The sequence below is a fragment of the Schistocerca nitens genome, chromosome 12 (genome assembly GCF_023898315.1).
Source record: "Schistocerca nitens isolate TAMUIC-IGC-003100 chromosome 12, iqSchNite1.1, whole genome shotgun sequence".
Classification (NCBI taxonomy): Eukaryota; Metazoa; Arthropoda; class Insecta; order Orthoptera; family Acrididae; genus Schistocerca; species Schistocerca nitens.
In genome coordinates this window covers 105506300-106609617 of record NC_064625.1, presented here as the reverse complement: position 1 = coordinate 106609617, position 1103318 = coordinate 105506300, and the positions used below count along the sequence as shown (strand labels likewise).

The following is a 1103318-nucleotide window of genomic DNA, read 5'->3' as shown; positions in this document are numbered from 1 at the left end:
AGATAGTGAAGGGAGACAAAAATTTAATAGTCTCGGGTGACTGGAATTCGGCAGTAGGAAAAGGGAGAGATGGAAACGTAGTAGGTGAATATGGATTGGGGGAAGAAATGAAAGAGGAAGCCGCCTGGAAGAATTTTGCACAGAGCACAACTTAATCATAGCTAACACTTGGTTCAAGAATAATAAAAGAGGGTTGTATACATGGAAGAAGCACGGAAATACTGACAGGTTTCAGATAGATTATATAATGGTAACACAGAGAATCAGGAACCAGGTTTTAAATTGTAAAACATTTCCAGGGGCAGATGTGGACTCTGACCACAATCTATTGGTTATGAACTGTAGATTAAAACTGAAGAAACTGCAAAAAGGTGTGAATTTAAGGAGATGGGACCTGGATAAACTGAAAGAACCAGATGATGTACAGAGTTTCAGGGAGAGCATAAGGGAACAATTGACAGGAATGAGGGAAAGAAATACAGTAGAAGAAGAATGGGTAGCTTTGAGAGATGAAATAGTGAATGTAGCAGAGGATAAAGTAGGTAAAAAGACGAGGGCTACTAGAAATCCTTGGGTAACAGGAGAAATATTGAACTTAATTGATGAAAGGAGAAAATATAAAAATGCAGTAAATGAAGCAGGCAAAAAGGAATACAAACGTCTAAAAACTGAGATCGACAGGAAGTGCAAAATGGCTAAGCAGGGATGGCTAGAGGACAAATGTAAGGATGTAGAGGCTTATCTCATGAGGGGTAAGATAGACACTGCCTACAGGAAAATTAAAGAGACCTTTGGAGAAAAGAGAACCACTTGTATGAATATCAAGAGCTCAGGTGGTAACCCAGTTCTAAGCAAAGAAGGAAAAGCAGAAAGGTGGAAGGAGTATATAGAGGGTCTATACAAGGGCGATGTTCTTGAGGACAATATTATGGAAATGGAAGAGGATGTAGTTGAAGATGAAATGGGAGATATGATACTGCATGAAGAGTTTGACAGAGCACTGAAAGACCTAAGTCGAAACAAGGCCCCGGGAGTAGACAACATTCCATTAGAACTACTGATAGCCTTGGGAGAGCCAGCCCTGACAAAACTCTACCATCTGGTGAGCAAGATGTATAAGACAGGTGAAATTCTCTCGGACTTCAAGAAGAATGTAGTAATTCCAATCCCAAAGAAAGCAGGTGTTGACAGATGTGAAAATTACCGAACTATCAGTTAATAAGTCACAGCTGCAAAATACTAACGCGAATCCTTTACAGACGAATGGAAAAACTGGTAGAAGCCAACCTCGGGGAAGATTAATTTGGATTCAGTAGAAATATTGGAACACGTGAGGCAATACTGACCCTACGACTTACCTTAGAAGAATGATTCAGGAAGGGCAAACCTACGTTTCTAGCATTTATAGACTTAGAGTAAGCTTTTGACAATGTTGACTGGAACACTCTCTTTCAAATTCTGAAGGTGGCAGTGGTAAAATAAAGGGAGCGAAGGGCTATTTACAATTTGTACAGAAAGCAGATGGCAGTTATAAGAGTCGAGGGACATGAAAGGGAAGCAGTGGTTGGGAAGGGAGTGAGACAGGGTTGTAGCCTCTCCCCGATGTTATTCAATCTGTATATTGAGCAAGCAGTAAAGGAAACAAAAGAAAAGTTCGGAGTAGGCATTAAAATCCATGGAGAAGAAATAAAAACTTTGAGGTTCGCCGATGACATTGTAATTCTGTCAGAGACAGGAAAGGACTTGGAAGAGCAGTTGAACGGAATGGACAGTGTCTTGAAAGGAGGATATAAGATGAACATCAACAAAAGCAAAATGAGGATAATGGAATGTAGTCGAATTAAGTCGGGTGATGCTGAGGGAATTAGATTAGGAAATGAGACACTTAAAGTAGTAAAGGAGTTTTGCTATTTGGGGAGCAAAATAACTGATGATGGTCAAAGTAGAGAGGATATAAAATGTAGACTGGCAATGGCAAGGAAAGCGTTTCTGAAGAAGAGAAATTTGTTAACATCGAGTATTGATTTAAGTGTCAGGAAGTCGTTTCTGAAAGTATTTGTATGGAGTGTAGCCATGTATGGACGTGAAACATGGACGATAAATTGTTTAGACAAGAAGAGAATAGAAGCTTTCGAAATGTGGTGCTACAGAAGAATACTGAAGATTAGATGGGCAGATCACATAACTAATGAGGAGGTATTGAATAGAACTGGGGAGAAGAGGAGTTTGTGGCACAACTTGACTAGATGAAGGGATCGGCTGCATCAAACCAGTCTCAGGACTGAAGACCACAACAACAACAAGAAGATCACTGACATTTGCAGTGGCCTGACTGCAGCAGCATCACACGCCTATCTCAACCAGTCATGTAACACAGTTTTGTAAATGTCTGTTGCAACACCACACTATTTCCAGAGTTCTATTCAGACAGCTCTTGTGTTCGTCAGTGTTATGGCGTGACTTATGGTTGCTCATCCAATTCTCAGAATTCAGGGAGATAGGTTAGAGGTGACTCCAGGTGCATGCATCTTTCTCATTAATTTCCTACATGTTCCCACTACATTTGAGGTCAGTTGACCTGGGTGAGTCAGACACACATCTTCATACATAGAGTGATCGTCAGAGAATTATGATACAGTTTGGGAGGGAAAAGGTGACTCACTGTTGCTGGTTTTTGCTTTGTGTGCATCAGACCACGCACGAGCAGTTAGTAATATGGTACGGTGTGCCTGGTGTGGATCAACATTATGTAATGAAAATACAGTATTTTCTAAAGTTAATGAAGTGTGCTTTTCTTTGAATTTATAAAGCAAAAATGTGATTGAGGTAAGATAATGTTTATATTCTGACTATGGTGCGGGAAGTATTTATGTTTTATATATTTGTGCGATGGTTACTAGCCAAAAAAATGTACAGTGTATTGGAAAACATATATTTGTTACCAATTCAAAGCCAATATAAAAATATTATTTCATATTTTATTTTTTAGTTGACGAATTAGTATTTTTAAACATATAAATATTATGATATAAGTAAAAAGATTAAAATCACAAGGGCAAAGATTCCATATGAAAAAAGAATAAACAGAAGAAAAATTTAGAGTAAATAAGACATTAATAAAATGGTGTGACAAAGCACTAGAAATGAGGAAAAACATATATTCAGAACAATTAATTAAAAGAAAATATGTATCTCAGCCATTACAATGAAAAAAATTGATGGCACCCCATAGTACCTGAATCCACAATCATCATCTTAACAGCTAAAGAACTGAATCACTAGGCTATGATGACATTTCCAAGTCACTGTTATATTCAAGGCTCTATTCGATTACAAGAAATACCTTTTTGCCAGTCATTCACAAATGAGGCTCCATCAGGGTAAACGGCTGGGCATTGATAACTGGGACACTTACCTGCTCCACTGCATAGGTGTTTCAAAAAGTTATTTCCACCCCTTTTCGTGATGTCACCCAACTACTGCCAAAGATCACAGAGTCATGCCAGTGTGTTATGGAGCTTGTAATGGAGAAGAATTTGTGTTGTTTGCTTTATTTAGCACTAAAGGTGAACTCAGACTACTCTGACGTGATGTGTTCCCACGTCACGTCAGACAGCGTGGGACCACGTCAGACACGAAGCTGTGTTCACATTGGCGTGACGTATAGCAGCATGAAACAACTACTTCGTCTGCATTGTATTTTCCGACAGTTTGTTTTGAACCTGCAACCATGAATGTACTGTGTGTTTTTGAAATGCTGGAAGAAGAAGAAGAAGAAATGGCTGCTCTGTGTATTGCATCCATTTGCTCTTCCGAAGAGCGGTTTAAGTGGTATTACAGAGTGACAGAAACTGAATTCTACCATCTCCTGAGCTTGGTTGGTCCGATAATAGAAAAACGCTCCACTCAACTCAGGGAAAGCGTTCCGGCAGAGATACGACTTGCAGTTTGCTTGAGGTAAGTGCTAATACTTTAGTGTGTTAAATATCTGGGAGGGAAAAAATTATCACAGAGACATTTTGGAATTTTTATTGATTTTCTTTTCACAAAGTGCGTTTTATTATACATCAGAAAGGTAATTACAAATTACAAAAGTTTTCTTGCTGTTTCTCTTGCCAAGTGTAGGACAACATTGAGTCCGTTGAGCAGTCCAAGCTGTGTTCAGATCGTTGAGGAGATGGTGTTGAGGAGGATTGATAGAATGATGATGGATTTGTATTAAGAGTATTGTGGTAACCAGGGGTCACCTGAAATAAGCTCCCACGTGCTGCTTGCAACGCTGCCCCCAAAACAATGTTGCTCGCTCTAATTTGCTCATCAGGACACAATTTTTTCACATTTTTCGCCATGCTGAGGAAAAAAAGTTCGCATTCATCGTCCACGTTGTCACTTGATGCAGCGTGTGCACTTTGAAGAAGTACTTGGGAGCGGAAGCATTGGTTGTCTTCCATTATTTTAACCATTTCTTGTACGGATGACGTCAAATGTTTTTTTTTTTTTCAACATAAGGCCTTACGGGCTTCGCTGAAGGTTGAGTAAAAGTTGTTGGAGAATCTGATACATTAGCAGTGGGATTGTCGATGGCCTCCACCATTGTAGGGACTGCACTTTTCAGTATCGTTTCTTGGTGGATTGGATTGGGAACTTTCTGATGAGGCCACTTGTGAGTCTGTTTCATCAATCAGACATAAGCCAGTTTCTTCTCATGTTCCCATCATAATCTTCATTATTGGGGCTGTCTTCCACATTTCCTCAAGTTTTTCTTGTTACGAGAGTTGGATTCAAAAAAGCCATTTTATCTTCAAATTTCCATTTGCTCAAACTCTTTGCGGCCTGACCTGATATTGTGGCTCTACGGTGTTTAGCCTGGATGTACACATTCCGCAGTTTATTCCAGTTGTCTTTACATTCATTACCTAGAACAGAGAAATTAGTTTACAATTCTAGGCTAGTCTTTGTAGTGCGTTTAAAATTAGTTGCGAATTTTGACGTTCGGCTTGCCGGAGGTGACATGACTCCGTTACCAAGGCAACACCAATGGCGAGCCAGGCTTTCCCCCCGAGCCGCCACTGGTGTCGGCCTGTAAGGCATTCCTGTTGTCAGGCCGTAGGTAAACACTACCACAATTGTTTCTTTGCCGCCAAAGAACGTTCTCTGTTCATTATTGTCGTTTCTATACTGCTAAAGAATGTTTACCTGGCGGCCAGCTCCTTTTAGGCATGGAGATATCGCCGCCTGCTGGCACGCGTTGGCAACAACACTCCCCTCCACTCGCTCCGTACCGAACTGTCAAAAGTCGCAAGTAATTTTAAACGCACCGTAGTTATCTATTAATTATTCATTTATTCTCCTTTGGCGCTCAAAAGACAAAGGTCGCTTAATCGCCAAAGGACAACGTGAAGATTAATAATTCAATAAGTGGGCTTTTTTTTCACTGTTCACAGGTACTTGGTGACTGGCAATTCTTACAGAACATTGGGTTTTTCTTTTTGGATGGGATTTTCAACTATTGGAGAAATAGTCAGAGTGTTGTGAGGTAATTTGGAAAACTCTACGACCGATTTACATGCCAGAACCAAACAAAGATGAATGGGAACAGATAGCCAAGGATTATGATGAGAAGTGGAATTATCCACACTGCATAGGAGCTTTGGACAGCAAGCACGTTCAAATCCGATGTCCAGCTGGTGCTGGTTCATTGTACTATAACTACAAAGGAATATATGCCATTGTTTTATTGGCTTTGGTAGCTGCAAATTACAAATTCACACTTGTTGACGTTGCAGCTTACGGCAAAAATAGCAATGGAGGAACTGTTGACCGATCTGAGATGGGGAAAAGATTTGAAAGCAACAATTACGCCGTTCCAAAAGACAAAGAGCTACTACCAGCAATGGAGCTTCCTTATGTAATTATTGCAGATGAAGCCTTCCCTCTTAAAGCCTATTTGATGCATCCATATAGCAAAGCAGCCATTACAAGTGACGAAGAGAAGGTATACAACTACCGTCACTCAAGAGCTCGACGGACTGTAGAAAATGCTTTCGGAATTCTAGCCGGGCGCTGGAGAATATTTCTAAAGCCTATTGAAACTAAACCAGAAATTGTCAATCCAATAGTTTTAGCTTCCACCTGTCTACACAACATGCTTCGGAATACATCGACAAATATTTCCCCTTTCGAGGACCAAATCAGAATGGAAAGTGAACACATTCATGGTGTAGCCAACCTCGAGCCCATTCGTAGAAATTTCGTGAGAGAAGTGGCCATCACCAGAGATAAGTTCAAAAAGTACTTCGTTTCTGATTATGGTTCAGCAAGTTGTCCTTGGCAATGGCACTCCATTAGAAAGGGTAGAGTTGCTCCATGACAAGTCCAGTATTATTTACTTAATACGTGCATTCGTTATAACCGACCATTTTAAGTTCAGTTGGGTGTTATTTTTAATTACAATTCATATAATCCAGTTTATATAATAGATATCTTTTATATTTATATCTGGTTTTACTTGTTATGGATTGATACTTTTTTCCTATCAATATAAAATATAATGCCTATTGAACTATTATAAATTGTGAAAAAGAAAAACTAATAAAAAATGTGGAAAAAGTAACTGTTTTTACTAACCTGTAAATCCGAGTTTTTTTCTCCTATTTCATCCCAAGCCTCTTTCCTTGAATGTTGGTTATGATATTCCCAGTTTGTAGAGTCATACAGCACCGGATTTGACCGAACATATTCAATCAACATCTCCTCCATCTTCAAATAATAACTGCAAACGTTAGAGGAGAAACCACTTCACACTTCTAACGCCTTCCCACGACTGACAAAAATCTAGAACTGTAGATATTCTTCCCACGTGTCATAAGGTGTGTAGTGTCAGATTGCATCATCCAACGCACTCCCACGTCACGTCAGCTCAATATAAACATAAACGCAGAAAACCCTGTGTTGGATTTTTATATCATGCGCGTTATGATGTGAGCCCATGTGTTTCCACGTCATGTCTGAGTAGTCTGTATCCGCCCTAAGTCCTGTGACTTGTCCAGTTTCAGGCTGCCTTCTTATCTGTTAATTTTGTGTGTGTGTTTTTTTAATTTCTGTAGCATTGTGGTCCATTCTAACATGGTAATGATTGGACTTTAATAAAACATAAATATTGTAGAACCAAATTCATGTTTCTCTAGCCCCAGAATGTGCCTGGCTATTGCAGATTATGTGTGTTTCCCAGAATACAATTGCCCTTGTGTCCTTTAAGCCATTGAAGCTTCTTTTAGCAGTTCCAATGTTGCACAACTCCAAGTAATTTTACACCCATTTCCACCTTTTTCTAATCTTTTACATTAAAGTACATAGCATATCCTGTAAAATATGTTAAAATTAATTGTCTCTGGGTGTTTGACATATTAATGCCCAATGGACTGATAAACACTGCTGGCTTCGAATGAAATGTGGGTGTTACTTTCCTATTGCAACTCCCTAGTGGACTGCCCGCCACAGTGTTGTTTCAGCAGGGACGAGCGAGCAGCTGTAGGTAGCAGCAGGTGAAAACCTCACTTGTGTCTGTCAGCAGGTGTTGCAGCATCATGCCTGCAACCACTGTAACAGGAAATATCTTCAGAGATTATTTAATTCCTGCTTTCTCACTTTGCATAATGACACCTACTCTCCATGCTGCTAGGTTACACCTTACTGTCCACCCTTAACATTATCAACAGTGGCATTTCATCAGCAGTCATACATATTTTGGTTCAGAAACAAATTTGTTATGAACATAAGAGTTTCGGAGGAAATGTTTTCTCATCAGCATAACTTCATTTTATATTTTTGTCAAAGGTAAATCGAGCTTAGTGCCGAAATTGTCACATGGTGCAAAGTGACTAGACTAAGTGAAATGTCAGTGTAGTGTGGGTGTTATGTATACTTTCTGCACATGCTATTAATTTTGGTGTGGTTGTTTTGGTTTCAAATAATTTTTTAGCATTTGTTATATCAATAGATTCTGGATTTGAGTACTGTGTCAGTATTGTAGAGTGTGAGTGGAAATGAATAGTGTGAATGAGTTAAAATTAGTTTTCCTGCCTTTCTGATGCAGAGAGACTTACTATAATGACACTTGGAAGACCATTACGAAATTTTAAAACTGTGCAAAATATTAACACTAGAAAGAGACCGTTAAAGAAAACATTTAAAAGGGATATTTATAAAAATAGTGATTCATTATGTGGCTAAGAAGTTAAGAAAGGCGTTATTCTGCTTCCCGTGTCTGCTGTTTGATGGGGAACCCGCAGGGAGCAGAGTAAGTGTCACAGACGTTTAAAGAAACGTAAATCTTCAGTTTTACACATACAGAACTGTTTAAGGCTGTCACTTTCTGGAAATGCCCGTGTATCTGCACAACTAGATAGCGTAACTGGAAAGAAAATTGCTAGTTATTATGAAAAAGTTAGGCATTGTAGATAGTGTTAAATATTTTAATAAACTATATTGTTTCCACATTTCTTTTGAACTGACCTTAAGGGGTTATGATGAAACTGGACTGTCTTCAGACATACATGTTTTCAGGAGACTGATTACTTTTAGTACCCAATTGGATGTGTTGTTGTTGTGGTCTTCAGTCCAGAGACTGGTTTGATGCAGCTCTCCATGCTACTCTATCCTGTGCAAGCTTCTTCATCTCCCAGTACCTACTGCAACCTACATCCTTCTGAATCTGCTTAGTGTATTCATTGGTCTCCCTCTACGATTTTTACCCTCCACGCTGCCCTCCAATATAAATTTGTGATCCCTTGATGCCTCAAAACATGTCCTACCAACCGATCCCTTCTTCTAGTCAAGTTGTGCCACAAACTTCTCTTCTCCCCAATCCTATTCAATACCTCCTCATTAGTTACGTGATCTACCCACCTTATCTTCAGCATTCTTCTGTAGCACCACATTTCGAAAGCTTCTATTCTCTTCTTGTCCAAACTGGTTATCGTCCATGTTTCACTTCCATACATGGCTACACTCCATACAAATACTTTCAGAAACGACTTCCTGACACTTAAATCTATACTCGATGTTAACAAATTTCTCTTCTTCAGAAACGATTTCCTTGCCATTGCCAGTCTACATTTTATATCCTCTCTACTTCGACCATCATCAGTTATTTTGCTCCCCAAATAGCAAAATTCCTTTACTACTTTAAGTGTCTCATTTCCTAATCTAATTCCCTCAGCATCACCAGACTTAATTCGACTACATTCCATTATCCTCGTTTTGCTTTTTTGATGTTCATGTTATATCCTCCTTTCAAGACACTGTCCATTCCGTTCAACTGCTCTTCCAAGTTCTTTGCCGTCTCTGACAGAATTACAATGTCATCGGCGAACCTCAAAGTTTTTATTTCTTCTCCATGGATTTTAATACCTACTCCGAATTTTTCTTTTGTTTCCTTTACTGCTTGCTCAATATACAGATTGAATAACATCGGGGAGAGGCTACAACCCTGTCTCACTCCTTTCCCAACCACTGCTTCCCTTTCATGCCCCTCGACTCTTATAACTGCCATCTGGTTTCTGTACAAATTGTAAATAGCCTTTCGCTCCCTGTATTTTACCGCTGCCACCTTCAGAATTTGAAAGAGAGTATTCCAGTTAACGTTGTCAAAAGCTTTCTCTAAGTCTACAAATGCTAGAAACGTAGGTTTGCCTTTTCTTAATCTTCCTTCTAAGATAAGTCGTAAGGTTAGTATTGCCTCACGTGTTCCAACATTTCTACGGAATCCAAATTGATCTTCCCCGAGGTCCGCTTCTACCAGTTTTTCCATTCATCTGTAAAGAATTTGCGTAAGTATTTTGCAGCTGTGACTTATTAAACTGATAGTTCGGTAATTTTCACATCTGTCAACACCTGCTTTCTTTGGGATTGGAATTATTATATTCTTCTTGAAGTCTGTGGGTATTTCGCCTGTCTCATACATTTTGCTCACCAGATGGTAGAGTTTTGTCATGACTGGCTCTCCCAAGGCCATCAGTAGTTCTAATGGAATGTTGTCTACTCCCGGGGCCTTGTTTCGACTCAGGTCTTTCAGTGCTCTGTCAAACTCTTCACGCAGTATCTTATCTCCCATTTCATCTTCATCTACATCCTCTTCCATTTCCATAATACTGTCCTCAAGTACATCGCCCTTGTATAAACCCTCTATATACTCCTTCTACCTTTCTGCCTTCCCTTCTTTGCTTAGAACTGGGTTGCCATCTGAGCTCTTGATATTCATACAAGTGGTTCTCTTCTCTCCAAAGGTCTCTCTAATTTTCCTGTAGGCAGTATCTATCTTACCCCTAGTGAGACAAGCCTCTACATCCTTACATTTGTCCTCTAGCCATCCCTGCTTAGCCATTTTGCACTTCCTGTCGATCTCATTTTTGAGATGTTTGTATTCCCTTTTGCCTGCTTCATTTACTGCATTTTTATATTTTCTCCTTTCATCAATTAAATTCAATATTTCTTCTGTTACCCAAGGATTTCTATTAGCCCTCGTCTTTTTACCTACTTGATCCTCTGCTGCCTTCACTACTTCATCCCTCAGAGCTACCCATTCTTCTTCTACTGTATTTCTTTCCCCCATTCCTGTCAATTTTTCCCTTATGCTCTCCCTGAAACACTCTACAACCTCTGGTTCTTTCAGTGTATCCAGGTCCCATCTCCTTAAATTCCCACCTTTTTGCAGTTTCTTCAGTTTCAATCTGCAGTTCATAACCAATATATTGTGGTCAGAATCCACATCTGCCCCTGGAAATGTCTTACAATTTAAAACCTGGTTCCTAAATCTCTGTCTTACCATTATATAATCTATCTGATACCTATTAGTATCTCCAGGATTCTTCCAGGTATACAACCTTCTTTTATGATTCTTGAACCAAGTGTTAGCTATGATTAAGTTATGCTCTGTGCAAAATTCTACAAGGCGGCTTCCTCTTTCATTTCTTCCCCCCAATCCATATTCACCTACTATGTTTCCTTCTCTCCCTTTTCCTACTGACGAATTCCAGTCACCCATGACTATTAAATTTTCATCTCCCTTCACTACCTGAATAATTTCTTTTATCTCGTCATACATTTCATCAATTTCTTCATCATCTGCAGAGCTAGTTGGCATATAAACTTGTACTACTGTAGTAGGCATGGGCTTTGTGTCTATCTTGGCCACAATAATGCGTTCACTATGCTGTTTGTAGTAGCTAACCCGCATTCCTATTTTTTTATTCATTATTAAACCTACTCCTGCATTACCCCTATTTGATTTTGTATTTATAACCCTGTAATCACCTGACCAAAAGTCTTGTTCCTCCTGCCACCAAACTTCACTAATTCCCACTATATCTAACTTTAACCTATCCATTTCCCTTTTTAAATTTTCTAACCTACCTGCCCGATTAAGGGATCTGACATTCCACGCTCCGATCCGTAGAATGCCAGTTTTCTTTCTCCTGATAACGACGTCCTCTTGAGTAGTCCCCGCCCGGAGATCCGAATGGGGGACTATTTTACCTCCGGAATATTTTACCCAAGAGGACGCCATCATCATTTAATCATACAGTAAAGCTGCATGTCCTCGGGAAAAATTACGGCTGTAGTTTCCCCTTGCTTTCAGCCGTTCGCAGTACCAGCACAGCAAGGCCGTTTTGGTTAATGTTACAAGGCCAGATCAGTCAATCATCCAGACTGTTGCCCCTGCACTACTGAAAAGGCTGCTGCCCCTCTTCAGGAACCACATGTTTGTCTGGCCTCTCAACAGATACCCCTCCGTTGTGGTTGCACCTACGGTACGGCCATCTGTATCGCTGAGGCACGCAAGCCTCCCCACCAACGGCAAGGTCCATGGTTCATGGGGGAAGCCCAATTGGATGTTGTACTAAAATTTTATTTAGAAAAAGCAACTTTTTTCAAAGGAACAACAAAAACAATCCAAAGTGAATTTTTACACTTTAAGTTTGAGGCATGTCAGGAAGAAATACCAAAACAATATTATATGAAATGAAACCAGTGACATTTTAAATTTTTTTTTCAGATGGCCATTGTCTTCTGTTTCATAATAAGAGACAAACCAAATAGCAAGGGTTCTTGAGTTTTCTGTCTCTTTCAAAACACGACACACTAACATTGCTTGTGTTCACAGATTGAAAGAAGCATAAAGTAAATAAAACTCCCTAAAACAGACTGTGACTCAAAGTATCCTCTGTGTGGTGAATAGCAGCAGTCTATTCTTTCCATATTGTTATTCCATCCTGGACTTTCCAATTTTTAATTTCCCCAAAAACAGACTTAGGTTTAAGCATCCATTATGGCTGGTTCCTCTGGTGGGATATCAGATTTTTTTATCCCTGTACATAAAATATGCATTGTTATGCTCATCAAGTCAGTTTTATAATAAACAAGCCAGTATCAACTAACAACACACAGTGATCAAGTGTTGTGTATTTGTTTGCTTTGATCTTGCTCTACTGGGTGGAATTTTCAGTCCTGATCTGTAAACACATTTATGACCACCAGAAAAACGATACATTAAGTGGAAGAACCGGATACTTTAAGGTGACTCTGTAAAGGGTGAAACTACAATTTACATGGAGCTTGATCATAAAAAGGTTGTTTCCAATTGGAGTTTTAATTACTGGTTGGAATTCTTCCATAAAGTTATGCCACTACTTTTTAATATTCTGTCCCAAATTGTTTCACTCCTTTGTATCATTTAGAGGGCTGAAGATCAAGATCTGAGAAGAAATTGATGTTACCAGCAGTAATGGAAGTACTGACTGCTTGTGGAAGAGAAGGAAATTGGACAATACTGAGTAGGAAAAAGAAGCAAGGTTAAATATCATTTTAGTTTCTCAGATCATTTTGTAGCTTCATTGTTATTTCCTCCAGAGAAAATACTCTTGCATTGGTCTAAGTCCCATGAAGATATCTTAATACAGTGTATCCAATGTACACATTTTTTGAACAAGCTGAAACTAGGACACGAACTATTTGCATCCATTTAGTACATGAATTAAGGTCACTGTGTGGTGCTCCGATTCTATGTTAGTTTTTGTAAATGCGGTTAGTGGCACTGAAGTTAGTTTCTAGTTAATCGCAACTGAAATGCTTAACTCCATTTTCAAACATTCCTTTACAAAGAAAATCTTCAGAGAATTGCCCCAGTTTAATCCTCGTGCCACTGAAAGATGAGTGAAATAAGTGTTAGTGTCAGTGGTGCTGAAAAACATGAAATTATTTAAATTCAACAGAGGTCCACGACCAAATGGAATCCCTATCAGATTGTATACTGAATTTGGCGCTAAGTTAGCATATCTTGTCTATAATCTATTGTAGATCCCACAAACAAAAAACTGTGCCCGCTTATTGGAAAAAAGCACAGGTCACACCGATCTACAAGAAGGGTAGGTAATGTGATTGTGGTGTGCGTACTGTAAGACCTTCGGTACACCCACCATCAGATTATTTGACTTGTCGCTCTAACAAAGTAGGTGAGTGTCAGCAATATGTCTCGTGGTCTTATTGTGGCATGTTTATCTTCTGCCGTTAGGTCAGATGATAGAAATGCCACTTGCACGCTTAGAGTAGCAGATTGACGGTGACCAACTTTAAACAGAACTTGATTAATTTTCACACACATTTATTAAAATAATAAAAAGCGTAGATATTGCGTAACTTGATTCTGGATGCTGTTTACAATTGACAATCTGAAGTTCCTTTGGTCTTGGTACATTAATCTTATTCTCACATATCTCTGATACTTGACAAAGTGTCTATTCATTTATCTTCATGGCTATGTACAGGAATATGATAATTTTATTAGGTGCAGACTGAAACTTGACTATAGACTGGTACAGACAAATGCAGACTGACTAATCAGAGGTCTGTACACTCGTTATAATACCTCGTGCGTTCATGTATCAATGCGCGAGTGTGATCTGCGAGGATAAAAGGTTCTACATTAGCAGCGATCTCATTGGCTGCGTTACATATTAATACGCGTATCAGCGGAAGCAGAATTTGGTCCGTCTCTAAGGCAGCGCCATCTCGTAGTGTAGAGACGGACGAGTGCTGCACCTGTGCTGTTGTGCTTAGCGGGGTGCGCTCTAGTGGGAAAGTTGTGTACGCGCTGACTACGCGGAACTATGTACACAACAGTGATCCACAAAACTACTATCTAATATGTTTTACATCGATTTGTTATAGAATCTTAGACACATTCTGAGATATCTTAAGCAGAATTGCCTCCTCCATGCCAACTAACACAGATTCCAAAATGCTGATCATGTGAAACCCAACTTGCACTTACTGAAAGCTTTGGATCAAGGCAATCGGGTAGATGCAGTATTTCCTGATTTCCGAAAAGCATCTGACTCAGTACCAGACTTATGTTTATTATCAAAAGTTGGATCATATGGGGTTTCAAGTGAAATTTGTGACTGGACTGAGGACTTTTTGGTAGGGAGGAGACAGCATGTTACCATGGATGGAGAATCATCGTCAGATGTAACTAGAGGTGTGCCCCAGGTAAGTGTGTTGGGACTCTTGCTGTTCATGTTGTATATTAATGACCTTGTAGACAATATTAATAGTAACTTAATACATTTTGCAGATGATGCAGTTATTTATAATGAAGTACTGCCCAAAAGAAGACACATAAATATCCTGTCAGATCTTGATAAGATTCGAAAATCGTGCAAATATTGGAAGCTTGCATTAAATGTTGAAAAATGTGGAATTGTGCACTTAACAAAAAAAATTAGTATCCTTTGATTATAATGTCAATGAGCCACTATTGGAATCAGCCAACTAGTGGAAATACCTAGAACTCTTTATAGGAATGTGAAATGGAATGATCACATAGGCTCAGTTGTGGTAAAGCAGGTGGACTTAGGGTTTATTTGTAGAATGCTGGGGAACTGCAATCAGTCTACAAAGCATATGGCTTACAAATTACTCGTGTGAGTGGTTCTAGAATATTGCTCAAGTGGGTGGACCTCATATCAAATAGGACTAACAGGGGATATTGACCCCACACTATGAAGGGCAGAACGACATTATATAAATCCTTTAATTACAAACTGTAAAACCAACGTTTCGACCGTATTACAACGGCTTTCCTCAAGGCTGGACTGGTGTTGGTGGAGCAAGGGTGGCTCTGTTTATTTCAGATGATAGGCGTCAATACGTGACATTTGTGAAATTTTATCGGCCCTCGGATTAGGCTAGTCATGACGAAAGGGGAGAGGGTAGGACAGGAGCTGTGGGTGAGCTAACTGGCTTGTCAGTGACTGACGACAGTGGGCAAATTGGCGCTTGGCTTCTGGTGGGCAAGTCGTCTTATTGCGCGGAAATGCACTGACAGTTCCCATATAGCTGTTTAGTTTGTCGCGCCCATGCTCTATGAGGCATTTACCCTGCGGCCGCTCGCGGCCCGTTGTACTGGGAAGGCGGCAACCAGGACGGCGGTAGGCCGTCCTCTCTATCGATATCTGGCTGCTTGATGATTTCAGTCGCCTCGCGAATTTTACGTTGGCACGTCCACAACTTCTTCGCCAGCACACGAGCTTCCTGGAACAAGGTAGGTGGTTTTCAGCTGTTGCCGATTTGTTATGCTGTGCTAATCCCATATAGCGTTCGTGTCCTGCTTCTCGTGTACTAACTGGTCTCTCCTATATAGACAGCTTCGCACTCACAACGTAGTTAACACTTTGCCGTCCGCATGTCTCGTACAAATTTATTCGCTTGGCGCCGGCAGCACTAGTTTGGATTACTTGGCTCGTCGCCGGCCGCTTGTCACCTTTCCGTTGATGACAAGCTTCAAATACATTGACCTTTGCGCGCTTTAATTTTCCTGAAATCCCCTATTTTGCCGTATCGTTCGACAAACTTGAATTTTCTTCTCAAGGAACTTCTCTGCAAGTTCTACACTGTTATAATAATCAACCATGCGGAAGTGATGCCACTTTCCATCACAAGGTCTCAATAGTTCCATCACTGTTTTTGCTAAAGGCTGTCCAGCGCCGGAATATATCTTGAATGAGGAAATGTATCCCGTACTCGAATCACACAGTATCCGAATGAGTATGCCGTATTTCGTAATTTTCGACGGATTGTAAACTTTTAAAGTTTAACCGTCCACACCACGGCATCATTCCTTCAATTTGAGATGTTTTTACTTTGATTAAGCGTTTCCTTAAACTTTCTGGAAAAATAATAAATTACTAATTGCACTTTGACAAGCCCGTCGGCATTAGCCAGTTTATTGTTGCTGTCGAAAAAACGTAAAAATGATATTTGTCTGAATAAGTTGCGGTGGAGTCTTATCAGCAGGACGGGTTTCACTAGGCATGGCCTGCACCTCGGTATGGGAAGGGGAGGTTGGCAAAGTTTATATGTGACAGCATAGGTGGGGTTGGTGGGATCACTCATGGGAAAATTCCTGCAGTAGTGGGTGTTAGAGCTCCACCTTTGTTAGATTGAAGTCAGCTGATATGTATTCCTGCTTAAGGTAAATCTCTCTAACAAAGGAACCACTTTTGACAAAGCTTAGGTATCCGAGTAATGAGGGAATTAGTATATTTCATCAAAATATACAAGGTATTAGAGATAAAGTTAGTGAACTACTTATAGATGTTGACTCTGAAATCATTGGTATATCTGAACACTTCTTAAATAAGGAGATAATTCAGAGGCTTCCTTTACCAGGATACAGGTTGGCTGGCAGCTTTTCGAGGAGATCTTTGCGGTGTGGGGGAGTAGCCATGTATGTGAAAAACGGCGTCCCATTTGAGTCAATTGATGTTTCAAAGTACTGCACTGAAAAGGTGTTTGAATGTTGTGCAGGTGTGGTTAAATTTAACGGAGCTAAACTTCTAACTGTTGTTATTTATATATCCCCAGACTCCGATTTCACAATATTTTTGCTAAAGCTAGAGGAGGTTCTTGGTTCACTTTATAGGAAATACAAAAAGTTAGTTATATGTGGTGACTTCAATATTAATTGTATAAGTGATTGTGCAAGGAAGAGGATGCTGGTAGACCTCCTTAATTCATATAATCTTATGCAAACCGTATTCTTTCCAAAGAGAGTGCAAGGGAACAGTAGAACAACCATAGACAAAATTTTTGTTCATTCCTCATTACTAGAAGGGCATCCTGTTAGCAAAAAGGTGAATGGCCTTTCAGATCATGATGCACAAATTTTAACTCTAAAAGATTTTTGTGCTGCAACACGTGTTAAATATAGTCATCAGCTGTTTAGGACAGCTGATCCAGTTGCTGTACCGAGCGAGGTGGCGCAGTGGTTAGCACACTGGACTCGCATTCGGGAGGACGACGGTTCAATCCCGTCTCCGGCCATCCTGATTTAGGTTTTCCGTGATTTCCCTAAATCGCTTCAGGCAAATGCCGGGATGGTTCCTTTGAAAGGGCACGGCCGATTTCCTTCCCAATCCTTCCCTAACCCGAGCTTGCGCTCCGTCTCTAATGACCTCGTTGTCGACGGGACGTTAAACACTAACCACCACCACCACCAGTTGCTGTAGAGGCCTTTGTAAACCTTATCAAGGAACAAGAGTGGCAAGATGTTTATAGCGCTGATACAGTAGACGATAAATATAATGCTTTTCTCGTGCTCTTTGAAAGTTGCTTTCCGTTAGAACGTTCAAAACAGGGTACTAGCACAAACAGGCAGCCTGGGTGGCTGACTAGAGGGATAAGAATATCTTGTAGAACAAAGTGGCAATTATATCAAAACGTTAGAAACAGTGAAAATCTAAATGCAGCAGCCCATTACAAACAGTATTGTAAGGTGCTTAAAAATGTTATCAGGAAGGCAAAAAGTATGTGGTATGCAGATAGAATAGCTAAGTCTCAGGATAAAATTAAAACCATATGGTCAGTCGTAAAGGAAGTGGCTGGTCTGCAGAAACAGGTCGAGGATATAGAATCAGTGCGTAGTGGGAATGTCCGTGTTACTGATAAGTTGCATATATGTACAGTATTTAAAAATCACTTTCTGACTATAGCAGGTGAACTAAATAGAAACCCAGTCCCAACAGGGAATCATATAGCGGAAAAAAGTGTTCCAAGACTGTTACCTGAAATGCTCCTCCATGATACTGACAAGAGGGAGATTGAGTTAATAATTAAATCACTAAAGACCAAGAACTCTCATGGATATGACGGGGTATCTAGCAGAATACTGAAGTATTGTTCTGTGTATGTTAGCTCAGTACTTAGCCATATCTGTAACTTTTCCTTTAGGAGTGGTCGGTTTCCTGACCGATTAAAGTACTCGATAGTGAAGCCACTTTATAAAAAGGGAGACAGGGATAATGTTGACAATTATAGACCTATTTCTATGCCATGGGTGTTTGCTAAAGTTCTCGAGAAGGTTGTGTATACAAGGTTACTGGAGCATTTAAATTCACATAATTTGCTGTCAAATGTTCAGTTTGGTTTTAGAAATGGTTTAACAACTGAAAATGCTATATTCTCTTTTTTCTGTGAGGTTTTGGACGGATTAAATAAAAGGTTGCGAACGCTAGGGGTTTTCTTTGATTTAACGAAGGCTTTTGACTGTGTTGACCACAAAATGTTACTGCAGAAGTTGGACCATTATGGAGTAAGGGGAGTAGCTTACAATTGGTTCACCTCTTACTTTAAGAACAGAAAGCAGAAGGTAATTCTCTGCAATATTGAGAGTGATAGTGATGTTCAGTCCCAATGGGGCACTGTTAAGTGGGGCGTTCCCCAAGGGTCGGTGCTGGGGCCACTGCTGTTTCTTATTTATATAAATGATATGCCTTCTAGTATTACAGGTGATTCAAAAATATTTCCTCGCATTCGGGAGGACGACGGTTCAATCCCACGTCCGGCCATTCTGATTTAGGTTTTCCGTGCTTTCCCTAAATCACTCCAGGCAAATGCCGGGATGGTTCCTCTGAAAGGGCACGGCCGACTTCCTTCCCAATCCTTCCCTAATCCGATGAGACCGATGACCACGCTGTCTGGTCTCCTTCCCCAAACCAACCAACCAACCAACCAAAAATATTTCTGTTTGCTGATGACACCAGCTTGATAGTGAAGGATCTTGTGTGTAATATTGAAACAGTATCAAATAATGTAGTTCATGAAATAAGTTCGTGGCTTGTGGAAAATAATTTGATGCTAAATCACAGTAAGACTCAGTTTTTACAGTTTCTAACTCACAATTCAACAAGAACCGATATTTTGATCAGACAGAAAGGGCATATTATAAGCGAGACGGAACAGTTCAAGTTCCTAGGCGTTCGGATAGATAGTAAGGTGTTGTGGAAAGCCCATGTTCAGGATCTTGTTCAGAAACTAAATGCTGCTTTATTTACCATTAGAACAGTATCTGAAATAAGTGACACTTCAACACGAAAAGTAGTCTACTTCGCATATTTTCATACTCTTATGTCGTATGGTATTATTTTTTGGGGTAATTCTTCTGATTCAAAAAGGGTATTTTTGGCTCAAAAACGGGCTGTTCGAGCTATATGTGGTGTAAGTTCGAGAACCTCTTGTCGACCCCTATTCAATAGTCTGGGAATTCTGACATTGCCCTCACAGTATATATTTTCTTTAATGTCGTTTGTTGTTAGCAATATTAGCCTATTCCCAAGAGTTAGCAGCTTTCACTCGGTTAATACTAGGCAGAAATCGAATCTGCATGTGGAATGCACTTCCTTGACTCTTGTGCAGAAAGGAGTGCAGTATTCTGCTGCATCCATTTTCAATAAGCTACCACATGAACTCAAAAATCTTAGCAGTAGCCCAAACTCTTTTAAGTCTAAACTGAAGAATTTCCTCATGGCTCACTCCTTCTATTCTGTCGAGGAGCTCCTGGAAGAGCTAAAAAATTAAGCAAATTCCAGTGTTACAGTGTTGATTTTCTTTATTTAAATTTACGACTTGTCACCTGAATATGTTTTTTATATTTCATTTTATCTGTTTCTAATATCGTGTTATAATTTCATGTATTGACTCGTTTCTTGACTATGGAGACTTCTCCTTAATTTGGTCCCACGGAACAATAAATAAATAAATAAACATCGTTTTGCGAAATACCGGTGTGTCTACCAACGGATTCGTTGACCAAAATCATCGATCATGCTTTTTTTTTTGCTGTTCCCATAAGGATAGCAAGCCCAAACCATTTTCTTAGTTCGGGTCCCGTAACATCGACAAATTTGGCATTTTTTAAAATCCTGTTTCCTTCTATTGCAATTTTGACTGTAGTACTTGTTGGTTTCGTTGCTAATATATTCAATTAGACCGTTCCCAATATATAATTCTAATATATCCACGACGCTCTGTGTATATTTGGGAAATATGTTTGGACCTGGGGATCCTTCAAATTTATTATTGGTCCTCGGTAAATCAAAGTCTGACCACTGTGCACTGTCTTCTTCGTCTGATTCAGCCGAATCAGTTGGCAACCGTAGCGTTCGCCGAATTCTCCTTGGACGTATTTCACTATCTTCCTACGATTCTACTTCACTTTCATTTTTTTGATATCCAATGTCTTCTTCCCAAGTCGTCCGTAACGTCAGACAAGACGTCCACGGATTCATCGTAAATCATCCTGTTGCCTCTTTCGTCCGCAATGATGAAAGAGCACAAGTACATAAAAAAAACTTGTTGTCATGTGTAACTTACAGTTACCTAAACAAAACACCAACAGAATGCAAAAGATGCTAAAGAGCTGTCGCCGGCCACAGCGCGATACTATGCACAGGACACCACTGTGGTGTCGCCGGCCGTTGACCGCTATTTCGCGCACGCCACTGTGGTTTCGCCGAACGGCATAGTTTTAATATACTCCTGTAGAATTTAGCTGTTGACTGCATGCTTGGTGGAACCTTATCATGCTATGGATCCAATGGCTGCTGCGGAAAATCTATTTAACATCTCGTCGGCGGAGTACGTTGCCTAACCGTTCACTGAAGCCCTTCATATACGGTGCACTAGCAAAAGCTTCTCTTCCGTGCATCCTTCTCTTATTTTATTTCGGTTGGCCTCGGTCGCCTTTCTTATAACGTTGTCATAACCGTTGGCGCGAAACGTGTGGTGCAGCTCCCTCAGTTCATCTTTGATAATATTAGTGTCACTTATGCGGCAGGCACGGGAAATTTGCGTGTGCAGAACTGAATACTTCGGAGCCGGCTGGTGGCACCTGCTGGCGCGCAGGTACATTTGTGTGGGTTGGCTTCCGGTACAATTTGTGCCCCAGTGTACCATCCGCAGTTATATATAACTCCACGTCCAAAAATTGTAACTCAGCGTGCTGTTCTAGGTTTCGTGAGTGAACTGTATACTCCTGTTCAGGCTGTTTAGCCGCGTGGGATTAGTCGAGCGGTCTGAGGCGCTGCAGTCATGGACTGTGCGGTTGGTCCCGGCGGAAGTTCGAGTCCTCCTTCGGGCATGGGTGTGTGTGTTTGTCCTTAGGATGATTTAGGTTAAGTAGTGTGTAAACTTAGGGACTGATGACCGTAGCAGTTAAGTCCCATAAGATTTCACACACATTTGAACACACAGGCTGTTTAAATGCTGAAGGAATCTTCCCAACTGCACCTCCCCATGTGGCCAGACAACGAATGTGTCATCTACATACAGGGTGTTTCAAAAATGACCGGTATATTTGAAACGGCAATACAAACGAGCAGCGATAGAAATACACTGTTTGTTGCAATATGCTTGGGACAACAGTACATTTTCAGGCAGACAAACTTTCGAAATTACAGTAGTTACAATTGTCAACAACAGATGACGCTGCGGTCTGGGAAACACTATAGTACGATATTTTCCACATATCCACCATGCGTAGCAATAATATGGCGTAGTCTCTGAATGAAATTACCCGAAACCTTTGACAACGTGTCTGGCGGAATGGCTTCACATGCAGATGAGATGTACTGCTTCAGCTGTTCAATTGTTTCTGGATTCTGGCGGTACACCTGGTCTTTCAAGTGTCCCCACAGAAAGAAGTCACAGGGGTTCATGTCTGGCGAATAGGGAGGCCAATCCACGCCGCCTCCTGTATGTTTCGGATAGCCCAAAGCAATCACACGATCATCGAAATATTCATTCAGGAAATTAAAGACGTCGGCCGTGCGATGTGGCCGAGCACCATCTTGCATAAACCACGAGGTGTTCGCAGTGTCGTCTAAGGCAGTTTGTACCGCCACAAATTCACGAAGAATGTCCAGATAGCGTGATGCAGTAATCGTTTCGGATCTGAAAAATGGGCCAATGATTCCTTTGGAAGAAATGGCGGCCCAGACCAGTACTTTTTGAGGATGCAGGGACGATGGGACTGCAACATGGGGCTTTTCGGTTCCCCATATGCACCAGTTCTGTTTATTGACGAAGCTGTCCAGGTAAAAATAAGCTTCGTCAGTAAACCAAATGCTGCCCACATGCATATCGCCGTCATCAATCCTGTGCACTATATCGTTAGCGAATGTCTTTCGTGCAGCAATTGTAGCGGCGCTGAGGGGTTGCCGCGTTTGAATGTTGTATGGATAGAGGTGTAAACTCTGACGCATGAGACGATACGTGGACGTTGGCGTCATTTGGACCGCAGCTGCAACACGGTGAACGGAAACCCGAGGCCGCTGTTGGATCACCTGCTGCACTAGCTGCGCGTTGCCCTCTGTGGTTGCCTTACGCGGTCGCCCTACCTTTCCAGCACGTTCATCCGTCACGTTCCCAGTCCGTTGAAATTTTGCAAACAGATCCTTTATTGTATCGCTTTTCGGTCCTTTGTTTACATTAAAGCTCCGTTGAAAACTTCGTCTTGTTGCAACAACACTGTGTTCTAGGTGGTGGAATTCCAACACCAAAAAAATCCTCTGTTCTAAGGAATAAACCATGTTGTCCACAGCACACTTGCACGTTGTGAACAGCACACGCTTACAGCAGAAAGACGACGTACAGAATGGCGCACCCACAGACTGCGTTGTCTTCTATATCTTTCACATCACTTGCAGCGCCATCTGTTGTTGAAAATTGTAACTTTTGTGACGGCCTTCGTAGCGACAACACTTCGCTGTAGAAACGGCCTACGAAGTCACCGCCACACTTTTAATAGCGGGCCGACCGGTCCGCTGGAACAGTGAACAGAAAGATGAAAACCCAAACACTCGGATTAAATGCAAGTCGGTACTTATCTTTATTAACGACGATACAGAACACAGTGGTGAACATGGTCTACAGAAATCTGTCTAGTTCGAGTCGGAGCGGCTTGGTCAGCGTCGGCTGACGACAAACAACAACTCTGCTGCGATGAACACACAACTGACTAGCAGGTACACAATTCGGTGGCGAGTATGCAACTGAGCGGCGAATCCAGAACTGTGTTAGCGCTCGCGACTCCAGCGCTTAAGAAGCCAGAAGCCAGCGGTGGCGCGCGCAGACTTGCGGCGATTTCCTGTATCGCTGGCGCTGCTTATGCGGACGGCGTCCGGACTTTGATGCTGCCAACCTTTTTGGCAGCGGGCTCGGTTGGCATTACTGGCTAGGATATAACAGTAACTACTGTAATTTCGAAAGTTTGTCCGCCTGAAAATGTACTGTTGTCCCAAGCATATTGCAACAAACGGTGTATTTCTATCGCTGCTCGTTTAGTTTTTATTGCCGTTTCAAATATACCGGTCATTTTTGAAACACCCTGTACCTTAGTTAGCAATGGGGGCGTAATGGTGCAGAAGTTACGGCCGTTTGTTCAAAAGCTTCCATGAAACCAACCGCTGATTGGCAGACAGTCGCCAGTCACAGACAACCCGGCTAGCCCACCAATTGTTTGTTTCCCACCCTGTCCCCTTTCGTCATGACTAGCCTATTATATTCGAGGGCCAATAAAACTTCACAAATACGAGGGCCGTTCAGAAAGTAACCTCCGGTTGATTTAAAAAAATACACCAAGTTAAATAAAAATATTTTAATATATACATCTTACAACTACATCTTTGCACTATTTTTCTACATAGTCTCCATAGCGATTGAGGCATTTATCGTATCTCTTCACAAGCTTTGAAATTCCTTCTGCAAAAAAATCACCCGCTTGTGCCTAGGGCCAGCCTGTGACCGCATCTTTGAGCTCTTCGTCGTCATCAAACCGCTGTGACCCGAGCCATTTCTTCAAATGCATGAAGAGGTGATAATCACTTGGCGCCAGGTCTGGGCTGTAAGGTGGATGGTTGATAACGTCCCACTTGAAGGACTCAAGAAGGGCCGTTGTTCTGCGAGCAGAGTGAGGACGGGCGCTATCGTGCAAAAAAACGATACCGGAAGTCAGCATACCACGGCGTTTGTTCTGTATAGCCCGTCGTAACTTTTTTATTGTTTCACAGTACACGTCTTGATTAATGGTCGTACCACGTTCCATGAATTCAACCAACAACACCCCTTTGGCATCCCAAAACACCGTTGCCATCAGTTTTCTGGCAGAAAAATCTTGCGAGGCTTTTCTTGGTTTGGTAGGCGAATTTGAATGTGCCCACATCTTTGATTGTTCTTTTGTCTCAGGGTTCACGTACTTAATCCAGGTTTCGTCACCGGTCACGATTCTGTTTAACAATGGTTCTCCTTCGTCCTCATAACGTGACAGAAAGTCTAATGCAGAGGCCATTCTTTGAGTTTTGTGGTGGTCGGTAAGAATTTTGGGCACCCATCGTGCGCAGAACTTACGGTAACCCAATCTTGCTGTCACTATCTCGTACAAGAGAGTCTTAGAAATCTGTGGAAAACCAGTAGACAACTCCGACATTGAGAAACGTCGATTTTCACGAACTTTTGCATCAACTGTCTGAACGAGTTCGTCAGTCACCAATGATGGTCTACCACTCCTCTCTTCATCATGAACGTTTTCTCGTCCACTTTTAAATAAACGTACCCATTCACGGACAACTCCTTCACTCATAACTCTTGGTCCGTACACGGCACAAAGCTCACGATGAATAGCTGCTGCAGAATATCCTTTGGCTGTAAAAAACCTTATGACAGCACGCACTTCACATTTGGCGGGGTTTTTTATTGCAGCACACATTTCAAACTGCCACAAAAACTAAACTAGCGCAGGTACGACGTTCACTCGACCACGGCTTGATGCCGACTGACCTGTTGAGTGCGTGAACGCACAGATGGCGTCGCTACTCCCCCCACAACCCGCACTGTGACCAATCGGAGGTTACTTTCTGAACCGCCCTCGTATGACGTACTGTCACCGATCGTCTGCAATAAATAAGAGCCACCTTTCCTCCACCAAAACTAGCCTAACCCCCGAGGAAGGCCGTTGTAACACCGTCGAAATGTTCGTTTTACAGTTAAAATGTTTATTTATGAAGCGGTACGACACCAAGAAGAACTTCAGTCATCAGGGCACAGGTTTGTAAAACTCGTGGATGAGCGTCGCTGACACGGCAAGAGGCCAGTTGCATACAGTAATCCTTTCATTGGATCGCCGAAGCTGGCAGCGGAAAGGATCAACACGTTAGTAGCTCGAGTACCAGCGACCTCTAACGTTTCAGTACTGGGGAGACAAGAAAATAAGTGTGTGCTGTACTGGGATTGAGGATACGAACTGCTCTGGCGCAAAGACGAAAGCTGACCCGTCTTATTTAATTATACGTTAGCAGATACGACAATTTCAAATCGTTTATGAGACACGTAGGCCTAAGATTTAAAAGGCGTGCTAGTTTTCTGACAGTAATACGCCACCACTTTTCAAATCATAAATTCTAGTAAAATGTATTATGATATGCGGATGAAAAATGTATGTTTCAAGACACGACGTTGACACACACATCCGACTTGCCGAACAATACGCATATGAGCGAATACAGAGATCATTTGGCACGGAAAATTCAAAGGGGAATATCTAATTGGTAGTAGGCCGCTTTTTTGTAGTTACAAGATTTGTAAAATTGGTGCTCCTCCAACACAAACCATCTCAGACAGTCTTTTATAAATAGTCTAGATGACAGGATTGCAAAACCAAATTACCGTGAATGTAAGTGCAGTGTCGATCATCTCCATATTCATCAAGCATACACCCCTGTATGCGTCTGGGAAAAGGCGCAGTTGACGTGAAGCCTGTGTCTTGGTTCGTCTGTATTGAAGAAGCTCAGTTGTTTGATGATGGCTTACCATCTGACTGCCATCGTGGCTCCACTTTTTTGCTGCACTGCCTTGTTTTCGTAAGATTTTGCTGACGGGGGACGGATACATTCCTGTTGCTCGCGTGTCACCTCGTCTCGAACTGATGCTACGCAATGGCGCCGTATTGTTAAAAGCCGCGGCACGTCGGGATGTGTTGTTTACTCTGAGAGGATATGCAGAAAATAACTACCGCACGATTAAGTAAACTGTCTAGTGATAAAACAGGCAAAAATGGGGAGAAATTAAAATGGGAAGAAAAAGAGAAAAATGTAGCGAAACCTTTGTGTCAAGAGAAGTTTTTTGCTATGTTAAAATGATGAAATTTTGTCGTGGAAATCATTCTGACGTAAAGATATGAGAATCACTTCCGTATTTACCCATGTAAAAGATCAGGCTTTATTAGAATACGAACGCCAGTTAATTGAATACGTAGGGACTAGATGTTGGGAAGCGTTTCGCTCAAGGCTGTGACGGATCATCGGTATTCAATGGTGATCAAAAAAAGAATTGAGTCACAATTTACATTTTCTCCTTAAAGGCGCTGTAGGGGCTAAGAGGCTAATCAAGAAAAATCCGTGTATTTCGAAAGAGCTCGAAACATCAGTTTTTTTGTGACAACGTGGTACTGTGGGAAGAATTAACAATTTGTTCCGTGATTTCTTCCGAAGTAATGCTAAAGATACTAAATCCACCATGTTGGGCTGGCAGATAACAAGCCGCGTGTACACTCAAGAGATTCACTGACATTCTTACGGTTCCGAAAACATAATTCTTAAGAGTAAACAATGTGACAAACGAAGTGTAGCAATAAATCCTAAAAAATAATCTTACCCTTTTCAGATTCAACATTAACCGCAAGAAAGAATTATAAGACGTTGCAGCCTGACAGTATGGACGTTGCAAGCTGCATAGGACTTCTTGCCTAACAAACAAATTAAAAATGTAAATGTCTTGTTACTAGGGCCTCCCGTTGGGTAGACCGTTCGCCGGGTGCAAGTCTCGATTTGACGCCACTTCGGCGACTTGAGCGTCGACTGGGATGAAATGATGATGATTAGGACAACACAACACCCAGTCCCTGAGCGGAGGAAATCTCCGACCTAGCCGGGAATGGAACCCGGGCACTTAGGAGTGACATTCTGTCGCGCTGACCACTTTTTTTAATTCTTTGTTGATCTCATTTTGTTCTAGTTTGTTCGTGGTACATGTTCGGGGCGGACGTCTCTTGACACCCGTTCAGGTTGTTTGTTGATCCGTTCACTCAGTTTCTTTTATTACAGAGAGTAGCTAACCGTCTGACCGAACACGCTGAGCTACCTTGCCGGCAAAAATATCATTCATTTTCTTCTATGTTGAAGTTCGTTCGTTCAGCTCGACAACAACACACGTATCGCCCACTTCCATTCAGCTACCGGGGGCGGACGACAAACAAATTAAACCAATACGAGGTGTGGCTAGAAAAAAACCGGACTAGTACTGGTGAAACAATAAAACGAATGCAATAAGGCTGAAAGTCGCGTGGCCTGTCACGTGACTCTCGCTCCGCCTACTGCTCGAGTTTCATCTGCCTCCTGCACTCAGTCTGCCCGTGGCGTCTGTTTTAAGTAGTTGACGTTTTGTCTGTGCGTCGGAAAATGTTGAGTGTACAGAAAGAACAGCGTGTTAACATCAAATTTTGTTTCAAACTAGGAAAATCTGCAAGTGAAACGTTTGTAATGTTACAACAAGTGTACGGCGATGATTGTTTATCGCGAACACAAGTGTTTGAGTGGTTTAAACGATTTAAAGATGGCCGCGAAGACACCAGTGATGACACTCGCACTGGCAGACCATTGTCAGCAAAAACTGATGCAAACATTGAAAAAATCGGTAAACTTGTTCAAGATCGACGTTTAACAATCAGAGCAGTGTCTGAGTTAACAGGAGTTGACAAGGAAAGTGTTAGGCAGATTCTTCATGAAAGTTTCAACATGAACAAAGTGTGTTCAAAAATGGTTCCAAAGTGTCTCACAATTGAACAGAAGGAACGCCGAAGAATGATTTGTTCTGACATCCTGAAAAACATTGAAAGTGATCCCACTTTTTTACAAAATGTTATTACTTGCGATGAATCGTGGTTTTTTACTTACGATCCCGAAACTAAACGCCAATCGATGCATTGGAAAACTCCTGGTTCTCGACGACAAAAAAAAAGCATGAATGTCAAAATCGAAATTCAAGGCAATGATGATTGTTTTTTTTTTTTTACATCAAAGGGATTGTGCACATTGATTGGGTACCAGAGGGACAAATAGTGAATCAGCATTACTACATTAGCGTCCTGGCTACCCTACGTGACTGAGTACGGAGAAAACGGAACGATTTGTGGAGAAAAAAGTCATGGATCCTTCACCAAGACAATGCCCCAGCTCACAGTGCGTTGTCAGTGAAGACGTTTTTGGCAAAACACAACATTCCCATCTTAGATCATCCACCCTACTCACCTGATTTGGCCCCCTGTGACTTTTTTCTTTTCCCTAAACTCAAGTCAGCTTTGAAAGGAACTAGATTTGAGACTGTTGAAGCAGTAAAAGAAAAAGCGACGGAAGTAATGTATGGACTTACCGAAAATGATCTGCAGCATTGCTATGAACAGTGGAAAATTCGTATGGAGCGGTGTAGCGACCGAGGAGGAGAGTACATTGAAGGAGATAACATGAAATTGTAAATAATTGTAAATAAATGTTTTTTCCAGCATCAGTCCGGTTTTTTTCTAGCCGCACCTCGTATAGTAGCTCTTCGACGAGTTTTGCGAGGACGAGAATGACCTCAGAGAAACAATTTTTTTAAAATGATTAATAATATTTATTCGCAACTAATCAACTGGTTTTTAGGAATGAAGTTCACAGGCTGACTAAAATGAAGCACCCGAAAGCGGTGGAGGATACGAAGTGGAACTTCAGGGGTTGAAAGAATATGAGATGTTATTTCAGTGATTACGAAATGGCATCAGATACACGAAGGACTTGGTAGCTGAGCCCATTTATACGTATAACGTTTTACCCCGTCTGACATCGATAGGCTGACTCGGTTGGGAAGGGTGCGATAAAGCCATTCTATCCTCTTCTGAGGCAAAATGGCACACAAGTATTGTAAATGCCCCTGGATATCGTGGATGCTAGCACTGGAGCAGATGTGATGTCTAAGTTTGTCCCACAGGTATTCTATTGGCGACGCATCTGACGGAGATGATGATGATGATGTTTGCTTTGTGGGGCGCTCAACTGCGCGGTCAACAGTGTCTGTTGGACTGGTGGGTTTTTAAAGCATTATGTAACCCATAAGTTGGTTCTCTCAACTACACCAGGACGGAGAATGAGCAGGAAGAGGCGCGGAGGATGAGGAAGAGTCTTCTGCGTGACAGGACACTAACAACAACAAGACAGACTGCACTGCAATGTATTGAGAACATCTAAACGACAGCTTACTCAGCCCCAGATGTCCACACGCAGCGTACCCATTCCATCATTCACCACAGACGTCAACACTCACAAGGGAACCTCCCCATCGCACCCCCTTCAGATTTGGTTATAAGTTGGCACAGTGGATAGGCCTTGAAAACCTGAACACAGATCAATCGAGAAAACAGGAAGAAGTTGTGTGGGACTATGAAAAAAATAAGCAAATTATACAAACTGAGTAGTCCATGTGCAAGATAGGCAACATCAAGGACGGAGTGCGTTATGGGCGCCGTGGTCCCGTGGCTAGCGTGAGCAGTTGAGGATCGAAAGGTCCTTGGTTCAAGTCTTCCCTTGAGTGAAAAGTTTAATTTTTTATTTTCAGACAATAATCAAAGTTCAGGCACTCACGCATAATCAACTTCGCTCTCCAAAATTCCAGGACATGTTCAGATTTGCTTGGACATATGCAGGATTTGACGGTCTACACACGGAAAAATTTGAAAACGTTAAAAACATATGTTTTGACAGAGCACAGGGAAAACTGTGTGACTGTGAAACTGTTGCATTCATTTGTTGCAGTTTATGTGACAAACTCTTATGTTTTCATCACTTTTTGGGAGTGATTATCACATCCACAAGAAACCCTAAATCGGGCAAGGTGGTAGAATCTTTTTACCCATTCGCCAAGTGTACAAGTTAGGTGGGTCGACAACATATTCCTGTCATGTGACGCACATGCCGTCACCAGTCTCGTATAGAATATATCAGACGTGTTTTCCTGTGGAGGAATCTGTTGACCTATGACCTTGCGATCAAATGTTTTCGGTTCCCATTGGAGAGGCACGTTCTTTCGTCTACTAATCGCACGGTTTTGCGGTGCGGTCGCAAATCAGACACTAAACTTATTACAGTTAACAGAGACGTCAATGAAGGAACGGACGGATCATAACTTTGCGAAAATAAAGAAGGTAAAATTTTTACTCGAGGGAAGACTTGAACCGAGGATCTCTCGTTCCACAGCTGCTCAAGTTAACCACGGGACCATGGTGCTCTAACTCATGTTCTCTTTGATGTTGCATATGTTGCGCATGGACTACTCAGTTTGTATATTTCGCTTATTTTTTCGCAGTTCCACATAACTTCTTGCTGTTTTCTCTATTGATCTGTGTTCAGTTTTTCAAGGCCTATCCACTGTGCCGACTTATAACTAAATCTGAAGGGGGTGCGATGGGGAGGTTCCCTTGTCAGAGGCTGGAGAAAAATGCCACAGTTGAGGACATACATGTATGCCAGAGTGTACCACACCAGCCACGGAGGGCACCCAGGGATGAATGGCGTGGTAGGCGTTTGGATATTATCAATATGTCCAGCGGCAACACTTTGCAGTGATTTATACTGAATTGCTGGGTTTCCCTCTGACAAGGGAACCTCCCCATCGCACCCCCCTCAGATTAAGTTATAAGTTGGCACAGTGGATAGGCCCTGAAAAACTGAAAACAGATCAATCGAGAAAACAGGAAGAAGTTGTGTGGAACTACGAAAAAAATTAGTAAAGCATACAAACTGAGTAGTCCATGTGTAAGATATGCAACAACAAGGACAACGTGAACTCAGGAGCGCCGTGGTCTCGTGGTTAGCGTCAGTAACTGTGAAACGAGAGGTCCTTGGTTCAAGTCTTCCCTCGACCGAAAATTTTACTTTCGCAAAGTTATGATCTGTCCGTTCGTTCATTGACGTCTCTGTTCGCTGTAATAAGTTTAGTGTCTGTGTTTTGCGACCGTACCGCAAAACCGTGCCATTAGTAGACGAAAGGACGTGCCTCTCCAATGGGAACCGAAAACATTTGATCGCAAGGTCATAGGTCAACCTATTCCTCCACAGGAAAACACATCTGATATATTCTATACGACACTGGTAACGGCATGTGCGTCACATGACAGGAATATGTTGTCGACCCGCCTAACTTGTACACTTGGCGAATGGGTAAAAAGATTCTTCTACCTTGCCCGGTTTAGGTTTTCTTGTGGATGTGATAATCACTCCCAAAAAAGTGATGAAAACATAAGAGTTTGTCACATAAACTGAAAATAAAAAATTAAACTTTTCACTCGAGGAAAGACTTGAACCTAGGACCTCTCGTTCCGTAGCTACTCTCGCTAACCACGAGACCACGGCGCTCCTTGACTCCCATTGACCTTGATGTTGCCTATCTTAGCATGGGCTACTCAGTTTGTATATTTCGCTTATTTTTTCATAGTTCCACGTAACTTCTTCCTGTTTTCTCGATTGATCTGTGTTCAATTTTTCAAGGCCTATCCACTGTGCCAACTTATAACAAAATCTGAGGGGGGTGCGATGGGAAGGTTCCCTTGTGAGAATACATGTGACCGCGGACACAGCGCAATGCTTACTGAGTATTAGTTCGCTATTCAGCTATGTCGTCCTAGAAAACCATCCACGTATTTATCACTGTAACTAGCCAAAACGGCGAACTCAGTTCCGCTTTAAAGCCAATTAATAATCAGATTTTGGATGTTAAAGTTCAATTTTTTATTAGGAAATACAAATAAAAAATTAAGTATTTTAATGATTCTTTATTCTTTATGTTTTTTGGTGCTAAGCTTCCACTCTTCAATTAAGTACCTTGTGATACACGACATTTTTTGTTTTAGTATCAGGGGCAAGAGGAAACAACGCAGATGGTCTTCCGACCCTTGAACATGCCACATATAATTGACCATGTGAAAAACATGGATATTCCAGATGTAAACGACAAACTTTCAAGGATTGGCCTTGTGATTTGTTAATGGTCATGGCGAATGCAAGACAGATCGGAAATTCAAGTCTTTTAAACTCAAACGGCATATCGGTTAGGAACATCTGGATCCTCGGAATGAGAACTTCCTCACCTTCGAATTTTCCTTTGAGTATCGTCGCGTAAATAACATTGTTCATCAATTTACTTACCACCAAACGCGTACCGTTGCACAGTTTTGTTGGTTTGTATTTCGAGGCACGATTACTACGGAGCCAACTTTTAGGCGTAAATTGCGCCTTAGTGAGCCAGGCACGTCCAAGGAGTTTAAAAATTCAGTTGGATAGTTGGTGGTTTCATCTTCATTTGTTACACAGTCAATAGATTTGAATGAATGCATTTTACCAATGATCTCATTCTGAATTATGTAGTTTAGGTCATCTACATCTTTATTCTTAGCCGCTAAAATTGCTCGCTCACTCAACCATTCATTAATTTTGTAGTTAGTAATGATGTTTGGGAATACTTTGTTGATAAGTTCGCGTTTCGATGAGACAAAGTTACAGAAATTATGAGGAAATGAAATGAAGAAAAAAAAAATGGTTTAAATGACTCTGAGCACTATGGGACTTAACTTCTGAGGTCATCAGTCCCCTAAACTTAGAACTACTTAAACCTAACTAACCTAAGGACATCACACACACCCATGCCCGAGGCAGGATTCGAACCTGCGACCGTAGCGGTCGCGCGGTTCCAGACTGTAGCGCCTAGAACCGCTCGGCCACTCCGGCCGGCAAATGAAATCAATCCGCTCGATTCTTTGACAGGTACTCGACCATTACCGATAGTCAGCAATTGCTCAGAGAAATCTTCAGCAGAGGTATCATTAAGCAATGCAACTTTCATGTATGTTGTCAGCTGAAGTTTCTTCACATACCGCCATAGATTCGACGATCTGAGGCAAGCATTTATTTCATCTGCAGTCGTTGATCTTGGAAGTACTGGCAGTGTTTGGCGGAAATCGCCAGACAGTGAAATCATTGCTCCTCCAAAACATATCTAGTCATTGGCTAGATCTTTCAATGTTCGGTTAAGTGCCTCTAATGCACGTTTATGCGCCATTGTGCTTTCGTCCCAGATGATGATCTTGGACGCTGATAAAACTTTGGCCATTGCTGAGTTTTTTGTAATATTACATGTTGGTTCTTCAATAGCTTGAAGATTTAATGGTAATTTTAATCCTGAATGAGCCGTGATGGACGTTTAGCTGTCATTTGCGTTTTGTTATTCCATGTCAGATGCGTTTTTGTTATACCACGTTTTATAGTGACGTTTAGCTGACATTTGCGTTTTGTTATTCCATGCCAGATGCGTTTTTGTTATAGCACGTTTTATAGCGGTCTAACGGCATAAAAAGTATCCTATGTCCGTCTCCTGGTTCGAAGCTACCTCTCCACCAATTTTCAGCCAAATCGGTCTTGAGTTAAAAAATAGTATAACTAACACGACTTTATATATATATATATATATATATATATATATATATATATATATAGAGAGAGAGAGAGAGAGAGAGAGAGAGAGAGAGAGAGAGAGAGAGATTACAATTAAACATTACGATTGCAGCTCCAGTCTGATGACAATGGGCAATGAATGAAGTACCTCCTTCTGTTGGCTGTGGCTCTGGAAATATCAAATCTATATTCCTCTTATGATTGGACATAATTTTCCACATATAGTCCTTCGTCCGCCGTATGGCTATAAGTACGTTGAAATCTCAATCTCCCACGTCAAATCTATACCTCTCTTACGACCAGACATAGCCATTTTCTTTGTAAGAGTTGGAACAATGGCTACAGTAACTTTACACCCCAACATAAGCCTGCCAATCTCGGTGAATCTGTCACACATCCCATGCTAAGTATACCGCATCGCCAGTAACTGAATGCTGGTGGCCCCAAACAATATTGAGCGCAAATCCGCGATGGATGGACATGTCTCATTTGTTTTTCTTGAGAGTGGCACCAGACCATGGTAGAGAGACGTAATCGTCTAGTAAGTGACCAGATGTTAAAAACACGATCGCAGCAACCATGTTATTGTCACCCTGCATGAAAAGCAGTCTTGGTTCTACAGGTAAACACAAATATCGCTAACGATATCCATCTTAAAAACTGTACATGCTTTATAAATCGAGGTATGGTATCGCTTCCGAAAGAAGTGGTCTTCCACATATTTACCATGACACTGAATATAGACGGTGATCGTGGGGTGTGTATTAACAGGCCGAAAGTGCGGGTGGATACCGACATCGGTGTAAGTTCGTAATAAAATCACCGTATCACAAGTGATTCGGCTAAGGACTCACACACAGACACAGATATACAGAAAATAGAGCAGGTGCACTGCAACAGTAGAATATGTCGTAGGAGCTGTCTGGATGCTATAGAGTACAGTGCTACACTATATCGTCTGACCAGAAAAATAGTGCATTTGTGCTAGATGTTGGCAATTGTATTACAATTACAACCAGTTTTAGCATAAGTGGTGACAAGTGATGTAATGATCGTATGGACAGAAAGGACATAAAATCGATGAAATGACGAAAAATACATATAAATTGAGGGAAAATACGCCAAAATGCGGGGAAATTGAGGGGAATGTGGGAGTACTTGCATGTCTTCTGCTTGGTGCAGGAAAATTCGTGTACGTGGCAACGAGTATGCGACAGCAAGAGGAATACGAGAGACGCAGGTTCGAATCCTGCCTCGGGCATGGATGTTTGTGATGTCCTTAGGTTAGTTAGGTTTAACTAGTTCTAAGTTCTAGGGGACTAATGACCTCAGCAGTTGAGTCCCATAGTGCTCAGAGCCATTTGAACCATTTTTTGAATACGAGAGAAAGTTGATATGGAAGACGGGCAACCAGGGAAACAGTCATTTTTCGTCGACAGCGATAAGATAGTGGGAATTGGATGTTTAACGTGGACGACCACCAAATCTAGAGCAATAAATTTATATATTTCGGATCACAAGCCCAGGTGTGACTCCAAATTTACCGGCAACCACCTTATAGATTTTTATAAAGTGTCCTTTGCTAAAGAACATTGTATTACCAGTTGAGGTGACTGCAATATACGAGGGTTGTCCAGAAAGTAAGTTCCGATTGGTCGCTAAATGGAAATCACAGTGAAAATCAGAAACATTTTATTTGCAATAGTTAGTTACACTTTCCAGATGCTTCTCTACATAGTCGCCACTCCGACTTAGATGGTCCAAATGGTTCAAATGGCTCTGAGCACTATGGTACTTAACATCTGAGGTCATTAGTCCCCTAGAACTCAGAACTACTGAAATCTAACTAAACTAAAGACATCACACTCATTCATACCTGAGGCATGATTCGAACCTGCGACCGTAGCGGTCGCGCGGTTCCAGACTGAAGCGCCTAGAACCGCTCAGCCACTCCGACTTAGACATTTGTCGGAGCCTTATTCCAAATTTCCAATACTATCGTCATAGAAGGCAGCCGCCTGCGCTTTCCGATAATTCTCCACGCTGGTCTATAGCTTGTAGCCTGCGCCCAAGTGTTGTCTTTGTATCCAGCGTTTCATGTGAACAGAGATGGTACTCAGGACGAGCCAATTAGGGCTGTATTGTGGGTGATCGAACACTCCCCATCGAAAAGGCTGTAGAAGCGTCTTCGTTGCCCCTGCATAATGCGGCTGAGAATTGCCACGAAGAAGGAAGTGCGTGGCAGTTGTGTCAGGCAGGTTGCATTCATTAAGGCGAAGCCTCTCAGCGGGCCCTCCTACTTGGCGGGAGACATCGTTGTCCTAGGCACCTTTACTCGCACACAGTGCGCTCACAACTGAAAAGAGCGTCTTGATGCGATCGACAGTCATTCTAGAGACACCACCCAACACATCTGTGCAAAGCTTCATCAGGTTTTCACTGTGGTGTCCATTTCGCGACCAATCGGAACTTACTTTCTTGACAAACCTCGTACAACTACAGAATGTATCTTGAGTTTGATCCTGTGCAAGACTGTTTAGGTGTTTTGCACCCTAACAATCAGTATTCACAATGTGCTTATCTGTACTCTCCACCAATTACAACCATGCGGTGTCAGGTAACAAATTCCTTGCAGAACAGTTTCTATGCGGTTTTTTAATAACATTCTATTGTATGTCTATTGAGGTTATAGTGACACATGCAAGTTGACTGCTGTCTTAGATGCTTTCCTGCAAAAGAGAACCATCTGCCTCTAAACTGACATGAATCTGCATTAAAGGATTATAGAAAATAAATGGAGTGATCGCTTCAGAGAGGTTGTAACAAGGCATGATTTAATGGCAGACTGATGATGTATTTTAGAGAGAGGGAGTTGTTGCTGCAGGTCATTCAGCACACATTTAACCATTTTTTCCATTGTTCGCTTGAGTTCATCAGTTGTCTTGTATAACTTATGATCGACTTGTATACAATTGCGTGTTTAGTGTGTGACAGAGCGCTATCTACCTGCAATCGTTAACAGCAAACGTCTCCATACCACAGTCAGCAGAGGGCTTCCAACGCATGTGTGATGAATCATGTTCATAGATGAAAAACCTATTTCAACACTCTCCTCTAGACGAACGAAGATGTTTGCAAAGTACTCCATTTCTCTGTCACATCTTGGACATAAATCGAGTCTTCACTTTCATACAGGTACGAAGAGACTGTTATTATGCTTTTCATGATTATCCTACCCAAAATGCATGCATGTGGATCAGGGTGAGGGCAAGTCTTAGAATTTTTTAGTAGGTTGGTGTACAAGAGGCGTTAATATTCTCTTAGAGAACCAAACAGCTCATGGGTATGTCGGCAATACTACCATACACATATGGAAAACTGTGGGAAAAATATGAAAAATGACATAAAATCGGTAAAATTCGAGGAAAATCTGGTACAATCACGAAAAATCGATGTGAAATAACTAAAATTTGAGGGAAAGACGATTAAATATGTAAAACGGCCAAAACCTAGTAAAATATGGAAACTGACTCAGAATACATAAAATTAGAGAAAAATACCATGAAATGACTATTGAGCGAAATCAATACAATTAAATGTTCTGGATACCTTCCACCACGCGCCGTATGGAGCTTGCGGAGTATGCAGATGTAGATGCAGAACATACCCGGTGTCTCTCCTAAGAACCGTCTAGCACATTTGTCTGTTTTTTTCAGCAGATACTTGCAATTTCGTTTTTGCAATGTGCATCTGGAGTCAACCCAAACAAATACCGTTCGTCACGTCTTTTATGCGATACCCAGTATCGACGGAGTGCGTGGATTTTTTTCCCATATCAAACAAAATTGTTTTTAAACCGGAATTTTAGGTGCTCATTACATCGAGCATTTCCGAATTAGCCTAGTGCGATATTAAAGTGCATATGTAAAGTTTATTCCACTCCATGATAGGCTGATTGGTACGGCAACCGTTTTTCGTGATTGTATAAAGAAACAGTCTCACTTGCAAAGTTACTTTTTGCAACTGGGACTGTTCCTTTATACAGCGAGTAATACATGTTTGAGTCTACTCCTTCTATTCATTGCAGAAACGAAATTAAAAATATCTGCCGAAAAACCAAGGAAAATATGACTGACGACATCTGCGAGACACACTGCATATGTGAGGAACAATCTGTCTAATGGTTTACATGCCTCGCTATCGTAGTTGAAACAGCACGTTTTTGCAGCACAGGACAGCATTTTCTTTCTCTCATTCGGTTTTAACAGAAAAGCTGTAAATTACCTTTTTTTTAAAAAAAAAAGTATATAACCTATGTCCGTCCAAATGTTCATCAGAGTATCGTGTAAAAATTTGAAGTTAACCTGTCAAGAACTTTTCGCGATTTTTTGGTAACAACGTTGCCCGTTTGGGTATTACACAAGTATTCAAATATTATGTACATTAGAAGTACAGTGTCTACGCCCGACCGAATGGTCATTATCGTATCGTGTAAAATTGGAAGTAAATCAAAAATCTTTTCGAGATTTTTGGTAACGTTTCCGCTTTATGTACACTACTGGCCATTAAAATTGCTACACCACGAAGACGACGTGCTACAGACGCGAAATATAACTGACAGGAAGAAGATGCTGTGATATGCAAATGATTTGCTTTTCAGAGCATTCACACAAGTTTGGCGCCGGTGGCGACACCTACAACGTGCTGACTTGAGGAAAGTTTCCAACCGATTTCTCACACACAAACAGCAGTTGACCGGCGTTGCCTGGTGAAACGTTGTTGTGATGCCTCGTGTAAGGAGGAGAAATGCGTACCACCACGTTTCCGACTTTGATAAAGGTCGGATTGTAGCCTACCGCGATTGCGATTTATCGTATCGCGACATTGCTGCTCGCGTTGATCGAGACCCAATGACTGTTAGCAGAATATGGAATCGGTGGGTTCAGGAGGGTAATACGGAACGCCGTGCTCGATCCCAACGGCCTCGTATCACTAGCAGTCGAGATGACAGGGATCTTACCCGCATGACTGTAACGGATGGTGCAGCCACGTCTCGATCCCTAATCAACAGATGGGACGTTTGCAAGACAACAACCATCTGCACGAACAGTTCGACGGCGTTTGCAGCAACATGGACTATCAGCTCGGACACCGTGGCTGCGGTTACCCTTGACGCTGCATCACAGACAGAGGCGCCTGCGATGGTGTACTCAACGACGAAGCTGGGTGCACGAATGGCAAAAAGTCGTTTTTTCTGATGAATCCAGGTTCTGTTTACAGCATCATGATGGTCGCATCCGTGTTTGGCAACATCGCAATGAACGCACATTGGAAGCGTGTATTCGTCATCGCCATACTGGCGTACCACCCGGCGTGATGGTATGGTGTGCCACTGGTTACACGTCTCGGTCACCTCTTGTTCTCATTGACGGCGCTTTGAACAGAGGACGTTACATTTCAGATGTGTTACGACCCGTGGCTTTACCCTTAATTCTATCCCTTCGAAACCCTACATTTCAGCAGGATAATGCACGACCGCATGTTACAGGTCCCGTACGGGCCTTTCTGGATACAGAAAATGTTTGACTGCTGCCCTGGCCAGCACATTCTCCAGATCTCTCACCAATTGAAAACGTCTGGTCAATGGTGGCCGAGCAACTGGCTCGTCGCAATACGCCAGTCACTACTCTTGATGAACTGTGGTATCGTGTTGAAGCTGCGTGGACAGCTGTACCTGTAGACGCCATCCAAGCTCTGTTTGACTCAATGCCCAGGGGTATCAAGGCCGTTATTACGGCCAGAGTTGGTTGTTCTGGGTACTGAATTCTCTGGATCTATGCACCCAAATTGCGTGAAAATGTAATCACATGTCAGTTCTAGTATAATATATTTGTCCAATGAATACCCGTTTATCATCTGCATTTCTTCTTGTTATAGCAATTTTAATGGCCAGTAGTGTAGTACATATATATTTATATGTTACTTATGTTAAAGAAATACATAGCCTATGGCCGTCCGGTCGTTCATTAGAGTATCGTGTAGAAATTAAAAGTAAACTGGTTAAGTCCTGCTCCAGAGTATTGGTAAACACGTTAATCAACGAGTTGTCATATTGTGCCGGTATCCTACATAAAACCGGTATGCCTCACGCCTGAGATTCAAGTAATAATCAACTAACTATAAAAGTAGATAACAGTAACATTAAAAAACATGTCTTTACCTGAAACTTCCTGGCAGATTAAAACTGTGTGCCGAACCGAGACTCGAACTCGGGACCTTTGCCTTTCGCGGGCAAGTGCTCTACCATCTGAGCTACCGAAGCACGACTCACGCCCCGTACTCACAGCTCTACTTCTGCCAGTATCTCGTCTCCTACCTTCCAAACTTTACAGAATCTCTCCTGCGAACCTTGCAGAACATCCCCCAGGCTGTGGCTAAGCCATGTCTCCGTTATATCCTTTCTTTCAGGTGTGCTAGTTCTGCAAGGTTCGCAGGAGAGCTTCTGTAAAGTTTGGAAGGTAGGAGACGAGATACTGGCAGAAGTAGAGCTGTGAGTACCGGGCGTGAGTCGTGCTTCGGTAGCTCAGATGGTAGATCACTTGCCCGCGAAAGGCAAAGGTCCCGAGTTCGAGTCTCGGTCGGGCACACAGTTTTAATCTGCCAGGAAGTTTCATATCAGCGCACACTCCGCTGCAGAGTGAAAATCTCATTCTGGATGTCTTTACCTGTTTATAAGATATGCTGAGAGTGGTGGCCATGGTTTGGTGTTTTCACTTTAGAAGTATGAGGGAGTGCAGGGCACTCTCACTTCTGATTCGGTGTTATGCCGCTTCATGTTCTTAGGGTATATGGTGTTTATTGTGATTTGACTTCATACATCATGATGAAGTGGTGGGCAGTAGTTAATGCTCTTGATTGCGTGCTCTAGGGAAGGAATAATAGTAAGCTGTACCTGCATTCAAAGGACTAGCATGCCGATTTAAATGACTGCTGTAAAAGAGCATGGCAACGGTGGGCCGAGGGAATTTGGGTGGAAACACTTCCAGATGGCCGAGTGCTGCGGTCTCATTATGCGGACACGTTGGTTGGCGCCAGTCAGTCGGCATCCACGTCCAGGTAGATTGACTAGCGCCGAGAAGTCGCCGCTGCGTAGCCAGTGCATTGTGGGCCAGCAATAAAGCAGAGGGTGGGGCCTTGTTAGGCAGGAAGCCGATGGGACAACTGTGTGCGTTCTGCGAATTTCCGTGGGACAGGTCACTGACGCCCTGACGTCCAGACTCTGTTACAAAACATACTTGTGAAGGCACAAGGCTTTTAGCGAGTTTATGGCCATTCTCTGGAAACTTCGAAATGGACGCAACAGGGGAGATAACAAGCTTTTTATGGCTGGCCGTGGTTCCATACTGGTCAAATGGTTCAAATGGCTCTGAACACTATGGGACTTAACTGCTAAGGTCATCAGTCCCCTAGAACTTAGAACTACTTAAACCTGACTAACCTGAGGACATCACACACATCCATGCCCGAGGCAGGATTCGAACTTGCGACCGTAGCGGTCACGCGGTTCCAAACTGTAGCGCCTAGAACCGCTCGGCCACACCGGCCGGCATACTGGTCACGTTGTTAGCAAAAGACAGGGCGTAAACGGGTGGGAAAGCGGCCGCGAAGCTTAATCTTTTTTCCTTTTCCCCCAAATAACCTTAAAATCTCTTATTGGTCAAATCGGTGTATACAGAGCAAAGGGCACTCTCCTAGCTTCGAATGCCGTGCTCCAGCTCGTATGTGCTAAAGTGGGGGAAGTCTAAGATGTAAGTGGGCCTCTGCTACCGAGCTTAGGAGGAAAGCGGACAGAAAGAGAAGATTACTCTTGTACTGGCGCTTCGCTAGTAAAGAACTGCAGGTCTCTACCTAAATGGTGAGACTTGTGTCCTTTGCTAGTGTGCCACTTAGATCCTGTGCCAGTCACCTTCAGTACCGTCATAGGTACTGCTTCGAGCATCACGCACACAACGAGCGATGTGTGGGTGTACTTATTTGTCTTGAGTAGGCCGTCTAAACATTTGACATATTCCGTCACGTTCTAGGCGCTACAGTCTGGAACAGCGCGACCGCTACGGTCGCAGATTTGAATCCTGCCTCGGGCATGGATCTGTGTCGTGTCCTTAGGTTAGTTAGGTTTAAGTAGTTCTAACAAGGGAACCTCCCCATCGCACCCCCCTCAGATTTAGTTATAAGTTGGCACAATGGATAGGCCTTGAAAAACTAAACACAGATAAATCGAGAAAACAGGAAGAAGTTGTGTGGAACTATGAAAAAATAAGCAAAATATACAAACTGAGTAGTCCATGTGCAAGATAGGCAACATCAAGGACGGTGTGAGCTCAGGAGCCCCGTGGTCTCGTGGTTAGCGTGAGCAGCTGCGGAATGAGAGGTCCTTGGTTCAAGTCTACCCTCGGGAGAAAAGTTTGCTTATTTAATTTTCGCAAAGTTATGATCTGTCCGTTCGTTCATTGAGGTCTCTGTTCACTGTAATAAGTTTAGTGTCTGTGTTTTGCGACCGCACCGCAAAACCGTGCGATTAGTAGACGAAAGGACGTGCCTCTCCAACGGGAACCGAAAACATTTGATCGAAAGGTCATAGGTCAACCGATTCCTCCACAGGAAAACACGTCTGATATATCCTATACGACACTGGTGACGGCATGTGCGTCACATGACAGGAATATGTTGTCGACCCACCTAACTTGTACACTTGGCGAATGGGTAAGAAGATTCTTCTACCTTGCCCGATTTAGGTTTTCTTGTGGGTGTGATAATCACTCCCAAAAAAGTGATGAAAACATAAGCGTTTGTCACATAAACTGAAAATAAAAAGTTAAACTTTTCACCCGAGGGGAGGCTTGAACCAAGGACCTCTCCTTCCGCAGCTGCTCACGCTAACCACGGGTCCACGGCACTCCTACGCTCGCTGTTTCCTTGTTCTTTCCTATCTTGGGCATGGACTACTCAGTTTGTATATTTTGCTTATTTTTTCATAGTTCCACACAACTTCTTCCTGTTTTCTCGATTGGTCTGTGTTCAGTTTTTCAAGGCCTATCCACTGTGCCAACTTATAACTAAATCTGAGGGGGGTGCGATGGGGAGGTTGCCTTGTAAGTTCTAGGGGACTGATGACCTCAGCAGTTGTCCCATAGTGCTCAGAGCCATTTGAACAATATTCCGTCACGCATAGTAGTGGCACGGAGTCAAACTGGTTTGGCAGACCAGCAAACGGGTCCACCTGCACACTCGAATCCACCGGGGTTTCAGAGGCTTATAGAGAAGTACCTGCGTTCCGAATTAACAGAGCGCGAGACCGTGTACTTGCATTTTTCGGTTGCGCGCCATTAATAACAGATTGTTGCCGTCCATGGCTTCAGTCACCGAACGCATCGTGGTGTTCCGCCCTGACCAGCAGGAGGGTAAAGTATTCGCTGCTACGGATTAGGGCTCCAGTATATGCTTCTGACCAACCTGTTCTTTTGACCCATATTTTTCTTTTTTTGGAATAGTAGAGTATAGATTCTTGATGCAGGCGTAGTTTTTGTGCCACAACATCGATTCACATATATAAAGTCAGATAAAGCGATTAGTGTTCCGAGCCGGCCGTGGTGGCCGTGCGGTTCTAGGCGCTTCAGTCCGGAACCGCGTGACTGCTACGGTCGCAGGCTCGAATCCTGCCTCGGGCATGGATGTGTGTGATGTCCTTAGGTTAGTTAGGTTTAAGTAGTTCTAAGTTCTAGGGGACTGATGACATCAGATGTTAAGGGGCTGCGGAAAGGCTCAAAATCATGAAAAGTTCAATTTTTACTTTTTTGCGTTTTCTGAATCTGCAGACTATTACCTTTTAATAGATATATAATTTATTCAATTCCGAAGACTACAACTATTTTTAAATTTTTTTTGAAATGTGTTCTACATGGCGTGACCCACTGTGGCGCTGTTAAACTGCTGTCAAATGATGTTATTATTAACGTCCGTGTTCATCAGGTACATTTTAGTGATGTGAGATAATGTGTTGTGGCTAACCTGTTATGGTTCAATATATATCGCTGGTGTGATTGTCGATTGTTTCATGTCTATTTACTCTGTCGTTATCTCGAAAATATTCGTAATTAATTCTGTTTCTTGAGTCTCTGTTTTGTTGAAGTATAAAAATGAGTAAAAGTAAAGTTATTAGAAATCCTCTGAAGGATTTTAAGAAAAGGAGAAATGTTGAAAAGCCAAAGGTATTTAGAAATATGGGAATGAAGATAGGTTCTAACATGGTACGAGCGATGCTTGCTTTAGACAAGGAACGCCTTCGGGCTGCAGACAGGGCTGTAAAGAGTAAACAGGAGGAGGAACAAGAGGAAGCTGGAGGAGGAGTTTGCAGAGGATGAAGATAATCCATCCTATGGACCTGGAATGCACTAAAAAGTTAATCCAATCTTTGTCGCTCGATTCCCAAAACTTTTATTTTCTCATACTAATTACATGTTTTCTAAGGATCTTCCAAACATATTTGTTTCAAACTTTCATTAAATGTTACACAGTACCTTCTGCATAATTTAACACAGCCTTTTTCCAAAAAACTGTATATTTTTGAATATATAAATAAAAAATTGCAAAAAAATGTTGTGAATTTTCATTACAATTGAAAAAAAATCATCTTTAATAACTGAACTAAAATTTTGTAAAATCCCTGTGTTAAGTTGTAGCCCATATTCCAATAAATAATCTGTAAAAAGTTCAACTTCCTACCTCAAATACTTTGTGAGGAAAGATGTAATTTATAAGCGTTATTTTAACATTGCAAGTATAGGGCGTTCCGGAGCCCCTTAAGTCCCATAGTGCTCAGAGCCATTTGAACCATTTGATTAGTGTTCCGGGTTAGTGTCGTGTGTCGATCCCCAGCTGGTCGCTTTGTCCACCATAGACCCCATGTTAGTGAAAGCGTTTGTCAAATAAAAAAAGTTCGTGTGACTTTTCCTTTGTCATTTTTGTTTTCTTGTGATGTTAAGGATGAATAAATCTATTGTTATTTAGATCACAACTTCTGCCTGCATTCTGATTAACAGTACCTTGCCATTTTGATTGAAGTCCATATTCTAACAGAATGTAGTAAGCTTGCAAGTAACTCGTCTAGAAATGATTAGCAGGTACATAAGGCGTACCGGATTTTTGTGGGACACCCTGTAGTATACGAGGGCAGTTCAATAAGTAATGCAACACATTTTTTTTCTGAAACAGGGGTTGTTTTATTCAGCATTGAAATACACCAGCTTATTCCCCAATCTTTTAGCTACACAACACTATTTTTCAACGTAATCTCCATTCAATGCTACGGCCTTACGCCACCTTGAAATGAGGGCCTGTATGCCTGCACGGTACCATTCCACTGGTCGATGTCGGAGCCAACGTCGTACTGCATCAATAACTTCTTCATCATCCGCGAGTGCCTCCCACGGATTGCGTCCTTCATTGGGCCAAACATATGGAAATCCGACGGTGCGAGATCGGGGCTGTAGGGTGCATGAGGAAGAACAGTCCACTGAAGTTTTGTGAGCTCCTCTCGGGTGCGAATACTTGTGTGAGGTCTTGCGTTGTCATGAAGAAGGAGAAGTTCGTTCAGATTTTTGTGCCTACGAACATGCTGAAGTCGTTTCTTCAATTTCTGTAGAGTAGCACAATACACTTCAGAGTTGATCGTTTGACCATGGGGAAGGACATCGAACAGAATAACCCCTTCAGCGTCCCAGAAGACTGTAACCATGACTTGACCGGCTGAGAGTATGGCTTTAAACTTTTTCTTGGTAGGGGGGTGGGTGTGGCGCCACTCCATTGATTGCCGTTTTGTTTCAGGTTCGAAGTGATGAACCCATGTTTCATCGCCTGTAACAATCTTTGACAAGAAATTGTCACCCTCAGCCACATGACGAGCAAGCAATTCCGCACAGATGGTTCTCCTTTGCTCTTTATGGTGTTCGGTTAGACAACGAGGGACCCAGCGGGAACAAACCTTTGAATATCCCAACTGGTGAACAATTGTGACAGCACTACCAACAGAGATGTCGAGTTGAGCACTGAGTTGTTTGATAGTGATCCGTCAATCATCTCGAACGAGTGTGTTCGCACGCTCCTCCATTGCAGGAGTCACAGCTGTGCACGGCCGGCCCGCACGCGGGAGATCAGACAGTCTTGCTTGACCTTGCGGCGATGATGACACACGCTTTACCCAACGACTCACCGTGCTTTTGTCCACTGCCAGATCACCGTAGACATTCTGCAAGCGCCTATGAATATCTGAGATGCCCTGGTTTTCCGCCAAAGGAAACTCGATCACTGCCCGTTGTTTGCAACGCACATCCGTTACAGACGCCATTTTAACAGCTCCGTACAGCGCTGCCACCTGTCGGAAGTCAATGAAACTATACGAGACGAAGCGGGAATGTTTGAAAATATTCCGCAAGAAATTTCCGGTTTTTTCAACCAAAATTGGCCGAGAAAAAAAATGTGTTGCATTACTTATTGAACTGCCCTCGTAGATATGTAGGCAGCACTGACTCACGTGCATAATGTCCTTATTAGCACTGAATAATAGTAAACAAACATTACTCAAAATGTTTTATGTTATTTTCTCCTTATTCTTTTTGCCCTCTGATTATCATGTTAAGTCGGCTCAGTTTCGTTTCTTCTGGTCTCCATACTTTTCCAATATTCTTCCAGTTTCATATTCTGCAAGCTTCTCTGTCTTGTAGGATCCAGCGTACTTCCGTTCTCTTGTTCATCAGAAACTGTGTTATTTGGTACGGGGGTAATCCCAAAAGTAAGATCTCCTATTTTCTTATAAGTACATAGACCTGTTTATTTCTACAATGGTTTACATCAGTTTACAGCTTGAACATTTAGCTATTTTTCGACATAATCACCATTCCTATCAATGCATTCTTGTAGACGCTGTGGCAGTTTCTGTATGCCCATGTCATACCAGCTCGATGCCATGCTGTTCAGAAAGTTATGAACCTCTTCTTTCACCTCTTCGTCGTAGCTGAATCGCTTGGATCATAATTAACGCTGACAGGTACTGTGAGACACTGAAAAAACTCAAACGGGCAATTCAGAACCGGAGAAGAGGAATGTTGAGCAAGGGCGTACACATTCTCCATGACAACGCTCGCCCACACATCGCTCGGCAAACCGTTGCTCTCCTGCAACAGTTTCAGTGGAACATAATCGCCCACACACCCAATAGTCCTGACTTGGCGCCCAGTGACTATCACCTGTTCCCTGGGTTAAAAGAACATTTGGCAGGAAAGCGATTCAGCTCCGACGAGGTGAAAGAAGAGGTTCATAACTTTGTGAACAGCGTGGCGGCGAGCTGGTATGACATGGGCATACAAAAACTGCCACAGCATGTACAAAAATGCTTCGACAGAAATGGTCATTATGTCAAAAATAGCTAAATGTTCAAGCTGTAAACGGATGTAAACCATTGTAGAAATAAACAGGTCTATGTACTTATAAAAAAAAGGAGACCTTACTTTTGGGATTACCCTCTTATATCAACTTTCCCTGGTCGATTCTACGGATGTGTCCGAAGAACAGGCCTCTTCCTGATAGTGTTCGAGGATGTCTCTGTCTTGGTATACAGTCCATGGTTCGTTCTCCTTCTACGAGTATATTGGCCGTCTCCTGTTCGATTATGTCCCATTAGCCGCCTGGGAATGTTCCCAAAGCTATAGTCTCTTAAGTACTAATGATTCTTACTAGGTTCAGACTTTCTGCTGGGTGTAACGCCTCAGGGCGGTTCACTATCTCGTAATGCCTCACTTTTGCAATGATGAAAATGAAGTTCTTGTACATGTTCGCAGTTAGTTCGTATGCTACACTGATTTCGTTTATTCGTGCTTCAGCTGCTTGTTTTTCTGTCAGACCAATTTCTATGCGTTCTCCTAGCTATTTAAATCTCTCCACCTTGTGAACTTTCCCTCCTATTGTCATCCATGTAGGAGCTGCCTCTAAGTTCGTCATAGAGAGGTACTGTGCCTTCTCGATAGACTTGTAGTCCTACTTCTGCCGCCTGTGTCTATAGCTGCGTGGTTTGATTATTCCGGCAGTATCACAATATCTACATCAATACTCTATAAACCACTGTGAAGTGTATGGCGGAGAATAGGTCAAACAGTACCAGTAATTAGGGGTTTTTTCGTTCCATTCACGTATGAAACAAAGAAAAAATTATTTTTAAATGCCTCCGTGCGTGCTGTAATTAATCTAATATTGTCCTCACGATGCCTTCGGGAACGATAGGTCGAGAGTCGTAGTACATTCATAAAGTCACCACTTGAAGTTGGTTCTTGAAAGTTTATAAGAAGGCTTTGTCTACGTATCGACGAAACGTCTGTCAGAGTCTTCCAGCTCAGTTTCTTTGGCATCTCTGTCACACTCTGTCACGGACCAAACAACGTCTGTGACCATTCGTGCTGCCCTTCTCTGATATGTTCAATCACTTGTTAGTCCTAATGTAGCGGGACTTTGAATTTCGCCGCGCTACACTCGTTCCCTCAGATATAAATTATACCGTGGCAGCTGTATGAGCGCTCGACGGCAGAGGTGGTGGTGGTTAGTGTTTAACGTCCCGTCGACAACGAGGTCATTAGAGACGGAGCGCAAGCTCGGATTAGGGAAGGATTGGGAAGGAAATCGGCCGTGCCCTTTCAAAGGAACCATCCCGGCATTTGCCTGAAACGATTTAGGGAAATCACGGAAAACCTAAATCAGGATGGCCGGAGACGGGATTGAACCGTCGTCCTCCCGAATGCGAGTCCAGTGTGCTAACCACTGCGCCACCTCGCTCGGTCGACGGCAGAGAAAATAAGAAAATGAAGGTACAAAAAATTGTAACTCTTTTTGTTTTCTACCCGCTTTTGTCTCTCGAGAGCGGAAGCTTAACTTACTTATTAGCTAGTCTTGGTCGGATGAAGACGAAAAAACTTATTGATGTGTAGACGTATTGTGGAAGTTTGTATGACATTTGGAGGAGGGAAGAAACGTAAAATACACTGCATTCAATACCATGATAGTTTTGATTTGTATACATCAGTAATTCCTGGACAATGAAATTTATTGCAAAATTTCGGAGCAGCTACGACTTTTCACACAGAAATGAAGCAGGAGATTTTTGGAGAACAAGACCTAGACGCCGCACGAGAGAAGACGTGTTAACATGGTAAAGAATGAACTCTTATCTACGCCATTTCCCCCTGTTAATCACATTTTGTTATTCTCTGTTCTCTTTCAAATAATTTTTGTAGTGGAAATTGGTTTGACTTTTGCTCAGAAACGCCACAAGGACCACCCCAACAATTGTTTCTCCGAATCACGAAGTCCGTTAACTTTTCTGTAATACGAAGTCCGATTTGCATTTCATTCTTCCGCCTTTTTCACGATCATTAACAATTTTAAAACCCCCTTTTTATCCACCATTTCTTTCCACATTTTCAACCTTTTCTTTTCTTCTCTTCTCTTTTTCTTTTTTATTAATCGCTACACTAATTGGTACAGGCTCCAGAGACTTCAGCAATATTCTACAACAGTTCGCAAGAATGATTGGTAAGCAGCCTCCTTAGTAGACTGATGATTTGCAATCAATCTCCTCTGTACATTGATTGCATTTCGCCACTATCACACCAATAAACCGAAGCCTGATACCTCCTTCACACACAAAAGAGCCTACGTGATCATTCCATTTCATATCTTTACAAATTATTATACACAGAGATTTATACGAGTTGACTAATTCCAACTGAGCGATATTATAGACATAGGATACTACATTTTTCCGTTTCGTGAAGTGCACATTTTTTTGCGTTTCTGAACGTTTAAAGCAAGTTTCAAATCTTTGCACCACTTTGAAGTCTTATCAACATCAGAATGAACATTATGCAACTTATTTCATACAGTACTTCATTATAGCTAACTCCATCATCTGTGAAAAGTCTGAGGTTACTATTAATATTGTCCGCAAGATCATTAATGTACAGCGTGGACAACAGAGTCCCAGCACACTTTCCTGGGACACACCGTAAGTTAGCGAACGCTACGGTCGCAGGTTCGAATCCTGCCTCGGGCATGGATGTGTGTGATGTCCATAGGTTAGTTAGGTTTAAGCAGTTCTAAGTTCTAGGGGACTGGTAACCTCAGATTTTAAGTCCCATAGTGCTCAGAGCCATTTGAGCCACCGTAAGTTACTTCTGCATCTGATGATAACTCTCCATCCAAGATACCATGCTGTGTTCAAACAGTTCAAATGGCTCTAAACACTATGGGACTTAACATCTGAGGTCATCAGTCCTCTAGAACTTAGAACTACTTAAACCTAACTAACCTAAGGACATCATACACATCCATGCCCGAGGCAATATTCGAACCTGCGAGCGTAGCAGCAGCATGGTTCCGGACTGAAGCGCCTAGAACTGTTCGGCCACAACGGCCGGCTACCATGCTGTGTCCTCCCCGCCAAAAATTCCTCAATCCAGTCATAAATTTCACTTGATACCCCATACGATCGTAATTTTGATAATAAGCGCACATGTGGTACTGAGTCAAATGCTTTTCGGAAATCAAGCAATACTACATCTACCTGACTACCTCGATCCAAACTTTCCGTCTGCGAATGCCAGACAATCGATCCGTAGTCCTTTTTTCTTACATTCCACTCGTATTCTACCTACTTTCATTTCTCATCTCAATTACATTGTTCGTAATACACCTCGAATATAAAAAGGCATCCAGTGACCTGTAACTGTGGATAGCCAACAATCACAAGGTAAGTGTAGCTACGGCAGTTCTGGATTTGAGAATCTGCTAATGGGTATCGCTTTTTATGAAGCAAGCAGGTCTCAGTGTAACACCCTCAGCTGTAAGGAGACGCCACATAGGACAGCGACTATGAATAAACCAAATATTACGAACCTCGTAAAACCGGTGCTTTACCATAAACCTACAATTAAGTCTCGCCTTTTTTTACGCAATAAATGCCGTTTAAAGCGGTCTCTGCAGGCGCAAGATTACTGCCTTAATTTGCGCAGTTTGCAGTGTCGGTTATTAGCGCAAGAATAAAAGCTCTATATAACAGCCTGTAAATGGAAGCATAATAAAAGGGCGCTACTGCACTGTGGCTACAGGCGGAACGCAGCTGCAGAAGCAGCCTGCTTAAGCGCGGGCTGTGCTAACTGCCAGATATTTGCAGCAGCTGTTTACACGTCGCAGTGCGCTAGTTACCTAGCTGGCAAGACTTTCGTTACGCGCCCACACGCGAGGGCCGAAATTACTACGACATACCAGAAAATTTTGTTGGTAAATTATATGCTGAAAGATAACTTAGACAACGCTTAGCGCAGAGTAGGAGTTTGGTAAAAAATGTAACAGATCACTCACGTAACACTTTCACGCTGTTTTTTCCTTGCTTCTTTTATTTTCTTTTTTATTTATTCTGGAAAACCTTACTCTCAGAGTTATCAAATGTACAATACGAGGTGTGGCTAGAAAAAAACCGGACTAGTACTGGTGAAACAATAAAACGAATGCAATAAGGCTGAAAGTCGCGTGGCCTGTCACGTGACTCTCGCTCCGCCTACTGCTCGAGTTTCATCTGCCTCCTGCTCTCAGTCTGCCCGTGGCGTCTGTTTTAAGTAGTTGACGTCGGAAAATGTTGAGTGTACAGAAAGAACAGCGTGTTAACATCAAATTTTGTTTCAAACTAGGAAAATCTGCAAGTGAAACGTTTGTAATGTTATAACAAGTGTACGGCGATGATTGTTTATCGCGAACACAAGTGTTTGCGTGGTTTAAACGATTTCAAGATGGCCGCGAAGACACCAGTGATGACACTCGCACTGGCAGACCATTGTCAGCAAAAACTGATGCAAACATTGAAAAAATCGGTAAACTTGTTCGACAAGATCGCCGTTTAACAATCAGAGCAGTGTCTGAGTTAACACGAGTTGACAAGGAAAGTGTTAGGCAGATTCTTCATGAAAGTTTCAACATGAACAAAGTGTGTTCAAAAATGGTTCCAAAGTGTCTCACAATTGAACAGAAGGAACGCCGAAGAATGATTTGTTCTGACATCCTGGAAAACATTGAAAGTGATCCCACCTTCTTACAAAATGTTATTACTTGCGATGAATCGTGGTTTTTTACTTACGATCCCGAAACTAAACGCCAATCGATGCATTGGAAAACTCCTGGTTCTCCACGACAAAAAAAGGCACGAATGTCAAAATCGAAATTCAAGGCAATGATGATTGTTTTTTTTGACATCAAAGGGATTGTGCACATTGATTGGGTACCAGAGGGACAAACAGTGAATTAGCATTACTACATTAGCGTCCTGGCTACCCTACGTGAGCGAGTACGGAGAAAACGGAACGATTTGTGGAGAAAAAAGTCATGGATCCTTCACCAAGACAATGCCCCAGCTCACAGTGCGTTGTCAGTGAAGACGTTTTTGGCAAAACACAACATTCCCATCTTAGATCATCCACCCTACTCACCTGAATTGGCCCCCTGTGACTTTTTTCTTTTCCCTAAAGTCAAGTCAGCTTTGAAAGGAACTAGATTTGAGACTGTTGAAGCAGTAAAAGAAAAAGCGACGGAAGTAATGTATGGACTTACCGAAAATGATCTGCAGCATTGCTATGAACAGTGGAAAATTCGTATGGAGCGGTGTAGAGACCGAGGAGGAGAGTACATTGAAGGAGATAACATGAAATTGTAAATAATTGTAAATAAATGTTTTTTTCCAGCATCAGTCCGGTTTCTTTCTAGCCGCACCTCGTACATTAGCGTGACAAACTTCAGGACAATAGTACCTTTCGTATGATGTGTTACTGGCAAAGAACATAGCTCGATGGAACTAGCACCATACATGGAAAGATCAGCAACAGTATAGTACAGAAGCTGACAGATGGAATTACGCAATGAGACGAACAGAAATGATTAATTCAAAGACGATAATTACACTGAAGCCACTGCGGTTCATCATTGTCCTCCGGTCATTAAAAATGGCGGCGCAAAGTTCTCTCCCCATTCAAATGAAGTTAAAATACACACATCAAAAAACGTTTTGCATCACCTCGCTTCCGAGTGTTCCGGAACCTGTACAAACAATTGGAATAGAGATCAACATAAACAACATTTCCGCCCTTTTTATTTCTCATGAAAATCACACGCCCGCATCTCGTGGTCGTGCGGTAGCGTTCTCGCTTCCCACGCCCGGGTTCCCGGGTTCGATTCCCGGCGGGGTCAGGGATTTTCTCTGCCTCGTGATGGCTGGGTGTTGTGTGCTGTCCTTAGGTTAGTTAGGTTTAAGTAGTTCTAAGTTCTAGGGGACTGATGACCATCGATGTTAAGTCCCATAGTGCTCAGAGCCATTTGAACCATTTTTTTTTTTTTGAAAATCACACATTGCATGTTGAACCACCATACAGCGAGACCTTCAGAGGCGGTGGTCCAGATTGCTGTACACACCGTACCTCTAATATCCAGTAGCACGTCCTCTTGCATTGATGCATGCCTGTATTCGTCGTGGCGTACTATCCACAGGGTTCTGTTGGTCCCACTTCTCAACGGCGATTCGGCGTAGACCCCTCAGATTGGTTAGTGGGTCACGTCGTCCATAAACAGCCCTTTTCAATCTATCCTAGGCATGTCTGATAGGATTCATATCTGGAGAACACGCTGGCCACTGTAGTTGAGCGATGTCGTTATTCTGAAGGAAGTCATTCACAAGATGTACAGGATGGGGGCGCGAATTGTCGTCCTGAAGACGAATGCCTCGCCAATTTGCTGCCGATATGGATGCACTATCGGTCGGAGGATGACAACCACGTATCGTACAGCCGTTATGGCGCCTTCCATGACCACCATCGACATACTTTGGCCAAACAAAATGCCACGCCAAAACATCAGGGGACCTCCACCTTGCTACACTTGCTGGACAGTGTGTCTAAGGCGTTCAGCCTGACCGAGTTTTCTCCAAACACGTCTCCGACGATTGTCTGGTTGAAGGCATATGCGACACTCATCGGTGAAGAGAACGTGATGCCAATCCCGAACGGTCCATTCGGTATGTTGTTGGACTCATCTGTACCGTTTTGCATGGTGCCGTGGTTGCAAAGATGGACCTCGCCATGGACGTCAGGAGTGAAGTTGCGCGTAATGCAACCTATTGCCCATAGTTTGTGTCGAAAGACGACGTCCTGTGGCTGCACCAAAAGCATGATTCAACATGGTGGCGTGTCTGTCAGGGTTCCCCCGAGCCATAATCCGTAGGTAGCGGTCATCCACTGCAGTAGTAGCCCTTGGGCGGCCTGAGCGAAGCATGTCATCGACAGTTCCTGTCTGCCTGTATCTCATCCATGTCCGAACAACATCTCTTCACTCCGAGACGCCTGGACACTTCCCTTGCTGAGAGCTCTTCCTGGCATAAAGTAACAATGCGGACGCGATCGAACTGCTTTATTGACCGCCTAGGCATGGTTGAACTACAGACAACACGAGCTGTGTACCTCCTTCCTGGTGGAATGATTGGAACTGATCGGCTGTCGGACCCCGTCCGTCTAACAGGCGCTGCTCATGTATGGTTGTTTTCATATTTGGGCGGGTTTAGTGACATTTCTGAACAAAATATCCACAGTCAACGTCTATCTTCAGGAATTCTGGGAACCGGGGTGATGCAAAACTTTTTTTCATGTGTGTATTATGAGTGAATAATATCTGGTTACTCGAATTGAAACTTTTGGGCTGCAGAAGTTGCTTCCCCGATATTTTCAGCACAAATATCTCCTATACTCCGAGGCATTAATTTAATTCCTGTTTGAATTCCATAGTCTATAAAGCAAAATGATTAATGGTATGCAATAGGCAGTTACAGTTCGTAATCATACTCTGCCTCTCGATATCGAAGTCAGCAGTTGGAATAAAATTTCTGTGGTGTGCAGAATTCCGGCGATCGTCGACTCTGAAAATTCTTAAAATACGAGGTGTGGCTAGAAAAAAACCGGACTAGTACTGGTGAAACAATAAAACGAATGCAATAAGGCTGAAAGTCGCGTGGCCTGTCACGTGACTCTCGCTACGCATACTACTCGAGTTTCATCTACCTCCTGCACTCAGTCTGCCCGTGGCGTCTGTTTTAAGTAGTTGACGTTTTGTCTGTGCGTCGGAAAATGTTGAGTGTACAGAAAGAACAGCGTGTTAACATCAAATTTTGTTTCAAACTAGGAAAATCTGCAAGTGAAACGTTTGTAATGTTACTACAAGTGTATGGCGATGATTGTTTATCGCGAACACAAGTGTTTGAGTGGTTTAAACGATTTCAAGATGGCCGCGAAGACACCAGTGATGACACTCGCACTGGCAGACCATTGTCAGCAAAAACTGATACAAACATTGAAAAAATCGGTAAACTTGTTCGACAAGATCGCCGTTTAACAATCAGAGCAGTGTCTGAGTTAACAGGAGTTGACAAGGAAAGTGTTAGGCAGATTCTTCATGAAAGTTTCAACATGAACAAAGTGTGTTCAAAAATGGTTCCAAAGTGTCTCACAATTGAACAGAAGGAACGCCGAAGAATGATTTGTTCTGACATCCTGGAAAACATTGAAAGTGATCCCACCTTCTTACAAAATTTTATTACTTGCGATGAATCGTGGTTTTTTACTTACGATCCCGAAACTAAACGCCAATCGATGCATTGGAAAACTCCTGGTTCTCCACGACAAAAAAAAGCACGAATGTCAAAATCGAAATTCAAGGCAATGATGACTTTTTTTCTTTTTTTTGACATCAAAGGGATTGTGCACATTGATTGGGTACCAGAGGGACAAACAGTGAATCAGCATTACTACATTAGCGTCCTGGCTACCCTACGTGAGCGAGTACGGAGAAAACGGAACGATTTGTGGAGAAAAAAGTCATGGATCCTTCACCAAGACAAATGCCCCAGCTCACAGTGCGTTGTCAGTGAAGACGTTTTTGGCAAAACACAACATTCCCATCTTAGATCATCCACCCTACTCACCTGATTTGGCTCCCTGTGACTTTTTTCTTTTCCCTAAAGTCAAGTCAGCTTTGAAAGGAACTAGATTTGAGACTGTTGAAGCAGTAAAAGAAAAAGCGACGGAAGTAATGTATGGACTTACCGAAAATGATCTGCAGCATTGCTATGAACAGTGGAAAATTCGTATGGAGCGGTGTAGCGACCGAGGAGGAGAGTACATTGAAGGAGATAACATGAAATTGTAAATAATTGTAAATAAATGTTTTTTCCAGCATCAGTCCGGTTTTTTTCTAGCCGCACCTCATAGTCAGAGGCAGAATCGTAAGCCATGGGGAAGCTGTCTTACGTGCTGTGACGTACTCACTCTGCAACATGGAAATCAGTGACCAAGTTGTGTATCAATTACGATGAAAGTCCAGAAATTAATCTCTCAAAGTAAGAGCATACGCGGCCTTGATGCAGGGTTTACTGATTTCTCGGGATGCAACGTTCCCTACGATTTGCGACACTCCGAATAATGTTCCGAGCCACAGACAAGGGAGGAGTTAAAATAACCAAAGAATTAAACGTACCTTTTCCGCTCATGAAATTATATTTTGCCGTAAATGATCTTAATAGCTACATTTCAGGATACATCATCCTCTTGTATGAGATGGAATGTTATCGTAATTAACCAAATTACATTCTGTATTCAAAATGGCAGTTTCCAATAACTGCCCCTAATTCCAGTTCAGCCGCGATCGTGCCGTCCATTCCCTCTCCGCCATTGCTAAATCAGAAGTAAGAAAGTTCATAATACAAGGTGTACAACTTTTCTTCCGCCGTTTTTTCTCCAACATTTGAGGCTTTGATGAAACAAATTGGTTACACATGTACGAGGGCAGTTCAATAAGTAATGCAACACATTTTTTTTCTGAAACAGGGGTTGTTTTATTCAGCATTGAAATACACCAGGTTATTCCCCAATCTTTTAGCTACACAACACTATTTTTCAACGTAATCTCCATTCAATGTTACGGCCTTACGCCACCTTGAAATGAGGGCCTGTATGCCTGCACGGTACCATTCCACTGGTCGATGTCGGAGCCAACGTCGTACTGCATCAATAACTTCTTCATCATCCGCGTAGTGCCTCCCACGGATTGCGTCCTTCATTGCGCCAAACATATGGAAATCCGACGGTGCGAGATCGCGGCTGTAGGGTGCATGAGGAAGAACAGTCCACTGAAGTTTTGCGAGCTCCTCTCGGGTGCGAAGACTTGTGTGAGGTCTTGCGTTGTTATGAAGAAGGAGAAGTTCGTTCTGATTTTTGTGCCTACGAACATGCTGAAGTCGTTTCTTCAATTTCTGAAGAGTAGCACAATACACTTCAGAGTTGATCGTTTGACCATGGGGAAGGACATCGAACAGAATAACCCCTTCAGCGTCCCAGAAGACTGTAACCATGACTTTACCGGCTGAGGGTATGCTTTAAACTTTTTCTTGGTAGGGGAGTGGGTGTGGCGCCACTCCATTGATTGCCGTTTTGTTACAGGTTCGAAGTGATGAACCCATGTTTCATCGCCTGTAACAATCTTTGACAAGAAATTGTCCCCCTCAGCCACATGACGAGCAAGCAATTCCGCACAGATGGTTCTCCTTTGCTCTTTATGGTATTCGGTTAGACAACGAGGGACCCAGCGGGAACAAACCTTTGAATATCCCAACTGGTGAACAATTGTGACAGCACTACCAACAGAGATGTCAAGTTGAGCACTGAGTTGTTTGATGGTGATCCGTCGATCATCTCGAACGAGTGTGTTCGCACGCTCCGCCATTGCAGGAGTCACAGCTGTGCACGGCCGGCCGCACGCGGGAGATCAGTCTTGCTTGACCTTGCGGCGATGATGACACACGCTTTGCCCAACGACTCACCGTGCTTTTGTCCACTGCCAGATCACCGTAGACATTCTGCAAGCGCCTATGAATATCTGAGATGCCCTGGTTTTCCGCCAAAAGAAACTCGATCACTGCCCGTTGTTTGCAACGCACATCCGTTACAGACGCCATTTTAACAGCTCCGTACAGCGCTGGCACCTGTCGGAAGTCAATGAAACTATACGAGACGAAGCGGGAATGTTTGAAAATTTTCCACAAGAAATTTCCGGTTTTTTCAACCAAAATTGGCCGAGAAAAAAAACGTGTTGCATTACTTATTGAACTGCCCTCGTATCATTCAAAGTATTTTCCATCGCTGGCCACTACTTTTCTCCATATTTCGGGCAGTATACGAATCCCGTGTCGAAAAATTTTTTCATCTTTTGAAGCGATCCACGAATCGATCCAATTTGTGACTTCTTCATGGGATCGGAAGTGTTGGTCAGCCAGGCCATGCGCCACTCAACTAAACAGGTAATAGTCAGAGGGAGCAATGTCTCGAGAATACGGCGGGTGGGGTAGGACTTCCCATTTTAACGTTCCCTAGTACGTTCTGACCTCTTTTGCAACGTGGGGTAGAGCGTTGTCGTGCTGCAAAATCACTTTATCTTGCCTCTCGCTGTATTGCGGCCGTTTGTCTTCTAATGCTCTGCTCAAACGCATTAATTGCGTTCGATAACGAGCACCTGTGGTTGTTTCACTTGGTTTTGACACCTCATAGTACCTGACGCCGCACTGGTCCCACCAAATGCAGAGCAAGCTGCATGCGTACCCAGAAATGATAAGTTCACAAAGGTACATGTATCACATTGGAACAACCGAAATAAAATGTTCAAACGTAGCCGGCCGGGGTGGCCGAGCGGTTCTAGGTGCTACAGTCTGGAACCGCGCGGCCTCTACGGTCGCAGGTTCGAATCCTGGCTCGGGCATGGATGTTAGTGATGTCCTTAGGTTAGTAAGGTTTAAGTAGTTCTAAGTTCTAGGGGACCTCGAGAGTTCAGTCCCATAGTACTCAGAGCCATTTGAACCAATTGTTCAAACGTACCTACGTTCTGTATTTTAATTTAAAAAACCTACCTGTTGCCAACTGTTCGTCTAAAATTGTGAGCCATATGTTTGTGACTATTACGGCGCCATCTATCACAAAGCGAAAAAAGTGGTCCAACTAAAGCATTCATATTTCTTTACGTACTACACGAATATGTAATAAAAAATGGGGGTTCCTGTTAAAAAAAACACAGTTGATATCCGTTTGACCTATGGCAACGCCATCTAGCGGGCCAACCACAGCGCCATCTAGTTTCCCCTTTCAAGCTAGACGAGTTTTGTTCTTTGTAGGTTTTTCGTTTGACGCTTATTTCCTGAGATATTTGGCCCGGTCACTATCAGTCGACCACCCTGTATACAGAACAGCGGCGGCCCTGTCACACTTGCTTGGGGCGCTCCGACACATCATGAGAAAGGTTCTGTTGTCCTTAGGTTGTGCACGTCATTGTAGCAACAACTTACCGTCTTCCTGAGCTCAACATCTCATTCATGATAAAGGATTGCTGACTCAATTTTTCAGGATACTAAATGGAACGTAGAGGTACACAATATGGTAAAGAGACATAGCCACTACGCTGCTCATGTCACTTGATAGTGTGTGTATAATGTTACATTATGAAACAATGTGTGGATAGTGTGTGCAATGATGGAGTGAGAAATAAGTGAACAGTTTAGCATTTCTGATTATTAAATAGTATCTTTGAAAAGAGTATTGTACGCTAGTGATAAAGCAAATGAGGTAGCATTGTTGTACACGAATTGGCTTTTATTCGGGAGAGTGGAGGCTCCAGTCTTCAGGCGGTCATCTTGATATGTGTCTAAGACTTATCGCCGCGTCAATTCAGGGTAAAACATCGAGCTTGAGAGTATTTGCACCATCGTCATCGTCAGGCGAAACTGACTGTCAAAATCGCTTCTGTGGTGGTCTTATGTAGCCCAAAGACAGCTTCTGATTGGTCGGCAGTTACGTCATGCTGTCGCAGACGGTGCCGACGCCTGCGCTGGTGGCGTCACCGCCCCCGCCGTAGCGTAAACATTGCGACGAATGTCTCTGGCTCTTCTGTGCTACGATAGATCGCTTCCATGCACAGTTAAGATTAAATCCGCCATCGCGCTTAATTCTCATGCGTTCTTATTTCAACAGCCTCCTTAATTATATTGTCCCAGTATGTGGGAGCCTGAGACAAAACTTGTTTCGCCAAACAGTATTTTATGTTTGTGAAGCTGTGCTCAGCAACTGCGGATTTCCCCAACTCGCGATTTTTATAATGCCGTTGATGTTCCGCACAGTGGCCGGAAACAGTGCAGATAGATGTAACTGCTTCCGCATTCACGTGGAATGTTGTAAATTACAGGCAACCTCAGGCTGAGATTGTTCTTAACAAGGCGTAGTACCTTCTTTACCTAAGTTAGGAGATCGGAAAACAGATTCGATACCTCTCTTCCTATGGCTTTACCTATTTTGCTGGCTGTAGCTCCGCAGAAGAGTAGGAATGCAGTCGGTGGCTCATCACGTGAATGTTGAACTTTCTACATTTCCTTCTCTTGGTGAATAAATAAATGTCGTGTGACTAGGGCCTCCCGTCGGGTACTCTTTCGATTTGACGCCACTTTGGCGACTTGCTCGTGGATGGGGATGAAATGATGATGATTAGGACAACACGACACCTAGTCCCTGAGCGCGAAAATCTCCGAACCAGCTGGGAATCGAAACCGGGCCCTTAGGATCGACATTCTGTCGCACTGACCACTCAGCTACCGGGGGCGGACTCTCGGTGAATGCTGAACTGGTATTATTGATGCATAGCCGTTCTTCTAGAACACATACTTCACATGATTGATTTCGAAATCCAAGTGTTCCTCGTCAGAAACGGTTTTTGCCTTGTGTACCAGTGTACTTAAAACTGCTCTCTTGTGGACTGGATGGTGAAAACTCTGGTCGCTGAGATATAAATCAGTATGCGTCGGCTTGCAGTACACTGAGTGGCCAAGAACTCCATCCGACTTTCGTTTTACCGGAACATCTAAAAATGGCAGCGTTCCCTCTTTCTCTGTCTCAACAGTGAATTGGATGTTTCGGTGCATGTTGTTCATATGTTCCTGGAAGTGCTCAAGAGCTTCTACGCCGTGTGGCTAGACCACAACCGTGTCGTCAGCACAACGATAAAACGAAGATGGACGAAGGGGAACTGAGTTTAATGCACGTTCCTCAAAATACACTCCTGGAAATGGAAAAAAGAACACATTGACACCGGTGTGTCAGACCCACCATACTTGCTCCGGACACTGCGAGAGGGCTGTACAAGCAATGATCACACGCACGGCACAGCGGACACACCAGGAACCGCGGTGTTGGCCGTCGAATGGCGCTAGCTGCGCAGCATTTGTGCACCGCCGCCGTCAGTGTCAGCCAGTTTGCCGTGGTATACGGAGCTCCATCGCAGTCTTTAACACTGGTAGCATGCCGCGACAGCGTGGACGTGAACCGTATGTGCAGTTGACGGACTTTGAGCGAGGGCGTATAGTGGGCATGCGGGAGGCCGGGTGGACGTACCGCCGAATTGCTCAACACGTGGGGCGTGAGGTCTCTACAGTACATCGATGTTGTCGCCAGTGGTCGGCGGAAGGTGCACGTGCCCGTCGACCTGGGACCGGACCGCAGCGACGCACGGATGCACGCCAAGACCGTAGGATCCTACGCAGTGCCGTAGGGGACCGCACCGCCACTTGCCAGCAAATTAGGGACACTGTTGCTCCTGGGGTATCGGCGAGGACCATTCGCAACCGTCTCCACGAAGCTGGGCTACGGTCCCGCACACCGTTAGGCCGTCTTCCGCTCACGCCCCAACATCGTGCAGCCCGCCTCCAGTGGTGTCGCGACAGGCGTGAATGGAGGGACGAATGGAGACGTGTCGTCTTCAGCGATGAGAGTCGCTTCTGCCTTGGTGCCAATGATGGTCGTATGCGTGTTTGGCGCCGTGCAGGTGAGCGCCACAATCAGGACTGCATACGACCGAGGCACACAGGGCCAACACCCGGCATCATGGTGTGGGGAGCGATCTCCTACACTGGCCGTACACCACTGGTGATCGTCGAGGGGACACTGAATAGTGCACGGTACATCCAAACCGTCATCGAACCCATCGTTCTACCATTCCTAGACCGGCAAGGGAACTTGCTGTTCCAACAGGACAATGCACGTACGCATGTATCCCGTGCCACCCAACGTGCTCTAGAAGCTGTAAGTCAACTACCCTGGCCAGCAAGATCTCCGGATCTGTCCCCCATTGAGCATGTTTGGGACTGGATGAAGCGTCGTCTCACGCGGTCTGCACGTCCAGCACGAACGCTGGTCCAACTGAGGCGCCAGGTGGAAATGGCATGGCAAGCCGTTCCACAGGACTACATCCAGCATCTCTACGATCGTCTCCATGGGAGAATAGCAGCCTGCATTGCTGCGAAAGGTGGATATACACTGTACTAGTGCCGACATTGTGCATGCTCTGTTGCCTGTGTCTATGTGCCTGTGGTTCTGTCAGTGTGATCATGTGATGTATCTGACCCCAGGAATGTGTCAATAAAGTTTCCCCTTCCTGGGACAATGAATTCACGGTGTTCTTATTTCAATTTCCAGGAGTGTACTTGGCCATTGCTGGAGGCAACGCAGAATCCTAACCATTCTATCCGTCATAAAATTTACCGCCGTACAAGAAGTAGTGGGTCGTCGAACATGTCGGACACAACTTTATGGTTTCAGGTGCAACGTGACAACTAATCGTGGAGACATTTTGTGGACTTCTCTTTTAGGTGTGGGTGGTACGACTGGACCTGTTAGGAGGATAGTTGTCATTGCTTTTCTGTCCTACAGATCCCGTAAGCTACCGTCTGTAGTAAATGGATTCTCAAGTTCGTGTGGTCCACGAAATTACTGACCCCTTAAATTTATTGCTGGGTATTAATAATGGCTAGTGGAAGGTTTTGACCAACCAGTAAAAATTAGCGTGCAACGGATAACGCAATATTTCTTTCTTGAACGACTACAGAAGGCACCTATACGGCGCTTACTAGGCAATAAATATAGCTTTAATTTTCTTAATGTCGTGACCCAGGATTCGACTGAGGTACTGATTTTGAGCTTTTCTCTATGATGAGGGAGGAAATAATTAGCAAAAGATATGGCTCAAAAGATGTTCATTCAGCATCAGTGGCGTTGAAACTGCTGGACATATTTATGTTGCAATGAACATGATCAGACTTCAAGAAGAATAAAATAATTCCAATCCCAAAGAAAGCAGGTGTTGACAGATGTGAAAATTACCGGACAATCAGTTTAATAAGCCACAGCTGCAAAATACTAACACGAATTCTTTACAGACGAATGGAAAAACTAGTAGAAGCCGGCCTCGGGGAAGATCAGTTTGGATTCCGTAGAAATACTGGAATACCTGAGGCAATACTGACCTTACGACTTACCTTAGAAGAAAGATTAAGGAAAGGCAAACCTACGTTTCTAGCATTTGTAGATTTAGAGAAAGCTTTTGACAATGTTGACTGGAATACTCTCTTTCAAATTCTAAAGGTGGCAGGGGTAAAATACAGGGAGCGAAAGGCTATTTACAATTTGTACAGAAACCAGATGGCAGTTATAACAGTCGAGGGACATGAAAGGGAAGCAGCGGTTGGGAAGGGAGTAAGACAGGGTTGTAGCCTCTCCCCGATGTTATTCAATCTGTATATTGAGCAAGCAGTAAAGGAAACAAAAGTTCGGAGTAGGCACTAAAATCCATGGACAAGAAATAAAAACTTTGAGGTTCGCCGATGACATTGTAATTCTGTCAGAGACAGCAAAGGCCTTGGAAGAGCAGTTGAACGGAATGGAAAGGAGGATATAAGATGAACATCAACAAAAGCAAAACGAGGATAATGGAATGTAGTCGAATTAAGTCCGGTGATGCTGAGGGAATTAGATTAGGAAATGAGACACTTAAAGTAGTAAAGGAGTTTTGATATTTGGGGAGCAAAATAACTGATGATGGTCGAAGTAGAGAGGATATAAAATGTAGACTGGCAATGGCAAGGAAAGCGTTTCTGAAGAAGAGAAATTTGTTAACATCGAGTATAGATTTAAGTGTCAGGAAGTCGTTTCTGAAAGTATTTGTATGGAGTGTAGCCATGTATGGAAGTGAAACATGGACGATAAATAGTTTGGACAAGAAGAGAATAGAAGCTTTCGAAATGTGGTGCTACAGAAGAATGCTGAAGATTAGATGGGTAGATCACATAACTAATGAGGAGGTACTGAATAGGATTGGGGAGAAGAGGAGTTTGTGGCACAACTTGACCAGAAGAAGGGGTCGGTTGGTAGGACATGTTCTGAGGCATCAAGGGATCACCAATTTAGTATTGGAGGGCATCGTGGAGGGTAAAAATCGTAGGGGGAGACCAAGAGATGAATACACTAAGCAGATTCAGAAGGATGTAGGTTGCAGTAGGTACTGGGAGATGAAGAAGCTTGCACAGGATAGAGTAGCATGGAGAGCTGCATCAAACCAGTCTCAGGACTGAAGACCACAACAACAACAACAACAACATGAACATGATCACAATTGATCTCGCTAGTTAACATGGTTCAATTCCGCCACGTAATTATGGAATGGGAGACTGGAGCGCCGACCTGGCTTCAACGTAATTTTCTACAAACACACAGTTACACCGATACCCGTGGTTATTGTATTAAATTGCTATTGAGCACACAAAACAAGTTGAGCAAAGACGCTACAAGTGAACTAGGTCAGGGTGTAAGAGAATTTCAGAAGTCTTTGTCAAGTCAAAGGGCATTAAAATCTGATACTTTGCTAAATGTACGAGCTTAAACCGTGTATATTCCGTAATGCACAACAGCGCCAACAAATCAAATAGTTATGGCGGAACACACGAAACATTATCACTTCACACGTGGTCAAGTTTCAGTGGGCAACAAAAATCCAGAAAAATACGGAAACACAAGATTATTCTTTCGCTCTTTACACTCGCGCAGCATCGTATGGTTATCCATCGTTTACAATACATTTTCAGTCCGAAACTACACAGAGGCAATGTGGCGGTTGCTCCGACCTACCACGTGGCGCGAAAACTAGTCCACAACTCACACATAGAAAGTAAATAAAAATCCCCACAAAATACTACTGAAAATGTAAGAGCAGATTAAAACACATTTGAAGATTTCCGTTAAGCGGAGAGCAATAATAATGACCGTGAGCTTAAGGCCCATGGTGCTGGCGTGACCAAAGTCCAAACTTAAAGTTCACCTGAAATGTGAATAAACTGTGAAAATAAATTCCCTTACGGGGGTTTAGTGGTTATCTTGCATCTGATTTGAACAACTGGACTTCATTACTGAACAGATTTCACACAATCTAATACCTTTGTTACTTTATCAAATCGAGAGGTGCGTCTCCACGTCTGTTCATTGCCGGGTCCCAGGAGCAAGAGAAGACTGGACACTTTGCCTAACCGAACTTCGTTCAAAAGGTGCTGGGGGGAAGGTTCGCCAACCTAACAGAGCTGAACCGCGAGACTTCGCGAGCTCTCTGACCTGCCTTGCCCACCATCTTTGCTGAACTTGGTCACGTTTAGGGGGTTGGTACTATCCTACCACAGAACGACTCTACACATGCAGTGCTACAACCTCTGGCCAGAGCTTTCTGCTACATCATTAACTATCTCAATCACACAAACTAGGTCGCATAAAGGAATGGCAACTAGGAAATGTGGCGCACATAAAATGAATGACTGAATAAATAAATAAACAGTTGGTCCATTCTCTTCTGTATGTTACCCTAGTAATTACTTCTGCTGAATAAAAAAAGCACTCGCAATAGTTCTTATGTGCCAGGATTTATTCAAGAAAATATGGAACGGGACAAGTTCCGTTTCACAGGAGGAAATTGCTCTGCCAACAGATTGAATGAGTTCAACCTAGGAGCTTTTGTAAATAGTGAGGCCACATCCAGGCTGGCAAAAACATCGTTTGGTCCAATTCTAATCTTTTAATATCCTCAATGAATATCTGAGACTTTTTCATGTGATGCTGACAGCGGCCGACTATCGGAGTCATCAATTTAGTTATTTGGCCATCCTGTAAGTAGGAGATCCAATGCGCTAACATTTGGCCTCCATGGATACTTTCCTTGTGGACTGTAGGTAATCCATACAGCGTTGAAGGTCTAGGAGCTCGTGCCCTAAGATTTTTGGTGACATCCTCTTGTTGTTGTTGTTGTGGTCTTCAGTACTGAGACTGGTTTGATGCAGCTCTCCATGCTACTCTATGATACAGTAAAGCTGCATGTCCTCGGGAGAAATTACGGCTGTAGTTTCCCCTTGCTTTCAGCCGTTCGCAGTACCAGCACAGCAAGGCCGTTTTGGTTAATGTTACAAGGCCAGATCAGTCAATCATCCAGACTGTTGCCCCTGCAACTACTGAAAAGGCTGCTGCCCCTCTTCAGGAACCACATGTTTGTCTGGCCTCTCAACAGATACCCCTCCGTTGTGGTTGCACCTACGGTACGGCCATCTGTATCGCTGAGGCACGCAAGCCTCCCCACCAACGGCAGACCAGAATTCTTCTGGAGTTCCACCGTTTTTCCGCTATATGACAGAGCTGAGTCCCATTTTTGGCATTTCTACATGTTATCTTCCAACAGTGATGTCACTTATCTGTGAGATTCAGTGATATTAAGAATAACCGTCACACTTCTCGTGTCAACAGTAAGTACCACAAGATCATATCAAATATCAAAGCCATGCTGATAGTTTTCTTTGGTTTTGAAGGATTGGTTCATCACGAATTCGTGCCACAGGGACAGACTGTCAATCGATGGTACTATCGGCACGTGTAGCGACGCCAACGAGGAATGCTTGAAATGCGGCGAGACTGTTCATGGATCTTGCATCACGATAACGCACCCGCGCACACACCCCTGTTGGTCCGTAACTATTGTACAAAACTGTGCTGCCTCATCCTCTGCATTCTCCAGACCCTGCGGACGCTTTTTTTTTATTTCCAAAGTTGAAAATCCCATTGAAAAGACTAACATTTTCAATGATAGACGAGCACTCCGTCTTCAGGCCACAAGTGGCCCATCGGGACCATCCCACCGCCGTGTCATCCTTACCTGAGGATGCGGATAGGAGGGGCGTGTGGTCAGCACACCGCTCTCCCAGTAGTTTTGATAGTTTTCTTTGATCGGAACCGCTACTATCCGGTCGAGTAGCTCCTCAACTGGCATCACGAGGCTGAGTGCACCCTGAAAAATGGCAACACCGCATGGCGGCCCGGATGGCCACTCATCCAAGTGCCGGCCACGCCCGACAGCCCCTAACTTCGGCGATCTGACGGGAACCGGTGTATCCACTGCGACAAGGCCATTGCGTACTAATAGACGAAGTAAAAGAAAATTCGTGAACGGCGCTTCGCGCTATCCAGCAAAATCCGTACCAAGACTGCTACCGGAAGTGCAAACGGCGTATCAATTGTGGAGGAGAGTATTTCGAAGGAGACCGTGCACAATAAGCAAAAGGTAAGCGTAGAAAAGTTTTGTGGACAAAGTTCCGGAATTTTTTGAACACGTCGTACAAAATTTCGAACGCATGCTGTTGTACGTAACAATCTTAAGTGACGAACCGAGTAGTCTCTCCCCCGTAATGTGCATTGTAAACACATCGGACAACGAAATATTTTTGACGCTCTCGAAAGAGCGTAATTGTCTAATTGGAGCTCAGTAGATGGTGCGAAACTGGCACCAGTTTATCAAGTGACTCGCTAACATTGACGCAACTCACAGCGCTGAAATGGTGTGTATGGGCCTGTCGATAGTGCGGAATCAGAGCAGTAAGACCGGCTGGTGTGTAGACGTGATTGGCTGGCAAGGGAGAGCTACCGAGTGTAACGCATCGAATATATTTGATCAAATGAAATGAAATGATCGTATAGCATTGTTGGCCGAGAGGCCCCATGCGGGGAAGTTCGGTCGCCGTATTGCAAGTCCTTTTTAGTTGACGCCACTTCGGCGACTTCCGAGTCAATGATGATGAAATGATGATAATGAACAGACAACGCTACCGCAAGACAACGGGCTGCTGTCATATTTGGTCAGAAACGCGCAGATTGGAGCAGCGCCAACCGCAGGCAAGCGCGAATGTTTGCCTTACGAAATACAACAGAAACGTCCCAGCGTTGCGAGGCGAGCTGGCCTGCTGACAAAGTGAACTCACCATCGCACCCCCCCCCCCCCTCCCCGCAGATTTAATGGTAAAAGGGCCCAGCGGACAGCCCGTCAAAGACTGAGCTCACATCAAGCATTAAAACAGGAAGCCGTGTTCCATCCTCCCTCTTGCTAATTTTTTCCCCCTGATGGCTCGGGCTCGTCAGTGTGCCTATGAGAGATGCGGCCCTGTATACGAGGTGTGACTAGAAAAAAACCGGACTAGTCCTGGTGAAACAATAAAACGAATGCAATAAGGCCGAAAGTCGCGTGGCCTGTCACGTGACTCTCGCTCCGCCTACTTCTAGAGTTTCATCTGCCTCCTGCACTCAGTCTGCCCGTGGCGTCTGTTTTAAGTAGTTGACGTTTTGTCTGTGCGTCGGAAAATGTTGAGTGTACAGAAAGAACAGCGTGTTAACATCAAATTTTGTTTCAAACTAGGAAAATCTGCAAATGAAACGTTTGTAATGTTACAACAAGTGTACGGCGATGATTGTTTATCGCGAACACAAGTGTTTGAGTGGTTTAAACGATTTAAAGATGGCCGCGAAGACACCAGTGATGACACTCGCACTGGCAGACCATTGTCAGCAAAAACTGACATCAAAGGGATTGTGCATATTGATTGGGTACCAGAGGGACAAACAGTGAATCAGCATTACTACATTAGCGTCCTGGCTACCCTACGTGAGCGAGTACGGAGAAACGGAACGATTTGTGGAGAAAAAAGTCATGGATCCTTCACCAAGACAATGCCCCAGCTCACAGTGCGTTGCAGTGAAGACGTTTTTGGCAAAACACAACATTCCCATCTTAGATCATCCACCCTACTCACCTGATTTGGCCCCCTGTGACTATTTTCTTTTCCCTAAAGTCAAGTCAGCTTTGAAAGGAACTAGATTTGAGACTGTTGAAGCACTAAAAGAAAAAGCGACGGAAGTAATGTATGGACTTACCGAAAATGATCTGCAGCATTGCTATGAACAGTGGAAAATTCGTATGGAGCGGTGTAGAGACTGAGGAGGAGAGTACATTGAAGGAGATAACATGAAATTGTAAATAATTGTAAATAAATGTTTTTTCCAGCATCAGTCCGGTTTTTTTTCTAGCCGCACCACGTATGAGTACCACGAGAAGATAGTGGATTGGACAATCTCTAACACGCAGCTTGCTTGAGGTCCTCCTGCCTGCTTCCAGCTCACCACCGGTGTCTGTCGGCCACATCGTGCCTCATTTGTCTCACATTTCGACCTTTCTCGTCGACTACAGTTACAAACATACCAGTCCCCCAGGCAGGCAGCCACCCAGGACTAAGGATTTTTATAGCCTACCATTGCGCCGTGTTGCCCTGAATGTGATGGAGACCAAACATCCCTCCGTCCAGTGGGCCACAGTGTGGACTACCATTCTCCAGCCCTTCCTCCCTACAGACGTCCGGGCACTGTGCTATCACATAGTCAACAGGAAATTTGCCAGGAAACAGCGACTGCACAGCTTTGCCTTGTCAGAATCCCCTCTTTGTCTGCCAGAAACTGGACACTGATGATTACCGTCTGGCCGGCCGCTGTGGCCGAGCGGTTCTACGCGCTTCTGTCCGGAACCGCGCGACTGCTACGGTCGCAGGTTCGAATCCTGCCTCGGGCATGGATGTGTATGATGTCCTTGGGTTAGTTAGGTTTAAGTAGTTCTAGGGGACTGATGACCTCAGATATTAAGTCCCATAGTGCTCAGAGCCATTTGAACCATACCTCGGGCTCGTCAATGTCCCTATGGGAGCTGCGGCCTTGTATATGAGTACCACGGGAAGACAGTGGACTGGACGGGGCACATCTCTAACACGCAGCTTGCTTCAGGTCCTGCCAGCCTCCACTTCACCACCGGTGTCTGTCGGCCACGTCGTGCCTCACTTGTCCCACATTTCGACCTTTTTCGTCGACCACAGTTACACACATACCAGTCACCCAGAAACGACCCCACCCAGGACTATAGCCTATTATTGCGTCGTGTTCCCCGGAATGTGATGGAGACCAAACATCCCTCCATCCAGTGGCCCATAGTGTGGACTACCGTCCACCAGCCCTTCCTCCCTACGAACGTCCGGGCACTGTGGTACCACATAGTCAACAGGAAATTTGCCACGAAACAGCGACTGCACAACTTCAGCTTGTCAGATTCCCCTCTTTGTCTGCCAGCAACTGGACACTGATGAACACAGTCTGACATGCGCCTCTTCGCAAGATGTCTGGCGCTTTGTGCAGCAAATCATTGCCCGCTATCTCCGAGTGCCACCAGACACAACCGTAGCGCGAACATTTCTTTACCTCGAGGACAAACATTTTCCTGCCTGTTTACGAACAGCCCATGCGGCTCTCGAAAACACCCCACGTCATCGATCATTGTTTGCTAACTATTTTCGAGGGGTCTTTGTTAGAGGGGTCTTTGTTAGACCTCCACTAAGTTCGGGGGTACCTACCCACCTTCCCCTCCACCCCCCCCCCCCACTCCGTTTCCGCCGACGCCTAACCCGTCAATGATCGATTCTACCTTTCTACCTCTGACCTCCGCGGATTGGAGAACGCCTCGTGGATTGCGTGGATTATTTTTTTTTTCCTTTTTTGTTTTGTTTTTCTTTACCCAGCATTAACATTTTTTTCTCTGTCGCTGATGTATGTTCCACACAATTTCATAATAACAGTGAATATCACAAAAACAAAATGCTAATAAATAAACAATAACGCCTCCCACTTCTGTTGATTCCTGTGTCTCTCCATTGGTGGTGGTGAGCGTGACATTGTGGCCAGGCCTCTCGAATAAGCAACAGTTAAATTAAAACGAGACAGAAAGCAAAAAAGTAAACTGTTTATTACTTCAAAAGTAATCGCCATAGCTGTTAAAGCATTTATCCCACTGTGAGGCAAGACGGAGTTCGAGTCTCGGTCCGGCACACAGTTTTAATCTGCCAGGAAGTTTCATATCAGCGCACACTCCGCTGCAGACTGAAAATCTCATTCTGGAAACATCCCCCAGGCTGTGGCTAAGCCATGTCTCCGCAATATCCTTTCTTTCAGGAGTGCTAGTTCTGCAAGGTTCGCAGGAGAGCTTCTGTAAAGTTTGGAAGGTAGGAGACGAGGTACTGGCAGAAGTAAAGCTGTGAGGACGTGGCGTGAGTCGTGCTTCGGTAGCTCAGTTGGTAGAGCACTTGCCCGCGAAAGGCAAAGTTCCTGAGTTCGAGTCTCGGTCCGGCACACAGTTTTAATCTGCCAGGAAGTTTCATATAAGACGGTCAATGCTTTCATAGGAAAACATTTTCTGTTTACTACAGAACCACGACTGAGCCTCTTCGTCCGACGCAAATCGACAGCCACTGATGTCTTTCTTCAGGGCTCCAAAAACATGTAAATAGCATGGGAGAAATCGGGACTGTATAGAGGACGTGTAAGGACTTCTCAGCGACACTTCTGCAGAGTACTGGAAAAAACCTTGGCAACATGTGGGCCCACCCACATCCTCTGCCGGCCGATGTGGCCGAGCGATTCTAGGCACTTCAGTCTGGAACCGCGCGACCGCTACGGTCGCAGGTTCGAATCCTGCCTCGGGCATGGATGTGTGTGGTGTCCTTAGGTTAGTTAGGTTTAAGTAGTTCTAAGTTCTAGGGGACTGATGACCACAGATGTTAAGTCCCATAGTGCTTAGAGCCATTTGAGCCACATTCTCTATACAGTCCCTCTCTCTCTCTCTCTCCCGATTTCCATATTTTTTGGTTCCTAAATAAAGATGTCGGCGGGCTTCGATTTGCTTCAGACGAAGCACTAATGGTACAGTCATGGCTCCGTAGACAACTGCAAACAATTTTCCATGAAGGCATTCACTGTCTTGTCTCGCAGTGGGATAAATGTATTGACAGTTATGGTGGTTCGTTTTGATACAATGACGAGTGTACTTACTTTTTACCACTTGTTCCCTTATCATTTGAATGCCCCTTATGAAGGGTGAATCACCTAAAACTTGCACCGCAAATATTTCGGAAATGGAAAGTGCTATTGATGTGCGGTTTTCACAGGATTTGTAGTTAGGGGTTCGTATTGTTAGCCGATCAACACATTCTATAAGGTCTACAACTTTGCTTCCGCCGTTTTGCAGTAGACGGCATAAGTGGAAAGTATTGGTGCAAGTCGTTCGTCGTAAGTGTCATTCAGTAAGCTTAAGCATTTGAAAACATAACGCCATCAAAATATCAGTCTATTTTTGATTGCATCGTAAAGTTATTCTCGACTGAATACGTCAAATTATGTGCCCAATTCTCGTCATCTGCAGGATGATTTAATTTGCTGCTTTGATATGAAGAAATCTGCGACTGAGGCTCATAAAAAGCTGGGTAAGACCTATGGTGAGACGCCTGCTAGTGACAGAACTTCGTAGGAAATGGTTTCCATGCTTCCATTTTGACGTTGAAGACGGCATGGTTGTGAATGAGAGAAAGCTTTAGATGCTACTGCAACCGGCGGGAACAATTCCAGGAGATCGTCATCGAAAGCAATTGATGTGTTTGCGCCGATCACTGTAAGACAAACGGCCACAGTACAGCGATAGTCATGAAAAAATTATTTTGCAGCATGACAGTGCCCGACCCCATGTCGAAAATCCCATCAAATACTTGGAAACTTGTAAATAATAGATTTCACCTATCAGTCGTCCTTTCGAAATTTTATTGGCAGATCTAGATTTCGGCTAGAAACTAGCCATTCTCAATGCGCTATCATTTTTGATCAATTCATGTAATGCCTGTTGGTCGGGCTTCATCCACAGTTCACATATTCAATGAACTGTGGATGAATCCCGATCAACAGGCATTACACCGTACAAGAACGAGCTGCGTCCTTGTCCACTTATGACCTGCCGGCCGCTGTGGCCGAGCGGTTCTAGGCGCTTCAGTCCAGAACCGCACTGCTGCTGCTGTCGCAGGTTCGAATCCTGCCTCGGGCATGGATGTGTGTGATGTCCTTAGGTTAGTTAGGTTTAAGTAACTCTACGTCTAGGGGACTGATGACCTCAGATGTTAAGTCCCATAGTGCTTAGAGCCATTTGAACAATTTGAACTTACGACCTACTGCTTGGATTGTTACACACTGTCTAACAAGTCGCACTCCACGCAAGGAACATACACGTACACTGTAAGCAAACAATACAACATCGTACCTAACAACTACGCAGGTTGCATGGCACGAAGAAGTGTCAGTGTCTAAACTTTTCAAAATTCGGTATCTCGTAAATGACTCGCACTAAAATACTGCAACAAACACCGCTAACATTCTAATTTACCCTACTTTTACTTTGTTAATGTCAATAGACATTGTTCCACATTTTTCCACAATTACATCTATTGATTGGCTAAGAATACGAACCCGTGACTGCCAGTCCATTCTGTGAAATCCCGCACATCAATAGCCCTTCATACTTCCGCAACATTTGTGGTGCAAGTTTTAGGCGATTCACCCTGTATAAAGTTGCCTCTGCTCCGAAGAAATCTGTAAAATCAGAAATCCTTGTGTCTGATCTGTTTTAAACAATACAAAAACAAACGAGTAAGTCGAATCGTGGAAACAAGTATATTCCAACTGGACGAACTGTTGACGAAACTCGGCCAAGGTTCGCCAAGAGTCGCAAATGTTTCCGTACACCCTAGTGCTCGCACACGCACATTGAGGCCTACTTTTGCTTGCAACTTAGACGGCCCAAATATTGAGTAAATTACAAAAATGTAGCAAATCATTACGAGGATTACTCAATACGAAACCTGATTCAAAGTTTATAAAAGGCAGCATGGTCCGTTGTGTGCTGTAATGCAAACGATCTTTATACAAAACGTAAAAACTAAACTCCTCCCGAATAGGCCATGAAGGTCTATTGGTACCGACCGATCGCCGTGTCACCCTCAACCCACAGGCGTCACTGGAGATGGATATGCAGGGGCATGTTGTCAGCGCACCGCTCTCCTGGCCGTATGTCACTTTACGAGACCGGAGCCGCTACTTCTCAGTCAAGTAGCTCCTCAGTTTGCCTCACAAGAGCTGAGTGCATCCCGCTTGCCAACAGCGCTAGGCAGACAGGATGGTCACCCATCCAAGTGCTAGCCCAGCCCAGCAGCGCCTAACGTTGCTGATCTGACGGGGCCGGCTGCTGTGACCGAGCGGTTCTAGGCGCTTCAGTCCGGAACCGCGCTGCTGCTACGGTCGCAGTTCGAATCCTGCCTCGGTCATGGATGTGTGTGATGTTCTTAGGTTAGTTAGGGTTAAGTAGTTCTAAGTCTAGGGGACTGATGACCTCAGATGTTAAGTGCTTACAGCCACCTGAACCTTTTTTTTCCCGACGGGAACCGGAGTTACCACTAAGGCAAGGCCTTTGGCCTTATACAAAACGTGCGAATAGTTAATTTCGACCAAAAGTCATTCTCAGATTTTCTTGCACTATGCAAAACGCGACATCTTGCATGTACTTGAAAATGACTTATGATTGGCACGATTTAAATAAAGAACGTTTTCATTACACCTTGCAACAGCCCATGTTTCTTTCATAAAGTACTAGTGAACGCAGATGTGCTTCGGAATTGCTAAACGTATAACGGAGTTGGACATACGTCCTAATCTCCCGCCGTTCCTTGTACATTTTCTCATCCTCCCCCGACTCTCTGTTCATCACCTTCACACCCCACCCTGTCGTCTCTCTCTTTCTCTCTCTCTCTCTCTCTCTCTCTCTCTCTCTCTCTCTCTCTCTCTCTCTCTCTCTCTCTCTCCCCCTCCCTCCCTCTCTCTCATCTCCTTCTCCGCCTTCTCTCTATCCATCTTCTCCTTACACCTTCTCTATATCCATTTCCTCCCCGTTCCCCAACCTCTCTTTACCTACTTCTCCCATTTTCTTTGACCTTCAGCCTTGTTATTATTGCAAATTCAAATTTCGTACTAGTATTCTAATAATAAGAAGGAAAAAGAATATTTATGGGAGAAAGAAGTTCTCTACTGATTTAAATGCCCTACAATCGTAGTTAAAACTGTTTCCTAAAAATAAAAACAAACACCACATTGCTTCAGCAGAGCACAGCACAACATTTTCTGTCTCGCAATCTGTTTTAACAAAAAAACCTGAGCGTTGTTGTTTAATATATATAATCTAAGTCCGTAAGAATGTTGATTAGAGTATCCTGTACAAATCTGAAGTAAATCGGTCAAATACTTACCGAAAGTTTGGTAAGGACGCTTATCATCTATATATTACATACATAATGTCCGCTCCTATAGCTGAGTGCTGCCGGCACGGTAGCTCAGCGTGTTCGGCAAGAGAGCTGGTTGGAGATTTTCTCCGCCCAGGAACTGGGTGTTGTGTTGTCGTCATTAGCATTTCATCATCATCATCATCATCATCATCAGTGGAAGGCAACGGGAAACCACCAATGGAATCACTTCCCTAGACGCTCATGCGGTGAACGTCTCTGACGAGGATTCCCCCATAACAACACCTGCCGTAAGGCAGAACACAATGTTTTTTTTTTACATACATAATTAGATTAAGATATATAGTGTCTGTGCGAATGTTCATTTCTCGTGCAAAAATTTAAAGTAAATCGGTCAAGTACTTTTCGAGATTTTTGGTAACAACGATTCGCAATGCATGTGTAACAAATTTATTTATATACCATATATATCCTAAAAAATAGTATAGAGTACGACTGTCGAAATGTTTATTAGAGAATCCTGTAAAAATTTGAAGTTAATTGGTCTTCATCTTTCGAGATTTTTGGGAACAACGTTAAACAACGACTTGGCTTTTTACAGTGGTACAGATGTATGTATATACTTACATATCATATATATTAAAAATACGTTGCCGGCCGCGGTGGTCTCGCGGTTCTAGGCGCGCAGTCCGGAACCGTGCGACTGCTGCGGTCGCAGATTCGAATCCTGCCTCGGGCATGGATGTGTGTGATGTCCTTAGGTTAGTTAGGTTTAAGTAGTTCTAAGTTCTAGGGGACTAATGACCACAGCAGTTGAGTCCCATAGTGCTCAGAGCCATTTGAAAAATACGTTGCCTATTGTTCGTCCGAATGTTTGTTTCGGTATAAACATTCGGACAGACAATAGGCAACGTATTTTTAATATATATGGTACCTAAGTACATACACACATCTGTATTACCGTATAAAGCCATATATATATATATATATATATATATATATATATATATATATATATATATTCTAATTTTTATTACAGTATTGTGTAAAAATTTGAAGTATATCGTTCAGGAACTTTTCAAGATTTTTGCTAACAACTTTTTCCCTTTTACATAGTGTATATATATTTGCATATTATATAAATTTTTAAAAAATCTAGTCTACACCTATCCGAGCGTTTGTTACAGTATCGTGTAAAAATCTGCAGCAAATCGATCAAGCACTTCCCTAGATTCTTGGTAAACAGAACTGCTATAAAATACCGATACAAGTAGACGTACCAGTTGAAAAGTATCCAGTTATACATATCGACCCGATACCAGTAAGTTGTGATACTTTTTCCGTATCGCCACGAATATGTTGGTCTCACGTTAAACGCCCGTGGCAGGAAGGCATGCAGTGCGAGAAGGTGGCGGGGAATGCACCACGTGCAGCGGGCGAGCTGCATGCAGTCGGCGCGCGCCAGACCAGACGAATGCACTGCGACACCCCCCCCCCTCTCCCTCCCCTCCCCTAACCTGTCGCCTTCACACACACACGCACGCACGCACACCGCCGTCTGGCCCTGAAGCCGCAGCCGCTTCCACCAACCGGCGTCGCCTGCTACTGCAGCCAGACGGCCAGAGCCAGACAAAATAAAACTGCATCGCCCGCGCCCTGTCTCGCCGTCGCGCAGAATTCCGCAGCCGCTTCCTCGCTCGACCCTGACTGGAAAAGTACTGGGAACGGGGTCACCAGCTGTGAGCCCGCCTGATGCAAACCTGCCCGACGTCTTACCTAATAGTCCTACTCGTAACACCAGTGCAGAAAACCATTCTTAGGAGGCTCCACTCCTACTTCTGATGGCGTTCCACAGGGTTTAATTATAGGACCACTCCTATTCTATTCACTCTATACACAGGATGGTCCATTGATCGTGGCCGGCCGGAGTGGCCGTGCGGTCCTAGGCGCTACAGTCTGGATCCGAGCGACCGCTACGGTCACAGGTTCGAATCCCGCCTCGGGCATGGATGTGTGTGATGTCCTTAGGTTACTTAGGTTTAATTAGTTCTAAGTTCTAGGCGACTAATGACCTCAGAAGTTAAGTCGCATAGTGCTCAGAGCCATTTGAACCATTGATCGTGACCGGGCCAAATATCTCACGAAATAAGCGTCAAACGAAAAAACTACCGAGAACGAAACTTGTTCAACTTGAAGGGGGAAACCAGATGGTGCTATGGTTGACCCGCTAGATGGCGCTGCCATAGGTCAAACGGATATCAACTGCGTTTTTTTTTAAATAGGAACCCCCATTTTTATTACATTTTCGGGTAGTACGTAAAAAACTATGAATGTTTTAGTTGGACCAGTTTTTTCGCTTTGTGATAGATATCGCTGTAATAGTCACAAACACATGGCTCACAATTTTAGACGAACAGTTGGAAACAGGCAGGTTTTTTTAAATTAAAACGCAGAACGTAGGTACGTTTGAACATTTTATTTCGGTTGTACCAATGTGATACATGTACCGCCGGCCGTAGTGGCCGAGCGGTTCTAGGCGCTACAGTCTGGAACCGCGCAACCGCTACGGTCGCAGGTTCGAATCCTGCCTCGGACATGGTTGTGTGTAATGTCCTTAGGTTAGTTAGGTTTAAGTAGTTCTAAGTTCTAGGGGACTGATGACCTCAGAAGTTAAGTCCCATAGTGCTCAGAGCCATTGGAACCATTTGATACATGTACCTTTGTGAACTTATCATTTCTGAGAACGCATGCTGTTACACCGTGATTACCTGTAAATACCATATTAATGCAATAAATGCTCAAAATGATGTTCGTCAACCTCAATGCATTTGGCAATACGTGTAACGACATTCCTCTCAACAGCGAGTAGTTCGCCTTCCGTAATGTTCGCACATGCATTGACAATGCGCTGACGCTTGTTGTCAGGCGTTGTCGGTGGATCAAGATAGCAAATATCCTTCAACTTTCCCCACAGAAAGAAATCCGGGGACGTCAGATCCGGTGAACGTGATTCGACGACCAGTGCACCTGTCATGAAATATGCTACTCAATACCGCTTCAACTGCACGCGAGCTATGTGCTGGACATCCATCATGTTGGAAATACATCGCCATTCTGTCATGCAGTGAAACATCTTGTAGTAACATCGGTAGAACATTACGTAGGAAATCAGCATACATTGCACCATTTAGATTGCCATCGATAAAATGGGGGCTAATTAATTATCCTTCCTCCCATAATGCCGCACCATACATTAACCCGCCAAGGTCGTTGATGTTTCACTTGTCGCAGCCATCGCGGATTTTCCGTTGCCCAATAGTGCATATTATGCTGCTTTACGTTACCGCTATTGGTGAATGACGCTTTGTCGCTAAATAGAACACGGGCAAAAAATCTGTCATCGTCGCGTAATTTCTCTTGTGGCCAGTGGCAGAACTGTACACGACGTTCAAAGTCGTCGTCATGCAATTCCTGGTGCATAGAAATATGGTACGGGTTATGTAGCATTTTCAACACCGACGTTTTTGAGATTCCCGATTCTCGCGGAATTTGTCTGCTACTGATCTGCAGATTAGCCTCCACAGCAGCTAAAACACCTACTTAGGTATCATCATTTGTTGTAGGTCGTGGTTTTAGTTTTCCTGTAACTCTTTTCTCGAGTCTGATCATTTTGTCGTGCAATATCCTTCACTGACATTTCAGAACTACCTATACGTACATCATCAGTCTTCTTCCACAGGTCTACAGTGAAAAAAACTGAATAATATCGTAGTCTCAGATTGGTCGAGACTTTTTCAGTGTTTCCACTATTGAACATCAGACAAGTATCATATTGTAGATGGGTAAAATCAAGTCCTATTCTCATATGGTTCATGACTTTTGCCGTGTTACCATCACTAAACATTAGACAAGCATGATATTACGAAATTTTAGAAATAGCAGATGGGCAAAACGTTGTCTTTGGACATATCTTCTAAATGAGGTTATCAGATTATCAGAACCTGCCTTCGGGTTTAATATTCCACAATGTGTACATTTCTTTAATAAATTTTAATTAATCCCACCGTAAATGGTCTCACAGCCTCATATACACAACAGATGTCTCCTCTGATGGCAGGAAATAATAGAATATAGCAAACACAGAGAGCAACATATAGAAAAAGGGCCATGGCGGTGCGCATTGCTTCAAACAAGATGGCTTTTACATCATTTGTAGCACAAATTGAAATCTGAAAATTGGAGACAATATTTTTAACGAGCTAAGAAACTATATAATGGCAAAAAATACAACATTTTTGCCAGTTTTACTTGCACCCCCTCTTACAGCTTGTACCACTTTCATTTGTTGAACGACTCGGATATTGAGAAAAGGTTTTAGCAAATTATACTAGGCAGAGGGAATCGTAATTTTGTTACTATTACTTAGAGCTGGGAATTTGCCTTTCGTTGTGCCCGTATTTCTTTCATACTCTTCTGGTGGGCTTCCCTTCTCTTTTTTTGAGACTATATTGTTCCAGTCTTTTTTGGCTTGTGAATTTTAGACCTGAAAATTTCGTGATTCTGGACATCATCTTGTGTTACTATTCCCAATTTCAGACCGGTTTAATCTCGCCAAACCACTTCATCGTGTCCGTTTTGGCTTCACCCCTGTTGCCTAAGAATTCAACTATTTGTTTTGCAAATCTGTCTAGAATCATTCTTTGAATGAGTCCACAGAATATTAACACACGTTTCGCAACGTTACTCTAGATTTTTCTGTATTGTTTTTATCTCTTGTCTGCGTCTGTGTAGGTATTATTCGTCTGCAATTTTTGGTCTTAGAATTTATCTTACCATTTTGCGTACTTTGTCTCAGTGTTTTCAATGTCTCTTTACCTGTTCTGATCCGTAGAAGCATTCTGGTTTAATTAGTGTTGTAATGTCTTAGTATTGTGCGCTTGATATAGATATTTTGGGTATGTCGGTATGCACCATTTTTCGGCGTCTAGCTTAGTTTTTTTTCCTTTCGATTCAGTTTTCCTGTATTGTTTCACCGAAATATTTAAACTTTGGACCTCATTTAATTTTACCATATTTCGTCTCCATAAAGTTTGGTGCATCTTTGGTATCTACTTTTTGTGCAGTTTTTTTTTCAATAATTCAGTCTGATTTTGGGCTGACGAAACGTCCAGAGTTAGGACTGCTAAATTGTCTGCAAATGCTAGGCAATCTACAGATAACTCTCCTCTTCCTAAAGTGTCTGGATGGTCAATTCTGAGGACTGATTTCTGTTTGCGCCATTCTCGTGTAACTCTCTCAAGGTTACAATTGAAAAGTATTGGAGTCAGCCCGCCTCCTTCTACATCTACATCCATACTCCGTAAGCCACGTGACGGTGTGTGGCGGAGGGTATCTTGAGTACCTCTAACGGTTCTCCCTTCTATTCCAGTCTCGTATTGTTAGTGGAAAGAAGGATTGTCGGTATGCCTCTGTGTGGGCTATAATCTCTCTGATTTTATCCTCATGGTCTCTTCGCGAGATATACGTAGGAGGGAGCAATATACTGCTTCACTCTTCGGTGAAGGTATGTTCTCGAAACTTTAACAAAAGCCCGTACCGAGCTACTGAGCGTCTCTCCTGCAGAGTCTTCCACTGGAGTTTATCTATCATCTCCGTAACGCTTTCGCGAAATGATCCTGTAACGAAGCGCGCTGCTCTCCGTTGGATCTTCTCTATCTCTTCTATCAACCCTATCTGGTACGGATCCCACACTGCTGAGCAGTATTGAAGCAGTGGGCGAACAAGCGTACTGTAACCTACTTCCTTTGTTTTCGGATTGCATTTCCTTAGGATTCTTCCAATGAATCTCAGTCTGGCATCTGCTTTACCGACGATCAACTTTATATGATCATTCCATTTTAAATCACTCCTAATGCGTACTCCCAGATAATTTATGAAATTAACTGCTTCCAGTTGGTGACCTGTTATTTTGTAGCTAAATGATAAGGGAACTATCTTTCTATGTATTCGCAGCACATTACACTTGTCTACATTGAGATTCAATTGCCATTCCCTGCACCATGCGTCAATTCGTTGCAGATCCTCCTGCATTTCAGTGCTATTTTCCATTATCTTAGGTCCGTCTCGATTTCGAAAGAATCTGAGATTTTCCCCATAAATTTAATCTTGGCCTGTTTTATAACTGTTTGTGTTTGCAGGTCTAGACCTTGTTCTTTTACTACTAGGCAGGGTAATTCGCAGTCAACTGAGTTGTAGGGTTCTCTTTCTAATCAACAAATGTGGAGACCAAAATTTTCCTTCAAATTCTCTGACATCGTAGGGTTAGCTTAGGCTCAACGTTTCCTCTGGACACGATGACCTGATCTCAACGCTGCTTGATAGTCTCCAGTTATTATTGATTCAAGTTGTTTTTGTACTCTATCTAGAAGACACTGGGATATGATTTTGTATTCAACGGATATTAGTGACGTTCCTCTGCAGTTATTTAGATCTCTAGCTTTCCCTTTTTGTGTAATGGGAATTAAGGCATTTCTCATTATCATAATTTAATCGTATAGGTAATACGTTTGTAGCAACCGAGATACTGATAGTATGTTTTTATTTTAATATTAAATAGAATGAAATGCTTTTTGACGGCACTGGAAAGCTTTTGAAAAGATGACTGCAGTAACAAACCGCTTGATAGTCATGCCGCTCGAATTTCTGCAATAGTGTCCCAGACACTTGATAAGTAGAGCTGGGATTTCCACTCAAAGGCACGTTGCACGTATTTTCCCACGTTTTGTTCATATGGAGAGTAAATGCATACTTCTAACAAGGGAACCTCCCTATCGCACCCCCCTCAGATTTAGCTGTAAGTTGGCACAGTGGATAGGCCTTGAAAAACTGAATACAGATCAATCGAGAAAACAGGAAGAAGTTGTGTAGAAGTATGAAAAAAAAGCAAAATATACAAACTGAGTAGTCCATGTGCAAGATAGGCAACATCAAGGAGAGAGTGAGCCCAGGAGCGCCGTAGTCCCGTGGTTAGCGTGAGCAGCTGCAGATTGAGAGGTCCTTGGTTCAAGTCTTCCCTCGAGCGAAAACTTTAATTTTTTATTTTCAGACAATTATTATCTGTCCGTCCGTCCGTCCGATGCGAGGTAACTGCGACGTAGTATGGGGACGCAACACCTAAACAAACATCGAAACACACGACGTCAGTCGACTACAGCGCACGGAAGAGAGAGTATTCCTGCTAACGAGGCTCCCTGGCTGGTAGTTGACTGTTCGCTACTTTGGACGAGACTACGTTAAATACGTGAGATGTATGCCGTGGGCAGTACGAATCCAGCAAATATAGCTCGCGACTTTCGTCTGCTAATCGCACGGTTTTGCAGTGCGGTCGCAAAACACAGACACTAAACTTAATACAGTGAACAGGGACGTCAATGAAGGAAAAGACAGATCGTAACTTTGCGAAAATAAAGAATGTAAACTTTTCACTCGAGGGAAGACTTGAACCAAGGACCTCCCGTTCCACAGCTGCTCACGCTAACTACGGGACCACAGCGCTCCTGTGTCCACGTTCTCCTTGATGTTGCCTATCTTGCACATGGACTACTCAGTTTGTATATTTTGCTTTTTTCTTCATACTTCTACACAACTTCTTCCTGTTTTCTCGATTGATCTGTGTTCGGTTTTGCAAGACCTATCCACTGTGCCAACTTATAACTAAATCTGAGGGGGGGTGCGATGGGGAGGTTCCCTTGTAAGCTTTCATCGGCATAAATGCATGAATTTACACCTTGCGTGTATGTATGTATTAAATCGGGACCTAGAAACGACGGAGAGGCTTCGTCCCGCCGTTGCCCTCAGTGGTTCACAGCAGGCCACTGCAGTCCACCCACACCACTGCTGCCCCACACCGAACCCAGGGTTATTGCGCGGTTCGGCCCCCAGTGGACCACAACCCCCCCTCCCCCCGCCCCCCGTCTCATAGCAGACAGACGACTGTAACCCCAAATGTTTGCGTGGTAGAATAATTGTGGTGTACGCGTACGTGGGAACGGTGTTTGTGCAGCAATCGCTGACACAGTTTAGCTGAGGCGGAATAAGGGGGAACCAGCCCGCATTCGCCGAGGCAGAGGAAAACCGCCTCAAAAACCATCCACAGGCTGACCGGCACACCGGACCTCGACCCTAATTACGAGGGGCGTTCAGAAAGTAAGCTCCGATCGGTCGCGAAATGGAAACGACTATGAAAATCCGATAAAGCTTTGCACAGATGTGTTGGGTAGTGTCTCTAGTATAACCCCAGTTAGCATCACGTCGCTCTTCTCATTTCTGAGCTCGCAGTGAGTGCGTAAAGATGTCTAGAAAATAGTGTCTGCCGCCAAGAACGAGGGCCTGGTGAGAAATTTCGCCTGAAGCTATGCAGCTAACATTACATAACTGTCGTGCTGTTTCTTCTTCAAGACAATTCTCAGCCGCATTCTGCAGGGGCAATGAAGATGCTCCTGCATCGTTTTCAAATGGAAATGTGAGATTACCCACAATACAGTCCGCAATTGTCTCCCCCTGAGTTTCATCTCTGGTCACATGAACTGCTGTCTTTGAAGACAACATTTTGACGGAGACAACGAGGTGTAGGCCAGCGTGGAGCACTGGCGGCTGCCTTCTATGATGAGGCTATTGAAAAGTTGGTACAACGCTATGACAAAAGTCTAAGTCAGAACGGCGACTACGTAGAGAAGTAGCTGAAAGGTGTAGCTAATTGTTACAAGTAAAACATTTCTGATGTTCACTGTGGTTTCAATTTGGCAATCAATCGGAGCTTACTTTCTGAACAGGCCTCGTACATGAGTAATTCCGCCGGGCGAATTCCTGCCGGGGACCGGCACGCCTTCCCGCTCGGGAAGCAGCGCGTTAGATCGCGCGGCTAGCCGTGCGGGCCATTTACACCTTTATAAAGTGTATTGTATCATTTTTCTGGCCTCTATATTGCGATAATCTGCATTTTGATTGAATTTTTTTCATATGAATTACGCCAAAAGTGCAGAACATGAGTAATTTCTAGAATATTGGTACAGTTTGTAAACTTCATAGTGAGCTCTAGCGCCGTAATTGGGCGCGATGACCGTCGGTAGGAATCGATACACTTCGTGCCAATAAATATAAATAAAAAAGGGTCCTTTAGCGACGCTGCCCCGTATATGATGAAGGCCGGGAAAGCAATTAAGGCCGCGCGGGATTAGTCGAGCGGTCTGGGTCGCTGCAGTCATGGACTGTGCGGCTGGTCCCGGCAAAGGTTCGAGTCCTCCCTGGGCCATGGGTGTGTATGTTTGTCCTTTCTCTGCCTCGTGATGACTGGATGTTGTGTGTTCATCATCATTTCATCATCATTGACTCGCAAGTCGCCGAAGTGGCGTGAGCATCTATGGAAAGAGGTAGGACAGTGAAACTACCGCTAGGCGCTAGATGGTTGGACGTCCAACACGGCTCTTCACAGAAACTGCCGAAAGGGCACAATGCAGTGCACACACAAGAGTTTCGGAGCACACCGTCCTTCGTACATTGGTGAACACGGAGCTCCACAGCAATTCAGCCCTCCTTGTCGACGGGTTGACCCCCGATATCTCCAATTCCGATTGCAGGGGACACATGACCAACGGGATTCAACCGTCGATCAACGGAAACGTGTAAGCTCTTCTGCTGAATTACACTACTGGCCATTAAAATTGCTACACCAAGAAGAAATGCAGATGATAAACGGGTATTCATTGGACAATATATATTATACTAGAGATGACATGTGATTACATTTTCACGCAATTTGGGTGCATAGATCCTGACAAATCAGTACCCAGAACAACCGCCTCTGGCCGTAATAACGGCCTTGATACGACGGGGCATTGAGTCAAACACAGCTTTGATGGCGTCTACAGGTACAGCTGCCCATGCAGCTTGAACACGATACCACAGTTAATCAAGAGTAGTGACTGGCGTACTGTGACAAGCCAGTTGCTCGGCCACCATTGACCAGACGTTTTCAATTGGTGAGAGCTCTGGAGAATGTGCTGGCCAGGTCAGCAGTCGAACATTTTCTGTATCCAGAAAGGCCCGTACAGGACCTGCAACATGCGGTCGTGCATTATCCTGCTGAAATGTAGGATTTCGCAGGGATCGAATGAAGGGTAGAGCCACGGGTCGTAACACATCTAAAATGTAACATCCACTGTTCAAAGTGCCGTCAATGCGAACAAGAGGTGACCGAGATGTGTAACCAATGGCACCCCATACTATCACGCCAGGTGATACGCCAGTATGGCAATCATGAATACAGGCTTCCAATGTGCGTTCACCGCCATGTCGCCAAACACGGATGCGACCATCATGGTGCTGTAAACAGAACCTGGATTCATCCGAAAAAATGACGTTTCGCCATTCGTGCACCCAGGTTCGTCGTCGAGTACACCATCGCAGGCGCTCCTGTCTGTGATGCAGCGTCAAGGGTAACCGCATCCGTGGTCTCCGAGCTGATAGTCCGTGCTGCTGCAAACGTCGTCGAACTGTTCGTGCAGGTGGTTGTTGCTTTGCAAACGTCCCCATCTGTTGACATGCGGATAAGATGCCTGTCATCTCGACCGCTAGTGATACGAGGCCGTTGGGATCCAGCACGGCGTTCCGTATTACCCTCCTGAACCCACCGATTCCATATTCTGCTAACAGTCTTTGAATCTCGACCAACGCGAGCAGCAATGTCGCGATACGATAAACCGCAATCGCGATAGGCTACAATCCGACCTTTATCAAAGACGGAAACGTGATGGTACTAATTTATGCTCCTTTCACGAGGCATCACAACAACGTTTCACCAGGCAACGCCGGTCAACTGCTGTTTGTGTATGAGAAATCGGTTGCAAACTTTCCTCATGTCAGCATGTTGTAGGTGTCGCCACCGGCGCCAACCTTGTGTGAATGCTCTGAAAACCTAATCATTTGCATACCACAGCATCTTCTTCCTGTCGGTTAAATTTCGCGTCTGTAGCACGTCATTTTCGTGGTGTAGCGATTTTAATGGCCAGTAGTGTACGATTTCAGGGGGCAGAGGACCAACGGGATTCGACCGTCGATCAACGGAAACGTTTAAGCTCTTCTGCCGAATTACATTTTTTGCTACACTAGGTCGATGGCCGTGTCCATAAACGCCGTCATCGAGGACGCGGGCTGGTGGGAGCAGTATTATATTACGGCAAACATTCTCCTTCGCTTGCATGAGACCTGTGGTAGTAATCGAAGACACGCTGACAGCTGCGAAACACGTGCATCCCTTCGTGCTTGATGTCTTCTCTCACGGCTATGTCATCTTTAAGCAGTGTAATTGTCCGTGTCTCGGAACCAGAACCGTGCTACAGGTTCGAGGAGCATTATACAGAACTCATGCTGATGTCTCGGCGACCAAATTCGCGTGATGTAAATCCTATGGAACCCATCTGGGTCGTTATTGAGCGCCATCACGGCGTAAGCAAATCAGCGACCCATAATTTACGCGTATTACATGACCTGTGGGTAGACATGTAATGCCACATACCTACCAAGAAACGGTCGGGTCCCTGATGCACAGAATCAGTGATGGTTTTCGTTCCGAAGACGCACAAACTCGCTATTGGCTGGCTCTGAGCACTATGGGACTTAACATCGGAGGTCATCAGTCCCCTAGAACTTAGAACTACTTAAACCTAAGTAACCTAAGGACATCACACACATCCATGCCCGAGGCAGGATTCGAACCTGCGACCGTAGCGGTCACGCGGTTCCAGACTGAAGCGCCTAGAACCGCTCGGCCACCCCGGCCGGCAAACACGCAGGTGGTCACAATGTTTTGGCTCATCAGTGTATGGATAAATGGGTGTTCCAGCAAAGAATAAGATGAAAATGTTATCGGATGAAATTCTGATTCTGAGTTTTTGAAGATGACAAAAATCTATTTTGTATCGAAAACGTAATAGCCTTTCAACTTGATCTGACTTTCTTCTAGATTTCTTCACTAAAGAATGCACCTGCCATTTGACACAGAAAGATCATTTTCTATGTACATAAATGTTCTGTCTGATAAAAGAATGAGCCTGAGTGAAAAAGCTGATGTTTTAGAAGAAATCAGAAATAAATCTAGAATTGAATTTTAGTACCACATATTTTGTTTTGCTGCCTCAATGAGCACGTTTAATGATATGATGCTGCATGAATGTATGCATGTTTTACTATTCGATAGTGCACTAAAACCAGGGCTACAGGTTGAGACGCAAAGCGGCCGGAAGCTTAGTGTGGCTCCGTCCTCATATGCAGCAAGGAGATAGGCCTAGGCTACTATCATAAAACGCATTTCCTGTTGTTCCTACTTTATACGACACAGACACAGCGATTCTATAACATGGTCTACTTGTAACAGAAGTGGCCCAGGATAACTATTGCAAATGTGTGTATGTACTCATGCTTTTAGCGAACGGCTTCTGTGGAAACAAGTAAAAAGTCGAAAGGCTTGATACAACATGAGATTTTAAATGGTTTAAATGGCTGTAAGCACTATGGGACAACATCTGAGGTCATCAGTGCTCTTGTTTTAGAACTACTTAAACCTAACTAACCTAAGGACATCACACATGCCCGAGGCAGGATTCGAACCAGCGACCGCAGCAGCAGCGCGGTTCCGGACTGAAGCGCCTAGAACCACTCGGCCACAGCGGCCGGCAACATGAGAGTCTGGTATGAGTGGCCGACTTGGCAGCGTTTATACCACGATAGCCGATTTCAACGGAGTTGCCTTTCAGTTTTAGGACATTTCTCGCAAAGCTTCACGCCTACAATAGTAAGCGTTATATCACCGCACAACATCTCTGGAGTAGATGACATTACCTGAGAGCTACTGATATCGTTGGGAGGGCCAGCCATGAATCTGGTGTGCAATATATGATGTAGAAGAAATAGCCTCAGACTTCAAGAATATTGTAGTAATTCCAACTGCAAAGAAAGTAGTTGCTGACAGGTGTGAAAATTACCGAACTATCAGTTTAATATGTCATGGCTGACACGAATTCTTTACAGATGAATGGAAAAACTGGTAGAAGCCGACCTGGGGCAAGATCAGCTTGGATTCCGGAGACATGTAGGAACACACGAGGGGGAATACTGACCCTTCAACTTATCTTAGAAGATAGGCTAAGGAAAGGCAAGCTTACTTTTATAGTGTTTGTAGATTTGGACAAATCTTTTGGCAATGACGACTGGAACACTCTTTGAAATTTTGAAGGTAGCAGAAATAAAATACAGGGAGCAAAAGGTTATACATAACTTGCACAGAAACGGCACTGACAAGAGTTGAAGGGTATGAAAAGGAAGCAGTGTTTGAGAAGAGTGAGACAGAGTTGTAGCCTTTCCCCAATGTTATTCAGTCTTTATTTTGAACAAGCAGTAAGAGAACCCAAAGAAAATTTCGAGAAGGAACTGAAGTTCAGGGAGAAGAAATCAAAGCTCTGAGGTCTGCCGATGACGTAGTTCTGTAAAACGCAGCAAAAAACTGGGAAGAGGAGTTAACTGGAATGAACAGTGTCTTGAGAGGAGGATATAAGATGATCATCAATAAGGAAAATAGAAGTGTGGCGCTGATGGTACGAGGGGACTGATGACCATAGATGTTAAGTCCCATAGTGCTCAGAGCCATTTGAACCATTTTGAGCTGATGGTACGACGACTTATAGTGACACTTTCGTCTCTTCTAATGCTTTTAACTGTACTTAGGTCGTAGCAAGGTTTTAATTAAATTTTATTAACTTAGGTATTTGAGCAAAATTATATATATATATATATATATATATATATATATATATATATATATATATATATATATATATAAATCGTGTTCAGTTGTAAAATGCGCAGCAGTAACTAATACCTCTGGCTATTTCACACGGTTACCACCATGTATAACTGTAAAACATCAGTCACTGATTTTAGTTACAGCCACCTTATTTGTGTTACGTGCGTAAGTTTTTAAAAAGTATAAAATAATAAATAAAATGTTGAAACATGTGATTTCTGAAATAAAGTTAAACATGTAAAGAGGGCGCTGTAGATTGGTATGACGTACAGTCTCTGACATGGCTAGCACAGTTGCGACTAGGTGCATACATAAGTGTTTTTAATTTTTTAACTTACATTTACTGGTATGTATTTTACGACTGACATACATTTAAAGCTTACACAACTGTACATTTAATAAGGCATGCATATCACGTTATTGTACCTGCTTCAGCGCATGTTTCTTAGCACTAAAAATGGCCGCAAAGTGACCGAATCTAGATATGCAATAAACATCATTCGCGACTGACTTCTGTAGCCTTCACTACTTCTCTTCTTGTTGAGATGCTTATCGCGCATGTTTCACTTCTGTAAAGGCTACACTCCAGACAAGTACTTTCAGGAAAGTCTTCCTAGCACTTAAACTAGATGTTAACAAACTCCTTTTTCTCACAGATTGTTTCCGTGCTATAGCCAGTCTACATTTTATACCCTCTCTACTTTGGTCATCACTAGTTATTGTGTTGCCGAAATAACAAAACCTATCTACTACTTTAAATGTCCGATTTCCTAATCTAATTCTCTCAACATCAGCCGGTTCAGTTCGACTACACTCCATTACATTCCCTCCTTTCAAGAAACTGCCCATTCGTTTCAATTGCTCTTATAAGTGCTTGGCTATCTCTCGCACAAACCTCATTTTATTTCTGCTCACTGAATTTTAATTCCTTCTTTAAATTTTAGTTGCATTACATTCACTCCTTGCTCAATGTACAGATTGAATAACACCCTGTCTAACTCCCTTCCCAACTAGTGCTTCTCTTTAACGCTTACCTCATTATCTCGGTTGAAGAAGAGTTCAGAAGATTAAACAAACAACAAAATTGTGTGCCCTCTGCTCAATATCATTCACCGAAAATCTTGTTTCGATATTTTCAACTGTTCTCAAAAAAAGGCGCTCCAGTTTCAGATGATTCACACTACGTAAATGACCTTCAGTCTTACACTGATAAAATAGTGACGGTCTAAGAAGAGGAAAATAAGCTGAAGGTTTGGTCAATATGTGCTGAGATGCGATTAAGTATCATTCTTTCTAGGACTTTATAAAGATGACACAGAAGGGATATCGGTCGGAAGTTTTTAGCTTCTGTGGGCTGTTTTCCAGGTTTCAACAGAGCCACAGTTTTGCTTTTTCTCCAAATCTTTAGTATTTGCAGTCTGTTCATCATGTCTGGAGTCCACTTCTTAGCCGTTGGCCCAAACATTTTTACTTGTTCCATTGTTAGGTCATCTAAGCCGGCGGCTTTGTTATTCTTCATTGCGTGTATTGCGGTTTCTAATTCTTCCAGAGGGAAAGGTGTGCCAACTTAGTCGTTCTCCTCAGGAAATCTTTGATGTCTTTGGCTTACATATCTTTTCTTTATTTTCCCATTGAACAATAATTGGTGCGCTGTCTGATTAGGAGTTACATCAGAAATAACTGTGGGAGCGGTCATTGTTAAGGTTCTTCAACAGTTGCCATGCCTTTCTACTATTTTGTTTCGTATCAAGTTCTGTCATAAGATTGCATCATTTTTCTTTTCTTGTTACTGATATGGCTGACATAAAATCTTCTACTGATTGTATTGTTCATCAGAAAAGGGATCTTCTTCGAAAAGGCGTTCATATTTGTCCAAAATGGTCTTTGTATCTTTATTCAGTCCTGTATGTAAGTTGTTCTACATCCTCGAGGAATGTGCCTACGGGAAATAGCTTTAACTAAATTTATAAAAGATTAATAATTTCCTTGGGGGGTCAAAGGTGAGGATTTTGGAGTCAAGTTTCTCAGCAAATTTATCCCATTGTGCTTGTCTAAAATTAAATATTCTCTTGAAAGGACCATATGTAGGTTGAATGGCTGCTTATACTTTACAGATAATTGCACGATGTTGTGGTTTAGGGATTGGGTCTCCCATCTCTTTCTTCACTTGATGGGTAATATTTCCCTGATATTATCAGGGTTACATCCACGCTTCCATCTCCCACTCCTAAAAGGGTACGGCAATTTTGGATCATGTATGAGCTGTAGACCCACGCATTCTGCCCAGTTTTCAAGGTCCGCATTGATCTGTTTCTCTGTAGCCCCATGGTACACTGTGGCAATTACAATCTCCCATAACTGTCTTTACTGGATGTAAGTGAAAGTTATCTCTGAAGCTAAATTCATTATTTGGGGGACAGCAACTGACCAACTGCGATACCCCAAAATACCTAGGAGTAAAGCTAGACCGTTCCCTCACCTTCAAAGTCCACTGCAAGGACACAAAAATGAAAGTATCTGCGAGGAACATCATCATTCAGAAACTGACAGGTAACAATTGGGCAGCCCAAGCAGATGTTCTTCACACATCTGCATTCTCCTTATGCTTCTCTGCTGAATATGCAGCACCCGTGTGGCAGAGCTCCAATCGTGCCAAACAAGTGGACATTGCCCTTAGTGCAACAGGACGCATTGTAACTAGTTGCTTGCGGGGAACTCCTATTAATAAAATCTATCATCTCATGGGCATAGCAACTCCACATATCAGAAAAAGAACAGCAAAAGAAAAAGAGAAGCGGAAACAGGAGACAGATCCAAGACACCTCTTGTTCGGATGTGAATACCAACATCCAAGATTAAGATCAAGAGTTTCCTCCGTTCAACAGAACCACTCTTAACATCACCTGCAAATCGTCGAATATAGCTTTGGCATAACTCACCATCAGAGAGGTACTGGAAGAACCCTAAAGAAGATCTTGCTAAAGGACTTCACCTCCCATATAAAACATGGAAGGTCCTCAACAGGCTGAGAACTGGTGTATTCCGATGCAAGGTCAATTTGAAGAAATGGGGTTCCTCTCCAGGAGATGAATTATGCGAATGTGGCGAACAGCAAGATCATCAACACCTGCTCAACTGTATAAACCTCCCAGCCCCATGGCCTATGGACGATCTGGTTATCGCCAGTGATACAGCAGTTCAAACGGCAGAATTTTGGATGTCATATGGAATTTAATCATGTACTTACATTGTTTGTAAACTGATGTCATATGGATTGTAATCATGTACTTATATTGTTTGTAAATTGCTGTCTATCGGCTGTATATGTAATGTTATGGACACGAGGTAATAAATAAAAGCTGAAGGTGTGAACTGAAGTTCGTGTTAGAGAGGGTATTGGGCTAGGGTAAGCTGTGCAGCTGCATTAGCTATATTGCTGTAATGGGTCACCTAGGTTCATGTCCCAGTCACGGCACAAATTTTAATTCATTTCTTCAGCTTCCATCATTATCGTAGATAAAGATGAGACCCAAGTGTCTCAAGGAAAATTTATTTATATCAGATCTACTGATAAACAGAAGTATCATTGTCAAGCCTAGCACAGCATCAGAACGAGTAATAAAGGAAATATTCAGAAGTCTTATTGACTGGTTCTCAGTGACTGGTGTACACTTACAAGGGAACCTCCCCATCGCACCCCCCTCAGATTTAGTTATAAGTTGGCACAGTGGATAGGCCTTGAAAAACTGAACACAGATCGGTCGAGAAAACAGGAAGAAGTTGTGTGGAACTATGAAAAAATAAGCAAAATATACAAACTGAGTAGTCCATGCGCAAGATAGGCAATATCAAGGACAGTGTGAGCTCAGGAGCGCCGTGGTCCCGTGGTTAGCGTGACCAGCTGCGGATCGAGAAGTCCTTGGTTCAAGTCTTCCCTCGAGTGAAAAGTTTAACTTTTTATTTTCAGTTTATGTGACAAACTCTTATGATTTCATCACTTTTTTGGGAGTGATTATCACATCCACAAGAAAACCTAAATCGGGCAAGGTAGAAGAATCTTTTTACCCATTCGCCAAGTGTACTAGTTAGGTGGGTCGACAACATATTCCTGTCATGTGATGCACATGCTGTCACCAGTGTCTTATAGAATATATCAGACGTGTTTTCCTGTGGAGGAATCGGTTGACCTTGCGATCAAATGTTTTCGGTTCCCATTGGAGAGGCACGTCCTTTCGTCAACTAATCGCACGGTTTTGCGGTGCGGTCGCAAAACACAGACACTAAAATTATTACAGTGAACAGAGACGTCAATGAACGAACGGACAGATCATAACTTTGCAAAAATAAAGAAAGTAAAATTTTCACTAGAGGGAAGATGTGAACTAAAGACCTCTCGCTCCGCAGCTGCTCACTCTAACCACGGGACCACGGCGCTCCTGACCTCACATTGTCGTTAATATTGCCTATCTTGCGCATGGACTACTCAGTTTGTATATTTTGTTTATTTTTTCATAGTTCCACACAACTTCTTCCTGTTTTCTCGATTGATCTGTGTTCAGTTTTTCAAGGCCTATCCACTGTGCCAACTTATAACTAAATCTGAGGGGGGTGCGATGGGGATGTTCCCTTGTTAGAGGAAAAACTCTTCATTGAATTCTGTACAACACAAGAACCAGGGCGCTTAGAAGACTGTCAAATGTTCCTACAAGAGGTAGTATTGCTCAAAACTAGAAGGAAAGTTCCAGCAATGACATGTCTGGAAAGCAATACCTGTTGAGGTATGTGCCAGTCAGTCCTCTCACTCATATCTGTCCGCTCCGTACAAGAAAACTACTACAGGCAGTGCTGCATATGGGTACCACGCATCCTGACACACCCTTCAACCTTTCTTCGCAGTGAAGGATGCACTTTTTCTGACACACCTTGTAACAACAACAACTGTACATATAATAATTTTTTCTTCTGATTTTCGATAAATTAGTGTAAGCAATGTTTTGATTTCATTTCTTTTTCTTTTCGTGTCATTATGTTAAAGAAACTGTAAGCAACTTTCGATATGAATATTAATATTTATGTCAAATTTCAAGCAATGCTATAACAGAATTGAAGTGTAACCCAGGTTGAATCTATTGTAACATGTTTAAAATTGTAATTATGCGCCTGGTCCATACGTAGGCAATGTATTAGGATATGTGAAATGCAAAACCTTTGGTGAATACCCTGTCTGTAGGGGAGCGGTAAAAGGTGGATGGCAGGCGAGCGCGGGAAAATGCACACGGGCGCGGCACGGCATAACGGGCTCAGCAGTAATAGTCGGAGTCGGGCATCGGTCTGAGAAACACGCTCTGGATCGAGGAGGCTCTCCTGGAAAACGTGATTTCATTGAGCCTCGGATGTGCCGTTTCCGACGACTATACAGCATGGCTATATTCTATAGGCACCAAATTGAAAAGGATTGCGACGCTAAGAAGAAGCAAAGTGCCGATATACCAAGAGCCATAGCCGTGATTGTATGTATGCTGTGCGCCTCGCCATCTCGCCGCCCGACAATTGCCGCATCGACACGAACAGGTTGAATCTTTATAATTGTATTCGTGTGGACCAGTGTTAATTTTGTTCATGACTGTTCAATAACAACTTAACTTTTACCAGAATTGTCCTATCAATTAATTATCCTCCTCACTAACCTAGACAGGGTCCTTTCCACATGTTGTGCAATCCGAGTGTCCCGAAATGAAGATTTAAAGTTTATGTTAATAAGAATTACCTGCAGACCTATCTATGCTAGAAAGATGTTTAAGGAGCTTTATTGTTAATGAAAAATATAAGCAAAGAACAAAGGTCTAACAAAGTTGGAAGATAATTTTGGAATTGGTTTAGTAATGAGGCTTAATTAATTTGAGACAAAAATAATGGTAGTTAAATGAGGAAATAATAAGACAAAAAGAGTAGTAACTCATATATTGTAAATCTTGAGTGCTGAATGCTTCCAATAGTTAATAGTTTCAACACAGTGATCATAACAGTTTCAGGGTCCCCCCTCCACTCTTTTCTTTTCTATTCATTTAAATTCTGAAGTGTACTGAACTGATTTGACCAGCAAAGTTAAAGTCAATATAAAACCTAAATTTATCAGTGTTTTACCCTTATTAAAATTGACATTGTATGTGTGTTTCAAAAATGCTATTTCTAGGGTAACCTATGCCCGATTTCAGTCGGATCAATAGACAAAACGCAGTTTGTAGTAATCATTATAGTGTAATGTTGTGTATTTACAGCTTGTCCAAATTAGTACGAAAGGGAAAATATTAGTTCAGTAGATTTTTCTGGTTCTAAAATTTACCATATAATGCAGTATTGCTACGTGTTGTTATGCTTGTACGTACATCCACTTGTACAAGGAAAAAACTCACTTAATGCCTAATTAGGCTGGCGACCGTATTATTAACAATTGGTAGCATCTGCTGTGTATGTTTCTTGCCCGTCCTAACGTGTAGTTGCACTTTATACTTGCTTGACGTATCATTGTTGTTACTGAGTAGGTGTAAGTCTGATTTTGCCTCCATTCAGGTACACGCGGTCAACATATTTACTAAAATCCTTTCTTATAAGATGAAGCCCGTCAACTTACCATAGTACAGGCTTTAAAGAGTTAACGTACGCCCGAGCGTAGACGTTACAACCTGGCGCCATTAGGATTGCGTCACGTGCAATGGTCACACGCTCCTATAACATCTGCCCACTGTCGCTGGGTTGGGCAGACACCGATGCCTTCTAAACCTCCCGATCTCCAGAAATACAATGGATCAGTTCCAGGGAGGCCATGCTGCCGGACTTCCTCGAGCAATCCATTGCCCATGAAAAGTTGAGCTGAGTTACTGCCTCACGATCTTCAAAATGGTTAAAATGGCTCGAAGCACTATGGGACATAACATCTGAGGTCATCATCCCCTAGACTTAGAACTACTTACACTGAACTAACCTAAGGACATCACACACATCCATACCAGAGGCGGGATTCGAACCTGCGACCGTTGCAGCAGCGCGGTTCAGGACTGTAGCGCCTAGAACCGCTCGGCCACAGAGGCCGGCGCCATACGATCTGTAGCAAATGGTGACACTCCGTCGTGCATAAACCACAGTCGTCGTTTTATTCGAAGGGTAACGTTCTCCGGCTGCGCTGGTTATTCGTCTTTCAGAAACAAGTGATACACAGCACCTCTTAATATTTGGTATGCATCCACAGTCATATAAAACTTTTTGAAAGATATAACTGCCATTTGACTGTACAACAGGTTTTATTTCACAATCCAGATTTCAGTCTTAGGCCATTTTTAAGTGTTACTACTACAACAGATTAAAGCACAATAAAAGTACAAGTATCTGAAATATAGTAGGGCAAACAGTGAATTATGTGTGGGCTGCATTGTTTGTTCTTTTACTTAGTTATCGAAAATCATTAGACTTCAGTAGAACACAAGTCATCGTCAAAAATGTATCTTCGGTTATATAAACCAATTTGTCAAAAGTAAATGCGAAAACATTTGTGTAAGAGGGTAATTTACTGGCGATTAGGACGACTTATTCACTTGATACGGTTGTGGAATAAAATAGATGACCAAATCACAGGCTTAAGTTTCGCTACAGTGTATCTGAGTAGCCACTGACGTACCATAAGTGAAACGATCGTCAAAGACCATCCATCATAAAGACTTCCCAGTTTGCACCATTTTTGTGATTTATGGTAAAAAAATGTCGTGTGACTAGGGCCTCCCGTTGGGTAGACCGTTCGCCGGGTGCAATTCTTTAGATGGGGATGAAATGATGATGATTAGGACAACACAACACCCAGTCCCTGAGTGGAGAAAATCTCCGACCCAGCAGGGAATCGAACCCGGGCATTAGGATTGACATTCCGTCGCGCTGACCACTCTTTTGTGTGTGTGTGTGTGAGGGTGTGTGTGTGTGTGTGTTTGGTCGTTGCGGACGTCACATGACATCCGTTCAAGTTCGTCTGTTGATCCTTCCACTGAGTTTTTTTTATTACAGAGGCCAACCAGCTCTCTGACCGAACACTCTGAGTTACCATGCCGGCGCCACTTAGCTACCGAGGGACGGACTGATTTATGGTACATCATAGGAACAGATAGAGGAACTCTTTATTATATAAGCTGGTTACATTATCTCTGAAGTGGGCAGAAGATGTCAATGTTTACATTATATGGCGTGAAGAGCCAATTTCCCAGCGTACATGTAGAAATGCTACTTACACCATCATAAATAAAGATACACAGAAGTGCAATCTCGCAAGATAGTGAAATATTTGATACATGGTCAGTTATCAAATAAACATGTATTGTTATGAATTACAATCATATTAAAAAAATTGGTCAGTTATATAAAATAAATGGTCACGGCCATCGTTGGAATTTATTACACGTTACATGCAAGCGTCAATGATTCTTATAAAAGACCAAGCGTACAATGATGCAAAAATTGGGAAAAAAAAGTTGGGGAAGGGGTGGGTAGGGACGGGTGCATAGCGAATGAGGGAATGGTGAACTTAAGGATTAACAGCAATGGGTCAGAGCTATTAAATAGATAAAGGGTGGAGAGGTACTGATGTAGGAGGAAGGAGGAGAGGAAAGAAAGATGGGGTAGTCAGATTAAGTACGTGAAGTGAAGGATGCGGGGGGGGGGGGGGGGGGGCAGGCAATGTACACAATGTTTACAGTGTTGCCCATATATACGCCTATACAGCAACTTTATTTCCACAATTGTTGAAAAGGAACGGTAGGCTTCTTACTGTATGAAGGTTAACAGTTCTAGTAAGTGTACTAAATATTAAGAAGTTAAAATGTACACATAGTTCTATATTATAAATATAGAAATGTAGTACATAGCACCAATTGCTCCATTTTTTTAAATTACATTAAAGCATAAAGAACAACATTTTAGGTAAAGTTTCATAGATAAGTAAAGTTCTATTATTAAAAAGTCTGTGAACAATAGACCAGACTTAAATATGTAAGCGGCACAACAGCCGAAAGAAACTTGATGGCTGGTGTGTCACCGACAAGTCCTGTCTACGCTTTGACACTGAGGCGATTCTGACGCCTCACTTCAAAAATGGTTGAAATGGCTCTGAGCACTATGCGACATAACATTTGAGGTCATCAGTCCCCTAGACTTAGTTAGTACTTACACCTAAGAACATCACACACATCCACGCCCGAGGCAGGATTGGAACCTGCGACCGTAGCAGCAGCGCGGTTCCGGACTGAGGCGCCTAGAACCGCCGGCTCCTCACTTCCCTGACTGCTAGAGGATATGCGTCTCCCCACGCTTGCGTGTTGTGGTAATTTACTATGCTGTTTCTTGTGAACCCGTGCAAAGCTGTACATAAAATGCAGGCTGTGAACTGCGGATGTTCAATGTCCCACATATCAATAGATAATGCTTTTCAGGCATTATAGGAACTATTCTTCTAGTTCTGACTGATACTGCTTTGTCTAGGGATATATGGCGCTTTTTTTAAAACAACCTTTGTCTTATCGATCATAATACAGCACGGGGAAAGCAGATATGAAAGACTGATTGTTCAAATTTCTGGGCGTGTACTAGGTGTGATCAAAAAGTAATGTGATTTTTTTTTAATTTCACAGCCTTTATACATGCGATTTTCAAAACTTCATCTTGTGGTACACATGCTGCTGACGCATGTTTGCATTGTCAGTTGTTTTGAATACTTAGTTTACTGCTAACAGTCGAAGAAGTTACACGTGTTTTCGATTGCACTGCAAGTTTTTCAAATGGTTCAAATGGCTCTGAGCACTATGGGACTTAACTACTGTGGTCATCAGTCCCCTAGAACTTACAACTACTTAAACCTAACTAGCCTAAGGACATCACACACATCCATGCCCGAGGCAGGATTCGAACCTGCGACCGTAGCAGTCGCGCGGTTCCGGACTGCGCGCCTAGAACCGCTAGACCACCGCGGCCGGCCTGCAAGTTTTTACTTGAGAAAAAGATAGATCAAAGAATCTGTTAAATTTTGCTTGAAAAATGGAGTCAAGTGCAGCATTGCATTCTAAATGTTCACTGTGGATTTTGACAAATGTAATATGAGTAAGACAAGAGTTTACGAATGGTATAAACGTTTCAAAGAGAGTCCAGAAGACGTCGAAGACGCCCTAGCGCATCATTTACTGACGACAGAGTGGAAGAAGTAAAGAAACTGGTTCCGCAAAATCGCCAAATCACCAACAGAGATGTTGCTGATGATGCTGGCATATCCTTTGACTCACGCCAAGCAATTTTTTCGCAGTTTTGGGCACGAAACGTGTAGCAATAAAGTTTGTTCTGAAATTGTTGAATTTCCACCAGAAACAATGTTGCGTAGACATCGCTCAGGAATTTCTGAATGATGCGGGCAGCTATACAGAACTTCCCAAGAAGGTTACAACAGGTGACGAAACATGAATATACGGACACAACATCGAAAGCAAGACCCAGTCGTCCAAAAGGAAACAGCCTGAAGAGCCAAAACCGAAAAACATTTGCCAAGATTCATCACATGTGAAGATTCTTCCGACTACTTTCTTCGGTTACAGGGGGATGGCTATCATGAGGTCGGTCGTACGGTCGATAAGAATGACTACCTCGAAGTTATGCGCAGTTTACTTGAAGGAGACCAAAGGAAACTACCAGAATTGTGGCAAAACCACTTGGGAAATAGCATCACGATAATGCTCCTGCTTACACTTCAATGATTGTTCGTGACTTTGACAAAAAAACTGTTATGTTGCAACAGTCACCGTATGCGGCGGATATGGCCCCTTGCTACTTTTTTTTCTATTCCCGAGGTTGAAGAGAACCAAGGCCGTCGTTTTGCCACCGTTGAGGAGATAAAAAACAGAATCGCTGAAGGAGATGAACACAGCAACGAAATCTGAGTTCCAAAAGTGGTTCCAAGACTGAAAAAAGCGCCGGAACAAATGTTTTATATCTAAGGTGCAGCACTTTGAGGGGGCAAAGTTGATGGAATAAATAAAAATTCATTAAGTAAGACGAAAATTCCCGTTACTTTTTTATCACACCTCGCATACTGATAAGAACTTGAACAGGTAATCGCTTATCTTCTCAAACGCTTAAATTGAGCAGCATTTGCTCTATGTGTACTTGCCGATTTTGGTGATCAAAGCAGTAGAAACTAGCGTTTTTTGTATACTTCCTTTCGTTAACATATGGAAAAATTTCTTGGGCCAATTCTACACGCAGATACAGAAACACACTATTAGAATACCATCTAGTATCCATCCTCCACTTTCGCCTAGGCAACTGTTTCAGAAATTTGGGATATTAACCACAGCGTCATAATACATTTACCCCCAAATCAAGTTTCTTTTGTAAGACTCAGGCACATGAACCATGGACCTTGCCGTTGGTGGGGAGGCTTGCGTGCCTCAGCGATACAGATGGCCGTACCGCAGGTGCAACCACAATGGAGGGGTATCTGTTGAGAGGCCAGACAAACATGTGGTTCCCGAAGAGGGGCAGCAGCCTTTTCAGTAGTTGCAGGGGCAACAGTCTGGATGATTCACTGATCTGGCCTTGTAACATTAACCAAAACGGCCTTGCTGTGCTGGTACTGCGAACGGCTGAAAGCAAGGGGAAACTACAGCCGTAATTTTTCCCGAGGACATGCAGCTTTACTGTATGATTAAATGATGATGGCGTCCTCTTGGGTAAAATATTCCGGAGGTAAAATAGTCCCCCATTCGGATCTCCGGGCGGGGACTACTCAAGAGGACGTCGTTATCAGGAGAAAGAAAACTGGCATTCTACGGATCGGAGCGTGGAATGTCAGATCCCTTAATCGGGCAGGTAGGTTAGAAAATTTAAAAAGGGAAATGGAGAGGTTAAAGTTAGATATAGTGGGAATTAGTGAAGTTCGGTGGCAGGAGGAACAAGACTTTTGGTCAGGTGATTACAGGGTTATAAATACAAAATCAAATAGGGGTAATGCAGGAGTAGGTTTAATAATGAATAAAAAAATAGGAGTGCGGGTTAGCTACTACAAACAGCATAGTGAACGCATTATTGTGGCAAAGATAGACACAAAGCCCATGCCTACTACAGTAGTACAAGTTTATATGCCAACTACCTCTGCAGATGATGAAGAAATTGATGAAATGTATGACGAGATAAAAGAAATTATTCAGGTAGTGAAGGGAGACGAAAATTTAATAGTCATGGGTGACTGGAATTCGTCAGTAGGAAAAGGGAGAGAAGGAAACATAGTAGGTGAATATGGATTGGGGGGAAGAAATGAAAGAGGAAGCCGCCTTGTAGAATTTTGCACAGAGCATAACTTAATCATAGCTAACACTTGGTTCAAGAATCATGGAAGAAGGTTGTATACCTGGAAGAATCCTGGAGATACTAATAGGTATCAGATAGATTATATAATGGTAAGACAGAGATTTAGGAACCAGGTTTTAAATTGTAAGACATTTCCAGGGGCAGATGTGGATTCTGACCACAATCTGTTGGTTATGAACTGCAGATTGAAACTGAAGAAACTGCAAAAAAGTGGGAATTTAAGGAGATGGGACCTGGATAAACTGAAAGAACCAGAGGTTGTAGAGAGTTTCAGGGAGAGCATAAGGGAACAATTGACAGGAATGGGGGAAAGAAATACAGTAGAAGAAGAATGGGTAGCTCTGAGGGATGAAGTAGTGAAGGCAGCAGAGGATCAAGTAGGTAAAAAGACGAGGGCTAATAGAAATCCTTGGGTAACAGAAGAAATATTGAATTTAATTGATGAAAGGAGAAAATATAAAAATGCAGTAAATGAAGCAGGCCAAAGGGAATACAAACGTCTCAAAAATGAGATCGACAGAAAGTGCAAAATGGCGAAGCAGGGATGGCTAGAGGACAAAGGTAAGGATGTAGAGGCTTGTCTCACTAGGGGTAAGATAGATACTGCCTACAGGAAAATTAAAGAGACCTTTGGAGAGAAGAGAACCACTTGTATGAATATCAAGAGCTCAGATGGCAACCCAGTTCTAAGCAAAGAAGGGAAGGCAGAAAGGTGGAAGGAGTATATAGAGGGTTTATACAAGGGCGATGTACTTGAGGACAGTATTATGGAAGTGGAAGAGGATGTAGATGAAGATGAAATGGGAGATAAGATACTGCGTGAAGAGTTTGACAGAGCACTGAAAGACCTGAGTCGAAACAAGGCCCCGGGAGTAGACAACATCCATTAGAACTACTGATGGTCTTGGGAGAGCCAGTCATGACAAAACTCTACCATCTGGTGAGCAAGATGTATGAGACTGGCGAAATACCCACAGACTTCAAGAAGAATATAATAATTCCAATACCAAAGAAAGCAGGTGTTGACAGATGTGAAAATTACCGAACTATCAGTTTAATAAGTCACAGCTGCAAAGTACTAACGCGAATTCTTTACAGACGAATGGAAAAACTGGTAGAAGCGGACCTCGGGGAAGATCAGTTTGGATTCCGTAGAAATGTTGGAACACGTGAGGCAATACTAACCTTACGACTTATCTTAGAAGAAAGATTAAGAAAAGGCAAACCTACGTTTCTAGCATTTGTAGACTTAGAGAAAGCTTTTGACAACGTTAACTGGAATACTCTCTTTCAAATTCTGAAGGTAGCAGGGGTGAAATACAGGGAGCGAAAGGCTATTTATAATTTGTACAGAAACCAGATGGCAGTTATAAGAGTCGAGGGGCATGAAAGGGAAGCAGTGGTTGGGAAAGGAGTGAGACAGGGTTGTAGCCTCTCCCCGATGTTATTCAATCTGTATATTGAGCAAGCAGTAAAGGAAACAAAAGAAAAATTCGGAGTAGGTATTAAAATTCATGGAGAAGAAGTAAAAACTTTGAGGTTCGCCGATGACATTGTGATTCTGTCAGAGACAGCAGAGGACTTGGAAGAGCAGTTGAACGGAATGGACAGTGTCTTGAAAGGAGGATATAAGATGAACATCAACAAAAGCAAAACGAGGATAATGGAATGTAGTCAAATTAAATCGGGTGATGCTGAGGGGATTAGATTAGGAAATGAGACACTTAAAGTAGTAAAGGAGTTTTGCTATTTAGGGAGTAAAATAACTGATGATGGTCGAAGTAGAGAGGATATAAAATGTAGACTGGCAATGGCAAGGAAATCGTTTCTGAAGAAGAGAAATTTGTTAACATCGAGTATAGATTTAAGTGTCAGGAAGTCGTTTCTGAAAGTATTTGTATGGAGTGTAGCCATGTATGGAAGTGAAACATGGACGATAACCAGTTTGGACAAGAAGAGAATAGAAGCTTTCGAAATGTGGTGTTACAGAAGAATGCTGAAGATAAGCTGGGTAGATCACGTAACTAATGAGGAGGTATTGAATAGGATTGGGGAGAAGAGAAGTTTGTGGCATAACTTGACTAGAATAAGGGATCGGTTGGTAGGACATGTTTTGAGGCATCAAGGGATCACAAATTTAGCATTGGAGGGCAGCGTGGAGGGTAAAAATCGTAGAGGGAGACCAAGAGATCAATACACTAAGCAAATTCAGAAGGATGTAGGTTGCAGTAGGTACTGGGAGATGAAGAAGCTTGCACAGGATAGAGTAGCATGGAGAGCTGCATCAAACCAGTCTCAGGACTGAAGACCACAACAACAACAGCGAATTAAAGGCACGGGCAGGTAGTAACAGTTTTAAAAATAAAACTGTAATAATTTTACTGTCAATTTCTACTCCAGAGATGAAATTGTGAGTGCACTACCGGCCATTAAAATTGCTACACCAAGAACAAATGCAGATGATAAACGGGTATTCGTTGGACAAATACATTGTACTACAACTGACATACGATTACATTTTCACGCAGTTTGGGTGCATAGATCCTGAGAAATCAGTACCCAGAACAACCACCTCTGGCCGTAATAACGGCCTTGATATTCCTGGGCATTGAATCAAACAGAGCTTGGATGGCGTTTACAGGTACAGCTGCCCATGCAGCTTCGATACGATACCACAGTTCATCAAGAGTAGTGACTGGCGTATTGTGACGAGCCAGTTGCTCGGGCATCATTGACCAGACGTTTTCAGTTGGTGAGAGATCTGGAGAATGTGCTGGCCAGAGCAGCAGTCGAACATTTTCTGTATCCAGAAAGGCCCGTACAGAACCTGCAACATGCGGTCGTGCATTATCCTGCTGACATGAAGGGTTTTGCAGGGATCGAATGAAGGGTAGAGCCACGAGTCGTAACACATCTGAAACGTAACGTCCACTGTTCAAAGTGCCGTCAATGAGAACAAGAGGTGACCGAGACGTGTATCCAATGGCACCCCATACCATCACGCCTGGTGATACGCCAGTATGGCGATGACGAATACACGCTTCCAATGTGCGTTCACCGCGATGTTGCCAAACACGGATGCGACCATCATGATGCTGTAAACAGAACCTGGATTCATCCGAAAAAATGACGTTTTGCCATTCGTGCACCCAGGTTCGTCGCTGAGTGCACCATCGCAGGCGCTCCTGTCTGTGATGCAGCGTCAAGGGTAACCGCAGCCACGGTCTCCGAGCTGATAGTCCATGCTGCTGCACACGTCGTTGAACTGTTCGTGTAGATGGTTGTTGTCTTGCAAACGTCCCCATCTGTTGACTCACGGTTCGAGATGTGACTGCACGATCCGTTACAGCCATGCGGATAAGATGCCTGTCGCCTCCACTGCTAGTGATACGAGGCCGTTGGGATCCAGCACGGCGTTCCGTATTACCCTCTTGAACCCACCGATTCCATATTCTGCTAACAGTCATTGGATCTCGACCAACACGAGCAGAAATGTCGCGATACGATGAACCGCAATCGCGATAGGGTACAATCCGACCTTTATCTAAGCAATTTTAATGGCCAGTAGTGTAGATGGTATATATGTTATTAGGCTACATTTATTGTATTTTATTGTGGATTAGGATTAAAATAAAAACTCCAGTTATGTAAATGGATAGCAGCTAGCCACGTTTACGCAGGGAACATGTACCTTATTTGTATTTCACAATTCGGCGAGCTGTCGCGGATATCATGCACGTGACTATCAGTAGACACAATCTACGTTAGTGGGCTCCTGCAAATCCTCACTGGTTACGACCACGTCACATGCAACCGCACTGATGTGTTGTGGTACGGGGCGGCATTCTGGGCCATTCTGGGTCATTGGACAAATTGATTTGGCTCCCACAGTAACAAGTCGGCTGTATTTGCAGTCCCTGCAGAATGAGCCGAACCTGGGGCATCTGCTAGAAGACATCCCAGCTGCGAGGCACTGGTTTCAGGCCGGTGGTGCACCACCCCATTATTGCAGAAGGGTTAGCGAATACCTCAACAATGTGTACCCGAACGGTGGATAGGTCGTGGTGATGGCACTCATGGGTCAGCGAGATCGCCTGATTTGACGCTGTTGAATTTTTCATTATGGGGTTACATCAAAGCAAGGGCTAAGAGACGTAAGCGGAAAATCGAGATGTGTTAAAAGAATGAATACGTCATGCTTGCGCTTCAATATCGGCAGAAATGTTAAGACGTGTCCATGCGGATACCGAGAGGCGCTTACATCAATGCATCCAACAAGGCACACATTCAATTGAACATTTGTATTATGAATAATGCAGTTATAAAGATCTGTCAGTCTACTGTGTTGGTTTAAAGGAACATCATTTATGATATCCATTATATTCATTGTTCTTCATTACAGCCAAAGATATGATAGCATTTAGTAAAACTGCGAATTGTGAAGACAGAATTGGCGTATTTTGTGTTGTTAGTAAATTAACTGTTATATGTTGATATGCCTTGAAACAGATAAGTTTCCTTGTGCGTATTGTTTTGGTCAGGGACAATCATACTACTGCAGGCCGGGGTGGCCGAGCGGTTCTAGGCGCTACAGTCTGGAACCGCGCGACCGCTACGGTCGCGGGTTCGAATGCTGCCTCGGGCATGGATGTGTGTGATGTCCTTAGGTTGGTTAGGTTTAAGTAGTTCTAAGTTCTAGGGGACTGATGACCTTAGAAGTGCTCAGAGCCATTTGAACCAGTCATACTACTACACAGACACCTTTCCTGAGCAGGGTACCTCCACTACAGCAACCAAGTTTCCTAGCGACGAGCTATAGGACTAATTATAGCTGTAAAGTGTTTGTTTTCAAGCCCTGGTCTTACGTTTAGCAGGGTCTTCTCTTTTTCGGTGTTGAGTTCCCTTTATTGTTCTACTTAAGCAAAATTTTAGCCGTCTATGGTATACGGGATTAACTAACGTCAACACAGCACGGCGTGCGTGGCCCGCCTGGTATATGGTTCAAATGGCTCTGAGAACTATGGGAATTAACATCTGAGGTCATCAGTCCCCTAGAACTTAGAACTACTTAAACCTAACTAACCTGAGGATATCACACACATCCATGCCCGAGGCAGGATTCGAACCTGCGACCGCAGCGGTCGCGCAGTTCCAGACTGTAGCGCCTAGAACCGCTCGGCCACCCCGGCCGGCCGCCTGGTATAGACCAGATGACTCTCCCGTGAGTCGTCAGCATATTTTCTCTGGTGTTTCGGTAGATGTCTGCAGTTTCGTTTTTGCAGGATGTAGCTAGAATCAGCCCAAACCATTCTGCCCATCACGTCTTTCATGCGAAGCCCAGCGTCGACGAAGCGTCGGCCCGCAGGGAGAGAGATTTTTTTTAATCGGAATTTTACGTGTCCATTCCCAGATTGTTCGGGGCGGACGTCTCATGACACCCGTTCAGCTTGTTCGTTGATCCGTTCACATGGTGTATCATGTTGCTTTACTTGACTCGATGCATTACATGAGATGGGTGCAAACACAAACCATGAAAAAAGCCTGAGTATGTTGAGATGTTTTGGTTTAAATGTCTTCTAAGCTGTTAGGTTAAGTCAAGTTTCTTCCTTTACAACCCTAACTCCGCCGACAGCATATTCGCCTTTCTTGTGTATGATAGGAGTATTTTTTTCATTCTGGTAGCATATCTAGTGGAGGGATAGTGAGCATAAGACATGAGAGATTAGTGCGCAAGCGGAGTCATATAGAGAATCATTTGTCCCTCACTCAGTACGCCAGTCGAAAATATTGGTACATTGTACCCTCCGCCATGCTCCGTACAGTGGTTTACTGAGTAAATAAGTAGATGTATATATGTAGTAGTATCGATAGAAAAACTGTTCCTTACTTGCTATGAGCCCTCTTCACAATTCGTTTCCGCTGCAGATGTCCGGGAGTGTAGTGTGCGTTTAGTCACGTACATGCCGAAATCTCTTTCTGTTGCAAAAAAAAAAAAAAAAAAAAAAAGTTTGGTGTTGCAAACACTAGGAAGTATGGAAATCAGACATACAGCCGAAAAGCTACTGTCTATGTCGAATCATGCGCAATGAAACACTGATTTATGAAGCAACGTGTGGCATGTGGAAACGTGAAGTCCCGTTTTTCATTCATTCACATCCAGTCATTCGCGTATCGTGTCCCGTAGATTCCACCAAGAAGAAAGATGTCCATCGCCTCGGATTGTACATTAACAGGCAGAAGCAACCACTGGTGGTTCTGTAAAGTATTCTAACAACAAATTATGACAAGTGTAAAGTTACTGAAACTGATGTTTATGCGCTTCCTTCTATAGTACTTCGTATATGCAGTGCTTTTTTTCTAAAAAAAAGTTCGAGGGTACTCCGACATGGGATATAGTGCAGCGAAAATTAGTTATAACTAAAGCATGGGATACCACCCATCTGCTTTTAGCCGTGAGGTCATCAACATGTCGAACTACAAAAACTGGTATCGGACTCTTCAGTTGACTTTACTACAGCTCAAATGAAGCAGGCGATATCGAGAAACACACAAACATACAAGAGAATGTGGTATCGGACACTTCAGTTTAAATCACCTCAAATGAAGCATGCGATTTGAGCGTACGCATTTCCGTTTAGCACTACCATCACCTATTATTAGCGGGCGAGGGCACTCACTACACGCTTGTCGAATTAGCTGCCAGCGATTCAGTTGTCGAGAACGGTTACCGCAGCTTCGAAATGCTTGAAACAGTCAATGACATCGATTTTCCTACCAAAAACTGCACTGGTATGGTTCGTATTGAATTACCAACACAAAACAATGTAATAAAAAATTTACGTCCGTGAAATAAATCTTTGGCACTCTTCCAAGTTTTCAACATAGTAAAAAAATTTGTTTGTCCACGAAAAAGTTTAGGGGTACGCATCCGCCAGCGTTCCTTCAGAAAAACAGCGCTGCGTGTATGTATGCAATGAGAAAGGCTGCTACTTCAGAAACAAAACATCGCTCCTTCTCTTACGCTATCCACCTGCTATTTCTTGTCAAATGTTTCAGCGAAGTGAAAACAACTCACTAGAAACTAAGCAATGGACTTCTGTCCGAATTTTCACAGCCGAAAGAAGCGTGGGAAAATGGACTGGCCAGCGGTGACGTGTAGTTTTGCAAAAAAAAAAAAAAAAAAAAAAGTGTGTTATTTGAAATTAATCGGGGTAATTAAGAAAAACAGTGATACGAGGAAATATGGTTGTCCAAATTCTCGTATCCAAGCGAAGAGTGGGAAATGGACAAATAGGATGTCAAACTGACCACCATGTGGTCTAGTTTTGTAAAAAATGTCCTTATTCAAGCTCTTTACAGTTCACTGACGATGGATGTCAACAATTGCACTTAACGAATGACAAGCTTAGAGCCCGATGCTACGCTCGCGTAGTGTTTTATAGTCTGCACAGATTTATTTTTTTTAATTGAATTTTTATTTTGTTCACAAATTGCCACACCTTCCAAACTGTACACGCTAAACAAAGCAACAGTAGTATGGTCTTTGTCGAATGTACTTCTGACAAAAAACCTATTATGGAAGTTGAAGTCCTACGTATTTGTTAATTATGCCTTTTGTGTTCTTGTGGTGGTATTTCCATAGAAAATTCATCCCGTAACACGTACTTCTTTTTATCTAACCGAGAAATGAAATACCAACCTTTGTAGATCTACCTTTAAATTTTACTAACAGAACAAAATACTTCCTTTAAAATTTTTATCCCTAATTTTATCCTATTAGTGGCTGAATTTCCAAAATGCTGAAACGCGTACTCCGGAACCGCAGTGCTGCTACGGTCACAGGCTCGAATCCTGCCTCAGGTATGGGTGTGTGTGATGTCCTTAGGTTAGTTAGGTTGAAGTAGTTCTAAGTCTAGGGGACTGATGACCTTCGATGCTGTCCCATAGTGCTTAGAGCCATTTGAACCGTTGGAAACACGTATTTTTTCATTTCTGACCTCTGAAGCCAAATGCCACTTGTCATAGACATAGCTTTAAAAATGCTTTAATAAAGAATTCATATCCCATTAGTGGTTGAACTTCCAAAACCACTGAAACATATTTTTTCTTACCGAGAAGTCATACCAATTTTCGTAGATACAGCTTTAAAAATACTTCAGTAGTACTTTAATAATGACTTATTTTTAAAACACTTTCACTCACTATTTTGCCCCCATTGGTGTTAAATTTCAAAACATTCTGAAGCAAGTATTTCTTTGCGACCGAGAAACCAAATGCCGATTTTCGTAGCTCTAGCTTCACAATTGCCTTAACAGCAACATTATCAGAAACCCTTTAATCCCATATTTCATCTCCTTACGGATGGAATTTCTTAAGTGACGCCTGCAGTGCATGATTAACAACTTCTGCACATTTCAAGTTTCTATCCTTACCATTTTCGGTTGGGTGATGGTAATTCAGTCAGTCAATCGGGCCACTTCCTATTACAATCTGTGATTCCCACAAATAATTAACAGTGAAGTAGAAGAGGCAGTCACAAGATTTAATTGCTCCTTATAATCATATATTCACCCAAGGTGAATTGCATTTCCTTGAGACAATTATAGTATTCGTACGACATTGCCTATTTCGGACTGATGGCAATTTCCCTTATTGTTACGCAAAAGTAAAATTATGTGTGGCGTGACACACAACAGTAAAAACGGCCGACTGTAGCCATTATTGTGGAAACAAGCGTTATCAATCATTAACGGAGTTTGAAACAACTTGTATGACATTATTTAAAATATCTATAAGTAGCCGCTTGCATCATTATTATACACAATAATTGCAAGTGTTCCCACACACATGATGAAAAGTAGTCAATCAACAACCTGACATTTACTATAAAATAAAACTACAGGGGGCAACTGTTTTGCAATCACAGAACCTACCTGTGTCAGCAATCATCTTGAAACGTTGAAAATTAACAACGTCTAACGTTTCTTTTGCAAGTAATGTTGAGTCCAATTCTTCATATGTGCATGGCCCCACCACCGTGCTGCAGTATAATTATTTAAGGTACAATATTTTAAATCCGTTTTTGCAACTACTAAAAATACTTATTTGTCTTACCATATACTGCTAGTTTTATTCATTTAAAACGTAGTCAATGGTTTGGAATGAAACACATGTACAAAGTTGGTTTGACGGAAACGAATCGTTTCAAAATATATCGAAGTGCGATTTTGCTTGCAATATTTTTGTCTGACTTCGGCTTATATCTCCGTCAGCTGCTCGTTCTCCTGGTATTTCTGCGTTTGGCACATATTTTTGGCCTAATTTCACATTGCCAAGAGACCGTAAACAAAAATTAGTTAGTTACTCAGTTGGTTACTTGTTCCATTGACTAAATTAACGATAAATGTTATGATGGAACGTGTCTACGGAAGAACACGTTACACAACTAAATAAAAAATAAGAAATATTTATACAGTTGCAGTCTGGCCATTTTCAGTTTTTTAAATGATTAATTATCTCTGCTGAAGACTCCCTCAGTGGTATGGAAGGTGGTGTTAAGGAGGAAGCTCTTTACATTTGAAAACATTTTTGCTATCTGCCAGACATTTTACATTCATCGGCGGATTTTCAAAGAGTTTTATAGCTGCATATTTTACAACTTTCTGTGCCAAAGGTAGACTCATTAAAAGGCAATGCAGATTGTTTCCTCTCTAGAGTTGCACTTGTGTAGATCTGCTACTCTTAAACTTAGATGGATTGTTGACAATAAATTTTATAAGTGTGAATAAATGTACTGTGAGGCTGTGGTTAATATTCCCAGGCGCTAAAAGACATACCTACAACATGTATGTATGTGTGTGAGCTTCAAACATAATTCTACCGACTTTCCTTTGTGCAATGAATACTGTACTTTTCGCCCAAGCGACGAATTACCGCAGAATATTATCCCGTTAAGCCATCAATGAATGAAAATGTGCAAGATCATAACTTACTATTATTTCCTCAAAGATGGCGGTTATTTCTACGGTAAAAGTAGCCTAACCGAAACGTATTAGCAGGTCTACTACACGGATATTGCAGTTCAAGTTTTCATTAATGTGCACACCTGTTGTTGTTGTGGTCTTCAGTCCTGAGACTGGTTTGGTGCAGCTCTCCATGCTACCCTATCCTGTGCAAGCTCCTTCATCTCCCAGTACCTACTGCAACCTACATCCTTCTGAATCTGCTTAGTGTATTCATCTCTTGGTCTCCCTCTATGATTTTTACCCTCCACGCTGCCTTCCAATGCTAAACTTGTGATCCCTTGATGCCTCAGAACATGTCCTACCAACCGGTCATGTGCACACCTAAGAACTTACAATTTTATGTCTCATTTACTATTTCTTGTTGGTTTGCTATTTTAATAGAAGGTGGGGTATTTTTGACAGAACAAAGCTGAGTGAACTGAGTTTAAAGGCAGTCCGTTTGTGGAAAAGCATTCACTAACTTTCACAAAAACATCTACTATTTTCTCTGTTGATGCTTCTCTGCTAGGGTTCACAAGAATGTTTCTATCATCGCCAAATTCTATGTCCTGATTCAAATAAAATTAACAGATCACTAACATACAGCAGAACAGCAGTGGGCCAATGATCGAATCATATGGGATTCCCATTACAATTTCTCCCCATGCTGAAGACGTATTTTATTACTCGAACATCCTGAGGTAACTCTCTGTGTTGTTTTTTAAATAAGAACTAAACCAGGCTTTTGCTGAACTACGAGTTTCATAGAAATTTAACTTCTGTAATTCAATATCATGGTTTACACGATCAAATATCTTGGATAAGTCACAGAAGACCCCACTTGATGATGTTTTATCATTCAAAGCTTTTATGTGCTCGGTAAATGTATAATTAGCTCACTCAGGAGAAGGGAAATTGTGAAAGCCGAACTGTGACTGGCTACATATCCCATTACTACACAGGTGGGTGGCAACCCTGGAGAACATTACCTTCTCAAAAATTTTAGGAAATATGGTTTGAAATCTGTAGAGTGGTCCTTTTTATACAGAGGCCTAACGATGGCAAATATCAATCATTATAGGAACACACCTTGAGTTAATTACACATAAGTAACTAAAAGCAATGCATGTTAAAGAGTCATAACATTTTATTGTTTTATTGGAGTATCACAACGACATATGTACGTTTTAAGAGTCATGATGATCTTATTTCAGATGGGGATGTCAAATTAATTTTTAGTTTACTAAATGTCCTCTGTATCGCTGATTCAAAATACTGTTTTTCTCTCTTTTTTCCAACTATTGGCACCTGTTTTCTCACCTATTTTTTAAAAGCAATAGTGGTGCAATATTTTGTCCCGTATTAGTTTAAGAAACGGAGCTGGAAGCCTTTGTGAAATCAGATCAAGAAAATCAGTGCCATACACAAGAATATCCAGAAAATATGCATGTAGGCACCACTTCCTGAAGTTAACGGTAACCAGACAAAAAATGCCGCAATTAGAAAGTACATTTCAATTTATTGTGAAATGAGCACTTTTTAGATCTACAAGAAAACGAAAATTGTAAAACCGTTTGATTCCAGGCCACTGACTATATATCAAATGACTAAATCACATGACAAAAAAACTATTCATTTTTAGTTGTTGCAGAGATTTGGATATGAAATAACCTTAAGAACAGGCTGAGTTTGATGTTCACACTGTGTCATTGAGGGGTATAAATGTCACTGTTTTTTTCTGCAGACCACGAGAACTATTAATTAATGCTGTTAAGTCACTTTTAGTTTTCTATCAAAGTATGTTTCCTTAGACGTGCTTATTTTCATTTATAGCCAGTTTATTGCAACAGAAATGTTTTCTGCCACTGGAAGGGCGCGTTTCAACTCATTCGAACATTGTTTTGTTCTACACAAAAGTGACTTATATCATTGGGTCTTAAGAATATATTGTATAAATGATCCCTGTTAATTGAATCAGACCTCTTCATTACAAACTATCATACTGTATAAACACTATGTTTATTCACTTGTGCAAGTACACTTTTGCATGATTAAGAAAATGTACACTGAGTGGCAGTTTATTAACGATGGGCGTAGTTTGCAAGATAACAGTGAACACTCGGTAACAGCATTAGAACACAAACTGACATACTACGAATAAAAAAACACCCTTCATTTAGCAGGATACTGTTTGTTGCACAGAATCACGTAATAAGGACATGTGATGTCCACGCTACAACCTCTAGTACTGATCTCTTTAAATAGTATGGCATACTGACAGTTGCCCCACAATACAGTTAGTGTTGTATTGCCTGAGAATTTGTTGTCAGCAATCCACCGTAGTTCGAAAACATGCGTAGATATGGTGAAGGAAGTAAAAAAGATATACACTATCCATTACTCAGTCTTAATGAGGGCACAGACAACAGTAAAAAATCTGCCTAGTGATGAGATGAATTTAATACATGGTATAATGGACTTCAAACATAAACTGAGATCATACCTGTTTCACAGTTCCTTCTATTCCATAAATGAATTTCTGGATGTGGAATAACACAATCTCTGTTTGTGTTTGCAAATGTGTGTCTGTGTGTGAGAGAGAGATTTAATATCGTTATGTATAAGCCACTGTATACAAGAAAGGAAAAAATAGCTTAAGCCAACACAAATTCTTGGGCCATAATTTTCATTGACAACGTGTACTGAAATTCTGAAGCTCACCCATTCCACGTCATAGTGAGAAAACGCAATTTTGAGCCATGGAATATGCATGTAGCCAAACTAGACTAATGAGCAGTTTGCACTGACATCATCTTTATTGATTTCATGCCCGTCGATCCATTCACAATTCACTGTATTTAATTCATTCCATACAGAGTGTCCCAGAAGGAACGATCAATATTCATGTATTGGCAGGAACCCTCATTTTAAGCAAAAAAATTTCATATGCCATGTGGCCTATTACGAATGGTTCCGGAGGCAGAACACTATTAATGGCACTTTTGTACGTTTTTCTTGAATGACTCGAAATTTGCAGCCTCTGGCGAAAAGGTGTCACAATACAAAATTACGCTACATTAAATTTCCTACGAAGAATTCATATTAATTTTTTCTGTAGAACTAACACCTTGAGCGAGAGAGTACGGAAAATCTCGAGAGACGAGCATACGATGTGGCTTGAGCAATTTTTGTAGGTCAATTTAGATTCTTGATTTCACAGATCACAAATCTCCTATATCAATGGTTTGCCTCGACTCCTTCTACACTACTGTGGTACTTTGCAAATAACGACAATTTAATGAATAATACAGAAAATAGATAACAATGTACCGGTGCCTTAAATGTGTCCTATCTCCGAAACCATTCGGAACAAGGCCATATGCACATAAGAGGTTTTTTGCTTCAAATGATGATCCCTGACATATCCATGAACATCCAATATTCCTCCCAGCACACTACTTAATTTTCTGTACAGTATAGATCTGGTGTTTCACATCTCGTTCCGGATAAATTGTGATACATAAAATAAAGAAATAAGTCTGCCTAGTGCACCACCTAGCACACAATGCGCATTCTCATAGCATCTAACGCCCACAGCTCCGTAGAATCTCCAAGTGAACATTTCTTCCCGTTTAGTATCTCTCACAATAATTTACTCTAACATCACGTCTCAAGCATAATGTGAAATTATTTTCTTGACGTGCACGGACAAAAAAAGTGAACGGGAAATTTTACAGGAAAACTTAAGAAATCATAGAATGAACACACGCAGCATGGCTTCCTCCCAACGAATATCGAAAATTAACAGGATTTCTAAAAATTTAGTAATTTTAGAAAAAATGCGTTAGAATGCAGATGCAGAGGTATTTTATGCACAGTAGAAACCGAAATATATTTTTACTGTTGCATCTCCCAGTATGCTCTGACAGTAATTTACCAGAGCAGAAAAAGAGAACGAGTAATATTGTAGATAAATTATGGAAATTATAGTATACAATTTTCATCAACAAACATCAAGGATTATTTTTAAAATTAAAAAATTCGTTTGGATTGAGACGCACAAATACGAAGTAAAAGGAGGAGTGCATTTTAGTACTCTCATAAAAATGTGCTGTGACAGCATGTTAATGGAAGAATATTGATACTGTTTCTATACGTGCGAGGATGAAACCAGAGGACGTACAATTTGACAGGTATATTAGGGGAACCATACAATGTATGCAGTCACTATACGATTCTCACTAAATAAAGTCGAGGGCTGTTTTTAAAAACTGATAGCAACTTGAGAAAGGTACGTTTGCAGAACGCAATAAAAACCGAAGTGCATTTTTAACACTGTAGCTATCATAAAGATGTGTTTTGACAGTATTTCGCCGGAATAATGTTTATATTACGTCGCTAGATGGAAGGGAGGATCAAGAAAACGTAGAATTTCACAGATAACTTCAGGAAATCAACAGCCATTATATGATTCTCACCAACACACGTAGAAGGCTATCGATTTAATTTTTTTTAAAAGGTGCGTTTGTATAAAAGTGCAGAAGTATGCAATGAAAATCGAAGCACAATTTTCATACAGTATTTCTCATAACATTTCAATTTGCAGTAAGTTCTTATTAGAATAATATTCATACTACTGTCTTGAAGCCAAGTGTAATTTTTCTGATAAATGAAGGAAATCCTAAAATAATGACAGCCAGTATGCTTTTCTTGCCAAGAAATATCAGGAATTGTTTTTAAAAGTAGTCGATTCTTTTTCTAAACAATGCAGACGTAGGAGTACGTAATAAAAAGCTATGTTTTGAAAGACATCATCTTACACTATTGCAATTTCGGCCTTAGGCCATTATCAGGTGCTGATAGTGTGTGTGTCAGCTTGCATTACGTTGACATGGATTAAAGCAGTAGTGTAATAAAAACTTATGCCACTTGCGTAAAGATGATGTCCCTCGAAAAAATTTTTGACTGTGAATACCAGCTACAACAAATTAAAAAAACCTATGTTTTTTTTAATACTGCATTTCTCATATAAATGTTTTCTGCCAGTACTTTACTGACATAGGCCTAATGTTGATATTATATTTTTGAGATGCGAAGTTGAAAAAAAGAGAGATCGAGATTTTACAGGTAATCAAGGAAGTAGTGGAAAGAACACAGCCAGGTACGATTCTCAGCAACAAAGATCCATGTGTTTTTTAAAAATTGTGTCAAAATAAAAGAAAATTTCATTTGTATGCATCTGCGTACGTATCCAATAAAAAGAAAGCATATTTTTAATGCTGCATCTCTCACTATAATGTAACCTACAACACATTACTGGAATAGTATTGATTTGATCTTCCTCATATCCAAGAAAAAAAAAAATCTGACTTTGCTCGTAAATCTGGAAAAGAACAACGACAATCTTCTCTGGCCAACAAACACCCAAAATAGTATCCGAAAACGAAATTAAATTTTAAAGAAAAACGCATCTGTGTACAGGTGCAGAATTGCGGAATAAAAGCCAAATATTTGTAACACTGCATCGCTCATAACACTTTGTTCTGCACTGCATTACTATAATAATAATGACATTACTTTCTTGAGACACACGATCGCAAAAAGATAATAATGTGCGATTTTATACGTAGCCTGTATTAAGGAAATAGTAGAATGAACACAGGAAATATATTATCCAACATACATTGAGCATGTTTTTTAAAATAGTTATTGTTTTTAAATGTGCTGTTGTGTACTGATGCAGAAGTATTTAATAAAAACCGAAGCACTTTTTAACGATATGTTTTTCATAGCAATGAGTCCTGACATACAATCACTATAATCATTATATTATTTTCTTGAGACGCGACCTTGACGGAAACAGCATTTGAAATTTTACAGGCAGATAATGGAAACCGCAGAACGAACAGAGGCTGTATACGATTCTCACAAAAAACCATCGAGAAACGTATTTAAACAGCGAAACGAATTTTATAAAAAATATGAATAGTATAAAGCCTACGTGCAATAAAAACCGAAGCACATCTTTAATACGGCATTTTTGATGGACAAGGTGAAATACTCCAACGTCATTGCTTATGTATTTCCTCTCATACACAATCACCTTGTTTACTTGCAACACTAATCACATTATATACTACACTACCACATTGCGAGATGTGACGTTTATTCACCTAGACACTTTACTTTCAGATGCATCAATTAATAAGTTGTTTTCCTCTCACACACGTAACTTACACACCTACTGTGCACTTCTAATTCGACTGCTGACTCGTAAATCAGTCACAGAAAAACGAACGTTCGAAGTTTTCGCAGAATGCAACGGCCGCGAACGTCTGTTGCGCCTGCCGAACAAACGAGCGAGCGTTGGCGAATTCCAGCGAGTTGTGCCGAAGAGACTTCCCCTCTGCCCCCTCCCGGGCGCGCTGCAGCCGAGTGCAGCGCAACTGCAATTGCACTTGCAGCGGCTACGCACTGCACTCGGCACTGCGAGTACTGGGAACAGGCGAACAGAGGTGGCGAGGAGATGGCTCCTAGCTCCTAGCTCCCGCGCGCGCTACGGGGCGCTGCCGGATCGAACACACGACCTTCTCGGCCGGGGAAACTCGGCCGCGCAGATTAAGGGCGTGGAAGGGAGCAAAATTTAGAAAATTTGAAAAAAGAAATAAAAACCGGTTATATTTGTGTGTTACAACGAACATCTCAACAATAATATAGTACTTGAAAGGCATATTCTCATAAAAGTTTATTATTTTATTATTTTCTTTTCTGTTGTTCGTAGAATTAAACCTTTCGTTCTGAAAAATAGTTCGCTTCACGTAATTGGCATAAAATTTTCTTTCGACTGTGATACTCGTTCTGTATCTTTAAACAAATGTCATTTGCTAAATTTTCGTATTTTATTTATTTTCCTCGGTGCTGTTCGTACGAGTAAAGCTTTCATTCTTTACATTAAGCAGCTAAAATTTTTTTTCTATTGCCAATGTCAATTGTTTGACGATATTAATTCTTTCTACTTAGACAAACATCATGTGTTAAATTTGGGTCTTTTATTTATTTTTCTTGATGCTTTTCAAGGGAGCTTTTATTCTGCGGAATTATGAGCTCCATGTAAGTGGCTTAGAATTTTTTTTACTGCCATTTCAGATGTTTGGCGATAATTTTTCTTTCTCCTTAGACGAACATTTTGTGCTAATATTTCATTTTTTCTTTATTTTCATTGATGCTGTTCGTAGGATAAAATCTTTCGTTTGAGAAATCGTGGCCTAATTTCCGTTCCACTGCCAATGTCTATTGTTAGACGATAATCACTTTCTCAACAGAGAAACTTCTTTTGCTACATTTTCGTATTTTATTTATTTACTTTGGTTGTTCGTAGGATTAAGACTTTCAATCTGAAAAAATGTTTGCGTCACGTATGTAGCTTTAAAAATTTTTTCGACCGCCAGTGTCAATTGTTTGGCAATAGCCATTCTTTCTCGTTAGACAAATATCTTATGCTAATCTCCCGTTCATGATAGTTTTCTAGCTCACTTTAGATTAAAGCCTCTGTATTAGCATACAATAAAGACAAATTTTTAAGACGCATTGGTAACTTTTGAATGTTAAAATTATTATATCTACGAAGTCAGCATAATAGCTGGCCACGACGGAAGTAGTGAAGATGTGAAATGCCATTGGCGATAGAGCCAACACGTCCCTCTCGGATGTTGTGCCTCTTCCACAATAAGTCTCGTCTACTGTTCACGGTTTTCTTAACAGCGGAATATTACTTCTCTATTAAACTTTACCTAAAAAGTGATGATTGTTCTTTACACTTTAATGTAATTTAAAATAATTGGACAACTGGTGTTCTACATTTCTACATTTATAGTCAAGAACTGCCCTGTACATTTTAAGTTTTTAACATTTAGTACACTTACTACAGCTGATGACCTTCATCAGGAAGAGGCGTACCGTTCCTTTTAAACACCTGTGTAAATAAAATTGCACTATAGGCGTATATATGTGTAACACTGTAAACATTGCGCACATTGGTTTTTCCCCTTCTCTCCCCCATTTCACTTCATCTACTTTTCCCTTATCTGTTTAATACCTCTGATCCATTCCTGTTAATCCTAATGCACACCATTCCCTCATTCACTATGCAACCCCTCCCGTCACTTTCTTCTCCATTTTTGTATCCTTGTACGCTTAGCCTTTTAGAACAACCATTGACGCTTTTATGTAAAGGGTTTTAAATTGCAAAGATGTTTGTGATCATTTATTTTATATAACTCACCAATTTTTAAACATGATTGTGATTCATAACAATATATAACTGGATATTTTATAACTGACCATGTACCAATTATCTCACTATCTTGCAAGATTGTGCTTCTATGTATCTTTAATTACGACGGTGTAACTCGCGTTTTTACATGCACACTGGGAAGTTGTCTCTTCACGCCACATAATGTAAACATTGGCATTTTCTGCTTACTTCAACGTTAATGTAACAAGTATAATTAAAGAGTCCCGCTACCTGTTCCAATGATATACCACAAAGTAAAGTGGAATGTCCTTATGATGGTCTTTGACGATCGTTTCACTTACGTTTATGTGAATGGCTTCTTACACACAGTGTAGCGAAATTTAAACCTGTGATTTGGTCATCTATTTTATTCCACAACCATATCAAGTGAATAAGTGGTGCTAATTGCCAGTAAATTAACCTATTACACAAATATTATCGTATTTTGTTCTGACAAAATTGGTTTATGTAACCGGAGATACATATTTTGACGATGACTTGTGTTGTACTCAACGGCAATGATTTTTGATACGTAAGTAGAACAAATCATGCAGCCCACACATTAATTTAACTGTTCGCATTTTTATTTTTCTGATACTTGTACTTTTATTGTGCTTTAATCTGTTGCAGTTGTAACACTTGAAAGTGGCCTAACGCCAAATTCTAGATTGTGGAATAAAACCTGTTGGACAGTCAAATGGCGGTTACGTTTTTCAAAAAGCAAGAAAGGCATTTCTGAATAAAGGAAATCTGTTAACCGCTAATATGAATTTAAGTGTTGGGAATTCTTTTTGCAGGGTATTTGCTATGAAGTGTGGACGAACTAGAATTCGGACAAGAAGAGATTGCAGTAGTTATGCAGAGATAAATGGGTTTATACAGGATACTCTGGTGTGGAGATGAATCAAACAAATCTTTCGACTAAAGAATACAATCACAAAAATGAAAATCCACCACTGCAATTTCATCTTTTAACTGTTTTCGAATTTTATCACATGCCTAATTTTGAAGTCATATGTAAATGCCATCTTGACGTGGGAAATTTTTATTGGGTGCCTGTGTAAATTATGATGCCTTTTGTGCAAGTGACATAGAATTACTGCACATGTTGACTAATAGCACGAAATATCCGCTGTGTTCCACTTTAAAATGGCTAAAAATCGAAACTGCAAATTGGAATTCTGTAAATAAATAATTTTGAGTCGAAGACGACAAATACATGTTTTTAGGGTTTCGTACCTCAATAAGTAGAAACGGAACATTTACAAGAACATTTTACTATCCGTTTGTCTGTCTGTCTGTCTGTCCGACTGTTAAAAACCCTTATTCGGAGGAACGGGGAAACGCTTCAAGTTGAAATTTATGACACATAATTAAGGTATACGGTTCCTTGGCAGTGTAAAAAAACTGTAGCTTCTAAGTCAGTACAATCAAAAGATACGGGCATTTATGTAACATATTTCGATACTCGCAGAATGACTCATAACAACCTATGTGGAACTTCCCGTTGGCCTGGAATCACGAAATTTGTCAGGAAGCTATATGTCACATTACAAACGAAGGAAAAATTTCCGAAATCTTCTAATTTGTAATTATATCACACGAAAAAATTTGTCATTTGCTAACTTACTGTCCGTCTGCCCTCCGTCTGTTAAGACTTCTTTTTCTCGGGAATGGGTAGAGGTATCAAGCTGAAATTTATGTCACATACTAAGGTCTGCACTCGATGGTGCTGTATATACATTAAGCTTTTATGTTCATGCAATAAAAACATACGGCCATTTACGTCACATATTTTGACACTCACAAACTCACTCATCAAAAATTTAGGGTACTTCCCTTTGAAGCAGAATCATGAAATTTGGCAGGGAGCAAGGCTTCATGGTACAAGTAAAGGAATAATAGCGAAATTTGTTTTAAAAAATCCTTTTTCCTTTGGAACTTACATTGCATTCTACATCTGTCAAAAGCACGATAGAAAAATATTACTGATCGCAAACATAAAATTTTAGCGAGTCAATAAAAATATTTTTCCTATTCGTAAAACACGAAGTCCCCTGCTCGCTATTTTTTTGTATGCCCTGGCTATCCTCAGGAATTACTGTAGAGATTTTGGTACGTTGTTGGAATTCCCGGGCCTAATGTGCTGCCAGTCCCGATATCGAAAACAGCCAAGAACTCGTTGGGATTCTTGGTTCCTAAGATGGATGAACTGTCTGTCTACACACATAATTAAGTTTGTACAGGACCCTCAGTGCGAGAGTCCTACCCGCAACTGACCGTCAGCGAGAGCGCATCGCTAGCTCCTGCTACTACTAAGGCGAGTACACCGTTTGCTTCTTACATATTTTACAAACAGCAGCGACTTATTTTCAGTTATCTGTGTAATTACTAGTTTATTTTTGTAATTTCTTGCGTGTTCGAGTGCTTACTAGGTAGAACCTTTTATTTCAATAACAGTGTTTTTGTACTTATTTGCTGCGCTTAGCTTTTAAATAGTTTTTCTGGGAAAACCTAGCGTAGTTTTCGCGTCTCGTATTTCAGTGAGTGTTTCTTGATTATCAGAGTAGCTCATCAGAAGATTATCTTGGGAATTTGTCACCGTATAAAGTAGGGTAAACATAGTCATGTGTAGGGACTGTGGTTGTTGTGAGCGGACGCAAGGAGAATTGGCCACTCTTCGGGGACAGGTGGAGGCTTTGTCTGTTAGGCTCATCGAGCTCGAGGCGCAGGCGTCGGCTCGTAGTGGCGTTGGGGCAACTGTGGTGAGACCTATGCCTACTTCGGTGGCCTTGGAATCACATGGAACCCCTGATGTCGCTGCGTCTTCCGGCAGTGAGCATCTTACCGGTCAGCCATCACTCCAGGGTGAATGGCGGACAGTGGTGGGCTCGCGCGTGCCTGGCCGAAAGGCGAAGGTGGGATCTGGCCGCGTGGCGGCTGCCTTACCCCTTTCCAACAGGTACGGGGTGCTTCCTAGTGGTGATGACATCGTTTCCGAGCCACCACAGGATGCCTCGCCTGTTGGGCCAGTGGCCGATTCTCCGGCAAGGTCCCGACAGTCACAGAGGGCGGGCCTATTAGTTATAGGGAGCTCCAACGTTAGGCGGGTTATGGAGCCCCTCAGGAAAATAGCGGGTAGGTCGGGGAAGAATGCCAGTGTGCACTCGGTGTGCTTGCCGGGGGGTCTCGTCCGTAATGTGGAGGAGGCCCTTCCGGCAGCTATTGAACGCACTGGGTGTGACCGGCTGCAGATAGTAGCACATGTCGGAACGAATGACGCCTGCCGCTTGGGTTCTGAGGCCATCCTTGGTTCCTTCCGGCGGCTGGCTGATTTGGTGAAGACAACCAGCATCGCACGCGGAGTGCAAGCTGAGCTTAATATCTGCAGCATAGTGCCCAGAGTCGATCGCGGTCCTCTGGTTTGGAGCCGTGTGGAGGGTCTAAACCAGAGGCTCAGACGACTCTGCGACTATAATGGTTGCAAATTCATCGACCTCCGTTATTGGGTGGAGAACTGTAGGGCCCCCCTAGACAGGTCAGGCGTGCACTACACACCGGAAGCAGCTACTAGGGTAGCAGAGTACGTGTGGCGTGCACACGGGGGTTTTTTAGGTTAGAGGGACCCCCCCTTGGGCGAAACGATAAAATACCTGACGGCTTACCAGAGAGAACATTATCATCGTTGATAAAGAACGTCCGTCCTCAGAGACCAAAAACAGGAAAAGTTAACGTAATATTGGTAAACTGCAGGAGTATCCAGGGCAAGGTTCCTGAATTAGTATCTCTTATTGAAGGAAATAGTGCGCATATAGTATTAGGAACGGAAAGTTGGTTAAAACCGGAAGTGAACAGTAACGAAATCCTAGACACAGAATGGAATATATACCGCAAGGATAGGATAAACGCCAATGGTGGAGGAGTATTTATAGCAGTAAAGAATTCAATAATATCCAGTGAAGTTATTAGCGAATGCGAATGTGAAATAATCTGGGTTAAGTTAAGTATCAAAGGTGGGTCAGATATGATAGTCGGATGCTTCTATAGGCCACCTGCATCAGCAACCGTAGTAGTTGAGCGCCTCAGAGAGAACCTGCAGAACGTCGTGAAGAAGTTTCGTGATCATACTATTGTAATAGGGGGAGACTTCAATCTACCAGGTATAGAATGGGATAGTCACACAATCAGAACTGGAGCCAGGGACAGAGACTCTTGTGACATTATCCTGACTGCCTTGTCCGAGAATTACTTCGAGCAGATAGTTAGAGAACCAACTCGTGAAGCTAACGTTTTAGACCTCATAGCAACAAATAGACCGGAACTTTTCGACTCCGTGAATGTAGAAGAGGGTATCAGTGATCATAAGTCAGTGGTTGCATCAATGACTAAAAGTGTAATAAGAAATGCCAAGAAAGGAAGGAAAATCTATTTGCTTAACAAGAGTGATAGGGCACAAATCGCAGAATATCTGAGTGACCACCATCAAACGTTCATTTCTGAGGAAGAGGATGTGGAACAAAAATGGAAAAAATTCAGAAACATCGTCCAGTACGCCTTAGATAAGTTCGTACCGACTAAGGTCCAAAGCGAGGGGAAAGATCCACCGTGGTATAACAATCATGTACGAAAGGTACTACGGAAACAAAGAAAGCTTCACCATAGGTTTAAGAGTAGTCGAATCATAGCTGATAAGGAAAAGCTGAACGAAGCGAAAAAGAGCGTAAAGAGAGCAATGAGAGAAGCATTCAACGAATTCGAACATAAAACATTGGCAAACAATCTAAACAAGAACCCTAAAAAGTTTTGGTCATATGTAAAATCGGTAAGCGGATCTAAATCCCCTATTCAGTCACTCGTTGACCACGATGGCACCGAAACAGAGGACGACCGAAGAAAGGCAGAAATACTGAATTCAGTGTTCCGAAACTGTTTCACTGCGGAAAATCGTAACACGGTCCCTGACTTCAGCCGTCGCACGGACGCCAAAATGGAAAATATTGAAATAAACGATATCGGAATTGAAAAACAACTGCTATCACTTAGTAGCGGAAAAGCATCCGGACCAGACGAGATACCCTTAAGATTCTACAGTGATTATGCTAAAGAACTTGCCCCCTTTCTATCAGCAATTTATCGTAGATCTCTGGAAGAACGTAAAGTACCTAGCGACTGGAAGAAAGCACAGGTCGTTCCCATTTTCAAGAAGGGTCATAAATCAGATGCGAATAATTATAGGCCTATTTCACTTACGTCAATCTGTTGTAGAATAATGGAACATGTTTTGTGTTCTCGTATTATGACGTTCTTAGATAATACAAATCTCCTTCATCATAACCAACATGGATTCCGCAAACAGAGATCATGTGAAACCCAGCTCGCCCTATTTGTCCAAGAAATTCACAGTGCCGTAGACACTGGCGAGCAGATTGATGCCGTATTCCTGGACTTCAGGAAGGCATTTGATACGGTTCCGCACTTACGTTTAGTGAAAAAAATACGAGCTTACGGAATATCGGACCAGGTTTGTGATTGGATTCAGGATTTCCTAGAAGAAAGAACACAACATGTCATTCTTAACGGTTCAAAATCTGCAGATGTAGAGGTAATTTCGGGAGTACCGCAAGGAAGCGTGATAGGACCTTTATTGTTTACGATATACATAAATGACTTAGTTGACAACATCGGTAGCTCCGTGAGGCTATTTGCAGATGACACGGTTGTCTACAAGAAAGTAGCAACATCAGAAGACTCGTACGTACTCCAGGAAGACCTGCAGAGGATTAATGAATGGTGCGACAGCTGGCAGCTTTCCCTAAACGTAGATAAATGTAATATAATGCGCATACATAGGGGCAGAAATCCATTCCAGTACGATTATGCCATAGGTGGTAAATCATTGGAAGCGGTAACGACCGTAAAATACTTAGGAGTTACTATCCGGAGCGATCTGAAGTGGAATGATCACATAAAACAAATAGTGGGAAAAGCAGGCGCCAGGTTGAGATTCATAGGAAGAATTCTAAGAAAATGTGACTCATCGACGAAAGAAGTAGCTTACAAAACGCTTGTTCGTCCGATTCTTGAGTATTGCTCATCAGTATGGGACCCTTACCAGGTTGGATTAATAGAAGAGATAGACATGATCCAGCGAAAAGCAGCGCGATTCGTCATGGGGACATTTAGTCAGCGCGAGAGCGTTACGGAGATGCTGAACAAGCTCCAGTGGCGGACACTTCAAGAAAGGCGTTACGCAATACGGAGAGGTTTATTATCGAAATTACGAGAGAGCACATTCCGGGAAGAGATGGGCAACATATTACTACCGCCCACATATATCTCGCGTAATGATCACAACGAAAAGATCCGAGAAATTAGAGCAAATACGGAGACTTACAAGCAGTCGTTCTTCCCACGCACAATTCGTGAATGGAACAGGGAAGGGGGGATCAGATAGTGGTACAATAAGTACCCTCCGCCACACACCGTAAGGTGGCTCGCGGAGTATAGATGTAGATGTAGATGTAGATGTATGCCATCAGATAATTAATATGAATGAAGTAAGCAAGAGGTATTGTATCTTCACTTGTTTTGGCTCTTCCTGTAGCGCGAAAATTATGTGCACTCTTGTTATCTCATTCCAGATGGCAGTTCAAATAATTTCAACGGATTTATTGCTTGCTAGTTATTTATAAATTTATCGTTTACATTTAGTCCTACATCTCCAGATTGCACTTAAGAAATTAACGATTGTGATTACATGCAGTGAGTAAGCCATGGCCATATAAGATCTTGAAGTAATTGATATAAAGTCAGGACACTTATTGACCAAAACTGAATTTTAGCCTTACTTTCTAACTCTATCAAGTTTTCTTTTTGTCATCCAAGACTGAGGGACAAACAGCAAATTGTTAACAGAGAAACCTAAGGTCACGTACCATTACCACGTTTACCTGATTCGTTCTCCCAGTTTAAGAATCTAAAAATAACCTCCTAGAGCTGCTGAGTGATGTGGAACTTCACTATCTATTAGAATTTCACATTTCTCTTTCCTTTCTTCAGGAAACTAGCGTAGGTTCAAATCAGTGTCTTTTTTTTTTTCTCAAGTGCTGTTATTACAGCTTGGGTAACTAGTGAGGACGAATCGAATCAAACTGAGGTACAAAGAAATTTATGATACAACTTCAGTAAAAGAATTGTCTGAAGAAAATAAATACCGACAGCCGTAATTTTATTATTTTATTTGACTAGCCACACTGACACCATCTTACACGTAACTAGATTAGTCATCTAAACATCTGCGCATTTCTGTGTGTAATGTTATGTATGACTCACTGCTTTTTTTAAACTAATTTGTGCCTGATTTTATCATGAGAAGCTCAGTAATGTGTGTAGATAGGCCGTTGCTCAGAACGTATTGTTACATTTAATGAAAATTGATATTTTAGTGATAAAACCGAGTAAAGTATGTGTAAGAGTTGCCAAACATTTATGTATACAAATTTTCTGGAAGTGAAGAACAGAAATATCTTGTTTTTGGAAAAGGAGGTGAACTTCATTGTCGTCGCCGTCTATCAATCGACAGAACTGTAAGTGTACAGAATTCACTAAAATACAGGAAAAGAAATGCATTCTCGATAGTTTTCATCCAATAAGCAACAACCTCTCATAATTTCTTAATTACAGTAATTGGATTATGTTCTTGTTCAATAGTATGGTGCTGAACTCCACTGACCAATTTTGATGTAGCAGGACGTGTAGTTTGAAGGAAGTTTGTGTGCCAAGCAATCTCCTTTTCTCACAAAAAGCATACTGCTGTTTCATCTTATTTACTTACAACAGTGGTCCCTTTGGTATGAAAAGCTACGAAAACTTAGGCTCAAAGCTAACCGCAATACGGCCAAGTAGCTAACAGAGTCGTATTTTAAACCTTAAAGAACGATAACTTCCTCCAAATTGTAATACGTCACCAGCTGGTGCAGAAGCTGATCATTCAAGGAGGCAGCAACCAAAATTCAGGTACCAGTTACGACTTAAAGTAAAAATCTCAATTAAAAATCAACCTCTCTCTCTCTCTCTCTCTCTCTCTCTCTCTCTCTCTCTCTCTCTCTCTCTCCCCAAACACATATATAAATATTCATATTATTAAGATAAAAGTCATTTTATTTGTAGACTTACAAACATGAGGCACCGAAACTGGTAGTCAAATAAAATAAATATTAAAATTACGGTTGTCAGTATTTATTTTCTACGGGTCTTTGGCCAGCCACAGTCCCATTCTATTTAGACAAAATGGAACTACAGAAAATAATGAGTAGTTGATAGAACATGTCTTGACGTATCAGGAAATCGTCAGTTTTGTAACAGAAAAAAAAGTTTGCATGGGGAGGAAACGGCCTTGCCGCAGTGGATACACCGGTTCCCGTGAGATCACCGAAGTTAAGCGCTGTCGGGCGTGGTCGGCACTTGGATGGGTGACCATCCAGGCCCCCATGCGCTGTTGGCATTTTTCGGGGTGCACTCAGCCTCGTGATGCCAATTGAGTAGCTACTCGACCGAATAGTAGGGGCTTCGGTGAACAATACCAACATAACGACCGGGAGAGCGGTGTGCTCTCCTCCACTGAGGATGACGCGGCGGTCGGATGGTCCCGGTAGGCCACTCGTGGCCTGAAGACGGAGTGCTAAAAAAATGGGGAGGAAAGGAGCCGTGGGGGAGGGGGCGGCAGGACTTAAAGTTGTAGAGGGAGAATTGGGTTTCACTATACAGTAAGCAGATCCAGATGGATGTTAAGCTCCAGTAGTTACTCCGAGATGAAGAGGACTGCACAGGATACAGTAGCGTGGAGAGCTGCATCAGACCAGTCTACAGACTGAAGACAGCAACAACAATAACAACAACAACCACAACGACCTGCATGAGCCTATTTTCCAGTGTTTCTTTTAGCCACGTGTCGCAAAGTATTCTCTTTGCATCGGTGGATAAAAATTACTCGTTGCTTGAATTACCATAATTAATTAGTTTTCATTATTTGCATCTACATCTACGTGATTACTCTGCTATTTACAATAAACTGCCTGGCAGAGGGTTCAATGACCCACCTACAAGCTGTCTCTCTACCGTTCCACTGTCGAACGACACGCGTGAAAAACGAGCACTTAAATTTTTCTGTGCGAGCCCTGATTTCTGTTATTTTATCGTGATGATCATTTCTCCCTGTGTAGGTGGTGGCAACACAATGTTTTCACAATCGGAGGAGAAAACTGGTGATTGAAATTTCATGAGAAGATCCTGTCGCAACGAAAAACGCCTTTGTTTTAATGATTGCCACTCCAATTCACGTATCATGTCTGTGGCACTATCTCCCTTACCTCGCGATAATACAAAACGAGCTGCCCTTCTTTGTACTTTAGCGATGTCATCCGTCAGTCCCACCTCGTGCGGATCCCACACCGCACAGCAATACTCCAGAATAGGGCGGACAAGCGTAGTGTAAGCAGTCTCTTTATTAGACCTGTTGCACCTCCTAAGTGTTCTGCCAATGAATCGTAGTCTTTCGTTTGCTGTGCCCACAATATTATGTGATCGTTCCAATTTAGGTTATTTGTAATTGTAATCCCTAAGTATTTAGTTGAATTTACAGCCTTCAGATTTGTGTGACTTATCGCGTAATCGAAATTTATCTGTTCTTTTAGTACTGATGTGAATAACTTCACACTTTTCTTTATTCAGGGTAAATTGCCAGTTTTCGCACTATACAGATATCTAAATCGTTTTGCAAGTAGTTTTGATCATCTGATGACTTTACAAGACGGTAAATGACAGAATCATCTGCAAACAATCTAAGACGGCTACTCAGATTGTCTCCTATGTCGTTAATATAGATCAGGAACAATAGAGGGCCTATAACACTTCCTTGGGGAACGCTGGATATTACTTCTGTTTTACATGATGACTTTCCGTCTATTACTACGAATTTATTTATTTTCCTTCGCGATATTCGTTGGATTAAGTCTTTCACTATGAGAATGGTGCGCTTCTTGTAAGTGAATGACAGCTGTTCGGCGATAGTCAACCTCTCTTTTTAGTCAAACAACTTGAACTAAACTTCTATGAAGTTTTTCCACAATGATGTGAACTAAAATTGCCTTTTCAGCATATCGTTATTACTTCCTTACTTGTTTATTGACGTTTGTATTTTGCAATTTTGCCATTACATAGTAGTACGAAAGCACATACGTGAACAATGCTTTTTTTTCCTTCATACAATTAAATTCGTGCTTCAAAAAGGTGTGTCCCATTAACTCAATACATGACAGTGTGAAACGCTCACAAAATATCCGCAACTCTAGTTCTAATATACACTCCTGGAAATTGAAATAAGAACACCGTGAATTCATTGTCCCAGGAAGGGGAAACTTTATTGACACATTCCTGGGGTCAGATACATCACATGATCACACTGACAGAACCACAGGCACATAGACACAGGCAACAGAGCATGCACAATGTCGGCACTAGTACAGTGTATATCCACCTTTCGCAGCAATGCAGGCTGCTATTCTCCCATGGAGACGATCGTAGAGATGCTGGATGTAGTCCTGTGGAACGGCTTGCCATGCCATTTCCACCTGGCGCCTCAGTTGGACCAGCGTTCGTGCTGGACGTGCAGACCGCGTGAGACGACGTTTCATCCAGTCCCAAACATGCTCAATGGGGGACAGATCCGGAGATCTTGCTGGCCAGGGTAGTTGACTTACACCTTCTAGAGCACGTTGGGTGGCACGGGATACATGCGGACGTGCATTGTCCTGTTGGAACAGCAAGTTCCCTCGCCGGTCTAGGAATGGTAGAACGATGGGTTCGATGACGGTTTGGATGTACTGTGCACTATTCAGTGTCCCCTCGACGATCACCAGTGGTGTACGGCCAGTGTAGGAGATCGCTCCCCACACCATGATGCCGGGTGTTGGCCCTGTGTGCCTCGGTCGTATGCAGTCCTGATTGTGGCGCTCACCTGCACGGCGCCAAACACGCATACGACCATCATTGGCACCAAGGCAGAAGCGACTCTCATCGCTGAAGACGACACGTCTCCATTCGTCCCTCCATTCACGCCTGTCGCGACACCACTGGAGGCGGGCTGCACGATGTTGGGGCGTGAGCGGAAGACGGCCTAACGGTGTGCGGGACCGTAGCCCAGCTTCATGGAGACGGTTGCGAATGGTCCTCGCCGATACCCCAGGAGCAACAGTGTCCCTAATTTGCTGGGAAGTGGCGGTGCGGTCCCCTACGGCACTGCGTAGGATCCTACGGTCTTGGCGTGCATCCGTGCGTCGCTGCGGTCCGGTCCCAGGTCGACGGGCACGTGCACCTTCCGCCGACCACTGGCGACAACATCGATGTACTGTGGAGACCTCACGCCCCACGTGTTGAGAAATTCGGTGGTACGTCCACCCGGCCTCCCGCATGCCCACTATACGCCCTCGCTCAAAGTCCGTCAACTGCACATACGGTTCACGTCCACGCTGTCGCGGCATGCTACCAGTGTTAAAGACTGCGATGGAGCTCCGTATGCCACGGCAAACTGGCTGACACTGACGGCGGCGGTGCACAAATGCTGCGCAGCTAGCGCCATTCGACGGCCAACACCGCGGGTCCTGGTGTGTCCGCTGTGCCGTGCGTGTGATCATTGCTTGTACAGCCCTCTCGCAGTGTCCGGAGCAAGTATGGTGGGTCTGACACACCGGTGTCAATGTGTTCTTTTTTCCATTTCCAGGAGTGTAATTTTACCCCGTGTCATTCCTGCGTACAATTTCTAGGGTTCTTCTAAACACTTTGAGCATCCAGATAATAAATGGTAGAGATCAGCAGATTCATGCTGGTGTTCTTCGCAGCAAGGAGATTTCGCTACTCTGATTTTGCACAAGAGAGCTGCGTAGGATCTATATCCCAAACGCATTCTGTTTAACGAGGTGATCATTGTCTTGGACCTGAAAATATGGTTGAACCAGTTGGTACTGTCCATCCTTATCCGTTTTTGATAAATGACTACCGCGATGTTCATTTTTCTTTGATGAGGTTCACACTGATACAAAATTTTCAAAAGATACATTTCTCGCCTTTGATTTTTTAACCATAAAAATGACAATATCAATTTCATCCGTAAACCATTTGCAAATGGAGCACAGAGAAAATTTCGTACTACAGACCACCTCAGAATTTAAAAATAGCGGACATTTACAGGGGGAGCCCTAACTCCATTGACAAAATGCCAGAGGTTATTCTGGGATGTATTCAGAGTATTTTGGTTTTTTATGACCTTGCAGAAAAGTGATTAGTAACCTTTGACTCTTCGGAGATGATGCAGTTGTCTGTGAAGTACTGTCTGAAAAAAAATTATTGCATTAATATTCAGTCAGACCTTGATAAGATTTTAAAGTGGTGTTAGATAGGCAGCTTGCGTTAAATATCCAAAAGTGTAGAACTTCGCAGTTTACAAATATACTATCCTATGACTACAATATGAGTTACAGGTGGAAGAAACGATTAGTCTAATTACAGCGCATGGAGATATTTAAGCAATCATTCTTCCCGCGCACTATACGTAAATGGAAAAGGAAGAAACCTCATGACGGGAAATACCCTCTGCCATGCACTCCACAGTAATTTTCAGAGTATGGACGAAGATGTGGATATAAAGAAAAACGTTTTCGAGGGAAATCGTTTCATTGTTTCCCAAAGCAGCCATCTATAAAATATAGCTTCACATATTTGCAAGTGTTCGAACCAATTCTGGGGCGATTTATTAATCTCTCGTATCGGAATCTGCACAGTATGCTTTCGGACGGAGTCAACAGCTTCCTCAAGTGATGAAAATCGTTGTAACACGTCTTTTTTGTTTGACGTAAGAGAACAGAAAGATGTCGTCGCGGAAAAAATCTGGTAACTATCGGGTAATAAGATATTAATTTGATATTTTTCTCCATCAAATAATAATCAACCAACAACTCTAACCCCCTCCCCCCTCTCCCTCCCCCACCGACACTCGATTCCCTAATGATTCGAACTCTCATGCATAAAAGTCACATCTACTAACTATGTGTCGTACAATGATATAATACTTCAAGTACTTTCAGTGCTATACATGGATACTACCTGGAAAATAAGTTGCGGATAAAGTTAGTAGTAAAGAAGTAATAAAGTAAAATGTCATGCCTGATGCTGCCGTTCTATTGTGTGAACAGCGAAACTGTACCAAAGCATAAACTTTTTTTCCGTTCATAATTTTCTGTAGAAGAATATAATAATTGCAATCCCAAAGAAAGCAGGTTTTGATAAATGTGAAAATTACCGGTCAGATTAATAAGCCACGGCTGCAAAATACTACCACGAATTCTTTACAGACGAATGGAAAAACTGGTAGAAGCCGACCTCGGGGAAGATCAGTTTGGATTCCGTAGAAATATTGCAACACGTGAGGCAATACTAACCTTACGACTTATCTTAGAAGATAGATTAAGGAAAGGCAAACCTACGTTACTAGCGTTTGTAGACTTAGAGAAAGCTTTTGACAATGTTGACTAGAATACTCTCTTTCAAATTCTGAAGGTGGCAGCGGTAAAATACAGGGAGCGAAAGGCTGTTTACAATTTGTACAGAAACCAGATGGCAGTTTTAAGAGTCGAGGGCCATGAAAGGGAAGCAGTGGTTGGGAAGGGAGTGAGACAAGGTTGTAGCCTATCCACGATGTTATTCAATCTGTATACTGAGCAAGCAGTAAAGGAAACAAAAGAAAAATTCGTAGTAGGAATTAGAATCCATGGAGAAGAAATAAAAACTTTGAGGTTCGCCGATGACATTGTAATTCTGTCAGAGACAGCAAAGGACCTGGAAGAGCAGTTGAACGTAGTGGACAGTGTCTTGAAAGGAGGATATAAGCCGGCCGCGGTGGTCTAGCGGTTCTGGCGCTGCAGTCCGGAACCGCGGGACTGCTACGGTCGCAGGTTCGAATCCTGCCTCGGGCATGGGTGTGTGTGATGTTCTTAGGTTAGTTAGGTTTAAGTAGTTCTAAGTTCTAGGGGACTTATGACCTAAGATGTTGAGTCCCATAGTGCTCAGAGCCATTTTTTGGAGGATATAAGATGAACATCAACAAAAGTAAAACGAGGATAATGGAATCAATTAAATCGGTTGATGCTGCGGGAATTAGATTAGGAAATGAGACGCGTAAAGCAGTAAAGGAGTTCTGCTATTTGGGGAGCAGAATAACTAATGATGGTCGAAGTAGAGAAGATATAAAATGTAGACTGGCAATGGCAAAGAAAGCGTTTCTGACGAAGAGAAATTTGTTCACATCGAGTATAGATTTAAGTATCAGGAAGTCGTTTCTGAAAGTATTTGTATGGAGTGTAGCCATGTATGGAAGTGGAATGTGGACGATAAATAGTTTGGACAAGAAGAGAATAGAAGCTTTCGAAATGTGGTGCTACAGAAGAATGCTGAAGATTAGATGGGTAGATCACTTAACTAGTGAGGAGGTATTGAATAGAATTGGGGAGAAGAGAAATTTGGGGCACAACTTGATTAGAAGAAGGGATCGGTTGGTAGGACATGTTCTGAGGCATCAAGGGATCACCAATTTAGTATTGGAGGGCAGCGTGGAGGGTAAAAATCGTAGAGGGAGACCAAGAGATGAATACAATAAACAGATTCAGAAGGATGTAGGTTGCAGTAGGTACTGGGAGATGAAGAAACTTGCACAGGATAGAGCAGCATGGAGAGCTGCATCAAACCAGTCTCTGGACGGAAGACCACAACAACAACAATAATTTTGTGTGTGGAGCGCAGGGAGAAAAAGTTTCTTAAGGGTTTCGGGTTATGATAAAGTTTGTTGGAAGTCGCTAATGCTCTCGTTCTCAGATACTGTATGAATAAACTCCGGATTCTCTGCCCACCGAGCGGTATGACGCCTCAAGACACACATTGCTCCTAACTTTAATGATTAACTGTAATAAACCTTTATCGTAAGATTATACCTACTAATGTGTAGACTGTAACAGTGGTATAAAAGTTTAAATTCGGTCAATAATTAAGTGAAATATTGAAAAACAATTTTTGTTGCCCCTGGCATCCGTTACATAGCCAACCTTCAACTAGGAACTGGACCGCGAACAGGATGAGCCATTTAGTAGTACAGACAACAAAAACGTTTCGTCTGTGTTACGATGCTGAAAACGGATTTTGCATTTCCTTTCAAAATTTTTCAACGTCTTCTGACACAAGCTCTACGGGCTGTTTTCGAGCTTCGGTCAAATTACGAGGACAGTTCAATAAGTAATGCAACACATTTTCTTCTGAAACAGGGGTTGTTTTATTCAGCATTGAAATACACCAGGTTATTCCCCAATCTTTTAGCTACACAACACCATTTTTCAACGTAATCTCCATTCAATGCTACGGCCTTACGCCACCTTGAAATGAGGGCCTGTATGCCTGCACGGTACCATTCCACTGGTCGATGTCGGAGCCAACGTCGTACTGCATCAATAACTTCTTCATCATCCGCGTAGTGCGTCCCACGGATTGCGTCCTTCATTGGGCCAAACATATGGAAATCCGACGGTGCGAGATCGGGGCTGTACGGTGCATGAGGAAGAACAGTCCACTGAAGTTTTGCGAGCTCCTCTCGGGTGCGAGGACTTGTGTGAGGTCTTGCGTTGTCATGAAGAAGGAGAAGTTCGTTCAGATTTTTGTGCCTACGAACACGCTGAAGTCGTTTCTTCAATTTCTGAAGAGTAGCACAATACACTTCAGAGTTGATCGTTTGACCATGGGGAAGGACATCGAACAGAATAACCCCTTCAGCGTCCCAGAAGACTGTAACCATGACTTTACCGGTTGAGGGTATGGCTTTAAACTTTTTCTTGGTAGGGGAGTGGGTGTGGCGCCACTCCATTGATTGCCGTTTTGTTTCAGGTTCGAAGTGATGAACCCATGTTTCATCGCCTGTAACAATCTTTGACAAGAAATTGTCACCCTCAGCCACATGACGAGCAAGCAATTCCGCACAGATGTTTCTCCTTTGCTCTTTACGGTGTTCGGTTAGACAACGAGGGACCCAGCGGGAACAAACCTTTGAATATCCCAACTGGTGAACAATTGTGACAGCACTACCAACAGAGATGTCAAGTTGAGCACTGAGTTGTTTGATGGTGATCCATCGATCATCTCGAACGAGTGTGTTCGCACACTCCGCCATTGCAGAAGTCACAGCTGTGCACGGCCGGCCCGCACGCGGGAGATCAGACAGTCTTGCTTGACCTTGCGGCGATGACACACGCTTTGCCCAACGACTCACCGTGCTTTTGTCCACTGCCAGATCACCGTAGACATTCTGCAAGCGCCTATGAATATCTGAGATGCCCTGGTTTTCCGCCAAAAGAAACTCGATCACTGCCCGTTGTTTGCAACGCACATCCGTTACAGACGCCATTTTAACAGCTCCGTACAGCGCTGCCACCTGTCGGAAGTCAATGAAACTATACGAGACGAAGCGGGAATGTTCGAAAATATTCCACAAGAAATTTCCGGTTTTTTCAACCAAAATTGGCCGAGAAAAAATATGTGTTGCATTACTTATTGAACTGCCCTCGTATATGCATTCAATAAGGAACCAATATGTTTCGCTAAAAATGCATGCGCAATCTAAAGTACTGCAGTTTTCGATAAACTTACCTGAGAGTGCCGCCATCGAATACCACCTGGATGGGAAGGCCGTACAATTGTGTGAACTAGAAGTTGTGACACCAGCGAGAAGTGACGGTCATCAGCTGTCTTTTGTTGCATCAGCAACGCGTCGGGAAAAAAAAAATGGTCGTCGCGAGATCGTTATGTAAGTGCAGAAACTGTTAGTATGAATTACTAAGTAGTGTTTGTGTGAGTTTAACCGAACCTTCATTGTGGGTATGAAGTTTTGCGTTATTACATAGCGGAAATCAAGTTTCGTATGTTAAAGTTTTCTAAAGACGATATAATATGAAACTTCCCGGCTGATTAAAACTGGCTGCGGGACCGAGACTCGAACTCGGGACCTTTGCCTTTCGCGGGCAAGTGCTCTACGATCTGAGCTACCCAAGCACGACTCACGCCCCCTCCTTGGTGGAGCACTTTCCCGCCAAATGCAAAGGTCCCGAGTTCGAGTCTCGGTCCGGCACACATTTTTAATCTGCCAGGAAGTTTCATATCAGCGCACACTCCGCTGCAGAGTGAAAATTCTCATTCTGGACGATATAATATGATAGAAATGGCTCCATTCAATTCCAAGACAGGGTTTCACAGTTAATAATTATTCAGAAGTAAGTTTAACACGTATCTTTGTTTTGAATGTAATTTACTAATGCGTGCTTTAGATTATAGTATATTGTTTGCCGCATCACTTGGCTTGAATATAAACTTATGGAAGCTATCGCACCAAAAAATAATCAATGTGGAGTATCAAATTTCGGGGAAACAGTTTTCTAGGTAACGTATTTAAGTGATTAACACGGCAGGATCTTAGTTAATGTAAACGCGAGATATGCCATTGCAAAGGTGAAATGCTGGTATATTAAAAACAAGTGTAGCAACCAGAATATTGAACGCAGGCATGCAGACGTGCATGCGTATTTTTGAACAGGTGGCGGATGTTAGATTATTGGATTGAGTTCCCTGCCTGTTGCCCTAGGTCGCTCAGTACAGGGACGGCCAATGATGTTTGTAAACGACACTGGAGCTGTCGCCCGATGATGTCCCATATGTGCTCGACTGGAGACAGATCTGGTGATCGGAAAGGTCAAGGCAACATGTCGATACTCTGTAGAGCATGTTCGGTCACAACAACGGTAAGTGGACGAGCGTTATCCTACTGGAAAACACTCTCTGGAATGGTGTTAATGAATGGCAGCACTGAGCTGTGGCTGGTTCATGTTATGCGTTGGATTAAACCTTGGTTGCCATTCTTTTCGTCTACATCTACATCTACATTTATACTCCGCAAGCCACCCAACGGTGTGTGGCGGAGGGCACTTTACGTGCCACTGTCATTACCTCCCTTTCCTGTTCCAGTCGCGTATGGTTCGCGGGAAGAACGACTGTCTGAAAGCCTCCGTGCGCGCTCTAATCTCTCTAATTTTACATTCGTGATCTCCTCGGCAGGTATAAGTAGGGGCAAGCAATATATTTGATACCTCATCCAGAAACGCACCCTCTCGAAACCTGGCGAGCAAGCTACACCGCGATGCAGAGCACCTCTCTTGCAGAGTCTGCCACTTGAGTTTGTTAAACATCTCACGCTATCACGGTTACCAAATAAACCTGTGACGAAACGCGCCGCTCTTCTTTGAATCTTCTCTATCTCCTCCGTCAACCCGATCTGGTACGGATCCCACACTGATGAGCAATACTCAAGTATAGGTCGAACGAGTGTTTTGTAAGCCACCTCCTTTGTTGATGGACTACATTTTCTAAGGACTCTCCCAATGAATCTCAACCTGGTACCCGCCTGACCAACAATTAATTGTACATGATCATTCCACTTCAAATCGTTCCGCACGCATACTCCCAGATATTTTACAGAAGTAACTGCTACCAGTGTTTGTTCCGCTATCATATAATCATACAATAAAGGATCCTTCATTCTATGTATTCGCAATACATCACATTTGTCTATGTTAAGGGTCAGTTGCCACTCCCTGCACCAAGTGCCTATCCGCTGCAGATCTTCCTGCATTTCGCTACAATTTTCTAATGCTGCAACTTCTCTGTATACTACAGCATCATCCGCGAAAAGCCGCATGGAACTTCCGACACTATCTACTAAGTCATTTATATATATATTGTGAAAAGCAATGGTTCCATAACACTCCCCTGTGGCACGCCAGAGGTTACTTTAACGTCTGTAGACGTCTCTCCATTGATAACAACATGCTGTGTTCTGTTTGGTAAAAACTCTTCAATCCAGCCACACAGCTGGTCTGATAGTCCGAGGCTCTTACTTTGTTTATCAGGCGACAGTGCGGAACTGTATCGAACGCCTTCCGGAAGTCAAGAAAAATAGCATCTACCTGTGAGCCTGTATCTAATATTTTCTGGGTCTCATGAACAAATAAAGCGAGTTGGGTCTCACACGATCGCTGTTTCCGGAATCCATGTTGATTCCTACATAGTAGATTCTGGGTTTCCAAAAACGACATGATACTCGAGCAGAAAACATGTTCTAAAATTCTACAACAGATCGACGTCAGAGATATAGGTCGATAGTTTTGCGCATCTGCTCGACGACCCTTCTTGAAGACTGGGACTACTTGTGCTCTTTTCCAATCATTTGGAACCCTCCGTTCCTCTAGAGACTTGCGGTACACGGCTGTTAGAAGGGGGGCAACTTCTTTCGCGTACTCTGTGTAGAATCGAATTGGTATCCCGTCAGGTCCAGTGGACTTTCCTCTGTTGAGTGATTCCAGTTGCTTTTCTATTCCTTGGACACTTATTTCGATGTCACCCGGGGCCGGCCGAAGTGGCCGCGCGGTTCTGGCGCTGCAGTCTGGAACCGCGAGACCGCTACGGTCGCAGGTTCGAATCCTGCCTCGGGCATGGATGTGTGTGATGTCCTTAGGTTAGTTAGGTTTAACTAGTTCTAAGTTCTAGGGGACTAATGACCTCAGCAGTTGAGTCCCATAGTGCTCAGAGCCATTTGAACCATTTTTTTTGATGTCACCCATTTTTTCGTTTGTGCGAGGATTTAGGGAAGGAACTGCAGTGCGGTCTTCTTCTGTGAAACAGCTTTGGAAAAAGGTGTTTAGTATTTCAGCTTTACGCGTGTCATCCTCTGTTTCAATGCCATCATCATCCCGGAGTGTCTGGATATGCTGTTTCGAGCCACTTACTGATTTAACGTAAGACCAGAACTTCCTAGGATTTTCTGTCAAGTCGGTACATAGAATTTTTACTTTCGAATTCACTGAACGCTTCACGCATAGCACTCCTTACGCTAACTTTGACATCGTTTAGCTTCTGTTTGTCTGAGAGGTTTTGGCTGCGTTTAAACTTGGAGTGAAGCTCTCTTTGCTTTCGCAGTAGTTTCCTAACTTTGTTGTTGTACCACGGTGGGTTTTTCCCGTCCCTCACAGTCTCCTGCGATTGTTGCCATTATTCTGTTATCCTCTCTCTCCGCTAGTGGCAGCAGCGGTGTGTATCGATATTCGCACCTTGTTCTATCTTTGGCCTGGCGCTTATACACTCCTGGAAATGGAAAAAAGAACACATTGACACCGGTGTGTCAGACCCACCATACTTGCTCCGGACACTGCGAGAGGGCTGTACAAGCAATGATCACACGCACGGCACAGCGGACACACCAGGAACCGCGGTGTTGGCCGTCGAATGGCGCTAGCTGCGCAGCATTTGTGCACCGCCGCCGTCAGTGTCAGCCAGTTTGCCGTGGCATACGGAGCTCCATCACAGTCTTTAACACTGGTAGCATGCCGCGACAGCGTGGACGTGAACCGTATGTGCAGTTGACGGACTTTGAGCGAGGGCGTATAGTGGGCATGCGGGAGGCCGGGTGGACGTACCGCCGAATTGCTCAACACGTGGAGCGTGAGGTCTCCACAGTACATCGATGTTGTCGCCAGTGGTCGGCGGAAGGTGCACGTGCCCGTCGACCTGGGACCGGACCGCAGCGACGCACGGATGCACGCCAAGACCGTAGGATCCTACGCAGTGCCGTAGGGGACCGCACCGCCACTTCCCAGCAAATTAGGGACACCGTCTCCATGAAGCTGGGCTACGGTCCCGCACACCGTTAGGCCGTCTTCCGCTCACGCCCCAACATCGTGCAGCCCGCCTCCAGTGGTGTCGCGACAGGCGTGAATGGAGGGACGAATGGAGACGTGTCGTCTTCAGCGATGAGAGTCGCTTCTGCCTTGGTGCCAATGATGGTCGTATGCGTGTTTGGCGCAGTGCAGGTGAGCGCCACAATCAGGACTGCATACGACCGAGGCACACAGGGCCAACACCCGGCATCATGGTGTGGGGGGCGATCTCCTACACTGGCCGTACACCACTGGTGATCGTCGAGGGGACACTGAATAGTGCACGGTACATCCAAACCGTCATCGCACCCATCGTTCTACCATTCCTAGACCGGCAAGGGAACTTCCTGTTCCAACAGGACAATGCACGTCCGCATGTATCCCGTGCCACCCAACGTGCTCTAGAAGGTGTAAGTCGACTACCCTGGCCAGCAAGATCTCCGGATCTGTCCCCCATTGAGCATGTTTGGGACTGGATGAAGCGTCGTCTCACGCGGTCTGCACGTCCAGCACGAACGCTGGTCCAACTGAGGCGCCAGGTGGAAATGGCATGGCAAGCCGTTCCACAGGACTACATCCAGCATCTCTACGATCGTCTCCATGGGAGAATAGCAGCCTGCATTGCTGCGAAAGGTGGATATACACTGTACTAGTGCCGACATTGTGCATGCTCTGTTGCCTGTGTCTATGTGCCTGTGGTTCTGTCAGTGTGATCATGTGATGTATCTGACCCCAGGAATGTGTCAATAAAGTTTCCCCTTCCTGGGACAATGAATTAACGGTGTTCTTATTTCAATTTCCAGGAGTGTAGTTTCCGGCTGTGCTGTGTGCGACGATTTGGTCGGTTGGCGTGGAGCAGCGAGGAAATCTCTGCGGCGCGTAGTTTGGCCGGGGCCGCTGGCGGCGTCCACGTGCAGTATGAGTGTGTGGTGCTGTTCCCATTGCTACGAGGTCCGTGGCTCACCGATTCTGGACACGAAAGTTGAGTTCTGACTTAATCTACCAGCAAATCACGACTGTTCACATTCTGTCGTTGGGATTTCGTTGTCGGCTGTTGGGACATTACCGCGAGCAACAACGTGTGTTTTCAAGTTGGCAAATTTTAGGCACCCTCTGGTGGAGTTTAACTGTACTTGGTTATTTTGAACTGAAGTGCACCAGCGGAATCTTCTGCCTTGTGGCCGTTAATGGCTGCACTGGCCGTTGACGTAAATTCAGGCAGTGTATTTTCCTCATCGTGTTGTCGCTGTCCAGCGCGGTGTGTAGTTTGACAGATCACTGTATAACTGGTTGTGGGCGCCAATACTTTCTGCGTTGTTCCATTGAACTCCCTGTTGTGTTCTGGTCGGGTGAAGCGGAAGTTATCTTGTCGGTGTGGGTCCGTTGACTTTCTGTCAGTTGGATTTCGTCGGATCGAGAATGGTTGGCCCGACTGCCTGTCTCACGTAAGCCAGCGTTAGTGTTTGAATTCGAGGGCGAGCCTCGGAAACTTTTGAGCGACGTTGGCTGTACTGCCTTTTCTCATTTGTTCTTGTTGTTTGTATGGCTTCTAGCCGATTTTTAAATTGCAGTTTTGCCCTTCAGGCGCAAGATAGTTTGGGCCTTCAGCCTAATTTAAAGAACTGTTTTAAGGTGGGGCCTTTGGCCATTTAAAAATTTATTTTCGTTTGAGTCTTAAGTTATTGGCTTTTAGCTGATATTAAATCAAAGTGGTCTTGCCCTTAAGGCATGAGAATGTATGGCATATTCAGCCAGTTATTATGTTCCAAAAATTAATGCTGTGTTTTTTTTTTAATTTTCTTGGCTGTTGTAATGATTGATCAAATAAATAAAACAGGCCACTAAAATTGCTACACCAAGAAGAAATGCAGATGGTAAACGGATATTCATTGGAAAAATATATTATACTAGAATTGACATGTGATTACATTTTCACGCAATTTGGGTGCACAGATCCTGAGAAATCAGTACCCAGAAGAACAACGGTGTTGATACGCCTGGGCATTGAGTCAAACAGAGTTTGGATGCCTTGTACAGGTACAGCTACCCATGCATTTTCAGCACTATACCACAGTTCATCAAGAGTAGTGACTGGTGTATTGTGACGAGCCACTTGCTCGGCCACCATTGACCAGAAGTTTTCAGTTGGTGAGAGATCTGGAGAATGTGCTGGCCAGGGCAGCAGTCGAACATTTTCTGTATCCAGAAAGGACCGTACAGGACCTGCAACATGAGGTAGTGCATTATCCTGCTGAAATGTAGGGTTTTGCAGGGATCGAATGAAGGGTAGAGCCACCGGTCGTAACACATCTGAAATGTAACGTCCACTGTTCAAAGTGTCGTCAATGCGAACAAGAGGTGACCGAGACGTGTAACAAATGGCACACCATACCATCACACCGGGTGAAACGCCAGTATGGCGATGACGAATACACGCTTCCAATGTGCGTTCACCGCAATGTTGTGAAACACGGATCCCACCATCACGATGGTGGACGTTTTGCCATTCGTGCACCCAGGTTCGTCGTCGAGTACACCATCGCAGGCGCTACTGTCTGTGATGCAGCGTCATGGGTAACCGCAGCCATCGTCTCCGAGCTGATAGTCCATGCTGCTGCAAACGTCGTCGAACTATTCGTGCAGATGGTTGTTATCTTGCAAACGTTCCCATCTGTTGATCGAGACGTGGCTGCACGATTCGTTACAGCCATGCGGATAAGATGCCTGTCATCTCGACCGCTAGTGATACGAGGCCGTTGGGATCCAGCACGGCGTTCCGTATTACCCTCCTGAACCCATCGATTCCATATTCTGCTAACAGTCATTGGATCTCGACCAACGCGAGCAGCAATGACGCGATACGATAAACCGCAATCGCGGTAGGCTACAATCCGACCTTTATCAAAGTCGGAAACGTGATGGTACGCATTTCTCCTCCTTACACGAGGCATCACAACAACGTTTCACCAGGCAACGCCGGTCAACTGCTGTTTATATATGAGAAATCGGTTGGATACTTTCCTCATGTCAGCACGTTGTAGGTGTCGCCACCGGCGCCAACCTTGTGTGAATGCTCTGAAAAGCTAGTCATTTGCCTATCACAGCATCTTCTTCCTGTCGGTTAAATTTCGCGTCTGTAGTACGTCATCTTCGTGGTGTAGCAATTTTAATGGTCAGTAGTGTATATTTTCGAGTGTAACTGACAGCCGCCTATTTTGGCCCCTTTCCACAATTTAAACTACCTCTCCTGTCCTGTGGCTTTAGCAGGGCGTCTCAAGCACAATAGATCAATTCACGAGATTGATGCACAAATATGCAGTGAGGGCGCGTGGAATAACCAAGAGAGTGGTCCAGCTGTCATAAGAAATTGCACCAAGACCACAACACCAGGTGAGGATCCAGAGTGCCTATCACGCAGGCAGGTCGGTTGTACACCCCCGACTGGCCTCCTCCTAACCAACAGAACCGGCTTTCACCAGAAAACACAATACAGTCCCACCCTACCCTCCAGTGAGCTCTCGCTTGACACCACTGAAGTCGCAAGTGGGTCAGTGGAATGTACGCTACAGGGCTCGAAACAGTCTTTGAAATAACCGATTTGTCATAGTCCGCTGCGCCAACTGTTGCTCAAATTCCTGCTGCAGATGCAGTAGGATGTACCCCAGCCACAGATTGTACGCGATCATTTTCCCTCTCGATAGAGCCACGTGGCCGTCCAGAGCAAGGTACGAGGTGCATTCTTCTAAGGCCCCCGATTTTTTTTCTCCGGACTGGAAAGAGATAGAAACATGCGCGTTGTTTTAAAATAAGGCCGCGTTCATTGTCAATACGTCCCAGAGATGACAGCACCGTACGGCAGATGGATTTTACCGCCAGCGGCGAGAATGAGAACTGTTTTAAATACTTAAAATGGCGACGGTTTCCTTACTTGAACAGCGTGCAATCATTCGTTTTCTGTATTTGCGTGGTGTGAAACCAATTGAAATTCATCGACAGTTGAAGGAGACATGTGGTGATGGAGTTATGGATGTGTCGAAAGTGCGTTTGTGGGTGCGACAGTTTAATGAAGGCAGAATATCGTGTGACAACAAACCAGCCAGCCGAAGTGGCCATGCGGTTCTAGGTGCTGCAGTCTGCAACCGCGATACCGCTACGGTCGCAGGTTCGAATCCTGCCTCGGGCATGGATGTGTGTGATGTCCTTGGGTTAGTTAGGTTTAACTAGTTCCAAGTTCTAGGGGACTAATGACCTCAGAAGTAGAGTCCCATAGTGCTCAGAGCCATTGACAACAAATCGAAACAACCTCGGGGTCGCACAAGCCGGTCTGACGACACGATCGAGAAAGTGGAGAGAATTGTTTTGGGGGATCGCCGAATGACTGTTGAACAGATCGCCTCCAGAGTTGGCATTTCTGTGGGTTCTGTGCACACAATCCTGCATGACGACCTGAAAATGCGAAAAGTGTCATCCAGGTGGGTGCCACGAATGCTGACGGACGACCACACGGCTGCCCGTGTGGCATGTTGCCGAGCAATGTTGACGCGCAACGACAATGGATGAGACGAGGATGCCATTTTTCAATCCAGAAACAAAGCGCCAGTCAGCTCAGTGGAAGCACACAGATTCACCGCCACCAAAAAAATTTCGGGTAACCGCCAGTGCTGAAAAAAAAGATGGTGTCCATGTTCTGGGACAGCGAGGGCGTAATCCTTACCCAAAGGTGCATCCTAATAAAATGTTTTTAGGAACAAATTCCTTCCTGCGCTGCAACAAAAACGTCTGGGAAGGGCTGCGCGTGTGCTGTTTCACCAAGATAACGCACCCGCACATCGAGCTAACGTTACACAACAGTTTCTTCGTGATAACAAATTTGAAGTGATTCCTCATGCTCCCTACTCACCTGACCTGGCTCCTAGTGACTTTTGGCTTTTTCCAACAATGAAAGACACTCTCCGTGCCCGCACATTCACCAGCCGTGCTGCTATTGCCTCAGCGATTTTCCAGTGGTCAAAACAGACTCCTAAAGAAACCTTCGCCGCTGCCATGGAATCATGGCGTCAGCGTTGTGAAAAATGTGTACGTCTGCAGGGCGATTACGCCGAGAAGTAACGCCAGTTTCATCGATTTCGGGTGAGTAGTTAATTAGAAAAAAAATCGGAGGCCTTAGAACTTGAATGCACCTCGTACTCTGCCGACCGTACGATCTGGAAACCACAGCTGTCGCCATTGGTGCATTTGGTAACTGACTTGTACCATTAGTAATTGGGCCACCAGATATAGTATTCGGGGGAATCATGTATAAGTTGCTACATTCCTGCCAAGTCTTTATGCAGTATCACCGAAGGAACATCCGGCGTCTCCTCCGTTACACGACCTCCTTCAAACTGTGAGGTGTTGACAATGGCGTCTTTGTCGCCTTACAGGCGTACTTGACTAACATCAACTCATCATGTGCAACCTCAAAGGTAACTAACGCCCACGACCATTATAGCGTGTATTTAAAGCAAACCTGATTTGCGTACTCAGTGGCCCCACTAGCGCCGCTCTTATGTAACTGTAGCAAAATTTGAGTAGACATCATCTTTCAGATGTAGAAACACGCCTACCAACTTTCGTTTATATCGCACAACTTCTTCCTGGCGTTGCGATTTTTTCCGTCATTATATTATGATTATAGTATTTAACTGCTCGTTTTTCAGATGTGGAGGACATTAGTCTTTAACGTCGACAACCAGGTCATTAGGGACGGAGCGTCAGTTCGGATTAGGGAAGGATGGGGAAGGTTATCGGCCGTGCCTTTTCCAAGGAACCCACCCAGCATTTGCCTGAAACGATTTAGGGAAATCACGGAAAACGTAAATCAGGGTGGCCGGAGTCAGTTTTGAGCCGTAGTCCTCCAGAATGCGAGTCCAGTGTGCTAACCACCGCGCCACCTCGCTCGGATTTTCAGATGTGTCACAGGCATTTCAAAGCTAGAGAAGTATGCGACACAGAAGGGAAAGCCATAACTACTCCACTTTTTAAACCGTGGCCTGATTCAAATGCTGTGCCCTGCATTTTTTTCAATTCGTCCAGCCTTATCTGTTTTCAGCTGCAGGACAGTCCGGCGAGGTACCAGAAAGAAATGAGCACGTTGAGGCAGCAGCTTTGCCGGGAGGTATAAAGATCAGTGTAGCCAGCCATAAAAAAACAAAGCATGATATAAGAGCATCCAGGAACTGAAAAATAAAGTTAAAGTAATATCTTTACAGAAGAATATGGTGAAAATAGTGTAAGAAGAGTGTTTTGTTTATATGTGTATCGACATATCTGTGCAGTTCGATTGCTCAGTGTATATTGTGATGTGGAAGCTTCAGTGTTTTCCTCCACACAACAAAAAAAGTTTTGCATCACCTCGGTTCCGAGACTTCCGGAACCTGTGCAGAAAATTGGAAAAGAGACCAACATAAACATCATTTCCGCCCTTTTTATTGCTCACCAAAACCACACGTTGCATGTTGTACCACCACACAGCGACAACTACACAGGTCACATTGTTGTACACACCGGTACCTCTAATACCCAGTAGCACGTACTCTTGCATTTATACAAGTCATGGCATACTATCCACAAGTTCATCAAGCCACTGTTGGTCCAAATTGTCCCACTCCTCAACGGCGATTCGGCGTAGATCTCTGAGTGTTTGGTGGGTCACGTCGTCCATAAAGTATGAACTCTTAGGAAAATATGGAGCATTTTTAAGTATACAGAAGTTGTACTGCAATATATTCACTCTAGCCAAGCCATGTCGTCATCCTGAAGGAAGTGCGTCATGGGCGCGCGAATTGTCGTCCATGAAGACGAATGCCTCGGCAATATGCTGGCGATATGGTTGTACTATCAGTCGGAGGATGACATGAGGAGCCATTACGTCGCCTTCCATGACCACCAGCGGCGTACGTCGGTTCCACATAATGCCACCGCAAAACAGCAGGGAACGTCCACCTTGCTGCACTCGCTGGACAGTGTGTGTAAAGCGTTCGGCCTGACCGGGTTGCCTCCAAACATGTCTCCGACGATCGTCTGGTTGAAGGCATATGCGACACTCATCGGTGAAGTGAACGTGATGCCAATCCTGAGCGGTCCATTCGGCATATTGCTGGGCCCATCTGTACCGCGCTGCATGGTATCGTGGTTGCAAAGATGCACCTCGCTACGGACGTCGGGAGTGAAGTTGCGCATCATACTGCATACAGTTTGAGTCGCGGCTGCACGAAAAGCATTATCCGACAGGGTGGCATTGCTGTCAGGGTTACTCCGAGCCATAATCCGTAGGTAGTGGTCATCCGCTGCAGTTGTAGCCCTTGGGCGGCCTGAGCGAGGCATGTCATCGACAGTTCCTGTCTCTCTGTATCTCCTCCGTGTCCGAACAACATCGCTTTGGTTCGCTCCGAGACGCGTGGCACTTCCCCTTGTTGAGCGCCCTTCCTGCACAAAGTAACAATGTGGACGAGATCGTACCGCAGTATTGACCGTCTAGGCATGGATGGACTACAGGCAACACGAGCCGTGTACCTCCTTCCTGGTGGAATGACTGGAAATGATTGGCCATCGCACCCCATCCGTCTAATAAGCGCTACTGATGCATGGTTGTTTTGCGTCTGTGGGCGGGTTTAGTGACATCTCTGAACAGTATCTTCAGGAGTTCTGGAAATCAGGGTTATGCAAAACTTTTTTTGATGTGTGTATAAAAATATTAACTGGAAACGTGTGAATATTTTGCAGTACAATTTCTGTATACTAAAAAATGCTCCATATTTTCCTAAGAGTTCATACCTACGAAAATAAAGATTTTTTTTCAAAAACATTGGCAGCTTTGTTTACAAATGTGCTACTCTTGGTGTACACTCTGGTTGAAACGGCTCTGGGCACTATGGGACTTAACATCTGAGGTCATCTGTCCCCCAGAACTTAGAACTACTTAAACCTAATTAACCTAAGGACATCACACACATCCATGCCCATGGCAGGATTCGAACCCTCGACCGTAGCGGTAGCGCGGTTCCAGACTGAAGCGCCTAGAACCGCTCGGCCACAACAGCCGGATGTTGTACGCTCTATGCATCAAATTAATCGCAGTTTTTGTCTCATTTACACACAATATGTATTTTCTATCTTAACTAATCTTACTCAAATATCAACTCAACAATCGCAAATTTCGCAATCCGCACAATTCTGTTGGCGTTGATTGCTTTGTATTACGATCGCCGCTTGACTGTGACATCATGGCACGGTTGTCTGGGTGGTGCTCTCTATCTAATGGTCTTAGCCCAAGTTTAGCAGTACCAGTAATGTGTGCAGCAAGGAAGGGGTACATTATGACTACCAGAACTTTTTTCTAAGAATACAATTTTCGTTAATTGTTGTTGACTTTGTCGTGTCCTGACATAGGTGGGAGAGGGAGAAACCGGGTTACTTGCCAGTCTGCGCTCCCGAGCGGTGCAGAGCAGAAGGCAGAAGGGCAATTCACAGTGAAGGTATTTGATTGCTTCCTTCTATCTGAGCCAACACTGGCACCGGCATTTACTAGAAATGCAGGTAGTGAGATTCGGTAGGGAACTCATGGCGACTCTTGGACAAACAGGTTTTTGAAAAAATTGTTTATGCCAGACAGGAGTTTTGCACTGGAGGCTAGTCCTAGGGTTAGAAAAAGCATGAATAACACTGTTACAACAGAAACCAGTGCAGAAGTCCCAGGAGTGGATGCTAACCACAGTAGCAAACAGTAGCAGCATCTTAAGGCAACAACTTAGTTGCAAAACATAACATACTGAATGTGACACTGTTCAATGAGGCACTCCACGAGAGAGAGAGAGAGAGAGAGAGAGAGAGAGACTTACGCGGAGCTGGACAGAGGCTGGAGTCGACGGACGAACGCGGATTCGGCGGCCAGATCGTCCGACTGAGAACTCCGCCAAAATGCGGAATCTAGGGGTTTTAAAGAGTCGCCTGGGGGCACTGTTTTTCCCACTTAAAGCCACCCAACCAGTCCCGCAGGTCTCTTGGAGGTGCCCGCCAATCGCGGATTAGTTAGATCCGGTCTACTGCTCCTAAGGTGGGGATGTTAATGCAGTTGCACTAAGTCCGTATTTGGTATCAACATTGTTCAGCTGAAGGCTGAACGTAACTGCTCTGCCAAATAAGGCTTGTAACATTATTGTTATACGTCATTTAGCCCCACCCCTCGGGGTCCCCTGAGTAGGGACAGCTGGGTCAACAGTTTTTCGGCGTTCTCGCTCTCTTTCTAGCCCTTGTGAGCCTACCGACGCTGCTGTTCTCAGGGCTGGTATCAAGCTGGCTTTATACGCTACTACGTGCCTGTTGGTTACAAAGTTCTACGGTGACTACCTACTACAGCGCCTAGACGACATTTTCGCATTTTCGCAGGGCTCTCCCCTTACCGTTTACTTCACGTAACAATATCTCTCCTAGTTTCGTCTGCCCTCAGCATCGTCTCTGCTTCCGCGCCTGTCCTCCTTTCTCACAGCTTCAAGATAACACTACAGTAGCAAGGAATAATACAACATTTATTCACAACATACTTCTTAACCTGAAAATATGAATGTGACACTCATCGTGAAAAGTCACATTCACTAAGGCTTAAATTTTGGGGAAAATTTTAAAGCAATATTTTTTTTTTTCAAAATTTTAAAATAAAGCACTTGACTACGATGTTTTCAGAAGGTGGCCATATGGAACTTCTCCTCCTTCCCTCCCCCCTCCCCTTGGGATTGCAAGTGTTAAATCACACACCGAAACTGCTCAAACATGGTCCGTACGGCATTGATATTTTGTTTAAGAAAACAATCGATTTTAATCCACCTTCACGAACTTCATCGTCATGTAAACACGGGCACAATAAAATCCTGCAAACCCATCGTAAACAGTCTTAACTGAAGGTGATTTGACTACCTAAAGTTGAACGAAGTGTTTCGAGACATTATTCTTAGAACTTTACGAGAGTCTTAAAAAAATTATTCGACGAAACGATCATGCGAATGTACCATTTTTTTGATAACAGTTGTTCGCCCCCGGTAGCTGAATGGTCAGCGTGACGGACTGTCAGTCCTCTGGGCCCGGGTTCGATTCCTGGCTGGGTCGGGGAATTTTCTTTGCCCAGGGACTTGGTGTTGTGCTGTCATCATCATCATCCTTTCATCCTCATTGCCTGCAGGTTGCCGAAGTGGCGTCAAATTGAAAGACAGGAACCCGGCGAACGGTCCGCCCGACAGGGGGCCTTAGCCATACGATTAAGTAAGTGATAATAGTTTCTTTATTCTATTTTGTTACTTGCGGTCTACTGTCACAGTTGCCTATACGTAGATAAGCGCTTTCGTCGATATTCTGAACATCTTCACACCAGTTAAAACAATTAAGACATGTTAAGTCTGATCTTACAAAACTAATCAAAAAGAAACACTTCATAAATGTGAGAGTACCTATGATACCCACTGTAGGTTTAGAGCTACTCGTTAAATTTATGTTTGTGCACAGCCACCATAAATGACTATTATAGACAAATTATAATGTAGTAGACTATAAATGAGTATGGGCAATCATGTTTGAAGGCGTCGTCCTCTACATGTGGTACATAAGGTCATTGTGTTTAAACGAAATCATACGAGGTGTGGCTAGAAAGAAAACCGGACTAGTACTGGTGAAACAATAAAACGAATGCAATAAGGCTGAAAGTCGCGTGGCCTGTCACGTGACTCTCGCTCCGCCTACTGCTCGAGTTTCATCTGCCTCCTGCACTCAGTCTGCCCGTGGCGTCTGTTTTAAGTAGTTGACGTTTTGTCTGTGCGTCGGAAAATGTTGAATGTACAGAAAGAACAGCGTGTTAACATCAAATTTTGTTTCAAACTAGGAAAATCTGCAAGTGAAACGTTTGTAATGTTACAACAAGTGTACGGCGATGATTGTTTATCGCGAACACAAGTGTTTGAGTGGTTTAAACGATTTAAAGATGGCCGCGAAGACACCAGTGATGACACTCGCACTGGCAGACTATTGTCAGCAAAAACTGATGCAAACATTGAAAAAATCGGTAAACTTGTTCGACAAGATCGCCGTTTAACAATCAGAGCAGTGTCTGAGTTAACAGGAGTTGACAAGGAAAGTGTTAGGCAGATTCTTCATGAAAGTTTCAACATGAACAAAGTGTGTTCAAAAATGGTTCCAAAGTGTCTCACAATTGAACAGAAGGAACGCCGAAGAATGATTTGTTCTGACATCCTGGAAAACATTGAAAGTGATCCCACCTTCTTACAAAATGTTATTACTTGCGATGAATCGTGGTTTTTTACTTACGATCCCGAAACTAAACGCCAATCGATGCATTGGAAAACTCCTGGTTCTCCGCGACAAAAAAAAGCACGAATGTCAAAATCGAAATTCAAGGCAATGATGATTGTTTTTTTTTGACATCAAAGGGATTGTGCACATTGATTGGGTACCAGAGGGACAAACAGTGAATCAGCATTACTACATTAGCGTCCTGGCTACCCTACGTGAGCGAGTACGGAGAAAACGGAACGATTTGTGGAGAAAAAAGTCACGGATCTTTCACCAAGACAATGCCCCAGCTCACAGTGCGTTGTCAGTGAAGACGTTTTTGGCAAAACACAACATTCTCATCTTAGATCATCCACCCTACTCACCTGATTTGGCCCCCTGTGACTTTTTTCTTTTCCCTAAAGTCAAGTCAGCTTTGAAAGGAACTAGATTTGAGACTGTTGAAGCAGTAAAAGAAAAAGCGACGGAAGTAATGTATGGACTTACCGAAAATGATCTGCAGCATTGCTATGAACAGTGGAAAATTCGTATGGAGCGGTGTAGGGACCGAGGAGGAGAGTACATTGAAGGAGATAACATGAAATTGTAAATAATTGTAAATAAATGTTTTTTCCAGCATCAGTCCGGTTTTTTTTCTAGCCGCACCTCGTAATGTTATCTTTCAAAATAACTTTAGAGCAGATTTCTAATCAGCGCACATCCCCCTGCAGAGTGAAAATTTATTCTGTAAAATATCCCCTAGGTTATGTCTGAACCACCTCTCCGCAATATTCTTTCTCCCAGGAGTGCTAACCCAACACGGTGTGCAGGAGAACTTTCAGTGAAATGACAAAAGTCATGAGATACCTCCAATCATCGTGTCGGACCTAGTTTTTCCCGCGTACTGCAGCAACTCGATGCGATATCCACTCAACAAATCCAAAAATATTCAGCCTTGCTACCTCTATACCCATCCGTAACTGCGAAAGTGTTACCAGTGCAGTATTTTGTCCACAAACTGACCTCTCGGTAATGTCCCATAAATGTTCGACGGGATTCATGTTCGGCGACCTGGGTGGCCAAATCATTCACTCGAATTCTCCGGAATGTTCTTCAACTGCGAACAATTACGGCGCAGTGTCATAGCGCACTGTCATCCATAAAAGTTCCATCGTCGTTTGGGAACATTAAGTCTAAAATGGTTGAAAATGGTCTCCATTGGGGTGGTGATAGGAAGGTCATCCGGCCGCCCCTTGAAACTACCCATTCAAACACCATTGATGACCATGCCGACCCTGCACCGATGAGGGACAAAGGGAGAAGAAGATCAAGGAAAGGCAGACCTACGTTTCTAGCATTTGTAGACTTAGAGAAAGCTTTTGACAACGTTAACTGGAATACTCTCTTTCAAATTCTGAAGGTGGCAGGGGTAAAATACAGGGAGCGAAAGGCTATTTACAATTTGTACAGAAACCAGATGGCAGTTATAAGAGTCGAGGGGCATGAAAGGGAAGCAGTGGTTGGGAAAGGAGTGAGACAGGGTTGTAACCTCTCCCCGATGTTATTCAATCTGTATATTGAGCAAGTAGTAAAGGAAACAAAAGAAAAATTCGGAGTAGCTATTAAAATTCATGGAGAAGAAGTAAAAACTTTGAGGTTCGCCGATGACGTTGTAATTCTGTCAGACACAGCAAAGGACTTGGAAGAGCAGTTGAACGGAATGGACAGTGTCTTGAAAGGAGGATATAAGATGAACATCAACAAAAGCAAAACGAGGATAATGGAATGTAGTCAAATTAAATCGGATGATGCTGAGGGGATTAGATTAGGAAATGAGACACTTAAAGTAGTAAAGGAGTTTTGCTATTTAGGGAGTAAAATAACTCATGATGGTCGAAGTAGAGAGGATATAAAATGTAGACTGGCAATGGCAAGGAAAGCGTTTCTGAAGAAGAGAAATTTGTTAACATCGAGTATAGATTTAAGTGTCAGGAAGTCGTTTCTGAAAGTATTTGTATGGAGTGTAGCCATGTATGGAAGTGAAACATGGACGATAACCAGTCTGGACAAGAAGAGAATAGAAGCTTTCGAAATGTGGTGCTACAGAAGAATGCTGAAGATAAGGTGGGTAGATCACGTAACTAATGAGGAGGTATTGAATAGGATTGGGGAGAAGAGAAGTTTGTGGCACAACTTGACTAGAAGAAGGGATCGGTTGGTAGGACATGTTTTGAGGCATCAAGGGATCACAAATTTAGCATTGGAGGGCAGCGTGGAGGGTAAAAATCGTAGAGGGAGACCAAGAGATCAATACACTAAGCAGATTCAGAAGGATGTAGGGTGCAGTAGGTACTGGGAGATTAAGAAGATTGCACAGGATAGAGTAGGATGGAGAGCTGCATCAAACCAGTCTCAGGACTGAAGACCACAACAACATGATGCCACAGAACATTAGTGAATAAAAATACAAAGAGAGTTTTGCATCACCCCAGTTCCCAGAACTCCTGAAGATAGACGTTGACTGTGGGTATTGTATCACAGACACAGTCCCTTTGGCAGTTCAGAGATGTCACTGAACCCGCCCAAAGATTTAAACAACCATGCATGAGCAGCGGCTATTAGACGGAGGGGGTCCGACAGCCGATCAGTTCCAGTCTTCCACCAGGAAGGAGGTACACGGCTCGTGTTGTCTGTAGTTCGACCATGCCTAGACGGTCAATACCGCGGTTCGATCACGTCCACATTGTTACTTTGTGCCAGGAAGGGCTCTCAACAAGGGAAGTGTCCAGCCGTCTCGGAGTGAACCAAAGCGATGTTGTTCGGAGATGGAGGAGATGCAGAGATACAGGAACTGTCGATGACATGCCTCGCTCAGGCCGCCCAAGGGCTACTACTGCAGTGGACAACCGCTACCTCCGGATTATGGCTCGGAGGAACCCTGACCGCAAAGCCACCATGATGAATAATGCTTTTCGCGCAGCCACAGGACGTCGTGTTACGACACAAACTGTGCGCAATAGGCTGTACGATGCGCAACTTCACTCCCGGCGTCTATAACGAGGTCCATCTTTGTAACCACGACACCATGCAGCGCGGTACAGATGGGCCCAACAACATGCCAAATGGACCGCTCAGGATTGGCATATGCCTTCAAGCAGACAATCGCCGGAGACGTGTTTGGAGGCAATTCGGTCAGGCACACTGTCCAGCGAGTGCAGCAACGTGGATTGTTCCCTGCTGTTTTGGGGTGGCATTATGTGGGGCCGACGTACGCCGCTGGTGGTCATGGAATACGCTGTAATGGCTGTACTATGCGTGAATGCCATGCCAGTATATTGCCGAGGCATTCGCCTTCATGGACGACAATTCGCGCCCCCATCGTGCATATCTTGCATATGACTTCCTTCAGGATGACGACATCGCTCGGCTAGAGTGGCCAGCATGATCTCCAGACACGAACCCTGTCGAACATGCCTGGGATAGATTGAAAAGGGCTGTTTATGGACGACGTGACCCACGAAATTGATGGATCTACACTGAATCGCCGTTGAGGAGTGGGACAATTTGTACCAACAATGCCTTGATGAACTTGTGGATAGTATGCCACGACGAATACAGGCATGCATGAATTAGGGGTATTAGACGTACCGGTGTGTACAGCAATCTGGACCACCACCTCTCAAGGTCTGCCTGTATGGTGGTACAAAATGCAATGTGTGGTTTTCACGAGAAATAAAAAGGGCGCAAATGATATTTATGTTGATCTCTATTCCAATTTTCTATACAGGTTCCGGAACTCTAGGAACTGAGGTGATGCAAAACGTTTTTTGATGTTTGTAGAAAAAGTACGTCAACTTTTTTTGCAGTTTGATATTCAAAATCCGTTATTATCCGTAATGTAAAATTTGCAGAATTAAGACTAACTTGTGACCTTCAGTTCGTATTCTTACCAATATAAACGTCTAAGAATTTAGAATATCCTGTTTCAGCTATTCACATGAATTATTTCTAACGGTGCGGTAAGACCTCGTGCAGTGCTGAATAGCATATATTCTGTCTTATCTAAATTTAGTGACAGTATATTTCCAGAGTCAAGTTATTAATTGTCAAGAAAATATTATTTACGTTTTCATTTGTTGAACATACTCCAACACACTTAATAATAGTACTTACATCATCAGCAAATAAATTATTTCTGCTTCTTAGATATATGGTAGAAGCTCATTTACCTGTAACTATACTAAGAGCAGACCCAACATCAGTCCCTGAGGTACATTGCAAATTAGATACGATGAAAACCAGTCATTAGAAGGAACTCTAATAAAATAATATTTGAGCTTCTACAGAAGAACACTGTGAACTGCAAAAACATATGCATGGAAGATATCATGTGGTAATATTTTATCATAAAAATTTCGTATAATCTGCTATGTGAATTGAAAAAGAGCATGTTCTATGGAGAGGCTCTTTTAATATCCAGATTTAGACTGACTAATTATCTCAATTTAAGAGTGGTGTGTTATAGTTCCTATGGAGGAACTATAACACAAGGACCGACCTGTTCCAGGGTCCTAAGGTCTCTGTCGCGCTTGTGATATTTTGGCGTCTTGTACGTTCCATCCTTGGAGAGTTACAGGATGCTACCATCTTCTACACTGATGGTTCTAAAACGATAGGTAAGGCTGGATACGCTTTTACGTCTCCTACTGGCATGGAATAGCATTTACTGATGTGATCATGTAGTTTGTTCAAAGCAAAGCTACTAACTATTAACAGGGCCCTCCATTGTGTTACTCAGGCTTTCCTCTACAGTATTTTAATACGTACCGACTCAATGAGCAGCTTGCAGGCTAGGGACGGATTCTACTCTCGTCACCCTTTGGTCACTGCTATCCATGACCTTCTCCCTGCCCTTGGCCGTCCTGCCTGCTCCGTTGTCTTTCTCTGGGTCCCAAGTCATGTGGTCATCCCAGGGAATGAACTGGCCGACCGTTTCGCTACAGAGACAGATGGTTACACCCCCATTCGCTTTCAAAAAAAAAGTGTTCAAATGTGTGTGAAATCTTATGGGACTTAACTGCTAAGGTCATCAGTCCCCAAGCTTATACACTGTTTAACCTAAATTATCCTAAGGACAAACACACAAACCCACGCCCGAGGGAGGATTCGAACCTCCGCCGGGATCAGCCGCACAGTCCATGACCATTCGCTTTCATGATTTCAGGTGCAGATATGCTGATCCACATCAAATCTCTCTTTTCGCATGAGTGGAATGACATCTGGTGTGCTACAGATCTTCTGTAACAAACTCCGCGCGATCAGGAGACTGTTGCAGATTGGCGCTCTTCCTTCCGCTTCTCTCCACTTCATTATCCCGTCTACTCATTGGTCATACCAGGATCACCCACTATTTTTTCTTATGTAGCGAGCCACTCCCACAATGTGGCCGTGAAACCACGCAGACGGTGTCCCGTATACTGGTGGAATGTCCCCTTCTTTTGGCCATTAGTACAGAGTACAGCATTCCAGATACCTTGTCTTAAGTTGGTTGGTTGGTTTGGGGAAGGAGACCAGACAGCCTGGTCATCGGTCTCATCGGATTTGGGAAGGATGGGGAAGGAAGTCGGCCGTGCCCTTTCAGAGGAACCATCCCGGCATTTACCTGGAGTGATTTAGGGAAATCACGGAAAACCTAAATCTGGATGGCCGGACGCGGGATTGAACCGTCGTCCTCCCGAATGCGAGTCCAGTGTCTAACCACTGCGCCACCTCGCTCGGTTACATGTCTTAAGTATTAGCAGACGATTCAAAGATGCTTGAACTGGTCCTTAGTTTCTTACTTGAAAGTGGTTTCCTTTTCAGATATAAGGCTTTGTTTTGCTCCTGCAGCAGGGGCAAGGTGTTTTCTAGGTCTGGGCCCAATCACCACTTCCTCCTCCCCCCCTCCCCCCCCATGCAAAGACTGCTCTTTTGTCCCTCTGTTTTTCCAGTTTTTAGATTTGGCCTACCCTTTTATGGCTTCTACTGTGTGCGTTTTAATTTCCTTAATTTATAGTTTGACCCCTCTGACTGTGTCTGTCCACTTCTAGCGGACCTCTCTCTTACACAAGTAACTTCTGAATCGCGAGACTGATGACCTCGCCGTTGTCCAATAACCCCCCTCCCCTCAGTCAATCAATCAGTCAACCATCACGGACATATCAGTCCTTCTACAGCTGCCCAAGTCGATTGTTAGTGATGTTATGAAAATGGAAATGAGCGTTTGGCGTCATTGGCCAGGAGGCCCCTTTCGGGGCAGGTCCGGCCGCCTTGGTGCAGGTCTTATTACATTCGACGCCACATTGGGCAACCTGCGCGCCGGATGGGGATGAAATGATGATGAAGACAGCACAACACCCAATTCCTGAGCGGAGAAAATCTCTGACCCAGCCGGGAATCGAACCCGGGCCCGTTGGACGGCAATCTGTCACACTGACCACTGAGCTATCGGGGCGGACAGTGATGTTATGGTGAAGTGGAAACGAAAAGGAACAACTAAACCGAGACCAAGCAGACCATACGTACTAACGGACAGAAAACGTCCAGCATTGCAGAGGTTGGCTGTAAAAAGTCGCATGAAATCACTCGTGAATTGCCGGCCGCGGTGGCCGAGCGGTTCTAGGCGCTCAGTCCGGAACCGCGTGACTGCTACGGTCGCAGGTTCGAATCCTGCCTCGGGCATGGATGTGTGTGATGTTTTTAGGTTAGTTAGGTTTAAGTAGTTCTAAGTTCTAGGGCACTGATGACCACAGATGTTAAGTCCCATAGTGCTCAGAGCCATTTGAACCATTTTTTGAACTCGTGAATTCCAAAGTGCTCCCAGCAGTCCAGTTAGCACAATGGCTGTGCTTAGCGAGTTAAAAAGAACGGAATGCAATGGTCAAACCGAGCGAGGTGGCGCAATGGCTAGCACACTTTCTCGCATTCGGGAGGACGACGGTTCAATCCTGCGTCCGACCATCCTGATTTAGGTTTTCCGTGATTTCCCTAAATCGCTCCAGGAAAATGCCAGGATGGTTTCTTTGAAAGGGCACGGCCGACTTCCTTCCCCGTCCTTCCCTAATCCGATGAGACCGATGACCTCGCTGTCTGGTCTCCTAATCCGACCAACCCAACCAACCAACAATGGTCAAGCAGCTTCTCATCAGCCACACATTTCTCAAATCAGTACCAGGGGATGCTTTAGGTAAAGAGAGACACCTGTGGACGGTGGATGACTGCAGACGAGTGATCTGTAATCACTTTGCACTCTGTGGAGATCCGATGGATGGGTTTAAGGTGCACTCATGTGTGTTTCCAGCTATGGAGGGGGAGGTGTTTTTGTAGGGGTGTTTTTCATAGATATATTATGGTCGCCTTCTTGCTTTTATGGAAACCTCTGCGGTGGAATCGCTGGCTGTGTATAATCTCTTTACCAGAGAGGCTTGTGGCGTGAATGTGGTCGGCTATGCGGCGTGGCCCGGGCAGCGAGTTAGTCTAGCAGCAGAGGAAGTTGGCGAGCAGAGCCCTGTGCTGGGAGCAGCCCGTGTACGAGGTGTGGCTAGAAAAAAACCGGACTAGTACTGGTGAAACAATAAAACGAATGCAATAAGGCTGAAAGTCGCGTGGCCTGTCACATGACTCTCGCTCCGCCTACTGCTCGAGTTTCATCTGCCTCCTGCGCTCAGTCTGCCCGTTGCGTCTGTTTTAAGTATTTGACGTTTTGTCTGTGCGTCGGAAAATGTTGAGTGTACAGAAAGAACAGCGTGTTAACATCAAATTTTGTTTCAAACTAGGAAAATCTGCAAGTGAAACGTTTGTAATGTTACAACAAGTGTACGGCGATGATTGTTTATCGCGAACACAAGTGTTTGAGTGGTTTAAACGATTTAAAGATGGCCGCGAAGACACCAGTGATGACACTCGCACTGGCAGACCATTGTCAGCAAAAACTGATGCAAACATTGAAAAAATCGGTAAACTTGTTCGACAAGATCGCCGTTTAACAATCAGAGCAGTGTCTGAGTTAACAGGAGTTGACAAGGAAAGTGTTAGGCAGATTCTTCATGAAAGTTTCAACATGAACAAAGTGTGTTCAAAAATGGTTCCAAAGTGTCTGACAATTGAACAGAAGGAACGCCGAAGAATGATTTGTTCCGACATCCTGGAAAACATTGAAAGTGATCCCACCTTCTTACAAAATGTTATTACTTGCGATGAATCGTGGTTTTTTACTTACGATCCCGAAACTAAACGCCAATCGATGCATTGGAAAACTCCTGGTTCTCCACGACAAAAAAAAACACGAATGTCAAAATCGAAATTCAAGGCAATGATGATTGTTTTTTTTTGACATCAAAGGGATTGTGCACATTGATTGGGTACCAGTGGGACAAACAGTGAATCAGCATTACTACATTAGCGTCCTGGCTACCCTACGTGAGCGAGTACGGAGAAAACGGAACGATTTGTGGAGAAAAAAGTCATGGATCCTTCACCAAGACAATGCCCCAGCTCACAGTGCGTTGTCAGTGAAGACGTTTTTGGCAAAACACAACATTCCCATCTTAGATCATCCACCCTACTCACCTGATTTGGCCCCCTGTGACTTTTTTCTTTTCCCTAAAGTCAAGTCAGCTTTGAAAGGAACTAGATTTGAGACTGTTGAAGCAGTAAAAGAAAAAGCGACGGAAGTAATGTATGGACTTACCGAAAATGATCTGCAGCATTGCTATGAACAGTGGAAAATTCGTATGGAGCGGTGTAGAGACCGAGGAGGAGAGTACATTGAAGGAGATAACATGAAATTGTAAATAATTGTAAATAAATGTTTTTTCCAGCATCAGTCCGGTTTTTTTCTAGCCGCACCTCGTATGTCCCGGAAAATCATTTGGCCGTACCTGGACTGATAGCGCGGTCTAGTTGTAGTTGAGAGCCGGTGTTTGGAAAGCTGTGATTTTGAAAGGAGCTCGTCTTTTGCATGCAATAGTGTTTGGGTTGCACAATACTGGTGTTGCCCGAAGGAGATCGGCGGTTAAAGCAACGGTTGGAGACCTGTACAGCCGTCTCTCTACAATCGCTGCGCCCAGGTTGCATTGACACACAAGTACGGGGTAATTCCAAATAAAGCCCAGTAACTTTTTCATTGAGTACTTGCCCATCTGCGTGTTTTCTACATCTACGTGATTGCTATTCACAATAAAGTGTCTGGCATAGGGTTCAATGAACCACCTTCAAGCTGTCTCTCTACCACTCCACTCTCGAACGGCGCGAGGGAAAAACAAACACCTAAATTTTTCTGTGCGAGACCTGATTTCTCTTATTTTATCGTAATGATCATTTCTCCCTATGTACGTGGGTGCCAACAGAATGTTTTCGAAATTGGAGGAGAAAACTGGTGATTGGAATTTCATGAAAAGATTCCGTCGCAACCTTGTTTTAATGATCACCACTTCAATTCACGAATCATGTCAGTGGCACTAACTCACCTATTTTGCGATAATACAAAACGAGCTGCCCTTCTTTGTACTTTTTCGATTTCATCCGTCAGTTCTATCTGATGCGGATCCCACACCGCACAGCAATACTCCAGAATAGGGCGGACAAGCGTGGTGTAGTCTCTTTAGTAGACCTGTTGCACCTGCTAAGTGTTCTGCCAATGAATCGCAGTCTTTGGTTTGTTCTACCCACAACATTATCTATGTGATCGTTCCAATTTAGGTCATTTGTAATCCGTAAGTATTTAGTTGAATTTACAGCCTTCAGATTTGTGTGACTTATCGCATAATCGAAATTTAGGGGATTTCTTTTAGTACTCATGTGAATAACTTCACACTTTGCTTTATTCAGGATCAATTGCCACTTTTCGCACCACACAGATATCTAAATCATTTTGCAATTCGTTTTGGTCATTGAAGACTTTACAAGACGGTAAATGACAGCACCATCTGCAAATAATCTAAGATGGCAACTCAGATTGTCTCCTATGTCGTTAATATGGATCAGGAACAATAGAGGGCCTACAACACTTCCTTGGGGAACGCCGGATATCACTTCTGTTTTACTCGATGACTGTCCGTCTATTACTACGAACTGTGACCTTTCTGACAGGAAATCACGAATCCAGTCGCACAACTGAGACGATATTCCATAGGCACACAGTTTGGTTACAAGGCGCTTGTGAGGAACGGTGTCGAAAGACTTCTGGAAATCTAAAAATATGGAATCAGTTTCACATCTCCTGTCGATAGCACTTATTACTTCATGAGTATAAAGAGGTAGTTGTGTTTCACAAGAACAATGTTTTCTGAATCCGTGCTGACTATGTGTCAATAAATCGTTTTCTTCGACGTACTTCATAATGTTCGAATACAGTACATGTTCCAAAACCCTACTGCAAATCGGCGTTAGTGATATGGCCGTGCAATTTAGCGGATTCCTCCTACTTCCCTTTTTGGGTATTGGTGTGACTTGAGCAATTTTCCAGTCTTTAGGTACGGATCTTTCTGTGAGAGAGTGTTTGTATATAATTGCTAAATATGGAGCTATTGTATTACTCCCTATTTGTCCAGGATTATTTGTTGCTAAGAGGTTAAGTATGCTTTCGCAACCATTTACGCTTCGAGTGGGCTCATGAACCAATTGTTCAAAATAATTATCTGAGAAAGCATTCAGTATAGTTTCGGATGACGTTTCATGCCTGCCGCCGGCTTTAAAAAAGTACAGTTCTCCAGCATATCGAGGGTAGATTGAAGTCACTACCGATCATAATTGTATGAGTGGGGTACCTATTTGAAATAAGACTCAAGTTTTCTTTGAACTGTTCAACAACTATATCTTCTGACTGGGGGGGGGGGGGGGGGTCGGTAAAACGATCCAATTAATAGTTGTCCGATTGTCAAGTATAGCCTCTACTCATACTATTTCGCAGGAACTATCTACTTCAATTTCGCTACAAGGTAAACTACTTCTGACAGAAATAAATCTCCACCACCAACTGTATTTAATCTATCCTTTCTGAACACTGTTAGATTGTTTGAAAAAAATTTGACTGAATTTATTTCCGGTTTTAGCCTGCTTTCTGTACCTATAACTATCTGAGCTTTAGTACTTTCTATTGGGGCTTGGAGCTCTGGTTCTTTCCCAACACAGCTACGACAATTTACAACTACAATACCGATCGTTTCTACAACTACCTCACTATGTTTTACCTGCCCCCTGTTGGACGGACACCCTCTCTGTGGTTCCCTGAGACCCTCTAACCTAAAAAAACCACCCAGTCCCTTCCAAACAGCCCCCGCTACCCATGCAGCCGCCTCCTGTGTCTAGTGGACTCCTGATCTATTAAGCGGAACCCGGAAACCCACCACCCGATGGCGCAAGTCAAGGAATCTGCAGCCTACACGGTCACAGAACCGCCTGAGCCTCTTATTCAGACCCTCCACTCGGCTCTGCACCAAAGGACCACGGTCAGTTCTATTGATCATGCTGCAGATGGTGAGCTCCGCCTTAATCTCGAAAGCAAGACTGGCAGTCTTTATCATTTTCGCTAGCCGCCCGAAATCAAAGAGACCCTCCTCCGATCCAAAGCGACACACATCATTGGTAGCGACATGGGCCACCAACTGCAGTTGGCTGCACCCTATACTCTTCATGGCTTCCGGAAACACCCTTTCCACATCCAGAATGACTCCCCCCGGAATACACACGGAGCGCACACTGGCTTCCTTCCCCTCCTTGGCAGCCATGTTCCTAAGGGGCCCCATTACGCGCCTAACGTTGGAGTTCCCAACTACCAGCAAACCCACCCTCTGTGAATTCCCAGACCTTGCGGGCCGAAAAGCGTCCTCTGGAACAGGGTGGACGACTGCATCCGGCTCAGAGACATCGTTTTCGTTTAATTGCGTAGGCTTCCGCGGCCAGAGTCAGTCGACATAAAAGTTTTCTGGGTATGGTACCGCATCATAATGTAAAAAAACTATTGCTGCTGGAGAAAAACCAACGTTTCGGTCACGATTGCAGCGGCCTTCTTCTGGGTCTAATGGTGCGTTCTAGCTATGCTTTTTTTTTTCTTTATTGTCATTTTGAAACCTGTATACAGGCAGGCCTGCAGCAGCATACTACGCCGCTCTTTGGCCGCAGAGAAACACAAAGATACAATGAAGACAATCAGAGAAAAAAAGATGGACATATAAAGGGAGACAAACACTTTTTAAAATACAAGGTGTCGTTCACGGGCGTAGAGTCCAAGATAAAATTGTTCAGACACTTGGACACAGACAGAAACGAAAATTGTCACACGTGAACGTAGGTGCACAAAACGAATAACACTGAACCACTTAAGCACAAAACGACGGCACACACAGAACACGAGGCATTGATCTCTGGCGCGCGAATGTTCACTAACTGTGTACGAGTCAGGGGACCTGCCAAGAGAGGAGGAGGAGGGGGGAGGTGGGAGAGGGATAGGGGAGAGCAGATGCCATGGGCAGGGGAGACAGGGGGAAGGAAGGAAGGGGTAGGGGAAGCCCGGGGGAAGAGGGGTGGAGGGAGGGGACAGGGGAAAAGGAAAGAGAAGGGAGGGAGGGTGCCTAAAGGAAAGGACACAGGAAGTGGGGGGAGGGAGGATCAAAGTTGATAGGAGGGGTAGATGGAGGGGAGGAGGACATCATCAGGGAGGGGGAGCTGGCGGAAGCCACCTTGGGAGAGGGTAAGGAGGGTGGAGAGATGGAGACCGGGTGGGACGTGGGAATACAGGTGCGGCAGCGGGCGGGGGTGGGAGAGGATGGGTGAGACAAGCGGATGAGGAGGATCGAGTTTGTGGGAGGTGTACAGGATCCGTATCCCTTCAAGGAAAAGGAGGAGGTGGGGGAACGGTATGAGATCGTACAGGATCCGCATGGGGGAGGGGAGACGGATGCGATAGGCGAGGCGAAGAGCATGGCGTTCAAGGATTTGGATGAATTTATAAAAGGTAGGGGGGGGTGGAGATCCAGGCCGGATGGGCGTAACAAAGGATAGGGCGGATGAGGGATTTATAGGTGTGGAGGATGGTGGAGGGGTCCAGACCCCACGTACGGCTGGAAAGGAGCTTGAGGGGATGGAGTCGGGAGCGTGCCTCGGCTTGGATTGTCCAGAGATGGGGAGTCCAGGACTGGCGACGGTCGAGGGTGACGCCAAGGTACTTAATGGTGGCAGTGAGGGCGATAGGACGGCCATAGATGGTGAGATAGAAATCAAGGAGGCGGAAGGAAAGGGTGGTTTTGCCTACAATGATCGCCTGAGTTTTGGAGTTTTGGAGGGATTGACCTTGAGCAACCACTGGTTGCACCAAGCGGTGAACCGGTCAAGATGGGATTGGAGAAGGTGTTGGGAGCGCTGCAGGGTGGGGGCAAGGGCAAGGAAGGCGGTGTCATCGGCAAACTGGAGAAGGTGGTTCTAGCTATGCAGTGTCCTTTATATTTTGTCGTTAATGTTCACTGCGCATGCCATTACGTCATAATTTTAGAAAGGTAGATAGTTTCATTGGCCACTTAAGGAAGAGGGAGAGGGAACTTTATTTTAATAGGTTATTGCGGTGGAGGGAGAGCGTGACCTCTGTTGTCCATTGGCTCTTGTGTTTTGTACCAAGATAGGTGGCCACCGTCGAATGAGAAGTTTGCTGCTGTTTACCAACTGCTGGACGTCGGCCGCGCGGTGTCAGTTACTCGCCGGTGGTGCTCGTGGCCCGTGTTGACAGTGCGGTCTGTTGAGCTCTGATTGCTGGCAGCCAAGATGTGGCAAGCCTGAGTCCATCCCCCCTGTTCATGTTGTTAGGGTGTTGAAGTATTTCGATGGCTTCTCTTATTTTGCGTTTCGTCATAACTGGCTGCTTGGCCAACACACAAGCTCCACTAAATTTTATTTCTTTTCCGCAGTCATGGTGATGTTCTGCCACTGCGGATTTGTTGTGTTGCCCTAACGAATATAACGCTCGTGCTCCCGAATGCGCGTTGCTATTGGCCTACCAGTCTCGCCGATGTATGCCTCTCCACATTCGCATTCCACCTTGTAAACGCCTGTAGTGTGTAATGCATCCACCTTGTCCTTGGTGGAGCCTAGCACGTCCTGGATCCTACGACCACTATACATGACAGGCTGCACCCCAACGCGGAGAAGGTGTTTGTCTATTCGGTTCAAAAATGGTTCAAATGGCTCTGAGCACTATGGGACTCAACTGCTGAGGTCATTAGTCCCCTAGAACTTAGAACTACTTAAACCTAACTAACCTAAGGACATCACAAACATCCATGCCCGAGGCAGGATTCGAACCTGCGACCGTAGCGGTCTTGCGGTTCCAGACTGCAGCGCCTTTAACCGCACGGCCACTTCGGCCGGCGCCTATTCGGTCATTAATGTTCTTCACATAGGGTAAGCGCACTGTTGGCTGGAGTTTGTGTAGTTCCTGGTTATCTTTCTTGCTTTTCGTCGACAAGGCTGTGTTTATCGACTTGTAGCTGTAGCCATTGGCTAGAAACGTTGTGCGTAACCTTTGAAGCGCAGCTGTGATGTTTTGAGCATCACTTAGGTTCTGCGCACAGACTGCCAAAGAGCGGATGACAGAGTTCTTCTACGCTGGGTGGTGGTAGGACTGGGCGTGCAAATACCTGTCAGTATGTGTAGGTTTACGATATACTCTGTGCCCCAGTGTGCCCTCCGTTCTCCTGTACACTTCGACGTCTAGAAATGGGATAGCACCATTCTTTTCTACTTCCAGCGTGAACTGTATCTTCCCGTGCATATTGTTCAAATATTCGTGGAACTTGTGTAGCTCCGTTTCACCATGAGGCCATATAGCGAATGTGTCGTCCACGTATCTAAACCAGCAACGTGGGCGTAAAGGAGCTGAACCGAGGGCCGTTGCTTCAAAGGCTTCCATGAATATAGCAGCAATAGTTTTTACATTATGACGCGGTACCATGCCCAGAAAACTTTTATGTCGATCGTTTTCGTTGTTCGTCGTCCAAAATAGTAATTGAGTCTCCCCTTGTGGGGCGCCATTAGTTTCAGTATTCCGTGACTGGTCATTTGTTTGTTTTAACTGTTCATGTTACAAAGTTGTAGTTGAGTTTGCCGTGGTGGGGGCCATTATTGTATGCATGCGTGGGACCAGTGCTAACTGATTTACATTTCAGGTCTTATCACGCCAATGTAATGATGTGTGTAATGTATTTCCAGGAAGTGTGCGCAAGACTGACGTGTGAAACGAAATAAGACTTCTAGTGTGATAAAAAAAATATTATTATTATTATTAGGTTAAATATATTTCAATTCTTTCAATTTAAATCTGTGTTTCATACTAGAATGTCGTGTTCCCAGTTTGGCACAGCTTTGCCACAGGAGACACGAAAGCGGTCGAAGACGTCCGTCTTCTGGTCGGCTCCTGATCGTTGTCAGAAGGAGGCTAGTTTTTGATTACGCAAAGACTTCTATTATTTGGAAAAGAACAACCCGGATTTCTTTACGTAATCAATATGAATTTAATAATTACCTAAGGGACCTTTAACAATGAACAGTAAAAAAAAATTGCATTTGCAAATGAAGTCATTAATAAATGGGGCAGCTATGAGTTGTATAGAAGACAAGGAGCGGCCTTCTGTCTACGACCAGGATGCCGCAGTATTCTCTGCTGTAGTAAAGGCTGTTTGAAATTTATAAAAATAATGTGGCATGGAGGTTAAAAAAGTATATAGGAAAAGAATAGAATAAGAAATCTGGTAAACACTAAATATATTCTAATAATTCTCACAAGCAATTAGAGCTACTTTATAAACAGCATAAGTTACATAAGTAATTTTCTAACTCTATGGTGCGATCAGATTTCAGCCTGTCCTGTGCTGTCTCCTTGGTTCACGTTTTTGTCACAAATTACAGTCATTACTTTTCTCCTTCGTTAAAGACAATTCTTGCACTGTTCAACACCTTCATAACAATCACTTGCCGATTTACAGTTTCGAACATAAATTACTTTAATTTTATTAATTAATAGTGTTGTCTGCACGCTGGCAAGACCGTTCACTTTTATAGCTTAAAAACGACCTTCTCTACGTTTTCACGTTACAAGCAGAAGTACATTAAAAATCGGAAGATCTACCAAAGTTTTTTACTGTCATCTTTTATTTAGATCGAAGCGGAACGTCAGTTCAGCTTCTGTTAAAATGTTTCTTTGACTGCGCAATCGATGTATTAGCGTCCGCGCTAGATGCGCATCTTTACAGTTATGTAAATTATATAAAACAAATGTCTTTCAAAGAATATGTCTCATAAGTTGATCATTTAGTATACAGATAGGTGAATGCCTTTCCAAGGGTACTCAAAGCTTTCATACGACGGAAATACCAATAATATTACAGACTGCAAGATTACGGCTCTATAAACCCACTGAGGTAGCAGCGGATGAATTCCAATGCTGCAGATTTGTTCTTCAGTTAAGTGATTACTTTTTGTAATTCGACAGTTCACGTCTCTTAATGTGGCATTCATCTGAAGGAGTTTTGCATCTAAACTTGTTTTGAAATTGTTTGTTACTCCTGTACATTAAATGAGCAAATTTGAAATTGCGGCACGAGAAAAGCTGGTGTGTACAAAACTTGTCGTAAGAGGGTCCCGCTGGAATTTGTTGATGTGTATTTCAAGTGATTTTGATAAACTGGATTTATCTGAATAGTGCTTGAACAGCTGTCAGTTTGTTATTATAAATTTGTTTAAGGGTTACTACATGCATTTTTAAGAAAGCATTGGTTATTTTAAATTTTTTATCACAACTAGTTATCGAGTTGAAACTTTTAATTGATATTGCAATTGCTTTGGGCTCAAATTTGACACTACTGTCATCACCGGTATTTTACTCTTGATGTTGGATCCCTGTAAGTATACGGTGTTTCAAACAGAATATACGTATTTCGAATGCCTATATTTATTAAAATTTAAGACATACGAAGATGAAACTTTACACATATATTTACGAACCTCTCAAGTTCAGATTACAGATGTTCAAATGTCCTCCATCAGCGACACGAACAATATCACATCGATACTCAAATTCCTCCCATAGTCGGGCAAGCATGTCCTTCGTCATTGATGTTATGGCAGTACGGATCCGGTTCTTCAACTCTTCCAGGTTCTGTGGGGGTGGTGGTACATAAACGTTGTCTTCCACAAAGCCCCACAGGAAGAAGTCAGAGGGTGTCAAATCCGGTGACCGTGGAGCGCAGCTGAGACATGCAAACTCCCCAGCTCCTTGACGACCAATCCAACGGTTCGGTATTTAATGCAGATATTCACGCACTTGGCCACCCCAGTGAGGGGGTGCCCCGTCTTGTTGAAAAATGAAGTTGTCTTTGTGCAGCCTCGGAAACAACCAGTTTTGTAACATAGCGAGATATTGCTGGCCGTAACCGCGTTTCCATCGAAGAAGAACAGGCCGTAAACAGATGATCAGGATACCGCACAAAACACGTTGACTTTGGGCGAATCTCGTACATGTTCAATGGCTGCATGTGGGTTCCGTAGGCCCCAAATTCGAACATTGTGTTTTTTTACCTGACCACTAACATGGAAAGTCGCTTCATCACTGAACACAATGCGTTGTGCGAAAGTGTTATCATTGTCAGTAACATCAAGAATCTCGTTACAAAATGCCACACGTTTGCGTTTGTCATCAGGACGCAGAGCTTGTAACAGCTGTAACTTGTACGGCTTCATAACCAACCGGCGTGTCCAAGCACGCCAAATTGTTGTTGTAAGCAGTTGTAACTCCCGACTGGCACGATGCGTTGACGTTGAGGGACTACTTTGGAAAGCAGTTTGAATTCGTGCAACATTTTCTTCCGAAACACGAGGGCGCCCAGAACTCTTAGCTTTACATACACATCCTGTATCTAGAAACTGCCGATCCCGTCTGTGACTGTTTCACCCATTCGGAGGATCAGTTTTCCTACCTCAACCTGAAACGTCTTTGCACTGTAATCACGGTATTGCACTTCGCAAAAACGAGAACACAAAATGATTTCTGCTGCGGAGTAGCCATTTTAAACATATGACGGCTACCAAGAAAAACAGAAGACAAATAGCTATGAGCACTATGGGGAGGTCATCAGTTCCCTAGAACTTAGAACTACTTAAACCTAACTAGCCTAAGGACATCACACACATCCATGCCCGAGGCAGGATTCGAACCTGCGACCGTAGCGGTCGCGCGATTCCGGACTGGAGCGCCTAGAACCACTCGGCCACTCCGGCCGGCTAAAACAGAAGACAACTGACATTTAGCGGCTATTAATGTAAGTTAGACTATGTATTAGTTTCTCCAATAGCCGATCCGAGGCACAGCGATCGATAGTTTGGACAAAATAATTGTTTTACTGGCCTTTTTGGCCGAGCGGTTCTAGGCGATTCAATCCGGAACCGGGCTGCTGCTACGGTCGCAGGTTCGAATCCTGGTTCGGGCATGGATGTGTGTGATGCCCTTAGGTTAGTTAGGTTTAAGTAGTTTCTCAGTCTAGGGGACTGATGACCTCAGATGTTAAGTCCCATAGTGCTTAGAGCCATTTGAAACAAAATAATGCTTTGTAATACGTATATTCTTTTCGAAACACTCAGTACTATCAGTTAAGGCTAGGCCATGTAATGGCTATCCTTTGAAACGAGACAAAAATAATAGGTGTAGGACAATACGTTTTTTAATGACCGTTGAGGAAGAGTTGTTTTTTAGTAAATTTGTTGTAAAGGGTGTCTGAATTAATGTTAGACCCTCACCTTGCCACTTGTAAGTCCTATCATACCAGATTGTATCAGCGTCACGGTTCACCTTTGTCATATACAGGGTGTTTCAAAAATGACCGGTATATTTGAAACGACAATAAAAACTAAACGAGCAGCGATAGAAATACACCGTTTGTTGCAATATGCTTGGGACAACAGTACATTTTCAGGCGGACAAACTTTCGAAATTACAGTAGTTACAATTTTCAACAACAGATGGCGCTGCAAGTGATGTGAAAGATATAGAAGACAACGCAGTCTGTGGGTGCGCCATTCTGTACGTCGTCTTTCTGCTGTAAGCGTGTGCTGTTCACAACGTGCAAGTGTGCTGTAGACAACATGGTTTATTCCTTAGAACAGAGGATTTTTCTGGTGTTGGAATTCCACCGCCTAGAACACAGTGTTGTTGCAACAAGACGAAGTTTTCAACAGAGGTTTAATGTAACCAAAGGACCGAAAAGCGATACAATAAAGGATCTGCTTGCAAAATTTCAACGGACTGGGAACGTGACGGACGAACGTGCTGGAAAGGTAGGGCGACCGCGTACGGCAACCACAGAGGGCAACGCGCAGCTAGTGCAGTAGGTGATCCAACAGCGGCCTCGGGTTTCCGTTCGCCGTGTTGCAGCTGCGGTCCAAATGACGCCAACGTCCACGTATCGTCTCATGCGCCAGAGTTTACACCTCTATCCATACAAAATTCAAACGCGGCAACCCCTCAGCGCCGCTACCATTGCTGCACGAGAGACATTCGCTAACGATATAGTGCACAGGATTGATGACGGCGATATGCATGTGGGCAGCATTTGGTTTACTGACGAAGCTTATTTTTACCTGGACGGCTTCGTCAATAAACAGAACTGGCGCATATGGGGAACCGAAAAGCCCCATGTTGCAGTCCCATCGTCCCTGCATCCTCAAAAAGTACTGGTCTGGGCCGCCATTTCTTCCAAAGGAATCATTGGCCCATTTTTCAGATCCGAAACGATTACTGCATCACGCTATCTGGACATTCTTCGTGAATTTGTGGCGGTACAAACTGCCTTAGACGACACTGCGAACACCTCGTCGTTTATGAAAGATGGTGCCCGGCCACATCGCACGGCCGACGTCTTTAATTTCCTGAATGAATATTTCGATGATCGTGTGATTGCTTTGGGCTATCCGAAACATACAGGAGGCGGCGTGGATTGGCCTCCCTATTCGCCAGACATGAACCCCTGTGACTTCTTTCTGTGGGGACACTTGAAAGACCAGGTGTACCGCCAGAATCCAGAAACAATTGAACAGCTGAAGCAGTACATCTCATCGGCATGTGAAGCCATTCCGCCAGACACGTTGTCAAAGGTTTCGGGTAATTTCATTCAGAGACTACGCCATATTATTGCTACACATGGTGGATATGTGGAAAATATCGTACTATAGAGTTTCCCAGACCGCAGCGCCATCTGTTGTTGAAAATTGTAACTACTGTAATTTCGAAAGTTTGTCTGCCTGAAAATGTACTGTTGTCCGAAGCATATTGCAACAAACGGTGTATTTCTATCGCTGCTCGTTTAGTTTTTATTGCCGTTTCAAATATACCGGTCATTTTTGAAACACCCTGTATGAGCATCGGTGGCGGACAGTGGCATTCCTGACGCCGGACTGGATGCCCGGAGTGGACAGTTGGCAGCCGTTGCAGGCGGTCGTACTGAAGCACTCAGAAGTAAACATCAGTGGCGCAGCGTTAAGAGTTGCTTTGAGTGCAGTGCGGTTCTCACCATAATTTCCGGATTGTGTCTTGTTATATAGGATTCTTATAATAATGTCGTTCTCCGTATTCATTTGTTTCGTGCCTTCCATGATTTAAAACATACGTTAAGTGAAAATCGGTGGTGTGTTTAGAAGCTAGTGTTAATTTCTGCTCGTCGTATAATCGTTACGTGTTATCTTGGATCCATTACAGTGCTTTAAATGGGTCGACAGAAGCGTCCGATCCCACGCGTCGGCTTTGACCCGTGACGTAAGGGTGTTGTCGTGTGTGACGTCATGACGGCACGGAGTTTGGTTTGAGTGTGGCTGTCTCCAGTTATGTTTTATCTTATTTTATTTACTTTTCTGATCTGTTCGTTCTATCCCGTGAGATTTTTTAAATTTAAAAACACTTGTTACTTATTTTAATTATCTGTTTCCTCCAATTTCTGTTTTAGTTTATTATATTTATCTTTCTGATCTGTTCGTTCTATCCCGTCAGATTTTTTTTAAAAGACAAAAAACACTAATCAGCTACTGAAGCATCTTTTTCTATGGGTTGCAGGGGTTACGACCCCTGGGGAGGTGGGTGGGTATTCATGCATGGCTGTCTTCACTTACACGTTGTAGCTACGCAAGGCGTCTAAATTTGTTTATATTTAGTTTGCCTCCACCCAAAACACCCCATTTCCCGCGCTTGTCCCGTTAGTGTCATTAGGCTTCTTGTGGAAAGGTATGTGTTTGTTTTTGTTTCCGCCATATTTGTGACGTCATGGGTCAAAGCAGAAGGGTGGGATCGGACGCTTCCGTATTTCCCTTTAAATAATTTCCTGATAGCGTCCATTTAAGAGTGTTAGAAAATATCGTGCCTTTATATTTCTCCGTCACTTACGTACGTTCAACGAACTTTTATCCCATTATTCTGTGTCCTGCCTGACGTCTGAAAGCTAGCTGCCCACCTCACTGAAAGTAAGTTTTTACTGATCACTATTTTATTATAGTTTAAGTGCGTTGTAGTGCTTTTTAGTTTAATGTACGAGGGTTGGAACTTTAATAGTGGCAACTATTTATTTACAGCTCGTACAATATAGATATGTGTTTCAAAGTTTTGCCGGCCGAAGTGACCGTGCGGTTAAAGGCGCTGCAGTCTGGAACCGCAAGGCCGCTACGGTCGCAGGTTCGAATCCTGCCTCGGGCATGGATGTTTGTGATGTCCTTAGGTTAGTTAGGTTAGTTAGGTTTAACTAGTTCTAAGTTCTAGGGGACTAATGACCTCAGCAGTTGAGTCCCATAGTGCTCAGAGCCATTTGAACCATTGTTTCAAAGTTTTACTGATCTTCAGAATAGTCACCAGCATTGTGTATAACCCGTTGCCAGCGATGTGGAAGTCGTAGGATACTCTTAGCAGTGCCAGTTGTGTTGTGTGCGGCCTATTGCCCGAAGAATTTGTAGCAGTTCTGAAGTGAACACCGTGAAGTGTTTCCTTCAGTTTAGAAATCGAGAACTCACGAGGGCTTAAGTGAGGGCAGTAAAGTAGGTGTATAGCAGTTAGCAGCCCCATCACTCAAATCAGTAACAGCTTGGACGGTACGTGCTTGAGCATTGTCCAGGAAGATGGTGAGGTCCTGCAGAAATTGTCATCACTTCTGTCTCTAAGCTGGTCGTAGGTTGTGTTCCAAAAATGAACAAGATAGAGACAGAAGTGATGACACTTTCTGCAGGACCTGACCATCATTTTGCAGGACAATGCTCAAGCAAGTACAGTGCAAGCTGTTACTGATTTGTTTGACTGATGTGGCTGCTAAGTGCCATACCACCTACTGCACTCCCCTGACTTAAGCCCTCGTGAGTTCAAATCGATTTCTAAACTGAAGGAAACGCTTCACAGCATTCGCTTCAGAACTGCTACAAATTCTTCGGGCAATAGGCCACACACAACACAACTGGCACTGCTAGGAGTATCCTACGACTTCCACATCGCTGACAACGGGTTATACACGATGCTGGTGACTACTCTGAAGGTCAGTAAAACTTTGAAACAAGTATGTATTTTGTACGAGCTGTAAATAAATAGTTGCCACGATTAAAGTTCTAAACTTCCTAGGAGTAGCGTCACGTGTGACGAATGTACATGTTGCCGTAGTTTAATTGTTATGGGAGAAACATGTCAGGACTGTGGGTTGGTGTTTCATTGGGTAGAATTCAGCGGGGAAGCTAAAAAAAGGTGTCCTATGAAGCTCTTCCACGGAGTTGTAGATGATGTAGTAGAGACAAGAAAATCGAGGAACAGGGGAAAAAGATTTGTGTCCTCTAGGCAGATTTACAGAATCACAAATGGCATATGTTGAATTAGGCAAGTTGCCCTTTTGGTTGAGCCCCTTGAAAACACAGGGATCACACTTCAGATACCTGAGCTGTGACCTCATGTAAGCCTAGGAGTGGTTGCTTGTTATCCTGGAGTATAGGAACTCCCGGCAATGGTCTCCATGCCAGATGGCCCTTGCTGTGGCTGGGTGGCACCTGTGGGGAGAGCCCCTGATCGGAGTGGGTGGTATCAGGGCGGACGCTATGCAAATGAAACACATACAGGTCCAGAACTCTGGCCGTCCCTTTGAATGAAAATGATTCTTTTCATGCTGCTTCTTCTGCCCCTTCGGCCTTCCCTTCTATGTCTACCCCCTGGGAGGAGGGTCAGGCTCGTTGGCTAGGGGCGAAACCTTTCCCCCGCTATCTAGTTTGCACCAGGACTGATGGGGATACTTTCACCAATACCAAACCTTTATTTTTTGTGGAACACATTGAAGACAAGTTCGGCGAAGTGGACTCTCTGAGCAAGATGCGGTCGGGTTCGTTGTTGATCAAAACTGCTTCAGCTGCCCAGTCTGTGGCCCATCGTGCCTTTGACCATCTTGGCACAATTCCTGTGTCCATTACCGCCCCCCTCCTCAACAGAATATGCTTCAAGGTGTCATTTTCACAGGGACCTCATGCTTCCAACTGAAGATGAACTTAGGGACAATCTAGGATGGCGGGGTGTTCACTTCATTCGGCGTGTTCAGAAAGGCCCAAAGGACAATCGCATTGATACTGGTTCCTTTATCCTGGCCTTTGAAGGAGATACCCTCCCTGAGAAGGTCAAGATTATGGTTTATCGATGTGACGGGACGCTGTACATCCCACCACCTATGAGATGTTTTAAGTGCTTGCGTTTTGGTCACATCTTCCCGCTGTTTGCAGACCGCTCTCTGTTCGATGAGGGGAGTTCCTGTCTTCCCCCTCTTGTGAGTGTTAATTGTCATGGTAATCATTCTCCACGTTCACTGGATTGCCCAGTTTATAAGAAGGAAAAGAAGATACAGGAGTATGTCCCTTGATCGTCAAGAAGTACGCATGTATTCATCCTGTGTTAATAACATCTAACTATGCTTTAGTTACATCTTCATCCCTTGCTCCCCCTTTCTTAACCCAGTCCTTAACCCCTCTCTTCCCCCCTCCCCTACCTTTAAACGCCTTTGCTCCAAAGCCCATTACTTAATCAAACAGGTGTGTTGGGAATGCTTTGTTTCTTCCCTCGTTTCTACCGTCCCTGTGTCACAGGTATGGGCTACACTTTGCTCTCTCCAAGGTTGCCATCGGCACTCTACCCTCCCATGCCTTGCCCTCCAAGATGGCCTTTGCACAGACCTGTTGATTCTCGTGGAACATCTTGCGACCCATTATGCAACAGCATCAGCACAAACCTCCTCTCCAGCTGCTTTCCTTCACCAGAAACAGCAGGCCAAAGCTTCCACCTTGTGTTTTACCCCTTATCAGTCAGAAGCTTACAATGAACCTTTTACTGAAATGGAACTTCTTTCCACACTCTCTTCTTCTCACGATATGGTCCCTGGCCCAGACTCCATTCACAACCAATTGCTCAAGATCTCAGTGCTCCACGACGACATCTTTTTCGGGTGCTTAACCGTATTTGGCTCCAGAGTGACTTCCCAATGGAGGGATAGCATCGTGGTTCCCGTCCTTAAGCCTGGTAAGAACCCCCTGTTTGTCGAAAGCTATCAGCCAATTGGTCTGACAAACGTTGTTTGCAAGTTACTTGAACAGATGGTAGCCCATCGGCTCAATTGGGTCCTCAAAACTTGGGATCTATAGTCCCCTTACCGGTGTGGCTTCTGAGAGGGACAGTCTCCAATCGATCATTTACTTTGCTTGGAATCTGCAGTTCGACAGGCTTTTTCCCGGCGCCGCCATTTGGTTGCAGTATTTTTCGACGTTTGCAAGGCCTATGACATGGCTTGGCGCCATCATAACTTACTTATGATTCATGAGTGGGGCCTTTGGGGCCCACTTCCGATATTTATCCACCAGTTCTTGTTCCATCAGTCGTTCAGCGTTTGGGTTGGTACTGTTTTTACTTCTCCACGGACCCAATAGGCCGGCCGCTGTGGCCTAGTAGTTCTAGGCGCTTCAGTCCAGAACCGCGCTGCTGCTACGGTCGCAGGTTCGAATCCTGCCTCGGGCATGGGTGTGTGTGATGTCCTTAGGTTAGTTCCCTCCCCAAAACCCTTCCTTGGTTAGTTCCTTGGCCCCAGATTCGGGTGGATCTCTGCCAAGGTCCGAAAGGTTCCGTTCCCCCGATGGTGTTCCGTTGTTTTTTTTTTTTTTTTTTTTTTTTTGCCGAATTTTATGAGAGTTCCGGTATGCTGTTGTCTTTTACACTTGTGGCTCTAAATCTGTTGATTGTGTGCGATATGCCTTCATGTCCTCTGTTGGCATGGAAAATCATCTCCTATCAACTGTGTGTGGGTTGTTTACTGCAGAATTAATGGCAATTTCCCAGCTCCTTACCTTTATTAAACTGTCCCAACTCGTTTTGTTATGTACGGACTCAATGAGTGGCCTTCAGGCTACTGACCAGTGTTTTTCCCACAATCCATTGGTCTCGGTCATCCATGACCGTCTCGCTGATCTTCACCATGCTGCTTGTTCTGTTGACTTCCTTTGGGTCCCTGGCCATGTGGGTATCCCAGGTAATGAGCTTTCTGATCGTTTGGCTGGGGAAGCAGTCACTTACCCCCCCCCCCCTTCTCTGTAACCCCTCATGTGGCGTATTTACGGCTTCATGTCAAATACCACTTCGCATAATAATGGGCCAACACTTGGGAGACTGCCTCCCTGTTTAATAAACGTTGTGTAATTAAGGTGACACCTGTCCCATAATGTTCGTCCTTCCTCCTCTCCCGAAAGGACTCGACCACCCTGTGTTGCCTCCACATCACATACCAGGCTGACCCATGGTTTCTTTTGCATAATGAGCCACCCCTACTTTGTGTGGTTGTGGAACCTTCCAATCAGTAGCCCACGTTTTGGTGGAATGCCCCCTTCTTTTGGCTCTGCATACTAAGTACCAACTTCCCCGCATTTTACCTTTATTATTGGCAGACGATTCCCGGATGGTAGAACTGGTTCTCAGTTTCCTCCGTGAAAGTGGTTTTTATTTTCAGTTCTAAGGTTTTTAATCTCTTACTGGAGTAGGGGCAGGGCGGTGAGGGTTGGGGTGTCTCCCACTGTAAGCTGTGTTTGGAAATTCCTGACTCCCCTCCCTGGCCAAGATCCTCTTTTGTCTCCATTTTACTCTGTTTTTATCGCTTTTTAGATTTGGTTAGTCTCCTTTTACTATACACACCTTTACATTCTATCAGTTGAACGCTTTTGAATAGCAGGTGGTCTTGCCTGTACTGCATCAGTGGTGAGATATTTCCTGCCTCTAGCATAGCCTTGGGGTTGCCCACTTGCTGACTTCTGTCCTTTTGTTTTCACCATTGACAACACGACTGCACTCACGTTTTTAGACTTTTACCTTTTATCATGATTACTCTTCTGAGATGTACATCCGTCAAAATAGACCTTTGAAACAAGGGACTGATGACCTTGCTATTTGGTCCCTTCAACCCCAATCAACAAAGCTACCTATTTTTAATACAGAGCTTACCACCCAGTACATCTAACAACACAGGCTTCTAAATTGTGGTTTATGTTCCGATTCACTTGGTGCCCTCCAGAGCCTCTGTGTGCCATACACATACCACCCCATAGTACAACGAATCCACAAATAGCTCCATTCGCTTCCTGACGATGGATATAACGTGATGGTAATGTGGTTCCCTGGTCGCTTTGTAGAATCACAGTGTGAAGCCGCCGATTCTGCTGCCAAGGCTGCAGTCCGACTACCTAGGCCTTTTAGCTGTTCTGTCCTTTGAGACGATCTATGTGTTGTTGCATGTAGGAAAATTGCGTCCTTCTGCCATGAACACTGTCATCTTTATATAGGAACAAACCCCAGGACCCCCTGAAGGTCTGGGGGTTACAGTAGGCCCATGCTATTCCTCACACGTTTTGGCCTTTATGTGATGGTCCACTGCAGTGTTTGGCCTCCATTCTTCAAAACTTTCCCAAAGAGCGAGCCAATTGGGGAAGGGCGCCTTACATGTTGCATAGTGTCCATCATGTGCTGATAACTCTCACATCCATCATCGATGTGAATCTGCACTTCCGGTCATTCTCCAGCTGTTGGGTGAGGTCAGCCTCCTGGATGTGTTACCCTCCATCCTCTGTGCAGTATCACTTTCTGTGCTGACAATGATAATGGACCAGTTTGCTTGGTTGCACCCGATATCCAGCGCAGTTGCCAATCCATTGTGGTGGGGCTGCCATTTAGCCAGTTGGTTGTAGCCCCCTGACTACACAGGGATTGCTCTGCTGATGCCTGCGCCGTTAACTCCCCATGTATGCCAAGGAGTAGCTGCATGTCACCTTGGGCATCGGGACTCCCAGCAATGGCCTCCTGCCAGGTGGCCTTTGCTGCAGCTTGGTGGGGAGGGACCCTGGTTGGAGTGGGTAATAAAACATACCACATCATCACTTGCTGGTGATCACACACCAACAGTCTCTAAGCAGTCAAGGTCTAACTTCATTGCTAAGAAATATAGCCTCAAATCGTTCCCCCCTTGGCCACACCATGGGAGGAACGCCAGGCTAAGAATGGCAGCAAAGATTATTCACCCAGCTACCTCGTATGTACGAGAGTTGATGGAGAATCTTTCTTGTCAATGAAATCTCAGTTTTTGTTGAGCATTTAGAGGACAAGTCTGGGGAGGTGGAGGACTTGTCCAAAATGCGGTCAGGGTCGGTCTTGATCAAAACAGCATTCTCTGCCCAGTCACGGGCACTACTCGTCTGTGACAAGCTGGTGGATGTTTCCGCTACCATCACGCCTCACAAGAGCTTAAATACGGTCCAGGGACCTTCTTTTGCAATCTGACGATGAACTTCGCGCCAGTTTAGAGTGGCGAGGAGTCTATTTCGTGTGGCGTTACCACCGGGGTCCAATGGATAATCAGGTTGCCACCGGTAGCTTCATTTTGCCTTCAAGGGTGATATACGAGGGCGGTTCAGAAAGTAACCTCCGATTGGTCACAGTGCGGGTTGTGTGGGGAGTAGCGACGCCATCTGTGCGTTCACGCACTCAACAGGTCAGTCGGCATCAAGCCGTGGTCGAGTGAGCGTCGTACCTGCGCTAGTTTAGTTTTTGTGGCAGTTTGAAATGTGTGCTGCAATAGAAAACCCCGCCAAATGTGAAGTGCGTGCTGTCATAAGGTTTTTTACAGCCAAAGGATATTCTGCAGCAGCTATTCATCGTGAGCTTTGTGCCGTGTACGGACCAAGAGTTATGAGTGAAGGAGTTGTCCGTGAATGGGTACGTTTATTTAAAAGTGGACGAGAAAACGTTCATGATGAAGAGAGGAGTGGTAGACCATCATTGGTGACTGACGAACTCGTTCAGACAGTTGATGCAAAAGTTCGTGAAAATCGACGTTTCTCAATGTCGGAGTTGTCTACTGGTTTTCCACAGATTTCTAAGACTCTCTTGTACGAGATAGTGACAGCAAGATTGGGTTACCGTAAGTTCTGTGCACGATGGGTGCCCAAAATTCTTACCGACCACCACAAAACTCAAAGAATGGCCTCTGCATTAGACTTTCTGTCACGTTATGAGGACGAAGGAGAACCATTGTTAAACAGAATCGTGACCGGTGACGAAACCTGGATTAGGTACGTGAACCCTGAGACAAAAGAACAATCAAAGATGTGGGCACATTCAAATTCGCCTACCAAACCAAGAAAAGCCTCGCAAGATTTTTCTGCCAGAAAACTGATGGCAACGGTGTTTTGGGATGCCAAAGGGGTGTTGTTGGTTGAATTCATGGAACGTGGTACGACCATTAATCAAGACGTGTACTGTCAAACAATAAAAAAGTTACGACGGGCTATATAGAACAAACGCCGTGGTATGCTGACTTCCGGTATCGTTTTTTTGCACGATAACGCCCGTCCTCACTCTGCTCGCAGAACAACGGCCCTTCTTGAGTCCTTCAAGTGGGACGTTATCAACCATCCACCTTACAGCCCAGACCTGGCGCCAAGTGATTATCACCTCTTCATGCATTTGAAGAAATGGCTCGGGTCACAGCGGTTTGATGACGACGAAGAGCTCAAAGATGCGGTCACAGGCTGGCTCCAGGCACAAGCGGGTGATTTTTATGCAGAAGGAATTTCAAAGCTTGTGAAGAGATACGATAAGTGCCTCAATCGCTATGGAGACTATGTAGAAAAATAGTGCAAAGATGTAGTTGTAAGATGTATATATTAAAATATTTTTATTTAACTTGGTGTATTTTTTTAAATCAACCGGAGGTTACTTTCTGAACGGCCCTCGTATTATGCGAGAAGGTCAAAGTGATGGTCTACCACTGTGACTTAAAGCCATATATCACTCTCTCGATGCAGTGCTCTAAGTGCTGGAAGTTCAGCCATGTCTTCCCACTGTACTTCCAGCGTCACCTGCTGGGATTGTGGACGTCCTTTGCATCCCAATACTCCATGTGCCCCGCCTCCCGTCAGCGTCAACTGTGGAGAGCATCATTCTCCTTGCTCGCCAGACTGCGACTCCGGACTGACTGTCCTACACTGAGGTTAAGAGGAAATTTCAGTGTCTCCATCCTGCAGCTATGACCTCCTCTTAAGCCGCCACTATGAGAACAGTTGTAGCCCCATCAGTTACACGAATTCCAGTCGGCTCTCAGAGCCAGAAGACTACACTTGATGGTGGTCGGCACTTCCCTCCCTGTTGCTCCTGCACAATCTACCTTGGAAGCACTGCTCACACAACTATCGGGGACCTCTTTGGCTCCTCTCCCTTGGAAGGGGTTCCTTGGGTCACAGCCTGCCCGGGTTTCTGCCAGTGGGCAAGACGACTTTCGCCAGTGGCTAAAGTGCCCAAAAGCAGCTGGTCGTAGGGAGTCACGATCATCCTCGTTCCCTGGGACTCAATCAGTGAAGCCCTCACAGCCATAGAAACCCAAGAAGCACCGAGAGAAACCCAAAAATAAGACCCCCAAGACCAAGGGAATTGCACTGGCACCTACAACACCTCTCCCTACAAGCTCTGCGTCTGGGGATTGGGTGGAGATTCTGGCGTCCGCTGAGGACCTAGATCTCACTGGACTCTCAGAAACAATGGATATAGACTGCACAGGAATTAAGTTGGTGGCGGCGGGAAACCCTGAGGCATAAACTGCCTCATTGAATGTCCCTTGCATTCCCAGCCTCACGATCACATTGTCCTCCAGTGGAATTGCGGCGTCAGTTTTTTCCACGACCTGGCTGAGCTACGACAGCTGTTAAGCTTTACACCTTTAAACCTGGTTCCCGGCAATGCAGACCCCTGCCCTTCGCGGCTACAGGGGATATTACAAGAACTGTAGCACATATAATACAGTGTCAGCTGGAGTTTGTGTCTATGTCCTGAAATCGATATGTAGTGAGCCTGTGCCCCTTCAAATCACTTTGAAGCTGTGGCTTTCAGGATACGGACGATGTAGGAAATAACTGTCTGCATTGTATATCTTGCTCGAGATGGTGCAGTACCCTTGAGCGCATTGGCTGCACTGATTGCTCAACTTCCTAAGCCTTTCCTACTTTTGGGAGATTTTAACACTCATAACCACTTGTGGGATGGCACCATGCTTACTGGCCGATGTAGACCTTTGCCTCTTAAATACTTGGGTCGCCACTCATTTCAGTAGGGCTCATGGTAGTTATTCGGCCATGATCACTTTGCAGCGCTGGAGTTCTCCCATCTACGCACTAGAGAGCAAATGACGACCTGTGTGGTAGTGACCATATCCCCATCTTCCTGTCATTCCCCCAGCGTCATGCCTACGGACGCCTACCTAGATGGGCTTTCAACAAGGCAGACTGGGAAGCCTTCACCTCTGCTGTCACCACCGAGTCTCCCCCACAAGATGCCATCGATGTTGTGGTTGAGCAGGTAACTACAAAGATTATTTCTGCGGCGGAAAATGCGATCCCTCGTTTTATGGGTGCCCCCAGCGAAAGTCGGTACGTTGGTGGTCGCCGGAAGTGGCTGAGGAAATTAAAGAGCGATGGTGAGCTCCACAGCGACATAAACTGCACCTTTCCCTGGAGTACCTAATAGCCTTTGAACGGCACCGTGCCCGCGTTTGCCAGCTAACCAAAAGGCGGCATCAGGAGTGTTGGGAGAGGTATGTCTCGACCATTGGGTCCCAAGTCTGGATGAAAATCAGACGTCTTTTTGGGTACCAGACCCCAACAGGTGTCCCTGGCGTTACCATCGATGGCGTGCTGTCTACCAACGCCAACACGATTGTTTACCACTATTCTCTAGCCTCTGTATCGGAGAATTACCCCCAGCCTTTCGCATTCTCAAACGGCGGGTGGATGGGAAAGTCCTCTCGTTTACTACACGCCCCATTTACCGAGTGGGAGCTCCTCACTGCCCTTGTACATTGCCCCAACACAGCTCCTGGGTGAGATCGGATCCACCGTCAGATGCTTAAACATCTCTCGTCTGACTACAAGCAATATCTCCTCATCTTCAACCGGATCTGGTGTGATGGCGTCATTCCATCGTAATGACGGGAGAGCACCATCACACCAGTGCTCAAACCTGGCAAAAATCCGCTTGATGTGGATAGCTATCGGCCCATCAGCCTCACCAACGTTCTTTGTGAGCTGCTAGAACGTATGGTGTGTCGGCGGTTGGGTTGGGTCCTGGAGTCACGTGACCTACTGGCTCCGCGCCAGGGCGGTTTCCTCCAGGGTAGCTCTACTGCTGATAATATTGTGTCCCTCGAGTCTGCCATCTAAACAGTCTTTTGCAGACGCCAACACCTTGTTGCCGTCTTTTTGGATTTACGAAAAACCGTATGACATCACCTGGCGACATCATATCCTTGCCACATTATACAATTGGTGTCTCCGGGCCCCGCTCCCGATTTTTATCCAGAATTTCCTGTCGCTTCGTACTTTCCAAGTTGGTGCCTCCCATAGTTTCCCCATATCCAGGAGAGTGCGGTCCTGCAGGACTCTGTATTGAGTGTGCCTCTATTTTTAGTGGCGATTGACGGCCTAGCAGCAACTGCAGGGCCGTCCGTCGCACCTTCTACACTCCTGGAAATTGAAATAAGAACACCGTGAATTCATTGTCCCAGGAAGGGGAAACTTTATTGACACATTCCTGGGGTCAGATACATCACATGATCACACTGACAGAACCACAGGCACATAGACACAGGCAACAGAGCATGCACAATGTCGGCACTAGTACAGTGTATATCCACCTTTCGCAGCAATGCAGGCTGCTATTCTCCCATGGAGACGATCGTAGAGATGCTGGATTAGTCCTGTGGAACGGCTTGCCATGCCATTTCCACCTGGCGCCTCAGTTGGACCAGCGTTCGTGCTGGACGTGCAGACCGCGTGAGACGACGCTTCATCCAGTCCCAAACATGCTCAATGGGGGACAGATCCGGAGATCTTGCTGGCCAGGGTAGTTGACTTACACCTTCTAGAGCACGTTGGGTGGCACGGGATACATGCGGACGTGTATTGTCCTGTTGGAACAGCAAGTTCCCTTGCCGGTCTAGGAATGGTAGAACGATGGGTTCGATGGCGGTTTGGATGTACCGTGCACTATTCAGTGTCCCCTCGACGATCACCAGTGGTGTACGGCCAGTGTAGGAGATCGCTCCCCACACCATGATGCCGGGTGTTGGACCTGTGTGCCTCGGTCGTATGCAGTCCTGATTGTGGCGCTCACCTGCACGGCGCCAAACACGCATACGACCATCATTGGCACCAAGGCAGAAGCGACTCTCATCGCTGAAGACGACACGTCTCCATTCGTCCCTCCATTCACGCCTGTCGCGACACCACTGGAGGCGGGCTGCACGATGTTGGGGCGTGAGCGGAAGACGGCCTAACGGTGTGCGGGACCGTAGCCCAGCTTCATGGAGACGGTTGCGAATGGTCCTCGCCGATACCCCAAGAGCAACAGTGTCCCTAATTTGCTGGGAAGTGGCGGTGCGGTCCCCTACGGCACTGCGTAGGATCCTACGGTCTTGGCGTGCATCCGTGCGTCGCTGCGGTCCGGTCCCAGGTCGACGGGCACGTGCACCTTCCGCCGACCACTGGCGACAACATCGATGTACTGTGGACACCTCACGCCCCACGTGTTGAGCAATTCGGCGGTACGTCCACCCGGCCTCCCGCATGCCCACTATACGCCCTCGCTCAAAGTCCGTCAACTGCACTTACGGTTCACGTCCACGCTGTCGCGGCATGCTACCAGTGTTAAAGACTGCGATGGAGCTCCGTATGCCACGGCAAACTGGCTGACACTGACGGCGGCGGTGCACAAATGCTGCGCAGCTAGCGCCATTCGACGGCCAACACCGCGGTTCCTGGTGTGTCCGCTGTGCCGTGCGTGTGATCATTGCTTGTACAGCCCTCTCGCAGTGTCCGGAGCAAGTATGGTGGGTCTGACACACCGGTGTCAATGTGTTCTTTTTTCCATTTCCAGGAGTGTATGTATGCAGACGACTTCTGCATTTCGTACTGCTCCACCACTGCTGGTGTTGCTGAGCGGCGCCTACAGGGAGCCATCCACAAGGCGCAGACATGGGCTCTCGCCCACAGCTTCAGTTTACATCCGCAAAGTCGTGTGTCATGCACTTCTGTCGGCGTCGTGCTGTTCATCCGGAACCAGAACTTTACCTTAATGACGATCCATTGCAGTGCAGACATATCGACTCTTAGGACTGGTTTCCGACGCCCGATTGACTTGGCTCCCTCACCTCCATCAGCTCAAGCGGAAGTGCTCGTAGCACCTCAATGCCCTCCGCTGCTTGAGCGACATCAACTGACGTGCAGATCTCTCCACGCTGCTGCAGCTCTACAGAGCCCTTGTTCAATCCCGCATTGACTATGGGAGTGTGGTTTGAGGCTCGGCGACGCCCTCAGCGTTGCGTTTACTCGACCCAGTGCACCACTGTGTCGTTCGACTAGCGACGATAGCTTTTAGGACGAGTCCGATGTCCAGCATTCTGGTGGAGGCTGGAGTCCCTCCATTGAAGGTTAGGCGTGCACAGGTGCTCACCAGTTACGTTGCACATATTCGTAGTTCTTCTGCGCATTCGAATTACCGTTGCCTTTTCCCACCCATGGCGGTTCATCTCTCGCATCCCTATGCCGCTGTTTTAGCTCCTCTTCGCTATACTTACCTTTGAACTTGGGTATAGCACCTTTCACCCTTTCGCCATTATCTTAAGGGGAGATGTATGTGAAGCTGATCGGAAATGTTGAAACATTTTTGCCGTCAGATAGTTCCATATGTGGTGTCACCGCCAGACACCACACTTGCTAGGTGGTAGCCTTTAAATCGGCCGCGGTCCATTAGTATACGCCGGACCCGCGTGTCGCCACTGTCAGTAATTGCAGACCGAGCGCCACCACACGGCAGGTCTAGAGAGACGTCCTGGCACTCGCCCCAGTTGTACAGCCGTCTTTGCCTGAGATGGATTACTGACAAATACGCTCTCATTTGCCGAGACGATAGTTAGCATAGCCTTCAGCTACATTTGCTACGACCTAGCAAGGCGCCGTATTCAATTGATATTGAGAATCTATTAATGTATCATCAAGAGCGATGTTCTACAAATGTGGATTAAAGTTAAGTATTCCAGAAGCTACGTACTTTTCTTTATAGCATTCATTACGTATCCTGTTTCAGACCTCACGCCAGCCTGCGTGAGTTTAAGCGCGTGCCTTTCGGCTTCCTCTCATTGTGTCTAGGCTGTCTTGTCTAGACACAACACCATAGTTGGTTAGAAATATGGCCTCCAATTTTAAGACTTTAGTCCGTGCTACAGATCATGTAAAGGCCATCTTGTTTCGACCAAAGCACAGTGCCATGCCGCCCTTTGTACATGACTCTGTCCTTGTTTCCGATAGTTTATTACTTCATGCCATCAGAGAAAACATCTGTACACAATCAGTGAGGCTGTGAGCCCATCTACGACGCGAGTAATTAAAATTTATTAAATAAATGCACACATGGTAGAACACAAAACTGAACCGAAAATTTTAATAACCATGTGTGCAAGAGAGTCCCAAGGACAACATTTTTCTCATCTAATGTCGTTAAAATTTCTTCATACGATGCTTGTCTGAAGTTCAATGATGCATTAAAAGATTCAGGATCCTTACGAGACTAGGATTTGGTGCACGTTGCTTCAGTGAAAACCTATCGAAGATGAGGTGGGTATTGTTAGTCCTCAACAGCCAGTGAAGGATGTTGCCAAAAGGGGACCCCAGAAGTATCAGACTATAAGGTAAAAGCTACATAACGACCAAAAAGACTAAATGTATGGTTATGGCCAACGCTAGGATATTTGTTTGTGGCATTGACGTTAGTAAAATCTTTCATTCTTAATTTCCTGTAACTTTCATTTTCCAGTGTGTGAGGAACATTTTTTGCTAAACCACCGCAGACAATATGCGAAATTTGGCTACAAGCAATGTAAAATTTTTCAAAGTGCGTTACTATCCATTGTATTTAAACTTTTGCGAAATAAAATTTGCTACGTATGATACACAGAATTTAAAAAAAAAATCTGTTCCGAGAGTTGTAACACTGATGTTGCAAAACCTGATCCACAGATTTACTTATTGAATTACTAAGAATAACCTACCAGATTTTGTTAGCGATTATTTACACTTGACAATATATTGCTAATGTGATAGTATGTTTTAAAAGTATCCAGCAACATCCTGATCAAATTATTTGACAAAAAAATTGAAAAGCTCCAGATTATAGCCAACAACATAATGACAATATGTGCAAAATTTGGCTGAATTATCTCGCAGACAGTCAAAGTTACGTTAAAACTATGTGCCGGACCGAGACTCGAACTCGGGACCTTTGCCTTTCGCGGGCAAGTGCTCTACCATCTGAGCTACCCAAGCACGACTCACGCCCCGTCCTCACAGCTTTACTTCCGCCAGTACCTCGTCTCCTACCTTCCAAACTTCACAGAAGCCCTCCTGCGAACCTTGCAGAACTAGTACTCCTGGAAGAAAATATATTGCGGAGACATGGCTTAGCCACAGCCTGGGGGATATTTCCAGGTCCAGAGTTCGAGTCTCGGTCCGGCACACAGTTTTAATCTGCCGGGAAGTTTCATATCAGCGCACACTCCGCTGCAGAGTGAAAATCTCATTCTGAAAACACCCCCCAGGTTGTGACTAAGCCATGTCTCCGCAACATCCTTTCTTCCAGGAGTGCTAGTTCTGCAAGGTTCGCAGGAGAGCTTCTGTGAAGTTTAGGAAAGTAGGAGACGAGGTACTGGTGGAAGTAAAGCTGTGAGGACGGGGAAGTGAGTTGTGCTTGCGTAGCTCAGATGGTAGACCACTTTCCCGCGAAATGCGGGTTCGAGTGTCGGTCCGGCACACAGTTTTAATCTGCCAGAAAGTTTCATATCAGCGCACACTCCGCTGCAGAGTGAAAATCTCATTCTGGAAAGTTACGTTAGCTCATATGTATCTGTGTGTTTTCCTATACATCCTCCCTTAAGGTTTGTGTGTTAGTGATTGCGGGAATCAATACGAATGAGGTGGGTATGAGAGAAAGGGTAAATGTCATTTTACAGGTTTATTCCTCAATGTGTGGTAGCATTTTTAGCCATTCGTTTCATTTAATATTTTTAAGGACGCTGATACCCTCGCCGCCGAGCGGCCGTAAACACTCTCTCTCTCTCTCTCTCTCTCTCTCTCTCTCTCTCTTACACACACACACACACACACACACACACACACACACACACACACACACACAGCCGGCCATGGTGGCCGAGCGGTTCTAGGCGCGTCAGTGCGGAACCGCGCTACTGCAACGGTCGCTGGTTCGAATCCTGCCTAGGGCATGGATGTGTGTGATGTCCTTAGTTTCGTTAGGTTTAAGTAGTTCTAAGTTATAGGGGACTGATGACCTCAGATGTTAAGCCCCATAGTGCTCAGAGCCATTTTAACCATTCTCTCTTTGTCTCTCTCTCTCGCGCGCGCACACACGCACACACACACACACACACACACACACACACACACACACACACACACACCTATGGATCTGCCATCTGTATCGTAGAGGCACACAAACCACCCCAACGCGGCAAGGTTCAAAATGGTTCAAATGGCTCTGAGCACTATGGGACTTAACATCTGAGGTCATCTGCCCCCTAGAACTTAGAACTACTTAAACCTAACTAACCTAAGGACATCACACACATCCATGCCCGAGGCAGGATTCGAACCTGCAACCGTAGCGGTCGCGCGGCTCCAGACTGTAGCGCCTAGAACCGCTCGGCCACTCTGGCCGGCCAACGCGGCAAGGTCCACGGTTCGTGCGGAAGGGTGCGATTAATTCCTGTCGGCATGGAGAGGGTACGCCACACGTTACATTCCTCAGCACGTGTCCCGTGAACTTACCCTCCTACCGGTCGGGGCACTGGGGTCGCTGACGCTATTGTGTAAGATGCAGCGCTGCCTGCACCTGTTGACACCCTTATGCAACCGTGGAGCAGGTTCCGCTGCTGGCGCGGCCCGTTCTGCAGTGGCGGAGACTGCCTCCGAAGCCTCTTAACTGGGGGTCAGTGACCACGCTGCAGCTGGCTTACACCGATGCGGCAGTGTGTAGCCAAAAGGCTGCAGGACGGGTAATCTGCAGTTTTGATTACGACGGTCTTCGCCTCGATAGCTGAGTGGTCAGCGCGACGGAATGCCAGGCAAAGGGACCCGGATTCGATTCCCGGCTGGGTCGGAGATTTTTCTCCGCTCCAGGACTGGGTGTTGTGCTATAATCAGCATCATCATCTCATCTCTATCGACACGCAAGTCGCCGAAGTGGCGTCAACTAAATAGACTTGCACCAGGCGAACGGTGTACCCGAGGGCAGGCTCTAGCCACACAACATTTAATTTCATTACGACGGTCATTCTGTTAGGGTGATGCATGAGTTCTTCACGTTTTTGTTCTGCATGTTGGTGTTCCGACTGCTATAGGCCTATTTTCTACTTTATTTGTTGCTACTTCAATTTACATATCCTCATTGTGTCATTTGATGGTGAGTGGAGCTGTGGACGCTAGGAAATGGAGCACTAAGTGGAGAAATTGGAACATTTGCAACACATTTCCACTGTTTTGAGTTCAGTAGAGGGGGTGACGGCAGCGGAGGCAGCCGGAAACGTTTGCGCCGTGTAGGGGTTAGTGCCATTGGACAGAGCACGGCAAGAAAATAGTTTTCTCGTTTTAAGGAGGGTCATTTTGACGTTTGTACAATCCACATTCAGGAAAAAGTACAGGACTCATTTAAGGGCAGACGGATGGCAATTTTTATCCCTATTCTGCCAATGCTATTGAATGCTTTGAATAGGTAGACTTTCCAAAAGACCTCTAAGCGATAAAACAACGAAATTTTTACTGCATATAATAACATATATGCCTCAATTTACAAGGAAAATGAACATAATACCTCTTACGGGTCTGAAGAAAAAAAAAAGTATTTTTCACTACAAAAATTTAATTCTTTTTGTACATTACTATAAAACAATTTCTGATTGTTTGGTGGTTCTCAATTTACTTGTAATAACCTATTACCATCTTCAGTACAAATTGATCAAATTTCATGTTTCTAACCCCATTAGTTTATCAAATAATGGTACCTGAAACTAAAATAATGTAGTTTTGAGAAAAACCCATTTAAAGTATAATATTGCACTTCTAGTATAGTTATTGATGAGAATTACTTCCCACTAATATTTTCCTCCACCATACTGAGCATCATCTGAATCATACTGATCTTCTTTTCTTCTCTTTGTCCCTCTTCTTTCCTCTCTGGCTTCTTTTGAGCATTTTAAATTAGCAATACCTGCCTTGCCGATTCTCTATCTATTTGCACCAAGGATTTTGCGGTATTTCCACTAGGTTTTATACCCAATTATTACAAAACATCAAGATTTCTAATTAGACCGTCATTGAAGCATAAAATAGAATCATAAACACCAAATTTGAGGGTTGTAAGATGAACAAATACAGTTTTCGGTAACCGGTTCCAAATGGCAGAATTGACACATTCATTTAAATTTTGGGTTTTCCCATGAAGACATTTCTTCAACAAGGTATCTTTACAAAGGTCTCTAAATACGGTTTTAATTTCATTCATTACTGATGCAGGTAAAGAATGTTTGTGGTCATATCTGGCACTTTTCCTGTACTTGCACCAAGTATCAGGACCATTCGGGCAAAGACAGTGCACTGGATTTTCATTTGTGGGAAAAGATAGTCTATACAGCTTTTTTCATGTTTTTTAAATTCCCTGCATTTATTCTTATGGCCAATCCATAATAATTCTGTAATCTATTTCAGCATTTGTTAGGAGACCTTTACCACCTATCTTCGTACCATCTTCCAATACTATTTTTGACTTTTCTTTCAATAATTTTCTCAACCTGGACCCCATCCTCTTTTGGACAAACAATAGAAGCATGAAATAATATACAAGGAGTAAAAGAATGCTGTGCATTATCTCTGAATGGCACAAAAAGGAAGACGTGGCATTAAAATGCCAGATTGCACAGAGCGTCAGGAAAACCATCGTATCTCACGAAAAAATTGTCGCATGTTTTTTAAATTCCCTACATTTCTTCTTATGGCCAATCGATAATAATTCTGTAATCTATTTCAGCATTTGTTAGGCGACCTTTACCACCTATCTTCGTACCATCTTCCAATACTATTTTTGACTTTTATTTCAATAATCTTCTCAACCTGGACCCCATTCTCTTCTGGACGAACAATAGAAGCATGAAATAATATACAAGGAGTAAAAGAATGCTGTGCATTATCTCTGAATGGCACAAAAAGGAAGACGTGGCATTAAAATGCCAGATTGCACAGAGCGTCAGAAAAACCATCGTATCTCACGAAAAAATTGTGGCATTTATATAAAACAGAAACTATTTCACGCAGGAAAGACCAGGCATTTCAAATATGCTAAAATCTAAAAATCGGTTTTTTGAAGCCCACTTGCCTTCCGTCTCTCCTTAATCGCATTAATCCACAATGATGTACATCAGTGTACTTCAGAGCTGGCAAGTGTGATGAACTGTGATCACTCCACCATCGTACGACGTTTGCATCCAACGGGGAAAGTTCAAAAATCGGGTGTAAGAGTACCGCAAGCTCTAAGCCAAAATAATCAAATTCAGCTGGTGGCCATATGTGGATCTCTGCTTGCTCGTCCTCAATTCGTTCGTGAACAACGCCTAACATTACTGGTGACGAGAAATGGTGTCGTTATGCTAGCATAATGAAAATAAAGTAATGGTTGAGCCCAAACAAAGCAGCAATTCCTCGTACGAAGACCTGCGCGCAGTCACAAAAGGTAACAGCCGCAGTGTACTGTACTACGAATTGCTTCCCCGAGGTGACATTTATTGTCGACAACTGAGACGTCTTGCAGACGCACTACAAGAACAACCACCAGAAGACTGCGTGAAGTGATATAACGCCCGCCCGCATTCTGCTACTCTCACAAAAAATACTATACAGGACGTTGGTTGCGAAATCATTGTGCATCCGCCTTGTTCACCTGATTTTGCGTCCTCGGATGTTCACCTTTCACGCTCTCTATCGCACAACGTTTCAAGAAATTTCTTTTCCGGTGTAATTACACATTACGACGCAAAGAACTACAATACTTTAGATTATGCGCCTAAGATTAAACTGAGAGGAATGTAGAAAATAATTTGAGTCACTTTTGTTTCGTACTCCAAGAAGGAGCAAAAACTCCCAGTTGTTACCTTGTATGTGACGGACGCCTTTTTTTTAAGTGTGCTGCAAGGCAGCCATATTGTATCAATGATTTGTGCGACGAGCGTAAGAGAAAGTCTTATTGTCTGGTGGATAAAATAGTGAAAAATATTCCAGTCTTGCGAGAATTATTTGAATCTACGTAGCACTGTATTACTTTGTTCCACCGTCTTCGCTAAAGAAGCCATCGCCGCCTTGGGAACATATCCACGGTCAACAAAGAGAAGAACATTTATGGCGGCCAGTGAAGTAATATTGTGGCAGAAGAACTAGTTCCACGTTTAAGGTGAGAACTCTGAATAAATCGTTAACGACGTAAAATTCCGAAATACTATTAATCGAAAATGTACGAGGGGCGTTCAGAAAGTAAGCTCCGATCGGTCGCGAAATGGAAACGACTATGAAAATACGATAAAGCTTTGCACATATGTGTTGGGTAGTGTCTCTAGTATAACCCCAGTTAGCATCACGTCGCTATTCTCATTTCTGAGCTCGCAGTGAGTGCGTAAAGATGTCTAGAAAATAGTGTCTGCCGCCAAGTACGAGGGCCTGGTGAGAAATTTCGCCTGAAGCTATGCAGCTAACATTACATAACTGTCGTGCTGTTTCTTCTTCAAGACAATTCTCAGCCGCATTCTGCAGGGGCAATGAAGATGCTCCTGCATCGTTTTCAAATGGAAATGTGAGATTACCCACAATACAGTCCGCAATTGTCTCCCCCTGAGTTTCATCTCTGGTCACATGAACCGCTGTCTTTGAAGACAACATTTTGACACAGACAACGAGGTGTAGGCCAGCGTGGAGAATTGGCGGAAAGCACTGGCGGCTGCCTTCTATGATGAGGGGTATTGAAAAGTTGGTACAACGCTATGACAAAAGTCTAAGTCAGAACGGCGACTACGTGGAGAAGTAGCTGAAAGGTGTAGCTAATTGTTACAAGTAAAACATTTCTGATGTTCACTGTGGTTTCAGTTTGGCAATCAATCGGAGCTTACTTTCTGAACAGGCCTCGTACATTATATTTCAAGCAAAATTCAATCAGCACTGAATTTGTCCGCATTCAAAGCAGTCACAATAGTCCTTAAAAGCCTTTCAAAAAATCTAAAGTTAAAGTTCCATATCCATATTTTTTTCTTTTCGAAAAATCAATAAATTTAATTTTTTTATGTATTTCACCACACCGGATAAAAGTGCGGTCCAAACAGGAAAAATTTGAAATTTGTGGTAATGTCTTATGCGACCAAAGTCCTGAGGTCATCGGTTCCTAAGCTTACACACGACTTAATATAACTAACTTACTATAAGGACGACACACACACACACACACACACACACACACACACAGGGCTCAACGAGTTCTTCGCCTCAAAACCACGTGACTTCTGCAACAGTCGCGGAATCGAAAAGTTACCCCACAGTTGTCAGTCTGCTGTAAATAGTGAAGGAGACTATATTACTGATGACTAATGTCTATTACGGAAAAACGGTACGAACTTCTGCAGCAACGCAGTAAAAGTAAAGCACATTTGTTTCTCCATAGATTTTTATGCAAGATAATCGAAAAATAATTATTTACAACGTGCTTTGAAATCTTAGCTACTTTTCTACGTAGTCGCCGTACAAATGTAAACATATCATGGGGCTGCACAAGCTATTTTGTACCTTCTGCATACTCAGTTACAGCCAAGGCGAACCTGGTCGCTAACGTCCTTTCATTTGATTGTTATTCCCGGAAGCTCTTTCCGCCCAACAAAACCTTCAGCTTGGGAAACGATATGGAAAACACTCGGGGCCACGTTCGTGGTATAAGGCGTGTGTTCACAACTTCCCACTTACATTGCCGAAGCGAAGCAGAGTGCGGGAGAGACAACGTCGCTAGACAACACACGCCTTTTGGTTTGAACGGTGCGGCGCGTTTATATCTTCTCCTCTAGGCTTAAAGTAGATGAGTAGGATGCCCTTTCGATACTAAAATAGTAAGCCTATAACTCTTTTGGTGCTGAAAATTTGTTTGGCCTTTCTGGATTTCGTTGAGGATCGTGAATGATGCCTTTCCATTGCTTGGCGCTTTGCACTTCCGTACGAAACCAGGCTGCTTTGGCAGCCAGAGACTGTAGTCGTGTGTGTGTGTGTGTGTGTGTGTGTGTGTGTGTGTGTGTGTGTGTGTGTGTATTGTCTATTCTGACGGTCTGTTTGACCGAAAGCTTTGTCTGACAGTCTTTCTGTTGTGCTTATCTGCGACTCAGCATGTTCGCTGTGTGGTGAGTGGTGACTATCCTTTTCATAATATTGTGATGGTTAATGTGCAGGCTGACATTTATTGAACTACGAGGTTTGTCAGAAGTCCGATCGGTCGCGTAATGGAAGCCACAGTGAAAACCAGAAACGTTTTATTTGCAACAGTTAGGTACACCTTCCACCTACTTCTCTACGTAGATGCCGCTCCAACTTCAAGTTTTGTCGTAGTGTTGTATCAACTTTCCAATATCCTCGTCATAGAAAGCAGCCGCCTATGCTTTCGGCCAGTTATCTGCACTCGTCTGCAGCTCGTTGTCTGTGGAAAAATTTTGTCTTCATAGGCAGCGGTTGGGGTGAGCAGAGATGAGACTCATGTGGAGCCAATTACGGACTGTATTGTGGATGAAGAAACACTTCTCATCGGAAATGCTGCAGGAGCGTCTTCATTGCCCCTGCAGTGTGCGGCCGAGAATTGGCATGAAGAAGGAACTGCACGACAGTTGTGTTATGTGGGCTGCATGATACAGGCGAAATCTCTAACCAGGGCCTCGTACTTGGCGGGAGACGCTATTCCCTACGCATCTTTACGTGCTCACTGTTCACTCAAAACTGAAAAGAGCGACGCGACACGATCCACGGTCATACTAGAGACACTGCCCAACACGTCTGTGCAAAGCTTTACCGGATTTTCCCAGTGGTTTCCATTTCGCCACCGACAGGAACTTATTTTCTAGACAACCCTCCTATATACGAGGGCGGTTCAGAAAGTAACCTCCGATTGGTCACAGTGCGGGTTGTGGGGGTGTAGCGACGCCATCTGTGCGTTCACGCACTCAACAGGTCAGTCGGCATCAAGCCGTGGTCGAGTGAACGTCGTACCTGCGCTAGTTTAGTTTTTGTGGCAGTTTGAAATGTGTGCTGCAATAGAAAACCCCGCCAAATGTGAAGTGCGTGCTGTCATAAGGTTTTTTACAGCCAAAGGATATTCTGCTGCAGCTATTCATCGTGAGCTTTGTGCCGTGTACGGACCGAGAGTTATGAGTGAAGGAGTTGTCCGTGAATGGGTACGTTTATTTAAAAGTGGACGAGAAAACGTTCATGATGAAGAGAGGAGTGGTAGACCATCATTGGTGACTGACGAACTCGTTCAGACTGTTGATGCAAAAGTTCGTGAAAATCGACGTTTCTCAATGTCGGAGTTGTCTACTGGTTTTCCACAGATTTCTAAGACTCTCTTGTACGAGATAGTGACAGCAAGATTGGGTTACCGTAAGTTCTGTGCACGATGGGTGCCCAAAATTCTTACCGACCACCACAAAACTCAAAGAATGGCCTCTGCATTATACTTTCTGTCACGTTATGAGGACGAAGGAAAACCATTGTTAAACAGAATCGTGACCGGTGACGAAACCTGGATTAAGTACGTGAACCCTGAGACAAAAGAACAATCAAAGATGTGGGCACATTCAAATTCGCCTACCAAACCAAGAAAAGCCTCGCAAGATTTTTCTGCCAGAAACCTGATGGCAACGGTGTTTTGGGATGCCAAAGGGGTGTTGTTGGTTGAATTCATGGAACGTGGTACGACCATTAATCAAGACGTGTACTGTGAAACAATACGACGGCCTATACAGAACAAACGCCGTGGTATGCTGACTTCCGGTGTCGTTTTTTTGCACGATAACGCCCGTCCTCACTCTGCTCGCAGAACAACGGCCCTTCTTGAGTCCTTCAAGTGGGACGTTATCAACCATCCACCTTACAGCCCAGACCTGGCGCCAAGTGATTATCACCTCTTCATGCATTTGAAGAAATGGCTCGGGTCACAGCGGTTTGATGACGACGAAGAGCTCAAAGATGCGGTCACAGGCTGGCTCCAGGCACAAGCGGGTGATTTTTATGCAGAAGGAATTTCAAAGCTTGTGAAGAGATACGATAAGTGCCTCAATCGCTATGGAGACTATGTAGAAAAATAGTGCAAAGATGTAGTTGTAAGATGTATATATTAAAATATTTTTATTTAACTTGGTGTATTTTTTTAAATCAACCGGAGGTTACTTTCTGAACGGTCCTCGTAAAAAAAATCGTAAATTAATTACAAACTACGGCGTGCACACACTTTACTTAACATGTAAACGTCGCTACTGATATTCGGATTTAGATTATGACATGTTCGATATGTCTGCCACCACTGGCGATGATGTGGAGCAGACGATTAGCGAAATTGTGCATCACCTGCTGAAGTGTCGGAACATCGATGTCGTCGATGACCTTCTGAATGACTGTTTTCAGCTCACCTTCTCTATAATATAGCCCCGCAAAAATGAGTCTCAACGATAAAATTCGAGATTACAGAAGAAAATGGAACGAACATCTACAAAGAATGGAGAGTGAGAGACTTCCCTTAAAGGCAAGAAATTATGTGTCTGAGAACTGATAGTCAAGGGAAGGCAGGATTCGGTTACGTTTGTTGACGGGGCCGTAATCAGTTACTATTGGTTGCCTTTTACAGTTACACACAGTTTATTTTAAACCAGTAATTCCAGACTCAACAATAAATTAAAAAAATATCATATTTTATTAATGAAGGAATAAACAACTGTGTAAATAATAGTGTTTTCAGTGAGCTAAAATTTAGCAAATCACCATTACACACAGATACAACAGATAATGTTTTAAAAAGAAGCCACCGTAATCTGGGCAGAAGGCCTTACACGCCCGGAATGGCAATAAATTTAGACAAAATTGTTAAGGCTTTCGTGGCCACTTGTTGACAAACTGCCTATTGGCTTCTGTCTCGGGTTCTTCGGCCGACGTTCATCTAATGATTTTTCTGAAGTTTCGCCAGCACGAGTGGCTGGCATTGTCAAAGCTTCACCCTCCATTGCCGGCAATGGAGGGTGAATCTTTGACAATGCCAGTCACTCGTGCTGGCGAAACGTCAGAAAAATCATTAGATGAACGTCGGCCGAAGAACCCGAGACAGAAGCCAATAGGCAGTTTGTCAATAAATTAAGAACTGTTTAAAACTAGCAACAACTTACAAATTACAGGTATTGGAAAATTAAAGGCAAGTCGCCACAAACACTACAGAAGGCATCAGACGCCAGGAATGGCAGTAAATAAGATTTTAAAGGCTTACTGCGTAAATACAAATACCAAATTAGAATTTTAAGGCAGGTGACCGTAATAACGCCAGAAGGCCTTACACGCCAGGAACGGAAATAATATAAAAAATTTAGAAAAGAAATGGTTCAAATGGCTCTGAGCACTATGCGACTTAACTTCTGAGGTCATCAGTCGCCTAGAACTTAGAACTAATTAAACCTAACTAACCTAAGGACATAACACACATCCATGCCCGAGGCAGGATTCGAACCTGCGACCGTAGCGGTCGCTCGGCTCCAGAGTGTAGCGCCTAGAACCGCACGGCCACTCCGGCCGGCAAAAATTTAGAAACCTACTGTAAAACAGCAAATACAATAGCAAAGGTTAATTAAGAAAACAAGCAACTGATCACCAGACGGGTCAAATAAAATGATGGTAAACTTTGTAACAAGTGGCCACAGACGGTGCTCCAGGAATCGACCTCTGAGTAGGTCAGGCCAAAAACACATTCGCGAGCGATGAGATAGGCAGCCAAGAGTTGCATTCACTTCACAAGATGGTAACCCAGACTAGTGGTAGTCCAACGAATGACTAATGATAATGTTGCTGAAGCTACCTGAGTCCGATCAACCAAATGCAACGATGGAACAATACGCCAAAGCCGGAACCTGCGACCTGCACTACGTCCCCAGAATACTGTGTTTAGAGCGCCCAGAACGAGAAAGGAACCACTAGCACCAGAGTAGAAAGCACTCCACCAGCTGCTCTTCGCCTCGGCGACACTACGAGCAGCAACACGAACCCAAGTCACTGGAGAATCGCGAGATATCACAATGCTGGAGGTTTCTCTACTTGAATTGAAATGCAAACATCTTAAGGCCAGCTGGATCCGGTTTACGACGAGGTCGTGTACCCCTGTGATCACAGCCCTTCCATCTGGCAGTCCATGCGCGCCGCCAGCGGTCCAGGCGTGTTCTCGCACTGCGTAGATCTGGCTCCTCCTTAGTCCCCAACCGAACTGGCAGACTACGAGGTGCATTCAAGTTCTAAGGCCTCCGATTTTTTTTATAATTAACTACTCACCCGAAATCGATGAAACTGGCGTTACTTCTCGACGTAATCGCCCTGCAGACGTACACATTTTTCACAACCCTGACGCCATGATTCCATGGCAGCGGCGAAGGCTTCTTTAGGAGCCTGTTTCGACCACTGGAAAATCGCTGAGGCAATAGCAGCACGGCTGGTGAATGTGCGGCCACGGAGAGTGTCTTTCATTGTTGGAAAAAGCCAAAAGTCACTAGGAGCCAGGTCAGGTGAGTAGGGAGCATGAGGAATCACTTCAAAGTTGTTATCACGAAGAAACTGTTGCGTAACGTTAGATCGATGTGCGGGTGCGTTGTCTCGGTGAAACACCGCACGCGCAGCGCTTCCCGGACGTTTTTGTTGCAGTGCAGGAAGGAATTAGTTCTTCAAAACATTTTCGTAGGATGCACCTGTTACCGTAGTGCCCTTTGGAACGCAACGGGTAAGGATTACGCCCTCGGTGTCCCAGAACATGGACACCATCATTTTTTCAGCACAGGCGGTTACCCGAAATTTTTTTGGTGGCGGTGAATCTGTGTGCTTCCATTGAGCTGACTGGCGCTTTGTTTCTGGAGTGAAAAATGGCATCCACGTCTCATCCATTGTCACAACCGACGAAAAGAAATTCCCATTCGTGCTGTCGTTGCGCGTCAACATTGCTCGGCAACATGCCACACGAGCAGCCGTGTGGTCGTCCGTCAGCATTCGTGGCACCCACCTGGATGACACTTTTCGCATTTTCAGGTCGTCATGCAGGATTGTGTGCACAGAACCCACAGAAATGCCAACTCTGGAGGCGATCTGTTCAGCAATCATTTGGTGATCCCCCAAAACAATTCTCTCCACTTTCTCGATCGTGTCGTCAGACCGGCTTGTGCGAGCCCGAGGTTGTTTTGGTTTGTTGTCACACGATGTTCTACCTTCATTAAACTGTCGCACCCACGAACGCACTTTCGACACATCCATAACTCCATCACCACATGTCTCCTTCAACTGTCGATGAATTTCAGTTGGCTTCACACCACGCAAATTCAGAAAACGAATGATTGCACGCTGTTCAAGTAAGGAAAACGTCGCCATTTTAAGTATTTAAAACAGTTCTCATTCTCGCCGCTGGCGGTAAAATTCCATCTGCCATACGGTGCTGCCATCTCTGGTACGCATTGACAATGAACGCGGCCTCATTTTAAAACAATGCGCATGTTTCTATCTCTTTCCAGTCCGGAGAAAAAAAATCGGAGGCCTTAGAACTTGAATGCACCTCGTAACACGACCCGGACATACGAGGACGTCGCCTCAAAGATAGGGCAACAGTTACTACATATCGATAACCGCCGGTGCTGCCACCAGCGGACAGGCAACGCCTGCGAAATCGAGTGGCGCCAGTCAACACGAGAAGAAGACAAATAACCGCAACCATGCCAATAGAGAGCGGAAACCTACAAACGGCACCAATGCGAACCGCAGCGCGGCTCAGTGCCATGGGAGAAGAGACTGAGGAAGACCACGACAGAGATGGGTACCGTAACAGGCAATTCCTGCCTAATACCTGAACAGGAGGAGGAGAAGAAGAAGAAGAAGAAGCAGTCGGATGAGTTCAGATCTGAATGTGGATGCCAATCGAGGCCCATGCCAGTGGCATCTGGGTACCCCAGAGCCACAATTCAGTCCCCAAAGTGCTCCCCAGGACATCACTCTCCTGCTTCGATAGGGTCCAGCTCCGTACTGCATGAACCCACATCTTATTGCGATCAGGGCCACTTTAGGCAGTCAACGTGCCATCAACTTATATCGCACCGACTGTTCCGTGGCTGGACATTGCACCTCACACTGTCACCCATTGAGAGTGAAGAGAGTTCTCGATTGTGAAACCCCGGTTCTCAGTCCTCCAAATGCACCAATGTTCCACATTCTCATGTGAAAATGGCAGACAAGGACAAGGCGCGTGAACTTGCGAATACTGACTTCCATCATACACCACGGCCAACCGTGCAGATGAATGTTATACCGCAAACCTTTCAGAAGTTATGACAATTTTATTTCATATACGAGGGGCGTTTGAAAAGTCCGTGCAAAGTCCGAGAGATGGCACCACCGGCGCGTTTCGAGGTCATGTTTAGCGCCTTTGGAAAGAACGCACAGAAAGTTGCAGCCATATTGGTCTATTTCTTTGCGTTTGGCATTCGTATGAATCAAGGAAGTCGAGTGATTTTCAAAAAATAGACGACAAAGAATTTCGTGTGGTGATTACTTTATGAAAAGCAAAACGCCTCGGGAGACTAAAAAGCTTGATAAACATTACGGTGACTCAGCACCTTCGATTAGAACAGTTTATAAGTGGTTTCAAAATTTTCGGAGTGGCCATATGGGCACAAGTGGTGCTGAACTTTCTGGACGTGCTGTGGAGTTTACGACTCCAGAAATCATTGATAAAATCCATGATATGGTGAGGGATGACAGACGAGTTAAGGTGCGTGAGATTGCTAGTGCTGTGGGCATCTCGAATGAACGGGTACATAATATTTTGCATGAATATTTGAACATGAGAAAGATATCCGCAAAATGGGTTCCGCGATTACTCACGCTTAACCAAGAACGGAATCGTGTGAAGTGTTTCAAGGATGGTTTGCAGCTGTTCAGGAAGAATCCGCAAGACTTCAAGTGTCGTTTCGTCACTGTGGATGAAACATGGATATATTGCTACTGAGACCATCAACAATCTAAACAATGGGCTACCAAGGGAGAATCTGCACCAAAAAAGGCGAAGACCATTCCTTCGGCCGAAAAGGTTATGACGACTGTCTTTTAAGATTCGCAAGCTATAATCCTCATCGACTATCTGGAAAAGGGTAAAACTATTACAGGTCCATATTATGCATCGTTATTGGACCGTCTGAAAACCGAGCTGCAAGAAAAATGCCGGCGATTGGAGCGCAAAAACGTCCTTTTTCATCACGACAATGCACCAGCACACACCTCAGTAGTTATGGACGCAAAATTAATGGAAACAGGATTTCAAATCGTTTCACATCCTCCCTATTCTGCAGACTTGGCTCCCTTTGTTCCCCAATTTAAAGAAATGGCTGGTGGGACAAAGATTTTATTCAAACGAGGAGATGATTGCAGCAACTAATAGCTGTTTTGCAGACTTGTACAGTTACTATTATTCGGAAAGGATCAACAAATAAGAACAGCGTTGGACGAAGTGTATAAGTCTAAAAGGAGACTATGTCGAAAAATAAAGTTTTACCCCAAACACGTAAGTAGTTCTTATTTTTGTACAGCCTTTTGAAACGCCCTTTGTAGTTCAGTAATTGTCACCCTGCATGTTTTCCTTAGCTTTGCACTGTCTTTGGCAACAACGCTCTTTAATTAGTTGTTTATCTACAATCCTGAGGTAACAATAACAAGTGGTCAAATTAACCCTCCAGCAGAGAAACCACGCACGTGTACTTAGAAATCGTGATAGTGGTAAGTATATATCTGTGAACAAAAAACTAATCAGTGGTCTTTTTTGAGAATTGATCAGGTAAGGCACATGATATAGATGAAAAAACCAATTACTTTGTAACTAAATCATATAGGTCGATTTTGTACAACCTGATTTTGACACACTTTTTCGCATACAATTAAAAGTCACGGCAGATTCGCTATCTGCTGTACAACAAAATCGCCACTGTAGGGCACCATTTAGCGTAAACTGATGACATTTTCCCACTAAACAGTACATACCAAACACCCAATTTTGCCTGCGAAGGGCAAAGGTCCCGAGTTCGAGTCTCGGTCCGGCACAAAGCTTTAATCTGTCAGAAAGTTTCGCATCAGCTCACACTCCACTGCAGTGTGAAAATCTCATTCTGGAAACATCCCCCAAGCTGTGGCTAAGCCATGTCTCCGCAATATCCTTTCTTTCAGGAGTGCTAGTTCTGCAGCCGGCCGAAGTGGCCGTGCGGTTAAAGGCGCTGCAGTCTGGAACCGCAAGACCGCTACGGTCGCAGGTTCGAATCCTGCCTCGGGCATGGATGTTTGTGATGTCCATAGGTTAGTTAGGTTTAACTAGTTCTAAGTTCTATGAGACTAATGACCTCAGCAGTTGAGTCCCATAGTGCTCAGAGCCATTTGCTAGTTCTGCAAGGTTTGCAGGAGAGCTTCTGTAAAGTTTGGAAGGTAGGAGACGAGGTGTTGGCAGAAGTAAAGCTGTGAGAACGAGGCGTGAGTCGTGCTTGGGTAGCTCAGTTGGTAGAGCATTTGCCCGCGAAAGGCAAAGGTCTCGGGTTCGAGTCTCGGTCCGGCACACAGTTTTAATCTGTCAGGAAGTTTCACCCAACTGAGGGCCTGAAGAGTGCGTGGTGTAATGACTGGCAGTTCTCTCTCAATATTAGTAAGTGTAACTTACAGCGTAAAATAAGGCGAAAATCCCCATTAATGTACGAGTACAAAATAAATGCCCAGTCTTTGGAAGCGGTAACATCCGTCAAGTATCTGGGTGTGACTATTCGAAATGATCTCAAATGGAATGATCAGATTACACAAGTAACGGACAAGGCGAACTCTAGATTGCGGTTTATTGTTAGAATCCTGAAGCGATGCAGTCCTTCAACAAAGGAAATTGCTTACTATACTTTAGTTCGTCCAGTCTTATTGTTCGTCTGTAAGTTGGGTCTAATTCAGGAGAGTGAGAAGGTCCAAAGAAGAGCCGCAAGATTCGTGATTGGTACATTTAGCCATCGCGAGAGCGTTACAAATCTCATAGAAAGTTTGAAGTGGGACACACTTGCAGATAGAGGGCGCGCTAAGCGGAAGGGGCTGCTCATTAAATTCCGAAATCCGATCTTCGCCGAGGATGTAGAGCATATACACTGCTGGAAATGGAAAAAAGAACACATTGACACCGGTGTGTCAGACCCACCATACTTGCTCCGGACACTGCGAGAGGGCTGTACAAGCAATGATCACACGCACGGCACAGCGGACACACCAGGAACCGCGGTGTTGGCCGTCCAATGGCGCTAGCTGCGCAGCATTTGTGCACCGCCGCCGTCAGTGTCAGCCGGTTTGCCGTGGCATACGGAGCTCCATCGCAGTCTTTAACACTGGTAGCATGCCGCGACAGCGTGGACGTGAACCGTATGTGCAGTTGACGGACTTTGAGCGAGGGCGTATAGTGGGCATGCGGGAGGCCGGGTGGACGTACCGCCGAATTGCTCAACACGTGGGGCGTGAGGTCTCCACAGTACATCGATGTTGTCGCCAGTAGTCAGCGGAAGGCGCACGTGCCCGTCGACCTGGGACCGGACCGCAGCGACGCACGGATGCACGCCAAGACCGTAGGATCCTACGCAGTGCCGTAGGGGACCGCACCGCCACTTCCCAGCAAATTAGGGACACTGTTGCTCCTGGGGTATCGGCGAGGACCATTCGCAACCGTCTCCATGAAGCTGGGCTACGGTCCCGCACACCGTTAGGCCGTCTGCCGCTCACGCCCCAACATCGTGCAGCCCGCCTCCAGTGGTGTCGTGACAGGCGTGAATGGAGGGACGAATGGAGACGTGTCGTCTTCAGCGATGAGAGTCGCTTCTGCCTTGGTGCCAATGATGGTCGTATGCGTGTTTGGCGCCGTGCAGGTGAGCGCCACAATCAGGACTGCATACGACCGAGGCACACAGGGCCAACACCCGGCATCATGGTGTGGGGAGCGATCTCCTATCCTACACTGGCCGTACACCACTGGTGATCGTCGAGGGGACACTGAATAGTGCACGGTACATCCAAACCGTCATCGAACCCGTCGTTCTATCATTCCTAGACCGGCAAGGGAACTTGCTGTTCCAACAGGACAATGCACGTCCGCATGTATCCCGTGCCACCCAACGTGCTCTAGAAGGTGTAAGTCAACTACCCTGGCCAGCAAGATCTCCGGATCTGTCCCCCATTGAGCATGTTTGGGACTGGATGAAGCGTCGTCTCACGCGGTCTGCACGTCCAGCACGAACGCTGGTCCAACTGAGGCGCCAGGTGGAAATGGCATGGCAAGCCGTTCCACAGGACTACATCCAGCATCTCTACGATCGTCTCCATGGGAGAATAGCAGCCTGCATTGCTGCGAAAGGTGGATATACACTGTACTAGTGCCGACATTGTGCATGCTCTGTTGGCTGTGTCTATGTGCCTGGGGTTCTGTCAGTGTGATCATGTGATGTATCTGACCCTAGGAATGTGTCAATAAAGTTTCCCCTTCCTGGGACAATGAATTCACGGTGTTCTTATTTCAATTTCCAGGAGTGTATTATTACCACCAACTTTCAAATCGCGCAATGATAACCATTCAAAGATAAGGGAAATTAGAGCTCGTACTGAGGCGTTCAGACAGTCGTTTTTCCCCCGCACGATCCGTGAGTAGAACAGACGGCGGAGGGGTGGCGGGGGCGGGGGGGGGGGAATATGACTTTGGTGCGAATTGTGCCCTCCGCCGCTGCTGGTGGCTAGCGGAGTATATATGTAGATGTAGAGCTGTAAAACTTTCGGTATTTCAGCAATGGTCAAAGTAGCCTCGACGATATTGCGCCGGTCGCGTCACACGATTAACGCCTGCAGGGACTCCTCTTTCGGAGATCAAAAAATAAGCTCTTGTAAACGAATTCTTTTTGTTAATTGCGTTTTTATTTCTGTACGTATAAGACTGCTTTTCTCTTCATGCATTAGACCTAATAACGATTGCTTTTTGAATGAGTTAGCTGGTATTGTTACGACAGACGTTATTCCGCAGAACGTGGGGGTGGGTACAATTATGGCCTTTTTCTGGGTACTATTGTGACAGAACAACTACTTTATCTCCTTCATTACTGAATGTTCTTCTGACTACTACTCCTAGATGCAATAATTTGGATTTTCAGCAAATGCCATCGACGCCTGAGCTTACCCTACCAATTTTTTTTTTTTCGCGTTAGCCAAAGTCCTACCAGAATAATGGGATATCGAAGTCGCAAAACTAAACTCTCGGCAATTTCCACAGACACGGCTGAAATAGCGGTTATCAGGAAAGAATTCGAAGAGGAAACAAAGCCGAGAGAACGATAAGCAGATGAAAAAAAATCATTTATGATTTCACTGAAGAAAAAAGGCAAAAAAAGGCAATGAAAATGAAAGCACCTCGACAGTCATCAGAAAATGAGGAATTTTTCTGTCTTGTTTGTCTGACACAATACACTGCAAGTATGCCTGGACAAATATGACAAGGAAAATGTGGACACTGGTATCACTTATAGTTCACAAAAGGCCGTCGCTACTATATTTGCCATAATTGTGGTAAGTCTGATTATAGGCAGGATCACACTGAAATGTTTATTTTGAATTTGTAAAGTAGATGAACTGATCTGTTAATTTTTATTATGTTAAATTCTTTTTTTTTCACGAAGACATTATTTGCAGATCGTATTTGATCTTCATTCATTTTTAATATGAAGATCTTTCTTTTCCTGTTTGTTATTGATTATACATAATTTCTAGTGCAGTCTCAGAGTAAGTATTTTTGACTGACTACAGTGCTGAAGATTATGCAGTGCTGAAGACTGTTGTATGATAAAAGTATGTTGCCAAAGTGCCTTAACAATGAAAATAAAGATACTGCTGCATTAAAATCATGTTTGAATATTGTTTATGTATGTCACTAGCGGCATCAGGCTTGGCTTTAAACGCGGACTAATAGTTGGAGATAGAGGCATGAGACAATCCGTTTCGGAAATCCTTAGGGAATTCAATATTCAGAGATCTATAGTGCCAAGAATACTAAATTCCGGGCATTACCTCTCGCCACGGACAATGCATATTGGTGTAGGTTGTCTTTACACGGACTGGGTTCTCTGGTCCAACTGAACCCATTCTTGACTGGCAATGTCTACTTGGAGACCATTTACAGCCAATCATGGACTTCATTTTGTCAAACATGTCACTAGGCTGCGATTGTTCCCACTTGGTTTGAAGAACGTTCTGGACAATTCAAGCGAATGTTCTGGCCACCCAAACCGCCCGAAATGAACCACATGGAACATTATCGAGAGGCAAGTTCGTCCACAAAATCCTGCACCGGCAATACTTTCGCAATTATGGACGGGTACAGAGGTAGCATGACTCAGTAATTGTGTAGGCGACTTCCAACGATTTGTTGATTCGATGGCACCCCCATCTGCCGCATTACACTGGGAAAAAGGTCAGACAGGTTATTAGAAGATATTACATGATATTTGTCAACTCACTGTAATATTCAATGAAACATACACTACTCGACTAAAAGAGTGCAGCAGCAAGAAGATGTGGTCGGATGCCAACGTAGCTTCGTAGACATTTGCACCATCGGTCGGTATGTAAATGATTAAAATTCCAATTCCCTGTGAAAATTGAAACGACTGCCAGAGTGCATGAAGTGTTGTCGTGTTTACTGTTGTTACATAGTCTGGCAGGGAATGTAATGGGACTGAACAGCATCAGATTCTGAATGATTAGTGTGAAGGACGCAGAGATGCCACGTACTCGTGTGAGACAGAGTTATCAGAACCTACAAGAATGGAAAGCGGCCCTATCATAGGCCTCAATTTCGCCAGTTGATCAAATCATTTGGTTTTTTTTTTTTTCCTTTCTTTTTTTCCGGGTCGTAACATGCGCTATAGAAGGCTGCGACGTCGTGCAAGGCAGACAATATATAAGACAATAGAAGATGTAGAAATGTCAACAAGTGCCGCCGACAAGAAGAAGAACACAATCAAATCCGTTGCCGCACACGCATTGTTAGATGGACCGTCGGTGTTTTGTAGTTGTAGACTGAATTTCAGCATCGATTTGAATGACACATTTTCACATGGTAATGGCTGGTTAACTGTGGCCATTGTACGAGGTGGTACAGGAGTTCCAAACGTTTCTGGATTGGAAAGCTTCGTGGACAGAGACATCATAGCCTACAAAACGTATCATGTTACGGAAAATGCAAATAAAGACTTCGGTAAATCATCATATATGTCTCCTTCACCCTTTGTCCTGTATACTCGTAAGAGATGTAAGATTAATGTAAATGAAAGTGTATTTATTTGGTGTAAAGGAAAAGGAGTTTGTGAATACGTTAAATTTGTTGGAGTAGCGCTTTTTTGGCAGGAAGGGTCGGGGGGGGGGGGCGCAGCCCCCCCCCCCCCCCCTGCAACGCATAGAGTTAGCAACAGCAAGTGACCGCCGCGCTACGCGCGCGCCGCCGCGCAGGCGGCAGCTTGGCAGCGAGCACGGCCCTTAATATTACTAGGGCCGTGTGGCCGAGTTTGCCATGGAGTTATAACATGGAGATAACACAGGCGGCCGAGCGCAGTGTGGACGAGTTGGAAATGTTTACATAAGATTACAGATCGAAGTGGCGGGAGGCGTGCTGGTTGGCCGCCGAACGTTACGTAAGCGAGCGACTGGCGCGAAGCGGCTCATTCGCGCTGCTGCTGTCGCACAGGCAACTGCATTGAACGCTGCCAAGATGCGCTATAGAAGGCTGCGACGTCGTGCAAGGCAGAGAATATATAAGACAATAGAAGATGTAGAAATGTCAACAAGTGCCGCCGACAAGAAGAAGAACACAATCAAATCCGTTGCCGCACACGCATTGTTAGATGGACCTTCGGTGTTTTGTGGTTGTAGACTGAATTTCAGCATCGATTTGAATGACACATTTTCACATGGTAATGGCTGGTTAACTGTGGCCATTGTACCACTTGCAACCCTGTCCTCAATTATTTGCTGGATGTACTCCAATCTCTGTCTTCCACTACCGTTTTTGCACTCTGTTCTGGCTGATCAGTGTACATCGCACCTCTCTTCTATAGCATCTGCTCTGTTGACGGTGTGCTCTATTTCCAGTATTTGATACCCGGCCAGTGTGCTCGCGGGGTCCTAGGCGCTTCAGTATGGAACTGCGCGACCGCTACGGTCGCAGGTTCGAATTCTGCCTCGGGCATGAATGTGTGTGATGTACTTACGTTAGTTAGTTTTAAGTAATTCTACATTCTAGGGGACTGATAACCTCAGATGTTAAGCCCCATAGTGCTCAGAACCATTTGGACCATCTAAGTCGGAGCGGCGACTACGTAGAGAAGCATCTGGAAAGTGTAGCTGACTCTTGCAAATAAAATGTTTCTGATTTTCACTGTGGTTTCCATTTAGCGACCGATCGGAACTTACTTTCTGGACAACCCTCGTATATTGCAGTCACCTCTTTATGGATCTGGCTCATCTCCTTGTCTGACAGGCTAGCACATTGAGCATTAACGTGTAGGAGCAGGTCGCTATAGTGTTGATGTTGTGTACATAGTTCCGCGTAGTCAGCGCGTATACAACTTTCCCACTAGAGCGCGCCCCGCTAAGCACAACAGCGCAGGCGCAGTGCTCGTCCGTCTCCGCACTACGAGATGGCGCTGCCATAGAGACAGACCAAATTCTGCTTCCGCCGATCCGCGTATTAATATGTAACGCAGCCAGTGAGATTGCTGCTAACGTAGAACCTTTTCTCCTCATGGATCACACTCGCGCAGTGATACATGAACGCACGACGTATTATAACGAGTGTACAGACCTCTGATTAGTCAGTCTGCATTTGTCTGCAACAGTCTGTACGAGTTCTATATTTGTCTGTACCAGTCTATAGTCAAGTTTCAGTCTGCGCCTAATAAGATTACCATATTCCTGTACATAGCCATGAAGATTAATGTATAGACACTTTTGTCAAGTATCAGAGATATATGTGAGAATAAGATTAACGTACCAATACCAAAGGAACTTCAGATTGTCAATTGTAAATAGCCTCCAGAACTAACTAATTTTTATGCTTCTTATTATTTTAATAAATATGTGTGAAAATTAATCAAGTTCTGTTTAAAGTTGGTTGCCATCAATCTGCTACTCTAAGTGTGCAAGTGGCATTTTATCGTCTGACCTAACGGCAGAAGATAAACACGCCACGATAAGACCACGAGACATATTGCTGACACTCGCCTACTTCGTTAGAGCGACAAGTCAAATAATCTGATGGTGTGTGTACTGAAGGTCTTACAGTATGCACACCACAGTTGAATATACCTTTTGTTTAGCCTTCTGAGAGAAGCCGTTGTAAAAGTAAATATCTTTCGTCTTCGCAGTGACTGTCTAGAACCACTGGGATCACGTTCCTCCCCTGTCTCCGTTGCTTACTATACCGCTCAAAAAACTAGCGTGTGAGGACAGGCAACTCCAGCCAAGGAGCGTCGAAGAGTTGGAGCAACCGCGAGGCAGCACTCAGCCGAATGGGTGTCGGAAGTCTCTATCAGGAATATTTTTTACGTGCTCGGCAGATATGTGTGTGTGTGGCACTGAAGGTGTTGCGAAATTGGTCTTAGAAGGGCCGTTTGCCATTGTCTTCAATGTCAACGGTGCACCCTCACCCCGATCACACCACAGTAGGGCTGAAGAAGTGTGAACACCTGTTGCTGCTTTGGATCTCGTTCACATTTATATGGCTACGGTGTCTGTTCTTTCGGACATGTCCGAAAGAACATACACCATATCCATATAAGTATATAGTTCTGGCAATACCGGCCATGACCTTCTTCTTCATCTACATTTATACTCCGCAAGTCACCCAACGGTGTGTGGCGGAGGGCACTTTACGTGCCACTGTCATTACCTCCCTTTTCTGTTCCAGTCGCATATGGTTCGCGGGAATAACGACTGTCTGAAAGCCTCCGTGCGCGCTCGAACCTCTCTAATTTTACATTCGTGATCTCCTCGGGAGGTATAAGTAGGGGGGAGCAATATATTCGATACCTCATCCAGAAACGCACCCTCTCGAAACCTGGCGAGTAAGCTACACCGCAATGCAGAGCGCCTCTCTTGCAGAGTCTGCCACTTGAGTTTGCTAAACATCTCTGTAACGCTATCACGGTTAGCAAATAACCCTGTGACGAAACGCGCCGCTCTTCTTTGGATCTTCTCTATCTCCTCCGTCAACCTGATCTGGTACGGATCCCACACTGTTGAGCAATACTCAAGTATAGGTCGAACGAGTGTTTTGTAAGCCACCTCCTTTGTTGATGGACTACATTTTCTAAGGACTCTCCCAATGAATCTCAACCTGGCACCCGCCTTACCAACAATTAATTTTATATGATCATTCCACTTCAAATCGTTCCGCACGCATACTCCCAGATATTTTACAGAAGTAACTGCTACCACTGTTTGTTCCGCTATCATATAATCATACAATAAAGGATCCTTCTTTCTATGTATTCGCAATACATTACATTTGTCTATGTTAAGGGTCAGTTGCCACTCCCTGCACCAAGTGCCTATCCGCTGCAGATCTTCCTGCATTTCGCTACAATTTTCTAATGCTGCAACTTCTCTGTATACTACAGCATCATCCGCGAAAAGCCGCATGGAACTTTCGACACTATCTACTAGGTCATTTATATATATTGTGAAAAGCAATGGTCCCATAACACTCCCCTGTGGCACGCCAGAGGTTACTTTAACGTCTGTAGACGTCTCTCCATTGATAACAACGTGCTGTGTTCTGTTTGCTAAAAACTCTTCAATCCAGCCACACAGCTGGTCTGATATTCCGTAGGCTCTTACTTTGTTTATCAGGCGACAGTGCGGAACTGTATCGAACGCCTTCCGTAAGTCAAGGAAAATAGCATCTACCTGGGAGCCTGTATCTAATATTTTCTGGGTTTCATGAACAAATAAAGCGAGTTTGGTCTCACACGATCGCTGTTTCCGGAATCCATGTTGATTCCTACAGAGTAGATTCTGGGTTTCCAAAAACGACATGATACTCGAGCAAAAAACATGTTCTAAAATTCTACAACAGATCGACGTCAGAGATATAGGTCTATAGTTTTGCGCATCTGCTCGACGACCCTTCTTGAAGACTGGGACTACCTGTGCTCTTTTCCAATCATTTGGAACCTTCCGTTCCTCTAGAGACTTGCGGTACACGGCTGTCAGAAGGGGGGCAAGTTCTTTCGCGTACTCTGTGTAGAAACGAATTGGTATCCCGTCAGGTCCAGTGGACTTTCCTCTGTTGAGTGATTCCAGTTGCTTTTCTATTCCTTGGACACTTATTCCTTCCGTGCAGATGCACACATATCCCCCGAACTCTTATGGGACTTGATAAGAATGTCTTCCACGAGTAATGAGTGTGTTGGGGTGGGACACTACGAATGTTGTGTGTGGACATACAAGGTGAGAATGTGGGTCTCGCTAGAGGCATGCGCGAGATAGTCCCTGGAGTAGCGCTATCCTCTATGTCCTCGGTGGTTCAGATGGATACAGCGTCTGCCATGTACGTAGGAGATCCGAGGTTCGATTCCCCGTCAGGACACACATTTTCACCTGCCCTCGTTCATATATATCAGCGCCCGTTAGCAGCTGAAGGTATTAATATAATTCTAATTACGTTCACATTTCCTCATATGGTTTTTAACGGTCCATAGTCGATCCATCTTGCATGCCAGAGCAAAAATTGTGGCCCTATTATACTCAAAAGGGATCATATCACGTTCGTTGGGGTAGGACTGAATCGTCCGGAGCGGGTGGAGGGGGAGCTATGGGGCCGGCGGGGGAGGGGAGGGGTAGAGGGGTGAGCAGTGTAGTGTTGTCAAGAACGTCGCACTATTGTCCATCGACTACTAACCGTGTCGCAAAATGTGTGGGGATCAAGGAACAGTTGCATGGACGGCCTTAGTGGCACCTCCTGAGGGCTTTCTCATCGACTGTGCGCCGCGGTATGTTTGAAACGTTTTCCTCGGCCACCCATAGGAAAACTGTGCGATTTACACGCTGGTTATCGCTGTTCTGACCTCCATTGCAGAGAAGTCAAAAGAAGGGGTGTCATGTGGGTAAGAGGGTGTGTTACGATCTTTCCATCGCGTAAGAAGTCCTCAATGCCGTTTGGCAAAATTGTGATGAAATTTTGTGCCAATGTGACGTCATTAACCCATCTTACAGCTCACATGGACTACACACATGGATTTCTGATCTATGGTCTTTTTATCGTACGTCGCCAAGCCAGGGGGTGACGTTATAGTGCCCCACGCTTCTGTACCATCACACAAGAAGGCTGTAGGCACCTTTGCGCCAAATTTCAAACTTTTGCGTCGCTATGGAAACCAGTTACGGGATTTCAAAAGAGTGATACACCTAGCACTGTGTATTTCTCCAATATTTCTTTGTCTTCGCCCCGTCATGTCTATTTCTGTCTTCCGTGCATGCTGCTCCCCATTTTTCATTTCTTCTACGAGGGCAGTTCAATAAGTAATGCAACACATTTTTATTCTCGGCCAATTTTGGTTGAAAAACCCGGAAATTTCTTGTGGAATATTTTCAAACATTCCCGCTTCGTCTCGTATAGTTTCATTGACTTCCGACAGGTGGCAGCGCTGTACAGAGCTGTTAAAATGGCGTCTGTAACGGATGTGCGTTGCAAACAACGGGCAGTGATCGAGTTTCTTTTGGCGGAAAACCAGGGCATCTCAGATATTCATAGGCGCTTGCAGAATGTCTACGGTGATCTGGCAGTGGACAAAAGCACGGTGAGTCGTTGGGCAAAGCGTGTGTCATCATCGCCGCAAGGTCAAGCAAGACTGTCTGATCTCCCGCGTGCGGGCCGGCCGTGCACAGCTGTGACTCCTGCAATGGCGGAGCGTGCGAACACACTCGTTCGAGATGATCGACGGATCACCATCAAACAACTCAGTGCTCAACTTGACATCTCTCTTGGTAGTGCTGTCACAATTGGTCACTAGTTGGGATATTCAAAGGTTTGTTCCCGCTGGGTCCCTCGTTGTCTAACTGAACACCATAAAGAGCAAAGGAGAACCATCTGTGCGGAATTGCTTGCTCGTCATGTGGCTGAGGGTGACAATTTCTTGTCAAAGATTGTTACAGGCGATGAAACATGGGTTCATCACTTCGAACCTGAAACAAAACGGCAATCAATGCAGTGGCGCCACACCCACTCCCCTACCAAGAAAAAGTTTAAAGCCATACCCTCAGCCGGTAAAGTCACGGTTACAGTCTTCTGGGACGCTGAAGGGGTTATTCTGTTCGACTTCCTTCCCCATGGTCAAACGGTCAACTCTGAAGTGTATTGTGCTACTCTTCAGAAATTGAAGAAACAACTTCAGCGTGTTCGTAGGCACAAAAATCTGAACAAACTTCTCCTTCTTCATGACAACGCAAGACCTCACACAAGTCTTCGCACCCGAGAGGAGCTCACAAAACTTCAGTGGACTGTTCTTCCTCATGCACCCTACAGCCCCGATCTCGCACCGTCGGATTTCCATATGTTTGGCCCAATGAAGGACGCAATCCGTGGGAGGCACTACGCGGATGATGAAGAAGTTATTGATGCAGTACGACGTTGGCTCCGACATCGACCAGTGGAATGGTACCGTGCAGGCATACAGGCCCTCATTTCAAGGTGGCGTAAGGCCGTAGCATTGAATGGAGATTACGTTGAAAAATAGTGTTGTGTAGCTAAAAGATTGGGGAATAACCTGGTGTATTTCAATGCTGAATAAAACAACCCCTGTTTCAGAAAAAAATGTGTTGCATTACTTATTGAACTGCCCTCGTACATTGAAAGCCTTCTAAATTTAGTATTTTATTCTCAAAAAAGTTTTTTGTCGTTTTTAATTCTTTCCTTATTTTTGTAATCCATGCTACTGTGGAATTTTTTTTTCCAGAAATACATGAATATTTGTTTAGTTAGCCTGTCCTCACACGCACGGTAGTGTTGTCTGGAGCAGATTAATTTTTGTTTGTCATTGCTTATGATATTTTGTGGCCGAGAGGTTCTAGGCGCTACAGTCTGGAACCGCGCGACCGCTACGGTTGCAGATTCGAATCCTCCCTCGGGCATGGATGTGTGTGATGTCCTTAGGTTGGTTAGGTTTAAGTAGCTCTAGGGGACTGATGACCTCAGAAGTTAAGTCCCATAGTGCTCAGAACCATTTGAACCATTTATGTTATTTTCTAAATATTTTCATAGATCTCCTCGTTAATTCTCATATTCCAGCCATACGTAGTTCTGAAATGATAATTAAATCAAGACCCTACGCTCTCAACAGGCGTTGATATAAATCAACGGGGACAGTTGAAAATGTGTGTCCCGACTGGTACTCGAACCCGGGATCTCCGGCTTACATGGCAGACGCCCTATCCCTCTGAGCCACCGAGGGTACAGACGATAGTGCGACTGCAGGGACTCATCCCTTGCACGCTCTCCGTGAGACCCACATTCCCAACTTAATGTCCACACACTACATTTGTAGTGCCCCTGCCCATTAGACTCAATACTCGCGGCAGACAATCTTACCGAGTCCCGTAAGAGTTCGGGCAATGCGTGTGCATCCAGCACAGAAGAAGAAGGTCAATGGCCGGTTAGCCTTAACTATATGAAGATAGTATTTGTTCTTTTGGACATGTCCGAAAGAACAGACACCATCTTCATATACGTAGCTCTTGTTGCACCCATTATTTTGCTAATAATCCTTCTTCTGTCTCTATTCTATTCTGTCAAATTTAATCGTTAGGCATTCACATTCCATTTGATCATTCTGGTGTTACCACTGCGGTATAGTGTTGTTGTACCAGATATGCATTTGATGTTTTAGATACTTTTTGTGAACCAACTTGCTCTTTACATTTTTATTAACTCTTACATCTATTGCAAATTCTTCTAGTTCATTCTGCTGCATAGTTTGCCCAAGATATTTAAAGTTACTAAGTCGTTCTATTTTACATATTTGTGTTTCTATGTATTTTGGAGCATTTTAAAATATTTGTCATGGATTTCCTTTTTATTTCGGCTGAAAACTTGTGACCAATCCTATTCGCTGCCTTTTGTTTTTCAGAAGACGCATTTGAGTAACTGCTTATATTGGACTTCCTTAACGTGTTTCAAAATCGACTGCAAAAGCTGGGCAGTTTACTTTAATTCAATTTGTTTTTCTTCCCAGAATTATTGGTCCAATTTTGTGACATTTTTGAAGTTCCAAATTCCAGACTAACAGGTTTTTCTGAAACGTAAAAGCAGTAAAGATGACAAGCCATCTCCTTGTGTGTTTGTTTTCTCTACCTTTTCCTTCCCTTAGTACTCTGAAAGCATTGTATTTGTTGCCAGTTACTACTGTGTGTTACGATTTTTTCAACCGTAATGTGTTTTGTACATTCAGTCTTAATCTTTATTAACGATGTGCCGTCCACATACACAGCTGTTGTCGGCGTGGTATGAACACAGTACACAAATAAAAATACACTTCGCTTCTGACTATTAACATAGAATGACCAACTGCTATAAACTCCTCTTCTTTTTTTTTTTTTTAAAAAAAAAAAAAGAGAGAGACCCATAACTAAGGCAGTTTGCAGGACGGAGGATATTAACAGAACTTGCCCGCCTAATAGCCAATTAGCCTCCGCAGGCGTTTGGCAAACCTTCAAGGAAATCTGCCGCCACAGCAGCTGACGGTCCAAGACCTGGGTGCGCTCGAATAGCACAGTCACACAGACAGTCCCCTCTCTCCGGGGTAAGGTAAAATATATCCAGGGTAAAGACTAAAAGGGTTCGATTACAGTTTAACGATGACTCCAGGTCAATTATTTTCCGCCGACCAAGGTCCCAATAGCCCGTAAGTTTTCTACGGTAAACAGCGGCCACTGTGGTGTTAAACGTATGCGCGAAATCCCCTGTTTCTTGCATCTCAGGGTCTCTAAAGTTCTGTAGTTGAAATCTCATGGGTCCTATGTTTTATAAAAATAATTTACCTACCTTCGTCTATGGCCCGGAAACGAAAGACAGATGGAACAACTACATCTTTCAGCCTTTTGCAATTCACTTGGTTCCTAAGGAAACAACTTCCCTCGAAATGTCCCGAACATAAAAAAAAAAAAAAGGTTTTCTGTCGGTTGGAAACCTTGCCCCCGACATCATTTAACGATTTTTCCAATAGCTACAGTTCTTAAACAAGAAACCTGCAGATAAATAGATGTTCATTATATTATTATCACGTTGTACACACATTTTTCAGGCAAGTTCATTAACATACGAAAGGTCTAAAAATATCAACGTAACTATAAAAGATAACATTGGTTCCTTTCTCGAATTTATTTATGCGGTTATACCCTACCCAACTCTTCACAATTTTTCTTCGCGTAAACTGGAATTTGTAGACACTACAGTTACGACCAACAAATACCTTTTATATGTATATGCCCCGATAAATATAGGTGAGTCACTAACTATTGCCACCTAGTATAACTCCGAAAGTATGATAGTAACTTAAAAGTTAGTGGGACAAATGTTGCACGGGACAAGGGGGGACATAATATGACGTTGGTTTTTTGTTGCTAGGTGGGGTCGCGACAGAGATATGAACGTCAACTTTTTTTTTAATGAGATGCTACAGTTTGGTAGTTATTTTCTGATAGCAGCTATCGAGACGAATTCAATGATGTTTAACAGTAAGGTCTTTGAAGGTCAACGAAGGTCAAAAAAAGGTAGCATTAACGTCGATTCACAGAAGGTGTTCGAAGTGATGACCATTGGTATCAATCCTGTGCTGCAATCTTCTTATCATGGATTGAGTGGTATTCCTTATCACTTTGGCACTTCTTAAAGGACATGCTCTGACAAGGGAACCTCCCCATCGCACCCCCCTCAGATTTAGTTATAAGTTGGCACAGTGGATAGGCCTTGAAAAACTGAACACAGATTAATCGAGAAAACAGGAAGAAGTTGTGTGAAACTATGAAAAAAATTAATAAAATATACAAACTGAGTAGTCCACGTGTAACATATGCAACATTAAGGATCACGTGAGCTCTGGTGCGCCATGGTCCCTTGGGTCAAGTCTTCCCTCGACTGAAAATTTTACTTTCTTTAATTTCGCAAAGTTATGATCTGTCTGTTCTTTCATTGACGTCTCTGTTCACTGTAATAAGTTTAGTGTCTGTTTTTTGCGACCGCACCGCAAAACCGTGCGATTAGTAGACGAAAGGACGTGCCTCTCCAATGGGAACCGAAAACATTTGATCGCAAGGTCATAGGTCAACCGATTCCTCCACAGGAAAACACGTCTGATATATTCTATACGACACTGGTGACGGCATGTGCGTCACATGACAGGAATATGTTGTCGGCCCACCTAACTTGTACACTTGGCGAATGGGTAAAAAGATTCTTCCACGTTGCCCGATTTAGGTTTTCTTGTGGATGTGATAATCACTCCCAAAAAAAGTGATGAAAACATAAGAGTTTGTCACATAAACTGAAAATAAAAAATTAAACTTTTCACTCGAGGGACCTCTCGCTCCGCAGCTGCTCTCGCTAACCACGCGACCACGACGCCGCTTGTCTCCCATTGTCCTTGATGTTGCCTATCTTCGCATGGACTACTCAGTTTGTATATTTTACTAATTTTTTTCATAGTTCCACACAACTTCTTCCTGTTTTCTCGATTTATCTGTGTTCAGTTTGAAACGTCCCCTTTGAAAAATTGTACACGACTGTCCTTAAACTGACACACAATATTTTTAGCGCAACGCAATCTGACTTTAAATAATCTCTACAAGAGAATGGCCCTGACTAACATTAATCTGTACTTTTCACAAATCACTTACCTCACAAAAATCTTGGTTACTCCCACTACTGCAATACAGCTGGCGCCACTACTGCCAGCTAAATAAAAGATTTAAACTATGGAAGGCACTAACTACTGATTGGGATAGTTAGCAAATAAAAGATATTAATAGAGAACAAACGTTGTATTTACCTTAATAGTCATTATATATATATATATATATATATATATATATATATATATATATATATATATATATATCAGTTCATGACAAATTTCAAAACTCCGCCATCTCTCTCCCCACGTCCACCACTGCTGGCGGCTCACCTCCAACTGCGCAACGCTACGCGCTGTTCACAGCCAGCTGCCTAACACTACAATGGCGAGTATTACAACAATGCAAAGCAGCCATAGACTGCACACAGCACAGCCAGTGATTTTTATACAGAGGTGGCGTTACCAATAAAAAAACCTAAACAGCCTACTTACAAGTTTTTCAAGGCCTATCCACTGCGTCAACTTATAACTAAATCTGAGGGGGGTGTGATGGGGAGGTTCCCTTGTGAGAAGTCTCTCTCGTATATCGTGCAAATACTAAATTACTAAATATTCGCCGAATACGGCGTATCCATCTGACGTGCCACTGACATGTAAACACCATTCGACGGTTTCGCAATTCAACACTCATAGGAACGGTAAGACTAGCGTCGTCGAATCAAGCGAATGTGAATGATGTATTCCTTTGAAGAACAAGTCGATATGCTTTTCATTTACGGAGAATGCCAACGAAATTCAGTCAAGGCTAGAGACTTATCCGCTGAAAGATATCAACAACGTAGTCACCCTACACGTCGTACATTTAAATATGTTTATGATAAATTGAGAACAACTGGATCTTTCACGCATCGGAAACATATCCAGCAAAGGAAAGTTACTAACGAGGAAACGGAAAATGGTACTTTTGCCTCTGTGGTTCGAGACCCTTGTGTTAGTTCGCGTCAAATCGCAAGCGAATCTGGCATGAGCCAGAGTAGTGTTGCTCGAGTCTGCATCGCCAAAAATATCATCCTTACCGTATCAAATGGTTCAAATGGCCCTGAGCACTATGGGACTTAACATCTGAGGTCATCAGTCCCCTAGAACTTAGAACTACTTAAACCTAACTAACCTAAGGACATCACACACATCCATGCCCGAGGCAGGATTCGAACCTGCGACCGTAGCGGTCGCGCGGTTCCAGACTGAAGCGCCTAGAACCGCTCGGCCACAACGGCCGGCTTACCGTATCAGTCTCCAGCAAGAATTGACTGGTACGTGTTGTATGCGTCGCATCGAACTCTGGCGATGGGCTCAACTTCAGATTCATAGGGGTGACACATTTCTTAAAACTGATTTTATTTACTGACGAGGCTACATTCACGAACCATGGAAATGTTAATTTGCATAACTTGCATTATTGGGCAACTGGAAATCCATGTTGGTTGCGGAAACTTGCACATCAAAAACCGTGGTCGGTGAATGTATGGTGTGGGATTCTGGAGGACAGAATTATAGGCCCCTATTTCATCGAAGGAAATCTTAATGGTAGTTCACCACATTCCTGCTAGAAACATAAGGTCTTTTATTGGAAGAAATACCTTTAGGAACAAGGAACAGAATGTGGAATCAATACCATGGTTGTCCGGCACATTTTTCGCTGATGGCTAGAAGTGAGTTGCAGAGACAATTCCCAAATCGTTGGCTTGGGCGCGGAGGAAATGTGTCGTGGCCGGCTCGTTCGCCAGACTTGACGTCTCTGGATTTTTTCTTGTGGGGATTCGTAAAAGACATTCTTTATAAAGACAACACCTGAAGATATGCGAGAGAGAATTGTCAGAGCATGTGCTTCGATAAGTGCCGATGTGATAAGGAATACCACTCAGTCCGTGATAAGAAGATTGCAGCACTGCATTGATACCAATGGTCATCACTTCGAACACCTTCTGTAAATGGACGTTCATGCCACCTTTTTGACCTTCGTTGACCTTCAAAGAGCTTATTGTTACACATCATTGGATTCGTCTCGATAGCCGCCATCAGAAAATAAGTGCCAAACTATAGCATTCCACTTAAAAAAAAAAGTTGACCTTCATATCTCTGTCGCGACCCCACCTACCAACAAAAAACCAATGTCATATTATGTCCCCCATCGTCCCATGCGACATTTATCCCACAAACTTTTAGTTACTATCATACTTTCGGAGTTATTCTTGGTAGCAGTAGTTAGTCTCACCCTGTGTAATGTTCGTTCTGTGTCCTTACAGGCGTATTACAAATGATTGAAGCGATTTCATAGCTCTACACTTACTTTATTATTTGAGATATTTTCACGATGCTTTGCACACACACACAAAAACTCAAAAGGTTTTTTAGGCATTCACAAATGTTCGATATGTGCCCCTTTAGTGATTCGGCAGACATCAAGCCGATAATCAAGTTCCTCCCACACTCGGCGCAGCATGTCCCCATCAATGAGTTCGAAAGCATCGTTGGTGCGAGCTCGCAGTTCTGGCACGTTTCTTGGTAGAGGAGGTTTAAACCCTGAATCTTTCACATAATCCCACAGAAAGAAATCGCATGGGGTTAAGTCGGGAGAGCGTGGAGGCCATGACATGAATTGCTGATCATGATCCATCGGTTTTCCAATCTCCTGTTTAAGAAATGCCGAACATCATGATGGAAGTGCGGTGGAGCACCATCCTGTTGAAAGATGAAGTCGGCGCTGTCGGTCTCCAGTTGTGGCGTGAGCCAATTTTCCAGCATGTCCAGATACACGTGTCCTGTAACGTTTTTTTCGCAGAAGAAAAAGGGGCCGTAAACTTTAAACAGTGAGATTGCACAAAACACGTTAACTTTTAGTGAATTGCGAATTTGCTGCACGAATGCGTGAGGATTCTCTACCGCCCAGATTCGCACATTGTGTCTGTTCCCTTCACCATTAAGAAAAAATGTTGCTTCATCACTGAAAACAAGTTTCGCACTGAACGCATCCTCTTCCATGAGCTGTTGCAACCGCGCCGAAAATTCAAAACGTTTGACTTTGTCATCGGGTGTCAGGGCTTGTAGCAATTGTAAACGGTAAGGCTTCTGCTTTAGCCTTTTCCGTAAGATTTTCCAAACCGTCGGCTGTGGTACGTTTAGCTCCCTGCTTGCTTTATTCGTCGACTTCCGCGGGCTACGCGTGAAACTTGCCCGCACGCGTTCAACCGTTTCTTCCCTCACTGCAGGCCGACCCGTTGATTTCCCCTTACAGAGGCATCCAGAAGCTTTAAATTGCGCATATCATCGCCGAATGGAGTTAGCAATTGGTGGATCTTTCTTGAACTTCGTCCTGAAGTGTCGTTGCACTGTTATGACTGACTGATGTGAGTGCATTTCAAGCACGACATACGCTTTCTCGGCTCCTGCCGCCATTTTGTCTCACTGCGCTCTCGAGCGCTCTGGTGGGAGAAACCTGAAGTGCGGCTTCAGCCGAACAAAACTTTATGAGTTTTTCTATGTATCTGTAGTGTGTCGTGACCATATGTCAATGAATGGAGCTACAGTGAATTTATGAAATCGCTTCAATCATTTGTAATAGCCCTGTACAAGCCACAGCACGCTTCTATTCACGAGACGCTTACCACTACAATGGCATCCAGCCGAACGTTGCAAATATCCCTCGACTGCAGCGCCCTCTGGGAGTCCAGTTATTTTTTTAAGGTCTTTGCTACAGACAGTGCAGCACAAGTTCATTGTATTTAAAGGACTGTATAGTGGGACCAGCTAGAGTTGTTGCAATAAATATTCATGTACACTTGCCATCCAACATAAAGATGGCAGGAAGAGGACCGCTTATGATGGAAAGTAGTTGCTGTATTGAGGCGTCTTTGGTAAGTAGGCAGTAACTAACCAGATCCATCACAGGGCAGATTAGGTATGAACAGATACACTATGTGATCAAAAGTATCCGGACAACTGGCTGAAAATAAAAGTTCGTGGCGCCCTCCATCAGCAATGCTGGAATTCAATATGGTGTTGGCCAACCATTAGTCTTGATGACAGCTTCCACTCTCGCAGGGGATTCCTGGCCAAGAGAAGTCTACTAGTATCAAACATAGGCCTTAAGGGGGAAGGACGTCAAACTGGGCCGACTTGGAGCAGGAGAGGCACCACAGGACATTTTAATTTCCACTGTCTATACTTTTACATATAAATTCATAAAACTTTGTCAGCATGACCAGGAAGTATTCAGAATTCACACTCATAGTAGTGGAAGTTCGGAAACATAACGACATGATTTTTTTACACATGAAATTTCATCATTTTGTTCACGTACTAATGGCAGTATTTGTTGCTAGAGGTACACTTTTCTTCATAAGTAAGAGAGGTTCTTCGATGAATTTTGCACGGCATACAAAAACCATACTTAAAGGCGTATGAAACTCTAGAATTTTCCAAATCTATTAAAAATTGTGGTAAAAATTGAGGTAATAAACTATAAAATTTGTATTTTTTCTAAACATTAAGTTTAAAATATAACAGTTCATTAGTTTTTTCATAAATTAAATAAATTCTAGAATTTCATACACCTGTGAGTATGGTATGTATGCTGTGCAAAATTCATCGAAGAATCTCTCTTACTTATGAAGAAAAGTGTACCTATAGCAACAAATGCAGCCATTAGTAAGTGAAAAAATGATGAAATTACGCAGGTAAAAAAATTTATTTTGTTATGTTTACGAACTTCCACTGCTATGAGTGTGAATCTTGACTCCTTGCTGGTCATGCTGATAAAGTTTTATGAATTTACTTGTAAAAGTATAGACAGTGGAAATTAGAATGTCCTGTGATGCCTCTCCTGCTCCAAGTCGGCCCGTTTGACCTCCTACACCCATTAACTCGAGGAAGAAATTTCTGAGAATGTGCGTTTGGAGTACAGCATTGTATGGCAGTGAAACATGGACTGTGGGAAAACTAGAACAGAATAGAATCGAAGCATTTGAGATGTTGAAAATTTGATGGACTGATAAGGTAAGGCTTGAGGTGGTTCTATGCAGAATCGGAGAGGAAAGAAGTTTGTGGAAAACACTGATAAGGAGAAGGGACAGGATGATAGGACATCTGTTAAGACATCAAGGAATGACTTCCATGGTACTAGAGGGAGCTGTAGAGAGCAATGTGTACAATTAACGCTGGCAGGTACTGTGAGACTCTGAAAAAACTCAAACGGGCAATTCATTACCGGAGAAGAGGCATGTTGATCAAGGGCGTACACTTTCTCCATGACAACGCTCGCTCACACATCGCTCGGCAAACCGTTGCTCTCCTGCAACAGTTTCAGTGAAACACAATCACCCACCCACCCTATAGTCCTGACTTGGCGCCCAGTGAGTATCACCTGTTCCCTAGGCTAAAAGAACATTTGGCCGCAAAGCTATTCAGCTCCGACGACGAGGTGAGAGAAGAGGTTCATAACTTTCTGAACAGTATGGCGGCGAGCTGGTATAACATGGGCATACAAAAACTGACATACGAGGTGTGGCTAGAAAAAAAACGGACTAGTACTGGTGAAACAATAAAACGAATGCAATAAGGCTGAAAGTCGCGTGGCCTGTCACGTGACTCTCGCTCCGCCTACTGCTCGAGTTTCATCTGCCTCCTGCACTCAGTCTGCCCGTGGCGTCTGTTTTAAGTAGTTGACGTTTTGTCTGTGCGTCGGAAAATGTTGAGTGTACAGAAAGAACAGCGTGTTAACATCAAATTTTGTTTCAAACTAGGAAAATCTGCAAGTGAAACGTTTGTAATGTTACAACAAGTGTACGGCGATGATTGTTTATCGCGAACACAAGTGTTTGAGTGGTTTAAACGATTTAAAGATGGCCGCGAAGACACCAGTGATGACACTCGCACTGGCAGACCATTGTCAGCAAAAACTGATGCAAACATTGAAAAAATCGGTAAACTTGTTCGACAAGATCGCCGTTCAACAATCAGAGCAGTGTCTGAGTTAACAGGAGTTGACAAGGGAAGTGTCGAACAAGTTTACCGATTTTTTCAATGTTTGCATCAGTTTTTGCTGACAATGGTCTGCCAGTGCGAGTGTCATCACTGGTGTCTTGGCGGCCATCTTTAAATCGTTTAAACCACTCAAACACTTGTGTTCGCGATAAACAATCATCGCCGTACACTTGTTGTAACATTACAAACGTTTCACTTGCAGATTTTCCTAGTTTGAAACAAAATTTGATGTTAACACGCTGTTCTTTCTGTACACTCAACATTTTCCGACGCACAGACAAAACGTCAACTACTTAAAACAGACGCCACGGGCAGACTGAGTGCAGGAGGCAGATGAAACTCGAGCAGTAGGCGGAGCGAGAGTCCCGTGACAGGCCACGCGACTTTCAGCCTTATAGCATTCGTTTTATTGTTTCACCAGTACTAGTCCGGTTTTTCTCTAGCCACACCTCGTATTGTCTACAAAAATGCATCGACAGAAATGGTGATTATGTCGAAAAATAGCTAAATGTTCAAGCTGTAAACTGATGTAAACCATTGTAGAAATAAACAGGTCTATGTAAGACCTGAGTTTGTCCTGGCGTATACAACTTTCAAATAACTCCCGGGAATTCAGCCAGGTAACACTTTCAGCGACCGCCGATATTTCAGCGGGAGACCACCCCGCCATTTTCAAGGCAAACTGCAACGGCCAGGCGAGGTACATGCAAATTTAAAACCTCGGTTCTCGGACTGATGCAGGAAAGATAAAACACACACACACACACAGACACACACACACACACACTGAACACTAGTGCCACCAAACAAATTTGCGATCACAGGAGACAACGGACTACCCATCGCAACTCCATCTGTCTGCTCGTAATACTGGTCATTAAATAAAAAGTAAGTGGATGTCAACACTGCCTTTTTGCCTTACTTAGGAAACACGTCCATCACGATCGGTCGTATTTTAGGGAAATACGATGTGAAATGTGTTTTCCGACCTCCATCTAAAATTAGAGCACTTTTGAGTTCCGTTAAGGATGATCTTGGACTGCGTAAGGCGGGTGTATATCGTATTCCTTGTAGCTGCGGCATGGCATACATTGGTCAAACTATCAGGACCGTGGAGGACCGATGTACTGAGCATAAACGGCACACACAATTACAGCAGCCAAGTAGATCTGCTATTGCCGAACATTGCATGGATACTGGTCACCCCCATGTTGTATAATAACACCGAGATATTGGCATGCACGTCCAGCTATTGGGACAGTGTTATTAGGGAGGCAGTTGAGATTAAATTAGCGAGCAACCTCGTTAACAGGGATGAAGGTTTCTGTTTAAACTCTGTTTGGAATCCGGCTCTCTTCCTTGTCAAAAAACAGAGGGACAGAGTCAATGGTGCATCACCTGCGAATTCGTAGCCTCATTATCGATAGCTCTGACTTTGGTCATCTTTGGCGGCTCTAGTGTCCAGTGTGTGTTATCTTTCCTGCCTGAATCCGAGAACCGAGGTATTAAATTTGCATGTCCGTCGCCTGTCCGTTGCAGTTTGCCTTGAAAATGGCGGGGTGTTCTCCCGCCGAAATATCGGCGGTCGCTGAAACGGTTACCTGTTTGAATTCCCGGAAGTTATTTGAAAGGTCTATGTACTTATAAAAAAGTAGGAGACCTTACTTTTGGGATTACCCTCGTACATTAGGGCTCTTACTGAGATTTTTAGACAGACGCTTTTCCCTCGCTCTGTTTGTATATGGAGTTGGAGAGGAAATAACTAGTAGTGGTACAAAACACCCGCAGCTATGCACTGAACGGTGGTTTCCGGTACATGTATGTGGTTGAAGATGTAAAACAGGAATATCATAGACTGCCAAGAGATAGGAAAGTCATATACGCTTCATTGTATTAGGTACAAGGTATCAAGTGTCGCACATCAGTCTATACCATAGTTAAGTCCTATATTGTAAGAAACTCTTAACAAATGTTATTTCATATCGTGTTACCACTTTTGTGTTCTCGTCCTGCCCTGTTAAAGCAAGTGTTTACTTAAAAATCGCCGTATGCAACTGCCATGTCTAGTTAATTATAGCAACTCTCTGCCACCGAGGATGTTTGGACTGAATTAATAGTAACGTTCAGTTACAAAATCCGTAATAGGTACGAAGTTGCCTCCACCACGTACCGTGCGGTGGCCTACGAATTGTGCCTGTAGACGCATGCTGGAATAATTATTGTTGGTACCCTTCCATACAAGGACCAGTTTCTATGACTGTACCTTGGTAATAATTAAATGTGATACAACTTGGTTATTTAGCTATCAGAGTTTTGAGATATGTGTTCGCCGTGGAGTTGTAGAACACATCTCTCTTGTCGCATAATTTCAGTCTCGTATGTTTCTTTGGATAAGTGAAAGTTTGTCCTCTCTCACCCAGGAGACTAGGTTTACGTAGCCTTTTAACCCTAGACCGCTACGGGCAGATGCTTCTGGCTTGCTGACTTGCTTATCGCCGGACGTGTTTGCAGGTGTTTCCGTCCGTTTATGCGCACTGCACCGCATTTATGCTGAGGGTCAGCTGCCAAGCCCTGATCATCTGCATGTCTTCCGGCATGTAAAGTTAAGCTTGCGTCACCTCCGTGTGCACACCAGTGCTCCATTACCGCTACTGTCACAAGACACTTCTTCAGTCTGTCTCTCTACCTTTACCTCTACCTCTACATCATTCTCTGTATATTTTTTTCGTCTATCTGTCTGTCTTTGTCTCTTCCTTACTCCGCTTCTGTCTATGTTTTTCTGTACCTCTGTCTGTCTCTCTCTCTCTCTCTCTCTCTCCCTCTCCCTCACTCCCTCCCCCCCCTCTCTCTCTCTTTCTCACCATATTCTCTTTCTCTCTTGGCATCTTTCTCTTTTTCCCATCTGTTTCCATTTCCCTCTCCCACTTTCTCTTTCTCAAACTCTTTCCATCTTCTTGTGCCTCTCTGTCTCTTTCTCCCAGTCCATTTCTTCTTCTCTATATTTTTTCAGGATTGTTCTGTCTCTTTTCCATGTCACTCTTCCTCCCTTCTCTCTCTCTCTCTCTCTCTCTCTCCCTCCCTTCTCCCTCTCTCTCTCTCTCTCCCCCTTCTCCCTCTCTCTCTCTCTCCCTCTCTCTCTTCTCCCTCCCTCTCTGTCCCTCTCTCCCCCTTCTCCCTCTCTCTCTCTCTCCCCCTTCTCCCTCTCTCTCTCTCTCCCCCTTCTCCCTCCCTCTCTCTCTCTCTCTCTCCCTTCTCCCTCCTCCCTCTCTCTCTCTCTCTCTCTCTCTCTCTCTCTCTCTCTCTCTCTCTCTCTCTCTCCCTCTCGGCAGTTCAAATTCCCATCTATCCATCCTGATTTAGAACTCCCGTGATTTTCCTGACTAGATTAAAGTGAATGACGAGATCGTTCATTTCCTTCCCCATTCAAAGCATGTTCTCCACCTCTAACGGCCACATTGTTGGAGAATTCTCACTCTCTGACCTTTTCACCATTCTGTCTGTTGGCTTCTCTGACAAGGGGAGGCCGCCAATTGTGAAATTCAGATTCGATTCATACTGCGCATAATAAAAGCTCATGGCCAGAGGTGTAATGTGGCAAAGCACCAAGATGCACTTCTCAACCGTTGTCGAGAAAATCGACAGTTAAAAGAAACCGTTGCCGTGAAATACTCTCAACGATTAACAATTTTCTACAGCGTCGTGGTGTAGCGGTAAGCGCTCCGCGCTCGGGTTCGTAATCCGAAGGTCGCCGGATCGAATCTCGGGCCATGCAAACTTTTGTTTTTGTTTTTGTAATATATATATATATATATATATATATATAATTCCCGGCAATCAGTTGCAACAATTATGCATATAATAAGTTGTTGAAAGTCGTTTGTCGTGGAAAAACTGGCGACTTCGAACATCATTATGTTTTCCGCAAACAAAGTTGTATTTCACAAATGTTATTAATTGTCTTCATAATGTTAACCACGTATAGTTAACGGAAGACGTAGAAACGATATTCCGAAACGAATACGTATAGCGTAAGTCAAACGTTCGAATTAGAATAGAAACCCCACGAACACAAATTTGCTGTGGCAGGTATGAAATATAAACTCCGTTACTCGCTCGTTACACTTGAAGGACAGACGTTGAATGGGCCGAACCGAGCCGCCACATAACAGCGTAGTTGCCTGCTAACATCGAAAGAAGGTAGATGCGGTCCCTAGCGCAACTTATAACATCGTCGAAAATTAGTGCGTACGTGAGAGCTTTGGTACAGCCTGTTAAAAAAAACGGAAAAATGGAGGCGGTACAATTGGAGAGCGATCCGCCTTCACCAACATGCATAAGCAATTCATTAATATATCCGCCCCATGCAACTTTTTTTTATTATTAGTTTTTTGAAACTCAAATATATATATTTGAATTTCAAAAAACTAATAATAAAAAAAAAAGTTGCATGGGGCGGGAGTCGATCCGGCGACCTTCGGAGTACGAACCCAAGCGGTTACCGCTGTGCCACGACGCTGTAGATAATTATTATTCGTAGAGAGTATTTCACGGCAACGGTTTCTTTTAACTGTCGATTTTCTCGACAACAGCTGAGAATTGCATCTTGGTGCTTTGCCACATTACACCTCTGGCCATGAGCTTTTATTATGCGCAGTATGAATCGAATCTGAATTTCACAATTGGCGGCCTCCCCTTGTGAGGCTCTTTTCGGTACCTCTCCCTTCAGCTCAATCTGTCTGCCTGCCTGCCTCTCTCTTTCTTTCATCTCTTTGTCCCATTTCAGTACTTGCCTCTGTCTGGCCGTGCCTGTCTCTTTCTGCATCTGCAAACAGATGACTACTCCACAAGTCCCACTTGTCTGGCATCGAATTGTAGGTAGGAAAATGAGCACCTAAATGCTTTTAACTCCATGTGAGCTGTGATTTCTCTTATTTTATTAGTTCATTGTGATGATCATTCCTCTCTATGTAGATGGTAGTCAAAGATTTATTCATTTTGAGGAGAAAGTTGGTGATTGAATGATTAAAATTTTGTATAAAGATCTCGCCAAAAAGAAAATATCCTTTGTTTTAATTACTGCCACAACAACTTGTGAGTAACATCTGTGCAACTTTCTGTGAAACACAGAAATAATACAAAATCAGCTAACATTCTTTGAACTTTTTCTATGTCTTCTGTCAATCCTATCATGTAATTCTTTCCGTCTAATTCTGTCTTTATATTTTTCTTGTACTCCCTTCCACCCTCTCTCCACCTCCTCAATCTGTCTGATTCCTCTCTTCCTCTCTGTGTCTGTCTCCCCCTCCCTTCACCCCCCCCCCTCTCTCTCTCTCTCTACACCCATCTCTTTCTCTCTCTACACCCATCTTTTTCTCTCTCTACACCCATCTCTTTCTCTCTCTACACCCATCTCTTTCTCTCTCTACACCCACCTCTTTCTCTCTCTACACCCATCTCTTTCTCTCTCTACAATCTCTTTCTCTCTCTACACCCATCTCTTTCTCTCTCTACACCCATCTCTTTCTCTCTCTACACCCATCTCTTTCTCTCTCTACACCCATCTCCTTCTCTCTCTGCCCCCCTTTCTTTCCCCCTCTGCCCCCTATCTATCTCTCTCTCTCTCTCTCTCTCTCTGTACACCCATATCTCTCTCTCTCTACACCCATCTTTCTCTCTCTGTCCCCCTTTCTTTATTCTCTCTGCCCCCCCTCTCTCTCTCCCCCTCTATCCCACTACCCCCCTCTCACCCCCCCCCTCTCTCTCTCTCTCTCTCTCTCTCTCTCTCTCTCTCTCTCTCTCTCTGCCCCCCCCTTCTCTCTCACGAATGCACACACACACACACACACACACAAGTATTATTACCAGTTTTGAAATCATATTCAGCCTCAGAAAACAATTATACTTTATAATTGGGGACAAACTCTGTAAATTATGTCTACAAACGTCAGACACACTGCCTCCCGTTGTTTGTCACCTGTGATGCTTCACCGAGCGCGTGGGCTGCAGGAGCGGTCGCCACAGAGAGATACCGCAGATTAACTCTGGTGCGCGTATAGTGCCCCGAGGGCCAGGCTCTGGATTTCGGCGGCCGGCGCCCGTGTTTGTCCCTATAATTGCTTCCCGCCGCCCGCGGGGCTCCTGTGATAAAAGAGCCGGCTGCTTAATTAGCCGATATAGATGGAGATTAAATGATATAAATGCAGATTACGGCCGGACAAAGCGCGCAGACGCCCTAATGCAAACAAAAGCCTAAAAGCGCCGCTATCGCGGGCGCAGTCGCCTGTTTATGGCGGTCGCAAATAAATGTGGCGGGCCGCCAGTGGCGGCGGGAGATCAATGCCGGCGGACACAGCCAGCCCTGATCCGCTTACACGGCCGGCCTCTGCTGGCTCTGGAACCCCCGCCTTCCGCGGCCACAGGCTGGCGGGCCGTCAAAACGCCGCCTCAGCGCCTCACCAAAAGCTTAGGCCGCACTCTATTATTATTATTTCTTTTCTTTCTCAGACGTTCTGTCTGGTTAAAAATGGAAAGTGACGCGGATCTTGACCAAGCGTGACTTCCTTTTAACTGTACGGTATATGTTACATTGCATTTAGTAACTTTCGGGTAATTGAACAAGTATCAATAATTACAGATTTCTGTAGTTGTATACATAAGTTTGGATGTAGCTGTATTGCGTTGATGTACTGGTGGGTATTGTGTGATATGACTCCTGTAGTTGATACTATAATTGGTATAATGTCAACTTTATCCTGATGCCACATGTCCTTGACTTCCTCAGCCAATTGGATGTATTTTTCCATTTTTTCTCCTGTTTTCTTCTGTATATTTGTTGTATTGGGTATGGATATTTCGATTAGTTGTGTTAATTTCTTATTTTTATTGGTGAGTATGATGTCAGGTTTGTTATGTGATGTTTTATCTGTTATAATGGTTCTGTTCCAGTATAATTTGTATTCTTCATTCTCCAGTACATTTTGTGGTGCATACTTGAATGTGGGAACGTATTGTTTTATTAGTTTATGTTGTATGGCAAGTTGTTGATGTATTATTTTTGCTACATTGTCATGTCTTCTGGGATATTCTGTATTTGCTAGAACTGTACATCCGCTTGTGATGTGATCTACTGTTTCTATTTGTTGTTTACAAAGTCTGCATTTATCTGTTGTGGTATTGGGATCTTTAATAATATGCTTGCTGTAGTATCTGGTGTTTATTGTTTGATCCTGTATTGCAATCATGAATCCTTCCGTCTCACTGTATATATTGCCTTTTCTTAGCCATGTGTTGGATGCGTCTTGATCTATGTGTGGCTGTGTTAGATGATACGGGTGCTTGCTATGTAGTGTTTTCTTTTTCCAATTTACTTTCTTCGTATCTGTTGATGTTATGTGATCTAAAGGGTTGTAGAGGTGGTTATGAAATTGCAGTGGTGTAGCCGATGTATTTATATGAGTGATTGCTTTGTTTATTTTGCTAGTTTCTGCTCGTTCTATAAAGAATTTTCTTAAATTGTCTACCTGTCCATAATGTAGGTTTTTTATGTCGATAAATCCCCTTCCTCCTTCCTTTCTGCTTAATGTGAATCTTTCTGTTGCTGAATGGATGTGATGTATTCAATATTTGTGGCATTGTGATCGTGTAAGTGTATTGAGTGCTTCTAGGTCTGTTATTATTATTATTATTTCTTTACTTTCTCAGATGTTAAGTCTGGTTAAAAATGGAAAGTGACGCGGACCTTGATCAAGCGTGACTTCCTTTTAACTGTACGGTATATGTTATATTGCATTTAGGAACTTTCGGGTAATTGAACATGTATCAATAATTACAGATTTCTGTAGTTGTATATATAAGTTTGGATGTAGCTGTATTGCATTGATGTACTGGTGGATATTGTGTGGTATGACTCCTGTCGTTGATAGTATAATTGGTATAATGTCAACTTTATCCTGATGCCACATGTCCTTGACTTCCTCAGCCAGTTGGATGTATTTTTCAATTTTTTCTCCTGATTTCTTTTGTATATTTGTTGTATTGGGTATGGATATTTCGATTAGTTGTGTTAATTTCTTCTTTTTATTGGTGAGTATGATGTCAGGTTTGTTATATGGCGTTGTTTTATCTGTTATAATGGTTCTGTTCCAGTATAATTTGTATTCATCATTCTCCAGTACATTTTGTGGTGCATACTTGTATGTAGGAACTTGTTGTTTTAAAAGTTTATGTTGTAATGCAAGCTGTTGATGTATTATTTTTGCGACATTGTCATGTCTTCTGGGGTATTCTGTATTTGCTAGTATTGTTATTATTATTGTTATTATTATTATTATTATTATGTAGTATTCTGCGTAGTGGCAGGTCCATGTCTTCGTACAAAGAATTTCTGATTCCACTGTTCCCTGTCTTCAGCTTCTACCTTCAGTCTGTTGTATCTCATTCCATCTTTGATGTCGTCCAGATGTTAAATTCTTGTTCTTCCCCGTCCTGTGTTTCCTCTGAGTTTCCCTTCGATGACATCATATATGAGTCCCTCGTGTCCATGTACATGTCCAATCCAGTTGGCCTTTCTCTGGAAAATTGTACGCAGAATACTTCTGTTCTCTTCTACTCGCAGTACGTCGTCATTTTTTGTGCGATCTGTCCACTTTTCCATTCCTCTCCATCACCACATTTCAAAGCTCTCTAAGTATTTTTTTCTCCTTCTTCCTCATGGTCCATGTCTCTGCTCCATACAGTGCAATGCTCCAAATGTAGCACTTTATCAGTTTCTTCCTCAATGCCAAACTCAGCTTGCTGGTTAGCAGAGTCCTCTTCTTGTTGAAAGCAGCTTTGGCCATGGCGATTCTTGCTCGGATTTCAAAAAATGTTCAAATGTGTGTGAAATCTTATGGGACTTAACTGCTAATGTCATCAGTCCCTAAGCTTACACACTACTTAACCGCCGGCCGGAGTCGCCGAGCGGTTCTAGGCGCTACAGTCTGGAACCGCGCGACCGCTACGGTCGCAGGTTCGAATCCTGCCTCGGGCATGGATGTGTGTGATGCCCTTAGGTTAGTTAGGTTTAAGTAGTTCTAGGGGACTGATGACCTCAGAAGTTAAGTCTCATAGTGCTCAGAGGCATTTTTGAACTACTTAACGTAAATTATCCTAAGGACAAACACACACACCCATGCCCGAGGGAGGACTCGAACCTCCCCCGGGACCAGCCGCACAGTTCATGAACTCGGATTTTGTTGGTGCAGTGGGCATCCTTTGTGATAAAACTTCCCAAGTACTTGAACTGATTCACAGTTTCCAGTTCCCGATTGGCAACAGTTATCTTCAAGTGTTAATCACGTTTTAATATGCGCATTACTTTTGATTTTTCGATATTGATTTCCATACTGTATCTTCTTCCCGTTTCCACCAAATCGTTGATCATGTGTTGCATTCTATACGCCTCAACTAACGACTTACAGCTCCTATACAAGGTGTTACAAAAAGGTACGGCCAAACTTTCAGGAAACATTCCTCACACGCAAAGAAAGAAAACATGTTATGTGGACATGTGTCCGGAAACGCTTACTTTCCATGTTAGAGCTCATTTTATTACTTCTCTTCAAATCACATTTATCATGGAATGGAAACACACAGCAACAGAACGTACCAGCGTGACTTCAAACACTTTGTTACACGAAATGTCCAAAATGTCCTCCGTTAGCGAGGATACATGCATCCACCCTCCGTCGCATGGAATCCCTGATGCGCTGATGCAGCCCTGGAGAATGGCGTATTGTATCACAGCCGTCCACAGTACGAGCACGAAGAGTCTCTACATTTGGTACCGGGGTTGCGTAGACAAGAGCTTTCAAATGCCCCCATAAATGAAAGTCAAGAGGGTTGAGGTCAGGAAGAGCGTGGAGGCCATGGAATTGGTCCGCCTCTACCAATCCATCGGTCACCGAATCTGTTGTTGAGAAGCGTACGAACACTTCGACTGAAATGTGCAGGAGCTCCATCGTGTATGAACCACATGTTGTGTCGTACTTGTAAAGGCCAATGTTCTAGCAGCACAGGTAGAGTATCCCATATGAAATCATGATAACGTGCTCCATTGAGCGTAGGTGGACAAAACTAAAATGAGCTCTAACATGGAAATTAAGCGTTTCCGGACACATAACCACATAACATGTTTTCTTTATTTGTGTGTGAGGAATGTTTCCTGAATGTTGGGCCGTACCTTTTTGTAACACCGTGTATAACAGGCTGATGTGTTCGCCATGTTTAGACCATCTCTGAGGATTCAGCAGTGTTTACCTAGTGAATGGTTAACCAATTCACACTGCTTTTTACAGTATTTTTTTTATAAAATATAGTACGCTGAAGCACCAAAGGAACAGGTATAGGCATGGCTAATCAAATACAGACATATGTTAACAGGCAGAATACGGCGCTGCCGTCGGCAGCGCCTGTATAGGGTGGTCCATTGATCGTGACTGGGCCAAATATCTCACGAAATAAGCATCAAATGAAAAAACTACAAAGAACGAAACTTGTCTAGCTTGAAAGGGGAAACCAGATGGCGCTATGATTGGCCCGCTAGATGGCGCTGCCATAGGTCAAACGGATATCAACTGCGTTTTTTAAAATAGGAACCCCCATTTTCTATTAAATATTCGTGTAGTAAATAAAGAAATATGAATGATTTAGTTGGACCACTTTTCCGCTTTGTCATAGATGGTGCTGTAATAGTCACAAACATATGGCTCCCAATTTTAGGGTTAGTTTAGGTTAGGTTAGTGGTGTTTAACGTCCCGTCGACAACGAGGTCATTAGAGACGGAGCGCAAGCTCGGGTTAGGGAAGGATGGGGAAGGAAATCGGCCGTGCCCTTTCAAAGGAACCATCCCGGCATTTGCCTGAAACGATTTAGGGAAATCACGGAAAACCTAAATCAGGATGGCCGGAGACGGGATTGAACCGTCGTCCTCCCGAATGCGAGTCCAGTGTGCTAACCACTGCGCCACCCCGATCGGTACAATTTTAGACCAACAGTTGGTAACGGGTAGGTTTTTTAAGTTAATATACAGAACGTAGGTACGTTTGAACACTTTATTTCGGTTGTTCCAATGTGGTACATGTACCTTTGTGAACTTATCATTTCTGAGAACGCATGCTGCTACAGCGTGATTTCCTGTAAATACCACATTAATGCAATAAATGCTCAAAATGATGTTGTCAACCTCAATGCATTTGGCAATACGTGTAACGACATTCCTCTCAACAGCGAATAGTTCGCCTTCCGTAATGTTCGCATATGCATTGACAGTAGGCTGCATGATGCGCAACTTCACTCCCGACGTCCATGGCGAGGTCCATCTTTGCAACCATGACACCATGCAGCGCCGACAGATAGGCCCAACAACATACCGGATGGTCCGCTCAGGATTTTGCATCAGGTTCTCTTCGCCGATGAGGCATATGCCTTCAACCAGACAATCGTCGGAGACGTGTTTTGAGGCAACCCGGTCAGGCCGAACGCCTAAGACACACTGTCGAGCGAGTGCAGCAAGGTGGAGGTTCCCTACTGTTTTGGGGTGGCATTACGTGGGGCCGACGTACGCCGCTGGTGGTCATGGAAGGCACTGTAACGGCTGTACGATACGTGAATGCCATCTTCCAGCCGATTGGGCAACCATAGCGTCAGCATATTGGCGAGGCATTCTTCTTCATGGAAGACAATTCGCGCCCTCATCGTGCACGTCTTGTGAATGAATTCCTCCAGGATAACGGCATCGCTCAGCTAGAGTGGCGACCAAGTTCTCCAGACAAGATTCCTATCGAAGTTGCCTGGGATAGACTGAAAAGGGCTGTTTATGGACGACGTGACCCACCAACCACTCTGAGGGATCTACGCCGAATCGCCGTTGAGGAGTGGGACAATCTGGACCAACAGTGCCTTAAGGAACTTGTGGATAGTACGCCACGACGAATACAGGCATGCATCGATGCAAGAGGACGTGCTACTGGGTATTAGAGGTACCGGTGTGTACAGCAATCTGGACCACCAGCTTTGAAGGTCTCGCTGTATGGTGGTACAACAAGCAATGTGTGGTTTTCATGAGCAATAAAAGGGGGCGCAAATGGTGTTAGTTTGATCTCTATTCCAATTTTCTGTACATGTTCCGGAACTGTCGGAACCAATCTGAGCCCGCATCTCGTGGTCGTGCGGTAGCGTTCTCGCTTCCCACGCCCGGGTTCCCGGGTTCGATTCCCGGCGGGGTCAGGGATTTTCTCTGCCTCGTGATGGCTGGGTGTTGTGTGCTGTCCTTAGGTTAGTTAGGTTTAAGTAGTTCTAAGTTCTAGGGGACTTATGACCACAGCAGTTGAGTCCCATAGTGCTCAGAGCCATTTGAACCATTTGAACCAATCTGATGCAAAACTTTTTTTGGTGTGTGTATTTCGTAACTTTCTACTTCCGGTTTCATGCAGCTCTAGATTGTGAATCAAATTTGGGCGCAATTGCTTTGCTGGTAGGCGGTAAATTTAGGGACATTGTTATGAACACTTCGGCAATATATTGTTAAAATATTAACATCCGAAATGTATTTTCTTTGTACGTATCGTAGTCTGATTTCGGTCTCTTCGTATCGACTGGCGTGTGTTCGTCAGAGGACCTCAAACTATAGGCTAGCTTCAAAAATCCTGTGTGCTGTACTGTTTGCCCTGGGGAGAACAGTATTTATTCGTATTGAATTACTAACAGTGCAATGAATTAAGACTTCTATGATTAATGAAAGACGTACATAAGTATGTACAGAAAAAAATTTAACGTTCAACATAATTTTATTTAAATGCAGTATTGATTTATTATGTATATTATTCTTTGTTCTACGTTAAAACATATTAATAACTGTTAAATTATTTTATGTAATTAACTACTCTGGTCTTGATCTTGGATGAGTATAGATGTGAGAGACATTGTAAGTGTACTTGTGTTGCATTTTGATTAAATATATGTGTTTGTTTGCTCTTAAAACCTTTATGTACGTATCTTAGGCGTTCCTAGATGTTAGGAAACTAACAACTTATTTTTTCAGAGCGCGAACCTATGATTGGTTGTTGTCGACCATTTACACGGCCGCAACGCTTTATTTGAATACTGACAATATTAAACGGCATAAAACCGCGAAAAATAACTTACAAAGCTTGCATTTTAATTATATTGTTTACCTTCAGTATCATTTTAATTTATTTGCAAAGATTAATAGAAGCTTTTATTAAATTCTTGTGCTTGCCGCATAATAGCTATCTTTTGTCTCACATAGGTAAATTCACAGAAATTAACTTACGAGGGGCGTTTGAAAAGTCCGTGCAAAGTCCGAGAGATGGCACTACCAGCGCGTATCGAGGTTATGTTTAGTTAGTAGCATCTTTGGAAGGAACGCACACCAAGTTTCAGCCATATTGGACTATTTCATTGTGTTCGGCATTCGTGTGAACGAAGGAAGTCGAGTGATTGTCAAAAAATGTACGAAAAAGAATTTCGTGTGGTGATTAAACATAACTTTATGAAAGGCAAAACACCTCAGGAGACTAAAGAGAAGCTTGATAAACATTACGGTAACTCTGCATCTTCAATTAGAACAGTTTATAAATGGTTTGAAAATTTTCGGAGTGGCTATATGGGCACAAGTGATGCTGGACGTCCTGTACGCTCTGTGGAGGAAATCATTGATAAAATCCATGATATGGTGATGGATGACAGAAGAGTTAAGGTCAGTGAGATTTCTAGTGCTGTGGGCATCTCGAATGAACGGGTACATAATGTTTTGCATAAACATTTGGACATGAGAAAACTATCCGCAAGATGGGTTCTGCGATTGCTCACGCTTGACCAAAAGTGTTGCAAGAATGGTTTGTAGCTGTTTGGGAAGAATCCGCAGGACTTTAAGCGTCAGTGTGGATGAAAGATGGATACATTACTATCTCTTGAGACCAAACAACAATCTCAACAATGGGTTACCGAGGGAGAATCTGCACCAAAAAAGGCGAAGACCCGTCCTTCGGCCGGAAAGGTTATGGCGACTGTCTTTTCGGATTCGCAATCCTCATCGACTATATGGAAAAGGGCAAAACTATTACAGTTATTGGACCGTCTGGAAACCGAGCTGCAAGAAAAACGCCTTTTCCATCACGACAATGCACCAGCACACACCTCAACTCGTTTCACATCCCCCCCTATTCTCCAGACTTGGCTCCCACGGGCTACTATTTGTTCCCCAATTTGAAGAAATGGCTGGCGGGACAAAGATTTTATTCTAACGAGGAGGTGATAGCAGCAACTAATAGCTATTTTGCAGACTTGGACAATTCCCATTATTCGGAAGGGATCAACAAATTAGAACAGCGTTGGACGAAGTGTATAAGTCTAAAAGGAGAGTACGTGGAAAAATAAAAAAGGTTTACCCGAAACACGTAAGCAGTTTTTATTTTTGCACTGACTTTTCAAACACCCCTCGTACTTCGAAATGATCAGTGATAAATTTGTCGCACAGTGATATTTCCTACGCGAACCCATGACGTTAAAACAGTACCGATTTCTCTAAAATCACAATGCAAAAAAACCTAAGATATTTGTTAAATACGAGGTAGTACGGTGCTTCACACCGCTCTTTACGCGTTTCATATTGTGAGCATTAAACCTTCAAATGATATTTCCCAAAAAAAAAAAAAAAAAAAGTCTGTGTAATTTGACCGTGTCGTCACTTAAGTGTGTGTGGCGTCATTTGATATGTAACTATATGTATATGTGCCAACGAATCTGACAGTTTAACGATTTGCACATGTACACACAATTAAAACAAACCACGCGACGTACAGAATAGAAAACAACATACATATTAAAAACAACACAGTGCGCTCCATACGTACTCCGCTAACTTGTTGACTACGCTTTGCTTTCGTCAGTTTTCGTCGATTTATTGGAAATCAGCGTCGATAACCACATATGAACAGCGGAATTAACTTAAATTATAATGAAATGCCCGTCATGAGCGCAACATATCTATTTTATGTCTCCCTTACTTGTTTTGCCATTTCATAATTGTCAAAGAGTCTGAACATAAAAAGAGAAGCACACAATGGGAAACACATCTGCGTCACAGAGTCACAGACTGAATACATTATCAACAGCGGAACTTGCAGCTATCAGAACACTGTTGCTACAAAGTATCACGTTCAACTTTGTGTTACTAAGCAGAAGAGCAAACTGGTTCGCATGTGGCCGCAAAACGATAAGGAAACCAGCGGCGCCAGATAACGTAACGTACAGTAGATGGCATTGTCGTGGAAGGAGTACACGTATGCCCGCGTTTACAAAAGGTGACTCGTGTGTACTTTACAATACTACGTAAGCACATTTGTGTGTACGCCTTTAACTTAATGAAGATGAAGAACGTTCATGTTCTGATGCGCAACACATCATAGTGCCATACACATAGTGACATCATGTAACTCTAAGTGTGCTTATAGGAGTGGTATGGTATTCTGCCTTACGGCATGTCCTGTAATGGGTTAAGCCTCTTCCACTTTTATCTGTCCATATCGCGTCTTTTCATTTCTAAGTATTTGTTCCCTTTTATATTGTCCAGCATTTGATATCTTCTTTTTCCTCTTCCCCTTTTTCCCTCCACCATTCCTTCCTTCAATAAACAGTCCTTCCTCAAACAATGTCCAGTTCCGTTTTCTCTTTCGGATGACTTTCAGCATGTTTCTTTCTTCTCCGACTCTTCTTAATACTACTTCATTCCTTACTCGGTCTCCCCATTTCACTTTTCCATTCTTCTCCATATACCCATCTCTAGTGCCTCCAATCTTCTTTCATCTTCCTTCCCCAATGTCCAGGTCTCCGCACAATATAGTGCAACGCTCCAGATTGGCACGTCTTTTCCTCAGATCTTTGTTTAGTGGTCCACAAAGTAATTCCTGTTTCCTCTTGGATCCTACTTTTGCCATTGCAATTCTTTTGATAATTTCTGTTGAGCAATACATATCATCCATTATTACACTTCCCAAATAACTGAAGTTATTCACTTGCTCTATTTCCTCTCCCCCTATTTTCATACGGCATTTTCTCCCCTTTCCTCCAATTACCATGCTTTTCGTTTTCTTCTTGTTATCTTCATTCCATGTTGTTGTTGTTGTTGTTGTTGTCGTGGTCTTCAGTCCAGAGACTGCTTTGATGCAGCTCTCCATGCAAGTCTATCCTGTGCAAGCTTCTTCATCTCCCAGTACCTACTGCATCCTACATCCTTCTGAATCTGCTCAGTGTATTCATCTCTTGGTCTCCCTCTACGATTTTTACCTTTCCACGCTGCCCTCCAATACTAAATTGGTTAGACCTTGATGCCTCAGAACATGTCCTACCAACCGATCCGTTCTTCTAGTCAAGTTGTGCCACAAACTTCTCTTCTCCCCAATCCTATTCAATACCTTCTCATTAGTTATGTGATCTACCCATCTAATCTTCAGCATTCTTCTGTAGCACCACATTGTGAAAGCTTCTGTTCTCTTCTTGTCTAAACTACTTATCGTCCATGCTTCACTTCCATACACGGCTACACTCCGTACAAATACTTTCAGAAACGACTTCCTGACATTCAAATCTATACTCGAAGTTAACAAATTTCTCTTCTTCAGAAACGCTTTCCTTGCCATTGCCAGTCTACATTTTATATCCTCTCTACTTCAACCATCATCAGTTATTTTGCTCCCCAAGTAGCAAAACTCCTTTACTACTTTAAGTGTCTCACTTCCTAATCTAATTCCCTCTCCATCACCCGACTTAATTAGACTACATTCCATTATCTTCGTTTTGCTTTTGTTGATGTTCATCTTATATCCTCCTTTCAATACACTGTCCATTCCGTTCAACTGCCCTTCCAAGTCCTTTGCTGTCTCTGACAGAATTACAATGTCATCGGCGAACCTCAGAGTTTGAATTTCTTCTCCATGGATTTTAATACCTACTCGGAATTTTTCTTTTGTTTCCTTCACTGTTTGCTCAATATACAGATTGAATAACATCGGGAATAGGCTACAACCCTGTCCCTCTCCTTTCCCAACCACTGCTTCCCTTTCGTGTCCCTATTCTTCTAATTTTGTGTTTAGATCATCTAACATTTGTTCCATCGCTCTTGCACTCTCTGCCATCACAACCATGTCGTCTGCAAATCTCTGACCCCCTGTACAAGCTCGTCTCCTTCCATCAAAACTTTCACTAATAATTTCCTCCAGATATATATTGAACGGGGTTGGTGATAAACAACAACCTTGTCTGCCGGCCAGGGTGGCCGAGCGGTTCTAGGCGCTACAGTCTGGAACCGCGCGACCGCTACAATCTCAGGTTCGAATCCTGCCTCGGGCATGGATGTGTGTGATGTCCTTAGGTTAGTTACGTTTAAGTAGTTGTAAGTTCTAGGGGACTGATGACCTCAGAAGTTAAGTCCCATAGTGCTCAGAGCCATTTGAACCATTTTTTTGAACAACCTTGTCTTACACCTATTCCCAGTTCCATTTCTTCACTCTTTACACCTCATATTCTGTTGCTCTCTGGTTCAATTTCTAATTAGCCATCTATCCCTCCAGTCAGCTCCATGTCTCCTTAGGATGTCCATCGGTTTGTCCCATCTGACACAGTCGAAAGCCTTTTCAAGATCAAAGAACACAACATACACCTTCCTTTTGTTCTCCATGTTCCTCTCCCCTATCACTCTCAGTAGCCCAATGGCATCTCTAGTTCCCACTCCTCGCCTGAAACCAAATTGTTCCTCTCTTATTACGCAATTCAGTCCGCAGCGTGCGGTCTTGCGCGTGGGGTCCCGGGTTCGATTGCCGGTGGGGTCAGGTATTTTCTCTGCCCCGTGATGACTGGATGTTCCGTGTCCTTCATCATTTCCTCATCATTGACTCGCAAGTCGCCGAAGTGGCGTCAACTAAAAAGGACGGCGGCCGAACTTCCCCCTATGGGGCCTCCCGGCCAACAATGCCATACGATCATTTCATTTCATTTTACGCAATGCAGCTTTCCATATAGCCCTCTGTTGAGCGTCCTCAGCAAGACTTTGCCTGATGCGATATCAGGCTCACTGTTCTATGTTCCTCACACTTTTTGCTGTTCTTTTTCTTTTCTATAGGTATTAAGATACTTCTGTCATGTATATTTGATTATACAATTGAATCAACTCCCTTTTCCCTTCTTTCTCCAATGACTTTAACAGTTCCGCGGGAATCTCATCAATTCCCATTGCCTTTCCATTTTTCATGTAACCCTAAGCGTGCTTATAAGCTACTGTTAGAGATACAATTGTACTTTCAGTAAATGTGGAAAAATATCTACTTCTTTCACGGCAGTGCCTTGTACTGTCCGGTAATGCCGCCTGATGGCGCGATTTTCCTTATCGTTCTGTGGCCGCATACTGGTCAGTTTGCACTTAGTAACCGTGGATACTCTATATCGGCAGTTAATATATAAATTAAAAGTTTCTTTAAGAATTAGATTGTGCATAATTTTGCTTATTTTGAATTAATTTGTGTGCAAGTTCTGCTGTCTGTACCACTTTATTCACTTTGTGAAGCACATATGTTTCTCTGTTACTATAGGTTATCTGTCACAGAGCTGTCAGCTGTCAGTTGCTGCAGAAGATGGCCACGCAAACAAACATATGTTTCTCATCGCGCACTTCCCTTTTTAGGCTTAGTTCCTTTGACAATGGTTAATGCCGAAAGTCGTAGGAAACAGAATAAACTGTCGGAAAAGAATCACAACACCAAGAAGACGTTGTTGGACATAACCGAAAGTTTGTGAGGTAACCGGCGACTCGTGGCGCCCTGAAAACAATTCTAAGTTCAGAGTTGGCAGCCTCTGCTCGGGCCGCTCAGCATGTCGCGGCTCATTAGCAAGCGCGTGATGCCGCACAACAGCCGGACCACGTGGTCCATCGAGCACATGGCTGGGAATTCCACGGTGACGCTGTGCCCCGGGAGGGCCAAAGATGGCGGACTTTGTGAAACCTTAATGGCAGACATTTCACTGTTCGTATAGAAATTAATAGTAGCCAGATGAATCATGATACACTCGTGGAAATTGAAATAAGAACACCGTGAATTCATTGTCCCAGGAAGGGGAAACTTTATTGACACATTCCTGGGGTCAGATACAACACATGATTACACTGACAGAACCACAGGCACATAGACACAGGCAACAGAGCATGCACAATGTCGGCACTAGTACAATGTATATCCACCTTTCGCAGCAATGCAGGCTGCTATTCTCCCATGGAGACGATCGTAGAGATGCTGGATGTAGTCCTGTGGAACGGCTTGCCATGCCATTTCCACCTGGCGCCTCAGTTGGACCAGCGTTCGTGCTGGACGTGCAGACCGCGTTAGACGACGCTTCATCCAGTCCCAAACATGCTCAATGGGGGACAGATCCGGAGATCTTGCTGGCCAGGGTAGTTGACTTACACCTTCTAGAGCACGTTGGGTGGCACGGGATACATGCGGACGTGCATTGTCCTGTTGGAACAGCAAGTTCCCTTGCCGGTCTAGGAATGGTAGAACGATGGGTTCGATGACGGTTTGGATGTACCGTGCACTATTCAGTGTCCCCTCGACGATCACCAGTGGTGTACGGCCAGTGTAGGAGATCGCTCCCCACACCATGATGCCGGGTGTTGGCCCTGTGTGCCTCGGTCGTATGCAGTCCTGATTGTGGCGCTCACCTGCACGGCGCCAAACACGCATACGACCATCATTGGCACCGAGGCAGAAGCGACTCTCATCGCTGAAGACGACACGTCTCCATTCGTCCCTCCATTCACGCCTGTCGCGACACCACTGGAGGCGGGCTGCACGATGTTGGGGCGTGAGCGGAAGACGGCCTAACGGTGTGCGGGACCGTAGCCCAGCTTCATGGAGACGGTTGCGAATGGTCCTCGCCGATACCCCAGGAGCAACAGTGTCCCTAATTTGCTGGGAAGTGGCGGTGCGGTCCCCTACGGCACTGCGTAGGATCCTACGGTCTTGGCGTGCATCCGTGCGTCGCTGCGGTCCGGTCCCAGGTCGACGGGCACGTGCACCATCCGCCGACCACTGGCGACAACATCGATGTACTGTGGAGACCTCACGCCCCACGTGTTGAGCAATTCGGCGGTACGTCCACCCGGCCTCCCGCATGCCCACTATACGCCCTCGCTCAAAGTCCGTCAACTGCACATACGGTTCACGTCCACGCTGTCGCGGCATGCTACCAGTGTTAAAGACTGCGATGGAGCTCCGTATGCCACGGCAAACTGGCTGACACTGACGGTGGCGGTGCACAAATGCTGCGCAGCTAGCGCCATTCGACGGCCAACACCGCGGGTCCTGGTGTGTCCGCTGTGCCGTGCGTGTGATCATTGCTTGTACAGCCCTCTCGCAGTGCCCGGAGCAAGTATGGTCGGTCTGACACACCGGTGTCAATGTGTTCTTTTTTCCATTTCCAGGAGTGTATTTCAAAAAGAAATATGCACATTACCATTACTTGCACGACGATGTTGATCGTGTAATCAGAATATATTTATTAGTTTAAAGTTTAGTATCTGAGGATAAATTATATACTACTGGCTAATGAAATTGCTACATCAAGAAGAAATGCAGATGATAAACGGGTATTCATTGGACAAACACATCATACTAGAACTGACATGTGATTACATTTTCACGCAATTTCGGTGCATAGATCCTGAGAAATCAGTACCCAGAACAACTACCTCTGCCCGTAATAACGGCCTTGATACGCCTGGGCATTGAGCCAAACAGAGGTTGGATGGCGTGTACAGGTGCAGCTGCCCGTGCAGCTTCAACACGATACCACAGTTCATTAGGAATAGTGACTGGCGCATTGTGACGAGCCAGTTGCTCGGCCACCATTCACCAGACGTTTTCAGTTGGTGAGAGATCTGGAGAATGTGCTGGCCAGGACAGCAGTCGAACATTTTCTGTATCCAGAAAGGCCTGTACAGCACCTGCAACATGCGGTCATGCATTATCCTGCTGAAATGTAGGGTTTTGCAGGGATCGAATGGAGGGTAGAGCCATGGGTCGTAACACATCTGAAATGTAACGTCCACTTTTTAAAGTGCCGTCAATGCGAACAAGAGGTGACCGAGAAGCGTAACCAATGGCACCCCTTACCATTACGCCAGGTGATACGCCATTATGGCGATGACGAATACACACTTCCAATGAGCGTTCACCACGATGTCGCCAAACACGGATGCGACCAGCATGGTGCTGTAAACAGAACCTGGATTCATCCGAAAAAATGACATTTTGCCATTCGTGCATTCAGGGTCGTCGTTGAGTACACCATCGCAGGCGCTCCTGTCTGTGATGCAGCGTCAAGGGTAACCGCAGCCACGATCTCCGAGCCGATAGTCCATGCTGCTGCAAACGTCGTCGAACCGTTCAGATGGTTTTTGTCTTGCAAACGTCCCCCTCTGTTGACTCAGGAATCGAGACGTGGCTGCACGATCCATTACAGCCATGCGGATAAGATGCTTGTCATCTCGACTGCTAGTTATACGCGGCCATCGGGATCCAGCACGGCGTTTCGTATTACCATCCTGATTCCACCGATTCCATATTCTGCTAACAGTCATTGGATCTCGACCAGCACGAGCAGCAATATCGCGATGCGATAAGCCGCAATCGCGACAGGCTACAATCCGACCTTTATCAAAGTCGGAAACGTGATGGTACGCATTTCTGCTCCTTAGACGAGGCATCACAACAACGTTTCACCAGGCAACGCCGGTCCACTGCTGTTTGTGTATGAGAAATCGGTTGGAAACTTTCCTCATGTCAGCACGTTGTAGGTGTCGCCACCGGCGCCAACTTTGTGTCAATGCTCTGAAAAGCTAATCATTTGCATATCACAGCATCTTCTCCCTGTCGGTTAAATTTCGCGTCTGTAGCACGTCATCTTCGTGGTGTAGCAATTTTAATGGCCAGTAGTGTACGAGTAACACCCGGCAACGAATTTCCAAAATCTAAACGGTGCATCATATTTCGTCGCAGGCACGTAACTTAAATAGTACATGAGTTATTGGAGGTCAAAGTGGTCGATCACTATCGATAATGTCAGGCCATAAGTGCTCCACAGTTACATGAAAAATCGGTAGCAACATGCTTATAAATATATTTATTCATCTATGTCTTTGTTTATATCCGATATATGCTATTCATGGGGAAATTGGTCAGTTATTTACTGTGTTTTAGAAAGCACAGAGACATTAGGCTACTGGCCTACCTTTGGTTGCTATTCCTTTCATATATGTCTATTTAATTTATTTATGTATTTAATAATGTGTGTTAGAGCGGGTTTATGGTCCACCCGCGGGAATATTTATTTAATTTCATGTTATTTAATAGTAAATCCAATATTTCGAAAGTGTTATTTGTTTGTGGGTGCGTTGGCTTGAAGGCATGGGGCGAGCGCTTTAGCCAATCACAGCGCTCGTGAATGGGGAGAGAGGACACGGAGGTAGTTCTGGCAGTGGGCGGAAAGACTTGAACATTTGAGCAGTTTGCGCGTGGTCGCGGAGTATAGGAATATTTGGGAGTGCCGACTAGTGTTCTTGTGTGGTTTCCGTGGCTTCTGCAGTGAAGACGTATTATGCGTTCAGAAGTGAATATCTCGCGATATATGTTTTTGTTCATAAATAATTATGTGAAGAGGAATCTATTGTTTCCCTGTTATTCAACTTATATTTTATTTAACTGCTAGACCATCGACACCAATAAGTGTTTTGCAGAAATATACCGCATTCTCAAAAGTACTTCTACTATCGTACTCATCATTAAGTCATTAAGATAATACCTTCAGATTTTATTTAATTGCTATCTTTCGTTTATAAATTTATATGTTAGATTCATAATTCGCAATTGCCCATTGATGATGTATTTTGTACCTTTGTTATTGTATTCTTATGTTATAAAATTGTAATTGATACCAGTTCATCAAATTAAGTAACTTGTAAGTTACATTTCACTGCACACGTTTCTGTTGGTCATAGTATATGGACAATATGTGAGAAGTAGGGACCATTCGATTCATGCGTGTATTCTTATCGTATACTGTAGACTCAGCAGTATTTGGCCTCTAATGCGGCAACTACGTATCCTTGCCCCTAGACAACGAAACTAGTCCAAACTTTTAATATTTCAACTTTGAGTCGGTGGGTACGTAGTTCAGGGCCACCTGACATCCTCTCATCACTTTATTTGAAAGCCCGCAAGTTGCTGGACGTGTTTCTACAGGGTGGTCCATTGATAGTGACCGACCCAAATATCTCACGAAATAAAAATCAAATGAAAAAAACTACAAAGAACGAAACTCGTCTAGCTTGAAGGGGGAAACCAGATGGCGCTATGGTTGGCCCGCTACATGGCGCTGCCGTAGGTGAAATGGATATCAACTACGTTTTTTTTAAAAGTAGGAACCACCATTTTTTATTACATATTCGTGTAGTACGTAAAGAAATACGAATGTTTTAGTTGGAACACTTTTTTCGCTTTGTGATAGATGGCGCTGCAATAGTCACAAACATGTAAGTACGTGGTATGACGTAACATTCCGCCAGCGCGGACGGTATTTGCTTCGTGATACATTACTCATGTTAAAATGGACCGTTTACCAATTGCGGAAACGGTCGATATCGTGTTGATGTATGGCTATTGTGATCAAAATGCCCAAAGGGCGTGTGCCATGTATGCTGCACGGTATCCTGGACGACATCATCCAAGTGTCCGGACCGTTCGCCGGATAGTTACGTCATTTAAGGAAACAGGAAGTGTTCAGCCACATGTGAAACGTCGACCACCAGCTGCAACAAATGATGATGCCCAAGTAGGTGTTTTAGCTGCTGTCGTTGCTAATCCGCACATCAGTAGCAGACAAATTGCGCGAGAATCGGGAATCTCAAAAATGTCGGTGTTGAAGATGCTAAATCAACATCGATTGCACCAGGAATTGCATGGTGACGACTTTGAACGTCGTGTACAGTTTTGCCACTGGGCACAAGAGAACTTACTCGACGATGACAGATTTCTGCTCGCGTTCTATTTAGCGACGAAGCGTCAACCACCTACAGCGGTAACGTAAACCGGCATAATATGGACTATTGAGCAACGGAAAATCGACGATGGCTGCGGCAAGTGGAACATCAGCGACCTTGGCGGGTTAATGTATGGTCCGGCATTATGGGAGGAAGGATAATTGGCCACCATTTTATCGATGGCAATGTAAATGGTCCTATATATGCTGATTTCCTACGTAATGTTCTACCGATGTTACTACAAGATGTTTCACTGCATGACAGAATGGCGATGTACTTCCAACATGATGGATGTCCGGCACATAGCTCGCGTGTGGTTGAAGAGGTATTGAATAGCATATTTCATGACAGGTGGATTGGTCGTCGAAGCAGCATACCGTGGCCCGCACGTTCACCGGATCTGACGTCCCCGGATTTCTTTCTGTGGGGAAAGTTGAACGATATTTGCTATCGTGATCCACCGACAACGCCTGACAACATGCGTCAGCGCATTGTCAATTCATGTGCGAACATTACGGAAAGCGAACTACTCGCTGTTGAGAGGAATGTCGTTACAGGTATTGCCAAATGCATTGAGGTCGACGGGCATCATTTTTAGCATTTGCTGCATTAATGTGGTATTCACAGGTAATCACGCTGTAACAGGATGCGTTCTGAGAAATGATAAGTTCACAAAGATACGTGTATCACATTGGAACAACCGAAATAAAATGTTCAAACGTACCTACGTTCTGTATTTTAATTTAAAAATCTACCGCTTAGCAGCTGTTCGTGTAAAATTCTGAGCCATATGTTTGTGACTACTACAGCGCCATGTATCACAAAGCGAAAAAAGTGGTCCAACTAAAACATTCATATATCTTTGCGTACTACACGAATGTGCAATAAAAAAAATTGGGTTCCTATTTCAAAAAACGCAGTTGGTATCCGTTTGACCTATGGCAGCACCATCTAGCGGGCCAACCATAGCGCCATCTGGTTCCCTTTCAAGCTAGACAAGTTTCGTTGTTTGTAGTTTTTTAGTTTGACGCTTATTTCGTGTGATATTTGGCCCGGTCACGATCAATGGACCACCCTGTATATCCGAAAGATCATGCCACTCCAAATTTCGCGCCAAACCACAGCCATTTGCGACTTCACTGGTGTCAAGTGAGGGTTCATTGGGGGGCCAGTGATAGCCGTGTGTTGGTTAGGAGGAGGCTAGTTGAGGTCGTGCAACATACCTGTGTGCGTGCTGGACACACTGAACTTATGCCTGGTGTTGTGGTCTGGGGTGCGATTTCGTATGACAGCAGGAGCACTCTAGCGGTTATTCCAAGCACTGTGAATGCAAATTTGTACGTCAGTCTGGTGAATCGACCTGTTGTGCTGCCATTCATGGACGGCATTCCAGGGGGTCGTTTCCAGAACGAGATTTTCACTCTGCAGCGGAGTGTGATCAAATATGAAACTTCCTGGCAGATTAAAACTGTGTGCTGGACTCAGACACGAACTCGAGATCTTTGCCTTTCGCGGGCACACAGTTTTAGTCTGCCAGCATGTTTCATATCATCACACACTCCGCTGCAGAGTGAAAATCTCATTCTGGAAACATCCCCCAGGCTGTGGCTAAGCCATGTCTCCGCAATATCCATTCTTTCAGGAGTGCTAGTTCTGCAAGGATCGCAGGAGAGCTTCTGTAAAGTTTGGAAGGTAGGAGACGAGGATCTGGCGGAAGTAAAGCTGTGAGGACGGGGCGTGAGTCGTTCTTGCGTAGCTCAGATGGTAGAGCACTAACCCGCGAAAGGCAAAGGTCCCAAGTTCGAGTCTCGGTCCGGCACACAGTTTTAATCTGCCAGGATGTTTCAAAATGGCTCTGACCACTATGGGACTTAACTTCTGAGGTCATCAGTCGCCTAGAACTTAGAACTACTTAAACCTAACTAATCTAAGAACATCACACACATCCATGCCCGAGGCAGGATTCGAACCTGCGACCGTAGCGGTTGCGCGGTTCCAGACCGTAGCGCCTAGAGCCATATGTATTTTCGGTGTTGCGATTTTTTTGGGTGAGTGTAGATATGTTGTGCTCATGGCAATAGTTTCTTTATAATTGTACTTAAGTACTGCTGTTCCTGTGTGGTTCTGGAACGTACTCAAAACATCATCGCAGTACTTACGTAGTGCACAAGTTTTTTTTTTTAGCCGTGGCAATAGTCTGAGTTTCTCCAATCGAACGCTGGAAAAATTAATTTACCAGCATAAAAAGTATGACTGTTGCCCTAGACCAGGGCTTCACAACATACGTGCTCGCGGAGCAAGCTGTGAGCAGCAACGCGCGAGCACGGAGCAGCGCGAGCACGCTACCCCCACTACCGGACCAGAGGGGAGAGTGGGGAGAGTCACGTGGGGTACACAACAGCTGCCGCCAGTCAGTGTAAATCCGCGGCCACCTGCAGGGATATCACTCACGAATTATTACTGCGACAAATGAAACAAATATAGGAAAATGTACACGTGCCACATAATTTTATTAGCTTAGTGTATGCCTCTACCATCTGGAGACACTGAAACTAAAGAATTCCACGACAATCCTATATTTTCAACACTTTCTTCAAAACTACTTAAAATATCACCTCCGGTTGTAGTGTTCTTCATGGCTACTACATCGAGGAGCTCCTCCCTCACATGAAGATCTCTATTAACACCTCTAATAAATATGGCAAGCTGCGCTGTTCCAGTGATATCAACACTTTCGTCCAGAGCTAGAGAAACGCCATAAAATCGTTACAGATATTTGCAAGCTGGCTCTGGACGCCGTCTGCCATGTCCTGTATGCGACGCATAATGGTCATGTTAGATAATGGCACAATCCGAAACTGTTCAATTTGAGATGGACACAAATGTTCCGCTGCAACTACCAAACATTCTTTTATTAAATCGCCATCAGTTAAGGGGCGCAGGGATTTTGCTAAAAGCAAAGCAATTTTGTAACCCACTCTGAGAGCTGCATCAGTTGATTTTTCTTCGTCGTCCAGATCTTCTTCAGATAGCTTCCTTTTAAGTTTAATAACTTCTTGTGCACGATCTGGTCAATCAGATTTTCCACGTCCGTAGTCTTTCGCGTGGTACGACATATAATGTCGCTGCAAATTAAATTTCATAAAAGAATTCAGCGTTTTGTGACATACTAGACATTTTGCAACACCATCTTTTTCTGTAAACAGATAAAATTTCTCCCAATGGGGGTTGAACTGCGAAAGCGTGGTTGGGGTTACACAACGGCGACTTCACATGATTCTTAACCAGCGAAGTGACTGTTAAGAGCTGATTGTAGTACTTTAAATGTTACCCAGTCGGCGCGAATTCAATAGGCACGCTGCGGCCCTATTCAAACGTAGCGCGCATTTCCCCTCCCTCCCTCCTCCATGACCTTGCAGCTGCTCGCAAGCACGTGCCTGAGCAGACGCGAGTACTCACGCTCAAAACCGGCCAGTTGTTAAGCCCTGCCCTAGACCAAGCATCTGACTACAATAATAACGCCCCACCCATGTACGTAAAGGTAAGGGGAGATGGATGAATGAATGGATGAATATGAGTGAATGAATGAATGAATGAAAATAGCCTGCGTTGTCCCACTGAGGGCAAAGGTCTCCTACAAGTAGGGGCAGCTGCTTTTAAAGACTCACGCGGTGAGCTAGTCCGCGTAAGAGGCTACCGCACTGTATGCAGACTACACTTTGAATTACACTTGACAACTGAGTTGTAGTTCTTTCCACTCCTTTTTGTTTCTAGCTTGGCTGGTCCACTTTCTTCCTGCATGTTTTGTGAATAAGTCCAACCATTTGCGCCTTGGTCTTCCTGGGAGTCTATTTCCGATGTATGGGTTCCATAAGGCAGGTCGTACCGTTTATCTGTCGTCTTGCAGCCTCGCCGCGTGGCCGCCCCATCTCCATTTGATCTTCGTAGCCTGTTGTGCTATGTCTATTGTTCCTGACATCATGTGTATCGACGTGTTCGATATTATGTTTATCAGAGAGATGCCAAGGATCTTCCCCTGTATTTTCCTTTCCCCATGACGTCACTCGGAAGTGCCCCTGTCCAGTTTTGACAGTGACTTCTACGGTCGTCCAAATAGCACCTGGTGCTTTGATTGTGTGGAAACATGGTTGTTTCACCAAAAATGTCAGCTTGCATCATTTATGGGTGTACTAATCGATAAGATCGTAATCTGAAGTTTAAAGGAATCACATTTCATTCGTAAGTGGAACCGTTCAAGAAATATTGTCTACACTCCTGGAAATGGAAAAAAGAACACATTGACACCGGTGTGTCAGACTCACCATACTTGCTCCGGACACTGCGAGAGGGCTGTACAAGCAATGATCACACGCACGGCACAGCGGACACACCAGGAACCGCGGTGTTGGCCGTCGAATGGCGCTAGCTGCGCAGCATTTGTGCACCGCCGCCGTCAGTGTCAGCCAGTTTGCCGTGGCATACGGAGCTCCATCGCAGTCTTTAACACTGGTAGCATGCCGCGACAGCGTGGACGTGAACCGTATGTGCAGTTGACGGACTTTGAGCGAGGGCGTGTAGTGGGCATGCGGGAGGCCGGGTGGACGTATCGCCGAATTGCTCAACACGTGGGGCGTGAGGTCTCCACAGTACATTGATGTTGTCGCCAGTGGTCGGCGGAAGGTGCACGTGCCCGTCGACCTGGGACCGGACCGCAGCGACGCACGGATGCACGCCAAGACCGTAGGATCCTACACAGTGCCGTAGGGGACCGCACCGCCACTTCCCAGCAAATTAGGGACACTGATGCTCCGGGGTATCGGCGAGGACCATTCGCAACCGTCTCCATGAAGCTGGGCTACGGTCCCGCACACCGTTAGGCCGTCTTCCGCTCACGCCCCAACATCGTGCAGCCCGCCTCCAGTGGTGTCGCGACAGGCGTGAATGGAGGGACGAATGGAGACGTGTCGTCTTCAGCGATGAGAGTCGCTTCTGCCTTGGTGCCAATGATGGTCGTATGCGTGTTTGGCGCCGTGCAGGTGAGCGCCACAATCAGGACTGCATACGACCGAGGCACACAGGGCCAACACCCGGCATCATGGTGTGGGGAGCGATCTCCTACACTGGCCGTACACCACTGGTGATCGTCGAGGGGACACTGAATAGTGCACGGTACATCCAAACCGTCATCGAACCCATCGTTCTACCATTCCTAGACCGGCAAGGGAACTTGCTGTTCCAACATGACAATGCACGTCCGCATGTATCCCGTGCCACCCAACGTGCTCTAGAAGGTGTAAGTCAAGTACCCTGGCCAGCAAGATCTCCGGATCTGTCCCCCATTGAGCATGTTTGGGACTGGATGAAGCGTCGTCTCACGCGGTCTGCACGTCCAGCACGAACGCTGGTCCAACTGAGGCGCCAGGTGGAAATGGCATGGCAAGCCGTTCCACAGGACTACATCCAGCATCTCTACGATCGTCTCCATGGGAGAATAGCAGCCTGCATTGCTGCGAAAGGTGGATATACACTGTACTAGTGCCGACATTGTGCATGCTCTGTTGCCTGTGTCTATGTGCCTGTGGTTCTGTCAGTGTGATCATGTGATGTATCTGACCCCAGGAATGTGTCAATAAAGTTTCCCCTTCCTGGTACAATGAATTCACGGTGTCCTTATTTCAATTTCCAGGAGTGTATTTATGAATCATGGTTGCGCTGTTTACTTTTATTCTTGCCTGTGTTTTTTATTGCCTTGAAAACCGAAAACGCTCTGATATCCAGGTCACACAGAGTCACGATCTCGTCCCCCCACAACACACTGGTAAGTGACCTCTCTGATTGGTGGTGCAGCATTTCAAGCCCTAAATTCCTCCCACTGATAATATTCATTGCTCACATTTTGTCCCTCTTTAAATAAGATTCTGGATAGAACAACCGGAGACAACAGTTGTGTGTGTGCGTGTTTTGCCTCCTTTCCGACGAAGGCTTTAGCCGAAAACACGTCAACACAATCGTCGTGCCTGCCTGCCGCTCGGCGTATAAATAGCGATCTTTCAATAGGTACAATGATGTTTAAAATACCACAAGAAAAAATGTCTTTCATTACGTCACAAACAGGGGTTCACAACGCTGCAATCAAAAGTTTTGATCCCTTACCCAGTGATATAAAATGCCTGACTAAACTGAAAACAAAATGTCGAATCAAAACATCTTCAGCTGCCTAAATTTCCAGTTATTATTTTATTTTAACAACCTGTTTCAGTACTACATTACGCCATCTTCAGCCCCCCTGAATTCCATCTCTGGTCTAGCCAAATTAGGGGCCCTAAAATGTTTCCTTTTGCTTACTCCTTCTCTTCCGCGGAAGACTATTTTTGTAATGTGTAAATAGTGGTGGGTAGGAATTACTAACATCTATCTTTATTTAAAAAACAAAAATACTAATAAATAATCAGCATTGAGGCATATTTACAAAAAAAAAAAATATTAATATAAAATCACTCGTTCCACATCGTTACGATTTATCGTGCAAATGATACACGGAACATGTTGGTATGTAACAAATCATGGTATAGGCATATGCACTTTGAAAACATCAACGTAAAATACAAAAATAAAATGAAGCAGATGATCAAAGTAGACTTAGATTCCAATGGTGATATGTCTGGTTACTCCCGAGAATCTGACAAAATTATTGGCGAGAAATTTTCCCAGAAAAGAAGCAAATAGGCTACTGTTGGAAAGGCAGGACTATATGTCACCGAGGTTGAGCTATCATTGCTGGAAAAATGACTTACATACATGTTGAAGCGAAACAGTCATTTGACACACTCTAAACATTTGAGATCGTTCCTTTAATCACATGTATAAAATTTCACAGTGCTGGAACATGTTTAAAAAATTATATAAACTTTTTACCCTGCAAATTACTATTATTGGTCACACACTGAATGACGCATCGTAGCTAAGACTTCAAAGTTAGAAAAAAAAATGGTTCAAATGGCTCTGAGCACTATGGGACTTAATAGCTGAGGTCACCAGTCCCCTAGAACGTAGAACTACTTAAACCTAACTAACCTAAGGACATTACACACATCCATGCCCGAGGCAGGATTCGAACCTGCGACCGTAGCGGCCGCGCAGTTAACGATGAATAATATGCACCTGTAATAGTTCTATCCTTTTCCAGATAGTCGGTGAGGATTATCCCTTGCGAATCACAAAAGGCAGTCGCCATAACCTTTCCAGTCGAAGGACTGGTCTTCGCCTTTTTTGGTACAGATTCTCCCTTAGTAACCCATTGTTTAGATTGTTGTTTGGTCTCAGGAGTATAGTAATGTAACCATGTTTCGTCCACAGTAACGAAACGACACTCAAAGTCCTGCGGATTCTTCCTGAACAGCTGCAAACCACCTTTGCAACACTTCACACGATTCCGTTTTTGGTCAAGTGTGAGCAATCGCAGAACCCATCCTTCTGATAGCTTTCTCATGTCCAAATGTTTATGCAAAATATTATGTACCCGTTCATTCGAGATGCCCACAGCACTAGCAATCTCATGCACTTTAACTCTTCTGTCATCCATCACCATATGGTGGATTTTATCAATGATTTCTGGAGTCGTAACCTCCACAGGACGCCCAGAACGGTCAGCAACACTTGTGCCCGTGCACACCGAAAATTTTGAAACTACTTATAAACTGTTCTAATCGAAGGTGCAGACTCACCGTAATGTTTATCAAGCTTCTCTTTAGTCTCCTGAGACGTTTTGCCTTTCACAAAATAATGTTTAATCACCACACTAAATTCTTTTTCGTCCGTATTTTGACAATCACTTCCTTGATTCACACGAATGCCAAACACAAAGAAATAGATCCGGCCGCTGTGGCCGAGCGGTTCTAGGCGCTTCAGTCCGGAACCGCGCGCCTGCTACGGTCGCAGGTTCGAATCCTGCCTCGGGCATGGATATGTGTGATGTCCTTAGGTTAGTTAGGTTTAAGTAGTTCTAAGTCTAGAGGACTGATGACCTCAGATGTTAAGTCCTATAGTGCTTAAAGCCATTTTGAACAAAGAAATAGACCAATATGGCTGAAACTTGGTGTGCGTTCTTTCCAAAGATGCTACTAACTAAACATGACCTCGATACACTCCGGTGGTGCCATCCCTCGGACTTTGCACCGACTTCTCAAACGCACCTCGTAATTGTATGCATAATGTCCTACTAGTACGTTCTGTTTGCCTGTGTTCGCCACGATTAATGTGAGTTTTTGCGTATATCCCACGATTAATGTGACTAGGAAGTCGAGTGGAAAATGACCTCTGACACGGAAGTAAAGCATTTCCAGATCCATGTCCATATAACACATTTTACTCCTCTATGTGTGGCACATGTTTTCTCAATGTTTTGCTGTACCTATATGTTACATCTTGTATTTGAAATTAATCTTCTGGACCTGTGGAAAACCTCCCATATCCTGATGTGCCTTAAACCCGACAAACCGCCGTCCGCTGTCTCCTCCTACCGTCCCATCAGCCTTACCTCGGTCTTCAGCAAGGTTCTGGAATCCATCCTAACCCGCCGCATCCACCAGCATCACCGCCAGCACCGCCTCCTTCCCGTTACCCAGTGTGGCTTTCGTCCTTCTCTTCCGATGACTCATCTCCTCTCCGAACAGCTCAATTCCTGTCGCTCCGCTATCTTCCTCGACCTCGAACGAGCCTATGACCGCATGTGGCATTCCGGTCTCCTCTTCAAGCTCCAAACCTTTGCCCTTCCTATTAACTACGTCCGTCTGATCGGCTCCTTTCTTTCCCAACCTCCTTCCTACGTCACCACCACAACACGAATTCCTACACCTTTTTTCCCTCCGCCGGTGTGCCCCAAGGCTCCGTCCTCTCCCCTCTTCTGTACCTTTTGTATACGGCGGACATGCCGCCGCCTTCATCTCCCATCCACCTTCTCCAGTACGCCAATGACATCGCCTTCCTTGCCCTCGCCCCCCACTCTGCAGCGCTCCCAACACCTTCTCCAATCCCATCTCGACCTGTTCACCACTTGGTGCAACCAGTGGTTGCTGAAGGTCAATCCTTCCAAAACCCAAGCGATCATTGTAGGCAAAACCGTCTCCTCGATTTCTACATCACCATCTATGGCCGTCCTATTGCCCTCACCCCCACCCTTAAGTACCTTGGCGTCACCCTCGACCGTCCCCTCTCCCAGACCCCCCCATCTCCAGACAATCCAAGACAAGGCACGCTCCCAGTTCCGTCTCCTCAAGCTCCTTTCTGGCCGTACGTGGGGTCTGGACCCCTCCACCGTCCTCCATTCCTATAAATCCCTCATTCGCCCTATCCTTTGCTACGCCCACCCTGCCTGGATCTCCGCTCCCCCTACCTTTTACAAATCCCTTCGGTTCCTAGAACGCAATGCTCTTCACCTCGCCTATCACATCCGTCTCCCTTCCCCCACGTGGATCCTGTACGACCTTATTCCATTCCCCCACCTCCTCCTTTTCCTCGAATGGATACGGGTCCTCTATACCTCCTGTAAACTCGACGCTCCTCACCCGGTGGCCTCTCCCATCCTCTCCCACCCCCACCCACTGCCGCGCCTGTATTTCGACGTCCCACCTGCTCTCCATCTCACCACTCTCCATAACCTCTCCCAAGGTGGCTTCCGCCAGCTCCCCCTCCCTGATGATACCCTCCTCCCATCTACCCCTCCTACCAACTTTGATCCTCCCTCCCTCTACCTGTGTTTGTTCCTATTGGCACCCTCTCTGCCTTCTCTCCCCCTGCCCTCCCTCCTCCCTTTCTCCCCACTCCTCCCCCAGGCTTCCCCTAACCCCATACCTCCATTCCTCCCACCACCTCCTCTGCCATTGGCATCTTTGCTCTCTCCTCTCCCTCCCCCACCCCCTTGGCAGGTCCCTGGACTTGCAGATGTTATGTGGACATTTGCGCGCCAGAGATCGTCGCCATCTGTTTCTCGTGTGTGTGCCATCGTGTTTGTGTTTAGTGTTCTTCGCCGTCACGCTCCTACGTTCACCTGTGCCGTCGAAGTTGTCAGTGTTTGTGCACCGTGCCAGAGTTTTTAGTGGTTTTTTTTTTCATCGAGTGTGAACGGCTTCATGTTCTTTGTTTCTGTGTCTACGGTATTTTTGCCCACCGCTTTGTATTGTATCTTCTGTGTCTCCTTTGCAGTTTCATTGTACAACCTGAGGCTGAAAAGCAGCGTAATATGCTGCTGCCAGCCCACCTTATGTAAGGTGTTAAAATAACAATAAAGGAAAAAAAATTAATGTTCTGCCCACTTTGCCCTCCGTATCCACCTTCCTTCCCCCACACGGCTCCTGTATGAACTCATCCCCTTCCCCCACATGGCTCCTCCTGTTCCTACAATATCTCCACATCATTTACACTGTCCACAGACTTGATCCCCCCACCCCCTGGTTTCCTCCTTACTCTCCACCCCCCCCACCCCCCCCGCCCATTGCCGCGCCTCAATCGCTGTATCCCTCCCTCTCTCCACCTCCACTACCCTTCCTTACAACTGGTGGCCTTGTTCCCCCCTCGCCAGGGCCCCCTTTCTCCTCTCGCTTCCTTCTCCCAGAGCGGATCTTCCTCTCCCCCGGGACCCTGCACCCCATCCTCTCCTCTTTCCTTCCCACATCCCTCCCTACCTGGCCCTCTTCAGCGCCCCCCCCCCGCTCATCTCCCCCATCTCTTCCCCTCCCTCCCTTCTTCAGGTCTCCCTCATCTCCTAGCGCCTGGCAGATCCTCTGTATTGATCATTGTCAGTGTGCCACATCAGTGTTGTGTTTAGTGCTGTTCTCCTGTGCGTCGAGAGGTGCGATTTTAATTGTGTGCTGGCCTTAGTGTTACTGTCAGTGATTGTTATGTGCTACACCATCCGTCAGTACTTTAATGCTCTGGTCATACTGCGCCTTGTGTTCTTTTAATTGTCCCAGTGTGTGGTTTTTTGTGTGTACTACATTTTTACAGTTTTTATCTCCATTTTGCAGTCGCCCCTTTTTTGTCTATTGTCTTCCATGATGTTCCTCCTTTTTTATAGCTATGTACACCATGTTGTTGATAATTCTTCCTGCCGACTCAGCATGACCAGCCATACCTCTGAAGATGTCCAACATAGTATTGGACGAAACATTAGGAATACAAGAATTCCATGGACCATGCCCATATAACCCGGAAGAATTATCAACAACAGTACCATCCGATCGTGAAAGCCTTCATTGTATATGTACACCATGTTTTCTCCTTTGTTATTTTTAAATGTCTTCTATTGTTTGTTCTATATCTTTTGGCCGAAGAGCAGCGCATATACTGCTGCCAGCCTGCCCCGATGGGGAATTGCAATACAATAAAGAAAAAAAAATTAATATTCTGCCAGGGGATACAAGAAAAATATGTAAGTGGGCTATTACAGATCCTTAATCATGTCTGGCAAAGTCTCAGATAGCGAATTGGTGAAAGCGGCTTGATCACCGTAAGCAAATTTGGACTGAGTCTTGGACTGGCACAAAATTTTAATATGCATTATAGGTTTATTTTAGAGCATGACTCTCACTGAAAAATGAAACTGTAACATCTGAAATTTATGACTGCGAACTGAGGTGCCACCGTGAAAGATTCGACAGATAGTGCAGTGGAAACAGGCCATTACAGAAATCCTTTGATCATACATATGTCATTCATTGGGCAGTGTTCGCATTGAGACGCCCGAGCTGCCGGCATGAACTCATTAAAGCCTTCCATCCGCTGTGCAGGGCGGAAAGTGAAGTGTAAACAAAGCGCGGTCCATAAATAATGCCGTGTGGAGCGCGGCGCGGTCCAGCGTCCGCTCCAGCGGAGCGCGCTCATTTCGCGCCCACGCCTCGCTGGAGCCGGCGGCCGCTTGGCCGGCCTTTGTTTTGGCAGCAGATGCCGCCCCGGCGATGGCGCCAGCTGCGGTCCGCCGTTTTTTTTATCCTTTTTTGGGTAATGCTGCGCCAGTAGCTCATCAGTCAGCTGGCGCGGTCTGTCACAGAGCTCGGTTAATGAAACGATACGTCATCGGGCAGCAGGCGCGGACATCACGGGGGCTTGAGAGGGAGGGGGAAAATAGGCGAAAAAAGGAGGAAAACGAGAATAAAAGTGGTGGAATACTCCAACAGCTTGCGGCGCGTCGAAATGGCAGGTAACTGTTTAGGACTCACCTTTCACAGATCTGGTTCTGAGTGGAGGTACACGGATAGAGAGACCGAGGCTGAACTTGAGAAGCCATGGCGGAGTACGCTTTTCTTAATAGTACGAGGGCGAGTCAAATGAAAACCTTAAATTTGTAAAAAAAATTGAAATTTCGCGCCGTTATCCTGTAAGTTGGTAAGCGTGCTACAAGCAGTGTGCAGAATGGCCTGTAGGTGGCAGCATAGTGCAGATGCACACATACCGTCTCAGTATCAGTATAAAGATGGCCGCCCACTTGCGACTTGCACCGGGGAAGAACAGCGTTCTGTTATTCGGCTTTTGCGTAGTGAAGGTGTGAAACCTATTGAAATTCATCGACGAACGGAGGTTCAGTACAGTGAAGCATGTTTATCACAGCAGCAATTCTACGAATGGAGTAGGAAGTTCGCAAATGGTGTGACTTCAGTGGAAGATGCTCCTCGTCCAGCTCAGGCACGAGTTGTGACTTCACAGAACATTGCAGCAGTTGAAGCCATAATGAAGGAAAACCGCAGAGTGACACTGAATGATATTGCAGCATGTTTACAGATTAGTCATGGGTCAGCACACCACATTGTGCATGATGTGCTCCAGTTTCACAAAGTGTCTGCAAGATGGGTGCCACGGCAGCTGACTCCTGAAATGAGAGAACGACGTGTTGATGCTTGTGAAGAACTTCTTCGGCGCTTTGAACGAGAAGGTGATGGCTTCCTTGCAAGAAGCACTACTGGGGACGAAAACTGGGTTCACTTCCACCAACTGGCAACGAAGAGAGCGAGAAGGGGATGGCGCCATTTCTCATCACCAAGTGATGTCCAAATGTTTGGACCACTGAAAGACGCAATGGGAGCAAAGAAGTTCCGTTCTGATGAAGAGGTACGCCACGCGGTGCAGGAGTGGTTGCGCGGACTACCGAAAGAATTTTTTTCTATGCGAATTTATGCACTTTGTAAGCGCTGGAGGACTTTCATTGAGCGTGGGGGAGATTATGTTGACAAGTGATACAGCTTTGAACCACTTTTTCACAATAAATAATATTTAAAAATATATTTAAAATTTTCATTTGACTCACCCTCGTATTATCATTAGGTCGTACAGGGTGTTTATAATTAAAGTGCAGCTACTCACTGAAGCCAAGTGTGGCCTAAAATTCTGATATGGCACGGAAACTCGGTAGATATGTCATGTATTAATGCATAATCAATTTGCACTGGAAAAAAATTAGTTCCAGTTTTGGCCACCAGGTGGAAGTCTGGTGCTGTACAACATCTCGTTGATGTCTCCAGTGCTCATACTGAACAAACTGTGTAAGTGGCGTTTAATAGTAAGAGAAACATGTCCTTCTCACGTGTTTGACCTATTCTGACCGTGTCTAATTCTAATTCATTGCATATGGAAACATTTCAATACATACTACTGGCCATTAAAATTGCTACACCAAGAAGAAATGCAGATGATAAACAGGTATTAATTGGACAAATATATTATACTAGAACTGACATGTGATTACATTTTCACGCAATTTGGGTGCATAGTTCCTGAGAAATCAGTACCCAGAGCAGCCACCTCTGCCTAAATAACGGTTTTGATACGCCTGGGCTTTGAGTCCAACAGAGCTTGGATGGCGTGTACAGGTACAGCTGCCCATGCAGCTTCAACACGATACCACAGTTCAAGAAGAGTCGTTACTGGCGTATTGTGACGAGCCAGTTGCTCGGCCACTATTGACCAGACGTTCCAGTTGGTGAGAGATCTGGAGAATGTGGTGGCCAGGGCAGCAGTCGAACATTTTCTGTATCCAGAAACATGCGGTCGTGCATTATCTTGCTGAAATGTAGGGTTTCGCAGAGATCGAATGAAGGGTAGAGCCTCGGGTCTTAACACATCTGAAATGTAACGTTCACTGTTCAGAGTGCCGTCAATACGAACAAGAAGTGACCGAGACGTGTAACCAATGGCACCCCATAGCATCACGCCGGGTGATACGCCAGTATGGCGATGAATACACGCTTCCAATGTGCGTTCACACCGATGTCGCCAAACATGGATGTGACCATCATGATGCTGTAAACAGAACCTGGATTCATCTGAAAAAATGACGTTTGGCCATTCGTCACCCAGGTTCGTCGTTGAGTACACCATCGCAGGCGCTCCTGTCTGTGATGCAGCGTCAAGGGTAACCGCAGACAAGATCTCCGAGCTGATAGTCCACGCTGCTGCAATCGTTGTCGAGCTGTTCGTGCAGATGGTTGTTGTCTTGCAAACGGCCGGCCGAGGTGGCCGAGCGGTTCTAGGCGCCACAGTCTGGAACCGCGCGACCGATAAGGTCGCAAGTTCGAATCCAGCCTGATGATCTCAGAAGTTAAGTCCCATAGTGCATCTGTTGACTCAGGGATCGAGACGTGGCTGCACGATCCGTTACAGCCATGCGGATAAGATTCCTGTTATCTCGACTGCTAGTGATACGAGGCCGTTGGGATCCAGCACGGCGTTTCGTATTAGCCTCCTGAACCCACCGATTCCATATTCTGCTAACAGCCATTGGATCTCGACCAACGCGAGCAGCAATGACGTGATACGATAAACCGCAATCGCGATAGGCTACAATCCGACCTTTAAGTCGGAAACGTGATGGTACGCATTTCTCCTCCTTACACGAGGCATCACAACAACGTTTCACCAGGCAACGCCGGTCAACTGCTGTTTGTGTATGAGAAATCGGGTGGAAACTTTCCTCATGTCAGTACGTTGTAGGTGTCGCCACTGGCGCCAAGCTTGTGTGAAAGCTCTGAAAAGCTAATCATTTGCATATCACTGCATCTTCTTCCTGTCTGTAGCATGTCATCTTCGTGGTGTAGCAATTTTAATGGCGAGTAGTGTATCTTTCTTCATTCACAGCGCCAGGTTTGCACCTGGTGGCCAAAATTGGAACTACTTTCTTTTCAGCATAAATTGTTTCCACATTAACGGATTAGAGTAGCTAGGAAGTTTCGCTAGCATAGCTGCAATAATTGCCGCCCGTATTGGATCTCTGTGAGTAACTGCAGTTCGATTATAACCGCCCAGTACTTACAAAGGATGAAGTCACGGAATGATGAGCCATTCGTGTGTCGGTATGTTACCGACGATAAAAAACTTACCGTTTGAGGGCTTTGCTGCAGCGTATATGCAAAATAGCGAGACACCAATTCGGGTGTATAAGCATCGTCATGTAGCCAAGGAATTAGTGTTGCATTCGTGTCTTTACAATGTGCATGCAGTAAATGCAAAATTGTGAACTATGGAGACATTGTTACCAGATGCATCCAAACAGGACCAAGTACTGTTATTACAGAGTGTCCATAAAGCCCCGTTACAACTTCAAAATTTTTATTATAACGACAGTTTTTGAAATATTTTAACAACATTTCTTTTATTGTAAAGTTTTTTTGACAGTGTGGGCGCCTTTAGTTGGTTGTAAGTCAATCAATTGTGGTGCTACATATTCGGTCACAAGGTCGAGGTAAACATCTGCAGTAATTGTTGGCTCCTTGAAGAAAAATGGACCAATTATTCGGTTGCACATGATTCCACACCACACACTCACTTTTGGACTATCTCGGTGAAGCTCCCTAGTCACATGGGGATGTTCAGATCCCCAGATTCTCACATTATGTCTGTTTAATGCCACAGAAACATGAAAAGTTGCCTCGTCACTGAGAGAAACTCGCTTGAGGAATGCTTCATCCTCTGAAAGGCGTTCCAGCATGTTGAGTGCAAACTCTGTCCGTTTTGGCTTTTTCATTTGGCTCAAGTGTACTTTGTACTTTGACGGAGCAGTGAGAAGGTCCGCAGTGCGAGGGCAGGCCGGGACCACTGGCGGCGTGCAGGCACTGTCGGACCGAGAGGCTGTAGCCGGCAACCGAACCCAGGACGTTCGAAGTTGACTGATCCGTGTCCAGTACTGAAACCTCCACAGTTTGAGATCTCGCTGTTGTCTGCGTGTTGCTGCTCCCAGGATTGGTAAGTCCAGCCGGAACAAGTGGATTCTGTCGGGTTGGTGGAAACTATTAGCTGCCTTCTACTCCTTGATGTTAATTTGGATTCAGTATTATTCTTATTAGTGAAGTGCAACCAGCGGTATTTTCTCCTTGTGGCCGGTAACGCCCGTTACCTGCCCTGGAGGTTAGCATGCTTTTCCGGCAGTCTACATTTCCTTCTCGTGTTGATGCTGTCCGACACTGCGTGTAGTTCGACAGCATCTTGAATTGTACTGTGCATATGTTTTTGGGAGTTCTACCTTGGTTCTAGTGTTTCCTTCGGCCTTGGGTGCGTTTCTGAAGACGTGGTGCTGTCCGTCTCTTCGCCCTTGCTTAAAAATATTCAAATGGCTCTGAGCACTATGAGACTTAACTTCTGAGGTCATCAGTCCCTAGAACTTAGAACTACTTAAACCTAACTAACCTAAGGACAGCACACACATCCATGCCCGAGACAGGATTCGAACCTGCCACCGTAGCGGTCACGCGGTTCCAGACTGAAGCGCCTATAACCGCACGGCCACACCGCCCGGCCTTAAAAATATTCCATCGTTGTACCGGTGATTGGACTTTATGCGGATTGGTTAGTCGGTCGGTCGGCGCTTAAGCTAACCCTAGTGTGGGTTACCATCCTGTTACATGAGTACAACTCTTGGCTGCCTGTCTCACCGCTTACACAGCTGTAGTCACCTTCCTCAAGTCGACCCAGGGAGCACTGGCTGTGGATCACTCTGTCTTACTTGGATAAGTTGTCATAATTGTTTAAAATTTACCTTCCTTACTTGTAATTCAGGCCTTCAGCCGTTGTGTATTTTTTGAAATTGCTTCTGGCCTTCAGCCGACGAATAATTTTGAACCTTCTTAATCAGGCCTTCAGCCGTTGATTGCGTGTAACATTGCTTGTGGCCTTCAGCTGATTGTTGAGAGTTTTTTTTTTTTAAATAAGGAGTATGTGTTTTCTGTCCAACCAACAGTAACTGATTAGGCTCCGTCCACACCTTTACCGCTTTCCCTAAGTCCAACGTCTCAACCACTCCTAGATATTTTACGATAGTAATTTATCAATAGTTTAGCTGTCAGCAGTGAGTTTCCTTTCGTATGTACTGTATGCGCTATACGTTTCGTTTATTGACGTTCAGGGTCAACTTCCAGAGCCTGCACCATTAATCAATCTCTACAGGTTATTCTGCAAATCGATTATTCTGGAGTTGCTACTCTCCTATAGACTACCGCATCATGTGCGACCAGTCTTAAAACAGCTTCCGACGCTTTCTGCTAGATCATTCACGAGCTGTCCAACGCTCCAGGTAACCCAGAGCTCGGATACTTTTCTAGCAGACCTCGTACATGCATTGTAAAGAAAGACGGTCCTATCACACTTCCTTGGTGTACTCCGGAAATTACTTTTACCTCTGTCGGTTATGTTCCGTTAAGAGCGACGTGTTGAGCTCTGTCTGCAAAGAAGTCTTGAATCCAGTCGGAAATATGGTCCTATACTCGGTAACCTCGAATTTTTTTCACTTAACGGCAGTGTGGGATGGAGTCAATGCATTCCCGAAGTCAAGGAACACGGCATCAACATATGTCGTAGACAAATATGTTCCGAGCACGGTCTTAAGGGACTGGAAAGGCCGACCGTGGTTTAAAAGCTGCGTTACAAAACTGCAACGTGTACAAAGAGACCTTCATGAAATATTCAAGAGAAGTCAATACCTACCACACAAACAAAAGCTGAATGAAGCTAAAATAAGCTCGTATTTCTTTTTTCCACTTAACAGCAGTGTGGGATTGGGTCAATGCCTTCCCGAAGTCGAGGAAGACGGCACAACCTGAGTGCCGTTGTCTACAACGCTGCGGATCTCATGGAGAAACAGAGCGAGCTGAGTTTCTAAATATCTCTGGTTGCGGAATCCATGTTGATTTTCACAGAGGAGATTTTCGTTCTCCAAGAAGCCATAAATCTTGAGCATAAAATTCGTTCCATGTTTCTTCAACAAATTGACATCAACGATATAGGCCAATAATTATATGAATCTCTCCTACGACCCTCGTCGAAAACGTAAGTGACATGAGATCTTTTCCAGTCGCCAGGTACCCTTCGTTCCTCCAGCGAACTACCATAAATTGCTGCTAAAAGAGGAGCTAGTTTTTTCGCATAATCTTTGTAGAACCTTACAGGTATCTCATCGCGTCCTGATATTTTTCCACTACTAAGCGATTGTAATTGATTTCTGTTCCGCGATCGGTCATCTCAATATCTGACATTTCGACTTTCGTACGATTATTGCAAGGAGGGACCGCATTACGAACTTCTGCGATGAAACAGTTTAGGCGGATGGAATTAGTATTTCGGCCTACTCTCTGTTAATCTTCCGATTCGCCGGCCGTTGTGGCCGAGGACCGGCCTGGGTGGCCGAGCGGCTCTAGGCCCTACAGTCTGGAACCGCGCGACCGCTACGGTCACAGGTTTGAATCCTGCCTGTGGAATGGATGTCTGTGGTGTCCTTAGGTTAGTTAGGTTTGAGTAGTTCTAAGTTCTAGGGGACTGATGACCTCAGCAGTTGAGTCCCATAGTGCTCAGAGCCATTTGAACCATCTGAAGCCATCTGAACCATTTTGAATCTTCCGCTTCGGTGCCACAATATATGACTTTGAAATGCTTACTGATTTTACGTAAGACCGAAACCTCTTTTTAGTCAAATCGGTTGACAAAATTTTACTTTCTCCCATTGCTCTGTGAGGCTAGTCCCGGCGGAGGTTCGAGTCCTCCCTTGGGCATGGGTATGTGTGTTTGTCCTTAGGATAATTTAGGTTAAGTAGTGTGTAAGCTTAGGGACTGATGACGATAGCAGTTAAGTCCCATAAGATTTCACACATATTTGAACATTTTTTTCTCATTGCTCTCCTTACGCTTATTTTCGCTTCATTCAGCTTTTGTTTGTGTGGTAGGTATTGACTTCTCTTGAGTATTTCATGAAGGTCTCTTTGTTTACGTAGCAGTTTTGTAACGCGGCTATTAAACCACTGTTGGTCTTTCCAATCAAACTGGTTAAAATGGCTCTGAGCACTATGCGACTTAACTTCTGAGGTCATCAGTCCCCTAGAACTACTTAAACCTAACTAACCTAAGGTCATCACACACAGCCATGCCCGAGGCAGGATTCGAACCTGCGACCGCAGCGGTGGCGCGGCTCCAGACTGAAGCGCCTAGAACCGCTCGACCACTCCGGCCGGCCGCTGTTAAAACTCGGTCGGTCTTTCCAATACCTTAAGACCTTACTCGAACATATTTGTCTATGACATATGTCGATGTCGTGGTCCTTGACTTCGGAAACGCATTGACACCATCTCACACTGCCGTTTAGAAAAAAAAAAAAAAAAACGACATTACAGAGATCGGACCATATTTGCGACTGGATTCAGGACTTCTTTGCAGATAGAACTCAACACGTTGAGGTAAAGGTAATTTTCGGAGTACCCCAAGGAAGTGTGATAAGGTCGTCGCTATTAGCGATGTATATACGAGGTCTGTTAGAAAAGTAGTCGACCTTCGGCCGGAAGAAAAGCGGACGTACCTGGGGCGTTGGACACCTCGTAAATGATGTAGTAGAAAACATCGGAAGCTGTTTAAGACTGTTCGCAGATGATGCTCTTGCCTATAGGAAAGTAGCAATGGCAGAAGACAGCATCGAATTGTAGAATGACCTGCAGAGGACTGATAAATAGTGCATGAGCCGTGGCGAGCTGGCGCCAGTGTTATTTTGTTCATCTATCGTTGAGATCGATTGTGGTTGAGCTAAGCTATCTTTGCTTTTCGCAAGTCTTATCTTGCGGGTTGGCGGGCGAAGCGAGTTGGTTGTTATCCTCCGACGGGTAGCACTCGAGATCTCGTCATTCGCTGGGAGACGAGTGTCAACGGCTGCCGAACGAGCGTGATGACCGTTATGTGTTGGGGTGTGAAGTTGGTCGGGCGTTTTGCCGACATGGGCAGCTTGGGGATAAAAGTTCTGTGACTTCCCTGGGAAGAAAATTTGAAGTGTAGCGGTGAAGTTGTGGAACTCGCTCCTTCGTATTACGTACGTGATGTGGAGTAAGTGCTCGTAAATGTTTGTTGTTGACCGACGCACTCAGATGCATTTAAATTTTATTATTATGGTGAGACTTTCATAGTCGAACTTTAAGATGGTGTGGAAGAGTTCAGTTGGCCTAGTTAAATGGTGGCCGTTATTTGAAAGCTTTCTCAGAAGTTTTACTAGTGCTCTGTGTTTCTTGTAATCAAATGATTTTATGTTGGCGTTTTCAAAGCAGGCACTCTATTAATACAGTTGTCAATGTGTAAAATGCTTAAGTCCAGAGTTGCGAATTTGTCAGTAGTGTAACGTGTTCCTTTACACGCTTACCCATATGTTGAGTCAAAGGTTCTGCCGAGTGTTTCTATGTTTCAGACTTATTGAAATGTCTCTGTGATTCGTGCAAAAACCTCTGATTGTGCCAGCGCCTTGGCGGGGAGTGAAATGTCATCCGAGGTGTAGGCCTGGCAGTGTTTAAGAACCTGGACCACTAGCGAGAGTTGTTCACATACCGCCTTCCAAAGTTTAGTATTTATCTTCTTTCCGCCAAGGCGGGTTAAACTGGTAGATATATAAATATATATCGTATGTAACCTGTTCTTATACGAAACTGTTTCCTTAAATATTAGCGACTGGCAATTGGTTCAAATGGCTCTGACAAGGGAACCTCCCCATCGCACCCCCCTCAGATTTAGTTATAAGTTGGCACAGTGGATAGGCCTTGAAAAACTGAACACAGATCGATCGAGAAAATAGGAAGAAGTTGTGTGGAACTATGAAAAAATAAGCAAAATATACAAACTTGGTCGTCCATGTGTAATATAAGCAATAATAAGGGCAGTGTGAGAAGAGGAGCGCCGTGGTCCCGTGGTTAGCGTGAACACCTGCGGAACCAGAGGTCTCTGGTTCTAATCTTCACTCGACCGAAAATTTTAACTTTTTATTTTCAGTTTATGTGACAAACTCTTATGTTTTCATCACTTTTTTTGGAGTGATTATTACATCCACAAGAAAACCTAAATCGGGCAAGATAGAAGAATCTTTTTACCCATTCGCCAAGTGTACTAGTTAGGTGGGTCGACAACATATTCCTGTAATGTGACGCACATGCTGTCACCAGTGTCGTATAGAATATATCAGACGTGTTTTCCTGTGGAGGAATCGGTTGACCTATGACCTTGCGATCAAATGTTTTCGGTTCCCATTGGAGAGGCACGTCCTTTCGTCAACTAATCGCACGGTTTTGCGGTGCGGTCGCAAAACACAGACACTAAACTTATTACAGTGAACAGAGACGTCAATGAACGAACGGACAGATCATAATTTTGCGAAAATAAAGAAAGCAAAATTTTCAGTCGAGGGCAGATTTGAACTAAAGATCTCTCGTTCCGCAGCTGTTCACGCTAACCACGGGACCACGGCGCTCCTCACCTCAGATTGCCCTTGATATTGCCTAACTTACGCATGGACTAATCAGTTTGTATATTTTGCTTATTTTTTATAGTTCCACACAAGTTCTTCCTGTTTTCTCGATTGATCTGTGTTCAGTTTTTCAAGGCCTATCCACTGTGCCAACTTATAACTAAATCTGAGGGGGGTGCGATGGGGATGTTCCCTTGTGAGCACTATGGGACTTAACATCTATGGTCATCAGTCCCCTAGAACTTAGAACTACTTAAACCTAACTAACCTAAGGACAGCACACAACACCCAGCCATCACGAGGCAGAGAAAATCCCTGATCCCGCCGGGAATCGAACCCGGGAACCCGGGCGTGGGAAGCGAGAACGCTACCGCACGACCACGAGATGTGAGCGACTGGCAACTGGCTAAACTTTAAATTACATAGCATCTGCTGACTTCGTTGCGCAGCTCTTTCTAGTAGTCTTTCATTAACACGTCTGAGCACGTGAACATTCATTTTTTAAAGATCAGTGTTTCTGCTGTAGTTTTTTTTTTATGTAAGTGGTTCTATGATGTTATGTAATTGGATCTTAGCTTGGCACTAGTGTTGAAGTGTCATTAATTCACCCTTTATTCACCAAACCACCAAACAAATTTTTTCACCCTTTATTGGTAACTGTTTTCATTATATGTACTTTGAGGGAAATCCTATAGGGGAGTTTGAATTTATGAACTTTGTCAGTAATTCTGTTTTTTTAACAAGTGAAAATAATGCGACGGGTATTAGTGCCCGGCAACGTTAAGTTTGTAATTGACCTTTTAACAAGTGCTTCTTTAACGGGTTGAAATGGCAAGTTTATGAGGGTATTTTAGTGAAGAATGTTTTGAGTGTGGCCATCTTAATGTAATAACTGGTTTTAAGGAGTTTGCTGAAGTGGCTATGTGAGGTAATTGATAATTGCTATGCTTAAGGTTTCTATAAATGTCTGGCACATCAATTTTTTATAACTTTCCGTTAAGGGACTGTTTACTTGAGTGCTGAGTACGTCGGGTTTCTAACTGTATTTGCAAAGCTTTATCTAGCGGCTCGTTCAGAATTTGTAACTGTCAAATTCCTTAAAAGGCGTAATTCCAATAAACTGTCTTAATTATAAATTGTGACTACCAAGCATGATTCCATCCCGGTTCCTCTTTTATGGTATCTAAGGTGTGGTACGAATAAGGGAATCCACGTACCAGTGCAGACTCTGGCAGTTGACCCTAAACGTCGATAAATGTAACATACAACGCATACGTAGGAAAAGAAACCCATTACTGTACAACTACAGAAACAACTTTTATTACGTAAAAATAAACGTCCTTCCTTTTGAAGCAAGCGGTTAAAAATACACTCCTGGAAATGGAAAAAAGAACACATTGACACCGGTGTGTCAGACCCACCATACTTGCTCCGGACACTGCGAGAGGGCTGTACAAGCAATGATCACACGCACGGCACAGCGGACACACCAGGAACCGCGGTGTTGGCCGTCGAATGGCGCTAGCTGCGCAGCATTTGTGCACCGCCGCCGTCAGTGTCAGCCAGTTTGCCGTGGCATACGGAGCTCCATCGCAGTCTTTAACACTGGTAGCATGCCGCGACAGCGTGGACGTGAACCGTATGTGCAGTTGACGGACTTTGAGCGAGGGCGTATAGTGGGCATGCGGGAGGCCGGGTGGACGTACCGCCGAATTGCTCAACACGTGGGGCGTGAGGTCTCCACAGTACATCGATGTTGTCGCCAGTGGTCGGCGGAAGGTGCACGTGCCCGTCGACCTGGGACCGGACCGCAGCGACGCACGGATGCACGCCAAGACCGTAGGATCCTACGCAGTGCCGTAGGGGACCGCACCGCCACTTCCCAGCAAATTAGGGACACTGTTGCTCCTGGGGTATCGGCGAGGACCATTCGCAACCGTCTCCATGAAGCTGGGCTACGGTCCCGCACACCGTTAGGCCGTCTTCCGCTCACGCCCCAACATCGTGCAGCCCGCCTCCAGTGGTGTCGCGACAGGCGTGAATGGAGGGACGAATGGAGACGTGTCGTCTTCAGCGATGAGAGTCGCTTCTGCCTTGGTGCCAATGATGGTCGTATGCGTGTTTGGCGCCGTGCAGGTGAGCGCCACAATCAGGACTGCATACGACCGAGGCACACAGGGCCAACACCCGGCATCATGGTGTGGGGGGCGATCTCCTACACTGGCCGTACACCACTGGTGATCGTCGAGGGGACACTGAATAGTGCACGGTACATCCAAACCGTCATCGAACCCATCGTTCTACCATTCCTAGACCGGCAAGGGAACTTGCTGTTCCAACAGGACAATGCACGTCCGCATGTATCCCGTGCCACCCAACGTGCTCTAGAAGGTGTAAGTCAACTACCCTGGCCAGCAAGATCTCCGGATCTGTCCCCCATTGAGCATGTTTGGGACTGGATGAAGCGTCGTCTCACGCGGTCTGCACGTCCAGCACGAACGCTGGTCCAACTGAGGCGCCAGGTGGAAATGGCATGGCAAGCCGTTCCACAGGACTACATCCAGCATCTCTACGATCGTCTCCATGGGAGAATAGCAGCCTGCATTGCTGCGAAAGGTGGATATACACTGTACTAGTGCCGACATTGTGCATGCTCTGTTGCCTGTGTCTATGTGCCTGTGGTTCTGTCAGTGTGATCATGTGATGTATCTGACCCCAGGAATGTGTCAATAAAGTTTCCCCTTCCTGGGACAATGAATTCACGGTGTTCTTATTTCAATTTCCAGGAGTGTAGATCGAGGTTGCAGTCCATTTCACCTTTATGAAAATAACTGAGAGTTTAATAGAATTATATCACAACAGCATCAAAGGACTCGAAAGACTGGTGACTATAAATAAGTTAACATTATTTACTCCGCAAATTCGAGTGGGTTCTCCTGGAGGACACTGAACGCCGTGTCTAGGATCGAGAGCTGAGTACAGACAGAGCAATAGAGGAGGAGGACGACAACACTGCGACGTAGCGCCTGTTTCCGGAGACTCGCAATATGGCGGACTCGCGGGCATCTCAACAGGAAATGACCGCTCTCCAAGATACGGCCCAGGAAATGCGCCCCGCTTCCTGCGCCATTCAGACGCAACTCGACTCTGGAGCACAGAGGTCATGACAGCAAGCGTTCCGCAGTGGTTAGTTCCTGCATGTTCGGATGGTATGCACTTTCCGCAACTGTTTGTTTAATTAATGAAAACCCCCTCTGGCTGTTGTTGAGGAACTGTACTGAGTCCAGCATGGGTTTCGGCCTTTATATGTGGCTATTTTTAAGTCGTACAAGTCGTTGTATTTTTTTTCATTTGACGCTCCTTCTGTATAGCATACTTTTCTGGAACCACTTGAAAATGGCCTAATACAAACGTCGAAACCCTTAGTGGAATCAATAAAGTTCTCCAAAGCAACTGGAGTGTTTTTCGTTAATTAGTGAGTTTAGCCGTAGTCGTATGGGTTAGGACAGGCAGTCCTTATTACGAGGTGCATTCAAGTTCTAAGGCCTCCGATTTTTTTTCTCCGGACTGGAAAGAGATAGAAACATGCGCATTGTTTTAAAATGAGGCCGCGTTCATTGTCAATACGTCCCAGAGATAGCAGCACTGTACGGCAGGTGGAATTTTACCGCCAGCGGCGAGAATGAGAACTGTTTTACATACTTAAAATGGCGACGTTTTCCTTACTTGAACACCGTGCAATCATTCGTTTTCTGAATTTTCGTGGTGTGAAACCAATTGAAATTCATCGACAGTTGAAGGAGACATGTGGTGATGGAGTTATGGATGAGTCGAAAGTGCGTTCGTGGGTGCGACAGTTTAATGAAGGCAGAACATCGTGTGACAACAAACCGAAACAACCTCGGGCTCGCACAAGCCGGTCTGACGACATGATCGAGAAAGTGGAGAGAATTGTTTTGGGGGATCGCCGAATGACTGTTGAACAGATCGCCTCCAGAGTTGGCATTTCTGTGGGTTCTGTGCACACAATCCTGCACGACGACCTGAAAATGCGAAAAGTGTCATCCAGGTGGGTGCCACGAATGCTGACGGACGACCACACGGCTGCTCGTGTGGCATGTTGACAAGCAATGTTGACGCGCAACGACAGCATGAATGGGACTTTCTTTTCGTCGGTTGTGACAATGGATGAGACGTGGATGCCATTTTTCAATCCAGAAACAAAGCGCCAGTCAGCTCAATGGAAGCACACAGATTCACCGCCACCAAAAAAATTTGGGGTAACCGCCAGTGCTGAAAAAATGATGGTGTCCATGTTCTGGGACAGCGAGGGCGTAATCCTTACCCATTGCGTTCCAAAGGTGCATCCTACGAAAATGTTTTGAAGAACAAATTCCTTCCTGCACTGCAACAAAAACGTCCGGGAAGGGCTGCTCGTGTGCTGTTTCACCAAGACAACGCACCCGCACATCGAGCTAACGTTACGAAACAGTTTCTTCGTGATAACAACTTTGAAGTGATTCCTCATGCTCCCTACTCACCTGACCTGGCTCCTAGTGACTTTTGGCTTTTTCCAACAATGAAAGACACTCTCCATGGCCGCACATTCACCAGCCGTGCTGCTATTGCCTCAGCGATTTTCCAGTGGTCAAAACAGACTCCTAAAGAAGCCTTCGCCGCTGCCATGTAATCATAGCGTCAGCGTTGTGAAAAATGTGTACGTCTGCAGGGCGATTACGTCGAGAAGTAACGCCAGTTTCATCGATTTCGGGTGAGTAGTTAGTTAGAAAAAAAATGGGAGGCCTTAGAACTTGAATGCACCTCATAGAAGCGAATACGATCAATGCATGTGAGTTCTGATATTGATGAAAAAGTTCGATTACTGGAAATTAATTGGTGATAACGATGTTCTAGTAGAGAGCTTAGAACAGGAAAGCACCTTCTGATAAGGAAAGCCAGAGCAGAACAGCGACCAAAATTGGGTTGGCCTATCCCTCCTCAATGATTTAGGTCAATGGGGAGCTTCCTATCTACAGGCTGACCCAAGAGCAATTGTCAGTTGTAAAGAAGCTACAGTTTCGGACCTTACATGCACTCATCCACATACTTTGCCGTCAACTACAACCACAATTAGATATCATTTGATAGGTTGTGAAGTGTCGGCAGAAGTGCCAACACCGTGTTGTTTGACGAAGCAGAAATGCACGCTATAAACTCACGCAGGCTGGCGTGAGGTCTGAAACAGGATACGTAATGAATGCTATAAAGAAAAGTACGTAGCTTCTGGAATACTTAACTTTAATCCATCATTGGTGTACATCGCTCTTGGCGATACAAGTTAGACTCTTTAGATACATGTAATATACTGTTAATGGCGCCTTGCTAGGTCGTAGCCATTGACTTAGCTGAAGGCTATGCTATCTATATTCTCGGCAAATGAGAGAGTCTTCGTCCGTGTAGTCGCTAGCAAAGTCGTCCGTACAACTGGGGCGTGCTAGTAAGTCTCTCGAGACCTGCCGTGTGGTGGCGCTCGGTCTGCGATCACTGACAATGGCGACACGCGGGTCCGACATGTACTAATGAACCGCGGCCGATTTAAAGCTACCACCTAGCAAGTGTGGTGTCTGGCGGTGACACCACAGGTTGTACATCGTATATATGAATATTTAAAGCTGACATTGTCACATACGCCTTGTAAATAACTGTTAACGCTTATTGTGTGGAAGGTGCCGGAGTGTCCTTATTACAAAAACGGTGTAATGAATGATTGGCTATACTAGTAGAAGTTGGAACGGCAGTGGAGATGAAACGGCAGGCAGAACTCAAGCTGTGGGTGGAAGACCCTCACTGATGTTGGTCTTGCTTAAACACAGAAAGTAGCTAGACGGACGCCGTGTCACCTGAGCTCTGGAGTACAATACGGTGACAGGCGGCCACTGTTGTAGGATGACCGGATAGTACTTCCGAACTCTGCAAATCTTGGACGCAGGTGAGAGGAACGAAGAAGCGGCGCCTCGGAAACCACATAGGATGGGTCATTTCCAAGGATTTTTACTCAGAAGCGTACCATTATACGAGTATAGGTTTTTCCTCGCTGAACGACAAAAGACTAAAATATGGTTGGTCGGCGTTCAGTAGAATCTGTAGAGTGGGAGAATATTCCGTGGTTTCGGGAACATGATTCGTTTTGGGAATTACGATGGTGGGGAGCCGAGCCTTGCTGAGAAGCCAACGGTGGAGAGACGAGGTGTCTTCCGTTGTGAGCGCCCGGGTGTGACGGTCGCTCCATATCAGCTATGTTGGTACAGACGGACTTGCTGTCTTTGCTCTCAGGAGAATTCATAGTTAGAGCAGTTAGGCACTGTACTGTTGCGAACCTATACGATTCTGGACTTCACGTCCAGGTTGGAAGTCGTTGAACACGCAGCGTTCAGTAATTGAGAGTACTTCTTCTGCCTATACGAGGTGTGGCTAGAAAAAAACCGGACTAGTACTGGTGAAACAATAAAACGAATGCAATAAGGCTGAAAGTCGCTTGGCCTGTCACGTGACTCTCGCTCCGCCTACTGCTCGAGTTTCATCTGCCTCCTGCACTCAGTCTGCCCGTGGCGTCTGTTTTAAGTAGTTGACGTTTTGTCTGTGCGTCGGAAAATATTGAGTGTACAGAAAGAACAGCGTGTTAACATCAAATTTTGTTTCAAACTAGGAAAATCTGCAAGTGAAACGTTTGTATTGTTACAACAAGTGGACGACGATGATTGTTTATCGCGAACACAAGTGTTTGAGTGGTTTAAACGATTTAAAGATGGCCGCGAAGAACCAGTGATGACACTCGCACTGGCAGACCATTGTCAGCAAAAACTGATGCAAACATTGAAAAAATCGGTAAACTTGTTCGACACTTTCCTTGTCAACTCCTGTTAACTCAGACACTGCACTGATTGTTAAACGGCGATCTTGTCCTTGTCAACTCCTGTTAACTCAGACACTGCTCTGATTGTTAAACGGCGATCTCGTCGAACAAGTTTACCGATTTTTTCAATGTTTGCATCAGTTTTTGCTGACGGTGGTCTGCCAGTGCGAGTGTCATCACTGGTGTCTTCGCGGCCATCTTTAAATCGTTTAAACCACTCAAACGTGTTCGCGATAAACAATCATCGCCGTACACTTGTTGTAACATTACAAACGTTTCACTTGCAGATTTTCCTAGTTTGAAACAAAATTTGATGTTAACACGCTGTTCTTTCTGTACACTCAACATTTTCCGACGCACAGACAAAACGTCAACTACTTAAAACAGACGCCACGGGCAGACTGAGTGCAGGAGGCAGATGAAACTCGAGCAGTAGGCGGAGCGAGAGTCACGTGACAGGCCACGCGACTTTCAGCCTTATTGCATTCGTTTTATTGTTTCACCAGTACTAGTCCGGTTTTTTTCTAGCCACACCTCGTACTTACGTTGAGACGTTATCTAAACTCCGTCCTTGTGGCTGGGAGTTCGCGTTTCTCGTCTGTAGAACACAGAGAGGAGTAGACAGTATTAGAGTATATTAGCCAGAGGACCGCCTTCTGCCGTCCTAGTGTTTGACTTTATTCGTGGCTGGAGTTCTTCCATCGTCGCAGACGAGTACGAGAACCATCACTTCGACGCACCGGACGCAGTACATACGGTGATATCGCAAACTGCTTCGGCTTATTAGGGCTATAATAGCTAAACAGCTGTGATCACGTTAGTTTATTTCCACTGAGGTTCCACACCACTATAGATCATCTTTGAAAGTAGTGTCTTCTAGCGTTTTGTACGTAGATGATGTCAGTCATTTCGCGTTATTGATATTAGATCGCGCAGTCATAATAAGGGGCAGAGCTTGGCAATTGATTAGTAATTTTACTTAGGAAATGTAAACTTTGCAATATAAAAGTTTTTTTTTTAATCTAAAATAAATATATAAGCAGGAACAACGTTTATCATTTAGTAGTATTAGTTGCCTTAATCTTTCATTTATGTTTAGATTATAATTTATATGTTAAAGTCCATTAAGAGACCCTAAGATCTGCTTCAGGGGGTAGTCAGACAGGGCCAAATCTTCATTTTAACGTTTATTATCTTCCGTTGCCCACATTTATTTTTACACCCGCCTGGAGTAGCATTTTGGACAGTATTCAGGTATATGGCAGGAAGCATCAAGCATCGTTCGAAGCAATAAAGAAGTTGTCAAGATGGGCTCCAAAATGAGTACACTAAGAGCTATGGGTACTTTTTCATCTTCGGTTCTGCAAGAGAAACCTATTCTACCGCAAGGTCTCTGGATTCCATGTTTTGAGAGGTGAGTGTATGAGACAAATCAAGAAAAAAGTGTGCAGTAAACATGCTCTAAAGTGCATACCTTAGGAGCTATGTGCACATGTGCAATACAAGACATGTATTTTACTGCCCATTTTTTAGACTTTTTTGTTTCCAGTGTTCGTTCCTCTCATATCTCCGGATATTGACCATTCCTCCTGGAACAGGCGGTATGTTACCAAATGGCTGAAGAGGTCGCATCCAGGGCAACAAAAATTAATCAGTGTACTTCACTGAAAGACCGGCACCGGCGAACGGCCGGCCCGACGGAGGGGCCCTAGCCACACGATTAAATACACTCCTGGCCATTAAAATTGTTACACCACGAAGATGACGTGCTACAGACGCGAAATTTAACCGACAGGAACAAAATGCAGTGATATGCAAATGATTAGCTTTTCAGAGCATTCACACAAGGATGGCGCCGGTGGCGACACCTACAACGTGCTGGCATGAGGAAAGTTTCCAACCGATTTCTCATACATAAACAGCAGTTGACCGGCGTTGCCTGGTGAAACGTTGTTGTGATGCCTCGTGTAAGGAGGAGAAATGCGTACAATCACGCTTCCGACTTTGATAAAGGTAGGATTGTAGCCTATCGCGATTGCGGTTGATCGTATCACGACATTACTGCTAGCGTTGGTCGAGATCCAATGACTGTTACCAGAATATGGAATCGGTGAGTTCAGGAGGGTAATACGGAACGCCGTGCTGGATCCCAATGGCCTCGTATCACTAGCAGTCGAGATGACAGGCATCTTATCCGCATGGCTGTAACGGATCGTGCAGCCACGTTTCGATCCCTGAAACAACAGATGGCGACACTTGGAAGACAACAACTATCTGCACGAACAGTTCGACGACGTTTGCAGCAGTATGGACTATCAGCTCGGAGACGACGGCTGCGGTTACCCTTGACGCTGCACCACAGACAGGAGCGCCTGCGATAGTGTACTCGACGACGAACCTGGGTGCACGAATGGCAAAACGTCATTTTTTGCATCAATCCAGGTTCTGTTTACAGCATCGTGATGGTCGCATCCGTGTTTGGCGACATCGCTGTGAACGCACATTGGAAGCGTGTATTCGTCATCGCCATACCGGCGTATCACCCGGGGTGATGCTATGGGGTGGCATTGGTTACACGTCTCGGTCACCTCTTGTTCGCATTGACGCCACTTTGAACAGTGGACGTTACATTTCAGATGTGTTACGACCCGTGGTTCTACCCTTCATTCGATCCTTGTGAAACCCTACATTTCAACAGGATAATGCACGACCGCATGTTGCAGGTCCTGTACGGGCCTTTCTCGATACAGAAAATGTTCGACTGCTGCCCTGGCCAGCACATTCTTCAGATCTCTCACCAACTGAAAACGTCTGGTCAATGGTGGCCGAGCAACTGGCTCGTCACAATACGTCAGTCACTACTCTTGATGAACTGTTGTATCGTGTTGAAGCTACACGGGCAGCTGTACCTGTACACGCCATCCAAGCTCTGTTTGACTCAATACCCAGGCGTATCAAGGCCGTTATTACGGCCAGAGGTTGTCTGTTCTGGGTACAGATTTCTCAGGATCTATGCACCCAAACTGCGTGACAATGTAATCACGTGTCAGTTCTAGTATAACGTATTTGTCCAATGAATAACCTTTTATCATCTGCATTTCTTCTTGGTGTAGCAATTTTAATTGCCAGTAGTGTATGTAAACCATGTTTGCTTGAAATCGATCCAGAGCTTTTGGAGGAGATGTGGAATGTACTTACATACATTTTTATAATATGTACAGGGTTATTACAAATGTTTGAAGCGATTTCACAGCTCTACAATAACTTTATTATTTCAGATATTTTCACAATGCTTTGCGCACACATACAAAAACTCAAGAAGTTTTTTTTAGGCATTCACAAATGTTCGATATGTGCCACTTTAGTGAATCGGCAGACATCAAGCCGATAATCAAGTTCCTCCCACACTCGGCGCAGCATGTGCCCATTAATGAGTCCGAAAGCATAGTTGATGCGAGCTCGCAGTTCTGGCACGTTTCTTGGTAGGGGAGGTTTAAACACTGAATCTTTCACATAACCCCCAGAAAGAAATAGCATGGGGTTAAGTCGGGAGAGCGTGGAGGCCATGACATGAATTGCTGATCATGATCTCCACCACGACCGATCCATCGGTTTTCCAATCTCCTGTTTAAGAAATGCCGAACATCATGATGGAAGTGCGGTGGAGCACCATCCTGTTGAAAGATGAAGTCGGCGCTGTCGGTCTCCAGTTGTGGCATGAGAATTTTCCAGCATGTCCAGATACACGTGTCCTGTAACGTTTTTTTCGCAGAAGAAAAAGGGGCCGTAAACTTTAAACCGTGAGATTGCACAAAACACGTTAACTTTTGGTGAATTGCGAATTTGCTGCACGAATGCGTGAGGATTCTCTACCGCTCAGATTCGCACATTGTGTCTGTTCACTTCACCATTAAGAAAAAAATGTTGCTTCATCACTGAAAACGAGTTTCGCACTGAACGCATCCTCTTCCATGAGCTGTTGCAACCGCGCCGAAAATTCAAAGCGTTTGACTTTGTCATCGGGTGTCAGGGCTTGTAGCAATTGTAAACGGTAAGGCTTCTGTTGTAGCCTTTTCCGTAAGATTTTCCAAACGGTCGGCTGTGGTACGTTTGGCTCCCTGCTTGCTTTATTCGTCGACTTCCGCGGGCTACGCGTGAAACTTGCCCGCACGCGTTCAACCGTTTCTTCGCTCATTGCAGGCCGACCCATTGATTTCCCCTTACAGAGGCATCCAGAAGCTTTAAACTGCGCAAACCATCGCCGAATGGAGTTAGCAGTTGGTGGATCTTTGTTGAACTTCGTCCTGAAGTGTCGTTGCACTGTTATGACTGACTGATGTGAGTGCATTTCAAGCACGACATACGCTTTCTCGGCTCCTGTCACCATTTTGTGTCACTACGCTCTCGAGCGCTCTGGCGGCAGAAACCTGAAGTGCGGCTTCAGCCGAACAAAACTTTATGAGTTTTTCTACGTATCTGTAGTGCGTCGTGACCATATGTCAATGAATGGAGCTACAGTGAATTTATGAAATCGCTTCAATCATTTGTAATAGCCCTGTATGCGTTATTAATGTATCACCTACTCGAAATTTTGTTTTTCGCATCGATTCGTCAGTCACTCCTAGGAATTGTTAATTTCTATTCACGTTTCATTCTCTGCATTATGAAGAGAAACGAGCCTCGACGAAGGTGCACGATTGAGCAGTAAAGTTTACGGCCGGCGCTTCCCCCAGACGAGAACAAATGGCTGGCAGGTGATTACGAGCTGCGACGCCGCTGATCCATACATAAGTCACGAGCTCTGGCCCGGCCCGGCCTCCCACACGCGATCGACTCCGGCCTGCGGTTGGCCGCCCGCGCCTTATACAGGACAGGTGGGCGGCGGGGGGCGCCTTATACAGCCTCCCCCTTATTTACGGCGCCCTCCCGCCACCCCTGACAGCGACGCCATTACGGCTGGCGTCGCGGCCCCTCGACGACGCCCCGGGGCGTGCTGCGTCACTTGGACTCGTCCGCTGCCCGCCAGGTCGAGAGGTGGTGACCGTCGCCATGTCTAGCGGCATCCTGATCGAGCAATCACTGGATCTTCGACCGCATCCTGGCTGGACGGTTCAAATGGCTCTGAGCACTATGGGACTTAACATCTGAGGTCATCAGTCCCCTACACTTACAAGGGAACCTCCCCATCGCACCCCCCCTCAGATTTAGTCATAAGTTGGCACAGTGGATAGGCCTTGAAAAACTGAACACATATCACTCGAGAAAACAGGAAGAAGTTGTGTGGAACTATGAAAAAAATAAGCAAAATATACAAACTGTGTAGTCCACGCGCAACATCAAGGATAGCGCCAGCTCGGGTTCGCCATGGTCCCGTGGTTAGCGTGAGCAGCTGCGGAAGGACAGGTCCTTGGTTCAAGTCTTCCCTCGAGTGAAAAGTTTACTATCTTCATTTTCGCAAAGTTATGATCTGTCCCTTCTTTCATTGACGTCTCTGTTCACTGTAATAAGTTTGTGTTTTGCGACCGCACCGCAAAACCATGCGATTCCTTACAGTTCGGAAAATATTCATTGACCTTGTTATTGAAGTCGCGAGCCATACTTGCTGGATTCATATTGCCCACGGAATACATGTCACGTATTTAATGCACTCTCGTCCAAAGTAGCGAACAGTCAACTGCCAGCCAGGGAGCCTCGTTAGCAGGAATACTCTCTCTTCCGTGCGATGTAGTCGACAGACGTCGTGTGTTTCGATGTTTGTTTAGGTGTAGCGTCCCCATACTACGGCGCAGTTACCTCGCTTCGGACGGACGGACGGTAGCTCCGTGAGGCTATTTGCAGATGACACGGTTGTCTACAAGAAAGTAGCAACATCAGAAGACTCGTACGTACTCCAGGAAGACCTGCAGAGGATTAATGAATGGTGCGACAGCTGGCAGCTTTCCCTAAACGTAGATAAATGTAATATAATGCGCATACATAGGGGCAGAAATCCATTCCAGTACGATTATGCCATAGGTGGTAAATCATTGGAAGCGGTAACGACCGTAAAATACTTAGGAGTTACTATCCGGAGCGATCTGAAGTGGAATGATCACATAAAACAAATAGTGGGAAAAGCAGGCGCCAGGTTGAGATTCATAGGAAGAATTCTAAGAAAATGTGACTCATCGACGAAAGAAGTAGCTTACAAAACGCTTGTTCGTCCGATTCTTGAGTATTGCTCATCAGTATGGGACCCTTACCAGGTTGGATTAATAGAAGAGATAGACATGATCCAGCGAAAAGCAGCGCGATTCGTCATGGGGACATTTAGTCAGCGCGAGAGCGTTACGGAGATGCTGAACAAGCTCCAGTGGCGGACACTTCGAGAAAGGCGTTACGCAATACGGAGAGGTTTATTATCGAAATTACGAGAGAGCACATTCCGGGAAAAGATGGGCAACATATTACTACCGCCCACATATATCTCGCGTAATGATCACAACGAAAAGATCCGAGAAATTAGAGCAAATACGGAGACTTACAAGCAGTCGTTCTTCCCACGCACAATTCGTGAATGGAACAGGGAAGGGGGGATCAGATAGTGGTACAATAAGTACCCTCCGCCACACACCGTAAGGTGGCTCGCGGAGTATAGATGTAGATGTAGATGTAGATAATAATTGTCCGAAAATACAAAATTAAACTTTTAACTCGGGGGAAGATTTAAACCAAGGACCTCCATTCCGCAGCTGCTCACGATAACCACGGGACCACGGCGCTCCGGAGCTCATACTGTCCTTGATGTTGCCTATCTTCCGAATGGACTACTCAGTTTGTATATTTTCCTTATTTTTTTCATAGTTCCACACAACTTCTCCCTGTTTTCTCGATTGATCTGTGTTCAGTTTTTCAAGGCCTATCCACTGTGCCAACTTATGACTAAATCTGAGGGGGGTGCGATGGGGCGGTTCCCTTGTTAGAACTACTTAAACCTAACTAAACTAAGGACATCACACACATCCGTGCCCGAGGCAGGATTCGAACCAGCGACCGTAGCAGCAGCGCGGTTCCGGGCTGAAGCACCTAGAACCGCTCGGCCACAACGGCCGGCTCCAGGCTGGCCACCACGGACTTCGAGACCCCACTGTAAGTTAATAAGTTCTGAAAACACTGTTGGAAAATAACAGCACTCTGACAGATAGCTGAAATACTAATCAGACATGATCGCAAGGCTTTATTGAAAATTAATCATCACGTGTAAAAGCTGTGGAAGATAAAAATTGTAGGGGAAGACAGACGTTGGGAATGTATCGAATAAATAATTGACAAAGTATAGTGCTAGTGCTACTCTTGAAATAGGAAGGTTGGCACACGAGAGGAATTTGTGGCAGATTGCATAATCTAGTCAAATGACTGATTTAAAACAAAAAAAAAACAAAAAAGGCGTACGCAGAGGAGTATCGTGATGAGGCTGACAGTAGTCATTTATACTGAAGGCGACGCCATCGATGTTACTACCAGATATAGAGGTTGTGTCTTCTGTTCCCACAAATGGAAGCCGGCCGGAGTGGCCGTGCGGTTCTAGGCGCTACAGTCTGGAGCCGAGTGACCGCTACGGTCGCAGGCTCGAATCCTGCCTCGGGCATGGATGTGTGTGATGTCCTTAGGTTAGTTAGGTTTAATTAGTTCTAAGTTCTAGGCGACTGATGACCTCAGAAGTTAAGTCTGATAGTGCTCAGAGCCATTTGAACCATTTTGAACCCACAAATGGAATCTTTCCAAGGTGAGTTGTTGTTTTGTACATGCCTCCAGTCCAAGGATTTGTTTGATGCACTTCTCCATGCTACTCTATCCTATGCAAGCCTCTTCATCTCCAAATAACTACTGCATCTTACATCCTTCTGAATCTGTTTACTGTTTACCTCGTGATCTCCTCTACGATTTGTACCACCCCCCCCTTCCCCCGCCACCCCCCCCCCCCCCACACACACTTCCCTCCAGTACTAAACTGGTGATCCCTTGATGTCTCTGAATGCATCCCAACAACTGTTCCCCTCTTCTAGTGCAGGTTGTGCCACAAATTTATTTTCTTCTCAATTCTCTTCAGTATCTCCTCATTAGTTACGTGATCTACCCATACAATTTTTCTGTAGCACTTCATTTCGAAAGCTTCTAATATCTTCTTGTCTAAACTGTTTATTGTACATTTTTCAGTTCGGTACATGGCTACGCTCCAGACAAATACTTTCAGAAAAAGATTCCCTAACACGTAAATCAGTTTTCGATGTTAACAGCTTTTGTCTTTTTCAAAAACGCTTTTCTTGCCATTGACAGTCTACACTGTATATGCTCTTCACTTCGGCCATCATCGGTTGTTTTGTTGCCCAAATAGAGAAACTCATCTAATTCTTTTAGTGTCTCGTTTCCTAACGTAATTCCCACAGTGTCACCTGATTTAATTCGATTCCGTTCCATTACCCTTGATTTGCTGTTGTTCATGTTCATGTTATGCCCTCCTTACAAGATTCTACCCAGTCTGTAAACCAGCTCTTCCAAGTCCTTTAGCATCTCTGACAGAATTTGTGTCGTCAGCAAACCTCAGAGTTTTCTTTTCCCTGAACCTAAATCCCCCTTCAAATTTTTCTTCGGTTTCCTTTACTACTTCCTCAACAAACAGATTCAATAACATTCGACATGGCCTGTAGCCCTGTCTCACTCCCTTCTGCACCACTGCTAACTTTTCATGCCACTCGACTCTTACATGGTTTCTCTACAAGTTGTAAATAGCCTTTTGCTCCGTATATTTCACCCCTGCTACCTTAAGAATTTCAAAGAGAGTTTTCCAGTCAACATTGTCAAAAGCTTTCTCTATGTCTACAAATGCTATAAACTTAGGTTTGCCTTTTCTTAACCTACCTTCTACGATAAGTCATAAGGTCAATATTGCCTCACGTGTATCTCTCTTTCTCTGGAATCCAAATTAATGTTCCCGAGATCGTACCAGTTTTTCCACTCTTTCTTAAAGAATTCGTACTAGTGTACTGCATTCATGACTTATTACACTGATAGTGTCTTCCCCCGGTAGCTGAGTGGTCAGTGCGACAGAATGTCAGTCCCCACGGCCCGGGTTCGATTCCCGACTGGGTCAAATCGAAAGACTTGCACCCATCGAACGGTCTACCCCACGGGAGGCCCTAGCCGCACGACATTTACATTTATTTTACGGTGATAGTTCGGTAATATTCATATCTCCACCACCTGCTTTGTTTTGAATTAGAATTACTACATTTCTCTTGAAGTTCAAATGGTTCAGATGGCTGTAAGCACTATGGGACTTAACATCTGAGGTCATCAGTCCCCTAGACTTAGAACTACTTGAACTAACCTAAGGACGTCACACACTTCCATGCCCGAGGCAGGATTCGAACCTGCGACCGTAGCAGCAGCAGCAGCAGCAGCGCGGTTCCGGACTGAAGCGCCTGGAACCGCTCGGCCACAAGAGCCGACTTTCTTGAAGTCTAAGGTCTCGCGTCCGTCGGCCGTCGTAATTTAATATATATATATATATATATATATATATATATATATATATATATATATATATAATTGTTATTATTATTTTTTGATTGTTGCCGACTTACGTGGTGGACCTTAATAAAAATGATATTTAAGTTGAACAATGTAATAAACTTTTCATATTAATTTCCTCGGCTAGTCAGTTCACTGTAAAGCAAGAAATCTTTAGTTATTAATTAAAATTGCGGCCCACACACGCGCGAGAGTATTTTTCTTACATCCGTTAACCATTGTATTGTAGTCGGAATCCTGGTTCAAATGGCTCTGAGCACTATGGGACTTAACATCTATGGTCATCAGTCCCCTAGAACTTAGAACTACTTAAACCTAACTAACCTAAGGACAGCACACAACACCCAGTCATCACGAGGCAGAGAAAATCCCTGACCCCGCCGGGAATCGAACCCGGGAACCCGGGCGCGGGAAGCGAGAACGCTACCGCACGACCACGAGCTGCGGACTCGGAATCCTGGCTCTGGCTCTCGGCTATGGTACTGAAAATAAGAATCTTAAAGCTAAGTATTTTCTGCAACGTCGGGCGGCTGTGGAGAAAAATTAATATTATGTTAATATCAGGCGAGTATTTCGCTTCCGCTAATTTCATAAGATAATATCGCCACGTAATGGCGTCGTTGGCTGCATCGGCCGCTGCGATTGTTGAACTGTAAATTGTTTGAATGTAGGTTAATTCAAGGAAGGCGGACATGAAATCGGGATCACCTCTTACAAATTAAAAGTGCACAATAACATTAAATCAGTATATTATATGCTTAACTCAAACAAATATGCTTACATTTGCACAGCACTCGCAAGATGTCCGTCTGTACATCATCAAGACAAGTGAAGAAGTAATGAAGACGACTAAAAAATTAACAAAAGAGTGTATCTTGTCACCTCTTTAGATAATTTTGTCATAAATTATTTCTTTGCATTTGAAACTTGGACAGAGAAATTATTATTTTACGGCTACATGAAAAAAAATCTCTTACAAATTATGAATGTCTTCTTTATAAATATTGTTTTTAAGTCTTTTCGTAATATGGCACTGGGGACGCTATATAAATGATGCACACCATGTAGAATACATGGGCCTTTAACATTTATTTGACTGCGCCCATGTTCGACATCAGAGTTCAATAACCACTCACAGACGGTAAGTGCCAAAACTAGCAATGGAGGGTATATAAAGTGGGTCGGGGGACGCGGAAAACAGTTCAAACGCTGTCATGATACGTAAATGGAGCGATTTGTCTGAGATCCACAAGTGCATGACGATAGGCTTTAGTGCAAAGTGTGGAAGTATTTCAAAAACGACTAAGCCAGTAAAGTGTTGATGTGACGCCACGTTTCAAATCTACGAGGGGCGTTTGAAAAGTCCGTACAGAGTCCAAGGGATGGCACCACCGGCGCGTATCGAGGTAATGTTTAGTTTGTAGCATCTTTGGAAAGAACGCACACCAAGTTTCATCCATATTGGTCCATTTCTTTGTGTTTGGCATTCGTGTGAATCACGGAAGTCAATTGATTGTCAAAACATGGACGAAAAATAATTTCGTGTGGTGATTAAACGCTACTTTATGAAAGGCAAAACGCCTCAGGGGACTAAAGAGAAGCTAGATAAACATTACGGTGACTCTGCGCCTTCGATTAGAACAGTTTATAAGTGGCTTCAAAATTTTCGGAGTGACCATATGGGCACAAGTAATGCTGAACATTCTGGACTCCTTGTCGAGATTACGACTCCAGAAATCATTGATAAAATTCATGATATGGTGATGGATGACAGAAGCGTTAAGGCGCGTGAGATTGCTAGTGCTTTGGGCATCTCGAATGAAAGGGTACATAATATTTTGCATTAACATTTGGACATGAGAACGCTATCCGCAAGATGGGTTCCGCGATTGTTCACTCTTGACCAAAAACGGAATCGTGTGAGGTGTTGCAAGGATGGTTTGCAGCTGTTCAGGAAGAATCCGTAGGACTTTAAGGGTCGTTTCGTCACTGTGGATGAAACATGGATACAGTACTATACTCCTGAGACCAAACAACAATCTAAACAATGGGTTACCAAGAAAGAATCTGCACCAAAAAGGCGAAGACCATTCCCGGGGTCGGAATGGTTATGGCGAATGTGTTTTGGGATTCGCAAGAGATAACTCTCATCGACAATCTGGAAGACCGTAAAACTATTACAGGTGCATATTGTTCATCGTTATTGGACCGTTTGAAAACCGAGCAGAAAGAAAAACGCCGGCGATTGGACCGCAAAAAAGTCATTTTCCATTACGACAATGCATCAGCACACACCTCAGCAGTTCTGCCCGCAAAATTGATGGAAATAGGATTCGAACTCATTTCACATCCCCCCTATTATCCAGACTTGGCTCCCTCAGACTTCTATTTCTTCCCCAATTTGAAGAAATGGCTGGTGGGACAAACGAGGAGGTGATTGCAGCAACTAATAGCTATTTTGCAGACTTGGACAATTCCTATTATTCGGAAGGGATTAACAAATTAGAAGAGCTTTGGACGAAGTGTATAGATCTAAAAGGAGACTATGTCTAAAAATAAAAAAAGTTTGCCCCAAACACGTAGTTTTTATTTTTGCACGGACTTTTCAGACGCCTCTCGTACTATGCATTGCAAAATGGTGTTATGCACAATTAGCGCCAGGTCATAGATTTCAGGCGTGAACGGTGGCTGAGGAGGTGTGTAGGGCCCAACAGACGTGCAACAGCTGAGCAGCTGACTACCCAGATGAACCAAGGGGCTCAACAGTGTCTGCTCAACGACCATTGCGCGAACATTGTTGAGTACTGGTCTCTGAGGTAAGCATCCACTTCATGCACCCACGCTGACTGCTGTCCATTGGCGACAAAGGCTGCAATTTGCACGTGCCAGTACCGTAGTTGGAGGTCAACTGAGAGGCGAAAGGTGGCTGTCTAAGAAGAATCACTGAAACGTGGGACTTAGGGGAAGCAGGAACAGTTGTGCACAGGGCCCAATCAGTTGCCGTTGGTTGCGCAATAAACACATACACTTTACTTAAGGAAATATTTTTTTAAAAACAATCATTAAAAAAATTGACTGTAACACAAGGTACACTAGGTACACTGCCAGCTGAAGGCCACAAGCAATAGGAATAATTTAAACAAAATATTATTTTTAAGCAATTGACACAATCAGACAAGAAAGAATGGAGTGATCCACAGACAGTGCTCCAAGGATCGACCTGAGAAAAGTGCCTACAGCTGCGTAAGCAGTGAGACAGGCAGCTACATCTACATCTAAATTTATACTCCGCAAGCCACCCAACGGTGTGCGGCGGAGGGCACTTTACGTGCCACTGTCAGTACCTCCTTTCCTGCTCCAGTCGCGTATGGTTCGCGGGAAGAACGACTGCCGGAAAGCCTCCGTGCGCGCTCGAATCTCTCTAGTTTTACATTCGTGTTCTCCTCGGGAGGTATAAGTAGGGAGAAGCAATATATTCGATACTTCATCCAGAAACGCACCCTCTCGAAACCTAAACAGCAAGCTTCTGTAAAGTTTGGAAGGTGGGAGACGAGATACTGGCAGAAGTAAAGCTGTGAGACCGGGCGTGAGTCGTGCTTCGGTAGCTCAGATGGTAGAGCACTTGCCCGCGAAAGGCAAAGGTCCCGAGTTCGAGTCTCGGTCGGGCACACAGTTTTAATCTGCCAGGAAGTTTCATCCACAACAAGAGGTTGAAAAAGGTGTATGGAGATGCTGCTGTCGATCGCAGTACAGTTAGTCGGTGAGGAAGCAGGTTACGTGATGAAAGCGGGCACGGCAATATTGAGGATCGTCCTCGCAGCGGCAGGCCTCGTACTGCACACACTCCAGACAATGTGCAGAGAGTTAACGAATTGGTGACTGCTGACAGACGCATCACAGTGAACGAATTGTCACGCTACGTTGGGATAGGGGAAGGAAGCGTTTGCAGAATACTGAAAGTGTTGGCGTTAAAAATGGTTTGTGCCAGTTGGGTTCCCAGGATGTTGACAGTGGCTCACAAAGAAAGAAGAAAAACGGTATGCAGCGAACTTTTGGAACAGTACGAGAACGGCGGAGATGAATTTCTTGCAAGAATTGTGATAGGTGATGAAACATAGCTCCATCATTTTTCACCAGACGCGAAGAGGCAATCAATGGAGTGGTATCATGCAAATTCAGCCAAGAAAAAAAAATTCAAAACTACACCTTCTGCTGGAAAAGTTATGGCTACGTTGTTTATCGATTCCGTAGGACTGTTGCTTGTGGACATCGTGCCAAGTGGAACCACCATAAATTCTGATGCATATGTGGCGACACTGAAGAAACTTCAAGCTCGACTGAGTCATGTTCGACCACATCGGCAAAAGAGGGATGTTTTGCTGTTGCACGACAATGCACCGCCACATGTCAGTCAGAAAATCATGAAAGCGATCACAAAACTCGAATGGACAACACTGAAACACCCGCCTTACAGTGCTGACCTGGATCCATGTGACTATCTTCTCTTTGGGAAACTGAAAGGTTTGAAGATGATGATTCCCTTGTGCAAGCTGCCAAACAGTGGCTCCAACAGGTTGGTCCAGAATTTTACCATGCATGTATACAGTCGCTGGTTCCAAGATTGCGTAAGGCAGTTGAGAGGGACGGAAATTATTTGGAAAAATGAAAATATTGTTCCTAAAGGATGTATCTACACACTGAAAAACTTTGAAACATGTAGAATAAAATATGGATTTAAAAAAAATAGTGTTCATTTCTTTTGGAGTGGCCCTCATAGATATCGACAAACGCTTCTGCTGCCACTTGCGGACAGACAATGCTAGGAAACGTAGTGGCGCCAGTAAACAGAAGAAGAAAACGAGATGCCACTATCCTTATTACACAGTGCAAACCTACCAATGGCACCAACGTGAGCTGCGCACGGCTCAATTACATTTTAGGGTCCATCAGACAGAAAGAAATAATAATTGGAAGGTCCAGGCTGGATAAAGGAAAGCTATGCCCTGGGGAATGTTTTCGCGGCATTCCCTGGTGATCCCATCGTTCTGGAAGGCACAATGGATCAATACAAGTTTGAATCTACTCTTGGGGACCACGTGCGTTCCTACATGCAGCTTGTTTTTCCTCGACACAATGGCACCTACCACAGCAGGCAAAGCAACATGTCACACAGCTCACACTGTATGTGCGTGGTTTGCAGAGCACCAGAATGAGTTTACCGTGCTCACCTGGCCACCAAAGCCCCCAGATTTAAACCCTTCACCAAGAGAGATGGCGCAATGGTTAGCACACTGGACTCGCATTCGGGAGGATGACGGTTCAATCCTGCGTCCAGCCATCCTGATTTGGGTTTTCCGTGATTTCCCTAAATCGCTCCAGGCAAATGCCAGGATGGTCCCTTTGAAAGGGCACAGCCGACGTCCTTTCCCATCCTTCCCTAATCCAACGAGACCGATGACCTCGTAGTTTGGTCTCTTCCCCCAAACAACTCAACCCCCACCAGATTTAAACCCTTCACCAGGCGAGGTGGCAAAGTGATTAGCACACTTGACTCGAATTTGGGAGGATGACGGATCAGACCTGTGTCCGACCATGCTCATTTAGGTTTTCCGTGGTTTTCCTAAGCCGCTTCAGGCAAATGCTAGGATGGTTCCTTTGAAAAGGCACCGCCGACTTCCTTCCTCATCCTTCCTCAATCCTATGGGACTGATGAACTTGCCATTGGATCCCCTCCATTCAAATCAACCAACGAATCAAATTAAACCCAATCGAGAATCTTTGAGACCACCTCGATCGGGCTGTTCGTGCCACGGACCCTCAGCCAAGAAAACTGGCGCAGTTGGCCCACGGCATTGGACCCGGCGTGACTCCACATCCCTATTGGTACCTCCCAGAACCTCACCAACTCTCTTCCTGCACGCCTCGCAGCACAAAAACATGGTTCAGATGGCTCTGAGCACTATGGGACTTAACACCTCAGGTCATTAGTCCCCTAGAACTACTTAAACCTAACCTAACCTAACCTAAGGACATCACTCACATCCATGCCCGAGGCAGGATTCGAACCTGCGAACGTAGTGGCCTCGCGGTTCCATACTTAAGAACCTATAACTGCTCTGCCACAGCGACAGGCCCTCGCAGCACGGCGAAAGCTAATTATTCAGGTTCCTGACACGTGGTCACGTTAATGTGACTTGACAGTGTAAGAGGGCTATTAAGAAAGTAGGGAACGCTTCCGTCTGACGCCGCTAGGCGCGCGCCGATCGCGTATATTTTTGTATGTGCGTGCTCGGCAGCTTAGTCGGCATCCATCCGTGAGAGCGGGAACGTCTCTGCGCGTCTGATTTTTTCGATACTCGAATTTTAAATGTGCGCTGCAATCGAAAATCCCGCCAGTTGTGAGGTGTTGTCTGTGATACGGTTTTTGTCGGCAAAAAACCTAAAACCTACAGAAATTTATCGTGAACTATGCAAAATGCAGGGAAACAACGTAATGAGTGAATGTTCCATCCGGAAATGGTGCATTCGGTTTAAAAATGTCCGAACCAACGTTCATGATGAAGAGTGGACGCCCGAGCATTGTGACTTACGATTTTGTCGCTAAAATTGATGAAACGGTTTGTGAGAACCGTTACTTCACAATAACGGAGCTTTGGCTTTCTTTTCCACAAGTTTCACGGACTTTCTTTTTTGAAATTGTCACTCAAAAGGTAGGCTACCACAAATTTTGTGCACGATTGGTGCCCAAAATGCTTACAGAGCACCGTAAAGAACAGTGAATAGGGGCAACATTGACATTTCTGGAGGCCTGCCAAAAACATGTAGATTCATTACTGCATCGAATCGTAACCGGTGACGAGACTTGGGTGAAACACGTCAATTACGAGACAGAATTACAGTCCTTGGAATGGCGGCACACAAGCTCCCCCCCCCCCCCCCCCCCAAAACCAAGAAAATGTTTGCAAACCTTTTCAGCAAGGAAGTTGGGTTGGGTTGTTTGGGGGAGGAGACCAGACAGCGAGGTCATCGGTCTCATCGGATTAGGGAAGGACAGGGAAGGACGTCAGCCGTGCCCTTTCAAAGGAACCATCCCGGCATTTGCCTGGAGCGATTTAGGGAAATCACGGAAAACCTAAATCAGGATGGCCGGACGCGGGATTGAACCGTCGTCCTCCCGAATGCGAGTCCAGTGTGCTAGCCACCACGCTACCTCGCTCGGTCCGGGAAGTTGATGGCGACAGTGTTTTGGGATAGGCAAGGTGTGTTTCTCATTGATTTTCTCGAACGTGGAGCGATCATAAATTCTGCCCAGTACTGTCAGACTTTGCACAGCCTTAGAAGAGCAGTTCAAAATAAACGCCGAGGAAAGCTGACGTTCGAAACTTTGTTTTTGCACGACAGTGCCCGACATCACACGGCAAACCGCAGTAAAGACCTCCTTAATTCATTCAAATGGGAAATTTTCCCTCATCTGCCCTGCAGCCCCGATCTTGCACCAAGCGACTTCCCCTTGTTTCCCAAGATGAATAACTGGCTTGCAACGTAGCGCTGTGATTACGACGCGGAAATCCAGGCGGGCGTGACTCACCGGCTGAAGTCTCAGGAGGCAGAATTTTACGACGACGGTATTTCAAATCTTATCCGCCGCTATGATAAGTGCCTCAATATGTTTGGTGACTATGTGGAAATGTAGTTTGTCAGTCGCTCTTTCAGATCTATATAATGAAATGTATTTCTTGTACTCAGTTCCTTTTTTGTATGCCGAAACGTTCCCTACTTTCTGAATGGCCCGCGCAGTTTCACATCTGCCTTCAGCCTTCATTAATTGATACAACATATGTTTCAGGCATGGCAAGACGTTTCTCAAGATGCCATTTGGAGATTGTTTGCTTCCATCTCGTTGTTCATGGGGTAGGGGGGGGGGGGGGGGGGCAGAACTCTTGTTGACTTAGATGACGGACGTCAATTCAGAATGGAATGAAAATTTAATCATTTATTACCCACTATGTGATGAATATCGCCACAAAGCTTAGTCCATATCAGGCTGGTGCTTCATGGCGTCAGTTTGCTATACTACTGGCTATTAAAATTGCTACACCACGAAGATGACGTGCTACAGACGCGAAATTTAACTGACACGAAGAAGATGCTGTGATATGCAAATGATTAGCTTTTCAGAGCATTCACACAAGGTTGGCGCCGGTGACGACACCTACAACATGCTGACATGAGGAAAGTTTCCAACCGATTTCTCATTCACAAACAGCAGTTGACCGGCGTTGCCTGGTGAAACGTTGTTGTGATGCCTCGGGTAAGGAGGAGAAATGCGTACAATCACGTTTCCGACTTTGATAAAGGTCAGATTGTAGCCTATCGCGATTGCGGTTTATCGTATCGCGACATTGCTGCTCGCGTTGGTGGAGATCCAATGGCTGTTAGCACAATGTGGAATCGGTGGCTTCAGGAGGGTAATATCGAACCCCGTGCTGTATCCCAATGTCCTCGTATTGCTAGCAGTCGAGATGACAGGAATCTTATCTGCACGGCTGTATCGATCCCTGAGTCAACACATGTGGACGTTTGCAAGACAACAACCATCTGCACGAACAGTTCAAATGGTTCTGAGCACTATGGGACTCAACTGCTGAGGTCATAAGTCCCCTAGAACTTAGAACTACTCTAACCTAACTAACCTAAGGACAACACACACATCCATGCCCGAGGCAGGATTCGAACCTGCGACCGTAGCGGTCGCGCGGTTCCAGACTGTAGCGCCAGAACCGCTCGGCCACCAGCGGCCGGCGCACGAACAGTTCGACGTTTGCAGCACCAGGGACTGTCAGCTCAGAGAGCGTGGCTGCGGCTACCGTTGACGCTGCACGAGAGGCAGGAGCGCCTGCGATGGTGTACTAGACGACGAACCTGGGTGCACGAATGGCAAAACCTCATTTTTTCGGATGAATCTAGGTTCTGTTTACAGCATCATGATGGTCGCATCCGTGTTTGGCGACATCGCGGTGAACGCACATCGGAAGCGTGTATTCGTCATCACCATACTGGCGTATCACCCAGCGTGATGGTATGGGGTGCCATCGGTTACAGGTCTCGGTCACCTCTTGTTCGCAATGACGGCACTTTGAACAGTGGACGTTACATTTCACATGTGTTGCGACCCGTGGCTCTACCCTTCATTCGATCCCTGCGAAACCCTACATTTCAGCAGGATAATGCACGACCGCATGTTACAGGTCCTGTACGGGCCTTTCTGGATACAGAAAATGTTCGACTGTTGCCCTGGCCAGCCATTCTCCACATCTCTCACCAATTGAAAACGTCTGGTCAATGGTGGCCGAGCAACTGGCTCGTCAAAATACGCCAGTCACAACTCGTGAACTGTGGTATCGTGTTGAAGCTGCATGGGCAGCTGTACCTGTACACGCCATCCAAGCTCTGACTCAATGCCCAGGCGTACCAAGGCCGTTATTACGGCCAGAGGTGGTTGTTCTGGGTACTGATTTCTCAGGATCTATACACCCAAATTGCGTGAAAATGTAATGACATGTCAGTTCTAGTATAATATATTTGTCCCATGAATACCCGTTTATAATCTGCATTTCTTCTTGGTGCGGCAATTCTAATGGCCAGTAGTGTATTTCCGTCAGTGTAGTTTTGAGTCGGCAGTGTATGTTTTTCCTGGCACTGACACAGCCGAGCGCAGAGGCGACGCCGTTGTCTTCCCCGGCTCCCGCCCCCGGCGACCCTTATATTTATTACCCGCTTCTGCGCGCGCTATCTCGTGCCACACGCCGCCCCGGGCCGAGCCTATTTCGCGGAAGGATCAACAGATGCCGCTCCGGCCGGCGGCTGACACCCAGGAATGCCACCCCAAGAATTTCATTTCCCGCGGGCGCCGCGTGGGGTGGCCGTGGGGATAGGCGCCCCGGCGGCTGTCGGTAAGGCGGCCGCGGGCCGAAGTTAATTTGTGGACCGCAGACACTGCAGGTATGTCGCTGCCCACAACACAGGCAACGTTCCGGGAACAATAAGTCGTGTCTACGTGCAGAGGGGTCAGGGAACTCCATAAGTAAGCCCTTGTGTGCGAGTTAGCAAAAGTTCCGATCAGTCGCGAAGTGGACGCCATAGTGAAAGCCCGATGAAGCATTGCACGTATGTGTTGGCCAGTGTCTCTGGTATGACCGTCGATCGCACCAAGACGCTCTTTTCAGTTGTGGACGTACTGCGAACGAGTAAAGGTTCCCAGAAAAAAGACGTCTCCCGCCAAGTAGGAGGCCCCACTGAGAGGCTTCGCCTTAATGAATGCAGCCCGCCTAACACAACTGCCATGCACTTCCTTCTTCGTGGCAATTCTCAGCCGCACTCTGCAGGGGCAGTGAAGACACTCCTGCAGCCTTTCCAATGGGAAGTGTTCGATCACCCACAACACAGCCCTAATTGGCTCGTCCTGCGTATCATTTCTGTTCACATTAAATGCTGGATACAAAGACAACACATGGGTGTAGGCTACGCACTATAGATCAGCATAGCAGGGTGCGATTTGTACTTTTACCAGTGGGGGGGATGTCTTCGTGGTTATTAGAAATATATATGTTACTAGCTTGGACCGTGGCGTTACGCATGGTTAAACAGCTATTTATGAATAGATGTTAATGCCGAAACTCACTATTCACGCGTATGCACTATCAGAAAAGCCATCCCTTGTTATATCTTTATAAGTACATTATAGGTAAAGCTTATTTACAAAATCCTCTACATACAGGTATATGAGGGGAATTCAAAAAGTAGAGGCACATTTGTGAAAAGCTGTACTTATTCTGATGATAGAAAACTGAAGCATATTAATAGTGTTAATAGTAAGACTTATTAAAAACTTTCTGTGTTCGGCTCATCAAATTTAAATTATATGTAAAGTTTTAGTCCAGTGCTTGGGAAATAAACATCCCTGGTTGGGACGCATAAACTAAAACCAGAGGAGGGGATGGTCTGATGCAGAGGGGGGGAAATCCCACCCATCCCCCCCTGCAAATAGCACATTGCAGCATAGAGAATTATCAGAAAGCACAGGTGGCTGCCTTCTATGACGATGGTGCTGGAAATTTGGTATAACGCTCCGACAAATGTCTAAGTGGGAGCGGCGACTATGTAGAGAAGTATCTGGAAAGTGTAGCTAACTCTTGCAAATAAAATGTTTCTGATTTTCACTGTGGTTTCCATTTAGCAACCAATCGGAACTTACTTTCTGGACAACACTCGTATTATCTACCACGCAACCACAATATCGGCTGCTAATGGCAGCAGATGATGGGACTGGAGTTATCCAATGACGAGCACAGCATGAGGCTATGGAGCGTAGTTGAACTGCTTCGTCGACGAATAAATCACAACAGTGCTGCAGCACTAACGGCGTTGAGCACTGGCAACGATAAACAAAGCAAACATTGCAGTATATCTACAACAGCTATCGAAGTTGATATTTCATAAGAAAGGAATGAAAGGAATTTCGCAGAATGAGAAAGAAGGGGCAGATACAATATCTGTACCCCTGACTCATGTTGCAGGAACACTGTGTACATGAGGAGACGCAATCATGACGATATGTGCTTAACAAGTGACTAGGACAATCGTGTTCAAGGAGTGGGTACTGAAGATAATTAGATACCTTCAAGATGATCCGCAGCGTAGTAAGAAAACAATTGTGAACAAATCTCGAATAAGTCTGCAGCAATATGACCGTGTGGGCAACGGCCTTGCTGCAGTGGATACACCGGTTCCCATCAGATAACCGAAGTGCTGTCGGGCGTGGCCGGCACTTGGATGGGTCACCATCCGGCCGCCATGTTCTGTTGCCATTTTTCGGGGTGCACTCAGCCTCGTGATGCCAATTGAGGAGCTACTCGACCGAATAGCAGCGGCTCCGGTCAAAGAAAACCATCATAACGACCAGGAGAGTGGCGTGCTGACCACACGCCCCTTCTGTCCGCATTCTCATCTGAGGATGACACGGCGGTCGGATGATCCCGGTGGGCCACATGTGGCCTGAACACGGAGTGCTAATTTGACCGTTTAGTGCATAAGCAAAACTATGGATATTCAAGGGAGGACAAGTCGCACTTGTTACACAAACTGGTGTTCGCACGTTCAAGGATGCTCGTTACAGAATGAGATTTTCACTCTGCAGCGGAGTGTGCGCTGATATGAAACTTCCTGGCAGATTAAAACTGTGTACCGGACCGAGACTCGAACTCGGGAGCTTTTCCTTTCGCGGGCAAGTGCTCTGCCAACTGAGCTATCCAAGCACGACTCACGCTCCGTTCTCACAGCTTTAATTCCGCCAGTACCACGTCTCCTACCTTAGCAGGAGAACTTCTGTGAAATTTGGACGGCAGGAGACGAGGTACTGGCGGAATTAAAGCTGTGATGACAGGGCGTGAGTCGTGCTTGGGTAGCTCAGTTAGTAGAGCACTTGCCCGCGAAAGGCAAAGGTCCCGAGTTCGAGTCTCGGTCCGGTACACAGTTTTAATCTGTCAGGAAGTTTCATGCTCGATACAATTTACAGGATGTGTATGATAGTGACCTCCTACGCTCTGCGCCCCAAACTATGCCCGACATTTTAACTGAAGCAGTGGATGCTTGCATAATTGCAAACAGTGCTACTGAAACTTCCCCTTTTAATGTAAAGAATCACTGTGCTGGTAAACTTCTACACTCTTTGATACTGAAACAGCTGAGCAAAACTGAACGTATTCAGACAGTTCTCTCTTTACTTATTCTGATCATCACTAAACTGACACACAATATTTTTAGCGCAACGCAATCTGATATTCAATAATCCCTACAAAACAATGGCCCTGACTAACAATAATATATACCTTTCGTGAATCAGTTACCTCACAAAAATCTTCGTTACTCGAACTACTGCAATACAGTAAGCGCCAATACTGCCAGCTAAACAAAAGATTCTAACTACTGAAGGCAGTAACTACTGATAGGCATAGTTAGCAAACGAAAGATTTTGATAGAGAATAAACAATATATTTACCTTAATAGTGGTCAAAAGTCATATATAAAATTTTGTGACATCCAATGAAACAAATTTCCTTTTTCTAACGGACACACGTCGTGATCGTCCCCTTATACACTCCTGGAAATTGAAATAAGAACACCGTGAATTCATTGTCCTAGGAAGGGGAAACTTTATTGACACATTCCTGGGGTCAGATACATCACATGATCACACTGACAGAACCACAGGCACATAGACACAGGCAACAGAGCATGCACAATGTCGGCACTAGTACAGTGTATATCCACCTTTCGCAGCAATGCAGGCTGCTATTCTCCCATGGAGACGATCGTAGAGATGCTGGATGTAGTCCTGTGGAACGGCTTGCCATGCCATTTCCACCTGGCGCCTCAGTTGGACCAGCGTTCGTGCTGGACGTGCAGACCGCGTGAGACGACGCTTCATCCAGTCCCAAACATGCTCAATGGGGGACAGATCCGGAGATCTTGCTGGCCAGGGTAGTTGACTTACACCTTCTAGAGCACGTTGGGTGGCACGGGATACATGCGGACGTGCATTGTCCTGTTGGAACAGCAAGTTCCCTTGCCGGTCTAGGAATGGTAGAACGATGGGTTCGATGACGGTTTGGATGTACCGTGCACTATTCAGTGTCCCCTCGACGATCACCAGTGGTGTACGGCCAGTGTAGGAGATCGCTCCCCACACCATGATGCCGGGTGTTGGCCCTGTGTGCCTCGGTCGTATGCAGTCCTGATTGTGGCGCTCACCTGCACGGCGCCAAACACGCATACGACCATCATTGGCACCAAGGCAGAAGCGACTCTCATCGCTGAAGACGACACGTCTCCATTCGTCCCTCCATTCACGCCTGTCACGACACCACTGGAGGCGGGCTGCACGATGTTGGGGCGTGAGCGGAAGACGGCCTAACGGTGTGCGGGACCGTAGCCCAGCTTCATGGAGACGGTTGCGAATGGTCCTCGCCGATACCCCAGGAGCAACAGAGTCCCTAATTTGCTGGGAAGTGGCGGTGCGGTCCCCTACGGCACTGCGTAGGATCCTACGGTCTTGGCGTGCATCCGTGCGTCGCTGCGGCCCGGTCCCAGGTCGACGGGCACGTGCACCTTCCGCCGACCACTGGCGACAACATCGATGTACTGTGGAGACCTCACGCCCCACGTGTTGAGCAATTCGGCGGTACGTCCACCCGGCCTCCCGCATGCCCACTATACGCCCTCGCTCAAAGTCCGTCAACTGCACATACGGTTCACGTCCACGCTGTCGCGGCATGCTACCAGTGTTAAAGACTGCGATGGAGCTCCGTATGCCACGACAAACTGGCTGACACTGACGGCGGCGGTGCACAAATGCTGCGCAGCTAGCGCCATTCGACGGCCAACACCGCGGTTCCTGGTGTGTCCGCTGTGCCGTGCGTGTGATCATTGCTTGTACAGCCCTCTCGCAGTGTCCGGAGCAAGTATGGTGGGTCTGACACACCGGTGTCAATGTGTTCTTTTTTCCATTTCCAGGAGTGTAGTAACCTCTCAAAACTCTGGCATCTCTCTCCCACATCCAACACTGCTGGAGCTTCAACTCCAACTGCCCAACACTACATTAGGGACTATTCCAAAAATAAACCACAGACTGCACACAGCGCAGTCAGCGATTTTCATACAGAGCGCTACATGGCGTCACCAGCATAAAAAACTAAACAGCGCACTTACACTACATGACTGGAAAAAGTAAGATAGAGAAATTTGAAACAAGGTGTCAACTTGACTATGCACAGTAATCAGCGGAATTGTGCCCGAAATTTTGTGGATAACATCCCATCGTTCAGTAAGGAATTTCTTTTCAGCTTCGACCAACAGTGATTTGAAGAGTAAATGCATATGAAAGGAACCCTGGCAATTAGAAGTACTAACAGAGTTGCATCAGGATCAACTAACATCAGTGCCTTAACACATTCGTATTCAATTATGCCATCTGTTCATCTGGATGGTAAATTGAAAGTTATTCGTTGTGCTGCGAGAACTTGGAGATGCTCTGGCCACTACGACTCTTTTTCGTCCGCGTGACTTTGCAAGTGCAGTAGGAAATAATTACGTCACAGCAGCCAAGAGAGCAGAAATAGGCGTAAGAGACTTACAAGTATGATACGAGCACATCTTCTGGCCAATAGCTGGTCAAAATAACTTGCTTTCGCTTGATTCCTAGTCTGCATATACACTCACGCTCATAAATTAAGGATAATTGCCGAATGTGGTGCCACACAACGTGGCACTACACAAAACTGGCGCTAATAGCATAGGCACATAGGAAACACACACGACACACGGTATTGGTGACGAGTTGAGAAAACCGTCCCGAAACACATGTGCTACAAAATGCCACTGTTTCCTGCGCATGTACCCCGACATCAGTATGGGATATGATCACCATGCACACTTACACAGGCCGCACAACGGGTTGGCATACTCTGGATCAGGTTGTCGAGCAGCTGCTGGGGTACAGCCTCTCATTCTTGCACCAGTGCCTGTCGGAGCTCCTGAAGTGTCCTAGGGGTTTAAAGACGTGCTGCGATACGTCGACCGAGAGCATCCCAGACGTTCTCGATGGGGTTTAGGTCTGGAGAACAGACAGGCTACTCCATTCGCCCGATATCTTCTGTTTTAAGGGTAGTGCCCCACGATGGCAGTTCGGTGGGGCCGTGCGTTATCATCCATCAGGAGGGAGGTGGGACCCACTGCACCCCTGAAAAGCGGACATACTGGTGCAACATGACGTCCTGACACACCTGACCTGTTATAGTTCGTCTGTCAAAGACATGCAGGGGTGTACGTGCACCAACCTTAATCCCATCCCACACCAACAAATCACGACCTCCATACAGGGCCCTTTCAAGGACATTAAGGGGTTGATATCTGGTTCCTGGTTCACGCCAGATGAAAACACGGCGAGAATCACTGTTCAGACTATACCTGGACTCGTCTGTGAACATAACTTCGGTCCATTGTTCCAATTACCATGTACTGTTTTCTTGACACCAGGCTTTACGGACTCTTCTGTGACCAGGGGTCAGTGGAATGCACCTTGCAGGCCTCCGGGCGAATAAACCATGTCTGTCCAGTCGTCTGGAGACAACTGTTCCACTGGCTGCGGTAAGGTCCCGAGCAAGGCTACCTGCAGTACTCCGCGGCCTTCTTGTGGTGTTGTACACTCTGGACGTCCCATACTGTAGCGCCTGGACACGTTTCCTGTCTGCTGGAATCGTTGCCATAATCCTGAGATCACACTTTGTGGCACACGGAGGGCCCGTGCTACGACCTGCTGTGTTTGACCAGCCTCCAGTCGCCCTATTAGTCTACCCCTCATGACGTCATCAATATGTGTCCTTTCAGCCATTTTCAACACACAGTCTCCATTAGCACGTCTGAAAACGTCTGCACAGTTACTCGCTGCACCGTACTCTGACATGCACCAACGCACCTCTACGTATGCGGACTGCTGACAGCGCCACCGTGCGACTACTGCAGGTCAAATTCACCACATGGTCATGGTCATACCCAGACTGCAGCGCTTAGAACCGCACGGCCACTCCGGCCGGCGACTAGACTCATATCGGTTGTTCTGTTATAATTGGTGGGTAAACAAGAAGGCAATTAATAAATGTCTCTATATAGTGCTGCAGAGACGCATGTTCAGAGTGACTATTATTGAACTGTATGAAAAAAACGTAAATTAGTTACAAACTACGGCGTCCACGCACTTTATTCAACATGTAAACGTCACTACAGATACTCGTATTTAGGTTATCACATGTTCGATATGCCTGCCATCATTGGCGATAATGTGACGCAGACGAATAGCGAAATTCTGCATAACACGCTGAAGTCTCGGAACATCAATGCTCCTGAATGGCTCTTTTCAGCTTAGCAATGGTTGTGGGGTTATTGCTGTACACATTATCTTTAATAAGCCCCACAAAAACGAATCGCATATGTTCACATCCGGAGAATACGGCGACCAATCGAGGCCCATGCCAGTGGCCTCTGGATACCGCAGAGCCAGAATGCGGTGCCCAAAGTACCCCTCCAGGACATCAAACACTCTCCTCCTTCGATGGGGCCGATTTAAACCCGCAGACTGCCCACCACAGCGTTGTTTCACCATGTATCAGCATTATCCTTAATTTATGGGCATGAGTGTGGAAATCATTCTGCTTTAGAGCAGGCTGTTCCTCCTGAAAAGCGTCAGACATTGCAAATTCATACCATTTGGAACCACTGGACAAATTCAGCCTGTGGATATTTCTTTTTTTTTTTTTTTTCGCGCTTGTTGTTGTTGTTGTGGTCTTCAGTCCTGAGACTGGTTTGATGCAGCTCTCCATGCTACTCTATCCTGTGCAAGCTTCTTCATCTCCCAGTACCTACTGCAACCTTCATCCTTCTGAATCTGCTTAGTGTATTGATCTCTTGGTCGCCCTCTACGATTTTTACCCTCCACGCTGCCCTCCAATGCTAAATTTGTGATCCCTTGATGCCTCAAAACATGTCCTACCAACCGATCCCTTCTTCTAGTCAAGTTGTGCCACAAACTTCTCTTCTCCCCAATCCTATTCAATACCTCCTCATTAGTTACGTGATCTACCCACCTTATCTTCAGCATTCTTCTGTAGCACCACATTTCGAAAGCTTCTATTCTCTTCTTGTCCGAACTACTTATCGTCCATGTTTCACTTCCATACATGGCTACACTCCATACAAATACTTTCAGAAACGACTTCCTGACAAATCTATACTCGATGTTAACAAATTTCTCTTCTTCAGAAACGATTTCCTTGCCATTGCCAGTCTACATTTTATATCCTCTCTACTTCGACCATCATCAGTTATTTTACTCCCTAAATAGCAAAACTCCTTTACTACTTTAAGTGTCTCATTTCCTAATCTAATCCCCTCAGCATCACCCGACTTAATTCGACTACATTCCATTATCCTCGTTTTGCTTTTGTTGATGTTCATCTTATATCTTCCTTTCAAGACACTGTCCATTCCGTTCAACTGCTCTTCCAAGTCTTTTGCTGTCTCTGATAGAATTACAATGTCATCGGCGAACCTCAAAGTTTTTACTTCTTCTCCATGAATTTTAATACCTACTCCGAATTTTTCTTTTGTTTCCTTTACTGCTTGCTCAATATACAGATTGAATAACATCGGGGAGAGGCTACAACCCTGTCTCACTCCTTTCCCAACCACTGCTTCCCTTTCATGTCCCTCCACTCTTATAACTGCCATCTGGTTTCTGTACAAATTGTAAATAGCCTTTCGCTCCCTATATTTTACCCCTGCCACCTTCAGAATTTGAACGAGAGTATTCCAGTTAACGTTGTCAAAAGCTTTCTCTAAGTCTACAAATGCTAGAAACGTAGGTTTGCCTTTTCTTAATCTTCCTTCTAAGATAAGTCGTAAGGTTAGTATTGCCTCATGTGTTCCAACATTTCTACGGAATCCAAACTGATCTTCCCCGAGGTCCGCTTCTACCAGTTTTTCCATTCGTCTGTAAAGAATTCGCGTTAGTATTTTGCAGCTGTGGCTTATTAAACTCATAGTTCTGTAATTTTCACATCTGTCAACACCTGCTTTCTTTGGGATTGGAATCATTATATTGTTCTTGAAGTCTGAGGGTATTTCGCCTGTCCCATACATCTTGCTCACCAGATGGTAGAGTTTTGTCATGACTGGCTCTCCCAAGGCCGTCAGTAGTTCCAATGGAATGTTGTCTACTCCGGGGGCCTTGTTTCGACTCAGGTCTTTCAGTGCTCTGTCAAACTCTTCACGCAGTACCGTATCTCCCATTTCATCTTCATCTACATCCTCTTCCATTTCCATAATATTGTCCTCAAGTACATCGCCCTTGTATAAACCTTCTATATACTCCTTCCACCTTTCTGCCTTCCCTTCTTTGCTTAGAACTGGGTCGTGCTTATAAAACATATAATCGCACTATCTGCAGCTATGCCTTAAAGGATAGCCAGTTTCACGATAAGCTCCACGATAGACTGTTTCGCATTCGGTTGCATGCCATCACATTCCATCAGTTCTCATCACCCCGCTACATCAATATGATTCTACATGCATTCTTTAAGAATGGATTCCTAGCTGATCGTCCTGTACGGTTTGCAGCTCCCAAGGAGTTCGCCTTCGATCTTGATGGTACGAACCTTTGCGAGCTGTGTGGTGCGCCATTTTTCATTCAGTGTTCACGGTGCAAGTTAACACTTAGCTTTGAACATTTCTGGTGTGTCGACGACGTCCATTTTGTGAAATGTAGTACAGACATGCGACAGAAGTTTTATCTCTGCACCTTCCGGACGTTCATTTTCTGTCGCCCTCCTGATGCGTATTGTGAATCATTAGGAGTTCATATTTCTTCTATCGTAACTGTTTACACATCACTTTCAGTCTTACTAAAGACTCAACTCGCGACTTCGCAGTCAACGTCAATGTCGGGTGGCAGTGAGGAGGAGCGGATAAAAGTACAGACGCTTAGCGTACCCCCAGCTCTTGTCAAAGAGCAGTGCTTGTGTCACGCCAGGAAGAGCCTCCAAATTGCTTTGACTGATCAGGGTGGAGGGGGATGGGGGGAGGAGAGATGTTGAGGTTACAAACAGACAGATTCCTCAAATCACACACATCTATATAGTGTGGCATCTACAGTACGTCACTTCCGATACTTTGTATCGTAATACGTTAAAAATAATGAAAGTTTGTCAGACTGTCACAATAGCCTAATCAAACAGTGAAGAGAATCTAATCGTAATCTTAACATCCGACAAGCAAATATCAAATCTTTCTTTTTATCATTTGATTTTCTTTGGTTTTTCTCATTCCAGAGTAGTAGTTCAACATTAGTTCTGCTGCTCTAATTTATGCATTCTCCAAAAGTTACCACACAGCCAGATGCCCGCCTGGTTGGCCGTGCGGTCTAACGCGCGGCTTTCCGGAGCGCCTGGTCCCCGGCACGAATCCTCCCGGCGGCCTTGTGTCGAGGTCCGGTGACCCGGCCAGTCTGTGGATGGTTTTTAGGCGGTTTTCCATCTGCCTCGGTGAATGTGGACTGGTTCCCCTTATTCCGCCTCAGGTACACTATGTGATGATTGCTGCCCAAACAAGTTCTCCACGTACGCGTACACCACCATTGCTGTACCATGCAACATAGGGGTTACACTCGTCTGGTGCGAGACATTCCCTGGAGGGGTCCACTGGCTGCCGAACCGCACAACAACCCTGGGTTCGGTGTGGGACGACAGAGGGTTGAAGTGGACTGCGGTAGTCGTCGTGGGGTTGTGGACCATTGCGGCTGCGGCGGGGACGGAGCCTCTCCGTCGTTTCTAGGTCCCCGGTTACAATACAAACAATACAATAAAACACCGCCAGATAATTTTTTGTTACTAAATACACTACTTGACAAAGTAGAGGAGCTGGAAACGACACGAAACTTCAGGGCTTCAGGGGGTACGTGATGGTATTTCAGTGATTACAGAACCGAATCAAATTTACGAAGAACTTTGCAGTATGACCACCCTCATCAGTATGATACTGTACCTCCTCTGGTCTGGATGCAACCTGTCTCTCAGTTAGGAAGGGTATCATCAAATGGCTCTGAGCACTATGGGACTCAACTGCTGAGGTTATTAGTCCCCTAGAACTTAGAACTAGTTAAACCTAACTAACCTAAGGACATCACAAACATCCATGCCCCAGGCAGGATTCGAACCTGCGACCGTAGCGGTCTTGCGGTTCCAGACTGCAGCGCCTTTAACCGCACGGCCACTTCGGCCGGCAAGGGTATCATCAAACCGCTGTATCCACTCCTGAAGCAAGTTGGCCACAAGCTGCAGTAAGTAGTCCTTGGTATTGTGGATACTGCCACTGATATATAGAGTTCACATTGGACCTGGTCACTCACATATTCTAACTGGGACAGTTCAGCGAATCTTAGTGACTACATAAGTATCTCAATACCACGAAAACATAACATGCATGACTGAAAGAACGCATATTGTCGACGATTCACAGCTATGCTTAAAAACGTATTCATTGTCATCAGCTGCATTAGGTACACATCTATTAACTTACGCAATAGTGCCATATGAAAATACAATGAATTTAGTGGACAGCTATATAAGGATGTAGACAGTGTGACATGTAGAAGGTTAGGCCGGTCCGGGAAGCATAAATAAATAGGCGAAGTGGTTAAGATGGACACTCGCGATAAGTAGGAAATCAAGGTTCGAGTCCTGATGCGCCAAAAATTTTCGTATGTCACTATTCGATGGTATACCGAATACAGCTGATATCAGAGAATACACATGGAATAAATGTCCAAGTATCGCGAAAACAGTGAGTAGGGTTACGTGCCGCGTGTCGAAGAGCATTATCCTGTTGAAAAATGGCACCACCATACTGTCGTATGAGAGGTAATACACGAGGATGCAAGATGTCCCTAACGTACCATTGTGTCATCAGAGTTCCTACAACCACTACCAGCCATGACCTGACCCCTACCTGATGGCTCCCAAAAGCATGATGCCAGGAGCAACACGGTGGCTGTGCCCCTCCAAAACACAGCAAGAATGGGACCTCTCTCCAAATCTCCAGCATATTCATTGACAACAGTAATTTGGGTAGTGCAGAACCGCCCTTTATTGCTGAGGACACTGCTATGCCATTCATCAGCAGTCCGTGCTTCCCCGTCAGGGCACCACTCCAAACGCAGCCGTTTGCATTGTGGCGATAGTGGCAGGATACACAATGGACAGTAATTCTCTAGTCTGGCTGAGGTTAATCTCCGACCAATGGTTGCAGGGATTCCATTACTTGTTCTCGCTAGGCAGGCGAACATTGACTTCGAATATGTCTGCCATCACATCTCGTGTGAGCTGTGGTTGGCTCACACCATGCCTTGTATTTTTATCATTGGTTGCAGTCCAGTGGTGTCTTATTTCTTCTTCGGTTACCGCCATAACGTTGCTGTCTGCTCTCCATGAGTGGCAGCACCAGCGTGTATCAATACTAGTACTGCTGTATTGCCTTTGGTGTGGCAGATATATTTTTTCGGGTGTGCTGTGTGTGGCAGTCGGTCGGTTGGGGCAGAGCAGCGAGGAAGTCTCCGTGGTGCGTTGTCAGGCCGGAGCCGCTGGCGGCGTGCACACGCGGTTGGAGTAGTGAGGCGCTTCTTGCGAGGGTTACGAAGTTTGTCGCCCACCGATCCTGGACACTAAAGTTGAGTGCTCACTTAACCTAATATCAAGCCTCAACTGCTTTCACATCTCTTCGTCTGATCCTTGCTGCCGCTCTCTGAGAGATTCCCGCGAGCAACAACGTGTGTGCATTGGAGTCGGCTAGAACTGCAGCCGTCTTCCTGTGGAGTGTTTAACTTGATTTAATTCATTCCTTCATTAATGAAGTGTACCAGCGGTACCTTCTACCTTGTGGCCGTTGACGTTCCGGTGACCTGACCTGGTTGTTGATATAGTTTTTGGCAGTGTATTTTCCTTGTCATGTTGATGCTGTCCAGCACGGCGTGTAGTTCGACAGCTGAGGTATTGTTGGTAGTTTTGGGCGTTTATTCTGACTTGGCTGGATTGGGCACCAGTATCCAGAAGGTTGTGCTATTGATATTTTGACGCCCGGGTTCCCGGGTTCGATTCCCGGCGGGGTCAGGGATTTTCTCTGCCTCGTGATGGCTGGGTGTTGTGTGCTGTCCTTAGGCTAGTTAGGTTTAAGTAGTTCTAAGTTCTAGGGGACTGATGACCATAGATGTTAAGTCCCATCGTGCTCAGAGCCATTTGAACCATTTTATTGATATTTTGTTGTCGTTTTGCTGGTCGGGTTTAATCCATGGGATTGTTTGGGTTTCATATGTGGCCTTCAGCCGAGACTTATGTGCAGTATTTAAGGATAAAGCCTTTAGCCTATTTTAGTTGAAATTTAGAAGCCCTTCCCTTAAGGTCTTAAGCCGTAAAATTGTTTTCTGCATGGTGTGTGGCCTTTAGCCGAGTTTTAATCTCTCTTAAATTAAAAATTCAAAATCCTTGTCTCGCCCTTATGTCATAAGATAGTCATTCTTTAGTATGAGGCCTTCAGCCGAGTTTTACACGAAATATTTTAAGGTAAGACCTTCAGCCTTTTCTAATTGAAAGTTCTTCATCCTAGGAATTAAGCCGTTAAATTGTTTTGTTGATATGTTGCCTTCAGCCGAGTTTTCAGCCTATTTAGATTAAACTTTGAAAATATTTCTCTTGGCCTTAAGCTGTAACACTGTTCTTGATTAATGTCAGGCCTTCAGCGGAGATCTATGGGAAAAATTTAAGCTAAGAGTTTCAGCCTCTTTGTATTGAAGATAATAAATTTTTTTCTAAAGAAGTGAAACCTTCAGAAGAAGTCCTGTACCTCAATTCCTTGCTTAGGCCTTGTGCTTTGCCTTCAGATGATCTAAATTAAATCAAAGGAGGTCTTTCGTCAAAACCTTGAGAGTTTTGATTCTTGCTTGCTTGTGATTGTGTGTTTTAAGAAATAAAGTTTATTTGTTGAGTGCCACTAACAGTAACTTATTTTGGCCCCTTTCCACGAAAATAACCACATCCGCTCTGTCCCGCTAGCCCAGGGATTTCGGGCCATTGTCCAATCCACGTGCCCTGAAAATCTGTATATTGCACAACTCGACGAACCAGCCAAATGGAGACGGCCCAGAATGAGGCCCCTTTCTAACTCCGTCAAGTACTGATAACGCTTTCTCACACGGGTACGAGGCACCTACATGTCCCTCACAATGATCACTCAACATCTGATGCTGTTCACGCCTCTCATATGCCCTATGAGGCCTGGTGGCAACACTCAACACAAACAACACTAATGCCCTTTGGTGGCCATTCTACCATTCACAGAGAGCTGCAATTGCAACCATTTACGTACCTGCCAGTGGTGTGTACATGTTGGACGTTACAGTGACACCTGACCACATCTTCTGGCTGCTTGACTTGTTTTGTCAGGCAATGTATTTGTAGACAAAGAACCATCTACAAATTAGTAAAAACATGATAATACACTTTATGATCAGCAAAAATTTAGTTAATTTTGGCATATATCTGAATACGACTGATCTACACAGATTTTGATTCCACACTACTTCATTCAAAGCTTCAGAATGGCAAAATACAATAATTAATTATTAATTGACACTTTCCTATTTCAGCGAAGTACTTCATTCTTGAGATAAAGTTTCAGGTGCTACGTATTCACCCACAACTAGGACATCAAGGCGACCGAATTTTAAATGCTTTTCACAGCGTAATTTCTTCCCAGGCCGACGATATTATGCCACTGAAGTACATTACAAGTGAAAATCTGTAAATAAGAAGTGCTGCATTGAAAGTAATAATTTTAGGGTGTGTTTGTTGAACTGTATATTGTCGAAGCAGTGTTTTTAACGAAGAAAAAACAAGAGGGTAGCAAAATACTATGAACTATAAGCGATGATCAAAAATTTCCGTTCAAAGGCCATGCAGTCCGGAACTGGTATGCCAATCAGACAGAATCGGTGTGAGCATTAAACCAATCATCCCACCGACGTTGCAAGTGGAAAATACCCGTTTGGTAATCTTAGGTGATCATAGGGGAAACAAGACCCTAGGCTGGGTTACTGGTCTGCTTCTCATTGCTTCTTCATCGGTTAACAATGAACATGTAGAAGAGCACAGACACAGGTTTACAAAAACATAGATGAAGCTTACTAGGTTCTCCAATCAGTTAATAGAACAAATAGCGACCCTGGCCTGTAATTTTAAGATTGGGGAAAACACAGTAATGCCTGGTACCAAAGACCACAAACCATGGAAGTGCCAGATTCTATTCCTCTAATAGAATCCTTAAGTTCAAGCATTCATCACAATGAAAGTGACCTACTGACATTGGTACTTGCAGTCAAATGTGCGATGGAAACCAATAGCCCTAGTCCAGAAGTATGTACAGGCAAGTTTTGCAAGTCCTTCTTAGCACATGAAGTTAGTTGAGTCTGACTGCTTACTTAAGTACTTATTTGCTGTAGACTCATCCATCCAACACTGCTTTTGGATACTGGAACTCCTGAACCCTGCCGAACCCTTTGAACTCTGCCGAACCCTTTGAACTCTGCCGAACCCTTTGAACTCTGCCGAACCCTTTGAACTCTGCCGAACCCTTTGAACTCTGCCAAACCCTTTGAACTCTGCCGAACCCTTTGAACTCTGCCGAACCCCTTGAACTCTGCCGAACCCTTTGAACTCCGCCGAACCCTTTGAACTCTGCCGAACCCTTTGAACTCTGCCGGACCCTTTGAACTCTACCTCGCTTGGCATTTGAGGACCTCTGTCTACGGCATTTGACGCTGTTTGCTTATAAATACTGTAAGGTGGCTATAATTTCGCACCTTCCAAGCACTCACCTACATACTTTGACATGATTTACAACCAGAATTAGGTATCATTTGATAGGTTGCACATCGTATATGTGGATATTTAAAGAAGACTGACACTGTCACGTACACCTTGTAAATAGTTGTTAACGTTTATTGCATGAAAGGTGACGGATTGTCTTTATTATCAAAACGGCGATATGAATGATTGCCTATACTAGTAGAGGTTGGAATGACAGTGGAAATGAAACAGCAGTCGTAACTCAAGCCCTGGGTGGAAGAGCCCACACAGGTGTGTTGATCCTGCTTGGCTCAAGAAGTAGCCAAGACTGACAGTCGGGGCACCTGAGTGCTGAAGCACAATACAGCAGCGGCCGGCTGATATTGTAGTGGGGCAGGAAGGATAACCGGATAATATTTTGGAAACTGAAAATCTGGGACGCAGCAGAGAGGAACAAGGAAGTGCTACCTCGGAAATCCCAAAGCCTGGGTTATTTCTGAGGATTTTTACTCTGAGAAGCGTATTTCCTTGCAAACTTTCCATGCTAGACGACAAAAGACTAAAATATGGTTGGTTAGCGTTCGGAAGAATCTGTAGAGAGGGAGAATATTCCGTGGTTTCGAGAATAGGATTCGCTTTCTACAGTTACGAGGGAGGGGATCCGAGCTTTGCTGGGTAGCCAGCGTTGGAGAGAATGACCGTGTTTCACGGTCGCTCCGTATCAGCTTTTGTTGGTACAGACGGACTTACTGTCTTTGCTCTCAGGAGATTTTATAGTTAGAATGGTAAGGCACTGTGCTGTGGCGAACTTATACGATTCTGGACATCGCCTCCGGGTAGGGAGTCGTCTTTGAGTACGCAGCGCTCAGTGATTGAAAACACTTCTTCTGCCTATACTCACGTTGAGACGTTATATGAACTCCGTCCTTGTGGCTGGGTGTTAGAACACAGACAAGAGAAGGCAGTAATAGATTATACTAGTCAGAGGACCGTCTTCTGCCGTCCTAGTGTTTGAATGAGGTTTTTTTTATATTTTGTGGCGGGAGTTCTTCCGTCGTCACAGACGAGTACGAGAACCATTTTGCTAATTGCTTTGGCTTATTGGGGCTATAAAGCTAAACAGCTGTGATCACGTGAATTCAATTTCCACTGAGGTTGCATACCAATCTAGATCATTTTTGAGTCTTCTAGTGTTTGGTACGTAGATGATGTCAGTCATCTTGCGTTATTTATATTAGATCACGTAGCCATAAAAAGGGGCTGAGTTGGGCAATTGATCAATCATATTAGTTAGGAAATCCATTTGTATCTCTTTATGTCCATTGGACATTGATATATAAACAATTGTAATATACAAAGGGGTTTTAATCCACAATAGATGTATAAGCAGAAACAGCATTTACCATTTGTAGTTACTAGTTCCCTTAAATGTTCATTTATGTTGATGTTGTAATTTATATGTTAAAGAGCAACGAGGAGGAGATAATATCACCACTGAGAGATCCCAAGATCTGCTTCAGGGGGTACTCAGTCAGGGCCAAATCTTAATTTTCGCGTTCAGTATTTTCCGTTGCGCACATTCATTTTACACCCGCCTGGAGTAGCATCTTGGAATACTTCCAGTTTGCATTCGATCCATATGAAATCAACAGTTTCTCAGTGTGTTCGGACTCTTATTGAACTGACAAAAGGAGCTTACATAGTGCACCTGTACCTAAGTTATAAGACTTACAGCTCATATTCATACTTTTTGGTAACCTTTCATGATTCAGTCACTACACCTGGTTACCTAGAAACATGCCCAATTTCATGTCCTCTGTCCTGCTTAGACCTCATTACTCGTACAAATTCTTTTCCAGCTTCTACATCATGAACAATTACAGGCTAAAATTCTCGCTTGGGGAACACACGAAATTACTTTTGCAACTACCAACTTACACTGATAAAATGTAAATGTCTTGTGGCTAGGGCTTCCCATCGGGTAGACCGTTCGCCGGGTGCAAGTCTTTCGATTTGACGCCACTTCGGCGACTTGCGCGTCGATGGGGATGAAATGATGATGATTAGGACAACACAACACCCAGTCCGTGAGCGGAGAAAATCTCCGATCCAGCCGGGAATCGAGTCCGGGCCCTTAGGACAGACATTCTGTCGTGCTGACCACTTTTTTTTCATTTTGTTCGATATACACTCCTGGAAATGGAAAAAAGAACACATTGACACCGGTGTGTCAGACCCACCATACTTGCTCCGGACACTGCGAGAGGGCTGTACAAGCAATGATCACACGCACGGCACAGCGGACACACCAGGAACCGCGGTGTTGGCCGTCGAATGGCGCTAGCTGCGCAGCATTTGTGCACCGCCGCCGTCAGTGTCAGCCAGTTTGCCGTGGCATACGGAGCTCCATCGCAGTCTTTAACACTGGTAGCATGCCGCGACAGCGTGGACGTGAACCGTATGTGCAGTTGACGGACTTTGAGCGAGGGCGTATAGTGGGCATGCGGGAGGCCGGGTGGACGTACCGCCGAATTGCTCAACACGTGGGGCGTGAGGTCTCCACAGTACATCGATGTTGTCGCCAGTGGTCGGCGGAAGGTGCACGTGCCCGTCGACCTGGGACCGGACCGCAGCGACGCACGGATGCACGCCAAGACCGTAGGATCCTACGCAGTGCCGTAGGGGACCGCACCGCCACTTCCCAGCAAATTAGGGACACTGTTGCTCCTGGGGTATCGGCGAGGACCATTCGCAACCGTCTCCATGAAGCTGGGCTACGGTCCCGCACACCGTTAGGCCGTCTTCCGCTCACGCCCCAACATCGTGCAGCCCGCCTCCAGTGGTGTCGCGACAGGCGTGAATGGAGGGACGAATGGAGACGTGTCGTCTTCAGCGATGAGAGTCGCTTCTGCCTTGGTGCCAATGATGGTCGTATGCGTGTTTGGCGCCGTGCAGGTGAGCGCCACAATCAGGACTGCATACGACCGAGGCACACAGAGCCAACACCCGGCATCATGGTGTGGGGAGCGATCTCCTACACTGGCCGTACACCACTGGTGATCGTCGAGGGGACACTGAATAGTGCACGGTACATCCAAACCGTCATCGAACCCATCGTTCTACCATTCCTCGACCGGCAAGGGAACTTGCTGTTCCAACAGGACAATGCACGTCCGCATGTACCCCGTGCCACCCAACGTGCTCTAGAAGGTGTAAGTCAACTACCCTGGCCAGCAAGATCTCCGGATCTGTCCCCCATTGAGCATGTTTGGGACTGGATGAAGCGTCGTCTCACGCGGTCTGCACGTCCAGCACGAACGCTGGTCCAACTGAGGCGCCAGGTGGAAATGGCATGGCAAGCCGTTCCACAGGACTACATCCAGCATCTCTACGATCGTCTCCGTGGGAGAATAGCAGCCTGCATTCCTGCGAAAGGTGGATATACACTGTACTAGTGCCGACATTGTGCATGCTCTGTTGCCTGTGTCTATGTGCCTGTGGTTCTGTCAGTGTGATCATGTGATGTATCTGACCCCAGGAATGTGTCAATAAAGTTTCCCCTTCCTGGGACAATGAATTCACGGTGTTCTTATTTCAATTTCCAGGAGTGTACTTCGTTGCGTTTGGTCTGGGCGCACGTCACAAGACATCTGTTCAAATTGATCGTAGATTCCTTGACCCAGTTTTTTTATTACAGAGAGCACGCAGCCCTCTGACCGAACACGCTGAGCTACCGTGCCGGCACCACTTAGCTACCGGGGGCAGACAACTTACACTGATGAACCAATACATTATATCCACCTTCTGAACAGTGTGTTGGTCCACCTTTAAAACCCCAATGCAGCAGCCATTCTGCATGATGTAGATTCAACAAGTCCTTCATAAGTTGCCGAAAGTGCATACTGTGGAGTCACCGCCAGACACCACACTTGCTAGGTGGTAGCCTTTAAATCGGCCGCGGTCCATTAGTATACGTCGGACTCGCGTGTCGCCACTGTCAGTGATAGCAGACCGAGCGCCACCACACGGCAGCTCTAGAGAGACGTCGTGGCACTCGCCCCAGTTGTACAGCCGGCTTTGCTAGCGATGGTTCACTGACAAATTACGCTCTCATTTGCCGAGACGATAGTTAGCATAGCCTTCAGCTACGTCATTTGCTACGACCTAGCAAGGCGCCATTACCAGTTACTATTGATGCTGTAAAACCTGTACCTTCAAGAGCGATGTTCACCAATTATGGATTAAAGTTAAGTATTCCAGAAGATACGTACGTTTTCTACTAGTCTCATTTCCGTGTCCTGTTCCAGACCTCACGCCAGCCTGCGTGAGCTTAAACGCGTGCCTTTCGGCTTCCTGTCATAGTGGATTGGCTGTCTTGCCAATCCACAACACATACCACCACATGTGTATGCATAGGTAACATTATTTCCGTAAATTACTGGCTGGTAGTTTGTGTTGGGCAAGTATCTGCTGCTGAGCAGCGTCAGTTATCGAAACGGCGAAGTAAGCTGATAAGCCGTTCTGCTATCTGAAAAAAATGCATGTATTACATACCACGAAATTTTATGTAATTTACGTATTTATAAAATACATTTGAATTGCCGGTTGTGGACGCTGAATAAAATATGAAAAGAACCAGAAGTTCAGAGTTCAAAAAAGGTTTGAAATAGATCTAGAATGGGCGTGCGCAGCGAACGAAATGAACAACTCGATACTGAACTAACTATGAGCAGTAGGCAGTGGAACTGCGGCGAGTGGCCACGCTAAGAAGGACGAGTGCGGCCGAGCGAGACCGAGACAGAGGCAGACAGACATCGGAACCGAGGCTGGAACGAGACCGACCGACGTGCCGTTGCGGGAATGCGACCGACCGTTTCCCGTTCCCGGGAACTACACTCCTGGAAATGGAAAAAAGAACACATTGACACCGGTGTGCCAGACCCACCATACTTGCTCCGGACACTGCGAGAGGGCTGTACAAGCAATGATCACACGCACGGCACAGCGGACACACCAGGAACCGCGGTGTTGGCCGTCGAATGGCGCTAGCTGCGCAGCATTTGTGCACCGCCGCCGTCAGTGTCAGCCAGTTTGCCGTGGCATACGGAGCTCCATCGCAGTCTTTAACACTGGTAGCATGCCGCGACAGCGTGGACGTGGACCGTATGTGCAGTTGACGGACTTTGAGCGAGGGCGTATAGTGGGCATGCGGGAGGCCGGGTGGACGTACCGCCGAATTGCTCAACACGTGGGGCGTGAGGTCTCCACAGTACATCGATGTTGTCGCCAGTGGTCGGCGGAAGGTGCACGTGCCCGTCGACCTGGGACCGGACCGCAGCGACGCACGGATGCACGCCAAGACCGTAGGATCCTACGCAGTGCCGTAGGGGACCGCACCGCCACTTCCCAGCAAATTAGGGACGCTGTTGCTCCTGGGGTATCGGCGAGGACCATTCGCAACCGTCTCCATGAAGCTGGGCTACGGTCCCGCACACCGTTAGGCCGTCTTCCGCTCACGCCCCAACATCGTGCAGCCCGCCTCCAGTGGTGTCGCGACAGGTGTGAATGGAGGGACGAATGGAGACGTGTCGTCTTCAGCGATGAGAGTCGCTTCTGCCTTGGTGCCAATGATGGTCGTATGCGTGTTTAGCGCCGTGCAGGTGAGCGCCACAATCAGGACTGCATACGACCGAGGCACACAGAGCCAACACCCGGCATCATGGTGTGGGGAGCGATCTCCTACACTGGCCGTACACCACTGGTGATCGTCGAGGGGACACTGAATAGTGCACGGTACATCCAAACCGTCATCGAACCCATCGTTCTACCATTCCCAGACCGGCAAGGGAACTTGCTGTTCCAACAGGACAATGCACGTCCGCATGTATCCCGTGCCACCCAACGTGCTCTAGAAGGTGTAAGTCAACTACCCTGGCCAGCAAGATCTCCGGATCTTTCCCCCATTGCGCAGGTTTAGGACTGGATGAAGCGTCGTCTCACGCGGTCTGCACGTCCAGCACGAACGCTGGTCCATCTGAGGCGCCAGGTGGAAATGGCATGGCAAGCCGTTCCACAGGACTACATCCAGCATCTCTACGATCGTCTCCATGGGAGAATAGCAGCCTGCATTGCTGCGAAAGGTGGATATACACTGTACTAGTGCCGACATTGTGCATGCTCTGTTGCCTGTGTCTATGTGCCTGTGGTTCTGTCAGTGTGATCATGTGATGTATGTGACCCCAGGAATGTGTCAATAAAGTTTCCCCTTCCTGGGACAATGGATTCACGGTGTTCTTATTTCAATTTCCAGGAGTGTATAAGTAGAAAGCCACGAGCGAAGTGAACTGTGAAACACCGTTCCTTAGAATTCGTTCCTCGCTCCTTCCGTTCATCTTAGTGAACCGTTCCTTTGGACCCGTTAGTTCGCGGACGATCCATCTCTAGTAATTATGTGGTCTGAGTAAGTTTACAGGATATGTATATGTGATTAGTGTTGACATTATGAGCACATTATTACATTAGTCCGACTTGTGCAACTACACTTACAACCAAGAGATTTATTACTATTGTTACTGTATATTGAGCAAGCAGTACAGGAAACAAAAGAAAATTTCGGAGTAGGTATTAAAATCCATGGAGAAGAAATAAAAACTTTGAGGTTCGCCGATGACGTAATTCTGTCAGAGACAGCAAAGGACTCGGAAGATCAGTTGAACGGAAAGGACAGTGTCTTGAAGGAGGATATAAGGTGAACATCAACAAAAGCAATACGAGGATAATGGAATGTAGTCGAATTAAGTCGGGTGATGCTGAGGGAATTAGGTTAGGAAATGAGACACTTAAAGTAGTAAATGAGTTTTGCTATTTGGGGAGCAAAATAACTGATGACGGTCGAAGTAGACAGGATATAAAATGTAGACTGGCAATGGCAAGGAAAGCGTTTCTGAGGAAGAGAAGTTTGTTAACATCGAGTATAGATTTAAGTGTCAGGAAGTCGTTTCTGAAAGTATTTGTATGGAGTGTAGCCATATATGGAAGTGAAACATGGACGATAAGTAGTTTGGACAGGGAAAGAGAATAGAAGCTTTCGAAATGTGGTGCTACACAAGAATGCTGAAATTAGATGGGTAGATCACGTAACCAATGAGGAGGTATTGAATAGGATTGGGGAGAAGAGAAGTTTGTGGTACAACTTGACCAGAAGAAGGGATCGGTTGGTAGGACATGTTCTGAGGCATCAAGGGATCACCAATTTAGTGTTGGAGGCCAGGGTGGAGGGCAAAAATCGTAGAGGGAGACCAAGAGATGAATACACTAAGCAGATTCAGAAGGATGTAGGTTGCAGTAGGTACTGGGAGATGGAGAAGCTTGCACAGGATAGAGTAGCATGGAGAGCTGCATCAAACCAGTCCCAGTACTGAAGACAACAACAACAACAACAACAACAACAACATTATTACTATTATTATTTACTGGCCAACACTGTTTAAGTAGAAATTCCTCCTTGGTATAGAAGGACTGGTAAACTTGCTTTGCTATCTGTCAGCCATTTTATGTTATTGGGCAAATAATCAAACATTTTTGTTGCATGCTGACATTCTTTCTGTGGCAATGACAGCTGATGTGACAAAATGAGGGAATACCTCCTAACATCGTGTCGGACCTCCTTTTGCCCGGCAAGGCCGAGCAATTCGTCGTAGTATGGGCTCATGTCGTTGGATGTCCCCTGCAGAAATACTGAGCCATGCTGCCTCTGTATTCGTCTTTAATTGTGAAAGTGTTGCTATTGCAGGGTTTTCTGCACGAACTGACCTCTGCGTTATGTCCAATAAATGTTCGATGGGATTCATGTCGGGCGATCTGGATGACCAAATCGAATTGTCCAGAATGTTCTTTAAACTAGGTGCGAACAACGGCATCGTGTGGCATGGCACATTGTCAACATTGTCATCCATAAAAATTCCACCGTTACCTCGGAATATGTCCATGAATGACTGCAGATGATCTCCAGGTAGCCGAACATAACCATTTTCAGCCAGTAATCAGTTCATTTGGACCAGAGAAACCAGTCCGATACAAGTAAACAAGTCCCACACCATTATGGAAACACTACGAGTTTCTACAGTTTGAGAATTTGGCTCCATAGCATCGTGGGGACTGGGCCACACGCGAACGCTACTATCAGATCTTATCAACTGAAAGCGGGACTCATCCGACCAGGACACGGTTTTCCAGCCGTCTAGGCGGCGAGTGATATCTCATTAGCCCAGGAGAGGCTCTCCAGCTGACGTCGCGCTGTTTGCAAAGCCACCCACGTCGGTCGTCTGCTGCCACAGCTCATTAAGGGGCGACGGAAGGCAATTTTTATCCCTATGCTATTTTACTCTTTGAATAGGTACACTTTTCAAAAGAATTAAAGTCATGTTGTTGTTGTTGTTTGTTGTTGTGGTCTTCAGTCCTGAGACTGGTTTGATGCAGCTCTCCATGCTATCCTATCCTGTGCAAGGTTCTTCATCTCCCAGTACCTACTGCTGCCTACATCCTTCTGAATCTGCTTAGTGTATTCATCTCTTGGTCTCCATCTACGATTTTTACCCTCCACGCTGCCCTCCAATACTAAATTGGTGATCCCTTGATGCCTCAAAACATGTCCTACCAACCGATACCTTCTTCTAGTCAAGTTTTGCCACAAACTTCTCTTCTCCCCAATCCTATTCAATACTTCCTCATTAGTTATGTGATCTACCCATCTAATCTTCAGCATTCTTCTGTAGCACCACATTTCGAAAGCTTCTATTCTCTTCTTGTCAAAACTATTTATCGTCCATGTTTCACTTCCATACATGGCTACACTCCATACAAATACTTTCAGAAAAGACTGCCTGACAAATCTATACTCGATGTTAACAAATTTCTCTTCTTCAGAAATACTTTCCTTGCCATTGCCAGTCTACATTTTATATCCTCTCTACTTCGACCATCATCAGTTATTTTGCTCCCCAAATAGCAAAACTCATTTACTACTTTAAGTGTCTCATTTCCTAATCTAATTCCGTCAGCATCACCCGACTTAATTCTACTACATTCCATTATCCTCGTTTTGCTTTTGTTGATGTTCATCTTATATACTCCTCTCAAGACACTGTCCATTCCATTCAACTGCTCTTCCAAGTCCTTTGCTGTCTGTGACAGAATTACAATGTCATCGGTGAACCTCAAAGTTTTTATTTCTTCTCCATGGATTTTAATACCTACTCGGAACTTTTCTTTTGTTTCCTTTACTGCTTGTTCAATATACGGATTGAATGACATCGGGGAGAGGCTACAACCCTGTCTTACTCCCTTCCCAACCACTGCTTCCCTTTCATGTCCCTCGACTCTTATAACTGCCATCTGGTTTCTGTACAAATTGTAAATAGCCTTTCGCTCTCTGTATTTTACCCCTGCCACCTTTATAATTTGAAAGAGAGTATTCCAGTTAACATTGTCAAAAGCTTTCTCTAAGTCTACAAATGCTAGAAACGTAGGTTTGCCTTTCCTTAATCTTTCTTCTAAGATAAGTCATAAGAGTATTGCCTCACGTGTTCCAGTACTTCTACGGAATCCAAACTGATCTTCCCCGAGGTCGGCTTCTACCAGTTTTTCCATTCGTCTCTAAAGAATTCGTGTTAGTATTTTGCAGCTGTGGCTTATTAAACTGATTGTTCGGTAATTTTCACATCTGTCAACACCTGCTTTCTTTGGGATTGGAATTATTATATCCTTCTTGAAGTCTGAGGGTATTTCGCCTGTTTCATACATCTTGCTCACCAGATGGTAGAGTTTTGTGAGGACTGGCTCTCCCAAGGCCGTCAGTAGTTCCAATGGAATGTTGTCTACGCCGGGGGCCTTGTTTCGACTCAGGTCTTTCAGTGCTCTGTCAAACTCTTCACGCAGTATCGTATCTCCCATTTCATCTTCATGTACATCCTCTTCCATTTCCATAATATTGTCCTCAAGTACATCGCCCTTGTATAGACCCTTGTATAGACCCTCTATAAAGTCATAAACAAATGAAATTTTTACTCAATATATATAACATATATGCCTCAATTTACAAGTAAAATGAACATAATACCTCTTATGGTTTTGAAGATAAAAATATTTTATTCTTTCACTAGTAAAATTGAACTTTTTTTGTACATTAATTATTGTAAAACAGTTTCTGATTGTTTGGAGGTTCTCAATTTACTTGTAATAAGAAGTACAAATTGACCAAATTTCATGTTTCTAACCGCATTAGTTTTTCAAATAATGGTACCTGAAAGTAAAAAAAGATGTAGTTTTGAGAAAAATCCATTTAAAGTTTGATATTACAATTCTACTATAGTTGTTGATTAGAATTACTTCCCACTAATATTTTCCTGCACCATACTGAGCATCATCTGAATCATGCTGATCTTTTCTTCTCTTGGTCCCTCTTCGTTTCTGTCTGGCTTCTTTTGTACATTTTAAATTAGCAATACCTCCTTTGCGGATTCTCTTTTTATCTATTTGTACCAAGGATGTTGCAGTATTTCCACCAGATTTTATACCCAATAATTCCAAAACATCCACTTTTCTAATTACACCATCATTGAAGCATAAAATAGCATCATAAACACCAAATTTGAGGGTTGTAAGCTGAACAAATACAGTTTTCGGTAACCGGTTCCAAATGACAGAATTCACACATTCATTTCAATTTTGGGTTTTCCCGTGAAGACATTTCTTCAAAAGGTATCTTTACAAAGGTCTCTAAATATGGGTTTAATTTCATTCGTTGTTTCTGGTCATACCTGGCACTTCACCTGTTCTTGCACCAAGTGTCAGTCAGGATCATTCAGGCAAAGACCGTGCACTGCATTTTCATTTGTGGATAGCTTATGGAAAAAGATAGCCCATAAAGCTTTTTTCATGTTTTCTAAATTCCCTGCATTTCTTCTATGGCCAAGCCAAGGATACCAGGTTTCAGGCATTACCTCTCACCAGGACAACGCAGTGGCCGAGGGCCTTCACTTAACGATCGAGAGCAGCGACGTTCGTGTGAAGTTGTGAGTGCCAACAGACAAGAATATCGATAGTAGATACAGGGTAGGAAGCACTGAAGCGATAAAACAATAGAAGCATGAAATAATATACAAGGAGTAAAAGAATGCCGTGCATTATCTGTGATTGGCACAAAAAGGAAGTCGCGGCATTTAAATGCCAGATTGCACACGACGTCAGGAAAACAATCATAACTCACGAAAAAATTTTCGTATTTATATAAAACAAAAACTGTTTCACGCAGGAGACACCAGGCATTTGAAGTACGCTAAAATCTAAAAATCGAATTTTTGAAGCCCACTTGCCTTCCGTCTCCCGGCAAATTTCGCCACGCTGTCTCAATGGATACGTTCGTCTTACGTCCCACACTGATTTCTGTGGCTGTTCAAGGCAGTGATGCGCGTCTGTTAGCACTGACAACTCTATGCGGCTGCTCTCGGTTGTTAAGTGAAGGCCGTCGGCCGCTGCGTTGTCTGTGGTGAGAGGTAATGTCTGAAATTTGTTATAGCCAGCAAACTCTTAACACTGTGGATCTCGGAATATTGAATTCCCTGGCGATTTCCGAATTGGCAAGTCCTAGCTCCAATCACCATTCTGCGTTCACAATCTTTCAATGCCCGTCGAGCGGCCATAATCACGTCTGAAACCTTTTCACACGAATCACCTGTGTACAAATGACAGCTCCGCCAATGCACTGCTCTTTTATACTTTGCGTGCGTGATGCTACCGCCATCTGTATATCTGCATATCTCATACCTCATGAGTTTTGTGACGTCAGTGTAATAAGGGGTGCGAGCTAACACCCCAAAGATGTTCGGCGGTCACACATGCGGTTCCTCTTCGTCGAAACGTCTTGGCTCGAACTCGTCTAGGTGTTGATCCGCACGTGTCGCATTACACGCCCTAAATTAGACAAAAAAATGGCTCTGAGCACAATGGGACTTAACATCGATGGTCATCAGTCCCCTAGAACTTAGAACTACTTAAACCTAACTAACCTAAGGACAGCACACAACACCCAGCCATCACGAGGCAGAGAAAATCCCTGACCACGCCGGGAATCGAACCCGGGAACCCGGGCGTGGGAAGCGAGAACGCTACCGCACGACCACGAGATGCGGGCCTAAATTAGACACCTGTGACCTTTTGGTTAAATTGTCTGGCCTATGGCAAGTTTGCGAAATTGTACAAATCACACAATTTTAATATAACATATACGAGGGCAAAAATAAAAACTACTTACGTGTTTGGGTTAAACCTTTTTTATTTTTCGACACAGTCTCCTTTTAGACTTATACATTTCAAAAAAATGGTTCAAATGGCTCTGAGCACTATGAGACTCAACATCTTAGGTCATAAGTCCCCTAGAACTTAGAACTACTTAAACCTAACTAACCTAAGGACATCACACACACCCATGCCCGAGGCAGGATTCGAACCTGCGACCGTAGCAGTCCCGCGGTTCCGGACTGCAGCGCCAGAACCGCACGGCCACCGCGGCCGGCAGACTTATACATTTCGTCCAACGCTGTTCTAATTTGTTGATCCCTTCCGTTCCGAATAATAGGAATTGTCCAAGTCTGCAAAATAGCTATTAGTTGCTGAAATCACCTCCTCGTTTGAATAAAATCTTTGTCCCGCCAGATATTTCTTCAAATTGGGGAACAAATAGTAGTCCGACGGAGCCAAGTCTGGAGAATAGGGGGAATGTGAAACGAGTTGGAATCCTACTTCCATTAATTTTGCGACCACAACTGCTATGATGTGTGATGGTCCATTGTCGTTTTGGAAAAGGACATTTTTGCGGTCCAATCGCCGGCGTTTTTGTCGCAGCTCGGTTTTCAGACGGTCCAATAACGATGAATAATATGCACCTGTAATAGTTTTACCCTTTGCAGATAGTCGATGAGGGTTATCCCTTGCGAATCCCAAAAGACAGTCGTCATAACCTTTCCGGCCGAAGGAATGGTCTTCGCCTTTTTTGGTGCAGATTCTCCCTTGGTAACCCATTGTTTAGATTGGTTTTTGACCTTGGGAGTATAGTAATGTATCCATGTTTCATCCACAGTGACGAAACGACGCTTAAAGTCCTGCGGAATCTTCCTGTACAGCTGCAAACCATCTTGCAACCCTTCACACGATTCCGTTTTTGCTCAAGCGTCAGCAATTGCGGAACCCATCTTGTGGATAGCTTTCTCATGTCCAAATGTTTATGCAAAATATTATGCACCCGTTCATTCGGGATGCCCACAGCACCAGCAATCGCACGCACCTTAACTCTTCTGTCATTCGTCACCATATCATGGATTTTATCAATGATTTTTATCAATGATTTCTGGAGTTGTAACTTCCACTGGGTGTGCAGAACATTCAGCATCACTTGTGGGCATATGACCACTCCGAAAATTTTGAAACCACTTATAAACTGTTCTAATCGAAGGTGCAGAGTCACCATAATGTTTGTCAAGATTCTCTTTAGTCTCCTGAGGCGTCTTGCCTTTCATAAAGTAAAGTTTAATCACCACACGAAATTCTTTTTCGTCCATTTTTTAACAATCGCTCGAGTTCCTTCATTCACACGATTGCAAAACACAAAGAAATTTACCAATATGACTCAAATTTGGTATGCGTTCTTTCCAAAGATGCTACTAACTGAACATGACCTGGATACGCGCCGGTGCTGCCCTCTCTCGGAATTCGCACGGGATTTTCAAACGCTCCTCCTAACAACAGTAATAAAATCGGGAGCTAAATTAACGACCCATAAAGGATGTAGGCCACACAGTTGCGATTCAGTTAGAATATTGTTTATTCAGAAAGGACACTAATAGCGACAATGCTCGTATTTAGAATTACTATTACACCCGAGAACTCGTCATGTGAAGCAGAGATCAATGCCAGAATAGAAGCAGGAAACCGATCTTAGCATAGCCTAGCACAACTGCTTCGGTCCAAATCTCAGTTCAAGATCCGACTGTACAAAACCCAGATCCAGCCTGTTGTTCTATATGGCTGTGAGACATGGAGTACCCGGAAACAGGACTTCCATAAGCTCCTTGTTTTTGAGAGAAAAGTGCTTCGGAAAATCTTCGGTCCGGTTCTGGATGCAGATACAGGAGAATGGAGGATCAGATACAACCAAGAACTTGAGGAAGTATACCAGCAGCCCAACACAGAGGGAACTTCCAAAGCCAAACGAATGCAGTGGGCCGGCCATGTGGCCCGGATGATCACAGATGGCCTCGAAAGCTCCTGGATTTCACACCTACAGGAAAGAGACCGCCAGGGAGACCCAAGAAGCGTTAGAGGGATGGACTCCATGAAGATTTAAATCAAGTGTCAATAGATGTGGATGGATGGCGGATAGCAGCAATGGACAGATTATAGTGGAGGAGGAAACTTGTAGATGCATGCGGTGCACTGGGCCTGATCACGTAGTAGTAGTAGTATTACACCCGAGCGCTTATCCATTTGACACAGTTCGATCATTCACAATCTCATCGCGAATTACAAGTCCAATACTCCATCTCGTTAACCACGAGAAAAGTTCACACCAGGCGCGCGGCTGCTCACCGCTCAGAGACTGAGTCCCGCGATACCACACAACGCGAAATTTTCTAAGTCGTTTCACTTCCTAACTGCCTAAAGATCGACCGTCCGCTTTCACGTCTCCACCAGCACTGTCCCTCTTTGCCCGTCCCCGGTCGCGTTTTCCCGCGCGCTGCACATCTTTGCTCAACTGACTAGGGCAGTTCGCTTTCCTGAAGCCGTCCATCTGATTGGCTATAGCTTATTCTACATTATTCTACATTTTAACATATTTAAATAATCAAAGCTTGACCTCTTTCACGTTCTAAACAATAATATCCATTACATGAGAAAGTCCGCAGCTCGTGGTCTTGCGGTAGGGTTCTCGCCTCCCGCACACGGTGTCGCGGGTTCGAGTCACGGCGAGGTCGGGTATTAGTACTGCCTCGAGATGACTGGGTGTTGTTGTGTCGTTTTCACCATCATTATTCATCCCCATTAGGACCTTGCCTAGTACAGCGGTGCGGGTCTCCTGCATCATCCCCTATGCTCCTCGGAGTATGGGACCTCATCATCAACATGATAAACTTTAAGTTCTTTTACATAAAACCAATAGAATTTCCTTCTTGTCTTTGAATGCCACGGCCAGTAGCCTTGCATGAATGTGCTTTCTGATAAATAAATAAAGAAAAAAGTAACTATTACGCACTAAACTTTACAACAAATATTGTATTACCTGATGATTCAATACGGTGTCATGCTGTCATCATTCAATGCGTTTGTGTGGAGGAAATGAAATGACGATCTGATGCTTAATTGAAAATACTGATAATTTATATTTACTATATCTTTGAAACAAATGAAGTTACAGAGTTGATATTTACAATGTTTGTCATTTTAATGATGCGCTTCTATATGAAATGTCGATCGTTAAGATCGACCAAAGCGTTCAGATCTTAGCATTCAGGTCTTTGTTACAAAACCTGTTAATTTCACTTTAACAGTAAATCCTAAACTATTATAGATATGATCAATATTCAAGGTTTATTGAGATCACCACGGAAATTTATGGAGGATGGTAGATTAAAACTACTGTGGCTACATTCCCGGAATTACTACAGAATTAAATAGTTTTCATAAATATTTTCCTTCATAGCCGATCTTAGGTCAGCAGTATTTAACACTGCTACGTCTCCCTGGCCACAAACAGCTTCTACTGGGTTTCCCTATGACGTAGGTTCTCGTCTGTGTCACTCGCACACTACAGCGTTTAGGCCTCATTCAGCACAGTAGACGCCTGTGAATTTCCCCGTGGCTAAGGAGTTATCCTCGCGTACGTACTCACGCAAGTCGTTTTTAATTTATTTGTATTGTGGGACAGCTCCAGCTTCGTCGTGCTGCCAAGAGAGAGCACCTCAATGCTGACGCATTAGAAAAAGCAAATAGGAATTTATTTCAGTTGTGGCACAAGTCCGTGTGCTTTTGTGCATTGCAGCGTGTTGCTATTTCTTGTGAAGATGATGGATTAAGGAGCATTATCAAGTGACTGTGATACGAGGTGCATTCAAGTTCTAAGGCCTCCAATTTTTTTTCTCCGGACTGGAAAGAGATAGAAACATGCGCATTGTTTTAAAATGAGGCCGCATTCATTGTCAATACGTCCCAGAGATGGCAGCACTGTATGGCAGATGGAATTTTACCGCCAGCGGCGAGAATGAGAACTGTTTTAAATACTTAAAATGGCGACGTTTCCCTTACTTGAACAGCGTGCAATCATTCGTTTTCTGAATTTGCGTGGTGTGGAACCAATTGAAATTCATTGACAGTTGAAGGAGACATGTGGTGATGGAGTTATGGATGTGTCAAAAGTACGTTCATGGGTGCGACAGTTTAATGAAGGCAGAACATCCTGTGACAACAAACCGAAACAACCTCAGGCTCACACAAGCCGGTCTGACGACATGATCGAGAAAGTGGAGAGAATTGTTTTGGGGGATCGCCGAATGACTGTTGAACAGATCGCCTCCAGGGTTGGCATTTCTGTGGGTTCTGTGCACACAATCCTGCATGACGACCTGAAAATGCGAAAAGTGTCATCCAGGTGGGTGCCACGAATGCTGACGGACGACCACACGGCTGCCCGTGTGGCATGTTGCCGAGCAATGTTGCTGCGCAATGACAGCACGAATGGGACTTTCTTTTCATCGGTTGTGACAATGGATGAGACGTGGATGCCATATTTCAATCCAGAAACAAAGCGCCAGTCAGCTCAATGGAAGCACACAGATTCACCGCCACCAAAAAAATTTCGGGTAACCGCCAGTGCTGAAAAAATGATGGTGTCCATGTTCTGGGACAGCGGGGGCGTAATCCTTACCCATTGCGTTCCAAAGGGCACTACGGTAACAGGTGCATCCTACGAAAATGTTTTGAAGAACAAATTCCTTCCTGCACTGCAACAAAAACGTCCGGGAAGGGCTGCGCGTGTGCTGTTTCACCGAGACAACGCACCCGCACATCGAGCTAACGTTACGCAACAGTTTCTTCGTGATAACAACTTTAAAGTGATTCCTCATGCTCCCTACTCACCTGACCTGGCTCCTAGTGACTTTTGGCTTTTTCCAACAATGAAAGACACTCTCCGTGGCCGCACATTCACCAGCCGTGCTGCTATTGTCTCAGCGATTTTCCAGTGATCAAAACAGACTTCTAAAGAAGCCTTCGCCGCTGCCATGGATTCATGGCGTCAGCGTTGTGAAAACTGTGTACGTCTGCAGGGCGATTACGTCGAGAAGTAACGCCAGTTTCAATGATTTCGGGTGAGTATTTAATTAGAAAAAAAATCGGAGGCCTTAGAACTTGAATGCACCTCGTACAATTGATGATCCAGATTGTCAAACGATTGCAGGTAATAAGAACTTACTTAGTTTTATCTCAGCATTATAGACAATTTGTTCCAAAAAAAGGAATGTGCGAGAATGGAGGTCATGTTCACAATAACAATGGAAATGAGGGTGTCCATCTCAATGTATTTCACATATACATATGTTTTCAGTCATCTGGTACTGTATAAATAATAACTTGTGTTACTTTCTATGTAGATACCAGTAACGATGACGATGAAACTTCCAATGAAACTGCAAAAAATGACGAAACAGGAGACACCGTTACTGATGCCTGTGCGAACGGTGCAGCCGCAAATATGCAGACAAAAAGGAAACGTATTCGAAGCAAGAAGGGTGCAAGTAAAACGGACACATATGAAAAGTATATTCGAAACAAAAAAAGGAACACTGGGGAGTTATACGTCACAGCAACTGGTAAAATAATTCCTGCAAAAACATTTCGCAGTGTGGACTGCAGGTGTGCACGTAAATGTTTCAATAAAATTTCAGAGGATGAGGAAGACGTTATTTGACAATTTCTGGGCTATGGGTGGTATTAATCGGCAAAATAGTTATCTGAATGGTTTATGCACGTATCATTCATTTAACCGCCAACAGCCAAGAGATGGCTCTGGTTCTGAGAAAAGCTGTATATATGAATATCGATTACATGTGAACGGAAACTGTGCAATAGTATGCAAGAAGTTTTTCTGAAATACTTTTGACATTTCTAATGGACGACTCTCTAGGCTTTTAACAAAGAGCAAGGAAGAAGGTACACCTCACCTTGATGGAAGGGGGAAAAATCAGAACAAATTCTGTGTACAGGAAGGTCTGATCTGTGATGTAAAGGAACACATCAAAAGCTTTCCAGTTTCCGAGAGCCATTATACAAGGAAGGATAATCCCCCACAAAAGGTTTTTAAATTCTAAGCAGTGTGTGGCGAAACTGGACGATTTGTACAAAGGTACATGCATATCTCAGAATAAACAAATTGTGGGGTAGCACATCTATCGAAAAATCTTTAACAAAGACTTCAACCTGATATTTCGACCACCAAGGCAAGACACTTGCTCTTTTTGTGACAAATTGACCTTTGAAATGGAAGCTGCTACCAATGCAGAAGAAAAAAGGAAGCTTCAAAATGAAAAGGAGCTTTACCTTAGGTGGGCTGAAGCTGCAAGAACAGCAATGGCTGTAGACCCAGCACGTAGTGAAGAGGCAGATTCCCAGGTGTTTATGTTTGCCTTTGACCCGCAAAAAGCACTTGCATTTCCTAAACTGACAACATCGATATCGTGCTACAAAAGAAACATTTATGTGTATAATTTTGGTTGTCACAATTTAACTGACAGCAAATCCATATGTATTTTTGGGATGAAACATCTGTATCAAGGGATTCACAGGAAATTGGTACCTGTTTATTGAAACATATTGAAAAGTGCGTCACTTGTCGAAAACAACTAGTTGCGTACAGTGACACGTGTGGTGGGCAAAACAGTGAAACGTCCCCTTAGAAAAATTATACATGACTGTGCTTAAACTGACACACAATATTTTTTAGCGCAACGCAATCTGACTTTCAAAAATCCCTACAAAAGAATGTCCCTGACTAACATTAACAAATACGTTTCACAAATCACCTCACAAAAATCTTCGTTACTCGAACTACTGCAATACAGCAAGCGCCACTACTGCCAGCTAAATAAAAGATTCAAACTACTGAAGGCACTAACTACTGATAGGAACAGTTAGCAAATGAATGATTTTAATAGAGAAGAAACAATGTATTTACCTTAATAGTGTTCAAAAGTCATATATATAGCGGTCCATGACATCCAATAATACGAATGTACTCTTTCTGATGGACACACGTCCAGATCGTCCGCTCTCAAAATTCTGCCATCTCTCTCCCCACATCCACCACTGCTGTGCGGCTCACCTCCAACTGCGCAACGCTACGCGCTGTTCACATCCAGCTGACCAACACTACAATGGCAGACAACAATGCAAACTAGCCACAGACTGCACACAGCACAGCCAGTGATTTTCATACAGAGCGCTACGTGGCGTTACCAATAAGAAAATCTAAACAGCCTACTTACAACAGGAACATAAACATTGCCCTAACAAATGGTTCAAATGGCTCTGAGCACTATGGGACTTAACATCTGAAGTCATCAGTCTCCTAGAACTTAGAACTACCTAAACCTAACTAACCTAAGGACATCACACACATCCATGCCCGAGGCAGGATTCGAACCTGCGACCGTAGCGGTCGCGCGGTTCCAGACTGAAGCGCCTAGAACCGCTCGACCACACCGGCCGGCTTGCCCTAACACTAATGAAAGTGACATTTTAACAGGTTCATATACAATGTTCAATTTGCAGATTACCTCCACTTTTCTGCCTACGATGATGCTGAAATTAATGATCCAAACAAATAGAAGGAAAGGTTCATATCTTGCAACAAGTCATATACTTGAATATTTGTGGTATCTCAACTGCAGATTTTTCAGCGCTCATTTAACTTTAGGACTCTGTATCTCAGAATGAACAAAAATGGATTTGTACCACTATTGAAATAAGTCCTTCATATATTTAAATGAGAGCGAAATTCTCGTTAACTCACAGAGATAATAATGGGCATTCGATCTCGGTGTGAGCATTGATGATAATGTTTGGCGCATCAGTATCTGTGTGATATACAGGGTGTTACAAAAAGGTACGGCCAAACTTTCAGAAAACATTCCTCACACACAAAGAAAGAAAATATGTTATGTGGACATGTGTCCGGAAACTCTTACTTTCCATGTTAGAGCTCATTTTATTACTTCTCTTCAAATCACATTAATCATGGAATTGGAAACACATAACAACAGAACTTACCAGCGTGACTTCAAACACTTTGTTACAGGAAATGTTCAAAATGTCCTCCGTTAGCGAGGATACATGCATCCACCCTCCGTCGCATGGAATCCCTGATGCGCTGATGCAGCCCTGGAGAATGACGTATTGTATCACAGCCGTCCACAATACGAGCACGAAGAGTCTCTACATTTGGTACCGGGGTTGCGTAGACAAGAGCTTTAAATGCCCCCATAAATGAAAGTCAAGAGGGTTGAGGTCAGGAGAGCGTGGAGGCCATGGAATTGGTCCGCTTCTACCAATCCATCGGTCACCGAATCTGTTGTTGAGAAGCGTACGAACACTTCGACTGAAATGTGCAGGAGCTCCATCGTGCGTCAACCACATGTTGTGTCGTACTTGTAAAGGCACATGTTCTAGCAGCACAGGTAGAGTATGCCGTATGAAATCATGATAACGTGTACCATTGAGCGTAGGTGGAAGAACATGGGGCCCAATCGAGACATCACCAACAATGCCTGCCCAAACGTTCAGAGAAAATCTGTGTTGATGACGTGTTGCACAACTGCGTGCGGATTCTCGTCAGCCCACACATGTTGATTATGAAAATTTACAATTTCATCATGTTGGAATGAAGCCTCATCCGTAAAGAGAACATTTGCACTGAAATGAGGATTGATACATTGTTGGATGAACCATTCGCAGAAGTGTACCCGTGGAGGGCAATCAGCTGCTGATAGTGCCTGCACACGCTGTACATGGTACGGAAACAACTGGTTCTCCCGTAGCACTCTCCATACAGTGACGTGGTCAACGTTACCTTGTACAGCAGCAACTTCTCTGACGCTGACATTAGGGTTATCGTCAACTGCACGAAGAATTGCCTCGTCCATTGCAGGTGTCCTCGTCGTTCTAGGTCTCCCACAGTCGCGAGTTATAGGCTGGAATATTCCGTGCTCCCTAAGACGCCGATCAACTGCTTCGAACGTCTTCTTGTTGGGACACCCTCGTTCTGGAAATCTGTCTCGATACAAACGTACCGCGCCACGGCTATTGCCCCGTGCTAATCCATACATCAAATGGGCATCTGCCAACTGCGCATTTGTAAACATTGCACTGACTGCAAAACCACGTTCGTGATGAACACTAACCTGTTGATGCTACGTACTGTTGTGCTTAATGCTAGTACTGTAGAGCAATGAGTCGCATGTCAACAGAAGCACCTTCCTTCAATTGGGCCAACTGGCGGTGAATCGAGGAAGTACAGTACATACTGACGAAACTAAAATGAGCTCTAACATGGAAATTAAGCGTTTCCGGACACATGTCCACATATCATCTTTTCTTTATTTGTGTGTGAGGAATGTTTCCTGAAAGATTGGCCGTAGTTTTTTGTAACACCCTGTATGTATTGAGTAACGTAATTGTTTGTCAGTCCGTTTGTCAACCTCGCTTTATTGAGGAGATACGCTTCTGTCAGACCGCAGACGCGATCATTAGTCACTCCACGGCCCGCGGTGTGTGGCGAGTGGTGGACAGAGGCAGCAGAAACAGACAGGCAGGCGTGCGTACACAGAGGTGTGCAGCCGCTGTTTGTACCGCCGCGATCTGCAAGACGTTCCCCGTCGCTGCTGCCGCCGCCGCCACCTGACAAATAATTCCCGAATCCTCTTACCTCCAGCCCGGCGCTTCCGAGAAATCGCTCACTCGCCTCCATTCATATCGAGCGGAGCCAGCCAAATAGGATCGCCGCCTCTTCCGCTGCCTCCGCCTCTGCCGCTCCCTATTCCTGCTCCTCGGCCGCTGCCGTTCCTCCCACACCGCCGAGACGTGATAAGTCATCCCCCCAAACGCCGACAAAGAATGGGTCGGTCTCCCAGAAACATTCAAATTAGGTCGCTGAAAACTTTCAGTCGCAAACACTGCCTTACACAAACTTATCGAACCCATCATTTATACACAAGAACGGCTGACACTTTTACGTCAATATGTTGCTTTCGACTCGAACTCTACGCCTGCATTTGGAAACAGAGGTACCAGGAAGAAGACCAAGCGGGCGGCCTAGAGAGAGATGGACAGACCAGGTTAAGGAAGATCTCAAGAGGAAAGCAGTAACATGGGATGTAATGGAGGGAGAAAAGCTCTACGAGGACTGAAACCAATGGAGGCATATCGTTCACAAAGTTCCTACCCGGCTCACTGGAAGGAAATCCTGATGATGATGGTGATGACGTTGCGCTCTGATACTCTGAAAAGATGCATAAGAGTATACAGGGCGGTCCATTGATCGTCACCGGGCCAAATATCTCACGAAATAAGCGTCAAACTAAAAAACTACAAAGAACGAAACTTGTCTAGCTCGAAGGGAGAAACCAGATGGCGCTGCCATAGGTCAAACGGATATCAACTGCGTATATTTAAATAGGAAACCCCATGTTTTATTACATATTCGTGTAGTACGTAAAGAAATATGAATGTTTTAGTTGGACCACTTTTTTCGCTTTGTGATAGATGGCGCTGTAATACACAAACATTTGGCTCACAATTTTAGACGAACACTTGGTAACAGGTAGGTTTTTTAAATTAAAATACAGAACGTAGGTACATTTGAACATTATATTTCGGTTGTTCCAGTGTGATATATGTACCTCTGTGAACTTATCATTTCTGAGAACGCATGCTGTTACAGCGTGATTACCTGTAAATACCACATGAATGCAATAAATGCTCAAAACGATGTCCGTCAACCTCAATGCATTTGGCAATACGTGTAACGACATTCCTCTCAGCACCGATTGTGGACTCCATATTATTGTAAATATATTGTCTTTGTTTGTTTACATCTCCCAACGACCAATAGGAATTAAACATCTGCATCCGTTCCTCTTCTGTAAACATCACAGAACATTTCCACTTCCACTTTTCCATACACAGAAGTTCCATTTTCCTCTCGTTTCGGATTTTTCTGCCTGTGGTGTGCACTTGTTTGCCTTTCCACTCTTTCATAACTTCTTATTAACATTCCTTATCCAGGTTTTTACATTTTTTTAACGCTTAATTCCTTTCTTTGCTGGACTCGTTAATATTATAGAACTTTCGACTAGGGCGATATCAGAAGCACTTCCCTCTGCTGGAATTAGGTGCTGCCACTGTCACTCTCACTGACAACGTTGGGTGGTTCATACCACATCAGTAACATCATCATCATCTTCGGAAAATGAACATGAACTTGCGGAATAATCTGACATTGTTCCAACAGATGAACTTCCATCAGAATTACTCTTAACCTCCAGGTTTCAGGTGACTCGCTGGCAGCAGCTAATCCCTTGAAAATTAAAAATGTCGCATTAGAGTGCAGAGGTCATCGTTTCAAGATCAAAAGACGTGGGATGTATTTCTGTGAAAAAAAAAAGGAACTAATTGGTACATGCTGTTTGCCTCCAATAATACGACAGGAAGCAGCAGGGCCATAATTACTAAACATACACAGCTTGTGTCAAACAATGTTTGTTACCTTGCACAATTTAAATACAATAAAACAGATAAATTTAACAACCCCACAGGAGCACAATAAAAATTTTTCTTACACATCTCTGAAAATCTGCATAACAAGTGCAAAAAACATTAACAAAATTTCTGTTGGTGTAAATACTTAATACACTCAAAGCTTGCCAAACTCTGCACCCACAAGACTATCCTGTACAATGGCTTCTCTTCTGCAATATAAATTCATACCAAGGTATAACATTAAGACATAACATAAGGCACACAAGTAGTAATAAAGGCAAATTTTGAAACTTCAACGCTCGGCAATGAAGACACCGGGCACACTAACTTCTGGCTAAGGAATAATCCAGTTGATGCCAGTACAGCGAGGCACTAATTAAATAACAAACAATTAACAAAAAAAAGCCTCAGCATCTAAACATTCCTTGGTAACATGTTGTTGTTGTTGTGGTCTTCAGTCCTGAGACTGGTTTGATGCAGCTCTCCATGCTACTCTATCCTGTGCAAGCTCCTTCATCTCCCAGTACCTACTGCAACCTACATCCTTCTGAATCTGCTTAGTGTATTCATCTCTTGGTCTCCCCCTACGATTTTTACCCTCCACGATGCCCTCCAATGCTAAATTGGTGAGCCCTTGATGCCTCAGAACATGTCCTACCAACCGATCCCTTCTTCTGGTCAAGTTGTGCCACAAACTTCTCTTCTCCCCAATCCTATTCAACCTCATTAGTTATGTGATCTACCCATCTAATCTTCTGTAGCACCACATTTCGAAAGCTTCTATTCTCTTCTTGTCCAAACTATTTACCGTCGATGTTTCACTTCCATACATGGCTACACTCCATACAAATACTTTCAGAAATGACTTCCTGACACTTAAATCTATACTCGATGTTAACAAATTTCTCTTCTTCAGAAACGCTTTCCTTGCCATTGCCAGTGTACATTTTATATCCTCTCTACTTTGACCATCATCAGTTATTTTGCTCCCCAAATAGCAAAACTCCTTTACTACTTTAAGTGTCTCATTTCCTAATCTACTACCCTCAGCATCACCCGACTTAATTCGACTACATTCCATTATCCTCGTTTTGCTTTTGTTGATGTTCATCTTATATCCTCCCTTCAAGACACCATCCATTCCATTCAACTGCTCTTCCAAGTCCTTTGCCGTTTCTGAGAGAATTACAATGTCATCGGCGAACCTCACAGTTTTTATTTCTTCTCCATGGATTTTAATGCCTACTCCGAATTTTTCTTTTGTTTCCTTTACTGCTTGCTCAATATACAGATTGAATAACATTGGGGAGAGGCTACAACCCTGTCTTACTCCCTTCCCAACCACTGCTTCCCTTTCATGTCCCTCAACTCTTATAACTGCCATCTGGTTTCTGTACAAATTGTAAATAGCCTTTCGCTCCCTGTATTTTACCCCTGCCACCTTTAGAATTTGAAATAGAGTATTCCAGTCAACATTGTCAAAAGCTTTCTCTAAGTCTACAAATGCTAGAAACGTAGGTTTGCCTTTCCTTAATCTTTCTTCTTGGGAACATACACACATGAAACTCTCCTTCATAAAAATTGAACTTCACAACTAGCACAAGACACAACTATAGTAAACAAATGGCTGATAGGAGAATACAGAATTAATAAGGCAGAGCCTCCAGCAATCTGATCGGACACTAATTATAGAGTGAAACCCAGCTTTACAGGTTTAAATTCATATTTCGAGCGAAAGATGCATTCCCTAAAGCGGCAGCGGAAAGAGCTACAAATCGTGACGACCCGACAGAGCCAGGAACAAAGATAGCAGCAATACTCAACTTAAGGATGAGATCGAGACAAAAAGTCAGCAACAGGGAGTCCTGTCTAACAAATCACAGTTCCATTGGCTACGGGCAAGTTGTCAAGCCCCTGTGCCACGCCCCACCATACCGGACAAAATACACAGCCCTCCGCACAGGTTCGAATCCTGCCTCGGGCATGGATGTGTGTGACGTCCTTAGGTTAGTTAGGTTTCAGTAGTTCTAAGTTCTAGGGGACTGATGACGACAGATGTTGAGTCCGATAGTGCTCGGAGCCATTTGAACCCTCCGCACAACTGAATCGTAGATCAACTACAACAGCACACTTGCGATTGCATATTCATATTACATAAAAGAATAAAACATAACCTTAAAGCCGGCCGGCGTGACCGAGCGGTCCTAGGCGCTACAGTCTGGATCCGCGCGACCGCTACGGTCGCAGGTTCCAATCTTGCCTCGGGCATGGATTTGTGTGATGTCCTTAAGTTAGTTAGGTTTAAGTAGTTCTAAGCTCTAGGGGACTGATGACCTCAGAAGTTAAGTCCCATAGTGGTCAGAGCCATTTGATTTGCCATAACCTTAAAACAGGAGAGCTCGCCAAGAATTTTTTTTAACTCAACGCTTAAGAATTCATTTTACCATTACAACACATACATAAATAAGGTTGTTTCTTGAAACATGGTAGTAGCACCTGAGTATTACATTAAATGGAGAGTCCACCACTACTACATTTTCATGTAATCTAATGTAGGTTTACGAGACAGCATAGTATATTGTTACTCGTAAACTAAGGTGCAAATTTTGGTTCTTAATCACAAACGTTACAACATCTACATCTTCATCTACATAAATACTCTGCAAATCACATTTAAGTGCCTGGCAGAGGGTTCATCGAACCACCTTCACAATTCCCTATTATTCCAATCTCGTATAGCGTGCGGAAAGAACGAACACCTATATCTTTCTGTACGAGCTCTGATTTCCCTTACTTTATCATGGTGATCTTTCCTCCCTATGTAAGTCGGTGTCAACAAAATATTTTCGCATTCGCAGGAGAAAGTTGGTGATTGGACTTTCGTGGGAAGATTCCGTCGCAACGAAAAACGCCTTTCTTTTAATGATGTCGAGCCCAAATCCTGTATCATTTCTGTGACACTCTCTCCGATATTTCACGATAATCCGAAACGTGCTGCCTTTCTTTGAACTTTTTCGATGTACTCCGTCAGTCCTATCTGGTAAGGATCCCACACCGCGCAGCAGTATTCTAAAAGAGGACGGACAAGCGTAGTGTAGGTAGTCTCCTTAGTAGGTCTGTTACATTTTCTAAGTGTCCTGCCAATAAAACGCAGTCTTTGGTTAGCCTTCCTCCACAACATAGGCCGGCCGAAGTGGCCGTGCGGTTAAAGGCGCTGCAGTCTGGAACCGCAAGACCGCTACGGTCGCAGGTTCGAATCCTGCCTCGGGCATGGATGTTTGTGATGTCCTTAGGTTAGTTAGGTTTAACTAGTTCTAAGTTCTAGGGGACTAATGACCTCAGCAGTTGAGTCCCATAGTGCTCAGAGCCATTCCACAACATTTTCTGCGTGTTCTTTCCAATTTAAGTTGTTCGTAATTGTAATACGTACGTATTTAGTTGAATTTACGGCTTTTAGATTAGACTGATTTATCGCGTAACCGAAGTTTAACGAGTTCCTTTTAGCACTCATGTGGATGACCTCACACTTATCGTTATTTAGGGTCAACTTCCACTTTTCGCACCATTCAGATATCTTTTCTAAATCGTTTTACAGTTTGTTTTGGGATTCTGATGACCTTATTAGTCGATAAACGACAGTGTCATCTGCAAACAACCGAAGATGGCTGCTCATATTGTCTCCCAAATCGTTTATATAGATAAGGAACAGCAAAGGGCCTATAATACTACCTCGGGGAACGCCAGAAATCACTTGTTTTACTCGATGACTTTCCATCAATTACTACGAACTGTGACAGAAAATCACAAATCCAGTCACATAACTGAGACGATATTCCATAAGCACGCAATTTCACTACTAGCCACTTGTGTGGGACAGTGTCAAAAGCCTTCCGGAAATCCAGAAATACCGTATCGATCTGAAATCCTTTGTCAATTGGACTCAACACTTCATGTGAATAAAGAGCTAGTTGTGTTTCACAGGAACGATGTTTTCTAAACCCATGTTGACTGTGTGTCAATAGACCGTTTTCTTCGAGGTAATTCATAATGTTCAAACACAATATACAGGGTGATTCAAAAAGAATACCACAACTTTAAGAATGTGTATTTAATGAAAGAAACATAATATAACCTTCTGTTATACATCATTACGAAGAGTATTTAAAAAGGTTTTTTTCACTCAAAAACAAGTTCAGAGATGTTCAATATGGCCCCCTCCAGACACTCGAGCAATATCAACCCGATACTCCAACTCGTTCCATACTCTCTGTAGCATATCAGGCGTAACAGTTTGGATAGCTACTGTTATTTCTCGTTTCAAGTCATCAATGGTGACTGGGAGAGGTGGCCGAAACACCATATCCTTAACATACCCCCATAAGAAAAAATCGCAGGGGGTAAGATCAGGGCTTCTTGGAGGCCAGTGATGAAGTGCTCTGTCACGGGCTGCCTGGCGGCCAATCCATCGCCTCGGGTAGTTGACATTCAGGTAGTTACGGACAGATAAGTGCCAATGTGGTGGCGCTCCATCCTGCTGAAATATGAATTGTGCTTGTTCGAGCTGAGGGAACAGCCAATTCTCTGCTAGCTCTGCGAGTCGATTTTCCTGGGCTGCGAACAAATGCTTGCTGGATGCGTGCTACATTTTCATCACTCGTTCTCGGCCGTCCAGAACTTTTCCCTTTGCACAAACACCCATTCTCTGTAAACTGTTTATACCAACGTTTAATACACCGCCTATCAGGAGGTTTAACACCATACTTCGTTCGAAATGCACGCTGAACAACTGTCGTCGATTCACTTCTGCCGTACTCAATAACACAAAAAGCTTTCTGTTGAGCGGTCGCCATCTTAGCATCAACTGACGCTGACGCCTAGTCAACAGCGCCTCAAGCGAACAAATGTACAACTAAATGAAACTTTATAGCTCCCTTAATTCACCGACAGATAGTGCTTAGCTCTGCCTTTTGTCGTTGCAGAGTTTTAAATTCCTAAAGTTGTGGTATTCTTTTTGAATCACCCTGTATGTTTCAAAATCCTCCTGCATATTAACGTTAACGATATGGGCCTGTAATTTAGTGGGTTACTGCTAGTAACTTTCTTGAATATTGGTGCGACCTGTGCAACTTTACAGTCTTTGTGTACGGATCTTTCGTCAGGCGAACGGTTGTATATTATTGTTTAGTATGGAGCTAATGAATCAGCATACTCCGAAAGGAACCTAATTGGTATATAGTCTGGACCTGAAGACTTGCTTTTATTAAGTGATTTATGTCGCCTCATTACTCCGAGGATATTTACTTCTGCGTTACTCATGTTGGCAACTGTTCTCGATTCGAATTCTGGAATATTTACTTCGTCTTCTTTTGTGATGGCTGTTGTGACTTGGCAAGACAGCCAAGTCACAACGAGAGGAAGCCGAAAGGCACGCGTTAAGCTCACGCAGATTGGCGTGAGGTCTGGAACAGTTAAAAGGAAATGAGAACTTAGAAAATGGACGCAGTTGCTGTAATACTTAACTTTAATCCACATTTGTAAAACATCGCTCTTGATGATACATGCTTCAAAATATTAATTATCAAAGCTATGGCGCCTTGCTAGGTCGTAGCCAATGACTTAGCTGAAGGCTATGCTATCGTCTCGGCAAATGAGAGCGTATTTGTCAGTGTGGCTTCGCTAGGAAAGTCTGCTGTACAACTGGGGCGAGTGCCAGGACGTCTCTCTAGACCTGCCGTGTGGTGGCGCTCGGTCTGCAATTACTGACAGTGGCGACACGCGGGTCCGACGTATACTAATGGACCGCGGCCGATTTAAAAGGCTACCACCTAGCAAGTGTGGTGTCTGGCGGTGACACCACAAAGGCATTTCGGAAGGCTGTGTTTAGTAACTCTGCTTTGGCAGCACTGTCTTGGATAGAATCTCCATTGCTATCGCGCAGACAAGGCATTAGATATACAAACAGCTCACCAGGCTTCCTTACATATAGCTGCAGGTCATTCATCAAGTGGTAGGAAACTAACAAGGGGAGACAACGACGTTTGGAACGCGGACTTCCTGCAAACTTTGTACACTCGTAGCACTCCATGAGGACAACAAAATGTGTAAGTAGTAGCGCGTATTTCTCAAGCTTTACTGAGAAAATCGCAAGATAATTTCGGTCGTCAAATATATACACCTGTGCGTGGCCATTTTAACCATGAAGCGGCTGCGGCCGAGTGGTGGGGGCACGGTAGCTCAGCGTGTTCGGTCAGAGAGCTGGTTGGCCTCTCTAATAAAAATCTGAGTGGGAGGATCAACAAACGAACTTGAACGGATGTCATGTGACGTCCGCAACGACCAAACACAACAATCAATGGCTCTGAGCACTATGGGACTTAACATCTGTGGTCATCAGTCCTCTAGAACTTAGAACTACTTAAACCTAACTAACCTGAGGACATCACACACATCCATGCCCGAGGCAGGATTCGAACCTGCGACCGTAGCGGTCACGCGGTTCCAGACTGAAGCGCCAGAACCGCACGGCCACACCGGCCGGCCACAACGATCAACAACGAACAGAAAAAAAAGCGTGTTCCATCAGAGCGTTAGCTACCCTTATAATAAAAAAATGAGCGAACGGATCAACGAACAAACTGAACGGGAGTCATCGGACGTCCGCCCTGAATAAATTCAGCGAACAATACAGAACAAAATGTTTATTTTAAAAAACAGTGTTTGGCGTTCAAGCCGCTGGATCGCTGGATCGAGTTCTGTTCGTCAGTTTTTTTTTATTTTCAACACGGCCCTTTTTTTGTTATTCATATTACAATTGATATAATGGGGAAAATCTGTGTAATCGGATGAACTTTTATTAAATTTACAATGTTATTTGGCAGTCTACTAATTTTTATTATCATAAACAATGTAATATTCTTAACTATCGACTAGTAAACGACCAAACGCATAAAGTGATACTGAAAATGTCTTCAGAACTATTCGTATTTAATCGAAAGAGAACGAGAAATTGCTTCTCGGAAGACGCTATTAAAATACACTCGATAATACATAACCAATTATCAGCGCCGATTTTTAAGGAAATACTGCGTTATGCATGGTTTGCTTCCAAACTATCGTCTGAAAGAGAGGTTTTTGAAAATGTTAACGAAGTTTGTTTTTCCACGGAAACCGTCAAAAGACCTTGCGTATGCGGAAACATAGCATTTATTCAATGCAGCTTGTGCCGTTTAACTTTATGTTTTCCATGTTTTTACGAAAAATACCATCCTGCAAGTTGTACTCGTAATGTCAAAAGCGACGATTAATTGTACATCTTTCGAAAGCCGTCTGTGCCGGTCAAAACTTGGAGGTAACAAATCGTTTTCAGGCTCCTTCCAGCTATATTTCTCAAATCACGGACAAGCATACATTTTCAGTATGACGTTATGCATTTGGCCGTTTAGTAGTCGATACTTATGAATAGCGGGCAGGGGGGGGGGGATGCTGGGCAGACGCGACAGGGAGTGGGGAGAGGCAGAGGCGGCGAATACAAAAGGACTCAGGGGGGGGGGGGGGGCAGGAAGAGGTTAGGCGGGGAGAAAACAGGATGGAAGGGGGGGAGAGGGAGCCCAGGGAAAAGGACAGCGGAAAGGGGGGGGATGAGGATCAGAGTTGATAGGAGGGTTAAATGGAGGGAGAGAGGGCATCATCCGGGAGGGGGAGTTGACGGAAGCCACCTTGGGAAAGGAGATGAAGGGTGTAGAGGTGGATGGTAGGGGGGACACAACAGCGAAGGTGTGGCAGAGGGCAGGGATGGGAGAGGAGAGGAGCAACCAACGGGTGAGGTGGTTCAAGGTGGCGGGAGGTGTAAAGGATGTGGATATGTTTGAGGAATAGGAGCAGATGGGGGAAAGGAATGAGGTCGTAGAGGATCCGCGTGGGGGACGGGAGGCGGATACGGAAGGCGAGGCAGAGTGCATGGCGCTTGAGGATCTGGACTTACAGAATTTGGGGCGGGGGGGAGGGGGCAGGTATCCAGGCAGGACTGGCATAACAGAGGATGAGACAGATTAAGATTTGTAGGTGTCGAGGATGGTAGAGGGGTGCAACCCGCACATTTGGCCACCTGCTGCCCCGATGCTGCAGCCTTATATAGCCGAACCTGCAATGAACAACCGACTCACAGGCGGCCAAAGCAAAATCGATGGCAAAGATGACATTACAAGGAAGAGAACCTCGCAATGTCTCTGTAATTAGTAAGATATCTCTTTCTCCTGAAAGTTCTTCGCTAGACACATAATTGGTATTCAGATCTGCAGAAGGAGCTGATGGGATACATTTTACCTGCCATTCCTCCACATTCCCTATTTCTTGTGAGCCACTAGCACCAATTTTGTTCCTCTATTATCTGATTGCATGATTCTCTGACTGGAAATAAAATTATACTATCGAATGAACTATGTCACTGATTCGTAATAATTGTCCATGTCCATTTTATTGTCATAAAATATTTCAAATGGTTCGAATGGCTCTGAGCACTATGGGACTTGACATCTGAGGTCATCAGTCCCCTAGAACTTAGAACTACTTAAACCTAACTAACCTAAGGACATCACACACATCCATGCCCGCGGCAGGATTCGAACCGGTGGCGCAGTCCCAGACAGAAGCGCCTAGAACCGCTCGGCCACACTGGCCGGCATAAAATATTAAGTTACGGTAAGTTATTACAACAATACTGACAAATATAGAAATATAACTTCCTTCAAAACGACACTACTGCCATTCTTCGACAAATTTTAAAAGCTCAGATATAACACACTACCAGTTGAAAGAACAATTCATTGCCATTGCACTTTTAACTCAAAAATCGTGTTTTCTGAGTTATGACGTTGTTGCAGCAAACGAGCGATATCTTTGTTCAAAAGCACCCAAGCAACACACTCCCCCGTTCCTTGCCTTTCTATGGCTAAGTAAAATACTGTGAATGGAAACAAACCATTTCGGCTTGCTTTCATGTTTCTTTGTATATGACAAGCTGCGATTCGCGCAATCCATTCGTCATCAATCGTTTTAAAATATCTGCTTGCCAGCACTGAGCAATAATAATAATAATTCGTGACACAGGGAAGCTGGTAGTTGCTGTTTTTTTTAACATAACAGTGGAGTGGTTTAAGATTTCACTGAAATTGTTTTCACGTAATCTGGATCGTTATCGTTTTGTTTGTTGAGAAAATGGCTTTGAGGGACGCGGGGGCTTATGTTGTAGGCTGAAGGGGTGTTTCTGCATTAAAGCTAGTACAAGGAAGAGGGTCTACTGACGAGATAAAGCTCTTCTCCAGGTAAAAATTTTCGCAGTTTTCAAACGTTGCGCTATTACTGGACGCGTGTGGAAAGTTGAAGCACAATACTAAGTGAAACTTCCTGGCAGATTAAAACTGTGTGCCCGACCTTTGCCTTTCGCGGGCAAGTGCTCTACCATCTGAGCTACCGAAGCACGACTCACGCCCGGTACTCACAGCTTTACTTCTGCCAGTATCTCGTCTCCTACCCTCCAAACTTTACAGAAGCTCTTCTGCGAACCTTGCAGAACTAGCACTCCTGAAAGAAAGGATATAGCGGAGACATGGCTTAGCCACAGCCTGGGGGATGTTTCCAGATTGAGATTTTCACTCTGCAGCGGAGTGTGCGCTGATATGAAACTTCCTGGCAGATTAAAACTGTGTGCCCGACCGAGACTCGAACTCGGGACCTTTGCCTTTCGCGGGCACGTGCTCTACCAACTGAGCTACCGAAGCACGACTCACGCCCGCTATATCCTTTCTTTCAGGAGTGCTAGTTCTGCAAGGTTCGCAGAAGAGCTTCTGTAAAGTCTGGAAGGTAGGAGACGAGATACTGGCAGAAGTAAAGCTGTGAGTACCGGGCGTGCGTCGTGCTTCGGTAGCTCAGTTGGTAGAGCACGTGCCCGCGAAAGGCAAAGGTCCCGAGTTCGAGTCTTGGTCGGGCACACAGTTTTAATCTGCCAGGAAGTTTCATATCAGCGCACACTCCGCTGCAGAGTGAAAATCTCATTCTGGACACAATACTGAATATTGCTTCTATACATACTTTCGAATTCGAACAGTTTTCTAGTCGCTATGGTTACATTCGTCATACATTTGTCATCATCATCGAAGATGGATATTACTAACATGGATAATAGTGAAAAGGATGTTCTGCCAAAAAATAAGGAATCCGAAAATGTGTCTTCTTTATCACAGCACACATCTTTATAACACAGGTAGTGTTCATCGAACATTATTAATGAAAGGTAATCACTTTAAAAAATATCGAGACTACCTGGAAATCATATACTATATATTGCCATTGCTAGGCACCCACAGACATTTTGGAAAGTTGGCGCCCTTGCTGAAATATAAATCACAACCGAAACACTAAACAACTGCACTCTTTACAGTTTCACATTGAACTGAACTGCTAGCCAAGCGGCCATCTACAAGAACGATCGGCGGTATTTTCTTTCCATTTGAAGATGCATTGTTGAGTGTGGATTATATTGGTGGATTTGGTAATTGACTTGTACCATTAATAATTGGTGCACCACATGTAGCATTCCCACGAATAAATGACATAAGTTTTTGATTACTACCGCCCTCATTAACCCTTCTTCTTACATCTTCTATAGTAGATAATGGTGCTGGTACGACAGTGTTGCGACCTCTCCCACCACAAAGCTCAGTTGTTAGCAGCGAGATTTGCCCTGCTAAAGTATGCCATATGAGGACGCACGACACTGAATAAAGAGAATAATGGCCACATTGTCAACACGTAGCATCAATTTTAAAATAAAACCTGGTCTTTTCTCGTTACCTGTACATACTGTTCATGAAATTTGAGCTGATTGTTGCCACTATAATTCATTCCCCGTTTCATTCTGAGTTAAGTCAGCATTCTCTTTTCAACAACTGTGTAAAATGCTTTATTTGAAAGAGTGACAGCTTAAGCCGCACCTACACCGGAGGCGCAGAGGAGTACGGAAGTGCACAGAATAGAGGTTGGTTGGTTGGTTGGGGAAGGAGACCAGACAGCGTGGTCATCGGTCTCATCGGATTAGGGAAGGATGGGGAAGGAAGTCGGCCATGCCCTTTCAGAGGAACCATCCCGGCATTTGCCTGGAGTGATTTAGGGAAATCACGGAAAACCTAAATCAGGATGGCCGGACGCGGGATTGAACCGTCGTCCTCCCGAATGCGAGTCCAGTGTCTAACCACTGCGCCACCTCGCTCGGTACAGAATAGAGGAGTGCGTTCGTAGCAGGGCTGTTAACCCTTAACTATACTACGCATGGCATCTCAGACCGCTATAGTTTTTTGTCTTGTGATGAAGTAGACACTTGTGTGTACCTTCTTACAGGATAGCAAGCTACACGTGCCAGAAATCTGACATTGTTGTTGCAATTTTTTTTCCCCGTTTGAGAGGTCTCACAGATGCACCATAGTGTTTGCGTATTGTGGTGGGAGAAGCTAGACCTTCTATGCAACGTTCTCTCTGCAAAGACTGAAGTGGGAGTTCAAGAACGCCTCAGTGAATTCTCAGATGAAGACTTTGATGACAGTCATAACGACGCTGATTTCGAGTATTTAGTATCTCGATACTAATACAGAGAAGGGTCCGCCTCCGTAGCGTAGTGGTAGCGTTTCTGCTTACCACGCACGGGGCCCGGGTTCGATTCCCGGCACGGGACTGGGTGTTGTGTGTCCATCATCATCATGTCATCATCATTGACCCGCAAGTCGCTGAAGCGGCGTCAACTAAAGAGGACATGCAATACGGCGGCCGAACTCCCCCGCACAGGGCCTCCCGGTCAACAATGCCATACGATCATTTCATTTCATTTCAATTCAGAGGAGAAAACTAAAAGTGATGAAGTTGTGATAGGTGACGACGATGGTGAAGCGTACTTCTTCGGTAAGAACAGGAAGATGTTTTGGATGGAGGTAACAGAGCCCGCTGACTAACATTAAGTGTAGTGTCGCCAGACTTGCCAACACTACGCACACTAATTGAAAGAGGCGGCCAAGATGCACGCGCTAACTCACGAAGGATGGAGTGAGGTCTGAAACAGGAGACTTAATGAATGCTATAAAGAAAAGTACGTAGCTTCTGGACTACTTATCTTTTAATCCATCCTTTGTATACATCGTTCTTGATGAGACATCTGGAGATTGTGGCGATACAAGTGAGACTCTTTAGATACAAGCTATATAAGGCTAATGGCACCTTGCTAGGTCGTAGACATGAACTTAGCTGAAGGCTATTCTACTGTCTCTCGGCAAATGAGAGCAAAGGCTTCGTCCGTATAGTCGCTAGCAACGTCGTCGTACAACTGGGCCGAGTTCTCGTACGTCTCTCGAGACCTGCCGTGTGGTGGCGCTCGGTCTGCGATCACACAGTGGCGACACGCGGGTCCGACATGTACTAATGGACCGCGGCCGATTTAAGCTACCACCTAGCAAGTGTGGTGTCTGGCAGTGACACCACATTAAGTGCAAGGCAACTCAGCATTGTCTTGCAGATGCCTGGATGGACCAGATTCCGAAAAATCTCGGAGAAAGCTTGCTGTTTTGGAAATATGTGCACCAAATACAGAAATAATTTTTGTTGTTGTGGTCTTCAGTCCTGAGACTGGTTTGATGCAGCTCTCCATGCTACTCTATCCTGTGCAAGCTTCTTCATCTCCCAGTACCTACTGCAACCTACATCCTTCTGAATCTGCTTAGTGTATTCATCTCTTGGTCTCCCTCTACGATTTTTACCCTCCACGCTGCCCTCCAATGCTAAATTTGTGATCCCTTGATGCCTCAAAACATGTCCTACCAACCGCTCCCTTCTTCTAGTCAAGTTGTGCCACAAACTTCTCTTCTCCCCAATCCTATTCAATACCTCCTCATTAGTTACGTGATCTACCCACCTTATCTTCAGCATTCTTCTGTAGCACCACATTTCGAAAGCTTCTATTCTCTTCTTGTCCAAACTGGTTATCGTCCATGTTTCACTTCCATACATGGCTACACTCCATACAAATACTTTCAGAAACGACTTCCTGACACTTAAATCTATACCCGATGTTAACAAATTTCTCTTCTTCAGAAACGCTTTCCTTGCCATTGCCAGTCTACATTTTATATCCTCTCTACTTCGACCATCATCAGTTATTTTACTCCCTAAATAGCAAAACTCCTTTACTACTTTAAGTGTCTCATTTCCTAATCTAATCCCCTCAGCATCACCCGATTTAATTTGACTACATTCCATTATCCTCGTTTTGCTTTTGTTGATGTTCATCTTATATCCTCCTTTCAAGACACTGTCAATTCCGTTCAACTGCTCTTCCAAGTCCTTTGCTGTCTCTGACAGAATTACAATGTCATCGGCGAACCTGAAAGTTTTTACTTCTTCTCCATGAATTTTAATACCTACTCCGAATTTTTCTTTTGTTTCCTTTACTGCTTGCTCAATATACAGATTGAATAACATCGGGGAGAGGCTACAACCCTGTCTCACTCCTTTCCCAACCACTGCTTCCCTTTCATGCCCCTCGACTCTTATAATAATTTTTAGAAAAACGAAAAACACCAGCCTTTTGATGTCCTTGGTCGAAGTGTAAAACAAGATAGATATCCGTGTCAACAGTGTGGTGTTCCGATTTGGTTGGAGAATTGTAGCAGGGTCTGCGTGAAATGCATGCAGGCTGAAAGTAATTAAAATTTAAAAAAAAATGGTTCAAATGGCTCTGAGCACTATGGGACTCAACTGCTGAGGTCATAAGTCCCCTAGAACTTAGAACTACTTAAACCTAACTAACCTAAGGACAAGACGCACATCCATGCCCGAGGCAGGATTCGAACCTGCGACCGTAGCGGTCGCGCGGTTCCAGACTGTAGCGCCAGAACCGCTCGGCCACCAGCGGCCGGCAATTAAAATTTTATTCAGAGCCTCTGAAGAATAGGTAAGGTAATTACTTCCTTCTTGATTTTTAAAACAAAGATTTGGCGAAATTTCTCCCGTGATAGAATGATAGGATGGATTAACCGCTGTAAGACTGAAACTACGAGTAGTAAACTCAAAGCTGATTCCAAATACAATTTGTCTTAAATGTGTTTTTCCATACAGTTACGTTGCGAATCTGTAATACTATCTCCCTGATGATAATCTGTAGGTGAGTAGAGAGATAACTATGTGCTGTTATTTCAGTAATACATAAAATAAAAATAAACCGCATATATTGCTGTGTTTTAGTTTTAAATTTCCATAAAGTCTGTTTCCAAGAACTGTACCGAACAACAGGAAGTCATGAAAATATATGTTCACCAAAACAGTGGTTTAATATAGAAAAAAAAAATATAAGGCGCCTCCATGGTAATTGTGTCCCTGTCAACATCCATAGTGGCTAACAAAATGTCTATACTTACTCGAAGATATATATATATATATATATCTCTGTGTGTGTGTGTGTGTGTGTGTGTGTGTGTGTGTGTGTGTGTGTGTGTGTGTGTGTGTGTGTGGATGATACTTTGTTCTCCGACATTTCGATATATTGATATTGAAATGGCAATATAGAGTGCGAGTCACGGAGTTGAAATATTGTGCAGGAAAGACGTGAATAACCGGCAGAAACCCGATTATTCGACATGACAACGCCTCGCTGGGAAAGCCTGAAGAATTACAATACTGCAATGTTTATCTTCAGCACGCAATTTTGACACTATAGCTCCTAGGTCGCTGGCGCAGTCGCAGAAATGGAGAAACAGGGAAGTCGGCATGAAACATTCCAGTCAAATCCGATATGTGACGAAACCGATCGACGCACCCATCGGACACCTTTTATTGTGCCACTTACATGGTGTTACCATTGAAAGCAAAGCGGTTACCGCTAAGCTTGAACGTGCATCGTTCTTCTTTCAGTTCTTACTGCCCGCATCTCGTGGTCGTGCGGTAGCGTTCTCGCTTCCCACGCCCGGGTTCCCGGGTTCGATTCCCGGCGGGGTCAGGGATGGCCTCTGCCTCGTGATGGCTGGGTGTTGTGTGATGGCCTTAGGTTAGTTAGGTTTAAGTAGTTCTAAGTTCTAGGGGACTGATGACCATAGATGGTAAGTCCCATAGTGCTCAGAGCCATTTGAACCATCAGTTCTTACTATTACAACGATACGCAGGCTGCTACCTTGTTGATGTCCAGAATGTCTAATAACAAACCAGCACTCAGACATGCAGATCTAAAACCGGCAGTACATTTTTATAAGACGATACGTCGATATACTCTTTCCGTTATGTCGTAGGCCGATAACGGTATTCTATAAATATCGATACATCGGAATCCGGATATTTATTTAAAATATCAACATTCCTAGTTGGTGGATGCGCAACGAAATTCCAGTGTGCGCCCGACACCGTTAATAAACATGGGTAACGAAAAGCGCCGCCCCAACACAGCTGCGCACGACCGAGCAATTGTCTCTGATGTGCCGGCACTGCCATAAACTTGTTCGCTGTTGTGCAGAGCGGCGTGGTCTGACATCGTCCCGGGCATCCGCAACTGTGGCCGTAATAACGGCCTCGATAAGCTTGGGCATTGAGTCAAACAGAGCTTGGATGGCGTGTACAGGTACAGCTGCCCATGCAGCTTCAACACGATACCACAGTTCATCAAGAGTAGTGACGCGTATTGTGACGAGCCAGTTGCTCGGCCACCATTAATCAGACGTTTCTCTTGGTGAGAGATCTGGAGAATGTGCTGGCCAGGACAGCAGTCGAACATTTTCTGTATCCAGAAAGGCCCGTACAGGACCTGCAACATGCGGTCGTGCATTATCCTGCTGAAATGTAGGGTTTCGCAGGGATCGAATGAAAGGTAGAGCCACGGGGCGTAACAGATCTGAAATGTAACGTCCACTGTTCAAAGTGCCGTCAATGCGAACGAGAGGTGACCGAGATGTGTAACCAATGGCACCCTATACCATCACTCCAGGTGATACACCAGTATGGCGATGACGAATACACGCTTCCAATGTGCGTTCACTGCGATGTTCACAAACACGGATGCGACCATCATGATGCTGTACACAGAACCTGGATTCATCCGCAAAAATGACGTTTTGCCATTCGTACATCCAGGTTCGTCGTTGAGTACACCTTCACAGGCGCTCCTATCTGTGATTCAGCGTCAAGGGTAACCGCAGCCACGGTCTCCGAGCTGATAGTCCATGCTGCTGCAAACGTCGTCGAACTGTTCGTGCAGATGGTTGTTGTCTTGCAAACGTCCTCATCTGTTGACTTAGGGACCGAGACGTGGCTGCACGATCCGTTACAGCCATGCGGATAAGATGCCTGTCGTCTCAACTGCTAGTGATACGGGGCCGCTGGTATCCAGCACGGCTTTCCGTATTACCCTCCTGAACCCACCGATTCCATATTCTGCTAACAATCATTGGATCTCGACCAACGCGAGCAGCAATGTCGCGATACGATAAACCGCAATCGCCATAGGCTACAATCCGACCATTATCAAAGTCGGAAACGTGATGGTACGCGTTTCTCCTCCTTACACGAGGCATCACAACAACGTTTCACCAGGCAACGCCGGTCAACTCCTGTTTGTGTATGAGAAATCGGTTGGAAACTTTCCTCATGTCAGCACGTTGAAGGTGTCGCCACCTGTGCCAACCTTGTGTGAATGCTCTGAAAAGCTAATCATTTGCGTATCACAGCATCTTCTTCCTGTCGGTTAAATTTCGCGTCTGTAGCACATCATCTTCGTGGTGTAGCAATTTTTATGGCCAGTAGTGTATCAAATCGCTGGCAGCAAGCAAAATAAAACAAAAACCCCAGTGCTTTCCACCATACTGACGATCTGTTTCCTTTTACAGTTCGCGCTCCGGCGGCTGCTAGAGTGCGGAACGCAGTGCGTGCATCTGATGGCCCAGACGCGTTTCGCCGCAGTGTGGCAGGAAGCGGCGTCCTCAGGAAGGGGAATAATTGTGCGCCACCTGCGCTCCCCCTGCTGATTCGCAATCTGCCTCTCACCGCGCCGAGCAGACTTCTGGCAGCTGCGGCTGTCTGCGTCTGCTTCTGTGTCTGGGGTTGGGGGGCGGAATGGCACGGCAGCTAGAGCAGGCGCTGTCAGCCCGCTGTCACCAGGGGGGGGGGGGGGGGGAAGCGGAGGTGCGCGAGAGGCGCCACGCCCGCTGTCTAATTACATTCCCCCCTCCACTCCCTCCTCCCCCAACCCCTCCGACAAGCAGGCAGTGCCAGGCTGATCGCTACGGGCGAACTGAGCCACCGGAGTTGAGCCAGCCGTACTCACGGCTGGCGAGGAGATAGGTAGATATCCTTCCCGTCCAAGGTTCGCTTATGTCAGAGTTTTCTTCATGATGTTCTCCTTCAAATCCGATAAGAATTTTATTAGATTAGATTAGATTAATACTTGTTCCATAAATCATGAATACGACACTTCGTAATGATGTGGAACGTGTCTGTTAATAAAAGATGTCTGTACCAGATATTACATTACACAAAATATTGCATGACACTAATGTATTTTTTTTTTGTCCCCGTTAATTTATATCTAAAAATTCAGCCAATGACTAGAAGGAGTTGTCATCTAGAAATTCTTTTAACTTATTTTTAAATGTTAGTTGGCTATCTGTCAGGCTTTTGATGCTGTTCGGTAGGTGACCAAAGACTTTTGTGGCAGCATAATTTACCCCTTTCTGTGCCAAAGTCAGATTTAACCCTGCATAGTGAAGATCTTCCTTTCTCCTGGTGTTATAGCTATGCACACTGCTATTACTTTTGAACTGGGCTGGATTATTAACAACAAATTTCATAAGTGAATATATATACTGTGAGGTTACTGTGAGGATCCCTAGATCCTTAAATAGATGTCTGCAGGATGACCGTGGGTGGGCTCCAGCAATTATTCTGATTACACGTTTTTGAGCAATGAATACTTTTCTACTCAACGATGAATTACCCCAGAATATGATGCCATACGAAAGCAGTGAATGAAAGTAGGCATAGTAAGCTAATTTACTGAGATTCTTATCACCAAAATTTGCAATAACCCTAATAGCATACGTAGCTGAACTCAGACGTTTCAGCAGACCATCAGTGTGTTGCTTCCAGTTTAACGTCTCATCAATGGACACACCTAGAAATTTTGAAAATTCTACCTCTGGAGTTTTGCCATTTACTGTACGGAACTGTATATACTGTGTTTTATCAAAATTTAAAGAGAGTCCGTTTGCTGAGAACCACTGAATAATTTTGTGAAAAACATCATTTACAATTACATCACTTAGTTCTTGGTTTTTGGATGTTATTACTATACTTGTATCATCAGCAAAAAGAACTAACTTTGCATCTTCATCAATGTGGAATGGTAAGTCATTAATGTATATCAAGAACAGTAAAGGACCTAAGACCGAACCCTGTGGGACCCCGTACTTGATAGCCCCCCAGTTTGAGGAATCAGCTGTTGTTTTAACATTACATGAACCACTTATTTCAACTTTCTGCATTCTTCCAGTTAAGTATGAATTAAACAATTTGTGCACTGCCCCCCTCAAACCATAATGATTTAGCTTATCTAAAAGAATTCCATGATTTACACAATCAAAGGCCTTTGAGAGATCACAAAAAATACCAATGGGTGATGTCCGGTTATTCAGAGCATTTAATATTTGATCAGTGAAAGCGTATATAGCATTTTCTGTTGAAAAGCCTTTCTGAAAACCGAACTGACATTTTGTTAGTACTTTATTTTTACAAATATGGGAGGCTACTCTTGAATACATTACTTTCTCAAAAATTTTTGATAGAGCTGTCAGAAGAGAGATTGGGCGGTAGTTGTTCACATCCGACGTATCCCCCGTTTTATGCAATGGTTTTACAATGGCATATTTCAGTCTATCAGGGAAAACACCCTGCTCCAAAGAGCTATTACATACGTGGCTGAGAATCCTACTTATCTGTGGGGAACAAGCTTTAAGTACCTTGCTGGAAATGCCATCAATTCCGTAACAGCTTTTACTTTTCAGTGAGTTTATTATTTTACTGATTTCAGAGGGAGAGGTTGGTGGAATTACAGTTGTTTCAAACTGCACAGGTATGGCCTCTTCTACACTCCTGGAAATTGAAATAAGAACACCGTGAATTCATTGTCCCAGGAAGGGGAAACTTTATTGACACATTCCTGGGGTCAGATACATCACATGATCACACTGACAGAACCACAGGCACATAGACACAGGCAACAGAGCATTGACAATGTCGGCACTAGTACAGTGTATATCCACCTTTCGCAGCAATGCAGGCTGCTATTCTCCCATGGAGACGATCGTAGAGATGCTGGATGTAGTCCTGTGGAACGGCTTGCCATGCCATTTCCACCTGGCGCCTCAGTTGGACCAGCGTTCGTGCTGGACGTGCAGACCGCGTGAGACGACGCTTCATCCAGTCCCAAACATGCTCAATGGGGGACAGATCCGGAGATCTTGCTGGCCAGGGTAGTTGACTTACACCTTCTAGAGCACGTTGGGTGGCACGGGATACATGCGGACGTGCATTGTCCTGTTGGAACAGCAAGTTCTCTTGCCGGTCTAGGAATGGTAGAACGATGGGTTCGATGACGGTTTGGATGTACCGTGCACTATTCAGTGTCCCCTCGACGATCACCAGTGGTGTACGGCCAGTGTAGGAGATCGCTCCCCACACTATGATGCCGGGTGTTGGCCCTGTGTGCCTCGGTCGTATGCAGTCCTGATTGTGGCGCTCACCTGCACGGCGCCAAACACGCATACGACCATCATTGGCACCAAGGCAGAAGCGACTCTCATCGCTGAAGACGACACGTCTCCATTCGTCCCTCCATTCACGCCTGTCGCGACACCACTGGAGGTGGGCTGCACGATGTTGGGGCGTGAGCGGAAGACGGCCTAACGGTGTGCGGGACCGTAGCCCAGCTTCATGGAGACGGTTGCGAATGGTCCTCGCCGATACCCCAGGAGCAACAGTGTCCCTAATTTGCTGGGAAATGGCGGTGCGGTCCCCTACGGCACTGCGTAGGATCCTACGGTCTTGGCGTGCATCCGTGCGTCGCTGCGGTCCGGTCCCAGGTCGACGGGCACGTGCACCTTCCGCCGACCACTGGCGACAACATCGATGTACTGTGGAGACCTCACGCCCCACGTGTTGAGCAATTCGGCGGTACGTCCACCCGGCCTCCCGCATGCCCACTATACGCCCTCGCTCAAAGTCCGTCAACTGCACATACGGTTCACGTCCACGCTGTCGCGGCATGCTACCAGTGTTAAAGACTGCGATGGAGCTCCGTATGCCACGGCAAACTGGCTGACACTGACGGCGGCGGTGCACAAATGCTGCGCAGCTAGCGCCATTCGACGGCCAACACCGCGGTTCCTGGTGTGTCCGCTGTGCCGTGCGTGTGATCATTGCTTGTACAGCCCTCTCGCAGTGTCCGGAGCAAGTATGGTGGGTCTGACACACTGGTGTCAATGTGTTCTTTTTTCCATTTCCAGGAGTGTATTAGTAGCCTTGCCTCTTCTAGTGAAGATCTAGATCCTATTTTCTCCACAACATTTAAAAAATGATTATTGAAAACATTTTCAATTTCTGATTGTTTGTTAGTACACTTGTCATTCAGTTTTATGGCACTAAAGTCTTCCTGTGCTCTTGGTTGCCCTGTTTCCCTTTCAATAATATTCCAAATTGCTTTAATTTTATTATCAGAGTTATTGATCTCAGACATGATACACATGCTTCTGGACTTTTTAATAACTTTTCTTAGTACCGCACAATAGTTTTTATAATATTGAACAATTTCGGGGTCAGTACTCCCTCTTGCTGTTAGATACTGTTCTCTTTTACGGTTGCAAGATATTCTTATTCCTTTAGTTAGCCATGATTTTTATATGTTTTCTTGGAATTATGTTTAACTATTTTCTTGGGAAAACAATTTTCAAATACCCTTAAAAATGTATCGTGAAATAAGTTATATTTCAAGTTTGCATCAGATTCCTTATACACTTCATCCCAGTCTAGTTGCTGTAGGCTTTCCCTAAAGTTTGCAATATTTATATTGTTAATTGAACGCACTGCTTTGAAAGTCTGATTTGATATACTGCATGGAGCTCTGTCATGTACTGTAACTAGCTGTGCACCATGATCTGAAAGACCATTCTCAACAGGATAAGCATTTATGTCCTTAAACTTATCTTGGTCTATAAAAAAGTTATCTATTAATGTACTGCTGTTCTTTGTTATCCGAGTAGGAAAATCAATGAATCAATGACGGAGCTCAAATTGAAAGAACTGAGTAATACAACAAGGTCATTCTTCCTATGACACTCTTTCAGGGAGTCAACATTGAAATTCCCACAAAAGATAATTTGCTTCCCACTGTCTGACAGATAGCACAACAAAGCATCCAAGTTTTCTAGAAATAGCTGGAAGTTCCCTGAGGGGGGACCTATACACTGTTACAATTATGAAAGTGCCATCATTTAGTTTAAGTTCAGTGGCACATGCTTCCATATGTTGCTCTACACAAAATTTTTTAGTTTCTAAATTTTTTACACTGTGGAAGCTTTTGACATATATGGCAACTCCTCCTCTCATCATATTATCTCTTCTTACATGTGCAGCTAATTTGTACCCATTGATGCTAACCTTTTGCATATCAGTGACAATGTGATGCTCAGACAGGCATAGTACATCTATTACATTCTCAGTTTCTATATCTTCTAAACAAAGCAGAAGCTCATCAATTTTATTCTTCAGTCCCCCAATATTTTGACGAAATATACTAACATTATTTTTCACTTTACTTTTGTGAGTATCTTGAACTTTTTTTACATCTTTAGTACTTGCCTGGCTGAGTTTCCCACTGGACACTGATCTTACACTAAAAAAGAGTTTCCACGATGAGATGTAGTTCCTCCCCCCTTTAAGTTTCCTGCTATCAGCCCAGCCAGTTTACCCTTCCCTTTCTTGTTGAGGTGTAGGCCATGTCTAATATAGTCCCACCTACAGAGTGAATCAACAGGAACCACACCAATGTGTGACCCCACACCAGATTCAAGTAGCCGTTCCAACTCCAAATTAACGCTCTTGACAGAAGAGCTCAAATGAGGTCGGTCGTGGCGCTCCAGAACCGACACAAACCCAACACTGGTATGACTCGATGTTGATGCAATCTTTGCCAGGTCACACTCTATGCTGTATCCCGGATCTCTGTCAATACTGTTGCCCGGCCCACCCACAATAACCACGGAATCTTCCTTAGTAAAGCCTCTATATAGTGAATCTAAATCCTCTGTAACCTGCCTCAGTCCAGCACTAGGTTTGAAAAAACTTGTGACCTGGTATTCTGACCCTAATTCATCCTGCAGAAGTTGGCCCACACCCCTAGCATGCGAACTACCTAGCAACAAGACTTTCTTTCTCTTTGCAGACTTCCCTACATTCTTATTCAATTTGCTGCTGAAAGCTTGTTGAGCGCTGTCTACATCTACTTCTGTGAGAGGCTCATCAGTTTCTGACTGAGGCAACAGGTCAAACCTATTTTGTACATTAATAACAAAGCTGTCAGAAGAATTTCTTGGCCTGTTCCTTATGCCTGTTGCCACTTCCCACCCCTGTTTACCCTTCTCCCCCCTTAACCTGCCCCGTTCTCGCCTAGCCTCATCTAACTCAGCCTGAAGGGCAGCAATTTTCCCCTCCTGTTCCACAATCTTTCTATCTCTACTGCATAGCCTACAGGACCACTGATGAGTCTCGCTCATTTTCCCAATTCCCACGCCACTACAATCGCCCCAATGAAAAAAGTTACTACATCCATCACAACAGACCCCGCAGCTAACGATTCTACGGCACGTCAGGCACTTTACACTCATGGGACAAATCGATTTTAGTGACAGAAAAACGATTAAATTACCGGAAAACAATGAAAATACATGTACGAAAAATTAGGCCACTCGCGACTATGTAAACAGTGGTTCAGAAGTTTTTTACTGGAAATTACTTAAGAGATGACTATACTCTGCAGATATAAAGGGGCAGCAAACGTATTTAGCATACTAAACGATCAGTAAATGCACTTAAAATTGCGGTATGAAGTTTAATCTGAAAGCTCAAAAGTTCGGCCTGGCCGCGATATGCAAACAAAACGAACTTTACGTGATTAGTACTGTGAAAATACGCGAGTAAGACAAAAACCTTTAATGGTACGCTTGAAGAGCACTATAATTAACGTAATTAATTAGTTTAAAGTGTTAAAAACAGTTTATTGCTACTTAAATTATTTATCTTGTACGAGATCTGTGACACAGACGTCCGTATAGCAGGCGCAGGGCTACCAACCTTTGTAAGTCCCTTGCTGGTAAAGCATTATTTTTGGAGTAGGTAATCCGTACTAAGTTTCTCCCAGTTGTATGGGATAATTATTTATTTGTAATTTCTACTACCAGTCACTTTTATTTGTTTTATGTTTAATCTAACATAATACAGTATAATCTCGTTACCGCGAACTCGCATAAGACGAACTCGAGGTTAAGGCGAAAAAAATATTGGTCCCGCCAGGATTACATTAGTTCTTATAGTATGTTTTATCGGTTAACACGAATTTCGGTTTAGGCGAATTACGAACTCTGTTTCAGTTCCTAGCGTAATTAAATTTCACTGTAACACAAACTTCCGACCTTAAAGTATTCTAAAGCGTAATTTTTTTTTCCCAAATGAATGTAGGAAAAGTAGCTACAAAGATAATTATACTTATTGTTGACTCGTTTTTAACGTATTGTAGGTCGGTAGGCGCGATTATAACCTCAACAATCAGTGTATGCTGTACACTGTAAGACATTCAATAATGTGTGCAGCAGCATTTAGGAATGTACTCAGTGCCAGATTTGACAGGTGTTCTGTTAGTCGTAGCCGTATCGAGTTGGAATACTGAATAAAAACTACAGATACAACCGGTACCGTAGCACGCGAAAACGGCAATGAGGAAACAGAGGGCTCTAAATGTAAAGTTAAAACTTAAAATGGTTCAAATGGCTCTGAGCACTATGGGACTTAACATCTTAGGTCATCAGTCCCCTAGAACTTAGAACTACAGGGTTATTACAAATGATTGAAGCGATTTCACAGCTCTACAATAACTTCATTATTTGAGATTTTTCACAATGCTTTGCACACACATACAAAAACTCAAAGTTTTTTTAGGCTTTCACAAATGTTCGATATGTGCCCCTTTAGTGATGCGGCAGACATCAAGCCAATAATCAAGTTCCTCCCACACTCGGCGCAGCATGTCCCCATCAATGAGTTCGAAAGCATCGTTGATGCGAGCTCGCAGTTCTGGCACGTTTCTTGGTAGAGGAGGTTTAAACACTGAATCTTTCACATAACCCCACAGAAAGAAATCGCATGGGGTTAAGTCGGGAGAGCGTGGAGGCCATGACATGAATTGCTGATCATGATCTCCACCGCGCCGAAAATTCAAAGCGTTTGACTTTGTCATCGGGTGTCAGGGATTGTAGCAATTGTAAACGGTAAGGCTTCTGCTTTAGCCTTTTCCGTAAGATTTTCCAAACCGTCGGCTGTGGTACGTTTAGCTCCCTGCTTGCTTTATTCGTCGACTTCCGCGGGCTACGCGTGAAACTTGCCCGCACGCATTCAGCCGTTTCTTCGCTCACTCCAGGCCGACCCGTTGATTTCCCCTTACAGAGGCATCCAGAAGCTTTAAACTGCGCATACCATCGCCGAATGGAGTTAGCAGTTGGTGGATCTTTGTTGAACTTCGTCCTAAAGTGTCGTTGCACTGTTATGACTGGCTGATGTGAGTGCATTTCAAGCACGACATACGCTTTCTCGGCTCCTGTCGCCATTTTGTCTCACTGCGCTCTCGAGCGCTCTGGCGGCAGAAACCTGAAGTGCGGCTTCAGCCGAACAAAACTGAGTTTTTCTGCGTACCTGTAGTGTGTCGTGACCGTATGTCAATGAATGGAGCTACAGTGAAGTTATGAAATCGCTTCAATCATTTGTAATAGCCCTGTACTTAAACCTAACTAACCTAAGGACATCACACACATCCATGCCGGAGGCAGGATTCGAACCTACGACCGTAGCGGTCACGCGGTTCCAGACTGAAGTGCCTGGAACCGCACGGCCACACCAGCCGGCACGTAAAGCTTAAGATTCTAGATGAAGTGGACCATGGTACCTAGAAAACAGCAATAGCAGAGCAGTTTGGAATACCTAAATCTACTTTATCTACGATTATTAAGAATCGAGAAAAAATTATTAATGCTGCAGCATCAGGTTCTGGAAACAAATCTAAACGACTTCGCACCGCCAAGTATGAAGACATCGAGACGTTACTGCTAGAATGGTTCAATAATATGTGTGCATCGAGCATACCTTTAACTGGCCCTGTGATTCAGTCAAAAGCAAATGATAGTGCTGAAGATATGGGCATCGAAGACTTCCGTTGTTCCGCTGGTTGGTTGTATCGGTTCCAAAAGAGACATTCAGTTTCATCTGTACAAATTTGTAGTGAAGCAAATAAAGTTGATGAAGAAAGTGCGAACAGCTGGTTGCATGAATTCAACCGAGTGAGGGAAAAGAATGCCTCGTGTGATGTGTTTAACATCGATGAAACTGGATTTTTCTACAATCTTTTTCAGATCACATCCTGTAGGAACACATCGGTTCGTCTTCTTTGTACTGGTACTGTAACTGAGATTTGGCAACAAGGCAAGGTATGTTTGGCAACTCTGTGATCGACGAGTTACTTCCTGGTGTGCACGGAATTAAGCCTCAAAGTTCACTCGATTTTTCCCGTCATTTCCATTGAATAACCTGAGTTTTTATAGCTCGAGGTGTAACAGAAGATTGTAAATTTACGGTTTTCAGCCCAGGAAAGTAGTTGCACGTGGAAATCGCAACTAATCTCGCCCTTTAAATAGCGGTTTACGAGTTCTAGCCACTATTGGCCTTGTTAGAGGAAGGCATGGCACATACCTCTTCGCTAGCTCTGTGGTGATGTGCTGGCCTGTGGAAAAACGTCTGTTATGGTTCGTGGTTCTAGTCTCGCTGACTGTAATGTTTTTATCCCTTCTGTGAAAGAGCTACAAACAGTCAGATCAAACATCGATAAGCAAATCGCTAGAAAATACTTTCAGCTCATGGTGCAATGATGCACAACCGGCAACACCTCATTCCGCTGCTGACAACCAAATTTCGGGTTTCTGGGAATACATAACTTTATTTATGAACTGCCACATTTGCATACCTGTTGAGTATGACACAGCATACCAATTAAACACAGACCCAATCGAAATCTAAGTGAGTAGTATTTTACAAATTCGTGCTGATAGAGGCATGCTTGTATACAGATACAAAGTTTTATTAAAACAGACTTTCGTCGTAGGGTTATCGTGGGTAGTTTTATTTCATTTCTTATAATACAGTGCACAATTTTCGTAAGGTTTCTTTTAGTGTTATTAATACAATACTAAACATGAGAGAGAAATTAATCATTAATGATATATGCGAATTCTCTGATATTATCTATATCAGTCTGACAATGCACATGGAGTTTATTGATTACATGCATGTAGAATACTTGTTCTGTGTTAAAGCTGTCAAACAAAGTTTGAACAAGAATAAAATGCCACTACCAGACGACAGCTTTTTGACTATTTTGTCATGATGCGATCTTCCCACATATAATACAAAAGCTTTGAGATGCATCTGCTGCCTTTCCGTCTATTAAACCTGAAAAGAACAAAATGTCGCAGACGTTAGCCCTTTTTCCACATGCGACTATTTTGGGTTGAGAAGTGAAGGGAATTATGTTCTAAGTTCCATTAAATTGATAACTTCAGCAGACAGCAGAATTGCCTTTTAAAAACGTAATGGAACTTGCGATGTTTTATCTACAGTGCGCAACGCTTACCGTTACGCTACTAGCTGTTACGTAGCTACAGCTGCTCCAGAAGTCAACAACAGTTCCTCCAGAACTTCCGCATTCCACAGTGCTGTGAGATAATACATAAGGGTGGATCTAGACTTCTGAGAGACAGACAGTTACAGCTTTTCTTTTGCACTGCACAACAGTTTCAACAAACAGATAGCGCAATAGAGTAGCTCAAATGGAAAGGAACACTTCCTATTTAAATTTCTGTATCCTACACTGTTGGCAGTTCTGTGTAGGTGTCAGTTATGTTATTTTATTTCAGTGATTACAAAATAAAGTCGAATGTATCCACTGGACAGCCGAGGCAGCTAGTTCATGGCGATTCGGTCAGCCAAGTAAATGAATGTACCGAACATGCTGCAAACCACTACAGGGAGCCTGTGTGTCAGAATTCTCATCGAGTGTGCCACATCGGTGTTATGATAGAAAAATAAGTCACAGAGAAGAGGATTTGGTGGTCTGTTGGATTGATGCTAGGTTCATATTCTTATAGTCTGGGTTCGATTCCATCTTCTGCCCATGATTTTTGACAGGGAAAGACAGATTCTATTCTCTTCTGGCTACGCCAAGTGAAGAAGGTATAGTAGCATTGTGGTCTGAAATTCACATTAAACATGATATTCCTTCTCTACCAAGTAGACATTAGGTCGAACCACAAGAAAGTCAGGCGTGGCGACATGTAGAAACTCTATCGCCAGTAACCTTTCTTATACTAGTTATTTATCTCTAGTGGCGAAACAAACGCTATGTAGGGCCACAGGACACTTATTCCAGCTTTTATTTGAGCTTCTGTATGCCGATAAAATTGGTTCTGAACTGGGAATGCAACTCAGACCGCCCGTAACGCGGAATTTGATCCCTTCGTGACAATACAGCTCGATTACAATTTGTTGTTTGTTCAAAACTGCAGATTCCTAAACATCTCCACATATTGCGCGTGAATGGGTTCGAATCCTGGCCCGGAACTAACAAGGGAACCTCCCCATCGCACCCCCCTCAGATTTAGTTATAAGTTGGCACAGTGGATAGGCCTTGAAAACTGAACACAGATCAATCGAGAAAACAGGAAGAAGTTGTGTGGAACTATGAAAAAAATAAGCAAAATATACAAACTGAGTAGTCTATGCGCAAGATAGGCAACATCAAGGGTAGTCTGAGCTCAGGAGCGCCGTGGTCCCGTGGTTAGTGTGAGCAGCTGCGGAACGAGAGGTTCTTGGTTCAAGTCTTCCCTCGAGTGAAAAGTTTTCCTTCTTTATTTTGATGTCTCTGTTCACTGTAATAAGTTTAGTGTCTGTGTTTTGCGACCGCACCGCAAAAACGTGCGATTAGTAGACGAAAGGACGTGCCTCTCCAATGGGAACCGAAAATATTTGATCGCAAGGTCATAGGTCAACCGGTTCCTCCACAGGAAAACACGTCTGCTATGTTCTATACGACACTGGTGACGGCATGTGCGTCACATGACAGGACTATGTTGCCGACCCACCTAACCAGTACACTTGGCGAATGGGTAAAAAGATTCTTCTACCTTGCCCGATTTAGGTTTTCTTGTAGATGTGATAATCACTCCCAAAAAACTGACAAACTCTTATGTTCACATAAACTGCAACAAATTAATGCAACAGTTTCACAGTGGCACAGTTTTCCCTGTGCTCTGTCAAAACATTTTTTTAACGTTTTCAAATTTTTCCGCGTGTAGACCGTCAAATCCTGCATATGTCCAAGCAAATCTGAACATGTCCTGGAATTTTGGAGAGCGAAGTTGATTATGTGTGAGTGCCTGAAGTTTGATAATTGTCTGAAAATAAAAAATTAAAATTTTCAGTCGAGGGAAGACTTTAACCAAGGACCTCTTGTTCAGCATCTGCTCACGCTAACCGCGGGACCACGGCGCTCCTGAGCTCAAACTCTCCATTATTTTGCATATAATGCGCATGGACTACTCAGTTTGTATATTTTTTATTTTTTTCGTAGTTCCACACAACTTCTTCCTGTTTTCTCGATTGATCTGTGTTCAGTTTTTCAAGGCCTATCCACTGTTCCAACTTATAACTAAATCTGAGGGGGGTGCAATGGGGATGTTCCCTTGTAAGGTTTTCATTATGAATTATCAAGCTCTAGCATGAGAACACCTATCTGCTGGTGGATAACAATTTTGATTTTTAATGCATTTTCATTCGTTGTCAACACGATATCTGACGTTTTTGACTCCCAGTGAGTCATATAACTATTTGCGAGATCACTGTAATTTCAAGGATGTTATTCCGAGCTGATGGTGGAGAAAAATTCGGTAGCTGACGTCTATTTGTGTGTAGAAACGATATGTGTGGGGTTCGATTCTCAGTCAGCACTGAACTCTTCGTCGTATTATTTCTAGTTCAAACATGCTCAAATGTCACTGCTGGTGTAACAAACCCACATTTAACGTTCGTTTTCTCTAGAATATAACAGCGATAGGTACCGGGTTGGAGTCCTGGGAAGGAAAAAATTAATGATTCGTCTCGTCACTTCAGTTAAAACATCTAGCTACTCCCGAGAAAATCCGGTATGTCACAGTTGATTGTGCTTCGATAACAATCCGATAGGTTCTGGGTTCGAATCCCTGCCCAACAAAAAGCTTTACCTCACGGCATTTCAAGTAAGTTAATTGTGTAGAAGCAATATTTAACATCTCTCATAGTCCGTTAAAAATGTTTACATTATGTAATTTAAAGTTGATATTTGCTAACTGATAACTCTAAAATCGAGGTATGTCACTCTGTGTATGCCTAATCAGGAATGACTGTTAGTTTCCGTCAGTCACGAAATCTTAGTTTGCATGACCTGGGTTTGAATCCATATGCAGAACGAGACGGTTCGTCGTGTCATTTGAAGTTCATACATATTCTCAACTAGCTGCTCGTGAATAACTTAAATTTTTAATGTCATTTTGTGTTAAATAATAAGTACGGTATGTTACTTTGAAGAGGAAATCATGAATACGACGAACTTACTACGTGCATTACCTATCTGACGTAATAATGAGTGGTAACATTTCAGGTATGTCATTTATTTCAATAAATGTGAGCTTACAAGCCTTAAGGACAGTCTTATCTGTGATAAGGTGTTCCCTGATATTTCTAGTATCGTGGTATTACTTTACATCTTGAGTTGTTGCGATACAGAGCAGTGTTTTCCAGTGATGACTTGCTGGAACCATTTTCAATAGTCAAACGACTGTACCAAGGAGCGATTAGAGGACCTGCTAGACAGCTGCGTTATGTGGGTTGCATGCGAATCAGGCGAAATGCAATTCAGGTCGTTCGGATACTTTTGAGCACGACTGTATATAGCTCATGAGGCGCGGTCTAGGAGACTCCAACACCTATCAATAATACAAAACTGTTAAGGCTTTCGTGGCCACTTGTTGAAACTGCCTATTGGCTTCTGTCTCGGGTTCATCGGCCGACCTTCATCTAATGATTTTACTGACGTTTCGTTTCAATAACGCGGGTCAATAACAAACACAGAAGGTGATAACCCAATCGACAACAAAACATCGTAGGCTTGGCAATTTAAGGAGGGTGTGGGGGGGGGGGGGGGGGTATAAAAGCATTCCACCGCAACTGGCCCTGGCGAGCGACTACAAAAATTTTCGCGCAGTCTGAGAGACCACACCTCGTGAGTTTAAGGATTAAACATCAGTTTTCACCCTTTATCGCTGACTAGTCATAATGTCCAATATTGGTATGATTGTTAATCACAACACGATTTTTGAGCAGGCTTTCAAATAATTGGAATCTGTATCAGAATACTGGTGGTCTGAAACAGTAGTCAACCAATCAACGCTATCACTTCTAAGAAAAACAATGTAGAGTGTCCGCCCCCGGTAGCTATGTGGTCAGCGCGAGAGAATGTCAATCGTAAGGGCCCCGGTTCGATTGCCGGCTGGGTCGGAGATTTTTGCCGCTCAGGGACTGGGTGTTGTCCTGATCGCCGGCCGGAGTGGCCGTGCGGTTCTAGGCGCTACAGTCTGGAACCGCGAGACTGCTGGATCGCAGGTTCGAGTCCTGCCTCGGGCATGGATGTGTGTGGTGTCCTTAGGTTAGTTAGGTTTAAGTACTCGTAGTTCTAAGTTCTAGGGGACTGATGACCCCAGAAGTTGAGTCCCATAGTGCTCAGAGCCATTTGAACCAATTTTGTTGTCCTAATCATCATCATTTCATCCCCATCGACGCGCAAGTCGCCGAAGTGGTGTCAAATCGAAAGACTTGCACCTGGCGAACGGTCTACCCCACGGGAGGCCCTAGTCACACATTTACATTTTAGTGTACATTGAATGTACTATGTTTTCTTTTATTTAGCTACGATTCGATTCTATGCATATCAAAATTCAAGGAATCGAAATTTTTCAGTCTTTATTTGATAACTGTATTTATTACAGGAAAAATAGGAATAAAAAAAAGAAAATCGGTTATTTCAGAAACCAGCTACTTTGAGCGGTTTTAACACCGAAGTTAAGCTCCTATTGAAGGAAAAAAAAGAAGATATAACCGAAAACCAGTTATTTCGGCCTTAGCCCCCAACCCTGCTTTGAAGTGCAGTACAAAAAATGGCTCTGAGCACTATGGGACTTAATATCTGAGGTCGTCTGTCCCCTGCAACTTAGAACTACTTAAACCTAACTAACCTAAGGACCTCACACACATCCATGCCCGAGGCAGGATTCGAACCTGCGACCGTAGCGGTCTCACGGTTCCAGACTGAAGAAGTGCAGTACAGCATTAAATAAAAATTACATGGCCTGCCACAATAATGTGCAACTTATTTTTTGAAATCTCCTCATAAAACAAAGACTTCTAAATTTTAAATGTTAGTGGCGCGGCCCATGAATGTGGCCCTGGATAGAGTCCACGATATATCTGCGCCTGCGCAGAGAATAAGAAGAGCCAAAACTTGCAAATGTATATCGTGCGCCTCTGTTATCCGTGAGAGGAGAGACCATCCGTTATTGTAAGGCGGAAATATTTCCGATTGTTGTCGAGCCGGCGGTCGTATAACAGGGAGTTAGGGCCGGCAGATGGCGCTGTTGCCGCACCGTTCCTCGTTACTTTCTCCCATTTCTTTCCCCGCACTCGCGTCTTCCTTATTCCGTTCTCCCCTCCCCCTTTCCCTGTTTCTGCTGCTCGCTGCCGTTCCGTCCGGACGTCTCGGCAATCTCCCGCGTCGCTGAGCGAGACATCTGGACCGACCCGGAAATGAGGTCAGGCTTTCTCTCGCTCGCCAGGAAACAAACAAAAGGCGCCGGCGACGGGTGATGGGGGTGCGGGTGGAGGTGTGGGGGAGGAGGGAGCTGTGCTCGATGGCGCGTCGGGAATGCCAGGCCAGAGCCCTCGCTATCGGAACGCGGCGCGAGTTATGGCGGTGACGGAAAAACGGTCGCTGCTCGCTGCCAACGCAGAGCCGCGAATCCGACAGGCAAGGCAACGACTAGCTACTGCCTTTCAGCGCAGCACTAAACACGTGCTACACAGCGTATTCTATATACACTACTGGCCATTAAAATGCAGGTGATAAACGGGCATTCATTGGACAAATATACTAGAACTGACATGTGATTACGTTTTCACGTAGTTTGGGTGCATAGATCCTGAGAAATCAGTACCCAGAACAACCACCTCTGGCCGTAATAACGGCCTTATTACGCCTGGGAATTGAGTCAAACAGAGCTTGGATGGCGTGTACAGGTACAGCTGCCCATGCAGCTTCAACACGATACAGTTCATCAAGAGTAGTGACTGGCGTATTGTGACGAACCAGTTGCTCGGCCACCATTGACCAGACGTTTTCAATTGGTGAGAGATCTGGAGAATGCGCTGGCCAGGGCAGCAGTCGAACATTTTCTGTATCCAGAAAGGCCCGTACAGGACCTGCAACATGCGGTCGGGCATTATCATGCTGAAATGTAGGGTTTCGCAGGGATCGAATGAAGGGCAGAGCCATGGGTCGTAACACATCTGAAATGTAACGTCCACTGTTCAAAGTGCCGTCAATGCGAAAAAGAGGTGACCGAGACGTGTAACCAATGGCACACCACACCATCACGCCGGGTGATACGCCAGTATGGCGATGATGAATACACGCTTCCAATGTGCGTTCACCGCGATGTCACCAAACACGGATGCGACCATAATGATGCTGTAAACAGAAACTGGATTCATCCGAAAAAATGGCGTTTTACGATTCGTGCACCCAGGTTCGTCGTTGAGTACACCTTCACTGGCGCTCCTGTCTGTGATGCAGCGTCAAGGGTAACCGCAGCCATGGTCTCTGAGCTGATAGTCCATGCTGCTGCAAACGTCGTCGGACTGTTCGTGCAGATGGTTGTTGTCTTGCAAGCGCTCCCTCTATTGACTCAAGGATCGAGATGCGGTTGCACGATCCGTTACAGCCATGCAGCTAAGATGCCTGTCATCTCGACTGCTAGTGATACGAGGCCGTTGGGATCCAGCACGGCGTTTCGTATTACCCTCCTGAACCCACCGATTCCATATTCTGCTGACAGTCATTGGATCTCACCCAACGCGAGCAGTAATGTCGCGATACGATAAACCGCAATCGCGATAGGCTACAATCCGACATTTTTCTAAGTCGGAAACGTGATGGTACACATTTCTGCTTCTTACACGAGGCATCACAACAACGTTTCACCAGGCAACGCCCGTCAACTGCTGTTTGTGTATGAGAAATCGGTTTGAAGCTTTCCTCATGTCAGCACGTTGTAGGTGTCGCCACCTGCGTCAACCTTGTGTGAATGCTCTAAAAAGCTAATCATTTGCATATCACAACATCTTCTTCCTGTCGGTTAAATGTCGCGTCTGTAGCACGTCATCTTCGTGTTGTAGGAGTTTTAATGGCCAGTAGTGTATATATCTACTTCTACATCTATGCCCTGAATACTAGTCTGAAGTGCCTCGCACAGGGTACACCCCATTGTACAAATAAATAGGGATTCATCCCCAAGAGCGACCAATTTCACGCTGTATTGAGATACACAGTCGAGATACAACTACCAACAACAGTACAGAAACAAATGACGCCAGCAAAAGACGAAGCAACAGTCACAAAACACAATACAGGACGCAACTCCTCCCCAGGACAAAACAGAGTAAAACGATTCCACCCCGAAAAACACACTCAAGACCACGTTAATCCCACTCCTAACGTCGTTACTGACTCTAACAAGGGGAGGCCGCCAATTGTGAAATTCAGATTCGATTCATACTGCGCATAATAAAAGCTCATGGCCAGAGGAGTAATGTGGCAAAGCACGAAGATGCACTTCTCAGCCTTTGTCGAGAAAATCGACAGTTAAAAGAAACCGTTGTGGTGAAATACTCTACGATTAATAGTTTTCTACAGCGTCGTGGCGCAGCGGTAAGCGCTCGGGTTCGTAATCCGAAGGTCGGCGGATCGAATCTCGCGCCATGCAATTTTTTTTATTATTAGTTTTTTGTAATTGAAATATATATAAACTATTAATTAATTGCTTATGCATGTTGGTGAAGGCGGATCGCTCTCCAATTGTACCGCCTCCATTTTTCCGTTTGTTTAACAGGGTGTACCAAAGCTCTCCCGCCCGCACTGATTTTCGACGATGTTCTAAGTTGCGCTAGGGACCGCATCTACCTTCTTTCGAAGTTAGCGGGCAACTACGCTGTTATGCGGCGTCGGCCGCGGTGGTGTAACGGTTCTAGGCGCTCAGTCCGGAACCGCGCGACTGCTACGGTCGCAGGTTCGAATCCTGCCTCGGGCATGGATGTGTGTGATGTCCTTAGGTTAGTTAGGTTTAAGTAGTTCTAAGTTCTAGGGGACTTATGACCACAGCAGTTGAGTCCCATAGTACTCAGAGCCATTTTTTTGAACTACACTCACTGACAGATGAAGTTCACCGGGCATTCGCCATATCCACACCCTGCCATCGGGGTGCCACATTGTGTACCGTGATTCGTCACTCCACACAACTTTTTTCCACTTTTTAGTGGTTCAATGTTTACGCTCCTTACACCAGCGAAGCGTCGTTTGGCATTTACTGGCGTCATGCGTGACTTACAAGCAGCTGCTCGTCCATGAAATCCAAGTTTTCTCACCTCCCGCCTAACTGTCATAGTACTGGCCGTGGATCCTGATGCAGTTTGGAATTCCTGTGTGATAGTCTGAAGAGATGTCTGCCTACTACACATTACGACCCTCTTCAACTGTCAGCAGTCTCTGTCAGTCAACAGACGAGGTCGGCCTGTACGCTTTTGTGCTGTACGTGTCCCTTCACGTTTCCACTTCACTATCACATAGTGTGGAAATCTCGCGTACACATAGCGCCAATTCTGCTCTCTCACGATGTCTAATGACTACTGATGTCGCTGATATGGAGTAACTGGCAGTACGTGTCAGCACAATGCACTTAATATGAAAAGCGTATGTTTTTGGGGGTGTCCGGATACTTTTGATCACGTAGTGTACCAACTAGTCTCACTACCCAATGTAATATGCATGACTTTCGAAATAGTCATTACTAACACTTACCAGATTCATAGACGGAATAGAACTAGTCCCGCACACCAAGCGCGTCCATACCTATTGACATACCTCTGGGCCTAGCTCTCAGGGAAAGGGAAGAAATAGTGTATTCAGGTGTTTTCATTTCAAAAAACGACTTAAAAGTCACTATTACACCCATTTTTAACATGGTCAGATATGAAAAATTTTTATAGCTGCTTACAAGTCGCCATTCGTGTTCCGAAATTTTAAAACTGTACCATACCCCAGTGTAGCCCCATCCAGTAAAAGCGATTGTGTGGGTTCCCTTGTCACACACCCAGTCTGGTTCTCGACGAGGTCCACCTGTATCATATTCTACAGACATAATAGGGTGCTCATTGCACAAAATATGGTATAATGGTCTACTATTGAAAATAATGAATGGCCCAGAGGTCACCAGTGTGCGTGTGCGTGTGTGTGTGTGTGTGTGTTTGTGTTTGTGTGTGTAGTGAGTGAAGTGTTATGAAACAATGTGTAGTAGTATTTATCCATCCGTACATGTATTTTTACAAGGATATAGGACATGTAGAAATCTAGCGTACAGAGACACAAGTGACACCCAATCACCTGCCCAAGTTCGAAGTCCGTGAGTTCCGCGGAGCACCCCATACCGCTCTCTCACGATGTCTAATGACAACTGAGGTCGCTTATATGGAGTACCTGGCAGTAGGTGGCAGCACAATGCACCTAATATGAAAAACCTATGTTTTTTTGCGGGGGGGGGGGGTGTTTGCGGATACTTCTGATCACATAGTGTATATGAGAAACAGTAGAAACCTAAGACTGAACCTTGGGGAACCCCATATGTGATTTCTGCCCAGTCAGAATTATGTCCCTGGATTCTGTTGGTTGAATTACTTTCTGCGTTGTTTTGGTTAGATATGACATGATCCATTGGTTGGATGTACATCAATCCCACAAAACTTCAATTTATCTAGGAGTGTACTATGATTCACACAATCAAATGCCTTGGATGGGTCACAGAAAATACCTACAGGTGCCACTTTTTTTATTTAATGCTTGCGATATCTGTTGTGTGAATATGTAAATGGGATTCTCAGTAAAGGAACCCTTCTGAAACCCAAACTGTGATTTGCTGAGGACATTATTGTTGCCAACGTAAGATAATATTATAGAATACGTAACCTTCTCACAAATTTTGGAAAATGATGTCGGCAGCGAAATAGGTCGGTAGTTACTGACGTGTCTGTTATCACCTTTCTTGAAATTGGGTTTAACAACGGGATATTTTAGTCTCTCTGTTAGTGATGCATTACATATTTTGGGCAATACCGGACTTATTACAAGGGGAACAAATCTTTAGTACTCTATTGAAAACACCATCAAAACCAGAAGAGCTTCTTGAGTGAATGTATGACCCTCTCAATTTCAGAAGTAGAAGTTGGTGGTACATTCACATGATGTAATTTTATGAGAGTTACTTCTTCAACATACTGCCGTGATCTTTCTCTTGAACAAAAAAAACTGAGTGACTGGATGAACGACGAAGTTGAACAAGTGTCATGAGACGTCCACCCCGAACAAATAAAACAAACAAAATGGGATTAAAAAACAGTGAGTAGAGTTGCTGCCTTTCAACCACGGGGTCCCGGGTTCGATCCCCGGCCGGCGTCGGAGTTTTCTCTGCCCGGGGATTGGGTGTTTGTTTTGTCCTCATCATTTCATCATCATCCGAGAAAGTGGCGAGATTGGGCTGTGTAAAGATTGGGACTTTGTAGGGCGCTGCTATTCGCGCAGTTGAGCGCGCCACAAACCAGATATCATAATCATCATCACACCATAAACATTAAGGGGCGCCACAATATCTATTGCGCAATACTATTGTGACGATAGTGCGAGGCCAACAACGGTACAATATTATTGCGCGATATTTACGTCCGGGACACGTCAGGTAGAACTGTGCCTTGGAAGCCAAAGTGTTGGCGCTCTCGTGCGGAGTGGCCGCGCGGTTAGAGGCGCAATGTCATGGATTGCGGGGCCCCTCATACCGGAGGTTCCAGTACTCCCTCGGGCATGGCTGCGTGCGTCTTGTTCTTAGCGTAAGTTAGTTTAAGTAGTGTGTAAGTCTTGGGACCGATGACCTCAGCTATTTGGTCCCTTAGGAAATCACACGGCGCTCTGTGCGTACAACTCGCATGTCCTGCGACCGCAAACGCTACTACTTAAAAAAAAAAAAAAAAAAAGAATTCAAGAGGAAGCAGCAGTGTGCGAAAAAGTAGTTTTAGAGCGTTCTACACATGGCTCTACTAACATCGTCGAACCGTTCGTGCAGATGGTTGTTGTTTTGCAAACGTCCCCATCTGTTGACTCAAGGATCGAGACGTGGCTGCATGCGGATAAGATGCCTGTCATCTCGACTGCTAGTGGTACGACGCCGTTGGGATCCAGCACGGCGTTCCTTATTACCCTCCTGAACCCACCGATTCCATATTCTGCTAACAGTCATTGGATCTCGACCAACGCGAGCAGTAATGTCGCGATACGATAAACCGCAATCGCGATAGGCTACAATCCGACATTTTTCAAAGTCGGAAACGTGATGGTACGCATTTCTGCTTCTTACACGAGGCATCACAACAACGTTTCACCAGGCAACGCCGGTCAACTGCTGTTTGTGTATAAGAAATCGGTTGGAAACTTTCCTCATGTCAGCACGTTGTAGGTGTCGCCACCGGCGCCTACCTTGTGTGAATGCTCTGAAAAGCTAATCATTTGCATATCACAGCATCTTCTTTGTGTCGGTTAAATTTTGCGTCTGTAGCACGTCATCTTCGCGGTGTAGCAATTTTAATGTCCAGTAGTGTATTAAACGTGCAATCATATTACTCCCCTGAATGCCCTTTAACATATGAGTCCTTTTATCTGTCTTTGCTGAGTATTCACATTCATATGGTGTTACTGTATCAATTGTTTCTACGTCCGCAAGCCACTAAATATCGGCGGGAACTGCCTTGTATTAGACAATATCACCCTTACACGCGACAATATATTGCGCAATATACTGAGCGAGCGTCAATAGTTTTGAAGCTCAACAGTCTCCTTCAGTATATTGCACAAACAGTCAATACAGCTCTTAGACGGTCAATAAAAACTGAGTGTGAGAAGGCCGTTTTAGAGCCGCTTTCAATGCTAATTAAGCTCCAGGAAGATGAGGTAATATCACAATGAGCGGATTCGACATTTAAAGGGCGTGACTGCTAGCAGTCATGAATAGTGTCCTTTTGTATTGACCTCCGTGTCGACGGGACACTGCAGTCGCACAATGCTGAATTGGAGTCTGTTCGCCGCCTGTACATTGTACAACAGTCTGCGCAAACATTCTGTCGAACGAAACAAAACGAGCCGGGGGCGCTATGCGGGTTGCATAAGGCCCAGTGACCCGCGCCCACGACTGCCGCTGCTGCTGCAGCCGTCGCGGCAGCCCGTATATTTTCGCGAAACCATCCTCTGCTCTCGCACCAATGACAAACCAGACCCCTCGCGCGCTCCATGAATTATGTAAACGTCTCTCCTCTGTGCGCGCGCACACGCACACTTGTGTGTTTGGCAATACACGCGTGACGTCACAGCCATCCCTCTTTATTGGAGGAACGAATGAAGTCAGCAAACACGGACGAGGCCGCGAAAGCACACCGCCGCGCCGCAGAGTCGGCGCACACAGAGAAAGGGAGGAAAAAACATATATCCGTAACGCGTCAACCGTGAACGGAATATTGCTCCCGCGCCAGAAAGACGAGCGACGTGCACAGATGCGCCCCGAATAAATACGGGATGTCACTTGTAAATTACGAAAGAAGCTCCAGGGGACACACACAGCTCTTTCGGGCTGGCTGGCGCGTACAGAATATTTTCCTCTACTGCGTGGCGTTAATTTCCGGTCGAGATCAAAAGCCTTTGGCACAGCGTTCGATTAATTAGAAACGCGCGCGTTGTAAATATATATAAAGAATGCCAAAGAAATTCTGATGACACGTATTTTATTTTCTACCACACGGTGGTGGCTCCCTATCTAGAATATTACAAAAATTTCCCTGAAATTCCGCTCCGAGCAAACGGTACATTCTTTTAAAGTTTGTGACAGCTTTTTTCTTCTTGCATTTTGTTTTTCAGTATGCTATTATGTAGGGATGTCAGAAAGTAAGCAACTAGGACTGTGACGAAAGTTTTTTAGCAGTTCCTAAACCGGAAGTGTGATGACAATGGGTTTATTTCAGTTTGAAAGAACGCCCTTTCTCGACATTGGAGCATGCACGTGGCAGTTCATCCACCGCTGGATTTCGTACCTGGCTGCGAACGTTGAGTGAAGACGCAAGCAGTACTCAGACAAAGTGCAAGAAGCGGTACTGAGTAAGACAAAGTGCAAGTTGGATCTATCGAGCAGCGATATTCGTACAGTGATACAGGAGGGGCTTTCAATTTTAATTTTGTCTCTGTTTGTAGTGCTGACACATTCGTCCACCAGAGGTGACTCCAGCAGTGTTGGAACATTGGGTTCCTTTAATTTTAATTTTAATAATGGACAGCCTCAGTTGCACCGTTTACCTGGAATTTACCTAGGTCTCAGCCGCGATAACCCAAACTTCTTCAGAGTAACAGTATCTACCGTTTGTCCATAGTGGACATCGTCAAGCTAAAACTACAAGTCCATAAATTATCGTCAAACTGTAAAACTTATCTGGCACTGCCTTGACCCCACTTCGCGACCGCGATGCGGCAGCCACGAGTGCTGTAGCTTGACGATGTCCACTAGGGAGAAACGGTAGATACTGTTATTCTGAAGAACGTTGGGTTATCCCGACTGAAACCTAGGTAAATCCTAGGTAAACGGTGCAACTGAGGCTGTTCATTATTAAAATTAAAATAAATATCTATACAGTAATACTAACACGAATTCAGACGAATGGAAAAACTAGTAGAAGCCGACCTCGGGGAAGATCAGTTTGGATTCCGTAGAAATACTGGAACACGTGAGGCAATACTGACCTTACGACTTATCTTAGAAGAAAGATTAAGGAAAGGCAAACTTACGTATCTAGCATTTGTAGACTTAGAGAAAGCTTTTGACAATGTTGACTGGAATACTCTCTTTCAAGTTCTAAAGATGGCAGGGGTAAAATACAGGGAGCGAAAGGCTATTTACAATTTGTACAGAAACCAGATGGCAGTTATAAGAGTCGAGGGACATGAAAGGGAAGCAGTGGTTGGGAAGGGAGTAAGACAGGGTTGTAGCCTCTCCCCGATGTTATTCAATCTGTATATTGAGCAAGCAGTAAAGGAAACAAAAGAAAAATTCGGAGTAGGTATTAAAATCCATGGAGAAGAAATAAAAACTTTGAGGTTCGCCGATGACATTGTAATTCTGTCAGAGACAGCAAAGGACTTGGAAGAGCAGTTGAATGGAATGAACAGTGTCTTGAGAGGAGTATATAAGATGAACATCAACAAAAGCAAAACGAGGATAATGGAATGTAGTCGAATTATGTCGGGTGATGCTGAGGGTATTAGACTAGGAAATGAGACACTTAAAGTAGTAAAGGAGTTTTGCTATTTGGGGAGCAAAATAACTGATGATGGTCGAAGTAGAGAAGATATAAAATGTAGACTGGCAATGGCAAGGAAAGGGTTTCTGAAGAAGAGAAATTTGTTAACATCGAGTATAGATTTAAGTGTCAGGAAGTCATTTCTGAAAGTGTTTGTATGGAGTGTAGCCATGTATGGAAGTGAAACATGGACGGTAAATAGTTTGGACAAGAAGAGAATAGAAGCTTTCGAAATGTGGTGCTACAGAAGAATGCTGAAGATTGGATGGGTAGATCACATAACTAATGAGGAGGTACTGAATAGGATTGGGGAGAAGAGGATTTTGTGGCACAACTTGACCAGAAGAAGGGATCGGTTGGTAGGACATGTTCTGAGGCATCAAGGGATCACCAATTTAGTATTGGAGGGCAGCGTGGAGGGTAAAAATCGTAGAGGGAGACCAAGAGATGAATACACTAAGCAGATTCAGAAGGATGTAGGTTGCAGTAGGTACAGGGAGATGAAGAAGCTTGCACAGGATAGAGTAGCATGGAGAGCTCCATCAAACCAGTCTCAGGACTGAAGACCACAACAACAACATCCATCTATACAGTTGCTGACAAGGCCGCGAAATGTTGAAGATAATTAATTCATCTTTTTCTGAAAACAGGTTGGATTTATTCAGGATTTCAATACAACATATTATTCCCCACTCTTTTCGCTACAAAGCTTTATTTTTCAACATATGCGACGGCCATACACCACCTTACTGCCAGGGAGGGGGATGGGGAGGAGTCAGCTGTATGCTCGCATGGTACCATTTCGACGTCGGAGACAGTGATTTGCTGCGCCAATACCCTTCTCACAATCCAATAGTGCAGCGAGGTGATTATGATCCATCGATCACCTCGAGTGAGAGTGTCCGTACGTTCCAACGCTGCAGGAGTCACCTCTGGTGGACGAATGTGTCAGCACTACCAACAGAGACCTTCAATTGTGCAGTGAGGTGATTACGATCCACCAATCACCTAGAGTGAGAGTGTCCGTACGTTCCAACGCTGCAGGAGTCACCTCTGGTGGACGAATGTGTCAGCACTACCAACAGAGACCTTCAGTTGTGCAGTGAGGTGATTACGATCCACCAATCACCTAGAGTGAGAGTGTCCGTACGTTCCAACGCTGCAGGAGTCACCTCTGGTGGACGAATGTGTCAGCACTACCAACAGAGACCTTCAATTGTGCAGTGAGGTGATTACGATCCACCAGTCACCTAGAGTGAGAGTGTCCGTACGTTCCAACGCTGCAGGAGTCACCTCTGGTGGACGAATGTGTCAGCACTACCAACAGAGACCTTCAATTGTGCAGTGAGGTGATTACGATCCACCAGTCACCTAGAGTGAGAGTGTCCGTACGTTCCAACGCTGCAGGAGTCACCTCTGGTGGACGAATGTGTCAGCACTACCAACAGAAACATCCAATTGTGCGGCGAGGTGATAATGATTCATCGATCACCTCAAGTGAGAGTGTCTGTACATTCCAACACTCCAGGAGTCACCTCTGGGAGACGAATGTGTCAGCACTACAAACAGAGACATCCAATAGTGCAGCGAGGTGATAATGATCCATCGATCACCTCAAATGAGAGTGTCCGTACGTTCCAACGCTGCAGGAGTCATAGCTGACGGCGGCCGCCCGGCACGCGGGAGATCGAACAGGTTAGCTCGACGTTGTTGCCAGAACGACAGACGCCTTACCCAACGACTCGCCGTGCTTTTGTTTCCTGACTGGTTTCTGTAGGCAGTCCGGAAGCACCTATGAATATCTGCGGTGCTCTGGTATTACGTCAAAAAGTTCAAGGACACCTCTGTCCTTGGGTCACCATTTTCAAGACTACGTATAGCGCCATTACGTGTCGGAACTTCATGAAACGATAGTGGCTGAAGCGGGCATTTTCCATGATGCACAAAAAATTCCGGATTTTTTCAACCGAAACTGACGAGAAAAAAAGTTTTGCACTACTTACTAAACGCCGCTCGTATTACGAATACGGACAGAAGTTAAATGCAAAAGACTGCCGCTCTTCTCTGGTAAGTGTTTTTGGTGAGTCTGTCTCTTCTAGGGCCTTCGTTTGAAGTTGGTTTCGTGAATTTCAAGCGGTCTATTGAAACTGAAGCTCGTCCCGGTCTCTCACCAATGGCAGTGGCCCAAGAAAACATTCATACTGTGAGGATAATGATGGAAAATTATCCTCATCTCACATTTTGCTACGCAGTAGTAACCCTAAGTAATGGATCGACTGCGATGCAGACCATCATTCTCGATATTTTGGTCTACCCGAGAGATATTCTGTTTGTTTGCCATATTACCCGACAGAAGCCCAAATACACACAAGAACTGGCTGTAATGTAAAATTAAAAACACCTTCAGTCGTCTGCATTTTGGATATAACTTATTCTTGCAACCGGCGTTTCAGTACGCCGTCATCTGTCTCCCTGACCAACTTGTAGGAGACATCCAGCCTCATCTGCATTCTAGAAACAGAACGTCTTGCTCACATTCCCCAGTTGAAATTCAAGACTCTGGTCAGGCGGCCCGAAGATGCCGTAGTGAAACTGAAACTGGTCACATAAATAAATGAAATGCAAAATAATTTTACATTTTACACTGAACCACCAACGTCCCTCAACCGTCTTGCACAGTGATGGACATACGGAGGATTCACTGGAGTCGTTTTTTCCTTAAAAAGTTCGACAAGGGGCAGTCCACTTACAATATCTTCACAGATGATGAAACATGGGTGTCCCGTTGTGACCCTGAAGAGAAGAGGAAGTCTTCAGTACGCTGCTTTCCAGGCGAGGAACCACCCACCAATGTTTGGAAAAGCAGGATGTCTGGAAATAAGATGACAGGAATTATCTTCACCACGATGGATCACTTCACCTCTTTGACTTTGGACACGCGATGCACAGTCAATGCTGAGTAGTACATGACTGAATTTCTGCCACATGGAGGCCAAAGCACCCAGACGAAGGATGGACGCATTCTTCTGCATCAAGATAATGCCTCTGCACATACAGCTGCCAAAACAATGGACTTTTTGGTGAAGAAAACCGTGCGAGAGGTAGAACAACCAATTCTTCCTGTTGCCAAAAACGAAGGAATAAATTCGTGGGCAGCGTTTCTCATATGATGATCTGTCGCAGTATAAAACAGTGGTGCAAGTACTCATGCTCATAAATTAAGGATAATTGCAGAATCTGGTGCCACACAACGTGGCACTACACAAAACTGGCGCTAATAGCATAGGCACATAAGGGAACACACACGACACAGATCTGCAAGTCCACAGTATTGGTGATAAGTTGAGAAAACCGTCCCGAAACACATGTGCTACAAAACGCCACTGTTTCCTGCGCATGTACCCCGACATCAATATGGGATATGATCACCATGCACACGTACACAGGCCGCACAACGGGTTGGCATACCCTGGATCAGATGGTCGAGCAGCTGCTGCGGTATAGCATCCCATTAATTCGCCAGTGCCTGTCGGTGTCCTAGGGGTTTGAAGACATGCAGAGATACGTCGACCGAGAGCATCCCAGACGTGCTCGATGGGGTTTAGGTCTGGAGAACAGGCAGGCCACTCCATTCGCCTGATATTTTCTGTTTCAAGGTACTCCTCCACGATGCCAGCTGGTGCAAAATGACGTCCCGATACACCTGACCTGTTACAGTTCCTCTGTCAAATACATGCAGGGGTGTATGTGCACCAATCATAATCCCACCCCACACTATCAAACCACAACCTCCATACAGGTCCCTTTCAAGGACATTAAGGGGTTGGAATCTGGTTCCTGGATCACGCCAGATGAAAACCCCACAAGAGTCACTGTTCAGACTACACCTGGACTCGCCCGTGAACATAACCTGCGACCAATGTTCCAATGACCATGTACTGTGTTCTTGACACCCGGCTTTACGGGCTCTCCTGTGACCAGGGGTCAGTGTAATGCACCTTGCAGGTCTCCGGGCGAATAAACCTTGTCTGTTCAGTCGTCTGTAGACTGTGTGTCTGGAGACAACTGTTCCAGTGGCTGCGGTAAGGTCCCGAGCAAGGCTACCTGCAGTACTCCGTGGCCGTCTGCGGGCACTGATGTTGAGATATCGGTCTTCTTGTGGTGTTGTACACTGTGGACGTCTCGTACTGTAGCGCCTCGACACGTTTTCTGTCTGCTGGAATCGTTGCCATAATCTTGAGATAACACTTTGTGGCACACGGAGGGCCCGTGCTACGTCCTGCTGTGTTTGACCAGCCTCCAAATGGCTCTGAGCACTATGGGACTCAACTGCTGTGGTCATTAGTCCCCTAGAACTTAGAACTACTTAAACCTAACTAACCTAAGGACATCACACACATCCATGCCCGAGGCAGGATTCGAACCTGCGACCGTAGCAGTCGCACGGTTCCGGACTGCGCGCCTAGAACCGCGAGACCACCGCGGCCGGCACCAGCCTCCAGTCGCCCTAGTATTCTACCCCTCACAACGTCATCAATATGTGTCCTTTGAGACATTTTCAATACACAGTCACTATTAGCAAGTCTGAAAATGCCTGCACACTTACTCGCTGCACCGTACTCCGATATGCACCAACACACCTCTGTGTGTGTGGACTGCTGCCAGCGCCACCGTGCGACGACCGCAGGTCAAATGCACCGCATGGTCATACCCCGAGGTGATTTAAACCCGCAAACCGCCCACCAGAGCGTTGTTTCACCATGTATCTGCATTATCCTTAATATATGAGCATGATTGTAGTTTGGGCTGAGACATTATGGAAGTGGTTTCAAAGGATGGAAAAATGTCTAAGTGCTCATGGAGAGTATCTGAAAAGTTGTAACAGTCAGTAGTATTGCAAATAATTTTTTTTCTGAATTTCTGCTAAAAACTTTTGGCATAACCCTCTTACATATGTCGCTCCACGGTAAAACCATTGCCCAACAAGAGTGGTAGATTCTCAGAAGAGAGCAGAGATTCCGGGTTCCCTGCAAACATGGTTGTACTGAGGTGCGGATAACAGGTGTGTCATAGGGTGCGAGTGAAATGGCGTGTCAGCCGGAAGCGTACTGCAAAGCTGAAGCACGGAGGGCAGTATGATTCTTGTGGCCGACACGTCCAAATTGCGCACCGTGCAATTCTAGCGGTATGTGGGCCTTTCCAGCCGTAGTGAAATGTGTCGCAGATTTAAAATGAGTGAATACTGAGAAGAATATTACACATGAACGTAAGCTGGAATTGCCCATACAACCAGGAAATAAACATTTAGATGACCTAACAGTTGCAGGACATAAGTTGGATGAGGTACAAAGTGAGAGTCAATACCAGCAGAGAAGTGCCTTCAGCAGTTTCTGGGATTACGTGGGCTCTGGTGTAGTAATTATAGTAATAGTATGTTGTCTCTGCAGATATTGTAAATGTTGATGAGACTGTTTCAAGTTTGTGTGCAACACAATGGGTAACGATTATTGGAGAAAAATTTCGTAAATCTGTGCCCAGAGAGGGAAGAGAGAATTTTTGGCAGCTTTCTAATGCCTGCTAGATACGTTAGAAGTGAATTTAGAAGTGCCGTTTATCAAAGTGTTAAGACAAAAATGAACAAACGTTGGAGACTGATAACATTGGTAAAAAGTGTGAAAACTAGCATAAAGTGTTTTCTCTTTCAAGGTCTAAAATTTTAATTAAGTTATGAAATGTATGTCAATGTATCAAGTGTAATTCATTGTGAAGTTGATTGTATACCCGTCTACCAGAAAGAGAATTGGTAGGATAACAAGAGATGTCTCGTTTTGTAAAATAAAATGTATATTTATTCTAGGTATTAGAGTATGTAACAATCAATTAAGTGCGAAATGTAAAAATGTAAATATTTCTGTTGCAGGAAAATATTGATTTATATGTATTTATGTCGTGGACAATTGTAAAGCAATTATGTGTCTTCTGAGCATTATGGTGTCTTCTGAGCATTATTGTAAAGCAAATGCTTATGTTTCCCCATTAATATAATAAGATTTGTGAAAAGTCTTGTATAAAAATTTATAATCGCTGCGGCAGTGGCGGATACATATGAGGCGCCAACCCCCACCCTCTCCCCCTTGCGGCGCCACCCTCACCGCCCCCGCCAGTCAGCCTGCACGTTATTCGTTCGTTTCTTTCGTCAGTCAGTCAACTCGACTGAATAGAGTTATGCAGTAGTTGTACTTTCCTACGTAGCATGCGCGTCCGCGTCATCGTATTTTATACGTTTCCGTCTGGCACATAGGTACGAGCTAACACTTACCTATGATAAAAGTCGCGGCCATTCTAGTGATCTGGATACGTTATTCTATTTGGCATTTGCTTGAGAAAAGTCGTGAATATTCTACTGATTTTGTAGTGTCGGCAGACTTGCCAACACTACGCACACTAATTGAAAGAGGCGGCCAAGATGCACGCGCTAACTCACGAAGGATGGAGTGAGGTCTGAAACAGGAGACTTAATGAATGCTATAAAGAAAATACGTATCTTTGGAATATACTTAACTTTTAATACATCCTTGTATACATCGTTCTTGATGAGACATCTGGAGATTGTGGCGATACAAGTGACTCTTTATATACAAGCTATTTAAGGCTAATGGCGCCTTGCTAAGTCGTAGCCATTAACTTAGCTGAAGGCTATTCTAACTGTCTCTCGGCAAATGAGAGAAATGGCTTCGTCCGTATAATCGCTAGCAACGTCGTCGTACAACTGGGCTGAGTTCTCGTACGTCTCTCGAGACCTGCCGTGTGGTGGCGCTCGGTCTGCGATCACACAGTGGCGACACGCGGGTCCGACATGTACTAATGGACCGCGGCCGATTTAAGCTACCACCTAGCAAGTGTGGTGTCTGGCAGTGACACCACAGATTTCTTGTACATAAAACCTTCGATACGTAGCGTTATAAATTAGAGATGGGTCGTTCGCGAACTAACGAGTCCAAAGGAACGGTTCACCAAGATGAACGGAAGGAGCGAGGAACGAATTCTAAGGAACGGAATTTCATAGTTCACTTCGGTCGCGGCTTTCTACTTACAGTTCCCGGGAACGGGAAATGGTCGGTCTCGTTCCCGCAACGTCGCGTCGGCCGGTCTCGTTCCAGCCTCGGTCTCGTTCCCGCCTGTCTCGGTCTCGGTCTCGTTCGGCCGCACTCGTCCTTCTTTGCGTGGCCACTCGTCGCACTTCCACTGCCGACTGCTCACAGTTACTTCAGTATCGAGTTGTTGTTGTTCGATTCGTTCGCTTCCCACGCCCATTCTAGATCTGTTTCAAACCTTTTTCGACTCCTAAATTCTGGTTCTTTTCGTATTCCATTCAGCGTCCACGCCCGGTAATTAAAATGTATTGTATAATTATCTAAATTACATAAAAATTACGTGGTATGTAATACATACATCTTTCCAGGTAACAGAACTGCGTATCAGCTTACTTCACTATTTCGATAAACAGCAGAAGAAGAAGGCAAGATTTTTTGTTATTACACATGCAAAGAACGTCGGCACGGCACACACACGAGTGACCATTATCCGTCTTTCTTCTGATCCAAGGTAAAAGAGCATGTTCATTGTTATAGAAGTCAGACCGACTAAACAACCGAATTAAGCCCGCGATTCGCAATCGAGTGTATGGTGTCACATTTTGCAAAGAGAATTTGATAACTCCTACTATATTATTTCAGTGGTAAAGGGTGGTTCACGAAAAATCGGTACCGAGTACTAGACTGCACATTGTCGCTTACCAATCGTCATCTACTGTTTCGAAGTTGTTTGCATTAGCTTATTTGTTATTTCTTCACTGCCTCATTATTACATGTTTATGTATTCTGCTCGTATCGGTCAACAAATCGTGCGTAATTGGCGAGCAATCTGTACTCCGGGCCGGTTTCTCGTGCGCCACCTTGTATTATTTCACTGCGATCAGCCACATAACTCTGCAATTGGCTAAACGAGATGTTTTGCAGAATCACGAAAATTACAGTTGTGTGAGAATTGTGCTACGAATAAAAACTCTGTACTCCTGGGGAGGGGTATGTGCCTCCTCTTGGCGCCTTCCATCTTCAGTCACCTATGCTACTAATTTTCAATTTTTCGTAAGAACCATATACCACGCCGGCCGGAGTGGCCGTGCGGTTCTGGGCGCTACAGTCTGGAACCGAGCGACCGCTACGGTCGCAGGTTCGAATCCTGCCTCGGGCATGGATGTGTGTGATGTCCTTAGGTTAGTTAGGTTTAATTAGTTCTAAGTTCTAGGCGACTGATGACCTCAGAAGTTAATTCGCGTAGTGCTCAGAGCCAGAGCCACCATATACCACGCACAATGAACGGTGAACGAGTAAAAATGAACGGTTCCCGAAAAAGAGCATCACCAGTGAACTAGTTACCAAGGATGAACGAACGACTCTGCCCATCTCCATTATGAATACGGACTATTCGCCGAATAGGAAGCTAGTTTACATTCAGAGCAGAAATATTAAGACTGAAGAATGAATAAGTAAAAAGTCCTAGCTGTAGCAAGTGCAAGTGTGAAGATTAGTCAACAGTGAGAGCGATCAGCTGGTCGTGAAGTATTAATAATAGTAATTCCTAGTAATTTCTCAGTAAAAATATTGTTACGAGTATTGTAACAATATTTTTACTAATAATGTTACAATAGTTTCCCAAATCTAACTCGTATTACGTATTATTGATGAGTAATCCGGTAATACCCGACCGGGGTGGCCGAGCGGCTCTAGGCGCTACAGTCTGGAACCGCGCGACCGCTACGGTCGCAGGTTCGAATCCTGCCTCGGGCATGGATGTGTGTGATGTCGTTAGGTTAGTTAGGTTTCAGTAGTTCTAAGTTCTAGGGGACTGATGACCTTAGAAGTTAAGTCCGATGGTGCTCAGAGCCATTTGAACCATTTGAACCATCTCCGGTAATAGCGACTTTCGAGAAGATTCCTAAAAAGGCATTGTTACTATAGAAGTCTACCTGCATCTACTGCTACAGTAGAAAGAAGTTTTTCAACACTGCAGCGTACAAAGACATGGCTGAGGTCGACAGTGAAGGAGGATCGACTTAAAGACTTAGCTCTGTTGAGCATTCATCCTGACATTGTCCTACTGACGATGTAATTAACCAATTTTCCAGGCAATATAGGCGCATCGCATTCATCGTTTAAGGAAGAGAACCACAATTGTAACTTTTTTATGTCAAAAGATAGCATTGTCTTGTATATGAGGATAATCAGTTTGAATAAAACTTTCTTAAACTTTGCATGTGACTTGGGTATTTTTTATTACGGTAAATGTACAGGTAGCTCAAGATATCTTTAGCGCCCCCTCCTTGAGGTTTTTCTATATCCGCCACTGCGCTGAGGACAGTGCCTACAAATTTTTACCCAAGGGGGGTAGGTGTCGTATACTTCAAAAATGCAACGCCTGAAAGGCAACTGAACAGCAGCCAGAACGAATACGTTTTCTAGAAAGTACTCAGAGTAAAAAGGAGACACCACAGGAACAGCGTTGGTTTGGGCGTTGGCCGGAAATGTTGCGCGAACTCACGATGATGATGATGATGATGATGATGATGATGATGATGATGATGATGATGATTGGTTTGTGGGGCGCTCAACTGCGCGGTTATCAGCGCCCATACAAATTCCCAACCTCTGCTCAGTCCAAACTCGCCACTTTCATGAATGATGATGAAATTATGAGGACAACACAAATACCCAGTCATCTCGAGGGATGTGAAAATCCCTGACCCTGCCGGGAATCGAACCCGCGACAGCGAGACCACGAGCTGCGGACCCTCCCTCCCTGGGATTCTGCGATCAAGAGTAGTTTACTTTCATCCGAGTCATTATCCAATTCTTGCTCAGGCGAGCAGTTAAAGATAACTATTCAAGTCTTGGCTTTGTTCGATTATTTCCCGACCGATTTCCATAACTCTTTCTAACTTACAGTTAGCCATCTCCACGTTAGCTGACTGGACGGACCATCTCCAGTGTAACTGACCGTCTTGACCGCTCGCTGGACGCGACAAATTGTGCCAACAATTTGACAAAGGCGGCTCAGACGTGTGTGATGCTGATAGGGAAGAAAGACTATCGATACCAACCGCACATCACAATGACCAGTCAGTCTTGTCAGCAAGCTAAAAGAAAATCTCGGAGGAAGAGATTTTCCAGTGCTGAGGACGTTCGCACAGTGGCTCTCAAATGGTTCCCTGACCAAGGAGTGGATTTCTGTTGTCGAGGAATCCAATGATTCATACTGTTCTTTAGAGAGACTTGGTGACTATGCGGAAAGATAGTCTTGTACCTGTGTCATTTTGAAGTGTAGTGCACCATTCAGTAAAGGTTACTTACATTGCCATAACAATGTGTAATTTAGTTTCCGAAGTTCCTTCATTTCACACCACTGCACTGAACGACTCGTGCAATTTTTTTTAAAATAAATCACCCCCTTATTAGAAAGGATAATAGACCAGCAGGTTCTCGTTTGACCGTGTATGGTCACCGCCAACGCACTGGCGCACCTCGCTGCTATCCACGTACTACCTCCTGAGTTCACTTAACGCCCAAACCAACGCCCTTCCCGTGGTGTCTCCTTTGTACTCTGAGTACTTTCTAGAAAACTTAATCGTTCTTGGACATACCGCTGTTGTGAAGTCAGTACTGAATTTTGTATCGGAATTCCTTTACTTATTTTACTTTTCTTGTACTTTTCATTCCACTGGTCATGGCCAGGGGGCAGGGAGCATTTAAGTTTATTTCTGGGACAATGTTCCCAGTCGTCCAAGGAAAAAATTAAAGTGTGCATGCGCGCGCACGTGTGTTGGTATTGTTAGATCTAATAACTGAGATTAACTTAGAACGAGAGAGAGAAAGTTGCAATTAGAGATGTAAGGGAGAGACATAGGTGTGTGTAAGAAAATGGAAACAGTGGCTAAATGATGTCTCATCCTGTCGCTTTTTAGTGGAGTTCTCTACATTGGGACTAAGTGCTGAGTTAAAAATACAACTGTTACGCAAGGAATGAAAAATTATTGCTTTCGGCTACTAAAAAGCAGTGATGAGAGTCCAGTTATTCTGAAACTATTGTGACGGCATGTTTCCGTAATGTAGATGAGACGTGCGTGGTTCGCGCCCGTGCTCTCTCTTATTTTACAACCTGTTTCTTTCGTCTTGCCACCTCGTTATGTTAGTTTCAATTTCTGTTGTCACTGAGTTGCTGCTTTGTCTGCCCGTCAGCGGCAGCAGCGGCGCCTATCGATATAGCCCTCACGTGTTACCTTTGCTGCGCTGCTATTACTTCCCGGTTGTCGTCCATCGTGGGGACCTCACTCATCTCATTTCCGACCAGCTTAATTCCCGTCGCTCCGCAATCTTCCTCTCCCTGGACCTCGAACGTGCTTATGACCGCGTATGGCATTCCGGTCTCCTCTTCAAGCTCCAAACCTTCGCCCTTCCCATTAACTACGTCCGTCTGATCGGCTCCTTTCTCTCCCACCGTCCTTCCTACGTCACCATCCATAACACAGACTCCTACACCTTTTTCCCCTCCGCTGGTGTGCCCCAAGGCTCCGTCCTCCTCCCCCTTTCTGAATCTTTTGTATACGGCGGACATGGCGCCGCCGTCACCCCCCGTCCACCTTCTCCAGTTTGCCGATGACACCGCCTTCCTCGCCCTTGCCCCCATCCTACAGCGCTCTCAACACCTTCTCCAATCCCATCTTGACCGGTTCACCGCTTGGTGCAACCAGTGGTTGCTCAAGGTCAATCTGTCCAAAACGCAGGCGATCATTGTAGGCAAAACCACCCCTTCCTTCCGCCTCCTTGATTTCTATCTCACCATCTATGGCCGTCCTATCGCCCTCACTCCCACCCTTAAGTGCCTTGGCGTCACCCTCGACCGTCGCCTCTTCTGGACTCCCCATCTCCGGACAATCCGAGCCGAGGCACGCTCCTCAAGCTCCTTTCCGGCCGTACGTGGGGTCTGGACCCCTCCACCATCCTCCACACCTATAAATCCCTCATCCGCCCTATCCTTTGTTACGCCCATCCGGCCTGGATCTCCGCCCCCCTACCTTTTATAAATCCCTCCAAATCCTTGAACGCCATGCTCTCCGCCTCGCCTATCGCATCCGTCTCCCCTCCCCCACGCGGATCCTGTACGATCTCATCCCCTTCCCCCACCTCCTCCTTTCCCTTGAAAGGATACGGATCCTGTACACATCCCGCAAAATAGATCCTCCTCATCCACTTATCTCACCCATCCTCTCCCACCCCCGCCTACTGCCGCACCTGTATTCCCACGTCCCACCCTGTCTCCATCTCTCCACCCTCCTTACCCTCTCCCAAGGTGGCTTCCGCGAGCTCCCTGATGGTGCCCTCCTCCCCTCCATGTACCCCTCCTACCAACTTTGATCCTCCCTCCCTCTTCCTGTGTTTGCCCCTTTGGGCACCCTCCCTCCCTCCTCTTTCCTTTTCCCCCGTCCCCTCCCTTCACCCCTCTTCCCCCAGGCTTCCCATCCTCCTTCCTCCATTCCCCCTATCTGCCCTGCCCATGGCATCTGCTCTCCCCTCTCCCTCTCCCAATCCCTCCTCCTCTCTTGGCAGGTCCCCGGACTCGTACACGGTTAGTGAACATTCGCGCGCCGGAGATCAATGCCTCGTGTTCTGTGTGTGCCGTCGTTTGTGCTTAAGTAGTTCAGTGTTATTCGTTTTGTGCACCTACGTTCACATGTGACAATTTTCGTCTCCGTCTCGGTCCAAGTGTCTGAACAATTTTATCTTGGACTCTACGCCAGTGAACGACACCTTGTATTTTAAAAAGTGTTTGTCTCCGTTTATATGTCCACCATCTTTTTTTCTCTAATTGTCTTCATTTGTATCTTTGTGTTTCTCTGTGGCCAAAGAGCGGCGTAGTATGCTGCTGCTGGCCTGCCTGTAAACAGGTTTAAAAATAACAATAAAGGGGAAAAAACCATCGTGGGCTCCGATGGAACGTGCCAGGAGGACAGTTTGGACCTGCCAGTTGTAGAGTTGGAACGTAGGACTAGTTCAGTCAGGTTGGAGCAGCAGTGAGGCCCCGTTGCCGCCACGCATCACTTGAGCCGGGGTCGGTCGTCCTACCGGACGACGTGAATTGGCTCGCCGATCGCTTATGGGTTGGCTGTGTCTATGTATCGACTCCCGATTTGTCTTCGTGATTGCACAGCCACTGCTTCTGTCAAACTGTGTGTGTAGGTGGTGTCATTTCCACTGACAACTTGACTTAAATGTTGTCAGCGTACTGGCAGTGAGTCGGTCGGTTGGAGCGGATCAGCGAGCAAGTCTCCGTGCGGCGCAGTAAGACGGGCCCACTGGCGGTCTCCATGCAGTGTCGGAGCGTGTGGGGCAGGGCCGGCCAGAAATTCTGCACGCGTGCGGTGCTCCTGCACATGTGCAACTTCCGGGTCACAGCGTGCACGCCGCAGCCGTCAGCGTTCATGTAGTGCATCTTTCTACGCACAGATGTCGCTCCTCTGTTACGCAAAGTGCGTTACCGACACCTAGTATGTATATCACAACCTGGGCTGTATCTGTAAGATGTGTTGGTTCATCGAGCGCAACAGAGAAAGCAACAAAGTATTTAGCCTTATTTATTAGCTGCCTGAGCAGATCGCCGGCCATACCACTGATACGTCTTGTCACTGTTTGTTTGGATAGACTGATTTCTTGAAACCTGATAACGTTCGTGGAACACACAAGTTCTGACCTCCTGTAAACTCGATCCTCCTCACCCGCTCGTCTCCCCGATCCTCTCCCACCCCCGCCCGCTGCCACACCTGTATTCCCACGTCCCACCCGGTATCCATCTCTCCACCCTCCTTACCCTCTCCCAAGGTGGCTTCCACCAGCTCCCCCTCCCTGATGATGTCCTCCTCCCCTCCATTTATCCCTCCTATCAACTTTGACCCTGCCCCCCCCCACTTCCGGTGTCCTTTCCTTTAGGCACCCTCCCTCCCTTCTCTTCCCTTCCCTTCTCTTTCCGTTTCCCCCGTCCCCTACCTCCACAACTCTTCCCCCGGGCTTCCCCTCCCCCTTCCTCCCTCCCCCTATCTCCCCTGCCCGTGGCATCTCTGCTCTCCCCTCTCACTCTCCCACTCCCCTTCCTCCTCCTCCTCTCTTGGCAGGTCCCCGGACTCGCACACGCACAGTGAACATTCGCGCGCCGGAGGTCATCGCCATCAGTGTCTCGTGTGTGTGCCTTCGTTTGTGTTTAGTGTTTGTTCGCCGTCACGCCGCCACTGTTCCCGTGTACCATCGCCATCATCCATGTTTTGTGCGCCGTGTCAACTAGTGTCAGTGATGTTTTCTCGTCAGGCGTGAACGGCTCCGTGTTTTTTGTTTTTTAGTGTCTACATTGTTTTGCCCGCCGTTTTGATTGTATTCTCTGTGCCGCCTCTATTTATTACTTCTTGTAAATCTCAAGGCTGAAGAGCGGCATACTCAGCTGCTGACAGCCCGCCTTGTGTAAGGTGATAAAAATCACAATAAAGAAAAAGAAAAAGAAAAAACAAGTTCTGCATCATTAATCAGACACCCTTTCACAAACTCCCATTCGGAAAAGTGTTTCCCAGATTGTGCAATTCTTAATGCGATTTTAAAACTTGCTCGAAGTGAGGATTTAGTGTGGTTGTCATTCTGGAAAATTGAAAACAGTTCATTGTACAGCGTACAGTAAAACAGACGTAAATGTAACACAAGAAACTAAGAGTGCAAGAAGTATCAGTTACTTTGACGTACAGTAAAATCGAGTTGATGTGTGTCATCCATTTTCTTAAGGACATTTAATTTTGCTTGCCGTTCTTCACTATTGAGTACACTACACCCCTCTTTGTGATATGTATTGTAGTGTCTTTCAATTTAAAACTTACGCTGGCCGCCTATTATTCGGCGGCACAGCAAAAACTGTGAGTTTTCACCAACGGCTACAAAAAAGAATTGCAGTTCCCAGTCATTTTTAAACGACTGAGAACATAGATCTCCCGTCCTTTGCTTTTTCACAGTACCTGCCATTTCTCAGTACTTCTCTGTTAAGGTTACGGTTACTAGGGGCAAACGAGACTGGATATGTTGCGCCCTTGCTTGCACCACATGGAAGTGGAGCCGCCACCGTTCATTTAGGACACATGTCTAATAACAGATGTCGCTGTCGCACACGTGCACAGATGTGCAGCACTTCCGCACGTCTGCACACTGTGCAGCGTTTGGCCGGCCCTGGTGTGGGGGCTGTTGCGGGTGCTACGAGTTCCGTGGCTCACCGACCCAGGTCATGAAAGTTGAGTGGTGATTTAAATTACCGAAGCCACGTCTGTTCACGTTGGCCCCCTGGTTAGTGCTTCGCTGTATTCCTGGGAGCAACAGCGAGTGTTCTAGTTGGTGAAGATTTAGCCGCCGTGTGGTGGAATTAAATATATTTGTCTGTTTGAAATTGAAGTGCACCAGCGACATTTTCTGCCTTGTGGCCGTTAGTGTTCCGGTTACCTCCCCTGGCCGCTGACGTAAATTCAGGGAGTGTCCTTTCCTCACCTGTAGTCGCTGTCCAACACGGAGTGTAGTTTTTGACAGCTTAAAGCAGGGGCGGGCAAACGTTGCACGCGGCTCGTGAGCGCACAGCGCTGCACGTGTGCTGCTCGCGTGCAGGCGTCGACCGGGGCTGTGGCGACAGCCGGCAGGTTGCGGCACTGTAGTGCCAGGCTAAGCTGCGGACGTTGATGCGAAGCGAGCACTATGTAGTGAACGTTGTATTTCAAGAAACGGAAAAGTGGAGATTTGCTATCTTTTAAAAAGTAATGGGAGAATCATTTTTTCTTTGTGTAAAAACGTGAAAATTCGAAATGTTTAATATGTGGCAGTATTCTCGCTGGTCAACGGAAGTTTAGTATTGAAGGCCATTATAATAAATTTCACAAGGACGAGTACAATTTATTGTCGGATTCTGAGCGGATGGGGAATTGACTGAGCTTAAGAAGACCGATCTGACGATACCAGATGAATCTGTCGTAGTTGGCCGGCCGGAGTGGCCGAGCGGTTCTAGGCACTACAGTCTGGAACCGCGCGACCGCTATGGTCGCAGGTTCGAATCCTTCCTCGGGCATGGATGTGTGTGAAGTCCTTAAGTTAGTTAGGTTTAAGTAGTTCTAAGTTCTAGGGGACTGGTGACCACAGCAGTTAAGTCCCATAGTGCTCAGAGCCATTTGAATTTGTCGTAGTTGCTGTTGTCACGAGAGATCTGCGACTTTCTCTCGTCATGTCTCTCATCTAACTGATCTAACATTTTATGGAGCACTGTTTTCAAGTTTTCAGGACGACAACAATAATAGCCCAGCGGTATGTGCAAGTTGTAAGACTGCACTTAATATAGCGAGAGCTGAAAAACCATTTGCTGAATTAATAAGTCTCGGTTAAGAGCAAACATCAGTGACGAAAATTTACGTAACTGTTTGTGTTTGTCTGTATGTAGAAATTTTGTTCCAGATATTAAACGTATTGTAAACTCCACCTGTGATAATTAAATAAAACGTATCGTAGGTAATAGGTACTCTTTCAAACCATGATTTCTTTCAAGCACTCCTACTAACCTTATTGATTCACTCAATAAAGCAAGCTAGGAAACAAAACGCATTACAGAGGAAGGAGCGGACAGAGGGTATGGTGGGGATGGGAGATAAGCGGGTGGCCAGCTTGCCCCTGTTTGCACGCGGAACACCTGTTAACTGCACGCGTGCAAGTGCACCGCACATGTGCAGGGTTCCTGCCCGCCCCTGGCTTAAAGTATTTTGGTTGTGGGCGGCTATGTCTGTTTTGGGTTTGGAATTCTCGTATACTGGTCGGTGGTTAGCAAGTCGTCTTGTCGGTGGGTCCCTGACTATCTTTTGGTTGTGTTGCCGGCGTATCGAGCATAGTTGGGCCGACTTCTTCTCTCACCTAAGCGAACGTTAAGATTTCAAGGGCAGACCGAGCCGCCTGGAAACTTCTGAGCTCCGTTGCCTATACTATCTTTCTCGTTGGCGTTTAATTGTGTATTTTTAATGGTTGTAATTTGTATTCTTGTAATTGTGTTTTTAAAATCAAAGGCCTTCAACCGTTTTAAAAATAAGTTTTTCTAAATTGGGCAAGTCTTACATTGTCTGCAGATAAAGCTTGGGTCTTCTGTCTGCTGAAAATTTATTGTATTGTTTTAAAGCATCGGCCTTCAGCCACATTAAGTTTTAAGGATCCTAGTTATCTAGTATTACCTTTTAAAAGATAAAGCTGTGGGCTTTCTGCCTGTCGAAAATTTGTTGTAGTTGTGTTGTTTTTTTTTAACCATGGGCCCTCAGCCGCTTTAAGTTTTAAGGTTCTTACTTATCAAGTATGACATTCTTTCAAGTTAAAGCTGTGGGCCTTCTGTCTGTCGAAAATTTATCGTAGTTGTACTGTTACTAAAATGATGGGCCTTCAACCGCTTTAAAATTTTGGATTCTTACTTATCAAGTCTTTAATCACTTGAGCCTAAATACAATTTAAGGTTAAAAGCTTTGGGCCTTCTGCCTTGGAAAATTGGTTGCAGTTTTTTTTCTTTTTTTTTTTAACAAAGGCCTGCAGCCGATTTGGAATAAGGTTTGTTATTGGTCATAAAGCTTTGACCTTCTGCCTATTGAAAGGTTATTTTAGTTATGTTGTTTTAAATTTATCGGCCGTCAGCCGCTTTTAAAAAACTTAATCTATCTGAGTAGTCAAGTCTTACATCGCTTGGCCTTAAATAAAGCCGAGACCCTTCTGTCTAATATAGCAGTTGTATTAAATTCATGGGCTTTCAGCCGTTTTAGAATTAAAGACGTTTACTGTCGATAGTCATGCTTAGAAGTTGCGCTGTAATGTTTGGACAACTAAATAGTTATGTTTGGAGTGTAACGGACAGCCGCTCATTCTGGCCCCCTTCCACAATTCCTACTACTTGTCCTGTCCTGTGGGTTTAGCAAGGCGTCTCGGTAGAGGGTTTTTGTAAAATGAATAAGCAGATACAAATTATAATATTTCTGTGTCTGGGCACCTAATGGAAGCTCCCACTCTATGAAGAAAATTTCTCGTTAACACTCTCCCACCTGAAATTCTGTCAGACGATTTCTCACTTCTGAAAACTGAAAAACTTTCTGGAAAAGGTTTTTTGTGCAGCAGATAAATTAAAATAATAGCCAGCATTTTTCGTCTATTAGAATTACAGGAGCGATGTAACATTGTTCGATAGTAAAATGTTCAAATGAGTGTGAAATCTAATGGGATTTAACTGCTAAGGTCATCAGTCCCTAAGCTTACACACTACTTAACCTAAATTATCCTAGGGACAAACACACACACCCACACACACATGCCCGAGGGAGGACTCGAACCTCCGCTGGGACCAGCCGCACAGTCCGTGACTGCAGCGCCCTAGACCGCTCGGTTAATCCCACGCGGCGTTCGATAGTATATCAACAATAAATAGTATAGTCACACACAGACAACTGCATAGAGTGTAAGGCGTTATCTGGGAGTGCAAAACTGAACTACAAGGTGCATTCAAGTTCTAAGGCCTCCGATTTTTTTTTCTAATTAACTACTCACCCGAAATCGATGAAACTGGCCTTACTTCTCGACGTAATCGCCCTGCATATGTACACATTTTTGTCAACGCTGACGCCATGATTCCATGGCAGCGGCGAAGGCTTCTTTAGGAGTCTGTTTTGACCACTGGAAAATCGCTGAGGCAATAGCAGCACGGCTGGTGAATAAGCGGGCACGGAGAGTGTCTTTCATTGTTGGAAAAAGCCAAAAGTCACTAGGAGCCAGGTCAGGTGAGTAGGGAGCATGAGGAATCACTTCAAAGTTGTTATCACGAAGAAACTGTTGCGTAACGTTAGCTCGATGTGCGGGTGCGTTGTCTTGGTGAAACAGCACACGCGCAGCCCTTCCCGGGCGTTTTTGTTGCAGTGCAGGAAGGAATTTGTTCTTCAAAACATTTTCGTAGGATGCACCGGTTACAGTAGTGCCCTTTGGAACGCAATGGGTAAGGATTCTGCCCTCACTGTCCCAGAACATGAACACCATCATTTTTTCAGCACTCGCGGTTACCCGAAATTGTTTTGGTGGCGGTGAATCTGTGTGCTTCCATTGAGCTGACTGGCGCTTTGTTTCTGGATTGAAAAATGGCATCCACGTCTCATCCATTGTCACAACTGACGAAAAGAAAGTCCCATTCGTGCTGTCGTTGCGCGTCAACATTGCTCGGCAACATGCCACACGGGCAGTCGTGTGGTCGTCTGTCAGCATTCGTGGCACCCACCTGGATGACACTTTTCGCATTTTCAGGTCGTCATACAGGATTGTGTGCACAGAACCCACAGAAATGCCACCTCTGGAGGCGATCTGTTCAACAGTCATTCGGCGATCCCCCAAAACAATTCTCTCCACTTTCTCGATCATGTCGTCAGACCGGCTTGTGCGAGCCCGAGGTTGTTTCGGTTTGTTGTCACACGATGTTCTGCCTTCATTAAACTGTCGCACCCACGAACGCACTTTCGACACATCCATAACTCCATCACCACATGTCTTCTTCAACTGCCGATGAACGCAAATTCAGAAAACGAATGATTGCACGCTGTTCAAGTAAGGAAAACGTCGCCATTTTAAGTATTTAAACAGTTCGCATTCTCGCCGCTGGCGGTAAAATTCCATCTGCCGTACGGTGCTGCTATCTCTGGGACGTATTGACAATGAACGCGGCCTCATTTCAAAACAATGCGCATGTTTCTATCTCTTTCCAGTCCGGAGAAAAAAAATCGGAGGCCTTAGAACTTCCTTAGAACTTGAATGCACCTCGTATAATTAACGAACCTAAAACTTTGTGAACGTTTGCAGTAAATTTTAACATAGTAAACTGTGACGAGTATATGTCGTACAAAAACTTAAAAAGACAATTTGAACTCCGGAACAAATTCCGGCCTTATTCCATTTCGATGTAACAATAATTCTCATAGTTATGAGGAATAAGGTCTCATTTTTTTTTATTTTTGTGGAGATTAGAAACCAGGTGTCTGAGGTTTCTAACAGGCATTCAATAAGAGATGCAACACATTTTTTTTTCTGAATACAGGTTGGTTTTGTTTAGGATTCCGATACACCATATTATTTTCTCTCTTTTGTCTACAAAGCACTATTTTTCAACATAATCTCTGTTTAGTGCGACGACCTTATGACACCTTACTGGCAGGTCGTGTATGACCACATGCTACCACTCTACTGGTCGACGTCAGAGCCAACGTCTTGCTGTGTCAGTAACCTCCCCAACATCCGCGGCGTGCATCCGTCATTGGGCCAAAGAAAGAGGACTCGGAAGGTGCGAGTTTCGGGCTGGAGGGTGGACAATGGAGAACCGGGCAATGAAGCTTTGTGAGCTCCTCTCGGTGCACAGAATAATGCGAGACCTTCCGTTATCATGGAGAAGGGGTTTGCTGGCGGGAGTGGCTGAGCAGTTCTAGGCGCTTCAGTCTGGAACCGTGCGACCGCTACGGTAGCAGGTTCGAATCCTGCCTCGGGCATGGATGTGTGTGATGTCCTTAGGTCAGTTAGGTTTAAGTAGTTCTAAGTTCTAGGGGACTGATGACCTCAGAAGTTAAGTCCCATAGTGCTCAGAGCCATTTCAACCATTTTTGAGAAGAAGTTCGTTTGTATTTTTGTGGCGACAAACAAGCTGAAGTCGTTTCTTCGATTTTCTGAGGCACAATGCATTTCCCAGCTGATCGTTGTATCGAGAGGGAAGACATCAAACAGAGTAACCCCTTCAGATTTCCAGAACTTTTTCTTCGGAGGAGTCGACATGTGGTGCCACTTCATGGATTACCGTTTTGTTTCCGAGTGATGAACCCACGTTTCATCGCCTGTGACGAAGTCCGGTAAAAAATTGTCGCGATTAGCCTCGTAACGTACAAGCAATTCCGCAAAGACTATCCTTCGTTGATTTTTACCGTCTTCTGGTAAATGGAAATGGCGTCATTGGCCGGGAGGCCCCTTGCGGGGCAGGTCCAGCTGCCTTAGTGAAGGACTTATTACATTCGACGCCACACTGGGCGGCCTGTGCGCCGGATGGGGATGAAATGATGATGAAGATCCTAGTTATCCTAGTTACCCAGTCCCTGAGCGGAGAAAATCCCCCAACTCAGCCGGGAATCGAACCCACGCCCGTAGGACGGCAATCCCTCCCGCTGACCACTCAGCTATAGGGGCGGACACTGTCTTCTGGTAGACGGCAAGGAAACCAGCGAGCACATTCCTCTGATTACGCCAACTGGTGAACGAGTGTGTCAGCACTACCAACAGAGCTATCCAGTTGTGTAGCGAAGTGTTTGAATGTGATCTGTCGATCACCTCAAATGAGTGTCGGCACGTACTAATTGCAGGAGTCACAGCTGTGTGCGGTCGGCCGGCACGCGGGAGATCAGACACGTTTGCGCGACATTGTTGCGATGATGACAGACGTCTCGCCCAACGACTCACCGTGCTTTTGTTCACTGCCCGTTTTCCGTAAACAGTGTGCAAGCGCCTATGAATATCTGCGATGCTGTGGTTTGTAGCCAAAAGGATCTTAATGACAGCTTTGCTTGGAACTCGTATCTGACCATGTAAGTCGAGAAAAGTTGTGGAATGTTTTCCACAGCAATTGAGAGATATATACAACATAAATTAATAAGTGATGGTACTGTTCCCCCATGGTACACAAAACGGGTCAGATCGCTGTTGTAAAAGCAGCGGAAAAAAGCATGCCAAATTTAAAAGAACACAAAATACCCAAGATTGGCAAAGTTTTACAGAAGTTCGAAATATGGTCGGTACTTCAATGCTTTTAATAATTTCCACAACGAAATTGTGTCTCGAAATCTGACAGAAAACCCAAATAGATTCTGGTCATACATAAAGCACACCAATGGCAAGACGCAATCAATACCTTCACTGCGTGATAACAATGGCGAAGTCACTGATGGCAGTACAACTAAAGCAGTTATTAAACATGGTTTTCCGAAACTCCTCCACCAAAGAAGACGAAGTAAATATTCGTGAATCCCAATCAAGAAAGCCGGCCGGGGTGGCCGCGCGGTTCTAGGCGCTACAGTTGGGAACCGCGCGACCGCTACGTTGGCAGGTTCGAATCCTGCCTTGGGCGTGGATGTGTGTGATGTCCTTAGGTTAGTTAGGTTTAATTAGTTCTAAGTTCTAGGGGACTGATGACCTCAGAAGTTAAGTCCCATAGTGCTCAGAGCCATTTGAACCAATCAAGAACAACTGCCAAGATGAGAAACATGGAGGTGGATATCTTCGGAGTAACGAAGCAGCTTAAATCACTTAATAAACACAAGGCCTCCGGTCCAAATTATATACCAGTCAGGTTCCTCTCAGAGTATGCTGATAAAATAGCTCCATATGTAGCAATTATATACAACCACTCTCTCACAGAAAGATCGGTACCTAAAGACTGGAAAATTGCTCAAGTCACACCAATACCCAAAAAGGGAAGTAGGGGCAATCCGCCGAATTACAGGCCCATATCACTAACGTCGATTTGCAGTAGGGTTTTGGAACACATACTGTATTCGAACATTAAGAAGTACCTCGAAGAAAACGATTTATTGACACACAGTCAGCACGGATTCAGAAAATATCGTTCTTGTGAAACACAACTAGCTCTTTATATTCATGAAGTAATAAGTGATATCGACAGGGGATGTCAAATTGATTCCATATTTTTAGATTTGCAGAAGGCTTTCGCCACCGTTCCTCACAAGCGTCTACTAGCCAAACTGCGTGCCTACGGAGTATCGCCCGAGTTGTGCGACTGAATTCGTGATTTCCTGTCAGAAAGGTCACAGTTCGTAGTAACAGACGGAAAGTCATCGAATAAAGCAAAAGTAACATCCGGCTTTCCCCAAGGAAGTGTTATAGGCCCTCTATTGTTCCTGATCTACATTAATGACATAGGAGACAATCTGAGTAGCCGTCTTAGATTGTTTGCAGATGATGCTCTCATATACCGTCTTGTAAAGTCATCAGATAATCAAAACGACTTGCAAAATGATTTGGATAAGATATCTGTATGGTGCGAAAAAAGGCAATTGACCCTGAATAAGGAAAAGTGTGAAGTTATTCACATCAGTACTAAAAGAAATCAGCTAAATTTCGATTACTCGATAAGTTACACAAATCTGCAGGCTGTAAATTCAGCTAAATACTTAGGGATTACAATTACAAATAACCTAAATTGGAACGATCACATAGATAATATTGTGGGTAGAGCAAACCAAAGACTGCGATTCATTGGCAGAACACTTAGAAGGTGCAACAGGTCTACTAAAGAGACTGCTTACACCACGCTTGTCCGCCCTATTCTGGAGTACTGCTGTGCGGTGTGGGATCCGCATCATGTGGGACTGACGGATGACATTGAAAAAGTACAAAGAAGGGCAGTTCGGTTTGTATTATCGCGAAATAGGGAAGATAGTGTCATAGACATGATACGTGAATTGGAGTGGCAATCATTAAAACAAAGGCGTTTTTCGTTGCGACGGGATCTTCTCATGAAATTTCAATCACCAGTTTTCTCCTCCGATTGCGAAAACATTCTGTCGGCACCCACCTACATAGGGAGAAATGATCATCACGATAAAATAAGAGAAATCAGGGCTCGCACTGAAAAATTTAAGTGCTCGTTTTTTCCCGCATGCCGTTCGAGAGTGGAAAAGTAGAGAGACAGCTTGAAGGTGGTTCATTGAATCCTCTGCCAGGCACATTATTGTGAATAGGAGAGTAATTACGTTGATTTAGATGTAGATATCCGTTGTAGACGCCATTTTGAAGGCTACTAGCGGCGCCGCCACCAGAAATTCATGAAACGATAGCAACTGTATCGGGAATATACCACCATGTTTCACAGCAAAATACGCATTTCTTCAATCGAAATTGGACCCAGGAAGGAAATGTGTTGCATTACTTATTGAACGTCCACATAATTACATAAAAAGATTAATTCACGTGTTTCGTGCTCAATTTACGCCTCATTAACGGAAATTAAGGCATCACTTTGCGGCCCCCATCGGAACTCTCTCAGCTCGGCGCTTAATGATTTTCTCCTGTCTTTACAAATCCGAAGTTTGTCGCATCGGTCGCCAAACTCCCTCCGCCGGGAACACCACTTTAGGACAGGGTCGTTAGCTTGTAAGAAGGGAAGAGCAAAAGAGGGTAGCGGGAATGGGTAATGATGAATCCGCTGTGTGTGTGTGTGTGTGTGTGTGTGTGTGTGTGTGTGTGTGTGTGTGTGTGAAATACGCGTTTTACGACCAGATAATAAATTGAACGAATGCAAAAGGCAGTTTCTTAATGGAGCAGGGAGGAGTTCCGTGGTCTGGGCGAACTCTTGTAAATGTTTCCCGCCGGGCCGGGGACACTCGACGACGTGGGGTTGCCGGGCTGCAGGGGCGAGTTTGCCGCAAGTTTCCCAGCGCGGCGCCGCCTGCTGCTCTCGTACGTAGACGACAGCCAGATTGCGGGGAGCGGAATTATATTTTAAATTATTAGCTCTTTCGCCGCCGTCGTGGCCGCAAAGAGAGCGCACGTGAAAGAAAATGAAATTCCCGATGTCGGCTTTGACTGAAAGTTGTTTTAAGAAGATTTAGTGGACGGCCAGAGGGAATTTTCCCCCTTTTCCTTCCTTTTTTTTTCTGCCGGGCGATTCCGGAGGAGCGAGCGGTCACAAAAGGAGGATGAACGGTGGGAGAGAGCGAGGAGGGGACTCACGGGCTGCCGACCGGACGCCTTTTGATGCGGGCGGGCAGATGACGTCACGGGCGAGAGCCGAGCGATTTGTGAAGGGAAGGCCGACCGCCCCGTCAAGCAGCCCTCGTATTCTGATCGCGCAGTGGAGGCTTTCACGGCGGGTTGTCACAGTCGCTGGTGGGTCTACCGAGTTGTACGAGGGGGTACCCAAAAAAACCGGAATTATTTTTTAAAAGCTATATATTTTCAAATTGTTTTCAAAACAACCTTATGCCCTTCGAAATACTCTCTATTACAATGCAATTTTCTCTAAAACTGAGAAGGTGAGACCGTGGCTGTGTACAATCAGTGCTTTTTTTCTAAAAAAAAAAGTTAGAGGGTACTCCGACATTGGATATAATGCAGCGAAAATTACTTATAACTGAAGCATGGGATACCACTCATCTGCTTTTAGCCATGACGTCATCAACATGTCGAACTACCAAAAAAAAAAAAAAAACAGGTATCGGACTCTTCCGTTGACTTTATGCAAAGAAACCATTTCTTAATTTCTGGAACCACCTGAAGATGACACAAGTACTGTAGCCCAAGGCTGTGCAATGTTCATGCCTTGTTTATTTCTTTCTACGACTAAACTTCCTACTTCTTTGCAATTTCTGCAGACAAGTTTATTGTTTGAAACGATCAACCAGTCATTTTTCTCACGAAATGTGATTTCTTGTTCCAAAGTCCAACATTCTGGACGATCGTTTAATTTTCTATCATGCACACGTTCGTTCACTGCATTTTCGCACGTAGATTCAGTGCTCAGGTTTACAGTTTCACTTTCGTTATCCACTGATGTTGAACTTCGTGCCTTTTCACTCGCACACGATTTATTGACGGTTTTTTGTTTTTTAGATGCAGGAGAACAAGTAAAATAGTTTGTTAGTTTTCTGCTCAACTCTCACCTCCAACTTAACTTACAAGTTGCAACGAAAGACAAGACACACTGTAAAATTTCGCAGAACCGACAAGAACGGAACAGTCTGCAGCTCGTGGTCGTGCGGTACTGTTCTCGCTTCCCGCGCCCGGGTTCCTGGGTTCGATTCCCGGCGGGGTCGGGGATTTTCTCTGCCTCGTGATAACTGGGTGTTATGTGATGTCCTTAGATTAGTTAGGTTTAAGTAGTTCTAAGTTCGAGGGGACTGATGACCATAGCTGTTAAGTCCCATAGTGCTCAGAGCCATTTGAACCATTTTAACCAAGAACGGAACAGCAAACGCAACCGAATAAAGGACAACAAAACAAAGATGGCAATGAATCGCGAAAGATCATGGTAGTGGGAGCGTAGAGACATTTATCGGTAGCTGAGCGTTTGACCGTACGCATATCCGTTTAGCACTACCATCGCCCACAATTAGCGGGCGACGGCACTACATACTCGTCGAACTAGCTGCCAGCGGTTCAGTTGTCGAGAACGGTTGCCGCAGCTTCGAAATGCTTGAAACAGTCAAAGACATCGATTTTCCCACCAAAAACTGCACTGGTATCGTTCGTATTTCAACTACCGACACGAAAAAATGATATAAGAAATTTACGTCCGTGAAATAAATCTTTGGCGCTCTTCCAAGTCTACTTTGTCGGCGAAAAAGTTTACGGGTGCGTATCCCCCAGCGTTCCCCTAGAAAAACGGCACTGTGTACAATAAATGTAGGTTGATTCTTACAAAGAAGAAGACAGCAACCAGCCACTATTAATATTGCTATTTATTTAAGGAAATAGCGCCGTAACCGGTTTCCAACTGACAGGTTCATATCAGACGGCTGTTCACGAGATTTGCAAGATACACTTTACATAATCTTCAGTTTTTTGATTTTTATTCTTCCACTGGGGCGAAATATTCTTCGTGCGTTCGTGCCGTCGAAAATTCCGCCCGATTTTGTTGCAAAGTTACAGCAATGTATTTTTCATATATTCCAAAATATATGCAGCACTTATATGATTTGCACTTCACCATATTGTGCAAAGCACCACACACACACACACACACACACACACACACACACACACACACACACACACACACACACACACCAAAAAGTATTTGCCACATGTGAAGCAGACACAAAGATTGCGGTTTTACAAATACAATACTAATTCTGCTAGTTGAATGTTAATTGCAAAGTATAGAAGGAATAGCAGTGGACCGAAATTGAATCCTGTGGGTATTCCTTCGTGATTGCTCTCCAGTCGATAAATTTTTCTCCCTTTCCGATATTGTCTCAGTTACTGAGCACAACTTTCTGCATTCTGTTTATTGTGTATGTTACAAACCAGACGTGCGTAAAGCCATCAGTTCTGCAATACTTAAGTTTTTCTAAGAGTGTGTCCGCAGCTCGTGGTCGTACGGTAGCGTTCTCGCTTCCCACGCCCGGGTTCCCGGGTTCGATTCCCGGAAGGGTCAGGGATTTTCTCTGCCTCGTGATGACTGGGTGTTGTGTGATGTCCTTAGGTTAGTTAGGTTTAAGTAGTTCTAAGTTCTATTGGACTGATGACCATAGATGTTAAGTCCCATAGTGCTCAGAGCCATCTGAACCATTTTTTTTTCTAAGAGTGTAATACGATCTACACAATCAAACCCGAACCAAACCATAGGTCCGTGATTTGGGAGTTGCTACATACACTGCTGCAAAACACAATGACCACCTGATAAATGCCGGCCGCTATGACCGAGCGGTTCTAGGCGTTTCCGTCCGTAACCGCGCTCCAGCTAAAAAAAACGTTTAAATGGTTCTGAGCACTATGGCATTTAACATCTATGGTCATTTAGTTGTACATTTGTTCGCTTGAGGCGCTGTTGACTAGGCGTCAGCGTCAGTTGATGCTAAGATGGCGACCGCTCAACAGAAAGCTTTTTGTGTTATTGAGTACAGCAGAAGTGAATCGACGACAGTTGTTCAGCGTGCATTTCGAACGAAGTATGGTGTTAAACCTCCTGATAGGTGGTGTATTAAACGTTGGTATAAACAGTTTACAGAGAATGGGTGTTTGTGCAAAGGGAAAAGTTCTGGACGGTCGAGAACGAGTGATGAAAATGTAGCACGCATCCAGCAAGCATTTGTTCGCAGCCCAGGAAAATCGACTCGCAGAGCTAGCAGAGAGCTGCAAATTCCACAGTCAACTGTATGGAGAGTCGTACGAAAAAGGTTAGTTATGAAACCTGAACGTCAACTACCCGAGGCGATGGATCGGCCGCCAGGCAGCCCGTGACAGAGCACTTCATCACTGGCCTCCAAGAAGCCCTGATTTTACCCCCTACGATTTTTTCTTATGGGGGTATGTTAAGGATATGGTGTTTCGGCCACCTCTCCCAGCCACCATTGATGATTTGAAACGAGAAATAACAGCAGCTAGCCAAACTGTTACGCCTGATATGCTACAGAGAGTGTGGAACAAGTTGGAGTATCGGGTTGATATTGCTCGTGGCCATATTGAACATCTCTGAACTTGTTTTTGAGTGAAAAAAAACCTTTTTAAATACTCTTTGTAATGATGTATAACAGAAGGTTATATTATGTTTCTTTCATTAAGTACACATTTTTAAAGTTGTGGTATTCTTTTTGAATCACCCTGTACTGCTCCCACCAGCCGGCGTCCGTGGCGCACTCCACATTTCGAGCCGCCGTCCACCTCGATGGCGGTGTTTGTGGATACGACAAACGACCTAGTGCAGCAAAAAATGTGCTTCATCCGAAGAGCTGACACGTTTCACCGACGGTCTGATTCCGATGATCCCTTGCCCATTGCAGTCGTAATTGACGATGTCCTCTGGTGAACAATACGTAGTGGTGGTCTGCTGCGGAGCTCCATGTTCAACAATGTACAATGAACGGTGTGCTCCGAAACACTTGTGCGTGCACCAGCATTGTGCTCTTACCTGACAGATGCAACAGATCACCATCTATCCTACTTCACAGAGCAGACAAGCCTCCGAACCTGGTGTTCTGTGAACAGTAGCAGACGTCCAACCATTTAACGCCTAGTGGTGGTTGTCCTTTCCGTAGATGCTCACGACAGTAGCACGTGAACATTCGACCAGCTTCGCCGTTTTCGAGATACTCGTCCGCAGGCTCTGCATAATAATAATCTGCTCTTTGTCAAAGTCACTCCGTCGCCAGGCCACGAGTGGCCTACCGGGGCCATTCGACCGCCGTGTCATCCTCAATGGAGGATGAGGATAGGAGGGGCGTGAGGTCAGCACACCGCTCTCCCGGCCTTTATGATGATATTCTTGACCGAAGCGGCTACTATTCGGTCGAGTAGCTACTCAATTGGCATCGCGATGCTGAGTGCACTCCGAAAAACGGCAACAGCGCATGGCGGCCTGGATGGTCACCCATCCAAGTGCCGGCCACGCCCGACAGCGCTTCGGTGATCTCACGGGAACCTGCGTATCCACTGCGGCAAGGGCGTTTCCTCCTTCGTCAAAGTCGCTTATCTCAATTTGCAGCTCATATCTTCGCTATGGTGATCCCCCGTCCGTGTCTGCTCCCCTGACAAACTTTCATTATGGCGTCAAGTACCCAGAACGCCAGCAGGCGGCAGCTAGCTTCATGGTGAGCAATGGTCATAATGTTTTGGATTATCAGCGGATCTCTGAGAACCTACTAAGGAAGCATCCGTGCCACGCAGAATCGCTACTCTACTGTGTTCGAAAGGTGGGCCAACACAGTATTAATCACAATGTTTCCATTCGAAACTTCCTGGCAGATTAAAAATGTGTGCCGGACCGAGACACGGGATCTTTGCCTTTCGCGGGCAAGTGCTCTACCATCTGAGCTACCCAAGCACGACTCACGGACAGGGCGTGAATCGTGCTTGGGTAGCTCAGATGGTAGAGCACTTGCCCGCGAAAGGCAAAGGTCCCGAGTCTCGAACCAGCATACAGTTTTAATCTGCAGGAAGTTTCATATCAGCGCACACTCCGCTGCAGAGTGAAAATCTCATTCTAGAAACATCCCCCAGGCTGTGGCTAAGCCAAGTCTCCGCAATATCCTTTCTTCCAGGACTGCTAGTTCTGCAAGGTTCGCGGGAGAGCTTCTGTGAAGTTTTGAAGGTAGGAGACACAAGCAGAAGTGAGGACGGGGCGTGAGTCGTGCTTGGGTAGCTCAGATGGTAGAGCACTTGCCCGTGAAAGGCAAAGGTCCCGAGTTCGAGTCTCGGTCCGGGACACAGTTTTAATCTGCCAGAAACTTTCAAATCAGCGCACACTCTGCTGCAGAGTGAAAATCTCATTCTGGACACATCTCCCAGGCTAAGCCATGTCTTCGCAATATTCTTTTTTCCAAGAGTGCTAGTTCTGCAAGGTTCGCAGGAGAGCTTCTGTGAAGTTTGGAAGGTAGGAGACGAGATACTGGCAGAAGTAAAGCTGTGAGGACGGGGCGTGAGTCGTGCTTGGGTAGCTCAGATGGTAGCCGGCACGGTAGCTCAGCGTGTTCGGCCAGAGAGCCGGTTGGCCTCTGTAATAAAAAAACTGAGTGGACGGATGAACCACCGAACTTGAACAGGATGTCTTGCGACGTCCGCAACGACCGAACACAACGATCAACAATGAACAAAATGCACAAAAAAAAAGTTAGAGCACTTGCCCGCGAAAGGCAATGGTCTCGAGTTCGAGTCTCGGTCCGGCACACAGTTTTAATCTGCCAGAACGTTTCAGATCAGCGCACACTCCGCTGCAGAGTGAAAATCTCATTCTGAATGTTTCGATTCGTTGGTGTAATTTCTTGATTCAGTTGTAGCTTGTAAAGACATTGCTTTCCCCGAAAGTCGATAATATTTTTTTTCTTTTGTGCATTACCTTGTCATAGTACGTATGTATCATTTATTTCAACTATTCTTTATTTGTTAATACGTCACATTGTTTCTTCATTCATTTTGCTACTGTTTTAATATAAATGTTCTGGTTTTATATGCTTTGTAAAACTTTGGTTAGGCTAGGAGAAGTACTGTATCAGAGAGAGAGCGAACGACTATCGATAGAGAGCGTGGGAGTTGTGGTGGTATCGCGGCCGGTTCGCGGGTGGAGAAACGTTGCAAAGTTTTGCCGTGAAAGACGGTGATACGCGGAGGAGCAATTAATTACAGTGCGTCCGCTGTGTTAATAGGAGATCGTGCATTATTAAGTGAACAGTAAAACCTGAAAAGTATGTCGAGAGTTTGCGGTGACGATTTTACATACTGTGTGAACTTGTGGCAATTAGCCGTGAACCAGACACCATTGTCGTGTGGAGACACTAACTGTTAGAATTGCGTGAAAGTGGAACAAACCAAAATGTTAAGTAAAAGAACAGTACTGTGATTTGATCAAGAAACATTTATTATATCATCCAAACTGTCTTAAAGACGACGACGTAAATTGAACTGATGTTTAACGGACTGTTATAGTGATAAACACATGTGACTGTTTTCCTGTGGCAACACGGTGAAAGTTTCTAGAATGAAATTTTCACTCTACAGCGGAGTGTGCGCTGATACGAAACTTCTTGGCAGATTAAAACTGTGTGTCGGACCGAGACTCGAACTCGGGACCTTTGCCTTTCGCGAGCAAGTGCTCTACCAACTGAGCTACCCAAGCACGACTCACGCCCCGTCCTCACAGCTTTAATTCCGCCAGTACCTCGTCTCCTGCCTTCCAAACTTCATCCCCCAGGCTGTGGCTAAGCCATGTCTTCGAAATATCCTTTCTTGAAGGAGAGCTAGGTCTGCAAGGTTCGCAGGAAAGCTTCTGTAAAGTTTGGAAGGTAGGAGACGTGATACTGGCAGAAGTAAAGCTGTGAGGACGGGTCGTGAGTCGTGCTTGGGTAGCTCAGTTGGTAGAGCACTAGCCCGCGAAAGGCAAAGGTCCCGAGTTCGAGTCTCGGTCCGGCACACAGTTTTAATCTGCCAGGAAGTTTCATATCAACGCACACTCCGCTGCAGAGTGAAAACCTCATTCTGAATGTTTCGATTTGTTGGTGTAATTTCTTGATTCAGCTGTAGCTTATAAATACATTGTTTTCCCCGAAAGTCGATAATTTTTTTTCTTTTGTGCACTACATTGTCATAGTACGTATGTATCATTTATTTCAACTATTCTTTATTTGTTAATACGTCACATTGTTCCTTCACTCATTTTGCTACTGTTTTATATTTTATATTGTACGAATATCAATTTTCTGGTTTTATATGCTTTGTAAATCTTTGGATAGGCTAGGAGAAGTTCTGTATCAGAGCGAGAGCGAACAACTATCGATAGAGAGCGTTCGAGTTGTGGTGGTATCGTGGCCGATTTGCGGGTGGAGAAACTGTTGTTTTGGCTGTAGAGCCAACACCGTGTTACTAGAGGAGGCCGAAAAGCAGGCGTTTTAGCTCATGCAGGGTGGCGTGAGGAGGGAAGGACTATACTGACGTGAGGTCTGGAACATGACGAGGAATTAGAATTCAGAAAGCGGACGTAATTAGTTTCATACTTAACTTTAATCCATTAATGATGAACGTCGCTCTTGACGGCACATGATTCACAATATTATCTGTTCAGAAGACATAGTAACTGAATATGGCGCCTTGCTAGGTCGTAGCAAATGACGTAGCTGAAGGCTGTGCTAAACTGTCGTCTCTGCAAATGAGAGCGTATGTAGACAGTGAACCATCGCTAGCGAAGTCGGCTGTACAACTGGGGCGAGTGCTAGGGAGTCTCTCTAGGCTAGACCTGCCGTGTGGCGGCGCTCGGTCAGCAATCACTGATAGTGGCGACACGCGGGTCCGACGTATACTAACGGACCGCGGCCGATTTAAAGGCTACCACCTAGCAAGTGTGGTGTCTGGCGGTGACACCACAGAAACGTTGCAAAGTTCGGCGTGAAAGACGGTGATACGCGGAGGAACAATTAATTGCAGTGCGTCCGCTGTTTTAATAGGAGATCGTGCATTATTAAGTGAACAGTGAAACCTGAAAAGTATATCGAGTGTGCGGTGACGATTTTACATACTGTGTGAACTTGTGACAATTAGCCGTGAACCAGACACCAATGTCGTGTGGAGACACTAACTGTTAGAATTGCGTGAAAGTGGAACAAACCAAATGTTAAAGAACAGTGCTATTATTTGATCAAGAAACATTTATTATATCATCCAAACTGTCTTAAAGACGACGACGTAAATTGAACTGATGTTTAACGGACTGCTATAGTGATAAACACAAGTGACTGTTTTCCTGTGGCAACACGGTGAAAGAACCGTGAGAAGTATTGGCACTAACCGGCTATATATCGTAAATACTAAAGACATTGCATAATTCCGACCTACCCGCACCGCGTGATTAATAAACTTTTAATAATAAAACGTCGCGCCTGTAACGACAACGCACATCCTGGAACTATTATTATCGCGCCAGTGCTGCCAGCTGATTCGACTACAACGGAGACGTGGACCACCGCCGTAACTGGAATATTAATGGAACAGGAGGATCGATCATTATCTTCACACCACGAACCAGGATTAACTTCACACATCATCCGCGCAGACCACCGCTGATGTCATCGCACTGCCTGCAGCAACATTAAAAGATAATTATTATGCTCTCTCTCATTTCAAAATTAAAGACAATTGCAGTTAAATTATCTTTTTTAAAAATACTGTCACAATATCAAGGTTCAATTTTGTTTAGTTCCAATAAATATTCTTTCTATTATTTCGTCTTGTTGACAGTGTTGAAAACGCGCCAAACTAAAGTTCAGTTAATAATTTTCCTTCAAAATTCTTCTCAGATATTTATCTCCTCATTATAATGTTATTTTAATGTTTGTGTGTAACATCTTTTGGAGGGAGTACATATTTTATTTTTTGTGCAGTAAAATTAGTTCAAATGGTTCAAATGGCTCTGAGCACTATGGGACTTAACATCTATGGTCATCAGTCCCCTAGAACTTAGAACTACTTAAACCTAACTAACCTAAGGACAGCACACAACACCCAGCCATCACGAGGCAGAGAAAATCTCTGACCCCGCCGGGAATCGAACCCGGGAACCCGGGCGTGGGAAGCGAGAACGCTACCGCACAGTAAAATTAGTTTCCATAAAGTTACATATATTACCAGGTGATGCTGTCCGCCATTACTGCTTGAAAACTGACTAATAGTATTTTTGCACGTATTTTCTCATTGGTTTCAAAACAAAATTACGTATTTCGTAGGCATCTAGCAGATGCGCCATGTCTACGTAGGCCCCTTCAATATTTTTTTTTTTTTTTACTTTTGCAGGTTTACTGGAATTATATGACTTTAATGGTTCATTTGGTCCCCGTTAAAGTGATTTATCGCATCTATATAATAATTGTACTGAATTACCTAATTTATTTTTTATTACGTAAACATTGGTATACCATATTTAGATTAAAATTTGCGTCTTATTGGCCCAGATAAGATTTTGCACGTTCTGACAAAGACTTGTAACACCATATCTCTAATACTCTACTGATTTATTTTGCTTTTATTTTATTTAATGCTATATCGTTGAGCTTCTGTAAATGTGTTTGATTGAATCGATAACACAAAATTATTTACTCTTTTCTTTGTAAAAACTTTTATGTCATGATTTGATTCTATGCAATGTAGTACATCTTGTCATTTAAATTCTTTGTCTCAGTTGGAGGGAGACAAAACTTACTGTATATATTTGGAATTTGTTTAAATAATTTTGGTAGAAATGTCAACATGTGCAAATGTTCTGTTTTATTTAATGTATATGGTTACTGTTATGTAAACTGCTGATCCTCACTTAGGGTTCTTAGTTACTTTGTATGTAAAAGGTGTAGGGGTTCCCCTCGGGAACGGAACTGTGTAGCGCGCGCAAATTGTGGTTGGCCTAGGTAGTAAAGGTGGAGCAAGAGTCAGTCGGGGACGAGCTACCAAACTGAGCAATGTCATGTAAATGTTGCATATTGTGCTGGTTCCGAGAGAGGCTTTTTCTGCTACTTTCCAATGCTTCGGAAGGATGGATAAATAGCTGCCACCACATTGCGCAATCACTGTAAAGGAGTACTATAATAATGTACAGTGAAGGATCAGCTTATTGGGTGATTTAGTGTGCACAAATATAACTTATAACTGAATTTATGTACCTACCTTGATTTTTTCCCTATCACAACACCTCTCAGGTTCCTCTCCATTTGAACTATGATTACCGAGTGTCCTATTTTGTGGAAAAAATGAAAGCCTCAAAGTTAGACAGTTAATTACATAATGTTGTTTGATCTTTGATGGAAGGGGATATTCAGATTTACTGTGGATTTAGTGAAATTGTGGGAGGCAGTAAATGTAGTTTTGTGAAGTTTCAAAGTCACCTATTTAATCATTTACTTGAAAGTAGAAGACTGTGGTAATAAAGACAATTTGCTGTTTCTTTTATAAATTAAAGTTCTTAAAATCGAGGCTTATAAAGTTTTGCTTAGTTAATTATCATAGTGCTACCCGTAGTAAATTTTAAAAGGTGAGTCTGTTTCTTACAAATATGTTAATTTTGTGTCTCACTATAGTAAAAGTGGAAAACTGCAGTTGTGGAAAGTTATATGTTCATGGTTGCTAAGTGTCTGCCTCTCTTGTGTATTGGAAGTGCATATTAATAGTATAACAGGATCCACAGTTTGTCTATTGTGATAATGCTAGGCAACGAGTAACGGGAAGACCACTATTTATGAAAACCATAATATCTTTATTCAAATGATAGTGAGAAGCAACTTGTTAGTGCATTCCAATTAACTTTCATTTTAAGTAGTAAAGTGATTTAACTGAGACAGACTTAACCTACGTCCAATTTATGATCCTGCAGTGAATGTTAATAGTAATGTTATAAAGACCATTCAGTTTGAACAAGCCCTGAAAGTAATAGTGTGTTTCGGTATCTGTTATATTTTTGCAAATAGTTTGTGCTGCTCTAGCTGTTAGCTTCAATCTTACCGTAAACATATGTATGTGTCAGAGTTCATTGCACTCGCGTGTGACATAGTATAGGGTGTGTTTATCCGTTAAAGTTACTAATAACTATTTTCTTGAACAAGAATGTTAATGAGTCTCTTGCCTAATTAGGCTGGCGACCGTTTTATTTATCCAATAAACAGTTCAGATAGGCAAAAAGTTTGTTTGTTACTGTTCGAATATTTACGTAATTCTGACTTTCATTTCCGATAAGCCACCCCCGTTAGGTACAACTCGGCCAACATAACAAAATTCCTCTCAGAGGGTCACACTGCTCTGTTGCTTTATACCATAATTGTTTTAACAAGATAGTTATATTTCACGACCTGCCTCCTACTTTAAGGTTATGGTATAGCAGTAGCAGACGGGAGTGTTATAGACTATGTGAAATTCTTTTTTTGTCCATGACTAACAGGGGTAGTCTGCTTCCTTGTGTAGGTCATGTTTTATTATTTAAAAGTTTTTTTTTCAGAAGTAGGGCTGATATCGAAATAAGTGTCCAAGGAATAGAAAAGCAACTGGAATCACTCAACAGAGGAAAGTCCGCTGGACCTGACGGGATACCAATTCGATTCTACACAGAGTACGCGAAAGAACTTGCCCCTCTTCTAACAGCCGTGTACCGCAAGTCTCTAGAGGAACGGAAGATTCCAAATGATTGGAAAAGAGCACAGGTAGTCCCAGTCTTCAAGAAGGGTCGTCGAGCAGATGCGCAAAACTATAGACCTATATCTCTGACGTCGATCTGTTGTAGAATTTTAGAACATGTTTTTTGCTCGCGTGTCATGTCGTTTTTTGCACGCGTGTCATGTCGTTTTTGGAAACCCAGAATCTACTCTGTAGGAATCAATATGGATTCCGGAAACAGCGATCGTGTGAGACACAACTCGCTTTATTTGTTCATGAGACCCAGAAAATATTAGATACAGGCTCCCAGGAAGATGCTATTTTCCGTGACTTCCGGAAGGCGTTCGATACAGTTCCGCACTGTCGCCTGATAAACAAAGTAAGAGCCTACGGAATATCAGACCAGATGTGTGGCTGGATTGAAGAGTTTTTATCAAACAGAACACAGCAAGTTGTTATCAATGGAGAGACATCTACAGACGTTAAAGTAATCTCTGGCGTGCCACAGGGGAGTGTTATGGGACCATTGCTTTTCACAATATATATAAATGACCTAGTAGATAGTGTCGGAAGTTCCATGCGGCTTTTCGCGGATAATGCTGTAGTATACAGAGAAGTTGCAGCATTAGAAGATTGCAGCGAAATGCAGGAAGATCTGCAGCGGATAGGCACTTGGTGCAGGGAGTGGCAACTGACCCTTAACATAGACAAATGTAATGTATTGCGAATACATAGAAAGAAGGATCCTTTATTGTATGATTATATGATAGCGGAACAAACACTGATAGCAGTTACTTCTGTAAAATATCTGGGAGTATGCATGCGGAACGATTTGAAGTGGAATGATCGTATAAAATTAATTGTTGGTAAGGCGGGTACCAGGTTGAGATTCATTGGGAGAGTCCTTAGAAAACGTAGTCCATCAACAAAGGAGGTGGCTTACAAAACACTCGTTCGACCTATACTTGAGTATTGCTCATCAGTGTGGGATCCGTACCAGATCGGGTTGACGGAGGAGATAGAGAAGATCCAAAGAAGAGCGGCGCGTTTCGTCTCAGGATTATTTGGTAAGCGTGATAGCGTTACGGAGATGTTTAGAAAACTCAGGTGTCAGACTCTGCAAGAGAGGCGCTCTGCATCGCGGTGTCCAGGTTTCGAGAGGGTGCGTTTCTGGATGAGGTATCGAATATATTGCTTCCCCCTACTTATACCTCTCGAGGAGATCACAAATGTAAAATTAGAGAGATTCGAGCGCGCACGGAGGCTTTCAGACAGTTGTTCTTCCCGCGAACCATACGCGACTGGAACAGGAAAGGGATGTAATGACAGTAACACGTAAAGTGCCCTCCGCCACACACCGTTGGGTGGCTTGCGGAGTATAAATGTAGATGAACCAGTGTCTTTAAAAGCTCCAGGTGCTGTCGAACGTTCCGCCACGGCACGGCGCCGTCGTTAAGAAGTGTCAGTCGTGCGGTCCTTGACAGGCGCTCCTTGTCAGAAGTTGGAAATCTCGTCTCCAGGGCGGCTACTTAGAGAATGAGGGAAATGTCTCCCTGAAGTTTCCTCGCTGCCTCCTCCGCCAGTGGCGGGGGTGCGAGACCGGCGGAGAGCGAGGGCGGCCAGAGAAGCGGAACGACATTTAAAATCATTAGGCGACGCACCGCAAGCTTAAAATAAAGGGAAAAAAAAGTACGCGCCCAAGGAAATTAAATTTCCGCTATTGGCCGCCACTGAAAAGTTGTTTTAAGAAGATTTGCTCTCCCACCACAGGGGCGGCCGAGATCTAGTGGGTGGGGGTGGAGGTGGTGGGGTGGGAGGGACGCTGTGGCGGGTGACGAGGACTGTTTCTTGAGGGTGGCCACCCCCGCCTGTGCTACCGATGATAGGGTCGAGTTTCGGCGGTAGGGAGGGGGAAATACTAGGGGAGCGATTCGGGGGTGCAAGACGAACGGTTTCCAGAGCGTGCTACCAGTACGCTTTGTGGGTTAGTACCGCTGTTCCTATATGGTTGTCGACGCTAAGTTCAATAAATCGAGGGAAACCAGCGACAGAAAAGAATAAAGAGAGTAACATCTCGCTGAATCGAGAGTACTGCCGTCTGGTCATGGGTCCCCTCCTCTTCTTGATATATGTGAATTCCCTCCCTTCTTATGTGAAACAAGATGCTGAACTGACACTGTTTGCTGATCAAAATGGCTCTGAGCACTATGGGACTCAACATCTGAGGTCTTCAGTCCCCTAGAACTTAGAACTAATTAAACCTAACTAACCTAAGGACATCACACACATCCATTCCCTAGGCAGGATTCGAACCTGCGACCGTAGCTGTCTCTCGGTTCCAGACTGTAGCGCCTAGAACCGCACGGCCACTCCGGCCGGCGTTTGCTGATAATACAAGCATAATTATTAATTCAGTAAAAGAAAGTCGGATAGAAAATGTTACCAATAAGGTCTTTGAAAAAGTTATTAATTGGTTTTCTCCGAATGGGCTTTGTTGTGTACATAGTTCCGTGTAGTCAGCGCATACACAACTTTCCCACTAGAGCGCGCCCCGCTAAGCACAACAGCGCAGGCGCAGCGCTCGACTGTCTCCACACTACGAGATGGCCCTGCCTTAGAGACGGACCAAATTCTGCTTCCGCCGATCCGCGTATTAATATGTAATGCAGCCAATGAGATTGCTGCTAACGTAGAACCTTTTCTCCTCGCGGATCACACTCGCGCAGTGATACCTCAACGCTCGAGGTATTATAACGAGTGTGCAGACCTCCGATTACTTAGTCTGCATTTGTCTGCACCAGTCTGCATTAGTCTGTACCTAAGAAGATTATCATATTCCTGTACATACCCATGAAGATAAATATATAGACACTTTTGTCAAGTATCAGAGATATGTGAGAATATAGAAACTTTTGTCAAGTATCAGAGATATGTGAGAATATGATTAACGTACCAAGACCAAAGGAACTTCAGATTGTCAATTGTAAACAGCATCCAGAATCAAGTTACGTAATGTCTATGCTTTTTATTATTTTAATAAATGTGTGTGAAAATTAATCAAGTTGTGTTTAAAGTTGGTCACCGTCAATCTGCTACTCTAAGCGTGCAAGTGGCATTTCTATCGTCTGACCTAATGGCAGAAGATAAACACGCCACAATAAGACCACGAGACACATTGCTGACACTCGCCTACTTCGTTAGAGCGACAAGTCAAATAATCTGATGGTGTGTGTACCAAAGGTCTTACAGTACACACACCACAGACTTGCTCTGAACTTTGAAAAAACACAGTACATCCAATTTTCTGCCGCAAAAAGTATAATCCTTCAATAATCATAACACATCAAAAGAAGTCAGTAGCCAGGGTAGAGCATACTAAGTTTTTGGGTGTACATATAGATGAGAATCTTAATTAGAAAATTCATATTTTGGGTCTCCTAAAGTGACTACGTTCAGCAACTTTTGCAATCAGAATAACTGCCAATTTTGAGGATCTAGAAATTGCATACTTCCACTCTCTGATGTCATACGGAATAATATTCTAGGGCAATTCAACACTTAGCCAAAAGTTATTCACTGCCCAAAAGAAAGTAGTTAGAATGATATGTGGGTTTCATAGTCGCACATCTTGTACACATCTGTTTAAAAGGTTAGGAATTCTTACAAATGCTTCACAGTACATTTACTCAGTAATGAAATTTTTTCTCAATAACATGGACCAGTTTAAAATCAACAGGGACATTCATGATTACAATACCAGAAAAAAGAAAGACCTACGCTATCCTTTGGCACAGAAAGGGGTAATATATGCTGCTATAAAACTTTTTGATAAATTACCAGATGAAATAAAATGTCTGACAGACAGCAGTAATAGTTTCAAAAACAAATTGAAATCATACCTCCTTGACAACTCCATAGATGAATTCTTGAATATGAGTAAATAAATCTGGAAATATAATATATGCATTTTGTGACATTTAAGGGAATGGGATAGATAATAGAAATATTTGGGTATAACACTATATTGTAAATAAAAAGCTAAAAGAAAAAGAAAAAAAAACTTGTTTCCTGTGCGCATTTCTTTTGCATTTGACACGTTCTTCATCATAACGGTTTTCCGTGCTATTGATCAATGGAACACGTAACTAACTAACTTTCCTAACACAATATTTCGACGTCGTACCTCGGTGTCTTCATCAGATGCTTCCTGCGCCTGAACTGTTTAGTTACAGGAAGTACCTGATGAAGACCACCGGCAGTAATCCCGATTCAACGAGATGCCACAAAATCGCCGGGAAAGTCTAAGAAATTAAAATAAAGAGAGTGTTGTACCTCGCAACACTTTCCGTACTTTGGCCTGCGCCCAGCATTGTAATAGCAGTTTAATACGAATTGTCCCGCGAGGAACGGTCAATATTCAGGGATATGGCAGGAATGATCATTTGAGGCAAAAGGGTAGTAAACACGGGCTAAAAAATGCATACCTTACCAGCTGTGAGCGCTTCTTCTACTGCAAGCTCTATGCTTTCCATATTTTTGGAGACAGTGCAGATCAAAACAAGAAAAAAAGTCCAATCAACATGGGCTCTAAATTGCTTGGCCGGCAACTGCGGCCGAGTGGTTCTAGGTGCTTCAGTTCGCAACCGCGCTGCTGCTACGGTCGCAGATTCGAATCCTGCCTCGGGCATGGATGTGTGTGATGTCCTTAGGTTAGTCAGGTTTAAGTAGTTCTAAGTTCTGGAGACTGATGACCTCAGATGTTAAGTCCCATATTGCTCAGAGCCATCTGAACCATTTGAAGGACCTAACATTCTTACCAATGCTGCACAAAACACATCACCTTGTCTCACAACTGCTTATAGGAGCCTCTAACGTATTCCTTCAAGTAAAAATCTTGAATGCGTGGTCCTCAGGAGCTTTTACATATTTGTTCAAGGACATCTTCTAAACACAATCAGCTGTACTTAAAATGTTTATTGGTCAAACCGGTATTGGAGTGTGAAACCCGTCGTCAGTGGCATCTGATACAAAGGAAGAAGCTACTGTATGTACGGCTTACATGAATTTTTCCAACATGACAACTGTATAAACAATAGCAGAAACTAACGATGAGTTGTATGCTGGATTACCTGTTTACCTAATAAACATTTTAAGTGTAGCTCAAGGTTTTTAGAAGATGTTTCATAAATATTCTTCACGTAATTCTAAAATCTACATCTACATAGATACTCTGCAAATCACATTTAAGTGCCTGGCAGAGGGTTCATCGAACCACCTTCACAATTCTCTATTATTCCTGCGAAATGCAGGAAGATCTGCAGCGGATAGGCACTTGGTGCAGGGAGTGGCAACTGTCCCTTAACAGAGACAAATGTAATGTATTGCAAATACATAGAAAGAAGGATCCTTTATTGTATGATTATATGATAGCGGAACAAACACTGGTAGCAGTTACTTCTGTAAAATATCTGGGAGTATGCGTGCGGAACGATTTGAAGTGGAATGATCATATAAAATTAATTGTTGGTAAGGCGGGTACCAGGTTGAGATTCATTGGGACAGTGCTTAGAAAATGTAGTCCAGCAACAAAGGAGGTGGCTTACAAAACACTCGTTCGACCTATACTTGAGTATTGCTCATCAGTGTGGGATCCGTACCAGATCGGGTTGACGGAGGAGATAGAGAAGATCCAAAGAAGAGCGGCGCGTTTCGTCACAGGGTTATTTGGTAACCGTGATAGCGTTACGGAGATGTTTAATAAACTCAAGTGGCAGACTCTGCAAGAGAGGCGCTCTGCATCGCGGTGTAGCTTGCTCGCCAGGTTTCGAGAGGGTGCGTTTCTGGATGAGGTATCGAGTATATTGCTTCCCCCTACTTATACCTCCCGAGGAGATCACGAATGTAAAATTAGAGAGATTAGAGCGCGCACGGAGGCTTTCAGACAGTCGTTCTTCCCGCGAACCATACGCGACTGGAACAGGAAAGGGAGGTAATGACAGTGGCACGTAAAGTGCCCTCCGCCACACACCGTTGGGTGGCTTGCGGAGTATGAATGTAGATGTAGATGTATTCCAATCTCGTATAGCGCGCGGAAAGAACGAACACCTATATCTTTCCGTACGAACTCTGCTTTCCCTTATTTTATCTTGGTGATCGTTCCACCCTATGTAGGTCGGTGTCAACACAATATTTTGGCGTTCGGAGGAGAAAGTTGGTGATTGGAATTTCGTGAGAAGATTCCGTCGCAATGAACAACGCCTTTCTTTTAATGGTGTCCAGCCCAAATACTGTACCATTTCTGTGACACTCTCTCCCATATTTCGCGATAATACAAAACACGCTACGCTTCTAAGAACTTTTCGATGTACTCCGTCAGTCCTATCTGGTAAGGATCCCACACCGCGCAGCACTATTCTAAAAGATAACGGACAAGCGTAGTGTAGGCAGTCTCCTTAATAGATCTGTTTCATTTTCCATGTGTCCTCCCAATAAAACGCAGTCTTTGGTTAGCCTTCCCCACATTTTCTGTGTGTTCCTTCCAGTTCAAGTTGTTCGTAATCGTAATACCTAAGTATTTAGTTCAATCTACGACTTTTAGATTAGACTGGTTTATCGTGTAACAGAAGTTTAACGAATTCCTTTTAACACTCATGTGGATGACCTCACACTTTTCGTTATTTAGGGTCAACTGCCAATTTTCGCACCATTCAGATGTCTTTTCTAAATCTTTTGCAATTTGTTTTGATCTTCTAATGACTTAATTAGTCGATAAACGACAGCGTCATCTGCAAACAACCTAAGACGGTTGCTGAAATTGTCTCCCAAATCTTTTATATACTAAGGAACAGCAAAGGGCCTATGACACTACCTTGGGGAACGCCAGAAATCACTTGTGTTTTACTCGATGACTTTCCGTCAGTTACCACGAACTGTGACCCCTCTGACAGGAAATCACAAATCCAGTCACATAACTCAGACGATATTCCGTAAGCACGCAATTTCACTACAAGCCGCTTATGTGGTACAGTGTCAAAAGCCTTCCGGAAATCCAGAAATATGGAATCGATCTGAATTCCCTTGTCAATAGCACTCAACACTTCGTGTGAATAAAAATCTAGTTGTGTTTCACAGTAACGATGTTTTCTAAGCCCATGTTGACAGTGTGTCAATAGACAGTTTCTTTTTTTTTTTTAGAGACAATTCATAACGGTCACTAGATTGATACACCAAGCAGGAAACATGATATGTTCTTAGGTCACTATACTCCATGTACAACAGTCTGCCCTACATAGTCTTTGAAGCTTTGTGAGACATGGAGATCACGTTCTGCAGTTATAATGCACTTGAATACACCATACTTATTTTATTTCTTTCTTGCGCGTTTCCGATTACGCCATTGTCAGAGGATTTTTGAATTTGATTTTGAGTTATTGCTCATTTAGAGATCTGTTGCCTTACATTTTGTAATAGGTCTTTCGTTTTACAGCTTTTAATGTAGATTGTTGATGTTGTTGTGGTCTTCAGTCCTGAGACTGCTTTGATGCAGCTCTCCATGCTACCCTATCCTGTGCAAGTTTCTTCATCTCCCAGTACCTGCTGCAACCTACATCCTTCTGAATCTGCTTAGTGTATTCATCTCTTGGTCTCCCTCTATGATTTTTACCCTCCACGCTGCCCTCCAATGCTAAATTTGTGATCCCTTGATGCCTCAGAACATGTCCTACCAACCGGTCCCTTCGTCTCGTCAAGTTGTGCCACAAACTTCTCTTCTCCCCAATCCTATTCAGTACCTCCTCATTAGTTATGTGATCTACCCATCTAATCTTCAGCATTATTCTGTAGCACCAAATTTCAAAAGCTTTTATTCTCTTCCTGTCCAAACTATTTATCGTCCATGTTTCACTTCCATACATGGTTACACTCCATGTAATGTAGATTACATAACATATACCATATTACAAACAGAAATTACTGTTTTTAGCAGTTACAATGGAAGTAATAATAAATGAATAATAAATTAGAATTTGAAAGAAAAAAACCCAAAATATATTCAAATACTAAGAAGTTATGATGACAGATGATAGAAATGATTTGGATAGTAAGAGAGAGAGAAATGTTACCCTATCTGAGACAGCCTGGTCTGAAAGCCTCGGAACTACTTCGAGCCTTACATTCTCGGTTTGCTAAAGCTTAATTTGCGGATTAATATTTCTAAACGCTATTTCAAATGGTTCAAATGGCTCAAAGTACTATGGGAATCAACATCTGAGGTCACTAACTTAAGGACATCAGACACATCCATGCCCGAGGCACGATTCGAACCTGCGACCGTAGCAGCAGCGCGGTTCCGGACTGAAGCGCCTAGAACCGCTCGGCCACAACGGCCGGCAAAAACCATTTTCGAAAACACTATAACGGTTACGTACGTTGTGGAAAGCGCAGCGGTGTGTGAGTGTAACGTATGTTATTTCTTGGGGTTTTTAATTAGTCTTCATTTCCTATATCATGAATTTTACCTGTTTTGTTGCTTACATACTAAGTGTTCAGTTACAAATGTTACATCCCAACATACCGCCATATGGATATCCTTGCTGTTCTTACACTACTGGCCATTAAAATTGCTACACCAATAAGAAATGCAGATGATAAACGGGTATTCATTGGACAAATATATTATACTAGAACTGACATGTGATTACAGTTTCACGCAGTTTCGGTGGATAGATCCTGACAAATCAGTACCCAGAACAACCACCTCTGACCGTAATAACGGCCTTGATACCCCTAGGCATTGAGTCAAATAGAGCTTGGATGAAGTGTACACGTACAGCTGCCCATGCAGCTTCGACACGATACCACAGTTCATCAAGAGTAGTGACTGGCGTATTGTGACGAGCCAGTTGCTCGGCCACCATTGACCAGACGTTTTCAATTGGTGAGAGATCTGGAAAATGTGCTGGCCAGGACAGCAGTCGAACATTTTCTGTATACAGAATGACCCGTACAGGACCTGCAACATGCGGTCGTGCATTATCCTGCTGAAATGTAGGGTTTCGAAGGGATCGAATGAAGGATAGAGCCAGGGGTCGTAAACATCGGAAATGTAACGCCCACTGTTCAAAGTGCCTTCAATGCGAACAAGGGGTGACTGAGACGTGTAACCAATGGCATCCCATACCATCACTCCGTGTGATACGCCAGTACGGCGATGACGAATACTCGTTTCCAATGTGCGTTCACCGCGATGTCGCCAAACACGGATGCGACCATCGTGTGTAAACAGAACCTGGATTCATCCGAAAAAGTGACGTTTTGACATTCGTGCACATAGGTTCGTCGTTGAGTACACCATCGCAGGCGCTCCTGTCTGTGATGGAGCGTCAAGGATAACCGCAGCCACTACTGCAAACGTCGTCGAACTGTTCGTGCAAATGGTTGTTGTCTTGCAAACGTCCCCATCTGGTGACTCAGTGATCCAGACGTGGCTGCACGATCCGTTACAGCCGTGCGGATATGATGCCTGTCATCTCGACTGCTAGTGATATGAGGCCGCTGGGATGCAGCACGGCGTTCCGTATTCCCCTCTGAACCCACCGATTCCATATTCTGCTAACAGTCATTGGATCTCGACCAACGCGAGCAGCAATGTCGCGATACGATAAACCGCAATCGCGATAGGCTACAATCCGACCTTTATCAAAGTCGGAAACGTGATGGTACGCATTTCTCCTCCTTACACGGGGCATCACAACAACGTTTCACCAGGCAACGCCGGTCAACTGCTGTTTGTGTATGAGAAATCGGTTGGAAACCTTCCTCATATCAGCACGTCGTAGGTGTCGCCAGAGCTAATCATTTGCATATCACAGCATCTTCTTCCTGTCGGTTAAATTTCGCGTCTGTAGCACGTCATCTTCGTGGTGTAGCAATTTCAATGGCCAGTAGTGTATTTAAACTAGAACAGGTTTACAGAAATGAATGCATTTTACTGTTTATTCTGATACAGTTTAATTATTTTAGATGCTGTGTAAAGTTGCGTGTGGTAAGTGTTGGTGAATGCTGTTTGAGTGAATGTGTATGTCGATGTTGCTGTCTGTGCTGGTGCACGATTTGGAACTACTGTCTTATGTGCTTCGTGTGTGGTGCAGTGTTCTGTTAAACGGCAGTGTCTGTCTGTATTCGTCATCTAATGTCCTCTGCAAAGGGAAAATAAAAATAATAATCAGCATAAAATTGTAAAGCCGTGGGGCTAGCCACTGTAACATTGCGTTGGTTAAACTATTTAGTCCTTAAAAACCACATAAAGGCCCTCGAAAACTTCGACCGTCGTTTTTCCAGAAGCGCGTGTTGGCCTATTTTGACCCCTCTTCCACTGAGCCAAGTTTGTGAGAAATCGGGTTATGGCACTAGCAGTGTTCAGCTCGTAATCATAAGTGCAAATTGACTCGTATGCGTCCGTAGAACGATAAAAGAAATCAGCGCCGTTAGATAGCGGAATACATGCTTTTCCGCATTTACAAAAAAAAAGATAAAGTGTGTATTTTATATAATTTATTGCTCCCCAGAGAATAAACTGTCATGACGTGGCTTTCGTTTATTGTTCCGGCAGTCGCCACAAAGGCGTTGTTTTGTTTTGTTAGGTAAGTCTCCAGGAGAGTGTAGCGTAGCTTTGTTAGTTGATAGCCGCTATACAGGCGTTGTTTTGTTGAATTACGTGATAACCGCCTCATAAGTGCTGTTTTGCTTTGTTTTGTTACGTGATAGTTGCTACAGAATCGTTGTTTTGTTTCCAGTTACATGAGTAAACATAGCTGGTGCAAGGCTGGCCTTCGATGAACGTAAGGCAGTTCAGAAGCGGTATTTCAAGTACGTAAACATTCATGAGGTTTAACGCCAATGGCGGAATGAGTTTCAAACAGAACCACCGACACTAGTAACAAGTGCGTGCATTCGAGACAAATTCGAAGTCAAAGGCTGTGTTACAGATGTGCATAAACAACGATCTGGACAACTTATAAAGCAAGAAGTCCAACAAACTACAGTGGTTTGGTACAACAATTTGCTCGCTCACCACAGAAGTCTGTGGCAGTGGCGATTTTAAAATGTTGCGTGTTGTGACTTGGCAAGACAGCCAAGAGACTAGGAGGAAGCCGAAAGGCACGCGTTTAAGCTCACGCAGGTTGGCGTGAGGTCTGGAACAGGTCAAGGTCTTATAATAGCAAAAATAGTACGTAGCTTCTGGAATACTTAACTTTAATCCATAATTGGTGAACATCGGTCTGACGGTACATGCATCACAAGATAAATAGCAATTGATAATGGCGCCTTGCTAGGTCGTAGCAAATGACGTAGCTGAAGGCTATGCTAACTATCGCCTCGGCAAATGAGAGCGTAATTTGTCAGTGAACCATCGCTAGCAAAGTCGGCTGTACAACTGGGCGAGTGCTAGGAAGTCTCTCTAGACCTGCCGTGTGGCGGCGCTCGGTCTGCAATCACTGACAGTGGCGACACGCGGGTCCGACGTATACTAACGGACCGCGGCCGATTTAAAGGCTACCACCTAGCAAGTGTGGTGTCTGGCGGTGACACCACATTGCGCCCCAAGGCACACCATATTATATGCGCCCCCCCCCCCCAAAAAAAAAACGTTTTAAATAATAACTACTACACGATCACTTCAATCTCTTCGTTTTGGATGGGGGCGCTGTGAGCTGTTTCCATACTCTGCTATTCGTTGTTCTGAACGACGCGTCAGCGGTCTAGTAGCGCCCAATCAAAATGTAATATTGCTCATGAACTATATTTGGTGTATGGCAGCGGATAAAACCAACTTAAAACTGCACTGTGTTAACACATTCTTCTGTCGAAAGACAACAGAAACGAACACAAGGGAAATAACTTTTGATTTACGGCCTAAAAATTCAGCAGAACGTGTAGGAGACAACGGATTTTAGTTATACATTCACTTTTAAGATGTTCTTTTACACGAAACCGTTGAAAATGAAAATAAAAAATTGTATTATGATCTAAAAATTGAAGCGAATCTGTCATACATTAGAAATTAATACGTACTTTTACAGAGATGCGTTCAAAATTAAAATTAAACTAATAACTTGAATGTGTAGCAGATAAAAAAACGTTCGTTGCAAAGCGTGAGAAATCAAAATGAAATAGAGATTTCTGTGCAGGAACAAATAACTAAATACAGACGAACAAACACAGAACTGGATTTGCTATTACATAATTTTACAGACTAGTATGGAAAAATCCAATTTGTTTTATAATATAATAGTTAAAGTCTAAAGCATTAGGATCTGTGGAGCTAGATGCTACATAATAAGTGTACACAATACCTTTAATCCATGTAAAGGTTGAATAGTTTTGTACTGCAGCTACTTCTCTCACCATAGCTCTTTCTAACGGTACTAGCAAAGCTTTTACGTATTTATCGACAGAACTGAGCTACGTTATTAACACTTTTTCATCTGTGCGTACTGTCCGATAACTATACATGTCAGCAGACACCAAGAATACCCATGAGTTGTAATATACTACAGTATCACTACGACTTGACTGTACAGCGCCGACGGCCTGGGTCATTCGGCTATTGTTTAGTATTGTCGGGTGCCTTCGGTCACGTCTGCACGTAAACGATGTTTAGTTCCGCGTTCTGCCATCGGCAATTGTAAATGAACAGGTAATACGTAGAATGAGATTTTCACTCTGCAGCGGAGTGTGCGCTGTTATGAAACTTTCCTGGCAGATTAAAACAGTGTGCCGCACCGAGACTCGAACTCGGGACCTTTGCCTTTCGCGGGAAAGTGCTCTACCAAAGGTCCCGAGTTCGAGTCTCGGTCCGGAACACAGTTTTAATCTGCCAGTAAAGTTTCAGGTAATACGTATTTTGTAAGTCTAATGAATGTGCTCTAAGTTATAATAAAAGTCACATTATAATCTTAAATTTTTAAACTAATATGAATAAATAAACAAACTCACCAGTCATCAAAGTTTGCGTCTGGATTTGACGGCAGAAAACTCGTTGATCATATCTTCATAGCTCAGACGGTTATCAGTTAGGAGGTCGGCTTCGAGTGAAGAATGGACAAGGCGTTCAATCTCTCCTCAGATAACGTAGAACGTAGGTACAATTTCATTCGGAAACATGGACTGTAACCTCTCTTTTCTTAAAAATTTACTTATTTCGGCTGGTATGTCACCTCAGAAGATTTCAAAAGTTCTGCGAAATGTACACATTCACTAGGGAAGGGAGACTCTAAATCTGTGTCATATGACGCTTGGAGTTTTGCTGCACGTTCAGCAATATCGTCAGGTGAACTGTTCTTAAGGTTACTGAAAACTGTGAAGGAGTCCAACAGTGTTCTATAGCTTTCCTTCCTCCTGACTAATTCGGTGTACAAGTTGTCGACTACTCGGAGAAATGTTTCGACTCTAAATCTTTCCCTTCCAGTCAGAAAAACTTCTTCAGAATCTGCTTCTTCGTCATCATGAAGTTTGCGTTTTCGTGATCTTTTGTAGGTGCATTCATAGCCTGTATCAGTCGCAATCTCCATGGATTTATTTTCATAATAGTCGAACATGCCACGAATAGATGCAATAAATCCTCCAAGTGATTCATATAATTCATGCACTATTTTAGTATCTATATTTAGACTTTGCAATTTCAGATTTACGCTATTAAATCTCTGGAGTATGTCCTTCCTAACTTTCATCGTGAGTACTGTTTCTACTCTGCTGAGTTGATTCAATAAAGCTGAAGCCTCATTTCGCTCAAGTGTTTCTTCAAACGTATTATTGGCAATATGTGTGAGGGCATTGATAACGCCCTCCCAGTCTTCATATAGACGTACACGCGCTTCCTCTCTTACTGACCAACGTGTTTCTGATAAACTTTTTACCGTTTTGCTTCCTAGTTTCATGAAAGAAAGAAGCTTATCCCAGCGCTGTGTAGAAGCAGAGAACAAATTATAAAGGTTTTGCACTACATTTAAAAATGAACATGCTTCTCGATGACAGCTTGCAGCACTTGTGCCGACTAAATTCAAAGAATGTGCTGCACAAGGCACTTAATGCGCTTTCGGATTTTGTTCTTTAACGCGTGCCTGCAAACCAGTGTAGGTTCCTGACGTATTGCTTGGGTTGTCATACGACTGGTCTTTACAGTCAGTGATATCAATGGAATTTGCAGACAGGACTTTTAGTATGGCCTCAGCTAAGTTTTCGGACTTGTATCCCGGGTTTGGTAAAAACAGAAGGAAACGTTCAACAGGTTCACCATTCCTGTTCACATATCTTAATATGAAAGCTAATTCATCAGTATGTGAAATGTCTGCAATAGAATCTACTATTATAGAGAAATATTTGGCCTGTTTTATTTCACTTATGATCATTCTTTTTATTCGCTCAGAAAGAAGCTCTATTGTTTCATCACAGATTGTTGAAGAAAGATAACATGTATGTCCCTGCCCTGGATTTCCATATCGTACAATATGCTCTGGAAGAAAAGGATCAAATTCGGCTATATATTCAAGAGACATCATAAATTGACCATTATGTAATGAATGGAATCTTTCAACGGGCCCACGTTGGGAAAGTCCTCGACTTGTTAGATTCTTCACCACTGCAAACACCCTTTTAACACACTGCGCCAGTACATTTTTTCTGTCTCAGCATAACTCGAAATGGTTATCTATTCACGATAAAGGATGACAGCCAAAAACAGTTGCAGGATAAAAATTTATTAAAATTCTTGGCCAAGGTTTCGGTACATATAAATATACCTTCATCAGAAGTATAAAATCCTGAACAGGAAGACACTTTCATTAGAAAAGCCTTAGAATCGGAAGTGAGAAACACAAAAGCTTAAGTAATAGTGAAATTACCAGAGAAATACAGGCATAAAATCTTTAGTTACTTACTAAAATTACATCATGCAGTGGAGATTAATAAAACAATTGTGCCAAAGACATCGTCAATAATTAAGACATCTTCTCCATTTGTACAACATGACTATGGGCACAGGGTCAAAGCGAACTGTTTATCACCATTACTTCGCCTATGAACTATCGAGACAAGAGTGTGAAAGCACTAGGGCAGATGGTTTCGCCGAGAGAGGGCACTTGTATGTGCCAGACACTCGCGCATATTAAAATCCATGAATACATACATTGTTCCAAGTGACTTTTTTCTTCTTAAGAGTGATAACTCAGAATTTTTGTGTTTAAGTGAATTCTCATGATAAGATAAAATATTAGAAATATTTTTCCAATCCGCAATACCATTGGTAGCTAGCGCGGCCTTACCTCCGAACAATTTACATGGTGAAAAAAAACAGCACTGGTTCACGAAGGCACATCGACGGCACTGTTTCCAATCGTGCAGAGAGCAGCGAGGAGTGGAGTCGCGCTATCTTTTCGGATAACAGCAGATTCTGTCTGAGTACTGATTCTGGACGACAGCAGATTCAGTTTGAGTATAATGATTGTGGATGTACTGTTCATATGGTGAGAGGTAAAAGCACTTGATGCAGCCAAGAACAATGTTGCATGAGCGTACTGACCTCCAAATCTTTGAACACGGAGCACTCACCAAAAATGGCTCTGAGCACTATGGGACTCAACTGCTGAGGTCATCAGTCCCCTAGAACTTAGAACTAGTTAAACCTAACTAACCTAAGGACATCACAAACATCCATGCCCGAGGCAGGATTCGAACCTGCGACCGTAGCGGTCTTGCGGTTCCAGACTGCAGCGCCTTTAACCGCACGGCCACTTCGGCCGGCTGGAGCACTCACCGTTCGACGTTATTGCGGCACTATATTCCTTCACTATGTGGGTCTTTACCGAGCTGCATTCGGCCCTGAGCTTATTATTACAGATTACAATGAGTAATCATACACTGTGAAGCATCACCAACTCTCTTGTGGTTCCCTTTTCAGGTACTCTACGTCGACGTCTGCTCGTAGATACGTATCGTCGGTAGGTTTTCCGGCTTTACTTCACGACGTGACAGCGACGACTCTCCGATGAGGTGCAGGCCTTGTGTTTTGCCATTATTGCGAGTCTTGTAAATATCTCTTTTATTTAGTAATTTGCCCGGCTAAAACTCTCCCCTTTTATGATGAAGACAGCCTGCGCTACCTTTCGGAGGGAGTGGGGACGTCAAAGAGTCACAAAAGATCATATTACGCAGTCCGTGAAACACGTAAACGTTCACTTCAGTTAGCGTGTTAGTTAATGCCTACGCTTTCCGCTAGATGATGCTGACTTACTGCTGAATAGCTTTGGTTCCGTAAAACCTTCACTGATTAGTACTAGGTAAATGAAATAAGTACAACACTCTTGTATTTCACTTTCACTCTGTGGTGTCACCGCCAGACACCACACTTGCTAGGTGGTAGCCTTTAAATCGGCCGCGGTCCGGTAGTATACGACGGACCCGCGTGTCGCCACTATCAGTGATTGCAGACCGAGCGCCGCCACACGGCAGGTCTAGAGAGACTTCCTAGCACTCGCCCAGTTGTACAGCCGACTTTGCTAGCGATGGTTCACTGACAAATTACGCTCTCATTTGCCGAGACGATAGTTAGCATAGCCTTCAGCTACGTCATTTGCTACGACCTAGCAAGGCGCCATTACCAGTTACTATTGATACTGAATCATGTACCGTCAAGAGCGACGTTCACCATTAATGGATTAAAGTTAAGTATTCCACCAGCTACGTCCGTTTTTTCTAAATTCTAATTTCCTTGTCCTGTTCCAGACCTCACGCCAGCCTGCGTGAGCTAAAGCGCCTGCCTTTCGGCTTCCTCTAGTAACACGGCGTTGGCTCTCCTGCCAACCACAACACACTCTATATTCAAGGATTAAGATGGTGATGGATGATGGCCTGCCGGCCCGAGTGGCCGTGCGGTTCTGGGCGCTACAGTCTGGAACCGAGCGATCGCTACGGTCGCAGGTTCGAATCCTGCCTCTGGCATGGATGTGTGTGATGTCCTTAGGTTAGTTAGGTTTAAGTAGTTCTAAGTTCTAGGGGGCTGATGACGTCAGCAGTTAAGTCGCATAGTGCTCAGAGCCATTTGAACCATTTTTTGCTGATGGTCTATTTAAAAGGTTCCTAGCCTGGAGGAATCTAAATAGTCCACAAATGCCGATATGCACGCGCTCTGCGTCCAGATTCGCAACTAACGGCACACCACACTTTCAAAGTCCACACGTTAATATCTGAACACCGGTAGCATCAGCAGATAATTTGAGTTTCTGCCGTCTATATGTCCGTAAAGTTCCAATCTAGCACTAAAGTCCTAAAATCCCCTTAATAATCCGTTGCTACCAACAGTCAGAGATCGTACACTATATCACTTTTAATCTCAGTAATATTCTATCGTGAATCTTAACACGATAAAGTCCAATCTAATTATTGTCTCGCTGACTGACACGGGTTCCCCGCCCTTTAGCGAAACAATCAAGGAAAAAAGGTGACAATAATGACGATCAGGCCTTTTTATAGGTTTGTCATCACAAGAGCTTAACGTCACTGCCTTCTCCATGACGGGAGCTTCCGTGGCTTTGCTGTACTTAGACGTTAAACTACTTGCTGATATGCTATAAATTTGATCTGCAATTACCGAACTCTGATTCTACACTATTTTCCCCTGTAAAAATTCTACTCTTAATTTTAAATTATTCTTTCTATAGCTTTTATCACTGTAAACTGAACTGAAGTGTTACAACTGTCATACACTGAAGAAAAAAAGAAACTGATACACCTGCCTAACATTGTGTAGGGCCCCCGCGAGCACGCAGAACCGCCACATCACGGCGTGGCATGGACTCGACTAATGCCTGAGGTTGTGCTGGAGGGAACTGACACCATGAATCCTGCAGGGCTGTTCATAAATCCGTAAGACTACTAGGGGTGGAGATCTCTTCTGAACAGCACGTCGCAAGGCATCCCAGATATGCTCAATAAGGTTCATGTCAGGGGAGTTTGGTGGCCAGCGGAAGAGTTTAAACTCAGAAGAGTGTCCCTGGAGCCATTCTGTAGCAATTCTGGACGTGTGGGGTGTCGCATTGTCCTGCTGGAATTGCCCAAGTCCGTCGGAATACACAGTGGACATGAATGGATGCAGGTGATCAGACAGGATGCTTACGTACGTGTCACCTGTCAGAGTCATATCTAGACGTATCAGGGGGTCCCATATGACCCCACACCACTACAGAGCCTCCACTAACTTGAACAGTCTACTGCTGACATGCAGAGTCCATTGATTCATGAGGTTGTCTCCATATCCGTAGATATGCATCTGCTTTATACAATTTGAAACGAGACTTGACCGACCAGGCAACATGTTTCCAGTCACCAACAGTCCAGTGTCGGTGTTGACGGGCCCAGGCGAGGCCTAAAGCTTTGTGTCGTCCAGTCATCAAAGGCACACGAGTGGGCCTTCGGCTCCTAAAGCCCATATTGATGATGTTTCGTCGAATGGTTCGCACGGGGACACTTTCTGATGGTCAAGCACTGAAGTCTGCAGCAATTTGCGGCATGATTGCACTTCTGTCACTTTCAACGATTCTCTTCAGTCGTCATTGGTCCCGTTCTTGCAGGATCTTTTTCCGGCCGCGGCGATGTCGGAGATTTGATGTTTTGCCGGATTCCTAATATTCGTGGTACATTCGTGAAATGGTCGCACGGGAAAATCCCCACTTCATCGCTACTTCGGAGATGCTGTGTCCCATCGCTCGTGCGCCGACTATAGCACCACGTTTAAACTCACTTAAATCTTGAATACCTGCCATTATAGCAGCAGTAGTGAGGGTTGGAATGTGTATCGGAAAGACAGATTAGACACCGTAGGAGGTGGTGTCTTCATTGCAGTTAACAAAAATATTGTGTCTACAGAGGTCGAAGTAGAGTGTGATTGTGAAGTTATCTGGACACGTTTAACAGGCCTAGGAGAAATAAAGGTAATTTTTGGGTGTGATTAACGGCCACCAGGTTCCACCGTGACAGTTCTAGAATCATTCAAAGGGAGTATTGCAGAAGTACCCGGAATATGCTATATTAGTCGGAGGCGACTTCATCCTTCCTAGTATAGACTGGGATGTCTATGGATTCATTACAGGTGGTACAGACAAGCCTTCGTGTGAATTACTTTTGAACACATTATCCGAAAACTGTCGTGTGCTGCTAAATCGACAGCTAACGCGTAATGGAAATATTTTAGATCTGGTAGCCACGAACAGACCAGAGTTCATCGACGGTGTCAGTGTTGAGACAGGGATTAGTGATCATGATGTTGTCATTACGACTATGGTTACGAAAGTTAAAAAGTCGGTCAAGAAGGCTAGGAGAGTATTCTTACTAGAAAGATCAGATAAGCGGTTGTTAGCATCCCACTTAGTAAATGAAATGACTTCATTTACATCCGGTACGATGGACGTGGAAGAATTATGGGCAAATTTTAAACACATTGTAAATCACGCAACGGAGAAGTATGTGCCGAAAAAGTGGGTTACGGACGGAAAAGACCCAGTATGGTTTAACAGCGCAATTCGGAGAATGCTCAGGAAGCAAAGACAGTTGCACTCGCGGTACAAGGAAGATCGGGAGAATGAGGACAGGCAGAAGTTAGTAGAGATTCGTGCTGCTGTAAAAAGAGCGATGCGCGAAGCATTCAACCACTACCACCGTCATACCTTAGCAAAAGATCTTGCTCAAAGCCCAAGGAAATTCTGGCCTTACGTAAAATCGGTAAGCGGGTCGAAGGCTTCCATCCAGTCACTCACTGATCAGTCTGGCCTGGCAACGGAAGACAGCAAAACGAAAGCTGAAATTTCAAATTTATCATTTGAGAGATCTTTCAAGCAGGAGGATCGTACAAACATTCCGCTGTTTGAGTCTCGTACAGATTCCCGTATGGAGGACACTAGTGATAGACATCGCTGGGGTTGTGAAGCAGCTGAATGGGTTGAAAATAAATAAATCGCCAGGTCCTGATGGGATTCCAATTCGGTTTTACAGAGAGTACTCTACTGCATTGACTCCTTACTTAGCGCCGGCCGGCGTGGCCGAGCGGTTCTAGGCGCTTCAGTCTGGAGCCGCGAGACCACTACGGTCGCAGGTTCGAATCCTGCCTCGGGCATGGCTGTGTGTGATGTCCTTAGGTCAGTTAGGTTTACGTAGTTCTAAGTTCTAGGGGACTGATGACCTCATATGTTAAGTCCCATAGTGCTCAGAGCCATTTGAACCTTACTTAACTTGCATTTATCGCGAATTTCTTACCCAACGTAAAGTCCCGAGCGACTGGAAAAAAGCGCAGGTGACGCCTGTATATAAGAAGGGTAGAAGGACGGATCCTCAAAATTACAGACCAATATCCTTAACAGCGGTTTGTTGTTGGATTCTCGAACATATCCTCAGTTCGCATATAATGAATTTCCTTGAGACAGACAAGTTGCTGTCCATGCATCAGCACGGCTTTAGAAAGCATCGCTCCTGATATCTTGCGAACCATGGATGAGGGGTATCAGACGGATGCCATATTCCTTGACTTCCGTAAAGCGTTTGACTCGGTGCCCCACTGCAGACTCCTAACTACGGTACGAGCATACGGGATTGGTTCCCAAATATGTGAGTGGCTCGAAGACTTCTTCAGTAATAGAAACCAGTGCGTTGTCCTCGATGGTGAGTGTTCATCGGAGGTGAGGGTATCATCTGGTGTGCCCCAGGGAAGTGTGGTAGGTTCGCTGTTGTTTTCTATGTACATAAATGATCTTTTGGATAGGGTGGATAGCAATGTGCGTCTGTTTGCTGATGATGCTGTGGTGTACGGGAAGGTGTCGTCGTTGAGTGACTGTAGGAGGATACAAGATGACTGGGACAGGATTTGTGATTGGTGTAAAGAATGACAGCTAACTGTAAATATATATAAATGTAAATTAATGCAGATGAATAGGAAAAAGTATCCCATAATGTTTGAATACTCCATTAGTAGAGTAGCGCTTGACACAGTCACGTCGATTAAATATTTGGGCGTAACATTGCAGAGCGATATGAAGTGGGACAAGCATGAAGTGGCAGTTGTGGGGAAGGCGGATAGTCGTCTTCGGTTCATTGGTAGAATTTTGGGGAGATGTGGTTCATCTGTAAAGGAGACCGCTTATAAAACACTAATACGACCTAATCTTGAGTACTGCTCGAGCGTTTGGGATCCCTATCAGGTCGGATTGAGGGAGGACACAGAAGCAATTCAGAGGCGGGCTGCTATATTTGTTACTGGTAGGTTTGATCATCACGCGAGTGTTACGGAAATGCTTCAGGAACTCGGGTGGGAGTCTCTAGAGGAAAGGAGGCGTTCTTTTCGTGAATCGCTACTGAGGAAATTTAGGGAACCAGCATTTGAGGCTGACTGCAGTACAATTTTACTGCCGCCAACTTATATTTCGCGGAAAGACCACAAAGATAATATAAGAGAGATTAGGGCTCGTACAGAGGCATTGTTGTTGTTGTTGTTGTGGTCTTCAGTCCTGAGACTGGTTTGATGCAGCTCTCCATGCTACTGTATCCTGTGCAAGCTTCTTCATCTCCCAGTACCTACTGCAGCCTACATCCTTCTGAATCTGCTTAGTGTATTCATATCTTGGTCTCCCTCTACGATTTTTACCCTCCACGCTACCCTCCAGTACTAAATTGGTGATCACTTGATGCCTCAGAACATGTCCTACCAACCGATCCCTTCTTCTAGTCAACTTGTGCCACAAACTCCTCTTCTCCCCAATTCTATTCAATACCTCCTCATTAGTTATGTGATCTACCCATCTAATCTTCAGCATTCTTCTGTAGCACCACATTTCGAAAGCTTCTATTCTTTTCTTGTCCAAACTATTTATCGTCCATGTTTCACTTCCATACATGGCTACAAAATGGTTCAAATGGCTCTGAGCACTATGGGACTTAACATCTTAGGTCATCAGTCCCCTAGAACTTAGAACTACTTAAACCTAACTAACCTAAGGACATCACACACATCCATGCCCGAGGCAGGATTCGAACCTGCGATCGTAGCAGTCCCGCGGTTCCGGACTGCAGCGCCTAGAACCGCACGGCCACCGCAACCGGCATGGCTACACTCCATACAAATACTTTCAGAAACGACTTCTTGACTCTTAAATCTATACTCGATGTTAACAAATTTCTCTTCTTCAGAAATGCTTTCCTTGCCATTGCCAGTCTACATTTTATATCCTCTCTACTTCGAGCATCATCAGTTATTTTTCTCCCTAAATAGCAAAACTCCTTTACTACTTTAAGTTTCTCATTTCCTAATCTAATTCCCTCAGCATCTCCCGATTTAAGTCGACTGCATTCCATTATTCTCGTTTTGCTTTTGTTGATGTTCATCTTATATCCTCCTTTCAAGACACTGTCCATTCCGTTCAACTGCCCTTCCAAGTCCTTTTCTGTCTCTGACAGAATTACAATGTCATCGGCGAACCTCAAAGTTTTTATTTCTTCTCCATGGATTTTAATACCTACTCCGAATTTTTCTTTTGTTTCCTTTACTGCTTGCTCAAAATACAGATTGAATAGCATCGGGGAGAAGGTACAACCATGCCTCACTCCCATCCCAACCACTGCTTCCCTTTCATGTCCCTCGACTCTTATAACTGCCATCTGGTTTCTGTACAAATTGTAAATAGCCTTTCGCTCCCTGTATTTTACCCCTGCCACCTTCAGAATATGAAAAAGAGTATTCCAGTCAACATTGTCAAAAGCTTTCTCTAAGTCTACAAATGCTAGAAACGTAGGTTTGCCTTTCCTTAATCTTTCTTCTAAGATAAGTCGTAGGGTCAGTATTGCCTCACGTGTTCCAGTATTTCTACGGAATCCAAACTGATCTTCCCAGAGGTCGGCTTCTACCTGTTTTTCCATTCGTCTGTAAAGAACTTGCGTTAGTATTTTGCAGCTGTGACTTATTAGACTGATAGTTCGCTAATTTTCACATCTGTCAACACCTGCTTTCTTTGGGATTGGAATTATTATACAGAGGCATATAGGCAGTCATTTCTCCCTCGTTCTGTTTGGGAGTGGAACAGGGAGAGAAGATGCTAGTTGTAGTACGAGATACCCTCCGCCACGCACCGTATGATGGATTGCGGAGTATGTATGTAGATGTAGATGTAAACCGATGTAACAACTGCGCCAGACACTTGACTTGTGTAGGCGTTGCCGACCGCAGCGCCATATTCTGCCTGTTTACATATCTCTGTATTTGAATACGCATGTCTATACCAGTTTCTTTGGCGCTTCAGTATATAACTTATCTCGGTGACGTGCTTAGGCGGTGGTCAATAGGCGCTTACATTTCAAGAACTTCCGTCGTTGGTCAAGGTGTCGGTACAAGAAAGCGCGATTAATGTCCTCTCTCGCCTTTCTGTCACGGTGCCGAGATGAAGGTGCTATACTGAAGTTCTTGAAATGTAAGCGCCTATTCACCACCGCCCAAGCACATCGTATCTACGACAGAATGGAATGAGCTTTCCTTCGTGAGCGAATTCATACAACACGGAGAGACTTGGCAAGAACGGATCAGGAACTTTTGAACATTTTCTATCAAGTGAGTAGCAGAATGTATCGAGACGACTGGGACAAGATTTTCTACAAGTGGCCACGAAAGCCTCAACAATTTTGTATTATCTCGGTGACTTCAGCGTAATTATTGTCTTTGAGTAAACGTGTCAGTCCTGTCCGTCTCATTGGGTATTTCTTCAGGTTACCTTGTGTACGATATTGTAGCAGTTCTTTTTATGTATGGCCCAAGTTTCACCGAGCAGTGACACGCGATGCGTCCGTAAGTTTTTCACAGCAGTGCCTTGTCCAGCCACTGGAGCGGTGCGCCCGCTGCGATCCTTCCGCAGTGCTGGAGGCGACTCCCGGGCAGATAAACGACGTTTGTCCATTTAATCTGGCGAGTGCAGAAACCGCGTTAGCCGTGTAATTAAACGCGGACTTGGGCCGAGGCACGCACTCGCATCAAAGCGAGTCTGTCGTCAGCCGCTGCCGACAATTACTCTAATTACCGCGTCCGCTTCCATAATTCCTATTCCGCTGAAATAATTACACGGCGTAATGGAATTTCCGCGATTTTTACTCGATTATTCAATAACACGGCGGTAACATCGTTTGTCTGGCTTTATGTTACCGCGTGGCCGTGCATACCGAGTACCTATCGTAGCCTACATTCTGCTCAACTGCAGCCTCTGGGACTCACGCACCTGTGGCGTTCGGATTTTTTTCGTCTTTTCGTTGCCATTTCGGTTTATGTCAGTGGGAGCATAAGCAACACAACAGCAATCACACCGACAGACGTTACTAAATTTTCAGTATAGGCTGAAACATGTTTTACAGACAGATATGCTACGGTCGCAGATTCGAATCCTGCCTGGGGCATGGATGTGTGTGATTTTCTTAGGTTAGTTAGGTTTAAGTCGTTCTCAGTTCTAGGGGAATGATGACCAAAGAAGTTAAGTCCCATAGTGCTCAGAGCCATGTGAACGATTTTGAACAGACAGATTGAAATGTAAATGTCGTGTGACTATGGCCTCCCGTCGGGTAGACCCTACGCCGAATGCAAGTCTTTCGATTTGACGCCACTTCGGCGACTTGCGCGTCGATGGGGATGAAATGATGATGATTAGGACAACACAACACCCAGTCCCTGAGCGGAGAAAATCTCCGACCCAGCCGGGAATCGAAACCAGGCCCTTAGGATTGACATTCTGTCGCGCTAACCAGTCTTTTTTTTTATCGCTGTGTTTGGTCGTTGCGGACGTCACATGACGCAGCGCCGTATCTGTTGATCCTTCCACTCAGTTTTTTTTATTACAGAGGCCAACCAGCACTCTGATCGAACACGCTGAGCTACCGTGCCGGCGGACTACAGACAGATGAAATGAAATGATCCTACAGCATTGATGGTTGTAGGTCATATGCCGCCGAGGTGCAAATCTTTCCAGATGATGCCATAATGGGCGACTTGCGAGTCGGTTATGATCAAGTGATGATAACTACATCGCAAGACCCAGTCCACGAGCGGACAAAATCTCCGACCTGGCCGAGAATTGAACCGAGGCCCGCTGCGTAGCAGTCAGACGCTCTGACCACCTTTTTTCTGACCTTATGTTGTTGTTGTTGTGGTCTTCAGTCCTGAGACTGGTTTGATGCAGCTCTCCATGCTACTCTGTCCTGTGCAAGCTTCTTCATCTCCCAGTACTTACTGCAACCTACATCCTTCTGAATCTGCTTAGTATATTCATCTCTTGGTCTCCCTCTACGATTTTTACCCTCCACGCTGCCCTCCAATGCTAAATTTGTGATCCCTTGATGCCTCAGAACATGTCCTACCAATTGATTCCTTCTTCTTGTCATGTTGTGCCACAAACTCCTCTTCTCCCCAATTCTATTCAATACCTCCTCATTAGTTATGTGATCTACCCATCTAATTTTCAGCATTCTTCTGTAGCACCACATTTCGAAAGCTCCTATTCTCTTCTTGTCCAAACTATTTATCGTCCATGTTTCACTTCCATACATGGCTACACTCCATGCAAATACTTTCAGAAACGACTTCCTGACACTTAAATCTATACTCGATGTTAACAAATTTCTCTTCTTCAGAAATGCTTTCCTTGTCATTGCCAGTCTACATTTTATATCCTCTCTACTTCTACCATCATCAGTTATTTTGCTCCCCAAATAGCAAAACTCCTTTACTACTTTAAGTGTCTCATTTCCTAATTTAATTCCCTCAGCATCACCCGACTTAATTCGACTACATTCCATTATCTTCGTTTTGCTTTTGTTGATGTTCATCTTATATCCTCCTTTCAAGACACTTTCCATTCCGTTCAACTGCTCTTCCAAGTCCTTTGCTGTGTCACAGAATTACAATGTCATCGGCGAACCTCAAAGTTTTAATTTCTTCTCCATGGATTTTAATACCTACTCCGAATTTTTCTTTTGTTTCCTTTACTGCTTGCTCAATATACAGATGGAATAACATTGGGGAGAGGCTACAACCCTGTCTCACTCCCTTCCCAACCATTGCTTCCCTTTCGTGCCCCTCGACTCTTATAACTGCTATCTGGTTTCTGTACAAATTGTAAATAGCCTTTCGCTCCCTGTATTTTACCCCTGCCACGTTTAGAATTTGAAAGAGAGTATTCCAGTCAACATTGTCAAAAGCTTTCTCTAAGTCTACAAGTGATAGAAACGTAGGTTTGCCGTTTCTTAATCTTTCTTCTAAGATAAGTCGTAAGGTTAGTATTGCCTCACGTGTTCCAACATTTCTACGGAATCCAAACTGATCTTCCCCGAGGTCGGCTTCTACCAGTTTTTCCATTCGTCTGTAAAGAATTGGCGTTAGTATTTTGCAGCTGTGACTTATTAAATTGATAGTTCGGTAATTTCGCCTGTCTCATACATCTTGCTCAGCACATGGTAGAGTTTTGTCAGGACTGGCTCTCCCAAGGCCGTCAATAGTTATTGTTCGTTAATATTCGTTGCGTTGCATTTGTTCGGCGCGGACGTCCCATGACACCTGTTCAAGTGCCACGTCGACCCGTTCGCTCAGTTTTTTTATTACAGAGGGCAACTAACCCTCTGACTGAACACGCTAAGCTACCGTGTCGGCGACCACTCAGCGAAGACAGCTTTACAGACAACCTCTGAGGTTTGAAGATCGTACTGTAATTCTGTCAGACACGGTAAAGGAACTGGAAAAGCAGTTCAACCTCTTGAAAAGAGGTTGTGAGAGGAACAACGGCAAACGTAAGAAAAGGTTAATGGGATGTAGTCGAATTCAGTCTGGTGTTGCTGAGGGAATGAGAATATGAAATGAGACACTAAAAATAATAGATGAGTTTTGCTATTTGTGCAGGAAGTAACTGATGATGACCGAGGTGGATATGATATAAAATGAATACTGGCAACAACCGCTGAAGATTAGATTGGTAGATCGAGTAGCTAATTAGGAACCGCTGAATTGGATCGGAGAGGAAAGAAATTTGTAACACAACTTGGCTAAAAAAGGAATCTGTTGAGGCCGGACTCTGTGGCCGAGCGGTTCTAGGCGCTTCAGTCTGAAACCGCGCGACCGCTACGGTAGCAGGTTCGAATCCTGACTCGGACATGGATGTGTGTGATGTCCTTCGTTTAGTTAGGTTTAAGTAGTTCTGTTGTAGGGGACTGATGACCTCAGATGTTAAGTCCCATATGGCTCAGAGCCATTTCAACCATTTGGATCGGTTGACAGAACACATTCTGAGGCATCAAGGGATCACCAATTTGGTAACGGAAAGACTGTGTGGGGTTAAATTGTAGAGGGAGACCAAGGGGTGGAAACAGTAAGTAGGTTTAAATAGAATAGGTTGCAGTAGTTATATAGAGATATAGAGGCTTGCACAGGATAGAGAAGCATGGAGAGCTGCATCATCCAGTCTTCGGCCTGAAATCACTAAAATAAGACATATACAAAGTAGCTGAGAAAGACTCATTTCGCTTAGTCCTCTTTCCTTTTGTTTTCTGAATTGGAAAAAAAGTGCAGTTAATCATCTCATTTGTATAGCGTTTACGAGGGGGGTTCATTAACTAATACAACACTTGTTTATCTTGGCCAGTTTCGGTTGAAATAATGCGGAATTTGTTACGGGACATCACTGAACATTCCCGCTTTATCAACTATAGTGTCCGCCCCCGGTAACTGAGCGGTAGCCGGCACGGTAGCTCAGTGTGTTCGGTCAGAGGGTTAATCGATCAACAACGAACTTAAACGGATGTCTTATGACGTCCGCCCCGAGCAGATGCAACGAACATAAGCGAACAAAATGAGATTTAAAATAAATATATCAATCCTAGGGGCCGGGGTTCGATTCCCGGCTGGGTCGGAGTTTTCCTCCGCTCAGGGACTAGGTGTTATTATATATGACGGTAGTATCTGTTCCCGAAAGAACAGTTACCGTGGATGACCATGCAGCTTTGCTAGAAATGAAATGATAATTAAATGGACACCCTAGCTGCAAACAGGCGTTTATGTACTTCATTGGGGACATGTTGAAAATGTGTGTCCATTTAATTATCATTTCATTTCTAGCAAAGCTGCATGGTCATCCACGGTAACTGTTCTTTCGGGAACAGATACTACCGTCATATATAGTTAAAATATGGCTTCCCGGCCATTGACCTTCTTGTGCGAACGCACACGCTATGCCCGAACTCGTACGGAACTTGGTAGGTCATTCTGCCACGAGTAATGAGTATGATGGACAAACATCGATTAGGCGCACTACGAATGTGGTGGTGTGGACATGTTGGAGAAGTGGATCTCACGGGGAGCGTGCAAGGGATAAGTCCCTGCAGACGCACTATCCTCTGTGCCCGCGGTGGCTCAGATGGATAGAGCGTCTGCCATGAAAGCAGGAGATCCCGGGTTCGAGTCCCGGTCGGGGCACACATTTTCAACATGACCCCAATGAATTACATAAACGCCTGTTTGCAGCTAGGGTGTCCATTTAATTATCATTTCATTACTAGGTGTTATGTTGTCCTAAACGTCATCAGTTCATCCCCATCGACGCGCAAATAGCCGAAGTGGCGTCAAATCGAAAGACTTGCACCTGGCGAACGGTCTACCCAACGGGAGGCCCTAGTCACACGACTACACTACAGCAACTATAGCTTCATGGCGGCGCTGTACGTAGTTTTCAAAATGACGTCCGTAACGAAGGTGCGTTCCAATAAGAGAGGCCTCATTGAGTTTCTTTTGGCGGAAAGCCAGAGCATCGCAGATAGTGAACAAAAGGACAGTGTCATTGTTGCGCAAGGCGTCTGTCATAATCGTAACAAAGTCGCGCAAACCTGTCCAGTCTCTCGCGTGCCGGCCAGCTGCACACAGCTGTGACGCCTGCAATGTTGAAACGTGCCGACACTGTCATTCGAGATGATCGACTGGATGTCTCCGTTAGTACTGACACACTCGTGCACCACTCAGCGTACTCAAAGGTATGTGGCCACTGGATTCCTCGCCTCCTAACAAGAGACCATACAGAGCAACGAAGGACCATTTGTACAGAATTACTTGCGCGTTACGAGGCTGATAGTGACAATTTTTTGTTGAAACTCGTCGAACCAGAAATAAACGGCATCCGAAGAAAAAGTTCTAAGTCACAGCCTCAGCTGGTGAAGTCACGGTGATGGTCTTCTGGGAGTGTGAAGCGGTTATTCTGTTTGTTATCCGCTTCTCAAAGATTCCGACTTCCCTGAAGAGGTCACAAAGAAGTTACGACCCATGGCCCCTGTTTCTCTGAGGCTGTACGACTTACCGAAAGTCCACGAGGAACACGTCCCGTTACGTCCTATTATCAGTAATATTGGTATCCCGACGTATCCTCTCGCCAAGTACCTCAAGGAGCTGCTCAGCTCTCACGTGGGGACATGTCCACACCATGTCCATAACTCTTTGGATTTCTTGGGACGCATCAATCCTCCCTCATGGAGCAACGACGAACTCTGAAGTGTATTGTGCTACCCTCAGGAAATTGAAAAAACAGCTCTAGTATGTCACCACAAAAATGCAAACAAACTACTTCTTCTCCATGGCAACGGAAGGCCTCACACAAGTTTGCACACCCAAGAGGAGCTCACAAAACTTCATTGGACTGTTCTTCCTCATCCACCCTACAGCGCGTATCTTACACCTTCCGACTTCCATTTGTTTGGCCCAGTGAAGGTTGCACTCCAAGGGAAGCAGTACATATAAAGCTACCCAACTGCAGAGCCAGGTAAACACAAGCTACCGCTACCAGGAGGCTGGCACAAGCTACTGCCGACATGCCGTCACTACCTATCACTACTGGGAGACCGGAATGAGCTTTGTGCTGTCTTACTAAACGACTCACAATGCAAGAGATATCACATATTATGTTGACTGGAACAGCTGTAATTACCACTGCATCAGACAAGTCATCCAGCTGTAAATACTTAGGGCTACCTGTGCGAAGCCCGGGAAGTCCACTAGTAAGTTATAAACTTGCGAGTCCTCCGAGGATCTATGCAAGTGGATATGAGGTCTGACATCAACAGAGTGCCTGAATTATGTGCAGAGCTTTTCTCTTCCCTTCGTCCGCAGCTCCTGGTCTAGAAGCTAGCGTTGCTACCCCTGGATCACGGGGTCCCGGGTTCGATTCCCGGCCGGGTTGGGGATTTTATCTGCCTGGGGACTGGTTGTTTGTGTAGTCCTCATCGTTTCATCATCATCCTCATCATTCGTGACAGTAGTTAGATTAGACTGTGTAGAAAACTGGACTGTGAACAAATTGGGAGTTTGTATGGGCGCTGATGACCGCTCAGTTGAGTGCCCCACAAACCAAACATCATCATCATCATCTCTTCCCTTCACTTTCTATGTCTCACTCTTTAAACCTATCTGTGACTCTTTAGTTAGGTAGGTGAAAGCAGTGATACAGCACTAATGAAATAAAAAATGGACCATGTCTCAAAAGGTACTGCCCTGACAGCGTCTTTTGGCAAGATTTTTTTGCCTATTCATTAGGCAGTTTCTGACTTAAAATAGCACAGTATGAAGCCGAGATAACCACACAGGTGTGAGATGGACGACTGACTGAGACATCGTCTCTATAGTACTCCTACCCCCACAGAGCTCCGCCGGTGTGAAAGGAAAGGGTCTGCCTGACATAGCTATGGGAACCAGTGTAGTAGATCATGGGTGAAGGATCAAGCTTATCATAATGAGAGAACTTAGGGACGGTCCAGCAAAAATGTGATGAGAAACTGATGATAGGAGTTGAAATAAGGTAGCACAGATTTGAGCTGAAATACAAGTAGCTAGCTATGAAATAGCAATCAAGAATAGGTAGCACCAGTTGAAGTTGGTAGAGTGTCTGTCACCAAATTTATCAGTGAGATCACAGAGCTTATGGAGCACAATATGCAGATCGAATCTGCCTGGGAAGAGAGGTGAAGTAGCAAGATTTTAGTGAGAATTCTCCAAGCATTATGTAAGTAATGCAACTGTACAAACTTTATCATGGACTCTTCTTGTGAGTAGCTTAAGTCCTTCTGGCCAAATTCTTGTCCTTATACATTAAATAGCAGATTTTACCACATAATGATAAGACATAGTCAGTTAAAAGGATGATGTATAACATGGGGAACAAGTTGAATACATTGACAGTGTGAGATGTGTTGATGAAGAGAGGTATAGATACGAGGGGTGTTTGAAAAGTCCGTGCAAAAATAAAAACTACTTACGTGTTTGGGGTAAACCTTTTTTATTTATCGACATAGTCTCCTTTTTGATTTATACACTTTGTCCAACTTTGTTGATCCCTTCCGAATAATAGGAATTGTCCAAGTCTGCAAAATAGCTATTAGTTGCTGCAATCACCTCCTCCTTTGAATAAAATCTTTGTCCCGCCAGACATTTCTTCAAATTGGGGAACAAACAGTAGTCCGAGGGAGCCATGTCTGGAGAATATGGGGGATGTGAAACTAGTTGGAATCTTATTTCCATTAATTTTGCGACCACAACTGCTGAGGTGGGTGCTGGTGTACTGTCGTGATGGAAAAGGAATTTTTTGCGGTCCAATCGCCGGCGTTTTTCTTGCAATCCTTAGGTAACCCATTGTTTAGATTGTTGTTCGGTCTCAGGAGTATAGTAACGTATCCATGTTTCATCCACAGGGACAAAACGACGTTTAAAGTCCTGCAGATTCTTCCTGAACAGCTGTAAACCATCCTTGCAACACTTCACACGATTCCGTTTTTGGTCAAGCGTGAGCAATCGCGGAACCCATTTTGCAGATAGCTTTCTCATGTCCAAATATTTATGCAAGATATTTTGTAGCCATTCATTCGAGATGCCCACAGTACTAGCAATCTCACGCACCTTAACTCTTCTGTCATCCATCACCATATCATGGATTTCATCAATGATTTCTGAAGTCGTAACCTCCACAGGGCGTCCAGAATGATCAGCATCATTTGTGCCCATATGACCACTCCGAAAATATTGAAATCACTTATAAACTGTTCTAATCGAAGGTGAAGAGTCACCGTAATGTTTATCAAGCTTCTCTTTAGTCTCCTGAGGCCTTTTGCCTTTCACAAAGTAATGTTTAATCACCCCACACGAAATACTTCTTTGTCCATTTTTTGACAATCACTCGACTTCCTTGATTCCCACAAATGCCAAACACAAAGAAATAGACCAATATGGCTGAAAATTGGTGTGCGTTCCATTCAAACATGCTACTAACTAAACATGACCTCGATACGCGCCGGTGGTGCAATCTCTCGGACTTTGCACGGACTTTTCTCGTATAATGTATGTCCAGATTCTGTAATTTTAGACAGGGAAAGTGGGTATGGTGTTCAGATTATGTTATTGTACAGACCCTCTCAAAATCCCAAAATGCTATGATTTAACAGTGTTGCAGAAGGCACAAGGCAATCTCATAGACTGTCAGTGGTTTAAGGACTAGCTATGCCTTGAGACTCTGTGGGTCAACGTAGCAAGTGTTGTATGACACAGAGAATGAACTATGTAAAAAGTGGATTGTGTATGAAAATTGAAGACAAAAGTAATCACTCGAGTCAAAGTATATAAATGTATCAGCTATTCTGGTATCGTCATTAAAACGTGCTCTTCAGAACCAGATAGTGACTAGAACTCCATGAACTCTGGAGAGATTTCTTGTTTTTAAATGTGGCTAAGTGAAATGCAACTGAATGCCCATTCTAGCACCATCACAGCCGTCCTTCAGTACAGCAGCAGCACACTAAATTAGGGGACTGAATTTCTCTGAAGAGGATAGGTATGTCATAGTGGAGATGGAATGCCACAACACAGAGGAATTTTGAGATGTGGTGACCCACTTACCATCCTGAAGACATATGGCTGCTGACATTCTCTGACCTGCTACTTCTGGTGTTACATCGTGTGATAAGATTATGCACTGATGCAACATTACATCAATTGATCATACGTATCACCACTGCCAGACAGAGAACAACATCGTACGAGGGTGATGCAAATACGCAGACCCGATGGCCTACCAGTAGTGAAGAGTTCCGCGACAGGGTGCAGCAGACTAGTGTCGAGTCAGAGGCCCTCCTCCAGCCAACTGCCAGCCACACTCCTTGGTGACCAACATCTGATACCGTTGGAGTGCCTGTGGTATCCAGTGAGCCTATGCCAAGTCACTGTCGGCTGCAATAACGACAGTCACTCTGGCTTACAAGAATGCTGCACTAGCTTCAGCTATCCACTTCTAGTGCTACTCAGTGCCTTGTTAGCACATTGCGTCACAGCAGCACATGTGGAATTCAGAAATGACTGTCTCTGCGACACCAATATGAAGGCATCTTGGATTTGTACCAGGTTGCACCCACTGTATGAGGCTGCACACTTGTATCTGCTCCAGATTAACTTATCGGTGAAGAGGTTCCATAAGCTCCATCTACCTTGATGTACTTTTCTGCAGAAAATCCTCACCACCAATAGACTCCTACCTCCCTCACTAACCCATCGAATCCACAACTACCAGATGGGGGAAGGGCTACACTATCCTGACATCAGACAAATGGCTCACCACATTTCTGTAGTGGTTGTATGAGGGTGGTTTGAAAACTTCTTGGAACAGAATAAAAAAAAAGTACATCACTGAAACTTTTTTTTATTTTTCCATGTAGTTTCCTTGCAGATTAATGCACTTGGTCCAACAATGAGCCAGTGCCTTGATCACATCTTGAAAATGAGTTTCCTACAGGCCTGCAAAATAGTTGTCAACTCCACCTATCAATTCTTTGTTTGAAGTGAATTCTTGTCCACCAAGAAAAATTTTCAGTTTTGGGAAGAGATGGAAGTCTGATGGAGCCATATCAGATGAATAAGGAAGGTGTGGCAACAGTTCATATCTTAGTTCGTGTAATTTCGCCATGGCAATGGCACTTGTGTGCGGCCACAAATCAAGAGTCGCGGCAGATATTTTTTGCAGATATTTTTTTTCATTTCTAATTCTTCATTTAAAATGTGGTATACCCTTTCAGATGACATCTGGCAACCGTGAGCAATTTCAGTCACTTTCAATCGGCGATCCTCCTTGACCATTTTGTGCACTTTTGCAATGATTTCTGGAATAGTGACACATCTTGGCCAACCACTGTGTGGATCATCATCTAAGCTCTCCCGACCAAATTTAAATTCATTTTTCCACTTGGCAACAGTTGAATATGAAGGAGCAGAGTCCCCCAGTGCATTCTGGAGATGGGCATGAATGTCCTTTGCTTTCATATCTTTCTTTATGAAGTACTTAATCACTGTTCGAATCTCGATTTTTTTCCACCTTCGCAAATCATTACCCAGGAACAGCAACAGACCCACGTCACTCCCGCAGCTCTCTATCAAGAGCACTGATGTGGCATGTGCTTCCAGGCAGCAGTTCAATGAATACCACACGAACAACTCATTGCGTTAGTGCTGATCTCTCGTGGTGATTCCAAAAACTTTCAAAACCACCCTCGTACATCAACATGACCATTGCAAATACTATTGTGTAAACGTCTTAAAAGTATTGTAAAATCATTAAATTTAGGGTTGTATGAATGAAAGTGTTAATGCTTTTTGTTGTTCACAGCTAACATTTAGGGCATGGTTAAGATAAGAGGACACCATTGGTGTTTTGCCATTTTGTCATTTTTGGCATTTCCTTGGACTTTTGGCTTTGTGGAGTCTTCTTAACTTCAGTTTCAAATTTTTGATGGTTTGATGACTGTCAGGGAGATTTTTTTTATTTATCTCTGAAAATTTCATTTTATGGTATTCTGGGAAAAGTTTAGTGTGTGTGTATGGCGGGATGGGGGATGTAAATGTTCATATATCAATATTGCTATCATGTCCTGAATTTTATCCTTAGTCATCTCTGCTGGATCCTAGATCACATCTTGCGAGAGGATGTCCCATCATCTAGGAAGTAGAGGTGAGCTTTTGGCGCCAACAGGAAATTTGCATAAGTAGTTAGTCTGAAATATCCGTTCATGGACTGAAGAAGTACAAGTCAGGGCTCAGTCCCCATGGGTGCAAATAGGGGCACAAAGTTTTTATTTTGTGGTTAATATTGTGAAGTAAGAATTAGTATTCCTTCTTTACTCTGACTGAACAAAATATCAATAGGCAGTGGTTAGGCCAAGTGAAAATGTGAACAATGTGAGTGTTCATTTAAGCCGACTTTAGATCAGCACAGAGCCTTTTATGAATAAATCTGCTGTTATTTATAAACTACTTAATTTCAAGATAATTTTTTCAATATAACGTGTTTACTGAGTCAGTAATATTTGAGAGTAGAAGCACTTGTTACGTAAGCTATTACAGTGATACGTCTACCATCAGAGTATATTTGTCCAGTAATGCTGACACTGAATTAATATGACAGCCAATAACAGACCAAGCAGATCAATAGTCCACAAAATTGCCAGCAACAATCACACAAGTTCCAAGAAAAGTCTGGCAATATAATACTTCCTCCCACATACATCTCATGATACAGCCACAAAAAGAAAACCAGAAAAAATAGATATGGTAACTTAGTGACAATTGATCTTCCCACAGGTTATTCGTGATTGAATCAGGGAAGGGCAGAAATGATAACGATGTCAGTTGCACCCTCCACCACACACAAAAATATGGCTTGTGGAGTATGCAAATCTTTAAAAAGGACTCATTCCAATGCTTTTGTTTACATTTTTGTTGAATATGAAGGCGACAGTCTGTTTCTGTCACTTATTTTATATAATTATTCTACAGCCACATAAAGGTGTTGCTATGCATTAAATCACAAGGGAAGAAAATAAAGAAGTATTACTGGCCATGTAAGACATGTTGGTTTGCCTTTTGATACAAGATCACTCAGAGATTATAACTGATTTGTGTCTCATCCTCAAGTTGCATACAGTTTTCTGAGTATATTACTTGCTTGGCTCAAATGAAAAACAGGGAATATTATGATTCATTTGAATTCATAATAAACGGCACCTTTATTTGCAGCCAGTTCTATGTGGTACCGAGCGAGGTGGCGCAGTGGTTAGCACACTGGACTCGCATTCGGGAGGACGACGGTTCAATCCCGTCTCCGGCCATCCTGATTTAGGTTTTCCGTGATTTCCCTAAATCGCTTCAGGCAAATGCCGGGATGGTTCCTTTGAAAGGGCACGGCCGATTTCCTTCCCCATCCTTCTCTCATCCGAGCTTGCGCTCCGTCTATAATGACCTCGTTGTCGACGGGACATTAAACACTAATCTCATCCTCCTCCTATGTGATAAATGTTACTATTGCAGTGAATTTCAGAGAGTGAATTACTGTGTGTGATGTGAGTTGAGGGCTCTTCTCATTACATCATGGGAAAAAATTACTGCTTGACCTACCTGAAATTAATCTGCACTATTTTAACACTATATGAGAATGTACTTTGCTATATCCAAGAAACCTTTGGGTCATTGAATTATTCTTTATTTTAATCTTTTAGTTTCATTTCAGGAAAATTGTATAGTAGCACAGCATCATAAAGCATACATAAATACAAATAGGCAGAACAAAAGACTGTCATAAAGTTAGCTTTTGGCCGACAAGGTCTTCCTCAGAGCTGCGTGGGGTAGCCTCGCTGTCTGAGGCCTCTTGTCATGGTCCGTGAGACTCCCCCCTTCAGAGGTTTGAGTCCTCCCTCGGGCATGAGTGTGTGTGTCGTCCTTAGAGTAAGTACAAGTGACACACAAACTAAGTTTCAGGGTCTAATACATAACAAGATTTAAGAAATCACTATTTTATTGGAGGCTTTAATACTACTTTTGTGCAATATGTGCTATACTAACTACGATATATATAGCTTTGCGTTACCTACATTTTCATAGCATGTCAACATAAATCAGTGATGTCTAATCTGTGAATTTTGTTTTAGAGATCTGCATAGCAGCATTTCCAGTTCTCAAAGAAAATGAAGAATAAATCCTCTGATGTGATGAAATCTTTCAACGCCTAGTCTGATACGATAACATATCAATTAACATACTTATAATACAAATTCTCAACTATTAAAACTTTAAAGAGCTTCTCATGATGAACTTTATACAAAAACAGTTTGCTATTTGTTGCAGATATTGCTTTTTAAAATAGGTGCTCAGACATGTATGAATCTTTACAACCATTATGTACAATGAAAAGCAGAGCAGCATCCTATCATAAGATGCTAAAGTTAGTGACTGTAATAGACTGCAATAAATTTTCTGGAGTAAGAAATAGAGACAACCACATCAAAATCACAACTCTGGCAATTTTTTCACACTTTCTGCCTGTATTATGCCAATACCACAGGAAACAAATTTAATGACTTCTGTCTTCTCTTTGCATATTATCCTTAGGGAAAACTACTATTTATCGACTGACAGCAATTAATTCTGAAGTCTCTCTCCGGCATTTTGAAGGTTGAAACCATTTCTCCACCTCTGTCTAGACAAAAAAAATTTAAATAAGTATTTTTCTATTTCACAAATAGTATGTGGCACATACAGTATGCACGAAATGTTGTATAATCAAGTGGGATGTGTTTGTTGACTCCTTCACCATTAACACAGTGTGTGCTTGCACATATTCTGACAGTGGCTCAACTTATACAGAGAGAGATGCAGCAGATATGGTGGAGAGTTCTGTTTACACTTCAGTCTTATTACACAAGTGAATGGTGAAACATGTATTTTGAATGTATTAAAGAGCAGAAGATGGCAAAACAATTTTGACGTTCAGGAAGGCTGTACAAGGAAATTAATACGCTTTTCAGAATATTTGGAAGTAATGAGATTCAAATGCATGTAATCTTTGTTTTATTGTTATAATTTCTGTGGTGTGCAAGCAGAATATGAAATGACAACTACATTAATATTGTATATGTTCATACTGTAATAGCTTTAGCCTCAGTCTAACAGTTTTAAAGTATGAATAAGATGTGAGTTGCAGAATATTGTTCTAACACATGATGCTAGTACAAAATGTAAAAAGTGTTCAGATTGTATCAAATTACAATATGCATTTCTTGAAATACTTACCTAACTGAGAACTGGAGCAAGTTGTGGCTTTCTGGCATGGACTTCATATGTGTCCTTCAAGCACTGTTTCTTTCTTCCTTTAATGTTTTCCCATCCTGTATGGAAAATATGTTGCTTTTACATAAATAATTAATTTACTTGTTCCATGTGTTCCAGACAATCTCTTTCTGATACATAATAATGTGTTTATTACATTAATGTGTTACTAGCTTTGTAAATGAACACTAAATGAGCTCCTTGCCAGGCTGTGAAGGTCAAAAGAGTGTCTACCAGCTGCTGTGTCATCCTCTGTCTTGCAGTGTCATGTTGAAGCTATATGGAGGGGCATACCACTCTCCTAGCCATTTCTACACATTCCAGAATGTGGAGCTGCTACTACTTGAAATGAACATTGTTTGTCATTACTATAATAAGTTATAATGAATGGCTTTTTCTTGTATTTTTACCACTATTGTTCAACATTATATATTACAACACAAATCATGTTATAAATGTGGAGATAACTGAAATATTAGGTCTACAACTTTGCTTCTGCTGTTTTGCAATAGACAGCAGTAGTGGCAAGTGGGGTTCAGGTGGTTGGTCATAGGTGTAATACAACAACTTATGCATCTGTAAACATAATGCCATAAAAATATTAGTTGATTTGTCATTGCATCGTGAGATTATTCTCGATTAAGTATGTCAACTTATACAGGGTGAGTCACCTAACATTACCGCTGGATATATTTCGTAAACCACATCAAATACTGACGAATCGAATCCACAGACAGAACGTGAGGAGGGGGGCTAGTGTAATTGGTTAATACAAACCTTTAAAAAATGCACGGAAGTACGTTTTTTAACACAAACCTACGTTTTTTTTTTTAAATGGAACCCCGTTAGTTTTGTTAGCACATCTGAACATATAAACAAATACGTAATCAGTGCCGTTTGTTGCATTGTAAAATGTCAATTACATCCGGAGATATTGTAACCTAAAGTTGACGCTTGAGTACCACTCCTCCGCTGTTCGATCGTTTGTATCGGAGAGCACCGAATTACGTAGGGATCCAAAGGGAACGGTGATGGACCTTAGGTACAGAGGAGACTGGAACAGCACATTATGTCCAAACGCTAACACCTTTTTACTGGTCTTTTTCACTGACGCACATGTACATTACCATGAGGGGTGAGGTACACGTTCGACGGGCGTTTCATAGGACATGGAGGACGCATAAATTGGCCAGCCCGTTCTCCTGATCTTACACCTCTCGACTTCTTTCTGTGGGGTACGTTAAAGGAGAATGTGTACCGTGATGTGCCTACAACCCCAGAGGATATGAAACAACGTATTGTGGCAGCCTGCGGCGACATTACACCAGATGTACTGCGGCATGTACGACATTCATTACGCCAGAGATTGCAATTGTGTGCAGCAAATGATGGCCACCACATTGAACATCTATTGGCGTGACATGTCGGGACACACTCTATTCCACTCCGTAATTGAAAACGGAAACCACGTGTGTACGTGTACCTCACCCCTCATGGTAATGTACATGTGCGTCAGTGAAAAAGACCAATAAAAAGGTGTTAGCATGTGGACGTAATGTGCTGTTCCAGTCTCTTCTGTACCTAAAGTCCATCACCGTTCCCTTTGGATCCCTACGTAATTCGGTGCTCTCCGATACACACGATCGAACAGCGGAGGAGTGGTACTCAAGCGTCAACTTTAGGTTACAATATCTCCGGATGTAATTAACATTTTACAATGCAACAAACGGCACTGATTACGTATTTGTTTATATGTTCAGATGTGCTAACAAAACTAACGGGGTTCCATTTAAAAAAAACGTAGGTTTGTGTTAAAAAACATACTTCCGTTCATTTTTTTATGGTTTGTAATAATAATAATAATAATAATAATAATAATAATAATCCCCGTGGAGGCCCGGGAAAAGAATAGGCCTCCGGTATGTTCTGCCAGTCGTAAAAGGCGACGAAAAGAACAAACCACTAATAGGGCTAACCCCCCTTTTAGTGTGATTAGTTGGTTCAGGACAGAACTAAAGAAGCCTCGGACAAGCGCCGTCATGGTCGGGGACGACGCTTGAACCCTATGCCCGCCCACAATGGTAACGACACTGCTAGCCAACTGGAAAACGATTTAAATCCAAATAGAGGTGTTTTGCAGGATATGCTTCCTGCAACCACCCTAGAAGGAAAACAAAGACAGAGGATGAGATGGTCAGATGAAGTTAATCGACACCTCATGTTCTGTTATTACCAAGCAACAAACCTAGGAACCAACATAACTGGATACAGATCACAAGTATACACAACATTTATTACCAGATACCCAGAATTAAAATTTTTAACAGAACAACGACTAGCTGATCAGATCCGTGTAATAATCAAAAATAACAGGATACCCCAGTCAGAATTAGAAAACATCAAACTAGAAGTACAACAAATACTGGAACAAAATAATGTGCAATCAGAAGAAGAAGAAAATACAGTAATGGACTCAAACATCCCAGAGCAAACAAACAAAGAACAACACGCACCAATTAAACAATCAGAGGAAAACGAAATCTTAAGACAGCCACCAGAACAAGCACAAATAGAACACGAAGTGACACAGATGCTAGATATAGAAGAAAAATTTCAGCTAACATATATAGAATACAAAGACACAAATACAGACATTAGACCATCCTTGCATAGACCACCAAATAACCCACAAGTCGAAACAACAATAAAAACTATCAACACAATCATACACAACAAAATAAATGAAAACACAACTATGGAAGAGTTACAACTACTGGTTTATATAGGAGCTCTCACTACACTAAATATACACACTAGACAGAGATCAGAACCAACCAACACACAGAAGAAACCCACAAAACCAGCATGGCAACACAGGCTACAGATCAGAATAGAAAAACTGAGAAAAGACATTGGACAGCTAACACAATTTATAAGAAATGAAATCTCGGAAAAAAAACGAAAAAGGTTAGGTAAAATCTCACAACAAGAAGCGACAGAGCAATTAGACGAAAAGAAGCAGAAATTACAAGCATTAGCCAAACGACTCAGAAGATACAAAAAAAGTGAAAATAGAAGGAAACAAAACCAAACATTCAACACAAACCAAAAGAAATTTTACCAGACAATAGATAACACACACATTAAAATAAACAATCCACCAAACATAACAGACATGGAACACTTCTGGAGCAACATATGGTCAAACCCGGTACAACATAACAGGCATGCACGGTGGATACAAGCAGAAACAGACACATACAAGATGATACCACAAATGCCTGAAGTGATAATTTTGCAACATGAAGTCACCCAAGCAATTAATTCTACTCACAATTGGAAAGCCCCTGGAAATGATAAAATAGCAAATTTCTGGTTAAAGAAGTTCACCTCAACACATTCACATCTAACTAAATTATTTAACAGTTACATTGCAGACCCATACACATTCCCTGATACACTTACACATGGAATAACTTATCTGAAACCTAAAGATCAAGCAGACACAGCGAACCCAGCTAAATATCGCCCCATAACATGCCTACCAACAATATACAAAATATTAACTTCAATCATTAAACAGAAATTAATTACACATACAACACAGAACAAAATTATAAATGAAGAGCAAAAAGGCTGTTGCAAAGGAGCACGAGGATGTAAAGAGCAACTGATAATAGATGCAGAGGTGACATATCAAGCTAAAACTAAACAAAGGTCGCTACACTACGCATACATTGATTACCAAAAAGCTTTTGATAGTGTACCCCACTCATGGTTACTACAAATATTGGAAATATACAAAATAGATCCTAAATTGATACAGTTCCTAAACATAGTAATGAAAAATTGGAAAACCACACTTAATATCCAAACAAATTCAAATAATATCACATCACAGCCAATACAGATTAAGCGTGGAATATACCAAGGAGACTCATTAAGTCCTTTCTGGTTCTGCCTTGCTCTGAACCCACTATCCAACATGCTAAATAATACAAATTATGGATACAATATTACTGGAACATACCCACACAAAATCACACATTTGCTATACATGGATGATCTAAAACTACTGGCAGCAACAAATCAACAACTCAACCAATTACTAAAGATAACAGAAGTATTCAGCAATGATATAAGTATGGCTTTTGGAACAGATAAATGTAAGAAAAATAGCATAGTCAAGGGAAAACACACTAAACAAGAAGATTACATATTGGATAACCACAGCGACTGCATAGAAGCGATGGAAAAAACGGATGCCTATAAATATCTAGGATACAGACAAAAAATAGGAATAGATAATACAAATATTAAAGAAGAACTAAAAGAAAAATATAGACAAAGACTAACAAAAATACTGAAAACAGAATTGACAGCAAGAAACAAGACAAAAGCTATAAATACTTATGCCATACCAATATTGACCTACTCATTTGGAGTAGTGAAATGGAGTAACACAGACCTAGAAGCACTCAATACACTTACACGATCACAATGCCACAAATATAGAATACATCACATACATTCAGCAACAGAAAGATTCACATTAAGCAGAAAGGAAGGAGGAAGGGGATTTATCGATATAAAAAACCTACATTATGGACAGGTAGACAATTTAAGAAAATTCTTTATAGAAACTAGCAAAATACACAAAGCAATCACTCATATAAATACATCGGCTACACCACTACAATTTCATAACCACCTCTACAACCCTTTAGACCACATAACATCAACAGATACGAAGAAAGTAAATTGGAAAAAGAAAACACTTCATGGCAAGCACCCGTATCATCTAACACAGCCACACATCGATCAAGACGCATCCAACACATGGCTAAGAAAAGGCAATATATACAGTGAGACAGAAGGATTCATGATTGCAATACAGGATGAAACAATAAACACCAGGTATTACAGCAAGCATATTATTAAAGATCCCAATACCACAACAGATAAATGCAGACTTTGTAAACAACAAATAGAAACAGTAGATCACATCACAAGCGGATGTACAATACTAGCAAATACAGAATACCCCAGAAGACATGACAATGTCGCAAAAATAATACATCAACAGCTTGCCTTACAACATAAACTTTTAAAACAACAAGTTCCTACATACAAGTATGCACCACAAAATGTACTGGAGAATGATGAATACAAATTATACTGGAACAGAACCATTATAACAGATAAAACAACGCCACATAACAAACCTGACATCATACTCACCAATAAAAAGAAGAAATTAACACAACTAATCGAAATATCCATACCCAATACAACAAATATACAAAAGAAAACAGGAGAAAAAAATTGAAAAATACATCCAACTGGCTGAGGAAGTCAAGGACATGTGGCATCAGGATAAAGTTGACATCATACCAATTATACTATCTACTACAGGAGTCATACCACACAATATCCACCAGTACATCAATGCAATACAGCTACATCCAAACATATATATACAACTACAGAAATCCGTAATTATTGATACATGTTCAATTACCCGAAAGTTCCTAAATGCAATATAACACATACCGTACAGTTAATAGGAAGTGACGCTTGATCAAGGTCCGCGTCACTTTCCATTCTCAACCAGACTTAACGTCTGAGAAAGTAAAGAAATAATAATAATAATAATAATTTTATTGTCGTTCAGCTGATTACAGCAATAGACAAAGTCAAGAGCATATATTTCTACATAAATTACTATAGCGAAGTGAATTGGTTTACATAACATAGGTACACGTTAGTATTAACCAATTACTCTAGCCCCTCTCCTCACGTTCGGTATGTGGAATCGATTCGTCAGTATTTGATGTGGTTTACGAAATATATCCAGCGGTAACGTTAGGTGACTCACCCTGTATACCCATTTCTCGCCATTTGCGGCAAGTTTTAATTTTCTGCTTTAACATGAAGAAATCTGCGTCTGTGACTCTTAAAATGCTGGGTAAGATCAATGGTGAGGGAACTATTGGCGGAAGAACGTGCAGAGAATGTTTTCAATGCCTTAAGAATGGTGATTTTGATGTCGAAGACCAGCATGGGAGGGAAGACAGGTTTCCGTAGCTACTGAAACAGACAAAGTCAGTCACAGGACATCATTATCGAAGGCAATTGATGCATTGGAGCCCAACACTGAAACACAAACGGCCACAATATAGTGATAGACAGGTAAAGGTAATTTTTTAGCAGGTAAGTGCTTGCCCCCCATGTTGCAAAACCCGTCAAAATATACATGTAAACGTTGAAACGAGAAGTCCTATCCCTCCTACTGCATTCTCCATATGTTGATCTCTCTGACTACCACCTTTTTTGATCAGTGGCATACAGTCTGGCTGACCAGCAAAAAAAAAAAAAAAAAAAGAATGGGTCTGAGCACTATGGGACTTAACTTCTGAGGTCATCAGCCCCCTAGAACTTAGAACTACTTAAACCTAACTAACCTAAGGACGTCACACACATCCATGCCCGAGGCAGGATTCGAACCTGCGACCGTAGTGATCGCGCGGTTCCAGACTGTAGCGCCTAGAACCGCTCGGCCACTCCGGCCGGCAGGCTGACCAGCACTTCCGATCATATGAACAAGTGCAAAATTGAATCAATTCATGGATCCCCACAAAAGACGCCCAGTTCTTCCGCCACAGGATTAGTATGCTGTCCGAAAGATGGGAGAATGTAGTGGCCAGTGATAGGCAATACTACGAATCATAATTTTTTGGTAAGTTTTTCACGATGAAGCCCCGAACTTCGAGAAGAAACGGTGGAAGCAAAGTTGTAGACCTAGTACTAATTTTAATAAAATTATGTAAAGTATATATACGAGGGCAGTTCAATAAGTAATGCAACACATTTTTTTTCTGAAACAGGGGTTGTTTTATTCAGCATCGAAATACACCAGGTTATTCCCCAATCTTTTAGCTACACAACACTATTTTTAAACGTAATCTCCATTCAATGCTACGGCCTTACGCCACCTTGAAATGAGGGCCTGTATGCCTGCACGGTACCATTCCACTGGTCGATGTCGGAGCCAACGTCGTACTGCATCAATAACTTCTTCATCATCCGCGTAGTGCCTCCCACGGATTGCGTCCTTCATTGGGCCAAACATATGGAAATCCGACGGTGCGAGATCGGGGCTGTAGGGTGCATGAGGAAGAACAGTCCACTGAAGTTTTGTGAGCTCCTCTTGGGTGCGAAGACTTGTGTGAGGTCTTGCGTTGTCATGAAGAAGGAGAAGTTCGTTCAGATTTTTGTGCCTACGAACACGCTGAAGTCGTTTCTTCAATTTCTGAAGAGTAGCACAATACACTTCAGAGTTGATCGTTTGACCATTGGGAAGGACATCGAACAGAATAACCCCTTCAGCGTCCCAGAAGACTGTAACCATGACTTTACCGGCTGAGGGTATGTCTTTAAACTTTTTCTTGGTAGGGGGGTGGGTGTGGCGCCACTCCATTGATTGCCGTTTTGTTTCAGGTTCGAAGTGATGAACCCATGTTTCATCGCCTGTAACAATCTTTGACAAGAAATTGTCACCCTCAGCCACATGACGAGCAAGCAATTCCGCACAGATGGTTCTTCTTTGCTCTTTATGGTGTTCGGTTAGACAACGAGGGACCCAGCGGGAACAAACCTTTGAATATCCCAACTGGTGAACAATTGTGACAGCACTACCAACAGAGATGTCAGGTTGAGCACTGAGTTGTTTGATGGTGATCCGTCGATCATCTCGAACGAGTGTGTTCGCACGCTCCGCCATTGCAGGAGTCACAGCTGTGCACGGCCGGCCCGCACGCGGGAGATCAGTCTTGCTTGACCTTGCGGCGATGATGACACACGCTTTGCCCAACGACTCACCGTGCTTTTGTACACTGCCAGATCACCGTAGACATTCTGCAAGCGTCTATGAATATCTGAGATGCCCTGGTTTCCCGCAAAAAGAAACTCGATCACTGCCCGTTGTTTGCAACGCACATCGGTTACAGACGCCATTTTAACAGCTCCGTACAGCGCTGCCACCTGTCGGAAGTCAATGAAACTATACGAGACGAAGCGGGAATGTTTGAAAATATTCCACAAGAAATTTCCGGTTTTTTCAACCAAAATTGGCCGAGAAAAAAAATTTGTTGCATTACTTATTGAACTGCCCTCGTAGCTACTTACTATAAAGATGGCATACTGAGTTGCAGAGTGTGATGAAAAGACTGTTACATATAAGCTTTTCATGAAAGCCTTCTTCAGAAATTGAAATGCATGCACCTTCACACAAGCGAGAACACCCCACACACACATGACCACTACCTCCAACCACTCTATTCAGACTGCAACAGAAACTTATTAAAGGGAGCAACAATCTGGAGCATGGCGAAGAAGGGGTAGAGACAGCAGGGAACGGGTGGGTAAGAGGAATCGGCACTGCTTAGCGGAGTATGCCGGGACTGGAGATGGCAGCACATGGCTGGCAGGTGCATGTCGGGATGCTGTGGGGGAGGGAGAGGAAGGGGAAAATCAGAGAGTGGAAAGGAGAGGAGTGGCCCACTTTGCTCTAGGCCACAGTTTGGTGTGGCCACTCATCCTTGTCAACAGCTGGTTGGTAGTCATGCCGATATAAAAAGCTGAACAATGATTGCAGCAGAGCTGGTATATAACATGGCTGCTTTTACAGGTGGCCTGCACTCTGATGGGGTGGGATAAGCCCACGACAGGACTGCAACAGGAAGTGCTGAGAGGGTGGATTGGGCAGGTCTTGCACCTAATTCCAGAACTGAAATGATCTGCGAACACTGTTATAAACTTTTTCATGAAAATCGACAGCCCCACACAACACCCCCAGCCCTACATCCAAAATTTAACCTTGCTGGACTTGTTAAAGACCTACTCTTCTTCTCTGATCCCTGCAATGGAAACTCTTTTTCGCCTTCAAACCTTCCAACACTGAACCCTACCTCTTTCAGTTCACATCACCATCCAAACATGGTCCTCCACCCCTCCCACCCATCTACCCCATGGTAACCTTTCAGGAATTTCTTATCTCCAACTTGGCTTCACCATCCTTCTCCCTTCCCCACGTCCCTTCCTAAGACCACCAACCTTTCAGCAGAAGAAAGGACAGCCATACACAACTTCAAAACAGATCATAACCTTATCACCCTACATGCAGGCAAAGATTCCATCACTGCATTAAGAACTGAAGTGACCACCTGGTCAAAGGCCTCTGCTAATTGTCTCACACCTCCACCCATACTCTGCCAGAGTGATCCCATCCCAGAAGTCCAACATCATCTCCAATCCCTGCTTAAAGCCTTAGGCCCTTCCCAGAACAACTCGCCTTAATTCATTTCTCTCCTCAATCCTATGACACCTCACACACACACCTTCTACATGCTCCTCCAAATCCACAAACCCAATGATCCTGGACACGCCATTGTAGCAGGTTATTGTGCTCCCATTGCAAGAATTTTGGTCCTCATTGACTAACACCTGTAACCTATTGCCCAAAATCTAGCCTCCCACTTCAAAGGTACCGATCACTTACTTCAACACGTCCAGTATCCACAACCGTTTTCCCTCTTTGATCCCTACTTGTCACTCTTGACACTACTTCCCTGTACACTAACATCCATCATGCCAATGGTCATGCCACTATAGAACACACACCGAGTGAGTCTGTGCAGTGTTTAGCACACTAGACTCGCACACAGGAGGACGATTGTTCAAACCCATGTTCGGTCATCCTGATTTACATTTTCCATGATTTCGCTACATCACTTCAAGCAAATGCTGGGATTGTTCCTTTGAAAAGGCACAGTCGAATCCTTCCCCACCCTTCCCTAATCTGAGCTTGTGCTCTGTCTCTAATGGCCTCATTTCCAACAGGACATTGAACACTAATCTCCTCCTCCTCCTTCTCCTCCTCCTCCACCTCTACCTCTCCCCGACCCTCTTCCTCCCACCTCTCCCCTCTCCACCTCCTCCACTATTGAATACCACCTGTTCGAATATCCTTCAGACTCCAAACTCACTACCTCATACGAGGTGCGGCTAGAAAAAAACCGGACTGATGCTGGAAAAAACATTTATTTACAATTTTTTACAATTTCATGTTATCTCCTTCAATGTACTCTCCTCCTCGGTCTCTACACCGCTCCATACGAATTTTCCACTGTTCATAGCAATGCTGCAGATCATTTTCGGTAAGTCCATACATTACTTCCGTCGCTTTTTCTTTTACTGCTTCAACAGTCTCAAATCTAGTTCCTTTCAAAGCTGACTTGACTTTAGGGAAAAGAAAAAAGTCACAGGGGGCCAAATCAGGTGAGTAGGGTGGATAATCTAAGATGGGAATGTTGTGTTTTGCCAAAAACGTCTTCACTGACAACGCACTGTGAGCTGGGGCATTGTCTTGGTGAAGGATCCATGACTTTTTTCTCCACAAATCGTTCCGTTTTCTCCGTACTCGCTCACGTAGGGTAGCCAGGACGCTAATGTAGTAATGCTGATTCATTGTTTGTCCCTCTGGTACCCAATCAATGTGCACAATCCCTTTGATGTCAAAAAAAAACAATCATCATTGCCTTGAATTTCGATTTTGACATTCGTGCTTTTTTTTTTTGTCGTGGAGAACCAGGAGTTTTCCAATGCATCGATTGGCGTTTAGTTTCGGGATCGTAAGTAAAAAACCACGATTCATCGCAAGTAATAACATTTTGTAAGAAGGTGGGATCACTTTCAATGTTTTCCAGGATGTCAGAACAAATCATTCTTCGGCGTTCCTTCTGTTCAATTGTGAGACACTTTGGAACCATTTTTGAACACACTTTGTTCATGTTGAAACTTTCATGAAGAATCTGCCTAACACTTTCCTTGTCAACTCCTGTTAACTCAGACACTGCTCTGATTGTTAAACGGCGATCTTGTCGAACAAGTTTACCGATTTTTTCAATGTTTGCATCAGTTTTTGCTGACAATGGTCTGCCAGTGCGAGTGTCATCACTGGTGTCTTCGCGGCCATCTTTAAATCGTTTAAACCACTCAAACACTTGTGTTCGCGATAAACAATCATCGCCGTACACTTGTTGTAACATTACAAACGTTTCACTTGCAGATTTTCCTAGTTTGAAACAAAATTTGATGTTAACACGCTGTTCTTTCTGTACACTCAACATTCTCCGACGCACAGACAAAACGTCAACTACTTAAAACAGACGCCACGGGCAGACTGAGTGCAGGAGGCAGATGAAACTCGAGCAGTAGGCGGAGCGAGAGTCACGTGACAGGCCACGCGACTTTCAGCCTTATTGCATTCGTTTTATTGTTTCACCAGTACTAGTCCGGTTTTTTTCTAGCCACACCTCGTATACTTTACTAACTATATGCTAACACACAACTACTTTTCCTTTGAAGGGAAGTTGACAAACAAATATGTGGCATGCCCATGGACACATGCATGACATGCTCCTATGTCAATCTGTTTATGGGCTCTCTAAAGGAAACCTTTCTAGCCTACCAAACCCCAAATCCATGATCTGGTTCAGATAAATTGATGATATCTCCATGATCTGGACCAAGGGACAGGACACCCTATCCTCATTCCTTCACAGCCTCAACACCTTCCCCCTCATTTACTTCACTAGGTCCTCCTTAGCCCAGAGTGCCACCTTCCTGGATGTTGACCCTCTCTGATGGCTCCAACCACATCTTTGTCCACATTAAAACCAACAACCCCCCACAGTACTTGCATATCGACAGCTGTCATCTCTTCCACACCAAAAAATTCCTCCCATACAGCCTGGCCACTTGGGGACAGCATATCTGCAGTGATGAGAACTCCCTTGCCACGTATGCTGAAGGTCTCACAAAGGTCTTCACAGACAGACACTACTGCCCTGATCTGGCCTGAACATACGTAGGTTTCCCATGCCATATCCCTACACGCTCTCAATCCTCCCACCATCCCCAAGAACCAGCTACAAAGGAACATCCCGAACTTGAACTGAACCACATGCTTCACCAGTATTTTTTTTTTTTTTTTTAATCTATCGTCATGCTCTGAAGTTAGGGACATCCAACCCAAGATCTTTCCCACCCCTCGTAAACGAGTTTTCTGTCAGCCAGTCAATCTCCGCAATATCCTAGTCAGTCCCTATGCCGCTCCCATTCCCAAACCGTTGCACAGGGCACATATACCTGTAGAAGACCCAGGTGCAAGACCTGCCCATTCTACCCACCCAGCCAGCACTTTCTATTCCAGTCCTGTCACAGGCGTATCCTACTCCATTGGAGACTAGGCCGCCTGTGAAAGCAGCTCTGCTGCAATCATTGTTCAGCTTTTATATTGGTATGATGACCAATCAGCTGTCCAAAAGGATGAATGGCCACAAGCCAACTGTGGCCAGGAGTAAAGTGGACTACACTCTCGCACTACATGGAGCTGTACATAACATACTTCATTTCAGAGGCTGTTTCACAGCCAAGTCTGTTTGGATCCTCCCCTCCACCACCAGCTTTTCTGAACTGCACGGATGTGAATTATCTTTACAACACATTCTCCAATCCCGAAATCATCCTAGCCTCAATTTACGGTAACCTACTGTTCCCATACCATCCATACAACTGTTTACGCCCCTCTGTGCTGTCATCTCACAATTCGCCTCCCCTCACCCTTCTTCTACATTGCTGTCTGCTGTTACAATCACTGGTATTTTCCCCTTTGTTCCTCCTCTTCTTTCCCCTCCAAGTTTTTCTCCGTCCTCCCCCACCCATACAGCCAACCAACACTCCATCTATCAGCTCTGTCCTGTCACTTTTAGTCTTGGTATGCTCCATTAGACAGTGGCAATTCCTCTTACCCCTCTCCTCCCTCCCTTCTATACCTTGCTATCCCTCTCCCTTCCCCACCATGCCACAGGTTGTTGCTCCTATGTAACAAGTTTCTGTTGCAGTCTGGCTGGTGTGCACAGAGGTGGCATTCCTGTGAGTGTACGATGTTGTTGCTTGTACGAATGGGTGTGCATTTCTCTTTTTTGAAGAAGGCTTTGGCTGAAAGCTTATATGTAACAGTCTTTTTATCATGCCTGTCTGCAACTCAGTATGTCACCTTTACGGTGAGTAGCAGTCTATCTTTTCATAATACTGTTCATATATCAACTTGTATTTTTCATTGTTTGAAACACTAATTTTCATGTAAAAGTGAGCTTGATTTAATAAACCTAAATAAATAATGTAAATATCCGTTTCTAATTGTATGTTTTCTTTCATGAGATTTTCTATACAGAGATTTACTAGAAATTTCCTTCCTTTTTCACCATTTGGCGTTTTTACATGTTACATCACACAGCTGTCATTTACTAGAAACTCTGAAGAAGGAATATATCTTATGATAATTGTCCTATCAAATAGAGATACTGTGGTTGGCCTCCCATGAATCATGGTTGGCATATTGTTATTGCAAAAATCATAAAAGTCAATCTCTGTATTAATGGAAATATAGTTTGAGTGTTCTGCTGAATTCATAATAACATCGTCTCAGATTTATGGTATCTAATTCCTAAAAGATCTGGCAGCAGTCTGCTAAATTTTTTTTCAACTGTCTTTCTCCTTTTCTTTCTCATGGGTTTACAGTCTGTTTTGAGGCATTGCATCATACTGTGGTGAAGTACTCATATCTAAGAAGAGGTTATACAGGTGAATAAATGTGAATAATACTTGGAAGTTAGCCCTAAACAAACTACAGTTGTATTAAAGGCATCTGACTGAAACCACTGTTTGTGTGCATCTAGTAATAGCAGCAGTAGGAGCAGTAATAATAGTAGTAGTTTTATTCATCTGTAGATTACTTTTATAAGGATATTGGACATGTCATGGAATTAAAATTTAAGAATAACAAAATATCATAATTCATAAATAAGGCATTTACATACTTACAGGCACAGTCCGACAAGGAGGGGGCAAGTAGTCAGCTGTGGCCTTAAAACAGAAATCGTCCCACCATTTGCCTGATATAATTTAGCGAAACCACACAGAACCTAAATCAGGATGGCTGGATGAAGATTCAAGCTTTCATTCTCATGAATACAACTACTTCATTTGGTTGATGCCTAGTGTACAATACTGTTTTACAAAGAAGTTATTTATTAATGCAAAAGGCTAGTGCTACACTGTTACCTTGCCCCTCACGTCCAGTCACTGCACACAGTACACACACATTGTTTCATAACATAACACTGCATGCACTATTAGGAATTATCAAGGCCATTGTGACAAATTTTGGTTTCCATTAAGTGTTCTGCAACTTTCCATTTGTTAACTTGAAGAATCGAGTCAGTATTCTTCTATAATGAATGTGATGTTGAACTCAGAAATAGCATAAGGTGTTAGCATTATGTAGTGCATAGCTTTGGGAGTAAGGGTTTCCAGAACAGAAAAGAAAGAGAAATAAAAGGAAAAAATGAAGGAAAAAAGCTAGCATGAAAGTGTTGTGTGAAATGGTAGATGTTTTACTACTACTACTATTATTATTATTTATTTGTGCTACATCCTCCTACCAAACTCATACTCTGTTGGATCTAAGTACTAGAATGTATTGCTTAACAGAGACTTTTTAACTCCCATTTTAAATAAGTTTGTTTTAGTAACATGTATTTAACAGTGCTGTAGTTTGTTTGATATGTCATTTTTATGCATTTGCTAGTATGATGTGTCTTAGATATGATTAAACCAACCAGTCCTGATGGAGTGCCTCCAACAAAATTGTGAACCCCGAACATGGGGCTTTCGCTCTGGATCATGTAAGTATTTTGCAAGTGTTAGGACTGTTACCCAATAAAATACACATGCTCTACTGCATGTCTGCTAAGTGAAGTCAATACATGATAGATGAAAACAGTACTGAATGATAATAAAGTGCGGTAGCGTTCTCGCTTCCCACGCCCGGGTTCCCGGGTTCGATCCCCGGCGGGGTCAGGGATTTTCTCTGCCTCGTGATGGCTGGGTGTTGTGTGATGTGCTTAGGTTAGTTAGGTTTAAGTAGTTCTAAGTTCTAGGGGACTGATGACCATAGCTGTTAAGTCCCATAGTGCTCAGAGCCATTTTTGATAATAAAGTCATTAGAACAATCTATGAACAGCTTTTACTTACTTCCTAGCTTGGTGATATTTTATTTATTCTCAGGCACAAAATCTGTCATGAGTGAAACTGATAATAGCAAACTTTGGTGTGTAATGACCGTACAGCAATATAGCAATAAAAAATGCTTAGAATGAGATAAATAGAAAACTGAGAGATGCCAGTGTGAAATGGCTGCAGGGAAATTGAAAGAAAAAATAATAATAATGTTTATTGGAAGGATTAATTAAGAATGTAGGGAAGTCGAAACAACCTTCTGTGATATTAAAAGCAACAGCACGAACATTAAGACTGCAAGAGGAACTCCACTGTTAAATGCAAAGGATAGGTGAAAAGAATACATCAAAGGCCTCTATGAGATAGAGGAGCTGTTTGATAATGTGATAGAAGATGAAATGGTAGTCAATAAGTAAGACACAGGGGATTGAGTATTAGAGTTGAACAGAGTCTTGGAAGAATTGTGATCAAATAAGGTGGGGGACACAGGTTACATTCCTTTGCAATTTTTAAAATCATTGGTTGGAGCGGCAACCAAATGGTTATTGGGTTGTATCTGTGAGTCTGGGAACACACTTTCATATTTCTTGAAAAATATAATTTAGACATTCCAGATACGTGTGAGAACCATCATATAATCAGCTTACCATCTCTTGGCTACAAGCCACTAAAAAGAATAACATAGAGGAGAATGGAACAGAAACTTGATAATATAGTAAGGGAAGATGTGGCAGAACGTAAATAACTGATTTATAGCTTGTCAAAGGATTTCTTACAAAAGCTTCTATTATTTCGTGAGTGGATGAGTGGTCTTCTTCACCCCTCAATCATGAAGCTGAAAATTTGTTAGATGACACACAGGTTGATTATAGAGAATTTAAATCAACCAATCAACCAGTAAGGCACGTCTGACATTACATTACTTTTATCGTTTTCCATGAATCCCTTGGAGAGGAATATCTGGGATGTGGTTGTGGTGTGGAAAGAGTCAGACCATCAGACTTTTTTTTTTTTTTTTTAAGTTGGTAATGGAGGAAAGACTTAAGAAAAACCAAGCCAGAGCTATAGGATCTGTCAACATGGGAAAAATTATTCAACGTTGCAAAGCTTCCTAAATTCTCAGGAAAATGGTTGTAAGGTAGAGCAAAAAGCATATAATATAAAATATGACCAGCAGGAGGAAAAAATGACAATGGAAGACCATGAACAAAGTTTTAAAAATTGTGTAATACACGGATATAGCCATTAGTTCCTACTTCTCAGTTTATACATTGAAGAAGCAAATCTGTTAATAAAACAAAGATACAGGAGTGGGATTAAAATTCACAGCGAAAGGATATCCATGACAAGATTCACTGATGGCATTTACTATTAGCACTCCAGGAGTACTGCAGGATCTGCTGCCTAGAATTAACAGTCTAATGAGCTTACACTATGCACTGAGAGTAAACCAAAGAGAGACAAAATCAGTGAGGAGTTGCATAAATGAGATTAATGATAAACTAATTGGAGACCATGAAGTAGGCAAAGTGAAAGCATTCTGCTACCTTGTAAGCAAAATATCCCATGACAGACAAAGCAAGGAAGATACAAAATGCAGACTAGAACACGTAAAGAAAGCATTCCTGGCCAAAAGAAGTCTCATAGTATTCAACATGAGCTTTAATTTAGGAAGAAATTTTTGAGAATGTACGTTTTGAGCACATCATTATATAGTAGTCAATAACAGGCTGTGGGAAAACTGTAACAGAAGAGAATGCAAGTGTTTAGTATCTAATGCTGTAGAAGGATGTTTAAAATTAATGAACTGTTAAGAAATGAGGAGGTTCTCTGTAGAACTGACAAAGAAAGAAACAAATGGAGAACACTGACAATAAGAAAGGTCAGGATGATAGGACACATGTTAAGGCATCAAAGAATAACTTCCGTGGTGCTCGAGTGAATTGTAGAGGGTAAACACTGTAGGGGGGAGAAGGAGACTGAAACACATCCAACAAACGATGGAGCTCATTGAGTGTAAGTTCTACTCTGAGGTGAAGAGGTCAGCATAGAAGAGGAATTCATAACAGATTGCAGCAAACTAGTCAGAAGACTCATGATAAAACAAATATCTTACTCAAATATCCTAAATAAAATTTTAAAAAATAGAACTAAACACAAAGAAAACTTACTGAATGAATTTCTAAGAAAATCTGAACAGCCCATTTCAGTTATTATACATTCGTACAACCAAAAATACTATGTGAAAAAGAACAATGGCACTTCACTAAGAAGGCTGTTGTGGTAAAGCTGCTGTTTGCATGGTGCTATTATGGTTTGGGACTATAGATATTTATGCTTTATGTGCCACAGTTCAATAAACCGAGATGACAATTACAGCTAATTTACCATTTATCTCACTGTTAATAAGGTCGAAAATGGTACTTTTGCTGCAAATAATAGTGTTGAACTGCGCTTCAAAGTGAAAGTTCAGACACCTGAACAGAATATTTGGATACAGGGATTGAATTCTGCTTAACTTGTAACATTCATATCAAACAGATCTTGAACTTGCTAAAATAGAGACGGGTAACATGGTCTGTGTTTAGTTGTGGTAGGAAAATTCTATTTTTGAAGTATTAGTTAAAAACAGAAGGTGAGCAGTAAAATAGGAAGAGCATTGGCATTTTTCATAGTAACTGTAGCTGTTTTACTCCTAATGTACATAAACATATACAAAGTACAATAATTTAGAAGTAATTCCCACAGGCATCACTAAGAGTAGAAAAGCACTAGTCATAATTTGTTGTTAGTTTATTTTACATAAGTTGCCTGTGGTAGTTGTTTATGCCTATGCCTGTATAATTAGTTGTTAGTTTATTTTGCATAAGTGTGATGCAGTCACTGCTTATGCTTATACCTGTATAACTTGACCTATTTCCCAGGATGACATTAACGGGACAGATATGTAAAGGAATTTTCGCCTGATACTTCATACAAAATTACTGAAACGAACTTGATTTTATACATAAAAGCTATATTGTCTACGGATTCAATAAACATTACGTTACATGATTGGATTGAGTGGTATTGTACAACGAAATTGTCTCGTAGTGTACAATATAATTAAAAGGTGTTGATGTACGTGATCACATATATTCCTTAAAATCCGCTTATACAAAGTCGGTAAGAACCGTTCATCTCCATGAGACTTAGGATGCGGCGACAATTGTAAGACCCTGACAGAGAAGAAAGACATTCAAGTGAACCGCTCTCCAGAGTGCGTTAGTCAGTTGTTTCAACCATGTGATTTTGCGCGCGAAATAACAGAAGTAAATAAACGGATTGGGAGCTGTAGTGGCGTGTGGAGTGTTGACGTGAAGTGTAGCGCAGAAAGTGAATTGCTGGTTTGTGTCTTCCAAACATTGACACAGAAGTCTATATGTGTGTGGTGGAATGAAATAAACCGTGCAAAACGTATCAAACGAGAAAATCTAAATTTTATTTGCCATGTCTTCTTTGTTATTTGCTGAATTAGCGGCAACTTGCAATGCTCTCGGCTTCTCTGATGGCAGTAAATACTATCCGGATACACACTGTAAAGGTTAGTATGGTTTACAGTTAATGTAAAATGTTAATAACTTACCGCCGTCTTCATTAGGATTTTGTTTTGTCGCAAAATATTCGGGGTATAATACCTAACAATGAGTTCTCGAAACAATTTGTTTTAGCCGAGGGAGTGTGTCACTGAGCAATTTTATGATAAATGTCTTTCAAACTTATCTTTTTGTTGACACCTTTGTTGTATTTTTGATCAGAGTGTTTTGAAATTAAGTTACTTACAAGGGGCTGCTTTATTTGGTGTGTATTACAGTTTTATTTATTAATTTGCCAAATGTCAGTTGTATAGTTTTTGATAAATATGCGTGACACCTGTTAGATTCCGCCGAGAATGGTTTACTTTTAAAAATTAGTTAATATCAGTGTTTCACATGAAGGAATTTTACTATTGTCACAACCAAAACTGCTGTCACCATTTCAGAAGTTAACCATGCAGGGAAACTAACTGCCCAGTGTGTATAAGGGATTGAGCCATGTGGCGGGTGTTGTTTTGTCATAGATATCACTGTTTGGTTTATTTATTTATCCATTCAAGGGTCATCTGCCAAATGCTCATTTCCATCACAATACAGTGAAATTAAATACAGTACCTCAAAATTACATACGCACAGAATGTAGAACTATGATATGAGGGTAGGACAGGTGCCGGCCGTGGTCCTGCTGGAATTTCCCTGAAATGATTTAGGGAAAACATAGATCAGGATGTGTGGACAGAGAAAAATCTGTCCTTCCAAATATGAGGTCATTGTCTTAATGACAGCACTGCCTTATTTGGTTAGCCGCTATTGTTCAATGTTCTTTTACTTACTCACAGTTTCCACAAGGAAATTAAATTGATATAATTACAGGTATAGTCTAGTAACATTAACCGACAGTATAGTTGTGCAGCCGTATCACATGTAACTGCATCGTGCAGACATCATTGTTTATCTATATTATTCACAATATTCTATTGTGTGTGAATGACAGTACACTACTAATTTGCACAGTATTGTGAATTGATGCTTAGTTTGGCCACCAGCATTTTTAAATGCGATTGAAATCGTATCTCCTTGACAACTCCTTCTATACCATAGATGAATTTTTGAATAGGAATAAATAAATCAATAGGTATAATGGGTCGACAGAAGCGTCCGATCCCACACGTCGGCTTTGACCCGTGACGTAAGGGTGTTGTCGTGTGTGACGTCATGACGGCTGCAAAATATATATATATTGTGCCATTTAAGGGCATGGAGTAGGTAACAAAAATTTCACCCCTTTTTTTTAAAAACCCATCATTCATGTGTGCATTTCTTATGCACTTGGCACGCTCCACATCATAACAGTTACCTTGAGATTGATCAGTGGAACATGTAACTAACTAACTCACGCTTCATAATATTAGCACATTTTATAAATATTTGTGCTTTGTGTTATAGCAACATTGTAGTTCTTGTCTTGTCAGATAGCAACAATGTGGAAATGCCAGTCATCATGTCTGTGATACTAGCAGTTTCCATATTTTGAAATCATAGGCCCTGGCTGTGCAACAGTATTCGTGATACATGCTACGTACATAACACATTTTTTGTGAACAATATCTGACATCATTAGAAAAGTCATGAAAGCTAAAAATTGCGTAAATGGTTTGTATGTTGCCATTTCTTCCTCAGAGAAGTTGAACTGACATGCGAGAGGTTGCAGTTCTGGTCTAGGGAACTTGTAAATAACTTAACTGTCAGTAGGTCCACCTTGCATGTAGTCACATTTTTAGACAGTGTTCTGTATGCGTTACCTTAACCTGTCATTCCCCCTACACATTTTATTTTTCATTGTATATTAACGTAGTATTTTGACTTGTAACTGGTAGGTATTCATTTGTCATGTGGCGTACCTTAAGAATGGCTATACATATCCAGAGATTACTAAGTTACTAAATAACATTAAAGACAATTCTACAGCATAATATAGGTGAATATCACCATCTTTTATATAATTTGTCACACCATTAGTCACCGCCAGGAAGTCTTCAAATGACCCTCGTAGGTACACGCAGGACATGTTGAGAAGACATGAGCAACTATCTGTCATTCAAACTACTGCCACAATATGATGATTAAGATTTGCCCCACTTGCGGAGACTGTATGCGTATCTTCCACGGGCCATTCAGTTCCGTTTCAGAGTTGTCCAAATAGTCCGAGGGTGGTCAAATCCAGGAAGTTTTCCTGGATCCAGGGCAGTTTCAGGCATTGTGGTTGAAAGTTTTGTTGCAAGCAGCATTTCCATCCGTTGATGGCATTGAACTCTGGCTGCGATGAGAGTGGGATGTCTTGACCCTCAACTTTTTCACTCCACACGGAATACATCAGTCGATACTGGAACATCAGGGTTATCAGCAGTCTTCTGGTATTCACATAGTAGTGCACTCTATCATCTGGTATCATAAATTGGAATTTGACTTGAGATAGATAACCAGTAGGCTATGTTGGAGTAGATTGTGTTGATCTGCTAGCAATGTGCATAGATTCATTAAGTTGTACATCTTTCTTTTCCACTTATGGACTATTAAGCCAGACAGTTATACAGTGCTCTGCTGCTGAGTCTATCAGTCTGAGTGCTGACGTACAAAAAGTGTTCGCTGACGATCTCCTAGTTAAACTGAATTTTTCACAAGACGTGGATTCTCACGGTTCTTTTCACAACCCTCCAGCTACAAATAGTTGTGTTGTGCGTTTACTTATCTTTATATGTAGAACTCTGAACATGGAGAGGTTTATTGAAAGAGGTACTGAAGGCTCAAAATCAAATTTGGTCCAAATGAAAAGAGAATAAGGAGGTGTAGAATAAAGCCTGCTCTAACCTAATATTTACACTTATTTTTCTAGAGTTTGCATCCTCCATATTGTTGTTTCATTCACGATCATTGGGATTCTCTTCATGCAACATATTATGGATCAAGTGGGTCGAATGAGTCAGGTGGCATAGTGATTAGCATACTGGACTCACATTTGTCAGGATGATGGTTCAAATCTGCTTTGGGCCATTCTGATTTAGGTTTTCTGTGAATTTCCTAAATCACTTAATGAAAATGCAGGGATTGTTCTGTTAAAAGAACACAGCTGATTTTCTTTCCTACCCTTCCCTAACCCGAGCATGACCTCATTGCCGGCAGGCGTTAAACACTAATCTCTTTATCAACTGAAGCATTTAGTATTGCAAGATTCTGTTTGTGCTCCATAATTCATCACTGAATTATGTTCAGTTTTACTACTGAATGTAACTAGTTATAATTTTATGTTTTATAACTGAGAAATAAAGATTTGTAATTCTTAATAGAAAACTGGCATGTGAACTAAAAATGACACATGAATAGAAGTTGGAATACTCAAGGTTAGAGTAAGTGCTATCTGTGGCGATTTCCACAGAGTTTAATTGGCTCTTGTACTTTGCCTGATAATTTTGTACTTTGGCCTACTCTGATGTGTAGATCATGCACAACCTTTGAAATCCTAATGCGAACATCCTTCATGTGGCTTTCTCATGTTAATTTTCGAGGATAATTAGTGTAGGTTGTTTCAGCTGATGGTAATGTCAGTAGAACATAATATTATCTGCCTTCATTGTACATATTTGTAAAATGTTTTATGCCAGACTTCATGGTGTTTTTTTTTTTTTTTTGGGGGGGGGGGGGCATCAGTTACATCTCATGGTCACATTTAGTGTTTCTGCAGGGTGAAGTAGTTCCCTGCTACAGTCATTTCTTTGGCAGGAAGATTATGTGCTTTTCCACCCAAACACTGCATGTCCACATGCAGCCATTGGGATGCAATGTGCTATTTGTGGTGTACAATGATTGCCCTGGCCGGCAAGACCACCAGATCTTTCGCCAATTGAACACATATGGGGGATCCTGAAACAGGAATTTGCTTGTTCTCCAGAGCTTCCAAGAAGCATTGCTGAATGACAACAAAAGGTGCATGGGACAGTCTATCATAGTAGGATGCTGTTTGCCATCACTTTTATGTGAGATTACTCACACATGTTGCCACCAGAAAGGGGGGGGGGGGGCTGCAGGCAGCGGGGGGACACCGTGCATTGATGCGACTGTTCAGGCGTACATTACTGTGACGTGTGTTTCATTCTTGCCAATGGTGAACTCCCCCTAGCAGTGTATTATTAATCACTAAATACAACTGCAAAATCTTTGTCATATAAAATGCTGAATTCCATTAGTGGATAATTCTTGAAGTTAGGCCTACTTGAGGTCTGATGTATTCCTTGGCAATTCACTTACTACTACAATTTCTTTAAGCCACTTTACAGTCTTTTTTGCAGCAGTAATCTACTAAGCTTGCCGATTTTTTTCGACACAACTTTTTGCTGCCAAAGAGAGCATGTGGACAAAACATGATATTTGACTTTTCCTTCTCCATGCAATTTCTACTCCTTTGGCCTCTACACTGATGTCATTATGAAATAGGCACAGAAAAAGATTTATACTCAAATGGGGCACCCTCAAGGGAAGACTTTTTATGTGTTCACTAGTGTATACCATTATTATTCATTACTAATGATCTCAGTGGCTCAGAAAAGTGTTCAATATGTGGCCACAAAAGTCTAAGTAGTTGCCCAGCAACATACCATGTCTGACATGTAGTAAAGCAAATTTTAGTTACAAACTAGTAACGTATATAGCTTTAAATTAAACTCAGGTGTATCAGTATTTACGTTTTTGGCATATTATTAAAGACTAATATGGTCATGCTTTCACAATTTAAACCAATGTGCAGTTAATTAACCTTCAGTGGCTAGCCTTTAGCCATGTTCATAATAAAATCACGTGTCTGGTCCCTATAAACTAAACTAGTAACAAACTAAAGCTGTCCACAGTGAGAATACTATAGTACAGTAATTTATTCATCCAGGATCATTTTACAATGACACAGGATTTGTCAGCAATACGAGGAACAACATAAGTCGTATGTATAGACACACAAATATAGGCATGTGTGTTTAATGAGGAGAATACATGTGGTTGGCCACAGGCCTAATGTAAGAGGTAGAGCAGAGAGAGAGTACATACATTGTTCCTGTCTTACAGAGACAGTGAGAGATCTGATTCGCTACCTGAGACGTGACGATGAAAACCACGAAATCCGCCGACACTTGGGCGAGGCACAGGTGCTGCAGACGGACCTCTTGCCCATCCTCAAACAGGAGTGGAAGGATTCTGATCTTTTTGATGTTGTCATCAGGTGAGCAGATGAAAGCAGTTGTTATTCATACTCTTTTTGTTAAACCCTGCAGAATATTGTGTAACGATTATATCTTGTGTGAGGAGCTCTTTGGTAAGTTGCAGGTGCTTGCAAGTGATATTTTAATACGCCCCTGTGATTTACAGTCTTTTAACTTTGTGTGGTGCACATGTACCAAATGAAATGAGATTTGAAATTTTCTGTTCGTGTTCAAGTTGCTCTGTTAACCCTTTTTATTATTTTGACAAAAAATTAAAATACCTAGTATACTTGGGCAACTTAAGGACAGAGGACAGTCCTTCAAAAAAATAAAACCGCACCCATATCCGTTTCAGCACTGATAGTTAAGAATTTGGCTGCTGGAGAGCATCTGGTCCCACATTTGTAGCCTGGGTGTTGTGGTTGAGGTGATTGCCACAGGTATCCTCTTTACTGTGTGTTGCTTCGGATACTCGACAGCAAAATGCCTGATTTAAGCCTCTCTCCTGTATTGTTGTTTGGGCAACGCTTTTAAAAAGGTATGGCTGTAGCGATCCTGTGTTTGACATTAAATTTAGTGGCTCAGAAAGTGAGGTTGAATGTGATGTTACTTCATTAAAGACTGCAAGTGACAATAGTTCGTCAGTTGAGTGACAAGTGCTTGCCAATGGTACCAGATAAATACATCCACTGTGTTCCATTTATGTTCTCAGGAAACTTTTGCAAAATACGTGGTTATATTTCAGAGCTACACACAAACTAAAAAAGACTTAAAGTTTCAAGGTATGTCCATTAAAGCCCAGTGCATGAGTATACTCTCGATTTTATTGTTGGCGATCTTCAAAATTTTGTAACTCATTATTTTGACCTTTGAAAGCTATATACGAGGGTTGGAGCTTTAATAATGACAACTATTTATTTACAGCTCTTACAAAATAGATACGTGTTTCAAAGTTTTACTTTCAAATTAGTCACCAGCATTGTGTATAACCCGTTGACAGCGATGTGGAAGTCGTAGGATACTCTGAGCAATGCCTGTTGTGTTGACGGTTCAAGCAACATGGTCTATTGCCCGACTAATTCGTAACAGTTCTGAAGCGAATGCTGTGAAGTGTTTCCTTCAGTTTAGAAATTGAGAATCATTTTTGGAACACAATCTATGACCAGCTTAGATACAGAAGTGATGACACTTTCTGCAGGACAATACTCAAGCATGTACAGTACAAGCTGTTACTGATTTGTTTGACTGATGGGGCTGCTAAGTGCTATACCACCTGCTGCACTCCCCTGACTTAAGTCCTCGTAAGTTCAACTCAATTTCTAAACTGAAGGAAACACTTCACGCCATTCGCTTCAGAACTGCTACAAATTCGTCAGGAAATAGACTGCGCTGCTCAAACTGTCAATACAACTGGCACTGCTAATGGAATCCTACAACTTCCACGTCACTGGCAATGGGTTATACACAATGCTGGTGACTACTTTGAAGGTCAGTAATACTTTGACACACGTATCTGTTTTGTACGAGCTGTAAATAAATAGTTACCACTATTAAAGTTCCAACCCTCGTATGTCTATATGTAATGTCATTCATTGTAGGATGTTTTTCATTCATTAAAAAAATATTGTTTGAAACATAATTTTAAAAAAAATCAATGTCTTAAGGTGCTAAAGATAATATTTATTCCTGTAATGTAAAATCCTAAATAGAATACAAGCACTATAATGGATAATGACTACCAGACACCATATACTGTAATTGTTGAGAAGTGGCTAGGCATACGAGGTGCGGCTAGAAAAAAACCGGACTGATGCTGGAAAAAACATTTATTTACAATTATTTACAATTTCATGTTATCTCCTTCAATGTACTCTCCTCCTCGGTCTCTACACCGCTCCATACGAATTTTCCACTGTTCATAGCAATGCTGCAGATCATTTTCGGTAAGTCCATACATTACTTCCATCGCTTTTTCTTTTACTGCCTCAACAGTCTCAAATCTAGTTCCTTTCAAAGCTGACTTGACTTTAGGGAAAAGAAAAAAGTCACAGGGGGCCAAATCAGGTGAGTAGGGTGGATGATCTAAGATGGGAATGTTGTGTTTTGCCAAAAACGTCTTCACTGACAACGCACTGTGAGCTGGGGCATTGTCTTGGTGAAGGATCCATGACTTTTTTCTCCACAAATCGTTCCGTTTTCTCCGTACTCGCTCACGTAGGGTAGCCAGGACGCTAATGTAGTAATGCTGATTCACTGTTTGTCCCTCTGGTACCCAATCAATGTGCACAATCCCTTTGATGTAAAAAAAAAAAAAAACAATCATCATTGCCTTGAATTTCGATTTTGACATTCGTGCTTTTTTTTGTCGTGGAGAACCAGGAGTTTTCCAATGCATCGATTGGCGTTTAGTTTCGGGATCGTAAGTAAAAAACCACGATTCATCGCAAGTAATAACATTTTGTAAGAAGGTGGGATCACTTTCAATGTTTTCCAGGATGTCAGAACAAATCATTCTTTGGCGTTCCTTCTGTTCAATTGTGAGACACTTTGGAACCATTTTTGAACACACTTTGTTCATATTGAAACTATCATGAAGAATCTGCCTAACACTTTCCTTGTCAACTCCTGTTAACTCAGACACTGCTCTGATTGTTAAACGGCGATCTTGTCGAACAAGTTTACCGATTTTTTCAATGTTTGCATCAGTTTTTGCTGACAATGGTCTGCCAGTGCGAGTGTCATCACTGGTGTCTTCGCGGCCATCTTTAAATCGTTTAAACCACTCAAACACTTGTGTTCGTGATAAACAATCATCGCCGTACACTTGTTGTAACATTACAAACGTTTCACTTGCAGATTTTCCTAGTTTGAAACAAAATTTGATGTTAACACGCTGTTCTTTCTGTACACTCAACATTCTCCGACGCACAGACAAAACGTCAACTACTTAAAACAGACGCCACGGGCAGACTGAGTGCAGGAGGCAGATGAAACTCGAGCAGTAGGCGGAGCGAGAGTCACGTGACAGGCCACGCGACTTTCAGCCTTACTGCATTCGTTTTATTGTTTCACCAGTACTAGTCCGGTTTTTTTCTAGCCACACCTCGTATAAACTATACCTTTTCAACTGAACTTTTGGACTGAAGTGATGAATGAAAATTTATACCAATGCTGGGGTTTGAACCACGGTCTCCTGCTCACTTGGCAGATGTACTAACCACTATGCCATCCTAGAACAGTGCCTTTGCACAACTGTACAGAATACCCTAGCACAACAAAAATTTGTACCAAAGTTGGAATTCAAATCCAGATCTACAGCTCACTAGATAAATTTGCTAACCACTGTGCCACCCTGACACAGTGACTTTGCACAACTGCACGGGCTATCATAGCACTAGTTGAAGAATCTCTGCCATGCTGTTTAAGTTTAGGGGGTACCAAGTTTGTTGAGGTGTGAATGGGAATTTAGATTGAGGAGGAATGTGTGCTAGGGTAGTCCGTGCAGTTGTACAAACCCACTTTGCCAGCATAGTGGTTAGTGCATCTGCCTAGTGAACAAGAGACATGGGTTCAAATCCCACCTTTCATAGAAATTTCCATTCATCGCTCCAGCCTCCGTACATACAACATACAAATTGTTCACAATGTCCTGTACAAGGACTTCCTAGTTCTGGAAGCACCAGAAGTCTGCATCTTTGGGCTACGAATGTTTTGTGTCCAGTTGCAGCCAACATTAGTGTTCTTACAATTCAGTAACCACGTGCTGCTGTAGCTGTTACGAAGTAATTATCACACCGTGCCGTGCCAAACCAATGAGTATGTGTGTAGTGATGAAAGCTAGGCTCGTTCCCCTGCAGTTCCTCTCCCCGTATGGGTGCCCACGTTCTGAGAATCAGTAGATAGAGCTTTCTTCTTCTACTCTCAGCACCTCCCTGAGAATTTGTTCAGGACTTTGTGAACAAACTAGACAAGTACTGTACATATTCTCATTGTAACATCTGTTTTACAAAGTATTTTTTTACCTGCATGTAGTAAACTTACCTGCCTCCATAGCTGCAATTGTTAACATGTGTATGTGATTGTGCTCAATTCCAATGTAACCAGTTCAAATCCTGATGACAGATGAAATTTTCATTGCTGCTGTTTGGAGAGAGAGGTGGTAGCACGCAATTTTTGAGCACCAGACTTTGCACCAACATCCTGACTTATTCTTCCTCTTGGAGTGAAGATGTGTAACACTGTTGACGGTGTTCCATCCATTGGATGAAGACGTTAAGCTCACCTGTTCCCTTTGTGCTATTGAGAGTATTGTGTTGTGTGTAGGCACCAGATTTTACCTTTTCCCTTCTCACTTCGTCACACAACCCAAACTTGACATCACGCGGTACAAGCAGTTATCCATAGTACACAGATACATACCTGTTACGTACCTGACACTTGAGAACAGTATTTTGAGGAGGCAATGACTTACAGCATGTAGACATTTTTAGAAAATGGTGGTTTGCGTACAGCTATTTTGTCACTTTATCAAACTGCCAGTTTTGGTCAGAAAAGAACCATCCTCAGATGTCTACATACCACGAGAAAGACACAAAATTAGGCACATTGTGTAGTTACAGAAACAATTTTTATATGCTAATTACTATTCATGGCCTGTTGTATACTTACAATGTGACATCATAATGTAAAATTAGAGAGATTAGAGCGCGCATGGAGGCTTTCAGACAGTCGTTCTTCCCGCAAACCATACGCGACTGGAACAGGAAAGGGAGGTAATGACAGTGGCACGTAAAGTGCCCTCCGCCACACACCGTTGGGTGGCTTGCGGAGTATAGATGTAGATGTAGATGTAGATAATCAGATCACGACATGACATTTTTTACAAGGATCACGCTGTAAACTAACACGCTAATTCAGCTATACTACTGGAGCATGACAAATCATACCTATTTACAAGCATCATGCCGTAAACTAACATGCTAATTCAGCTATACTATTGGAACACATACGGCACACAACAGATGTGGAAGAGCTCATGACGGTACTGAAATGGCGTGTGGTCTTCAGTCACAAAACATCAGCAGAAGTGGTAGAATCATAAGAAAGACACTGTGCAGGGCCAATGAACACTCTTTCAGATTATATCTCGGGTACTAACTTGTGATAACCTTCCTGTCGTTGACTCAAGTCACAAAATTAAAGGCACCAATTTAAAAGTGAAGACATTTTTAAACAAACAGGATGACTGAAAATTTTATTTTCTACAATGATATACTGTAATATGCCCATAATTTATATACAAGTTTTCTATGATTTGACAAAATGCTATGTTCAGCCATCGTGTTAGTATAGTAATGTCTTCTTCTTGTACTTAGTCGTGTCAGTTTGGTGATTCAGGCAATGATGGGAGGGGTACCCCAATTTAAGCTGGTACATGAGATATAATTTTTGTTATGATTGTACCTGCTTTGCTGATGCAATTTGGTTAATGGCATGATGCTTGTTAATAGTTGCGATTTGTCATGCATTTCATTATGGTGTGACATTACAGGTATACAATTTGTCACAAATGGCAATTAGTGTATTATGTTTGTTTTTGTAATTACTGATTGTGCATAAGTTTTTCATATTTAAGGTATGTAAATACCTGACGATGGACAATTTGTGACTGAAACTGGTTGTTTAATAAAGTGACAGTGCACCCGTATGTGAACTGTGGTTTCCCAAAAATTTGATAAGAAATGGGAGAAAGGCAAAAGTAGAGCTCTCCAGTAGGACATTGCCGAGGAAGAAAAGTGGGATTGCTGCATTCTCTCCAACACTCATTTCCTCAGAATGGGACTAGGTTTGACATAATGGTGTGAAGTGGATGACAAGAGTTTGTTACATATTGAAAACATTGTAATTGATAAATAACCTTAGTTAATAAGAACAATAAATACTGTAGAGCATTTGCAGTTTGTTTTCCATTTATAGACATATAATATTTTCACAAAGCAATGACTGGACAATCCATTAATGTGATCAGTATGACTCAATGTGATCAATATGATCCTTATCACATTTGCTTGTGACTGTGGTGTACAGTGTGCCTACTTCTTTCACAGGCTGCTGGTTAATCTGACGAATCCAGCCCTGCTCCTGTACCGGGAGGAGCTTCCAGTAGACAAGGTGTCGAGAAATTACTACTTGCAAATCATATCACAGTTACAAGCTTACAAGAAGGCTTTCACCGATTCAGATGCGTGGGAAGTAATCAAGATGAAACTTAGTAAACTCCTTGAGACGGTAAGTACAAGTATTTTTGCGTCTTTATGGCTTGCTGCCTAAAAATTATTATTATTATTGTTTACATCAGAAATCTCTTCATATTTTCTGTCTTAAAGGGACGAGGACATATGTAATATGAGTGCCTGTTTTTATGTGATGTTAATGGTTACTTTATTCATTATGGATGGATGTTTCCTTTGATCACACAGAAACAGATCATTACTGTATATTAAATATCGTATGAGCATTGGATCTGTACCTGCAGTTATTCCCTTTAACCCACTGATGGCAGTGAACACACCATTTAGGCAGACCAGTACTATAGTAGAAGATATTCATGTACCAATAATCAGTTACAAACGGTCTATGGTAATAAATGCAGAGATGAGGTAATTTCTTCCATTTATTCTGTTTTACTCATTTAATAATGTTGACAACTGCTGTTTCTCAGAATATGAGCAATTTTTGCTAATTCTCAATCCAGATATCTCATGGTTGTGATGTGAAACATGTATGCTTTTTGTAAGAAGAATGTTTAACTTTTTGTATATATTGGTTGCAGATACCTTCTTGATAATGACATGAGATTGGAACTGAATTGTGGAAATTGTAATAAATAGTACAGGCAGTGGCAAACATGAAATTGTTTGAAAAGAATTGTAAGACTGTGATTCCAAACTAAATACAATTATGCTCATGAAACAAGTTTTTTGTGGTGGTCATTTTTGCAGCAGCTGTGACTTTTGCATGCTGCACATTAAGTTTTTTTTGTTCAACTTGTGTACCCACATGTGTTTTGCCTTAGTTAAAAGGTGTCTTCAGTGAAATATAACTTTTCTCTCTCTCTCTCTCTCTCTCTCCTTTTTTTTTTTTTTTTTTTTTTTTGCGCACTTAGCTTTAAAACATTCTATTGAAATTTGTTTAATAAAATGGAAAAGTGCTTATTGATCAGCATCTTAATTCATTATTTTAAAGTCAAACACTTTCTCTCATGTGGCAAACTGATTGAAAGTGTGCCATTTTTCTTGTGGTCATTGTTTTCAAAACATAGCACTGTAATGCCAACTTTCTCAGGTTATGCTTTCAACTGTCTATTTTTTGACTATATGTGGGCTGATGTAAGTGCTCTCTCTCTCTCTCTCTCTCTCTCTCTCTCTCTCTCTCTCTCATTTGCGGGGAATGTGTGTATATGTGTGGGCACATGGGTGCACGCCTTACATTTTGTTTTTAATTTTTACTGTTTATTATCATTATTTTTATTTATTTTTCATGTATATACTTCAGAGAGAAATGGGATTTCTGATCATCTGTTGGGTTTACTGTCTATTATATGATAAGTCAGTGTAAACAGTGAGTGGTTAGTCATATTTACTACGTCAAGTAGTAGTAGCTTCTTTTCAGCCTTTGTTATGTATATATGGTAATTTTCTTGTAAGGTTAGGAGATTTCTTTCATTATTTATTGTAACTGCTTTCATGTCAGTAGGTTTGTGATTACTTCCTCATAAATGTTCTGCAAAAATCGGGTGGCTTATTTCCATGCTCTTGATATGTTGTTTGTACTTGGTGTCAAATGTTTTGGTGATATGTCCTATGTCTCTTCCATCACATGTGTTGGATTGCAGTTGGTACATTCCTGGTTTCTGGTAGATGTCCGTGTCTTTTGTTATTTTTGGATTGAACTGTCTGTTTTGAATGCTATGTTTATGCCTTCTGTTTTGAAAACATATGTTGCTTTATGCGTTGGTTCATGCTTGGAGGTCATTTTCCACCATCTTAAATCTTTTTCCTTGTTTTCATGTATTGTTTGTGTTGTTCTGTTGTTGTGTGTGCAGCATGCAGAAGGTGTTTTTCATTTGAATTAATGTCAGTAGGTTTGTGATTACTTCCTCATAAATGTTCTGCAAAAATCGGGTGGCTTATTTCCATGCTCTTGATATGTTGTTTGTACTTGGTGTCAAATGTTTTGGTGATATGTCCTATGTATCTTCCATCACATGTGTTGGATTGCAGTTGGTACAAACAAAAGAAAAATTCGGAGTAGGTATTAAAATTCATGGAGAAGAAGTAAAAACTTTGAGGTTCGCCGATGACATTGTAATTCTGTCAGATACAGCAAAGGACTTGGAAGAGCAGTTGAACGGAATGGACAGTGTCTTGAAAGGAGGATATAAGATGAACATCAACAAAAGCAAAACGACGATAATGGAATGTAGTCAAATTAAATCGGGTGATGCTGAGGGGATTAGATTAGGAAATGAGACACTTAAAGTAGTAAAGGAGTTTTGCTATTTAGGGAGTAAAATAACTGATGATGGTCGAAGTAGAGAGGATATAAAATTTAGACTGGCAATGGCAAGGAAATCGTTTCTGAAGAAGAGAAATTTGTTAACATTGAGTATAGATTTAAGTGTCAGGAAGTCGTTTCTGAAAGTATTTGTATGGAGTGTAGCCATGTATGGAAGTGAAACATGGACGATAACCAGTTTGGACAAGAAGAGAATAGAAGCTTTCGAAATGTGGTGCTACAGAAGAATGCTGAAGATAAGGTGGGTAGATCACGTAACTAATGAGGAGGTATTGAATAGGATTGGAGAGAAGAGAAGTTTGTGGCACAACTTGACTAGAAGAAGGGATCGGTTGGTAGGACATGTTTTGAGGCATCAAGGGATCACAAATTTAGCATTGGAGGGCAGTGTGGAGGGTAAAAATCGTAGAGGGAGACCAAGAGATCAATACACTAAGCAGATTCAGAAGGATGTAGGTTGCAGTAGGTACTGGGAGATGAAGAAGCTTGCACAGGATAGAGTAGCATGGAGAGCTGCATCAAACCAGTCTCAGAACTGAAGACCACAACAACGACAACATGCTCATGAAAGGTTGATTCAGACTGGGAGGCTTCCTGAGGTAGTTGAGTAGTTGAGGCACCTGCCCACAAAGAGCAAGAAATCTGGGTCAGAGCCTCAGAGTGCTGCAAATGTTCAATAGTGACGACATATTCAGAGGAAAAGTGTGGCTATAATCAGAATTAGCACGACCTGTAACACAATTACTAATTGCAGAAAGTGCAAAAGGTTTTGGCAGTCACTTTAATAAAGTTCTCCATTCCAGGAGTGGGAGGAGCGCGGAGAGGAGAAGAGCCTGATGATCGAGCGGATGCTGATCCTAGCGCGGAACGTGCTGCAAGTGCCGGCCGACGTCGCCGCAGAGAAGCTCTCTGACAGTGAACCCAGTGTCCACGACCAGGTCAGCACGCTTCGTCTCATGGTCGAGTCTTAATTTTTGTGGCAGAATGTTGTGTATATGGCACTCAACAATTACCTATAAAATGTGTGCCCTCCATCTGTTGTTAATGTCAGGGGCCTCTCAGTTGACAACATACTATAGAGTGATACATTTTTTTTAACTTTTACAATATAAGGAGGTATCTCATGTATCATATTGGGTATGAGTGTCAAACTGGCACTATATTTCTATGTCAAATCGGGATGCTGTCTAGTGATCTGATGTACTGAGATGATTCCTGTTACTGTGTCTGCTCCAGTGTGACACTTCACCGAGTAAGTTAAAACAGTAAGTAAATGGCTTTCTGGCACTGAAGTGAATGACTTGGCTGCACTTCAATTTGTCAGATTGTCTGATGATGTCTGACTTTGACATGAAACTATTGGGTCACATTGGCACTCACATTGAGCCTGATACCTGAGAAGTTTTCCTTTGAGACATCTGCCAGGAGCAACTTCAGTCTCAATTACAATTAATGCAGAACAACTAAAATGATTTTTTAAAAAGAACAAGCAAGTCCAGAAGTAAAATACCTTCTCAGTTCCCTGAAGTACAAGTAAGTGGTATAACAAACAAGGAAAATTTTCCAGAGACATTTCTAGGTAGACTAAGCATACTCCGATAGGGATACACATTGGACATCTTGTAAATTATTTTATTGTATATTTTAGACTCAGATCCAAAATGTCTAACCTCAGGCTGAAATATACAGTGAAGAGCCAAAGAAACTGGAACACCTGCCTAATATTGTGTAGGGTCCCCACGAGGATGCAGAAGTGCTGCAACACGAAGTGACATGGACTTGACTGATGCCTGAACTAGTGCTGGAAGGAATGGACACCACGAATCCTGCAGCACTGTTCATAAATCTGTAAGAGCATGAGGGGGTGGAGATCTCTTCTGAACAGCATGTTCTAAGGCATCCCAGATGTGCTCAATGATGATCATGTCAGGGGAGTTTGGTAGCCAGTGAAAGTGTTTAAACTTGGTAGAGTGTCCCTGGGCCTACTCTGTAGCAATTCTGGGTGTGTGGGGTGTCACATTGTCCTGCTGGAATTGCCCAATGGAACATTCATGGTACACTCGTGAAATGGTTATATGGGAAAATCCTCACTTCATCGCCACCTCGGAGAAGTACGTCCCAACTATAACACCACATTCAAACTCACTTAAATCTGGATAACCTCCCACTGTAGCAGTTGTAACCAATTTAACAGCTGTGCCAGACACTTGTTGTCCTGTATAGGTGTTGCCAACCGCAGTGCTGTATTCTGCCTGTTTACATGTCTCTGTATTTGAATATGCATGCCTATACCCACCATCAGTGGATATGTGAATGATTAGAGTTGCAATTGTCACTGACAGAATGACCACCAGAGTGCATTAGTGTTGCTCGTGTTTAGTGTTGTTGCCAGCCCTGGTAGGGTACATAAGGGGCATGAACAGTGTCGGATATTGGGTGATCACTGTGAGAGATGTGGAGATGCTGCATACTTGTGTAAGGCAGCGTTATCAGCATGACAGTTTGAAATGCAGTTCTTCGTGGGTCTCTGGCTGATCAGATAGTGCAATATCCAGATTTGTGGGGTATTTGGATGTGACAGTTGAGATGTGGGACTTAGGGAAAGCAGGGAAAGGTGTGGATGGGGCCTAATCAGTTACTGTTGATTGCACAGTAAACACATACACTTTAATTAAGGAAATAATTAAAAAAAAATTGACTGTAACACAAGCTACACTGGCGGCTGAAAGCCTTATTAAGAAGAATTCAAATTATTTGTTGGCTGAAGGCCACAAGCAATAGGAATAATTTAAACAAAGTATTAGTTTTAAACAATTGACACAATCAGTCGAAATAAAAGGGGACTGATCCACAGACAGTGCTCCAAGGATCGACCTGAGAAGAGTACCTACAGCTGCATAATCAGTGAGACAGGCAGCCAAGAGTTATGCTCACCTAACAGGATGGTAACTCAAACTAGGGACATTTTAAACGCCGATCAATCCTCTTAGCAAATCCACCTAACGTGTGATAACCAGTACAACAACGGAATAATTCAAGCGAGGGCAAAGTGACAGACAGCACTGCGTCTTAAGAATCCGGTGTTTAAAACATCAAAAGGCAGAAGGTAGACCAAAGAAACCACAATCCACACCGCAATCGAGGAGGCTGTCGAACTACATGTCATGCCGGACAGCATCGGCAAGAGGAGGAAAAGTACACTTGCGCAAAAATATGCTAACCTCCAAGGCAGGTAACTGGGGCGTTAGCAGCCACTAGGCAGTAAAATACCGCTGGTCGCACTTCATCAAATAATAACACAAAATTCAAAAACTAATAACAGACAATAAAAGACGGATTAATGTTCACTCAAGTTGACATGCTGGGTCCGGTGGATGATGAGGTTGTGGCCCTCACAACTATAGCCCCTCGATCTGGCAGTGCTCGTGTGCCCTATTGTCTTACTATTTTTGCTAAAGGTGGAGCAATTTAAAGCTGCTCCTGTATGTGTGAATGATATAGATGACTGCTGTCTTTGTACTAGAAAATGAGCATTAAAACATTAATAGTGCCAACTGTTTACTTACATCTTCTACAAAATAGAGATATGTATCTAAATTTTACTGTCCTTAAGAGTAGTCACCAGCATTGTGTACAAGCCATTGCCAGTGATGTGGCAGTCGTAGGATACCCTTAGCAGTGTCAGATGTGTTGATAGATTGAGTGAAGTGGTCTGTTGACTGACAAATCTATGTAACAGTCCTGAAGTGAATGCCACAAAATGTTTCCTTCAATTTAGGAATCGAGCTGAAGTCACAAGGGTTTAAGTGTGGATAGTGATGAGTGGTGGAGCAATTCCCAGTCCCACAGACTGAATAAATCAGGCATAACTTTCGCCATATGTGCCAGAGCATTGTACTGCAAAATGGCAATTAGATTAGTGTTGCTAATGTTTGTACTTACCAGATGTGTTCATTTCAATCCATGCACATTAGAACTTCCATTGCTCCAAGCACTTCAGCATGAAAATTTCTATGAGCCTGTGCAATACCTCTGCCATTATTACTGTCTGACAAGCTACTCACTCTAATATAAAACAACAAATACTTCTTTAGCAATTTAAGAAGTATTCAGTAAAATGAGTTTCAAACTGTGTTTTGCAACACAAATAAGCAAAAATGCTCATGTGTGAATGAAAGAATATGAACAATATTTTTTTTTAATTAATCCTTGCCTTTAAAAACTTTGTAAGAAGAATAATGTATTCAGAAAAATTATTTTGAGCTGCATTTCAAAATTTGTTACATTCATTTTCTCTGGACATTTGCAGAAGTGTCTGATGTCATGCAGAATATTATGTGTATGAAATCTGAAAAGTGTAGTCTTGTTTCACTGCTTGACAGGTACTTTGGGCACTGCACGTCTCCGGCATGGTCGATATCTTCCTGTACCTGGCCAGTTCTGAAAATGAACAACAATACTACATGCATATTCTTGAGGTATGATGCTGCATGTATTTTGTAGTCTTATGAATTATGTTTAAAATATGTGTAATACAGGTTTGCTAAATTCCACTGGCACATTGAAACTATAATGTTTTTGATGCATTGCCCTTTTCGAGTGTTCCTTTAAAATACGTGAATGACATGAACTGAACTAGCTATCCTTTTTCTAATTGGCGAGCTACCTGAGAGCTTGATGACAACTGAATTCTCCCTCATATTTTTTTAATTCTTACTGGTTTAATTATAGATAGTTTTTATTGTTTTGGAGATGGAAATTCTTCGGGAATGAAGAAAAGCTGCCACTGACCACAGACAGTTGATAGATGGCTCTGACATACACTTAACAGATTGTGAAATTGCGTGGGTGGTATGTTCAGGTGCTTTTGTGAGTGTGTTTACTTCCACCATAAAAAGCGCAAAATATCTCAGTATAGTATGATCTTCTGATCTATTATATGCGCTTATGAGCTATCTGTCAATGGGTGGAATTTGAGTGATTGCATTCTCTCATGTATATTTGTATTTCTGAGTAGCAGTAGTCATCAACAGTATAGTCAGTTTCATTGGCATTAATTTTATCATTGAATCAGTATGCTTGGAAGTAGTAACTTAGTTCTAAAGTGCTGAGAAGTATGATTAGTTAGTAAGAGACCATCCTGTAAAGCTTAGAAAACTTAAGTTTTGATGTGGGATTTGATATAATAGAAGCTACAAAATTTGCATTCAAACATTGGTGTGGGCAGATGTACAAACATACATGGTGAATTCTGAGGGCTTGAAAACATTCTGAATCTTCAACTTATTTATATTTTGTGTCTCAACACTGACTGGAATAATGTTAATAGTGGCTTAATATGGCTCCAGTTTATAAAATAAATTAGAGTGTTATTATTTTGGTGAAGGTAGAGATGCTGGGTAGACATGTTACAGCAACAGTCTCAGCAGTTATTGGCCTTTCATCAACCTGTTACAAAGTTAGTACTACCTGTATTAGAACTACTTTTGTTTTGTTGTGTTTGTTACAAATGACATTAGAGAATAAAATGGTTAAAGAATTGCTTAGAAATAACGAAAGGGTGTGAACTGTAAACAACTGCTCTCAAGGTTTGTGGTTCTTGCAGAGAAAAACATAGATAGGCCACTTAAGCTTGTGTAAATGAGTGATGATACAGTGAATTTCTCAAAATATTCCATGTACGAGAAATTTTTTTTTATTATTTTTTTTTATTTTTTTTATTTTTTATTTTTATTTTATTTTATTTTTTTTTTTTTGCCCCCCCTGGGCACCAAGCTTATTTATGGTAGGTGGCATATTTTTTCCTCCTATGAATATTTTGATTGCAATAAAAAGCCTCCAGGTATTTTAATTTGTTGATAACTTTTTAATTTCAGCATTTTTGTTATCAGTTTTGGAAAGGACTGTCTGAAGTGTTTCATAGTTTGATCAGTATGAAGAAGAGGAACATTTTGCTTTGCTGTATGGATGAGCTGGTGAGGAGCCATGTAATGCAGTCAGAGCGTTGCCTATCTCCTGCATCTCCCCCTTTCCTCAGCTGCCCCTCAGCTCTGTCTTTGTATTGTATCTCCCCCTATCTGGCAGTATTGTTGTCACCGAGTGATTTAATGTAACAGCCCCCAGTGCATCTCGTGCCAGAAGAAAGCAATTCAGAAGCCCTGCAACCCCCTTTTGTGAGGCACGTGTTTACTGCTGGAATAGGGGAGCCATAGGATGCAGAACTTTCTCCTTGGCTTCTGTTGGTGACCCTTAACTCCATTTACGTGCTCCCACTGGGATAACATTAACTTGTACACCAGTTCTTTCTGCTTAGCTAACTAAATTACTTCATTCTGTGGGGTTGCAGGGATGTTAACGGGTTTTCATAATAAACCATCCCTGCACATGAGCCATAGGTTGCATTCTTTTATGTGAAACATCATTGTGTCAATATAAAAAAAGTGTAAACAATCTTTAAAAAGACTGCTACTGTTAAAGGTCTCTATAAAAACTGTTTAAAATTTTAATAAGCAGTGTAAGAATAACAGCTAATTTGGTTGTAAATAGAAATAGAGTAAGTTAATACAACATATGAAATACGCTGCTGAATGACACAGTTAGGCTACTACACATCGGTTCAATATTTTTTTTAAAAAAATTGCAGTCTCTGGTTCGACCACAGAAAGTTTATAATTTTACATAAAATGCTTCCTGTTAGAACTGGTGTGGTTAATTCTTCAGAACTTCAACAGATTGCTTCTAATGTCCTCTCCAAATTGAAAATAAAAAAGTGGCTCATTTGACATCTCTAACCTCTTTCCATACCAATTTGTACACAAAACAGCTTAGTGTCAGAAAAGGTGAACTACCTCTGGTGTGATGTTTTCATCACATTTTTAAGTATTCCTACCAAATGGGATTATTTTGGTTAAATTACACATGACGAAATCTGTATCCTCTTTCTGTTTGAACTATTTGTTGTTCACCTTAAACAGTTCAGACAGTGTAGCAGAATGCTGAAGATTATGTGTGTAGATAGAATAACTGAAAAAAGAAGTTCACTGTTGCAAATATTTTTATTTTTAAAATCTTATAGTTTTTAATTTTTATTAGTTTTCTTTGAATTATGTAGTAGCTCTTCCTGTGACCAGCTAGTTTTGGCTCACACGGTCCTGCAGAATGTGACAAATTAAATTCAGTAACTGAAGCAAATGATAAGTTTTCTCTATACCTTAGGCCTATTTTAGGCAACAGACACTTTTGCACCATGCAGGACTCTAGTTAAAACTTAGGTTTTTAACAAAGTTTTATGATCTTATTGCTTTTTTTGTGTGTGAACTTCCATTCTTGCATGTCCGTGGGTCAAAATCTGTGTCAATAAACTGTATGTAACAGAGTGATTCGTATAAATATGTGGATCACTGCAAACAGATAGTTTCCCTGATGCTGCGAGAACAGAAGCCGGACGAGCTGGCGGTCGCTGCACCTGAACGCAGCATCGAGGAGAAGACACGGGACGAGGCGCGGCTTCTGGCAGTGCGTAACGAGGAGATACGCCGCCGGCAGGAGCTGGAAAGACGTTTCCGAGGAGCCAGGTGCGTCCTGTGTGGAACTGAGATATTATTTCGGTAACACTTACCACTGTTCAGTGTACCGTATTTACTCGAATCTAAGCCGCACTCGAATCCAAGCCGCACCTGAAAAGTGAGACTCGAAATAAAGGAAAAAAAATTTCCCGAATCTAAGCCGCACCTGAAATTTGAGACTCGAAATTCAAGGGGAGAGAAAAGTTTTAGGCCGCACCTCCAAATCGAAACAAAGTTGGTCCATTGTAATATGAGACACGATTTAGGTCGAATGAATGACGATACAGCTACAGTAGTTTGGTTCGAGTCATAAGCTTAGCAGTTAAGCTTTACCAGGTAGCCATTGCTATGCGTCAGGCGCTCCGTCCGTATTTATACGGGTACCCTTCCTTTTTCACGTGCTTCGTCTGGTTTGAATCGATTGCTTATTTTGCTTTGATCTGATAAGTGCCGTTTTCTTTGTTGTAGGTGTTTATATCACTCTAAGCTGAAAATGCATTACCGTACTGTGTCATGCATTGTTTGTCGCATTCTGATAGTGAGTGTTTACGGCCTGTCGCCGCTCGCGGCATGGCTTTCTTTTGTGTGCGCTACTGCCGCTTTTTTTTTTTTTTTTTTTTTTTTTTTTTTTTTTTTTTAAAAGCAGAGAGAGAAAAAAATCGTCTCATTAGCGAAACAATGGCAAGGGACTGCTATTTGTTGTTACTTACACTGCTGCTTTCTTTGATAATGATCAACAAGAACCAAATAATAGACTGCGTATGATAGAACATGTTCGGAACGAGAGTTAGGCGAAAATTTTTCTCCGTTTGAAAATCTTTGCGGCCGCTTCTTTAGTACATCAAATTCTGCACAGAAATTAGAGTCATCTGAGATTTAAAAATCTAGTCAGTTGCTGTGCTTCATTTCTGACTGTATCACTATTAGCCATAAGAATAATACGAATATAAACATGACGCGATACGTATATTCTTCCGCGTTTGCTGTTGTCTCACTCTAGTTTCATAGTTTATTAGGCAGACAGGATTTAAACGAGATAGCAGCAAACACGAAAGAATACATGGCAAAATGTTTATATTCGTATTATTCTGATGGTGAAAAGAATAATGCATGTGATTCACATTTCATCAGGTTCCTATTAGCAACCATCTCTTCTCACAGGTAGGAAAAAATTCAGAACGTAGAGTTGACCATATTGACAAACATCTCAAGCAGTCTTGCCAGTCGAATTTTCGTAGTACATTGAAATTCTGCTACATTCGAAGATGAGCAATACGGAATTTGTATTTACTTCGTTGGATAATGTATGAAAATGCAGTGGTCGATACTCGGGACGGAGAAAAAAAGCTCGTCTGCCACATTTTTTTTTTTTAATTTATTTACTGACGCAGAGGTTTTGGCGCCAGTATTTATCTTTGTGCCTACAAAGCATGTCTGTGTAGCGCTACATGTATTCGACGGCAGAAGTTAGTTGTGGCGGCACCTATCGACATTTTTCAGAACTTCCGCTTGCTTTGTACTCGATTCTAAGCCGCAGGCGGTTTTTTGGATTACAAAAACCGGAAAAAAAGTGCGGCTTAGATTCGAGTAAATACGGTAATAAGATTGTAATTCTCCTCCTGAAGGTAGTCATTGTATGTATGAGTATTTAGCAGTTGGTTTTCAGAAGAAAGTATATTTGGTAGCACTCTAGTTGTAAGCAGGAGAAATGGCAGTTAAATCTTCACACAGTAGCTTCAGCTGGGTCCAGACACACAACTCAGTAAATTGGCCCAACACTGAACACGTTTTTCTTACTTTGAAACAGTAAACATTCCACATAGTGGGGATAGAGACATAGAGATCGAGGAGAACTGATAATTCAAAGCATTTGAAATGTTTTTTCTTTCAGGGTAATATGAGAATATTTTTCTTGATTAGTTGTGACAATTATTAAAAACTTATGGAATAATTTTGCAGTAGAAAAATGCGAAGTATGGCTGTAGAAAGTCATGCTCGTGCTTTTGGTGAGGGCTAGACTTCCGGCAAGTGAAAAATTTCTTGCTGTGGTTGAATCCAGGAACACCTGCAAAATTGTTTCTAATCTCTCTGTTTTTCTTTATGTCAGTTTCAGTGAATGCTGGTAAAATTTCTCCAGCGTACTGCCCGATTCCCAAAATTAAGCTAAATATAGTAAGGAAGTCCGTGGTGGAATATAGTAGAAAGAGTAGAGGTAACAGCTCAACATATAGTTGAGTTTTGATAGGCACCTAAACAGGATTAAGACCATTACTAATTTTCAGACGAATCCTTGTATGAGACTCACATAGTGTGTGTATGTGTGTAGCTGTATGTTCTATAGCTGTATGCTGTGAAGAAAGACTTGTCCAGAAGCCAGCAACTTTCTTTGTCTTATATAATTGTGAAGACTCCTTTGGCCAGTCAGTTGACACAAAAGCATGGTACATGCCCAGAAAACATCTGTGTCAGCTTACTCTGTCTCGCTTATCTGCCTGTCGACGACTTGACACATGAACTATTGCCGCTACCTTTACTCTTTCAATTATCGACTGAGTTCAAACTAATAAAGTAATGTAACCAACGACTTGAAGACTGGTTTGAACACAGCATTCTATTGGAGTTGGTGTTCCCATGCTGTCTTACCTGTGAACTGAGACACTCCTTCAATTATTGAGGTGTAAGGAACCTTTAATTTGATTGCCAAGAATCATGATATAATTTGATTTTTTCTTATACACAAATTATTGATGAGTGAATTGAGTTAATTAAAACAGGAAGAAATGCTATACAGATGATCAGGGCTGAAAATGTGCATTTTTCAGATTTGTTGTCTTCAGCATGCACTATCTGATCAAAAGTATGTTGACACCTATTAGTGGACATTAATATGTGCTTCGTCTGTATGACAGCTTACTGCTGGGAAGACAATGAGGTACCCAGAAGTATATGGAGGAGTGGTAGCCCTTCTTCCTCAAGACCCAAAACCACACGACAGCAATTTTGGACGGTGGGGCCTAGTGTGAAGTCGATATTCTGACTTGTCCCGTAGGTGGTCCATTGGGTTAAGAACGGGACTCCAGGCAGGTCATTCCATTTCAGGAATGTTATTCTCCACAAACAATTGCCTCATAGGTGCTGTTGTATGACTGTGCATTGTCACTGTAGTATCAACAATCGTCATCTTCAGACTGTTCCTATACTCTATACAGTACACAACGTGTTTAAGTGTGTTCGTATCCTTCTGGATTTAGAGTTTTCTTAAGTGCAGTAAGGAGACCGTGCCTTAATTTGTAAAACACTCCTATACCATAACAGCACCTTAATACTTCGTTATTGTCTCTACCCATGATGGCCGTTAATGTTTCTGAGACAATCACCAAACCAAAACACTACTTTAGCATTCCCACATAATTCGTCACTTGTTTCCAATCATCCCTATCCATTGGCGTTGTTCTTTACTTCACTTCAAGTACCATATAGCATTGACTCCAGGGAGCTGCTCAACCTTTGTACCTACGCACAGTAGCTAAGCTGCCTTAACCCCCCCCCCCTCCCCCGACTGTCCTCTGCAGTGCTCAAAGATCTTTGTCCATCAGTACGTGAGGTCTATCTGGTCTGGGATTAGGAATGTTTGTTCATGTTTCCACTTCACAGTCCTTTCAGCACCAGTCAATTTGGGCAGCTTTAGAGGGGTTGAAATATCCCTGATGGATTTGTTACGTGGGTGACATCCAGTGGCATGTCCACCTGTGAAGCCACTGATCTCTCCTGGCTGACCAGTTCTGCTGTTACTGCTTCTCCTTCTTTAATACTGGCAGATGTACCTCTCGTGACATCTAGTGATCAGTTCTACAGTACAAGATACTTCCAATCAAGTAGTGAATACCTACTCCAGTCCCTGACCCTCACAAGCTGACCTAGAATTCCATCTCTTACATATTTTGTAGTTTCTAATACTATGTTCAAAGCAAATGATACTTTCTAGAGCTTAAACATGAATTTAATTACACTATTTTTTGCGTACTAATGCTGTATTGCACAGAATTCTGTGTGTGGGCTTGGGAGGGCAAGTGACTCGCACACGTGGTTCTCTCTCTCTCTCTCTCTCTCTCTCTCTCTCTCTCTCTGTGTGTGTGTGTGTGTGTGTGTGTGTGTGTGTGTGTGTGTGTGTGTGTGAAAAATGTAAAGCACAGAAATGTCCAACTTCAGTGTACTAAAACTGGGACAATACTGGGACAAAATGCTCAAGACGACCATTTTTCAGAGCACACCAATTCATTGCTCCGCTGGATATATTGTGTTATCATTTTGGACTAGCCCATTTGAGTACTTTCTATAACATACTTTTTTCCTCCTGGTGTGATGGCTTTACAAATGATCATGCTTTCTAGAATTTTAGTTGTTTCTGATGTTATATTTTAAGAATAAATATGCCTGCTTGAAATTAATGATCTGTGCATTGTTCTTAATATTCTTAAATACTGATAATTTCTTGTGAAGTTCATTATGAAAATCTGAGATGAGAATAACAGTTTCAAATAATTTTTACAATTAAAATAGTAAACTGTCATAGTGAAGTGCAATATATGTGATTCATTTAGAAGTTTCTAGCCTTAGTAGTATAAATTAAAATGATTATAATCTTATGGAAATGTTAATTTAATCTTTGTCCAATTTGTTATTCTCATTTCTTCTTAATGCATACATACACTCCCACTCTATTAATTTTTTTAAAAAAAGTGTCTGTTTTGTTTACAGGCATTCAAGATTTGGTGGAACATTTGTACTAAAGGACTTTAAGTCTATAAGTGACCGCAATTTAATCTACCATAAGCCGTTAAACAAACTTGATGACTTAACATTTGACCATGAAAAGGTAATATTTCAATAATTCACGTATCTGTACTTACTCTGTTTGTTGTAGTTTTGTGCCATATTCAAAAACAATTGTCAGAGGCGTTTTTGGTTTTAGAAAGTAAACTGACAACCTGAGAAAATTCTGAGGAAATATAAGGAGCAGTCAAATGAAATTGATACTATGGAAGACAAGTAAGTTAACTGTTCATTATGTCAAAAGCAATCACCGTAACTATTAATACATTTATCCTACTGTGAAACAAGATGGTCAGTACCTTTGTGGAAACATGTTTACAGTTGGCTACAGAACTGTGACTGTACCCAGACATATACCACCTTGTCTGAATCATATAAATGGCCAAAATTGTCTTTCTTCAGGGCTCCAAAAACATGTAATTTGCATGGGGAGAAATGAGGACTGCATGGAGGATGAGTAACGGCTTCCAGTGAAACCTATGCAGCATATTTGAAACAAACCTTGGCAACATATGGGCCTGCCCATGGCATTGATAGTCTTGTCTCCCAGTGGGATAAATGTATTAACTGTTATGGTGATTAATGAACAGTCAGCTTACTTGTTTTCCACCTATCTCCTTTTCATTTGACTGCTGCGTATATATAATATGCAATGACAGACACAATTCAGTGAGTGCAGTGCCTGTATTCAAGTGTGTCTGTATAGCTCATTGCAACAGTCACCGCTGATGATATGCAGCCATATTAAGTTATGGAATGTATTTACAAATTGTGAATACAATATAACAACAGCTATATGGTTGGTTTATTGTCTACACACAAAGATTTGTACCGGACCAGGGCTCGAACCTAGATTTCTCACTTATCGCGAGTGGTCACCTTAACCACTTTGGCTATCCATGCACACCTCCCAGTCCAAACCACACTTCCATACGTCAACGTGTAGACATACCATAGTGCTCGCACACCATTTGTGTGATTCCCATGAAATACAGTCAGAGAAGTGTCTCCCTATGTGGGACTTAGATGAACAGTGTGCAAGCACTATGGGACATAGACACTGTGATATATGGAAGTTTGGATTGGTCCAGAACGCGTGTGCGGATAGCCAGAATGTTTAAGGTGACTGCATATGACAAATTGGAAATCTGGATTCGAGATTAGTCCAGCATAAATTTTCATGTGTCTGTAGTAAACCATACAGCTGTTGTAACAATGAATTCACAATTTGCAAATACATTTCATTACAGACATAATGACAAAAATGGAAATTCCACAAGTGGAACAATTAACAATAATATATTTGTATTTGTGTGTGTGAAAAGTACCTTAGGTATATGAGCAACCTCATTTCTCTTTCTTCAATATATTTTTTAAAAAATGTGTGTCTTCTTTCTGCTTTCCCATTTCTTTTTAGTAATCATAACATTTATGCAGTCTCTGAAAAACATTGTTCTTTTTGCTGATTATGGTAAACAACATATTGGTTCCAGAATGAGATTTTCACTCTGCAGCGGAGTGTGCGCTGATATGAAACTTCCAGAACTGCAAGGTTCGCAGGAGAGCTTCTGTAAAGTTTGGAAGGTAGGAGACAAGGTACTGGCAGAAGTAAAGCTGTGGGTACCGGGCGTGAGTCGTGCTTCGGTAGCTCAGTTGGTAGAGCACTTGCCCGCGAAAGGCAAAGGTCCCGAGTTCAAGTCTCGGTCGGGCACACAGTTTTAATCTGCCAGGAAGTTTCATATCAGCGCACACTCCGCTGCAGAGTGAAAATCTCATTCTGGAAACATCCCCCAGGCTGTGGCTAAGCCATATCTCCGCAATATCCTTTCTTTCAGGAGTGCTAGTTCTGCAAGGTTCGCAGGAGAGCTTCTGTAAAGTTTGGAAGGTAGGAGACGAGGTACTGGCGGAAGTAAAGATGTGGGTACCGGGCGTGAGTCGTGCTTGGGTAGCTCAGTTGGTAGAGCACTTGCCCGCGAAAGGCAAAGGTCCCGAGTTCGAGTCTCGGTCGGGCACACAGTTTTAATCTGCCAGGAAGTTTTTTAACATATTGGTTCATTGCTTATTTATTCCATATTTATAGGTATATGTTACAAACCATTGGGAACTGCATAGAAGAGGGTACTTCCCATTGTATTACGTAATAGGGATTCTTCAGTTTCTATTCGTGTATGTAGTGTGGGAAGAATGACCGCTTGAATGCATGCCGAAATAACCTAATCATGTCTTTGCAACCCTTACAGGAGCAAATATGTAGACGCTTGTATATTACTAGATTCATCACTTAATACTGGTGATTAAAAGTATGTAAATAGGCTTTTACAGGTTAGTTTACATCTGTCTTCAAGAATTTGCCAGTTCAGGTTCTTCAGCATTTCTGTGGTGTCAGTTCAGGTTCTTCAGCATTTCTGTGGTGTCAAACAAACCTATGACCATTTCTGCTGTCCTTCTTTGTGTATACACAAAAAGTGATATAACACACTTAAATAATCTGTGCATTAGTGGGACACTTATGACAGAATAGAAACAGAGTTCATTAATCTGAGAGGAAATATGAGAAATTATATGTGTTACATTTATGGATTGAGGGATAGACATGGAGTTTGATAATGTGTCTTTAAATTTTGCAGCACAAGGTAAAGACACCAAAGAATCGCCAACCACTGAAGAGTGAAGTTGTCGAACGGAGATCTGCGTACAGTGTTCGCCTCTTCTTGAAAGAATTCTGTTCTGAATTTCTGATTGGAGCGTACAACACACTGATGTATCATGTCAAAGTGAGTAGAAAGTAGTTGGTATGAAGAAGACTGTTGTCACATAACTATATTCACTTCTTTGCTAATTCTCCATTTTTCTCATTTTTTTTATACAGAGCAACCTTGTGCGAGCTAAAACTCAAGCAAATGACGAGTCCTATTATCTATGGGCAATGAAATTTTTCATGGAGTTTAACAGGAACTACAAGTTCCAAGTGAAGCTTGTCAGGTGAGTCCTCTCTCTGATTCTGTCGGATTTACTTCTGGAATGCACATTTATGATTCTCTGAGGCAAGAAATCAAATGAGAAACATTTAATTGTTATATGAGTAACAAATGGAGACTGTTTTGATGGAGCCCTCCATCCTATTTCACCTGTGTGTGCCTACTGCAACCTATCATTGGTCTCTCCCAACAATTTTTTCCTCACCCGCTGTACTTCTTTTCATTATAAAATTGATTACTGTTTTATCTACAGAATATGTCTTATCAAACAAACTCTTCATTTTGCCAAGTAGGGCCACACTTTTTTTTTCCCCAATTCGATCCAGTGCCTGCTCATTAGTTATCTGATTTATGCATCTAGTCTTCTGCTTCTTCTACACCACCACATTTCTCTAACCTGTCTGCTATCCATGTTTCACTTCTTTACAAGGTTACTTTGCAGACAAATGCCTTCAGAAAACACTCCCAAACATTTTAATTTGTATTAGATGTTAAAAAATTTCAAGTTTTGGAAATGCCTTTCTTGCTATAGGCAGTCTACATTTTATTTAATCCCTACTTTGATGATTGCCAGTTATTTTGCTGACCAAATTGCAGAACACATTTACTTTTAAGGTAATGGTATAATGAAAAGGATAGTTGCACCTCACCATATAGTGGAGATGCCGAGTTGTAGAAAGGCACAACAAAAAGACTGCTATGCAAGTATCTTTCGACCAACAAGGCCTTTGTCAAAATTAGATATAACACACACACACACATACACACACACACACACACACACACACACACACACACACACACACAAACGCAATTCACACGCACATTGCTGGAGGAAAGAATTCAAATGGCCCAAGTCGTGGGGTAGTCAATGATGTTCTTGCCCACAGTTCCAGTGGTCAGCTGGCTGGTTCTCATACCAACATAAAAAGCTGTGCCGTGATGGCAGCAGAGTTGGTTTATGACATGGTTACTTTCACAGATAGCTTGACCTCATTTAGGTTAGGATGAGCCTGTGACAGGACAGGAATAGGAACTGCTGGGTGGCTGGATTGGGCAGATGTTGCTCCTGGATCTTCCACAGAGAGATGATCCCTACAAGAAGTGGTTGAGAGGTGGAATGGCCTAGAAATGGATAGGATATTTTGTAGTTTGGGTTGTAAGCAAGTAATTTCTTAAGAATAATAAACTAGAAGTTGAAAGCTGTCTTAAAGTTTGTGTACAGGAATTCTGCATCAACAAGGCTGACTATTTATGTTCTAGTAGTGTCCATAGAAACAGCTTCATTCCTTCCTTTTCATTAAAAAATTTGAAAGCATGCAGTACTACTCCTTATGTTAGTATTACAGAGACATTGTGGAAATATTTAGTTAGGAATTTCTGAAATTTATTTTTCAGAAGTTGAAAACCAAGCCCCCCACTAAATTACAGTCATCATACACTCATCACTGTAATCTATGCTTTGTGGCGATACATTGTAGAATGTGTGTATAATGAACATCATTCTCCCAGCCTAGATGCAAACAGTTCTTTTAAATTTCACAGTGAAATGTGTAGCCCCATGGCTCTCTTTGGCCAGTTAAAGCAGACTGTCAGTTAACAAAAATTAAGCTTCGGCATCAACATTGTTTTGAAAACGAGATTGTTTTCATTTGTACGGATGTAATGGCAGAGATTTAAATGCTAAATTGAGCCTTTTGAAATGCCTAAACAAATTGCAGCTAACCGGCAGAACAAGTGCGCCAGTATATGATAAATGGCATTTCGCGGTCTGCTGGAGGCAATACATTCCCCTGCCACAGCACAGATGCTTGTGCCATTTACATCGTGAACGGTGGTCTCGTTTGAGTGATCGACCAATTTGCATGTATTGTTCTATGCCGGAAAAAAATGAAGTACTGTGCAAATGAGAAGCTATTTTTTTAAAAAAACCGACAACATGTAAATTAATGCATTTAAGCAAACAAGAATTGCTCTACAGGCACTTGACATTTAAATTGGCCATGTCAGCTAAACACGGTGAACTAAATACGCAAAATATTGTGAAGTGAATATAACTGTAGCCAAGAAAATTGGTTAGGACAGTGAAGGGAAGTGTCCAAGAAAGGATAAAAAATTATCATCGTATTTGCATACTCCCCTCTAAGATAATTGAGAAGGTCATATACAATTGAATAAAAGTATTTCTCGATAAAGTTGTATCATTGACCAGGCGCCAGTTTGAATTTCTTCAATCAAAAGTAATTTTCCTTTGGAGCTTACTCTGACATACACAAGGCTTCAAATCTCATTAATCACTCACTGTGGATTCAGAAGCTAGAAACGTATGGTCTTAATGGTGAAGCAAATCATGGTCTCAGTGGTATAGCAAATCCCAGTCTTTCTTAGCATCTGAAAGCAAATGTTAAAAGCACAAGCGCAGAATCTGAACAAACTCTGATGTAGCCACGATAAGCTGTGAGTTCCACAAGTGTCAGTTCCAGCCCTCTTGTCGTACTGCTTGTTATTAATGATCTTAAATAAATCTCCCAATTGCTTTTACTGTTTTTTCTTTTCTGTCTTTTTATTTTTTAACTAAATTTCTGCCATTTTGAGTGTGTATTACTATTAATTTATCAAATGAATTTTTTTTGTAAATAAAAATCTTATAATGCAATACCACAATTTTCCTGTTACAATTAAAGTACGATAACTAGTTTCAGTTGCTATGTGGAACCATCTTCAGATCATTTGGAATGTAAAAAAGTGGTGAATATGCACTGGAAAGCATCATTAGCTCTAATCATTCAATGACACGTAATACCAAGACAGTGGCATTACGTAGTTTAAAAACATCACCATGAGCAAGCCTGCACCCATAAGCTCGCAGGATGATGGTAATAAAGGAAAATAGCCAGTTGCATAAGTAAAAGCTGCATCAAAAGCTCATTGTTTACAATAGTATAGCAGATATAGTGAGAACAGTATATGTAACAGTTCCAAAATTTGTTAGCTGTCCTGTAACATGGCTTACAAAAGAATGATCCTGAATGCCGTATGAAATAGACATCTTTTTAAAATGTTGAAGATCGAAAGGAAAATGCCACAAGCCCACCAGCCTGATAAGACATTTCAAAACTAACTTCATCTTTACATTCCAGAATTAGTCTATGTTGTGTATGGGGAACAAAAGGAGAAATGCACAACCATCATAAACAAGCTAAAGCAAAAACTTATCTGGTGAACCATAGGTTGAGCAGAAATTATGAAGGACTGAGGAATATGGGTAGCCTACTTATCAACAAACTACCCTGTTTGATTAGAAATAAAACCATTGTTCTTGGGAGAATCTAAAGGAGATGGTAAAGAAACACACTTTCCATTCTGTTGATGAGTACCTGGAGGCAAATTTGTATTAATTATATGAGCTCATCCTCTCCGCCATGCAATTCAAATCTTAGAAAACTATCATACTGTGAAGGCTTTCACAACCAGATGTCATAGTTGCTGATGAATCTTCCAGGATGTATGTTTCATCCAGTGCAACTCTGGACAAATCGTCAGGAACCAAAAAGTTTCTTCGACCATGGCCATACAGCCTTTTAAGACTCATGAGCAATTAAGTAACTATGTTCTAAAAATATTACGACACAGTCAGGTGGCTTGCGGAGTATGGATGTAGATGTAGAACTGTGTTTGTGGTTTCTGTTATTTTCGTGCCTTGTTCTAAGCATAAATATTCAAGCTGTTAAAAGTTTAGGACTAAAGGAGACAATCATCTAATAGGAAAAGCATCGAAGGCAGAGTTTATACCGAGCGAGGTGGCGCAGTGGTTAGCACACTGGACTCGCATTCAGGAGGACGACGGTTCAATCCCATCTCCGGCCATCCTGATTTAGGTTTTCCATGATTTCCCTAAATCATTTCAGGCAAATGCCGGGATGGTTCCTTTGAAAGGGCACGGCCGATTTCCTTCCCAATCCTTCCCTAACCCGAGCTTTCGCTCCGTCTCTAATGACCTCGTTGTCGACGGGACGTTAAACACTAACCACCACCACCACCACCACCGCAGAGTTTCCATTATTTTTTTGTGCCTGTTGACGACTCAACACTATACTATATTCAGTGAGTTATCGCTTTGAATCCTAAATTATTTTTAATTTTTCCTGAAGTTTCTTTGCAATATTTATTTTACTTGTCATATATCTTGTACATCTGTATACTGTGAAATTCATGGAACAAGTGCAAAAACAGCTGTACCTCACTTTTGACAAATTTTTTGGGAAAATGTGTGTGTGTGTGTGTGTGTGTGTGTGTGTGTATTGGTGATGTTATGCACTTACACTGACAGTTGTGATAGTTACTTCTAGATATATCTGAACAAAATAACAACTTCATAAAAAGCCACTGCTGCTTTCCTTGTACTACTCATCTGCTGCGTATGTCCAGTTCTTCCAAAAATTGACACAGACTGTTATCAGCTATCTGTATGTGGACAAAAATCTACATCTATTTAACAGAAACATTTAGAGTTTTGTGGAATGTACTGGGTACTTATAATTGAATGAACAGTGTTCAGAGTGCTGCAGTGTCGGCTGTGTGCATTACAGGACTCTGAAACATCGTAGGTAATTTTATTAATTGGTGCACTCGTTGAAGCGACCAGGTGTAAATATGGTACTGTAAGAAATCAGAATGTGAAATGTTTCCTGTTTTGACGTCGGTATACGTTTGTTGCTTAATGACGTGTGTCGATTTCTTTTGCGAAGTGTCTGCTGGTGTAAAGGGTTAAGAAGGTCAAAGTCTTTCGTACAAAATGCAATGGTTATTGAGGAGGAAGACAGTGTACTGTTGGTAAAGTTCTTTCATCAGTACGGCAGCAATAGCAGCGCTACATTGCAGGAACGTCACCAGCAGCGACACTGCGACGGGGCTGCACGTCAGTAAAAGGGCTGAAGAATATGATGGAAACAGGTGAATAGTCGGTACAGCATGGAGAGGCAGGTGGTCCATTCCCATGGCAGTTGTTGAAGATGCTGTTATTATAGCCAAGCAAGCAGCACACAACTAACTTCAGCCAGTGCGTGAGCTGTGTCACAGAAATGCTCTCATCCCTGGTCAACAGCTCAGAAGATTTTCCAGCTCTTTTACACTGATATCCCAATAGGTTCAGAATGTGCACCAAATGAAGCCCCAAGATAGCCTACAACATTGGACTTTGCCCTTCCTTTTTGGTGCACAGGGAAATGGTTGACATATTCTCTGGACAGATACGGCACATTTTACTCTGCACTGTCGCATATGCAATTCTACTCTGCCACATTTTGTACAGGAACATCTGCTGCACGAAGCTTATGTGGGTGTGTGGTGTGGTTTCACAAGCTTATCGGTCCTCTTTTGTTTGAGGAGATGACACTTTGTGTGCCTGTTAAATGTGCAGTGACATCTTCATGTTACCTTCTCGTGCTATATCTAATTCCAACTTTGCAACAATGGAACTGTGCCCACAGCACTATTTTGTGCAAGATGGGGCAACACTGCATATTACTTGCCAGGTGAAAAATTCACTTCAAGAAACCTCTTGTAACGACCGCATTACCTGTAAGCAATTTCAGAATATGTGGCCCTCCAGATCCCCCATCCTAAATGCTTGTGACTTCTGATTGTGGTGATATCTGAAATCTGAAGGATTGTGTCTATCAGGGATGTAGCCTGACTCTTCTTGATACGAAGGATAGCATATGACGACATATCGCTCCAATTACACTTGGTATGCTGCGAGCAACTGTCAACTGTACCGTGTTACGGATGCAGCATGTTGCTGAGTTGGAAGATCATATTGAACACATCTTATAACTTGTGACCATATCCTAATAAATGTCCCAGAAGCACCGTGATCACTTGTTTGATCATCCTCCCCTTTTCCTGCACCCACACCCCATTCTCACTGCTTACAAATCTGTATTTTCACCTGGTGCCAGAAACTAGAACTATTATTATTTAAGCTTACTCTTCGAGCGCACCAGTTAATAAACATACCTATGTCATTTCAGCATCCTGCAATGTATGCAGTCCATACTACAGCACTTGGAAAACTGTCAGTTTTATTATAACCACCCGGTACATTCCTGAGTCCATATATTCTGAAAAATTTTAGCTGATTATGTCATAGAACAGTACTGAGTGTGCTACCAATCTTATCTGACGATCAGTATAACGAGAGAGATGTCTAAATGGAATAGCGGGCCAAGCAGAGCTTTTTATTTTGTTTATGAGCCCATTACAAGGTTGTTCTGTGTTTCTGCTACTACTGGCTAGTAGATTTCTTTTTCCGTGTTAGACATATTGTCAATTAATTGATCATTTGTTATAGATATATTTTTATATTAGCTACATAGCAGACTTCCATATGTGATGATCTTGCTTATAATATTATTTATGTGAAGAAGGGGAGTTGTGGCTAACAACCTGCAACAAGGAATAGAATAAAGCCTTGTTTCTAGCTGTTTATTGACAATTCAAATGTTTCCAGAATGAGATTTTCACTCTGCAGCGGAGTGTGCGCTGATATGAAACTTCCTGGCAGATTAAAACTGTGAGCCCGACCGAGACTCGAACTCGGGCTCACAGTTTTAATCTGCCAGGAAGTTTCAATTCAAATGTTGATACAGAAAAGCGTGTAAGTCACAAAAGCTGTATTTTGTAGGGACAAGGTATTTGCGAATATGTTAAAAAAGGTGTATATGTATAACATTATTTAGTTATTTATTATTTTATGTGTTTTTTGGATACAGTTGTTTTTAGCTATACGTCTCACACTCTGGTGTCATGTGTACTTTCAGTTTGCTCACCAGGACACTACAAACTGCACAAGTGTCTGAACTTATAGAGATGTTTTCTGAAAACCCAGCGGTAGAACTGCAGATCAGTTCTCATTGTGGAACGGGATATCTGAAATGCACATTACATGTTGTAGATGTGTAAATTTTCTATTAAATATAGATTACAAATTTACTAGGAGATTTGAACTGTATACAGGATCGGGACTCAAACCCGGAACATTGCTTTTTGTACAAAAATGCTGTACTGGCTGAGCCACCCAAGCACGACTCAGCCCACTCCCACATCTTTATTTCCACCAGTACCTCAATTACTACCTTCCGGACTTCACAGAAGTTCTCCTGCAGAAGTTGTGGGACTAGCACTCCTTGGAGAAAGGATATCACAGAGAAATGGCTTAAATGTAGTCTATGGGAGTGTTTCAAGAAAGAATTTTCACTTGGCAGTAGATTAAACTATGTGTGATTTACATGCTTTCTCACATCAGCAACTCAGTTGCTGATTCACAGAGTTTAGAAATATTTTATGTGAAACCATTACTAAACCACATTTTTGTTTGTTTGTGCAGTGAGACAATGTCAGTTCAAACATTCCACTTTGTGCAAACCCAGATGGAAAGCTGCTACGCCAACATGGTATGCGACAAGAAGAAAATTTCACTGTGGTCTCGCCGTATGCATGTGGCACTGAAGGCCTACCAGGTTAGCATTACTGTTTGCATTGGCAGTTCATTTACTCCCATGTTATGTGTCTTAATATGCAGCTCTGAGGAATGTTGATTTCACATTAGAGAATTACTCTGCCCAGTATATCAATCCTCATTTGCATTACGGACTGCTTGTTTCGGGGCTAGGATAAACTACTAGTTATGAAAACCAGATTACAAAGAACCATTTCCAACCAGGTAATACTTTCTTATTAAATAATTTTTACACCACACATTGGCCACAAAGTACACTGAAACTAGCAAAATATTCACATTACTGTAGCACTTCTTTCTGAGTGTTTTATGTTGTTATGGCAACCGTATTGAATTTTATTTTGTAGAAAATTTAACATCATATTTGTACAAGGTGTACAACTTTGCTTCCGCCGTTTGCCGATAGGTGGCGACAACGGTAAGTAACGGTCGAAAGAAACAGATTGCAGATGTCAGGCAGTTAGCTTGGACATTGATCAACATAACCTCATTCAAACATTAATTGATTTGTGTCTGCATCATAAAGTTGTTCCTGATTGAAAATGTCAGTTAACGAGCCTAATTCTCGTCATTTGCGAGTATGAAGAAAACAGGGGTTGAGTCTCATCGAATGCACTCAAGTACATATGGTAAGGATGTGATTAGTGAAAGAACGTGTCGTGAATGGCTTCAACACTTCAAGAACGGAGATTATAATGTCGTAGACCAGCATAGTAGTGGAAGAGAGAATGTTTTCGAAGATGCAGAATTGGAGACATCTCTGAGTGAAGACTCACATCAGACTCAAGAAGAATTCGTACGATTAGTGGGAGTGACACAGCTAGCCATTTCAAAATGTGGCAAGGCTATGGACATGATTCACAAAGAAGGAACTTGGGTCCCATGTGAGCTGAAACCAAGAGACGTTGAACACTGTTTGTGTGTTTGTGAACAGTTGCTTCAGAGGCAAAAACGGAAGGGATTTCTGCATCGCATTGTGATCGGGGACGAAAAATGGGTTCATTACGATAACACTAAAAGCAAAAAATCATGGGGATATCCTAGCCATGCTTCCATGTCAATGGCCAAACTGAATATTCATGGCTCCAAGATAATGCTCTGCATTTGGTGGGACCACCTCGGCATCATGTACTATGAGGTGTTAAAAACAGGTGCTTGTTATCGAACACAGTTAATGAATTTCAGCAGAGCATTAAAAGACAAAGGGCCACAATACAGTTAGAGACACGATAAAGTTATTTTGCAGTACAACAACACTCGACAAGATATGAATGCCATTGGTTTATTTAAACTACTGAAATGGTAACAGCAAGAAGAAAAATATTGTGTGTTACTGAATTACAGAAGAATGTTTTCTCATTGTGATCGAAAAATTAGGTGAATGGTTAATACATTTCAGTTGGTGGAACCTACTGTAGTAAAAATTTAACAGGGTCTAGTATGGATGGTAAGAATTGCTTAATAAGTATGACTCAGTAAGAGTGTTAGTTTAATAGTTACATTAATTACTGCCATACTTAAGTTGTTGACCCTCTTTCTCAAAAAAATGTGAAATCCTTGGAATGCCAGTTATTACTTCTTTCTTTCCTTAGTCTTTTCCTCATAAAAAATAAAGAAAAGAAAAAAAAATTTTTAGTATATTGACCTGGAGTAACAACTGACACACTGTATATATCATCGATGACAACTTTCACAATGTGACCAATCTGGTATATCCACACTTAACTGGTTTTGCGTCATTCGGAGTTCCTGACAAAACAATACAGCTTCGACAGACTTGGTAATCTATCACTTAACCACATAATTTGAACCAGTGGCGGCCAGTTATCCTGTGACATTGATAATGTAAATATCACACTGAAATTATGTCATTTCTCTTCGAATGTGAGGTGGAAAGTGCAGTAAAATTATGCCATTTCTCTTTGAATGTGACCGGAAATCGCACTAAAGTTATGCCATTTCTCTTCGAATGCGTGCTGTTATGCAGATAAAAATGGATGAAAACATGTTTTGTAGTGCTTTCCGCGTGATAAGTAGAAACCCGTGTCGACTGCTAAAATGATGGTCGTCTGTGCAGTGATCAACTCATACAAGGGACACACTGTCTGTATTCAACTGTGCATGCTCAAATGTGTTGTCATCACCTCTGGAATTATGAGTGCTGTGTTTCTCACAACCCCAGGTCAGTATTTTTCTTTGATGATGCATGCAACGCATTGTGTAAGCATAGAGTATGAGGTATTAAAGGGACCAAGGCCTAGTGGTCAAGCACACTGACTGATGATTCGTCAGCTCCGGTTCAATTCCTGCTGCTACCATCACTTATTTATTTATTTTACTCCTGTCAATGTTAAACTAGTAATTATAAAATTTAAATATGTTTAAATAGTTCAGTTTATATACATAAATTAATATGAGGGTGGTTTTAAAAGTTCTCAGAATCACCACGACAGGTCAGTGCTAGTGCAAGGAGTTGTTCACATGATATTCATCGGACTGTTGCCAGTAAACATGTGCCGTGTCAGTGCTCTTGGAAGAGAGCTGTGACATTGATGTGGCTCTGTTGTTGTTCCTGCGTAGTGATTTGTGAAGATGCAAAAAATTGAGGTTCGAGCTGTGATTAAGTACTTATTAAAGAAAGGTATGAAAACAAAGGACATTCATGCTGATTTCCAGAATACACTGGGGGACTCTGCTCCTTCATATTCAATATTTGCCAAGTGGACAAATGAATTTCAATTTGGGCAGGAGAGCTTAGATGATGATCCGCACAGTTGCCAGACAAGATGTGTCACTACTCCAGAAATCATTGCAAAAGTGCACAAAATGTTCATGGAGGATCACCGGTTGAAAGTGCATGAAATTGCTCATGCTTGCCAGATGTCATCTGAAAGGGTAATTGAAGAATTAGAAATGAAAAAAATTATCTGCAACATAGGTGCTGCGACTCTTGACACTGGATCAAAAACATGTGCCGTTGCCTTGTCAAAATTCAGGAACTAAGGTATGAATTGTTGCCAAACCTGCGTTATTCACCTGATATGGCTCCATCAGACTTCCATCTCATCCCAAAACCTTAAAATTTTTCTTGGTGGACGAAGTTTAACTTCAAACAAAGAATTGATAGCTGGAGTTGACAACTATTTTGCAGACCTGGAGGAAACTCATTTTCGAGATGGGATCAAGGCACTGGAACATTGTTATACCAAGTGCATTAATCTACAAGGAGACTACATGGAAAAATAAAAAAAGTTTCAGTGATGTAAATAATTTTTTTCTATTGCATTTCGAGAACCTTTCAAACCACTTTTGTATATTCAATTTAGTTACAGTTACTACCCTTGTAAGCCAAAAGGCTATAGGCCACCAAATTGTTGCACATTGCCAATGTTTTGCACGAGTTTGCCACTGTTTACAACCCATATTTTATGTGTGTTATAAACTAAAATTCACAAGTGCAAACATAATATTACAAACTTTAAGCAGAGTTTCTTCTAAAACATATTTGGATGTTTAACTACCCACTCGACTGCTTTCAGTATTGTATCAAAAATTGTTAATCTGGAAAGTGGGAGAATGGCAATGTTACTCTCTCTCTTCCCCCCCCCCCCCCCCCTTTTTCCAGTGTTTTCACTGCCAGATAAGAACTGAGAGAGAGAAAGAGGGAGAGGCGGCGGGGGGGGGGGGGGGGTAAGGGGGGAGAACAAACGAAAGAAATATGACTGGAGAAAACAAAGAGTATGAATTGTATAACAGATTAAATGTTATGTGTGGTAAAAGTAGAGTGATTTGCAGAGTAGGTAGTTAATTTCATGGAGCTCCTTGTTTGTTTTTTAAAGCATAGAATTGGAGATCCATTCCCAACATTCTCCGTTTTTCTCTTGGTTAATAAATGTGCAAACCAGGACCTTGTGATAAAAGGAGAGATGTGTTGATACATGCTAATTTGTACTGCTGTTCTAGCTGAGAGCAACACCCAGAGAGAGAACAAGGAGAATAGATACGAAGCAAAATGAAGTGTCTGAAACTAAAGTAATTGCCTGCCGCAAAGAAGATCAAAATAAGACATGTTTTATTATTGGAAATGAACTCTGTATCCTAACTCTAAAAACCACTGGGAAGCCTACCACATATTCAAGGTGGTGCAAAGATTGGCAACTTGCTTTAAATGTTCAGAAATGTAAAATTTTGCACTTCACAAGAGGAGGAAAAAAAAAAGTAGTATCCTATGACTACAATATGAATGAGTCAGAGTTGAAATTGACCAACTCATACAAATACATGGATGTTAAGATCTGTAGGGACAAATACATGGTATATTAAATGGAATTATCACATAAGCTCAGTTATAGGTAAAGCAGGATGTTGACTGCAGTTCATTGGTAGAATGCCAGGGAAATTCAGTCAGTCTACAAAGGAGATTGCATGCAAAATGGTCATGTGACCCAATCCTAGTGTGTGGGGTCGATACCAAATTGGACTAACAGGTGATATTGAATGTATACATACAAGGACATCATAAATGGTCACAGATTTGTTTGACCCATGGGAGTGTGTTCCAGGGATCCTGAAAGATATGAAGTGGTGGACACTTGAAGTAAAACCCAAACTATCCTGTGAAAGCCTAGAACCAACTTTTAAATGACGAACCGGACAAGGTGGTACAGTTGTTAGCACACTGGACTCGGGTGGACTCGCAGTCGGGAGGAAGATGGTTCATATCCCTGTCTTGCCATCCAGATTTAGGTTTTTCATGATTTCCCTAGAGCTTTATGTCCACCACTCTCTCTTCATGCACTTTTCAAAGTTGACGGAAGTTCTCCTGAATCCCTTGTCCTGACTAGCACTCCAAAAAATAAGGATATTTTGGACACATGGCTTACCCACAGCCTTTGGGATTGTTTACAGAATGGATTTTTTGTTCTGTTGTGGGATGTGTGCTGATTTGAGGTCCTGGAAGCCAAATAAACCAGTTATCATTTCTGCTGCCTTTTTTAAATATACTTTCAGTTTCTGCTGTTTGGCTCATTTGGTATGAGTTCTGCATTCTTAAGCAATGTTACAAGATGTGACATACATGTCTTTGGAACTGATCTGCTCTGTAAACAGCAGAGGGGGAACACTTGGCATGAAACAAAGTTGATGTTAATGAATAAATAAAGACTCTGCAAGAAAAACAAAAATTCCCATTATTTTCTTATCCCACCTCATACAACATAACAGCAAGGGTGCTAAAACACTTCCTTCTTGCACAACTAAAGTTGCTTATACTTCTGCTGATTAATCCCCATTCATAATAATGTGCTACATTCTCCCTACCAAGAAATCGTCAGTGTGGTCACAAATTTTGTTTGATGCCTCATATGATTGTACTATTGTCCTAGGGGAGATCAGTTGATTTACTTACCTCTAAAGGAATGTTACCAGAGATAGACAGGGTAAAGTAGAGGCACAAAGTAGAACAGGTCAAGTGAAATGTGCATTGGTCAGTACGAACACATGAAAAACATGGAGTGGACCAACAAGATAACAAATTAGGAGATTCTTCAAAGAGAAAGTGAAAGAACAATTCTGTAGAAATATGTCGTAACCATTATGAATTGTTTTACTCGAACATCACCTGAGAAATAGGTTGGAAAAAGAGGTCAGTAATACTAGTACAAGATCCTCTCTACAATACATTATGCAGCTGCCTACAGACAGTGAATTCAGGTTTATTTATACTGTGGTTTGTTGCATTACTGTCTGCTTTATTTTTCGTCATCTGCAGCTGCTGGAATCAGGTAATGGACTGGCAGCTTCAAAATGGTATATCCAGTTCTACTGTTGTTGTGGGGAACTCACCTTCACTTGCTTTGAATGTGACATTACAGATTTCAACAGTTGTCATGCGTATAGTTTCTGTATTATTGCCAGCATTAGTAGTATAATGTTCAGTAATTTTAAATCATATTTGTACATGTTTCAGGAACTTCTGATGACCTTAATAGCCATGGACAAGTCTGACGATGCAGTGGTGAGGAACTCCTCAAGAGTCATAAAGAGCAATATCTTCTATGTCATTGAATACAGAGAGCTCATTTTCACATTGCTGATTAATTTCTCAGAAACAAAAATGTCAAGGTATGTCTGCTTTTAAAGCTGTGTATTATTTAGTCGGCTTTATTAGCATTTAAAAAGGCTGATCAAGATACACGCATGGATTAAGCAATGGAAACCCACATACAAATATGGCTTCTTGTAACTTGGCTATATCATACAAAATTTGTAAATGTGTATGAAGGAATGGCCACGCACTTAGCTTGATGTACATATCAGTAACATCTTTGGTGTGTGATCATGGAAATTAATATGGTGAAGTAGCAATGGTTTATAGCAGCCAATGATGTGTTCATGTTAGTGTTTATTTTTTTAAACTGGTTGATTCTGACCTAGGCAACAAGCTTGAATTACCAGCAATAGGTTTGTAATCAGATCATGCTGACAGTGAAAAACAGATTGTTATGTGGTGCAAAAAGAAATAAACACATAGAAAACTAGTCAGACGAAGCTTATAGTTAAAGGCTCTGAGATGGAGCCACTGCAAAAGATATATTAAAATACATTTCTCAGTAATGAATGGATTACAGAATTGAAATTATCAGGATGCATTTATATACATCCCACATGGATTTAAATAATGGTAGTCAACATTTTTATAACTGTTGATATCGAATGATGTTTTTTGAACCGGTAGTAGCTACTCTGAAGGCTGCAGCTTGAAATCCCAATTAGCTCCATTTAGCAGAGATTATGGGGCATGGTTTGTACACAGTACATCTTTGGGCATTTTGAAGGCTCAGTTCATTCAGGCTAAGGTTTTACATCTACATCTGCATGTATACTCTGCAAATCACATTTAAGTGCCTGGCAGAGGGTTCATCGAACCACCTTCGCAGTTTTCTATTATTGTAATCTCTTATAGCACGCGGAAAGAATGAACACCTATAGCTTCCCATGCGAGCTCTGATTTCCCTTATTTTATCATAGTGATAGTTTCTCCCTATGTAGGTCAGCATCAACAAAACATTTTCTCATTCAGAGGACAAAGTAGGTGTAACAAAAAAAAAAGCCTTTGTTCTAGTGATGTCCATCCCAAATCCTGTATCATTTCAGTGACACTCTTCCCCCATTTCGCGATAATACAAAACGTGCTGCCCTTTGAATTTGTTTGATGTACTCCGTCAATCCTATGTGGTAAGGATCCCACACTACGCAGCAGTATTCTAAAAGAGGACCGACAAGTGTACTGTAGGCAGTCTCATTAGCAGATCTGTTATACCTTGTAAGGGTCCTACTAATAAAACGCTGTCTTTGGTTAGCCTTCCCCCTCAACATTTTCTGTGTGTTCCTTCCAATTTAAGTTCGTAATTGTAATGTCTAGGTGTTTAGTTGAATTTACAGCCTTTAGGTTTGACTGATTTATCATGTAACCGAAGTTTAATGGATTCCTTTTAGCACTCATGTGGATGAGCTCACACTTTTTTGTTATTTAGGGTCAGTTGCCAATTTTCCCACCATACAGATATTTTTTCTAAATCATTTTGCAATTTGTTTTGATCTTGTGATGACTTTACAAGTCGATAAACAACAGCATTATCTGCAAAAAACGTAAGACGGCTGCTCAGATTGTCTCCAAAATTGTTTATATAGATAAGGAACAGCAAAGGGCCTATAACACTGCCTTGGGGAACGCCAGAAATCACTTCTGTTTCACTCGATGACTTTCCGTCAATTACTACGAACTGTGACCTCCCTGACAGGAAATCTTGAATCCAGTCACATAGCTGAGACAATATTCCATAAGCACTCTATATCACTACAAGCTGCTTGCGTGGTACAGTGTCAAAAACCTTCTGGAATTCCAGAAATACAGAATCAGTTTGAAATCCATTGTCAATAGCATCCAACACTACAGGTGAGTAAAGAGATAGTTGTGTTTCACAAGAACGACATTTTTCTAAATCCGTGTTGATTGTATGTCAACAGACAGTTTTCTCTGAGGTAATTCATAATGTTTGAACGCAATATATGTTCCAAAATCCTGCTGCATATTGATGATAATGATATGGGCCTGTAATTTAGTGGGTTACTGCTACTACCTTTCTTGAATATTGGTGTGATATGTGCAACTTTCCAGTTGTTGAGTACGGATCTTTCGTCGAGCGAACGGTTGTATATGATTATTACGTATGGAGCTATTGCATTGGCATACTCTGAAAGAAACCTAATTGGTATGCAGTCTGGACCAGAAGACTTGCTTTTATTAAGTAATTTAAGTTGCTTCACTACTACGAAAGCTACAGTTAGCCATCCGTTACCCAAACTGGAAGAAGAAGAAACTTTCATTAAAGAAAAATTTAACCTAGCACCACAAAATAAAGTTGGTCCATGAATAAGAACAAATTGAGTAGTTTTCCCTACTCCTCTTATTTCGTTCTTTTTACCCTTCGCAGAAGATGTCGGAGCACCAAGAGTGCCGTCCACATTAACAAGTGATTTGTAAACCAGCATTCGCCGGCGACGACGAAAACAGTACTCATGTTGGCAGCTGTTTTTGATTCGAATTCTAGAATATTTACTTCATCTTCTTTGGTGAAGGAATTTCCTAAGGCTGTGATTAGTAACTCTGCTTTAGCAGGACTGTCTTCGATAGTATCTCCATTGCTATCATGCAGAGAAGGCATTGATTCTGTCTTGCTGCTAGCGTACTTCACATATGACCAGAATCTCTTTAGATTTTCTGCCAGGTTTTGATACAAAGTTTTGCTGTGGAAACTATTACAAGCATCTCGCTTTGAAGCTAAATTTCGAGCTTCCTCAAAAGATTGCCAATGTTTGAGATTTTTTGCCTGTTTAAATTTGGCATGTTTTTTTCGTTGTTTCTGCAACAGTGTTCTGACCCGTTTTCTGTTCCAAGGAGGATCAGCTCCATTGTTTGTTCATTTATTTGGTATAAATCTCACAATTACTACCAGTACTATTTCTCTGAATTCAAATCACATCTGGTCCTCACTTACATAGTTTATTTGGAAGGACTGGAGATTGTCTCTCAGGAAGGTGTCAAGATAATTTTTATCTGCATTTTTGAATAGGTCTATTTTTGTTTATTTTTGGAGGATTTGGGGGTTACAATATTCAGTCTCGCTACAACAATCCTGTATTCACTAATCCCTGTATCCGTTTTGATGCTTGTTATCAACTCAGTATTATTTGTTGCTAAGAGGTCAAGTGCATTTTCACAACTGTTTATTATTCATGTGGGCTCATGAACTAACTGCTTTAAATAATTTCCAGAAAATGTGTTTAGGACAATTTTGGATGACGTTTTATGCGTACCTCCGGAATTAAACATGTATTTTGGCCAACATCTTAAGGGTACATTAAAGTCACAACCAACTATAATTGTATGAGTTGGGTACATGTTTGAAATCAAACTCAAGTTTCCTTTGAACCTTTCAGCAATTGTATCACCTGATCTTGGAGATTAGTAAAAGGATCCAATTATTATTTTATTCCAGTTGCCAAGAATTACCTCCACCCATACTAACTAACGGGAACTATCTACTTCAATTTTGTGACAACATAACTACTTCTAACAGCAACAAACAGGCCACTGCCAACTGTGTTTAGCCTATCCTTCCAGAACATCATTAGGTTCTTCGTGAAAATTTCTGCTAACTTATCTCCAGCTTTAGCCAGCTTTCAGTGCATATAACAATTTGAGCATCGGTGCTTGGAACTCTGGTACTTTACCGACACAGCTACGACAGTTTACAACTGTTATACCAATGGTTCCTGTATCTACGTTCTTCCTGTGTTTGGCCTACATCCTTTGTGACTGAAGCCTTTTTTGTGTTTTGCCAAGACCCTCAACCTAAAAAAGCACTCAGTCCACGCCAAATTTCCCCTGCTACCTGTGTAGGTAGCCTTCGGCGTGTAGTGGACTCCTGACCTACTCAGCAGAACCCAACCACCCTATGGTGCAAGTTGAGGATTCTGCAGCTTACACGGTTGCGGAACCGTCTGAGCCTCTTGATTCAGACCTCCACTCGGCTCTATTAACGGCCTGCACGTTTCGTTGCTTACACTGAAATGGAATCAACAGAGCATCTGAACCTTCATTATCGAGTCCCTGTCTCAGTATATCTGTATTATACTTCAGTGTATCATAAAATGTCATTTAATATTAATGTTTTGATAGTGTTGATAATAGTTCCTTGACTTTATGGCATTGGCAGTTGCATCTGCTGTAGGAAAAGCATGTTAAGGTTGTAAATGTCTCACTAGACCACACTAGAATATGGTACGGCCTAATGAGAGTTTCTAGATTTGTTAGAGGAGATAACAGCACAAAATATATCCTGTTATTTAGTTGCTATGAATTTTGTTGATTGCTGATGGCATTTATGAGATAAAGTATGTTATTAGCAAGTTTTTTTTGTAACTGTATTATGCTTAAATCCTTGCATGTTTTATATCCTTTGTAAATAACTGTAGCATACTGGGAGTCTATGAACAGCACAATATGAATTAAGTGCACAATTTTTTAGGCAAAAATTTGGAACGTGAGCTTAGAGTGACAGTGAATGATCTTGCCCCACCCAAACCCACTCTAAACACCACTCAAACAATGGAAACTCTAGGTAGGACTATCAAGAATGTAGGAAAATACAGGTGGCTACTTACTGTAAAGAAGACATGTTAGGTTGCAGACAGGCAGAATTAACAGATCTATCATGTGGGATGCAAGCAGCAGTCTGGAGGGGTCAGAGGAGGGGCAGGGGAAGGGATGGTAGTGTACAGGTGGGGAGAGAAACAAACACTTTCAGGTTGAGTGTGCAGGGCCTAGAGCGTCAGGAGGTTGTGTGGCAGGGAGCTGGGAAGAAAGGAGCAAAAAAGGAGAGGAGTGGGGAAAGATGGGAAGATGTATTGGCACAGGGCAGCAAATAAACAGGATGGGAGATGAGAATGGGGAGGAGATGATAGGACTGAGGGGGTGCAAACTGTTGGGTGGAGTTTTGATGTTCAGTTTATCAGTAGTCTCAATTCTGCTACTGCTTATTACTTTTGTCTCCCTTCATTTTTCTCTCAATCCATGTTACTAATTCCTTTGAGCCTGAATTTTTATCCCACTCTGAACCTTTCTTACATTTCCATATTTCCATCATCACTTCACTGATAAAACAGTAGGGGCGAAAGACAAAATCTGTGCCTTAGATCCTTTCTGATATTTGTGTGTGTGTGTGTGGGGGGGGGGGGGTTGCTTTCCCCCCCCCCCCCTTCAAAACTTCTTTTTTAGTCTGTACTTTTGCAGCTCTCTATATTCAGCCATACTTTATAACAGTATGTCTTTCTTTGTAGTGAGTGAAAAGGGCCAGCAATTTATAGAATCTGTTTACAGGGCCTACTTGAGAGACCTGGTAGTGACAGCACACATCTTCCTCAGGATGCTTGAGCAGTTTTCTGCAAAGGGAACAATTGTGGTACAGAAACCAGTGAGATCGAAGCCAAAGCGCAAGAAGAGTAAGTGCTCTGTTGTTATTCTGTTGTGATTTATGTTAGTATTGTGAGAAAGATAAATTGCTACTCACTTGAGTAGCAATCAATCCATTTCGTAATATTGTCATTATTTCATCCTGAATTTTCCATTGCAGTTTATGTTAATGTGAACTATTCATTAATGCTAAGTGTTTGCTGAATGGTTAACAGCTGATTTAAAAACCAGTGATGTCACTTGTAATTTTCTAGTGAAAATTGCCAGTGCTTTTGATTTCTTTATGGATCTTAATGCTTGTTCTCACATGGTTTCCAACAGTAGGAAACCTATGTGACTGACCACTTCTGTAACAGATCATTGGTCCTTTAGGTAAATTTCTTTGAAGAAATTAGAATTTGGATTGACTCCCCACTGAAACAGGAGCAGTGAGACAAACTAACTTCTTTTAAGAGTTCTGTACCTTTAACACATTTTTTTAATTAAAAAATTCATGAGGAGATTTAAAAAAGGGGGAGGACAGCGTGTGGAGAAAGCCGTAGCACATACAGATGCTTGAAGGGACTGCAAAGTCACATCAAACCTTGGATCAAGATGGAGAGAAACAGGAGGTGTTCCAGAAGTGTCAGCTAACGACGTGAGAGCCACATTGTAGAGCGCTGATAGCTGAAAGGTGTTAGCTAAACATAAAAAAAAGAAAAATGCAAATGTTAGCTAAACACAAAAAATAAATGCAAACTAAAGCTTTATTATAATAGAAGGCAGGAGAAAGGAAAGGTGCTCAAAAATTAACTAAGCATGCTCAGATGAAGAGAGGGCTGATTCAGGAATGCACGCATCATGCTAAGAAATCTTGAAACTCAAAAACTGTGCCTAAGCCGAGTGATAGTTATTCTGAGGTGGTGTTAGGCTCTTGGTGTAGGGTAGTTAGATGGGGCTATAATGATGATGAACGACAACAAAATGTCAGTATGCTAATGACAAAAACTGGCAAGTCATCAGCACAATGCATTACACTTCCAAGATATATGGTTGCAGTGAATATCAGCAACCAGTGTAAAATTCAAACATTAACTGAGAACTTTTCTTCCAGAAATCAGGTTCATTACTACTGCACCACACTATAAATGAGACTGGCATTTTGACATCCCTAAAACTTAACCTAGAAGCAACAGCTCATAACCTTTGTAGTGGCAATGAGAAAGTGAATTCCTAGGCAACACGCTAACAATACAGATGAAAAAGTCTACACAAAGACATGGTACTACCAATTTACCCCTGGACAAGTGTTCATAGAAACTATGGGTTTCACATTAGGTGTAAAAGGCAATGTGGCTGCAGCAAAAAATTACCTGAAGTGCATCAGAAAATCTCCTTGTGTTGTAAGTAGCAACATACTTTCATACAAGAGCAATAATCTTTTCAAGTACAGTATTAGTTAAACCTCACACATGGAATGCAGATGTAAGGGAGTTGGGCATCACTCTATCAAATGCTGATAACTCTGTCTCACATAAGTACGAGGCATCTTGTGCCCTTCACAGAAATCTCTCAACATCTGCCCCTGTTTATGCCCTGTATACAGTTCACCAGGCATGGCAACAGCGCTAAACGTGAAGATCACTGATACACTTGTGTGACTCTACTGCATCTCACAGAGAATTGTAACTCCTTATCATTTACATATGCCACTGGCAAACAGTTTTCATCTGCCAGGAAGTTTAAGATCAGCACTGTACTGCAGATTGGAAATTCATTAGGTGTTTCTCATATAAAATTCACAACTGTGCTGTCTAGTATTAGAAGCATATAAACTGAAACGCCAAAGAAACTGGTATAGGCAAATACAGAGATATGTAAACAGACAGAATACGGTGCAATGGTCAGCAACACCTGTTTAAGAAAACAAGTTGTTAAATCGGTTACTGCTGCTACAATGGCAGGTTATCAAGATTTAAGGGAATTTGAATGTGGTGTTATAGTCAGTGCATGAGTGATTGGACACAGCATGTTTGAGGTAGCGATGAAGTGGGGATTTTCCTGTACAATGATTACGCGAGTGTACCGTGAATATCAAGAATCCGGTAAAATGCCAAATTTTCAACATCATTGCAGCCAGGAAAAGTTCGTGCAAGAACAGGACCAATGATGAGTGAAGAGAATCGTTCACCATGACAGAAGTGCAACCCTTCCACAAATTGCTGCAGATTTCAAACAGTTCTACGAAATATCATCGATATGGGCTTTTGTAGCCGAAGGCCCACTCGTGTACCCTTGATGACTGCACGACACAAAGCTTTAAGCCTTCCTACGCCCATCAGCACTGACATTGGACTGTTGATGACTGGAAACATGCTCCTGGTTGCATGAGTCTCGTTTCAAATTGTATCAAGGTATGGAGACAACCTCATGAATCCATGGACCTGCATGTCAGCAGGGGACTGTTCAAGCTGGTTGACGCCCGGAAATGGTGTGGGGTGTGTGCAATTGGTGTAATATGGGACCCCGAATACGTCTAGGTACGACTCTGACATGTGACAGGTATGTAAGCATCCTGTCTGATCCCCGCAGCCATTCGTGTCCATTGTGCATTCTGACGGACTTGGGCAATTCCATCTGGACAATGCGACACCCTACATGTTCAGAATTGCTAGAGCAGCTGCAAGAACACTCTTCTTGAGCTCAAACACTTGTGCTGGCCACCAAATCGCCCAGACATGAACATTACTGTATTACTGAGCATATCTGGGATACCTTGCAACATCCTGGTCAGAAGGGATCTCCACCCTTCGTACTCTTACAGTTTTATGGACAGCCCTGCACGATTTGTGGTGTCAATTCCCTCCAACACTATTTGAGACATTACTCGAGTCCATACCACGTCGTGTTTCGGCACTTCTGCATGCTCGCTGGGGCCCTACACAATGTTAGGCAGGTGTATCAGTTTCTTTGCCTCTTCAGTGGACCTTGTCTGCAGTTTCCTTTAGGATGTCATACTCGTAACTTTCTAATGGGCTGCCTGATGCATGTGGTAATGTAACATACTAAACTGTGTGCCCTCTTTATACAAATGGTCATTTGAAGTAGACCTAAAAAGTAGTTTTCTTTGTCTGCCAGAGCCAGCAACAGTCACGGCTCCACCTGTCGAACCCAGGCCACCGGCAGAGGTGTGGGACGAAGAACTTGGGCCTCAGATGTCTGTAGCTCTACAGCATACTACAGAACTTCCAGTGGCAGTGCCTTTTGATGTAGCATCAGAAAAAGAAATTGATGATCAGAAGTAAGTACCTGTATTTCAGTAACATGTGTCTCAACTTGCAGAGATTTTATGATGGTCGTAGTGTATCCATAGATAGAGAGAAATGTAGGTAAGTAAGATGTACCTGCCAATATCTGCAGCAGAGTCTACCGTATGAATCTTAACCATTGTAGCACGTAAGAGCTCTGTTGCTGTGTTTGTAACTCAACTGAACTATTTTTGTTGGCTAAGGCATGTAGACGTGGATTTGTACCTTTGCTCTGAGTTAATGCACTGGTGAATCTGAATGTCAATTAAAACAAACTTAAACCCATTTCAGTCTCGTGCTGTAATGAGACACAAAATTTTTGTTGTTGATGTACGTTTAAAGAATTTAGATGTGAAGAAATTTTGCGACGCTGTAAAATTGTAGTGAACTGCACAGACATGCCAACTCACCTGATTTAAGCGGGAGACTCCCGATTTTTCCTTCTTCCTCTCGATCTCCTGACCGTGAAGACCGATCTCCCGATTTTCAGAGTAGTTTCAATACTTTCCTTACTATTTGAAAATCCTGTGCCTTCGATATATTGGTGGATGACAAGGTATGGCTGCTACTTGACTATGTTAACTAATATTCTGACTAGCGAAAGTGAACACTTAGATACAGAAGTTGATATTCTCAACTCTCAGTTCTGTAACTTTCAGCTGGAAGAAACCAACTTGGCAGCAGAGAGAATTGATATTCAGTGGGCATTGGTAGGTCATATGAAATCGGCTGATGGGGTTCTTCAATATGATAAACTTGCAAAGGTGATGCTGGCTATTTTGTCAATTCCACATAGTAATGTGGGATGTGAGAGAATTTTTAACACAGTTAGAAAGAGAAAAATTCAGTTCAGGTCCATTCTTCCAGAAACGTCTTTGGAGAAATTTTTAATTTTAAAATCAGTTCAAAAAGGCAAGTGCTTTGAGCAGAAATTTAGTTCGGCGTTTTTGAAGAAGGCTAAGTCAGCTGCAGGTGTGCTGAATAAGTAACTACCGTAATCAGACAAATTCAGACTGATAAACTATTCAGATTATTTGCTAAGCCTAACAGGTACATCCTGCATAAAATTGATTTAAATTTGGGAAAGATGTCTTACGGATATAAGATGTGATGCAAATATGGGTTGCATTATGAAATGAAAACGTGTCATCATTTAACAGTGATTTATTCATGCAAAAAGTGTGTTAATGTCAAAACAGAAATCTAATAGACGTTAATTTGTTTTCTCGGATTGTAATTTCGAACTGTAGTTCTCTCGATTGTGCTTCACTTGAATGTGTGTGAATGCAAAAAAGCCTGCAGAGTTCATCATTTATGTTGTTCAGCATGTTGAATGATAAATTATACAGTCCGAAGTCCCAGGTATGTCCATTATTTAGTATTTACATGTAAATAATAAAGCAAATGTAACTGAGTTGTTAAGAGGTATTGAATTATTGCAACTTTAATCGCCAGAGATGTGTTGTAGTTCACAATAGTACACTGCTAAAGTTCTCCTGATTTTTTGCTTTTGAAAGTTGGCATATCTGACTGCAGGAAGACCTGCAGAGGATCGATGCTCGGTGCCGGGAATGGAAACTGACCCTCGACATAAACAAATGTGATATATCGCGAATATGTAGGCAGAAAGACGTTTAGTGTATGGTTACAGAATTGCTTAACAATCAGTGGAAGGCGTTACTTCTGTAAAATATCTATGAGTATGCGTATGGAGCAGTTTGAAGTGGACTGACCACATAAAAAGAATTGCAAGTAAGACAGTTGCCAGACTGTTTACTAAAAGAATCCACAAGAAATGTAGTCCATCAACAGAGGAAATTGCCTACAAAACCCTCGTTCGACCAGTACTGGAATACTGCCTGTCGGTACGGGATCCGTACCAGATAGAATTGATAGACGAATTAGGTAAGACCCAAAGAAAAGGAGCACTTTTTGTTACAGGTACATTCAGTAAGTGCAAAAGTGTCTGAAATGCCCAGTCAACTCCACTGGCAGATGCTCCAAGAGATTGGTTCTGTGTCACGGTGTGGTCTGGTGAAAGTTCTGAAAATGTATATTCCTAGAAGAGTCAACCAATACTTTGCTTCCTCCTACATATATCTTGTGAATAGTCCATCAAGATAAAACTATACAGATCTGAGCCTACGCAGAAGCTTACCGGCAATTATTCACCCTGCAAACCGTATGCGACTGGAATAGGGAAAGGGGAGAGTGACTCTGGAACACAGAGTACCCTCTGCTACATACCATAATGCGGCTTGTTAATTGTAGATGTAGATGTAGATTTGTACATGTATCTGATTTTTTATTTTCTGCTTACATGCATCATTAGTTACATTCGATGAAATAAGACTGGGGAGCCTGATCTTATTCTAATTTCAGTAGAAAATACTCTGCTGATGTGCTGTGCTAGTTAATGTAATCATGTGCATTGATCATATGTAGTCTAAACAAATGAGAATTGAATATTAACACTGTTCTTCGAGCTACTTTGTGAAGTATTACTATGGCTGTCCACATATGTCCCCACCTGGAAAACCTCTACCTGTAGATGTCAACAAATAGAATGAGACAAAAAACTGTTATGTTTAAATATTTTGGAAGCTGGAAATACTTACATTTCATTCATACTAGAGGCATTAGCGATTTTCGAAATTTTTGTTTTGAAAATTATTTTCTGGAACAATATCTCACACTTTCAAGCAGAAATTACTTGTTTTGATTGCCACTGGCCACCTTCAGGCCATGAGAGGGATGCAGTAGTTCATACCAGCCATTGATCTACAATGTAATTTTCTGAGTGGTTGGTGTGTCCATCATATGACTTGAAGATGGCTGGTGATGGTCAAAGTGGGTAATTCTGTATTAAAATTGTGTGTGATTATGCTGGAAGGTAAACTATTTTAAAGCCAACTTTGGAGACTGCAGAAGATATTGAAATTAGCCCTACAGCAGGGTTTTTGGTTCCCAATAAAGTTCAGTGCTTGTGAGAAATCCTATGAAAAAAGTATTCAAATGTCAGCTGTTTTGTAGAAAAGAGACAATGTCATGTGCTATTAAGCTTTGTAATTGGCAAAGCTTTTGGAATGTAGTAACCACAATTCCAAAACAATGGCGATTTCACAGAAAAATAAAGGAAAATACACTGAAAGATGGTGAAACATCACTGAAATGTGTATGGGTGAAGGATCTTTCAAAACAGAATTATTGTGAAGCAAACATGGACGTAAAAAACAACTTTCATAAAGAAAAACTAACAGTCTGCTCATGTAATTTTAACTTTAGAGGCAGGTTTAAAATGCTAATGCCAATTTTTTTACAGTTTTTAAATAAGTATTTTGGTATGAATTGGTGAAATTTATTCTGTATTACATTTCCATTCCTTTTAACAGGTCTGACTGTGTGAAGAAGATCCAGCGACTTCTTAGGCAAAGTGAATTCGAAATGGCCATAGCCCTGCTCAGGGCAGCAAGGTATGTATCAGAGGACTTCTCTTTTTCTTTTTTGTGAGCCCACTTGTATTCACTAAATCATACTGTACCGACTGACAAAAGATAATGTACAGGACCTTGGACTGTTATTATGAAATTTCTCTTCACAAGATCATGGCTTTTAAATCATTGTTTCTGATTTTCATTTGAGTGAGTGCAATCCTTTAGAATTTCGGGGGGAACAGTACATTAAGAAAATGTTGTATGCTGTCATGCCTAACATTTTATGTTAAATTTTGCGAAATGAAAGGCATAATGCTGCTATAAATTTGTTAAACATTTAATTACATTACCAATTTACGCTCTTAAGACTTTCCAAACATATTCAGATAATATTCATTCCCATTCAGGTGAACTATAAAAACATGATGGCAATTTTATAAATGCTTTTGTTGTTGCTTAGATGCTCAACATCATAAATTAGATTCTACAAAAAAATGCAGTTTAAATTGCTACTATGATGAATGATGGGTTGACAAATGAACATAAAATATTGGATTTTTGGTAAAATGAGGTTTATTATTTCCAAATTCTACCAATGGTAAACACATGTTGGTAAGTGACTGGTCCATGTAGTAAGCAAGGAGCCAAAAGAGTGGAGCAATTTGCAGATGTCAGTTGGCTGTTTGGACCTGACACAGTAGACAAACAAACAATACGGCAGTGGATTAACAATTCTATTGTGGCAGTATAACAAATAGACATCAGCTGTATGGTTGTGAAATGGTAGCCATCAACTGTTAAGTGGAATCTGACCCTTGTTAAACTTTGATAGACACATAAGGAATATTTATGCTTTTGTGTGTGTGTGTGTGTGTGTGTGTGTGTGTGTGTGCGCGCGCGCGCACATACGTACTTATGTACATATGCGCGCATGACAGAGATAGAGTGAGAGGAGGGGGGGGGGCATAACTTAGTTAGGAAATGTGATTCTGTATAGGGATAATCTTACACTTTCAAAGTAATGTATTCAGGTCCTCTATTAGAAAGCAGCCAATATTCAGTATACTGTTAAAGCTTTATCTTTATTTGCTGACGAGCTAAGATGGTGGTGGAATAGACAATCCCAGTATGTGTGACTTAATTCAGTCATTCTGTTTCTCAGTTCTAAAGAACGCATTGAAGGAGAAATTCAGCATAAACTCTTTGTGTCATTTATGGACCTTCAACAATGTACAACCTCTTGACAATAAATTCCAGTGCATGAAATCACAACGGTTGATTGGGCAACACTGGTGACTCGCAACACTGCACCTGCGTAATGGCTGGTTTGACAACCTGCCCCGCCCATTGTTCAGTTGAGCATCGTGTGTGTTCCTTGTTAGACCTATTGGACAAAGTGCTTGTTTTGTGTGTTGGTGACCGGTGACCGCTGTCAGTGATGAAAACATTGAGAAAGTGAGTAAATTCATCACGAACATCTGTCGATTAACTGTGCGCGTGATAGTGAATTAACTGCAGATGAATGTGAACCGTGCGACAAATTTTTACCCAGGAGTTAGGGAAGAGGAAAATGTGTTGTCGTCTTGTAACACATCATTTAATTGACTATCAGAAGCAGGCACATTTAGAGGCTTCACAGGATTTTGTCAAAATGGTGGATGCGACACCCAATTTCTTGAACCATGTTGTCACTGAGGATGAAACCTGATGTCTCCGGTACGACCCTGAAATGAAACGGCAAAGCATGGAATGGCATTCTCCGACATCACCTTGTCGGAAAAAGGTCAGAACTGAAAAACCATGCATCGAGATAATGCTCGTCACCATTATCGATAGTCAAGGCATTATCCGCAAGGAATTTCTACCTGAGGGAACGACGTTGAACACTGCACGGTATGTTGAAATTTTGACCTGTTTCGTACAATGATCCCAGAACACACAAGGTTCCCGGATTTTTGTTCATGACAACGCTTGCCCACACACAGCCAATATTGTCGAACAGTTCCTGGCAAAAAAGGGGGTGGTGCAACTTAAACATCCACCATACTTGCTGGATCTCAATCTTCCAGATTTCTTTGTATTCCCTTGACTTTCAAGGTACACCTTGCAGAGCCCGTGTTACTAGATACTGTCCCCTCCGCCACACACTGTCAGGTGGCTTGCAGAGTATGGATGTAGATGTAGATGTAGATATATTTTTCTTGTTTGATCCATCCTACGACATACATACTGCAGCATTTTTTAATTTACTAAAATTGACAGAGTTGCTGTGAAAACAATATGTACAGAACAGCATTAGAATGGTGACGTGGGAGTAATATACGTGGATTTCATTGGGTTGGGAGTATTAGTAATGTCCAAAATGTATGGTTAAACACTTTCAAAGCTGTGAAATTTCATTAGGATCTGAGAATGTGATGTATGGAGGTATGAGGTAGTTTTGGTTCGCAACAATACTTGTTTCCATATTGCCTGGTTTGGTTGCCATTTGTATTGCTGAACATTTTCAACTTTGAAACCATTTTGAAATGTGAACACATGCTCAAGGCATCAGTGTGGATGCAGTTCAGAGTTGAGGAACTAAACAATTTTGGCACTTAACAGTAGTGTAACGCAAAGAGTCAGTCTTAATATTTGCCACTATGGCATTGGAGTAATGGCCAAAAGCAGAGACTTTGCTAAAATCTTATGCCCATATTTCGACAAATCTGTTTTCATTAGAAGAAGGAAAACATGGCTACGCACGTCTCATCAAAATCAACAGTAAACCAATACCACTAAAAAAAACCGAGCGAGGTGGCGCAGTGGTTAGACACTGGACTCGCATTCGGGAGGACGACGGTTCAATCCCACGTCCGGCCATCCTGATTTAGATTTTCCGTGATTTCCCTAAATCGCTCCAGGCAAATGCCGGGATGGTTCCTTTCAAAGGGCATGGCCGACTTCCTTCCCCGTCCTTCCCTAATCCGATGAGACCGATGACCTCACTGTCTGGTCTCCTTCCCCGAAACAACCAACCAACCAACCACTAAAAAAAGTTCTAGTCTACATGGGGATGTCACCAGCAGAACATGAAGAGACAGAGGAGTCTATGAGAACATTGATGTTGACAACCATGTTAACAACAGTGACAAGTGCTTGCTATATCACACAATAGAATGGTTGGTGTAAGCTGTGCTAATGAATAATTGAATTGTTCACAGATTCAGTCCGGAAGAACGTAATCCACACAATCGCAAAGATAGCAAGGACTTGTGAATGTGAGAATTATCGCACTGTGATCTTGACTGCTCAAGTGGCTGTCCATACCAGATTAATATACAGAAGAGTGAAAAAGGAAAGCAAGGATCTTTTAGATGGCAGTCAGTTTGGCTTTGTGAAAAGCAAATTCACTAGAGGGGAAATTCTGACATTGAGCATGATAATGGAGGCAAGACTTAAGAAAAATCAAGATCTTTTCATAGGATTTGTTGACTTAAAGAATTTGACAGTGTAAAATGGTGCAAGATTATTTAAATCCTCAGGAAAATAGGTGTAAATTGTAGGGAAAGACTGCTAATATATTCTGTCTGATAAGAAAATATCTGGACACATATTAGTGGACATCAGTATAGTATGTGTCCACTCTTCACCTTCACTCTTCTGCCTCAGGACACTTTTTATGAGGTGTCGGACTGTCTGCGATGGAATGGCAGTCTATTCTTCCATAAAAGTCGAAAACAGAGTGTGGTGATGCTGGACACTGGAGCAAAGTCAACATTCCAACACATCCCTAAGGTGTTTCACTGTACTTGTGTTGGGACTCTGGGCAGGTCAGTCAGTTTGAGGAACGTTACTGTCCACAATCCATTGCATCACAGATACTTCTTTATAACATGGTGCATTGTCATGCTGATGCAAACAATCTTTATGTCTGAATTGTTCCTCTGTTGTACACTGTACATGGCTATATGAAATGTGGAACTTCCTCGCAGATTAATACTGTGTGCCGGACTGAGATTCGAACTTGGGACCTTTGCCTACCGAGGGCAAGTGCTCTACCAACTGAGCTACCCAAGCACGACTCACGCCCAGTCCTCACAGCTTCAATTCTGCCAGTACCTCGTCTCCTACCTTCCAAACTTTACAGAAGCTCTCCTGCAAATTTTGCAGAACCAGCACTTCTGAAAGAAAGGATATTGCAGAGACATGGCTTAGCCACAGCCTGGGGGATGTTTCCAGAATGAGATTTTCACTCTGGAGCGGAGTGTGCGCTGATATGAAACTTCATGACAGATTAAAACTTTGTGCCGGACCGAGACTCGAACTCGGGACCTTAGCCTTTTGCGGGCAAGTGCTCTACCAACTGAGCTACCGAAGCACGACTCACGCCCCATCCTCACAACTTCACTTCTGCCAATACCTCGTCTCCTACCTTCCAAACTTTACAGAAGCTCTCCTGCGAACTTTGCAGAACCAGCACTCCTGAAAGAAAGGATATTGCGGAGACAGTTGGTAGAGCACTTGCCCGCGAAAGGCAAAGGTCCCGAGTTCGAGTCTCGGTCCAGCACACAGTTTTAATCCGCCAGGAAATTTCATATCAGTGCACACTCCGCTGCAGAGTGAAAATCTAGTTCTGGAAACATCCCCCAGGCTGTGGCTGAGCTATGTCTCTGCAATATCCTTTCTTTCAGGAGTGCTGGTTCTGCAAAGTTCGCAGGAGAGCTTCTGTAAAGTTTGGAAGGTAGGATAGGAGGTACTGGCAGAAGTGAAGCTGTGAGGACGGGGCGTGAGTCGTTCTTGGGTAGCTCAGTTGGTAGAGCACTTGCCCGCGAAAGGCAAAGGTTCCGAGTTCGAGTCTCGGCCCAGCACACAGTTTTAATCTGCCAGGAAGTTTCATATCAGCGCACACTCCACTGCAGAGTGAAAATTTCATTCTATATGAAATGTGTTCATATCCTTTTGCAATTACTATTTTTTTAATCCCAATAAAAAGACTACACTAACAACGAAAAACTGCTCTATACCACACCACCACCTTGTCCATACTTCACTGTCGGCACTATACGTGATGGCAGGTAACGTTCTTAAGGCATTTGCTAAAACCAAACCCTTTCATTGGATTGCCACAAAGTAAAATGTGCGTGTAGTGTGCAATAGTCCACTGTCCACTGGTTTTATTCTTTACACCACCTCAACTGTTGCTTACGAGGATTTGCTCGGCCAATGTGACCCATTCTTTTTAACTTTTTATGCACAGTCATTGAACTTCTGGTAGCACTGTGCAACTCACAAGCTGTTACTCCCACTGATTGAACAATTGTTTACAACCACCCTCTGTAATGATTGACAGTCCATGTCCATGAGTACACGAGATCTGCCTCATCTCAGTCAGCTGTGGTTGTTCCTTTGTGTTACCAGTCACATTATGAACAGTTGACATGGGCACATTTATAAGGGTAGTAATATCTCTGATGGATTTGTTACTCAGGTGATATCCAGTGACTAATCTGTCCGAAGTTACTGAGCTCTACTGACTGACCGCTTCTGACGTTACTGGTTCTCTGCTGACAATGAAAACACAACTGTTGAAGTACTTTGAAACAAACAATTTATTTAACAATGCTCAGTTTCGATTTAGAACAGGTAAATCAACCATTAAAGCTGTAGACAGTATCATCAACGAGATTGTTACCAATTTCAAGCTACATTTAATTACTTGTATTACACTCTTAGACCTCAGTAAGGCTTTCGACACTATTTCGCATGAGATCTTATTTTCTAAGTTAAAACTATACAGATTAAAGGGCTCACAGTTATCGCTAATAGAATCGTACCTTGATAATAGACAGCAAATGGTCATAATTGAGAACCAACTATCAGACATACTCAAAATTGAAACTGGAGCTATTCAAGGATCAGTAATTGGCCCATTTCTCTTTCTAGTGTATATCAATGACCTCCCACATAACTTGCCAGACAAATCAATTCTGTATGCTGACAACATCACCTTAATAACATCAGACGGAAATCTGGAAACTTTACAGGACAAAAATACCGACATGGTAGAAAACTCCACCACATGGCTGCAAAGCAATAAATTAGTCTTAAATGGCAATAAAACAGAGACAATATATTTTCATTTGAGTAAGTTGAAACCAGGAGGAACGATAAACACATCTGCTATGAATTTATTTAGACCCGAATTTGAACTGGGGCGAACATACGCAACAACTACGCAAGAAACTGTCCAGAGTAATTTTTTTATTGCGCAAACTTAGGACTTGTGTCAGTAAGAGCCAAATGTTAGAGGCATATTATGCCTTTTTCCACTCGCACCTGGTCTATGGCATAATACTTTGGGGGAACTCTTCAGGGACTCAGGAAGTTTTTAAGTGATAGAAGAGGGCAGTTAGGGGTATAAAGGGCTTACCCGTCAATGAATCATGCAGACCAGTATTCAAGGAGCTGGAAATAATGACTCTCTCTGCAATATTCATATACCACTGTCTGATAGACAGCAAAGAAAATCAGAGTAACTTCACAGTAAGGGGGGAGGTACATTCACACAACACAAGAAATAAACATTACATTGACATGCCCCAGGTAAGGCTAAAGAAAACCCAAAACTGCCATAACTACATGGGGATTAAGCTACTCAACAAACTGCCTATAACACTGAGGGAAATGCCAGCACAGCAACTAGGGAAGAAACTAAGAAATTGGCTGATTCTGAGTACAACCTACAATGTTCTGGAATTCGAAGAAAACTTGAGACGCCTCCAGAATGAATGATGATTATAGCATGTAGTGAAAATATAGGCAGTATTGTATTCTGTGACAAATTTGATCCAAAGAGATGTATAACTGTAAGTACTTTTCTTTTGTGTATATTTTTTAAAAATTATTTGGTACCTTAAAAAAAACCTGTATGTATGTATTGTATTGTGTTTTGGTACCTTTTCTTGTATTTTTTGACACTGTCCATTACAACACTTAGTTGTTTAACGACAATAAAATTTGATTTGATTTGAATACCCTACACCTACTTTTATACTGATGTATCTGCGTCTTTAGACATTACTTAAGATGTTGGGATACTGCTGATGAGATGGTTTGCAATATGTACAAGAAGCATGAGGGAACATCAAGGATGGAAGGCTAAGAATTAAGTACTTGGGTTAGAAAGGGTATGGGGGATGCAGCCTTCTTCTGCTACTGTTCAACCTGTATATTAAAGAAGCAAATAACAGAAATATGTGGAAGGCAATTGTGGACTGTGGGGCAACCAGGAAGGAAGGGTTTGAGTCATGGTGTTACAGAAGGATTACCGTATTTACTCGAATCTAAGCCGCACTCGAATCTAAGCCGCACCTGAAAAATGAGACTCGAAATCAAGGAAAAAAAAATTTCCCGAATCTAAGCCGCACCTGAAATTTGAGACTCGAAATTCAAGGGGAGAGAAAAGTTTTAGGTCCCACCTCCAAATAGAAACAAAGTTCGTCTAATTGTAATATGAGACACAATTTAGGTCGAATGAATGACGATACAGCTGCAGTAGTTTGGTTCGAGTCGTAAGCTTAGCAGTTAAGGTTTACCAGGTACCCATTGCTATGCGTCAGGCGCTCCGTCCGTATTTATACGGGTACCCTTCCTTTTTCACGTGCTTCGTCTGCTTTGAATTGATTGCTTATTTTTCTTTGATCTGATAAGCGCCGTTTTCTTTGTTATAGGTGTTTACGTCACTCTAAGCTGAAAATGCATTACTGTACTGTGTCATGCATTGTTTGTCGCATTCTGATTGTGCGTGTTTACGGCCTGTCGCCGCTCGCGGCATGGCCTGCTTTTGTGCGCGCTACCGCCGCTTACAAATAAAAAATAGAGAGGAATCGTCTCATTAGCGAAACATTTGTTGTTACTTACACTACTGCTTTCTTTGATAATGATCAACAAGAACCAAATAATAGACTGCGTATGATAGATGATGTTCTGAACGAAATTTTAGCGAAATTTTTCTCCGTTTGAAAATGTTTGCAGGCGGCTTTTTAGTTCATTACATTCTGCACAGAAATTAGAGTCATCTTAGATTTAAAAATCTAGTCAATTGCCGTGCTTCATTTCTGACTGTATCACTATTAGGCATAAGAATAATACGAATATAAACATTACATGATATGTATATTCTTCCGCGTTTGCTGTTGTCTCACTCTAGTTTCGTAGTTTATTAGGCAGACAGGATTTAAATGAGATAGTAGCAAACACGAAACAATACATGGCAAAATGTTTATATTCGTATTATTCTTATGGTGAAGAGAATACTGCATGTGATTCACAATTCATAAAAGTTCCTATTAGCAACCATCTCTTCTCACAGGTAGGAAAAAATTCAGAACGCAGAGGTGGCCATATTGACAAACATCCCAAACAGTCTTGCCAGTCGCATTTTTGTAGTACATTGAAATGCAGCTACATTCGAAGATGAACAATACGGAATTTGTATTTACTTCGTTGGATAATGTACCAAAATGCAGTGGTCGAAACTCGGGGCGGAGGAAAAAGGCTCGTCTTCAACCTTTTTTTAATGACGCAGAGGTTTTGGTGCCAGTATTTATCTTTGTGCCTACAAATCATGGCCTTGTACCGCTACATATATTCGACGGCAGAAGTTAGTTGTGGCGGCACCCACCAACATTTTTCAGAACTCCCGCGTGCTTTGCACTCGATTCTAAGCCGCAGGCGGTTTTTTGGATTACAGAAACCGGAAAAAAAGTGCGGCTTAGATTCGAGTAAATACTGTAGTCATCCACAGAATCATTGAGTACAGGAATATGGTGAAAATGTGGACAAGAAGAAGGGGTGGGGTGGTAGGATTTGTGTTAAGGCAACAGGGTAACTTCCATGGTACTTGAGGGTAAAAACTGTAGGGTAAAACAGACACTGGAATATATTCAACAAGTAATCACATACTTTGGATGTAAACACTACTCTGAAATGAGGAGATTCACGTGAAAGAGGAAGTTGTCCAAGAAATGAGGGGGAGGGGGGGGGGGGGAGAGTTACAAGCAGTAGTGCAGCATCCTGAAATTCAGACTGTGCATAATCCTTTCCAAAATAAGCTGATGTTGACACCCTGTGACTCTAACATGGATTCATTCAACTGCTACAAGTTGGAAGAGGATGAAGCACAGAATGAGATGTCCTCAATCAACCAGATACAAACACCACACAAAAATGTGTTGTTCAATATAGCCAGTCATTGCCTTATGGTATAGTCTTTTTTTATTCATACTTATATTATCAGGTAATAAGATTTTCTTAGAATTGCTTCTTGTTTGTTTTTGCTTCATCAGTTGGCCAGTATGAACTTTTGCTCAAGATAGATTACAGACATGAGAATCCTGCTCTAAATACAAACACACAAGTGGAATTTAATTTCTGTAACGTGTGAATATATTTGTCTTTCAGGGAAGTATGGCCAGAAAACGATGTTTTTGGTGCAGCTAATGCTTCACTCACTGATGAGTACGATATCTTCAGGGACATTTATATTGCAGACTTGAATCGTGAGTACATAATTGTTTGAACTTATTGTTTTTAAAGAGTGTGTAATTATTTTCTGTGGGAGAAGATTGGAAGAGGCTTTGTGAACAACCTGCATAAGCAGAAACATTTCAGGAAGAAGAAGAGGAATAAGAAGAAGAAGAGCAGCAACAACAGTAATAACAACAACATGCAATAGACATTAAATAACATCCTTTTCTATTTGGTTTTGTGGGCGGGCGTATTGTTGAATTTATTGTGAGGTTTAGCATTCAGTTTCTCAAGGGAGGTATGACATTTATATTTAAATTAACAGTAAACAAAGCTTAGGAAGAAACTGGTAGAATAATATGTGAATACAGGTGTGGTTGATCCTGTGCCCAGCCCACTTTAAAGGCTCGTTAAGGTAAGTGAAGAAATGTAAGGACATATTTTACTTGTTGTGGCTTGTTATGATTGAGGCAAGAATATTTTATGATGCTCCATTGAAACAATATCTCCCAGAAAAGTGCAAACAAATTTGTGCAGGATCTGTGGATGCTACTGATTTGGGAGCACATTTGTGCTTCACCTTCTTTTCTCATTACTCTAACTCCGTAGAATTCTTACCTGAAGACTCAATACTGTGTTACTTATTGACAGTATTGTGAAACAAAATTTGACTCATTTTTTGAAGATTTACGTAGTGCAGATTCCGATGCTGTTCCGTTATGGTATACTGTATTGCCAGGCTATGGAATACTGAGTATAAAATTTATTGGACATCAGCTTTTTACCTGTTCCTTTTATAAAGATCTTACTTTCGACCCACTATTTTTTGCAACAGACTATACAGGTCAGTTCGTTTATTATTTACCATAACTTTAGGATAAGTCATAATGTTTTAAAATGTAAACTTCACCATTTTGTTTTATTGACACCTGATCAATGCAACATGCTTTGAGTACGAATTCATTCTCTTACCTCTTTTTGTTTCTTGCTAATGTAGCCTATGAAAATTACATGTTGCAGTTTCTTTTTCTCTTTTTCATTTTTTTCCCTAATTTGTGGAAAATGTGCAGCCATCCCCAGAACTATAAACTTCATAGTCACATAGAAATAACCTCAGAGAACGATGAATTTTTTTTAATGATTAGATGTACATATTAAAAGGTTGTCATGCCACATGCCATAAAAACTGCAAATTTTACCAAAAAAGATGCTACATTTTCTTGAGCCTACTCATTACTCAGTCTTTATACAAATTATCTGAAAAGTTCAGTTAGCTAATAGCAATTAGCAATTCATTGTAAATCTACATGACAAATAGTAATGTACTGTAAACTAGACTCATGATTTACAGTTGTGTTTCTTTGACAAATACCATCGAAATCAAGTGCTTAGTGCTTAGAAATTGACCGTTAACAAAAAGTGATTCCCCGCCCCTGTCAATGGATTTGCTTGTTTTTTTCTTTTGGCTCTGTTTAATCTTTCAGCAAATGAGTTGTTCTTTTGAAAAATAGCACCATTTTGACCCCTATATTTAAGGTGTTTCTCGACATTATTTATCTTTTACCACACAATTCGATAATTACAAAATCTGCGGTTTCTTTCTTAGCCGTGTGGCCCATATTTGACAACCCATCAGATAGAACTGATAAGGCAGTTACCATAGACATGAAATAAAAAATAACTCTATTCACGTGTTAGGGAAGACTTTCGTCGTGGTCAAAACTAATGCTTGTACCAAGAACTCTACTTGACTGATGTGTTGTGCGATTGTGTCTGTTGGCGACATTCTGTAAGCAAGAAATTTCCTCTTCAAGGCCATTTTATTAACTGCAGATCGCTGTTCATGAATAGTCTTTAGTCTGGCCCACATTTCCGCTGCATTTGTGCACGTCATAACAGATTGCAATTGTTCAAATTCCATCGCAGTAGATAGAATGAGCATCGCCTTTGCATTTAAGTCATCCCAAGCGGTTTGACTCTCACCAGCTTCATTTGGCCTCGGTTTCCCCTCGACGATATCAAGCATGTTTTTAGCACAAAAAATAATTTGCAACTCATATTTCCACAGTTGGAAATTTTTACCATCAAATTTCTGGATACTGTACATTATCCATCTTTGTATAGGCTGAATGTAAGTCAAACTTATAATACTCAGTGCAAAATGAGAATGAAGATTTTCCACAGTAGACCAGCAAAAGACAGCGGTTCCAGAACTTGAGTGTCACAGTTCATGCGAATAAAGCTCCGATCAAAAGCAGTGAATTCACAGAACAGAAACAGATACCATATGTATGCGTTTGCCTGGCCCCGTAGCCTGATGTCTTTATTATATTTGGCAGAAAATCACAGAGCGAAATACGGTAAAGAACTTATTGCTCCCTTCTTTATTGCAGCAAAAATATATATAATAGAGGGAAACATTCCACGTGGGAAAAATATATCTAAAAACAAAGCTTGTGTCTGTATATGTGTGGATGGATATGTGTGTGTGTGTGTGTGTGTGTGTGTGTGTGTGTGTGTGTGTGTGTGTGTGTGTGTGTGTGTGTGTGTGTGCGAGTGTATACCCGTCCTTTTTTCCCTCTAAGGAAAGTCTTTCCACTCCCGGGATTGGAATGACTCCTTACCCTCTCCCTTAAAACCCACATCCTTTCGTCTTTCTCTCTCCTTCCCTCTTTCCTGACGAGGCAACCGTTGGTTGCGAAAGCTAGAATTTTGTGTGTTTGTTTGTGTTTGTTTGTGTGTCCATCGACGTGCCAGCGCTTTCGTTTGGTAAGTCACATCATCTTTATATATATATATATATATATATATATATATATATATATAATCTAAAAACAAAGATGATGTGACTTACCAAATAAAAGTGCTGGCAGGTTGACAGACACACAAACAAACACAAACATACACACAAAATTCAAGCTTTCGCAACAAACTGTTGCCTCATCAGGAAAGTGGGAAGGAGAGGGAAAGACGAAAGGATGTGGGTTTTAAGGGAGAGGGTAAGGAGTCATTCCAATCCCGGGAGCGGAAAGACCCACCCTAGGGGGTATGTATATGTATGGATGGATATGTGTGTGTGTGTGCGCGAGTGTATACCCGTCCTTTTTTCCCCCTAGGGTGGGTCTTTCCGCTCCCGGGATTGGAATGACTCCTTACCCTCTCCCTTAAAACCCACATCCTTTCGTCTTTCCATCTCCTTCCCTCTTTCCTGATGAGGCAACAGTTTGTTGCGATAGCTTGAATTTTGTGTGTATGTTTGTGTTTGTTTGTGTGTCTGTCGACCTGCCAGCACTTTCATTTGGTAAGTCACATCATCTTTGTTTTTAGATATATTTTTCCCACGTGGAATGTTTCCCTCTATTATATTGAATCTGTTGTTTGTTATAATTCAACAGCCTCCCTGACAATGGAGCCAAAGGGGGATGACCCAAATCGATATAAGTTTTAGAATTCACCAAAGCTGCTGTTGCACCTGTGTCCACCTGTGTTTGTTAAACACACATACACTTCACTGTATAACTTGCTTGGAGACACCGTTACTGCTAACACACTGTTCACATCCACATTCATTTCATCCTCACTCAGGTTCAGCAATGTGTCCTTTTTTATGGCATCTATTAGATGTTGCCCAGGGAAACATTCCAAGTGGGAAACGTGTATCTAAAAACAAAGATGATGTGACTTACCAAACGAAAGCGCTGGCACGTCGATAGACGTGTGTATGTCTGTGTGTCTATCGACGTGCCAGCGCTTTCGTTTGGTAAGTCACATCATCTTTGTATATATATATATATATATATCGTGTGAGTGCGCCAAATATTTATGTTCATTCTGTGAGTGGTCATGTTCTGTGACATTATAAAATTATATATGTATATATAATTTTATAATGTCACAGAACATATATATGTATATATATAATTTTATAATGTCACAGAACATGACCACTCACAGATTGAACATAAATATTTGGTGCACTCACACGACAAAAACTGAAAATGAAGCCACTAAAAAAAACTCAATACAGCAAGCTCACTGCTGTCAACAGAATTACAACTTTTTAGTGATTTGATCAATTCTGTAATCTTCTTAGGGGTTGTGTTTTTGGAACTAAAGTCTTTAGTTCAAGGGCATAACACGCAGAACCTAGCTTCTCAGTTAGTTTATGTGAGTGTTGACTCTGTTTTAAATTGTCATCAAATTCAGCTACAAGATGTTACTCGGGTGTGCCACAATCCAGTCGGCATGCACATTCATGTGTGTTGAGAAAACATTTAGGGGCACTCCATGCAACACGAGCTCGGTGCATCCCCACTGGAAGCAGTCGTGCAGGCTGCCACCGTGTAGAATTCATGAGGCGGGGCAACGAAGGCCGGCAGAGCACGTGGGAGGAGAGAGGGAGAACAGGGCCCAGTCCCGGAGCCGCTGAATTATCAAGTTGAGCTCAGCACACTCCCTCGAGTGCCCTGTGTACACGTGCGTGAGAGGTCACTACACTACATATGTACTGTGTGCGATGCATCGGATGTTTTGGGGGAGACTTTATTGGTCCCCAGATGTGTAATGCTGAGTTGTATTCACTGACAGGCAGTGTGCGATTTGTGCTTTTACCAGTGGGAGGGATGCCTTAGGGTGTTAGTATAATTACATATGTTACTAGCTTGGACCGTGGCGTTACCCATGGTTAAACAGTTATTTATAAATAGATGTTAATGCCGAAACTCACTATTCACGCGTATGCACTATCAGAAAAGCCATCCCTTGTTATATCTTTAAAAGTACATTATAGGTAAAGCTTATTTACAAAATCATCTACATACAGGTATACGAGGGGAATCCAAAAAGTAAAGGTACATTTGTGAAAAGCTGTACTTATTCTGATGATAGAAAACTGAAACATGCGTTATTTTTCTACGTAACATCCCTGGACTTCAATGCAGTTTTCCTGACGTTTTACGAGTTTTTTTATTTCATCAGAAAATATGTTTATCGATTGCATCTGTAACCAATTTTGCACCACAGCAATGACGTCTTCATCACTTTCAAATCTTCTTCCCTGTAGTGCTTCCGTTAAGGGTCCAAACATGTGAAAATCACTTGGAGCCAGGTCTGGACTGTATGGTGGATGTTCCAGCACCTCGAATCTCAACTGCTTTATTGCGTCGGCTGTCTGTTTGGCAGAATGTGGGCGATCGTTATCTTGCTGCAGGATGACACCTCTTCACAGTTTTCCACGGCGTTTGGATCTGATAGCAGGTTTTAGTATCGTACGCAACACATCACATCCACCATACAATACAGACCTGGCTCTAAAGCCTCGTTTATGCTGGGGCGACGTCTTCCAACATTGTGGCATGTTACGGAAATGTGGCGTGCGTCGTCTTGTCATTTAGTTCTAAATGTGTTGAAATGCTTATCTACTACATAAAACTTCTTCAAAATTAATAAGCAAACATATTAATAGTATTAATAGTAAGACTGTATTAAAAGCTTTCAGTGTTCGGCTCCGCAAATTTAAATTATATGTAAAGTTTTACTCCAGTGCGTGGGAAATAAACATCCCAGGTTGGGATGCATATACTAAAACCAGAGGAGGGGATGGTCTGATCCAGAGGGGGGGAAATCCCCCCATCCCCCCCAGCAAATCGCACACTGCTGACAGGAGATCTGTCGAATCAATATGAATGAATTGCACAAAATGCAGTGATGTGTTATTAGTGAAGCAGGCCCAGAAAGGGAAGTGTATTGGGACATTCCCTGGTTATGTTGAATATTAATTACTTTACAGACCATGTTATCTGTTACCTCACATTTCTTGTTGGTGATGGAGTTATCTGCAGTGAAGTACTCACAAGGAATGGGAGGGAGAGAGGGGGGGGGGGTGCTGCACAAGTATCCAGTCAGATTGTGATAAGTGGTGCAATAACAGGCAACTTCCCATAATTTTTTACAGAATATGAGAAAAATACAGGCAGCCTACAAAAGTGGTTATGACCCATTCTAAAATATTACCTAAGTATGTGGGAAATAACCCACAAAAATGTCCAGTTAGATCTTTATACATATCAAAGCAGTGAAAAGACTGGCAACTTGCTTTAAATATTCAGAAATCTTGCACGATGTAGTCCCGAACAATCAGTCTTTCCTTCTCATCCTGTCCGGTAAGTCTCCCCTGAACCGAGGTTCTGGTTGACTCCTTTGAACTGTATCCCTTTTCCTAAACCTCACTAGTCCTTTTTCTTTACACCTCTTCCTCCCCTTTCAACCCTTCCACCTGACAAAGAAGCCACTGGCTCCAAAAGCTTGCATATGAAATACTTTTTATATGTCTGAGGCAATACTGACCTTACGACTTACCGTACAAGAAAGATTAAGGAAAGGCAAACCCACATTTCTAGGATTTGTAGACTTAGAGAAAGCTTTTGACAATGTTGACTGGAATACTCTCTTTCAAATTCTAAAGGTGGCAGGGGTAAAATACAGGGAGCGAAAGGCTATTTACAATTTGTACAAAAACCAGATGGCAGTTATAGGAGTCGAGAGGCATGAAAAGGGACCATTGGTTGGGAGGGGAGTGAGAGAGGGTTGTAGCCTATCCCCAATGTTATTCAATCTGTATATTGAGCAAGCAGTAAAGGAAACAAAAGAAAAATTCGGAGTAGGTATTAAAATCCATGGAGAAGAAATTAAAACTTTGAGGTTCACCGTTGACATTGTAATTCTGTCAGACAGCAAAGGACTTGGAAGAGCAGTTGAACGGAATGGACAGTGTCTTGAAAGGAGGGTTTAAGATCAACATCAACAAAAGCAAAACGAGGATAATTGAATGTAGTCGAATTAAGTCGGGTGATACTGAGGGAATTAGATTAGAAAATAAGACACTTAAAGTAGTAAAGGAGCTTTGCTATTTGGGGAGCAAAATAACTGATGATGGTCAAAGTAGATATAAAATGTAGACTGGCAATGGGAAGGAAAGCGTTTCTGAAGAAGAGAAATTTGTTAACATCAAGTATAGATTTAAGTGTCAGGAATTCGTTTCTGAAAGTATTTGTATGGAGTGTAGCCATGTGTGGAAGTGAAACATGGACGATAAATAGTTTGGACAAGAAGAGAATAGAAGCTTTCGAAATGTGGTGCTACAGATTAATGCTGAAGATTAGATGGGTAGATCACATAACTAATCAGGAGGTATTGAATAGAATTGGAGAGAAGCGTAGTTTGTGGCACAACTTGACAAGAAGAAGGGACCGGTTGGTAGGATATGTTCTGAGGCATCAGGGGATCACAAATTTAGCATTGGAGGGCAGTGTGGAGGGTAAAAATTGTAGAGGGAGACCAAGAGATGAATACACTAAGCAGATTCAGAAGGATGTAGGTTGCAGTAAGTACTGGGAGATTAAGAAGCTTGCACAGGATAGAGTAGCATGGAGAGCTGCATCAAACCAGTCTCAGGACTGAAGACCACAACAACAACAACAACAGCAACAACAACATATCTGTTCTCCAGCTGCCACTTGATGAACAGCTTTTTTTATCTATCCAGTTACGTTATGTTAAGAATAATAAATACTTTTTTTTTCAAACTTGTAAAATATGAAGTGCACAACTAGATTACAGTATTTACAAAGGTGAACATAAAGTTCTCCCCCATCCCCCAGCCTTTGATTGGTATAGTTAATGTTAGACCTAAGGAAAATTCAATTGAGAAAGCTGATAAATTGTGACAGAATTGCTGGGCAACACGTGTTTTCGTTACGCGAAATGTGCAGTACTGTCAATCAATGCACATTAAAGTAAAAATGACTGCACGGTCCTAGTTTTTAGGACTGTTACTTCCTTCCTCAGGAAGATATTTTTACATACTCTTGTCCTCTTATCCTGGGATATGAGATGACCTCCCCTTCCTTTTATCCTCCCCCAACCTGTTCCTCTCCGTCACTTTTACGTTCGTGTGTTGGTAGTATTACACATTTCACCTCCAGGCCATCAATTATTGATGTTAGATCTGGAACACTCATAACTCCAACTGTAAATAATAATAATAAATAATAACTTCTTGTTCAGTTTCACAGACTTATCATGATTTTTATTCATTTATTTATTTTTCAATTTAGAACTGGGCAGTAACCCCCTCACCCTCAATTCTGTAAACAATTGAACATGTATAAAACAACTTCATATGCCTCATTATTTTACGAAAGAGGTAATATGTTAAATATTTGATATTAAGCATGTAAGCAAGAAGCAGCTTCAAGAAGGTTCTTTAATATGACATATTTTGTTAAACATGTAATTTAAGGTTATAACATTTTATTGCGTACAGTACGACAATATTTTAAATTTGTCAGCATTTAAATGAAATACTTAAAATACAACTTTAGTTGCCCCTGGAAGGTGTTAGATATAGTCAATCTGAAAATGGGACTTTGTGCTTGCGTGCCTGTACGTCTGTTTTAGCCATTTAGTAATATAAGTTTTAATGAGGGAGCACATGTATTTCAATACTGTGAGGAGCTGCGTTTAAAACAGAGATTTTACAGGACTAATATTTGTTGGGCAATCTTTGCAAATCATCCCTTGGCATTTAACTTGTCACACATCTTTGGTAATAATAATAATAATAAAATTACTATTGTTATAACTGGTTATTATTATTATTATTATTATTATTATTATTATTATTTTCGATTATTCCCATTTAAGAGAGCGTTTGAACTTGAATTCCTTTATGATGATTGTTTATGTTTTTTCTGAGCCCAAATTTTCTTCATGTGTTCACTGTGTTGTTTCTTTCGCTCCGCTGTCCATTTGCATCCTGTTCTCTTCTGTGTTGTGGTGTCAAATTTATGTTTTTTGATGATGTTCCTGAATTCAGTTCTATTTTCTGCATAATTTACTGTTATGTGTGCTTGTCTGAGGTCCTCTTCAACTTCTTTTATCCATTTTGTTTTTCCCCTGCCTGAGTTGATGACTTTAAGAATTCGCTTTGAAATTCTGTTTTCATTCATCCTGTGGATATGTCCGTAGAACTGCATTCTTCTTTTCCTTATTGTATCTGTAATCTTGTCTGTGTATTTATATAATTCTGATGTTGGTCTCTTCTTCCAGATTCCTTGCTCTTGTATCGGGCCAAAAATTTTCCTGAGAATTTTCCTTTCTTGTTTCTCTATTTCTTTGATTTTAGTTTGCCCACCTATTTGTGTTGTTTCAGATGCATACAGTGCCTCCGGAAGTACGACGGTGTTGTAGTGCCTCAATTTTGCGTTAATGGATATGGACTTTTTGTTATAATAGTTCCACGTGAGTTTATATGCTTTCTGTAGTTTTTTTATTCTTTCCTCATTGGCCTTTAGGTTGATCCCTGATGGCTGGATGATTTCTCCCAGGTACTTAAAATGTGGTACTTGTACAATTTTCCCATGGGTTGTCACAATAGGCAATTTGTCTTGTGGCACTCTTTCTATGTACTGGGTTTTCTCATATGAGATTTGCAGGCCGGTTCTTTGTGCAATTTCGTGTAATTTCTCTATGGCGTTAGTAGCTTCTTTTCTATTATTTGTGAGGATTGCAAGGTCATCTGCAAAAGCTAAACACTTCACATTGAATCTATTATCTTTTCTAATGCCAATTTGGATTCCTTTGACTTCTTTTTCCCATGTCCTGATAATTTTTTCAAGAATGATATTAAAGAGTAATGGTGAAAGTCCGTCACCCTGTTATTATTGGTTATTATTATTATTATTATTATTATTATTATTACAGTTACTACTACTACTAATACTGATACTATCATTTGATGCTACTGAGACAGACTGTTTCAAAAAGCTGCAGTTCTTGTATATTTTGTTAGGAAAATAATTCCTAGTTGAAAAGCAAAAGAACTGATTTAACTGTTCTTGAATACAAAATGTATGGTATTTATCCAAAGCACACTGTAATCGGATCATAAACCAATGATTACATTGGTTAGCGTATGACAAACAGTGCAAGCAATCTGTTAAATGCTGATATTTGTCTCTAAGAACCACCCTCACTAGTTAATAATCATGCAATCAGTCTATCAGCTGATTTACAACCGAGCCTAGTCACTTGATTTTTCACTGAAAAATGAGTAACTGCAAATGTGTCTGGGTCTCATTAATATTATTTGATAACATCTAACATTCTAGTACACTTTCAAGCCACCGACTTATTATTAATTAAGATAATATGATAGAAATTCCTTTATTATGTTTGTGTTGTTTTGCTGTCAGACAGTGAACACAAGTGTATTAGTCACTTATAGTGTTGGGGATCTGAAAGAGGAGGAAGGAGCTTGGTGTTGTTTCCTTATTTTATGAGAGTGAAGCAGAAATACAGAAATAATTATTCTCAAGTGTCTATATTTGCCTGCAGTCAATACACCATCATTCATAAGAAATGTAATTTTATACTATGAAACAGTAGCAAAAATCCTTTCATCTTTACTCCCGAGAATATGCAAACGTCTCCACATACATTCGGTAGGGAGCTTTGTACAAACATTGTTACTACCACATTTCCGACAGTGAATATTTGTCATCACTGAAGTTTAAAAAAAGTCAGGGCAAAAATATGCCATTTGTCTTTGCTTTATGACAGCCTCGTAATTTCAAGATAATAAATTCAAATTCTACAAGCTTAAAATAGGCTCCGACTTACATCAGAACGTATGATAAAAAGTTATTGGGTCTGATGATAAGACTATCTCTCACAGATACACTAATTTTTTTACATAATTTTCCTTCAACCAAAAAATTATTTGATATCTGCATTGCAGTTGAAATCAATCATGCATTTTTTGTATGTTCAGTCTATGTTCTCAGTGCAGATTTTTGTTTTTAGCAGTTTGTCTTATTTCAGACTATTTGTATTACCTCACCTCTTAAGCTGTAAAGAACTGAATGTCGCAAACATTTAAATAGTCACATTGAGGTATGGCAATGTTTGCTGTGGTTGATCGTCACATCATCCTTAACACAGTTGGTTTTGCTTTTGCACTGAGGTGTCTCATTTTCTGTTTGTTTGACTTATTCTAAGGTTTGTCCATGGATAACATTTAGTTTTCACACTTGTTAAGACTGTAAATGTAAAATATATAAAACAGTTCAGTGAAATATTTTCTATTAAAAATAATTACACTTACAGAAGAATTTGCATATTTCAAATCTCTTTACAGTAAACAATCTGGGAAGCACATTTACACACATTGTTGTCTGGTAGAAGAAAAGCTTTTGTAAAAAAATATACAGCTTTTTTGGCACAATATTTTGTAGGGGAAAAATTTCTTACAATACAATTACATAGACACCTGGGAATGCAAGATAGACTGGAGGATTTTAACATTTCTGTACTTTACACTGTTCTTTCTTTTTATATATATAAGAAGTCCTTAAATGTATGAAGTGATGTAGTGTGCACTTGGAAATTTACCAAAATTGTGTTAGTAGAACATGTATGTCCACCATGCACTGTTATCGGCACAATTTGTTTATAAAACTTTTGTGATGAATGTGTGAAATGACAATTTGGTACCACTTTTCAAGTTCAGATCATTTAGTTGAAATAAAAATTTTAATGTGATGATGAAAGTTCAATCTAATTACTCTGGAAATCTGTCTAGTTTGTATCATTACAAACGTAGCACATATAATAACTGTAAGAGAGAAAGGTAATGCTAATGTGTTGTATTATTGCATTAAAATGTATTACAATTTCCTGACATCTTGTTGCAACATAGTACACCTCCCTACTACTTAAAAGCCTGTGCAGAGAACATATCACTTAATCTACAGTGTTACAAGTCCTTCATCTGCTCTTTAAAGTAAAACATTTAAATCATTTACTTGAAGGGGATATTTTCAACACAGCCACACCATAAACTTTGAAGTGCCACGATATTTTCGGATCGTATGTACTTGTACTCTCAAAAGACATACTAGTATATTAATCAGGTTCTTCTGACAAGCTGTTTGGTCAATATTAGTGTGCATAAAGAAGAGAAACATAAAGGTCTTTTAAAGTGAGATCATTCTCTGGTAGTGTATACTTATTGTGAGTCTGTTATTAAATAGTACTGCAGTATGTGAAAAATACATACTAGTACTACCACAATTTAATCTACCAAAACACTCTCATAGCAACAGGAATTGAAAACCAAAATAAGGAGTTAACACACGACTATTAAATTGTCACTCTTCCTCAGAAACTTTGAAGTTTTCTGGAATGCAGCACAACCTGTATGTTGAAGAGTGAAACTGTTGAAAATATGTTGTTGTATGAAGTGTATATCCTGAAGGCTGTTGTTATCCGTGATGATGCAGTTGGCATGTAAATGGTTTTTCAGTGGACAGCAGTTAGAACAGCTGCAGCACATTTAACCAGCAAATTGTATCTCATAATTCTCACTCTTGATGGCAGATACATTTCCACATATGCATTTATACGACACAGATCTAAGTTAGTGTGTATTGTTTTACAGGAATTGATCTGTAGATGTGTTACTGTTCTCACACTTCCCGCTGGATGATTTTTATTTTTGATGCCTGTTACAAAAGTCTTCGAATATCTCTTTCAGTTTGATGGAATTTTATTTTTAATACTGTTTCCATGTCCAGTTATTATTGAGTTGATAGGTGGAAAGCCACATATTTATCATTCTGATTTATTGTGAAATATATGTAATGGAGTGATGTGATGACAATGGTTATGCAGTGTCTACAGATGGTGTGGTTAATAGACAGATATACATCCAATAACTGCTTCTTTGTGAAACGGTTAAATATAAAAACATTTTCTTTTGTGCGTTTTTGTTTCCTTGACATTCTTTCTCTTGGCCTGTCTGCTCCACTTCATTCATTTCCAGCAAGTACAACAGTATAAATTCTATCAGCACTGTTTGCTGTTCCATTGGTAATACATTCATTGAATGGGTCTTATATTTTTCTCTGTATGTGCAAATAACTAGTTGTCATGCATTATACTCTCGCCTATTCTCTGTAGGTTATAGATTCGAAGAGCGCTATGAAATCACCACATTGACACTGCATGGTGGTTATATTATGATTTATCAGACATTTAGTAACTAATGCCAAGAGACATTTGTGTTCCATGTACTTTCTAGATTTCTTCTGGAGCTTTCACTGCCCATTCATCTAAAATATTCACTTTTAAATATTACTTTAGCATTGTAGCCTCATTTGAGATGATGACAGTGCCATTATTATGAATGTTTCCATATAAAACACATCAGTTTTCATATGTCATCTGCTTGACTACCATATTCGTAATCTTAATACTGATATAGCAGCTCACAAGGCCTCTTACTATGAGTTTACATGTGATTTATGGCTTCTGGAGGAAATTGTCAAAATAATTTCCAGATATCCATCAATCATGAAAAGATGATTTGATGGGTATTATTTCAACTTATTGTCAATGTTGACCTTGCTTTATATTCCATTTGGAACCTGTTGAACATCTGGTTTAAATGGAGAGTCACCGATTACATTATAGCTCTTTTTATGTTTCATAAGATGCAGTGCAATTCCAATATTATGCAGAGGTGATTTCATTGGTTCGTGTTTGTGTGTATTGCGCTTTTTTGATGAAGAATTGTGGAAGGCTTGGAATTCTTATAGGTGTATTGGTTGACTTCTTGCTCTGCCAACACTTCTGTTGTGATGTTGTGTTTGTGGTACTTCGAGGCACCTGATATATCAGTCAGGCTGTTTGGTGGTATATTGCCCAAAACATTTGGCTGTAATTTTTATATTCTGATTATTACATTACCCAATGTCAGAATAATTGACATCTGCTTGCTGTAATGCTGAAGTCTCACAAAAATTTTACTGTGGGTGTCGGATCATGTGACAGTGAACCTTTGCAATTGGATAATCCCGGTTTGTGAAATGGACGTTAACATTCCACAAATATGGTTTTCTTGTTTCTTTGCACCCCCCATTTGTTTGGAGGTAATGACTCACATCTATGAAAGTGTCATACAACAGAACTTTTTGAAATCTCAGGTATCTCTCGCAAGCAGTGGAATGTTTGCCGCATCGGGCCTTCGTGACGATCGTCACCAGAGTTCTGTCATGGTACGCACTTCGATATCCTCGTCTGCCCCGCCACCAAATCCATAGTCGTCTTCCTCGCGTTGCCTGCTGTAACCGCCAAATGCTACGGTGTTGCTCCCACTCGCACCTGCCGCTCGCTTGGCAGCCAGGTGTGGCAGTGCGGCGCCAAGGGCAGCGACGAGAGCAGCCCCGACGGCGAGGAGTACAAACATGCCGGGGTGAGAACCGCTGTGCGCTGTCGAGGGCAGCTCTTCGTCCTCAGCCTCCTCGTCACCCACTTGGCGACTGTAGAATGCTTCCCTTTCGTTTCCAGGTCTATCCCCTCTGTGTCCCAACTCCAGAAATGCTTCTGTGATACGCCCGTTTCCGGCAGGGGCCAGCTCCCCATCTACAAATGTCCCTTCAGCAGTAGTCCTGTATCCTTCCGCTTTCAACATCGTGCTCTCACGGGTCCTTACACCCTCATCATCTTCGTCTGAACTCTCAGTCGATTCGCGGAGGACTTTCGATATACGTTGCCGTATCACTTCAGAGGCATCCTTGCCAATTTCTTGAGTTGTTCTTCCTCCCTCTCCTAAAGTAGCTACAGATGTTGGCCGTTGCCAGACAGTAAGCAGTGAATCGCTAAGTGACTGACTTTGATGCCCAGATACTGTGCTCACGAAGTTATCGTCACTATGATCTTCAGGGTGACTGTAAGACCTGTTTGGGCCCATAGTTTCCCTGTATTCATTCACAGTTGCACTGGTCCCTACAATATCCTTTCCATGGTTACCAACATTACTGTGACTCCCATCCACCGAATGTGTTACTTCAATTGAATGAGGCCCTTCTTGTTCTAATGAATCGTCCTTTGCTGTTATGTTGTCAGTATCTTCATTGACGAGATTATACGTTACCAGCCCACTATTAGCATTTGGTGGGGTGCCACGTCTTGAGTTAATTCTTATCCTCTTTTGTACTCCACTCTTGTGTAACAGTTCATCTGATCTGCGAGTGGCAACAAGCAATGTGTTTGGATTTGGTGTCGTGGGTGTGCCTTTTCTACTAGGTTCTGTCTCAGAAGAAAGGGTGCCAATGTTTGAAGCAGTGCTCGTACTAAGCACCTCGCGAGCAGCTTTGCCGGCCTCAGCAACTGGCTGTTTCTCTGTGATAGCAAAATTATTTGTCTCAGTAATTTGCCACCTCTCATTGTCTTCCAAATTGGTCGGTGTTTCTGCTGTCGAAGACATGTGATGAGAATAATTGCTTGTTTTACCAATTGTTGTTGCTAAGGTGCCTGGAAGTTCACTGCTACTTCCTTCCACTTCATATTCCACAGCCATCTTATTGTCATACGTTCCATTTATAACACCAGCCAGACCAGTATCAGCATAATGTTGTGTTTTCGCATGTTTTCCTGCTTTTTCTGACTTGGGGATCAGCTCCAAAACAGGATTCTGCGTTGTCAATACATTTAAAGAAGGGTGCTCCTTTCGAGCAGTAGTTTTGGCCACGCTTTGTGGTTGAGCATTGTGAATTTCTCCCTGTCTTAATAAATTGGCAGTAACTTCTGGCCAAGTGGCTGTCGTCTGCTCATCTTTGTAATGGACAGCATAGAATGGACTGCTAACAGTTCCAACATGGTCATGTGTACCTTGTTCATTTTGTGCCTTTTGAACACTGTTATTAGGGTCCAGATTCTCTCTTTTTTCATTGAATGTTGTTGCCTTCCTCATGTATTGTTCATCCTGCTCTTTTGGCCAAGGAATCCGGCCAACTTGACTTCTTGTTGGGGCTTTCCACAGTCTCACTGATGCCTGTGGTGTTTTCTGATGTTTTCTTGACATCACATTTTGCTTTGAATGGGTAATAGACAGCTCATCTTGAGGTTTCATTGTAGGACGAGTATAGGCAGTACGATTTTGCCTTTCCTTTGTGATACGTATAGACCATGTCGTCTGCTTTTCATCAGTGTTCATTCTGGTTGGAACTGTTGTACCGGATGGATGTTGTCCTGGTTTACTGTGTAATACTCTCTGTGACCCACTGGCTAAAATATTCTTTTTTGTGGCTGTGCTGGCAGATGAACTTACATTCAACAATTTGATTACCCTGATTACATGTGATGCTGCCTTGACAGAACGGAGTGTGGTGACATCAGCAGGTCGCGGTCGTGTAGTGTTTTCACTGTGCGATGTTAGAACTGTGATATTGAGTATTACTCTGCTTTCCCCTGGACGAACTAGACTCCCCTCATTTGAATGTGTTTGTTGCACTGTTTCATTTAGTGCGTGCACTGCAGTATTTTTGTGAGGCTGTGGCTGGGATAGGTGAGTAACTTCTGTGACAGTGGATGTCTGCATGTCCAGAGGCACTGTCACAGGAGATAATCCACATGGTTGTTCTACTTGTCCAAGTAGAGGATTGCTCTGTGCTTGTCCTAAACATTCTATGGCAGTGCTTGCAAGTGTTGCTTTGGTATCTGGCAGGGAACCGACAGTAGTAACACTATTACTAGCATTAGTATTAAGAGACATACTTGGGGTAGTAAGATGGATGAGTGAACTTATTGAGACAGTCTGGATGTCTGTAGACATAGTCACTCCTGATAATGTTGCTGGGGGCAGCCATTCAGATGTAGTCACAGTGTCACTGGTTGGTGATACAGAACTGTCAGATGGTGATCCATACCTTTGACCGGAACTTCCATCGCTGTCTGAAGTGCTGAATGATCTACTGGCCTTCGTCTGGCTGTCAGAGTCGTAGGCAAAATGAGTGTCAGTGACGGGTCGATGTGGTGCAGCAGGTTGATGTGGTGCAGCTGTTGCCGGTGACAAAGTAGTGACGAGTCTGGTGTTACCATTCTTGTCTCGACGAGTTGACGCACCTCTGCCCATTGTAGTGTGTTGCCCGCCAGTTGAAAATTCTCTGCTGGGGACTGTAGTGGCCAGTTGTTGAGGCTGAAGATTCTTCGGTGGAATTGTGGTGGTAGGAGGATGGAATAGTACGGTGTGTGTTGTGTAAGGTCTAGACGGGGTTATTTGTGCAGGGGGAGGCTTTTGCCACCCTTTTAGGCTTCTAGTTAGTTTCTCTTCCGTAAGCTGATTGACTGTCATGCCCCGCAGTGGCGGTGGTTCAGCACAAAATGCTTTGGCTCCAATGTTGTCCTGTTGTTTGTCTCGATCATTCACTTCCGACAGCTGGTGAAGCCACTGTGCCAACCACAGTACCTCCTCCATTGTGCAGCTCCAAGGGTTGCCTGCCAGATGTAAGAGTCTGAGACGAGGGAGGAGGAGTGGCAAATCAGGCCGCAGCTGGGTCAGGCCCACATTTTCCAGGTTGAGCTCTCTGAGCTGTCCACAAGCAGCCAGTGTTGCAGAATCCTCAAGCAGACCACGAGCCAGCTCTGGACTGCCGTCTAACTGAAGAAGCTCCAGTCGCTCAGGTGCAGCAACTGGGAAGGCTGTGGATGTGTAGTCTGTGGAGGTGTCCCATGTTAGGTTCGAAAGGCGTAGGTTTGTGAGACCGAGAGGACCAGATATCAGTGGCAGTGGGGAAACTAGGGGATTCCCAGATAGGTCCAGTTCTTGAAGTGACGGCAGAGCTGAGAAAGTTCCGTGGACAATGTTTGTGATATGGCAGTATGTAAGTGATAAAACTCTCAATCTGGGCAGGCCTCGGAAATCGGCCGGTGTCAGCTCGGTGATGGGATTGTAATCCAGTGTCAGGAGCTTCAGACCAGCTGGTAGACTGCGAGGCACAAAATTTAAAGCATTACCAGCTAGTAGCAGTGTGGCAAGCAGTTCGAGGCGTCCCAGCGCATCTTCCTCCACTTCAGAGAGTCCATTGTGGCGCAAGTCAAGCAGTGCCAGCAGTGGGTAACTATCCGCATCTCCACAGCGTACAGTTGTGACGGCATTGTCCGCGAGGTGCAGTGTTCTCACAGATTGCGTCAGTGCCTCTGGGAGACGAGTCAGGGCTGCTGCCGTAGCATCCACTGCTCGCAGTCGCCCACCGGCCAAAAGCAGTCTGCGAAGTGGTGCATTGCGTGATACATCCAGTTCAGCAAGAGATGATAGCGCTAGTGCCGGTGCTGGGAGTGCCGACAGCGCATTTTCACTCAAGTCCAATTTTTGTAACGATACCAATGGGGCAAAGCAATCATCTGCAAGTGCACGGAGTCTATTTGCTGACAAGTTGAGGTGTAGTAACACCACAAGACCATCCAACCACCCAGCCTCCAGGCACTCCAATTTATTGGCGCTCAAGTCGAGCCGCTCCAGTGATGTTACACCATTGAATGCACCACGTTCCATGTCGACGATGGCGTTGAATGCCAGGTCTAACACTAAAAGTGCCGACAGTCCAGTAAATGCCCCTTTGTGGAGCTTCTGCATTCCATTCCCCCTAAGATGCAGCTCTTCCAGTGCTGACAGACCCGAGAAGCTTCCCGCAGTCAAATTATTGTGTGAAAGATCCAGTCTGATAAGCCCTGAGAGACCACGGAAGGATTCTGCATGCAGTTCAGCTAATGCATTTCCTGACAGGTTGAGTAGCTCCAAAGCGGGCAGATATTGAAAGGCCCCTGCCTCTAGGAAGCTTATATTATTGGATGACAAATCGAGTGTGAGAAGGGCTGGCAGTCCGACGTTTCCGTACCACGTCGTACGGACTGTAGTCAGCCTGTTTTTCGACAGGTCGATGTGCTCCAGCAGTGGCAGAGACGACAGGGCTCCATCGTCGATGGCTGCCACAGCGTTGCCGGACACGTCTAGCACTCTGAGGACAGCCAGCCTCGTCGAGAGCCAATCGGAGCGGAGGGTGTCCAATAGGTTCCCTCGGAGTTGCAGACGTTGGAGAGTTGGCGGAAGGCTGGTCGTCTCGATGCGGCGGACCAAACAGTAGGACACGTCCATCTCCTCCAGGCGAACAAAGTTGCGGAAGGCACCACGCCGCAAGGTCTGTAGGTGGCACTGGCGTACGTGGAGAGCCACAATATTCGACAAAGGGCTGGAAACGGCATCCGCTGTCATCACCGAAGAACCACCTCCGTAGAGTGCCGCCATCACGTCTGTGCAGACACCAGCTGCATGGGCACAAGTACACCACGTCCCATTGCTGGCGTCATTCCAGACTCCAGGACTGATCTCGAGTCTGCCGTGCCCCGGTCTGCCTCCAGCACCGAGCACTACCAACAAGAGGAGAGTACAAATCGTAGTTACCGTTCCAGGACTCATGTCTGCCTTTGGAGGTCACCGTGGTTTGCCTACTTCCGACTGTCCATGTCCCAGCACGGTTTCCATTTTATGAGAGACGAAACTCTGGCCCAGACTGTTCAAGTGCTGTCTATAATAGTTCATCACTTCAAAGTCAAGTGCTTCATGCTTCGAGTAATTTTAGACTACTGACCATTATAGTATTCCTTTTTGTCCTCTTCAGGGCTCTGTTGTCAATGATCTGAGATGACCTTACAGGAAATGCCAGGTCGTATTTGATCGTTTTTTTCTTCTACGCAGTTCGCGAGTCTGACCCACTCTGTTGATAGGTCAGCGAATTTCTTAGCCAGATTAGCAACACGGATAGTAGCAGTCGATAAATGCAAGGTAGCACACGTCGGACAAACTACTGTCGTCTAATTCACCATTTCATTTCGCCGTTTTGGCCGCACAGAACACAAAAAAAATAACACACACGTCTCTGGCGAATTTCTGTACACGTCATGTCACAGCTTCAGACTTTATCCACAACAGGGACAAAAACACAAATAACCACACGTTTTGCATCGCCGGAGTTTCCAAGTGAACTCGTCCCCACAGTTACCTAAATTCTTGATTTGTTAGTCACACGATCCAGGAAATAACGAAGCAGCAACGTGGTTTAGCAAAGGATTGGAAGTCATCCTCGAAGAACACTTCAAAAGTCTGTCGGTGGCAACTGAAAATTCATGCTTGCAGCGCGTTTAATACCGTTATGATCGTCCTTGAGCACAAAGTTGGAGTTTTCCAGGCGTGTAGTGTATGTTAAAATATGAGAGGCCCTCCCGCCGTTTTTTATTTTTCAGCTCCTTTTTTTCTGCTGACTGCGTCACTGCGATGCTCTCGTATCCGCGCACAGGGCCGACGATCAAATTAAAGCGCGCTAGCCGTTTCGAGGCGGAAGCGCACGTCGGAGAGAGAGATGATTGATCGCTCAGTTTCACGGCGGGGCAGAGTTCATTATTTCGCAGCCTGACAGCCCGTTACGTTTCCCCTTTCGCGTCAAACAACGGAACAATATCACTCCAATTTCCCCCCTGACGCGATGAGCTACGAGGTGGTGAAAATGCTCAGAGGCGCTTTTGCTCCAGCGTTTCCCGGAACAGCTATTTCAGCGAAACTGGTTCGTTTTCTTGCTCGACACTCTGGAAAATTCGCCAGTAGGCTGACAACTTTCGGGGCCGTATTTCGATATGAGCTTTCCTTCACCAATTAATTCTCCAGAAGTGGATGAGCTATTAGATGACTAGATAGTAGCAGCCTTTTGATTATTTGGTAATGCCGACTAGCAAACTTGCAGACTTAATTCTCGTTGTGACGATCTGTTTTTTCACAGTCTGGAACTTCCTCAGAAGTTATCTGTATTGTCCGTTTGGCAAATTGCACTTGTTTCAACTATGTGTAGGAGAATTTAGTGTTGTTTTACAGCGCTTCGGCTGCTTTCACGAACTTCACACACAGCCATATGAAAGGCTACTGATCCCAGTTTTCAGTACACTGTATTTATGATCACTTGCTTGATGACGCAAATCTGTCAGGCTTCCGAAACGATTTGCCCCTTCATTTTGTATTTGTCCGGCGATGGACACCACAGCGAAACGTGGTTCCAACTTCACTATCTCTCGATTTCCGTTTTCGTTTCCTTCCTGGTTGTTATTTAGAGTCCTGCGCTAATTGCATTGGCTTTTCGATCACTGGCAGTGTTGTGTCAGCTTCCTGCCCGAGGAAGCCATTAATGTCCCAACCGATACTGTGGCGAGGGGAAGGGGGTGCTTTGGCAGTTCAGTTGTTTGTCCACCACTGTTTCGTCGGAATTGGCTGCAGTTCGCGCGCTGTTCAACAGATTGCAGCCCCCCTGCTGTGTTTATACAATAATTTCGGCAGATTGCTTTCCTCTGTTGACTGATTGAGCTAGAGGGGGTTGGGGGGAGTTCTCCCACACACACGAACACACCGCCGTTATTAAATTTCAGCGATATATTTGTTTAATCAAGGTTTATTTATTTTTTTTACTCTAGCGGCACGGGTGCTGCGCTTTGGAGGGCGCGAGAGCGCAAAATGGCCCTGAATGGTGGCCCCAGTTGACTGCGCAAATACGGGCGCACGTGCACTCACACACACGTGTGCGCGGAGGGGTCCAAGCGAACAAATTCGCTATGCGGCCAACTAGGGGATGAGAGAGAAGAGGGTGCGAGGGGGGATCGAATGCGAAATCGCAGCGCTTGTCTCCCGTACGCTGTGCGGGCGCAGCTGTGATTGTACCTCTCGGCCCTGGGGGGACAATTAATAATAATTATTCTATGCAGAATTACAGGCAGCCCAGTGAGCGGGAATTGGTTTATTTAGAGGATGCCGAGTGCAACAAAATTACGGCGCATGATGCTTTCTCCTCTCTGTCATTTTTTTGAACTGCCGTCGCATTAGCTGCTCGCGTAAAGATTAAAGGTGACAGGCGAAAAACATTTATTGTTGCTTCTTCTTTCCCTCTTGCGTAAATTGTGGAAATTACTGTCAAGTCAGTTTACTCCTCAGTACCACGTACTTATTCTTTTCCTATGAGGCAGAATTAACGTACGCGTTGACACAGTGCAGTAATCAGTTCACCGTTGACTAGCTTGATAACCAAGCTGGAGTTCAGACTATTGTCACGCTAAAATTTTAATTTTTCTGCACTTGTGGCAGAAGTGCTGTATCAAACAACAGCGATTTCTCCATTATTTTCATAATGCCCAATTCTCTGGCTTCTCAGTGTCACACGTCTTCTTCAAAATGCCACCTGTCTTTACAGAACAGTATTAATTTCTTCGACGACTTTATTGATGATGTTTCAGCGTTTATCTGCTCGTGCTCGCTTTAATATAAAAAACTGTTCATCTTTTGCGACCCAAGTGTATTTGATATAGTCCAGCGAAGCTGTTTCCTCCTGGTGCGCACTTTACATCAGAAATTCGTTTCGGATAGAAGTCTTGTTGTGCGGCAGTGGGATGGGGGAAGTGATTCAGTTTGATTTGTGAGCAGTACAGCGCCGTCTTCAGCTGTCGAAGCAGACGCGCTTCGCACGTATTGCCTCGCTCGCGATGCTCTCTGAATTTTTCAGCATCTTCTTCTGCAGGTTTCCAAGAGGAAGAACGGTCGGAGACAGATGTACTGCCTCGGGCGCCGTTCTACTCAATTTCTGCGAGTGCTTTTTGTTTCTCGCGTCCGCCGTATTGGAGAGTTGTTTATCTTCATTTGCCGCCCGTGAGTCCAGATTTTCGTAGAGGTCGTTCTTTCGTGGGGGCCAGCACCGGGAAAGAGAGACTTACCAAATTAGGTTAGTAACCGCCGGGAACAGTTTATCCGGAGCGGACTGGCAAACGCGGTGGGGAGGGGGGGGGGGGGGTGGCTGTGCGCGCACGTTGTTGCGGTGGCTGGTTTCCCGTCTGCGGAAACCAGGTTATGTACTCTCCGCGCGCTAGGGTAGCTGCTGTTTGGTTTTCAATACTGTTTGCAGTTTGCGCGTTCGCTGCTTGCCTCCACCGAGAGCAAAGCAGGTCTGTTCGACTGAGGGTAGGGGGGTAGGGAACTCGCGTGGGTGGGACTAACGATCGCTTTGAGTGAGTTAGCAGCACACCGCACGTCGCACTGCCCTCGTCTCTCTCTCTCTCTCTCTCTCTCTCTCTCTCTCTCTCTCTTTCTCCTCTCCCCTCTCTCTTCTCCCTCCGGCAGAGCAGCGTACAGAATCCACTCCGGACCCTGGGACAACTGCTGCGATTTTCGCAGTGCCGCTTCGCAGCTCACCCTCTTCTACCCGTCTCGCGCACAGCCGAACAAAAAAACTCGCAAATGACTCACTTCCCTTCGCACTTTTCCTTTCTCACGCCGGATGATGCTGACAGCGATGGATGTGGCGCCAGGCTATACGTCTTCTCTCCGTCGAGCCAGCAAGCTTTCCGGATCGCCGTACACTCTTATATAGAATGCAGTGATTTCATTCGTCGCTGAGATTTTTGAGAAAAGAATTCCACAAGTACCTGGAGCACTCGAGGCAGTTTTGGTGTTAAAATTGGCGAGTCATGCACTGAACGAATTTTTATACTACAGTGCGTTTTTGTCCGATATTATTTTCGACCTCTGCTGTTAGGTCAAAATAGAACACGACTTTTATCCAGATAATAACTTAGCACCCTTCCATTGTCTCTGTTTTTTCGCACTATTTTTTTGTATTAGGTAGATGGTAGTCCTATTATTCACGGTAAAAGACGCTGTTCTTTTTTTCAGACCTGACAAGACACAAGCTTATTATCCGAAAAACTTAGCGCCTCAGAATAAGGTGTTTTTTTGATTGGCATTGCTGAACGTGACACACGTGTGGAGCATTGCTTGCTTTAATGGAGCTGTCGTGTTTCCAGGTGGTTCAGAGCAAGAACTTGACAACAGTATTGCACACGAAATGTATATTGTTCACTATAGGTTCAAATTGTATATCTGCGTGAGACAAACGGTATTTTTGCTGTTTCAGTAACGACTGTACCATCGAAAACAGAAGTGTTGAGGGGCAGTGTTAACCGACGCGGGCGAAAGTAAGCGGTAACTTACGAACGAGACAGTCCACAGGCTGGGAAAAAAACGAGCGGGTTGTATTTCGAATGCGACTCGGCACACGACGTCCCTGTCACGCGACTCGGCTGACGCGGATGAAGTTGTTTCGCGAACGCAAAACGGTAACTCCACGCACGCCCGAGTAACTGTGTCGTTGCGGATAAAAATAACAAAAATTGACTGCGGATCGTCGAATGTGGCAGTAGTGTCTGTATGGCACTTCGCGTCAACGCGGCTCGCGGCCGTCACGTCGGAAACGTGACCACAGCTCCGTCTGGCGCGACGGCAGATCTGTGACTAACCCCTGTCGCTGGCTGCGTTGTGGTCCATAGGGTTGCATATGCGCCTGTGTGCGTGAGTCCATTCTGGAGGCTGGGAAACACCACGCGCGCATGCGCGCACGTCACGATCGAAACTGCGGGCTCGGGCAGCACTAGCGCCTCCCGCGGGCTCTTCGGAAGGCATCAACGGCCCGACAGTTGCGGCATTAGAATGTCGGCGGCAGCCAATAGGAGAGCATGCCTGCCGTGCGTTTTAAAAACGACACGACTGGATTAGCGTTTCGGAGTATATATAAGTAAACGACAGCGCCATCTCAGAACTACAACCTCCTCAATTGGATAATTATCAAAATACAGGCCTACCCCTACAACGCGAAAATTACTCGTTATCTCTTCTCTGCAAATTTATGTAAGTGCATGTCAAAAAATGGTTCAAATGGCTCTGAGCACTATGGGACTCAACTGCTGTGGTCATAAGTCCCCTAGAACTTAGAACTACTTAAACCTAACTAACCTAAGGACATCACACACATCCATGCCCGAGGCAGGAGTCGAACGTGCGACCGTAGCGGTCGCGCGGTTCCAGACTGTAGCGCCTTTAACCGCTCGGCCACTCCGGCCGGCTGAAGTGCATGTCAGAGTGTACTTACTTTCATACCAGGTAGCAGGGCTTCTTCCTGTTCCAGTCACGTATGGGCGCTGTAATGAATCTTAATTTCTTCCTCATGATCCCTACGGGAGCGATACCCAAGGGTCGTAGTGTATTCCTAGCTTCAACATTTAAAGTTGGTTCTTGTAACTTTGTAAATTCACACTGTAATCACAGAATACCATGTTTTTTAGTTTTGTGAGGTGCACACTTTTACATTCCCGAACATTTAATGCAAATTGCCAATCTTTCTACCACTTTGAAATCTTATCAAGGTTTGTGTGAATATTAGTGAAGCTTTTTTCTGGTAGTAGCGTCTACTTCGTTATAGACAACTGCAGCCTCTCGAAAAGCTATTGCAGAGTTGCTATCTAAGATTTTCCGAAATTCTTTCACCAAAGGAGACGAAATAAATATTCCAGATTTGGAACGAAAAATAACTGCCAACATGAGAAATTAGAAATACGTGTCCTCGATGTAGCAAAGCGGCTTAAATCACTTAATAAAGGTAAGGCCTCCGGTTCTGATTGTATTCCACTCACAAGGGGAGGCCGCCAATTGTGAAATTCAGATTCGATTCATACTGCGCATAATAAAAGCTCATGGCCAGAGGTGTAATGTGGCAAAGCACCAAGACGCACTTCTCAGCCGTTGTCGAGAAAATCGACAGTTAAAAGAAACCGTTGTGGTGAAATACTCTCTACGATTACTAATTACCTACATCGTCGTGGCGCAGCGGTAAGCGCTCGGGTTCGTAATCCGAAGGTCGCCGGATCGAATCTCGTGCCATGCAATTTTTTTATTAGTTTTTTGTAATTCAAATATATATATAAACTATTAATGAATTGCTTATGCATGTTGGTGAAGGCGGATCGCTCTCCAATTGTACCGCCTCCATTTTTCCGTTTTTTTAACAGGGTGTACCAAAGCTCTCCCGTCCGCACTGATTTTCGACGATGTTATAAGTTGCGCTAGGGACCGCATCTACCTTCTTTCGAAGTTAGCAGGCAGCTACGCTGTTATGCGGCAGCTCGTTTCGGCCCATTCAACATCTGTCCTTCAAGTGTAACGAGCGAGTAACGGAGTTTATATTTCATACCTGCCACAGCAAATTTGTGTTCGTGGGGTCTCTGTTCTAATTCGAACGTTTGACTTACGTTATACGTATTCGTTTCGGAATGTCGTTTCTACGTCTTCCGTTAACTATACCTGGTTAACATTATGAAGACAATTAATAACATTTGTGAAATACAACTTTGTTTGCGGAAAACATAATGATGTTCGAAGTCGCCAGTTTTTCCACGAGAAACGACTTTCAACAACTTATTATATGCGTAATTGTTGCAACTGATTGCCGGGAATTATATATATATGTGTGTGTGTGTGTGTGTGTGTGTGTGTGTGTGTGTACACATTTGAATTACAAAAAACAAATACTAAAAAAAAAAGTTGCGTGGCGCGAGATTCGATCCTGCGAGCTTCGGATTACGAACCCGAGCGCTTACCGCTGCACCACGACGCTGTAGAAAGTTATTAGTCGTAGAGAGTATTTCACCACAACGGTTTCTTTTAACTGTCGATTTTCTCGACAACGGCTGAGAAGTGCTTCTTGGTGCTTTGCCACATTACACCTCTGGCCATGAGCTTTTATTATGCGCTGTATGAATCGAATCTGAATTTCAAAATTGGCGGCCTCCCCTTGTCAGCTTCCTCTCAGAGTATGCTGACACAATGGCTCCATATTTAGCAATCATATACAGCCGATCGCTCGTCGAAAGATCCGTACCTAAAGACTGAAGAGTTGCACAAGTCATACTAATAGTCAAGAAAGGAAATAAGAGTAGTCCGCTGAATTGGAACATATACTGTGTTCGAACATTCAGTTATCGCGAAGGAAACGATTTATTCGCAAACAGCCAACTCGAATTCAAAAAATTTCGTTGTTGTGAAATACAACTACCCCTTCATTCTCAAGACGTAATGACGGCTATTGACAGCGGATGTCATATTGAACCTGATGTGTCGGCAGCTGGGCCAACACCTTGTATATAGAGGTGGCTTAAAAGGCACGCGAGACTAACGCAGACGGGCGTGAAGTACTGGAACAGGATACGTAATTAATGCTATGAAGAAAAGTACGTAGCTGGTATAATACTTATCTTTAATAAATTATTGTGGTACATCGCACAAAGGAGACTTTAATTACAATCACTGTAAGGCTAATGGCGCCTTGCTAGTTCGTAGCCATTAACTTAGCTGAAGGCTATTCTGTCTCTCGGCTAATGAGAGAGAAAGGCTTCGTACGTCTAGTCGCTAGCTCTATCGTCCGTACAACTGGGGCTGAGTTCGAGTCAGTCTCTCGAGACCTGCCTTGTGGTGGCGCTAGGTTTGCGATCACACAGTGGCGACACGCGGGTCCGACATGTACTACAGGACCGCGGCCGATTTAAGCTACCACCTAGCACGTGTGGTGTCTGGCTGTGACACCACAGAACCCATATTTTTAGATTTCCAGAAGGCTTTTGACGCGTGATCTCACAGCGACTTCTAATCAAATTGTGCGACCGGATTCGTGATTTCCTGTCAGAAGGGTCACAGTTCGTAGCAACTGACGGAAAGTTATCGAGTAAAACAGAAGTAATGTGTGGCGTTCCCCTAGTAAGTGTAACAGGCTCTCTGCTATTCCTGAACTACATAAATAATTTAGGAGACAACCTGAGTGACGCCCGCTTCTCGTGGTCGTGCGGTAGCGTTCTCGCTTCCCACTCCCGGGTTCCCGGGTTCGATTCCCGGCGGGGTCAGGGATTTTCTCTGCCTCGTGATGGCTGGGTGTTGTGTGCTGTCCTTAGGTTAGTTAGGTGTAAGTAATTCTAAGTTCTAGGGGACTGATGACCATAGTGCTCAGAGCCATTTGAACCATTTTTTTGAACCTGAGTGACACTCTTAGCTTATTTGCGGATGGTGCTGTCCTTTACTTACAAAGTCATCAGGTGATCAAAACAATTTAGACAAGATATCTGTACTGTGCGGAAAGTGGCAGTTGACACTAAATAATGAAACGTGTGTAGTCATCCGCGTGAGTGACAAAAGGAATCCGCTAATCTTCAAAAATGGCTCTGAGCACTATGGGACTCAACTGCTGTGGTTATCAGTCCCCTAGAACTTAGAACTACTTAAACCTAACTAACCTAAGGACATCACACACATCCATGCCCGAGGCAGGATTCGAACCTTCGACCGTAGCAGTCGCACGGTTCCGGACTGCGCGCCTAGAACCGCGAGACCACCCGCTAAACTTCGGTCACACGGTAAATGCTTCAAAAGACTCTGACAAGGGAACCTCCCCATCGCACCCCCCTCAGATTTAGTTATAAGTTGGCACAGTGGATAGGCCTTGAAAAACGGAACACAGATCAATCGAGAAAACAGGAAGAAGTTGTGTGGAACTATGAAAAAATAAGCAAAATATACAAACTGAGTAGTCCATGCGGAAGATAGGCAACACCAAGGAGAGTGTGTGCTAAGGAGCGCCGTGGTCCCGGGGTTAGCGTGAGGCGCTGCGAAATGAAAGGTCCTAGGTTCAAGTCTTCCCTCGAGTGAAATGCTTAATCTTTTATTTTCAGACAATTATTATCTGTCCGTCCGTTATGTTTTCATCACTTTTTTGGGAGTGATTATCACACCCATAAGAAAACGTAAATCGGGCGAGGTAGAAGAATCTTTTTACCCATTCGCCAAGTTTACAAGTTAGGTGGGTCAACAACATATTCCTGTCATGTGACGCACATGCCGTCACCAGTGTCGTATAGAATACAGCAGACGTGTTTTCCCGTGGAGGAATCGGTTGACCTATGACCTTGCGATCAAATGTTTTCAGTTCCCATTGGAGAGGCACGTGCTTTCGTCTACTAATCGCACGGTTTTGCGGTGCGGTCGCAAAACACAGACACTAAACTTATTACAGTGAATAGAGACGTCAATGAACGAACGGACAGATCATAACTTTGCGAAGATAAAAAAAAAATTAACTTTTCACTCAAGGAAGGACTTGAACCAATAACCACTCGTTCCGCAGCCGCTCACGCTAACCACGGGACCACGGCCCTCCTTAGCTCACACTCTCCTTGATGTTGCCTATGTTGCGCATGGACTACTCAGTTTTTATATTTTGCTTATTTTCTTCATAGTTCCAAACAACTTCTTCCTGTTTTCTCGATTGATGTGTGTTCAGTTTTTCAAGGCCTATCCACTATGCGAACTTATAACTAAATCTGAGGGGGGTGCGATGGGGAGGTTCCCTTGTGAGCACTATGGGACTTAACTTCTGAGGTCATCAGACCCGTAGAACTTATAACTACTTAAACCTAACTAACCTAAGGAGATCACACACATCCATGCCCGAGACAGGATTCGAAGCTGCGACAATAGACTGTAGCGCCTAGAACCGCTCGGCCACCTCGGCCGGCGGTCACACGATAAATCACAGATATAATACTTATGGATTATAGTTACGAAGGACTTAAGTTGGAACGATCACATAGATAACGTTGTGGGTAAAGCAAACCAAATTAAAACAAAGGCGTTTTTTGTGGCGGTAGGATCCTCTCATAAAATTTCAATCACCAACTTTCTCTTCAGAGTGTGAAAATATTTTGTTGGCGCCCACCTACATATGGAGGACAGATCGTCATAATAAGAGAAATCAGTGCTCGCCCTGTTCGATAATGGAACGGTAGAGAAATAATTTGAAGGTGATTCCATGATCCCTCTGCCAGACACTTAATTGTAAATTGCAGAGTAATCATGTAGATGTAGACGAATGTCTAAGGTTATTATTAATCTTGTCTGCTAGGTAATTAATACACAACGTAAATAGCAAGGGTCCCTACACACTTCCCCTGTGTTATTTCTACATTTTTCGATGACTCCCTATCCCCGTGTCCTGCCTATCAAGAATTCCTCAATCCAGTCACAAATTTCGCTTCATATACATGCGATCATAATTTTGATTAGTATGCGTCAGTGTAGTACTGAATAAAATGCTTCTCGGAAATACGGCATCTACTTGACTGCCTTGATCCATCGCTTACAGAAAAAGAACTCTGCTATTCTTAAAACACATTATTCCCATTAACTATCATACAGAACTTTGTCTGGGAAAATTTTCCTCTTGGCCTGGTTGCTCTTCGGTCGCAAGGTTAATTTATTCATTAGGTTCATGTCAGAATCAGTAGGTTAACTGATGTTACCTGGATATTCTGGCCACACGCATTTCGCTATTTAATTCCAAAAGCTTAATCAGTTATCCGAAATTACGAAACAGCTGTTCATAATTTGAAACTTCCTGGCAGATTATAACTGTGTGCCCGACCGAGACTCGAACTCGGGACCTTTGCCTTTCGCGGGCAAGTGCTCTACCAACTGAGCTACCGAAGCACGACTCACGCCACGTCCTCACAGCTTTACTTCTGCTAGTACCTCGTCTCCTACCTTCCAAACTTTACAGAAGCTCTCCCGCGAGCTCTCATTCTGGAAACATCCCCCAGGCTGTGGCTAAGCCATGTCTCCGCAATATCCTTTCTTTCAGGAGTGCTAGTTCTGCAAGGTTCGCAGGAGAGCTTCTGTAAAGTTTGGAAGGTAGGAGACGAGATACTGGCAGAAGTAAAGCTGTGAGACCGGGCGTGGGTCGTGCTTCGGTAGCTCAGTTGGCAGAGCGCTTGCCCGCGAAAGGCAAAGGTCCCGTGTTCGAGTCTCGGTCGGGCGCACAGTTTTAATCTGCCAGGAAGTTTCATATCAGCGCACACTCCGCTGCAGAGTGAAAATCTCATTCTGGAAACATCCCCCAGGCTGTGGCTAAGCCATGTCTCCGCAATATTCTTTCTTACAGGAGTGCTAGTTCTGCAAGGTTCGCAGGAGAGCTTCTGTAAAGTTTGGAAGGTAGGAGACGAGATACTGGCAAAAGTAAAGCTGTGAGACCGGGCGTGAGTCGTGCTTCGGTAGCTCAGTTGGCAGAGCGCTTGCCCGCGATAGGCAAAGGTCCTGAGTTCGAGTCTCGGTCGGGCACACAGTTTTAATCTGCCAGGAAGTTTCATATCAGCGCACACTCCGCTGCAGAGTGAAAATCTCATTCTGTTCATAATTTCCTTAGATATTTTATGATATCTGCTGAATATGCGCTCCAGTATTTTTTTAGATTTAAAACTATTCCTTTGGCTCGTCGATTTGTGATTTTTCATTAATAAGAGCGAAATCGCTTACACAAATTAACGAGATAATTGAACCCTTTTTAATACAGAAATGTATTTAATAGGTGATGTATCTGCAGAAAACTACTGACAATATTAACGTAATTTCAGATTACTGATGACCATTAATTGCGTAAAAAATTTGAGTTGCACTGATTTGATCACGAACCGCGAATTTCAAAGACAGAATATGCTGATATAAATCGGGATGGAAGGTAAGTTTATAAATATTCATAATTGACGGTGATCTTACCTTTGAATGTACTGCAGCAGTTTCACTATCCCCGTGGTGCAGACTTCTTCGTGTTACCCGATTGTGAAGTATTTTAAGTCTATTTTGCTCCCGTAACACCCAAATAACGACAGACTCCTTCTAATGCGGGCAACTTGGGTATAAAGTTGTAGCTCGAGCACTAATCTTTGTTAATATATTCTTAGCCGGCCGAAGTGGCCGTGCGGTTAAAGGCGCTGCAGTCTGGAACCGCGAGACCGCTACGGTCGCAGGTTCGAATCCTGCCTCGGGCATGGATGTTTGTGATGTCCTTAGGTTAGTTAGGTTTAAGTAGTTCTAAGTTCTAGGGGACTAATGACCTCAGCAGTTGAGTCCCATAGTGCTCAGAGCCATTTGAACCATTTAATATATTCTTAACCACGAGCAGTATTAGCAATAGCTCCGCGATCTTTTAGTCATAATAATTGAACACCGCCGCTCATCTTTTTCAACAGCCGTTCGCTGTAACTTCTTTGACTTGCATGAAACTCGCATTCTAACTGTAGTGGACTGTTAAGGCAGCCAGTCCACAGTGAAGTAGCCGAAAGGGCACGCGTCAACTCACGCCGTCTGGCGTTAAGTCTGGAACAGGATTCGTAATGAATGTGATAAAGAAAAGAACGTAGCTACTAGAACACTTAACTTTTATATCGTCCTTTGGTATACAGCAATCTTGATGAGACAAGTGAGACTATCTTGAGATACATGCAATGGTACAAATGGCGCCTTGCTAGGTCGTAGCCATTAACTTAGCTGAAGGCTATTCTGTCTCTCGGCAAATGAGAGAAAGGCTTCGTCAGTGTAGTCGCTAGCAATGTCGCCCGTACAACTGGGGCGAGTGCTAGTCAGTCTCTCGAGACCTGCCTTGTGGTGGCGCTCGGTCTGCGATCCTGACAGTGGCGACACGCGGGTCCGACATGTACTAATGGACCGCGGCCGATTTAAGCTACCACCTAGCAAGTGTGGTGTCTGGCGGTGACACCACACTAACCTTTTTTCCCTCACATACTTTTGGCGACGAAAACTTCTGAATATATCCACAGATTGTGTGTATTAATTACACTGTTGAGAACATTGCGTGATGTGACGATAACAGGTTATCATCGTAAGGGACAAACCGCCTAAGACGCATGCTGGGTAAGTTAAGGAAAAACTATTCGTAGATAGTTGTTCATGTGGAATAATTTTACTTATTCGAACTAAAGATCAAAACCGGGAAGTTATTTGGTAAAATAACAATAACACTAATCTGTACGTATAAAATGAATAACTAAATTAGCCTTCTACAATAAGTAAATAAAAATTGTGTACCAGCTGGCTTCACACAGTGGGGAAAAATGCATTCATACGCTACTATAAATGTGAACATAGAAACGACTAACGAACCGCTTACAACAAGAAACGCCTTCAGTGGCAAGATGTATCTCGTACATGTTGGATCTGATACCCGGTGAGCAAAATGGGCCGCAAAGGGAAGCAGAAGACTGTAAAGGAAACGCAAATAGTTATCTCCCAATGTGAAAAGGGAAAATCATTTTCCAAAATAGCTGATATGATTGGAAGAAGCCGGGTAAATGTGAAGTCCGTAATATCGCGATTTATAGAAATAAATACTCTCATTAATAGCGAAAGAAGAGGTCGACCGCAAAGAGAAAGAAATTTGGGGTGTTAAAGAAGTCTCTCAGCAGTGCCGTATGATTGTTAGCCGCGTGTGTCGTATGGTTGTTCGCCTGCCTGGGTTACTTCCCTTCAAGTGGACTCTCCCAACATTCCACTGTTTCGTTTATCTCAGCCAGCGTCAGTAGTATCGTTGGTGTGTGTCGTTCACGTGTTGACGTGAACGTTTAAGTTTAGTTCCTTTGTTCGTTTGTTTCGTTTTTGTCACTGTTGAAATGCTGACCATTGGAGAACGTGTGTTTTTAGTCGAACAAGTGTTTAAAGCTGGCGGTAAATACCCAGTTTCAGTTCGTCAAACATTTAATTCAGTTTTCCCGGAGACAACACTCCCACATCGCGATGCTGTGCGAGATTTGATTAACAAATTTCGAAGTACGGGTTCAGTGACAGATGCACCGAGAAGTGGTCGTCCTAGCGTTTTGTCTGAGGATAAACTACTCGATATTTTCGATAAAATGTCCACGAGTCCGAACAAGTCAGTAAGAAAACTCGCCCAGGAAATCGATGTTCGTATCGGAACAGCCCACACAGCTGTAAGGAAAAGTCCGCAGCTCGTGGTCGTGCGGTAGCGTTCTCGCTTCCCGCGCCCGGGTTCGATTCCCGGCGGGGTCAGGGATTTTCTCTGTGCCTCGTGATGACTGGGTGTTGTGTGATGTCCTTAGGTTAGTTAGGTTTAAGTACTTCTAAGTCTAGGGGACTGATGACCACAGATGTTAAGTCCCATAGTGCTCAGAGCCATTTGAACCATAGGAGAACTTCTGTTATGCGAAATACTGAACGGTTTTTTTTTTCAACAAGATGGTGCAACCGCGCATACAGCTCGCGTTTGCAGCGAAAGCAACTGTCTATAAAAACCGTCCAAAATCCATTGATGAATTGAAAAATGCAGTATCCACTTTCACTGCTTCTGTTACAGAAGAAAGTTTGTGTTTGGAAACATGACTAGACAAATTTAATTGTGTATTCAACAACAGGGGGGACACTTTAAAGACAAAAGAAAATTTTGATTTCTGAAAAACTGGCTGTAAGAATAATATGTTTTTGGAAGAAACGACATTTTGTCAATGGAGTGAGTGATTATTATGTAGTTTTTTTTGTTTATTTATAGACGCAACCACATTTTTATGACACAGCCATAGCTGGTTTCGTCCATACAATGACCATCTTCAGATTCTAAAGGCGGCATACACTGAACACAGGTTGATGCGTTTGTAAATAATCAACTACAGTCGAAAAGGAGCAATGATGTACATAATTACAATACCAGAAGGAAAAATGACATTCATTACCGCATATTAAGGTTGTCTTTAGTCCAAGAAGAAGTGCACAGTGCTCTAACAAAAAATTTTGATCACTTATCGAGTGATACAGGAAGTCTGACTGACAGGAAAGTAAAATTTCGTAACAGACTGAGAAAGTTTCTCCTTGACAACTCCTATTCCGTAGAAGAATTTCTATTATGGAATGTGTAAAAGGTGGTGGGTAGGTATTACCATTTTTTCTTTTTGGAAAAAAAATTCAGAAATGTTCGGAATGTAACCGTATGTATAAACTGCGGTGTGAATCTAAAATGACTCGTTCCACATCATAACGATCTGTCGTGCAAAGCCGGCCGGTGTGGCCGTGCGGTTCTAGGCGCTTCAGTGTGGAACCGCGTGACCGCTACGGTCGCAGGTTCGAATCCTGCCTCGGGCATGGATGTGTGTGATGTCCTTAGGTTAGTTAGGTTTAAGTAGTTCTAAATTCTAGGCGACTGATGACCACAGATGTTAAGTCCCTTAGTGCTCAGAGCCATTTGAACTTTTTTTTTTCGGGAAAAATGATAGATGAAACTAAATAACAAACGCCGAAGTGCCCGCCACTAGCCCAAGAACAATTGCACATTAAATGTGTATTGTCGCGGATACCATTCGGAATATGGCAAACGTCCATACGAGATCTATTGCGTCAAATGAGCGTTCCTGTCATGTCCCCGAATATTGACAATGCCTCGTGGGAGGCCCTTATTTAAGTAGCCACTGCCAGCACGGGGACTACTAAACCGGGCGCAGGATATTGTATCAGAGCGGCGGAGGAAGGAAGGGGAAGAATGAAGGTCTCTGTACGCTCGTCACGAAACGCCGTGACAGTGGCAAGAGCAACACGCGCTGGCATATTGGAAAAATGACAGGAAGAGAAATGAAGCAAAGCCGGGCAGCGCCGCGGGCGTGACTCGCATACCGGAGGCAGCAGACACGAGCTGCGTGGGGCAGCGATCCGTCAGCCGCGCCGGTCTAATAGCGGATATTAAAGGGGGGGGGGGGGGGGGGTGTCAGCTGCTCTAGCAGCTAATTCCCCTCTAGGTGAACGGCCGCCGACATTGTCCTTGCAGGTAGTGGGGAGAGAAGACTCAGCCTTATCGTATTTTGGACTGCGAATGCCGTAGTCGGGAGCGGCAGAATATGGACAGTTGAAAAACCGCTCCCAGCACTGTTTTCACTTCCGGGAGCAGGCGCGCCATCCGCGAATTTTATCTAGTCCATCGTTGCAAATCTTCGTCCTTCAAACGGAGGTTTCAACTTTGAGAATTACAAAAAAAAAAAAAAAGGAAAAACCGCAAGGGCCGGGCCTAGAGGGTATGAGGGATGAGGCAGCTCGGTGATTTCTTTTTATCTGTGCAATAGTCACGCACCAACAGGGATGGATCTGCAGGTGCGTTATTATGATGCAGTCCCACTGTAAAGATTCAAACTTGGTCTCAACGTCATAACCGTAGACCCACGTCCCACCATCTACATCTACATACATACTCTGCAATCCACCATACGGTGCGTGGCGGAGGGTACCTCGTACCACAACTAGCATCTTGTCTCCCTGTTCCACTCCCAAACAGAACGAGGGAAAAATGACTGCCTATATGCCTCTGTACGAGCTCTAATCTCTCTTATCTTTGTGGTCTTTCCGCGAAATGTAAGTTGGTGGCAATAAAATTGTACTGCAGTCAGCCTCAAATGCTGGTTCTCTAAATTTCCTCAGTAGCGATTCTCGAAAAGAACGCCTCCTTTCCTCCAGAGACTCCCACCCGAGTTCCCGAAGCATTTTCGTAACACTCACGTGATGATAAAACCTACCAGTAACAAATCTAGCAGCCCGCCTCTCAATTGCTTCTATCTCCTCCCTCAATCCGACCTGATAGGGATCCCAAACGCTCGAGCAGTACTCAAGAATAGGTCGTATTAGTGTTTTATAAGCGGTCTCCTTTACAGATGAACCACATCTTCCCAAAATTCTACCAATCAACCGAAGACGACTATCCGCCTTCGCCACAACTGCCATTAGATGCTTGTCCCACTTCATATCGCTCGGCAATGTTACGCCCAAATATTTAATCGACGTGACTGTGTCAAGCGCTACACTACTGATGGAGTATTCAAACATTACGGGATTCTTTTTCCTATTCATCTGCATTAATTTACATGCAGGAGTGACCGGGCGATTCTAGGCGCTACAGTCTGGAGCCGCGCGACCGCTACGGTCGCAGGTTCGAATCCTGCCTCGGGCATGGATGTGTGTGATGTCCTTAGGTTAGTTAGGTTTAAGTAGTTCTGAGTTCTAGGGCACTGAAGACCTCAGAAGTTAAGTCCCATTGTGCTCAGAGCCATTTGAACCATCTATATAGTTAGCTGCCATTCTTTACACCAATCACAACTCCTGTCCAAGTCATCTTTTATCCTCCTACAGTCACTCAACTACGACACCTTCCCGTACACCACAGCATCATCAGCAAACAGCCGCACATTGCTATCCACCCTATCCAAAAGATCATTTATGTAGATAGAAAACAACAGCGAACCTACCACACTTCCCTGGGGCACTCCAGATGATACCCTCACCTCCGATGAACACTCACCCTCGAGGGTAACGTACTGGGTTCTATTACTTCAGAAGTCTTCCAGCCACTCACATACTTGGGGACCAATCCCACATTCTCGTACCTTAGTTAGGAGTCTGCAGTGGGGCACCGAGTCAAACGCTGTCCTGAAGTCAAGGAATATGGCATCCATCTGATACCCTTCATCCATGGTTCGCAAGATATCATGTGAAAAAAGGGCGAGTTGCGTTTCGCAGGAGCGATGCTTTCTAAAGCCGTGCTCATGCATGGACAGCAACTTCTCTGTCTCAAGGAAATTCATTATATTCGAACTGAGAATATGTTCGAGAATCCGGCAACAAACCGATATTAAGGATATTGGTCTGTAATTTTGAGGATCCGTCCTTCTACCCTTCTTATATACAATCGTCACCTGCGCTTGTAGTAGTAGTTGTTGTTGTCTTCAGTTCTGAGACTAGTTTGATGCAGCTGTCCATGCTACTCTATCCTCTGCAAGCTTCTGCATCTCCCAGTACGTACTGCAACCTACATCCTTCTGAATCTGCTTAGTGTATTCATCTCTTCGTTTCCCTCTACGATTTTTGCGCTCCACGCTGCCCTCCAATACTAAATTGGTGATCCCTTGATGCCTCAGAACATGTCCTACCAACCGATCCCTTCTTCTAGTCAAGTTGTGCGACAAACTCCTCCCCAATTCTATTCAGTACCTCCTCATTAGTTATGCGATCTACCCATCTAATCTTCAGCATTCCTCTGTGGCACCACATTTCGAAGGCTTCTATTCTCTTCTTGTCCAAACTATTTATCGTCCATGTTTCACTTTCATAGCTGGCTACACTCCATACAAATACTTTCAGAAACGACTTCCTGACACTTAAATCTATACTCGATGTTAACAAATTTCTCTTCTTCAGAAACGCTTTCCTTGCCGTTGCCAGTCTACGTTTTATATCCTCTCTACTTCGACCATCATCAGTTACTTTGTTCCCCAAATAGCAAAACTCTTTTACTACTTTACTAATCTAATTCCCTCAGCATCACCCGACTTAATTTGACTACATTCCATTATCCTTGTTTTACTTTCGTTGATGTTCATCTTATATCCTCCTTTCAAGACATTGTCCATTCCGTTCAACTGCTCTTCCAAGTCCTTTGCTGTTTTGACAGAGGCCGGCCGGAGTGGCCGTGCGGTTATAGGCGCTACAGTCTGGAACCGCGTGACCGCTATGGTCGCAGGTTCGAATCCTGCCTCGGGCATCGATGTGTGTGATGTCCTCAGGTTAGTTAGGTTTAAGTAGTTCTAAGTTCTAGGGGACTGATGACCACAGTTGTTAAGTCCCATAGTGCTCAGAGCCATTTGAACTTTTTTTTTTTTTTTGACAGAATTAAAATGTCATCGGCGAACCTCATAGTTTTTATTTCTTCTCCATGGAATTTAATACCTGCTCCAGATTTTTCTTTTGTTTCCTTTACTGCTTGCTCAATATACAGATTGAATAACATCGGGGAGAGGCTACAACCCTATCTCACTCCCTTCCCAACCACTGCTTCCCTTTCATGCCCCTCGACTCTTATAACTACCATCTGGTTTCTGTACAAATTGTAAATAGCCTTTCGCTCCCTTTATTTTACCCCTGCCACCTCCACAATTTGGGAGAGAGTATTCCAGTCAACAAAGTCAAAAGCATTCTCTAAGTCTACAAAAGCTAGAAACGTAGGTTTGCCTTTCCTTAATCTTTCTTCTAAGATAAGTCGTAGGGTCAGTATTGTCTCACGTGTTCCAATATTTCTACGGAATCCAAACATCTTGACCGAGGTCGACTTCTGCCAGTTTTTCTATTCGTCTGTAAAGACTTCGCGTTAGTATTTTGCAGCTGTGACTTATTAAACTGATAGTTCGGTAATTTTCACATCTGTCAACACCTGCTTTCTTTGGGATTGGAATTATTATATTGAAGTCTGAGGGCATTTCGCCTGTCTCATACATCTTGTTCACCAGATGGTAGTTATGATTCTATTAAGGAACATCTCGTTCTTATTTGCGCGATCCAAAAGCTCTTCACAGTTTGCGAGGTCAAGGTCTTCCGGGTGTTGACTCATGATCCGGGGTACGAACTTGACAGCAACACGGTGGATTCCAAGATGTTGTGTCAGAATTTCATAACACGATCCAATGGAAATGTTAAATTCTCCTGCAAACTCTGACAGTCACCGTTCAATTGCCGCACATAATTTAGTTGACGTTCCTGACATGAACGTCGTCGGTAAACTTTCTGACTAGGGTCCTCTTTTATCTTCCGTCCGGCCATTTTTAAACCGTGTGAACCATTCGTAACACCTAGTAGGGCTTAAGCACTCCTCACCGCGGGCTTCTTGCATTTTCTGGTGTATCTCTATAAAGATATTTTTCTTAGTTCCACGCAAAATTTAATGCAGACACACAACTCCTTCACCGCGAAGTTCGCGAACAGGGCGACACAACGTTCTACTCAATACAGCACTGAACAATAACTTAACGTACAACTATGAAACTTCCGGCAGTTATACATTAAACACAGGCGTGTACAGGAATGCCAGCCGCATTTGGCTCCACACACTGTTGGCGCGAATTTACGGGTGTTCCGGAATTTTTTGAATAGACGTTGTAAATGATTTTAGCTTGGATGTCCAGGGGGCGGTTCTAGAAGTCGGTCAAGGGGGGGGGGGGGGCGGTTTGGGGGAATTGAATATCGCTTAACAAAAGGAGAGTTGGGGTACTCCACCGACAAACTGGTAAAATTTGCTTTTGCTTAAAGTAGTTTTTGGTAACTGTTTTGTAGTTCAGGGTAAAAAATGTGTATTAATAAATAATAAGACACCCATTTTAAGTTAAAAAAATGGTTCAAATGGCTCTGAGCACTATGGGACTTAACATCTATGGTCATTAGTCCCCTAGAACTTAGAACTACTTAAACCTAACTAACCTAAGGACAGCACACAACACCCAGCCATCACGAGGCAGAGAAAATCCCTGACCCCGCCGGGAATCGAACCCGGGAACCCGGGCGTGGGAAGCGAGAACGCTACCGCACGACCACGAGAGGCGGGCCATTTTAAGTTAAATGATATTTATTGGTTTAGATAGTAAGCTGTTTGCCGCTCTTATTCTTTTGTTAAAATATGATTGAATCTGTTGGATTAATATATTCACTGATTTCTGAAGTCATTGTATCCAGTATCCAGTGTAATTTGATACTCCATGGTAGGTGGTGGTGGTGGGGGGGGGGGGGTGGTCTATAGCCCCCATTGCCCCCCCCCCCTTGCCGTCTGACGTGGGTGACTAATTTTTTGTCGTGTGTTCTTATAAACTTAATTAACTTCAGTAAAATGAAATGAAAGACTAAATAGGGATGCAATTTATGAAGATCAGTTGTCTGGAAACTATATACGTTCCATTTCAGCAGTGTAATTCGCACATAGCCTACGACAGAACCTCTTCTAATCGTGTTCAGAAGTGAATAGCCTACGATAGAACGTATTCTAATAGTGTTCAGAATTTAATAATGGAAACATTTGTGAAATTGAAAATTGGATTGTGACCTAGAGAGGTCCTCAGGAATTCTGCTGATCAGGACGATGAGCAAGAAATCCAAGTTTGTGTCCCGGGTCGTCACAAATGTTCAATTGCCACGTTATATTCATTATATTGCACGTTCAGCATTTTTGAACACTTTTCAACGTTTGGTGATATCGCAGCTTCATGTCACGTCATTGATTTCATGCCCATAGATCCATTTCATTTCAATAAATTTGTGTATATACTTACCTGCTATGCTGTTGACAGTGCTCGGCAGGAGACTTAGAGAACTACTTTCAGATTATCTCTCGGTCGTTTAACTCTCTTAACAACGCAGTGGAAAAATGAGCTTGCAAAATCTCTCCGTGCGAGCTCTGGTTCCTCTTACGGCATTCCTTCCCTATGTAGGTGGGACCACACCATTTCGGCATTCGGAGGACAAAGTTAGGGATTGAAGTTTTTTGGAAGAGCTTGTCGCAACGAAAAGCGGCTTTCAGAATGAGATTTTCACTCTGCAACGGAGTGTGAGCTGATATGAAACTTCCTGTCAGATTAAAACTGTGTGCCGGACCGAGACTCGAACTCGGGACCTTTGCCTTTCGCGGGCAAGTGCTCTACCAACCTGAGCTACCCAAGCCCCGTCCTCACAGCTTTACTACTGCCAGTACCTCGCCTCCTACCTTCCCAAACTTTACAGAAGCTCTCCTGCGAACCTTGCAGAACTAGCGCTCCTGAAAGAAAGGATATTGCGTAGACATTGCTTAGCCACAGCCTGGGGGCTGTTTCCCAGGCCGTGGATAAGTCATGCCTCCGCAATATCCTTTCTTTCAGGAGCGCTAGTTCTGCAAGGTTCGCGGGAAAGCTTCTGTAGTTTGGAAGGTAGGAGACGAGGTACTGGCAGAAGTGAAGCTATGGGGACGGGGGGTGAGACGTGCTTGGGTAGCTCAGTTGGTAGGGCACTTGCCCGCGAAAGGCAAAGGTCCCGATTTCGAGTCTCGGTCCGGCACACAATTTTAATCTGCCGGAAAGTTTCAAAAGCGGCTTTGTTTTAAATATTGACACCCTAACTCGCTTGTCATATACGTGACATTGTGTCCCTAATTTCGCGATAATACAAAACGATCTGCCCTTTTTAGCACTAATTCGGCGTCCTCCTTCAATCCTATCTGGTTAGGATCCTTTATCACGCGACAGTATTCCAGAAGAGAATGGACAAGCGGAGTCTCATTAGTAGATTTTTTGCATAAGTATTCTGATAATAAAAAAAGGCAGTCTTTGGTTCGCCTTCCTCACAACATTTGCTGTGTAATAGTTGCAATTAGATTTGTTTGTAATTGTAATCGCCAATCTTTAAATTTGTGTAATTTATCGTGTTTTTAGTACTCATGTTATAGACCTTTCTTATTATTTTGCTTCAAAAATGGTTCAAATGGTTCTAAGCTCTATGGGACTTGACTGCTGAGGTCATCAGTGCCCTAGAACTTAGAACTACTTAAAGCTAAGTAACGTAAGGACATCACACACATCCATACCCGAGGCAGGACTCGAACGTGCGACCGTAGCGGTCGCGCGGTTCCAGACTGTAGCGCCTAGAACCGCTCGGCCACACCGCCCGGCTATTTTGCTTCGTTTGTCACGTTTCGCACTGTACGTGTATCTTGTCTAAATCATTTTGCAATTCGTTTTGAACTTGATGTCCGTAACATCTAACCATCTAAGTAGGCTGCTCAGATTTTACCCAAATAGTTTATATAGATCAGGAGCAGCAGAGGTTCTATAACAATTCCTCGACGAACCCCAGATATTACATTAGTTTCTCTAGATGACCTTCTGTCAGTGACTACATACTGTGACCTTTCTGACAGTGAATCACGAATGCAGTCGCACAGCCGAGACGATATTCCAGACACATGCAATTTAATGCAGGATGTCTAAAGTGACTCCAAATAGGTTCTGTTAAATGGACGAAGCACATATAGAAGCGTAATTTGGTGTTCTTTACCGCCGTTTGAAATCCATTGCTATATCATTGTGACCCCTCGCTACGTTGAGTTGCTTTGCTGTGTTTCGAAAACAGTGTATCCGGCGTTGGGAAATAACTTTGATGTACGGTGCAGCACGATGGTGCTAATATTCCCCTCGTGCAGTTACCGACCGACTCATCTGTAAGAAATCGCATTACTCGGGGAGTTTTTAATTTGCGCTCCGCAAGACTCGCAACTGCTCTCCATTATTTACGGTGCAACCGCAGCCCTTTGGAGTTCAGCGGACGAGTCCGTTACTTCTTTTTTGTTCAAATGCGTCGCTCCCAATCTGTTTTAAAGCTTTGTCTGTACGGTTTCACGGAAATGATAGTTTTAATTGAGCGGCGCTGACCGCAGACACGGTAACAGCTGGCGAGTTGCAAACACAGCACATCGAATACAGCTCGTTTCTTCCATCTGCACATGCGCCGGCTATATAACATCATTCACTTGTTCTGTCCATTTCATCGCCAACCTATTTCGGTAACCAAATTGCCTATAATATCGAAATGAAAAAAAGTTAGCGTTCTATTCGAGCTAATGGAAAGCAAAAACCTGAAAAATGAAAGGAGATGTACTGGAAGTTGTAAGCTGGAAATGACAAAACGCTTACAGCCTATTACTGGATCCCAACGCGTACACCACTCGGGGACAAGACTCGTTTGTGTACCGGAATTCGGTTCCGCATGGTTACGCAAAAAAAGTAATTGTTTTGTTGCTTAACGAATGCTTTAGCTCGGCTGTGCCAGCAGCAGCGGGCCGTGTGGAAAAGTGACATGCTTTACATAATAACAGACGACTTGCCGTGGCTTCGCACGGGTACCACTAGCAGAACTAAAGGGGGAACTACGTTTAGAGAAAACCTACAGGGTTACCAAGCACCCAGTCTGTGCTTCAAAAGATCCGACGGCTCGTTGGAAACAACTCAATAAAGTATTTGTGCTCCCTTCTTAACTGCGAGCCAAAAAAAAAAAAAAAAAAAAAAAAAAAAAAAAAAAAAAAAAACTTCGCACCCCCGGTAGTCACACACCCGGACTCCAAATCTCCAGATCTCACAGAAATTATGGCGATAACCAAGCAGTTCAAGAACAGCAAAGCACCAGGAGAAGATGGGATTGTCTCAGAACTCTGGAAACTGAAACATCCTACACTGATATAGAAAATTCGTCGCCTGATCTCAGACATATGGGAGACGCAGGAAATACCAGAAGACTGGAAATGCGCTCTGATACACCCGTTACATAAAAACGATGACAAGACCTACAGCAACAACTACAGAGGAATCTCCCTGCTGCCGCCGGCCGAAGTGGCCGTGCGGTTAAAGGCGCTGCAGTCTGGAACCGCAAGACCGCTACGGTCGCAGGTTCGAATCCTGCCTCGGGCATGGATGTTTGTGATGTCCTTAGGTTAGTTAGGTTTAACTGGTTCTAAGTTCTAGGGGACTAATGACCTCAGCAGTTGAGTCCCATAGTGCTCAGAGCCATTTTCTCCCTGCTCCCGGTCGCGTACAAAATCCTCTCCAAAGCGCTTCTAAACGGAATAGAACCCCAGGCGATTCACTGCTTGGTGAATGATGGTGATGAGGCGCTATACTCGAGAAGCGAAGGGGGACGATGCGGGAGACCCGCAGCGCTGACTAGGCAAGGTCCTAGCGGAGGTGGTTTACCATTGCCTTCTCCGACCGTAATGGGGATGAATGATGAAGATGAAGACGACACAACAACACCCGGTCATCTCGAGGCAGGGAAAACCCTGACCCCGCCGGGAATCGAACCCGGGACCCCGTGCTCGGCAAGCGAGAACGCTACTGCAAGACCACGATTACATACATCGATTACAGGAAAAGCTTATGGCTCAATAGACCGCGAAACCCTCTTGAAAACCATGGAAGAATTCGGAATCGGCCTAAAGACCCGGAAAATCGTAGAACAGACGCTTACAAGAACAACGTCCAAAGTGAAATTCATGGGTGAGATCATTAGATAATGGGAACCTCATGTAAATTGTGTGCAAATTGGTATCAGAAAAGAAAACCGTACTAAAGTAAAATGCCTTACCTTCGTGAACGATATTGCGATTGTCACAAACAAAAGGACAGAAGCGATTCACGTAGCTGAAAAACTACACGAAATTTCACAGGAAACTGGATTGTAAATTTCGTATAACTAAAAAGTAGCCGGCCGCGGTGGACGAGTGGTTCTAGGCGCTTCAGTCGGGAACCGCGCTGCTGCTACGGTCGCAGGTTCGAATCCTGCCTCGGGCATGGATGTGTGTGATGTCCTAAGGTTAGTTAGGTTTAAGTAGCTCTAAGTCTCGGGGACTGAGGACCTCAGATGTTATGTCCCGTAGTGCTTAGAGGAAAAAAAAAAAAAAAAAAAAAAAAAAAAACAGTATATGGAAAGACGGCCGAAAAATAAGTCCCCGCTAATCACGAAACACGATAACGTCACACAAGTCAGTCACTTTAAATATCTTGGCGAAACTATACAGTCATCAGGAGTAAATAGAATCGCCAATGAAGAAAGGATCAGCAAGCTGCAAAAGGCATATAAATTAACATAGGTCTACTACACCAAGAAATGCATTTCGACAGACGCAAAATTGAGACATTAAAAAAGTGTGATTCTTCCAGAAGCAACATACGCAGCTGAAAACAGTGGTAATTGACGGTCACTCCAAAATTCGAGAAATAGAAAAAACAGGAACGAAAAATTCTTAGGAAGATTTACGGAGCAATCAACAAAAACGGTCTTTGGATGAAGAGACCTCAGAACGAACTCTATCAAAAGACCAACACAATAACTGAAGAAATCAGGAAGCGCCGAGCAAAGTTCTACACTCGCATCTACAGGATTGCGAACACCAGAACAGCAAAGAAACTACTCGACACCATAACAAAGAGTAAATGCAGCACGAAGTGGCTAAAGGAGGTCCAGAGCGACGTGTAACAGATCAACATAGAAAATCTCGAAGACCGCAACAACCTGGTAAAAAGTGGACAGACCTACGGAAGAGAGAACATTCTGGGAGGATGAAGCGTTTCTGGAAGAGGAAGAGAAAATAAAATCGTGAATTCAAGTCTAATCGCTCCCCTGAAGGGAATAATCGATTAAATAATAGCCCGCATCTCGTGGTCGTGCGGTAGCGTTCTCGCTTCCCACGCCCGGGTTCCCGGGTTCGATTCCCGGCGGGGTCAGGGATTTTCTCTGCCTCGTGATGGCTGGGTGTTGTGTGCTGTCCTTAGGTTAGTTAGGTTTAAGTAGTTCTAAGTTGTAGGGGACTGATGACCATAGATGTTAAGTCCCATAGTGCTGAGAGCCATTTTTGATTAAATAATAGTTACAAACGACTTACCCCGGCTTCGCACGGGTAGCACTAGCAGAACTGAAGGGGACGACAGGGAGACGGACAACAACATCGCTCAAATTCAAGATTTTGTTCTCCGTACTGGAATGTGGAAGGCAAATAGGGTTTGCTGCAATGAATAAACCATACATTGAAGTTTTCGTTGGTATTTTTTGATTGAAAAATGTTGGTATTTTCACTGTGTAATTAGAATTTTTCCGAGGCAGCTCTGACGGGAGGTAGATCGACGGTTGTCGCTGTAACTCCGGTTCTAATTCGGAAACTCTGAAACATGAAATTAACGTATCACACATCCTTACAGACGTAATTTTAGTTCGTCGCAGGAATTTGCAAAAAAAGGAATGCGAAAGTTCAAAAATATAAATATTTGAAAAAACGACCATTTTTTACCCCTTTTTTTGGCCGAATAATACTAAATAACAACATTTACAAAATCGGCTACGATGAACTGAAGAGAATTCAATTTGCTTCAAGGGAGAGCAAAAATCATTAAGAGAATTCAATTTGCTTCAAAAGAGAGCAGAAATCATTAAAATCGGATGAAAATTGTAGCGTGGGCGACGACAACCATGCCGAAAAACATGGTTTTGAGAAAAACGTGTTTAAAGTTACAAGTATTTATCATAATAAAAAAAGGACAAAGCTTGAAACTTCCGGGTTATCATCGATGCCTGGTCCATAAAAACTATCGGTCTGCCTAGTGGAGGGCCGATTTCTGCTACTTTGACCTTGGTAAGCCCTCAATTTCGCCCTCAAAGCCCTTTTCGTCGCTGAGCGCATCGCCTCTGATGTATCTATCTTCACAGAAACGACGCATTTCATCTACGATTTTGATTTGAAGCGCATTTGCCTCGTGCATTAATGCAGTATGACTACATTGAATAGACATACGGCCAAACTTGAAGTAATGTTGACAGTTTCGCTTCGGCTGAATGTTATCTCCAAATGAGGCTACAGAAACTTTCGCTCATATTTTGAGTAAAAACGCCCAAACAACGCTCCATCAAATCAGATTTACTCAAATGGCGTTTCGTGTTTATAACTTTGCAGTCCACTGTTCGCTTTAGCTCCAAACGCTCACAGAATAATTACTTTTTGGAGTCCCCGCATAATACGAGGGCCGTTCAGAAAGTAACCTCCGGTTGATTTAAAAAAATACACCAAGTTAAATAAAAATATTATAATATATACATCTTACAACTACATCTTTGCACTATTTTTCCACATAGTCTCCATAGCGATTGAGGCACTTATCGTATCTCTTCACAAGCTTTGAAATTCCTTCTGCATAAAAATCACCCGCTTGTGCCTGGAGCCAGCCTGTGACCGCATCTTTGAGCTCTTCGTCGTCATCAAACCGCTGTGACCCGAGCCATTTCTTCAAATGCATGAAGAGGTGATAATCACTTGGCGCCAGGTCTGGGCTGTAAGGTGGATGGTTGATAACGTCCCACGTGAAGGACTCAAGAAGGGCCGTTGTTCTGCGAGCAGAGTGAGGACGGGCGTTATCGTGCAAAAAAAACGATACCGGAAGTCAGCATACCACGGCATTTGTTCTGTATAGCCCGTCGTAACTTTTTTATTGTTTCACAGTACACGTCTTGATTAATGGTCGTACCACGTTCCATGAATTCAACCAACAGGTGAGGTCACAGGCTGGCTCCAGGCACAAGCGGGTGATTTTTATGCAGAAGGAATTTCAAAGCTTGTGAAGAGATACGATAAGTGCCTCAATCGCTATGGAGACTATGTAGAAAAATAGTGCAAAGATGTAGTTGTAAGATGTATATATTAAAATATTTTTATTTAACTTGGTGTATTTTTTTAAATCAACTGGAGGTTACTTTCTGAACGGCCCTCGTATTTTGGGGAATAGTTCTTCAATGTATGTACATTTGAATTTAGTAATAAAAAAAATCGAGTCATTCCCCTTAAGGACGAAAGTAAGTTTCGCGTGGAGTGTCGCTGCCACGATGAAACGTAGACAGTGCATAGAAATAACTGCTATAGTGTGGCACAGAAGGTAATAACTAAAAGAAATACGCAATGACACGAATAGAAATGACTTTCATTCAAAGTCAATAATTACATTGCAGTCACCGCAATTACTGATGGTCCCATGGGCGTTACAAAATGTGGGACGTGATTCTTAGGAGGGGCGGGGGGTTGGCACGTTCATAAAACACACAATTTAAAAGATACACGAATTCCATAATTTTCAATATACGGCAATGAAATTTTGTACCATGCTTTACTTGAAATTCACATTCACCGTTATGTAGATTTATGGAACTTAAAAATTTTATTTTCAGTAAAATAATATAGGTACTTTTTTCAGTAACTATTCAAGACATTTCTGAAGAAGAAAAAGACCCATGTCTAATCTCTGTGCATTTAGTAAGCTTCTGTCACCAGATTTTTTGAATACATCGAATTGGAGAATTTTAATAATTTTTTTATTTATAATTCTGTTGGTATAATATAAAAATCACCAAAAATTCCAAGCACTTTGCGCCATACTTCAGCGCATACAGCGCAAGTTGTGGCTGCTCTTTTCTATAGATCGTACTGGGAAGTACTGTACTATCCACAATACTCCCCGAACTTCAGTCCTTGTGACTTTGATTTGACTTCGAAGATGAAGGAACCACTTCGTGTCACTCGCAACAGAACTGTTCCAGAGATTCGACAGGCAGTAGACCGCTCCATTCTTACCATCAACAGAACAGTCTCTGCTAACGGTATACTACGCCTTCCACATCGCTGGCAACGGGTTCTACACAATGCTGGTGACTACTTTGAAGGACTGTAACAGGGGTAAACATGTAACTCTTTTGTATCGGTTGTGAATAAATAGTTGCCACTATTTAAGTTCCAACCATCGTATTATATTAACTCACAATTCTAGCCAATACATAGATTATTTGACTTGTGGGGCATGAAAACAGACGTACACGACTCGACCATATGACTGTATCGAACTATTCTTTCAAAATAGAGCCGTGCATTGCCCACGTACTAAAGTACGTGTAACACACGTAAAGACGCAATTGGTTTGCTCGTAAGGGATGCTGTTCAGTAGAGCAGCTGCTCTACAGTAACCGTTAAAGTACCTTCGCACAGCAGTACGCGGCTGGTAAGCTAAGCTCCGTTTTGTTGCCCTTCATGACGAGCCATGCAGGGCTTACATTTCAGCAAGATAATGCCCGCCCGAACATGGAGATCGTTTCTACTGCTTGTCTTTGTGCTTTCCAAACCCTACCTAGGCCTGCAAGGTTGCTCGCTCCTCCCCATTTCAAAACTTTGGATCTCTATGGGAGGGACCCACCAACCAGCTCGGGGTTTTGGCGATCTACATCTACATCTACATGATTACTCTGCAATTCACATTTAAGTGCTTGGCAGAGGGTTCATCGAACCACAATCATACTATCTCTCTACCAATGAAACTTCCTGGCAGATTAAAACTGTGTGCCCGACCGAGACTCGAACTCGGGACCTTTGCCTTTCGCGGGCAAGTGCTCTACCATCTGAGCTACCGAAGCACGACTCACGCCCGGTACTCACAGCTTTACTTCTGCCAGTACCTCGTCTCCTACCTTCCAAACTTTACAGAAGCTCTCCTGCGAACCTTGCAGAACTAGCACTCCTGAAAGAAAGGATATTGCAGAGACATGGCTTAGCCACAGCCTGGGGGATGTTTCCAGAATGAGATTTTCTCTCTGCAGCGGAGTGAGCGCTGATATGAAACTTCCTGGCAAGGTTCGCAGGAGAGCTTCTGTAAAGTTTGGAAGGTAGGAGACGAGGTACTGGCAGAAGTAAAGCTGTGAGTACCGGGCGTGAGTCGTGCTTCGGTAGCTCAGATGGTAGAGCACTTGCCCGCGAAAGGCAAAGGTCCCGAGTTCGAGTCTCGGTCGGGCACACAGTTTTAATCTGCCAGGAAGTTTCATATCAGCGCACACTCCGCTGCAGAGTGAAAATCTCATTCTGGAAACATCCCCCAGGCTGTGGCTAAGCCATGTCTCCGCAATATCCTTTCTTTCAGGAGTGCTAGTTCTGCAAGGTTCGCAGGAGAGCTTCTGTAAAGTTTGGAAGGTAGGAGACGAGGTACTGGCAGAAGTAAAGCTGTGAGTACCGGGCGTGAGTCGTGCTTCGGTAGCTCAGATGGTAGAGCACTTGCCCGCGAAAGGCAAAGGTCCCGAGTTCGAGTCTCGGTCGGGCACACAGTTTTAATCTGCCAGGAAGTTTCATATCAGCGCACACTCCGCTGCAGAGTGAAAATCTCATTCTGGAAATATCTCTCTACCATTCTACTCCCGAACAGCGCGCGGGAAAAACGAACACCTAAACCTGTCCGTTCGAGCTCTGATTTCTCTTATTTTATTTTGGTGATCATTCCTACCTATGTAGGTTGGGCTCAACAAAATATTTTCGCATTCGGAAGAGAAAGTTGGTGACTGAAAGTTCGTAAATAGATCTCGCCGCGACGAAAAACGTCTTTGCTTTAATGACTTCCATCCCAACTCGCGTATCATATCTGCCACACTCTCTCCCCTATTACGTGATAATACAACACGAGCTGCCCTTTTGTGCACCCTTTCGATGTCCTCCGTCAATCCCACCTGGTAAGGATCCCACACCGCGCAGCAATATTCTAACAGAGGACGAACGAGTGTAATGTAAGCTGTCTCTTTAGTTGACTTGTTTCATCTTCTAAGTGTCCTGCCAATGAAACGCAACCTTTGGCTCGCCTTCCCCACAATATTATCTATGTGGTCATTCCAACTGAAGTTGTTCGTAATTTTAACACCCAGATACTTAGTTGAATTGACAGCCTTGAGAATTGTACTATTTATCGCGTAATCGAATTCCAACGGATTTCTTTTGGAACTCATGTGGATCACCTCACACTTTTCGTTATTTAGCGTCAACTGCCACCTGCCACACCATACAGCAATCTTTTCTAAATCGCTTTGCAACTGATACTGGTCTTCTTATGACCTTACTAGACGGTAAATTACAGCATCATCTGCGAACAACCTAAGAGAACTGCTCAGATTTTTACCCAGGTCATTTATATAGATCAGGAACAGCAGAGGTCCCAGGACGCTTCCCTGGGGAACACCTGATATCACTTCAGTTTGACTCGATGATTTGCCGACTATTACCACGAACTGCGACCTTCCTGACAGGAAATCACGAATCCAGTCGCACAACTGAGACGATACCCCATAGGCCCGCAGCTTGATTAGAAGTCGCTTGTGAGAAACGGTGTCAAAAGCTAGAAATACGGAATCAACCTGAGATCCCCTGTCGATAGCGGCCATTACTTCGTGCGAATAAAGAGCTAGCTGCGTTGCACAAGAATGATATTTTCTGAAACCATGCTGATTACGTATCAATAGATCGTTCCATTCGAGGTGATTCATAATGCAAACCGACGTAAATGATATAGGTCTGTAGTTCAATGGATTACCCCTACTACCCTTCTTGAACACTGGTACGACCTGCGCAATTTTCCAATCTGTAGGTACAGATCTATCGGTGAGCGAGCGGTTGTATATGATTGCTAAGTAGGGTGCTATTGTATCAGCGTAATCTGAAAGGAACCTAATCGGTATACAATCTGGACCTGAAGACTTGCCCGTATCAAGCAATTTGAGTTGCTTCGCAACCTCTAAGGTATCTACTTCTAAGAAACTCATGCTAGCAGCTGTTCGTGTTTCAAATTCTGGAATATTCCATTCGTCTTCCCTGGTGAAGGAATTTCGGAAAACTGCGTTCAATAACTCCGCTTTAGCGGCACAGTCGTCGGTAACAGTACCATCGGCACTGCGCAGCGAAGGTATTGACTGCGTCTTGCTGCTCGTGTAGTTTATACGAGGTGTGGCTAGAAAAAAACCGGACTAGTACTGGTGAAACAATAAAACGAATGCAATAAGGCTGAATGTCGCGTGGCCTGTCACGTGACTCTCGCTCCGCCTACTGCTCGAGTTTCATCTGCCTCCTGCGCTCAGTCTGCCCGTGGCGTCTGTTTTAAGTAGTTGACGTTTTGTCTGTGCGTCGGAAAATGTTGAGTGTACAGAAAGAACAGCGTGTTAACATCAAATTTTGTTTCAAACTAGGAAAATCTGCAAGTGAAACGTTTGTATTGTTACAACAAGTGTACGGCGATGATTGTTTATCGCGAACACAAGTGTTTGAGTGGTTTAAACGATTTAAAGATGGCCGCGAAGACACCAGTGATGACACTCGCACTGGCAGACCATTGTCAGCAAAAACTGATGCAAACATTGAAAAAATCGGTAAACTTGTTCGACAAGATCGCCGTTTAACAATCAGAGCAGTGTCTGAGTTAACAGGAGTTGACAAGGAAAGTGTCGAACAAGTTTGCCGATTTTTTCAATGTTTGCATCAGTTTTTGCTGACAATGGTCTGCCAGTGCGAGTGTCATCACTGGTGTCTTCGCGGCCATCTTTAAATCGTTTAAACCACTCAAACACTTGCGTTCGCGATAAACAATCATCGCCGTACACTTGTTGTAACAATACAAACGTTTCACTTGCAGATTTTCCTAGTTTGAAACAAAATTTGATGTTAACACGCTGTTCTTTCTGTACACTCAACATTTTCCGACGCACAGACAAAACGTCAACTACTTAAAACAGACGCCACGGGCAGACTGAGTGCAGGAGGCAGATGAAACTCGAGCAGTAGGCGGAGCGAGAGTCACGTGACAGGCCACGCGACTTTCAGCCTTATTGCATTCGTTTTATTGTTTCACCAGTACTAGTCCGGTTTTTTTCTAGCCACACCTCGTACATACGACCAGAATTTCTTCGGATTTTCTACCAAATTTCGAGACAATGTTTCGTTGTGGATCCTATTAAAGGCATCTCGCATTGAAGGCCGTTCCAAATTTCGCGCGTCTGTAAATTTTAGCCAATCATCGGGATTTCGCGTTCTTATGAACTTCGCATGCTTTTTCCGTTGCCTCTGCAACAGCGTTCGGACCTGTTTTGTGTACCATGGGGGATCCGTTCCATCTCTTACCAATTTATGAGGTATGAATGTTTCAATTGCAGTTGCTACTATATCTTTGAATTTGAGCCACATCTCGTCTACATTTGAATAGCCAGTTCGGAAGGAATGGGGATTGTCTCTTAGGAAGGCTTCTAGTGACACTTTATTCGCTTTTTTTAAATAAAATTATTTTGCGTTTGTTTCTGGTGGATTTGGAAGAAACGGTATTGAGCCTGGCTACAACGACCTTGTGATCACTAATCCCTGTATCTGTCATGATGCTCTCTATTAGCTCTGGATTGTTTGTGGCTAAGAGGTCAAGTGTGTTTTCGGCAGTTGGGCAGAATTTGTCACATCACTCAGAACGACATCCAACAACTCTTTCCATCAGTGCCAAGCCGAATAATTGCTTGCATGAGGGCCAGAAATGTTGTAAGGCGATATTAACGTGCACAATTTGTGCAGCTCGTTCTCTTGAATAAATCATCCATTTTTTTCCTGAAATTGTAACCATTTGTTTGTACATATAAATCTACTGATTTCCGTCCTATTCGGATAATTTCTTCGTGGTGGCTCTTGTTTGCCCTTTGCGTTGAAATGTTGATAAGACTATCACCAGTCACTTGTTTGTGATAAGTAGCGTTTTCCAGTTTCAGGCTGGTTTGCCTATATCCAGAGGAGGCCCTGGTTAGGTCGAAAGGTGGCAGTCTTGTTGTGAGTTGGCTGAGCGAATGAATGTGAAAACTGGTATTGGCGACAGATTGATCTGTAGCTTAGTCCGAAGTGTAGGTGGGGCTGGAAAGTGACAGTCCGTTTCTGAGTTGGCGAGGCCAACGAATGTGAAATCAAAATTACTTGTAGTGACAGATTGATCTGTAGCTGGAGGCAAGATCGAGGTTGGATTGGAACGTAGCAGTTTAGTTGTGACTCAGCAAAAAACTGCCTGAAGTGTCTTGGCTTCCGCACAACTGTCATCAATTTTTTTCGTCCGAATATGTTTGTGGAGTCAGGATTGCTTCCGATGCGACAAGAAACATTCGCTTTCCTTCTACGGAAGCAAATCTGGCACAAACTTGTACATTAAGGGGCAATTGAGAGATTGAGATAAGTCTGCAGAGGTCCTTCTTCTGAAAATTACGGCGGGTAATAAGACCCTAGTGGCCGGAATGGCTGGAACGGAGGTTGGGGAACGACAAATGCGGTCAGAAGTGGACACTATCGATCTGGAGGTACCCGGAGCTCCCTTAAGACGGCCAGGACGGAAGAGATACGACCGTGGTCACGGCAAGGAGACGGCAATAGCTATTTGTAGATAGTTGCAGCGCCGGCCGTTATAAGGTGAGGCATCGCCGGTCGGACCACGCATCCTTCACCCCGTAATGTTCTCCGGTCCATGAAGCTGGAGAGGCCATCTCGCCAACCCTCGCTCATTTTGGGCCTTCTTTTTATCGTCACGGACACTGTGTTGCTCGCATTTTGTTGCCCTCAACGGGACGGCACGAGATTCATCATCTACATCTGTTGTCTACGAGCCACCTTACAGTGTGTGGCGGAGGGTACTTCTGGCACGTCCGTCATTCGGCCCCTTCATCTACATCTACATTTATACTCCGCAAGCCACCAAACGGTGTGCGACGGAGGGCACTTTACGTGCCACTGTCATTACCTCCCTTTCCTGTTCCAGTCGCGTATGGTTCGCGGGAAGAACGACTGCCGGAAAGCCTCCGTGCGCGCTCGAATCTCTCTGATTTTACATTAGTTATTTCCTCGGCAGGTATAAGTAGGGGGAAGCAATATATTCGATACCTCATCCAGAAACGCACCCTCTCGAAACCTGGACAGCAAGCTACACCGCGATACAGAGCGCCTCTCATCACGCTTACCAAATAACCCTGTGACGAAACGCGCCGCTCTTCTTTGGATCTTCTCTATCTATCTCTGTCAAACCGACCTGATACGAATCCCACACTGATGAACAATACTCAAGTATAGGTCGAACGAGTGTTTTGTATGCCACCTCCTTTGTTGATGGACTACATTTTCTAAGGACTCTCCGAATGAATCTCAACATGGCACCCGCCTTACCAACAATTAATTTTATATGATCATTCCACTTCAAATCGTTCCGTGCGCATACTCCCAGATATTTTACAGAAGTAACTGCTACCAGTGTTTGTTCCGTTATCATATAATCATACAATAAAGGATCCTTCTTTCTATGTATTCGCAATACATTACATTCGTCTATGTTAAGGGTCAGTTGCTACTCCCTGCACCAAATGCCTCTCCGTTGGAGATCTTCCTGCATTTCGCTACAATTTTCTGATGCTGCAACTTCTCTGTATACTACAGCATCATCCGCTAAAAGTCGCTTGGAACTTCCAACACTATCTACTAGGTCATATATATATATATATATATATATATATATATATATATATATTGTGAAAAGCAATGGTCCCATAACACTACCCTGTGGTACGCCAGAGGTTACTTTAAAGTCTGTAGACGTCTCTCCATTGATAACAACATGCTGTGTTCTGTTTGCTAAAAACTCTTCAATCCAGCCACACAGCTTGTCTGATGTTCCGTAGGCTCTTATTTTGTCTATCAGGCGACAGTGCGGAACTGTATCGAACGCCTTCCGGAAAAGTCAAGGAAAATAGCATCTACCTGGGAGCCTGTATCTAATATTTTCTGTGTCTCATGAAGAAATAAAGCGAGTTGGGTCTCACACGATCGCTGAATCCATGTTTATTCCTACAGAAATGACATGATACGTGAGCAAAAACCATGTTCTAAAATTCTGTAACAGATCGATGTCAGAGATACAGGCCTATAGTTTTGCGCATCTGCTCGACGACACTTCTTGAAAACTGGAACTACCTGTGCTCTTTTCCAACCAGCTCTTTTATGTTGCAGCGTATGAAATTTAGTTAACATATTGAATTTTTATTTAGACTTGTGTGGAAGTCTCTGTTACCAATCCTGAGAAAATTGATCTGACGTAGCACACTTATTTGCGATCACTCTGCACCAGCGATACAGGCAGAGTGAAATATCAACAACATTCCTCATGTTTCATAAACGGTGAGATTTTGCCAGATGATAGATAGCAGACAGAGAGGAGCGTATTTTGCCGTATAGTTATTATGCAAAATTTCATTATCTACTGTGTTACACCACTAACTACAGAGTTCTTCGATAAAAGAATGTAATTATCAGGGGCACTGGATAGCCGGTGAAACGATAAATGTTTTGGGTTGTGGAACGACACAAGTGAACACAAAATACGCTTATTTTGTACCGAGGTCCGCCCCGATAGCTGAGTGGTCAGCGTGACGGATCGCCGTCCTACCGGCCCTGGTTCGATTCCGGGCTGGGACTGGGTGTTGTGCTGTCTTCATCATTATTTCACCCCCATCCGGCGCGCAGGTCACCCAATGTGGCGTCGAATGTACGAGGGCAGTTCAATAAGTAATGCAACACATTTTTTTTCTGAAACAGGGTTTGTTTTATTCAGCATTGAAATACACCAGGTTGTTCCCCAATCTTTTAGCTACACAACACTATTTTTCAACGTAATCTCCATTCAATGCTACGGCCTTACGCCACCTTGAAATGAGGGCCTGTATGCCTGCACGGTACCATTCCACTGGTCGATGTCGGAGCCAACGTCGTACTGCATCAATAACTTCTTCATCATCCGCGTAGTGCCTCCCACGGATTGCGTCCTTCATTGGGCCAAACATATGGAAATCCGACGGTCCGAGATCGGGGCTGTAGGGTGCATGAGGAAGAACAGTCCACTGAAGTTTTGTGAGCTCCTCTCGGGTGCGAAGACTTGTGTGAGGTCTTGCGTTTCCATGAAGAAGGAGAAGTTCGTTATGATTTTTGTGCCTACGAACACGCTGAAGTCGTTTCTTCAATTTCTGAAGAGTAGCACAATACACTTCAGAGTTGATCGTTTGACCATGGGGAAGGACATCGAACAGAATAACCCCTTCAGCGTCCCAGAAGACTGTAACCGTGACTTTACCGGCTGAGGGTATGGCTTTAAACTTCTTCTTGGTAGGGGAGTGGGTGTGGCGCCACTCCATTGATTGCCGTTTTGTTTCAGGTTCGAAGTGATGAACCCATGTTTCATCGCCTGTAAAAATCTTTGACAAGAAATTGTCACCCTCAGCCACATGACGAGCAAGCAATTCCGCACAGATGGTTCTTCTTTGCTCTTTATGGTGTTCGGTTAGACAACGAGGGACCCAGCGGGAACAAACCTTTGAATATCCCAACTGGTGAACAATTGTGACAGCACTACCAACAGAGATGTCAAGTGGAGCACTGAGTTGTTTGATGGTGATCCGTCGATCATCTCGAACGAGTGTGTTCGCACGCTCCGCCATTGCAGGAGTCACAGCTGTGCACGGCCGGCCCGCACGCGGGAGATGAGACAGTCTTGCTTGACCTTGCGGCGATGATGACACACGCTTTGCCCAACGACTCACCGTGCTTTTGTCCACTGCCAGATCACCGTAGACATTCTGCAAGCGCCTATGAATATCTGAGATGCCCTGGTTTTCCGCCAAAAGAAACTCGATCACTGCCCGTTGTTTGCAACGCACATCCGTTACAGACGCCATTTTAACAGCTCCGTACAGCGCTGCCATCTGTCGGAAGTCAATGAAACTATACGAGACGAAGCGGGAATGTTTGAAAATATTACACAAGAAATTTCCGGTTTTTTTCAACCAAAATTGGCCGAGAAAAAAATGTGTTGCATTACTTATTGAACTGCCCTCGTAATAAGACCTACACCAAGGCGGCCGGACCTGCCCCGCAAGGGGCCTCCCGGCCAATGACGCCAAACGCTCATTTCCATTTTCCATTGAGGGTCTGCTTTTTCATAAGATACTGACCTTACTTTTCCTCTGTTCTTCGCTTAATAGACCACTGTTTCAGAATTCTCTCGTAATTGCGTCTGCACAAGATGTTTGTGAGGTGAGACTGTGTAAACTTCCCTGTGTTTTGGCAAAAGTAGCAAATTTTGATATGACAAGAAGAGAAATGTGTAGCTTTTACTCTAAATTCGCCGCTCATGACACTTCTCTGAAAGTTACAAATGGTTAACGACCCAGATGGAAATAAATCGCTTTATAGATACTAACCAAAGGAGAGGTGGACAGATCTTCCTGAATGGTCACCATTGAAGTGTGGGCGTGGAAAGGCCTGCTTAATATTTACCAAAAAACGTAAGTGCAGGCTTCAGTTTTGAACGGCGCTTCCTCTTTCTCTCCAGTGCTCGGTCGACTACCACTGCCATCTGCGAATCTACCCCCGAAACTACAGCCGGAAGGAGGGAAGACGATATAGCACCTTGATTTCTAGCGTTTGTAACCCTCAACACCCAACTCGTAATCGCGCTGTGTTTTCTGCACTTTTGTTTCCAAGATAGCAGAATTGCTTCATTTATTCTACTTTCTCGCTATTCTCATATCTGATACACCTCATTATTTTCGTCTTTCTTCAGTTTACACTTTCGTCTTTCTTCAATTCACTCTTAAGGGGAGGTGTACTATGTTTGGCCCGAAAAAATCATGTTTGAGAATTTTTTTCTCGGGATGTGTTATAGATATCAATGTCCAATGTCAAATTTGGTCAAAATGTTTATTGATATTTCCTGTACAAACTGGAATTTTTTTCGACCGGAAATGTCGTAGAGCAAAGGCGGAAGTGCCGTCGGAACGGAACAAAATTTCGAAGTAGATCTCCACGCGCGGTATGTCAAGGTCAGCCGGCTCGTCTGAAATCACAATTGAGTTGACGTTAGCGAAGTATATAAGATTCTTTAGGAGTTGTACCTTACTTAAGTTATTTGGACCATAAGAAACAAAATGGCGGCCATTTGAAAAAAAAATAGGGATTTTTCATCGATTTTTCCACTTCGTCGGCCAAGTAAAAATATTTACAGTTGATGGAACGGAATAAAAGTGGGACAACTCCTAGACAATGTAGTTAGCTTCGTCGGAAACAAAGAATCATGCCAATTGGTTCAGTAGATTTGAAGTTGTCATACCGCGCGATTTAAAAAAAAAAAAAAAAACGCAATTTTGAGACAACGCGCTTGAAGTTTTGACTACATATAAATGCAATATTATGCAACTTACGTTCAATCTGCTATTCCGGGTCCATAAACTAGTCCTTCCTCTTCCTCATAGAGGGCGTTCTGCTCGATCTAAGCCATCCTGCGCTGCTCCAGAGCCGCTCGTACAAGATGTTTTCGGCCGCTTGAATCCGGTGGTCGTCCGAATGCTTGGCGAACTGCGTCGAATAGAGTCCCAGGGTGACGTCCATCGTTGTCATGGTCTTCAGAATTGATGAATACCCTTCGTTGAAGCTGCTCACTGCCAGGAAAGTCGCAATCTCCACAGTCTTCGCACCAGAATGCAAACGCTCGGGGACTGACTTCCAAACACACGCGCTCAAATTTTCATTGGAATTTTGTGTGTTTCCTCCCAAGCACCGGTACAATAACTAGTCCTCCGAAAGAAAAAAAAGTAGTGCGTGAAAGAGGCCGATTTCAGGCAGGTGCATTTTTTTGTTCAGCCGCGAATAACAAACATTTCCGTTCCGTATTCGGAAAAACCGTTTCAGGTGTGGATTCTAAACACTTTTATGGATTCAGAAGTGCAATTAAAAAAAAAAGATTTAAATGGAAAGTTCAATGGTGAAGATTTATCAAATTATGCAGATCTATTATTAAATTCAGGAGCATTATATTCTGACCGAGCGAGGTGGCGCAGTGGCTAGCACACTGGACTCGCATTCGGGAGGTTCAAATGGCTCTGAGCACTATGGGACTCAACTGCTGTGGTCATAAGTCCCCTAGAACTTAGAACTACTTAAACCTAACTAACCTACGGACATCACACACATCCATGCCCGAGGCAGGATTCGAACCTGCGACCGTAGCGGTCGTGCGGTTCCAGACTGGAGCGCCTTTAACCGCTCGGCCACTCCGGCCGGCCATTCGGGAGGACGACGGTTCAATCCCGCGTCCGACCATCCTGATTTAGGTTTTCCGTGATTTCCCTAAATCGCTCCAGGCAAATGCCGGGATGGTTCCTTTGAAAGGGCACGGCCGACTTCCTTCCCCGTCCTTCCCTAATCCGATGAGACCGATGACCTCGCTGTCTGGTCTTCCCCAAACAACCCAACCCATTATATTCTGATGATAATCCAAATAAAATAAGATCAAGTAAATGTAATAAATATAAATATTTAATAAAACCAATTGTTGGTGATTATTTTCCAAACTTAAAAAGACCAACTATAAATGATTTTTCAGAAATAAGTTCTCCTGAACAACAAAAAATAGGTGAAGGTTTAGTTAAGAAATATACAGGTAAATCAATTGAATATATTTGGATGAATGATGTAGACAATTAATTGATAAATTTTTTGAACCAAAAGATAGTAAACATTGTTTGCTCATTAGGCTGTGCATTACATCCGACAGGTGCTGTAATAACTCTTCCATTTTACTAACAGTAACAGTGTTACCAGCGAATCTGAACATTCATGTCCTCTATCCTGAATTTTAATGCCACTCCCGATCCTTTGTTTCATTTCGGCCACTAGTTCTTCGATATGCAGGTTGAACGGTAGAAAGAAAGAGTGCATCCTTGCCGCGAATGGCGTTCTTAATGAGGGCGCTTCTCTGTCCGCCTTTTTGAGGCAGTGTGTGGAGTGATGGGTTAATGTGATGTAAATCTCTCTGCGCTGCTGCGGAACAGAACGGAAGAGTCCCCCCACCCCCACCCCTACCCACAGCTTTCCGACCACTGTGCAGAACTCTCGCAGACAGCTCTGCCCTGATTTGCGCGCCTCGGAACAGAGTTAGCAACCGCCGCGCGCGCCTCCACGTCCAGATTGAAGCACGGCAGACGTTTACACACACACACACACACACACACACACACACACACACACAGCTGCTCGCTTAGTTTCTCGCGGAGAGAACGGAACGAGCAACCGCTGCGCCGCTTCTCACACTTTGCGCAGAAGTCGGACTGCAACAACAGCGGCGAGCAGGCGCGCTTCCCCCACCACTCGGCCGCGCTCTGTGTGTGTGTGTGTGTTGCCCCAGTTAACGGCCGGCGTCTTACAGAGAGATGGGCCCGACTGCGAGGGCGCTTTCGGGTCGCGGCTGCCGTCGGAGTAATGGCGGCCAGTTAGTGTTGGGGTCTATTGGAGAGCACAGCTGTTGCGGCGGTCCCTTCCAGAATTTACTGTCGGACGCGGTGTTCGCTCGTAGCCGTTTCCTAGCCTTCTGCCGCAGAGGACGCCGTTTCCTTCTCCATGCGCTCGCGCAACCCGGTGCGTTTCTATATAATTCTCTGACCCAGTATAAATACTGCCGCACTTAACCTCACGCGAAACTGAAGCAGCGTTCGTAGCCCGAATTTATTGGCAGGACTCCGGGGCGCCGATTCGAGCTTTTTCCTGTTGTCAGAACCAAGAATTGGGCAGACGGAGGATGGGGGCGCGGGTCTGCGACAGAAGTACCGTCAAATGGGGTGAACATGACCGATTTTGGACTTAAAAAGTCAATGTGTTCGTTTTTCTGTCGTCTCAATTTTCCTCTTAACAGGTCGTAAAAAGAGTGCGTCAGACAACTTCACGCCACCTGGGGATGAAAAAAAAAAAAAATGGTTCAAATGGCTCTGAGTACTATGGGACTTAACTTCTGAGGTCATCAGTCCCGTTAGAACCTAACTAACCTAAGGACATCACACACAGCCATGCCCGAGGGAGGATTAGAACCTGCGACCGTAGCGGTCGCGCGGTTCCAGACTGTAGCGCCTAGAACCACCCGGCCACTCCGGCCGGCCCTGGGGATGAAGTTGACCGATTAACTGTTATGCGATAATTGTGAATTGTTTACAACTCTAGGATGAATTTAATTGTTTTGAAACCTTATCAGTAATTGAAAAATTAATCAGGCCTATTAATTAAATTTGAATACTAATTTCAGGCTAACGTTCAAAGAGAGTTTAAGGTCAAAAATAAAAAAAAAAAAAATATGATCAACAATTTGCCTCATCAAATTCCGAAAGAAAAGACACTGTTTTTTCTCAACATAGCAATACCACACCTAGCCGGTTGCAAATAACTGTTTGGTACACTGACTGAGGTTTCGACATCTGTAAGGATGTCTTCATCAGGATGAAATTTTGTGCAGCCTTATAAATTAATAAACAGAAAATTAAGTATGATAAAAAGCGTTAGCAAAGATGAAACTTGTCATGACGTACAAAGGCTACTTACTTAAAATTACTGTACAAAGATTACTTATTTAAAATTAGCCGGCCGATGTGGCCGAGCGGTTCTAGGCGCTTCAGTCCGGAACCGCGCTGCTGCTCCGGTCGCAGGTTCGAATCCTGCCTCGGGCATGGATGTGTGTGATGTCCTTAGGTTAGTTAGGTTTATGTCTAGGGGACTGATGACCTCATATGTTAAGTCCCATAATGCTTAGAGCCATTTGAACCATCTGAACTTAAAATCACATTGCGAGAAAGCAGTGGTCAGAAGTAAGAGCAGATACGCTCATCACTTTTTCTTCTCTAGCTGAGAAGCTCCTGTTTTACGATGAGGGACCATTAAGCATGATTGTCTGGGTACCTTTGAAAATTTTATACGCCGTTAGCCTAGTTAATACTTATTTTTCCATTTAAAATTTCTATGAGAGACACTTCCAAAATATCCAGGCTATATTTCTTTAGTTTACCCAGTTTTACGTTTGCACACACGACGTTTTTACGCTGACAGCTCTTACTATCTCTGCTGTCTGATGCAGCAAACAGAACTGTCGCCCACGCTACAAATTTGTAAGTTTACGTAATGACACTTGAAGCAATGAATTTCCCACTAGACCGTTATAGACAATTGTTGCTGCATCCACTGTCTCATGTTGTTGCTGCTTTGGTTACGTCACCTTCGTGCCACATTCACGAATGTTTAAAAGAACCGTTCGAGAAAAGACTTCACATTCATCCCTGAGCGTACGAAGATTTTCCAAAGTTTCATTTATGTGTCTATAAATAATGGATTAACTTTTGTTAACGCTCCAGTTGTCGTTGTGAAGGGTCATTGGACGGCAGACGTAATACCTATGCATGTAAGTTGTTACATGCAAGTCTCACGAATGCAAGTTTTAGCTCATCAAAAAGGTTTAAAAAATCAGTTCTCCTGAAAACGATTAGGCTTCAGATAGTGGTTCGGAACATTGCACACCTAGCGATTGCCACGAATACAGAACGTTAGAGCAGAAAACATAATTAAAATAAAGAATTTTCATCACATTTAACATAAAATGCTTTTGTTGAAATTTTCTGTCAGTTTCAGCCCAGCAGTTAAATTCAACCCGTTTGCCGGTACCTGTCTTGAGCGTCGACAGGCATGTGAAATAAGAGAGCTGTGCCAAAATTAGCGCAATAGAATTGCGACTTTCTTATTGAATTTTATAAAATGTAGGACACGCGACTGTCTATTACGTCATCCATTATCACTCCAGTTTTGGTTAATAGTCATCGTCACCGCATAAAAGTGCATATTTACATAACATGTCGTGTCGTATCAGTGTGGCAACATTGATTGTGACTTATTTACTGCCGGAACTTTTCTTGTTAATGATTTTTAAGTACTAACTTTTCAGAGTTGTTAGTTTGAATACTATATTCTGCATATGATTTTTTGCTATCAACTACCGTAATTATAAATACGAAAAACTTGGAGAGGTTGTCGGAGTATCTTTGCTGAGCGATTTCCAATGGCTCGTTACGGAATAATTCGATGCTAGTCTAATGGGCTTATAATGTCTTTGGAACTGTGACAGATGGCTTTTGATATTAAATGCGAACCAATCAATTACTCATTATGACATTACGATTGTAATTTTGTCCGTGTGGGGACATGTTCTGACCTAAACGTATGAAGCAAATTACGTCAACAGTGCAGCAATCATGCAAAAACCGGACACTCTTCTTGTTCATCTACATATATACAAGGCCCCAGGAGTAGACAACATTCCATTAGAACTACTGATGGCCTTGGGAGAGCCAGTCATGACAAAACTCTACCATCTGGTGAGCAAGATGTATGAGACAGGTGAAATACCCTCAGACTTCAAGAAGAATATAATAATTCCAATCCCAAAGAAAGCAGGTGTTGAAAGATGTGAAAATTACCGAACAATCAGTTTAATAAGCCACAGCTGCAAAATGCTAACACGAATTCTTTACAGACGAATGGAAAAGCTAGTAGAAGCCGACCTCGGGGAAGATCAGTTTGGATTCCGTAGAAATGTTGGAACACGTGAGGCAATACTAACCTTACGACTTATCTTAGAAGAAAGATTAAGAAAAGGCAAACTTACGTTTCTAGCATTTTAGACTTAGAGAAAGCTTTTGACAATGTTAACTGGAATACACTCTTTCAAATTCTGAAGCTGGCAGGGGTAAAATACAGAGAGCGAAAGGCTATTTACAATTTGTACAGAAACCAGATGGCAGTTATAAGAGTCGCGGGGCATGAAAGGGAAGCAGCGGTTGGGAAGGGAGTGAGGCAGGGTGGTAGCCTTTATCTGATGTTATTCAATCTGTATATTGGGCAAGCAGTAAAGGAAACAAAAGAAAAATTGGGAGTAGGTATTAAAATTCATGGAGAAGAAGTAAAAACTTTGGGGTTCGCCGATGATATTGTAATTCTGTCAGAGACAGCAAAGGACTTGGAAGAGCAGTTGAACGGAATGGACAATGTCTTGAAAGGAGGATATAAGATGAACATCAACAAAAGCAAAACGAGGATAATGGAATGTAGTCGAATTAAGTCGGGTGATGCTGAGGGAATTAGATTAGGAAATGAGACACTTAAAGTAGTAAAGGAGTTTTGCTATTTAGGGAGTAAAATAACTGATGATGGTCGAAGTAGAGAGGATATAAAATGTAGACTGGTATTGAATAGGATTGGGGAGAAGTTTGTGGCACAACTTGACTAGAAGAAGGGATCGGTTGGTAGGACACGTTATGAGGCATCAAGGGATCACAAATTTAGCATTGGAGGGCAGCGTGGAGGGTAAAAATCTTAGAGGGAGACCAAGAGATGAATACACTAAGCAGATTCAGAAGGATGTAGGTTGCAGTAAGTACTGGGAGATGAAGAAGCTTGCACAGGATAGAGTAGCATGGAGAGCTGCATCAAACCAGTCTCAGGACTGAAGACCACAACAACATATATACTCTGCAAGGCACCGTACAGTGCACGGCAGAGGGTGCATAGTACCAATGTTATCGCTTTTGATTTCCTATTCCATTTGCGTATATTCTCATGTAGGCGGCATGATGATCGCACAATCGTCTTCGAATATGGGTTCCACAAATTTACTCATCCGTTGTCTTCAATTGAAACGCCCTGATTTCGGATTCGAACCCAGCCACTTCTTAAATCTATACATATATATATATATATATATATATATATATATATATATATATATATATATATATATATATGTAAAATGTGTTTGTGTTTTCCTCATCTGCTTGTAAACCACTGGACCGATTTCAACCAATCTTGCTGCACATATCCCTTACTGCCAGACGTCGTTATGGGGGTAAGAATCACGTACCTGTCATAGTTCGCGACATATGACGTACACTACGTGATCAAAAGTATCCGGACACCCCCAGAAGCATACGTTTTTCGTATTAGATGCATTGTGCTGCCACCTATTACCAGATACTCCATATCAGCGACCTCAGTAATCGTTAGACATCGTTAGAGAGCTCCGCGGACCGAGCGAGGTGGCGCGGTGGTTAGCACACTGGACTCGCATTCGGGAGGACGGCGGTTCAATCCCGTCTCCGGCCATCCTGATTTAGGTTTTCCGTGATTTCCCTAAATCGCTTCAGGCAAATGCCGGGATGGTTCCTTTGAAAGGGCACGGCCGATTTCCTTCCCCATCCTTCCCTCACCCGAGCTTGCGCTCCGTCTCTAATGATCTCGTTGTCGACGGGACGTTAAAACACTCACCACCACCACCAGAGCTCCGCGGAACTCACGGACATCGACCGTGGTCAGGTGATGGGTGTCACGTCATACGTCTGTACGAGAGATTTCCACACTCCTAAACATCCCTAGGTCCACTGTTTCCGATGTGATAGTGAAGTGTAAACATGAAGGGACACGTACAGCTCAAAAGCATACAGGCCGAGCTCTTCTGTTGAAATGAAATGAACGTTTGGCGTCATTGGCCGGGAGGCCCCTTGCGGGGCAGATCCGGCCGCCTTGGTGCAGGTCTTATTACATTCGACGCCACATTGGGCGACCTGCGCGCCGGATGGGGATGAAATGATGAAGATAGCACAACACCCAGTCCCTGAGCGGAGAAAATCCCCGATCCAGCCGGGAATCGAACCCGGGCCCCTAGGACGGCAATGCGTCACGCTGACCACTCAGCTATCGGAGCGGACACCTCTTCTGTTGACTGACACATACGGCCGACAGTTGAAGAGGGTCGTAATGTGTAATAGGCATACATCTATTCAGACCATCACACAGGAATTCCAAACTGCATCAGGATCCCCTGCAAGTACTATGACAGGCGGGAGGTGAGAAAACTTGGGTATCATGGTCGAGCCGCTGCTCATGAGCCACACATCACGCCGGTAAATGCCAAACGACGCCTCGCTTGGTTTAAGGAGCGCGTAAACATTGGACGATTGAACAGTGGAAAAACGTGTGGAGTAACGAATCAAGGTACACAATGTGGCGATCCGATGGCAGGGTGTGGGTATGGCGAATGCCCGGTGAACGTCATTTGCCAGCGTGTGTAAAGCCAACAGTAAAATTCGGTACGATGGAGTTGAGGTGTGTTCGTGTTTTTCAGGGAGGGGGGCTTCTATCCCCTGTTGCTTTGCGTGGCACTGTCACAGCACAGGCCTACATTGATGTTTTAAGCACCTTTTTGCTGTCGGCCGGTGTAGGCGAGCGGCTCTAGGCGCTTCAGTCTGGAACCGCACGACCGCTACGGTCGTAGGTTCGAATCCTGCCTCGGGCATGGGTGTGTGTGATGTCCGTAGGTTAGTTAGGTTTAAGTAGTTCTAAGTTCTAGGGGACTGATGACCTCAGATGTTAAGTCCCATGGTGCTCAGAGCCTTACGTGTTTGGAGTAAACCTTTTCTAATTTTCGACAGTCTCCTTTTAGACTTACACACTTCGTCCAACGCTGTTCTAATTTGTTGATCCCTTCCGAATAATAGGAGTTGTCCAAGTGTACAAAATAGCTATTAGTTGCTGCAATCACCTCATCGTTTGAATGAAATCTTTGTCCCGCCAGCCATTCCTTCAATTTGGGGAACAAATAGTAGTCCGAGGGAGCCAAATCTAGAGAATAGTGGGGATGTGAAATGAGTTGGAATCCTATTTCCATTAATTTTGCGACCACAACTGCTGAGGTGTGTGCTGGTGCATTGTCGTGATGGGAAAGAACTTTTTTGCTGTCCAATCGGCGGCGTTTTTGTTGCAGTTCGGTTTTCAAACGGTCCAGTAACGATGAATAATATGCACCTGTAATAGTTTTACATTTTTCCAGATAGTCGATGAGGATTATCCCTTGCGAATCCCAAAAGACAGTCGCCGTAGCCTTTCCAGTCGAAGGACTGGTCTTCGCCTTTTTTGGTACAGATTCTCCCTTTGTAACCCATTGTTTAGATTGTTGTTCGGTCTCAGGAGTATAGTAATGTATCCATGTTTCATCCACAGTGACGAAACGACGCTTAAAGTCCTACGGATTCTTCCTGAACAGCTGCAAACCATCCTTGCAACACTTCACACCATTCCGTTTTTGGTCAAGCGTGAGCAATCGCAGAAGCCATCTTGCGGATAGCTTTCTCATGTCCAAATGTTTATGCAAAATATTATGTACCCGTTCATTCGAGATGCTCACAGCACTAGCAATCTCACGCACCTTAACTCTTCTGTCATCCATCACCATATCGTGGAATTTATCAGTGATTTCTGGTGTCGTAACCTCCACAGGGCGTCCAGAATGTTCAGCATCACTTGTGCCCATGTAGCCACTCAGAAAATTTTGAAACCACTTATAAACTGTTCTAATCGGAGATGCAGGGTCACCGTAATGTTTATCAAGCTTCTCTTTAGTCTACCGAGACGTTTTGCCTTTCATAAAGTAATGTTTAATCACCACACGAAATTATTCTTCGTCCATTTTTTGACAATCATTCGACCTCCTTGATTCACACGAATGCCAAAAACAAAGAAATAGACGAAACTGGCTGAAACTTGGTGTTTGTTCTTTCCTAGGGTGCTACAAGACCTCGATACGCGCCGGTGGTGCCATGTGTCGGGTTTTCCATGAACTTTTCAAACGCTCCTCATATGTATATTTCTTTGTACTAATACAGGGCTATTACAAATGATTGAAGCGATTTCATAAATTCACTGTAGCTCCATTCATTGACATATGGTCACGACACACTACAGATACGTAGAAAAACTCATAAAGTTTTGTTCGGCTGAAGCCGCACTTCAGGTTTCTGCCGCCAGAGCGCTCGAGAGCGCAGTGAGACAAAATGGCGACAGGAGCCGAGAAAGCGTGTGTCGTGCTTGAAATGCAACAGTGCAACTACACTTCAGGACGAAGTTCAACAAAGATCGACCAACTGCTAACTCCATTCGGCGATGGTATGCGCAGTTTAGAGCTTCTGCATGCCTCTGTAAGGGGAAATCAACGGGTCGGCCTGCAGTGAGCGAAGAAACGGCTGAACGCGTGTGGGCAAGTTTCACGCGTAGCCCGCGGATGTCGACGAATAAAGCAAGCAGGGAGCTAAACGTACCACAGCCGACGGTTTGGAAAATCTTACGGAAAAGGCTAAAGCAGAAGCCTTACCGTTTACAATTGCTACAAGCCCTGACACCCGATGACAAAGTCAAACGCTTTGAATTTTCGGCGCGGTTGCAACAGCTCATGGAAGAGGATGCGTTCAGTGCGAAACTTGTTTTCAGTGATGAAGCAACATTTTTTATTAATGGTGAATCGAACAGACACAATGTGCGAATCTGGGCGGTAGAGAATCCTGACGCATTCGTGCAGCGAATTCGCAATTCACCAAAAGTTAACGTGTTTTGTGCAATCTCACGGTTTAAAGTTTACGGCCCCTTTTTCTTCTGCGAAAAAAACGTTACAGGACACGTGTATCTGGACATGCTGGAAAATTGGCTCATGCCACAACTGGAGACCAAACAGCGCCGACTTCATCTTTCAACAGGATGGTGCTCCACCGCACTTCCATCATGATGTTCGGCATTTCTTAAACAGGAGATTGGAAAACCGATGGATCGGTCGTGGTGGAGATCATGATCAGCAATTCATGTCATGGCCTCCACGCTCTCCCGACTTAACCCCATGCGATTTCTTTCTGTGGGGTTATGTGAAAGATTCCGTGTTTAAACCTCCTCTGCCAAGAAACGTGCCAGAACTGCGAGCTCGCATCAACGACGCTTTCGAACTCATTGATGGGGACATCCTGCGCCGAGTGTGGGAGGAACTTGATTATCGGCTTGATGTCTGCTGAATCACTAAAGGGGCACATATCGAACATTTGTGAATACCTAAAAAAAACTTTTCGAGTTTTTGTATGTGTGTGCAAAGCATTGTGAAAATATCTCAAATAATAAAGTTATTGTAGAGCTGTGAAATCGCTTCAATCATTTGTAATAACCATGTATATGGATATGAATTTTTTCGATAATTCACTACAAACACCGCTATTTTTTTTTATTTCTAGTAGCAAATTGGCAAAATGAATACCCGGGAAAATTCCGGGTTTGTCAGTTTCGAATAAAAATCATGAGCAATGGCGACCGAAGACTTCCGACACGAGAAATCACCCTCGTTCTGCCAATCGGCTTTGTCGAAGAAGCGGAGGAGCCGATGTTCAGCCACTATATTGTCCTTAGGGTTGGATACTGTTCTTCAAAGGAGATGGCCAATCGGCCTTGTCGAAGAAGCGGAGGAGCCGATGTTCAGCCACTATATTGTCCTTAGGGTTGGATACTGTTCTTCAAAGGAGATGGCCAATCGGCCTTGTCGAAGAAGCGGAGGAGCCGATGTTCAGCCACTATATTGTCCTTAGGGTTGGATACTGTTCTTCAAAGGAGATGGCTCAGCGGCATTAGCATGCAGAAGGCTGCTTAAAAGCCACATGAAGTGTATCCGCAGGACATGTGTCATTTAATTGAAAAATGTGTCAGAATGATCTGTCCATTGGACAAAAATCCCGGACTAGTCCCCAGTTCTGATCTCAGAGAGGGGATTGCCAAGGTCGAGGTGACTATGAGAAAAAGATTCAATAACCAACGAGAGGGTAACATTCTGAGAGTCGGGACGTTTAATGTCAGAGTTTTGAACACTAGGGAAGCTGTAGTGGGAATCAGTAAAGTGAAGTGGAAATAAGATGCTGATTTCTGTTGAGACGAATATAATACGGTCATATCAACATCAGCTGAAAGTGGTGTAATAGGAGTAGGTTACATTATGAATAGGAAAGTAGGGCAGAAGATTTACTGTGAACAGTTTTGTGCTATATACGGAGGTAGTATCTGTTCCCGCAAGAACAGATACCATTTATGACCGTGCAGCTTCTCTAGAATGAAATGATAATTAAATCGACGCCCTAGCTGCAAACAGCCGTTGATATACATCACTGGGGACATTTTGAAAATGTGTGCTCCGGTCTGCTTTGCAGCTACAGTGTCGATTTAATTATCATTTCATTCCAGAGAAGCTGCACGGTCATAAATGGTATCTGTTCTTTCGGAAATAGGTATGACCTCCATATATATGGCTACCCGGCCATTGACCTTCTAGTGCGAACGTAGACGCTATGCCCCAACTCGTACGGGACTGGTAGATTAATCTCCCACACGAGTAATGAGTGTGATGGGCAAACATCTATTAGGTGCACCACGAATGTAGTGGTGAGGACATGTTGGGAATGTGGGTCTCACGGGGAGCGTGGAAGGGGTGTCCCTGCAGGCGCATTATCCTCGGTGGCTCAGGTGGATAGAGCGGCTGATATGTAATCAGGAGATCCCGGGTCCGAGTCCCGGTCGGGGCACACATTTTCAACATGTCCCCAATGATGTATATCAACGCCTGTTAGCAACTAGGGTGTCGATTTAATTGTCAGTTTTGTGGCAGGTTATTCTCATCAAATATGAAGTCCGCCCCTGGTAACTGAGTGGTCAGCGCGACGGAATGTCATATCTAACGGCCCGGGTTCGACTCCCGGCTGTGTCGGAGATTTTCTCCGCTCAGAGACTGGGTGTTGTGTTCTCCTTATCATCATCATTTCATCCCCATCGACACGCAAGTCACCGAAGTGGCGTCAACTCGATAGTCTTGCACCCGGCGAACGGTCTACCCGACGGGAGGCCCTAGTCACACGACATTTCCATCAGATACGACAGCAAACCAACGCCGATCGTGAGAGTTCAGGTATACATGGCGACGTAAAGTGAGATGGAAATTTAACATCATGGGGATTGTAACTCGGTTGTGGCAGAAGGTGTAGAAGAAAGGGTTACGGGCGAATGTAATCTTGGTAGTAAGCATGAGAGAGAAGAAAGACCAACTGAGTTCTCCAGTAATCTCAGTCAGTAATAGCAAATACACCAAATGATCAAAAATCACAAAAAGAGGACTTATACTTGTGAAAGGCCTGGATATACGGTAAGGTTCCGGCTGATGGTAGACCGAGCGAGGCGGTGCAGTGGTTAGGACACTGGACTCGCATTCGGGAGGACGACGGTTCAATCCCGCGTCCGGCTACCCTGATTTAGATTTTCCGTGATTTCCGTAGATAACTTCAGGCAAATGCCGGGATAGTTCCTTTGAAAGGGCACTGCCGATTTCCTTCCCTAATCCGAGCTTGTGCTCCGTCTCTAATGACCTCGATGTCGACGGGACGTTAAACACTAACTTCCTCCTCCTCCACCTGATGGTGGTGAGACTGAGATTCCGAAATCAGATATTGGATTGTAAGGCGTTCTCAGGGGCAGATATAGTCTCAGATCACGATTTGGTAATGACAAGTCTAACAGAATCGTCCGGAAGAATCAGTGGGGAAGTAAGTGGGATACTGAAGTACTGAGGGGTGATGAGACGCGTTCGAAGTTTGCAAAGTATGTGGATACTGCGATAAGGAATACCACGGTAGGCAATTCAGTTGACAAGGAGTCGAAATTTCTAGAAAGAGCTATCACAGATGCTAGACAGCCAAACATAGGTACAAGGAAGGGAACTGCGAAGCAGCTGGGTAACAACGTAGTACCTCAATTAATGAAGGTCAGTGAGGAATGAAATAAATAGGCCGGCCGTGGTGGCCGAGCGGTTCCAGGCGCTACACTCTGGAACCGCGCGACCGCTACGGTCGCATGTTCGAATCCTGCCTCGGGCATGGGTGTGTGTGATGTCCTTAGGTTAGTTAGGTTTAAGTAGTTCTAAGTTCTAGGATACTGATGACCTCAGATGTTAAGTCCCATAGTACTCTGAGCCATTTGAACCATTTTTTGAAATAAATAGGAAGTGTGGTGAAGCCAAGGCGAAATGGCTGCAGGAAATACCCGAAGAAATTGAGGGGGGGGGGGGGGGGATAAAAAACCGTTCTGGGGGAGTACAGGATTAACGGCAGTGAGTATGACTCATCATACATTGGGCAAACAGGTAGAATGTTGAAGACGAGATTCCGCGAACATTTAGTGAACAAAAAAAGATTAGGTCGTACACCACTCGGCATTTCCCGAACACTTCAAAGCTAGTCGTCACCTTCCTCCGGCCTAAGTAGTTTATTTCATTTTGAGGAAAAAGGGGTGCAAAAAAAAAAATTCCTTGAAGAGATGGAAATTTCTCTACATTGAACTGGTTGTAATAGAGGGCTTGTGAATGACCAATTGGTCTGTAAGAACCAGACTTTTTACGACCTTATAATAACTAAAAAACTAAACTACTCCCGAATAGGCCATGAAGACCCAACGGTACCGACCGGCCGCCGTGTCATCCTCATCCCGGAGGCGTCACTGGATGCGGATATGGAGGGGCATGTGGTCAGCACATCGCTCTCCCGGCCGTTTGTCAGTTTCCGAGACCGGAGCAGCTACTTCTCAATCAAGTAGCTCCTCAGTTTGCCTAACAAGGGCTGAGTGCACCCCGCTTGCGAGCAGAGCCCGGCATACCGGACGGTCACCCATCCAAGTGCTATCCCAGTCCGACAGCGCTTAACTTCGGTGGTAGGACGGGAGCCGGAGTAAGCACTGCGGCAAGGCCGTTTGCTACGACCTTATGATACCTGTTATAAAATCTGTCTAATTTTATCCCAGCTTTTTTTCCTTATTTTGCACAATATACTGTTACAATTTTAATACTCTGATAATCACTTTCATGCTTTTACTTTTTCTGGTCTATCTTATATTTAAAATTTTATGTACGCGTATTTGTAACCATTTGGGATCCTTTGTTTTTATGGCAACATTTATTTTATTGTATTTCTTAATCTTAGTTTCTTTTAATTTTCAAAAATTACTGTCATGTATTTTAGTTACGGTGCACTTTTACGTACCGAGCAAGCTAGGGCAGTCTATACGGGTCTCGCATCCGGAAGGACGGCGGTTCAAATCTGCGACGGCCATCGTTATTTAGGTTTTCCGTGATTTCCCTAAATCGCTTCAGGCAAATGCCAGGATGATTCTTTTGAAATGGCAAGGCCGGTTTCCTTCCCAATCCGAGCTTGTGCCTCGTCTTTAATGACATCGTTGTCGACGGGTCGTTAAACCGTAATTTCCTCGTCCTCCTCTTACAGTCTTAATCCTCGGTTACATGAAGTTCTACCGACGCTCACACCCTACTAAGGAGGGCAACATGGTTTTCCCCTGCATTATAGTCGCAATGTGGTTGTCTGTTAGACCGTTCAGTCAGCTGATATACAAGCCATTCCATGTACCTGTGGCTGTACGCTGCGCTTCACTTTGACTATTTTAAGGTATTTTCCGTTACTTTATGTGTCTGTGCTTCTCTGTCCCCTTCGTTTGCCTTCATACATGTGTCCCCGGTTCTGGTGCTTTTTAAGTTGGTTTTGTTGCAGTGTATTTTGTTCGACAGATCCTTATTTAGAATGTAGATGGTTTATTACAATCGTTCTGACTAAACATTCTACCAACTGGTGATACGTCGGGTCGAACGCTGTGGTAGCCTTTTGTGACCGGTAATTCGCTTTTGCAAATTTTAAAAAATAATTTTTAAAAGTTTAGCAGAGCTTGGATGCATGCTGCGTAACTTATTTTGTATTATGACATCCTTGTTTTTGCTGTTCAGTCAGAAAATTTGAGGGTATCTTAATCAGGCGAAACGCGTTATTTACGAGGTGCGGCTAGAAAAAAACCGGACTGATGCTGGAAAAAACATTTATTTACAATTATTTACAATTTCATGTTATCTCCTTCAATGTACTCTCCTCCTCGGTCTCTACACCGCTCCATACGAATTTTCCACTGTTCATAGCAATGCTGCAGATCATTTTCGGTAAGTCCATACATTACTTCAGCCGGCCGAAGTGGCCGTGCGGTTAAAGGCGCTGCAGTCTGGAACCGCGAGACCGCTACGGTCGCAGGTTCGAATCCTGCCTCGGGCATGGATGTTTGTGATGTCCTTAGGTTAGTTAGGTTTAACTAGTTCTACGTTCTAGGGGACTAATGTCCTCAGCAGTTGAGTCCCATAGTGCTCAGAGCCATTTGAACCATTTTGAACCTTACATTACTTCCGTCGCTTTTTCTTTTACTGCTTCAACAGTCTCAAATCTAGTTCCTTTCAAAGCTGACTTGACTTTAGGGAAAAGAAAAAAGTCACAGGGGGCCAAATCAGGTGAGTAGGGTGGATGATGTAAGATGGGAGTGTTGTGTTTTGCCAAAAACGTCTTCACAGACAACGCACTGTGAGCTGGGGCATTGTCTTGGTGAAGGATCCATGACTTTTTTCTCCACAAATCGTTCCGTTTTCTCCGTACTCGCTCACGTAGGGTAGCCAGGACGCTAATGTAGTAATGCTGATTCACTGTTTGTCCCTCTGGTACCCAATCAATTTGCACAATCCGTTTGATGTCAAAAAAAAAACAATCATCATTGCCTTGAATTTCGATTTTGACATTCGTGCTTTGTTTTGTCGTGGAGAACCAGGAGTTTTCCAATGCATCGATTGGCGTTTAGTTTCGGGATCGTAAGTAAAAAACCACGATTCATCGCAAGTAATAACATTTTGTAAGAAGATGGGATCACTTTCAATGTTTTCCAGGATGTCAGAACAAATCATTCTTCGGCGTTCCTTCTGTTCAATTGTGAGACACTTTGGAACCATTTTTGAACACACTTTGTTCATGTTGAAACTTTCATGAAGAATCTGCCTAACACTTTCCTTGTCAACTCCTGTTAACTCAGACACTGCTCTGATTGTTAAACGGCGATCTTGTCGAACAAGTTTACCGATTTTTTCAATGTTTGCATCAGTTTTTGCTGACAATGGTCTGCCAATGCGAGTGTCATCACTGGTGTCTTCGCGGCCATCTTTAAATCGTTTAAACCACTCAAACACTTGTGTTCGCGATAAACAATCATCGCCGTACACTTGTTGTAACATTACAAACGTTTCACTTGCAGATTTTCCTAGTTTGAAACAAAATTTGATGTTAACATGCTGTTCTTTCTGTACACTCAACATTTTCCGACGCACAGACAAAACGTCAACTACTTAAAACAGACGCCACGGGCAGACTGAGTGCAGGAGGCAGATGAAACTCGAGCAGTAGGCGGAGCGAGAGTCACGTGACAGGCCACGCGACTTTCAGCCTTATTGCATTCGTTTTATTGTTTCACCAGTACTAGTCCGGTTTTTTTCTAGCCACACCTCGTATACACACATCGAAAAAAGTCTTGCATTATCCCGGTTCCCATAACTCTTGAAGATAGACGTTGACTGTGGATATTGCATCGCAGAGACATTCCCTTTGACTGTTCAGAGATGTCACTGAACCCGCCCAAAGATGTAAACAACCATGCATGAGCAGAGCCTGTTAGACGGGGTCCGACAGCCGATCAGTTCCAGTCACTCCCTCAGGAAGGAGGTACACGGCTCGTGTTGTCTGTAGTTCAACCACGACTAGAGGGTCAGTACCGAGGCTCGATCGCGTTCGCATTGTTACTTTGTGCCATGAAGGGCGTCTCGGAGTGAAACAAAGCGATGTTGTTCCGACATGGAGATATAGAGAGAGCGGAACTGTCGATGACATGCCTCGCTCAGGCCGACTAAGGGCTGCTACTGCTGTGCATGACCACTATCTACGAATTATTTCTCGTAACCGTGTTTAACCATGTTGAATACTGCTTTTCGTGCAGCCACAGGACGTCGTGTTACGATTCAAACTATGTGCAATAGGGTGCATGATGCGCAACTTCACTCACGACGTCCATTGCGTGGACTATCTTTGCAACCACGACACCATGCAGCGCGGTACAGATGTGCCCAACAACATGCCGAATGGACCGCTCAGGGTTGGCATCCAGTTCTCTTCACCATGAGTGTCTCATATGCCTTCAACCAGACAATCGTCGGAAACGTGTTTGGAGGCATCCTGGTCTGGCAGAACGCCTTAGACACACTGTCCACCGAGTGCAGCAAGATGGAGGTTCCCTGTTGTTTTGGGGTGGCATTATGTGGGGCCGACGTACGCCGCTGGCGGTCATGGAAGGCGCCGTAACGGCTGTACGATACGTCAATGCCATTCTCCGTCCGATAGTGAAACCATATCGGTAGCATATTGGCGAGGCATTCGTCGTGATGCACGACAATTCGCGCTCCCATCGTGCACATCTTGTGAATGGCTTCCTTCAGGATAGCCGAGCGGGTCTAGGCGCTTCAGTCCGGTACTGCGCTGCTGCTACGTTCGCAGGTTCGAATGGATGTGTGTGATGTCCTTAGGTTAGTTTAAGCAGCTCTGAGGGGCCGGCCGAAGTGGCCGTGCGGTTAAAGGCGCTGCAGTCTGGAACCGCAGGACCGCTACGGTCGCAGGTTCGAATCCTGCCCCGGGCATGGATGTTTGTGATGTCCTTAGGTTAGTTAGGTTTAACTAGTTCTAAGTTATAGGGGACTAATGACCTCAGCAGTTGAGTCCCATAGTGCTCAGAGCCATTTGAACCATTTTTTAGCTCTGAGGGCTGATGACCTCACAAGTTAAGTCTCATAGTGCTTAGAGCCATTTGAACCCTCATGATAACGACATCGCTCGACTAGAGTGGCCAGCATATTCTACAGACGCATTCGGGAGGACGACGGTTCAATCCCGTCTCCAGCCATCCTGATTTAGGTTTTCCGTGATTTCCCTAAATCGTTTCAGGCAAATGCCGGGATGGTTCCTTTGAAAGGGCACGGCCGATTTCCTTCCCAATCCTTCCCTAACCCGAGCTTGCGCTCCGTCTCTAATGACCTCGTTGTCGACGGGACGTTAAATACTAACCACCACCATATTCTACAGACATGAACCCTATCGAACATACCTGGGATAGATTGAAAAGCGCCGGTTATGGACAACGTGACCCACCAACCTCTTCGAGGGATCTGCGCTGAATCGCCGTTGAGGAGTGGGACAATCTGAACCAACAGTGCCTTGATGAGCTGTAGCTGAGTGGTCAGCGCGACAGACTGTCAGTCCTAAGGGCCCGGGTTCGATTCCCGGCTGGGTCGGAGATTTTCTCCGTTTAGGGACTGTGTGTTGTGTTGTCCTAATCATCATCATTTCATCCCCATCGACGCGCAAGTCGCCGAAACGGTGTCAAATGGTTCAAATGGCTCTGAGCACTATGGGACTTAACAGCTGTGGTCATCAGTCCCCTAGAACTTAGAACTACTTAAACCTAACTAACCTAAGGATATCACACACATCCATGCCCGAGACAGGATTCGAACCTGCGACCGTAGCAGTCGCGCGGTTCCGGACTGCGCGCATAGAACCGCGAGACTACCGCGGCCGGCGAAACGGTGTCAATTCGAAAGACTTGCACCAGGCGAACGGTCTACCCGACGGGAGGCCCTAGTCACACGACATTTATTTATTTTATTTAACTTGTGGATAGTATACCTCGACGAATACAGGCATGCATCAACGCAAGTGGACATGTTGCTGGGTATGAGAGATACCGGTGTGTACAGCAATCTGGACCACCATCTCTGAAGGTCTCCCTGTATAGTGGTACAACATGCAACGTGTGGTTTTCATGAGCAATAAAAAGGGCAGAACTGATGTTTATATTGATCTCTATTCCAATCTTCTGTACAGGTTCCGGAACTCTCTGAACCGAGGTAATGCAAAAGTTTTTTTGATATGTATAATAAAAATAACCTTACCGCCGAGACTATCTCTTAATACAGGGTGTTACAAATGGTACGGCCAAACTTTCAGGAAACATTCCTCACACACAAATAAAGAAAAGATGTTATGTGGACATGTGTCCGGAAACGCTTAATTTCCATGTTAGAGCTCAGTTTATCACTTCTCTTCAAATCACATTAATCATGGAATGGAAACACACAGCAACAGAACGTACCAGCGTGACTTCAAACACTTTGTTACAGGAAATGTTCAAAATATCCTCCGTTAGCGAGGATACATGCATCCACCCTCCGTCGCATGGAATCCCTGATGCGCTGATGCAGCCCTGGAGAATGGCGTATTGTATCACAGCCGTCCACAATACGAGCACGAAGAGTCTCTACATTTGGTACCGGGGTTGCGTAGACGAGAGCTTTCAAATGCCCCCATAAATGAAAGTCAAGAGGGTTGAGGTCAGGAGAGCGTGGAGGCCATGGAATTGGTCCGTCTCTACCAATCCATCGGTCACCGAATCTGTTGTTGAGAAGTTTACGAACACTTCGACTGAAATGTGCAGGAGCTCCATCGTGCATGAACCACATGTTGTGTCGTACTTGTAAAGGCACATGTTCTAGCAGCACAGGTAGAGTATCCCGTATGAAATCATGATAACGTGCTCCATTGAGCGTAGGTGGAAGAATATGGGGCCCAATCAAGACATCACCAACAATGCCTGCCCAAACGTTCACAGAAAATCTGTGTTGATGACGTGATTGCACAATTGCGTGCGGATTCTCGTCAGCGCACACATGTTGATTGTGAAAATTTACAATTTGATCACGTTGGAATGAAGCCCTATCCGCAAAGAGAACATTTGCACTGAAATGAGGATTGACACATTGTTGGATGAACCATTCGCAGAAGTGTAACCGTGGAGGCGAATCAGCTGCTGATAGTGCCTGCACACGCTGTACATGGTACGGAAACAACTGGTTCTCCCGTAGCACTCTCCATACAGTGACGTGGTCAACGTTACCTTGTACAGCAGCAACTTCTCTGACGCTGATATTAGGGTTATCGTCAACTGCAAGAAGAATTGCCTCGTCCATTGCAGGTGTCCTCGTCTTTCTAGGTCTTCCACAGTCGCGAGTCATAGGCTGGAATGTTCCGTGCTCTCTAAGACGCCGATCAGTTGCTTCGAACGTCTTCCTGTCGGGACACCTTCGTTCTGGAAATCTGTCTCGATACAAACGTACCGCGACACGGCTATTGCCCCGTGCTAATCCGTACATCAAATGGGCATCTGCCAACTTCGCATTTGTAAACATTGCACTGACTGCAAAACCACGTTCGTGACGAACACAAACCTGTTCATGCTACTTACTGATGTGCTTGATGCTAGTACGGTAGAGCAATGAGTCGCATGCCAACACAAGCACCGAAGTCAACATTACCTTCCTTCAATTGGGCCAACTGGCGGTGAATCGAGCAAGTACAGTACATACTGACGAAACTAAAATGAGCTCAAACATGGAAATTAAGCGTTTCCGGACACATGTCCACATAATATCTTTTCTTTATTTGTGTGTGAGGAATGTTTCCTGAAAGTTTGGCCGTACCTTTTTGTAACAATCTGTATAAGAAGGAGACGTATTGAACAGGCATCCGTGATCCTAAACGGTCGAAATGAACCAAATGAATTGAAACTTTGACTACCGCTCTTACGTACGTTCAGAAGAGTTCGAGACGCCAGAGTTTTGACTGTCGTCACGCTTTGTAACTCCCCCCGTCTGCCGGTGGCGGGCCGAGAGGAGAAGACGCCACATTCCCTGCTACGGCTGGCGCGCGCTCCTATTCACGTCCGCTGGGGCATCACTGGCCGCTCCCCCATCTCTTCTATCGTGTTCGGTCGAGGACGAGATTTGTTTACTTCGGTATTTCATTACGTATTTTCTCCTGCTCCGCTTGAAAGCGTTCCTGTGCTCACTCGTTTGTGCACGTTTAGCAGAGGAATCTTCGGCCGAAACTTCGCGGCATGCTTTTGACTGCCGTACCCATTACGCGGCGAGATGCACCGCGGGAACACACACGCCTTCCACTTTGCTTTTTGCTCGCAATTCACTGTGCCTTCTTCGGCTCCTCGTATGAACTAGAGACGACACCACGGAATATGTGGACTACGCCGCTGTTGATTCACAAGTTTACACGATAATTCATCAGCGTCTGTGTTTCAGTAGAGCAAATGATCAAGGGAAAAAAAAATATCGGGTAAGTGCCAGTAAGACTCAGACACTATCACGGTTGTTGTTGTTGTTGTTGTTGTTGTGGTCTGCAGTCCTGAGACTGGTTTGATGCAGCTCTCCATGCTACTCTATCCTGTGCAAGCTTCTTCATCTCCCAGTACCTACTGCAGCCTACATCCTTCTGAATCTACTTAGTGTATTCATCTCTTGGTCTCCCTCTATGATTTTTACCCTCCACATTGCCCTCCAATGCTAAATTTGTGATCCCTTGATGCCTCATGGCATGTCCTACCAACCGATCCCTTCTTCTAGTCAAGTTCTGCCACAAACTCCCCTACTCCCCAATTCTATTCAACACCTCCTCATTAGTTATGTGATCTACCCATCTAATCTTCAGCATTCTTCTGTAGCACCACATTTCGAGAGCTTCTATTCTCTTATTGTCCAAACTGTTTATCGTCCTTGTTTCACTTCCATACATGGCTACACTCCATACAACTACTTTCAGAAACGACTTCCTGACACCTAAATCTATACTCGATGTTAACAAATTTTTCTTCTTCAGAAACGCTTTCCTTGCCATTGCCAGTCTACATTTTATATCCTCTCTACTTCGACCATCATCAGTTATTTTGCTCACCAAATAGCAAAACTCCTTTACTACTTTAAGTGTCTCATTTCCTAATCTAATTCCCTCAGCATCACCCGACTTAATTCGACTACATTCCATTATCCTCGTTTTGCTTTTGTTGATGTTCATCTTATATCCTCCTTTCAAGACACTGTCCATTCCGTTCAACTGCTCTTCCAAGTCCTTTGCTGTCTCTGACAGAATTACAATGTCATCGGCGAACCTCAAAGTTTTTATTTCTTCTCCATGGATTTTAATACCTACTCCGAATTTTTCTTTTGTTTCCTTTACTGCTTGCCCAATATACAGATTGAATAACATCAGATAAAGGCTACCACCCTGCCTCACTCCCTTCCCAACCGCTGCTTCCCTTTCATGCCCCTCGACTCTTATAACTGCCATCTGGTTTCTGTACAAATTGTAAATAGCCTTTCGCTCCCTGTATTTTACCCCTGCTACCTTTAGAATTTGGAAGAGAATATTCCAGTCAACATTGTCAAAAGCTTTCTCTAAGTCTACAAATGCTAGAAACGTAGGTTTGCCTTTCCTTAATCTTTCTTCTAAGATAAGTCGTAAGGTCAGTATTGCCTCACGTATTCCAATATTTCTACGGAATCCAAACTGATCTTCCCCAAGGTTGGTTTCTACTAGTTTTTCCATTAGTCTGTAAAGAATTCGCGTTAGTATTTTGTAGCTGTGGCTTATTAAACTGATCGTTCGGTAATTTTCACATCTGTCAACACCTGCTTCCTTTGGGATTGGAATTATTATATTCTTCTTGAAGTCTGAGGGCATTTCGCCTGTCTCATACATCTTGCTCACCAGATGGTAGAGTTTTGTCATGACTGGCTCTCCCAAGGCCGTCAGTAGTTCTAATGGAATGTTGTCTACTCCCGGGTCCTTGTTTCGACTATCACGGTATAAGTGTATATTTTTATTTTTATAATTATATATTTTATGATTTTGGTTGGGGTGGCTTTAAATATTGTGGGCTAGCATGAGACTTTTAATTAACTTATACTGCGATAACACTCGTACGGACATCGGCTGCCCCAAAGTACGTACGATATAATATTTTTTAAACACAGCGCGGGACTCACCGCCTGCTAATAAATAGTTTGCGTGAGCGCTGCTATTTAGGAAAGAAAATATCTCATTCTGGAAAATATGCGTAATCTAACGGAAACTGTAATTGTTAATATGGGTCTCAGGGGCTACTGGTTATTTATGTACCAAATTACATAAAGATTAACTGAGATATTGCGGAATGTAATGATTTTCAATATTTCTTGTTCATTATTTGCAAGGCAAAACTGGAGAGAAACTCGTCTGCCGTTATGCGGCCAAAATGAAACATACTGAATCCATTCAGTGCTGTGAATTTTGTTAACTGAAATTAATTTTAACTTCGAAATTAATGAAAGATCAACATTGAGAAGTCTATCGCATTTACAATTAATATTATGACATGAAATTTTAGTTAAATAATACAGTCAGCGTAGTGGCCGACTAAATCCTGCCAGGGGAGATGAATCCCTGCACTACGAAGTTCTGTAAAAATTTTGTTAATTATAATTAATGGTTGCGATCATGAGAGGTGACAGACACACTTTCTAATAACAATTTCTATTATATTTTTCAAAAATACAAATACAACTTACGTTAATTATCATACAACACTACAATGTCGGCCTACCGGTAGACGAAACAAAACAAAGCATTGTCTCTGAGCTACATGGCCTATGATACACAGAGATTATACCAAAAAAAACTGTGTTTTGTTAATTACATCGAAATTTGTGTTATGATAATAATAATTTACGTTCTTTACTACTTTTTATACATCGCGCACACGTATACAGTCTTGAAATAATTTATAGTTCACACGTCTCACAACAAAAACTTACTTTCCCTTTCTCTAAATGTCCATTTATCTGACGTACCGTCACAACGCCGAAGGTTCCGTACAAACTATATTATGTATCTGTTGTGTATGCAGATAGATCATCCATCGCGGGAATCGAGAATTTCCTCGATTTTTACCTCTTATGAATTCCCATACTGGCAAAATATCAATATGTGTGACATAAATGGCCGTATATTGCATGCATTGAGTCGGAAGCTACCAAGATCATAGACCTTAATTGTGACCTAAGATTTCGACTTAATACCTCCGCCCGTACCTGAGAAAAAGGGTTTTAACAGACGGACAGATAGATGAATAACAAATGACACATTTTTTTCGTGATTTAGTTATAAATTAATTTTCGGAAATTTTCGCTTACTTCTACTTGAAACTGCTTCTTTCCAAATTTTATTATTATAAAACAAAGGGGTAAGTTATCATTAAGGTTTTGACGAGTCAGTTTGCGAGTATCAAAGTTGTGTGTCATAAATGGCTCAATTATCTTTTGCTGCATTGCCTAGAAGCTTTATGTTTTTACGGTACCAGGGGCCACAGACTTTCCGTGGTAAGTTACATAAATGTCATCTTCTTACGTCTACTTGATCCTGATAAAAAGAGGTCTTAACAGTACAACCTGCACATGTCATTTTGATTTTTGTAAGTTATCGATGTGATTAGCTTTTCAGAGCATTCACACAAGGTCGGGGCCGGTGGCGACACCTACAATGTGCTGACATGAGGAAAGTTTCCAACCGATTTCTCATACACAAACAGCAGTTGACCGGCGTTGCCTGGTGAAAAGTTGTTGTGATGATCCGTGTAAGGAGGAGAAATGCGTACCATCACGTTTCCGACTTTGATAATGGTCGGATTGTAGCCTATCGCGATTGCGGTTTATCATATCGTGATATTGCTGCTCGCGTTGGTCGAGATCCAATGACTGTTAGCAGAATATGGAATCGGTGGGTTCAGGAGGGTAATACGGAATGCCATGCTGGATTCCAGCGGCCTCGTATCACTAACAGTCGAGATGACAGGCATCTTATCCGCATGGCTGTAGCGGATGGTGCAGCCACGTCTCGATCCCTGAGTCAACAGATGTGGCCGTTTGCAAGACAACAACCATCTGCACGAACAGTTTGACGACGTTTGCAGCAGCATGGACTATGAGCTCGGAGACTGTGGCTGCGGTTACCCTTGACGCTGCATCACAGACAGGAGCGCCTGCGATGATGTACTCGACGACGAACCTGGGTGCACGAATGGCAAAACGTCATTTTCTCGGGGAATCCAGGTCCTGTTTACAGCTTCATGATGGTCGCATCCGCTTTTGGCGACATCGCGGTGAACGCACATTGGAAGCGTGTATTCGTCATCGCCATACTGACGTATCACCCGGCGTGATGGTATGGGGTGCCATTGGTTACACGTCTCGGTCACCTCTTGTTCGCATTGACGGCACTTTGAACAGTGGACGTTACATTTCAGATGTGTTACGATCCGAGGCTCTACCCTTCATTCCGAGCGGTTCTAGGCGCTAGAGTCTGGAACCGCGCGACCGGTACGGTCGCAGGTTCGAATCCTGCCTCGGGCATGGATGTGTGTGATGTCCTTAGATTAGTTAGGTTTAAGTAGTTCTGTGTTCCAGGGGACCACAACAGTTGTCCCATAGTGCTCAGAGCCATTTGAACCATTATACCCTTCATTCGATCCCTGCGAAACCCTACATTTCAGCAGGATAATGCACAACCGCATGTTGCAGGTCCTGTACGGACCTTTGTGGATACAGAAAATGTTCGACTGCTGGCCTGGCCAGCACATTCTCCAGATCTCTCACCAATTGAAAACGTCTGGTCAATGGTGGTCGAGCAACTGGCTCGTCACAATACGCCAGTCACTACACGTGATGAACTGTGGTATCGTGTTGAAGCTGCATGGGTAGCTGTACGTGTACACGCCATCCAAGCTGTGTTTGACTCAATGCCCAGGCGTATCAGGACCGTTATTACGGCCAGAGTTGGTTGTTTTAGGTACTGATTTCTCAGGATCTATGCACCCAAATTGCGTGAAAATGCAATCACATGTCAGTTGTATAATATATTTGTCCAATGAATACCCGTTTATCATCTGCATGTCTTCTCGGTGTAGCAATTTTAATGGCCAGTAGTGTATGTAGATGTAACCTTTGCCGTCTTGTGTGTCCTGCCATTTACATTTCACATGTGAGGTTTTAACTATTGGGTGATTGAGTGAAAATACTTTTTAAATGCCCTTCATGGTCGTATTCGCTTCATTAGAGCTAGTATTCATCACATGCACTGGCTCCGTGATGGATCTGGTACGTTTTACTTTCGAAATGCGGGACTGAGAGATAATTCGTTGGAGCCCTGTCGAGCACTGCGAGAAGTTCGTTTATTAAAATCGTTCCCTGTGAAGTTGGGCCGTTTGGTCTAAATTACCCCTCTCATCATTTCGAGGGTTCCGCATTAAGGGTAGGACAGTTTGGGCTGTTAAATTCAGCTCTCCCTTCCTCGGCCCATCTCTTACTTCCAGCAGTGTGTGTGTGTGTGTGTGTGTGTGTGTGTGTGTGTGTGTGTGTGTGCAGGTGGAGGAAGCGGAATAGAAATATTCGCCGGCCTGTCTGGCTGCGTTAACAGCGGTGACATCTGTCGGCAGCATCCCGACTCGTTGCAGCAGGGGAAGGGGACGCATATTAAGCCTCCCCCATATTCTCCGCACCCTCCCCACCGGTTCCGCCCCCCCTCCCCCTCCGTGCGGAACAGGCCGTGTCTGCGCTGGTTACATCACTGAATTTTCATCTCAGTCCGTACCAGCAGAACATTCTCTGCACGAACTGTTTAGTTTCAGCAGTGTTTTCGTTAACATTGCGTTACTTTCGCAAAGCTCACCAGGCAATATACACACCCAAGACCAAAGACGCACCACGGAGTTATACTAATGGGACGGAGATCGGCCGATGTGATGTACATATACTGACAGACAAATGAAAACAATTTCAGAAAAATTTGATTATTTCTTCAAGAAAACTTAACAAATCGAGAAAGTCAGTCACGCGTTCGTCCACCTCTGGCCCCTATGCAAACAGTCATTTGGCTTGGCATTGAGTGGTGGAGTTGTAGCATGCCCTCTGGGTGGACACCGTGCCAGATTCGTCCAATTGATGTGTTAGATCAGGGGTTCCCAACAATATTTTCTCAAGGACCCCCTCATCGAGCATGATTGGTACCTTGTCATATCACAGTATCAAGTACCTAAAAAAGCCAAATTAAGAGTCTTTGTATACGTTTTCTGTTTTTGGTACTTAGAAAAACATTGACATATTCGTTATTGAAAAAAATATTGAGCTTAAAACTTTTTCAATTTAGCCATCATTGTTATTGTTAAATTTTTGATTATTGCCCAAAATCTTTGTCTTCAAATCTGGGTGTTTAGTATAAGAGACTCCTTCAAAACATGAAAATTGAGTATGAACTGAAAATGACAGGAAAAAATTAAAACCGAGTGTATTGGTCTTTTAAGTGTACTACACTTGAGATTGCATTGAGTAGACATATGTGAAAAATAAGAAAACACTAATTTCATACAAGGTATTATTTATTTGAAAAAATACAGTTACAACAGAGTACTCTATCAGTATACAGTTAGTTTTAATTTTCAGTTCTTAATGACATGAGTTCAATCTGACCTTTGAGTCCATTATTTCTGAAATTTTAGGTTCCAAACTTGAAATTTTCAAAATGGTTCAAATGGCTCTGAGCACTATGGGACTTAACTTCTGAGGTCATCAGTCCCCTAGAACTACTTAAACCTAACTAACCTAAGGGCATCACACACATCCATGCCCGAGGCAGGATTCGAACCTGTGACCGTAGCGGTCACGCGGTTCCAGACTGACGCGCCTAGAACCGCATGGCCTGAAACTTTCACTCTGAAATCCGACCGCATGTCGAGCCGATTCCTATATTTGTTTTTCATGAAACACATGGAAGAAAATGCTTGCTCACACCGATATGTGGTTGCAAATGGAAGGATCTTTTTCACTGCCTTATCTCCAAGTTTCTTGTAGTCCTTGCGTGCTGATGCCCAGAAGTCTGTAATTTTATCACCGATGAAAATATTTATCATCATATCACATCTGGACAGATCCACAAGTTGATCTTGCTCTTCTTCAGTGAGGCCTTGGATTTTGTCTATTTCTTCACAGCTGAGGGTATTTCGAATCCATCTGTCGTCAGGTTCAGGAAAATACTCTCTAAAAGTGCTGCCTAGATGCTCAGCTACATTGATCTTCATCTGGTCAGGCAAACTCTCCTCTGATGACTCCAAGAATTGTTTTAAAGTAGAAAAGTTAGTCAGTGACTCGTTTTCTATCCTTGACGCCCAGATCTCACCCTTTTTGACCATAGCACTAATCTTATCCTCAACTTTGAACATGTCTACACTTTTTCCTTGTAAACTCAAGTTTAACACATTCAAGTGTTCAAACTCATCAACTAAGTATGCAACTGAGCAAGGCCAAGAGAAGTTCGTGAGAAAATCCGCGTACTGTGTGTCAAGAAGGAAGACACGAACCTCGCCTCTAAGTTCAAAAAATCTTGAGGACAAGATCCTACCTCGAGAAAGCCATGTTGCTCATGCTCACTGCCGATCTCTTTACAAAACAAAGAAAATAATCTGGATTGCAGATGTCGAGTTTTAATGTAGTTAATGATTTGAACTACTTCGTTAAGTATCTTTTGCAAAGGTTCAGGCAATCTTTTGGCTACTACGGCTTCACTGTGGATACAACAGTGAGTCCATTTCACCTCATGGGCTACTGCTTTGATACGAGCTAGAATCCATTTTTTTTTTTTTGCCAGCCATTGACTTTGCTCCATCCGTCGACAAGCCGACACACTTTTGCCAGGTGACATCGTGTTCATTGAGATAATTATTTGATGCAGTAAAAATATCGTCTGCTGTTGTATGCAATAGTTCGCATGAAAAAAGAAAATCTTCGAACACTTAGTCCTCCCAGAAGAATCGTGCGGAAATCAACATTATAGCTTTTTGTGATATGTCTGTGCTCTCATCCAATTGTAGAGCGTACATGTCACTCATGCGAAGTCTAGCCAGCAATGTTTCTTCGATGTTAACTGCCATATCAGTAATTCGTCTTTGAACAGTATTACAGTATTTGAGAGCGGGACAGTTCCTATTACCTTAGCAGCTGCATCAACTAACATTCTCTTGCAAAGTATTATTGCTGATGGCAGTATAAGTTCCTCAGCAATTGTGTGGTTTTTCCCACATTTAGCAAGAAGCTGAGCCACCTCTTAAGACGCAAGTGTTGCATTTTCATTTAAATTTGCACCACAGTGTTTGGTAATTGTTTTACGAGATGTTTTCAACTCTCCTAATTTATTTTTGAAAAATCTAATGACTTACTTTTGTACTCTGGGTGCTTTGTTTCAAGATGGCGCCGACGTTTTGCTGGTTTCATACATTCATTCGAAAGGCTTTCATAGCAAATTACACATTGAGGTTTAGGCTGTTTCTCAGGTCCAGTGACGTAAAAACCGATTTCCAAGTAACCAGTGTTATATTTTCTAATTTTTCCAGTAAGCTTACACTGATCTTGGAAGGGTTAGGTTCAAGGGACGCCGACGATTTAGGTTCAATGGACACTGACAACTTCAGTTCGAGAGTCACTGACTTACTTGCTTGAACATCAAATGCATTATCTTCCTCTTCATCTGTAGGCCTTTCTCGTTTTAACGAACCACTTTTTAACCAACAGTCCATTTTTAACTACGCGAACTGTAGCTTCCGCGAAAAACAACGCTATACAAACACTACTGTTTTAATACAGAATATTGTATATGTAAACAACACTGTCTGTGAAAGCTCTTGCAGTAAATTAACAATGGCCGATTGTCGTTTAAAGTGCGAGTTTCTGTGTAAAGTGACTGTCAGTTGTCAGCTGCAAAGAGGCAGCGCGCGCAGTCTGACGGCATACAGCAGAACTATTTGCCTCTATGTAATTATAGTTTTGCGCCAGAGTGTGCTAGTGTCAGTTGGCTCTAGGAAGACGCTAGACGCAGAAGTTTGCGTTCGCTAAAGCTCTGCTCATGCAGGAAGTGGCCAAAACAAAAAATCTGTTATAGGAAATACATTTAATATATTTTTTATTCTAACAGCATCTTGCGGAACCTCTGGAATAGCTCGCGGACCTCTGGAGGTCCGCTGACCACCTGTTGGGAACCAATGCGTTAGATCGTCAAAATCGCAACCTAATTGCAACAAGCGCCCACAAGTGCGTATAGATCCGGCGACCTTGCTGGCGAAGATAGGGTTTGGGAAGCACAAAGGCAAGCAGTAGAAACTCGCGCCATGTGTGGGCGGGGATTATCTTGCTGAAATGTAAGCCCAGGATGGCTTATATAATAAACCGGCAACATTGTTAGCAAAAATCTGCAAAAGTTCTTTACCTATTTATTTCAGATTTTTTCGCCATTCTCTAATAAACATTCAGACGGACATAAGCTATACTTTTTAAAGCAGCTATGTACAGATTTTGTGTTAAAACAGACTGCAAGAAAGAAAATGTTGTTTTGTGCTATGAAAGTGAAAGATTTCGTTTTCTTTCTCGCTGTCAGTTTTAACTATGATAACCGAGCATTGAAATCTTCATACGAGTCGCTTCTATATATACTCGTATTTTCTCCTTACATATAATTTTACGCCAAAATTGTGTACGCAACAGTGTACTGTTTTGTTTTAATCCTCGCAGTCAGTTTAATAGAAAACAGAGAAGTTGTATTTATGACTAACTTTGTAACTCTGCCCGTTGCTGATTAAAACTGTGCGAAATACTGTCTCCCGAGCTGCTATCCGCACAGACCTAGCAGATAGATACGTCTCTTCCATATTCGGTATAATCGCTCTTTCCCTTTAGTAAGTTGTTAACATTGGTTTTTGTGAATATAAAAGTCAAAAGAGGGAAAAGGGCGATCACAGTGATGAGATGGAGGAGGAAAATCGTCAAAGCCTGTGTTATTGGCGTATGTTTAACACGATGATGCGTTATCCTGTGAAGATGATTAATGAGTTTTGTGCGTAAGAATCAACTTTTCAGTTAAATGACGCTTATAAGTCGGTATCAGGCTTCGTTATCATGCAACAGATGTAAGATACTTTCGTTTTTTGGAACGTACTGTGAACACTTACGACTGCGATGTTGCAGCCAATCAGATGCATCATCATATTAAGACGACCGACAACGAACATCGGTTGAAAAACAATAAAATTGTCAGATGAGGACAAGGAGTAAATTAAATGAATAAAGTAAATATTCATGTTACAGACCTGTTCGAATTATTACACTAAAGACATTTTTTCCAAAACTTTACATTTATTACACATTTACATCCACATACAAATTATTTTTGTACATTCAATATTTTTTATTCATGCCTTTATTCTTAATCACCCTTTTTATCCTGTTTGGCATTGGTTTTATTAACTTTCATATGACATTTTAATATCATTGTCATGGTACCAAATTTTCTCTAGTTTCTCCATAAGATCTTGTTTGGTGGTTATTGTAAATGTCCTTATCCTCTGTTTCGCAACAGCCCATAAATTTTCAATTGGGTTCACATCAGGGCTACTCCCTGGCCAGGGCAGCACTTTCAGTTGCTTTTCTTCCAAGTACTTGGAAACACCTGTGTGCAAGGTGCCCCACCATGCGTAAAATGGCTTTTTTAATAAGAAATCACTCATTGATTTGGGGAGGAAGTTTCTTTTCAAGGATTTCTTTATATTGTTCTTGCCTCATTGTCCCTTCAACAATGTGTAATCTGACAGGACCTTTCACGGACGACATCACACTCCAGACCATAACGGAAGTTGGATGCTTCACACATTGCTGCACACACTCAGCTTTGAACGGTTCTCCAGGTTTGCGACGAACATACTGGCCGCTTTCTTCCATCATAGTGAATACATCAATAAAACATCACAATTTCAAACCAAAATCCTAACTTTAAAGATCAGGCCCACTTAATTTACCATATCATTGCACACACCTCAGCTCAGTCCTCACTTGTCCACTTCTGTTTAGCCCACTGCAATGTTTTAGTTTTCATGGCAGGTGTGATTTTCTGTTATTTCCCTGGTCGGCATGCCTTTAAACCACATTCAAACAGCCTCCTCCTCGGTTTCACAGGTGAAACTTCGACAACCCAAAACCTTTCAGCTGATTGTTTATGTCTGTAGAAGTAAGCTTACGGTTCATTGTTGCCATGTTTGTAAGTCTTCTCATTGTTCTAGGACTGATTTTACTTTTAAGTCCACATTTTCCTTTCCTGTTTTGGTTTGTATTCACCACCTTTCTGCACTGAAAGTTTGACTCTGCTGACAGTTTTCTGTGATACTCTCACTCTGTCAGCAATTTCTTGCCGTATATAACATTTTCAGCAAGAAGTGCTACCACAGCCGAAACTTGCGGAGGTGAAACATCTTTTGTCTTCCCCGTAACCTCACTTTCTTTGTAAATTCCACAATTTATTCCTATAGTTAAAAACTTCCAAGTTCACAAGCTATATTATATCTTGTTAATGTAGCAAGATGTTGATAGAATAAATAACAAGCTGAAGTACACCACAGAAACATAAAAGATTACTGTAAATACAGTTTCAAAGCATGTACACAGACAACTAACGCCAACACGATTTGGAGGGAAAACGACAAATGTTACCAACTGTGAAAAATTCAGTGAAATGTGAGTTTCTTGGAAGGGAAATTTCGTGGCATCAATCAGACCATTAAAACAAATCAATTATTACACATTTCTCTCCTGTTTTTACGCCAGAAAACTTAAGAGTATCAAAAATAATCGTTTAGTCTAATAATTTGAACGCGTCTAGAGTGTAATTCAGCTTGTCTAAAATAACATCATAAGAAACCACCATTTATTCCATCCGTTCACTAAGACGGCTACTGCAGAAAACAGTAGAAGACAGTATTGAGGCCCGCATCTCGTGGTCGTGCGGTAGCGTTCTCGCTTCCCACGCCCGGGTTCCCGGGTTCGATTCCCGGCGGGGTCAGGGATTTTCTCTGCCTCGTGATGGCTGGGTGTTGTGTGCTGTCCTTAGGTTAGTTAGGTTTAAGTAGTTCTAAGTTCTAGGGGACTTATGACCACAGCAGTTGAGTCCCATAGTGCTCAGAGCCAGTATTGAGACACCAGAATTTATCCTAAAAACAAATTCGCAGCGAAAAAAAGTCATAGGGCATATCTCTGATATCCGGAAGCTGTGATAATGATAACAAACTGTGGGATTACACCGGTATGTCAACGATTCCAACCCGTTTACTGATTCATTTTAAGGACTTCGATTTCCAGTCGAGGTTCTGTTTGCAATAAGCGGGGCTTAAGCTGAGGGACGGAGATTGAGGGGGTGGAGGGGAGGAGGAGGGGGGAATTAGGCCGTGCATCCAATTGTAGTACATATTTAGTCATTGCGAAGCATTACCGGTTTCGGTAGTTATAGATAACTGCAACACCTGCAAAAAATCTGAGGTTAGTTTTAACATTGTCGACAAGGTCATTAATATACAACATGAGGAGCACGGGACCCAACGCGCTTCCTTAGATAACACTCTAACAAGGGTACCTCCCCATCGCACCCCCCTCAGATTTAGTTATAAGTTGGCACATTGGATAGGCCTTGAAAAACTGAACACAGATCAATCGAGAAAACAGGAAGAAGTTCTGTGGAACCGTGAAAAAAATTAGTAAAATATACAAACTGAATAGTCCATTTGCAAGATAGGCAACATCAAGGAGAATACGAATTCAGCAGCACCGTGATCCCGTGGTTAGCGTGAGTAGCTGCAGAACGAGAGGTCCTTGGTTCAAGTCTTACCTCGACTGAAAATTTTACTTTCTTTATTTTCGCAAAGTTATGATCTGTCCGTTCGTTCATTGACGTTTCTGTTCACTGCAACAAGTTTAGTGTCTGTATTTTGCGACCGCACCGCAAAACCGTGCGATTAGTAGACGAAAGGACGTGCCTCTCCAATGGGAACCGAAAACATTTGATCGCAAGGTCATAGGTCAACCGATTCCTCCACGGGAAAACACGTCTGATATATTCTATACGACACTGGTGACGGCATGTGCGTCACATGACAAGAATATGTTGTCGACCCACCTAACTTGTACACCTAGCGAATGGGTAAAAAGATTCTTCTACCTTGCCCGATTTAGGTTTTCTTGTAGATGTGATAATCACTCCTAAAATAGTGATGAAAACGTAAGAGTTTGTCACATAAACTGAAAATAAAAAACTTTTCACTCGAAGGAAGACTTGAACCTAGGAGGTCTCGTTCCGTAGCTGCTCTCGCTATCCACGGGACCACGGCGCACCTTGACTCCCATTATCCTTGATGTTGCCTATCTTCGCATGGACTACTAAGTTTGTATATTTTACTAATTTTTTTCATAGTGCCACACAACTTCTTCCTGTTTTCTCGATTGATCTGTGTTCCGTTTTTCAAGGTCTATCCACTGTGCCAACTTATAACTAAATCTGAGGGGGGTGCGTTGGGGAGGTTCCCTTGTAAGTTGCTTGTACGTCTGTCGAGGATTCTCCACCCAAGAAAACATGTTGCTTCTCCCGAAATAATAAGTCCTCAATTCAGTAACAAATTTCACCTGGTACCTCACATGATTTTCCCCAAATATCTCACTGCTGAAAATTTCGGGCCAAATAATAGAAATTGGACTGTGCAGGCGTGTAGTGTGATCCGACTAATCGGCATCTTGAAGCTTTTCAGATCAAAGGCGTGGATTTGACCTGCAACTCAGTGCGGCTATTGACTCCTAGTGTGTGGAGGTTGTTCAGTGATAATGTGGTTTCAAGGTCAGTTTGACAGTGAAACCTTCCGGTGTCTCCAGATCTCTTTCACATATAAAACCTTCTTTCGTGATTCTTAATACGTTAGCGATGATTTGACTGTGTTCTGAGCAAAATTCTACTAGGCGATTTCCCTTTCGTTCCTCTCCTCATTGTCCATCTTGTTCCTCTGTTTTTTACTTCCTTTTCCTACTGTCTAATACCCCATCACAATAAAATTTTCATCTTTTTTAACTGCTTGGATAATTTCTTTTATCGCGTTATACATTCTTTTAATGTCTTCAGCATCTGGAAGTATGTGTGAAATCTTACGAGACTTAACATCTGGAAGTATAGTAGCGATATGGTTCAAATGGCTCCGAGCACTGTGGGACTTAACTGCTGTGGTCATCAGTCCCCTAGAACTTAGAACTACTTAAACCTAACTAACCTAGGCTCTGAGCACTATGGGACTCAACATCTGAGTTCATCAGTCCCCTAGAACTTAGAACTACTTAAACCTAACTAACCTAACTACATCACACACATCCATGCCCGAGGCAGGATTCGAACCTGCGACCGTAGCCGTCGCGCGGTTCCAGACTGTAGCGCCTAGAACCGCTCGGCCACTTCGGCCGGCAGTAGCGATATAATTAAAATTGTACTAATGGGTGGGTTTTGGTTTGTGTCTAAGGATGGAAAAGGCAGTACTGTTTTTTAAAATAACAAATTACCGTACCTGCACCTGGAATGTCTTATCCAAGGCATATATTTTCATTTCATCTCATTAAATTTTTTACGTCTTCCTGTTTCGACGGTACTATCTCGGTTTATCTTGCACCTAGCAGTATTCTTTGGCCTTATGAGCAATGAGCGTTGTTATAACCCAGCTAGGGGCCAAGAGAGAAGCTTTGCAGCTTTACAGTTTGATGTGACATTACCAGAGTGAACATCAAGGATGAAAAGCCTACTGTATTTCGTATTTTATGTAAGAACGAAGAGCGCAGCCTAAATTCCTGGTTACGCATCTCTAGAGGAATTCGCAACTCCCCCCCCCCCCCCCCTCTCTCACACTCTCTCTCTCTCGCTCGCTCACGCACACACACACACACACACACACACACACACACACACACACACACAAGCGCGCGGGCGGGAAGAATGCTTGTTGCACGTTGGTTGGTGGGCTTGCAACATGGGTGCACGTACAATGAGATGACAGCAGTATCCGTTATTGTACTCTTCCGATGAATGTCACACTCAATCCTTGTATCCTGTAAGGAAATTTTTACATCTTAAGTAGGTTAGCGATTCTCCCTCACTGTACTGTATAGTAAATTCAACCTTTCCAAGTACAGCATTCATTTTATCAACAAAGTTACGACATTCCACCTTAGAAACGTTGTACAGCAGAAATACAGGGTGAGCGCAAAGTCTTGCCCTGATTATAACAATTTATTACAGAATAACCGTTTGTCATAATTTACATTTGATGCCATTACATAGGTTAGTGTTACTAGTTTTTTTAAGACCACTTACGTTAATAAACCCAACGTGTCCTCCCTTGGTAGCTCGGAGAATGTCGAGGCGGTATTCCAGTTCCCGCCAGGTGTTTCGTAACAAGTATTCTATCACAGTACCCACAACAGCTTGTGTCCTAACCTTCAGGTGTGACGAAGACTCTGTCCTTTCCCTACGCGAGCCTCATCCGTACACTCAACTACGTTCTCTTTTCTTCGACCAGTCTCCCGTTATTATCTTTAAATGCGAGTAATTTAGATCTGCCTTTAACGTGACTGCTATTGATATTGAATGAAACAACAAACTTACAGCTACCAGTCGCTGTTTGTGTATATCGACAACGCGTTTCGAAGGTTAGAATCACCATCATCAGGTGGATTTACATGTGTCAGTGTGACACAAACGTATGTTGTGTTACGATTTTGGGGTCTATCGTAACACATGACATGTGAACTGTCACATTTTGAGGCAGTTTCCAGTTAATTGAATGTGTTGTGTCGTCACAGCTTAACGTAAAATGTTCGCAGTTAAAGTTAATGTGCACAGTCATGCGATCAGTTCTATTTCCGAGTTCATAAACGCCTCAGAAAAACTTGCAATGACCACACGGCACATTCACTTCAATAGAAATTGTCTCAAAATATGGCAATTTACGTGTGATATGTTACGATAGACCTCAAAATCGTAACACAAAACGCACACACATATTTCATACAGGGTGTTTCAAAAATGACCGGTATATTTGAAACGGTAATAAAAACTAAACGAGCAGCGATAGAAATACACCGTTTGTTGCAATATGCTAGGGACAACAGTACATTTTCAGGCAGACAAACTTTCGAAATTACAGTAGTTACAATTTTCAACAACAGATGGCGCTGCGGTCTGGGAAACTCTATAGTACGATATTTTCCACATATCCACCATGCGTAGCAATAATATGGCGTAGTCTCTGAATGAAATTACCCGAAACCTTTGACAACGTGTCTGGCGGAATGGCTTCACATGCAGATGAGATGTACTGCTTCAGCTGTTCAATTGTTTCTGGATTCTGGCGGTACACCTGGTCTTTCAAGTGTCCCCACAGAAAGAAGTCACAGGGGTTCATGTCTGGCGGATAGGGAGGCCAATCCACGCCGCCTCCTGTATGTTTCGGATAGCCCAAAGCAATCACACGATCATCGAAATATTCATTCAGGAAATTAAAGACGTCGGCCGTGCGATGTGGCCGGGCACCATCTTGCATAAACCACGAGGTGTTCGCAGTGTCGTCTAAGGCAGTTTGTACCGCCACAAATTCACGAAGAATGTCCAGATAGCGTGATGCAGTAATCGTTTCGGATCTGAAAAATGGGCCAATGATTCCTTTGGAAGAAATGGCGGCCCAGACCAGTACTTTTTGAGGATGCAGGGACGATGGGACTGCAACATGGGGCTTTTCGGTTCCCCATATGCGCCAGTTCTGTTTATTGACGAAGCCGTCCAGGTAAAAATAAGCTTCGTCAGTAAACCAAATGTTGCCCACATGCATATCGCCGTCATCAATCCTGTGCACTATATCGTTAGCGAATGTCTCTCGTGCAGCAATGGTAGCGGCGCTGAGGGGTTGCCGCGTTTGAATTTTGTATGGATAGAGGTGTAAACTCTGGCGCATGAGACGATACGTGGACGTTGGCGTCATTTGGACCGCAGCTGCAACACGGCGAACGGAAACCCGAGGCCGCTGTTGGATCACCTGCTGCACTAGCTGCGCGTTGCCCTCTGTGGTTGCCGTGCGCGGTCGCCCTACCTTTCCAGCACGTTCATCCGTCACGTTCCCAGTCCGTTGAAATTTTTCAAACAGATCCTTTATTGTATCGCTTTTCGGTCCTTTGGTTGCATTAAACCTCCGTTGAAAACTTCGTCTTGTTGCAACAACACTGTGTTCTAGGCGGTGGAATTCCAACACCAGAAAAATCCTCTGTTCTAAGGAATAAACCATGTTGTCCACAGCACACTTGCACGTTGTGAACAGCACACGCTTACAGCAGAAAGACGACGTACAGAATGGCGCACCCACAGACTGCGTTGTCTTCTATATCTTTCACATCACTTGCAGCGCCATCTGTTGTTGAAAATTGTATCTACTGTAATTTCGAAAGTTTGTCCGCCTGAAAATGTACTGTTGTCCCAAGCATATTGCAACAAACGATGTATTTCTATCGCTGCTCGTTTAGTTTTTATTGCCGTTTCAAATATACCGGTCATTTTTGAAACACCCTGTACTAACACATGTAAATCCACCTGATGACGGAGGTTTAAACCATCGAAAAGCGTTGTCGATGTAAATAAACAGTGACTGGTAACAGTAAACTCGTCCTTTCATTCCTGTTATTACTTGCAGTTCCCAACGTCGAACTACATCCTGCCATCACTTTCGGTCCGTGCACAAAAGTGATCCGATCTTCAAATTTATTTTACGTCCAAACGAGACATTTCCGGACATGGGCTCTTAATCAAAACTGTATCTGTTGACAAGGAGATGCCACTTCAAACTTTGTACGCCTTTAGTAGGCCATTATAAGAACATAACGTGCAAGTAGGAAGATGCACTGCCGGCCGCGGTGGTCTCGCAGTTCTAGGCGCGCAGTCCGGAACCGTGCGACTGCTACGGTCGCAGGTTCGAATCCTGCCTCGGGCATGGATGTGTGTGATGTCCTTAGGTTAGTTAGGTTTAAATAGTTCTAAGGCTCTGAGCACTATGGGACTCAACTGCTGAGGTCATTAGTCCCCTAGAACTTAGAACTAGTTAAACCTAACTAACCTAAGGACATCACAAACATCCATGCCCGAGGCAGGATTCGAACCTGCGACCGTAGCGGTCTTGCGGTTCCAGACTGCAGCGCCTTTAACCACACGGCCACTTCGGCCGGCTAAATAGTTCTAAGTTCTAGGGGACTGATGACCAAAGCAGTTGAGTCCCATAGTGCTCAGAGCCATTTGAACCATTTGAAGATGCACTACTCTGGCAATTCCAAGAAAATCGCAAGACGTTTTACGCGTATATTATGTGGCTTTGGCGTAGGTGGTGGACATTAGAGTTCATGGTGGTCATACACTACTGGCCATTAAAATAGCTACACCGGGAAGAAATGCAGATGATAAACGAGTATTCATTCGACAAATTTATTATACTAGAACTGACATGTGATCACATTTTCACGCAGTTTGCGTGCATAGATCCTGAGAAATCAGTACCCAAAACAACCACCTCTGGCCGTAATAACGGCCTTGATACGCCTTGGCATTGAGTAAAACAGAGCTTGGATGGCGTGTACAGGTACAGCCGCCCATGCAGCTTCAACACGATACCGCAGTTCGTCGAGAGTATTGTGACGAGCCAGTTGCTCGGCCACCATTGACCAGACGTTTTCAATTGCTGAGAGATCTGGAAAATGTGCTGGCCAGGGCAGCATTCGAACATTTTCTGTATGTATCCAAAGGCCCGTACAGGACCTGCAACATGCGGTCGTGCGTTATCATGCTGAAATGTAGGGTTTCGCAGGGATCGAATGAAGGGTAGAGCCACGGGTCGTAAGACATCTGAAATGTAACGTCCACTGTTCAAAGTGCCGTCAGTGCGAACAAGAGGTGGCCGAGACGTGTAACCAATGGCACCTCATACCATCACGTCTGGTGATACGTCAGTATGGCGATGACGAATACACGCTTCCAATGTGCGTTCATCGCGATGTCTCCAAACACGGATGCAACCATCATTATGCTGTAAACAGAACCTGGATTCATCCGAAAAAATGACGTTTTGCCGTTCGTGCACCCAGGCTCGTCGTTGAGTACACCATCGCAGGCGCTCCTGTCAGTGATGCAGCGTCAAGGGTAACCGCAGCCGTGGTCTCCGAGCTGATAGTCCAAGCTGCTGCAAACCTCGTGAAACTGTTCGTGCAGAGGGTTGTTGTCTTGCAAACGTCCCCATTGTTGACTCAGGGATCGAGACGTGGCTGCACGATCCGTTACAGCCATGTGGATAAGATGCCTGTCAATTCGACTGCTAGTGATACGAGGCCGTTGGGTCTAGCACGGTCTTCCGTATTACCCTCCTGAACCCACCGATTCCATATTCTGCTAACAGTCATCGGATCTCGACCAACGCGAGCAGCAATGTCGCGATACGATAAACCACAATTCGCGATAGGCTACAATCCGACCTTTATCAAAGTGGGAAACATGATGGTACGCATTTCTCCTCCTTACACGAGGCATCACAACAACGTTTTACCAGGCAACGTCGGTCAACTGCTGCTTGTGTATGAGAGATCGGTTGGAAACTTTCCCATGTCAGCACGTTGTAGGTGTCGCCACCGGCGCCAGCCTTGTGTGAATGCTTTGAAAAGCTAATCATTTGCATATCACAGCATCTTCTTCCTGTCGGTTAAATTTCGCATCTGTAGCACATCATCTTCGTGGTGTAGCAATTTTCATGGCCAGTACTGTATTTAAGTTCCAACCCTCGCACTTGCACATTGTATTGTTTTAACGGCCTGTTAGAGGTGTACAAAGTTTGAAGTAAATCTGTGATTCCAACGTCGGGACCTCTCCTTGTAACTCCCCGCTACAATCCGCAGAAGCCTCTGATAAGAATTGTGGAACAGCCTGTGGAGTGCGCCGGCAGCAGAGGTGCAGGGAGTGGGCGTCCAGCGGGGGTCAGACAGTAGCGCCAGCACAAAGCAGACGCAGGGAGTGCTCCGCTCCGGCGATGCCCGTGGCACGCGGCAAAACGCGGGGCCGGGATGAAATTAAGCAGGGGAGGCCAGACCGGGGCTAACGCTGTTTCCCTTTATCTGCCGCCCGGCGTCCGCGCGGGGATTACTCTCGCACAGCCCGGCCGCCGCAGCTAGCCGTGTAACTCATTTACCTGCGTGTTTATCTCCTGGCGCGCGCGCGCGCGGGCTCCGGCCGTAAAACACTTGTTCCGCTGCCGTAGTACCAGCCCACTGGCAGTATAGCCAGCTGCCGTGCTTGGCCGCACTGACAAGGGAACCTCCCCATCGCACCCCCCTCACATTTAGTTATAAGTTGGCACAGTGGATAGGCCTTGAAAAACTGAACCTGGATTCATAACAGATATACGAGGTGTGGCAAGAAAAAAACCGGACTAGTACTGGTGAAACAATAAAACGAATGCAATAAGGCTGAAAGTCGCGTGGCCTGTCACGTGACTCTCGCTCCGCCTACTGCTCGAGTTTCATCTGCCTCCTGCACTCAGTCTGCCCGTGGCGTCTGTTTTAAGTAGTTCACGTTTTGTCTGTGCGTCGGAAAATGTTGAGTGTACAGAAAGAACAGCGTGTTAACATCAAATTTTGTTTCAAACTAGGAAAATCTGCAAGTGAAACGTTTGTAATGTTACAACAAGTGTACGGCGATGATTGTTTATCGCGAACACAAGTGTTTGAGTGGTTTAAACGATTTAAAGATGGCCGCGAAGACACCAGTGATGACACTCGCACTGGCAGACCATTGTCAGCAAAAACTGATGCAAACATTGAAAAAATCGGTAAACTTGTTCGACAAGATCGCCGTTTAACAATCAGAGCAGTGTCTGAGTTAACAGGAGTTGACAAGGAAAGTGTTAGGCAGATTCTTCATGAAAGTTTCAACATGAACAAAGTGTGTTCAAAAATGGTTCCAAAGTGTCTCACAATTGAACAGAAGGAACGCCGAAGAATGATTTGTTCTGACATCCTGGAAAACATTGAAAGTGATCCCATCTTCTTACAAAATGTTATTACTTGCGATGAATCGTGGTTTTTTACTTACGATCCCGAAACTAAACGCCAATCGATGCATTGGAAAACTCCTGGTTCTCCACGACAAAAAAAAGCACGAATGTCAAAATCGAAATTCAAGGCAATGATGATTGTTTTTTTGACATCAAAGGGATTGTGCACATTGATTGGGTACCAGAGGGACAAACAGTGAATCAGCATTACTACATTAGCGTCCTGGCTACCCTACGTGAGCGAGTACGGAGAAAACGGAACGATTTGTGGAGAAAAAAGTCATGGATCCTTCACCAAGACAATGCCCCAGCTCACAGTGCGTTGTCAGTGAAGACGTTTATGGCAAAACACAACATTCCCATCTTAGATCATCCACCCTACTCACCTGATTTGGCCCCCTGTGACTTTTTTCTTTTCCCTAAAGTCAAGTCAGCTTTGAAAGGAACTAGATTTGAGACTGTTGAAGCAGTAAAAGAAAAAGCGACGGAAGTATTGTATGGACTTACCGAAAATGATCTGCAGCATTGCTATGAACAGTGGAAAATTCGTATGGAGCGGTGTAGAGACCGAGGAGGAGAGTACATTGGAGGAGATAACATGAAATTGTAAATAATTGTAAATAAATGTTTTTTCCAGCATCAGTCCGGTTTTTTTCTAGCCGCACCTCGTAGTCAAACTTTTAAAACAATGTGTAAACATGCCTCCAAGGACACTATAGTGGTGTCGGCCACGAGTAACAGCAACTGTGCAAGCAGGCCGTGCCAAATAACGGCGTGAACATGATGATACAGTTCGCGTCGGTTGGTAGCAGAATTTATAAAAGCTTAACAACATCTACACGAACTTAATATAATATTAATTAACAGATTAATAAGATGTGAATTGTACAAGCAAGGGAGAGGAAAACAGTATGTAAGGGCTTACAGGGAAACTGATAAGCAACTTTAGCTGTCAAATATCTTTTAGTAGCGGCTTTAAGCCATTGCAAAAATTTAAATTAAGCTACTGCAGTTGTGGGGAAGGCGAAACAAAGACTGCGGTTTGTTGCCAAAACACTTTTTGAGGGAACCTCCCCATCGCACCCCCCTCAAATTTAGTTATAAGTTGGCACAGTGGATAGGCCTTGAAAAACTGAACACACATCAATCGAGAAAACAGGAAGAAGTTGTGTGGAACTATGAAAAAAATTAGCAAAATATACAAACTGAGTAGTCCATGCACAAGATAGGCAACATCATGGATAGCGTGAGCTCAGGAGCGCCGTGGTCCCGTGGTTAGCGTGAGCAGCTGCGGAACGAGAAGTCCTTGGTTCAAGTCTTCCCTCGAGTGAAAAGTATAATTTTCTTTATTTTCAGACTATTATTATCTGTCCGTCCGTCCGATGCGAAGTTTCCGGCAAGTGAAATACTTTGTGAACAGATTCTATGATTTTGCGAAGCTGCACAGGTACACACAGCAGTATTGTTTACGTGATCGTGTGTCAATTATCGAAGTCCAGGCACTCACACATTATCAACTTCGCTCTCCAAAATTCCAGGACATGTTCAGATTTGCTTGGACATATGCAGGATTTGACGGTCTACACACGGAAAAATTTGAAAACGTTAAAAACATATGTTTTGACAGAGCACAGCGAAAACTGTGCGACTGTGAAACTGTTGCATTCATTTCTTGCAGTTTATGTGACAAACTCTTACGTTTTCATCACTTTTTTGGGAGTTATTATCACATCCACAAGAAAACACATCGGGCAAGGTAGAAGAATCTTTTTACCCATTCGCCAACTGTACAAGGTAGGTGGGTCGACAACATATTTCTGTCATGTGACGCATATGCCGTTACCAGTGTCGTATAGAATATATCAGATGTGTTTTCCTGTGGAGGAATCGGTTGACCTATTACCTTGCGATCAAATGTTTTCGGTTCCCGTTGGAGAGGCACGTCCTTTCGTCTACTAATCGCACGGTTTTGCGGTGCGGTCGCAAAACTAAACTTATTACTAAACTTATTACATTGAACAGAGACGTCAATGAACGAACGGACATATAACTTTGCGAAAATAAAGAAAGTAAACTTTACAGTCGAGGGAAGACTTGAACCAAGGACCTCTCGTTCCGCAGCTGCTCACGCTAACCACGGGACCACGGCGCACCTGAGCTCACACTATTCTTGATGTTGCCTATCTTTCGCATGGCCTACTCAGTTTGTATATTTTGCTTATTTTTTTCATAGTTCCACACAACTTCTTCCTGTTTTCTCGATTGATCTGTGTTCCGTTATTCAAGACCTATCCACTGTGCCAACTTGTAACTAAATCTGAGGGCGGTGCGTTGGGGAGGTTCCCTTGTGAGTACACTGAGGTGACAAAAGTCGTGGGACACCTCCTAATATCCTGCAGGATCTCCTTTTGCTCGCCGTGGTGCGACAACCAGACGTGCCATTGGAGTCCCTTGCAGCGATGATGCTCGATCAATGGCAACTCAAATTGTGTAACACAAACAATATACCGCGCTGTCTACAAAACAGCGAAGACTTACTTTCCTCCTATCCTGCAGCCCAGGAAAGATTTTCTTTTCCCGCCAGTTTCCAGATGGAGGAGGGGATGGGAGGGGACTGGAGGAGGACAAGAACCGCACTTTAGTCGTGGTGTTTGCAACTGTACTTAGGCTCATTCACTCACTACCTATTTTACACGTGGCTGATCTGCAGAGGGGGTTGGTAGTGAACGGTTGCATTTGCGCCCCTAATACTGAGTCATACACCGTGGTCCATTCATAGTGACCGGGCCCCATACCTCTCGAAATAAAGTTGAAGGATATTTGCTATCGTGATCCACCGACAACGCCTGATAACATGCGTCAGCGCATTGTCAATGCATGAGGGAACATTAGGGAAGGCGAACTATTCGCTGTTGAGAGGAATGTCGTTTCACGTATTGCCAAATGCATTCAGGTTGACGGACGTCATTTTGAGCATTTATTGCATTAATGTGGTATTTACAGGTAATCACGCTGTAACAGCATTCGTTCTCAGAAATGACAAGTTCACAAAGGTACATGTATCACATTGGATTAACCGAAATAAAATGTTCAAACATACCTACGTTCTGTATTTTAATTTAAAAACCTACGTGTTACCAACTCTTCGCGTAAAATTGTGACCCATATGTGTGTGACTATTACAGCGCCATCTATCACAAAGCGAAAAAAGTGGGCAACTAAATCATTCGTATTTCTTTACGTACTACTCGAATATGTAATAAAAAATTGGGTTCCTATTTAAACAAAATGCAGTTAATATCCGTTTGACCTATGGCAGCGCCATCTAACGGGCCAACCATAGTGACATCTGGTGTCCACCATCAAGCTAGACAAGTTTCGTTCTTTGTAGTTGTTTCGTTTGACGCTTATTTCGTGAGATATTTTGCCCGGTCACGATCAATGGACCACCCTGTATGTTGGCTAGCCTTTGAACAGCAGTAAATTAATACACAGCTGTCTATACCACAACCCTGCGAAAATGACGTACACTATACAAGTTCAGATTGAAACTTATTTAATTAAGAAACAAACATTTCTAACTTTGTGGCCATGCATTTTTAAATTCACAAATAAATCCGATCTGGATAAATAATAATCGGTGCAATTCGTACACATGGTTTATTATCTCACACCTACACACTTTCACGTTGTTGCTTCACAGTTTATTCGCATACACTGGCGTCCATGCTTATACTAGCGGCACTTTGCCGCTCCGAACTTACCACCACAACGGTCAACGACCAAAGACCTCCTTTTTCCGCTCATATATCCAGTCCTGAGTCGGGTCACGTGACACTACATTAATCAAAATCATTGCTGAACATGGCCACAATTCGTTTACAATTTTTATAAGATTAGAATACTTAAACCTAAATACATTATATAATTTTACACACATTTATCACCACATAATTTCATAATTCGTATCAATTAAAAAACTATGCAACAGAACTATGACGCTCATTAAAACACAAAACAAGTATTTTCATGTCCATTTTGCATTATACTATTTTCACTCTGCATTTAATACATAATTTTATTCTTGAGCACGGAAAATTAAAATCAGAACTAATTTATGACATGCTGTCAGATTTACATAATTAGAAACAATTCGGTGTTTTGGCACTACAATGACCTTCGTAATGAAATAACGACTTACTATGCAGTTGTTCTAAACATCTTCATAACTTAATTCTACTACGAAACGTTTTGGTTGATGTACACCAGCCCAACATATTATTTCTACTGCTGTGCTTAAAATTTAAATTACGAACTACTTGGAAGAGCTCCATATTATTCCCCGTTACCTTACATGTTGTGAACTAGCCCAGTTGGTTTGCCATCCTCAATGACACACAAAAATTGATATTCCCACCAATAAATCTAATTTTACCGCCATTTCCAGGAGTGGGGGCGGATGGAGTTAGATTGGTGGAGGTAGCCCGATTGACCTATTTTCCAGACAAAATTTATATTTCCCGCCATGACTTAAGTGCGATGTCGCTCATCTATGGCCGCCATCTTGGATTCGTCACCTTGAATGAATTTGACAACAATGCAGAATAGGGCGATGCCCACTTGGCCTGTGTCTGATTGCGAAAGTGCTGCCACTGCACGAACTGACCTCTCGATATGTCCAATAAACATCAGATGGGATACAGGTCGGGCTATATGAGTGTCCAGAATGTTTTTCAAACCAGTCGCGAACAACTGTGGCCCGGCGACATGACGCATTGTCATCCATAAAAATTCCATTGGTGTTTGAGAACATAAAGTTCATGATCGCTCCAAATGGTCTCCAAGTTGCTGAACATAACCAGGACCCAGTCCATTCCATGTAAACACAACCCACACTATTTCGGAGCCACCACCAGCTTGCACACTGCCTTGTCGACAACCTGGGTCCATGTCTTCGCTGGAGTCTGTGCCACACTCCAATCCTAGTATCAGCTCTTACCAACTGAAATCGGGTCTCGTCCGACCAGGCCACGATTTTCCAGTCGTCGATGGACCAGCCGATATGGTCACGATCCCAGGAGAGCCCCTCCAGACAATGTCGTGCTGTCATGGCGCATTTGTCATCCATAAAAATTCCATTGGTGTTTGGGAACATTAAGTCCGTCGCTCCAAATGGTCTCCAAGTTGCTGAACATAACCAGGACCCAGTCCATTCCATGTAAACACAACCGACACTATTTCGGAGCTAGCACCAGCTTGCACACTGCCTTGTCGACACCGAAGTCCATGTCTTCTCTTGGGTCTGCCCACACTCCATCCCTACAGTCAACTATTACCAACTGAAATCGGGTCTCGTCCGACCAGGCCACGGTTTTCCAGTCGTCGATGGTCCAGCCGATATGGCCACGATCCCAGGAGAGCCCCTCCAGACAATGTCGTGCCGTCATGGCGCATTTGTCACCCATAAAAATTCCATTGGTGTTTGGGAACATTATGTCCGTCGCTCCAAATGGTCTCCAAGTTGCTGAACATAACCAGGACCCACTCCATTCCATGTAAACACAACCGACACTATTTCGGAGCTAGCACCAGCTTGCACACTGCCTTGTCGACACCGAAGTCCATGTCTTCTCTTGGGTCTGCCCACACTCCATCAGTCAACTATTACCAACTGAAATCGGGTCTCGTCCGACCAGGCCACGGTTTTCCAGTCGTCGATGGTCCAGCCGATATGGCCACAATCCCAGGAGAGCCCCTCCAGACAATGTCGTGACGTCATGGCGCATTTGTCACCCATAAAAATTCCATTGGTGTTTGGGAACATTATGTCCGTCGCTCCAAATGGGCTCCAAGTTGCTGAACATAACCAGGACCCAGTCCATTCCATGTAAACACAACCGACACTATTTCGGAGCTAGCACCAGCTTGCACACTGCCTTGTCGACACCGAAGTCCATGTCTTCTCTTGGGTCTGCCCACACTCCATCCCTACAGTCAGCTCTTACCAACTGAAATCGGATCTCGTCCGACCAGGCCACGATTTTCCAGTCGTCGATGGTCCAGCCGATATGGCCACGATCCCAGGAGAGCCCCTCCAGACAATGTCGTGCTGTCATGGCGCATTTGTCATCCATAAAAATTCCATTGCTGTTTGGGAACATTACGTCCGTCGCTCCAAATGGTCTCCAACTTGCCGAACATAACCAGGACCCAGTCCATTCCATGTAAACACAACCGACACTATTTCGGAGCTAGCACCAGCTTGCACACTGCCTTGTCGACACCGAAGTCCATGTCTTCTCTTGGGTCTGCCCACACTCCATCCCTACAGTCAGCTCTTACCAACTGAAATCGGATCTCGTCCGACCAGGCCACGATTTTCCAGTCGTCGATGGTCCAGCCGATATGGCCTCGATCCCAGGAGAGCCCCTCCAGACAATGTCGTGCTGTCATGGCGCATTTGTCACCCATAAAAATTCCATTGGTGTTTGGGAACATTACGTCCGTCACTCCAAATGGTCTCCAACTTGCCGAACATAACCAGGACCCAGTCCATTCCATGTAAACACAACCGACACTATTTCGGAGCTAGCACCAGCTTGCACACTGCCTTGTCGACACCGAAGTCCATGTCTTCTCTTGGGTCTCCCCACACTCCATCCCTACAGTCAGCTCTTACCAACTGAAATCGGATCTCGTCCGACCAGGCCACGGTTTTCAATCGTCGACAGTGCAGCAGATATGATCACGATCCCAGGAGAGCCCCTGTCGTGCTGTTATGGCGCATTTGTCATCCATAAAAATTCCATTGGTGTTTGGGAACATTAAGTCCGTCGCTCCAAATGGTCTCCAAGTTGCTGAACATAACCAGGACCCACTCCATTCCATGTAAACACAACCGACATTATTTCGGAGCTAGCACCAGCTTGCACACTGCCTTGTCGACACCGAAGTCCATGTCTTCTCTTGGGTCTGCCCACACTCCATCCCTACAGTCAACTATTACCAACTGAAATCGGGTCTCGTCCGACCAGGCCACGGTTTTCCAGTCGTCGATGGTCCAGCCGATATGGCCACGATCCCAGGAGAGCCCCTCCAGACAATGTCGTGCCGTCATGGCGCATTTGTCACCCATAAAAATTCCATTGGTGTTTGGGAACATTATGTCCGTCGCTCCAAATGGTCTCCAAGTTGCTGAACATAACCAGGACCCAGTCCATTCCATGTAAACACAACCGACACTATTTCGGAGCTAGCACCAGCTTGCACACTGCCTTGTCGACACCAAAGTCCATGTCTTCTCTTGGGTCTGCCCACACTCCATCAGTCAACTATTACCAACTGAAATCGGGTCTCGTCCGACCAGGCCACGGTTTTCCAGTCGTCGATGGTCCAGCCGATATGGCCACGATCCCAGGAGAGCCCCTCCAGACAATGTCGTGACGTCATGGCGCATTTGTCACCCATAAAAATTCCATTGGTGTTTGGGAACATTATGTCCGTCGCTCCAAATGGTCTCCAAGTTGCTGAACATAACCAGGACCCAGTCCATTCCATGTAAACACAACCGACACTATTTCGGAGCTAGCACCAGCTTGCACACTGCCTTGTCGACACCGAAGTCCATGTCTTCTCTTGGGTCTGCCCACACTCCATCCCTACAGTCAGCTCTTACCAACTGAAATCGGATCTCGTCCGACCAGGCCACGATTTTCCAGTCGTCGATGGTCCAGCCGATATGGCCACGATCCCAGGAGAGCCCCTCCAGACAATGTCGTGCTGTCATGGCGCATTTGTCATCCATAAAAATTCCATTGCTGTTTGGGAACATTACGTCCGTCGCTCCAAATGGTCTCCAACTTGCCGAACATAACCAGGAGCCAGTCCATTCCATGTAAACACAACCGACACTATTTCGGAGCTAGCACCAGCTTGCACACTGCCTTGTCGACACCGAAGTCCATGTCTTCTCTTGGGTCTGCCCACACTCCATCCCTACAGTCAGCTCTTACCAACTGAAATCGGATCTCGTCCGACCAGGCCACGATTTTCCAGTCGTCGATGGTCCAGCCGATATGGCCTCGATCCCAGGAGAGCCCCTCCAGACAATGTCGTGCCGTCATGGCGCATTTGTCACCCATAAAAATTCCATTGGTGTTTGGGAACATTACGTCCGTCGCTCCAAATGGTCTCCAACTTGCCGAACATAACCAGGACCCAGTCCATTCCATGTAAACACAACCGACACTATTTCGGAGCTAGCACCAGCTTGCACACTGCCTTGTCGACACCGTAGTCCATATCTTCTCTTGGGTCTGCGCCACACTCCAACCCTACAGTCAGCTCTTACCAACTGAAATCGGATCTCGTCCGACCAGGCCACGATTTTCCAGTCGTCGATGGTCCAGCCGATATGGCCTCGATCCCAGGAGAGCCCCTCCAGACAATGTCGTGCCGTCATGGCGCATTTGTCACCCATAAAAATTCCATTGGTGTTTGGGAACATTACGTCCGTCGCTCCAAATGGTCTCCAACTTGCCGAACATAACCAGGACCCAGTCCATTCCATGTAAACACAACCGACACTATTTCGGAGCTAGCACCAGCTTGCACACTGCCTTGTCGACACCGAAGTCCATGTCTTCTCTTGGGTCTGCCCACACTCCATCAGTCAACTATTACCAACTGAAATCGGGTCTCGTCCGACCAGGCCACGGTTTTCCAGTCGTCGATGGTCCAGCCGATATGGCCACGATCCCAGGAGAGCCCCTCCAGACAATGTCGTGACGTCATGGCGCATTTGTCACCCATAAAAATTCCATTGGTGTTTGGGAACATTATGTCCGTCGCTCCAAATGGTCTCCAAGTTGCTGAACATAACCAGGACCCAGTCCATTCCATGTAAACACAACTGACACTATTTCGGAGCTAGCACCAGCTTGCACACTGCCTTGTCGACACCGAAGTCCATGTCTTCTCTTGGGTCTGCCCACACTCCATCCCTACAGTCAGCTCTTACCAACTGAAATCGGATCTCGTCCGACCAGGCCACGATTTTCCAGTCGTCGATGGTCCAGCCGATATGGCCTCGATCCCAGGAGAGCCCCTCCAGACAATGTCGTGCCGTCATGGCGCATTTGTCACCCATAAAAATTCCATTGGTGTTTGGGAACATTACGTCCGTCGCTCCAAATGGTCTCCAACTTGCCGAACATAACCAGGACCCAGTCCATTCCATGTAAACACAACCGACACTATTTCGGAGCTAGCACCAGCTTGCACACTGCCTTGTCGACACCGAAGTCCATGTCTTCTCTTGGGTCTGCCCACACTCCATCAGTCAACTATTACCAACTGAAATCGGGTCTCGTCCGACCAGGCCACGGTTTTCCAGTCGTCGATGGTCCAGCCGATATGGCCACGATCCCAGGAGAGCCCCTCCAGACAATGTCGTGACGTCATGGCGCATTTGTCACCCATAAAAATTCCATTGGTGTTTGGGAACATTATGTCCGTCGCTCCAAATGGTCTCCAAGTTGCTGAACATAACCAGGACCCAGTCCATTCCATGTAAACACAACCGACACTATTTCGGAGCTAGCACCAGCTTGCACACTGCCTTGTCGACACCGAAGTCCATGTCTTCTCTTGGGTCTGCCCACACTCCATCCCTACAGTCAGCTCTTACCAACTGAAATCGGATCTCGTCCGACCAGGCCACGATTTTCCAGTCGTCGATGGTCCAGCCGATATGGCCTCGATCCCAGGAGAGCCCCTCCAGACAATGTCGTGCCGTCATGGCGCATTTGTCACCCATAAAAATTCCATTGGTGTTTGGGAACATTACGTCCGTCGCTCCAAATGGTCTCCAACTTGCCGAACATAACCAGGACCCAGTCCATTCCATGTAAACACAACCGACACTATTTCGGAGCTAGCACCAGCTTGCACACTGCCTTGTCGACACCGTAGTCCATATCTTCTCTTGGGTCTGCGCCACACTCCAACCCTACAGTCAGCTCTTACCAACTGAAATTGGATCTCGTCCGACCAGGCCACGGTTTTCCAGTCGTCGACAGTGCAGCCGATATGGTCACGATCCCAGGAGAAGCCCTCCAGACAATGTGGCCTGCTGCCATTGTGCATTAACGACAAATTTCGCCGCACTGTCCGAACAGATACGTTCCTCCTACGTCCCACGTCGATTTCTGTGGTTATTTCACTCATTGTTGCTTGTTTGTTAGCACTGACAACTTTGCGCAAACTCCGCTGCCCTCGGTCATCAACTGGAGGCCGTCGACTAGTGCGTTGTCCGTGTGGAGAGGTAATCCCAAAAATTTGCTATTCTCGTCACACTCTTGATGTGGTGTCACCGCCAGACACCACACGTGCTAGGTGGTGGTAGCCTTTAAATCGTCCGCGGTCCGTTAGTATACGTCGGACCCGCGTGTCGCCACTATCACTGATTGCAGACCGAGCGCCGCCACACGGCAGGTCTAGAGAGACTTCCTAGCACTCGCCCCCAGTTGTACAGCCGACTTTGCTAGCGATGGTTCACTGACAAAATACGCTCTCATTTGCCGAGACGATAGTTAGCATAGCCTTCAGCTACGTCATTTGCTACGACCTAGCAAGGCGCCATTACCAGTTACTATTGATGCTGTAAAACATGTACCGTCAAGAGCGATGTTCACCATTTACGGATTAAAGTATTCCAACAGCTACGTCCTCTTTTGCTAAAGTCTAACTTCCTTGTCCTGTTCCAGACCTCACGCCAACCTGCGTGAGCTAAAACGCGTGCCTTTCGGCTTCCTCTCATAGTGGGTTGCCTCTTTTGTCAAACCACAACACTTGAATCTGTGGATCTCGAAATATTGATTTCCCCAACGATTTCCGAAATGGAATGTCCCATGCGTCTAGCTCCAACTAGCATTCCTCATTAAAAGTCTGTTAATTCCCTGTGCGGCTATAATCACGTCGGTAACCTTTTCACATGAATTATCTTTGACAAATAACAGCTCCGCCTATGCACCACGCTTTTATACCTTATCTACGCGACACTACCGCCATCGGTATACGATGTGCGACAATAAAGTAATGAGACTGATGCGAAAAAAAATGTTGCTTACCGTTTTAGTCAAGTTTAGTGTTGTTTCCTTCAAAGTAGTTCCCTTCTTACTGCACACATCTTTTCCAGCGCTTCTGCCATTGATGGTAACATTTCTGAAACTCATCTTCTGTAAAGACCCTCGTCACAGCTTTTTGGACATCTTGTGTTGTTTGAAAATGGTGTCCCTTGACCGCCGTTTTGACCCTTGGAAGTAGAAAAAAGTAGCACGGATCGATATCTGGTGAATAAGGTAGCTACGGTAGTACTGAAATTTGTTTTGAGGTTAAAAATTTATGTACTGACAGAGCAGTATGGGATGGCGCATTATCGTGATGCAGAATCCAATTATCAGCAATGTAGGCACGGACACGAAGAACTCTTTTTACGAAGTCTTTCTAAAATTTCTTTGTAGTAATATTGGTTAACTGTTCGTCCAGGAGGCACCCACTCTTTATTAACAATTCCCTTTTAATCAAAGAAGCACATAAGCATGCATTTCACTTTTGACTTTGACATGCGAGCTTCTTTTGGTCTGGGCGATCCCTTTGAGCACCATTGCGAACTTTGGCGTTTTGTCTCTGGATGGTTCAAATGGCTCTGAGCACTATGTGACTTAACTTCTGAGGTCATCACTCGCCTAGAACTTAGAACTAATTGAACCTAACTAACCTAAGGACATCACACACATCCATGCCCGAGGCAGGATTCGAACCTGCGACCGTAGCGGGCGCTCGGCTCCAGACTGTAGCGCCTAGAACCGCACGGCCACTCCGGCCGGCTTGCCTCTGGATCGTACTGAATAAACCAAGTTATATCACCAGTGATAACACGGATCAACAATTGTGGGGATTGATTTCCGTTTCCTCTAACAGATGGGCTGCAACATATTTCCGTGTTTCTAGCTGTTGTTGTGTGAGATTTTTGGGGACCATTTTTGCACAAATCTTTCCCATACTAAGATCTTCAGTTATTATTAAATGAACCGTTTCTCGATTGATCAGTTCTTCTGCAATCATTTTCACGGATAATCTTCGATCAGACCATACTAGTTCACACACCGTGGCCAAGTTGACATCCATCCGTGTGGTTGATGGTCGTCCATTGCGGTCTTCGTCTTCAACATTCGTTCTGCCTTCACTAAACATTTTATGCCAACGAAAAACTTGAGCTCTTGACATAACGTCCTCTCCAAAAAGCCTTCTGAAGCTTACCGTAAGTTGTCGTCGTGTTTTCATCAAATTTAAAGCAAAAAGAAATGGCATACTGTTGTGCAATATTATGCGGTTCCATTTCCGTGACGAGAGACAAACACGTGTTAACTTATTACAGCGCAACTCAAGACTGAGCAGTTGCATCGATGTGCTGCTTGGACTAGAAGCAGCTTATAGACCAAGGTCAAAGATATTGTACCTAAGCAAGCCTGCAGGGTTGCCACATCTTGCAAAGAAAATCAGTCTCATTACTTTATTGTCGCACCTCGTATGTGCGTATTGCTGTCCAATGCCTTTTGTCTCCTCAGTGTACTACACTCTGCACTGACGTCAGTAATCACCACCTTGGAGCTGTGAGTCTTCATGCAAGGTGACGGCAAAATTAGGAAGAATGTACAGTGCACACAGAAATGGCGTGGCGGTGACGTGGCACGGACAGGTCGTAGACAGAGCAGAGCACGTTGAAACGGCGCTGCCTTATGGGCCTAGACGACGTCACGACAGCATAGTGGCAAACCTAGATGGCGATGCATTCGATATTTTCCAACTCATTAGACGTTTAGTACCGAAGAAAACATTCGATGTTTTCCTTATACTCTTACGGAAATAAAGTCATATCACCAAGGACGACTTGTGCTACGTTAACGAAAGTTGCCAGGCATGCTTCTGCATCTGAAAGATGATGTCTATTCAACGTCACGCCAGTCGTCCTAGTAACGCCACGTTTGAGATAAGACATGGTGAGCTGATGTTAGTCAAGCATACCTTTAAGGCGACAAAGACGTTCAAGATAATTCTTAATGTGTTTGTAATGGAACAACAGTACGAGATACGTCACATTTGCCTTCGTATGTACATAATGTGAATACTAATCAGCAAGACATTTCATACACCAGTTAATCAATCATTAACAACTAATATGACAACGCTCCTTGACAAAACTTGCCTGTGAACGCCTGGAAAAATACTGATAATTTTTATAAAATTTGCATGTCTCTTACTGAAAAACGTGAACTCTTAGTAAGATGAAAATTATACGACAATTGGAGTGTTCCGTGCTGAACATTTTGTTATTAATCGCATTAATTCTCATACTGACGTCATTGAAATTTTTTGCGAAAAACTACGTTTTTTAGTTGCCCGTCCATACTTCTAATCTGTGCACTCACTAACTGTCTTACTTAGATGCTTGAAACTTTATGTACAAATTAATTTCTAAAAAGTAGGCTACATTCATGTTGTTTCAGCCACAAGTTTTTATTCTAGAAATGTTACACCCCGAAAATCAAAAGTTGTTTTTAATTAATCAGTACGTATTTTTTCTTCCTGTTGAGGGTCCGTTTGTGTCTGTAGTCCATGGCTCTGAGCACTATGGGACTTAACTTCTGAGGTCATCAGTCCCCTAGAACTTAGAACTACTTAAACCTAACTAACCTAAGGACATCACACACATCCATGCCCGAGGCAGGATTCGAACCTGAGACCGTAGCGGCCGCGCGGTTCCAGACTGTAGCGCTTAAAACCGCTCGGCAACCCCGGCCGGCGTCTGTAGTCTACTTTCCACCAAATAGTGTCTTGAAACGTCCCATGAAATTTCGGACCTCTAGCTCAAATGACTTTTTGTTCATAAAATAAAGACGTCAGAAAATTTAAGTCTCGCGAAATTCATTTCGAACTTACATTTGATGTATGACTTACCTCTGTTGTTCCTATTACATTCCTGTTTTACAGTCTTCTTGGTTTACATATTCCTCATCTTCTCTCTTCTTGTTTCTTCTTGTTATTCTGGCGTGTTTAGTTCCCTCAAGGGCCCACTTTTCAGCTTCGACCGCTCTCAGGGAATCAGTTGCCATCACTGATTGTTTCAAATTGAACCCATAATATATTCCTAGCAACTCTAAAACTTCACAACTGCTGACTGCCTCATCATTAGAACAAATTACAGTATTACGCCTAATATTATAGTTTTGCATCCAACGAACACTGTTTTCGACAAGCATTCGCATATCAAATGTTTGAAATCCTGATTGTCTTGATTTATTAAGATGTTCCGTGAAACTAATGTTCAATTATCAAGTGTTGATAATTCACCGAATACGAGTATTTGAGATTCTGTCTTCAGGCACTGAGTCTACGTAACATCCAGTCAGTTTGTAGATACACTTTTTGAGTCTCTACTGACGAAATAAAGGGATTGCCGTAAAACTTTCTTATTGCAGTTCTAATCATTTTTTGGAGGCATAACAACTTTTGAAAACGACAAAAGAGTAAAATTCGAATTGCAGAAAAGTTTGTAAGAGAAAGAACCCGGGAAAACAAAAGATACACACAGGAAAAGAGAAGAGCATCGCAAACCGTATCATGCAATAGGGCTGCCAACTCGAAAATGAATTTTATAACGTCTTTTTCTTGAACATTTGACGCGTGAAAGCAGCGGAAGAATGTGTATTGCCGCACACCGAGAGAGCTTTAATTTTCGTTTGTAACAACTTTCCAATGTCCAATTCTGTTCTTTTAACTAATAATTTGTTTAAAAAAGTCAAAACATCAGTTTAAGGGGGAAAAAACAATTTTTTTGAAGTCGAATCACAAGCAAGTGATGTTAATCAAAATAATCCATTAATTTTAAAATAATTATGAAAATTTTGGAGAATTATACCATTACTGTGTAAAATTCCAAAACACTGCGGATATCTCTTTGGCTTTCAGGCCAAAAGCCACAAATTTAAAAAAAATTGACACACAATACGATCATATCGTAAACAACATTCAAATGCGATTTTGTGCGTAAGAAGCCCATTGTACAATCTTTCTTTGTTTAAAGAATGTAGACTGTATTCCTCCTACTTGCTTTCTGCTATAATGCTGACATATAACTTAACAGTCCGCAGCTCGTGGTCGTGCGGTAGCGTTCTCGCTTCCCGCGCCCGGATTCCCGGGTTCGATTCCCGGCGGGGTCAGGAATTTTCTCTGCCTCGTGATGACTGGGTGTTGTGTGATGTCCTTAGGTTAGTTAGGTTTAAGTAGTTCTAAGTTCTAGGGGACTGATGATCATAGATGTTAAGTCCCATAGTGCTCAGAGCCATTTTATAACTTAACAGTACATCCAAGCATGAAGTACGCTTTATGTCAGGTTGTTGATTCTTCCTGGCGCCTTCATGTTTTTGTAGTTTTCATGGCAAGTGATGTAATGTGGAAAAACTCCTGTACCCATTATCAGATGGAATTGTCCCGATTTTAACAGAGGCATATATGCAACGCAATATATCAGAAACCAATAGCAAACATTACTTCACGCTGCCCGAATCACTTACAACACAGCAAGCAGACGCCCGGAATTTTTTCGAAATAAACCCTCTACCGGCGAACACGGCACGTATTTTAGCATCTCATTTGTCTCCACTGATTTCAATTACCTTTCCGGCTGATCGATTTTGCAAGTAATTGAAATTTAATAAAGGACTCATTTCTGAAATTTAATATAGGAGAAAATGTTTCGGATTTAATTTGTGAGTAAATATATGCGCGAAAATTAATTACTTCGCCGTCGCCCCCAAATCCTGGCGCTAATATGGCGTCAGTTATGAAGTTTCGTGCATAATTAAATGAATCTCTTTCCGTGACGGTATGACGTCCGCCCAGTTCTTTCAGCAGAAATATTTCCTCCATTACAGATTCACATCGGCTGACAAATTTTTCACGTCAAGTGCACGTATAATCAAGTGAAATATTTGTAATTTTCTGTTCGCGAAAACCGTGCTATTGAGTACTCGGACTAGGTAATTGATGTTACATTCGATTGCGCCTCCGCTTCTGCCAGTTCTTCCTCGTTACATACGAATATTTAGAGGCAGGGCCGCAGCTGTGTCGGTGGGCTGTAAGTCTTGCCTGGTTGATTCAGTCGGTAAGAGCATTTTTCCGCGAAAGGCAGGGTTCTGCGGTCGAGTCCCAATCCGGCACACAGTATTAATCTGCCAAGTTCTTTACAAACCAGCGCACTCCCCGCTGCAGAGTGTTGGATTCATTCAGGGTCAAGCCGACTCTACGGTACGAGTTGTCAGCGTTCACTAGTAACGCTGTCTGAAGATAACCCTGTGTATAATAATGGTTCAAATGGCTCTGAGTACTATGCGACTTAACTTCTGAGGTCATCAGTCGTCTAGAACTTAGAACTACTTAAACCTAACTAACCTAAGGACATCACACACATCCATGCCCGAGGCAGGATTCGAACCTGTGTATAATAATCGCCAAACGTTCTTAGTTGTGGAAAGATCCGGCAACCTTGCTGCCAAAGGTAGGATTCGGCAAGGAAAAAGATATTAATTTTGATTTTAATAATGAACAGCCTCAGTTGCACCGTTTACCTAGAATTTACCTAGGTTTCAGTCGGGATAACGCAACCTTCTTCAGAATAACAGTATCTGCAGCGGGGTGTGCGCCGGTTTGTAAACTCAGCTCGCCCTATTTGTCCAAGAAATTCACAGTGCCGTAGACACTGGCGAGCAGATTGATGCCGTATTCCTGGACTTCAGGAAGGCATTTGATACGGTTCCGCACTTACGTTTAGTGAAAAAAATACGAGCTTACGGAATATCGGACCAGGTTTGTGATTGGATTCAGGATTTCCTAGAAGAAAGAACACAACATGTCATTCTTAACGGTTCAAAATCTGCAGATGTAGAGGTAATTTCGGGAGTACCGCAAGGAAGCGTGATAGGACCTTTATTGTTTACAATATACATAAATGACTTAGTTGACAACATCGGTAGCTCCGTGAGGCTATTTGCAGATGACACGGTTGTCTACAAGAAAGTAGCAACATCAGAAGACTCGTACGTACTCCAGGAAGACCTGCAGAGGATTAATGAATGGTGCGACAGCTGGCAGCTTTCCCTAAACGTAGATAAATGTAATATAATGCGCATACATAGGGGCAGAAATCCATTCCAGTACGATTATGCCATAGGTGGTAAATCATTGGAAGCGGTAACGACCGTAAAATACTTAGGAGTTACTATCCGGAGCGATCTGAAGTGGAATGATCACATAAAACAAATAGTGGGAAAAGCAGGCGCCAGGTTGAGATTCATAGGAAGAATTCTAAGAAAATGTGACTCATCGACGAAAGAAGTAGCTTACAAAACGCTTGTTCGTCCGATTCTTGAGTATTGCTCATCAGTATGGGACCCTTACCAGGTTGGATTAATAGAAGAGATAGACATGATCCAGCGAAAAGCAGCGCGATTCGTCATGGGGACATTTAGTCAGCGCGAGAGCGTTACGGAGATGCTGAACAAGCTCCAGTGGCGGACACTTCAAGAAAGGCGTTACGCAATACGGAGAGGTTTATTATCGAAATTACGAGAGAGCACATTCCGGGAAGAGATGGGCAACATATTACTACCGCCCACATATATCTCGCGTAATGATCACAACGAAAAGATCCGAGAAATTAGAGCAAATACGGAGACTTACAAGCAGTCGTTCTTCCCACGCACAATTCGTGAATGGAACAGGGAAGGGGGGATCAGATAGTGGTACAATAAGTACCCTCCGCCACACACCGTAAGGTGGCTCGCGGAGTATAGATGTAGATGTAGATGTACTTGGCAGGTCGGGACTCGACCGCAGAACCCTGCCTTTCGCGGGAAAATGCTCTAACCGACTGAAGGTGGCAGGGGTAAAATACAGGGAGCGAAAGGCTGTTTACAATTTGTACAGAAAGCAGATGGCAGTTATAAGAGTCGAGGGGTATGAAAGGGAAGCAGTGGTTGGGAAGGGAGTGAGACAGGGTTGTAGCCTATCCCCGATGTTATTCAATCTGTATATTGAGCAAGCAATAAAGGAAACAAAAGAAAAATTCGGAGTAGGTATTAGAATCCATGGAGAAGAAATAAAAACTTTGAGGTTCGCCGATGACATTGTAATTCTGTCAGAGACAGCAAAGGACTTGGAAGAGCAGTTGAACGGAATGGACAGTGTTATGAAAGGAGGGAATAAGATGAACATCAACAAAAGCAAAACAAGGATAATGGAATGTAGTCAAATTAAATCTGGTGATGCTGAGGGAATTAGATTAGGAAATGAGACACTTAAAGTAGTAAAGGAGTTTTGCTGTTTGGGGAGCAAAATAACTGATGATGGTCGAAGTAGAGAGGATATAAAATGTAGACTGGCAATGGCAAGGAAAGCGTTTCTGAAGAAGAAAAATTTGTTAACATCAAGTTTAGATTTAAATGTCAGGAAGTCGTTTCTGGCCGGCCGCAGTGGTCTAGCGGTTCTAGGCGCTCAGTCAGGAACCGCGCGACTGCTACGGTCGCAGGTTCGAATCCTGCCTCGGTCATGGATGTGTGTGATGTCCTTAGGTCAGTTAGGTTTAAATAGCTCTACTTTCTAGGGGACTGATGACCACAGATGTTAAGTCCCATAGTGCTCAGAGCCATTTGAACCATTTGAAGTCGTTTCTGAAAGTATTTGTATGGAGTGTAGCCATGTATGGAAGTGAAACGTGGACTATAAATAGTTTAGATAAGAAGATAATAGAAGCTTTCGAAATGTGGTGCTACAGAAGAATGCTGAAGATTAGATGGGTAGATCAAATAACTAATGAGGAGGTACTGAATAGGATTGGGGAGGAGTTTGTGGCACAACTTGACTAGAAGAAGGGATCGGCTGGTAGGGCGTGTTCTGAGACATCGAGGGATCACCAATTTAGTGTTGGAGGGCAGCGTGGAGGGTAAAAATCGTAGAGGGAGACCAAGAGATGAATACACTGAGCAGATTCAGAAGGATGTAGGTTGCAGTAGGTACTGGGAGATGATGAAGCTTGCACGGGATAGAGTAGCATGGAGAGCTGTATCAAACCAGTCTCAGGACTGAAGACCACAACAACAACATCGTTTGTCCATAGTGGACATAGTCAAGCTAAAACTACAAATCCATAAATTATCGTCAGTCTGTAAAACTTTTCTGGAACTGCCTCGGCCCCACTTCGAGACCGCGATGCGGCAGCCACGAGTGCTGTACTGAGTTCCAGTTTCATTCGAAATGGAACCACTGGAGAAGTACGTACTTTTGATTTATACACACACAAAAAAAAAAGTTTTGCATCACACCGGTTCCCAGAACTCCTGAAGATAGCCGTGGAGTGTGGATATTGTATCACAGACACGGTCCCTTTGACTGTTGAGAGATGTCACCAAACCCGCCCTAAGATGTAAAGAAACCATGCATGATCAGCGCCTATTAGACGGAGGGGTCCGACAGCCGATCAGCTCCAGTCATTCCACCAGGAAGGAGGTACACGGCTCCTGTTGTCTTCAGTTGAACCATGCCTAGGTCAATACCGCGATTCGATCGCGTTCGCATTGTTACTTTGTGCCATGAAGGGCTCTCAACAAGGGAAGTGTCCAGGCGTCTCGGAGTGAACCAAAGCGATGTTGTTCGGACATGGAGGGGATACAGAGAGACAGGAACTGTCGATGACATGCGCAGGCCGCCCAAGGGCTGCTACTGCAGTGGATGACCGCTACCTACTGAATATGGCCCGGAGGAACCTTGACAGCAACGTCACCATGTGGAATAATGCTTTTCGTGCAGCCACAGGACGTCGTGTTACGACTGAAACTGTGTGCAATAGGCTGCATGATACGCAACTTCACTCCCGACGTCCATGGCGAGGTCCATCTTTGCAACCACGACAACACGCAGCCCGGTACACATGGGGCCAACAACATGCCGAATGGACCACTCAGGATTGGCATCACGTTCTCTTCACCAATGAGTGTCGCATATGCCTTCAACCAGATAGTAGTCAGAGACGTGTTTGTAGGCATCCCGGTCAGGCTGAACGCCTGTGACACACTGTCCAGCGAGTGCGGCAAGGTGGAGGTTCCCTGATGTTTTGGGGTGGCATTATGTGGGGCCGACGTACGCCGCTGGTGGTCACCGAAGGCGCCGTACCGACTGTACGATACGTGAATGCCATCCTCCGATCGATAGTGCAGCCATATCGGCAGCATATTGGCGAGGCATTCGTCTTCATGGACGACAATTTGCGCCTCCATCGTGCACATCCTATGAATGTCTTCCTTCAGGATAACGACATCGATCAGCTAGAGTAACCAGCATATTCTCCAGACATGTACCCTATCGAACATACCTGGGATAGTTCGGAAAGGGTTGTTTATGGACGACGTCACCCACCAACCCCTCTGTGGAATCTACTTTTAGTCGCCGTTGAGGAGTGGGACAATCTTGACCAACAGTGCCTTGTGCTGAACCAACAGTGCCTTGCTGGACTAGTGGATAGTATGCTACGGCGAATACAGGCATGCATCAATGCAAGAGGACGTGCTACTGGGTATTAGAGGTACCGGCGTGTACAGCAATCTGGACCACCACCTCTGAAAGTCTCCCTATATGGTGTTACAACATGCAATGTGTGGTTTTCATGAGCAATAGAAAAGGCGGAAATGACGTTTATGTTGATCTCTATTCCAATTTTCTGTAGAGGTTCACGAACTCTCGGAACCGAGGTGATTCATACCTTTTTTCGATTTTAGAGCTATTTTTGCTTGTTATTTAGGACTATAATTTGTTTTAGGCATTGTTAATAGAAGTTTCGAGATATGGGATTGTGTCTAGCAAAAACACGACTTTACTCTTCAAATATGACTCTTGAATGATGAGTGGTTGAAAACCGTATGTGCGAGTCGTTCCAAAGTGAAACCATCTCCTTAAAACAAATTATTATTTTTTAAAATTTTTGCCAATTTCTCTTGGTACGATTGCGTGCTATGATGATAAAGATCAATTTTGTGAATAATTTTAAAAATAATTTTTTTTGCATTGTGGGGACTGAAAGGGTTAAAAGTCTAGTTTGACAAGCATGGGACAGGTGGTCGGCCGTGGCCTTAAGCACACCGGCATATGAATTAATTTTGGGGAACCACGGAAAACCTAAATAAGGATGGGCGAGTGTTCAAATGGCTCTGAGCACTATGGGACTCAACTTCTGAGGTCATTAGTACCCTAGAACTTAGAACTAGTTAAACCTAACTAACCTAAGGACATCACAAACATCCATGCCCGAGGCAGGATTCGAACCTGCGACCGTAGCGGTCCTGCGGTCCCAGACTGCAGCGCCTTTAACCGCACGGCCACTTCGGCCGGCGGATGGGCGAGTGAAGATTGGAGCTTCCAGCCTGCCGAATGCAAGGCCAGTCTTTTCGAAACAATGAGACCTCATTCGGTTTATTAAAGAAAATATACCGTTTTACAAGGAAGTTATTTATTAAAGTAAAAGACTAATGCTACACTGCCCACCCACGTCTCACTCCCAGGAATTGCACACACTACAGACGTTGTTAAATAAGATAACATTACACAAACTGTCAGCTGACGTCAGCACCAAAGTGACGATGCGTGGTTTCTATCTTGCATACCGCAACTTCTCATTTTCTAGCTTAAAAAATTGAATCAGCATCCCGCTATGGTGAATGATATTGTGAGCTCAGAAAGAGGATGAGGTGTTAGTATTATACATTCCATAGGTATGTAAGTAAGTTTTGCCAGAAAAGGGAAAAAGAAGGAAAAGTAGTGTTAAGTGAAATAATATATGTTTTATTGTCGTTGTCGTCTATATATACAAAAGGCATTGTACTGACTGAGTGGCTGATTCATCACTGCCCAGCCCAAACCGCTAAGGATAGAAACCTGAAATTTGGAGAGGATGTTGAGTTTACACTGAAGGCATCGTTTAAGAAGGGATAGTTCAAAATTCCACTACTAAGTCTGTGAAATAGGCGATGAAAGGCTTTTTGAAAATATGTCGCTATGAGGCAATTTGAAGGTAGACCTACGGAAAAATATGTGGTTTCTCAGTTACAAATTTAAAAAATACGTGTTTCACTGGTTTTGGAAATTCAAGCCCCTAAAGGGGTGAAATAGGGGATGGAAATTTTAAAGAAAATATTTCGTTATACTAAAAAGTTTTTGAAGCTAATTGTATGGAAATAGCTATTTCACTTCTCTGGTGGATATAAAGAAATAGTCTTAAGAGATGCAAGTTTCTGTGGAAAGAACGCAAAAGGCATGATTAACAAGCACCTTGGACTCCAATTACCAGACTCGTTTTTTGGTCAGAAGTACATTCGTAAAGGACCATGCTTCTTTGGCCTCAATTAGCGTGAAATGTTTTGAACGTGTTGCAGTTTGTGACCAACGTAGAAATTCGATTAAAGAAAAGCAAAAAGAATCTGTGTAGACCATACAGTCTACACGAGCCAAAGCAGCGGGCACTAAGCTTAGTTATCGTTTACAAGTGTTACATTTTTTAAAAATCAAATCTGTACTCTGTGTTACCAAAGTGATCCTTCAATGTATAGAATGTATTGCTTAACAGGTACTTTGTAACTGCCATTTTAAGAAGTTTCTTTTTAATTATCTCTTTGATCTCTCATGGTAATTTATGGCACAGTTTTATTCCTTGGTAGAAAAGCTGTTTTGAGTTTTATTTTTAATCTTTCTTGATAAATGTAAGTTCAGTCTAGCTCGTGTTCCATGGTCATGGACAAAGCTGTTTGTGCAGTAATTATGTCATTTTTTGTGTGTACAACTGATTTGTAAATGTAGTGGTGTGATGTGGTCAAAATTGTCAGTTTTTGAACAGATTGTTACAATGAACTCGACTACTTTTTTTGGTTATTACTCTTACGGCCCTTAACTGCAGCTTGAAAACTGTGTTCCCATGTTGTGCATATGTCCACCAGAAAAGAATTCTACAGCTAAGAACGGAGTATTTATACGAACACTGGCCGTTACAAACTTACGACAGGACTCTAAGGAGAAAATGTTTGTATATCCGTGCGACTGTCACTCAGTCGTATGATTGGAAATTACTCTGTGGGTCATAAATTTGTTTGGTGTCCACAGAACTAAGCAGAAACGCTGACGTTGCTAAATACGACCAGAATTACGTATTCCAAAATAACATTTCAACATTCGCAGCTTCGTTGAAAACAGTACACGCATCCTCACTGTGGCAACTTTGAGGTCGACGCTGTAGAATAAAGTTGAGAAAAGCAACAGTTGTTAGTAACTAAATATCCGTAAAGTTTGAATATTGCCTTGTACAGAGGCAGATGGCGATGTTAGACTTCTGGGTGGGGTTGGGGGAGGGAGGGGGGGGGGGGGGATGGACTCGGAATCCCAGCAGAGTCAGCAAATAACTACGTGGAGAGCACTGTGACAGCAAAGTGTAAATACTGCGATACTAAAATAAAGAAAGCAGAGATTTTTCAGAAACGTGCTGTTAACGTCATATGTAAACAGACACCATCCGGCGCGGATGTCAACTGACGGATGTACTGTGTAGAGAAAGAGGAGTCCCCCTGTTGGTATCGTTTCCGAGCAGTGCTATGGGGTGTGTTACTAGAAACGCCATTATCCCTTCTGGCTAGCAAATACCGTGCCGACCCTCCCTCAACCTGTGTACATGACGACCAAATACGTCCCCTAACTCCGTGAAAACAGAAGCTTCAAAAAAATAACGGAAAAAAAACTTTTTTGTGCAAAACAAGTAAGCTGTTTCACGGAATGTTCCCCTTTACAATTTATTCAGGTTTGTGTGCGTTCGAACCAGTTCTGGGCACTTTTTTACCACTCAGTGCTGGTAAATAGCTTTGAAATGACTTAGCAAATCGAAGATGTGACGAAATCTCTCTCTCTCTCTCTCTCTCTCTCTCTCTCTCTCTCTCTCTCTCTAACTAGGTCTCTGCTCCGGCTTTGCACGGGGAGCAACATCTCTGGCGAGACCACTTGTCTGGCGTAGCGGTAGTAAACTTCAAACTCAAGCCTTTCTCGTGAATGTGTCTGTGTATCAGTGAAAACCGTACCACAATCCCTACAATAGCTGCTGAGATTAGCCTTGGCGCACAGACAGAAAAATGCCGCGGCGAACTTCAGTGGTACGTATAGATGATCAAAAAATTATGAAACTACCTGGCAGATTAAAACTGTGTGCCGGACCGAGACTCGAACTCGGGAGCTTTACCTTTCGCTGGCAAGTGCTCTACCATCTGAGCTATCCAAGCTCGACTCACGACCCGTCCTCACAGCTTTGCTTCTACCAGTATCTCGTCTCCTACCTTCCAAACTTCAGAGAAGCTCTCCTGCGAACCTTGCAGAACTAACACTCCTGGAAGAAAGGATATTGCGGAGACATGGCTTAGCCACAGCCTGGGGGATGTTTCCACAATGAGTTTTTCACTTTGCAGCGGATTGTGCGCTGATATGAAAGTTCTTGGCAGATTAAAACTGTGTGCCGTACCGAGACTCGAACTCCGGGCCTTTGCCTTTCGCGGGCAAGTGCTCTACCATCTAACAAATTATGCGTTAGCCGGGGAGTCCGCTGTGACGGTTCTAGAGGCATTCAAAGATTGTCTACAGTCGGTAGCCCTTAAATACCTAGGCCATGGAGTACTAGTTGGAGGCGACTTTAACCTACTGAGTATCGAGGATGTTTGATAAGTCACTCCCTATTTTTAAATATTTATAATTTCTTTGATTAGGAACCAATTTTCTTAGAACTACTTTTGTTAGAGGCAGCACTCCATGAACTTGTATTTGACTTCATTTTCGACCTCTGCGTGAGCTCCAGCATTCCTGCGCATTTTATTATTATTATTATTATTATTTTTTTTAACGAACTGGTACGTGCGATACTGCAGGGTGAAACGTGTAAAGTGGAACATTGGCTGACACATCAGGTGTTACTGCTTCACATTAATCCAAGTTCCGTGTTTTTCGTTTGTAAACCTCCTCCTTAGCCGACTCGTAGAGAAAAAAAATGGCAAGGCGTTGAATCAGGGTTGCGGTCAGGCCATTCACGTGCGCCATGTTTGTCAATCCACCGACATGGGAAATGATCATGCAGCCATTAACGGACGTCATTTGCAAAATGTGCGGCTGCTCCTTCCTGCCTGAAGTAAAGCTGTCTGTTCTTCCATCGTGAAAATACTGGCCATACACGATCTTGAAGCGTTTCCGGGTACTTTTCGGCGTTCATTGTGTTTTCCAGAAAGATAGGATCAACAACTTCGGATGACGTGGTACCACACCATGCTGTCATCTTCGGACGCCCCCGCACTTTTTCAGCACATTCGTGCCCAATAATGGCAGTTACGCCTGTTTACAAAGTGTGCAAAACTGCCTCATCAGTCCCCAGAATGTTCTCAAAAAGTTCAAGCCAATCATCATCCCAACCCAACAATTTTTTTTTTTTCCTTCCAAACTCCATTCTTCTCTCACAGTCGTTAGGAAACAATTGCTGGACATACTGTGGCTTCCACAGTGTCACGGCGTAAAAGAGACACCTTTGTTATGAATCGTTGCAACTGCGTAATGAAAGACTAATTTCACGAGATCCGTGACGCAGTGATTTCTTAGGGATCCTCGTGAACGAACATCTCGGGAACTCTGTCAACATTCTCTGGTGTCCTAGAAGTTGATGGTCTTCCTGATATTGCATCGGCGACACTCCTTGTTGTTAGTAATTTGGAATGGCAATGTTTAACAGTTTTTGTATCCAGTGTTACATGAATCGCTCATTCAGCCCTCCACCAACTTTGTACCCACACCAGAGATCCCCAGGCGCTCCAGTCTGGAACTGCGCGACCGCTACGGTCGCAGTTTCGAAACCTGCCTCGGGCATGGATTTAGGTTTAAGTAGTTCTAAGTTGTAGGGGACTGATGACCAAAGAAGTTAAGCCCCATAGTCCTCAGAGCCATTTTTGAACAGATCCCCATATCTCATAACGAGCTGCTATTTTGACCCGTTCTTCCACAGTCAATACAGACGGCGTTTTACAGCTGAAACAGACAAAAAAAAGTTAAACATAACCTCAGGTAGTGCTGTTTCTAACAAAAGTAGTAAAAAAAGTAGTAAAAAATGGCGTGACTTGTGAGATACCCTTTAGACTGGGATGTCTATGGATTCATTGCGCGAGGGAGAAAGGGACCGTTTACAGACAGACAGTCGTGCGAAGTACTTTTGAACACATTTTCTGAAAACTGTCTGTGTCTGTGTCGCCTGGCCACAAAGAGCTGTTGCAGGACTATTTGATTCACGGATCCAGTTATATGACTCCTTCCGTGTATAGCGATTTTACGACTATGACGAGTGGGGCCTGAAGATAACATCATGTAATGCCGAAACTGGTAGCACATAGAAGTTCATAAAATAAAATAAATTTCTTCAATACATACGGCTGTTGGTAAATAATTGCAACAAGAAGTTTACTACTTTATGTTAAACATACCTGTTGTGCTTGCCTATAGGTCTAAAGAACTGGTTTTATTAGTTGCTACGCATGCTGAATGAAATAACTACGCTGGCCGGGGTGGCCGAGCGGTTCAAGGCGCTACAGCCTGGAATTGCGCGACCGCTACGGGCGCAGGTTCGAATCCTGCCTCGGGCATGGATGTGTGTGATGTCCTTAGGTTAGTTAGGTTTAAGTAGTTCTAAGTTCTAGGGGACTGATGACCTCAGAAGTTAAGTCCCATAGTGCTCAGAGCCATTTGAACCATTTTTGAAATAACTACTTGTATACGATCACGTACTGTATGTGGTGTCACCGCCAGACACCACACTTGCTAGGTGGTAGCCTTTAAATCGGCCGCGGTCCGGTAGTATAAGTCGGACCCGCGTGTCGCCACTGTCAGTGATCGCAGACCGAGCGCCGCCACACGGCAGGTCTAGAGAGACGTCCTTGCACTCGCCCCAGCTGTACAGCCGACGTTCATAGCAAGGGTTCACTGACAAATACGCTCTCATTTGCCGAGACGATAGTTAGCATAGCCTTCAGCTACGTCATTTGCTACGACCTAGCAAGGCGCCATTACCAGTTACATTGAGCTTATTATAAAACCTGTACCGTCAAGAGCGATGTACACCAATTCTGGATTGAAGTTAAGTATTACATCATCTACGTACTTTATTTGCGATTCTCAAGACATTGTCCTGTTCCAGACCTCACGCCAGTCTGCGTGTAATTAAACGCGTGCATTTCGGCCTCCTCTAGCAACACGGTGTTGGCTCTTCTGCCAGCACTTCACTGTACATCGCATATCCAGATATAAGTTAGTGTCGAGGACTTTCATCAAATAGTGATATCGACTAGCGCAATAATAGACATTTACTGTCACAAACCCCCCCCCCCCGCTTCATTCAACGTACAGTTCAGTAATGATCCAATATTGAATGTAGCGCCGTGTTCGATGCTTCAATGAATGTCTCTTGTCTTACAGTAAGTCTAAGTCACTTTCCTTGTTTGTAGAATTGCTCATTTACGGAAAAAAAATTTCCCGGGGTGATTTTCATGCGATTAGGTTTGTCATCGATTCTTATAGAATCGCAGCGTAACGGTGGACTTTGTGTGGCGGCGAGCGGCCGCGAGTACAGAAAACAGGACGCAAATTGAGGCGCCGCCATTATGCGGGTCACTAAGCTGATTTCGCACGCCATTGGCCGCTGCATTGTAATTAGGCCAGAGCGCGTCATAGACTAATTATCTGATTTGGAACGTGATTAGGCGGGCTGTTGTTCTCGTAGACGTGAGGCGCGTGCTCTGCTTGTGTACGGAGGCACTAAGGTCACAATAGACGACACAGGCGCCGATGTACAGCGAATAGCCGTAAACACGTAGGCGCTATACGGCGAGGGTCGCCCGTAGCTGGCGCTAGCAGTGAGGCGCGACGTGTGATGATCTTTGCGAAGGCTGTAATTCGTTGTTGATCAAACCTCTTTCAAATTCTGAAGGTGGCAGGGGTCAAATACAGGGAGCGAAAGGCTATTTACAATTTGTACAGAAACCAGATGGCAGTTATAAGAGTCGAGGGGCATGAAAGGGAAGCAGTGGTTGGGAAGGGAGTGAGACAGGGTTGTAGCCTCTCCCCGATGTTATTCAATCTGTATATTGAGCAAGCAGCAAAGGAAACAAAAGAAAAATTCGGAGCAGGAATTAAAATTCATGGAGAAGAAATAAAAACTTTGAGGTATGCCGATGACATTGTAATTCTGTCAGAGACAGCAAAGGACGTGGAAGAGCAGTTGAACGGAATGGACAGTGTCTTGAAAGGAGGGTATAAGATGAACATCAACAAAAGCAAAACAAGGATAATGGAATGTAGTCGAATTAACTCGGGTGATGCTGAGGGAATTAGATTAGGAAATGAGACACTTAAAGTAGTAAAGGAGTTTTGCTATTTAGGGAGTAAAATAACTGATGATGGTCGAAGTAGAGAGGATATAAAATGTAGACTGGCAATGGCAAGGAAAGCGTTTCTGAAGAAGAGAAATTTGTTAACATCGAGTATAGATTTGTGTCACGAAGTCGTTTCTGAGAGTATTTGTATGGAGTGTAGCCATGTATGGAAGTGAAACATGGACGGTAAATACTTGGGACAAGAAGAGAATAGAAGCTTTCGAAATGTGGTGCTACAGAAGAATGCTGAAGATTAGATGGGTAGATCACATTACTAATGAGGAGGTACTGAATAGGATTGGGGAGAAGAGGAGTTTGTGGCAGAACTTGAGTAGAAGAAGGGATCGGTTGGTAGGACATGTTCTAAAGCATCAAGGGATCACCAATTTAGTATTGGAGGGCAGCGTGGAGGAATACACTAAGCAGATACAGAAGGATGTAGGCTGCAGTACGTACTGGGAGAAGAAGCAGCTTGCACAGGATAGAGTAGCATGGGCAGCTGCATCAAACCAGTCTCAGGACTGAAGACCACAACAACAACAACAAAAGATGGCAACTCTTATTTTGGACTAATAGTGTTTGAAAAGTGCGCGGTTGAAGAATTAACAATTGTGAAAGTGAGGGAATTTCAGGTGACATTCCGCACTCAGATGAGCCGCAGGGAAGTGTAGGGACGGTTGCCGTTCCTGTTGGACATTAATGACCTTGCGGACGGTATTAAAGGGAGGTTTACGATCTTTGACCCGAAAAAAGCATGTTCTTAGAGATTTTTTTTTCTCGGGATCTGTTACAGATATCAATGTCAAATTTGGTCAAAATGTTTGTTGATGTTTCCTCTCCAAACTGGAATTTTTTCGACCGGAAATGTCGAAGAGTAAAGGAGGAAGTGCCGTCGGAACGAAACAAAATTTGGATGTTGACCTCCACGCTCGGTATGTCACAGGTGAGCCGGCTCGTCTGAAATCAAAATTGAGATTTGGACCATAGGAAACACAATGGCGGTCATTTGAAAAAAAAAAAGTTTTTTTTTCATCGATTTTTCGACTTCGTTGATGGATCGTAATAAAAGTGGTACAACTCCTAGACAATTTAGTTAGCTTCGTCGGAAACAAAGAATCGTTTGTCGTTTTGGCTACATATAAATGCAATATTAAGCAACGTATGTTCAGTCTGCTATTCCGGGTTCATAAACTACTGCTTCGTCTTCCTCGTAGAGGGCGTTCTGCTCGATCTGGGCCATCCTGCGCTGCTCCAGAGCCGCTCGTACGGCCGGTGACAAGCGGCTTTTGGCCGCTTGAATCCGGTGGTCGTCCGAATGCTTGGCGAACTGCGTCGAATAGAGTCCCAGGGTGACGTCCATCGTTGCCATGGTCTTCAGAATTGCTGAATATCCTTCGTTGAAGCTACTCACTGCCAGGAAAGTCGCAGTCTCCACAGTCTTCGCACCAGAATGCAAATGATTGGGGGCTAACTTCCAAACACACGCGTTCAAACTTTCATTTGAATTTTGTGTGTTTCCTCCCAAGCATCAGCACAATAACTCGTCCGCCGAAAGAAAAAAACTGGTGCGTGAAAAAGGCCGATTTCAGGCAGGTGCATGTTTTTTGTTCAACCGCGAATAACAAACATTTCCGTTTCCTATTCGGAAAAACCGTTTCAGGGGTGGAGTCTAAACACTTTCATGGATCCAAAAATGCAATTTAAAAAAATCGATTTTTTCAACCAATAGATAGAAACCTTCCCTTAATGATAATCTCAGATTTTCAGCAGTCGATTCTGTAACCTGATATGTTATCTGTAATGAAGTACTGTCTCGAAAAAGTTAGAACTTGATAAGATTTCAAACATTGGCAACTTGCTTTACACCGGGTCTTTATTTTAAATTGAGACAAGTAAAGTATTTTGGAAACGACGCATCGTACGCAAAAAAGAAAAAAAATGTTGTATGTGAGAAGTTAATATTAGTGAAGGAGACATTTATAACCATTCCTGCGTGGGCGGGGTAAAGTTTGTATTTTTGAATAGGTATACTGTCTTTTTACTTCATATTCCGATTCTGTGTGAAAACATACGTTAGGTTTACTCAGCCTATTATTTTCCATTCGTGGTATATGGCGATGTCATCGTCAAATGTGTTCCTGTTTTTGCAATTAAGAACCGACGCATTAGATTCTACATTTCGTTTACGATGAAAACGTAAGCCTTTGCGTTCTAACGGGCGATAAGAATGTTCGAAATTTACTTTAGTGGTGCAAATTTGATTGTGCAGTTACAGTATGGTTAGCAGCTTTAATGTCTGGTTAGCAACTACGCGTAACGTCGTCCAGGAACAACGACTTGGATGTAATATTTTTCTGTTCCCATCAGGATGCTTGATATGCGTAAGTCCCCGTGCCTCTCACCAATGGGGTGCTCGATTTCGGTGAATATCCATAGCAGGTGCGCCTGTCACTCTCACTACATGGACACATCACTTTATAAACCCGATTGAATTTTCTCATTTTGAGAGTCCTGAAGGGCGATCTGTTTTAATTCTAAAGAACCATTCAACGCCCAAGATAGCATATTTCTTTACTTAAGACAACCGGTTTCAACAGACATTTGCTCTCATCTCCAGGTGTTAAAACTCTTCTTGTCGTAAAACCTGTTCATTTAACGTTTATCCTCACGCACAGGATTACCATGGTTGTGCCGATATCCGCGTAGCGGCCGGAGCCACAGTTAGGGCGGTTTGATGGAAACGCACGCCGAAGACGCTCACCCTGATGGCGGGGTTCGAGAGCGGCCACAGGCGTCAAGCATTCCTATGGTTTGCAGACTCACCGCAATCAACGCTACAGGGAAAAGAAAACGACGTTACCACGCAAATAGCTTATTTGCCAGCAGTGTCAGTGTCTACCCATATTAGTACTATTATTAATCAAAATATCCACGGGTATGCTGCCGGTCTATAGTGTCCAACGGGCACAATATTTCGGCGATCATACATGTCGCCATCATCAGGTGAACTGACGGACTGAGCTCCTGTGAACGTGCCGGCACGGAGATCCGTACGCTATGGCTGCTCAGAGGGAACTGGGTTCGGTCGCGGCGGCGGCCGATTTAAATACCCTCTGCCCGCGGCGAGCTCCCTCCGCCGTCCGCGCCCCGCGCCACGGTCGCGCGGTGGAACAGATTGCGACGGCGTCTGAGATGACGTCGGTGTGATGGCTCTGTCCGCCGTGGTCGTCACAACTATTCGTTTGCTCGGAGGGTAAATTACCTGTCCTTGACGTCTTGGTCAAGAGAAGGGCTGACGGCACCCTAGGTCATGGGGTGTATCGGAAGACAACACACACTGATCTGTATTTGCACGCAGACAGCTGCCACCACCCTTCACAGAGGAATGGCGTACTTAAAACTCTAGTACATAGGGCGCGCACCATCTCTGACGCAGAGAGTCTACCCCAGGAATTGGAACATCTGAGAACTGCATTTCGAAAAAATGGGTACTCAAAGTGGCAGATTCAACGTGCTCTCCGCCCAACCACTGCAGCACAACCTGTTGAGATGGATGAAGTCACGAGGGAGGAGGTAGGCACTGCATTTGTTCCATACACAAGCGCACTCTCGGGGAAAATCGGCCGCATTCTGAAGAAACACCGGGTCGGAACTGTGTTTTGTCCTCCAAATAAAACTCGTGCACTGCTGGGAAGCGCCAAAGATGACCTGGGTTTGAGGAAGGCCGGCGTGTACCAGATTCCGTGTCAATGTGGCAAGTCGTATATTGGTCAGACGATGCGTACCGTCGAGGATCGATGCCGTGAACACCAGAGGCACACTCGACTGATGTATCCGAGCAAGTCGGCGGTCGCTGAACATTGTTTGTCGGAAAATCACGCCATGGAGTATGAGCGCACGAGGATTCTGGTACAGACGTCGAGATACTGGGACAGCGTTGTTAGAGAGGCCATCGGAATCCGCACCAATGACCACCTCATAAACCGTGACTGTGGCTATAATCTTAGCAAGGCTTGGGAATCAGCGATTCGGTTGATCGAGAGTAAATCGAGCAAACGTATAGTTGTGACGACCACGGCGGACAGAGCCACCACACCGACGTCATCTCAGACGCCGTCGCAATCTGTTCCACCGCGCGACCGTGGCGCGGGGCGCGGACGGCGGAGGCAGCGCGCCGCGGGCGGAGGGTATTTAAATCGGCCGCCGCCGCGACCGAACCCAGTGCTACTAGACGTAGCCAAAGCCTTTGATTCAGTATGGCATAGAGGGCTACTCTACAAGTTGTATACACAAGGGTTTCCCGGGAGCATAGTTCAGCTGATCACGAGCTATCTCACGAATAGGACTTTCTCCGTCAAAGTAGAAACTGCCACCTCCACCAGAAGGCGTATTCGTGCTGGGGTGCCACAGGGATCGGTCCTGGGGCCCGTATTGTACAGTTTGTACACTGCGGACACACCAACGGCCCCCCTGGTGCACACTGCACAGTACGCCGACGATACAGCCTTCTACACGAGAAACGCGAATAAGGACCTGGTCATCCGTAGGCTACAAAAGGTTTTAGACGACACGGAAACCTGGGCCCGTCGCTGGCGCATCACCATCAACTCTGAGAAGACGCAGGCAATGCTGATTACCCGCAGGCTCGGAAGGCGCGAACCTCCTCAACGACCCCCCCTCCACCTTCACCTAAATGGAATCCAACTCCCCTGGCGCAGAACCGCCAAGTACCTTGGTGTAACCTTGGACTCTCGTCTTACGTGGAAACCCCACATAGACGAGGTCCACAGGAAGGTCTGCGCCAGAATGTCCATCCTATACCCTATCCTGAACACAACCAGCTCCCTTCCCTGCCCAGTAGCAGTAAATGTTTACCAGGCCCTGATCCGGCCAGTAATGGAGTATGCATGCCCTGTCTGGGGATACGCGGCGAAGCAGCACCTGGACAAACTCCAGAGGCTGCAGAACCGCGCCCTCAGAAGGGCACTGCACCTACCTCTCGGATTCCCCACGGACGACTTGCACGCCGCAGCCGAAATCCCACTCCTGAGAGAGCGTTTCCAGGATCTGGCAAGGGCCTTCTATAACGCACTCATCCACTCCCTAGGTCGGTATGACATGTCCCGCGATAAGCATAAGCGCCCTATGACGATCTTCGACGATTAAGTCGAAGAGAAAATCCCAATACCCAATCCCTAATCCAGTTCCTCCCCATATAACACCAATCTCTTCGCCTACCCCAGGCAAGTACCAGACTCACTCACAACAAACATCACAAGTCACAGACACCAAAAAACTATAGAAAAATCACACACACACGTTCACAGGGGAGTAAAAGCCGAAAGGCTACAAACTCCCCCTCACACTTCCCCAAAGAGGGGAAAGTAATAGATGTGAGCAGCAGCAGCAGCAGCGACCGAACCCAGTTCCCTCTGAGCAGCCATAGCGTACGGACCTCGGTGCCGGCACGTTCACAGGAGCTCAGTCCGTCAGTTCACCTGATGATGGCGACATGTATGATCGCCGAAATATTGTGCCCGTTGGACACTATAGACCGGCAGCATACCCGTGGATATTTTGATTATCAAATACGCCGGGAGAAACTCAAGAATCACAGTATTATTATTGACATCTTGGGTTGTCGGGTGTTCTGCCGGATATCAACGTCGTACTTGCACGATATTTCGGTCACGTAGCTCGTAACCTTCATCAGGTGCGACCTGAGACTGCTCCTCGAGTGGACCTGGTCCAGTATTTATGCCTATGGCCTTCCCCCTCCACAAACGGCTGCAGGCGCTTCCTCTGTGGTCCGCGCCCATTCCCTGCGACCTGCTGGAGCGTTGCTGCTCCGTTTCCCGCGTCCGGAGCAGCAACTCCTAATTTCCATGTTAGAGCTCGTTTTATTACTTCTCTTCAAATCACATTAATCATGGAATGGAAACACATAGCAACAGAACGTACCAGCGGACTTCAAACACTTTGTTACAGGAAATGTTCAAAATGTCCTCCGTTAGCGAGGATACATGCATCCACCCTCCGTCGCATGGAATCGCTGATGCAGCCCAGGAGAATGGCGTATTGTATCACAGCCGTCCACAATACGAGCACGAAGAGTCTCTACATTTGGTACCGGGGTTGCGTAGACAAGAGCTTTCAAATGCCCCCATAAATGAAAGTCAAGAGGGTTGAGGTCAGGAGAGCGTGGAGGCCACGGAATTGGTCCGCCTCTACCAAACCATCAGTCACCGAATCTGTTGCTGAGAAGCGTACGAACACTTCGACTGAAATGTGCAGGAGCTCCATCGTGCATGAACCACATGTTGTGTCGTACTTGTAAAGTCACATGTTCTAGCAGCACAGGTAGAGGATCCCGTATGAAATCATGATAACGTGCTCCATTGAGCGTAGGTGGAAGAACGTGGGGCCCAATCAAGACATCACCAACAATGCCTGCCCAAACGTTCACAGAAAATCTGTATTGATGACGTGATAGCACAATTGCGTGCGGATTCTCGTCAGCCCACACATGTTGATTGTGAAAATTTACAATTTGATCACGTTGAATGAAGCCTCATCCGTAAAGAGAATATTTGCACTGAAATGAGGATTGACACATTGTTGGATGAACCATTCGCAGAAGTGTACCCGTGGAGGCCAATCAGCTGCTGATAGTGCCTGCACACGCTGTACATGGTACGGAAGCAATTGGTTCTCCCGTAGCACTCTCCATACTGTGACGCATTTGTAAACATTGCACTGACTGCAAAACCACGTTCGTGATGAACACTAACCTGTTAATGCTACGTACTGATGTGCTTGATGCTAGTACTGTAGAGCAATGAGCCGCATGTCAACACAAGCACCAAAGTCAACATTACCTTCCTTCAATTGGGCCAACTGGCGGTGAATCGAGGAAGTACAGTACATACTGACGAAACTAAAATGAGCTCTAACATGGAAATTAAGCGTTTCCGGACACATGTCCACATAACATCTTTTCTTTATTTGTGTGTGAGGAATGTTTCCTGAAAGTTTGGCCATACCTTTTTGTAACACCCTGTAATATATATATATATATATATATATATATATATATATATATATATATATATATATATATATGCTTGAAATGAATGCCAATATGGCGCCTCACAACTCTGTAGTGAAGGGAGACGGCGTGCGTGTGACGCAGGTGGCGTTGTGCTATCTCATTGGTCAACGCTCAGACGCACGCTCAGAATATCTGACATGCCAGATATTGCTCTGCACGCTCGGAAAGACTCCCGAACGTGTTATTCCACGCTATGACGTCAGAAACTCAGCACGCTCAACGTTCGGATGCACGGTCCGTGTGCCGACGGCTTAATGAATGGAACCTTTCCGTGGTCCCATTGTTGCGAGCGCTCGGTTTCCATTTGACTGCCCGTCATAGATGAAGGTGCGGGAGCTATCGGGATGCAGGTGGTTATTTGTGTGGCCTGCGCTGACGCTGACCGCTCAGTGCGACTCGACTGGCTCGCCGCCTCACGGCGAAGCGACGGCGGCGTAAGCTGCGTCGGAGACAAGGCGACGCCGCCCACCGCCACCCCCGGCGGTTATTAAGCCGACCTCGGCAGCCCCCGGGGCGCAGCCTGGGTGCTAATTAAAATTTATCCCACCCCCACTAGGCACCCCCGCCCCCAGTGTCCGCCCCCAGGCCGCCGGTGAGGCGGCGGATGCGTCGCCATCGCCCGCCACCCACACCCGCCACTAAACACTTCTTAATTTTCCGGCCACCCCCGCGGTCGCCGGCCGGCGGGACGGTGCAGACCAGCGAAAGTGGGGGGAGAAAGCAGAGAGAAGGGGGTGTGTAAGTGCAGAGGAGGGAGGGGGAGGAGGAGAGAAAAAGAAACAGAAAAAAAGAAGGGACCAGTAATTGTGATAAACGCCCCGCAGCCCGGACTAAAGCTCCAGGTGGGCAGGCAGAGAGCAAGAGCTGTAGCGGGCCGCAATGGAAGATTGAGAGGGGAGCGGCATAGTGTCTGCTGCTCTGCCTACCCTGTTCTACCCGTGGGCTGCGAGGCTTGTGCTACGGGCCTCGTCCGGATATACGAGGGCGTTTGGAAAGTCTGGGCAAAAATAAAAACTACTTACGTGTTTGGGGATAAACCCTTTTTATTTCTCGACATAGTCTCCTTTCAGACTTACACACCGCGTCCAGCGCTGTTCTAATTTGTTGATCCCTTCCGAATAGTTGATCCCTTCCGAATAGTAGGAATTGTCCAAGTCTGCAAAATAGCTACACTACTCGCCAATAAAATTGCTACACCACGAAGATGACGTGCTACAGACGCGAAATTTAACCGAGAGGAAGAAGATGCTGTAATATGCAAATAATTAGCTTCTCAGAGCATTCACACAATGTTGGCGACGGTGGCGACACCTACAACGTGCTGGCACGAGGAAAGTTTCCAACCGATTTCTTATACACAAACAGCAGTTGAACGGCGTTGCCTGGTGAAACATTGTTGTGATGCCTCGTGTAAGGAGGAGAAATGCGTACCATCACGTTTCCGACTTTGATAAAGGCCGGATTGTAGCCTATCGAGATTGCGGTTTATCATATCGCGACATTGCAACTCGCGTTGGTCGAGAACCAATGACTGTTACCAGAATATGGAATCGGTGGGTTCAGGAGGGTAATACGGAACGCCGTGCTGGATCCCAACGGCCTCGTATCACTAACAGTCGAGATGACAGCCAGCTTATCCGCATGGCTGTAACGGATCGTGCAGCCACGTCTCGATCCCTGAGTCAACAGATGGGGACGTTTGCAAGACAACAACCATCTGAACGAACAGTTCGACGACGTTTGCAGCAGCACGGACTATTAGCTCGGAGACCGTGGCTGCGGTTACCCTTGACGCTGCATCACAGACAGGAGCGCCTGCGACGGTGTACTCAAGGATGAACCTGGGTGCACGAATGGCAGAACTCAATGTTTCGGATGAATCCAGGCTCTGCTTACAGCATCATGATGGTCGCATCCGTGTTTGGCGACATCGCGGTGAACGCACATTGGAAGCGTGTATTCGTCACCGCCATACTGGCTATCAAACGGCGTGATGGTATGGGGTGCCATTGGTTACACGTCTCGTCACCTCTTGTTCGCATTGACGGCATTTTGAACAGTTGACGTTACATTTCAGATGTGTTACGACCCGTGGCTCTACCCTTCTTTCGGTCCCTGCGAAACCCTACATTTCAGCAGGATAATGCACGACCGCATGTTGCAGGTCCTATACGGGCCTTTCTGGATACAGAAAATTTCGACTGTTGCCCTGGCCAGCACATTCTGCAGATCTCTCATCAATTGAAAACGTGTGGTCAATGGTGGACGATCAACCGGCTCGTCACAATACGCCAGTCACTACTCGCGATGAACTGTGGTATCGTGTTGAAGCTGCATGGGCAGCTGTACCTGTACACACCATCCAAGCTCTGTTTGACTCAATGCCCAGGCGTATCAAGGCCGTTATTACGGCCAGAGGTGGTTCTTCTGGGTACTGATTTCTCAGGACCTACGCACCTAAATTGCGTGAAAATGTAATCACATGTCAGTTCTAGTATAATATATTTGTCCAATGAATACCCGTTTATCATCTGCATTTCTTCTTCGTGTAGCATTTTTAATATCCAGTAGTGTATTAGTTGCTGCTATCATCTCCTCGTCTGAATAAACTCTTTATCCCGACAGCCATTTCTTCAAATTGGGGAACAAATAGTAGTCCGAGGAAGACAAGTCTGGGGAATAGGGGGGATGTGAAACGAGTTGGAATCCTATTTCCACTACTTTTGCGACCACAGCTGCTGAGGTGTGTGCTGGTGCATTGTCGTGATGGATAGAACTTTCCTGCTGTTCAATCGCCGGGCGTTTCTCTCGCATCTCCGTTCAAAATGGCTGTAAGCACTATAGGGCGTAACAACCAAAATGTTCAGATGTGTCTGAAATCTTATGGGACTTAACTACTAAGGTCATCAGTCGCTAACCTTACACACTACTTAACCTAAATTATCCTAAGGACAAACACACCCATGCCCGAGGGACGACTCGAACCTCCGCTGGGATCAGCCGCACAGTCCATGACTGCAGCGTCCAAGACCGCTCGGCTAATCTTGCGCGGCATAGGACTAACGTGTGAGGTCATCAGTCCCCTAGAACTTAGAACTACTTAAACCTAACTAACCTAAGGACATCACACACATCCATGCCCGAGGCAGGATTCGAACCTGCGACCGTAGCAGCAGCGCGCTTCTGGACTGAAGCGCCTAGAACCGCTCGCCCACCGCGGCTGTCTTCCAGCTCGGTTTTCAAACGATGAATAATATTCACCTGTAGTAGTTTTACCCTTTTCCAGATAGTCGATGAGGATTATCCCTTGCGAATCCGAAAAGACAGTCGCCGTAACCTTTCCGGCCGAAGGAATGGTCGTCGCGTTTTTTGGTGCAGATTCTCCCTTGGTAACCTATTGTTTAGATTGTTGTTTGGTGTCAGGAGTATAGTAATGTATCCATGTTTCATCCACAGCGATGAAACGACGCTTAAAGTCCTGCAGATTCTTCCTGAACAGCTGCAAACCATCCTTGCAACACTTCACACGATTCCGTTTTTGGTCAAGCGTGAGCAATCGCGGAATCCGTCTTGCGGACAGCTTTCTCATGTCCAAATATTTATGCAGAATATTATATACCCTTTCATTCGAGATGCCCACAGCACTAGCAATCTCACGCACCCCATGCCGCAAAACCCGTCAAAATATTCATGGAAACGCCGCAGTGAGAAGTCCTATCCCTCCCGCCGCATTCTCCATACGTTGCTCTCTGTGACTACCACCGTTTTCGATCAGTTTCATACAGTCTGGCTGACCAGCACTTCCGACTTTATGAACAAGTGCAAAATTTAATCGATTAATGGATCCCCACAAAAGACGCGCAGTTCTTCCGACACGGGATTTGTATGCTATCCGAAATATGGAAGAATATAGTGGGCACCGATGGGCAATACTATGAATCATAATTTTTTTGTAAGTTTTTCACAATGAAGCCCCGAACTTCGAGAAAAAAACGGCGGAAGCAAAGTTGTCGATCTAGTATGTTTAAATGTAACACTCAAAGAATTTTAAAAAAATGTGTGTCAGAGGTAAGTGGTGTGTTTAGTTGAAAGAGAAATAAAGAAGACCGTTTTACTAAAAGGGCACGATGGGAATTAAGGTTGGTGATTTTGAAAATGTGCGTCATGTCTCTCAGACTTACTACCCCAAGGCAAGTGATACATTTATGCAGTGACCCGCCCAGATAGCCGCGCGCGTTAGGACGCTGTTACCAGGACTCAGGGAGTCGCGCCGGCTCAGACCCGAATATTGTCGCCGCATGAACAACGAGTGCCGGTGTGCCAGGAACCCCCATGTGTACGAGTATTGCAGCCTGCAACACGAAAGAAAATGGGTTAATTTACCTAAGTTTATTTTTTCGGTGTGTGTGTGTGTGTGTGTGTGTGTGTGTGTGTGTGTGTGTGTGTGTTTGGAGGGGGCTGGGGTTCTGGCAGGAACCGTTTTGTGTTATTGTTTCCCAGCTCGCCGGCATGCCAGTCAAAGTTGCTCTCAGACTACACAGCGTGAATCTCCATATATCTGCGTGGTGGCACGGTACCGTTGTAAAGGTGCGCCACAGATTTCCGGCCTGGCGGGAAGAGCAGAGGGGAGCGAAAAAGTGTAGGCGCACGGCAGAGTAATTGGGATAAATGCCCTGCGGCAGTGGCTGGGGAAGTGAAACAGGGGTGGGGGTTAAGTAAGGGGTGCCTTGTAGCTCCGTCCACCTACCGCCAGCTTTGTCCGTACCTGCCAGGCGAAACAGCGACCATAGCCGCCACAAACGGCTAAGCACAAAGAACAGCTTGTAACTGCTCACCCTGCAGCTTCTTCGTTTCAGGGGAATCCAAACGCACGATAAGGATGAGGTGGTCTTTGTCAACTTACACGATGCTGCATTTACGTATGAAAGAAAATAAAATTCTCAGCATCACGAAGTACACTGATGTGACAAAACTCATGCGATACCGATATGCGCGTATACAGACGGCGGTAGTATCGCTTACACAAAGTATAAAAGGGCGCTACACGTGCGCAGCTATCATTTGTACTCAGGTGATTCATGTGAAAAGTTTCCGACGTGATTGTGGACGCACGACTTGAATTAACAGACTCTGAACGCGGAATGGTATATGGAGCCAGATGCGATCTAACGCACCAATTGAACAGAATCTGGAACGATATCCCTCACAAGGACATCCAACAATCCTATCAATCAATGCCATGCCGACTAACCGCTTGCATAAAGGCCAGAAGTCGACCAACGCGTTACTGACTTGTTCAGTTTGTGAAGCTCTTTCTCTTGCCTAAATCGTCCAGTTTTTATGAATTTGTAATAAATTCTTTGTCTGTACATCTACATCACATCTACCGATTTCCGTCCCATTCGGATGAGAATCATCATGTAGTCCACTCACGAATGTGATAGGTTAAGAAATCCTCAATCGACCGATTCTAGAGAATTGCTGGTCACTATCTGGGACCCACACCAGATATGATCGCTAGAGGAAAGAGTGACGATCTAAAGCATCGCGTCTCAGTCAGCGCCACAGCGTCACCGGGAGTCTGATAAAAATCCGGTGGCATACCTGCCAACTTTCAAAAACAGAAACCCAGTGTGGTGTCACCGCCAGACACCACACTTGCTAGGTGGTAGCCTTTAAATCGGCCGCGGTCCGTTAGTATACGTCGGACCCGCGTGTCGCCACTATCAGTGATTGCAGACCGAGCGCCGCCACACGGCAGGTCTAGAGAGACTTCCTAGCACTCGCCCCAGTTGTACAGCCGACTTTGCTAGCGATGGTTCACTGACAAATTACGCTCTCATTTGCCGAGACGATAGTTACCATAGCCTTCAGCTACGTCATTTGCTACGACCTAGCAAGGCGCCATTATCAATTGCTATTTATCTTGTGATGCATGTACCGTCAGACCGATGTTCACCAATTATGGATTAAAGTTAAGTATTCCAGAAGCTACGTACTATTTTTGCTACTATAAGACCTTGACCTGTTCCAGACCTCACGCCAGCCTGCGTGAGCTTAAACGCGTGCCCTTCGGCCTCCCGTCCTAGTGGATTGGCTGTCTTGCCAGTCCACAAAACCCAGAAGATTCCAAATCGTAAAAATTTAACGCGTGCATGCATCGCAAGGTATTCAAACATAGCGACAAAAGACTGCACAGAAAGATATTACAAATAATGTTACCATATATAATGTAGGCTACATTTTAAGGCCACTATTTTCGAACTGTGAAGTTATGTACTTACACAAGTTACGTGCTGATGAGTGTTCATTTGCTGTCACTTAACAATGGGAACAGTTTACACTACACAAAAATGAGCTTTCCTTGACTTGATCTTGCAAGTCACAACACGAACGACAGTCAAAACTACTAAACTGAACATTTATTTACATTTACAAAATTTTCTCAAGTTCACAGAACACTGGCTATATTCCATCACAGGTTGCAGAGATGAAGACTAGTAGCTTTCTTCGCTTCCTTCAGAAATTTTGAAGGATAACTATTCATGTAACATGGACCACGGCTTCTTGTATTCGAAACAGAAATGAATACCAGAGCTTCATTCGACATCGAGAAACTAAACTGATTGCGATTCTTCTTCACCAAGCTGAACACACGCTCACATTAGGCATTCCTGTACGGTTAAGTCAGAACAGAACGCATTAGCCTACATAACCTATAGCACTTTGGAATATCATCCGCTCGTACTGAGGCGTTCAGAGTCGTTTTTCCCTCGCGCAGTACACGAGTGGTACACAGGGGGAGGGGGGGGGGATATGACGTTGGTGCGAATAGTGCCCTACGCCACACACCGCTTGGTGGCTAGCGGGGTATAGATGTAGATGCATGGGAGATTATACACACATAAAAAAAAAGTTCTGCATCACCCCGCTTCCCAGAACTCCTGAAGGTAGACGTTGACTGTGGATATTGTATCATAGACACAGTCCCTTTGACCAGATATCTCACTAAACCCGCCCAAAGATGTAAACAACCATGCATGAGCAGCGCCTATTAGACGGAGGGGGTCCGACAGCCGATCAGCTCCAGTCATTCCACCAAGAAGGAGGTACACGGCTCGTGTTGTCTGTAGATCAACCATGCCTAGACGGTCAATACTGCGGTTCGGTCGCGTCCGCATTGTTACTTACATGCCAGGAAGGGTTCTCAACAAGGGAAGTGTCCAGGCGTCACGGAGTGAACCAAAGCGATGTTGTTCGGACATGGAGGAGATACAGAGAGACGGGAACTGTCGATGACATGCCTCGCTGAGGCCGCCCAAGGGCTACTACTGCAGTGGATGACCGCTACCTACGGGTTATGGCTCGGAGGAACCCTGTCAGCAACGCCACCATGTTGAATAATGCTTTTCGTGCAGCCACAGGACGTCGTGTTACGACCAAACTGGCGTAATAAGCTGCATGAGGCGCAACTTCACTTCCGACGTCCATGGCGAGGTCTACCTTTGCAACCACGACACCATACAGTGCGGTACAGTTGGGCCCAACAACTCGCCGAATTGACTGCTCAGGATTGGCATCACGTTCTCTTCACCGATGAGTGTCGCATATGCCTTCAAGCAGACAGTCGTCGGAGACGAGATTGGAGGCAACCCGGTCAGGCGGAACGCCTTAGGCACACTGTCCAGCGAGTGCTGCAAGGTCGAGGTTCCCCCATGTTTTGTGGTGGCATTATGTGGGGCCGAAGTACGCCGATGGTGGTCATGGAAGGCGCCGTAATGGCTGTACGATACGTGAATGCCGATAGTGCAACATTATCGGCAGCACATTGGCGAGGCATTCGTCTTCGTGGACGTCAATTTGCGTCCCCATCGTGCCCATCTTGTGAATGACTTCCTTCAGGATAACGACATCGCTCGACTACAGTGGCCAGCATGTTCTCTAGACATGAATCCTATCGAACATGCCTGTGATAGATTGAAAAGGGGACGTGACCCACCAACCACTCTGAAGGGACGATCTGGATGCCTTGATGAAGTAGTGGATAGTATGCCACGACGAATACAGGCATGCATCAGTGGAAGCAACACTGCATGAAATAACGGCGGAATTCGATGTAGGACGTACGACGAACGGACCCTTTAGGCCAGTGCGGGGGAATGTGGCTTTAAGGGGCTCCGGAACGCCCTATACTTGCAATCTTAAAATAACGCTTATAAATTACATCTTTCCTCACAAAGTATTTGAGGTAGGAAGTTGAACTTTTTACAGATTGTTTATTGGAATATGGGCTACAACTTAACACAGGGATTTTACAAAATTTTAGTTCAGTTATTAAAGATGATTTTTTTTCAATTGTAATGAAAATTCACAACATTTTTTTGCAATTTTTTATTTATATATTCAAAAATATACAGGTTTTTGGAAAAAGGCTGTGTTAAATTATGCAGAAGGTACTGTGTAACATGTACTGAAAGTTAGAAACAAATATGTTTGGAAGATCCTTAGAAAACATGTAATTAGTATGAGAAAATAAAAGTTTTGGGAATCGAGCGACAAAGATTGGATTAACTTTTTAGTGCATTCCAGGTCCATAGGATGGATTATCTTCATCCTCTGCAAACTCCTCCTCCAGCTTCCTCTTGTTCCTCCTCCTGTTTGTTTACTCTTACTTGTATTTCTAGACTCTTTACAGCCCTGTCTGCAGCCCGAAGGCGTTCCTTGTCTAAAGCAAGCATCGCTCGTACCATGTTAGAACCTATCTTCATTCCCATATTTCTAAATACCTTTGGCTTTCCAACATTTCTCCATTTCTTAAAAGCCTTCAGAGGATTTCTAATAACTTTACTTTTACTCATTATTATACTTCAACAAAACAGAGACTCAAGAAACAGAATTAATTACGAATATTTTCGAGATAACGACAGAGTAAATAAACATGAAACAATCGACAATCACACCAGCGATATATATTGAACCATCACAGGTTAGCCACAACACATACTTTATCTCACATCACTAAAATGTACCTGATGAACACGGACCGTTAATAATAACACCATTTGACAGCAGTTTAACAGCGCCACAGTGGGTCACGCCCATGTAGAACACATTTCAAAAAAAATTTAAAAACAGTTGTAGTCTTCGGAATTGAATAAATAATATATGTATTAAAAGGTAATAGTCTGCAGATTTAGAAAACGCAAAAAAGTAAAAATTGAACTTTTCATGATTTTGAGCCTTTCCGGAGCCCCTTAATCGGCTTTGGCAGCAGACGACCGAAGCGAGTGCCGTTGCAAACAGCACGACTTCGCCTGCAGCGCCTCTTCTGGGCTGGTGACCATATCGATTGGATCCTGGACGACGGGGAAAGCGTGGCCTGGTCAGATGAATCCCGATATTAGTTGGTAGGGCTGATGCTAGGCCTCGAGTGTGGCGCAGCTCCCACGGAACCCTTGGAACCAGGCTGTGAACAAGGCATTGTATAAGCTCGTGGTGACTCTATAGTGGTATGGTTTGTGTTCACATGGTATGGACTGGTCCCTCTCGTCCAACAACTGGTCGTTCACTGGAAGCGGTTATGTTCGGTTAGCTGGAGACCATTTGGAGCCATTCATGGACTTCATGTTCCCATCAACGAAAGAGGTGTTACGGGTCAAATGCGTCATGTCACTGGGCCACAGTTGTTCACAGTTGATTTGAATAACATTCTGGACAAGTCGAGCGAATGATTTGGCCTTCCAGATCTCCCGACATGAATCTTATCGAACATTTATGGGACATAATCCAGAAGTCAGTTCGCGCTCAAAATCCTGCGCCGGCAACATCTTTTCAATTACGGACGTGTGTACAGGCAGCGTGGCTGAATATTTCTGCAGTGGACTTCCAACGACTTGTTGCATCCATGCCACGTCGAGTAGCTACACTGTTGTTGTTGTTGTTGTTGTGGTCTTCAGTCCTGAGACTGGTTTGATGCAGCTCTCCATGCTACTCTATCCTGTGCAAGCTTCTTCATCTCCCAGTACCTACTGCAACCTACATCCTTCTGAATCTGCTTAGTGTATTCATCTCTTGGTCTCCCCCTACGATTTTTACCCTCCACGCTGCCCTCCAATGCTAAATTTGTGATCCCTTGATGCCTCAGAACATGTCCTACCAACCGATCCCTTCTTCTAGTCAAGTTGTGCCACAAACTCCTCTTCTCCCCAATCCTATTCAGTACCTCCTCATTAGTTACGTGATCTACCCATCTAATCTTCAGCATTCTTCTGTAGCACCACATTTCGAAAGCTTCTATTCTCTTCTTGTCCAAACTATTTACCGTCCATGTTTCACTTCCATACATGGCTACACTCCATACAAATACTTTCAGAAATGACTTCCTGACATTTAAATCTATATTCGATGTTAACAAATTTTTGTTCTTCAGAAACGCTTTCCTTGCCATTGCCAGTCTACATTTTATATCCTCTCTACTTCTACCATCATGAGTTATTTTGCTCCCCAAATAGCAAAACTCCTTTACTACTTTAAGTGTCTCATTTCCTAATCTAATTCCCTCAGCATCACCCGACTTAATTCGACTACATTCCATTATCCTCGTTTTGCTTTTGTTGATGTTCATCTTATATCCTCCCTTCAAGACACCATCCATTCCGTTCAACTGCTCTTCCAAGTCCTTTGCTGTCTCTGACAGAATTACAATGTCATCGGCGAACCTCAATGTTTTTATTTCTTCTCCATGGATTGTAATACCTATTCCGAATTTTTCTTTTGTTTCCTTTACTGCTTGCTCAATATACAGATTGAATAACATCGGGGAGAGGCTACAACCCTGTCTTACTCCTTTCCCAACCACTGCTTCTCTTTCATGCCCCTCGACTCTTATAACTGCCATCTGGTTTCTGTACAAATTGTAAATAGCCTTTCGCTCCCTGTATTTTACCCCAGCCACCTTTAGAATTTGAAAGAGAGTATTCCAGTCAACATTGTCAAAAGCTTTCTCTAAATCTACAAATGCTAGAAACGTAGGTTTGCCTTTCCTTAATCTTTCTTCTAAGATAAGTCGTAAGGTCAGTATTGCCTCACGTGTTCCAGTATTTCTACGGAATCCAAACTGATCTTCCCCGAGGTCGGCTTCTACTAGTTTTTCCATTCGTCTGTAAAGAATTCGTGTTAGTACGAGCAGCTGTGGCTTATTAAACTGATTGTTCAGTAATTCTCACATCTGTCAACACCTGCTTTCTTTGCGATTGGAATTATTATATTCTTCTTGAAGTCTGAGGGTATTTCGCCTGTTTCATACATCTTGCTCACCAGATGGTAGAGTTTTGTCAGGACTGGCTCTCCCAAGGCCGTCAGTAGTTCCAATGGAATGTTGTCTACTCCGGGGGCCTTGTTTCGACTCAGGTCTTTCAGTGCTCTGTCAAACTCTTCACTCAGTATCGTATCTCCCATTTCATCATCTACATCCTCTTCCATTTCCATAATATTGTCCTCAAGTACATCGCCCTTGTATAGACCCTCTGTATACTCCTTCCACCTTTCTGCTTTCCCTTCTTTGCTTAGAACTGGGTTTCCATCTGAGCTCTTGATGTTCATACAAGTGGTTCTCTTATCTCCAAAGGTCTCTTTAATTTTCCTGTAGGTAGTATCTATCTTACACTAAGGTGGAAGAAATTACGTCTGACAGGATATTAGGAAGTATCCCAAGACATGTCAGGTCAGTGTAATACAATCGAGCCTTTCTCCCCAAACAATGACGTGCAATTAAAATCGCTCAAAAGAGGAGAGGCCGCCGGACCTGATGGGATACCAGTTCGATTTTGCACAGAGTACGCGAAGGAACTTGGCCCCCTTCTTGCAGCGGTGTACCATAGGTCTCTAGAAGAGCGTAGCGTTCCTTCCAGAGGATTGGAAAAGGGCACAGGCCATCCCCGTTTTCAAGAAAGGACGTCGAACAGATGTGCAGAACTATAGACCTATATCTCTAACGTCGATCAGTTGTAGAATTTAGGAACACGTGTTCGAGTTTAATGACTTTTCTGGAGACTAGAAATCTACTCTGCAGGAATCAGCATGGGTTTCGAAAAAGACGATCGTGTGAAACCCAGCTCGGGCTATTCGTCCACGAGACTCAGAGGGCCATAGACACGGTTTCCCAGGTAGATGCCGTGTTTCTTGACTTCCGCAAGGCGTTCGATACAGTTCCCTACAATCGTTTAATGAACAAAGTAAGAGCATATGGAGTATCAGACCAACTGTGTGACTGGATTGAAGAGTTCCTAGATAACAGAACGCAGCATGTCATTCTCAATGGAGAGAAGTCTTCCGAAGTAAGAGTGATTTCAGGTGTGCCGCAGGGTAGTGTCGTAGGACCGTTGCTATTCACAATATACATAAATGACCTTGTGGATAACATCGGAAGTTCACTGAGGCTTTTTTCTGATGATGCTGTGGTATATCGAGAGGAAATGATAATTAAATGAACACCCTAGCTGCAAGCAGGCGTTGATGTACTTCATTGGGGACATGTTGAAAATGTGTGCCCCGACCGGGACTCGAACCCGGGATCTCGGGGGCACACATTTTCAACATGTCCCCAATAAAGTACATCAGCGCCTGCTTGCAGCTAGGGTGTTCATTTAATAATCATTTCATTTCTAGCAAAGCTGCATGGTCATCCACGGTAACTGTTCTTTCGGGAACAGATACTACCGTCATAATAGTATATCGAGAGGTTGTAACAATGGAAAATTGTACTGAAATGCAGGAGAATCTGCAACGAATTAACGCATGGTGCAGGGAATGGCAATTGAATCTCAGTGTAGACAAGTGTAATGTGCTGCGAATACATAGAAAGAAAGATCCTTTATCATTTAGCTACAATATAGCAGGTCAGCAACTGGAAGCAGTTAATTCCATAAATTATCTGTGAGTACGCATTAGCAGTAATTTAAAATGGGATGATCATATAAAGTTGATCGTCGGTAAAGCAGATGCCAGACTGAGATTCATTGGAAGAATCCTAAGGAAATGCAATCCGAAAACAAAGGAAGTAGATTACAGTACACTTGTTCGCCCACTGCTTGAATATTGCTCACCAGTGTGGGATCCGTACCAGATAGGGTTGATAGAAGAGATAGAGAAGACCCAACGGAGAGCAGCGCGCTTCGTTACAGGATCATTTAGTAATCGCAAAAGCGTTACGGAGATGATAAACTCCAGTGGAAGACTGCAAGAGAGACGCTCAGTAGCTCGATACGGGCATTTGTTGAAGTTTCGAGAACATACCTTCACCGAGGAGTCAAGCAGTATATTGCTCCTTCCTACATATATCTCGCGAAGAGACCATGAAGATAAAATCAGAGAGATTAGAGTCCACATAGAGGCATATCGACAAACTTTCTTTCCACGAACAATACGAGACTGGAATAGAAGCGAGAACCGATAGATGTACTCAAAGTACCCTCAGCCACACAACGTCAGCTGGCTTGCGGAGTATAGATGTAGATGTAGATTGCCAAAAGAGCTCTTCTTTCAACCAGACAATCACGACACGCGGAGTGGATCGGATGAATTGTTGCTTACGAACCAGCGACTTTAACCCTTATAAGGGGTCCGTAAAAACTTTCCCTCGCGGATATGATTCATATTTACGGGATGACGACTACAACTTGAACATATATAAATAAGAAGGCGCAACTGACAACCGTTTTGGACAAAATCGAGTTTGAAAATTTTGCGCGTGCTAGTGTATTTTTGTACGGTCGCCAATATGCAAGGAGTCCGCAGCCGAGCGTGTGAGAACTAAGTTTCAGAAAGGCGAGGTCCGTCGATCGAATCTCCTTGCTGACACTTTTTTCATTCTCACATAATTCTAACAACAGTTATATTATGAGTGTGCAAATTATCAGTATGTATTTATTCACATATTATTTTCATAATTTTTATCCTGAACAACTTGAAAAAATTTTCGTAAGGGGACTGGAAATAAAAAAAGGGCAGACAATACGTTTCAATCGAATCAGTATAGTAATTTTTTTACATTATTGTATGTACATTTGTGAGAAGTATGATGTGTAACCTATGATACTGATCATAGAAACACAGAAAACAATAATTATTTCGATGTAAAGCAGTTTTTATAAAGGCCAAATTTTTGATGTGCATGGTTTTTTCAAAGTGTCTATTCCAAAGGTAACTTGGTTTACGTTCATAAAAGGTTCTCGCTCATCACAGAACTGCGTAGCGTTCCATTTGTATCTATTGCTATATCTATTGTTATAATTACGCGGGGGAAAAAAGAAAGTACTGGCAGCGAGATTCGATGCACGCCCTTATGAGACTAAGCGTTGATTTGCTCGGCTGCGCAATCCTTGATTACTAGCGACCGTAGGAAGTATATAAAAACGCCTAAAATTTTCAAAGTTCATTTTCTCGAAAACGGTTGAGTTTCGTCTTCCTGTTTATGTATTATTTTGAAGTCCTAGTGGTGCTCTACACACCATACCGAAAATCGTTCAAATGGCTCTAAGCACTATGGGACTTAACATCTGAGTTCATCAGTCCCCTACGCTACGGTCGCAGGTTCGAATCCTGCCTCCGTCATGGATGTGTGTGATGTCCTTAGGTTAGTTAGGTTTAAGTAGTTCTAAGTTCTAGGGGACTGATGACCACAGATGTTAAGTCCCGTAGTGCTCAGAGTCATTTCATCAGTCCCCTAGACTTAGAACTACGTAAATCTGAATATCATAAGGACATCACACACATCCATTCCCGAGGCAGGATTCGAACCTGCGACCGCAGCGGTCGTGCACTTCCAGACTGAAGCGCCTAGAACCGCTCGGTTAGAACGGCCGGATACACACCATATCAACGTGAAGCAAATCGGTGAAGGAAAGTTGTTACGGGCCTCTTGTTAGTGATAGAAATCCTTATCAATAGTCGCAGTTGGATGCAAAAAACCATTTCTTGATTCCTCAGACTGTCAGTGCGAGCAAAGTAGTGCCCTGTCACTAATGATACAGGAAGTGCCACAGCGTTGTCTGGGGTGAGAGGTAAAGCCTGAAATTTGGTATTCTCGGCCCACTCTTGCCCCTGTGAATCTCGGAATACTGAACTGCCTGTCGATTTTCGAAATAGAATCTCCCGTGTTTTTAGCTCCAACTACCATTTCGCGTTCAATGTCTGTTAATTCCTCGGAAACCTATTAACATGAATCGCCCGAGTACAGATGACAGCTCCGCCAATGCACTGCCCTTTTACGAGGGTAATCCCAAAAGTAAGGTCTCCTATTTTTGTATAAGTACATAGACCTGTTTATTTCTACAATGGCTTACATCAGTTTACAGCTTGAACATTTAGCTATTTTTAGACATAATCAGCATTTCTGTCGATGCATTTTTGTAGACGCTGTGGCAGTTTTTGTATGCCCATGTCATACCAGCTCTCTGCCAAGCTGTTCAGAGAGTTATGAACCTATTCTTTCGCCTCATCGTCGGAGGTGAAATGTTTTCCGGCCAAATTTTCTTTTAACCTAGGGAACAGGTGATAAGTCACTGGGCGCCAAGTCAGGACTATAGGGTGGGTGGGTGATTATGTTCCACTGAAACTGTTTGCAGGAGATGTGTGGGCGAGCGTTGTCGCGCAGAATGTGTACGGCCTTGCTCAACATTCCTCTTCTCCGTTTCTGAATTGCCCGTTTGAGTTTTTTCAGAGTCTCACAGTACCTGTCAGCGTTAATTGTGATCCCAGCGATTCAGGTCCGACGACGTGGTGAAAGAAGAGGTTCATAGCTTTCTGAACAGCCACAGCGTGTACAAAATTATTCAAATGGCTCTGAGCACTATGGGATTTAACATCTGAGGTCATCAGTCCCCTATAACTTAGAACTACTTAAACCTAACTAACCTTAGGACATCACACACATCCATGCCCGAGGCAGGATTCGAACCTGCGACCGTAGTGATCGCGCGGTTGCATTCTGAAGCGCCTAGAACCGCTCGGCCACAACGGCCGGCACACCGTCTACAAAAATGCGTAGACAGCAATGGTGATTATGTCGAAAAATAGGTAAATGTTCAAGCTTTAAACTGATGTAAACCATTTTAGAAATAAACAGTTCTATGTACATATAAAAAAATAGGTGACCTTTCTTTTGGGATTACCCTCGTATATCCCTAGTGCGCGATACTGTCGCCATCTGTATGCGTTCTTATCATCGCTACCATGTGACTTCTGTCACCTCAGTATATAAGTTTTATTTGTTGACTGCTCCTTTGTAAATTTCATCATGCTTCTGTTTTTGGAGCGATACATAGCCGTAAATATCCACCCCCGGTAGCTGAGTGATCAGCGCGACAGACTGTCAATCCTAAGGGCCCGGGTTCGATTCCCGGCTGGGTAGGAGATTTTCTCCACTCATGGACTGGGTGTTGTGTTGTCCTAATCATCATCATTTCATCCCCATCGACACGCAAGTCGCCGAAGTGGCGTCAAATCAAACGACTTGCACCAGACGAACGGTCTATCCGACGGGAGGCCCTCGTCACACGCATAATTATAGCCCTAAATGTCAACATTGAAAATCAATCTATGAACGCTTGCTGGTGATGCGTGAACTCTCTCTTTGGTATTACGCTACATCAGGATGGCCTAGAAACACGAGAGCAGGGTCATAACGAACAATTAAATAAACATGTTTATAGGTTATCCAAGTCTGCACAACGCGATCGCGATTCTTAAATAGATGTATTTGTTCTCGGTTTTCTATTTAGATAACCTGAAGATGCCTAAATAAGGCGAAACGCGTCGTGGAAAAATAAAAAAAACTAAATTACAACCAAGACTGTTTTTAACCAATACTGTTAAGCTACTATGGAAATTTTGAGTAAAGATGAAGAGGTAGTGTACAAAGATCGTGACGATGTCCTCCAGAAATGGGAAGAATATCTAAAAGAGCTATATGACACAAATAGCAAACCAAAAACTCTGGAACTTGACTCACACAAAAGTGTAAGTGATGACGAGAAAGGACCAACCATCATAATGGAAGAAGTAAAGTCTGCAATAGCTGCAATGAAAAATGGCAAAGCGGTAGATATAGATACGATACCGGGAGAAATATTAAAATGCTTGAACCAAGATGGAATAAGAGAAATATTGAGATTATGTAATAAAATATATGACAGGGGTGAATGGCCTGAGGACTTTCTGACAACAGTAATGATTCCATTACCGAAAAAACAAGGAACCAAGAAATGCAGCGAGCACAGGACAATCAGCCTCATTTCACATGCAGCCAAAGTGAAGTTAAGAATATAGGGCTCCTACGAATTTCGGGAGAAAGGTTCATTGAAAAAGGTTGGTTCAAATGGCTCTGAGCACTATGGGACTCAACTCCTGAGGTCATTAGTCCCCTAGAACTTAGAATTAGTTAAACCTAACTAACCTAAGGACATCACAAACATCCATGCCCGAGACAGGATTCGAACCTGCGTCTGTAGCGTATTGAAAAAGGAAGAGACCTATATATGTGCTTCATCGATCTAGAAAAGGCATTTGACAATGTTGTTTTGGACAAGCTGGCGCCTATAATGAGGGAAAAGAGAGTGGACTGGAAAACCAGAAGACATGTAAACTCATTATATCTTAATCAAAAAGTTTCAGTTAAAGTGAAAGGAGAAAGTACAAACTGGATCGGACTAGGAAAAGGAGTAAGACAAGGATGCTGTTTATCACCTACTCGTTTCAACCTGTACTTGGAAAATATGATTGACCAATGCTCATTAGATGACAAAGGAGTAGGAATTGGAGGAAGAAGAGTAGGGTGTTTGAGGTTTGCTTATGACATGGTCCTTCTAGCCACAGGGGAAAAAGAATTACAGGATTTGGTGGACACCATTGAAACTAACGGAAAAAAATATGGAATGAAAATTAACACAAATAAAACAAAAGTATTGGCACTACGAGGAAATAAGGAAATAAAAATTATGCTGAATGGAGAAATACTAGAACAGCTGCAAAATTTTAAGCATCTTGGAAGCAGAATAGACACCGACTGGAAGTGCACCACAGAAATTAAAACAAGGATAGTAATGGCAAAAGAGGCGTTTTATAAGAAAAGGAGAATTTTCTGCAGCGGTCTGCAGAGACTGATAAAATGTCTTGTGCGGAGTGTTCTTCTGTATGGCGCAGAAACATGGACTATGAGGAAGAAAGACAGAGAAAGGCTGGAGGCTTTTGTGATCTGGACATGGCGGAGGATGGAAAGAATAAGTTGGATGGACAGAGTAAAAAATGAAGAGGTATTGAGAAGAGTGGAAGTTACTAGATGTAATAAAGAGAAGAAAAAGAAATTGGATTGGGCATATATTAAGAAAGAATGACGGACTGATCAAAACAGTTGTAGAAGGTTATGTAGAAGGGAAAAGCAAGCGAGGAAGGAGGAGATTCCAGATACTGGATGACATGATGGACGGTAAAACATACAGCACCCTTAAGAAGGAAGCAGTGGATCGCAGAAAATGGAGAGGAAAAGGACCTGCTAATATAGCAGATAACTGATGATGATGACTGTTAAGCACTAGTTTGCTGTTATGCCACATATGGACTGGAAGAATTTCTATTATTGTGGTATATGAATGTGTCTGTGTGTGTCTATTCCTCCAAGTACCGACGGAATATTTCATAAATTTTACAAATTTTAGTTGGGTTCCTTGGGTATGTAGTTTCTGCACGGCGACGAGCCAGTGGCTGCAGTTAAAGGGAGGAGGTAGCGTCCCTTGGGCTGGCTGCCCTTGGCGACTGTAGGGTCGCGCGAAGGGGCGGCCGGCCGTGTCGTCCGCGGTGCCCTTTGCCGTCCCCCGCGCATACGACGCCTGGGCTCGCTTCGCCTCGCATCGATTTCGGCTGCGAACTGTTGCACCCCCGTCTCCGCGCTGCCAACGCCACGTCAGCCCACGTCACGGCAGACACGGCTTGCCTGCTGATTCGGTGACAGGGGACAGCACCCCGCAGTACTGCAGCCGCGAAATTTCTCTCACAAGGGAACCTCCCCATCGCACCCCCCTCAGATTTAGTTATAAGTTGGCACAGTGGATAGGCCTTGATAAGCTGAACACAGATCAATCGAGAAAACAGGAAGAAGTTGTGTGGAACTATGAAAAAAATTAGCAAAATATACAAACTGAGTAGTCCATGCGCAAGATAGGTAACATCAAGGATACTGTAGCGCAGGAGCGCCGTGGTCACGTGGTGTTCAAGTCTTCCCTCGACTGTAAAGTTTACTTTCTTTATTTTCGCAAAGTTATCATCTGTCCGTTCGTTCATTGACGTCTCTGTAATAAGTTAAGTGTCTGTGTTCTGCGACTGCACCGCAAAACCGTGCGATTAGTAGACGAAAGGACGTGCCTCTCCAATGGCAACAGAAAACATTTCATAGCAAGGTCATAGGTCAACCGATTCCTCCACAGGAAAACACGTCTGATATATTCTAAACAACACTGGTGACGGCATGTGCGTCACGTGACAGGAATATGTTGTCGACCCACCTAACTTGTACACTTGGTGAATGGGTAAAAAGATTCTTCTACCTTGCCTGATTTAGGTTTTCTTGTGGATGTGATAATCGCTCCCAAAAAAGTGATGAAAACAGAAGAGTTTGTCACATAAACTGCAACAAATGATTGCAACAGTTTCACAGTCGCACAGTTTTCCCTGTGCTCTGTCAAAACATATGTTTTTAACGTTTTCAAAATTTTCCGTGTGTAGACCGTCAAATCCTGCATATGTCCAAGCAAATCTAACATGTCCTGGAATTCTAGAGGGCGAAGTTGTTTATGTGTGAGTGCCTCAACTTTGATAATTGGCACACGATCACGTAAACAATACTGCTCTGTGTACCTGTGCAGATTCGCAAGATCAGAGAATCTTTTCAACAAAGTATTTCACTTGCCGAAAACCAAGGAGGAATGGTAATCACGTCTACTCCCACACTAAATTTGTCTGAAAATGAGAAATTAAACTTTTCACCCGAGGGAACACTTGAACCCAAGTCCTCTCGTTCCGCAGCTGCTCACGCTAACCACGGGACCATGGCGCTCCTGCTGTCGGACTACCCTTGATGTTGCCTATCTTGCGCCTGGATTACTCAGTTTGCGTATTTTGCTTATTTTTTTCATAGTTCCACACAACTTCTTCCTGTTTTCTCGATTGATCTGTGTTCAGTTTTTCAAGGCCTATCCACTGTGCCAACTTATAACTAAATCTGAGGGGGGTGCGGTGGGGAGGTTCCCTTGTCAGTGGCATTTTTTCCGCGTGCTCTTCGTCCGAACGAGGCGCCCTGTACCACAGCGTTCAAAGATATTGAGCAGTACTATGCAACTATGTTTTCTCTTTTAAGTCATCACTCTTCTCCGTGGTTTAAAGCACACCCCCCCCCCTTTTCTTTTTAGACAACATAGTTGCGTGAACAGCGATTGGTTTACTTATAATCAATTATTCAAAACGACAGTCACAATCGCATTATTTATTTTGTCGCCAACCGGTTTGAACCCGTGATGGGGTCATCTTCAGGGCAATTTACACCTTTTGGTCTCTCGCTGGAGTCGTCACCCTGCGTCTGCACGCTTGGTAACTGTAGTGTTGGCAGAAGAGCCAACACCGTGTTACTAGAGGAGGCCGAAATGCACGCGTTTCAGCTCACGCAGGCTGGCGTGAGGAGGGAAGAACTATACTGACGTGAGGTCTGGAACATGAAAAGGAATTAGAATTCAGAAAGCGGACGTAATTAGTTTGATACTTAACTTTCATCCATTAATGCTGCGAATACATATAAAGATAGATCCCTTATCATTTAGCTACAAAATAGCAGGTCAGCAACTGGAAGCAGTTAATTCCATAAATTATCTGGGAGTACGCATTAGGAGTGATTTAAAATGGAATGATCATATAAAGTTAATAGTTGGTAAAGCAGATGCCAGACTGAGATTCATTGGAAGAATCCTAAGGAAATGCAATCCGAAAACAAAGGAAGTAGGTTACAGTACGCTTGTTCGCCCACTGCTTGAATACTGCTCAGCAGTGTGGGATCCGTACCAGATAGGGTTGATAGAAGAGATAGAGAAGATCCAACGGAGAGCAGCGCGCTTCGTTACAGGATCATTTAGTAATCGCGGAAGCGTTACGGAGATGACAGATAAACTCCAGTGGAAGACTCTGCAGGAGAGACGCTCAGTAGCTCGGTTCGAGCCTTTGTTGAAGTTTCGAGAACATACTTTCACCGGGGAGTCAAGCAGTATATTGCTCCCTCCCACGTATATCTCGCGAAGAGACCATGAGGATAAAATCAGAGAGATTAGAGCCCACACAGAAGCATACCGACAATCCTTCTTTACACGTACATTACGAGACTGGAATAGAAGGGAGAACCGATAGAGGTACTCACGGTACCCTCCGCCACACACCGTCAGGTGGCTTGCGGAGTATGGATGTAGATGTAGATGATCGTCGCTCTTGGCGGTACATGATTCACAATATTGTCTGTTCAGAATTCATTCTAATTACTGAATATGACGGCTTGCTAGGTCGTAGCAAATGACCTAGCTGAAGGCTATGCTAAACTATCGTCTCTGCAAATGAGAGCGTATTTAGGCTGTGAACCATCGCTAGCAAAGTCGGCTGTACAACTGGGGCGAGTGCTAGGGAGTCTCTCTAGACTAGACCTGCCGTGTGGCGGCGCTCGGTCTGCAATCATTGATAGTGGTGACACGCGGGTCCGACGTATACTAACGGACCGCGGCCGATTTAAAGGCTACCACCTAGCAAGTGTGGTGTCAGGCGGTGACACCACAGTAACTGGACATGGAAGCAAAGTATACCTTTATGTTTCAAACGCTAAGTACACTGACGCGCGGGATTAGCCGAGCGGTCAGGGGCACTGCAGTCATGGACTGTGCGGCTGGTTCCGGCGGTGGTTCGAGTCCTCCCTCTGGCATGTGTGTGTGTGTGTGTGTGTGTGTGTGTGTGTGTGTGTGTGTGTGTGTGTGTCCTTAGGATAATTTAGGTTAAGTAGTGTGTAAGCTTAGGGACTGAGACCTTAATAGTTAAGTCCCATGATTTCACACTCATTTTTGTTAAGTACACTACAAAATTAAGTGGAAACAATCATTCATGTTCTCATCATTCGACTTTACAGTAACTACGTGCGCCGTATACATATATGTTCATCTGCGGTGTCCGTTCCCATTCGTCAATGACGGTTCTTAGAGATTCTGTCGTGGAACAGAACGACCACGAAAACGTCTGTGAAGCGTGTCCTACATATGCGTGATAGGATTTCTTCGGGACTTACCATTAGCTACTCAGTTACTTCAATATCCAGGCTTCGCAAGACTCCCTGCTGACGCCCTCCGTATAGGCCCCGCCGTTAAAAGGAATTCAGGACCACCACCGTGAGCAGCAACAGCCACATGGTCGAACAGAATCCGTCCGATGTACTGACTGGTGGTAAGGTGACCTTGGAAAACGACAAGGTCGCTATGGCTGGCAACACTTAAGCCTTTCCAAAAGATCACAGAACCTTGGACGAATCCGTCGGTTTCCGGGACAACAGTTGGCAGTTACCGCTCATCAGGAGTCTCCGCACACGAACACGGCCATCGCCTTGCGGATATCGGGGCTCGTCTGTGAAGAACACGTTTCTCCAGCGACGAATTTGCCAGTTGACATGGTAATGTCAGAACTGAACGAGCTGCGAAATGAGGTTTCAGTCGGGTACGCGAAGGGGATGTCTGGGTCTCACGGTCATTTCTCCTAACCTGTGCATTACAGCCAGATTGGACACAGCGGCTCTTCTGAGATCGTCTTGAAATGGGCTGGAATCCGTTCCATGCAAGCTCAGAGATGGCCAGATATCGGTCTTCACTTGGCGGTGTAATGCGTCGACGGCCGTCTCCAGCTCGTCTTGCGTACTCACCTACCTCCCTGTAGCGTGCCCACAATCCATAGATGTCACAAGGAGAGGCACTGGCATCCTTTTTGGGTCAAACAGACCGACCTTCCAACTTGCTGTGCATTAAGATGTGGCATTGCATGGGCTTGGTTGAGTACAACGTCTACAAATGACAACTGCCATCTCTGGACCTCGCTAAAACGGACTGACACACCGGTCTTCCTTCCGAGGGGTCACCTCACATTGTAATGCTTAACCGAACCAGTGGGTGGCAAACGATTTCATTTGTTGCCTACATTGAAAGCGAAGATCCCAAGTCCTGCAGAAAGGCCGTAAGGCACCACCTATATCAGAATAGATTTAACATACCGGAGGTTGATACTCGAGTTCCCCTAATTCTTTTGAACAGTGTACTAACACATGGCGTATCATCCTATTTCTTCTGGCAACTGTTCTGCACATATTGCCTTCCTCGCCGATTCTGTGGACAACCTCCTCATTCCTCACCTTATCAATCCATCTGATTTTCAACACCCTCTTATCGCACCACATCTGAAACGCTACGAGTACCTTGTCTGATATCTGTCAGTATACAAGTTCTCGAAGAGTTATTTTTATTGTTTTTGTTGTGTAACGATCAGTGCTATAGCTATTGTAGCGATTGTTGTATGCATTATTATTATTATGATGTACTGCTGATATACTACGCATACTGCGATGTCGACCCATTAAAGCGGTCCCTAGACGGTCAGTAATATTGTGCAATATTATCGACGTTCTCCCTAGACTGCTCTATAATATTCTGGTTGTGAAAGTTGGACGATAAAGACGCTTCTGCTGTGGTAATTCCTCTAGTTTGTTGCATACAGAAAAAAGGGTGATCAAAATTGCTTCAGGTAGCGTCAGTGATCATTCACGGAACATTGTTGAGAGAAAAACGATCATTCACGGAAAATTGTTGAGAGAAATGAGGTCGAATGAGAAAAAGAAAAATTATGATAAATTTTTGTGCGTTTGGTACATTACTAAAATGATTGTCCCCTCAAATTGGCGTTCCCATACATAGGCACACTCAGCCCCTCCCTAACATCTCCTAAGGACCCCAACACTCCTACGCACCCCCTCCCCCACCTCTCTCTCTCTCTCTCTCTCTCTCTCTCTCTCTCTGTCTCTCTCTCTGTCTCTCTCTCTCTCACACACACACACACACACACACTGATAAATTCCTTCGGATCTGATACGGCCTTCCCATCACTGAATAAGAAAATACCACAGTGAGAAGCGCAATTCCACTATGTCAGCACTCACTATGCCTTCGTCCTGGCAATTATTTCGAAGACTTGAAATTTACAACTTCAGTTTCGCCTTATCGTATATGAGACGTAGTTATGGAAACGCGGCATGCAATAATACGAGCACTAAAGGCTTATATTCGGGTAAGTAACGTGTACACAGAGGTAAATATCTATATATACAGTTTTGTTTATAACTCTGGATTACTTAAATTTTTGAAAAACCCCTTCCTTCGTGGATGTTCTCTATATTTTTTGAGCAACAAATCTTAAGATTCACCATTCTTAATACTTCTGATTTTGTACTTATCTGGCCTGACATCCCAGAATGCCGGAAATGACCTCTTCATTTCGACGGATCTAATAATAATGCTCTTTCGTCTTGTTTTGACTCATTTTCCACACAACAACAACAAACCTAACGTAACCCCTTTTCTTTGGTCTGTGTAGCACGCGAGATACTGACAAGGGCTGGCCCGGGTGGCCGAGCGGTTCTAGGCGCTACAGTCTGGAACCGCGCGACCGCTACGGTCGCAGGTTCGAATCCTGCCTCAGGCATGGGTGTGTGTGGGATGGCCTTAGGTTAGTTAGGTTTAAGTAGTTCTGAGTTCTAGGGGACTGATGACCTCAGAAGTTAAGTTCCATAGTGCTCAGAGCCATTGGAACCATACTGACAAGGATAGTGCCAGTACTGCCCACAGAGGGCATAATTCTTCCGGAAAGTGCAATATACGAGGGTTGGAACTTAAATAGTGGCAACCAATACAAAAGAGTTACATGTTTGCGCCTGTTACTGTCCTTCAAAGTAATCACCAGCGTTGTGTGGAACCCGTTGCCAGCGATGTGGAAGGCGTAGTATACCGTTAGCAGAGCCTGTTGTGTTGATGGTGCGAATGGAACGGTCTACTGCCTGTCTAATGTCTGGAACAGTTCTGAAGCGAACGCCACGAAGTGGTTCCTTCATCTTCGGAATCAAATCAAAGTCACAAGGACTTACGTCGGGGGAGTATGGTGAATGGTACAGTACTTCCCAGTCCCATCGACCGAACAGAGCAGCCACAGCTTGCGCTGTATGCGCCCGCGCATTGTCGTGCAAAACTATGGATGGTTTGCGCAGAAACTGTCGCCGCTTCTTTCGCAAAGCTGATTGCAAGTGATGCTCCAAAAACGAACAGTAATACTGTACATTGACGGTCTGCCGTGGAGGAACGTAATGCGTTAGGATAACACCATCGCAGTCGTATACGAGAATCACCATAACTTTAGACCGCTCCATTCGCACCTTCAACAGAATAGGCTCTGCTGTTGGTATACTACGCCTTCCACATCGCTGGCAACGGGTCCTACACAACGCTGGTGACTACTTTGAAGGACAGTAACAGGTGCAAACATGTAACTCATTTGTCAGATGTTTTGTATTCCAGTCTTTGATCACAATATCAATTCTTTTGTCGGTGACCGGTTTCAGTCAGTAATGACCATCCTCAGATATTTCCTACACTATGTCCTAAAGTGATAAGGCCGTAATGGCATCGTCAAAACATGTAAATGTACTCAGCACAGCATCGTCACATACGTCTGAGATAAGGTGAGGAATAGACCACATCGTCCACACAGTCATTTTTTGCAATTGGCTACTATATCTACGTGACGATGCTGTGCTGAGTACGTTTATGTCTTTTGACGATGCCATTACGGTCGTATCACTTTAGGACATGGTGTAGGAAAGCTCTGAGGATGGTCGTTACTGACTGAAACAGGTCATCGTCAAAAGAATCGATATTGTGATCACAGACTGGAACAAAAAACATTTGACAGTATTGGATTCTTGTTCACATAGTAAGGCAAGAAAAAAGGAATAAAAGTCACATAATGTTAATACTTTCATCCTTCTTTACCTCATCTGCATTACTGCAGATGACGTGTCACTGAGCACATTTGTACTGTGCATGCAGTACACGTGAGGTGCCTAGTTGTTTCCACTGCCCTGTGTGGAATACATAAGTTCTTGTACACTTCACTAACCTGCTGTCTTCATGATGATGATGATGTCCCCAGCGCAGAAAACAGCACGCAGGTCGTGGATTCTTTTTCTTGAGGCCGAAATTAATTTCGCAAGGAACTGCTGCTACGAATAAACTATAACTCATTTAGGATGCCACTCGCGTTTTTATTGATATAGACGCGAGAAACTATTCTTGATCACAACGTATTGAACATATCTTTCCACAGGCATTATATCTGGCTAAAATAACATGAAATACATCCTGCCACAGACCACATGTCTGTCTACTGGAACCGTCAGAACTAGAGAATAAAATTACATGAAACAAATACTGCTATAACAGACAACATTTATGTCTACTGGAACGGTCAGAACTGGAGAGCCGGACTGCCCGTGACACTTGGCGCGCCAAGCCAGCAAGACGAGACCCGAACGCCACCGAAGTGCATCGGCAGTAATATCGTCAGTCTTTTGTTTTAGTAATACTTTGATTTTAATAATTGTGAAATGGCTGATTAATAACTGGCTGTGGAGAGATGTTTATTTTAAAAAAATGAAGTAATTTTGATGACAGGTTTAATTAATAATAGCAACTAAAGTTTAACGTTTTGGCGCCCTAGGCCGAAGTGGCCGAGCGGTTCTGGGCGCTACAGTCTGGAACCGCGCGACCGCTACGGTCGCAGGTTCGAATCCTGCCTCGGGCATGGATGTGTGTGATGTTCTTAGGTTAGTTAGGTTTAAGTAGTTCTAAGTTCTAGGGGACTGATGACCTTAGAAGTTAAGTCCCATAGTGCTCAGAGCCATTTGATCCATTTTTTTGGCGCCCTGCCGCTGAACACAGCAGCCAATCACAGAGCAGCAGAATCATGCAGGCGGTCTTTCTCACGAGAATGGTACCGAATCTAACATCTGTCACCGGTACCTCATCCCACATTGCGTCATCTCTATGCTTCTTGCATCTCCCCCTGGGAATAGCTTCCTGGAGCCTAATATGATGGCTGAATAAGCCAGAAATATTACAATACGCGACTATGTAGCAGCTCTTTCGTATCGGTTGTGAATAAATAGTTGCCACTATTTAAGTTCCAACCCTCGTATTTCGAAAGTTTTCGATGTTCTCAATATTATTGCGCAACCTTTCAGTCTCACACCTACACGTTCGTTATTATTGCGCATCCGGGAAATATTGTCAAAATTATTGACCGTCTAGCAGCCACATAAAAATATGCGGTTAGATGCGAGAGAGGTCCTGAAGACCCTCACTTTGGCGCCGCTTGCGTGGTTGCTGAGGAAGCGGAGGCCGCGCGCTGCGACATTGGCGGTGGAGCAGGCGGCGGCGACTCGCGACCCAGCGGTGATGGCAATCTTTAGAATCTCTCCCCGATGCAGCAGCGTCCGCGCCCCCCATTCGATTTCGTTTTATTTGCACTCCGGAAGAGCCCGTTGTGAGGGAAAAAGTTTGCTCCCGCCGAGGAAGCCGCATAATCTATTCGAGAGCAGATACTGCTGCGACTTGGAGAAAATCTCCTCTGCGTGCGAGGCCGGCCTCGCGCAACACGACTGGCCGACTTCACACTCCGTTCGCCTTTGCTGTGTAACCGGTCACTTCTGGCGCCACGTTTCCACTGTGCGTAATTTGACGCCGAACCGTGCGTGGTTAGATGTAACAAAGGTCCTGAAGACCCTCCTCTGCGTCTTAAAGTCGAACTATGTGGTATTACCGGCAGTCCCTTTTCCCAAGCTCTTAAGCCGTCAGCAGTTGGACCGACGACAAGAAGCTTTATCTATGCTGATGATGTAGCCATTGCATGCCAATCTACACTCCTGGAAATTGAAATAAGAACACCGTGAATTCATTGTCCCAGGAAGGGGAAACTTTATTGACACATTCCTGGGGTCAGATACATCACATGATCACACTGACAGAACCACAGGCACATAGACACAGGCAACAGAGCATGCACAATGTCGGCACTAGTACAGTGTATATCCACCTTTCGCAGCAATGCAGGCTGCTATTCTCCCATGGAGACGATCGTAGAGATGCTAGATGTAGTCCTGTGGAACGGCTTGCCATGCCATTTCCACCTGGCGCCTCAGTTGGACCAGCGTTCGTGCTGGACGTGCAGACCGCGTGAGACGACGCTTCATCCAGTCCCAAACATGCTCAATGGGGGACTGATCCGGAGATCTTGCTGGCCAGGGTAGTTGACTTACACCTTCTAGAGCACGTTGGGTGGCACGGGATACATGCGGCGTGCATTGTCCTGTTGGAACAGCAAGTTCCCTTGCCGGTCTAGGAATGGTAGAACGATGGGTTCGATGACGGTTTGGATGTACCGTGCACTATTCAGCGTCCCCTCGACGATCACCAGTGGTGTACGGCCAGTGTAGGAGATCGCTCCCCACACCATGATGCCGGGTGTTGGCCCTGTGTGCCTCGGTCGTATGCAGTCCTGATTGTGGCGCTCACCTGCACGGCGCCAAACACGCATACGACCATCATTGGCACCAAGGCAGAAGCGACTCTCATCGCTGAAGACGACACGTCTCCATTCGTCCCTCCATTCACGCCTGTCGCGACACCACTGGAGGCGGGCTGCACGATGTTGGGGCGTGAGCGGAAGACGGCCTAACGGTGTGCAGCTTCATGGAGACGGTTGCGAATGGTCCTCGCCGATACCCCAGGAGCAACAGTGTCCCTAATTTGCTGGGAAGTGGCGGTGCGGTCCCCTACGGCACTGCGTAGGATCCTACGGTCTTGGCGTGCATCCGTGCGCCGCTGCGGTCCGGTCCCAGGTCGACGGGCACGTGCACCTTCCGCCGACCACTGGCGACAACATCGATGTGCTGTGGAGACCTCACGCCCCACGTGTTGAGCAATTCGGCGGTACGTCCACCCGGCCTCCCGCATGCCCACTATACGCCCCCGCTCAAAGTCCGTCAACTGCACATACGGTTCACGTCCACACTGTCGCGGCATGCTACCAGTGTTAAAGACTGCGATGGAGCTCCGTATGCCACGGCAAACTGGCTGACACTGACGGCGGCGGTGCACAAATGCTGCGCAGCTAGCGCCATTCGACGGCCAACACCGCGGTTCCTGGTGTGTCCGCTGTGCCGTGCGTGTGATCATTGCTTGTACAGCCCTCTCGCAGTGTCCGGAGCAAGTATGGTGGGTCTGACACACCGGTGTCAATGTGTTCTTTTTTCCATTTCCAGGAGTGTAGATTAATCAAACAGATTGAGAGAAACCTAACAGATGCCTTAGAAGAACTAACTGAATATTACAACGGGAACCAGCTTCGGCCTAATCCAGCAAAGACGCAGACTTGTTTATTTCATCTAAACAACAAGGAAGCAAACAGGGAATTACAATTGGAATGGAACTCAGTTAAACTTCAACACTGCCAAACCCAGTTTATCTTGGAGTCACGTTAGATCGAACATTGTCTTACAAGAAACACGTAGAGAAAACTAGAGCGAAAGTCAACACACGGAACGGCATAATCCGTAAACTTACCAACTCACACTGGGGAGCAAACCCTGAAATTCTACGTGCATCATCCCTGGCATTGTGCTTTGCTCCAGCTGAATATGCATGCCCCGTCTGGAGAAGATCGACACATGCTCAGAAGCTAGACGCAGCACTGAATGCCTCATGTCGATTAATCACGGAATGCCTGAAGCCTACAAACCGTGATCTCCTTTATATGTGTTCTGGAATAGCCCCCCTCCCCACAGATCAGACGGCAAACGTTGGCGATGGCCGAACGAAGCAGGCAGTGCGTAGATAGAAGACATCCCCTGTACGCACATCAGCCAGCGGAGGCAAGACTTAAATCTAGGAAAGACTTCATAAAAGTTGAACGTCCACTAACCGAAAGTCAGTCTACAACTAGAGAATCAATGTGGAAATAGAAATTGGATAAAGGCAGTCTGAAAAGTTGGAACATTAAAGAAAAACTTCCTGCTGGATCACAATTGGAATGGAGAGTCTGGAAGAGCCTAAATAGACTTAGATGTCAAATGGGAAGATCACAGGATAACCTGATCAAGTGGGGATACGGCGAAGAAGAGCCCTGCCAATGTGGAGGAAAACAAACCATGACACACCTGCTGACCTGTCCATCTTTGCTGGCCCCATGCACTTTCCAAGACCTGTGGTTGGCCAACGACGCTGCAGTGAAGTGTGCCGAACACTGGAGAGAGATATGAGCCTTGCTTTAGACAATAATGACGACTTACAATATGTGAAGATCATGAATGTATATATGAATGAATAACTATCATTTACTTGTATTTGTAATCTAGCATATATAGCGTATTAATTAATTACAGATGTAGCTCAGACACGATTAAATAAATAAATAAGCCGTCAGCACACGGACCGTGCATCCGAACGTTGAGGGTCGAGCGTGCCGAGTTTTTGACGTCACGGCGTGGAATAGCACGTTCGGGAGTCTCTCCGAACGTGCAGAGCAATATCTGGCATGTCAGATATTCTGAACGTGCGTCTGAACGTTGACCAATGAGATAGCACGACGCCACCTACGTCACATGCACGCCATCATTTATCACGAATCTCTTGCCCAACGCGGAAGTCCCGAGCGACTGGAAAAAAGCGCAGGTGACGCCTATATTTGAGAAGGGTAGCAGGACGGATCCTCAAAATTACAGACCAATATCCTTAACTTCCTCCGTTCGTATATAATGAATTTCTTTGAGACAAAGAAGTTGCTGTCCATGCATCAGCACGGCTTTAGAAAGCATCGCTCCTGCGAAACGCAACTCGCCTTTTTTTCACATACCTTGCGAACCATGGATGAAGGGTATCATACGGATGCCATATTCCTTGACTTCCGGAAAGTGTTTGACTCGGTGCCCCACTGCAGACTCCTAAGGTACGAGCATATGGGATTGGTTCCCAAGTATGTGAGTGGCTCGGAGACTTCTTAAGTACTAGAACCCAGTGCGTTGTCCACGATGGTGAGTGTTCATCGGAGGTGAGGGTATCATCTGGAGTGCCCCAGGGAAGTGTGGTAGGTCCGCTGTTGTTTTCTATCCACATAAATGATCTTTTGAATAGAGTGGATAGCAATGTGCGGCTGTTTGCTGTGGTGTACGGGAAGGTGTCGTCATTGAATGACTGTAGGAGGATACAAAATGACTTGGACAGGATTTGTGATTGGTGTAAAGAATGGCAGCTAACTCTAAATATAGATAAATGTAAATTAATGCAGATGAATAGGAAAAAGAATCCCGTAATGTTTGAATACTCCATTAGTATGTAGCGCTTGACACAGTCACGTCGATTAAATATTTGGGCGTAACATTGCAGAGCGTTATGAAGTGGGACAAGCATGTAATGGCAGTTGTGGGGAAGGCGGATAGTCGTCTTCGTTTCATTGGTAGAATTTTAGGAAGATGTGGTTCATCTGTAAAGGAGACCGCTTATAAAACATTAATTCGACCTATTCTTGAGTACTGCTCGAGTGTATGGGATCCCAATCAGGTCGGATTGAGGGAGGACATAGAAGAAATTCAGAGGCGGGCTGCTAGATTTGTTACTAGTAGGTTTGATCATCACGCGAGTGTTACGGAAATTCTTCAGGAACTCGGGTGGGAGTCTGTGGAGGAAAGGAGGCGTTCTTTTCGTGAATCGCTACTGAGGAAATTTAGAGAGCCAGCATTTGAGGCTGACTGCAGTACAATTTTACTGCCGCCAACTTATATTTCGCGGAAAGATAAGAGAGATTAGGGCTCGTACAGAGGCATAGAGGCAGTCATTTTTCCCTCGTTCTGTTTGGGAGTGGAACAGGGAGAGAAGATGCTAGTTGTGGTACGAGGTACCCTCCGCCACGCACCGTATGATGGATTACGGAGTATATATGTAGATCTAGATCTCCCTTCAGCACAGAGTCGTGAGACGCCATATTGGCACTCATTTCAAGCCTGTACGTATACAGGGTGCTACAAAAAGGTACGGCCAAACTTTCAGGAAACATTCCTCACACACAAAGAAAGAAAATATGTTATGTGGACATGTGTCCGGAAACGCTTACTTTCCATGTTAGAGTTCATTTTATTACTTCTTTTCAAATCACATTAATCATGGAATGGAAAAACACAGCAACAGAACGTACCAGCGTGACTTCAAACACTTTGTTACAGGAAATGTTCAAAATGTCCTCCGTTAGCGAGGATACATGCATCCACCCTCCGCCGCATGGAATCCCTGATGAGCTGATGCAGCCCTGGAGAATGGCGTATTGTATCACAGCCGTCCACAATACGAGCACGAAGAGTCTCTACATTTGGTACCGGGGTTGCGTAGAAAAGAGCTTTCAAATGCCCCCATAAATGAAAGTCAAGAGGGTTGAGGTCAGGAGAGCGTGGAGGCCATGGAACTGGTCCGCCTCTACCAATCCATCGGTCACCGAATCTGTTGTTGAAAAGCGTACGAACACTTCGACTGAAATGTGCAGAAGCTCCATCGTGCATGAACCACATGTTGTGTCGTACTTGTAAAGGCACATGTTGTAGCAGCACAGGTAGAGTATCCCGTATGAAATCATGATAATGTGCTCCATTTAGCGTAGGTGGAAGAACGTGGAGCCCAATCAAGACATTACCAACAATGCCTGCCCAAACATTCACAGAAAATCTATGTTGATGACATGATTGCACAATCGTGCGGATTCTCGTCAGCCCACAAATTTTGATTGTGAATCGAGGAAGTACAGTACATACTGACGAAACTAAAATGAGCTCTAACATGGAAATTAAGCGTTTCCGGACACATATCCACATAACATCTTTTCTTTATTTGTGTGGGAGGAATGCTTCCTGAAAGTTTGGCCGTACGTTTTTGTAACACCTTGTATATGCTACTTCTGAGCACCAGCAAGTTGAGAATCACTCGAGAACCCCTTGTCAACTGTGTGATTCGTTGCAATAAAGTAATGAGAAACATCATATTCGTGGCAAAATAATTATTGTAATTCGAGTATTATGAGATTAAGCCATTGGAAGGCAACGACACACTGAGGACCCACCAAAAACGTGTTGTTCTCGCTACAATTTGCTATAATTTTAATTAGTAACATAGCTACGATTAAAGCTTTTAGCAAGTGGCAAGATGCTAGGATTGTGAATGACTAACTTGTTGAGAGTGTAGCGTAGAGAGCAGTGTCACTGGTTCTCGAGTAGGATGCCAGTTATGGCAGTGGTTCGCGTCTCGCCACGGCAATTTTTTTCCCTAACATTCGCGTTTTAAATAGGTTCTGATGCTTTATTATTAGTTTAATAGAAGTATATACTATACAGATGTGAAAATTACCGAACAATCAAAGTCACGGATGCAAAATACTAACGCGTATTCTCTACAGACGAATGGAAAAACTGGTGGAAGCTGACCTCGAGGAAGATCAGTTTGGATTCCGTAGAAATGTTAGAACATGTGAGGCAATACGGACCCTACGACTTATCTTAGAAGCTAGATTAAGGAAAGGCAAACCTACGTTTCTAGCATTTGTAGACTTAGAGAAAGCTTTTGACAATGTTGACTGGAATACTCTCTTTCAAATTCTGAAGGTGACAGGGGTAAAATATAGGGAGCGAAAAGCTATTTACAATTTGTACAGAAACCAGATGGCAGTTATAAGAGTCGAAGGGCACGAAAGGGAAGCAGTGGTTGGGAAGGGAGTGAGACAGGGTTGTAGCCTATCCCGGATGTTCCTCAATCTGTATATTGAGCAAGCAGTGAAGGAAACAAAAGAAAAAATTCGGGATAGGTATTAAAATCCATGGAGAAGAAATAAAAACCTTGAGGTTCGCGGATGACATTGTAATTCTGTCGGAGACAGCGAAGGACTTGGAAGAGCAGTAGAACGGAATGGATGGTGTCTTGAAAGGAGGTTATAAGATGAACATCAACAAAAGCAAAACGAGGATAATTGAATGTAGTCGAATTAAGTCGGGTGATGCTGAGGGAATTAGATTAGGTAATGAGACACTTAAAGTAGTAAAGGAGTTTTGCTATTTGGGGAGCAAAATAACTGATGACGGTCGAGGTAGAGAGGATATAAAATGTAGACTGGCAATGACAAGGAAATCGTTTCTGAAGAAGAGAAATTTGTTAACATCGAGTATAGATTTAAGTGTCAGGAAGTCGTTTCTGAAAGTATTTGTATGGAGCGTAGCCATGTATGGAAGTGAAACATGGACGGTAAATAGTTTGGACAAGAAGAGAATAGAAGCTTTCGAAATGTGGTGCTACAGAAGAATGCTGAAGATTAGATGGGTAGATCACATAACTAATGAGGAGGTACTGAATAGGATTGGGGAGAAGAGGAGTTTGTGGCACAACTTGACCAGAAGAAGGGATCGGTTGGTAGGACATGTTCTGAGGCATCAAGGGATAACCAATTTAGTATTGGAGGGCAGCGTGGAGGGTAAAAATCGTAGGGGGAGACCAAGAGATGAATACACTAAACAGGTTCAGAAGGATGTAGGTTGCAGTAGGTACTGGGAGATGAAGAAGCTTGCACAGGATAGAGTAGCATGGAGAGCTGCATCAAACCAGTCTCAGGACTGAAGACCACAACAACAACATACTATAATATTTGGTGTTATGTAATTATAAGTTCAGCCTTTTTTGAGGAGTGAGTTTGTTCGATTGGCTTAATCTACAGGACAGCTTGCGCTACTTGTATAACGATATTTTGCTCCTTTTTCTTTTACGTTTCCTAATTCACATGTTGCAAAGTTTCTGTTACTGGGTAGGAACAGTGATAAAGTAAGGCTGACCTTGGGGTTCTACTAAAATGTGGGAATGATGAAATAATGTTTATCTTATGTGGAGTACTATTGCAAATTCGCATCGCACTGTTTGTAATGGAACTGTTATAAGCCTTTGTCCTTACTGATTGGACATGGTACTTTCCTTTTCGTCTTAAAACATGTACATGGATATTGAAGTTTTTGTGTATGTTACATATAGAACAACGTGACTAGCATATGGACAGTGGGGGAAATGTATGTTTTAATAGAGCGAACGTTGGAATTTTACGCGCGCCCGTTGAGTAAACAGTGTGATTTACCAACTAGAAACATCCCGCAACTGCCGCTGGAGTGCGTTGCGATCGCGTATACCACGTTGGGGCCCACGTACCGTATGCACAAGTCGCATCGTTCCTGAGCGTTCAACAGCACGCTCAACTTGGCACGCTCAACGTAGAGGTTCGACAGCACGGTCCGTGTGCCGCTGGCTTTAGTTTACTACCATTGTTAACAATTTACTCTCCTGTTCCAATTGCAAACAGAGCGAGGGAAAAACTATTGATGTATGGCACCGTAAGAGCCCTAATTTCTGTTGTCTTCGCGGTCCTTGGGTGAAATGTAGTTTGTAACAGTAGAAACTTTCGTCAGTCTCTCGCAAATGCCGATTCTCTAAACTTTGTCTTTAGTATTTCGCGAAAAGTTTTTTAGTTTTAGTTATATCATGTTCCGTAGGTCATTTTCCCGATTATTTTATCGATATGATGTGGAACAAGTCACATTACAAGATACACACACACACACACACACACACATGAATAGATAGTACTGAAATTTTTAGTTCTACACATGCAACTACAATTAGAGGTACTTTTTTTTACCATTTCTGAGACAGAAACTCGTCCATGGAGTAGAAGGAGTTGTCCAAAAGAAATGATTTTAAGCTAGATTTAAATCTTGATCTGCTACCTCCCAGACACTTTATGTTGTTGGGCAAATGATCAAAGATTTTTGTTGCTGAATCATGTACTCCTTTTTGAGCAACTGAGAGCTTCAATAACGGATAGGAAAGGTCATTTTTCCCTCTAGTGTTGTACGTATGAACATCATTGTTGTTCGCGAATTGAGATGGGGTATTGGTAACGAATTTCATTAGCGAATATATGTACTCTGATGGTGCAGTTAAAATACCTAACCCCCCTTGCGTGAACACCACTAATTATTCTCACTGCTCTCTTTTGTGCAATCAGTACTGTCTAAGTGGTGAGTTACTCCAAAAAAGAACGTCGTCTTTCTTGTAGGGATTGCCCTTTGAGTGTCGATTGAACCTACCTGTAAAAAATAGTAGAGTCAGCAAAAGAAGATCACTGATAGACACATTGTGCTTCGTATACTGGGTCGTGCGCCTATCTCCACCAATCAAGTTGTCAGCCCACCTTCGGCGAAAGACATTGTTGTTGTGGTCTTCAGTCCAGAGACTGGTTTGATGCAGCTCTCCATGCTACTCTATCCTGTGCAAGCTTCTTCATCTCCCAGTACCTACTGCAATCTACATGATTCTGAATCTGTTTAGTGTACTCATGCTTTGGTCTCCCTCTACTACTTTTACCCTCCGCGCTTCCCTTCGATACTAAATTGATGATCCCTTGATGCCTCAGAACGTGTCTTACCAACCGATCCCTTCTTCTAGTCTTGTCTAAACTATTTATCGTCCACGTTTCACTTCCCTATATTGCTACACCCCATACAGATACTTTCGGAAAAGACTTCCTGACAAATCTACATTCGATGTCACCAAATTTCTCTTCTTCAGAAGCACTTTCCTTGCCATTGCCGTCTCCGGCCATCCTGATTTAGGTTTTCCGTGATTTCCCTAAATCGCTTCAGGCAAATGCCGGGATGGTTCCTTTGCAAGGGCACGGCCGATTTCCTTCCCCATCTTTCCCTCACCCGAGCTTTCGCTCCGTCTCTAATGACCTCGTTGTCGACGGGACGTTAAACACTAATCTCCTCTTCCTCCTTGCCATTGCAGTCTACATTTTATATCTTCTCTACTTCGACCATCATCAGTTACTTTGCTCCCAAAATAGCAAAACTCGTTTACTACTTTAAGTGTCTCATTTCCTAATCTAACTCCCTCAGCATCAACTGATTTAATTCGACTACATTCCATTATGCACGTTTTGCTTTTGTTGATGTTCATCTTATAGCATCCTTTCAAGACTGTCTCAACTGTTTTTGCAAGTCCTCTGGCAGAATTACAATATCATCGTCAAATCTCTAGGTTTTTATTTCTTCTCCCAGGATTTAGATTCCTACTTCAAATTTTGATTGGTTTCCTTTACTGCTTGTTCAATATACTGATTGAGTAACACCGGGGAACCGGGGATAGGCTACAACCCTGTCTCGCTCCCTTCTCAACCATTGCATTCCCTTCATGCCCCTCGATTCTTATAACTGCCTTCTGGTTTCTATCAGATATCTTAGCCCTTTCCTGTTTGACGATACATGAAAGTCCTGTCCACTTTCTAGATTTTTAGAACAGCATGGAGTTGAATTCATGCGCTGGCACCCTGTCAGTACGTTTGTGTACCTCTTGGCTCTGATAGTTTAGGATCTTTTCCCGCAGCGAAGTGCCATACCGCTGTGTTCTTCTTTTTGTCAAAGGAGTGTACCGGTCCTACTGACGTGAAAGGACATTATTGTGAATATTTTCATGTTTAAAAACATGTTTAACATTGTTTCAGATGAAGTCAACTGATGTTACAAATGCACCACGTAAATAACCCGACTGGGTTCAATGAACATGTCGGAATAGGACTCAGACGTTCCAGTTGGTTCAGGACGTAGCAGGGTTGGAACTTTAATAGTGACAACTATTTATTTACAACTCCTACAAAATAGATAAGTGTTTCAAACTTTTACTGACCTTCACAGTAGTAACCAGCATTGTGTATAACCCGTTGCCAGCGATGTGGAAGTCTTAGGATACTCTTAGCAGTGTCAGTTGTGTTGACAGTTCAAGCGGCGCGGTCTATTGCTCGACGAATTTGTAGCAGTTCTGAACCGAATGCCGTGAAGTGTTTCCTTCAGTTTAGAAATCGAGCTGAACTCACGAGGGCTTAAGTCAGGGGAGTGCAAGAGGTGAGCACTTAGCAGCCCCATCAGTCAAACAAATCAGTAACAGCTTGCACTGTACGTGCTTGAGCATTGTCCTGCAAAATGATGGTCAGGTCCCGCAGAAAGTGTCATCACTTCTCTCTCTATGGTGTTCATTATTGGAACACAACCCACGACCAGCTTAGAGACAGAAGCGATGACACTTTCTGCAGGACCTGACCATCATTCTGCAGGGCAATGCTCGTACAGTGCAAGCGTTTACTGATTTGTTTGACTGATGGGGCTCCTAAGTGTTGTACCACCTACTGCACTGCCCTGACTTAAGCCCTCGTGAGTTCAACTCGATTTCTAAACTGAAGGAAACACTTCCTGGCATTCGCTTCAGAACTGCTACGATTTCGTCGGGCAGTAGACGGCGCCGCTCGAACTGTCAACACAAATGGCACTGCTAAGAGTATCCTACGACTTCCACATCACCGGCAACGGGTTATACACAATGCTGGTGACTACTTTGAAGATCAGTAAAACTTTGAAACACGTATCTATTTTGTACGAGCTGAAAATATATAATTGCCACTACCCTCGTATATTGAAACAAATACAGGGTATGCAGGTTAAACATACACTCCTGGAAATGGAAAAAAGAACACATTGACACCGGTGTGTCAGACCCACCATACTTGCTCCGGACACTGCGAGAGGGCTGTACAAGCAATGATCACACGCACGGCACAGCGGACACACCAGGAACCGCGGTGTTGGCCGTCGAATGGCGCTAGCTGCGCAGCATTTGTGCACCGCCGCCGTCAGTGTCAGCCAGTTTGCCGTGGCATACGGAGCTCCATCGCAGTCTTTAACACTGGTAGCATGCCGCGACAGCGTGGACGTGAACCGTATGTGCAGTTGACGGACTTTGAGCGAGGGCGTATAGTGGGCATGCGGGAGGCCGGGTGGACGTACCGCCGAATTGCTCAACACGTGGGGCGTGAGGTCTCCACAGTACATCGATGTTGTCGCCAGTGGTCGGCGGAAGGTGCACGTGCCCGTCGACCTGGGACCGGACCGCAGCGACGCACGGATGCACGCCAAGACCGTAGGATCCTACGCAGTGCCGTAGGGGACCGCACCGCCACTTCCCAGCAAATTAGGGACACTGTTGCTCCTGGGGTATCGGCGAGGACCATTCGCAACCGTCTCCATGAAGCTGGGCTACGGTCCCGCACACCGTTAGGCCGTCTTCCGCTCACGCCCCAAAATCGTGCAGCCCGCCTCCAGTTGTGTCGCGACAAGCGTGAATGGAGGGACGAATGGAGACGTGTCGTCTTCAGCGATGAGAGTCGCTTCTGCCTTGGTGCCAATGATGGTCGTATGCGTGTTTGGCGCCGTGCAGGTGAGCGCCACAATCAGGACTGCATACGACCGAGGCACACAGGGCCGACACCCGGCATCATGGTGTGGGGAGCGATCTCCTACACTGGCCGTACACCACTGGTGATCGTCGAGGGGACACTGAATAGTGCACGGTACATCCAAACCGTCATCGAACCCATCGTTCTACCATTCCTAGACCGGCAAGGGAACTTGCTGTTCCAACAGGACAATGCACGTCCGCATGTATCCCGTGCCACCCAACGTGCTCTAGAAGGTGTAAGTCAACTACCCTGGCCAGCAAGATCTCCGGATCTGTCCCCCATTGAGCATGTTTGGGACTGGATGAAGCGTCGTCTCACGCGGTCTGCACGTCCAGCACGAACGCTGGTCCAACTGAGGCGCCAGGTGGAAATGGCATGGCAAGCCGTTCCACAGGACTACATCCAGCATCTCTACGATCGTCTCCATGGGAGAATAGCAGCCTGCATTGCTGCGAAAGGTGGATATACACTGTACTAGTGCCGACATTGTGCATGCTCTGTTGCCTGTGTCTATGTGCCTGTGGTTCTGTCAGTGTGATCATGTGATGTATCTGACCCCAGGAATGTGTCAATAAAGTTTCCCCTTCCTGGGACAATGAATTCACGGTGTTCTTATTTCAATTTCCAGGAGTGTATAATAATCAAAATGCAATAACTTGAAAACTAATTGACATATTTATTGATGATATGGTTGTAGAAATTGAGTGACTTTTTTTTTACGTACCTAATACACCTCGATATGCGCGCTATTAGTGGCGCGACAAGACATCTGGTCTGTATTCCACTTCCCTCCAAGCGTTTCGCAGCACCGCCGGCGCAACATTTACGATAGCTGCACGAATGGCGCAGATCTGGTAGACCACGAATTGTTGTCAGGTGTACACTTGATTCTTGGTAAACCCCACACCAAAAAATTGGCGTTATGTCTGAGCTTTTATGGGACGAAGCAGTCGATGGACTACTTTCCCCGTCCAGCGGTCTGGGAACTCACGATCCAAGAAATCCCTCACTGTGTCCGCAAAATGGCATGGTGCGCCATGTTGTAGGTCACGAGGAAGTTGTGGAACAGTATGCAGCCGCGAGGTGTTGCTACGTTAACCGTAAGCTCCGCATAGAAGAGTGGGTCTACAGTCCTGTCCTTCAACAATCCACGCCACCCATTCACTTTGGGAGAATCACTTTCGCACTCTTTCACTACGTGAGGGGATTCAGTTTCCCAGTGCGGACAGGTGTGCGTGTTTACGGTGTCACAAGTGTGGAAATGTATCATCGTCGGAGAAACAGCAAAAATCCAGGACTGACTCGTTTTCATCCAGTTATTGCCAGAATTGTCTCCGCGAATGCCTCCCATGGCAGACTGTGCTCAGGTGCTTGATGTAGTGGCAGAGCTGCAGTTAGTACACTCGTAGGCGCAATCTTCTATGAACGACATCGTATACTGTCGAGTGAGGCAACTACCTACCTACTTATGTAAGTCTGCAGGCTTTCGTGGCCGTTGTCACTGAAGTTAAAATCTTCTGGCTTGTTAGGCCGCGTCATGTTTCTTCTAAAATGTTCGACGTTTCGACCCCTCTGCTGGGATATTCCTCAGGATCTTTTGGTGTCCACTACTGCTAGAACACTGTCAGAGACGAGTATCGCGTCCACTTATAAAGGGGGAGTTTTCTCTCGTTCGTGCTGGAGAAGTGATAGTGTTGGTTAAAATTCATATGGCTACCATTGGTGGGCCATAGTCGTAGGCTATCACTTCTCCAGCACGAACGAGAGATAACTCCCCCTTTATAAGTGGACGCGACACTCGTCTCTGACAGTGTTCTAGCAGTAGTGGACACCAAAAGGTCCTGAGGAAGATCCCAGCAGAGGGGTCGAAACGTTGAACATTTTAGAAGAAACATGACGTCGCCTAACAACCCAGAAGATTTTAACTTCAGTAACTGCCTACTTGTTTGTCGGACTGTCTTACGAGGGCTCCGCTGGAAGGAGGTACGGATTAATTCACCAGTGGCCTCTGGAACTGCGTGCTTGGCTTGGTGGTCCGACATCGAACGCGAACTTCAGTTTCTCGAAGCCGATTGTCCCATTTCTTGATTGTTGGGTAAGTGGGAACATCGTCAGTTGGTTGCAGTCCTTACGCCGAAAACGACGGAGTACCAATGTAACAAGCTTTAGTCAGCGACAGAAAGCACACACACCCTTCTGCTGTTGAATCCAGTGGCCACTGACGCTCTTTTACGTCAACTGCGTGTCCCGCACCAACTACCACAATCAAATACCGAAAACATTTTGAGTTGCCATACTTGTAGAAGCAAACTTTTAATAGGTATCTGAATTACGTTTCAAATTATTGCATTTTATATGCTTAACCTGGACACACTGTATATGCATCACAATAAAAAGCACTCAGTCTTCAGGCCACAAGTGGCTCATCGGGACCATCCGACCGCCGTGTCATCCTCAGGTGAGTATGCGGATAGGAGGGGCGTGTGGTCAGCACACCGCTCTCCCGGTCGTTAAGATGGTTTTCTTTGACCGGAGCCGCTACTATTCGGTCGAGTAGCTCCTCAATTGACATCACGAGGCTGAGTGCACCCCGAAAAATGGCAACAGCGCATGGCGGCCTGGATGGTCACCCATCCAAGTGTCGGCCACGCCCGACAGCGCTTAACTTGGGTGGTCTCACTGGAACCGGTGTATCCACTGCAGCAAGGCCGTTATATGCATTACAATGCACTACTCTATTTTTAGTTGCTTTGATAATATTCTCCACAAATCTGAAAGCCTTTAGTGCCGTTTTTCGTTGTCTGTGAAGGAAAGGATTAAATGATAAAAAGAAGCTGATGTGCTACTATTCGACCAATTATTTTTGCATCAGTTAACGACAGTGCAACGGATTTGTACACAAACGCAGTTACGTTTAACTAGCTTTTTTTTATTTTTTTATTAAAGGTAATCTTATATTCATAAGACGGGACTATATTACCTCTGCGACAAGGCTGAGAACCCCTGGCGATGCCCTTTTTTAATCAGGAGCGGTGGACGCTCGCGTTTACCGGCGGCAATTCCTCGCTGGAGACGGGAAAGCAAGATTTATTGGCGCGTATAAAAATTTATGTACCAGGTAATTAGATGGGAAAAAAGGGAGCTCGCTTCTTCTTCCTTCTCCTCCCCATCCTCTTCTTCGCTGTGAATGTGGCACCCCTTCTTTCACCCTCTTTTGCGATATCATTCGCCATGTTGACTTACAATTTGTCGCCGACAGTAGCGTTTAACTTTTAATTGTGTTATTCCCCGTTGTAATGCACTTCACGTTTTATCACTCCTGCGACGTTCGGAATATTGGAGTGTTCCTCGGGTATTTAATAGTAATTGTGGTTTCTTATTGGTTTTGTTTCAGTTCTGATGTGAATAAGCATATTGTTGAACAGTTCAAGTTGGAACCATCGCATAGAAACTGTGGTGAGGCGGGGAACCAGAGGCTTCGGTTTATTGGCAGAACATGTAAAAGGTGCAACATTCCTACTAGACAGACAGTCTTCACTACTATAGTCCGCCATCATCTAGTGTTCTGCTTGATGGAGGACATCCATAAGATTCGAATTATCACTGCATGAGGGAGAGAGTTTCGCAGATAATACACTACTGGCCATTAAAATTGCTACACCAAGAAGAAATGTAGATGATAAACGGGTATTCATTGGAAAAATATATTATACTAGAACTGACATGTGATTAGATTTTCACGCAGTTTGGGTGCATAGATCCTGAGAAATCAATACCCAGAACAACCACCTCTGGCCGTAATAACGGCCTTCATACGCCTGAGCATTGAATCAAACAGAGCTTGGATGGCGTGTACAGGTACAGCTGCCCATGCAGCTTCAACACGATACCACAGTTCATCAAGAATAGTGACTGGTGTATTGTGACGTGCCAGTTGCTCGGCCACCATTGATCAGTCGTTTTCAATTAGTGAGAGATCTGGAGAATGTGCTAGCCAGGGCAGCAGTCGAACATTTGCTGTATCAAGAAAGGCCCGTACAGGACCTGCAACATGTGGTCGTGCATTATCCTGCTGAAATATAGAGTTTCGCAGGGATCGAATGAAGGGTAGAGCCACGGGTCGTAACACATCTGAAATGTAACGTCCACTGTTCAAAGGGCCTTCAATGTGAACAAGAGGTGACCGAGACGAGTAACCAATGGCACCCGATACCATCATGCCGGGCGATACGCCAGTATGGCGATGAGGAATACACGCTTCCAATGTGCGTTCACCGCGATGTCGCCAAACCCGGATTCATCCGAAATGGTACAAATGGCTCTGAGCACTATGGGACTTAACTTCTGTGGTCATCAGTCCTCTAGAACTTAGAACTACTTAAACCGAACTAACCTAAGGACATCACACACATCCATGCCCGAGGCAGGATTTGAACCTGCGACCGTAGCAGTCGCGCGGTTCCGGACTTAGCGCCTAGAACCGCTCGGCCACCGCGGCGATTCATCCGAAAAAATGACGTTTTGCCATTCGTGCAACCAGGATCGTCGTTGAGTACACCATCGCAGGCGCTCCTGTCTGTGATGCAGCGTCAAGGGTAACCGCAGCCATGGTCTCCGAACTGATAGTTCATGCTGCTGCAGACGTCGTCGAACTGTTCGTGCGGATGGTTGTTGTCTTGCAAACGTCCCCATCTGTTAGGGACCGAGACGTGGCTGCACGATCCTTTACAGCCAGATGCCTGTCATCTCGACTGTTAGTGATACGAGGCCGTTGGGATCCAGCACGGCGTTCCGTATTACCCTCCTGAACCCACCGATTCCATATTCTGCTAACAGTCATTGGATCTCGACCAACGCGAGCAGCAGTGTCGCGATACGATAAATCGCAATCGCGATGGTCTACAATCCGACCTTTATCAAAGTCGGAAACGTGATGGTACGCACGTCTCCTCCTTACACGAGGCATCACAACAACGTTTCACCAGGCAATGCCGGTCAACTGCTGTTTATGTATGAGAAATCGGTTGGAAACTTTCCTCATGTCAGCACGTTGTAGGTGTCGCCACCGGCGCCAACCTTGTGTGAATGCTCTGAAAAGCTAATCATTTGCATATCACAGCATTTAAATTTCGCGTCTGTAGCACGTCATCTTCGTGGTGTAGCAATTGTAATGGCCAGTAGTGTATGTGTAAGGTTGGGAACCCGTGCTGTGAATCTACACACACACACACACACACACACACACACACACACACACACACAGAGAGAGAGAGAGAGAGAGAGAGAGAGAGAGAGAGAGAGAGAGAGAGAGAGAGACCCATATAAATGCATTTCTGTTGTCTTCGTCGATTTAGGAAGCTTTAGCGGATTCAATTACTGGGAGACCGCTACAAAGAGAATTTTTTATAAAGTCGACTGCACGCCGGAAATCAAGCCCCTGAAGGTAATTGCCAAACAGAGCAGACGGTTACTGCGAGATAACCCTCTGTCTGTATTTACCGCTATCCATACTAGCTACGCCGGTCCACATATCACCCGAAGTAATCCGCAGTTCGCGTACAGGCATCTGTAGAGCGTGCTATGAATAATTCAGCAGCGAAGCCATTCCCACGCGCTAAGTCTATGTTCCGATCGTCCGCAATTACCTGCAGTGTGGCATCTCGCCGCACTGGACCCCTACCCTGTATTGCATTACTCCACTCCGCTGTCCTGTACTCCTGCGTAAAGCGTACATCATCCACAGATTTCGTGCCTATTGGCTGCTGGTCAGCGGCAGTGTCTACGATTGGTTGCTTTGTGCCTAGCACACCATGCCAGGAACGAATCCGCAATCAAAGCGGCTGGACGTTGACCTATACAAGGTGATGTCCAGCTGGTCTGACTGAAAATTATTTTCTAAGATGCGAAAACTTTGAGGTTCGCCGATGACATTGTAATTCTGTCAGAGACAGCAAAGGACCTGGAAGAGCTGTTGAACGGAATGGACAGTGTCTTGAAAGGAGGATATAAGATGAACATCAACAAAAGCAAAACGAGGATAATGGAATGTAGTCGAATTAAGTCGGGAATTAAATTAGGAAATGCGAGGCGTAAAGTAGTAAATGAGTTTTGCTATTTGGGGAGCAAAATAACTGATGATGGTCGAAGTAGAGAGGATATAAAATGTACACAGGCAATGGCAAGGAAAGCATATCTGAAGAAGAGAAATTTGTTAACATCGAGTATAGATTTAAGTGTCAGGAAGTCGTTTCTGAAAGTATTTGTATGGAGTGTAGCCATGTATGGAAGTGAAACATGGACGATAAATAGTTTGGACAAGAAGAGAATAGAAGCTTTCGACATGTGGTGCTACAGAAGAATGCTGAAGATTAGATGGGTAGATCACATAACTAATGAGGAGGTGTTGAATAGGATTCGGGAGAAGAGAAGTTTGTGGCACAACTTGACTAGTAGAAGGGATCGGTTGGTAGGACATGTTTTGAGGCATCAAGGGATCACCAATTTAGTGCAGTAGGTACTGGGAGATGAAGAAGATTGCACAGAATAGAGTAGCATGGAGAGCTGCATCAAACCAGTCTCTGGACTAAAGACCACAACAACAATAATATGCGAAAGTGCTTATTCTATTTTCAGGTTGATAGTTTCACTCTACAGCGGACTGTACACTGATACCCATACTTCCGGAGGCTCGAACTCGAGACCTTTGCCTTCGTGGACACGTGCTCTACCGTCTTGAGTTACCGACGCACGCCTGTGAGGACAGCCTTCTAAACGCATCCTTAGGGGGTTCAACATCTTCCTTTATAACAGACACCAGATGTTTGCCATCATATTCTTGTATCTGCCGTACTACCGATTTATTTTTCATGTGTGACTTGCAGGTGAAGTTAGGGTCGGGAACGTGACACAACCCATCTCCTCTCCACGAGGAATCCAACCCGTGTTCCTAACCTATACCCAATCTCTTGAAGACAATTGGGAGCATGTTACCATCAACAGGACAGGCTCTGCTAACGGTGTACTACACCTTCCACAAAATTGCTACACCATGAAGATGTGCTACAGACGCCTTCGCTGTCTCTGACAAAACTACAATGTCATCGGCGAACCTCAAAGTTTTTATTGCTTCTCCATGGATTTTAATACCTACTCCGAATTTTTCTTTTGTTTCCTTTACTGCTTGCTCAATATACAGGTTGAATAACATCGAGTATAGGCTACAACCCTGTTTCACTCCCTTCCCAACCACTGCTTCCTGACCGAGCGAGGTAGCGCAGTGGTAGCACACTGGACTCGCATTCGGGAGGACGACGGTTCAATCCCGCCTCCGGCCATCCTGATTTAGGTTTTCCGTGATTTCCCTAAATGGCTCCAGGCGAATGCTGGGATGGTTCCTTTCAAAGGGCACGGCCCATTTCCTTCCCCATCCTTCCCTAATCCGATGAGACCGATGACCTCGCTGTTTGGTCTCTTCCCCCAAACAACCCAACCCACTGCTTCCCTTTCATGCCCCTCGGCTCTTATAACTGCCACCTGGTTTCCGTTCAAATTGTAAATAGCCTTTCGCTCCCTGTATTTTACCCCTGCCACCTTAAGAATATGAAAGAGACTATTCCAATCAACATTGTCAAAAGCTTTCTCTAAGTCTACAAATGGTAGAAACGTAGGCTTGCCTTTCCTTAAGTTCAAATGGCTCTGAGCACTATAGGACTTAACATCTTAGTTCATCAGACCCCTAGAACGTAGAACTACTTAAACCTAACTAACCTAAGGACACCACACACATCCATGCCCGAGGCAGGACTCGAACCTGCGACCGTAGCGGTCGCGCAGTTCCAGACTGAAGCGCCTAGAACCGCTTGGCCACTTCGGTCGGCTCCTTAATCTATTCTCTAAGATAAGTCGTAGGGTCAGTATTGCCTCGCGTATTCCAACATTTCTACGGAATCCAAACTGAACTTCCCCGAGGTCGACTTCTACTAGTTTTTCCATTCGTCTGTAAAGAATTTGCATTAGAATTTTGCAGCCGTGACTTACTTAACTGATAGTTCGGTAATTTTCACATCTGTCAGCACCTGCTTTCTTTGGGGTTGGAATATTCTTCGTGAAGTCTGAGGGTATTTCATACATCTTGCTCACTAGATGGTAGAATTTTGTCAGGACTGGCTCTCCCAAGGTTGTCAGTAGTTCTAATGGAATGTTGTCTACTCCCGGGGCCTTGTTTCGACTCACGTGTGTTGTAACATTTGAAAATCTTGACGAATAAAAAGAAAAACACGAGGCATTAGGTTTTCACTGACCATCTCTAGGAGTCGACAAGGCAATCACAGTCAACCGATCGCCTGAAGCGTAGCTTTGTTCGTGGAACGCGTCAGTAGTGGGAAGGACTAACTCTCCAGATGCCCTCGCGCCCAACCGCCGGCGTTTCGAATTCTTGGCTATAACGCGTCACACGCAGTCACGTGTGATCTCCCCTTCAGCAGTCATGGCGTGTGGTGTGAACAGAGGGGAGGACACCCCCTGGTGCCGCTGTATGACATGTGTGCAGCGAGGCAGCCGCCATTAAAATTCCAGCGCTCGTTCATAAAACACGAGTGTTGTTTTTGCAGGGATACCAGTCCACCCCACAGCGCGCACCCAATGTACGCATTCAGTTAGCAGAGCAGCTGCGATACATTTCTCCGGTACATTTTTCGCCCTCCCCTAAATCAAATCAGTAACAATACTCCTGATTTTTTAAAGAATCGAACTGTCCTTATTACTAAAACACCGGCTTCGTAGAGCACTTGTAAATAGTAATAATTGACGTTCGCGTATATTTTACCTATCAATTATGTGAATTTTAACAGCACAAAATAAACAATATTACATCGTTGTATTCGTTATTGTGGTCTTCAGTCCTGAGACTGGTTTGATGCAGCTCTCCATGCTACTCTGTCCTGTGCAAGCTTCTTCATCTTCCAGTACCTACTGCAACCTACGTCCTTCTGAATCTGTTTAGCGTGTGCATCTCTTGGTCTCCCTGTACGATTTTTACCCTCCACGTTGCCCTCCAATGCTAAATTGGTGATCCCTTGATGCCTCAGAAAATGTCCTACCAACCCATCCCTTCTTCTAGTTAAGTTGTTCCACAGACTTCTCTTCTCCCCAATCCTATTCAACACTTCCTCATTAGTTATGTGATCTACCCATCTAATCTTCAGCATTCTTCTGTAGCACCACATTTCGAAAGATTCTACTCTCTTCTTGTCCAAACTATTTATCGTCCATGTTTCACTTCCATACATAGCTACGCTCCATACAAATACTTTCAGAAATGACTTCCTGACACTTTAATCTATACTCGATCTTAACAAATATCTCTTCTTCAGAAACGCTTTCCTTGCCATTGCCAGTCTACATTTTATATCCTCTCTACTTCGACCATAATCAGTTGTTTTGCTCCCCAAATAGCAAAACTCGTTTACTACTTTAAGTGTCTCATTCCCTAATCTAATTCCCTCAGCATCACCCGACTTAATTCGACTACATTCCATTATCCTTGTTTTGCTTTTGTTGATGTTCATCCTATACCCTCCTTTCAAGACACTGTCCACTCCGTTCAACTGCTCTTCCAAGTCCTTTGCTGTCTCCGACAGAATTACAATGTCATCGGCGAACGTCAAACTTTTTATTTCTTCTCCATGGATTTTAATACCTACTCCGAATTTTTCTTTTGTTTCTTTCACTGCTTGCTCAATATACAGATTGAATAACATCGGGGAGAGGCTACAACCCTGTCTCACTCCCTTCCCAACCACTGCTTCCCTTTCATGCCCCTCGACTCTTATAACTGCCATCTGGTTTCTGTGCAAATAGTAAATAGCCTTTCGCTCCCTGTATTTTACCCCTGCCACCTTCAGAATTTGAAAGAGAGTATTCCAGTCAACATTGTCAAAAGCTTTCTCTAAGTCTACAAATGCTAGAAACGTAGGTTTGCCTTTCCTTAATCTAGCTTCTAAGATAAGTCGTAGGGTCAGTATTGCCTCTCGTGTTCCAATATTTCTACGGAATCCAAACTGATCTTCCCCGAGGTCGGCTTCTACCAGTTTTTCCATTCGTCTGTAGAGAATAAGCGTTAGTGTTTTGCATCCGTGTCTTATTAAACTGATTTTTCGGTAATTTTCACATCTGTCAGCACCAGTTTTCTTTGGGATCGGAATTATATTCTTCTCGAAGTCTGATGGTATTTCGCCTGTCTCATACATCTTGCTCACCAGATGGTAGAGTTTTGTCAGAACTGGCTCTCCCAAGGCCGTCAGTAGTTCTAATGGAATGTTGTCTACTTCCGGGGCCTTGTTTCGACTCAGGTCTTTCAGTGCTCTGTCAAACTCTTCACGCAGTATCGTATCTCCCATTTCATCTTCATCTACATCCTCTTCCATTTCCATAATATTGTCCTGAAGTACATTGCCCTTGTATAGGCCCTCTATATACTCCCTCCACCTTTCTGCTTTCCTTTGTTTGCTTAGAACTGGGTTTCCATCTGAGTTCTTGATATTCATACAAGTGGTTCTCTTTTCCTGTAGGCAGTATCGATCTTACCCCTAGTGAGATAACCCTCTACATTTCTCCTCTAGCAATCCTTGCTTAGCCATTTTGCACTATCTGTCGATCTCGTTTTTGAGACGTTTGTATTCCATTTTGCCTGCTTCATTTACTGCATTTTTATATTTTCTCCTTTCATCAATTAAATTCAGTATTTGTTCTGTTACCCAAGGATTTCTACTAGCCCTCGTCTTTTTACCTACTAGGTCCTCTGCTGCCTTCACTACTTCATCCCTAAGAGTTACCCATTCCTCTTCTACTGTATTTCTTTCCCCCATTCGTGTCAATTGTTCCCTTATGCTCTCCCTGAAACTCTGTACAACCTCTGGTTCTTTCAGTTTATCCAGGTCCTATCTCCTTAAATTCCCACCTTGTATTCGTTAGGTAAAAAGATTTGTAAATTTGTGGTGAGATCTTATGGGACCAAACTACTTAGGTCATCGGTCCCTAAGCTTACACACTACTTAATCCAGCTTAAACTGACTTACGCTATGGACAACACAGACCCATGCTCAAGGGAGGACTCGAACCTCCGATGGGGGGAGCCGCGCGGACCGTCACAAGACGCCTGAGACCGCGCGGCTACCCCGCTCGACTTGTTCGTTAGGTCTTCTGACTACGAAACTACATTGATTATAAGGATTAAGTTTGGTTGGATTTTAAATGTAATGAGTTTTAGCCTAACGTTAGTAAAAGTCGTTTCCCTTTCATTATCCTCACGTGCGTTAATAACGTTAACGAATTAGCCGACTGTGCTGCTGGCGTAAAGCTCAGTCAGTGGAGAGTAAAAAAAGGTCGAATATCGGGAATAGCTCGTGTAGTCGGAAAAATTTTGTGCAGTGGTTGGGCGGAGTCCCACGAATAACATGCTAAAAATCCTGACTGGTGAAATATGAGTGGGGGTGGAGGTATGTTCGAAGCCGTTTACTCAGAAGGTTAAGTTCCCTGTACTGTACAAGATATTTACACATGTTTAACACCTCCCTCATTTTCTCTACGGAAAGAGCAAGAAGCTCGTTATGCAAGAAAGCAAACCTAATGACAGGTTCAACAATGTTAACTTGAGGTTCATTTTCTCTTTTGTTTTTAGCGGAGAATGACATACCCGAGGCTGAATGACATGATTAAGGCGTAGATATACTGAATTGGAATAAACAGCAAGTCTGGGTCAGACTTCATAATGCCTTCAAGAACACGGACAGCCACAAAGTCATTCTGGCTCATTTTCTTTGTTATGAAACGCGTACCTAACAGGCTTCATGTACTAATGTGCGTCCATTCATAGGTAATCATGACATCAAATTACCCTTATTTTTTCACGATTAATGCAAAAGTACGGTCCCAATGCTGAAAGCTACGCCCCGAAACGGTAAACTTACGCTCTCTTGCTGTAAAATATCGGTCGCAACAACGCAGTTGTACAAAACTGTCATTGTGCTGTTGTTGTTTTGCCCAAAGCAACGGCCAGACTGAGCACATAATTCTGGTGTGCATGTTTGAAGTTATACCTATTTACGAGGGTCACTCCAAAAGAAACGCACACTATTTTTGTAAAAATACAGTTTTCATTCTGCATGTGTTAAAGTTTTACAGTGTGTAGATACATCCTTCCCGCTTGTTTTCAAACTTAGTTCAACCTGTTCCCGTGAGTGGCGTCTTCATGATGGCTGCTACACTTGACGTTCGTCAGAAGCAACGTGCTGTCATAGAATTTCTGTGCCGTGAAAACGAGATAGTGGGAAACACCCACAAGAGCTTGAAAAAGGTGTATGGAGATGCTGCTGTCGATCGCAGTACAGTTAGTCGGTGGGCAAGCAGGTTACGTGGTGAAAGCGGGCACGGCAGTATTGAGGATTGTCCTCGCAGCGGCAGGCCTCGTACTGCACACACTCCAGACAATGTGCAGAGAGTTAACGAATTGGTGACTGCTGACAGACGCGTCACAGTGAACCAATTGTCACGCTACGTTGGGATAGGAGAAGGAAGTGTTTGCAGAATACTGGAAGTGTTGGCGTTAAAAAAGGTTTCTGCCGGGTGGGTTCCCAGAATGTTGACAGTGCCTCACAAAGAAACAAGAAGAACGGTATGCAGCGAACTTTTGGAACAGTTCGAGAATGGTGGAGATGAATTTCTTGGAAGAATTGTGACAGGTGATGAAACATGGCTCCATCATTCTTCGCCAGAGACGAAGAGGCAATCAATGGGGTGGTATCGTCCAAATTCACCCAAAAAAAAAAAAAAATTCAAAACCACACCATCTGCTGGGAAAGTTATGGCTACGGTGTTTTTCGATTCCGAAGGACTCTTGCTTGTGGACATCGTGCCAAGTGGAACCACCATAAATTCTGATGCTCATGTGACGACACTGAAGAAACTTCAAGCTCGACTGAGTCGTGTTCGACCACATTGGCAAAAGCAGGATGTTTTGCTGTTGCAACGACAATGCACAGCCACATGTCAGTGAAAAAACCATGGAAGCGATTACAAAACTCGTACAGACAACACTGAAACAACCGTCTTACAGTCCTGACCTGGCTCGATGTGACTATCATCTCTTTGGGAAACTGTAAGACTCTCTTCGTGGAGCAAGGTATGAAGATGATGACTCCCTTCTGCACGCTGCCAAACAGTGGCTCCAACAGGTTGGTCCAGAATTTTACCGTGCGGGTATACAGGCGCTAGTTCCAAGATGGCGTAAAGCAGTTGAGAGGGATGGAAATTATGTGGAGAAATGAAAATATTGTTCCTAAAGGATGTACCTACACACTGTAAAACTTTCAAACATGTAGAATAAAAGATGAATTAAAAAAATAGTGTGCATTTCTTTTGGCGTAACCCTCGTACAACATTCTTGTACATACCACTTCTGACCTAATTTTTTGAGGCATTTCTTTACCAGCTGGAGAAATATAAGAATTTACGCTGTTGCTCCTACTTTTCGTGACATTCTGGTTACAATTTGTTGGATCTGTTTTTCTTTGTATGTATTTATCTGATACAATAGCCTTTGGAGTGAAACTTAACATCAGCCACGTCTGCAATTTCCATTGATATACAACGTTTTTCCAGGATGGCCAACATAACAGTTACAAATAGCTGAGTTTGTAAACGGAAAAAGACATCTGCTACTATGGTACCAATGTCTAGTGCCACTTTAGTCCAGTGAAAACCCAACTGACGAAAAGTGTGATACACCGCCCTCTTTGAGGGAGCTCTTCGATACTTAAAGCCCGTCCGCACGCAACGATCTGTCTGCGCAAATGTCTGTGCACATCACATCTGCGCAGACAGATCGTTGCGTGTGGACATGAGGTGTGTGCAAACCTCGAAGTTGGAGTTGGAGGTTTGAGCGAATCGTCTCAAATCTGTGGGTTCAAACCACATCTGCGCAGACAAGTTGGAGCGTGTCGACAGGAGATCGCCGCAAATCTGGCGCGAATCAGCTGCTTGTTCAGTGTTGCGTTTGTCTTTGTGCGCACGGAGCATTAAAATGGCTGACGCTCGTCAGTGTTCTAGACAGTTTATCAGTGAATTCATTGAACTTTATAGAAATGACCCATGTTTGTGGAAGATTAAAAGAGTACAGTGACAGGAAAAAAAAAGACAGCTGCATACAATGCATTAATTGAAAAATTACGAGAAGTTGACGCACCGGCGAACTGAGAAACGGTAATAATAAAAATCGTTGTGGACTGTTTACTGTAAATAATTATCAAAAGTTCAAAAATCTCGAAGATCTGGTGTTGGAGTGGATGAAATATACCAGCCAAGTCTGTGGTATTTTGTGATTCAAACACGTCTAAAACAGCAAAAGTATTGTGATTCTTCATCAGCAAAAATATTATTTGTAACTCGACAGAATTAATGTACTTGACTTGCCTTCATGAACTCATCCTTCAGGACAGCGTAAATACACTCCTGGAAATTGAAATAAGAACACCGTGAATTCATTGTCCCAGGAAGGGGAAACTTTATTGACACATTCCTGGGGTCAGATACATCACATGATCACACTGACAGAACCACAGGCACATAGACACAGGCAACAGAGCATGCACAATGTCGGCACTAGTACAGTGTATATCCACCTTTCGCAGCAATGCAGGCTGCTATTCTCCCATGGAGACGATCGTAGAGATGCTGGATGTAGTCCTGTGGAACGGCTTGCCATGCCATTTCCACCTGGCGCCTCAGTTGGACCAGCGTTCGTGCTGGACGTGCAGACCGCGTGAGACGACGCTTCATCCAGTCCCAAACATGCTCAATGGGGGACAGATCCGGAGATCTTGCTGGCCAGGGTAGTTGACTTACACCTTCTAGAGCACGTTGGGTGGCACGGGATACATGCGGACGTGCATTGTCCTGTTGGAACAGCAAGTTCCCTTGCCGGTCTAGGAATGGTAGAACGATGGGTTCGATGACGGTTTGGATGTACCGTGCACTATTCAGTGTCCCCTCGACGATCACCAGTGGTGTACGGCCAGTGTAGGAGATCGCTCCCCACACCATGATGCCGGGTGTTGGCCCTGTGTGCCTCGGTCGTAAGCAGTCCTGATTGTGGCGCTCACCTGCACGGCGCCAAACACGCATACGACCATCATTGGCACCAAGGCAGAAGCGACTCTCATCGCTGAAGACGACACGTCTCCATTCGTCCCTCCATTCACGCCTGTCGCGACACCACTGGAGGCGGGCTGCACGATGTTGGGGCGTGAGCGGAAGACGGCGTAACGGTGTGCGGGACCGTAGCCCAGCTTCATGGAGACGGTTGCGAATGGTCCTCGCCGATACCCCAGGAGCAACAGTGTCCCTAATTTGCTGGGAAGTGGCGGTGCGGTCCCCTACGGCACTGCGTAGGATCCTACGGTCTTTGGCGTGCATCCGTGCGTCGCTGCCGTCCAGTCCCAGGTCGACGGGCACGTGCACCTTCCGCCGACCACTGGCGACAACATCGATGTACTGTGGAGACCTCACGCCCCACGTGTTGAGCAATTCGGCGGTACGTCCACCCGGCCTCCCGCATGCCCACTATACGCCCTCGCTCAAAGTCCGTCAACTGCACATACGGTTCACGTCCACGCTGTCGCGGCATGCTACCAGTGTTAAAGACTGCGATGGAGCTCCGTATGCCACGGCAAACTGGCTGACACTGACGGCGGCGGTGCACAAATGCTGCGCAGCTAGCGCCATTCGACGGCCAACACCGCGGTTCCTGGTGTGTCCGCTGTGCCGTGCGTGTGATCATTGCTTGTACAGCCCTCTCGCAGTGTCCGGAGCAAGTATGGTGGGTCTGACACACCGGTGTCAATGTGTTCTTTTTTCCATTTCCAGGAGTGTAGCTTCACGCTGGGTATAATTTCACTCAATGCTTGTTTAGAAATTTCAGTTCAAAATTTAAAATCCTTATAGCTCCTTCCTGTTGCTAGGAATCTTAATGTCACCGTCAGCCGTTCATGGAGAGAAATTGCTCTTCTCATTCAAGTATTTTTTCGTATAATATGAGAGGTTACGAGCGTTAAGAGACGATTATAAGTTTCGACATCCATCTGTAAATAATTACGCCAGTCGTTAGGGTGGCCCTGCAACTCTCGCAGTAAATGTACGTGCGAAAAATGCTTTCGCTTTAGCAGCCACTACGTATACCATTTTGACCGCCCTCTCTGTTTCCTGCGTTTTGTCTGAATGTTTTTTTTCAACACAAGTTGCGAACACAGGCCACAATTGAATTTCTTCAATTCCTAAATTTCAAAATAATTAAACTTGTGACGTTTTCGGCGAGCGTAGTCGCTTGCCACTGATATTTCTACACCGACAGATGGCAGGCGAGTAGTAGATTGGAGTTTGTGTCGTGTGAACACAACACATTTGCAGCGATCTTCTGCATGTACAGACATCTGCGCCGATAGATCATTGCGTGTGGACCGGCCTTTATCTTCTGAAGAAGAGCACTGGGTGCCTTAAACCGAATGACACACTCCAACTACGCCCAGTAAATTACGTCCTATGAAGGGGACAACAAAGTGTGGAAGTCATGCATACGAGCCACTCGCAGGGGACTCCATTGTCCTTTTGCCGCCTCCGCAACGACCATACTTGGCTGACTCAGGGTCACCTCCTATGTAGCGAGAGCCCACCCCAGTGTCGCTGCGGTTCTCGATTGACAGTAGTCCACATTATGAGATTTTCACTCTGCAGCGGAGTGTGCGCTGATATGAAACTTCCTGGCAGATTAAAACTGTGTGCCCGACCGAGACTCGAACTCTGAACGTTTAGAAGGTAGGAGACGAAGCTGTGAGGACGGGTCGTGAGTCGTGCTTGGATAGCTCAGATGGTAGAGCACTTACGCGCAAAAGGCAAAGGTCCCGATTTCGAGACTCGGTCCGGTACACAGTTTTAATCTGCTAGGAAGTTTCAGTAGTCCACATCTTGTTGGACTGTATCAATATAGTCGCCCAGAGGCGGATTTTGAACCTTCCTGACACGCTACCTATAGTGTTAGGTGACAAATCACTGAACGGCTGATCTAGTTTTAGGTTTTATTCGAGAAGTTTTTTTTTATTTTATAAAAAAAGCACTCAATCTAAGGGTGGGTGCCCGGCCTTATCTCCCCCGCCCTGAACCTACCTGTATTTTCATTCTTCCTCTCTCCCTCGGGAGCTACAGGTATATGTTCGACTCGGTGTTCGTCTTTTCACCGTCTGTGTTTCTCTTGCCTTGTGTTTTTAATCTGGAGATTTAGTGTGTTCTAGAGTCGCTGGCTCATCGTTTTCTATTCTTGAGCTCAGCCAGCGCAGGCCGTCTGCTGTATTGTTTTAACACCTTCTAGCGCTTTTTTCATTTTGCATCTACATCTACATCGGTACTCTGCAAATGACACTTAAGTGCCCGGCAGAGGGTTCATTGAACCACCATCACGATAATTCTCTATTATTCCAACCTCGAACATCTGGCGCAAAAAATTGGATGCCTCTATCTTCTCGTGTGAGCTCTGATTTCCCTTATTTTATTATGATAATCGTTTCTTCGTATGTAGTTCGGCGTCAACAAAATATTTTTGCTTTCACATGAGAATGTTGGTGATGGAAATTTCGTGAGAAGATTCCGCAGCAACGAAAAACACGTTTGTTTTAATGGTGTCCACCCCAGATCCTGTATCATGTCAGTGACACTCTCTTCCCTGTTTCGGGATAATACGAAACGTGCTGAGCTTATTTCAACTTTCTCAATATCCTCCGTTTATCCCATCTGTTAACGATCCCACACCGCGCAGCAGTATTCTAAAAGAGGACGGACAAGCGCAGTGTAGCCAGTCACCTTAGTAGATCTGTTACATTTTCTAAGGCCCGCATCTCGTGGTCGTGCGGTAGCGTTCTCGCTTCCCACGCCCGGGTTCCCGGGTTCGATTCCCGGCGGGGTCAGGGATTTTCTCTGCCTCGTGATGGCTGGGTGTTGTGTGCTGTCCTTAGGTTAGTTAGGTTTAAGTAGTTCTAAGTTCTAGGGGACTTATGACCACAGCAGTTGAGTCCCATAGTGCTCAGAGCCATTTGAACCATTTGAACACATTTTCTAAGTGTCCTGCCAATAAATCGCAGTATTGGGTTTGCCGTAGCCTCAAAATTTTCTGTGTGTTCTTTCCAATTTAAGTTGTTCGTAACTCTAATTCCTAATTATTTAGTTGAATTTACGGCCTTTATTTGACTGATTTATCATGTAACCGAACTTCAACGAATTCCTTTTAGCACTCATGTGGATGACCTCACACTTTTCGTTGTTTAGGGTCAATTGTCAATTTTCGCACCATTCTGATATCTTCTCTAAATCATTTGCAATTTGGTTTGACCTTCTGATGACTTTATTAGTCGATAAATGACAGCATCATCTGCAAACAATCTAAGACGGCTACTCAGATTGTCTGCTATGTCGTTAATATAGATCAGGAACAATAGAGGACCCATAACACTTCCTTAGGGAACGCCGGATATCACTTCTGTTTTACTGGATGACTTTCCGTCAATTACTACTAACTGTCACCTCTCTGACAGGAAATCACAAATCCAGTCACATAACTGAGACGATATTCCATAAGCACGCAATTTCACTACGAGGCGCTTGTGTGGTACAGTGTCAAAAGCCTTCAGGAAATCCAGAAATACTGAATCGATCTGAAAACCCTTGTCAACAGCACTCAGCACTTCATGCGAATACCGAGCGAAGTGGCGCATTGGCTAGCACACTGGACTCGCATTCGGGAGGACGACGGTTCAATCCCGCGTCCGGCCATCCTGATTTAGGTTTTCCGTGATTTCCCTAAATCGCTCGAAGCAAATGCCGGGATGGTTCCTGTGGTGTCACCGCCAGACACCACACTTGCTGGGTGGTAGCATTTAAATCGGCCGCGGTCCGTTAGTATACGTCGGACCCGCGTGTCGCCACTATCAGTGATTGCAGACCGAGCGCCGCCACACGGCAGGTCTAGAGAGACTTCCTAGCACTCGCCCAGTTGTACAGCCGACTTTGCTAGCGATGGTTCACTGACAAATTACGCTCTCATTTGCCGAGACGATAGCATAGCCTTCAGCTACGTCATTTGCTACGACCTAGCAAGGCGCCATTATCATTTGCTATTTATCTTGTGATGCATGTACCGTCAGACCGATGTTCACCAATTATGAATTAAAGTTAAGTATTCCAGAAGCTACGGACTTTTTTTTACTACACTCAACTCCTTTAACTGTTCCAGACCTCACGCCAGCCTGCGTGAGCTTAAACGCGTGCCTTTCGGCTATCTCATAGTGGCTTGGCTGTCTTGCCAAGTCACAACAGTTGCTTTGAAAGGGCGCGGCCGACTTCCTTCCCCGTCCTTCCCTGATCCGACGAGACTCTTCCCACAAAACAACCCAACCCAGACTGAAGCGCCTAGAACCGCTCGGCCACTACTGCTGGCGACAGCTCTATGCTTAGAATCCACCTTCGTTACAGACGCCACTTTGAAGTCTATATATAGCACCGCCTCTTATCGGAACTTCATGAAAGTATAGAGGCTGAAGTGGAGATATTTGACGATGTTCCACGACAAAACTATCATTTTACAGCCAATATCGCCGAGAAAAAAAGTGTTGCATCACGTATTGAACGCCCTCCGTACAATTAAAATGGTGATTTGAAGGCAATAAATTATAGTTTTATAGCTATGTATTATCGCAGGATAGCTTCTGTAAAGTTTGGAAGGTAGGAGGCGAGGTACTGGCAGAAGTACAGCTGTGAGGACGGGGCGTGAGTCGTGCTTGGGTAGCTCAATTGGTAAAGCACTTGCCCGTGAAAGGCAAAGGTCCCGAGTTCGAGTCTCGGTCCGGCACACAGTTTTAATCTGCCAGCAAGTTTCATGTCAGTGCACACTCCGCTGCAGAGTAAAATCTCATTCTGGAATTACAGTTCAGGTTCAGCCTTGCTCTGTGCCACTCCAGCGCTGATTTTTCAAGAGGATGTTTACTAAAGACCAGCGCTCTGGTATATGTGACACAAATCCTCTGTACCACCGAAATTTCGTTTCAGTAACGTCGTTGGATTCCCCTGCCCCGTTTGTGAATCATTACGTTGTGACTCATTAACTGTCTTTTTTTGAACGAATTCGGTGGCGATCGGGCAGTGAAAGGTATATCTCGCTGCTTACGCAGGAGAGCTGTATAAAGGACTGCGCCCAGCCGGATGGCGAGCTCAATATTTCAACTTTCCGCTTTACTCTGTGTCGTTTCGCGAGCTTACTGGGGGAGGAGGTTTAATCCCGGCCGGCGGCGGTCCCCCTGTGTGTGCGTGGGCGGCGCATCCAGGCGGCTTCCTCCCACGCACAGGCGCGGCGCCCTCTGTGTACGCAGGGCCCACGCGCCAGCGCTGTGTCGGTTCGGTCCAGGAGCAGTGGAACGCACCAGCGGTGGTCGGTCGGCGCTGGCGGCGGTGGCGGGGGCGGAGGGGCGGCGTGATCAATACGGGACAGGGAGGCGGGGGCGGCGCCGCCACCGCCGCCGCCGAATTATACGCGCTCTCCCCGGGGCCGCGTTCTGGGACCGGCCTACTCTGCTACCTGACTGCGGAGGCGCCGGGGCTGTGTAGGCCCGCTCTCTGCCATTAGCGGCGTCCGTGCACTGCCGTGTCGGAAGCCGCGAGGTTAGGCTTATGCCGAAATAACCGGTTTCCGCTTACATCCACGACATACGTAGCTCGTGCAACCAGGTTCGTCGTTGAGTACACCATTGCAGGCGCTCCTGAGTGTGATGCAGCGTCAAGGGTAACCACAGCCATTGTCTCCGAGCTGATAGTCCATGCTGCTGCAAACGTCGTCGAACTGTTCGTGCGGATGGTTGTTGTCTTGCAAACGTCCCCATCTGTTGACACAGGGATCGAGACGTGGCTGCACCATCCGTTTTTTCGTTTTTTTATTCCTATTACTACCTATCATAAACATACACTACTGGCCATTAAAATTGCTACACCAAGAAGAAATGCAGATGATAAACGGGTATTCATTGGACGAATATATTATACTAGAACTGACATGTGATTACATTTTCACCCAATTTGGGTGTATAGATCCTGAGAAATCATTACCCAGAACAACCACCTCTGACCGTAATAACGGCCTTGATACGCCTGGGCATTGAGTCTAACAGAGCTTGGATGGCGTGTACAGGTACAGCTGCCCATGCAGCTTCAACACGATAGCACAGTTCACCAAGAGTAGTGACTGGCGTATTGTGGCGAGCCAGTTGGTCGGCCACCATTGACCAGACGCTGTCAATTGGTGACAGATCTGGAGAATGTGCTGGCCAGGGTTGTGGTGTCACTGCCAGACACCACACTTGCTAGGTGGTAGCTTAAATCGGCCGCGGTCCATTAGTACATGTCGGACCCGCGTGTCGCCACTGTGTGATCGCAGACCGAGCGCCACCACACGGCAGGTCTCGAGAGACGTACGAGAACTCGCCCCAGTTGTACGACGACGTTGCTAGCGACTATACTGACGAAGCCTTTGCTCTCATTTGCGGAGAGACAGTTAGAGTAGCCTTCAGCTAAGTTAATGGCTACGACTTAGCAAGGCGCCAATTGTCACAGTGCATGTATCTTACGAGTCTCATTTGTATAGTCAAGAGAGATGTATCACAAGGATTGATTAAAAGTTAAGTATATTCCAAAGATACGTATTTTCTTTATAGTATTCAATACGTATCCTGTTCCAGACTTGACGCCAGTCGGCGTGTGTGTACGCGTGCCTTTCGGCTTCCTCCTCAGTGTGGCGTGACTAGCTTGTTACGCCACAACAAGGGTAGCAGTCGAACATTTTCCGCATCCAGAAAGGCCCGTACAGGACCTGCAACGTGCGGTCGTGCATTATCCTGCTGAAATGTAGGGTTTCGCAGGGATCGAATCAAGGGTAGGGCCACGAGTGGTAACACATCTGAAATGTAACGTCCACTTTTCAAAGTGCCGTCAATGCGAACAAGAGGTGACCAAGACGTGTAACCAAAGGCACCCCATACCATCACGCCGGGTGATACGCCAGTATGGCGATGACGAATACACACTTCCAATGTGCGCTCACCGCGATGTCGCCAAATACGGATGCAACCATTATGATGCTCTAAATAGAACCTGGATTCATCCGAAAAAAGACGTATTGCCATTCGTTCACCCAGGTTCACCGTTGAAAACACCATCGCCGGCGCTCCTGTCTGTGATGCAGCGTCAGGGGTAACCACAGCCATGGTCACCGAGCTGATAGTCCATGCTCCTGCAAACGACATCGAACTGTCCGTGCATATGGTTGTCGTATTGCAAACGTCCCCATCTGTTGACTCATGGATCGAGATGTGGCTACACGATCCGTTACAGCCATGCAGATAAGATGCCTGTCATCTCGACTGCTAGTGATACGAGGACGTTGGGATCCAGCACGGCGGTGCGCATTACCCTCCTGAACCCACCGATTCCATATTCTGCTGACAGTCATTGGATCTCGACCAACGCGAGTAGCAATGTCGCAATACGATAAACCGAAATCGCGATAGGCTACCATCCGAGCTTTATCAAAGTCGGAAACGTGATGGTGCGCGTTTCTCCTCCTTACACGAGGCATCACAACAACGTTTCACCAGGCAACGCCGGTCAACTGCTGTTTGTGTATGAGAAATCGGTTGGAAACTTTCCTCGTGTCAGCAAGTTGAAGGTGTCGCCAACGGCGCCAAACTTGTGTGAATGCTCTGAAAAGCTAATCATTTGCATATCTCAGCAGGTTCTTCCTGTCGGTTAAATTTCGCGTCTGTAGCACATCTTCGTGGTGTAGCAATTTTAAAGGCCTGTAGTGTACTTCCTATGGCCTTGTCGCAGTGGTAACACCGGTTCCCGTAAGATCACCGAAGTTAAGTGCTGTTGGATGGGCTAGCACTGGGATGGGTGATCATGCAGTGTGGCGAGCGCTGTTGGCAAGCGGGGTGCACTCAGCCCTTGTGAGGCAAACTGAGGAGCTACTTGGTACGGCCGGGAGAGCGGTGTGCTGACCACATGCCCCTGTGCATCAGCATCCAGTGACGCCTGTAGGCTGAGGATGACACGGCGGTCGGTCGGTTTCGTTGGGCGTTCATGGCCTGTTCGGAAGGAGTTCAGTTCAGTTCAAAGTTTTCGTTTCTTATCTCTTTTGTTTTGTTTATATCTAAAACATTTTACAAAGGATAATATCGTTTCTTAACGAGAATAATATAAGGTTGATTTAGTGTTAGCAGTTAGCCAACACTACGCACACTACTTGGTTGAGGAGGCCGAATGCACGCGTTAAACTCACGCAGGCTAGAGATAGGTCTGAAACAGGATACGTAATGAATGCTATAAAGAAAAGTACGTAGCTGCTGGAATACTTAACTTTAATCCATCATTGTTGTACATCGCTCTTGACGATACAAGTGAGACTCTGTAGATCATGCAATGTAATACTAATGGCGCCTTGCTAGGTCGTAGCCATTGACTTAGCTGAAGGCTATTCTAACTATCTGCTCTGCAAATGAGCGAGGCTTCGTCAGTGTGCATCGCTAGCTAAGTCGTCCGTACAACTGGGGCGAGTGCTAGTCCGTCTCTCGAGACCTGCCGTGTGGTGGCGCTCGGTCTGCGATCACTGACAGTGGCGACACGCGGGTCCGACATGTACTAATGGACCGCGGCCGATTTAAAGCTACCACCTAGCAAGTGTGGTGTCTGGCGGTGACACCACAGTTGAAATATAAATAAAATGTTATTGTTTTAATAATATAAAAAGGTGATAGGGTAGAGGAGAGAATTGTTAGTGTCATTACTGATTGTGACTGATGGTGAATACCTCAGAACGGTTTCTTCGCGCTTATGACCGCTAGTCACAACAAAAAAGTTTGGTTAGTAGTAGAGAAATAGTATTTCCAATCCTATGCATTAACCCCTTTACAGGGTTTGGTGCTTTCTTCGTTATGTCGACCATCACCTTACGCTCATTTACTGTTATATCTCGTCTTCCTTCTTTGTTCGTCTTCGGTGTCACTATTTTCGCTGTCGCTGTTCTTCCTCTGGAGATTGTTGTTACATTTCGTATAGAGACGTCTGTTTTGTCGTGTCCACATGTACTTTTCATATGTTGTTTTTGAGATTACATTTAGTTGTACCCATTGTTCTTCGTCTCATATACGCTCCTGGAAATTGAAATAAGAACACCGTGAATTCATTGTCCCAGGAAGGGGAAACTTTATTGACACGTTCCTGGGGTCAGATACATCACATGATCACACTGACAGAAACACAGGCACATAGACACAGGCAACAGAGCATGCACAATGTCGGCACTAGTACAGTGTATATCCACCTTTCGCAGCAATGCAGGCTGCTATTCTCCCATGTAGACGATCGTAGAGATGCTGGATGTAGTCCTGTGGAACGGCTTGCCATGCCATTTCCACCTGGCGCCTCAGTTGGACCAGCGTTCGTGCCGGACGTGCAGACCGCGTGAGACGACGCTTCATCCAGTCCCAAACATGCTCAATGGGGGACAGATCCGGAGATCTTGCTGGCCAGGGTAGTTGACTTACACCTTCTAGAGCACGTTGGGTGGCACGGGATACATGCGGACGTGCATTGTCCTGTTGTAACAGCAAGTTCCCTTGCCGGTCTAGGAATGGTAGAACGATGGGTTCGATGACGGTTTGGATGTACCGTGCACTATTCAGTGTCCCCTCGACGATCACCAGTGGTGTACGGCTAGTGTAGGAGATCGCTCCCCACACCATGATGCCGGGTGTTGGCCCTGTGTGCCTCGGTCGTATGCAGTCCTGATTGTGGCGCTCACCTGCACGGCGCCAAACACGCATACGACCATCATTGGCACCAAGGCAGAAGCGACTCTCATCGCTGAAGACGACACGTCTCCATTCGTCCCTCCATTCACGCCTGTCACGATGTTGGGGCGTGAGCGGAAGACGGCCTAACGGTGTGCGGGACCGTAGCCCAGCTTCATGGAGACGGTTGCGAATGGTCCTCGCCGATACCCCAGGAGCAACAGTGTCCCTAATTTGCTGGGAAGAGGCGGTGCGGTCCCCTACGGCACTGCGTAGGATCCTACGGTCTTGGCGTGCATTCGTGCGTCGCTGCGGTCCGGTCCCAGGTCGACGGGCACGTGCACCTTCCGCCGATCACTGGCGACAACATCGATGTACTGTGGAGACCTCACGCCCCACGTGTTGAGCAATTCGGCGGTACGTCCACCCGGCCTCCCGCATGCCCACTATACGCCCTCGCTCAAAGTCCGTCAACTGCACATACGGTTCACGTCCACGCTGTCGCGGCATGCTACCAGTGTTAAAGACTGCGATGGAGCTCCGTATGCCACGGCAAACTGGCTGACACTGACGGCGGCGGTGCACAAATGCTGCGCAGCTAGCGCCATTCGACGGCCAACACCGCGGTTCCTGGTGTGTCCGCTGTGCCGTGCGTGTGATCATTGCTTGTACAGCCCTCTCGCAGTGTCCGGAGCAAGTATGGTGGGTCTGACACACGGGTGTCAATGTGTTCTTTTTTCCATTTCCAGGAGTGTATATATGTTTGCTTCTCTGTAGTCTTCTAGTGTACGTCTCTTGTTCGCGTATTGCGCAGTAGAAGACAGTGTGTTCTGGGCAACCTTCTTCCCCTTTCCCCTCATATTCTTGTAGGTGACTGTCCCACACTGACGCGGTTTAAGTGCGTGGGATAAGGCCCGCGTCCGGTTAACAAATTTACTGTACCGTAGCTAGGATCGACATCTTTCATTCTCAGCCACTCTCTTACGTAAGGGAGGATGTGCAGTCTACGGGCCAATTCACTTACACCCCACTCACCTTTCCATGTACCCAAACTCCAATCGAACAAAGACTGAAAAATTTTGACATTTCCAGTTTCAGGGTCAGACAATCAAAATATTAAATATACAAATAAAAGAAAACTGAAATATGGTGGTCATAAATATCACGAGAAATTGTATCATCTTCGAGACTGATATTTTCACTGTGCAGCGGAATGTGCGCTGATATGAAACTTCCTGGCATATTAAAAGTGTGTGCCGGACCGAGACTCGAACTCGGGACCTCAGCCTTTCGCGGGCAGGTGCTCTACTAACTGAGCTAACCACGCACGACTCATGACCCGTCCTCACACCTTCAATTCTGCCAGTACCTCGTCTCCTACATTCCAAACTTAACAGAAGCTGTGAGGACGGGTCATGAGTCGTGCTTGGGTATATAGCTCAGTTGGTAGAGCACTTGGCCGCGAAAGGGAAAGGTCCCGAGTTCGAGTCTCGGTCCGGCACGCAGTTTTAATCTGCCAGAAAGTTTCATATGTTTCATCTTGTTCATACGTATCTTGGGAAGACGTCGACATCATCTGGCTGCAAGGTCCTGGAACGTCGTGTAATAGTGATAGTCGTGGGAAAATTCGGAACAACCACATTGGACACCTGAGCTCCCGCGCAGATTGCCTACAGCTCGGGCATCACATAGTCGGACACTTTAGTTACTGTAATGTAATGTAGACGGTAATGACTACATTTCTAGTATGAAACAGACCAGGGGAAAAATTCTCCTATCGGAGCACAAAAAGGCGAATTTGCCCCTGTTTAGAACGCTCTGACTGAATAGTAGGGTACCAGCTGCCTCATTCTACCTTACGCAGCACCTTTAAAAATTTTCCCAAAAATTTTGGCCTATGAACATTTTCACGCTTCTTTTATTGTGCAGTCCACCTGTCACTCCCACAAGCTCCCCTAACTGTAATTCAATCATACCCATTGGCCCATCGCTATTAAATGCATTCCCAATCCCCCTTTCTCACTCACTCATTCAGCCCAGCCCAGCTTATTGACATTACTTCTTTGTGTCTCTGTGTCACTTTCGTCTGTCTCCCAACCACAGTATCCTTCTTTCTGTCCTACTGCTACTGTGTACTATCACTGAGTCCCTCTTGCCCTCTCTTACTGCCACTACCTCATTCATCCCTTCTCATTGCTGCTCTCCCTCTTCTCACTGCCCCTCTCTCTCTCTCTCTCTCTCTCTCTCTCTCTCTCTCTCTCTTTCTTTCTTTCTATCGCGTGCGCGCGTTGTCATTGTCATAGACTCTACCTCTCATTAGCTTTAGCTCTCATCCATTTCCACTTCTCCATCTCTTTATTCCTCTTCCACAGGCTACCTCCTTCGCTCTTCTCATAGCACTATTTGTCACTGTCAACTATCTTCCCTGCCACTGTGTCCCTCTCTTTGTCTCACATTCCACTGTCCTTTTTATACCACAACTGCTGCCTCATATCTTCCATCCGGAACAGTGCGCCTGCTACAGTCGCAGGTTCGAATCCTGGCACAGGCATGGACGTGTGTGATGTCCTTAGGTTAGTTAGGTTTAAGTAGTTCTAAGTCTAGGGGACTGAATGACCTGATAAGTTAAGTCCCATAGTGCTTAGAGCCATTTGAACCATTTTACTGCCTCCTATCTTCCATTATTTATTACTTTTTCTCCTACTGCCGCTGTCTCTCAGCCTAAGAAAGCGCGAATATGTTCCCATGCCAAAATCTTTGGGAACGTTTTTAAAGGTTCTGAAAAAGGCAGAATGAACCAATCATTACCCCACTTTTCAGTCAGAGTATTTTAATAACGAAGAGCATATTCACATTTTGTGTGCCCCGATAGTAGCATTTTTCCACTGGTTCCCCTCTTTTTCCTGCTACAGCATGGCCCGCCACTCATATGGAAAGAACTTCATGGGTCAGAAAAATGTTGATAGGTCATTCACGTGAAACTGAAACAACGCAAAGCATTATGCACCTCATACAGTGGCCGCTTTTCTTGTCCTGGCCACTTTATCACACGCCTTCCCTTCCGATCTTAATATTTATTGATAACCGACATTAATTCGTATCTTATATTAATTAATATAACAGTAATTCCAGATGATATGCAATGACAAATGTTTCTAAATATATTGAACGCCATTTTTCTGTCACTCATTCAATTGTGTTACAACAAACGTAATTTGACATCATACTATTTGCTACAAACACGTACCGCACTGGAAGATGACTCACTCTATAACGCGCGCTCACGAATCCTAGTTGCTTCTGTTCGACATTTATACCTCAGCAACTGATCGATGCTAGTCGCGAACGCCCGTGGGTTGTCAGCATTAGAAGACAAACAATAAAATATTCTCCCTCCCACTTGTGCTAACCGCACAGTGGCAGCGCTACGTACCGCTCTGCCCCTGACGTGAGCGGCAAACTTCACTTACTTCACTGCCGAATTCACCGCCGTCAGTTTAAGTTAAGCATATCTTGAAATATTTTTACAGTCTCTGTAAGTATCTTTGTTTGTTGCTGACCAAGAAAAATTCACTTGTAGAGAGCTCTTACGGCAAGCTGACGTTTTCGGATTCGACTGTAGTTGCTAGAAGCATACCATTATAAAATACGGCCTAGAACCGCGGGCCACAATTTGACCACTGCTCTAGGCTAAGGCCAGAGACTCAGAACAGCCTCCAGCCAGCGAGTAAGTGAACAGCCATCTCAACAGTGATGGGATACTTAGTAAATCACAGTTCGGATTTCAGAAATGCTGTTCCACTGAGACAGCAATATACAATTTCACTGTCCACATAATAGAGACTTTAAATAGTAAAATGTCACCAGTAGGAATAGTCTGCGACTTATCCAAAGCATTTGATTGTGTGAACCATGACATTATAGTAGAGAAATTACAATTCTGTGGTATAAATGGAACAGCATATGAGGGTTTAAGTCATATCTACAGAACAGGAAGCAAAAAGTCCCTTTATATGCTTCAGGTGATTGAAAGGAGTTTGCCACTTCATGTAACTGGGGTGAAATTACGTTAGGTGTTCCACAAGGTTCGATCATGGGTCCCCTCCTGTTCCTGATATATGTGAATGACCTCCCTTCTTATATGAAACAAGATTCTGAACTGACACTGTTTGCTGATGATACAAGCATAATTATTAATCCAGTAAAAGAAAGTCCTATAGAAAATGATACAAATAAGGTCTTTGGAAAAGTTATTAATTGGTTTTCTGCGAATGGGCTTGTTCTCAACTTTGATAAAACACAGTACATCCAATTTTCTGCTGCAAAAAGTATAATTCCCTCAATAAACATAACACATCAAAAGAATTCAGTAGCCAGGGTAGAGCATACTAAGTTTTTGGGTGTACATATAGATGAGAATCTTAATTGGAAAATTCATATTTTGGATCTCGTAAAGCGACTAGGTTCAGCAACTTTTGCAGTCAGAATAATTGCCAATTTTGAGGATGTAGAAATTAGTAAGTTAACATACTTTGCATACTTCCACTCTCTGATGTCATATGGAATAATATTCTGGGGCAACTCAACACTTAGGCAAAACGTATTCACTGCTCAAAAGAAAGTAGTTAGAATAATGTATGGGGTTCATAGTCGCACATCTTGTAGGCATCTGTTTAAAAGGTTAGGAATTCTTACAACTGCTTCACAGTACATTTACTCAGTAACGAAATTTTTTCTCAACAACATGGACCAGTTTAAAATCAACAGCGACGTTCATGATTACAATACCAGAAAAAAGAAGGACCTACACTATCCTGTACTTAACCTAACTTTGGCACAGAAAGGGGTCAAATATGCTGCTATAAAACTTTTTGATAAATTACCAGATGAAATAAAATGCCTGACATACAACAGTAATAGTTTCAAAAAAAAATTGAAATCATACCTCCTTGACAACTCCTTCTATACCATAGATGAATTCTTGAATATGAGTAAATAAATCTGGAGATATAATATATGCATTTTGTGCCATTTAAGGGAATGGGATAGATAATAGAAATATTTAGGTATAACACTATAATGTAAAAAAGAAAAAAAAACTTGATTCCTGTGCGCATTTCTTGTGCATTTGACACGTTCCACATCGTAACGGTTTTTCCGTGTGATTGATCAATGGAACACATAACTAACAGATTAAATTAATATACCACCAGATTCTGTAACAACCACAATCCAGATCCATGACACCTCACCAAACACCATAACGAATGAAGACGAATGAATCGGGACAGACTGTCATCTGCCACTGTTATTTAATTTGGAGGTGGTATAATCAATAACTCGGAGGAAGAGAAACACTATATAGACTCTGACTCCGATGAAGACACTACACGGAGCTGCAAATATCAATCAAGGCACGCTCCAAAACGATGACTCTGATATCCAACTTGTCGCACGAAAAAGAAGTGGAACAAAGAGGAAAAGTACTCAAGCCCAACACGTTCTACTCAAAAAACAAACAGCAGTCCCACTCGCCAACAAATTTGAATCACTGTTAGTTGAACTAGGTCACGTGCAACAGGCGAAAACAAAACCATACAAACTGATAATATACACCAAGAAGAAATGAAAGTAAACCAAAAGGCCAAAAGAACCAATAAAAAAAATATCGCCAGTAGCTGTTGCATACACTGGACATTGCGTATTGCACTTAAAAAGTACATATGTGGGGGTAAAACCTAGTTTCAAAGGTGATCATGTAAAATACCATTTTGAAACAATGGTGCGTCAAAGAACAACAGTTTTTTTCAAATAAAGCTTTCATTTGACAGACCCTAAAGGGTGGGATTTAAGTACAAGATGTTTATAAATGAATATCGGGGTTTTAACGCTTTATAATATTTATTATATTAAACTTAGTTATAAATGATATGTCTAATGAAAAAGCAAATCAAACAGTTTTACCAAGAACCTTATAAATGTTCGATGTGAGCACCATTTGTCACACGGCACACATCAAGTCTATAGCAGAGTTCTTCCCAAACGTTGATAAGTGTGTGTTCAGTGATTGTAGCAACAGCTGCTTCAATCTGGTTTCTTAATTCAGGGAGGTCTGCTGGTAGCGGAGGCACGTACACACGATCCTTGATGAAGCCCCAAAGGAAAAAATCGCATGGCGTTAGGTCGGATGGACGTGGAGGCCATGCAAAGCAAGCCCTGTCATTGGGGCCCTTGCGGCCTATCCAGTGCTTGGGTTCAACCAATAGCGTATTTCACTATGTCAGTGAGGTGGCGCACCATCTTGCTGGAAAATGAAGTTCTCTGGCTGATCTTCTTCCAACTAAGGGAAGAGCCATTGCTCTTGTGTATCAAGGTAGGAAGTAACAGTAGGTTCACCAAAAAAGAAAGACCCATAAACTTTCCACTGAGATACGTCACAAAAAACAGTCACTTTAGGGGAATCTCTTTGCATTTGTATAACCTCCTGAGGATTTTCTGAGCCGCACATGCGCACATTGTGAGTGTTAACATGTCCACTAAGGTGAAAGTTCGATTCATCACTGAAGACAACATAATCCAGAAAATCTTCACCCTCGTGAAACAACATTTCGTTTGCGAAGTTGGCACGTAATCCATTGTCTGCCGGCTTTAGAGCCTGTAATAACTGTAAACGGTAAGGACGTAGTTTTACGCGTTTTCTTAAAACTTTCCAAACAGTCGACACGGGAACTTGTAATTCACGACTAGCCTTCCGGACTGATTTCTTTGGGCTACGAGTGAACGACTCTCTCTCACTCACTCAACAGTCTCTTGACGAACTCTTGGTTGTCCTGTGCTCTTCCCTTTACAAAGGCAGCCGGTATCTTCAAGTTGATGATACCATCTACGAATGTTATTATCACTTGGAGGATCACAACCTAACTTCAGCCGGAACGCAAGTTGTACAGTAACTACAGATTCGGTCTTTGCAAAATGCAAAACACAAAACGCTATGTGTTCACTAGTCGCCATCTTCGTTACTACCGCTGTCTAGCGGATTGCAACGGAACCATTGCGCGCTGCGCATGAGCACTGGTGCCTAACACAACTGTTCGAGTTGCTCTTTCATTTGACATATCATTTATAGCTGTAAGTTTAATGTAATAAATATTATAGAGCGTTAAAACCCTGATACTCATTTATAAACACCCTATATTTACCGGCTGAAATCCCAGGGAAAAACACCGAAAACGAACTCAAAGCACTTTGGTTCTAAAACGTTTCAGTTTCTCAGTTTAAATCCAGAGATATAAACACCAATGAGTTAAACCACAACCGGTTTATTGCGTCTTACTACCAACAGGACGAGGCAGCGAAACCATTTGTGATGTAAATCACATTATGGATAAATACAGTTACATCATATTGTAACAAAGAGGGACCTCCGCAGCGCAAACGCTGCAAACAGATCTTCCACACAGCAAATTCCTGTTCTTTATCGGCGCGTTGCGTTAAGTGTGCAGGCGCAATATTTCAAATAACTGTCAGATGCCAAGCGATCAACTTTCAATATTCGCATACTGTAAAGAACAGCACCCTGCCCTTTCCAAGGGCGGTAGTGCATTCCAAAAGTGCCTAAGAATTTATAATTCACAAGCGCAAACTATCATAAACAGATCCACCCAAGCGGCTACGAATTCGAGACCAGTGAATACACAAAACGCACGTGAACTTCCCGAATTGACAAACTCAGATACAACTGCACAGCCACAAAACGCAGGCCATGAACACACAAACGTGTGGACAAGAAGAAATCCGCAAAGCCAAACTCGGAACCGAACACCATCATCAACGTTTGACTTTGCGAAAACTCGAAGCACTTTCACTGGTGTTTCGAACTTCATGGATCAAAACTAACCTTTGAACATACGGTATAGCAAATCATAATGGAAACATTCGCAGAGTTCATCAGTGCGCCAGACATGACATCTAAAATTATGGTCATACTAGAGGGAATAATAAAAATTTTCGCCCCTCGAAATGGCCAACAGACATGTCAGGCGCCAATACGTCACATTTGGTATATGGAATGCTAGCGGAATAATCAGTAAGAAGACAGAACTTGAAAATCGACGTATTACTCGTGGCGGAAACTCATTTACGACCGACACACAGATTTAGACTTAAAAACATGACAGGTTACAGAACAGACAGAGGAAACAGCCGGGAAGACAGAATCGCTGTGTTTTTACGTAACACAATTACCATGAAGAAACATTGACACAACTAACAAAGTTAGAAGCAACGTATCAATTGAAATAGCGCCAGGAAGAATAACATTCATTACTGCATATCACAGCTCCACTCTCCATCTAATTAAAGAGTACCCACTTCGAATTTTTCATGTATATGATATAATTTTGTTAGAGACAGAAGGAAGGTGGGTAGAAGGAGGGGGAGGGGGGAGGAGAAGACTCGACACATTTTCCCACGGCACAAAATGACAAACCAGATGTCCTAGACATAGCTGTTGTTGTTGTTGTGGTCTTCAGTCCTGAGACTGGTTTGATGCAGCTCTCCATGCTACTCTATCCTGTGCAAGCCTCTTCATCTCCCAGTACCTACTGCAACCTACATCCTTCTGAATCTGCTTAGTGTATTCATCTCTTGGTCTCCCTCTACGATTTTTACCCTCCACGCTGCCCTCCAATACTAAACAGGTGATCCCTTGATGCCTCAGAACATGTCCTACCAACCGATCCCTTCTTCTGGTCAAGTTGTGCCACAAACTTCTCTTCTCCCCAATCCTACCTATTCAATACTTCCTCATTAGTTATGTGATCTACCCATCTAATCTTCAGCATTCTTCTGTAGCACCACATTTCGAAAGCTTCTATTCTCTTCTTGTCCAAACTATTTATCGTCCATGTTTCACTTCCATACATGGCTACACTCCATACAAATACTTTCAGAAATGATTTCCTGACACTTTATACTCGATGTTAACAAATTTCTCTTCTTCAGAAACGCTTTCCTTGCCATTGCCAGTCTACATTTTATATCCTCTCTACTTCGACCATCATCAGTTATTTTGCTCCCCAAATACTACTTTAAGTGTCTCATTTCCTAATCTAATTCCCTCAGCATCACCCGACTAGACATAGCTATGTTAAAAAAATCTACGCATAAACCAAAACCAACCATAATCAATGACTTAAGATGAGACCACAACCCTGTTAAAGGAACCCAGACGAAAGCAATTGAAACCGTCACAAAAAGCACAAACAAACAGCAACCAGTTCGAGTCGTTCTTCAATATGCGATCAAGAGTAGCACTAAATAAGACAAGAGATAAACTGAGCTACACACTCACAAAGAAAATTTCATTATCTTTTAAAAGTGCCACAATAACATGGACTAGACAGAACCAATATCAAGAACATTTCGCCCCCTTACTTCAAAACCTGAAAACTTTAAAGAATAGGGAGTGATGAAGGTGGGTATGTGGACTGGTACCCCAGAACCGCTTGTGCTACTGATTTCTGTAATCACTTCATGTACCCCGTATGCACTGTTGCAAAAATAATCTTGAGTGAATTGAAAATCTCTAAAAGGCTCTGTTACTGTTTTCCGGCATTCCATGTGCTAATAATAGCGTGTTTGTGTCTTACGTACTGCTCGAGCATGAGCATCCCTCGAAACCGGTAGCAGTAAAAAGAAAAAAAAAGAAAAAAAGAAAAAAAAGATGGTATAAAAAAGCAACTCTGGTGGGTTACTATTACAATAGTCTGTGGTTCATGCAGTAAGTAAATAAGCAGTAAGAAGGCGAATGGTCGTCGTCGGTTTATTGGGAGAATCTTGGAGAGCATTTCATCTGTGACGGAGACAGTGCGAAGAATACTTGCAGGACACATTATTGATTACTGCTGGAGAGTCCGGTGTCCGGCCGCTGTGGCCGAGCGGCTCTAGGTGCTTCAGTCCGGAACCGCGCTGCTGCTACGGTCGCAGATTCTAATCCTTCCTCGGGCATGGATGTGTGTGATGTCCTTAGGTTAGTTAGGTTTAAGTAGTTCTAAGCCTAAGGGACTGATGACCTCAGATGTAATTACCATAGTGCTCAGAGCCATTTGAACCATTTTGCAGGCTTGGCTGCCACCTGCATTTACGTCCAAGCAAGCATTTCGTGGGGTATCCCCACATTTTTGTCCAGCCCTTTCTTTCCATCCCTCTTACTGGTAACAGGGACATTGTCTCAGCAATGCTGTTCCAATTCTTATGCCATGTCTTTGTCGCTCGTTTCTGTCGCCATTGTCGTCAAAGTACAGGGGAGAAAATAAGAGGAACGAATATTTCAAACCGATGAAAACTTTACGAATAAAAATTAAAACTTTTTTTTTTAGAAAAATCTTTATTTAAAAGGAACTATTTCAGCACTGCTGCTGTGGCTAATTGATATTTCGTTTCTTTTTTTACTCAATTCAATCGCTTGCGCCTTTGTCCCGCATTGTGCGCGGGGCTGGCGTGGTTAAATCGGATTTGGCGTGTTAAGTTGAAGGGGTGGCCGGATGCCCTTCCTGCCGCCACCCCGTACCCCCCGGAACGGAATCAGAGTACCCCAACTGTCTGCGTCCAGTGTAAATCATGGAAAAGTGCGGATGTGCTTCAGATGTCTGTGGGTCGCGTAACTGAGGCGGGACATGAGGACCAGCCCGGTATTCACCTAGAGGGATATGGAAAACCGCCTAAAAACCACATCCAGGCTGGCCGGCACACCGGCCCTCGTCGTTAATCCGGCGGGCGGATTCGCTCCGGGGCCGGCGCGCCTACCCGAGTCCAGGAAGCAGCGCATTAGCGCTCTCGGCTAACCTGGCAGATACTGTGCTTTTTTACTCGATTATTGTTATTGAAAAATAAAATAAAAACAGTTGTAACTGAGACCAAGGAAATACTGGAAAACTGAGGCTGCGGTATCGGATTTTTAACCGGTACCGGTTTTTCCCATAGCCACGACAGCTTGCCCTGCTGCGACGGCACGCCCAGCGCTCTCCGACCACTCTACATACACTACTGGCCATTAAAATTGCTACAGCACGAAGACGACATGCTACAGACGCGAAATTTAACCGACAGGAAGAAGATGCTGTGATATGCAAATGATTAACTTTTCAGGGCATTCACGCAAGGTTGGCGCCGGTGGCGACGCCTACAACGTGCTGACATCAGGAAAGCTTCCAACCGATTTCTCATACACAAACAGTAGTTGACCGGTGTTGACTGGTGAAACTTTTTTGTGGTGCCTCGTGTAAGGAGGAGAAATGCGTACCATCACGTTTCCGACTTTGATAAAGTTCTAATTGTAGCCTATCGTGATTGCGGTTTATCGTATCGCGACATTGCTGCTCGCGTTGGTCGAGATCCAATGACTGTTAGCAGGATATGGAATCGGTGGGTTCAGGAGGGTAATACGGAACGCTGTGCTGGATCCCAACGGCCTCGTATCACTAGCACTCGAGATGACAGGAATCTTATCCGCATGGCTGTAACGGATCGTGCAGCCACGTCTCGATCCCTGAGTCAGCAGATGGGGACGTTTCCAAGACAAGAACCACCTGCACGAACAGTTCGACGATGTTTGCAACAACATGGACTATCAGATCAGAGACCGTGGCTGCTGTTACGCTTGACGCTGCTTCACAGACAGGAGCGCCTGCGATGGTGTACTCAACGACGAACCTGGGTGCACGAATGGCAAAACGTCATTTTTTCGCATGAATTCAGGTTCTGTTTACAGCACCATAATGGTCGCTTCCGTGTTTGGCGACATCTCGGTGAACGCACATTGGAAGCGTGTATTCGTCGCCGCTATACTGGCGTATCATCCGGCGTGATGGTATGAGGTGCCATTGGTTACACGTCTCGGTCACCTCTCGTTCGCATTGACGGCACTTTGAACAGTGGACGTTACATTTCAGATGAGTTACGACCCGTGGCTCTACCCCTCATTCGATCCCTGCGAAACCCTACAGTTCAGCAGGATAATGCACGACCGCACGTTCAGGTCCTGTACGGGCCTTTCTGGATACAGAAAATGTTCGACTGCTGCCCTGGCCAGCACATTCTCCAGATCTCTCACCAATTGAAAACGTTTGGTCAATGATGGCCGAGCAAATGGCTCGTCGCAATACGCCAGTCACTACTCTTGATGAACTGTGGTATCGTGTTGAAGCTGTATGGGCAGCTGTGCCTGTACACGCCATCCAAGCTCTGTTTGACTCAATGCCGAAGCGTACCAAGGCCGTTATTACGGCCAGAGGTAGTTGTTCTGGGTAATGATTTCTCTGGATATATGTACCCAAATTGCGTGAAAATGTAATCACATGTCAGTTCTAGTATAACATATTTGTCCAATGAATACCCGTTTATCATCTGCGTGTCTTCTTGGTGTAGCAATTTTAATGGCCAGTAGTGTAGTCGAGTCGCGGCCCTTGTCGGCCGCAGCAGAGGCAGGGGCAGCTTAGCTTAGCCTTCCTCCCTCCGTCCCTCCTATATCAGGCCGCGCCCGTGTAATGCCGCGGCTTTCCACCGCAAAAGCGACAAAACCGGCGCCAGCAGACGTGGGGCGTACCCAAACACACCAGAGGCCGCGAGTTATTACAAGCTGCGCCAGCGGCAAGCAGGAGAGTCTGCTCGCAGTCTCTCTCTCTCTCTCTCTCTCTCTCTCTCTCTCTCTCTCTCTCTCTCTGTAAGCTGGTACTACGTTCCACCGTCGCACGGCGGATAGCCGGACAAGTCTATCCAACTGACCATATATACTCGGCGTTTGTTTTAACTTCAGACAACTATCTCGGGAACGACGCATCGTACGAAAAATACTGTGCTACAACTCGCCACCTCCTAACCACGCCTCCTGCGTGGGTGGGGTCAGCTCTATTTCCAAATGGGAAACCCCAATTTGGCTTCATATTCGGATTCTGCGCCAAAAAATACGCACGATTTGCTCAAGCCGTTGTTTCCCCATTCGTTGTAGATGTCGCTTTGATCGACAAATATCACGTGCGCCTTTTTCCAATTGAGGACCGACACATTTGATTCTACACTTCATTTACGGCGTAAATGTAAACTTTCGTGTTGTGACGGCTCATGTTGTTGTTGTTATGGTCTTCAGTCCTGAGACTGGTTTGATGCAGCTCTCCATGCTACTCTATCCTGTGCAAGCCTCTTCATCTCTGAATAACTACTATAACCTACATCCTTCTGAATCTGTTTACTGTATTCATCCCTTGGTCTCCCTCTACTATTTTTACCCTCCGCACTGCCCTCCAATACTAAATTGGTGAACCCTTGATGCCTCAGAATATGCCCTACCATCCGATCCCTTCTTCTAGTCAAGTTGTGCCACAAATTTCTCTCCAATTCTATTCAGTATCTCCTCATTAGTTACTTGAACTACCCATCTAATCTTCAGAATTCTTCTGTAGCACCACTTTTCAAAAGCTTCTATTCTCTTATTGTCCAAACTATTTATCGTCCATGTTTCACTTCCATACATGGTTCAAATGGCTCTGAGCACTGTGGGACTTAACATCTGAGGTCATCAGCCCCCTAGAACTTAGAACTACTTAAACCTAACTAACCTAAGGACATCACACACATCCATGCCCGAGGCAGGATTCGAACCTGAAACCGTAGCGGTCGCGCGGTTCCAGACTGAAGCGCCTAGAACCACTCGTCCACACCGGCCGGCAACCTCCATACATGGCTACACTCCATACAAATACTTTCAGAAACCACTTCCTGACACTTAAATCTATACTCGATGTTAACAAATTTCTCGTCTTCAGAAACGCTTTCCTTCCCATTGCCAGTCTACATTTTATATCCTCTCTACTTCGACCATCATCAGTTATTTTGCTCCCCAAATAGCAAAACTCATTTACTAATTTAAGCGTCTCATTTCCTAATCTAATTCCCTTAACATCACCCGACTTAATTCGACTACATTCCATTATCCTCGTTTTGCTTTTGTTGATGTTCATCTTATACCCTCCTTTCAAGACACTGTCCATTCCGTTCTACTGCTCTTCCAGGTCCTTTGCTGTCTCTGACAGAATTACAATGTCATCGACGAACCTCAAAGTTTTTATTTCTTCTCCATGGATTTTAATTCCTACTCCAAATTTTTCTTTTCTTTCCTTTACTGCTTGCTCAATAAACAGATTGAATAACATCGGGTATAAGCTACAACCCTGTCTCACTCCCTTCCCAACCACTGCTTCCCTTTCATGCCCCTCGACTCTTATAAGTGCCACTTGGTTTCTGTACAAAACTAAGTTTAGGGGACTGATGACCTCAGATGTTAAGTCCCATAGTGCTCAGAGGCATTTGAGTCAGTACCACCCCTTCCCCTTTCACCGTCTCTAGCACTCCCCCCCCCCCCTTCTTTTCGGTTAGAGGCGTGTGTGTGGTACCACTTGTTGGTATATGAGATTGATCCCCTTGAAAAGTCAGCTTCAGTCTCACAAAAGTTTTCGTATTACGCGCAACATTGGAATCACACAGCTCACTTCAGCGGTAGATTAAATTTCCCCCAATATCCCCATTCCGGAGCGTGTATTCAAAGCTCGACTCTGTGATAGGCAGGCGACGGCACAATAAATTTTCCCCGTAATCAAACGCGGGCGGATATATCAATCAAGTGTGGCCAACGTGAGTTGTTTCATTCGTTATTTATTTACAAGGCCCACGGTTAACAGGCACGTCTCGATTTCTGTATTCAGCACAATGTTTCCAGTGCTGGAATTGGCCCCCCTTTCCGTTACAAATCTTTTTTGTGCCATGTTGGCTGCTACAGCTTAGTAGCCGAGCTCTGGCAGAACTTTAAGAAGATCGAAAACGTAACATAATCTCCTAGTTTCACATAACTGCCTTATCACGGCGACTCTGATTTCAAGAAAGCCTAACCAGCTAACGTAACGCACGCTACCTGATATCCATTACCTGTCATCTTCTATCGAGATTTAATATTCCACCTTTAGCGAAGTAACTATCTTGTGCGCAACAGCAATGGAACGAAACCTGCAACAGCAGAGTTACGAAACACAGCGTTCTGAAATTCCTTCACCAAAGAAGACTAAGTAAATATTCCAAAATTGGAACCAGGAACAGCTGCCAACGTGAGTAATGTAGAAGTAGATATCCTCGGAGTACTGAAGCAACTTAAACCACTTAATAAAAGCAAGTCCTCCGGTGTAAACTGAAAACCAATTAGATTCGTTTCAGAGTATGATAAACTTCCTATCAGAGTATGATAATGCAATAGCGCTATGCCTAACAGCCATATACAACCGCTCGCTCGACGAAAGATCAGTACCCAAAAACTGGAAAGTTGCACAGGTCACATCGGAATTCAAGTAAGACAAAGGGAGTAATCCACAAAATTACAGCCGGCCGGAGTGGCCGAGCGGTTCTAGGCGCTACAGTCTGGAACCGCGCGACCGCTACGGTCGCAGGTTCGAATCCTGCCTCGGGCATGGATGGGTGTGATGTCCTTAGGTTAGTTAGGTTTAAGTAGTTCTGAGTTCTAGGGGACTGATGACCTCAGATGTTAAGTCCCATCCTGTTCAGAGCCATTTGCACCACAAAATTATAGACCCATATAATTAACGTCGATTTGCAGCAAGATTTTGGGACATGTGTTCCGTCCGAGCAGTATGAATTACCTCGAAGAGAACGGTCTGTGGACACACAGTCAACATGAGTTTAGAAAAAATCGCCTTGTGAAAGACAACTTGTTCTTTAGTCACACGAAGTCTTGAGTGCTATCGGCAAGGGATTTCACGTTGATTCAGTATCTCTAGATTTCCAGGGGCTCTAGACACTACGTCACAAGCGGCTTGTAATCAAACTGCCTGCTTATGAAATATAGTCTCAGTTATGCGACTGGATTCATAATTCCTGTTGTAGTAATTGACGGAAACTCATGTAGTAAAACAGAAGTGATTTGTGTCGCCCCCCTCTGCTCTTCCTTTTCTATATAAACGATTTAGGAGACAACCTGAGCAGCCGTCTTACGTTGTTTGCAGACGATGCTGTCGTTTATCGTTTAGTAAAGTCATTATAAGATCGAAACGAGCTGCAAAACGATTTAGAAACGATGTCTGTCTGGTGCGAAAATTCGCAACTGACTTTAGATAATGAAGAGTGGGAGGTCATCCACGTAAGTGCTAAATGCAATCCATTAAACTTCCGTTAAATGACAAATCAATGAAATGAAAAGGCCGTAAATTCAACTAAATACGTAGGAATTACAATTAAGGACAACTTAAATTGGAAATAACTCCTTTAAGGACAAATTGGAAAGAACTCCTCGAAAACTTTGTGGGGAAGGCAAACAAAAGACTGCAGTTTATTGGCAAACAAAAAAAAAAAACTACGATTTCTTGGCAGAACACTTCGAGATACAACAGATCTACGGAGAAGACCGCCTGCACTACGCTTGTCCATCCTCTTCTGGAGTACTGCTGCACGGTATGGGATCCTTACCAGATAGGATTCACGCAGTACATCAAGAAATTTGGAAGAAGGGCAGCATATTTTGTATTATTGACAAGTAGGGGAGAGAGTGCCACGGCCATGATACAGGATTTGGGCTGGACGTCATTAAAATAAAGGCGTTTCTCGTTGCAGTGGGGCCGTCCGCGAAATTTCAATCACCAACTTTCTCCTCTGAATGCGAAAATATTTTGTTGACGTCGAGTTACATAAAGAGACGGATCCTCATACTTAAATAAGGGAAGCCAGAGCTCGCACGGAAAGATAAGGATGTTCGTTTTCTTCCGCGCGCTGTTCGAAGAACAAGAAGAAGAAGAAGAAGAAGAAGAAGAAGAAGATGATGATGATGATGATTATGATGTTTGGTTTGTGCGGCGCTCAACTGCGAGACCATCAGCGCCTGTACAAAGTCCCATTTTTTACACAATCCAATTTTTTTCTCCAGTCCACTCTACCCACAGTCACAAATGATGATGATGGAGAAGAAGTAGAGGAAATGATGAGGACAACACAAACACCCAGTGCCCGGGCAGATAAAATCTCCATCCCGAAGAGGAATCGAACTCGGGACCCCGTGGTCCAGAGGCCGCAACGCTCGCCCCTAGACCACGAGTTGCTGACGCGCTGTTCGAGATTGGAATAATAGAGAATTGTGAAGGCGGTTGGATGAACCCTCCGCCAGGCACTTGTGTGATGTGCAGAGTATCAGTGTAGATGTAGGTCTCATCAAAAGTATCCAGATACTTGTCAGTGGACATTAAAATGAAGTGTGTTCACCCTTCGCCTTATCACAGCTTGAACTCTGCTGGGAATAGTTTCAGATGTTTGAATGTCTGGAAGAATGGTGGCGCATTCTTACTGAAGAGTTGAAACGAGACCAGGTAGCAAAGTTGGACGCTACAGTCTGGAGCGAAGTCAGTGTTCTGACTCATGCCAAAGGTGTTCCATTGGCACAAGGTCAAGAGTCTGTGGTGATCAGTCTATTTCAGGAATGTTAATGTGCACAAAACAACTGTCCTTCTACCATACACAGTTCACAATGCTCTAAAATGTCGTCATATCCTTCCGCAGTCAGCATTTTCTTCATCACAACACCCCCAAAGCGTAACATCATCTGTTCCGTGCTTCACTGTTGGTTCTACTGTTGACTGCAGTCAATGTTGTCCAGGCATTCGTCCGCAGCGCGTGGTCTAGTCGCTGGTGTTACTGGCCCTGGATCACGGGGTCCCGGTTCGACTCCCGGCCTGGTTGGGGATTTTCTCTGCCCGGAGATTGGGTGCTTGTGTTGTCCTCATCATTTCTGGGACTTTGTACGGGTGCCCCACAATTCAAACATCATCATCATGGCATTCTCCAAACCCAACCAATTCCATCGGATTGGCACAGGGTATAGCGCGAGTCATCGCTCCAGATCTCTCGCTTCCATTTATCCACTGTCCAATGGTGTCTGTGTCTTTAAAGCACCTCAAGCGTCACTTAGCCTCGACTACAAAAATGTGAGCATTGTACCCCATCAGTTTTAATTTCGTGTGCACAGTCATTGTGCTGGCTGGATCGCTGGTAGCAGTTTCCAACTCACGAGTGATTCATTCTGCTGGTTTCATACGATTCGTTACAACCACCCACTGTAATGCTGGACGGTCCGTGTCTGTCAGTACATGCGATCTGCCTGGTCTCGAATTAGCTTTGGTTGTTCCTGAGCATTTCCACTTCACAATCGCATCACCAGCAGTAGAATTACGCAGCTATAGAAGGGTTAAAATGTCCCTGATGGATCTGTTACTGCAGTAACATCCAGTTCTTTCTTTCTTTATTTCTTTTGCTTGTGCCTTTTTCCCGCAAATGACGCAGGGTCGGCATGGTTAATCGGATGTGGCATGGTTAATCGAATGTAGCAAGGTTAATTGAAGGGGTGCCGGATGCCCTTCCTGCCGCCACCCTGTACCCCCCGGGATGGAATTAGTGTACCCCAACTGTCTGTGTCTAGTGTAATCCATGGAATAGTGCGAATGTGTTCGGATGCCTGCAAGTCGTGTTACTGAGGTGGGACGTGGGGACCAGCCCGGTATTCACCGAGTGCGATGTGGAAAACCGCCTAAAAACTACATCGAGGCTGGCCGGCACACCGGCCTCCGTCGTTAAGCCGCCGGGCGGATTCGATCCGGGGCCGGCGCGCCTGCCCGAGTCCAGGAAGCGGTGCATTAACGCTATCGGCCAACCTGGCGGGTACTGTGGTGACATCCAATGACTAGTGTTATACCGAAGCCAAGGTAGTCCCTGAGGGCCGGCAACCCATATTACACCACAGAGGACGAGGTTGTCTCTGCCCAAGGTGTACCCAAATGCACATGGTACACACCGGCTACTTATATACAAGATAATCGAAACCGACATTCCGAGCACTACTTTCGCAGAGGGAGCTCAAGCCCCGGCCTGCAGGAGGTATCACTACGCTAAAACCTGGTTGGCTGGAGACAGCCAACATTTTGGAACAGATCGAAATATAAACCCACAAAAATAAAGATCCGGATTTAATCCTCAACGAGCAAAGCGAATTCAATCATAACGCCTATTTTAGCATTTATGACGACCTACTAAGATGACAACTGTTGCGTGTGGAGGTCCAGGCCGAGGGATAAGAGATGGTGCGCGGTGGAGAAGCCGGAAGACGCGTGCAGCGCCTGGCGTCGTTGACGGGGCCCTCCTGTGCGGCCCTCTTTCCCGCGGCGATGGACGTCAGACGACTGAGCGGACCGCGGCACAACACCGAAATGGCGGGAACCACGGAAGCAGACCGTAGAGGAAAACAAGTTCACACCAGCACCATAGATATATAAATCGCCCTACGCTATTTAGATCGAATAAAAATGATAATTTTACTGTTTTTTAAATCCTGACAAGTACAGATTTTAACTTTGACATCTACATATTTTAATTAAATATTTTTAATATAAAAAAGATCTACTGAATACAGTATGTGCAAATGGGATGTAACAAATGTACCAGACGCCACCTGTCGGTAATAGTGTTATTAATATAAATGACGTGCACTCTGCCAACCAATTTTATGTGACGTAGCATGTGAAAGTTGCTGGATTTGGACGGGTTACTCCTGTAACTGAAATATCAGGTACGTTCTGATACGTTTGATGTTGATTAGATAGAATGAAAAAGATTTGCTTCCGTGAAATAGTAAATTAGTATCATTATTTTTACAGAGTAACATTATAAAATCACTGATTGCTGTTATCCCATAAGACATTATGTCTGTTTTTGCAAAGCTATATAGAGGCTAGAACCAGCCCCGAAGTTCAGTTCACGCCGTATGCCGACCTCGTGTATTGCGACCATTAAAGATTACGTCTTCATCGCGCAATTGGATTGTTACTAGTGTGTGAGTGTGTTACTACGAACCTTTGTGGAAAATTATAAGTGAACTTTTGCCATTAGGAGACTTTTACTGGCATCGTTTCTGTTACCTAACACAGCCCACACCATTATGGAACCGCCACCAGCTTGCGCAATCCGTCGTTGACAGCTTGTTTCTATGGCTTCGTGGGGTCTGCACACCCACTCTTACCATCTAAAATCGAGACTCATCTGACCAAGCCACGGTTTTACAGTGGTCAAGGGGTCTAACCAATATGGTCACCAGCCCTGGAGAGGCGTTGCAGGCGATGTGCCGTTAGTAAATATACTCGTGTCGGTCGTCTGCCGCCATAGCCCATTGAGACCAAATTTTCTCGCACTTTTCTGGCCGATACGTTCGTCGTACGTCCCATATTGATTACTGCAGTTATTTCGCGGGCTGTTGCTTGTCTGTAAACACTGACAACTGTGCGCAAACGCCGCTGCTCTCGGTCGTTAAGTGAAGGCTGTCGGCCACTGCGTTGTCCGTTGAGGAAGATAATGCCTGAAATTCGGTAGTTTCGGCGCGTTCTTGACACTGTGGACCTCAGAACATTGCGTCCCCTAACGACTTCCGAAATGGAATGTCCACTGCATTCCACGATCAAAGCCCTAATGACGTCGTAAACCTTTTGACATGAATCCCCCGAGTACAAATGACAGCCCCACCAAGGCACTGCCCTTATTTACCTCGTGTATGCGATACTTCCACTATTTCTATATGTGCTTATCGCTATCCCATTAATTTTGTCTCCTCAGTGTGTGTATGAAATACTGAAAATCAAATTTTTGGAGACTGTTAGATAGGCAACCTGCGACTGCGACCATATGAACTTTTTAGCCGGTTAGTAATTCGCAGGATACCCCAGGAGAAATGGTCAATATTCAATAATATAATAGGAACGATTATTCGAAGCAAAACAGTTTGTTAGTATTGGCTCTAAACATACAGGGTGTTACAAAAAGGTACGGCCAAACTTTCAGGAAACATTCCTCACAAACAGAGAAAGAAAATATGTTGTGTGGACATGTGTCCGGAAACGCTTACTTTCCATGTTAGAGCTCATTTTATTATTTCTCTTCAAATCACATTAATCATGGAATGGAAACACACAGCAACAGAACGTACCAGCGTGACTTCAAACACTTTGTTACAGGAAATGTTCAAAATGTCCTCCGTTAGCGAGGATACATGTATCCACCCTCGGTCGCATGGAATCCCTCATGCGCTGATGCAGCCCTCGAGCATGGCGTATTGTATCACAGCCGTGCACAATACGAGCACGAAGAGTCTCTACATTTGGTACCGGCGTTGCGTAGACAAGAACTTTCAGATGCCGCATAAATGAAAGTAAAGATGGTTGAGGTCAGGAGAGCGCGGAGGCCATGGATTGGTCCGCCTCTACCAATCCATCGGTCACCGAATCTGTTGTTGAGAAGCGTACGAACACTTCGACTGAAATGTGCAGGAGCTCCATCGTGCGTGAACCACATGTTGTGTCGTACTTGTAAAGGCGCATGTTCTAGCAGCACAGGTAGAGTATCCCGTATGAAATCATGATAACGTGCTGCATTGAGCGTAGGTGGAAGAACAAACTAAAATGAGCTCTAATATGAAAATTAAGCGTTTCCGAACACATGTCCACATAACATCTTTTCGTTATTTGTGTGTGAGGAATGTTTCCTGAAAGTTTGGCCGTACCTTTTTGCAACACAACTTAAGAGATGTCACTACTTCTTCACCTTTGGTATTGTAGATCAAAAGTCCGCCTCTATAATCGCTTTGCTTTCCGTATTTTGAGAGTAATGTGGACCAAAACAACAAAAAATAGCCTAGTAAAAAAGGGAACTGGCTGCCTTAAGAGATGTGAGCACTTGCTCATCCTCGCTACCATGGAACACCTCTCGTTCGTTGAATATTGACCATTCCCCCGTTGACGTCCTGCACATATCAGCAGGACATGAGAAACGTTTCTGTATCACGCCCGACGAATTAGAGCTAGATGACTAATCATGACTGCCGGCCGCGGTGGTCTCGCGGTTCTAGGCGCGCAAACCGGAACCGTGCGACTGCTACGGTCGCAGGTTCGAATCCTGCCTCGGGCATGGATGTGTGTGATGTCCTTAGGTTAGTTAGGTTTAAGTAGTTCTAAGTTCTAGGGGACTGATGACCACAGCAGTTGAGTCCCATAGTGCTCAGAGCCATTTGACTAATCATGACTGTTATGTAGCAGATGAAAATCAAATTACTTTCATAGGTGCCGGCCGAAGTGGCCGCGCGGTTCTGGCGCTGCAGTCTGGAACCGCGAGACCGCTACGGTCGCAGGTTCGAATCCTGCCTCGGGCATGGATGTGTGTGATGTCCTTAGGTTAGTTAGGTTTAACTAGTTCTAAGTTCTAGGGGACTAATGACCTCAGCAGTTGAGTCCCATAGTGCTCAGAGCCATTTTCAACTTTCATAGGTGAAAACCAGAGGTAAAATACAGGAAAGCAAGAGCGAAACAGAGATTATTAATAAACAGTTATTAATTGGTAATTAGTTACACGCACTCGTACGGGCGTCATTCAGCGCTTTGGCTGCTGCACGCCGCAAAATTATACGATATTTTATAACCGGCGGTAATGAAATACATCCATAATAAACTCGACGCCAAGCGATTGTAAAACGAGCCGAAAATCATTCCGCGTACACTGTGGGTGCCCACAAAAATCCGACCTCGGTAGTAATCATATAAATGGGAGCATTACGAATGACTGTTAGTAATTTAAATATTTAAAACACTGCTAAGGGTTCGCTGTGCCTCATTACGGGACCTGCTGTGTCTCTCACAAAACATTTCACTTGTCACATTCTTGACAGTCCTTATTATACTTTTGTAATTACCATGCATATGTAGTAATTAGTTTTTTTTTCGGCGGTTTCAGGCAGACAGGCTACGCAAATTTTGGGATTTCGCAGCATGTAGAGGACAAAATAGTAAACAAAGGACACACAAAGTAATAATCCAAGAAAAACACACCATGGCATATACCTCGTGGAGAAGGGCCACAGTTATTTCCCATACGTGTTGATGACATTCACACGAGGCATCTATCAAGGATTAACATCTGTCAAGGTTCTTTATCAAGGTCGTTTTTAGGGTTCCGTGCCTGAATCGATAAAAACGGAACCTTTGTCTGCCTGTCTGCCTGTCCGACTGTTGACAACCCTTGTCTCAGGAAACTATAGACTTATCAAGTTGAAATTTTCACATACTAAAGCCCACGGTCCCTTGGCGGTGTAAAAAAATTGAAACTAAGTCGATGCAATAAAAAGTTGCGGTTATTTGTGTCTCATATTTTGATACTTGCAAACTCACTCATTAAAATACATAGGGGGCTTCCCGTTGACCTAGAATCATAAAATTTGGCTAGAACCGGGGATTCACAGTGGGACTAAAGTAAAAAATCTGAAATTTGTTAGTTTCTAATTGTTGTTGTTGTAGCGGTCTTCAGTCCAGAGACTGGTTTGAAGCAGCTCTCGATGTTACTCTATTTTGTGACGGCCTTCGTAGTGACAACACTTCGCTGTAGAAACGGCCTACGAAGTCACCGCCACACTTTTAATAGCGGGCCGACCGGTCCGCTGGAACAGTGAACAGAAAGATGAAACCCCAAACACTCGGATTAAATGAAAGTCGGTACTTATCTTTATTAACGACGATACAGAACACAGTGGTGAACATGGTCTACAGAAATCTGTCTAGTTCGAGTCGGAGCGGCTTGGTCAGCGTCGGCTGACGACAAACAACAACTCTGCTGCGATGAACACACAACGGACTAGCAAGTACACAATTCGGTGGCAAGTATACAACTGAGCGGCGAGTACAGAACTGTCCTAGCGCTCGCGACTCCAGCGCTTAAGAAGCCAGAAGCCAGCGGTGGCGCGCGCAGACTTGCGGCGATTTCCTGTCTCGCTGGCGCTGCTTATGCGGACGGCGTCCGGACTTTGATGCTGCCAACCTTTTGGCAGCGGGCTCGGGTGGCATTACTGGCTAGGATATAACACTCTATCCTGTGCAAGCTTCTTCATCTTCCAGTACCTACTGCAACCCACAACCTTCTGAATCTGCTTAGTGTATTCGTCTCTCGGTCTCTCTCTACGATTTTTACCCTCCACGCTGCCCTACAATACTAAATTGGTGATCCCTTGATGCATCAGAATATGCCCTACCATCCGATCCCTTCTTCTAGTCAAATTGAGCCTCAAATTCATCTTCTCTCCAATTCTATTCAGTACCTCCTCATTAGTTATGTGGTCTACCCATCTAATCTTTAGCATTCTTCTGAAGCACCATATTTCGAAAGCTTCTATTCTCTTCTTGTCTAAACTATTTATCGTCCACGTTTCACTTCCATACATGGCTACACTCCATACAAATACTTTCAGAAACGACTTCCCGACACTTAAATCTATACTCCATGTTTACAAATTTCTCTTCTTCAGAAACGCTTTCCTTGCCATTGCCAGTCTGCATTTTATATCCTCTCTACTTCGACCATAATCAGTCATTTTGCTCCCCAAATAGCAAAATTCATTTACTACTTTAAGCGTCTCATTTCCTAATCTAATACCCCCAGCATCACCCGATTTAATTTGACTACATTCCATTATCCTCGTTTAGCTTTTGTTGATGTTCATAATATAACCTCCTTTCAAGACAGTGTCCATTCCGCTCAGTGGCTCTTCCAGGTCCTTTGCTGTCTCTGACAGAATTACAATCGGCGAACCTCAAAGTTTTTATTTCTTCTCCATGGATTTTAATTCCTACTCCGAATTTTTCTTTTGTTTCCTTTACTGCTTGCTCAACATACAGATTGAATAGGATCGGGGAGAGGCTGCAACCCTGTCTCACTCCCTTCCCAACCACTGCTTCCCTTTCATGTCCCTCGACTCTTATAACTGCCATCTGGTTTCTGTACAAATTGTAAATAGCCTTTCGCTCCCTGTATTTCACCCCTGCCACCTTCAGAATTTGAAGGAGAGCATTCCAGTCAACATTGTCAAAAGCCTTCTCTAAGTCTACATATGCTAGAAACATAGGTTTGCCTTTCCTTAATCTATTTTCTAAGATAAGACGTAGGGTCACTATTGCCTCACGAGTTCCAATATTTCTACGGAATCCAAACTGATCTTCCCAGAGGTCGGCTTCTACCAGTTTTTCCATTCGTCTGTAAAGAATTCGTGTTAGTATTTTGCAGCCGTGGCTTATTAAACAGTTCGGTAATTTCACATCTGTCAACATATGATTAGTATCTAATTATATCACATAAAAATTTCTCTTATTGCCCAGCTGCGACATAAATGCGTATACAAACAGTGATCCAATACTATAAAATGCTTTATTATTCCAGTCTCTGATCACAAATGAATTCTTTAGATGATGATCGGTTTCAATCATTAATGACCATCTGCAGATCAGATGGCGTAAAAAAGATCTGAATATGGTCATTACAGACTGAAACCGGTCATCGTGTAAAGCATTCATTTGTGATCTGAGACTGGAATAATAAAGCATTCTCATATTCCGTATCAGACTGTCTGTTAAAAATAAGACCTTTTTACCTCAGGAAAGGGTAGGCGTATCAAACTGAAATTTGTCGCTAATGGCTGTGGTCCCTTGCTGGTGTAAAAACCGTAAACTTCGAATTCACTGCACTCAAAAGATACGTTCATTTATGTCACAAATTTTGATACAACGTCACTCATCAAAATCTATATTTTCGGGTGTCCAGGAGTCATGAAATTTGGCTTGGAGCAAGGTTTCGCAGTACAAGTAAAGGAAAATTTCCGAAATCGTTCATTTCTAATTACATCATAAGAAAAAAATTGTCATCTGTTATCCGACTTCAAAGCGAAAATTAAAACATTGTCGAAAGTATTTGGATTCCCAGGACCGATACCGTGCCAGTATCAGTGTCCATAACAGGCAGAAATGGTCGAGATTTTCGATTCCCGAGACGGGTGAACTCTGTCTATACATAATTAAGTTGGTACGGAACCCCCAGAGAGCGGATTCTACCCGCACATGGCCATTTTTTTTTAAATTAATTATCGCTCCGCTGACTAATTTGTTGCGGTTAACCACGATTTTCTCTCCTGTGCCAACTTCATCTCAGAGTAGCATTGACAACCAACGTCCGCGATTATTTGCTAGATGTATTCAAAGGTCTTGCCTTTGCGCACTGTTTTTGCTCACTGCGGCTCGCTTTAGCACTGAGGTATCCCCTGTTGTATTAACACATATTGTATCATCCTATTCTTTATTCTCGTACATTCCTTTCTACACCGATACAGCGGAGAACCATCTTATTTTTGACGTATCAGTCTACAAAATTTTCAACATCCTTCTATTTACATCTCCAAAACTTCGATTCTCTCCCCTTCCGGGTTTCCCATTGTCAGTGATTCACTGTCATCCATGGTCCAAACCAGGCGCGGCTCGTAATTAAAGGCTCTGAGGCGGAGCCGCTCCAAAATATATGTTAAAGTAAATTTCGGAAGAACGTATTACATAATTTAAATTATCAGGACGAATTTCACATATTTCCCATTCCGATTAAAATAACGACGGTCAACGTTTTTGGAACTGTTTGTATCGATAGATGTTTTCCGAACGGTTAGTAATGTTTAGACTGCGCCTTGGAAAGTCCGTAAGCTGCATGTAGTAGCGTTTTGGGGGCGCGGCTTCTACATAGTACTGCTCTTTATGGGCGACCCGAAGGCTCAGAGCTTGCAGCCTAAGGGTGTCATACCAACCACCACACGTTTTTCACGTTCCTCTATCTATGTAATAAAGGAATGTAGAGTGGCCGAAACTTCGCTATCCAATCTCTCTCTCTGCACATCTCTACTACGCTTCGATGTGTCATTAATCGACGTTTAGTACTATTGTTTTGATAATGTTTTACATAGTTGTTTTGTTTCTGCCATTGGCTATTTTATCCACGTTTAGAATTAGTTTGCAAATATCCCGCCAGAGTGCACTAGACTACAGTAACATAACAGTACTGCCATCTAGCGAGAGTTTCATAATTGATTAGAGGACAAAGCGCGCGAAATTTGTCACATTACTTTACTTTCCTTGTTTGCTTGCTGATGCTGACTGCTTTTGTTGATATCGTGTGATATTAGCAAGTTTCTTTTTCGGAGTGTATTTTGCAAGATTTTAGTGAGTTTTACTTGCACATCATAGTATCGTCATGCGAACTCGTAAACTTCGAGCTCTGGAGGTAAACCACAATAAACGCCTTAAGTTTAGAACTGAAAACACCTAAAATATTAAGCAGCCGCAAAGTTAAGATTCGTCGCATTAAAGATCTCCCCGAAACGCGTCTTTTCATATGATTTGCTGCGAAGTGTCAGAAATTGTAATGATGACGTATAAAAACACTAACCAAAGATTTTAACTCGAAGTTAGCTTCTAATGATATTTAATACCTGATTATAGAAGATACAGTACGTAAAATTATGGGTAGAGAGTGATATGCCCACCCCCCTCCCCCTGAATCCTTAGTTGTTTATGTCAGACTAATCTGTAGCGTAACCCTAGGTCTATGTTGGCTCCGATCGATAAATACCGCAGCCTTCCCCAGTATAGAAACCACGAGCCGCGCCTGGTCCAAACATACATTCGCAGAAACATGTTCCCCAAATTAATGTTAATATCGTTTACTAGTAGACTATTTTGACGAGGAATATCCTCTGTACCTGTGGTAGTTTGGCTGAAATAACAGAGGACCCAAAATAGAACCTTCTGGGGAATTACGTATGATTAACTTACATTCTGTGTATGTATTATGTCCATGACTTGCAACGTATTCGCAGTCAGTCTTCACAGCGATCCAGGTAATATTTGTTTTGTTATAAATCCAATCATGGATCGCAAAAAATTTTGTTAATCAAGTAATTAAATTCGGTCAGCTACGTCGATTTTAAGACTTCAGTAAATCCAGTACATTACATAATTCGTGTCACATTAATCAGCCATACGAGCTTCGTCATGAAATTTGATCACAAGATTGTATGGCTGATTAATGTGACTGTACCATCTATATAGGCCCTACGCAGTGACACGAAATAAGTAACGTACTGGATGCAATCAGGTTTGAAGTCGTCGTAACTCACCGCCAGTAATTACCTGATTAATAAAATGTTTGTGATCCATGACTGGATTTATAACAAAACAAACATTACGAGGGTAATCCCAAAAGTATGATCTCCTATTTTTTTATAAGTACATAGACCTGTTTCTTTCTACAATGGTGTACATCAGTTTACAGCTTGAACATTTAGCTATTTTTCGACATAATCACCATTTCTGTCGATCCATTTTTGTACACGCTGTGGCTGTTTTTGTATGCCCGTGTCATACCAGCTCGCCGCCATGCTGTTCAGAAAGTTATGAACCTCTTCTTTTACCACGTCGTCGGAGGTGAATCGCTGGGACCACAATTAACGCTGACAGGTACTGTGAGACTCTGAAAAAATTCAAGCGGGCAATTCAGAACCTGAGAAGAGGAATGTTGAGCATGGGCGTACACATTCTCCATGACAACGCTCGCCCACACATCGCTCGGCAAACCGTTGCTCTCCTGCAACAGTTTCAGTGGAACATAATTACCCACCCACCCTATAGTCCTGACTTGGCGCCCAGTGACTATCACCTGTTCCCTAGGTTAAAAGAACATTTGGCCGGAAAGCGATTCAGCTCCGACGACGAGGTGAAAGACGAGGTTCATAACTTTCTTAACAGCATGGCGGCGAGCTGGTATGACATGGGCATACAAAAACTGCCACAGCGTCTACAAAAATGCATCAACATAGATAGTGATTATTTCGAAAACTAGCTAAATGTTCAAGCTGTAAACTGACGTAAACCATTGTACACTACTGGCAATTAAAATTGCTACACCAAGGAGAAATGCAAATGATAAACGGGTATTGATTGGACAAATGTATTATTCTAGAACTGACATGTGATTACATTTTCACGCAATTTGGGTGGATAGATCCTGAGAAATCAGTACCCAGAACAACCACCTCTGGCCGTAATAACGGCCTTGATACGCCTAGGCATTGAATCAAACAGTGCCTGGAATGCGTTACAGGTACAGCTGCCGATGCAGTTTCAACACGATACCACAGTTCATCAAGAGTAGTGACTGGCGTATTGTGACGAGCCAGTTGCTCGGCCACCATTGACCAGACGTTGTCAATTGGTGAGAGATCTGGAGAATGTGCTGGCCATGGCAGCAGTCGAACATTTTCTGTATTTAGAAAGGCCCGTACAGGACGTGCAACATGCGGTCGTGCATTATCCTGCTGAAATGTAGGGTTTCGCAGGGATCGAATGAAGGGTAGAGCCATGGGTCGTAACACATCTGAAATGTAACATCCATTGTTCAAAGTGCCGTCAATGCGAACAAGAGGTGACCGAGATGTGTAACCAATGGCAGCCCATACCATCACGCCGGGTGATACGCCAATAGGCGATGACGAACACACACTTCCAATGTGCATTCACCGCTATGTCGCCAAACACAGATGCGACCATCGTGATGCTGTCAACAGAACCTGGATTCATCCGAAAAAATGACGTTTTGCCATTCGTGCACCCAGGTTCGTCGTCTAGTACACCATCGCAGGCGCTCCTGTCTGTGGTGCAGCGTCAAAGGTAACCGCAGCTGTGGTCTCCGAGCTGACAGTCCATGCAGCTGCAAACGTCGTCGAACTGTTCGTACAGATGTTTGTCTTGCATTGTTGACTCAGGGATCGAGACGTGGCTGCACGATCCGCTACAGTCATGCGGATAAGATGCCTGTCATCTCGACTGCTAGTGATACGAGGCCATTGGGATCCAGCACGGCGTTCCGTATTACCCTCCTGAACCTACCAATTCCATATTCTGCTAACAGTAATAGGATCTCGACCAACGCGAGCAGCAATGTCGCGATACGATAAACCGCAATCGCGATGGGCTACAATCCGACCTTTATCAAAGTCGGAAACGTGATGGTACGCATTTCTGCTCCTTACACGAGGCATCACAACAATGTTTCAGCAGGTAACGCCGGTCAACTGCTGTTTGTGCATGAGAAATCGGTTAGAAACTTTCATGTCAGCACGTTGTAGGTGTCGCCACAGGCGCCAACGTGGTGTGAATGCCCTGGAAAGCTAATCATTTGCATATCAAAGCATCTTCTTCCAGTCGGTTAAATTTCGCGTCTGTAGCACGTCATCTTCGTGGTGTAGCAATTTTAATGGCCAGTAGTGTACACAGAAACAGGTCAACGTACTTTCAAAAAATAATAGGAGGCCTTACTTTTGGGATTACCCTCATATGTCCATATTATCTTGTTCGTACATGCTCTCTGCCGATTAAATTGCTGCCAGGATCGCTGTGGGCTGGGCTTTATATATCAGGAAAAAGCAGAAGACCCAAAACAAAGCCTTGTGGGACACCACGTTTTATTCAAACTTTTGAGATCCGATTTTTGTTTCTGTACAAGTTGTCAGGCAGTTTCGCTGTCGGGAAGGTCGGCGCCGACGATCCGGCGAGCCGTAATGTGTGAGGGAAGAGCGATGACTGGGCACTTTTTGGGAATGAGCCTCAGCAGGAGGGAGAGGGGAAGTTGGAGGGTGTCCCCGGCTATCGGAGCGCTCGCTGGAGGGCTCTGCCAAGGGCGGCCATCGATCTGGGCTGAAGAGCGGCGCCGCGGCTGGGGCCGAGGCGGGATCAGCCGGATTCCTGCCGCGTCAGCTGCGGCACCACACCAGCCGGGCACCGCCGCCCCCGGCGGGGATCGATCTGCGCTCCGGGGGTCGAAGTCCGGGCCTCGCGCGCCGCGCTTCACACCCCCGCAGTCGGCCTAGCTCAGCCGCCTCGCACTCCACACAACGGGCAGCCGGCGGAGTCAGCCAAAGTGGAACGTCAACAGAACCCACTACTCGTTCGACTGTCTATAAACCACAGGACCTTGGATACAAAAAATGGTTCAGATGGCTCTGAGCCCTATGGGACTTAACATCTGAGGTCATCAGTCCCCTAGAACTTAGAAAGGACGTCACACACAGCAGCAACGCGGTTCCGGACTCAAGCGCCTAGAACCGCTCGGCCACAGCGGCCGGCTGATTGCTTCAGTTTTAAATAGTAACTAATACACAGAAATCAAAATACAATTTTTAAAAAGCTAGTATCGTCAAAGTGTCGGAGCAGAAAATTGCTATGTTATTAATAAGCTTTCGACTACGCCTTGCCGCAATGGATACACCGGTTCCTGTGAGATCACCGAATTTAAGCGCTGTTGGGCGTGGCCGGCAGTTGGATTGGTGACCATTCAGCCGCCATGCGCTGTTGCCATTTTCCGGGCTGCACTCAGCCTCGTGATGACAATTGAGGAGCTACTCGGCCGAATAGTAGCGGCTTCGATCGAGAATACCATCATAACGACCGGGAGAGCGGTGTGCTGACCCCACGCCCCTCCTATCCGCATCTTCCTCGGAGGATGATACGGCGGTCAGATGGTCCCGGAAGGCCACTCGTGTCGTGATAACGGAGTGCTTTTTATATGAATAGACTTTCACAGAGTACTTTTTCACTTCCCACAGAACAGTGTTCCACTGAACAACGTTCGTCCCATCTGAGGACGACTTCAAGCGTATAGTGTGTTAACTGTAAGACAGTTGAGTTGTGAGGGGAGTGCGGGGAGAGGAGGAAGCAAGCATTGGCTGGCGAGGTGCGTGGAGCCGGGGGGGGGGGGGGGACAAGGCACGCCTAGCAGTTGCAGTGCTGGCACTACAAATTGCGCGTCATGCTTACACGAAAGCAGACGAAAGGCTTGGAAGTAAACCTCGCTTTAAATGTTGTTCGTAAACGAAACTGAAATTGTCACGTACATTAAAATCTATATATATATATAAAAATGAATGTATGTATGTTTGTCTACTATGCGCTCACAAACCATTCATCCGATTGCAATGAAACTTTGGTGAGTTGTTCTCCGAACGCCCGAAAAGAGTAATGGACAATGTTTCAACAGGTAGATCGCTGTACCATGCGTAGCGCAATTGATTGGGTAAAGGCTTATGCAGCTGACCCGAGTTCGTTTCCAACTGCTCGCAATTTTTTTTTTCATTTTATTTCATTCCCCGCAATGTTAAACTATTAATTATAAAATTCAAATATACTTAAACAGGTCATATAGTATAACGTAACTGTCAATCTCATATATATAAATACGAATGTATGTCTGTCTGCCCTCTGTGCGTTCCCAAACCATTCATCCGATTGCGGTGAAATTTTGGTGATTTGCTCTCTGCTCGCCCACGAAGGTTCCTAGCCGAAAAAAAGAAAGAAGACACATTCTTGAGGAGATATGACGTCATAAACAATGAGATGCCACCGCGGGAAAATACCCAGATTTATGCATCCACTATTTGAGAATGAGAGCATGTATTTCGAAATAATGCAGTACCCAGTGGTGTTTCCATACAAAGCAATACGGTGGCAAGGAAAAATGAAATATAATTCGGACGAAACAGGGGGCTCCTTCAAAGTGATCGCGAACAAAATATATGAACTCACCTTTTCTTGCCAGGCGTTTGTGGTGATACGCCAGGATGATTCTTGGAAAACTGTTTGTATCTTCCAGTGCTACGCATGCTTTGTCCTGTGTATGTAACAGCTCTCACTGAAGATTTGTAAATGGGGTGAAGCAATTTTTTCTGCTCCCTTTCCCTTTCGCAACATTCAATCACACGCAATATAATTTTGCGAACATCGCTACGTAATACTGGTTTCCTTCTCACCGTACGCCTACCGGTAAGGGTTCTTGGCGACTCCCGACTCCAAATCACAAGACTTTGCAGGCTTAAAATAATGATAAAACCTGTAACGCATTTTGCTATGAACTTTACGCCAACGAATATGTGAAGTTGCATACCTTGCAAGATCACCAATAGACTCGCCATACTTCAAATGCCTTACGCAACAATACTGATTATAAGCTGGCTTTGAAACAATTAACATCTCTGAAGGAGATGTTGTAGCATTTGTTCGACTACGACCAAGAACATCCAAACAAGTATTCAACCGAGATGTGCATGAACTAACACGAGGCTGTGTTTCTTCTGTCCCAAAATGAGGGTACAGCAAAGTATGTATATTAAACCCACTCATAGTAATAACTGCTTTACTACACAAAACACGAGAGTAATGACTGCCTCTTCACCCATTTTGATAATGTTTAGCACAACTGTACAATAAAAACACGCAGAACAGTACAGCGCAAAACAATAACGAAGCAGACGACATTGTCTACCTTGTACAACACAGTCAGCTACGTAATGTTGGCAGCAGTCGAAACTGCGTGCCTACCGAAGCCTCCCGACGTTTACCGACTTCTACCGATTCAGGACTAGGGAGAGGTCTGCCATCTAAAAGTTTACACACTGTAGGTAGAGGTGAGACGTAAGTGTTAGAACTCGCTATACGCTAGTGACAACAGTTCACCACTTTTATCTTGGTAACCCTGTAACATCTTTGGATGACGTTTCCGGGCGTGGGTTCCTGTTCTCAATTTGTTCCCAGGACACTCTACAGCCCGTCATAGTTTGCCGAGATTTTTTTAAATAAAGAAACATAGTGTGTGTGTGTGTGTGTGTGTATCTAGTCTCCATGTCAGCTGTCACACATACGAGGAGCTAGTGGTTGCTTCGTCATGTAATTCGTGCGCCTGCCCCCATGCGTCTGTGTTCCCCTGTTCGGCAGCCGTGCAACCGCTTCATCAGAAGGCCCGTACCCCTCCCACCTTCTGATAACTTCCGCACGGCGGGAACACGTTTTAATATTCATGCAGCCCGGCGCTTTTCTTTCGTCGCGCAGTCTCCTTTCAGCGACCACGTCCTGCCCTCCTCATTTACGTCGACTTTGGGCGCTCTCCAGCCGCTCGGAAAAGGCGGCCGCTATCTGCTCCGTGCCTCGCGGGCTTAATTGAATGGGCCTTTAGAGGCACCTCGCCCCAACGGCGTGCGGTTTGGTTTTCCGCGAGTCTCGCTCTGTTTATTCTGGCGACAAACGCCCCCGCCAGAACCTCAGGGGCGGGGCAGGCCGGAAGGGATTCTTCTCTACCCCCCCCCCCCCCCTGCTTGCGCGGTAACCATCACTTCGTCCGCCACGCTGTTTAATCCGTGTTTATCTTTGTAATTGGCGTCCCCCTTTCTGAGGCGCCCGCCCGGCGACTCCTTATCTAATCCCCCGGAGGGGACTCCCCGCACTGTGCGCGCAGACGCATCCAGTGCTGCCAACCCATACGCGCGCGCCCTTCAAACTGAACTCGCGTGGGCTATCTCTCTTGGCCATCCGGGCGGGGGGGGGGGGGGGGGTCAGAGAGGTAGCAGTCCCTCCTTTGGAAATTTGACTAACTTCTTTTTTGTTCTTATCCCTCACCACTCCATGGCCTATCACTCTTTTCTGTTTAAAAAATCACGGGTGGGTGGAGCTTGTGCATTATGTCTCAATACCACTTCAGAGCGCCCTTCCCCCCTTTTCTTCTCTCTCTTTTTTCCCTCCTATCGCCACATCATAGCACCAACCCCTACTAGCTCCTCAAAACCGCTCCATCCTCCTTTACGCGGGACGCTGCCTTGAATTCCAGGAGACGGATTATAATTAACGAGGCGACTATGCAAACAGCGTGCCCCCTCTCTCAAGCCCTCCCCACCTCTCCCCTCCCCCCTTCCCTTTTAGGACTCTACGCCTGACTTCCGTCGGGCAGCCGCGGTACAAACAGCGGCGGCGCTCGCTCGCGCCGTTAATAACATTATACACGGTGACGCTGCCGCAGATCCAAAGCGATGCGACGACAGCCAGGGAGCTACAGCCGTATACACACACACACACACACACACACAGTATCTGGCGGGCGTAGCAGAGAAGCAGTACCCAGGTGCGGCCCAGATGTTTATCTCCGAGGCTGCGCAGAACTTCTGCTTCAGAGGAGGAACCGGCTATGCCCAGCAGAGTGCGATAAGACCTTCCCATTCACAGGGCAGCCGACGTCTCGGCACACACAGATCATGTCTCCAGTGTTTTTAACACGCCGAACGTGCTTTGAATTTCGGAGCCCTCATTTCCAACAACTAACATTATTCAGAGCCTAACCAAAAGGTACGGCGGTACAGTCATATGCACTATGATAATTTATTACGTCAAGATCGCTTAATACACTACTTCTACATCTACATGATTACTCTGCAATTCACATTTAAGTGCTTGGCAGAGGGTTCATCGAACCACAATCATACTATCTCTCTACCATTCCACTCCCGAACAGCGCGCGGGAAAAACGAACACCTAAACCTTTCTGTTCGAGCTCTGATTTCTCTTATTTTATTTTGATGACCATTCCTACCTATGTAGGTTGGGCTCAACAAAATATTTTCGCATTCGGAAGAGAAAGTTGGTGACTGAAGTTTCGTAAATAGATCCCGCCGCGACGAAAAGCGTCTTTTCTTTAATGACTTCCATCCCAATTCGCGTATCATATCTGCCACACTCTCTCCCCTATTACGTGATAATACAAAACGAGCAGAACATGGAATCGGTGGGTTCAGGAGGGTAATACGGAACGCCGTGCTGGATCCCAACACCCTCGTATCACTAGCAGGCGAGATGACAGGCATCTTATCCGCATGGCTTTAACGGATCGTACAGCCACGTCTCGATCCCTGAGTCGACAGATGGGAACGTTTGCAAGACAACAACCATCTGCACGAACAGTTCGACGACGTTTGCAGCAGCATGGAATATCACCTCGGAGACCATGGCTGCGGTTACCCTTGACGCTGCATCACAGGCAGGAGCGCCTGCGATGGTGTACTCAACAACGAACCTGGGTGCACGAATGGCAAAACGTCATTTTTTCGGATGAATCCAGGTTCTGTTTACATCATCGTGATAGTCGCATCCGTGTTTGGCGACATCGCAGTGAACGCACATTGGAAGCGTGTATTCGTCATCGCCATACTGGCGTATCATCCGGCGTGATGGTATGGGGTGCCATTGGTTACACGTCTCGGTTACCTCTTGTACGCATTGACGCCGCTTTGAACAGTGGACGTTACATTTCACATGTGTTACGACCCGTGGCTCTACCCTCATTCGATCCCTGCGAAACCCAACATTTCAGCAGGATAATGCACGACCGTATGTTGCAGGTCCTATACGGGCCTTTCTGGATACAGAAAATGTTCGACTGCTGCCTTGGCCAGCACATTCTCCAGATCTCTCACCGATTGAAAACGTCTGGTCAATGGTGGCCGAGCAAGTGGCTCGTCACAATACGCCAGTCACTACTCTTGATGAACTGTGGTATCGTGTTGAAGCTGCATGGGCAGCTGTACCTATACACGCCATGCAAGCTCTATTTGACTCAATGCCCAGGCGTTTCAAGGCCGTTATTACGGCCAGAGGTGGTTGTTCTGGGTACTGATTTCTCAGGATGTATGCACCCAAATTGCCTGAAAATCTAATCACATGTCAGTTCTAGTACAAAATATTTGTCCAATGAATACCCGTTTATCATCTGCATTTCTTCTTGGTGGAGCAATTTTAATGGCCAGTAGTGTATATTGATAACATTAGTTTCCCGTGTGGCAACTGCTGCCGCAGTTTAGCAGATGAAGTGTTGGATGCTGTCCCTGTGGATTGCGGTTCAAGCGTTCGCGCAGTCCGCAGTAATAGAGAGCAGATACGCTAGCAGCCTCCCTCGGCGACACGGCTCTTGTGGAGGCGGGATGCCTCTCGCTCCCTGGCTCTCCCATTCCGAATGAGCTCGGGATCCCAGCGACCGATTGGCTGTGGGCTGGTCCATCTCTCTGCGCCACCTTCAACTGGCCGCTTTCCGATTCCGAGGGATTCCGCGGGAACTCCCCAATAATATTCAACGACGGCGTCGCCAAGGCTGCCTCCTCCATATTCTGATTTGCGGAGCTGGCACCGGCAGACCGTAGCCAGCCTTCGACCCCAGTAGAGGAAGAGTCTCAGGCCCCACCGTCTCCTGGAGTTCACATCCCAGCGTCCATCTCGCCCACTGAATTAGCGCAACACTACAGTTACTAGACATATAAAAATTTCGCGCGAAACCGGTAGTTTCAGCGAAATAACGCGAAGTCAGCAATTTTTACGAAATATCACGTAGTTTGTCGCATTCCCGTATTAAAGAATGGTGTAAATGCGAGGACGTCAGTTGTCGCAATGTTCACAGCTGATAGTTGTTAAATGTCGAAATTGGATTTTGACTTCTTTTCTTCTCAAGGCAGAGGATCATATATAATTTTAAATTATTGTTCATTTCCCACGTAACTAATTATAATGTGAAATAAAAAATACCACCTATTGTTGGGAAGAAAGATTGCGCCGAAATTTTGTTAAATGTCGAAATTGGATTTTGACTTCTTTTCTTCTCAAGGCAGAGGATCGTGTATAATTTTAAATTATAGTTCATTTCCCGCGTAACGAATTACAATGTGAAATAAACATACCACCTATTGTTAGGGAAGAAGAGCTTGCACCTAAATTTCAAAATATATATTACCAAAATTGGAAAAAATAACATCGAAATCGTCAAAAAAATCTGTGAAATTGGCAAAAAACACTGTCTCAAGATTTTAAACATGACTGCAAACAGCAACTGTTGAAATTCTTCACGATAAAGGATGACAGCCAAAAACAGTTGCAGGATAAAAATTTATTAAAATTTCTTGACCAAGGTTTCGGTACATATAAATATACCTTCATCAGAAGTAAAAAATCTGAAATTACATCATGTAATGGAGATTAATGAAACAATTGTGCCAAAGGCGTCGTCACTAATTGAGACATCTTGTCCATTAGTACAACATGACTAAGGGCACAGGGTCAAAGCTTGGAATGACATCGGCTGTAATGAGAGAGAGAATCTGATGCGCCAGCAGTCGCAGCATGTTGACGTTACCTGAAAAGGCGCTTTTAGTGAAGCTGTATTATCAGAATGGGGAATGTGCTAGTTCAGCGTTACGATCCTATCGCCATAGGAAGGGGATTCGAACGGGTGAAGGTCCATTGACAAATGCAGCTGTCGCGAGAATGATTTCGAAGTTCGAAGCAACGGGTTGTTTAGACGATAGACCCCGCAGTGGCCGACCGAGCACAAGGCGTTATGCTGCTGAGACAGTTCGGGAAGAAATGAAGACTAGCGGATTGGTCAATGCACGGGGAAGTCAGCGCTCGTGCAGTCGCACGTCGCACAGGCATTCCATACACTACTGTTTGGTTGGCACTGAGGCGTACCCTGCGATGCTATCCGTACAGAATCTATCGGCATCATGAACTGTTACCTGGCGATTTAATGAAGCAGAGGTCATTTGCGGTGTGGGCGTTTCAAAGGATGGCGGAAGATGACGATTGGTTGAGTAACGTGTCGTGGACCGACGAAGCTCATTTCACGCTCCGTGGGTCTGTCAACGCCCACAACTGCAGAATTTTGGCTACCGAAAATCCTACAACTGTCGTGGAAACTCCATTGCATGACGAGAAAGTCACGGTACGGGTTGGATTTACCACATCTACCGTTATCGGGCCTTTTTTCTTCGAGGAAATGCATGATTCTGGTTTTTTAACAGCTACCGTGACGGGTGAGAGGTACGCCGATATGTTACAGAATCAGCCTGGCTGATAAACACCTGCTGGAACGTACGATGTGTATGCAGGATGGCGCTCCACCCCATATTTCTAGACGCGTGAAAGATCTCTTGCGCGCGTCGTTTGGTGATGATCGTGTGCTCAGCCGCCACTTTCGTCATGCTTGGCCTCCCAGGTCCCCAGACCTCAGTCCGAGCGACTATTGGCTTTGGGGTTACCTGAAGTCGCAAGTTTGCCGTGATCGACCGACATCTCTAGGGATGCTGAAAGACAACATCCGACGCCAATGTCTCACCATAACTCCGGACATGCTTTACAGTGCTGTTCACAACATTATTCCTCTGTCAAGAACATCATCTTTGCTTTGTCTTACTTTGTTATGCTAATTATTGCTATTCTGATCAGATGAAGCGCCATCTGTCGGACATTTTTTGAAAGTTTGTATTTTTTTCGTTCTAATAAAACCCCATGTCATTCCAAGCATGTGTGTCAATTTGTACCTCTCTATCTACATTATTCCGTGATTTATTCAGTTTTCAAATTTATACTGACTTTTTGATCACCCGGTACTTATTAAAAAAATTAGGATACCTTACTTTTGGGATTATCCTCGTATAACCACTGTCATTTACTCAACGATAAGCTGTTTTCGCCTATTTATCTGCTCCCATCTAATTTCCATTAACAGATGTCCGGATACTTTTGAACAGGTAGTGTAAGAAATTAAGGCGCGTACCGAGGCGTATAGAAAGCCGTGGTTCCCCCGCCCAGTACGTGAACGGAATTGGAAAGAAAATGGACAGTACTAGCGCGATGTGCCCTCTGTGGTTCACTGTACCGTGGAGGTGAAAGAATTCGAGGCAGATTTTTGGTCGTACCACCGGCGCCAGGGGACGCCCTGATGGGAAGCGATATTTGAACGCATCATCGGCGCGAAACAGCTCAGCGATGCGTGCCGCTTGCTTTTTATTTTATTTATTTTATTTTATTTTATTGTATTTGCATCTCCCAAAGAGCGGCAGTTCCGTGCTTTGAACTCTGCGATGGCTGATCACACGGTTGCCAGGGAAACGATCTCATCACGGCGCGAGGGCATTGATCTGCCTGTCAGCAGGTTTCCAAGTCCAGAGTAATTGCCGGATTCCGGTCCAGCAGGCACTTTCACCCGGTCACTAAATTTTTTAATTAAGATTCGCCGTGTCCGGGTCCCGTCCACAGAAATCAGAATCTGAGGCGCTTATCTCCCCGTGCCGGTCTCTCTCTCTCTCTGTCTGTCTGTCTGTCTGTCTCACTCACACTTACGACTGGCCGCCTCAGAAGAAAATGCTGGTGGTGGTATTCATACCCGTCGCGAGTGACTCTCATGAGATTACTTACACAGCGTATCTGACATCCTATTCATAATAGTTGGTCGGCGCAAACCCTTTCAAATTATTTAAAAGTTTCTCTTTTGTCCCACTGTACAGAAAATTTCTTGTGTGTCCTATTTCTGCGTTTCTACCTTTGCTATAAATCCATCATAAAATGTTCATTAGCAGATGTTGTTCAGTTATTTCCGTATGCTATTTTGGTAAGGGTGTGCAATTTACATATAGCGCGAAATAATATTTACATGTTTTTAAAAGAATAAACACAGGATACAGATCATTATTAAAATCTTTGCAAGTTCATTGTACTCTACAGGGTGACCCAAAACTCCCTAACATTTAAAGCTGTACTCTGTCTTGGAATAAGGTAGGTGCAGTATACAGGACAAAGGGTGAAGGAGACATATATGATGATTTGCCAAAGTCTTTATTTGCGTTTTCCGTGACATGATATGTTTCGTAGGCTATGATGTCTCTGTCGACGAAGCTTTCCAATCCAGACACGTTTGACACACCTGTACCACCTCGTACGATGGCTACTGTTAACCAGCCATTCCCATGTGAGAATGTGTCATTCAAGTCAATGCTGAAATTCAGTCTGCAGCCACAAAAAAACACTAGGTCCATCTAGCAAGGCATGTGCGGCAACAGATTTGATTGTATTCTTCTTCTTGTCAGCGGCGGACGTTGACATTTGCGGCGGAGCCTGCAGTGGACGACTACAGTTGTTTACATAAGATTACAATTCGACGTCCTTGGAGCGAGCGATAAGAGGCCACCGCCTTAGTCGCGCTGCTGCTGTCGCACGGGCAACTGCATTGAACGCTGCCAACATGCGCTATAGAAGGCTCCGACGTCGTACAAGACAGACAATATATAAGACGATAGAAGATGTAGAAATGTCAACGTCCGCCGCTGACAAGAAGAAGAATACAATCAAATCTGTTGCCGCACATGCCTTGCTAGATGGACCTAGTGTTTTTTGTGGTTGCAGACTGAATTTCAGCATTGACTTGAATGACACATTGTCACATGGGAATGGCTGGTTAACAGTAGCCATCGTACGAGGTGGTACAGGTGTGTCAAACGTGTCTGGATTGGAAAGCTTCGTCGACAGAGACATCATAGCCTACAAAACATATCATGTCACGGAAAACGCAAATAAAGACTTTGGCAAATCATCCGATATGTCTCCTTCACCCTTTGTCCTGTATACTCGTAATAGACGTAAGATTAATGTAAATGAAAGTGTATTTATTTGGTGTGAAGGAAAAGGAGTTTGTGAATACGTTAAATTTGTTGGTGATTGTACACTGTACAGGTGCACAGGCGAGAAGTAGGGCAACAGCCTTGCCGCAGTGGATACACCGGTTCCCGTCAGATCACCGAAGTTAAGCGCTGTCGGGCGTGGTCGGCACTTGGATGGGTGACCATCCAGGCCGCCATGCGCTGTTGCCATTTTTCGGGGTGCACTCAGCCTCGTCATGCCATTGAGGAGCTACTCGACCGAGCCGGCCGGAGTGGCCGTGCGGTTCTAGGCGCTGCAGTCTGGAACCGAGCGACCGCTACGGTCGCAGGTTCAAATCCTGCCTCGGGCATGGATGTGTGTGATGTCCTTAGGTTAGTTAGATTTAATTAGTTCTAAGTTCTAGGCCACTGATGACCTCAGAAGTTAAGTCGCATAGTGCTCAGAGCCATACTCGACCGAATAGTAACGGCTTCGGTCAAGAATACCATCATAACGACCGGGAGAGCGGTGTGCTGACCCCACGCCCCTCCTATCCGCATCCTCCACTGTGGATGACACGGCGGTCGGATGGTCCCGGTAGGCCACTCGTGGCCCGAAGACGGAGTGCAGAGGCCAAAGGTGACCGAAACTCCTGAAATGACAGGGGTTTTTATTGAAGCCAAAAACTGGCTAACAGATAGCCCCAAAAAAGGATCACGTCAGTGACGCTGCATGAGAATCGTGTATAAAATGAGCTGTAGTGAGAGAGGAAGTCGGGTCATCCCTAGTCTGATAAAAACCTGATAGAAGATAAGACTTTTATGCAGGATGGAGCTGCACCCCATACTGCTATATGTGTGGAAGATCTCTTTGGAGAGGATCGCGTGAAGAGCTGACACGTCATGCCTGCCTCCCAGGTCCCCAGACCTCAATCCGGTTGATAACTGGTTGTGGGGTTACGTGAAGTCGCAAGTCTACCGCAATCGTCCGACCTCATTAGGAATGCTAAAAGGCAACATCCGACGGAGGTTTCTCGTCACACCTTCAGATATGCTGTACTGTCCTGTTCACAACTCACAACATTGTCCGTCGATTGCAGGTATTGTTGATGAATGACAGCTGACATACGCCGTTGTTATAAAAAAACATCGTCTGTGCCGAAAATCAGTTGTTATGCTAATTACTCCTTTTATATCATGTGAAGCGCCATCTGTTGGTCATTTTGTGCACTTTTTTTGTTTCAACAAAACTCCATGTACACTCCTGGAAATGGAAAAAAGAACACATTGACACCGGTGTGTCAGACCCACCATACTTGCTCCGGACACAGCGAGAGGGCTGTACAAGCAATGATCACACGCACGGCACAGCGGACACACCAGGAACCGCGGTGTTGGCCGTCGAATGGCGCTAGCTGCGCAGCATTTGTGCACCGCCGCCGTCAGTGTCAGCCAGTTTGCCGTGGCATACGGAGCTCCATCGCAGTCTTTAACACTGGTAGCATGCCGCGACAGCGTGGACGTGAACCGTATGTGCAGTTGACGGACTTTGAGCGAGGGCGTATAGTGGGCATGCGGGAGGCCGGGTGGAATTGCTCAACACGTGGGGCGTGAGGTCTCCACAGTACATCGATGTTGTCGCCAGTGGTCGGCGGAAGGTGCACGTGCCCGTCGACCTGGGACCGGACCGCAGCGACGCACGGATGCACGCCAAGACCGTAGGATCCTACGCAGTGCCGTAGGGGACCGCACCGCCACTTCCCAGCAAATTAGGGACACTGTTGCTCCTGGGGTATCGGCGAGGACCATTCGCAACCGTCTCCATGAAGCTGGGCTACGGTCCCGCACACCGTTAGGCCGTCTTCCGCTCACGCCCCAACATCGTGCAGCCCGCCTCCAGTGGTGTCGTGACAGGCGTGAATGGAGGGACGAATGGAGACGTGTCGTCTTCAGCGATGAGAGTCGCTTCTGCCTTGGTGCCAATGATGGTCGTATGCGTGTTTGGCGCCGTGCAGGTGAGCGCCACAATCAGGACTGCATACGACCGAGGCACACAGGGCCAACACCCGGCATCATGGTGTGGGGAGCGATCTCCTACACTGGCCGTACACCACTGGTGATCGTCGAGGGGACACTGAATAGTGCACGGTACATCCAAACCGTCATCGAACCAATCGTTCTACCATTCCTAGACCGGCAAGGGAACTTGCTGTTCCAACAGGACAATGCACGTCCGCATGTATCCCGTGCCACCCAACGTGCTCTAGAAGGTGTAAGTCAACTACCCTGGCCAGCAACGAACGCTGGTCCAACTGAGGCGCCAGGTGGAAATGGCATGGCAAGCCGTTCCACAGGACTACATCCAGCATCTCTACGATCGTCTCCATGGGAGAATAGCAGCCTGCATTGCTGCGAAAGGTGGATATACACTGTACTAGTGCCGACATTGTGCATGCTCTGTTGCCTGTGTCTATGTGCCTGTGGTTCTGTCAGTGTGATCATGTGATGTATCTGACCCCAGGAATGTGTCAATAAAGTTTCCCCTTCCTGGGACAATGAATTCACGGTGTTCTTATTTCAATTTCCAGGAGTGTAATTTCAAAAGTGTTCGTCAATTTTTTAACTCTCTACCTGGATTTTCCGTGAAGTATTGGATTTCCAAATGTTAACAGATTTTCGGATCATCCTGTATGTTACAAAGCAACTATCCCGGAAACCAGTATCAGTTGCATGATTGCCTATATAATGGCATCCGTGGACAACAAAAAATTGATTTTCAATGTCGTGTGACTAGGGCCTCCCGTCGGGTAGACCGTTCGCCGGGTGCAAATCTTTCGATTTGACGCCACTTCGGCGACTTGCGCGTTGGCGGGGATGAAGTGATGATGATTAGGTCTACACAACACCCAACGGAGATCATCTCCGACCAGGCCGGGAATCGAACCCGGGCCCTTAGGAATGACATTCTGTCGCGCTGACCACTCACCTACCGGGGGCTGACATGTTAATCATTGGTCGAATTTAAAGATTATTGACCGAATTTAAGGTTCAAAATGTTGTCATAATCTGGTGATTAAGAGGTATCCTCTTACGTTAAAAGTTTAACACAACATGACAAGTATTACACTTAGAAACTGTGTGTATGTCTTGTTGCGTTGTGGTCTTCAGTCCAGAGACAGGTTTGATGCAGCTCTCCACACTACTCTATCCTGTGCAAGCTCCTTCATCTCTGAGTAATAACTGCAACCTACATCCAATCAGTAAGGACACAGGCTTATAAAAGTTCCATTACAAACAGTGCTATGCAAATTTGCAATACTTCTCCACATAAGATAAATATTATTTCATCATTCCCACATTTTAGTAGAACACCAAGGTCAGCCTTACTTTATCACTATTCCTACCCAGTAACAGAAACTTTGCAACATGTGAATTAGGAAACGTAAAAGAAAGAAGGAGCAAAATATCGTTATACAAGTAGCGCAAGCTGTCCTGTAGATTAAGCCAATCGAACAAACTCACTCCTCAAAAAAGGCTGAACTTATAATTACATAACACCAAATATTATAGTATGTTGTTGTTGTGGTCTTCAGTCCTGAGACTGGTTTGATGCAGCTCTCCATGCTACTCTATCCTGTGCAAGCTTCTTCATCTCCCAGTACCTACTGCAACCTACATCCTTCTGAATCTGCTTAGTGTATTCATCTCTTGGTCTCCCTCTACGATTTTTACCCTCCACGCTGCCCTCCAATGCTAAATTTGTGATCCCTTGATGCCTCAAAACATGTCCTACCAACCGATCCCTTCTTCTAGTCAAGTTGTGCCACAAACTTCTCTTCTCCCCAATCCTATTCAATACCTCCTCATTAGTTACGTGATCTACACACCTTATCTTCAGCATTCTTCTGTAGCACCACATTTCGAAAGCTTCTATTCTCTTCTTGTCCAAACTGGTTATCGTCCATGTTTCACTTCCATACATGGCTACACTCCATACAAATACTTTCAGAAACGACTTCCTGACACTTAAATCTATACTCGATGTTAACAAATTTCTCTTCTTCAGAAACGCTTTCCTTGCCGTTGCCAGTCTACATTTTATATCCTCTCTACTTCGACGATCATCAGTTATTTTGCTCCCCAAATAGCAAAACTCCTTTACTACTTTAAGCGTCACATTTCCTAATCTAATTTCCTGAGCATCACCCGACTTAATTCGACTACATCCATTATCCTCGTTTTGCTTTTGCTGATATTCCTCTTATATCCTCCTTTCAAGACACTGTCCATTCCGTTCAACTGCTCTTCCAGGTCCTTTGCTGTCTGCCAGAATTACAGTGTCATCGGCAAACCTCAAAGTTTTTATTTCTTCTCCACGAGTTTTAATACCTACTCCAAATTTTTCTTTTTTTCCTTTACTGCTCTTTCAATATACAGATTGAATAACATGGGGGGTGGGATACAACCCTGTCTCACTCCCTTCCCAACCACTGCTTTTCTTTCATGCCCCTCGACTCTTATTACTGCCGTCTGTTATCTGTACAAATTGTAAATAGCTTTTAGCTCCCTGCCACCTTCTGAATCTGAAAGTATTGCAGTCAACATTGTCAAAAGTTTTATGTAAGTCCACAAATATGTAGGCCCTATATGTCTTAGTCAGGGTTAACTAATCGCCCGCAAATATGGCTCAAATGGTTCAAATGGCTCTGAGCACTATGGGACTTAACATCTGAGGTCATCAGTCCCCTAGAACTTAGAACTACTTAAACCTAACTAACCTAAGGACATCACACAACACCCAGCCATCACGAGGCAGAGAAAATCCCTGACCCCGCCGGGAATCGAACCCGGGAACCCGGGCGTGGGAAGCGAGAACGCTACCGCACGACCACGAGCTGCGGGCGCAAATATCCAAACTACATTTATCCAGTATTTGGGAATGAGAGCACTTTGCGACTTGCCACAAGCTCTACACATAATTTCAAACCTTATCGAAATGTAATGTCGCTGATACCCCCAAAAAAATAGTTGTAGTTTATGGCCGACTACATTTTCGCTGTTCGTGTAGTGAAACCTCAGTATCAATGGTGACGTTTTAGTTTATTACTTCTACTGCAACACATTTGGCACACAATACCTTCGTATATTGCTGAATGCATATAGTTGCGAAATCAGATCATTTTACGACACACAGTTCAGGAGATATGACGTCATAAACAATGGGATGCGCAAAAAAAATAGCTTTTGTTTAAAATGGAGGGCAAATTACCCGGAGTACATTCATCCAGTGTTTCATAATGAGAACGCTTAGCAACTTCCAACAAACTAAGCGTAATTTGAAACTTTGCTCGAACTGTCTATCACTCTCGACACCAAATATTTAAGCATTAGATGGGGTTCTTTTAAAGGCATGGGACGTTTACCGATATTACATTAACACAAAATTTCGATAAAAAATCATCGGTTAACTTTCCCCGCCACCCTGTAGGGTTTTCACTGTCCGTGTCGTTTGAATTACTTCGAAACATTGGAGTTCGGTAGAACGAATGATTGCACTAATGTGCCTTTCACATTCTGCGGAAACATATTCGGGCATAGAGGCAAGCGCAAATCTTCGGGTACATTGCACCCTGTCCAGGTGAGGTGCTCAGCCAAAGTTACACCCAAGTTCTTCGCTTTTTATCTGAAGTTGTATGGGAATACTGTCGGTCGGAATAAGACGCAACTGTTCGCGGAATTCTGAACTTAACTGATTTCTGCTGGAATACTAAGAGTACTTCTGACTTTTTGCGTTTGGCCTATTTTAGCCCTACAGATAGATCTTCATTCTTTTGCACTGTCGCAGTATTGATATGTTCAGGTCTGGCACTTCATTGAAGCTGGAGGTCATAGGCATAGAAATGATATGTAGAAAAGGGCAGAACCGGCGAAATGTGATTGACACGCGAGGAAAACAAAATTGGACCTAAGAGTGAGCCCCCGTGGCACTGCGTATAGAACATGCATCCAGAGCCACTATTTATTCCCAAAGACAACACATTACTGTTTATACGAAGACAGTAACTGTTCTCGAAAGAACACGTACCACTGATGACCGTGTAGCTTCTATAGAATGAAATGATAATTTCGGTCATCAGTGGTTCTGTTCTTTCGAGAGCAGTTACTATCTTCATATATATAGTTAAAGGCTACCCAGCCATTGACCTTCGTCTGTGCGAATGCGCACAGGTTGCCCGAACTCTTACGGCAATCGCCAAAGTGTGTGCGAGTAATGAGTGGATGGACACATATCTATTAGATACAGTACGTATGTAGAACTGTGGACAGCTGGGAATGTGGGTCTCACGGGAAGCGTGCAACGGACAAGTCCCTGCACTCGCGCTATTCATCTTTTTCCTCGGTGTCTCAGATGGATAGAGCGTCTGCCACGTAAGCAGGAGATCCCGGGTTCAAGTCCCGCTCGGGGCACACATTTTCAGCTGTCCACATCGAGGTGTATCAACAACACCTGTCGGCAGCTGAGTGTTTCAATTAATTATCATTTACATTACTGTTTACTTTTTAAGTAACTTTCAAACCACTTCAGCATACTACCTGAAAAATTAAAATGGCTCTGAGCACTATGGGACTTATCTGCTGTGGTCATCAGTCCCCTAGAACTTAGAACTACTTAAACCTAAGGACATCACACACATGCATGCCCGAGGCAGGATTCGAACCTGCGACCGTAGCGGTCGCGCGGTTCCAGACTGTAGCGCCTAGAACCGCTCGGCCACTCCGGCCGGCCTTGAAATTTTAGCTGTTGAAGTTTCCCGAATAGTATGTCAAAATTGGCAGTATCCGAACTTTGGCTATAGTCTAGTAATGTCCAGTGTGTTGTCGTTAGCAAATTTCATGATATCGGGTACCTTAATTTATACTGTATTTATGGTTTCATTTTTACGAAAGCCAGATCTGCAGCGAAACTAAACGGAAAGTGATAGAGAGCGTGGACGTGAGAGCTTTCAGGTGCTGAACAAAAATAAATTTAATAATTTCTATTTGTCTCAATGGTATATTATCATTGACACAATAAACAAGTTAACAGAAACGTCTTAACAGCCACTTTAAGATCATTAATTACTCCAACAATGAAAATGATAACATTTACAAACAACTTAAAAGTTTGTAGACGTGTCATTCGGATACGATAAACAGTAAGGTAGTCATTGTTAACAGTTTCATAAGTTTCAAAACAATAAATCACAGAAGAGCGAATTTGATAACATGAGGGACTGCGACACACGCAGAATAGACATTACAGCCACATAACCACAGCTCGAACGTCACAACGCCGTACACGTTCTTTAAAAGTTAAATAACACAATTTTTAATACCTCGGCACAGTAATTTTGAATTTTTTTAAAAAATTAATTAGTTTAAAGGAAAACAAACAATGCAAAACGATTGCGGGTTTTAACACATGAGCTGTTAACCGAATGTACATAATTTAAAAAATTAATTTCTCGTGAGTGAATAAATACAGAAGTGAGACTTCCACCAACGAACAACGTTAATATATAAAATTCTGTTTGCCTCCAACAAATAGGCGTAAAATAACTCGGGCTTCAACTATTAACACGGATGCTGATCGACGTACAGGTCTAAGGCGAATGTAAATGCCACTGATGAAAGCTGAGCAGCATTATACGTGAGAACCCTAACTGAATTTCGCTCAGTGAACGGTAGATTACCTCTGTGACAACAGCACTGGGGCTCTTTTTAGTTGCATGTAACGAAACAAAAGGTGCTCACCGTTTTCTCGTTACACTGTTTGGATGGAAGCCAGCGGCACAGAATTCACGAACAAGGCACCAGAAATGAGAAACGTGCCGACTTCACAGACGCAATCTTGCGACCGTGAAGGCAGAGGGAAGCAATAATTCTTCAACTGTCGTTTGCACAGCATTTCCACAGCAACCTATAACATAATAAATCGGGCATCTGTCACTGGTGGCCGACCGCAGTTACTATAACGAACAGCAAAGACTGAGAGGGGGAGGGAGCACATGCGGTTGAGTGAGTTCGGTGAGCTATGCTGCCTCTCGCCAGACGTCGAAGAACTCGTGGCTACGATATGAGCACAGTCTTAACACAACCTTCGCGGCACTTCGTCTCATTCTTGTTACACGCTGCAACTGCAGCGCGCCAAGCGGCCAGGAAGTTATACTGTTGAGTTAGGCGAGATCTTGTGAAAGGCGAAAGCGAAATGTAATTGTTTGTGATCATCTGTACACTGGTTTTTACGAAGCGGAGCATATGTTGCACAATCAGCTGCAGCAACAAGAAGACGACACGGTATTTATCAATTAAGGTTTCCTAATGACTTGAGAAGGTGTGAACCGCTACATTACAGAACAGCTATTTACAATTTTCTTACACTAAAGAACCAAAGAAACTGATACACCTGCCTAATATCTTGAAGGGGCCCCGCGAGCACGCAGAAGTGCCCCAATTCGACGTGGCATGGACTCGACTAATGTCTGAAGTAGTGCTGGAGGGAATTGACACCACGAATCCTGTACGGCTGTCCATAAATCCGTAACAGTACGAGAGGGTGGAGATCTTTTCTGAACAGCACGTTGCAAGACACCCCAAATTTGGTCAATAATATTCGTATCTGGGGAGATTGGTGCTCAGCGGAAGTGTTTAAACTCAGAAGAGAGTTCCTGCTGCCTCTATGTAGCAATTCTGGACGTGTGGAGTGTCGCATTGTCCTGCTGGAATTTTCCAAGTCCGTTGGAATGCACAAAAGACATACGAGGTGTGGCTAGAAAAAAAACCGGACTAGTACTGGTGAAACAATAAAACGAATGCAATAAGGCTGAAAGTCGCGTGGCCTGTCACGTGACTCTCGCTCCGCCTACTGCTCGAGTTTCATCTGCCTCCTGCACTCAGTCTGCCCGTGGCGTCTGTTTTAAGTAGTTGACGTTTTGTCTGTGCGTCGGAAAATGTTGAGTGTACAGAAAGAACAGCGTGTTAACATCAAATTTTGTTTCAAACTAGGAAAATCTGCAAGTGAAACGTTTGTAATGTTACAACAAGTGTACGGCGATGATTGTTTATCGCGAACACAAGTGTCTGAGTGGTTTAAACGATTTAAAGATGGCCGCGAAGACACCAGTGATGACACTCGCACTGGCAGACCATTGTCAGCAAAAACTGATGCAAACATTGAAAAAATCGGTAAACTTGTTCGACAAGATCGCCGTTTAACAATCAGAGCAGTGTCTGAGTTAACAGGAGTTGAAAAGGAAAGTCTCGAACAAGTTTACCGATTTTTTCAATGTTTGCATCAGTTTTTGCTGACAATGGTCTGCCAGTGCGAGTGTCATCACTGGTGTCTTCGCGGCCATCTTTAAATCGTTTAAACCACTCAAACACTTGTGTTGGCGATAAACAATCATCGCCGTACACTTGTTGTAACATTACAAACGTTTCACTTGCAGATTTTCCTAGTTTGAAACAAAATTTGATGTTAACACGCTGTTCTTTCTGTACACTCAACATTTTCCGACGCACAGACAAAACGTCAACTACTTAAAACAGACGCCACGGGCAGACTGAGTGCAGGAGGCAGATGAAACTCGAGCAGTAGGCGGAGCGAGAGTCACGTGACAGGCCACGCGACTTTCAGCCTTATTGCATTCGTTTCATTGTTTCACCAGTACTAGTCCGGTTTTTTTCTAGCCACACCTCGTAAATGGATGCCGGTGGCCAGACACGATGCTTATGTACGTGTTAACTGTCAGAGTTGTATCTAGACGTATCAGATGTCCCAATCGCACCGACTGCACACGCCCCACAATATAGCAGAGCCTCCACCAGCTTCAACAGTCCCTTGCTGACACGCAGGGTCCATGGATTCATGAGTTTGTCTCCATCCGCTTGATACAGTTTGAAACGTCACTCGTCCGACCAGGCAACATGTTTGCAGTCATCAACAGTCCAATGTCGGTATCGACGGGCCCAGGCGAGGCGTAAGCTCTTGTGTCGTGCAGTCATCGAGGGTACACGAGTGGGCCTTCGGCTCCGAAAGTCCGTATTAATGATGTTACGTTGAATGCTTTGCACGCTGACACTTGTTGATGGCCTATCACTGAAATCTGCAGCAATTTGCGGAAGGGTTGCACTTCTGTCACGTTGAACGATTCTCTTCAGTCGCCGTTGGTCCCGTTCTTGCAGGATCTTTTTCCGGGCGCAGCGATGTCGGAGGTTTGATGTTTTACCGGATTCCTAATATTGACGGTACACTCGTGAAATGGACGTACTTCCGAAATCCCCACTTCCCATCGCTCTCTTCGAGATACTGTGTCCCATCGCTCGTGCGCCGATTACAGCACCATGCTCAAACTCGCTTAAATCTTGATTAACTGTCATCGTAATATCAGTAACCGCTCTAACAAGTGCGCCAGACACTTGTCTTGTGTAGGCGTTGCCGACCGCAGTGCCGTATTCTGCCTGTTTACATATCTCTGTATTTGAATACGCATGTCTATACCTGTTTCTTTGGCGCTTCAGTGTATAGCCTAGAGTTACGAGGGCAGTTCAATAATTAATGCAACACAGTTTTTTTTTCTCGGCCAATTTTGGTTGAAAAAACCGGAAATTTCTTGTGGAATATTTTCAAACATTCCCGCTTCGTCTCGTATAGTTTCATTGACTTCCGACAGGTGGCAGCACTGTACGGAGCTGTTAAAATGGCGTCTGTAACGGATGTGCGTTGCAAACAACGGGCAGTGATCGAGTTTCTTTTGGCGGAAAACCAGGGCATCTCAGATATTCATAGGCGCTTGCAGAATGTCTACGGTGATCTGGCAGTGGACAAAAGCACGGTGAGTCGTTGGGCAAAGCGTGTGTCATCATCGCCGCAAGGTCAAGCAAGAGTGTCTGATCTCCGCGTGCGGGCCGGCCGTGCACAGCTGTGACTCCTGCAATGGCGGAGCGTGCGAACACACTCGTTCGAGATGATCGACGGATCACCATCAAACAACTCAGTGCTCAACTTGACATCTCTGTTGGTAGTGCTGTCACAATTGTTCACCAGTTGGGATATTCAAAGGTTTGTTCCCGCTGGGTCCCTCGTTGTCTAACCGAACACCATAAAGAGCAAAGGAGAACCATCTGTGCGGAATTGCTTGCTCGTCATGTGGCTGAGGGTGACAATTTCTTGTCAAAGATTGTTACAGGCGATGAAACATGGGTTCATCACTTCGAACCTGAAACAAAACGGCAATCAATGGAGTGGCGCCACACCCACTCCACTACCAAGAAAAAGTTTAAAGCCATACCCTCAGCCGGTAAAGTCATGGTTACAGTCTTCTGGGACGCTGAAGGGGTTATTCTGTTCGATGTCCTTCCCCATGGTCAAACGATCAACTCTGAAGTGTATTGTGCTACTCTTCAGAAATTGAAGAAACGACTTCAGCGTGTTCGTAGGCACAAAAATCTGAACGAACTTCTCCTTCTTCATGACAACGCAGGACCTCACACAAGTCTTCTTCCTCATGCACCCTACAGCCCCGATCTCGCACCGTCGGATTTCCATATGTTTGGCCCAATGAAGGACGCAATCCGTGGGACGCACTACGCGGATGATGAAGAAGTTATTGATGCAGTACGACGTTGGCTTCGACATCGACGAGTGGAATGGTACCGTGCAGGCATACAGGCCCTCATTTCAAGGTGGCGTAAGGCCGTAGCATTGAATGGAGATTACGTTGAAAAATAGTGTTGTGTAGCTAAAAGATTGGGGAATAACCTGGTGTATTTCAATGCTGAATAAAACAACCCCTGTTTCAGAAAAAAAGGTGTTGCATTACTTATTGAACTGCCCTCGTACTTACTGGAGAATGTCGTGCTCCTTAAGAAAAAAATGTGAGATCTTATGGGACTTAATTGCTAAGATCACCAGTCCCTAAGCTTACACACTAGTTAACCTAAATTATCCTAAGGACAAACACACACACACCCATGCCCGAAGGAGGACTCGAACCTCCGCCGGGATCAGGCACACATGATCCTTAAGAAGAAGAAGGGTTGCTGGTGAACAGCAGAAATCCTGACCTTTTTAAGAAAGGGTCATATGTCTGCTCAAAAAGGAGAAGTTTTCTTCGCTACGCTTCCAGTCAAATCCATGAATGTGGGACATAAGAAAAGTGTGTGGAATGCAGGACGTACATTATTTAACGTAGCAGATAAGCCACCACAACTGAAGCTGAAGGAAAAACCATGTAAACGTATGCGAAAATATTTTGTTGACGCCACCTATATAGGGAGAAGCGATCACCTTAATAAAACACCTAGCACAGAATGATATAAGTGTTGGTTTTTTTTCCGCGCTATTTACGAGATCGGAATAATAGAGAATTACAATACTGGCCATTAAAATTGTTACACCAAGAAGAAAGGCAGATGATAAACAGGTATTCATTGGATAAATATAATATACTAGAACTGACATGTGAATACATTTTCACGCAATTTGTGTGCTTAGATCCTGAGAAATCAGTACCCAGAACAACCAGCTCTGGACGTACTAACGGTCTTGATACGCCTGGGCATTGAGTCAGACAGAGCTTGCATGGCGTGTACAGGTACAGCTGTCCATGCAGCTTCAACACGATACCACAGTTCATCAAGAGTAGTGACTGGCGTATTGTGACGAGCCAGCTGCTCGGCCACCATTGACAAGACGTTTTCAATTGGTGAGAGATCTGGAGATTGTGCTGGCCAGGGCAGCAGTCGAACATTTTCTGTATCCAGAAAGGCCTGTACAGGACCTGCAGCATGCGGTCGTGCATTATCCTGCTGAAATGTAGGGTTTCGCAGAGATCTAATGAAGGGTAGAGCCACGGGTCGTAACACATCTGAAATGTAACGTGCACTGTTCAAAGTGCAGTCAACGCGAACAACAGGTGACCGAGACGTGTAACCAATGGCACCCCCTACCATCACGCCGGGTGATACGCCAGTATGGCGATGACGAATACACGCTTCCGATGTGCGTTCGCCGCGATGTCGCCAAACACGGATGCGACCAACATGACGCTGTAAACAGAACTTGGTTTCATCCGAAAAAATAACGTTTTGCCATTCGTGCACCCAGGTTCGTCGTTGAGTACACCATCGCAGGCGCTCCTTTTCTGTGATGCAGCGTCAAGGGTAACCGCAGCCACGGTCTCCGAGCTGATAGTCCATGCTGCTGCAAATTTCGTCGAACTGTTCGCGCAGATGGTTGTTGTCTTGCAAACGTCCCCATCTGTTCACTCAGGGATCGAGACGTGGCTGCACGATCCGCTGCAGGCATTCGGATAAGATGCCTGTCATCTCGACTGCTAGTGATACGAGGCCGTTGGGATCCAGCACGGCGTTCCGTATTTCCCTCCAGAACCCACCGATTCCATATTCTGTTAACAGTCATTGGATCTCGACCAACGCGAGCAGCAATGTCGCGATACGATAAACCGCAATCACGATAGGCTACAATCCGACCTTTACCAAAGTCGGAAACGTGATGGTACGCATTTCTCCTCCTTACACGAGGCAACGCGGGTCAACTGTTGTTTCTGTATGAGAAATCGGTTGGCAACTTTCCTCATGTCAGCACGTTGTAGGTGTCGCCACCGGCGCCAACCTTGTGTAAATGCTCTGAAAAGCTAATCATTTGCATATCACAGCATCTTCTTCCTGTCGGTTAAATTTCGCGTCTGTAGCACGTCATCTTCGTGGTGTAGCAATTTTAATGGCCAGTAGTGTATTATGAAGATGATTCCAGTCGTGCGGTCATCAGTGCGGTCATCAGTCGCCTAGAACTTAGAACTACTTAAACATAACTAACCTAAGGACATCACACACATCTATGCCCGAGGCTGGATTCGAACCTGCGACTGTAGCGGTCTCTCGGTTTCAGACTGTAGCGCCTAGAACCGCACGGCGAATTCGGCCGGCGAAGAATGATTCAATGAACCCCCTGCCAGGCAGAGTATCCATGTAGATGAAAAGAATCTTGCATTGAGGTTCGCACCAATTTCCGAGCTTCTGTCAGCATTTACGACAGCCTACGATTCAGCAATCATTTAGGCTGCGAGGCTGCGCTTGTCCCTGCAGTGCGCTCAGAGCGTGCTGTCACAGATAGCGGCCCGCGTTCTTCCGCCACCGGTGTGGGAACCCACAGCTCCGTGTAAAGCTGCACAGCGCTGGCTGGTGACCTCTGCCGTAGCATGGCGGTTCGTGATGTGGCCGCTTTGCAGAGAGCGGTGCGCGTGTTTCGGTGTGAGGGGGGGGGGGGGGGGGGGGGGTCGCACACCGCTTTGGGCGCGTGACTGCGCCGTGGAGCGGAACGCCGCGGTGACACCCTTTGGCGGCGCATCCAGTGCGGGGGTGCGCCACCCCTCCCCCTATCCCCGCACTCCCTCTACCGGCCCATTGTCGCCACCTAGCGCCCTCGGGGGGCGGCGGCCGATTTAATATTCGCGAGTTATGCGACGCACAATGAGGCGGCAGCGGCGCGATAGCGCGGGGGCGGACAATGGCGCCCTGGGGGCGGTGCGTGAGCCCGCGCCCGTGCGTGCGTGTGCGTGCACGCAGCGCGCCGCGCCGCGACGTACGACGCCGCAAGCCCATGTCGCTGGCGCCGGGTGCGGCTAACGCGCTCCCCACACGCCGCGTGTAGCGCACTGAGCCGCCGCGTGCACTACACCCCTCCACGTAGGAAATACGCCTTGCTGGCCGAAACACGCTCTGCGGCAATACGAACAGGAAGAGTGGCCGATTAGTGTGATGACGTAGAGAGCAGATAAAATTTACTCGGGCTCGGAGCCGCGTCCAGTGGTTTAATATCCACTAGCTCATCGGCCCATTGTCAAGCGGCGACTGTCGCCTGATTGCTTCTGCCGTCCTTATATAGCCGCGCTGTCTTTAGTGACGTCACTGACGGTCGCTCCGCACCACATACGGTAATGTTTTCATTGCGCGCTTGCCGCGCCCGCTTCAACCAACGCTTTGTCTGTTTTTTATCCCATCGCTTTTCTGTGCGTCTCTAAACACGTCTACACTGGTCAAAAAATGGTTCAAATGGCTCTGAGCACTATGGGACTTAACATCTGAGGTCATCAGTCCCCTAGAACTTAGAACTACTTAAACCCAACTAACCTAAGGACGTCACACACATCCATGCCCGAGGCAGGATTCGAACCTGCGACCGTAGCGGTCGCGCGGTTCCAGATTGAAGCGCCTAGAACCGCTCGGCCACAACGTCCAGCTCTTCACTGGTCAAGGTGGGTCAGTTCTAAGCGGAACTCGTCACTGAAGACAGTTCTACTCTCGTCAATCAAGTTACAGACCGAAGACTTTTTGAGTGTATAAATCAATGTGCATCGGTTTGCCCTACTGTACAGAGTCGCAAAGCTGCCAGTCCGATTTAATTCAGCCAAAACCTCTGAAATAGGCAGCTTTCCTTCTCTGTGTCCCTTCACTGAGAAGACATAGAAAAAGGCGGTGATATGCTTACCTTTCTTCGGAACGCTGGCACCACCGGTGTCGACATGGACGCAATTTGCGGCAGTGTGGCGTGATGATAGCGTACGCCAATCAGTCACAGCCAGTCTATCTACTCTCATGCTCATAAATTAAGGATAGTTGCACGTGGCACTACACAAAACTGACGCTAATAGCATAAGCACATATGGAACACACACGACACAGATCTGTAAGTCCACGGTATTGGTGATATGTTGACAAAATCGTCCCGAAACACATGTGCTACAAAACGCCACTGTTTCCTGCAAATGTACCCCGACATAAATATCGGATATGATCGCCATGCACACGTACACAGGCCGCACAGCGGGTTGGCACACTCTGGATCAGGTGGTCGTGCAGCTGCTGGGGTATAGCCTCCCATTCTTGCACCAGTGCCTGTCGGAGCTCCTGAAGTGTCCTATGGGTGTGAACACGTGCAGCGATACATCGACCCAGACGTGCTCGATGGGGTTTAGGTCTGGAGAACAGACAGGCCACTCCATTCCCCTGATATCTTCAGTTTCAAGGTACTCCTCCACGATGGCAGCTCGGTGGGGCCGTGCGTTATTATCCATCAGGAGGAACGTGGGACCCATTGCACCCCTGAAAAGGAGAACATACTGGTGCAAAATGACGTCTCGATACACCTGACCTGTTACAGTTCCTCTGTCGAAGGCATGGAGGGGTGTACGTGCACCAATCATAATCCCGCCCCACACCATCAAACCACGATCTCCATACAGGTCGGTTTCAAGGACATTAAGGGGTTGGTATCTGGTTCCTGGTTCACGCGAGATGAAAACCCGGCGAGAATCACTGTTCAGACTATACCTGGACTCGTCCGTGAACATAACCTGGGACAATTGTTCCAAGTACTGTGTTCTTGACACCAGGCCTTACGGGCTCTACTGTGACCAGGGGCCAATGGAATGCACTTTGCAGGTGTCCGGGTGAATAAAGCATGTCTGTTCGGACCGAGCGAGGTGGCGCAGTGGTTAGCACACTGGACTCGCATTCGGGAGGACGACGGTTCAGTCCCGCATCCGGCCATCCTGATTTAGGTTTTCCGTGATTTCCCTAAATCTCTCCAGGCAAATGCCGGGATGGTTCCTTTGAAAGGGCACGGCCGACTTCCTTCCGCATCCTTCCCTAATCCGATGAGACCGATGACCTCGCTGTTTGGTCTCTTCCCCCAAACAACCAACCAACCATGTCTCTTCGGTCGTCTGTAGACTGTGTGTCTGGAGACAACTGTTCCAGTGGCTGCGGCAAGATCCCGAGCAAGGCTACCTGCAGTACTCCGTGAACGTCTGCGGGCACTGATGGTGAGATATCGGTCTTCTTGTGGTGTTGTACACTGTGGACGTCCCGTACTGTAGCGCCTGGACACGTTTCCTGTCTGCTGGAATCGTTGCCATAATGTTGAGATCACACTTTGTGGCACACGGAGGGCCGGTGCCACGACCTGCTGTGTTTGACCAGCCTCCAGTCGCCCTAGTATTCTACCCCCCATAACGTTATCAATATGTGTTCTTTGAACCATTTTCAACACACAGTCACCATTAGCACGTCTGAAAAGGTCTGCACACTTACTCGCTGCAACGTACTCTGACATGCACCAACACACCTCTGCGTATGTGGACTGCTGCCAGCGCCACCATGCGACGACCGCAGGTCAAATACACCGCATGGTCATACCCCGAGGTGATTTAAACCCTAAACCACCCACCAAAGCGTTGTTTCACCATGTATCAGCATTATGCTTAATTTATGAGCATGAGTGTACATTACTAAACGGCGAAAGCCTTGTGTGAGTTGAAGGTTGCCTACCTCGCAACATCCACGGGTAACAAATTTGATTTTCAGTTTTTCGTGTAATTACTGACCGAATTTAATAATTCAAATGCTGCCATAGTCTACTCATTAGAAGACACATTTTAACGGTATACTTTTAACACAATATCTCAAGTATTACAGATGGAAACTGTGTAATGAGGCAGCGTAACAAATGTCGCGCCTATACCCAGACTATATACTTCCAAGAAACTTAACAAATAATTTCAGATTTTCATGAAACTTTTTCTCTCTAACACCGCCACATAAATGAAAGGAAAAAAAGTATATAGCTTTCCACATTTTCGCTGTACATGGAGTAAAACTTCAGCATCAGGCGTGAAGTTTTAGTTGATTAGTTTTCTACTGCTGAGGGTGTTCCAGAAACATTTTGCACAAAGTAGCCATTTATTACACTGAATGTACCTGCAAAATTACATCATTGTACGGCCTATAGTTCAGGAGATAAACAATGAGGTGCACGAAAATTTCAATGGCTTCTACCATAAAGGTAATACGGGGCGACCAAGATAAAAGATGACCCGCGTTATACTGAAAGTGACATTTGAAGGTATCTGAGTGTCTGTATTTTTTAACTCTCGGACACCGTTCGTGATGTAGAGCGGCGATTTAGTGATCATTGCTGCGTTGTCAGTAGTTAGTTTGAAGCTTGTTCTGAATACAGCCGTGCAGAATGCCCATTTTAATCGCAAAAAGAGTGTTTATTGTTGAAAATTTTATTTGGTGTAAATCGTTTGAAACGTTAATGAAAGGTTCACAATAAAATTTCCAGAGACAGATGCTCCTGCAAAAATGTTGTTCAGTAATTCAGCACTAGATTTAGAGCAACAGGTTCAGTCACTAACGCCAAACGTAACCGTGTAAAGAAAGTTTGTTCACCGAAAAATATTGAACGTATTCACGAAACTATGGTGAGAAATCCACGGAAATCCAGCTATGCGTCTATCCTCCCAACTAAACATCAAACGGACGTCATGCCAGAACAAGTTGACGCTAATACAAAAATGGTTCAAAAGCTCTAAGCACTATGGGACTTAACATCTGAGGTCATCAGTCCCCTAGACTTAGAACTACTTAAGCCTAACTAACCTAATGACATCACACACATCCATGCCAAAGGCAGAGTTCGAACCTGCGACCGTAGTAGCAGCGCGGTTTCGGACTGAAGCGCCTAGAACGGCTCCGGCGACAGCGGCCTGCAACGCTATTACAGATGTGAGCATATAAAGTAAGAGTGACGCAAGCATTAAAACCTACGGACTACGCACTATTCCGAATGGGTTACCCACACCTGTCGCTGATGGTTATCTGTATCGAAATTTTTTCTTAGACGAAGCATGGTTTCACCTTAGCGCGTTCGGAAACTCTCAAAACACACGCTATTGGTTGACAGACAATACCCGGGAACGCTCTGAGGTGCCTCTGCGTGATTTGGAAGTAGGCGTTTGGTGTGCAGTTTCAGGCCAACGGATTGTGGGAGCCATTTTCTTTAACAGCATCGTGAACTCTCAAGTTTATGTAACGAAATTTTTGCAACCATTCATAGCGCAGCTTAACGGAGGAAGAACTAGTGTGTGCGTTTTTCCAGCAAGATGCCGCTACGCTGCTGCAACACGCGCTGAAGCTGTCAGAGAAGATCACACAAATGAAAGAAAGGTAGTAGAACCTTTGCTTGAAGAAGAATAACATGGGTTCTGGAAAAACCAAGATACTGTGGATCTTACATCTGCAGTAAGAATGCTGACAGAAAAGTACTGGGAATATGGAATAAATCTTGTGATTGTATTTGAGGGCATTGAAAAAGCGTGTGACAAGATGTAGGAATGTCTGGAAGACCTAAAGGTGCCAGAGTACCTATTTGATAAAGATGCTGTAGCAAAAGTGCTACAGCTGTGTTCCGATAGGCAACGGACGATGAGAGATGTGTCCAACAAAGAAGCGCCCTATCTCCACTCCTGTTTGTCATAGTAATAGACAAGATCGTAAAATCTATCAAGAAAGTAGATAGCGAACCAAATGCTCTGGTTTTTGCTAATGGTTTGATACTATTGGGAGTGACACAAGCTGAAGCATCTACATCTACATGGTTACTCTGCAGTTCACACCTAAGTACCTGGCAGAGGGTTCATCGAACTTTTTCATACTACTTCTCAACCATTCCACTCTTGAATGGCGCGTGGGAAAAAGGAACACCTAAATCTTTCCGTTCGAGCTCTGATTTCTCTTATTTTATTATGATGATCATTTCTCCCTACGTAGGTGAGTGTCAACAAAATATTTTCGCATTCGGAACAGAAAGTTGGTAATTGAAATTTCGTAAACAGATCACGCCGCAAAGAAAACCGCCTTTGTTACAGTGACTGCCACCCCAATTCGCGTATCATATCAGTGATACTCTCACCCCTATTGCTCGGTAACATGAAACGGGCTGCCCTTCTTCGCACTTTTCAGATGTCCTTCGTCAATCCTACATGGTAAGGATCCCACACCGCGCAGCAATATTCCAGCAGAGGACGGACAAGTGTAATGTAGGCTGCCTCTTTAGTGGGTCTGTCGCATCTTCTAAGTGTTCTGCCAACAAAGCGCAGTCTTTGTTTCGCCTTCCCCACAATATTATCTATGTGGTCTTTCCAATTTAAGTCGCTCGTAATTGTAATTCCTAGGTATTTAGTCGAATTGACAGGCCTTAGATTTGTGCGATTTATCGCATACCCAAAATTTTTCGGATTTCTTTTAGTACCCATGTGGATGACCTCGCACTTTTCTTGGTTTAGTGTCAATTGCCACTTTTCGCACCATACAGAAATTCTCTCTAGATCATTTTGTAATTGGAATTGATCGTCTGATGATTTTACTAGACGGTAAATTACAGCATCATCTGCAAACAACCTAAGGGAGCTGCTCACATTATCACGTAGATCGTGTAAATCAGGAACAGCAGACGACCTATGGCGCTACCTTGCGGAACGCCAGATATCACTTCTGTTCTATTCGATGATTTACCGTCTATCACTACGAACTGTGATCTCTCTGAGAGGAAATCATGAATCCAGTCACACAACTGAGACGATATTCCGTATGCACGCAGTTTGATTAATAGTGGCGTGTGAGGAACGGTATCAAAAGCCTTCTGGAAGAAGCACAGAAGAAACTTAATGATTAGAACAAAACATTCAAAAATTTCGGACTAAAAGTAAGTAAAACAAAGACAGTAGAAATGACCACCAACGGGTAAGGGACAATATCAGATATATTTGTAGAAGGTGTGAAAGTAGAATCTGTTTCCCATTTCAGGTACCCAGGCAGCATGATCTCGGAAGAGCTAGACATGCTCAGCAGGACACAGATAGCATCCAATTTTTAGAGTCAAATCAGAAATGTTCTCTGGGAAGAGAAGATTTGCTCTGGGAGAGCAAGAGCGACCATGTACCACACCTATTTCGTACCAATCCTAACATATGGTTTAGAAGCATATACCTTAGTAAACAAAGACCTCGGCAGAATTCAGGCAACAGAAATGAGAGTCATTAGAACTATGATCCAAACAACTAGAAAGGAGAAAATCAGGAATGCGGTGAATGGAAAAGTAGCTGGTATTGAGGTTCCTGTTGCCAGGGCCGTAAAGAAACACAGGCTTCAGTGGTGCGAGCATGTAATGACAATCAACAGCGAAATATATGTCAAAAGGTATTTGAACCTGAACCTCATAGGAAGAAGACCACGGGGGAGACCAAGAAAACGCTGGATGGAGACTGTGGTATCGGATATGGAGGAGAAAGAACACAAATGGGAAGTTATCCTGGAACAGAAAATGTATGAAGACAGAAGTAGATGGCGAGCGCTTGTATTCTATACCTGGGAAACTGTAGTTGGAAAACGATGATGATGAAGACGTAACGTCCATGAAGCTTTCGAAGAAGAACCTTCAGTTTCCGCAGGTTTATTCTCTCTCAGATCGCCAAATCTGTGTACCTGTGATTTTTACTTGTGGCATAATTTAAAGTCTACAGTAACAAATCGCGTACAGTTGATGAATTGAAAACAAACATGTACGATGTGATTGGGGAAATGACACCGAATGAATTGACAAAAGTTTCCAGAAACGTGTTGAGACGAGCTGAGTTGTGTATCTAAGTTCAAGGTGAACATTTGCAGCAATTCCTGTGAACTTTTAATATATTGAATGTGCAGTATGTTTTTTTATAGTAATGATTTACTATTCTGTATTTACAATAAGCGAGTGACTGAATTGTCTGTGTGTTGTTTATAACAAACTAGCTATACCCGGCGAACTTCGTTCCGCCTCTGAAAATCTTTATGTTATAGCTAACCCGGAAAGTCTAGTCTATGAGAATAATTTATACGTGTAACACAATAGCCATTTTGGGCGCAAGCTCGTGACACAAACAATACTAATGAGAAAAGGCTTAGGGGGAAGTCCGGCAGTATCGGCCACTATTAGTTTTAGCGTTTCTACGGTAGATCGCGCGAATTTAACAATTGCAGCCGATACACGGCTCGTCCATGAGCACACAAACATAGCGACAATTTCGTGTCGAAACGTGTTCGCCAGCGTTATGAATAAGGCCAAGCGCACACGCATCGACTTTTATCTCACGTAAAAGTATTGTACGATTAAATTCTTTTAGAGGAACAAAGGAGAGAATAGGAACTTCTGTGTTCCACTAAAAGAATTTGATCGTACGATGCGTGTGCGCTAGGTCTAAATGTCGGTTGGGCGAATGACGCATGCTACCTAATTAAACTTCTCGGTCTAGTTACGTCGATTCAAAGAGGGGTATTAGAGTCGTTGCTTTTGATACGTTTTCTTCAATTATCTATTGAATAGTGAGAGACTACCACCGGTAGACACCTGGCGGGGATAACTGATCAATTGATAATTGATCAATTATCGGCTGGGGTTCAAAATTATTAAATTACTAAAATCGCTTTTAAAAAAATTGTGGTTGGTGGTAGAAGGGTGAAAATTTAGAGTTGCGTGTATTTCGTAATGCCACACCATAAAAAAATAAAAAGTTCTGTCCAAAAAATAAGAAAAAAATGTTTGGGGTGGACCACCCTCATTACTTGGCGGTATGAAAAATAGATTACGACCGATTCTCAGACCTACCGCATATACATGTAAACTTTCATCAGAATCGATCGAGGCGTTTCGGAGGAGTATGGCAACTAACACCGAGACACGAGAATTTTATATATAAGGATGGGACCTCTCTTATTTTGGCGACCCTGTATTTCTTAACGTCAAGAGTATTCACACGATCAAGTTGTTTTATACATGGGAATTCGATTCTCTAAAGAATCTGTGGTGTTGACGATGGGAAGGGGGGGGGGGAGAGAGGAGTTTCTGCTATGATATATACACTTATCACAACTGCAGCCACGACAGTCTGTTGTTGACAACGGAGGCTACACAGGATTTCGCCGAAAGCTCGAAGTTTCACTCAGATGTTACGCGACAGGTAAACTGACAAGGGAACCTCCCCATCGCACCCCCTCAGATTTGGTTATAAATTGACACAGTGGATAGGTCTTGAAAAACTGAACACAGATCAATCGAGAAAACAGGAAGAAGTTGTGTGGAACTATGAAAAAATAAGCAAAATATACAAACTGAGTAGTCCATGTGCAAGATAGGCAACATAAAGGACAATAATAGCTGATGAGCGCCGTGGTCTCGTGGTTAGAGTCAGCAACTGCGGAGCGAAAGGTCCTTGGTTCGAGTCCTCCCTCGAGTGAAAATTTTACTTTCTTTATTTTCGCAAAGTTACGATCTGTCCGTTCATTCATTGACGTCTCTGTTCACTGTAATAAGTTTGGTGTCTGTGTTTTGCGACCGCACCGCAAAACCGTGCGATTAGTAGACGAAAGGACGTACCTCTCCAATAGGAACCGAGAACATTTGATCGCAAGGTCATAGGTCAACCGATTCCTCCACAGGAAAACACGTCTGATATATTCTATACGACACTGGTGACGGCATGTGCGTCACATGACAGGAATATGTTGTCGACCCACCTAACTTGCACACTTGGTGAATGGGTAAAAAGATTCTTCTACCTTGCCCGATTTAGGTTTTCTTGTGGATGTGATAATCACTCCAAAAAAAGTGATGGAAACATAAGAGTTTGTCACATAAACTGCATCAAATGAATGCAACAGTTTCAGAGTCGCACAGTTTTCCCTGTGCTCTGTCAAAACATGTTTTTTACGTTTTCAAATGTTTCCGTGCGTAGACCGTCAAATTCTGTATATGTCCAAGCAAATCTGAACATGTGAAAGGTGGCTACACTGAGCCACAGCGCCAGAGATCGCGCTAGAGAGCATTGTTCCGCCGCCTCCACTGGCAGTGATTATTGAGAACTCGTAGTGGGCAGTGCTTGTTAAGAACTCGTAGCAGAGAGTGTTTGTTGAGATGTGCTAGTAGAGAGTGCTTGCTGAGATGTGATACTGAAAAGTTCTTGTTGAGATGTAATAGCGAGTCGGTGTGGAGATATATTGTAATGATTAGAGTGATTTTGGTCAATATATGAAGGTAACGAAACTTGATTTATTTTTCATTATTTAATGTCGTAAATAATGCTTCATTACAGGTTCAGTCAACAAAGCATCTGGCTTGTGTTCTTGGATTAGAGTGTAATTCTGGTTTTCTTGAGTAATTATGGTATTTCTATTTCCTTTAATTAATTCAGTATAAATGATATTTAAAATTTCTTGTGTTGTTGAAGAAGAACCGTGCCAGATGCGTACGTTGAGTCATACTTCCACACACAGAACAGTTATACTTGTGCTTTGGTTTCGTAGGTTTTATAGTTGCTGGGGACTTAATTAATTAATTGCGTTAACGGAATTTTCATTTCATTCCTTGTTGTTGTTCTATGCAGTCAGATAGCGTAATAATACTAGTTAGGGCCAACCGTTACGAGACTTCGTAACCGAACAGACAGCTACTAAATCAAAAAAATTAAAATTATTTTCATTTCATTTAATTAAGCCCCCATGCACATGTCCTGGAATTTTGGAGAGCGAAGTTGATTATGTGTGAGTGCCTGAACTTTGATAATTATCTGAAAATAAAAAATTAAAGCTTTCACCCGAGAGAAGATTTGAACCAAGGACCTCTCGTTCCGCAGCTGCTCACGCTAACCACGGGACCACGGCGCTCGTCAGCTCACACTCTCCTTTATGTTGCCTATCTTGCGCATGGACTACCCATTTTGTATATGTTGCTTATTTTTTTCATAGTTCCACACATCATCTTCCTGTTTTCTCGATTGATCTGTGTGCAGGTTTTCAAGGCCTATCCACTGTGCCAACTTATAACTGAATCTGAGGGGGGTGCGATGGGGAGGTTCCCTTGTGAGAATGTTTTATAGAAGGGACAGCTTCGAAAAGGAATTGATACGTATTTTTGGAAAGTGGAACAGCAGCACAGTAGAAAGTTTACTGGCTGAATGCTGGTGAGCGGAATTCGCGGCGCCCTCTCGTGATGGCTAGTGTGTGACGTGGGCAGTGCCGGGCTTTTGTCTTTCATTGTCAGGCCTGGAGTGGGGGAGACACATTCGGCACCGCTGTGCTTTTGGGGTGGCTCAACACGGCGTGTGGAGTCAGCGCTTTGTATGTTGCATGAGGGCAGGGGTGCATGCTGATAGGCTGGCCCGAGGGGAGTCTGAAGCACCGTTGTTAGCTTGTAGTACTTTCCAAGAGGAGCTGCCAGGGTGTGGGGGGAGGTGTAGTAGCCAACAGCGCGATCCGCTGGCCGTTGCTACGGTAATCTCAACTACACTCATGCTCATAAATTAAGAATAATTGCAGAATTTGGTGCCACACAACGTGGCACTAGACAAAACTGGCGATAATAGCTTAGGCACATAGGGAACTCACACGACACACATCTGTAAGTCCACGGTATTGCTGATAAGTTGAGAAAACCGCCCCGAAACACATGTGCTACAAAAAGCCACTGTTTCCTACGCATGTTCTCCGACATCGATATGAGATATGACCACCATGCACACATACACAGGTCGCACAACGAGTTGGCATACTCTGGATCAGGTGGTCGAGCAGCTGCTGGGGTATAGCCTCCCATTCTTGCACCGTGTCTGTCGGAGCTCCTGAAGTGTCGTAGGGGTTTGAAGGCGTGCAGCGATACGTCGACAGAGAGGATCCAAGACGTGCTCGATGGGGTTTAGGTCTGGAGAACAGGCAGGCCCTTCCATTCGACTGATACGTTCTGTTTCAAGGTAAACCTCGATGGCTGCTCGGTGGGGCCGTGCGTTATCATCCGAGAAAGCAGGGACCCACTGCACCCCTGAAAATGCGGACATACTGGTGCAAAATGACGTCCCGATTTACCTGACCTGTTACAGTTCCTTTGTCAAAGACGTTCACCAATGATAATCCCGGCGAGAATCACTGTTCAAACCGTACCTGGACTCGTCCGTGAACATATCCTGGGACCACTGTTACAATGACCATGTACTGTGTTCTTGACACCAGGCTCTACGGGCTCTCCTGTGACCAGGGTTCAATATAATGCACGTTGCAGATCTCCGGGCAAATAAACCATGTCTGTTCAGTCGTCTGTAGACTGTGTGTCTGGAGACAACTGTTCCAGTGGCTGCGGTAAGGTCCCGAGCAAGGCTACCTGCAGTACTCCGTGGCCGTCTGCGGGCACTGATGGTGAGATATCGGTCTTCTTGTAGTTGTTGCACACTGTGGACGTCCCGTACTGTAGCGCCTGGATGCGTTTCCTGTCTGCTGGAGTCGTTGCCATAATCCTGAGACCACACTTTGTGGCACACGGAGGGCCCGTGCTACGACCTGCTGTGTTTGACCAGCCTCCAGTATTCTACCCCTCATAACGTCATCAATGTGTGTTCTTTGAGCCATTTTCAACACACAGTCACCATTAGGACGTCTGAAAACGTCTGCACACTTACTCGCTGCACCGTACTCTGACATGCACCAACACACCTCTGCGTATGTGGACTGCTGCCAGCGCCACCGTGCGACGACCGCAGGTTAGATGCACCGCATGGTCATACCCACAGGTGATTTAAACCTTCAAGCCGCCCACCAGAGCGTTGTTTCACCATGTATCAGCACTATCCTTAATTTATGAACATGAGTGTACAACTATTGAACTGCCGTGAAAGCTTCACCGTACGATGTCAGCATTCGTGCTCGGTGTCTGCACCCTTGATGATTGTTGTTCTATAATCATTAGGCCCTGATTTCGGCCATATTTCTCTTTCGTCCCGTAATATGGCACGCATCATCAGAGGCTGTCAAATCTCAATAGTAGTTTCTGAGATATAGTCCCGCAGACCACGCGAAAATTTTCAGACACGCTCTCCAAGGTAAGTTCTGGCGGAACGCTTCCGTACTTCCCAACCTTCCTTGAATCACCAACCTTCTAGTATTTTGCTGCCGGTTGCATTATCGCCTTTAATGTTTGTAGTTGACACGTGTTGACAAGTGTTTTGGTCACCTACACCGTGCTTCGTGAACTACGTACCGCCGCGGTGGTCTAGGGGTTCTAGGCGCGCAGTCCGGAACCGCGCGGCTGCTACGGTCGCAGGTTCGAATCCTGCCTCGGGCATGGATGTGTGTGATGTCCTCAGGTTAGTTAGGTTTAAGTAGTTCTAAGTTCTGGGGGACTGCTGACCACAGATGTTGAGTCCCATAGTGCTCAGAGCCATTTGAACCATTTTTGAACTACGTACCTGTTTCCTTCAGTATAGTACAAAATGTGCTTGCAGAAACGTGTCAGTTGTAAGGATTCCTAGGTTGATGAAATTGTTAGTCGGTGGATTGAGGAAGATGTTAGTGACATAGATCAAGAAGTAGGCGACGAGTACGACACTTAGGCTGTGACGTCATGAGACCTCTACGGGGGCAGACGAGATATACGCGCCCTGAAACGAACTTGTGACGTCACACTGGGCGGTTCGAGGCCCACGAGAAAGACAGGCCGCGGTGCGTACGCCACGAAGGTAGTCCTGAACTCCCTCGCTCGCTCAGCTCAGCAGACAAAATGCGTTTCTAAACCTGTTAACTTGCAGCTGGGCGTGTAAGTACTAACGAGAATTGCGTCTTCCACTGGAATCTGCTATTATGAAGTCTTACTGATTAACAGTACTACAGCAAAATTTAATTTAAGATCATTGCTCGATGTAAATGATATAACGGCTCGTTTGTAGCATTTAGTCTCTTCTGCTTAACACTACTCATTACATGCTCCAAGTGGTGCCTGATGCAACTGATAATCATTTTAGCATGGTTTTACTTTATTGTACACCAGTAAAAAATGTTCAGATGTGTGTGAAATCTTATGGGACTTAACTGCTAATGTCATCAGTTCCTAAGCTTACACACTACTTAACCGAAATGATCCTAAGGACAAACACACAAGCCGGCCGCTGGTGGCCGAGCGGTTCTGGCGCTACAGTCTGGAACCGCGCGACCGCTACGGTCGCAGGTTCGAATCCTGCCTCGGGCATGGATGTGTGTGTTGTCCTTAGGTTAGTTAGGTTTAAGTAGTTCTAAGTTCTAGGGGACTGATGACCAAAGCAGTGAGTCCCATAGTGCTCAGAGCCATTTGACACACACACACACACACACACACACACACACACACACACACACACACACACGCCCGAGGGAGGAACCTCTGCCGTGACCAGCCGCACAGTCCGTGACTGCAGCGCCTTAGACCGCGTACACCAATACAGCTGTAACAAATTATAAGTAGGCCCATGGACTTATCATTATAGGACTAATAACAGTGAGATTCCATAGTAGCGGATTCCAGCAGAAGATTCAGTTTTCGTTTTTACAGACATGCCTAGCTGCGAGTTAACAGGTGTAGAAACGTAGTTTGTCTGCTGAATTGAGCGAGCGAGCGAACGTAGGCCTACCTTCGTGAAGTACGCGCCGCGGCCTGTTATTCTCGTAGGCCTCGGGTCGGTTGGTCTGCCACACTTCGCGAACTCTCGGCTCCGTACAGGGCCCACAGGAAATCAGTATTTAATTGAAAACATATCCACCAAAGGTCTTAAATTTCTTGTATGCTATTGAGAGCTTACACGCATTTAAACGGGCAGTCAAGAATTATTAGACTCGTCTGAATTAGTTACTCATTCTTCCTCTTTTAAGACCTGCAGTGTCAGGCGTGCGGAGGTGTACGCGCAATGGCCTGTCTTTCTCGTGGGCTCCGCCCGCTACCCAGTATCGCGAAATCGCGCCGACGTTTTGTGGAGCTTGTAGTGGGGCAGAGTTGGCCTTATGGCTTTACTTATCACTGAGGCCCGCAAGTTGTCTAATTTTAATTTCTTATGCTTTTGAATTTCTGTGACCTCTCTCTGCTTCGTATCATAATAACAATTGGACCTCGACAAAACCATATTATCAGTGCATGGTCCCAGTGCCTTACCTTCCATTACGATTTATGCGTATTGCACAGACGATAGCATTGCTCTGTGTTCTTTAAGGGGCTCCGGAACGCCCTATACTTGTAATGTTAAAATAACGCTTATAAATTACATCTTTCCTCACAAACTATTTGAGGTAGGAAGTTGAACTTTTTACAGATTATTTATTGGAATATGGGCTACAACTTAACACAGGGATTTTACAAAATTTTAGTTCAGTTATTAAAGATGATTTTTTTTTCAATTTTAATGAAAATTCACAACATTTTTTTGCAATTTTTTATTTATATATTCAAAAATATACAGTTTTTTTGGAAAAAGGCTGTGTTAAATTATGCAGAAGGTACTGTGTAACATTTACTGAAAGTTTGAAACAAATATGTTTGGAAGATCCTTAGAAAACATGTAATTAGTATGAGAAAATAAAAGTTTTGGGAATCGAGCGACAAAGATTGGATTAACTTTTTAGTGCATTCCAGGTCCATAGGATGGATTATCTTCATCCTCTGCAAACTCTTCCTCCAGCTTCCTCTTGTTCCTCCTCCTGTTTATTCTTGCTTGTATTTCTAGACTCTTTACAGCCCTGTCTGCAGCCCGAAGGCGTTCCTTGTCTAAAGCAAGCATCGCTCGTACCATGTTAGAACCTATCTTCATTCCCATATTTCTAAATACCTTGCACCTTACAATGTTGCCATCATTGAAAGTCGCAACAGCATCATACACACCAAAGTGAAGTGTTTCTATTCCAACAAATACAGTCTTGGGGATTCTCGACCATATAACACTATTTACACTTTCATTGGGGTTTTGAGTTTTTCCGTGAATACACTTTTTCAACAGTTCAGGTGCTGCTAAGTCTCTGAAAATAGGTTTTATCACCTCCATTATTGCATGAGGCAGACTATGCTTATGAGTGTACACTTCACCAGTTAGCAATCCTTTGTTATATTTACACCAACTGTCTTCTTCTTTGGGACACAAGCTATGTTGGGGATTTTCATCGTCTTAATTGTTTACAGTAATAACACACACCTTTGGCTATCCAACATTTCTCCTTTTCTTAAAAGCCTTCAGAGGATTTCTAATAACTTTACTTTTACTCATTATTATACTTCAACAAAACAGAGACTCAAGAAACAGAATTAATTACGAATGTTTTCGAGATAACGACAGAGTAAATAAACGTGAAACAATCGACAATCACACCAGCGATATATATTGAACCATCACAGGTTAGCCACAACACATACTTTATCTCACAACACTAAAATGTACCTGATGAACACGGACGTTAATAATAACACCATTTGACAGCAGTTTAACAGCGCCACAGTGGGTCACGCCCATGTAGAACACATTTCAAAAAAAATTTAAAAATAGTTGTAGTCTTCGGAATTGAATAAATTATATATCTATTAAAAGGTAATAGTCTGCAGATTCAGAAAACGCAAAAAAGTAAAAATTGAACTTTTCATGATTTTGAGCCTTTCCGGAGCCCCTTAAACTGATGCGCTTTTTAGCAGTTCCTATGTTTCCTTGACCACATGTGCAAGGCATTTTTATACTCCTGCTATGGCAAGCGATAGGCGTAAATCCTATAGTGTTCAAATATCTATCCACCTTTCACGCTGGTTTAAGCGCTGTGTCAATATCGTGTCCTCTTGACCCTTCGCTGATGCAATCTTTTGCTGTTTTCGCGAATGGGTTCTAAGCGCTTCAATGCGGAACCGCGCTGCTGCTACGGCCGCAGGTTCGAATCCTGCCTCGGGCATGGATGTGTGTGATGTCCTTAGGTTAGTTAGGTTTAAGTAGTTCTAAGTTCTAGGGGACTGATGTCCTCAGATGTTAAGTCCCATAGTGCTTAGAGCCATTTGAAAAACTTTCCCTTTCTTTTTCGCTATTTATACGCCTTCAGATGGGTGTACCTCCCTCGCGACACTTTTCCTGCCGTTTAACCATACGACCTTTCTTATTACTTATCGTGTCCTGTTGTTCATCGCCATGTAACAATTTCACTCTGTGCAGGGTGATTCAGAAATATTTTTACAAACTTACGGGACAGTTTCCTTACACCAAAACATGAAACATGGGCTCTACAATGCATACCCAAAGAGCTGTGAGTAGTTCTTCATCTTGGATACTGTCAAACATCTCTTTTGCTGCAAGCTATTTGCTTTCCATATTTTGGGACGAGGTGCAGTGTGGACCAACCAAAAAAAATATACCTTACGAGATGTGAGCGCTTGCCCATCTCCACTGCTGCAAATTTTATGTCGTCTATGGAAGAAGTACTCGTAGTTCGTGAGGGATCCATTTTGAAGTCCATGTTTACTGGACTTCTTTTTTCTTGTTTTTGGTCCATACTGCCTCTTCCCAAAATATCCTCATCCGGCCATTCAGATTATGGTTCTTCCTTGATTTCCCTAAATCACCCCAGGCAAATGCCGGGATGGAGTCTATGAAAGGGTACGACCAATTTCCTTTCCCATCTTTTCGTAATGTGAGTCCTTCCTTCGTGTGCTGAGAGGGTATTAAAGTTGCAGAGTTATCGCTCACGCAGAGACTGTTCTGTGGTTCGGCTTCTTTCATTTGGGGAAAGAACCATAGTTCTTGCACATCCAGCTAAGAAACACCAGTTACAATTGCTCGACCGAGAAAGAAACGCCCGTAAACTATCTACCGGGATATGGCACAGAATGTATTCAGTTCAAGCGAATCTCCTTGCTACTGTACCATATTCCGGGGGTTCTACTGACCCCCAAACGCGCACACGTTCACATTTCCACTGAAGTTAATCTCGATTCAATACTGAAGACGAGACGATCCAGAAAATCTCCATCCTCAAGCAGCAACATTTCGTTTGCGGCGTTGGAACGTAAACTGTAGTCTGTAGCCCCTGAGATGTATCAACTTCAAACGATGAGGACGTAATTCTTAGAGTCTCCTTAAAAGTCTCAACTCCGGCGTCAGTGGAATTGTAATTCACTAGTCTTCCGAACTGATTTCTTGGGCTACGCGTTAAAGACTCTCTCACTCGTTCAACAGTCTTCAGTTACTCCCGGTCATCCCGTATTCTTCCCTTTGCGAAGACAGCCTTTGTCTCCAAATTGATGATACTGCACTACGGCTGTTATCATTGGGAGGGTTACAACAAGGTGTATACTTGCCGGGAAATCCAGGAAAAACTTGGGAATTCAGTAATTAAAACTTCCGGGCTAAGAGGCCGTGGTCCAATAGTAGAAATACTTCTCCCTGACGTTTCGTTGCCAGCTGCGGGCAACATCATCTGAGTGAGTCTACGACTGGCTGCTAGGCCGTGGAGGTCCTGTTTATATAGAGCGCGTAGAGGGCGCCACCACTCGTCACGTGTTGTCAACAGTAAAACTATCTCTGGCTGGCGTCATTACTCTCGATCGAAGGTAATCGATTGTCACATCTTTGGTACAGAGTCGATCGCCATATCTTATCTAGCTTCAAGCCTTCTTCTTTCCTGTTAAAATTATTGTGGTGTTTAAAAATCTCTACAGCCTCTCTATACATACGTGCATAATAATGCGATGTCTTAGCTAGCACGCTCGTCTCACTAAATTTTATTTCATGGTCACCCGTTTCAAAAACATGTTCCGCTACAGCCGATTTGTCCGTGTGTCCCAGTCGACAGTTCCTTTTATGTTCAGTTAGGCGAGTATTGATACTTCTTTTTGTGGTTCCAATGTAAACCTTCCCACAACTACACGGAATCTTATAGACACCAGGAGTAGCTAGAGGGTGTCGTGCATCTTTCGCCGATCTTAAGCATTCACTAATCTTCTTGGTGGGTCTGAAGATTGTTTCAACTCTGAACTTGGCCAGCACTTTCCCGATACGGTCCGTAACATTGTGGATGAATGGAAGAAAAACTTTCCCCACCGATGGTTGTTGTTGTTGCACGTTTTCGGACATTTTTCTTCTGGGATGGAGTGCTCTATCTATCTTGTATCTATCTATCTATCTATTTTAATTACTGAAGACGCCGGCCGTGAAAGCCTACACGCTATGATTAACTTGGGAATTGTTTCATCCGGGAGAAAACCCGGAAAAAGCCGGGAATTTTTTAGAATTCCGGAAACTTTTCATTGTCTTGGTTGGATTAGTTAAATTTTTGTACTTTTGACTGATAGGACCTGATACTGTAACAAATAATTCTACTTCAGCCCGCTACTGTAGAATAATACTGCAGCAATAAAACATAAACAAGAAAAAAACTTATGTAAAACTTAAGTTGCTCATACAATGCCCCATTTAGAACAACAAAACACAATGCGCACATAAGCGTTCGCCGACAAAAAATGTGTCAAAGGCTAGGCAGCTGCTTTCGGTAAGCGTGGCATCACAACTGTTTATCTAACATGTCGCGGGAAAGTATTGCAAATGGTGGTTTGAGAAGCGGTACCTTCAAAGTAAATTTCCTTTTAAGCAAGATGAATTATGTTACGTGTGAGAATGTACGATGAATTTCTTAAATCACAGAGCGTTTGACTCTCATTCAAAACACTTTGAGGACTAGCCACTTAGAAAATTTTCGGGTCCAGAAGACAAGACATTTATGTCATCATTTAAAATTTTTCTGGCACGTTTGTGTTTGGTATATCTTAAAGGGTAACCCACGCAAAAAGAATTCTTTTTTATACTTTCGTAATACAAAAATATGAAGCGTACACTGGTGCGCATTGAAGATCTTTCCATAACGCATTATTTGTTTGCTGGGTAAGTGCCGGGAAATGGGGCGTAAAACCTTTACTATTCAAATAATTGATGCATTTTTCACTTCCGAAGGAAGGTATATTGTCACCTACCACAGAGAAAGCGTATTTTTCACCCAGGAAAACGATTATTTTCCCCTCAGGAAAACGATTATTTTCCCCTCAGGAAAAAGTTTATTTTTGGTTGAAATGGCTCTGAGCACTATGCGACTTAACTTCTGAGGTCATCAGTCGCCTAGAACTTAGAACTAATTAAACCTAATTAAACTAAGGACATCACACACAGCCATGCCCGAGGCAGGATTCGAACCTGCGACCGTAGCGGTCGCTCGGTTCCAGACCGTAGCGCCTAGAACCGCACGGCCACTCATGCCGGCTAGTTTATTTTTATCCGGGATTTTTTTCCTTGTCCGTTATACACCCTGTACAATGGAATTCAATACGGAAGGCACGTTTCTCTGAAACAGCAGGTTCAGTCCTTGCAAGGTGTAAAACTAAAAGCTTCCTGTTCACTAGTCACCATCTTTAATGTATTATTTATAATTGTAAGTCGAATGTAATAAATTCTACAAAGCCTTAAATTCTCGATATTCATTTTGAAACACCCGGTATTTTATGTTAACTGATGGCTTGCACCAAATACTAGAGATATTTAATGCTAAGCGCAATTTCTTCATTTCCTCCATAATCAAGACCGCATAATGAAGAGTTGTCTGACCGTATTACTAAGTAGGCTGTACCTGGAATATAATTGCTCTGCTGGAGTTCTCAAGTGACTTGAACTTTGTAATGAAGGAACGACGAGATTTTTTTAAGTCGCATTTTTGTAAGAACCTTCCCGCGACGAGACAGCTGTTTAACCGTAATGACGGCGTAAAGGACGGCACGCCACTTCCAGAATCTCGCAGTCGCAGTAATAGGCGGCAGATGGCACCAGTAATTGCCCTATTCCGACGGCGCAAATGGCAGAAGCTGTCGCAAAGTTTGCTGCCCGCTCGTTCAGCAGCGGGGACCTCGTTCCCACCTTACAGCGCAGCGCGTGCCCGCTCTCTCCCTATCTCTTTTCCCGAAATTTTCCGCGCAATTGCTGCCCCGACCCTCCCTCGCAGCGAAAACTCACCCGCACGGGCAATAACAGTTTTAATTACAAGCGGCGCGGGATCTGCGCGGCCGCCATTTTGCGACAAAAGACGGCGCTTAGCGGCCGACGGCAGCGCCGCGTAGCGGCCGTTCGCGCTAACAGCTGTCCCGCCGATGAGAGCGCTTCCGGGATTTCACGTCGAATAAACGCTCCGTACTTTTTTCTTGTAATTAAACTGAAAGTTTTTGCAAAAAAAAAAAAAAGAAAATAACTTGCCGGAACTGCTTAGCGCGCTCTTCGTATAAAGCACTCCATTGCAAAGACTGAGGTGGTAGGTAGGTTAGCTAAGTTTTCTTAACAATGAAGCGCACCCACAACGGGGCATATTCATGGTGATTGAGTTAACCACCTATTTCTCTAGGTGGCGTGCCGGCCACCTACGTTCCGTTACCATGGGTGAGCGGTTATTGTATGCCCACCCTAAGAAACGTTTTTCAGAAATTCGTTGATAGTTGTCAGTTTATATTAACTAAATAATTTTAAAAGTACGTATGTGTAAGTAGGGCCGTGACGCACCTTGTACGCGTTTAAAGAGTAGCTCTCTTTATTTTACCCAGGCAAACATATATGAGCAAAATCGCAATTTATCTTAGTTTAATAACCATAAAATAAACTTATATAATATGACTTAAATCAGTTTAATTTAACAATAATAAAATAAACATTTCCTTGTATCACTCTGTTGCCACTTACAAATGCTACCCTACAATAATGACCCATGCAAAGCTTTAAGCAGCGCAGTTGCATCAGATCTCTGCCAAACGCTTATTTGACTACTATAGTTCAATTCTTTTATCTTGGCGGCTCGCGCATGCCCGCCCAGACGCGGGAGATTGCTGTGTTGCCAGTTGCAAACGACGCACGCGCCAATAGAAGCAGCGCCATAGTATAGTATAGTTCGCAAACTTACGTTTAGGGGGGAGCGCGCAGTTCATGAAGTAAAGCCGCCACGGCTTCATTAACCCTTTCGCTGCTACAGAGACGTGCTCCCCGCAGTCCGCTCAGTGCGCGATTTTGTCACTGCACTGCTCGCCTGTGCAGACACATCGTGTTCCGACTGCTTTGACAGTCTTATCATTCGATTCCACAAAAACTATTTGGCCCAAAAATTAGATTTTTACACATCTTCTTGACCGATACCTTCCCCCCATAAATGACTTAATTTCGGTTCAACGTACAACGCAGTTATTGTGCAGCATTAAATGTAGTAAACCTTTGTACGAAATTTTGAAGAGTTTGCAGAGGTAAAAGTCTATAGCATATACTTTCCGTATAGTCGATTATAGTTGCCATAATGTTGAGAATGAAATGTGGACAAGACAGCTAAATTTCATATAAAATTTAGTGTATAACAATATCTCATTTAATTTAAGTACCAGATAGGTGCCGTATGTAATATTGAGAAATATTCCGTCTTTCGCGACTGTAACAAAAGTTTTATTTACACTGAGCACATTTGGCTTTATTTTAAATAAAGAGACAAAGCACTAGAAATTTAAAAAAATTGCATTCAAACGAATATAATTCGTGAAGTAACGCACTTCGATATTGTTTTTAAATAATGAAAATGTTACGCTCCGCACAAGGTTTGAACTCATAACCTTTCGCGTAGAAGCCCACCATTTTGTTCTATATTGTTCGTTGCTTTTGTTCAAGGCGGACGTCCGATGACGCCCGTCATTTTGTTCGTTTTCGTTCGTTGTATCTGCTCAGGGCGGACGTCGCAAGACACCTGTTTCATTTCGTCGTTGATCCATTAACTCATTTTTTTTATTACAGAGGGCAGCAAACCCTCTGACCGAACACGCTGAGCTACCGTGCCGGCTATCACCTTAACTGTTACGCTATCGCAACTCGTCTGACTACAGAGCCCCATGAAGACTCTAACACGTCACGCAAAATACTGACAAACACTGTTGGTATGACTATGAATTACTCACGCTTCGTCGAAGTACAATAGGAAATAAACAATTACCGCTGTTCTTTATTGCGAAAAAGCGGTTCGTGTGATTGATACAAACACCTTTCCTTGCTATCGCCTGAATTAGGAGTCTTATTTCTTGTTTGGTTTAATTAATTAATAGAATATGAAGCAATTGGTATAAAGAATGCTTTTTCCAAACTTTCTATAAAAGAAACTCTGCTATCAAGACATTGCTTTTGTTCTATTACATTATTTATGACTGAACGTTTCTAAAACTGAAGACACTCGTCCATGCTCTGCACTGCAGTCGAGATCTGGCAACGTCGTTCTCTGTTCATTGGCAGACTGTGTTTTGTGACGTCAGATGCGCAGAACGAACCTAAACTCGGCCGCCAACATAAATGACGCGCACTTTAATTATCTCGTAAGTAACTGCCTCATTGTGGAATTGTTCTGCAAGCCCGGAATATGGGTCGGTTTCTTGCGTAGGTCGTGACTTTTTTTCTCGGCTACATTGCTGTTCATATATATTTCTGCTGCTTACTTGGACGACGACACAACTTATTACTGTGATATTCAGTGCCTGTGTTATTCTGAATTACTATACAAAGATCATTTGGTCATGACTGCACGTCCGAAGAAAAGGGCAACTCGGCGATTACAGCCGTTATGAAATACATTAAATCTTAATGTAAACTTATTACTACATTACCAGAAGTAATGATGGAGGAATATGTAGTGGAACATTAGAAGGCAGTGTTATTACTTCCTACACAGGGTTTAAAACACATTTCGCAATATCCACGCATTTTCATTGACGTATGTTACCAAGCTGGGGTTACTTTATGACAACCACAGAAAATTGAAAAATGCGAATTTCGTTAATTGTTGTTGACTTTTACTTACTACGTACTTTTTAAAGGGATACTGATGTGTAAGAAAGGTGCTGAATCTGTAAATCTCCTCTACGACTTTGATTGTGGAAAGTGATATCACTACTAAGACTTCAATTTTTAGGACAAGTTTAACTGAAAAATTTTAAACATTTATGGAATCTGATGGAATAATTCGGTAAAAACTAAAACTTTTTTTTGCAAAATTTTAAAATGTAAAACAACAGGTTAAATCACAATACAGGGTGATTCAAAAAGAATACCACAACTTTAAAAATGTGTATTTAATGAAAGAAACATAATATAACCTCCTGTTATACATCATTACAAAGAGTATTTAAAAAGGTTTTTTTTTTCACTCAAAAACAAGTTCAGAGATGTTCAATATGGCCCCCTCCAGACACACGAGCAATATCAACCCGATACTCCAACTCGTTCCACACTCTCTGTAGCATATCAGGCGTAACAGTTTGGATAGCTGCTGTTATTTTTCGTTTCAAATCATCAATGGTGGCTGGGAGAGGTGGCCGAAACACCAAATCCTTAACATACCCCCATAAGAAAAAATCGCAGGGGGTAAGATCAGGGCTTCTTGGAGGCCAGTGATGAAGTGCTCTGTCACGGGCTGCCTGGCGGCCGATCCATCGCCTCGGGTAGTTGACGTTCAGGTAGTTATGGACAGATAAGTGCCAATGTGGTGGCGCTCCATCCTGCTGAAATATGAATTGTTGTGCTTGTTGTTCGAGCTGAGGGAACAGCCAATTCTCGAACATCTCCAGTTACAGTAGCACCTTCGAAGAAAAAGGGACCAAAAACTTTATTGGCTGAAATGGCACAGAAAACGTTCACCTTAGGCGAGTCACGTTCATACTGAGTTGTTTCCCGCGGATTCTCAGTGCCCCATATACAGACATTGTGACGGTTGACTTTCCCGTTAGTGTGGAAAGTTGCTTCATCACTAAACACAATCTTTGAAACGAAAGATTCATCTGTTTCCATTTGAGCAAGGATAAAATCACAGAAATCGATTCTTTTAATCTTATCAGCTGCAGACAGTGCTTGAACCAATTTCAGACGATAAGGTTTCATAACTAACCTTTTTCGTAGGACTCTCCATACAGTTGATTGTGGAATTTGCAGCTCTCTGCTAGCTCTGCGAGTCGATTTTCCTGGGCTGCGAACAAATGCTTGCTGGATGCGTGCTACATTTTCATCACTCGTTGCCGGCCGTCCAGAACTTTTCCTTTTGCACAAACACCCATTCTCTGTAAACTGTTTATACCAACGTTTAATACACCACCTATCAGGAGGTTTAACACCATACTTCGTTCGAAATGCACGCTGAACAACTGTCGTCGATTCACTTCTGCCGAACTCAATAACACAAAAAGCTTTCTGTTGAGCGGTCGCCATCTTAGCATCAACTGACGCTGACGCCTAGTCAACAGCGCCTCAAGCGAACAAATGTACAACTAAATGAAACTTTATAGCTCCCTTAATTCGCCGACAGATAGTGCTTAGCTCTGCCTTTTGTCGTTGCAGAGTTTTAAATTCCTAAAGTTGTGGTATTCTTTTTGAATCACCCTGTATTTCAGAAGTTAGGCATAAAGTACCGCTCCCCTCACCTCCATGGTATTAAAAGTGGCAGATACAGCAGATAACCCGAAACCGCAAATCTTGAGCGGAAGTAACATATGGTGTGCCGCTAGCAAACGTAACAGAACGTATCATCTTGTCAGCGGACATTAGCGATTTATTAGATGGCAACATCAAACCTATCACACTGTGCGCTGACAATGGGGTCGTTTGCAGAAGGTATCGTCGGTGGATAACCTTAACCCAAGGTAGAAAGACTGCATTTTCAGTAGCAGTTTGAGCTACAGTCGGCAACACAGACACACACTCGTACAAATCGGTTACTTCAAGAGCTCCACGCCAGACGCCCTGTACGGTGCATTCCACTGATCCAAACAACCTATATTTGCGATTTCCGTGGCGTCATGGGAGGGCAAGGAGGAGGTCTGTTGTGTTTCCTGGTGAAAGCTGGTTCTGCCTCGGTGCCAGTGATAGCCGTGTGCAATATAGGCTACATATTCTTGTAATTGTATATAATATATACGTAATATGTAAAGGGGAACGGAGTAACCACAAATCTCGAAAAACACTTGACCGATTTACTTCAAATTTTCACACCATACATTCGGACGGACATAGGCAGGTAGGCTATACACTTTTGTAATATATGTAACATATACGAGGGCAGTTCAATAAGTAATGCAACACATTTTTTTTCTGAAACAGGGGTTGTTTTATTCAGCATTGAAATACACCAGGTTATTCCCCAATCTTTTAGCTACACAACACTATTTTTCAACGTAATCTCCATTCAATGCTACGGCCTTACGCCACCTTGAAATGAGGGCCTGTATGCCTGCACGGTACCATTCCACTGGTCGATGTCGGAGCCAACGTCGTACTGCATCAATAACTTCTTCATCATCCGCGTAGTGCGTACCACGGATTGCGTCCTTCATTGGGCCAAACATATGGAAATCCGACGGTGCGAGATCGGGTCTGTAGGGTGCATGAGGAAGAACAGTCCACTGAAGTTTTGTGAGCGCCTCTCGGGTGCGAAGACTTGTGTGAGGTCTTGCGTTGTCATGAAGAAGGAGAAGTTCGTTCAGATTTTTGTGCCTACGAACACGCTGAAGTCGTTTCTTCAATTTCTGAAGAGTAGCACAATACACTTCAGAGTTGATCGTTTGACCATGGGGAAGGACATCGAACAGAACAACCCCTTGAGCGTCCCAGAAGACTGTAACCGTGACTTTACCGGCTGAGGGTATGGCTTTAAACTTTTTCTTGGTAGGGGAGTGGGTGTGGCGCCACTCCATTGATTGCCGTTTTGTTTCAGGTTCGAAGTGATGAACCCATGTTTCATCGCCTGTAACAATCTTTGACAAGAAATTGTTACCCTCAGCCACATGACGAGCAAGCAATTCCGCACAGATGGTTCTGCTTTGCTCTTTATGGTGTTCGGTTAGACAACGAGGGACCCAGCGGGAACAAACCTTTGAATATCCCAACTGGTGAACAATTGTGACAGCACTACCAACAGAGATGTCAAGTTGAGCACTGAGTTGTTTGATGGTGATCCGTCGATCATCTCGAACGAGTGTGTTCGCACGCTCCGCCATTGCAGGAGTCACAGCCGTGCACGGCCTGCACGCACGCGGGAGATCAGACAGTCTTGCTTGACCTTGCGGCGATGATGACACACGCTTTGCCCAACGACTCACCGTGCTTTTGTCCACTGCCAGATCACCGTAGACATTCTGCAAGCGCCTATGAATATCTGAGATGCCCTGGTTTTCCGCCAAAAGAAACTCGATCACTGCCCGTTGTTTGCAACGCACATCCGTTACAGACGCCATTTTAACAGCTCCGTACAGCGCTGCCACCTGTCGGAAGTCAATGAAACTATACGAGACGAAGCGGGAATGTTTGAAAATATTCCACAAGAAATTTCCGGTTTTTTCAACCAAATTTGGCCGAGAAAAAACATGTGTTGCATTACTTATTGAACTGCCCTCGTACAAATACATGTGTAATATATAAAGGGAGGAACCGTTTTTACCACAGATCTCGAAAAGTTCTTGATTTGCTTCCAATTTTTACACGACACTCTAATGAACATTCTGACGGACATACGCTATATATTTTTTTAAATATATTACGGATACACACACAAGGGAAACGTTATTACCAAAACTTTAGAAAAGGTTTTGATGGATTTACTTCAAATTTTTACACGATACTCTACTCAACACTCATACGGAAATGGACATAGAGAGTAGTGAAGAGGAGATGGTCAGAGAGGAGACAAGGAGGAGATGTACAGAGAGAGAGGGGGGTGAGAAGATGGGCAGAGAGAGGCGTCAAGAGATTTAGAATGTGTATACAGTTCCCATACATATTCAGCAACTCCGTAGCATTGCTGAGTTCACTGGTAAAGCATATACTGAGCAGCAAGAAAATGACGTTGCTGGATAGCATTCTTATTTTGTAGAGCAGAAAATCTGTGCAATCAGTTAAAAATTTCTAATATTGAGGGTAAAGGCAACGGCCCTGCCGCATTGGATACACCGGTTCCCGCGAGATCACCGAAGTTAAGCGCTGTCGGGTGTGGTCGGCACTTGGATGGGTGACCATCCAGGCCGCCATGCGCTGTTGCCATTTTTCGGGGTGCACTCAGCCTCGTGATGCCAATTAAGGAGCTACTCGACCGAATAGTAGCGGCTTCGGTCAAGAATACCATCATAACGACTGGGAGAGCGGTGTGCTGACCGCACGCCCCTCCTATCCGCATCCTCCACTGAGGATGAGACGGCGGTCGGATGGTCCCGGTAGGACACTCGTAACGGTAAAACGACCTACTATAGTATCTGGGCAGCAGGTTAAAATTCAATGGCAGCAAATAAATGAACAAAAACGAAGTTTTTGCATGCAGGGAAAGATACGAGGGCCATTCAAAAAGTATCAGAATTTTATTTAGAAAATTAGTCTTCCTTCAGGTACCATTGTTTGACGCTAATCATCTTGAAGGTATTCCCTTCAGATTTTACACACCTGTTACAACGCTGGTGCCACTGCTGGAAAGCCTCTTTTGGTATGCTTCTCAGCTGCTCCGTTGAATTCTGCATAATTTCTTCATGTTCTGTAATGTAATCCCTTTCAGAATCTCTTTCAGTGTAGGGAAAAGCCATAAGTCAGTCAGTGCTAGATCAGGTGAACGGGGAGGCTGATAAACTACAGCCATGTTGTGTGTTGGCCAAAAATCCGTGAATTAATTCAGAACGATGAGGGATTGCGTTATCGTGTTGAAACTGCCCGCTGCCCGCAGGTCCGGCCGTTCAAGCCTCAGTGCTTCACGAAGGCGACGCAGAACCTCTTGCTAGTTGGTTGGTTGGATTATTTGGAGGAAGAGACCAGACAGCGAGGTCATCGGTCTCATTGGGTTAGGGGAGGATAGGGAAGGAAGTAGGCCGTGCCCTTTCAAAGGAACCATCCGAGCATTTGCCTGAAGCGATTTAGGGAAATCAAGGGAAACCTAAATCAGGATGGCCGGACACGGGATTGAACCGTCGTCCTCCCGAATGCTCGTCCAGTGTTCTTGGTAGTACTCACTAACGTTAGTCCCTTCTGGGGCGTACTCATGAGGAACCACGCCACTGGAGTCTAAAAAGACGGTCAGAATGACTTCCACATTCCTGTGGACATGCTTCGCTTTTTTGGGTCACGAGGGTGGTAAAGGCTTCCATTGCGATGATGACTGGAAATTCCTTTCTGGGTCGTACCCATAAACCCAGAACTCATGACCATCGCTGTGTTAAGAAAGTTGGAATTACTGTTCACATTATCCAGCATGCCCTGTCGATGTCCGAACGAAGTTTCTTCTGCTCATTTGTCAGCAACTTCGGCACAGACTTTGCTTACGTCGTCCAGAGGTCTAAATGTTCCGTTAAAATGGAGCGATTGGATCCAGTACTAACTGCGAGTTACCTGATCGTGATTCGTCTATCCTGCGTCACCAGGGTCCATTCGTGATCAATAACAATCTCATTTGCCAATACTGAGGACCCAAGCTGAAAACAAAGTTTGATACAGCAACGTTTTTCACCCACAGCACAAAACCCGAAGCCGACACACTACTGGACATTAAAATTGCTACACCAAGAAGAAATGCAGATGATATACGGCTATTCATTGGACAAATATATTATACTAGAACTGACATGTGATTACATTTTCACGCAATTTGGGTGCATAGATCCTGAAAAAGCAGTACCCAGAACAACCACCTCTGGCCGTAATAACGGCCTTGATACGCCTGGGCATTGAGTCTAACAGAGCTTGGATGGCGTGTACAGGTACAGCTCCCCATGCAGCTTCAGCACGATACCACAGTTCATCAAGAGTAGTGAGTGGCGTGTTGTGTCGAGCCAGTTGCCCGCCCACCATTGACCAGACGTTGTCAATTGTTGAGAGATCTGGAGAATGTGCTGGCCAGGGCAGCAGTCGAACGTTTTCTCTATCCAGAAAGGCCCGTACAGGACCTGCAACATGCGGTCGTGCATTATCCTGCCTAAATGTAGGGTTTCGCAGGGATCGAATGATGGGTAGAGCCAACGGGTCGTAACAGATCTGAAATGTAATGTCCACTGCTCAAAGTGCCGTCAATGCGAACAAGAGGTGACTAAGACGTGTAACCAATGGCACCCCATACCATCACGCCGGGTGATACGCCAGTATGGCGATGACGATTGTACGCTTCCAATGTGTGTTCACCGCGATGTCGCCAAACACGGATGCGACCATCATGATGCTGTAAACAGAACCTGGATTCATCCTAAAAAATGACGTTTTGCCATTCGTGCACCCACATTCGTCGTTGAGTACACCATCGCAGGTGCTCCTGTCTGTGATGCAGCGCCAAGGGTAACCGCAGCCGTGGTCTCCGAGCTGATAGTGCATGCTGCTGCAAACGTCGTCGAACTGTTCGTGCTGATGGTTGTTGTCTTGCAAACGTCCCCATCTGTTGACTCAGGGATCGAGACGAGGCTGCACGATCCGTTACAGCCATGCGGATAAGATGCCTGTCATCTCGACTGCTAGTGATACGATGGCGTTGGGATCCAGCACTGCGTTCCGTATTACCCTCCTGAACCCACCGATTCCATATTCTGCTGACAGTCATTGGACCTCGACCAACGCGATTAGCAATGTCGCGATACGATAAACCACAATCGCGATAGGCTACAATCCGACCTTTATCAAAGTCGGAAACGTGATGGTAAGCATTTGTCCTCCTTACACGAGGCATCAAAACAACGTTTAACCAGGCAACGCCGGTCAACTGCTGTTTGTGCATGAGAAATCGGTTGGAAACTTTCCTCATGTCAGAATGTTGCAGGTATCGCCACCGGCGCCAATCTTGTGTGAATGCTGTGAAAAGCTAATCATTTGCATATCACAGCATCTTCTTCCTGTCGGTTAAATTTCGCGTCTGTAGCACATCTTCGTGGTGTAGCAATTGTAATGGCCAGTAGTGTATATGGTTGTTTCCACAGTCGTGAAGAAAGTCAGGCATGCGCACTTCGTGTGTCTACAAACATAAGAGCACCAGCGTGCACCGATGCCATCGTTGGTTTCGACAATAAAAAATAAGGTCGTATACTTCTTTAACAGACCTTGTACAGCGTCCCGTAAGAACAAGTGGACGCAGCCTTTCTGAGAATAATGAGTGTGGCGACCAGAATGTGCGTCTATTCACAGGCCGGCGCAGCGCCTCGCTGTGAATAGCTGTCTCTCTCTCTGTGTGTGTGTGTGTGTGTGTGTGTGTGTGTGTGTGTGTGTGCGCAGAAGAGAGAGAGAGCTGTTGGCTTGGTCCAGGGAACAGACTGCGCCACCCCCGCGCCGCGCCCTCGGCACTGGGGCGCAAGAAAATGACGCAAATTACGCCGGCCGCCCTTTTGTCTTGCCCCCCGTGTTAATTGCGCGCCTGGGGTGCAATTGTCCTTGCAGCGCCGTGCTAATGCAGTCCGCCCCCACTCGGCGCGCCGGGGACTCCCGCTCTGCAGTGCTGCCAACCTCCGCCTCTCTCTCCTCACCCCGGCGCACTGCTACTTTTTTCCCTCTCATCCGTCTCTCACGCAGCAGTACTGTGGCCACAGCAACCTGCACTATTGCAGACTACCAGCATCACCATTTTCTAATAGAAAAACAGTAATTACAATTATTAGATCTTACCTGGAACTTTTCTGCACTGTCACTTTCTAAGTAAGTTGTCACCTTGCCAGGGCCAGGGCTGCATTTATGCTCAGGCTATCTCGGCTGTAGCCCATGTGTCTGAGCCGTGGTAAAAATTGCTGTTTTGAAGAGCGCGCCACAGCGCGTTGTGTGAAGCTGTCGCCCTCCGTTTCTGGCGGTGGCGCCGCTGTGGCAATCGCAGCTTTGGTATCTCCCTCTGGTGGGAAAGGGGAAAGGTTGCCTGTTCACGTGCATTTATGGGGCGCTATGAGCTCGCCAGTCGGTCTGTCTGGGCCAGTCTCTCGTCCCCAGTTTGCTCGTGTGTCTCTCGTCCGCATTTGTTAGGCAGTTAGTGTCTGTCTGTCGTTCGCAGCTACTTCTGTCATGTTTGTCGGATTTGGTGTGTTAACGGATTTATTGCTTGGGGTGTAATTCCTGAAACATGTTTAGATCTTGCCTATCATCTGGAGAGGCGGTATCTGTGTACTGTAGAGCATCTTAACTTGTTTGGCAAATCCTGTAGAATTTTATATAAGATTGCATTTTATGAGCTTTTATTCAAATGATCATTTTAGTATATAAAGTTGCCACCCTTTCACCATAAGACTTTCTTAGAAGTTAAAATCAAGTTGCACGTCCGGTGGCAAAGTTAATATTTTAATTTGTAGTGTTTTGTACCATTTCCAACCCTCCTACAGGGGAGCATAGTTTGTGTGCTTGTGTAAATTGTTAAAACTCTTAGTTTAAAATAATCTGGTGTGTTGCACCAGTGTAGTCTTTCAGAGGCTGTTGTGAGCGGTCGTAACTACGACCGTGTCAAAAGGGAGCGGCAAGGTTCTCTGCCCGAAAGCTCATACAGTCAAAACTTGTTTCTTTCTGTCTTTGAATAAATTGTAACTTGATATTTAGAGGGTGCTTTCTGATTATAATTTTAAATGTGTTTCTTTTAAAAAATGCTTTTAGGGCACTAGTAAAGCGAATAAAATTCCCGTTTGTTAAAAGCAATTTGGTTATGATTTCATCAATTACTCCCTGGCAACTACTTCCATGCTTACATAGTGTGATTAAATGTGTTAACGTTCTTGATGAATCGCTAGTAAATAAAATAAATTCTTAAAGATTCTTAAGAGTATTCTTTGAAAATAAATCCACGGTTCAGTGCCCACACTACAGAAGCTTAAAATTAAGAAAATAACACTGTGATGTGGGCTCTCTTATAATCCTAAAAGACGCGGAGACTACAGGTTGTTTCGCATGAATTACCTAGCATGTGGCAGACGCAATACAGATGCCGAAACGTTCCCGATTTCTTACACTTTAATACTCTCAATCTAAAGAGAGGCGGACCATTGGAATTTGTAAGTCTGTGCGTGACAGTTGAAAGCAATAATACACGACATTACTGTTTGTCGGTAGTTTATTCTCGCAATGTGTAATATTGATGATCAGTTATTTCCCAGGTATGTAGGTCTATTTATTCCAGTCTTCTGTTAGTCTGTCTCTTCCTTTACGTCTATTTTCTCTTTGCCCCCCCCCCCCTCCCCCATGTCCATCTCCTCCACACACCCCCCTTCTCTGTCCAACCCCTCCATCCGCCAATCTCATTCCATCTCCTCCTATTTCTTCTCCTTCCATCTCCTCCTCCCCTATCAAATACCATATTTTCCTCTCCCTCTTGTCGTCCATCTCATCCCTCTTTGTCTGTGACCATCTCCCCATTTCCCCTCGCTGTCTGTCTATCTCCCGAGTTATTACGCTCATCCCAATAGGAGGCTCGTGGTTCTTAGCCCCACAGTATTTCTTTCCAGATTGTGATTACGATGTATTATAACTTTGGATGAAATCGTTGCAGGTATTTAGTATGAGCTTTACACCAGTGGTTTTGCCTGTGTACGCACATGTCAAATGTATTTCACAAAAAATGGTTCAAATATCTCTGAGCACTATGGGACTCAACTGCTGTGGTCATCAGTCCCCTAGAACTTAGAACTACGTAAACCTAACTAACCTAAGGACATCACACACATCCATGCCCGAGGCAGGATTCGAACCTGCGACCGTAGCAGCCTCGCGGTTCCAGACTGTAGCGCCTAGAATCGCACGGCCACCCCGGCCGGCTGCGCGCGCGCGTGCGCGCGCGCGCGTGTGTGTGCGTGTGCGTGTGCGTGTGCGTGTGTGTGTGTGTGTGTGTGTGTGTGTGTGTGTGTGTGTGTCTTGTAATCTGACTTGTTCCACATCATATCGATAAATTAATAGGGAAAATTATCTACAGAACATGACATAACTAAAACAACAAGTTGATTGCCTGAGATCACTGCTAACCTTTAATGCCAACAACTGAGATGTATTACAGACGCAATAGAAGGACAACGACCAGGAAGTGAAGTGATGCCCACCCGCATTCTTTTAGCCTGAAAAAATAAATAAATAAATAAAAACACACTTGTGTTTGGAAGTCATTCCACACCGACCTTATTCACCTGATCTGGCCGCCTCAGATTCCACTCTCTATGTAACACCCTTCAAGGAACTTCCTTCCCGGATAAAAATGCGCTCTGAGCATGCCTCGACGACTTCTTCGCCCCACAATCATGTTATTTTTCTACAGTCGCAGAATCGAAAAGTTGTCCCGGCGTTGGCAGATTGTTGTAAACAGTAAAGGAGAATATGTTATAGATAACTAAAGTCTCTGCTTTGTGTCACTTATATTTATGAAACTTATAGAAAAACGCTGCGAACTTAAGCGCCAACCGAATACAACAGAGCCACTCGTCCTATCGAAAAAGCATCCTTGGTTTTTAGATGTTAAAGACATTTGGAAAACTCCAGAGCAGATTTTCTCGAGGATTTTTTACAGTTGCATTGTTCCGTTTTTGAGTATTGATGCCGGCCGGTGTGGCCGTGCGGTTAAAGGCGCTTCAGTCTGGAACCGCGTGACCGCTACGGTCGCAGGTTCGAATCCTGCCTCGGGCATGGATGTGTGTGATCTCCTTAGGTTAGTTAGGTTTAAGTAGTTCCAAGTTGTAGGGGACTTATGACCATAGATGTTGAGTCCCATAGTGCTCAGAGCGATTTGAACCATTTTTTTTAGTATTGATATTTGTGTTGGGAACGTCATGTACCGTTAAAAAAATTAGTCCGATTGGAGTGTGGTCTCCTTGCAAGACAAACCGTGTTTCACTTTGACTCTGCGTTTTACGACACAGACAGGGGGGCAACAATAATAAGTCTGTGCGCGCTGCTAACGAGGTATTCACTTCGCACTGCCGAAAAACCACGGTACAGGTTCTGGGTCATCGACGAGTTCCTCTCAGAGAGCGCAATGAATGTGACATAGAAATGATAGCTGCCTTTCCGATATCGAGGCGAGCTTTCAAGAAACGAGGTCGTTAACTTGGGTTAGCGACGCGTCAGGAAAACCGCGAAGTCGTATTCGCGAGGGAACAAACGTCGCACGAGGCTACACTCAAAAGAGCTGCCTCAACAAACCCAATTATAATTCTTTTGTTAATTGCGTTCTAGGGCTTTGCTAAACTTTGGAAATGTGACGTTACATAACACAGTAAGCTGTTGTTTAATTTGTGTTTTGATGTGGGAACGATTTTCCGCCAAAGACCATTATTCAGGACCTGTTGTACAAACGTCATTAATGCAGAACAGTTTCCGGTAGTAAGAATGTTTCGACATTCTAGTAAAAATACAATCAATACTGAAATAATTGATAAAATCCGTTGAGATTAGAAAAAATGTAAAAACTGTAAGGAGCAGTCAAATGAAGATAAGGTGGACAGAAAAAAGTATGTAATCGCCATAACTGTCAATACATTTGCCGGCCGTGGTGGCCGAGCGGTTCTAGGCGCTTCAGTCCGGAACCGCGCGACTGCTACGGTCGCAGGTTCGTATCCAGCCTCGGACATGGATGTGTGTGATGTCCTTAGGTTAGTTAGGTTTAAGTTCTAGGGGACTGGTGACCTCAGATGTTAAATCCCTGAACCATTTTTCTTTATACATTTACCCAACTGTGAGACAAGACAGTGAATGCCTTCATGGAAAAATGTCTGCGGTTGCCTACGGAACCATGACTGTATCCAGGCGTGAACCTCGTTGTCCGAAGCAAATCGGCGGCCACCAGTGTCTCTCTTCGGGGCTCCAAAAATATGGAAATCGCGTTGGGAGACATTGTGACCGTGTGGAGGGTGTGTAAGGACTTCCCAGCGAAACTTCTGTGGGTGGCTGCACACGTTACCATAGTTTTGGCGACTAAGCTGCTCTTTATGTCTCCCCATGCGATTTTCATATTTCTTGGGTCTTGAAGAAAGACATCTGTGGCCCGAATTGCTTCGGACGAAGAGGTGCGCGTCAGGATACAATCATGGTTCAGCAGGCAATCGCAAACATTTTTCCACGAAGACACTGGAAGTCTTGTCTCACAGCGGGATAAATGTATTAACAGTTGTGGCAATTGCTTTTGAAATAATAAGCAGTTTCCTTACTTTTATGCATCTGGCCCATTTACATTTGATTGCCACTGAAACATTGAAGAGCCAAAGAATCTGGTACACGTGCCTAATATCGTGTACGTGACATGGACTCCACAAACGTCTGAAATACTGCTGGAGGGAACTGACACCATGAATCCTGCAGGGCTGTCCATAAATCCGTATGAGTACGAGAGAGTGGAGATCTCCTCTGAACACCACGTTGCAACGCAGCCCAGATAGCTCATGTTCATGTCTGTGGAGTTTGGTGGCCAACGGAAGTGTTGAAACTCTGAAGAGTCCATTCCCAGAGTCGTATCTAAACGTATCATGAGTCCCAGATCACTCCAATGCACACTCCCCACACCATTACAGATCCTCCACCAGATTGAACAATCCCATGCTGACATGCAGGGTCCCTGGACTCAAGAGGTTGTCTCCATTCCCAGAGTCGTATCTAAACGTGTCATGAGTCCCATATCACTCTAATGCACACTCCCCACACCAAACAATCCCATGCTGACATGCAGGGTCCCTGGACTCAAGAGGTTGTCTCCATTCCCAGAGTCGTATCTAAACGTATCATGAGTCCCATATCACTCCAATGCACACTCCCCACACCATTACAGATCCTCCACCAGATTGAACAATCCCATGCTGACATGCAGGGTCCATGGACTCAAGAGGTTGTCTCCATTCCCAGAGTCGTATCTAAACGTATCATGAGTCCCATATCACTCTAATGCACACTCCCCACACCAAACAATCACATGCTGACATGCAGGGTCCATGGACTCAAGAGGTTGTCTCCACTTGGTGCAGGGAGTGGCAACTGTCCCTTAACATAGACAAATGTAATGTATTGCGAATACATAGAAAGAAGGATCCTTTATTGTATGATTATATGATAGCGGAACAAACACTGGTAGCAGTTACTTCTGTAAAATATCTGGGAGTATGCGTGCGGAACGATTTGAAGTGGAATGATCATATAAAATTAATTGTTGGTAAGGCGGGTGCCAGGTTGAGATTCATTGGGAGAGTGCTTAGAAAATGTAGTCCATCAACAAAGGAGGTGGCTTACAAAACACTCGTTCGACCTATACTTGAGTATTGCTCATCAGTGTGGGATCCGTACCAGATCGGGTTGACGGAGGAGATAGAGAAGATCCAAAGAAGAGCGGCGCGTTTCGTCACAGGGTTATTTGGTAACCGTGATAGCGTTACGGAGATGTTCAGCAAACTCAAGTGGCAGACTCTGGAAGAGAGGCGCTCTGCATCGCGGTGTAGCTTGCTCGCCAGGTTTCGAGAGGGTGCGTTTCTGGATGAGGTATCGAATATATTGCTTCCCCCTACTTATACCTCCCGAGGAGATCACGAATGTAAAATTAGAGAGATTAGAGCGCGCACGGAGGCTTTCAGTCAGTCGTTCTTCCCGCGAACCATACGCGACTGGAACAGGAAAGGGAGGTAATGACAGTGGCACGTAAAGTGCCCTCCGCCACACACCGTTGGGTGGCTTGCGGAGTATGAATGTAGATGTAGATGTAGATTCCCGTACACGTCCACCTGCTCGATACAATTTGAAGCGAGACTCGTCCGACCAGGCAACACATTTCCCGGCATCAGCAGTCCATGGTCTGTGTTGACGGACCCAGGTGTTGTATAAACATCCAGACTGAAGCGCCTAGAACCGGTCAGCCACAGCAGCCGGCGTGCGCACCTAGTGTGTTTACAAACATAGAGCGCCCGCCTGCACCGATGCCATCGCTGGTTTTGACAATAAAAAATAAGTGTTCCCGTACTAAGGCTGAACCAGCAAGTCGTAATTTGTGTTTTGTCCTCGCCGTGTTGACAGGGTGCCGCAAGTTCGCTAAGTGCGGCATCACTTTCTTATCCCGACACCTTAGGAAGAAGACTAGTCTGCTGAGCAGCTTTCTCTTCCTGATTCGTAGAATCTGCAGCATCTTGTTGAGCCGTGTTTGGGGAACAAGGGGGAAACAAATGGTAGCACCATTGGCTTTATTGGAGTGAACAGTAGACAGTGAAATGTAAATGACAACTTTCCACAAATATGGCTTCACAGGTAACATTAAATTTATGATAGCTAAAATTATTATTATTATTATATTCCTCTCTCAGACGTTATGTCTGGTTAAAAATGGAAAGTAACGCGGACCTTGATCAAGCGTGACTTCCTTTTAACTGTTCGGTGTATGTTACATTGCAATTTAGGTTGGTTGGTTGGTTGGTTTGGGGAAGGAGACCAGACAGCGAGGTCATCGGTCTCATCGGATTAGGGAAGGACGGAGAAGGAGGTCGGCCGTGCCCTTTGAAAGGAACCATCCCGGCATTTGCCTGGAGCGATTTAGGGAAATCACGGAAAACCTAAATCAGGATGGCCGGACGCGGGATTGAACCGTCGTCCTCCCGAATGCGAGTCCAGTGTCTAACCACTGCGCCACCTCGCTCGGTTGTGCAATTTAGGAACTTTCGGGTAATTGAACATGTATCAATAACTACAGATTTCTGTAGTAGTATATATAAGTTTGGATGTAGCTGTATTGCGTTGATGTACTGGTGGATAGTGTGTGGTATGACTCCTGTAGTTGATAGCATAATTGGTATAATGTCAACTTTATCCTGATGCCACATGTCCTTGACTTCCTCAGCCAGTTGGATTATTACTATTATTATTATTATTATTATTATTATTATTATTATTATTATTCTTTCCTTTCTCAGACGTTATGTCTGGTTAAAAATGGAAAGTGACGCTGACCTTGATCAAGCGTGACTTTCTTTTAACTGTACGGTATATGTTACACTGCATTTAGGAACTTTTGGGTAGTTGAACATGTATCAATAACTACAGATTTCTGTAGTAGTATATGTAAGTTTGGATGTAGCTGTATTGTGTTGATGTACTGGTGGATATTGTGTGGTATGACTCCTGTAGTTGATAGCATAATTGGTATAATGTCAACTTTATCCTGATGCCACATGTCCTTGATTTCCTCAGGTAGTTGGATGTATTTTTAAATTTTTTCTCCTGTTTTCCTCTGTATATTTGCTGTATTGGGTATGGATATTTCGATTAGTTGTGTTAATTTCTTCTTTTTATTGGTGAGTATGATGTCAGGTTTGTTATGTGGTGTTGTTTTATCTGTTATAATGGATCCGTTCCAGTATAATTTGTATTCATCATTCCCCAGTACATTTTGTGGTGCATACCTGTATGTGGGAACGTGTTGTTTTATTAGTTTATGTTGTACGGAAAGTTGTTGATGTATTATTTTTCTGTCTTAGGATGTATCACACCGTAAGCCTTAATGTGCGACCGATTTCGCTCAAACGCTATCATTAGCGTTCCACCCGAAGGCGGGTTTCCACGTGGTAACTCTCCATGCTGTCCTGTCTTCTGCCATATCACCCCTAAAACTCAATTACAGCGATCGGCCTTCCTCTAGCTGCATTGGCAGAGTTGCATCCCGTGTGAGTCGGGAACCCCGTGCCTGTCTGTCCCGGCCGTGGGCGTGCCGGGAAGCGCTTTCCCCTTTCGCTCCAGGCTGATCCATTACTGGAGAGCAGAGGAAAGCCGACGCGGCCAATCACTCGTGCACCGTCGCTAAACGACCGTCGCCCCGCGAGGGAAGCCTCCACCCCGGGTTACAAATGACCAATAAGCTGAAACCGGCATAAACTTGTGCCCGTTAATTACCCGCGTGCTGTTAACCGCGCGTTCAGAGTCCCTTCCCCATCTCCTGCTCAGCTAGGCTTGCTGCGATCGCGTTACCACCTCCATTTTTCATCAGGTAATCAACTCTTAATGGGATTAAAAGGAGGTGAGGGGGGGGGGCGGATGATTACGCATGATTTACCCGCGGCTCAGATTAGGTTGATGGCCTCATTCCCTTAACCCTGTAGAATGGCAACGAAGTTGGGCCCAAGCAATAACCATTAATTATCACTGTTTTCTGTTTACTCAGTTCTCTTGAACGCCTCTCATATAAACAAGAGTAATGCCACAAATAACTTACGGGTTTGCTGCCGGGTGACGTCGTCGAACACCGCCGATATTTCGACAGGAGCACACCCTGCCATTCTCGAGGCACAAATGCAAGGAAGAAGAAATGTGCTAGCAAAGTTAATACTTCGGTTCACAGAGGAGAAACAAGGAAGACACCACACACAGAACAAGTGTCAACACAAACAAAGATAACCAACATCAGAAATATCGATAGTGACTATTAATCAACAGGTGCGGTAGCACTAATTCTGTCCCTCTGTTTTTTTATGAGAGACAGAGCCGGATTCCAAGCAGCATTTAAACAAAATCCACTATTTCTGTTAATAACGTTGCTTGATAATCTGACTTCAACAACTTCCTTAATAACACTATCCCAATAGCTGGACGTGCAAGCCAGAATCTCCGTGTCATTGTATTCCGGTGTCACCCGGCAGCAAACCCGTAAGTTATTTGAACATTCAATTCGCCGGGAAAAGTTAAGGTCTCACAAGAGTAATGCCACACATTTTCTATCTGAAAGCAGGTTGTTTTTATTCAGGATTCCAATACACCATATTATTCCCCATTATTTTAGCTGCCGCGCTGGTTTAGCCGAGCGGTCTAAAGCGCTGCAGTCATGGACTGTGCGGCTGGTCCCGGCGGAAGTTCGAGTCCTCCTTCGGACATGGGTGTCTGTCTTTGTCCTTAGGATAATTTAGGTTAAGTAGTGTGTAAGCTTCAAAGCAGCGTGGAGGGTAAAAATCGTAGAGGGAGACCAAGAGATGAATACACTAAGCAGATTCAGAAGGATGTAGGCCGCAGTAGGTACTGGGAGATGAAAAAGATTGCACAGGATAGAGTAGCATGGAGAGCTGCATCAAACCAGTGTCAGGACTGAAGACCACAACAACAACAACAGTGTGTAAGCTTAGGGACTGATGACCTTAGCAGTTAAGTCCCATAAGATTTCACACACAACTGAACAATATTTTAGCTAAAAACCCCCATTTCCTTCATTGGGACGGCATTTCACCACCTTACTGGAAGCGCCCGTATGGCTGCATGGTCCGTCTCTATTGGTCGACCTTGGATCCAACTCCGTGCTGTATCAGTAACCTTCCCACCCTCCACCTACCGCTTTCCGTGGAATGCATCTCTTCATTCGACCGGTTGTGGATGCTTTAATCTTGGACAACCGCAGAATCACCGTGGACGAGATCCATCGGTTATTGTGTATTAGCGGGGGCACCGCCCACAGTCGTTTAATGAACGAAGTAAGAGCATATGGACTATCAGAGTCAAGCAGTATATTGCTCCCTCCTACGTATATCTCGCGAAGAGACCATGAGGATAAAATCAGAGAGATTAGAGCCCACACAGAGGCATACCGAGAATCCTCCTTTCCACGAACGAGACTGGAATAGAAGGGAGAACCGATAGAGGTACACAAAGTACCCTCCGCCACACACCGTCAGTTGGCTTGCGGAGTATGGCTGTAGATGGAGATGTAGTTAATGCATCAACACTTGAAATTTCTAAAAATCTGTGCGCTGTGGTTTCCCCACCGACTGACCGGCGAATAGCGGAATACTCGAATGGCGCTGTCTTTTGAGTCATCTGCAACGTTATCGTGAGAAGGAATACAGCTTTCTGTCGCGTATTGTCACAGGTGACGAAACATGGTGTCACCATTTTGAACCGGGAAGCAAGCGTCAGAGCAAGCAGTGGAAGCATCCGACTTCACCATCTCCAAAGAAATCAAAGGCTCCGCGGCTCTTGATCTAGTGGCGAGCGTTACTGCCTCTGGATCACGGGGTCCCGGGTTCAATTCCGGTCGGGTTGGGGATTTTCTCTGCCCGGGGACTGGGTCTTCGTGGTGTCCTCATCATTTCATCATTCGTGAAAGTGGCTGGATTGGAATGGGTAAAAAATTGGATTGTGAAGAAACATTGGCACTTTCTAATGGCACTGATGACTGCACAGTTGAGCGCCCCACAAATCAAACATCATCATCATCATCAAATCAAAGGCAGTGCACACCAGTTCTGGTAAGGTCATGATGTCCTTTTTTTACCACAGGGGCCCACTGCTTGTCGAGTTGCTCGAACAGTGAACTACCATCAATGCCCAGTGTTATCAAGGCACTTTACAGAACCTTAGACGTGCCATCAAGTCGAAACGCCGTGACATGTTGTCCAATGGCGTTGTCCTCCTGCCCAAACACGGCCAATGCGGTGAAGACGACTTTGCAGCAGATTCGGTGGGAAACGCTGGAACATCCACCGTAAAGTCCCGACCTTTCACCGTGCGACTTTCATATCTCTGGACATCTAAAACAAGCTATTCGCGGACATCGATTGGCAACGGACGACGAAGTGTCTGCTTCTTCAAGGATGGAATCGACGGGGTAGTGCCGCAATGGGATAAAAGTGCCAACAGTTTTGACGACTATTTATGAGTATGTGTACTGTGTACAGCTACATTTTTGAGTTAATAAAATCGTTACCGTTACTTTACACTAGTGATCGCGTTTCATTTGAATGCCCCTTATACATTTATGATGGTGATGAAGTCCCATATTCCTTGACAGAGCGTAGGGGACGATGCGGGAGACCCGCACTGCTGTACTAGGCAAGGTCCTAGCGGAGGTGGTTTGCCATTGTCTTCCTCTGACCGTAATGGGGATGAATGAGGATGATGAAGACGACACAAAAATGGTTCAAATGGCTCTGAGCACTATGGGACTTAACATCTATGGTCATCAGTCCCCTAGAACTTAGAACTACGTAAACCTAACTAACCTAAGGAAATCACACACATCCATGCCCGAGGCAGGAGGCAGGATTCGAACCTGCGACCGTAGGAAGACGACACAACACCCAGTCATCTAGAGGCAGGTGAAAATCCCTGACCCCGCCGGGAATCGAACCCGGAACCCTGTGCTCGGGAAGCGAGAACGCTACCGCGAGACCACGAGCTGCGGACCCTTAGTCGTTGGAAAAACGCATCTTACGAATAATGTAAACAACAACAACAACAAATGCAATGTTTACTTTAGCTGTGGGAAAACAGTCAGCAACTAATCTGAACAAAAGCAAACGTACAATAAACCTGATGAGCTGGTAACGGCGCTATGTGTAAATAAGTAGCCTTATTAACAGTGGGCGGTTGGTTTTTCCTTCTTGGCAAAAATCAACTTGCAAAAACTTTCTAGCTGCCGCTTAAAACCGATCAGTTCGAACTTCGAAAGTTCTTAATAAACTATTATTTTCGTACTTTGTCACACTATACAGGGTGATTCAAAAAGAATACCACAACTTTAGGAATTTAAAACTCTGCAACGACAAAAGGCAGAGCTAAGCACTGTCGGCGAATTAAAGGAGCTATAAAGTTTCATTTAGTTGTACATTTGTTCGCTTGAGGCGCTGTTGACTAGGCGTCAGCGTCAGTTGATGCTAAGATGGCGACCGCTCAACAGAAAGCTTTTTGTGTTATTGAGTACGGCAGAAGTGAATCGACGACAGTTGTTCAGCGTGCATTTCGAACGAAGTATGGTGTTAAACCTCCTGATAGGTGGTGTATTAAACGTTGGTATAAACAGTTTACAGAGAATGGGTGTTGTGCAAAGGGAAAAGTTCTGGACGGCCGAGAACGAGTGATGAAAGTGTAGCACGCATCCAGCAAGCATTTGTTCGCAGCCCAGGAAAATCGACTTGCAGAGCTAGCAGAGAGCTGCAATTTCCACAATCAACTGTATGGAGAGTCCTACGAAAAAGGTTAGTTATGAAACCTGAACGTCAACTACCCGAGGCGATGGATCGGCCGCCGGGTAGCCCGTGACAGAGCACTTCATCACTGGCCTCCAAGAAGCCCTGATCTTACCCCCTGCGATTTTTTCTTATGGGGGTATGTTAAGGATATGGTGTTTCGGCCAGCTCTCCCAGCCACCATTGATGATTTGAAACGAGAAATAACAGCAGCTATCCAAACTGTTACGCCTGATATGCTACAGAGAGTGTGGAACGGAGTATTGGGTTGATATTGCTCGTGTGTCTGGAGGGGGCCATATTGAACATCTCTGAACTTGTTTTTGAATGAAAAAAAAAACCTTTTTAAATACTCTTTGTAGTGATTATAACAGAAGGTTATATTATGTTTCTTTCATTAAATACACATTTTTAAAGTTGTGGTATTCTTTTTGAATCACCCTGTATTTTTGCGGTGGTGCGGTGAGGAACATAATTCTACGATATCAGAATACCTTCTCAATTTTTTCGATACAAATCAATTATGTACAGATATTGTTTAATTCTCGTGAAACATACACCGTGTACCATTTCCAGTTTGCAAATATCCCGTATAAACATAGTTTCGAGAACCAATTTTACGTGACGATTCTAGAAATATACTAGAACCTCAAACCTATAGCACCCGTAGGGAACACAAAGCCCCAATTGCAGTGTGCACAGGACGTCTTCCCGCGCTCCATATCTGAATGGCTAGAATCCCTGACATGTGCTGCAAAAATTGGTTCAAATGGCTATAAGCACTGTGCGACTTAACATCTGATGTCAGCAATCTCCTAGACTTAGAACTACTTAAACCTAACTAACCTAAGGGCATCACACACAGCCATGCCCGAGGCAGCATTCGAACCTGCGACCGTAGCAGCAGCGCGGTTCTGGACTGAAGCGCCTCAACCGCTCGGCCACAACAGCCGGCTGACATGTGCTGCAATATTAAATACTCTCTACCATCTACTTCACTGTGGTGTGAAGAGTATGCACGTAGTTCGCAGCCTGAAGACAAAACTCTACCATCTGGTGAGCAAGATGTATGAGACAGGCGAAATACCCTCAGACTTCAAGAAGAATATAATAATTCCAATCCCAAAGAAAGCAGGTGTTGACAGATGTGAAAATTACCGAACTATCAGTTTAATAAGTCACAGCTGCAAGATACTAACGCGAATTCTTTACAGACGAATGGAAAAACTGGTAGAAGCGGACCTTGGGGAAGATCAGTTTGGATTCCGTAGAAATGTTGGAACACGTGAGGCAATACTAACCTTACGACTTATCTTAGAAGAAAGATTAAGAAAAGGCAAACCTACGTTCCTAGCATTTGTAGACTTAGAGAAAGCTTTTGACAATGTTAACTGGAATACTCTCTTTCAAATTCTGAAGGTGGCAGGGTAAAATACAGGGAGCGAAAGGCTATTTACAATTTGTACAGAAACCAGATGGCAGTTATAAGAGTCGAGAGGCATGAAAGGGAAGCAGTGGTTGGGAAAGGAGTGAGACAGGGTTGTAGCCTCTCCCTGATGTTATTCAATCTGTATATTGAGCAAGCACTAAAGGAAACAAAAGAAAAATTCGGAGTAGGTATTAAAATTCGTGGAGAAGTAAAAACTTTGAGGTTCGCCGATGACATTGTAATTCTGTCAGAGACAGCAAAGGACTTGGAAGAGCTGTTGAACGGAATGGACAGTGTCTTGAAAGGAGGATATAAGATGAACATCAACAAAAGCAAAACGAGGATAATGGAATGTAGTCAAATTAAATCGGGTGATGCTGAGGGAATTAGATTAGGAAATGAGACACTTAAAGTAGTAAAGGAGTTTTGCTATTTAGGGAGTAAAATAACTGATGATGGTCGAAGTAGAGAGGATATAAAATGTAGACTGGCAATGGCAAGGAAATCGTTTCTGAAGAAGAAAAATTTGTTAACATCGAGTATAGATTTAAGTGTCAGGAAGTCGTTTCTGAAAGTATTTGTATGGAGTGTAGCCATGTATGGAAGTGAAACATGGACGATAACCAGTTTCGACAAGAAGAGAATAGAAGCTTTCGAAATGTGGTGCTACAGAAGAATGCCGAAGATAAGGTGGGTAGATCACGTAACTAATGAGGAGGTATTGAATAGGATTGGGGAGAAGTTTGTGGCACAACTTGACTAGAAGAAGGGATCGGTTGGTAGGACATGTTTTGAGGCATCAAGGAATCACAAATTTAGCATTGGAGGGCAGCGTGGAGGGTAAAAATCGTAGAGGGAGACCAAGAGATGAATACACTAAGCAGATTCAGAAGGATGTAGGTTGCAGTAGGTACTGGGAGATGAAGAAGCTTGCACAGGATAGAGTAGCATGGAGAGCTGCATCAAACCTGTCTCAGGACTGAGGACCACAACAACAAACAGCGTTATTTAACTCCACTATTGTGTTGGCAAGCAAGCAGAAGAGTTCCAGTAGGGCAGCCCACATAAAACCAGATGTAAAGTTTGTGCATATTTGCAGTTTTGGTCGAGCAGACAGGGAATAATAAACGTTTATCCACTGGCGCTGCCACTCGCTGTAGGAAGAGAATGTAATGTATTCCTGCAGACTAGCATCAGTTCGACGCGAGCTTGCGCTTTGAACGTGTTAATGAATTACGTTTACATTTCTGTGTCAATATGGAAAAGTTAATGAGAATATCCAGCCTCGTCATCGTTTTTGCCGAGAGATATTCGGTAGTTGTGTCATGCTTACGTTACGGTGTTTGCTGACATTTAAACGGGGACTTTTTGGAAATATTCATATGATCTAATTCTACTGTTCAAATAGTTTTCATCTCCTCTTTGTTCGTATGGAGACGTGTATCAGGACTTCAAAGTGAAATGTAAATCGAAATTTCTCAATTCTTCTCAGTAAATGTATGATTGGAGGTCAATTCACGTTCGGCAATCCATGTTGTGGTCTTCAGTCGAGAGACTGGTTTGATGCAGCTCTCCATGCTACTCTATCCTCTGCAAGCTTCTTCATCTCCCAGTACCTTCTGCAACCTACATCCTTCTGAATCTGTTTAGTGTATTCATCTCTTGGTCTCCCTCTACGATTTTTACCCTCCACGCTGCCCTCCAATACTAAATTGGTGATCCCTTGATGCCTCAGAATATGTCCTACCAACCGATCCCTTCTTCTAGTCAAGTTGTGCCACAAATTTCTCTTCTCCCTAAATCTATTCAATACCTCCTCAGTAGTTATGTGATTTACCCATCTAATCTTCAGCATTCTTCTGTAGCACCACATTTCGAAAGCTTCTATTTTCTTCTTGTCGAAACTATTTATGGTCCACGTTTCACTTCCATACATGGCTACAGTCCATACAAATACTTTCAGAAACGACTTCCTGACACAAAACTCATTTACTACTTTAAGCGTCTCATTTGCTAATCTAATTCCATCAGCATCACCCGATTCAATTCGACCACATTCCATTATCCTCGTTTTGCTTTTGTTGATGTTCATCTTATATCCTCCTTTCAAGACACTATCCGTTCCGTTCAACTGCTCTTCCAAGTCCTTTGCTGTCTCTGACAGAATTACAATGTCATCGGCGAACCTCAACGTCTTTATTGCTTCTCCATGGATTTTAATACCTACTCCGAATTTTTCTTTTGTTTCCCCTACTGCTTGCTAAATATACAGATTGAATAACATCGGGGATATCGTTCAACCCTATCTCACTCTCTTCCCAACCACTGCTTCCCTTTCATGCCCCTCGACTCTTACAACTGCCATCTGGTTTCTGTACAAATTGTAAATAGCCTTTCGCTCTCTGTATTTCACCCCTGCCACCTTCAGAATTTCAGAAAGAGTATTCCAGTGAACACTGTCAAAAGCTTTGTCTAAGTCTACAAATGCTAGAAACGTAGGTTTGCCAATTCATACTCGGTTGGGTTTGTCAGTAAACCAGTATGCTACGTTAGTGGGCTTACCACATAAGAATTACAATTAACAAAATGTTACGGGTTGTGCTGTGGTCGCATGGATTTAGCATTTTAACCCAACGATTCGTCCCTGTCGGCGGAAGACATTTTAAAGGGGATCGTTGCTTATCTGAGTGTTCAATTCACACTGTGGCTCGCTACTCGCTCTACCAACATTCCGCTTACGCACGCTCCTGCGCAGTTGCGTTTTCAAAAAGCGGAGTGTAGTTGGCCGTCCGCTGTTGCTGTCACCCCATGATGGAAGACTGTGTATTGTCTTCTGGAACTCGAAAAAGCGCAAGTAAATACACTACTGGCCTTAAAATTGCTACACCAATAAGAAATGCAGATGATACACGGGTATTCATTGGACAAATATATTATACTACAACTAACATGTGATTACATTTTCACGCAATTTGGGTGCATAGATCCTGAGAAATCAGTACCCAGAACAACCACCTCTGGCCGTAATACCGGCCTTCATACGCCTGGGCATTCAGTCAAACAGAGCTAGGATGGCGTGTACAGGTACACCTGCCCATGCAGCTTCAACACGATACCACAGTTCATCAAGAGTAGTGACTGGAGCCAGTTGCTCGACCACCATTAACCACACGTTTTCAATTGGTGAGAGATCTGGAGTGTGTGGTGGACACGGCAGCAGTCGAACATTTCCTGTATCCAGAAAGGCCCGTACAGGACATGCAACATGCGGTCGTGCATTATCCTGCTGAAATGTAGGGTTTCGCAGGGATCGAATGAAGGGTAGAGCCACGGGTCGTAACACATCTGAAGTGTACCGTCCACTGCTCAAAGTGACGTCAACGCGAACAAGAGGTGACCGAGACGTGTAACCAATGGCACCCGATACCATCACGCCGGATGAGACGCCAGTACGGCGATGCGAATACACGCTTTCAATGTGCGTTCACCGCGATGTCGCCAAACACGGATGCGACGATCTTGGTGCTGTAAACAGAACCTGGATTCATCCGAAAATATGACGTTTTGCCATTCGTGCACCCAGGTTCGTCGCTGAGTACACCACCGCAGGCGCTCCTCTCTGTGATGCAGCGTCAAGGGTAACCGCAGCCATGGTCTCCGAGCTGATAGTCCATGCTGCTGCAACTGTTCGTGCAGATGGTTGTTGTCTTGGAAGCATCCCCATCTGTTGACTCAGGGATTGAGACGTGGCTGCACGATCCGTTACAGCCATGCGGATAAGATGCCTGTCATCTCGACTGCTAGTGATACGAGGCCGTTGGGATCCAGCACGACGTTCCGTATTACTCTCCTGAGCCCACCGTTCCCATATTCTGCTAACAGTCATTGGATCTCGACCAACGCGAGCAGCAATGTCGCAATACGATAAACCGCAATCGCGATAGGCTACAATCCGACCTTTATCGAAGTCGGAAACGTGATGGTACGCATCACAACAACGTTTCACCAGGGAACGCCGGTCAACTGCTGTTTGTGTATGAGAAATCGATGGGAAACTCTCGTCATGTCAGCACGTTGTAGGTGTCGCCACCGGCGCCAGCCTTGTGTAAATGCTCTGAAAAGCTAATCATTTTCATATCAGACCATCTTCTTCCTGTCGGTTAAATTTCGCGTCTGTAGCACGTCATCTTCGTGATGTAGCAGTTTTAATGGCCAGTAGTGTAGTTCTAAGTCTAGGGGACTGATGACTCAGATGTTCGGTCCCATAGTGCTTAGAGCCATTTGAAGCATAAAATAGCTAGTATTCTCGTATTTAACCTGCTGTTTAATGGATAGTCGTCGTCACACACTTATGAAGCTAACCACATCTTTAAGCAAAAAGTAATTATCGTGGGACTGTAGCTACGCGTACTAATATGTGAAATGGACATCAGTCTGTTAACAGTATTGTGTAATCCAACTGCCGGCCGGACTGGCTGAACGGTTCTAGGCGTTACAGTCTAGAACCGCGCGACCGCTACGGCCGCAGGGTCGAATCCTGCCTCGGCCATGGATGTGTGTGATGTCCTTAGGTTAGTTAGGTTTAAGTAGTTCTAAGTTGTAGGGGATTGATGACCTGAGAAGGTAAGTCCCATAGTGCTCAGAGCCATTTGAACAACAAATCCAGTCACATAACTGAGACGATATTCCATAAGCACGCAATTTCACTACGAGCCGCTTGTGTGGTACAGTGTCAAAAGCCTTCCGGAAATCCAGAAATACGGAATCGATCTGAAATCCCTTGTCAATCGCACTCACCACTTCATGTGAATAGAGAGATAGTTGTGTTTCATGGGAACGATGTTTTCTATACCCATATTGACTCTAATTCATAATGTTCGAACTTTGTATGAAACTTACACATACATTTTTTAGTAAGTTAGAATATATTACAAGTACACATCTTCTCCAGTACCGGAATCCAAATGTTATTCACTTTCATGCCCTTCGCCTTCCTATTGAAATTCCTAGTGTGTGCAACAATCCCTATGGCCCCTCTACACAGCCTTTCATGGCATCCACTTGTGGCTGCCGGTCGTTCACTCCTATCAAAATGAATGTAGTGATGTCGTGGCCGCAAATCGTGCTAAGCAACAGTTGATCTGTCAGTCTTCCTACTTCTGCAATTGCCTATTTTCTCATCTGGTCGTTCCATGACCGTTCTCTTTCTAGTACCCACGTACACCTCCCTACAACTACACGGAATCCTATAAATTCCTGCTTTTTCCAGCGGTTTACGAGCATCCTTGGCCAATCGGACACTCGAAGAAGCTACGATGTCGCTTGAAAATTGCCTTCCGCAGATGACGACGAAACGATGGGTTTAAATGTGAAATCCATTCGACCAAGGCAAAATACCCCAAACACGTTTAGCCAAGAGTCCTGTTGTCTCAGCTATACTCCATGTATTCCAAGCCAAAATGTTAGCATCTGGAAATGCTTCAAGGCCACCATAATCTGCTTGATTGCCCCATACAACAGCAAGTGTCAACCAGGTACTACCTCCAAACACTGCTTGTACATCACAGGTGAAGTTCAAATGGAGTCCACGAAAAACATTTGGACCTCCACAGCAATGCCTCTGCGACGTGCATGGCGTCGTCGCTGGCAGCGCAGCGTACCTGTGTATCGCAGTTTGAAGGCGATTGATATTGACTTGGCTGGGCAGTTTAATAAGCAGCAATTGATTGGAGGTCCAAATGTTTTTCGTGGTTTCCATTTGAACTTCACCTGTGATGTACAAGCAGTGTTTGGAGCTAGTACCTGGTTGACACTTGCTGTTGTATGGGGCAATCAAGCAGATTATGGTGGCCTTGAAGCATTTCCAAATGCTAACATTTTGGCTTGGAAGACATGGAGTATAGCTGAGACAACAGGACTCTTGGCTAAACAGCCTTATGGTACACTTGTTCCAAGTTGAAAATTGCCTTCCGCAGATGACAACGAAACGATGGGGTTAAATGTGAAACCCATTCGACCAAGGCAAAATACCCCAAACATTTTATTACCTGTGACATTTCTGGTATGATTTTTTTTAGCTTTGTTGCTTTGGTAAAAATAAAATTGGTTCTTTTTGTCGTGACAGAATAAATTACTATTAATCACACCAGATTTGTCGGAGAACAGCAGCAACATGTGTAATTGATCCAGCTTTAAGAAATTCTATTACCTTTTAGCGGAAAATTCGTGCGGTACTCTCCGACGTTAGAAAAGTCGTGGTGTTCCGTTCGGAGCAGGAGGCGGCTGTCTTTTCTCATTCGCGATATCGAAAATTACTAAAAAAAATGAACAGAATTTTTTTTTTTTTTTTTTTCGGAGGAAGATCGCGCGGAGAAAACAGACGGAAGTTACATGAAAGAAACCTAAGGGACCAACTAATTGGATTTGTACGAACATATAAACGGAACTGAAAGAACTTGGAATAAATACTACTGTTCCGACAGAACATACGCTGGATCATAAGCTGCATAAATCTTTTAAACAGGAAAGATTATCACAAGTATAATTAATGAAAATAAGGTTGAGAGATTTTCTTTGAAATTAAATAAACTTCAAGGCTTCAAGTATTATATTATGAAACGGAAACTTACATCAACGTGGCCACCCATTGTGGCGGTGGAGCGAATTTTCATGATACACATTCTCTCTCGTTTGTGGCTACATATATTTTTAATCACTTAAACTCTTAAATTTACAATAAAATGATTATATCAGTATGGAGCACAATACTTTTGCGTCCGACTCGCAACACATTCACAGAAGAACAGCTAGAGAGCGGCGCGGCTCCCTGCAGAAGTAAAAATTGGCAATTGTTATTTTGAAACATAGGTGCATCGTTTTTTTACTGATCGATAGCAGCGTATAACAGTTTATAGCTATCGTGATATTCTGCGCTTTTCAGGAGCGCGGCAAAGATATCTGGTTACAACATTCATTGGTATATGTTAAAAGCTCGCACATACTGACGCGAATACAGAAAAAAAAACTTTTACATGTTAAAAATCGCAGTGATAAAGGCTGTAATGTCACACATTTCCTCCGGTCCTTAAAGTTTACATCTTACCACATAAACGTTACTGTACAGACTAGAGCTGTTGTCGATTGAATAATACACGGGTGTACTGCTGGTTGATAATGTCCAACGGGTACAATATTCCGGTGGTCGAACATGTAGCGTTGACAAACTGAGCTCCTGATGGCGCGTGGTCGATTAATACCCGCTTCGCCGCGAGCTGCTCCGTCTGCGGGCCGCACCTAACAGTGGCGACATGTTTGATCGCCGAAGTACCGTGCCCGTTGGACACCGTGAACCGGCAGTACGCCCGTTTGTTGTTCGATCGACAAATACGCCGGGAGAAACTGAAGAATCAAATCATAGAGCTGTCGTTAATTTTAATTATTCGTTGTTATGCATTGTAGCAGCTGTAGACACTTATCACATACGCCAGCTGATGAAAAGTATCCGGACATTATAATATCCTTTCCCCAAGTTAATTGCAATAATGTACTAATTCTCTCTTGAATGAATGTGTACTGTACTGGGCGACTGTGTATAAAAAAATTAAGAATATTATGAATGTGTGTGAAGTTAATTGCAGAAGTTTTCCTTACAAAAATCTTCAAGATTCTTGAACTAATAATAATTGTTATTATTAGATCTCCAGCAATAGAGATTCGCGGGAGGAAAAATTTTCTTCTGAATCTCGGCGATGTCGATCCCGGGGCTCCACAGCTGCGGCGATCGACGATTCAGTATTAATGGTTCTACACAATCTCAAAGAAAAACGGCGGGGGGGGGGGGTTGAAAATGGCAGCAGAACCTTAATCATTGTAGCGAGAATAAATCCACGTCCGGGCTACTGAATGTTACTTTTGAGAAAAGACGGCTGTGTCGCTCGTCGCTGGTTTTGATCCGCGTTACTATAAATTCTATTCGAAGCAGGCTCTTGAAATTATTTTCGCCAGAGGATGTAAATATTGCTGGTAAAACCTAAACATATATAATGTCCAATGTGAAGTGTCGGGTTTTTAAAAGAATGAATTGCCTTTTCCTACACACTTGTACTTGTTGTAGCTGGGACTGACAGTCCTACGTTTTTTGAAGGACATTATCTTTATGCCAGTGACTGTTATATGTTTTTATTGCACTATTGCAATTCCGGCCTTGGCCGTTATCAAGTGCTGATATTATGGCTTTAAGCCATGTCAACGTAATGTTAAACTGACACATTTTTAAGTCGTTGTCAGTCCTGTTAAATACATCCGTGTCATTGTTATACAGACATAGCAAGATAACATAATCTGTAAATGCACGTGTTCGTTAATCCATCACTAGTCACACATGCATTAGACCACAGCTGCAGACTACTGTTTGCAGGCTAGTAATAACCGTTTTGGCGCGTAAACGGATTACAGATATTGTTTTACTATGTGTGGTGCGCCATTGCAATCCAACGACTGTACTAGGAAGCAAAGAGTATGCCCTCGTTACACAATTATGAAGTCTGCTATAAAATCATACGTGGCTTATGCTTAAACCATCATAGATAAACGTGAGGATTTACATCGAATTACATACATAAGGGTTACACATCACACAATATCACATATAGCTGTGGTCTAACGCATGTGTGACTAGTGGTGGGTTAACGAACATGTGCATTTACAGATTTATGTTATCTTACTATGTCTGAATACGTGTGCTCGCACTGTGTAACGACGACACGAATGTATTTAACAGGATTGACAACAACATATAAATGTGTCAGCTTACATTACGTTGGCATGGCGTAAAGCCATAATATGTTGTTGTTGTTGTTGTTGTTGTGGTCTTCAGTCCTGACACTGGTTTGATGCAGCTCTCCATGCTACTCTATCCTGCGCAAGCTTCTTCATCTCTCAGTACCTACTGCAACCTACATCCTTCTCAATCTGCTTAGTGTATTCATCTCTTGGTCTCCCTCTACGATTTTTACCCTCCACGCTGCCCTCCAATACTAAATTGGTCATCCCCTGATGCCTCAGAACATGTTCTACCAACCGGTCCCGTCTTCTGGTCAAGTTGTGCCACAAACTTCTCTTCTCCCCAATCCTATTCAGTACTTCCTCATTTGTTATGTGATCTACCCATCTAATCTTCAGCATTCTTCTGTAGCACCACATTTCGAAAGCTTCTATTCTCTTCTTGTCCAAACTATTTATCGTCCATGTTTCACTTCCATACATGGCTACACTCCATACAAACACTTTCAGAAATGACTTCCTGACACTTAAATCTATACTCGATGTTAACAAATTTCTCTTCTTCAGAAACGCTTTCCTTGCCATTGCCAGTCTACATTTTATATCCTCTCTACTTCGACCATCATCAGTTATTTTGCTCCCCAATAGCAAAACTCCTTTACTACTTTAAGTGTCTCATTTCCTAATCTAATTCTCTCAGCATCACCCGACTTAATTCGACTACATTCCATTATCCTCGTTTTGCTTTTGTTGATGTTCATCTTATATCCTCCTTTCAAGACACTGTCCATTCCATTCAACTGCTCTTCCAAGTCCTTTGCTGTCTCTGACAGAATTACAATGTCATCGGCGAACCTCAAAGTTTTTATTTCTTCTCCATGGATTTTAATACCTACTCCGAAATTTTCTTTTGTTTCCTTTACTGCTTGCTCAATATACAGATTGAATAACATCGGGGAGAGGCTACAACCCTGTCTTACTCCCTTCCCAACCACTGCTTCCCTTTCATGTCCCTCCACTCTTATAACTGCCATCTGGTTTCTGTACAAATTGTAAATAGCCTTTCGCCCCCTGTATTTTACCCCTGCCACCTTTAGAATTTGAAAGAGAGTATTCCAGTCAACATTGTCAAAAGCTTTCTCTAAGTCTACAAATGCTAGAAACGTAGGTTTGCCTTATATAATCTTTCTTCTAAGATAAGTCGTAAGGTCAGTATTGCCTCACGTGTTCCAGTGTTTCTACGGAATCCAAACTGATCTTCCCCGAGGTTGGCTTCTATTAGTTTTTCCATTCGTCTGTAAAGAATTCGTGTTAGTATTTTGCAGCTGTGACTTATTAAACTGATAGTTCGGTAATTTTCACATCTGTCAACACCTGCTTTCTTTGGGATTGGAATTATTATATTCTTCTTGAAGTCTGAGGGTATTTCGCCTGTTTCATACATCTTGCTCACCAGATGGTAGAGTTTTGTCAGGACTGGCTCTCCCAAGACCGTCAGTAGTTCCAATGGAATGTTGTCTACTCCGGGGGCCTTGTTTCGACTCAGGTCTTTCAGTGCTCTGTCAAACTCTTCACGCAGTATCGTATCTCCCATTTCATCTTCATCTACATCCTCTTCCATTTCCATAATATTGTCCTCAAGTACATCGTCCTTGTATAGACCCTCTATATACTCCTTCCACCTTTCTGCTTTCCCTTCCTTGCTTAGAACTGGGTTTCCATCTGAGCTCTTGATATTCATACAAGTCGTTCTCTTATCTCCAAAGGTCTCTTTAATTTTCCTGTAGGCAGTATCTATCTTACCCCTAGTGAGACAAGCCTCTACATCCTTACATTTGTCCTCTAGCCATCCCTGCTTAGCCATTTTGCACTTCCTCTCGATCTCATTTTTGAGACGTTTGTATTCCTTTTTGCCTGCTTCATTTACTGCATTTTTATATTTTCTCCTTTCATCAATTAAATTCGACTCAGGTCTTTCATTGCTCTGTCAAACTCTTCACGCAGTATCGTATCTCCCATTTCATCTTCATCTACATCAAGAGCTCAGATGGAAACCCAGTTCTAAGCAAGGAAGGGAAAGCAGAAAGGTGGAAGGAGTATATAGAGGTCCTATACAAGGGCGATGTACTTGAGGACAATATCAGCACTTGATAATGGTCAAGGCCGAAATTGCAATAGGCAATAAAAACATATTACAGTCACTGGCGTAAAGATGATGTCCTTCAAAGAATTTACGATTTCCTGTTTTTAGTCTTTGACGATGAATATATTCGCCGTTTATTCATCAAGATGAGCTGTTTCGAATTAGAATGGTTTTTTAGTCCTTACACCTTTTCTCTCTCCGCTCCCGCTACGAAGACACAACAAAAAAATTAGAAATTCCCCGAAGTCGGCTCACAAAGCCTGACATACAATGTACAACAGTCACTTTTTAGTATCGCTGCTGCCACTCGCAGCCACTTTATCTTCGAGTGTCAAAATTACCGTCGTAGCTTTAGCAGGTGCCCTTGGCGTAGCCCTAGTTCCGAACATCAACCCCAACGTACAGCTCCGTACAATCAACGACCCCTATCTGACCATAAACCCGAGCTGGGAATAATCCATCTCAAGTAGCCCTTCATATACCACCACCACCACAGCAGATGCAGATAAATTGGAAACAGTACCAAGGATACGTAAATAACAACATCGACCAACAATGAAGTAAGCACCTAAAACAGGATAAACATAGCAGTAGAAGCTCTAACAAACAAAATCGAAATTGCTGCAAAAAGAGCATCAGTAATAACCATTATCCCAGAACCACACCACGAAACATTTTCACCGCAACTAGAAGAATTAAAAACATAAATAAATAGATACAGAAGACGATGGCAACAATTCCATAATCCACGGGACCGTCATGAAATGAAAAAAATACTTCGAGAACTCCACAAAAGAGTAATAGAATGGCGCCAACAAACATGGGAGGTCAAAATGGCAGCCTTCGTCCAGCACACCCGAGACGAATGGAAACTGGTTCGCAACATCAGAAAACAACCAGCACTCCACAGCAATTAACGGGCTAGAAGGATTAATATTCGATGCACTTGGAAAAGCAGAACTCTTTTCCGAAGAATACAACCAACAAATATCCCTACCAACTAACGATCCACCAAATCTAAACCGAAACGAAGACGATAGAATCCAACGCCTCCTACAGCAATTCCGCGACACACCCTCAATAGCAAAACCACTACTCACAACACCAGCTGAAATAAAGAAAATAATATCGAAAACGAACACAGCCCCAGGTACAGAACATATCTCGCAACATTCATCTGAAAAATTTACCAAGAAAAGCCATAGTCCTTCTAACAGGCATAATCAACAGTTGTCTACTACTAGAATACTTTCCGGACAGGTTGAAAATGGCAAAAATAGTTCAGATACCAAAATTAGGGGAAAGTCCGTCAGCTGCAACGGTTTTCCCACTATCCATGGTGCAGTGCCATTCAGTACTCTAAACGTTAGTTCTCAGAAATTTCTTGGCCAGCTAATGAGCTTTTTATGTCCTCCTCGCTGCATCCGTTGTAAGTTATTTTACGTCGAAGGTAACAGAATTCCTTCACTTAGTCTGCCTCGTAATCCCGTATCTGTTTATCGTTAATTCCGTTTCTGCTAGTGGTCATTACCTTCGTCTTCATTCAGTTTATTCTCACTCTAAATTCTTTACTCGTTTGACTGTTATTTTCATTCAACATGTTCTGTAGTTCTTCTCTTTAATCGAGGATAGCGATGCCGTCAGGGAATCTTATCGTTGATAGTCATTCACCCTTAATATTCATTCACTCTTGAACATTTCTTTTTGTTACCGTAATTGCTTCTTCGATGTGTAAATTGTTGTACAAATTGCATACGATCTGTCTTTGGCTGTCGGCTTTTGTGGCCGAGCGGTTCTAGGCGCTTCAGTCCGGAACCGCGCTGCTGCCACGGTCGCAGATTCGAATCCTGCCTCGGGCATGGATGTGTGTGATGTCCTTAGGTTACTTAGGTTTAAGTAGTTCTAAGTCTAGGGGACTGATGACCTCAGATGTTAAGTCCCATAGTGTTTAGAGCCATTTGAACCATTTTTGTTTTTGTCTATAGCTTACTCCTTTTTTCCCCAGAAATTCGAACATCTTGCACCACTTTACAATGTCGAACGTTATTTTCGGGTCCATAAAACCAATGCAAATGTCGCTATTTTTCTTCAGTCTTGTTTCCAACGTTAGAACTGCCTCCCTGGTGCTCTTACTTTTCCGAAGATCAAACTAATTGCCACCTGAAACATCCTCAGTATTATTTCGACTCTTCTGTATATTATTCTTACCAGCAGCTTGGATGCATGTCCTCAAGCTGACTGTAGGATGGATGGTTGTTGCATTTATCTGAACTTGCTGCGGTCTGGATTCTGTGGATCATATTCTTCCGAAAGTCTATTGTATGTCTCCAGAATCACAGATTCTGCAGTCGTTTGGTTGCCACTTATGCCAATAATTTCAGATATTCCGATGTTACCTATCCCTTCTGTCTTATTTGATTGCAAACCTTCCAAAGCTGTGTCCTTGAACTGTGCCTCAAACGGTTGGATCACGTATGTCTTCCATATCGATTCCGCTTTCTTCTTCTGTGACGTTGTCCTCCTTGTAGAGACCTTCAGTGTATTCTTTCCACCTATCCTCTCTCTTCTGCGTTTAACTGTGGAATTCCCATTATTGGCGACCTTGTTTCTAATTTCGCCGAAGGTTCTACATCTACATCTACATACATACTCCGCAATCCACCATACGGTGCGTGGCGGAGGGTATCTCGTACCACAACTAGCATCTTCTCTCCCTGTTCCACTCCCAAACAGAACGAGGGAAAAATGACTGCCTATATGCCTCTGTACGAGCCCTAATCTCTCTTATCTTTTGTGGTCTTTCCGCGAAATATAAGTTGGCGGCAGTAAAATTGTACTGCAGTCAGCCTCAAATGCTGGTCCTCTGAATTTCCTCAGTAGCGATTCACGAAAAGAACGCCTCCTTTCCTCCAGAGACTCCCACCCGCGTTCCTGAAGCATTTCCGTAACACTCGCGTGATGATCAAACCTACCAGTAACAAATCTAGCAGCCCGCCTCTGAATTGCTTCTATGTCCTCCCTCAATCCGACCTAATAGGGATCCCAAACGCTCGAGCAGTACTCAAGAATAGGTCGTATTAGTGTTTTATAAGCGGTCTCCTTTACAGATGAACCACATCTTCCCAAAATTCTACCAATGAACCGAAGACGACTATCCACCTTCCCCACAACTGCCATATCCGTGCCGGCCAGGGTGGCCGAGCGTTTCTAGGCGCTACAGTCTGGAACCGCGCGATCGCTACGGTCGCAGGTTCGAATCCTGCCTCGGGCATGGATGTGTGTGATGTCCTTAGGTTAGTTAGGTTTAAGTAGTTGTATGTTCTAGGGGACTGATGACCTCAGAAGTTAAGTCCCATAGTGCTCAGAGCCATTTGAGCCATTTTTCCATATCCGTATACTGACAGGGGAAAAAATTATTTTGAAATTACAAAAATTTCATACAGTATAGGGTGTTTGGTGGTAGCGGCCACCCTCTGGCTTATCGTATATAATTCCGAATCTCAATTTCAGCGATTTAGGGATGTGCGGAGCTGCGGCTGATAGGGCAGGGCGTGTTCGTGGCGCCGGCTTTACCGCCATTTTTTTTCCCTCTCCCTCTCTTAGCGGTCGTAACAGCTGTGCGCACTTTTCGCCGAGAGGAAATAATGAATGAGTGGCATTACTCTGGGTTGGCGCTTTCTTTGTCGCCGCCACGAGAAAAGTGGTGAGGGGGGGGGGGGGGGAGTGGAGTTAATTTGTGGGGGGTCGCCGTGGTGTTCCGTTGTTAATGCAGCTCTCCCGTGGTGAGCCTAGGAGGGGCGCTGGAGCCGCAGAGAAAGGGAGAGAACTCTAGCGGCAGGAGAGAAAAAAAAAAGAAAAAAATTTGGTCGCCCCACCTGTTCTGTACCGCGAGAGAGCAGATTGAAATCCGGGGTCAGCTCTGGTTTCGAGATTTATTGCCGAATGAAGCGGCGCAGGCGGGAACTGATTGGAGGATCTCTCTACAGGCAAGAAAGGGCATCCGGAAGTCAAGAGAAGGCACAATTACGCTAAACTCAATAAACAAAATCAGAGCAGTAGCTTGTGGACGGTCGGAGGTGGCTGTGACTGTACAATTGCCATTTTTCGTATGAATAATTTGATTAGTTTCGAGACGTGTCATGCCACAAGAGCTAAGGTGCAGCGGAATCACGGAAAATCATTTCTGGCTGTGTCTGAGGGTCCTGCACTGAGTAAAGTGTATAATCCGGATTCCTGTTGGGGTGGGATGGCAGGTGCTCCCTCGTCTTGCCCCCCTTTCGAACAGCTGTGTGTACAAAGCTGCTAAGTGACGGAACAGCAGAAAGCTATCCCGCCGGTTATATACGCACTGCAGATATTCGCTGTATCAGACTAGGTGTTTTTCCCTGTAACTTCACAAAATAATAAGCGAAAGGACTTATTATTAAATAGACGTAAGAAACGTTACACTTCCTGCAGAGTTATCAGCATATTTTATCTATTTTCCAGAGAATTACACATGAGTTTAAAAAAAATTTAAATAGAACATTCTTATCTTTCATGTTGTTGTTGTGGTCTTCAGTCCTAAAAAATGGCTCTGAGCACTATGGGACTTAACATCTGAGGTCATCAGTCCCCTAGAACTTAGAACTACTTAAACCTAACTAACCTAAGGACATCACACACATCCATGCCCGAGACAGGATTCGAACCTGCGATCGTAGCAGTCGCGCGGTTCCGGACTGCATCGCCTAGAACCGCGTGGCCACCGAAGTCGGCCTCTTCAGTCCTCCATGCTACTCTATCCTGTGCAAGCTCCTTCATCTCACGGTACGTACTCCAACCTACATCCTTCTGAATCCGTTTAGTGTATTCCTCTCTTGGTCTCCACCATTTTTACCCTCCACGCTGCCATCCAATACTAAATTGGTGATCCCTTGATGACTCAGAATATGCCCCAACAACCGATCCCTTCTAGTCAAGTAGTGCCACAAATTTCACTTCTCTCCAATTCTATTCAATGCATCCTCATTAGTTATGTAATCTCACCATCTAATCTTCAGCATTCTTCTTTAGCACCACATTTCGAAAGCTTCTTTTCTCTTCTTGTCCAAACTATTTATCGTCCACGTTTCACTTCCATACATGGCTACACTCCATACAAATACTTTCAGAAACGACTTCCTGACAGATCTATACTCTATGTTAACAAATTTCTCTTCTTCAGAAACGCTTTCCTTGCCATTGACAGTCTACATTTTATATCCTCTCTACTTCGACCATCATCAGTTATTTTGCTCCCCAAATAGCGAAACTCATTTACTACTTTAAGCGTCTCATTTCCTAATCTAATTCCCTCAGCATCACCCGACTTAATTCAACTACATTCCATTATCTTCATTTTTCTTTTGTGATGTTCATCTTATATCCTACTTTCAAGACACTGCTCTTCCAGGTCCTTTGCTGTCTCTGACAGAATTACTATGTCATCGGCGAACCTCAAAGTTTTTATTTCTTCTCCATGGATTTTAATTCCTACTCCGAATTTTTCTTTTGTTTATTTTATTGCTTGCTCAATATATAGATTGAATAACATCGGGGATAGGCTACAACCTTGCCTCACTCCCTTCCCAACCACTGCTTCCCTTTCATGCCCCTCGACTCTTAAAAGCCGGCCGAAGTGGCCGTGCGGTTAAAGGCGCTGCAGTCTGGAACCGCAAGACCGCTACGGTCGCAGGTTCGAATCCTGCCTCGGGCATGGATGTTTGTGATGTCCTTAGGTTAGTTAGGTTTAACTAGTTCTAAGTTCTAGGGGACTAATGACCTCAGCAGTTGAGTCCCATAGTGCTCAGAGCCATTTTTGACTCTTAAAAGTGCCATCTGGTTTCGGTACAAGTTGTAAATAGCCTTTCGCTCCCTGTATTTTACCCCTGCCACCTTCAAAATTTGAAAGAGAGTATTCCAGTCAACATTGCCAAAAGCTTTCTCTAAGTCTACAAACGCTAGAAACGTAGGTTTGCCTTTCCTTAATCCTTCTTCTAAGATAAGTAGTAGGGTCAGTATTGCCTCACGTGTTTCAACATTTGTATGGATTCCAAACTGATCTTCCTCGAGGTCGGCTTCTACCAGTTTTTCCATTCGTCTGTAAAGAATTCGCGTTAGTTTTTTGCAGCTGTGACTTATTAAACTGATAGTTCGTAATTCCCTAGTGATATGCGCCTCTACATCCTTACATTTGTCCTCTAGCCAACCCTGCTTAGCCATTTTGCACTTTCTGTTGATCTCATTTTTTTGACGTTTGTATTCCTTTTTGCTTCACTTACTGCATTTTTGTATTTTTTCCTTTCATCAATTAAATTCAATATCTCTTATGTTACCCAAGGGTTTCTATTAGCCCTCATCTTTTTACCTACTTGATCATCTGCTACCTTCACTACTTCATCTCTGAAAGCTACCCATTCTTCTTCTATTGTATTTGTTTCCCCCATTCTTGTCAATCGTTCCCTAATGCTCTCCGTGAAGCCCTCTACAACCTCTGGTTCTTTAAGTTTATCCAGGTCCCATCTCCTCAGATTCCCACCTTCTTGCAGTTACTTCAGTTTTAATGTACAGTTCATAACCAATAGATTATGGTCAGAGTCCACAACTGCCCCTGGAAATGTCTTACAATTTAAAACGTGGTTCCTGAATCTCTGTCTTACCATTATGTAATCTGAGACCTTCCAGTATCTCCAGGCTTCTTCCATGTATACAACCTTCTTTTATGATTCTTGAACCAAGTGTTAGCTATGATTAACTTATGCTCTGTGCGAAATTCTACCAGGCGGCTTCCTCTTTCATTCCTTAATCCCATTCCATATTTATCTACTACGTTTCCTTCTCTTCTTTTTGCTACTACTGAGTTCCAGTCACCCCTGACGATTAACTTTTCGTCTCCCTTGACTATCTGAATAATTTCTATTATCTCATGATACATTTCATCAATCTCTTCGTCATCTGCGGAGCTAGTTGGCATATAAACTTTTACTACTGTAGTAGGCGTGGGCTTCGTATCTATCTTGGCCACAATAATGCGTTCACTATGCTGTTTGTAGTAGCTTACCCGCATTCCTATTTTCCTATTCATTATTGAACCTACTCCTGCTCTACCCCTATTTGATTTTGTATTTATAACCCTGTAGTCACCGGACCAGATGTCTTGTTCCTCCTGCCACCGAACTTCACTAGTTCCCACTATATCTAACTTTAACCTATCCATTTCCCTTTTTAAATTTTCTAACCTACCTGCCCAATTAAGGGATCTGACATTCCACGCTCCGACCCGTAGAACGCCAGTTTTCTTTCTCCTGATAACGACGTCCTCCTGAGTAGTCCCCGCCCGGAGAACCGAATGGCGGAGTATTTTACCTCCGGAATATTTTACCGAAGAGGACGCCATCATCATTTAACCGTACAGTAAAGCTGCATGCCGTCGGAAAAAATTACGGCTGTAGTTTCCCCTTGCTTCCAGCCGTACGCAGTACCAGCACAGCAAGGCCGTTTTGGTTAGTGTTGCAAGGCCAGCCAGATCAGTCAATCATCCAGGCTGTTGCCCCTGCAACTACTGAAAAGGCTGCTGCCCCTCTTCAGGAACCACACGTTTGTCTGGCCTCTCAACAGATACCCCTCCGTTGTGGTTGCACCTACGGCACGGCTATCTGTATCGCTGAGGCACGCAAACCTCCCCACCAACGGCAAGGTCCATGGTTCATGGGGAAGTTCTTTCATGTAGACGTATATATTTAGAAAAGAATGTGTCCATTTACGCAACAGATCCTAAGAGCCGGACAGATGACCGACACACAGCGTTTCCTCACAGACACAGTTCAAGAGCAAAACTTTTCCATCCCTCGGTAGTTCGTCGTCGTCGAGGTGCAAGGCGAGCGCACGTCCAGGTCCCACAAGTTTTCCGCGGCGGACCGCGATCCCCTACGGCTGTTGCCGCGTCTGCGTAATATGGCCTAAGCGTGCGGCGGGTAATCGCGAGTGCAGGCGCTCCGTAATTAAAACGAGATGCGGCTTCGTTCAGGGCCGACCTCAACGGCGATAATAAGCATAAACTCCGCGAGTTGTGAACTGTGATTAAGGCGCCCCGCCAACTCCGGACCGCAGTTTAAGATTACGGCGCGCAACTTCCCTGCCGCGGCGGGAGCTAACTCACCGAAATACGTCCGTCTCAGGTGCACCGCAGGCGCCACGAAGATGGCCTGTGGACGACGTGTAACTGGCGTGAAGTGTGTTGCACGCGCAACCGCACAAAAGCAGGCAAGCGTAGGAGTAACGCCATCTTCACTGTCGCAGGGAGGGAGGGGGGGGATGCAACACCCTCAAGGACTGTGTTCATTTTCACCATAGTGTAATGTCTGTCCATTATAATTATCCGGGCTGTTATGCCGTAGTCGGTCGATGAATTCTGTGTCAATTCCCAATGTTTCGTCTCCGTCTGCGGAAAACATCTTCAAGGGGGTCTGTAGCTCGATGGAAGGTCCAACACACCCACTGGCTCGCTACTGACTCAGCCATGGGTGTATTGGACCTTCCATCGAGCTACAGACCCCCTTGAAGATGTCCTCCGCAGACGGGGACGAAACGTTGGGAAATGACACAGAATGCATCAACCGACCACGGCATAACAGCCCGGATAATTATAATGGACATTTCCGGCCGTGAAAGTCTACTTTTTAGTATCAGTGTAACATCTACACAGTGAGGAACTGTGTCTTATGATTCATTTGTTACGTTCATCGGCGATCAGATGGCGCTCATGAGGCCTGTCTGTGAGACCTTTTTTCGACTCTGCAGGCGGAAATTGTGCTGCAGAGTTCACAGGTGAGCATTTTTTCTGAGTTCCATTCAAGGTTAGAGTCCGCGCAGGATAATGTGGAGATGCGCGGTGACCAACTTTCGGCCAAAGCTTTGGACAGATCCGTTCCTTCGTTTGGGCTAGGGAGGCCGACAGGGCCACCTTTGACAAATCGACGACGACAGAATCGGCGATTTTATAGAAACTACTTGGTAAAAAAGTTTCATTTTTGCTATACGCCGGTCGCTGTGGCCGAGCAGTTCTAGGCGCTTCAGTTCGGAACCGCGCTGCTGCTACTGTCGCATGTTAGAATCCAGCCTCGGGCATGGATGTCCTTAGGTTAGGTTTAAGCACTTCTAAGTTTAGGGGACTGATTACCTCAGATGTTATGTCCCATAGTGCTTAGAGCCATTTGAACCTTTTGCTGTACGTGTAGCTTTATATGTCAGGTTCGTGATGATGTGCCAATCATTTCGTTACAGGTTATAGTTATTGTGATATTTACATGTAAGACTGGGCAAAATTCCAAATAGTTTGCAGTGAAAAATAGAGGCCGCTATGATTCTGCGTTCGGTGCATATTACATAATACGAGGTGCATTCAAGTTCTAAAGCCTCCAGTTTTTTTTTCTCCGGACTGGAAAGAGATAGAAACATGCGCATTGTTTTAAAATGAGGCCGCGTTCATTGTCAATACGTCCCAGAGATGGCAGCACCGTACGGCAGATGGAATTTTACCGCCAGCGGCGAGAATGAGAACTGTTTTAAATACTTAAAATGGCGACGTTGTCCTTACTTGAACAGTGTGCAATCATTCGTTTTCTGAATTTGCGTGGTGTGAAACCAGTTGAAATTCATCGACAGTTGAAGGAGACATGTGGTGATAGAGTTATGGATGTGTCGAAAGTGCGTTCGTTGGTGCGACAGTTTAATGAAGGCAGAACATCTTGTGACAACAAACCGAAACAACCTCGGGCTCGCACAAGCCGGTCTGACGACACGATCGAGAAAGTGGAGAGAATTGTTTTGGGGGATCGCCGAATGACTGTAGAACAGATCGCCTCCAGAGTTGGCATTTCTGTGGGTTCTGTGCACACAATCCTGCATGACGACCTGAAAATGCGAAAAGTGTCATCCAGGTGGGTGCCACGAATGCTGACGGACGACCACACTGCTGCCCGTGTGGCATGTTGCCAAGCAATGTTGACGCGCAACGACAGCACGAATAGGACTTTCTTTTCGTCGGTTGTGACAATGGATGAGACGTGGATGCCATTTTTCAATCCAGAAACAAAGCGCCAGTCAGCTCAATGAAAGCACACAGATTCACCGCCACCAAAAAAATTTCGGGTAACCGCCAGTGCTGAAAAAATGATGGTGTCCATGTTGTGGGACAGCGAGGGCGTAATCCTTACCCATTGCGTTCCAAAGGGCACTACGGTAACAGGTGCATCCTACGAAAATGTTTTGAAGAACAAATTCCTTCCTGCACTGCAACAAAAACGTCCGGGAAGGGCTGCGCGTGTGCTGTTTCACCAAGACAACGCACCCGCACATCGAGCTAACGTTACGCAACAGTTTCTGCGTGATAACAACTTTGAATTGATTGCTCATGCTCCCTACTCATCTGACCTGGCTCCTAGTGACTTTTGGCTTTTTCCAACAATGAAAGACACTCTCCGTGGCCGCATATTCACCAGCCGTGCTGCTATTGCCTCAGCGATTTTCCAGTGGTCAAAACAGATTCCTAAAGAAGCCTTCGCCGCTGCCATGGAATCATGGCGTCCGCGTTGTGAAAAATGTGTACGTCTGCAGGGCGATTACGTCGAGAAGTAACGCCAGTTTCATCGATTTCGGGTGAGTAGTTAATTAGAAAAAAAATCGGAGGCCTTATAACTTGAATGCACCTCGTATGTTGCTGCAAAAAAAGTTCAAATGTGTGTGAAATCTTGTGGGACGTAACTGCTAAGGTTATCAGTCCCTAAGCTTACACACTACTTAACCTAAATTATCCTAAAGACAAACACACACCCATGCCCGAGGGAGGACTGGAACCTCCGCCGGGATCAGCCGCTCAGTCCATGACTGCAGCGCCCTTGACCGCTCGGCTAATCAATATGTAACATATTGAATTTCTCTTTAGACTTGGGTGGAGATCTCCATCTGCCACGTATCTTGACAAAATAGATGTGACGTAGCACATTCATTTGCCATTGCGCCGCGACCAGCAATAAATCCAGAGTGAAATATCCACAACATTCCTTGTAATTCATAAACGGCTACTGAAATGAGATTTTGGCAAATGATAGCACTTAAAGAGGCCGTATTTTGCCATGTAGTTATTATGCAAAACTTCATTATCTACTATGTTATTCTACCAACTACAGACTTTTTTTTTAAAAAAAGATTTCATAGTCGCCGTTGAGTGTATAAAATATTTATTGTTACTATTGGAATTTCGCCGTTATGGCCATTTTCAAGTAACACTGCAAAGTTACATTCTGTCAGATAGTTTTATATTCTGACAGAATGTAACTTTGCACTGTTACTTGAAAATGGCCATAAGGCCGAAATTGCAGTAGTAACAATAAATATTTTATGCACTCAACGGCGACAATGATGTCTTTTATGAAATATTATATGACTGTGAATCTCAACCATGAGAAGTTAAACAGACTTTTTCGATGAAAGTGTAATTTTTAAGAGGCATCGATAACTGCTTAAACGAGAAATGCTGTGGGCTGTGGAACAACGTAAGTGAATACATCACACTTTTTTTTCCTCTGTTCGTCACTTAGTAAACCACTATTCTAGAATTCTCTCGCATTTGCAGCGAACACATAGTGTGTCGTCGGGCGAACACTCTGTTGTAGAAATAATTCAAAAGCCAAGATCGTTTAAACACTGTTTACTAGATGACCGGTTTCAGCACACTAAAGGTGCCATCATCGGATCTGTGAAAATATAACATGACAGGTTTGAGGGATGGCTTACATGAGTTACTGTATATACATTGCCATTACAAATGATTGAAGCGATTTCATAAATTCACTGTAGCTCCATTCATTGACATATGGTCACGACACACTACAGATACGTAGAAAAACTCATAAAGTTTTGTTCGGCTGAAGCCGCACTTCAGGTTTCTGCCGCCAGAGCGCTCGAGAGCGCAGTGAGACAAAATGGCGACAGGAGCCGAGAAAGCGTATGTCGTGCTTGAAATGCACTCACATCAGTCAGTCATAACAGTGCAACGACACTTCAGGACGAAGTTCAACAAAGATCCACCAACTGCTAACTCCATTCGACGATGATATGCGCAGTTTAAAGCTTCTGGATGCCTCTGTAAGGGGAAATCAACGGGTCGGCCTGCAGTGAGCGAAGAAACTGTTGAACGCGTGCGGGCAAGTTTCACGCGTAGCCCGCAGAAGTCGACGAATAAAGCAAGCAGGGAGCTAAACGTACCACAGCCGACGGTTTGGAAAATCTTACGGAAAAGGCTAAAGCAGAAGCCTTACCGTTTACAATTGCTACAAGCCCTGGCACCCGATAACAAAGTCAAACGCTTTGAATTTTCGGCGCGGTTGCAACAGCTGATGGAAGAGGATGCGTTCAGTGCGAAACTTGTTTTCAGTGATGAAGCAACATTTATTCTTAATGGTGAAGTGAACAGACACAATGTGCGAATCTGGGCGGTAGAGAATCCTCACGCATTCGTGCAGAAAATTCGCAATTCACCAAAAGTTAACGTGTTTTGTGCAATCTCACGGTTTAAAGTTTACGGCCCCTTTTTCTTCTGCGAAAAAAACGTTACAGGACACGTGTATCTGGACATGCTGGAAAATTGGCTCATGCCACAACTGGAGACCGACAGCGCCGACTTCATCTTTCAACAGGATGGTGCTCTACCGCACTTCCATCACGATGTTCGGCACTTCTTAAACAGGAGATTGGAAAACCGATGGATCGGTCGTCGTGGAAATCATGATCAGCAATTCATGTCATGGCCTCCACGCTCTCCCGACTTAACCCCATGCGATTTCTTTCTGTGGGGTTATGTGAAAGATTCAGTGTTTAAACCTCCCCTACCAAGAAACGTGCCAGAACTGCGAGCTCGCATCAACGATGCTTTCGAACTCATTGATGGGGACATGCTGCGCCGAGCGTGGGAGGAACTTGATTATCGGCTTGATGTCTGCCGAATCACTAAAGGGGCACATATCGAACATTTGTGAATGCCTAAGAAAACTTTTTGAGTTTTTGTATGTGTGTGCAAAGCATTGTGAAAATATCTCAAATAATAAAGTTACTGTAGAACTGTGAAATCGCTTCAATCATTTGTAATAACCCTGTACATTGCTATTAGTACAGTACCACATACCTGAATGTAGCTTAACATGCATAAATCATTTGGATATAACGATACATGAGGCAGACCAGCTGATATAAAACCATTGTCGCAGAAATGACTTCTATTTTATATATCTGATGGAATAGAATGACCATGAGAGCAGTTATTTTTTAACTTTTATTTCTGCGACAATGATTTTATATCAGCTGGTGTGCCTCATGCGGACGCGATCGAACTGCGGTATTGATGGTGTACTCAGTAATTAAACAAAGCAGTAGGCTCTGCCAGAAATATCGAATGTGTCGAATAGTGTACTTTAATATGACCGTATGCCATCTTAGGCAATGTATAACACTTAAAACACTTGATAATGGCACTTTGAAGCCGAAATCATAACTGTGTAAGTACCTGGCTGGATTGCCGGTAACATTTTAGAACTCCCAAGTCATTCCTTCTGCTAATTTTATGATATTTTCTACAATCACCCTCTGCAATGCGGGATGACCCGTCGTTCGCAGTACTTCAGGTCTGGAAATGTCTGAGATGGAGCAGGAGGTGAAACACAGCTGTCGACATTGCCGAAATTTGGCAGGTCTCTGAAGTATGCTAACTTTGAACACTTCTACAAGAGACAAACGAGCATGTGGTTCATCCTATATATTTAAGAACACAATGGATTCAGTACAAATGGACTTTGTTGACCGTCGAAAGAAACAAATAAGTAACTTTCTAACTGTATCCTACCAGGGAAATAAGTTCGCAACTAAACGCAGGTACTGGTGCTTGCGGCCGGCCTCTGTGGCCGAGCGGTTCTAGGCGCTTCAGTCCGGAACCGCGCTGGGCATGGATGTGTGTCATGTCCTTAGTTCCGTTCAAGTAGTTCCAAGTCTAGGGGACTGATGACATCAGATGTTAACTCCCATAGTGCTTAGAGCCATTTGAACCATTTTGAACTGGTACTTGGAACTGGTACTTGGAACAACAAAAGGCAGGCTTTCGCTGTTATTCGCCGTCCACTGTTTGTCTATCAAATGTTTAAGTCCTCGCTCTCTTTCAGCGCAGAGCTTAAGTTACACATTTCTACAGTCGTGTCAAGTTTGACAGAATACCAACAGGTCCGCGAGGCGGTCCCGAGGTCCCTCGCGTGGTCGGCGGTGCTGGGTCCCGAGCAGTTAGTTTCTCTCTCTCTCTCTCGGGCTGGCTGCGTCGAAACTGCCGTGATCGTCGCGGACGCGGTCCTAGATACCCGCACGGCGGAGGTACACTCCTTCCTGATTGGCTGCCCGTGACATTGGCGGATGCAGCGAAAGGTTGTTGGTGTGAGCAGCTACCTCTCTTGCTGAATTTACGCGCCCGGTGTACGCGAAGCCCCCTGCAAGTCGCGCTGCTAGAGACAGAGCCGCACGTGTATTTGCAGGCGCTGAGCTGGCAACCAGCCCGACGGCGGTGTGTTGCTTGACGGCGTTTGCGACAGGCCGTCTACTGCAGGGTCAGCCAGGACATACCAAGAGACGGCCAGTCTCGGCAATACTCGGTACGTTGCGGCATCTCGTCTAGCACTGCGGTGCGACATGTTTCGTTCAGGGCGACGTTCTCCAATCTGGGGGACTCTTGTAGTCACCGCTGTTTAACCTTCGCTAATTGTTTGTAGTGTAAAGGAAGTTCACAGATACAGTGGCTTTATACAAAAAAGGCATGCTACCGATCTTTTGTCACAAGCCTATAAAATGACCGGGAATGAACACGAGGATAGGAATAATGAAACACCGCAAATTTGCTATGGAACGCCGTAACACCACGACACAAAAAGAAAGATGTACACTACTGGCCATTAAAATTGCTACACCACGAAGATAACATGCTACAGACGCGAAATTTAACCGACAGGAAGAAGATGTTGTGAAATGCAAATGATTTACTTTTCAGAGTAGTTTGTAGTGTAAAGGAAGTTCACAGATACAGTGGCTTTATACAAAAAAGGCATGCTAGCGATCTTTTGTCACAAGCCTATAAAATGACCGGGAATGAACACGAGGATAGGAATAATGAAACACCGCAAATTTGCTATGGAACGCCGTAACACCACGACACAAAAAGAAAGATGTACACTACTGGCCATTAAAATTGCTACACCACGAAGATAACATGCTACAGACGCGAAATTTAACCGACAGGAAGAAGATGTTGTGAAATGCAAATGATTTACTTTTCAGAGTATTCACACAAGGTTGGAGCCGGTGGTGACACCTACAACGTCCTGACATGAGGAAAGTTTCCAACCGATTTCTCATACACAAACAGCAGTTGACCGGCGTTGCCTGGTGAAACGTTGTTGTGATGCCTCGTGTAAGGAGGAGAAAGGCGTACCATCACGTTTGCGGCTTTGGTAAAGGTCGGATTGTAGCCGATCGCGATTGCGGTTTATCGTATCGCGATATTGCTGCTCGCGTTGGTCGAGATCCAATGACTGTTAGCAGAATATGGAATCAGTGGGTTCAGGAGGGTAATAAGGGACGCTGTGCTGGATCCAAACGGCCTCGTATCACTAGCAGTCGAGATGACAGGCATCTTATCCGCATGGCTGTAACGCATCGTGCAGCCACGATTCCTGAGTCAACAGACGGGGACGTTTGCAAGACAACAACCATCTGCACGAACAGTTCGGCGACGTTTGCAGCAGCATGGACTACCAGCTCGGAGACCGTGGCTGCGGTTACCCTTGACGCTGCATCACAGACAGGAGCGCCTGCGACGGTGTGCTCAACGACGAACCTGGGAACACGAATGGCAAAACGTCATTTTTTCGGATGAATCCAGGTTCTGTTTACAGCATCGTGACCGTCGCATCCGTGTTTGGCGACATCGCAGTGAACGCACACTGGAAACATGTATTCGTCATCGCCATACTGGCGTATCAGCCGGTGTCATGGTATGGGTTGCCACTGGTCACACGTCACGGTCACCTCTTGTTCGCATTGACGGCTCTTTGAACAGTGGACGTTACATTTCAGATGTGTTACGACCCGTGGCTCTACCCTTCATTCGATCCCTGCGAAACCCTACATTTCAGCAGGATAATGCACGACCGCATGTTACACGTCCTGTACGGGCCTTTGTGGATACAGAAAATGTTCGACTCCTGCCCTGGCCAGCACATTCTCCAGATCATTCACCAATTGAAAACGTGTGGTCAATGGTGGCCGAGCAGCTGGCTCGTCACAATACGCCAGTCACTACTCTCGATGAACTGTGGTATCGTGTTGAAGCTGAATGGGCAGCTGTACCTGTACACGCCATGCAAGCTCTGTCTGACTCAATGCCCAGGCGTATCAAGACCGTTATTACGGCCAGAGGTGGTTGTTCTGGGTACTGATTTCTCAGGATCTATGCACCCAAATTGCTTGAAAATGTAATCACATGAATATATTTGTCCAATGAATGCCCGTTTATCGTCTGCATTTCTTCTTGGTGTAGCAATTTTAATGGCCAGTAGTGTATCTTCAATGTGTCAAAAATAATTAAATAATTGCTGAAAATTTGTGTTTGTCATCTGTGTTGTAGATAAATGTGGAGTAAGTCGTATTGAGTATGACTGCGTTGCTATGAAAACACCTCACGTTTGCCCCCTCTTCCCCCTTCACCTGCGCCTACCTTGATGGCCGAGCGGTTCTAGGCGCTGCAGTCTGCAACCGTGCGACCGCTACGGTCTAAGGTTCGAATCCTGCCTCGGACATGGTTGTGTATGATGCCCTTAGGTTAGTTGTGTTTAAGTGGTTCTAAGTTCTAGGGGACTGATGACCTTAGACGTTATGTACCATAGTGTTCAGAACAATTTGTACCCTTCACCTGCTCAGAGACCGTTGCGTCGTGGTAGGGGAAGCGTGCAGCCAGCCTCAGCGCTATGGCTAGTGAGCTAGGGTACGGCTCGCGAGCCGAATTCTCCGCCGCCCCTATCCTACATGATGTGACCCTGTGCCTTCGGCCGGTTGTGGCACACCTCAAGACAAGGTATAGCGAATGCTAGAGGCCGTGTAACAGTAACCTGTTGTCTCCTGGGGCGTGACAGATTTTCTTTTCTGGTGTGCTTCTGTGACGGCACGATTGCCCGTGTGTTGGCGTGTGTGAAGCGGCGGCTGGGACGTAATTTGAGGGCTCCGTGTATTTTTACGTCCCGCGCCGCCTCCACCTGTCTTTGCGGAATTGCGTTCCCTTTGCGGAGCCGCACGAGCTGCACACCGGAATTGTTAATCGATCCGACCGCCACGTGGGGGTTTTTGCTCGCCGCTCGGCCGTTTATCTTGCGCTCGGAACCGCCTGCGCCGCGTCTGCGGCGACGTGCGCGGATCTCGGAATGAGCGCTGCTGGTCGGGACGTAGACGGCGCGCGGACAGGGGAGGAGGGAGCACGTAATTCCAGTACAGAGGCCGGCGCGCCGGCGGCATGCGAGACACGGGGCGCGTCTCGTTAGCTGCCGCTGTGTGTGTGTGTGTGTGTGTGTGTGTGTGTGTGTGTGTGTGTGTGTGTTGCTCTAGAAACTCTACTGCCACCATCTCCCCAATTTAAGACTGGGTAAACTTGTTGGTTCAACGTAGTCTGTTAGTACACGAGGGTTGTTCGAAAAGTAAGGAAAGATCGGTCGCGAAATGGAAGCCACAATGAAAATCAAAACTGTTTTCTTTGCACATTTAGGTACACCTTCCAGGTACTTCTCTACTTAGTCGCGGCTCAGACATTTGTCGGAGCCTTATACCAAATTTCCAACACCATCGTCATAGAAGGCAGCCGCCTGTGCTTTTCGATATTCTCTACACTGGTCTATAGGGTGTAGCCTGCGACCAAGTGTTGTCTTCGTATCCAGCGTTTCATGTGAGTAGTGGAACAAGGAAATGATAATAAATGATAATGAATAATAATAAAGAAAAGTATGGTTTTTCAGGTATTATCTTGTTGGAATTTGAATTTCCCGCCATTTTTCTGGAGGGTTAGGTTAGTGAACGTAGCACAATTGGCCTATTTTGCGCCAAATTCCGCCATCTTGGATGACGTCATGCACTGTTGCCAAGTCTACACGCCGCCATCTTGGATGACGTCATCGCTGCCATCTTGAATAAATTCGGCAACTGTGCTGAGTGGCGTGACACCGGCCTTGTTCCACTACTCATGTGAACAGAGATGATACTCAGGGCCCGCATCTCGTGGTCGTGCGGTAGCGTTCTCGCTTCCCACGCCCGGGTTCCCGGGTTCGATTCCCGGCGGGGTCAGGGATTTTCTCTGCCTCGTGATGGCTGGGTGTCGTGTGCTGTCCTTAGGTTAGTTAGGTTTAAGTAGTTCTAAGTTCTAGGGGACTTATGACCACAGCAGTTGAGTCCCATAGTGCTCAGAGCCATTTGAACCATTTTTTTGATACTCAGGATGAGCCAATTAGGGCTGTGTTGTGGGTGATCGAACACTCCCCATCAAACAGAGCGTCTTCACTGCCCCTGCATAGTGCGGCTGAGAACTGCCACGAAGTGCGTGGCAGTTGTGTCAGGTGGGCTGCATTCATTAAGGCGAAGCCTCTCAGCGGGCCCTCCTACTTGGCGGGAGTCATCATTGTTCTGGGCACCTTTACTATCCCACAGTGCGCTCACAACTGAAAAGAGCGTCTTGATGTGATCGACGGGCATACTAGAGACACTGCCCAAAACGTCTGTGAAGCCGGCCGCTGTGGCCGAGCGGTTCTAGGCGCTTCAGTCCAGAACCGCACTGCTGTTGCTCTCGCAGGTTCGAATCCTTCCTTGGGCATGGATGTGTGTGATGTCCTTAGGTTAGTTAGGTTTAAGTAATTCTAAGTCTGGGGGACTGATGACCGCAGATGTTGTCCCATAGTGCTTAGAGCCATTAGAACGTCTGTGAAAAGCCTCGTCGGATTTTCACAGTGGTTTCCATTTCGCAGCTGATCGTTCCTCACTTTCCGAATAGCCCTCGTACATGAAATGTATCTGCAGTCGCGAATATGAACGACCTTCTGCTGTGTAATGGAATGGAAAAAACTAAACTCGGTCGGAACAGACATCGGAAGGCCCAACCGTGCCGACCGGCCGCCGTGTCATCCTTATCCGATGGACGTCACTGGATGCAGATACGGAGGTCCATGTGGTCAGCATACTGCTCTCCTAGACGTTGTCAGTTCTACATCTACATTTACATTTATACTCCGCAAGCCAGCCAACGGTGTGTGGCGGAGGGCACTTTACGTGCCACTGTCATTACCTCCCTTTTCTGTTCCAGTGGCGTATGGTTCGCGGGAGGAACGACTGCCCGAAAGCCTCCGTGCGTGCTCGAATCTCTCTAATTTTACATTCGTGATCTCCTTGGGAGGTATAAGTAGGGGGAAGCAATATATTCGATACCTCATCCAGAGACGCACCGTCTCGAAACATGGACAGCAAGCTACACCGCGATGCAGAGCGCCTCTCTTACAGAGTCTGCCACTTGAGTTTGCTAAACTTCTCCGTAACGCTATCACGCTTACGAAATAACCCTGTGACGAAACGCGCCGCTCTTCTTTGGATCTTCTCTATCTCCTCTGTCAACCCGACTTGCTACGGATCTCACACTGATGAGCAATACTCAAGTATAGGTCGAACGAGTGTTTTGTAAGCCACTTCCTTTGTTGATGGACTACATTTTCTAAGGACTCTCCCAATGAATCTCAACCTCGCACCCACCTTACTAACATTTAATTTTATATGATCATTCCACTTCAAATCGTTCCGTACGCATACTCCCAGATATTTTACAGAAGTAACTGCTACCAGTGTTTGTTCCGCTATCATATAATCATACAATAAAGGATCCTTCGTTCTATGTATTCGCAATACATTACATTTGTCTATGTTAAGGGTCAGTTGCCACCCCTGCACGAAGTGCCTATCCGCTTCAGATCTTCCTGCATTTCGCTGCAATTTTCTAATGCTGCAATTTCTCTGTATACTACAGCATCATCCGCGAAAAGCTGCATGTAACTTCCGACACTATCTACTACAGATAAGAAAGGTGCTATATTTGTAGCTTAGTCAAAATCTTAACAAGACTTCTGAACGCCAACCTTCTGTCCAATCTGTGCAAAGCATTGCGGTGGTTCGGGTCAGTGAGGCTGTCAGTCCAGTGAAGTGGGTTCTTCCCTCACCCAAGAATTGGGATAATCTTCAGTATTTAGAATACTCCGGTGTGATATTCATTAACAGTGTTACATAATCGTTGCGTCATTCAAGGGGGTGAGCACGCCTCACACAGGCGCACGTCAAGTGGGAAATACCGCTTCGACTCCCAGTCCGACACATATTTTCAGTGTCGTTACCGGAGTCAGTACTCCTCAATCAGGTAGCTCCCCATTTGGCCTCACAAGAGTTGAGTACACCCCGCTTGCCAACAACGCACGGCAGATTCGATCAGTGGCCTATCCAAGTGCTAGCCAAACCCGACAACGCTTAACTTCATTGATCGAACGGGAACTGGTGTTAACCACTGCACCGTTGGCGTATAATGGAATGACGATGTCGAAAATTTCTGCCGGACCAGGACTCAAACCTGGATTTGCAGTCTGTCGCGTGCTGTCCGTGAATAACATAGGCTATACGAGCACGCCTCACGCAGAGTTTGGATAGCGTAAGCGATTAAGGCGACCGCACACGACACGTGGCAAATCCCGCAGTCCGACACAAATTTTCAGTGTCGTCAAATGGTTCAAATGTCTCTGAGCACTTTGGGACTCAACTGCTGTGGTCATCAGTCCCCTAAAACTTAGAACTGCTTAAAACTAACTAACTTAAGGACATCACACACATCCATGCCCGAAGCAGGATTCGAACCTGCGACCGTAACGGTCGTGCGGTTCCAGACTGTAGCGCCTAGAACCGCTCGGCCACTCTGGCCGGCTTCAGTGTCGTCATTCCAATATACAGTTCAAAGTTGTCCTTATTCGAAACTGCCAGTACAAAATATGTGACATGAACGGCCCTTTTTCATTGACTTAGAAGCTAACGTTTGTTGCACTGTCAAGAAACCATAAACCGTATTGTATGATATCGCGGCGATAACATTGACTAAAATGTTCTCGTGTTTCCAACCGCGTCAATTGCTTAAAACTACACGAGCTTTCGGCCAAGCACTCCTTGGCCATTGTCAAGTGGTACGACTGACAACTGCCGGCTGTGACGTCACTGGTGCCCGTGAAATTGCCATATATGGGCATGTTTTGAGTCGGCGTTCGGTGTGCCGTCTTTAACCGCGCGATCGCTGGATCCCACGCGGCGCTGCTCAGACACCAGTTAAAGACGCAGTAGGTCTCTGGACACCTGGAGTCTACGAAATACCTTGTGAGTGTGGCCAGAAGTACATCGGACAAACAGTGCGCAATGTGGAACTACGCAGGAAAGAACATGAGAGGTATTATCGCCTACGCTATCCAGAGAAATCTGCGTTAGCTGTGCATACGTTAGAAAACGGTCACCACATAAAATTTGACGATACCTCTGTCGTGGCTCGCACTAACGGCTTCTGGGACAGTTTGATAAAGGAAGCTATTGAAATTACCACAAACACCCTGAATAGATGACGACTAACTGACAACCTCAGCTGCCGACAGGTGTTGCTGTTATACCTCGAGGTATAACAGCAACACCTGTCGGCAGCTGAGGTTGTCAGTTAGTCGTCATTTATTCCAGGGAAAAGCTGCACGGTCATCAACAGTAACTGTTCTTTCGAGAACAAGTTACTGTCTTCGTATATATAGTTAAAGGCTACCCAGCCATTGACCTTCGTCTGTGCGAATACGCACAGGTAGCCCAAACTCTTACGGGAATCGCCAAAGCGTGCGCGAGTAACGAGTGGGTGGGCAAATGTCTATAAGGCACAATACATATGTAGAATTGTGGACAGTTGGGAATGTGAGTCTCACGGGAGGCGTGCAAGGGATAAGTCCCTGCAGTCGCGCTATTCACCTGTGTCCTCGGTGGCTCAGATGGATAGAGCGTCTGCCATGTAAGCAGGAGACCCGGGTTCGAGTCCCGGTCGGGGCACACATTTTCAGCTGTCCACATCGAGGTATAACAGCAACACCTGTCGGCAGCTGAGGTTGTCAGTTAGTCATCATTTATTCCAGGGAAAAGCTGCATCGTCATCAACAGTTCCTGTCTTCATATATATACCCTGAATAGAGACGGTGGCTTGCAGCTCAGCGCTGCGTGGGATCCAGCGATCGCGCGGTTGAAGAGGGCACATCCAACGCCGACTCAAAACATGCCCATATATGGCAATGACACGGGCACCAGTGACGTCACAGCCGGCAGCTAGCGTATATTGACGCACCAACAGCCCACTGGCAGTCATACCACTTGACAATGGCCAAGGAGTGCTTGGCCGAAAGCTCGTGTAGTTTTAAACAATTAACGCGGTTGGAAACCCAAGAACATTTTATTCATAAGCCTTATTATCTGACATCAATTTTAACTTAATATGGCTACCCATTCCTCGGAAATAAGGCTTTGAACAGACGGACATTCAGACAGACGGACAACAAAGTGATCCTTGAAGAGTTCCGTTTGTACCGGGTGTAGTACGAAACCTTGAAAATCTCTTATCGTGGCACTGTATCGGTTTCCATCAACTCTCACAACATGGCCTGCCTCGTCCTAAAGAAGATTAGGGCCGATAGTGTCGTCCACCCAAAAGCCACATCATACCGGCACTGTATTACATTTCCCTCCCTTGAACCACGCAACTATTCTGTAACACTGCTAATGAAGATCACACCGGAGAATTCGAAATACTGAAGATTATCCCAATTCTTGGGTACAAGAAGAACCTACTTCACTGGACTAACAGTCTCACTGACCCAAACCACCGCAATGTTTTGTACAGATTGGATAGAAGGATGGCGTTCTGAAGTCTTGTTACACATTATTAAACTAATTTAATTGAAATTGCAAACTGTTGGTTCATTCGATGCCTCATTGCGCCCAAGAAGATCCTTAGATGCCAGGAAGGCATCTGGCCCAGATAGTACCCCCTTAAGATTTTGACTATGCTACAAATATAGCATCATTGTTATCCATCATCTGTTAGAGATCATTGGAACAGCAGAAGGTTCCACGGGACTGGAAGAATGTCCAGGTCATAGCAATCTACAAAAAGGGTAGAGAATCGGATGCACATAATTACCCGCCAGTTTCACTGACATCGATTTATTGTCGAATCATGGAACATATTTTGTGTTCGGACGTAATGACCTTTCTAGAATCGAGCGAGGTGGCGCAGTGGTTAGCACACTGGACTCGCATTCGGGAGGACGACGGTTCAATCCCGCGTCCGGCCATCCTGATTTAGGATTTCCGTGATTTTCCGTAAATCACTCCAGGCAAATGCCGGGATGGTTCCTCTGAAAGGGCACGGACGACTTCCTTCCCTAATCCGATGAGACCGATGACCTCGCTGTTTGGTCTCTTCCCCCAAAAACCAACCAACCAGCCAACCTTTCTAGACTCTGAGAAGCTCATCTGCAGAAACCAGGACGGTTTTAGGGAACATTGGCCATGCGAGACACAGCTGGCCCTCTTTGTGCATGATATACAACAGGCTCTAGATACCATGCGCCAGGTTGATGCCATATTTCTCGACTTGCGAAAGGCGTTCGACTCAGTTCCGCACTGTCGCTTGCACCAAAAAGTGCTCGCTTACGACCTATCCGATGACATATACGGTTGGATAGAAAGTTTTATAAGAGACAGAGAGCAGTATGTCGTCCTGAATCGGGAGACTTCAACAGAAACAGGCGTAACATCTGGTATGGCCCAGGGCAGCGTAATAGGTCCTCTACTTTTTACGATGTACATAAACGATCTGGTTGATGGTACTGACAGCGGCCTTAGACTGTTTGCCGATGATGCTGTAGTCTACAGGAAAGTAGTAACACACGAAAGTTGCGAACAAATCAATGAGGATTTGCAGAAAATAAATGGGTGATGTAATGTCTGGCAGTTATCTCTCAATATTAGTAAGTGTAACCTACTGCGTATAACAAAGCCAAAAATCCCCATTAACGTACAAACACAAAATAAATGTCCAGTCTTTGGAAGTGGTAACGTCCGTCAAGTATATGGGTGTGACTATTCGAAATGATCTCAACTGGAAAGATCAGATTACACAAGTAATGGGCAAGGCGAACTCTAGATTGCGGTTTATTGGTGGAATCCTGAAGCGATACAGTCTTTCAACAAAGGAAATAGCTTACAATACGTTAGTTCGTCCAGTCTTGAAGTATTGTTCGTTTGTATGGGACCCTTACCAGTTAGATCTGATTCAAGAGATAGAGGAGGTCCAAAGAAGAGCGGCAAGATTCGTGACCGGTACATTTAGCCATCGCGAGACGGTTACAAATCTCACACAGAGTTTGAAGTGGGACACACTTGCAGATAGACGGCGCGCTAAACAGAAGGGGCTGCTCACTAAATTCCGAAATCCGGTCTTCGCTGAGGATGTAGAGCATACATTATCACCACCAATTTCCATATCGCGCAATGATGACCGTTCAAAGATAAGGGAAATAAGAGCTCCGCGATTGGAACAGTGTGGGGGGGGGGGGGGGGAGGGCGGAATATGACTTTGACACGAATTGTGCCCTCCGCCATACACCGCTTGGTGGCTAGCGGAGTATATATGTAGATGTAGATTTGTCATGATCCCCTGCGTTTGAGTTTTAATGGCCAGCACGAGTGGCTAGTGTTATCAAAGCTTCAGGCGACATTCCTGGTGGCGGCCTAAAGGTCGAATATCCGACAATGATAGTCAGGACTGTCTAGATATGAAACTTCCCATTCAGTGTGCGTTGTCACTTCACGGTCCCCCCCCCCCCCCCCCCCCCCCCCCCACACTGTTCCAATCGCGGAGCGACAGGTACAGACAGGCGTGACTTGCAGCGCGACACTTGTCACGGCCTGGGAACGAGCTCACATAAGAAATAATAGAAAGCAGCTGCTCGTAAACCAGTTGTGTTGCGTGAAACCAATCTGCCGTACGGTGCTGCCATCTCTGGGACGTATTGACAATGCGCATGTTTCTATCTCGCCAGCGGCGAGAATGAGGTTTTAAATACTTAAAATGGCGACGTTTTCCTTACTTGAACAGTGTGCAATCATTCGTTTTCTGAATTTGCGTAATGGATTTTTACTCGCGAAGAAGACGAAAAACTGATCAATTTGTTCTCTGTCAACCCCCAGCAATATGACGTCAAATAAGATGCACACAAAAATACACTTGCGAAGGACAATATATGGACAGATGTAGGGAAGGAGCTCAATAAAAACAGTCTGTATTATTTATTTAACTACACATACTATTTGCCAAGTAGTCGCATTTATACAGGGTATTACAAAAAGTTACGGCCAAACTTTCAGGAAACATTCCTCACACACAAAGAAAGAAAATATGTTATGTGGACATGTGTCCGGAAATGCTTACTTTCCATGTTAGAGCTCATTTTATTACTTCTCTTCAAATCACATTAATCATGGAATGGAAACACACAGCAACAGAAAGTACCAGCGTGACTTCAAACACTTTGTTACAGGAAATGTTCAAAATGTCCTGCGCTAGCGAGGATACATGCATCCACCCTCCGTCGCATGGAATCCCTGATGCGCTGATGCAGCCCTGGAGAATGGCGTATTGTATCACAGCCGTCCACAACACGAGCACGAAGAGTCTCGACATTTGGTACCGGGGTTGCGTAGACAAGAGCTTTCAAATGTCCCCATAAATGAAAGTCAAGACGGTTGAGGTCAGGAGAGCGTGGAGGCCATGGAATTGGTCCGCCTCTACCAATCCATCGGTCACCGAATCTGTTGTTGAGAAGCGTACATCTACATCTACATCCATCCTCCGCAAGCCACCTGACGGTGTGTGGCGTACGAACACTTCGACTGAAATGTGCAGGAGCTCCATCGTGCATGAACCACATGTTGTGTTGTACTTAAAGGCACATGTTCTAGCAGCACAGGTAGAGTATCCCGTATGAAACCATGATAACGTGCTCCATTGAGCGTAGGTGGAAGAACATGGGGCCCAATCAAGACATCACCAACAATGCCTGCCCAAACACAGGTGAGCATTTTTTCTGAGTTCCATTCAAGGTTAGAGTCCGCGCAGGATAATATGGACGATGCGCGGTGACCAACTTTCGGCCGAAGCTTTGGACAGATCCATTCCTTCGTTCGGGCTAGGGAGGCCGACAGGGCCACCTTTGACAAATCGACGACGACAGAATCGGCGATTTTATAGAAACTACTTGGTAAAAAAGTTTCATTTTTGCTATACACCGGTCGCTGTGGCCGAGCAGTTCTAGTCGCTTCAGTTCGGAACCGCGCTGCTGCTACTGTCGCATGTTAGAATCCAGCCTCGGGCATGGATGTCCTTAGGTTAGGTTTAAGCACTTCTAAGTTTAGGGGACTGATTACCTCAGATGTTATGTCCCATAGTTCTTAGAGCCATTTGAACCTTTTGCTATACGTGTAGCGATCAGATGGCGCTCATGAGGCCTGTCTGTGAGACCTTTTTTCGACTCTGCAGGCGGAAATTGTGCTGCAGAGTTCACAGAAAATCTGTGTTTATGACGTGATTGCACAATTGTTTCCAGATTCTCGTCAGCCCACACATGTTGATTGTGAAAATTTACAATATGATCACGTTGGAATGAAGTCTCATCCGTAAAGAGAACATTTGCACTGAAATGAGGATTGACACATTGATGGATGAACCATTCGCAGAAGTGTACCCGTGGAGGCCAATCAGCTGCTGATACTGCCTGCACACGCTGTACATGGTACGGAAACAACTGGTTCTCCCGTATCACTCTCTATACAGTGACGTGGTCAACGTTACCTTGTACAGCAGCAACTTCTCTGACGCTGACATTAGGGTTGTCGTCAACTGCACGAAGAATTGCCTCGTCCATTGCAGGTGTTCTCGTCGTTCTAGGTCTTCCCCAGTCGCGAGTCATAGGCTGGAATGTTCCGTGCTCCGTAAGACGCCGATCAATTGCTTCGAACGTCTTCCTGTCGGGACACCTTCGTTCTGGAAATCTCTCTCGATACAAACGTGCCGCGCCACCTTTATTGCCCCGTGGTAATCCATACATCAAATGGGCATCTGCTAACTCCGCATTTGTAAACATTGCACTGACTGCAAAACCACGTTCGTGATGAACACTAACCTGTTGATGCTACGTACTGATTTGCTTGATGCTAGTACTGTAGAGCAATGAGTCGCATGTCAACACAAGCACCGAAGTCAACATTACCTTCCTTCAATATGGGCCAACTGGCGGTGAATCGAGGAAGTACAGTACATACTGACGAAACTAAAATGAGCTCTAACATGGAAATTAAGCGTTTCCGGACACATGTCCACATAACATCTTTTCTTTATTTGTGTGTGAGGAATGTTTCCTGAAAATTTGGCCATACCTTTTTGTAACACCCTGTATAAGTATATACAAGCGTGATATATATATAATGAAATTAATTTCGTAAATAAAAAATATATTTATATCGTTATGTACAGGGTGGTCCATTGATAGTGACTGGGCCAAATACCTCACGAACGAAGCATCAAACTAAAAAACTACAAAGAACGAAACTCGTCTAGCTTGAAGGGGGAAACCAGATGGCGCCATAGTTGGCCCGCTAGAGGGCGCTGCCATAGGTCAAACGGTTATCAACTGTGTGTTTTTTTTAATAGAACCCCATTTTTATTACATATTCGTGTAGTACGTAAAGAAATATGAATGTTTCAGTTGGACAACTTTTTTCGCTTTGCGATAGATGGCGCGGTAATAGTCACAAACGTATAAGTACGTGCTGTCACGTAACATTCCGCCAGTGCGGACGGTATTTGCTTCGTGATACATTACCCGTGTTAAAATGGACCGTTTATCAATTGCGGAAAGGTCGATATCGTGTTAATGTATGGCTATTGTGATCAAAATGCCCAACGGGCGTGTGCTATGTATGCTGCTGACCGTTCGCCGGATAGTTACGTTATTTAAGGAAACAGGAAGTGTTCAGCCACTTGTGAAACGTCAACCACGACCTGGAGCAAATGATGATGCCCAAGTAGGAGTTTTAGCTGCTGTCGCGGCTAATCCGCACATCAGTAGCAGACAAATTGCGCGAGAATCGGGAATCTCAAAAACGTCGGTGTTGGGAATGCTACATCAACATCGATTGCACCCGTACCATATTTGTATGCACCAGGAATTGCATGGCGACGACTTTGAACGTCGTGTACAGTTCTGCCACTGGGCACAAGAGAAATTACGGGACGATGAAAGATTTTTTGCATGCGTTCTATTTAGCGACGAAGCGTCATTCACCAACAGCGGTAACGTAAAGCGGTATAATAGGCACTATTGGGCAACGGAAAATCCACGATGGCTGCGACAAGTGGAACATCAGCGACCTTGGCGGGTCAATGGATGGTGCGGCATTATGGGAGGAAGGATAATTGGCCCACATTTTATCGATGGCAATCTAAATAGTGCAATGTATGCTGATTTCCTACGTAATGTTCTACTGAGGTTACTACAAGATGTTTCTCTGCGTGACAGAATGGCGATGTACTTCCAACGTAATGGATGTCCGGCACATAGCTCGCATGTTGAAGCGGTATTGAATAGCATATTGGATGACAGGTGGATTGGTCGTCGAAGTACCATACCGTGGCGCGCACGTTCACCGGATCTGACGTCCCCGGATTTCTTTGTGTGGGGAAAGTTGAAGGATATTTGCTATCGTGATCCACCGACAACGCCTGACAAGATGCGTCAGCGCATTGTCAATGCATGTGCGAACATTACGGAAGGCGAACTACTCGCTGTTGAGAGGAATGTCTTTACACGTATTACCAAATGCATTCTGGTTGACGGACATCATTTTGAGCATTTATTGCATTGATGTGGTATTTACAGGTAATCACGCTGTAACAACATGCGTTCTCAGAAATGATTAGTTCACAAAGGTACATGTATCACATTGGAGCAACCGAAATAGAATTTTCAAACGTACCTACGTTCTGTATTTTAATTTAAAAAAACGTACCTGTTACTAACTGTTCGTCTAAAAGTTGTGAGCCATATGTTTGTGACTATTACAGCGCCATCTATCACAAAGCGAAAAAAGTGGTCCAACTAAAACATTCATATTTCTTTACGTACTACACGAATATGTAATACAAATGGGGATTCCTATTTAAAAAACGCAGTTGATATCCATTTGACCTACGGCAGCGGCATCTAGCGGGCCAACCATAGCGCCATCTGGTTTCCCCCTTCAAGCTTGACAATCAATGGACCACCCTGTATATTTATTGTAAATAGTATTCATATTAACTACGGAAGTTCAACGATGATCAGTTACCATTATTTACAGCATTATCTTGCCACGGTACTGCGCCCTGTGTACTAAAAAAAAAACGTTTAAGCTTGTCTCTCACCTCAAATCCAACATTGTTTGTAAAACCTCCGGTATGCGCCAATTGTATCATACTTGTTGACTGAGTCGGTATTTCACATTGATACAAGGGAATTGGTTGATCAAGATAAGCATCTCGCAGAATATTATGTAGGCAACAAGCTGTTCTAATCAGGTCATAAAGTGATTCTGGTTTGGAGTTTGTGTTGGGGAGGGTGTTTGATTTGGGTAGTTCGTGCAGCTACGAGGGCAGTTCAATAAGTAATGCAACACATTTTTTTTTCTGAAACAGGGGTTGTTTTATTCAGCATTGAAATACACCAGGTTATTCCCCAATCTTTTAGCTACACAACACTATTTTTCAACGTAATCTCCATTCAATGCTACGGCCTTACGCCACCTTGAAATGAGGGCCTGTATGCCTGCACGGTACCATTCCACTGGTCGATGTGGGAGCCAACGTCGTACTGCATCAATAACTTCTTCATCATCCGCGTAGTGCGTCCCACGGATTGCGTCCTTCATTGGGCCAAACATATCGGGGCTGTAGGGTGCATGAGGAAGAACAGTCCACTGAAGTTTTGTGAGCTCATCTCGGGTGCGAAGACTTGTGTGAGGTCTTGCGTTGTCATGAAGAAGGAGAAGTTCGTTCTGATTTTTGTGCCTACGAACACGCTGAAGTCGTTTCATCAACTTCTGAAGAGTAGCACAATACACTTCAGAGTTGATCGTTTGACCATGGGGAAGGACATCGAACAGAATAACCCCTTGAGCGTCCCAGAAGACTGTAACCATGACTTTACCGGCTGAGGGTATGGCTTTAAACTTTTTCTTGGTAGGGGAGTGGGTGTGGCGCCACTCCATTGATTGCCGTTTTGTTTCAGGTTCGAAGTGATGAACCCATGTTTCATCGCCTGTAACAATCTTTGACAAGAAATTGTCACCCTCAGCCACATGACGAGCAAGCAATTCCGCACAGATGGTTCTCCTTTGCTCTTTATGGTGTTCGGTTAGACAACGAGGGACCCAGCGGGAACAAACCTTTGAATATCCCAACTGGTGAACAATTGTGACAGCACTACCAACAGAGATGTCAAGTTGAACACTGAGTTGTTTGATGGTGATCCGTCGATCATCTCGAACGAGTGTGTTCGCACGCTCCGCCATTGCAGGAGTCACAGCTGTGCACGGCGGGCCCGCACGCGGGAGATCAGACAGTCTTGCTTGCCCAACGACTCACCGTGCTTTTGTCCACTGCCAGATCACCGTAGACATTCTGCAAGCGCCTATGAATATCTGAGATGCCCTGGTTTTCCGCCAAAAGAAACTCGATCACTGCCCGTTGTTTGCAACGCACATCCGTTACAGACGCCATTTTAACAGCTCCGTACAGCGCTGCCACCTGTCGGAAGTCAATGAAACTATACAAGACGAACCGGGAATGTTTGAAAATATTCCACAAGAAATTTCCGGTTTTTTCAACCAAAATTGGCCGAGAAAAAAAATGTGTTGCATTACTTATTGAACTGCCCTCGTATATTGACCATAATGCTGTGGTGGTGTAACGGTAACACCGTCTCAAAGGAAGGCCTCGGCGCTTGTTCGTGACGTCACGTCAGCTAGGCACGGCGAACGCCAGGTCTGTTGCAGGCATACTCAGAATGGTGGTGTCACCCTCTCTGACACAGGAAAATGTGAAGCTATTGGCGGTAGTTGACCAACACACATTGTTCTGAGAGATTTCTGCAATTCATTACACTTCTTAAGGCAACGGCCTTGCCGCAGTGGCTACACCGGTTCCCGTGAGATCACCGAAGTTAAGCGCTGTCGGGCGTGGCCGGCGCTTGGATGGGTCACCATCCTGCCGCCATGTGCTGTTGCCATTTTTCGGGGTGCACTCAGCCTCGTGATGCCAATTGAGGAGCTACTCGACCGATTAGTAGCGGCTTCGGTCAAAGAATACCGTCCTAACGGTCGGGAGTGCGGTGTGCTGCCCACACGCCCCTCCTTATCCGCATCCTCCTCGGAAGATGACACGGCGGCCGGACGGTCCCGGAAGGGCCACTTGTGGCCTAAAGACGGAGCTTTTTTTTTTTTTTTACACTTCTTAACAAATAGTGTACTCACTAACTTAAATTTCCACCTGTTTTAAGGATTGACATACAAAAACAACTTCATGGTCCAGCAGCAACAGAATTCGTGCTTCTTTACCTTATTTGTAAATCTGAGGAAGTTACGTTTGTACTGGGTTGCTTTTACAAGAAACTGTGAACTTATTCGTGCTCTTCTTTAGGTATCTTGGTTGACTGTGGGGTGAGGATCACTGAATGTTAATGAAATATGTTGCGATTGTACACGTTGGGGGAGGGGGTGGAGGACAGAAGAAGAGGCAAAAGAGAGATACTTGTTTTATCAAATAAAATTTTTTTATCTTATAAAGTTTCTCCTTTCAGTTGCAAGAGGGGAATATTTATCTTTTCTAATGTGCATGTTTAAATAAGTTCAAGCTCTTCAGTATTTTCGATGTATGAAGCTATTTTGTTTGCTGTTTAGAATTCCTTTCCTTGAAAACGACTGTAAACTAATGACTGGCAACGGTTGGACATTTACACATGTAAATTAGTTTACATTCCCAGTGACGGTGTCAAACGAAAATAAATAAATAAATAAAAGAAACGAGTTCATTGTAAGGGGGTTGGGGTAAGTTTCGGTAACAAAATGGATCAAGTAAGTATAGTTACTTGAATGTAAAATTTCCGAAGCTTGCAATGGGGCTAAGCATCTTCTCGTATTGATCTACGTTTGTTTCAACAGTATTCAGTAACACATAACTATGATCTTCATTTGTAGTTTTACGATAGTAAGAAAATCTTTCATCTAAATAAAACTGCATAATCCAAAACAATACCAAATGTTTTGTCCAAAAATAAGAGATTTATAGTGATAAGCACGCCCAGGCGTTTCTGCCTGCAACAGACCTGGCGTTCGCCGTGCCTAGCTGACGTGACGTCACCAACAAGCGCCGAGGCCTTCCTTTGAGTCGGTGTCGGTAAGTGTCAGCATATCTGTCTTCCCCATTACGTCCAATGCTATTCCAATGTCGGAGAGCCCTGGTAATAGTGACAATGTAAGGGGAGATGTGAACTGGAATTTGTGTTGGGGAGTGTATTTGACTTGTGCAGTTCGTGAAGCCATGTTGACCATACTGCTGTGGTGGTGTAATGGTCAGCATATCTGTCTGGTAAGCAGGAAGTTTCGGGTTCGCGTCCCGGATGCACCACAAATTTTAATTCACTTCTTCAACTTCCAACGTTATCGTAGATAAATTAGAGACTTAAATATATCAGGGAAAATTTAATCTAAGATGTTGCAAGTCGGTTACTTCAAGGAGAGCTCCGAGCCACAGGCGCCCTGCAGCTTTTCGCTGACACCGCCTGAAGCGTGCTTTCCGCTGACACCGAACCACCGCCACCTGCAACTTCAGTTGTGTCAAGCGAGAGCTCGTTGGAGGGCAGGAAGGATGTCTGTTGTGTTTTCCGATGAAAGCTAGTTCCGACACGGTGCCAGTGTTTTGGTTAGCAAGCGACCAGCTGGGGACCTGCAACGAACCTGTCTGCGTGCTACACACACTGTGACTACACCTGTTGTGGGGTGCGATTTCGCATGACAGCCGGTGCACTCTCTTGGTTATCCCACGCAGCCAGGGTGAAAATTTGTACGTCAGCCTGGTGATGCAACGTGTTGTGCTGCCCTTTGTAAACAGCACTGCGTGGTGTGTTATCCAGCAGGATAACGTCCGCCTACATACTTTTGTTGTAACGCAACATGTTCCAAAGAGTACGGACATGTTGCCTTGCTCTACTCGATCACTATGTCTGTCTGTAATCGAGCGCATATGGACATCATTGGATGACAGCTCCAGGGGCGTCCACAAACAGCATTAAGCGGCCCTGTGTTGTTGACTGAACAAGTGCAACAGACGTGCAACTGCATCCCACGAACTGACTACCGGCTGCTGTACAGTTCAATGCATACGCGTTTGCATGCTTGCATTCGACATTGTGGCGGTTACACCTGTCATTAAAGTAGCATTATTTCACATCTCGCGCTTACATTAATCTGTGGTGTTGCAATCTTAAACACTCAAATACAATACTGGCCATTAAACTTGCTACACCAATAAGAAATGCAGATGATAAACGGGTATTCATTGGACAAATATATTATACTAGGACTGACGTGTGATTACATTTTCACGCAATTTGGGTGCATAGATCCTGAGAAATCAGTACCCAGAACAACCATCTCTGGCCGTAATAACGGCCTTGATACGCCTGGGCATTGAGCCAAACAGAGCTTGGATGGCGTGTACAGGTACAGCTGCCCATGCAGCTTCAACACGATACCACAGTTCATCAAGAGTAGTGACTGGCGTATTGTGACGAGCCAGTTGCTGGGCCACCATTGACCAGACGTTTTCAATTGGTGAGAGATCTCGAGAATGTGCTGGCCGGGGCAGCAGTCGAACATTTTCTGTATCCAGAAAGGTCCGTACAGGACCTGGAACATGCGGTCGTGCATTATCCTGCTGAAATGTAGGGTTTCGCAGGGATCGAATGGAGGGTGGAGCCACGGGTCGTAACACATCTGAAATGTAATTTCCACTGTTCAAAGTGCCGTCAGTGCGGACAACAGGTGACCGAGACGTGTAACCAATGGCACCCAATACCATCACGCCGGGTGATACGCCAGTATGACGATGACGAATACACGCTTCGAATGTGCGTTCACCGCGATGTCGCCAAACACGGATGCGACCATCGTGATACTGTAAACAGAACCTGGATTCATCCGAAAAAATGACGTTTTGCCATTCGTGCACCGAGGTTCTTCGTTGAGCACACCATCGCAGGCGCTCCTGCCTGTGATGCAGCGTCAAGGGTAACCGCAGCCATGGTGTTCTAGCTGATAGTCCATGCTGCTGCAAACGACCCCATCTATTGACTCAGGGATCGAGACGTGGCTGCACGATCCGTTACAGCCATGCGGATAAGATGCCTGTCATCTCGACTGCTAGTGATACGAAGCCGTTGGGATCCAGCACGGCGTTCCGTATTACCCTCCTGAACTCACCGTTCCATATTCTGCTAACAATCATTGGATCTCGACCAATGCGAGCAGCAATGTCGCGATACGATAAACTGCAATCGCGATAGACTACAATCCGACCTTTACAGAAGTCGGAAACGTGATGGACGCATTTCTTCTCCTCACACGAGGCATCACAATAACGTTTCACCAGGCAACGCCGGTCAACTGCTGTTTGTGTATGAGAAATCGGTTGGAAACTTTCCTCATGTCAGGACGTAGTAGGTGTCGCCACCGGCGCCAACCTTGTGTGAATGCTCTGGAAATCTAATCATTTGGATATCACAGCATCATCTTCCTGTCGGTTAAATTTCGCTTCTGTAGCACGTCATCTTCGTGGTGTAGCAATTTTAATGGCCAGTAGTGTATGTTTTCTTGACAAATGTGTTCCCCAAATTTCATTACTAAATGTGAATATCGTGTGACTAGGGCCTTCCGGAGGGCAGACTGTTCGCCGGGTGCAAGTCTTTCGATTTGACGGCACTTCGGCTACTTGCGCGTCGATGGGGATGATGATTAGGTCATCACAACACCCAGTCCCTGAGCGGAGAAAATCCCCCACCCAGGCGGGAATCGAACCCGGGCCCTTAGGATTGACATTCTGTCACGCTGACCACTCAGCTACCGGGGGCCGACATTTCATTACTGTACATTAATTATTTTTTTGGTGTTCCAATTTTTTTCCATCAGTGTATGCTACGTGATTCGAAACTTTCTTGAAGGACCCTTTATTTTGCCGCATAAAAACAGGTCCCTCTGTGTGGCGGCAAACACATCATGTAATACGACCCGTCGTGAAGTTGTGTGTCCCCTGAAACTGACGCACCCACGACAGTGTTGTGTCATTTCGCTCCTTTTAGCTGCGCCTGCGGACGCGGAAGGCTTGGTAATGGCCTCTTGCACTGCCGCTGTGTCGTCGCGTATAGAGACAAGAAAGCGTTATTCCGCAGAATTTATCGCGCTGTCCCCGGCAGCGATACAGCGGGTTGGCTGGCGCCATTATATTAAAACAGTTTCCTGTAGCTTTCCGCGAACTGGGTAATTGCCGGACTGGCGTCTTTGTATGGCTGCCACTGGGACTGCTTTCCGCGTAAGTCTTGTTAGCGACAAAACCGCGGCTGGGATAAGCGTTTCTCGGAATTTTCAAAACAGCGGGCCTGAAACATAATAAAAAGTCTATGTTACCGGGGAAGAGCGTAATTCCAGGAGCGAAATGCTTCATGAAACTGGCGTCACATCTGCTTCGTCGGGCTTCATTTCACAACAGTGATATGCAAGAGAAAAAGACGTACATAAAGGACGACGTTGTTTTCATCTGTCGTCTCTTTCGCTCTCTCTGCCCTATTCATTTCAAGTACCATGAAATCCATTAGAACACTCCGAGCGATTTGAACAGCTCTTGGCGCTGCAGTGAAATGCGTCTTTTTCCCCCGAAAACACAGTTTACGACGTAGTCCCACATACTAATAGCAATGCGCCCATGTTTTTTCCCAGTAATTATGTTTTCGCTCTGGATTGTTTCCAAAGTTTAGCAACATACTGTCTCTTACTTATGGTTTCTATAACCTTTTCCATAACTCAAAGTTTATTCTGTTCACAAATATTTTCGTGTGTGGGTCTAGGTGCAAGTCAGGCCGTTGCAAACATGTCTACCCCGTGCAAAGGTGGGCTTGTGGGTAGATACCGACCAAGAAGGCCGTTTGGTGTTTAATAGCCGACCGCTGGGGTCGAGCGGTTCTAGGCGTTGCAGTCTGGAACCGCGCTGCTGCTAAGGTGGGTTGGAATCCTGCCTCGGGCATGGATGTGTGTGATGTCCTTAGGTTACTTAGGTTTAAGTAGTTCTAAGTTCTAGGGGACTGATGTCCTCAAATGTTAAGTCCCATAGTGCTTAGAGCCATTTGAACCAATCTTATGTTTAATTGTTTAATAGTACAAGGGTCACTACAAAAGAAATGCACACTATTTGTTTGAAAATACGTCTATAACTCTACATGTTTGAAAGTCTTACAGTCATTGCTCCACATAATTTCCATCCCTCTCAACTGCCTTACGGCATCTTCGAACCAGCACCTGTATACCCGCGCGGTAAAATTCTGGACCAACCTGTTGGAGCCACTGTTTGGCAGCGTGCACAAGGGAGTCATCATCTTCAAACCTTGTTCCTCGAAGAGAGTCTTTCAGCTTCCCAAAGAAATGATAGTCACATAGAGCCAGGTCAGGACGGTCAGGCGGGTATTTCAGTGTTGTCCATCCGAGTTTTGTGATCGCTTCCGTGGTTTTTTGACTGACATGTGGCCGTGCATTGTCGTGCAACAGCAAAACATTCTGCTTTTACCGATGTGGTCGAACACGACTCAGTCGAGCTTGATGTCGTGACATATGCATCAGAATTTATGGTGGTTCCACTTGGCATGATGTCCACAAGCAATAGTCCTTCGGCCGGAAATGTTATGGCGACTGTCTTTTGGGATTCGCAAGGGATAATCCCCATCGACTATCTGGAAAAGGGTAAAACTATTACAGGTGCATATTATTCATCGTTATTAGGCAGTTTGAAAACCGAGTTGCAAGAAAAATGCCGCCGATTGGACCGCAGGAGTGTCCTTTTCCATCACGACACTGCACCAGCACACACCTCAGCAGTTGTGGCCACAAAATTAATGGAAATAGGAATCCAACTCGATTCACATCCTCCCTGTTCTCCAGACTTGGCTCCGTCGGACTACTGTTTGTTCCCCAATTTGAAGAAATGGCTGCCGGGACAAAGATTTTATTCAAACGAGGAGGTGACTATTCCTATTATGCGGTAGGGATCAACATATTAGAACAGGGTTGGACGAAGTGTATAAGTCTGAAAGGAGACTGTCGAAAAATAAAACAGGTTCACACCAAACACGTAAGTACACTACTGGCCACTAAAATTGCTACACCACGAAATGACGGGCTACAGATGCGAAATTTAACCGCCAGGAATAAGATGCTGTGATATGCAAATGATTATTTTTTCAGAGCATTCACACAAGGTTGGCGCCGGTGGCGACACCTACAACGTGCTGCCATGAGGAAAGTTTCCAACCGATTTCTCATAAACAAACAGCAGTTGACCGGCGTTGCCTGCTGAAACGTTGTTGTGACGCCTCGTGTAACGAGGAGAAATGCATCCCATCACGTTTCTGACTTTCATATAGGTCGGTTTGTAGCCTATCACGATTGCGGTTTATCGTATCGCAACATAGCTGCTCGGGTTGATCGAGATCCAATGACTGTTAGCAGAATATGGAATCGGTGAGTTCAGGAAGGTAATACGGAACGCGGTGCTGGATCACAACGGCCTCGCATCTCTAGCAATCGAGATGACAGTTATCTTGTCCGCATGGCTGTAACGGATCGTGCAGCCACGTGTCGATCCACGAGTCAACAGATGGGGACGTTTGCAAGACGACAACCATCTGCACGAACAGTTCGACGAAGTTTGCAGCAGCATGGACTATCAGCTCGGAGACCACGGCTGCGGTTACCCTTGACGCTGCATCACAGACAGGAACGCCTGCGATGCTGTACTCAACAACGAACCTGGGTGCACGAATGGGAAAATGTCATTTTTTCGGATGAATCCAGGTTCTGTTTACAGCTTCATGATGGTCTCATCCGTGTTTGGCGACATCGCGGTGAACGCTCATTGGAAGCGTGTAATCGTCATCGCCATACTGGCGCATCACCCGGCGTGATGGTATGGGGTGCCATTGGTTACACGTCTCGGTCACCTCTTGTTCGCACTGACGGCACTTTGAACAGAGGACGTTACATTTCAGATGTGTTACGACCCGTGGCTCTACGCTTCATTCGATCCCTGCGAAACCCTACATTTCAGCAGGATAATGCACGACCGCATGTTGCAGGTCCTGTACGGGCCTTTCTGGGTATAGAAAATGTTCGACTCCTGTTCTGGCCAGCACATTCTCCATATCTCTCACAAATGGAAAACGTATGGTCAGTGTTGGCCGAGCAACTGGCCCGTCACAATACGCCAGTCATTACTCTTGATGAACTGTGGTATCGTGTTGAAGTTGCATGGGCAGCTGTACCTGTACACGCCATCCAAGCTCTGTTTGACTCAATGCCCAGGGGTATCAAGGCCGTTATTACAGCCAGAGGTGGTTGTTGTGGGTACTGATTTCTCAGGATCTATGCACCCAAATTGCGTGAAAATGTAATCACGTGTCATTTGTAGTATAATATATTTGTCCAGTGAATACCCGTTTATCATTTGCATCTCTTCTTGGTGTAGCAATTTTAATGGCCAGTGGTGTAGTTTTTATTTTCTGGCCCCTCGTAGCTGCCAGAACGGAGGGTAAGGTTTAATTCTCCTGATCTGCTCGGCAGACACAAGAACGCTTTCGAGACGGCGCCCACGCTAAGACCCTCCCGGGTGAAAATTACCTCATTAAGACTGCTCACGCGCTGGGGCCCTGGAAACTGACAAGCGCCGTTTGATCTCGTCACGCACCAGCGCCGAGTGGGCTCTCGCCAGCTACTTGTTCGGCGCGGAGGATGACGTCACACCGTTAGAAAAGGCGAGCTGGCGGTGGCGGGCGAGGGTGTGTGTCTGTCTGCAGCCTCTGCCGGTATCGCGGCCCAGGCAGCTCCCGGGGTGTCTCGGGGCCGTGTTAATTGGCGCGGCTACGTTAATTAGCGCGTGCGATAACACGCTCCGCCCCCGCAGGTGGTCGGGGGAGGGTGCTTCTGCGGGCGAAGGGTGGTCCCGTGCAGCGCGCAGGGAACCTGACACCGAGGCAGAGGCGGGTTTCTTGTTTAACTGCGCCGCGTCTTGCTTACTGCCACCCCCTCGTCTGTCGCGCCGGAGCAGTAAAGACGGTGACGTGACGGGACTGAAGTACTCTCTGCGACAGCACGTCCTCGAGACCGCACGAGAGTTCTCCGCCCCAGCTGGGAGCATTTCTGCATTGCAGTATTTTGAGGACTCTGCCTTCTGTCAAACAAAACTTCTTGTCGAGTTAGAAAGGACACAAAATTAACACTCAATTCGTCGAGGAACAGGGCCGATAAATCTCTTCACGTGGTATCCAGATGCAGCCATTATTTTTTAATCATCGGTCTTTTAACTGGTACGGTGCAGTTTGCTGTGTAATTCCTTTCCTCTTCATACGAGGTGCACGGAAAAAAAGAACCTGAACAGGTGTAGTACGCATTTCAAAATGGTCCAAATGCCTCTAAGCACTATGGGACTCAACATCTGAGGTCATCATCCCCCTAGACTTTGAACTATAGGACATCACACATCCATACGCGAGGCAGGATTCGAACCTGCGACCGTACCAGCAGCGCGCTTCTAGGTCGCAGCGCCTAGAACTTTCAAACTGCCTTCTTGGTCGGTATCTACCCACAAGCCCACTCTTCTGGCGGACGTCGTTGGAACTATTATCAGTACATTACTATCCACCATGTAGCATATGTCGTCATCGAGTGAAAATCGACGTCGTCTTTCCAGGTGCACTAATTTTTTCCGGCAGTGAAAATACTGTTAAACATAAGATTGGTTCAAATGGCTCTAAGCACTATGGGACTTAACATCTGAGGATATCAGTCCCCTAGACTTACATTGCCTTGACTGTTGCTCCGTTTCCGGATCGTAACCGTAGCACATGACTCATCACCTTTGACAGAAAATCAGGATGCGTTTCAAGGTAAAAAATGTAAACGCCGTGTGACTAGGGCCTCCCGTCGGGTAGACCATTCGCCGGGTGCAAGTCTTTCAATTTGACGCCACTTCGGCGACTTGTCCGTAGATGGGGATGAAATGATGATGATTAGGACCACACAACACCCAGTCCCTGAGGCGAGAAAATCTCCGACCCAACCAGGAATCGAGCCCGGGCCATTAGGATTGACATTCTGTCGTGCTGACCACTCACCTACCGGGGGCGGACAGTTTCAAGATGAGGTTTTAAAGTATTACATGTTTCAACACGACGCTCCCGTGATTACCAGTCAGAACCCGAGGAAGAAGCTTCGCAATAACCCTTCTCGTTCCCAAATCTTCCGTCAAAATTCGCCGAACCGAGTTCCAAGATACCCCAGACGAGGTACTGGCGGAAGTAAAGCTGTGAGGACGGGGCGTGAGTCGTGCTTGGGTAGGTCATTTGGTAGAGCACTTGCCCGCGAAAGGCAAAGGCCCCGAGTTCGAGTCTCGGTCCGGCACACAGTTTTAATACGCCAGGAAGTTTCTTTACCCCACTATTCTCTGACAGTTGATCAACTGTCTGTCAACGGTTTTTGAGCATAACCTTCCGAGTTTGCTGAATATTTTCGTCGATTCTGACAGTTGATGGACGTCCAAAACATATCAATCGATATGTCGCCTTTTTTAAATCGAGCAAACCACTCGAACACATGAGTTTTTCCCATAGTGTCATCTTGGTAAGCTGTTTACAGCATAAAAACAGTTTCAGCAGCATTTTTACCGAGTAGAATACAAAAATTCACAGCTGCACGTTGTTTAATTAAACTTGCCATCATAAAAAACGAAACAAGACCAAAACAGCGCTAGCAAAAACAATCACTGCAGATGAATAGAACAGGTCAGGCGTGAACTGGCAATGAGTTAGCGCTATACACGCCTGGCGGTTCTAGACGCTTCAGTCAGGAACCGCGCAACTGCTACGGCCGGACATTGCATAGAAGTCAAAAAATTTTAAAGCTAAATTTATGAAAAATGGTATTTCACTTCTCCGTTAGATAGAAAGAAATGTGTGTTAGGGGATGAAAGTTGCTATGGAAATCTCTCCACAAGAACGCAAAAGGCATGACTAACAAAAACTTTGGACTGCAGCTACCAGAATCGCTTTTTGGTCAGAAGCACATTCGGGAACGACCTTGCTTATATGGCCTTAAGTAGCGTGAAAAGCTTAGATGATGTTGCAGTTTGTGAACAACATAAAAATTTGAATAAATAAATACAAAAAAATCCCTACGCGAGCGAAGTACCAGGCGCTAAGCTAGTAAATCATACAATTAGTGATGTGCTGCATAATCGTTTGCAGGCTGTGCACGGTATCTGTAAGTAAATTTGAGATGTTGAGGGGGGGGGGGGGGGGGGAGTACTTGCAGTGTGGGTAAAAGCCGTGTCTCTACACCACACACACACACACACACACACACACACACACACACACACACTCCGCGGCACCCCCCCCCCCCCCGCCCCTCCTCCGTAGTCCTGTTGATACGCCGTTATGTTTGGAACCGATTGCCAAGGCGTGCCACTCGTCTCCGGACATCGTTGGTTACTATCTATCTACGACCACTGTACTTTGGTCATGCGACTGGTACACCATTCCAGAGCGTTCATCGAACTACTTACTCAGTACCTCTCTGTTGTGACTTGGCAAGACAGCCAAGCCACTAGGAGGAAGCCGAAAGCCACGCGTTTAAGCTCACGCAGGCTGGCGTGAGGTCTGGAACAGTTAAAGGAGTTGAGTCTAGTAAAAAAAGTACGTAGCTTCTGGACTACTTTAATCCATAATTGGTGAACATCGGTCTGACGGTACATGCATCACAAGATAAATAGCAAATGATAATGGCGCCTTGCTAGGTCGTAGCAAATGACGTAGCTGAAGGCTATGCTAACTATCGTCTCGGCAAATGAGAGCGTAATTTGTCAGTGAAACATCGCTAGCAAAGTCGGCTGCACAACTGGGGCGAGTACTAGGAAGTCTCTCTAGACCTGCCGTGTGGCGGCGCTCGGTCTGCAATCACTGACAGTGGCGACACGCGGGTCCAACGTATACTAACGTACCGCGGCCGATTTAAAGGCTACCACCTAGCAAGTGTGGTGTCTGGCGGTGACACCACACTCTCTACCGTTCCAGTCTCGAACAGCGCGCGGGAAAAACGAACACTTAAATCTTCCCGTGCGAGCTCTGATTTCTCTTATTTTATAACGATGATTATTTCTTCCTGTGCAGGCGGGCGTCAACGAACAGGGGTGACTAATAGTTTCTCCGGTGAGGTTACATCTCTTGCCAGGCGGTTGTAGTCGACTCGAGTGGTGGTGTTCTGGTAGGGTCTGAGTTTTTATGGAACAAGTGGCCGCACCTGGTTCGCCTGCAGTCCGCCGCCGGCGAGCGGAAGACAGGAGTGCCTAGCCCTGCCTTGTGTTCCCGCTTTTGTTCTCGTACACTGGAGACCTGTGCGCTACTCCACGCTCCCGAATTGTGTCGGAGTGGTTCGATAAGTGCTTCACAGCCAAGAGTGTCCTTGTTCGGTCCTCTCGACTCTCAGGGTATCCATGCCGCTGAGAACACCTGAGACTAGCGTGCCTTGACTCTGGGGCAGTCATAGGTTCACCGCGGCTCTGCTGAGATTAACAGCCTGTAATACAGACGACGCCACGCTTAGGCCGGAATTGCACTACCATATTTCTTTGACAAAGAAATATTATCAAATATTCGTCAAATTTTTTTAACAAAGATCTTTGACGTGGAGCTAAAAGGGGTATTACACGTCGTCATATACAGGGTGATTCAAAAAGAATACCACAACTTTAGGAATTTAAAACTCTGCAACGACAAAAGGCAGAGCTAAGCACTATCTGTCGGCGAATTAAGGGAGCTATAAAGTTTCATTTAGTTGTACATTTGTTCGCTTGAGGCGCTGTTGACTAGGCGTCAGCGTCAGTTGATGCTAAGATGGCGACCGCTCAACAGAAAGCTTTTTGTGTTATTGAGTACGGCAGAAGCGAATCGACGACAGTTGTTCAGCGTGCATTTCGAACGAAGTATGGTGTTAAACCTCCTGATAGGTGGTGTATTAAGCGTTGGTATAAACAGTTTACAGAGAATGGGTGTTTGTGCAAAGGGAAAACTTCTGGACGGCCGAGAACGAGTGATGAAAATGTAGCACGCATCCAGCAAGCAACTGGACTACAGTATCTGGAGATGTTAGAGAATTGGCTGTTCCCTCAGCTCGAACAAGAAGCACAACAATTCATATTTCAGCAGGATAGAGCGCCACCACATTGGCACTTATCTGTCCGTAACTACCTGAACGTCAACTGCCCGAGGCGATGGATCGGCCGCCAGGCAGCCCGTGACAGAGCACTTCATCACTGGCCTCCAAGAAGCCCTGATCTTACCCCCTGCGATTTTTCCTTATGGGGGTATGTTAAGGATATGGTGTTTCTGCCACCTCTCCCAGCCACCATTGATGATTTGAAACGAGAAATAACAGCAGCTATCCAAACTGTTACGCCTGATATGCTACAGAGAGTGTGGAACGAGTTGGAGTATCGGGTTGATATTGCTCGAGTGTCTGGAGGGGGCCATATTGAACATCTCTGAACTTGTTTTTGAGTGAAAAAAAAAACTTTTTAAATACTCTTTGTAATGATGTATAACAGAAGGTTATATTGTTTCTTTCATTAAATAAACATTTTTAAAGTTGTGGTATTCTTTTTGAATCACCCTGTATTTCGTCAAATTTGAAGACAGCGGGCAGCAAAAACTTGTTATGCGCTGCAGTTGACTGTACCTCAGTCGTATTGTTCGTGCATTGCGAAGAAAAGCGCTGGAATAAAAGAAAACATACTTGGGTGAAGCCATGGGTATTACGTCGAGATAATAAAAGCACTTATCAAAATTTATTACGAGAGCTGCAAGTCTTACACAAATTACGTGGATGAGAGTGCGTGCCCGTATTTGCTCCGTAAAGTGGCTTCTTATATTACAAAACAGAATACTCATTCGAGAAATGATATATGTGCAGAAGACCAGCTCACTGTGACATTACAATTTCTTGATACAAGAGAGAGCTACTCTAGTTTGCAACACAGCACTCGTATATCGCATTGCACATGAACCAAAGTAATTCCAGAAACGTGTGAAGCGATGCATAAAGCACTGAAGGGGGGGGGGGCGGGGGGTGGTATGTGAAGGTAAATAAATATTTAGTACGCTATGTTGTCAATCAGAACTATTTTTATTTTTTTATAATTTAATTAATAGTCTAGTGTTCCAACAATTACAGAATTAATAAAAAGTACGAAACAGATGAAGTGCTTTTAAACTTGTGGCCCTCAGAGTTAAAAAAAATAGACAAAGTAGAATCTAAAGCTAAGAAAAAATTTATTTTAGAGTGTGACCATCATCTCTATTCCGCCTTGCTGAAAAGCTGCCTGGATGTTTCCATATGTAGAAATGGACGGCTGTAGCTGTGATTGTGGATATGAAGTCGCTTGCAGCATGTTCCAACTGCTCATCACCACACAATTAATAGAATGCGTTGTGCTCCTTGTTCACCCGCCACCCCATTCGAAGAAAGATTATTCAGTGTACCCGGGACAACCGGGAGGTCCGGGAAAAACCGGGATAATTTTAGAACTCCGGGAATTATTCATTGTTTTAGTTTTCCGTTAAATTTTTGTAGTTTTGGCTGATAAGAACCGATACTATAACAATGGCTATTCCATCGTAGCTGCGCAAGCGCGGTGACGCCTATTATCTGGCGCTCTCTGGCAACTGGTAAAACGAACCTATTTCTAACAGGTCGCAGGAAAATATTGAGAATGCTGCTTTGAAAAGCGTTACATTCAAAGTAAATTTCCTTTTACGTAAGATGAACTATTTGCGAGAATGTACGATGACAGAGAATTTGACTCTCATTTAAATGGCTCTGAGCACTATGGGACTCAACTGCTGAGGTCATTAGTCCCTTAGAACTTAGAACTAGTTAAACCTAACTAACCTAAGGACATCACAAACATCCATGCCCGAGGCAGGATTCGAACCTGCGACCGTAGCGGTCTTGCGGTTCCAGACTGCAGCGCCTTTAACCGCACGGCCACTTCGGCCGGCCTCTCATTTAAAAATAAACTCTTTGATGACGAGTCAGTTAGAAGAATTTCGAGCACAGAAGATCAGACATTTATGTCGTTATTAAAAATGTTATTGGCACATGTGTGTGATATATCTTAAAAGAGTAACACGCGCAAAAAAGATCAACATTACATGTGAAAGCTTAGCTTCTCTTGCAGCTTATTAATCTTCGAGAACAGTATTATATGTGAAAGCTTTGCTTTTCTTGTAGCAACGCGATGTATATTAATTTAAACCATTTTCCTGTTTGTGTGTTCGCGCTACGTAACACTGATGTTGATATTGGCTGACTACATCACGTGTCCTATGCTCTGAATATCCGCTGTCGTCGGCTGGCGAGATCACGTGACATAAGCTATGACGCTTACACAAGCGAATCGCAACCTCGATTTCAGTGCTTCGGAAAGTAACACGCGGTGTTTCGCGGAATTCGAATTAGAACTTTCGTAATACGAAAATGTGCTGCACAACAAAGATCTTTCGAAAACGTGTTCTCTTTTCTCCTGCATTTCATTTTCCAAAGTGTCGGGAAATTCTTCGCCGATGTATAAAACCATAAACATTCAAAGGATTGAAACATTTTACAGTTCCGAGGGAAAGTATACAGTCACTTAACACGGAAGAAGTGTATTTTCTCCCGGGAGAAAGTGTATTTGTAACCAGGAAATACGGGAAAATCCGGGATTTTTTTGTCCTTTTCCGCGTATACGCCCTGTTATTAGAAAGAGTCTAAGGAACACACCGACTTTAAAGGCATATTTACAAACACACAACAGAGACATCAAATAGCTGTAGCGATGCCAGCGCTCGAAGCGGTTACGTTTCACATTGCAGTGAACAGAAGACGAACGATTTTTATGATCAAGGCAACGGCACGACTCTAGATTTGATCTATTTCTTTGACGAAAGGTGAGACTTGACAGAGTTCCCTATTACATTATCAAATTTCTTTGACAAAGAAATATGGTAATGTAACACCGGCCTTAGTCGCCGTCGTCATGCGAAAAGAGAGAGCGGAATACATCTAAAACCATTCTAGACTGGTACATTATGCAATGTAAGGGTACACATGCCCGCCCGGTTAGCCGATCGGTCTAACGCACGGCTTTCCGGATTGGGAAGGAGCGCCTGGTCCCCGGCACGAATCTGCCCGGCGGACTTGTGTCGAGGTCCAGTCTGCGGTTGGTTTTTAGGCGGTTTTCCATCTGCCTCGGCGAATGCGGGCTGGTTCCCCTTATTCCGCCTCAGCTACTCTGTGTCTGCGATTGCTGCGCAAACAAAATCTCCACGTACGCGTACACACCACCATTAATCTATCACTCGGACATAGGGGTTACACTCGCCTGGTGTGAGACGTTCCCTGGGGGGGGGGGGGGGGTCCACCGGGAGCCGAACCGCGCAATAACCCTGGGTTCGGTGTGGGGCGGCAGAGGGTTGAAGTGGACTGCGGTAGTCGTCGTGGGGTTGCGGACCACTGTGGCTGCGGCGGGGACGGAGCCTCTCCGTCGCTTCTAGGCCCCCGGTTAACATAACATAAGGGTACACATGCCGATGTATAGAATCGTACCCTTACCAATCTCTGCTGATCAGAAGCTCACATACGGTACGGGAGAGGTCCCGGCGGCTAGGGAGAGGGCCGAGCTTTTGGCGCCTGCAAAAATGGCGCGTATGCAGTTCGTCTGTGAGACCCGTGTCACATGAGCGACCTTCTGGTCAAAATGGACTACTCAAAGTGCATGCGCCTTTCGTATCCGAGTGTAAAACGACCGCTTGATAGTTAAACCCTTCCGCCTATGAGGTATTCGACCACGCAGAATTGGCAGTTACGCAGGTTCGAATCCTGCCTCGGGCATGGATGTGTGTGTTGTCCTTAGGTTAGTTAGGTTTAAGTAGTTCTAAGTTCTAGGGGACTTATGACCTCAGCAGTTGAGTCCTATAGTGCTCAGAGCCATTTGAACCATTTTTAGAATTGGCAGTTAGTAAAGTCTGCAAAGTCTTAGCTGCAGTTTAATTTGTTGACGACGCGTTCGAATACATCATCATCAGAATATCGTAAGAAGTACAGGAACCAGCCACAGAGCAGTGGTGTTGAAAACAGCTCATACATATATCGCTGTAGGCAATGCAAACTTCGTAACCCCACCTGTCTGTGAAAACCTCGTAATTTCGGAAACCAGTGATTGCATTATCAAAGAGAGATTTGAAAGTGCATGGATTTCTCTAGTCTGTCAATAATTAGGCTTCTGCTATAAAGTTACACAGGTAGCAAGTGTCTTTATCACTTTATATTATCTTTTAGGAAATAGTTTTTGCTTCTCCTGCAAAATTTAACAAAATGGATTTACGAGTTTTTCATTGCCCGCCATCCATATGAAGCTTAGTGCGAAGGCTAGTGAGGTCGGCAAGCACTGCTGTGTGCCGCTCAAATTACCCAGAGTATACTCATCCTGTGTTTGATATTGATTTCAAACATTTTCAAAACTTTTTTCCCGCTTACATTTGAAGCTGATTTGTACATAGGAGTTTCGTTTCATAAAGAATCTGTGTTTGAGAGTGAGGGGGGGGGGATACCGGATTGAAACTTTTTTTTTACTGCTCAGTGCACGTACGTATTCTCGAGAAATGTAAGAGGGAGATGTTAGTGTTGGTGTAGTAGTTACAACTTGCACGCCTACTAAAGCATTCGGCCTGTATGTTTCTATTATTAAATAGCAAAACCAGGCCAAAATGATTTCTTAGTTTCTAAAATAGAACTGACCTTTAAAAGCCCTGAAAATCGTCAGCTGAACTTTCTTCTTCTTTTTGTTCCTCTTCGTCGTCCTCTTCATATATAAGATGGTTTTACCATCGAGAGCGTTACTTATGCCCACTACAATGTGTTTTCCCCACTCACACATTTGTTTAACTGTTGGTCGTTTTAAAGCTCCCTTCGGCGTGAATTCGTGTTGAGTTTCATCCATCATCCACTTGTTCCATTCCTTTGTTTTATACACTTTAAATGTTGTTTTTTTTTTTTTTTTTTTTTTTTTATCGTGACATCGAGAGGTTGAAATTGTGAATAAATCCCCCGGAATAACAGCAAGCCCTGTATATCCCTGTCGCAATTTCTCTTTCACAGAATTTTTCAAATGACTGCTAAACTGATCCAAGAAGAGAACTCTTCTTCAATAACGCGCCTTTCCTTCTCTCCCACACACTGTTAATCCATAATTTCAGATCAGCCTCGTCCACCCAACCCTAGTCATGTACGTGAACAACAACGCCTGGCAGTATTTCAGGCTTTCGTATTATTTTGCGCTTGAAAATGAGCACTGTATTAAGTTTAGTACCGTCAGCACAACAGAAAGAACGACATTGTTGTGCGTTTTTTCCCACATGTTTTTATAGTTACGTTTTTAGCACCTTTCATGGCAACAGTTCTGTTGCTCGGCACATCACAAGCCAGAGGAGTCTCGTCCATATTCGCTATTTGGCTTACTTCCACAGTGGTTTTCTTTCGATGTAGAATAATAAAGGCGATAGAAAGAAAAGTAATATTTTCTCGTCATACTCGTGTAGCTTTTTCTGAGATATTTTGGTTTTGGTTCGCATGCTGCGTCCATGACGCTTCATAAACCTGCAGCAAAAACCAACTGCATCCTTAAAGTCTGTTGAGTTCCACTGTACCGCTAGCTTACGAGCGTCTATTTGAATCATTTTTGTTTTCAGTGCCATTTTGAGGGTGCCCTGCAATCCATTTGTCCATCTGAATACGTCATCCTCTAGTTTTTATCATTTTGCATTCAATCCTCTACTAGCACACTTAGTTTTCCTCATTTTTTTCCAGTCCTTTGCTAGCCCACCAATCGCGAATTCTTTTTCTGTTGATGGGCAAAAAAGCCGCTCGGCTGCTCTGTTTCCATGTTATTCTGCGTATGCTATTATTTTCAATTCATAGTCCGCATCATATGAAAACTTAATTTTTTTTTTTTTTTTTTTTTTACTAAGTGTAAGTAGGCTGTTTAGGTTTTTATGTTCTTAACGCCACGTAGCGCTCTGCATGAAAATCGCTGACTGTGCTGTGTGCAGTCTTTCGCTGGTTGGTATTGGAATATTCGCTAGTGTAGTGTTGGGCAGCTGAATTTGAATAGCGTTGTGCAGTTGGAGGTGAGCTGCCAGCAGTGGTGGATGTGGGGAGAGAGATGCCTGAGTTTTGAGCGGACGATCTGGACGTGTGTCCGTCAGAAAAAGGAAATTTGTTTAGGGTGTTACAAAAAGGTACGGCCAAACTTTCAGGGAACATTCCTCACACACAAATAAAGAAAAGATGTTATGTGGACATGTGTCCGGAAAGGCTTAATTTCCATGTTAGAGCTCATTTTAGTTTCGTTAGTATGTACTGCACTTCCTCGATTCACCGCCAGTTGGCCCAATTGAAGGAAGGTAATGTTGACTCCGGTGCTTGTGCTGACATGCGACTCATTGCTCTACAGTACCAGCATCAAGCACATCAGTATGTAGCATCAACAGGTTAGTGTTCATCACGAACGTGGTTTTGCAGTCAGTGGAATGTTTACAAATGCGGAGTTGGCAGATGCCCATTTGGTGTATGGATTAGCACCTGGCAATAGCCGTGGCGCGGTACATTTGTATCGAGACAGATTTCCAGAACGAAGGTGTCCCGGCAGGAAGACGTTCGAAGCAATTGATCGGCGTCTTAGGGAGCACGGAACATTCCAGCCTATGACTTGCGACTGGGGAAGACCTAGAACGACGAGGACACCTGCAATGGACGAGGCAATTCTTCGTGCAGTTGACGATATCCCTAATGTCAGCGTCAGAGAAGTTGCTGCTGTACAGGGTAACGTTGACCACGTCACTGTATGGAGAGTGCTACGGGAGAACCAGTTTTATCCGTACCATGTACAGCGTGTGCAAGCACTATCAGCAGCTGATTGGCCTCCACGGGTACACTTCTGCGAATGGTTCATCCAGCAATGTGTCAATCCTCATTTCAGTGCAAATGTTCTCTTTACGGATAAGGCTTCATTCCAACGTGATCAAATTGTAAATTTTCACAATCAACATGTGTGGGCTGACGAGAATCTGCAAACAATTGTGCAATCACGTCATCAACACAGATTTTCTGTGAACGTTTGGGCAGGCATTGTTGGTGATGTCTCGATTGGGCCCCATGTTCTTCCACCTACGCTCAATGGAGCACGTTATCATGATTTCATACGGGATACTCTACCTGTGCTGCTAGAACATGTGCCTTTACAAGTACGACACAACATGTGGTTCATGCACGATGGAGCTCCTGCACATTTCAGTCGAAGTGTTCGTACGCTTCTCAACAACAGATTCGGTGACCGATGGATTGGTAGAGGCGGACCAATTCCATGGCCTCCACGCTCTCCTGACCTCAACCCTCTTGACTTTCATTTATGGGGGCATTTGAAAGCTCTTGTCTACGCAACCCCGGTACCAAATGTAGAGACTCTTCGTGCTCGTATTGTGGACGGCTGTGATACAATACGCCATTCTCCAGGGCTGCATCAGCGCATCAGGGATTCCATACGACGGAGGGTGGATGCATGTATTCTCGCTAGCGCAGGACATTTTGAACATTTCCTGTAACAAAGTGTTTGAAGTCACGCTGGTACGTTCTGTTGATGTGTGTTTCCATTCCATGATTAATGTGATTTGAAGAGAAGTAATAAAATGAGCTCTAACTTGGAAAGTAAGCGTTTCCGGACACATGTCCACATAACATATTTTCTTTCTTTGTGTGTGAGAAATGTTTCCTGAAAGTTTGTATGTTGTGACTTTTGAACGCTAATAAGGTAAATACATTGTTTGTTCTCTATCAATATCTTTCATTTGCTAACTGTGCCAATCAGTAGTTAGTGCTTCAGTAGTAAGAATCTTTTAGTTAGCTGGCAGTATTGGCGTTCGCTGTATTGCAGTAGTTCGAGTAACGAAGATTTTTGCAAGTGATTCATGAAAGGTGTAGGTTATTGTTAGTCAGGGCCATTGTTTTGTAGGGATTATTGAAAGTCAGATTGCGTTGTGCTAAAAATGTTGTGTCAGTAAAGTGATGATCAGAATAAGTAAAGAGAGAAATGTCTGAGTACGTTCAGTTTTGCTCAGCTGTTTGAAAATCAAATAAAGGTAAGGGGTTTACCAGCACAGTAATTCACTAATTTTTCTAAGGGGACGTTTCAGAAGCTAGCTGCTAACAAAAATCTTGAACTGTTACCGATAACACAAATCTCTTTCAATTAATTTCACTGCCACCGTAGATTGCAATGATGCTTCACAGCCACTCATGTTCGCCGCATCGGTGCATTGCTGCTGCCAGTTGAATCCAATGTTGCCAGATACACTACTGGCCATTCAAATTGCTACACCAGGAAGAAATGCAGATGATAAACGGGTATTCATTGGACAAAGATATTATACTAGAACTGACATGTGATCACATTTTCACGCAAATTGGGTGCATAGATCCTGAGAAATCAGTACCCAGAACAACCACCTCTGGCCGTAATAACGGCCTTGATACGCCTGGGCATTGAGTCAAACAGAGCTTGGATGGCGTGTACAGGTACAGCTGCCCATGCAGCTTCAACACGATACCACAGTTCATCAAGAGTAATGACTGACGTATTGTGACGCGCCAGTTGCTCGGCCAACATTGACCATACGTTTTCCATTTGTGAGAGATATGGAGAATGTGCTGGCCAGAACAGCAGTCGAACATTTTCTGTACCCAGAAAGGCCCGTACAGGACCTGCAACATGCGGTCGTGCATTATCCTGCTGAAATGTAGGGTTTCGCAGGGATCTAATGAAGGGTAGAGCCACGGGTCGTAAGACATCTGAAATGTAACGTCCACTGCTCAAAGTGCCGTCAGTGCGAACAAGAGGTGACCGAGACGTGTAACCAATGGCACCCCATACCATCAAGCCGGATGATACGCCAGTATGGCGATGACGAATACATGCCTCCAATGTGCATTCACCGCCATGTCGCCAAACACGGATGCGACCATCATGATGCTGTAAACAGAACCTGGATTCATCCGAAAAAATGACGTTTTGTCATTCGTGCACCCAGGTTCGTCGGCGAGTACACCATCGCAGGCGCTCCTGTCTGTGATGCAGCGTCACGGGTAACCGCAGCCATGGTCTCAGAGTTGATAGTCCATGCTGCTGCAAACGTCGTGCAGTTGTTCGTGCAGATGGTTGTTGTCCTGCAAACGTCCCCATCTTTTGACTCAGGGATCGAGACGTGGCTGCACGATCCGTTACAGCCATGCGGATAAGAAGCCTGTCATCTCGACTGCTAGTGATACGAGGCCGTTGGGATCCAGCACAGCGTTCCGTATTACCCTCCTGAACCCACCGATTCCATATTCTCCTAACAGTCATTGGATCTCGACCAACGCGAGCAGCAATGTCGCGATACGATAAACCGCAATCGCGATAGGCTACAATCCGACCTTTATCAAAGTCGGAAACGTGATGGTATGCATTTCTCTTCCTTACACGAGGCATCACAACAACGTTTCACCAGGCAACGCCAGTCAACTGCCGTTTGTGTATGAGAAATCGGTTGGAAACTTTTCTCATGTCAGCACGTTGTAGGTATCGCCACCGGCGCAAATCTTGTGTGAATGCTCTGAAAAGCTAATCATATGCATACCACAGCATCTTCTTCCTGTCGGTTAAATTTCGCGTCTGTCGCACGTCATCTTCGTGGTGTAGCAGTTTTAATGGCCAGCAGTGTAGCTTTCGTGCGGCATCGAATACATGGCAATTTTTAAGACTGGCGGGAATTTTAAATCAAACATTGGACATTTTTGTGATAATTTCGAGTAGAAGACGTGCCTTCATTTTGGAGGCAAGTTTTTGGAGGAAATAGTGCGTCTCATAGTCCTAAAATACTCTTCCGATACCACTCTTGTTGTAGCTGGTGCTGCCACGTGTCTTCCGCGGTGCAGAACCAGCTTCGTGTTGCTTAGTCATACAGACTTGGTTGACTTCAGAAATGAGAAAAGAAAAACCATATTTCTTGGAGCGCGGTGTGATGCGCACGCACATCAGATTGGGCGCGGGGCACGAAGGGCTGAAACGAGAGTCCACAGCCGTACTGGAAACTCCAATAACAGCGGAGATTGAACGATGCACGAGGGGGAGGTGGGCTGGCGTGTGAGCACCAGAAAGATGGCGGGCGGCGAGACACAGCCTCGGAGACGAATTTTATGCCATCAGTTGCAAATGAGAAAAGTTTGCTCACCAACTTGCCGGCGCCGAACTGCAAGGGAGCCCCCAGGCGAACGGTGTCGGCGACTTGACAACACGCCCCAGGGAGACGCCGGGACACTGTATACAACGCCGCCCCAAAACCTCGGCGCGTCTCTCAGAAAATGTGAATAACGGCGGAGGTAACGCCTATAAGCCAGAGGAAGACACGATATTATCCGTTTACAAGATTAGTCGTGAACATCTTGAGCGCGTCGGAGGTAGTGGCAACAAGGAAACAAAAACGGAAAATTATAACCCTCCTCTATGCCCCACCTGCTTCCCCATCCTCCGCCTGCAAGAAATGGTGTACACTACCATTTCTAGGTCAGGTATCACAGATTGTAGCCAAAGCAGTGAAATCCTGCAAGTATAGGCTTTCCTACTATGTCAGGAACACGACAGCCCAGTGTGTTTTTAATAGCAAAGACAAGATCCAGTTATTCGCCAACAGTGGGGTATACAAAATCACCTGTTCTGATTGTGACAAAATTCACGTTGGTCAGTCAGGCAGAGACATATCAACTAGGCTGGCTGAACATGAACGCAGATGGAGGTTGCAGAATTCTGACTCCGCATTTGCTGAGGATGTACTGAGTGAGGGTCACAACTACCTGCCAGTGTCCCATGTACTTCACCTAGCAAACAAAGGCCAGAAACTCAACCTGCTGGAAGCCCTGGAAATTAACAAACATCTTGCTCACAGTCCAGATCTCATCCTAAATGACCAGACACAGCTCAACACTTCTCCTCTCCTAAACTTCATATAATAATCTCTGTTGTTCTTTACTTCCCACACTATTTGTCCATATATATTCCCATTTTCCTGTATTCATTTAGTTGTTTTGTTTTGTTGAAGTTGTCTTTGTATTCCACATAGACTTTAGTTTCAGTAGTTAAGGCTTTCTTTTAACTGGTACTTGTATTACTGTCCATGTTAACACCCCTTGTAGTTGTCTCACCAAATACTGTTCATATTTTACTTTGCTCATTTATTTAATGAAAACTGTTACCCAGCCACTGCTTTGATTATAATGTTAATTTTAAAATGCAGTACCACCACACTCTCAAACTGTAGGTTCCCTCAAACACATCCATTTCCCTGAATTTATTTATTTCTGTTTATCTTATTAGTACTGCTTAAGATCCTTATGTATTCTGTATTTACTTTGATAACTGTCTCTTCTTTTAATTGGTTGTGTATAACTCTCCATGATTCATACTTCCTGATGCAGCCTTGTCTAGTACTAATTTTATTTTATTTTATTAGTTTTGTTTATTAATAGAAACTGTTATGTAGGCATGCTATTCCTATTTTGTGCTAAACGTGTTCTTGTCTACTCCATTGTTATTTATGTACTGTTCAGTTTTTACTTTTTCATTGCAAAGATGTTACTTACTGTATGTTTTTACTTCAGCCTAGATGCGTTACTTCTCTTCCGATGTTGTTTGCTAACGTCGTAACTTCTTCGGTGATAATACTCAGTAAATGTCTGAAGATGGCCTTGCAAGCCGAAAACCGGTTAACAATAAAAGTAATATTGTAGAACAAAACCAAACTGATGCTTTTCATTTATTACAAGGAAATCTCCCTATCACACCCCCTCAGATTTAGTGGTAAGATGGTTCAGTAGATAGCCTGTCAAAAACTGAACAAAGATCGAGCATGAAAACAAGAAGGTGTACTGAACTGTGAAAAAAAAAACAGTGAACTGTCCGAGATCAAAATGTGCAGCATCGAGGGAATTGGGGGCCATGACGGCGTGGTTAAGTGAGCACGACGTTGTTGTTGTTGTTGTGGTCTTCAGTCCTGAGACTGGTTTGATGCAGCTCTCCGTGCTACTCTATCCTGTGCAAGCTACTTCATCTCCCAGTACCTACTGCAACCTACATCCTTCTGAATCTGTTTAGTGTATTCATCTCTTGGTCTCTCTCTATGATTTTTACCCTCCACGCTGCCCTCCAATGCTAAATATGTGATCCCTTGATGCCTCAAAACATGTCCTACCAACCGATCCCTTCTTCTAGTCAAGTTGTGCCACAAACTTCTCTTCTCCCCAATCCTATTCAGTACTTCCTCATTAGTTATGTGATCTACCCATCTAATCTTCAGCATTCTTCTGTAGCACCACATTTCGAAAGCTTCTATTCTCTTCTTGTCCAAACTATTTATCGTCCACGTTTCACTTCCATACATGGCTACACTCCATACAAATAATTTCAGAAACGACTTCCTGACACTTAAATCTATACTCGATGTTCACAAATTTCTCTTCTTCAGAAACGCATTCCTTGCCATTGCCAGTCTACATTTTATATCCTCTCTACTTCGACCACCATCAGTTATTTTGCTCGCGATGTGGGACTGCAAAGCGGGAGATGCGTGTTCATATCTCCCTCGCGCCACTTTTTTTTTTTCACGTAATTATTAACTGTCCGTCCGGTCATCGAGAAGTCTGTTCGCTCCGTTCAAATTTGTGTCTGTGTCGTGGTGTTAAGTCCATTTGCTGTAGCGAAGCGTAAGAATGGGACCTGCAATGAAAATTGATTGTGCGCAACTACTCTACTAGCAGCCGAAAGGAAGTGGCTTTCGAATGGGAACCTCAAACGTTTGATGACAAGGCGACAACCGAATCCTCCACCGGAAAACACGACAGTACGTGTGTCATATGACAGGAATCTCTTATCTAGTACCTAATTTCTACGCCTGGATAGTGAGAGAGATATGCCTCCTTGCCTGATGAACGTGTTTGTATGAATGTGATCACTCCCAAGTACATGATGAAAACATAATAGTTTTTCAAATAAGCTGCAACAAATGAACGCAACAGTTAACAATCACTTTCTCAATTCTGTGTGACGACATACCTTCATAACGTTTTTGAAGTTGCGTTCCGTCTTGGAAGTCTTGACCCTTGAATTCCTTTGTTGTAACGTAGTTCACATCTCACACCCGTTTATTTGTTGTTTTCATTTCTGTGTCTCGGCTGTGTGGTATGTCGTCTGCTCTCACTACTCACCATGTTTACTTGCGACGGTAGCGTATTCTTACCACATGACTTATATTCTACAATACTGGCCATTAAAAATGCTACACCACGAAGATGACGTGCTACAAATGCGAAATTTAACCGACAGGAATAAGATGCTGCGATATCCAAATTATTAGCTTTTCAGAGCATTCACACAAGGTTGGCGCCGGTGGCGACACCTACAACGTGCTGAGACGAGGAAAGTTTCCAACCGATTTCTCATACACAAACAGCAGTTGCCCGGCGTTGCCTGGTGAAACGTTGTTGTGATGCCTCGTGTAAGGAGGAGAAAAGCATACCATCATGTTTCCGACTTTGATAAAGGTCGGATTGTAGCCTATCGCGATTGCGGTTTATCGTATCGCGACATTGCTGCTCGCGTTGGTCGACATCCAATGACTGTTAGCAGGATATGGAATCGCTGGGTTCAGGAGGGTAATACGGAACGCCGTGCTGGATCCCAACGGACTCGTATCACTAGCAGTCGAGATGACTGGCATCTTATCCGCATGGCTGTAACGGATTGTGCAGCCACGTCTCGATCCCTGAGTCAACAGATGGGGACGTTTGAAAGACAACAACCATCTGCACGAACAGTTCGACGACGTTTGCAACAGCATGGACTATCAGCTCGGAGACCATGGCTGCGGTTACCTTTGACGCTGCATCACAGACAGGAGCGCCTGCGATGGTGCACTCAAAGACGAACCTGGGTGCACGAATGGCAAAACGTCATTGTTTCGGATGGATCCAGGTTCTGTTTACAGCATCATGATGGTGGCATCCGTGTTTGGCGACATCGCGGTGAACGCACATTGGGAGCGTGTATTCGTCATGATTTCGGCGTGATGGTATGGGGTGCCATTGGTTGCACATCTCGGTCACCTCTTGTTGGCACTGACGGCACTTTGAACAGTGGATGTTACATTTCAGATGTGTTACGACCCGTGGCTCTACCCGTCATTCGATCCCTGCCAAACCCTACATTTCAGCAGGATAATGCACGACCGCATGTTGCAGGTCCTGTACGGGCCTTTCTGGATACAGAAAATGTTCGACTGCTGCCCTGGCCAGCACATTCTCCAGATCTCTCACCAATTGAAAACGTCTGATCAATGGTGGCCGAGCAACTGGCTCGTCACAATACGCCAGTCACTACTCTTGATGAACTGTGGTATCGTGTTGAAGCTGCATGGGCAGCTGTACCTGTACACGCCATCCAAACTGCGTTTGACTCATCTAGGCGCGCAGTCAGGAACCGCGCGACTGCTGCGGTCGCAGGTTCGAATCCTGCCTCGGGCATGGATGTGTGTGATGTCCTTAGGTTAGTTAGGTTTAGGTAGTTCTAATTTCTAGGGGACTTATGACCATAGATGTTGAGTCCCATAGTGCTCAGAGCCATTTGAACCGTTTGACTCAATGCCCAGGCGTGTCAAGGCCGTTGTTACGGCCAGAGGTGGTTGTTGTGGGAACTAATTTCTCAGTGTCTGTGCACCCAAATTTCGTGAAAATGTAATGACATCTCAGTTCTAGTGTAATATATTTGTCCAATGAATACCTGTTTATCATCTGGATTTCTTCTTGGTGTAACAATTTTAACGGCCAGTAGTGTATAAACCCCTCGTATGGCTATTACTGTCAAGCGAGTGTATCGCCGAGGAGGTGGTGGCGCCGTGTGACCGGTGTGTTTTATTCCGCCTCCTCACTGGCAGTGGCGCGTTATCTGCACGGACCGCCATTCTCGCTGGCGTCGAGGCGCCGCATGCAGCTGAATAAAAGGTTTTCCGCCGTAAGAGGCCACCGCATCTCCCCAACACTCCTGCCTTTACTGCCCTCTCCCCTGGGAGTCGCGGGACCGTATTGCCAAGACGCACGACTCGCCTCTGCGTACAGCGCCCCACCACTTTCTGAAACGAGTTGTGTGCCTTCTCTCCTCCTTATAAAGTTTCCAGTCCAATTGTCTTTTAATTGGAAGAAAGTAAGATTACAGTTTAACGCAGGCGCGGATTGGGGGGAGGGGGTTGTCACAGCCTATTCTCCCCATTCCCCCAAAAGACAGGGTGACACAGAATAACGGGAATGTCTGATATGAGTAGTAGCTGCCATGGGCAACACTGGCCGTTCGTGACAGTTAGCGAGTAAACAGTCCGTCAGTTCAGTAATCATGGATCAGTGGAACGGACAGCAGCGTGCGTTAGCCATAAAACTGTTTTATAAAACAATAGCCGGCCGCGGTGGCCGAGCGGTTCTAGGCGCCTCAGTCCGGAACCGCGTGACTGGTACGGTCGCAGGTTCGAATCCTGCCTCGGGCATGCGTGTGTGTGATGTCCTTAGGTTGGTTAGGTTTAAGTAGTTATCATTTCTAGGGGACAGATTGTGGTGTCACCGCCAGACACCACACTTGCTAGGTGGTAGCCTTTAAATCGGCCGCGGTCCGCTAGAATACGTCGGACCCGCGTGTCGCCACTATCAGTGATTGCAGATCGAGCGCCGCCACACGCTAGGTCTAGTCTAGAGGGACTTCCTAGCGCTCGCCCCAGTTGTACAGCCGACTTTGCTAGCGATGGCTCACTGTCTACATACGCTCTCATTTGCAGAAATGAGTTTAGTATAGCCTTCAACTACGTCATTTGCTACGACCTAGCAAGGCGCCATATTCAGTTTGTATAATTACTTCAAGAATGTATTCAAAAAATGGTTCAAATGGCTCTGAGCACTATGGGACTCAACTGCTGTGGTCATACGTCCCCTAGAACTTAGAACTACTTAAACCTAACTAACCTAAGGACAGCACACAACACCCAGCCATCACGAGGCAGAGAAAATCCCTGACCCCGCCGGGAATCGAACCCGGGAACCCGGGCGTGGGAAGCGAGAACGCTACCGCACGACCACGAGATGCGGGCAAGAATGTATTCTGAACAGATTATATTGTGAATCATGTACCGTCAAGAGCGACGTTCATCATTAATGGATTAAAGTTAAGTATCAAACTAATTACGTCCGCTTTCTGAATTCTAATTCCTTGTCATGTTCCAGACCTCACGTCAGTATAGTTCTTCCCTCCTCACGCCAGCCTGCGTGAGCTAAAACGCGTGCATTTCGGCCTCCACTCGTAACACGGTGTTGGCTCTTCTGCCAACACAAAACTGATGACCTCAGATGTTAAGTCCCATAGAGCTCAGAGCGATTTATAAAAACAAGAATAGTTTGTTAGCGGCGCAGAGGGGGTTTCGGCGTCATGATGCCGTTCCGTCGAAACACGCGATAAAATGTTGGATTAATAACTTTGAAGAGACGGGATCTGCCCTCAAGAAAAAACCAACAGGACGACCAAGAAGTGTGCGTTCTCCAGCGAACATTGATGTTGTACGCGAGTCTGTCTAACGGATCCCACGGCGTTCAATTCATAAGCAAGCAGCAGTGGTTGGAATGTCCCCGGAGAGTGTTCGCAGAATTCTTCATCTTCATTTTAAATTTCATCTGTCAACAAATGGTAACAAAAATAAACAATGACGATTTATTTCTAAACAATTTGTGGATGTCAGATGAGGCACATTTTCGTCTCACAGGTTATGTGAATAAACAGACCTACCGTTTGTAGACGAACACAAATCCTAATTACTTGTAAATAATAGATTTCAGCTATCAGTCGTCCTTTTGAAATTTTATTGGCAGATGTAGGTTACAGCTAGAAACTAGCCTTTCTCATTGCACAATCATTTTTCATCAATGCTTGTAATGCCTGTTGGTCGGGCTTCATCCACAGCACAGTTCATTGGATACAGTATTCAATTTGGGGGGGGGGGGGGGGCGTCACAGCTTATTCTCCCCATTACCCCAGAATACTGGGTGACACAGAATAACGGGAATGTTTTACATGAGTAGTGGCAGCCATGGGAAACACTGGGCGTTCGTGACAGTTAGCGAGTAAACAGTCCGTCATTTCAGTAATCATGGATCAGTGGAACGGACAACAGCGTGCGTTAGCCATAAAAATGTTTTATAAAACAATAATAGTTTGGTAGCGGCGCAGAGGGGGTTTCGACGTCTTTATAATTTAGGACTTAATTATGCCATTCCGTCGAAACCCGCGATAAAATGTTGGATTAATAACTTTGAATAGATCGGATCTGCCCTCAGGAAAAAATCAATAGAACGTCCAAGAAGTGCGCGTTCTCCAGCGAACATTGATATTGTACGCGAGTCTGTCTTACGGAGCCCGCGGCGATCAATTCGTAAGCAAGCAGCAGTGTTTGGAATGTGCCGGGAGAGTGTTAGCAGAATTCTTCATCCTGATTTAAAATTTCATCCGTACCAACTACAGATGGTGCAACAATTGAAGGAGAACAATTACCGGTTACGATTAGGATTCTGTCAACAAATGGTAACAAAAATAAACAATGACGACGAACTTCTAAAGAAGTTGTGGATTTCAGATGAGGCACATTGTCATCTCACAGGTTATGTGAATAAACAGAACTACCGTTACTGGGCAAACACAAATCCTAATTACTTGTAAATAATAGATTTCAGCTATCAGTCGTCCTTTTGAAATTTTATTGGCAGATCTAGATTTCAGCTAGAAACTAGCCATTCTCAAGGCACTATCATTTCTGACCAATACATGTAATGCCTATTGGTCGGGCTTCATTCACAGTTCATTGAATACAGTAATCAGTTTGGGGGGGGGGGGGGGGATGCCACAGCCTATTCTTTCTATTTCCCCAAAATACAGTGTGACACAGAGTAACGGGAATGTTTGAGATGAGTAGTGGCAGCCATGGGAAACACAGGGCGTTCGTGACAGCGAGTAAACAGTCCGTCATTTCAGTAATCATGAATCAGTGGAACGGACAACAGCGTGCGTTAGCCATAAAAATGTTTTATAAAATCAATAATAGTTTCGTAGCGGCACAGAGAGGGTTTCGACGTTTTTATAATTTAGGACTTAATGATGCCGTTCCGTCGAAACACGCGATAAAATGTTAGATTAATAACTTTGAATAGACCGGATCTGCCCTCAAGAAGAAACCAATAGGATGTCCAAGAAGTGTGCGTTCTCCAGCGAACATTGATATTGTACGCGAGTCTGTCTTACGGAGCCCGCGGCGTTCAATTCGTAAGCAAGCAGCAGTGTTTGGAATGTCCTCGGAGAGTGTTAGCAGAATTCTTCATCCTGATTTAAAATTTCATCCGTACCAACTACAGATGGTGCAACAATTGAAGGGCAACAATTACCGGTTACGATTACGATTCTGTCAACAAATGGTAACAAAAATAAACAATGACGATGACTTTGTAAACAAGTTGTGGTTGTCAGATGAGGCACATTGTCATCTCACAGGTTATGTGAATAAACAGAACTACCGTCACTGGGCAAACACAGATCCTAATGACGTTCATGAGCGCCCTGTACACGCTAGTAAAGTGACAGTTGCTGTGGTGTTTCGTCGCATGGGCCGGCCGCTGTGATCGAGCGGTTCTAGGCGCTTCAGTCCGGAACCGCGCGATTGCTACGGTCGCAGGTTCGAATCCTGCCCCGGGCATGGATGTGTGTGATGTCCTTAGGTTAGTTAGGTTTAAGTAGTTCTGAGTTCTATGGGGCTGATGACCTCAGATGTTAAGTCCCATAGTGCTCAGAGCCATTTGAACTTTTTTTTTTCTCCACATGGGATTATTGGACCGTATTTTTTCGCGTATGATCAGGCAAACACAATAACTGTCAATGCTGATCGTTACGTGGAGATGTTACACACTTTCGTTACAGCTGCATTGAACAACTTTCCAGTAGTCCAAGAAGCCTGGTTTCAACAGGACGGAGCGACATCACACACTGCACGGCAATCAGTGGCATATATGCGAGAATTGTTTGGCAACCGTGTGAGTGATCTCATGATAAGGTAACATTCCCTGTGCGACCTAGATCGCCTGATTTATCCGTTTGTGACTTTTTTCTTGTGGGGCTACCTCAAGACCAAAGTCTACACGACTCGACCAAGAACCCTCGGTGAGTTAAAACAGAGAATTCGTGATGCAGTTCACAGCATCCCAACTGAGATGTTGCAGCAGATTTCACGAATGTATTCGTACTGGGCGACGCCATCTAAAGAACGTAATTTTTAAAAAATGATAAATGCCATGAATGGTGCCGGCCGCGGTGGCCGAGCGGTTCTAGGCGCTTCGGTCCGGAACCGCGCGACTGCTATGGTCGCAGGTTCGAATCCTGCCTCGGGCATGGATGTGTGTGCTGTCCTAAGGTTAGTTAGGTTTAAGTAGTTTTAAGTCTAGGGGACTGGTGACCTCAGGTGTTCAGAACCATTTGAATCATGAATGCAGTTTCTTTCCTTCATCACTTCTAGTTTTATTGGAATGTGCAAATGTTCCCGTTTTTCTGTACCCCTCATTTTTAGCCTGTCTCAGACGCCTTTCCACGACAACAATCATAAATTATGTAAAACTGTAATGTAACAATAACAAATGTTTTAATTATCTTCGCGCGTAAGTTCGTGGCGTTTTTGTTTTCTGTGTTGGTATTCCGTTTGCTATGGGTTTATTTATCCATTGTCGTGTTTTATTTGTAGTTAACTGTTTTCTGTTTGAGTTCACATATTGTCATGTGGAGATAGTGAGTGGGGCTGTGAACGCGAGAAAATGGATTGCTAAGTGGAGAAACCAGATCACTACCGACACATTCTTCTGTTTTAGTTCAGTAGAGGAGCGACAGCAGCCACATTTGCGCCGTGTGTGGGGATAGTGCCACTGGAGAGAGCATGGTTAGAAACTGGTTTTGTCGTTTTGAGGATCGTTTTGACGTTAGTGACTCTTCACATTCAGGAGTTGGGTGAAGCTCGCTGAAACACATTAACCCACAATGAGCCACGTCATTGTACTCGAGAGCTGGCAAATCTGATGAATCGTTGTCGTTCCACCATTGTGCGACATTTAGATGAAATGGGGAAAGTTCAAAAATCGGGTATGTATTCTTACCGCTTGCTGTAAGTCAAAACCACAAAAATCAGCGGGTGGACGTGCTTGCTGGTCATCAGTTTGAGTTTAAACAGCGTCGATGATTCCTCTCCTGTATCGTTATTGGTAACAATAAATGGTGTCGTTATGCTAACGTTGGAAAGGAATTGTTGATCCCAAACATAGAAGCAACTCCCCGTCAAAGACCTGCGCGCATCCACAAAAGATAATGTTACGCTCTGGTGTAATAGCGGCGGTGTGTGGTGTGCTACCAATTGCTTCCCCAAGATGTAATCATCACTGCTGACAGCCGGCCGCTGTGACCGAGCGGTTCTAGGCGCTTCAGTCTGGAACCGCGCTACTGCTACGGTCGCAGGTTCGAATCCTGCCTCGGGCATGGATGTGTGTGATGTTCTTAGGTTAGTTAGGTTTAAGAAGTTCTAAGTCTAGACTGTTGACCTCAGATGTTAAGTCCCATAGTGCTTAGAGCCATTTGAACCATTTTTGAACTGCTGACATTAATTTTCAACAACTGAGACGTCTTGCAGACGCGGTCAAAGAACAACCACCACAATGCGTGAAGAGATACTACTCTACGATAAAGCCCTTCCGCATTTTGTTAGACTGACAAAAAATCTATACAGGAGTTGGGTTCACCTGATCTGGCGCCCTCAGAATTTCAGCTTTTCCGCTCTCTGTCGAAAGAACTTCAAGAAACTTTCTTTCCGGTTGAAATTGCGCTCCGAATATCGCGCCATGAGCTTTTTGCCTTCAAAGCCATACGTGATTTCTTCAACTACGGAGTCGAAAACACTTGTAAATACAAGGAGAATGTATTATGATGACTAAGGTCTGTCTTTTGTGTATCTGTTGTGTTAATTAAACCAATGGAACAACGCTACGAACTCGCATACCAACCCGATACAGTAAAATATCAGCAACCTTCTGCATCAGTCTTTAAAGAACCGAATTACCGTGAATAAAACAGCGTCAGACGTCTGATTGCCGTATGAAGAATTAACATTTAACAAGTGATGTGAGGATAGTCACAACAACAAATACTCGCAGCTTTGACGTCGCAATTTACACGGCGTAATGTGTAAGTGTGTGGTCATTATCAGCAGTGTTTCACTTAACACTGCGACTGCGAACTCAGGCCTACAGACTAGAATGACTGGCCATCTTCGCGACTCCTAGTTTTCACGCCATTTTATTCTCTGAAAGTTACGGGAAGACATGTCCGACAGAACAGACCACTCGGTTGTAAGCGCTACAGTCTGGAACCGCGCGACCGCTACGGTCGCAGGTTCGAATCCTGCCTCGGGCATGGATGTGTGTGATGTCCTTAGGTTAGTTAGGTTTAAGTAGTTCTAAGTTCTAGGGGACTGATGATCTCAGATGTTAAGTCCCATAGTGCTCAGAGCCATTTGCACCAAGCCAGACCATTCGTATCTACTATCGGCCGCGGCGGGAGTTTGATGAAAAACTGTCAGTGTGGATGCACAACCAGCGTCCGAAGTTCAAATGACTCCAAGCACTTTGGGACATCTGAGGTCATCAGTTCCCTAGACTTAGAACTACTTAAACCTAACTAACCTTAGGACAGCACACACATCCATGCCCGAGGCAGGATTCGGACCTCATGCCTTATTATGGAGAACTTTCTCTACCCCTGGGATGATGGACGAATACGGCAGTTACATACTCACAGGGTGCGGCGCGCGAATTTCCATGTGTTAAAATTAATCATAAAAGAGAAGGTGCTAGAGATATCAATTTAATTCTCTGTTCTCTGCATGAAGGCTTTAGTTCATTAGCTTTTGAAAATTATATCTTGAAGGTGGCCTCCGTTCTGTTCAATGCATTTGGAGAGCGAAATCGAAAGTTTCGATTCACTTTGTCCAGCGTGTCTCGGTCTGTATTGGCAATAGCAGCTCACCCAGGTTTGTGGACGATTGATATACGCCAAGGACTGAAGGTAACCTCACAATAAAAAGTCACAGGGGGCTAAATCTGTCGAGCGTGCTGGTCACTGATGCCCCTCAAAGAGCTGAGACGGCAAAGGAAGTGTTCGCGTTAAGTTTCATTGACTTTCTTTATATATAAAATGCAGTTTAACCATGAGCTGTTTATGTGTCTCATTAATCATCTAGGACGTAGGGTACAACAAGTAAGCTAAAAGCAGATTAGTTGACTAATCTGTTGTAGAATACATCTTGGATTATGGTTAATAACCGAAACCGGTAGATCACTAATGAAACAAACAAACAGCTGATGGTTACAATAAAAAAAAAAATCCTCCCGAACAGGCTATGAAGGCCCAACGGTACCGACCGGCCGCCATGTCATCCTCAGACAGTATGCGTCACTGTATGCGGATATGGCCGGCCGGAGTGGCCGAGTGGTTCTAGGCCATTCAGTCTGGAACCACACGATCGCTACGGTCGCAGGTTCGAATCCTGCCTCGGGCATGGATGTATGTGATGTCCTTAAGTTAGTTAGATTTAAGTAGTTCTAAGTTCTAGGGGACTGATGACCTGAGATGTTAAGTCCCATAGTGCTGAGAGCCATTTGAACCATTTTATGCGGGTATGGAGGGGCATGTGGTCAGCACACCGCTCTCCCGGCCGTATGTCAGTTTCCGAGACCGGAGCCGCTACTTCTCAGTCAAGTAGCTCCTCAGTTAGCCTGAGTGCACCCCGCTTGCCATCAGCGCTCGGCAGACCGGATGGTCACCCACCCAAGTGCTAGCCCAGCCCGACAGCGCTTAACTTCGGTGATCTGACGGGAACTGCTGCAAGGCCGTTGGCGGTGGTTAAAATGCATTTTATAAAATACTTTTCGGAAAAAGGAAATTGGCGGTAAGGTCTTATGGGACCAAACTACTGAGCTCGTCGGTCCCTAAGCTTGCGGACTACTTAACTTGCGCTAAGGACAACACACACATACCCATGCCCGAGGGAAGACTCGAACCCCGACGGGGGGAGCCACGCGGACCGTGACAAGGCGTCTGAAACCGCGCGGCTACGCCGCGCGGCAATTTTTTACGGCTGTTCTCACCCACGTTATGGAAAATTACAGAAGTGTCATTGCGTGCGTGCCGTTTCAGCCGCGTTGTTGTCTTGTTGGAACTAGACTTGCCCCACTTCCATTTCTCCAAGTTCGAGAAGAATAACTATGCAATCATCATCTGGGCATAACACTCAGAAGTAACCGTCAGCTGCCCTAATGTTCTCTTCGAATAATCACGGGCCAGTAACGCCGGTTTTGGATAATACACATCAAACAGTCGCACGTTTTGCTCGTTATGTTCTCCGGGGTTCGTACCACTGTTGTATCGCACGGTTTGTTTATTCACGCGTCCAAACAAATGAAAATGTACTCGCCGCTAAAGAATACAAGGGTGACACGAGCCAGGTTTTCGATCAAGGCTTCATCGAATTTTTTGTGAAGCAAAATCCCGTAGATTAAATGTGTGCACCACCATCAGTTGAGGAGGAAATTCCAAGTCTTTGTGAAAAGATCAGGAAACTGCAAGAGCAGCTGCATGTTTGCGTGCAGACAGCAGCCTTAACTTTCTCGGCGTATTTCGGTGGCTCTTGACAGTCGTGGTCTCTCTTTCCGCACACTACCAGTATCCGTAAACGTATTCGCCGAGATGACAATCTAGTTTCGATCAGGAACACGAAATGCAGGTACCATATGTAACTGTTCTCTGAATGCGCTTTTGGGACTTTTCCAACATTTGCGACACCATGTGTTTCATACTACGCTACTGGTCTCAGCGTCATCTACGTCTCTTCAGAAGTTTTTAAACGTTAATAAGAGTCGTCCTGTATGTGTTATATTAATAGCTAACTAATTACGACTTATTGTGTCTGTCTGGCAGAGTTTAGTGTCATTCAGAATGTTGCGTGTATACACGTCTGCTCTATCGGTAACGAAGTACTTCTTATGCGCTGTCACTCTGTAATGAAGATCTAATGACCTCTTTCTGTTTAGGTCTTTCGAAGCGTGTACTTATATTTGAAATGTGGAGGTAATTTATCTGCTTTTTATCATATTAATTGCCACTATCCAAAGCAACTGGATGGCGGAAGAGCAGCAGTTACGCGAGATTGCTGAGATGTACACGTTCATTAATTACTTTGCGTGCCATATGCGGTACTGCATCTGCCAACACTGTGAAGCTAATTAGTCACACATTAGGCATTCGCGGCCGCACAAAAGTTCTTCAACTCGCGACTTAATTGCTTGCAGAAATTACTTTGTCATTGTAATAGGGCCTCTGTAACACTATAATGTCTGCTTACTTTGCCACTATAAAACTTTCTGAGTTAACATATGTACGACATTTTCTGCATATATCAGACAGACATACATCTACAAACTGCTGCAATTTGTGTGTTGCAGAGCCGCTCGAAGAGCCAGCTAGCGAGCAACAGCCGGAGCAAAATGAAGACGCTGACGATGAAGAAGGTAAGGCGGTGTGAAATTTTTCTGTCACTCTGCGAGACCATTATTTGATATGCCACACATTGTTTACTCATTGACTTGCCTGCCATTTTTGGTCCCTTTTACGTTATAAATGAATTGTCATTGGCTAGCACATTTTAACACAAATTAAAATTTCGTTGACTACATTTAGGTTACTCTTTATAAATGTTCTATTTTTCGTACAAAACGGTTGTTTCAACTGCGTCTCACTTCACTGGTGAATTTAAAATGTTTCACGAGGGTCACTCCAAAAGAAATGCACACTACATTTATAAAAATACAGTTTCTTTCTGCATGTGTGAAAGTTTTACAGTGTGTAGATACATCCTTCCCGCCTCTTTTCTAACTTAGTTCAACCTGTTCCCGTGAGTGGCACCGTCACAGCATGTCTTCAGGATGGCTGCTACACTTGACGTTCGTCAGAAGCAACGTGCTGTCATAGAATTCCTGTGTTGTGAAAACGAGACAGTGGGAAACATCCACCAGAGGCTGAAAAAGGTGTACGGAGATGCTGCTGTCGATCGCAGTACAGTTAGTCGGTGGGCAAGCAGGTTACGTGATGATAGCGGGCACGGCAATATTGAGGATTGTCCGCGCAGCGGCAGGTCTCGTATTGCACACGCTCCAGAAAATGTGCAGAGAGTTAACGAATTGGTGACTGCTGACAGACGCATCACAGTGAACGAATTGTCGCGCTAGGTTGGGATAGGGGAAGGAAGTGTTTGCAGAATACTAAAAGGGTTGGCGTTAAAAAAGGTTTGTGCCAGGTGGGTTCCCAGGATGATGACAGTGGCTCACAAAGAAACAAGATAAACGGTATGCAGCGAACTCTTAGAACAGTACGAGAATGGTGGAGATGAGTTTCTTGGAAGAATTGTGACAGGTGATGAAACATGGCTCCATCATTTTTCACCAGAGACGAAGAGGGAATCAATGGAGTGGCATCATGCAAATTCGCCCAAGAAAAAAAAAAAAAATTCAAATCCACACCTTCTGCTGGAAAAGTTATGGCTACGGTGTTTTTCGATTCCGAAGGGCTCTTGCTTGTGGACATCGTGCCAAGTGGAACCACCATAAGTTCTGATGCATATGTGACGACACTGAAGAAACTTCAAGCTCGACTGAATCGTGTTCGACCACATCGGCAAAAGCAGGATGTTTTGCTGTTGCATGACAATGCACGGCCACATGTCAGTCAAAAAACCATGGAAGCGATCACAAAACTCGGATGGACAACACTGAAACACCCGCCTTACAGTCCTGACCTGGCTCCATGTGATATCATCTCTCTGGGAAACTGAAAGGCTCTCTTTGTGGAACAAGGTTTGAAAATGATAACTCCCTTGTGCACGCTACCAAACAGTGGCTCCAACAGGTTGGTCCAGAATTTTACCGTGTGGGTATACAGGCGCTGGTTCCAAGATGGCTTAAGGCAGTTGAGAGGGATGGAAATTATGTGGAGAAATAAAAATATTGTTCCTGAAGGATGTATCTACACACTGTAAAACTTTCAAACATGTAGAATAAAAGATGGATTTTTTAAAAAATAGTGTGCATTTCTTTTGGAGTGACCCTCGTATATTGCTAGTGATGCAGATATTGTGATTCAGTCCAGTAGACATACACCAGCAGTAGTAATAGCAAATGAAATTTTCACTGTGTCTTATGGAAGTAAGTTGCTTCGTGTTGTGTATTTCCAAGTGTTAATAATGAAATGGGGTAATGTTGCAAGTCAGTACCATAGCTAAACATTAACATATTATGTGCATAGAACCATCCAGTGAGGCACACACTCAGCATTTGTGTGTACATGTTTTAAAAAAGTTGGCATACTGATGACAGCACCACAATACATTTCACCCCATTGTGAACATTACACAGTGACAACTAGTCAGAATTTGAAAACAACAGCAGCATTCATAAGTATAGCATTAGAAGTAAGACAGACCTCCACTATTAACAAATAAAATGACTTTGACACAGACAGGTACAAATTATACAGCCACAGAAACATTTCATTTCTTCCATGGTGAATTAAAGCAGGTGATACATGACAAAAGCAATAATAAAAACAAACAGAAAATAATCTTTGTATGTAGATGTCTTTAGGTATTATGTGTATTTTAAGTGTCAGTTGTACTTTGATTAAGCACAGTGAAAGTAGAAGTTGTAAATGATCAGCAAGTTGGTACATATTCACTGGAAAAAAAAAAAAATTATTTGTGAAACAGCATGTGGGGAAATATGATGATGATATATGGAATATGAAAATAACTGACCACCGGGAGGGAATGCCTTTCGTCACTGTTTCAGTAATTTATTTATTATTTTTGCAACCCTGGTTTTGAGTTATTAGCTTATTAGCGTATTATCTAGCTTTACTGACAAACATAAACAAAGCAAAGCATTTACAGTGCTCAAAGATATCAGCTGCTAATACTATACCTAGAAAATAATACATTCACTATCATAGAATATTAAAGTACATTGTTTTCAGATCCATTTATAGTGGGGAACAACTTAAGAAAGATGAATGAATAATTTCTCAAGTTCAGCAATATCAAAGAGTTCAAAGTAAATGAATTCTGGTTGTCCATGCAGCAGCTGTCCAGGATGGTTCTTGTGGTGCTCCTTGATATGCAGAATTTCAAGCAGACACAATTTCTGTCCTCTATACCCAAAATGCAGTATTTGTACATTTGCTACATAATTGTGTCTCATGTCCAGACATTGCTATCCTCAGTTGCATAACAACTGCAGCTTCCTACCTCTGAGCTGTTGTTTGAGTCCAGAATTCAGACAGAGTTCTGTTATGACAAGCCAAATGTTCATTGGAGGCAGAGATGGTGTAAGAAGTGCCCCACAGAAGCGTAATAAGATCACTCTTGTTCTCTGTAGACATAAGTGATTTGATGAATATGATGAGCAGTAATCTGTGCTGTTTCTGATGATGCTTTAGTGTACAGGAAAGTGTCATATTTGTGTGACCAAGTATACAATATGATTAGGATAGTATTTCTGTTCGGTGTGATGAATGGTAGCTTGCTCTAAATGAGGGAAAAGGTAACTTAATAAAATGAGTAAATAAAACAATCTTATAATTTTCAACTCGGTGGTGTGCTGCTTAACACAGTTTGTCAATTAAATATCTAGGTATACTATTGCAGAACAATATGTAATGGAATGATATCAATTGCAGGAAAGGCGAATGGTACACTTTAATTTATGGAGAGAATTATGGGAAAGTGGAGCTCATCTATAAAGAAGGCTGTGCTCAGAAACTTTGTCTCATTTTCAATACTACTTAAATATTTGGGATCCCCACCAGATCACATTAAAAGGAGACACTGAAGCAATGCAGAGACGTGCTGCTATATTTGTTACTGGTAGGTTCGATCAACATGCATTATGGAAATGCTCCATGAACTCAAATTGGAATCCCCCAAAGGAAAGAAGTCTTCCCACAAAACATGATTGACAAAGTTTAGAGACAGGCATTTGGAACAGATTGCTGAACTATCCTACTGTCACGAACATACAGGGTGAGCAGAAAGTGTTGCCCTGATTATAAAGATTTAAGCTTGATGCTTCTACGGACACGTGAGCAGCAGTTTCAAACGTGGCACTTCACGTGACATGATGTCACTCTGTCGCACAGTGAGATGGCACCGCTGAGCTGCCCAACTACCCTCCAGCATGCACCACTCCGTCCCTCTCTGAAAATTTCCAGACGCCGCCATTACCTCGGTGTATGCAGAATACTGTGCCAGTCCCGGCAGTCAGCGATTTTAACTCCTGATGATGATGATGGTGGAGATAGCTACCGAAATATCTAGTGTTTTATTCGAAATGATGTGGCTTGTAAACTGAGAAGGTTTTATCAAAGCATACCACCGTGAAAGACTCTGAGGACATCTACATATATACTATGACATCAGGGAATGGCAGAGGGTAACTTGTGCTATTTTCCTCTCTTCCACCATCGAAAATGGAGCAAGGGGGAAAATGACTGTCTATGCACCTCTGTATGAGTCCTAATTGATCTTACCTGGTCTTCACGGTCCTTACACCAGATGTACAGGGTGAGCACAAAGTCTTGCCCTGATTATAACAATTTATTACAGAATAACCGTTTGACATAATAATTTACATTTAATGCCATTACATAGGTTAGTGTTACTAATTTCTTTTAAAGACCACTTACTTTAATGAACCTCAACGTGTGCTCCCTTGGTAGCTCGGAGAATGTCAATGCGGTATTCCAGTTCCTGCCAGGTGTTTCGTCACAGTACCTACATCAGCTTGTATCCTAGCCTTCAGTTCGTGACATCAGCGACTGATGTGACGAAGACTCTGTCCTTGATATAGTGCCAGAAAAAAAGTCAAGGGACGTAATGTCTGGAGAGGGGTGTAATGTCCGAATCAGTGGATTAGAAGGAACGGTCCAACACCCTGGCCACCCCGCTCTCCAGACATTACGGCCCTTGACTTTTTTTTCTGGGGCTATATCAAGGACAGAGTCTTTGTCATTCAGTTGCTGATGTTGACAAACTGAAGGCTAGGATACAAGCTGCAGTGGGTACTGTGACAGAACACATGTTACGAAACACCTGGCGGGAACTGGGATATCGCCTCGACATTTTCCAAGCTATCAAGAGACTAACGTAAGTGGTCTTAAAAAAAATAAAAATAAAAAAAAAACTAGTACCACTAACCTATGAAACAGCATAAAATGTAACTTATTATGTCAAACGGTTACTCTGTTATAAATTTTTATAATCAGGGCAACACTTTGTGCTCACCCTGTATGTTCGTGACAGTAGGATAGTTCAGCAGTCTGTTCCAAATGCCTGTCTCTAAACTTTGTCAATCATGTTTTGTGGGAAGACTTCTTTCCTTTGGGGGATTCCAATTTTTGAGTTCATGGAGCATTTCCATAATGCATGTTGATCGAACCTACCAGTAACATGTTCAAAGCCCGCCACCATGCCCTACTAAGTGCGTACCCATTGTCTATTTAAAGTTGTTGCTGTTTGTAGTCATTTCAGCTGCTTTTTTGATAATAGAATCCCAGTACAAAGATGTTTGAGCCAAAACTGTCATCTTTCCAAATTGTATTATATGTCCGTTTTCTAGGCAGTGTTCTGGCACAGTCGGCTTCTCAAGTTCCCTTTGTTTGATACGTTGCGAGTGCTCTGCACACCTCTTGGCAGCAGTGAGAATGGTTTGACCTATGTAAATGCCATGGCATCGACAGGGGACATCATATATATCAGGAACTGGAAAACCTACGTCATGTTTAACAGAGCGTAATGTATCTCTTATCTTGGAGATAGACCAGAGCACTGTCTCAGCCCACATCTCTCGAGGACACATCCTATCCTGCTAGTAGTTGCTGCAGAGTATGGAAGGAGTGGAGCTGGCTCGGCCTCTTCCAGTAATACACAAGGCATCTTTCACAGTAATCTGCCGCTGCAGTTTAGTGCATATATGACTAGTGATGGGCCAACGAACATGAGTGTCTGCAGACTTTGTTGTTGTATGACATATGGATATGTGTGCTCGCACTATGTAACTGCGTCACCAATGTATTTAATAGTAATGACAGCGACATATAAATGTGTCAGCTCATTTTAGGTTGACGTGGCCTTATAGCCGTAGCATCTTCACTTGATAATGGCCTAAGGTCGAAATTGGAATTGTGAAATAAAGAAAGTGTTACAGTCACTGGCATAAATATGATGTGTTTTATAAAGTTCTACATGACTGTGGATCCCAGGTGTAAAAAGTTTCATCAGCAGAGTTGCAAGTTTTAGCAATTTCTCTCTTGTTGTAACCATTTTCTCAGAACACATGGTTCAAGTGTTCAAATGCAGGCTTTAGACGGTTATCGTCAATCTTTGGCCTGTGTACTAACAGGTTTAGGACCACTATCTTGTCTACAGGGTGGTGAAAACTGTTGATGTTCAAGTACCGGTCTGCGAGCGTAGATTTCCTGTACGTTGAATGTCTGAGCCAGCCTCCAGCCTTTCACTCGACTAAAACATCCAAGAACAGAAGGTTGCCATCCCTCTCCAACTCAACAGTAAATTTAATGTTGGAATGGACACTGTTCATGTGGTTGATAAACATCTGCAGTGCAGATGTCGATATAGATATAGCAGGCATAGAAATACTGTACTTTGGGTGCAGTGATCAGAAAGTCTCATTGCTTCAAATACTGGAGATCAAGGAGCAGCACAAGAACCTTCCTCAGTGGCTACTGAGTGAACCAACATACTTCATTCACTGTCCACTCCTTGATACTGCCAGGTGTAACTGACTGCCCTGTCCATTATTGTTAAATTGCCAGTACTTCATTGTAATATTTTATGATCGAACGCCTCTGTAGCTGAATGGTTAGCATCACTGTCTTTGTTGCGGAAGGACCTGGGTTTGATTCCCCGTATCTCCTCCAATTTTTTTCGGAAAGTACGAAGGTCTGGTACAAGGTACACTCAGCCCTCGTGAGGCAAAATGAGAAGCTGCTTGAATAAAGAAGCAGGGTCATCACCAGGATTCTCTGCTGACAACAACAGCTGGAAGGACTGGCGATGTACTGATAATAATCATAGATCACACATCATACTCCCCCGTGGGCAACAGTTGGCCAATAGGAACAGACCTAAGATCTAATCCATGGGTAGAGTTTACATTTTTTTGTGTTTATGTGTGATTATGTTGGTATATTTTTGTATATTTGCACCAACAGTTAATTTATTTGATGACTGTAAACTCGTTGCTTTGTTTGTGTTTGTACCAGTATGCATGATTACTTCTTAGCCAGTAACACTAGGCAATGACTAATCCAGAACCTAGATTGAAAAAAATTGGTGATTGCATAGATTTAAAATTCTCACGTATCCACTATAACGTCTTCAGACTGATTACTGCAATGGAAATGGCAATTCTTACTATTAAAACCAATCAAAAATACATCATGAATTCATATTACCAAAACATTAACAGTAAATAAATAATAGTTGTGGAGCAACTAGCACTTAGTACCATATATACTTGCACAGTAAATTACAAATGAAACATCCGGTAGCACAAAATATTTTAGCCAAATGGAACCACAGAAAAATGTTCCCAAGAAAAGTTTCAGGAAAGCAGGACATTTAGGAAAAGAAGCGGTGCTGCCACATAGCAAATGGACTTCCTAGGTCAGTCATGCTTCTAAGCAATATTTTAGGATGGGTTTCAGGATTGTGTCCTTTGTAGACTGATTGAATTTTACCAGTGAAGCAAAGCCTGTTGCCCTCTTTACCTATGGCTGAGCCTATCTAATCATTTCATTTAATACACCCACAGACTGTTAGTTACATCAGGTATTTGTACAAGTTGAACGATTCCAGTTCTGACTCATTCATATTATAGCCATAGGATACCAAAGATTTTTGCATTTTGTAGAGTTCACAATTTTAAATTAGTGAACACCTCAAGCTAGCTGTCAATTCTTACATCATTTTTAAATATTATTGAGGCGTGACTGTGTATTTTCTGCGGCTTTTTTCAGGTAGTACTTCATTCTAGATAACTTTTCAGTGTCTTCTTATGTGCGGTTTGAAGTAATATACCCCCTCCTCCATACCATCGAATGCCGCAATAAACATACTGTAATTGAACGTATGAAAAAGCTGCTGCAAACATTCTATTGCCATGTAGTATGGAAGTCAGAGGTATTCTATTAGGTAACGACGGTTCATATAGACTGTACTAGACATTCTTGTGTTTTCCATATGATCCAAAACAATAGGAACACTGACATTTCTATAGGTAGATGGATACTGCAAATAACGAAATTCCATTTTCACAAACATATGGAAATATTTTTATGTATGTATATTTTTTGTTAATGGCAAACCTTTCACAGTGTGTCTTGGTTCTATGTAGTACTGCAGTTTCTGTATTCCTACTGTTATTGTGATTTTAGATGAAGAAGATGATGAGGAAGAAGATGCAGAAGACGAGGGCAGCACAGCTATATCAGAGCAGTCATTTCAGTTCGTGGACTTCATGAAAAGGTGAGTAGAGTTTTTGTGCTGGAAGAAATAGTTGCTTTTAGGGCATCAGTGACCATGAGCCAGTTGTGGCTGCATTGATTATCAAAGTGTGAAGAGCAAGTAAAACAAGGATTTATATGTTCAGCAAACTAGATAAAAGAGACAGTAGTGACAATTTCAAAAAGTAACTCAAACATGTAGCTCTGGAGGGGATCCTGTAGAAGTGCTGTGGCTCTGGTTTAAAAGAATTGTAGGCCACCTTAAATAGATGCATGTCCAATTAATCAATTTTATGATGGAAACGACCCTCCATGGTATACAGTCACTGTAAAGAAACTCCTAATGAAACAGAGACTACTGCACAATTGGCATAAAATAAAATTGGTCTATAGATAGATAGAGAGATGCTGAATGAAATGCATTTAGTCATCAAGAGAGCAATGCATGAAGCCTTCAGTCACTGTTGTAGCAGAATACAGCCAGAAGATCTTACACAAAACCCAAAGATATTCTGGTCATGTGTAAAGCCTATTAGTGGTGCCAAAGTTAGTGTACACACATTCATGGATGAGACGGGAACTGATATTGTGGGTAGCAATGCAAAAGCAGTAACACTGAAGTCCATTTTCAAGTGTTCCTTTACAAAAAAAGGAGTATTGCACCTTTTTAATTTTCTTACCAATGCAAAAAGGAGTGATATTGACGATAGTGTCATTGGTGTCGAGAAACAGCTGAAATCACTAAAATAGAACAAAGCTGTTGGAAGCCCTATTATATTCTATACTACATTTGCAGCTGAGTTAGCACCTCTTTAAACCCTGATATACTATAGCTCCTTCAAACTAAAAAAACCGTCACCACTAGTTGGACAAAAACTGCAGGTCACACCCTGTATCAAAAAGGGTAGCAGTCCAATAGCCTTGACCCATTTGTTGTAAGAGTCTTAGAACATATCCTGAGTTCAAATATAATGTGGTATCTTGAGCAAAATGACCTGCATGCCAACCACCATAGATTCCAAAAACATCCATAACTCAACTCAAGCTTTTCTCACATGCCATATTGAAATCCATGGATCAAAGCAGTTGGGTAGATGCAGTATTTCTCAGATTTCGAAAAGTGTGAAGTCTTAGCAACACATTTATGTTTGTTATTGGAAGTACAAGAAAAGAGTGCGACTCTGTTGAGAATTCCTCAGTATGGAAGAAGCAGCATGTTATCTTGGCTGTAAAGTGTGTCATTTCTTTCTTAATTTTATTTCTTCTCTCTTTCCTTCAAATGTTGCTGCTAATACGTTCACACAGTAAAAACAACTATCAGGTCACACACTTACATTATTTTTGTTATTATTATTTCTCTTTCCTGTCTCTGACGTTATGTCTGGTTAAAAATGGAAAGTGACGCGGAGCTTGATCAAGCGTGACTTCCTTTTAACTGTACGGTATATGTTACATTGCATTTAGCAACTTTTGGGTAATTGAACATGTATCAATAATTACAGATTTCTGTAGTTGTATATATACGTTTGGATGCAGCTGTATTGTGTTGACGTACTGGTGGTTATAGTGTGGTATGACTCCTGTAGTTGATAGTATAATTGGTATGATGTCAACTTTATCCTGATGCCACATGTCCTTGACTTCCTCAGCCAGTTGGATGTATTTTTCAATTTTTTCTCCTGTTTTCTTTTGTATATTTGTTGTATTGGGTATGGATATTTCGATTAGTTGTGTTAATTTCTTCTCTTTATTGGTGAGTATGATGTCAGGTTTGTTATGTGGTGTTGTTTTATCTGTTATAATGGTTCTGTTCCAGTATAATTTGTATTCGTCGTTCTCCAGTACATTTTGTGGTGCATACTTGTATGTGGGAACATGTTGTTTTATAAGTTTATGTTGTAAGGCAAGCTGTTGATGTATTATTTTTGCTACATTGTCATGTCTTCTGGGGTATTCTGTATTTACTATTATTGTACATCCTCTTGGGATGTGATCTACTGTTTCTATTTGTTGTTTGCAAAGTCTGCATTTGTCTGTTGTGGTATTGGGATCTTAAATAAAATGCTTGCTGTAATATCTGGTGTTTATTGTTTGATCCTGTATTGCAATCATGAATCCTTCTGTCTCACTTTATATATTGCCTTTTCTTAGCCATGTGTTGGATGCGTCTTGATCGATGTGTGGCTGTGTTAGATGATACGGGTGCTTGCCATGTAGTGTTTTCTTTTTCCAATTTACTTTCCTCGTATCTGTTGATGTTATGTGATCTTAAGGGTTGTAGAAGTGGTTATGAAATTGCAATGGTGTAGCCGATGTATTTATATGAGTGATTGCTTTGTGTATCTTGCTAGTTTCTGCTCGTTCTATAAAGAATTTTCTTAAATTGTCTACCTGTCCGTAATGTATGTTTTTTATGTCGATAAATCCCCTTTCTGCTTAATGTGAATCTTTCTATTGCTGAATGTATGTGATGTATTCTATATTTGTGGCATTGTGATCGTGTAAGTGTATTGAGTGCTTCGAGGTCTGTGTTACTCCATTTCACTACTCCAAATGAGTAGGTCAGTTTTATTGGTATAGCATAAGTATTTATAGCTTTTGTCTTGTTTCTTGCTGGCAATTCTGTTTTCAGTATTTTTATTAGTCTCTGTCTATATTTTTCTTTTAGTTCTTCTTTAATATTTGTATTATCTATTCCTATTTTTTGTCTGTATCCTAGATATTTATAGGCATCTGTTTTTTCCATCGCTTCTATGCAGTTGCTGTGGTTATCCAATACGTAATCTTCTTGTTTAGTGTGTTTTCCCTTGACTATGCTATATTTCTTACATTTATCTGTTCCAAAAGCCATCATTGCTGAATACTTCTATTATCTTTAGTAATTGGTTGAGTTGTTGATTTGTTGCTGCCAGTAGTTTTAGATCATCCATGTATAGTAAATGTGTGATTTTGTGTTGGTATGTTCCAGTAATATTGTATCCATAATTTGTATTATTTAGCATGTTGGATAGTGGGTTCAGAGCAAGGCAGAACCAGAAAGGACTTAATGAGTCTCCTTGGTATATTCCACGCTTAATCTGTATTAGCTGTGATGTGATATTATTTGAATTTGTTTTGATATTAAGTGTGGTTTTCCAATTTTTCATTACTATGTTTAGGAACTGTATCAATTTAGGATCTACTTTGTATATTTCCAATATTTGTAGTAACCATGAGTGGGGTACACTATCAAAAGCTTTTTGGTAATCAATGTATGCGTAGTGTAGCGACCTTTGTTTAGTTTTAGCTTGATATGTCACTGCTGCATCTATTATCAGTTGCTCTTTACATCCTCGTGCTCCTTTGCAACAGCCTTTTTGTTCTTCATTTATAATTTTGTTCTGTGTTGTATGTGTCATTAATTTCTGTGTAAAGACTGAAGTTAATATTTTGTATATTGTTGGTAGGCATGTTATGGGGTGATATTTTGCTGTGTCTGCTTGATCTTTAGGTTTCAGATAAGTTATTCCATGTGTAAGTGTATCAGGGAATGTGTATGGGTCTGCAATGTAACTTAAATAATTTGGTTAGATGTGAATGTGTTGAGGTGAACTTCTTTAGCCAGAAATTTGCGATTTTCTCGTCTCCAGGGGCTTTCCAATTGTGCGTAGAATTAAATCTTGTATGTGTCAGTTTATGCTTGTATCCACCATGCATGCCTGTTATGTTGTACCGGGTTTGACCATATGTTGCTCCAGGAGTGTTCCATGTCTGTTATGTTTGGTGGATTGTCTATTTTAATGTGTATGTTATCTATTGTGTGATAAAATTTCTTTTGGTTTGTGTTGAATGTTTGGTTTTGTTTCCTTCTATTTTCACTTTTTTTGTGTCTTCTAAGTCGTTTGCCCAATGCTTGTAATTTCTGCTTCTTTTCATCTAATTGCTCTATCGCTTCTTGTTGTGAGAATTTACTGAACCTTTTTTGTTTTTTGTCTGATAGTTCATTTCTTATAAATTGTGTTAGCTGTCTGATGTCTTTTCTCAGTTTTTCTATTCTGATTTGTAGCCTGTGTTGCCATGCTGGTTTTGTGGGTTTCTTCTGTGTGTTGGTTGGTTCTGATCTCTGCCTAGTGTGTATATTTAGTGTAGTGAGTGCTCCTATATAAACCAGTAGTTGTAACACTTCCATAGTTGTATTTTCATTTATTTTGTTGTGTATGATTGTGTTGATAGTTGTTATTGTTGTTTCGACTTGTGGGTTATTTGGTGGTCTATGCAAGAATGGTCTAATGTCTGTATTTGTGTCTTTGTATTCTATATATGTTTGTTGAAATTTTTCTTCTATATCTAACATGTGTGTCACTTCATGTTCTATTTGTGCTTGTTCTGGTGGCCGTCTTAAGATTTCGTTTTCCTCTGATTGTTTAATTGATGCGTGTTGTTCTTTGTTTGTTTGTTCTGGGATGTTTTGAGTCCATTACTGTATTTTCCTCTTCTTCTGATTGCACATTATTTTCTTCCAGTATTTGTTGTACTTGTTGTTTGATGTTTTCTAATTCTGACTGGGGTATCCTGTTATTTTTTATTATAACACGGATCTGATCAGCTAGTCGTTGTTCTGTTAAAAATTTTAATTCTCGGTATCTGGTAATAAATTTTGTGTATACTTGTGATCTGTATCCAGTTGTGTTGGTTCCTAAGTTTGTTGCTTGGTAATAACAGACCATGAGGTGTCGATTAACTTCATCTGACCATCTCATCCTCTGTCTTTGTTTTTCTTCTAGAGTGGTTGCAGGAAGCATATCCTGCAAAACACCTCTATTTGGATTTAAATCATTTTCCGTGTGGCTAGCAGTGTCGTTACCATTGTGGACGGGCATAGGGTTCAAGCGTCGTCCCCGACCATGACAGCGCTTGTCCGAGGCTTCATTAGTTCTGTCCTGAACCAACTAATCACTCTAAAAGTGGTGTTAGCCCTATTAGTGGTTCGTTCTTTTTGTCGCCTTTTACAACTGGCAGAACATACCAGAGGCCTATTCTTTTCCCGGGCCTCCACGGGGTTTATTATTATTATTATTATTATTATTATTTAGTCATCAGCCATTTGAGAGGTTCAGTGTGACCTGCCACAAATGCCTCTCTAATGCCAGCTTGTTTATCACAGAGTGGTATTTACACCCAAAGTCTGCAGTTATTTGTGGGATATATTCAAATCTCTGTGATTAGGGTACTTGTCGCTGACTTTTCCTTGTTATTCCCTGATGTTTTAACATGTCTCCTTTCATCCTATTCCTTCATCCTGTCAGTGTTCTCCATACATTCCTTACCTTACAGATTGTGCAAAGAACCTCCTCATTCCTTACCTTATCAATCCATGTAATTTTCAACATCAAGCTATGGCACCACATCTCAAAACAGTTCAGTTCCCTTCCTTCCGGTTTTTCCACAGGCCATGTTTCACTACCGTATAATGCTGTGCTCCAAATTTTCATTCTGAGAAATTTCTTCCTCAAATTGAGACCAATGTTTGATACTAGTGGAATTCATTTGGCCAGGAATGCCCTGTTCGTCTTGTGTTAGTCCCTTTTTATGTCTTCTTTGCTTCATCTGCTGTGTGTTATTTTGCCCCCATGTCCTTCTTGGTCACCAAATTTAGTATTAAGTTTCTCACTCATCTCATTTTTGCTACTCTTCGTTATTTTTTGTCATTGTTTGATTTACTTACAGTCCATATTCTGTAGTCATTCAACTGTTCATTCGATTCAACAGGCCCTGTAATTCATCATCACATCCACTGAGAATGTCGTGTCATCAGCAAATCTTATCCCAAATTTTACTCCCATTACTGATCATGTTTTCGGTGATACTGTGAATGTATCTTGAAGAATGAAAGATGTATTCATTATCAGTTATTATAAATAATTGCTGATGAAAGTTTCTAATTGCCATGTGAAAAATACATTTTTGTGGTCTTAACATTTGTGCCCCATTTAATTTATCCAAAAATTGTAATTTGACAGGAATAAGATAAGCTGGTACATTTTTTGTGGAGTGTTATCCTTATGACAGCACCAAGTCAGCAATGGTGACAGCAATGTTAAATTACCGAATTGCAATTTTATTTGGTACGTACCTCAATTGCAGGATGCATTTGTCCAATTTTTTGGAGTTGATGAAGCGACCTCTTCCACATGGTGCTATAAAATGTGTTATATAGTGTGTTGTTATGTAAGAATCAGTTCAAAGAATCAGTACAATACATTGCAATGTTGTAATATCAGTCACAATTAACTTCATTACATCATATTGTTTTACAAAGTTATTCATACAACAAATTATTCACCTTTTGTGTTTAAAATCAATGGTTGCTATACCCTTTTTTAAATTCACCTTGATCAGTCAAAAACCTGTGCTTGTTACATTAGTCACATTCTGGGTTTCTTTAATCTGCATCCTACTATAATGAGCTCTAACACATTTCTGTGTTAGCAGTTTTTATTCTTAAACAATTTAGTTTTCCTAAACAATATGACTTTTTGCATAAAACATGCTGAACTTCATGACTGAGCAATTGCTGAAGTAGTAACAGTGTCCAAATATGGAAAATTATATATTTCTCATTTAAAATTAAATTAATAAACTGATAAACTGCCAATTATATATATTTTGCAAATCACACACGAACTTACCAACTGCGACATAATCGCATGTACAAACAGTGATCCAATACTGTAAAATGCTTTTTTATTCCAGTCTCTGATCACAAATGAGTTCTTTAGACGATTACCGGTTTTAGTCTGTAATGACCATCTTCAGATCTTTTTTACACCATTTCACTTTAGGACATGGTGTAAAAAAGATCTGAAGATGATCATTACAGACTGAAACCAGTAATCGTCTAAAGAATTCATTTGTGATCAGAGACTGGAATCAAAAAGCATATTACACACGAACTTAGTCATTGGATCCTTCTTTATATGTTGGTAGTGGTCAGCTCATTAGTTCCTATTGTATTGATATAGCTAAATGCTTTCATATCAAGGTTCAAAAATTCTTCACATATACACAGTTGAATGTTCAGCATTCATTGCTGTATGTTGCAGGGAACCTTTTAAAATAAAGATGGAAATTTATGGTATAAAATCTAAAATTGCAACTGCTTTTGAATCTGTTTTTACCTCCAAACATTTTATTTTGCAGAGATGTTTAAAATTGCCAGCTCTCTTCATCTCTTATCCGTTAATGTCTTGCAGGTTTGCACATCCAAATGTGGTGCAATCGTGCACAATAGTGCTGTCAGAGTTTGACCGGAACACTCCGACAGTGAACCACAGCGCTCTCAAAATCCTGCACCGCATAGGCTGGGACTGCAAGATGTACGTGCTCCTCTTTCAGGTGTCGCTCTTCCGCATCTTCCAGAGAGTGCTGGACTCCAGCCTGCCTGCACACAAGGTAAGAGGCACTGCCTCTCCGTCCTGGGGTCTTTCTCTACTTTGTAACTTTCCTCACCCTATCCTCCTTTTCAGTTTGAGGAGGGAAATGCCAGTTGTGAAAACTAGGAATAATTTATTTCGTTTCAGTTTTTTATTTTATTATTATTTTTTTTAATTTTAAATTTGTCTCTTGATAGTACCAGAATTTTGCCTACAGGAGGTAAGTACTGCTTAGTCTTTTTGTTACTTTGTAATTTTATAGGACATGACGTAGGGTTATCCAAATGTACTGGAACTAGTGTACATATTTTCATATCAATGATTGAAAATACAATAGGATATTTATTTTCACTGGCAGATTTCCCAGGCCATCCCACAAAAATCCACTTTGGAGTACACCTTTTGTCACTCGGTACTGTCCCAGTCTTGAATGTATTAATCAAGTACTTCCACAATGCTATGACTTCCTAAAATCGTGCCCTGAAATGAGGTCCATTCTATCCCCCCCCCCCCCCCCCCCCCCTAGAGTAGCCTTTCGTCACCCTTGCTCTCAAATCTCCGCAGTACCCTGCTCTTTCTTCACCCGTGCACCCACTCAGTGCCTCCTAGCCCTGGACCATACCCACTGTAAGACTTGCCCTATGCACCCTCCTACCGCCACCTACCCCAGCCCTATAACTAGCAAAACATGTACTATTAAAGGGAGATCCACTTGTGAAATAACATGTGTTGTGTACCAACTGTTAAGTAAACACAGTTCACCCTTACTTTGGCATGACTGTCACCAACTTATCAGTTGGGATGAATGGGCATAGGCAGCCGGTGTATATGAATGGGCATAGGCAGCCGGTGTATACTGGCAACACACAATACTCTCATAGAGAACATGCTCTGCAGCACAATGCTTGTGGCCTCACTGCCTGATTCACCACACGTCAGGGGAGTTCGGTAGATTCACCTCGGTGCTCTGCGAACCACACATATACACTGTGAGCTGTGGGACACTTTGCATTGTCCTGCTGCTAGCTGCCATTGTGTTAAGAAAAAACAAACTGCATATAAGGGTGGACATAGTTCCCAAGGATAGATGCACAGTTGTATTGATCCATTATGCTTTCCAGAGTGACGAGTTCACCCAGGAAATGCCATAAAAACATTCCCCAGATCATAACACTCCCTCCTCTGGCCAGGTCCATTTTGATGATTGTTGCAGGGTGTTTGGTTTCAGATATTTCACACCAATGGAGGATAAAATGGGACTCATCTGAGAAGGCCACCTGTTGCCACTCATTGGATGTCCAGTTCATCACCAATTAATAGCATTCGGCATGGGTGCACGAACCAGGCACCTGCTACAGAGGCCCGTACACAGTGACAGTCATTGAGGACACACTATTGGTAGCCCATCAGTTCATCTGGGCAGTCACTTGCATAAATTTGCATGTATATTCACCTGTACCCATCTCAGCAGCCATTGTTCACACCTATCATCAGTGGCCCGTGATGTACCACAGTTTTCTCAGCGCCAATTTTGAACAGCGGCATTTTGCCAATCCAGCAAGCAAACAGTTGACAAACCTATCTATCTCGGAAATGCTTCCACATGTGGCCCGAACACCAATGATAGCAGAATGAGATTTTCAGTCTGCAGCGGAGTGTGCGCCGATATGAAACTTCCTGGCAGATTAAAACTGTGTGCCCGACCGAGACTCGAACTCGGGACCTTTGCCTTTCGCGGGCAAGTGCTCTACCAAAGGCAAAGGTCCCGAGTTCGAGTCTCGGTCGGGCACACAGTTTTAATCTGCCAGGAAGTTACTCTGACATCCCCTAGATGCACTTTATATACCCTCCAGTGCTAGTGCTGCTGACCCCCCCCTCCCCCCCCCCCCCCCCAACCATTTGTGTGTGGTTACTGCATACTGAAAGGGCAGTGGTCATGTTAATGTGAGTGGACCTTGTATCTTCTTTTGAAAAGTACCATTGTAATCAAGGAAGTATTAAGCTTCCAGTAGGACATGAACAGCAGCTGTTTAGCACAACTGAGTGAACTGTAACTCCCACCCCCACTTCTACCCCACCCGCGGTGTAGTCGGTTTCTTTATAACATACTTAATTAAATTCAGGTGGACTAATTATGAACAGCATTAATCAGTATAGTGATAATTTATTATTAATAATGGTATATAGATTAGTTTTTTACAATTTCCTTGTGATTTGTTAATGTATACCTAGGACTTATTCGACATTTGTAAGTGCTCTCATTCTTGATAGTGCAATTTCCAATTAGAATAATCAAAAACAGCAAAGCCAATACAGTACCCTAAAACTTGACACCTCATCTTTCATTGGATGAATACTGTTTAAGTGTACTGTGATATTCTAGTCTACATTTTAACCATTTGTTGTTTAGTTTCATACCAGAGAGTCAAATCAGTAACAGTAAAAAGAAAAAAAATCCTTGATTTATTTACATTTTCTTGTGTAAATTTAACTAACAACATGAAAACAAGCACATTACCAGTGAAATAATCTTACTGCTGTTAAATATTCCTTTTACCACTTGTGTGATCAGGAAGAGGGCTACATTCTTTTATCTACTTGTTAATAAATTCAATGAATGCCACTTCTACATGATGGAAAAATTGAACACTGCCATAGTGTAATTCTTATCTTTACGACCATGACCTGTTTATTTCTTTAAACATCTGACAGAGAATTACAAGAAAATAAATTCCAGAATAATACTCCTATTTGGCTTCGTCTTCTGTAAATTCCGAAAACATAACCAACATTACAAAGCAGGATTATGTTTGATTTAAAAGAACTGCTGTTATAGTTTTCTTTAAGACACAGACAGTGAGAATGTTTATATACATTACACAGGAGGGAAAGAGAGAGAGAGAGAGAGAGAGAGAGAGAGAGAGAGAGAGAGAGAGAGAGAGAGAGAGTCTTTTCTATATTATAATACTTCTTCTGCAATAACCACCTTAGAGTATAAATAACTTTTTAATTTGTCCTTTATCAGAGATTATTGGCCAAACATTTATTCTGTGTATCATTGGTCAACTGCTACCATCTATTAGTTAATGACTGCTCTGTACTTCCAGCCTCCACTTGCAGTTACCATCTTTTCCTGTACAGCGTGCCACCAGCATCTCTCTCATTGTATCACTTGGTCAGCACAAGTTAGAGTGTTATAAAAAAAAGACAATACCCACGTGTCAAAACCTTATCTTGTAAGGTGGAACTGTAAAATTTTAGCATGAGAAAAATGAAGGTAAAAATGAATATGAGTAGACTGTACTGTTCCCTTACAGTGTGATCAACAAAACACAAAGAATAAATCAGTGAATGCTCTCTGTGCAATGATAATTACATTTAATTTAACAACTATCTGTTTGTGAAATAATTTTTTAAAGGTCAGTGACTTTCTGATGCATACCGTATTTACTCAAATCTAAGCCGCACTTTTTTTCCGGTTTTTGTAATCCAAAAAACCGCCTGCGGCTTAGAATCGAATGCACAGTAAGCGGAAGTTCTGAAAAATGTTGGTAGGTGCTGCCACAACTAACTTTTGCCGTCGAATATATGTTGCGCTACACAGGCATGCTTTGCAGGCACAAAGATAAATACTGGCGCCAAAACCTCTGCGTCAGTAAATAAATTAAAAGAAAAGGTAGAAGAATGTAAACATTATGCCATGTATTTTTTTGTGTTTGCTGCACCTCATTTAAATCCTGTCTGCCTAATAAACTACGAAACTAGAGTGAGATGACAGCAAATGCAGAAGAATATACATATCAAGTCATGCTTATATTCATATTATTCTTATGCTGAATAGTGATACTAAGCATGGCAACTGACTAGATTTTTAAATCTAAGATGACTAATTTCTGTGCAGAATGTAATGTACTAGAGAGGCGTCTGCAAATATTTTCAAATTGAGAAAAATTTTCGCTAAACTCTCATTCAGAACATCTTCTATCATACGCTGCCTATTATTTTGTTTTTGTTGATTATTATTAAAGAAAGCAGTAGTGTAAGTAACAACAAATAGCAGTCTCTTGCCATTTTTTCGCTTATGAGACAATTCCTCTGTCTTTTCTTTTTATTGTAAGCAGTAGCGCACACAAAAGCAAGCCATGCCACGAGCGGCGACAGGTCATAAACACTCATTATCAGAATGCGACAAACAATGCATGACACAGTACAATAATGCAGTTTCAGCTTAGAGTGACTTAAGCACCTATAACAAAGAGAACGGCATTTACCAGATCAAAGCAAAATAAGCAATCTATTCAAACCAGACGAAACACGTGAAAAAGGAAGGGTACCCGTACAGATATGGATGGAGCGCCTGACACATAGCAATGGCTACTTCGTAAAGCTTAACTGTAAAGCTTACGACGCGAACCAAACTACTGTAGCTGTATCTTCATCCATTCGACCTAAATTGTGTCTCATGTTACAATGGACCAACTTTGTTTCGATTTGGTGGTGCGATCTAAAACTTTTCTCTCCCCTTGAATTTCGAGTCTCAAATTTCAGGTGCGGCTTAGATTCAGGAATTTTTTTTCCCCTTGATTTCGAGTCTCATGTCTCAGGTCCGGCTTAGATTCGAGTGCGGCTTAGATTCGTGTAAATACGGTATGTTGTCAGTGGTCACATTGTTCTACTTGTGTCTCTTGTAGTGTTACTCATGCCAGTCTAAGTCATCTACACCTCCCTGATTTTACCTATTTCATCATGTTTCCTATCCCTGTATTTCAATACCTACACTCCAGCAAACATTCTCCTGCTCAATGTTTACATGTATTAATATACGACACATCAATTCTGTCAATCTTTGATTAAAATGTGATCTACAGGAATTGGCAAAGTTTGCAATTTTCATAATAAGAAAGTTTGCCGAAGTTGCAAAGAATAACCCAAAAGTATACATGGAACTGCTGTTCTGGAAGACTTCTAAAGAGGCATATGAAGTTGAATACGGCTATGGCAGTTACCAAGACAAGTATGTAAAAACTCGTTTCATTATGTTGACTAGTTTGTTGTTAATTGTGTTAATTAACCTAGTTTTAAATGGAAAAATGATAAAGGTATCAATTTTGCTAATGAAGTTGCAGTAAAGACCATGATTTCATTAAACTTCACTTAGAATCATTGAGAATGGAGTGAGAATATGGTTGCATCCTATTCCTCATATTATACAGTGGAACAGTCTATAAATAGAATAAGTGGTGGAAGGAACCAAAATAAAAATGTGGAATAAGTTTTGTCATTGACATTGTAATACTCTCAGATATGGCAAAGGGCTAGGGAGAGTACTTGACTGGAGTAGGTAGTGTCTCCAAGAGAGGTTATGAGATGAACATCAGTGAATTAGAACAAGGTAATGGAATGTAGTTCATTTAAGTTAAATGATGCTGAAGGAATTAATTAAAAAGAAGACACTAAAAGTAGTAAATGCGTTTTGCTATTTGGGCAGCAAAATAATCAACGATGCCAAAGTAGAGAGGATATAACATGTAGACTAGACTGGCAATGGGAAGAGAATCATTTCTGAAGGAGCGAAATTTATTAACATCAAATATAGATTTAAGTTTCAGTAAGTCTTTTCTGAAGGTATTTGTCTAGAGTGCAGACTTGTATAAAAGTGAAACGTCGATGATTAATAGTTGAGGCAATAAGAGAATGTAAGCTTTTGAAAGATACCGCTACATGAGCGGGTGCAGAATTGAATGGAGAGGAAAAGAAATTTATGTTACACCTTAAAGGAAGGGATTGATTGTTAGAATGCATCTTGAGACATCAAGAAGCTGTCAATTTGGTGCTGTGGCCGAGCAGTTCTATGCGCTTGAGTCCAGAACCGCACTGCTCCTACAATCGCAGGTTCGAATCCTGCCTCGAGCATGGATGTGTGCAATGTCCTTAGGTTAGTTAGGTTTAAGTAGTTCTAAGTCTAGGGGACTGGTGTTAACTCCCATAGTGCTGTGAGCTATTTTTTGTCAATTTGTTAACATAGGAAAGTGTGTGTGGTAAAAATTGTAGAGGGCTTGACTCTAATAAGCAGGTTCAGGTCGATGTAGGTTGCAGGATTTAAACAGAGGCTTGGACAGGACAGACTAGCAAAGAGAACTGCATCAGACCAGCCTTAGAACTGAAGACCACAACAGCAGCAATTAAGCTGTGTTTAAGCCTTAAAATCCCAAGTTTGTGAGTTTGAACTTTGCTTGGGGCATTTAGTTTGTTCATTATCACAATTATGAGGGTCATTCAAAACATAATGTAGCACTCCCCCCTTTCTTTTTAAGCAGGTTGTTATTATTTGTGATTCAATACACCGTATTATTCTCACTCTATTGCCTACAAAACTTCATTTTTCGGCGTAATGTCCATTCAGTGTGATGACCTTACACCTTATTACTGGGAGGGCCTGTATATCTCCATAGTACCACGCTAATACTTCTTCCCTTGGAGTGCATCCTTCATTGGCCCAAACAGATGCAAGTTGGAAGATGCGAGATCCGGGCTGTAGGGTGGATGAGGAAGAATAGTCCAGTGAAGTTTTCTGAGCTCCTCTCAGGTGCACAGACTTGTGTGAGGCCTTCCATTGTCATGGAGAAGGAGATGTTTGTTTGCATTTTTGTGGTGATGAATACGCTGAAGTCGTATCTTCAATTTCCCGAGGGTAACACAATATACTTCAGAGCTGATTGTTGCACCATGAGGAAGGACATCAAACAGAGTAATCACTTCAGTCCCAAAAGACCGTCGCCATAACTTTACAGGCTGAGTGTTTGGCTTTGAACCTCTTCTACATCTACATATATACTCCACTAGCCACCAAGTGGTGTGTGTTGGAGGGCACGATTCACGCCAAAGCTATATCCCCCCCCCCACACCCCCCTCTGTTCCACTCGTGGATCGCACAAGAGAAGAACGATGGTCTGAACAACTCAGTACAAGCTCTAATTTCCCTTCTCTTCAGAGGGGAGGTATTGTGGTGCCACTCAATGGATTGTGGTTTTGTTTCCGGTTCAAAGTGGTGAACCCATGTTTCATCGCTTCTGACGATGTTCGACAAAAAGTTCTCACGCTCAGTCTTGTAACACACAAACAGTTCCACACAGAGGGTCCTTTCATTGCTTTCTGTGGTCTTCTGTTAGGTGCCAAAGAACCCAGCAAGCACACACATTCGAGTATAACGATTGGTGGATGAATGTATCACCACTACCAACAGAGATGTCCAGTTGAGCAGTGAGGCATTTGATTGTGATCTGTTGACCACCTAGAATGAGAGTGTCTACACTTTCCAATATTGTAGGAGCCACAGCTTTGTGTAGCTGACTACCACACAGGAGATTGGAAAGGTTTGGGCGACATTGTTGCAATGATGACAGACACTTCACCCAACCACTCATCGTGTTGTTCTTCACTGCCACGTCTCCATAGACATTCTGTGAACGCCTATGAATATATATGATGCTCTGGTTTTCCACCAAAAGAAACTCAATGACAGTTCTCTGCTTTGAACGTACCTCTGTTACAGACACCATTTTGAAGGCTACATATAGTGTCATCACGAATTGGAACTTTATGAAACTAGGGGGGCTGAAGCAGGAGTATTCCATGATGTCCTACAACAAATTAGGCATTTTTTTCAACCAAAATTGAGTGAGAAAAAATGTGCTGCATTACTTGTCGAACGCCTCTCATAAATATAGCGGTCTACTGCTGAGAATGAAAGTGTACTATGACACCTGTTACTCTTACAGTTTTTCCACGAACATGAGTTGCCTCTAATAGAAAATGCTATTTCTTGTACCACCGCCTGGTACTACACATTTCAGGTTGCTACAGTTTTAATTTTAATGAGAGATTCTTTATGTTTTCACATAATAACTGTCTCACAATGGCAATTTTTGATGAGCTGAAGGCAACATGAACTTACATCATTCAAGGATACGCGGCCTAGTTAAATACCACATTAAACAGCACTCTGGTATAACACACCCTTAAAGAAGTTTATGGGAGAAGTTTCTGTAAAATTAGCCAAATTTTCCGGTGAAATAAAGAGGGCATAAAGGATAAGGCATAATTTTTCTGGTTCCAGTGGTATGCTCCTGTTTTACAAAGTTCAGTTTGCTTAGCATATCAAATTATTTTTGAATTTTGTGCTTATGTTTGTGTTATTTCTGAAGAACCTCTTTGCTGATTTCTTTCTTAAGGTCAGCTGCAGCTAAGAAGGTATGGTCAGAAGAGGAGGAGAATGAGCTGCGAGTCTTGTACGAGGAGTACATGAAAACACCGGACACCAATGGCCTCGGTAAATGATTACACTAGTTTAGGCAAGCACTCTTGTGTATCCGACTGGTGGTGGTGATACATAGATACACATAACAGCACGGATGATGTGCATAACTTTTGGGCTGTCACTCATTTTGTGGTTACGCACTCTCTGATTCACAGACATATACATACACCCATCTGTTCAGCACAGTATACAAATTGATAATGATATGAGTTCTCACTTTCGTTTATTAACTTTTAATACCACCATCTCCAGTCTACTCAATGGAAGCAGTTTCGCAATTTATATTATATCCTTAGATGGTCTGCTTCATAATATCAATATTCTCTTGCTATAAATTTTAATATATTTTATCATAATGTAATGACCTCTGTATCAGTTCGTAAATACTCCTGACAGTAACACAGATGAAAATATATCCCACAATATTTTTCTCCTTGTTATTTCATAATAGATTCTTTAAACAGTGTCCAAATTTGATTCATGAGCTGTGCAGATTCATATTTATACAATAGTGATGGTGCAGAGCTCCGCTTCAATACTCAGTTAAGGGAATTCATTTGCTCCTCATTTTTTAACCTATGGCAATTTTGCTTATTCACTCAGAGATCAACTTTCTTTTGCCTCTTGATTGCTATTTGCCTATAGACTGTAATAATTGTAAATAATTTTGATTCATTTCTGTCTTAGAGTGAATTCCAATAATCAATTAATTTTGAAAAAACACATAAGCATTATTTTCTCTTTTCAGAAAATAAGGCATGCTCCAGTTTATTGTCATAAATTGAATACAGTTATGCCACTCATTTTTACATATACAGTTAACAGTGACTTCTGTCGACAAGTCTTTATCGGTGGTGGATAATGTCTAATTGCAAATGTGATCAGTATTACATTGATGGTATTGTACCATGAAATCAGTTGAGGCATTTTATTATTAATAATAATCTGTGCAGATTGTCACAGCATCTTCTCGCTGGTTTTGGTGCATAACTCTACCAGTGGCTGATTTAGCGTAAATTGCGACACACCTGCAGATCTCATCTGTGCACTAAAAGTGAAATGGAGAAAATACAATGACATCAGAAACAATAAATATAATATAGTATTTATAAATGTTATGTACCTAAATTATAACAGTGTGCTTATATTAATTATTATTTCACAAACTGCCATACTTGCTGTCACTGAGGTTGTAGAGATCACTGCCGGCCGAAGTGGCCGTGCGGTTAAAGGCGCTGCAGTCTGGAACCGCAAGACCGCTACGGTTGCAGGTTAGAATCCTGCCTCGGGCATGGATGTTTGTGATGTCCTTAGGTTAGTTAGGTTTAACTAGTTCTAAGTTCTAGGGGCTAATGACCTCAGCAGTTGAGTCCCATAGTGCTCAGAGCCATTTTTTTTTTGTAGAGATCACTGTCCCACACAACTTTTTTTATGACTCTGCACTGTTTACAATATGTTGCTATATACTGACTAATGCAATAGCAAAAAATCATTAGCATGTTCCAGTACTTTATTTTCTCTCCTATTGTGTTCCAGACGTTTTGGATTTCATTATGAAGAACATGATAAGCCAAGATCGTTCCCGTCGTGGAGTTACAAAGAAGATGAGAGAGATGGGATTCATTTTGCCCAAAGCTGTAAGCATTCAATTTCAACTATTACTTTTGAAAATTGTATTTTACAAAGGACTGAGAAGTATATTGCTATCGGTAGCTCCTTTGTGATTCGTGAAAGTTCCCCCGTGCAGAATCAGATTACCACCCACAGCTAATGGCAGTACTCGAAAACTTCATTCCATCAAGGTTCATAACAGGCAGCGATGCTGTATTCGCATTTGATTGCGCCATTCTATCTAGTCAGTACAAATCCTTTTGTCGTGCTACTTCAGCACCAGACATGGAAGCATAAAAATATTGGTTCTAGCATATTGATTCTGTTCCACCTTCTCAGTTACATGTCATGTTCCACAGGTTCTGAGTGACAAGCAAAGATTTACGGACAGACTAGAACTCTAAAATTACGGAAATGGAAAGATTAAAAAGGCAAGGATGCAATTTTACTCCCATTGTTACCACATTGTATAAGTGATGGTGGAAATAAAATTAAAGTCTTATTAGTGTGATTAAAATTCAGGGTGGAAGGATATCTGTGGTGAGATTTGCTGATGACATTGGTATCCTTGGAAAATGAGGTCTTATTGATGAGAATGAACTGTTGAATGAGCAGATATCATGGATTGAGAGTAAATTGAAGAAAAGCGAAAATAATCGGAGTAGCAAGAATAAGATGAGCAGTAAACCTAACATCAGAACAGATGACCACATAGCAGACATTGTGAAGGTTTTCTGCTATCGTGGAAGCAAAATAATGTGTGATGGATGAAGAGAGGAGGATAGAAGCAGCAGCCTAGTACTGGTGAGGAAGACATTCCCCACTTTTTGAGTCTGGTAGTATGGAGCATAGGCCGTAATTTGGGGACGAAATTTCTGAGGATATTTGTCTGCAACACAGTATTGTATGACAGTGAATCATGGGTTATGAGAAAACTAGAAAAGAAGAGAGTTGAAGGATTTTAGATGTGGTGTTAGAGAGGGATGTTGAAAACTATGTTGATTGACAAGATAAGTTATGAGGAGGTTCTCCACAGAATTTATTAAGAAAGGAACAATAGTAAACATTGTCAAGAAGAAGTGACAGGATAATAGGACATGTGTTATAAAATCCATTAGTAATATCAGTGTTACTAGAGCGAGCTGTAGAGAGTAAAAACTGCACAGGAAAACGGGGAACAGAATATATCCAAATTAGATAAGGATATTGAATGCAAGTGCAACTCTGAGATGAAGAGTTTGGCACAGGAGAGGAAGTAGTGGTGGGCTGCGTCAGACCAAACAGAAGGCTGATGACCCCAAGAAAGAGAGAGAGAGATGTGACCATGTTCGCCTGCTCTATTTCTTCGTTTGTTGCCCTCCTTTTCAATGTACTGGCTGAAAAAATAGGGGTTGGATGTACAACTACTGTCTACTGTAAATGATGTAGCCAACAGATTCACAGTTCCAATTCCCAGTCTTTTACTTTCACTGTTCACAACCCCCCAATATTACACAGTTATATGGCCAGTGCACTGTTGTTTTAACTTTCCATAAACCTCATTAGTAGTTCGCAGGCGAACATCCACATACTGCTACAATAGTTTACTGTTGAACATTTAAAAGCAAATATAAACATAACCACATAGTCCACAGTTGTTGCGGAATGATCATGAACATATGGAGCAGATACTGTCATTGGTTTAACACACAGCCTATTGGTGTAACACTTATTTCATTGTTACACTGGTGCATTGTTGTCATTTTAACCAACACAGGATCTTCGTCTGAAACTCGACCGTGGACCAACTGACTCGTGATCAAAAATTGGGCCCTTATATATCCTCGCAATAATAGGTGCTGAAACTTTACATTGTTCGAAGTTTAATTTACAGAAATTACAATCACAAGTTAACTCATTCGATTTACTGAATACGTCAAAAAATTCGTTTCTTTTAACAGTTTCTTCTACTACAAGGGTTAGCCCGAATTACATTGGAATTAATTAAGGGCTGGCTTTGCTAATATGTTTACAAATAGAGCCAGATAGATCCTTTAGGAATACTATTAGTTGTTCTCCCAAATGTTTCTAATTAGTACAGAATTTATGTTGTTTATAAGTAAACAATAGAATTAAAGTTACGAAACATTACTGATTTCTCCCTATAATCAAAGATAATAACTAGGAATAGTCAAATTAAATTAGAAAATCTATTATATACATAAAACTAAACACAAATTAGATCTGGTGTTATGTTCTTTAAAACTGAGGTCCCAGCCATTCTCTTTTATGAAAATGCAGATTAGTCAAAATAAATTAGAAAATCAATTACATACATGAAACTAAGCGCAAAATTAGATCTGGTGTTATATTCTTTAAAACTCAGATCCAACCATTCTCTTTTATGGAAATGCAGATTATGCTCACGTATGTTAATGGTACTTAGTTAAAAGTGAAAAAATTAATTCTAAGGAGGCAGATGGCAAAACAAGCGGGGAAGTAAAATTATCCCAGCTTGCTTCATTACAGAGAGAGAGAGAGAGAGGGGGGGGGGGGGGGGGAGGTAACAGTCACTGATTACCTCCATTTGTAATAATAAAGGGGTTTAACTGTTGACTGCATCTCACTGTACCTGAACATTTAACTTGCAGTTGCTACCTTTAAAAATTGTACAGCTATCCAGGAAACACTGTTCAGCTGAAGTGTCTGCGGAGACTTTTCGGGTAGCATGACTGAATAAAATCTTCGTGGTGTGTAAGATACATCAGTTCAGCTACAATTCACAAGCTTTCAACAGCTGTCATCACCACTATTTTTACAGTTAAAACAACGGACTACTGGGAATAGCAAGCTGTCACCCTCGTACTGTATGTGTATAATTGAGGACCATCACTGAGGCAAAGTTTGTCTACACCACATTGTGCATGTGCACATGTGAGACTGTAATTTTGAGACTGTTATTCATGCCAAAGTGAGATACAATGTGTTGTTGTGATCACTGCTGGTCCCACAAGTACTTAATATTTAAGATTTTGCTAATAAAATTTTGTTTAAAGAAACTTTTAAATTTGCCCATATTTTGGTGGGCCACTCTATATATTTCTTATCTACACTGAAGTGGCTATGAAGCCTTCTATGTCTGCAGTTGGTTGACATTTGATCTGTATCGTAACAAAAATCTTCTAAATTGTGCTCACTCACTAGTAACAGACTGAAATTCACTTTTTAACCTCTGCTTCATAGTTTACAGATGCTAAACAACTCTTTCTTGCAGTTTACAATCACTCTTTTGGGCAATTTTGTGCTTAAATTACTGAGGAAAGTATTATAGCTTTTTAATGTTTTAATAGCGTATAGTACATAGAAAAAAGAAGAAAAAAGAATAGCTTTTCACAAAATAGGAACTTCACTGATGGATATAGATCAAAGCATTGTTGACTGGTTACTAACACATTGATACGACTGCAATAATGTCTACAGATTCCTAACATTGGTTGCAATTTATTCTGAGACACTCTTCCCATACCGTAGACAAATGCAAACTTTAGACTGGTCTAATTTTCATTACCTTTAGTTATTTCATTTCAGTTTATCACCATTTCAGATTTGCTTAATGTACCTCTGTTTGCACTCTACACAATGTATTTTTTAAATGCAAACACACTGACTTGTCTATTTCAGGGCAGTCGCAAGGTCGGTGGCAGTTCACGACCTCCGAAAGAGTGGTCTGAAGCTGAAGAAGCGCAGCTGAGGCAGTTGTTTGAAGAATTCAAAGACGCTATGGGTTAGTGGGAACTTTGTAATACAGTTATCAATGTGAAAACTAAGAACTACCTGTGATGCAAAAGGTGTACATGCTATATGCAAAAATTGAAGCATTGAAGTAAAAGTGGAAGACTTAGTTTTCTGAATCCAGGTTTTCTTTGTGAGGTGTTAAAGTGAAAACAGGGTAGAAGGAAAGGTGCTGAGAAGTAACATCCAAAAGCAACACCTTTAAATTGCTGGCAGCAAGGGAGCAGTTTAATAACTAAGCAGTGAAGCGTTGACTGTAAAACAGTTAACATCACAAAAACATGCCACAACGTAAGATAAAATAAAAGTATAAATGAAAAAACAGTACCGATCCAATAATTCTTTATTTACTCTGGTGAGCAATTTGCGTCTAAGTGGCCATCTTTAGACCAGAAGACCCTTGATGACTTGTTGTGGTGTCACCGCCAGACACAACACTTTCTAGATGGTAGCCTTTAAATCAGCCGCAATCCGTTAGTATACGTCGGACCCGCGTGTCGCCACTATCAGTGATTGCAGACCGAGCGCCGCCACACGGCAGGTCTAGTCTAGAGAGACTCCCTAGCACTCGCCCCAGTTGTACAGCCGACTTTGCTAGCTATGGTTCACTGACTACATATGCTCTCATTTGCAGAGACGACAGTTTAGCATAGCCTTCAGCTGCGTCATTTGCTACGACCTAGCAAGGTGCCATATTCAGTTACTATGTCTTCTGAACAGATAATATTGTGACTCATGTACCATCAAGAGTGACGTTCATCATTAATGGATTAAAGTTAAGTATCAAACTAATTATGTCCACTTTCTGAATTCTAATTCCTTGTCATGTTCCAAACCTCACGTCAGTATAGTCCTTCCCTCCTCACGCCAGCCTGCGTGAGCTAAAACGCGTGCATTTCGGCCTCTACTAGTAGCACTTAGTATACCTCCCGAGGAGATCACGAATGTAAAATTAGAGAGATTCGAGCGCGCACGGAGGCTTTCAGACAGTCGTTCTTCCCGCGAACCATACGCAAGTGGAACAGAAAAGGAGGTAATGACAGTGGCACGTAAAGTGCCCTCCGCCACACACCGTTGGGTGGCTTGCGGAGTATAAATGTAGATGTAGATGTAGAACACGGTGTTGGCTCTTCTGCCAACCCAACATTTGTGGAGCCAGTCACTGCAGTTGGTGACTAATGCCTGTTGATACTCACAACAGCTCTATGAACCAGCCCACATGACTGCAGAGCTTCTAGCCTGAAGACAGTCATTTAGACCGACATTAATTACAGGAAGAAATAAATAATTATTACAGTTCTGGACTGATTTTTCCAGTTATATCATTAAATACAGTCACTGTTATTCTGTTATGCCATTAAAAAAATGTGTTTGGCCCTTCGCTGATTTATGCTAGATAATTGGTATGAAACATCCGAAGAGAAACTGCTATTATGTGAAGAGATACAATTCTACCCATTTGTTTTCATACAGATTGGCAGTGAACTAGTACTTGGGACAGAATAACTGGTGTACCACTTCTTTCATCTCTCTAAAAATCATGTAAACTAAATTTTTTGTTTCTCTGAAGTGGATTAAAACTGATGGCCCTATACACAGATCCAGATTCTCACCCTTTGTGTGCTATAATCTCATTGACCCATTTAATAGTATATCATAGTCTGACAGTTCAAAGAAAAGCAGCATGTTTTGTGTTGTCACGAAGTAGGGGAGAGAGCGTCACTGACACAATACAGGATTTGGGGTGGACATTTTTAAAACAAAGACATTTTTCATTGCTGCGGAATCTTCTCACAAAATTTTGATGACCCACTTCCTCCTCTGAATGTGAAGATAATTTGTTGATGCCAACCTATGCAGGGAGAAATGATCACCATAATAAAATAAGGGAAATTGGAGCTCGCACAGAAAGATACAGGTGTTTGTTTTTTCCATGCGCTTTTTGGGATTGGAATAATAGAGATTTATTGTGAAGCTGGTTCAATGAACCTTGTGCCAGGCACTTAAATGTGATTTGCACAGTACCGGTCTAGATGTAGATATAAATGTAGACTCACCAAAGTTTCAGTATCTCTCCACATAAACTTCCATCATTTATAGCTTCTTTTGCTCTGCCAGTGCCCTGCATGTGTCACAAATGCCACATTGCACATTTGTTCAGATTTCACATTAATCTGTGGGTCCCCTATAAAACTGCCTTGTTTGATAATATCAAGGATATTTACCTAATACAGCAAAGTGCTCAGACCAAACCTTCAGATTGAGGCTAACTTTCCCAAAGACCACTTTAATGTACTAGGAAATGGCAAATTCCATTTACAATATTTTTGCGTACACTTAATTTTTGGCTTGTTTGTAGGATAATGTGTGTGTCTTTCACTATTAGTTTTAGTAAATTGTGGATAAAACGTGAACTATGATATGGGGAAAGATATCTGCTCACTGCATAGAAGAAACATTGAGCACTTAGTTGTCATATAAATAATCTGTTGATGACTGTTGACTTCTTTCTACTCCAGCACACACTATCTGCATGTCTTTCCCCACACCTTTGTTTATATTTCACAATTACCTTTCACACCCTATTTTTCCTGTTCCAACTCTCCAGGCACGATGTATTGTTGAAGGATTTTGATGCACTAAACTTGGACATTGATATAGGAATTGTCATCCCTTTTTTAAATGAATATGAGAAGTTGGAGTATGTTCAAGTGAAATTTGAAGAGAAGTGTCTTTTTGCAAAAGATAGGAACAATGGGTAATACTTATACAGAGTCAGTGATGAAGCTATTTTGATGAGCTGTTGACATATGTTCTTTAAATGACATTAATATTAGGATTTCCTGGAACGGATTTCACTTATCTCCCCATTTTCTAATAAAGCCCATCGAGATATTTCATTATCTAACATGTTTTCAGTGTAAACGTATACATTTTCAGACAGAGAAAAAAATTTAGGCTACAAGATAGCAATACTGCATTTTTAATAGATTTTGGTTCCTAAATTGGAATACTTATGCAAAAAAAATTTTCAGTAGCGATATTTCCAGAATTACAAAATTTAGAAAGGAGGTTCTTTGTGTAGTAGGCGTGACAATCTGAAAGCAAAAACTCATTAGCTCGGCCAAAATTAAAATGCACATTGTTTTTCTGAATCTTAAAATTTTGTACTTGTACTTAAATAAAATGTTTCCACAAAAAAATACTTACACAGCTGTTATCAACCATGTGCAAATTATACTTTGAACCTTAAGACTTTGAAAAATGCAGCTTGAAAAACAATTTTGAAGTTCCTTATACTTGTTTATGTAGCAAGTGAAAAAAATGTGTGTTAGGAGTGGTGTGAAAGTAGGTGAAAGTATTCCGTTCTGTTGTTTCGGGTAGAATACCTCTAGTATTTTCAGCAACCTAATGCTGCACTTTGCTATATTACTTCAGAAGATGAGTCTTTGCATTTGCTATATTACTTCAGAAAATTAGTCTTTATTCTTCATTTAATGATTATGCACATCCCACCTTCTATCATTCGTTTAAATATCCAAACAAATAGAATGGCATGTACAGTGTTGTTACAAACTGTGTTTTGCATGTTGCAGGTGTACTGTCTAATTTTGTTTTAAAGTCTGAATGCCATTTTCCCCCACAGATCCTTTGGACTGTATATTGGCTCGACTGGATGTGAAGAGACCTAAGAACCGAGTAAAGGATAAAATAGTCGAGCTGGGTCTCGTCGCAGACAGAAAGGAGCTTCGCAAGAAACGGGCACGCAAGTCTGACGGTGCTCCTGGAAAAAGTATGTAGAACTGAAAACAAATACCTGTCCACAATGTTAGCTGTCAGTTAGAATGTGTGTACGTTTAAGTGTGTCAGGTTTCAGAAAATGGAACACCGTTCCTTGCAAATAATTTTGTCCTAGTTTGTATGGAGTCAGTAAGTACAGAGTAAACTTCCTGGCAGACTAAAATTGTGTGTTGGAGCGTGCCTCAAACTTGGGAGCTTTGCCTTTCATAGGCAAGTGCTGCACCAACTGAGCTATCCTCGCACAACTCACGACCTGCCCTCACAGCTTTACTTCCACCAGTACCTCGTCTCCCACCTGCCAAATTTCTCAGGAGTTCTCCTGGATACATTGCAGGGCTAGTACTCTTGGACACTCAGCCACACCCTAGGGGATTTTTTCCAATGAATTTTCACTGCATGGTGGAGTGTGCACTGGCAGATTAAAGCTATGTGCTGCAGTGGAACCCGTCCTGCAAGGTATGCAGACAAACTTCTGTGAAGGTCAGGAGGTTTGAGATGACGTACTGCCAGAAGTAGAGCTGTGAGGACGGGTTGAGAACCTTTGGTAGGTCAGTTGGTAGAGCAAGAGCACTTGCCCACAAAAGGCAAAGGTCCTAAGTTCGAGTCTCGGTCCGTCACACAGTTTTAATCTTTTGGGGAGTTTCAAACCAGTGGACACTCTGATGCAGAATGAAAATTCATTCTGGGAGAAAGTACAATTGATGGTGAAAATTAATTGTAACAGAGAATTTAAAGAAATAGCTATAAAGGGAAGTAAAAGAGATTACAAAAAGGAAATTTTACTGATTACATGGTACAGTTATTTTATTCTGATGATGACACTTAAATGATTTAATCTTTGACTATGCTGAAGTATCACATTATTTTTTGTATTAATGTGTGTTAATGAACATATTGTAAAATATTTGGAATGCCTGATTGCCCTAATCTTGACATGATTAACAAAATGAAAAATAAGTAATAATAAAGATGTGCAGATGCTGACTTTTGCTGTGACGTAGTACTATTTAAAAAAATTATTTTATTTTTAATGACACTGTCCCATGAGCACTTCACAGTGCCATAAGATTTTTGTCAGATTTGAAATGCTAATTTGATTGTGTTGTAACAATGAAAGAACATTATCAACCAGTCTATTAATCTCCATGGAAAGTATGCAGTTATTTATGATTGGAAATTTGTTATATGACATGTGTAATGCAGCCTGTACATTTTCTCAATCGTCCCAGGTCGTCACAAATCGAGGAATGCGAGCAACAGTGAAGGTGAGAGTGGCAGTGACCGCACCGGCGACTCCTCTGACTCCGAGTCTGACGGCAGCAGGAGTAGGAGCGAGTCTCCACCCCCACGTGCCAAGCAGCGCCCCACGGTGCCGGCGAAGAAGCGGCAGGTGGGCCAGGCGACGGGGGCGGCGAGGAAGCCGCGCGGCACTGCAGGGAAGAGTACCAGAAAGCCGGTTGCAGTCTCTACGGCAGAGCTTGCCAGTATACTGCGGGATCTCGTGGATAAAGGTCAGATGGCATCTGCCGTGCCAGCATTGCCCACTCTCCTCTTTACTTGTTTTTGAATACAGGACATATCCTCATAATACTGTGATAGATACATTTTCGTGCATTAAGTAACTGTTGGTCTTTTTATCGGTTGTCGATTCTCTGATTAAAGTTTGTATTAGTAAGCTTCTCTTATTCACGTAACTATGGAAAATTAACAGATGAGTGCAGGGTATCAAAATACATGTTAATTGTTACAATAAAGTAAAAACAGTTTGTTGCTTCTGTTCATAATGCCGTTTATTAAGAAGAAATAGCGCCATTACCATTGTTATAGGAGTGCCTAATTAAGTACTTGTTTACTTTAGTTTCCTACCGGTAAATGTTTAAAGATTTGTGCACCATAATGTAAAACTTGTTTCTCATATAATGAGTACTCTGAAACAGATACCTGATAGTTGGCATAGGACCAAGATTTATTAATAAGGGTCACTCAAATAGAGACATAGTTTTGGAAAGAAGAGAGGTCAGTGCAGTTGTTGAGTATGTAACAGTGTTGGAAGGGTCTAGAAGTAGGAAAACATCTATTACTGCTTTGACAAGTGAACCATTAGCTTTCCTTTAGTTGCTGTGAATTTTCCTATCATGTGTACTCACTGCCTCAACTCCAACCAGACTCTGGACTACTGTTGGTCTCATGCTACTGTTTATAACCAAGTTCAGCTCTCAATGCCCACTATGCACATTAATGCACTTTCGTTCTGCATGGCTGTTCTGATATCCTGTGAAGTGCTCATTCTTTCAGCATTTTCCAGCTCAGGTGGACATGAGTGCTGGATCTTGAGCCTTGTATAAATTGAAACTTCCATCCCAGTTTATCTGATTCTCCAACACCTTTACTTTGTCTGATTCCTTGATTATGCTTTCCCAGAAACTTGGGATTTTTATAATGATACTGACCTCATCCTATTTCATTTCATGATTATATTATATTGAACTGATGCAAGGAACATCACCAACACATCCGATTAAAACAACCAAACAAGTCAGCTGTCACTGAGCAATGCTTTGAATGTAATCATAAAACGATATACGGCAATACCGGTGACATGTTGCAAACACCAAGTCTCTGATACAGTGTAATTGAAGAGTATACATAAATAACGATGTTGGAAAAGCTAACAAAAGGGGAGGCAAAACTTACAAGGCTTTTGAGATGAATTGTGTACTAGAAAAGGCCATCAGGGAATAGAGGATAAGAACAGAAGAAAAAGGAATTAGAAGAATCACAACTGGGAGAAAAGGGGATAATCTGAGTTTGGATTGTCTGGCTTTTGCAAGTGGTCTGCCATCTGTGCTGAATGGGTAATATATGCAACAATGCAGATAAATCTCCTACAAGAGACTGCTTCAAAAGCAGTCCTAAATACAATGTGTGTTTAAAAAGTAAGGAGACTTTATATTTTTTTGAAAAAATATTTATTTATCTATCAATATTCATGTTGTCCCCTTCAAAGTAATCCCCCTCACATACAAAACACTTGTGCCAACACTTCTTCCAATCCTCTAAGCACTTTTTGCAACAGCCTTCAGCACTTCCAGCGATGCAGTTTTTATTTCCTCAGTCACTGAAAATCTTCGTCCTTTCATAGGTCTCTTCAGTTTTGGGAACAGGAAAAAGTCGCAGGGGGGCCAAATCCGGTGAATATGGTGGCTGAGGTGTGATTGTCGTGTTGTTTTTGGCCAAAAAAGAGCAGGTGCATTGTCGTGGTGCAAAAGCAATGAACTGTTTTTTCACAATTCCAGATGCTTTTTGCCTATTGCTTCTCGCTTACAGCACATAACGTCAAGGTAATACTCATTGACCGTAAGACCTTGAGGCACAAATTCATGATGCACTATGCCATGGTAAACAGGGGAGGGGGGGGGGGGCAGGGCAGTGAGCAAAAGTTTGACATTTTTTTCGGTCTTGGCTCTCCGGCGTGCTTCCATTGTTGGGATGATTGTGCTCTGGTTTCAACGTCATAACTGTACACCCATGTTTTGTCACCAGTTACGACCCTTTTGAGCAAATCAGGACCATCATTGACGTCATTCAAGAGCTTCTGAGCAATGCTCATCGACGATTCTTCTGATCAAAATTGAGAAGTTTTGGAACAAACTTCGATGACACGCGTCTCGTGCCCAAAACTTCCAAAAAAATTTGATGACACGAGCCGACCCATATGTCAACATCTTCAGCAACTTCTCTTACGGCAATTCGACACTTTTACAAAAAAATTTCACAGCTTTGACGTTATCATCTGTTGTTGATGTGCTGGGATGTCCAGAGTGAGGTTTATCATAGCATCTTCTGGCCATCTTGGAAGAGCTTGTTCCAATTGCAAACATTTTTTTTTTTTTTTACTGAGAGCAGACTCACCGTATGGCACTGTCATCATTTCAAGTGTTTTAGAGCACTTGATTCTATTTCTCACACAAAATTTTATACAAATTCTTTGCTGCATTTTTAATAATAATTGAATATCACTGAGCACACCAAAACAAGTCTATCCTTTGTATCTGTCAAAAACAAACAAAGTATGCTGAAACTGTGAAGATATGTTTGGGACATGTGTACAACATAAAAGAAAAGTTCGATAATCGAATGTATGTTATGCGCGCAATTTGAAAAGTCACCTTACTTTCTGAACAGCCCTCATATATCTTTTGAGAAAACAGAGTACATGACAGATGTGAAGGAGGCACCGAAACATATGGAAACTTATTATGGTAGAAAAAAATGACTACAAAATTTAAATATCTAGGTGAAACAATACAAGCAAATGTTTTAGACAAAGAAGCTAACCTAGGAAGGGCAAGGAAAGTGGAGGTTGCTTTTATCCTAACAAGAAACCTCTATAACAAGAAATCTACAGGGTGGCGCACGAAATGTGTTACCCTTTTGTTTTTGAGTGTAAACTTTATTGTCGATACAATCTGAAAGGAACATTACTACAATGAAGAGCTGTCCATGGAGATTTGTTCTAACTCAGCACATGCTCAATATGTCCACCATTTTGTTTCCTAACTTCCTTCAAACGAACACTGAAGTTAGTGATTACACTTCGGCACATGTCTTCCACAATTTCACTACAAGCTTGAAGAATAAGTCTTCTGAGCTCCATTAAATCATGTGGACATTTCGGGAAAATTTTTTCCTTACGGTACCCCCAAAGAAAAAGTCACATGGGTTGAGGTCTGGACTATTGGGGGCCCAATTTCATCCGTCATTGAAGCGACCTGGAAACCTGAGTGAAATGATCCGCATGTCGAAATACTCATGTAAAAACTCCAACACAGTGTTTGCAGTATGTGGCCTTGCTCCATCTTGCATGAACCAATGTGTGTTGAAGGGCAAGGCTGTAGCAAGAAGCTGTGGAATGAAAGCTTATGCGAAGCATGCTCAAATAATGCTAACTGTTCACAGTTTCTTCAAAGAAAAAGGGTCCAATAAGTCCATGACAGGAAATTGCTGCCCGCGCTGTAATCCTCGGATCATAATGTTGTCGTTCATGAAGCACTTGTGGGTTTCCAGTGGCCCAAAAGCGTACATTTTGTTTGTTAACCACACCGTCTAAATGAAAATGCGCCTCGTCTGAAAACCAAACGTTGTTGAGAGTTTCTACCCTATCCTGCGCCCACTGAGCAAACAGTAGCCTCTGCTGCTTGTGTTCTTCAGTGAGCTTCTGTGCACAGGTCATCTTGTATGGGTACATATGGAAGTCACTTTTATGAATGCGTTGAACGGAGCATCTGTATATTCCCAGTTGCACTGCTGCCTTTCTACACGATTTCTCGGGGCTTCTCTGTACAGCAACTCGTACCGCTTCAGTACTCTCCGGCGAACAAACAGGCTTAGGCCGAGGTCGCTTCGCTTCCAATACTGTTCCTTCCTGTACAAATTTGTCGTACAACCTGTGGACGGTCTTCTTGCAAGGGACACGTCGTGTGTTAAACTTTCGTAGAAAACGCCTCTGAGTCACAACAAGGCTTTTTGTTTCATGAAAAAGTAACATAAATGCCAATCGTTGCTGTGTCGTCAGTCTTCCATTGTCTGCCATTGCTGCTTACTAGTCTCCTAGTGGCAGTATCGTGAATTACATGTCATTTCGTAACTCATTTGTTTTTCCAAGCTCTGCTGGTACTGCTGTAGAAATCCCAGCGGGATATCTAATGTGCGTCGTAAATTGTGAAAGAAACAATTGGTAACACATTTTGTGCGCCACCCCATATTTCCATAAATGCAGAACTTCAGCACTGCAGTACTGTCTTTAAACCAGAATGTCTTTATGCGACAGAACGCCTTTTGTTAAACACAGCCAAACATCGTGTGAAATAAAAAAGAAAGAAAATAAAATAGTCAGTAAAATCTTGCTACCAAAATATAAGCATTCGAAATGGAATTTAAGAAGTAATAAAGAAGTTTGTGAAAAAACAGAGCAAATATCAGACACGATGGGGAAAAGAAGAGTTGCATTCTATGGACACCTAAAAGGGCTAGATGAAAACAGGTTAACAAAAAGAATTTTTAATGTCTTTAACAGAAACCCCAAAACATTAGTGACGTGAATAAAGATGTTAAAGTGGATGTGAGGGAAATGGAAATCACTGAGGAAGAAATGGGAAAACAGAAAGGTGCAGAGCAAAAGTAAAAAGTTTAATGGGCTTCCAGGAGAAAACAAAGAAAAAGGTAGGTGAGGCAAGGACAGAAGAAAGAAGAGAAAAACATAGGAAGAGAATGAAAAATTACTGGAAATAAAAAAAGGAGAAAAGAAAGAATACATAAGTTATTTCATGTGGTCCTTAGTAGGGCAAAGCAATTACACAAAAAGTGGAGGTTCAGTTTACACAAGACTTGGGCCAGCCTTAATTTAATAATGTTTCTCTGGCCTTTGGATGTACTGGAGTTGGGAAACTCTGAAAGAATGCATGCTTCAAGAATTATCAGTGCAGGCTCTGAAAAGCAAAAGGGCCTTAAAGGGCATAGTTAGTGTCAGGACTTGAACTCGTCTATAAATAGCCACATGAGATCAACTGTAGCTCACAATCTGATTGGAAACGTAACAGAAAAAATCGTAGTACCTGAAGAAGATGGCTGGGTTGGTCATCAGAATATTGTGCATAAAATGGAAACAATCCAGCCTGACACCTGGAAGACCACCATTAATGGAACAGATATTACTGATATGTGTTATTACAAATTTATTTGACTGAATAAATGCAGTGGAACTCTGGATATGTCCATAAATGATAGTTTTTATAGTGTTAAGAAGTTTGTCAAGCACATCCATCCCCATACGATAGTTTCTTTTTGACATCTATTAGTGTCTGTAAGCTAACATGAAAATTCTCTTGCTGTCTGGTACTGTGATTGTGAATATCTGAGCTTTAAAAAATATCTTCGTTATTAACTTCATGTTTCTTAGGGAACAGTAATGTTTCCAAGGTGTACATATCCAGCAGTGTTGTTATGTTTAATTTTTAAAACAAAGTCTTGCATCAATTTCTGCTGCTCTTCCCAGTCCGGGTTCTAATAGCTCTTTTTTGTATTCTAAAAATGCTCTAAACAAGAGTTACCCCAGAATATGAGTGTTTTGGTTGTGAATGAAAGTTGATGCTACGTGTGTATATACTAGTTTCAGGGTACCACAGATTTCCAATTACTTGTTTTTCACAATCCCATCATTCACAGGTATGTCAGAGGCTCTGAAGTGGATATCATCGAGCCTCGAAGAGGAAGCAGTAGACAGGGAGTCGACAGCTTCGGGTGATGCACTGCCAGTTCCCCTGCTGCCGATCAACGAGGCAGAGATCGTTGCTGTCGACGACCCGACGTTCCTGAAGCTGCTGTCGGCACTCGCCCTCAATCCTCCAGTGGAAGGGCAGGTCAGTAGGCTGTACATGCCACACTTAAAATTACAGAGTTGTGCATTTATAGTTTCAAATTACTTAGTAGTTGCCTGGTATTAATACTGGCCAACTACTTCATCTAATACATCAGAAACTGAATTTGAATTCAATTTAACTTGCTGGAATGTATGGAATCAGTGGGGAAGAAATTGATGAATACATTATGATATCAACATAAAAGTTTTCTGGGTATGGTACCGCGTCATAATGTATAAAACTACTGCTGCTGGTGAAAAACCAACGTTTTGGCCACGGTTGCAGTGGCCTTCTTCTGGGTCTAAGAAGAAGGCGCTGCAACCGTGGCCGAAAAGTTAGTTTTTCTCCAGCAGCAGTAGTTTCATACATTATGACGTGGTACCATACCCAGAAAACTTTTAGGTCGACTGACTTTGGCCGCGGAAGCCTACGCAATTACACATAACAATATGATGCTACAAAGAGCATACAAACTCATCTGAGCAGATACATCAGAAAACTTATACAATAGAACTTCATCAATCCAAATCTCTTGGTCAGAGGGAGGGATTGGGGGGGGGGGGGGGGGCAGGAATAGCAGTAACAGTTGATGATGATATGCATTAAGTTTAAGTTCAGCCAATCGTGGTACACAGATCCTGGCAAGATGTGGTTATCAAGTTCACATTGAGCTGTATACGGTTTTACTGTATTGACCCAATTTTTTGCGAATATTAAATGGCATCATAGAGGAAGAAGGTGTTAATGAACATGGGGAAAACCTTCGATGCACTGCATGGGACAAATAAATGAAAATAGTTTTAAAAAGGCTCTGCTTCTCTACTTGGAACTGAAGTGTTTGGAAAGAATCCAGATTGCCCAAATGCAGGTGTTAATTATGTAATGATACTGATGCTAATAAAATCCAGTTTCTGATGGTGAAGTTATTGCTATTCCTTCATCTGCAGAATTTGTTTATAGTGATGTTGGACAAGCTGACAGAGTAGGCACTAAATCTGAAGATATTACAACACATACAGAGGCAACAAAATAATGTGTTATTCGGAATGCCACACGGAATCAGATTTGGCCAAACTATTCCTAGGGAGATGCTTATATGATTGTGCTGCACATAAATGACATACAAGTCTTGCACAAAAGAAACTTACTAATTGTTTCAGTGTATAAAATTCACTGTCCCCCCACCCCCCTTCCCTGCCTCCCAAGCATCTCATCATCTCGTTAACATTTATATGTAAGTGTGTGTACATTAAAATAAATACAACATAATGTTAAAAAGGAGGCACATATTCCTACAGGAGGTAGTATTGGTAGAAACTGGAAGAGAATTCCCTATAATTATATGTCTGGAAACAAATACCTACTGAGATATGGGCCATTTTACTTGTGATAACAGATTGTTGAATATCTTCTGTTCACAGCTGGCATTTTATTTGCATATGAAGTAGGATTCACAAGAGATGCCATAGTAAATTACCACAAGATACACATCTGTGCTGATGCAAATCCTCTAGCAGTCGTGGAGGTGAGGCATAAGGATCATTTCAGTATCCGTGTATGGGCAGGGATTGTCAGTGACTAACTCATATGGCCATACACTTTATCAAACAGATTAACAGGTGCTGAGTATCATCAATTTCTGTGTGACGAATTACCAGCTCTGTCGGAGAACCTCATCTTTGCAAAAAAATAACAACTGTGGTTTGTGGGCAACAATGCACCAGTCTATTTTCTACAGCTCATGCAACAGTATCTCACAGCAATATATCATGGGTGCTGGATTGGTCGGAAGCTCTGGTAGCATGGCCTTCCAGTTCACCAGACCTGAATCCATTGCATTTCTGGCTATGGCCGTGATGTATGGTCAGTCCATTAACAATGGTCAATCGTTACCCAAGCGTGTGACACCGTCCAAATGGAGCCAAGTGGTGAAGGTATACCAGGGGAAGAGGAAGATTATGAATAAGTGTTGGTCTGCATGTATAGATTAATGTACTGGATGTTGAACAGGAAATTGACGTTTTTGTAACAGATAGTGCTTTTAGCATTGGGGTCACTCGAGTTCATCACGCCCTCCTCTCGTAGCCCACAGGAGCACCGAGGATCACGTTTTTCTGTGGAGGAATTTATTCGAAATGGCGAGTCTGCTGTGGCCTTTCGTCTTCACTTTAACCTCTGTATGTGTGAAGTGCTTCCTTCTTGCACCTTAATTTTTAGGTGGGTGAACAATTTTTGCACTTACCATAAAGTGACATGAACAAAAGCACAGTCCTTGTCAAGTAGTAGTTACACCCTAAAAACCCCTAAAATGTCAGTCATAGAAGAGTGTCTGTTATTCAGAGTCTGATCTGGTGAACCAGACGCCGCTCTCGAGCACTCAGAATTTCTCGTCAAAAGTCTAATCACAGTCTTGAACAGACATCTAAAAATATCACCCTTACCAAATTGTGTTCATTTTAAAGCTGCTCGTAACTGACTACAATCAGTGTAAACAATCATTTATTTATTTATTTGTTGCTTATTTAGCCTGACCACATTAAGGCCTTAAGGTCCTCTCTCACATCACACCAGGAACAATACATAGAATAAAATATACTACATAACAATCACAATAATATATAATTTTCATTACTAATGAAAAATAATAATTGACAATAATAATAATAATAATAATAATAATAACACAAATAATGAAAATAAAGTAATGGAGGTGTAATGAATGTTGCTCATTATTTGTTACGTAACAAACTCTATAATATATCTAAAAAGAAAGATGATGAGACTTACCAAACAAAAGCGCTGGCAGGTCGATAGACACACAAACAAACACAAATATACACACAAAATTCAAGCTTTCGCAACAAACTGTTGCCTCATCAGGAAAGAGGGAAGGAGAGGGAAAGACGAAAGGATGTGGGTTTTAAGGGAGAGGGTAAGGAGTCATTCCAATCCCAGGAGCGGAAAGACTTACCTTAGGGGGAAAAAAGGACAGGTATACACTCGCACACACACACATATGTGTGTGTGTGCGAGTGTATACCTGTCCTTTTTTCCCCCTAAGGTAAGTCTTTCCGCTCCTGGGATTGGAATGACTCCTTACCCTCTCCCTTAAAACCCACATCCTTTCGTCTTTCCCTCTCCTTCCCTCTTTCCTGATGAGGCAACAGTTTGTTGCGAAAGCTTGAATTTTGTGTGTATATTTGTGTTTGTTTGTGTGTCTATCGACCTGCCAGCGCTTTTGTTTGGTAAGTCTCATCATCTTTCTTTTTAGATATATTTTTTCCACGTGGAATGTTTCCCTCTGTTATATTCATATCATTAAACTCTATAATATGATTAAGAGAAATCAGGTCATTGAGCTGTCCACAAGCACTGAAGTAAGTCAGTGGTGAAAGCTGAAAATTTGAGTCGAATCAGGATGCTCAGCTTCTAGGAATGGTTCTCTTAACTGTCTCAGCCATCCAGACACACTTCCATCCAACTCAAATTCTCAACCTGTCACACACAAGTAGCACCCCTATCCCTTAGCCCCATTGCTTGCAGTATTCGCTAAGTCCCACGGGGGTTCCGAATATATGGTGCATCCACACTGAAAGTACCAAGAACTGTCCTTGCTCATATATACAAGTGAATAGTGGCAACTATTTATTTACAGCTTGTACAAAATACATACGTTTTTCAAAGTTTCACTTACCTTCAAAGTAGTCACCAGCATTGTGTATAACCCATTGCCAGCGATGTGGAAGTCATAGGACACTCTTAGCAGTGCCATTTGTGTTGACAGTTCGAGTGGCACGGTCTATTGCCTGACAAATTTGTAGTAGTTCTGAAGCAAATGCCATGAAGTGTTTCCTTCAGTTTAGAAATCGAGTTGAACTCACTAGGGATTAAGTCAGGGGAGTGCAGTAGGTGGTATAGCACTTAGCAACCCCGTCAGTCAAACAAATCAGTAACAGCTTGCACTGTACATGCTTGAGCGTTGTCCTGCAGAATGATTGTCAGGTCCTGCAGAAAGTGTCATCACTTCTGTCTCTATGCTGGTCGTAGGTAGTGTTCCAAAAATGAACAGCTGAATACAATGGCAAAGTGACACAATGGCACTAAGCTGAACTAGGGATGGGAAGAACAAACCAGTACCAGTATTTTAGTTCTAAATAACCGGTATTTTTCAGTACCTGTATGATCTCGATTACAACAGTTCTTTTTACTTTATACTAATGACCAGGTAATAACCAACATATCAGTTTGCCATAGCAGCACTGCTAAACTTTTTGGTTTAACATTTTTTTTAAATGAGTAATGTTTATTCATAAAAATTTTATAGGAATTGGCAAAAGCAATCAGCACTGTTTTAATAACAACACGTACAGTTAGAAACTAGCATCAAACACACAACATCAGAATCAGTACAACATTGTGGAGTCAGTAATGTACCTGCTGCTGTGTGGAATGGCCTATTAGATGGTACACATGTACATACAGTGTTAATAGCAATTTTAAAAAAATGAAAATTGATTATTTCAGAAGCTGGTTATTTTGAATGGTTTTAAGTCAGGTTAAACTGGAGATGAAAAGAACCAGAGTAACTGAAAACCAGTTGGTTCAGTGATAAGCACCACCCTTATACTGAACTATTCCGCAGCAGTGGCAACTTCACAGTATTTCTACATCTCTTCATAGATGCAAACCAGAAACCGTGTTTTGGGGATTGCACATTACAGGCTTTTTCACCATTGCGAAGGTATTTTCACAGAAACAAAGGTCACTGGAGTAACAAACCAAATAAATCATAATTGCATTATTACTCTGTATGAAACCACCAGAGACCATGGGTCCCTTACACCAAAGTACTCAGAAAATATTCCTGAACAACACCCAACATTTTGTTGATAAAGTTTGAGAGTGTAACCCGTATGAGGTGAGCAGAAAGTAATACCTGTATATTACTTGAAACTGTGCTGTTTTTAAACTATCCATAGCTCCAAACATTCAGGTTACTGTTAGTATGTGCCAGTTGGGAGATGTATAAAACTAGTCTTTTAATTACTGTCTGAGGTGACGTAGTGGTTAGGGAGGTGTACTCATATTTAGGATTGTGGTTGAATCTCTTCATACCCAACTTAATTTAGGTTTATTGTGGCTTCTTTAATTGTTTTAAGACAAATGCTTAGAACATTTGTATAAGAGACCTCCCCCACTCAAGCTGTCACTGTGTGTCTAGTGACCTTGAAGCTGATGAGAAACAAAACTCTTTTAAGTCTAACTGTCTTCACCTTCCCTTGAACTAATGCTCTTTTTTTAAAAAAACCCGCAGGAAGTTTACTGGCGCATTCCGGGAGAACTTAGCAGCGCTGAGTTGAGGTCGAGAATAGCAGTGATAAACATGGCAGTCGAGGGGCGACTACCTCCAGAGGGTGAAAGCCAAGGTAAGGTATGCCTTTAACATAAGAGAATGTGTATAAGCTGTGTACGTACTGTCGAACATTGCAATGAGCCACATTGTGGGGACTACCATACAATCTCACGAAGGTGGAGCAGCTGCAAGACACTGGATTCAAACTACGAAAGAGCTGGTTTCAGGCATCTTCCTGACAATAGCCTGGTTAGGGCAGTTTCATTCATATTTAGCCTGGATTAGGATGGTTTCAGTTATATTCAGCCTGGGTTAAGGTGGTTCGATTCATGCAGTCATTCATGTTCCATAGATCTAATCAAGAATAACCTTCAAGTGTGTGAACAAGTTATGGTAAGCTGTTGCTTCGCCGTTCAATATTCACTTGATTTCAGTCATATTTTAATTTTAATTTTATTAATAATTTATTTATTTCAATCAAAACAATTGCCACTACCTCTTGTCAGTACATAGTGTCTATAGTACTGTGGTATTTCATTGCAGACACAAACTATAGGTAATGCGATTGCTAGGTTATAAAGCCAGATATTCCTTTATTTGGCAAAATGGAGGAAAAGGTTTAGTAGTAGGAAATTAAGGGTATGAGCACGAGAGCCTGCTTTTACATTTTTTTTCATAAAAACAATGAGACATAAACATTTTTTGGTACAAATTATTTTATTATTTGCCTTTAAAATTTATATTAATTCTGACTTTTTTTTCTAACTCTGATGTTAGAACCTCAAAAACATGGTGTTGGAAGAATTCAGTATCTTCCTGAAGTGATGCCACTCACTGTCCTCACATTTTTGTTTGACATTAGTCGTTGACAGTTGATCCTCTACGTACAAAAATGTAATGCAACAGATTACAGATAAATGGGCAGAAACACCCATTGTTGTGTAATTACAAGACTTTGAACAGTCACTGGAAGTGATCACGTCAATCGAATGTACGGGAGTGTGCAGACTGAGCATTTTAAATTGTAAAGAGCGCATGAAACATTCCTGAAAAGTCAAATGCCAGACTGAGATTCATTGGGAGTACCCTCAGGAAGTGTAGTCCATACACAAAGGTGGCAGCTCACTTGACCAATGCTTGAGTATTGCTCACCAGTCTGGGACGTGTGCTGGATAGTATCAATTGAATAAACGGATAATATCCTAAAAAGAGCAGCACATTTCATCCAAATGTTCATTTAGTAAGCACAAAAGCATTACAGAGACAGCATTACAGTGTCAGACTCTACAAGAGAGGCATTGTGCATCATGAAATGGTTTGCTATTAAAGTTCCGGAAGTGTACATTCCTAGGAAAGTCAACAATATGCATGTCTCATGAAGAGACCATAAATGCAAGATTAGACAGATGCAATATCACCCTGAAGCTTATCAACAATTGATTTTCTAAGGACTTCTGTACATGAAGCGACTCAAATGTGACCCATTCCCAACGTGATTTGGTAACTGGTCGATTGCACATCAATTCCTGTGTAGCTGAACAGGGCTCCACACATAGAGCAGCTATATAGTGACTCATCAGTAAGTCATTTGCAATGCATTGCCAACCAGTTGCCAGCGACTCGGTGTCTGCATTGCCAAGTGATCTGAGTTGCATATGGTCCTCTGACACAAGTCAGTATCGGTTTAGTTTGAAAATGAATGGGCAGACTGTGAACATTAACTTTGTGCAGGGAGTGGAATTACATTCTGTTTTATTCTGCTGAAAGCTTCCAGACTACTGCAGGAGGAATTTGTCAGAGAGAGCATGGTGCGAAGAGAGAAAAGTTTCCAGTACGTCATTGCAAGCAAACGTACATAAAAATGTAAACCAAACTGGCACTCTTCTTCTGTGTGTCTCGCAGCACTTTTGTTGTTCAAAAAATTACATAGTTTTGTGCAAAAGAACAGTGAAATAGGTGAGAAGGAGGAGAGGGGGACCACAAATCTCCATTATTTACAAACACAATGGTTTTCATGTACAACTTATTTAAGGATCACAAACCACCTCCCCCCCCCCCTCCTTCCTCCCCTTGTGTATAAATCTCATGACGTCTTGGTTTTCAAAATGGAAGCAATCATCAACAAATTAAAGTGAAGAAATTATTTTGTGTTGTTTCTCCAAAAACAAACGATGCGCAAGTGCAACAAGCAGTACTCCCTCTCCTCCATGCTCGCACACTTTTAATGTTGGTTTGTCATTTCAGAGTTGCACAGTGTGTGGAACTTCGTTGCCAGCCAGGCTGCAACCAGTTGGCGATTTAGATTATTTGCACTTCACGTTCAATCTCATTCGCCCCTTGTATGGATGGCCTAGCAGACAACTGGCAGGTGGAATAGGCAGAGGAGGGAATGAATTGGTACACAGAGTACCCTCCACCACACACCATAAGGTAGTTTGTGAAGTACGGAAGTATATGTAGGAAAAGGCGACATTAGGCGATAAATCAGGAAAATATGGGCATTGTGATGTTGATCTGATGTTTTTCTCCATGAATCAATCATTTCTTTGATGTGCAGTGAGACAGCTCGTGTTACCACGATGAAGGATACAAGATGACTTGGACAGGATATGTGATTTGTGTAAAGAATGGCAGCTAACTCTAAATATAGATAAATGTAAATTAATGCAGATGAATAGGAAAAATAATCCTGTAATGTTTGAATACTCCATTAGTAGTGTAGCACTTGACACAGTCATGTCGATTAAATTTTGGGTGTAACATTGCAGAGCAAGATGAAGTGGGACAAGCATGTAATGGCAGTTGCGGGGAAGGCGGATGGTCGTCTTTGGTTCATTGGTAGAATTTTGGGAAGATGTGGTTCATCTGTAAAGGAGACCACTTATAGAACGCTGGTGCGACCTATTCTCGAGCGTTTGGGATCCCTGTCAGGTCAGATTGAGGGAGGTGATAGAAGCAATTCAGAGGCGGGCTGCTAGATTTGTTACTGGTAGGTTTGATCATCACGCGAGTGTTACGGAAATGGTTCAGGAACTCAGGTGGGAGTCTCTAGAGGAGAGGAGGAAAAAGAATCCTGTAATGTTTGAATACTCCATTAGTAGTGTAGCGCTTGACACAGTCACGTTGATTAAATATTTGGGCGTATCATTGCAGAGCGATATGAAGTGGAACAAGCATGTAATGGCAGTTGTGGGGAAGGCGGATAGTCGTCTTCGGTTCACTGGTAGAATTCAGGGAAGATGTGGTTCATCTGTAAAGGAGACCACTTATAAAACACTGGTGCGACCTATTCTTGAGTACTGCTGAAGTGTTTGGGATCCCTGTCAGGTCGGATTGAGGGAGGGGATAGAAGCAATTCAGAGGCGGGCTGCTAGATTTGTTACTGGTAGGTTTGATCATCACGCGAGTGTTACGGAAATGGTTCAGGAACTCAGGTGGGAGTCTCTAGAGGAGAGGAGGCGTTCTTTTCGTGAATTGCTACTGAGGAAATTTAGAGAACCAGCATTTGAGGCTGACTGCAGTGCAATTTTACTGCCGCCAACTTACATTTCGCGGAAAGACCACAAAGATAAGATAAGAGAGATTAGGGCTCGTACAGAGGCATATAGGCAGTCATTTTTCCCTCGTCCTGTTTTGGAGTGGAAGAGGGAGAGATGATGCTAGTTGTGGTACGAGGTACCCTCCGCCACGCACCGTATGGTGGATTGCGGAGTATGTATGTAGACGTAGATGTAGATGTAGAAGAATGATGTAACATTTCCTATTGTTTTTCCTTATTTATCAATAACTTATAGCCATTCAGTATTAACTGTTCCTCAGTGGATGGGAAATGTCCAGTGCTTTGCAAATTTTTTTGTAAAACACTTTTGTTGGTTCAAGTTCATCTTGGGATACCCAAACAGTTGATTGCTGCTTATTTGTGGCTCATATGAATAAATCTGATTGTTGTCTTTGGTTAGTATGGTGTATACAGAATTTGGATATCTTCAATTAAAGTTTTTGAGAAATTTCTTACAGCAGCTGCTACGAGTCTGTTTTTTGGCATTGGTCAAACAGTGCAGAATGTATCAGGAAATGTCTTTGATGTACTGGTATGTTCAATATGCCTAAGGATGCCCCCATTTCACAACCATATGCAAATCCTCGTCAGTAGTATTGTGCTCACCATCAGTAATTTTACAGACAACCATATTGTGCTTTCAACACTGAAGGAAACACTACTAAGACGAATTTCTGTAAACCAACTGTAAACAGTATTTACTGAAGGTGAATGACTATCAAAAGTTTAAGGGAGCATTTGAGACTTCATTGAGTCAGGACTTCATGAAAATTATTAAAAAATAAAGCATCCGACAAAGAACATTCACTTTGAATTTTAATTTGTCACAACGGTTTCTTTAAATGCTCCAGAAAAAACTCCACACCTGTACCTGAGACTGACTAAAAACACAGAAGCAAAATCTGTAAAACTGCTTGGTATACATATTGATCCCAAACTAAGCTAGTAACCCCATATTAATCATGTCTGCAGAGAGATATCAGGGGGATGCTTTCTCATATGGAAATTATGTGATCTAGTGAGAAACAAACATCTTAGGACAGTTTACTTCGAATTTTTCAGTCTCGCATATCTTACGGGCTGTTGTTATGGCATCACTTGTGTCATGTCAGTGATGTACTACCGATTTAGAAAAAGATGCTATGAATAATGTTTAAGGTTGGTCTAAGGGAACATTGCCATCCTTCATTTACTAATGCCAAAATAACGACAATGATAAATATTTATATCTATCCAACATTGATATATTCTAAAAACAATATACCAGAGCTAAAAGCAATATACCAGAGCTAAAAACAATATACCAGAGTTTGACACCAGAGAGAACATATATTGTCATGATATGGAAAACAAAAAGTGTGTTGACATTCCCAAACATAAGCTGACATAAACAGGCAACTCTACAGAGTGAGCAGTTTGAATTTTTTTATAAGTTGCCACATTCTGCAGTCAATATACCTTTCAGTGATTTTAAGAGGAAGTTGTATAACTAGTTAAAAAACAATCCATTCTACAGTTTAAGAAAATTCTTGGATACTAGTAGTGTAGAAATTGAGTTTTAGGATTATGTTACAATTCTGGTTAATATAGGATAAATTATTTGTACATTCAGTGTGAACAATAGTTAATATAGTGATTGATATTGCACCGTCCCCTAAATGTGAAGCCCATTCCACCACATGCAGTCAGTGGCTAATAAATAGTCTGAATCTCAAATAAAAACAATCTACTTGGCCATTGTTTCAACAATAACAAATAGTAATGTTACATGTCTATAGTGCCATCTAGTGGTCTTTTGAATAAACTTAAAAAAGGCTATTTCAGAGTTATCCAGAATCCTGTGTCCAGTAAGACGTGCAAGAAAGAGGAGGAAAATTGGTTATGAAATGATAGCAACAGGTCCTTGCAATGTTGAAATGGCATTGCCATCACTTTGACGAGTAATTACCAAATCTGTATTCCTATTTTTCTATATTTTCTGTTGTACCCATTGAAATGAAATGCCCTCTTTCCAGTATGCTTATTACATTATTAAATTAGATTTTTAAGGTTTCACTGTTTTTCTTACTTATTATTTTTAAAAAGCCTTATTCTAGCTTGACCGTTGCTTATATTTTCTGTTGTCTTAAAACAGTATTTGTATTCTATTGTTTTCTGTCACTTTTAGCGAATGAAGAAAGTGCTGTACCAGGAAATAGCAGGGAGGATGGGGTGGAGGACGACAGCCAGGAAGATGTGGGGGCGTGGCTGGCGCAGAACGTCCTGCAGGGCTCCGGCGACGAGTCTGCGGATGAGGAAGTAGCACCCCCGCTTGTCAATGACTACATGACTCCGTGGAGCCAGAACGTGCGGAAAGCAGCAAGGGAGGCTGCACTGGCAGAGAAGGGGCTTAGGTAAGACCGTCGTTCCTGTCTTGTGTGCTTCCTCATTTACCATGGAGATCTGAAGAACATGATGTCTTTTTATTAGTGGGCACCACAGCCACAAATTTATTGAATGAAGGCTGCTAGTTTACACCCTTGACAGAAATGTTATTTGACCTTGTTATTTTATGTCTTGGGGTGGGGTGTATAGACCTGTCAGGCTGTTGTGAGGACATGTTGTGTGAAGCCATGATGTGTACCGTATTTACCTTAGTATAAAATGACCCCCCCCCCCCCCCCTTTGTAAGAGGCACCTTCAGAAAAAATTATTTTTTACATTTTCTGACTAATCAAATTTATGAACTGTTTCATTGTGGTAAAGAGCTGCCAAAAAGCATTATACCTATTCCAAACTTATGGCATTTATTGACTGTGTACATTTTGATAATAATAAGATAAATAAAATAAACAAAAATAAGTGGTTTACATTAATTTTTGGACCATTTCTTTCTATCTTGTTTGCTTTCTAACCCTGTAGTCTGTGATATTATTATTTTTAGTCATCATCATCCTGATAGCAGAGCTCTGAAATTTATGTCTTCATTGTCACAAATATTTGGCTGTTTCTCCCAAATATGCTGCTATTTCTTAGGTTGTCATTATGCTGAGACCTTAGACCACAACTGTTTTTCCTGAATACACATTGGTCTTAATTTCTGCACTGATATGAGAATGTTACAATGTTTCTTGCTTCCAAACATATTGTCTGCCGGAGCTCTCTCATTGGCTGTGTAGAAACAAGCGACACAGTCCCATGATACACCATGCTACGTGTTAACAACATGGCAGCAAGAAACACATAAGTACACTACAGGCCCCTACATAGACTTTTGCTATCTTCCGCAGAAACGCATGCTGTTGTTGAGTATTTGTCCAACTTTAAAGTCAGTTCAATTCCGACTACAAATTCATCAAGGCAAATGGCAGATTAAACATGTTACATGTTCACAAAAAGCCAAACTACATGGTATAGATTTCCATGGTTGGAAACATGTCAAAATTTGCTGCTCACTCATTACTCAGCACTCCGCTGTCATCCTAGCTGTCACCCGAGCTGGTGTCACTATTTCCTTTCCAACCTCTCCATTGCGCTGACCTTGAGCGACTGTGAAAAACAGACTGAAATATCTTCTAGTGTACAGTTTATATGTAACAACACCAACTAATGCAATAAACAAAAGATAGCAATTACTATTCAGTCCCATTCTTGAACTTTTGCTTGTCCTGCGATCTTGTGACATCTCTCGGTACTGTATCGACGGCTGGTCTTGCTGCTGTAATTTATTCTCACAATAACAATTACAGTCAGTTTAATGTGATATATTTTCTTTGTTAGACATATCATTCTCGATTAATTTTCCTTATTGTTTCAACTGAATGTCACCGTCATGTTCTAAAGCTGATTAAAAGACGGTAATGTTTTTACCCGATATTTGTGTCCAAATTTCTCATTTTCCATCCACATAGTAAATCATTGCAGTCTCTCATAAGTAAATAAAATAATGGTCTGTGTTCTGAATCAACTAATGTTTTTTGATGGCAACATTTCTAGTTTTGAATGTTATCTTTATGTAAGTGTAGTATTAATGTTTATACAGGGTGTTACAAAAAGGTACGGCCAAACTTTCAGGAAACATTCCTCACACACAAATAAAGAAAAGATGTTATGTGGACATGACATGTGTCCGGAAATGCTTAATTTCCATGTTAGAGCTCATTTTAGTTTGTTCTTCCACCTACGCTCAATGGAGCACGTTATCATGATTTCATACGGGATACTCTACCTGTGCTGCTAGAACATGTGTATTTACAAGTATGACACAACATGTGGTTCATGCACGTTGGAGCTCCTGCACATTTCAGTTGAAGTGTTTGTACGCTTCTCAACAACAGATTCGGTGACCGATGGATTGGTAGAGGCAGACCAATTCCATGGCCTCCACGCTCTCCTGACCTCAACCCTCTTGACTTTCATTTATGGGGGCATTTGAAAGCTCTTGTCTACGCAACCCCGGTACCAAATGTAGAGACTCTTCGTGCTCGTATTGTGGATGGCTGTGATACAATATGCCATTCTCCAGGGCTGCATCAGCACATCAGGGATTCCATGCGATGGAGGGTGGATGCATGTGTCCTCGCTAACGGAGGACAATTTTGAACATTTCCTGTAACAAAGTGTTTGAAGTCACACTGGTACATTCTGTCGGAGTGTGTTTCCATTCCATGATTAATGTGATTTGAAGAGAAGTAATAAAATGAGCTCTAACATGGAAAGTAAGCGTTTCCGGACACATGTCCACATAACATATTTTCTTTCTTTGTGTGTGAGAAATGTTTCCTGAAAGTTTGGCCGTACCTTTTTGTAACGCCCTGTAGATGGTATCCAAACATTTACAAGAACGTTTCTTGCAAACCTGTTCAAATACAACAAAAGTTTGTAAGATGATAGAATTCCTCCTTTGTTTCACAGAACTGTCAAATTTTAATCAGATCAGTGGACTATTGTAGTAGTTAGTTCACAGTTTCTTGCGCAAGTCGTCGTCATGTGGTGGTTCGAACATCAGTATTGTATCAAGCAATTTTGCACATCAGGAAATCTCGAGCCTGTTGGGACGCGAGTATCGTTTGCTGCGACCTGCACTTCCAAACTCTTCAAAATAGATGTGCAAAAATCAAACAATGGAAAATCCAGAATGGAATGTAACAATATTATGAGAAGGAAAGTTGCTACTCACTATATAATGGAGATGCTGAGTCGCAGATAGGGACAACAAAAAGATTTTCACACTTAAAGCTTTCAGCCAATGGCCTCTGTCAACAATAGCCACACACATGCACATACACATTCACGCAAATGCAACTCTCACACACGGCTGCAGTCTCAGGCAGCTGAAACTACACTGCAAGCAGCAACACCAGTGCATGATGGGATTGGCAACTGGGTGGGGGAAAGGCGGAGGCTGTGTTGGGGAGGGGGAGGGATAGTATGGTGGGGATGGCGGATAGTAAAGTGCTGCAGGTTGGGTGGTGGGCAGGGGAGAGGGGGGGGGGGGGGAGTAGTGGAAAAGGAGAGAAATAAATTAAAAAATAAAATAAACAACAATAATAATAAAGACTGGGTGTGGTGGTGGAATGACGGATGTGTAGGGCTGGAATGGGAGCAGGGAAGGGGCTGGATGGGTGAAGACAGCGATTGATGAAGGTTAGTTTAGTTGCTGTCCTCACCGATCCAGCCCCTTCCCTGCTCCCATTCCAGCCCTACACATCCGTCATTCCACCACCACACCCAGTCTTTTTTATTATTGTTGTTTATTTATTTCTCTCTATTTCTTTCCTTTTCCACTACTCCCCACCTCTGCCCTGCCCGCCGCCCAACCTGCACCACTTCACTGTCCACCATACTATCCCTTCCCCTCCCCACCACAGCCTCCTCCTTTACCCCCACCCTGTCGCCAATCCCATCATGCACTGGTGCTACTGCTCACAGTGTGGTTTCAGTTGCCTGAGACTGCAGTCATTTGTGTGAGTGCGTATGTGTGTTGACAAAGGCCATTGGCTGAAAGCTTTAAGTGTGAGAATCTTTTTGTTGTGCCTATCTGTAATTCAGCGTTTCTGCTATATAATGAGCAGCAGTTTTCCTTCTCATAATATTGTTACGAAATAAATATAAATGTGACATCAGTAACCGAAGCTTCATCTCTAAATATAAACTGACCCCCATAAATGTGAGACTACTACTGAATACTGTACTAAACAACTTAGAAAAGCTGATCTCAGCAGCAGTAGTTTAACCTGCAAATACCCTATATTTTTGGCCCCTGACAAGTATGGACTGCCTTGCATGACAGTAGTGGCATCAACAAGCTGTATTGATCTGTTTTGCAGAGGTTACATGTATGGATGGGCATGGCTAGGGTAAGTTTAAAATGGATACGGGATGGACTGAGAGAGGGGGCAGGAGGGGCTGAAATGCTGGAGTAAGTGAATAGAGAGATGGTGGCAGGAGGAAGGGGGCAGGGGGATAGGGGCTGGAGGATATGGATAGGAAGATGGGGGCAGGAGGATATGGATAGAGAGAGGGGGACAGGAAGATATGGATAGGGAGATGGGGGCAGGAGGATATGGATAGAGAGAGGGGGACAGGAAGATATGGATAGGGAGATGGGGGCAGGAGAATATGGATAGAGAGAGGGGAACAGGAAGATATGGATAGGGAGATGGGGGCAGGAGGATATGGATGGGGGCAGGAGGATATGGATAGAGAGAGGGGGACAGGAAGATATGGATAGGGAGATGGGGGCAGGAGGATATGGATAGGAAGATGGGGGCAGGAGGATATGGATAGAGAGAGGGGGGCAGGAGGATATGGATAGGGAGATGGGGGCAGGAGGATATGGATAGGGAGATGGGGGCAGGAGGATATGGATAGAGAGAGGGGACAGGAAGATATGGATAGGGAGATGGGGACAGGAAGATATGGATAGGGAGATGGGGACAGGAAGATATGGATAGGGAGAGGGGGACAGGAAGATATGGATAGGGAGATGGGGGCCGGAGGATATGGATAGAGAGAGGGGGACAGGAAGATATGGATAGGGAGATGGGGGCAGGAGGATATGGATAGGGAGATGGGGGCAGGAGGATATGGATAGGGAGATGGGGGCAGGAGGATAGAGAGAGGGGGACAGGAAGATATGGATAGGGAGAGGGGGACAGGAAGATATGGATAGTGAGATGGGGGCAGGAGGATATGGATAGAGAGAGGGGGACAAGAGGATATGGATAGGGAGTTGGGGGGGGGGGGGGCAGGAGGATATGGATGGGAAGTAGGGGCAGGAGGATTTGGCTTAGGCAAGGGTTCCCAGAAATTATGTGGATTTAGATCGGGGTTCTGGAAAGACATGACTCTTTGACATTGCCAAGAGCTGATGCAGTTGGTGCCAAAGGATTTTGAAAGCAAATCTTTCACCTGGCAAGTGATTGCGATGTTGCCTCATCTTGCATGACGATAAGGATGGACACGGTTGCATGCTTGTGAGGTGGAGTCGTGTTGCACAAAACCGGCCTTACAATGTGAAGCTGTCACTGTACCCCCCTGAGGCCTGCAAAGTGTCATCTCCTTGAAGGAAAATGGACTGAGAATGATGGAGCTTCTGAAACCACACCACACAGTAAAATAACCTGAGTCCAGTGGATATTCCTGTATAACTTGTGGTGGAATAGAACCCCATATGCAACAGTTTTGTGCAGTCATGGCACCGTGCAGAGTAAAATGGGACTCGTCCTTCCCAAGAATATTCCCGGCCACACGTCATCCATTTCAGTGTGTGCCAAAAAATGAAAGGCATTTTAGCCTATATTGGCTTAATTTTGTACACATTCTAAGTCTCGTAGGGATACCAATATGAAATGTGGTGCAAAATCTTTTGAACTGGTTGACCAGGGGAGTGACAATTCATGTGACACAACTCGAGCCCTGGCTGCAGAATTTGAGGCGTATGCTGCACAGTCGGCTACAGCTACAGCAATTTCATCAATAACTGCCATGGTAATGGGCCTTCTCACTCTCCCTGCTGCACCATCTGCCTTCAAATTTCTTGATCATATTCTTTAGCCTCTTTGCAGCTGTTTCTGCTTGCAATATTCTCGCAGTGCAGCACTGCTGCTGCTACCGTTCTTTTAAAATAACTTCACCATCAGTGCACGATTTTTCTTCTCAATAGCTCTTTTGCATTTTGTACAGAAAACCTTAATCTTCTTCATCCTTTACACTAACAATCACTTCACTAAAGAAATCAACATGCACTGCCAAATGACAAACTGCGTACCGACATCAAAACAGGAAACATTTCACATTCTGACCACTTACTGCACCATATTTGCACCTGGTGGCAGACAGAGGAACTATTATTTTTGCATCATACTCCACGAGCATGCCAATTAATACATAGCTGCAGTGTTTCAGTGTCCTGCAACGCATAGAGCCCGCACTGCCTGGGAGTTTAGTTACAATCACCCAGCACAACTTGACTCTTTTCACGTACCTAAAGACTTTCCTTCAGGATGTGAGCGACGTGAATGAATGATGGAGTCAATTTATTCTTCATAAAGAGGAATAGATATGTTTGGATTTGAGGAGCACAGGAGGAATAATCAGTGTTTGCAAATACAAACATTAGGCACTATGTTGGCAATATAAAATTCCATGCATTAAGGAGATTAGTATTTTGTAACCTGAGACAGAGGAGAAAAAGGGAGGGGGGGGGGCAGCTAAATATAAAGAAGCAATAAGGTATTTTACAGAACTATATTAAAGCTATCAGATGCTATACATGAAATGGGTAATAAAGGTTTTCTAGTTTTGGAGTAGTTACCATTAAAATAGGTTCTTGTGTGCAAAATTTTAATTCGATCTGAAACTTAACATGTTACTGCACCAGAGAAAGAAAACTCCTGTTGAAGGAAACATTTTCTAGGTGCTTGTTCAAAGCTTTGAGGCAATTGTAAACATTGGTAAATAATGATTCATCACAAAAGTTCATTATTCAGAAGTAGGTTCACTCATAATGCTGCTCTGAATAGTGTTAATACATTCTAATGTGTATTTCTTAAATAGTTTAAATGGTTGATTATCTCCTAATTGTGTTACTGCCCTCCCCCCCCCCCCCCCCACACACACACACACAAAATTAGCCTTAATAGACTCCAGTACATAATTCTATAATACAGATTTTATACAGCCATATTCTTTCTACAGGCCGAGTGGAAAAGAAATTCCTTCATCCCATGCTGGCAGAAAGAAAACTAGAATCCGCATAGCATCAGATTCAGACTCTGATTCTGATGTGCCGTTAAGCAATTTTTCTGACAGTGCTTCAGCATTACTGTCAGGAATAGAAGAGCCTGGAGACATTGCAAGAGACAGGGAGGACAACAAGGAAGCCTCGGGAAGCACCAAACGTCGCCAGGGTAAAAGATCGCGACTGTCTTCAGGTTCCGACACCGCTGCCAGTGTTCCTCCAATGGGATCGGGATCGAGCAGGGAGCCAGAACAGCACGATGCGTATGAAACTGGCAGCCAATTGTCAAAGCAGGATGTGAGGCACAGGAAACGCAGGATCAGAGTATCCTCAGATTCGGAGACAGAAGAAGCTACACCTCTTTCCGCTTTGATGGTACCTGGTGAAGAATCTACTGCAACAAATTCTCTTGAAAGTGGAACAAAGCAGAATGGGTTTCTAGATTCTGATTCGGACAGTGATTTGCCAAGGGGTGGAGGTGAGAATGCTACCTCTGAAACTGCTAAGAGGACAGCACATACGGACTCTGATGAAGAAGGTAGGCAAGTGAAGAAGGTTCGACGGGCTGTCATAATTGATGACGACGATGACTGAACAAACTTGCAGATATTTGAACAGTGCATTGTGACTGATACTTAACAAGAATTATGACTGCATCCAATGTGAATTTTGATCATATCTTGTCAGATATTTAATTGTAGCTCATTAACTTCTTTGTATTTAAAAATTTCTATCATTTGCTGCAAGTAGTATTTATATATTCTGATGAACCAAGGAAAGCAATACTCATGCTGCCTTGTCATAGTAACAAATGATGTGTTCAGCTATTCAGCAAGATGCACCTTTAATAGTTTTAAATTTTTCTATAAAAATCTATGTCTTATAGTAAGATGTCACTTCACAGATGTCATCACTATTGCCTGTAATTTTTAATTTCCTCGTGTTGTCTGTGTTTCATTAAAAAAAAAAAAATGAAATAACTGTGTAAATCAAACAGTGGTAAATCCAGGATTGAATAATGATGGTATTTTGAAAAGGATAGATTGCTACACACCATATAACGGAGATGATGAGTTGCAGACAGGCACAACAAAAATAGTGTTACATGTGTGAGCTTTTGGCCAAAAGACCTCCTAAAGTAGAACACGTATACAATCACCCAAGCACAACTCACACACGCGTGACCGCTGTCTCTGGCCACTTGATCACTACAAGTTGTAAGATTGCAATGATAGTTTAGGATTCATATTGATATTTGCTATTCAGTTTGCACTTACACCACTGCAAGTTTCTAATTATGCTGATCATCAGCTTCCTCGATCTGGAAATCTACATCTACCTTGCATGACCACGCTGAGTCTAATCTCAGTGGCCAGAGACAATGACCAGGTGTGTGCGAGTTGTGCTTGCGTGAATGTGTGTGTTGTTTGCTTTAGAATTAGGCCTTTTGGCCAAAAAGCTCACATGTTTAGCAGTCTTTTTGTTGTACCACTCAGCATCTCTATATGGTGAGTAGCAGTCTATCCTCTCAATAATTAATAACAGTGTCTTTTTAAAATGACGAAAATCATTATCAATATTAGGTTTTGGTTAACTATCCTTACATTTCCTGTTTATTTACCTCAGTTTTTACTTTCAACCATCATACAATAGATGTTCTGTAGATTTTTATGTCAGTCGTAACACAAATTCTTTTCAGTATTTCAGGCTTTGCTTTTAACCCTCTTAGCTCTGGATACAGACAGTATAAAAAAATAAAAAAATTCCTTTGGGTATATGTTGTATGAAATGCTGACATAATACTTCTTGCATAAATGTGCTGGTTCTGCCCTTGTACGTGACTGCAAGACAAAATTTTTGTGGTGGAATGAAGCAATGGAAACATGTTTTAGATTTATATATGGTTATATTATCTTAAGCATTGACGATGACAATGTTGGTATTCAGTGATTTTTCATGTACAACACAAAGCCAGGAAATGTTAATACTGTCTTAATTACTGGCCATTGCTTGGTACTGTTAAGTTATTAATTTTAAATATGTTTTAGTTTTATACTGCACTTTTAATTTGTGTTTGTTATACTGAGTTTTTAAATTGCAAATAAAGGTACACTTTGTGATGAATATTAAAATGCATATTAGAAAATAAAACCTTTTCAGATTACTGGAACAATCATTTTTCTTATTTTTCTCAGAGCAATGAATTCCCTGATTGCTACTGGTTGTTGCACTGTATGTTGCAATGATAATGTAGGATTTATATTGACATTTGCTATTCTGTTTGCATTTATACCACTACAAGTTTCAAATTATGCTGATTATTAGCTTTTCTATTCCTGAACTCTTATGTCCACCTTGCAGGATCACACTGAATGCTCGTAATATACATCTGGGAGTATGTGTGGACTTGCAAGTATGACACTCAATTTCACAGATAATTTTTATGGCAGAGTGAGTTGAAGATAAAATTGAGTGAGTTGGGACATAAATCGATCATAGGGCCACCTAAATGTAACTAAATCTCTGTAACACCACCTTTATAAAGGATGATTCTGGGACCTCTGCTTTTCATTATGAAATGTGAATTGAAAAACCTTCAGCTATGTATATTTACAATTTTATTTTATGTTTGCTACCAGTTTCGGTGTTATACCACACCACCTTCAGACCACCTGACTGACTTGTAGGAAGAATCCCAGCTCTTGTAATATCGAAACAGGGGCCAGAATACAATCACTGGCATCCGTAGGCTTCTTTTTAACAATGTGATCAATTTCATTCATCAACTGCAGGCTGTTGAACCAAACAGTACGCAGTCTGTAGTTGACAAACGAACAGATCGAGTTGTTAAAAAGAAGTTTACACGTGCCAGTGACAGTATACTGGCCCCTATTTTGTTGGATTCTTCCTACATGTCAGTCAGCGGGCCTGAAGATGAAGCAAAAATAAAATAAAATTGTGAATGTAGAGACTGAAGGTGTTTTTTATTTGACTTTCGAGTGTAAGTATTCTGTCAGATAAATTTCCTGATGTATTTGCTCTTAAACTCAGTAATGTTATTGCAAAGTGAAAGCATCACAATGGCTGCACAAAGGGCATCGGGCTAACAATCCAAAGCTCCAAGGTTTTGTATCCACTGATGGTGTCAGAATTCTGTCTGGCTGTTAGTATGCCGTTTACATCTAGTTTTGCTAATGTGCATGAAAAAAGAAGTCCAATTTTGCCATGATTCATATCCCTTGTTAAATCGAAGGTTCACATACAACAAACTTTTGAATTTTTGTCAAACCTAACTTTACGGCAGTATTTCAATATTCAAGTATATTATGAGAGACTTGTTAATGTATATACAGAGGAGATTTACTGAAATGAAAATTTGTCACCCATTTTCTTCTGGAATAAGATCACCAGGACCCTCAAAAATTAAAGTTTGTATGGACTTGATGAAATCACCTATACAACACTAAAGTTGCAGCCCTGTAATCAGATATCTACATTTGAATCTACATCCCTACTCTGCAGTCCACTCTACAGTGTGTCGTGGAGGATACCCTACTAGTCATTTCCTTTCCTGTTCTACTCGCAAATAGAGTAAGGGAGAAATGATTGTCTGTATGCCTCTGTATGAGCCCTAATTTCTCATATCTTATCTTTGTGGTCTTTACGCGCAGTGTATGTTGGCAGCAGCAGAATAGTTCTGCAGTCAGCGTCAAACGCCAGTCCTCTAAATTTTCTCAGTAGTGTTCTTCCAAAAGTATGTCTCATTCCTCCAGGGATTCCCATTTGAGTTCCCGAAGCATCTCCATAATATTTGCATCTTGTTGGAACCTAGCGGTAACAAATCTAGCAGTCCACATGTGCATTCCTTCAATATCTTCCTGTAATTCAATCCTGGTGCAGATCCCAAACACTTGAACAGCAGCCAACAAATTGGTGTCACTAGTGTCCTATTTGTGGTCTCCTTTGCAGATGAACTACACTTACCCAAAATTCTCCCAATAATCCAGAATCAACCATTCCCCTTACCCTACCACAATCCTCATGTGCTATTTACATTACTTTACAGTGTTATGCTCAGATATTTAAATGACATGATTGTGTCAAGCAGGACACTACCAATACTTTATCTGAACATTATAATATTGTTTTTCCTACCCATCTACATTAACTCAATATTTCTACATTTAGAGCCAGCTGCCATTCATCACACCAACTAGAAACTTTATCTAAGTCATCTTCTATCCTCATAGAGTCACTCAACTTTGTCACCTTCATGTACACTGCACCATCTCAGTCAAAAGTGTGATACATCACTGGTTCAATGTTTTTCTCCAGAACATTAAAATATGTCATTTTTAGGCATCTCTATTCATGGCCACAAATCTGGATGTGTAATATTGCGAGAATCTTAGATATTTATAGATGTGATTTCTAAAACTGTGAGCGATGGATACGGCAGAAGAATAGCACGGCACATATTTCACAAAACTTGACTCTTAGTTATATATGATAAGGAATTATACAGGTTGTCCCAAAATAATGTCTACATTCTTTGAAACTGAACATCTCTTTAATGAAAGGGGTTAGAAATACAATTTTAGTGGTGTTAGGTGCCTCACGGCCCGTCTCAAATGTTCAAACTGGTGTCCGTCGATCGCAATACACCGTCGACGACTTACGACTGAGCGACTTGTGAACTTTATTATTTCCAACGGAATAGCATCACAGGCTTGCTTAATTTGCTCTGTAAGATCATCCAGTGCGTGTGGCCTTGCAGCGTAAACTGTGTTCTTGAGGGTACTCCACAGAAAGAAGTCTAGAGGAGTTAAATCTGGAGATCGAGCGGGATACTCCACATTCCGTCTTCATCCTATCCATCTAGCAGGGAATGTACAACTGAGAAATGCCCTTACATCCAGGTAAAGTGAGGTGGCGCCCCATCCTGTTGAAAGTAATAATCTTCATTTCCAAACACAATGCTAAGTCCAGGAGTTATCATTTCCAAGTACGAGTCACTCACGACAGTGTTGTCAAAGAAGTACGGCCTGATTAACCCTCTAGAAGACAGACCACACCAGACTGTTACTCCTGGTAGATTAACATGCCTTTGCTCGGTTACGTATTGATTCTCCCTGGCCAAGTACACGCAATTATGGTGGTTAATTGTTCCATCAAGTTTAAATTTCACTTCATCTGACCAAAGAATTTGATCTTGGAAACGTTGATCTTCTTCACATCTATTAATGAACCACTCACAAAATTCACTTTCCCTATCAGGATCATCTTCGTTAAGAGCATGGAGAAGTCTTGGAACGTAAGGCTAAAGTTCTCAGACCGCAAAATTCTATGAACACTGCTTCTGCAGATCCCAGTCTCACGAGAGCATTGCCTCACAGATTTCTTTGGGGATTGTGTGTATGCCTGGATTACTGCATCAACACTCTCATTGTTGTTGAACTTCTCTTTCGTCTGCTATGTCCCTTCTTCATATTGTGCACCGTTCCTTCAATTTCAGACTTATCTCTGATTCTTGTAATTGTTACTCTTGTCGGTAATGGTGTTCCAAATTCAACTCTCCAACGTCGGCCTACCGCACTCACGTTCTCTGTTTTCCAGTAACACTTTAGCTCCCATTTCCATTGTTCAAACGATAATGCCATGTTTGCTGGGGTCCTGAATCAAAAGAAAGCATACTTATGTTTTTCACCGCCTTCTAAATTATTACTGCCCATAAAAATTGTATTTCTGTCTCCTTTAATTAAAGAGATATTCTGTTTCAAATAGTTTATACATTATTTTGGGACACCCTGTATATAGTGATCACTTTTTGGTGCAGGAAATGATTGACACCATTAAGTGCAAATTCAGGAAAGAAGTTGGGTAGATTGTCAATCTCAGGCCACGTAACAAATTGATCTTACCAGGAAACTTAACAGACAAATTTTTCTGTTGAGCCTGAGGGAGGAGCCATTGCAGCAGTTCCTCTGAAGCCAACTGCGGAAGAAAAATAATTTTTGGGATGGTATCAAAGCCCACTGGTAGTCTGGCAGTGTTGGAGGTGACGTAGCTGTCTCTGTGAAGGATGGGCCTCTATTCCCGACACCACTGAGGTCATCACCAAAGCACACCATGTTGCAGTATACAGCTAAACTCTTTGCGCATAGCAAAACTCTGGAACAGCTGTTCCTGTTTCTGTTTCCCCCCCCCCACACACAGTCATGGCATTTGTGTTCTATTTATCATCACAGCTTGGGCTTTGAAATTCATTAAGAATACATGTGAATTTTATCAGGATACCTGTGTTTATAAATTCTGTTGCATACCCAGCAAAGATAATGCTCATAGATATTGCTATCTCATCCAGTGAGTGGGATCGCACAGATACCCTCTGATCCAAAGTATTTCTCTTTCGATTGATGTGTGCAGTTACACTTTCAGAGGAATTGCAGACTAACATTAAAGGTGTTTTCCTGCCTTGATCCTCCAAAAAAAAATTTTTTTCATGTTTTGAGTGCTTACAGTGTTAAGAATATGTGATCAAAAGGATTTTGTTCAAAAGTGTTCTTTAGACCTGATAATCAAAAAATGGTTCAAATGGCTCTGAGCACTGTGGGACTTAACATCTGAGGTCGTCAGTCCCCTAGAACTTAGAAACTACTTAAACCTAACTAACCTAAGGACATCACACACATCCATGCCCGAGGCAGGATTCGAACCTGCGACTGTAGCGGTCGCGTGGTGCCAGACTGAAGCACATGGAACCGCTCAGCCACACCGGCTGGCCCTGATAATCATGTTTTAATGGAAATGCATGTGCACTCATTCTAGCAGCTTGGGCCATTTGCAACTCTTATCGATATCTGTTTCTCCGTAAAGCTATTGTAACATTCTGGAGCACAGAAAATATCGTTACAGATGTTGTACTTGGCCACCATATTTCTCAGGTGTATGCATTTGACAAAATCAAACACTGGAAAATCCATGATTGTGTAATGACAATACTATAAGAAGGGTAGATCACTACTCAACATACAATGGAGATGTTGATCTACAGACAGGCACAACAAAAAGACTACTAAACAAGTAAGCTTTTGTCCAAAAGGCCTTCTGAATTAGGCAACATACACACACATTCATGCAAAAACAGCTACACATGACTACTGTCTGACTGCTGAGATTAGAATGCAAGCCACTTTGTACGATGGTATAAGCAATCTGGGTAGTGGTGGTAAGGAGGCGGCTGGGACAGCGAAGAGGAGGGACAGCAGGGTAGCGGTGGGGGCGGTAAAGTGCTGTTTGTGGTAGCATACAGTTACGAGGTGGGCGAGAGGGTAGAGCAGGTAGGTGCAGTTGGGAGGTGAGTGGAAAAGCAGAGAAATAAAAAGACTGTGGGTCCACTGGTGGAACAGAAGGCAGTGTAGTGCTGGAGTATGAGCAGGGGAGGGGATTGATGGGTGAAGGACAGTGACTAATGAAGGTTGAGGCCAAGGGGATTATGGAAACGTAGGATATATTGTAGAGAGAATTCCCACCTGCACAGTTCAGAAACGCTGGTGTTGGTAGGAAGAATCCAGATGGCACAGGCTGTGAAGCAGTCATTGAAATGAAGAAAGTTGTGTTTGGTATGTGCTCAGTGCTGGGTAGTCTACCTACTTCCTGGCCACAGTTTGTCGGTGGTTATTCAACTTGTTGGTTGTCATGCCCAAGTACAGTGCAGCACTGTGGTTGCAGCTTAGCTTGTAGACCACATGACTGGTTCCACAGGTAGCCCTGCCTTTGATGGGGTAAGAGATGCCTGTGTCTCGATTGGAGTAGGTGGTGGTAGAATGTATCGGATGAGTCTTGCATGTAGGTCTGTTGCAGGGATATGAGCATGAGGCAAGGGGTTGGAAGCTGGGATTGAGTAGGAATGGATGAGGATGTTGTTGTGTAGGTTCAATATGTCTGCTTGTGTCTGTATATGTGTGGATGGATATGTGTGTGTGTGTGCGAGTGTATACCCGTCCTTTTTCCCCCTAAGGTAAGTCTTTCCGCTCCCGGGATTGGAATGACTCCTTACCCTCTCCCTTAAAACCCACATCCTTTCGTCTTTCCCTCTCCTTCCCTCTTTCCTGATGAGGCAACAGTTTGTTGCGAAAGCTTGAATTTTGTGTGTATGTTTGTGTTTGTCTGTGTGTCTATCGACGTGCCAGCGCTTTCATTTGGTAAGTCACATCATCTTTGTTTTTAGATATATTTTTCCCACGTGGAATGTTTCCCTCTATTAAACTGTATCCAGAAACGCGCACTTAAAGCTCTGTTTACATAATTTTAATTTTTTTTCAACTTACCATTACTCTTCTATTCCTGGGCCATAAAGTAAACCTTCTTCTTCTTCAAAAATATCACTTTCTTCAGCACAAGCCTCTCTAACCACAATTATTGACTGGATGCTGCTCTGGAATGAGTGCTGGTCTGAATGCTTGAGGCATGTCTTGTGCCTTTCCGTGGCGAATAAGCATAGCATGGTGCAGATAATGCCTCCCATGACTTTCATTTTATGCAGGACACCCTTAAATCTGCTGTTAAAACTGATGTCTGCTGGATTGTTAGCAATTTGGTTGACTCTTACACTGGAATTCTTGTTTTGGAGCAATACGCCCACATTAATGAATTCAGTGCTCCACTGTTGTTCTGCATGCTGTCTGTAAGGCATCTCTTCATCAGAGTGTCACCAGTCAGGTGTTTGTACCCATTAGCAATAGTTTCAATAACTTCACACTTTAGTGGTGGCTTATGATCAGCAGGGTAGGCTTGGGGGACAGTGAAGTGCTGCTTGTGGGAGCATAAAGGGATGAGGTGGGAAGAGGGTAAGGCAACTAGGTGCAGTCAGGTTATATGGGGGGTGGGGGAGGTGGGGAGATGACTACCCACTGTCCTTCCCACCCCTCCCACATTGGTATTCTGCCATCCACCGAACCTTTAAATATGTCTGCTTGTGTCTGTATATGTGTGGATGGGTATGTGTGTGTGTGCGAGTGTATACCCGTCCTTTTTCCCCCTAAGGTAAGTCTTTCCGCTCCCGGGATTGGAATGACTCCTTACCCTCTCCCTTAAAACCCACATCCTTTCGTCTTTCCCTCTCCTTCCCTCTTTCCTGATGAGGCAACAGTTTGTTGCGAAAGCTTGAATTTTGTGTGTATGTTTGTGTTTGTTTGTGTGTCTATCGACGTGCCAGCGCTTTCGTTTGGTAAGTCACATCATCTTTGTTTTTAGATATATTTCTGGATACAGTGTTTGTTAAACTGGTTTGCATGATTAAAAAGAAAAAAGTTACTCAGGAAAAATTGTATGCTGTTTTGGAGTTAGTAAAATAAATACTTGTTCTTTTGCTGTGTATCTCAAAAAAACAATATATTTTTCATAATGTTCTTTATTTACATTTAAAGGCAACAAAAAACTTGATTTTCAGTAACTACAATTTCTTTCAAGTGGCTGCCATTTTGAAATACACTTCAGGAATTTTGATTTTCGAGATTCACACCATAAAGAATTTAATTTTGATAATGTACATAAGTTTAATTTTGATTGCAGACCAATACTTCAGCCTCAATTGTGCAAATCTTTTAGTTATGCAGTCCGCACAGAACTATTTTGGCCGTCATTTTGTTTTCCATAGGCTCATCAATTTGCTGACCAAAAATTATTTACAAGCTGTTTAAGGTATGTACTTTTGTTTGTTAATAAAGTTTTTATGAAAAAATTATTTTTTAAAATACCACAAGACCCCTTTAATCTGGTGACTTTATTTTATGCAGTTATTTCAGGTAGCTATAAGGGTGTAGTCTGTGTCATTTATAATCAGTTGATCTCAGGTGGAGACCAACAGAAGTGTAACTTGCTACCAATTGGCCCCACATTTGTTAGTGACTACCAATCAATTTCAACTCTTACTTTATCTTCCAAAATTTTTGAGAAGGTTATGTGCTAAAGGGTTGTCATGAGATACTTAAAACAACCACGGTTTAGATTTCAAGAAGGCCACCCTCCTAAGGCAGCGTTTTATTCCTCCTATGAGCACATAATAAAATAATGTCATGCACGCCACATGTTACATCTTTTGATCCAGTGTTGGAACAGCCGGCTACATAGTCGGACATGCTGGATGAGTTACTCACAGCATCGCTTACCGAAACGGGTAATTCGTCTACATTACCACTACCAATACTTCTGTAACAACTGGCATAACCACACACAGACATCACCTCCACCCTATTTATTGTACATCCTAAACTGCCACCATGGCCCCCACCAGCAATCCGTTTGGTTTGCAATAGCTGAAAGCATCCTCCTCACATATGACATCACTAGTGATGGTGAGAAATTGGATACACTGCTCAGTCATTTAGGTGAACAGGCAGATATGATAAGTGAGGTTAGCCTCGCACCCCCAGCAGACAGAAAGTGCTGTGCAGCGACATCGGCTCTTCTCCAATGCCTTTCCCAGATGCCACAAAAACAGTTACAAAAAGTGATCTGTTATGAAAACCTGGTAATCAGAACCCAACACAGTTGTGGCATCAGTTACAAACACTAGTTGACTTTCAATTGATGCCAAGCCACACACTTTGAACGTTGTGGATGGGCAACTCCTGCCACAAGTGCAGTTTCATCAGGTACGAACATTGGATAACTTAAATTAGTCGATAGAATCTTCACTGTACTCCAACACTGACAGTACATCAGTTTAGTTGGCAATAATGCCACCACACACGGACAGCAGCACCTGCCTCAGCGTACTCTGCCCCTGTGATAGCCGAGCCCAACCGATAGTGACTGACCTCCGCCGACTGTGATGTCACACCCTCTGTCCGCGACAGTGACCTTCACACAGTCATGTAAACCACAGCAACAGCTTGCAACAATGCCCTCATACCACCACACTGCACAGTTGCTGGTTCTATACGCAGTTTGGTGCCATTGCACTTAACAGCTGCCCACCTTGCGAGTACACAAAAGAGTCGTGCGGCCCTCGATAGGCGCACCGGACTGTGATCTTTATTCAACTTGTGTTGTCTCGTGTTGAGAAGGACTACATCCTCGATCTAGTAGTCAATTCAGGCTGCAGTGTGTGTATGCATCTCTGATGCTGCCCACTACAGCATATGGTAACATCACTATGCTGTGAATTACTCAGGGGCTCAGAAATCACGGTTTTTGGCTAAGGGCCTCACACACTAGACCTGGTTTTTGCAGTGGCGATCACATGGAACTTTCTCATAGTGGATGTAGCCAATACTAGGTGCCAATTTCCTCTGGCACTTCTGGCTTCTACAGGACTTACCCACCAGCACACTACTTCAACATTATATGAAGTCTGCAGCAGCATTGGCCATGCCCTCCTGATAAATCAGCATCTATTTCAAGACCTGTGGTCAATGAACTATTAAAGACTGGAATAGTCAAACCTTCAGACAGCCTGTGGCCTCACCCATTAAGCTAGCAGCAAATAAAGATGGAACATTACATTTATGAGTATATGGTGTCTACAGAGCACTGAATGCCCATACCATTACTGACAGTTATCCAATACCAAATACGCAGGACTTCACCTGGTACCTTGCAGGAACTTCCACTTCAGCATCCTGGACTGCAGGTAAGCATACCTGCAGATACCAATGAGTGCAGGACATGTGCACAAGACTGTTCACCACCTTTAAGCCCATTTGAGTTCCTCTTCATACCAAACCGCCTCAAAAACTCAGCCCAAACTTGGCAATAGTTTGACGATATCCTTATCTTTTCCAAGGCTAAGGACACATAATTCACACATCAAACAAATTTTCGACTACGTGAGGTTATTTTTCTTGTTGTGTTGTCAATGCTGCAGGCATTCGTCCTACACCACAATGTATTGAATTCCATTTGTCAACTGGCACTGCCAGAGGACTTCCAAGAGCCACATTGATTTTTAGCGATGATCAGCTGATACCGTTGCCACCTCCTGCATGCAGCCACTATTCAGGCCCTATTCACATAGGTTCTCAGAGGAAAGAACACCTCCACTGAACGGAAGCTGATGTGGTCTACACACATGCTGCAAGCCTTCGACCATCTCAAAGAATGCCTCACTCGAGCAATGACTTTGTCACTGATTTTGTGGTTGTGGCAACCGTCCGAGGGAGGTGGCAACTGTACAGCAAACCACGCAGCTTTTTTTCACAGAAACTGACTCTTACACAAAGCAAATGGTCCACCTATGACCATGAACTTCTAGCAGTCTACAAAGCAATCCATGATGTGGAGGGCTGACCATTAGCCATTTATAGAGATCACTGACCACTAATGGACTCCATCTGAAATCCAGTGGAAGACTCGCGCCCCAGACAATTCTGCCACCTGGATTCCATCGGGCACTTTACAGCTAACATACGTCACCTGAAAGGTACAAACAATGTCATTGGAGATTACCTCTCACAGATCAATGCCATCTTCACACAAATTGACCACGATTCATTTGCGGAAATGCAACTGAAAGACCAATAACTTCAGTACTTCCTCCACAGTATCAATACTCCAGTCATTTTGGAACATTACCTTTGATCACTTGCTCAGTTTGGGCATCCCGGCATTCACTGATGACACTTCATTACAGATGGCTTAGTACAGCTGAACATCAAGAGAGGCTATAAAAGAATGGACACGCATGTGCGTACCGTACCAACAAAGCATAATGGGATGCCATGCACAACCACCTCTTGGAAGTTTGCAATACTCAGAGGACAGTTCCAACATGTGCATCTTGACCTAGTTGGACCTCTACCTGAGTCCGAGGCTATCGATATATTCTTTCAACCATCAACTGTGTAAGGTGATGCATAGAGTCCATTGTCTTCTGAGACATGTGAGCAGATTCGACAGCTAGGGGATTCATAAACACTTGGATTTATCATTACGGGTGCCTGGTGTTCATAACCACTGACCAAGGTCGGCAAATCGAATCTGCCCTGTTCAGTGAACTACGCAACCTCTGAGCCACTCATTGATATCGGACAACTGCTTATCACCTGCAGAGCAGTGATGGCACCACACAATAAAAGCCACCCTCATGTGCCGCCACAGGCTGGAAGCTTTAGCATGGGCACTATTAGGCACAGGCACCGCGCACAAAGACGACCTCGTGCCTTCCTCAGAGAAGTCCCCTATGGAAAACCACTCACCTACCCTGCCGTCTTTGTGCTAAAACTGCCACCAACAGAAACTCCTGAAACCCCACCCTCGTCATGAGTCAAACAATATATTGCATAGCTCTAGATCCCACTTCCACAGCATCCCAAGTGTTCATCCAAAAAGCCATTACCGTGTTCATTCGTATCCTAGTTAGTGAGAGTGGAGTTCAAAACTGCATCGCAAAACACTGATGGCCCGTGCAAGATGACTTGGGCACCTACGTATTTATTGGTAGTAATAGAAATGTTGTCTATTGCCTTAAAAACTAAGACGCAAATGCCTACTTCTCCTAAAATGATGTGGCATCTCGATGCTTCTGCACGTGCGACTGCTCGACGACTGATGCTGTCTTCCCAGATTCATTACTTATATAGCTGCCAGTTATCAAACCACAACTTCCGGGAAGCGGTGCACTGGCAGCGGAAGTGGAAGGGCGTTGACTGGAAGTTTTGATTTCAGTGCAGTGGCCGTAGAAGTACAATGCAAAGTTCCTTTGGACATGCATGAGTTTCCGAAGGAACGGGCACAGCAGTGACTGTAACCATTGTGAAATACATGAAATGTACTCGCATTTCCAAATATGGACAACCATCAGCTGATAATGGAATGAGTATGGCCGTGAGTAATGCTCAGATAGTCTAATGGTAAGGCACCACTTGCAATAAGAGGGAAATCTGGGTTCAAGTTCCAATCCGGCACAAATTTTGATTGTCGTCATTCCATTACCTCGTTGATGGTTGTCCATATTCGTAGTTGCAAATACATTTCATGTTTTTAATTAAGTCTGAGTAATTTATTTGTTTGATCATCCTGTGTACATTTGTAACAGGGATTGTAGACTGAATGTCTTCCTTCATTTCTTTTGTCTGACAGATCAGTGTCCACATGCCTTGTAACTCCCTTGTGGTGAGTCCAGTGGTTTGGACTATATTCAACATATGTCTGTGACTTAGAGGGTTGTCTTGGAAAATTTTATTTGGATCCTCTCTTACGAAAATATCAGTATGAATGCTACTCTTTCCAACAACCTTATGTTTATATCTGGAGTCTGAGCTGACCATTAATTTCACTCAAGCCATGGGATAGTATTCGCCAAAGTTGCCATTAAATCCATTGACAAACACACAAAAAGGGCCAATTGCTTCAATCTCGTAACTATTGGCTTTATTCTGACTATGTGTAGTCCAGTCACATTGGTGGGACCACCTATGTTCGATTGATATCAATATGCAATAAACACTCACAGATGGCAGGTGTCAGCATTAGCAATGGAGGGCATATAAAGTGTGTGGGAAAAAGTGCAATCATTGTCATAATGCAATAATGAAGTGATTTATCAGGTGTCCAAGGGGGAATGATCACTGGCTTTCAGGCATAGTGTGGAAGCGTTTCCGAAACAGCTAAGTTCGTAAACTGTTCACACGCCACTGTGGTTAAAGTACACCGTATAGGGCAAAATGATGCTATCCAAAACTGGCACAAACTCAACTGTGGTGAAGGGGCAAAGATGATAGGGTTGAACAACAGCTGCAGATATGTGCACAGGTGAATAGACATGAAACTGTTGAGCAACTGAACCAAGGGGCTATTGACCGTCCCTTTTGCCGCACAGTTGTCTCAGCAATTCCCTATGCCCCTAGCTTACAACCATCTGCTAAAGCAGTGTGTTTTTTCCTTCACGTGTTACTTCTGCTGTCGATCCTGCAATGTGACCAGATAGCTACACAATACAGTCGCTGTCTACAAGTAGAGAACAAAAGCTTGATCTCTAACAAGACTAGCCGGCCGCGGTGGTCTCGCGGTTCTAGGCGCGCAGTCCGGAACCGTGCGACTGCTACGGTCGCAGGTTCGAATCCTGCCTCGGGCATGGATGTGTGTGATGTCCTTAGGTTAGTTAGGTTTAAGTAGTTCTAAGTTCTAGGGGACTGATGACCACAGCAGTTGAGTCCCATAGTGCTCAGAGCCATTTGAACCATTTTGAATCTAACAAGACTTACCAAGTGAGATGGTGCAGTGATCAGCACACTGGACTCTCATTCGGGAGGACGATGGCTCAATCCTGCGTCTGGCCATCCTGATTTAGGTTTTCCGTGATTTCCCTAAATCTCTCCAGGCAAACGCTGGGATGGTTCCTTTGAAAGGGCACAGCCGATGTCCTTCCCTACTCCGATGAGACCGATGACCTCGCAGTTTGGTCTCTTCCCCGAAACAACCCAACCCAACCATCTAACAAGACTTCCGGCAACCTAGCCTTGACCAGTCTCCATCACCTCCTTGCAGCGCCAACATCAGTTCCAGATCTGCGCCCACAGTGCTATGGACACACCACGTGGTGAAGTGTACCGTGAAGTTTCGAGAGACACCCGCGACATGCTGTCTCTATCCCTGCTACGCCGTTGGGAATGTAAGTGGTGTTTCGTGCTGTCTTCTGCCGAGGACTATTAATTCTGCACCTCGTGTTGGAATATTGTTGTGCTGGTGAAACTTGGAGATGAGACTGCCACCATGCTCGGTGTCCGCCTATTCTGCTGTGCTGCACATTTTTCCAGCGCCAACCAGAATTTAAGAATTTTGAAACTATTTCATGTAATTGTTTGTAGTAGTGTAGTTGGTAATTAAATGTGTTCTCTGATCGTGGGTGAAGTTTGTTCTTTGTGTATCTTGTTCTACTATTTGACAGTCAACTTATAGTTAAGTAAGGGAACATTCCTACTCTGCATATGGGCCTCCACAGCAGGTGTCTGGTTCATGCAGCCAATACTACAACAGGACGTCCACTGAATGGCATCAGGCGGCCTTTTCAGATGAATCACGGTTTATATTGTATTGGACTGAAAGCGAACAACCTGCAGTAGTCGTCAGAAGGATCAAGGCCAGAGGAGGTTCAAATGGCTCTGAGCACTATGGGACTTAACATCTGAGGTCATCAGCCCCTAGAACTTAGAACTACTTAAACCTAACCTAAGGACTTCACACACATCCACATCCGAGGCAGGATTCGAACCTGCGACAGCTGCGGTCGCGCGGTTCCAGACTGTAGCGCCTAGAACCGCTCGGCCACTACGGCCGGCGCCAGAGGATGGAGTGCTGTAGTCTGATGGGATGTTTTCATGGTATTCCCTGAGTGATCTCGTCGTTCTGGGAGGCATAGTGAATCAACACAAATATGCATTTATTCTTGATCCTCATGCCCACCCCAATATAGGGTTTATTTTTCGTCAGCATGATGGCATCTGGCAGTAACACGGTGCAAAGTGTTACACAACTTGGATTGTACGGGGTGTGAAGAACACCAGGATGAGTCGGCAAGACTCCACATCCCTATCTGCACCTTCCACACTCTCGCTGTCTCTCTTCCTGCATGTCAGAAAGCAGCCTGCACACCAAAAGGTGGTTATTCTGGCTTTTGGCGGGTGGTCACATTTATGTGACTAGTCAGAGTAGATTATATTCACATTTCTTTCCCCTGTACGGTTTGTGTGTGTTGCAGATGTTCTTTGCTAACTGAAATAACACTAGGTGACGGCACTTACTTCCCGTGCGGGAAAGGGGACATGGCACTTCATTTAATATTTAAGGGATAAGTGTCAGACATATCTCTGTCTAACCATGTTTGATTCGTTACCTTCTTTGTTTGTTGTCGCTGAGCGGCAATTGCTACTGACTCCTTCTTTAGTTCTTCGCTCTGTTCCAGCATACATTTTGCCGTAAATTTCGTTGATTGCCCAACCTCCATACGTTCAGAAGAGTTTCCGCACCCTGTAAATCGTGGGTGTGTACCTCAACATCGTGGGGAGGGACTTCTACCTTTCCTAAACGTCCAATGTCCAGCTCTTCCATCAAATGTAAACAAATCAAACGTGTGACTGGAAACTGTAGAGCGAATTTAAATATTACGTTGGTGCATAAGTTCGTAGTGTTTTTGTTTTGCATGTTGGTATTCCGGTTGCTATGGGTTTATTTGCCGATTGTCATTTTTTATTTGTGGTTCGCTGTTGCGATAGATAGTGAACATGCTATTCTGTTCGAGCTCTACAGTCGCGGAATCGAAACGTTTCGCCACCATTGGCAGATTGTTGTAAATAGTGAAGGAGAATGTATTATTATTAACTACAGTCTCTGTTGTGTGTACCTGTTAGACTTGTGGAAAAACCGCTAGCAATCTATGCAACCAACTGAACATATTCATTGTACGTTAAAGTAATGTTATTTTTTATAGTGACATAGATTAATTCTCTGATTTGATTAGCAAAGCAAGCATAAATCGTTTTCCAGGACGTTGAAGTTATTTTTGAGTAAATTATGGTTTTACATGTCTGATTTTCTCCCATGCCTGGATTCACCGATCAACTAAAATAGCCTACTCCCCCCGCTGAGGCTGTCATTTTGAGACAAAATGTTACATTCCACGTTAATGCCAGTTTTCTTTTCCTCATTCATGTGGCTTGAACACACCGTTTGTCAACTTTTCTGCATTCACGACCCAAGTTCCAATTATAATTTTCACCCCCCCCCCCCCACACACACACCTTCGTTATAATACACTCTCTAAGAAGAAGAAGAAGAAGAAATTTTTCGAATGGAACGGAAATGGATAGATGTGATGTACTTGTGTATACCAAAAATGACCATGGTGTCAGAAAAGTTGGATGATTTATTCAGGAGAAACAGCTTCAAAAATTGAGCAAGTCAATAAAGCATTGGTTCATCTCTGGCCCTTATGCTAGCAGTTATTCGGTTTGGTATTGACTGACAGAGCTGTTGGATGTCTCCCTGAGGGATATCATGACAGATTCTGTCCGATGGACGTGTTAGATCGTCACAATTCCGTGGCTGGGTGGAGGGCCCTGCCCATAATGCTCCAAACGTTCCCAGTTGGGGAGAGATCTGGAGACCCTGCTGCCCAAGATCGAGTTTGACAAGCATGAAGAAAGGCAGTAGAAACTCTCGCCGCGTGGAGGCAGGCATTACCTTGCTGAAATGTAAGCTGAGGGTGGAATGCTATGAAGGGCGACAAAATGGGACATACAATATTGTCGATGTAACACTGTGCTGTAAGGGTACCAGAGATGATAACCGAAAGGGTCTATATGAAAAGAAATGGCACCCTAGACCAGTCGAAAGATGCAGCCACTTACTTCACGTACTTTGGTACTCGCAAACTCACATGTCATAATCTATACGGTATTTCCCGTTGCCCTAGTATCATTGAATTTGACAAGAAGCAAGATTTCACAGTACAATTAAAGGGAAAAAATGGGGAAAATGTTAATTTACAATTATATCACAAGGAAAACGTTCTGTTGTGTCATTTGTTGTCCAACTCCCTAACTGTTCATCTGTCTGTTACGACTGCTCTACTTCAGGATGGGTTGATGTATCAAGTTGAAATTTATGTGATATGCTAAGGTCTATAGTCCCTTGGCGGTGTAATAAACAGTATCTTCAGAAGCAAAAAATCCTAAAAGTGATAATTATAACTATAGCATGAAAAAATTATTTGATAGTTTGTTGTCTGGCTGTCTGTCTCTCCATCTGTTAAATTCCATTTTTCTCTGGAATGGGTAGACTTATCAAATTCAAATTTGTGTTGCACACTATGGTCTGCAGACCCTTGATGGTGTAAAAAACGGAACCTTCTGAGTCAGTGCAGTCAAAAGATACAGTCATTCATGTCACACACTTTTATATTCGCAAAATCATACATCAAAACTTACAGTGTATTTCCTGTTGGCCCAGAATCGTGATATTCAGGTAGAAGAAAGGTTGGTAGTACAAGTAAACGAAGAAAGTCAGAAAATTGTTAATTTGTAATTATCTCATACAAAAAATATTTGTTTTTTCTCTTTTAGTGTGCTACTTCAAACTTAAGTTTAAAACCTTTTTGAAAGTGTTTAAATTCCCATGACTGATAACTTGCCAGTATCAATGTTGATAACTGGCAAAAATCGTCAAGATTCTCCATTCCTAGGTCTCTAACTATGTCAATATTTTATTTGCTGCCTGTGTGTATGTAAGGATGGGGTTGGGGGGAGAGACAAAATGGTTCAAATAGCTCTAAGCACTATGGGACTTAAAATCTGAGGTCATCAGTCCCCTAGCCTAGAACTACCTAACTAACCTAAGGACACCACACACATCCATGCCCAAGGCAGAATTTGAACCTGCGACCGCAGCAGCAGCGCGGTTATGGACTGAAGCACCTAGAACCGCTCGTTCACAGCGGCTGGCGGGTGAGAGACAGAGAGGGAAAATGTGAAAATGCAATAAAGAATTCTTGTATTTCACATAATTATGTCAAATCTTTGCTCCACGTACATACTTGTACAAATTAATCATCACACCAAGTACCAAGTCACTGCCATCTTTCATGACATCTGTCATATATTAATACACCTATTGTGCAGATCAAGATGTGCATACCTTTTTGGCAAATGATTAGCAGAACCAAAAAGAAGAAAAAAATTTAGGGAAAATTCGTTTTTGTTTCGACTTGTCACTGCCACTAAACGTGGTGTTCTCTTAGTATGCAAATTATAATACATTAACTACCAAATGTGGCACTTTAGTTTTGAAATGATGAAATACAAAATGACCTTGAAGGAAATTTTTTGCGTTGTCAAGTAGCCCAGCAAACGATCAAACAACAAACTCCACAGAATACGAATTCTAATAACACCGACATATTGTGATGATGCTCATGTGCAGTAGAAACATCTGTAATCGGTCATTACATCTTTACTCGAACGAACTTCACGTCACTACACAGTGATACTGTAGTTTAACGTAACAGTCACGACACATGGTCTCGTTTTCCTTACCCACAACTATAGCAGTGCCCCAAGCGGTCAGCAAGCGACAATTCTGAATACGATATTGGGTGAGTGCGAATACTAACGTTTATATCGATTTGTAACATATTTTGTACAATATGGGGTGTATGTAGTGCGTTAAAAATTGACAATAACTAAAACTGACTCCACATTTGTCTTCATTTAATTTGCTAAGTACACTGGGAGTTATGAAATGGTACATTACAGGGCAGTTTATTTACGATTCTCTTGTAATGTACAGATATTTACTGAATAATGTCGTTTTCGTTTATGACTAGAAAGTACTAGTAATATCTAGAAGACATACCCTTTTGCAGAAATACTCATATATCTACCCAATGATGTGCAGTTTTATTCGCTACACTTCCAGCCATATCAGTGAATGTAATAGCTACATTACTTAATGTAGCAAATAAGCCACCACACCTGTAGCTTAAGGGAAAACCACAGAGTTGCAATAATAAATCGTCACAGGGCAAATGACAGATAGGATGTCAGGGTTTGAATGTTCCTCTTCCTCTTGGTATTGACTCCCTCAAGGGAGAAGCCATACAAAAATAGCAATATGATGCATGATTTGTGTGTTCACTCCAAAAAGTGTACACACTCGTAATAACACAGTTCCTCAATTTCAACACTTCACCTCACATACAGTCACTGCCAATAGCCATGACATTCGTTCCAGTGACAAGTGAACTAACGCAGTACAAGAGCACAAAGCTATGACAAATGACAATTAAAATGACCTCCAGTTTCTACATCCTTAATTTTCATGTGACTGGATGGTAGGCACATTAATCATGGTTTAAAGAAGTGTTGCTAAATTGTACTGGAAGTGTCCACATCACTCATTTATGACAAAGAAACCGTTGTCACAATGCATTTGTATGTAGGTTTATAATGTCCCATAAATGCGACTGTGAAACGTTAACACCTTGTTTACTTCTAACCCTGAGCTAGGAGACAGTTTTAACCTAGATATTTGTGTTCACCACATCTAAATATATTAAGTATAGATACTTTCGTTTCTGTACAAAATAAAAATTGAAAATTTAATGACCAACGATAATCGACACAAAGTGGATGAAAGGCCTTTACATAATTAGACAACTATGTAGTCCAGAATAGCCTAATATGGCGTTACTTTATGCCAAGACTGAGCAAGGTGGCGCAGTGATTAGCACACTGGACTCAAGATTCAGGAGGACGACCGTTAACACCTGCATCTAGCCATCCAGATTTTGAGTTTCCGTGATCTCCCTAAATTGGTTCAAGTAAATGCCAGGAAAGTTCCTTTGAAAGGACATGGCCAATTTCCTACCCCTTGCTTCCCTAATCCAAGCTTGTGCTCCGTCTCTAATGACCTCATTGTCAACAGGACGTTATACATTAATCTCCATCTCTCTCCTCACTTTATGCCAAACAATGGACGCACTGTTATGTTATTGCGTTGTGAACATATTTAATGCTTAAACTGAGAAGATTTCGAACTTCCCCTTGACAGCTTTGGTCTGACATGATGGCCATACCTGCCATAAACCAAAAGAATCTATGCCTTTATCAGACAACTCACTTCATGGTGCATCGTGTCTTCACATTCTAATACACACAGTCATGACGCTCTCTGTAACGAAAGACAACATTAACATGCGTCGTGAGGATAATGTTTGTTTTTAGTTATTTCCTACTTGAATAACGAAATGATTGTTATATATTCGCCTTCCACCTGTCAAGACACATGAAGTGCCGTTAAATACACGTGAAAACAGCGGAACCATTCTGATTAAATGAAATAAGTTACAAGTTATTCATGAAGAAATTCTTTTGAATATGTGTATTTGAAGCTCACTCCCCAGAAAGTACTAGAATGTAAATACATACATGAGAAACATATATATTTCTGTCGTTATTATCAATATTGTAGGCAGTTTCCATGACACTTTATTTAATAGAGTCTTATGTTTCGCCCTTTCTTGCACTTCACTCGACTTTCTAATAGACGAATATTTTTGTAAATGTAATTACTTTTGCTTTAAATGTGAATGTGTTGAAGACTCTTGCCACTCGTGGCTCAGATTTAACAACAATTGTTCAATTGGTTTCTTCTACCCACATGTACCACTATTGAGCAGTGACACCAATGATGCTGAACTGGCAAGTACAATCTTCCAACAGTGACACTGACCCTACATCTACACCAACATTGTCATTTGGAGAACCGTACAAGTTTGCACAGTGTGAATTCAGTGATATGATTAGGAATTTTTATCTTCCAAAGAAAAAAGCTGAACTCTTAGCCTCATGACTGCAGCAGTGGAATCTCCTTGCTCACTCATTACGTGTGTCTGTGTTTTGGGAGTGTCAGATAAAACTTGAGTGTCAGTTCGGTAATGAAGACGACATTAAATTCTGCAATGACATTGACAGTTTGTTGGAAGACCTGAACATTACATACAAACCAGGCGAGTAGAGTATCTTTATAGACAGGTGAAAAAGAAGCCTGAGGGCAGTACTGTTACACAATAGTAATGAAAGGCCATCCATCCCTGTCGCATATGTTGCCTCAGTTGCAGAATGTTATACCATGTTGAAATACTTTGTAAACTGTGTTAATTACAATAAGCATGAAGTGGACGAATGTGGATGTTTTAAAATTCTTGCAACGCTGTTGGCATTTAAAGGTAGATTGCATGAAGTTTTTTGTTGCTACCTGTGTGAGTGCGCAAGAGAAAAACACTGCACACAGTGAATGACTCTGGTGTCTGGATCAAAAACATTGCAGAAGAACCTCTAGTGAAATCGAACAAAATTGTTCTCCAACCAATAGACATCAAGGTAGGACTAATAACGACTTTGGTTAAGGCTATGCACAGGAAAAAAAAAGACATTTCAGAATTTGTGTAGGGAGTTTCCGCGGCACAGCACATAGAAGATCACAAATGGGATATTCATTAGTCTATAGACACAGCGGCTGTTGAGAGACACGTTGAGTCCACTCTAACACCTGATCAGCTGCATGTGTGGCATTGTTTTCGTAATGTGCTAACATTGTTCTTCGCTCACAAGACAACTGAATATTACAGGAACCTTGTGAACGAACTTATTCATGCTTATAAGGTCATTGGCTGCAACATGCCCCTGTAGGGGTACTTCCATTATCCCACCTGTATGTGTTCCCTAGGAACTGTGGTGCCTTCAGTGATGACCAAGGCGAGCAGTTCCACCAGGACATTGCTCTCATGGAACAGTGGTACACAGCATGATGGACTACTGCTGTGTGGAATGATTTATGCTGAATGCTACAGAGAGACGCTCTAGACATCCCCCTCAAAAGGAAGGCAAAAAAGAAAAGAAAAGAAAAAGCGGCGTTAATAAACGAGGTAAGCTCAATTACTCTGTATAACCTACTGATTACAGGAGAAATATATGTGAAATGTTAAAGTTACAACTTATGTGTAACCCTGAGCTAGAAGATTTCTGTAAAAAAAACATGATGGACCCGTAATATTTGCCGAACAGGAAAGGTAACTGTCTCTTTATAGCACCTGATAAGTGAAAATGACATCATCACTTGTTACATTATACTGGTAGTCACTTTACAATGTATCATTTTTATTAAATGCATATCTGCACCAAATTATTTTCCTTGATGTATATATGCATTTGTACCAAGGTTGGTATTCGAATCCAAGTCTCCTACCCACTAGGCACATGCACTAATCACTTTTCGTTCGTAGCTGAGTTGCTGTTCCAGCTCTAGTTTAGAGAGAATCCCAAGCAGGCTAAGGCGTGGGTGGGAATATGGATTGAGGAGGGAGGCATGTTAATGTAGTTGGTGCAGTGGTGCAAAGCCACTGTGCCAGGGTGGCATAGTGGTTAGCGCATCTGCCTAGTGAGCAGGAGACTTGGGTTCAAATCCTAGCCATGGTACAAATTTTCATTTGTCACTTCAATCTGTGTGTGTGTGTGTGTGTGTGTGTGTGTGTGTGTGTGTGTGTGTGCACGCGCGCGCCTATATGGATGTTCAGTACTTGAAAAGGTCTCCGGGACTGTATAGATTCATTTGAGTATCTTCCTGGAGTTCCTGAACCAGGATGATCATGTACAGCTGAAATTGGGGCCCACTGCAGAATTACAAAAGATCTAGGAAAACCTTGTTCTAATAGTTATTATGCCTTAAGTAAATCAGTCCTTCAGTCGATCAGGTACTTGAACTTGACCAGGTCCTATTAGAGAATATATTTCCACACAAGCTACGTATCATATGGCAGCCACTTCGTTCTTCCCTTGTACACTTTCATCTGTGAGAGTTCTCGCTATTAATTTGATATGCACTGTAAATAAATCTTGCAACCTGGTGCCACTCTCAGGTTAGCGCCCCAAGCAACCTCTACTAATTGTTGTATGTGCTGTAAGAAATCGACAAAGTTGGTATTTCTGGAGCTCCTCTCAGTTTGGCGACTCCAGCGGCGGCTAGTATCACATGGGTCTCAAACCAGCACTGGACTAGTTGCGTTTACATATCATATATGGTGATTGTTACCTGAAATTGTCACTGTAGGATCTGTAAGTGTATTTAGCAATTAGCGACTGAGACTAGATGTATTTTCCCTGAAGATCTGTAGAAATTCCAGTGCAGAATGCTTGCAGAATGAAGCTGGATACTAGAAAGTGAGATTAACATAAAATCATTACTGACAAAGTATCTTAGGGAAAGATTGTGTGCATACAATACAATCATACACAGTGAACTATGGATGGCTTGAGTCACAAAGATATTCCTCCAAATGCTAGGACTAACTAATAATGCTGCCAAAAACTTATTTGTGTGATATTTTGCATAATCAGTAGTGAGATCCCTACAGAAACCACCTCTGCCCCCTCTTGTAGTACGGAGCACTTCCAGGAAGAGGCCTTTGAAGGTCCTAACTGCAGCTGCATGTGACCAGGGGTGCCATGGCTGGTCAAAGAAGTCTCCTTTAGTCCAGGTGCTGCTGGTTAAGGTAGGGGAGAGGCTGTCGGGTACAGCTGTTGTGAGATTGGTGATCAGTGTTAAAGCTCTCGAGTTGCAGCACCAGAAGGGTCGCTTGAGGCACTGACTAATGAGGTGGTTCATTGTCATCTGTCTCTTCTTGCGTATTGTCTTCTGTTTGTGCAATACTTACATTGACTGTGCTGGGTATACCTCACAAAAGCCAGGCATGGAGACATGGTCGGCTTTGCATGCAGTAGTATGTCCAATATACTATCTCCCCAAATCAATACATGGTGCAGTCCAGAATGTGGTGGCTGCAGTGCCAGTCTGATCGTCATCAGAAACAAGGATATCATCAGGATTGCTCCAGGGAACTGTGATAGGACCGCCACTATTCTCTATATACATAAATGACCTGACAGCCAGAGTGAGCAGCAATCTGTGGCTGTTTGCTGATGATGATTTAGTGCATGGGAGGGTGTCATCGTTGAATGATGGTAGAAGGATACAATATTTAGAAAAAAAATTCTGCTGGTGTGATGAATGGCAGCCAGCTCTAAATGTAGAAAAATGTAAATTAATGCAGATTAGTAGGAATAACAAATTCGGAATGCTCGAACACGGAAAAACTAAATGACCTGCTTGACACAGTAAGGTGGATTAAATATGCAATGCAATGTGAAATGGAAGGAACAAGTAAGGATTGTAGTAGTGAAGGAGAATGGTCGACTTCAGTTTATTGAGAGTATTTCAGGAAAGTCTTGTTCTGCATATAGGAGGCTGTATGTAGAACACTAACATGATCCATTCTTGAATACTGCTCGAGTGTCTGAGGTCCTCATCGAGTGTGATTAGTGAATAACATCGAAAGAATTCAGAGACAGACTGCTAGATAGGTTACAGGTAGGTTTGATCAATACACAAATATTGTTGAGATGCTTTGAGAACTCAAATGGGAATCCCTGAAGGAAAGGTGACGTTCTATTCCAGGAACATTACGGAGAAAATTTAGAGAAACGGCATTTGAAGCTGACTGCAAAACAATTCTACTGCCGCCAACTTACATGTCGCCTAAGGACGTTGTTTCTGAGGAACACTATTCCGAAAACTTTAGATAATCGTCATTTCGCTTAAAGACCACGAAGATAAGAGAAATTAGGGATCTTATCGAGTCATATTGAACGTCGTTTTCCGTCAATCTATTTGTGAGTGTAGCAGGAAAGGAAACTACTAATCTTAGTACAAGGTCCCATTCAACACTTGTCCTGAGGAGTATGTATGTAGATGTAGGTGAATTGTCTTGTAACATAACATACCTGCAGTCTGCTCGAGCTTTTTTGGTAAGCCATGGGTTTGGGGTGGTGGTATTCTTATTCAGATAATATGTTTCACCCTCTGACTTGACGTGGGAACTCTGTAGTTGCCAGTGGTTGTACTGGAGAGATGAAACCTGCTCGTATGTTGAGTGGCTCACCATATAAAATCTCTGCTAATGAAACTTGGATGCCTTCTTTGAATGCAGAACGAACACCCAGTAGGAGTTGTCCACTAGCCCGAGTGGCAAAACGTGCTGCCTAGAGCGTTTGATGCAAGCGTTGCACAGACCTGTTGCTGCTGTACATAATAGACTGAGGTGCGTCTGCACTAGTTGCTGGAAAAGTTATGTAGGTCACAGAACAATTCAGGCTCGAATTGGTGGTCCTGATCGGTAGTGACGGACCCTTGGCAATTATAGGACTATCGTCTCCATCGTTTCCGCCTTTATGTCCAGCGAGCGTGTCACTTCCACCCAGTGATCGTTTGTGGAAAGAATATACCAGCAACCTTTTGAATCCGGGGACGAACTGACCAGCTCGAGGTTGACATGTTGTAACTGACCTTTCGGTATTTCGTATTGCCCATGGTTAGGATGTGTTTCTCGACTAGTTTTGCAGTGCTCACGAGCCATGCAGATTTGCGTCCACAGTTTGTGGTTTTGCTTCACATCAGGCCATACAAATCAGCCTGTAACAAGGTTAATGGTAGCGTGTACTCCTGGATGCAACAGTCAGTGAAAGCTATAGAAGACAGGCTTCATCGTAGTTAGCGGAACCAGTGTTCTGATACATCTCACCAGACTTGCATGGAGGAACAGTGTAGGTGCACTGTTCCAGTTTCAATCCAGTCAAGCAGTATAGAAGTTTGCAGGTTTCCAGATCATTTTGTTGAGCTGTGATGAGATCTTTTTAGTTGATGTTAACTGGCAGTGCATTGACTCAAGATGGATAATCCATCATGATGTTCTCTGCACCCTTTAGTTGCTGCGGCCTTAGTTCAGAGGAGAGGTGAAATCGAAGCAGAAAATCTGCACCCAAGACGGTTTCGTGATCGTCTGTGACCACAAACTACCATGTAAATTTCTTCAGTATCAAACTAGGTAGATACATGTGTCATTTGTTGACTGACAGGCATCGTGTGTTCCATTTTTGGAGGTTGCTTGGATATGGATATGGCGCTCATGTCAGAGCCAATATCTATAAGGAAGTATTCATTTGTCGCATTCTCTAACTCGTTCATTCAACTATTGTCACTTGTAGGTGGGACAAAACTGGTCTGACCCATATGCTTGAGCTATAGACAGATTTGTGGCACGCTGCGATCTGGAATGTCTGTTGCAGACCGCCACTTGCAATTGGGTGGTTGCACAGCATGCAGTAGTTGCGTGCCTGCTCGCCAAGGCGTGAGAGAAACCAACACAGCCATGGCGGCATCCCCTACCTGCTGCAAGCTGACTAGCTTCTTATTGTCAGACATGGGTGTGGTATAGCAACCAGCCAAAAGTCACTGCTCCCCAGTCAGTCTCTTGTGATGTTTGTCTCGTGAGTGTACTTAATCACCCTGGTCTTGGTATCTCCTAGTGGCAGCGGCCAGCGTCAAGAATTTGCTGGCAGTATTCATTGTTGTAATTGTATCCTAGTATTGTCTTCGCTGTAGGACTGTGTAAAGTCTGTTAGCCAGTAATAATTTGTTTTCTCGCATATTGTATTTATGCGAAATTACCGTCAACTGTATCTTAGCACTCAGCACTCTGTCTTCAGCCACAAGTGGCCCATCGGGACCACCCAACCGCCGTGTCATCCTCAGGTGAGGATGCGGATAGGAGGGGCGTTTGGACAGCACACCGCTCTCCCGTTAAGATGGTTTTCTTTGACCGGAGCCGCTACTATTCGGTCGAGTTGCTCCTCAATTGGCATCACGAGGCTGAGTGCACCCTGAAAAATGGCAACAGCGCATGGTGGCCTGGATGGTCACCCATCTAAGTGCCGGCCACTACTGACAGCGCTTAACTTCGGTGATCTCACGGGAACCAGTGTATCCACTGCGGCAAGGCCAACTGTATCTTAGGTGGTAATTAAATTAACCAGAGCGTCTAGAGTGTACTGTCTGGCGTGATAGGCCGATCGATTCATGTAGAAGTCTCCACATCTGGGACAGTGTCCTGCTGCCCAGCCTTTCCTCATAAATTATTTGTCATAGCTGTTGTTCTGGAGGCTTTGCAGAGCAATGCTGCCTTCGTACTTTCAAATTTGCTTTCAGCCGGAGGCACTTGTATGATGACACTAATAATGTGGGCATGATCCCCGATGTTGCTTAGTAATCGATGATTTTGGAAGCATCTTTCACTTTCCATAGCTGTATAGTATGCAATCGATGATCATGAACCATGTTGTCAGATGTTCCTGTTGGAAGGACAGTAGGTTGAGGACCTGAACACATCAGTGCTCCACAGAAGTCCTGATGGGATGTGTGGGAATGTTCAATCTGAGGTCGATGGTGAATCGGATCCTATGGACTGTCTGCAACACAGATAGAAAACCAAGAGTCTTCCCACAAGGCCGAGCCAACTAGTCGCATTGGACTATGAATAGATTCGCCAATGCAATTGTCTTTAGTGACCTGAGAGTGGCTCAAGTCACACATATCAGATAGGTGGAGATGCATCTGCAGAAGAGCTAACTAATGTCACTGCCAAGGAGTTTTATTTGTGTGATATTTCGAGTCATGCATGGTAAGATCCCTCAGATTCAAACATATAAATATGTGAATTCATGTTGTACCTATGAACGATGTAAAAGACGTAGAGCAGTTTATGAAATATTACCAAATGAAACCTTAAGATACAAGAGACCTTATCAAATTAGCAAATGCAATTTTCCCTTTAACCCTAAGCCACATATGAAATAATTCAAGACACACAGAGTACACAGTTATTTTCTGTTATTCACGAGAGGCAGCTAGAAGAGGCCATCTCAAACATAGCCAGCATGTGAGAGTATATAATGGAGTGGTTTGCACTAAGTCACAGCAGACAAAAGGCGACTTTTATGATGTGCACAAGTATTATTTTCAACATTACTGCTTCTCCCTTATGTTTCCGACTTTTTAGTATAGTTGTATACCTTTTACTGATGTGTGGGAAGAGGTTTCAGAGAGTGCTTCAGTGTAATATATGTGGAACTTGATCACGTCATGCCATACCAGTCCACAATGCATTTCAAATGGCGGCATTCGCACATGTCATCAGTGGATGGTCACATCACATCATGTTAAGGTTTCACAGGAAGGAAGTTTTGATGGTGTCGTCATCTGTTAACATTTGAAGTTAACCTATTTTCGGCACCTTCACGCATGTTCTAGTAGCGGATTTCGTGCTTCTGTGGTTTTTTTAATCTTTATTACATTATTATGCTTTGTTTTCATCGCAGACAGCAAGTGTTCCAGGACGACTTGTATATTTTGTTTCATTGAGCGTTCTTCAACACGCGAGGTCGGATATCTGAAAGTGAAAAATTGTTTAGTTCAGTTGACACTCAAACTATATATAAATGAGAACATAAATTTCATTAAATAATATCTTAAGCGAAAAAGACATCTCTAATACAGGAGAAAATACAGCGATTTGCGAAGTTATGGTGTACAGAAGAAAGCAAAAAGCATAATGGGTAAGATAAACAAGCTCTGCTCGCTTCTAAATACTGTTTGGTATATTTTTATGTATATATTTTCGCCAGCAAATAAATGCCAATGTTTTGATATCTTGTTTCGCTTCTGAGCACTTCCCCACACAATATTGATCAAGAATATAGGTTATGAAGTTTGCTTTGGCCCTTAATAAACTTTATCATTGTTAGTTCCTAAATTCCAATACTGTACTCCGACTTTCTGTAACTAATAATCTCACATTCACCGTTCAATACTGGGAAAGTGAACTAATGTGATGCGACATGACAGACAGTGTGAATATACCCTGACGTGATGGTAGTGTGATTTGACGGCCTGTATAGATTGCCCTTTATTCCACAATATCAAGTAATAATCATGTTTAATTGCTTCCTTATATATATATATATATATATATATATATATATATATATATATATATATATATATATTTCACATATATATGCAAAGATTTTAACATATTATTCTTCAAGTAAAACTTAAGATAAAGGTTCATATAAACATATGTCCGCAAACACTTATTTAAGGAGTTATGGCTAATAAAATACTATTGCCTGAAATTTAGCAACTTTGCTAATATGAAGCCATCACAAAAGCGTACGAGGTTAATGTAAAGCACGATTTCCGTTTATTTTATCGTTACTGATCTGGTGAATCGAATAAAACATGTCCCAGACGTGTATCTGCAGTAGTTTTCCAGAACATCCAGAGAAGCAAAGAAGTAATTTCACAAAATTTTAAATTATTAACAATTTGTCCCAGTTTGTTACCCTCACATTTGCCATAAATAAACACCATATCGGCGTATTCCTCTGTCGTAAATCTGAGTGCCATCCCTACTTCATAAATAATCTACAAACTACATCAGTTACTATGTTGTTCCAGTTAAATACACTGTTGTTATTGTATTCTTTCACTCAACAATACAGAAAACTAACTCGTTTCAAGGTTAGGAAACGACTGAAACAACTCACTAATGTTTGCCAACAATGATATAAAAGTTTCTACATTCTTAATGGAAAGTAAATAAATTTACTTGTATAATAATCTTTGCTTCTCTGGATGTCCTGGAAAACTACTGCAGGTACATGTCTGTCATTAGATTCACCAGGCCAATAAGAACTAATAAATGGAAATCGTGCTTTACTTTAAACCTTCTACAGTTTTGTGATGACTTCATATTAGCGAAGTTGCTACATTTCAGGCAAAATCTTTTATTAGCCGAAACTCCATAACTAAACATTTGCGGACCTATGTTTATATGAACTTTTTTCTTTAGTTTTACTTGTAGAATAACGCAGTGAAATATTTGCATATCTTCGTGAATTGCCCTGTATATACGTTAATAAACTTCGTCACAAATAATATATTTCTTTCTCAAACAAACAGCTCAGTTTATGGAATCAGTATCTGCATAAGAATAATCTACATGAAGATTTAGAACCATTTGTTTTGGTCTGTTACTCAGGAACACAAATTTTCAATAGCTTGCTAACAGCCATAAATAGTTTAACTACAAATATAGTTCAGTTTAAGAGGAACCTAAGGGATTTACTAGTGGCCATTTTGTTCTACTCCACAGATAACCTTTTTATGCTATCATTTGATATTACATGATTAACAATAACGAATTGCATAACTATCACATAAAACTTACTGTGCATCATGAGTACTACACGTATTACAGTAGCCTAAGAGCTATCTTTTGCAACTCATTGTACCCAGTGGTTATAATTAAACTGCTGATGTTTTGAGCACTGCAATGCACCCTATGTACATCACAGGATCTGACATTATAATTTTCCAATTTTGTATTTTTTATGTCATCATTATCCTTCATTTCAGTTTCTAGAAGTTTAATGAGGTGCTTCACCTCTCCCATTTTTCTTTTTTTCAGATGTCTGGCTCCTTCCATTGTTATGCTATTGAGCTGCCAAAAATGAATATTCCTCAACGGTTTTCATATTCGCTTTTCATAAATTTGTATCTTTTTCTCTTTTTTCTTACTTTTAGTCTTATCTGATTTTGTACAGTAATATGATCAGAGACTTTTTATCTATTACTTCAAGCTCAGAGCATCACATCTCAAATTTTGATTGAAATAATCATTAGAAGTGGTGTTCTGTATGATGTCTTGTCTGTATTTATCTCCAAATTTCAGCATGCTTTCTTCAGAGACAACGGAATTATTGTACATAAGTTGTCCTAAGCATAACTGCAACACACTACACTACGAGACACTTGTCAACCACTTTTGCTGGTCCTTTGCTAAACAGCAAATTAGGTCCCCATCTGACCCAGAAAGCTATGTACTGTAATGAATGTCCTCCAATTCAAAGAAATTATGTGCACACAAATATATAAGCATGCTTGCACTGTTGGAAATGTGAGTACATGCAAAAGTTGGACTGAAAGAAGGTATCATGTGGATGTATCTTAATAAGGATATTTGTGTCATCTGCAAACGGTACTGTGGTTCTGTTAGTTACTTTTCTGCTAGATTATTGATATAAAGAATGAAGAGAATTGGTCCAAGAACTGACCCTTGAGAGACTCAACATCTATACTGCCATGAGGCTCTTTTTACTTGGGAACGGTCAAAATTAACATATATCTTTTTAGGTAGATATGTTGTATTATGTATTCTTGTTGCATGACATTGTCCTTGATGGACCTGTGGAACAATAAGTATTGATTCCTTGGATCAATAAAATACAATGCAGCACAATAAAAAACAAAAACTAATTTATTGTAATCTAACCCTGAGACAGCTACAAATTTCGTGGTTACAGTATGCTACTGGTTGTAGGATTTAGGCCAGTTGTACAATCTCTAGTTAGCAGCCAGTTAAGCTCTATTCTCGGAATAGCACGAGAAAAGCGTTGTACAAACTCGGAATAACGCCTAAATGGAGAATAAACTCGGGATAACTTAACCGGTGATTTCTCGCCAGTTAGCGAGCTTAACCAAGGAATACGTTTTCAAGATGACAGGTATAGTGACAGATGCAGCCAGCAATGACAAGATTTTGGCTGAACCGTTTATGAGAATGAGGGAGGAAAAGAAAGAGTGACGATGCCAATTCCGAATTCATATCCAGATTTTGCTTATCAAAGGAAGCCAGACTTCGTCTTATCAATCTTTTACGTGAGAAACTAGACCATAGACAGTTGAGACTATTTCTCTGTTTTCTTAAATAATACTGTTTATCTGTAGTAATATGCATTCGATTTCAGTACCTCCTGAATTCCATCATTTTATTTATGTAAATCAGGCACATTAAAACGACGATTCGAACAAAGAATAGTCTTGTTTAACTGACGTGTGTTAAAATTGCTGCAGTAGCGAAAAGGACTATTTCGTTTCATGTAGAAGACAGTACCATCATTTTATTTATGTAAATCAGGCAGATTAAAATGACGATTCGAACAAAGAATAGTCTTGTTTAACTGACGTGCGTTAAAATTGCTGCAGTAGCGAAAAGGACTATTTCGTATTATTTAGAAGACAGTGCCATAATAGACTTAACCAAATCGAAAACCATACCAATTATGTGTACAATTTGCATAACAGCTTTTTCTGCTTTTTGGCAAAACATCGATTTTTATGTTGCAAAACGTTTTGACAAAACAGTGATGTCCCAATCTCATGAATAGCGGATAAGATTGTTCCATTCTATTTTCTATTGGGAATGCCCCTTTGTGTAAACACCATAGCAGTGTCGAAATAACTTTCCACCTTTTATTGAAAATAGTAGGATTACAGACCCATTAATGCTTCAGAACAAGAAGGTTAGCTCCCACCTACTCAGTGAAGCCAGTGAACTATTTGTTCTTACCCACGCTAAATTTAACACTGTATGACTAAGAGGTAAGTAAGATTTTTTTAAAGTGATGCATCCCCAGCTATAGAATGTAGCTCTTGTTTCTCTGTCATTTGTATTATCCACATAAGCCCACCAATATTTATCATAAAATAATAGCTGTATCTGTATGCTATAAGAACAGAACAGGAATCTAGTTATCTGCATATTTGTATAATAGCATGTGAAAGGAGTGCCTTAAATGCTATGTCTTGAAATTTCCTTGAATATCAAGTTATTGTCAGTGTTCTTTCTGTCAAACTGAACTTAAATTGAAATATCTTATATTGTACTTGTGTGAAATACCATTTTCTGAAACTAATGGCTTATTATGATTGTTTAATGTAACAAAAATTTTGACAGCACACTAAAGTCTCTAGTTCACTCAACCAGATGTATAACATAAAATATTGTTCACTCTTGTATCCCTCTGGGATTCATTCATAGTATCTACCAGCCCCAAGGTATCCACAAGCGAAAAGTATTGCGATCTGGAACGTTTATCACTCATTTCTGACACACTATTTCTGCAGATGACAACAACTTAAATATGAAATGACGTACGCAAAAATATTCAGAGTGCTCTTCAGTTATTACCAACTTAACTCGACATGAACGCTGTTCAGGAAATAACTAACCAAGGAATAAAATGGCGATGTACACCATTCACTCTGAGTTGACCAGTGGTTAGCCTGTTCCTCAGCTAACCAGCCCTGTATATATCCTGAGAGTGTACAACTGGCCCTTAAATCTTTGTTCTGTATCACCAGCATAAAGCTAAAATATTGACACAGAATGCATTGGGCTTGAATGTATGAGGACTAACAACAGATCAGAAAAAGAAAAATGAATCATATTGCTCTGTTACCATTTTAACAATCCAGTAGAATGCACAAGATAAATTAACATTACATCCAAAGCATTCAGATAGCATGAGTGTTACAATTGCATCTGAACTTGTATCAATAGTATTACCCAAAATAGCTAGCATCAAAGAAACAATGGACAAAGTGCTTGATGAAGTTGGGCCATCGAATGTAAATTTCCTAACAAATGAATTAAAGCCATAAAGGAACATCTCAAAGGATTTATGAGGTCAAGTGGCCTACGGGCGCAGTAACCTAATTTAGAGTGAAACTTTTTTACTCGAAAAGTGACACTATTGATTTTTAGCTATATACAGTTTCAAAGGATGAACGAAGTTAGATGCATGCAGCGCAATATAACCTTTATCTGTGTCTATCACCTATGATGAAGATAGTAAAAATGAAGTACATAAGTTCTATTTCCTGCACAGCCGATGATAAGAACTTCTTTTAACCCTCTACTGCTCACTGTGTCTCCAAAGTCATATCAGATTTTATTTCTCTGTAGGAAGAAGGTGAAGAATAAGATGTTAGGCCTATTTATGGATATGAATAAGAAGACTGTCTTAGCTTCAAATAGTGGGTACAATACTGGAATAGTAAAAAATCGCTATATAAACATAATTATAGCGGAGAGTGGTGATGATAGTGCAGAGGACACTGATAATGGTATACTTGTGAATAATGAAAGAGATAATGAGAACTTTAGTAATGAAGTTCAAGTCAGTTTCGACTGTATAAGTGCTACCAATCGTGTTATTGGTTCTATTCAACTATGGGAGAGTTCTTTCTCTCCCTTGTGCACCAGAATAAACGAGTCTACCCATTACCTATTTCATGCAGTTGACAGACAATAAAATTGTGGAAAATGCTGTGTATCAGACCAACTTATATGCAATAGGGAAATCCGTTTCGAAACCAAAAATACTAATAAAAATGAAATTGAACAACTTTTTGGCTGTTGTCCGTATATGCCCATTAATGGATTTTCATCGTCTCAAACATATTGGAGAACCACTGCTCGGGTTCAAACTGTTGATGACATAATGAGCCACGGAAGGTGGGAGCAGCTAAAATTAGGAGTCTTTTTCAGTGATAATATAGATCCAGTTGACAATTTGTATAAGATTAGTCGCATGCTGAATCCACTGTTTGAAAATTTTCGAAATATCCCTATGACTGAAACGTTGTCTGTGGACTAATAGATGATTCCTTTCAAGGAGAAACAAAGTTTGAAGAATAACGTGAAAAATAAACCTGAAAAGAGGTTACAAAGCATTTGTCTCCTGTGATTCAAATAGAATTGCACGTAGTTTAGAGATATATTGAAGGAAAGGAGAGCATAACCCTTCTTTACCTGATATAGGTGTGAATGGAAATGTTCTTCACTTGGCTACTGTGGTACATAGAAAATGTATTTTGATAAGTGGTTCATGGGAGTTTGGTTAATTGTTGAACTAGAAAAGCGGGTGTTAAGTCTTTAGGAACAGTGATACTTCATCAACTTAAAGGTTGTACGTTCACTTCTGACAAAGAGACGAAAAAGAAGGGTCCAGGGAGTGATGATGAACATTGATCTAAAATAGATGGCACTACTTTTAGTGAATTAAAAGTCACGATTACAAAGCTGTTCATTTACTCAGTACTTTTGCTTGTGTTCATTCAACATCAGCAGTAGAAACAAGTGACCGTACAAAGAAAGAAAAATAAATGTTGAATGCCCCAGTATTGTTCGCTATTACAATCAGAGCATTGGGGGGGGGGGGGGGTCGATCAATTGGACTCGCTGATAGCATTGTATCGCATCAAGATCTGATCAAAAAATTGGTATTTAGAACTCGCATTTCGCTTACTTGATCATACTGTAATCAATGTTTGGCTGCTATACAGAAGGACTGTACAGGTTGCAAAGTGAGAAATCAGATCAGCTCAGCCAATAGGACTTAAAAGTCTGCTTGTCTTCAGAAAAATAATAAGAGTGGACAGAGGAAAAGGGGAAGATCTAGTAGTTCGTCAGTGGAAACTGTAATTCAGTTAAAGAAGAAAATTGGGTCAATGACACCAGCGGTTGTATTATTTTTCAATCAATAGATTAGTTGGACGTACAACGTCTTTTACTCATAAGGGATACGAATATTCTGCAAAGTCGATCGTTTCAATGATAGAAAGCCTAGTAATCATCACCTCTGCACTAAGTGATTACATTATTGTCGATGTATAAAAAGGAAACTGTCTTGTCCAGACATAATCACTTTTTGTTTTCAAGTAATTTGAAATGGAAATAGATATTAGTTTGGGTTTTAACCTACTCCTTCCTGTCCTGCCGACGTAGTATAAATTAAAAAAAAATACAGCTTTCAAAATCGAAAGATATCGAAGGCCCAAAAAGGTGGTTGCAGAAGTTCCTTAATATGAGTATATGTCACATCATAGAGAACTTAACTATTGAAAGAATATAAGTCGTGTGAATCTATTCGCATTTCACCGCAGAAATTCCAATTTTGGATTACAAAGATTTGATTGTACTTAAAAATCGATACTTCATCTGTTACGTAATACAATGAGGTTCAAGCGCATATTTGTTAAAATCGTAAATTGTATTTATTCATAATCAGTAGATGATATGAAATGATGTTTTTGTTTATAGTTTACAATTCTGTGTTTAAAAGAAGCAGGTTGAACTGTAATGAAATGCGAAAGACTGTTGCCCATCACGTTTGACCCTACGCCCTTGCTTCCGCGATCAATCCACTTGTCCCTTCCTCTCGGATGGGCTCTGTCTCAAGATGGCGAGCGTAGTGAGAGCGACTGCTGGCTTACTCAAGGGTTTTAAACCCTCTTTCCTTGCAAATAAACTTCAAAACGATTCCGTTAATGCATTATCAGCTTTATCTACGAATAGTAAGTAAAGTTTTGGTGTTCAATCGTGCTTGAAGTTCGTTACTGAATGAGTGTAATTTTAGGCTGTGCGGTAATGGGAGTACCTTGCGGGTAACGGGCACTTCTAAGTGTGTGTCGAAATATGTGATTCTTTCCTTAAGTTATTTTGACGATTGAGAGTCTATATTTGTAAGTTTTTCACTTTGCGTCAATGTCGATTTGTAATTTTGGAAGCAAATCACTTGTCTTATTTGCAGTGAGTCAATATGTACCGGGTCTTTTTGTAGCTTAATTACGTGAAAGCCAGTTTTTTTTTCTTCATTGACCACCACGGACAGTGGTCGCAGTAGAGCGGAAAATTAAACTGAAGTGAAGTTTTTTGTTTTGTCATGGATTTTTATCGTGTTCACAAGCACTATTTCGTACTTACGTTCCGCGAAAGGAACTTGTCTCCATCGACGGAAAAGGTTTTTATTGGTGGGTAGTGACTGTGGTGTTTTAACGAAAGAAAAACACCTTTACGACAGTACTTTCGGCAGTGAAACACGCTAAAGGCGATTTTTTTTTCGAGTAATTATCTTAGTATGAGAAAGTATTCGAACTGAAGCAGCAGTTTCAAGGACCGCAGCCTTTCTGAACGTGATAGAGATTTATGAATCACATGTAGATATCTGACGGATTTTCGGAAGTATATTTTTTAGAATTTTTGTGGATAAAACTGACCAGTTGAGACCTGTATTTAAGCTTACACAAAAAGTTGTATATGCCCCATTTCAGGGGGAGGGTTCAGTATTTATGTAAACATGTAGAAACCTGTTCATAAAGATAATCAGTCTCTTAATTCATTACATGCTGTAAATTTAATTCACCATACTTTGCCATTATTTTCACATTGTGTGTCCCACAATAAATAAAAGGAAATTTTCCACAGGCCAGCAGCGCCGATGGGCAGCAACTCAGCCCAAAGCAAAATCTGCAGGTGCTCAAGGGAAGGTAGTGGCGGTAATCGGAGCCGTTGTGGATGTACAGTTTGAAGACAGTCTGCCACCCATCCTCAATGCCCTGGAAGTGCAGAACAGAACACCAAGGCTGGTGCTGGAGGTGGCACAGCATCTTGGTATGTTATTAGAAACAGTGTTTAACATCACTTGTAGAGTAAAATTTGTTGTCATTGAAATGTCACAGGCTGTGACTACTTGACTTCTGTGAACTCTGTCTGTAGGCATCAGCTGATAAGATATATGCAATTTCTTTGTGCTAACTTTTATTGTAATGAATTGGAAGGCATGTTTGATGTAGATGTAGCTTTGACATGTGCTGTTGTAATGTATTGTTACAAATGTTTTCATCTGAAACAGGTGAGAACACAGTACGAACAATTGCCATGGATGGTACTGAGGGTCTTGTGAGAGGCCAGGCTGTGCTGGACTCAGGTTCCCCCATCCGTATTCCTGTAGGTGCAGAAACCTTGGGCCGAATTATCAATGTCATTGGTAAGTTTTCTAAATATTGAAATTGATATTTCATGTGGTTAATTCACCTGACCCCTTCCTAAGTCACACTTTTGGCATGTCATTGTAGAAGACTAAAATTGACACCATTGTAGCATATGCATGAGAATAAAGGGAATAGTGCAAAGTTCAGTTATGCCTTGTCACTGATTGGTGCCATTTTAAAAATACTTCCCAGTGAACTAAGCTGTTCATGTAGCATGTAACAATAAACTTACTGCAGTTATTAGTATGACTGCAAGTGGTCATTCTGTTTTAAGCACATACATCTTATGCCCTGTCAAGGTGACTGAGTAATCATAACTTCGGGTGCAGAAGATGGCAACAACTTAATATCCTTGAATGGTAATTTTTAAAGAAACTTTGGAAACATTTACTGCTAAATATCTGTAATTTTTGTGACGGATGAGGTTATTAAATTTTTATTTTTGATTCTGTAAGAGTTTGAAAATCTGTATGAGGCAATGCTTAAATATTGAAAACAATGTTTGGTAGGTTTGATGAGAACTTAATTCTGAGTACAGTTAATTTTTTGATGGTAATTACTTATATTTTGTGTTAACATTGATAATAGAAAGTGATCAAGGATATTCCTGAGAAGTAAGAAATGTGAAATTTTACTAAATACTTGCGGAATTGTAGGAGAACCCATCGATGAAAGGGGGCCCATAAGCACTGACAAGTATGCTGCCATCCATGCTGATGCCCCTGAATTTGTGGACATGAGTGTGGAACAAGAGATTCTGGTTACTGGCATCAAAGTGGTGGACCTACTTGCTCCATATGCAAAGGGTGGAAAGATTGGTAAGTAAGACTTAGTAATAGCCATAATGTTGCTGTCTTGTTCAAGAAAGCTAGGACCAAAGAGTTAAGTGTTTAGAATTGTAGTTTACACTTTAATCCTTATTTCATTTGCAAAGTGTTGTTAAATAATTTTACAGCTTAGACTAAAGAAACTGATTGTAGCAGTTGAGTTTTCCTGGATGAAATGGACTTAATTCATATACTGTGTTTAGGTCTTTTTGGTGGTGCTGGTGTAGGCAAAACTGTGTTGATTATGGAACTGATCAATAATGTTGCCAAGGCCCATGGTGGTTACTCAGTGTTTGCCGGTGTTGGCGAACGAACGCGTGAGGGTAACGACTTGTATCATGAAATGATTGAGTCTGGTGTCATCTCACTGAAGGACAAGACCTCAAAGGTAAAATACACCTGTACAGCTTTAACCACCTGAAGCATTTTTTCTGATGCTGGGCGTCATTCAATTTTGTTTCTCTGGCAGGTAGCACTGGTGTATGGGCAAATGAATGAACCACCTGGTGCCCGTGCTAGAGTTGCGCTGACTGGACTGACTGTGGCAGAATACTTCAGAGACCAGGAGGGACAGGACGTGCTACTTTTCATTGACAACATCTTCAGATTCACCCAGGCCGGATCAGAGGTAAGAATCTTAAATGTTATCTTCTGTAGTAAAATGTTCCATAGACAACATAAACTGTATTTGTGCCATAATAGTTTTGAAGACCATGAATTTTCTTATTTGTTGTAAAGCCAGACTTTGATTCATGAAGTAAAAATTATTTGGGTGATAAAAATAAGGTATAGACGTAAATCTTCATCAGTCTTAACTACATTGAGGCTGGTGTGCTCACAGAAATTCGAAAAACAGTGTATGTAACATACCTTAAATCATCCCTTATCAGTAGTCACAGAAATAGTAGGAAAGCAATATAGGTTGAACATTAATGTGCAGTGAGTAGTGAGGGAATATTTTCTGCCACTTTGAAACATTCAGTGATAGAAATTGATGGCATTTCACACAGAGCACTTAATCCCATTTGTTTCAATAATTTCCTTAAAGTTGATGTTTGGGTGCATTAATGAAACACAAATTAGCTTGTATTTAGAACACACGAGGTGAATGTTTCGGAAGCAGAAATTATATGGAGTATGTATCAAATAATTCATTGCTATCTGGAATGAAATGTGAAAATTTTGTGTACTCTTGACATTGTAAACCACTTACTCTTGTTGATAGCTACCACTGTAAACTTGGTTTATGGGATACTTGTATTCCAAACTAGTTCAGTGTGTAATTCTGTTTATCACAGTTTGATGCTGCTGTTGTTGAAATAGAAGCATCTCAGATGTGCCTATCTGATTCAGTTGGATCTTCTAGAAATTGATGTGAATTATTAGCTACTTGTAATAATATACTGTATCTTAAACAATGTGTTTCTCTCCAGGTATCTGCCCTGTTGGGTCGTATCCCCTCTGCTGTAGGTTACCAGCCCACACTGGCCACTGACATGGGTACCATGCAGGAAAGAATCACAACCACAAAGAAGGGGTCAATTACATCAGTACAGGTATGTCTCCCTAAAGGCTCATTCTTCGTAAATATTTTTTATATTTGCTTTCTGTTATAATTTGCAACATAATATAGAAGTGATGAAAAAAATTCTTTGAGTCAATGCATAACCCATTGCTCAATTTCAAAATAAAGGCTAGTTCAAAGATTTCATCTGGCACTTTGATTTTCAGGCCATCTATGTGCCAGCTGATGACTTGACTGACCCTGCTCCTGCTACCACATTTGCTCACTTGGATGCCACGACTGTATTGTCGCGTGCTATTGCTGAGCTGGGTATCTATCCTGCTGTGGATCCCTTGGACTCCACCTCCAGAATTATGGACCCTAACATCATTGGGCAGGAGCACTACAATGTTGCTCGAGGAGTACAAAAGATATTGCAGGTTAATATTTTAGAAATAGTATTCCAGTTTACTAGTGCAAACAGTGCAAAGTAATTAATGTAGATCACCCTTCTGTTTTATTCGAAATCTTGAGTCATTGGAATGTAGTCTCATTGGAAATTCAAACTATACTTGGTAATCATTTGGAAGACTTTTGTGATTCAGTGTAATGAGTCTGTTAAGACACATTGTCCCATAGACCCACATGAGGACCTTGAAAGTTCTGAAATGTGTAATAAAATTATCCATATCACACACTTACAACCAAAAATGCTATAATTACTTTGCAGCTTTTAAGCGGTAGTCCTCATTGATGTGGATAACAACAAAAGTTATCAAACTAAGCAGTTCATAATACTTATTTTACATCTGTGACACGTTACAAAATGTGCAGGTTCATCAATTTGTGCCTAGCTAGCCTACAATGTACTGTAGTCGAAGATTGCAGATGCAAATCTGCAGAGCTTGTAGCAAGTCTGCATAATTTGGCATTTTGTAGACTTAAGACCAGTTTTTTTCCTTTAGTGTGCAAGTAACGAATGGTTTAATTTCTTAGGACTACAAATCTCTGCAAGATATTATTGCTATCCTGGGTATGGATGAGTTGTCTGAGGAGGACAAACTGACTGTGGCTCGAGCCAGGAAAATCCAAAGGTTCCTGTCGCAACCTTTCCAGGTGGCTGAGGTCTTCACTGGCCATGCAGGAAAACTCGTTCCTCTTGAGGAAACCATCAAGGTAATTCAGACTTTTAGAAACATATGTGACCCGAAGATTTGGTGATAAAAATTCACAATTATCATAAGCTTACTCTTTGTATTTCGCATGTTGCAGGGTTTCAAGCAGATCTTGAATGGTGAATATGACCACTTACCTGAGGTAGCATTCTATATGGTGGGGCCCATCGAAGAGGTTGTTCAGAAGGCTGAGAAGCTTGCAGAATCGTCGTAGTTAAATAGTACGTGTCACTAAATTATTGTATGCATTTTGTTATCAATAAAGGTTCCACATTTATGGCTCCCATTTGGATTCATGGAAATAGCTGCCCAAAACATACAACCCTGCAAACTTTCCTGTTTTCACATGGTTGAAGTGTTTTATGTTAGTGATATTACATCAGTGTTAACTGGTGTTTCCAGATCTAATTGTTTTCAGAAAGGCAGGTAATTTAAGCTTTCATATTAGGTGATAGTAATCACTGCATTTTTGTTACATATTTTTCATGGTTTTCAAAGCATTTGTAGTGGGGTTTTAACAAATATTGTGATTAGATACGTTGATTAAAATGACTTGGTGATTGATTTTCCATAGTGAAGTGACAAGTTTTCAGTACCATTGCCTGAGTTGCATTTGGTAAATACAAGGAGTATTGTCAGATGTTGGCTGCATGCTAAACATACTTTTTTAGCTAGAAAAATTATAAATGCCGGATGATTGGTTACAAAAATGTGATCCATGAAAGTGCAGTCTTTGACCTGCAGTGCTGTTACATTCATATGTTAGGATTTAAGGATACTTTCAAAATGCCTTACATATTCTGTGTAATTTGTTGCCAGGTGATTCGTGATGTGTAAGAAGAATCGAACAACTGTGGATTGTCCAGTTTGTGACTATCTGATTTTTTATGTAATGTGTCCATTACCCTGTTGTGATGCATCACTCCATGCTGCTGTTAGAAGTAATTTATCAGTGCATTTTGGCTAGTCAGCTGAAGAAGAAAAATTCCGGTTTGCCCATTTTGTAGTCTGTGTATGTATATATTTATGTTGTAAACATTGATGAAAAAGACTATAAAATGGTATGGTTCAGTATTTGTACTTGTTGAACATTACAGCTGTTTTCATAGAATAACTGTATCAGTTAATAAATAACTTGCTTAAAATTTGGTTTGTAATATTGTTCAGCCAGAAAGATTAGTTTGTAGTGCACTTGGCTATGTTATAAAATTAAGCTGTTTGCTCCATTCTTATCGATAGTAGAATTACTGAAGCATACAAAATTAGATTTTGGTAGCAGGTGTAGTCTTGAATTTGGATGAGTGATAAAAAATATTTAAAGTTGGACAACATGGTCCAAAGTAGTGTTACAGGTGGGTTAAAACAGCTGTCTAGGTTGCAATGAAACTTTATTAATGATGGATTTTGACTTCATGTAGAAGTAACCTTCAGAATCGGCACCATTTTTTTCTGTTGGTGGCTCCTCTGAAGCTCGTATGTCAACTCAGTTGTAAACTGCTCCAGCAGCTTATGGCTGCATTGCTGCATGAGCATCAGGAACTTCCAGCAGCAGCCAAATGATCATTCTGAAGATGACTTAGACATGAAGTCAAAACTGGTCATTAATAAAATATAGCAATCTAGCCTTATTTTAACCCAAAAAAGATTACACTGCTGCCTATAAAAACTTTATATGCTGGGGAATGCACAGTTCAGTTAGTTTCAAAGTTCTGGAAGTAAGAGATACGAAGGTTGAGGGAAATCAGAGTTGCAGAAAAGGAAAGAACAAAAAAAAAAAAAAAAATGGAATTGAAGTTGTGGATTGTGTGAAATCTGTCTGCAAATGATTTTTCTTGCAGTTTAGATGTTGCTCATTACAACCATTCCGGACTCAGCCTATCATAATGGTCAAACTTCGTATATTAAGTCCATCCAGTTAGTAAACATTTAGATCGAGCATGTTAACAAACTGACACTGGCTTTCGAGATTTGATAGCCTTTAATTTATCTACAGATACTTGGTGATAATATACTCTGAAGGTGTTTCTCAATTTTATCCAATGCGCTAAACGAAATTCATCCGACATTTGTACACTTCTGGACTTCGTAAACGGTTTTGAATTCATCTTCTGAAGTAAAGATGAAGTGCTCAGTTTGTGAGAGTGAAGCAGTTGGTGAGCTGCAGTTGTGCTCAAAGACGATATAGTATTATGTGGGAAATGTCAGTGCATATTGGTTAGTAAGAATTCAAGAAAATGATACCTTAAGTGTTCATTCTAGAGTTTAAATTTTTTGATAGACTTCCAAACTAAAACTATTCTTTAGGTCCAGTATTTCCATTTTGATGTTAATATATTTTATTATGGAGCAGGAGCTGTCACAAACAGAAAAAAACTAAAACTAATATCTGTCCATAAACTCACCCCCACTGAAAATTTATCTTGTTGTACTCTTAGGACTGATAGTAACAGTTTCCATGAGTTCTGGTTTCCTATTACATGGAACTCTGGTTTGTGGACTGCGTCAGTTTCCTTTCTTCAGCAGTGTAGTGGGAATGTCCTTGTGGTCTCTTGACATTCAGTAGTCGCAGAAATTCTTAACAGGTTCAGAAACTGTTATCAGGTTCCAGATTTGTTAATGCTGTGGTTGTGTAATATTGTATCTGTTCCATGTGCTCTTCAGCAATAACCAGATATAGCAGTCTTAGGCTAAAGTAGCACGTACTTTTCATATAAAGTTAGTACAATCCGTTCCCAGTATGGTTCTCATCGTAATTGTCACTGAAGGAAAAGTGAAGTGAGCTACAAAATGCGATCCATGGTATAGTTCTGGACAGGATGAAGCATTTCTTCAGATGTTGCTACAAATTTTGAGTCTTGGTCTCCATGTTTTTGAAAGGGGAATTCTGTTTATAAAAATACTTGTAATCCAGTGTTGCACTTTGAGTATATGTTAGTGACTCAAAACCAAGGAAACAAAGTACAAAAGAAGTTCCCCATGAATGGTCAAAGGTGTGTTGTAGGGAAATATCTTCCTAAATATGAACAAGAAGACAAATAGTGGTAAGTATATGGTGACATTTGCTGAACACTATTAGCACACTGACTGGTCTGGTGATGAAACATCAATAACTGTGTGTGGCAGTTAACTTGTTAAAATGGCATGAGCATGTGTAAAATAGGGCATATGTTAGGAATAATTTGGCAACAGGAATAGGCTGTTACCTAACACAAGTGGATGTTAGATTCTTTATAATTGAGCAGTGAAAGAGGGTGTCTTTGCTGCAGGTGATCAGTCTTGACTGGTTTTATACCATACACCTTGTTTTCCTAACTTGTAGCAGTCTGGTGTAACTTACAACCAGCATCATCCACAATGTTTTGCTTACTCTTTTTCTACCTGTTTTTTCCCCCTTCACTGCTACTTAGTCACAGATCAGCTGTACCTGAGCTGTGGCCATCCACATAATTAATTTTTCCAGCAGGTGGTAAGATGAAAAGCAGCCATTTTTTTATACAAATGATACAGTAAGTTTCAAAACGGGTTGTGCCCCAAGTTTGAAGATTGACAGTTACCCACTTCGTATTTTTTCAAGTAGATTACTTTGGTGTCTAAATGGAAACTACGTTTCATTTATATTTGTGAAGTACATATTTTTATGTTAAATATAGTGGCCTCATTTAATCAATGATCTGTAATTACATCATATTAAATCCAGGGCATTCTAAAAGTTAACACAGACAGCTTTGTGAGCAACAGATGAACCAGTCATGCCATGTGCCCATCAGCAGCCACACTTTCCACTGTTTCTAGTACAGTATACAGTCTGGTACTGTGCATTAAGTTGTAATTTGTGACTTTACACCAATGTACAGATAATCGGGTACAATCTTGTGCAGGTTTGTGAATTTCGTTTCTTGCAACTTTACACACCTTTGAAAGATACACAGGACAGAGTGGAGAGTGTGGCTGCTGGAGGGCATGTGGTGTTGTGCATGAACTTCTGCTGCCTACCAGCAGTTACCATGTTAAATAAAGCTATAAAATGTATTTAATCTTCCATAATGTTATACAAAAACTGAAAATTACAAATCTGAAATAAGAAATAAGTCAAAGGTGGAAAAATGGTGCTGAATATCAATGAAAATGCCACGGAACACCCTTCGAGGTGAAGAAACACTGAATAAACTCCAAAAAGGTTGATTTAATGTCTATAACACTAATATTATAAAACATAAATTTGTTCACATTAATGAATTTATTACATTACTTTTAAGGTTCAAACTTTTCAGTACCAATGTGTAATTAAACAAGTATATTGAAGATTATGTTGTTGTGGGGTGGTTAGGTCAAATTTAGTTTAGGACCCATATAAAAGAAGAACCATCTTCACATTAACCAGTACCACAAAATTTGAGCAACAAAGGCCTGAACAAAGCTGACCATTTCTTAGTTAAGTATAGGTGTACACAGTTCCAGTGTAGTGTGGCTATGTTCTTAAGTGTCTTATTACACCTGTTTTGTACAGTTTAATATAAAACTGGCTAGCCATAAAGGATTTCCTTGAATGAATGCATCAAGGGGGGTGGAGAGGGGGGAGTAGTCCTTATGGTAATTTGGAGGGATGATGGGCACATACGCTGCTGTCCTGCTTTTGATGTGTTGTTGGGAATCAGTGGTAATCTGTGCATCAGGATGTTTAGTGTGTCCTTTCAGCAGCTCAGTAAGGAGAATTGAGAAGGAATCAGCATAGTTTCCTATGAACATTGTGATAACTAAGAAAAACATACATACAGTGATTGTTAAAGTTGTAGTTTAGTGGAGTTGCAGGCAATGACTGCTAGGGATTTTGGAGAATTTTGTAATGGATAAAAGGATATCTGCATCCAGGTTTCGGGAGGGGGCATAATGAGATGTAAGTTTTCAGGAACTTCCTCAGACCCATATCAGTATCTAATACCAGTAAAGTCTTTTTGTAGAAGAAAGCTTTCTTCACCTTTACCAATGGTGGCTGAAGACTTCGGGCATAAGAAGTCGCCCTCATTCTGCCAACGGCTTCTCATAGAGGACGGAGGAGTGGACAGTTTCAAGGCATTCTCTTGCCCTTGGGGTGGAGAACTCCACCTAAAGGCAAAAGAATCGGCAATCATAAACAGCTAGAGGATACAGAAGGCAATGAAAACAACTACATTAAAGAGACATACTGTGTGTCCTGTAGTTGAAAGAGTCATGATACTCTGTCCTTTGGCAAAAGATTCCAGAGTAGTCCCCATTTGGATCTCTGGGAGGGGACTATGAAGAGAGAGGTTACCATGAGAAAAAGATTGAATAACCAAAGGAAGGATAACATTCTAAGAGGCAGTGTGGAATGCTAGAAGTCTGAACGAGGTAGGGAAGATAGAAAACCTGAAAAGGGGAAGAAGAGGTATACTTGAAAAAGGTTGTGAGATATGGGAAGATTTCGCCTAGATTACATAATGGTCAGACAGAGATTCCTAAATAAAATATTCGATTGTAGGACAGAAATACTCAGATCATAATGCAGTAGTGATGAAGAGTAAGCTGAAATTTGAGACTAGTCAGGAAGAATCAGTATGCAAAAAAGTGGGATACGAAGAGAGTAAGGCTATAGATACCGCAATAAAGGGTAGCTTGGTATGCAGTTCAATTGAAGAGAGAGGACATTTCTGAAAAGGACAGTCACAGAAGCTGGAAACAAAAACATATGTACAAAGAAGGTAACTGAAGAAGCCATGGGTAGCAAGAAATACTTTGAAATGACTGCATGAAAAATGTGAACAAATCAAAAACGAAATGTTTGTCAAAAGGATTAACTCAGCATATAGAAAAGTAAAAGAAAAGCCTTGGATGAAATTAAAAGCAAGAGTGGTAATAATAAGAGTACAGTGGGAATTCCAGTGTTAAATGCAGAGCAGAGTGTGGATAGGTGGAAAGAGTATCCAGTATTAGAAATACAATTGAAAAAGAGCTTTGGATGACTTAAAATCAAATAAGGTAGATGGAATTGATAACATTCCATCAGAATTTCTAAAATCATTGGGGAAGTGGCGACAAAACGACTGGAAGATCAAGAATGAAGTGCTCAGGTTAAAAAGGGTGTAAGGATTGTAGTCTTTTGCCCCCAACTGTTCAATCTATACATCGAAGACACAGTGATGGCAGTAAAAGAAACATTCAGAAGTAGGATTAAAATTAAAGGTAAGATTTGCTGATGACATTGCTATCCTAAGTGAAAGTGAAGAATTACCGGATGTATTCAATGGAATGAACAGTGTAATGAGTACAGAATATGAATTGAGAGGCAATCAAAGGGAATAATGAGAAATAGCAAAAATGAGAACAGCAAGAAACTTAACAGCAGAATTTGGAATCGTCTAGCAGGCGGAGTAAGAAATTCTGCTACTGGGGCAGCAAAATAACCCATGATGGATGGAGCAAGGAGGACGTAAAAAGGGCATTCTTGGCCAAGAAAAGTGTACTAGCATTAAACATAGGCCTTAGTTTGAGGATGAAATTTCCGAGAATGTACATTTGGAGGACAGCTTTGTATGGTAGTGAAATGTGGATGGTGGGAAAACCAAAATAGAAGAGAACTGAAGCCTGTGAGATGTGGTATTACAGACGAACGTCGAAAATTAGGTGGAATAATAAGGTAAGGAATGAGGAAGTGCTCTGCAGAATTGGCAAGGCAGGAATACATGAAAAGCACTGATTGGAAGGGACAGGATGATAAGACATATGTTGTGACAGAAGGGAATAGCTTCCATGGTACTAGAGGGCAAAAATTGTAAAGGAAGGCAGAGATTGGAATACATCCAGCAAATAATTGAGGAGATAGGTTGCAAGTGAAAGAAAAAAGTTAAATCTTCCTTGCTTTGACCATCCTTATGCTTTGCAGACATAATTCTTTCATAAATTATACTGTTGTTCTCAGTCTTGATGTTACTTGATCAGCAATTCTCCTTTCTGCTACTGATTTTTTGTCTTGTTCTGTTTATTTTTAAGTCATTCTGTGTTAAGCATGTTGTTCACTGCTTTCAACATGATTCCCTCCCCACTTACATATGACTAGAAGGACGTTATTGCTTGTAAAACAGCAAAATATTTTTCTCTTGAACTTCTATTCCTTTTCAGAAAATTTTTCACTTCCTTTATTCTTAATAGAAATATCTCGTGTTGATTTTCCATTTGGATTTGTAGGTCATCATTCACTTGTTCCTGTAGTTTGGCCTCAATCTTTTAAGGAGTGGGTTTTGTGTGTGTCTTATTTCACTTTGCATTGTCAAAGGCTCTCCCTCCCCATACACAACACAGAAGTAAAAATGCTTCTCTAGTATCTTTTCACTTCTTGAAACCAAACTTTCTCCAGTAAATCATCAGTTAAAAAGAAAGAAAGAAGAAAGCCTTATGTATAGTCACAGGTGTGACCTGACCTATGTGTGCCTTGCTGCTAAGGTTGTACCTAATAGTGTAGTGAGAGCTCTGAGCTGTGTGTAAGGAGAAGAAAGCAGTGTTTCAAAAGAAGGCCTTTTTGGCCAATAGTTTAAATGTAGAGTAGTCGTTGGGCCTGTAGTGACCCAACATGTCCTCTACATGATGAGATGGTGAGCAGTAATTCGTCCTTTCCAGAATATTGTTATTCCCTCCTGGACTTTCCATTGTTAGTGTGTCAAATGGTACCCACATGTAACGTGGCCCTGAGACCACTTGTAGAATGATGTTGCTGTTGATGACTGCATACGTTATTACTCTCACTGCCGGTAGTGCTGTCGGCCTGTACAAGGTGTTTCAAAAAGGACCTTACAACTTTGAAAATTCGTATAAATTAATTCATAGTACCTACAGAGGTGATTCTAGTGTTAATTTGTAGGGAAATACATTAAGTTTTGTCTTGCATAGTTCGCTAGTGCCGAATCACATTGTAAGGAGCACTAGTGGCAATTGCGTTAAAGATGGCTGCCTTCACTCGACCCGAGGATGCTAGCTGTGTTTTGGTTTGAAGAAATGAAGTGGGTGACAACAGGTCAGTGTAATTTCCATACTGAGCACGCTAAAGGCCTTCCTAGTAGGCCTACAATTTATGAGTGGCATAAATGTTTTGTAGAAGCAGGGTACTTGGTAAGACATTGGAAACATCAGGTCATCCAATCATGTTTTACTATGTTGGTGAGCAAGTGAGACGATGTTTTGTCAACAGCTCTACAAAACTGACCCAGCGTGCATGTCGTGAACTGCAAATCCCAAATACGACTGTTTGACGTGCGTTGAGAAACCGTTTGCATTTGAAACCGTACAGATTGACAATCGTACAAGCAATAAAAGACACTGATAAAATTGCTCGCAAGAACTTCTATGCAGATATGTTAAATCGATTACATGCAGATGAACATTTCTTAGGACAAAATCATCTTTTCTGATGAGTTGACTTTTCACTTAAGTGGAAAGGTTAACACACATAACTGTAGGATTTGTGGCAGTGGAAATCCAAATCAAACGTGCAACATATTCATGATAGTCTTAAACTAAAGTTTTTTTTATATATATATATATTAAGAAAGAACTGTGAGAGAACTGGCAACGGGATAGTGTACCTGGATATTTTACAATTTTTGTACCACAGATCGATGAGGATGACCAAGAAGGAAATGTTTACTTCATGCAGGATGGTACATTACCCCACTGACATCCTGGGTTTTCTCAGTGACAGCTCTCCAGGTCAATGGACTGGCCGTGATGTGCGAATTGCATGGCCCCCACATTCCCCAGCCTTAAATCACTCAAAATTTATTTATTTAATGGGGATTCATCAAGGATATTGTGTTTGCATCTCCTGAGCCGACTGCTCTACCTGAACATAGAGCAAGAATTTACATTACTGAGCAAATTACAGCTGCAGTGCTCTAGCTAGTTCGGGAAGAAATTGACTTCTGATCAGATGTGTGCCAGATAACCAACAGAAGCCACATACAGCATCTTTAGTTTAGGTAAAAAGGAACCTTATGTGATTCCCTACAAAATGACACTAAACCTAGCTCTATATCTTCTTTCAATAAGTTTATATGAATTTTTAAAGTCCTTTTTGAAATGAATAGTCTGTCAGCATGTCAAATATTGTTCCTCTCGAAATTTGTGGCCATGACTGTAATGAGAGTTGTACTTGAGCTTATAATACAAAATTGTTCCTATAAATTTAAAGGTTATCATCAAACATAAATGTAGCCTTTTACTTTTGTAATTATTGTTATGTTGCAATCTGAATTAGATATACTGCATTTAAATAAGGTTCACATAACCTAAAAAATGATTGTTCATATATGGTAAGTTTAACACCAATTTTAAATGTTTCAAAATTTTCCTTTTTGGTCTTAAAAAGAAGGCACAGGTTTGCTTTTTACATTAATCTGTGGGAAAAAATAGTTTTATGAAAGTTGTTTAATTATTTCAACATTCCTAAATGGACAGGTGACAGATTAACTTCAATGTTATGATAATTACATTTTATACCTCCCTTCATTAGTGTTAATATATTTAGTACAAGGCAATTTTCACCACCAATATTCACAATAATACCTCCTGTCCCCACAGAAACTAGTTCAAGAAGCCTTTGTTCTTACTACAATGCCAAAAACGACTAGTAATGTATAACAAGCACATATGTCTCATTAACATATGTAACAGAATTATTAGTTTACTTTTCAATGGCTCAGAAATATTGCAGGTGATCTCTTGAATGTCTTTCTCATTAATAATTACCACTTTTTACTGTTTTACTTTGTCTTATATCATTATTAATATTTTGTGCCTCCTCCCATGAACCATGTACCTTGCCGTTGGTGGGGAGGCTTGCGTGCCTCAGCAGTACAGATAGCCGTACAGTAGGTTCAGTCACAATGGAGGGGTATCTGTTGAGAGGCCAGACAAATGCGTGGTTCCGCCAGACAGATGCGTGGTTCCTGACGAGGGGCAGCAGCCTTTTCAGTAGTTGCAGGGGCAACAGTCTGGATAATTGACTGATCTGGTCTTGTAACACTAACCAAAACGGCCTTGCTGTGCTGGTACTGCGAACGGCTGAAAGCAAGGGGAAACTACAGTCGTAATTCCTCCTGAGGGCATGCAGCTTTACTGTATGCTCTTTCAAATTCTGAAGGTGGCAGGGGTAAAATACAGGGAGCGAAAGGCTATTTACAATTTGTACAGAAACCAGATGGCAGTTATAAGAATCGAGGGGCATGAAAGGGAAGCAGTGGTTGGGAAGGGAGTGAGACAGGGTTGTATCCTATTCCCGATGTTATTCAATCTGTATGTTGAGCAAGCAGTAAAGGAAACAAAAGATAAATTCGGAGTAGGAATTAAAATCCATGGAGAAGAAATAAAAACTTTGAGGTTCACTGATGACATTGTAATTCTGTCAGGGACAGCAAAGGACCTGGAAGAGCAGCTGAACGGAATGGACATTGTGTTGAAAGGAGGATATTAGATGAACATAAACAAAAGCAAAACGAGGATAATGGAATGTAGTTGAATTAAATCGGGTGATGCTGAGGGAATTAGATTAGGAAATGAGATGCTGAAAGTAGTAAATGAGATTTGCTATTTGGGGAGCAAAATAACTGATGATGCTCGAAGTAGAGAGGATATAAAATGTTGACTGGCAATGGCAAGGAAAGTGTTTCTGAAGAAGAGAAATTTGTTAAAATCGAGTATAGATTTAAGTGTTACAAAGTAGTTTCTGAAAGTATTTGTATGGAGTGTAGCCATGTATGGAAGTGAAATGTGGACTATAAATAGTTTAGACAAGAAGAGAACAGAAACTTTTGAAATGTGGTGCTACAGAAGAATGCTGAAGATTAGATGGGTAGATCACATAACTAATGAGGAGGTATTGAATAGAATTGGGGAGAAGAGAAATTTGTGGCACAACTTGACTAGAAGAAGGGGTCAGTTGGTAGGGCATATTCTGAGGCATCAAGGGGTCACCAATTTAATATTGGAGGGCAGTGTGGAGGGTAAAAATCGTAGAGGGAGACCAAGAGATGAATACACTAAACAGATTCAGAAGGATGTAGGTTGCAGTAGGTACTGGGAGAAGAAGCAGCTTGCACAGGATAGAGGAGCATGGAGAGCTGTATTAAACCAGTTTCTGGACTGTGAAGACCACAACAACAATAATATGTTGTGGAACAGTTGCCTACACCAAAACTTACTAAATATGGAAACATCGTTCTGAAAATATAATGTTCACCAAACATTGTGGAATTAATGTATTGTCCAACAAATGAAACACGTATTAGAATCATCAGTACCCGTTACAGCATATTCAAAAGTTTTGTTTTTGTAAATGATCAAGCTTTCTTGTCAACTCTGAGACATTACAGCTAATCTTTCTGGTTGCCTCCTTTCTCTGCCCTCAGTGCACCCTCCCCCTCCACCTCCCCCCCCCCCCCCCACACCACACACACATACACACACAAAAATTAAAAAAAGACAGCAGCAGCGTGTGATAATATTTGAAATGTATGGGGTGGTTTACATTAGCCTTGTACAGCATGAACTTGTATACACAATTCACTCGACTGTACTCGGACAAGTTATGTGTACACACATTTAGTCCCTGCAGGTCTGAGCCCCTCCTCTCCCCCACCACACGAACCAGTGCATGGCTAATGTTCGTCCTGGTGTCGTGGCTTATGGTACATGTTGTGTCGATTCCCTAAGGTCTCGACACAATGAGTGGCTAGGTGCACGCGAAACTAACGCAGACGGGCGTAAATTCTGAAACAGGAGACTGGATGAAAACTATAAAGAAAAGAAGAGAGATTTTAATATACTTAACTTTAATGTAGTCTTGTTCTTGTTGAAATACATCTCTTGCATAGTAGTAAGCAATTAGCAATGATACACATGGCGCCTTGCTAGGTAGTAGCGATGGACTAGCTGAAGGCTATTTAATCTGTCTCTCGGCAAATGAGAGGAAGACGTGATACGTCTTGTCGCAAGCTATGTCGTCCGTACAACTGGGGCGAGGTCATGTCCGTGTCTTGTGACCTGCCATGTGGTGGCGCTAGGATTGCGAGTACACAGTGGCGACACGCGGGTCCGACATGTACTACAGGACCGCGGCCGATTTAAGTTACCACCTAGCAAGTGTGGTGTCTAGCGGTGACACCACATTCCTCCCCCGCAAATCGGCGAACGGTCGTGAGATAAGGCTTCCGCCCGCCGTGGGGAGGACCCCATGTTGACGTATGCGATGAGGTGGGGAGCCTAACAACAGGCGAGGCTGTGCCACCCGCACCCGGCCATTCGGTCCGAGGGGAGCTAGGAAACGCCTGCAAACCTAGTCCAGGGTGCACGTCAACATGAGGTGTTTGCGCACGTAATGAGACAGAAGGGTCGACCTCCATGTGGTCGGAGCACCCGACGGGCGAAGACGACATCTGGTCCGGAGCGGGCAAGAAGTCCATGGCGGAGGACGGCTGGTCACGGGAAGCAAGCGGCGGCGCGTGACCCAGGGAGGCGCCATGCGGTGGCAGCGAAGCGGCCGCTGCTGGCGGCGCCGGCGGCGGCTGCGGCGGCGCGACGCCATGAGGCAAAATGGACGGCATCGTCGGTAACACCTGGGGATGAGGCGAGCCAGTAGATGGGTCCCCAGGGCGCTGACCGGACGGCTCCGTCGCTGAAAGCAGACGGGGAGCGGCAGAACCCAGGCGACGACAGAGGCGCAGCTGATTGAGATGCCGACGCACCTCACCAGAGGCCCCCAAAACCAAATACATCGCGCGGCCGAGGCAGCGAAGAATGCGCCCTGCGAGCCAACGCTGTGAACCGCGATAGTTGCGATAATAGACAACGTCGCCAGGAGCAAAAGCAGGAGTCTGCCGCTGCACAGGAACCTGATGTGGCGGATGCAGCAAAGACATCAGAGTTCGATGAGATCGACCATGGAGCAACTCAGCCGGCGAGCGACCATCGCGGGGCTGAGAGCGATATGAAGACAAAAAGAGCAACAAAGCGTCCTCCCGAGAATGCGACTCTTTCAATTTCAACATCTGGGACTTGAAAGTCCGGACCAATCGTTCCGCGGCACCGTTTGACTGAGGCGAAAACGGCGCGGATGTCAGATGTTGAATACCATTGGCCTTGCAGAACGACTGAAATTCTGCGGACATGAATTGTGGGCCATTGTCGGAAACAATAGTCTGCGGAAGACCCTCAATGCAAAAGATAGCAGACAAGGCTTGGATTGTGGCAGAAGACGTCGTGGAAGACATCCGGACAACAAAAGGAAAATTACTGAAAGCATCGACCACAACCAACCATCGAGCATTCCAGAACGGCCCAGCAAAATCGATGTGCAATCGTTGCCAAGGGGAAGTGGCTTTCGGCCAAGCAAAGAATTTCCGCGGCGGTGCGGATTGTTGTTCGGCACACGCCACGCAAGAGGAGCACATATTCGTAATCGCAGCATCGATTCCGAACCAAGTACAGTGCTGACGAGCAAGTTGTTTCGTGCGCACTATACCCCAATGTCCTTGGTGAAGAAGCTTTAAGACAGAGGACTGTAACGAACGTGGGACCACGACTCGGGATTGATCATTATCAGAACGCAACAACAAAACACCACGTCGGACAAAAAGTCTCTCCTTGTGAGCAAAAAATCTGCGAACCAAAGGATCCTCGATCCGTGACTTTGACAAGGGCCATTGCGTAGCAACAAAACGCAAAACAGAAGCAAGGACAGGGGCAGCAGCTGTGGCTGTAGCTACACGACGAAAATCAATCGGAAACGATGTGACCACGTCATCGGCTTCCGAATCAATGAACATGCAAGCAAGTTCGGAAGAATCGAATGCTTTATCCTCAGCAACAGGCAAACGGGACAACGCATCAGCGTTGCCGTGCTTAGCAGTGGACCGATACAAGATATCGTAGCGGTACTGCGAGAGAAAAAGTGACCAGCGAATGAATTTCTGCGCTGTACGTGGAGGTACAGGCTTGTTCGGATGAAAAAGCGATGTCAAAGGCTTGTGGTCCGTGATGATTGTAAAGTGACGACCATACAAGAAATCGTGAAACTTTGTTACACCAAACACAAGAGCCAAAGCTTCCTTCTCTATTTGGGAATAATTTCTTTGCGCAGATGAGAGCAATTTGGACGCAAAGGCAATAGGGCGATCATGCGAGCCATCCTTGTGCGCAAGCACAGCACCGATCCCGAAATCCGAGGCAGCTACCATCAACAAAAGGGGTTTTCGGGGATCGAAGGGCGTAAGGCAAGTATTTGAAAGTAACGCCGATTTCAACTGGCGAAAGGCGCGTTCGCATTCCGTTGTCCAGACGAACGGAACACCTTTACGGCGTAAGCGATGAAGCGGAGCTGAAATGGAAGAAGCATTGCGCACAAATCGATGATAATAATTTACCTTACCCAGCACACGCTGTAGCTGTTTTAAGTTCTGTGGTGACGGCAAGTCCTGAATGGCACGAAGGTGCTCTGGACTCGGATGTATTCCTTGGGCATTTATGACATGCCCCAGGTACGGTAAGTCACGAGCAAAAAACACACATTTGTCCTTCCTCAAGCGAAGACCATTCTGACGCAAGACCTGAAAGAAGGTCCGGAGATTCTGCAAATGTTCGGCTTCTGTCTTTCCTGAGATCACAATATCGTCCAGATAGTTCGCAGCAGTAGAGACCGACGCACAAATAGTTTGTAAATATTGCTGAAATAAAGCAGGGGCGGATGCACACCCGAATGGCAGTCTTTTGAAGCGATACAAGCCAAGATGCGTGTTAACCACGAAGACGCGCTGGGATTCTTCGTCCACAGGTATTTGCAAGTACGCATCTGCTAGGTCCAATTTTGAAAAATATTTTCCCGGGCACAGTTTGTCAAAAAGATCTTCCGGGCGGGGCAAAGGAAAAGTAGCAGTCACAAGTTGTGGATTCACAGTGGCCTTGAAGTCCACGCAAAGTCTCAATTTTCCGCAAGGTTTTGGCAAAATTACTAAGGGTGAGGCCCAGAGAGAAGCCTGCACACGTTCAATTACACCTTGAGATTCTAAATCGTGCAATGTTCGTGCGACCTCATCACGCAATGCGTGGGGAACATTGCGCGCTCTGAAAAATTTCGGGTGCGCGTTGTCTTTCAGTTCCAAATGCGCTTCATAGTTCTTAGCGCAACCAAGGCCCGGTGCAAAAATGTCTGCAAATTCTTCACAAAGACTAGAAACACTGGCGGAAGGCACAGTCTGATTCACTGATAGGACCTGATTTACTATAGACAAATTAAACAATTGAAACAAATCTAAACCAAACAAGTTCACTGCACTAGAGGAACGAAGAACATAAAATGACACAAGTTTTGTCTGTCCCTTGTATGTGGCAAGAAGGCTGCACTGTCCTAACACAGGTATATGCTGTCCTGAGTAACTAGTTAACGTAACATTTGCGGCACGCAATGGCGGGGCGCCCAGTTGTTTGTACGTGTCGTGATTGAGCAATGAAACAGCAGCTCCGGTATCGAGCTGGAATGGGATCACTTTTCCTGCAAAGTCTAAGTCCACAAAAAGTTTATTGTCTTGTTGACGACAAGAGCGACTGTCTCGTGCAATTTGAACGGAGACAGGTACAGAAGCACTTGCGACTTTACGGGATTTCCGGCGACGTCGACGCACACTTTGGGTGGGACGAACACAGTCACTGTTAGCGAAAGTGTCACTGGACGGGTGGGCATGAACTACATGAATGTCCATGGGCGAAGGTCCACGAGCCTGATTGTCCTGGGTTCGATTCCGGCGCGAAGCAAAGGGCCTGGAATTGGTGTGATTGTCTGACCGAAGCTTTTTCTGGCAAACACTTTGTACATGTCCTTTCTTTTGACAGTAAAAGCAAATAGCTTGGCGTGACGGGCAATTTTCACGCGAATGTCTAGTGGCACACCGCGGGCAAGATTTCACTGCATTTGCTTGCTTACGCGGCGCACGTGGTTGCAAGCTAGGCTGCCGCTGCGAAGTCGGGCGCGAGGGCCGCTTAGCGTCCCGTGCAGCGGGCCCGGCGGGCCGATTAATGTGACACACTGCTGGCGAAGTTTCAAATGATTCCTGAGCAAAGTCAAGTGTGTCTTGCCTGTCCAATATGTCTATCACTTGTTGCAGGGAGGGATTAACTAGCTTCAAAATCTGTTCCCTTATGCGAACATCAGAAACGTTCTGTGCAATTGCATCACGCACCATAGTATCTGAATATGGGAGGCCACATTCACAAGCAAACGCGCAGTCTCTAGTAAGGCCTTGCAAAGTTGCTACCCACTCCCTATTAGTCTGACCGGCCGTACGTTTTGTACGAAAAAACGTATACCGTTTGGCAACTACATTTACTGTTTCTTTGAAATAGGCATCTAAAGCCGACAAAATTTCCTCGTAGGACAGAGTTGCGACGTCGCGTCGGGGAAACAATTTCACTATCACCCGGTAGGTAGACACACCGACACAAGAAAGCAAAAACGGCTGCCGCTCTTTACCTTGAATTCCATAAGCTGTGAGGTGGAACCGGAACTGATCGGCCCACTCAGTCCAGCTCTCGTTATGGGCCTCAAAGGGCCGAAATGGCGGTGCGACAGCGTTGTGTGGCTGCGGTAGCGAAGAAGCGGCTGCCGCCGCATCGGTTTGCAGCGCACGTTGACCCTGGACGAGCTGTCCAAGGGCTTCCAATAACGCCTGCGTCTGCTGATTCTGCAAGCGAAAAAATTCGGACAGTACATCTGGAGAATGCGGCGAAGCCATGACACAAGCAAATTAGAGCAAGTATAACACAAAGACTGCAACGTGGGCGCGGCATCCCATCCTCGTCGCCAAAATATTGTTGTGTCGATTCCCTAAGGTCTCGACACAATGAGTGGCTAGGTGCACGCGAAACTAACGCAGACGGGCGTAAATTCTGAAACAGGAGACTGGATGAAAACTATAAAGAAAAGAAGAGAGATTTTAATATACTTAACTTTAATGTAGTCTTGTTCTTGTTGAAATACATCTCTTGCATAGTAGTAAGCAATTAGCAATGATACACATGGCGCCTTGCTAGGTAGTAGCGATGGACTAGCTGAAGGCTATTTAATCTGTCTCTCGGCAAATGAGAGGAAGACGTGATACGTCTTGTCGCAAGCTATGTCGTCCGTACAACTGGGGCGAGGTCATGTCCGTGTCTTGTGACCTGCCATGTGGTGGCGCTAGGATTGCGAGTACACAGTGGCGACACGCGGGTCCGACATGTACTACAGGACCGCGGCCGATTTAAGTTACCACCTAGCAAGTGTGGTGTCTAGCGGTGACACCACAGTACATCTCGTCAACTATAGCCCACTCATTTTATGGTTTTTGACATCATCTTAAATAACCTAATTCTTATGCCTCCCAGAGATTTCAGTAGCACAAAAGGTGTATTGTATATTTTTGCTGACTTATTTAAGTTTAGGTCATTCAGTGCTCTGTCAAAGTCTCCGTTACGGATCATCCATTTCTTCCATATCATCTATCCCATTTTCCATCACACTTTGGGATATTTCTTCTCCATTGTACAAACTTTCAATGTATTCTTGCAATCTCAAATTATTCCTACAGATCTGTATTGCTACATTTGTACCTCTTTAATAAGAATCATGTATTTTCTTCTTTCCTCCATAAGCTTGAATATTTATTCATTTGACTTCTTTGCTCGTACTTTCACTATATCTTGTGTCTTATCTTGCCTTAATTATTTCATTCATTATACTCTACTCATTTTCTACTTAACTAATCTTGAGGTTTTTACTTGGACCTTGGTCATTGCCTCAGAGACATCTACTTTTCTCATTCTGTCATAAATTTTGAGGATTTAATTTCATTGTGTACTCATGTTATATTTATTGTCTTCAATTTCAACTTCCTGTTCATCACTTTTAGGTTATGGTTTAAAGATGTCTGTACTTTGGTATGCTTTGCAGTCCAGACTTTGATTGATATCTGTACCTAACCACAATGAAGTCCCAATGATATTTCTTAGTATCTCCTAGTATCTTCCAAATATATCTTCTTTTATGATTTTGGGAGTGTACTTGCTACAACCAGTTTAGACTTTTAGCAGAACTCTAATAGTCACTACTCTCACTCCTTTTGCCACCCCACATTCTTCTGTCACTGAAACTCCCACTCCTTCCTCTGTATTTGCATAATCACTTAGGCTATCAAATTTTCCATCTCTCTTAATGTATTTTGTCAATTTTTCTGTTTTCTTATAACCACTATGTGATGTGGGCATATAAATATGTATAGTGGTGTTGAATTTGGCTTCGTTTCAATCCCTAGAAGAAGAATCTGACCACTGGGTTCACCACAATCACTTGACTTGTTATTCACTTTTCTCTTCATAATAATCCCAACAAGAACAATTCTCTCTTTTTCTCTTTCCCTCTCTCCCTCTTCTCGTACTTACCTCCAACAGGCACAGTTCCCAGTACAACCCACAGAAACGCATGAAATAGAGCATTCCTAGTTTGTTTTTTTTTTTATCAAGAAGAGAACAAGTAGTTGGGAGCATATTGGTCAATCTCTGATGTAGAGGGAGGTAAAGATAAATAGTAGAAATGTAACTCCATCTTCCAAAATCGTCCATTCAGTTATCTGAGATGCAAAATTTTGCTCTTTGCTGTTTCACTCTGCTTCCAGTTGTTTCCATCTCCCTGCTGTGCGTGCCCTCTTATTCTGTTACCAATGTGCCTCACTTTCATATGTGTACTGCAGAGTGATGATTTGCAAAAGTATCTTTGGCACATTGCTTCCTACGGCTGATTTTTGGCAGAATAGAGTAGAATGTGCTGAGTGGTCAAAGTGCGTAACTGAATGTTAATGGAGCAAGTCATCTAATTATAGGGAATGAAGACTGATCGCACTGCCTTTGTAGTATGGTGACTTGAAAAGACATGACCAATTCCAGTAAATGGCTTAAAGTTTGCGTAAATAATAGCAGAAGAAAAATGTGCCAAATAGCATTTTTCATTATTAAAATAATTGTTACTCCTTGCTTGGTACTGCAGTTCAGAATCTGATGATAGTTGCTTCAAATATGGCAACTGTTTCTGCTGGACCCTGTACAATGTATGCCAAGCACTACAGTCACTACAATCTGGTGAAGTTGGCACCCGACTTTTGAGACGTATACATTTTTTAAGAGTTCTTGATAGATATGCTACAGTTCTAGAGTTTCTCTGTGCAAAATTTGAAGGGTTCTGTAGAATTTTGTGAAAAGAACAATAGTACTTGAGAAACTTTTGATCTTATAAAAATATTAAATTCCAAATTTGTGAAAAAAATAATGACCACAATTCTGCATAGCTCCCCAGGAGTTCTGCAGAAAACCATAATCAAATTTTTTAGGGAGAGAATAGTCTACGAGATAACTGCAATGATGAGGGGCCCATTTTCACTACTTGTGAAGCTGGTAAGCAGCTTTCGAGAAGTATAAAAGGTTTTTTTTTTTTTTTTTTCAGAATTCATGGTAGATATGCAATAATTGTAGAGTTATGTGCACAAAATTTGAATAGTTCTGCAGAATTTTGGAAAAAGACACAGAAAATCCAAATGACATATTTTTGTGCAGACAATAGTTCAAGATAATTGCAATAATGAGGGGCACATTTCCATTAAATGAAAAAAACAGATTTGCAGAACATTTCTGGATAGCATTTCAAGAGTTCTATCAAAAGTGGCCAGTTAAACCCTACTCATAACTCAGAAAACTTTGCCATTAGGTAACAGCATGTTCAAACCTTCAACTGATAAGACAGCTGCACAAGAGTATGTGGTTTGCTACTGTCTAGTTTGTCAGCAATTTAAAGTAAAATTGACACAGAGGTAGATTTTGGACCATTTTTAATGACTATGTTAATGTACATTCAATTTGGAGTGCAAAGAGTTTTAGAATCTGAAGTAAGTTTACTGTGCTGATGCAGTGGTAAAATTTTATGGGGTTCTTTTATTTACTGGAGGCAGTGGAAACTCATTTTCAAGTTTGGGAAAGAATCATGATCTCACACCCGCTCCAAGATATTTGTTAAACAAGAGAATATCATGGAATTCTATTAAAAGGAAAGACATGACTTTAAAGCTTATTTATAAAGAAGTATGTACCAATCAGGCAATGAAGAACACGGTAAGTAAGAAGGATGTATTGTATACCTAACAAAAATAAAAGCTTTTATATAACTGCTGACTGTAATTTTGTGCTTTGCTTGTCAAAAGACAAGAATCAGATTAGCAACAGACATTGATTTCCATAACAGTATGAATATATTGGGGACATAGGTTTTGTGTGTATAGTGAAATTGCCGATGATCACTGCTCTTTTTATCCATAGTCCTTAAGTGGCCATTTCTAATGATGTTTACAGTTTGAACTGTTTAATGACTCAATCATAAAGTTACAGCTGGTCTCCCATTAATTTCTTGTTTTTTATTTCTCCAATTTTATTGGTGCGTAAATAGGAATAATTGTGTAAAGCTCCTTGTACATTTCATGACTGTTGTGTTATCTATGTCCTTGACTTTGTTATTTTATGGTGTTGTATGGAAGTTATGAATGTAATCACATTTCAGTTACATGTGTATTCCCATTGTTCTGATGTTGTTTCCTTAGTATTAGCCCACCACCAGCTGATACACCTCAGATGGTAGGTGAAGGTGGGGTACAGTGCAACATGGGGCACAGTATATAATTTCTATTTGTGTGTAAGTTATCATGTTGGTAGCCTTGTGTTTAACATTTTTGTAAATATCATTTGTTACCATTTTTGGCAAACACATTTTGGAAGTGATTAAAATTCATCTTTGGTGTCTAGTGAAAAAATGTGTTTGAGGTATGTAAAGTATATTTTTATCCTAATATAACATTCTTTCTGTTATTTATGCTCACAAAAAATTGCTGTAATTTTGAGTATTATGGCCATAGTCATATACTAGTGTATCTGCTGTATTGAAAAAAATTCGTAATGTTTTGCACTTTTTTTGAAACTTACAAAATTATGTAGAGCCACCCTGTGGGGCAAAGTGTAACACTGTTACAGTGATGTGAACAGTGGAACCACTGTTCTAGCAACTGCTGACAGGAAGATCCTTCTTTATAATAATGCACCAACTGAGGGAGATTTACCATGCCAAGATTTGGTTGTCCTCATATTTTTTGAAGGTTCCCTAAAGCTCATGAAAAGATGAGCAACAAAAAAAACAGGGGAATGAGTTGCATTACAGCAGATTAGCTCATTTAAAAAAAGTGTTTGAAGATTATTCAGGACAGTGGATAATGATAACAGGAAAAGAAAACGAAAAGCAAAATAAGAAATCTTTTTTCCTAAGAATCTGATGTGTGGAATGCTGAAAGCCAAAAAGTGTGAGCCTTTAGATTGCTCAGGTAATGGAGATATTAAAGGTCAAAATGAGTGGAAAGAAGAAAACATAAGAGCAGCTGTTCGAGTCGATTGTGTTTTAATAGGGTTTACTGGAAACATCTCAGATCACTGTATTGGTCAAGCAATTGGGAATTAGTATTATGATGGTGAGAATGTTGTCAATGTAGGAAAAGAAACCCCCCCCCCCCCCTCCCATGAGCCATGGACCTTGCCGTTGGTGGGGAGGCTTGTGTGCCTCAGCGATACAGATAGCTGTACCATAGGTGCAACTACAACAGAGGGGTATCTGTTGGGATGCCAGACAAACATGTGGTTCCTGAAGAGGGGCAGCAGCCTTTTCAGTAGTTGCAGGGGCAACATCCTGGATGATTGACTGATCTGACCTTGTAACACTAACCAAAACGGCCTTGCTGTGCTGGTACTGCGAACAGTTGAAAGCGAGAGGAAACTACAGCCGTAATTTTTCCCGATGGCATGGCAGCTTTACTGTATGGTTAAGTGATGATGACATCCTCTTGGGTAAAATATTCCGAAGGTAAAGTAGTCCCCTATTCGGATCTCCAGATGGGTACTACTCAGGAGGATGTAGTTATCAGGAGAAAGAAAACTGGCATTCTATGGATCGGAGTGTGGAATGTCAGATCCCTTATTTGGGCAGGTAGGTTACAAAGTTTAAAAAGGGAATTGGCTAGGTTAAAGTTAGATATAGTGGGAATTAGTGAAGTTCGCTGGCAGGAGGGACAAGACTTCTGGCCTGGTGAATATAGGGTTATAAATACAAAATCAAATAGAGGTAATGCAGGAGTAGGTTTAATAATGAGTAACAAAGTAGGAATGTGGGTAAGCTAATACAAACAGCGTAGGGAACGCATTATTGTGGCCAAGATAGATACGGAGCCCACACCTACCACAGTAGTACAAGTTTATATGCAAACTAGCTCCGCATATGACAAAGGGATTGCTGAAATGTATGATGAGATAAGAGAAATTATTCAGATAGTGAAGGGAGACGAAAATTTAGTAGTCATGGGTGACTGGAATTCGATAGTAGGAAAAGGAAGAGAAGGAAACATAGTAGGTGAATATGGAATGTGGGGGTAAGGAATGAAAGAGGAAGTCGCCTGGTAGAATTTTGCACAGAGCATAACTTAATCATTGCTAACACCTGGTTCAAGAATCATTAAAGAAGGTTGTATACATGGAAGAGGCCTGGAGATACTGGAAGGTTCTTCATTTTCTTGTGTAAATTATTTATTGTAGTGTTACAAGAACTTGACCCCATCTGTCGGATAATTTACAAAGTTTTGTGGGAAATGAGTCACTGGCAGTGTGATGGCAGAATAATGACACAGCCTAGAGATAGGATTTCCATACATAACTCATGGGTCAGTGAACCTCTTTTTACTGAGCCAAAGATGTTACGCTGCCATAGAGTGACTCCCCCAACCCTAGTGCAGAGCAAATGGCACACGAGAAGAAGCTGTGGTGGTGCGTCGTCTGTCGGAAGTGATGTAGGCGGCTGTATGATGGTTGGATGTGATGGAAGACACGTCATAGTCAGTAAGGTGTACAGGGGGACACAGGTCATGCCCAAAGTGTGCTGCTGGCAGCATCAGCAGATAAGAACATATCTCAGCAGCATCTTCAATTGTTGCTGGCTCAGCGGCAGTATTTGAAGACTGAGGTATGTTGGCAGTGTTGCATAGCATTGTTGTGTCCATAGGAGGCGCTGTGGGGTCTGCGCTGGTATAAGCTGGGGCAGTGATTGTCATTGTACCGTCTGCTGAAAAACGGGAGGTGAGTCCTGCATGTCAACTTCTGGTGGGACAGGTGTGCACGAAACTGTGTGTGACAGTGCTTGCACCTGACTGCCTGTCCATGAAGGTAGTAGTAATCACAAGGTTGGTATTGCATAACTTGACAAATATGTTATCAGGCAATTGTGGAGATTCACACACACTTGGAAATTGACTAATCGGTGCAAAGGAGACGGTGGAATGGGAAGTCTCTTTCGTTGCAGGTCATAAAAGTCCACACCGGTTTAACCTAGTTCGCCAACACCATTGTATGTGTTCCAGCAATTTTTACATCAAAAGCGTTTGTATCACATTTCAACACTTCATTGTGTCATGTGATGGAAGGGGCTGGCACTTGGATATTTTGTATATATGTGCATACATGCGTGACTAAGTCTGGTAAGTCATTCTGGTAAGTCATGGTCTGTAGGGACCATTTCATGGACATCGAACTCAGGGGTTAGAGTGAGGGGCTCGCTGTATAGTATTTCGATGAGTTATGTGTTAAGGTCATCTTCACGTACCATGCAGATTCTCAGGAGAACTCATAATTCTGGGTGGCCACTGTTGCATGAAGCTATTAGATTTGGGGTGGTAGGTGGGTGTGTGTAACTGGTAGTACCCACATAGGCGACATACGTCATTGAGCAGTTGGGATTTGCACTGTCCAGATGTCCGATCCGATGTTAAGGACGGTGATGAGCTGAATTGGGCAGACCAATTGTTGATGAAAAATTTTTCTATTGCCTCTGTTGATATGTTGGAAATGGGTGCGGCCTCCATTCATCGTGTCACGTGATCTCTCATTGACAGAATATAATGGTAACCATGCGATTCGGGAGTAGCCCTGTGAAGTCATTGTGGACATGCTGGAACTACACCTTTTTGAATTGGGAATTTACCAAACAGGAGCTGTGTGTGGCGGCCAGTTTTTGCCAGTTTGCACGGAGTACAAGCATTGGCCCACATAGCACAGTCCTTTCTTAATGTTGGGCCAGACAAACCTTTCCATGATGAGGTGCACAGTGGGGTGCACACCCGGATGTGAAAGATTGCGGAGAAGGTCAAAACTGTCCTGCGATACAGTTCTGGAGCAACTGTTCAGACATGTCCATTTGAAATGACACACCAGTCTTATTTGGTCACTCTGGGTAGTGTCTATTTTTTCAACTGAAGTCGGTGTCTGGTTTATTGAACAAGCTGTGGAGATTGGCGTCTGTCACTTGTGCATCTGCGATACTATTGAAGCCCAACTGGGTGGAGTCTGCTGCAATACAGGAAAGGTAGTCCACCATAATATTACTGGCATCTTTAACGTATCGCACATTCTACATCCACATCTACATTTATACTCTGCAAGCCACCCGACAGTGAGTGGCGGAGGGCACTTTACGTGCCACTGTCATTACCTCCCTTTCCTGTTCCAGTCGCGTATGGTTTGTGGGAAGAACGACTGCCGGAAAGCCTCCGTGCGCTCTCGAATCTCCCTGATTTTACATTTGTGATCTCCTCGGGAGGTATAAGTAGGGGGAAGCAATATATTCGATACCTCATCCAGAAACACACCCTCTCGAAAACTGGACAGCAAGCTAAACTGTGATGCAGAACGCGTCTCTCGCAGACTCTGCCACTTGAGTTTGCCAAACATCTCTGTAACGCTATCACACTTACAAAATAACCCTGTGACGAAACGCGCCGCTCTTCTTTGGATCTTCTCTATCTCCTCTGTCAACCTGACCTGGTACGGATCCCACACTGATGAGCAATACTCAAGTATAGGTCGAACAAGTGTTTTGTAAGCCACCTCCTTTGTTGATGGACTACATTTTCTAAAGACTCTCCCAATGAATCTCAACCTGGCATCTGCCTTACCAGCAATTAATTTTACATGCTCATTCCACTTCAAATCATTCCGTACGCATACTCCCAGATATTTTACAGAAGTAACTGCTACCAGTGTTTGTTCTGCTATCATATAATCATACGATAAAGGATCCTTCTTTCTATGTATTCGCAATACATTACATTTGTCTATCTTAAGGGTCAGTTGCCACTCCCTTCACCTATTGCCTATCCACTGCAGATCTTCCTGCATGTCGCTGCAATTGCCTATCCGCTGCAGATCTTCCTGCATTTCGCTGCAATTTTCTAATGCTGCAACTTCTCTGCATACTACAGCATCATCCGTGAAAAGCCACATGGAATTTCTGACACTATCTACTAGGTCATTTATATATATTCTGAAAAGCAATGGTCCCATAACACTCCCCTGTGGCACGCCAGAGGTTAGAGGTCTCCTCTCAACATCATCTTGAAAGTGATGAACTGCTTCATATATGGGTAGTAGTTCATGGTCAGATATGGACCATTTTTTCTTTGGTAAGTTTGCACAAGAAAAACTTGATTGGCTGAGAAAGTCCACCAATCTCTTGCTGTAAAGCAGCCCTGACAGTGTGATCACTAGCATCAGACATGATAATTAGACGTACACCGACCGGGGTGATGGGTGGGCTAGGCTCATGGCATATAAAAGTAATATTTTCCTTTGTCAAAGGCCACCTACATTTGCTGTGTACAATTGAGGCATTACCAGATGTACTATTGCTGTGCAATGGTTGGTGAGTGGTAGCAAAGTCTCAGCAGTGTGTGGCAATTGGTTCCTGTGGAAATTTATGAGCTCCAAAAACTTGTACAGCTCTTGATAGTTGTTGGGAGGAGGTGTATGTGGTTAGTTTTATCAAGAGTGGGACACACCCCAGATGCTTTGACAAGGTGTCTGACAAAGGTCACATGGGGTTGCCGAAGTTGGCACTTATTGTTCAGCAGACACTGTGAGAGGCCATCTTGAGGATACGCAGGTGGTCATCATGGTCTTGCTCGTTTTGTGAATAGATTATTATGTCATCTAGATAGACATAACGAAAAGGCAAATTGAGCAGTATGCTATCAATAAATCTTTGTCATGTCTTCGCCAAGTTAGTCCATGTGGCATGCAGAGGAACTCAGAAAGACCAATTGGCGTGATTATTGCAGTTTTTGGTGCGTTTGGGCTGCCATTGGAATTTGCAGGTATGCTGTTTTGCAATTGACGACTCTGAAAATTTTGCCCCAGCTAAGACTTGGAAAAAATCATGTAAGTTCAGAATGGGGTTGCTGTCAATGATTGTATGGATACTGAGGTAGTGGTAGTTGCTAAATATGTGCCAAGTACCATTCTTTTTTAGGAATTAGTTTGTTTGGAACGTCCCGGCACTGTCCACTGCAGCTTTAACTACTTTTAAGTTTGTAGGGAGCTTGACGACTGAGGCGGCGACGGGCAGAGGGGACCTGGTGTGGTTGTAATGTTGTGGGCTGTATCATCCCGCACAGCACAGATTGTATGTGGTCTAATGGGAGAGCATGGAGTGAGTCCAGGAGATGCAACGTGATTCACTGTTGGTGTTAACGTCACATAGCATTCTCTCAGGAGCACAGTTGTGTGGGGGTTCTGATGCTTCACTAACCTGAGAAGTGTCCATAGTAGCAGGGTGGAAGATGACCAGTGTCGAGATGATGAAGGCCATAAATATGCTGTCGAGCTGCATGTACTGATGTTGTGGCATCCATGATTTGTCTCCATAGTTGTTCATTGTTGAGTTGCATGATGTAATGATGAGTACTCAGCTGCCTTTAAGTGTAGCTGGTTGAAAAATGCTTTGTAGCTTCAGGTTGAGTGATGTGTCGAGTAGAAGCAGAATGACTGAGGTCACTACAGTGCCGGCTGTTTATGTATTGCTGACCACACAACAGATCAGCTGCTGGCCATCTTGTCATAACAGGAAGGCATGGTTTAAATCAGGCAGTAGCTGGTAGTGCCAGAGGAAGTTGGCTCTCAGGACTGGTTCAACTGTTTCTGCCACTAGGAACAGCCAAGATATTCATATCTGTGCCACATTCAAGTCTGATGTGTGCAGTTACAGCAACTGCAATTACAGTGTCGTTGGCCTCACCCACTTGCAGCGGCGACAGCAACAGTACAGCAGGTGGTATAGTGCTCACATTGGCCCTGGTATCAATGAGGAAATAGGTGCAGGCACTTTCATGGATGAGTTTTTGGGAACCGTCTGCTCATTGAAATGCTGTTTTGTTGTGCGTCACAGAAGTGTCTTGTTAGTGAAGAGTGGTCTGGTGCACCTATATAAGGTTGCTGTTCTAGTTTGGGTAGGTGCAGGGTTGTCTGCCCTGGTGTGCTTCCCGCCCAAATCTGGTGTGAAACCAGCAGGAGCATTGCTGTGTGTTGGGCATGGAAGCAGATGGTGCACTTGGTTGGAGTGGCTTTTCTTTTTTATACACAGAGGCAGGACATGGCCAGCTGGGGCCGACAACCTTGGCTGTTGCAGTAGGCGACTGTTGTCCGCTGCAGCCATGAATGGAGCTTGGGGTGGTAGATGCAGGGGGCATGGCCCAGTTCGGGTTGGTCTGGCTGTCGTCTGGTGGTTCGCAGCTGTGTGGAATGTTGGGGCAGCTTAGCTGGGATTGTGCGAAATCGATTTCAATGCAGATGTACTGGGAAATGTAGCACAGTGCTGTTGATTAGAATGTGGTTTTGTGATAATGCCTGCATTCTACCAGCAAGTTGAAGTTTAAATTCTATTGGTGCCTCCTCATGCACTAGTATTGCCATCTCGATTTTCTCTGGCAGTTTTGGGAACCAAAGTGTTTGTAGTGGGCAATCAGGCAGGAGCGTTGAGTCGATTAGAAATTTTGCAAATTTCTGGTTGTGTTCCTATGGGACCAAACTGCTGAGGTCATCAGTCCCTAGGTTTACGCACTATTTAATCTAATTTAAATTAACTTATCTCATGCTCAAGGGAGGACTCGAATCCCTGATGGGGAGTGCCACACGAACCATGGTAAGGTGCCTCAGACTGTGTGTCTGCATGACAGGTCAATTAGAACTCGAGGTGGTGCCAGACTGAAGACGGCGTGTGTTGCCCAAAACATTCTCACTGATGAGATGTAACTGTTGCTTACGTGTGTATGTTTGTATGTTAGTCATTGTAGCAGTAGTGTCTTGGCAGTTTAGTATTTGTGAGAGGTCAGAATGTCCCAAAGCAAGTCACTAATAAGATCTGAACTATCTATGTGGTGGTTAAGAAGGGTGGCGAAGTTCTCGTCATTCCTAGTGATGCCACTGGCTGACATCAGACACTCGCTGAGAGCAAACCACATTGTGGGCCAATCCGTGTGAACAATGGTAGTCTCAGACAGTGATGGATGGTATGATGACTGTCAATGATTTGATTGCAAGGCACCATCATGAGGTGGGCGAGGCACGGCACAGGAGTGTCCGTGTACGAGATGAGCACGAAATACGGCTCGACATAAGGAGGCCATGTGATGAGATGAGTAAAGTCATGTTGCAGGTGGCATTGGTGGCACATAGCGATGTGCATAGAACTCGGGTGGCTGTTCAAAGAATGACCCTGTGTGTGAGCAAAGTTCTGGGGCCAATGCAGCAGATACGACTTTCCAAATGTCATATGTCTGAGACAGTGGAAAATGAATGTGAAAGTGCACATGAGGTCCTGGCATAGTCAATTTATTATCAGTGGCACAGTCTGTGCCTCATAGACTTCATGCAGTTGTTCGTGACATGGGTGGCCCAATTATGAGGTCACTTGAAATGGGAGAAGTGGTATTTGACCTCACTGTGGCAAGGTCGTGAAAAATGCATTCTCGAGTCCATGGTTGGTTTTCGTGTAGGATGCAAATGCAAAGAAGGGTGCTGGACTGGAAGCAAGTCGTTTGTGATGCCCAGCGCAGCTGAGATATGAGGTCATAGTTTGCGTTGCGGAACTTGTGTTTAGTTGCAATTGTCGGAAACGGATTTGGAAAATAGGAATGCACGGTCCATTGGTGGAAGGATGACAAAACAGAACGGCGGACTGGTATGGAGCGCGCCATTGTTGTTCAGCCTTCACAGCACTGTGTAAGGCATCTGTATGGTTTAGGTCGTTAATGTGTCATAACACTCATATCACTAGCGCAGGAAAACGTAATGTTTCGTCCTGTGTGAAAGTTGAAGGCACTTGGATTAACGTTTGTTTATTGTGATTCTCTGCTGCACTTTAGTCCAGAGTACCAGGCATATATTCACACGGTGTCAAATGTGGAATGTTTATCATAACATGTTAAGTCACTCGGTAAATTCGGCACTTGTCGTGGCACAGTTTGTTACTTGGCATCGGTGACAATGCGAGGTTGGCCCAAAGATGTGGCGAATAATGAAGGCATTGTCGGTGTGTTGTTTAGCACTGTAGCATTATCCAAGTCTTGGCGGATATTTAGCGATTTTATGCACGGAACATTCGTGCAATTCACGACCTCCCATCTTGAGGGATGTTGTCGACATTACGGAAGAAACAGTGAGGATGTGCCATTGGTAACGGTAACATTCTCGAAGGCGCAAACGACGTGGCAAATTTTCGACTTAATAGCAAAATCTTGGCACGGAAGTTCGGGGCTACCATTGTGCGAAATGGGGTACTGGCAGTGTGACAGCAAAATAGCGACACAGCATAGAGATCCACACCATTTATTGGTACACACAATATACACAACTTATGTAGTCGTTATGAGCATATAGATCAACCTGACTCCCAATGCCTCAAGGCGCAGCGATCCTCCTTTTACCGAGTCAGAGATGTTAGGCCACCACAGTCTAGTAACCACAGTCTAACTTGTGCTAGTAACTAGGAGTAGAGCGCTGACAGCTTAATTTGCAGCCACTGTGAAGAATCTGTAAGTGGTAAAGAATGTTTATTTTCAGTGGTCTCGCAGAGATGACTGAAGCCGCTAGAGTTTCCAGTAGAGTTATTCTCCTGTGGCGTGATTTGATTCCTACGTTGAGTACTGCTGAATTTGTTTAGACTTCTATTGGGAGCACCACGTGCAGCCGAATCACGACACTAGAAACTGCGTAGATTGTTATGGAGAGAACTGCGCCAAACTTGGTTGAAAAAGGTAGTGACTGTGATGCCTATTACAGTCGTATTGTAGCATCCTGGAAAAGAAATAGTATAAGGAAAGCACATGGTTTGATCATTATAAAGTGAAAATACATCAGAGCATCATCCGGTTTTCTGCTAGATTACAGATTACATACTGAAAAACACATGTCTGGTACTGGACTCTCGATTAATATCATTTGTGACTACTACGGTTTTTGTTAAGAAGTTTGTAACCAATAGGTGGTGTCAACAAAATTGTCAAAAACGGATGAGCCGCACGTAGCAATTCAAAAATACAGGAAAGAACAACTTGTCGAGAACGAAACTGAAAAGATCTGGATAACAGGAGGAAAAAAAAAAAAGTTTAATTGTGAAAGATCGTACAACACTTTGAAGGAAGAGTGATTTCACCACGAGTTTGTAAACCTTTCTGCAGAATTCGTGTCTTCTGGTGATCCGATCCACCTGTGGGCATACAGAACATCGAATGATTATGGAAATCCCTGAAATTATTCATCAAACGAGGGCGACCGGGAGATCAAGATGAACTTCCACTTCCACGATTTGCACTTACTTAGTATAAAACTTCCCTGTGAAACTTTGCTAGTTTTCTTAAGAGGTATTGCTGTAGTGCACTCTGGCTACGGAAAAAGGACTCCTAACGCCAGATACAAATCACACGAACTCTTCCAGGATCAATACATCGATGGCGACGAGTAAGGTAAGCGAAATTACATTTAATGTCGTCATTGGACAATTTTTATGTATTGCTTCTGTCGTTGCCAACGCTATAACCAAAATCTACGACGTTCGGCTTCTGTAGTAGCAGTTCTGATTGCTGTTAACGAAATCGATATCTTGCTTCACGACAGTCGTGCGTTCGATATACATCGCTTGCATGCGCTGTTTGAAATTGATGAAGATGAGGTCCCCGTCCCATACTTCGAGGAGCGTAGCTGCGTAGGGGACGATGCGGGAGACTCGCACCGCCGTACTAGGCAAGGTCCTAGTGAAGGTTTGCCATTGCCTTCCTCCGACCGTAATGGGTATGAGTGATGATGAAGACGACACAACACCCAGTCATCTCGAGGCAGTAAAAATCCCTGACCCCGGCGGGAATCGAACCCGGGACCCCGTGCGCGGGAAGCGAGAACGCTAGCGCAATACCACGAGCTGTGGACTGTTGCAAATTACCAACGAACAAAATAAGCTTAAAATTGTCAGCATGAAACTAGTAGTGGATTTTTTCATTTCTTTTATTTTCTAACACCTTTTAAGTGCATTAATAAGTAATTTATTGATTTCCATATTCGTTTCACTCTTGTCTGTTAATATCTGCCTGTTCTCACTCAAAAGTTCTCTTTCTCATATAACTGACGAGTCTTCCAATGCATGTAACTTGGGGCTCTTTTCAGCTCCGTAATGATCAAAGACTGATTATCTTTTTCAGTTGTAAATGTCTACGAAACTATGACGTGTGCTATGTCACCAAAGTCTTGAAAAAATAAGGTCGTTGTTTTTTTTTTTTTCACTTGCTCAGTTTCGACGATCCAGCATATATATATTTTGATTGATATGTACTTGCCGCCGTTGCTGATGCCAACGTTCTAATTTTAGAATGCTGCACGTGTAGCAGAAGTTGTTAATTTTCGACCTAAATTTTCACTTCCCACAAAATGCGATAATTTGATGCATAGTAAATTTACACAACCGCAAACTGTAAAAGGAAACTATTAGTGTTCGATTGACAGATAATAGTTTAATTCCAGTTATTTCATGTTAGTAGCGCCCACTGAAACGTATATAATTTTCAGTAAATGAATTGAAAACCAGAACATTCGACTATGAACTTCCCTCGAAAGTAAATGGCCACTGGGGTTGTCCACGCTGGGTCGTAAACAGGTTCCGTAATCCACACCTCCGCCCAACTTGACTTAGCCTCTCATTGCTGGGCTTGCAGGCCCTAGCCTGTCACTTCAGGCAGCTAATGTGATGCTTCCTTAGAGGCGAGAGCACACGCAGCAAAGGAAATCGAAGTAAACATCCTGTCAACAGTAGGTAATAATATTTATCACGCAGATCTAATATTTCTGGAAATTTATCTGAAGTCCATGTAGAACACAATTGTATAAGAAATGAGCGGTGAATGGGTAAAAATGATCGGGTTCCATAAAGGAACAATGATTAATGAAGTAGTTCCCAAAGACCAACGAGTTTGCACATCACCAATAACGGCTATTCAGAGTTATGGTCATAACTTTTTCGCGTAATTCTGCAGAATTATTCGAATTTTGTACACAGGACTCTAGAGCTATAGCGTATCAATCAAGACTTCTGAAGAAAATGTGTATTTCCTGAAAATCGGAAGCCAGATTCACAATTAGTGAAAATGGAACTCTCATTATTGCAGTTACTACATAAACTACTATCTGCAGATAAAAATGTCATTAGGGTTTTCTGCAGAACTCTTGGGGAGCAAATTTGACATTTAATTTTTTTTACATGATCAAAATTTTCACGAGTATCTTTTTTCGCAAAATTCTGCAAAACTATTAAAATTCAGTGCAAAGAACTGTAGAATTATTGTGTATCAAGAACTCTGGAAAAAATTGTATATTTTTCCAAAGTCCAGTACCAGTAAATACAGACATTTTCCTTGTGAGCTGTTTTGGTCAATTACTTAACATAGAACAACAGTTCTCGTAAGGATGGTTCTAATCATTTGACTCTGGCTATAGGAAAAAAAAAAAAAATATTCACCTTTTGATTAGATGTGATCAGTGTAGTTGTATAAAATTTATATACACTTATAGTTACAACATTATAATGATTTTACGTGGATCCTTAGCTAATTATGTTACAAGTAGGCTTTTACATGAGTAGCTAGTTCAGGAAAATAAATTGTTATACAAACTGATCACTTTTTGCAAACCTAAGGCAGAATGCCACAATGAATCAGCATATCACATTGATTCCTTTGTACATTTGTATAATCTGCAAATAATTATAATAATCATAAATTTCATCTTGGTATTGCCTTATACAATATGGCACAGTAAATCAATGTGGTAACCTCATAAAATATTACAATTTATAATTTTTTATCCTCCAATCTCAAAACTCTTAGGTTGTCTGTTGGAGATTCTTTTAATTTTGTTCACTGTATACAAAGCTTTACTTCTTACCCACTTATATGGTTCACTTTCAAATATACTCAGGGGGCACTGAATGGGCATTTTAGGTAGTTTGTTAAAATATGTGATACCAAGATATTTATAGCTGTTGTGGACCTTTACAAGTCTCACATGTGGCTTGTCAGGTTCAGGTCTGTATCTAGTGCTATGATGGTATATTGACATCCAAAGGTCAAAATTATTCAAGTGTTCTTTGGTGTATAGTAGGCAACTATAAATATATAAACTAGGTACAGTCATAATATTCATTTCCTTGAAATAAGTGTTACAAGATTCTCATAGTGTGTGAGTCCCACAATGCATCTGGAGGTATTTTTTTGCCATTTAAATACAATTTTAAATTCAGGTGAGATTCCCCCAGCAAAATTCCACATGTCAAACTACCCACACTCTCAGCTTATACAGCAGATAAGTCACATGTGTGGTCTTGGAATACAACTTATTCGTATGTGTATACCAGTCTAGACTTTGATCAATATAGAATCCAAGATATTTCACTAACTGATTTTCACTCTTGGGGCACTTAGATTAAATACAATGTTTTCTGTTTTGCTACTGTTTATGTGTAATGCATTAGCCTCAAACCAGGAGGTAAGCTTATCTATTGTTGTTGCAACATTCAGTTGCAACTAACCCATGTTGGTAGTCTGAGCAATTAATGTGGTGTCGCCTACATTTTGTAGAGTGTCACAGGCCAATGTGGAAGGCAGATTGTTTGTATATGTAATGAACAGAAAGAGCCAAAGAACAGAACCCTGCAACACTCCTTTTTTTTTAATAGATAAAGGATCTGATGTTTGGTTTTTCACACACATAACTGTTTTCTATTGCTTAGATATGACTGCTGAAAGAGGAGGGCTTTCTCATGTATTCCACAGCACTGTAGTTTTCTGATAGGGATAGTGCGTATCAAAGGCTTTCCGTAAATCCGGTAGCATCAAACTACTTACCGAGTTACTTTCAAAGCAGTTATATACTTTTCTTATGATCCTATCGACTACTTCCACAGTAGAGAGAATAGGACAGATGAGCTTATTATATTCAAAATGTTGCTTCATATGCTTGGTGTGTACAGGACTCTGTTATTTTAGAAATAGTGAAATGGATTGGTAATAGTCAGGTGATGATGTGCTACACTTTATTATGGGCTGGCTTGATTAATGATATTATGAATACTTTTAGGCATTCTGGGTACACTTCCTCTATTAGTATTTCGTTCATTATTTTTGTTGAGGACGTTATTGTTTGAAAAACTACAGTGATCTTTTATGCAGGAATTACAGAGTTTATATTGCTTTACCGACATGCTAGCAAGTTACATGACTGCATTCAAAACATTTAGATGCTTTATTGGATAATGGTGACAGTAGTGCTTATGCCTTGCTCACATGATCCTAAAGGCTGGTCTCTGATATATGTATATGTATTTAGTGTATTAGGAGAAATTAATATATTGTAATCTTTCAATTGACAATTTATTGTAATTCTGATGACTTCTTAGAGAGAGAGAGAGAGAGAGAGAGAGAGAGAGAGAGAGAGAGAGAGAGAGATATTATATTTACAGCTGGTATTTTTTCAGCAACTGTGATATGTACTCCAGAACATAATTCAGTTGTAAGTTGCTCATTTAGGAAAGTGTGGTAGGGGAAGATGTGTGTTGTGGACAGAATCTCTTGTGAGTAGATGTTTCTCTTTTCTTCCTGGGAGTGCTATCATGTTTATGAGTTCTGGAGTGCTTAGTTTTCACTGAGTTTGTGTTGTGTATTACAAAATATATGTAAATAATTTAGATAGTAATTAAGTATTCTGTTTTGCAGGCACTGTTTCATTTTATTTCAGAGCAATGGTAGATTGTCCCACAACCCAATTACAGTCCAAGTAGTGGATGCCAGCTACTCCTTTTTTGTGTTCTAAACTGTTAAAAAGTAGTTGTATTTGAAATTGCACAATACACACAGCAGTATTTATTTTGTTGTGCAACAATAAATATTTTTTAGTTTATTTGGTTTTCATTGTAGTTACTTTTTGATTCTGAATCAATGGTACATTTCATGATCTAAATTAAGACCAAAGTGGTGTAACAATTGAATTCTGATACCGTATTAAATTATTATTTTGTTAAAGCAACCTATGTCTTTTAAAAGAAATGATGTATCTGTCTGCAGCTATTTGTTTAATGTTCTACTGTGGTATTAGTTTCATTTTTCCTGATAAATCTTAAAAGAAAAAGTTTACAAAAAGAAAAAGAGGTTGCTGATACTGCAGTTTATACTTCTGTTTCAATTTTTAAATTATACTGCTTTAGTTCTGTTATCAGTTTATTTCTAGAATATAGGAGCTTTGATAAGGATGAGGACAGACAAAATGTGAATAACAAGAATAGATGTACATTTATGAGAATTTTTGGAAGGTAAAAATGTTGAGTGGTTGGAGTAAATCAGTGTGTGTGACTTAGTTAAAATAGCAGACATAATAGCTAATGTAGTTTATTATTTTAGTTTTCCCTCTCAACAGGAATGTATATTGCCTGTATTTATCATAAATTAACACTATTTTCAAGTTTGGTGGTGATTATAACCCCAATAAAGTTTCCAGAAGTTAGTAACTTCCATCCCAGTTTTTTCATTGCCTTAATAGAAATCTCATTTTGCGTACTAATTGCATCCATTCTGAAAGGGAATTAGTAGTACTTTTAGCCTAACAGATCCATACATTTAAATAGAATCATAAGGCTTATTTTAAAGTTATTTGTTTACTGTTCTGTAAAACATTGCATTAGCCTCAATGCAATGCCACTGTGAGTGCTGTTCTCAAATACTTAATGAGCTGGTTGACATTTGTAATCAGCTGGAAGTTGTCCTAATCACTGTGAAACTTGAGTTTCATCTGGCACATAAAGTGTTCAAATAACTAATGGCATGTAGTGGGGTTATGTCTTTGACAACCACTGACATGCTGTGCTTTCTCGTTGCATTTGTGCCTCGAAACTAAGTGGGCACCTGTCAAAATATCGGCAGTTGTCAAAAATGTCACTCGGCTGAATTACTGTAAGTTTTTGAGCTCTAACTAATGTTAATTGATTGGAAATTACTGTGAATGGGTCCCCCTGGAAAGCTCTCAATTGTCTTGTGTATCAGAAGATATCTCAAGTACTATTCTTTTCAGTGGATCCTCTCTCTTCTACAGGAAGTACAGGATCTATCATTACTCATCTACTTCACTGTGAATGCCATGTCACTGGTAGAGTTAGACACCCTGTACAGGAAGATTGAGATCACGAATATCTCGGGGCGTTATACCGATCCCTGTAACTGACAAGTTCGAGGTGCTGTATTTCACTGAAACCGAAATGGAGCCAGTGGAACTCACTTCACTTGGTTTGGGAAAACCCATTTTGTCCGGTTCAAGAGGAGGCAAATGCAAAAGGGTAGGGGTTCTATCGATTTTTGGCAGTTCAAACGTACAATCAACAATGGTACCCCTTAAGTAACTGCCGGTGAAGGATGGGATGGGACACCAGGTGCACTCAGTGTCTATGCCTGGGGGCTTTATTCAGTATTGGAGAGGCTGTTCGAACAGCCATGGAAGGAACAGGTTGCAACCAGCTGCAGATTGTGGCACATGTAACAAACAATGCCTGTTGTTTGTGTTCAGAGGTCATGCTGTGATCATTCCAGCCATTTCCAGAGAAGTTCAACAAAGCCCGCAGTTTGCAACATTGTCCCCAGAACTGATTCTCATCCCCAGTGTCTGTGTCAAGTGGAAGGACTGACCAAAGACCATAAATGTTCTGTGACAAGCTAGGCTGTGATTTCCTGGGCTTATGTCATAGGGTTGAGAACTGCAGAGTCCCTGTAAATGGTTCAGGTAGCTGTGTGTGGAGTGCATCCAGAAATCTTTTAGGTTATTCAGCTCTCCCATACAGATCAGATAAACGACAGCTATATGAGACCCAGAAGTGTTAGTACAAGATCCAAAGAAATTCCCCTACAGACGACAGTTTTCAACTCCTAGTGATTAACTGCCGAAGCATTCATAACAAAGTGTCAGAGTTTTAAGCATTCATAAAAAGCTGCAGACTTACATTATATTAGGTACAACAAGCTGATTAAAACCTGAAATTGAGAGCAGTGAGGTAACTGGGTTAATTTACAGGTACCGGTAAGTGAAAAAAGTAGACTAGTAGTAAATGAAGTTGGTGTATTTGTAGCAGTAGACAAGAAACTCAAATCCACAAAGATACAACTTGTAACTGCATACTAGATTACTGAATGTGTCTTCTGATAGTTGCTTGGAACAGATTTTTTATAAATGGTAGAAATGTGGTGTCACCACCAGACACCACACTTGCTAGGTGGTAGCCTTTAAATCGGCCTCGGTCCATTAGTATACGTCGGACCCACGTGTCGCCACTATCAGTGATTGCAGACAGAGTGCCGCCACATGGCACGTCTAGTCCAGAGAGACTCCCTAGCGCTCGGCCCAGTTGTACAGCCGACTTTGCTAGCAATGGTTCACTGTCTGCCAACACAACAAGAAATATATTCAGTCTAATAGCAACAAATAGATCCAACCTCTTTGAGGACATACACATAGAAACTGGCATCTGTGACAATGAACCAGTTGTGATGATGATTCTATTTTGAGTAATCAGACTCCTGACTGGTTTTAAGCAGCCCACAACAAATTCCTCTACTGTGCAACCTCTTCATCTCAAGAGTAGCACTTGCAACCTATGTACCCAATTACTTCCTGTATGTACTCCAGTCTCTGTCTTCCCCTGCAGTTTTTATCCTGTGTAGCTCTTTCTAGTAACATGGACGTTATTCAAAGATGTCTTAGGGATAGCCTACTATCCTGTCCCTTCTGATTGTCAGTGTTTTCCATATATTCCTTTCCTCTTCAACTATGCAGAGAACCTCCTCATTGCATACCTTATCAGCCTACCTAATTTCCAACATTCATCTGTAGCACTACATCTCAAATGCTTCAATTCTGTTCTGTTCCAGTTTTCCCACAGTCCATGTTTCATTAACATACAATAATGTGCTCCAAACAACAAGTCTGAGAAATTTCTTCCTCAAATTGAGGTCTATGTTTGGTACTGGTAGACTTCTCTTGGCCAGAAGTGCTCTTTTTGTCAATGCTAGTGTGCTTTTTCTGTCCTCGTCGGTCCACCCTCGTCGGTTATTTTGCTGCCTAGATAGCAGAATTCCTTAACTTCATCTACTTCATTACCATTAATCCTGATGTGAAGTTTCTCACTGTTCTCATTTCTGCTACTTTTCATTACTTTTGTCTTCCTCCAATTTACTCAGTCCATTAAACTGTTCATTCCTCTCAGCAGTCCCTGTAATTCTTCTTCACTTTCACTGAGTACAGCAATGTAATCAGCGAATCCTGTCACTGATATTCTTTTGCCTTGGATTTTAATTCCACACTTGAACCTTTCTTTTATTTCCATTGTTTCTTTGGTGTATAGATTGAACAGTAGTGTCAAAAAACTACATCCCTGTCTTCTTAATCCGAGCTTTTCATTCTTTGTTTTACTCTTATTGTTGCCTATTTGTTCTTGTACATGTTGTACATTACCCCCATCTTTATATATCTTACTCGTATTTGCCTCAGAATTTTGAACACCTTGCACTATTTTACGTTGTCAAATTCTTTTTCCAGGTCAACAAATCCTATGAATATATTTTTATTTTTCTTTAGTCTTGCTTCCATTATCAGCTGAAGCATCAGAACTGCAACGATTACCAAACTACAAAAGGCATAAAAAACAATTAGGATGCTTTATATTTTCAGCAAAGTAGATAAAGAGGAAAATAGTGTCGTACCTCAATAAGGAAATGGAAACATTAAGCTCACAAGAGGAGCTTCTAGGAGAACTGTGGCTCAGGTTTAGAAGAATAATGGACCATGCACTTGACAGATACGTACTGATATGGATATGGTGTCTGTTCTTTTGGACATGTCCGAAAGAACAGACACCATTGATGACCTGCAGCCATCTAGAACGAAATTAGAATTATATTAATACCGTCAGCTGCTCATGGACATTGATATATATCTACAGGGACAGGTGAAAATGTGTGCCCTGACCGGGACTCGAACCCGGGATCTCCTGCTTACATGGCAGACGCTCTATCCATCTGAGCCACTGAGGGCACAGAGGATAGTGCGACTGCAGGGACTATCTTGTGCATGCCTCCTGCGAGACTCACATTCACACCTTGTATGTCCACACACTACATTTGTGATGTCCCACCCCAACACACTCACTACTAGTGGAAGACATTCATACCAAGTCCTATAAGAGTTCAGGGAATATCTGTGCATCCGCACAGAAGGCGAAGGTCATGGCCGGTATTGCCAGAACTATGTACTTATATGGATATGATGTCTGTTCTTTTGGACATGTCTGAAATGTATATGAGATTGGCGATACACCATCAGGCTTTTGGAAAAACATCATCCACACAATTCTGAAGATGATAATGGCCGACAAGTGCGAGAATTATCACAACGTCAGCTTAACAGCTCATACATCCATGTTGCTGACAAGAGTAACATACAGAACAATGGAAAAGAAAATTGAGGATCTGTTAGATGGCAATCACTTTGGCTTTAGAAAAAATAAAGGCACCAGAGAAGCAGTTCTGACTTTGCGGTTGATAGTGGAAAAAAGACTGAAGAAAAACCAGAATGTGTTCATAGTATTTGTTGGCCTAGAAAAAGTGTTAGACAATGTAAAATGGTAGAAGGTGTTCAAAATTTTTAGAGAAATGGGGGTAAGCCGTAAGGGAAGATTGGAAAAATACAATATACACAAGAACATCAGTAATACTGGAAGATTAAAAATGGTGTAAGACAGGGATGAAGTCATTTACCCAAACTGTTCCTTCTGTACACTGAAGAAGCAATGATGACAACAAAAGAAAGGTTAAAGAGTGGGATTAAAATTCAAGGTGAAACTTTATTTTTTATTTTATTTTATTTTGATCCAACATCAACAGATTACAAAAAATAGGTTTTTTTTTTTTTTTTGTTCCAGTCTTCTGGATAAGTCAGAGCCTTACTTACTAGGGTTGCATATTATTGGCTGGCACTTTTATTTACACAACTTTTTCTAAATTTAGTTGAGAGAACAGAGTTACATATATGGACTATACAGAAAAAAAAGTTGTTACTGCCACACTTAGATTAAGGATTCTACAGTTTGTAACAGTATTCATATCTGACATTCAAATATTTACAGTTTGTGACACAGTCTAAGACCTGAGATTACATATATTTTTAGATAGATGGTCTTCCATCATACGAGTGTACTAAATCTAGAAACTCATCTATTGAATATACAGGATTGTTTAGGAGCCATAATTTTAATTTCATTTTTAGTTTTGTAATGGGCAATTTGGAGATATTAGGATGGAAGCAATTCAGTAATTTTATGCCTGCATAGTGAGGGCTTTTCTCATAAAGTGTTGTTCTATGAGAGATGATGTGGGGTCTCTCTCTACCTCTAGTGTTGTGATCGTGTATTTCTTTATTAAGTAAATGATAAGATTTACTGATGACATTGTTACCCTCAGTGAAAGTGAAGAATAGAATAGAACATAGAATAGAATATTTTTATTAGCCTTTCAGTATTTTTCATACAATTGGCTTCGACAAAGTTTACAGAGGGTTTTAGTTTCAGTACGATATTCAAATAGTTACAGAAAGGGAAGAAAAGGAACTAAAGACCTTTTATTCAGCATTATGTAAAACAATGTTTTATACAATAATTAAATACACACATAAGAAAAGAATCACAGTAAATAACTAGCTTATATAATATCAAAACATTTTCTTCATAACTTAGGGGAAACATATATTTTGATGATTAGTTTCTAAGAATTCGTCAGTTGTGTAGAATTCGTTGTTTTATAGCCAGGTTTGCAATGTATTCTTATATTTATTTAGTGGTACTTATGAGCTGTGTTGTGACTCGCCGATCATTTAAAGTGCCGCCGCGCAATTACGCACGTCCTCTACGTGCGGCGCTGTCTGCCTGCCAGCCATGCAGCAGCGGCACCACCTAAGCGGCCAGCCGAGCAGCGGCCACTAGACTGAGACTCAGTGCTTATCTGAACGCTAACGTGTTCACATGTCAACTTACTCTGTGACATATATGTGTTGTTGTGTCGTTTCTGAATATACTTGTTAAACTAGAAGTTCTAACAAGCTGAGCATGGTAACTTATTGAAAAATTTTATGCTTAAGTACTTATAGTTATTATGGACTACAGCAAGTCTTGTGGAAGGCAAGTCCAGCAGGTGACTGTTTCTTGTACCGTGTGCATGCACATCATATTTCATGTTCTGTTTTTTCAGATTTTATCTGGTATATATTAAACAGTTATATATGTACATGCTTGGCACTGTCATTGATTTAAAACAATTTCTGCAGGACTCTCTGGGTGCTAACCCTTCCATGCACCTGATTGCTTTCTTCTGCCATCTGAAAATACATTCAGCCCCTGGGGAGGTACCCAAAGCAATATTCCATATTGCAGTTGGGAATGAAAAAAAGCATACTATGAGTGGAGTAGCAATTGCTTGCTCACACTGTTTCTTAATTTATACAATAAGAAAAGTACTTGTGCTAGTTTACTACATAGGTAATTGGTGTGTCCTTCCCATGAGAGTTTTTGGTCTATGATTAGTCCAAGTATTTTCACTGTTTTGTTTTCATTTTTAGTTAGTTTGAGATTAAACATTATTTCTTCTGTTTTTGTTTGATTTATGCACAGCTGGTTAGCCTGACACCAGTAATTAGCCATTTGCATCATTTCTCTATTTTTGTCCAGTACACTCTGTAAGTTCTCTCCTGTACTTATTAATGTCATATCGTCAGCATATAGTATGTGTGGTGTCACCGCCAGACACCACACTTGCTAGGTGGTAGCTTGAATCGGCCGCGGTCCATTAGTACATGTCGGACCCGCGTGTCGCCACTGTCAGGATCGCAGACCGAGCGCCACCACAAGGCAGGTCTCGAGAGACGTACTAGCACTTGCCCCAGTTGTACGATGACTTTGCTAGCGACTACACTGACGAAGCCTTTCTCTCATTTGCCGAGAGACAGTTAGAATAGCCTTCAGCTAAGTCCATGGCTACGACCTAGCAAGGCGCCATTTGTACCATTGCATGTATCTCAAGATAGTCTCACTTGTATCATCAAGAATGCTGTATACCAAAGGACGATATAAAAGTTAAGTGTTCTAGTAGCTACGTTCTTTTCTTTATCACATTCATTACGAATCCTGTTCCAGACTTCGCGCGAGTCGGCGTGTGTGTACGTGTGCCCTCTCGGCTACCCGTCACTGTGGACTGGCTGCCTTGTCAGTCCACTACAGTATGTTCTTACACGGTATGTAATTTGAGAAGTCATTAACATAGATAATGAACAGAAAAGGTCCAAGAACAGAGCCTTGGGGTATTCCTCTTTCTATAGGGAGTATTTATGACCTCTGTTTATTTGCATATACAAGTTGTAACCTATTGCTTAGATAAGATTTGAATAGACGAGTGTATGATCTTCAGTGCCATAGTATTTTAACTTTTTGATGAGTATGTCATGTGATACAGAGTCAAATGCTTTACTTAGGTCAATAAGTGTTCCAGACATTGATACCCTTTTTTCATACCATTCATAAACATTGCTCACCAAAGCTTCTACTGCTTTTACAGTTGATAGGTGTGACCTGAAGCCAAACTGTTGTACATAAAAATTTTGTTGGTTTCAAAATACCTGTATATCTGCTTATTATATCTGCCTATGCACACAATTTTCTACTAACTTGGATATGATTGGTACTATTGAAATGGGTCTGTAGTTGTTTGGGAGGTTTCTTTCACCTTTTTTATTCACAGGCAATGTAACTTTGAGCTTAAGACAGTCGAGGAATATTCCTTCATCAAGTACTCTGTTTGATAGTGAGAGAAGTGGCATTTTAATTTATTTTGCTATACATTTTATGATGAGATTACTGAGTCCATAATAGTCTTCTGTTTTGGAATTACTTAATTTGTTTATTGACTTATGAATATCATTTAATGTGATTCGGGTCCAAGTGAACCTCTCACTTCTTGTCTGTTTTGCACAAGTGAGCAATGCTTCTGCATCAGAGGCAGAATTGATGGGTGGGGTGGTGACACTATTTACAAAATATTCATTGAGACTATTGCAGTCAATAGCGATACTCCTTTCTTTATTGGTATTATTAATTTCCCTTTTAATGACAGTCCAGGCAGCTTTACATTTATTTTTAGAATTTAAAATATATTCATCATTTGCACAGCACTTAGCATTTTTTATTTCTAATCTGTAAAGGTTTCTCATTTTAGTGTAATTTTCCGTGTCCCTATCGCTGTTATGAGATTTGTCTTTCATAATCATCAGTAGTATTCTGAGTTCATTAAGTTGTGGGGTGTACCACTTGCTAGTATTTTGTTGCTTATGAGTAATATTACTCTGGTACCTTTTGGTTACCAAGGGGGATGTCATTTCTACTATATGCTTGATCTCTGTCAGGAAAATGGAAAAACATTTATTAATCATTTTCTTGTTATCCATTACATGAGTCCAATTCAATTCTTTTAACTGGTTTATCATTTTGTTTACATTGGATTCTATATGTCACTTCTCTCTCTGTAGAACTGAAGGCTGACTTTTCTATTTGAAGCCATAGCCTTGCGTGATCTGATATTCCTAATTCTATTACATCACATTGTATGGAGTCTCTTTGTACATTGCTAAGTATGTTATCAAGGCATGCATTCAGTCTAGTGGGTTTTTCATTGAGACAGTAATAGTTTAATGACTTCAGAGTGTTAATCATATGAATTGCATTTTTTCTCTTTGCCCTTATACCTACAATTACAATTCTATGCTATTTATATTTTGACAACAGCAATATTAATGTATTAATTTTTTCTATAAATACTGTCTCATCAGAGCCTGAGATTCGATAGATTGAGACAATTACAGTTTTCTGTTCATGCATTACCACACCAGCTACTTCTGTTGTAGCTTCAAGGCATATTCTACTAAGGTCTATAACTGAGTAATGCAATTCAAGGTTACTTTTGACATATATTGAGACCCCACCATGTGTAATACTTTTTCCGCAGTAGCTTGTAACTAACGAATATCCAAGAGAAACACACAAGTCTATTTCAATGTCTTTCATCCAGTGTTCATTGATGCATAGAACACTGCAGTTGATTTTATTGAGCCAGTATTGTAATTCATTGATTTTACTCCTAAGAGATTGTGCATTTATATGGAGGAGGAGGAAACTGTCACTGCTACATAATGGTATTCCACTTTCACAGAACCTTCTGTATTCATTTATTTTCGTTGCATGATCTAGGGTTGCACAGTTATCTGAATGAATTAGACTGCTGCAGTTTCCATTTAATGTGGTTTCTAACTTTCCTTCATCTGTAATGTTGTTTTCTCTAAAAAAAAAAAAGGTGGTGTACAGTAATGCTCTGTGGGACTGTCTTTTAAGACAAGGCTGCTGCGTGCTTGTATTTCATTTACAATGTTGTTTATCTCCTAACACAAAAATGTTTTCCCATGGTAATTTAGATGCTCACCATGTTCAGTGTGCAAATTTCTTTCAAGTCTGCTAATATCTACTACATTGCATTTAGCATAAATGGAACATAGTTGTTTGATTTTAATATTTGTTTTATGAATCTCTTTGTTAACACATGAATTATAGATCAAGTCATGTCTATGGGGTAACGAAGAAAAATTACAGGGTGTATGCAATGGACTGGACAGTGTAATGAGTACAGAATATGAATTGAGAATAAATTGAAAAAAGTAATGAGATATAGCACAAATGAGAACAGCAAGAAACTTACCACAAGAATTGGGTATCACAGAGGAGATGAAGTTAGGGAATTGTGCTACCTAGGCATCAAAATGACACATGATGGATGGAGCAAGGAGTACATAAAAAGCAGACTTGCACTGGCAAAAAGGGCATTCCTGACAAGAGGAGTGCACTAGTATCAAATATAGGCCTTAGTTTGAGGAAGAAATTTGTAAGAATGTGTATCTGGAACACAGAACACAGTATTATATGGTAGTGAAACATGGATGTTAGGGAAACTGGAACAGAAAAGAGTTGAAGAATAGGAGTTGTGGTATTAAAGATGAATTTTGAAAATTAGATGAATTGATAAGATAATGAATGAGGAGATTCTCTGCAGAATTGGCAAGGAAAGGAATTTATGGAAAGCAATGACAAGAAGAAGGGACAGGATGATAGGACATTTGTTAAGACAGAAGGGAATAACTTCTTTGGTACTAGGAGGGAGCTGTAGAGGGTAAAAACTGTAGAGGAAGACAGAGATGTGAATACAGCTAGCAAATAATTGAGGACGTAGGTTGCAAGTGCTACTCTGAGATGAAGAGGTTGTCACAGGAGATGAATTCGTGGTGGGCTACTTCAAACCAATCAGAAGACTGACGACTCAAAAATTAAAAGTAAAGCCATCTGTGCAGTTGCTTGTTTTCACCAAGGTGCTTAATAACCCACTGAACAGAAGCTCTGCCTCATTGGGACCCAAGTTCTTTTGATATTCAGATGCTTTCATGCAGCTGATAGATTCAGTCTCCAGACTATACTGTTCAATAATTCATTTGCCATGTTGAGACAATTTAACTGAGTGCTGCAGGCCACAGAAGGTCAATAAAAGTTTGCCAGATAGTTGCAGAAACAGTTAATTATTTTGATGTTTTGTAGTTACTGTGATCAGATCATCTGGAATTACGATAGTAGCTTCTATCACGAGCATATCTGGATGACTGACACATCCATGCTGCTGTTAAGGTAATATGCTACATTCTGGTGTCATGTCCTGTTAGACAGAATCTCTCTTGCTTACTCCCAATTATCTCTCTTATTTTTCCATTTTGCACATATCCTCTTATTATTGTTGTGTCTGACTGAATGTTGTCTCCCGATCCACATGTAACTAATATGTATCCAGGAACTTTTGCCTTTTTATCTTGTTATTCATGTGAGCTTCATAATTAATGTATTTGTGGGTCATTATCAAAATATTTCTGTTCAGCTTAGTCTGTGCAGGACTAGTAGACCCGTGTAACCCCTTCCATCCTTTTCTGTCATCACACCTGATCTACTCCACTATGACTGTGAGGAACGGGTCGAATCATACCTGCAGGAGGAGATGAATCTGATGCTTTGAACATGGTCAGGGCAGGGAGTAAGGTAGTTGGTGCTATGTCCAAGCTTTTCAGTTGCAAACTTCCCTGTTCTTAATAATTCATCATAAATTACAGTTTTTGTCCTATAACTGATAATTTTTTCTTAAGTTTGTATGTGTTTATACCCTGCACCTCGTGACTATGATTCCTTAAAAAGAGCTACAAGATACAGAATAGAAGGCTGCTGCAGTTTCATGGCATTTCACTTTTCCTTTTGTATTGTGGCAATCATGAGGGATGTGGAGGAGGGAGAATGGTGCATTCTCTTAAAGATGCTACCATGTAAATTAATTGAAAGTAATTATTGTGAAAAAAGTTGTAACAGATAAATCTTGTAAAATTAAAAATTATTTAACCATTGGTGATACAGTAATTACCAGGGTGTCAGATTAAAGGGCTTGGAGTCATACATCTACAGTTGTATCCACTGTTGTTGATTGACATTGTCACATTTCACTGATAAATTAAATGTTTACATGAATTTGATTGAAAGGCTATTTTAATAATTGAACAAGACAGCTACACATAACAGCAATATGTCTTGCAGATGTAAAAGGCTGAATGGTGTTTACATAACAGCTGCTATATGACATGTCATTTCACAGCCGGCCGAAGTGGCCGTGCGGTTAAAGGCGCTGCAGTCTGGAACCGCAAGACCGCTACGGTCGCAGGTTCGAATCCTGCCTCGGGCATGGATGTTTGTGATGTCCTTAGGTTAGTTAGGTTTAACTAGTTCTAAGTTCTAGGGGACTAATGACCTCAGCAGTTGAGTCCCATAGTGCTCAGAGCCATTTGAACCATTTTTGTCATTTCACAGGTGGCTCTCCCTTTGAAAGTATGTTTTGCCACTTACAGAGCTGGTATAGGTGGTGGTAGGAAGGTGCATAGGGCAAGTCTGGGGTAGGAGCCATAGGTTACCCTATGGACATGGGTGCAGAAGGTGCATAGGGTCTGACAAGAATATTGTGGAGATTGGGAGGGTGACGAAAAGCTAATCTAGGTGTGATGCACAAAATCTCAGATAGAATGGATCTCGTTCCAGGGAATGATTTTAGAAAGTAACAGTCTTTTCAAAGTAGCTGATTAATACATTCCGGACAAAGATAATACTGAATGACCAGTGGTGTGCTCCAAAGTTGTTTTTTTGGATGGATCAGCAGTACCAGGGTTGGATGTGATGGCCAGGGAATCTGCTTTTGAACTAGGCTGATGGGGTAAATATGTCCAGTGAAGACTGAGGTGAGAATGGTGGTGTATTACTGTAAAGAGTCTGCATTTGAACAAGTACATTTGCCTCAAATGCCAAGGCTGTATGGGAGGGAATATTTAACATGGAAAGGCAGAATGTCGACGGGATCCGGCTGCATACCTGGAAATTATTAGAATAAGTACTGTTGTTCGTCAGTACATTTCATGTGGACAAAAGTGCGTAGCTGGCCTTTGGTGAGTACGAGATCAATATCAAGGAAAGTGGCACAGGATTCAGAATAGGACCATGGGAAATTTAATTGGGAGAAGGTATTTAGAGATGCCAGGAATTTTAATACATCAGCCTCATCATGAGACCATACGGTAAAGATATCATCAATATATCTAAACAACTCCAGGGGCTGAAGACATATGGATGCCAGGAAAGCTCCCTCTTAGTGACCCATGAAAAGATTGGCATAGGAAGGAGCCATACTGGCTCCCACGGCCATACACCTGATCTGTTTGTACGTCTGCCCCTCAAAGGTGAAGTAGTTGTTGGTAAGTACACTACTGGCCATTAAAATTGCTACACCAAGAAGAAATGCAGATGATAAACGGGTATTCTTTGGACAAATATATTATACTAGAACTGACATGTGATTACATTTTCACGCAATTTGGGTGCAGAGATCCTGAGAAATCAGTACCCAGAACAACCACCTCTGGCCGTCTTAACGGCCTTGATATGCCTGTGCATTGGTCAAACAGAGCTTGGATGGCGTGTTCAGTTACAGCTGCCCATGCAGCTTCAAGACGATACCACAGCTCATCAAGAGTAGTGACTGACGTATTGTGATGAGCCAGATGCTCGGCCACCATCGACCAGACGTTTTCAATTGGTGAGATTTTCGAGAATGTGCTGGCCAGGGCAGCAGTCGAACATTTACTGTATCCAGAAAGGCCCGTACAGGACCTGCAACATGCGATCGTGCATTATCCTGCCGAAATGTAGGGTTCTCCAGGGCTCGAATGAAGGGTAGAGCCATCGGTCATAACATATCTGAAATGTAACGTCCACTGTTCAAAGTGCTGTCAATGTGAACAAGAGGTGACCGAGACGTGTAACCAATGCCACCCATACCATCATGCTGGGTGATACACCAGTATGGCGATGGTGAATACATGCTTCCAATGTGCGTTCACCACGATGTCGCCAAACATGGATGCGACCATCATGATGCTGTGAACAGAACCTGGATTCGTCCGAAAAAAAATGATGTTTTGCCTTTCGTGCACCCAGGTTTGTTGTTGAGCACACCATTGCAGGCACTCCTGCCTGTGATGCCGCATCAAGGGGAACCGCAGCCACGGTCTTCGAGCTGATAGTCCATGCTGCTGCAAGCGTCGTCGAACTGTTCATGCAGATGGTTGTTGTCTTGCAAACGACCCCATCTGTTGACTCAGGGATTGAGACGTGACTGCACGATCCATTAGAGCCACGCAGATAAGATGCCTATCATCTCGACTGCTAGTGATACGAGGCCATTGGGATCCAGCACAGCATTCCATATTACCCTCGTGAACCCACCGATTCCATATTCTGCTAACAGTCATGGGACCTCGACCAACGCATGCAGCAATGTCGTGATACGATAAACTGCAATTGTGATAGGCTACAATCCGACCTTTATCAAAGTCGGAAATGGATGGTACGCATTCCTCCTCCTTACACTAGGCATGACAACAACGTTTCACCAGGCAATGCCGGTCAACTGCTGTTTGTGTATGAGAAATCGGTTGGAAACTTTCCTCATGTCAGCACGTTGTAGGTGTCGCCACCGGTGCCAATCTTGTGTGAATCCTCTGAAAAGCTAATCATTTGCATATCACAGCATCTTCTTCCTGTCGGTTAAATTTCACATCTGTAGCACATCATCTTCGTGGTGTAGCAATTTTAATAGCCAGTAGTGTATAAAGTTGATTAAGGTGAGTAGGTAGGATGCCGTAAGTTTGGTATCAACTGGGCACTGACTAAGGAAATGTACAGCAGTAGACATGGGAGATGTTGATATAGAGGGAGATGGCATCAGTGGTGACAAGCGTGTGTGGTGAGAGTGAGGTGGTCCAAGATTTCAGACGATCTAGGAAATGGTTAGTATCTTTGATATAGGAGAAAAGTCTTTGTACTATGGGTTGCAGTTGCTGATCAACTAAGGTAGATATACATTGTTGATGCTTTGAAGCCAGCAACTATAGGTTGGCCAGTATGATTGGGTTTGTGGATATTAGGAAGAAGGCAAAAGGTGGGGGCACGTAGTTTGGGTGCATAAGAAGTTCTATGGATTGAGGTCTTAGTCCATGTGAGGGGTGTGCAGATAGACTGTAGGTCAGTTTGAACCACAGTGATGGGATCTTGATGGCAGGTGCTGTATGTAGAAATGTCAGACAGCTGGTGTAGACCTTCAGTAACATACTCCTTTTGGTCAAGTACCACAGTGGTAGATCTTTTTGTCTGCTGGGAGGATAATGATGGCACCATCGGCTTTTATGGAACAAGCCCATTATCAGTTAGGATAAATGGGTATAGTAGAGGGAGTATACCGGCAACAAACAATATCCTGTTGCAGAGCATGCTCTGCAGCATGACTGTCGTACCTTGGTGCTTGTTTCACCACACACGCCATCTGGGTCCTTCTTCCAGAACCAGTTTATCAGAACTCTGCAGGTGAGGACTAACTCTACATGTCCTTGGTTCTCACCACCCACTTGACCGAGCGAGGTGGCGCAGTGGCTATCGCAATGGACTCGCATTCGGGAGGCTGACAGTTCAATCCCGCGTATGGCCATCCTGATTTAGGTTTTCCGTGATTTCCCTAAATCACTCCAGTCAAATGGTGGGATGGTTCCTTTGAAAGGATGCGGCCGGCTTTCTTCCCCATCCTACCCTAATCCGATGAGACCGATGACCTCGCTGTCTTGTCTCTTACCCCAGACCACCCAACCAAACCCTCACCACCTACTTGGCCTTAATTTATGTTAATTTCTTCCATCTCAGCGTTTCTTCACAGTAACTACTGCTTTCTTCACTTTTAGTTTTCTACATCTTTGATTTTCTCATGTGTCTATTTTTCACAGTCCCCACCCCACCTTTGTTATGTACAATGCACTTAGCTACTCACTCTTATCAACTCATGTGTATTTTAGCAGTAATATCTGTCTTGCATATTATCCTCTCTTACACCTTTAAGCTCTCAGGTTTTCAAATCTTGACTGTGCAGTCCCCAACAATCAGCCTTTCCTTCTCATCCCGTCCAGTAAGTCACCCCTCACCTGCGGTCCTCGATGACTTTTCTGAAACCTACACATCTTTCTAGACCTCTCCAGTCCTTTTCCTTCACCACTCTTCCTTCCCCTTCAACCCTTTTGCCCGAAGAAGGAGCCACTGACTCTGAAAGCTTGCGTAATTATGACCTCCTTTTATGTGTGTGTTCTGCCGCCACTTGGTGGGTAGATTTATTATCTATCCAATTACAGTTAATGTTTTTGTAATAAAAGTCACCCAAAATGTAAATTATATTAAAGTTAGGAGGAAAGTAATTGCAGTAACAGAAATGGGGGTGGGTTAATTTCCCTTAAGAATGACGTGCCACTTTGTCTGACTCCCAATCCGCCACATCTTTCGAATTTCCCACCCAACGTCCTACAAAATCTAGAACTGAAACAAACCCAAAACATTGTTGTCAACCTATCTGTCAAACCTCAATCCTACAGGAGTTTCAGTCCTGCCCGAAGCACTCACCTATCCCAGAGTTCCACTGACATAAGTGACTTTGGCAAAGGCAACTTGTCATGACCTGACACCTGTGCACAGACGTCACAGAAATGATGAAGCCTATATAGTATAGGTGTTGTACTCTCGTGAGCATCTGTGGAAAGTGGTTGATGGGTAGTGAAGTGATGAGCAGGCAACAAGGAGTCGGACGTCTGTGCCTCGTGACATAACATGTAGGTAGAATTGTTGCCCATACTGTGATGCAGGATAGGCACCAATTTGCAGCAGATCTGATGACAGAGTACAGTGCTAGTGCAGGCACAAGTTTTTTGGAGAGCCCTGTTCTGCACACATTGTTGAACATGGGACTACATAGCACACACACCTGACATGCTCCCACGCTGACCCAACAGTTACTATTGAAATGGGCAGAAGATTACAAACAAGAACTGTCTGTTAATGGAATCATGTTGCCTGGTGGTACAAATCACATTTCTTGTTACACCAGATCGATGGTGGCATCTGGATACCGTCATCTAGATGAATATGAGCTCTAAACGTGCACCGCAGTATGGATGCAGGCTGATGGGAGCAGTATTATGCTATAGGGAGCCTCACCTCATAGTAATAAGACACTGTGACAGCTGTGGAGAACACAGACATTGTTGTGGACTGCCTGCAACTCTTCACGTGTGATATCTTCTGTGACAGACATGGCATCTTCCACTAGGATAACTATGGAAGTCAAAATGCTAGAATTGTGCTACAGTGATTTCAGAAACATGATAATGAACTCACATTGATGTCTTGGCTAGCAAATTCATCTGATTTGAACCCAAAGGAACACACCTGGTACCAGCTCTCCAGACCCAAGCCACTGGCCTGTAATTTTCAGGAACTGCATCATTTACGTGTTGATGTCCAGGACCACATAACTCCGGACACCTACCAGGGACTTTTCGTCTTGAATGTTGGTATTGTGGTTGCTATGAGTTTATTTTTTGATTTTCATTTTTTATTTGAAGTTCACTGTTGCTGCTCGAGTTCACATTTGTCATTTTGTCATTTGGAGCTAGTGACTGGAGCTGTGGGTGCTAGAAAATGCAGTGCCGCGTGGAGAAATCATATGTGCACAGTCTTGACCACAGTAAAATGTTTATTTGCAATGGTTACTGTTTTTTTCCCCTGGATGTGACCAATTTCGGACCATTTATGCTATGATGGTAAGCAGTGGTGGTGAACAGAGCAGATGTTGTGACTCCACGAAAATCAACAGCTCATGAGAAGTTGACATTCGTGGAGGCACAACACCTGCTATTTCACCACGACCCCCTATCACCCTCATATACATAGTCCAAAGGTGGTCACATTGTGACCAAAACCAGTAGCAACTGCAAATACATACTTTATTGTGGTGATGACTATTTTTAATCCATTTTTAAAGTATTTTAGCCAGACTGCTATTGTTCTCAACAAGAAATGTTCTCAAAAATTTTTGTTCAAACTGTTGTACTGCATGTATCTTAAAATTAGTTCTAAGTTTTAGAAATGTCTACTGATGACATTGTAAGTGATTTCTCACTCTTGAGCAACCCTTTGCATGACTCATTATGTAAGGCATTTCACACAATCATAACTGCAGAGATTCCATGACTTACCAAACGGGAAAGCCCTGGTAAATAGGCACAATAAAAAACACAAACACACACACAAAATTTCGAGCTTTCGCAACCCCCGGTTGCTTCATCAGGAAAGAGGGAAGGAAAGATGAAAGGATGTGGGTTTTAAGGGAGAGGGTAAGGAGTCATTCCAATCCCGGGAGCAGAAAGACTTACCTTAGGGGGAAAAAAGGACAGGTATACACTCGCACACACACACACCTATCCATCCACACATATACAGACACAAGCAGACATATTTAAAGACAAAGAGTTTGGGCAGAGATGCCAGTCGAGGCGGAAGTGCAGAGGCAAAGATGTTGTTGAATGGCAGGTGAGGTATGAGTGGCGGCAACTTGAAATTAGCGGAGATTGGAGCCTGGTGGATAACGGGAAGAGAGGATTTATTGAAGGGCAAGTTCCCATCTCCGGAGTTCGGATAGGTTGGTGTTAGTGGGAAGTATCCAGATAACCCGGATGGTGTAACACTGTGCCAAGATGTGCTGGCTGTGCACCAATGCATGTTTAGCCACAGGGTGATCCTCATTACCAACAAACACTGTCTGCCTGTGTCCATTCATGCGAATGGACAGTTTGTTGCTGGTCATTCCCACATAGAAAGCGTCACAGTGCAGGCAGGTCAGTTGGTAAATCACGTGGGTGCTTTCACACGTGGCTCTGCCTTTGATCGTGTACAACTTCCGGATTACAGGACTGGAGTAGGTGGTGGTGGGAGGGTGCATGGGACAGGTTTTACACCGGGGGCAGTTACAAGGGTAGGAGCCAGAGGGTAGGGAAGGTGGTTTGGGGATTTCATAGGGATGAACCAAGAGGTTACGAAGGTTAGGTGGATGGTGGAAAGACACTCTTGGTGGAGTGGGGAGGATATCATGAAGGATGGATCTCATTTCGGGGCAGGATTTGAGGAAGTCGTATCCCTGCTGGAGAGCCACATTCAGAGTCTGATCCAGTCCCGGGAAGTATCCTGTCACAAGTGGACACTTTTGGGGTTCTTCTGTGAGAGGTTCTGGGTTTGAGGGGATGAGGAAGTGGCTCTCGTTATTTGCTTCTGTACCAGGTCGGGAGGGTAGTTGCGGGATGCGAAAGCTGTTTTCAGGTTGTTGGTGTAATGGTTCAGGGATTCTGGACTGGAGCAGATTCGTTTGCCACATACCTCAACCTCCTCTCATTGCACACAGACCCAGTCCAGTCTCTCCCATCTACTCAATCTCCCACTTCCAGCTCCACTCCCCCCAACACCTCAAAAATCTAGCCAACACAATGTGGAACCACAACACCCCAATTCAGTAGTTAACCTTTCCTGCAAACCTCTCTCCCAATCCGAAACCTCTGTCCTATCCAAAGGCCTCACCTTCAGCCCCACTCCCAGATTCAACCAAACTGCCCTTGTCAAAGATTTACTGTCCTACACTCGTAGTCTCTGCTGGAAATATCACTTTGACATGAAGAAAAATAATCCTGATCCCACTCCTAATGATCCAACTCCCCAAGACACTATCCAAATTGAACCCTGCCTGGAACAGTTCCGTCCTCCATCACAGCGGGACCCACCTCCTCTTCCTCAAAATCACCCCCTCCAAACCTTCCAGGAATTCCTCACTTCCAGCCTTGCCTCTCAATCTTTCTTGAAAAACCTTAATCCTACTCCCAACATCACCACAGCCGAAGCCCAGGCTATCCGTGATCTGAAAGCTGACCGATCCATCATCATTCTTCTGGCTGACAAGGGTTCCACGACCGTGGTACTTGATCGTCGGGAGTATGTGGCTGAGGGACTGCGTCAGCTTTCAGACAACAATACATACAAAGTTTGCCAAGGTAATCCCATTCCTGACGTCCAGGCAGATCTTCAAGGAATCCTCAGAAGCTTAGGCCCCCTACAAAACCTTTCACCTGACTCCATCAACCTCCTGACCCCACAGACACCTCGCACTCCTATCTTCTACCTACTTCCTAAAATTCACAAACCCAAACATCCCGGCCGCCCCATTGTAGCTGGTTACCAAGCCCCCACAGAATGTATCTCTGCCTACGTAGATCAACACCTTCAACCCATTACATGCAGTCTCCCATCCTTCATCAAAGACACCAACCACTTTCTCGAACGCCTGGAATCCTTACCCAGTCTGTTACCCCCGGAAACCATCCTTGTAACCATTGATGCCACTTCCCTATACACAAATATCCCGCACGTCCAGGGCCTCACTGCAGTGGAGCACTTCCTTTCACGCCGATCACCTGCCACCCTACCTAAAACCTCTTTCCTCATCACCTTAGCCAGCTTCATCCTGACTCACAACTTCTTCACTTTTGAAGGCCAGACATACCAACAATTAAAGGGAACATCCATGGGTACCAGGATGGCCCCCTCATATGCCAACCTATTTATGGGTTCCTTAGAGGAAGCCTTCTTGGTTACCCAAGCCTGCCAACCCAAAGTTTGGTACAGATTTATTGATGACATCTTCATGATCTGGACTCACAGTGAAGAAGAACTCCAGAATTTCCTCTCCAACCTCAACTCCTTTGGTTCCATCAGATTCACCTGGTCCTACTCCAAATCCCATGCCACTTTCCTTGATGTTGACCTCCATCTGTCCAATGGCCAGCTTCACACATCCGTCCACATCAAACCCACCAACAAGCACCTCCATTATGACAGCTGCCACCCATTCCATATCAAACGGTCCCTTCCCTACAGCCTAGGCCTTCATGGCAAACGAATCTGCTCCAGTCCTGAATCCCTGAACCATTACACCAACAACCTGAAAACAGCTTTCGCATCCCGCAACTACCCTCCCGACCTGGTACAGAAGCAAATAACGAGAGCCACTTCCTCATCCTCTCAAACCCAGAACCTCTCACAGAAGAACGCCAAAAGTGCCCCACTTGTGACAGGATACTTCCCGGGACTGGATCAGACTCTGAATGTGGCTCTCCAGCAAGGATACGACTTCCTCAAATCCTGCCCCGAAATGAGATCCATCCTTCATGATATCCTCCCCACTCCACCAAGAGTGTCTTTCCGCCGTCCACCTAACCTTCGTAACCTCTTGGTTCATCCCTATGAAATCCCCAAACCACCTTCCCTACCCTCTGGCTCCTACCCTTGTAACTGCCCCCGGTGTAAAACCTGTCCCATGCACCCTCCCACCACCACCTACTCCAGTCCTGTAACCCGGAAGTTGTACTCGATCAAAGGCAGAGCCACGTGTGAAAGCACCCACGTGATTTACCAACTGACGTGCCTACACTGTGACGCTTTCTATGTGGGAATGACCAGCAACAAACTGTCCATTCGCATGAATGGACACAGGCAGACAGTGTTTGTTGGTAATGAGGATCACCCTGTGGCTAAACATGCCTTGGTGCACGGCCAGCACATCTTGGCACAGTGTTACACCGTCCGGGTTATCTGGATACTTCCCACTAACACCAACCTATCCGAACTCCAGAGATGGGAACTTGCCCTTCAATATATCCTCTCTTCCCGTTATCCACCAGGCCTCAATCTCCGCTAATTTCAAGTTGCCGCCACTCATACCTCACCTGCCATTCAACAACATCTTTGCCTCTGCACTTCCGCCTCGACTGACATCTCTGCCCAAACTCTTTGTCTTTAAATATGTCTGCTTGTGTCTGTATATGTGTGTGGATGGATATGTGTGTGTGTGCGCGAGTGTATACCTGTCCTTTTTTCCCCCTAAGGTAAGTCTTTCCGCTCCCGGGATTGGAATGACTCCTTACCCTCTCCCTTAAAACCCACATCCTTTCGTCTTTCCCTCTCCTTCCCCACTTTCCTGATGAGGCAACAGTTTGTTGCGAAAGCTTGAATTTTGTGTGTGTGTTTGTGTGTCTATTGACCTGCCAGCACTTTCGTTCGGTAAGTCACATCATCTTTGTTTTTTTTACACACACACACACACACACACACACACACACACACATATATATATATATATATATATATATATATATATATATATATATATATATATATATATATATATATATATATATATATGTCTGCTTGTGTCTGTATGTGTGGATGGATATGTGTGTGTGTGCGAGTGTATACCTGTCCTTTTTTCCCCCTAAGGTAAGTCTTTCCGCTCCCGGGATTGGAATGACTCCTTACCCTCTCCCTTAAAACCCACATCCTTTCGTCTTTCCCTCTCCTTCCCTCTTTCCTGATGAGGCAACAGTTTGTTGCGAAAGCTTGAATTTTGTGTGTATATTTGTGTTTGTTTGTGTGTCTATCGACCTGCCAGCGCTTTTGTTTGGTAAGTCTCATCATCTTTCTTTTTAGATATATTTTTTCCACGTGGAATGTTTCCCTCTGTTATATATATTTTGCAGGAAATCCCCATAATTCAGTGCCATACGTGATGTATGGATACACTAGTATAACATACACTGTTCACATTTGATCATAATTTAGAAAGTGTGATGTTGTTTTAATTGCATAAATTAGTTTTTCTTAATTTTCAGTATAAGTGATAAGTGAAATGTGCACAAGACAGATGCTTCTCTAATGTTACACCAAGAGTGGCTGTTGTGTCATCCAATATTATTTCTTTACCATCATCAGACACAACATTCCATTGCATTCCATCAGGTTGGTGGTTTAGTTGAAGTGACTTTATACTTGTTTTTCTGTGGTTTATGCCTCAGCATTTAATTTTGGAATGAATCCTTGTGCCATTTAAACACTAAAACCCACATTGTCAACTAACAACTGTTTTGTCTGCATAGTGAAAGTACCTTTTTACTGTGCACTGTGGGTGCATCTTAACATGTGTGAGCAATAAGGGCCCCAGAGCTGACCCTTGTGACACACTGCACTTTACCGCAGCCAGGTTGCAGCTGAACTTCTTAACAGTGCTAGTCTCCTCCTTGCGTTAAGTTAGAGTACCTTGATACATGCATTGTTAGTATAGTTGTAGGAGACTTATCCCATATCTCCTCAAAAATAAAATATGAAAAAAATATGGCATTTTGTCATAAATTTCATTTTAAAATAATTGAAATAACATTTCAAACGTAAAACACTGGCAGTATGTGTTGTCATTTGCATGACACGTAATGTTGCACTTGCGCAACATCGCGTGTTTCCTGGGAAAAAAATTAAAAAAGAAAATTCAGTCACATGCTTTTATTTTCTCAAGATGTACAACATTGTTAATTATATAAAAAAACTAACCATAGCTGTTGGCATCAATTATGAAATTTTGGAAAAAACCTCTATGTTTCTTCCATATGTGGATCATTTGGATTTTACAAATCTTGCATCTACTCCTTGTGTTTTCTTCATTGCAGATTATAATATGGTCAGTTCTGTCCTTGCTCACTGCTTCTGGCAATGTGTTTCTGCTGGGGCAGCCAATGTTGATGTTTTTTCGTGAAGTTGGTGGTTTACTGTTTTGTCTGCATAGTGAAAGTACCTTTTTACTGTGCACTGTGGGTGCATCTTAACATGTGTGAGCAATAAGGGCCCCAGAGCTGACCCTTGTGACACACTGCACTTTACCGCAGCCAGGTTGCAGCTGAACTTCTTAACAGTGCTAGTCTCCTCCTTGCGTTAAGTTAGAGTACCTTGATACATGCATTGTTAGTATAGTTGTAACCTGAAGGGTTATTCTTCAGTTTTCAGTGGAGATAATACAACCTGGAATCTGGAGTAAACTTGACTGATAGTAAATTCTGTTTCCAATTGATACATTTTCGAAGCATTGTCAATAGCACTGTTAGTGCCACTGAAGAAAAATTTCCTCTAATTCTAATTCTACACTGGGGTGATAAATCGTGGGATAGTGAAATGTACAGTATCATGTAAACAAGGTATAAAAGGACAATGCATTGGCAGAGCTGTAATATGTACTCAGGTGATTCATGTGAAAAGGTTTCTGATTTGATCATGGACACATGTTAGGAATCAACAGACTTTGAACATGGAATGGTAGTTGGAGCTAAATGTGTGGGACATTCCATTTCGGAAATCATTAGGGAATTCAATATTCTGCCATCTACAGTGTGAAGAGCATCCCAATCATCCCACATTTCAGGTATTACCTCTCACAACAGAGTATGCAGTGGCAGCAGCGATGTTTGCATAGAGTTGTCAGTGTTAACAGATATAAGCAACACTGTGTGAAACAACCATAGGAACCAATGTGGAACATACAGACAAACACATCTGTTAGGATAGTGTGGTGAAATGTGGCATTATTGGCTAAACCAGCAGCATGATATTGCCTGCTGTACCTCTTTTGGGCTCATGACCATATCAGCTGGAGCCTAGATGCCTGGTCAGATAAGTCCCAATTTCAGTTGGAAGAGCTGATGGTAGGGCTCAAGTGTGACACACCCTACACAGCCATGGACCCAAGTTGTCAACACGGCACTGTGCAAGCTGGTGATGGCTCCATAACAGTGTGGGTTGTCTTTACATGGAATGGACTGGTTCCTCTGCTTGTTCAGCTACTTGGAGTCCATTTGCCATCATTCATGGATGTCATGTTCCCAAACAACAATGGAGTTGCTATGGATGACAATGCACCATGTCACTGGGCGACAGTTGTTCTTGATTGGTTTGAAGAGCATTCTTGACAGTTTGAGTGAATTGTTTGGCTACCAAAATTTCCTGACATGAATCCCATCAGACATTTGTGGCACATACTTGAGAGGTCAGTTCATGGATAAAATGGTACACCGGTAACACTTTCACAATTGTGGATGCTGTAGAGGATAAAGGAAAATCCAACATGATATCAGAAGGTATCCCATGACTTCTGTCACCTCACTGTATGGTTTGCAATGGCACTGTCATGTAAATCCACACCTGGAGGAACTACTTTGTGCCCCTTTTCTTCCTGGTTGTATCTCTTTACATTCATTATTGGTTCAAGGGTACCAAAGTTGTTACCAACTGTTACAACAGAACTGGCATGCCACGTGACAGTCTATGCTTTGTTGTTACCATAATATCTATAATCAACATTCCCTTTTGTCTCTTTTGCTAAGGCTTTTCTTGTTAGAAGTGGACAGAAAGCCACTTGATTCTCTCTCACTGTATTTGTTAGAAAGAATTTCATTTTTGACTAGACACGAAGAAGATAATGGCTTGAGAGGGTATTATCAAAAAATATGTTATGATTTTTGTGATCGTAAACCACTTTCAATAAGTTTGTTACAACACTTTCACCTAAACCCACATTTTCATTAGTCTACTGTGAAGTTCCACCATAAAGGTCAGTAGCCTCTGTCTGAGGCTGTTCAGGAAAGTCTGAATCTAAATATTACTGGTTTCCCTCATATGAAAATCTTAGTAGAATTACACCCAAAATATCACATATCTTCATCAGTCAGTGTCTTATGGGAAAATACACCAAATTGTATTTACCATTTATTTATCTAATTGAAAGAGTCTTGGAAAAGTTACCAGATTTGTCTAATTAACTTATCATTGACTGCACAGGTCATGACTTGTCACAGAATGAACTGGAAATGGGGAATTTGCAATGTTGCATCAGCACATCGGATATCTACATCTACATCTATGATCTGCAAACCACAGTGAAATCATGGCAGAGCGTACATTCCATTGTATCAATTATTAGAGTTTCTTCCAATTCCATTCACGTGTGGTGCACAGGAAGGATGATTGTTTAAATGTCTCTGGGGATGCTGTAATTTGATTGGCTCCTCATGATCCCAGTGTGAGCTCTATGTAGGTGGTTGTAGTATATTCCTAGAATCACCATTTAAAGACAGTTCTGGAAATTTTGTAAGTGGGCTTTCTTGGGATAGAAAAAAACTATCTTTAAGAGTCTGCCAGTTTAGTTTCTTCAGCATATCTGTTATACTCTCCCACAGGTCAAACAAACTTGTGGCCATTTCTGCTTCCTCTGTTAGTCCTGTTTGATAACAGATGCACACACTTCAACAATGTTCTAGAATCATTACATGATTGATCTGTAACAGTTTGCCTTGTAGACTAATTGTATTTCCCCAGTATTCTACCAATAAACCATTTATTCACAAGTGAGCCTGTCTGATCATTCCATTTCATATTCCTATAAACTGCTACACCCAGGTATTTGTACAATTTGGTTGATTCCAACTGTGACTCATGAATATTGTAGTCACGCGATACTTCATTGTTTTGTTTTGTGATGTGTGCAGTTTTACATTTCTGAATATTTAAAGCAAGTTGTCAGTCTTTACACTGCTTTGAAATCTTATTAAGATCTGACTAAATGTTTATGCAACTTATTTCAGCTATTACAGCCTCATAGATAACTGCATCATCTATGAAAAGTCTGAGGTAACTATTAATATTGTCCACATTGTCATTAATATGAGTGCAACATGAACAGCAAGGATCCCAACACACGTCTCTGGGACAAATTAGATGTTACTTATACATTTGATGATGACTCTCCACCCAAGGTAACATGCTGTGTCCTCCCTACCAAATGATCCTCATTCATGTCACAAATTTTGATTGGTGTTCTGTATGATAATACTTATGACAGAGGTGTGGCACTGAGTCAAATGCCGGCCGAAGTGGCCGTGCGGTTAAAGGCGCTGCAGTCTGGAACCGCAAGACCGCTACGGTCGCAGGTTCGAATCCTGCCTCAGGCATGGATGTTTGTGATGTCCTTAGGTTAGTTAGGTTTAACTAGTTCTAAGTTCTAGGGGACTAATGACCTCAGCAGTTGAGTCCCATAGTGCTCAGAGCCATTTGAACTGAGTCAAATGGTTATTGTAAATAAATAAGTACTGCATCTATTTGTCTGCCTTGATCCAAAGGTTTCAGTATGTCATCTGAGAGAAGTCTGACTTAGGTTTTGCATGATTGATGTTTTCTATTTGAGATGTCTTATTATGCTTGAGTTCAGAATATGTTCTAAGATTGTATAACAAATCAATGTCAAGGATATTGGACAGTAGTTTTGTGGATCACTTCTGCTACTCATCTTGTTGATGGGTGTTACCTGACTTTCTTCCAACTTCTGGACACAGTTTTTTGTTTGAGGGATCTGTGATAGTTATAGTTAATAGAGGGGCTAACTCATCCACAAATTCAGTATAGAACCTGAAAGGGATTCCATGTGCGCTGGAGCTGTGTTCAGTTTTAATAATTTCAGCTGTTTACCAACACCACTGACACGAATACTGATTTCTCTCATCTTTTCAGTGCTGTCAGGATTAAATTGGAGCAGTTCTCATGGATTTTCCATTGTAAAGGGACATTTTAAAATGGAAGTAAGCATTTCAGCTATTGCTTTGCTACCCTCAGTTTTGGTTTCTGTCTCATTCATGAGTGACTGGACACTAACTTTGATGCAGCTAACAGACTTGACATATGATCGGAATTTCTTTGGGTTTTGTGAAAGATCAATTGACAGTATTCTGTTACGATAGTCACTGAAGTCATCATGCATTGCTTTGTTGACATCTAAACACATTTCATTCAGCATCTCTCTAGCTATGGCTCTATTTTGCCGTAATCTCTGTTTCCTCAGAAGTTTCTTTACAATGATTGTATACCATGGAGAGTCCCTACCGTTATGATTGTTTAAATGTCTCTGGGGATGCTGTAATTTGATTGGCTCCTCATGATCCCAGTGTGAACTCTATGTAGGTGGTGCATTGTCAACTATTCTTTTGAGCTTGAGCCATAGTTCCTCTGCATGCTCCTGCCCTGCGCTGAAAGTTTCAAATTTCTCATTGATATACATCTCTACTGCTTCCACATCCGCATCATGGTCACGGTTTCCAGTTTCATTGTGGACATCCTTAAAGAGGTCAGGTCTTTTTGTTGCAATTAGATCCAATACATTTCCACAATGATTTGGGTTCTGAGCTATATGTTCTAGGCAGTTTTCAAAGAAGGCATTTACTAATCTTCCACAGGATGTCTTGTCATGCCCAACACTAACAAAACTGTAATTTTCCCATTTGATTGTTCAATGATTAAAGTCCGCACTGATGATTTAAGTATGATTGGGGAACTTACATACAAATGAATGTGGTTTTCGGTTACACCAGAAGCATCTGGTGGGCAATAGAAAGATCCAGTTACCATTTTATAACCACCCCTCAGGGGGCTCGCCACCCTTTGGTGGGTTCGTGCTTGGCTACAATGGGGACCCAGCCTTTGCTGCATGTCTATCCTCTTGTTGTTTTCTTCCCCTCCCCTGGGGAACATGTCTGAGCTGTTTCTGAAAATGTATTCTGCATTTTCGATAATCGCTATCGGAATACTCTCCCCGGTTCCTTCTTTTTTTTTTTTTTTTTTTCCTTGGTTCACTTTCTGTCCTCCTTCTGCTTTGGTGTTTGAAGTTCCTCTTTTTCTTCTTCCTCCCTGTGTGCTCCTGAAGGCCGGCCCACACGTCTGATGTGGAATTGGTGACTGGATAACACGTGATTCCTAGCTCCGCATCAGCAGGTAGGGTTCACGTGTACCTCCTGGTACAGGCCAAGCCCAGGGAGAGGTGATTGCCTGGGCTGCTACCTTCCAAAATTGCCAACTGGTCCCTCTGACAGGTGTTTGGATAGTGTGACCTGAGGTGTGAACAATTACCGAAGGTGAGTGCGCCCCCTTCTGAAGGGGGCCACCAGTTGGAAGGAATGTACCATCGGAGACGGTGACAATCATGGGGATTTTCCCACAATGACCCAAACATCTTCACAGTCAATGGCTATCAAATGCAAACAGAATGAGGCTAATGATTCAAAGACCCTCCCTGCTGCACCAAGGTTCCTCTTGTTTTCACATTCTGAAGATGTGTCGCCATTCTGCACCACCATCCGGTCCTTCCCTATGCTAAATCCGTTTATTATTCAGAAAGGTGTTGATGCAATCACTGGCCCTGTGAAATCCTGCTCTCATTTATGCAATGGCACTTTGCTTTTGGAGACTACTTCTGATTCTCAAGCACAACCACTGTTTGCAGCTTTGCTCCTCCATGGCTATCCTGTTTGTGTCGAAGCCCATCGAACACTAAAATCTTCCTGTGGTATTATTCACACTAGGATGCTTGATGGTCTGACAGAGGCAGAAATCCAAGCATAGCTCTCTGATCAGTGTGTCATTGCTGTTCATTGGGTGATGAAAAAAGTAGATGCCTCCTTATTTACACGCACTCTCTTTCTCACTTTTGATAGAGTGGTTCTTCCATCAAAGATCAAAGCAGGTTATGAAGTTATCACAGTCAGACTGTATATTCCATACCCTATGTGTTGCTATCAAAGTCATCATTAAAACCACATTCGAGAGTCCTGTCACCACCCAGCCAAATGTGTAAACTGTGGTAGGGATGCTCACAAGGGCAATTGTCTGCCTCCTCTTCCCTGTTGCATCAACGGCAATGGTGACCGAGCCACCTCCTCCCGCAATTGTCCTGTGTATCTTGATGAGTGGTCTGTGCAGGAGATCTGGGTGAAGGAAAAATTGCCTTACCCAGTCGCTCTCAAGTTGTTGGCTAGTCGGAATCTGAAACCCTGCATTCTACCATCTGGCACCTACATTACTGTTCTTGCTACCCCTCACTCCACGAAGGACGTGGTCATGCAGACATTTAACCTCAGATTTAGCACTGTGATTTTGAAATTGCCCTGTGTCATGGTAGCATCCCCATCTCCTCCTCCAGCTGTGCAACATGCCACCAAACTTTCACTTCACTGGGTGAACTCACTAACTACGCAACTGGCAGACTGGAAAGGATAGAAGGAGTACTCCTGTGAAGACTTCCCATGTCCCTCCAGCCAACCAACACCTGAGTCTTCCTAATCTAACTGGAAATGCTCAAATAAGCCCAACAAAGGCAAACGATCTTGTCCTTTGCCAACTCGAAGATCCTCATGGTGCAGGATCCTATTGCCTCCGTACCCAGTAGCTGCAAGTCTTCGAAGACTGGTATTCGGCAGTCACTGAGGTCACACCCTTCATTTTTTCCTTATCGGTACACTCCTCTACTGGAATGTTAATGGCCTTTGATCCAACAAAGAGGATTTATGGCTGCTCTTAGAATCGCAGCGTCCACTTGTTCTCTGCCTTCAAGAAATGAAGTTGCACCCTGATGACCGCGTTGAGCTCTCGCATTTCTTCCTGGACCATTTTGACCTTCTTCCTGAGGTCAGCATTCCATCTCATGGGGGGAGTCATGCTGCTGATACGGGATGATGTTCGTAGTCAACCAATTTCCCTGACTACCTGCCTTCAAGCTGTTTTAGTTTTCCTTCCTCACTTGACCATTTCCCTTAGTACTGTTTACATTCCTCCATCATCTGATGTCACCAGGGCAGACTTCCTCCAGCTTATTTGGCAACTACCTCACCCCTTTCTGCTACTTGGTGATTTTAATGCATACCATCCCATTTGGAGTTCTCCCAGAAACTGTGTGAGAGATGTCCTTTTGGCTGACCTTCTCAATCAGCTTAACCTCTTCAGCCTATGTTACAGGAACACCCACATTCCTTTAAGACTCCACTCACACCTATTCCCATTTGGACCTATCCTTCTGCACGGCCCAGCTTGCACATCGTTTCATGGTCCATTCTCTCTGACAAATACTCAAGCGACCATTTCCCATGTGACTTCTACCTCACCTATGTGCACACCCAAATGGCAGCTTACTCAGGCCAACTGGATGCTTTACTCCTCCCTGGCTACCTTTGACGACCAACATTTCCCCAATTGTGATGACTGGATGGAATATCTTACAAACATTATCCTTACCTCCACAGAACATTCCATTCCTCATACTTCCTCTTTACCAAGCTGTTTCCTGGTCCTTTGGTAGACTGAGGTGTGCCATGATGCATTCTGCACGTGGAGAAGTGCTCTCTGGGTTTTTAACCATCATCCTACAATGGCAAACTGCATTCACTGTAAACAGATGCTTCCACAGTGTCATCGCATTCTTTGAAATAGGAATAAAGCTAGCTGAATTTCATTCACTAGTTGTTTTAACAATTCTACTCCCTCTTCTGTCGTGTGGGCTAACCTCCGATGGCTCTCTGGGACCAAGATCCATTCCCCAATTTCTGGTCTGACAATAGCAGACAATGTCATAGTGAACACTATTGTTATCTCCAACACCTTGGGCCACCATTTTGCAGAGCTTTCGAGCTCCTCCCACTATCACCCTGCCTTCCTCCATTGGAAATGGGAGGAGATGTCTCGGGCAATACCTTTCTTTTCTGAGAACCATGAGTGCTAAATGCTGCCATTACTATGAGGGAGCTAGATCATGGTCTGACTTCATTCTGGTTATCTGCCCCAGAGCAGATGATGTTCACCTTCAGATGTTGCAGCACCTTTCTCTAGCGGACAAGCACTTTCTGCTTCATATGTACAACAGCATCTGGGCAGACGGCATGTTTCCCAGATGCTGGCGTTAAGCCACTGATGTACCCATACCTAAGCCCGGTAAGGACAAATACCTTCCTTCTGACTATCGCCCCATTTCTCTCACCAGCTGTGTTTGTAAGCTGATGGAACAAATGATTCTTGCCCGGCTGGAATAGTGGCTCAGTCTTGCAATTTACTAACCACTGCACAGTGTGGATTTCAAGCGCACCATTCTCCAGTTGACCACCTCATCACTTTGTCCATCAATTCCACAAATGTTTTTTTTTGGAAATAACAGACTGGGGCCATGTTTTTTGACGTGGAGAAAGCCTATGACATCTGCTGGAGGATGGTATCCTCCATACACTCTGCATGTGGGGCTTCAATTAGCCACCTGCCCAGTTTCCTTCGGGAATTCTTAAAAGACCGAGTTTTCCAGGTACGTGTGGGTTCTGCCTTGATGGACACCTTTATACAGGAAAACAGTGTGCTTCAGGGTTCCATCCTGAGTGTCGTCCTCTGTGCTGTCACCATTAACCCTATAATGGCCTGTTTCCCACTGGGCATCTCTGGCTCCCTTTTTGTTGACAATGTTGCAGTTCTCCACAGTCTTGTCTCATTGAGTGGCATCTTCAGTGGTGTCTCAGTCATCTTTACTCATGGAGCATTGACAGTGGCTTTCATTTTTCCACTGACAAAACCATTTGCGTGAATTTCTGGCAGCGAAATTGGTTTCTTCCATTGTCCTTACATCCTGGGTCTGTTGCTCTTCCATTCATTGACACTGTGAAATTCCTGGGGCTCATGCTTGATAGGATACTTCCTTGGTCATCTCATGTGTCTTACCTGGCAGCCTGCTGTGTGCAGCCCCTCAATGTCCTACATGTCCTCAATGGTATTTCTTCAGGGTGCAGATCGAACCACACTCCTCCATTTGTACTGGTCCCTTGTCCATTCGAAACTACACTAAGTGTTACGTTTGTGCATCTCCAGGTCCATCCCTCTTATGCCATCTCAAAACTATCCACCATCGTGGCATCCTTTTGGCCACTGGTGCCTTTTACACTAGCCCAATTGAGAGTCTTTATGCAGAAGTTGTCGAACTATTACTGTCCTGCCGCCATGAATTTCTCCTCAGCAGGTATGCATGCTGTTTGCCTGCCATGCACGGCCACCCATCCTATGCCTCCTTCTTCGATGACTCCTTTGGTCGCTAGTGTGGAGCGCGTCCCTATTCTCTGTTACTTTCTGGAGTTTGCTTTTGGCTCTTGCTCTAGCAGCTTATCTTGCTCTAGCAGCTTAACTTCATGCTGCCCGCAACTTTCTCGGTGGATGTGAATCTTTCACCACCTTGGCTTCACGCGGTGGCCTGTGTTCTCCTTGACCTTCGTTCTGTCGCCTTCAGATTGACAACCTTCACATGAAACTTTGTGATAGTATCTTTATGTACACTGATGGCCCTCGGACTGACCACAGTGTTGGGTGTGCCTTTGTCATTGGCACTGATGTTTTTTTGGTATCGGCTTCCGGCACACTGCACCGTATTTACAGCAGAGCTCTTTGCCCTGCATCAGGCCGTGCAGTACATCCAGCGACACAGGCTTTCCAGTTGTGTCAGCCCCCTTCAGAACCTCTGTGTGCTATACACTGTCCATCCCTTAGAGCAACAAGTCCAGGAAAGCTGTCACTTGCTCACTTCTGGTGGAGCTACTGGGATGTTCATGTGGGTTTCTCGTCACATCAGTCTGACAGCAAACAAGGCTGCTGACACTGCTGCCAAGGCTGCAATCCTCGTAGCTCAGCCCGCTATTTCTTACATTCCCTCTGATGATCTCTGTGTTGCCGTCTGTCAGCAGGTGGTGTTGCTTTGGCGTCACCACTGGTCCTCCCTTCATGGGAACAAGCTCTGGGTTATTAAGTGTCTCCCAGTGGCTTGGAGGACCTCCTCTTGGCTCTCTCGCCTTGAGGACGTCATTGTAACTATGTTATGTATTGGGCATTTTTAGCCATCGTCATTTGTTAAGTGATGCTCTCTCACCACTCTGTGCACATTGCACCCAGCTTTTAACTGACTGACATTTCCTGATGGAATGCCCTTTTTTTTAACCACTTACGTTCCTGTTTGTGTTTGCCAACTGAGTTACCTACCATTTTAGCGAATGACACATGGGTTATTGACCACGTTTTACTTTAGCCATATGGTGAATGCCACTTAATTTTTATTTCTGAACCTCCATTTCTCTATGGCTGATTTTATAGACCTTTCTCGACATCCCTGTTTTTAACTATCTTATCGTCCATCGATTGCGATAGACTTGTAGTTGTTTTTAACTCCTCTCTGTCTTTGTGTTTTACAGTTTTGATGTTGGCATGTAGGACCCTAGTTGTTTTTGAGTCCTAAAACAAAAACAAAAAAAAATTATAACCAACCATGATATTGAGTCTTGCCCAAACAATCTAACATGCAGCTTCAATTTCTAGCTCAGTGGATTTGAGATTCTTGTCTGTTGCAACAAATACACCACTCCATTTCCCATTAGTGTATGCTTTTAATATAGTCGATACACAGTTTTTCCCAAAATCTCACTGTTATAAATATATGAATGATTCACTGCTGTGGCACAAGTCTATTATGTTAAAAACCCATGTGTATCGCACATGTACAGCATTCAGGAATTTGAACATAAAAGTCAAACAAAATGTATTTTAACACTTAAGATAAATTATTGAAAAATCATGTTTTCAATGATTCATTTTTTCGGAGTGTGATAGACTAATTATGAAGTATAAACACACAAACTGGGAGCTTGGAATGCATTTTAACATGTGCATGATGAGTGTTGCATAATAAGTTCATTTTGACTATTGTTTGTGAAATTAAACTTAATCATGCATGTATGCAACAAACCTGTATCAAATACATGTGGCAGATCTAGGAATGTACATGTCATCTTCTCTTTATTGTCCAGTTTCATAAACACTGTATGTTCTATATCACATGGAAGATTAAATTGAGCAATGTTTTGTAAAACGATGTTGCATTTATTGCAATCCTTTTTCTTTAACAGAAAGTTTATAGTCTTAGTGCAATAACTTTATTCTGACACTTTACTTAAGATTAGAGTGAAACTGATTTGTCACTGCTATCATTTTTGTGCAGTGACTTGAGTATTATGAATTTTAATTAAGGTGGGGATACTCCTTTATTTAAAATTTCTTTAAACTGGTGAACTAGATCAGGAATGAGGGAATGTTTGCACCTTTATAAAGTAACTGAAGGAATTTCATCGCATGCAGCTGAGACTTTGTTCTTCATTTTATTTATAATTTTCGCAATTCCATTTGTATCTATTTCATGCATATATGTAATTTCTGGCCTGATGAGTTCTCATGATTATGAAACTCCTACAGTTCATACATAAGCTACCTCAGTTAATGAGATTGTTATTAATGGTTCCTTACCATACAAGGGTAAAAAAGGTAACTCCTCAATAAGATGTTGCTCATCCAAGGCTTTGGTTTTCTATTAAGCCACTCATTTTCACAGTGCTATAGTGTTTTCATAATGTTCTTTGAATTATGGTGCTGTAAATGTCTTTGGTCTGCTCAACTAGCTTGATAGTTATGTTTAGCTAATTATCTGAGAACTCCATATATGTTTTAAAAGATGTAATTCTCTATAATTTGTTTTACTTAAGTTTTGAATTTTTTTAATTAATTGGATGTGTTACACTGAAATACATTTCTAGAAAAGAGTTAGTACACCTGGAAAGATGACATCGATTTTGATCTGACAGCACATGCCACCTGGGGGACAATAGATATATTGATAACGGTTTCATCGTCATCCACCAACAGACAATGTAGTGGTACAGTTACCAGCATTCCGTATGTGTCCACCCTTTAATAGGGAATACTCACAGCTAGAAGGCTCAGTGTGGTGCAAATGTGTGAAACAAGCAGGCAACCATGCTATAGAGACGCACTTGTGCTCACTGCAGCTAACTGTGTGAATTTGAAAGGGGTCAAATTTTGGCTTTCTGAGTGCCGGGATGGTTCTTTTGGAGTACTGACACACGGGTTGGATGTGCTGCATCAGTTGTGCAATGATGCTGATATCAGTGGTCATGTAAACATTGTCACACCCACGGATGAGGTTCTGGACATCCGTGCAGCACAGACGTCCACCAGGATCGTCATATTGTAAGGGCAGTAGTGACAGATCATACAGCTGCCACAGGACAGATAAGAGGGCTTGTGAGCACAGATGTGTTGACACAAACTGTTGCGAACCAGTTATTAGCAGTGGGACTAAGGCCATGCACACTTCTGGCCCGTTTTCCACTTGCGCCGCAGCATTGATGTGCATGGCTCAACTGGTGCCATCAGAGCATCACCTGGGAGATGGACTTGTGTGCTGAGGTCTCCAGTGGTGAAAGCAGATTCTGCATGCATGTAAGTGATGGTCATTTGCCTGTACAACATAGACCTGGTGTATGCTGTCTTGCAAAGTGCATCCATCCAAGAGACACTGGACACACTCGTGGCATTATGATCTGGGTGCAATAAGCTGCAACTCTTGTTCATCTTTGCTGATTCTAGTTGTGTGCCAGTCAGTGCTTGGTACATGGAGACTGTTGTTAGACCCGTTCTTTCTCTGTTCTTGCAACAGGAAGGCCAACACGATAATGCTCACCCGCACACTGCCTGTGAAACTCGACACGCTTTGCAAGATGTGCAGCAACTCCCCTGGCCGGCATGATCTCCAGCTTTGTCTCCAGTTGAGCACATGTGGGATATGATGGGACGAGAAGTGACTCATCAACCAACAACTCTTGTTGTTGTTGTTGTTGTTGTTGTTGTTGTGGTCTTCAGTCCTGAGACTGGTTTGATGCAGTTCTCCATGCTACTCTATCCTGTGCAATCTTCTTCATCTCCCAGTACCTACTGCAGCCTACATCCTTCTGAATCTGCTTAGTGTATTCATCTCTTGGTCTCCCTCTACGATTTTTACCCTCCACAGTGCCCTCCAATGCTAAATTTGTGATCCCTTGATGCCTCAATACATGTCCTACCAACCGATCCCTTCTTCTAGTCAAGTTGTGCCACAAACTTCTCTTCTCCCCAATCCTATTCAATACCTCCTCATTAGTTACGTGATCTACCAACCTTATCTTCAGCATTCTTCTGTAGCACCACATTTCGAAAGCTTCTATTCTCTTCTTGTCCAAACTAGTTATCGTCCATGTTTCACTTCCATACATGGCTACACTCCATACAAATACTTTCAGAAACGACTTCCTGACACTTAAATCTATACTCGATCTTAACAAATTTCTCTTCTTCAGAAACGCTTTCCTTGCCATTGCCAGTCTACATTTTATATCCTCTCTACTTCGACCATCATCAGTTGTTTTGCTCCCCAAATAGCAAAACTCGTTTACTACTTTAAGTGTCTCATTCCCTAATCTAATTCCCTCAGCATCACCCGACTTAATTCGACTACATTCCATTATCCTCGTTTTGCTTTTGTTGATGTTCATCTTATACCCTCCTTTCATGACACTGTCCACTCCGTTCAACTGCTCTTACAAGTCCTTTGCTGTCTCCGACAGAATTACAATGTCATCGGCGAACCTCAAAGTTTTTATTTCTTCTCCATGGATTTTAATACCTACTCCGAATTTTTCTTTTGTTTCCTTCACTGCTTGCTCAATATACAGATTGAATAACATCGGGGAGAGGCTACAACCCTGTCTCACTCCCTTCCCAACCACTGCTTCCCTTTCATGCCCCTCGACTCTTATAACTGCCATCTGGTTTCTGTGTAAATTGTAAATAGCCTTTCGCTCCTTGTATTTGACCCCTGCCACCTTCAGAATTTGAAAGAGAGTATTCCAGTTAACATTGTCAAAAGCTTTCTCTAAGTCTACAAATGCTAGAAACGTAGGTTTGCCTTTCCTTAATCTAGCTTCTAAGATAAGTCGTAGGGTCAGTATTGCCTCACGTGTTCCAATATTTCTACGGAATCCAAACTGATCTTCCCCGAGGTCCGCTTCTACTAGTTTTTCCATTCGTCTATAAAGAATTCGCGTTAGTATTTTGCAGCTGTGACTTATTAAACTGATAGTTCGGTAATTTTCACATCTGTCAACACCTGCTTTCTTTGGGATTGGAATTATTATATTCTTCTTGAAGTCTGAGGGTATTTCGCCTGTCTCATACATCTTGCTCACCAGATGGTAGAGTTTTGTCATGACTGGCTCTCCCAGGGCCATCAGTAGTTCTAATGGAATGTTGTCTACTCCCGGGGCCTTGTTTCGACTCAGGTCTTTCAGTGCTCTGTCAAACTCTTCACGCAGTATCTTATCTCCCATTTCATCTTTGTCTACATCCTCTTCCATTTCCATAATATTGTCCTCGAGTACATCGCCCTTGTATCAAACCTTCTATATACTCCTTCCACCTTTCTGCCTTCCCTTCTTTGCTTAGAACTGGGTTGCCATCTGAGCTCTTGATATTCATACAAGTGGTTCTCTTGTCTCCAAAGGTCTCTTTAATTTTCCTGTAGGCAGTATCTATCTTACCTCTAGTGAGACAAGCCTCTATATCCTTACATTTGTCCTCTAGCCATCCCTGTTTAGCCATTTTGCACTTCCTGTCGATCTCATTTTTGAGACGTTTGTATTCCTTTTTGCCTGCTTCATTCACTGCATTTTTATATTTTCTCCTTTCATCAATTAAATTCAATATTTCTTCTGTTACCCAAGGATTTCTATTAGCCCTCGCCTTTTTACCTACTCGATCGTCTGCTGCCTTCTCTACTTCATCCCTCAGAGCTACTCATTCTTCTTCTACTGTATTTCTTTCCCCCATTCCTGTCAATTGTTCCCTTATGCTCTCCCTGAAACTCTCTACAACCTCTGGTTCTTTCAGTTTATCCAGGTCCCATCTCCTTAAATCCCCACCTTTTTGCAGTTTCTTCAGTTTCAATCTGCAGTTCATAACCAATAGATTGTGGTCAGAATCCACATCTGCCCCTGGAAATGTCTTACAATTTAAAACCTGGTTCCTAAATCTCTGTCTTACCATTATATAATCTATCTGATACCTTTTAGTATCTCCAGGATTCTTCCAGGTATACAACCTTCTTTTATGATTCTTGAACCAAGTGTTAGCTATGATTAAGTTATGCTCTGTGCAAAATTCTACAAGGCGGCTTCCTCTTCCATTTCTTCCCCCCAATCCATATTCACCTACTATGTTTCCTTCTCTCCCTTTTCCTACTGACGGATTCCAGTCACCCATGACTATTAAATTTTCGTCTCCCTTCACTACCTGAATAATTTCTTTTATCTCGTCATACATTTCATCAATTTCTTCATCATCTGCAGAGCTAGTTGGCATATAAACTTGTACTACTGTAGTAGTCATGGGCTTTGTGTCTATCTTGGCCACAATAATGCGTTCACTATGCTGCTTGCAGTAGCTAACCCGCACTCCTATTTTTTTATTCATTATGAAACCTACTCCTGCATTACCCCTATTTGATTTTGTATTTATAACCCTGTATTCAGCTGACCAAAAGTCTTGTTCCTCCTGCCACCGAACTTCACTAATTCCCACTATATCTACCTTTAACCTATCCATTTCCCTTTTTAAATTTTCTAACCTACCTGCCCGATTAAGGGATCTGACATTCCACGCTCCGATCCGTAGAACGCCAGTTTTCTTTCTCCTGATAATGACGTCCTCTTGAGTAGTCCCCGCCTGGAGATCCGAATGGGGGACTATTTTACCTCCGGAATATTTTACCCAAGAGGACACCATCATCATTTAATCATACAGTAAAGCTGCATGTCCTCGGGAAAAATTAGGGCTGTAGTTTCCCCTTGCTTTCAGCCGTTCGCAGTACCAGCACAGCAAGGCCGTTTTGGTTAATGTTACAAGGCCAGATCAGTCAATGATCCAGACTGTTGCCCCTGCAACTACTGAAAAGGCTGCTGCCCCTCTTCAGGAACCACATGTTTGTCTGGCCTCTCAACAGATACCCCTCCATTGTGGTTGCACCTATGGTACGGCCATCTGTATCACTGAGGCACACAAGCCTCCCCACAACTCTTATAGAACTCATTTTTTGGCAACATTGCAGGTAGGAAGTGAGTCATCTTCACAAACTTCTCAACAGGATCAGTCCAAAAATTCAGTTTACCATGGAGGAAGAGGCGGGAGGAAGATTGTTTTCTTAATGTGCTACGTCTCAAGAACACAGTCCACTACCTACATCAGGATTTGAACCACTACCCACAACAAAAGCAAGGCATCATAAAAACATTGGAAGACAGAGAATGGAACATCTGCGAACCAGAGCTGCTTGACAAGAAATTAAAACCCCTCACCAAAGCATTGCTCAAGAATGATTATTTGTTTAGTGAGGTAAAATGAAACTGAAATTTTTCCTGCCTTTCAATAAGGACATTACTGACTGCTTAGGAAAAATCTTGAAAAAGTGGAACATTGCAGTAGTCTAGAAATTCACCTGGAAGATACAAAATCACATTAAATTGACCAAGGGTTCTCATCAACTGCTGGGAGAAGCAGGAATTTATAGGATTCTATGTAGTTGTGGGAAGGTATACATGGGTACCACAAAAAGAACAGTCAAAAAATGACTAGAAGAGCACAAGGGCATTGGAGAAGAGGGAGACTGACACATCAGTTGTCGAATATGCTCGGGTGCCAGGAGACCATGACATTCATTTTGATAGAACTCGAGTATCATGAAATGCTATACAGAGAGGCCATAGAGATTCTAAAACACCCCAGGAGTTTCAAAAGGAAGAGGAGGATGTGAAATTGAATGACATCTGGACTCTGGTGCTGAAACAGATGTGAACCAGTCTTCCACCATGGGGTGACAGCAACAGTGAATGATGGCAGTCAGCAACGGTCAATTGCACTTGGGTATTAAAAACATGTTACGTCACACCACTCTACAGAAGCATATGGGAGTGGAATTTTGCTGCAGTCAGTAGTGAGCCAGAGCGTAAATCAGACTTTCAAAGAAGCTATGATCACACTTGAAAATGTCCTCCACAGATGGGGATGAAATATTGGGTTTTAATGGGAAATCCATTCAACCACAGAATAATAGCCCATAACATTTTATTAATTGTGTTCTTACAGAGTTATGTGAATAGGGCCAAGCACATATGGCATAATATATCCCAGGACAGTATTCATCATCTGTATATTGATTGGATGCCAGAACCAGCATCTGCATTGCTGCCCATGTAGGCTACACCACCTACTAATATGGGTATTTCAGCATAGGTCAATGTCTGGCATCTCCAAACTGGTTGTCTATTGATCTATAAACATAATCATTTCATGTACTCAATATATATTGTTGCAGCAACAAATCTTGAGTTAAGTGAAAACCTTTAAAAGAGTATACTAATTTCTTTTGCAATAATGTACATAAAGAATATATTACAGAAATTATTCCCCATGTCTATTAATTTTTCTGTAACATACATGTAATTCCAAAACTCAGACTGATGATTTTTCATTTAATCTCATTTCCTTCATCTCACACATACTAGATGAATTGTACAAATTTAGTACCATATTCCATTGTGTGTCAGAGGTGAACAGAGAGATTTATCGTGTTAACTCTACAGTTATCTAAACAGCTATCATCTGTACAGTAGTTGCCCCATCTCTTCAGTCTGTACTGTAAGGATTTTTTATTTAAAATAGCAGCTAAAATAATCACTATATTCTTTATTTATATACAAAAATCAATCCTTTTTTCCATGTTTTATAAGAAATCATTGGCTATATAACTAGGGGACATGTATAGACATCTTGCAATCGGGCCCACTTTGTTCATAATTAGCCTTGTTATCAGATGCCATTTGTGAACTAAATTCTGTGTTCTGCTGATTTACTGGACAGAAATGGTTGTAAAATTCATCATCATCATTAAGATTTTAGATGGATCTTGCTGTGTGAGAAAGGCCACATTTGCATTCTCTGCACTTAGTGTGTAATTATATGCACATGTTGCTGAGTTTGTGAGTGTTTTGAGGTAGTACTTTGAGACATGTCTTATTTTTTTAGGTTGCATTTTCCATGCTTATTATTATAACTAACTCAAAATAACATGGCATCTGAAAGAAAGAAAGAAAATGCATCTCATCCTTAGCACTGAGCAAGTCCACCCTCTGATCCAAAAAGGGCAGCCACCTTAGTTTTCTGTCACCTTCTGAGCTGTGTACTTGGTTGTTACAGTCATCTCAGTTGCTAAAAGTGCTGATTTTCTTATTCTGTAGTCCAATCAGAGATAACAGACTTGACAAATTATTGGTCATACCAGCACAACCCATTAATATAATTGTTTGTAGACTCATTAGTCATTAAGTTCTTAGACATTCTGCTTGTGAGTAGACTTCAGTTGTTAGATTGCACCTCTGAAGTTTATATGTTTGTGTAATTTGTGCTGACAGTTTATAATTAAGAAATAGTGGTGTCAAAAATTCACTGTTAATGTAACAAATATATAAACTGACAGTTAAAAATGGCAATACCAAAAAATAATTAATGTAAAGTAATTAAATTTCAGGTCTTCATTTATTTAGGTAACATATTTAAGTAATTAACATTGCAAAATTAGGGTAATGTAAGTGCAAGTTAAGCCATTGCAAATGTGAAGTGCTCGTACATTATTAACCAGTGTAACCACCAGAATGTTGAATGCAAGCACCCAAATGTGCATGCATTGTGTCGTACAGTTGCTGGAGGTCAATTTGTGGGGTGGAGTTTCATGTCTGTTGCACTTGGTCGGTCAGTACAGGAACGGTTAATGCTGTTTGTGGATGGTGCTGGAGTTGTCGTCCGATGGTGTCCTGTATGTGATCAATTGGAGACGAATCCGGTGATTGAGCAGGGCAAGGCAACATGTTGACACACTGTAGAGCATATTGGGTTACAACAGGATCATGTGGGCAAGCGTTATCCTGTTGGAAAACATCCCCTGGAATTCTGTTCATGAAAGGCAGCACAGCAGGTCAAATCACCAGATTGATGTACAAATTTCGAGTCAGCGTGCATGGGATAACCACAAGAGTGCTCCAGCTGTCATATGAAATTGCACCCAGAGTATAATTCCAGGTGTAGGTCCAGTGTGTCTAGCATAAAGACAGGTTGGTTGGAGGTCCTCAACTGATCCCTTCTTAACCAAAACACAGTTACCACTGCACTGAGGCAGAACCGGCTTTCATTGGAAAACCCAACAGGCTTCCACACTGCCCTCCCTGCTCTCGCCTGATATCAATGAAGTCACAAATGATGGTGGTTTGGGGTCAGAGGAATGGCCACTAGAGGATGTGTGGCTCAGAGCTGTCTTTGTAGTTCCCAATTTGCAACAGTTGTTGTGTCACTATGGTGCTAACTGCTGCTGCAGATGCAGTATGATGCCCCAGAGCCATGTGCAGTGGCTACATTCCTGCCAAGTAGGAACATCCAGCTTCTTCTCATAGCCCTATTACGTGACCTCGTTCAAACTCAGTGAGGTATTGATAATGGGGCCTTCGTCACCTTAAAGGCATTCTTGACTAATATAAACTCACCACGTCCAGCGTCAACTGATACTGTGTGTATTCAAAGTAAACTTGATCTCATAGTGGAGCTACTAGTGCCACTCTTACACAACTGGTGCAGAATTTGAGTAGCTCACCTTTAAGATGTAGAAAAACACCTCTCAACTTTTCTTTGTCACACAACTCCTCCTTTGTGTTGCAATTTTTTTCTGTCACTATATGTAATTGTAAATACCACAAATGACAAAGTAACTGGATAAATAGCTGGGCGGCTAGAAGTCAAATATATACAATGGAAGAATTCCACCTTTCCTACTGTGCTGTGGCTGTATGCAACAGTAACCACAGCACTACTGTTATGCCATCCTCTGCGAGCCATCTGTGCAGGTAAGGGCCATGTTATTTTGTTCCCACCCTACAACATGCTGTTTATCATCCCCATAATATGTTATTAGTTTAGTGTCAGACAGTGATTTGGATTGCAGCATGAGTATTGATACAGAGGAAAGATCAGAGATTCTTGGCCTTGATGCCTCAGCCACAACTGTGGAGGGTCCTGCAGCAGCCCTGCTTTTCTCCCGTAGTGCCGCTGTTTCATTGAAGACTCTGATACGTGCTGTTGATTAGGAATGGCTGATGTTGTCTGTGTGTATGTTTTTGTTTCTGATTGCTTCCTGGATTGTTTGCATATGCTTGTGATGACCCTTGATATGCTCTAGACTTTTTGATGTCCACTTTCATCAACCACAAGAACCATCTGTGTGAACTATCATAAATGTGTTCTACCTATATGAAGTAGGATAGAGAAATTAGTTGCCCCTATTCTTTAATATTGTGCAGGTAACTTTTGTTGTGAATCTGCTCTGGAAATTGGGTTGTAAAGTGCAAATTGCATTAGATCATCCAAAACTAATTTGTACTATTACATAAAAGACAAGTCGTCGTTTAACTTTGTTAACATAAATCTCAAAAAGTTCTTGACCAATTTACTTAAAATTTTTTTGTATGATACTGTAATGAAAATTCTGATGGATATAGGCTGTGGGTCTTTTTTTAATATACATAAAATACAGGGTGTTTCACAATTCATTTTACACTCTTCTAGATGTTGTAGAGGGGACTTAGTAGATCAAGTTTTACGCAGGAATCCATGCCCAGAAATATAATCCAATAATGCTACAGTGTCAAGAGTTACAGGTGCTGGTGCCTGTAAATGTATGTATATGCAGTGTGATTCCATGATGATGATGATACAAACTTTTTAGGATGATGGAGAAGGCTAAATGTATCAATTTGAGGGAAGAGTCCCTGCACCGGAAATGAATGAATCAAAAGTTATAAGTGAATACCGCTGATACCTCTGACAGTGGAATACATGTTCTGGTACTTTTGTTGCTAAGATTGTAGGGTAGGCAACTTTCAGAGGTGATAGTATGGACCAAAACAAGGAAAAAATGCCAGTGACTGTGGACTCAAAAATGTGTTCCTTAAAGAGTTATGAGCTCTTGTTCAATAGAGGAGATGTTTCAAACTAGTGAAGATGAGAAAGTACTCATAGCTCGTCAGGTATGCGTTTTAGAATCCATGTTTACTGGACATTTTTTCTTGTCTTGGTCCATACTACCAGCTCTGAAAGTTGTGTACCCTACATTATTAGCAACAACAATACCAGAACGTGTATTCTACTGTCAGAGGTATCAGAATGGTTTTCATGTATAACTTTTGATTCATTCATTTCTGATGAAGTGGTCCTTCCCTCAAATTGATACATTTAGCCTTCTCAATAATTGTAGAAAGTTTGCAACATTATCATGGACTCATCCTACACATACATACATTTACAGAAGCTGGTACTTTGACACTCTGTAGTGTTGTTGGATGATGTTTCTGGAAATGGGTTTCTATGAAAAACTTCATCTACTAAGTCCTCTCTACAACATCTAGAAGTGACTAACACGAATTGTGAGACACACTGTATAAATATACAGGGTGTAATGGGTGCAAGTGCAAATAATTTTATATGTAGTACCTTAATATTTACACACATCCACATTTTTTTTTTCAGCAAACAGTGTTTCCCCAAACAAATCACATAATTTACTATGTGATGTTTTCTGCATGGTTGTAACTGCACCACTAAGTGGACTATGCCTGACGCGTAGACAATGCATCCACACCTCCAGACTTCAACACCTGACCTACTGCCCAAAGGTAAATAGTATTAAGGTCTTGCTCTTGCCACATGTACTTGGCAGTACTAACCAAGCTAAAAATATGCTACATCTACAGCAACGTCTACATTTATACTCTGCAAGCCACCCAACGGTGTGTGGCGGAGGGCACTTTACGTGCCACTGTCATTACCTCCCTTTCCTGTTCCAGTCACGTATGGTTCGCAGGAAGAACGACTGCTGGAAAGCCTCTGTGTGCGCTCAAATCTCTCTAATTTTACGTTCGTGATCTCCTTGGTAGGTATAAGTAGGGAGAAGCAATATATTCGATACCTCATCCTGAAACACACCCTCTCGAAACCTGGACAGCAAGCTACACCGCTATGCAGAGCGCCTATCTTGCAGAGTCTGTCACTTGAGTTTGCTAAACATTATCATGCTTACCAAATAACCCTGTCACGAAACGCGCTGCTCTTCTTTGGATCTTCTCTATCTCCTCTGTCAACCCGACCTGGTACGGATCCCACACTGATGAGCAATATTCAAGTATAGGTCGTGCGAGAGTTTTGTAAGCCACCTCCTTTGTTGATAGATTACAGTTTCTAAGGACTCTCCCAATGAATCTCAACCTGGCACCTGCCTTACCAACAATTAATTTTATATGATCATTCCACTTCAAATCGTTCCGTATGCATACTCCCAGATGTTTTACAGAAGTAACTGCTACCAGTGTTTGTTCCGCTATCATATAATCATACAATAAAGAATCTTTATTTCTATGTAGTCACAATACATTATATTTGTCTATGTTAAGGGTCAGTTGCCACTCCCTGCACCAAGTGCCTATATGCTGCAGATCTTCCTGCATTTCGCTGTAGTTTTCTAATGCTGCAACGTCTCTGTATACTACTGCATCATCCATGAAAAGCCGCATGGAACTTCTGACACTATCTACTAGGACATTTATATATATTGTGAAAATCAATGGTCCCATAACACTCACCTGTGGCACACCAGAGGTTACTTTAATGTCTGTTGACGTCTCTTCATTGAGAACAACATGCTGTGTTCTGTTTACTAAAAACTCTTCAATCCAGCCACACAGCTGGTCTGATATTCTGTAGGCTCTTACTTTGTTTATCAGGCGACAGTACAGAACTGTGTCGAACACCTTCCGGAAGTCAATGAAAATGGCACCCGGGAGCCTGTATCTAATTTTTTCTGGGTCTCATGAATAAATAAAGCGAGTTGGGTCTCACATGATCGCTGTTTCTGGAATCCATGCTGTTTCCTACAGAGTAGATTCTGGGCTTCCAGAAATGACATGATACGCGAGCAAAAAACATGTTCTAAAATTCTGCAACAGATCGATGTCAGAGATATAGGCCTTTAGTTTTGCGCATTTGCTCCATGACCCTTCTTGGAAACTGGAACTACCTGTGCTCTTTTCCAATCATTTGGAACCATCCGTTCCTCTAGAAACTTGCGGTATACGACTGTTAGAAGGGGGGCCAGTTCTTTCATGTACTCTGTGTAGAATCGAATTGGTAACTCCTCGTAGATCTAATTATTAGTCTGCAAATGAAGTGAATACTGGAGTAATGGTATGCAGTACACTGTTCTAACAAAATATATGCACTTGTATATTTTACACTCTGTAAATGTAACATATAAATGGGAAACATTGTTACTAAAAATCTCAAAAAGTTCTTGACCGATTTACTCCAAATTTTTAGATGATACACTAATAAACGTCCAGACAGGTGAATGCTATTAATTTTTTTAAAGGGTAGTGTTGTGTTTACGACTGACTGGCTTATGATACTGTTACAGAACCTGAATTGTCTGAAACTTTGTACTCCTACCCATTCACAGATTGAAACTGTGTGAAGTACTGTCACTGAGACTACTATCGTTATGGAAACAGCAGCTGGAGAAGTCTGTCTCATACCCTTCATATCAGTGATTCCAACTGAGTTACCCATTCAGTTTAAGCAATTTAAGTTCCCAATCAAGGTTTCATTTGCAATAACAATAAACAAGGCACAAGGTCAGAGAAAGGGATAAGAGGGCAGAGTGGGGGGTGGGGGGGTGGGGGTGGGGGAGGAAATTGACATAGAGAGGGGCGTGAGGGACATAAAGGGGGGAACGGGAAGGAGCTTAGGATGTATATCCAATTCCCACACATATTTAGCAATTGCAAAGTAATGTTGGATCCTCTAGTTTCTTATATTGTCTTGAAAAATAGTGAGATTTGTCTTATGGGAGAACCCTATAGGAGCTACAGTCTAAAACAGGAAATAACTTTGTATAATGTGCTCAAAAAAATAGCACATTCCCTTTTTTTGTCTGGAAAAATATTGGGGGCAGTCAAGTGAAATCTGAACACTTGCCACAATGGGACCATGGATGGTTCAATTCAAGTGTAATCACCATGCACATTAAACCATTTATCCCACCTGGAGACCAGTTTCTGTTTTGCAGAATGTGGTCAGCTGCTGACAGATCCACAACTGCGCCCACTCTTGCACTCCCTCATCAGACTTAGACTGATGTCCACATGTCTTACTTCAGGTTGCCAAAGGCATGAAAATCACAGAGTGAAAGATCCTCTTATTAACAACTGGACAAAGGCTATACTTCACCAATTTGATTGGGAAACACTGCAGCATCCTCTGAACAGCCTGGATCCTTCACTGTGTGTTTTCTCATCTTTGGTGACCTAAAAAAAGACGTGTGGATGTTGTCGTAGATCCATTAGTAGATGAATGTATTCTACAAAACAGGAAGTGCCCATCTTATCTCCCAATGGGATAAATGTCTGAATGGGTGTGTTGATTACTTTTCAGTGGAACAATTCCATGATATTCTTGTGGCAGGTCTTGGTTTTTCATTTGGCTGCTTCCTATACTATATTTCAGATTTAATAATGTTACTGCATAAGCATGAGAGTTTTGTCACTGCCTTCTGCCAAGGGTCTGTCGACGTCTCTATATGAAATTAAGTGCCGTGTGAGTATGAAAGATATGTGGAATATGTGTCATGCATTTAACAGTTTTTTCTTCATGTAAATGATTTTAGGTTTCAGTGCTGTGAATACAAGTCATGACAAATCTAGACACAAAAAATTGTGCTGTTGTATTTGGTGACTTGCCCAATGCCTTTGATTGTGTGGACCACAAAATTGAACTTGGAACACTAAAATTTTATGTCATTAAAGACATCCATCTAGTAAAGGCCATGTCTTACCTTCTTTACAAGAAGCAGAGCACCACATCTGTGAACTGCATCACAGCAATGAAACTTAGCTCAGAAAGAGAGAATATAAACTATGGACACCTATAGGGTATATTTAATCTGGACCTTTCCTTAACCTACATAGATTATAATGTTCGACGGGGATTCAAATGCACTAATCAGAGCCCAGTCTCCACCATTATCGATACAGCCTGAGAGGTAACTGAACAAGCAGGCATTGAACAAAACATCCTGAATAAAATTTCTCTTTGGTAGAGCTGGATAACAAGTTAAAATGGAGTCAACTTATGGATAAGCTGATAAATAAAAACTGTTTGGTATGTTTTGTCCTTAGAAGTATACCTTGGCAAGGAATAGAAATTTCCATTGCTTTAGGAGATCAACCTCAGCATATTTTACCTAACAAAAATATTCTAAAAGTAAAATATGCTGTACTTGGAGTGTTTCAGAAATATTTTAGAACACTGTTGGTATTTAGTTTCTTCAGCATAGATCTGACCTAGGTATCTAGCTTAGCTTACACTTTGTTACTAATCTTGTCTTATGCAATATGGAAAGAACAGATTGTTACTCACCTGATAAAGGAGGTCTCTGCACTAGGAGATGCTAATGGCCATGTGTGTGTTAGTTATGTTTATGTTTTCTACTTCTGATGAAATATGTAGTTTGAAAGCTGAATATTTATAGCTTTCTTTTCATTGTGACTGACTGTCTGTGACACTGCCTTCTCTATGTGGTGAGAAGCTATCTAAACTTTTCATACTGTTGTTATTCCACCTTGAACATTCCATTATTTGATTTAGATAGTTTAAGTTCTTTCTTTTTAATAACCAACCTAACTATTTTATATAACATGTTCCTATTATCAAATTCACATGGGCTGTGCATGAAGTAAATGTTAAATGTTTTACAAGTTTTTATACACAATCACACATGAACATAATGTGGTGTTCCTGTTTAGTTTTAAGTGAAATTTGTGGGATTTGTAAGAAAGTGTTGCGTTAGCCACATGGGTTGGTGAGCACAGTGTGGTGAAAAATGGGTCTTAATAACAAGTACACAAAAGGATTTTCAAACAGGCTAGCTGTGATTAGCAAAACCTGCACTCTGCAGCTGTAACAGCCCAAGTGGGCAAGACGATGTCACCATGCCAGGGCAAGACCCATGTTGTGAGCTATATGACCGTGGTCTGGGTATTAGTGCAACAAACATTCCTCAGGGTCATA

General features: G+C 43.5%; 3 protein-coding genes, 1 non-coding gene and 2 pseudogenes across 4 annotated transcripts; all 6 read left to right on the top strand.

Moving 5' to 3' along the window:
• The first annotated feature begins 3089 nt into the window (after nucleotides 1–3089).
• Nucleotides 3090–6461, top strand: LOC126215130 (uncharacterized). The gene is made up of 2 exons (XM_049941794.1): nucleotides 3090–3957; nucleotides 5445–6461. The coding sequence occupies exon 2, from the start codon at nucleotides 5567–5569 to the stop codon at nucleotides 6368–6370; it is 804 nt and encodes a 267-aa protein (XP_049797751.1). The 5' UTR covers nucleotides 3090–3957; nucleotides 5445–5566; the 3' UTR covers nucleotides 6371–6461.
• Nucleotides 6462–128383: 121922 nt separating this feature from the next.
• LOC126215498 (5S ribosomal RNA) lies at nucleotides 128384–128501 on the top strand (annotated as a pseudogene).
• Nucleotides 128502–442954: 314453 nt separating this feature from the next.
• Nucleotides 442955–443029, top strand: Trnas-uga (transfer RNA serine (anticodon UGA)). The gene has a single exon. It is a non-coding gene; the product is annotated as a tRNA-Ser (tRNA).
• Nucleotides 443030–471205: 28176 nt separating this feature from the next.
• LOC126215067 (protein timeless homolog) lies at nucleotides 471206–977815 on the top strand. The gene is made up of 28 exons (XM_049941715.1): nucleotides 471206–471452; nucleotides 476554–476707; nucleotides 482795–482975; nucleotides 486068–486202; nucleotides 489647–489742; nucleotides 492675–492838; nucleotides 497588–497705; nucleotides 500290–500436; nucleotides 500532–500644; nucleotides 508028–508160; nucleotides 514128–514282; nucleotides 519603–519724; nucleotides 522813–522975; nucleotides 526375–526455; nucleotides 535861–535958; nucleotides 917121–917186; nucleotides 925180–925270; nucleotides 932481–932679; nucleotides 937529–937674; nucleotides 940892–940989; nucleotides 942514–942614; nucleotides 946249–946351; nucleotides 950006–950152; nucleotides 951390–951671; nucleotides 957385–957578; nucleotides 962893–963004; nucleotides 968658–968883; nucleotides 975671–977815. Exons 1-28 carry the CDS (start codon nucleotides 471359–471361, stop codon nucleotides 976305–976307), a joined length of 4356 nt encoding a protein of 1451 aa, XP_049797672.1. The 5' UTR covers nucleotides 471206–471358; the 3' UTR covers nucleotides 976308–977815.
• On the top strand, nucleotides 778826–778943 carry LOC126215437 (5S ribosomal RNA; annotated as a pseudogene).
• A 35387-nt stretch (nucleotides 977816–1013202) lies between the features above and the next one.
• LOC126215391 (ATP synthase subunit beta, mitochondrial) lies at nucleotides 1013203–1019487 on the top strand. The gene is made up of 11 exons (XM_049942098.1): nucleotides 1013203–1013360; nucleotides 1014271–1014456; nucleotides 1014698–1014832; nucleotides 1015493–1015654; nucleotides 1015867–1016051; nucleotides 1016133–1016291; nucleotides 1017097–1017219; nucleotides 1017395–1017607; nucleotides 1018164–1018343; nucleotides 1018440–1018563; nucleotides 1019162–1019487. Exons 1-10 carry the CDS (start codon nucleotides 1013246–1013248, stop codon nucleotides 1018554–1018556), a joined length of 1575 nt encoding a protein of 524 aa, XP_049798055.1. The 5' UTR covers nucleotides 1013203–1013245; the 3' UTR covers nucleotides 1018557–1018563; nucleotides 1019162–1019487.
• Nucleotides 1019488–1103318: the final 83831 nt, after the last annotated feature.

Excerpts from the sequence above, each read along its gene's own strand:
- LOC126215130 (XM_049941794.1), top strand. The coding sequence starts at position 5,567 with ATGCCAGAACCAAACAAAGATGAATGGGAACAGATAGCCAAGGATTAT.
- LOC126215067 (XM_049941715.1), top strand. The coding sequence starts at position 471,359 with ATGTCTTCTTTGTTATTTGCTGAATTAGCGGCAACTTGCAATGCTCTC. Across the intron at positions 925,271-932,480 it reads TTCGTGGACTTCATGAAAAG|GTTTGCACATCCAAATGTGG; the intron begins GTGAGTAGAGTT and ends AATGTCTTGCAG. Across the intron at positions 968,884-975,670 it reads CTGGCAGAGAAGGGGCTTAG|GCCGAGTGGAAAAGAAATTC; the intron begins GTAAGACCGTCG and ends TTCTTTCTACAG.
- LOC126215391 (XM_049942098.1), top strand. The coding sequence starts at position 1,013,246 with ATGGCGAGCGTAGTGAGAGCGACTGCTGGCTTACTCAAGGGTTTTAAA. Across the intron at positions 1,014,457-1,014,697 it reads GGAGGTGGCACAGCATCTTG|GTGAGAACACAGTACGAACA; the intron begins GTATGTTATTAG and ends CATCTGAAACAG. Across the intron at positions 1,016,292-1,017,096 it reads TCACCCAGGCCGGATCAGAG|GTATCTGCCCTGTTGGGTCG; the intron begins GTAAGAATCTTA and ends GTTTCTCTCCAG.